Source organism: Syngnathus acus, chromosome 4 (assembly GCF_901709675.1).
Source record: "Syngnathus acus chromosome 4, fSynAcu1.2, whole genome shotgun sequence".
Lineage (NCBI taxonomy): Eukaryota > Metazoa > Chordata > Actinopteri > Syngnathiformes > Syngnathidae > Syngnathus > Syngnathus acus.
This window is the reverse complement of record NC_051090.1, coordinates 5,626,635-6,696,559: the sequence shown is the minus strand read 5'-3', so window position 1 is coordinate 6,696,559 and position 1,069,925 is coordinate 5,626,635. Positions and strand designations below refer to the sequence as shown.

Below are 1,069,925 nucleotides of genomic sequence, written 5' to 3'. Positions count from 1 at the left end.
AATTCACAAAGTTTAAGGCCTATAACTGGAACGGTGTGATGCAAGTTAAATGTTTTTCAAAACCGGCGCTGTTAATTGGATGTAAACAAGTGGCGGCTCCAGAAATCCCCTAATGAGGCGAGTCTGTGACATTTACCCCAGGAGCAGCCCAAACTCAGTGAATGTGGACACGTCTGCATGGGTCAATGTTGCAAACTCATTTTCAAGGGATGTTGCATAAGGCGGCTCAGCTCTATTTGTTGCTAAAATGATGTTATTGTATGAAAATGTTATAAGTGGAACTTTATATAGATTTAGCATTGCGCAAATTGTCACCCACGTATATTGTGGATTAGTTTAAATAGTATTTGGTTAATTATGCCAAATTCACAATTGCAAGAGGGTGTACACATTTATGCAACTAAACTATATTTAATACCTCTTTAAATTGGGATTTCCAAATATATATTTCTACATAAATGTGGGAAAAGGTAACTAAGGAAAATCTTTGACAAAAACATTTTTGCTACATCAGAAAGAAAATGTCATTTGAACAGGGGTGGGTAGACTTTTTATGTCAGCCACACAACTAATCGTGAAAACCTTTCACAATCAGTATTGGTGTTATGTAATGAAAGGTTCGCTTTTCAGATTGCTAAACGTTTCCAAACCAATTTTAAAGGTAGCTAAATCCATCGCTGGGTTGCTAGGGCAGTCCAAAAAGTTGCCAAACCTAGCTACTAAAGTACAAACTTGGCATCAACAGGTGCAGCCGCTCATCAAAGCTTCATTTATGGATTCTTAAAGACAATGCACAAGAAGATGAAACACGGCTGTTTGAAAAGAAGACTGGGGGGTATAGTTGGCGGCCAGCGGGTACACGACTGAAGGTCCACTCAATGGCTCCTATTGTAATGCAAAATCGCAAAGGCGAGCAATTTCAAACGCAACTCGCCGACAACGCCATTAACCGGCGTGAAGAAATTGTCATTTGAACGTCGGCTGTAGACAAAAGAACATCAGAGGCCGCCAAAACAAAAAACAGATTAGGCAGGGGAGGGGGGGGACTAACTGCCGAAACAATCTGTGCATATGGGGGGAGGGGGGGATTTTCCGCATGTATAAGGTGGGAGGAGCGTTGTTTGGACTTCTTGTTAAAGGAAGCATTGAGGTGGAACGGACAGAGACTTTTGCACATCCAAATATTGGTGTGTCTGCTGGCCTGAGACCCCCAGCTGGGGCCCCCCCGCCTGTCTTGCAAAGACACAAAGACGCCTCTTGATGAGGCTACAATCAACGTCCCTTTGCCGTCCCTAGAGGGGAGAAGGGGGGTGCCATGGGACGCGTCCGCCATTGATCAATGTGCACCTTCTGGCCAAAAGCAGATTGGGTGTCTGATGTCTTCTAACTTTGAGGCAACAGTAGTTCAATCTGTTTGCTGACAAGGTCAAGCAAAAGATGGAAATTTGGGCCCATGGTGGAACATTTATTTTTCTGGATAGTTTCTAACTATAGTGGAACATCTAAGATTAAACACAAGTTTTAAATCAAGCAAGGCCAATTCTGTGGCTATATTATGACATTTGTGGAACGTTTTTTTATTTATTTTGTTTTGTCTAACCTTAAATGGACGTCGAGCGTATTATTAAAAGCACATGGCCCGGGCACGTGTATGGTCAGACCACAAGTGGTACAGTATAGAATCGGCTCCACTCGCCTGAGTTTGTTGTGGTCGGTTTTCTATTTCAGGAAATTGCAAAAACCACGCCGCATTGAATGCATCAGTTGGAACTAGACTCAACAACGACATGAATGGAGGAGATTCTGGCTCAAAGAACAAATAATATTACTGCCGTACTGAGAAGCTAAGCTAAAGTACAGTACAGTTTAGCCAAAATCTCAAATATCAGAATCAGGGGAGGCAGACATATTAGTCCGCTGTGCTGCTGACATGGAATATGAATTCCTAAACTTTTGTTTAAAAACTGCGGCAAGACAAATCCCATCAACACAATCAATACCACATCGATCATCATTAGACAATCATTTTAAAAGACTAAAAAGCTTAAGGGCAATTATCATCTTCCTAATGACACATTAAAACAGGATGACCCTGAGAGATGCACTGCAGAAGGATGTTTGTGAGCCAACATTTGCTCAAATATACTCCCCCCCTCCTGTGCTGAGGTCTCCCAGTGTAGTCATGAGGAGCAAACAGAGTGAGACAGACAGACTGTCAGCAGTGCAACCGCTGGAGCAAAAGAAGACTACTTGTCTTGTGTCTGCTGTGCATGCGTGCCACAAAGCCATTGAGTGTGAAAAAAGGGTCCAGTTGTTGAAATGTTTCTAGGATCAAAACATGCCTCTTAGCAAAAGTCAAAAACAAATGCTAAACCAAACGTTACTATTTTAGTGTATAATGGTCTTTTCATTGCACATTAAAGCATCTTAAATGGATTTTTGTGGATAGTTTCCTACTAGACTGGAACGTCAAAGGATAAATGGAATGGGGGGAGTAGCCTTCATCTTTTGCGAAAACATTTTTTTTTGTCCATGCAATTGAATGGGCATCTATAATTCATGGCTTTTCACTATTTGTGGTCCAGCGTGGTCCCTATCTGCCAATATAAAAAACGCTGACTTTGACAATGAGAGATGATGGTGCTTCATTATTTTTTCCAAATATTTACTCATAATTCGTGTTAGAATCTCAGCAAACAAGGAAAAGCCTTTTTTTTTCTTAACACATATCAGATTTGAATTTTTAAGCATCAAACTGTTGGTACATAACCATTTTTATTTAGTTTGTCCAATTTAAAATTCAAAGTTGCATGTTAAAAGGCATATTTTTCAACTCCTATTACTTTTGAGTGTGACAAAAATATCCATTTTCTTGCACAATAGATTCATTAGCCAGAAGTCTAAAGCTGGGAGGGGGTGAGAGGCGCCTGGTGATTTGTGACTCCAAAATGCAAATCGCAACTATTTTCACATTTTCCTTCCGATTCAAATCCCACTTGAGTAAAATCTCTATTGTTGCAACAACAAACAATTTGATGAATGTGGGTCATCCTTTTGTCTTCCCTCCAGGTGGGAGGACCATCACTGGATGAGAACATGCGAGCACACAAAAGCTCCCATCCACATAAAACAGCTGATGAGCAACAAACGCGAGTTGGTGGACATTCCCGGCGAGGCCGACATACTTTGATTTATGCGCTTTGTTTAAAAGACTCCGTTTCTCTTCCACACAAAGCCCTTTGTTATGCTCACACTTTGCTGGCTAAATCGACACTTCCGCTTATTCTCATTAATAAAACATAGCGACACGCTCCCAGCTGGGGTGGAAGAGCGCAATAGTCGGGTTTGATATGTTGCCTGAGGTGACACGCGCACATGCATTTTAATACAAACACACGTTCCGTCTATCAAAGGAAGCTCGGCTTTTGCCACTTGCAGTTAATAAAACTTCACAAGGGTGACGCAACCCCCACCGACACGCCAAACTGAATTTTCCAGATAACATGTGTGTGAGCATGTGTCATCATGACCGGTTGACCACCTCAGATGGGATGTGACACAGGATGAATAATACAATAGAGAGACATCCGTATGTGTCCACAGCATCTGCTCCTGTCTGGGGGGGTTGACGTGTGCCCCACCCCGCAAACTAATGAAGCTGACACGTGCTGGATTAGACATACAAACACGCTCGGGGGGGCAATTGGAGGGTTTTACAGCCCTCTCTTTCTCAATTTATGATGAGAATAACATTTCAAGAAAAAAAATGGCAACTTCTATTCTCTGGAAAGTTTGTCTCCAACTTGAATAAAACTGCAACATAACGTCTCCAAAATGTGCATTCTATCTCTTTCATATTTGAACAAGAATCTGAGCTATAAGAATATATGGCCTCTGGCAAAAGAAGAAATTTAATGGAGGTCTAAGACCTTTGGCGCTCGGCTTACTCTGCTTTTGATATTCTAAACGAAAACGAAAAAGATGAAGGCTCAGCTGAGGCTTGATCCAAACAATGAATGATTTATGGGTTGGAAAGCAGTCTGGGAGCGGGGCAGAGGTTTGTTGCTATTTCTGATCTAGCCACCTCTGTTGTCTGTCTAAGTCCTGACGGACTGACAAAGGAATGATGGAATAAAAAAAAAAAAAAAAGAAATAGAAAAGTATGAGGGGAGGAGAAGGAAGCGGATGCAGCCGGCAACAATGGGCCGTCTGGCTCGGTGGTGGAACAGGTTTTTCCAAGGCGGCGGTGCTTTTCATGGGACTTGGTGACACATAATTGAGTCAATCTACTTGATCCACACCTGAAAGCAGCAGAAGATGACCAATGGATTCAAACGTGAGTCACCATTCATTTAGTTTCTTAGTAGACTCGACGTCATGAAGGAGAGCTGACACAGCAAGTTACACAGAACGAATCACGAGTGACAGCTGAATATATTTTCGAACAAATACCTTTCTGACAGTGTTAGTCAGGTAGCAGCGGATTAAAAAGACCCCCAGCACCTGGAGTCGGTGTGAGATTTACAATAATTTGGCACTTGGATAACAAACTGGAATTTAGGGGGAATATAATTCTTCGGATTTATGCTTCTTGGCTCTGAAAAGTAGCCAACAAATGTGGAAAGACATACTCTGGAAAATTTGCTATGAGAGTGTAAAGGTGAGAAACATTTACCGTTTCCATGACAACTTACTTTTAGAGCATAAAATATTTCAACCTAAAAACGCGCCATTTCCAGGCAGTCTGAAATGTCTTCAACTTAGCGACTGGTTGCGTGGTTGTCTCCTAAAATGAAGGTTGCGAGTCGGCCCGCCAGGTTTTGAAATATCAGCTATTGTATTGGAGACAATGTGAGGTAAATTTAGACATTTCTTTCTTTCAATACATTCAACGTTTTGGTTCTTATCTGCATTTCTAGGGGACAAGACATGATGAGACTGATTTTGTGCTCACTACGACGATTTCAAAAACAATTCTACAAAACAAATGTGGGTCGTAAACATGGCGGCCAGTTGCCTGTCGTGGAACAAAAGGTACTATCCGATACAGACGTAAGTCAGGAAATAAAAGCTGAAATGTTGCTCCTCGGTGGCAAAACCAAACGTTTTCAGTCTACAAAAGCCTTTATAAGGAACTCACAGCTGGCCTGGGAACACCTCAGTAATGCCAAAGGCATCTCCGCTAAGACGGCTGCCCCGTGACTTGGAGCGGAGTGGATGAAAGAGGATGGAAAAAGGCGTACTGTACTGAATTGTACCCAACCTGACTACCGAGTGAAAAGTGTTCTTTTTGTTCTTTGGTTGGGTCCTTCCTCCTCCCCTTAATAAAGCAACAAGAGAGTCATTGAGCATTGCCAGCGCTGCTTCTAAATCAGAGTGCGCTTTCAGTCCTCCCGAACGGGTCCGCATCCACCGTGGCACAAAAGAAGGAAGTGCCGAGGAGGCTGCGCACAGTCACGCTCACTGTTTGTCCAGTTTACTGCTCAATTTGGAGCTTTATGGTTTCGGCGTCCTGTTTACACTCTGTTCTTCTTTAGCCAAAAAAAAAAAAAAAAAAAAGGCAGCAACAAAAGCGTGCCGGCGGGTTCAGAACCTGAGCAGAAGCACCTGCACCTTAAGCGCCACTCTCGTAAAAAGAATAAGACCTCCTCGCCGAGGGCACCTTTGATTGCAGCGAGTAAATAAAAAATGCATCAGCTTTACTTTCCCCGCAGGCCTTTTCTTCTCTTTTGCTCCACATGCATTCCTCTCAAAAAGTGACACACACACACACACACACACACACACAAATGTGACACAAAAACATTGCACAAATGCCGCTTCTTTTAGGGTCCTTTCCCAACACTAACTTGCCCACATCTTCAGTTTCTCACTTGGGGAAGATTTTCCACACACAATGCCAGCAGGCTATTTGACTTGGCACCACTTATGTGTTTGGCTTTCAGTACCAAAAAATGTGTGTATGAGAGTCGTTTTGGAAAACGCCACATAGACCTCCCACACTGCGTGGTGAAACACAGATGGAAAAAGCTTCAAACTGCCGACAGCCGGCTTAACCAGACAACACGGTGGTTGCGCTAATTGTAGGGGTGTAACGATTCATCGATACACATCGATTAATCGATATAATACTCTACGATTTGTTGGCATCGATGCTAAACGTAAACATCGATCTATATCGCCCGTTTTTGACCTCGGACATTAGACACGACTTTATTTTGAAATCCAGTTCATTGTTGCTTGCTTCCTCTTTCCGGGAGCAGTACGCGGCGTGTTGTGAGCAGAGCAGAGCAGGCACGTGAAAGGGGAGCCGACAACTACGCGGCTCCTGGGCTGGTGCTATGGCTAGTGTCCAAGAAGACGAGGAAATTCGCTCCCCTTTGGGCTTCAAGTCATTCGTTTGGAAGCACTTTGTAATTTCCTAAATAAAGAGTTTGCAGTACGTTGTTGATTTTGCGTATGAATTGTTATAAATCAGGATATTGTTCTATATCGATCGTAGAGCACTATATCGTGATGTATCGTGAATGAATCACAGCAGGCTTTAAGATATCGGCAAATATCGTATCGTTACAAAACCCGCGATTTACACCCCTAGTTTGTAACCCTAACCTTGATTTAAAACCCTAGTCGGAAACCCTAACCCTAGCTTGAAACCCTAATTAGCAATGGCAAAACTCCTTGGAAACCCTGGTCGGAAACCCTAACCCTGGTTTTGAAAGCCTAGTTAGAAACCCTAATCTTAGAAACCCTAAAAGTAGTTTGAAACCCTCGTTGGAAACCCTAACCTTAGCTTTAAAACCTAGTTTGTAACCCTAAGCTTGGTTTAAAACCCTAGTCGGAAACCCTACCCCTTGTTTGAAACTTTAATTAGCGATGGCAAAACTCCTTGGAAACCCTGGTCGGAAACCCTAACCCTAGTTTTGAAAGCCTAGTTAGAAACCCTGATCTTAGAAACCATAAAAGTAGTTTGAAACCCTCGTTGGAAACCCTAACCCTAGCATTAAAACCAAGTTTGTAACCCTAACCTTTGTTTAAAACCCTAGTCGGAAACCCTAACCCTAGTTTGAAACCCTAAATAGCAATGGCAAAACTCCTTGGAAACCCTGGTCGGAAACCCTAACCCTCGTTTTGAAAGCCTAGTTAGACACCCTAATCTTAGAAACCCTAAAAGTAGTTTGAAACCCTCGTTGGAAACCCTAACCCTAGCTTTAAAACCTAGTTTGAAACCCTAACCTTGGTTTAAAACCCTAGTCGGAAACCCTGAGCCTAGTTTGAAACCCTAATTAGCGATGGCAAAACTCCTTGGAAACCCTAGTCGGAAACCCTAACCCTAGTTTTGAAAGCCTAGTTAGAAACCCTAACCCTAACTCTAGTTTTGAAAGCCTAGTTAGTAACCCTAACCCTAACCCTAACCCTAACTCTAACCCTAACCCTCGTTTTGAAAGCCTAGTTAGAAACCCTAACCCCAACCCTAATCCTAACCCTAATTTTGGAAACCCTAGTCGAAAACCCTAACCCTAGTTTTGAAAGCCTAGTTAGAAACCCCAATCTTAGAAACCCTAGAAGTAGTTTGAAACCCTCGTTGGAAACCCTAACCCTAGCTTTAAAACCTAGTTTGAAACCCTAACCTTGGTTTAAAACCCTAGTCGGAAACCCTGAGCCTAGTTTGAAACCCTAATTAGCGATGGCAAAACTCCTTGGAAACCCTAGTCGGAAACCCTAACCCTAGTTTTGAAAGCCTAGTTAGAAACCCTAACCCTAACCCTAACTCTAGTTTTGAAAGCCTAGTTAGTAACCCTAACCCTAACCCTAACCCTAACCCTAACCCTAACTCTAACTCTAACTCTAACCCTAACTCTAACCCTAACTCTAAGTCTAACCCTAACCCTAGTTTTGAAAGCCTAGTTAGAAACCCTAACCCCAACCCTAATCCTAACCCTAACTTTGGAAACCCTAGTCGAAAACCCTAACCCTAGTTTTGAAAGCCTAGTTAGAAACACTAATCTTAGAAACCCTAAAAGTAGTTTGAAAGCCTCGTTGGAAACCTTAAGCCTAGCTTTAAAACCTAGTTTGTAACCCTAACCTTGGTTTAAAACCCTAGTCGGAAACCTTAACACTAGTTTGAAACCCTAATTAGCAATGGCAAAACTCCTTGGAAACCCTGGTCGGAAACCCTAACCCTAGTTTTGAAAGCCTAGTTAGAAACCCTAACCCTAACCCTAACTCTAGTTTTGAAAGCCTAGTTAGTAACCCTAACCCTAACCCTAACCCTAACCCTAACTCTAACTCTAACTCTAACCCTAACCCTAACTCTAACCCTAACTCTAAGTCTAACCCTAACCCTAGTTTTGAAAGCCTAGTTAGAAACCCTAACCCCAACCCTAATCCTAACCCTAACTTTGGAAACCCTAGTCGAAAACCCTAACCCTAGTTTTGAAAGCCTAGTTAGAAACACTAATCTTAGAAACCCTAAAAGTAGTTTGAAAGCCTCGTTGGAAACCTTAAGCCTAGCTTTAAAACCTAGTTTGTAACCCTAACCTTGGTTTAAAACTCTAGTCGGAAACCTTAACCCTAGTTTGAAACCCTAATTAGCAATGGCAAAACTCCTTGGAAACCCTGGTCGGAAACCCTAACCCTAGTTTTGAAAGCCTAGTTAGAAACCCTATTCTTAGAAACCCTAAAAGTAGTTTGAAACTAGGGGTGTAACGATTCATCGATACACATCGATTAATCATTATAATGCTCTACGATTTGTTGGCATCGATGCTAAACGTAAACATCAATCTATATTGCCCGTTTTTGACCTCGGACATTAGACGCGACTTTATTTTGAAATCCAGTTCATTGTTGCTTGCTTCCTCTTTCCGGGAGCAGTGCGCGGCGTGTTGTGAGCAGAGCAGAGCAGGCACGTGAAAGGGGAGCCGACAACTACGCGGCTCCTGGGCTGGTGCTATGGCTAGTGTCCAAGAAGACGAGGAAATTCGCTCCCCTTTGGGCTTCAAGTCATTCGTTTGGAAGCACTTTGTAATTTCCTAAATAAAGAGTTTGCAGTACCTTGTTGATTTTGCGTATGAATCGTTATAAATCAGGATATTGTTCTATATCGATCGTAGAGCTCTATATCGTGATGTATCGTGAATGAATCACAGCAGGCTTTAAGATATCGGCAAATATCGTATCGTGGTTCTTTGTATCGATGTGATATCGTATCGTTACAAAACCCGCGATTTACACCCCTAGCTAATTGTTTTAGAGCTTTGACAGCAGTCAACAGTTACTTACCAAAATGAATTGAAAACACGCTCAAGGTTTTCTTCATGCTTCCAAAAATGTCAGTCGCTCACCATTTGCATAACGTATGGTGGAAAGACAAATCCTGAACATGAGGATCCTTTTTTTCTTTGTTATTGAAAGGCCACGATGACATCATAAATTATTTAAATCTTAAAATAAACCGAATTGCAGCACTTTGGGGGGATTATAAACTAAAGCGCGGAATCACGTTTATCAACAGCAATCATCTTTGTTATTTCTTCGGCTTCTTTTGTAGATACGACATAAAAGATAAACAAAGAACTTCAATCATGCCGACTTGAACTAAGAATCAATGAACCAGACCACACTGTCATAAAACGAGACACATTAACGTGTAACACCGATTGAACCATAAAAAAAAAAAAAAAAAAGTGATTGTATGTCATAAGGCGTATCTCTGGCTAAGAACACAGTCGAGCAGAATGAGGTTACATAAGGAGCGTTTCCGAAGGTTGCTTATCTTTGTGGCATCACCTTGGATTTTAGAGGAGAGGACACATTGTGCACGCTCGGAAGAAAAGCCAGCTTTGTGTTTGAGTGTGGCAACACCCCTGAGATAAAACATCCATCCAGAACATTCCTTCATAACCTAGCTTGATCAATTAGTCAAGAATGCTCAGCCCGGGGCCAAAATAAACATGAGTGATCAAGCACATCTGTCAGAAGGTAATAAGTTTTGATTTTTTTCATAAACAAAGCGGTGGGTGGAACGTTTTCTCCCAAGGCGCTTTATCTCTTCACTCCACAATCTTCGATTTTGAGGTATCATCGAAAGTGCTTGAGAGAATCTATCATCGGCCTAATTTTTATTTGTGTAATTTTTATTTTTATAAGGTACGTCAATGAGTCCATTAACATGCTCAGATGTTTATACAGTGCAGGTGATTGTAGAATTTTGGGAAACTAACCTGGGGTCATCAAGTGTGACCTTGGGAATTATGACTTCACTTCTGGAATTCAAATGATTGGAAAATGTCTCTAAGAGCTGCTCTAATCTCATTAGATCAAATTGCGATTTATTAAGATTGTTTTGTATCCTATTACATATATATATATATGGACTTTGGATCCCGAAGAAATTCAAAATCCAGCTTCTTTGTTTTTCAGATGCTAATTCATTCATTGATTTGACAGCCTTGGTGTCTGACAACTCTTGTATTTGTATTAATAAGTAAGATAATGATCGTTAGGTTTTGCTACAGAGTCGAACTAAAGAATACTTAATAAAACTGACACCCCCAAAAGCTAAGAAACCAAATTGAAACCAAGTGTAGGCCAAAAAATGAGATCTGTGTGTGTTTTTGAGGCCTTCAGGGAGGTTTTGCGTGTACACGTGTCTCTGTGGAGCATCTGTTTGTTTAACTTTGCGGCCAGAGGAGGCTCAGGCGTGGAATAACTCCCAGCTTGCCGTATGACATTAAATTCCTCGGAATCCTATAGTGGTTTTCTGGGAAGGTTTGATGTGAGGAGGTAAGGCTGCCCTGAGGGTCCAAATACTTCCGATTGTGGAGAGAGTGTAATGACTGAAAATATAATTTCAAGTTGGGCCAGATGCTGGTTCTTTTTACGCCACCTGAAAAAATACTCAGGTCTCCAAGTATCACCACTATGATCAGGAATACAATACAGTAGCGTAGTAGTCCCAAGTTCATAAAAAAGTTGGTTTTATTCCTAAAAAATATATTTAAAATTATTGTAGGTTCAGAAGTATATTTTTCTTATTAATCTGGTCTAAGTAAATGAAGCTCCTCCGCTAATTTTAAAATAGCTTCTTGGCTCCACAATGCAGAAGATAGCGCCAAAGCAATAGTTTTATATTTGACATAGTTCACTGTATTGCATAAATACAGGATGTTTTCTCAAGTAAATGTTGAACAGGTGAGGCAAGACAAAAGTGCATACCTGGACTCAAAAGATTCCAACATGAGGAGAAATAATTTCTTTGGGCATCATGTCTTTGTGCACTGTGATTGCTTTGCCAGTTGCTTTCTTGAAAGAAGGAGCGGCCTAAACAATGGTTAAGAGAAAAATGTGAGATGAAGCAAGCAGATACATTCTCACTAAAAACATCACTTACTGTTTTTTTTGGTTTGTTTTTTCTTAAGTGGTCATCTTATTTTTCCACTTGCATAATGGTTGAAGATCTTGTAATGTCATTAGGTTCCCCACCGGCTAAACGTTTCAACCCATCCTTCCGTCTAAGGCCATCACATGAAAGGCTTAATGTGTTTTGTTATTTAGTGAACTATTTAGCTGTGAGTCGCCTGAGCGTAGAGACGTGGAGACTGGACGTAATGGTCCAAACAGCCCGAGAGAGACAGCAAGGAATTTGCTGCTTCCCTTAAGGGAGGAAACAGCCTGGAATAATGATAGTTGGGAGGAGACAAGAGGAAAGCCACTAATCATAGCAGACAATACAAAACATTATAATGAAAAAAATACAACAACAAGCCATTGCTAGTTACTTAACATTGTTGGGGAAAACAAGACCAACACAACAACACAAGTGTTCCAGCACTTTTTTTTTGGTTTTAATACTAAAACATGTCTAAGGCAGCAGTCAGTGTCCATGATTCTCTAAACCCTTGCAGTGAATAAAACAAAAACAAAAATACAAAAACTCTTTTGTTGTGCACTACTAGCGCCATTAGACAGCTGTTGGTAAATAGAAACTCACAATCATAATAAAAATAAGCCTGATAAGAATCATTCGTTTTCCCCTTCAAGTATGCTACTATTCAAAGTGACTAGTGTAAAAATTGGCAGAGGAAATACAATTATTCACACATAGGAAAGGTCCCAAAATGAGAATTGGGAAGAAAAAAGTGTGTTTTTGTTGGTGAGCAACTGTACAGTGATGCGACTGATTAGCTTTAAGTTAACAGGTCAGCGTTTAAGACAACTTCAGTGCTTTTTTTCCTGCCCTCATGGAAAAAGTCATCTTACGTCATGTGAGTACCTGTGGCCTTCTCGTACCAAAAAAAAAACCATGTTGGCCTTCAAATATCTGTATGGTTTCATTGTGTCATGGAATAAAAGTCATATTCATTACAGTCTGTTTTCGAGATCATTTAAAAGGAATTTGTACAAAAGTGTACCGTCAAATATATTAAGCAGCACAATATAAGCTTTGTTCAAACTTCATTTTGGTTTGTTTGTCTACTTCACGGCAACAAACCAGTTTCCTGTATTGACTTCAACATATGCTTGTTGGCCACTAATTTTATTCAAGAGAAGACAATTGGCACACGGCAACAACTGTGGATATAATATTGCAAATCCAGACTAAGACACGGTAAGTCTATAATGTGTTTACTTGTATTTATAGACATGTAGCCTCAAATGTTATAACAGCGCCATGATGACTAATCTGCCCGACCAATGGGGGACAAGCAGCTAGGAGAACTAGGTAGTCACACGTACTTTTTTTTGGGTAGCATTTCCATGCCGTTGAGCCCAAATCCGTAATTTATTTGTTATTTTCTAACTCATTGCTTTCTTCCACTCTTTTGTAACTGTCACTTTCACGAAAAATAGGGCCAGGTTTTAAAACATTTTGGGCTTCACTGGATGTTTTAGGTGCCAAGATTGAACAGTCACTGCCAAGCCAGTCGTCCTTGCCAGTAGGCATTTGTTAGCCGAACCATCAACAATGCTGATGAGAACACTTGATGGATGTCGAAAAAAAAATACTGCTTGATCAGCAGTTTTAGAGAGCGCTCGCACACTGATCGGCTTCAGATGATTTCTGTTTTTTGGCAAATGTAAAATGGTGTTTTTAGAGAACAGTAAGAGAGCAAACTACTTGAGCGAGAGTCAGTGTGAACGTCTCTTTGGTTGCGTGAAACAAGTGGATTTTTGCTAGATCCTCTTAGCGACACGTCACCAAAAATGGCGGACATCGGACAGGTGCACCTAAACTTCAATGCTACATGATCACAAAACAAATTAAATCACTTATTACATTATTAAAACGTGAACAAATGTGGTTCGTCCGACCGTCTTAACGCAATATCAAATAAAGTCTGTACTTAATATAAAAATGAGAACCAAAGAGCATGTACACAGATCGACAAAATATACACAAATAGTACCTGTGAAGGGATTCAGAGACATTTGCGATTGCCGTGGGATGAACATCTCCACGGTTCCTCAGTCACATTCGAGACTGACATCAGCTTTCTGCCACGTCATCAGCAATGAGTCACGTTTGGTACCTTGGGCTTGAAATAAATGTGTCATGTTCCAACATATATCCAATAGATGATATAGATGACCCCATTCTGACAGAATAATGATCAGCGGGCCAAGACATGAACGTGTGATTCCTTCCCTGCGTCAAAGAAGAGGAAGCGCAAAGTGGGAGGAAATGAGGAATGTGTTCAGCTTCAAGCTTGTCCGCAGTAATGACCTTCAGGCTTTGTCCTGCGAGTCTCAGCATGACAGTACAGTACAGAAAAGTAATTGTCCTTAAAGCGGCAGGCCCAAAATATCAATCACTGTCATGGTAATAAGGTATATATTATATTATATATTATGATTTGATGTCGGTTCAGATGTCTTCAGAATAGTTTTAAAAGGGGCTTTTACTTATGAAATTGATTGACAGGTGATTAGGTCAGGGTGTGCCGCACGAGTCAGATGGGTTGGGCTCTATACAGCATAAAAAAAAAAAAAGGATGAATAGGGGAAAGAATGCATATTTTAAGAAAATGAATTCCAAGTGAGTCAAGGTGTGGTGAACAGCTAATTTCTGGGCCTGTCCAAGCTGGAACAGCACCTGACTGCAAATAAAAGATTCCATGAAAGCATAATTAAAGACAGATGTAAGTAAATTATCCAGACTAAGAATCTGACATCTGTACAAACCATTACAAAAAGAGCCAGAAAGGCTCATTCAAGAGTCAGGAATGGAATATTTACACTGTGCAAATGAACCATCAGGCAGACAGCGTTCCATCACTTCGGACTTCCTGCTTGGCGCCTCCCTTCTTCGACGCTTCGGCACCGAGCTGTCGCGTCTTCAAATCGCTGGCTGCCGTCTTTGGATCGGTGTAAAAAGTAGACAACCGGTTTTAAAATGGAGTTTCAGCTGAGTTTAGAAGAAGATGACCGTCTTCCTTGTTGAGGTCTTCTGTGTTGATGTTGTAGGGCGGCGGCGGCGAAGGGAGCGGCACGCTGTGGCCGAGGCCCTGCACGAGCACGTGGGGGTTCGGGCCGAGACCTTGCGGCTGCACCTGGGCAAGGAAGTGGAGCGACGCGGTGGAATGCGAGTGGGGCGCGATGGCGGGAGTCTGCACGGAAGACTGCAGAGAGGGTTTGGGCAGGCGGCACGGGGGGCTTCTGGATGGTTGCTGGGTGGCAGCCGCTAATCCCGGTGGATTGAGAATCCGGTCCGAAAGCATCCAAAAGGTTTTGCTGATGATCTAATGGTGTGATTTGACAAAGGTAATAATTAGAGTTGATATTCAGAGGACTTTGTCTACTGCCATCATCAGACTATAACGCGCTGTGGAGGAGCAAAATGGCCATCCCACAAGAGGAACACAGTTTTTCTCAATTTTTGGATTATAGTGGACTACAAAATATTTCAAGTCGTTCATTCCCTAACGCTGTTTTTTTTTTTTTTTTTTTTAAATTGGGGGGTAATAGCGGTAAAGTGTTCAAATGTGGATGTCAGACTGTGTAGAATTTGATACTGAAAGATGTTTACACAGGGAGAGGCTGGGAGAAGAACAAAGATGGTGGGGTCGGTGCATGTGTGTGTGAACTTCATTCGGTTATGTGTGTGTGTGTGTGTGTGTGTGTGTGTGTGTGTGTGTGTGTGTGTGTGTGTGTGTGTGTGTGTGTGTGTGTGTGTGTGTGTGTGTGTGTGTGTGTACCTCCAAGATGATGGAAGGAGGGAGGCAGAGGAGACACAGACAGCGGTGCTTGCTGGTGGGGGCTGACCGAGCACTTAGCTTTGAAGGTGCTGTCGTCACGCGCCGACAGCTTGAGGGGGAGAATCTGCTTCATGTCCACTGAGGCTGAGGGTGAAGATTAAGAGGGTCGTTTCATTGTGAAATTGGATTCAAACACTAAATTGGAGCAGCTTAGTTTCTCTCATTATTTGATAAACCACAGGACCGACCCAATTCGGAGCACTAACGTGATTCTAACGAGCCACTTATTTGATAATGAGCTCTGACACAGTTTGGTTATCTCTCTTACAAGCAAAGGAAGAAATATGTTTTTTTATGTAACCAACACAACTCATTTGAAATCTATAAAAACTATGACGGGCTGTAAATCAAAAATGGCTTGCTGAGTGATTATGAACAAAACAACAACAAAAACCACTTAAGATCTCAACAAAGCATCTCTATGTGCAGATGTTGGCACATTTTGTCTCTAAATCAAATCAGGCGCTGTCTGCAACATAATTCTCCAAATTGCTTTTCATTTTCTTTCGCTTTTGATGTTTTTGTCCCTTCTTTCCACATCTTTTAGTGTAATTACTATAACAGCAAACATTACGCCCAGACAGGACTTGTTGTAACGCTGCAGTGGAGCACAGTGTCTCTACTTATCTGCAGACTTGGAGTCAAAAGCAAATATTGCCACTTTTCTGAAGCCATGTCTTGCAAAACTGGGCGCAGGAACAAAAATCTGTGATGTACTAGCAAACGAGCAAAATAAACATTGCTTGATTAATTTTTTTAGTGGGTCCCTTCACAAAGACATTGCAGGTGTTCCTAATGTTGTGACTAGCAATCACATACAGTATGAAGTAGAATTTCATTTTGTATGGCTAGATGGGTTGCATTTTTTTTTTTTTTCTTCATGAGTCAGGTCTCTTAGATGTGTGCGTACTTAAGTTGCTTAGGACACTTTTATTGCGGGAAGACGAGCGTGTCCCAGAATAAACCTCATATTTCACCGACCTTCTGGGAAAAAGCCTGTGAGAATGTTAACGTCCTTCCAGAGAGCCTGGCTGACATAAGCAGGTTCCCGCGGCAAATTCCTTATCAGGAGATGTCCTGTGGCTCACCTTGCCACGTGCTGATTGCATCAAAATGGCGCTTGGCTGCTTACCAGTGCTGTCAGTGCGCTGCGAGGCTTTTCCGCCTTTCACTCCTTTGCCTTTGCCGCTGCTGAGGGCGGCCAGCTTGGTGGGGATCTGCTGCTGCACCCCCACTAGTTTGTGCTGCTGGTTGGTGGTGCTGAAGAGATGCAGCGGCACCTCCGTCTTCAGCGGCAGGGTGGAGGAGCTGGCGTCTCGTCGTAACGTCACCTCGGGCCGTTCCGGGTAGTCGGCCGGCGCCACCGACATGCTGCCACGCACCAGGGACTTTGGAGGCAGGGGTTTGTCTGAGAGGCCGGGAGAGCTGCTGAGGCCAGAAGATAAGAGGAGCTCCCCATTTAGACTGCCGGACATGGGCGCCACCTGGAAGGGAAATGAGAGGATACAATTTAAAAAAAAAAACCAAACAGTCAAATGCGGGGGGAATTTCTCCCCATCTGTGGTTAAGTTCTGTTAGAAAGCAGAGGCGCTTGAGAGCAGACATGACACACGTGTATTGTAAAGCGTCTGCGTGGCTCGGTGCCATCAGAGAAACGCAATCTGGAAAGCAGAAGGCGCGTTTATGGGCGGCGGAGAGAATCAGAAACACATGCTGCTCTTTCTGCTGAGCGCACGCTCGGCTAAGTTTGCCGCTCGAGCTTTTGATGTGTTCTTAAGACGCTCAAGGAGGACACGCACAAACGGACAATCGCCCAAAATGAGAGAACACAATACCCTTAATGGTCTCTGTGTACATAGAGGCGTGTCGGCCTAAAAAGGCCGTTTAGACACGCAGGGGGAACATGTAAATATCTGCCGGGACAAACAGTCCATTGTACACTGAACTACAAGAGAGAGTGAAAGGTGATCTGCACATGACAACTTTATCGTCTAATCTACATTGACCTCCGGCAAAAGAGAAAACAACCTCCTCCCCCTATATTTACTATCTGTGTTATTACAGTAGAAGCTCTCATGACTTTGTGTTTGCAGTTTAAATGACTTTTTTACTCCCATAGGAAATACCCATTGTTTTATTTTCTCATTAGGGTCGCAGGTGAGCAAGCATAGCTGACTGTTTTGGGATTTTGAGAGGAAGCCAGAGAATCCAATGAAAATCCACAGAAGCAAAAGGGAGAACATGAAAACTCTAAAGGAAGGGCAGAGATGAATCTAACGCCAAACCTCAGAAACCAAAAACCTCAGAACTGTACAGGCAGTTTTTGAAGTAACACTTTGTATGGAACTACAGTCAGGTCTATAAAAATTGGGACATTGGCACACTTCTCATTTGATGGACTCGAAATGGTAATAGAAATAAAAATCTTCTTTGTGAAAAGTGCTTTGACAACTTTTGCTGAGCCGGATCAAATTATTTTGATATTAACATTAACTGGCACATTTTTTTATTCTCATATGAAGTTTTCCGCAGAGCTTGAGTCCTTTGATGGTGTTTTGCACGGTGACATAAAAATATTTCCTGTTAGTTTAGAATATCCATTGCATCTTTGCAATATTAAATGTTTGGCTGAACCACAGACAAACTTTTATTGCACCTAAATTGATGACCTCCATATGGAAAATTCAGTTTCTTTGTTGTGATTTGTGTCTTTTGCTTTTTGATTTTCTTTCTTTTATACTGATTCCAGTCAGTTTTTATGCAGTCAAATACACATTGCCCAACAATGGTTACTAAATAATAGTCACTATAAAAAAAAATGTCACTGCCAGTGGCAAAAGGCCAAATAAATGTCGAAGTGTTTTAAATGGGCCGTTTTACAGAGCAAATGTGGGCATCCGAATATGTCAGACTGACACCGACCGGCGTTAATGTCAACCTCAGCTTTTTAAATGTGACGCAAAGGGCACAGTATGAAGAATGATGGAGAATACATCCTGTGGAGATAGGGAACACTCGAAGAGTCTTTTACGGGGCGAGGAGGGCAAATCCAATAGACTGTGACTGTGTCTGGAGCCCAGCTCAAACAGCTGAGCATGATGGGAAGCCCTGAGGCACAGAGAGGCCCTTCAGTGGGAAAAGTCGGCAAAAGTCCCTTGTTCCAGACTGCTCCCTCCTTCTTCTTTGCCTCCATCAGTCTTCCCCCAATGAACACTGGCTCGTCTTAACACATAGACCTTCCATTGTTCCCTCTACAAGGTGACTGGCACGGAGCAGAAGAGGCGGCAGGTTTCCAGAGCAGGAAACTGCGCGGAAGCGAGGGGAAACATAAACAGCCCTGACTGACAGCGCACAAACAATTAGCACTGGCGCTCTTCCAGAGGGTTCTGCTAATGACAGGCTTGCGCTAGCTAATTATACAGCCGGGTTCCTCTCATCCTGAAAACCGCTCGGATACTCCCAAATCACGCGGAGCCCGACGAGAGGCCTCGGCTAACACTCCACAATGGATTCTCTTGAGGAGGGTGAAGGTGGCTGACCTGCACTAGGTGATCAGAGGTAACATGATCACCTGAGAATAAGCAGCCGGGCGAGCCATGGCTGAGTATAACCGTGTAAATATGGGCGCAAAACTGAATCATACTAGCATGTATGATGTTCACAAATAGTCAATTTAATCCAAATATTCGGTTCTCTTGTGTCTGTGCAGTTGGTAAGTTACCACAAAGACCTTGCCCTCGCTCAGAATTTGCTCGCGGCTGATTGTTGAGGAAAGCAGTCAGGTATGTAGGTAGGCGGAGGTGGTGAGATTACTCATGGGGCTTTTTCAGCCCACAGGATACACACTCAAGTAACATCATACAACAGCCTGGAGACAAGAGTTGACCGTGATTTGAATTGATAATTCCAAAGTGTAAAATGCAAAACTATAGGTCATTGTTTAACACGTGACCTTGGGCTATTGTTGTGTTTATGAGCACAAGTGCTGATAGAATTTCTCCAGCAGCAAAGCATACATTTACTAGGTTACATTTGTGCCCCCGAGAGTCACATTATCCACCTATGATCACATATAACATGTCTCAAGAGATTTTTGATACCATTGTATTGCAAGCAAATACTTTCACAAGGCCATTTGTTGTCGTTATGTAAATGTACCCTTAGGTTCTAAAAGATTTCTACTGTACTGTTATATGAGCTGCCATGAAACATTTTCAGGCATTGCACAATCTACACATGCTGGGTATGAGCCAAGGGAAAACTTGTCTGTATCCAAGGCCGTCCTAATCAAAAGGGCCTACCCTGATCCGATGAGATAACACATGAAACAAGTTCTTCTGAAGTCTTCACATGCTGCGACTCGCTAAGTCCTCCCTCACCCTTACATATACTCGACTTCAGAGCTACACAAACACGCGCAGAGGCGTGTCTTTATGAGGTCTAATTATAGCGCTACGCTTTGCTGATGACTCCTAATGTTTGGTGGTTGCCATTAAATGGCTGCTGATATCAAGCTGGCCTGGAGCCTGGAACACAAGCCAGGGTCGTGGCCCATGAAAAGGCTGTTGAATGTGTTTTTGATGAAGCCAGGGTGTGTCGGGAGTGAGGGGGGAGACAAACCACTTGTAAATTTCCCATTGAAGCAACCAAGAAAGTCCCACGGCGCAGCCAGCGAGATACAGTACAAACCCCGATGTGCGTGTGTACAAAACACACAACACAGGCGGAATGACAACAAATAGTGCGGGGATGATGATGTCAGTGGGCGCCAAGTGCTGACATGGCCATGTATCTCTGGCTCCAAGTCTCATCTTGCAGTATAATCTCACAAACAAACAAATGGCACGTTTCAGGCTGTTTCACTCAAAAGTCATGGCTTGTAATTACAAGGTTGCTGACTCATCACAGGTCCATCCAGGACAACTATCCTTCTCATGATCGCATGCCATGCTTGGAAAGACGTTCTTAAAGTACAACCTCCATCACTAATAGGATGAAAAGAGCGATCGTGTCGTACAGAAACTTTAACGTTTAGTCACTTGACTCGCGCTTCTTTCCACAGCACCAGGCATGAAATGCAGCCAAAGCTTTCCATGAAACTAACAAAGTCGAACATTGTTGTGTAAGAAAGGAAAGAGGATGGCAGTGTGGAAACAGGCAGAGAAAGATTTATGTAAAACATGGAAAGAGACCTGCACTAAGTAGGTAGATTACTGTCTTGGGCTGAAGTAGTTAGAAATGTGCACATTTATGATTACACAATGCTGCAGGGTTGGAAACAACAATCTTTTCGACTAGCAGGATTTTTTTTTTCTTCAAGACATTAATTTTTCCAAGTCTGTATATATAATTGGTTAATAATTTGCAATTATTTGAGATTGACTAAATTTTAAACAGCATGATTATTACCATCGACATTATTTTGGCCTCTTTGTTTTATTAGTTGCGGGTCTCCACAATATAACATGGGATACTTTTTATGAAGATTCAGTTTAAGGCCAACCTGAGAGAGTTTTTCATTGGTCCACTCTGACATGTTGGGCAATTCCATTGGTCAGATGTGACAAAACCTTTGGTAAGTATATTGGCGGCATGAGGCTTGTTTGTAAAAATCCATAAACTCACCGCATCACATTTAAAGCCGCAGGGTTCAAAGCGCGGGGAAAATAATTGCAGGTTTTAGTCCGGAAATTATGGTAGTTGAAATGGAGCCACAGTCCATTTCATGATATTACTTTAAAAATTGTGGTGTATCATGTATGGATTAAAATATGCCCTTGAGCTCATACTTGTCAGAATTTGTGAAAAATATTCCTCTGAAGTTACTTTAGTCGTTTGCCCAAGACCACAATACACCTCAGTACTGTCGCCATATCAAAACGTTTGTAAATATGAACACCAGGGGTCGCAGTTTTTCTGTTGAGTGTTCGCACCTCAATGGTTTTCCTCTTGATCTTCTTCTGGTGTTCCAGGCGTTCCTTCTCTTTCTCTACTGCCCGAGTGGACTCTCTGAGCCTCTCCAGGTCTTGTTGGTACGTCTCCCTTTGCCTCTCCAACTCCACCCTCTCTTCTGCCAGCCGCTCCTGTCTCCAATTTTTCAATGGTTAAGGTCCAAGTCACACAAACATCACAACTGTCAGGTAGGTCTGACCACTGTACCTCCAGCCGCCTGCATTCCTCCTCCCTTTGCCGCAGCCTGGCCTCTGTGGCCTCCACAAGCTGGCGGTGCTTCCCTCGCTCCTTCTCCCAGCGCTGCTGTTCCTGGCGATGTTGAGACTGCAGTTTGTGGAAGCTGGCGAGCTCCTCTCGCTGCAGGGCCAGCGTGCGCTGCTTCTCCTGCTCCAGGAGCACGTTCCCGCGGTGGCGCCCAGGCAGTGAGGCGCGCTCCGTTAGCGAGACACGTTGCAGCTCAATGTGGCTGTCCTGCTGAGCTATGATGGCCTGGCCGTGCAGACACAGGAAAATTGATACTTTGTTCCCATAATAACGTTCAAAATGCTACAACCATTTTGGAGCCTGAAATGTTATGAACATTGGATTCACCTGCACTCTTGGGTCTAAATTTCTACATATATATATTTTATTTGTTTATTTTTATTCTTATTTATGTATTTTTATTCTTATTATTTTTTTGTAATTTATTTATATCTATTTTTTTAATGACGCCACAGTATCAGAGCAGTTATTAGTTTAACAACGGCTTAAATATTGTGGTTGTCGTTTCTCGATGTGGAGAACGGGACGACATTACCGAGAAGTGTTTCTCATATGCTGCGGTGCAGTTCTACACACTGCAAAGTACGATTACAAAATGACACATGGATTAATATTGGTGTGCGAGTATCGGATTTCATTTGATTCTTCCCGTGTTGTGCCGATCTATACGCACACGCCTTCATTAGTCGACATTTGACTCTGTAAAGCTGATGTGCAAATATAAACAAAACATTATGAGCGGACCAAGGCAAGGCATCACGTTACCTGCAGACTGTAGAGCCTTTGGGAAAGCATTAATACTTTGTCAAAGAACTGGAATGGGGAAAAAGAGAAGGGTGTTATAAATACGACACGTACAATCAGAATAACAACATCCACAGGCTCATTTACAGGAATACACCCGATCCTGCAATGTTATACAAAAGCAAGTAACAGATTAAAGAAGAGGCACAAACCTCTGCCTCAGGGAAAGAATTGGACCAGATCAGGTTCCATCTTGCCGGTGTGGAGCAGGTCTCATCAACCTGGGCAACGCCAGATAAAACTTTTTTATGCAAATACCTCGAAATAATCTACTGAAAATAACCGAGAAATTACGATATGGCAGACAGTGACAACAACTGGTCATCCTCAAGGAGTGTATTTATTTATCTGAACGCTCATTGTTTATATGATGTCTACCATTTAAATGTTTGTCTGATGACGGCTTGTATGTCTGCGACAGTAACTATCAATACAAGAAAATCTCAAGGCCTGTTTGTTTGTACATGAAGCAAATAAATCATCCCAAGGTTTTCACGCTGTGTGATTTTTGTTGTGTTTCAAGTGAGAGCATATGTGAGTTTTTGTGCGTCAGACCTACCGTCTGCTCCAGAGTTTGGCTGCCACAAAGATCTTTGAGCTGAGGGTCAGAGCTGGCCCGCTGGCTTCGGTCTCTGTTTCTGGACTCGCCAGTAAAGTTCTTCTTCAAATTGCCATCTGGCAAAGGAACACCCAGCCACAGACACAAACAATGACACAAAAATAACAGTGAGACCAAACAGACCAGAAAACAGATACATTAACAACCACAAAATGCGCACAAGGACAACAAATGGAGACGTGTCATACTACGATTGTTAATATCATGCTTATTTAAATTTGCCATAAATAATTTCAAAACAGTAAAAGAAAGACAAAACCATTTTATTAATAATTGACAAGTTATGCATCGCACAAAAAACGCAAGGCATTAGATAGGAGGTTCCCTCAAGACATGAAGTATACCAGACTCACTCTTAGTGAGGGTGGTGGGGTTGCTGTCGTAGCCCCCAAAGGTGCCTGCTCTCCTGGGCAGGAGTCCAGAGCTGCTCCCTTCATCTTGCTGTGATGACAGATTGTCACCCCTCACTCCAGACTGGAGCAAATTCTGGAGGTTTTCCACTAAATTGTTAAAGAAAGCAAGTTATAATTCACATGCTACCACAACAACAACCCCACACTCAAGGAATGGAAGTGTGTATTATGCTATGAAGACTTCCATCCTACCCTCAGTGATGGCTCCTTTGAGCAAGGTCTCCCCCTGCTGCAGATCCGAGGCATCGCCTCGTAAAAGAAGCTTGGGGCGGGAAGCTGTGTCCTCCAGACCTGCAACAGACTCTGCCATGTCTGCAAAAAGTTGGAGCTTCTCAGAGAGTGCCTGGACAATCACGGCATCCTTCTGGCTCAGACGTTCTTAAGTGGGAAAAATACAGTAAAAATCCAGTAAGTAATTTCATGAACGATGAAGTGTAAAAATACAAGTGCAGACGTCAGTACCTTGAAATTCTTTCAACCTTGAAGCTCGAGCTTCCTCCTCTTCACTGAAGAGCCTCTCCTCTGTATGAGGACAGCTAAGAGCAACAGGACAGAAGCCGTCAATTGTCGTTCTCGGACTATTCTTCATCTACAGTGTAATGCACGGCAGCTACCTTTCGACAGCTTGCCGTATTTGTGTCATCCAAGTGTTCCTTTCTTCCTTCGAGTTGGTGTGGATCTCATACATTTCCGGCTCATTGGAGGAAGCGCAGATCAGGAACATGGCTCTCTCAGCATGGGCCACCTCCCTAACTATTAACTTCTGAAGGGAGATGACTGATGGCTTGTTGTCCTAGAGGGAAGAAAATAAGATAAGAAAGAAGAATGAATCAGGCAACATCTAACAGTGGTCTTTGACCTCAATCTGTGAGGGAAATTAAGACAACCTCAGGTGCTAATGCGGCACCAAGTCAACATAAATCTGAATTGAATGAAATAAACTAATAATTACTCACCACTGCTGCGAATACATATCGCTGATCCTTCTCTTGTAGCAGCAGTAGCACATCAGAAAGGAGAACTGCAAGAATATCTGTGAGGACCAAATAACAACAGAAAGGTTACGTCTTCAAAATTTTGTTTTAGTTTTTGCAGCACAGTCCTTACCTTTGAGTCTGCCAGAGGCAGCTTTCCAGTTGACAGTACCCTCGTGCAGAAGGCGTCTTCGACCCTGCGCCAAGTCTTCACGGCGAAACACTCGGCCATCTTTGATTTTGCCCAATGCCTTTGGCTCCATTTTGCTGTAGATGTCACGAAGGCGACATGTCTTCTCGTGCAGATTAACCAAAGCGTCCACTTGGACAATAGTGTCTTTAATTAAGCTTAGTGCGCGGTTCAGCTCTGTGTGTTCTTCAGTTCCCTCTGTGAGAAAAAAGAAAAAAAAAGATTCAAAAGAATTTCAATGAAGTGTTTTTCCTCAATAAGCGTACGGGAGATTTAGTAGGCACAAAATGAATATGGCAGGACCTTGAGTGCTGTGCAGAATACGCTCAACTAGTGCCGGGTACTTGGTAATGCGCTGTGTCACCAACAGGATACATTCAGGCACTCCAAGCCTCCGCACGATGGACAAGTTGTTGATTTTCTGAGAGGACAAAAGACAAGAGTCAAAGTACAAAATGGAACAAAGTCGAATTGGTAAAAAGATGCTTGCTGGTCTCACCCGTACGATGCTGTGGAATCTTTTGTTTGTTTGCATTTGTTCTTTGTAGTAGTTGACAGCTTCAGTGTGGTGACTGCAGAAATCACCGTAGCTGTCCTTCATCTTCTCACCTACATCCCCTGAAAACTACACGATAAAAAATACATGACCAAAGTACAAAAGAAAAAGTTGCTGACTTGGTTGTTTGTGTTTACCTTTTCCTTACCTGGGCAATGAGTATGTCTGCTATTCTGTCCACCGTGTAGTTGCACTCGGTGGGCGAAACAATGCTTTCTCGCCTGCGTTCTCTGAGACAGGATAAGAAATGCGTGTGGAGGTCGAGGAGGCTTTCCACGCGTGGGAAGAGGCATTCAAGTCTGCTGGAATCCATCTGAAGGTTATCCTTCAACTCTCGGATGTAAACACGGAGCATTATCTTCAGTGTCCGTACGTGGTGCATTTCCGTCTGCATCAGTTCTGTTGAACATAGATTGCAATCACTCAAAGTTTTTTGTGTTTGTTTTTAAATGTTATCAGACTTTGTTTTGACGTGTGCCGATTGACACTCCGTATGGTTTACATCCAGGCCCGATTCACGGGGACAAACATGACAATGAGAAATATTTATTTGCAAAAACTAGTTCTCATCTAAATTGACTTTCAAGTTGCGAGTATATCCAGAAGCCTACATTGTTATTGTAATGATCTCATAGTAATATGTTTTGTTTGGTTTAAAAGGCAACGTTAAACAAAGAGCATCCATACAAATGTACTAACTAACCATATATGACATCTTGCCTCTTCACGGCCTCTTTCGAGTGTCTCTTAACAAACTGTTGGTCAACCGCCAAACTCCAAGACTCTGCTTCCAGATCTTGAGCATCACACTCCAGATCAGCTCGCACTGCAGCATACTGAGCATCTGGAAAAAAAACGAAGGAGCAAACCATATAACAAATTTCATACTGCTTACAAGTGAACGTCACCTCGAGTATACTGCCATCTGGCAAGCGTTGGCGAGATTATTAATTAGCGTAAACAGAAAGAAATAAAACACTCAGATACGATAAATTAGAATATTGAATGACTCTCAGGAGGACGCTCGTTACAAAAGTTCCGCTTTCTAATTGTAAAGGTCACGTAGGACTTCATTAAACACACCTCTTAAAAAAAAAAAAACCAACTTGACAAAAACAATATCTACATGGAATAAGATGGACGTGCAACAAACTAACACAAATGAAACAAAATTGAGTCACCTTACCTTCAACTATGATAGACTCCGTAGTAGATGCAACGAGTGAGATTGCGTCATCGTTGCAGCGCTTCAGGCGAAGAGCGTCCGTTTCATCCATCTCCCCGAGGAGAGATCTAGGGTTCAAAGAATATATATAGTTTATATATTATAATATTGTGTGCTACAATTAGTACTCTAATATTGTCTCTTTAGCTCCATCCATACAATTTCTGGTCTCATTCACTTAAAGGCCTTTCAGAAAATATGTACAAGACAAAATAAAATAATTGAGGTACTGACCCCGAGCTGCTGTGATGGCGTATGCTGAGGCCGGGGTTGAAAGCAGGAATTCCAGAAGAGGCGATGTTATGTGTTACAATCAGTTGGTTACTTGATCCCCGAGGGATGATGGTCATGCCAGGGGCGCTGAGAAAAGTCGCATGGCCATTGAGGATCTGTGATGACTGCTCCTGCTCTCTCTGGCGCTCTTTTGCTGCTGAGGAACAAGCGGGACAATGGTGAGAGAAGTGGAAGAAATGACAAGATAGTAGGTTTAGCCCATCTGAGACTCTGGTAAGATTTATTTTGTTTTAAAATTGTCAGGGGATGTCTCGTGGCGCTCCTCCTTCTCAACCCATCAGGTAGAGGCAGATGGCCGTGCCACACTGAGCCTTGAAAATGAACTGAATCATGCCTACCAAGATAAGGCGATCCAGACGGGCCTGTTCTTGACAAAGAATCTCTCTGTTTGGGAATAAAAAGACAGAATGTGTTATTTTTAAGGCTATTTTATCAATCACTTATTAGGCAATAAAAAGATTACTTTGGCTGTGTTACTTTTTGAGGAGAAAGCACACGTTAAATATTGTGTGACCGTCATTGTACTTTATTTCCCCCCATTCTATTCTGTGCATCACAATTTTGCTTGGTCATTTTGAGCAGTGTTTTTATATAAAAAAAAAAAAAAGGGGGGGGGGATGCTTGGGGCACCTTCGCTGTACTCCATGTTCCAGTGGAGTGTTTACCTTGTTCTTGATGCTGGTGCACTCACTGAGCAGAGACTTGCAGCTCCTGTGAACATTCACAGCACAATCTGAAAAACAGTATCCAATCGTCAATACGAGTTCATATGCAGCAGACAGTACTGTTTTATCCTCAGTTGAATGAAGCAACAATGTTATTTATTCCATATTTACTATATTGAATTGGAATGCTTAAGTTTCACATTAACCATAAATGTTTTCACTCAATTTCTAATCATGTATTCCGTTAAAAATCCAACTGAGATGAGTGCATCTTTTTTTCAAATTGATATTAACATTCCAGTAAAAGTAATGTTCAGTGGGACATGGGAAAAAAAAAAAAAAAACACACAAAAGGTACAGCAAGACAAAGTCCCCTCACTACTCAGGAACAACAAATCCAATCATTGCTATGCAACCTTTGACTCCGGCAAAGTAAAGACGGGTGACATGGCCGAGGCGCGCACACAAATTCCCAAATATTAAAATCAAGTTGAACAGATCATATATCGCTGCCGGGAAGTGGTGCACAAGTCAAACAAAAAAAGCTTAAAACACAAACACACATGGCCCCACTGGCAAGCGGTAAAGATGGAAATAAACACTGTCCAACCTGCTTACACACACATACAGTAGAGAAGAAAAGCCTGAAGCAGAATCATCACATTGTTTAAATGTGCTTGCATTGCCGTGTCAAAGGAAGCATTCCTGTCAAACACAAGAGTAATACTAGCAACTTCCACTACGAGAAAGGCTTCTGAACAATGTGGCTCCCTTCAGTGTGCCACAATGAAAACAAGACTAAACTTGGTTTATATTAAAAGCAAGCATGCTGTGACAGCAGCACATATTGGACTGTTTTCATTTACAATTTTAGCTTCAAACCACACCAAAACCTTCTATTTTTTTCCCTCCAAATTGCTACTGAAATCCTGTTTCTCTGGTAACTTATGAACAGTTTGTGCTAAATGAAAAGTCAACAGTAACTGGCTTCTGAATAAGGCTCAGAAGCAGAGTCATGACCTTTTTTTTTTTTTTCTAAATTGGTCCAGCATTACTCAACTGGCACACTGCAAGACAGGCCATAAAAGTAAATCAGCGATGATGATGAGCATGACAATTAAGACTACTGCTTTGGCTCAGACATCAGAGAAGATTTTCTTTTTACCTGTAATGGAGAATTTCAATAGTAATCCAACAGCAGTAAAAAAATAAAAATAAAAACACAAGTCGTCGTTCAGTCCACCATAGCAGTCTTACTCAAAGCTCAAGCACACTAATGAAACCAGTCAGTCAATAATAGCAAAGGCCACTGTTTAAAAAAAAAAAAGAAGATAAGAAGATCTTGACAGGCAAGCAGATCTTCACAAACTATCAAGTCATTCATTCAGCGTCATCAGTGAAGAGCCCAAACGCAAGCTAAATCCTTTCAGGAAACAGAGCCGATGGTACGCAAACTGCAATGACAAGAATTCTGTTTGGGAGAGGTAAAAGATTAGCCAAAGATAAACAAGGACGGGGTGTTTTTCTGTTTGCTGATATCACAGCTCTTATCAGCACTCTAACCACCTCAAAGTCTGGCAATTGCATGCTCAGAGACACCCCACACAGGAAACAGAGCTGGCTAAGAAGAAAAATTGTAGCGGTACGTCTAAAAAGTGATCCTGCAAGAAAACATGCTCCAAGGTGGAGGAGCACTGATGAATGCAAAAAAAAAAGGTGCTGTGCAAAACAAGGTATGATGGCTGATGAGGGTTCTGTTCTGCTCTGATGGACCTGCCAAGCACAATCAGAACCATGTGACCCACTCCGAGACAGCCAAAAAATGTCCCAGTGGGGCACTGGAGGAGCGTAAGGGCAGCAACCTGCTCTGACTGAGGAATGAGAACAATTTTGACACACCAGGAAACATGTTCAGCACGTCAGGGATTAGGTGCTCCAACAATCACAAATGACTACATTTCTAATCTTACATTCATTCCTGTCCGAGTCAATCAGTCACATTAGCACAGCATGGACCAAGGAAAATTAGAGACAAATTAAGAATGAATGGGAATTAGGAAGTCAATGTTGCTTTTTGCCTCCATTTCAGTGATTCCAAAAATAGTGTAATAAAAAGAACAGGTGGGGGGAGATTCTCCATTTCACCCAATTGAATAAAATTTTAATAATAATAGTGAATTATTATTACTTAGCACAAATAACTTTGTTAATCTGTACGTAACAGAACAATCAAATGCTCTTCCACTACCACTGCACATTCTAAATCATCATTTATATAGCGCTCAACAAAAACATATCACATTGGTAATAATACAAACATATTAACAATCCCTCCACATTTTAATCATAATTTAACAGATCACATACAAACATTTTTTTTGTTACAAAACGCTCTCACGTAGCTTTAATACACTAAGAAACTGAGTCACCTGTTGAGCCATCGGCTTAGAAAAAAACCCACAAAGTTGCTCCTATATGACGTTTAGGCTTAATTTTGAAAAAGCACCACCATTAATGCCATTATCGGAATATATAAACCGAGTGCTATTTGACGTAAACTACATTTACTTTACATTTTAAAGCGCTTTTGGTGCACGCTAACTTGCTAGCAACAAGAGGCTATCGTTAGCTAGCCATACTAGTCGAGAAACGACTAACTGTGATTTCCAATCAATAAGTAAATAAACTTTGGTTCATCTAGTTAATGCAAACACAATGCGAACGTAAAGGACACAATTATCGCTTGTAGTTAGCATAAGGCTAAGTAGCTAACAACTTAAGTGCCTACAAAAGTCCACTGAAGGAAACAACGGGAATGATCCACCTGATCCCGCTACAGGAGCCGCTTCTTACCGTTATTAGCAGCGAGACTGCGGTTCGGTTCGGATGCTTACGCCGGAAACAACAACAGCGGATCGGTTGGAGAAGCACATCATTGACGTGGATGGTAGCGTTGTTTTTGTTTTGTTCCACTTTAGTTAGCGGCTCTTTCTAGTGGGAACAATCTGTGGCATACAAACGGCGCATTCCACAGGCTCAATCCCCGCACGGCCACTTGGCTCCAATTAAAGGGACACTACACTTGCTTGTTTTCTACTGAGCACACCAAAAGCAAAACGATTCATAATTTGCAATCACATTTAATGGGCGATTAATCAATCATATGGATTAATTTAGGTCAAATTGACCGTGTGCACATTTGAACTCTCATTGCATCTCCAGACTTGCAGACTTGTGGTTTCCTGTTAGTTTTGTTGTTTACATACTGTATAAAGTTAAGGAGTGTGGTTCTTGATCTTTTTAATACCTTAAGAAAACTTCTATGAAGTGCAAAGTACTTCCAAACATTTTGGGCTTACAGGTGAAATTCCAGGATGAAAATAGTATTTACCCACAGCAAAAATAGATAATAAATAACTTGTACCTTCCGCCATCTCGTGGATCAGCACTTAATTGTTCTAAATATCACTATACGCCGTTGGCATAGATAGATGACCAAAAATCCTGTACATTTTGTAGGAAATAGATTTAAAAAATTGGACCAATCACGTGAAATTGCATAATTTCCCAGGGCAAGTGTGAACAATATTTGATTTCAAGGCCAGATCGCCCAGACCTATCTAACAAAGAAACCACCATCGAAGAAAAAGAATGCAACCTATATATTAAGAATGTTGCTGGTGTATGTCAAACAGAGGAAGCTTGACTCCTAAGTATCTGGCACTATGCCCTACATTATATGACACACACCAGTTTGTTGAATAAGCAGACTATTAAAACATACATTACACCCCTCGTGCTTCCAGACAGCATTATATACAAATGTTGATATCATTCCCCTAATTAAGACATAGTACAGAAAGAGCTTTTGTTGACTCCTAAAATAGACTTCATTAGTTGCAGCACAGTATATCGAGATTGAATAGAAAAACTCCGCTTTGATTGACACCCAAGTTAAGGTTGTTTCGGTGGGCGTGGCTAGGATGAACTAATTTCCCTCAACAACCTTATGAACTCTGCCAAGCAACAAACAGAAACCTGAAGTTACCAGTAAAGAGAATCTAACCGATTATGTGGATCTTGGTTGCTAGTAACAATGAAGCAAAGCATACTTAGATCATAATTCCACAGCTCTCATCACTACGTGCACGCCCTCTATGAGTTGCACACTTCTTTCGTTATTCATTGCCGCTCTTATCAGCGACGAGGAAATACATAGTGTTGAAATGCCCTTCGCAGGCCGTTTGCTTGTTGTGGCTGCTTACACACAACACAGGCCAACATGAACTCACACAATGCTGTAAAATATAAAGAACCAAACTATGTAGAAGCAGAAAGTACTAAATATGCACTGTAGGTTTTGGGTAAACAAGAATTCAGTGCTGATGGATGAGACGACTCGCCCAAACAGAATCAAGCCTTGCGCAATGCAAAGCAGTGGAACAAAATACAGATGCAGCGCCGCAGATGATGTTCTTGGAAACACTTCTCAAATATGGGAGGAAAGACACGAAACAGCAACAGTGGTTTGCTTTCCAGAACATTAAGCAAAGCCTTAGTGAGGATGACGGCAGATGAATTATCTGTCATCATCTGCTCCGAGATCAGTGCCAAAAAAACATGACATAACCTTGTAGTCACTCCACTTCAATTTCAGAGGAAAGTCAACCTTCATGTTTTCTTTTGTTCTGGTCAAGCTTGTGCAGGTTGCGATTGTTTTGGTGAGCAGGTGCGCAAGCCAAAAGTGTGGTGTGTGCGTGAGAGAGACAAACGTGAATGGCGTGCGTGCACCCGCCGTGTACTCACTCATGCACTGCAAGCTGTGATTCTTCTGCAGAGTCTTGCCGCACAGAGAGCAGCTGGCACAGCTGGAAAAAGTGCCCGGTGCTAAAAGATGCCCGTTGCTGTGACTGAACTCGCTTTCCTTGGCCTCCTTCCCCTTCTCCTTACCCCTTTGCTGCTCTTTCTCTCGGTTCTTACCCTGCGGGGACACAAGGGTGGTTGGGTTAAGCGTCATTGGGAAAAGGTGTGCCGCACTTTTGGTTAAATTGATCCAGGAACATGATTTCTTTTTTTTTTTTTACTTGTTTAAAGGTTATCAACCTGAAGTACAATCTACATTACAACCTTAATTGGGACCTAAATGGAATGTAAACTGAAACCCATTTAAAGGAAAACTAAATGAAGATTGGAGTTGTCCCTTTGCGTTCTTCAGACCAGGCTTTTTTCAAGTTTAAGCAAGAACTAGGTGAAACATTGACATAACTTGACACTGTTCTTGAGAAAACAATGCAATAGCAGGCTTTTAAAAATATAAATTTTTGGGGGGGGGGCATTTGTCAATTCCACATTGAGCCCATGATCTAGGAAAGGTAATTAATTACTTAGTGAGTAATGGGATTATAATCGTAAAATATCATTTCTAGTTATGTGAAGTTATTTTTGAAAAAATATTAAACATGTAAATAAATATTATCTACAATGTCTGCCTACCTTATCTTTATTTAAGGAGCCGGTCATCCTGTTCCTCAACGAGCTGAGCGTCCTCTTTACTTTAGTTCCTTTTTCTCTACCTTTTCACTTCGGTCATCCTCTTCCTCATTCCTGGTGGATGAAGAAGAACAGTCACCTCACAAACATCAATTCACATCGTATGCCATTTGCTGACTATAATATTTATTGAGTTGATATGTAGTGGAGGATATAATTATTTAATCACACAAATGTGTTCACTTTGACTCCACTTTTTAATGGTTATTGTAGGTTAATTAAAATAATGTAAATTATTTCTCCCACTGTTGTTGCAATAAGATGCAGCAGAGGTCACTGTTGTGCGTATTTTTTAAATTATTTTTTTTTAGATAAACTGGACTTTGTGTACTCATAATAAAAGTTCAACTATTACTCCTACAGTGAAGTTTAAAAGTGTGGAGAAATAAAAGTACACAAATAATTGCATCCAGCTCCATGTTGCCTTATCAAACTGTAATAAAGCAGCATTATGAAAGGAACTTACTCATTAGAGAGGAACTCGTACCACGTTACATTTTCAGAATCCTTGGCATTGGCTTTGTTGTTCCTCCGCTTGGCTCTGCGGAACATAATATTTTATCATGAGGAGCCTCTTGGTGAACATTTCATTAGGGATGGCAAACACAAAACATGCGGAATACCGTGATTGTCTTTTGATGGTCAAGGATGTGTAAAATTTCATAAGAGCAACTTTGATTGGTCGTCAAAACAGCAGATTCATAATGTGCAATGAGCAAAACAGAACGCAAAAGTGATTGCAAGTATGAATGTGTTGGAGATTATTGTGTGACATCATTTCCTCAAATAGTGGCTCTTAGTCACAGGTTGCGTTTTTCTCTTCAGGGAAATACAAATCAATGTTCTTTCACACATTGCAGATTTCTGGGTCAAAGCAATAGATGCCTTCCATTTAAAAAAAATAAATAAAAAGTCCACAATGTTGCAAGATGAAGCGCAATATGAAAATCAAATATACCCTTAGCCACTATATGAGCAAATATGGCATTTCTGTAGTGTGACAACCTGGTGACATGCACACACAAAAAGTGCCCGAGAACTGGTCCCACACTGCTTCCTTGCTCCTCGTTTTGAGCAGCGGCCTGTTTACTTACCCGTGGTACAACTTTAGCTCCTGCAGAACTTTCTGTACCATCAGCCTAAGACAAACAAGACATTGGGGCTGAGTTGGAGCAAAGCAAAGCAAAGAAAAGGAAAGCAACACACACACACACATACACACACACACCATCTAAGGGGATGGTGGGAGAGAGGACAGTAGTGGGAGGAGGAGGTTGCAAGCACATGACATGGAGCAGAGATGTCAGCAGAGAATGGGGAAAGCCCCTCGCTGATGTGTTCTGTGGGAGGAGCTGTCTGTCTGTATGAGAACATAAGTCACACATGCAGGGGACACTGTGTGCACTTGTGCACACCAGCACTCAATCACTACACAAGTGCATTATCATTGTCTACCTTTAGGATTGAAACACCAAGATCAGTGGTGACTTGAGTTAATGGGGCATTTGGACTCGGTGTATGTCTTTTGGGATGGTTGAGGACAAGCGCTATATGGGAGATAGCTAGATGGATGACGTGTAGGTTGAATGAACCATGGGAGACAATGTTGGTCTTTTCCTGACAGTGTACAGTATCAGTTACTCCCGCGGGATCAGAAGAGAAAACCAGAAGAGTCGTCTTTTCAAGCTTCATTAAGCCCGAGCAGATGGAGTCATGTAGTCATGAACTGTAAAGCTTTCTGACCTCACTGGAGAGGGTTTAAGCACACTTCAGCGACGCCGGTGTCGACTTACATATGGCTCTGCCCTTCATTGGAGTGGAGGTGTTCCTCAGGGTCAAACTCCTCGGCTCCACGAGAGGAAGAGAGAACGGCAAAAGGAAAGAGGAGGTATGAGTTTATTATACGGCATAATTGGCTTATTTTATGGCTGCTAGATTGGTTGGACCTCATTTTGGAAACCCACCTCCTGCTGCCCTCGCAGCCTCTTTGGAGGTCTGTACAATTCGAGAGATGTGCGCCGCACGAGAACATTCGTCCGTGGCGAGGATGTCCGCACGGGAATACAGTTGCTTTCCGGGAACACCATCAGTCTAAAGAAATTTGCAAACATAAACGGCAATAGATCTGAGATGCGGATTTATGCACGCTTAAGGTGTATTTTGAAAAAGCTTTTCCCAAGAAACACAGTCACACAGCTTCAGACTCTGTACCTTGGTAACGAGACAGGAGAGCCTCTCCTTGAGACCGTCTGTCTCATCCAGTGGACAGTTTTCAGTCTTCTGCTCGTTGGACTGGAAGACCTCATTGTGCTCTGCTTCATCCTCATCTCCATCGCTGTTCGTGGCCATCGTGTCGAGACTCAATCTGACAAAGTATTGACACACTCACTCTAACTCATATATTTGATTAATAAAGTAAAGATAATAATAAATAAATAAATAAATAAATAAATAAACTCAACAAAGTATTTACACACTCACTATAACTCATATTTGATTGATAAAGTATAGATAATAAGTGATGATCCATACCTCCTTCCCAGGTTGATGGGTGCAACGGAGACACCCCAGCTGTGTCTTCGTGAGGTCGACATGGATCTCACTAAATTAGGAAAACTGTCAACCTCAACATCTCCATTTAAATGCACTGTGTTTCCCTGGTTACGCGATCCTGTTTCAGTGGGCGTTGTTTCCATCGATCCCAACAGTCCGTCCAAATCAATGGTCAGGCTAAGAGCGACTCCCGAGGAGTCGTGGCTATCAATCACACAGCTTGGGATGACTTTGGGGCTCAACTTGGTGACCACGAGGTTGCCGGGCGTTTCCTCGGATGAGTCAGTCAGATTGGGCGCTGTGGTCAGGGAGTTCAGGTCTGGACTGATGGCTTTCAAAGGCCCGTCAAGATTCACCTCCAGGTCTCTGAAGTAGTCCGAGTCCCAAAAGGAAGAGCCGAGGCCTTGCAGGTCGTCCGCGCTGCTGCTTACCTCCACACCTTTCACCTCAGAGTCGCTCACTACAGAGGATGCATCCTGCAAAAAGAAAGACTATCATATTTGCGTTTGTCAATTAATTTCATAGATAAGATTTTTGTCCACAATCAGTCCACACCCTCAGTATTAAATATAAAATACCTGATCCTCATTGGTGCCCCCAAAAAAGACATCTTCTGTGATGGAGGGCGGCGATGGAGAGGGTGAAGATGTTCCCCTCGGTAGCTGAACATGCTGTTGTCCGCTTGAATGTCCACTCGCTTGTTTAGCAGCATGTCCACTTGTTTGTCCGATTGGCTCGCTATATGGCTTGCACTCAGAGGCTGAAAAATAATGAACATACGTAAATAGATAGGCAGGATCATATCGCCACTTTGCCTGTCAATCATACTAAGTGATCATTAATAAATTTATATTGTTTTGATAGAGCTTATATATTAATGGATGGATAAAAGGTGGCCAACCTTTTTTTTTTTTTTTTTTGAGCCTGAAAACTTCGTATGGGCGTCATGTCTCGGTTACCATGGCGACTCCGGCCACACCGTCAGCAGAGGGAAACGCTACAGTTCTGACAGCTTACGTAAGTCTTATTTCATAAGAGCGTTTCCCGTGAAGCCGACACAAAGACTAAGCCGGTCTGGCTCCGCACTTCTCCACTCTTTTATCTACTTGAATGTAGCTGACCGGCCTGTTTATTTTCTCCTCAAAAGGTCATATAACACTTAATAATGTGGAAAAAAACGGAAAGATGCTCATGTCAAATACAGTAAATGACACACCAGGGAGATATTGAAGTTGAGAGGCTATTTAGCTAACGTGGTTGTAGTTTGTATTTGGTGTCAGATTCAACCTCATTGTAGTGAGTTCCGCTTCTATTACCTGTGGGTTTTATTTTTTCATAATTTTAAGGTGAGAAAATGGTCATCATTCAATATTGTACTTTTATTTTCACAGTATTATGTCCAAATTTATCTTTTTTTTCACATGAATACATATATATTTTAATTTATTTTTGTAGTTTGTATTTTTTCTCAAAATAGTTTGCTTTTTTAATTATTATTAAAAATGTATTCTGTTTTTCTTTCATTCCGATTTTATTCATACAAAAATAAAACATGTTCTGGTAATGCTCTTTTTTTTTTGCTTGTAAACGCAAATTCTTCTCATAATATATAAGATATTTTAATTTATTTTATATTATTTTTTTCAGTGCAGTAACAAACGGAAAAAAACGATAATCACAGAAAACACAAGCTAACTAATCAATCTACAACTGCCACAGAAATTCACTTTCCACTGCACTTTGTTACATTAATATTGACTTCATCATCCGTACTGTCTTTTTTTGTCCCCGTGTGCTATTAATGTACAGTAACTTAATCAGAGCAAACTTCATTATATAAAATCTAATGCAGACAGGCCCAGGCAAGCAATATTTACTTCACAACAAACCAGAAACATGGCAGCCAGAAAGACGCCGCCATGTAAACACAGTAGCAGACACATTGACAGTGTACTGTACATCGACTCTAATTTCTATAAGACTAAATCACAAGCATTTATAAACATGGAAGCTTGCAAAAGGCCTTTTATGGTTGCCCATGCGTAATGGATAACACATCACACCGCGATCTATCCGTGTGTGTGTGTGTGTGTGTGCGTGTGTGTGTGTGGGCTTGTTATTGTCGGCGGAGTCTCCACCGCACTGGAAGTGATCTGCTGCTGAATTCAATGTCATCAATAATAAATCACTTTTACAAAGTCTCCTGAGACAACACATTGAATGGTGGATTCTGCTATTTAACTTTTACAAGTTTATCTAGTTTATCTTTAGTATAAACTTAAGCAGGTTTGCTCATACTATGTTGTTATAAGTAGGAGACTGAGGCTTTCATGTTAATGTTTAAGGTAGCAACAAATAAGAGCAAAAAAAATACAAAATAAATCAAAATCGACAATTAATCAATTGATGTTATACGGTGGTGAAAGCAAAAGAACAAAAGGGGAATAAGAGGCGGAATGTTCATTGGTGTGCGAAGCAGCATGACAATCACAAGAGGAACTTGATGGTCATCATATGATTAAAATGTGATCACTTGATGGTTACCTGCACCAATGAGGTTTTCTTTAAATTCAAACATCTTAATGAATCACAGATTTATTAAGCACAAATTTGCGAATACGCATCGTCAGGGAATGGGGCCCATTGTGAACACAAGATGATGCATAGAAAATACTGTAGGTAGGAACCATTGTGTTTAAGTGTGTGTTGTTTTTTAAGTAAAAGTTTTTTGGGGATTGCAATAGAATCTTGAACATTGTGATCAGACATATTTTGAACAAGCCACATGCATGTCTACGTGCACGCTCACAGTCAAGCAATTTAGGATTATATTTTACATCATTATGCCTTCAAATTTGACATCCATGACAATAATGCAGACTCATTTTTGTCACAGGACCCATTTTAGGTATGGTTTCCTAAGGAGAACCTTTACGACTGTGAACCCAAAGAAATATATGATTGTCTAATATACATATAACAACAAATTGATGAATAATTCGTTTTGAAATCAAGGGACAGTAAAAACAGTTTTTTAATATCTTTACATTTATGTTGACAACAGAAAAATGCTTTCAAGATCTGAAACTTTTTGAAAGATTGCTTTTTGCGACCACATAAAATGATGTGGTGGGCCAGATCAGGCCCCCGGGCCTTAGGTTTGATACACTATATGCTATCATGGTTAATGTCAAAGTGGCTGACATTTTCAACCCTGCTTGTGGGTGTACGTGGAGGATGCATCATAAAATTAACAGCGAGGCTTTCAAAACAGCTGTGATGGTTTACCTCGTGCTTCAAAGCACACCTCACATTTCCTGTTTGCTTCTAAGCGGCCATATTGCTGTGACAGTATCATATAGCGGCAATGACATGAGCATTTGATTTTTTTTTTTGTGAAAGAAGTGTGTTTGCATGCTTAATTGATGCCAATTGATTGTACTTCCCTCAACACAGTCCACAAAAGCAAAATAGTCAAGAGAAGGACACAAAGTTGGGACACATACCTCTCTTGAAGGACAAGCGCTTCATCCATAGCTTGGAGAAGGATGGCCAGGAGTTGTTGAGCGGAGTGTCTGCCATGTGAGCGATGCGCTGTGGAGGTCAGCGGGAACTGCGGCACGCTGCTGCTGCTGTGGAAGAGGAGGACGAAGTAGAAGAAGAAGAGAAGGAGGAGTGAGCGTGAGGGGAGGAGGAGATCATGAGGGGTTTTGCTGCTGCTCAGGGATTGCCTCAAAGTAACTAACTAACACACAGAAATAACCATAAACAAAAACAAAATACCCACTGCTGTTGACCAATAAATGAAGGACATAAAAGTCTTGACTTTAAAAAAAAAAATCATAAACAATAAAGCTCCCAGTGCCTTTAACTCCAAAGAAGATTTAGGGTGTTTCTTTGGATTAAAAGAACAAAAAAAAAAGACATTCCAACTTTAAAGATGACAGTTTTAGTAAAATGAAAAGAAAAAAGGAAGTGAGCATTATGAGAGGTTTTAGACCAGTGAAGCGTTCTATTCTCTATCTATTCTGTACAAGGGGAAAAAAACACATTGTTGGTATCTTTTCAACAAAGCTGTGCTTATCGGATAGATTTTTGAAACTGGCAAATAAATGGTCACCACCTTTCTTGTGTAATACGCAGGATAAGTGTCAAGTTGAGTAGGGAGCACATCAAGTGGAAAAGATCTCAGCACTTTCCCACCAAAACATCATTCTCATACACGACTCTTCAACTTTTAACAACTCCAACACAGGAATGGACACAGAATAAATTGTACCTACTTGATTCTAGATGTCTTCTGACTTTGTCCTCACACTGACTGACGCTGACGACTGGCAGCGGAGATTGAGTCAGTGCAGTTTCCTCTTTGTGTCGTTCTGAACTGAAACACAACAAATTGTCTTCGACACACACAATCACGTCTGACGTACAACTTGCAGCTTTATTCACATCCGCTTATACGTTGAGCAATGTGGTTATTGTGGTATATAGTAGTTGTTTTTGCAAGGCAGACTACATCGTGTACAAATTGAACTACAGTGCACTCCTACTACTGATGTAGTTTTGAATTTCAAAAAGGACCTGTCTACCACCCAAAGAATCCTGGGGTAAGCTTCAGCATGCCCGGATGAAGCGGTTTGGAAAATGGAAGGATGGATATTTGGTCATAATGGCCTGTTCATTCTTTGAGCTAGCCAAGAGATTAATTATTAATATTAATAACAATAATTGTTATTGGTAAGCATGAAAAGTGTTACTGTGTAGTTGTCTACATAATTGGCTTTTCTGGGATCAAAATATTGTTGGTTTGAAATTATGGGAGTGTCAATTATGCGCAGACTTATATAAAAACCAATAAGCAAAAGTATCATTCAATTAAAGCCTTTGGATAAACATGCACTAAATTTTATAATGTAAACAAAACTACACATACTTATGTGTTCCAAATGCCTTTTAGAGCATCTTATGAAGAAATTGAGGATGACAGCTGCATAAAAAAAATACATTTTTCATACGATAAATTGCCAATAAGTGAGAGAAAAGACATTCTCCAATAATTTTATTCATAATTTTAATATAAACAGTTAATTGTTGAATAATTTACACACAGCAAGATTTGTATTTTCATATCATTGCAATATTTTCTGTACATGTCACTACTTGGCTCTCCTTTTGAAACCATAGAAAAAATAAATTGTCAAGCGTTTCATTTAGTCATGGCACATTTTTTGTCTTTTTTTTTTTTTGATCCTGTACAATATGCATCGTGTAATTCTGAGTGTGTGTGTGTGTTGATAAATGCGATACATAAAGATAATGGCACATTTGGATCCAGTGTGAGGGATGAAGCGATCTGGGTTTTGGACAACATACGCACACATACACTGACAACAGGAACGTATATGCAACCCCCCCCCCCCCCCCCCCAAAAAAAATGAACACATCAGCATGAACAAAAGACAAACAACAAAGAGGTAACCTCCTCGATGACAACACAGCATGGCGGCCACTACAAGCGACTGTATGTGCACCGAGGAGACAACACGCTAAACTAAAAGTACTACTGTGTGAAACTGGAGCAGACCACTGGACAGACACCCATCTGTCCATAACTAATAAGATAAATATGAAATATCATCTCACCACTCATCAGCAGTACTTTTTTTTTTTTCCATATTCATTCATCGCCTGAAGAAGCAACTTGGGGACTGGGGAGGGGGGGAAAAAAAATGGTGGTTGAACCATCTTTATAGCTTATTTCATCACACGTCTTGGATGTGCAGTGGTCTCGTCCAGTTTACACATTATTTAGCCCCAATAAAATAAAAACAACACAAACTAAACGCGCCTCAGTGATGCGTTCGGGCCTGTCGGGCTCACATTGGGAAGAACATGCATGGGGTTGATTGAAAGTCGGGTCAAAGGTCGAGCGGTGTGTGTTTTCACAGGCTGATCTCCTGTGTTGTGTAGTGGGCTGTGTCATCATCATCAACAACAGAAAATATCCTCTCAATTTAGAAAACAACAAAAAGGAAGTTATATATACACAATAACAAATTCATAATGTACAAGAGTAGTAAAAGTTTACAGTAAGAAACAAAAATGTCATTGTTTGCCCTCCCTACTTTGGCTAAAAAAATAAAATAAAACAATCAACAGCTCTCTAATAGGTAATACTTATTTCTTTAAAACAACGAGAAAGAATACATACAACAAATGCTTTGTTCTCAACCCAAACTGAAATATGAGCAGGTTTGCAAAATCAACGCAGGGATTTTTCAATTGGGACACTTTCAATGGGAATTAACGGGAAAATTTACAGGAAGTGGAAACCTGCCGGGGCTTTTCTGTCGCGGGAATGTGTGTACGTGTGGATGTACAGTGTGTGTAAATATACACACATGCACAATACACATCCATACAGTATTAGGGTCATAACAACCGATGTGAATCCGTAAATCTGATTTGAAAATTAAAAAAAAAAAAAAGTGAGTTGTAGCATATGAAATCAAATCAGCCTGAATTGAACCGCATCATTTCACTTTAAAATAAACCGTCCTTGAATTGTATCACCCCCAACTATATATCGAGATAAGTACTACACAAACACTGTTTTAAAATCTTGCCTAATTCCCAGTTAATTCCCATTAATCCTAACAAAAAAATGTCTGAGTTCTCGGTAAACGAAGGAAAGTTACCAAATGTTTCTAATGTCACTTGCTAACCTCTTTGAAAGGAAGCTCTTTTTTTGCTTGTAAGGTCATGAACAGAGCAAAGTTCCCTAAATTAAGTGCTTTCAATTTCCGGGCAAAAGAGAAGTGGGATCCACTGCTATTTACAGTTACGAGTTACTTAATCAGCTTATTTTTCTGAATGTTGGGATGCGCTTCAGCAAGAATGGAAATTTTTACATTGGGACATGTTTGATGGGTACTGGCATTTTTTTTTTTTTTAAAGGTCACATGAAGAAGCTATACGCTGGTATGCATCATTCCTTTTTCCATGCATGAAGCAATCTTAGCAGAGCAGACAAAAGTTCCATTTGTGGTCAAAAGAATAATCCTAAATGATAATATTCTCTCATTAAACTGATTAATTTACACAGAACTGGATTAGAAAATCATATTTCTTGGGGTATTCTTTTTAATATTTGGAGGTCCTCTTGAGGTTTTTACTGGATTCAAAGCAAGGCACTACTGTATTGGTGGGTTGGTTTGCTTTGCAATGCCCCCATCCAGCCGCTAGAGGTCAGTCAAAGCCGCTTGACTTCAGAGTGAGCTTCGGGTTTTCCTGATTGTCTCCAAAATCAGAGAGGATGGGGAAAAGATGGGATCATCTGTGGGTCGAGGTTCTTTTAACGTCTATATTTGCAAGGATGCTTAGTATTTTCTCTTCAGTCACAACTGATATAAAAGGTAGCTAATGTGTATCTCTTCTTCTGAGCATCATCAGGCCGACTCCCTGAGACTAAAAATAAGGTACAATTGAAATTTTGTCCATCTGTTTTGAGTTTGCATGCCACACAAGATTGTCCCAGTCCCGCTTGATTTAACCCAAAAGGGAGAAAGTTCAGGGGGGCAGGGGATGGGGGGGGGGATTTGGTGCTGCCTACTTGTTCTCCTTTCAAACCAGCCTTGGCCATACACACCGCATCCGCACAAAGTTAATATTCTCGATTTTCACAGTAGAACACTCAGAACACATTGGACAAAAAAAAAAAACCACACAAGTCCATTGAGATGTCTCTCTGGATCCTACTTAGAGAATCGCCTTTCCTGTCCCAATGGATGGGAGAATTATTTCCGACCTCACAAAGATCCAAAAACCAAAAGGTTCCCTCAGAGTGAACTTTCTGTCTTGAGCCACCTTAATATTGTTTCATTTTATCTGTTTTAGTGTCCCAATACTTTGGTCCATGGTAAATTTCTCGGGAAAGAGGAGCTTTGGGGTGGGGCAACGTAACTGAATGGAAAGACCCCAAAAATGTGTATAAGGCAGGAAGCAGACAGAAGGAGGCCACACATGTGAGCAGTGTTAGAAAAAATTGGCTGTCGGGCGAGCGTCTGGTGTGATTCCTCTGTGTGCACTGAGGTAGACTCCGGCCAAGACAACAACAAACACAACAACGATGATGAGAAACGACAAACAAGGAGTCCGGCATCGCTCCATCCTCACACACCTATTTTTTTTTTTTAACGCTCCACTCGGATGCTAACCGCTTCATCGTAACAAAATAAATATCTACAAGTATCTTGATGAGCAATTGCATATGCCACGAGAGCTGTCCAAGCCGTTTTCACTTTTTCTTACTGGCCAGCTCGGGAGCCGCTTGTGTTCACAGTGACTTGCAAGGTGTTGTAAAGCCAAAGAGCGCTGCAGTGATTCCCAACCGATACGCCTAATTTCAGTTAATTGGGCTGAGAATGACTTAGGAAATATAATCTTTGTTCATCTCTCGTCCATTAGACGGCAGAAGCCACACATAACCTGTTGCTATTCATACAACAAAGTAGCTTTGCGCTAAGTCATCCTTATTTCAGTCTACAGTATATACTTAATCCTTTTTTTTGGGGAGGGGGGGGGGTCCTAATTAGTCCACCATGCTACTGTCATGCATCAAATCCTTTTTTTTCTCCCAACATCAAATCTAACAGTCCAAGATTCATCTCAACTTTCTACATGACCCCGATGATGCTTCGCAACTCCAAATTGGAGAAGGCACTGGTATAAAACAGAAGGGCTTCCAAAAGATTGGGACAAGCTTGCCCAACGCTACCGGGCCCGAGTTGTCGGGTGGCCCACTCATATGGGTGATAATGCTCCTTAAAAGGGTGAAGTGATCAAATCAATTTAAAAAAAATTATATTGAGTAGAAGCTATGGGCTTTAGCGGAAGGCAGGAGGAAAACACGAGTAAATTGCTACGACACTGTCAGACCTGAGTGGACTTGTGATGCTTTTCCACTGCTTGGCTCTACTCGCCTCCGCTGGGTCTTCTACTGCGCCAGATAACAGCGTCCCTTTTTTCTTTTTACTTCCTCCCTTTTTGTTTTCCAGAGGAGACTGAGGACACGCTGCAGCAAAGTGGAAACTGTGGAGTATAATACAGCAGCGTCCGTAGCTAAGGCACTGCAATGGGGTAAGCAGAGGTTAACCCTCAAAAATCCTCAACCAATGAGCAAGCAGCAGCGCTTTACGTTTACCGGCGCTAGGAAAGCATCAAGCGGGAGCCCGGGCAGTGGAAAAAGGCGCCGTAGACAACCACAATGCATACTGCTGGATATCTTTGGGATTTTCACAAACGCACAATTGGGGCAGTGTTGCTTAACCTAGCCGGGAAGTTGCTGAATTACAGTTTCAATAATATTTTGGATCAAATTCTAAGCCAGCATTGAGTGATGTTGCAATTAGAAAAACACAAAGTGGAGAAAACAGATGTGTCTACAGCGCCTGCTGGAACTTTGTGGCCGTTGCTTACGAGGTGGGAAGGGAACAAGCGGGTGGAAAGGATCGGGGAAGCGTTAGAAGCAGGGAGAAAACATGCGGAGGCAAACCCAACAAGGCTGTCATCTCACTGACACCGGAGTTTGTAGATTCGGACAAGTTCTGCTCGTTAAGTGGACGAGAAGGATCGAAAAGCATCTCAGGACCTTCCTACATGACGAGTGTTGCCATTAAAAGGGAAGTACATTCATCGGGCTGCCCTCGGATTGAAATGCGATCAGATGTCATGTGACCTCCTCCAAGCTTTTTGTGTGTGTGTTTTATCGTTGTAAAAAGAAAAGTCTCATCTTCATACAGACAGAAGGTCCGAGGGGGGGTTGCTTAATAACAAGAAAGGGGGGGGGGGGGAGAGAAATGATTCAGTGGGTTGAAGTAATTTCCCATCTAGGTGGTCACAATAGGAGAGGAGAGAGCACTGATGGCAGATTAGTGAGATCTGGGGCTATAAAAATAAAAACATTTCAAGGAAAAACATTGGCAAAAAAATAAAATCTAGATACTAACAAAGCTTTTGATGAAAAATATTACAAATATGAACTATATACAAAAACATCAATGTCATATATTATATATATAAAATGTTGGTACTTTCATACCAATATTCCATATATACTATATATATTATATAAATTCATATATTTCTATACCTAGTAAAATATATCAAAGCAGCAGCTATTGGTCAGTCTGAGGAACTCCTTTGTCCAATTCTTAACTGTTTAAATATCCTTCAGCCATATAAGTGAGGACACCGATAGAAAAGAGAGAAAACGAAGATAAAAGCAAATAAATTAAAACTATTCACCCGATGAATATGTGTGTTGTTTTGGAATTCTGCAGAACCAGAAAGGAAAGAAAAAAAAAAAAAAACAACGCAAAACAAACGCAAAAAGACCCAACGTTCCTCTATGATCAGATGTTTGTTCTATGATTGTGTCATCCCACCGTTTCCAAACAAGACATGAAATTGTCGTCAAAAGGAACACGAGCGCAGGGCGACACGTCTCTTTCTGTATAGGCCACATATCCAAAGGCCACTATCTGAGTAAAAAGACGGAGTCAGGAGAAGAAACGTAAATGCAAAGAAACGCCCCGTGGAAGGCGGAGCCACGTCTTTCAAGAGGTTGAGCAGAAGAGCAGCCTTGTGGTTGTCTAAGGTTCCTTGTGTTCACAGCCCCCCCCCTCCATTGCGTCCTTGGAAACGACAGCAAGAAACAAAAAGACGACACCAGAAAGACCCATGTGCTGTTTGCATCCTTTGCTAGCCTGTGTTTGTTTGGCAGTCATGAGGAAGAAAAAAGTCCTGAGAACTGTGTATGTGTGTTGTTGAAAAGGTCTTCTCCAAGAATAAGAAAAGGATTCCCGGAGGGCTGCGGGAGAAAAGAAGGAAGGTTGGGCCAGTTCAACGAGTTCTTTCGGGACAAGAGGAAATGTTAGGAAGGGCTGGATCGGGGCAACGATAAGATTCGTCCGTTTTTCTTGCCGCCGTTCATGTGTGTGTAGGGGACGTGCTCCTCATAGTTCCCCCTCAGGGCCACAGAGGGCCCGCTGTCCCTGCCTAAGCTTTCCTCTCTCTGGGAGTACGAGGACGGGTCCAGGGGGATGCTCTCCATGTTTTCCAGGTCCAAATCAAACTCCTCGCTCTCGGGGACTTTGTTTTCCTCGCTGTAGAAGAAGGAGACCTCCTGAAAAGACGGGTGCAGGTCCGCCCGCAGCATCTCGATGATCTCGTGGAACATCGGCCGCATTTTGGGGTTGTACTGCCAGCACATCTGCATTAAGTTGTGCCTGCGTGATTGAAACAGGAAACTCGGTAATTAGGAGGCGAAAGCTGCATGACGCAAAAATCAACAAGAGCTGCAGCTAATAATAATAAACACAACTGGGACTTTCAAGAACTCACATTCTTTCGGGACAGTTGTCCGGGCGGTCCAGGTATCCTCCGTCCATGACAAATTTGAGAACTTGCTCATTGGACAGACCCTGGTACGGCTGCTCCGCTAGCGTGTTGATCTCCCACAGCACAACGCCGAACGACCTGCGAGAGCAGGAAAAGGCCTCAGAATGCGTCGATGAGCGCTGTGAGATGTGCGCGTGGGTGGGCCAGCTCGCCTACCAGCAGTCGGAGTGGGCAGTGAAGACTCCGTCCTTCAGAGACTCCGGAGCCATCCACCTGACGGGAAGCAGACCCTTCCCTCCTTTACGGTAGTAGTCAGTCTCGTAGATGTCTCGCGTCATACCAAAGTCTGAAATGGACGGAAAGGTGGAGATTGAGTGAACAGTCAGATTATTAGGTACACCTGGATATCCAATACAATACAACTGAAGTTTTGTTGCCTTATTTAGATGCATAGACAATTTCAGAAACACAATTTAAATCGAAAAAAAAAAAAAGAAATGTGCATCAGTACCTCCAATCTTGACGGTGAAATCATCTGCTACCATGCAGTTTCTGGCTGCCAGGTCCCTGTGCACAAACTTCTTGGCGTTGAGGTAGGCCATGCCGTCTGCGATTTCCGCAGCCATCTGGATCATCTCCTTAAGGGTAGGTGGAGGACGGCCGGTCGGGTTGTTCTAACACACAGGAATACGATTTTTGTTTTACCTATGTGGTGGACTGTTTGTATCGGCTAATCGTTTGCAAACAGCGCCAACCTCAGAGTCTGGCCTGAGACCTCGCAGATAGCTCTTGAGATCACCGTGTGTCATTAGCTCCATCACCACTAGGGTGGGCTGACCCTTGGACACAACACCTAAGAGGCGTACCTATTTAAAAAAAAAAAGGACAAATCATAAAAAAAAATCACATATTAAAAACAACTCTTCAATCATGAACCTTGGACCTGATTATCTGAGCCAGCAGGAGTAAAGATATAAAAGAACGTCAGGACATATGGCAAGGCAGTAAAACAGCTATTACAAGTGGGAATGTTTGTTTTGGAAGTCAAATTGTGAGTCAGTATGGTCGCGTCAACACAACAAGCCAGTCATGAATCTCTGAGTAATGAGTGCTTATGCTGGTCGGAAAGCGTGGGGGTTATTACCACATGGTGACAGCTGAAGGCCTTCATGACGGACGCCTCGTTGAGGAACTCAATTCTCTCTCGCAGACTGGCCGATTCGTTTACAGTCTTGACGGCCACGCGGGTGTCCGGGTCACCTTTGATGATGTCCTTGGCGATTCCTTCGTAGACCATGCCGAAGGAGCCCTGACCCAGTTCCCCGAGCACTGTGATCTTCTCCCGCGGTACTTCCCACTCATCCGGAACATAAACTACACAAAATGGTGGAGTTGTGAGGACCCATCTACCCCCCCCCCCCCCTCGCAGTTTGTTATGACGCTTCTTACCATCATTGGCACTGAGGTACTCCGGGTTTGAGGAGGCAATGAGAGGTCCAGTTGGGCCTTCTGTCTGCCTGTAACAGATCCAAACACAGTAGTGTAACACACTGAGAATGTTTTGGAGATGTTGCGCAACACTGCCTCAATGAAGAGCATGTCCTAAGGTCCTAAAGCTACTGCAACACTTACTTTTTCTTAAAGACCACAAAGACGGCCCCTCCCACGATCAACAGCAGGATGAAGCAGATGATTGGGCCGATGACGACCCCAATTATACCCGGATCCTCTGTAAATCACATACAAGGCTTCGGTCAGGTCAAAGCAACTGAAGGCAAATTTCGGCTAATCAAGGTTTTACTCCCTGGGGCAGTCACATAAAATGAACCCATTCAAATAATTTAGTGGTTACATTTCATCTAATCTCCAGTCAAGAGCAAATTTGACATCATAGTATTTCACCTTAACGTGGATATACAGAAAATCAATAAAAGCATTTCGGAACATCCCCAGTGCATGGCAGGATTTTAATTCAGCCTTACTGTTGGGCATGACGAAGTAGGCGGTTTCTGTGAAAGAGCCGTTTCCTGCCAAGGAGGTGGCGCGGACCATCACGCTGTAGTTCCCAGGGTGTACGAGCGACAGCTTGGTCCCGCCGGACTTGAGGTACGCGGGACGAGAAACGCAAGCTGTGTGAACCTGGAGTAACAAATCAAAGTCAGGAAAACAAAAATATGTACGGTCGTGCGGTGAGGTTTTATCGGTGCAGCACATCTTTTAACTTCATCACGTGCCACTATTGTGTACAAAAAAATAAAAATAATAATAATTTTACAGGTGCGAGATGCATTGCAGAGTGCAGTGCAGGTGAGATGCCTATCCATGCCTTTGCCTGCATTCTAGTCTTCCTGCCTGCCTCTGTCGCTATGGTAACAGCAGCGACTGGCTCCTGCACGCACGCGGTGGCACCATGAATAGCAATGCAAGTCGAATTCACACATTTACGCCACACAAATAAATATATGCAAACATGCACTGCAGAAGTAGCAATCCTGCGGTTTTATAAACAAATATTTTTTGTTCCTGTTCTGCTCGGAGGATTTTCTAGTTCTTGCTATCTGACGACAGCGGGGCATCGGAACACAAGTGGTACTGACCTCGGTCTCCCCAACCTTGCGGTAAAAGACTTCATAGAGGATGATGAGACCGTTTGGAGAGACGGGAGCCTTCCACTTAATAAACACCGAGGCAGGCTCGCCGTTCATTAACTCGTGGGACACCAGGCTTGGGATGTCATCTGCTTTCTCTGTCAGACCATGAAGAAGAAAACAGATTATATTCCTTGCACGCTTTGGAAGCCACCTGCTGATCATGCCCGTAAAACGGCTTGTTTGTATTTAAACGAAGATGGATTCACCTTCCGGCATGGTTCTCGCACTGATAAGAGTGCCCAAGCTGCAGCGCTTGAGGTCTGTGGGATGGTTGCAAGCCATGATCTCAATCTTATAACTGGTAAAGTGTTGCAGATTGGAGATGACGGTTGATTCTTTTGAAAAGACTTTCAGTTCAACCTATGCGGGGAGGAAATTCAAATGTGACCATTATTAATTACAAAGTCACTTTATTTTCAAACAGTAAAAGGCAGCGTTTGAGACCTTAGCTCCCTCCTCGTCCTCGTCTTTCGGTGTGGCTTTAGAACCGTTAGGAACGCTGGCGAGTGTTGGAAGAAGGAAAGGCATTTCGGTGGCGTTGGCCACGCCCACTGAACGGCGCCGACGAGCAGGTCTGGGAGGAAAAAAAAACCCAGACAGAGCACTTACAAACTACCTCCACTAGGTGGTATTCATGAGCCAACATCCACTTCCCGACTGAACCCTTTTCGCAAGACCTTTTCGCAGCAGTGGACTGACTTCTACTAAAGCATCATTGACTATTCTGTACTTTTCTTGCCAAGAGTTCAGAGCTGCAAGGTTGAGTTAAAAGCTGCTCAAGTGGGAGAAAAACATCCTGCATCCCCTTGCGTGATGAAAAAGGGAAACACGGAGAGGTCTTTGCGCACCGTGTTGCATGACACTGACCTATTACAGTCCCGCTGAGGTGTGTGTCCGAATAGCCGTTTGCATGACTGCACGCCTGACTGGCGTGGATGATAATGGCCGCAGTAATCATCCCCGTAGGGAATCCGCAACGGAGTGTGTGTGTGTGTGTTTCAAGTGGATGGATTCGATGCACTTGGGCCTCCACCTCCCACCCACTGTCCGACCCGGAACAAAAAACAAGTCCACACTGTCAACGCTTGTGAACTGTACCTGCTCTCGAAAACTTCATTGTGCAGGTAGTTCTCAAAGGTCTTGCGATACTCAATCTCCTCTTGTTCCTTCTTGAGCTGAATGTCCGTCTTGGGGCAAGCGCAACACTTGCCCCCTATGTTGGGCTCGTCCGTGTGGTTCCACTTCTGCTCGTCGTCGCTATCCAAGTGGGTCGGGGTCCGGGACGGCAGCTTCATTCCTGTCCAAGGACCGAAGATGTTTACAAGCGTGGAAAAAAACCGAAACAGATTTGTCAAGAAATGTCAACGTGGTCGGATAGCGACCTTGCAGACAGTAGTCGAACTTGTAGAGGTCGCTGTCCTCGGGTTGCTTGCGGTAGGTGACCTTGTAGTGGGTGATGTTGCCGTTGGGATCGGTGGGAGGCTTCCACTTGAGGATGATTTGGGAGGAGGAGTTGGAGGAGGAGATGGGATCCAGAGGGCCTGACGGCACTGAGGAAGATTGATGGAGACAAACGTTAGGGCACGACATTCTAGAAACGTCCGGCTCGATCAGTCATTGATTTTTTTTGCCCCTCTGTTATTGCTGTACAAAGGTAACCTGCCGGGTTTTTGTCCACTAACGTCACTATGGAGCAATGATTTGAATGAGTCAGTCTTTTGTTTGCACAGTTGTGTGCAAATGACGATAGTGGCATTTCTGCCAAGTGTTCCACTCGGTTCGACTGATCAGCAGTCGGCCGTGGACACAGTAGCCGTTAAAATGTTGCAAGAAAGCATCCTGCTACAACGAGAGATGTTGCGCAATCGCAATTCCTGATCATTTTGACTCATCATATTCGAGTCAGCATTTTTTTGTTGTGCTTGAAGTTCACTCATCGATTCCAAATTTGTGTGTAGCTCGAAAGTAACTCACTGGAAGCATCGGTGCGGACATAGATGATCTCACTCTTGGCCCCGTGAACCTGATGCTCGTCAGACGCGGACAGTTGGGTCTTCACCATGATGGCGTACTGGGTCCACGGCTTGAGGGGTCGGATCAAATGACCCGGCTCGCTCTGCTCCTTGTTGTCGGGAACGCGGGCTGGCGGGTCAACGTCGGCGATCACCCAGCTGTTAGAACCGCACGCGTCTTGCCCGTCGAACTCTGTCACGTTCTTGTACGGCCTAGAAGACACGAGGAAGCAACATGACGGAAACGTCCTCCGTGAATGATAAAAATTAGCCTTGTGTCAGATGCTTACGCTTCTTTGTAGAGAACCATAAAGCCCAACAAGTCTCTGAAATCTAACGGCCAAAATGGCTCCCACTTGACTAAAATCTTGTTTGACGCCGCCTTGATGAATGTGAATTTCAGCAGCTTGGTTTCACCTGGAAGAGATAAAGCAGCATGTATCTTTGGTTTAAAACACAAAGAAGTTCCTAATTTGTGACATATTTCTGCGTGTATCGGCACAAACACAGCCTAATAAAAAAAATCCTGCAAACTCACAGGAGGCTTGGTCCCCATTGGTGCGCACTGCAATGTCATTTTTCTGGTTGCGCTCGATGGTGCCCGTCACCTCCTCCATTTTACTGATTTCAGACATGCACAGTTTGGAGTTATAGTGGAAGAAAGTGCGGCCGCGCTGGATGGTCAGGTTATGCTTGGACCAGTCCCACAGCTCACGCAGATTTTGGTTGTCCAGTGCATAGAAGGCATAGATGCTGGAAGAGATGCACAAAGGCATGAGTTACAGTAGGGGGAGGTGGGGGAGGAAAAAAAAACGAGAAGACTTACTCTCCCTCGAGATGCTCCCCCCTGATGGTGTGTAGTTTACGGAGGAAGGAGAGGGACACGAGAGCGTAGGCTCTGCGAACCGTTAGGTAGCCTGTGATCTCCTCAATCTGGCCCAAACTAGCTTCCAGCTCAGCCGCTATGTTATCTGCAGAGTCAAAAAAAAAGATGGCGGTCAGCCACTGAGCTCCTAAACAATATTTTTTAAAACCAGTGAAATCGTGTACTCACGCCCGCCGCGAATCTTGATGATCATGTTGCCTTGGAAAACGGTACAGCCTTTCAAAGCTTGCGCGGAGGTGACGGAATCGATGGTTTTATTCCCCACGCAAAGTTTGGGACAAAGGCCTGCGCACGGCGAGCATGTCAACCTGCGTAGAGTGAGAGGAGCGTCAATAAAAACATCAGCATCCTAATGAGGGCAGCACTTACTGACATGATAGCGCTCGATAGCGATCGATATAGACAAGCAAGGACGTTTTGTGCATTTCCTCCAAAATGGATTACTGTGCTCGATACGTTTCAGAGCTGCCATTTGGGCATTTTAGCCACAATTATTCCAAAAGGAAGACCAGACTAAAAATGAAATGTTGAGAGAAAAATGTGGTAAATGTTTCAGTCTGGAACAAATCAATTCGAACTACCTCCTATGGGAAAAGAGTTTTGTGATGCTAGCTAAAATGTTAGCTAGTGTTCTACCTCAAAAGCTCTATTTTGGTATCCATTCATAACTTTTGATTTTTAAAACGAATCTATTAGCATACCATTGCCAAACTGAACTGCGCTTTTGTTTTAGAAAAGGAATGGAATGACAGTCAACGTGACTGGATTAGTGGATTAAAAAAAAGTATGTTGCGCCTGAGGTCGACAAAACAACTAAGCTGTTTTTTGAACACTGAAAGCAAAAACCACAAATGCCCAAAGTGTGCAGACTGATTGGACATAGAATGGGAGATGACCAAACGGAATGAAGCAGGAATGTGTTGGAAGCGGGAATGACACAGCACTTCCATCCCAACAAGGCCCAGAGTGTTCAGAGCTATTCAAAGCACCTTTTTACACTGCCTGTAAAAGACAGAAATGTTCCATCTTAAATAATATGTAATAGGTAGTAGTTTACATGTCCACTTTAATTTAAAATACATTTCAAATGTGCAATTATACTGAAAACATTTTCCACTTAAATTGCATAGAAAACTGTGCAGGTGATTTTGTCATTAATACATTTTTTGTTAATATTCCTTTTTTAAATATTTTATTAATATTTTGCTGCAGTTGCGCTTTCTAAGCAGAGCTAAGTTGAGTTGATGTATTTCTGTGTTTATTTTTTTTCTTCACATAAGTATTTCATTAAATGATGGTTAAACCGGAGATTTCCGGTTGTGCTGCAAACGAGGGAAACTTTTGCACTACTTCGGGTGACCGAATTGTTTTGATAACTGAACTTTATAGAGCCTAACTTTTTCGAACTTTACGCTATGCCGCCCTCCAAAAAAAATGAGGGTTACGATGAACTTAAATCATCCATTGACCTGATACGGCAAGACATTACCACACTTTTAGAGCAGCAAGCCACCCTGCTCCAGCTAACGTCTGAGCTAACGGAGCTTAAGAACTTATCGAAGGAGAAAGACGAGAAAATCCTGTCGCTTGAACGGAGAGTAGATGCACTGGAGCAGTACTCCCGACAAGAAGACCTCATAATCACGGGTCTAAAAACATCTCACCGCTCCTACGCCAGGGCGGCGGGTCCTTCGGATCCCTCGACAGATGACTCTCCATCGGACGAGCTGTCAACGCTCGAAGATCAGGTAGTACAGTTTTTCGAGAGTAAGCACATGGAACTCCAGAAAGGAAACATTGCCGCTTGTCACACACTCCCAAGAAACCGAAAACGACCACTGGATCCTCCGAAAATTATCATTCGGTTCGCAAATAGGAAACATAAAGTGGATCTTTTGAAGCAAGGGAGGAAGCTACAAGGAACGGGTGTTTACCTAAATGAGCACCTCACTAAGAAGAATGCTGAGATAGCCTGGAACGCACGCAAACTGAAGAAGGAAAACAAGATTCTCGCAACGTGGGTCAGGAACTGTAAAATATGGATTAAAACAAACGGAGCAACACCAGAAGATGTCAAAACTCTCGTTGTGAGTGAACTGGAGGAACTGAAGAAATGTGGCCTGGTGGTGGGGGAACCAAACATTTACAATGGCTGAACTAATGACCATTAACTGGTACCTATGGACCCTCCGGACGAAAATAATGGATTACAGCGAAGTACAACAAGGCAAACAGAGACTGGCAGGGAGGACATCCATCTCAGGTAGACAGTTCCCCTACACTTTTCATGCCATCCAGTGACATTCTCACAAATGCAGGAATTTCTGTCCCACCGAATCTTGACTCTTTACTATTTAATTCATTTGACCTAGAGAATGCTAATGCTGGTATCTATGAGTCCTTCCTTAACCCAGATACAAATTACACTCCCTTAAAATCTGTTGAAATGTCATGTGAATATTTTTCTGAAGATATGTTTAACAAACTGTGCAATACTCCTCCTGGCCACTGCCAAACAAATGTATTCTCCACTGTCCACTTCAATGTACGGAGTATCTCTAAAAATTATGATGGTCTAAAAACCTATTTATCAACCTTAACACATTCTTTTTCAGTAATAGCTCTTACTGAAACTTGGATGGTTGATAATACATCTAGCTATCCTCTCTCTCACTACACTCCTATACATTCCTGTAGACCAAACAAGCAAGGTGGAGGAGTCTCACTGTATGTGATTGATAACTTAAATTTCTCTCCCAGAAAGGATTTAAGTGTCAATTTTGACATGACTGTAGTAGAATCTGTGTTTATAGAACTCTCCTCTTGCTCACTTATAAACAACAAAAATGTGATAATTGGATGTATATATAGACCACCAGACTCTGATAAAATCACCTTCAATGAAGCCCTCGACTCTACTCTAGAAATTATAAACAAAGAAAACAAATTATGTGTCTTACTTGGTGACTATAATATTAATTTGCTTGAATCTAAGCAGTCACATACAGCAGACTTCCTTAATACATTATATTCCAGAAACTTTTTCCCTCTTATCAACAAACCCTCCAGGATCACAAGCTCAACGGCCACTCTCATAGACAATATCCTATTTAATTCTCTAGACTACAAGATAACATCTGGCCTTTTGATCTGTGATGTATCCGACCATCTACCTGTCTTCCATCTCATCCACAATGATAGTAGTCCTGAAATCAAAGATCATATTGGAGATCAAATGAAATTCCGCAAATTTACTGAGAAAAACATGGTATCTTTTATATCTATCATCAGCTCTGTGTCATGGGATGAGGTTATCCTGTTGCAAGATGTCAACAAAGCCTATCACTCCCTTCTAACAATACTCACAAATGCATTAGAGTTCTCCTTTCCTTTAACTTCTAGTCGTAAAAATAACTCTAAGGGGAAACCATGGATAACGGATGAACTAAAAAAATCTTCACGTAAAAAAAATAAACTATATAGAAAATCTATTGCAAATCCCATCCCTATAAATATAGAAACATACAAGAAATATAAAAACAGATTTACAGCTTTACTAAGGAAAACCAAACAAACTTACTATGCTGATAAATTTACACAAGCCTCCGGTGACATCAAAACAACGTGGAATCTTATCAACCATTTATTACATCGCAAGAAATCAAAAACATCGACCCCAAATGAGATGCTGGGGAAGAATAGAGCTCATTCAAACCCAATAGATATTTCTAATGGTTTCAATGATTTCTTTGTAAATGTTGGCGCTACCTTGGCATCTAGCTTCTCAACCTCTGATACAAGCCCCTGTTGCCTTATTAAAGGGCAGTTTCCTTCACTCTCCATTCTTGACCCTCCTAGTGTTGAGGAAGTTTACAACATCGTCATGAGCTTGAAAAACTCGGCCCCTGGCCATGATGAGATCAGAAGCATACTTATTAAGAAAATTATTCATTCAATAATAATTCCACTAACACACATTTTCTCCTTATCTTTAAAATTTGGCATTGTACCCCAAGAATTAAAAATTGCTAAAGTCATTCCTATCTTCAAAGCTGGTGAGACTAATGAATATGGTAATTATCGACCTATATCCGTACTTCCTTGCTTCTCCAAGATTCTAGAAAAACTGGTTTACTCAAGATTGGCAAAGCACCTAGAAACAAACAATATTCTCTATAAACATCAATACGGTTTCCGCAAAAAGTTTTCTACTGAGCATGCACTGCTTCAGCTTGCCAACCACATCTCAACGGCTCTTGACAATAAGAAATTCGCTCTTGGTGTCTTTCTAGATTTAAGCAAAGCATTTGATACTGTCGACCATAAGATCCTCATCGCTAAGCTAGAGAGATATGGAGTGAACGATTCTGCCCTGAAATGGTTCACAAACTATCTCGCCAACAGAGAACAATATGTATATATAAATGGTTGTTCTTCCAACAGATCTAAAATACTATTTGGGGTCCCGCAGGGCTCAATATTGGGTCCTCTATTATTTTTGGTGTACATAAATGATTTTTCCATGTCTTGTTCAAATTTTCTTCCTTTGTTATTTGCGGATGATACCAATCTCATTGCCACCCACGAGGATTTTAATTTCCTCATTGCACGTGTGAATACTGAGTTGCACGCTGTTACAAAATGGTTCAAAATAAATAAGTTGTCACTCAATATAAACAAATGTAACTTCATGATCTTCTGCAATATAAATAAATCTTACCCCAAAGAACAGGCCAAAATTTACATAAATAATAACGAAATCCATCAAGTTACTAGCACTAAATTCCTAGGAGTTATAGTAGATAAACACTTAAACTGGTCTGAACACATTGATTTGGTTTGCAAAAGATCCATGAAAACGCTAGGTATCTTACGAAAAGTTTGTCCCTTGGTCCATCCGTCTGCTCATCTCACTCTGTATTATAGTTTCCTCTTTCCTTTACTCAATTACTGCAACATAGTCTGGGCAGCTACATATCCAACATACCTCAGCAAATTACTCATCATACAAAAGAAGTTCCTAAAAATGATCTCTTTTTCAAATAGATATGAACCATCGGCACCATTGTTTAGAAACTATTCATTACTGCCAATTGATAAAGTAAATATTCATCAAACCTGTCTACTCACCCATAAATATATATACAGGAAACACTGTCTTCCAGCCACTTTTCATAATTTCTTCGCATTTGTATCGGAATTACATTCTTATCCTACAAGACAGGGGGACAATCTCCACCCACCGTCCTGTCGAACATCACGCCATCAATACAATATCCATTTTAGAGGGCCCTCACTCTGGAATGAGCTACCAATCCATATTCGATCCATATCTTCACAGGTTGCTTTTAGAAAGCACCTGAAACACCACCTTCTCCACTCATGATCCTACCAGTCCAAAATTACTCCACCGCACTCAGCTGATCCATACTAAGAACATCAACTTAAACCACTATTTATACCCTGATTCTTCCTTGTTTTGTTATTTTCTGTTTGCAGTTCTTCTGCTTCCGCTCAGCTATTTTCTTACCTGGTGTTTTTTGATTGTTTCAACATCACTAAAGTGTCAAATTTTGTTTCTCTTGTTTCTCATTTTGTATAGTGTATTTGTTTATGTATGTATACGTTCACTTTCGTATATATGCATATATAAATATGACGATTTAATATTTAGCTAGTTATGCTTGTGTTTATTCATTGATGTTTATTCATTTATATATATATATATATATATTATTATTATTTTTTTTCTTTCTTAAACACTTGAATAATATTTGATGTCACAGCACTTTGTTTGTTGTGCACTTTGATTATACAGGAGTGGAGCTCCTTACAAGCCCTAGGCTTCGTCTCCCTCCCTGCACTGTTATTTGTTATAATAATATGTGCTAAACAATAAACTAAACTAAACTAAACTAAAAATAATTCACTGTAAATTAGAATAACAACAGTAATGTGAAGAATTTATACTTAATGTTCTTCATTTCCTGTATTTAGTTGATTAAATAATTGAATTATTGTAGTAAGCAAAATCTACAATTTGCTTTTAAAAATTATTTGAATTTTTGACAAATTATTAGTTAATTTAATTTTTAAAAAAATGAGGATTTTTTATTTTTTTTAATGAAACTTTTTTAACGTCATTCAGTCATCAGTGACATGGCCCTTATGTCCATTAAAAAAAAAAAATCACAGGGCAGAGGTTAGTTGAACAAGATATAACCAAAATACACCAAACACAATGATTAATTAATATAGTAAATATTTAAAGGTCAATATACTGCATGAGACTGTTCTGGTTTTCTTGAACAGTGAAGGATACAGGAGCGATGCTCCTCATCCTCCACACACACACAAACACATGGATGCAGAAACAAAAGAAAGTGAGACACAATCTCGAGTCCCCAACGGACGTTTAGTTTATCTGAGATGTGCGAGCGACGTTCTCTCACTGCAGACACGTCCTTCAGCACGTAATCACATACACGCGCATGCATTGGGAAAGGAGGTCTTCATAATGCCGCCTTTCAGGAAACCCATTCACAAAAGGCAAGCTTCATCGAAGGACCAGTCTGCACACACACACGCACACACTCACACACGCGTGTGTGCATGCATGCACAACCGCACAGAGGATAACGTTTCATTCACAAATGAGCCCTCTCAAAAGAAACATAATCCTGCTCTTTACTTCTGACTAAAGACTTGACAGCTTTACCTCTTAGAGTTCTGCCTCGAATCTAAACTGCAGTATTTTAGACTTCTACCACCAGACCGCTATCTCCAGTAATGACCTTTGCTCTTATAAATGTAACAAGTCTGGCCATAAAAATGAGACATGCTGCTTACGGCGAACAAAGGATGCTAAGGGGTTTTTAAGGAATGTGGACACTAATTGCCGTTTAATATTAAGTTCATGCAAATGTTATTAGCAAGTCATTTCCCTGGGAAGCACACAGAAGAAGACAAAATTCAATGGGACGATGGAAGTCACGTGGGGATCATCCCGAGTGGCTCAAATGGCCCATTATAGTTTCATGAATCCTTAAAAAAGGAATTTCCACCACTGTTTCCGCTTATGACTTATTAGTAAGTGGAAACACTATGTAATAATTGCGACTAAACAACGGTAGGAGGCCAATCTCTGGTATTTTCTTCCACCCTCCCCTTTCCACACACGGAAAATCATATATTCAGCTCCTTCAGAAGTAACGCTCTAGTTGCGATGTAGAAAGAGAAAACGTTTTGGCCCGTTGTAGTGAAAAACACAGACACACAGGCAGACAGCAAGCTCGGGCCGGAGAGCGGCTCTTAAAGGGCCAGTGTTTATCTGTCCGGTTGAACCCGGTGACTTGGGCAACGGCGTCTGGTGGAAGCATCTGGAAAAGTGCATGCAGGTCTGGCGGAAGCAGATGATTTTAATATGTTATTTTTCAACTGCACTGGTTGACTTTTATCTACCTAGTGCTGGAGGTGTACGAGCAACAGAGCTCTAAAAATGAAGTAAGAGGGGAGAAACATTTAAAGCAGTCAGCGCAATTGCGGTGTCTCAAAAACGTTTGTCCAAGTGTTCCGGTGTCATGCTAGTTAGAAAGAATCGCCGCTGGCCATATGGATGACGGGTAGCCTGCGTTAAGTCATGGTTAATGCTGTCATTTTGGTTGCTTTCTTCTTCCTGTTTTCCCGACCGCTATTGACCAGTTTTTTTGTGAACAAAGCACTCTGACTGGATTCTTCCGTGACTGGTGTTGTGGATTTGAGTCAAACGGGTTTATGCTGGTCCACAAGAAAAAGCAGAGGGAGGATAAGAAGCTAACAGTAAAATATGTACATTATGTTGAAAAAAATATAACATTTTTGCGATTAAAAAAGGGAGAGGAATAAAACGGTATAATAAAAATAAGAGGGACTCTTAATGCAAAGAAAATCGCCCACTCTCCTACACACATGGTGAAAAAAGTCATTATAGGGGGTTGAAATGTCCTTAGCAGTTTTCATTGGCCGTACTAAAAGCTCAGAGTGTTTTGTTTTCATTCAGCAAATAAAAATGTTTATGTCAACACACAACTGTGGAAAATTGTAGAAGTGCTTGCACATGGGTAATAGCTTTAATTATTTAGCCACATGATAGAGATACAACACAAATACAAAGCGCTGTCCTTTGAATTCCCCTCTTCCATCTCTCATCCTTTTCCACACCCCACTTATTTCTCTGCACGGACAAAAAAAAAAAATAACACTTCTCTTCCCACTAAAGACTCATCTTGGCCTACCACTTGCTGCATGTCAAATTTTCCGAGCCACAAAGGGACAACTGGAGGACTTTACCCAATATGTTTTCGTATTCCTCTCCAAACCTGTGTGAATGTTTTGGAACAATTCTCCTCTTTTAGTGGCTATTCCAAATAGAAAATCCACTGATGTGCTCTTCAAAACATGCAGAATAACTAATGTCAGATCTTTTTAACAATGCAATTTGCCTCTGCGCTCACTTTTCTCCAAAGAATGTACAATAAATTGGACTACATCTGCATCGCTTATGCTGACCACAGCAACCGTCGACTCGGATTAAATCCAAAATAATGAAAAAGAAAAAAATAATAATATCAACCCTTTATACTTTTGCTTCACATGAAATGATCACACTTAAGCCGCCTAAGTGAACTGGTTCCAAGTCATTGAGTAATCTTTCAAACAGGAAATTAATCAGTTATTGGCAGCAAAATGACTCTGGCAGCTTCCAAAGTAAGCAATGCTTGGCCAAAAACTACAAATGTTAACACGAGGTAATTTACATTTACTAGCTAGTTGAGAGACTTTTAACTACTTTAACGGGGAGTGGTTACTTTCGCTACATGCTCACATTAAAAACAGCTTGTCACTGTTAGAAGATCTCATTTACACGTGTGATTGATTCACAATGATGATTATGTTGGTAATGGTGCGTTTATGACGGCAATAATTTGAAGTTAAAGTGACAAACTTTTGGTTATGGCTTTTGCCAACTCTGCGGCCATCATGTCACCCTAATTAAGATGACACAATATTCAATATTTTAAAAAAAAAAATACGACTAAACACTTCCAGGCAGAATAAAAATCACTGGAAATATCTAGCGGTATTATACGTAATTAGCTGTCTGAAGTAAAGATTGGTGGAGAGGCAAACATGAGGGTGATGATTTGGCCTTTACTTTTTTGTCATTATTAAATTTCCTTATAATGATTTCAAGTAAACGCTCCACAAAATTAAGGGGGGGGAATCGGCCTTTGTGTTTGATCAGCTTCCAAATGTCATCACTGCTTGTGTGCGAGTGGGAGGGAGTGTGGCACCTGCATGAGTTGCTGGTGTTGGGCAACTGATATCATGTGCCAGTCGCCACTATCAATAAAGTTGATGGTGGCGTGTGCATGCGTGCGTGTGTGTGTGTGTGTCACACATACATGGAGGAGTTTATAGGGGTGTATCCAGAAGGACACTCTTGAATGCAGGCGCCATTGTGGATGACGTATTCATAGCAACCAGAGTCCCGGCCCTGGTTCAACCTCTTGGTCTCCTTGCATTGGTTGTGGAGCGCCTGTGAGGAGCAGCAAATATTCTTCATCTGGAAGGAAGTGCATCAGGGCTACATGGGTGAGATAGCAACAACCAACCTGACAGAAGGAGAAGCTGACACATCGCCATCCCCGAAAGACGTAGTATCCAGGGGGGCACTTTTCCAGACAGGTGTTGCCGTGCTGGAGGTTCCTGCAGGCCACACAGCTGCTGGCGTTCCCGGGCTCCGAGCAGCTGCCCAAGCACTGGTCGTGGCAGCATTGGCCCTGGAGGTTACATGCGCCGTGCTTACAGCGGTCCAGGCACACTAAAAAGAAGCAGAGGGGGAGAAAGAAAAAAGTGGTTGGACACTCGTGAGATTTTGTTATGTATCTGCACTGCACTCAAATATTATGGTTACCAAAAACGTCCCAAATGTATTACACGCTAAAACTAATTATTTGCACCAGCTACAATTTGCATGCAAACATGCAATTGAATGACCACTAGATTGCTCACAGCCTGGATGAGCATGCAGCGCCATGGAGACAACTTTAATTGCCAATGACCTGAACATTATATGTCATTGGCTTGTGTCAAGTTTCATTTGACCTATCGGGAAACGGCGTTTGGTCCGAGAGCCAACGTGTCAATGTGATTGGATTAGCCTTCAGGTTCGACCAGTGCCCTGTAATGATCTAATAAACGGGCGGTCATTGCCTCATCTGCGGCTCAATCCAGACTCATTACATCTCATACTGGCCGCTGACCTTTCTACCAAATGTGCATACTGACTGGCTGGGAACAAAATAAGAACGCTAAGGAAATGACAACAAGGGAAGCAAGGCTCCATTTTATTCAGGTAACAAAGCACCAACAGTAAACTTGGCAAAATTTTGGAACTTTACAGATCCGCATTCATTTATTGTTCCTACAAGACGCTTAATATTTGTTGCAGGTACTTTTGAGTTTGGACGTACAAGTCATGAAAAATGTCTACACTTCCAAGATCTAAGTCATATCAAGAGAAGAATATTTGCTGTTAGATGCTGTGCAAAAAAACCCAGGGAATCCCAACTTTCAATATTTTATCTTCATAAAAGAATGGAGGTAAAAGTCAAAAGAGAAGAAACAAATCCAACAATTTGTCAGTTTGATTTTTGTTTTGTTTCTACTCCCAATTTTCCATTTCCCCTATGTTTGCTAAACTTGGACCTTAGCCAGTTTTGACTGGGACAAAGGATTGAATCGTAACAGACTGGTGCGGTGAATTTCAGGTGAAAAGATCGTGGTTGACCTTTGAGGTCACAATTCATCCTATAGAGTTTGAAAACATTAGAAGAACAAAAAAAGCTTGTTTAGGAGTGCGTAACACAGTAAATGAGCTATAGCACAATAGTGGCAGTGTATGCTCGCTCGCCTCTGTGGGATGCCAACTCATTGTGGCTCACATGAGCACTCATTGCCAAAGATACAGTTAGGACTCCCCCCCCCTCCCTCTACCACACGGGAGGGCTGCCTGTTGTGCTGCCTGTGCAAAAGCAAAGGACAGATGGGGTCATGGCAGGGGAGAGAAGGCTAGAGTAAAAAAACAACAATGAGAAAAGGAATGGGTGGTGAAGCGGAACCACGGAGCGTCTGCTGAAGTTTAAAGCAGGGGTCGCTGCATTTTTTTTTTCTCTTCCTCAGCTACAAAAGCCGCAACTTGTGCTAGACTGCGAAAAATGCTGCGCCCTCCCCGTCCCCACTGTCTGCAGTATTTGTGTACAAGCTGCGCTTGGCAATCCAGCTCCAGTGGGGACTCCATGTCGGAGTGTTGCTGGAGCCCTAGATCCACCCTCAGTCTTAGCCAATGTGTTTGCTGGATGGGGGAGGCAGCTATTCAATGGCCCCTTCCATGTCAGGCAGGAGAGACGCCCTGGGTTAACCCTGGCCTTGCTCTGGCAGGCAGGGGGCAGCGGAGTCAACAAGCTTGCAGAGACCCCCGCGACCGATGAGGAATTCAAACATTACAAGACTCGGCTTTCCTTCGAATTCATTCGTGTAAGGTCATGAAATGCGTTGTCGTCTCCTGCGATATGTTAAAATCTCGACCCACCGCGCACTCCTGCCGAGCTGCACAAGCTCGCCGCTATGCCAAACATGCTCGGTTCGATTCAACTCGCTCATTCATTCGTGGCCTCCTCCTCTCTGCCACAGCCTAACCCTGCACCACTATCTAACTCTCTATCTGCCTGCCTTTCTAGGCCAGTCAACCCCTCCCACTTTCATTCATACGCCTCGTTTTGTTTTTATGCTGCCTCGGATGGGGGATGGAGCGGAGAGGGAATGGCTGGGCGAATGCTTTCGCAACACTGAAGTAGGGATTGTCCAAGGGGAGCTTTGTTGCTCATTATGGTAAACAAACATACACGTGTAAATCTGGGTGTCACGCGCTAATTTGTCCACCGACTTACCCACGTGCAGTTCCAGTAAAGGTTTTAAACTCGAAGCTTGATCAAAGGTTTATGGTGTTTACCTTTCATCAGGCTGGCGGCAGTAAAGAGCCCCGGCTGCTCAGTCAACAGAACATGGGAAAGGCCGGACAGCCAATAGCAAGCGGCCACACACGGCAACACTTCCTGCTCTTAACATATAAAACCGCCCCTTTAATTGGCAGTGTTGTCTGCAGGCGAAGAGCTGGGAACAATAACGAACACGTTTTTTGCCCCAGAGCCATTTACTCTGGAAAACACAAGCAAGCGCACACAAACGGCTGTCCGCATACACAAAGCTGCTGGATTCACGTTTACTATATTTGGCCACGGTGGGAGTCCTAAGCTTTAAAAGCTTTGCTATAAATGCTTTGGAGACTTGATGTAAGACGTTCGCCGGGAGAGTGCGGAGAGAGACGGAAGAGGTGTAAACAAAAACATCTCGGCGAGGGGGGGGGGGGTATACCCTCCTTGCCTAGTCTATAGAACCATTATCAAACAGAATAAAACTCCTCTTTTGAATAACTAGTGCTTAGCATCCCCAAAAAAAATTACAGTTCCACCCACGCTCCACTTTCTTACGCACAACTCCCAAACACGTGTCAGTCAGATGTCAGCCTATTTGTCAGCAAGTTTAACCACTATCTATGTATCATCTGGTTTATTGTCCCCAGACCAAAACAACCACACATTCCCTGCATGGAGAGCCTCGCCTGCATTCAAATGGAAAAGCGCGACTCTTTTCCCAGCGTAGCGGCCACTCCCTCGCTCAGAGCGACTATTATGCAAGCGACCTTCCAAACAAGGCATCCTAAGTGTGTGTGTCAAAGTTTCAATCTGTTTGAGCAGTAAAGCAAAGAAAAACATGCTGTTGTGCAGGAAATACAATGGGAATTTGATGAGTTACGATATTCTTGATTCTTGCTTTTTTTAATGGAACTGTGCGGAATTAATTTATTATGCTGAATTATTTCGACATTCAGCATTACCACATTTATCTGTCACATTAATCCAAAAAACCACTGCAGGCAGTATCAGGGGGAAAAAAAAATTTCACATTAGGAATAACAAGCCCTTCATGGATGTATTTAGTTATGAATAGTTTTGTTTTTCGCTTTCATATTTGGCACACAATTCGTCCGCATAACTGCATTCATGCCGCGACCTGCCGAGTTGTTAACCTTCATGAACACTAGCGACTCGTTTCTCTGTCTAAATCTTCCCGTTACGTACGCCGTGTCATTTGTATAATGGAAAGCAGCAACATTTGGATCACAAGTTTAACCTCAAGCCAATGTGCAAACAATAGCGCGCACTTCAAAAGGCAGATCGGTCTGACCTGGTGAAATAAACCGTGTGTGATAAGAGACACTATCAAAGTGAGGTGTCGCTTAATGGAGCGTGGCTTTTTTTGCTTGGCTTTGTCTGTGTGTTCATTGATTTCCTTTTCTGTGTCTTCCTGCACACTGGTCGGCCCCGCCGGCCCATCTTGTTACCATGGAGATGATTCCAGACACAGACTGTCTGCAGTAATTAGCTATCTGCTCTCAACCTGCATTTGCTTAGATTTCCCCCTCGTCATAACGTGCGTCTTGAAAGCATCCCAAAGCTCTCTACTCCTTTAGCGTGCTGTATTTCTTTCCTTCACTCGCATCCTCCCCCTCCCTCTTGACCAACCTCCCACCGCCCCGCTCAGCTGTAGTGTCTTGCCGCAGGTGACAAATCTGCTCTTCCAGAAAACCACAGCCGCTAGATCTCATTACAGACGCTAAGGGTAGAGGTAAAATCGATGCGCCGCAATGATGGCCCTCCTCGCCACTCCCTTATTCTCCTCGACCCCGACGCACATTTGTCGTTGCTAACCCGCCCTCGTCATTTCTTTCCAAAACTCTCAACCTCCCGTAGAAGTGCAATCAACACCACATTTTCTCTCACAAGAAAACAGAAAAGGGAATTTCAGAATACCGAGATGTAAAGATTAACCGGCAACACTCACTTCTTCCGACCTTCTTGGCCAAGTATTGTAAACAATTGGGCCAATATCTCATTACATGATGGCAAAAGTAGTCCGATGAAGCTATTTTGAGTGAAAGAAGCTGGTCTGAAAGAACCTGCAATGCAGCGCCTAGCTGATCTATTTTATATTCACAACACCATACCGAGCAGATTTACAGAGGGAAACATAAACTGACGCGCATGTGCATTTATGAACACCGAGCTGAGCAGGTGATGCTGAGAGACTGTAGTGTTGTAACCATTAAGGAGTTGCAGAACGGAACATAAAAAGCCTGTGAATGATGGGATAATCCCAAAGAGAGCAATCAAACTTTCCTCAAAAGGAAAAAAAAAAAAAAAAAACGGATTCCCAAGCATTCTAGCAGACAGATTTGTCTCCTTCCTCCATTCACCTCCAGGAAGGTCTCAGGAAGGCCGTTTATTGTCAGAGGCAGGAGGGAAACTTACCGCCATGACAGGGAGAAACAATAACAAAAGGTGCTGTATATATTTCACATGTGACGCTTGAGCATCTTTGTTTTGGGCTATAGCAGGAAACCACACACTCACACGCCCTTAACCTGTGACCCCAAGACCACCACGGTAAACCCTAAGGCCAAGAACATTCATGCCTTGTAAAGCATTTAATGCGTCACTTGAAATGGGGGAGACATTTTGGTGATCTGGAAAAATCGACAGAATTTGGCTTCATTGTTCTCGACCAGGGGTGTCAAACTTATTTTTGTCGCGGGCCGCATCATAAAATTGTCAACCCAAATAAATGTATGAACATCTCATATTGCATATATAGTATAGGCTACACAACAAACTGATGAATAACTAGTTTTTAAAACAGAGACTAATAAAAATTGTTCAAATATTTAAAAATGAAATATTGAAATCAAATCAAATATTTAAAAATAAAAATTATTTAAAAAAATAAGAATGGTAACAAAAATTGCTAACATCTCTATTTTTTAAAAAGGAAAACAATTCGAAATTGACATGAATTCGGTGCACAATTTGTCTCCGCGGTCCACCTAAAATGATGTGGTGGGCCGTATCTGGCCCCCGGGCCTTGCCTTTGACACCTGTGTTCTAGATCAACCCTCAAACAAATGGTAATATAGTTGAACCCCAGGTCTAGCTTAATAGTTTTGTGAACTCTGAAAAGCAGCAGAAAACACAGCAAGGTTCTCTTTGTTGTTAATTTGACAGGACGGATGTGGCTGCAGGACGCCGACTCGTGCCATGCTGCCAGTCCGCCCCTCAAACAAGCCTTTGTTGATCATGCTAATGCAGCGTGCGCTGATCTAAAACCCTTCCCTAATTAAAATCTTAATTCCAATAACTGTCGGACTAAGGAGATTTGCCGCAAGCACAATGTATGAACTGCCAACAGAGAGTAAAAGGGAGATGTTTGTCTCCTTTGCGGTGCATAAACAGCAACGCTGCACTTGACGGATTTCAGCACCTCTCTCTCTTGCCGTCACATTGAGAGCACAATGATGCCTCTATGAAAGACAGACGGTCAGTGATGCAGGGCAGAGGTGATTCACAAGTGAATACAGAAATATTGAGCTTGAGGGTAGGGAGAGGGTGAAGAACCTCGGGGGAGAGGGACGAGGGCAGCAATAATTGCGCAGATCAGGCTTATCAATCTGATGTCCCATCTCACAGGGCTTGCTCCTGCAGAGCCCTCAAAACAGGATCAAATAGTCGACATCCGTCGGCCACGCCAAGTGGATTACCCTATTTTTTTGCACTCTGACCCGCACTTAAATTTAGGGCTGTCAATATAGCGAATATTTTATTCCATCGATTAATCGAATAATTGGATGCGATTTTATTTGCATTGCAAAGTATTAATAACATACTTCCCTGATGACTGTTTATTTTTGTTTATTTGGTATTGTTTAGTGATTAAGAAACAACAGCTCAGGAATATGGCGCTGGAAGGATTGCTGGTCATTGTTTTCCAAAGTAAAAGCAGATGTTTGCAAATGTTTTATTAGGATTAAAGACAAAAGATCAGTCTGATTTGATGAAAGACTTAAGAAATCAAATCATTTTTACTTTTGAGAGCCTGAAAACAGAATATTTGGAGAATCTTTCGTTAGAAATGATTTAACAATTACGCGATTAGTAAGATACGAGTCGATTAATTGCTGTGTTGTCGATTAATGGATTAGTCATTTTGACATCTGCTTAAAAATCCCTTTAATTTTCTCAAACGTGCGCCTTATAATCAGGTGCGCTAACAAAGTTAGCCTTATCTGCTGTGCTGGTTTGTTTCTGTTAATGTGCGATAATGCGCCTTCAAACACTTTCAGTTCAACCAGCGACAACATCAGCAAAGTTACCAGCACACAATGAGTCAGTAATCTTTTGCTAACACAATTCAGCTTCCAATACTTAACAGTCGTAGTGGGAGTTGCTGTAAAAAATGTAACTAGTGTCTTCTTTTCATCCTCCTCCGGTTAATACAAATTAAAAACAGATGAAAACAAACACCCTCGTGTGTCTCGATGAACGAAGCGCAATTTTAGTGTGAGAGGCAATGGTGGATAATGTGGACTTTGGAAGGCGACGGGGTTAGCAGCGGGCCGGGCCCTCAATCAGCCTTCGTGCCAGACTCGGGCACATGGCATCCCCCCGGGGGCCTGATTGAAAAACAAACCCCAGCTGAGGGATTTACGCAGCGGGGTGACTGCTGGAGGAGAAGAGTCCGAGCACAAAGGACAACCCGGTTGGACTGGTGTGTGTGTGTGTGTGTGCACATACATAATACATGCACACGGGGGTATTGGGACAATAGACTTAAGGAACACAGCACATGCGTAAGGAAGGGGGGGGGTCAGGAGAGTGAAGAAGTCTTGCTTATCCTTTAGGGCCCAGGTGTCAACAGGGCCCCTCCAGCACGCAACGTCGATGGAAGCCTAGCGCACAAAGAAAAAGCCGTTCATTGAAACACAGCAGCTAAAGGTTAAGCGGGACCTTTTGCCTTGAGGCAAGCTTTTCCTTACTGTGATGTTTCCAACAATTTTGAATATTTTATATTCCCTACGAACAGAATATTGGAATTTTCCGAAAGTTACCCCGACTGGTGTTGAAAAACGATTCAGGTGGGATGGATGACGTCTGAGGTTGGGTTTTTATTTAGCGCACCATTTGTATCGCAGATGTCATTCATCGCCACACCGCATTGAACAGCCGCAGGTAAACAGCCATGTGTGTGTGTCTGTGTAATAAGATTTGAAAAAGTCCAAATGAGCTTGAAATCGAATCAGTGTGGACAAGAGAGGCCGGGTGGCCCCGGGGGAGAGCAGTTAACAGGAGACGACGGTAAACAGGTAGATGTGATGGATGCTATCAGCAGTCGCGGCGGGTGGCCGGGAGGCTCCGTGACATTTCTGAACGTTACTGCTTTTGTTTTTCAATGGCTGTATTTTCATACGAGCGCAAAGATTTGCAGTTCTCAGAGGTACGAGTGCGCAAGGATTTTTGAATTACGGCGCGCTTGATCACTTTTACACCTTTTGCCAATGTTGAAAACAATATGTGGCAAATTAGCGTCTGATATTTGAGATCTTAATCAAAGTCTGCATTTTTAGGAAATCACATGGGATTTGGAATTGAAATATAATGCGCTTGCATATTAATCAGGTTCAATGATTTTTAATTAGCTTCAAGACTTCAATGACAATAAAAAATGTTAACTCATTTATTGCCATGGCTCGTCTATAGCCGCCAACGGGAGTGAACGGGTTAAAAAGTCTTCTTACATTTTTCTTGGACAGGTTTTATGACAGCAACCGCAAATTGGTCTTAAGATAATCAGTGGCTGCTTGATTGATTGTGTTTGACTTAAGAGGTTTTAACACGAGGTGGTTTAACTTTCCTTTTTTTCTAACCTTGATTGTAAATTCAACATGTGTTCAACTTCAAATATTTCTAAACCACTAGGCTGAAGCAGGTGGCAAAAAAAAAAAAAATCACTCAGCTAATAAAAGCAGATCCCGTCCTGTATTCAACCCTGGTAATTAAACTCCAACTCCGAATTTATAGCCTCGAGTGCCAGACAGTGCCCTCTTACATGTGAATGTTCTGGCAAAGGAAACAGAGAGGAGTGTGGATTATTTTTTTTTTTTGAACAAATAAAACCTCTGATAATGTTAACGCTTCAACTACGGATAACACTTCCTTCCAATAAAAGACACACCTGCGTCCAAGCACTCCTTTTAGCCGCAAGCCTTTTCGGCCAGTTAGGGAACACTCGTCTCTTTGCGGCGTCTACATGGATTGACTGAAAAGACGTCCATCTGGACGTTGACATTCTTGCAAAGAACACAACACGTGAATTGGTGTCTCAATCGTGGTCACGCACAAGAACGTCTTATATATTTCAGTTTTTTTGTTTTTAGACATGGCTTGATGATTTGTGATCTCAATTCTTCCTCCAAGATAATTAATATAAATCTCCACAGGGATAGTTGGCATTGCGAGTCCAGTATGTGTGGTTGACGTGCATCAAAATCTTTTTTAGTTGCAACAATGCCATCACAAGACTCGAGTCAGGCCCTGGAGAGAGCAGGCATGAGAAATATTAGCTTGGCTGGACGTCATTCTGTCTGGTGATGCACGGACACACACACACACACTTGTAAGGGAATAGCTCGCTTAGCTCATAGCCTATTTAAGGGCTCAGCTTTGGTGCCATTCACTGTCATCTCCGATCCATATTAGGAGGTGCAAACATGACATTCCGACCGAGTGCCGCTTCCTAAAACAATTAGTCGTACGGCGAGACCCTCCGTTAGAATTGAATTCCACTAGAGGGGTAAAATTCATCGATTAATCGACAACTTTTTTTCATAATCGAGTAATTGTTGATCAATTTTTTTAGTTTGTAACCATTTCACACATGTAAAAACACAGAACAGGATGTTTTTCAAACATCTTAGACATGATTAAATAAAGATCATTAGCTTGGGATTATTATTTTTTTAATATGTCAATGATCTATTGAAGAAGGTATTGAAGAGTTTTAGATAAATAAATAATGTGACTTGGTATTTTCTGCGTTGTACTGTTATTACTGTACATACTAACAGCCAATAAAAACGTCTGGTCTACTATTCGCCCAGGGTCTTTCCTCATTTTGGCTAAAAATATTTGACCAAATTTTTCTTGCAAGACAAGAAAATTGAATGCAATCAAATCCAAAGTTTGGTTTGCTTCTACAACATAATCATTTTATCACAATATTGCTTCTCCCACATTCAGTCCTTTCCAATGACCCACATTGAAAGTAGTAAGTCAAAGACTTACGTATGAAATGTGTGTCTTAAGCAAACACAAAAGCTGAAAATCAGACTTTTTGTCAGCAATCTTAGGCTCTATGTTCATTGGTTAGGACCAATCACATGGATCGGAGCTCCCTGCGCACCAATCACAGGAAGCCGGAGCAAATGCAGCCATCTTTAGTAACAGGAGCCAGGGCTGACAAGTTTGGTCTATCATTTTGAGGCCCAGAAATTCCTGCATGTCTGCATACCACAGCGTGCAAGGGGAAGGACAGGGGGGGGGGGGAGAAAAGAGAGAGCACAAAGTGAAGGGACAGATGGGGGGGAGAAAAAAAAAAAGGGAAAAGTGCAAAAAAGGGAGGATCATTCCCAGAAGGTGGAGCCACGGGGAAGAGAAATGGAGAAAAAAAAAAAAGACAATGACGGGCATTTCATTCTTCATCTTCCTGTTTAGTGTGACCCGTTCTTCCAGACGACTGGACGCCCCAAGTTTGTTGGTGCGCTAATTAGCAGCGCCATCTCCTCATAAGGGCAATGGGATGTCAAAGGCAGTACAGGGGAAGGCTTCACTACCACCATGACTGCAGCCTTGTCCTATGCTACAAGCACAGCTCGAGAACTGCAACCACCATTTTTTACTGCAGTCTTATAACTGTCACAGCTCCCCTACCCTCCGCGCACATACACATGGATGCATTTAGGAAAGTATTTATCACTGCACCTTTTATATCCGTCTTCCAACTTGTTGAGAGAGGGGGTGGAGGGGGGATGTCACAAGCGGCAGCCAGTGGAATTTGTAGAATTTATGATTTGACATTAGTTTTCAGCCATGGGAGCACTCTGGTAGAGGGAGAGCATGCGGCTGGCTGCCTCCTCAAACCTCTCAAGTGCTAGTTTACATTCACAATATATGCAGTCAAGACTCGACGGACAGAAAATGATGAAGGTACTTCTTCAAGTGGACGCTTCATCAAAGAGGTGCAGCAGAGAGACCAAAGGAAAAAGAAAAAGAAAATGGACACTTTTCTTCGATGGTACAACGAAGCACATCTAACATACGTTTTATGTTGGTCTATCGCTTATGTCGCAATTCTAATGTGCCGGGCGCTACGCTAACAGTGAATCAATAATGAATGATGGTTAATAAATGGTAACCGCGACAATATTGTTACTTTGTGGTTAATGTTTAGATCGCGTGTAAATACATCGCTGCTAGAGGACAATGGATTTGAACAACACTGCATTACAATGTAAAATCGAACAGAGTACAATCATTGAAAACTGGCAGCGCTATCAGATTTTTTTGAATATCTGTCGATATTAGTGTTTGATTTTCTTTTTACTCTATTTTATCTTGTTTTATTTATCTTAGTGTTTTCTAAAACATACTTTTTTTTTATTTATTGCAAATTGATTTGAAAAAAAATCTAATTTAATGGAATTTTCCATGCATATATACAGGATATAGTATAGTATACTTTTTTATCTGAAATAAAATGACGTACCTTTTTTCTATTAAAAGACTATTTTTCTTAGTATCAACAGCAATTATATTGTAGATTATCATGACTCAACAAAAAAAATCTAATTTTCTATGGGAAAATAAATCTGAATGAGGAGCATAATAATAATAATAATATTAATAATAATAAATATATACATAGAAAACAGTAAGACTGATTCTTTGTGAATTGATGCCATAAACGTAAGCCAAAGGCAGACAGGTCAGCAGACTTAAAAATAAATAACACATTTGAAATAAACTACTGGGGTTACAAGGACACATGGTGAGGATGTTATTTTTATGATATAGACGGCAGTGAAATCTGGCATGTTTTGTGTGTTTTAGTTATATATTGCTGCATAAATATGATTTGCTGTCATCATTAGTTATCAGCAGGTCTAACCTTGAATGAAGACATTATTTCTTCCAGTCTGTCAAAACACACACACACACGCACGTACACACACACGCTTCAGTGGTGCAAACGAAGGTCCCATTCTCCTTCTAACACTTCTCGGTATCTGTCCTTCCCACCACCCGCATCCCAAAATGCATGACACAAATAAGGCTTGAAATGAACAGAATTGTCGGTGTGTAGCATTAGAGCCAAGGGTGAATGACTCAGTGTACTGCGAATTCTATGTATTCCTTAGACATATTCCGAGTAGGGCTGAGCTCCTTGATAAGTGCTAAGTGAGAAAAACATCTTCAATGGATCAAGGGGAAGAAGCGTTTCTTGGACATGACTTTCAGTGAGTTGGGTTTGGAGAGAGAAGTGTGGAAAAAAAGATTTAGGCTTGGATGGAACTTCAAATAAGGGGAGGTCACATGAGGATTCAATTGAGGAAAATCAAATTTAGAAATGTCGATTTCCAGCGCTGCCTTTTGAGTGCTCACCGACGCTTTTGGAAGATTTTAGTTTATGCTGGATTGTTAAGGAATTAGATTTGAGCAGCTGTTGATACGCTTCCAAGTAGTTTACAATGTTAAAAAAAAAAAAAGAAGAGACGATTCCATCAATCTTGTTAAAAATGATACGAGTAGTAAATTCACTGATGCCCGTTTTTCCGCGCATGTTGTGCCGATGTGGAAGCCGGAAGGAGGCGGTCATCTGATCCGACCAAACACCTGAAAAACAATCCCCTTCAATTGAGCGGCGGGACTCTCGTGTTATATTCCCCTCCAACACACAAACTCCTCTCATCAAATGTGAATAGTTGGATTTTCAGACAACTTCAGGGTTTGGGTGAAGCTAGATCCCCGGGATCAACGTTTCCGCCGGCGCGTTTTGTGAATGGGCTCCTGCAAACTAGTTGTCTTTCCTTTCACCGTCTCTCATAGCATGTAAGTAATATCCCAGCGCCTCTCTCTCTCTCTCTCTCTCTCTCTCGCTCTCTCTCTGCCCATTAGCCTCCCCCCAGGGCCCAGTTGTACAGCTCAGCAGTAGGATGTGCTCTGGACAAAGGCAGGAAGTAATGAGGAAGTCCTCTCAGACAGCCCACGCCATAGCAAGCACTTGGCTGCCGACAAGCTTTTTCCTGAACAGCTCAGACATTTACACAGAGGAACAGAGAAGCGTGTGAACATAAATAAACCATCACTGGCGTGCACGTGAACGTAGGACAACAAACGACGGCGCTCGTTAGGGAACGATATTGAACGCCCGTCTCCAGATGTAGCGTGTGCCAAACGGGTGTCACTTCAAAACCAAGGCGGCTTTCCCTCTTGTTCCGACACTTTGTATCCTCAGATGCTCTCACCCTCTCGACACGATAAGCTACTTAGATGGCCGCAAGCGGCCGATCGTCTGTCGGAATAGTGGGCAGCGGCGTCAGCGAGAGTGCTCTACTTCAGCTTGTGTGAACGTTTGTGTTCCACTTGGCTCAGTGTGCCAGTGTGGAGCGCTGCTCTCCGTGTCTACGCACACGTACACTGAGCAGGATGTGGAAGTGCCAGTCCATTGATGAGCTGGAGGAGAGTTTTCCAGAACCCCTGAGGGTGAGAGTAGGCGGGGTGCAAACTACACACCAACAAGGATGCGCCTACGTAAATCGATGTCGGCTTATCAAAGTTCATTGAGAGTTTTTGTCTGCATGCAATTTGACAAAGTGCTTCATGTTTGTGAGTAGTGGGAAGGAAGCTAATGATGGGGTTTGTTGTTTGTCTTTTCGGCTGCTTGCGCTTAGTGACAACGTGTGAGTGTGTAGTCGCTGCATACGTGTGTCCGCGGAAGCCAAAGTTCAAAGTTCATTTTTGCTTTGCTCAAACTTGAAACAGCCCCGTCCTGGCCCCAAGTATTTTATCCATAATGTCCGGCTAGTTTAAATTTGATAGCAGCGAACCCTTAATGAGGTGCCACATTGAAGATAAGTTTCATTACCAAAGGTGAATGCCAGCAGAGGCCATCCAGAACACAAAAGGAAAAATTGAACTGCAATATAATATATCAGTCCATGGAGAGGTCAGAATAAGGAGTTGCAAATTTGGCTAACCGAAGCATCCTCGCTTTGTCACAACTCAGCAGTTTTTGCACCAGACAAAACAGCCCAAAAAAACAGATTGCCAGAATGCGGTTAGCGGCTATTAAGGGCACTGCAATTCTTTTTCATTAACGGACTCCGAGTACTTCCTGCGCTGCTCCGTTGCCGTTCGCTCGATATGAGCAGCTTGTTGTGAACAAAAGAATTTTGACTTGGCTTTTCTGTGTCTGTTGTCACAGCTAGCTTACTGCCAACTAAGACACTAAGTTAGGAATCTGAGACAAATTATTCCCAATATAATTGATCGCATTGTTACCTTTCAATTCGATGTTGACCAGGATCACAAAAAGAAATTGTGGTTGACCGCTGCCTTACTTGCGGTAAATCATATAAGCTATGAAACAGCCTTGTTTGTTGTGACAACACTGGATAAAATATGAACCAAAATCCCTCAAGACAAAACTGTACCATGAATCGGACACTCGAAAAGCCAGCTTCCACGAAATTACGGGAGGGATGCAAAAGTACTTTTTGAAATGAACAGTGTGAACCCCTCGGCTGACACTTTCTATTAGCTTCATGTGAGTATGCGGAGAGCTTCTACGGGTCGGATTCAAGAGACCATCTTGACAGAGTGTCACTTTGAAGAGGGTGACTGTGTGTGTGTGTGCGAAGGAGAGAGAGAGAGAGAGAGAGAGAGAGAGAGAGAGAGAGAGAGAGAGAGAGAGAGAGAGAGAGAGAGAGAGAGAGAGAGAGCGCGAAAGAGTGCGGCTGTGAGCGATGGAAAACAATCACAGCGGGCAACAAAGCACGTAGGCACAGGCAAAGTTCACTTTGACCTGTAACACATTCTGTGTTATTGAGTTGTGCAAGCAGAACATGTTGTGCCAGGCTTTAGCAACACACAAAGTTTGATCCAAACAACAGTCTGACTGTGATGTCTTATCTGGGAGTCATTTGTTCATTCATCTGTTGGTGTGTATCTATCGTCAGTCCAGTAGTACACTGGCAGCAAATCCTGTTTACATAGCCCAATTATTCTGTGAGCCTTCCACGAAATGTATACATAGAAGTCAGTCAAATTACACATGGCAGCCATTACTAAAATCAAATTTATCTAACCTAACTCTCGTTCCAAATTGCATTTTGGGATTCACAAACAATGATGCATTAATACACACACACACGGGCGCCGTGGTTTTTCTGCATGTGCAAGATCAGAGGAACGTAGGCTCTCCCCGTTTCTCACCTAAGGCAACTTAAAACACTGTAAAAAAAAACAACAACACAACCCCACATTTTCCACCCTCGCAAACTTTAATGTTGCATCTAATGTTCATCTGTCCTGCACCTGTGCGCACTAAAATAAAACGTTTTTCAAAGCGACTGAGGCGAAACGGCGGCACTTGAGAATGACACACGACGTTTGTTTCATTTAACGCAAACACCTCAAATGTGTGTGTAAGTTATTATCACTCTCCCTCTCGCATACATTGTGCCCTTCCTTACATCGTGTTCTCAAAATGGCTCCAGCTTTGACTACGCCGGTGTCTATCTATCACATGACGCGCATCATACCTCCTCTCTCGGCCTATCCGAGGCAAAGGAGACATGAACGCACATGCACAGACATTTCTTGACGTACCATAAACACGCTTGTGTTTATCAGTCGACATTCGCCCCCCCCTTAACCGCCATCCTTCCCTTCTCCTTCAGTGGTCACGGCTATTTGTTTTTAAAACCTAGTCGAGTTCGACATGTCAACTGTTTACACGGTAACGGCGCAGGAGGCGCACGCGCAGAGGTCACTTCCTGTATTGCTTTCCTCTCCAGAACCTTCTGGAAGGAGAGCGAAGGAGCCAACGTAAATGCGGGCCGCGACAGTTGAAGTTCAAGTATAAACACGGCCGCGGTCGTTACGCTTTGAACACCAAACTCTCCGTCAGACACAGAGGCGGACGAGAGAAAAAAAACAACACAAGCTATAATCGCTCTCCAAAAATAATAAGCATTCTCTCCGAGTGCCTTACAATAGACGCCATTCTCTGTGTTTATGGTAGGAGAGGAAAGACTGACTGGCCCTGCCGGACCTCTGGCGGCCCGACGGGCAGCAGCGAGGAGAAAAGCCGCAGTTCTTTTTTGGACTAAAGGCAGAAAAGAAAATACCAACAAACATGTGTACTATACTGTTTATGCGCACTAGCCTTCCCGCTGTCCTCTTCTCCTATAATGCCTACCTTGGACTGTGCAGTTCCCTGACTCAACAATAAGGCCTGAGTCATTTGGGACTTCAAGACGATCGCCAGCCTGTAATTATGAATCACTTCCTCTGACACACATGCTCCAGTTAAAGAATGCTAATCAGAGGGCTTTTTATTTCTGGGCCGTGGATATCAGGAATAATGAAAATCAAGATTTCGATATTTGGAGTTTCACTTACTTCTCTGGCAGTGGTTCTGGGACCAGCATCTTCCCCTGAAGTGGCCGTTGATGGTGTTCTGCGGACACGTGGTCTGACCTTGCGCCGTGCCGGGACACACGTCTCCGCACTCACGGTCGTTCTTGTTCTCCACGATGTAATTGTCTTCCACCGAGTCCAGGATCTTGGACCAGTCCAGAGTGGCCAGGTAACAAAGATCTGGGTTCTTCTCAATCCTCACAGCCCCTCTGGTGATGTTCATGAGGCTGTGAAGGCCCACCTCCTTCAGTTGTAGCATCTCGTAAATCACCAGGGCGTAGTTGAAGAAGAGGTTGTTGCCACGGATCACCGTCAGATTCGGGAAGAGATCGGTGACGGAATCGAGGCCGTAGACCCGGAAGAGAAGCATGTAATCGGTCACCACTCGCAGTTTCGGGAAACTGAGGCCCCGAAAGTCCTCGGTTTTGGTCTTGAACATAAGCAGGATCTTTAGGTGGCCCTCGATGATGGTGCAGTTCTCCAGTGACTGGAGGTTGGTCACATTGTTGCGGATGTCTTTGCTTTGACAAACTGCAGAAACAGAAATGACACGAGTTACCATTTTTGTTGCAGGTTCCAAGAACTGGCATAACGTTTATTTTTGTTTAACGGCCATGTGATCTTTTCTTGAGGGAGATCTCGTATTACGCAACAGGAAATCTTAAATTGGTCTTATCAAAGAACATTAATGACCTCTCATAATTCATTGTATTAGAACTGTAGTGGGGGGGGGGGGAAATCTTGATCAAACATCGACGGTGATGACTTCACAAACTCATTATTAAGACATGCTGTTCTTTTTAAATACTTTAACGTGATGGGAATCGTTGCGTTGTTTCAATGTCAGCCAGAATAATAGTGATGCCCGGGAGGGTCGCGCCATCAGCAAGGCCGCAGCTCATAAACTATTACCATAAAAATTTAAAATTTATTTGTAGACACTGATCAGCACACAAATTTGCTTCACGGTATCTTAAATTAAGTATAGCAAAACTTAAAATTCAATGTTGCACATTTTCTCCAGTGAAAAAAATATTACTGTATGACATGAATCTGAATGACACAGCAGCCGTGAGAGGGTTAACTGAAGCGTAGCCCGGAAGCTAAATACTTATCCACGCTTATTCATATTTTCTTTCAGCTGTAGTGTACTCACACCGACACACAAACCCACATTTGTTTTGACGAACGCATCGCGTTAGAGGGGCAAATTCATTAGCAGTCGTTACTGCACTTAGGGAGATGCACGGAAGCTGCTGTTTCTTCACTTTTTCAAAATCATAAATAAGAAATAAAAAACACATTAGCTTCAGAAACAGCAGCAAAAAAATGAGTGAGATTTCCAATCTTCCACTTCACACAAAAATCTATTAAAAAAAAAAATCACTAAAGACATAAAAACAGTCGAAACTGTACAGCTTGTAGTTGTGGCTCACATTATCCGTCATGAGGAAGCTACCTATTAACTTCCCATTCTGTTAATGGTTAGCTAAACAAACATGTCAACAGCCCAAGTACAAACTTTGACCGGCAGCATATAAATGGAATGGTTTAAGAGACTTCGAAATGGATTGGAGCCAGCAAAGCCCGTAATCACTCGACTGTCAAATAAAAGCAGGTTGTTTACAACAACAGCATGCTGCCATGACTCATTTCAGACTTGCATTTTGTCACTGTGCAGAAAGTTCAAAGTTAGACCTCAAAAAGTTACAGCACTTTCTGGTAGCTGAGAAATGGGAGCAGCCATGGTTATGAGTGACCTCTTTTGTCATCTGGGGGTGCATGTGAATGGAGGAAATGTATAAAAAGTGCTAAAAGCTCTGCGATGTCCGCCTTGCAAGTCGGCCTCTTGCCCTGTGCTGGACCACCTTGTCCCTCTGGGTTGCCAGGTCAGAAATCATCCAGTCATGTTTTGACAGTAAAACCTAACTATTCATGACTCAAAAATACTGCCATATTTCTCGTAAAAGTCAAATGATTCAAAGGACCGTGTAAGTCACAACTCCCTTGCGTCCCTTTTCCTGAAGACTTTTAAACCTTACATTTGAAAAGAAAATCTATCCTTTTCAGTCTTTTGACTGAATCCAATTTGTAGTTCGATATTTCAAAGAGTATCTTATATAAAAGGTGTCTGTGCTTCGACTTAAGTACGAGTAGTTCTACCCCATCAGTTTATTTATAGTTCCAAACAACACTAGTAATCCTAAACCACACGCGCCTTGGTCAGATGCTTACTGCAAAAGGAAGCAAAAGACACAGAAAAACAAAACCACTTCCTTGCAGCGGTTGGCGTTATTCCCAGCGATAATGGCAACATTACACCTCGGTGCACCTCCTGCCTTATCACCCAGACACATCAAACAGGCCTTGGGTCCAAGCACTCGCTGTCAGCCTGCAGCAGCTAATTGGATACCCGTTGAGCAACACAACAAGCAACGGCACAACATCTGCAGGGCCAGAGTGAAAAACATCCTGTGCCTCAAATTGGTCTTCAAAACACACCATGGCTCAATGCAGGAAGGAATATGAGGCAGATCTACATGAGGCATTTGAGGAATACTTTTTGGGCCATGGTACTGCTGGGGTGTGCTATAAAATGGAGTTTTGTTTGTGAGTAACAGGGAAAAGAGATAACACACCTTCTATAAATTGATTTAGGCATTAACTCCTTATGTCAGACAAGATTACCCTGCCATTGTTAGAAAGGCCATAAGTGAAAGACATTATCAAGTGCTTACATTTAAATGAACAATAATTACAAATCTAAAAAAAAAAAAAAAAAAAGTGGTGTGATCAATCAGATCCAACAGATGGAGCTGCAGTGAATAAACTGTGTGGTTGTTGTCCACTGTAATTTGCATGACTGCCACCTACAGGATGGGAGTGAAAGCAATCCGATGAGCAAGTCAACTTTACATTGAAATGAATGTCCGCAGTAACTCGATGTCATTTCCCATTTTTCTTATTTAAACCTTGTCGGTGTGCCTTTTCCAAAAATGTCTCTTCACGTTGATTGTTTAAAATTTCCTATGGCATTTTCGGAGGTTGTCACGAGTACTGTATCGGTATTTATTCCACAGTGATGCTGTCTGATGTTTTTATTAACCAATTCCAAGAAGTAGTTGAAGTAGTCTACAAACTACTTTGAGACTTTCTAAAACGGTAATTGGCATGAAAAAGGTTTTTTCTTTTGTTTCACACAAGAGTGAGGAAGACATTGAGTGGTGGAGGAGAAGGGTGGCTGGCAAAAGGGGAAAAGAGCAGGAGAAACGAGGAGGGGGCCCGGAGAGGAGTGAACGGGGTGAAAGTGTAACTCGAGCCCGAGCAGGAACGCAGTATGACTTTTACAACCATTTTTAAACACGTCGCTAATCTGTTTGGATTGCACAGGCTCAGAAAATGGAAGCAAAGATGCAAAACATTAAAAAAAAAAAAAAAAAAAAGAGTACTGCTAGCGTGAACTCATGCTGTTATTCCCCGATGAACTCCGGTAACCCCGTTACGTGCAGGTGGAGAAGCATGGAGTGGTGGGTGGGCGTTTGGTTTGTTGGACAGTGACCGTGACCCCCTTTATCGCCCACCCTCCCACTGAGACCGCTCTCACTGGCCACACAAGAGCTCTTAATTACAATAACAACCCAATCAGCCTCTAATGAGCCTTGGGGAGGGGGAGGGGCTGGGGGGGGGGGGCACAGAGACACGGACGGGGCTTGTTTTGCCGTAGAGAATGGAATAACAGAACAGAGGAGTGCAGACTGGAACATACTGTACCACACTGCAGACCTCCAGGAGAGATTTGCGCAACTGGCCCGGATGTAAGGGAAATGAATTTCACGGACGTACAGTGGCGAGCCGAAAAATAACCCAAACCTATCTTTGCATTTAAATCCGTCTACAAGTATATCTTATGTTCTTTGGCTTAATTCAATGAGCCCCCACAGGTGCAGCCTAGCGGGGTGTAGCTGCAATTTCAGACAGATTCTTCTCTTATTTTTAAACTTGTGCACCCTACTGAGAATTTAATCTGCAAGCAACACAGTAGCTTGGCTGGCAGAGAGAAAGTAGATCCAGGCAGTTTTACAGGGTAAGACCGGAGCCTTCTGCGGCCCGAGTTCGCCTTGGCCTCTCACAAGCAAAGGGCAGCCCGCATGTTAGCTTAGTGTGAAACCAGACCTGTGTAGCATGAAACCAGGTGGCTGTCTAACTCTGGACTGTGACAAGTTTCCTCTCCCTGACATCTTGGCCGCATGTTGTCTCACATGAGGTGATCTGCTGATTATAGATTTGCCCACAGCGCAGTCGCCGAACTAACCCCGGGAGAAAATAATATGTGGCAGCGGTTCTGAGCTGCCCGGCGGCAGAAAAATGCGCTTGTTTGTTAATATAGCTGTGGAAAGTCTTGAGACGTTACGCCAGCTGCCAATGCGAGCGATGCCAAGTTGCGGCTTTCGCAGTGTAAAGTGATGCTAAGAAATTGCATGGGAGGCATTTTGATCAACACCTACCAACTTGCATTTCCAAAACAAAGATCTGAGAACCAAAATAACAGAAACGGGTTCCAGAGGTCTAAGAGGCTTGTATGGCTCGAGGAAATTTGCTCCGCAAACAGAAAATAAAACACGGCAATGGCACAAGGTGGATGTGGATCCCCGCCAAGGATGCAATACTCATTTGGAGCAGCACCAACTTGTACACCTTCATTCAAACCAACCTTGAAGGCAGACAAAAGGAAATCATGGGTAAATTTCCTGGCTTTTTTTTTTTGCAAATCTGTGCCGAAATGTAAATGAGTTAGTGATTGAGTTGTACATATGAGGACATGGCAAGAAGGCACGGGGAGGACTGAGAAGGTTGAGAGGGAGTTTGTGGGTCGGAGCACCTGTTCCTCCGCTGGCCAGGCCTGCTATTGGGCAGCATGACAAGCGGAGCTGACCCAGCCTATTTATAAACAAATGTCGGGTCCCGTTACAGCCCGTGGCACGGGGCCAGGCTGTGGCAGATTGAAGCGGGTAAAAAAGAGCAACATTCGGACCCCCGTGCCAAAAGGGAGTGAGGCCCAAACCAAATCGCACTGCTGGTGACTTTGGCTCAAGTACCTCTTTCTACCTTCTGAGTCTAAAGATGTCAGACTAAAGTGAGTAATGAGGGGAGTGGGGGGTGATGAGTCACCGAAACTTGTTTTTAAAAACAATGACTCACTATTTTCTTGGTTCAGGTTGACCCTTGGAATGGAGGTTGGTACTGATGACCCCAACAGGTTACCTAATAGGAACTGATCCGGCAAAAATCCAAAATGTTCAATTTGTGCCTCTTATAACTAAATTGAATAGCAACACTGCTCCACAATGATGAAAAAGGTCATTTCAGGTCTTGAACTTGTATCCTTAGCACTTAATCGTGGTTTGACAAAACACTTTTTATGAGCAGTATTGGGTTTGGTTTAGTATGTTAGGGTTGACATTTTTCTTTGGGGAGTCGGCTGCAATAGTGGTATGATTTGCTTTTGTCGTAGGCTAAATATGCCGCTGTAAATTGCTTGGTTAACACAGAGTATATAATCACTCAATCACACGTCTTTGTTGGCAATGGAATACGAGTTGTGAGTAGAAAAAACAAAAACAAAATAGCACCAATAAAAAAAACATGAAAGCGTAAATGGCGCTTTTTGTTAAATTGATTACACACATACATACTTACTGCTAAAAATTCTGCAATTTCATTATCACGCCTAGATGAGCTTCCGCCGAAATACGAACCTGCAAAGGATTTACTGATCTAAAATCTCATGTGGCGAATCTAAATGAACCGGATAACCTGGAGGAAACAAGGCTCAAGTGATGTAAAGTAATTCAAGATGTGGTCAGGAATCTGTGCTTAAATTGTTCTGAAAGTTATTATTGAAGAAAAAAAAAAGCTTGTTACACAGACATCATTCCACATTTTTTTCAACAATCTCATTAAGCAGCTTTATTGGATTGCCTGTTTCTTGGTATGCTGCACTGTGTCCTACGTTTGTTCCGACACTGACAAGACGTACAAAGGCGAAGAATTCAATCCATATGTGCGGCAGATAGATTGGTCATTGTCTTTGCGTCCGAGGTTTTATTTTCCTCGCTTCGCAGATCCCCCGTTCCGTTTTTTTCTGTCTATCTTCCGCACACGCTTCAAACCCTCACAATGAGAAGTCTAAGCATGGCGGAAGACTTTGTCTTCCGTTAGCTTGATGTCACAACATGTGAGTGGAAAGACACTGTTTGCTGTTTATTTGAGCTCGCCCGTGGAAAAAAACAGAATTGGACGGCAAACCAAAGACAGAAAAACCCCAAAAATTCCGCCTCCGCTAGACGAAACGGCCAAACCAGGTGGTGCTTGACATGGGGGGGGAGCAACATTCCTGACATATTCAACACATTTGGAGAAGAAACTGGAAAAGGTAATCAACTATGGGCGAGACTGTGCTTGGAATACAGTGAAAGGAGCAGACAACACGCACAAACAAATCGACACGCATGTGTGCGTGTGTATTACTCACGCAATGTGAGTAATACAGAAAACATCTGATGTTCTTTTCATCTTCCCACGTTAGCAAGCGGGGCGCGCGGCGCAGTCTTGGTGTGGTGAACCTCGGCCCGAGAGGGAGGCCGTCGGGCCCCAGTTGGCCCGCTTGACTTGCAGCCACACGGCAGCAGCTGCACGGTCAGGCCACACCAACGCTCCGAGCCGCAAACCAGAGCGACATGACTCGGAGCTACGCCTGCTTGCCTGATCGCTATGTCCTATTAGCTTCTTCCGTCCTGTTATATGGTTTATGAACCTGTCCGTCTACTTAGCCGATGGTGTCGACATTTAAAAAGGGGAATTAATATCACGGACGGGCTCTTAAACTTTAATGCAGTTTGCATTTGAAGTAAACATTGATATGAATACAAAAAATGGCTACAGTAAGGTGTGATGGGACAGCTAATGCTAACATGCCATATCCTGTGTTGTAAATGTATAAGTGACATAATTCAAAATGTATTTGAATGTATTACTGCAATTCTACTAGCCTTGAGCTACAAACAGAAAAAAAAACGCAAACTAACAAAATAGTTACAATTTGTCCATAGTTGAGATCACACCAGCATATTTTTATGCTCTTTCATTTGTTAGTAAGTGTGAGACATTTCTGTTCTCTGGGATTTCGCATGTAACAAAAACCGAAAAAACTTCCCAAAGCAAGACGAGATGTGAAAAGAACATCAACCTAAGATGACATTAGTGACATGCGGTTTATGTTCGGGTGTGTTGTCTTAGTTAGAGTAGAAGGACAAGGCAAAAACATGTTCCTCCATTTCCCATGAATAATGCATTCGAGCAAACAAAACAAAAAATATCAAGGGGTGCATATATATTTGAAACTGATCCAAATTAGGATTGAGGACCTTCTACTCAAACCGCAAAGAATGAGACAAGGAATGAGACAAAGTAGACGAAATGGACTGGGAAGGGGAAGAAAGAAAGGTAGAAAAAAAACTTTGGACGCGATGGGGGCTAAGGAAGAAAATGGACAAATGGAGACAGAAAAGAGGGGATAGCGTAGCGGGCAGAGGGATTGAGAGCCCGAGGGCCAGGTCAGTTTAATGGCCCGTTTGTCTGTGCTGATCAACCACCAACTCTCACCGGTTGCAGCCGGAAAATCACACGCACGCGCGCACACACACACACGAGCCGCTCTTTCCATATCTCTTCGTCCCGCTACCTTTTCCATTGCGCACCCGTTGCACAATCTACACTATACCTTTATACTATCTTTACCCCTGACCGAGAAGTCCCTGGAGAGGAGGGTGTGTAAATGACATCCATTCATTATCCGTAAGATATGGTTTAATACGGAGCTGATAAACGCTAAGTGAATTAGAAACATTTGATGCAGGGGAGGAAAGTGAGTGCAATTGACTCGCCGTGTCTCCATTCATTCACAATTAGCATCTGAATTCTTGCATTGCCTTGACTCGTCCTTAAATAATCTTTCTTCAGAGCAGGTCACGGCCGATGCATCTGATCTGGTGACCGGTTAAACATTACAGCGGCTAGAGGCATGTGACAAAAACACACACATGCCAACTACCCCATTAGAACACTTAAATTGATGCTTTGGCAAATACCATTCATGAAAATCCTCTTATTAATTTTCTTGTAAAATATTTGCTTGTGATAGGTAGAAAACAATTCCAAGTTCTGATTTCTTGTATTATATCAGTATTTACATCATGTGGAAATTAATAGTTGATTTGATATGCTTTGTACTGGAAAACAAAGTAACACGTTAGCCGAATAACATTGATAGCTAAGTCATTTTAAAACATTTATGGACAACAAGAGAACACGCTATGCGTAAATTCACGCTCTGAGGGTATATTGGTCCATGAATTGTGTGGTAGGTCGTTTTATTTTTATAGTTCTAAGAAAGTCTGGAGGCTAAGTACTGTTTTTGGGCTAAGTGCAGTCAAACAAGGAACATTCTTAGTTCCTAGAACAGAACCTTGAGGAAAAATCTTATCCCTCCTTCTTCAGGGATGTTACTTAGTGAGCAGAAGAGGATCCCAGAGTGACGTTAACTGTAAATTGGCGGAAGGCACAAGACAACGCCGCACTGTACACTTTGTTTTTCACCATGTAAAATGATCACCGTGAACCCCAAGTGCTGTTAAATCATAAATGTGCCAAAAGTTATTTTACACGTATGCACACCAAAAAATTATAACTTTGCCTCGCGTCAGCTTGTATGAAAATTGTATTAATATTTTAACTGGCTACCACATGCGCTCTTGAATGTTGTGCATGTAATGTGCCAAATACAATGCTCCCTTTTGAATGGCACGGTGATGGAGTTTAAGAGGTTGTGGTTTGAAGTAGCATTTAAATGGACTTTCCTAAGAGGTGTCACTATCATTTTTGGCCCAAAATGCTTTCCATAGTTAAAGCAGCGGTAGTATACATAACTCAAGGCGAGTTGTTTGTCATTACAGTATGTTAAATATTCTGAGGTCAATCGGGATAAAGCGTGCGAAACTTCGCCACGGCATTTTCAGTCACCTTGGCAACCCATCTGAAAGGCTAGTTCACGAGGACACAAACACACCCTCGGCCCCAACTGACACGCACGTCGTCCGCGAGGACATTAACAAACAAACGCATGCAGAGATGAGGTGCTACATAATCAGAAAGCCCGTGGAAGCGAGCGCGACTGTGGGTCAGGTGCAGGTGGTGTACGTGGTCGCCGTCACTTGGGTCCAGATGGTGCAAAAAGGGCAGAAACAAAAAAAATAAAAATAAAGGGGGGGGGGGGGTGATAAGAAGTGTGAACCAGGATTGAAAGAGAAGTGTGTGTATGTGCGTTGTGCTGGCTGGCTGTATCTGCAGTGTGAAAGGAAAAACAAATCAGAGGATAACAATGAACTCTCTTACCCCCATCAGCAGAAGAGGGGGGTGGGTGAGGGACGACGTGGCATGGGCGTGGTGAGAGGGGGATAACACATTTACAATGAGGGCAGAAAGACACTGCAAGATCAATATTTAACCTGCGCCAGCATTTTATGAGCAGACCTGTTACAGATACTGTGTCGGGCATGTCATGGAAAAATACGTAACGCGCACCATGATAGCAAAGCGGAAACGTGTCATGATCACAACACCGGATTTGGAATGTGGCTCTGTCCCGGGGACTCGGTATAATAATAGCAGCTGGAGCGTCCCCAAAGACAATTGATGAGCATTACGTATTTGACTTGGTTACAATACAGAGCTGTGTAAATCCATCCAGTTAATCAATGCGATTATTTACACAAAACGAGATGAACAGCTTTATATATCTCCCTCTACTTAATTAAATGGGAAGTCAAACTCCCAAGTTTTCGTTGTTCTGGTCAAAACACAATGTTCTGATTAACGTTTAGTTTATGGCATATGAATTAAATAGGCAAAATCCACCTGTTTTTTACCCATCTCATGATGCGGCCATTTTGCCACTTGCGGTCGACCGAAAATGACATCACAGTCGGCAGGTGTCAGCAAGTGGCAAAATGGCCGCCAACTGAGATGGAGAAAAATGGGTGATTTTTGCTGCTTACTTCATATCCCACAAACACAATATTAATCAGAATGTGTTTCTTAGACTCGTGGTGGCACATACAACATATTACTGTAGAGAAACTTTGGGGTTTGACTTCCCTTTTAAGGACAAAATGAGCAGTATTACATCATAAATCATTACAACAAGTCTAATGTCACTGTTAAGTCGGTGTTTATGGGAAGGGTAATATTTATGAGCATGGGAGGATTTATAGTTAACGCCATCAGAAAATTCATTCTTGTCAAAATAAAGTGGAAGCGCGCAAGTGTGAGCGTGTTGTGTTGGCAGTTTGTCATTGGGCTGTGTCAGACGACCACTTCTCAGTCATATGACAGTCCTCAAAATAAATTGAATGCATCAGGTTCAGTTACATGGCATCCAGAACACAGTCAACACACACACACACAAACACACACATTTATTTTTGACACTATTTAAAAATGTCTTTTCTTTGTTTTTCGCATGAGGTATTTGCATTTTTTGGTTTTACGTGTAATTTATAGTTTAGCTTTTGGGGAAAATCTAACCTAACCTTTAATTCATAAAGATTACTAAATATCAGGGATGGACGAGTATCGATACAAAATCGGGTACTCGTAAAGTATGGCAATACCAGCCACCGATAGGTAAAGCAAAAAGCTTTTCTAGCTGGCTAAAAGAAATGCGTCTTGCTATGTGAAGAGTTTGGTTATATGTGGGGACAAAAAGAGACGTGACTTGTGTACAGTACACTGGTACTTAGACTTACGAGCTCCAAATGGAAGAAAAGGTTTGACTTGGAAATTACTCACATTAGGACAAAGCCACAGTCTAAGTGTCTGGTCCTGCAACGGCCTCAAAGGGATTCTTTGGCTCATCCGCACATACCAGCGTTGGCTCTTGGATTTAACAGCGGAAAGCCACCAACGGTTTCAACAGGGCCAAAGCGAACGGCAACGAGGACTATCGAATCGGATTGTTGCGGCATGGCGTAACGGCGCACTCTCTTCGCCTGCATGCGCAATTCCCCGGCACCCCCCCTCCCTCCGACGCAGACCACATTTCTGTGCAGTGAGCAGGGGTTTACATAAACAGCCATGGCTTCTCCATCGAGGAATGAAAGTCGGGGCCCGACGGCATCAGATAAGGTCTGAATTAAAACAAACAGGCCCGCTGTTAAAGACACGTGTACGTGTTGTGACCGCCGCCTCCATTCACAGTTTGACGTGATGCCGGGAAGGACACTCGGGAATCCTTTCATGTGAGCGCTCCGAAGGCAGAAATGGCAAGATAGTGACAAATCAGAAGCCCATCTTAAACATTTCCCTTGCCGTTTCTGCCGGTTCCACGGGTGGTCCGAAGAGCGGGAACTGTACTCGGGTGCACATTATTCACATTCTTTCACGATCATGCCATTTTGTTTAAAACTCAGTCCCAAAGACAAATCTGCTGCTTCCCATATTGAAGAGGAGGTTAATGGAAAAATGGTTTTAATTCCATCTTGTTTCTTGTATTGCCATTGGCACTGGGTGAAACTGCTCACAAACAAGGAGACAAATTGCCAAATTAGTTGAAGTTGAAAAGGGAACTTGGTCAGATAAGAGCAGTGGCGGAAGCGTTTAAGAAAGAACCCCGACTTCCTTTCGGGCAGGGGTCGCCACCATGGTGCTTGCTAACACCAGGTCGCTTTCAAGCCCACCAACCTGTTCTAAAAATAGCTCAGCAGTTAAGGGACATTGTGATTTCCGAGGAATGATATAAAGTGATCATTTTACATTATTTACATATCGATTACTGTCATACCTTGTTAATAAATCATAATGGTCCAGAAAGTGAACATATGGAAGAGTTGCTACTTTGTGACCGAGTATCGCAAAACTCGTCTCGGGCTCGATTAAAGCAGTCTGACCTTTAAGGGGGCTCGGCTATGTTCGTTTCGCTGTTAGGCGGTTCCTACAAATTTGGCTGCGGCTCTGCGACATGGTACACGCTGTTCCCGTGCATAAGTGCTTCTTCCAAACACACACGCAGTTCACATACGTTGGCTGGAAGTGAACCGGTCTTTGGAGATGAGATCCAGCAGACGGCAGCGAGTGACGGGGGTGCATACTGATTGGCGTGCACACAACACGCACACACGCTGACAATAGCACAGGCATGGTGGGCCACTTCAAACGCATTCCACAACGTGCACGGTATTGCCGGAAAATGCCACTGTGCTCTTCAGCACCGACAAACACAAGCGCTTGCTCGGAGGGGACCTTCTTCCTTAAATGTGTGTTTTCAACCATCTTGGTGTTAGCAACGAAAAAAAAAAAAATTCAACTTCCTTATTGTCGGCACCTACTGCTTCCTGACCTTTCAATTTACACACCCCAGCTTCCTCATTTAGAAACCAGCCACAGCCAGTATAAACTAATGTTATTAACCAACACCAATGGGCTAATAACCACTGGTGGTTTAGTTAGGGTTAGGATCAAAGCGACGTAAACGCACCACGGGAGGGGCCATTTGAAAATATTTATTCATAATTGGACTGGGCACAAAAGATGACCATTTGTTTATTCCCCCAATTTTTCTCTCTGATTTTTAAGAACTGCTAGAAGAAGAAAAAAAATGTGACAAGGGATTCATTCACCAGTCCAATTTTGAGCTGTGTCGATATTTGAAGAGCATTGCCTAGTAATCATCTTTGTTAGATATTGAATTCATTATCCCAAGTTGTCATCACTCGGTTTGTTTATTTAAAATAACAAAGGGCTTTTGACGAGATGGTCCTTGGAGGATTTTTCTTTGACCAAATCCAAATGAATGTATCAAGAAGCCAAAACAAAAAAAAACACATAATAAAAGCTGTTGACATAAATTGACAATACGGAGATTTGCATTGTAGGCAAAGTCCAATTCGTCATGGAGAGAAGTGCGCATCGACATAGTCTGTCTTTGCGATGTAGAGCAATGTTGATCCCGTCACTTTACTCAGCTTGTTTTTCCTCAACAGATAAGACCTCAACGAATATTTCATTGATTGACAACCGTCACGGCGAGAGCTGTCGGCCTTTGCTATGCAAGCGGACAGAGGCGGTTACAGAAAGTCAGGCTGTGGAAAACATACATAACATCACATGCATAAATACACACTGGCTGAGAGGAACAAGAAGGGGGCCAGGCTCCGGGTTGCACAACTTGTTTTTCACAAGTTCGGCCAGGAGACAGCTCAGCAGTTACTTCAGAAAACCGTTTGCTGATAACTATGGCAAACAAGCCCATCAAAATCTATTAAAAACAGCCTGCAAAAAAAAAAAAACGCATCTTTACGACATTATCTAGGACCCGGCTCATCGACGCCGTGGCGTGGTGAATTTATCAATTCGGCTTCTCCTTATGCCAAGAGTGACGTTGAGCTATCAGAAGGAAGCCTTCTTAGAACGGCATATTCCGAGTATTTTGGTTGTTGACCCCCGCACCCTCTTAAGCGTCAACATCTCAAGAGTGCCAAATATGGTCACTAAGCAGAGAATTGAGTAAATAAGGCGCCAGAAGCAGCCAATGGCATGTACCCCGCTCCCCTAGAGGGACACACAGAAAGAGAAAGAAAGAATGAGGAAGGAGGGGTACAAGTAGCCCGCCTGGTCTCATAAGACCCCTTTCAGGGGCCTCTGCGCTGTCTGCATACATGACCTGTGTGGAGTGTCCACAGCATTTGCTTTGAACCTGGCCAGAGGAAGCAGCCATCTTAAGAAATGCAGGGCACAGTCTAAATAGCAACACTTGGCTGAAACAGGCACGCACTTGTCACATTATTGTGGTTCGCTTTAACTGTACGTGTGAGCTTTAGGTTCACGTCAATTTGCTGTTGACTTGCGCAACACCCTTTTGAAACTATCTCTAATGAGGCACTTTCTAACTTGGAATATTAGAAACACGTTAATAAACAAATTATAAAGAAAATAATAAAATATACTATAAATATTCAAAGTTAATAGACAGGATTGTTTTCCTTGCCAGGCAATTCTATACACAAATAGAACCTTGGAGGAATTGCTACAAAAATAATCACATTATGATGTAAGACATTCAATTTGATAACTGAATTTTCGATGATCAAAGCAAGCCTTTGATGGAAATTTACCAATATTAAGCAACACATCAATGTTAAATCCATTTTATAGATTCAGCAGCGCCAATTCTTAATTGCAGTTGTCCCCAGGCACTTAACATTTGGTGCATGTTTACAATCAAGCTTTCAGGGTAAATACAGTTAGTCTAAATTGACTAACTGTTACTATTTCAAGAAAAAAATACCAATCTGCTTTCTGCTGTTTTTTTCTCCGGGTACTGTTGATGATTTTCAGTCATCGAGGCCATGGTAAACAAAGACTGAATTGAGAGGAATTTACTCCTTGTTTGTTGATTTCTTTTCTTAGAAATGTGTAAATATGACTTTAATTGCGCTATCAAGCTAGTTAAACAAACAAGAGTTTATTAAATGTTCTTGATTCAACTATATCTGGATGATTTCGAAGATAGACAGACATATGGAAAACAATATTTAGCAAGACAATTAGTATATTTTTAAATCAACACCATTACAGTAAATTAAAAATGACTTTCAAAATTACGGTATTAGGCCAACAATTGATATTTTGTCATTATAAATTGTGTTGAGTAACAATTTTATGTATATGTATTGATGGCATGCCAAGAGATTTTAAACATGAGGTTGGTTCCATGTTCTTTACGAAAGAACATCAAGGTGTCACGTGTGAATTGTTTTTGTTTTTTAGATCCACCAAATAGGTTGAGAAATGGCTGTAGCACGTTACACCACATTCACAGAAAGGTTGTTATCGCCGCACGGTTCAGATTAGAAATCGTTTTACTCCGATCAACTCCTCACCCTCAAATTCATTGATAAAAACAACACATGTCCTCAGTGGTTTGCGGGAAAGGGGGGGGGGGGGGGGGGGGGGTTGTTCCCCGCCCAAATGTTTTCATCCTAGGATGGTGGCTAATCCGCCGCTTCTCGTGCGTAATGTGTTTACGTCGTGGCTGTTGCGGAAGCGTGCATGCGTGCGCGTCGCCATGGAAGGGCCTAGCTGCAGCGCACGCTGGCCCGCATCTTGCTACTCCCACTTCGAACCCGTCGGAGCGGCCCATCGCGGGGAGGACGCTTCGACGCGACAGCCTTGGCGGGGACAACAGACCGCGTGGGTGGAGTGGCGCGTCTGTGTCGTATGCCTCCGAAAGTTTACGCAAGAATAGCAATTATTGGCGCGCAGCCACGCGCAACATAGGGGGGAAACAAACATAACCTTTTGCGCATGCGCTATGCATATCAACAAGACTTGATCAATGTAGATAGAAAGCAGTAAATCTATAATCGCTGTAAAACATTCATCGTGTTATGAAATTAGATATCACAAGCTGATTGTTTTGAAATATTTCTGGTATTTTGAAATACAAAAAATTAAAACATACTTTATGATTATTCTATCGGCGTTTCAATTTTATTAGGAAGCCAACTATTTTTTTTTAATTATGGTTCACTTATTTTAAATGGATGTCCATTATTTCGATTTTTTTACGTCTGTTAAAATTAAATCACATTTTTATATGTTCGCAACCGAAATGGACAATCTAATAAAATACTAAAGCACAAAAAGAGCGTGTACTTACTTTCTCCCTTAATAAGTCCAGGCTGGCATATGATGCAAACGATCCAAAGCACAAGTTGTGCACCCAGTTCAAGCGTCCACCGCCTCATTTTGACGCGTCAAACTCAAAAACTCCAATGTGGACACCTCAGGGGGAAAAAAAACCTTAACCGATCACTTTAACCAAGGGCCCACTCGGCCCGGTAATAAACGGATACCCCCTGGTCCGAAGTCGTGGTGTTTTCCCTAAAAACGATGCTTTTTGCTTCTGGAGACAAACGTTTGTGTCGAAATGTTCATTTTCCATAAGTGAAGGCGACAGTCCACCGTCATGTGCTCTCCTCAAGATCCTTTATTCTATGAATCGCGAGAAATAAAGTCTTTCCAGGTATCGATCTCTAACGGGCGTAAAGAGCACATTCCAGCGAGATCAAACTTCCTTTGGGCTGTTACGTGCAGGAAAAACGTGCCTGGATGTGGAGCTGCGACTATCCCGTGAACTCCTTCACCCCCTCTGAGGCAGCAGCAGCCAACGCCGTAAAAAAATAAAACGTCCAAGACGGCGCTGGGAGCAGGGGGGGTTCTGCAAAAGGGCAAACGTGGAAGCTAATTGTCTCTAGTTCCACTTGGAAAAGAATGACGGCGACGTGTAGCCTAAAGTGGGGAAAAAGTCGTACCACGCTGCCCGTTTCCTTTCCTTACATTAGCCGATGGAAGGAAGGAGGAGGTCGAGAAGGAGGAGCGGTGTAGCTAAAGCTAGCTAGCTAGCCAGCTAATCCAAAACAAACCAGCTTTCCGCGTCGGCGCTGGAGTTGCAATAGAAAGAAAACACACGTCGAACGCGCGTCTCGATTTCAGCGCTGATCACAGACAAAATGAGAAAAAGGAAAAATAGTTTAGAACACAAAAATGAAAAAGACGGGTTAAATGTAAAAGTTCCCGTTTGTGGCTGTGTGGTTGGTTTTCTCTCCGTCAGGTTGCCCCTCTTTCCGTGTCTCCTTGCGCGAGGATCTCGCCCAGTAAACAACTCCTGCCACTCACTCCAGCTGGGCCAAACGCGAGGGAAGTCCACAAAACGCGGAACGGATTCAGTTCCCTGAATGGGGGCTGAGCCGCAGTTCGGATCTGGAGCGTCTGAAGCGGAGGGAATAACTCCGGTGGTCTTTTGTCAAGAAGCAAAACAAATACGAGGATCTTTTTTTGGTTTGTTTTTTGTTATAGGGTGGCAGAGTAATTTGCGGTGGAATTGATTTTAAAAGTGTCAAGCATTTTGAGTTACATGAAGCACTCTACAAATTAAAGTTTGGCTGATTGGTTGATGTAGAAGCCGGTGGCAAAGTACTATTTTTGTCCAAATAAAGCTCACTTCAACTTACCTGCATTTATTTTGGCATTAAAATGCCACAAAATAGCGGCAACGCAACACATTCTAGATGAAGCTCCTCGACTCACTTCAATGTTGTTTTTTTGTTACCAAAATGTCCCCAAATGGTAGCAAAATACTCTATCTGTTGAAATAACGTGCATCAACACACCTCAACATAGCTCCTAAAGTGTCACAAGATTGCGGCAAAATTACTTTTGTCTAAAAGTTCTTCAACTCCCACTAACTTTGTTCCTTGGCACCAAAAGACCACAAGTTGATGGAAAAGCACTACTTATGCCTAAAGGTTCTTCAACTCCCTTTAACACAGTCTCTTAGTCATAGTCATCTTTCAACTAGTTTATAGCCAATCGTTGATGTCCTGCCAAGTGGAAGAATAAAAGTAACAAATAAAACATCCCCCTATTTTTTTGTGCTATGATTGCTTCTAGATTGTGGACAAAACAAAATGGCAGTACAAACATTGCCTGCCGCCTTGGCCTTGCAGCTAGGAAATGGAACACCTGCCTGAAGCCAGGAAGGTGCACACTATGTTCCTTTTAGATTTGCATAGCAAATATTCAATTGTAATCAAACCTGTCCTGGCCAAGAAGTCCTCACAACAAAACCAAGTTTTCCTTTCTGACGTACCGGGCCAATCAGGTGAACCTACGTAAGAATCGATGTGAAAATATGAACAGAACATCGACTCCTTCCCACTCGCATAGTAGGGGTGCTGTTTGTGTGCACGGATGGTTACACGCTGGCCTCGGCCCGCCGAGAGCTTGTGGAGCGGGGCTTGTTGTTTATCTGAGGAATGTTGTTACCCAGTGAACAGAGTAAATGAGGTCTTAGAGAGATTAAATGTCACGGGTCTGAAGGACTAAGGCCAATGGAATCTAGTCAAAACACATCGCTTTGCGCTCACCGTGCTGTCTGACGCCTATGCTCAGATACACACGGCTCTTCTTTGCACAATACACAGGTACTACTTGCAATCAAATAACTTGGAGCACATTAATCCACTGCAATGCTCTCTTGGAGTACATTTACAAAGGTGGCTCTAAAAATAAACGCATTCAGTAGATTGGATTTTCAGTCCGACAGAATATTTTGTCTTCAAGGCAAGTCGAATGTGTCTATGAAAGTTCAACATCAGAGCAAACGGGATTATGTACAGTTAGCGGTTAGCTTGTTTGATTCGCAGTGGCGAGGTTCTGGGTTCGAGTCTCAGCATCGAGATTGCATGTTCTATGACTGAGAATTTTTTTTTTTTCCTTGGTTGACGTGGAAGGCTCAGCAATGAGGTCAGAAGTAGTGTTAGGCTAATAAGGGTGAGTTACAACATGTCCGACAAAGAAGGGGGTCATGATCCTAAACAGACAGAGTGCTTCTGGATTATCCTCTTCAAAGGTCTCCCTTGTTTAAGTGCTTTACATCGCCAACTTCCTGGATAGGTACATCGTCAACAGATCTCTTCGAGACGCATACTGTATACGACCAAAAAAAAAAAAGAATGAATGTGAAATGATCCTCTTGTAATCCTTCTCAGCTCACGGTGAGGTTAGCGCGTGTGTTATTTATTGGTTTTGACCCCTCGGTAAACTAATCACATTGTAGAATTTGACCCCTGACCCAGGCCAAGCCTTAAAGATTAGTGACCTAGGTGTATTATAGCTTAAGTAAAAGCCCCCCTTCAAGGCAAGAAGTGTTCTGATGTTTCCGATAACAATAAAGACAGCTTTGTAAAAATCCTGTCAGTTGACTAATTTAATATGTGAGTAAAATATTTTAAATACTGATTAAACAAATTATACTCTTGTCTTTCTATAATTGTAACAACGGTAAAGACACAGAAATGGTACACATGTCAAAAATAACACTGTAGCTGTCTGCTATTGTGTGAATACAAACTGGCTGCCTCCTCCGGGCACTTAAACTCACATATCCCCCTGGTGTATTGCAACAACATAATGAGGCTCTCCCCCAGTGGCATTAACTATAAAAACAGCGTGAGTGACAAGGAAAAAAAGAGTGACATTTGTATAATAATAATAAAAAAGAACTTTCATGGAAAAGGCATAGCTACTAAGCAATAGGACCAAAAAAATCCTCTATCAAAAAATGGAATTAGAATCTTCTGAAAAGAAAACATGATAATTCAAAAAAAAATTAATTGATTTTCAACACAATAATAAAATATATCACAATTACAAATAAAATTTATTTATCATTTAAATGAATAAAGAAATATATACAATGACAGATAGAGTATATTGGAAGTGATAAAGTTAAACATTGGTGTGAAAGTTGATAGCACTAACGTGACAAACACGACTATCTCAACACAGAAGCTTGTTTGGGACCTGTCGTTTCTTTTAGTCGCGTGCTTTGTGTCAATGCTGACAAGTGCAATCGTGCAGCCGCTTCCATGATAAAGTCACCGAGATGTACGGCAGAGTTTTTTTTCAAAAGGAAAAAGTAGGGCCTGTTCTATCTCTGTCACTCTTCTGCATGTCGTGTGTCCCCTGTGTGCACGCACACACAGACTGTAACGTTCTCGACACACACACACTCACACAACAGTACTGTCAAGGTCATCTTTTTGCTTCAAAACCAAACAACCAGTGGTGGCTCGTCAGGAGATGGCGCCAGGGCGCCGCCCTACCGACCAGCCAAGTTACTGTACATAAATATTGATAAAAATTAAAACTAAATAATAAAATTAATATTTTTAAGAAAACACTTATGAATATATGTTTAACACGAGCAAAATAAATAGCATACAGTTATTGATGAGTAGAAATGGTGTCTATGGTGTCTCAAATGGTGTCGATATATTTGTAAAATGCGCAGTGGCTCCTCATGCAATACACACCTATTGAGCATTGTGGTGCCAGTAACGATTAATCGAGTAAAGCCAACTTTTTTTCCTGTCTGGCCCCAGTGGCTCTTGCAGTCAACTGGAACTTGCCCCAACCAATATGGCCGCCAAAACTACTTGGCAGCCATATTGGTTGTGGCTCAGCCAGGATCCTATATTTTATCTAGTGAAGTAACTTCCAAATATTTTAAGACACCCCGGGCCACATGGCAAGAACAGATATTGTAGATTTATGGACTTAATCGTGGCTTCCTCACCCATTCAAGTTTGATGATTCTCCGAAAAAGAATTATATTTTGACTCCTTCATTTTTAACATTAATTCTCAGGGATGAGAATTCTGCCGTCTGTTCTTTCTCACACGCTGATGCTCTGATAGGAGCTCCCCGAGGCCAAGTACTGAAGGGCCAGGGGATCCGTTTTTATCACAAATAAGGACATGGCCCAGCCAGCTAGAACCTCAACGTCCTTCCTCGCCGGGAGGATATGTCACTGACAGCTTTATCCACGTATTGTCACAGCGACGCATTGAAGGCGGTGTGAATACACACGGTCAAGGTCAAATCAATGTCGCTGGTTCCTCAGAGGCGCTGACTCGGGGTGGAGGCAGAGGAAGGTAAACACCATGTATGTGTGTACTGCATTACATCAAACCTTTCCCCGCTCAGTGGAAAAACAAGGACACGCTTGTTTGGTTGCTTTCTTTCACACGCATGCACATGCTCTAATGGTGATTTTACATTAGGGGGGCAATCTTGCCCCAAATCCATAAGATGGGGCCATGGTAACTTTTTATAAATTCACTGATTTGCAATAGTTCATTTTTCAGCTTGACTTGAACTGATTGCCAGCTCTCCTTGGCTTTTCTACGCTGTCAAATTATTATAAATTATCATTATTGGTAGATGTAGTTTAATTCGTTCTGTGACCCTGAGCACGCTTGTAACTCAAAAGACACGTATCAAACCAAATCATCTTTCTCCAGTGAAGTAAATGGAAATGCCAGTAATCTGTTCTGGCCTTGCATAAAACACAAAAATACCTGCGTGGATTTTCTCTGGCAACTCTAGTGAGGCGATAGAAAATATATAAAAAGAGGATAGCTGCAAAGTTAGAAAAATAGAAAAGATGAAAGATGGTTTATGTCTTTCTCCTGGCTTTATGTGAAATTGTAAAAGGTCACTCTGAGAGCATGTAATGAGAAAAACAATTCCCATGATTCCTATGCCACACTGACATCCCTGACCTCGGCCGTGCCCTCTCTGAAATGTGACGTGCTCCAGTGATCTCAAAAGAAACGTTATTAAGCTATTTTATGAGGGTCAATCATATTTCACTGCACCAAAACTTTATGCTCGCAGAAAGGTTTTCAAAAGGGCGCATCGCTCACGTCAGAAGTGACCTTCATTTGCGCTTTTTTTTAACTTACTTGCTTATTCACACTTTATTTAATAATAGAGACATCTGCAACACAATGAGACCAAGTGCAAGAAACGCTAATCACTTAAATGGAAACTAAATTATCTTTAGCATGGATTACCGATCTGAATCTTAAGGGCTTGTCAGCTGTTTGACAAACGGCCTCCAGTTCATGTTTGTGTATGCGAGTGCGACCTGTTCTTTTCCGTAGCGGAGGATCCCAAGTGCGGGAAATCCAAGTGTGCATCAAGTCCTTTTTCCAGCCACACTATTTCAACTTCCTGCTTCTGCTGACTTTACGACAACGTTGCTCCGTGACCCCGCTCCTTCATCGGATCCTGAAACTTCCCACAACGAACATAATAAATCGAGTGTTTGTTGACATTCTCACACAGAGTGGGAAGCTGCGGATGGAAGCAAAGTTCACCGAGGGGTCCGGAAGGCCGCAGACAATCAATTATTTCCCAATAGAATTGAATGGAAAGAAATACAGGGTCAAACAGGTGCCATTGACTTTTGTTCTTTATGCTTTGAGTAACATTTTAAATCATGACATCACTCACTTGGCAAGGTCTAAATGTGTGATCAATCCAGCATGTGGCTCGGGGTAATCTGAAAAGTACAAGCAGTAAAGAAAATGAATGACTTCATAGACATTGGAAATGTAAAGGTTCTAGCCAGGTGTTTTGCATACAAAAAAGAAAAAAAAGAGAGTAGCTGTAAGCAGTATTTGTGACGCTCATGCTGTTTTTCGGACCAGCTCAGCTCTACTCTGGTCTGAGGTTTGGGGCAGTCAGTTTTCCACATCAAAATAGAACCGCAGGAAACGACAAAAACCATGGCGCATTCAACTCACCGCACCGAATGAAAGGTCCTGGAAAAAAACAACAATAGAGGCCAAGTTTTTTGTAGCTTAAGTAAGGAGGAAGTATCAACAAGTATAACAAATATTAGTGTATGTCCGTAGTTTGGTCAGCGGTGCATTCTAAAAATGTTACAATCTGTTCAAGGAAGACTATTTGGAAGAAATAGAGGGATGACCTGTCCTGTTAGCCGATGTTTCTGAAATGCTCCAAGATGCCACAAGATGGTGCCAGAGCGCTTCGTAATCAGGAAAGTAGTACAGTAATTGGGAAAAGGAAATATTCTGAAGTGACATCTTGATTGAAAGGTAAGTGTGGTAGGTCAGGGATGAAAAATCAATCTAATACTAAAACCAATAAAAACAAAACAAAGCATTTTCAGGAAAATAAAAACAACAGGATAATCAACAAAAGTCAAAGCAAAGTAAAAGCTGACTAGAATGAAAAACATAAAACTAAAGATTTTTTTTAAGGGGCTGGAATGGAGTCATTTTATTTGAATTCTTTTCTATATGTGTACAAGTGAGTCACGTTATATGACAGAAAAAAATAAACTTGTAAGTATCATAGTACAACTACAGTATTCGCAGAAGATGACTTGTCGCCTTTAGACAATATATAATTTGTCTTTATGACTGTAAACATTTCTGGGACATCACATTGCGACTTTAAAGTTGCTTGTGACCTTGGAGAACTTTCTCTTTCTATTTTAAATGAAAATGTAAGATTTTTTTTATTTTACAGTTGATGAAAATCATGGACCATCTGGTTGGCCTTGACATTCCATTTCCGTGGACCAAACATCAGACGGACGGATGACGTTGAAGCTCCCCTTGAAAAAAACCTTGGCCACAAAGATCCTCACAAATAACAGCCCAGGAGCCAAGGATGTGGCCCTTTTTATAAACACACACACACACACACACACACACACACACACACACACACACACACACACACACACACACACACACACACACACACACAAACACACACACTCACACAAATTTTATTCGAAAAAGAATTGAAACCAAACTGTTATTCCTGTGAAATGCATTTTTTTTTGTAAATTGAATCTAATAAAAACTTTATATTTCTTTGTTTATAGGCACCAATAGAGTATTTAATTTTCCCACATTTTCTATGGCGCCTTTTATCAAGTTTTACACAAAAACTCCAACTAAATTTTGAGTATACTACTATATATCTTTTATATTTATATTATATTTAAATATAAAAATATTTGTATATGTTTTGGATTATACTCTATATTTCTATATCTATATTAAATTTAAATATAAAAACTATATATTTATTTATTACACTATATATATTTTTAGATTTACATGATATCTACATAGAGGAATATGAGCATTCCACAAATGGAATATAGATGAAATCTTTTTTTTAATTTTTCCCACAAGCTTTTATTACTTTCTTTCTTTTTTTCCCAAAACCTTTTCAAGTATTTGGCATAGATTCTTGATAAAACTTCAAGGAGTGTTTCTTCAAAAACAATGTCCCAACAATTCCTTTAAGGCCAACTACAAAGAAACATGATCTTATTTTCCCAGCATGAAGCCCGAAAGCCTGGTTGGAGGACCCCGTCCACCCTCCCGCTGGGTGAGTCCCAATCACTACAAGGTGAAGGAGCAAAAAAAAAGTACAAAATTAAACCTCTCAGCGGTGCCCCGTGAGCTCCATGTATCAAACATGGCGGCTTTGCCCTCTCTGGGGACTTTTTGAGCTGCGCAATAGTGGCTGACAAATAGGTTCAGCGTATTAACCCTTGTGTTGACACCGGCTGAGAACAAAACATGGAGGGGGTGACTTATGGCTCAGGTCTTAAGGGTGCAGTAAACATACGTGTACACTCAGGCATTACACAATCACACCTTTTTTTTTTTCCGGTGGTGTCATGGCAGCCATCGTAAAGAAGCCTCTGCAGTAAGGATGCAGCATTGCCGCAACATCTGTACTGAGCCCTCATTAAGGTGCAACGGTTGAGGACAAGCCACAGACACAATACAACCACACACACACACACAAACATGCGCATTCAGCACATAGCGTCAAGGGAAAGCATAACTGGCAAATGAAAACAAAAACAGCACCTGTGGAGATGAGAGATGGAAGAAGGGCGCCCTAGTTTGCCCCACAAGCTCGCCAAGTTCTACCACGACATGTCTGTTGAAATGCTGCTTTGGTGCTTTGCTCCAAGGCACCGTGAGAATCCATGGGAAGTAATAAGCTGTCACACCAGCACTTCAATGGATCTCAAAGATCTAACTGTCCAGTTCCAGAGTCCAAATCATTAACTGTGATGCGGGGACAACAGGACCATGCCAGGTATTTATTTCAGGAAGTCTTGAACCTGCAACTGTGCGCCACACTAAAATCTTATCAGCAACAAATCCTGTTTTTCTATTTTGGTATGTGGCGGGTTTTGAATTAACAACCTCAAGCCAAGTCCTTGGAGGATGAGCCACCAATGCAGAACATTCAGTTGCTCATGGGGACCTCAGAACTGTTCTGGAAGTGAGCAGAGCTCTCTTGCTACCAGTGCCAAATTCCTTCTGGTCTCTGAGCCAGGTCCTTAAGGAAGACTGACTATGGCAGGTGGATGTGTGTGTGTGTGTGTGTGTGTGTTTGCACATTAACTGCAGGCTTTTATACCCCAATTCAGTCATTAACATTCTACAGTGTGTGAAACTTGAATGAAATGAAAACAGAACCCTTTACTACAAGTAAACGGCGTTGTGGGGAAACAATCCCAGTCTCTGTTGGAATCCCAAATTGTGACTGAGGCCAAAAACGAAATTAAAACGACCGGCAACATGGGCAGCTCCCCTCTTGCTTCACAATATGTCGCGGGATAAGACTTATTAGATTAGATGAATACTCAAAAGGGCACACGGTCCACACTGAGGAGCTACAGGCCCTCGAATAGAACGATAAGTACAAAGTAAGTTATGTTACATGATGACTAATGCCCACCATTAAAAGGAGAGCCTTCTCAAGTATTGGATTTTATTACATCAGGCCGTGTGTATATTTAAACAATGCAGTGCCGTCATTTATTAAATATCACTTGGCTATTTGTCACCACTTTGGCTCCACAATAAATAAAGATATCTTCTCAGAAGATGGCTCGGATTATAGGGACTACAAATTTACGAAGCGCAATTATGTTGTACAAATAAGGGCACGGAACAAGAGGCAAAATAGAATGGTTATCAAGAATAAGGTTATGATATAATTAGAGAATTAAGTCACTGGCAGACTATGGGATGCTTAAAAATGCTTCAAGAAAAATAGTGATGAACATTATACTTTAAATTGCTTTCTTGCAGTAGGGTTAGTGTTTTGGATTATACTTACAATATTGCAAAATAACCGATTATTCGGTTTATTCAGCGAATAAATAGCTGAATTAAAGAATTTAAATTAAATTTAAAAAAAGAAATACATTTATGTCACAATAATGTTGCTACCAAAAAATTAAATATGGAAAATAATCTTTAAAATGACAAAAAAAAACGTTTCAACATTGGATAAATAATGGTAAACAAAAGTCTCTGTTCATCCATTCAATAATTGTTAAAACACTTAAGAGTTGCATACATTTCTTGTAATATTTTGTCTTTATCATATTTGATTATCATTTTAGTAGTAGTGTCAATACTTTTTTCATTACTGTACTCTCCTTTGCAAATTTGGAACTGAGAGGACAAGACGTAAGCATGACGCATGTCAAATGACTCGCTGAATCAAAGGTGATGCTGGGGCATCCCTGACTGTGTGGCCAAAATAAGGAGTGTATTGGAGCTAATGGGATGACCTGAATGTTGATGATGATCCTCTGCAGTCACACCATCTCTTTGGGCCTGCATAGCTGGGCTCCTCGCAGGAAAAACACCCTCCGGGGTTCTTAAAATACACGGTGAGAGGTCCAAGTCGAGGCCCAGCCAAGCGTGAGGTAAGTGTATGAGGAGGAGGAGGAGAGAGGGGGGGGGGGGGCTCACTGCAAGCCTGGACAAGCTACAGTCAAGCCACGCAGTCCTGATGACACTGACAACAGGAAGGGAAGCAGGAATGTTCACCTTCTGGAAGCTTTTCCAGCACGTTATGCCTGCAAAGAAAAAATGGGAACAAAGCGCACATGTGCTTTGTGGGCCAGCTGCCTTTATTTAGCCATACCTCAAGCCTCAGATCACTTCCAAATGAGTAGAGCGCTTGGTTTGGGACGCGTGGTGGAGGTCATTGAGGTTATTTATCTGTCATTAGTCAGAGACCACGCCTGACGCATGCTGGCCGGCCGGCCGGCCGCCATACTTATTGTGATGCACAAACAATGCATTCAAGATGTGACATCATTCTGAAGAGAGATTCACTCACACAACCTGAGAGGAGCACTCATGTTATAAACCAGCAATAATATATACATGGACTGACATACTGTATATACTTAAAATGTCAGCTTTTAAAAAGATTACTAGTTTGGTCTGTCACAAAAAAAGAAGTTAGGGGCCAAGTGACCTTACGGTCCCCCTCCTCTCGCTCTGCCAGTGGTAAGGACTAATTATTGGCTTGGGCTGATTTTAAAATCTGACTGCCCTTAAGCGCATTTGAACAGCTGACCTTTAATCAGAAGCACTTTAAGTCACTTTATGTGTTTCAATTGTTAATTCTTAAAAACTGCCATCATGACATATCACAGTGGTGTTTATTTTCACTTCTCAAAAAAATTGCAATTCCAATCGTGTTTTACAAGTAAGGTCACGTAAATAGTGAGAAAAAGAAAGACATGTATAACAAAAGCCTGGCAATCGAGCAAGGGTGTGTAGACTTTTTATATTCACTGAATGTGTGTCTATGTAATGTGTCCGAGCCAATCGCTTCTGCTTGTTGAAAAATGATGATGGCAGAGCAAAAGAATTATGTCACCACTGCTCCATCTGCTGGATTTGGTGACTCAATGCCTGACCAACCTGCACATCTTGTTTAAATAATCAACAAAATGAAACGGGTTCTTCCTCTGCCAACATCTCACCACATTATAAGTGTCCATGTACGATGGCTGTTAGTGGACATGATGATGAGAATGAACATCCAACCATATTGTAGCCCTATGGGCCTATTGATGATTGCTTTAGAGCAACAAATACAGAAGTTAGACTTGAAGTCTACTAAAAGGGAGCATTTGACCTGAAGTGATATTACATTGCATCACCCATACAGATCTGTGGAGAACTTTGAAGTCTTTGAGGGGGGGGTGTCATCATCTGAGCCTGGGGAAGAGTCTGATGAAGAGAATCATGCTGATAAAGGTGAAGGAGACCAGGATGAGCATGAGCCACAGGAGCCAGTTGACTGACTTCTTGGCGTGCTGCTCCAGACGCTCCGACTCGGTTTTCAGCTTCTCAAAGTTGACGTCAGCTTGATGCATCGACTGGCCCAAAGTCTGCAAGATGGAAGGGAAGGAAGACACCATTCAGCCACCCATCGGCACTGTTTGTCAAGAACAACCCAGTAGCTGGATCATAGTACTTCTGAACTATTAATTTGAAATAATGTTTTTATTTAATAAATGAATAGACATTTTTGACAGAATGTTTTTACATTTGATTAATCAAGTAATTAAAAAATAAACTGAACCCGCTTTAGATTACAGAGGTCAGATTGTTGTTCTCAGCGTAAGAAAATGGTTACTTGTGTTGTACTGCCCCCTAGTGCCAGAAGCAGATGCTGAATTCTTGACTACTTTGCTTAATGTACCTGATTGTCCTGCTTGATGATGCTCTGTGCAGCCAGAGTGTTGTTTTTCAAATTCCTGGCCAGGTTGAGCATGTCCTCGGCGATCTTCTCCTGCAGGTTGTGCTGGTGCTGCAAGATGGCGTCCAGCTCGGCGGCCGACTGCTGCTCGTCCAGAGGCACACCTCTGAGGTGCAAGCAAACATTGAGTTTCTCTTTTTTATTCTAATGGGGCTTATCTAAAACTGTAGAAGCCTAATGAAATCATTTACCTTCTGTTTCTCAAATCTGTTTCTGTGGGAACAAAACAGAGGTGAGTGAGGTGGGTGTTTTATCATCAAAATACTGTTTTAAAGTCATTCAGTTGATATAATATAAAAGTGATGCTGAATTTCAATTGAAATTAAGACTTACCTTTGTTTGAAAGGCCCTGTAATGACAAAGGTCATAATAGTGGCCGTGTTAGAAGATCAATCCCTTTTGCTAATTTTAATTTGAAGTGAAAAACAAAATGGTGGACAGACAGTAACATTACCCACTACATAGTCATTCCTACCGTGCCAAGCAGCTCATCCCTCATTTCTCCCGTACATCGGGCCTTGGTCTGCATGTGAACGGTTTTAGTCGCAGCCATCCTCTCGTTGGCGATTGTCGGCGTTCGTCCCGGAGCGAGGAATTGATTAGCTAGAGCCTTTTCCGTTGGGGATGACTGTGAAGCAGAACAGAAGAGCCATGAATTCTGAAGATGGATGGATGGATTAAAAAAAACAAAAGCAGACAGCCATTTTGAGAGGTGAAAGGGTGATAAATATGTGGAACGGTGTCACTGACCAGCTTCTCTGCTTCTAGAAGGCCTTTGAGAAAATCCACCTTTCTTGTGTATTCTGTGAGCACCTCTGGAGTGGGTTTGCTGAGTAAACAATATTGATAAAAAGAACAATATTTGTTAAATACTAGGGGTGAATTTAATAAGAACTACTGTAAATATTTGAGGAAATGAATGAGCATTTAAATGTGTAAATGAACATGATTTATAATGAATAAATCATGATTGTTACCTCATGCTTTTTCTCATCGCCACCAACATCTCTTCCAAGGCACCAACATACTGAGAACAAACAGCATTTAATAGACTTTTATTTATATTCGTGTGTGGAGGTGTACCTAATAACATGTCCAATTAGTGTATGCAATTGTGATAGAAATGTGCTTTATTCTAATATGATGAATAGGAATGACAGCTGGAAAAAGATGCCTTGAGTACGGAATTATTTAGGTATACACCACCAGAGGGGTGTACAAGTAAAAGTAAGGGGATAAATTAATAACCATAAGTGAAAGGTTGCTCAAGTCCAATGGCATTGATGACAGTGACGACGTGGCTAGCAGAGAGGCTAAAAGCTAACAACAGACATGCTAAATTTTGCAAACGACAGCGTAAAACAAAGCACAAATTATTTTCTTCCGCCGACCCTTGTTGTGTTACTTTACCTTCTCTAACCTCCATTCGGTCTCGCCCCGTTTTTCCGAAGCCATTGACTCACAGCGAGACAATAACCGGACGAAGTTGATTTCTAATCTGGAAGACATGGTGGAAGACAACTGGGCGTCGCGCAAAAATGACGTCACAGATATGCGGCGTCGTCAACCTTTCAGTACAGGTGTACTGTAAAATGTAAACACGATTCAACGATCATGTAATGCATGATCACATTTAAATATAATCATATATAATAAATATCAATATAAAATATAAAAGATTGTTGTGTAAACTGTCATGTTCATTTAGACAATTGACTGTTGAAATCTGTATTTCGTATTGACCATTATAACATCTTCCCATTTACTGTGAAAGTGAGGTGTGTGCCAAGGGTAAATAGTTTTTATTTACATTAATTTTTATTAACATGTAAAAAATACTGTAACTAGCCTTGTGTATAAATCTGGGCCTGCAAAATATTTGACTTTTGCAGGAGGGGTGCAATAAAAAAATAAAAAAAATAAAGTCCAGAGGATTCGCTGCTTCTACTTACCTCAGTTAAAAGTGAAAGTTGATGGTAGTTGAATAAATATGCAAACTTGATTGCTGGTCTGTGTGTCTGGTGACAGTCTCCACCTAATAATCAGGTTTGTTATATAAAGTGCAATGACAACTAACCCGATCAAAACATACAACAGCACTGACAGATGTTACAAGCATCATGTTCTGTATTTTCATGTTAACACTAATAACCGATACACTTGATGCCATTCAGTCCCAACCATACACTCTCTGTTAACAAACATCATTCAACAGCAGTCAGAGAGGAACATTAGTATTAAAACAAAGTTGGCCAACGCAACATTGCGGCAGAACATTTCTCATTCTCAAGTGAACCAACGTTCATTGTAGAAAAGTGAAGTCAAAGATACCATGGCGTGGTTCTTTCCCCTTGGCGTGGTTTGTGTTTTTTTTCCTTTTTCATTTGAAAGAAAAAAGTGGCATGTGCTGCTCGCATCTCCTGTTGCTACATGAGGGCAACAACTTCCTATCTGATGTTTGTTGTCTAGCGGTTCAAGTAGACGATGTGACAAACACCTGAACAATCGGTCACAACATGAACACAATTCCAGAATTTGTACAAAGCAAAATGCACACAAAAGAGGTGAGGAACCTTTTTCCCTTTCGGGCCCATTCAGGGAACATGGAGAGGCAACCATTCACAATCAGCCGGTACATTATCTGTGACTCCTTATTGGGGCTTTCTTTCTTTCTTTTAATAACGTCTTATATGGGCCATGCTGTGTGTTTTTTTTTCTTTTTAAATGTGCTATAAAGATGGCAAAAATGTTTAAGTATTAGGAGCATTTGTTTATGAAATGTTTTCTGGCTTTTAATTATGTTTTTAGAATTGCACACTCAAGTTCTCTTGTGGAACATTGTTCCCCACCCTTGCATTAACAAAACAATAAAAACAGAAGTTTTGTATCATTAAGGCACAAACTAGTATATTTCAGTGAGCATGTTGGCTTCACTTTTTCATTCGGAGAACTACGAAATGACAAAGTGCAACAGGGAGCTTAAATTAGCACAAATGATTAAGGGAGGGGTGGGGGCAAAGACATTTGCTCGTCCACCATTAGGAGGCTACACAACTTCTGTCCTGGCTGAACTATAAGTACAAAAAAAAAAAGTTACAAAAATGTGCATGGCAACATGTCCAGTTGTGTTTACTGTCAATTAGTCTCCACAGGTTTGTAATCTGTGTAACTCCCAAATCAACCAAGTTCTCCTCCTGCCTCAGACATGTCCATGTAAAGTATGTCCGGGTCAGAAGAGCGACTACGGTCCTCCAAGACTGGCGTCTTGTTGCTCCGGTGGTGAGGACACTACCGCCGTGGAGAGGGACGAGACAGAGGAGGAAGCGGAAGGCGGGCAGGAGGAAAAATGGGTCAACAGGTCACACTCGGGCTTGTCGAAGTAGAGCGACTGAGTGCTGTCTTTTCGGCGGCCTGGTTGCTCCCTTCTTCTCACCAAGTGATGAAAAGAACGCTTTTCGTGTGGGCAGGAAGCCCGTCTCGGACCCGAGCTCGCGGGCTGGGCGAGGACACCGGGAGGCAGTTTCACCGTGTCCGGGATGACGGGGTTGCGACGTTGCAACTGGTGCCTGCAGATAGCGTTGGAGGATTCGGACATTGAGGAGGAGCTGGACACAGAAGAGGAGGAGCCCGGAGGGTTGATTTCTCGTAGACAAACACGTCCACCAGGGAATGATGATCTCTGTGCCAGGGGGGATGGCTTGGCTGGGTGCACTGGCCTGCAGCTCCTCTGCTGAGGGCCAACTCCTACCGGAAAAGAGGGAAGACTGAGAATAAAGAAGGATCCTTTAAAAATACTTGCTACAACATGAGATATAATGACATCAAGGGTGCTCAGGATCATGCAATCAATCATGGTTCATGCAAAGGCTCATTATGGAAAATATTTGACATGCAAAGCGGTTTATTATTGGACAAAATCTATTATCAGACGCTTCATTAGGTACACCAACATTAAAATAAATATAATATAAATAAAAATACTACACACTTATAATACAATACATATTTTCTCAAAATAATTGAGCAAGTGATGCAGCCAAAGTAGTACTATGGCCAAGCGGAACAGGAAAAATATGATCACACAAAGTCATACAGGACAAACGGGGGGAATCTGCAGTAGATATTTTTTTCACATTGAAAGTGGGAATATTAGTAAAATGATTTGTGGGGAAAAAAAAAAAAAAGTCATCCGGCCCTATCTCGTAACTTGATTTTTTAGAAAGCACCACACCGAAGAAGAATAACCCATCAGAGAGAGGCAGAAAGCCACCACACACAAGCAAAACTTTCCTCATCATGTTGGAGGAGATGCAAAGATAGCGGAAAAAACAAGAAGCTTCAAAATATGACTTCTATTCATACAGAGGACACATTTCTCCATCGCATTATTTTCCTGGGAGAAATCTTTGCATGTTCTTTCTGTGCCATACATGCATACACACAAACAAATGCTGGTGGGCGAACCTGCTTTGCTATAGAGCAGACGGCACCGCTCCCATCACCATCACTGGTCCAGACCTGCACCAAAAAAGACAGGAAGGGCCCAGCCCAGCGGCCCCGAGGTCTGGTCAGAAACCCAGAGGCAAGAGAGAGAGAGCGAGAGAGACTTGACAGGACAGAAGAACTAAACGCTGACAAAGAACTAACCTTCGAGCTCAGAGTTGTGTGCGGAAGAACGCTGTTGCTCTTCCAATAGGCTTTCAGAACTCAATGAGGCTTCCGAGTCCAAGTTCTCCTGATCCGAACCGGGCTGCTCCATCTCTGGTAACCGACAGGCCAGATCCTCTCTGGAAAAGAATTCACATGTTAAAGAATCTAAGCACACGCAAAGACTGAAAAAAGAGCCATGGTCCGATATCACTAAGAGGGAGCTTCTGGTGTTTTCTGTCACCATCCAGCTGTAGCAGAATCATATTTGAAGTGGTCACACATAGCAGGACAATAGGGCTCTTAAAATGTTCTTCCTCCATTTGATATCATTTCCCTCGCTGGCTGTACATGGATGTGGCATGTCAACTGCATTGTGTCATAAGTGATAAATTGATTCCTAAAAAAAGTTTTATTGTTGCTTTTATTGGGACTTGCAAACTGAATCAAGCTGTTAAGTGAAGGCCCACCATGTGCTTGTAAAACATTAGCAACAAAATGTCTGTCATTGTCCACCCTGTCAGCAAGCTCACAAATTGTGCTGTTTGCAAGTGAATTGTCTGCTTACTATTATTAATGTATAAAGAAACGCGTGAGCTTGACCAATACTGTATATATAAAGTCTCAAAAGTGATCTTACAGTGATAAAAAAAAAAATCACGCAAAAATAAAGCTTACTTCTCCTGTTTGATGGACTTGATACGTTCCACCAAGTTCTTCTCAGCCTCCGAGTCCGAGTCCAAAGGCTCGTTCTCTGGGACAGCTTGGAGGTCTGTACTCGCCTTTTCGTGCACCTGTCACAGCAACACGGCACAATTATTCAACAAATATTCAAACCAACTCAGCACACAGTATGGCCTGCTAAGTATAATTCAGCCAAATGAGCATTTATAGAGTCCTGTGATTTGGCCATCCCCAAAACTGGTGAAAAAAATATCAATATTAAATGAACTTCTTTTTTTCTTGAACATGCATAAAGTCAACCAACCACATGGTACCATGTCCCAAATGTGAAACAGAGATACTGAAATAATGTTAGTAAAGAAACACGCCGGTTCCTACATTCCTACATCATAAACTTACAACCAATCAAAACCACCAGAACACATGCACCTTTTAAGAAAGATGAGAGAAGATGAACAATATGCAAGCAACCCCTTCCAGAGCTTTAAGGAGTGCTATAACATGCATGACAGTCCATCCATCAACTTCGGCAAGGCACACCAACGTCACGACGACTACAATCGTTTCCCTCATGGAACAGCAACAGCGCCTTAGGGACAACCAACTACCAGAAACATGCAAACTACAACCAGTTAGTATGGAAGAGGAGGAGGAGGATTCTGGAGTGGGGTGAGTTGAAAGCAGATGACTAAGAAAAAAGCGGGCGGAACGTCACCCGCATCCATCATGCTGTGCTTTAGCATGGCAAATAAAGTAGCGTACCACACGGCTACGTCTGCTAGATCTACTTAACCGGGAGAACTGGATGATACGTACCACCACTCCTTTGTAAGGAGCTGAGAACCTGAGGGGTAAATGCCAGCACTAAGGAGAGACAGGGAACATGACCTTTATTAAGCATACACCCGTGGAACAGTGGCACCCGGTGTTCTTTGAGAGTCAAGAGGGTGACTAATTAGTCGGGGAGATGTTAACACTCTTTTTCAGAATACACGGAAGGTAAAAGGGCATTGAGATTAAGTTTCATCGCCTCACCGTGTTCTTTCTCTTGAGTTTGAGCTGGTTGACAGCCAGAGCCTCGGCGTACTCCAGCTGCTCGATCTCCTCCATCTTTTCATTGTAGCGTCTAATCTGCTCACTGATCATCATCTCCACACACCTTTGAGGAAACAGGAAAGAGCATGTGGGAGAGCTCAAACCATATTGAACAAAAAAATCTTCCGTGTATTGTGGTCTTACGTGGTGGTCTTAGCGACGTCTTTCATGCTAAGAAGTGGGTCAGCGCCATCTGGGCAGCGGAGGATGCACGGTGCAAAGACAATGGCCAGGGAGTTTGGAGACATGCGGTTGTGAGCCTCCTCTTTGCAAACCCTGCAAAAACAAGTCGAAAAAGATCAATATGTAGATGACCTCAAAAACAGTTTCAAACAAATGATGGGAGGGAATTTAGACCTGACGAGGTGGAAGACAAGCCTCTCCAGTGTGTTGAAGTTTGCTGTTGGAAGCTCCTCCAGCACTTTGTAGATGGCGTAGAGCTGCTCCTGCTTATCTGGCAGCTCTGAATTACAAATAAGGCAATGAAACGGTATCCTGTAATAAACGTGTCGAAAGATACCAGCGATATACATTTGGCCACATTACATCCTACTTTTTCATAAATTTTGTTGTGGGCATCAGAGAACTGAAATGGTAGAAAAATGGTCATCCCCCTTCTCACCTACTGCATGCAGGAACTCATTATAATGTATGAAGGTCATCAGTGGGTCGGGCAGTTCCCTCAGCCACTGTTTCACCAGGCCTGTAACTGTGTGAATGGGGTAGTCTTCAAGGCACACGAGGTGGGGATCTTAAAAAAGAAAAAACGAATTGAAGCTAACACCACTTTTCTTATTGCATGTTTGCATTAGCGCCACAGTTGCACAGCGTGAAGGACACTTTACCGTTCTCCAGTCGCTGGTGCAGCTCTTTCATGCGGTTGGCCGAGCCAGATTTGCGGTAGATGCCTTCCGTGTAGAGGCCCTGCATCTCCACGTGCTCCAGCATCATCTCCAGGACCATGGGAACTGGGTTCTTCTCACTCACCAGGTGACCCACACGCACACCAAAGTGCTGACCGCCAGACTCCTCGTCACTCTGTTGGAGTCACCCCGACATTTGGTTAAAGCCCAGCCCCCACTTCACCCCGATCTCCTCCCTATCTTGAAACAAACCTTTTTGGCACAGAACGTGGAGCAGTCGGTGACTATTTTACACAGGCACTTTTTGTGGCACACCATCTTACAATCTATAAAAAGAGAATTCATTTTAGTTTTGTTAGCCTGCAAGATTTCCCGCAATTAATTGTAATTGAATACTCACAGCTACACATGTAAGCTTTCTCCATCCCCCAGATATAAGAAGTACACTGGTCACATGACTGCATGATGTTGACCTGATAGTTGACGAACACGTGATCCAAGGGGCTCTCCATCTTTCGAGACAAATAGAAACTCAATAACAAATCATGTCACATAACAAAACGGATGCACAACTTTGTAGACTTACGCTTTTATCTTTTTTCCGTCGCTTCTTCCGAGCTTTCGCGGGCTGAAATAAAATCCCAATGAGTCAATAAGACAATACGGGTGAGGGCAAAGTTTGCGTTTTATCACCTTGGCGGGCTCGGCTTCCTCTTTCTTCATCTCCCCTCTGATGAAGCCGTCCAGCACTGACTGAAAGAGGTTGACCACTAGCTGGACTTCCCCTTTTTGCTTGTCGCCGGCCAAGTGGATGACTTTGTTCTGATAGCCTGTCATCAGACCTTTGTAGCCAATTGTTGGTTTCTAGTTGAGATGAACAGGAGAGCCGTTGAGGAAGACAAAAGGCGGTGAGGGGGAAAAATAATAACGACTTACGGGGAGAGAATACATGGCTTTAATAGTCTCTCTGAACTGCATTGTAGCTGTTACAAAGATGGCTTCGGTGGCCGACAACGATTTCCCCCTGGAGCGAAAATCGTTGACCTAAAAAGGAGGCACAAACAAAACAGAACATATTTGTTTTAGTAATAATATGGAGTAAATTCCAAATAAAGCAAGCGCCATTTTTTTTTTTGTACCTGGTTCCCCAGAAACTCATCAAGGTGCCGCAGCTCATTGGCGTTGGTGATTTCTCGATCCAGCGAGGCGTTCCACTGCTCAGAAACGCGTGTGGCACGGCTAATCTTGATGGTGGGGTTACGGCCCAAACCTTTATTGGCACGATCTCCTTGGGACTGGGAGACAGGTCTCAGCGAGTATCCATATGTTGGGGCTAAACGATGGAAAGAATGTTGATACATTTGTCGTTATAAAAAGCCATCAATTGTGTGTTGAAAAGATCCCGTCTAAATTCTCAAGCTCAATCCGGGACTCTTGGAGAAAACCTCATCTGTTTTCACTAGGCCTGCTGCTAAAATGGTCAATGTTTTCTCAGAAAGCAAGCAGGAGGATTAGTTAAGACCCCACGAAGAATAATGATAATACATCTGTGTTTTCTTTCTCACTTCATGAAGTGTGACTGAAGTGAATGGCAGCGGTCCGGCAGAAAGACGACTCAAAAGTCAGTGGAAATATATTTGAAGCCCCAGACATTTTTGAACACGTCTGCATGACGTTATTATTATTTTTTTTATCAGCACAAGGCTGCTTTATGAGAATAACCGCAGAACCGCAAATTGAATTTATTGTGGCGGAGAAAATGTCCTTGCTGCCGAGTCCAATATGCCACTTGCTTGCGAATTTAAAGACCTTGTGAAGTGACTTTCGAGATAATTGCTGAAAATGTGGAAAATCTGCAAACTATGTAGTTGCATAAGATACAGTTAAGCTATTTTACTGATTGTTGGGAGCTTGGCTTTAACAGCGCTGTGAATGTGCTGTAATATCTATCATCTTCATTTGCCACATTTATAGTAAACGACCTTGTAAAGTCTCACATCTGATAAAAAAAAATGACAAATAAGATGAAAATGATAGACTTGCAAATAAATCATATACCTTCTCCTCCTACTGGCTTTTCGTTGAGAACCTGCGCAAATGTCAAGTCTCCATTGTCGGGGGTGTGAGGCTCCTTGTGCGGTCGCTTTTTCAAGATCTTGCTGAAGAAACCACCTGGCCTAGAGGATTGACATCAGATTCTTTGTTAGAAATACCTTTGTGTGCTTAGCGAGGATTTCCAGTTACCTGTCTGGCGTGGACGGGGTGGAGAGAGTTGCGTCCTCCTGGGTTCTCCTCCTGATGGAGCTTCCTTTCGAGCTCTCTGGAGACAAAATAATCTGCGGAACAGGACAAAGAAGATTTCAAACGCTATAGAGAGGAACATACTTGTAGAATTATTTGTAAATACCTCTCTGGTTAAAAGAGCACCGGCGCCCTCGGAAGACGGAGACAAACTATCAAATGAGGAGGAGGCTGTCTGACTTCTGCAAATGAAAAAAAAAAAGCTTAATATGTTATGGAGACATTTTATATAGCACATGTCGCAACGTCAGCAAACGTACAGCGGCTGCTTGGACCTTCTCTCTTCTCTATTGTGAGTCGGAGGCGAATGTTCCCCATCGACGCTCTTTCCCTTCCCCGACTTGGCTTTGATTGGTCCGTGGCTGCGCTGCAAGCTCAAAGCTGCGCCGTCCGCCACGGTCTTCTCATGCAGAGAGTCAGCTGGTTGAAGTGCCAAAGTAGTTGGACGAACGACGACGGACTTTGAAGACATTTTGGTGTCCTTCTTCCCCGCTTTTTCTTCCTTCATCTTCCACGGCACGAAGGTATACTGATCGAGCTCCTTGCTGTCGGACCGTTCTCTCTCCCTTGACGCGTCGGGCGTTTTGCTCTTTGGAGGTGATGTTTGTTCCACACTGGTCGCTGAGGTTGAAGCGGCTCGTAAAGTCTCTCTCTGGTTGTGCTCCAACCCCCTCCTTCTCCTCTGCTCTCTCTTCTCCTGATTTTTCGATACCTGGTTTTTGGCTACGGGATGGACAAGTTTCTGTTCCGCATTGGAAGTGGTATTGCTGGAGGTCTGTTCCGAATCAGAAGAAATGGAGACCCCAGTGGATGACAAAGCATGTTTTGTATCCTCCTCCTTTTCATCTGGCTGGGGACCAGCCTCAGCCAAAGTACCGTTGGTCTCCAAACCAGACCTGAGAGGTAGGTGGTCACAATTGCTTGGTTGTGTCTCGGGTAGCCAGTCATCGTCGTCCTCACCCATTTCCTCTTCTGTGTGGGAGCTTGATGCCACCTCCTCCCCATCGTCCTGTCCTCTGTCCTCATCCAGCATCTCCTCTGTGACCAGTTCTATATCTGGATCCTCTCTGGTTTGAGGCTCCTTTGCTGGTTTCCCCCCTCCCTGTTCTATTTCTTTGACCTCAGTCGCTTCCAACGCCGCCTTAGCTTCCAGTGCTTTTACGATTGCCTCCTCCTCCTCTTTTTTCCTCCTCGTTTCCTCCTCTTCAGCCTTTCTTCTTTCCTCCTCTTTCTCCATTCTTAACCTCATTTCCTCTTCTTCCTGTCGCCTCCGTTCCTCCTCTTCCTCCCGGCGCCTCCTTTCCTCTTCTGCCTTTTTTAATTCTTCTTCTTTTCTGCGCCGATCCTCACGCATTGAGTGGCATCTGGAATAATGAAGTTACAATGTATGATTCATTTTTCTCCTCCAGAAAGTGAACTGAGTTGCCTTACCTCCTTCGTGCTGAGTGCCCCCTGACAAGGGCTTGTATCTTGGTGGCACCTTGTCTTTGGCGATGATATGCTGATCTTTGTTGGTGCCCCCTCCAGACGGCCTGGATTAGAGTGGCAGCCCGCCGCCTTTGTTCCTCTTTGCAGTACCGACGCCATGAACGCTGGCAGGAAGAACAAATCAGGGTTACAATACTTTAGATTTTTCATTAAGGTTATTTTTTTAATTAAAATATACCTGGATAACAACGGCCGACTGTTTCATGTCCAGAAACTCCTTCCTCTGCAGGCGAGCTCTGAACCAGCGCTGCAAGAAGATGATCTTGCGCATCACATCCTTGTGCAGAGTGTCCTGCAGCTGTTGACGCTCGAGTTCTTTCAAAAACACCTGAACAGATAGCAAAAAAATAATAATTTGCACGCATAGTATATTTTAAACAAACACGCAGGCAAAGATGAACTCAACGCGTACCTTTGTTTTGCCTATCTGGTACGTGGTGTGATCCAAGCCCATCTTCTTGTCAAGCAAAGCAGAAATGTCTTCCTTACAAGCAGTGGAGTTCTTTGGAAGCAAAACCCTGAACTGCTCTAAGAATTCCTACGGATGACAAGACAGACATTTATGAAGGTACTATTTTACAAACAACACTGTCAAGACACGCCCGACAAAAAGGAAACTTGACGTTACCTGGAATGTGTATTTAGCTCCGTAGCCAGACCTCCTGATTCGAACGGTTTCCAGCATTCCGGTGTAGCGTAGCTGCTGGAGCACCAAGGCCTCATCGAGATACATCTCCTTCTGCTCATACGCAAGCAGAGGAGGATATAAAAGGCATTAAGGGATTGGATTGATTGAGAAATGTGAAGATTTCAGTGAAAGACTCAGCCGTAATAGAAATGCCGGAATTAATTTGTTGTACCTTTTCGGCATTGGAGCGGATACAGCGGATGAAGAAAGGCTCTGCTCTGTTCAGAGTCTCCAAGAGTTTGGTCAGAGATGTCTATTAGAGACAAAAAAATATATATATATATTTTAATTTGGCTGCCTTAGATTGACTTTGCGTACACAATATTACCTGGAACTGAGCACTGATGCTGGGGGGCTTCTTCTTTTTATGCAGATGGAGAAGCGACTTGGTGGTGCGGTCATGTAAGGTTAAGCTTACAATGAACTTCAGGGAGCGAGAATCCAACAGGTTCTGCGGAGTGAAAGAAAAAGTTTTCCTCAAAAATGTTGATCAAAGCTAAGAGACTTAAGTGAGTTTTTTTTTTTTTTTTAAATACCTTGGGGATGATCTGTTTCTGTTTAGTTCCTTTGTTTTTCCTGCGGAAAAGGTCAACAGAAGATTTAAGGACGAGAGCAAGAGGTGCGGAGGGGGAGTGACTGGAGTCAGGTTAGTAGAAACTCCATGCGCTCTCAAGTCAGTGATGAAATGCAGGCTTGCACCTGACGGGATTAATAAGAGCTGGAATGGATGAATGCAAGAATGATAGCCAAGGGAGAGGACGTCGTTAGTTCCCAGCGACAGATGGGATGTCAAATTTACCCTCGGCATACACAGACAGACATGCTGGCTTGCTACCGGTGCTACATATGCACAACGTTTTCATCTTCAGTGTCAGGTTTCTAGAACTGACTTGACATGCTGAAGGGCCACTGCTTCTCACATGCCTTTTGATGATTATCCATGCCGTTTATGCAACCTTCACACTATCTGAGATCAAACAGGATGCTTGTTGACGTTTTGATGTTTGTATTATGCAGTTTATTTTCCTGAGCTGACTGCACTGAGTTTGGCGAGCTGCGACACCACCCAGTCTGTCTGCAGACTCACTGGAGGACGTGTCGAGGGAAGCGGAGACGACCCCAGGACTGCAGAAGCTTGCGGGGGTCCTCAGAATCCAGCTGCAAGTTCTTAATGGAGCTGATCATCTGCGCATGCATGTCTCTGATCACACGACACACACAAAGATACACAGTGTGGACGAGGGGAAATGGGAGAGCCAGGTAAAAGAAAAAAAAAATGGATGACAACCCCAAAAAAAGGAAAAAAAACAACAACCCAGAATGGACACCTCAGAGGAAAACACACCAACAGTTACCCAAGATAGGAACACGCAAGGCAGGATAGTTGGGGGTCTGACAAACTCTGCTCATCCGTGAAGAATAACTCACAGACAGCATATTCCCACTGTCCATGTTTATTTACAAGGAGAGCACAAAGCATACTGAACCACCCAACCATGTTGCCATATCCCCTTTTACGAACACACACACAGAAAGAACCAAGAGGGAATGGAGCTCGGTGGGGTATAATTCACACCCATGTTGCTGTAAATGTGCTGGTAGTCAACATGCATATGGCCGCCTAACCGGTTCCATGCTGGAGGGACTGTAAGTTATTTGTGTTGATTCAATCCAAATGATTGGGCTAACCGCTGAATTGTGAGGTTAATTAACACTGAGACTTATCGCTCAGCTGGTTCATGCAGGATTTTTCTATACTTACCCATGCGTGAGCGTAAAAGCAGGAGACGGGCAGGAATGGGCAACATAAAAATCGGACTAAATGGTGGACCTAAGCTCTTTCTATGTTGCAATGACAGATCGGAACAGGCCTGACTGATTTAAATCAGAGTTACAATGAACTGTGAAGATCTGAAACCCAGATGTAAAATATAAAATAATAAAAAATATAAAATATAATAAAATATTCCATAAAATATTCCACGTTTTGTTTCTTACTCAGAACACTCATTGTTCGAGTATTATCTATTTACTAATTATTACTCATTAATATTATGTGTAAGAAGGAATACAACAATGACGTTGGAGGAAAATTTTGCTATACTACCATTCATATTCTTTCATTATGGCTTCTCATGCATTTGAGTAGATTTATTTGGCTTTTGAAATGAAAGCAAATTCAGAGAAGGAAGCAAACCAGTCTATCTATTGCCCAAAACGCACATTTGTTTTCCTTCCTGCCCGTCTGCCTGCCCGGTATCACGCATTCAACCACTTCTCCTGTCCACTCTTCCTTCACTTACTTTTTATTCTCATAGCTAGCAAAGATGTCTTCGAAGGCCTCTAGAGGGCGCTCCTCTGAGTGATCAAAGTAGAAATCGAGCATAGAAGCTCTTCTGCGGAAGGGAGAGGAGAGAGCCACACACACACACTGGTCACCAAAAGGTGTCGAGAGGGAAAGGAGAGGGCGGGTTTGTGAAATGGTTCCTCTTCAGTTCTTCCCATAGCAGCGAGTAAATAAAAAGGCAACATACAGCATCAAACAGAAACAATGCTTTCATGAAGGCTGAATTTTGTTGGATGCTCAGGGATACATTTGACTCTGAAGGGGGGGGAAAAAAAAGACCAAAGACCCTGACGCCACATCCGCAGTTAGTTACTCAGCTGTCCCCCATAGGGAAAAGATTGGACGGTTAGACAACCAGTTTGACCACAACCAAAAAGGTGATATGATCATATTCCGTTTGTAATTTGAATAATGGTCCATCTGTCCTTACTTGTACATTCGCTCTATTGGAGCATTGGCCCGCTGAATCTCTCCCAAAGGAGTTCTGGAGGTTGGACGCACAACGCCTGCAACAAAGAAGGGGGAGGGGACGGGAAAAAAAATACAGGTGGATGAAAGCCATGTGACTGCAGCAATTTTGCTTCTTCAAAACTTCATTTAATCCGTTAATCCAGTTTAAAAGGTTTGTGCGTCAGTGGGCTAACAATGGCACCAGAATAGTGCAGAGGATTGCGCATTTGGAGGAAAATGTCAGAAATCTGCTCGGGGCCTCACGTTTGTGGCTTTAATATTCTCTATGTGCTGACCCCAACGGCTTACTGGAGAGCAGAGAAACTGCAGAATTCTAAAGCTTTGTGCATGAGCTGTTTAAAGGTCTCCAACACGGCTAATGTGCAACGCTTTTTTTCCTCTGTAGGAATGACAATGTTTTGATTGCAATTCAGATCCACTGATTATTTCAGACCAAAGCTACCTGATAGTTACACCACACCTACCTGCAGTTTTGGCGGCCCATGAGCGCCCGGCTTCATTGAAGGCAGCCATGCCTCGGATGGTGGCGCGCAAGATGCCCCAACGAAACATGGCCACGGGGTCCATGCCGATGAGCTGCCGCACGTACGCTCGGTCGCTGCTCCGCAATAACGCCACAATGTCGGGACGCATGTGGTCTGTGTTTTTTTCACGGAAATCCTGCGACAGTCAAAGATAAAAATATGCTCAATATCAAGAAATTGGCGAGTTACTGGGTGATTTTGCCGCCTTACCTTGATCTGATATTTGACTTTCCCAGCAAAGTGTTGAATGACGAAAGCAGGCTCCATGACAGGTGTGGACAGAAAGTATTTATTCCCCTGATGCTGCTGCTTGAATTTGGCTAATAGTGTCTCATCTGTGGCATGGGGGAAGCTGGAGTACACAAAATAAGTGAGGAAGTGAAACAAGTAGATGACAATAAACAAAAGCAATGTTGTCTTCCTTACTTGCTCTCCTCATCCAGCAGGTAAAGCAGGCCGGTGGGCTTCTTGCTGATTAAATGGATGCAGCCCACATTGTCTTTGTAGTCAATGTTATGCCACGTGATCCCCTCTGCTTGGTATTCCTCCTGCAGAATACCACAATTCCAGATAACAGTTCTTTAAGAATCAATTCTAAACATTTCATGTGAATTCATTCATTCATACATTTAAAATTGTGTGTTTCAGTCATTGTGATAATAAAACAAAAATCCGCCACTCACCTGCTCCAGGTTGAATATATGGTTATTGAAATAATACTGCAGCTGCTCATTTGCATAATTGATGCAAAACTGTTCAAAGCTGTTGGTCTGGAAGTCTTCAAAGCCAAATATGTCCAGAACACCGATGGACAAGCGCTACGGGAAGACGGAAAAGATACAAGGTCAAGACTGCACCGCTCATTTGGTGTGTTTTGTATCTCACCGGGACCGACACCTCCATGTCTCTTTTGTTAAGCAGGGCGTGATTAATGCGTAGGACAATCCAGTCAAATAAGGCGCTGTATAGCGATTTGGCCATGGAGTCTCTGGCTGTGATCGCCTGATGTGACAAGAACACAAAGAACAATGAGAGGTTGCCTGTGGTTCCTTCGGAAGTCAATCTCAAACAAATAAGATGCCCCATCAGATACCTCCGAGTGGCTATAGGGGAGGATCAGCTTGTCATTGACTGTCACCGTTTTCCGCTTTGTCAGCGCTTCAACCAGCAGCTCCTCTTTGACCTGAGGGAGACCACCGTGTTGAGTGCTTGCACACAGCTGACCAAACATAATCCCCAAACACACACAAGGGTTACCTTCAGAAGGTCAGAGAGAGTGGCCAAGACCTCCGGCGGCCCCACCTCCAAGCCCTCGTCTCGCCCATTTGACTTTCTCTGGTAGGTCACGTTGCCGAGGTACAAGATGGCCGAAAGCACAGAAAAAATCCTGCAATAAAGACATTTGATATCAAATACACAATGTGACCCACTGAAGAACGCCGTAAACACATGACCTTTGATACTTTGACTCGTTGTAGCATTTGTGAAATTGAAAAGGAAACGATGTATTTAAAAACACAAGCACGTTTTGAGGAGTAGTAAGAACAATTCCTGAACAAAACCGACTATTTAACAGAACCATAACGCTGAGCGGACACTTACTGTTTCTTGGTAGCTGGAAGGAAGCCAACCATCTCCATGGCCTGCTGTAGCCTTTCAAAGTCATGATGCAGGTCCTCCTCATCTTCAATCTTAAAGTTTTCCTACGGAGAACAGACAGAAGGGGAGTGTGAAAACACACCACCACAAAGGTGTTGCCAGAAACTGGTTTTAATGTAATTATATGGTTAGGATGAAATTCCTTTTCTTCCTACCTGCTTGAGGTAGAAGTAGTCTTCAGGTGGCAACAACTTGAACTCTTTCCTTTCCTCCTCGGAAGCTCCCAACAACAGGTAGTAAAACACGTGGTAGTTTCTAAAACACAACAAATCGTCGATGATATTAAGTCAAAGGCTGAGGTCCGACATCATGAAGCTTGCCATCTTTACAAAAAGGTCGCAAAGGCGAGAGAAAGCAGTCGAGACCCTGCGTGTCCTCACCTCTCGTTCTTCTCTCTGGAGACGAGACGCGACTTCTCCAGAAGATACTTCTCCACAACGGCACTGCATGAAAGACAGAAGAGTGGTGAGAAAGACAATTTACATGAATCATTTTACACTAAAGGTCACTGTGTGTTTGCGTGTGTTCAAGTCATGTAAGAATGGACTCGTAAAAAAAATATAAAAAAGGAGACGTCAGGGGGGATGGTTGAAGCAATTACCCTCCTGATTGGATTATAGATCATAATTACTTTGTGCCATAAATGGAAAATGCCTCGATGGGATTGAAGACAATTGATCACGTCTTCAACAAAAAGTGAATGGGCAAGGTGTGTGGGCTGACGTCTGAATGTTGTCTAAAGCTTTTTCCCATTCTTGCATGATTGCATTTACATCTGTTGTCAGATGTTGTTTTGAGCAGCCCACAGTAGATGAGGAAGTGACGTGTACACCCAAACTTTGATGGTGCGCCTTAACCGGAGGCTGAGGTCTGAGAAAAAAAGAAGTGGCTGATAGTGGATGTAAGTTTAAGCCCCCACACAAGCACTTGTAAAAAAATAAATAAAAGAGAATGCACATGACCGTTCAAAGGGGATGTAATTAATTACTCACCCTCTCACCACTCCGGTTTCCAGGTAGTTAACCTGGATGAATTTACCAAAACGGCTGGAGTTGTTATTGTGGGCTGTCTTGGCGTTTCCAAAGGCCTGAGAAAAAAGAAAACAAAACAAAACACAAGAATTAGTTTAAGGAAGGTGACAATATTTTGAAATCCCCCAAAAGTCAAGTACTTGAAACAACCATAGCGGAAGTTTGCGTCACTGCACCAGAGTACATTATACTCAATCGTTTGGAATTTCAAACCATAAATGAAAATGAGAGTATTAAAAGAATGTCTGGCTCACATTAAATCACTGCCACCAAAGATACTCCATAGAGCAGGGGTTACATCTTGTTTTGAAACAGCAGCCCAGACCACTGATGTGGGTGGTATCATGTTCACGGCACTCTGTGTGTGTGTGTATGTGTGTGTGTGTGTGCGTCGCGGGGGCCAAGCATCTGCAACTCATTGCCCCCACTCTCCATCTGCCTCCTTCAAAATCGTATCACTCATTTCCCCTGTTCAGTCTGTGCGAGTGTGTGGATGTGTGTGTGCGTGTGTGTGCATTACAGGTCAGTTGTGATAAATGAAAGTGGAAATGCCACTCGGTGCCAGTGTCAGCCTGATGTGGCTCGAGCAGAATGAACCCAGCCATCGGGAATCACTAAGGGGGCCCCTGGTTTCAAGCACTGATATGGTAACCGAATAGCACTCTCTCGCTCTCTTTTTTATTTAATGATGCTCACATGGTTACAGATACACACACGGGTACAACAAAAGGCCACGGCGAGGGAAGTCGACTCTGTGCATGTTAAATAGGAACCACATTGTGTGCTCCCAAGCAGGGGCAGGCTTAATTTGTTACAGTGGTGTCTTCCTTTAGAGTCCATAGACTAAACTGGTGACCCATTTCTGTTGTTTCAGTCATTTTGCATTCACATAAATCACAATTTCAACTGATTGGAGTACAGGTGAGACGAAAGTACTTTTCTCTGATTTGTTTCCATTGACCCAATTCTGGATTTTGTGTTGATATGCCCAGTTTGGCTATGCTTCTTGGCAGAGTAACCAGAAGGGGATAAAACATGTATGGAAACCGATGTCATAATCAAGCCTTGGTATTATGTGGATTAAAATCAGATATGATGACTCATATCGACCAGTGGCATCAGACAGACTGGAATTTCTCAAATGAAATGTGACAATGAGAGACTTTCTTGCAATATTCTGAATGTGGCTAATTAGTTGCATTTGTCCATAAAAAGAGGCACGTTCTGGGACTGTATAATAGTTGAATTCTACATACTGTACTATCACTATCACAATAATCTTTTAAAGCAACATTTATTTCACTTGAGAATATCTTTTATCACAGTGCAGCTCACAGAGCTTTTCAGATTGACCTGATCTGGCAACCTTGCAGCCAAGTGCGCAAAACCCTGGGAAAGCTCAGCAAACTAGGGGCCTCAGCGCCGCCCAGTGAATACTAAACATGTCACAGCATCATCACAGCAGGCAAACATGCCCATGAGGGGGAGCTGTGATTGGCTCCGAGGCACAGCAGGTATGAGGAAGTAAATTGACACATTGTCAAAACCACGTCGAACTTTGCGAGTGGGATTGACATTTTTAACAAAATTACAGTTTCAGACTTTAAGGGAGAAAAAAAACAAAAAACCGAGACACCAAACACAGTGTTGGTATGCATATGCGAATTTGTCTTGATTGTGTTCTGTGAGCCGGATTTTTTTGGGTGCCAGCTATCCAGTACATTTCCACTTGAGCGCAGCCAAAGTGACCAGAATGAAGACTCACATCCCCACTGAGCCACACACGAAGTTCTTGGAATCCAAACTAGGGGAGCTCGTCCACAAACACTTTGTAATTTATTTCTCTTGCAAAACAATCAGCCCAACTTTTATAGTCATTCAAATAAGTCAAGTTTAGGATGCAAAAGGAGTTTTGAGCAATTTAGACAATGGCTGAATATTAAGCCTTATTATTTGTAACCCTGGGGCAGTATTGCATCCTCTCAAGTGTGACCTTTAACGCTCAAGCTCGATTTAAGCAGCTCGGGGATTGCTGCCAAGGTTGTGACACTCACACCTCTCTGCAGACTGCATTTGTTCACTGCATTGTCCAAGTGTCACCGATTCCTCCATTCACAAAACATCGGCAGGCTCTAATGGCAAAAGCGGGCCAAACCATGTGGTCAGTCTTGTTTCCTTTCATTTGAACGGATAAACTCTTCAAATGCCTGTTTAACTTTACATGCAAGTATTGCAGTATGTAAATAAACGGACACTCCAAGCTGAATGTCTACGAGTAAAAAGCTACATCGGGAAAATATACTTTGTTGGGGGGGTCATACGACAGTGAATTGAATCCAACGTGTCATTTTTTGTTTTGTCTCCAAGTGTAAAAATGGCACATCAGCAATTCTACACTGTTGGCTTATACGCCACATATGCATCATGCGGAAAATGCTGAGTGGTGTGACCGCTGATAAGTGACTGGCCAGCTGAGCCTTAGCTACAGTGAACAAGGGCACTTATCAAGATGGCCTCACTTGAACATAATGCAGAAATGTTTCCAACTGAATTTTTTTTTTTTGGGCAAATGGAGCCCTGCAATGTGTAATGAAATTTGCTATATTGGGATGTCTTTAAATTATCTATCACTGATTTGGGGAGAAATTGTATGCATGAAAATTACTCGTGGTATCGGTACTTGGTATCAGCATCAAGAATCGAGTACCAAATATCACCACCTGCAATCACAGGTACTTCTCTGTCCTGTGCCTTCAGATGTTTTGGGTTTTTCAAAAAAAAAAAAAAAAACCTGAATGAAGTTTTCAAGGCCTAGTTTTGGTCCTCTTGTGGTGTATCGTTTTACCAGACGAGAGCCATTTCAAGCAACCCCACCCATGTCTTCTTGCGTGGGTACCACATCAATCTTCAGCTTATGCTGTGGTCAAAGTACCACAAATAGGTCCCGAAGATTATTGCAGCATGTTGCTACATGTAAGCTGGGTTGCTACAAGAACCAACGTGTCCCGCACTTCACCTCGTTTCTTAATACAGCGATTGCATTGTTTTTCTCGTGTATGGCTCGAGTGACGCGTCAGCCTAAAATGAAATAAAGCCAGTTATTTCCATTCCTATTCTCAATGCCACCCAGCCAGCTCAAAGAGAGATAGGAATAAGTGAAACACATAAAGTAACTGGAAGATAAACAATGGATCTGCAGACAGAATGGCCGGCCAGCTTCTCCGCTTCACTTCCTGAACCGTATAATACAATACTCTGGTCTATCCACACCCCCGTAAGGGTCCTGGCAAAAGCTAAGGAGAACTACTGCCGTAACTTCCCATGTTGTCGCCGCTTCCTGTTAAATAAGGTTCCGGATGATAGGAACTCCCCGTGAAGTTATGTCTGAGTCTTATTGCAAGGGCCTCATGAAGGAAGCATGGCTAAATTTATGATGCAGATTCTTCAGTTAATCTTTAAGGAGCAGCTGATCTGTCTTATTTGTGTCCTCCAATGATGTGAAAAGGGGCAGAGCCTTAATGTGCTTCAAAGGAGACCAGTCGGACCAGTTCAGAAAAGATCTACAGTGCTCATTGAGTGTGAGTCAGAAGAGCAGTTTAGAAGGTTCTGAGAAGACCATATTCATCAAATGAATGAAGAAAAGAAAGATTCAAATTTGCCGTTGACCAGTATTGGAGCTCGGCGTGTAAAAGCAAACAGCACCAAAGTCGGACGGCTGCTTTGCAAAGTGCTTTCAGCTTTGAGGCTATTGAGTCCAGCGGCACAAATAATGATCTCACCTCCTCAAAATGCGACCCGGGTCTGTAGAGCAAGCCAGCTCCCCCTTGTAGCTGCAGGGTAGACACGTAAAACGCTCTTTGCATTTTCAACAACTCTAATCGGATCAGTATCAAGTACAAAAACGGACTTGAGGAAGGTTGGAGGTTCTTTTGCAGCAATAAACCTGCTGAAAGAAACTCTCGGTCTCTTTAAATCTCAATTCCAAGTTGTCATCCTAGTTGAGAGGAGAGAAACTGCAGGGAACGTACTTAAAGGAGTTATTGCTTCCTCTGTAAAGAGTCTTCAGGTTCCCGTTAGCTGTGTTATTAGTTTGCTACAAAAGCTGCGAGATGGTGTCAAAGTCGACGTTCTTTTTTCCAAATAAATCTCTTCTCGGTAGAGCATGCGGAGAAACGTCAAAAGCACTCCACTTCTGGGTGAGAGGCAACTTTTCATGTCATGTTGCTGCAGTTGTTCACGAGCCAGGATGATTGACAAAACTGGAACCCGATCTCACAAAGCTCCAGCCCGTCTCCTTGTCTCCCTTTGCAACCGCAGATCTGGACAGGACTGAAACAAGACTGCATTCTGGGAAAGCAACGGCGGCCAATGGCGGCGGAACTCTGCTGATGGAAGGGAAAAATTTCTCCATCGGACTGACGCACATTAAGGGACCGAGGCTAAACTTACATCTTAAAGTCGCAGCACTTTTTTTTTTTTTTTTTGCGAGTGCCTTTTGAGTGCTGAGTCATGAAGGTCAAGGGACAAAAGTCATGAGGCGAATGACAGATGGCTGACTCGTGCCTTTAAGCGACCTCTCTTTTTTTTTTTGTATTTACTTCTTTTCTCCAATTGTATTGCAGTGTAATTCACTTAACTTACTTTTACAGCTCTGGCCTTCTCTTTCACATTCCACACATGGCTTTTCTGGATAAAGGAGTATTTTTAGCTCCGTTCATGCGCGATATAAAACTGAAAATATGTGGCGATTTACTTTCAGCTTAGCACTAAGAGCATTTTGAGAATCACAATGCTGGATTGGACTGAATGAAATCAAGTCGTGTTGCACTGAAGTCAGACGTTTGAGTCCCATCTGTCCTCAGATTCTTTTCTATCTCTACTTCTGTGCTTCTAAAATAAACATTCATCCGGATCGCTGGGCTCAAAGGAAGCTCAAACTATATTGGGATGCATTAACATACACACACAACACTGTTTATAGCACAACAAAAGTCCACAATAAAGTAAAACGCAGCAAAAGTTTCATCACTGTAGCGCTAAACAATGACTACTTTGTGAATGCTGACAATTATTTCAAAATCTTCTATCATTAACATTGACTAAGACTGTTTCTTATTATAGGCAGGGGGAAAAAAATATACAAAATAAAGCCTACATATTCTTTGCCAAGTAGATAAAACGGAATAATAATAGGGCAGTCCCTTTTTGTAAAAGCAGAGACAGATGTTTACAAATGTCTTCTTGCCTTACAGATTTATTCAGAGAATTTGTTCATTTGACTCCAACAGAAATAGAGGACAGAGTCACGTGAGGGGTTAAAAAAAGAAGCACTCCCATTTTTTTTTTTTTAGAGAGGGAGGCCATAGTTTTCATGGTAAAGCATTTAATGCTCCACGCCAGTGATCATATGTCCGTCCGGCCCGTAGCTGCAGCTTGAAAAGACATTTCCTTCTTTTTCAGTGGGGGGATTTTCTAACCACCGTAACCATCAAACTAAACATAATTATTATACCATCAAATAATCTAAAACACAAGTAGTCTTATTCCAGCTTAGGTTTCAGTCTGCAATGGAAGCAAGTGTGACTTTGGAGGAAGCATGTTTTTGACAATAAATGAATGAGAGTGATGTATTTCCCACGATTCGAGCCCTTGTGTGACATAAGGCTTCCTTACGCTTGATGAGGCAAACAGATGAGCAGATCTTCCTTCATGACAGTCTTTCTCTACCTACCGAGTGAGTGATGCACAGCCAGCGTGTCGTGCTCTTACCTCCAAGACTGGTCCGGCGCCAAGTATGGTCCTCTCCACACCGCTGGCGTATCCTTTCTGGCTGAGTGCAGTCAGACAGTGGATGAGAAAGTTGGTGCTTTGAGTCTTGCCCGAGCCGCTTTCTCCGGAGATGACAATACACTGGTTGACCTTCTTCCTGAGCATGGCATAGTAAGCCACGTCGGCAATGGCGAAAATGTGCGGCTCCAGTTTGCCCAGTTGGTGGTTTTCGTAGAGTTTGACATATTTGGGGTTGTAGATGGGTAGAAACTTGAAGGGGTTGATGGCAATGAGTATGCTGCCTGCGTAGGTGTAGATTTTTTTCTTGTAGAAGCGTGTGCGCAGATTATTTAGGATGCTGTCCTCGTTGAGTTTGGGGAGGTTGCAGAGGTCGGCAAAGTCATCCTGTGGAGGTGGGAGGAAGCCCCTGGCGGCGAGCCGCTGTGCCTCCTGCTCTTTGGACAGCGGTGGGAGGTGGACATAATGGATAGAGCCGTCATTGTTCCTCTCCTGGATCGCAAACAGAAGATACAAGTCTTTACTTTTCGAGATTTTCAGAACGCTCTGAATCATTTCTCGAAACATTTAAATCGTTGAATGCCCATTGCGATTTTCCGTGTACCGACACATTGATTTGTCATAATTGTCGTTGAGATCGCAGTGCAATAAATGTGCATGAGGACAACTCCATAAGAGACCTGAAGTAAGAAGTAAAAGCCGAGGCTCTGCGGGTGCTGCTCCTGGGCTTTCCGAGGCCACAGCAGGAACCTCTGCACTGGAAGATCTCCGGCCTCCAGCACCCACTCTTCCCCTCCACTCTCCTTCACCTCTGCCAGCACATACAGGCGGCCAGGGTCCAGCCCCAGTGCCACGGCAGCGTCCGAGATCACAGAAGCTGCTGTAGCATCCTTCTGCACTCTGATTGGTTAAGACATTTTTTTTTAATGGTGTGAAGGGGGGGAAATGACTGATGACATTTATGGCGGTAGTCCACCTCAGGTTGCAGCAGGTGGATGACTCAGCAGCGAGCCGCGGGTAGATCTGAAGCAGGTACGAGCGCCCGTTGTGATCGTTGGTGCTCGTCAGCAGACCTCCTCCCCCCTTAACTCCGCCCGCACTCGTTGCCATGGCAGCGCTGCCATCTCTGACACTCATCCTGAGTCAGGGGGAGTTGCCTCAGCATGCCGCAGCCACCGCCTCCTTCTTGCTACAAAGCACCTGCAAGAAAACAAATCACACTGTAATCAACAATCTGTGTAAATACACAGTGACATACACGTCATCGACCGCTAAAAGTACACATTACAGATGACACTTTAACCTCAGTTCCTGCTGCTGATGCAGCAAACATGTCAATGAAGTCAGCTACTGCACAAAAGCAACCGTGAAACAACACACAAGCAAAACCACAATACCGGTACTCATTTTTCTTGACAAGAAACTATGATATAAAACTTGGTGGCCGGAAGAAAAATGAAGCCTAATTTTACCACAGCAATTACGATTCAGCATCTTCTGGCAACATAATGACTAAAAATGAGGTCCTGTTTTGGAATTATTGAATTATGTTTGTCCAAACAAAATCTACCAGGCGTTTAATCAGAACAAAATGACCCCGACCCCAATAAAGCCCACACAAAAAATACTGCATGGCTACATCACTGTCATGTTTTCGTTAAGGGCACCATTTGTCAAGTGTACCCTATATAGTTTAAGAGCCAGAGCACAAATTTAGCATGACAGCAGCTGGGTAGAGTCTTGCGATGTATCGTGTAGCATGACCCCCGTATTAATAATGAATGCTTGGTAAACTGTAAGCCACCCTGGGGGTAACTGGAAACTGCTTTAAATCACAGCCCTGTGAGATATGGCGGGCCGACTACGCCGCTTGAGTAACCAGAGATCCATCCGGTAAGTACAAGGACTGATAGTTTATCACTTTTCCCCATCTGAGGAGAGACTGTTTATTTTGTCAACCTGAAAAACAAGATGTTATAAACCAAGAGAAAAATGATACAGTAAATAGATGGGAGTCATAAACTTTCCAATGATTGATCACAACCTTACTAGCGTTTCTAAAAATATTCTAAGCAGCTGTTGGATCACTACTGTATATACAGAAGTTGCTTAATTCAGGGAAATATATTTTTGGCTCTTTCGCTGACCTAATGTGATGTGCAGTTTTTAAATATTAATATGATTGCAGCTCGTGCGGAAACTTTTAAGAGGAGATTTTTAACAAGTAGTGATAGGTCTTGGACACGCATCAACAGATTGTGTAATTGATTATTGGGAGGATAAGACCCAAAATAGAACTTTACGGTCACGAGCTTTTGCATTTTTTTCCAGGCCACAAGTGAGTCGCATGCAGGCTTTTTCAAACTAATAAGGCATGCAAAACTGCAGAGACCACAAAAGACAGCATAAGCATTATGCTCCATTACAAGGTCAGACTGTTTCGAAGACATTATTGTAGCTCCGGGCTGCTTCCTCGATTAGACTCCAAAAAGTATTAAAGTTGAATCAATATCCCAAAAAAATTGTAGAATCTTTCTAGAAAAAAATATTTCTTAAATCGCACATTTCGATGGCAAAAGAGGTGGTCGATATAAGAACACTCAAATGACCATAAAAGTCAGGAGACAAAAAAAAACAACAACAAATGTTTTCAAGTGAAACCAAAAAGAGAGAGAACCCTTTGGGACAATCAAGAGCGCCTTTGAGATAATACGGCCTCCTCCCTGCAAAGGAGATCCTCAGCGAGGATACCCAGCATTCCACAGATAAGACCCCCGGGTTGTCTGCTTGGCCGGGCTTAGCTCGTCTTTTTAGCTGCTTACGACGGGATGGGGAAAGACATCGGAGTGCGGGACTACAGCTCAGACAGGGACTCTTCAGCTGCTTACTGTGAGCTTTAACCTCTAAGAAGCTCCTTAGATCAGACATATTCAAGGGGGTCCCCTGGTCTCATCAACCTTTTCCAACCTGCACTTGAGAGTTTAATCTTGAAACAATGCTTAGGGTCTGTGTTAATATTAAAATAAATATAAATAACAAGCGGTACAGATAATGGATGGATGGTTGGATAAATAATAGAAATGTATTTATTTATTAATAAAAAAATATATTAAATCATAAAAATAAATACATTAATTAATAAAAAATAATATTAAATAACTTCACAAGTTTTATTTTTTGGGTCAAACTGAAAAAGACCAATCCTCATGACAAACCTGCCACATGTACACAATAAAAGGGACTGCCGCAGGAAATGAAGGAAACTTGGAACGACCCCATATTTGGCGGTGAAGCCGAACCGGGTGACTCATTGGCACATGTGTAATAAGACGAATAGCTCTAATTCCTCCCAGATAAACAAAATAGATATTTATAAAGGAGTTCATAGTCACCCATTGAAGTGTAAGAACGCCTTAGCTGTTTTATTCTTAGTTTGAGTTCCAGACACCACAATGAGAACGTAAAACGGGTCCACTCAAGACTACGAGTGAAGCCGGAGACACCATCAGCTGACTGTACGATGTGGCAGGAAGTGAATGACCCAGTGACAGAGAGTCAATGAATGGAACGCTCGCTCTCTTTCTCCCCACCGAGCCCCGCCTCATACCCGCTTCCCTTGCCCTCACTGCTTGACTCATAAATTAAATTCAGTGATGAAGCAAGCTATGATGTCAACAGTGTATATGTGCAGGAAGATACGGTGACTCCCTGGATTCCATTTGCTTTGGCGAGTAAATGTCATGAGTCAGCGCAGAGCACCTTCGATGTTGCTAAGAGGCATCGTCATAGCAGCGGAGAGTCGAAATGCCCAAAGTTAAAAAAAAGTCCGACATTATTTACCCAACAACAAAACTCCAGTTAGCTTGTGTAACAGTGCAACCCGGTTACAGCGATTTAAATGTAACACAATATTTTGATAATTGTCCAGATACCTCCCTCCACCCTTTCCGGTGTCAGTGTGTGCAACCCAAAGCTTATTTCTTCTCCCTGGGGAAAGTGGAACTCCAGCCACTCAAGTATCCACCAGCATTAGAATTCTCACTAACATGACCTAATGGATATGAGAGGGGCTGGCCCGTTGCCAACACTCAGCTGCATTGTCCACTAAGCACAAAGAGACAGAAGCAAAGGAAGTCAAGATTCAATATGTGTGTGTTTTAGCCTTTACGTCTGTCTGTACTCTTGGGGATTTATAAACCCACGCAGGTCTGGCGATGGTGAGCGATTGCACCTCATGCCTGCTGAGTGGTGCTAATCAGCCTGGAGGGCTTCTGCAGTGCACATGCATCCAAAATGGCTGTCTGCCATGTGTGCTATTCCCCAAAAAAAAAAAAAAAACGCAGTCCTTTGTTTAATCAGAACGATACCTCTTGCAGGGAATCAACCAGCCAGCAGACCCCGACTGGGCTCCTAATCACAAATGCAGATATGGAACTCGGTGAAGAATGAGTCAAGGGTAAAGGGCACTTTGAGCTCATACCCTTCCCCCAGTCTAAAAAAAAAAAAAAAAAAGAGATGAGGAGCATCTGCTGCCTGCATCGAAAGGAGACAAGGAGCCTTTGACTTGTTGATATAACCGCATTCAGTCGTCACTGAAGCTTAGCTTACGTTCAAAGTTCCTGCAAGAGAAGCCCCGTTGTTCAGTCGTTTGTTTGGATGGCAGCAGCTATGACAAACACTGCGACACAATTCCATTACAGCATGTACTGCGCCAACTATGTACACAACAAAAACAAACCGGACATGTGTGTTGATAGTTCGTGTAAACAAGACAAACAACTTTAAATCCGCCTTTGTTGCGACACAAAGTATTCTGAATGAGCCTTTTTGTTTTCACACAAAGGACGGCGGACATGTTTTCTTTTGTGACAAATAATTCTACACACAATTGCATAAAATGCATGTAAAATCAAGCAATTGCATGGTAGATTTTTTTTTTTTTTTTAGACTCAGGGAAGTAAAATTACCAGACCGGCAACAGACAGTGCTAATCAATGGAAATACAGTTATCTCAGGGGGCCTGCATTGATCTGCCACTCCCATTGTCACGTGTCTAAGTCAAGTATTGACAAACTAAAGCCGGCCTGCCATCAGACGGCCCTCGAGGGGGGAGAGGAAAAATATGACCCCCTTATCACACACGCGTTGGTTGAAAACATCCAAAGGTAGTTTGACCTTGAGGCAATCTAACGTGAGTGCGAGTCAGCTTTATGAACTTCCACTTGATTTCGCAGCAGGGCACAAAGCCCAACGCCACCTTTGCTTTTTATGCATCTGTTCCTCCCCCCTTCTTCATGTCTTCCACTTTCTACCACGAAATCAGCTTCTCTTTTAGCTCCTTCAGCCCCGCCCCCCCTTTTCTCCCCACCACAGATCATTTGGCACCATTTCTTCTAACTCACTCCAGATGCCAGTTTGCACTAAAGCGAGCGGAGGAGCATAGCCTTGAATTGAATGTTTTCTCCCCCAAAAAGCAGCTTTGTTGTTTTCATTTTCTGCATGGTCTCGACATTGGCCAACAAGAAACTATTGAATATTAATGCTTACAAGTAAATTCTCACCATATTAGGTCTGTCTTTCATTCACACGTCAAAGGAGCTGGCCATAAAAAAAGAGGCGACATTTTCAATCACCACGATGAGCCAAAACCGTGAAATCAAAGCAGCAGCATGACGTACAAGAATCCGAGGAGACCTTAGCATGTTGGACTTAATGGCACCCAGAAGGCACTGTGTGGTTGCTTTGGAATTCCACGTCGGCTGCTGGTGATGTGATGATGAAACTTTTCCAGGTCACTCTAGTTGAATGGAAAGACTACAAAATTGAAATTAAGAACAGAGTCATTAGAACGCCTTTAAAGGCTCGTGCGGTAAATATTGACGTGACACCACTTCCATCCGGTCCTGCTCGACAAAGAAACAAGATCCCAGAAGAAATGAGGAGCACCTGCAGGCCCAACTCAGGAAAAGCGGGAAAAGGAAGAGGATTATTGTACCGCCTCACTCGTGCGGGCTATTCTACGTTTAAAAACACTTCCGACACACATTGTGCTGGTCACAGCATGCAAAGTCTGCATCAACTGTAAGATGCAGAAGTTTGATTTCATCACAATACAAAAAGAAGCCAGTAAATTGTCTAATAAGAATAACGATAAATGAATTGTGTTCTTGATTTTAGTCGCACAAGCAACAAAACAAATCAATGTGTCTGCTAATTGATGTCAATGTGTGGTTGCCTCCTCCACACATTGCTCACATCTTGTCGCCAGTCTCTCTCAGCTAAGCCAGACATCCTGTAGACTTTCTGACAAATGAGTTATTCATCAGTGACCTGAGACTACACAGTAAAAAAAAAAAACCCCAAAAAAAACCTGCAAAGACAAACAGAACAGAGTCCAGTGGAAGCCGAACCTTTGTTCCTATTCCATCTCTTGAAAAAAACCTCCGCTGATCTCACCTATATTTCCCCCCCCCCCCCCATCTGTGCTTTCTGTCTGCTCTTGTGTTTGGTCACCCTCCACAACCCGTCAGGCATTCATAAAGAAAAACAGAGACGTTCAAAACTTGAAGACCCCGTCCAACAAAAGGTCTTTAAAAACAAACGTGAGAATCGAATCACCTTCCTTCTCGGGGGAGTTTAATGCAAACCAGGTTCTCGATTTTAGCTAATAGTTAAACCGACAAATTATGTCACATCTACGGTTCGACGACAGCGAGGTGGAGCTCGACACGAATGTTATCATCTCATTGGAGTTGCAAACGTGCATCCCTGATAAATCATTACAGTGCGGGGAAAAGAGCAATCCTAGCCCGAGGGTGGTCCCTTCTGCCCGCCTGCCTCTCTGCTCATAATCCTGAGCCAAGGGACAGGATCAATGACAGCAAAGAGGGTGGAGGGGGGATGGAACAACTCTCACCGCAGCCATCTTTGGTACAGTAAGCCATGTTTCCACCAAGCGGTGAAGTTGATCATATTTTGGAAGATTTAGGGTTAATTAAAGATAGTCGCAAAGGCGGTTGTATCCGTGTGAAACTGCTTAAATGGTATGTTAGTCATCCGGTGCTTACAACATGGACGGTGAAGACGCTTGAGGAGGACATTCCAAGCTCTGCTGGTTGCCATAACAGTGTCTTCCTGTTTGAATCATTTGAAATCATCCAAAATACAAAAATTCAACAGCTCCAGCTACGACCAAAAACGATTACGAAAAAGAAAACAATTATTTCGCTTGAGTTTCATTTTGGCATTTGTGTCTTTTACTGTAGAGCATGTTTAATAAAAACATAGCGTATTAAAGAACCAACTGGCACATGTGATCCTAAATACTTTATGAAATCCAAATGTTGGCCGTCTTAAAGTGGTTCCATTTTGTGTTCCATTACACAGACAGACCAGTTTCACTTCACTGTGGAAAGTTTTTCTTTTTCTTTCTATCTCTGCTGAGATTACCACCGTGCCCGTAATCACCGTCTAAACAAGCCGCCGTGGGAAGATCGGCGTGATCGCGATCAAGCCGAGCATCTTGACCTGATGTGTGTTAAAGCGAGTGAAGAACGAGGCGCTCTAAGTAGGCCATCGTCAAACAGTCGGCCTTTTTCCTCACTTCCACCCTATCATTACAGCCGAGTCTATTTATAAAGCCCATAAATTTGGTTGGCCGCACTGACGGCGCCAAGTTACCAAGGAGTTTGAGGAATTGATGACTTTACAGCCTCAGCAATCTCCCTCATCATCTTCATGCAGTCATTTTTGCTCTCCATCTGCTCCAGTGTATAAAGAAGAACAGGTCATGGCAGCTTCTCCATTTACCGTTTTTTTTATGAAAGGCCTTTTCTTCCACAGAAGAAAGGCGGACCGTGGAGTGCACACGAAAGCGCACACCGGTGGCACATTTCTCCTCCCCGACCTCCATTTTTCCGTTCATCTGCTCAACACATTTTTGGTACAGCGTCAACAAGCATCATTATTTATGAAGCACACTCAATGACCTATTAGTGTTCCGTTGAAGAAGATATATTGGATTGAAATTATCAACACATGAGATTTGGGACGATGTCTTCTGCTGATCCGCAGCGTGAGGTCGAACAAGAAAATCCCTGCGAGGAGACGGTTTGTATTGCTGTCATCCAAATGTCTTCTTCATGAGCACATTGGCAAAAAAAGAGAAAATAAAAACACGTCGCAACACGCCAAACATATTTGGCCAAGTTCCTTCCCTTCACTTTGTGAGATAAAAATAATCTTTATCGTCACGTCGCTTTTGTTCTGTCAACTTCTTTTGTATTCATCCCAGACAAAAAAATATATTTACCTGAACTAGAAAAGTCAAACACCACAATGCATCACTTTCTTCGAATATTGATGAGGATTGTGTTGTCATCAACGAGGCTAACCCTACAAAAAGCTTAGCCCAGCACAGCAGCTGAACAAAAGCGAGAAAACCCGCTGTTAAGGGACCAATTAGAAATCACAGTGCGGCTGCTAACCTGCTCCGCCATCCTTGTTCCGACAAAAAGCTTGATGTAGAGAATAAAAACAATTAATCAAAACCGCCGACGTCTCAAAGTCTTTTGTTGTCGTGCTAACTGCACGTTTTGCTTACAAAAGCGGAAGAGTCACTTCCATGTGTATTTCTATTTTTTTTTTTTTTTCAACATGCCAGTCAGCAAAGCGTGCCCAATCAGCTGATCCTGCACATACACTGGAGCATAAGCATATTCAGAAACCAGTGACAAGTGACCTCATTTCCTCAATTGAACTAGCCAATGTTTCATGTTTTGGACCATATCCGACATCCTAAACAGTCCGAGCTTAACACACAAGGGAAAACACAAAGCTTCGATTGGTTTGATATGTAACATTAACATTAATGATATGCCAGGGGGAAGGAAATATACACGAGTCAGTTCAAATCATGTGAAGAAGCTCAGCGTATCTGTGGCTGCTGACCCATGATCTAGTCATCCACAGCAAGACAGAATTGTATCCGCCAGGATGTGAGGACCAACTGCGAGCGCCCTCCCCCCATCTCTTCGGCAGCCCACCCTCGACCATCTCTGCAGCCAGAAGCCACCATTAATAGCAGCACACCATATGGGCTCTTTTCGATTCAAGACACGACAAAATAGCTGTTCGGTGGACTGCCCGAGTGAAAAGAAGCGCTTTAAAGATATGGTGTGGAAAGAGGAAAGGCTGCTTGAAATCGTAAAGGTTTGAATGTGTTGCAATGCGAGTCTTCAGTGGGGGTGGAGCAATTGATAGATTTTTTTACGAGCAAAATGTCTAGTGCATGATGAATGAGATTCTCATGCAGGGGAACCTCCAAAGTCATATATAGTAATCGTCTCTATAAAGCTAGTTAGATGCTACTTACGTTAGCATTGTGATAAAAATGGTTGCAGCATGACCCTATTTGTAATCAGTTCATTTTCTATTCTGTGGCTATTCTTACACTGCCAGCACGGATGATTTGTGAGTCAAATATTTTCCAAAGAATTAGCCCATGTCAGGCGTTCCATCTTAAGAAAACCCTTTAATTACAACAACCTTCATTTTTAAATCTTTTGTGAGCTTAGCAACCCCAAATCGAGCCTACAAATACATGTGAAAACGCCATTTTAGACAAGACTAAATCAAAGCAATGGAAAAGACATTGTGAGATGCTCTAGCAAATCAAGGAGCATTATGTGTTTGTGTAATAGTAATGTTCCTGCTTATGATTTCTTTTTTCCACCATCAGGACATTAGTCATCATAAGAGTACTTGGTCCTGCAGCTTGCAATATATTGAACCATTTGTTTTGGCCTGTCGTGCTTCTTAGAATCAAAGGCGTTTGTGGAGCATTGTAACTGTTTCACCCTGAATGCAAATAAAGAACCTGGGATAAAGGTAGTGTAAGCAGGGGAAGGGTAATCATTTCACATCTCAGTGGAAATGCCTTTTAAATCAATCTAAACATGAGCATGGTTCAACTGAGTCATGGTAAGACACTTTTAAGCCTAGGCATGAATATCAATGCCAGCAGTTTAACCACTTTCTTTTAATTTAGAACACATGGAGCATAAACATGACTAGTGCACATCAATAATAAATGTCTTCTGACACAATAAAATGAATCAAAGCCTGAAAATAGCTTGAGAGCAAATCCATCAATTCTTTTGGACATGGTAAAGGAAAATTGGGATTTTTATTCACCCAAAATCGCCCAATCCTTTAAGTGCCACAGAAACTGAATAGGTGAATATTGTGTTTCTTCTATGAACACTGAATTGGTTTAAATATTCAGATATTTAGTGCAAAATGGTGATCTTTGTTCATCTATCAAGGACCAAGAGGTTTAAATGAAAGGTAAAGCAATCAAACTGTCTTTCAGTATCCATTTCTTTCTCTGTGACACTTTCATATGGAGGTGTGCCGTGAGATTTTTACCAAGTGTGCAAGGTTGGGAAACACTGTATCAGTGCGTTAGTCATTTTTATTTAGAGAGGGGGGGCAGTCTGGGAACGTTGATGAGCAACAAGTTGAGACAGACAACTCATGCAAACATGACAAAGATGCTAGCATTCGTGTCAGTCGACAAACAAGTTATTTCTCCTGACACTTTTAACAAAGTTAACGAACCTTCACAGGAGTCAGTTCACTCTCATAGGCTGCATTTATTACTTCCCTTCTCTGCTCTTGTCACTACACTAACCGAGAGCCATTGGGAAATATCCATATGCTTCCAAAGCGATTATTCCGTGGGTAGCTGTATTTAAAAAAAAAAAACACTTTTATCCCAAACAATGTGTCACACCGAGCTAATGTAGAATAAAACATGAACGTACCTTTTTCCGCTGCTTGTTCCATTGTGTTGCTCTTCACAGTAGCTCCCACTAATAAAGCTAAGCTACTGATAAAAATCAAAAAGCAGCGACCAACTTGCTGGTATATCCGTGTCTTGTTTGTATGAGGATTGCTTCAAACCTGTCTTGGCAGTCTAGAAGGAGGGGGGGCTAACAACACCGGAGACGGACAAAGATGCGACAACGAGCGTGAAACCGGCGCGGAAACCAAAAATAAAATGACGGACAAAAAAAAAAGTAGCTTCCTCGTACGCCTTGGTGAAACAAAGAAGAGGCGTCCCTTGGCTAAAAAGGTGTTCAAAAGCGCATTTGACGCAGGGAAAATGAACTGGTTACTGGCCGGCTAACCAGCTAGCCTGTCGCCACTTCCTATCTTTTCTGCCTTAATAACAGCAGCCAGGCTGAAAGAAGCCGCGGAAGGGGAAAAAAAAAAGTTGAGGGAAAAAAAAAAAAAAAAGGTTGCCTTCAACGAGGGCGCGCTGTTGCATTCAAAAGTACTTTTGTGGGACAACAGTGCCCCCTACAGTATTTGCATTGGTGGTGCGGCACATAAGCAACTGGTATGAGCAACAGCGCCCCCTTTAGCTTTAAAATAGAAAGTGTCGAATTTTACACGCATTAAGTTATGAAACGTATTTTTGTGCAGTTGTTTGATATTTGGATCAAGTTCAATGTACTGAAAGGCTCATGATAAAAATTATTTTCAAACAATAACTAGTACAAAAACTGATAAACGAACTGAAAATGAATATTTAATCACACTCCCTTTCCACAATTGGTATTTAATTACTGTTAAAAGTAAATCCACATTTTGTATAACAGTATCTAAAATTTGCAGTCGTTTTTTTTTCAGCACCGCATTTGATGGAGATACACATTTTATTATTTTCAGGCAAAACAATGTAATTCTACTTTCTGTCCACAAGAGGTCGGCTTCTTCACTCAAATGGATATTACACGTCATTGTCATTTGAATGAGTCAGCTGCATTGTCCTCCAACATTACCACACAACTTACACAAAATCACTGAAGTTTTTTTTTTGTGTAAACCTGCTGAGATTCTGCAGATTTGTCAAATGATGCAGTATAGTCGACAAAATAGACTGAGCCACTACGCCCTAACCTTGAATGCACTGCTTTTATGGAACAAAAAAAATGAGTGTGGCACCAAAAACATTTTTGCACACCTCTCAGCCTGATATGAATGATTGACACGTTTAAGACACACTTGAGGTTGACGTGACTTTTGTGGTTAAAGTGCTGTCTGAAGTTATACGTTGAGAATGAGGGCGTTTTCAACCGTCAACAGGGTGTTGTTCGCACTTTGTTGCAGTTGCTTGTTTGTTTTCCTCATTCCATTTCCACCACCAGCCTCAATGCAGAACTATTATGACATTTCGAGGAAAGTACTTGCAATATCATAGTATCATTATCGTACTTTGGTTTATATTTACCAAAAACTTCATATACCTGCACAATTTAACAATTGCCACTGCTTAGTAATGAGAAGTTTTTCAAAATATTGGGAAAAAAATGCAATTTAAAATGTAAAAGATGCACCTCATGATGTGTCGAGTGAATTCAGATGTGATTTTGGTTTTAAAACTCAAATAGCAGAACTAATATCTAAAACGAGATAGAATACTTTCATGGGTGAGGTCCATGAATGTCATGCCTCATTAGCTACAAATGTAGGTCAAATAAGTATGTCATTCACTTCACATACAGTAGCGATGGTGAGGAAGTGCATTCTTGCTCTGCAATGTATCTCAATTGTCTTTCGCAACGACAGAAAAAAAGACAAAAGAACATCTATGAAAGGTTAAGATGGACAATAACAAGCTTGAGCTTTGGGTCAGTGTGAGGGTGAATTATGGCTGATAGCAGCTCTTGAATGAATTATGTCACTTCAACCTCATGGTGTAAATCCAACCTTGCAGACCTCCTCTAAGGCCCAAGAGTGCTCAGCATGTTTATGATTTAACTGGGGAAAAATTTGTGCAATGCCGGGTGATACCGTTCAGCTGCTGTAGGTAGAAGTGAGTACAAAGTGAATGCCGCACACAACACCTTTAATGCAAGCAGACTCTAATGGCTATAAGAGGTAAAAAAAAAAAAAAGATGAATCGATCTGCACCTTTATTTGGATCAGCACTAAAACCTAATAGCTTCTTCCATGTCCCATTTACCACCCCTCTAAAAAAGTACGATTCTAAAATGCAGTTGGCCATAAAATAAAGGGCAGACTGTTGCACTCCAGTGCTGTAGGTGGCAGTAATGCACATTAAAAAAAAGTGAAATAAAATACCACAAATACACAAGTATTTTTTTCACAGCAGTTTATTAGTAATCCAATTGGCCCTGAAGCAAGCAGACTGCAATGATCAAACCAAATTAAACAAACAAGTCACACATTTATCTAAAGCTTCAGTAAAATGTAAAGTCTACTAAGTAATTATAATATAATCAATTGTCAGCTTCTTGTATGACTAATACACGTTAAGGGATGTCAAATAATAATTGGTGACGAGAGAGATCATAACAATACAATACGATTCCATAATGTTAATGGTTTCAACTTTATTGCTTGTTTTTGAATGTAATAAAATAACAAGTTTGGATGTTGCACTTGTTCAAAAAGTGTGCACCTTTCATCACCTTCATGATATGGTGCAAGAAATGTGACAAAATGATGGCAATCTGTGTTGCATATCGCACACGTGTGATGGGTGTGAACGTTCTCTGGGTTACTTCCCCATCAAAGATGGGCTGCAAAAATCAGAAGTCAGCGACAAATGCATCTCATGCACTCTGCATCATCACCAGAAACAGTCACAGTAAGTACTCATTCGCATTGCACTCTTTTTTTTTTCTGTCTAATTATTATTTGTGATTCATTATTAAAGAGCATAAAGTGCACTCTTTTATTTCATTCTGATTGAATAGATTTGGATTTATGAAATAACTCGCTTGTATTCAGAGGGATATCATTTTCTCAAGTTTCGTGAGGATCAATAAAAGCTTTTGGTGCCCTCAGACAAAAATTTGAGAAATTGATTTTAGGCTGGGCGACACAGATTTCCAAGAAGAGAGATGGTATCAATTGTCAAGATTTGATACCGCAGATTTATTTTTGTTTTTCTGCCGACACTTTGTACTTGCATTTAATTTGCTTTAGGAGAAATGGTTCAAATGCATCCTGCTGCGATTTAAATACCCTCAGCATCTGCTTCTGGTCCATGCTGTGTTCACCACATGAGTGAGGCATTTAAATGATGCCTTTTAAATTGGCAAACCTCCAGTGAGGAAGTAGATGGCACGTTTGATCGCGCCAGAATTATTTGCAGTTCATATTAAATTATTATTAAATCAAGGCTTTATTGATATTGAAAGTAATGGCTGCATAATTAAAATGATATATTCTTTATACTTTGTAAGACCATTTTTTTCCCAACCTTTCAGATTATAAAAGAGAAATATATGGAGTTGGTATGCATCCTCTAAACTCTGCAATGCAATTAAAAGATACTGAATGCATATTTTCATCAAAAGGGACATGCTCAATACACATATTTACATAACCCTCCAAACTAACCCAAACTTACTTGAATAATTAAATAAAAGTCAGATATACTTACAATGTGTAGCCTCCTGGTCAACACCACTGAACTTATGTAAGTTTAATAAAGTTTTTACAATTGTTGTAGTTTGTCAATATACTCAAAGTATACTCAAATGACTGAATAAGCCTATTTAAGAAAAATGTAGAGGTACTGTGACCATACACGTATCTTAAAATGACTTTAAAAAACACAAGTATTTTGGAACATGTTCTTTTCTTTTTCTTCTACTTCTTTTTCAAAGTGAATTGATCGTGGTGGGATAGTGTAAGGTTTGCTAGTGCCCTCTAGCGGCGGGAACATAAAGCACGCAAAGCATAAGTCAAGGCACTCGTATTTCAAGGTATCACTGTGATTAATACATGAATTATGATCAGGGTGTATAAAGTAGACTGTAAGCACGTTTTTGATATTTTTCCGTTTGAAATAACCGTAAATTCGGCTTGCCCTCTTCCTGCAGTGATGTTTATTTTGTTCTCTGTCTTATCAGGTGTGTGTTATCCAGTTTCAAATTCACCCCCCTGCAGCTAAACCTAACCTGGTTCTGGTCCTCATCCTCCCATCTGAGAAGTAGCCATGGATCTTTCCATCTCCTTCCGCACCTCATCCTCCTGCCCTCACTTGTATCCTTCATCCATTACTTTCCTCGGCAACGACTCCCTCACGAACATCTCCGAGATCAACCACGTGATCCTGCGTCATTACAACCACACGGGCCGTCTGAGGAACAGAACGGTTTCAAACTCTCAGAACATCAGCGTCACCATGATCATCTTCCTCATTGTAAGCATTCTCATCATCCTGGAGAATTCCCTGGTGTTGGTGGCTGTCATTTCTCGCATCTGCCGCAGTTGGCGTTGGGTGTACGTGTGCATCGCCAACATCACCCTCAGTGACCTCCTAACCGGTGTGGCCTACCTGGTCAACATCTGCATGTCCGGTAGTCGGACTTTCCAGTTGACGCCTGCGCTTTGGCTTCTCCGTGAGGGCTTGCTGTTTGTCGCCCTGGCCGCATCGATTTTTAGTTTGTTATTAATTGCAGTGGAGCGTTACGTGACGATAATGACACCACTGCCTCAGAAGTCAACCAGGAGCACCTACTACAGGATTTACGGCCTGGTGGCCCTCTGCTGGGTTTTGGCTCTGGTGATTGGTTTCCTTCCCTTATTGGGCTGGAACTGTGTGTGCAGTCTAGATGGATGCTCCACCCTCCTCCCACTCTACTCCAAGACCTACATCTTGTTCTCCCTCATCATCTTCATCATCATCCTCCTGGCTATCGGCATGCTCTACGGCGCCATCTACAGTCACGTACACAAGAGTGCGCAGCAGCGATGCCGTAAGCGCTCCCTGGCTCTGCTTAAAACAGTCATCACCATCGTGGGGGTCTTCATGCTCTGCTGGGGGCCGCTATTCCTGCTGCTGCTGGTGGACTTCTTCTGCAAGTCCCGGCAGTGCACGCCGCTCTTCAGCGCCGATGTCTTCATCTCCTTAGCCGTCCTCAATTCAGGCCTCAATCCTATCATCTACGCACTGGGCAGCGGCGAGATGAGGAGAGCCATGGCTAAGCTCCTGTGTCACTGCTGCTTGAAGGCCGGCCTGTGTCGCCCCGAGCAGTTGACCTCCAAGGAGACCAGCAGCACCTCGGAGAGCAGGCAGGATAAGATCAGGAACCTGAGCATCGCCTCGCCTCCGCTAACTCTGAAAAAGTCTCGTAAGGCGTCGAAGAAATGGAGGTTGAGCTCCACCAGCAGCTGCCTTTCAGTTTCGAGTGGTTAGACCACAATGTGTGCCCCTCCCATGTAAACAGGACCTGAGAGAGGTGCTACACCTAAGTAGTAACTATTTCCTCAGATTTTTTTTAGTTGGTATCATGTAAACACAACGTCAAGCTTTTAATTAGATCTGTATATTTTCCGAATATGTTTTATAAGAGAATAATTTTATACCTTCATGTATGTACAAAAACATGCTGTATTTGCATTTTTTTTGCCTTCAAAGTTAATAAATATTCCACAATATTCAATATGCCACCTCTTCCTTTCCTCTAAAGGGGAATATGTCATTGAAACCTTGACAGGCTCCATAAGACTCAAAATGATTCATGAACGTAAGAACCCATTAACATCAAGTCCACAAAGTCAAGTTTTAAATAATACCTTCAAGGTGTCATTGTTCACATCAATCTCAAACTGTTCAATGTCAATCAAAAGTGAGCTTTATTGCCTGTTCATGCATTAGAGCACAGACCTCCACCAAGGCAAACAGATTAAAAATTAAGACATACCTGGTGATTCTAAAAAAAAAAAAAAATGTCATTGACTGTGTGTGACTTCTTTCCTGCCCTTCCCCTGAATTCCTTCAACTTTGCATTGAGGGCAAGGATAAGCGTCGCTCATCCCGATGCTGGCATCAATCCAGCGCTCTCAGCGACATGATGAAAAAGCAACTGCAAATTCCAGCCGTTATTAACAGCGTGCTCACACACATTTGTTCGATCCCGTTTGACATTTCACCGGCTCATCACCAATTCTCACGCTCTCTCTCTGCTACAACAACGAGGGGCCTTTCTGCACTCCAATTGAGGCACGATGGGTTAATGATGGTTGCGTGCAGACGTGGCTACGGCCTCCGTAATTACCTCGCTGGCTTCGCCTCCAGGTGTTAAGCAGACAGCCGTCTCGTATGAAGTCTTGAGAAGGTACAGAGGCCTGGAGGTTGACATGGCATCAGAATTACATCACCCATTTGCTTCAAAAGGGAACAAAAAATATCATTTTATTTTATTATTATTATTTTATTTTATTTTATTTTGTTTTGTTTTATTTTATTTTATTTTATTTTATTTTGTTTTGTTTTGTTTTGTTTTGTTTTATTTTATTTTATTTTATTTTATTTTATTTTATTTTATTATTTTATGATACTTACTGCAGACGTTGAGGGTCACTTGTGTCTGACAAGTTCCCTGACATGGTCCCTGCAACCTTGAGCCGAGATCTATACACCTCTGAAGGAGAATGAACCAACTATGGATTGCCGCAAGTCAAGTCTCTTTATCTGGAGGGAACAGAGAGACGAGATAAAGTGTGTTCTTTGTTTGTCCGAGCTGCGGCGTCTCATCAAACCTCCAACTGTCAAAGCTCTCCTCCTGTTGGGATTTACCTTGCTGGCCGCTTGCTAGCTTGGCAATTTTCTTTTATTAACTGACAGCGGTCTTCAGCATGACTTGAGATTCCCCTGATGCCTTTTTATGTTGGTGTCCTGTTTGCACCAAATGAAACGGGGCATCTGTAGTTGCTCGACACAAGTACTCGAGTACCAGACCAGGAAAAGTTGGAAGCTACGTTGCAGACTCATTTGTCACTAAGTACATGGGCTGGGTTAAAAAAAAATAACGGAGCAATCATGCGCCATTACGAGAGATTAATGATACAGATGAAAGCCGCCACACCAATCACAGCACAGATCGTCAATCCTCCGGTGCAAATCTTCCGACGTGGGAAAGAAAAGTCTGAGCGAGCGGGAATTATTATTTCACAACACAGACACAACAACCAGGTTATCTGTCGTGTTTCTCCCGTGTTCTGTTCATATTTATGCGTCTTGACTGTGCAAATGTTGTTTTTCCAATTACAGCCAATCAGTCAAAGATCCCTCATGGGATTCTGACATCATTTAAAGGCCAATAAGGTCAAAGAAAAAACACAGAAGGCATACTTGGTCCACGTCCATATGAAAGGAAATCGAACATCTGCCTACAAGAGCTTTTTCTTCTTGCTTTGTTTGTTTCCAATGAGAACCTGATTGAGGAATCTCTCGTGAGTTGACCCGATCCGGCTGTGTCCTTTCAGTAGAACTGAAAGGTCGGCTGCCGTGCTCGCCAAAGCGTCTCGAGAGGACTATTTGAGAAAAGTGCTTTTCTTTCCGCATGATTTATGACCTCATCAACATTTTTCTAACCCTTTTCGCTCCATTCAAGACAGTATAATAGTGGCCTTAAGTATTGTTGCGCAACAGAGTCTAACAATTTAGTACTTCACACAACTTTTGAAGTTGTGCACGATGAGCACATGCCAAATTTAATTCCTGTTATACAGCATTTGCGAGGGAACAGGACAGAACACATTTTATTTGATGATGTGGAATGTGCTGTTAGAGCATCTCGCATTGGATTTTTAATAAGGGGATTAGTTGATATGTATTGTAAAGCTTGTATGGACACATGCGGAGGAGGTTGGGAGTGACACGGCCTCCACTTCGGAATGTGAACAAGATCCCTTCCACGTGTGTGGCTTGAGAAATTCAATTCTAAACTTGCACGGATCAGGCTTTGAAATACAGTAATCCCTCGTTTATCGCGGATAATTGGTTCCAAAACCCCCCTGCAATAAGTGAAATCCGCGAAGTACGGTCACCAACAAGAAGTACTGGGCAGGCTAAAGAGTTAGCGGAAAGATACTAATTCGCGATCGTGCTAACACGCGAAAACGGATTGTAAACGAACATTTGGAGCAATACTACATTGTCCTAAAGGTTAGACACGTTTCCTCAATTTAGACGTTTTATTTTGACTTTTAAATGTTTTTTTAATTTGGGGGGAAAAAATCCGCGATGTAGTGAAGCCGCGATAAACGAAACGCGAAATAGCGAGGGATCACTGTACTGTTCAGGTGATGGAAAGGAGTTAAGTGAAGTTTCCGGAATGCTTCATTCAATACTCAAAATTCAGTTTAAAACTTGTCCTCATTTAGTCGTAGTTAAGCTGGTGCTTTCCCCTCCAGACTGGGTGCCAGCCAATGGCAGTTATTAACTTTATTGTTTCATAAAAATATCAATCAGAATTTCCAACATGCTGAAAATTGCTCTTGGCATCCTGAAATGTTTTTTTTTTTCTTTCACTGTGAGTTTGGAGGACAATTACCGTGGAAATCTCAACAAGGGCTGGATGTCGGCCATTTTTACTGACTGTGCCTTGTTAAAATACTGTACTCGAATGCTCTTCCTTCCTTTTTTTCGCTTTTTTTTCCCCTACGATGGCTTGTGTGTGCAAGCGGGAGCGTTCAGGCATGAGATTCCGAATGAGGATGCAGCTGTTCGCTGAGAATATCTTTGCAGTGATCTGGAGCCCAGCAGGGGAGATATTAAGCGAAATAACACAGACGAGCATTATTTTACAAGGCACAACTGGAGGACACGGAAACAATAAGATTGGCTTGGATTTTCATTCCCACACCATTTAAAGCTCATTAGGTGAGAACAGATACAAGAGCCTGACCCCCCCCAAGATGCTGATTGAACAGAAGAACAGAAGATGAGAGACTCAATAAAGCAACCCCATATGGTGAAATCTGGTCAGCCTTTGAGGGCCTGAAGATGAAACGGCCTGTGACATCACCTCAGAGACCAAACGGAGAAAACCACGGGTGTGCATGTGTGTGTTTGCATGAAAACAAGAGGCCTCGTCGTCATGTTTTTGATGACACAGAGAGGAGATTTAAAAGGCACACACGGAAAACAAGCTTTTGTTTATTTCCTGGGCTCTTCAGTGGATTCAGTTTTTCTGACACAAAGCTCCCCGCATTTGCTATTAAATGTCTTTTTCCTCACGATAAAGCTTCACAGACTAACTCATAACCAGTATTGGCGATTGCCCCGCCCCCCTTTAAACAATCTACTGAATAAAAAGAATGAAATTTTTTTTTCCTTCCAAAAACATTCTGACTTTATTTCATATAGTTTCAAATGCAACACTGATACTAAATACAATTCAACATGGCTCTCAGACTTAGCTGTCAATCTTAGTGATGCTTTCCAGACAAATTCAAATGACACTAACATAAAATGGATGGAATTATATTTTTAATTTTTCAAGGCACTGAGCATTCATGTTGTCCTCGGGCTGGTCATAATGTTGGTTAATACATCACAGCATGTCATGGCAACCTCTGAAGTCATCATAACATCAGCAGTTCAATTTTTAATATCAATTATGATCAACTAGGTTTTTACGTCGCTACATTACCATAGAACTTTTGCAAATCCAGCCAGGCCTATTCTGTCCCTGGAGGCATCAGATCAATCTGTTTGGCTGCTTCCAAATTGCGAAATGATCTTTGGGCAATGCCATGACATCATTGCTTTCCCAGCCATAATCTCGTCCTTAATCTTAATAACTCGTTTGTGATGATGCTACCTCAGCGACCGACGCCGTTGTGCCGTCGCCATGATAAAAGATAATAACATCTCAGGCACACTGCATGGGGAGGCAGGATAAGCACATATTCATCTTTACTGCTAATGACTTTTCACTTTCCTGCGGGTTATAAAATCAAGATGGGGTCCTTTCCATCGGCGGCGGCGACTTATCTCACGAGCCGAGCGGAAACAGCGGAGATGCGTTTCCCCGGCCAGTCGTGATGGACTGTTGGGTGGCATGAATTACAAAGACATTGCAGACATTCCGTTTGAATTACCTCGCCATGATTTCAGTCTGCGCCTTTGACGTTTTGGAACTAGGTTAGAGCAGTGATTTTAAAACCACCTCAAAAAACGAATACATCGGTTTTCGTGATTCATCCGTTCAATAAAGCCTGACTGAAACTGCGTGAAAACCAAAGCAGAATTATTCTACAAAAAAATTAAAAATGCCATGGGAGACTGCATTTCAATGTAATAATATTCACACAAGCAGATGCTACCTATCAAGCAACAAAATGTTCATCTCATGAAACATTCATAGCTGTGACAGTCATCTGCAGCTGCATCAGCCTTGTGAACACTTGTGGGCCCCGCTGCTGTCATCATGGGCCTGATCAGTGCCAAAAAACTTGTGACGGAGTGCGATGTGATGGTTGGGAACTCCAAACACTGATTGTCTGGCTCGTCGGATGGCGGTGAGGTCACTCCTTCTCGAAATTAGGCTCCACTCCTGTTCCTGCTGAACTGAGCCAGTTTTGAGGTGAAACACTGATACCAGTTCAGTAGGCACGGGAGGGCACAGCCCGCACAATGCTTTGGTGCTGCCAATGCTACACTTGCTAGGATTGGATAAGATTTGAAGAATTCAGTCAAATATTGAAAAAAACAGACAGCCAGCAAGAGAAAAGTGCTTTTTATTGTCTGCTCTGTTACGTGAATGCTGAAGCACTGACAAGATTTTGTTGCATTGGCCGGCAGGAGGGCCTTACCCAAATTCATTCAACTCTCAAAGGCGGAATTTGAAATTTTCACATAAAAACAACCAAAAAACACTTTTGGCACAAGTAAAAATGATGGTGTAAAAGAAAAAATAAACAACTTTTTTTGCGATATATGAATCACCCCAAACGTCAAATAAATAAGTATTTATTCAAAGGCAGAGTTCGAATTTTTTTACACAAAATAAACACATGTTGGCAGAAGTTGAAATTATGTGAAACAAAAAATAAACAACTTTTGGGAAAAATAAATAGCCCCAAAGGTTGTGTCAAATAATATCAATAAATGAGTTATTTATTCGACCCAACCTTTTGGGTTAAATAGATAACACAAAAAAAGCCGGGTCAACTTGACCCAAGTGCAATCACTCCATTTAGTTTTTTAAAATTCCAATTTCCCTTTTTAATACCACGATGATCACATCACAATTATAGAAACTCATTCATTCATAATATTAAAAACATAATGCAATATGATTAGCACTTTCACCCCACAGAGGTTGCAATAAAACAAATATAATTTTAGCGGTACATAGGTATAATAATATAATTTCTCATGGCAGGACAGTGGTTAAAATTCACAGAGATATCTTAACCACCGCCATGTCCTCAACTGATTCCTTTCTTTTGACATTTTGGTTGGATGACAACATCTCCGTATTCCTTTCAGCGGGAACTGCCATGTCAGGTTACATGTAATACTGGAAATATCAAGTATTGATTTTCTAAAGCCAGGCAGAATGCAGGAACAATGGCTCCACGGATGAAGCAACTGTCTCAGGTTGACCTTTTTATTGTTTATCACTGTGAGCCAATGCTATCAGCGTTACCCAACATTCCACCAACATTACGACATATGTTCTTGCGGTAGAGCGGAGCGGATTTTTAAGCCTCGAGCAGCTGGCGGCAAAGATGCCTTACGGGGTGGTGGGGGGGGGGTCGGGTAACCGTATCGATTTTAGCGCAAGAAAAGAAAACATCGAAATCAAAGGAGCCTTCGCTAAAGTTCGAGGCTCTCAAGTGCACGAAATAATTGATGAGCCCGTGGATACGATGCTAAAACTCTGACAGCCTCGATGCAAGTGATGTTCAGAAGAGGAGTGATTGAATTAAATAACTAATGCAATCTTTTTTTTCCCTAATCTTTCTTTATATTTGCTCGCCTGATTGAATTATCGCAGAATTGGAACATGCCGGTTTCCTGTTCATTGGAGACTTGCGTGTGGCAACTGAATACTGGCACAGCTGCCCAGAGACATCCGTCTCGCAGGAACATAAACATGCCCAGACAAGTCCAACGATCACTACCACATTCCTCCAACCGTAAAAGCATTTGTCTTTTTTTTATATCCATCATCTTGAAAACGTGTGATGATTTTTTTGTCAGATTTATGCAGAAACGCTGTGCAGTCACATTTGAATCAAGTCCAGTTCCGACTTTGGATCACTTCCTTCCTTTGGTCTCACTCCACCTCCTCCTGTCTTCATATCTGAGATCATCAAGTTCTTTCCATTCAGCGGAACAAATCCTCTCAGTCGAATCAACTATTTCACCTCAGGCACTGAACTTAGCCACTGTGAACAACACATAGCAGGGATCAATGCTCACCAATTAGCTAAGCTCTGTGCCTTTAGCAAGTGGCTGCTTGGGCCTCACACGCACGCATTGGACATTCTTCAAATTCTTTTCACATGTCAAAAATAGTCCCACTCTTTTTTTGATTGAACATATATTAATGGGACGCAACATTAGGTACAACTGCACAGGCAAATGAGAGCCGATGCAAGAGCTGTATGGAAAAGTCTGCTTTAAATCCAATTCTTACAGTGCAATGGCATTTGTGAAGCCAAGTTTATAATACTCAACTCCAGTCCTGTAGGTGGCAGTACTGCATCATCGCGAGAGCTCGTATATTTTGTTCCAACGGAAATGATTAATGCATGAATGTCATTTTTGGCATTTCTGAAGACTTTTTCATACAGCTCTTGTGTTGGCTTGTGCAGGTGTAGCTAACTTTTCCGTGCCACCTAACCAAATGGTCCTCGTCCACTGAGCCGTGAGGGAGTGGAAATCCCTGGCAATGTGATTTTAATTTGTCTTTGTGCATCAAATCACGATGCCAGGAACCCTCCCCACCACGGCCGTTCCGTCTGCTGTCGATCCTCCTGAGCTTCTCGTGCTCCATCCAACAGCTGTGACCTGGAAAACAGACACAGGAGACAGCTCGGACTTTGCTTGAAAGTGGATCTGGTGATTTCATGTGAGGGGAAAAGTAGTAGGAGCAGGAAGTTACATCATGTTGGATCGTGCACAGGAAGCCACCTGCTCAGATTGAAATCTAAACCAAAATAACTGAGAAAATTAAACATGAAATACAAGTCACGATGGACATATTTTGTTGCGCCCAATGGCCAAACTTTCACATTTTGGAATTCAATTATAAAAGGGTTTATGAAACCATTGTGTTCCATTTTGGAAGTTCCGCTTCATGGTTGACCCCATTTTAAGAGCGTTGACATTTTGAGAAGAGCCAGTAAGAGCAGGCATAGAAAATTCCATCTTTTAACATAACATCCTGTGAGTAAGATTAGAGAATGTGTTATGATAAGTTGTTTATTTAGTTTTGAGAGAAAATTCCCCCGGCCCACCCTGCTCAAGCGATGTATTAACAGTCGGTGATAAGCAGACCCATATCCAGTTTTTAGGATTGCGGGCTGATGAGGGGGTAAAATTGGGACTCAGGAATTTGGCCAAAATAAAAATAAGATAATGTCCAGTTTTTGCTGTGCACCATCTTTCCATTAGGCCATTGACATTTAGACTGAGTGAGTTAAGTCTTTGGTTTTGTTTTTAAAATGACAACAAATTTTAGTTAAGGTTGAACCTGGAAACGTATTAAAATATTTTGAGCCTAATTATGTACTCGTCGATTCTGTCGAATGACTCAATAGTAGTCGTGTGAAACGCAAGTTCGAAGTGTGAATAACAGCAATCGTCAAGAACGTAGATCTAATCTAAAAGTGCTGTCGTTAAAGCCTTGTGAAATAATGATAATTGGACTGAAAGTTAATTTAGAAGCCATAACTCAACTGTTGACTGAGTACCCGCGGGTACATTAGAACACAAAAAAAAGGTGAAGTGTGTACGTGTGCGTGTTGAAACTAATGAGAAAAAGATTGCGTGTGAACAAAGGGAGTTGTTCTGTCGTTTCACGTCTGTAATTTAAATGTTGGTTTGCTGAGTGTGAACGCTTGATTGTGGTAAGCACGATGGCCGACGTTATAAATTATATTCACGACCACGTTATTTATGTAAAGTGTGATTGTTTGACTATTTCTGTCCATGGATTAAAGAGATCTATTGGAGTAAACAGAAAATCAACCATTTCAAAAACTGTCAATTCTATCCATAATAATTGCTTCATAATTTCAAAGCATGGGCCCCCCACAAATTCTGCCTGACAACAGCGGTTCTTGCAAACATGTCCATGAGCAGGCAACTTTAGTTTCATTTAAATGGCAAGAAATTACATTTAATTTGATTGTAACCAAACTAAAATCTTTTTTTCAGAATGTATATGTGTGGTCATATGAAATGTTCACATTGTGTCCTTATTTCGCCGTTCTATTTATAAACTTCAAGACAGGTTTCTCTTTGGTCTCAGTAAAGTCATTTGCATTCTAATGGAACCTGAAGTCGGCATGAAGTGTGAATAAATGACGTGATTTGAGGAAGTGCAGCCAGTGCAAAATAGAGTCAATCTAACATGTGTGGTGACAAGTGGCTTTAAAACATGTCAAAAATGAACCTAATCCATCAAAGTGTGGTAGTGTGTGGCTTTCTTTGCACTCCAATGACTTCCCTTTATTTATTTCCGCCTCCTTAAATGACAACTAGCAACCTTCTCAAGTAATTTAACACCTCGGCCTCAATTTTGTTGATCAGCAAGCGGTTATTTCAAAGATACGTATTTAATAAAAGGGTGGCTTGCGTCAATGTGGGTGTGAACACATCTGACTCCCTTCTTAATCAAAACAACTCATTTCAATACATTTAAATGTCTTGCATGGAGATATTTGTGTTTAGTAAAGATGCACTGCCGCTGCGGATATGACAACTGACAACGTAAGTGGGTACCCAGAGCCTCTTCGATTGACGTCACCGGGCATGTCACGCTGCTCTAAGTACGCTATGTCAGCTTAGTCTCACAAGTGTTGAGATGGAAGGAAAATAAAAAGGTCTTGTTCAAACCTGCCCGGAAAATAAAAAGTGTGAACACGTCAAAAGGTATAAAAAAGCCTGTGGTTTAATGTTTTTGTTTTTACACTTAAGAAATGATGACTGAAGAATGACGTAATCACATTAACATTAATCCTCCTTCCAGGGTCCTTTAGTCAAATATTATGTCCACTGCAAATTAGAATAATCATTCATAAATGTGCCCTTCTGTCGACAACATTATGAGATCTTGCCTCATTATTTAAGAAGATGTCGCCCAGTTTTACAAGACAATTGTGTTACATCGTCATTACAGTTGTTTTGGAGAGTCACGACTTCATTATTTAGCTCATTAGCTTTCCCGGCCTGCATTCACATGAGACTGATGAAGGGAGCAGCCATTTTCACATTAACAATAATCCACTTTGCCATGACTTAATGCAATTTGCCCTTCGTGTCATTTCATACAAAAATCGAAGAATAAGCCATTGTGAGCCTAAGCGGATTTGAGTCGGCTTTGTGGATTTTGTCGGAAAAAGTAGCCCCCCATAGCTCAGTCATCTTTTCCGGTCTCACCTTTCGTTTTAAGAACAATGAAGATATGAAAAAAATGATCCGGCTTTAGTGCTCGGATAGAAATCGATGATGATGCACTCGAGGAAGAGGCGGCGGTGCACTGAAGCTTGCTATGAGCTTATCTCCTTGCAAATCTGATCGCGGTGGATGGATCGGCTATTAGCTAATGGCTCGAACCCGAGAAGGCCGAGAAGGCAGGCCACTGGGGAAGAAGGAGCGAGAAAGAGGGATGGAGGAGATTATGTTTGTTTGTTTGCAAGTCATTTTAGGTGACGTAAGAATGCAGGAAAGCAACAACAGCATCTATTACCGAGTTCATCCGAGGACAGCTGGACATCATTTTTTGGAAGGCGTCCGTGGAAATTTAGGTCAAAAATGTGTCTGATGCGGCGCAGTTCTTCCACACCAAACTCTTCCAAGCATTCCTTTGTTTAAAGCAACCAAATCATTTCACTAGCTTCATACACAATGGGAAAAGTCACAAAATAGCTATAGTGATAGCTAATGAATCGCAGCTATGTTACCGTATTAAACGATGGCTACTTGCACGCCAATGGTGGAGCAACACATGTAGACAATTCAATAATATTCACATACATATATTCTTTATCCTCTGCAAAAAGGGACTAATATCTTATACCGCCCCTCCAATTGAATTGAAGCAAAAATGATGGCAAACACTGTACTTTATTACATAGTGCTATTTTTCAGTTTTGGGGGTGATTGAAATCGATTAACAGCATTATATTAAAGTATCAAAAATATCAGTTGTAGTTTTACTACTATTTCTGGAATTTCTTGTCATAACTTGATATTTATGCATTCACGCACACCCTGTCCAATATGATGAAGATAATCAATTTTTGTTTGCTAAAAGTCCTCAGGTTAAATATGTACCGACAAAAAAGTGAGACAGAAGCGACAGACCGAGTGTTGAGATCATTTGTGTTCATGGCGTACTACGTAAGTGAGGAAGTCAAGGGCGCGTCACATTGTGACCTCGGTGGCCGACACACAGCCTCCCTCCCTCCCTCCCTCCCACTCCAAGCATGCCATCTCTCCACAAACTGAGGCTTGTTTCCCCCCCCCCCACACACACACACACATGGCTCCAATTGGCCACTACCACTGCTGTCTGGCGCTCCCACAAAAACAAAACAAAAACAGCTCGGCTTAGCTCGACAAACCTGATTATGACATTAGCAAACGGATGTTTGATGCGGCCGTTGCAAGCAGGAAGACTTTTTTTTTTTTTAATCATTCCTCTTCATATAAATGTGAACCATATTGAAAAGGTGCAGTGACGAGGCGAGCTGTTTACGATTTGGTTGCTTGTAAAAAGTAAATATGCACCAGTTGGGGTCTATCAAAGGCCCCTTCATTTGGATCCTGGCTCCTAAGGCTTTTGGATGAGTACTGTAATTGCTTTTGCCTCTGATTAAAATTCTCCACAGAGGACGCTCAGCAGGACTGGAAAGTCCCGCAAACCCAAAACTTTATCGCTGTTATGTCACCCTGGGATCGGCATTTTACTAGTGTCCTTGAAGACACAATTCACTTTTATAAGAGTGAAGAAAAGAAAATACATGATTCAAAAAGAGCTTTTATCATATTGTTAAACATAACTACAAATTCAAAATGCTTTTCGGAGGACCTTTTTGAGGAATTGAAAATAACCCAGACTAAACTTAGCTCCTCCCCTTTCTCAAGAAAGATTCTTTCAATCAGCACGATAACAAACCAATTAAGATTTTGACCAATTGCCCTGATGATGTCTTATATCATCATCTGCAGGCCACTACCCACCCAGAATGATTCCACAATCCACTTTTGGATCCTGAGTCCTCACCCCCCCCCCCTGATCGAAGGACAGAAAGAGAGAACGTGGAAAAGGCCATAAACAACAAAGCGGTGGGTGTGGAATCATGCAGGTGCATTGGCCAAGGAACACATGAAGCTCAACTTGATTGATGACAAGCAAATTAGCGGCCCTAATAACAAGCATGTGTCTTCACTCTCCTTGAGACAACGCCCTCGTCCACATCTGCAACATTAACACACTTTTAAGAATTTTTTTTTTTTAGGCCAAAAATCACACACTAGCAAAACAGTGCAACATGATCTTAATACGCCTTAAGATGAATTACGGCAAGAGTCAAAACGGCTTAGTGATTTAAAATAATAAAAACGTCAGACTGATTATCATTTGTTTTCCAGTTTAATGGGTCTTCCTTGTGCAATGGGACCCTTTCACATGGGAACAACACTGATTTTATAGTAGAGCCAGATACAGCCTTGGAGTGTGCTCAAATATTTCAAGTATTTGTTTACGTGGGGAAAAAAAAAAAGAAAAGGTTCTGTGCAATTGACTTTTTGAGTTTGTCACAGTAAAACTCCTTTCACAAAACGAAAAATAAAGATGACACAAATGATGATGCAGGTGTAAGGTGCACGTCAGTGGAGTTAAAGTACAATTTTGATTGTTGACATGAATTAATTGGATTTTTCTGAATTACAAAATGTTGGCTATGGTAACCGTACACTGAAATATACAACATTTAATATTGTTACATTATAGTATTGATTTCTGGTTCCAAATGTGTTAATTACATTTATGTCTGTGAAAATAAAATAGCGTTGGTAAACAAAATAAACATGGATGTGAACTTCTTAATACGTTTCTTTTATTTATGTGCTCCATATTAACAATTTATTGGGATATATTACAGGACCATTGAACTTTTGCATTCTTTTATCACACCTCTAATTCGAATATTTTTATTCATAATATTCCCTACAATTCCTTATCATTATATTTTGTTGTGAGACGTTTTGATGATTAGTGTGGAGAAATGAAAGTGCCACACAGTGAGCCATGCTGAACTCCGACCAAAGCTCACCTTAAATGGCTGCAGGCAACTTTACATTACTAACATGCCTAGTGTTATGTGATTTTTTTTTTCATTTCATTTGGGGGGTTCACAAAAGGACATTTTTCCTTCCGTGTCATCACAAGTCAAGACGTGACTTTAACAACTCGAGATTCCAACAGTAAGCCTTGTGTTTGCATGAACCCGACGCCGGTGCTTTGACAAGACATTTTTGAAGTCAATTAAATAGACACACCCAAAGTAAGAAGCAAAAGGTCACTTACCGTGCGAGCAGGTCGCTCCACTTTGGATTTCAGCTACAGATGTGTACCAAGCGGACCCTTGAGCGTCTCACTAACCTTCCCGACTATCTCTGATGACAGACGAGTGCCACTTGACATCCAGGAGTTCAAGTCAAGCTCCACATGTTTCGTCCAGTTCCTCCAGAGCGCTCCCCCCAAAAATAATAATAAAAATGTTCTCCCCCACCGCCCCCCTTGTTGCCATATTCTGTAGGGAGGGGAGTTTGCTGTCATCTCATAGAGTTCAGAAGTGGCGTCAAAGCACACAGAAGCAGCCGGTTGGGAAGTGAACAGTGCCTGTCTGCCACGGGTGTCATCCGCCTCCCTGTGCCTCACTCTCTCCTCCCTTCAAGCCTGATGAATTTCACGCACACGCATGCGCACACGCACACACACACACACACACACACACACACACACACACACACACACACATCCAGAGTGAGACTTTCAAGCACTCGCCCCAAGAGAACCACTGGCCATATGAGAGTCTGGAGGCGTATTCTCCTCCCTCCTTGCCTGCCTATCCTCTTTCATTCCACTCCCTTGTTGTTGTTTTTTTTTTCCTTTTCCCCCACTGTCTCCACTGAGACACCTTTATTGTGGCAATTGCCTCTAATGCAATGTTGACTCTCACGCTCTCTCTCGCTGGCTGTCTGTCTGTCTCTCTTCCACCTTATCTCTCTCTCTCTCAGTGTCTGTCACTTTGACATCCACATGCCCACCTTGCTTTTTTCCCCTGCGACCAGTCGCGCCTTAAAGGGCTAGTTTTTTTTTTTTTGCAAACCTCCTTGAGGGAGCGCTTGATCATGCTTCAGCAGCGTGATTCGACTCGACTAATGGCTCCCGCTATTGATTCAAACAACATAAAACGGATACATGCAAAGCAATTTTCAACCTCTTAACCGATTTGTAAAAATGCGAGAAACGCAAAGAAGCTCTACGGGGCTTGCTTTTCAAGCATCTCTTTGTTTTTGCAGGTAGAAAGGGGCGGTTGCACCGTTGTGGGAGTAAATACGGCCAACTTATTTAGCAGCTCCACTCATTCCCTTTAAATTCGACTCAGCAGAGGCGCAAACAGTATTTAACATTTCACAAACTGAAATAGACTCCATGGAGACGATCGAAGAGCGCAAAGTACAGAGTAGGACTGCCAAATTCCCAAACACCATAAACTAGACATTCCCTGGCACAAAAGTGATGATGCGGCACTTTTTACGCCAAGTGCCTATTGAAATATAGCCCGGGCCTATACGTTCTACTGTACGTGTTAAACAAACGGTTAGGTGACAACACATTGCAGAACATGATGCAAAACATCGCAATGTGTGAAGAGGACCATGGAAGAAATAGCCACCCACATGTGATGCCACTTGATTCCAATGTGCATACAATCATTGTTAATAATGCAATAAAATGTGATTTGTGAGCTATCACATTAGTATGTGACAGTAAAAACACAGCAGAGTGGTGTCAGTGTTTTATCAGTTTGGGACTTGGCCTTTAAATTTGAACATCTTGGAGAGTGACAGAGGGGCCCAATGGAGGGAATGAGATATTAGTCACTCTGAAGTTTCCTTAAAACTAGTCAGAATTTTCTACTGTACTGTTTGGATGGGAGTGAAAGCCTTAGGTATGTAAAAAAAATGAATACAGTTACAAAAAAACAAAAAAAAACATTCTGACTATATTTAAGAAAAAAATATTCTGACTATATTTAAGATTTTTTTTTTGTGTAATATTAAAGCTACCTAAGTGGTGGTGTCCATTTTTTGCACCACTGGATTCAACAGCGGCAGAATATGACGGCGACGTTGGGGCTGCGCTCGAAACACGGCAGCCGGTGGCTCCAACTGTTCCCTACCGTAAATCCAAAATGATTAGAGGACAGGAGTGAAGATTAGAGTGTATTTCAACCACCATTACATGGCCAGACATAACATTCATTAATTAAACTCTTGTGCTCTCATTGAATCAAGATAATATCTTACAAAAGCAGTTTGGAACAGCAGAAGTGCAGCCCCTGCAATGTTCCCCGGGGGCTTTCATAACTCACCGCCGTCCGTTCTTTTTCGTGTCTCGTATTCTTTCGCTGGGTTTGTTTTGTGCGCCAATAGCAAAGAAGGCTGAAATAGTTTCTGCTTATAAAATGAAGGTGAGTGGGGGAGGGCGGGGGAATTCTTACGGGAGGTCGTAGTGACTTCTAAGAGAATTTCCAGACATGGAGAGCCTCTCTCTGTTGGCTGCTGATTAGCGGGAAGTTTGTAGTATTTACTTGGAATAAAATGATGCCATCATGTCATTTATTCACTCTGCCAAGGAAGATTATGTTGATCTGGCGCCGCTTTGTTTGTCTGCTGGCAGGCTAGCGCAAAAGGCGACGCTTTAAATGAAACTCAGCAGAGGGATGGTGTTGAATTACATGGCGTAAGCCAAAGAAGACTGACTCCATTAGCTCCTTATTGTTAGCCTAATAGCATAATTGTCATTCTTGAACATGTATTGAATGGAAACATGGTTGGAAAAACCCATGACAGGTTGCTAAGTGACCCATGTTTTCAGAACAGATGTTAATATCATCGCTCTAGAGTGGATATCACAAATCTTTGCCGGGAGATGCACTAAAAACTGTCAGAAATGTATTTAACTGCAGCTGCAGTATATTATTGCTGATGTAATTTGCAGTGCTGGTTTTTAAAATTTTGTTTGTCAAGTGTCAGTGAGTTTAAAATAAAATTGGACCAAGGCACATACACGCACCTGAAGGAGGAACACCCAAAAATGTGGAAAAATGTGTTCACTTTCTTAAAGTACTACCTATTTATTTCATAACTGTACTAAAACACAGGTTTATAGATTGCAGTTTCTCTTATTAAAAAACACCTGACAACAATTTTGCTGGTGTTATTTGGGAGAATGGAACGGATTAATGGCATTTCCATTCATTTCAATGGAGATAGATGATTTGAGATGTTCTGAGCAAAGTGCATGTTCATTAAACAAATTCAACTTGAAATAAAGAAAAACTTTCAATCAACTGCTAAATCTAGTGGGGCGCTTGACAGCATCGATGGCCACAATTTTGGACTAAAGTGGCCAAACTGCCTGTTTGCATGCAGGTTGCCTTTTCCAGGGTGGGCCTAAGAAGGAGCCTGCGGGCACGCCATGCAGAGTTCCGGGAAAAGAAGAAGCCTACGCACAGATGGGTGTGGGAACACACACACACACACACATCGTTGTGTACAAATTGGCACGTGCTTTCCACACAAGCTTTTCATTGCTGGGGCATTCATGGCAAATCTAAACAACAATGAGACTGGCACAGGTTTGATGCGATACTAGCTTGAAACCAAACACTTGTACTCACATGGCTTATACAAATGAGTTCCAGAGGTTTGATGGCATGTGGCAGATGCCCAGTTTTCCTACCCACATCCTGTTTCCACACTGAACCACAGCTCGCCTCCTCCCACCGGGCAGCAGTGTAACTGTTGAGGAGAAAACAGAGAGGTGAGACCTCCAGACATTTTCTCGTTTTGCTTATACAGAAAACATTCATTTATTGTTTTTCTGAACTATTGTGGTACATATTAATAACACATTACCAAGGGACATTGCCAATTAGAGGCCTGGTATGCATGTCACAGTGTGTTAAGCTTTTTGGAAAGCCATGAAAAACTTTGCCGTTTGTATTCGAAGGTTGTGGTGGAAACTAAACAAGTGTGGAATTTCATCATTGCAGATGACCCCAATTTAGGGTCGGTAAGACATGACATTTTTTTAAGAGGATGTAGAAAAAATGATCCACTGAAGACTGAGACTTTTGAAGTAAGCCGTAAAATCCGTCTATTCTGTCTGTTGTGTGTTGCCTTGATTAAAAACAAAAATACATGAGCAATTATTTTTCGAAACTTGGAAGAGTGTGATTCCGATCTAGGAAGAAAACATTTTATTTTAATGCAGATGTAACTGCAAATCAATCCATAGTCAAACAACTATTATTTTGGGGCTGCAGTGCACACTTCTGCCACCTACAGGACTGGAGTGGGACACTACTGGCTAGCTTGAAATTTATCGAGCGCTGAGCTCTATTTTCATAGGAAATGCTGGCCTATCCTGATTTTTGTGCAGGCGCAAGACTCACTGTCAATGTTTGCTAATATGGCAGATGACCTTGAAAGCGTTATTGTGTTATCATTATGCTATTATATCAAATTAAAATGAAAACATGATATCGTGAGGGAACACTGCACACACGTCGAGATCCATCACGAGGTTTAGTCCGTGGCAACACGACAAGCAGAGGCGAAACTAACGACATTTACAAAGGCCCAGTTCAATTTCATTGTGTCAGTGAGCCAAGGAGGCCCTCGAGGCCTTGCCAATGTTATTCATTACACCTGCGCTTTTCATTCTATTACATTATACAAGTCTTGTTGCAGGAGCAGGCATCCTTTTAAAAATAAATAAATACATGAATAAATAAATCTCTAAATGCTACCATACTTTAAGATCCAGAGGGTGGGAAAAGACTGTGGTCAACAGGAAGAAAATTAACACAAAAAAAAAATGAATATATTAATGTGATGCAGCACAGATTTGTACGTGATAACGACATCTGGCAGCGGGCGAGCTCCGGGAGGGTGAATAAAAGATGAAGGATAAAAATAATGCAAGTTAACAGACGTATAGTGAACAAGGAAAAAGGGGCTATAGGGAAGGGATACCTCAAGGGAGTAAATGAACTCTTCCCCCCTCTTGTGCCACATCTGGATAACACACACACATCAACATAGAGCATCAAACGGAAGCGTGGAGAAGAAAGGGCCAGTGGGCAGGTGGCATGGCGACTTTTAGATGTGACAATTGATTTGGTACACTGGTGTAAGTCAACGTAAGTTAAGATACATTTTGGAGACGATTCATCTCAGTATTTGGATTAGGCCATGTTACGATTTACATGATGCGTTTGAGACCTTGGCTCAATTACAATATTGCAAATATTACATTGGGGTCGGCAACTAAAGAGCTATTTGAAGCAAATAGTTTGTTTTGCATTATGTTTCCTAATCGTACCCAATGTGAAACTTTCACCGTCAGCACCCCCCTGAGGGCAACGCAACCATAACAACAATTTCCCCCATGATGAAAACATGTTTGGCATGTTGGCCTAAACATTTATGACTTCTTTTTCACATGCCTCCTTAACTTAGTAGCAGAGTGTGACCTCACCAGCAAACAAAATGTATGACATAACTGTGAGCTGTCACTTCTGACAAAGGGTGTAACCACCTGAGGCTCTTCTGATTACTATGTCAATGCAGCAGACCAAATCCAATAAAAACAAATTCTGTTGTTGAGATGACATTAATCAACATTGTCTTACGCCTACTGATAAATGGTGGAATATGTCACAAACATGTGGAACGGACATGGGTTGGGTCTTGTGCGTGTGTGCGTGTGCGTGTGTGTGTGTGTGTGTGAATTGTAGCGGTAGGAAGTGACAAAGTACAAATACTTTGTTGTGACTCCCTTGAACTGAGCCGTCCCATATTGAATCAAATTGAGTCGAACCGATTCGAATCGTTCAAATCGATTTGTTTTTCACCTCGCGTATGAAAACTCCATCAAATGATCTTTTGGGGAGCGACGCAGACCCCTAATATACACATAATAATTAATTAATAATTTACAATTATGATTTGAATAATTTTAGGAATATAAAAACTAATTTGCCTTTAAATCCAGTAGATACAGTTTGTGACTGTTTTGAACTTCCCTCTTGTCTTTCCTCATACTTTCTCCACTTCCTGTATGTCAGAGCAGATAACATTAGCAGTGTATGTGGTCTGGAAGATGCAGACTATTTCCTGGTACAAGGGAACCTTTGAAAGTGAACACAATCTGTTCTGGAACATTCTAATTTGCTAAGGACAATTTCTTGTGGTTGTGGTGGGGGTGGGGGGGGGACTACATTGTCGATTTAAATGAGAGATGAAATAGGGTGAGTAAATTTTACAGAAAGGCATCGCCTCTCTTATCACACATTCTTCTCTCTCCTCCTTCTCATACATCTGGCCAATATTTATATTCATAACAAGAGGGAATGATATTAAATAAGTGAGGCAGTGCTATAAGGCGGCTGCCTCCTGTAATAAACTTCCAGCGGGCTGGATGGATTGCAGACACCTCCACCAGCCTGCAGCGCTCTGCTCAGCATCATCAGCATCATCATCTTTGGGCTGGATTCTTTTCTCGCCAATTTATATGACTTCATTTTTCTTGTGGAACTGTTGTATATATGAATATGGAGAGAAGGAATGGCTGTCATACAAACACCATTGTATGAGGGAGTTATTTTATATTATGGCTAGCCTAGCAGATTTGATTAGCATGCGCTGGTGGATAACAGGCAATCCAATTAAAAGTTAGCTTAGCGCCGCATAATGACTGAAAACAGATGGAAGCGCTTGTCCAAAACCTCTCCAAATAGCAAAAGAGTACATGCCAAAAGGAGTCATGGCGCACATCCTGACATTAAGCTCCCAAATACATTAAGCCCCCTTCATAATTTGCAGCCATGCGAACTAACCAAAGATTGGCAGGCAATCAGTGAGCAATCAAGCCAATCAAGGCTGCAAACAAGCAAAAACAAACAGCGGGAGGGTGAGCGATGACGAGACGGCGCTCCCGTCGGCCTCGCCTGACCTCGGGATGTGGCGGCCCCCCATGACAAATAAGCTCAATCACACTCAGCGCACTTCCTACATCCTACTCCTCAACAAACGCTTCTATTCTCTCAATCCAGCTCCCATTTTTCTCCTCCCTCTCCCCCCTTCCAGTCCATCTGCCCGGGCAGGCAGGAGGCATCGTGGGAGTTTTAATTGCCTTGCATTTCCATGAAGCCAACTTCATTACATTAGTCGCTGCAGCCCACGCTGCATACTTGTAACCTGCTGCAATGTGTTGTCTTTATTTACACGCTCAGTTAGGGGGGGGGGTGTCATCACTAGGGCCAGTGTGAGGGAAAAGGTCAAAGGGAGCATAGATGTCCATTGTCAGGGGGTTGGAGCGTGGGGGGAGGGCACACGCTAAAGAATCCAAAGTCTCACTCATGTACTGGATGAGGATCTGAGATCAGAACTTATAATTTAGTTAAAGGCAAGGAAATATCCGAATTTGCACAATCCGGTTACTCATTTCTGCAACTTTTGTCTATTTGATATTCTGTGATTTTAAATAGGAATCAGACGTTGCAATCGTTTTTCAATAAATACTAGTTTTTGGCTACTCTGCCCATTACTTTTGTTTCCGTGCATTTGTAAATTCTACAGGGCTAGCATGTTACTTCACCGCAAATCGACATGACAAGAACCTTCCTCACCACAGCTTCATTTTGGTCTTCCTGTCATCCCATTGCTCCATATGTACTAAACACACTCTTACGCATGTACCACATGTGTCCATTCATGAATTTACTCCACTAAATGTACAGTTCACGACCCGGTCTTGACAGTCAGGCATTACGTGCGCTCCTCTTTCGCAAGTTCCCACTCGGCCGCTCTTGCACAAATCCTCTCGCCATTGTTATCAAAGACGATACGGTATGTACTCCGACTTATGCAATGGAATAAAAGGGAGGTAAGAAAAGACTTTTTCCAGAGGGGAGAGCTATTTTGAAATGTAATAGCGGTTAAGAGAGACAATAGCGGTAGATGTGGAAAAGAACTGGCCGCAATGAGCGAATGTCTGTGGAAGTAAATATGAAGGCAGAGGAGGCACGCCAATGTCCTCAGAGCATATTAACGAAACTTAATGGACAGACTGGCTCCAGGAGACCTCGCCATCCATTATCTGGCTGTTGCCCCGCGCAACCAGATAGCCCTTCGGCTTGTCATACGCTATCTTCTATTTTTCTCCTTGTCTTATTTCCACCGGCCAAACTGTAATGAATCGCTAAATCAATTGGCTGCTTTACGTAAAGTAGTGGACCCCAGGACACAGTGTAAAAAGACGGAGAGAGATTACTGGAAGTGAAAAGCTGAAAATGAAGTTCATGTCTGGAAATCACATCATTTTCTTATTTACCGGGACACAGCTTTGAATTTGAATATAATGTCTTATACTACAAGAAATATTAATAGCTGCAGAGAGCGCAACATTGGCTAGAACTTGCATATCTTTCTGTTATGACAAATTTCTGACAAGAATTGGTGAAAGTGTTGATGCAATCGATTATGTAATTTCCCCACTATTTAGAGAAACCCGTAAGATGTCCTGAGGGATACGCTGTAGTTGACAATAAAATCGGATTGGATGACTAACTATTGTCACTTATGTCACATATTTATCCATGAAGAAAGTTAGGACATGTTGCAGCTATCTGCACGTTAACAAGGGAATTAAATGGACTAAGTATTGCTTCTTGCATTATATCTTCAGGATTGCGTCACATGATGTGTTTTGGCAACCTGCCACAAGTGGTGAGAAAATGACAAAATCCTTAGAGAATTTAAGGGAGGATTTAAAAAAAATAAATAAAAAAAATACTTAAAACAGGAGTGGCACTGAAAAATGATTGCTCAGTGGCTAATCTCTCATTAATCTGCAGCATTTACCCACGCGCACACCGACTGATCAGCATTTCTCAATTGTGCAAAATTATTACAAGTGACAGTTTCAACGTGCGCCCCAAATTGGTTTTGTGCTTTGTTGACCACCTCCGCTCTCACCAACCTGCATGGATTACTCATACAACAGGAAACCGGGACGCCAAGCTCCATTAAGTGGGATGGAAGGACATCATATCAGCATTAATCTTCCACTTAGCAGAGCAGCCTGAGGACAGACAGAGAGATGGAGAAGGAGAAAATGTGATTCTCAGCTCTTCCCAACCGGACTCGGGCTTTTGACTTTTATGACTTTCTCGCTAGGCTATAAAACATGTGAAGGTCTCGTCGGGTCACGAACAAATTCACTTTGGTGTTCTCGTGAACTTTGATCAAGATCAGGCCAGATTGTGTGCACTCTGTGCACCAAGCGACGCGTATCACCGTTCCTACTTTTCTCCCTACAATTGCCATGAAGTGGTTTCATTTGATTGGATAAACTAACATCTCTGCCTTTGAGGGCAGGAGGCAATCGGAGAATTTGGTTTAGTTTGCAGGAAACACAAGGGGAATCTTTGTATACAGATAAATTATATCTGACATTTAATGCACCACCAGGCCAAACTGACAACATCAGCAAGAATGTGACCGTACAGAAGTTTCCTTGTTGCTGTGTTCGCACAGTTCCACAAAAAAAAAAACATTGCAACATTTATTGTACAAAACAGCCTGTCTCTGTAGTCTGGTTAAAACAAATGGGAAAAACTGGTTAGCCCCCCCAAAAAACAAAATGTGAACTGAAAATGAACTGATGACCTTCCCTATTGAATTTTCCACTGTAATGGATGGATTTGTCTTAATAAAAATGACGCTATAACAGTATTTATTTATTCTTGCTGTTACAAATTATGCTTGTTTCCGAAACGTGGAGAAAGGAGCAATAACATTCACCGGAGGAAGAAATAACATTTAACCACAGTTGTTTTCCAACTTCAGTGGTGAGTGAATGGACATTCTTGTTGTTGTTTTTTGAGCCAACTTGTATGTTATCTGTTTAACTTGCACACTCACATTTTGATTCCTTTTGATTTACTTTCAGCCTATTATTAAACTGGCTATATTGACACAAATACAAAATGAGATCACTCACAAGTGTTCAGGTGTTCACGCAAAACCTGATCCAGCGCCGGATGTCACTGATTTGGGAGAAACCCGTGATGGTACACACCAACACAAGAATATCCCAGATAGTAAAGTAATTGTACTGTATAAAAACTGTTTTTTCCCCCTTGCAATTTAAAACAAAAGTATTATCGCAGTTTAAACTCGGCCACCCGACGTAGTGCCTTCGTTTGTCATTGTGGCAGTGCACTAGCGCCCCTTAGTGGTAAATGTATAGTAACAGAGTGGAGGGTTGGGGCTGTCCTAGATATGCCTAACGGACTTTCGCTGCAATTCCTTTTTAATTTAAATAGGAAATAAATCCTCGTTTTCATTTTTTTTAATCTATTTATATCAAGAATATTTGCATTATACAAAATTATTGGACAATCCTTAAATTAGGACATGTAATTTACCATGCCTGATTAAAATTGACCGACTGTCAATGACTGGTTACGCTGCGAGCTGTCAGACAGCAAGCAGGGACGGCGGACGCTAATATTTCATTCTCATCAGTGATCCGATTGCAATCGCCAACATGTTCGAAGAGGCGAGCGAAGTGTTCGATAACATGTTTAAATCTTCATTTCCCCTCACCTTCATTGTATTTATCCCAGCGGTGCTCATCCTGGTGTCACCGCTCCATGCCGAAGCCGCACATGAGTTCACGGTATATCGCATGCAGCAGTATGACCTGCAGGGACAGCCCTACGGTAAGTCCCGCAATGCCTTTGACGATCAGTTACCCTCTTGAAATGTCCTATTTTTGGACACGAAAACTACAACGATCAGAAACTAATCGTAGCCTTCAGTTGATGTTCGATCTCGTATCAATGTTGCTTAGAAATCACGGCATGGAATGGGTTTGCATATGTTAGCTTGTGGCTAATGTAGCTCGCAATGCTACTAGGCTAGTTGGTAGCAACTTTAAAAAATGAATGTCGTAGAATGACTTCATTTGACAGAATTTTCTCATAAAGACAACAGACGAATGTTCTTCATTATGTAAACCGAAGGTACGTCATCTTCTCACTTGATTGAGGGTTCCAATCTTGGCTGGCTTTCCTGTGTGGAATTTGCATGATTTCACCTCTGCTTTCATATTTATCAAGATCGAGACACGCCCTATGGAAGGTGGATGGATGAGAATGTGAAACTGATCCTCATTTAGATCAGCTGAATTTGCACAGGAGGCGCAGTTGTAATTGTCAATTTAGGAGCAAGCCAAAGAACCTGGAGACAAACCACACAAGCATGAGCGAAACTCTACACATTGCTGAGATTTGAACCCTGACCTCCAGAACTGTGAAGCAGACATGTTAACCATTAGCGGTGGTGCGTTTTTAATAAGACTGAACAGTAACAACTAAACATGTCTGTGGAATTCCTCAGGTACCAGAAACGCCATCCTGAACACCGAAGCTCGTACTGTGGAGGCGGAGGTGTTAAGTCGTCGTTGTGTCATCATGCGGCTAGCAGATTTCTCCTATGACAAGTATCAGAAAGCCTTACGCCAGTCTGCAGGGGCCGTGGTCATCATCCTGCCCCAAAACATGTCCACTATGCCCCAGGACATAGTGCAGGTACTCAGAATTTTGATACAGATTGCAAAATCGACACATTTGTGAACCATTGGTTTCACTTCTCCATTTTTTGGAACGTTGCATTAGTTGTGACTAATTAAGATTCCACGTCGTGTTTTCATTTGTCTCTTCCAAATGTAGCAATTCATGGAGTTGGAGCCGGAGATGTTGTCCACAGAGACCATCGTCCCCGTCTACTTTGCCATGGAGGATGATGAGCTGCTGTCCATTTACACTCAAACCCTGACCTCCTCCTCCTCCCAGGGAGCCTTGTCTGCAGCTGAAGGTAAAAAGACTCACAGTTGAGGTTTTTCCATTCTGCATTGCCCTTGAACATAAAAACGACAACACAGTCAATTCAAGATGTCAAGCAGTCCTTTTTGTTGTCATTCTGTAGTATTGGTGCATACGGCCACTGCTAATGGCTTCCAAATGGTCACCAGTGGTGCTCAGAGCAAAGCCATGAGTGACTGGGCCATCACCAGTCTGGAGGTGAGTGACTGATTTCACGCGAGTCCCCCTCGATTTTCATCGCTCACCAGTTAATAAGATGCTTTATAATTTTTCAGGGACGCCTGACTGGTGTCGGAGGAGAGGACCTACCCACGATCGTGTTGGTGGCTCATTACGACTCCTTTGGCGTTGCTCCGGTATGGCGGACATTTTTTTGTGGGGAAAACCTGTAATATTGTAATAAGGATGATCACACCGGTTTGTATTGCGCGTCCAGTGGCTGTCATATGGCGCCGACTCAAATGGAAGCGGGGTGTCCATGTTACTGGAGCTGGCCCGTCTCTTCTCCAAACTTTACACTTATAAGAGGACACATGCTGGGTGAGCACATGTTCAAGCAGATGAAATATACTCCAAGGTCGTTTTATTAGGCACACCTGCACTGTCAAGCACTCGAAAAATGTTCATATTTACCATTTGCTTCATTTTCAGATACAACTTGCTGTTCTTTGTTTCTGGTGGGGGCAAGTTCAACTACCAGGGCACCAAACGCTGGCTCGAAGACAATCTGGACCACACAGGTCCATTCCTCCGTCAACGTTTCTCATTTTCGAATCTTCCTCTCCATTTGATCCCACCTCAAATTTCGATTTTTCTCTGTAGACTCAAGTCTTCTCCAGGACAACGTTGCTTTTGTGTTGTGTCTCGATACTTTGGGCAACGGAGACGCTTTGCACCTGCACGTGTCCAAACCTCCTAAAGAGGGAACTCCACAGTATGCTTTGCTCAGGGAGCTGGAAATGGTAAGATGGTTCTCACTTTGTCTTAATGAAAGCGCTAATGCACGTTGACGGTTAGCGAAATTTTGACCACCCGCTTCGACTCCCAGGTGGCGGCCAGCCAGTACCCGGGGATGAAGTTCTCCATGGTCCACAAGAAAATCAACCTGGCCGACGACATGCTGGCGTGGGAGCACGAGCGCTTCGGGATCCGCCGCCTGCCAGCCTTCACGCTCTCGCACCTGCCCTCGCACCGCCTGGCGCAGCGCTCCAGCATCATGGACGTGCGGTCAGTGTCCCCCTCCCCTCGCTACGGAGCGGGAGAGCCCCCTGCTGGGTGGGTTCACTACTGCACAAATTCTATGTGAACACAATGTGAAGTCAGCACATTTGCTCACTGCCATCCGTTTTACTTGCCCTTCACATTGTGGACATTGTCTTACTGTGTGTTCCAGGCCACACGTAGACATTGAGAAGCTCAGCAGGAACACAAAGGTGGTGGCCGAGGCTCTAGCCCGAGTCATTTACAACCTCACTGAAAAGGTGAGACTCCTCTAAATGAGTCATGTTTTGTAGCCTGTCAAGTCACTGGTGGCTTTTTATGTCCTCTCAGGGAGCCCCCAGCGACCTGCACATCTTCACTGAACAAATGGTGAGCTAATCGCTACTCCGCATGATAAAAAAGATTTTTTTTTTTTGGTTCTGGATGTATATGACGTGTTCATACATTCCGTCCAGCAGGTACAAGAGGAGCACCTGTCGGCCATGGTGGACTGGCTGACAGCACAGCCGCGGGCCGCCCAGCTGGTGGACAAGGACAGCAGCGTGGTGTCCACCTTGGAGTACCACCTGGGACGCTACCTCAAGGATGTCAAGAAACATTACGTCAAAGCAGATAAGCGGTAAACATTACCATGTGATTTCTGTCTTAAATAATATTGATTCTGATCTTTAGTTCTTTCACACACAAAGTGATTTTTCATATAAAAATATATTTGTGTCTTCCAGGGATCCAGAGTTTGTCTTCTACGACCAGCTCAAGCAGACCATGAATGCTTACAGGTGATTGTTTGATACCAAAAAAAAAAGATTTCAATCAAGTGTAATGGGAATGATTTAGTTACTCACAAAACTGTTGTCTATAATTTTGTTTTGGATGATCCTCCCGATTAGAGTCAAGCCGGCCATCTTCGACCTGTTGCTGGCCGTCTGCATCGCTGCCTACCTTGGCGCCATGTATCTTGCCATCCAAGTAAGCCCCATCCATATTGAAATCTGAAATCAGTGAAAGCTAAAAATCGAGTTAACGTTTTTTTTTTTCTCCCTCCCAACAGAATTTTGGAGTTTTATACAGCGTGGCACGAAGAGTCACCCAACCCAAAGTGAAGGCCCACTAAAGCCAGCCGAGACAACCTTCCAACCCCCATAAACCCGTTTCTTGTTTTTGACACTCTCTCAGGGTGCTTTTCAAAGCCGCCCCAGTCATTCCCATTATCCTCTGCCATACGGCTATGTGGTCACTTCCTGTGCTCGCTGCCTACTTGAAATTTGCATGCAGACAGAAGTAGTTTCATCCCCCCCCCCCCACACACACACACACCCTCACGCTCGTCTTCACCAATGCACTGATGTCACTGGCAGCTGGAGGGACGCAAATCTCTCTTACTGTAAAATATTTTTTTTTCTATTCTGAACCTCTTTGAAATAATAAGCAATCTTTTTAAGTGAAACAACTTTTAATAGGTTGGATGTTTTTAATTTATCCACCTCATAATATGTGGGCCACATGGTTGGCTTACGAGCCAGTAATGGGAAAAATGCTAATGATTGAAAAGTACCTGAAAGTCCCGACTAATTACTTGGCACTAACTAAATCATTCACTTTTGAGTCCAAACAAGCCATGTATTAAAAACAGAAACCCGACTGAAGTATTGTTAACCAATCAAGTTAATGTGTAGTAGTATGTAGGTAACCTTTAATGTTAAAGCAAGATGTTCACTCTACTTTGTCCCACTTTAAAAGTAAAAGTAAGATATAGTAGAGCTTAGTCGAAATGGAACCCTGAAAAGTGATTCTAATCACGTGTGTGTGCATGTATGTGGCTTAATGTGTCTTATTCTGACCTTCCCAATGTCCTGTTTGAACGCAGCAAAAGGTAAAAGCCTCAAGTCCATTTACTTGTCTAATCACACCTTTGTGTGTAAAAGTACATCTGCAACTTGATAAATTACATTTTTTTTGTTATCACTATGTTGCCATGACCTTTTGCTGATTGCGGCTAACTTGGAAGTTCACACGTGGAAAGTGGGCACAAGCACACAAAATGGGAGGCTGGGGTTTTAGTCTTAAATGCACCGCTGACTGCTGAAAACCTAAATCTTATGAGATTTTTTTTTTTTTTTTTTTAAACTGTGATCTACAAGTGTTTGTTTTTTTTGCGTGTTTGTTTCTGCATGACTTGTTCTTTCACAAATCAAAAGCCCCACTTTCATGACAATTAATTTATTGAACATTGGTGGAACTTGAATAATGATCTTTGCAAAAAAGGAAAAAAGTGATTAAAAAAAATAAATGATGAAATAACGTGTTGTTTTTCTACTGACTAAACCAAAAGAAATCGAGATGAAAAAGTACATAGTGATATGAACTTTTTATTTTTAATATTAAGCATTTTAGAGTATATTACCAAATTAGGCTTTAAAGCCTGAATTGGATATTTAAATGAAGGTAGTACTTCAACACTAATTACAATTTATTAGTCATTGGTGCACCCAAATAATGATCTTTGCAAAATAAAAGACTAAATAACTCAGGGTTTTTTTTCTTACTTGACACCTTTTTATTTTAGGGAATAAACCAAAAACAAATTAGAATGCTCTATAAAAGAGGAAGTGGTTGCATTGCGGGCAATTAAGTTTTCCATGGTCTGTGTATCAGTCATCCAAAAATGAATGATTAAAATACAATGTTTCATCCCAACATCATAAAAGGCTTTTAAAAATACCCTAATTCACCCTTCCCTTTTCTATTATCGACCTAACTAAAAAACATTACAAATGCTAATAAATTACAGTGCAATTTTTTTTTTTTAGTAAAACAAAGACCTTGCATGGCTTTCAGCCTGACATGCAACCTTCCCATTTCTGATTAGTCATTATTACAAGTGGACATTTTGGCACAATCAAAGCTTTGATTTCAATCAGTTGGAGTCAAACCGAGAAAAATCACCGCTGCTCGGGTACCAATACATTATTCGCCTTTTCCTTCCCGTCAACCATTTTCTGTGCCGCATATCTCGACTTAGTGGACGAACATGAAGTGTTTTGGACTCTCACAACCACTTTCACTTGATTGAACTACTGTATAGGAACAAAAATAATAAAAAAAAAAAAAAATCCTGTAATCAATCATTTCAAGTAGTTATGTCACTTCCTGGGCTAATTCCTTCAAGGAGTTGTTAACTGTTTTACTAGTTGAATTAATTACATGCACAAAACAAAACCAAAAAATATGTATAAGCTAATACTGCCACAAGATGCCTCACATATTTCTAACACAGCAGCCTGAGAAGTTGACATGTCAGTTACAGAATATGACACAGTAGTGTCAACTTGAGAAAAGGATGAGGTGACATGGTAGTTGTGTATCTAGACAGTGGATTCGAGAGAACAAAAAAAAAGTCAGCTTTCTCTGGTCTCTCTTGTATCTGATTACATCAGACTGTCCAACAAAAGACAGGAAAGAATAATACAATACAATAAAATAATAGAATAAGAACAGTGTGCTCAGAGGGAAAAAAAGAGAGAAATTAAACAGCAGCAGTTCAAATATCCCCCCCAAAAAATACTAAAACACTGACATACACGATTCACCCAAAATTTGGGAGATATTTGGCTTTCGGGTAAAATTTTGGGGTGAACTTAAAATGCATGAGAACCTCTACAGGTAAACTTCATTTGCTTTTCTCTAGCTGGACATTGGGATAGTAAAATTCACGTTTAAGCCGAATACCCCCCAAACATATTGAGTAGCGTACGTGGGAATGATGGAGACAAGGTAAGGTGACAACAAAGTGTGCGCCCCGTTCCAGCACTACAAACATGCTGAGTTTTCAAAACAAGAGCCCAAAGTTGATCGACAAGGTCGGAGGTACTGACGCACCTTTTTTTTTTTTTCCTTCCTACTCTGTATTGTGTGCAAATCGCATGCAGGAGCTTTCACTCCTTTCCAAAGAAAAATTCGGATTACATAGCGAGAAGATCCCGCGTTAGTTATAAAAACAAATCCATTGCATTTTCCCAAAATCATTCCAATGTCATGCGTTCCTGAATACGTGTGCATACTTTTTGTTTTCTTAAATATTGATTCTGAGTTTCTGTTCTTCTGTGGGTCCTTTCACACACACACACGAAAAAAATTAAACGATTTAAAAACCCCAAGTCAATCACTTCCAGCTAGTTGCCGTCATTAAAGCAGCAGTCAGCTTGTTGGCCTTCATATCAGTGCAACACACACACATGCACACACACATTGATGGAGAGAGGGAGGGGGGGGGGTTAACAAGTTAAATTGAGGTGAAGTGTTGTAAAAAGAACAAGCTGCATCCATTCGCTCGCCGTTCATTCACCTCTCTCACACACTACTAATGTTGCTAATGGAGGCAGGAGGCCACGGCGGAGCTGTGTGATGAGCGTGAAATCAATAAGCGAGGAATTGGATGAGGGGAAGGGGATACATGTGACACCTCCTACAGTGTGTTTCTCACTGCTTCAACGAGATAACATTCACAGTGCTTGAATAAAAACAACATGGAAATACTTTAAAATGTATTGTGTGTGTGCATGTGTATTGGGAGGCGGTGGTGTTCCTCCTTCCTGGTGGGGGCGCCAGAGCTCTGTTCATAAATGCTTCTCCTTGGCGATGCCGTTCTGAACGTGCTTCCTGTCGGCATAGAGTAGAGGAAGAGAGTTGGCAAAAGATGATATTGGAGAGTCAGGGCCATCCAGATAAAAGGGGAAGTCGACTTAATAATTTTGATGACAAGATTATCGACGCTTTGCGAAACGTAGCCGAGATGCTAACAGCAGTGACAAATTTGTGCGGAATGAACCTAAACGAACAGTTACAGTAAACATTTGTACGAATTTCAAGGCCATAAATATCAACTTAATGACAAACATTACGTACCGTGTCACTGTACAGATTTAACTTCTTTGAAAATAAAACACCACCATTGTACTGCAGTAACAGCTCACGATAATTTTACTTTTGAGTGCAAAAGTCAAAGGTAGAAGATAATGGAGTCAAAGTATGATATATATTGTGATAAGAGAATATACGCACACATTCTTTTTTCCAGTTTAAAGCTCACCAAGTTATCATGTACAGATTGTATGACTCTGCACACATGCATCTTTATGATGCTACAATTGATCAGTTGTGAGGCTTTTGAGGTCAAGGTCCACATTTGACTTTTGAGCAGATGAACCTGGACACACATGTGTAACATATGTCGAATACCTTTTGTCGTTCTTCTTTTTTAATACTCATTTCCTGCTCATCCATAATTCATCCAAAATACGATACATACAATAGAAGCGCATGTGTTTTCTAAGAGGTCAAGTGCAAAGTATCGACTCACCCCTCGTCAGAGTTGTGATGTCCAGCATCATCATCATCGCGGTGATCACCGCCGTGATTCATGGCCGCCGCCTGAGGCTTTCGGAGCAGGCCCGCTGCTGCATTGGCGCCTTCCTCCTCCTCGTACTCCCGGACGTCATTCACCTCCTTCACCTTCAGTACTTTCACTACGAAGATGACGATGAACTGGTGGTGGGAAAATAAAGAGACTCAAATTATTTCCAGGGCCACCTGCCATTGGTGAACATCTTGTTATACTAGTTGTATTGGAGTGTCTGTGTTGTGCCTGGTCGAGTGGCGTGTGACGTTGACCAGTCCGGGTGTGAGTGTCTTGGTGTGAGCTGTGGTCGACAACAGCTTTTGAGCGAGTGTGTTCATGTGCTGCTGTAAAGTGTCTTGGCAAGTGTGAATCATTTTAATACAGACAAGGGTATGACGTGCCGTAAACTAAAAACTCGTGAAAAAAAATTCAATCTTCATAAATCACAGATTTCCATTTAAGGACCGTAGGTATTTGTGTGTGCTCTTACCAAGAACCAGTAGATGTTCATGAGCAACAAAGCGAGGAGCAGAGTGTTGAAGAAGAAGTAGAATGGAATGTTGGGGACCGACACGCAGGTGGCATACAGTACTTTCAGGGGAAACCAGTACAGGCGGAACCAGAACCTGAGGGACAAAGAGGTCTGGAATTAAACAAACGATATGATCCCCTACAAATTTAGACCAAATTATTCTGTGATGGTATTGCAGGGAAAAGTGTAAAATGATCATACCAACTGTTAGCATATTAGCAATAACTGCAATATCCACGATGACATTGTAGGTTGAACCCAAACTTGTTAGATACCTACCATGTGATGCTGAAGCTAACCGAGCCCATATTGGCGAGCACGTCGTTCAGCAGGAAATAGCCGCCTCCTCGGGATTTCAGGTAGATGTTGAGCTTGGTGAACTCCAGCTGGATGTCGTTGATGTCATGCAAGAACAACACCAGGATGCCCACATTGTGGTACCTAGCAACATTCACAACATTTTGTAGCCCACAGTTGTGACTGCACATGGCAACAAAACACTACCTGAAGGCATAGGAGAAGCAGATAAGCGCCAAGGTGATGATGTGATGCACCACCATGACAGCAGAGTCCTTCCTCCAGGCGTCCATGTAGACGGTGGCATAGATGGAGTGACCGTAGAAGCTGCCCTGGATCAGGTAGGCAATGGCAATGTCGATAGGCACTGGCATTCCACTCTTCCAGTCTGGAAAAATGGAAGAGGCGGCATCAAAGTCTGAAGCTAGCTCCAGCTTACCCGCGACCGGAAATGGATGTATGGATACACACTTGTGTGTTTTGGTCGATACTGCCAACAGATATTACTGTCACGTAATCTCTGCGCCCCGAGAGAGTGATTTCAATCACATCCGCGTAATAAAAAGGGATTTAGGTGGAATCCCGACAAGCAGCTCTGCCCACTGTGAACACTGCGGCGGCGGTTGTCACACTAGCTCAACATCTGCCAACTACAATGGACACGAGGAGAGGTAATACGATCAGCGCGCTTCAAGTGCATTGATGACAAATCTCCCGCATACCAGCATTGGAAATGACGTACATGTGGTACGAATGTTTATTATGAAGAAAAAAAACAATAGTTTAATTCAGTCAACTTTAGCATAACATTCAAATTACTATTACCGTATTTTCCGGACTATAAGGCGCACCTTCAATGAATGGCGCATTTTAAAATTTTGTCCTTATATAAGGCGCACTATTAATGCATCATGTCAGATTTTTAATCCAAATCAAATCATGCTCCATTTTATATATTTATTTTATTTCTTATTTCAACTTCAGATGCAACAAATTACTTTATAATCACAAAATAATGATCCATTGTCTTTTTGATTCATGATTCATAGTCTTCAGCAGGCCACTTATGATTGATTTCATGACACAATGCTTCGGGCCAGTTTAAATTTAGGAATTTGGTCCATATATAAGGCGCACCGGACTATAAGGCGCACTGTCGGCTTTTGAGAGAATTTGGAGGTTTTTAGGTGCGCCTTACAGTCCAGAAAAAACGGTAATTAAAATCATATGCGCTAAAATTGCGGGCCTGTAGCATTTACGGTATACAATCCTGTAGTCAGTCTAGTTTGCACACTCAATAGTTAATAAGATAATCAGGTTCTGACAAAATCATGATCACGATTAAAATTTGATTAACTGTGTTGCCATGGGGGAAACCCATTGAGGTGAGGTCTGGCCATTGTGCTTGAAATTTAACTGACCTTTGTCTCTCAATCCATCTATGGGCGCAGTACCCGTAAATTTCACACAAAGCAGTCCTAATTTAATAATGTACAGGCAGAATGGTCTTATTTGTATAAGAAGGCAGCAAAGTGGCAACAGGCCAGGCTACTTGCTGCTGTTTCATCCACACAAAACGTCTGCAGCTTCTTATCTCAGCAACCTGTCGGGGGCAGACGGACGGCTGGCCGCCCACAGGCCTCTCCTACCCTGTTTATGCGGCCCACTAATACTGCTCCCGGGCAAAAGATGGAAATAATGATGTTGCCGCTGAGATATGCAAGCTTTTTTGTTTTTCATGCTGGTCAAATACTGGAAAACTGTCTTGACTTTGCTACCTCGAGCACTTACGTAAGAGACGGGGCTCAGTAACATTGCGATTAAATATGCATTCTCTCTGTGCAACTCTAAACTGAATTTGACTCTTCACTAGAAACACCGTTGGAGTCTAAAGAGATCCGATACTAGAGCGCCGAGAACAATCCGTTTCGTCGCTTCAATTTCGGTTCCGATTTTACTGCAGCAATGTAAATACAGTTCTCAAAACACTTCTCGACTTACTGTAGAAGACAGACGGTGGGTTGTCGAAAAAGGGGTAGGAGGTGAAGAAGAGCAGGTAGGTGCTGTAGGACCACGACATGGTGTAGAAGACCAGCTTCCACGCGCTCTCCGGCATCTTGGCGGCATCTTTGGGCAGCAAGCTGCACCACTGTGCCAGAGGCTGCAGAGAACATCAGACACCGTTTTTAACATCAACACTGAAGTAGAGATGCACCGATCCGATATCTGGATCGGATATCGGCCCCGATATCAACAAAATTGATGGATCGGGTATCGGAAAATGCAGCCGATCTGTGAGCCGATCCTTTCCTTTTAATCTATTGGGACGCGGGCTACGTCATACGTCAGCAGCACGTGTGCCGCGGCTACGTCATACGTCAGCAGCACGTGTGCCGCATGCCACGATAGTTTTCTAAACAAACGCAAACATGGAGCGAACGAAAGAGTCAGCTGTGTGGAGGTACTTTAAACTGAACACGCCAACTAGCTCGACGGCAGTTTGTAATGTCCGCAAAGCTAATGTTGCCAGGGGTGGTGGTAGTACTGCCAGTTATAGTACTAGTACTAAGCGGAGCTTGTTTTCAGGGAGCACTTCTCATTGCTGCTTAAATGAGCATTTAGAGCAGTGGTTCCCAAACTTTTGCAGGCTGGCGCCCCCTTTGGCTCCCCAGTGAATTCCTAGCGCCCCCCCAAGGCACATATGGAAACAAACACCTCTTTCTTGATATTTGGTTTGCTGCAATTTGAAAAGAGAAAGATTAAACACAAATGTGTATTTCACAAATAAAACCCAATTTAGTATTTAGTAAACCAATTTATTTTTTAGCAGTTTTAACTGCCTGGTTAGTTAGCCTGTCGCCACATATTAGCTTTGCGGGCTCGACTGGGGAAACATGTCACGTGACCGGGACGAGTGTCTTGACCTGTATTAATTGATCGTCGATAAAAAAAAAATTCTGTGCGGCTTGGCGGCCCGGTACCAAGTGACCCACGGACCGGTACCGGTCCGCGGCCCGGTGGTTGGGGACCACTGCCCTAACCAGCTCAACACAACACAACACAACACGGCGCGTTCTGGCGAGTCCCCAATTTCATGTTGACTTGAACTCAAGATGATGTTGACCGCCAGAATGCGGTTTTTATTATAAGATAAAATTCTGAACATTACAAGCTTGAAATTACAAACCTGAGCTTTTGCTTTTGTAGTCTATGCTGTCGGATCTGACTGGGCCAGAGCGGCGTGTTGTGTACAAATCGACTGCCGCCCCCCTACCGCCCCTTTCTTCCTCACCGCCCCCCCAGATCTTTCCACCGCCCCCAGGGGGGCGGTACCGCCCACTTTGGGAACCACTGATTTAGAGCATCAACAGGTCATGAGTGATGTGAAACGGCACCTAATGTTTACATGTTTACTATTTATTTTAATATTTGGTTACTGTGTGCTTGATCACCCTTTCTATATTTGCCCAGTGCAGTTTCAGCTGCAACATTTGTATTTTTTTTTTTAAAGAAGTTTGTATCCTAATTTACTTGAATTTAAATGCTGATACACTTTATTGCTGCTGTTGCACAATTTTTGTTACAAATAAATAGTTCATTGCATGAATCTGCTTTATCTTGTTACATTTTGTCTTAGGAATGAACTGTGTAGTCATGCCTGATGCCATTGCCTTTAGTCTTTTCTGTTCCACATGTAGAGGTATGTAGCTTGTTAAGTCAACCATAATATCGGATCGGTATCGGGTATCGACCGATACGCAAAGCCACAGCATCGGTATCGGTATCGAAACTGAAAAAGTCGGATCGGTGCATCTCTACACTGAAGTAATGATTGCACATTTGTCCATTTTGAAACCACGTGTCTCACTGAGAAGCAGACATAGAGGAAGTGGAGGCGAGGCCTGCTGACATCCTGATGTAGCGTGATAGAAAGGCACCACCTCCTCGCTTCCCACTTACCAACATTACAACCTCCCCTGTAGATTTTCTTTCCGGAGAACTCCATAACGATGCCCGCGTAGATGACGAAAGCTCACTCAGAGTGTGACAGCATAAGAGTCAGGATGTTTATTGAGTGTTTTAACTCAAAGCCCGTTTTGTATAATATTCCAGCTGGCTCATGCCTCAGTCCATTTGCTTTAGTTGTTGGCAAAAAAGTCAACAGGATATGATTCATTTGATAAGGCTCTGATTACACCCGAACAAAGACTACATGTAAACCATGCATCCTCTGAAGGTCGCAATCAAAGGATTCCGTTAGTCACGTCACATTCAATTACGAAATATGAAATGGAACGTCTGGGTGTGTTGTCAGTTTGACGATTTCATTTCAAAATTCAACAAATAAACGAACAATATGAAATACGGCGGTTGCGTGACCCCGCAAGTGTGAAGTAAGACGAGAAAGGAAGCCGACAGGCCTGTTTGCGACGTTTCACTTGTGCGGTTGTGACAAACGTGAATCAAAAAATGTAAGAAAAAAAATAGCATGCAGAGAGCACGTGAGTCATTGGCCTGCGTGCTTCAGAAGCAAGCGGACGGAAGACTTGAGCACATCTGTCAGCCCCCCTCCTTCACTCTCAGCCCAACTCCAGGGTTCCTTCTTCCCTCTTAGTCTGCCCCCCCCTGCCTGCGACATTTATTTATAGAAGCCAGCTGTCAGCATGCCCCCTCAGTCGTGCTCTACATCGCTCCAAACCCCCCCGACACAAAACCCAGCATGCTCTCCGAAGCCGGTGCTGAAACACAAATAAATTGCGATTTATTTTTCCTCCCCTCAATATTCCAATTTAATATAAGGTCAAAGGTTTCCTCCCATTTTTTTTAACACAACCAATAAATGTATATGTATTACAATAAATACTGAACTATATTATTATGTAAAACATTTTATCAACTTATTTAACACCTTGACCTGGAGTCTTTTACGCGCTCACTACGACAACGCTGCTAAACAAGTGCCATTTATGACAGTGGATGAAGGACACTGAGATAATCCCACTGGACCTGTGTCAGATAAGTGGCCATGATCGGACCTTTGACCGGTCAACCCTCATTGGATTTCATTAAACAGTCCTTCTTGAACTCTATCAACCAGGTGAGGGGACTCAACTTGAGTCAGACTTAGGTCAGCAATTTTATGATTTTGGGACTTGCTTGGCTAAAACTTGTGAAAGACTTGACTAGATTTGGACTCAGTACTCAAGTGTCACAGAGGGAGCTCTAAAGATGATTACATTTTGATTCAACGCTCAAAGATTATGTTTTAAAAATAAAATTATATACATAAAAAATAACAAAAAAATAACATTAATCTTCATCTGACACTATTCAACCAATAGATAGGGAAGCTAGGCTAATTAGCCTCCATAGCTTAGCTCACCAACATCTGGTCAAACATTCAGCAATAAATCTGATGCATTATTAATTATATATTTTTTTTTTTTGAAGAGGAGGAAACCAAAGAGAAAAAAAATGTGAGTTTTGTGTGAAGGAGACCTAATGACAAGTGGTTCCCTTGGCTCATGCTTCCACTTCTTCCTCATTCTTTGTCATTTCCTTTCGTTCTCTGCTGGCATGCGGCTGCTCTAATTACTGAACCTTCTATGCTCTTACAGGAAGCGGAAGTGATGAGAGATGATAGAGTATGGACGGACTTCACTGGCCTCTTGCATAAGCAGATAAAGTCAACCCATAAGTCAGTTTGACTTTTTTTATTCCGATATGATCATCATAAAACTGCATTTTGGCTAGAAGGATGTTTCCTGTTCTATTTGTTTTTGTTTTGTTTTCTTTGTAGAGTCCAATCAAAGGGTTTGGCCTGAATTTGCCCTTGGCTGTCATCACACATCCAAAATTCAAACAAAGATTAGCAAATGAAGTGATGAAAGAGAACTGCATGTATTGTGAGGTTGAAACTGCACACTAAGTTTGTGTTGCTTCACCTTGTGCATGTCACAAGGAGGAGCAATTCTAATTCATTAATAGTATTTTTAGTATTATTTTGCTTTCTCTTTTGGTATTCATTTCACATTGAATGCAGTGACAAATGGATGCTCTTTGCGGGGGAAAAGCATTTAACAGAATGGATGGAGAGATAATGACTGGAGAAAAAAAAGTTGGCGCCGTTCCTGAGCTGGACCATAAGAATAATGATAGTTCAGCACCATTAACTCTTTCCTCACCTTCCTCTTCAAGGTAAAGGGAAAAGCCTAACAAGAAATAAAACAAGAACAAAGGTGCATGAATAAAATGTGATGATGGAAAAAAAATCAGTAATTGCGATCTTTTGCTTCTCAATCGCAGCCACTCAGACACACGCTACGCTCTCTGGGTCATTTAAGTTAAATCATCCACATCTTCTATGCTCACTGGAGCCACTAAGTTGCAGCGGTCCGTTGAGCATCTCAAGATGGGCCAGCTGCATTTTTTTTTAATTTTTTTTATGGAGACTAAACAATAAAGAATTGGACCCGCATGAATGACCTCACGATGTTGATCATGTTGGTGAAAAGTGTAGAGGTAAAAACAGACGAGGAAACATGAGGTAATCAAACATGTGGTTTCGTTTAAATGCACAGCTCAGTCGGTCGAAACGGAGAAATGAACGCTTGTTTGCAGGGATGGGAATAAAGTGGGATCCTTTGGAAGAATAGACTCAACAGCGCGGACACGTTTCCATTCCATCAAACAGCAAAGAGCCTCTTCATGCACAAAGTAATGAGGACGACTAAATGAAGCTGGCCTAACCCGGGATCAAACGTGTTGCCTTTCTGCCAAGTCCCATCCTGCCAAGAAAATTCGCATTTCTCAGAGGGGGCCGCTACAACACTACCAAAATGCTGATTATCAAACACAAGGTTGATTTAAATACACTTTGTGTTGTTTTAGTTAAGGAACTTCTGTCACGACACAACCTCGCCCATTAGATTTTTTTTTTAAACCACTAAACCCTAATTTTTGGATCGTGAAAACAATGTAAAAAAAGAAAATCATTCAACAGTGTCCATCTTGTGGAATAGAATCAACACGCCTTATGGGATATCAGACACGGCTGACTCAGCTGCATTTTGGCTACACAACTGTCAGAGGTCAGCGCCAAAATAGAGTGGAAGAGGAACCTAACTGCTTTTTCTGATCATGTAGTGTCAAGTTTTTGGAAACGAGGCTTACTTCCTGAATTAATTTACTCTCTCAAGTTTCTCAATCCTATGTAATGCTGCAACTTTATATATCAAGTCAAGTCAAGTCAAGTCAAGTCAAGTCAAGTCTATTTATATAGCCCTAAATCACAAGCAGTCTCAAAGGGCTTCACATATACAAAACAAATGGACAATTATTCTCAAAGCATCCCCTGATCTGAAGGTCCCAATAATAGTATATAATAGTTTCAACTCTTGCATTGTAAAATGGAAGAACTAATTCAATATTGACAATTGAGTCGTGTGTGTCTGGGTGCTAATGTAGTACAATCATGTGCGCTTCATTAATTTTAGCACTTAAATATATAATCCCTTAATTGGTATGACAAATGTAGAAAGGAACAAACTGTACACAATAATTGAATTGAACCCTTCATTTAAAGTAACATTTACGTCATTCCCGACTCGTTTTTAAACGACTCCGTCTCGCTAGCCTATTAGCGAGCCATACGGCTGTCATTCATAATGCAGTGGTCGTGCCACAGATAGCTTGGGGAGAAAAGAGGCATTAGTGTGTGTCTTCAACCGACAATGGAGTCATTCAAGAACAACAAAGCTCTCTGAAGAACACACTTTAAAGTGGGTCGAATGTACTGTACATTGTGGCTCGTTTTTTTTAATGGGGTTAATGAATGTCACAACGGCTAGTGGTTAGCGCGTCCAGCTGTCACAGTTCTGAATTTCATAGAGTTTGCCCATTCTATTATTATGGCACTAGTTTTGCTGTCAAAATGAAAATGTTTTGTTCAGTATTGGCCATGAAACACTTGTCAAGCTGTTCCAATTAGAGAAAGGCCATTCATGTGAGAATCTAAATGGATGGCTGTTAGCGTCCAAGCAGATTGGCTCCCTGGCCAGCGCTAATGCTATTAACGCTGCTTAGGAGGGAGGTCACATGACACTACAGTTGTGTGCAAATGTGTGTGTGTGTGTGTCACGTGTGTGTTTCCAACAACCTCGCTTCTCTATTAGCTGGACAAGATTTACACAGGCTGATGATTATATACAGTAGCTGTCACATTGCAACTAGTCCGACGCCTCTCTTACGTAGCAATTATAAAAAACAAAATTGCCCTGTCATGCTGCCTTACTTTCACATTAGTGTGTGAATTAAAAGAAAGGCGCTCCAGAGATAAGTGTGAAAAATCCGAAGCTGCTGTTGCGTGTGCACGATATAATTTCAATGCGATTAAAAAAATAAGCACCGTAATGAACAGTAAACTAATACTTGACCTTCACTGCCTGTTGTTCTTGATTTTTCCGACATTAAATGTAGTGTTCAATCAATGTAACTATTTTCTAGTATCGTGCGGGATAACGCATATTGAATAATGCATGACATACAGATGGCTATGGAATCAATTAGTGGATTAAAAATTCTGTTGATTGTGTGGATTGTTGATGTATCGCATCCTGAAGCGATGAGACAAAATAGAGTGCACTGCTTGGCTGCAACGAACAGAAAAAGTTCAGGATAAGTAATTTGCTCGCTAAAAATCAGGCTTATATTTAATCTAATTTTCTTGAAATAATTATATGTAGCGAAATCCAATACACCTTTATTGGCTTTAGTATAAAATACATTTGACATCTATATTGGGAAAAAAATAACTCAATAGGTTGCTAATTTCCCCAAAATAGAGAAAATCCTTGACCTTTTGGACAATTTCCTACTAACAATAAATGCTAAAAATGGAGCTATAACATGAATAGAAAACTACAGTTACCTCAAGTCAGGGGACAAATGACTCAATCTAAAAATCCATCAAAACATACATTTAAATCTGTAAAATACCGTAATTTTCGGACTATAAGTCGCACCGGAGTATAAGTCGCACCAGCCATAAAATGCCCAAAAAAGTGAAAAAAAACATATATGTATATAAGTCGCTCCTGAGTATAAGTCGCCCCCCCACCCAAACTATGAAAAAAAACCGCGACTTATAGTCCGAAAATTACGGTAAATCATGATACACGGAGCCAGGATGAAGTTGAAATTCCACTGACTGCTGCAGTAGTGGAGTGGCCCGACTGGGTTAAATAAGGGCAACAGAAAGGGAAAATCAGTTAGCGGCTGGCCACAGGAACTCTGGGATGGTCAAGGCCGCATGGCGCATTCCAGCTGCCCAAAAGAGTGCGGGACCATTACAGTCAGCAAACAATGGTGATTCATGAGACTGCATTGTGGAGGGGGGGGAAAATATGATTCACCACGTTGGCAAGCCTGCAGTCACTTCTCCTTGGTTCTTTCCTTTATTCAAACACCTGCTTGCTGAATTGGATTCGCAAAGATACCAAGGCAGATTTTTAAAACGCCTGTTGTACAATAAACATCGGTGTTTCTAGCCATCTGCTAAAAAATGTTTTTTTTTTCCCTCCTCATCAACGAGGCAACACTCTGGCACTTGAGCCAGCCAGCTCGTCGCTTGCTCACTGTTTACTGTTAAGTGCTGAGTAGGTGGTGCTCGCTTGGTAAGTGGGCCGTAAGAGCTGTTTGTTGTTTGTTGATGTGCATCGCAAGCGAGAGTGACAACGCAGGTACGGGAATTTTATAACAGCTTTCGGGAAGAATCTACAGTTTGGGGTTGGCAGTTGCGTTTTCTTTGCTAAAGTGGAACAATTAATCTTATGACTAACTTAGTCTAGCCTAAACTAGCTTTATGACTAATCTATGAAACCAAAACGTCTGTATAATAAATTTGTTATTGTGTTTATTTAAAAAAAAAAAAAAATCACATATTAAATCACAATATTGAGGAGGGGAGTAGAACACAATTAGATTATTTTTCTATTTTGTTCAGCCCTAGTCCAAAATCAGATGGGATAGACTCCAACTCACTTTCAACGCTAATGAGGACAAGCACTACAGAAAATTAAAGGATGGAAGATACGCTGAAGCATCCAAAAAAGTTGTTGCAACAAAAGATGCATTCACATGGAAACATTTTCATTATTGGACTTCTAAATCAAATTTAGCAATTTTATTTCTCACTTGAATGACATCGCCATTGCCCTTAGTGGTTCCAATCAATTGATAGGAAGTCTATACACATCTATAGAAGATCCTATATGGATACAATTCAAAGAGAGGAGATGAAGTCGACACCCGACGGCGGATATACTGTCGGACAAGGATCGCATGTCACGTGCTGTTTAGGTTGATGGAATTAAATGACAGTATCACTGGCAATACATGCAACTAACAATAGCTGAACTTCATTCAAGGGTCGGAATTCCAAGACGTCTACCTGAGTGAGCACTTTTGGCCTAACGGACAAGCACTTTCCCTGACCGCAATTCAAGTGTCAAGTTTCTCCTTGCGGCTCTAATGCAATATCAATGAGTCGGACGAGAAAGGTGGATCGTGTATCTTGCGGTCGAGGAAACTTGCTCAACCTGAGGCCGCTTTCACTTTGAGGTCCAGGGAGGCATGTTCGTTGCTCTTGGGCTCTGCTCGGGGAGATAAGCGCTGCGGCGCTAGCAAAGCGCACTGCAGAGTTTGCAGTTCAGTGTACAACAACACGTGTGCGAGTCTTGGTCGATATTTATGAGAGCGGTTATTAACTGCCGTACTGCTGCTGCTGATGGATTTCGACCCACGCGTGCTTTGGGTGTCACTACATGCGTTAAGAATGTGCTAGCCTGCCCGTGATGACAGTTGCATGGTGCTCGGGTGATTCTTGGACCACCAACATGGGCTGGCCTGAGTATGCACGCTATTGTGTTAATGATTGGCCGTTGTCTGCTGACTCAGCGAGCGGTTCTTACTTCTGGCTTCTGTTCCTTCCGCTCTCTACTCTCTCTTCCCTCTTCTGGCCGTGCTTCCGTGTGAAAGAACATCCTCTCTCAATGCTTTCATTCACAGGGGAATAGGAAATACAGTGGAAATCAATGGTTGCAAAAGTCTACACACCCCTGTCCAACTCCCAGGATTTTATGGTATAAAAAAATAATAAGAGCAATCATTTTATAACTATTTTTTCAACTATTAACAACATACGTAGAAATCGTATACCATAGTATATCAAAGTATCAGTATGCAATTTGAACCCAGTGACACCAGCTCAAAAGTGGCTTACCGGCTTACTGTTTGCTTAGTTTAGGCTTTAGAACAACAAACCATCTGTAAAAGTCAAACGCTAGGGGCTGTCCGTATTTGGGTTTGAGGGAGTGTGCTTACAGTAATACTGAATCATTTATAGATTGACATCTATATTTGATTGGGTAGTGGAAGCCAATTTGCCTCTAGGGTGCAACTGGTACCCCACCGGGCTTGTGTCTTTGGGATGCAACTTACTCAGGCTAGCAGTCACAACCATGCCCACATTTTGACGTGTACACAGAAATTGGTAAATTAAGGGTCAATAGTTCAAATTAGTTTGTCTCGCTTCGGTTCCTTTTCACATGACAAAAGAAAAACTGAAGAGAACCCACATGCATGACAGCAAACCACATGAGAATACTTTATCTTATTGGTCAGCCGCAGGTGCAGTGTACAGAGATAAGAGAGTTAAACAACATGAAGAACATTATTGATCCAGTTGATCCCAAATGAAGTGCGCTACTTGGATGCAACATCTCAGGATTTCATGCAAAATAATAATGTCGTCGTCTTACAATGCATAGATCCATATTCACAAAGACCTTTATCGATTGACTGTTAATTCCCCCCCTGAGTCATCAAGTAGATTCAGTCTCACAGGCATTTCATAATAGAAACACGAGAGTGCCACAATTGTTCTGTCACTCTTTGAGATCCCATTACTGAAGTCTTTATAACGGCAACGGCACATTTAATATTTCCCAGTTAATTGATTACCAATTTTGCCCACTGACAGAAACACTTAATTCTGGCCAAAAGCGGGCTCATCTATTTCCCTAGAATCACAGCTCATGGAGATTCTGTACTTATATAATTTAATCATGACTGACATGTTAATAAAAGTGACTTAATATGGTTTTAATCAAACAATAACCGTGTTCCTTCAGCCCAGCGTCAATTTAAGTGCGGTTGGATTCATCTGACAATCCACCGCAGACTTCCAGAACCTCACAGCAATATTTTAGCTGCATTAGCCTCAAGCGCACATACTAACACAGAGCCAATCCTGCATATTAGGCATGCCCGACATAATCAAAAGCACAATGATTCATTCCTACAAACATTGTTCTGCATCCTTTATGGATGCACATAAAATGTAAAACAGGCCTCAGTCACGGCTTTCTCTGGTCACATCTGGAGTTTTGCATGAAACCCCGAGCCAGGAGTTTTGCATCATTCATAGGATCTAACACAAATGCAATAGGCCAGAGGCCACAATGAGAAGGGTAAAAGCAACAGGATGAAGCCACATAAAGGGGGGGGGGGGAGCAGGGGCGCCAACTCAATGGCAAAAAAAAACACACACCGCTTAAAAGTGGTCAGTGAGTGAAATTGCGAAATTGAGAATGTTCTTAAGTGTGATGCAACATTTCTGCTTAGTGGTAATGCATTTTCATGGTTTTACAGGTAATCCATTCAAAAACGTATTTGTGCATGCCGTGTGGCGGTTGTGTTAGCCGAAAATAGACGTTGACTGATAATGCTAACTTTATTTATCGACGGAGCACTTAAAAAAACAACCACGGCTGTAAAATAGTGTTGCGCGTGCTATAAATAAGATAAATTTTCTATGTGTGAAATCTAGGGATGGGCTTTTGAATAGACCGGTGCTGGGTCAGCTAGCCTAAACACTATAGGAAACATTGACCTACATTTCACTGGCTTATCTGGAGACCCCCAAAATGGCAAGTTTCTTTTCAGCTATTAACATTACTATTATTTTCAACACTTTAGGTGTAAAAATATTTGTAAAAATAACACCCACATATGTGGACTGACCAATAGACCAACCGATTGAAAAATACTGTTAGGATTCGGATTCTTGTTTAAAAACATTTATTCTCTGATGACTTGAGTTCCAATTGCACAGACCATTTATAAAAATCAGAGAAAAAGATTATTTGCATAATAACTTGGAAGACTATGTATGATCAATAACAAACGTGCTAACCGATGCAAAGATGGACAAAGTAATTGGTCAGCAATTGATTAACTTAATGTTAAGGGTGATAACATCTAAAAACTCATCACCATGACAGCAACGGACACAATCACACCGGGGTCAGAGGATCCATAATTTACAAGTGGGAGGATTAATTTGAACAGAAGCAGATCAACCAAACCTTTGCTTCTGACCATATGGCCAATACACTCAGTGGACACTTTATTAGGTACACCAACACAATCCGTTCATCCAGTTCCTATAGTGTTTTTTTTTTTTCATTAGGGTGATTGTGGGTGAGCTGAAGCCTATCCTAGCTGATTGGGCAATAGATGCTATGAATAAAACTATGCACACCAAAAGAGTCTTCAATGTGATTACATTTGCAAGGCCTGCTTTTGGGGTTTGATGTGCACACTTCCTATTGTCATTTTGTGACTGAGCACATCCATTTGTATTATTTCCAGCCAACACCTGTTGTGTCTTTCTTGCCTATGGGGAGCAATTAATACCTCAATTATGGATGCTGCGGAATGGGTGTGTGTGGGGGTTGGAGGTCGTGCATGTGTCTCACTTACCTTGAACAGACATTCTGTCAGCCCTCGCCTGATTTGCGTCCACAAAAAGGCGCAAAAGAAGAATAGGGCAATCTCGGTCCAGGTGATGTATGCGTGATCAAGGAGAGTCCGTGTTGTGAGCTCCAGCCCACACTGGCTACAATCTCTCCACGATTTCATCATGACGTGAGAGGCTCGGCTGACGAGCTCCAAGTATCCCGGCATGGGCTCGACATCCCCGGTCTGAGCGCCCATCATAGCGCGGCGCTTCGGAGCGGGGGAAAAGAATAAAAATACAAAAATAACAAAAAGCACTGGGGAAAAAAGGGGGAGGGGGGGTACTCCAAATGAGGGACGAAGAGATCCCTCTCGAGTCCGGGCCGTGTGGCTAATCCACTAACAAGCTTGCTAGCTGTCTTAAAATAAAAAAAATAAAAAAGCTTGATCTGACACCCCGCTGTCTCGGTCGGGTCACCTTATTCTTTGTCCATATTTTACAGCATGTGCGGGCTCATTCTTCGCCCGGGATAATTTCTTAAAGGGTCTCCGCAAAAACACGCGCGACAATCATTGTAAAAATGTTAACGGGAGCCATGGAGCACAGCGTGCATGTTTCCTCTCACCATCACCATCGTCATCATCATTCCGCTGCGCACGCGGCCAATTCACCGGCAAAAGCGCGGCGTGTAGCTGGTTAGCTGTCGAGCTAACTTCAAATGACTCCACAGCAGAGAGACTGGCATTGGCAGTGGGTCCCGAGCCGGCTAAGTCTCTCCGATCGCCAAATAAATTTCAAGTGAGCTTCATAAATCGTAGCGGTGTGGCCGAGACAACACGCGACTATTGTGGCGTTCAAGCAGCTACGTCACGTCTCAACCCTTGCCCGTTATTCCGCTAAAACGGATCTTTCAAATTTAAAGACAAAAAACGACGACAAATAAATAGGAGAAGCCCAGCTTAACCTTCGATGGTCGACCTTAAAATGTGAAGCATCTCCACGGTTGATGTACGACGCTTGAAAGACGACAGCCACGTTTATGCAAAAAAGGAGGTAATAAAAAAAATAAAAAAAAATACAGGGTGGAGGCAGAGGCTCGTGACGTAGACTTTTTATCTACATGCTGTGAAAACACAGCAACACGTTTAAAATAAATAAATCCGGCAGCACGTCCTCGTATAAATGAAAGCTTTCATCCGCCCCTCTCCCCCCCAAAAAAAACATTCGTTGAACACGTGTTGACCATTTATTAACGCTACCATGGAATTAAATGACTTTAATCACAAATGTTTTACGCAAACGCATAAAATGTACGCATACTGAGATCTAAAGGTATCCAAGTGTGCTGTGGATTGAACAATGCTTATTGATGTGGTTGTGGTTTGCAGTGGTGTTCTTATTAAGAGCAGTTTTCCAACATTTTTGTTGCAGCTCAGTGCAGATAACCCAACCAAATAAAGTACAGCTCTTACCCCACATCCCTAAATCCCTACCTACATCACTCCAAAACTGCAATTCCAATATAAATAATGCTTAATATCTTTCTTCAGTGACCAATTGTTATCTTTAGAAGACTTTCTAATATGTTGAATGACCAGTTATTGTATGGAGAAATAATACAGGGATTTCCACTCGTCTGGGGGGGGCGTGTAGGTTTCATTTCAACACATTGTCTTCATATAAAACATCAAAATAAGGTTTTCAGATTAATCACAGGGGGGAAAGTAGAAAGTTAACTTGAGGACCATCGAGAGCCATTATGCTGTGGCGGTGGGCGCATACTGCATTGCTAGCCTGTCAAACTCATTCTCCTGCAGGGGGGGGAAAAACAAGGGGAAAAAAAAAGTTAAGCAACAGCTGTGCATAGCATGAATTGTTTGGTAATGTGTGGATAATCCAGCGTTTATGTACATCTGCACCATTGTGCAACTATATGTGTGACAAAGGCCAAAGACTTGGAGTACCCTTTGGCAGGGCTCCCGGAACACCTGCCACACTAAAAAATAAAAAGTCTCCCCGATCTGCTCAGAACATGGTGGAGAGCTTTTATATTTTGGCATGAAAATTTTAAAAATTCGTTTAGATGTAAAAAAAATTGGCGTGTGTGTACTACTAATCTGAGTGCTGATAAGACAAAACAGTAGGTCACCTTGGACAAATAGTCTTTGAGGAACAGATGGGCCCGGTGTGCATCTTTGAGTTGAGAGAGGTACCGATTGGTCACCTGGGGACAAATTTAATAAGTTGAAGAGGGTATGGGGGGAAAAATGAATAAATGGGATATTAATATAACACTGGTGTCTCTCGTACTGGTTCTCAAACAATTGTGCTCGTGTACCTAATAAAGTGTCCGGTAAGTATTGCACAAAGCTTTAACCTTGTAACAGATGTAATCAGTATTTATCTCGGTGTAGCAATGGTCATTACTATCTAGTCTTTATCTTGTGAACGTTTGTAAGAGTGCAAAGCACGGCCGCAGCACTAAAAAAAAAAGATATGATTAGACAACGCCTTGTATGGTAGGAAGAAAATACCATCGGGGAAAATGCACGGCTAAATGTTTCTGCAGGAAAATGACACAATGATGTAACCAAAATGGAGGGAACCCATTCAGAGTATGAGTGAGCTTGTGTTCATCAATAGGAAATGACAAAACATGTGCCTGGCTTAGAGCTTAAGGTCCAAAGTCTAACCTCTGGGGCTTTTCCGAGGTGCTGAGTCAGCACAACCAGGTTGATCAACGTCTCAGGGTGGCTGCTGTCCTGTTAATGAGGATTAACACAAAAAAAAGCCACATTGTGCGATTAGTATTCTACCAGGAAAGTGATTGCATTGCATTTTGGTCCATTTAGTGCAACATAACACTGCAAAATGTTAACCACTGAGGTAATAACCTCCATCAACATCTGCCAATCATGGTATCATAAACCCGGAGTCTTATTTATTATTACCATACAGCACAATTATTGCATGAACCAATTAATAAAGGTCTTATTCGGGGTTTACAATCAAAGGTAACTTGACCTGAAATGTCAACCACAAATGTGCAATTGTGCATCCTTAACAACATTAGTCAACTTGCCACTGGAATTAATGAAAAACGCTTTAGCGCCCTCTGCTGATCGAATGGATACATAACCTTTTGAACACAACTATGGGAGGGGAATCTTTTTTCAAGAAACTAAAGTCTAACAAACATAGCATTTCCATCTCACTTTGTCGAGCGCTTCCTGTAGCACTCCCTCGGCCTCCTCCCACTTGTTCTGCGCCATGTAGCAGGCTGCCTGCCCATTGAGAAGCAGCACCGTCGAGGAGTACTTGTCGGACATCTCCTGGAAAATGTAGTAGGCGTCTTGTAGCTTCTCTCCACCCTGGGAAAACACAAGAGGGGCATCAACAATGTGCAAGCAAAAGTGTGAAAGCGCACTGTGGGACTTATCTGCTTACCACAGCCAAATTAACCCAAGCGGTGGCGAGCTGGGTTAGCGTTGCATCCTCATCTTGTTCCAGCATCTTCTTCAGCTCCTTCCTGCCAGAAAATAAAGGCATGATTAGAGGAAGTAGTCATCTCACATTCAAGGATGCCTGCGATAACTACAAGTCAGTGCTGGCCATTGTTCTCTTTAGCCAGTTCTATCACTTCTTACCTTGCTAAGTCAACACGATCCAGACTAAGCAGCACCTGAATTGTCATGGCCATGCTGAAAAGCAAACAAGTGTTATTAATTCGGTTTAATATTCTGAAATTAAACAGAAATTAATGCAAAATAGATTTTATTACTTGATTGCATCAAGTGCAAACTTAATGAATCTTGCAAAGAGAAAGTATATGCTGTTAATCCCTATTTACCACTCCAGGCTTTCTCCTTGATGAAGAGTCCTGAGAGCAGCATCAGTGTTCGCCGCATGGTGGTAGATAGAAGCAGCCATGATGAGGAACGTGGTGTTGGCAGCATCCACGCTCTTTGCCATTTTCTTGTCCAGATCATCCACTATTGCATCCCTGCAGTGGAAACACCAGAAGAAAATGGCAATTCATTTTTCAACATCCTGCACTTCAATCACTAAATTATCACGGCAATTGTCAACATATTATAGATCAGTTTTCTTGACATGTTACACTTTTGGCAAACAATAATCAACTTCAATTGAAAGTGGATAGACTCATCGTATAATCCCTCTAGGTGAATAAACATTTTTGCTATTATATTTACCGTTTGCTTTCACTTGAGAGATACTCAGCAAACATCCTGACAGCTTGGAGCTCAGGAGCAGAGTTAGCCTTGATGTCATCCATGACGACTGCATACTTTCTCTATCAAACACAACATGAATGGTGAACATCACAATATCAATCTCGATAAGCAGAATAAAAAGATTGATATTGATTGTCACACGACAAATACGCTGCTCACCTGGGCAATGTATGCTCTGTACAAGAACGTGTCCCTTTCCGTCTCCTTTTCTGGTGTTGAATTCTACAGTAGAAAAAAATTAAGGCAGTTTAATCTTTTCAATTGAACACCCCGTTTTACAGTTTGCATTTTAGTTGATAATGTTCGGTTCGATTAGGTTGGCCGGAGAGGATTCCTAAGGCGCAATTGATCGTACGTTATGCTGTTAAACCATTCACAAAACATGACCTACCTTCAATTTCTGAGATTCGTTGATACATTGTTGATAACTGCCGATATAAAAGGCATTTTTCACATCGAAAAGCTCGTCAACATCAGTCTGTTGCGCCGCCATGTTGAATACAACAGCGCTTCCTGACACGTAGCTAAATGACGTCATTTCCTTCCCGTGTGGGGTGGCGTTTGAACAATTAAATATCTTGTATCATGATATTATTATTATAGTTTGCATATTCAATTTAAATTACAATAGCCAAATAAAAAAATACAAACTATATCAATTTTTAAAAAATGGTTCCGGGTGTCGCGCGTTAAACGTTTTCTTTCAGTAATGTAGCCAACCAGTAGAGGGCAGGCCAAATCAATTTAACACCATCTCTTTAACACTATGTCAGTCACCTGAATGGGTGATAAGTGACATTTAAATGTGGGAAATTGTCCCTTTTCGTCGCAAACGTTTTTCTTCACTGCATGTTTTGAAAAAGACATGACTGGGAGATACGATATATCCTTCCACTTGCTGTTACTTTAGAATTACGTTTCACTAAAAGCTGTCATGAGCCTCAGCTATAATAGCCCATAAGTGATTTAAAAGAAACGGGGGGGGAAAACATTTACACATACACACGCAAAACGCCCAAGACAAAGACACCACCAAAAATATGGGTGCTGCACTAACATTAAACTTTGCCGTCAAGTACGGGGCCGTAAAATATCATCCTGCAGGCCGCAAATGGCCCCTAGGCCATGAGTTTGAAACCACTGGTCAATAGACACAGAGGTCTACAGTATAATTGACAATTATACTGAGGTACAGTTCAGAGTCTGTCTTTTTTTTTTTTTTTTTTTTTACTTTTATATAATTGAAAGAGTTAGAGCTGAACTCTTGTTAAATACTGTGAGTACTTTGCCACCTCTGATTATAGAAACTAACAATGGAAAGGACATAACTGTACACTTGGGTGGTGATGACATTCTGATTGGTGGAATGTCGTTAAGTGAGACCATGTCACAGTTGGCAGCTATTCTTTGACCGCCAGGGATGGCGCTAAGGGGGGGCTGGAGCCCCGTCAACCCCCATATACAGTATACCAGTCCAGCCCCTCTTCAGTCCCGAGAGGAAAACAATCCTGGGGCCGCCCTGTTGGCCGCACAGAACATTTTCTACCAAAATAAATGCTTAAATATGATTCAATTAAAATATTTTGCACGTAAGAATGAAGCAAAATGGTGTCTTTGAAGTTGTTAAAGATTAAATGCACAAATACTGTAAAAGTTAAATACAACTGAAAGTACTTTGGCAGTAATTCCTTCTAGTGACACAAAATATTAAAAATATATATGATGAATAAGAAGGGTAGTTATGGTTATTCCCATGAAGGGAAAAGCCCCTTTGGGTTCCTGCTCATTGTTGCCTTCGTCCCGTTTCCTTTGGGAAATTTCCAGCCTTGGCACCGGGACCTGGATAATTGCTGGAAACCTCCAAGGGGGCAGGGAATCAGCTTGACCGTCAATGCTCCTTTCTTTTGGGCCTGATTGGGCCATGCAAGCGGCTTTGTTGAGCCTCTATTGGCCCAAAACCACATCAATCTGCCCATTTCCAGGTCTCCCCTCAAGTTTGAAACTTTTTTTTTTTTTTTTTTCACAAGCAGGATTCGGGTTACAACTAAACGAGCTCTGGCAACCGAGCCCATTCGCGGCCGAGGGAAGAAAACACTCTTTGAATAATTCACACATCTGTGCTTGGCACACGATTATACAGAGAGCAAGACAAGGAGCACCCGAGACGACGTCAAAGCGAGAGGCAACAAGAAAAAGACGGGGAAACATGCTGTGAAACACCGTTCCCCGCCTCGCCGGGAGGGATGAAGACCAGATCTTGATAGAGACCTTAGATAAGTTTGTCTTGTGTCCCTCTGACCGCTCCTGTGTGGAGAGAGCAAGGTGAGCCCCTCTCGTCTCGAGCATTTAATGGTCGAGCGCCTTTTAATGAAACATGAAAAGGCTTGGCTTTGTTGGTTGGGGTCGTCAAAAGTCAACCGCTGTCAAATAAAGCCCACCCTTGACACGGTCGAACAATTTAAACAGGTTGTGTTTCGTGATTTTTTATTTTATTTTTTAATGGTCTTTTCTAAGCATGTAAGCCAAGTGCGACTGAAAGTGTCACTCATGTTTTACTGCACTCCAGACGCGAAGGTCATGTTCGACTGCGGAGATGCAAACATTTACGCTCCATTGATTGCACGCCAAAATCTCCCGAGTACAAAAAATATATGAATGCTGAAAGAGCTTCCGCATTAGAGTTTGTATTTTGATTGAGTCGATGTTCAGAGCCGAGCTCTGACGTCATAGTTGCGAGTCCAAAACTTTTAAGGATGACGGTCAGGCTTTAGTTCAAGCGTTTGTAGTTCACTTCAAGCTTTATTCCTCTTCAAATTTTGTTTCATTGTGTCATTTACCACTTTCGCACCAGTCCTTTGGTTTCAACGTGTTTCAAATTCATCTGTATCGAACTATTAGGTGAAAGTTGCATTCGCAATTCGCATCACGTCCAGTCGTTGCTGTGTGGTGAGAGCCAAGCATTAATTCTTGTCCTTATTTTCATTTTGTTTTTACGCAAAAACATTTCTGGAGTAGATGAAAGCATTTTTCCTTAGTTTGCATTGCATAAGCTTTCATAGTATTCAAAGAATTTATGTTTGGCAAGATCTTGTTGAGAAAATGTCATCACAATGCTCAGAGGCATCTTTGCGGAACTACAACATATTGTTCCAAAATCAATATTTTATTTTTTCCTTTAGGCTGCTCATTTTTCAGCATTTGCATGTAATTTCTAAAGGAATTGCATATCCTAGGGAGATACTAAGATTTGTTCACAGCTCAATTTTAATGTGAACGGCTAATAAGTGTGTGGTAGTCTTGATATATAGGTTTTGATGGAGAGAGCTGTTTTTTGTATTATTGGGAAATAAACAAACTGCCATTAACTATTTATTTTTGTTGACTTTGAGCTTGATGATCGTCCGACTTTCTTATATTAGTTGTTTATCAAAAACGAACGTCACGTCATTGTCAAATGGTTTGTCGTATTTCACGTTTAGCACAAGCTCGGGGCAGACAATAGATGAGTCAGACTGTCTAAACTGGATGGCACAGAGAAAAGATGCATATTTTGTATTGCACAAGGACATCGTTTCACGTTGCGAGGCGCTCACAGGAAGTGAAGGAAATGCAGAAAAAGACCCGTTTTGAAAAAAAAAAAAACCCTCACTGCAGTCGCAAGCTGGTGAATTTACTGCGTGTCTACTAAGACTAAAAGGCTGAGACGTGTGTTTTGGAAACACTGATATGTTTTGTAACACATTGCAATGTTTACAATGTAAAGCTTTGCTCCAGAACAAGGCTCAAGTGTGGATGAATGACTGCACTGTGCAGCCTCGGGGGTGCAGCCCACGATATCTTGCACAGCCTCCACAGACATATTTGATGAATGATGACTTCAAATTGAGGTTTAGGATTTTTGTTTTACTGGCATCAGAGGTTTAAAGAGCAAGGAGTTCTCTTGAAGTTTGGCAGGCTTTCTTTTTGAGGCTTTATTTGCTATAATGGCCAAGAAGCCACAAGGTGGAACACAATGTTATGAAAGTTAGCGAAACGTGTTTCAGCATCTGAAAATAATGACTTAAATATGAGTCAACAATTTCAAAGCAGTCACGGGGGGAGAAATGCCAAAAATCGTGTGTTCCAGTCCTCTAGTTTTGTTTTGAGGGTTCATGTAGTTGCTAAGCTTTGGCAGAACATGTAATCAATAGATGTTTAGGAATTGATTGTTGATTCACCAAGTCTTGGAACATCCATGATTTTTTTTTCTTTTTCTTCCATCCTGCTTTTGTTAACTGAAGGAAAATGGAATGCACTTCTAGACTGCAACCAGTAGAGGCGCTGTTGTTTCAGTGTCAACAACTTTTATTGTGAAAAGAAAACCAAGACATAATTGAAGTTGCGGTGAGGGATTTCCCGTTCCATTAAGTTCCTCATCGTAAAACAGCCACGAGAAAGCGGACGATACTTGAATCGACCACTATCGTGAGTACCGATACTTTGAAATAAAGCATCCGATACTTTTATTATTGGTACTCTCCTATCCCTACACATAATTATGAGCATAATCTAATGAAAGGGCTTTGAGCTGTTAGCTTGTGTGTTTTTTTGTTTGTTTAGTTTTCATAAGCCAATGTTGTTACTTAATTAAAGTGACCATGCCATAATAAAATACTGTCAAGTTTCCCATTACTCCATGACACTTTAATCTGATAAAAGCAGAGTAGAGTTCAGCAGAAGTGAATTTAATATGTTTATTTTAGATTTCATCCATGGTCGCTTTTAATGAGCTTTTTCTTTACCGATATTAATCTTAGATTTGTGCTCATGGTTGAGGCATAACATCACTCCGGAAAGACGATAAATAATGACGTGCAATAATGAGCCGTTAAGTCTAAACAGAAGCCGCTCGGTGGCTTTTCTCTGAATCATAGTAGAGTCTCCCCTCCGAGCATCTTTAGGAACAAGACAATAAAGTCACACCACCATACTGTCCCCATGTGGTGTTGTTATTATCATTAAAAGCAAAGCGTGAAAGTGCAGCGCAAGTAACACTTGAGAAATTGTCGTTTTAGCAAGTACAATCCAAGATAACTTATTGACCGGACAAGTTGAGATGTCTGACCCAGTTTAACTAGCTTGCAAAGTTCAGCAGCTGGCTTCCAGTTTCCTTGGAAACTCATAATACGCCCTCACACCAACAGCCGTTGCATTGTTTGGAAAAGAACGAGCAAGAGATGGCGGGCAGTCGGTCCTCCATCACGCCGCCCTGCTCGGTTAGACAAAAGTATCAAAATGACGCCCCGGCTCGTGTTCAAACATGACCTCTTGTAAGAGAGTTTTCACAACAGTGGTGTTTTACTGAGATGGTTCAACTGGTTCTAGCGTTCCCCAGTGACGCAGCAGGAGTGTTAACAGAAGCCATCATTTCCATTTATTTGCTCGTCACAGCCATTTTAAACTAACAATTGATTATTTTTGAAGTGAGTCTTTTGTATCGTCTGGTTTGCATATCTTTTAATCAAGACATTGTTTAATTCCGATAAAACCGCTGCCATGGAAATATCCACTTAAATCCCTTTGAAGGGATTTGTTTGGCAGCCAATCACAGCAACCGCTATCGTTATCGGGGGTGTCGACTGATCTAGTCATCAGTTTGAAACTTTGAAAAGTGATATTTTTCTAATTTCATGGCTGTAGGACAGCAAATCCAGCTGTCTTGTTGGTTTTATATCAAGGCACTTAAGGACAAGTTTCCTGAATGGATTATCCAAGGTGTAATTATCAGTAGATCTCTTTTTGTGATGATATTTTCTCATGGCTTTGAATACCAATGTCTTTTTACTCAATGAAATCAGAAATGATATTCCAACAGTCATTTGAAGAAATAAACATTTATTGCCTTATTTAAACCGAAGAAAAATAGCGGCGCTCATAAAAGCAGTGCTGCCTGAGGCTCTGAGTTTAGCCCTGATATGTTCAAATTTAAAAGAATGCTACTATAATAATAATCTCACTTAGATTTACCAGTGCGCGGCATCATGCTTGATGTTTAATCTGAATTTCCACCTTCTGTCAGATCAAAAATGTGAGTATATCACAATCGATTAATCATGCCAGTGGCTGATTTATACAGATTGAGGAGGCATAACAGCAGTGTGACCTTTCTGTCCCGCTCGTGTAAAAGCACTCCTTACTCTTCTATTAACCAACTTAACAAATTAGTCTGTGGAGGTGAGGTAAAATTAGTCATTGTGTGACTGCCTTCTACGGTGGCCTTAATTAAAATGTCAATGGCCCCGAACATCAATCATTACTCCGGCACCAGTATGAATTCAATTAATTGTAGAGCTGCCATTTTTGGCCTATTATAATGTAAATAACGTGTTTTTCAAATTTGCTAGTCGAAGAAGAGAGAATGTGTTTCGAACAAATTAGCCCAGAGTGTGCATTTTAAAAGCAAGGACAAATGTCAGCGCATGTTGTTTTGACCCTCGGCTATTGCTGTTTATTATGAACCACGTGCATATTAGTGATTTTTATTGCATGTTTGCATTTTTTTGGATCAACCTGTTGCAGTGGATCTTACTTGCCCTTGGCTCTATTTTGGATCGCCTGTCTGAATTATTAACCAGGGGAGCCATTATATGGCTTCGTTTTAATTATTAATTGATCACAGAAATGTGTCAGATGTCTGACGGTGATTAAGAGGTTGGCGGGTGGTATATAAGACTTGACCGACCGCGTGGGAAGATGAGAAAGCGGCACGTGCTGCATTCAAAATGATGCATGTGCTTTTCATGAATGTTCCACGCACGTTTAGCATTTTGCCTCCGCGGGGGAACCTGTGACAAAAGTTGACGAGATGAAATTTCAAGCTGCTTTTTATTCTCACGTCCTGCTGCCGGCGACGCTCATTTGAGTGCTGAACACAAAGCACGGATGCACCTTTTATATAACTAGCACGATTGTTTATTGTTTCTCTCCGAGGCGAGGAGGGGGAGGGATTATGTCATGCAGCTGGGCCCGAATTTTCTGGATGGAAGTTTTTCTCATTCGGGATTTCTCAGTTGAACCTTAATCACGGTCAAACATTCAGGCTCGCTCTCAGCGCTTCTAATCATTATAGCTACTTATCCCTCTGAGTAATCCATCGATTTGAATTCAAAAGTTTAGCCGAGTTGGCTCTTCATTCAGTAGAGCCGAAATGTCCATTTTTACGATTCATTCAACTCAAGCTGTAATCCATAACCGTTCAACGTCATTGTCCTATTCCTTAATTATATTCTCGACTATCTTTAAGTAACACTTGCCTGACTCGCTGGACGCTGGGTAAATTTACTTGGAAGACTATGAGGAAAATTAACAATCAATCTTCAAGCAATTAATTTAAATGGGGTGGGTGAATCGCTCTGATTTCCTGTTTCGTTCCCAGTGTGTATGGAGCCCAATAATGTTGTGGATGGAGCTCAGGCGTCTATAAAATTATTCTTAAGACAGCAAATTAGTTGATATCGAATTAAATGCGGCATTGCGGGTTAGTCGTGCACTCGCATTGATTTCCTGAAAAATCGACTTCACAATCAGCAAAATTCTTTTGTTCATATAATACGATGCCCTTTTCTTCTTCGAGATCAATCGAGCTGCCAACAATTCATTTATTACCTCATGTTTTCCGAGCCAGCCCCCGTCGAAGCGTTTCCCCGAGGGTTTTGATATTTAAATTTAATAATCAACATGGAAATATTGCGCCTTCGCAAAAAGCCTGCCTCAGCTCTCCCCGTTGATTGCAATTGTGCGTCGGGTGAGCTTGTTGACATTCTGCTATTTTGTATTTAGAATGCTGTCGGCGCCAATGTTCCGTAATGTTTTTCAAAAGATGCCCAACAAAGGGAGGAGTGATTTTATTTTGATACACCTGGGGATGAGAAAACAAGATTTCAGATGACCTTAATATGCCGAATTTATCCGTTAGCGGGGGGAAAAGAACGGTTGCTGTCAGCAGCCGGTTATCAGCTTGTTTGTGTTTATGGAGTGCATAATTCTGAAATGATTTATGACTCTTGAGGATGTTGTAGCAGTAAATCCCGCTTAATACAATATTCCCTGTTTCAAGGACTGATGTCTCTCTCGTTCAGGGTCACGGCGCCCTGATCCACGTGACTAGACTTCTCCGAGTTCCCCCAAGAGCGTGCGAGTCGTGACATTTTCTGCTGCCATCAACCAAATCACTCGTAGCACCAAAACGTCATGGAAAGTCCTTCGATCCCTTGTTTGTCGTGGCAAGAGGGAAAACCTTTATTTATTTTCTCCTCATGCTGGTTCGTTTTGAGTTGCCCTTTTGTCACCTCTGGAGATCTCTGAATGACAAGCGAGCACGTCTGACGTAAATAGAAGATGCCTGTTTGAAAATCTGAGCAGGGTTTTTTTTATTGTTGCTTTTTGGTTTTCCCCTTTCTTGTCTTGCCTCACTTAACCGGTAAGCCCGGCTTTTCTCACAGCCTTACCTGTACGGGGGCCATGACCCGGTTTTTCTGCACTATCACAAAACAACCTTCCTCACGTGGGAGGAGCTCAGGTATCACTTTCGTGACGTTGTCCACAAAAGCTAAGGAAAAATTTGATTTGTATAGTGTGAAGAAATAATGGGGACTGTTTCCTCATAGTGTATCTACTGCGTCTAGTTTCATCACAGTGTGGACAATGTGGATACAATGGAGACATAATGGTTGCTCTGTAGCAACATTATGGGGACGCTGTGGAGATCTTGTGGCAGTGCCATTGAGATAAAGTGCAAACATTATTAGGACACTGTTGAGCCATTGTGATGGTATAACGGAGAATGGAGCTCTTGTTGGGACTTTGTTGAGACACTTTTGGGGGACATTGTGGATAGGATGTCTGAATTTGGTCTTAGGCATGCTGCAGTAAGTCACCAGAAAAGCCTATTCATCATTCTGAGCACTTGTCCCATGAGGGATTGTTGGGTTTTTTTTTCCTTCCCCATGACGTCTTCATATTATCTTGCCATAGGGTGATAGATGAAAGGACTGAAAGCCATATTGGATGCAACCTGACATATAACACTCTTAGGTTGTAAGTGTTTGTATTTGTGGCTATGAAAGTGCCTCCCTTCCTCGTCCTTTTTCATTTTGCTCATCAACAATCTACACCGAGTTGACACTTTAGGTGATGGCGGTCCCCGGCGAAGACGCTTTAAACGTGAATCTTGTGCAAACACGATCCATTATCGTGCTTTCGGACACGGTGAGTCATCTTCGCCGATAAGGTTCGTACTTAGTCTAAGTGTGCCGAATAAGCGACGAAGAGTGACGGTGACTTTATCGCATATAATGAAAGCGATTTTTTTTTTTTTTTTTTTCTTTTTGTCAGTCACCGCATGAGCTTCCTCCTTACGTGTTTCACACACATTGCATCAGTGCAGGATATCCGGTAACAAGTGCTGTCTGATTCAGAGGCGCTTGATGATCTTTGAGCACCACATACAAAGAGAAAGGAGAGATTTGAAAATTGATTCAGCTCAGCGGGAGACTGTATATGAATGACCCCCTCATTCAACACATCATGCTGGCCGAGAATTGATATGTCGCACCTGACCCCACCGGCAATACCATTCAAGCCTTCCTGTAGCTATCTGCCCCCCCCCCACCCCCCTCCTCCCTTCGTGCCTTCTTCCCTGGGAAGCATCCTCCGACACTCTCCAAGGAGTCTTATTGATATTCTTGGAGAGGCATTGCAGTGAGAGATAGGGAATGAAAGTCAAACTGAAGCAGTACCTTCTAGTATGAACCATGTGAGTTAGAAAAAAAACACACGCACTCATTTTGTAATATGTGATATGAGTCATGGACGGAGGATTTGCCCGTCGTACAAACATGGAGGCTTTCGAATGACATTATTGTGCATGATTCCAATAATGCTGCTTCATCTGTAGCTTCCATCCACAAAATATTATTTCGCATTTCACGGATGTATCAGGCATATTTAGATCTGAGCCCGTTCTACATTTTGGGCCCCAGGGAGGCTGAGGATGTTTCTTGCGCTTCTTTGCCTTTGCTGCTTGTCTTTGGGCGTTGCACGCAAAGCTGCAACACTTTGCCTCAGTGTCTTTCTTCGAAGGATTTCCTGTCAAGATCAGGATTTTCTGATGTGAGCACAAAAAGTCATGGCAACATTAGTGCTGTTGACTAATTTGCTTTTTGAATGTGATGCATGACCGAGCTTGTAACTCAATTTAGCCATATCTGGAATTACGAAATACTGGGCAGATGTTGTATTGCTCGCTGCTGCCATCTAGCGGCAGTGTATCTGAAATGCACGCATATTTCCGAATTTTGACCCACAACACAAAAGCATTTGTTGCTGTCGACTGAACTTAACGTCAACAGACTCACCTTATGAACTCAACTGTTCACCTCCTTTACTGGCTTAGGTCATGTGACGTAAAATTGTTAATGCGGAAACTAATTTTGCCCTTTCGCGGTATGTGAGCATTTATTGTTATTTCGCCGCACAAAAATTCATTTTGTGCTTCGTAACGTGTTGGTATCATTGATTTGACCACGATCTCTTGGTACTTGGCTAATTATTATCCCGAAGATAAATTTATTTTGTGTCCAACTGAAGTCAGTATCACATGTCCACATACAGTAGAATTTCCACCACACCTTTGTTTTGTTCATTCTTTTCGTGCTAACATTGAAAAGCCCTTGAGGGAAAAAGGCTTTTTGGTTGCCTATTTATTTTCGTGGACTATCCGCAGAGATTTGTGAGGGTTATAGAAGGAGTTCACAGGGAAACACATTCATTTTATTTTTCACAAACAAAATGTACAAAACCTTGAAGGGCTGACCGGCAGTACGCTTTTGAGTCACAGCTGCCTGGATGATGAGTGCTGCAGACTCATTTGATTTGGGAGATGGCGAGGAAAGGGGAGGGGAGGGGGTGAGTACTGTGGATGCTGGCAGACACACTGACCCTCACAATTTCCCGAGCCTGGTTATTTTTGAGCTGCCGTCGTGTGTACCATCGCTGAAGTCACATCATACATAAATCAAGCAATAGAGAGAGAGTGACGCGTATGTCTCCCGCTAAGTCTCAGGCCTCGGAGTGCGGCGAGGAGATGAGACGTCCACATGCATTATGATTCCTTCTTCTCTAACTAGCTTGTAGGCCATGAGCCAGAAGGTGGCGGGGTCTCATTTGAAAGCTGTCACCGCTCATTATCTTATGAAGATGAAAGATTTTTGGCCGGGCACTTTATGCGGCGTGTTATTTGCCTCACTCACACACTGCAATTGTCAAGATCAATTTCTGGCACTGAACACAGTTCCAATTTTCTTCGCTATGATAGCGTTTCTATTCAGGGATTTTTTTTGGAGGACTTTGAGGGAAATTATTGAGAAGTTGCTTTTCAAAATATGTTTTATTTTATTATTATATAATAATTTACATTAGTTTTAAGTGGCACCGTTATTCTCTACGAATTGCGTGTTTTTAAATGTTTTAGTGAATTCAGAAAAATCTTTTGTTCTGCATATTTTCATAACAGCAAGGTTAAAACGACATGTTCTTGTTACTTCAAGCCATCCCGATTGTGCCTTTGCATCAGTCCGACTTTATTCAGCACAAACACACTTTTCATTGCCAACCATTTGTTAAAAACACAACATTCATTATCCAAGGTTGTTGGCACTTATTTAAAACAAAAGGTGATGAATTGTTGAAGGAAAATGACGTGCTCTGCACTTCTGTGCATTAAAAAAAAAAACTTATTTGATTTTAGATGAAAGTTGAGTATTAAAATGGACTATAACCTTTACAAAGGAATTTACCCATCTAAAAAACTTACTGATCACATTTTAGAAAATGTAGTAACCAATTTTCTTCTCTCATCTAGAGTCAACCATGGACTCTTTCAGCACAAAAAGCTTGGCCCTCCAGGCGCAAAAGAAACTAATGAGCAAGATGGCTACCAAGAGCATGGCTAACCTTTTCATCGACGACACCAGCAGCGAAGTGTTGGACGAGCTCTACCGGGTCACTAAGGAGTACACTCGCAACCGTAAAGAGTCCCAGAAGATCATCAAGAACCTGATCAAGATGGTTGTGAAGTTGGGCGTGCTTTATAGGAACAATCAGTTCAGTGGTGAGGAGTTGATCCTTGTGGAGAACTTCAGGTGAGCTAGAAACGCATTTATGATTCTGGGTCACCATTTTGGTTATTGAACATCGACGATACAAAATGTACGGCCAAGCAGAAGCAGCAAAAAAAAATACAAGAACATGGAAATGGTTTATTGTGCAATCGGTTACGACAGAAGAGCCGATTTTTCCAGACGTAATCTTGACCCGGTCTTGAACTGGTCTTTTGAGACCTTATCCAAATCTGCAAGCCACTAGCGATACCCCAGTGGATTTATCTGTAAATAGAGCAGGAAAAGCACCGATAGAATCTTCTGTATTGCCGTTTTGGTAAATTGCAGAAATTTAACAGGAAGCCAAAGATAACAGTTCCGTCAACTGCCACACTGTAAATTTTCATCGGTATATTTATTTGTTTATTTTCTTTTGTGTGAAAGGATGTTAAGCCTTGCCAAAGAATGGATTGCGCTGTTTTTGCCTGACTTCATTATTTAATCAAACAGGAAACCAGACCCCCTACCCAAAATGTAATCAACTGTTTGTGCAGCAAGTCAGGACACCTAAAGATAGCTAATTGTTCCCGTGCTATATCGCTATTTATTTATATATATATTTTTTAAGTACACTTGTTCCATGTGGGAAAGTAGAGCCACGGTTTCAGATGCACTTTTGCTGTGAAAAATTAACTTCTTCATGCAGAAGCTGCTGTTGGACTAGCTAAATCCAGACACGGAGGCAGAATAAATCCTATTGGATTCCAAAGTTCGATCAAGAAAAGAACAAGGCAGCAGTTTCTATTTATAACCAAGTGAAGTGCCTGTGTCAGGACCGGAGACTGACAGCCAAGTCTTGTCTTGCCGTCTCACAGGAAGAAAGTCCACACTCTGGCCATGACGGCGGTCAGTTTCCACCAAATCGACTTCACCTTTGACCGCCGCGTCATGAGCGCCTTGTTGAACGACTGCCGCGAGCTGCTGCACCAGGCCATCAAACGTCACCTGACGGCCAAAAGCCACACGCGCGTCAACCACATCTTCAATCACTTTGCCGACTGCGACTTCCTGGCCGCTCTCTACGGGCCCTCCGAGGTTTATCGAGCTTACCTGCAGAGGATCTGCAGCGGCGTCAACAAGATGCTCGACGAGGGAAACCTTTGACCTCTGCTTGAGTCCCCTCCCATCTTAAAAGGATATTTTGAGTTCAAGGTGACAATCGTGAACTTTTCTCGGTGTTTTTATGTGTGCCTCAAAGATTATCATAACACTGAAGTGCTCTTTTTTTTTTTTAACCCTGTCTTTATATTTTTTCTCTTTTGCTTTTTTTTGTCTCAAAGCAAGCAAATCCCATACAAGTGAATGTAAAACAAAACCGTATAGAAACCTTCCAACTCGTTCCAAGGGCACAATGCTTGAGAAGTGAATCCCAGTTTTATCTTAGTAAACAATGACTTGCAGTGGAAACAAATGTCTTTACCATTTCCAAATAGACAGCAAAGCTTTTTTTTTTTTTATATATATTTTTAAACTTCTATTGCACTCAAGCCTGAATAAGCGCTGTACTGTACTTTTTTTCCTGCATCAATGCAACTATGTGAACCAGAGCAGATTAATCCTGCTTAGCTTGCATTTCAAATATCGAAACATCTTAACGTCATAGTGAGGCTGGGCTTTTTGTTCCAAAGTCATCAATAAAGCTGCTGCTTTTTTAATATATATATTTTTTAATAAAACAGTCTGGTTCCTCGCCAGCACAACAACGAAGTATTTGGGTCATATGGGACCTGGAATTTAGGGAATCGGTGTTTATGTTGTCTACTGCGCTGACTCGCATGTTTTTAAGTGAGTCAACACTAAGAGACTCCATGACGACAGTATCTTCACTTCTGCTACCTGCGTTGGCTAATGTGAAATCATAATAGTAACAAAAGGCAAAAGTCTTATTAATCAATTTTTATTGAGTCTAAATAAAGGTGACTACTTACTTTTCCCAAAACAATATTCTCTTAACGGTCGTAGCTAAACACAAATCCTCCTGACACTGTTTTGGTAACCATGCTAAATTTGCGTGTTTGTTGAATGCTCTCGAGGCATACTGTTAAAAATGGCACTATATGTGACTAAAAAAACAAAAATCATAAATGAGTGACGAATTGCTCTCTGGCTGAAAACACATATTTCATCCAATGTATGATGAGACTTGCTCGTGGACTGTTTTGCTAACCAGGCTAAAAGTGCATTTCTTTTGGTTGGTTGCTATAGAAACATACGAGCAGTTTTATGTGGGGTGTTTGATCTGAAGTGCACAGATGTAATTGTGGCGACAAGCACTTAGCTTAAAAGCAAACCTAGAAATTGTTTGCTAGCTTAGCCAAATAGCTCACGATAACAGCAACCTGATCCAATTATAACATATTTTTAATCCCCAATCTACATTTGGCAATACAGGTGGAAAAAGTGAAGAAGTAGTGGTCTGACGCATGTCGTCATGGCATAATAGCGACAGCGCCGCATGCTATCTGGTGCGAAGCTTGGAAGCATGCAGCCTAATGAAGATAATGGACCCGCCACGATTCCAAAGAAATGAGCCGAGAGGAAAGCTGCGTGATGAAAAGGCTGGTTGGGGGGGGAAAAAAAAAAAAAAGAATTGAGGCTATAAGGCTGCATGTAAAGATTAGCCGCTCAACACTGCGCCTGATTGTACTGCTTCACTGTAATTATAGCTCAGCACTCTGGGCTTGTTGAAATGGCCTTAGCACCAGCCACTCCATTTCCACAAACGGCGGCTTCGACTCAAACTCTGTGTTGTTTGCGCAGCGCGTCACTTAATGCAGTCAAAGGACATTTGTTGTTTGTCTTGCACAAAGGAGCTTCGGCTATTCCGCAACGGCCCGTCTTTGTTTTTCCATCAACCCAGTCTGTCCATGAGATTGCTCTCCTCGCCTCGGCCTAATTTCGTATTCCACGTGTGAGCATGTGCGTGCGTACCTGTGACAGAATTGGAAATTGAGCCGTGTAATGAGCGCCCTACCTTTTCCCAGATAGGATTGCGGAAACTTTAACTTCCTTCTAACTCAGCCGCTCTGCCAAAGAGGAGGAGGAGAAGTCGAAGAGCTGCTGTTATTTGGCACGTCGTCTCTTCCCGGGAAAGCGTTCACAAAACAGTATGCACTTGATTATCATAACACTCAATGATGAAGACGTGCGGGACTTGAATTTTCAGCTCCTTTTCTTTTTTTTATTGAGGCCATCTCAGGGTTCTGTTTATCAAACCAGGATGGAAATGACGTATTTTACTGAAGCTCTTCTAGATGCATTTTTACTGCTATTGTGTTTTTAATTGTATATTTTTTTGTGTGTTCTTGTATTGTATCCAAACACGGCAAATATATTACTTTTCTTAACTGTGACTTTTCTTTTTGAAATCAACATGCAAAGGCGGAAGCCCAGATTCAAACCCCAACCATAAGGCAGATGTGCTATCCACTGCCCCACCGTGTCGCTACTCAAGTTTCTGTCATTAATATGTTGGAACGTTTCCACCCAAATCAAGGCGCTAATCGGACAGTCTGACCTGGATTTAGTCACTAAAATCCCCCCCCCTTTCGTTTCCCCTTCCCCTCCCACTCCCAGCATTGTGAGGAAGCCATGAAAATAAACACAAACCCATCTGACTCACAAGCAATTCAAGTTTAGGTCATTTCTTTCCACTTCCTTCAGGGCCCACGCAGCAGTAGATTGCAAGCACAGGAAATTAGTCAGCCAGAGACTTGCTTCTGTTTCTGGGATATTTAAATTAATCACTGCACCACGTTTATGAATGCAGTGTGAAGTTTAATCTGTCATTGACACGCTATGGACTACGGAGAGATAATTTGGCCCGTAGCGTGTCTGAAGATGGTCCCAGCGGCTCGTTTTGAAAGACCTTCGGCTGGTCCCAGCGCCCAATTATCCTCTAATGGTCATTATCTCTGCTTGTGAGTTTTGCGACTCCACTCTCGGCTTCTGTTGGCTGTCAACCGACTTGAGGGAGCTTCTCTTCCGTCACGTCTCATTGTTTCGCCATGTACTTCTTCCTCTTGATATTTTTTTTTAACCTTACAGTGAAGCCAAAAAAAGCTTAAGCGTCCTGACACGCCTTCTTTTATTTAGCTGCTAAGCCAAAAGGCAACATTTGCTTTGGGGACTTGTTTGCAAATGTGATTTCCGACTGTGTCTTTCCATATCCAATATTTTTTCCAGCACATTTTTCTTGAACCCTGTAGTCAAAAGAAAAATAACTTTAAAGCAAAATTCCAAAAAGTGTACTACTCACACAAGACCAGGATGTCACAAACTAATCTTTTTGGAATCGATTAATCAGCATTGCAAGGCAAATCCTCAGAGTAAGCTTGAAAAGGATTTCAATATTTACATCTCGCCATACTTGTGCAATATTTATGGAAAGTTTGCTAATAATGATTGCTAGCTTACTGTCCATGATATTATTTAATGTCATCAGCATAACCATATAAAGATGTTTCGCCATTATCCAACTCTATCATTTTCTTCCTTGCCCCTTGACAAAGTGACTTTTTGTAGAATTTTTCCCCTAAATCCAAATGTCAACCATACATAAACCCTTTCCTCACACAGCTCGCAGTTATTAAAAATGTAGAAAACTCTGCTCGGCATTTTAGACTCGATAAGCAGCGAGAGAGAAGGAATTACACTTTGGAGGTAACAAACCTCCGCTGGGGCGTAATTATCATTCCCCATAATGAAGTGACTGCAGTGAAGCTGCCCCGCATCCTTCGAAAGAGAACGCTGATAAAGACGAGGCCTGCGGAGGATCCATTAGCATCCCTGCCTGTGTTACTGGCGCACCTTCTTCATTTAGGAATTCCTCACCTGAACAAAACAGCATTTGTAATATCATCCCCCTCTGCGGGATCAAGGATGACATCCCCGGCTTGCTTGTTTGGCTGCGCGCACACACAAAAACAGAGCCGCTAGTGTGGGACAAACCGAGCAGGATTTTCACGCCGCATCCCTGAGAGGATAGTTGATTTTGGCGTAGCGCCGCAAAGTCGGAGCAGCTGTCAATCTGAGTGCAAACAAAAAGCTGCATGTTTTGAGTTGTGGGTGGTGCAAAAAACAAACCAGAGGCCATTGTGTTGGAAACCAGACCTTTTGGAAACGAGTTTTTTTTTTTATCCCAAGAAGAATCATGCTGCTAGTTACATACATACTATACCCCAATGCTATAGGAATACTAGCACAAAAAAGTACATTTTTATTAAGACGGCAAAATATTTTGTCATACTGGTGGGTATTGCCTATTTACATATCTTTAAAAAATGTTTTGGATTTTATTAGGGTAAAATGTTAAAATTGTGTACTTGAGAAGCATAAAATGAAAGTTAAAAAATATTTCAAATAAATACTATTTAAAATAAATGAATATATAATTTTGAGTTATATTTAATTCAGTGTTTTTTTCCACAGACCAGAAATAGTACTCATACCACACTTTGAGAATCATTCATTTAAAATATGTTTATTTTCAAATCTTGAAAAAAAAAAAAGCCTATTCCTCTGTTAATGCTTTTTGCTCCACAAAAATGCAGACCTCAAACGAGCAGGCATATTACATTACAATCATATCAGCACTTTTAATTGGCCCTAAGCTAAGGTAGGGAATAGTAAATGTTTTATGATAGCCTATTTGCTTTATTGCCGCTCCAGTCCCCAGTAGGTTTGCACATTCTCTCAGTGATAGAACATCATATTATTCAAATTATTCTGCCGACCCCCAAGCTACGACTCGCGGACCCCCGTGGGGGCAGGGACCTCAGTTTTAGGACCACTGTTGTAAAAGCAGCACCCGTTTGCTTCCACAGTTCTAGATTGTCTTTTATCACCAATTAGAATTCCCTTTAGGCCCAATGACTGTAAATGACGCAGCGGGGAAGGATTTTTTTTTCCTCAGGGCTCGTCCTACAATTGTGAAATGCAAATTAGTTCAAATCGAAGTGGACAACAGTAAACTTTCTTTTTGTTTAGCAGCTGTGAACTTTAGTGAGATTGCGGGGTGTGCCTGGAATGTGGGTGTGCACTGTATCCATTTGCCAATGTAGGGAATTGAACCCGTGCTTTTAGGTTGCAGGCCACATTCTTAACCACTTCCGCACAGCGGCCTCAGTTGATACAATGTCGGCCAGAAGATGAGTCGAATGTGCTGCATCAAATATGAAATGCGATAAAAATGAAGTTTAATTTAAAGTGGAACATTTTGTCACTATTTGATGTCGTCCGCTTATACCCTTTTTTTTTTTGTCCTCGTTTGTACTTCATTTCTATGCAAATCCCGATGTCAAGGCTGACATCTCAGTCGGTGCAGCCAGGCTTTCTCCGAAATTCTTTTTTTCCAGGCTGTTGGGTGCTGACCTCCTGTGCACTTTCCAAATGTTCCTCAACAGCGACCCAAAGAAGGTGAGCTGCCCCTGCAGAGTCAACGTGAGCGCTGCTCCTTTATGTATTACGTTGCTTTTGTAGTCGCTCCACATCATTTCTCATCCCGTATGCTTAAAGGTGCTCTCTCCCCTCTGGCAAGCACAGCGACGGCAATCTGCTTGCAACTTAAAAGTCTTTGAAAACTCCTTTTTTTTTTTTTTCTTCCTCCACGCTCTCTTTCTTTTTTGGTGTCCCCTACGTCTTTGGCTTTACCTCTCTCCAGTGAGTCCTCAGAGAGAACCTGGCTGACGTGTTCAAAAAGGAAAAGCGCGGCAGGGATGAGGAGGGGAGTAGTGGGGGGGGGATCCCAAATGCAAACAACACGAAAATATTTGAGGGGACAGCAAAGACACTACGTGAGTGTGTGTGTCTTTGTGAGTGCAGTGCGCTTACACACAACACCGAGCCGAGGAGGATTATCAACAGTGCCACACTGGACACTTTAGGGAAGACAGCATCTGTTCAATTCCATTTTTAATGCTGCAAAACAGAACTTTTGTGTTCCTTGTGTTGCCTGAGCCAAAGTCAGCGGTGTAAACCGCTGAGGCCATCCAGCCGTCACCAACGTCTTCTTTAATAAATGGACTTCAAAATGGCTACCATCTTCAGCCTTTTAAATCTGTGAAGGTAAAAGAATTTTTTTTGGGCCACAAATTTAGTGAGTCTGCCCCATGAATTTGTCCAAATATGAAAAGGCTGCATTGATTTGTCATGAGGGAGAGAAAAAAAAAAAGTCTTTGAAGCTGTGCTTGTGAGCTCATTAAAAGTTTTACGGTGCATCAAGGGGAGACTATTTCACATCTGTGTGGTTTCCCCGCTGTCATATTTTTTGTCGCTTTATAAAATGTCAATGTCACATCATGGATCTCTTCGTGTCATCACTACATAGCAAAATAAAATAAAAAAACTATTCCTTTCACTTCTTTCCAAGTTCACCGAGGTGCTCACTCACACTGTGACTAAAAGGCATTTTTCACACCAAATGTAGTCAGACATGCTACCTTTGCCCTTCAAAGCTTTGCTTGTGTAAAGTTTTTTTTTTTTTTCCACACTGTCCTTGTCTGCTTAGCCCTCTCTCGCCCTCCCTCCGTCTGCTCACAGGAAGTCGAGGAAGAATCTTTTTGCAGTTGCACCAACACACATGCGACGCTGCCTCGAGGAGAAAGTGGACAAGGTGACGACGACAAAGCTTCCAGTGTTCCGAAGCTCCTGCTGGGAACTGAAAGGTATCTTGTGGTCGGTCATAACAATTGGGGCTTGTGCATAAAAGCAGAGCAGGACTTTTGCACATTTTTTGCAGATGTTTATTTGATCGTGGCCTAAAGACACATTCTTTAGTTTTTTTTCTAATTAAAAAAAAAAAATCACTTAAAAGTGGCATTGTTACCAAAAATGATCCCTGTTCACAAAGATAAAAAATAAATAAATAAAATTTAAATAAATAAATAAACTAATATTTATGCCTGTCCAGTAGTTGGCGACAGTGACATGCTGACTCCTCTGGATTATAAAGAAAAAAATATGAATAAAAAAATAAATGATTAGCCTATATTTCAATTTGACCTTTAAAACGTCTCTAACTCCAAATTTAATTTTTGAAAAATTTGGTTTCAAACTTTTAATTATGCTTCACTGAACAATATTTAACAAAAGGTCAAGTTCATTGTAATAATTTCCCCTGCTCTTTTATTTAATATTAAAATTAAAATGTATAAAATTACCAACATGTGGGCTATTAAAACCACATAAAAATTCATTTTCTGAGCCACTAATCCGGATGAGTCACGGCGTGTTGTGTGTAGAAATTTGTGAGGAAAAAAAACAATTATTCCATTTTGGGATAAGATGAACATAACGTGGAAAAGGTGAACCACTGTGAATACATTGCAGATGCACTGAGACACCTGATGTCAAATATTTGCATTTTTACGCTGGAAAACACAATAACAAAACCAATAAAGTTTTCAAAATGTGTTTCAGTTTGAAAGCTTTATTGTGTCAACGGCCCGCTCAGTCACAGACATTAACATAATAGAAGGACGGGAGGCAATGTGAGTTACTAGTGGGGCCGCTCAGCCAACCTGAAATGAACTGCAAGTGAGACAGCAACCTATTATTTCCATGATTGTGTCTTTCGCCACTCTGTTATTTATGGACCTCATCCAAGAGGCTCGCTGATTGGAGGAAAATAGAGCCTTTTAAGAGACATAAATTCAAGGTCTTTAAAAAGGGCAATAAATATAAAGTGCTGTGCAAAAAAAGTCTTTGGCCATCACTAGCTTTCTTGTTTTACTGACGAGTCATTTTGACACATAGCATGACTTATACAATTACCAATAATATCCAAAACCCAGGGGGGGGGGGGGGGATGACAAAAGCCTTTCAACAAAAGCCAACTCTAGCTCACCAGTGACCTTAATGAGGAAAAGCACTAAAGAAAATGGATGGATGGAACTTTTTAACTGATGTTTATATTGAGTGCTGACTTCATTCAGGGCAGTTTTTGTTCTCAGCTTTGGCTTCAGTGGTTCCTTCCAGATACATACTCGGCCTTGGCTTGCAAGTTTTTCAAGATATATCAATATTTTACTGTACAAAAGTACTGTGAAAACTCATCGATCTAAACCATCGGTGTCAAACTCAAGGCATGAGGACCAGATATGGCCCGCCACATCATTTTGTGTGAGACAAATTGTGCATCGAATTCGTGTGTCATTACTAGAATTGCAAATTGTCTTCACTTTTAATATCTTTGTTTTTTTTAATATTTAACCAGTTTTTACTCGTCTGATTTGAAAACAAGTTATTTGTCAGTTTGTTTTTTCGCTTTTACTGTATATAATATGAGGTGCTCATACATTTATTTGGGTTGACAGTCATAATGGCCCTCCAAAAGAAGCTATGACTAAAATGCGTCCCGCGAAAAAAACGAGTTTGACACCCCTGAATTCTAAGCCGTTGGTGTCAAACTCAAGGCATGAGGACCAGATACGGGCCGGCACATCATTTTTTGTGGCCCGTGAAAACAAATTGTGCATCGACTACAAATTGTCTTCACTTAAAAAAATAGCGATATTGCCAGCAATCATTTTAAAATATTTGAATAATTTTTACTAGTCTGATTTCAAAACTAGTTATTCATCATAGTTGTACTAAGTTCATCTTGTTTTTCCTTTTTAATTACTTCACTGGTTCTTTTATATCAAACAAATTAATTTGTTTGATATAAAAGAACCAGTGAAGTAGTTATTCATCAGTTTGGTCTGTAGTCTATAGTGTGTATAAGATAAGGCGTTTACATTCATATTGGCCCTCCGAAGGAAACTATGGCCCGCGTCAAAAATGAGTTTGACACCCCTGAATTAAAACACACACACAATTTTTACTATATTGCGGCATCGCTGTTATTATTAATGATCCGTCCTAATTTTAACTTGTTTATCGATGTGCTATGCATTGCATCAATAATAGAGTAGCTGTCTCATCTTGTCTCCCTCCACCCTCAACCACAATCATAAAACAATTTTGCTTCACTATTGAGGAAAATTGACCATTATTATAGTTGACAAATTAAAGCAGAATTTATGCTACAACTCCTGTATTAAATCTTATAATATTCATTTTATGCTTTTTTCATTCACGATAGGGCATCCTGATAATTACACAGAGGCAGACTTTGTGCACAGTCTGCATGCCGTGCAGAGCAAGAAAGCTCCACAGGATTAAGAGAAGCCGCTCTATTACTCTTTATTGTTTTTTGATCCAGACTAGTGGTCCTTACTGGCCGACAGCAGTCTGTCGACATGTAGGCGGGAATCTTCTTAGCTTGCGGATTATACGGTACCCCTCCTGAGGTGATATCCCCCTCCCCTTCATGTACCTGTACATGTCAGAGGATGTCAGCATATCAACAGGGCATTGGCAGAAGAATACATTGGAGTGCTGAGTCGTGGAATGACGTGCGCTTTGAGATGCTCGTTGCTGAGTGACAGCAAAACCGCTGCTGTCTTTTCATGAGAGAGGGAGGGACCCCGAGCAGCCGCATGAATCGCGAGGAGGGTACCTGGGAGGCATCCCCGGGCTTGTCAAATACGAGAAATCTCATCCGAGCTGCCAAGATTTACTCGTCGAGCAACGAGGAAAGCTGAAAATAGCACTTGTCTCTGCATTATTGGAACAAATGAAAGTTGCTTTGCGGAAGAAAAAAAAAAGGGGGGCGGGGGGTGTACGGGATAACACTTTTTCCCACTCTGCAGCTGGACAGCTTATAGTTTCTGTCAAACTGCTGATGCCTGATGTTGTAGCTTACAATTATTTGCCCTTTTTCCACCTCTCGCATCCCTCCCCTAAAACCTCCTCTTAGCCAAAGCAGCATTTAATTGTGGAAGGGCTGAGCCGGGGGTAAGGAGTAATCAGATGAGGATGCAGGCAGGGGGAGTCACGTGGGCACACATACCGGCTAACCAGGGATTAATAACACTGGCATCTTGATTGGAGTTCAGCTGCTCTCTCTCTCCTGGAAGCCGGAGGGTGGTTGGCGGCGGCCGGCTTACGAAAAGCTGAGGGAAAAGGGGAGACGAACGGGACAGTTGCGATGACAGGATAAAGGACTGACAGTGGAGATGAGGGCAGTGAGTTAGAATTGTGAGAGGGAGTGGGAGGAAGAAAGAGTGGGAATTGGAGGCAGTGCAGTGCGCTGCAGAGCAAAAAGGGGGGGGGGGGGTGCTGGGAAGAGAGAGCGAGCGAGAGAGCTGTAGAGACGAGAAGCCTCTGCTGCTGTGAGCCAGTGAGTCGCTGGAGGGCTGGAAGAGGAGACGCAGGTTCAAAAGCCGGCTTGAGAGGCTCCAGAGACACGAGTGAGGGAGAGAAGGTAGAAAGGAGGAGGCAGGTTGATGAGATCAAAACCACAAAACGAGGCTCGGATGATTTGAGAATGAGTTGCAAGTAGGAGAAAATTGGATAAAAGTTGAAGAGGAAAAAAAAAGGGCAGGAGCAGGAAGCGGTGACAGATTGAGGAGATACTGCCGAAGTTGATGGCAAAAGTGGGAGGAGATTTATGGCAAAAAAGAAGGAAGCTCTCGCCGTCTCAGGAGTCCGTCTTCCCTGTGTTTCTCGTGGACATCATCCATCAGCATGTTCTCTGACAGCAGGGCTCCGGCGGCCAAGGAGCATAGAGCCTTCAAGCCTCATGCTCCTCACTTCATCCCGTGGCTGCGCAACAGTCTCAAGTCCCAGCAAAGTCCTGACCTGGGGCTCAACGGGCCCTACAAATCCAACCCTGAGCTCCATGACAACCTGACCCCTCTGGAGAGAACCAAAGGGATCGGAATCTTCTCCATCCCGGGCAAGAACAAGGCGAAGAAGAGCGAGCTGCGTTGCAATGGCGTGGGAATGGCCAGGATGCTGCCGGTGGTGTTGAGGGGCCACCATATCTTGGGCAAACAGAAGGACGGCAGTCCTGCAAAGTCCAAACAGTCCTCAGACGTGGAACTAGATCCCATTAGCCAACCGAGCCTCGGCGACACTCCCATGTCCGGCTCCCCGGTCGCTAAATACGGGCCTCGCGAGGGAACCCCCCCGGTTCCTACTCCAGCTCTTCTAATCGAAGGTTCAGACTCTAAGGTTGGCGTCTGCTTGGAAGAGAGTCGGGAGGACGTTTGGGACTACACCAGCCACGTTATTCATCAGAGAGACCTGCAGTCATCCGTCTGGCTCAGTTCAAACCCTCAGGGATCATCAAAAGATGGACAGCGTGGTTTCAGATCTAGTTTCAGCTACATCAGGAGGAACTGTCAGAGCCAAAGAGACCTCAGTATGCTTCGAGAAACACCTGTGGAAGGCTCCAATGGAGTCATCTTTTCCAATGATGCTCCTTACAAAGGTTTGGGCTTTACCACCACTCTGAGAGGTCCAGGTAAACGCGGCAAACGCATTCCGGGATTGGCCACCAGCCAGACCAGGTGGGTCCGGCACAAACCAAAGAGTGAGGAGGAACCACCCAGGAGGGGGATGGACTGCAATAGAAAAATGGTTCGGAACCAGCTCAAGCGGGTGGTGGATAACCTGGAGCATGTTCTGACTGCACTGAGGGATGTTCAGGAGGAAATGAAAGAGGTAAAGAGATTTTGTTTTCATTCTGCGCAAGTGCTTCGGGGTTTGCCTCTCAGGTATACCTGTGTGGAGTTGGCAGGTTCTTCTTCTCCTGTTTTTTTTCCCTCCCACATGGCATGAACGTACGTCGGATTCATTGCAGACTTGATATCAGAGGTGTCAAACTTCTTTATGTCGCAGGCCCACATTGTTGTTTTAGTTGCCCTCAGAGCTCCTTTGTGACCACTCACCCGAAACCTCAATAAGTGGTAGAGAAGATGAATGGATGAATGTTTTAGAGTTTCATCCATAGCCTGGAATCCACTTAAACTCCTGTCTGGGAGTTGATAAATCAGTTACAAAGGAGTTGATTTCCCATTTATTTACTGTTTATTTCTTTACATTCAATTTTATTGTTTTAAGATGTTTGTCAAATGTTTGTCTTGATTGTCACCTTAAATTTAAATAGCTTCTTATTCACACTAAAACCATAACTAAAATGCTGGATAGTTCCTATCCATCTAGAAAGAATTTCCTTTAGAGATAGAGATGAATAGGTGGAAGTGCTGCTAAGCCATCTAGTGGTGAATTGTGTTATTGCAACTTAAAGCTGCTCAGGTGTAGTAGAGAAAGCGTTTTTGTTAGGTTGCTCATTACGGAACTAGACGGTACCACTTGTGGGCAAATATGTAGCCTTTGTGAAAGAAGTAAGGGTCCTAATGTGGATCCTTACGGGACCTCTAGTATCAATTTCTCTGGCCGTCTCTCATGGGGCCCCCCCGAGAACCCCAGTCTGTAACATTCCTGTCTTTAGAAATCTTTTTTATGACTTTGCATACTCAAACTGTACGCCTTCAGCAGAATTAAATATGCATGAGGGAGTCAGCATTTGGGTTGGGTGCATCCAACATATTCTGCAAATTATCCCCACTCTTGCTCACACTCCCATTTTTCGTGTCCGTGTGCAGTGTTTGCTCTCAAGTCATACCTAATTTTTATTATTTTTTTTTTTGAATGAGATGAGAGTCACGCCTCATTTGCCATACATGTTCACGGGCTTCCCGAAATGATGCGTTGTGACAGTAAGCGAAACGTCCACCTGCTTCTCTGTCTTCCTCCTGTGCCCCATCATCATCATCTCTTATCCTCCAAACTCTTCTTCCTCCTGGACAGATGTTGTTCAAAGCTCAGTCGGACCGCTTTTCACTATCCATTTATTCTCGTGCCCACCTCACGTTTCACATTATCCGCATTTCATCCGCAACCACCCGGTCAGTGATAAAGCTCAGGCATTAACCTTGTCATCCGGGGTCGCAGGGAAACGCTTGTGTTGAAACATCACTGAGCAGGTTGGCGACATTTATGGAAAACAACAAAAAAAAAAATCCCCAATTTTCGTAAATGAGACAATACATCAAAGTATTGTATTTCAAAGGCCTGTTATATCATTCTGTTGCATTCTGTTTGATTTAAGAACCAATTACTGGTAGAATTGTTGCTTTTAAGTTAAACCCAGTTGACAGCTGTTACAAACAGTCGAGCAAAAGTAGAAAGACGATGTTTCGCTACGACGTTTACCGGGTTACTGTCTGATCATTAGCATAACAGTCATGTCGACTGACAGACTCCAGAGTTGTCGCAAATTAGCATTCTGTATCTTAAACTAAATTTGCTACTTTTAAGCTAGCTATTCTAAGTAATTGTATTTTCACTCATCGGGACAGCACTTCATTTTTACGGTACACTCTGTCGCCAAGGTTGAATAATTAAATCGGATTCAAATCGAAATCAAATTGTAGAACTTAATTCCGGCTTTATTTTTTTCAGATACGATTTTTTTCTGTTCAGTACATGCGTAGGAAGTGCTGTCCCCATTTTTACATATTTTAATTTTCATGAAAAGTGGACGTGATTTTTTTTGGTTTAATTTCACACTTAATGGAGAGCAACACGCAATTCCATAATGTGTCAATAATTAATTCTCATACATAACTTCAGTTTTCCATAATGTGTCAAAAATTGATTCTAGTACATAACTAACAAATTTCCTGCAATATTAACCGTCCACGTCAGGAATCATTCAAAGCGCATCATTAATCGCCGCTTTTGCAAATCAAATCCAAAATGTTAGGATGTGCTATGCAGTTCCTCGCCACCACAACAATGATTGTTTATAATCAACACACTTGGGAGGAGCAGCAACAACAACAACAGCACTCAATCAGCGTCCTGCACTCTTTTATCTCTGGTGATTCCTGACATTCTAACAAGCTGCTAGCCCTGCGTCACATCCACACAAACATGCACTCTGCACTTCAAAGAAAAATCAAACGCCTCCGCCACAAAGCTAGATGAGGGGGGGGTTGGAAAACAGGTCATCCTTTGACATCAGCAAGGAGAGGTTTTTGGAACGTATAAAAAAAAATTGTAATCATAAAAAAAAAGAAATAATTCTGTTTCAGCTCAGGATTTATCCATGCACAGGTGGAGGGAGAGGTCAAATATTTTCCCTGGAGTAATTTTCTCCCATCATTGCAACTGTCGTAATTTTACGCGTGTGTGTGTGTTGTGTTGTGTGTGTGTGCCAAACAAAAACACCAGATCCATGACTGCTGCGTATAAATAAATATACATGGTCCTGTTTGCAATCGTTATCTTACTTCCTGTCAATTCTTGCATTTCACATCAGTGCCTCCCAACCTTTATTGCGGCAAAGCACATATTTTACATTAAAAATAAAAAATCTCATGCCACTCTTTGGATTTATTAAATTGGGTTATTTGCTGTGGTACAGTAATTTACTGCATGTCTATGCAGGAGAAACTCACTCCAATTCAAATTAGATTAGAATGTAATCAAATTAACTTAACATGACGGTAAAAGAAAAAATGCAGTGTTATTCTGTACTTGCAAGGGGAAAAAAAACAGCACCATTGATTTTCATAATTGCACATTGACTTTCCCCTTTATAAATGTCAAACTTCCTACAATTGAATGTTCTGCGGCTTTATCTGTTTAGGAAATTAAATGTTGACCAACTTAAGAAAAAAGTTTGTTATTGAATATATTTTCTTCACTCAACCCTGTGTGTTGTTGTTCAGGTGGTGCATCAGATCGACTATCTGACCTCCTGCATCGACCTGGATGAAGACGAGCAGCACCAAGCAGCAGAAGGCGAGAGCTGTTCCTCTTCTGGCTCCAACGAAGTGACGGTGATAAGAGCCCATCCGAGGCCCTCGGTGTCAAGAGATCACCGAGGAACCACCTACACCCTGAAAAGAGACCATCCAAGTGGGAGGAGATCACCTCCAGTTGAGTTGCCATGCCAACTGAGCACAGAGTTGACCAGAGCGCTTCGATTTGGAAATTCTCCGCGACGCGGAGGGTTGCTAACGGTCAATAATTCGGATTCTTCCGTTCAGCCGCAGCCCACGTTGTCGCCTCAAAGAAGTCTCTCCGTCCGACCACCCACCCCCGGACTCTCTCCGCTGACAGTCAACCTTCCGAAATCTCCTCCATCCTCCCCGGGAGGCTCGTCGTCTGTCATGATCAGCCCCATCTCCCCGGTGTCCCCAAAATATCTTCCGACCGCCGTGCTCGGCCCATCTGTCATTATCGAGCCGCCGCGGAACGACCACCCGGCGACCGTGCGCTTCTGTCTGTCTGCGACTTCTCGACACCCGTCCGCCAGCTGCCCGCCCGCAGACTCCGAGACGCCGACCCACGCTGACCGAGAAAGGCGAGCGTCATCGGCGGGGCCGCCTCTCGCGGGGGCCGCCAAACCGCCGCCATCTGGGCAAGGCCGCAGAGGTCGCAAACCTCCGCCTTACCCTCACAACAGACTCTCAGACCCCGCCAAGATGACGCAGGATCCCCGCAAAGCTCCTCCGTACCCTGAGAAAAGAAGACTGCTTTCAACCACCGTGTGAGACTGCGGCCCCTCCAAGGCCAAGTATGTCATTCAATTTTATTTATGTAGCACTTTTCTCAGAAACTTCTTCACAAAAGTTGTGTTTTCAAATCACACGTCTTAAACACTATCTTAATTTATGAGCTTGATTTATTGCACAACTACACTCATAACTCAAATAGCTCGTATCTCAAATCAATTTTCCCATTGAAATGAAAGAAAGCCGGCGGCCATCTTACGTTGCCACTAGCTAACTTGAAAGCATCGATATCTCTGCGACGTTTTCATGTTATTTTCTGTCTCTACGGCGGAAATATCACCATGTATGACCTTGGGTGAGAAGCACCACATGCACCTTTCATCTGTAAGAATGTTATTTTAATTTTTGGGAGAATCTAATCATACTGCCTTTAACGTGTCCTACATGCTTGGTCACTCCAAAGTCAAATAAACCCCCTGATGCATTTTGCTGACACAAATGATTTTTAGTTTCTGTTATGTTCAACCTAATGATAATTTCTTTTTTTTAACCAAAAGTCCTCAAGCTTAAGCTAATACATACATAGTAATTATGAATCTCCGTAGTTTATTTGAATGAAAATTAGCAGACAGCAGATGTTATGGCACCTTAACAAGCATTTGAGACAGTCTAGTGATTTATCTTTTTTTTTGTGAAGAAAAGTGAAAAGAAATTGCAATAGTCACGATGTGAAAAGGCCAAGGCAATAATTTCTCAATCATTTCTACTCAACAGGAGAGTTTGAAGGCCGGGCCATAATGAGTTGAGTCGGAGCAGGTTTCCAAGGTGACAGGACGTCAATGTGGGGTGAGTAAGGAAAGAACAGCTTGTCTACAAATCTCCTTGGTCCTTAGACTCAACACACACAGGCCATCCGAACATCTGTCTGCGTTAATGTTCTGGTAACAAGAGCCCCTGTGCAGATGCTCACTGTGCACCCACAGATTGCACTTTTTGGGCTTGATGATCCCAAAGTGTAGCTTCTAAATTGCATCTTCACTCTAACAGATTGCAGTCTCTTTTGCTTGTCGTGTGACGCTTGAAATGTGCAAAAGTGGTGGAGACCACTGTATTTAAAAGCTGATTGCATGCTTTAGATCTCACTCGTGGTTTCAGAATGGAACATTTTGGAGAACGGCACAAGCGCAACAAATTGAAGCGATGGAATTGGAAGTGTCAGTGGAAAAGACAACCAAAGAAAATTACTAATTCTGTAATTTGAATAATAAATAAATAAATAAATCCTAAATAATAAATAAATCACAAAAAATAAATTAATTATGAATAATAAATACATTATAATACATAAATAAATATGCTAAATTCCTCTATTTACATCTACTCCTCCCAGTATTTTGTGCATCTGAGTAGAAACACTTATTTAAATCAGCTTCTGTTTGTCCCCATTCTTTACACCAGCAACTCTTAAAGGAGACCAGAAAAGGGTCCAATTAGAGAATTTAAAGGAGTGCCGTAATTGCAAAAATGACAAGCAACAACTCCTGAGCGCATTACGACCTTGGGGGGTTGCATAAATGCCACCCGGCCTTGGGATATAATGGGAACTAATTGCAGCTCAGACTACTTTGGCTCAGTGGAGCACAAAAGTACATGTAGCAAGGGGGGGTGATAAATCGTATCTGGGCCTGATAAGACTAGAGCGGAGTGTAACGGCTCTGAGCTGACAGGGTCAACGTACCCTCGACAGGGGGCATCTGGCCATTGGTTGAGTCCTTCAAAGACCCCTGGTGTTAGAAAAATCCTATTGCCTTTGCTGCCTATGGTTTGACTGACCCGGGCCACAATCTCCATCTGTTCCCTTCTAAATATCGGGAGATGCAAAGTAGAAAAGGGGGGTGGGGGGTGGAGTAGTGGGCAGGTGTGTGTTAGAGGAGACTGGAATGCAGTTCTTGTTCATTACAGCACAGCAACGCCATGTTTTATTCATTGAGGTCATTCAAACGCGAGGTGTTTGTGTGGTTTATTTTGAGCAGGTTCTTAAAAAAAAAGAAAAAAGATAAGATTGCTTGGTGACTTTAGCATCACTTAAGCCTGTTTGGTCATGCTGAAGAAGATAGTGGGTTTGCCAATGACAAAACACCATCTGGGATTTAGAGTTTGAAGTAAAAAGGAAAATAACAATAGTATAAATAAAACAACATTTGGTAGATTCATAGTTTAAGTCTATGGAAATTATCTATTATGAATGGTTATCATCTGCTGTGGGATTCATCCAAACTAGAAAGGATTTTTAAAATATTATTCGTAAAAAAAAAACGAGGGAATATTCAGCACCAGGACTCGCATTCATACCTATGGATAGTTTAGCGTCATGAATAAAGCGAGCATATGTAAATTTATAATGTAAGTGAAAACCCACACAAGTGCAGGATTGAAGTATTCGGGCTGCACTTTAACGGAAAAAAAGAAATACAATGAGAATATTAAATGAGGATAATCATACATTATAACTGGAAGGAATACAAACACGTCATAAATTCCAAAGAAAATGTTCTAATTAATCTCTAATTAATGATTATAAACATGCACAGATTAGCGAACAAGGAGGCGTAATACTGTCACCTATCTGCAGTTTGTAGGTACTACATTGATCATTACGTTAATAATTCATATTTAACTTTCCGATTGCTTTAAGTATGTATACTATTCATATTCAAGTTTTTTGGTTGGGAAATTGAATACGAGGTTTTAAGCACAGTAAAAATGTTTCTCCGCATATTCAGGAAAACATACCTATTCGCTGTTTATGTGCTCAGGTACTATAAAGAAAAATCCTTTGTTGCATGTTAATGCCAAGCAATTTCATTAGAATGTCAACAGCACATTTATTTTAGTTGCCCTCTACATTGTACCACTTTGGGGGGACATTTAATTTGGAACGCTGCACAGTTTGAGGCAAATGAGTAGACGCGAGCTTTTTTTACTGCAGCCAATCCGCCGCTTTGACCTTTGACTCTTAACTCCAAAGTCAAGTTGAGCCCATCAAAAGTGGAACATGAAAGCATTTACAACATCTCATGACAGCCTTTATCAGATGGCTGCCGAGATATTTTGGAGGAAGCAAGAGCAGAGCGGCGAACCAGCTGGCAAACAAAGTCGTGCCTGCCCAGCAGCAACATCATGAGTGGACTTTTATAGCACGCCATCACAATCTGCCTTGCCTCTTGCCAGCATGGAGTGTATTTAGAACAAAAAAAAGGGATTTTTATATTCTGTTCATGGAGCAGGGGGGTGTTAGAAGTGCAAAAGAGTGGCGATGTCAACATAAAGGCCGCCTGGAGTATCATAAAAAGGACACGAGTGAAGTGATACCGAGATACGGAACGCTCGAAAGGCTTTCATGCTTTTATTACATCGAGGATGCCTCGTGGGTGTCACGACTGTAGTCAACATCAACTGGTCAAGTATTGTGGGTCAATGTGATATTTATTACATGTATTGAAACATCTTTCGGTTTCAATCGGGATGAGTTGCTTGCTGTAGGCTTAACATCAAATGAATTAATCCCTCCTGACGTTTCTATAGAATGCATGAGACTACAGAGTCGTATAAATTCCCACGTGTACTGCAGGATTTAGTCCATCCCCCTGCAAAGCCGTTCCCGCATGAAATGAAGAGGCAACAATGAAAGCTCTTTATCTCATGTATCCCGGGACGATACATGCTAATGGAGCAAAATGCGTTTTAGAAACATTTATTTTAATGGAGTCGTGTTTGCTGAGCAAGCGTTCCGCGTTGTTGCATCAGAGTAGAGATTAAATTAAGATTATTTGTGTGTAAAATGAGGTTATCTTGGGCATGACAAAAAGATTTGACAGTGCTTCACTCGCAGGCATAATTTACATGAAAAATTGAATTCACAATAATTCAACCAGTGTGTTTATAGCGTTTAATGAGCTGAGGCACTTATTTTACATTGGGAAAATCTGATGGCATACCAAAAGATTTCACAAAATATACAACAGTGTAATGAACTCATCTGAATTCACTTGCATGTTTAGTTAATTTTCAAATACGGCCTTGTTTAGTTGAATAAGCTGTTTTGTTTTGGTTAAAATGCTCCTTGGCTCAATAGAGGTTAAGAAACGCTGCACTCGACTACTGTGCACTAAAACGATTGAGAATCACTGATCTAGTCATGAAAATTGTGAATATTTTTCATGCGTTGACTGAGAAATGGATCAAAAAGCTTACTTTTCAAAGAAGGTACATCAAAAACAGTTGTCAAACGTCAAAACAAATCAAGATGATGTCCCCCCCCCATCTGTGGGCTCAAACGGCAGACAACAAAGGGTAAACATAAAAATATTATATTTTTGCACATGAGAGCGTGCAACAATAGCCATTATCACAATAATTTGTTCATTTATTTTGTGCATGCACAGTGAAGGAAAAACATTGTCATATGTCACTTCAACTAATGAATGTGCAAGGTTTACCAACTTGAAAAAAACCCGGGAATTTTCAGTGTCAGCTCAAATTTATTGGATCAGAAATTACAAGTGTAGAAAAAAAGCCCCTTTATTTTAAAAAAAATAAAAATACAGACTCAACATCTTATTTCTGTTTCCCCAGCTATCACCTAGACGTGTTGGGACCACCGAGGAACGCTTGACCGATGGCAAAAACAAAAGTCCCAACCAAAATAGTTTCCTCAACCTACACGGGCGGCCGCTACAGCGAGAGAGGACACTGAAAGTAAACAAGGTATACACCCATCACAACTGTGTTTTTTTTCCTTTTAATTTGTATTCACCAAACAAGCGAGGGATGAGGATTTATGGAAATGTTGCCTTTGGGGGTAAAAGAAGCATCAGATTAGAGAACATGATGGCGTCTTGCTTCAGGACAAACAGCACCCAAAAATATTTAAAAAGAAGAGAGAAGAAAAATAGTCGTGTAAAAACTAAAAAGGATCTTGTTGGTTTTATTTATCATCAGATGTTATGTAGTTGTCGTCATCCTCGACGCAGAGAGTGACGTCCGAGCACCGAGTTCTCACAGCTCTGTGTGTCTCGTGTATCCGATCGCCATCACCTTGGACAGTTGGGACTTGAACTTTCCTTCTGTGTGGGTAACTGGGAGTCACAAGGGACAGGAGATTAGAAATAGAAAAGTGGGTCAGATGTTCTTAGCAAGTCAGTGTCCTTATATTGCAGTTCATCGATCACAGAATTTGAAACGATCCTTTTTTACGGGTTTTTCAAATCATATTTACTGTGATGACCTCACATGGGAGGGGGCGGGGCTCAATGATCAGACTTACACACAGGCTGCTGTCGGCCACAGCTAACACGCAGACACTCACGTATTTAAATATTTGCAGGAAGTGGCCATCCCGAAACAGATCCGATTTTTTTTTAATTACCTGACATTATGGACAGCACATAATCCAAAAATGAAATGAATATGAATGTAGTCTGGCCACATGAGAGGTAGAGGTGACCTAGACACAACAAGCACTGGGAGATGATAAAAGCTCACTTGCAGACTCTTGAACGGTGAATTCCTCTGGATTTAGATTTGTGTCACTCTGTCCTGCTGCGACTGCCACCTGCGACTGGAAATACAAAAACACACGAATACGATTGAAAGAATGGGAAGAAGGTTAAACAACAAGGTCAAGGGAATGCTGTGTACTCATTTGGTAAGATTATTTCTTTGTTTGTGTTTGAAGCAGGTGGAGGGACTGCCAAGAGAATGTCCTTATTGGTGCAAGGAGGCGTGGCCACAACAATCACTCAGGAAGCCGGTCCAAATCTTTCCCTCCATGAAACCCAAATGAAGTTTCAACCTTTTTTCCCCCCTCATTTCCCCTCAGCCTGATTTCAATTTTTTGTTTGGGCTGTATGGTAGCTACAACCGAGGGAGATAAAACAGGTTTCCATGGAGACAAGTGGTGAAAGATAAGTCACAAAATGAAACAATAAATCAAAGGGAAAGCAAAAAGATGGTGGTGATAATGTGCGTCATTCAATTCGCCTCAGCAATGTAAGGCCAAGTAATTGGTGGCTTCGTCTTATCGCGCCTCGGAAATTAATTACAAAATAAAACATGGTGGCTTACAAATAGTGAATCTCAGGTTACAAACGTAATCTGTTTACCTGCATATCATTTAACTTTTTTTTTGTACAGTCCACATTAATGAAAATATCTTGCTGTGTTAAAATAAAAAAAATTGGAAGGCAGTGTCAATCAACTTAGCATTGAAGTATACTTTCTTTCCAGAAATTGTGAGCCGTATGAAAAGCAAAAACAGCCTGAGCCTTGTTGTACTGCCAAGCCGGAGGCATCCTTATTTACGAACTACACCGAGTAATATAAAAGAAAAAAGGTTTGTCCTCTGTGACGCTTTGCTTTGATTATGTGACGTTTATGCCGACGCTGTACTTTCCAAACCTCCTCAGAGTGTGGGGAAGCACTTTGATCAGCACAATGCTGGGGGTGCATACGGAGAACATAATAGCAAGTCGAAACTGTCACCGGGGCTTGTGTCTTTTGCGATGGCGCTGAACTGGTGTCAGCTTTTTGCTGTCCAACACCAGCGCAGTGCCAACTGATCACTCGGTGTCAGGAGAAACGCTGAGGAAGCGCAAACTTCAGAATGTAACTATAACATTCGCCAGGTGGTGGTGCACTTTGGCATATCATTTCAGAGGATTTATGTTTGTGGAGTTAAAGGTGAAGTCAACCTCACCAATTTTTCTTGCGCTGAGTCATGATTGGTTGTGACCTGACACCTAGCAATTGTGATGTCCATTTTAATCGACAGCAAGTGGCAAAATGGCAGCGTCGTGAGATGGATATCAGCGCAAAGGAATTTTTGGGGTTGACTTCACCTTTAAAGAGCCAATATTGATGCCACAAAATGGTTTCTTTATACTTACCAATGCATTTGCATATTCAAGTTTGGTACTCTTCAACTCCATTTTGAATGTGGTGAAAAACAAGTATGATTTCCCTGTGGGCCTTTGTGGAGAAAACAAACTGATTAGTTGTCATGCATATTAATTAATTTGCATACAGTCATCCTTTAACTAGGGATGGATATTGTAATCGATTAATTGATCATTATTTAGTTGCCCATGTGGAATTGTTTCGTGATTAATGGTATCTTGATGGCAAAATGGAGCGCACTACTTTGAGGACTTGAATGACATGTCTCTAAGGCCTACATCAAACAGACTTACATTTTAATTTCTGAGGGTTTCCTGCCTCTATTAACCAGGACATAGCATGCGACCTACAACTTTGGTGCTCGCTATTGACCTTGGAGGAGGTAACATTTTTACCAGTGAGTTTGTATGGAAGTGTAAGGACATAGGACATTACTACCACCTAGAGGACAAGCACTGTATGCTACTGTTGCTTGTTTCTTCATTTTTCCAATTACAACTTGTGCTAAATTCCTAATGCAGTGCGTCGAGTGCGTCAAGTGCATATGTGTGAGTGTTGATCTCACCTCCACACTGAGCAGGAAAAAAGCTTTTTGTCTTCACTAAGGCCCACACTCATGAGCCAGTTCTAGAAACAGAGCATAACATTATAGAAAATCAGTCTGTTGTCTGGAATTGACCACAATGAACGCGCCCTCACTTGGACACATGTGGTACTACATTTGCAATGTTGTGCATGTTGCAATGCAGGTGCCACCCCTGCTGTCACAGATAACATTCCACATTATGACAGCAAGATACAAACCGCAGGCCTGTCTTGGTAATTTATTTTGCAGAAAAAGTGTTGTGACACTAACCTCATTGGTTCCTCCTTGTGCACTGGAAGAGAACGAGCATTCGTACCCCCCCTGAAAAACACAAACGAATATTAACATGCATTCAGCTACATTTTTAGGTGCACTTATGCTCAGTACTACAACGTGAGTAGGCCTCATATATTTTTGGGGAAAATATCAAATGATAAACATGACAAAAATAGCACCTCGATTTGATTTTGGTTAAAGAGTGGCGAAAATTAATACTTGCACTTAATTTTGGTTTCTTGTTCAATCGTTTTGTGCCATTATTTAACGGTAGTTTTTATGCACCGAGGGACAAAAATACACTGATTATTTTGTTTTCTTCAAACTGTTTTGTGGAAAAAAAATTATAAAGCGCATATTGATTCCTATTCCTCAGCCAATGGCAGCCAGCAACGTGTCCGTCGTTCACAAGCTATGACGTCATCAAAATGCGACACAATCGTCTGATACCGCGTTCATGTAGAAAAAGAAAAATCGAAGTTTATAAACGCCGACTTTAAAACATTCCAGTTGAAAGACAAAAAACATGCCTGAAACGCTTGATGGGCGCGTTATTTAGCTTCAGAAAATACATTAAAGTATCATGCTGAAAACTAGCCATGATGTGTGCATATTGACATAAACGTCCGTGCTTTCTGGAATGCAACACTTCCCTTATGTTAAGCAAACCAATCATGAAAACTGCACGACGTCTAATAAATGCCTTGTGCACAGTAGCTGTTGTCGTGTGGCGGCAACAACTCAAGGAAATTGGCATCGTTTCAAAGGACATTTTAATAAGAAACATTACAGCAAGATAATTTTTCAAGCAAATGGACGCTTTGCAATGAAGTCGGTCTTAAACATACATACAATGGACTCGGTGAAGGTGTACAACGTCCCTCCCGGTCTCACGTCAAAGTCCACCGTTTTCGTTTGTTCGTTGGAAGCCTGAACCAGATGACGTGACAGGAGCACCATGAACAGAAGAAAAGCAGTCAAGTGAGTAACCCGAAACTTCTTTGTCGTTGCCATCCTTAAGCGTATATTTAGACAGTGACGGTGTTGATGGAGAAACTAGTTAGTCCATGTTATGAGTGGCTTCTTCTTCTGTTTCTCGGAAGTCTTTTGCTGTGCATTGTCGCCACCTATCGATTAGAAATATGAACTGCATTTGTCTTTTTTCAGTTCCTTTGTCAGGGATGTCAAAACCTTTTTTTTTTTTTTTTATCGCGGGCCTGGGAACCCAAATGTTTGATGGCCTTGCTTTTTTTTTTTTTTTTACAAGTGAAGAAAATTTTCAATTTTGGTATTTTAATGAGAAAACATGAAGCCTATACAGTTGCAAAATGATGTCTTTAAAATGTCGGTAGACGCTATAGTACCTGTAGGAAGCACAGGGAGAACATGCAAACTCAACATAGTCTGGAGCCAAATTGTGAACCGCAAACCTCAGAACTGTGAGCCAGACATGCTGACTCTGTCTGTGAATAACATTTGTCTCCAAACAAGACTAAGTTATGCCAACTTATATGTAACATTGTTTGCTGTACTAATACTGCACTCACATGTTTCCACAGGAAAGCAAAACAAGAGACAAAAATAAACGCTGTCCTGTCACCGTTAGGGCATCTCAGCAAGTGTGTGTATTTTTACACATATGTCTTTAGAGCCATAAAGCATCTCCCAGCAAAGTGTGACAGATGAACATATGTTTGGCCCGAATCGACTAACCTCAACATGGTCTGCCAGCCATGTGTGAAAGATGTGAAATGCAGCAGGAAAAAAAAAATGTCTGTACAGAAAGTGGCCTCCTCAAATGCTCACCTGGCGCCTCTCTGTCCATCACACCTCATGGACCAAAATATGACAATAAAAGCAGTCATTGGGCAGAGACCTCCACTTATAAATTCATAAAATAAAAAATGAAAAGCAACAGTTTGCAAATCTATCTATCTATCTATCTATCTATCTATCTATCTATCTATCTATCTATCTATCTATCTATCTATCTATCTATCTATCTATCTATCTATCTATCTATCGCTAGCTATAATCGACAAAATCAGATTTTTTTTAGGTTAGATGTGCTAAAAATGAAACGGCGCTCTGGTATGTTGCCTTAAATCATTTTTTGTGCTATGTTTTTCACACAGAGGCTTTTTGGAGAAAACACCAAGGTCAGTGGGCACAGGTTCTATTTTAAACAGGGAACAACATGTCAGGCCACTGACATGAATAAGTGGTCCATGCGAACGGTTTCCTCTCGCAGGATGTCGTAGGCAGGGAAATATATTTGTTCATTCGCTGCACACTAGCTTCTTCTCACGACTGCAAACAAACCATTTGGCTCGGGCAAATACATGCAGTTCTTTCAGACGGAGCAATAGAGCCTTTCACTAATGACGCTCATTTCCCAGACTTTGAGCACACACTTGGGGATGTGAACCAAATGTCAGCATGTCTGTGTGGTTATGTGTCAGCACATTCAGCTACTTAAATAGTTGTAAACAGCACCAGGGAAAGGAAACTTTTAATTTACAGTCGTGACTGACCAACCATCCATCTTCTAAAGACTATATCGCTTATTCTCACTGGGGTCATCTCCCTGGACTGGTTGCCAGCTAATCATGTATAGAAATTATCATTCAAGAGCGGCACAAAACTGCTGAACCAACATTGCAAGAATTAATTTTGTAAATTTTTTTCACACAAATCAACTCACTTGTAATTTTAATATCATTGAGGTTTGTTCTGCATATCCTTCCAAATGCCTCCCCCCAAAAAAAAAATTAGGCCTACTCACCTTGTATAGGGCTGTATTCGCAATTTGGCATCCGTAATTTTGAATTTAAATATATTTGCATTTTTTCTTTTTCCCCCGATTTTTTTTTTTGTGTGCAATTTTTCCCTTTTTTTTGTGCGGAAGATGAAGATTTTTTTCATCGTGGTGAGTTGTTAAATAACAAATCATGAACGACAAGAAAACCATTCCATTAACCGTTTTCATTGCATGTTAATTCAAATGAATGTTTATTGGCGCATGTACAAGTTGATATTAATATCCGCCTCCAAACACACACATTTCAATTTTTATCATCTGTAAAGAGTTCATTTTGACTTTAGCAATGATTTTCTGGTTTCGGCTATCAGCATTAACTTTAACAACATCTCATTCATCCCATTTTGCATTAACTTCATCTGCATCTACTTTTGCAAGCAAATTTCCCTCCTCAGGTACAGTGAGGATTTCCAAGATTGTTGCGTCACCGTTGGCTCTGACACTTGTTGACTGCGAGCCTCTCGCACACGTCAAGATAAGAACAGTGTGCTGACGTACATGTTTCAATTCTGCCTTCCTTCTTGGCTTGCGGCTCTGTCTGTGAAATGTCTCTCCCTCTTGCCATATGGGGTGGTGAAGAATGCTGACGGGCAGCTCTGTTCGTCTCGTACGCCCCGCAGGCCCAACACGATGACCTGCCCTCAGCAAATAGTCGCTTGAGGGGAAAAAGAGGAGGAGGAGGCTGTGTCCCAGTCTTTTCCGATTCACCCTTCCACAAGGAGTTCAATCGGGGTCCATTCAGGCCCAGAAGTATTTGGGTAATGACAGAATTTTTACTATTTTGCCGTAATCATTGTATGGTGGCACACAGCTTTTCTGCAAGCAGAATTCTGGCCGAATAATCAGGACTGACAACATGAGTAAATCAAAGCAATATAGGAAAACCTGCTAAATTAGCGAATAAAAACAAAAGAAAAAAAATTACATTATGTGGGTGAATAAAAACTAAAGAAAAAAATCACATTATGTGGTTTTTCAAATGATCAGATACTCAATTGGAAAAATTGGTACAAGTTATCTATCATGCGTGGAAAATTATTGCTGAAAGGTGAACAATGAAATGGGCATTTAATTAGGGATTACGCAATCTGTGGTGAATTTTAAATATGCTATGCTGGGACTTGTTAAAAGGAAGAGGATAGCAGAATGGCACACTGTTAAATTCTTTATTCAATACATAGGAACAGTTCATACATTAAAAAGCACTTTTATAAATACACACGTCAGGGTAAAAAAAAAAAGGCACATCTTAATACATCCAATATTTTTTTTTTTCGATTTTTTTTCGTACACCATAGAAAACATCCTCAGAAAAAAACAAATAATTTAAAATTTCACTGCAACATTTTTAAAGAACGACTTCAGCAGAAGGACGTGCCATTGTGTTGTCACTCAGGTCAGCTCCTGTTAAACAAGAAATTCGTCTTTTAATAGTTCATGTTGGAATCTCCGAAATATTTTTGCTCAAGTAAACAAAAGGCAACTCACTTTGCGATCCTGCAGTTTGTCGCTTGCACGTAGCTTCCCGTGTAGCGGATGTCACACTTTGCCACGTTGTTGGAGAAATCCGACTCCTCGACGAGTTTATAGGGGTTCACGGTCACCTGATGAAAAATGTAGAAACACTGACCATAAGAAATTTCATGGGTCGTTTTGCATTTGCGTTACCTGGAGCGTATAGTTTCCAGGTGGAACATCGGTGATATCAATCCATTGGCAGTCGATGTTGGCGTGATAGGTGTCATAGCAACCAGGACTAAGCCCCTGATGTTAGTTAAAAGAAATACAGATTAGTTTCATCCATGATTGATTATGACATGCTTCTAATTCCTTTTCATGCGGACCTGTGTGTGAGCCGTGCAGGCAAATCGTCTCCGCACACCACGTTCACATGACGTGTCCTCCAAGCAGAAACTAGCTTTGTGGCCCTCGGCCACTTTGCGTCCATTGGAGGTATCCAGCAGGTCATAGTTACTAAAGGCCTCCATGCTATGGTAGTGCCTGCAACAGGAAGACAGAATAAACATACACAGCACAATATGGGAATGAATTAAATGAGCAGTGAAGTTACCGATGACAGCTGTGCCATTCCCACTGGTGTCTGGGTTTCTTTGGGAGGAAGTCCACTGTTCCTTGGTTCTTCACACGCTGGGGGAATCTGAGAAGAACCCTGTAATCTAGGTCTCTCACACTCGGATGGTACGCAGACCTGTATGTCGTAAAATGTCAGTAAATACGACTTCATTTCAAATATGATGCAATGCATAATATTTTATGCTTTGGCGGTTTTGCGTGCTGCATTCATCTCCTTTGTTTTACTTGGCAAGGAAATGTTTGACGTGTGCCAGCTGGTGTGCCACTCAGCCGCCAAGTGGGCAACAGGCCAGCACACATCCTAATGTTGCGCAACTCAAAGGGGAGACCATGTTTCCTCCCTTTCATACGCATCAGCAGCATTAAGTTGGATGAAATGATGCAAGGTGGTAAAGTGCCAGAAGTGCTCACATCACTGACTGTGATGCGGTTCATCCTTGGTTTCATCAGAACATAACATATTTTTTTTACATGTGTTTGAGGATTTTGTTATGGCTCAATGAAACCAAAGTTGGACTTTTTAACCATAATCCCAAAAGTTGTGTTTTGGTGCAAACACAGAAATGGTCAACACCAAAAGTGTTGTGGAAGCAGCATCTAGTCTGTGGCTGTTTTTTTTTTCTTCTCCCAGATGGACCTGAGATCTTGGTGGAGGGACTTATGAACTGTTCCAAATAGCAGTCAGGGTTAGCACAAATCTTTTAGGCTGCCTTTTATTTGGAATGTGATTGGTGAATTTGGAAAACAGCCACATCCCAGTTAAGTGGGTGTGCACACTTATGCAACAACACGCTCACAATTTTTTATTCTTAAAATATTTTCAAAGATTCATTGCTGAAGTTATAGGTCATATTAATGCTTGCAGTCTTTTTGAAATTATTTATTTTGGCCTCGTTTTTTTTTTAACAAAGAAATATGGTATTTGAACAGGGGTGTGTAGACTTTATATAACTGCTATGTTCTTTGGATAATGTAATGTGTGATTTGCATAGTGGTCCTCTCATCTGACAAATTATAATATATAATATAAATATAGTGTACCTGGATAGGCAGTTCTCCTCAGCGGCACAGTGGAGTGCAAACATCTGCACTCGCTGGATGTATGACGCAGCTTGGATGTAGTACGGGTCAGGAATCAAGTCTGGGAGACCTGTGGAAGAAAAATACAATACTCATGTGAAGTACACTAGAATCTCTACTTAATTAATCAAGTCTGTTAATGTCCAAAGAGCCCGTAGGAATTTATTTGTGGTGATTTGATATCGATCTTTATTAATTCTTTCCTGCATGTTCTCCGGGTACTTCTGCTTCTTCTGACATTCAGAAACATGCATGTTCATTCACTGAAGAATAAATTGTCCCATGAATTATTGTGCTCAAAAGACTTTATAGTGTACGTCGTACCGTTATGGAAGAAGTTGGTACTGTGGCCCGGTCCTGGTTGAAGCGGTCGTGCAGGGACCCTGTTCCTTTGGTCCGGAGGGTAAACGTTGTAGAAAACGGAGTTCCTATGCTGGCTGCCGTTTGGATCCCGCCTTGGCTCCGTCGTGTTGGTGCGGATCGGATCAGTCCTCTGTTGAGTGTAATGTACCTCGACCACGTTTCTGGACAGTATCACCGGTGCTTCAGTGGCTTCTGGTTCTGCTCTCTGCTGTGTGTTTTGAGCTCTTTCATGATTATTGGTCATTGGTGGGCGAGGTGTCGGGTTTGAGGGTTGAGGTCTGTGCGTAAGATCCAAAGACGGCTGCGTGGTTGCACCGGAAGAGGAGCTTGGTCCTCCACCGGAGAACTCCTGATTGGTAAAGGCCACTGTGCTGCCGGGTGACCACGCTTGGTCCCTTGGGATTAAATTCTGATCTGCATCGGCAGCGTTCACCTGACCCAGATCTCCGGATGTTCTTCTCGACGGAGGCGGGAGTTGACCTCGGTTCATGGTGGTCAACAGGACCTGGGTTCGGCCCCTGGATTGCGCAGGCGCCCGGTACTGTGTCCCCGTGCTCAGCAAGCTGTAGACCCTGCCGTTGTTCTCCCACTCGAACCTGTGCTTCCACGGGTTGAGTCGTGCACGCGAAGGATGACGATGCTGCGCGTTACTCAGGCGCACCGCAACATCCAGGAGGCAAAGGAGCAGAAAGGCAAATTTCTTCATCTCAAACTTCTTCTATTGACTTCGATGAGGTCCAGTACAGTGCTGCACAAACCTGTAAATGGGAATGGGCTCCAATAGGCTCCTGTTATAAACACACAAGCCATTCTGTCACAGGTCCGTGACACATTTTGGGCAAATGTTTGTCTTGAGACTATTATGAGTCACTTGACAGCACACAGTCAACAAGCGCAGACCTCCGCTAAGGAGGGTCAGTGATTTAGAACAGGGGGTGGGCAAACTTTTTTTGCTCAATGAAGGGCCCCATTTTTAAAAGTAACAAATGAGCCTGGTTAATGGAAAAGGTTTAAAATATATATTTTTTAAATAATTAAACGTCAAAGCCAAATAGTTTATCTTAACAATAATCAATTTACATGTTATTTATAATTAATGTATTCATAGTCATGTAACCACTCACCTAATTTTAAATATTTTTGGTGTATTTTGCTAATATGTTTAATTGTATTATTTACAATAACCAAATCTTTTATGGATTCGATATGTAGCGTCGCCAAAACAAACAAATGAAGAGAAAAAGGATGCTGACACATCCTGTACATGTTTTGGATGTGATGAAGAGAAAGTGCGGGGCAATAAGAAAAGGGCAACATCACAAGCAGTGTTGTTTTTTGGCAGGTGGCCGCAAAGGGGAACTTGCTAAGTGTGGTTTAATAGTTTGCTGTCGGTCAATGCGTCACTCATTAGCGTTTGTATGGTGCATTTGCGCCCCCTTGTGGAGTTACTATATATAGAAGAGCTGGATGGTGGAGAGAAAAAACTGTAAAGCGGTGGCTCTTTTTTATCAGTTCCTGCATTCTTATTTGTTTATCATTCACTATTAAGTCCACTCCAGTGTGTCTTTCATGTGTGTGCGTGTGTGAAAGTGTGTTTGTTTTGGTGGTGGGGAGGATGGCGTCAAAGGGGTTTCTCAAACAAGGCATTCATTCAAACTCGGACAACCCCTGATCAGAAGAAGCAGGCAGGCACTGGAACAGAATCAAGAGGGGAAGTAGGGAGGCCAAGACTGTCATGGAGAAGATCGGTCAGAGCAAAGCCAAGAAAAATAGACAAACATGGGCCCAGAGGAAGAAATATTAAAATCCGAATCTGTCGGACCAGTCTTAAGTAGTTGGTTCTAGTTTTCATATTTTATAAACCTCCTCAATGTGTGAATCTTCATGAATAATACAATAGTTAGAAAATTGCACACAAGTGAAAAGGTCTTGATACATCTCCAAATACTGTTAAGATGTTTTTTTAGAGACATCCAAAAATCTTGGCTGACTGATCGCAAATAGCTCGAGCTGCAATGGAGTGTTTCCACCACATGGTGGCAGTAGACGCCCAGTAAAATTAACAACAGCATTCAAATTGATAGACAATACAAGACTGTATCAATAATTGTTTTTACCTCTCTCGCTGTTGCTTGGCGTTTTCGAAGAGATTACTAAATTTAGCAATTTAACATGAATTCATTTAATTAATTCAGCATTTCATTAATTTAGTGTTTATTTAGTTTGTTATTCACTGCATTGTTCTGGCCACTTTGTCGTATATTCTGATATGATTAGTAGTTAGGAGTGGTCATCAATTCATTACTTATCTATCATTAGAATAATATAATTAAGGTGGAAGGTAAATTGGAGCCTATTCCAGTTGAGTTAGGTAGAGCAGTTGTGGACACCCTGGACCAACTCGTTCACTAATTAATCTTTGTGACTTTGAGAGGCCAAAAAAGGCCTAGAACTCAAGGGTCCTTTTTTCCACCAGCACTACAACAGCATGTCTAAATATAGCAACACATGGTGTCAAGCACTCACAGCCTCTAAACAAGTTGTAAATATAAATCCACTAAGTGTGAGCAATGCAGGTACTCTAGCAGGATTGAATCACAAGGTCCAGACTGACAGTGGTCTTGTGGCAGTCTGGAACCACATGAGCACGATTCCTCAGCTATGTCGGAATGCTTCTCATAGTCCCGTATTGTACTCACCCTTAGCTCTCATAACCTCTTGGCTGACGTGACGTTTCCCGGCACGTCTCACACGGACGGGGCAATGTGATGCCGTCAATGAGTGAGCCTCAAGCTCACTCTGGGGTTTGAAAGGTCATACTTTTGAAAAGGCCAAATGGAAACAAAATTAATTCCTAATCATTCCGAAGGTCAGACTACAATCTTGTTCCGAACATGTTTTAACAGCTCTTTAGTTTCAAATACAGTGTCCACACTTCTTGTGTTGATTCTTTTCACCAGTTTCACAACAAATAAATAAAATAAAATAAAATGCTTCCAATGCCCATTCTTTGAATCGTAAACACAGTTTAAAAGATTAATGCGGCTCTTTATAAATGTGCTTTCATCCACTCACTAGTGTATCAAGGAAAGTCTGTTCAGGGAAAAAAAAAAGTCTAGACAGAATTTGTTTTCACTGTAAAGCAGCTTGGGATAATGTAGCCATTGTGCTCACATTCTCCTCCCGTTAGTCTTAGTAGCTATTCTACTCACAGGAGCACACGCAGATGACTGACACCATAGACTGCGACCTTGATGACTCTTTAACATGGTTTGCGTGTACTTGATGAGGGGATTTTAAATGTGAGCGTGTGCTCGTCTGCAGGTTTGACTCACTCACACTGCTGTCACTTTTAGCACCGGGAAGCCAAGCCAGCGCCTTTTCCGACCACGTCCACCTGTTAGGTCGTCACAACAATCCCCTTGTCACTCCCGTTTCCACAAGACATTTATATGTCACATTGCGCAAAGCCGCAGCTGATGTCAAGAATACTGTTTCAATAATGAGTGACGACAATAAACAGATAAATGACACCTATTTGAGGGGAACTGCAGCATTGATTCCGTACAAGGTGACGTTAGCGATGGGAAGTTGTGCCATAGTCACAACTTTAACACTGACATGGAAACAGGATTTCAGAACATAATAAATGTATAGATGTCCACTAATTAAATTACCACCTTGCAATGACTCATAATGAAAATACAGACCATGTATGAGGGGCTGTGTTGACCTTAGAGTAGAAAAAAAAAAAAAGATACATGAAGTGATTGTAGCCTATTTTTATAATATGAACAATGTCAACACGTGTCTTATAACCTCACGTGTTGGCAATCAGCTGCTAATATGCTAAATCTCGTTGTGACTCATGCCGGCATTCCACTCGAGGTAAAACATGGTGGTATTTAAAAGCGGGTGTTAAGAAGACTTATCCAAGGCAATGAAGTGAGTAGGTGAAGCTCTCAAAACATACTAGGAGTCAATGTGCTGGAAAGGAAAACAGTGACAACTTGATTTCTGCAAGCTGTGCTATGAAGGTCTAGTTATAATCGGGATATACAAATGGCACTGATTCTGCAAGCCATGAGAGAAGTAGGACAGTTAAAATCACCTTTTAATAATTCTCCTGAAGATGAAATGACTGTATGCTGACCCAGTGAAGTATATTGTTTTAATGCCATTAGGTCAGAGGTCGGGAAGTACACTATCAATCTGGAATGTTTTACCCTCTAATGGAGACATATTAGGAAAATTATTAGAAACTTTTGTAGAGGCAGTCTGAAAGTTATAGTGAAAATGAAACAAAAGACAATTTTAGGCATTATTTGTTGACGCAAAAAAAAAATGATTATGATTATTAATGCTGTAGAAGCTAAAAAGATGACTCAGATGCTTGATGTTCATAGCCAACGTGAATACATTTTTATTGATGGAAGAAGAATGTGATTGGCTTGGGTCCAGTGTAAATTACAGACCGGTTCAACAATGACTTTGACCAAACAAAAGCAAACAAAAATGATGATAAGTTAAAACATTTATGTATAAAAAAAAATAATTAAAGAAATCCTTGGCGCTATTTACAAGTATTTGTGCAGCACTGAAGTGCGCTTTCTTGATGCTGCAAGAAAACAGAAAAACAAAATGTTAGACAGTTGGTCATGTAAAAACAGCTTTTAAATTGTTTCCGCAATCTTCTTCATCCACCGTAAAGGATAGTCCTAGAAGTCAGAGCTCTCACCTATAAACGATTAAGCAGGTTGTTCTGAATGTCCTCATACACTTGGTTGTAGAGGTCTTCTTTGCTTTTCAAGCCATCCAGATACTCTGTGAAACAAAGAAAACCTTCCGTTAAAAATATAACTTGAAATACTGGTGATTTTTGATTATATTTTGCTAAGTTTACCAATATCTAAGCCGCTGTCTTCCATCTCCCTGCGGTGCTTGATGTACATCGGCCAAACGTGGCCGTCAAACAGGCCAGGAGGATCTGGGACCGTGTATTGTCTTGTACTGAAAACAAGACATTTGGTTTGACATGCTACATTTATCAGGACAGGGGCAGGAATTGCATTGTCGTTGAAATTTCAGGAAAACAAATTACCTTCTCCTTTTCTTGCATTCTTCATAAGGAATGGTGATGCAATAACATTTGTCAAAAACATCCAGCAGCCTTCTGCAGGGGCACACGTGAGAAGGCGATTAGATGCGTGCACCTGAGCATGCATCTGCACTGCTTATCGTTGCTTTCATAGTGAATACCCTTTTCTCTTTAACTGCTTATCTCTCGCTGCAGGAGCTCACATAGTACACTCGATGTGCATAGATAGGTCACATGACTTCAGTCATGGCCTCCACATCCCTAAATAACCCCAAGGTCAGGCATCCACTCGGGTAAATAGACTTCTATTTGAATATTTTTTATCAGGATAAAAATATAAAAATAAGAAATCTTGACTGCACTTACGGGTCATTGTAGAGCAGGAAGCCCTCCAGAATCAGAACGTGGATCTGCTCATCTGGGTTGGCAACGTCGGAGGAAGACGACAACAGGACACCGTGCGAACGGGCAAACTTCTCTGGATTTTCTATCCAGCCTTTGACGGTGTTGGTCATGGCATCCATGTCCAAAGCTGTGATCACTGCGGAGCAACATTACAGAAACAGAAAGGGCAGTACATTAGCAAAGACAAAACAAGAATTGTGGAGTAAACGTAATTATTTTGGCAATGTCCAAATGAGGGGACTCTTTTTGAGGTTTAAAAGAGGGGCTGGCGGTCTTCAGTGAGGTCTTACCATCCCATTGTCTAAAGCCGTCCTCCCCGACTTCTATCTGATCAGGTTTCTGAAATAACAGTCACCAATAAAACATTGCTGCAACTTCACAGCCATCTAAACACGAGAAGAGGGTTGGGAACAGCAAGTATTGTCAAGAGAGATGAAGGAGATATTTTGGGCCATTAAATTAATCGTGCACAGTGTTCCGAGGGTTTCCGTGTACAACCAATAGAAGAAGTATGGCTGAAGCATTTACAAAGATAAGCAGATGTTGGCATGGCTATGAGGTGGGTGTGAGGTGAACGAATACTTTTTTTTTTGCATTAGATTATAGATTGCGCTATATATTGAGACGATGACAAATGACTGGGAAACACCATACGACAACACTAAATAAACTTCTGCTTCCTAAAACTCACCTTGAAAAAGTCATCCTGATGCACTACACAGCAGTTAGGCAACGTCTTCATCAACTTATCAGTCAAGGTGGTCTTGCCACCATTAGTGACTCTGCAAAACAGAAGAAAATGTATAACCATGACTAAACCTTGAGCGGGACATTTGAAATGTCATCCTGTGAGTCATCTAAAAAAATGAAGAGAAATTCAAACAACCTTTGACCAAAACTGTAAAGGGCAGTAAACGTCCATTTTCCTTTAATGCATGTTTCATCATCTTTGAGAGGGAAGCTGCTTTTCTATGAAAAGGAAATTTCGAAGTGGCCCCAAACTTTTGGGTAGTAGTTTCCATTTAGACTACAGTACTACATTTACTTATGATAAAATAATTTTTCAATGACAGTGAGCTGTAAATGTAAACATGGCGCCACGTGTTCTAAGACTACGACCACAACTACTGTTAGACAAGGCAAGACTGCTAAAATATATTCAAAGCACAAATGTTTTTAGTAAACGTAAATACATATACGTTTCCGCCATGTCAAATGATAAATGTCGATAGGTCTGAGCCGTTCAGTCAAAGTTAGTGTTTTGAATCTCCCTCTATTTTGGGGTGAAATCTCGCGGTAACATTTGAAACATCCCGCTCATTTCAACGTGATGAACCATAGATGCTGGGCGTGAATTTAAACGGGGCAGAGTTTGAATCAAATATACGTCATATTGTGGTAATGTAAGCGAGACATACGTCATGATCGAATTAACAAATAAAGCTGGCAATACAATTCCAAAGACTTACCCGCCAATTCCTATTACGTAGTTCATCTTTTCGTCTCTTCTCAGATGTCCTTCTCAAATGAAGAAAATCAAGTCTTGTTATATTATATATATATCTATTATATTTTTTTCCTTCTTTGGGTTTGACGTTCTATCTCTACTCTTACTACTTCATTGAAGTTGAGCCTGAGCCACTTCAATTTATATCTTCTTGAATATGCGTGACGTCACAGCTGACGTCGATGAACTTGCGCCTGATTTTCCTAGTGGAGATACGTCAGCGCACCTCGGCCAATCAGGTGACCCTGAGCCGGAACCTACAGCCAATCAAAACCAGCGAATTCTCATGTATTTCCATATTTCTTTGCACCTGTTTATATCCATCATTCTTGGTCAGTCCTGTAATATTCCTCTCCATTGGGTCCCTATAGTGACGCTGATGAAACAGCAGAAAACTAGATAAGTCAAAAAGTTATGTTTATTTTTTTCATTATTTCATTATTAATTATCAGTAAAGTATTACACTTTATTTAGCTTTAAAAGATCACTTTTTGGACCCAGTCAAACACTTGAGTCACTTATTATTTTTTTGTGATTAAATTGAAATTAAATATAGTAAAATATTAGCACTTACAAATTATATTAAAATAATTTAATTATTTTATCATGACCAGTTATACATCAGCTTGAGTATCTTATTACTAAGAAAAAAAGGTCTTTATATATTTACATGTTACATATATTCTAGTCATAGTAACAGCAAAGAAATAAAATGAACTGTCATTTTATGAAGTATGTGCTATAAAGTCAGGTGATGATAAATGAGGTAAAAATTGTTTGTTTGTTTTTCCTTGTCAATATTACTAAGCCAACCAAGTCCTTAAGCAAATAAAATGGCAGCTCACTCTAATGAGGATAGTATAACGTAGCTCGATAGATGAATTTGTTATGTTACTTGTTAAGTACATGAGCTAGTAAATTCATTTAATTAAAACATTTTTTTAGAAATGCTACAGTAATCCAAGGTAATTCTGAAATATTTTATGTAATTGACAGAAAGGGAGTACAGGACAAAGAATAACATTTGACACATTTCTCTTCACTTTTAGCTTTTACCTCTCGCCTATGTTTCTATTTGTGTCTGAGTGTGAATTCTGTCACACTCATGGGGGTCAAGGGTCAGCTGTTGGAGGGCGTCTCCCTCATAAGTATGCTGGAGAGAAGTGTGTGCTGTGTGTCTCATGTTACCATGTGATATCACAGGCCTCCGTCTTATCTAAGAAAAGACTCATTTTGAAGTCCCAAATCAATTTTTCCCTAGTAACACCTCATTTCATAGTATATTCACTCAATAAAATTCACTTTTTATGTTGAAAAAATGAAGTAAAATACCAAATTGATTTTAGGGAGGGACTATTTATTCAGTTCTATTCACAAAGCAGACGTACGTATTTATTCAACTATGAACAACAAAAAACAACACGTATTGCAATCAAGATACAAAAAAAATAAAATAAAATAGCCAGTGTCTGTCTGTATATTGTGCTTTTATGGTCAAAAGGAAAATCATTTTGGAAAGTTCATGTTTGTCTACACGCCACAGAGGTTTGCTACATATGACAAGTCTATGTGACTAATTGTCATATTTTGTTATTTTTATCAATGAGTTCAAGATCAGGCACTCAACAAAATAAAAAAAAGAGTCACAATTCCAAATGTTTGAAAGTGATGAAGCAATAACGCGGCATTCATAGAAAAATAATGTCCTGCTAGCATAACTATCGCATCAATGGAAGACAAGAGAGACGGAGAGCAAAAAGAAAACAACGCCTCGACATAAAATGAGATGTTTGAAAAAGGGGAAAAAAGAGTCGATGTTGATCTGACAAAATACAATTATGTTGAACAGGTTGAAATAAAATGATGAAGTCTACTTTTTGTGTATGTGCATTCCTCTTGGAATCTCTAGCAAGAGGACCTTTTAGTTTGTTTAGAAAAATAAAACCGTGCAAAACGTGTACGTAGCTTTGAAAAGTAGTGCAAAATGTACAGTATGCAAAATACAGCAAAACTAAGTGATACCTAAACTAATCATATATTTTACATTTAATCTTATTGTATGATAAACATGCGATAAAGAAGAAAGGAATCACTAATTCATTCATGTCTTCAAATTAAGATTATTCGCTTTTCAGTGATATCTGGTTATATTTTAGCAAGATTATTCAAAACAAAATTGGTTTGCCCGAGTGTCATTCTACGTCGTTATTTGAAGCCAAAAAGGAGGAAATAATTACAAAATAGGAATGCAGTAATTTGATATGAGCTTGTGCAAATAGTTCTCATATTTCTGCATTTTAAACTCAAGAGACAGAGGCACATGGTTTAAGTATAGATGGAGATCAGAGAGAACGACCTTGTCGGTACATAATGGACACTGAGAATTTTCAAACTAAAAAGCTTGAAAAGGCTTTATGATATAACAGCATGGAGCAAAATCAAAAACATTCTAGTGCAGTATTTACATTGAAAATAGCTTCGGGATGAGAAACATTCCTTCATTTGTTCCTACATTAAAGTGCAAGCGTAAAGTCCATGGAACAACAAACTCCTTTGCACAAATGTTCAATTCGTGAATGAACCCTCTCATCAAAAGAGAGAAAAAAAAAGTGATGTTGCACTTGCCGCTGTATCGTGATCAAAAAATGATGAGCCCACAAAGAAGCGCGTGTCGTCCTTGAGGCTTCCGTGAATAGATTGATGCTCCAAGTGGCACACTGCCGCAAAAGAAACTGCAGGTGAATTAAAAACAAACCAAGAAATATTTTACTGCATAGTATGAATGAGCAACCTTGCTCTATTTTATTATCTATTATCTATCTATCTATTGTATTTTTTATTATATCGCTCTGATGGCACTTAATATCAGAATTACAGATTGTTAGATAATTAAATTTGTTGACTCAGCACAAGTATAGATGTGATTGACATGCACAATTTAATCCAATGCAAAACTTTTAAAAGTTTAAAAAAAAATTCTTCCTTAATGAGAATAATAATTATTTTTTATATTTGTTTGAATTGCTGTAGAACCTCATTGCAGCATTCTTATTTGGCCCCTTAAATGCAAAATATTAGAAACACTTCCTAGCACAGTTTTAGTTAAATTAGTAACACTGATTGTTTTGAGCAAAGTATATTTTCTTAGATAGATACAGCTGATACACGTATATTGAATATTATTATATTGCGTGTGATCGGTCATACCTATTTAATCGGCGAAGTCTTCCCTTTTTATAATCCTTGCTCTACAATCATTGACTTTGGCCTGGAAAGAGAAAAAAAATGCAATGAGGATATTTTAATATGGTTAATTGTCGGCCCTCAGTAACACTTTGGACCAGTACCTCTCTGACTTTTTGTTGACCGGTTCCTTTTGCTCCACCTGCTGCTTTTGCTCTTGTTCCATTCTACACACATTAAAACTGAGCTGAAGTAATAGGGGGACACAAAATTATGATTCAAAACTCACCTTTCTCTGCGGGCTTTAATCCTCTCTTCGTCAAACCTGCAATGAATACAAATGTTTTATACTTTTAGTTAATTTTCAGCAATTACAACAGAAAAAAGTTTGCTTACAATATGGCCGACAGAACTACGCCTGATTTGAACTTACTGTAAAACACATTCTGGGACATGTACGTGCTCCATAGGGACCATTAGGGCCAGTTCATCCAGGCTGTGAACATACTGGATCTTATTCATGAACTTCACACTGTAAATGGCAGCAAGTGAACGATATAGTCAATACAATAAAGGAATATAAAGTATATGGTTTGGTATACATTTAACTACTGGGTCTTACCTGATAAAGGGCCTGGATATTGCCAGTACAGTGCGTATGAACCAAGTAGGATGAGCAATAACCAGAGACTTCAAATTCTTCCTCAACCTGGCGTCAAAACAGAAAAAAAATCTGACATAAAAAAAATATAAACAATAATATGTAGTAATTTTCCCCTTTTGTGTAGATCAACAAGGTAACAAAAATATTGCTTTGCAATTTGGTTTTACATTGCAGCCACAAAAAAAAAAAAAACAGCAAAACAAATATGGATGCTGAAACTTTTTTTTTTTCCCCCACCTTCTGTCAATCATCTGGTAGCATTTCTTGAGCCAGCTAATTCCAGGCATTTTACTCCTGGGTGTGGCTCCGTTCATGTAGATGATCAGGTAGTCTTCAGCTACCAGCATCTCCAGACTGCTCACCACGTACCTGGAGGAGTAAGAGAGGATACCTCGTTATATTGATTAGCGACGATTACTATGATAAATAAATACTGAATAACCCCGTAGACTCACAGGAAGAGGTTCTCCATGATGTAATGGTATTCTGGGATGCTGCTGTCAGGCAGGTAGCATGCAGAGAATACGATGATAGCATTCAGGCCCTCCCCAAAATAACCTGAGGAGAGAGTTTGAATTTTGTTATGACAAAAATATTTTGAATGCAAAGTTGATGATTCACCTCCATGGGTGATGACTTTTTGGTACGGTCGGATGATCTGCATGTCGATTCTGTGCTCTTGTTCTCCGATGATCACCGTCCTCCACAGGCGTCCATTGTTGGGGTTTCCCTCCTCGTCTAAGTCTCCCGTACCACCAGTCGAACCTGCTTTGGCCGAGGCCACTGGAGTGTCATCTGGAATGATACATGTGGTGTGCTGTGTTTATTGCTAATGGACCACCCAAAGAGGAAATCCTCTTACCTTCCCACTCCAGGTCATTGCCATTGGTGATGAACTCCAGCGAGTCCGTCTCATCCGGCGTATCCATGTCGTCCACGTTGATGTCCAGGTCGTCGGGCGTGTCCAGAAAGTCATCCGACAGCAGAGACCCCTCGCTTTTATCCAAGGACAGATTCATCTCCGGGGCAACCAGGGTACGCCGTGTACGACGCGAGGACGCCACGCCAGCGCCACCTCCAGGTGGGCTCACATTCAAGGAGTTGGGAGGAGCTAAGAAGTGAAGAGAGGAGATGATGCAACTTCTTTCCAAAAAAATCAAGAGGTCCTCAATGATATTTGTCTTACAGGTTCTGTTGTCTGTGAGGCCACAAGAGGAGTCCATGTCTCCGTACTCGGGTAAGAGTCTGAGTGACAAATGACAGATCATTCAAGTTAATGATGAGTAATAAAATAAAATTTAATAAAATTAAATTAAATTAAATTAAATTAAAAAATCATAGTGTTGAATAAAACTGAGCATTAAAATCTTGGCAATGGCAGGGATTTTGATTGCATTAATTCTCAGTAAACTGTGGCGATGTATCTAATGTTGTGACCAGTGAGGTCATACTGTATGCAAATCCTGTTCAACACTTTTGAGAAAACACCATAATAACCTCACACAGAAGCATCACACAAAAGATGATTCCAATTAGTATAATGTCCAATGGGCCATTTAAAACAATAGCTTTGCCGCTAATCCATTTTAACACTGAAAATCAGCAGCACGAAGAACAGGACGGCAATTAACATCTCTCCGTGGACAGATGAAGATTACAAGGCTGTCAGGCAACATGAGGCAGAGCAGAGGAGGAAACAGGAGAACAGAAAATGTGGGTGAGGGCAAGATATGCTTTGTTTGTGTGCCGTGAGTTTGCAGAACCAGCCGAAGCATTTCATCATTTGTACACACAAAGCTTATTCTGAAGACAAACACAAAGTGCAAGTGATACAGGGAGCTACACTGCAGTGTGTTTTCCCAGCTGACGTGCTCTTAGCACGTCTCCACATGTGCTGCTGCATTCCTACGTATGCTTTATCATCCCTTCTGCAGGAAAATAACCAGCACCCCCCGCCGAGTCACAGATAAACAACCTGAGTCTCTCCCTCAAGGACCCTTACTTGAAAAAACATCTATCAGCCACCAATATGAATATGAAGCAAAGCTTACCTTACAAAAAATGAGGTCAAACCAATATTTGGGCTATACACGTGTCTTTATCTTGCTCAATATTCTTATTCATCCCCCTGTCTTCCCTTCATTGGTTTCACCCAGAGCATCTCTCAGAGGCCACGTTAGCTTCTGCTGCAGCTTATTCCTCCTCCTCCTCCTCTTTTTCTTCACCAGCAAAAACCTGACACCATTTCAGCAAACGGCGATATTGTGTTTTGGAATCGGTGACTGCCGCTGCATCACATGACCATTCCCCACGCCATTCACAAAGAGAGTGCCGCACCTGCTCTCAGCTTGAGGGAGGAGGGAGGAGGAGCACGCTGTGTCATCATCATTTCACAGTCAGCCCGGGTTTACATTTTTTGTATGATCACAACATTAGGTGTTCCATCGCAATTATTATTATTTATTTACATATGCCTGTTTGTCTGTTGCTTGTAATCTCATATAATCGAAGGTTTTGGCGTGAGAGTGAGAAAGCAGACCTCGCTGATATGCTATCAGTTTTTTGCACGACAAAACAAGATGTCTGTGGTCGGGGGGAGGGAGCAGGGGGGGTGCCGGCTGCATGGGGCAAGGAGGAAAAGGAGCCAAGCTCCACCAGCCATCAGGTTGGATTTGGACTTTCTCCTTGCATATGTACATATTCTCAAAGTGCTTGTTTTGTCTCTTGTCTACTAAAGGGTTAATATTTTTCCCTTGAGTAAACTTGACTGCAACACAAGATCAGAAGATGTGATGTCAAGCCATAAAGGTAAATCCCAGTTTTGACATTTTCAGATCTTTTTTTTTGCTGGTGATTGTTTCCTCACATTCATTCACATGCTTAAACCTTGAATGATGTCTCTTTTAAACTAAGATTGGGCTTGTCGTAGAATTGCTATTTAGCGATACATGACAAAGGAAACATGTTGAAAATGCTTCTCAGTTTAAGCCATTGCCTTTTATGTTGATAGATACAATTTAATAACCATTAAGAACATGCTGGAACAACAACGAAGCTCATTGTATCATATTGTTTAGAACCACTTGGTGTAAAAGTAGCCTGCGAGTCGACAAACGCGGGTCCAAATGTCAACATACAGAATAAGTGAGAGGTTCTAACCAGTACAAAAGTAACTGCTTTATCTCACCTAGGGAAGTCTTCATCTTGCCATTCGTCTTTCACTTCCATGTTGTCCATTCTTAGAGTCGCTTCTGTGGTGCCCATCCCTCAGCGAGGAGAGCAGGGGCCTGACACATATTTGTCAAAACAAAAACTGTGATTCAATGTTAAAAATGGAAAAGGGAAAAAGTTTTCTTTTTGCGACTGGATTCAATCCAACCACACACCACTTGAGGGTGATAGTTTGGGGTTGTTCTTCCATTCCCCTGCACACTGGATATCATGTGAGAGGCATGTGATGAAGCCTATTTTTGTGGATCAAGTCTGATATTATACAAAATTCCTCCTCCTGGGTGGAAATCAAGAGGCTATTTTTGAGAACAGTTTTGTGCATTTTCGCAGTAAGAATTAATGCAGAATATTACACCCCCTGAAAAAAAATATTTTTGTTGATGCTGGATTTGAGAGTGAAGGTTAAGATTTATGTCGTATTTATTATCTGGAGACAAAATATTAGGAAGGCGTGCACAATATAATAAAGTAATAGAGTATGCTTTGTTGCTAAGTAAGCTAACCAAAATAGCAACACCTCCCAAAGCTGCAAACTAAAACCACAACAATAAATGAAACGATTTGAGGTTAGAATCTCAGCAAAGAACACATTGTGTTTTTGATACAGTCAAGGTTAGCAAACAACATTTTAAGGATGTCTGCATGGAGTAAAGGGCATGCAATAGATATAAATAGAAATTCAACTCCAATGTTGTGGCGAAAACTGCAAATTATAATCATAAACAGCGAGATGGCCTGATTGCATTTCAAGGGTGACCCAGAATAGTTGGATTTCATTTGATGTCAGCCCAGCATCTGGCATGATGTCAATGACTGACTGTACTTACATGAGATGATGGCGATCTCCCTCAAATTCTTCAGATGGTCTATCTGTGTGCGTATTTCTCCTACTTCTCCTCACTCACAGGAGCAAAGAAATTGTGTTGACCCTCCAAACTGACACAAATGCATATGTCTTCTCCTCCCCTACTTCACATGCATACATACACTCACGCACAGACACACAGATAGTGTCCTCAATGTCAGTCGCTAGCCAGCAGCAGGTGCTTGAGGACAGGGGGCACCTCTGTGCTGGAACCCCCACCCTCCTCGTTTCCTTTCCTTCGCCTCTGTCCACCTTTGTTGGGAAAAGACTGGCCGTGAAGAGCAAGCTGACAGGCTGTCTCTTAGCCCTGATGGCCGCACCGAATTTCTTCAGTCAGAGCGCATCGGCTGTAGCATCATCATCACTTCTCCCAATAGGTGCCTTTTTCCCTAATCCGGTTTTTATTGCCTATCTGGATTCCTCAAAATCTTTTTTTTAATCCTGCTGCAATTTGGGGAAACGAAGTACTGATGATTCCTGGAATAATCCTGCGGCTGTTGTCAGTGGTTCTCGGTGTAGCCAGTGTTCCCTGGCAACAGCATCCCTTTTCTCCCCTCCCACCCATGTCTCTTTCACACCCACCGCTCCATCTCTCAAATCCCCTCTACATGCATCCATTATTCAAGATTTTTGGATCTTTTCAAGACTCAGCCAATCAGGTCACTTCTGGACCGATTGCATCTGACTGTGAAGTCCGTCCATCCTCAACTTTAACCTCTCAACCTCGGGTGTAAGGAACATATAGAGATGGACAACTATTTACTCACACTATCAACTTCAGGTTACTGAACCCACGTTGCTTTCCGCCGCACCATGGATATGGGATTTTTTTTCTAAATATTATTAGTTTTACAGTATATTGTCACACGGATACGGTATCACGTTCGTATAATAAAATAGGGAATATTTTTATTATTTGTACAATATTTAATATTTGCAGGCAGAAATAGCGTTGTCGTTTCGGTGTTACGTTCAACTGCAGTCAGAGGGGGAACTATCTTGTGTTCTGTGTTTCAGTGACTCTTTGATGACTGGCACCCCTGTACCGTACCGGAGAAGCCAAGATGGCTGCAAGCAATTATTTTGGCTTTACGCATGCAACCGGTCCCCAGTACAGGTAATTCAAATGATGCAAGGTCGCGTGAAACTAATATCGGAGTTATTATAACAGGTCGTCGTCGTGATTCGAGTTGTTTGTTGAAGTTTCCACTTGCGCCGCTCTGCTGACACAAGCTATCTTCAGCTGCTAAGCTAAGCTGCGTAGGGCTAGCCGAGTTCATGTGCCTGCTTGCCTGCCATCAAGCATGCTGACTTGATTAAATGTCACGTTGAAAAAAAATCTGGATGAAGTACAAAATGTCAATCTGATAAAGTCTCTTGCTGACGGGAAAGAAGCTAATTAGTGGCTAAATTGGTGAGACCTGACTTCACCGGAGAGTTAAAACACTGTTGGAGTAATAATGAACACGATAACGACACGGCAGCTGTGGATTTTTCTGTTCTTTGTGTTTGACCACGTAAATGCTGATGAAAGTAATTAATTTGAGGTCAGTGCGGCTCAGTCAGCCATGTAATGTTCCAACAATAGATGAGATTTGCAGGATCCATTATGAGCTCTTCCCTGATGACTGTGCCTGCTTTACAATTTTTATTAAAGCCATTAATTACAATGAAGACGATTTGTTGAAATGTGTTCTGATTATAGTCCAATTACCTTCCACTTTAAAGTGTCTACTTGATTTTCCTCACTTTTCTCAATGGGCCATTCAAACCTACTGAGGAACTAGAAAATATATGGATGGATGGAGGACTGAAATAAATATTGCAAAGTCGTGACCCATGTGTTTCTCTCAGTACCCAGCCTCCCCCGGTATACTCGCATCCCTCGACGGTCACCTACAGCGTCCAGCAGGCTCCCGCTGTGCTTCATGCCGTCACCGCCTCTTACGCGCCGGCCACAGTGCAGGCAGCCCAGCCTGTCGTCAGCGCTGCTTACACAGGCTATCAGACCCAACAGCCCCTTCCGGATTACACCTACAGGCCGCCGGCCCCCCCGGTAGCCCCGGCAGCCCCGATTCCCACCACCACGCCACAAACGTATCAGGTTTACGCCAACGCGGTAAGTGCTGTTTCCTGCATTGGTTTGTGTCTGTCCTTTAACGGTTTAGGTAATTATCTTTTGACAGATAGTAAGCGTAAACATTGTGACATAATTTTGTGGTCTAATAAAATTCTTGCCCAAATTATCTAAAATTGTAACTAAATCCTTAACATCATATAGTAAAATTTAACTACTTTTTGTCAGGCTTAGAAATTAAATGAGCTACTAATGAAAAGTCATTTTGTGTTAAAACATGGTATAAAACAGTGAAACAAGTAGGAAATAATTTTAAAAAATACATTGGCATAAAAAAAAAATTCAAAGTGGCAGAAAAAGAATGAACATTTGTGATGCATGAAATCGGTGATAAAACCTGTATTTGTTTGAATATTTTGTTTTAATCTGAACAAACATATGAGAGGTTAATATTTCATTCAAAGTAGTATATGTTATTTTTGGGGAATACCTTGGAATCATGGAAATCTTATGTCATTAGCGTTTGTATTGAAATCTTATTTCCAGCAAAACAACTACAACTATGCCCGCCCTGCTGTTGTGACCACCTATGACAATAAACAGTACTACCAGACAAGTATTGTTTCAGCCCAGAGCGGTGCAACTGACAATTACTACCAGACCGGTGAGACATTTATGCACTTGAAAGAAGCTCACTTACATTTTTTGACATTCTTGTTAATGCATTTTTAAGTCACATGATACACAATGGTCAAAATCTTGATAGGAAATCCCGGAAGATACGCTGGGCGTATCCGATGTCCCATCGCCCTTCTCACTGCCCCCTTTGCTCTTTCAGTCGGAGTGAAGAGCGCTTATACGCCAGCCCCCACCACTGTGTACAGCCACCCGCCTCCTCCCCAGAGGCAGGTAACAACGCTGACGCCAAGCAGCTCGGTATCCACCAGCTACAACATCTACCCGGTGTCCAGCAGCGCACCGCAACCGCAAACACCGATTTCGTCCTACACCCTCGGCTCCACCTTCAGCTCTCCCACTTCAGTCGCCTCCTACTCAGGTAAGAGATGACCCTCATTGGACAAGGTTAAAATGAAAACATGACTGATTATTTTCTTAATTTTTAATCTGCAAAAAAGAAGATATGGGCGAATGCGATTGGCAACACACTTTCTCTGACAGGCTTTCTCCAGGTTCAGTTTAAGCTTCTGGTGAAGTAAATGTTCATTTAGTGCCTTTTAAAATTAATGATTGTGCTTCTTGCTTACCCTCAGGCCTCAGCTACCCTAGCTATGACTCAACTGGCTACACCTGCACATCCGCCGCCTCTTATTACCAGTCGGCCCAGCAGACTTTGTCCCAGCCTCAGCAGCCGCAGCAGCAGCAGCAGCCGCCGCCGCCGCCTCCGCCCCCACCCCGCCAGCCACCGAAACCGCAGCCCTCCAAGCAACTGACAAGCGCTTCCTGGAGCAATCCCGGCAGCAACATGGCGACGAGCTCTGTGGGGAGCGCCTACAAAAAGCCCACATTTCAACAGAACAAGCTGCAGAGGCCCAGAGGCCCTCCCAAGCAGCCCCAGCTTCATTACTGTGACATTTGTAAGATAAGCTGTGCAGGTCCTCAGGTGAGAAACTCAAATGTCACTTATTTAAAAAAAAAAAAAAAATCGTTTAATTTTAATGCATGTAAGCTTAGATGCGTGGGAGCGGTAAAACTATTTCATCTTATTTCATACAGTCTTTCTGTATCGCAGATTTCTTTTGTAGGGATTCATTTTTTCAATTTTCGTTGATGGTGGTCTTGCGCTTTTTTTTCCCCCCCAACCTCTTGATCTTATTGAATCAGACATACCGGGAGCACCTGGAGGGCCAGAAACATAAGAAAAAAGAAGCTGCTCTGAAAACTGGCGGTCAGACGGCGGCCTGCAATGGGCCCAGAGGAGTCCGGACTCATTTACGATGCGAGTTGTGTGACGTCTCCTGCAATGGAGTGGATGCCTACGCTGCACACATCCGTGGCTCCAAACACCAGAAGGTTAGTGCACTGTGCAATTCTTTGAGTCTTTGTTGTTTTGTTCTAATTCTGTCTTTGTAAAGGTGGTAAAACTGCACACGAAGCTCGGCAAGCCAATCCCCTCCACTGAGCCCGTGTTGGTGAACCCTGCAGCAGTCGTAACAACATCAACGGCTGACGTGGCCTCTGTCACAAGCACTTCAACTACGAGCGCTGCACCCAAACCAGCTGTAAACACTGCCGCTAAAACAGCATCAGCAGTCAAGAAACTAGTTCCATCCAAAACAGTTTTCACTTGTAAGTTGTGACGCCATTTGGCATTTACTATGAGTCTGTGTTCTTTTCGATTGCTCTTATGGTCAAATTCCATCCTTACAGCCAGTAAGCCAGCCAGCGCTCCTGCAACTGCAGCGCCCCCTGTGGCGACAGCGGCAAAAGTAGAGCAGACCATGAAACAAGTGCCAGAGGAGGATTGCATCAAGGCTGTGGGCCAGGGGGACATCCAACCAATTGGCCATGACTATGTGGAGAAGGTGAGTGGGGAAAATCACTGTAATCTTTGCTTGTAAATGGTTGCTGGGGGGTTTTCTGCAGCAATTAACCATCAGTATGTTTTTCAGGTGCTTAACGGTGATGGCAAAGTAATTCGCTTCCACTGTAAGTTATGCGAGTGCAGCTTCAATGACCCAAATGCTAAAGACATGCACTTGAAGGGAAGAAGGCACAGACTGCAGTACAAGGTAAGCGAAGTTACGAGCTGCATTTTGCAAATAATTCCTTACATGTCTTTTAATGGTCTTTTTGTGCTCTTTCCGCAGAGGAAAGTGAACCCGGAGCTCCCAGTGGAGATCAAACCTAGTAACCGAACCAGAAAGCTGCAGGAGAGCAAACTGAAGAAGGAGAAGACGCTGATGAGACAGCAAGATGATGAGCAGCACTGGCACATGGAGAGGAGGTTAGGATGGTTCTTCAAATGAGTCTGTGATTGGGAATATTGAGATCTGTGTCATGTTTTTCGCTCACAGTCCTCCCCGCTTGTGTAGGCGATATGAGGAGGACATGTACTGGAGAAGAATGGAGGATGAGCAAATGTACTGGGGGGAGCAGAGACGCAGGATGGCTCCCCCACCACTCATGAGCCACCCTGGTATGCCTGTGCCCCCTCTGCTGGTGAGTTTTGTTATTGCAACTCTTTCTTTCACTTCGCCACATCGATAACCTTTGTTTTCGCTCCGTCGTACAAGTCGTGCGTCCGGCGGCCCGACTCACCTGACGACCGCCTTGTGATGGCCAAACATGCCACTATTTACCCGGGGGAAGAAGAGCTGCAGGCGGTTCAGAGGATCGTCTCCCACTCTGAGCGAGCCCTGAAGTTGGTATCAGACAATCTGCTTGAGAAGAACATCACGACTGCTGATACTGAGAGCGGGGACTTGAAGAGGTATGAATGTGGACATAATTTCAGGTTATGGGGTCCACGGTGATGGCATTGAACTGAATATTATGTTAACAAAATAAAAGTCTACACAGTTGCAGAAATCCAAATGACTTTCAGTCTATTGAGGTTTTGCCTTTGTCCTTCTCTGGATAGCACCGCGAGCGCGGCCCGGCTCTTAAGAGGTGTGATGCGGGTGGGCATCCTCGCCAAAGGCCTACTACTTCGGGGCGACACGAACGTTCAACTCATCCTGCTCACTTCTAAAAAACCCACCGTCTCTTTACTCAAGAGCATTGCCAAGCAGTTGCCCAAGGAACTGGCGGTAAGAAAATGTCACGCATGTATCATAGCACTTCATGTGGGACAAAAGGTACACCTCTGAACATGGATCCCGACAAAAAGGAGAAAATGTTCACCCTAGCCCCCATTTTTGCAGGATGACGTTTTTTTTTCTGTTGTCAGGTGCCTTAGCATTTCAAAATAATTATAGCATTATATTTTTCAGGTTTTGTCTTCAACATTGTGCCAAAGCAGCAAGATCGTCAAAAATAAGCTTTGTTTACTGTCCTGCTTCTTTCAGAATGGGTTCCTCTCTTATCCCAGAGTGGTATTTATCTCTCACACCAAGTCATGTAACGTATCGACTGTATACGAATCTCTAAATTGAGCCACCTCTTGGCTTAAGAGAGAAACCCAGATTCTGTCTGAATGTCCGTCAGGAGACAGAAAGTGGGGAAACGACGACTTGAATGTTACGTTGAAAAAAAGATTACCCGTCCTGCTGTATGTGTAATGTTTAATCCACTGATCTTTAGATGCACTGCCTGGTTATGACACCTGAATCCTACAGAGCAAGAGATGGGGTTGCATAAAGTGTTCACGTCCCTCCCCTAAATATTATTTTTCAACTATATTGTCAACAGAACTGTATTTGCAGTAGTCTTGAAAAAAATTTTAATTGCCCCCTACGTTTGCCTTATAAGGCACATTGCCCCCTCATATTTACCCCACCTCCTCTGTAGTGAGTAATTCTAAGTGTCCTTTGAACCGGCAGACATTTTCTGAAGATCAGTATGAGGTGCAGGCTCACCCAGAGGAGGCCAGCGTCGTCATATTATCGAGCAAGGAGCCCATAATGCAGGTGACCGTTTCTCTCACTTCGCCGCTCATGAGGGACGACCCTGCTGCCGAGAAGGACATGCAGGCAGGAGGAAAAGCGGCTGAGAAAGGTTAGAGAAGCCAAAGCTTTCAGTAGCGGAGAAGCACATGTTGGCGCTGTGTCTAATACACTTACAGTATATGCCCCGCCCACTTTTGCACCCACTAGACGCCCCCAAATTTGAGCTGGATTGGATGTGATTTACTTTTGTTTTAACTCGGAAACCCTAAAACAGAAAGAATTCCCATACTAATTTGTCCCAATATTTTATATTTCCTCCTCCCCCCCCCTTACAGCCACACTAAGCCCCTCCCAAATGTTTTGTTTAATTTCCACATCATGAGACTCAAAAGCCGGGCTCTCCGACCTTTCTGTGCCACGAGGGTGTAAGTTTTGTGATCCGAGCACCCGGATACACAAGCTCAAGAAACCGACTGGATTGAGGATCACTGTTCAGAAATAGTTGGGGAGGGGGAGAAGAGTATGAACTCTGAAATTGACAAAGGTATTGGGCCACGCTTTGAATTCAGGCCTTTCATTCAATTACATTACAGAACAGAGATGTGAGTTCAAAAAGAGACAAAATACCCACTCGCACTTCAAAATGTGACGAAATGACAACCAAAATCCTCTTAATTGGATGTCCGTGGCCAAATATTTCTGTCCATTGTGAGCAGTATTTCTAGTTTGGTGGCATTACTGCGTTTTAACCATGAGACGAGCTTTATTGAGGTGACTTTTTCATTATTTTCCTCCAGCTGTCATAATGTTGCGTTCTGAGCCAAAAGGAGCTTGAGTGTTTTCCTCACAATTATCTGAATTCATTCAATCACCACATTTGGCCATCAGTAAAGAAAGCCTCTACCTTTGCTGCCCCTCCCATCGGGCATTGTTATGAATGCCAAAATGACGGTGGTGCAAACATTCCTGCTCCAAATACTCAGCATTCCTTTGCTTGTTTCTCATTGAGAAAGCATGGTGGTGATGTTTTCTATGGCTTGCCATCATCCATTTTCTGTTGCTGATCAGGTACAGGTAGTTGTTTATCGGCTGACCTAGTCGTAGCACTGAGCATGGGGAAATGAATGTGGCTCATATTTAATGAGCTTTGTGGCGCAGCAACACACATTGGTGGCGTAGATTACACTTGATTTTTTTGGAAAAATGAAATGCGCCTTCTATTTGTCATCAAGCTCTATTCGTCATATCCTTCCTACTCACCAAACACTTAGCATGTTCTTCTTTTCTTACAACCGACAACTTTAATATGACTAATTGTGTCCATTGATTTCCCCAATATTTTTGTTTCGTCTCGTATAAAGGCATGAATGAACAAAAGCATCCTCGCTCACGTAACTTTCTTTATAAAAAGCAGGGAAGACACAGGAAGATCAAATGCTGTACGAGGCGTGACACCAATTTTTCATGACATCTGTGCCTTTGTTTTAAAATTGTCTGGAGATGAATAATCGGGAGACACCGCCATCTACAAACGCACTTTTCAAGTTCTAAGGACAATTGCACATTTCAATTGTGTCATTTTTCAGAGGCAGAAAAAGTGTGTCCGCATTGCATGAAATGACACAAAAAAATTGAAATGTCAAAAGTGCATCTCATTTTTGATAAACGCTTTCACGATGTGCTGTACTGGGCTGACGACAATATGAATCGTGCCTAAGTCCCATTTCAAGAACCAATGTGTCGGACATGAGGGGAAACAATTCTGACAATCTTCTTAATCGAATCAATTGACATCCAATCCATGTAACGTCATCAATTCTTTCACTTTCAATTATTATCTTTATTAGAATCTACTGAGATCTTTGCCTAATATTTCGCCCTCCCTCTCCTTTATCTAAAGAAGGCCAAGTAAATAATAGTAATTCCTTTCAATGTGATAATCTTCATTTTCACCACTAGATGTCACTAAATCCTTCACATTGGTCCTTCAAAGTTTCCCAGAATTTTCTCCAGAAATGTTGAAGTTTGTTTGTTTGTTTGTTTGCATGTACCTTTTTGTTCTTTTCTTTCTCTCACCCAGAAAAAAAGCACAAGACAGTGTAGCTTCTTCTTTGACTTTTATACTTTCTGACCCACCTTCTGTTTCTCTCTCACAAACTAAATGAAGTAAGCACATTTTGAAGGAGCGGAAAGACAATCGGGTCATGCGTGATAAATGCTTCCACGACACATTTGATTTATCAACAAAACACTTCTGCTTGTGGTATATTTATTGCCATCATTGAGTGTTTTTATTTTCTCTGTCAGATGATGCTGAGAATGACCCACCCGATCCTCTGAATAAGAAAACATGTTTAGAACACTTGGCCGCACTTCGTCACGCCAAATGGTTTCAGGTAAAAATGTTGCATGCATCTTAAGTGTCATTTTTACTCTTATCAGTTTTGTGGATGTAATCAGCTCATCTCTGTGAATGCTTCCACTGAAGGCTCGTGCCAATGGACTACAGTCCTGTGTCATTGTCATTCGAGTCTTAAGAGATTTATGTCAGCGGGTGCCCGTCTGGGGGAAGGTTCCAAGCTGGGTAAGTAGGTTTCTATGTAAAAAAATGATTTTTGTGGATGAATAATCGCCATTCTTATCCAATTTTATTTATGTATTTATTTATTTGTTTAAAATCCTGTTGTCTTAGGCAATTGAGCTGTTGGTGGAGAAAGTCATCAGCAGTGCGACGGGCCCGCTTAGCCCAGGAGAAGCCTTACGCAGGGTGCTGGAGTCCATGGCCACAGGAATTCTTCTACCAGGTACAGGGTTCCCCCTACTTTGTTCTCGCCTCATGTTAAAAAAAAATTTTTTTAATTTGGTTTCCTCCCCTTTTCTCAGATGGGTCAGGGTTGTTGGACCCTTGCGAGAAACATCCAACAGATGTCTTGGAGAGAATGGATCTTCAAGACAGGGAGGACGTAACTGCCAGCGCGCAGGTAAGCTATGAAAATGTCCCTCAAGGATGCTTATGATTGACAAGCAAACCCGATGACCTCGTTTCCTTCACTCCAGCACGCGCTACGGCTGCTTGCCTTCCGTCAGATTCACCAGGTCCTTGGCATGGATTCCATGCTCGCGACCAAGGCCGCCGTTCGCAACCGTAAACGCCTACGGGACGTCAGCGACACGAGCGAAGGCGAGGGGGAAGGCGAAGTCAAAAAGGAAAAAAAGGAAGAGGCCGTGAGTGCTTGACATCCAGAAGGACAGCTCGCCAGTTTAGTATCAGCTCAAATGTCACCATTTTAAAAAAAAAAAACAGAACTAAATCGAGTCGAAAAGGGTGACTTCTTGAAAAAAACTGTCTAAAAATGGCGACTCCTTTTCCCCTCATGATTATTACGCACCCATGTATAGAGATGTTAGACGAGTGTGAACAGTAAAAAGCTATAGAGTGATTGATTGCATCATTCCATTTCATTTTAACTGCAGCAATGTTGAGTCACAGTTGACAAACCACAGCTGCCAACCCCTTTAAAAAACAAAACCAGACAATATTTGGAGGGAACATGAACATGGAAATTAAATATTTAAGGGAAACCGGTAAATACAACCGAACTAATGAGTGTGACATCCAGATGAAGACTGTCTTTGAGAACTTCCATGTTGCACTCTCAGTTGTCCGCAAAGCGACGACGAAATGCCTAAGAAGTGATCTTTACTGAATTATCAGTAATGCGTTAGCAGAAGAGATGACTGAATTTTGTGGGTTGAGCTTTTGTGCCTGCATGACGGTGCAGGCTGCAGTACACTGAAGACAGGAGGAGGAAACATGACATCCTAAGGGGTGATTGCGCAACACTTTTGTTTAGAAGTTCTCTAGGAGTGGTTTTGTCTAAGTTGCCAAGTGCAACTGTTTTTAGTTTGAAACGACGTCACTTCTATTGGAACGGAATATGTTACTGTTATTTTGGGTTTTTTTGGACCATAATTTTAGTCATGTTATCTAAATTGAGTTTGTGTTGTCTATGGTTTTATGCCATTGTAAATAAAAAAGATGTGGAGTAGAAGCTCCAAATTCCATGTGACTATTTGCGTCATATGTCAGGAGAAACGCATTTAAGCAAAGATTGAGGAAGTGCTGTGACAGAAACACTGGAATGCGTCTTTGGCCACTTGTGATGGACAATATCGCTACACAATGAGATGAAATGCTGCAAAACATTTTATTCCTGAACAAGCTGTCTGTCCACATCAGGTAATGTAACATTTAGAAACCTATATATATATATATATATATATATTACCTATATCTATATTTTATATATATATATATATATAATATATATATATTATATATATATATATATAAAAATCTGCCTCTTACTGGTAATTAATTTTCCCTATTTGTCAGGTATTGAACAGATCTTCCAAACTTTCTGACCTGCTCATGGCAAAGGTAGCTGCCTCTTTTTATTTGCATGCTGTGAACAAAATAAACATTCAATCCAAAGTAGCCTAATCGTCAATATATTTGAAAAAGTTTCATATTTCTAGCTCTTGACACCAGAGTTGTGCCAACACTTCCAGATGAGCTGGACCACCGGTACTCAATGTGTTGCCAAGGGAGACCACAGGAAACCCAAACCTGGGGAGCTGTTGTATCACAAAGGAGACATTCTCACTATTGTTGCCATGACCACGGTAAAAAATAAATAAAAAGTCCTAATCAAGTTTTGTAGTCAAACTTAGAAACCCTCCGCCTATATTTTCTTGCAGAGTAAGAGATGCTACAAAGCCAAACACAATTCCACTGGAGACGAGGGGATCATAAATGTCGCCGACGTGCGGGAAAGAGAAGCTCTACGAGTGGATCCAAGCCTCAGCCTCATGCCGTACGTAAGCCGCTGTGTGGGATGCAACAGAGTGACACATTTCTTTCTCACAGGGGAATTCTTGTAAGCCCTTGCGGGAATCATGATCCTTCCTCTATTGTTAAAACCTTAAATCAGAAGCCATACCTGATCTTTTGGAGTTGCGGCCAGTCCTAGATTGAAAGGTCAAATTAAAATACAGGGACTTTTTCCAGCAACTTGGAACCAGAGGCAAGGGACTCCAGTCACATGACTTGAATCAGCCTTAAGTCTTAAATACCATTAGTCTGTCATCCATTAGATGGTTTCACGGGAAGATTTCGGGCCCAGAGGCAGTTCGTAAGCTGCAACCGGCTCAGGACGGCCTGTTCCTGGTGCGCGAGTCAATCCGACACCCTGGCGACTACGTTCTGTGCGTCAGCGCCTGTGGGGAAGTCATGCACTACCGAGTGATGTATCAAGACGGCAAAGTGACTATTGACAACAAGCAGCACTTTTACAACCTCATTGACATGATTGAGGTAGACACTTTTATTTCATTTCCTTATTTGTATTCGTTATTTTTTTATTTTATTCTTTTTTATTTTATTTTATTAGTATTTTTTTTATTGATGCTACTTTATTTTTGTTTATTCCACAAATGGATGATAAAAAACCAGCACCTAAAAAGTTTTCAATAATACTAACATCAACATGGTGCGGTCGCCCATTATTTGACCATCTTACGTAATGAGACTTATTTCTAACCTCTAAATGAGGAACACAAAACAACGGAGCCTAAAGAGGAATGTTACAATGTGATTTTCATGCGCTGCACGTGAATCACCTCTTGACAGTGTTTTGTTTCCCTCTTCACAGTTCTACTCTCAAAACAAGGGTGCCCTCGCTCAAACACTACTGAAGCCGAAACCAAAACACGGAGCAAAGTCGGCTGAGATGGAGCTGACAAAAGGTAGTGAGAATTAATTGGAATTTATTTTCCAAATTCATCACGTGTCTGTCCACTTTGTAGCTGGATGGCTGCTGGACATCAGCACACTGAAGCTGGGCCACACCATTGGGGAGGGGGAGTTTGGCGGTGAGTTTTTCTCATTCAGATAAAGCCATTTGTAATCACAATGAATTTCTTGAATTTTCCTAATTGTTCAGATATTAAGAGTTTGCAAATTCTTTATATGTCCTCCAGCTGTGTTCGAAGGTGAATATTTGCACCAGAAGGTGGCGGTAAAGACCATTAAGTGTGATGTCACAGCTCAGGCTTTCCTGCAGGAGACCACAGTGATGACGTGAGACATCCATTCTTATTCCAATCAAACACTTCCAACTTCATATTCAATTCACAGCAGTGTATCCATAACCACATGGAACTTCTTTCTTGTTTTAATTTGCCTCCTAGGAAGCTCCAACATAAAAACTTGGTCCGCTTGCTGGGAGTCATCTTGCACAAAGGCCTTCTTATTGTCACAGAGCTCATGACTAAGGTATATGAATAATTACCAGCGTGTAGAATAACGACTCTTACCAGATAATTTGTGTTGCAGGGAAATCTGTCAAACTTTCTGAGGACAAGAGGACGTTCACGCGTTAGCTCCGTGCAACTACTTCGCTTTGCACTGTAAGTTGTGCCTGAGTACAAAGATGCCTTTTAAAAGTAATTTTACATACGGTGCGTGTGCAGAGACGTGTGTCAGGGAATGGAGTACCTAGAATCCAAGAAGCTGGTCCACAGAGACCTCGCGGCTCGTAACATCCTGATCTCTGACAACGACGTGGCTAAAGTTGGCGACTTCGGGCTGACTCGGGCGGCCTCGAGGGTGTCGGATAAGCAATGTGCCAAACTGCCTGTCCGCTGGAGTGCCCCTGAAGCTCTGAAGAAACAGGTTACTGACTCCAGTATTATAAATACATAGTCATACAAGTAAACAGATTCCTGTAGAAAAACTAAAGCATCTTAAATACATTTCCATTTTTCTAAATGTGTAGAAATACTCCACAAAATCAGATGTTTGGAGTTATGGCGTTCTTCTCTGGGAAATCTTCTCCTATGGCCGTCAACCATACCCAAAGATGGTATAATTTGTAATAAACACAATATCTCACTTTTCCTCTATACACAAATGTATTAACTGAACAGATGATTACTATTTGTCAACATTATATTGTACCGTATTTTAGTCTTTAATTTCTTTGAGTCTCCAATTAGGCCAATACCCCCTTGACCCCTTAATGCCTTTGTTAATTTATTTAACTTATCAAAGTGCTTAAAGAATGATTCCTCTCCTCCATGTGTTACTTTGATGTGGCAGGCTTTGAAGGAAGTGACTGAGCGAGTGGAGGGTGGCTATCGTATGGAGGCACCGCGGGACTGTCTCCCCGCTGTTTACGCCCTCATGACCCTTTGCTGGGCCAAGGAACCTCGTAGAAGGCCTGCTTTCCATAAAATGAGGGCGAAATTAGAAGAAGAGATGGCCAAACGCAGCCCGGGTTACGAGTCGCTACATCAAAATGGAGTCGGGCGTGCAACCGGATGTGGAGGTGGATATGCCACTCACAGTGTTTAATTTGCATCTATTGGATGACTTTATGAATATTTTGGACGACAGAACATTCAAGCTTAAGGTACACCTACAAATTTAGATATGACTGCATGTAATGAAATGTTATTTGGAGCAATTTCACTTGAGTCAGCAGAAAATGAAGTCAAGTCTTTTGCTGGATTGTTGTCACATCGGATGAGCGCGTTGAGGAGATTTAAGTCAGCGTAAGCTCGGTATTTGTCTCCGTCCCGTGAGACGAGAACCCAAATTGAAGCTTGAGCCTCATCGCCAAATGAACCAGCGTACAGCATTGCTTCAATCTGCTCCCTGGGGTTTTTTTTCTTTTTTTTTTTTCTCAAGACCCATAATGGGGATGAGCTGCAATTTCCTCCACAAGGATTTACTGCAAAACCAAATGTAGAAAATGATGATAATAATAATAATAGAAGATTGGATGGGGTTGCGTGAAGGATTTACTTTTGCTTGCCGTGTACTGGGCTGTGTTTTTGTGTCACAGGACATACTGGTGCTTTTATCCCATTGGCCATATGTTAATGGTGCATCTAATACCTTCCAAGGTGGGCTTTCTGTTTGACTGACAGACAACAAGCTGTTTAATGACCATTAAGCATTGAAACCTTTTCACTAGCACTTAATATCCTTCACAGTCCATCTTTATCGCTATTTATCTGTCATTAGAACATTTTAAAATCCATCAATCACTTATTGTGAGTTTTAAAAATGATTTGGTACTTTCCAAGTAATTATTTACTATGTGACATAGTATTTATTAGATTTTAAAGTTTCAAATCCACATGTGCACTCATTTGAATCATTTTGTCTCCACTGACCGGATATACAGTAGGTGGCTTTTAACTTGAGTCGTTTAGATCGTTTGAGTGGAGCAGTTGCATAGATTACCCGTCAACTAGCCACAATCCCGCTAAGAACTTGTGTGTTTAGCCTTGTAGTGCCAGTAATTAGGTCGTGCTCAAACTTGAGATGCTGAATTTATTCGGCAATGATTCTATTTTTATTTGAAAGCGCTTGGTAAATAAATAAGTTGCAATTAATTCCGTATTCAGGATCAAAAACATGTTTTCACCAACTGTTATGAAGTGGTCTTGGTATTCCGACAGTATTCATAATAACAAAGACCAAAATTCAGTATTATGAAAATAGTGAGGAATTTCCCAAAAGAAAAAAAACCGTGTTCTCCTCATTATACAAAAAGTCTTGATATTACAAGAAAAGTTACATTAGGAAAGTTGTATAAGACTTCATTATTTAAAAAAAAGTCTTGATATTTCAAGAAAAGTTACATTAGTTAAGTTCTATAAGAATTGCATACACCAATTAATAAAACAATATGATTCTTTGCTTATATCAAAACAATTGATGTCGTAACAATAAGACAAAAAAAAAGTAATTATAAATGAATAAAAATACAAGGCAACTTATTAAATACAGTACTATGTAGATAACTGAATGGGCCATTTTGTACAGGAAAAGGTTAGGCCCTAGAGGTCAAGGAGTTTAAGAACATCTGATTCAAAGAAGCAGCTGTTGCTGTTTATTACATTATGCGTGTTTTATGTTCAAAGCAGTGCATCTTTGCTGTTTAGTACTTTATGCATGTCTTAAAAGCATCACATGAACATCACCTTCGCTACCTCACTCTTCCCTCCTCTTCCTTGGTGCGCCATCTCCACACAACCTGTCTGTGCACCACTCGGGGTAAGCTGACACTGCGCATTTACACGTTAGCTGCTTTTACCTTTAATAGGATCAGGGCGTCTTAAGTTGTCATTTGATAAAACCAAGCAGCTTGAAAACTACACTGCTGCCCCCTTAACCAATTTATGCACAGGATAACGGGCAAATGGTTGAACAGTAGAAGGGCAGAGATTTGCAAGAGCAAAATTGGAGCAGGATAATCGCCGCAATCTTGTTGCGACTAAAAGAGTTGAAGTTTACCTTGTAAATATTGTGGTTCATTCTTTACGAGTGAATGGAAGACTGTGTTGAGAAAACGTCCCCTTGAAGAGGGAGATACAAAAACTTTCATGTTTTGTGATACATTTTTATATGTTAACATATTACAACACAAGACAGTCAAACATCCTCTGAAAGAAATTGTTTGTTTTTTTTATTCATCAAAATTTCACTCTGCTCCAAAGGTAAGCAAATAGAAACCAAAACCAAAATGTAAAACTGTTCTGCCTGTAATCGGTTGATTAATCAGTTTGCAATTTTATTCTACCAAATAATCGGTGGGGCTTATAATCTTCACAAACATTTGAAAATAAACAATGCAGCAACACTTGTAGACAGACAATCTTTATCCACTTACTGAGTCGTTTAGTTCTGAAACACTTTGTCAATCATGTCTATATTCTAAAAACCATGGTGGCATGTTAATAACGCGAGAACAATTAAAGTATGAACTTGTAATGGACCAGAACGATGCATTATAACTTTTAAGCAACTAATTAAACACAAATGGTGTGGCAACGTATGAAGACAGATAATTAAATAAAAATAAAAACCTTTTGATCTTGTTATTCAGCCTCAACTTGTTTTCTAACTCAAGAAAGGCCGACAACCGGCTACTTTTATTATGACCGTGCCAAGGTCACAAGAGTTCAGAACATTCAAAGCAAACTTCTCTGATCCCAATATGTGTTGTCAAGCGTAGAAAACGAATCCTTAATGAGGATAATGGAAAGTACATCATACACAGGAGGATGCTTTTAACTCACTTGTTGATCTAACTTAATAAAGACAATCACAGACACTGTCTTTCTCACTTGGCATCATCCATAGTTTTTACTTTGACATTTGTCCGGCCGGCCGAGTAACCACGGAGACAGTCCCCCCTCGTAAATGTTCTCTCTTTAACTTTATCTTTAGATTTGTTTGAGGTCACAGGAAATCTCTTTAGTGTCTTTAGAGTCATGGCTGATTTCTAGGACACTAAGCTGGCATCAGCTTCTTCAACTCTGTGTCATCCCCTTGTTTAAAGCAGACACTTTTTACTAAGGCATCATATAGGCTAGGCTGCATGCAGTCTGGAACCAAACTGGGTGGCCCCTTGAACTGTGTGACCCCAAACAAATGTGAGGGAAATTATAATTGTTTTCTCTACTACAGTGGGTAGATTTTTCTCGACTACTGATACTGTGGAGAATTTTTGGGGGGATTTTTTTCCCCAATTTTGTTTTTTTAAAAGTTTGGTTTTAGAATTCTCTAATCAAATATTCACAAGCCCACCGAGGTACTGTCTATGGAATTGATACCTGACTGCCGTCATTCAGGAGGATCTCGGCACGTCTTTCTGAAAATACAGTCTTCCATGTTGAAATCTGAAAAGCTCTCAGGTCGGCTGCTTTAAGATTACCGGCTGTTCTCCGGGGTTTAAACTAAATATGGCGAAGCTGACGTGAGCCACTATCTGGCCCAAATTGGGAACAGAGGAAAGACAGGAAACACACTTGACAATTAAGGATTACATTTTTTTTAACAGAATTGATACAATTGAGAGTAGAATTTTAGTCATTGTAGTGATACAAAATATCATCAAAGAATTTAAAACATAATATGGAAATTTGTGTTATTTAGATTCTATTTTGTTGTATCAATACAAGTGTTCTAATGTCAAAGTTTCCTTTCCCTCGCCGTTTAACACAATGACGTCCGGTTGTGCCGAGTGAAAACTTTCATCGCATCTTTTGTCCCAAAGACAAAGAATTTCTCCAAAGAAAGTCTTCATTAGGCGAGGCCTCCTCCCGTGGCCGTGAATGAAATTGACATTTAATACAGTTAGTTGAGCAGAAAACAGCTGCCAATCACTCTTAAAGGGGAAGGATTCCAATTAATAACCCCTCCTCGTTAATCCCCTTGTTTCACCTCCCACCAGCCTTGTCCACCTCTCGTCTCCTCCTCCCACCTCGCCTTTGCGTTTCTCTCTTGCAGTGCATGCTGGCTGAACTCCACTCACAAAACTTTTTTTCGCACTCGACTACAAGCGTCTGGCTGATTTGCATGTTACATATGTATATGTTTTTTTTTTTCTCTCAAAAGGAATGCAAGGTGAATACAGGCTACAGAGTGAGAGCGCACGGTGGATCCCGGAGGAGAGGAGCATCAGTAACTGAGCAACACGTTTACTTGTAACAGCAGGTAAGCGCTCATGAGCTTCATTTGGACTGTTACTTTTTTTTCTCGCCTCTTAGCTTCTAGTGAGCATGCAAGGAAATATCAGAGTATTTCGTGAGTGCTCTTTCATTCTGATCACATATTTAGTTGAGAAATGTATTTATATTTTATTATTTGCTCCTTAACTACTGTACTGTACCGTTCTGCCAGACCACTGGGAAGCATAATTGTTTTTAATGAAAAAATTGTAAAAAAAAAAAAAAGAAATGCATACAGAACATCATTTTGATATCAGGTATGCTAAGCAAAAGCGACCATTTTTTTCAAATTTCGAATATTATTTTGTTCAAATCTATACACATTTTTAAGTATATTTTAATTAATTTAAAATATTTAAATACATCAAATCAAGTCTGTAAAATAAAATGAAACATCAACACTTTATTGCTGATAGTTTGTATTCAATGCTACACAAATTTGTGTGAAATGTTAGTAAAAACTATTTTAAAAAGTTATTTTAAAGCAAACAAAACACTGCCAATTTATTAATGTATAAAAAATGAAATTGGTAGTATTCAAGTACATACCAAATTGTACAGCAAAATAGTTTTAAGAAGTTATAGTTTATAGAATAAAGGCGGAAATTTCGATGGCGGGATGATAGATTAGATTAAATTGCATTAGGAAATCTACAATTTTTGCCAGAGTCTGCTCTGACAGCACTTGAAAAAGAATGATTAATAGATACTCATAAAATATGCAAAAGTTATATTCATAATATTATATTACGCTAAGTAAAATATCGGTCTAAATAAAAGACGTATGGATGTATACATTTGAGAATCACTCTCCTGTGTGTAACAACACCATTGTTTCTAATTCACTTTGGTGGGACATTCTCAATATCAAGTGTGATTAGATTCTGTAGGTGGACAGATTTCTGGCTGCAGTCGCTTCAATTTATAAGCTAAAAGTCACCGGTGAGGGTTTGTGTCCTCTTAATGGGCCAAACTTTGAAAGTAGAGGGGATAGACTTTAGGACCCCCCGCCACAGCTAAGCGGGTTTAGACGCACGTCAGGCTTCCTTCGAGGTAACGAGGTGATCTCTGACCTCCCTATTTGCACGGCGTCGCTCAATTAGGCCTCCTCCCCTCTTGCCGCAGGAGCCGCTGAGGGGCCCACACGCTCGGATGCATTTATCACTGGATACCATGAGCATGGTGGACGACAGCTGCCTCTCGCCTAGCAACTTCCACGACCTGGCCAAAGGTGGAGGCGTCACGGTGGGGGGCCACGTCCACAGCATCGACGTCATTCTGGGATTCAGTAAAGACCAGGATTCCCTGCTCGGCCCCGCTGGGGTCCCGGGGCCTCAGAAGGTGGACGTCGAGGACTTGGTGAATTCCGGGAAGCAGCTCGAGTCCCACCCGTCCTTCAGTGGCCACCTTGGGCCACTTCAAGATGATAGCTCAGAGCAACAGCACCAGTTTCAGGGTGAGTAGAGTTTCACGCAGTGTGGAGCGTATCGGACACTTACTGAGACAGGAAGTCAGTCTTTACTGCTTGTTTTGGACGTAATTGAATATATTTTTTAAAACCAAAGGATGATTTCAAACTCCCTGATTAAATGTAAAAACATCACCAATGTTGACACTGGGGCAGATTTTAAGTCAATGTGTTTCGTCGAGTTAGCATGTCCAGAGCATTGCAATAAATGAGCTGTGTGGGGTGAGATTGCGAGATAAATCACAGAACAAGATGGTATTGGGGTTTATGACCCTGAAGTCCAATCCCATCTCCCTGTGGAATTCCCACCTAATCTTGTGTTGAGCACAGATTAGAATGGACGGGTCGTCGTTCTGTTGTCGTCGTGATGTTATGTTGACATCTAATCTGAAGCTGTCTTCACATTTGACAGGTGGTTGATGACTTTGTGGCACAGACATGACAAATATTAATTTCGCAAGAATTTGAGAGGAATACATACATACGAACAATGATCAGAATTCTAGCTTTATCCACCAGTGTTTTTAACAATATGTTTTTTCTTAGTGAGGGGTTTGTTGTCCATGTGGCGGTTTCATCTGTAATGCAAAGTCCGTTCTAACCAATCAGAAGACACTATAGCAACCAATGTTATTTGGTACTTTAGGCAAAATAAATGCCAAGGTCAAACAATTTAAGTGAATATGTATGTCTGACTCGTCCTGATTGTGCGCTTCCAATTCAGTCCTGTGGGTGGCAGTAAAGTGCATTAAGTGCATTATTTTCACTGATGCATAGCCGAAGCTTCATCTGCTGGTTCACTGCCCATTTGGCTGCAATGCAAGCAAATCGTAACGTAATTCACCCCTTGATTGCGTTTCTGTCCCGAGTGCCCCCAAAAATTAATTAGCAATTGCTTATGTAGTTTTCACTCGCCAACCCACTTTGCTGAATGAACTAAGCCACCAAACAAAACACGTCAGTATCTATATATTTAAAATAAAACTGAAAATAAAACATTGAGTACTAAAAGAAAACATAGGTGACCATTTGCAAAGAATGCCCACCCACGGAGGCGATATCTCTCGATTTCATCTAACTGTACTGTGATGTTGTTGCACTCCACACCTGTAGGTGGCAGTAAGTGTAAGCAAACTGCCACACTCAACAAGCTTACATTTAAGTATTTTCATTCAAAACGAATCATTTTAAAAATTATGAACAAAATAATGTATCTTTTATGCTCCCCAAAGAGTATTTAAATTGCACATTTTCAAAACTAGTCCATGAGGCCAGTTGCAATGACGTCACTTCTTTATACAGTATGTAACTGTCCCATCAAGTCAGGCCACTTCCCCTTGGATGAGCAACTTTTCCCAAGTTGGGTGTCATTTGCCCCCGCCCCAGAACTCCCCACTTGCCCTCCCTTGTGTGCTGGCTGCTAAACAGTGGGCACCCTTCAGACTCGCGGCTGTGATGGGCTGACAGGCACAAGAGCTGGTCGCTGAACCACACCCGACCTCAGGCCTTTGTCCCAGCTCGGCCTTTGTCATGGCTGCTTAATGAGAGCTCGATAAAGCAAGCTCCGCATCCAGCATTGTCGCCGGGCGCGCTCCAGCTCGCCACTTGAAAGAGCGCCACGACCCCTCCTTTATGTGCCACCGGCGCGTCTCATTCACCGAAAAACAAGCCGGCTGCTACATGGCCCACTCGTTTGCTCTTCCCAAACAATGATGTCATACAAGGCTACCGAGTGGAACGTTGGAAATGAATGCAATCAACAGTTTTACATTCGATATAGCAATGTGACAAGTGGCCACCATCTTTGCGGAAGTCTCATTGGGACCTAAATTGAGCGGCCAATTCAACTGTAGATGAGGGAGGAGCATTTTTGGAATATTTTCACATAATGATTTCAGCAAACTGCCATTTAAAACAAGCAAAAAATAAGAGTCTCTGTGCTCCTGTTTTGGTTAGCAACTGAATTCATATGACCTCTTTGATGATCGGGTATGAACAATCTATGAACCGAGACTGTCTGTCCGTAACGACATGGACTTGTTTTCAAGCATTGCTGCAGTGTGATAATAGTTTGCTTCCCGACTACTCCCGAGGTGCTCTTGAGCAAGGCCCGTGTTCTGCTTCTGTGTCTGACACTGCAATATACACCCACCAATGTTGGTGAATGTATTTCCAGTACAATGTGAGATAATTCTCTTTCATAATCTCGTATGTACAATGTTTACAATCCAGGCCGCAGCATTTCATTTCGTTACTTCAGGAGCAGATAAAGAGTGGAAACATGTTTAACAAATCCGATTAGCAGTGTTTACGAGCCTCATTGAGGTTGAGAGGATTGATGGCTTCACTCATGTTCAGTAGCTTAATGATGCATGTGTCCAACTAATGGCCGCTTGTCTGGAATGTGCACATTACTTTCTTTACTTCTACTAGATGTGTATTTTTTTAAATGTTAGTTACACTCGGCAAACAAAACTAGCAATTTAGCAAACTCGCAAAACACAAATGTATATGAAGACAAACAATGTAATAATATGGTGATATACTGTATAAAAACATATTCTATGTACTATATATTATGCTGCCCCCTGGTGGCCAGGCCTATGAAAAAAAAAAAGTAGTTGTCCTTGTGTTTTTGTGCAGATGCCGACCTGTTTACCAACAAGTGCGATGAGAGACTGAGAAAGAGCCTCGAGAGCGACGAAGGCAAGTCACCCGAGCCGTGCAAGGACAATCAGCCCAAGAAGAAGCACCGACGCAACCGCACCACCTTCACCACCTACCAGCTGCACGAGCTGGAGCGTGCCTTCGAGAAGTCCCATTACCCTGACGTGTACAGCCGCGAGGAGCTGGCCATGAAGGTCAACCTACCTGAAGTTCGGGTTCAGGTAGGATCAGTGTCCTCAATTCAAACTTTATAACGTCCGGTTAAGCGCAAATTCTTCCAGTGCATAACATATAATATATATGTAAATCAGTCCCAACTCATTACTGACCTGAAAAATCACTAGTTTTAATTTACAAATAGCAACTAGCAGGAATAGATGTACCTGTAGTTCTATAATAATAGTTTTCAAATATTTCCAGCCGGGGACCCATGTTCATGTACTGTATGTATTATTAAAACCTGACCTGGGATCCTAACCCTGAGCATCATGCCAGCAAGTCTTTGGCCTTGCTTGCCAAGTCAAGCGATTACACCAGATAATTGCAAGTCGCAGCGTGTGTGTGTCCAAACATACTAGCCCTTAAGAGATTCCAGTGTCTCCAGTTGCTCTGATCCTATCACATTGAGACGTCATATCCGAGTCGGCATATTCTGACAACCGTAGACCGATAACTAAAATCCAACAGGAAAATAATTCTAGACTGTTGGGGAGAAATTAATACAATGTCTTCAATCTCCAGGTGTGGTTTCAGAACCGAAGAGCCAAATGGAGACGTCAAGAGAAAATGGACGCCAGCACCATGAAGCTCCACGACGCGCCGATGTTGTCTTTCAACCGATCGGCGCCGGTCCACACTGCCATGGGACCCATGAGTAACTCCCTCCCATTGGACCCTTGGCTGACCTCCCCCTTGTCCAGCGCCACGTCGGTCCACAGCATCCCGGGCTTCATAGGCCCGGCTCAGGGCCTTCAGCCCAACTACCCCGGCCACGGCTTCCTCAATTCCAGCCCTCATCCGTCCATGGGTCAGGGAATGCAGAGTATGGCGGCGCCGCCCCCGTACCAGTGTCCGGCGCCGTACCCCGACAAGTTTCCGCTGGAGGACATGGACCAGCGCAGCTCAAGTATCGCTGCACTGAGGATGAAAGCCAAGGAACACATCCAGTCCATGGATAAAACCTGGCTACCCATGTGATTTACTCAGTGGCTCCTCACAATGCTGACATGATGGCAGGGACCTTACCCACAATGCAAAGGAAAATGATTCTAAACTGAGGATCGAGGGACTTTCTTTTTACACTTTTCTTATTTCTCTCTCTCTCTTTTTTTTTTTTTTTTACATCTCAAGGACATCAAGTGGATGAGTGATGTGTTTTGAAACTGCCCTTTTTGAATGCGCGGCCATATTTTCCATAACCATTTATCCATCTTCAATACGTCATAAGTTATCTACTATGTCGTATTTCTTACTTTTACCACCTTGCTTTCCTTTGTCCCTAAAGTTTTTTTTAATCAAATTAAATCAAATTGCCAATTTGTTAATGGGATAACTGGAGTGTAAAGTATAAAAGAGTATTAGGGCCGCACTGAGAAGACTAGTTCTGCTGAAGAATTTGGACATTGACTGAATTTTCAAGATCAAAATACTTTTTCCCCCCACTTAATATTACAACTTTTACTTCTCATACATTTCAACGTTGTTTCTGTGAAACTAAAAATATACATCTTCAAAAATATACCTTTTTTCCCCCTCATAAAATTATTCAAATACAAATTCTCTTTATTGGAATTTTTGGAGGATTTTGGCTTTTTCATAACCCCTCCCCCACATAAAAAAAAACCTCATGTAATTTAATCTTTGTTTCTCGAAAAAGCTCATTTTCATCTCAATTTAACAATTTAATTATCATAAAATAAATTACAAATGTATTGCCTCTTTCAAACGCATTTTATTTTCCGTGTGCTCTGATACTCTTTTATAGGTTTATCTCGAGGACGGTTTAAAAGTTTTTTTTTTTTACCCTTAACTTTTACAGTTGAGGAAGATACCCATACTTTTATGGTCCTGGCAAAGGCACACCAATTACTTGTAAGTTGAATCATTAGTGTAGGTGGTACCAAGAGTGGCAGAAATAGATCACTAGTGTAACGAAGTACATTTAAACCAGCAGGTCAAGGCTGGCAAAAAAATACCCTTCTTAAAAAAAAATTTGACTGTAAAGTCAATAATTGCTCAAAGGGCAGCAATCCGAGGTAAGACGGCACCTTCTAAGTGCGAATATACCAAAAAATAATCATGCACAGTTGCTTTGTTGGTGTGCTGTCATGCTTTAACGAGGGAGGGACGGAATGTAGCAAGTTATAAAGAAAAAAAAACAATTGTTTTGCTTCATTTCTTGTGCTTGAGTGGCTTTTGGAGGAGAAAGCCTGTTGGCAGCTCAGTGTTGGGTGGCTGAGCGTACGTGCGGGGTAGCACCGTGTGATGCGTCACCCTGCATAGTTCAGCCTTTGTTGAGCACAATTGATCCAAGTGCGTTGTCTTTGTCTGCACTTGCTGGATGGGCGTCGGGAGGGGGGCGGTCTCGGGCAGAACTAAATAGGCCCTTGTAACCATTTGTGTTTCTTTCTCAATCAAAGGAGGGGAGGCATCGATCGGAGCTGCTATGATCAGCGGTGACACTATATTGGTCTCGTCCATCTGTCCTTGAGTTTGTCACTGAAGTAAAGACGCTCGAATTTAATGGTCGGAATATATCGATCAATCAGCTGCTCATTTCTGCTTTGTAAAGTGTTTTTTTTTTTTTTTTTTTGTATTGCGGGTTGTTATTTAGACATCTGATTAGACCTCAAACTGTGGACAAATGTGGATTACCTTGCACAAATAGAGCTTTCAACATGCGTGATTTGGGACTATGAATAAGCCAAAGGTTATGGACAAAACTGCACTAGATGTTTTTTTTTTTTTTTTTTTTCTCAAATGGCACAGGGTTTCTTTATTTAACCCTGTGATGCTGTTTCTAGAAATACATGTCGTAGAATTAGTCATGTCTTTCCTTTTGTCTGGAACATGGAGGTGTGTATTCTGGAAAGATGTGAACAAAGATCTACTGGAAATAAATATAGTTTGATAGAGCATGTGTCACTGCTTTCTCACTTTCATGTTGACCCATGCGCCCATTCCCACCGTTTTTTTTCTTCTTCCCCCTTTCAGCCCAGTAAGTCTAAAGAGCAATCCAAGATTACAAGAGAATAATCGTTATCATCTGACATACATGCGCAGAGACGTTTTTCTTTTTTTTCCTTGTGCTTGTCACTTGTGCTCCAACTCCCTCTGTGTGTCTCTCTTTTTTTCCCTTTTTTTTTCCCTTCCACCCCTCCCAATCCTCCATAGATGGCAGGGTGCCAGCCCGTTAGGAAGATGAGACTCCAATCAATCAGGGCTTCCCAGGGGGGCCTCTGACCACAGGGCCCAGATCCCTAATTGCCCCCAAGCAAGCCAGCGAACGGGCGAGCAGGCAAGGAGGACTGCAGGCTGAGCCGCTGCGACACATGTTGGCGTATGAGGTGCATCACTTTCTTGGACAGATGGACGGACATATGCACGTAGGCGCGTGGATAAACAGGAAGAGGGTAATGTTTCTGTTAACATCTCGCAGAAGTTACACTTCAAGGGCTAGTTGTTGTGTTGATTAGCTGTAAAGGCATTTTCCACAAGTGCTGCTTGTTTTGCCTATACTACAAAATGGGTAAAAGTTGTGTCGTTATAATTTGTTTAGCTGAGAGAGAGAGAGAGAGAGAGAGAGAGAGAGAGAGAGAGAGAGAGAGAGAGAGAGAGAGAGAGAGAGAGAGAGAGAGAGAGAGAGAGAGAGAGAGAGAGAGAGAGAGAGAGAGAGAGAGAGAGAGAGAGAGAGAGAGAGAGAGAGAGAGAGAGAGAGAGAGAGAGAGAGAGAGAGAGAGAGAGAGAGAGAGAGAGAGAGAGAGCGAGAGAGCGAGAGAGCGAGAGAGAGAGAGAGAGAGAGAGAGAGAGAGAGAGAGATGTTGGAGGGGGGGGGGCGCTGCTCATCGGAATTAATGATGGAGAAAATCCCCCAATTAGAGCGTTTTCCTGTGTTGCAGGATGAGTTCAGCGCGGGGTCCTTTGACAGGCCCGGGGATTAGTACCCAGGCCGAACCGAGCCGGGCCAGGCCTGAACGGGCACCGACTAGCCGGACAACTTGGCACTGCTCAGTTGGGGCCCGCTCGGGGCCGTGGTCCCAGCCAGGGGCCGAGGTAGGCATGCGTTGAGCCGCAGTTAGTAGCACAAAGGAAAGCATGGGAAAAGAGCAACAACACTAAAAAGGAATTACATCCGATTTAAGCCTTACATATAATGCTGTTCGGGTCAAATCGGACCTGATTTGACAGCAAGGAAAAAAAACATTAGTGTGGTTCTGACCCTAAAATACACAAAAAGGCAATTATTTAAAACGACATTGTTTTGCAGATGTGCTTCAACGTTTGTGTAGCGCTGAAGAAGGTGCTGAGTCCTGAGAACTGGCTGTGTTTCCACCACATTTGCACAAGTTCCCTCGCAAGCATGCAACTGTTGCTCTGTTGACCTCTCCTAAAGAGGTCAGAGGGTGCATTAACATAGACACAAGTACTTGCAGCGTCTGAGACCTTATTTGAGGATTATCAAATGTCAGCCAGGCTATTAATATATTTAAAAAAAAGATCTGTAGTTCATAATTTGATGTAGACAGTTATGATCATATTCTTGGTCAAAACATAACATTGTATAGAATATGAAGCACAGTAGCTATGTAAGGGTTAAAAAAAAAAAATGTTTCTTTTCTTGCTTCCATTGCATTCATTATTAGCTGTTGCATCAATCACAGGCATCTTGCTCCTTCCTCCAAAACAATAACTAATCCGATCTGCACAATGGCGCTGATGAGAGAATCAATTTATTGGCTTCTTGAGTCTTCCCATGCGCAAACTGACTTTGACTGGCCATTAGCGAATGACTTTTTCAACACAAAGTAGCTTTTGCAGGGGTACACAATGGCACAGATGATGTGTCCGGCCTTCTGTCACAACAACTAAGGCTCTGGTGAAGAGATTTCTTTTGACCTTGACGATGCACGTGCACGGAACAACATAAGGCCTGCAAGGTTACATCGGCCACCATATGGCACACATAGGCATACACTATGGTCACTACATTAGGTACAATAATGTAAACATTAAAAATAATGTTGAATTTACCTCTAAAATCTCAAAAAGTTTGAATTGCGTTGTATTGTTTTTGCTTTAAACAAAAAGCATCAGCCACTGCGACTTATTGCCAGTTTACTATAATGATTCAATTTCCACACTTTCCAGTCGAAATGTGAAGTTGATGGCAATTAGAGTTAAATCTTAATGACTAAAATGTAAATAGGACAGCCACAAACTAATCCCCACAATGCACAACAGTCCTTATGTCCATCAAGAACAACAGTCCGTAATTACTAATTGATTAATTGTGCAGTCCATTATTTCACTCCGCTGCCCGAGCAGATCTGAAAAGGCCGCGGCTGGAGTTAACAGTCTTATTGGGAAGACGTGTTCCTCGCTGAGGATAATAAGGGAAAATAGCGGAATTAATTGGGTTTGATTAAGAGAGCTTTTCAATGGGACAGCTTTTTCGCATGACATAATTATAGGTCACTGAGGGGAGTTGAAGGTGTTGGGAGGGGGGTATTTGCTGGTTGGCGCCAGTGTTGCCTGGGTGTGTCTATGAGTGAGTGGGACAGACAGAGAGGAGGAGGTGCATCATTCACACTTGTGGATCTGTGTGCATTTTCTATAGGCGCACTCACCATAAAACATATAGTGAAGTTCATTGGGTCAATTTGTGGGGGGTCGTTGTGCAATTATTATCAGTGCCACCACTTAAGGTGCAATCATATGTGTATGTATCAGAGTTGAGTATAGTAACGGATTGCATTTATTCTGCCGAGTGACTTTTTGTGATCATTTAGTAGTTGGCTGAGTAGTTTTAATGGAACATACTTTTCACTCCATTATATTCTGCTCGCTACCTTTATTTTCATTTTACTGGCTGATGTAACTCAAGTTATAATAGCAATGGGATTGTTTTATTCATTTTCACTTGATACAAAATAGAATTGACATTATACAGAGGCATCTTTTTATCATGAAACATCAACCAGAAGCTCCTCTAATAACTATAATAGTATGTGGTGGATCTTGAGAACTGATCACTCTTGTGGAAACCACATGATGGAGACAGTTAGGTTAGCACGCCACCTATGTGTAGATAAGAGAAACGACATGCTCATCTTTGAAAGAAAACACTCATGAGAAATTACTGGGAGAAAATGCGCAAAACTGCATGTAATATGATTGCAGAACACTACACGGAAAATATTTGGAGGAGTAAATTTTAAATGCAATGGTAGCGATAATGGCATACGGCTTTTACCTTCATACAAACGTTTTATATTATTACGCAACAGTGGCCAGTGCTGTGACAAGAAACTGTGACTAACATAGACAACATATTATGGATTATAAACGACAGAATTGAAGAAAAAAAAATCGATAGGTTATAGAAAATAACTTTATGGAACGTACATAGTTCCCGGAGGTAACACACTTCCGTGTTTACGTCACGTGGGTAATATCCCATAATGCAACTGCGCGTATTTCGCCGCACTTGTTGACATACAGTACCGTACTGTATATCTTCCGCATCTGGATTTTCCGAGGTAATATTTGTCTTTTAGTTGGTAGTATAGAAGAGTAACTAGGTCTAGAATGGTTACATGGTTAGCTAATTGCTCTGTTTAAGGTCTAAGGTCAGCATGAATATTTTTGCTATTGTTACACTTGCCTCTACCATAACGATCTATTGTAGTGTATGTGTAAACATGGGCGTTTCTCATGTTTTCATTGCGCGTCACGTGACCCGATTTAGTGATCAGCAAACAAATACATGTATTACACTGATGCGATCTAACAATTCCTAGGATTTTCTTGAACTTCAAAATGGATCCACAATATGAATTCCGTCTCCTGCGCCAAATCAACCATCAAAATGACAAGAGTCCTGCTGTGAGTTTCCTTGCATTTATTTCACTTGATTCAATTACTGCACTTTTCACACATCCCTTATATACTGTTTGCAGAAACCTGCTGCTTCCCCAATATTGTCACCCAGTAAGCTCGGAGACAGGTTCATTCCCACTCGAGCAGGGGCCAACTGGGACATCAACTTCCACAGGCTCGGTGTATGTACTCTGCTACAAAACTACAAATCAGAATCATGAGAGTGTAGCAGCATGTTTCGTTTATAGGGTATTGATTGGTTTTTATTTAAAAAAAACAAAAACAAATTCACAAGTTGTAATCAATGATGAGTGTCTTTGGTTTTCAAATAGGAAAATGAAAAGTCAGCAAATCAAAACAAGAAAGCCAAGGAACCATCTTCCGATATTGTTAAAGGTGAATATGATTTTCTATTTTCTAATTTCCATAGCAAACTATTCCAAGGCAACTACTTATGTTATTTACCAGTTCCGTTGGTGGCATTACAAAGCACGCACGAAATCTTAAATCGTTTCGGGCGCAATACAACCTGGACACATAAAGACAAAAAAAAAAACATTCATGTTCATATACACACCTATAAATAATATGGCTGTGGATTTCTGTTTGTATCAAATTCTAATTGTGCGTGCTTTTAGCAGATGGTTTGACGTACACGACTCTGCTGAAAAATGAGCTCCTGGGAGCAGGAATCGAAAAGATCCAGGACCCTCAGACGGAAGACAGTCATTTGCAGTTATTGACACCTGAAAAACAAAGACTCTTCACTGTATGATTATTTTAAATTTAAAAAAAAAAGGAAATGTGACCACTATACACTAAAGAGAAACCTTCCTCTTATGTTTTTATTTTTTGCAGTACACACTCGAGCTCAAAAGAGGATCACCAGCCAACGAAACTAACGTCTCTCCATACTCATTATCACCAGTCAGTAACAAAAGGTAAACGTCTTTATTTTGTTCCAAATGTAACATTTCAAGTTGTATCTTCCCTGGAGATTTCAACATTTCTGACTTTCCTTCTTGCAGTCAGAAACTGCTGCGATCACCTAGAAAGCCAACCAGAAAAATTCCCAAGATCCCTTTCAAAGTCTTGGACGCACCGGAGCTCCAGGATGACTTTTACCTTAATTTGGTGGACTGGTCATCTCTCAATGTGCTCAGCGTTGGCTTGGGAACATGCGTCTACTTGTGGAGTGCCTGTACCAGCCAGGTACACCTGCCATTCAATTATCGCTATCACCATAATGTGTAACTTTTGCTGTGGTTGAACTGGTTCTCTTCGTGACTTTATCAATGTATTCATTCTTTTTTGCATTGTTTTTTCCTTAGGTAACAAGGCTGTGTGATTTATCCGTGGAGGGGGACTCGGTCACATCAGTCGGATGGTCTGAAAGGGTAAGTGCTTACTTGGGTGGGTGGAGAAGAGTGGATGAGTTGGGGATGTTTTGTTAAAAGGTTTCTTCGTATGCTAAGGGCAACCTGGTAGCGGTGGGGACTCAGAAGGGCTACGTTCAGATTTGGGATGCTGGCGGCGGGAAGAAACTCTCCACCCTGGAAGGACACTCAGCCAGAGTCGGTCAGAATGTTTACAGTAAAATGAAATGATGCTGGACAATAACACTTTCCCTTTTGATTTAAATGAGGGTAACCTTTACTTTATTCAACTGTCCACTGTCGGGAATTATTTTAATAACGGGTAAACATTGAGTCAATGAATAGTTGTCGAGAAGTTTAAATCACTGATTTGGTGTCTGTGCTCAGGAGCGCTAGCATGGAATGCCGACCAACTTTCCTCGGGCAGCCGCGATCGCATGATTCTTCAGAGGGACATTCGAACTCCTCCACTTCAGTCAGAGAGACGGCTGCAGGGACACAGGCAGGAAGTGTGCGGCTTGAAGTGGAGCACCGACCATCAGCTGCTCGCTTCGGGCGGCAACGACAACAAGGTCTGTGTTTACGACATCACTTTTGACAAATGCTGGTTTATTTATATCATCTATTTTATATATACAGAATATCATTTTAATATACTGTAATTATCGAGAGTGAGAAGTCCATTCTGTATCTCTGCCACATATTTTCTCTCACATTCGCTCACTCAATGCTTCATTTCAGTTGCTGGTTTGGAATCACTCCTCACTGAGCCCAGCACAAGCTTACACAAATCATCTGGCTGCAGTGAAGGCCATCGCCTGGTCACCGCACCAGCATGGCCTACTGGCCTCTGGGGGCGGCACGGCTGACCGTTGTATTCGTTTCTGGAATACGCTGACATCACAGCCGCTGCAGTGTGTGGACACGGGCTCACAGGTCTGCAACCTGGCGTGGTCCAAGCATACAAATGAGCTGGTAAGCGACTCCGGATATTTGTTTTGGTTTTTTTTGTTTGAAATTAGTTGAAGTTAAGGAATTATATTATCAATTTCAAACAAATAATTGCTATCTAGCATGCTTTATTCATTTTCGAGTAACTGTCCAACGTGAATTGTCAGGTCAGTCAAAAAGTATATTTATATTTAATTAATTATAATAGGAATTCAAATTATTTTCTTCTCCTAGGTAAGCACTCATGGCTACTCTCAAAACCAGATCTTGGTGTGGAAATATCCAGCGCTCACTCAAGTAGCCAAACTCACTGGGCACACCTACAGAGTTCTCTACCTCGTTAGTTCCTTTTATTCTGTTCTTAATGACTTTTGATGTATATCATTTATGTCATTTTATCAAAGTTTATTAATGTTTTTTTCTTGTGAAATGTCAGGCGATGTCCCCAGACGGTGAAGCGATTGTTACGGGAGCTGGAGATGAAACGTTACGCTTTTGGAACGTGTTCAGTAAAACAAGATCCACAAAGGTTGGTGAAGCTTGTGGAACAGATTATCTTCATGTCCGACAGATTATTCACTTATTCATTGTTCATTTTCTTTCAGGAATCTGTGTCGGTACTTAATCTGTTTACCAGGATTCGGTGACATTGAACAACGAAGCGTGATTATCATTGCTACGTTTCTGCAATTTAACATGTTATTCAGGCAAGCTAGGTTTTGTAGATGTAGTTCAAGAAAAGACCATGTATCATAATGAAAGGCTTTATATTTTATTTTCTAAGTGTATATTGTTAGTATTGAGTTGTTTTCACAATTGTGAATCAAAGAGGGAACTTTTTGATTTTGTAAACACTAGTCTACTTTATTTAACGCACTTGAAATATGACATTGCTTGATGTTAACACTTATCATGGTTTCTGCAGTTTGAGCGATAATGTTACCAAGTTGCTGGTCTGAGTTCAGTTTGTCTAATGCTGTGCATTTAAATCATTACCACATAGTTGACTCTATGTAGTAAATTAATAAAATATATATGATTCACAGTATCTAGTGGGGCCTTTTCAAGCTGCAATTTAATGAAATGCAATGAAAATTTTGATTGCATAAGAATTATTTCAAAAATGCTACATTGCCAGCTTATTGTGTGTTTGAAGCAAAATGGTATATGGTGGCCTAATCTCTTAGATTTTTAAATTTGGTTATTCATTTATACAAATGAAACTGACCATATACTATATAGACACAGTACTTACATACAATATTTTGTATTTAATTGTTTACACAAAAAACTATCATTTCATTAGGTACATTTATTACAAGTAAATAAAAACCAATAAACGAATTAAAAAAAAAAGCTAAATTAAAGCAACAAATATGACATTATGAATGTTACACGGTTGCCGTATGTGGCCCAAGGAAAGAGAGTGTTTTATTATTTTAACACTATTTCTAATATTATTAATAAAAGTGAAATAAACTAATCGATTCATAGGTTGTAAACTAAAATGCTCTTCAATAAAGTTGTTAATAAAAGTGAGGATAGGCGGGGCATTCTAATCACGTGACCACAATGTTTCCGTCTGTTGACGGGCGGGAAATTAGAAGTCCAGGGAGTGTTTTGTATATTGTCTACGAACGTACAAACGCCACAGTCAACCAGTTTAGTACAACAAGTAACTACGAATAACTAGTCGATAGTTAGTTTATGTATCCAGCTAGCTAGCTAGCTAGCGACAATTCCATTTCGACGTCAAGCAGGATGGCGGCCAAACAGCTTGTGCGGGATTTGAAACTTTGGACGACAGAGTTCAATCTTTCCCCGGAGAGTCTGCCGCCTGACAACTATTTTAAAACGTCAGTGTCATTATTGTGTTATTATCGCTTATTGTCACAGGCACAACACCGCTTAACCATTATGCTAATTGTTTCCCTTCCAGGCTGTGTGTTGGGAGAAGAGCCTCCATTTGGAAGTATATAATCAACCACGTTTTTCAACAAAGGTTTGTCTTAAACATTTAAAAGTTTAAGTGGTCACCGATGTTGCTGTTATATGCAGGGTAGACCTAAAATATGTGTAAACGTTTTTTCAATTTCATTTATTACAATTATACATAGGTATACTATGTATACACTAGGTAATGAACCTTTTCTTTTTTGTATGGAAGCAATACGCTTTCATAGTTCACAACTGAACTCGTTTTGTCCTTTCTAGAACTGTGAAGCTCAGGAGAGGCAATCTTCAGTGGTATCCTTTTGTTTATGAATAACTTCTTGACTGTGTCACTATATTGACCACTAGATGTGATTTGTGTTATGTTTTTAACGTAATCTACTTATGAGAATGACTCAAGAGAAATTCAATTTAGTATATGTTGGCTCACTGCATTTGTTGACATGGGTCCTTGCAGAAGTCAGTCACTCCAGTTTCTAATTGTAATTTGTTTTTGTCAGCAACAGGACTGAAACCCTAAATCTCCGATAGCATATTTGTTGTTTGGATATTTTTTCTTTGACAATATCAACAAGGTACAAAGTTCTTCAAGATAAAGAGGTACTAAGTTACAATATATTTCAAACTCCATTTGTTGTTATTGCCGAAAGACAATGTTGTTTTGCATGCTCAGGCAAAGCAGCGTGAGTGTCTGAGCGTGGCTACTAAAAAGAGCGAGCTTCAGAAGAAGATTGAGCAGCTCAAAAGTGACATTGGTCATCTGGACTCTGAGATCAGAGCAACTGAGGAACAACTAGCCACACAAGGTCAGTACATTACAACAACACCAAAGTGTATCTCGGTGTGAAGAATTTTTTCCCATTGTTGTTTTTTTCCTTACCCCCTCAGAGCGGGCCAGCAGTTCCATCAAGGCTCAGGTGGAGGACAGTCAACAAAGGAATTTGCTTCTCCAGGCCTTCAAGCAGAAGTGCGTGTCACATCGCAAGATGCTGTCAAGTGACATTCAAGAGATCAATGGCTACTGTCAGGCTCTGGAGCAGATGGCCAGGTAAGGCAGAAACAGCCATCAGAATCATGGCGCCATTGAAAGATTAATTTTCATTACTCTACATTGCAGGAAAGCAGAAGTTGAGGTGCTGTTTGAGGATCAGCGTTCCAGCTACTGTGATGTTGATGTGCTCCTTTTCAAAGCTCCAGTGGAGGCACAAGTCCTGGTAAGAACCTCTGAACAAGTCATGATTTGTTCAAATTTGATTTAGGAATTTAAGACAGAAAAAAATCTAAATAACACATTGGACACCTTTCTGCTTGTTAATGAATAACATTTTCCTCTTATACTATTGCTGGTCCAATAAAGATTGACCCAAGTTTGGGAAAATCTGATTTACATAGAAACAACAACTAAAATTAGTCTTTTAATAGTTTTGGCTTATTGATGTTCTTTTATAACTGTTTTTATATAGCCTGGCAACATATCAACTAATGGCATCATGTCTTTCACTAGAGTTACGTGAGAAAACTTTGTGACGACCGGGTCCATTTTTATCAGTCTTTACAAGAGAGTGAATTGAAAACGTCAGACTGTGGGCGGTAGGAGCCTCACGTTTTATTGCTCATAAAAAATTCTGTATTTCCAACTGCTTTTTACGACTTGGTTAATTTTTTTTTTTTTCTCGTCCCAGTATGACTAGCGAGCAAAGGACTGTGTTTCAGGACTGGTTAAGTGCTGTGGAGGTTGGTCTTTTAAAATGAGGCAATACGTTATTCAGTAAAAATTTTAACATTAAACCAACGAAATTTCTGTTTATTTTATGTGTAGAACCTGGTGGATGTTTACCCCCCAAATCACATCCTCGCTTCATTGCAACATTTGGCCACCGAAAAGCAGAAGGCATTGGAGGCGAGCGTGTGCTCTCTGGATGTTACTCAAAACGCAAAAACTCTTGGGTAGGCAAAGCAAGAAGTTCATTTGAAAGTGTTTTCTGTTGTGGATTCATTGTTTTCTGTTTTTATTATAGGATTGATTATGAAAGGAATCAACTCCTGGACTTATTGGCAAAAGAGGATGACGACTTGCCGTCCGTTGAGGCACTCTTACAGGTTGTTCTTACAAACACATGATTAATACGGTGTTTGTTTTTATTTTTTACATCTGCAACAAATTACGTACATTACGTGCACGGTAGCTATGGTGGTTGCAAACTAAAACAAGCGGCAGGTTTGGCAGATCTTGGACAATTCTTCAAATAATACAAAAATAACTACCTGGTGTTTTAACATACATATCTTCACGTATTGTCTATTTATATGATTGCAGGCTGCATGGCAAGAATTAAAGGAGCGTTCTGATGAATTATCCCAGAGTCGCTTCAGAGTTAAGCAACTTCAGAACCAGCTGGTGGCTTGCAGGAAGCAAGCTGAACAGAATTTGTCTTGCTTCGATGACGACCACCACAATGACTCATTGGCACTGTAAGTCCCCTGTGCAGAATTCTTCTCAAACCACCACAGTAGCCAAGTTAAGTGAATGTTCATTTTTCTGGTTATTTTATTTAGGTCAGTTTTGGATTTGGAGCTCGAGTGTGTGATGAAGGCTGCAGCCAGGGATCATATTAAAAAATGGTGGATCGAACTTGACCAGCATGCCCGAAGTCAACAGGAGGCGCACAGCAATCTTTGCATTCAGTGGCAGAACATTGTGGATGTCAGCAAACTAGTGGTGAGCCTTGCTGGACAACATTGAGTTTTGCCCTGTTGGATATCACTCAACTTGTGTTGCTGCATCTGGTCAGGTCCTCAGACAGGAACAGATTAGAGGTCTGGTCAAGGGGATTTCATCAACTAAAACGGAATTGATCCAGATGCACAATGAGGTGTCTTTTCCATCTTTGATGCCTCGCTTTACATCATCCAAATTTTCAAAAATTCATCAGTGATCAATCTGACTGTCTTTGTTTTAGCTACAGGACTTTGTAAAGGGCAAGGTGGTGCCACAGTGCCATGATGTCGCCAGTACTGCCGACAATACGAGGAACTCCATCTCAAAGGAGGTTAAACAGATGGGCACTGTTTCGATTCAAGCTCTGGACCGGAGGACTGTTGATGGGTAAGAACATGTTGTTCAGTACTTGAATATGTACATAACATGCATCGGTTGGAAATTTGCGAAGAGTCCACACAGAAAGGCCCTAGCGCAGAGATTCCGATTCCTCAGAAATGTGAGGCAAACGTGCTGAACACTAGACTGCTGCATTCAAATTCTCTGGCTATTTCTCACTTCAGAATGCAGAGAATTCCGACATCGTGGCTGTCCATCAATCGGTTGCAGTCGCCAACCTTCAGCAGCCTCTGTCAAAGCATGCCGTTCCCGCTCTACAGGGTGAGTGTATAAATCACTTTCAGCTGTTGTGACCAAAGTGCGGCCAACGTTTTGTTCTCAAGCATCACGGCGTTTTGTCGTTTGGAGTCACGAGTCAGCAGTTAACAATATGACGCAAAAAGAGAAACTTGTGGTGTCGTGGCCCCGCCGCTAGTTTGTCTCGAGTGCTGAACGTCGAATGCATTTGGCTGCACAGATGAACATACACAGACCCCCCCATCCAGAAGACACTTTTTCTCTAATTCCATTTGATCATTTTTACTGAAGGCTCCTGAAGAGTTGTGCGCCCAGGTGTACCGCAACAAGCTCGAGTGGCGGTTTCTCTCTCTGTTACTACAACTTTACTCTACCACCCTGCGGAAATCCAAGGAGGAGGTGGCGCAGCTGCTTGTATCTGATCACAAAGGTAATCGAGCATTGACAGTTTTCTTGAGGCGTGTACAGTTCACGCAAAAATACTTCTTAACTGCATTCTAATGATTCTTTGCCGTCTTGTATTTTTAAGTCTTGCTGGCCAGAGTCAAAGAGGAAGATGAAAAACTGCTGGAGTCGTTGGTACCAAGAGCCAGGATTCTTGTGCAAAAATGCGCAAATGGTTTTTCTAATGTAGAGAAAGTTCAAATGGCCATCAGTGACTGGTGAGACGCATTGCTAGACACTTACTGAATACTCTGGAAAAGAAACTTAGATTTGTTTTCTGCAATTATTTCACAGTTCAGTAAATGAATATAGACTGACAGAAATTTTTTTTAACGGGGAAACACGGTTAAAATCATTTAGAATGATTAACTGCTTCAGGCTGTAACTTGATTCATCGTTGAGTGAAGTGTTTAATTTAAAAATCAATGTATGAATCACAATAATATACATTTCTTGGCATTGTATTTTGTCGTTGCGTGTGTTTGCTGCATTTGTTAGTTAACTTATTTGTTTGTCTTTGTGTGGGTTCACACCCGTAGGTGGGATCAGCCGGCCCAGCATGTCCTACCTGATGTCCGCAAAGGAGGACTGACTTTTCGGCAGTGGCTGGATAGGTGGAAACTAGCTGCCGAAGTCTAGATGAGACGAGTAAACCTGTACAAGTGGCAAAACTGGCTGTTGTTACATTCGATTTGTTTCATCCTTGATAGTTCTGCTATGTGATGCTGTGCGGTAAAAAAAAAAACGAAAAAAATTGATGTTTTTATCTTGTCTTTCTTGGAATGAATAAAGTGGACTTGCTGTTTTGTGGGCGATTTCAACTGATTATTATTCAGGCATACGCAGCTTATTGCTGCTTATTGTAAACTACCGGTCGATGTGTGATCGGGGCATTGATAAACATGGTAGTGGTGCTTTTAAATATAATGTAAACGCTGTGATTTCTCATGAAGCAACACTGCTCCTTTGTAGCAGTGTAGGGGGAGTGGAGCATTCTCATTCTTGTGAATTCAGCTCCGCCCATCGTTGCGCATGCGCAATAGAGTTCTTCACTCCCTTTTTTTTTCTCACTTGACTCTGGCTTCCGGACGCCGAAAAACAGCGCTGCCGCCGAATTTAAAGAGACAGGCAATAGTTATTTTAAACACGATAAACGGCAACCATTGTCCCTCAGCTTTCTTCCTCTCCTCAAATGCGTCTTGACTCCGCTCGTTCCATTCGACGATGTTTCGCCAAAGTCAGGTCGAGTAGCAGCCTGTCCGTCATCTGCCTCCACTCGATTGGATTTTCCGTTTGTTAGCGCCGTGCCGAGCGAGACTGTCCGAGCCAGGCAAAGTAGGACTGCTTGGCTCGCTGGTGGCAGGCTGGCTCCCCGACCGAGGGGGCGCTTTGTCGGCTAGCCAACCCGCCGAAGCGACACTGAAGCTTCCCTCGCAAGTTGGGCTCCAGCAGCCTCCCCTCGCCGGGCTCATGGCGAAGATCCAGGCGCACAGCACGGCGAAACAAATCAACCAAATTCAAGACAAGCCTTTCGTTATAACACAAAAGCAAGTGCAGCAGCAGCAACAACAGCAGCAGCAGCACTTCCAGAAGCTCAAGGTAAGAAGACAACAGAAAAGGGGGAGGAAAAGTCCCCTCAGAGTCACAACCATTTTGTTTTATTACACCGGGCTTGCCTTGTTTGAGACATCGAACGTCGAGACGAGTGAGAGCGTTGTTGGCTCAGCCCGCGGAGCTCACTGGCCTATGAAAAGTAATTCGTTTCTCAACATTGAGATTTAGGCGTCGATGTGGGAAGTGTATTTATTTTATATGAAAGGGCGTCACAAGTGACAGCCGAGTGACACAGTTTGCGCTACTTTCTCATTTCACTGTCATTGGCAGCCACAGAGAGCAAATGTGAACTCGAAAAAAAAAAAAAAAAAGCTCGCTTGTGGGAAGTTCCTCCTTGTTCCTTTTTTCAACCACCCTGAACAAAGTGGAGGACGTCAGTCAGGCTAGCCGAGAGAGGCTACCCTACTTGATTAGCAGCTTCTTAACACGTTTATTCGTATCGCAGTGTTCGCATTTTCCCCCCTCGCCGTGAGGTGGTTAAAATGGGCGACGAATAAATCTCGAGTGGCAAAATGTGCATGCGTGTGTAGGTGTTCGAGGAGTTATTATCGTCATTTGACTGGCTAATGCTAACACGAGTAACCCTGCAAAGATCTCCGACAATGCTTTGTTTGAACATACACAATTTCATCGTAACCTAATCCCAAACTTGCTCTTGGCGAATACAGAAAGACACCAAGCAGTGAACAAAAGCCTTCTGGCGTGTTTTGGTAGCCACGCATTCATTCATTCATTTATTTATTTATTTATTTACTTGCTGTACACCGCGTACAGCTGTTTACTTCAGTATTTCTTCATAAAGATTTTGCATTGGATAGTGAAAATAAATGTCGTGTTCGAAACATTTAACAAGTACCATTGCTGAAATTCCGCTGTGCATTTGTGTGCGTTAGCGTACAATTTGTCGCGGTCATTTGTTTATTGAGCTAAATACGAAGCGTACGCTGTTGAGCTGCAGCAGAGCTGATTCAGCATCCTGCTTCGTTTGTTATTTGACCATTCAAAAATGCCTCTGTGGTCTGCTTAATACTTCAAATGTTCTCGACGTGTGTTGCAGGTTGAAGATGCCTTGTCATACCTGGACCAGGTTAAAATACGTTTTGCAAACGACCCTGGCATATACAACAAGTTTCTCGACATCATGAAAGAGTTCAAGTCACAGAGGTATCGACTTAAAATGCAAACACAGGATTATGTTTGTCTGCAAGACTTTATTGAGATGCTTAAATTCATGTTACCTCAACATTTTCTATCACTGATTTGCGTGATCTTTTTTTCTTACCTCTGTTCTCTTCTGCAGCATTGACACTCCAGGAGTAATAAACAGAGTGTCACAACTTTTCCATGGACACCCCGACCTAGTATTGGGCTTCAATGCCTTTCTCCCACCGGGGTATCGGATAGAGGTCCCAAAAAATGGAATTGCCTTCCTTCAGTCACCTTTCTCCACACAGGTGAGAAACACGTACTACTCACTTTCACACGGCATTCCCGGTAAATTAGCCCTCCAAAGGCTATAATTAGATGTGTGGCCACGTCAGTGGGACGGTGACAATCGGTTTCTACACAAGTGGTGTGTTTAGTGAGAGTTAGCCAAACTCACTTTCTTTCTGCACAAAAAAAAAAAAAATTCGTCTGGACAGCCCGGGCCGCAACTCGGCCTGGTTCGAAACCAACCGTGCACTCACATTTGTTTATTTGCTGTGACGTATTCGTCGTGAGCAACGTCACTTTGACACCCGGCAAGGACAATAGTTTGTTTGATTCAGCATTAAACTCAGTGTTAAAGGTTTGACCAGAAGTGCTTAGCCATTAAAACCCCAGCAGCTGACAACACTAGAAGTATTTATTTCAAAATGTTTTTTTTTTCCTTGTCCACTCATTGCTGATTGGTCCATTTCACTGTCCGTTTGCTCGGGTTTGCCCTTCCTCAGAAATGTGCTTGATTAGACTGTGACGAGACTCAATCGCCTTGAGTCTGGATTTGCAGGCTAAGTGAGTGCATCCATCCATCCATCCATTCATTTTTTTATACGGCTTATCCACTTGAAAATTACGGGGTTCTAAACTGGTTGCCAGTCAGTCACTAGGTAGAGACAGACAGTTATCCACATTGTCACTAATTTGTAACTGAACCTGCAAATGTATCAATATAACATGACTGCTATGGACAGTGAGTTGTGGGTCCTGAACTTCATACGCATTGAAAAATAAAACATTTATGAAAAAAGTTTGAACATATTCAAACACGTACAGATTTTCTAACTGGTCATAACTGTTGAGTATGTCCGCAAGTTTTTTTTTTTTTTAATTTCCTCAAATTCACGCTGCACACGTTTGTTTATGAGCATATTCCAACATACAAAATGCCAAGCAGCCTTACCTCAATAGACCCCTGGGACTTGCTGTAAATAAATAAATCTCTATATTCAGAAATGCCATCACCACCTTGATATTTTTCATTCATCACTGAATTTGTTTGATTTCATATCAGATTTGCAGTGGGACTTCCACATGTAAACAATCCAAATGGGCTTTCTCTGATCCAATAGACTAAACATATAAAGTTGTTTTTTTTTTCTTCTCCATTTATTCCAGCAAACATTTGCTTTCATACTCTCCAGAAAGTTGCAGAGGCACACTCGTTGTATCTTTGGGATTCATTTTATTCTCTGTTTTGTACTGCCTGCTCGTCTTTGACTTGTGAAGGACATTTTAGGCTCTTGGGCTGCTCAGTGAACCAATTGGGTTGTTTGCCGTGGTAAGACCGCATTGGTGGCATTTTTTAGAGAATAGTTGAAAGTTGAAACCACTGATGTTGAAAAGTACGCTCTAAGTCGTGAAAAAAAGCAGTAAGGCTAAATGTTAATACTCAACCACATGATAGGGCTCTTTATCCGCAACCATAATAACATAACACATTGTTTGGTTCGTTGTAATGATGAATTTGCGTTTTGGTGACAAAACAAGCATGATTGTTGTATCTAAGTTGATTATACGACATTTGTCTTCTATTCAGGTGTCGCCAGGCCAACAGGGGAAGATTGTCACCGCCTCCACTATGACGTCGACCTCCGGTGCCGCGTCCGCCACCACCTCTGAAGCCGGACCAGCTCACCCCGGTGACTCGAAGCCGTCCTCGGCAGAGTCCCTTTCCTCCTCGACTTCTTCAGCCGGGCCCGCGGAAAATCCCAGCAGACTGTCGCTTCCGTTGGCAAGCAGAGAGAGTCAGAATCAGGCCGCCACCTCGTCAGGGTCCCCGCCCGCCTCAGAGACCAGCCCAGTGGAGTTTGACAGTGCCATCAGCTACGTAAACAAGATAAAAAACCGCTTTTTGGACCACCCAGAGATCTACAGAGCCTTCCTAGAGATTCTTCACACGTATCAGGTACCACTGTTTGAGAGCTGTTTAAGTTGCTAGTCATGGCTATGCTGTGGCCTTTTCCTCTATCGCTCTAATGCCTATTTTGATAATACTTTGACTGCCTTCCATCTCTCAGAAGGAGCAGCTGGAGGTAAAGGAAAGCCGGGGCAGTCGAGGTACCAGCGGGATGACTGAAGACGAAGTCTTTTCCAAAGTTGCCAGTCTTTTTAAGGGACAAGAAGACCTCCTGGCTGAGTTTGGTCAATTCTTGCCTGATGCCAAGAGATCGCTGGTCAGTGGAGGCCCTCCCTTCCTTTGCAAAATGTCATGCCGATAACCTTATCGTAAAAATGAGTTTCGCTCGTAGCATTTATATCCAGCCCAGTGAGACATGATCCAATTTGTTATCAATAGTTCACCGGAAACTCGCTGACGGGAGCAAAAGAGCAGTTGAAAAGGCCAGAGGATGACGACCTGTTAACCAAACAGAACAAAAAGAGGCCCAGACCCATACTCCTGCCGCACATGTCTCCGCTACTCAAGGTAGTGCACTGGAGTAGTTTATTACTTTTTGAACGTCAATGTATGTCCGTCCTTAAGAGTATTTCAACATGACTGGTTTTCCCCATTTAAGAAAAAAATGAAGTATTCCTGTACCAAAGACCAATCCATCGCTTCTGTTGGCAAACATGGAGTCCTGCGAGAGTTCTCCTTTTTTGATAAGGTGAGAAATCTTCCATGGCAGATAAGCGCTGTGTTATGGCACAGGGCCTATAATGTTGCTGTCGATGTAATTTTCCCCTTAGGTTCGCCGCCTGTTTAAAAGCCAGGAAGTGTATGAGAACTTCCTGCGCTGCATTGCCTTGTTCAACCAGGAGGTGGTATCGGGAGCTGAGCTACTCCAGCTCGTCACTCCTTTCCTGGGGTGAGTAGGGACTGGAAAATAACCCGTGTAGGGCAATCTACTTCAAAAATGTCATGTATCCCTCCATTAATCTATGTTGAAAGTGTCTAGGTATGTCGTATAATCAAATACTACATGTTAAATGCTGAAACACAATTGACCACAGCTCATCCATCATACATGATGCACAAAATGAGATTATATTTTTTTCTCTATTTGCTGCGGTCTCAAACCTGAAATTTTAAATCTACGATTTCACTCGTTGACTTCTAGTGTTCTATGAATATAAAAAGTAGAAGTAAATTGTCCGGTATTTGTCACTCACCATTGAATCCAAATGCTTTCCAGGAAGTTTCCTGAAGTGTACACACAGTTCAAATCCTTTTTGGGAGACAAAGAGCTCTCTCATGCCATGTCGGGGCTGTCGGATCGCTACATGGAGGGAGGAGGAGGCAGGGAAGTAGATTATGCCTCTTGCAAACGCCTGGGCTCCAGCTACAGAGCGCTGCCCAAGACCTACCAGCAGCCTAAATGCAGCGGGCGCACGGCCTTATGCAAAGAGGTGTGTCCGATGTCACAACATCGTGTAATTGACAGATAAAGGCACGGTATCAACAAACCACTCTCTTCATAGCGAAAGCTGCCACTGATCCTTTGCACCCATGTGTTTAGGTGTTAAATGACACCTGGGTGTCATTCCCCTCCTGGTCAGAGGACTCCACCTTCGTCAGCTCCAAAAAGACTCCTTATGAGGAGCAGCTGCACCGTTGTGAGGATGAAAGATTTGAGGTACTACATTTTGAATCGTGGGAACCCTTACAGATGATTATGAAGTGTGAACTATTTACATGCACAGGCAACGCTGGTTCCCGGTGGTTCGGGCTCCAGCCTCTATCACAAAAATTTGAGATGAATGCATTCTCTCCTCTAAAATCTTTGACAATTCAATACGTTCATTTCTAAATTGCCCCATTAGTTGGATGTTGTTCTGGAAACCAACCTGGCCACCATCCGAGTGCTGGAGAGCGTACAGAAAAAGCTGTCGCGCCTCTCGCCCGAGGACCAGGATCGCTTCCGGCTAGACGACTGCCTGGGCGGCACCTCCGAGGTCATTCAGCGCCGCGCCGTGTATCGAATCTATGGCGACAAGGCTCCCGAGATCATCGAGGGGCTGAAGAGGAGTCCGGCCACGGCAGTACCCGTGGTGCTCAAGAGGTCAGAGATGCTTATTTGTTCGCGTCTTCATTCCCACATATAATCGAAACAGCTGTGTGGAGAAATAATTTAGGTTGTTTGCAGTCAATGGTCACAGCATCTCAGTCATGTGCCTTATACTGTAGCAGTACTGAAATTGATACTCAGTTTTGAACGCTATTCCATGGCAGTCAACAACATACAATACATTGAACCTGCATTGTGGTTGATAGGTTGAAAGCCAAGGAAGAGGAGTGGAGAGAGGCCCAGCAGGGTTTCAACAAGATCTGGAGGGAGCAGTATGAGAAGGCCTACCTCAAGTCCCTAGACCACCAAGGAGTCAACTTCAAACAAAATGACATGAAGGCTCTGCGCTCAAAGAGTCTCCTCAATGAGATAGAAAGTGTCTACGATGAGGTAAATCATTTGTTTCTGCTACGGGTATAATACATGAAACATGTTAATGTTTGTTTCATGTCTATTACTTCCATTCACACTGCTTTCAGAGGGCATTAGCATAATTTTCCTCAAAGTGATTTTTAAATTTGGTATGGGTATGTTTGTGTGTGTGAACCATTTGAAGCAGCTGCTATTTGTTTGACCAAACAGAGAATCCCATCCCTCGAGACCACTGGTTCCTTCATCTTTGCATAATCGACACAGAACAGAGAAGAATAGAATGAGTCTTTTCCAATTGTCATAATAGGCAAATTCCCGCTTTTTAACAGCAAATGGACTGTGGCAGCACACAGAAATGATGATAATAATGATAAACCGCAAATAAACTTCTCTTTTCTTACACTTCTGCTGTACGACACAGCTTCACAAAATGCTAATTGAAGGACTAATATTTCTGTGAGGCTGGATGCGGCGTATTTAAAGCTCTTCTTGGCGCTTGTGTTTTAGCGACAGGAACAGAGCACAGAAGAGGGCGGCGTTGGCCAGCAGGCTCGCAATGGCTCCGGCGCAGTATCGGCCAGCGAGCCTCACATGGTGTTTACGTATGAGGACAAGCAAGTCCTGGAGGATGCCGCCGCCCTCATCATCTACCACGTCAAACGCCAGCCCACCATTCACAAAGACGACAAGGACCACATCAAGCGCATCATCCAGCACTTTGTGCCCGACCTGTTCTTCTCGCGCCGCGGTGAGCTCAGCGACACGGAGGATTGGACTGATGAGGAGGCGGAGCCAGAGGAGGGAGGAGAACGAGGAGTGAGCGCAGCAGCAACAACGGCACCACCACCACCACCACCGACAACAACAACAGGAGTGAATGCCAACACTTCTGATGTAGCAGAAGCAACGGCAACGAATAGTCCGTCTCAACCTCAACCAGCCCAAGGTCAGGGGCCGGCCCAGAGCCAGCAGCAACTAAACAATGAATCCAGAAGGAGGCGCTGCAGCCCACCCCAACCACCAGAGAGCGAGGCTTGCAGTACTCCTGGTAGCACCAGCCAAACGGTGACCACGACCACCACATCTATCCCCGGAGCCACGCCTATGGAGACCAGTTCAGGCGCCCCTGCTGAGAAGGTGGACCTGCGTGACCCTGAAGCAGAGCACCAGAAGGAGCTGGACGACGTCTACAACCTGTTCTACGTCAACAACAACTGGTACTTCTTCCTGCGGCTGCACCAGACTCTGTGCTCGCGATTGCTGCGAGTGTATCGACAGGCCGAGCGGCAGCTGCTGGAGCACCGCGCCGAGCAGAGCAGGGAGCGGCTGCTCGTGGCCGAAGGCAGGCGGGAAAAGGCATGCGACCTCGCCATGGAGCTGCGCCTCAAACAGCCAAGTAGGTTGCATGGATAAGTCACTTGGATTTCAAAAATGTCCCGATGTCATATGTGTCATGTTTGTGTGTGCGTGCAGGTGAGGTGGAGTTAGAAGAGTACTATCCAGCCTTCCTGGACATGGTCCGCAGCCTGCTGGACGGCAACCTTGACTCGACTCAATACGAGGACACACTGCGAGAGATGTTCACCATTCACGCTTACATCGGCTTCACCATCGACAAGGTCATCCACAACATCATCCGGCAGGTAGGCCCCCGTCCGTCCCACTGCACTATTAACACCGGTATGATGCTCCTCAAGTCCTAACTTGAACTCTTGACGCGACTCTAGCTCCAGCACCTGGTGAGCGACGAGGTGTGTCTGCAGGTGGTGGAGCTGTATCTGGCCGAGAGGAAGAGGGGGGCTGCCGGGGGAAACCTCACTTCTCAGTGCGTGCGAGCCGCCTGGGAGACAAGCTACCAGTGGAAGGCTGAAAGAGCCATGGCTGAGGAGAACTGTTTCAAGGTCAGAGTTCATCTGAATGTAATAAATTGTTGAATATGTGCATGTTGCTCAATGTTTGTATTTTATAGAATTGTTGTAAATTGTTTTCTATCTGCCTTTCATTTCATCAGGTGATGTTTATTCAAAACAAAGGTCAAGTGACAATGACTATTGAGCTGCAGGACACTGAGGAGGCCCAGGCTGATGACCCCTTGGACATTCAGGTAAATTCAGTAGATAATACTTTCAAACATCAAATTGTGTGATTGGTCCAATTAACATTCATGTTGTTTCAGTGCTTGTCCAGCTACATGGAGCAATTTGTTGGAACTGAGTCTAGTCTGTGTTCACAAGCAGACGGCTACTTTTTTAAACCGGTCTTTCTTCCACGGTAAGCGAGTTCAACTCACGCCTGTTTTGTGCTCAGGGAAATGTATTACACAATCTGTTCCTATGCTCGTTACTCCCCTTTAGTGCCACAATGCCTTGAAACTGTTCTGGTGTTGACTTACTCATGTGATAATGCGTGTTGCTCTTGTATAGGAACCTTCGTCGTTTCCGGCGTTGGCAAGTGCGTCAGGTGGAGGCGATGCGCTGCCGGCGAGAGTGGCACCGGCAACTGGGTGTGGAGAACGCCGGCAGCCTGGACTGTCGCTTCAAGCTTAACACTCACAAGATGGTGTTTGTGATGAACTCCGAGGACTACATGTACCGCAGAGGAGCGCTGGTCAAGGCCAGGAAGGTACGCTTTTGATGTGATCTTCTAACTGGGCGCACACGGCAATGCGTATATACATTTTATTGTCTGTGTGAGCTAAGGCCAAAATAACACACAACTACTATTTGAGATGGACTGCTTTTAACGATGCTGCCCGTCTTTCCTTTTCCCAGTCTCAGCACCAAGTGGCGGCAAACCAGCACGAGCGCTTGGCCAAGTGGCACCGGGGCTGGCGGGCAGAGCACGTGACGCCCTCGGCCGAGCGCAGCGTGCACAAGTGGCTGATGGGAGAGGACGAGGAGGACATGATCCCCTGCAAGACCACCTGCCTGTCCACGGAGCTCAAGGGCCAGGCAGTTAACAGATACCGCGTTCATTACAGCGGTAGCAAAGCCCCCGCCTCGCCTTAAGAGGACATTCGCGCGCATCTCCCCGCGCACACACAGCTGGTTACATGCATGGACATCCCTACACTAAACAGTGCAGTACTTGTGTACCTTCACCTTTCATGTTCACTCCCTCGTGCAGAGTGAACGTGTTGGAAGAGCAAGTCATACACGAGTGTGGACTTAGGGGAGGCCACAACTGCCCCCCCATACTCTTAAAAACCTTTTCACTCAGCATCAGCAGTATCATCTGGCACTAAAAGTCAACAAGATTTGACCACATAATGGAAATAGTTTCAGAAATGTGAATGTCTGTTTTATTTTCTTTCTTTCTTTCTTTTTTTAAATGAAAGTCTTGTGTAGTTTTTAGCTTGTAAAGCCAAATAGCCTTCTGCTTGTTGGTGGATTTAATGCGCGTGTCTACAAAGGAGATCATGGTATAAACGCGTGTATGTATGTTTGTGTAACCTGTACTTCATTCTGACAAGTATGTGCATATGTATTTTTTCTATATACACCATTTGAAGATCATGTGGTTCTTTACAGTGTTTGCTGTTGGCCAACTCTTGATGTTTGCATCAATTACTTTACCCCACATTTTGTATCGTAGCTAAACACATTATAAGAGGGCCACTAAACACATTCTAAGCGGGCTAACAAAGAGTCCTACAAGTTGATTGGTTTAATACTGAAGAAATTATGTATCATAATCTTGATTTCACTGAATGTTTTTTTTGTGGTCTGTTTTTTCCCCCCCCTTCCATTTTTCATTTTGCATACTGACATTGAAAATAAAAGCAAAAATATCAGTGTTAAAATAGAATGTATAACATTTATCCTGTATCAGTTATCATAAAATAAACAACCTAGTTGTTGTGACCTTCTTAGATGGTGATGGTGGACACATCTCGTCTGAAGCACAATTTAATTAAGTCAATCCAAATCTCTATGGTAGTGATTTGTTAACATTTGCTGCTGCCTGAGCTTCTTGGTTGAAACTCTGACACTGTGATGGAATTTATTCTCCCTATGCTTGTGTTGGCTTCCTCCCACTTTCGAAAAAACATACAAGCTTGGTTAATTGTCTCTAGATATGGTATGTACGAATGTTTTTTTTTGTTTTTGTCTACATGTTTTCTGCGACCAGTTCAGGATGAACTCTCATCCACAGCTTATTGAGGTTAGTTGCAGCTCACCCTTGAACCCTATGAGGATTGAGGACAAGTCGTATAGAAAATAGATGGATAGAAAATGTCCTCTAATTTTGTAATGAGTCATTTGATTGAGGACGAGCCTCATAGAAAATAGATGGCTAGGTAGATGTCCTAATTCTGGAGTCGTTCAAGAGAATAACTTACTTACGCCTCACTTACACACGCATATATATATATATATAATTGAATTATTGAATATAAAAATAAGTACGTTTAATTGTTACAGTTTTTCTGCCAGGTTAATTAGTCCGTTAATTAAATTATTAATTAAATGATATAACAGATCGCAATTTGTTTGGCGCATGCGCAATGGACACTTATGTAACCGATTTTCTCAACTAACTTTTTAATTTGGAGTCATGAGGAGTTAATGTGTTCCATTGTTCCGTGTGCAGTAAACTGGTAAGTTATTATTCGCCGAATAACTTGCATACAACAAATACTACCTCAAGAGCAAGCGAGGTTTGGACTACGGGCGTTAATGTTAATGCTAGCGTTGCTAATTACACAATTACTTTGTGTGTGTACTGTTTCTATTGTACTTTCTTCCTGTTCATTCATCGTGTTGCGCTTGTTATTGCTTGTGCGTAAGAAAGCGTCGCTGCAATAGTTTTGTCCATTTATAAGTATCAAGCAGTATTAAACAATTACAACGCTAATTAGGTAACAACTGGTCGTAAATTCAAAAGGCTGCCCCTAAGTGGCACAGAAGCTAACTGCAAGTCAAGCCCAGCGCACGAACTGCCATGAGGGAAGTTAAAATGTGTCTCCAATTTTACATTGAAAGTCATATTATGTTTCTTTTAAGCGTTGCTGAGTTGTGTAATTTTGTACATTTTAGTTTTGGGTGGTAAACGTCTTTGATTGGAATGACACTTATAATACATGTACTTGACTGATGCGGAACCTTTCTCCTTTCTTACGTTTTGCCGGAACTTTATAACAGACGTACGGCGGTGTTGCTTCTTTCACGTATAAACAAAATTCAACCGCTGGTAAACACGAACGCATGATAATCGTGTCAGTTATTTTATTTTAGTAAAGCGGTTTTTGTTTTTTTTCTCAAAAATACGCAATTTTGTTTTAAAAACAAATAAAAGCAAAACAGATCTCGCAAAGCATGCTGGGACTAGGAAAGTGGTAAATGTATCTACATCTAAACTATTTTAAGTCGTCTTAACCAGAATTCTTCTCTAGTTTGTCTTTTTACTTGTCGTGGTGTAGTGCATTTGGACAAAAGTACACACTAGGTTGCCCTCTGGGTAAAAATGGTACCCTCGCAGATGACTTCCCGCCGCGGCCCATGTTTGAGTTAAGACTATACTTTCAGGGATCATTTCTATAGTTCTTATCTTGAGAAATGTTTTTCTAAAGTGACGGTCTTGCTAACTACGATGACGAGAATTGATGTTCCTTCCTGAGCGTGAAGCTGGCGTAGGATAATGATTTATCATATGTCCTTCACCTTTGATGAACGTTCTTTACTTCCTTGTGGAGTATTGAGGGAAGGAACATGATCAGAGTAGTTCTTTTTAAAATGTAAAATCAAACTGCGATATTACAGTCCACCATGGAAATTAGAGCATTTCAATTGCGACGTTTAACATGTATGTCGCTGTTACGACCTAAATGACAGCATCAAGCTTCCTCTGTGACAAGGAAAGTTTAATATTTATAACTTACTAACCCTAACACTATACTGTTAAAGAAGGATCTTAGAACCAATATCTTTTTCTCGGCTGGATGTCTCTCTAGAGTTCATCCGTATCTCCAAAACATTTTTTTCCACTCCTCAAAGCATAATTGACAGGTCTGTCTTTCTAAAGAATTACTCCAAATGCAGTTCCTTATATTTTTCTCGAAATCAAGTAATATCTAAGTATTCTAATGGCTAATCATATCGAAAATGTAACTGATATATATATACTCCTATTGAATGTAGTGGTTGATGTTTTCTTTAACAGCATTAGGAAGCTCCGCTTTCGCAGAGCAACAAAAAATTGAGATAGACTCTTGTTGTTCCTCCCCACGGAAATCTTTAGTAAAAGGCGAAAGATTTATGCGATCTGAAGAGAAACAAGAGTGAACTACGGAGTCATGTCTAAACGGGCCACCCGATTGCTGGTCTCACCAGATTAACAGGCGGTCTCACGCTGAAATTGCAGCAACCATTCCTTCTAATACAAACAATAGACGTTCATAGATTTACTATACTTAGAAGGACTCAACCTAAATAGACAGTTTAAACCAGTATTTTGTGTTCATTAATGTGGTTTTTTCCTTTAAACATTGTTGGCGCACAGGATTATGGGTACCTATCGATTGGGCGACTATTTTGAGTGTGAGTTTTGAACGTATAAACAGTTGTATGTCTTGGTCCGTGTACTTTTGGTATGAGAGAACGGGAAATGATCCGATTTCCGTGAGTTATTTTCAAATTTGTAATTTCAGATTTTTATTCAACACAAATCGGGAAACAAAAGACGATCGTAATTTCTCAAATGAGTGTTAAAAAATGCTGGAATGGATTGGAATGCAATTCACCTCCACTGCGATGGTGGCGTGCGAGGGTTAATGTAATTTGCCACAGCAGGAAATAGGAAGTAGTTTGGCGAAGTGGGCCGCGTGTTTTTTTGCTGCGTGTTTTTTTTTTTTTTTTTTTCGTCAAAAGGTTCATCAAACAGCTATTGTGCTTTCGGTCCCGAAATGTATCCAAAGATCGGATTGTTTTTGGCGAATGACTAATTCGTTTTGTTGGTCATTAAAAGCTATTCCCATCAGGAGCTCAGTTCATCGTTATTCTATTGGGTCAACGTGAACCACCTGACACTAAACCTACTTGAACACACGAAAATCTGCAACCATTTGTTCGATGCACAGGTTGAAAACAGCACAGTGACGCATTATCATTCCAAACTGTTAATAGTTGTTGTTTGGGTGGTCGCGGTACGTGGCATTAGTATGAGTCGATATATTTAAACCGTAACTTGAATTGGTAGTCTCTTTATTTAAGTGGTTTCCTCAGACCCACTTTTGGTTATCGCTTCTCGGCCTTTTGGCTAAGATCAAGTGTAGTATCTGTTCTTATCAGTTTAATATCTGATACGTCCCCTATCCGGGGACCATATATTAAATTGATTTTTGGAATAGGGAGATGGAATAGGGGCTTGCTCCGTCCACTCCACGCATCGACCTGGTATTGCAGTACCTCCAGGAACGGTGCACCCCCCTCTACTGGTCAAATCAAGAGTAATTTACTCAGGAAGCCATCGCATTCCGTTAGCTTCATTCTCACAGGATGAAGCAGAAAGTCATGTCTTGATGGGGTTTGATTCAAGTTCATGACGGCTCGATTTATACGTAACCGTTCTAAAATATGGTTAAAATGTCTTTCTTTGCTTGAGATTTTTTTGAGATCATTGTTCCAGGAATTTTTAGTAAAATTCTTCTCAAATTTTTAAGAAAATGTCATTTTCAAAACTTGTTCAGAAAAAGAAATATATATATTTTTCTGCGGTAATGTTGGAGATTTTCAATAAATACAAATTCATACCGTTTTAGGGTTCTCAGATGAAAAGAGGCAATGCATGATGGGCATGTTTTGACTTCATTTATTATGGTTTATTATGGTTGCTGCCATCACCACTAGATGGCGACTCTAAGAAAAAGGAGGTGAACAAAGGCGTGGAGGCAGTAGAAAGAGAAGCAAAGCATCAGTTTTCAGTTTATTTAAAGGAAAGGTCGACATGTAACATCAAAGTTTCATGGACTGGCCTGACTCAGTTCAAGAACTGTTTTACAGCAGGTTCCTATAACATTACATACATTTCAATACAATATATATATATATATTATTGTTAATGGGTGCAAGTTTGGTTTGTTATTAAAAAATATGTGTATAGCCGTTTAAAGCATGATGGCAATGTTTTTGAATCTATTTTTTACTTAATTTATAATGTTTTGGTTTTGTAATGACTAAAGGTATACTATGTTAACAGTTCTACGAATGCTGTCTCATCCACCGAATATGTGTGCTCACACTTTTGTGGCAAATTAGCCTCTGACTGAAGATGGTGTGCGCGGTAAAGACCTCGGCCCCGGCGACTTGTACAACTCATACTTACCTGGCAGGGGAGATACCATGATCAAGAAGGTGGTTCACCCAGGGTGAGGCTCAGCCATTGCACTCCGGGTGTGCTGACCCCTGCGAATTCCCCAAATGTGGGAATCTCGACTGCATAATTTCTGGTAGTGGGGGACTGCGTTCGCGCTCTCCCCTGATCAAAATGTGAATGGTAACCAAATAATGATCAACAATTGCGTTTCAGCCAAATATAAAATGCACCACTTGATGGCGATTCTATGGAAATGTTTACACTCAAAACGTGTCGTTGAGTCCACGCTTGCTCTGCTGCTCATAGCGTTCGGTTCCAACTCCCTTCCCCGACCTGTTTGTTTGCATTGTGCACGTTCTCCACTCTGGTTTCCTTCCATTTCCCCCAAACATGCATGATAGGCCCATTGAGCGCTCCATCAGACTGTACAACCAGGCCGATCACTGTAGCTAACGGACAATAATAACATGCAATAATTACGTGCAATAACCATATGTGCAATCATATGTGCAATATCTGTCTACCTCACACTTTTCTTACCTGCTTTTTTGCACTGTTTTTCTTCCTTTGCACAATTTTTTTATCTAATATTTTTTTATCTCCACTGTGTATTGTGTATATACTGTCCATATTTTTTAATTATATATATCTTTTACTTTACTTTACTGTGTATATGTTAAGTGTACTGCTGCTAACACAGGAGTTTCCCCTTTGAGGGAATAATAAAGGATTATCTAATCTAATCTAAAAACGCCCATAGGTGCGAGTGCGGACGGTTTTCCGTCTCTGTGTGCCCTGCGATTGGCTGGCAACTGGTTCAGGGTGTCCCCCGCTTACTGCCCGATGACAGCTGGGATAGGCTCCAGCACGCCCGCGACCCCCGTGGGGACTAAGCGGTACAGAAAAGGGATGGATGGATGGACGTCGACGCTCAATCTAATCTAACATAGTCCTTTACTTGTCGTGGTGTAGTGAATTTGGACAAAGGTTGCCCCCTGGGTAAGAATGGTACCCTCGCAGATGACTTCCCGCCGCGGCCCATGGTTGAGTTAAGACTATACTTTCAGGGATCATTTCTATAGTTCTTGACTTGAGGAATGCTTTTCTAAAGTGACGGTCTAGCTAACTACGATGATGAGAGTTGATGATCCTTCCTGAGCGTGAAGCTGGTGTAGGATAATGATTTATCATATGTCCTTCACCTTTGATGAACGTTCTTTACTTCCTTGTGGAGTATTGAGGGAAGGAACATGATCAGAGTAGTTCTTTTTAAAATGTAAAATCAAACTGCGATATCATTGTCCATGTAAATTAGAGCATTGTTTCAATTGCGACGTTTAACACATATGTCGCTGTTACGACCTAAATGACAGCATCAAGCTTCCTCTGTGACAAGGAAAGTTTAATATTAATAACTTACATTAACACTATACTGTTAAAGAAGGATTTTAGAACCAATATCTTTTTCTCGGCTGGATGTCTCTCTAAACAGTTCATCCGTATCTCCAAAACATTTTTTTCCCACTCCTCAAAGCATAATTGACAGGTCTGTCTTTCTAAAGAATTATTCCAAACGCAGTTTTTCTCGAAATCAAGTAACATTTAAGTATTCTAATCATATTATATCGAAAATGTAACTATATTACGTAAGGTAAATCTGCTGAATTGAATGTAGGTTAGTTCGTGATTGATGTTTTCTTTAACAGCATTAGGTAGCTCCGCTTTCGCAGAGAATCAAAAAATTGAGATAGACTCTTGTTGTTCCTCCCCACGGAAATCTTTAGTAAAAGGCGAAAGATTTATACGATCTGAAGAGAAACAAGAGTGAACTACTGAGTCGGGTCGAAACGGGCCACCCCATTGCTGGTCTCACCAAACTAACAGGCGGTCTCACGCTGAAATTGCAGCAACCATTCCTTCTAATGCAAAAAATAGACGTTCATAGATTTACTATACTTAGAAGGACTCAACCTAAATAGACAGTTTAAACGAGTATTTTGTGTTCATTAATGTGTTTTTTCCTTTAAACATTGTTGGCGCACAGGATTATGGATACCTGATTCACGACGTTGGCGCTCGTTATTTCAAACAGCGTCACCTATCGATTGGGCAACTATTTTGAGTGTGAGTTTTGAACGTTGTATGTCTTGGTCCGTGTACTTTTGGTATGAGAGAACGGGAAATGATCCGATTTCCGTGTGTTATTTTCAAATTTGTAATTTCAGATTTTTATTCAACACAAATCGGGAAACAAAAGACGATCGTAATTTCTCAAATGAGTGTTAAAAAATGCTGGAATGGATTGGAATGCAATTCACCTCCACTGCGATGGTGGTGTTCGAGGGTTAATGTAATTTGCCACAGCAGGAAATAGGAAGTAGTTTGGCGAAGTGGGCCGCGTGTTTTTTTGCTGCGTGTTTTTTTTTTTTTTCGTCAAAATGTTCATCAAACAGCTATTGTGCTTTCGGTCCCGAAATGTATCCAAAGATCGGATTGTTTTTGGCGAATGACTAATTCGTTTTGTTGGTCATTAAAAGCTATTCCCATCAGGAGCTCAGTTGGGTCAACGTGAACCACGTGACACTAAACCTACGTGAACACACGAAAATCTGCAACCATTTGTTCGATGCACAGGTTGAAAACAGCACAGTGACGCACTATCATTCCAAACTGTTAATAGTTGTTGTTTGGGTGGTCGGTACGTGGCATTAGTATGAGTCGATATATTCAAACCGTAACTTGAATTGGTAGTCTCTTTATTTAAGTAGTTTCCTCAGACCCAGTTTTGGTTATCGCTTCTCGGCCTTTTGGCTAAGATCAAGTGTAGTATCTGTTCTTATCAGTTTAATATCTGATACGTCCCCTATCCGGGGACCATATATTAAATTGATTTTTGGAATAGGGAGATGGAATAGGGGCTTGCTCCGTCCATTCCACGCATCGACCTGGTATTGCAGTACCTCCAGGAACGGTGCACCCCCCTCTACTGGTCAAATCAAGAGTAATTTACTAAGGAAGACATCGCAATCCGTTAGCTTCATTCTCACAGGATAAAGCAGAAAGTCATGTCTTGATGGGGTTTGATTCAAGTTCATGACGGCTCGACTTGAGCGGCAGCAAAAATTTACGTAACCGTTCTAAAATATGATTAAAATGTCTTTCATTGCTTGAGATTTTCCTATCATTGTTCCATGAATTTTTAGTACAATTCCTGTTCTCAAATTTTTGAGAAAATGTCATTTTCAAAACTTGTTCAGAAAAAGAAGTATATATATTTTTCTGCGGTAATGTTGGAGATTTTCAATAAATACAAATTCATGCCGTTTTAGGGTTCTCAGGTGAAAAGAGGCAATGCACGATGGGCATGTTTTTACTTCATTTATTATGTCACAGGTTGAAAACAGCACAGTGACGCATTATCATTCCAAACTGTTAATAGTTGTTGTTTGGGTGGTCGCGGTACGTGGCATTAGTATGAGTCGATATATTCAAACCGTAACTTGAATTGGTAGTCTCTTTATTTAAGTAGTTTCCTCAGACCCAGCTTTGGTTATCGCTTCTCGGCCTTTTGGCTAAGATCAAGTGTAGTATCTGTTCTTATCAGTTTAATATCTGATACGTCCCCTATCCGGGGACCATATATTAAATTGATTTTTGGAACATGGAGATGGAATAGGGGCTTGCTCCGTCCACTCCACGCATCGACCTGGTATTGCAGTACCTCCAGGAACGGTGCACCCCCCCTCTACCGGTCAAATCAAGAGTAGTCTACTTAGGAAGCCATCGCAATCCGTTAGCTTCATTCTCACAGGATAAAGCAGAAAGTCATGTCTTGATGGGGTTTGATTCAAGTTCATGACGGCTCGACTTGAGCGGCAGCAAGAATTTACGTAACCGTTCTAAATATGGTTAAAATGTCTTTCAATGCTTGAGATTTTCCTATCATTATTCCAGGAATTTTTAGTCCAATTCTTGTTCCCAAAATGTTAAGAAAATGTCATTTTCAAAACTTGTTCAGAAAAAGAAATATATACATATTTCTGCGGTAGTGTTGGAGATTTTCAATAAATACAAAATATTCATACCGTTTTAGGGTTCTCAGGTGAAAAGAGGCAATGCACGATGGGCATGTTTTTACGTCATTTATTATGGTTTATTATGGTTGCTGCCATCACCACTAGATGGCAGTAGAAAAAGAAGCAAAGCATGATGGTAATGTTTTTGAATCTATTTTTTACTTGATTTATAATGTTTTGGTTTTGTAATGGCTAAAGGTGTACTAAGGTTAACCGTTCTACGAATGCTGTCTCATCCACCGAATGTGTGCTCACACTTTTGTGGCAAATTAGCCTCTGACTGAAGATGGTGTGCGCGGTAAAGACCTCGGCCCCGGCGACTTGTACAACTCATACTTACCTGGCAGGGGAGATACCATGATCAAGAAGGTGGTTCACCCAGGGTGAGGCTCAGCCATTGCACTCCGGTTGTGCTGACCCCTGCGAATTCCCCAAATGTGGGAATCTCGACTGCATAATTTCTGGTAGTGGGGGACTGCGTTCGCGCTCTCCCCTGATTTTCCTGTACAATACAAACAGCAATGCAATAAAAGTATGCTCACACGAATCATAAGTACAGTGTCGGGATACACTGAACGCTTTGGAGCATTAACTGCACTCAGCAACTGTGCGTTTACTTGCCGAGTAAACAAATTAGTAATTGCAAAATAAAATGTAATTACTACGTTCCCGACTCGTTCATGATACGAACGTATCTTTATGTAAAAATAAAAATAATAGACCTTGATATAACTTTCATATAACCTGCTTTCTGGAATAGCCCCACGGATCATTTCCCGTTCTCCATTTACCTACACTATAAAGAAAGACTAATGGCCAAAAGGTACGTGGACCCAGACATACAACTGATTTTATTTGCAGTACTCACACACACAAAAAAAAAAGTCGCCCAATCGATAGGCGACGCTGTCATAAAAAAAAAAGTACTAACGTCATCGTGTACCCACAATCCTTTGCGCTGACATTGTTTACGAGCACGAACTACATTTCTAAACACCAAATACTTGTTTGAACTATACGTCTTGGTTGGGCGTTAGGTCATCCTAACTAGAGCAAATATATCAAGGTCTATTATTTTAAGGGGTTGTTACAAATTGAGTGCGACACCGCCTGCTAATTTGGTGAGACCAGCAATGGGGTAGCCCGTTTCGACATCCATGAAACAGTTCACTCTTGTTTCTCTTCAGATCGTATAAATCTTTCGCCTTTTACTAAAGATTTCCGTGGGGAGGAACAACAAGAGTCTATCTCAATTTTTTGATGCTCTGCGAAAGCGTAGCTTCCTCTCTCTGTCTAAAAATAATTGAAGTCGTAGTTGCCAATTGCCCAAGTTAAACGCCGTCTAACAATCTGGTATATCAATGCAGCTTAATCTTTGGTGGTCCCCATTTGAATAAATCAGACATTTGGTTTAACTACTTTATATGACAATGTTTTACATTGCTATATGAGTTGGTGTCCTCCAAATTAACAAATGTCGGCATAACGGATTTTTTTTCAACCTTTTATTCAAACACATTCGGTATAATAACACCGTCAACTACAATCCAACAAATACAAAATTAAAACATCAATGTCGGCATAACGTGTGTCGGCTGCCATAGCAGCAACGCTCTCTTACTCGTGAATCTTCGCGAACGAACCTGAAAATGGCGGTGTACCTAATAGTGTCCGAATGACGTCACAGATCAAACAGCCAATCAGAAAGTGGGGGTGAGGGCGGGTGTGGCACTTTTCACTTAAAGCAGGGGTGTCGACCTCCAGTCCTCGAGGGGCCGCGTTCCAATATGTTTTCCAAGTTACCCTCGTTAAGCGCACCTGCGTGAAAAGTTTTTGGTCTTTTCACGTTCTGCAGGAGCTAAAACTTTTCACGCAGGTGCACTTAACGAGGGAATCACACGGACACTCCATTAGGTACACCGCCATTTTCAAGTGTACCTAATAACAGGCCACTTTAGTAGGGAAATATCATGGTCAAAGGTCACAGGTGTCAAGCTCTAGTCCTCGGGGCCGCGTTCCAATATGTTTTCCAAGTTACCCTCGTTAAGCGCACCTGCGTGAAAAGTTTTAGCTCATTTCATGTTCTGCAGTAGCTAAAACTTTTCACGCAGGTGCACTTAACGAGGGAATCACACGGACACTCCATTAGGTACACCGCCATTTTCAAGTGTACCTAATAACAGGCCACTTTATTAGGGAAATACCATGTTCAAAGGTCACAGGTGTCAAGCTCTAGTCCTCGGGGCCGCGTTCCAATATGTTTTCCAAGTTACCCTCGTTAAGCGCACCTGCGTGAAAAGTTTTAGCTCATTTCATGTTCTGCAGTAGCTAAAACTTTTCACGCAGGTGCACTTAACGAGGGAATCACACGGACACTCCATTAGGTACACCGCCATTTTCAAGTGTACCTAATAACAGGCCACTTTATTAGGGTGTCAAGCTCTAGTCCTCGGGGCTCTAACCCTAACCCTAGCTCCAGCTCTAACCCTAGCTCTAACCCTAGCTCTAACCCTAACCCTATCTCTAACCCTAACCCAAGCTCTCAATCTTTGAAAACATGTTGGAACGCGGCCCCGAGGACTAGAGCTTGACACCTGTGACCTTTGACCATGATATTTCCCTAATAAAGTGGCCTGTTATTAGGTACACTTGAAAATGGCGGTGTACCTAATGGAGTGTCCGTGTGATTCCCTCGTTAAGTGCACCTGCGTGAAAAGTTTTAGCTCCTGCAGAACGTGAAAAGACCAAAAACTTTTCACGCAGGTGCGCTTAACGAGGGTAACTTGGAAAACATATTGGAACGCGGCCCCTCGAGGACTGGAGGTCGACACCCCTGGTCTAAGTGAAAAGTGCCACACCCGCCCTCACCCCCACTTTCTGATTGGCTGTTTGATCTGTGACGTCATTCGGACACTCTATTAGGTACACCGCCATTTTCAGGTTCGTTCGCGAAGATTCACGAGTAAGAGACAGCGTTGCTGCTATGGCAGCCGACACACGTTATGCCGACATTGATGTTTTAATTTTGTATTTGCTGGATTGTAGTTGACGGTGTTATTATACCGAATGTGTTTGAATAAAAGGTTGAAAAAAAAAAATCCGTTATGCCGACATTTGTTAATTTGGGGGACACCAACTCATAGTAATGTAAAACATATTGTCATACAAAGCAGTTAAACCAAATGTCTGATTTATTCAAATGGGGACCACCAAAAATTAAGCTGCATTGATATACCAGATTGTTAGACGGCGTTTAACTTGGGCAATTGGCCGTTACGACTTTAATTATTTTTAGACAGAGAGAGGAAGCTCCGCTTTCGCAGAGCATCAAAAAATTGAGATAGACTCTTGTTGTTCCTCCCCACGGAAATCTTTAGTAAAAGGCGAAAGATTTATACGATCTGAAGAGAAACAAGAGTGAACTGACTCATGAATGTCGAAACGGGCCACCCCATTGCTGGTCTCACCAAATTAGCAGGCGGTGTCGCACTCATGTTGTAACAACCCATTTTATTTTTAATAAAAATAATAGACCTTGATATATTTGCTCTATTTAGGATGACCTAACGCCCAACCAAGACGTATAGTTCAAACAAGTATTTGGTGTTTAGAAATGTCGTTCGTCCTCGTAAACAATGTCGGCGCAAAGGATTGTGGGTACACGATGACGTTAGTACTTTTTTTTTTATGACAGCGTCGCCTATCGATTGGGCGACTATTTTTTTTTTTTTAGTGTGAGTATTGCAAATAAAATCAGTTGTATGTCTGGTTCCACGTACCTTTTGGCCATTAGTTTTTCTTTATAGTTTAGGTACATTTTACTTTGCAATTACTAATTTGTTTATTCGGCAAGTAAACGCACAGTTGCAGAGTGCAGTTAATGCTCCAAAGCGCTCGGTGTATGCCGACACTGATCTTAAGATTCGTGCAAGCATACTTTTATTGCATTGCTGTTTGTATTGTACAGGAAAATCAGGGGAGAGCGCGAACGCAGTCCCCCACTACCAGAAATTATGCAGTCGAGATTCCCACATTTGGGGAATTCGCAGGGGTCAGCACAACCGGAGTGCAATGGCTGAGCCTCACCCTGGGTGAACCACCTTCTTGATCATGGTATCTCCCCTGCCAGGTAAGTATGAGTTGTACAAGTCGCCGGGGCCGACGTCTTTACCGCGCAAACCATCTTCAGTCAGAGGCTAATAATGCTACAAAAGTGTGAGCACACATACTCAGTGGATGAGACAGCATTCGTAGAACTGTTAACTTAATACCTTTAGTCATTGACCAAACCAATGTAAATAAGAAAAAGAAAACATACATCTGTCATTCCCAACATGCATTGCTTCTTTTCCTGCGCATCACGTGATTCCTGTTTCTTTTTGTGGTCAGGCGCGGAAGTCAATGCTGCTGCCATCTAGCGGTGTAACGGCATATACGCTTTAACAAAACGGGTTTAGAAAGGCCAATCCAGGAAAATCCACATTTGCAAGAGTAAACACTTCATACACTAAAGTGCAAAGGAAAGAAATTAATAAAATACATCTTTAAAATATTGCTTTCTTCCTTACTAATACTAAGTGGGACTTCACCCCACCCTCTAAAACAACCCCTCTAAGTGACCTGTTAGGCCCTAACAATCGAGGGGAAATTAATTACTAAGAATCAAAAGGTGGCCCTCGTGTGGCACGGATGCTAACTGCAAGTATAACCAGCATTTAAAAGATGGTTAATTCGTCTTTTTAGCACACAGTATAATGTGTCGATGTACAAGTTGTAAAAAATTAAGCCATGTAAATTATAGTTACTTCAAAAAACATGACAGGTTGCTGCCATTGTTATTTGAACTCATACACGATTAAAACCACGTCGTGAGAAACATTAGGGGCACATCATTACAGATTGCTTAAATTTTATTTTAACCAACTTTAAAACACTACTCTGATCATGTTCCCTCCCTCAATACTCCACAAGGAAGTAAAGAACGTTCATCAAAGGTGAAGGACATATGATAAATCATTATCCTACACCAGCTTCACGCTCAGGAAGGAACATCAATTCTCATCATCGTAGTTAGCTAGACCGTCACTTTAGAAAAACATTCCTCAAGTCAAGAACTATAGAAATGATCCCTGAAAGTATAGTCTTAACTCAACCATGGGCCGCGGCGGAAAGTCATCTGCGAGGGTACCATTCTTACCCAGAGGGCAACCTTTGTCCAAATTCACTACACCACGACAAGTAAAGGACTATGTTAGATTAGATTGAGCGTCGACGTCCATCCATCCATCCATTTTCTGTACCGCTTAGTCCCCACGGGGGTCGCGGGCGTGCTGGAGCCTATCCCAGCTGTCATCGGGCAGTAGGCGGGGGACACCCTGAACCAGTTGCCAGCCAATCGCAGGGCACACAGAGACGGAAAACCGTCCGCACTCGCACCTACGGGCGTTTTTAGATTAGATTAGATAATCCTTTATTATTCCCTCAATGGGGAAACTCCTGTGTTAGCAGCAGTACACTTAACATATACACAGTAAAGTAAAAGATATATATAATTAAAAAATATGGACAGTATATACACAATACACAGTGGAGATAAAAAAATATTAGATAAAAAAATTGTGCAAAGGAAGAAAAACAGTGCAAAAAAGCAGGTAAGAAAAGTGTGAGGTAGACAGATATTGCACATATGATTGCACATATGGTTATTGCACGTAATTATTGCATATTATTATTGTCCGTTAGCTACAGTGATCGGCCTGGTTGTACAGTCTGATGGAGCGCTCAATGGGCCTATCATGCATGTTTGGGGGAAATGGAAGGAAACCAGAGTGGAGAACGTGCACAATGCAAACAAACAGGTCGGGGAAGGGAGTTGGAACCGAACGCTATGAGCAGCAGAGCAAGCGTGGACTCACAACGACACGTTTTAATTGTAAAAATATCCATAGAAACGCCATCAAGTGGTGAATTTTATATTTTGGCTGAAACGCAATTGTTGACCATTATTTGGTTACCATTCACATTTTGATCAGGGGAGAGCGCGAACGCAGTCCCCCACTACCAGAAATTATGCAGTCGAGATTCCCACATTTGGGGAATTCGCAGGGGTCAGCACAACCGGAGTGCAATGGCTGAGCCTCACCCTGGGTGAACCACCTTCTTGATCATGGTATCTCCCCTGCCAGGTAAGTATGAGTTGTACAAGTCGCCGGGGCCGAGGTCTTTACCGCGCACACCATCTTCAGTCAGAGGCTAATTTGCCACAAAAGTGTGAGCACACATATTCGGTGGATGAGACAGCTTTCGTAGAACTGTTAACATAGTACACCTTTAGTCATTACAAAACCAAAACATTATAAATTAAGTAAAAAATAGATTCAAAAACATTACCATCATGCTTTGCTTCTTTTTCTACTGCCATCTAGTGGTGATGGCAGCAACCATAATAAACCATAATAAATGAAGTAAAAACATGCCCATCGTGCATTGCCTCTTTTCACCTGAGAACCCTAAAACGGTATGAATTATGTATTTATTGAAAATCTCCAACATTATCGCAGAAAAATATATATATTTCTTTTTCTGAACAAGTTTTGAAAATGACATTTTCTTAAAATTTTGAGAACAAGAATTGTACTAAAAATTCCTGGAACAATGATAGGAAAATCTCAAGCAATGAAGGACATTTTAATCATATTTTAGAACGGTTACGTAAATTCTTGCTGCCGCTCAAGTTGAGCCATTATGAACTTGAATCAAACCCTATCAAGACGTCATTGACTTTGTGCTTTATCCTGTGAGACTGAAGCTAACGTACTGCGATGGCTTCCTGAGTAAATTACTCTTGATTTGACCAGTAGAGGGGGGTGCACCGTTCCTGGAGGTACTGCAATACCAGGTCGATGCGTGGAGTGGACGGAGCAAGCCCCTATTCCATCTCCCTGTTCCAAAAATCAATTTAATATATGGTCCCCGGATAGGGGACGTATCAGATATTAAACTGATAAGAACAGATACTACACTTGATCTTAGCCAAAAGGCCGAGAAGCGATAACCAGAAATTGGTCTGAGGAAACCACTTAAATAAAGAGACTACCAATTCAAGTTACGGTTTAAATATATCGACTCATACTAATGCCACGTACCGCGACCACCCAAACAACAACTATTAACAGTTTGGAATGATAATGCGTCACTGTGCTGTTTTCAACCTGTGCATCGAACAAATGGTTGCAGATTTTCGTGTGTTCAATTAGGTTTAGTGTCACGTGGTTCACGTTGACCCAATAGAATAACGATGAATGGGGCTCCTGATGGGAATAGCTTTTAATAACCAACAAAACGAATTAGTCATTCGCCAAAAACAATCCGATCTTTGGATACATTTCGGGACTGAAAGCACAATAGCTGTTTGATGAACATTTTGAACACGCACATACATTCCCACCATGCATTGCTTCTTTTCCTGCGCAACACTCACTTCCAGTTCTTTTTTGTGGTCAGGAGCGGTAGTCAATGCTGCTGCCATCTAGCGGTGTAACGGCATATACGCTTTAGAATTTTTCGTACTCGTTCCAGACAACAAACAAGAATATCAAGCTGTCTTTTGTGTATTTATTTTAAAACTAAAATCAAATAACCAGTCATTTTTCTACTTTTAATAGCTGCTTCCAAATGAAAAATCCAATGAGCCCCAGTACATTGTTCAATTAAGTATGTTTCAACAAGAAAAAAAGAGAGGCGAGGCAGAGTGAGCTTTAAAAATAACATTGGTTTATAAAACCCAGATATGACAGAATCACCAAAGTGTGTACAGAACTACAAATACATCAGAGAGAACAGTGTTATTTATACACTCAACATATACAAACTACTCAATTGAAGGAAGATGATCTACAAGGAGACATTCTTTATCTTTTCATCTTACTTTAAAATCACTTTTAGCCACAACTTAGGTTTCTTATCAATGTAGAACATCTATCTAACATCACATTCAGCTAGTCTACAAGGGAACATTACAACAGGGAAGGTGATCAACTATGAAGCACTTGAACGTCACGAGTGAAGCAAAAAACTGTGTGTCAGAGAAACACATCTTGGAGGCGTGCCACAGGCTTTTCAGCAGTTTCCTCTTCCCTCTGGTGGGCCCAATTGCATCCATCTACAACAACTCATGCCACAGCCACGATAGCTTCATGCACATTCACTAATGTACACTTAAAAACAAAATCATTCACATTTTTTTTAAATAGGTTCACATGAAAAAGAGCAGGATTAGAACAAACACGTACGCAAACAGAACCAAACAAAGCTACAAAATACTGCTTGTCCAAAATGGCAACATCAATCATGGCTGCTAATATAAATAGACACACCAGGAACAATAAATTAACTTGTATGTATATACATTGTTGAATGAAAAGCAGCATGCAAGCAAGGCAACTCTGTACAAAAACATTGTGTTGAGGGAAGCGATGTTTCGTGTATTGGGGGGGGGGAGGGAGAAGGGGGAACGTGACTTTCACTCGAAAGCACATTGCTTCTTGGCCTTTTGGAGTTGACTAGTAGTGCACACTTTTGCCTATTAACACTATTGTCCTACTACTATGTAGAAATGTCATACAATAGTAGAAAACCGTCACTAGTAACACCAGTTGGTCTTCGTCACTCCACTAGTGCACTGAATGGTTTTACTAGAGAAGACAAAGAGTCTACTAGTACATGGAGACCTTAAGATGACTATCAAGGATATGGAATACATTCCTTTTGCACAGATTGGTTTTGGGTCTGACAAGAAATTGAGTAGAAACGTTAGTCCAAAGATTAGAAAAAAAACATCATTGAGTGGATGCTCACTTAACGAGTAGAAACAAGACATTACCGCAACGACGACATTACAGTATTAATGCACATCAAAGTATTATATTACAAAGCAACATCCCTCGTTGTGTAAAAGTAGTTTGTATATTAAATGCACTTTTCCTGCAAGTGCCTCCAGTGTTGCGACAGCACTTGTTGAATTTCAACTAAGAACAAAATGACAAACAAACAAAAACAAGTATAAAATAATCTTCATCGAGGTCAAAGTAGTTGACGTGACTTGATATGCTGCGTGTTAAGAGTTCTTCCTCTGGTTTGTTTATGGAGTCTTTTGATTGTTTTTTTTTTGTCGTTGTCCCTGTTGATCCTGCAAGTAGTAGTCTAAAAAGGCATGTAAACAGTCGTCGGTGTAACTTGATTAGAAATCAAGCAAAACGTCGCCCGTGCAAGCAACAACAAAATTATTTACCTCCAATTTGTTTTCATTTTCATACAAACAGAAAAAAATGCCGTTTTTTTAGGCTTCAAATGAACACAATAGTTTGGAGATACTTGCTTTTTTTGTCGCACAGAAAAATGAAAGGATAGAGAAAAGGAAGATAAAGTATGGCAGCTTGGTAGGTTAGATTTTTTTATAAGATGAGTTTAAAACTGTTTGTGCTTCAACAATTTGTATCGCCACATTATAGTGTGTTTGTGTGTGTGTGTGTGTTTACATGAGGATGAGGGAACAAGGTCCTCTTTCTGAGTCCCTCATTGATTTAGTCACTGAGCAACAAAGCAAATATCTCCAATTTTATAGCTGTTTAAATTGAACAGAAACACTGAAGACATAAAAAACACGTATCTCCAAATTTTGTGAAATAAAAATAAAGGTATTGTTTTGCGTTGAATTTACTTTTACTTTTAAAACACAAATATTGGATTTTTTGTTTACCTTTTAGAAGGGGAAAAATGGGACTACATTCTGGTCAACATCTTTGTTTAAAAAAAATCCACGAATGTGAAAATACATTCTTGGTAATATTTGTTTCTAAAAAAAACAACATTCAGGAATACATTCTCTTCAGTATTTTGGTTTTTAAGTTTAAAAAAATCCATAAAATGTTGACATGCTATACATTCTTCTAAATATTTGTTTAAAGCTGAAAACAAAATAAAATCCACAAATTTGGAAATATATTATTTTTATATGCCACAACAAAAAATCCACAAAAGTTGGAGATCCAGGCATTTTTCATTTGTTTTTGCTCTTTTTAGATAAAAAGATACTCCTATTGTTTCCATGTTTTAAAATTAAATGAGAAAAACCCACCAAGTTTGGACGCTTTCGATAAAGATGGAGATACATGCTTTTCATTGCCAAGTGACATTTTTTGAAAAGGTTATTTTTAAAGTTTTAGACTAAAGGTTAAAATGGTGAAGAACGTCTATCCCTGTGCGTGAGTGCGTGAGTGCGTGAGTGCCTGAGTGTGTGTGTGTGTGTGTTTGTGTGTAGACAATGTTGCTGCTTGCTGGTGATTCAGCTGAAGGCTTCATCATCCGTATCTTCAATTAGAACCTTGGTGTCCTTTTTGGATCTACAAAAAAAAACAATGAATATGAGTCTACTTTTGCAGTCCCTCATTAACAGTCACTGAGTTTTCTCTTCTTACTGAGAAGACAGCAGGGGGCGCCGCAGCGTGAGGCTGTAGGACCTCTTCCAGGTCTTCTTGCCCGAGCGGTTCCGGACACCATCCTCTTGGTCCATCATCTGCTCCAGCAGCGTCTGGTCGTCCGCGTTGAGTGGCGCCACCGAAATATCTCGCACAGCTCGGAACTCGCCACAGTTGTTTAGGTGCTCGTTCTCCAGGCGAAAGAAGTTCCACACAAAACGCCTGCAGAGACGAAGGACAATGGCGTATGTCGGGACAGCTGTGAACGTAGGAGTCCCTCTGTGAGGAGAAAGCCTACCTGAAGACCTCAAGAGGAGCCAGCACGGTGGCCACGATGTCGCCCACCGAGTGAATCTTAGTCATAGTGGTCAAAGAGAGAGAAATTGTCCAGGCAAAACGCAGGATCACATCTTCTAAAATGGCACAGTAGTAGTAGGCCTACAAACAAAAAGGGGTTTGGATTAGACTCATTGTAACTAAACACCAGTCCAGCTCAATATTTATCAATAGTGTAGAAAAGTTATTTTTCATTTCAAAATGAGGTTGGAGAGGATGTGAATTTTCTTCCCCTCACACATTTAATTCATCTGTATGTATACTTTTGAATTGAATGACTGAACCAACTGTTTTCCCAAAAAGTCACATAGAAGGCCTAAATGTTCATCAAACACACAAAAAAATTCCCATTAATATTTTGCAGTTTGTGTCCTCAGGGCAGCCATTCTTTTGCCACCAGAGGGCGCCTGCATACCGCCAGTCACTGACTTAGTCAATTATGCTATTAGGCTGACTAAGTCAATTATGCTGTTAAGATAACGATGTGTGCATCTAAGTTTACCTTGTGCGGGTAAACAATCTCTTCTCTGAGGAAGGTGTTTTCTCCGGCCCCTCGGTCAAACAGTCCCCAGTCCATTCGGAGATCCCAGATCAGCGTGTAGCACGAGCTTATGGTGGAGAAGACGATCAGCAGGTAGAAAAACGTGTCGGCGTCAGTGTGGCCTTGCTCTGGAACACACACAAGAGGTACAGTGACCAATCTTTTGTGTCATATACCTAATAAGAAGCTCCTTCCCTCACTTCAAAATCGTTTTTTGTAAATGAAAATACCACATGATGGAGCCAAAGTTCTACTTTTCAATTGGACTTCACTGTTTTGTTGTTGCACTAACAAGCCGCCATAGAGACGGAGGCCCTCTGCTCCACCGCTGACACTTTCCAGCCCCTGGAGAAGATCGTCTGATGTGATTTGCTCCTTCCTGCCACATGCAAGGCATTTAACCCTTTGCTTTCGATTAAAAGGTTACATAAGCTGAAACGGACAATGATTGCAAGTGCAATAGTGACTAAGGGTGGTCAGAGTCAGGGGCAGGGAAATGAAAGGTTAATAAAAAGTGACAGTGAGAGAGCGTGTTGCAGTTTCTCCAGTTTCTAACTCAGCAACTTAACAGCATCAATCTGTCACTGCTAATGGAATCATCTGTTTCTATGGCAACCCACACCCACCACAAAGACAATTAAAAAAAAAAGAGGTCATACATATCATCAACTATATTAATTCAGGCACTTTCCAGCAAAGTAGTATGTAGATTACTGACGGCACCATAAAACATCTTCATGGGCCGAGTCTTCTGGATTATTAATTTTAGTCAGATGGTGCTTGGTCTTCTCAATGCTCCGTTAAAGTGTCTTTCATCTTTATTAGTTAACATGCGTTTTGAGTGTGCTGTTACACGTTCTCATCACTGACAAGGGCTCAGCGCATGAAATGAAGTAGTAAAAGTTGTCAACGCAGGCCTCGGTGCTATTCGTGTTCAACCTCGGGCGGGCCTCTTTTCTTCCTCTCCTGTTTAACAGCGCATTCAATAAAAATGGACTTCTTATAGCATTATATAGGAAGTGATGACAAGTCTAAAAAGCGCTGTCTCTGTAACTGACATGTTACAAATAATTTAATGGAAAATGTAGAAAAACACATCCTCTACTTAGCTGGTTGTGGGAAATTTGTGTTCCATTCGACGGATGAGTGTTAAAAATATTCAGGTCAAACTGAGAACAACTTCTGCATTATGTTTCTTACGCATAGGACATGAGCATGCTATCTGGAAATTCCCATTTCATGCAGCATCCTGGCTCAGACAAGAGAACCTTTAAATTTAGACTTGTAATTAGGACAGTTTTGAATTTGGTGTGAAATTTCTAAATGGTTTGCCTTAAACACAGCCTACATTTATTTGGTTAGATCGTGTGAGAGCAGCATTTAATAAAAAGGGGTCAATCTCATTTAACACAGAGACTATCATTTTTATTCGTCCCTTGATGCTTTCCCGGAGATAAAGGCGAGCCATTCCAGGAAGGAGCGAGGTGATGAAGTCACACACAAACACCATCCGTGCGGGCTTTATCGATGATAGTGACACGTCCTACAGACGAGCTGGTAATAAATGACGTTACGAACTCAACTCTCTTACCATTATTTACTCTTACGTCTTTTTTATATGTATCAATGTCGCAATATTGTTTAACTAGTCCAGAAACACAATATTAATATATTGTTAAATAACACCGCTCGAAGACTGCGTGTTTTTTTGTGTGGATTTCCCCACCATCGGCCATGAACGAAGCAGCCAGAGGTCCATGCCTCCATGATTGTGTGGGATGAAAGACAGCTTCATAGAGAATAAGACATGAAGGGAGGCCATTAGTCGACGGGCTTCAGACCAGAAGAAGGGGGAGGATGTGACTTAATGGACACCTTTGGTTCCTGGTAGCCTGTCTCAGCGTCTTCCTCCTCATAGGAGGAATTAAAGGCAATAATTGAAAATAGCTCTGAGTATGATGCAGTGCCGCAAAAATAACATCATGCGACTTTGATGGGGACAAACGTTACAGGAAGGATGAATAATGCTTGCCACAAGTTTTCCCATCATCACTTCAGTTACATCTAAATTGTGATGTAGCAAGCCTGCCTTCAAGCCCACCATATATCAACTGTCACATAATTGCCGCAATAATATTCAATCACATCTTAGGCCGAGCGATGCGGCCGAAAGCGACCCAACTGTCGCGCAGTGGCAACGCGAGCTTTAAACAAAATTTAATTCCTGCGTACAAAGTGACATCAATCTGGCCGCCACCGAGCCAGTAAATACTAAATGTAAATTAAATATTAATTTTTACTGTTTATTTATATTTATAATTTTATATGTGCCGGCGGCTGAAAAAGTGAAGTGTGAAGAGTCTTTGTATTATTGAAATATAACTACAGTGGGCAGGCCATTCGACTTCTATATGCGCCACCTCAGCTTTTAAAAAACGAACAAAAGGGTCGCAATGTTTCTGCAGTGAGTTGCTATTGTACAAGCGTTCAACCCCTGGTGTGCAGCTGAGTGTATTTTTTTTCACAACTGTCCAGTCACTTGGTGTGCGGCGAGCCTTCATTTCCGACGCCCGCCCTTAGTCTACACCACTTCAATCTTCAACCACAACAATAAATGCATTGCTAAATCAATATTTCTCAGACAGCCTACCGGTAAACCTAAACTGAACATTTTTATCTTTGTAAAGGAAGAATTTGTGGGTGTACCTAATGTGCTAGCAAATGTGTGTTTAAGGGAAACTAAAGTGGGAAATCACATTTGCTCAAAAGGGGAAGAGCTGAGCTTAGCCTGGGAAAAAAAAATCTATAAACTGACATCTGAGCAGAAGAAGGGGGGAAAAGGGGATGCTTTGAAATAAGCCAAGCGGAATCAGAATATGTGATGGACTATTTCAACGCAGAAGCGCTGAAAAGAAGCTTTTGAGCGTTAACTCCTTTGTGATTGGCCTCCTCGATGAGAATAATTGCAGGCTGATTGCGAGGCTGTCAGATCGAGAGTGAGCGGACTTTTAATGGAGCACAAACCCTCCCATTTCAATTCTATCAATATTGTTTTTCTTGCTTCTTCTCTTGCACTCTCTCGTTTCTTTCTTTCCAGTCTGTCTCTTTATCTCTTTCACCTTTGTGACCCGCACACTGAACACAGATCAACATCTTGTTTACTCGTAGATGCTTTTGACAACCCTTTTTCCATTTCAGTAATATACAGCTGCCGGCAATGGGAGCCCAACGACGGTCAACTTCTGGCATTCATATGCTCAAGGTCACCTTTGCTTCCAACACCTCAGTACAAAGCCTGTGTGCTTAAATTAAAGTGCAGAGGTGTGTGTGTGTTACCTCTGTGTGTTGCGTAGAGTGCGGCGAAGGTGACCACAAAGAAGGTGGTGGAATATTTGCCAGCATTCACCAGGTGGGGGAAGGCTCTCTTGGTGTCTCTGTAACGCCTCAGGCACTGGATGAAACGCAGCCAGGCGGGCAGACACTGGATGATGGCGCGCAGGCCGTACGAGTAGCTGTGGCACATGAAACTACTCGACTCTGCCAGGGAAAATCAGGGTAAATAAAATGAATTCAATGTTATACTATTTTCCTAGACCAGATTAAAGAAGTGTCAGATGTAATTAAGATAGAATGAGGCACCGTTTGTTCTGGGCAACAGCCCCTTGCTGTTGGTCCACTGCAGCTCAAAGATGTAGAAGCAGACGAGATACTCCAGGTCCATCAAGACCACCACCAGCGAGTTGAGTTGGTCGGCCAGCCAGAAATCCGCAAACTCAACTCGGTGAAACGGGGCCGTGAACACCCGGAACTGGAAATGAGAAGGGAAAGATGTCAGATATGTACTCACTGGACGCTTCATTAGGTACACCTTCACAGTATCCAAATAAAAGAGCTGAAAAGGGAAAAAAAAAAAAAAACGGCCTTTTTTTAAAGAAGATGTATTTAACAACCTATTTATTATTCTAGTTGCGATACAATGCTGTGATAGCGAGACGGTTTTAATTGCTTTGTTTAACTACTTCTGGAATATACTGTATGATTGTCATCCTATTGCTGGGAGCTAAACGGCAATTTGGGACAGTCAACAATGAATCAGCGCATAATTGTTTGTTGTTAAGAGTGTGCTAAGCAGTTAACAACCGCACTAAATGGTTTTGTAGCACGCACATGGCAGAATGCCTCATTAGCACGCCACAGGACATGCAGAATGAGGATGAAATGGTGTCAGATAATCAGGTAGTTTTTGTACTGGGTCGAAATTATTATTGAATGTCGGGTCGAGGCGGTGAGTGTATTTGCGACATGGCTTTAGCCTGAGGAGCATTCTTAAACCTTTTGTAAAATGCTTCAACCCGCCATTCACTTCCACCCTCAGGCCACATATGACATTTAGTTGTGACGCTACATTTCCCATGCAGTGTACAACCTCAATCCTAAAACGCACACAATCAATATGCGCACACACACAGTGAAAATGTCAAAGAATACATAAGAAATATAACCTGTCAATCACAGCGTGTATTGATCGAGACAACACAAGGCTGTAAGGCTACCGGCTCATCGCTTCAGCAAACAATAATAATCTAGTTGAAGTTTGTCCTCTAATGAAATGTTTGTACTTTGTCTCGTCTTGGACGCATTCACACCTGGCTTAGACGGGAACGCACTCTAACGTTTGTTTGCGTGAATAGCATCTAATAATACTCCAGGGCAAGCACATCTCAAAGGTCCTCAAATTATGTGTTCATTAGTATGATCGTGCGTAACCAATTGAGATTGTAGATAGTTCGTAAGACCGCAGGGAGACTTGATGTAAAGGACAAGGATATGACAAGGGGTGAGGGGAGGGAGAAGCAGAGAGGTGGGAGGGAGGGAGAGGAGGAGCTCAGCGATTCAGCATACTGATGGATCTATGCTGGTAATGATTGCACAGTCACAGCGTCCACCTCCCCTGGGATCAGAATGCATTCTATTATCCCTCAGCACACACACACATGAAGATAAAACACACACACACACACACACACTGTGGCCATGTAGCCCAGCTCAGACAAAGAGCAAAGCAAGACAGAAGGGTTTTGTTAACATAAGAATCAAGATACGTGTCTGAGATGTACACAGTATTCATCTTTGTGACAGACACACACAAGAAAAAAAACAAAGGAAAAAGTGCCACAGAGGACTGAGTGTCATGTTTGCTGTAATTCAAACCATCCAATATAAAAAAATAAAACACGTCAAGGATCAAAATTCAATCTTTGTTAAATGGAGGAAGGTGAAGGTCTACCGACCAGCAGCTTGAGCAGCCAGAACCGTGACTTGTAGTAGCATGTCTTGAAGGGGTTGATGAGGAAGAGCAGCATGAAGCCGTAGAGGACGAGGGGGTAGATTTGCATGGGGAGGTAGAGGTACTCCGAGTAGAGACACGACAAGATACTGAGACACCATAACACACCCAGGAACCCGGCGATCTTCAAAACAAAAAAAGAACCAACACAAATATTGATTACCGTAATTTTCGGACTATAAGTCGCACCGGAGTATAAGTCGCACCAGCCATAAAATGCCCAAAAAAGTGAAAAAAAACCATATATATGTATATAAATCGCTCCTGAGTATAAGTCGCCCCCCCACCCAAACTATGAAAAAAAACCGCGACTTATAGTCCGAAAATTACGGTAATTACGAACCAGAACACTTCCATTAACTGGACGTGTCTCCATCTAACCTCAAAGAGGTGCTGGTGTGAGAGGTTGTTGCGAGGATTGATCTCAAAGATGAGCACGTGGTTGACTCCAGCCTGCCTCCAACCGTACGTATTAATGCCCAGCAGGAACAGGAATTGGATCAAGAGAAACCCGCCCCGGTAGATTCGCACCAGAGGCCACACATTCACATAGCGGATGAACACTGCGCCTGGATCAACGTACAAAACAACAAATTGAGGAAAGGCCTTGTCAAGTTTTGGACATTAAAAAATCAAGGTCAGAAAATGTTACCTGTTAGGACAAAGGCGACGGCGAGGATAATGAAGATGCCACAGTAAAGACCAACACGGAAGGTCGTCCAGGCCAAAGCAGGCTGAGGCAACACAGATAAACATTATACAAAAATTATAAAATAAAAAAATAAAAAATGAAATGGAAAAAAACACATTTCAGAAAAATAATGAGTTTACCATTCTATTTATTGTGTCTAGACACCATTATCTTTTTTTCTAGACTGAGCCAGCCAGTGAATTAGTTATCAGGTAAGAGTAAATAAAAAAATCATCAAAATAAATTTATAGCATTTTACGAGAACCTAGCAAAAGCAACAACTCAAATTAAATTCATGATTCTAGACGATGTCCAGTGGAATACAACGGTTCAATACTTGTTTCGGAATGCTTACTAGCATGATTAGGTTTTTACGATTCATTGTCACAAATGTCGAAAAGGCCATTCTGACCTGAGCGGCCCCAAGCGGAGGAACACGTAACCTCTTCATCGCCCGCTGACGATCTCCCCCCTCCAGCTCTGTGGTCACCAACGTCTGGATGCACAAACACGCAGCAAAGATTGAAGACATGTTTTTGCCATGTTTTCAGACAGTGCGTATGTGCGCACCTCAGTCTCGGTGATGAGCTGTGTGATCTTCTTGCAGGTGTAGAATGGTGCCACCTCAACGTGAGCCACACGCCAGTCGGCTCCGCGAGAGGTATCCAGAATCTTGTCATGTTTCTTCAGGATCTTGCGGAAACCGGTGAAGTTTAAATTCTGTGGACACAAAAAAAAATACACTCCTGAATATTATTTCAAATCCATGGATTTACAACAAGCTGTCCAGGTTCTGAAGTGGCAAAGCAGCCCCAGACAACTTTCTTTTCAACATTTAGTAGCCTCCATCACTTTGACAGGTATTATTTAAATGATTCCTTCGACAATCCGGTGTGACCATTGAAAGTGAACTCCAGTTTTCCCCAAGTGTGCTGACATTGATACCTGGTAGTTCTGCAGCAGGATGAGGCTCAGGTAGAACTCACTAAAGGCAAGCTTTAGATCCTTGATGTTGTGGTGTTTGCATCGCTCCTCCTGCGACAGGTGGAACACGGTCTTGCGTTTACGCAGACCGGGCGGAGCGTTGCTTTCGCGCTGGGCGTCCAAAGAAGACTGCAGCTCATTCTGCAAGGTGGCAAAGCGGCGCTGGGCTTCCGCAAGCTTTTCTGCAGAGAGGGAAGACAAATCAAGGTGTTAGGCTGACAGTATTTCAGCCAGGCTACAATACTGGATGGATTTATTACAAAGGATGGTATGAATAAAATAGTAGGATAGAAAAAGTAAAATAATGCTTTAGGTTGACAGCAGTGATCTTGATGTACTACAAACTCCTGCTTTTATAATAAAGTAAGCATGAAAAAAAATCCTTCTATATATCCTGTCTGCATTCAGTCTATCTGTTCCAGGAAGCTGGAGTGCGGGGACTATTAGTCTACACTGAAATGATATGTGAGAGGAATCATTATGTGGGTCAGAGATAGGTTAGCGCATGCAGACGGAGAGATAAACGAGGTGAATCCTACAGGGTGGGGATAATAAATGGTATTGAATCAACTGCCCTATGCATTTAGCCTAATGTAAATCCATCCATCCATTTTCTGTACCGCTTTTATTATAATTATTCATACTAATACTAATACTACTATTAATAACACCAAAAGGAGCAGAACAATGTCCGTTGACTTGAAGCAAAAATATTATTTCTTAAGATTCTAGATGAGGTTTGATTGTGTGCGGCACAAGCTGGCATTGCGCATTATCTGATCCTTTTGTCACACACATTTCACGTTACTGGCTTATGCTTGGACAGTAATGATGGGATGTGTGGAGTCAGCACCAGCATGTGACGGTAGTAAGAGGCGTGAGAAAGTCAAAGTCGATGCTGTGATGTGCTGTGGGAAAGTAGAATTCACAACAGCTGACCATGCAGGGATGGGTTAAAGAACCTAAACAAACAGGAGGAGATGAGTTCTCTTTCCACAATGGAAATTTATCAAGGAAGAAGAAAAAAAGTCTCAAAATAGACAGGATTTCCTTTGCAGTATTTTCAGCCAGTTGTGCATGTTACAGGCGTGGATTTGAGTGCAGTAAAGCGCAAAAGCTTAAAAGAGGTCACGACCCCTTTCACAGAGGCGAGAACGTTATGTGAAGTCAGCGCACAATTTATCTCCATGGCTCCACTGCTGAGACTCGCAGCCACCTAACTGGCATCAGATAAAGTAGCTCATCTGACTTTTCAATTGATCCCTTCTGTGCTGAGAGGAAACCGTCACAGCATTCAATCAAAACTTCGGCCAAATAAGAAAGCAAACTGTCGGCCGTCAAAACAAATATGCCCTTTGAGGAAAAATTATTTTCTTAATACGATCTAGGGTGACCTTGTATATATAGTCATTCAACTGTGAATAATCTCCTGATGTGGGAACTTCAGTTGAGTAAATCAACCTTATTCTCCTGATGACCTGTAGAGTCTACAAAAGTCTCTAGAGGGAACACCGTGTGTCCTCCTCCCCAGCTCAGGTTCATTTACAAAAGTCCAGCTACCAGAATATATTACGGCCGACGTCTCACATGACAGCGTGCCCCCTGAAATACTCACTAGTCTAGACGAGCTCATCAGAATATTCAGGACCTGGGTAAACATGTGGTGCTTTACAAATGGATTCAGCAATCTTGATGAAGTATTTTAATGTAGACTCACATTCTATCGTTTTGAATAGTAAAGTCAAATTTACAGGTTCATGAGGTCACTGTGTAAATTACCTGAATAAAAAGTGTTGATTTTCAACAGCTCCTTCTCGCAGGTCTGGAAAAACCTCTCTTCAAATTTAGCGTAGTACCTCTTCACGGTGTCCTCATCTGTGACTGGAAGGTAAAAAGAAAAAAAAAAGTTAATTAGCTCTTTTCACTGTTACACAATATTTTTTTTAAAGGCAATTGTTTTTTTTTTATAAATGTCTTCTCTAATTCATTTTGACCAACTCATCAATTTCTTTTCAAGAGGCATGTAAAATAAAGGCTGGGTTGAAATGTACTCTCCAGGAGAAGCTTTCCACAGGATAAAATGGCGGCAGCATTCGATCTGATGATAATGTCACCTCATAAACACTTGCCTCATAAACATCGGCTATAATAGAACGACTGCTAGAAAGAGAGGGTTTCTATTTTACCGAGTAATAAGCAAGACATGCCCCGGGCGGTAATACCCCAGCATGCACCCATACAACTCACGGAAAACCTGATGAAAACATCTAAAACCAAACAACGTCCAGACACAGTTTTACAAGAAAAGAAAAAAAAAAAAACAATTAGATTCCGCCTTCTATCCTGTATAATAAGCTACATGCTGCAAGAACAAACACTCCATTACAGAAGGTCAAATCTAATAGGAAAGGGAAAAGGAAGTTCACGCAGCAGTTGTAATACAAATGAATCTTTCCCTTGTTATGAGCTGTCTTCTTGGAGAGAGAAAGTGGCGATCATTAGTGGGATGAGAACAAATGTAAAATACAGTAGAAGAAAAATAAGTAGAAGGAAGGAGCAGCGGTTTTCACAGAGATGAGCCGTGACCATAGAGACCAGATACTGGCTAACGGTTAGCAGCTAGCTGCGAACCTGAGCCACGATGATAGACAAAGCGAAATTAGAATGATCTCTGATAGTTTTAAAATTGCGCATTATTAATTTGAAAGCGCGCACACGGCACTCGGTCATATCAGCACCAGCATCAACAATTCCACTCGCTGACCTTTTTGCCCAGTTGATGGGCCTGATGAATTACTGAGTAGCTGGCGGAGTCAATATGCCACAACGGAATGACTAATGGGCCCAACATGCTATTTTGCATTAGGCTTCATCTGCGTTGCCATTCCAAAGTTTTGAATGAAGGTTTCTTCTGCTAATTGGCACTTAGGAGGAACGGCCATTAAGCACTCAAATTCAGATGAATTAAAAAAAATAATAATTGTTGTGTTTAAACTGATAAGCAGGGATACCTTGGAATGAGATGATAAGATGATTTACTTTCTCTATTGCTTATCTTGGTCATCAGTAACCTTAAAATAAATTTAAGTAGGGGAGTAAAATTTACAGATTATCACAAACTGCCCATTTATTAATTACAAATATTGTATATGTTCTACTGGATTGCAGAAGGTACATCCGTTTCTGCGATGACATCATCTTTATGTTCATTAAACAGGCACAGATTTCACACTGAGTGTACGAGAGCATTAAATCAACATTAACACATTTTATGGCTCCTATTTTTTTGTTTGGTGGTGCGCCGCGAGATTTTCGAATGTCATCGGGGTGCCTTGACTCAATAAAGGTTGGGAAAGACCGCTTTAGTGCAACCTTCAAAACTGCTGAATTGATTTTTAAGGAAAGGCCAAGTGGCCTTTGCTCCTGCAGACCTGCAGAATAATAAGAACGCAAGACCTGACATTTAATGGCAGAATGTTACAGTTAGCTACATATATATTTATATTTGTTAATATTTTGGGAGGAATTTATAGATTACCTACCACCATGCCACATAAAAGCTATCCAAGCGCGAGTGAAGAAATGGAGGATGAAAGCTTCATCCCTCTGTTCCCCTGCTGACCCAGGACACACAGTGTTTGCCAGGTGTGTGTGTTATGTGTGTGTGCACGTGTACATTTGACTTCAGTCTCAAACTCACGTGACTTGAAAGAACAAAAGACACCCGTCGTCTTTGAATCCCGCACGCCGTTCCTCGGTTACGGTCTTGCTATCATCGCCTCAGCTGCTGCCTGAGCACGCATGAGCATCGCTTCATTACATCGTCTCCGCTCGGCTCCGGTAAATCCAATCAGCTAAATTTTCAAAATTCGTGCGGTGATTATACTGCGCTTTAATTGAATCGACCGAGTGTTTCGTGTAAATGTCACAGCTTCTATTTCGGCTGCGCGCCATGGCTCCTTATTAAAGCTCGTCGGGCTAGATGAGAGATTTATTTCAACATCCTACACCGGATGGAGGCAGACAATTTGGATGATACTGAATTTATTCTGAAACAAATACAATCAAATGTAACAAGAACCAACATATTACCAAATAATCTAATGGCCAGAGATATAAAGGTGCATCTCATTACATTGGAATATAGTTCATTTATATCTGTAGTTTGATTATAAAAGTGAAACTCAGTTTACTCATCTATAATACAAAGTCATTATACAGGAAAATATGTCTATTTTGTTTGACTGACTACAACATTCAAGAGGACTTCTCCGTCCTCTCCACTAGCCATCGTTGAAATGCTCTATGCACTCCTGAATTCCGTGCCATTTGTTTCCCTGGTGTGTGTGTGTGTCACACAACAATGATAGAGCGCCTCAGAGGGGAACGATAATGGTTGTGTCCCTCAGGCTTTATTGTGACGTACGTCTTTGCCTGCTCGCCGTGTGTATTGAACTTAAGCACACACACATACACTCTGTATGACGGCCGCAATGCGTTCATGTATGTTTGTGTGACATCGCCCTAAATTTGGATCAACAATCCCCAGATTAATAACAGAAGGATCATTTTTCTATGAACCCCCCCCCCAACCCTAACCCCCCCGACTACTTGATGATTCATAAATCAACAATTATTCTTTAAGCAGAATTTACAATTGCTGCAGCCGCATGTTATGGTAATGATGTTTACTAAAACACACAAATAAAGTACATTATATATTAATATAAATTACATTTAGGAATGAATTATAAAAAACAAATTTTATTTTAGATTTTTGCTTTTGTTTTTAATAATAATAATAATAATAATAGTGATGCATCTTTATTTTTCAATACCAAAACATGAGACAGTACCTAAATTATGTCGATTTGTATTATTTATATAAAGTTGAATTGCAGCATGCAGGCAGATGCACACACAAAGAATTGTGCTGGTAGCCAGAAAAAAAAAACCTCTTGACTTGACCTACAGTATTCCCAAAGCGATCCAGTAGTAGACGGCATCGGCCTCCCCTTCCAGCCCCCTCGCTCGCTCGCCCCGTCTTGTGTAGATTGTATAAATAAATGATGAGATAGCTTCCCCTGAACCAAACTGCCCCCCCACACTACCCACGAAAAAAAAACAACACTTTATCCCCAGGTTCTTATATTTCCATACAGGAATTCTGTCACATGACTCTAGCAAATAAATCCTTAATGGAGATACTAACCTCACATTAGTAATATGATTTACTCGCATATCTTTGGCACATTTTGAACGTTGTGGAAAATGAAAAAAAATACCATTTAAATTATATAATAGATTTCTTCCACTTGCCATTATTTATTTGCCATTAGCGGCATTTTTTGCTAATTTTTCTTTCCACCCCACATAAATAAAAATATTTGGTGTTTAATATTTTAGATACCTTTTGTCATTTTATGATGGGTGGCCAATCTCAGTCCTGCAAAAATAAACGGCCGCGCAAGGCATGCACAATTGCACACACGTACAAATTGTATGTCTCACCCCCATTTACTGCATTTTATGACATCTCACTATTCCCTGATAGGAATCCCGCCCTGTCGCCAAGGAGCCCATTCCATTATCATTGCCATGGCTAATCTCTAGCCTCCCTGCACATGCACAAGCAAAAGATAAACAGTGCTATAACAAAGAGCAGGACAGATTTATCTTTAGTCTAATATTAACCTACTAAGTGCATAATACATGAAAATATATTTAACTTCGCTTCCTCCATTGCCGGCATGGAGGAAGAAACAAACACAACACAGAATCCGCCACAGCCTTATTCTTTCATCTCATCTTTTTTTTTTTAAACCAGGAACTCCCGTTCGGCCCTGCAGCCACAATTAAATCTCCCAATCACGTCTGTGGTGCAGGCCAGGGGAACATTAGGAATGCACACTCACAGCAGACGGGTAAGACCGCAGGCAGGCCGCGTCCCCCGGTTCTTCTTATTGTGTACTTTTTTTTTTTTTTTTTTTGTAGCAGACTGCAAGCTCAGCAGGTCCCAAATATCAAGCGGCAAAGAGGAGAGCATACACTTATCGAACTGTTGTTGTGGCCGAACGGTTAAGGCGATGGAGTCGAGATCACCGGCCCACTTCACAATCTTATTCCTATTATCTTTACAAAAATAATTGAGATTCTCTATGGTGAGTTTGCTTTTGATTGCGCGGCTGTACCTAATCTTGAGTCCACTTGAGGTATTTGCGCAGTATATATGCGAGTGAGTCTGCTGCCACAATATGGCGGAACAGATCTCAGGAGGCCACATAGCAGGTTGTTCTCAGCTAATTATGCGTCGGTTCACCGAGCTGGAAAAATGACGCTTATAGGAAAGGAAATCAAATTACTCAATTAGAGGAAATGTACAGGAAGAAATAGAGCTGAGCTGGGATATGAGAAGGGAGGAGAGTCTCCGAGTCGAGAGAGCAAGGTGCAGGTCAGGGTGTGAAGTCACAGCCCACAGATTTTTTTTCTTTCTTCAAATTTTATAGAAATACAAATTAAATATTCAATAAAAATTTACTATATCATCTTTCGGTGTCTTTAGCATCTATCTGCTTTTTGTCACACATGATCCACTTTGCCGCCTCCGCTTTTCACTTCCTCTCTCAACTCTCCTGGTGCTTCCGCTTCAACGAGGTTGTTAAAATGAACCACAAGCGACCAAGTGGAAGCGATCAGGTCGCTGCGCTCGACCCACTGCAGTCACACGGAAAATAACAGGAGCCCGTCGATGCCGATAGGCCACAGATGAAGTCGTCAAGGTCACCGGACTCCAGTTCACTTGCATTGCAACGTTTCTAGAATTTACCAATAATTTTCTCCTGTACTGCAGCTGCAACTTCTATCGAATATGCAACGCCTTGTGGCGTCCATTAGAAAAATGTGTGAACAAGTACACAAGAGACGAGACGAGGCCGTGCTGTTGATTTTGCACAGGCTTGCATCATCTCTATTTGCTCCGATCATCACTCTGAACGCTGTTGATGTGCTAAGAATCATTTTCAAACAAAGATAGTGGCTACGGCTTTTGATAAATGGAAAAAGGATATTAACTGTCTGGTTAAAAAAAAAAAAAAAAAAAACGGGGCCTCATTGAACACTGGAGAAGACTTAATGAAAAGGGTACACTGGCCCTTCTACTAGCATGAAATTTATGAATGTGATAAAAGCAGAAGACAAATGCACAAATAGTCTCAGAAAAGTCTGACCTTGCTAACCTTCGGAATGAAATGTATATTTAAGGGAAATGAATGTGTTGAAGAAAATTGGCTCTTCAAGCAAGGAGAAAATCACAAATGCACCTTGCTGCTTTTTGACGGACACAACAGACAACCCCCTGGTAGGAAGAAAATTGCAGCGCACCATTTTCGGCAAAAACGATTGTGTACGTGTGAGTGTCCTTTCCTCTTTTTAGCGGGCTGGTTGGCTGGGAGTGACATTGTCATTATCGACACCCACCGCCCATCACCCCCCCTTGCTCGCCTGGATACCGTAGCCATTAGCAACCAACTACGGGAGTTGGCCCGGCCACTGCGGCAGCCGATCGCTGCCACATCGCTGAGTGGCTGTGCGCTCGCATGACAATGAGCAGGTGTCCCCCGCCCGCGTCTGTCTGGACACGACGCTTTGATCAAAACATGATTGAATGTGTTTGGGCTGATTACGGCATCAGATGCGGGCTCACTGATAAAGGCTGCGAGATTCAATCAAATCGCGGCGGTGACAAAACAACAGCGTGAAACGTGACACTTGTGATAGCAGACATGCTGAGCACAAAAACTGCAGACCGGACGGAAAAAAGCGGTCAGCGCGGAGTAATCAATAGCCGTTGATTAAGCCTGCTCAACGTATTGCATGGCAAGCAATGGCGCTTTTTTGTGTGCCTGCAAATCAATATTCAGCTTTCTGATTGGGCCTGTGTGTGCGTGTGTGTGTGTGTGTGTGTGTGTGTGTGTGTGTGTGTGTGTGTTCGACAGTCCCTGAATATCAAACGTCCCTTCAAAATCACTATAGCGACCGACTGAACTATTTTGATGAGGTAGCCGCACTCAACAATAATGTTGCAAATCAAAGGAGTATTTTCTTTTACCATAATTGTAAAATGAAAGAACAGCACATGAGCTTTCAGTGGGGACTTAGTAAACTAAATCCACCTCCTAACACCACCACCACCATCATATGACGTTGGATTTATAGAAAAAACAGATAAACAGCACTGAGTGTGACAACTCAATTATGCTAATGAGGCTTTGCCTTATTCCATGTGATGGTGCCCATATGCATTCAGGAACACCTACGGGAAAGTGCGTGAGTGTGTCCATCCATCCAGCCCTGTACGTGTACTACATCGCATCTAATAGCTACATTACAGGCGAGTGGGTGAATTTAATCAGGTCCATAATAAAAGCATGGTGGACTGATGGAGAAGTGTCCCATGGGAGTCACACCCCTCAAAGCACCACAGACTGGTACAACCTGTCACCAAACACGCCCCCTTCCCCACCTCATCCCGTATCGCATCTCATCCGTCATTAACGAGTTAAACCTTGTTCTAATCCCCGCTAATGTCCCAGAGACCAATCCACACATGGTCACACTTGGCGGACATGGGACCCCCCCCAAAACTGTCCACTCTCTGTCACCTGTCCCCCACTAGGGCTTGGGAGGGGCACTTTGGGACTGCGCAGCAGATGATGGATATGACAAAGAGGGCCCTTCTGGCGGCTTGTATAACCTCAGCAAAGCTGATGTGTTATTCATTACGCTAGGCTGGAAATGTCCTTTAAGGACCCTAAATTGTCACACTGCTGAGCTCCGTATAAACGACTTTATTGTGATGGATGAGGGCGGGCTCTGCTTGTCAACAGGTATCAGCCTCCAGGGGGAGTTGTACACCAGTATGCATGGTATTGTGACGGAATGCACCATAAAGAGAATTTATGAATCATCCACTGTTAGAAAAGTTAGCAAGAACCAACAAACCTTACACAGTATGTAGACCAAAATGGTCAAAATTCTAAGGTGTAATTGGAGTCGGGCAAACAGACTGCCCTGACCGCTGGGAACGTAGTGTTTTGCCCTTTAAAACAAGAATTACAACCTCCACCAAGGCTGACAGAGAAGGGTATGTTTGTGCTGGCCATATCAACACGTCAAATCTTCTGACTCATTGTTGTGATCACCATCTCCAAAATTGTACACCAAGGCAAGTTTGCTTGTCGTTAAATATACGGCTGTTGTTATTTTGGGGGGGGTCTTGTAAGACACTTCCTTGTTCTGGGTTACTGCTGTGTATAAGATCTAATGTTATGACTTAAAAAAATTCAATTGACTTAATTTTCTATTTTAATAACTATTATTTGAATTTTGATGATTTTTTTTTATACAGCTTTCACTTGAGTGTTTTTTTTTTGACACAAATAAAAATGTTCTGACTTCAAAATAACCTGGTAGTCATCTTTATCTGCTGTTGAATGTTGAGACAAACTGTGTTAGTCTGGCCAATGGCGGCGCTAACAGTACCCTGAGGGCTCTACTCTGTTAATGTTTCACATGGCAAAGACACTGCCGACTCACACGGGGTCATTGCTGGGGCACCCTTGTACGAGTAAACCTCAACTTAAGTGTGCCACCTTAACAGAGCATATAAAACTGTTGGTGTGCAAGTTGCTTTCGGACAAAAGTTTGAGGGCAACGCCGCCAGAAAGCATGTTTCTTCATGCTTTCTGCCTGTGAACATTGTGGGGCCAACTCGCTCCTAATGTCATCTGGCTGAGCAAACAGAGGGCAGTGACGGTGCAAAATTCCTGAGTTGGCAATCAGGCTTAGGGAAAAGTGATTACAGCTGAAAAGATTGTGGCCTGAAGGCCTGCTGAAGGTGGACTGAAGCCAGAAAGCAGAAAAGAAAAAGGTTTATACACCATTTGAAGGCTAAGTCCTGCAGAATTCTATTGTGTCCTGTCACAGAAGGATCCTTAAGTTATTTCTCAACTAATTACACCGAAAAAATCCACCTATTCCCTACAGCATTATGATGTTGTATTTTGTACATTTTTGAGACAACACACACACACACACACACACACACACACACACACACACACACACACACACACACACACACACACACACACACACACACACACACACACACACACACACACACACACACACACACACACACACACACACACACACACACACACACACACACACACAGCTCTTCCTTGCCCCTGTTTGTCCAAACTCCATAATTTAGATGGAAGTTGATGCAATATTCAGGTCGATTTTATGCATCCGTAAATGCACACTGCTCAAACATAGGACAAAACAATCTTGTGGGGAAAAAAAACAAGGTTAGGGAGCAAAATGAAAATGACATACATGTTGTGGAAAAAAAAATGATAGTCCAGAAGCACTTTATCTGAAAGTTAATACTTTATCTGAAAGTTAATACTGTGTAACAATTGAGGACAATGTATTCTCTATAGAATATGAAAAGTGGAACCAGAGTGTTTAGTCTGCAGAAAAAAATAAAACCACTTTGCTTTGACATGATTTACATAATTGCAGCACTTATCACGCCATTACTGGGAATCTGAGCGGTGCCACGCCTCGTGAGAGAAAAAAAGCCAGTTGTCAAGGTAACCGAGCGAGGGTTCAGCAGGTGCGTGTCACCGGCCTTGAGAGACAATCATGGCGGGAAGAATAGGTGGAGGCGGAGGAGTCGTCGTGAAACGGTTGATGGGAAATCATTCGGATTAGTTTGGTGCGGAGTGAAGGACAGGTGGAGTCACATGACTCAGAGAAAATAAAAAAAAAATAAGTAAAAGGATGTCGTAATTTAACCAGGGTCGACCGCGTTTGTTTATGCTCTTCTGGCTACTCAACTGCCCACTGAGAGCATCACGTTTAACAACTTAATCAATTTGTGCTTCCACAGGACATTATAAATCTGTCTTTTCCCTGTTTTCTGTCCTTATTTCACATCGACGTCGTTTCTTCTATCATCTCAGCAACAGACAAGGCTGGGAAAAGTGTCCCACCATAACGGGAAGTCCAAAACTCACCCGAAAAAAAAATAGCAGGCGGTGTTTGGCAAGAAGTCTGAAGTGCAGCCCGACCGTACGTCATGGAAGAAGGAAGCGTCAAGCCAAACAAAAGTTCCGTGTCTATTATTACTTGAGTTGAGGCCTGTACAGCGAGGTGACAAAGCCATAAAAAATGACATCATGTGCACCACATTCAAGAGTTTCACAAAAAATCACGATAACTTGCTTGTGAATTCCCTGTAAAGACCGAAGGGACATCTTACAATGCAAATGCATTCACTGAAGAAGAAAAAAAAAAAAAAGGAAACACTTTGAACAAGCAGAGCACTTACGCCGTCCGTCACTTTGCCAAGGCCACTGAGCGATAGCCGTATCCACGGCAACCGGCAAGCATCAGCATCTATTGCCATCCCTCATCAACCAATCAATCACAAGCAATCGTCTCCCTACCGTAGCCAGACAAGATAAGATGTTTTTATCACAGTGACCATCTGAATGCGCATCTGCACACCTCCTTAGTTTACTTTCCCGACTCCAATTCCGTCGATGTTATGAGATACTGAGAGCTTATTTCTGAACCATTAAACTTAATTTTATGAATTCTATGTCCCCCTTCAACAGTTGCCTCGAAGACTGAGGCAGATGCCATTTATATGACCTCTCCCTGTGGAAAAATAATCAAAATAACCTCATAGCAGTGAAGTGTGAAATGGCATGAAAATAAAAACAACACGCAAAGTAACATTTCCACTTTGCTCCAGTGGGAGTCAGCAGTCAGAACGGAATCATAACACAAGTTGATGGCTGGTCATGCAAAGTATCTCATACCGAATACCAATCTGTTAGCCTAACTATGTCTGGCGGCTCGCGATGTTCCGCTCCGCCAAAGCGTTTGATCCTGCAGGTACGCAGGAAGCAAATCCTCTTGGGATTTCTCACGTATTCGTTCTCAATTTGCCTCCCTGTAATCACATACAAAACTACTCGTTGTTTTACTGAGGTTGTGTGTGTGTGTTACCGATTACACACGTGTGCCTCAAAGGTTTACAGATAGAAGCCTGCAGACTCATAAAAGCGAGATAAGTGCTGTGTCAATAGTCCAAACTGGAGCCATTAATCTAAGAGGAATGAATGCCCGCGTGATGTTCGTGTAACTACACAAGACACGGACGGTGGAAGAAATTCAGAACATCCATTAACTCAAATGGTGGCCGGGCCATTAGCATAGAAGGCCAAAGAGGTAATGTTAGTTCAGGCTCCTAATTAGCATTCAAAATAAATAAAAAAATCTGCTAATTCGTTCACCATGCTTCTATTCAGGCATGATTTAGCTGTTGTGTTGCATGCGTTTGGCTCGGTGGAGGAGAATCAAGGTGTGTGAACTTATTTAGTGAGTGTGAAAGAGAAGACGCCCCTCAAGGCCGCCACAGCAGCAGCTGCAGGCTCTCGATAAGAGTCGCACTAAACAACCTCATTTTAAGGACAAAATTGAAATCTGAGAAGAAACGGATGTCTGGAAAATGTGGCATTTCTTTAGAAGATCACGGATTAGCAGACATGAAATGAGATGTTTTCCTCAAGAGAGGAGAAGAATTTGCCTATTGAGTATTTTTAGAATGGTGTCTTGCAGCTCTTTAGAACACTGGTGAATGCATTTTCTCAACACAACAGCTCTGAAAGGTCACGCTAACATTGCATTTTACAACATGCTGGGGACAAATTGGACATGTGCTTTGTGTGTGGAAAGATAATTTGGGATTAAAGAGGAATTAATAAAATGATTTCTTTTCAGTAATTTAAAGCTTTGTAATAAAAAAATGAAATCGTAACAAATAATTGACAATTACACATTGTTTTTAACCAACCCACATAATTCAAAAGTCCGCTATCTTAATGCTAACATACAATTCAAAATGTCAGAATGAAAACTAGCATTAACGTTGAGGTAGTTATAAACGTTTAGGCAATGGATATAAAAATACTAATGGTGCACAACACATGTAGACAGACAATCTAAAAATACTCAATAGGCATATATTCTTTATCCTCTGTAAAAAAACAAATATTGCAACGTACTGGGACACTTAATTGTAATTTTTGTGTGTGTATTATGTACAGTATGTGTGTATTTTACTGCAATTACAATATTAATCGGCATTGAACTCATAGTGCACAAACAATTTCATTCTTTACAATTAATTTCGTTATTATTACTGTATATTTTTAAGTATGTTTACAAGTATTTAAATATATAATAACTAAGCAAGTCCAAGTTTTCATTTGCAGTGTATAACAGGATGAACCAAACAGCATCATCATATTGTGTCCATCTACCTTTATTGTTCAGGCAATGCACGAGGCAATCCAATACGTGACATTATTAGATCAGGAGCAATTTCCTGACCCAATCCTATTAGGAGCATATTGACCATGTGCTGCTTTAGAATAATGTTATTACTGTGATTTACATGGCCAGGAAGTAGTATTTTTAACAATGCTCCCATACATTAGTAGAACTTTTCAAACAGTTACAATTACATTGTTTGATTTCTCATTCAGTTCCATGTAGTGTGAATTCATTGGAATAATTATGAATTGAATAAATCGCGCTAAACGTGTCAACAAGTGTCTGAAAGCATAATTTGACAAGCAGCCTCGTTATTGTGCGTCCTGCTGTTTTGACGCCATCCTGTAATGAAACAAGCTAAAGGACATGCAGTGTGTGTGTGAGTGTGTGTGTCTCAGCAGTGTGAGGTAGACAACAGACAGAGCTTCAAGGGGAGCATGCAGCGAGAAGACACAAACACAGTCGATCAACCCACAGGCAGCAGCCTCGCTGCCAGCTCCCATTCATCCTTCGGACCCAGGCTTGGTACAAACACACCGACAAATCATGCAGATTTGTGTACGCCTGTGTGTGTGTGAGAACGAATTAACTAAACTAACTGAGCCTCCGTAAGTTTGCAGCACAGTGGATGGGACTCACAACCCATTCAATACTGAACTGTTCCAAAAATTTCAAAACGCAGATTCCAATACCGATCATTTATGGACCGATACCTATTCCGATTATGTGCACAATTATTTTCTTTTTTTTTGTACAGCTGGAATCCAATACAGGCTGTGGATGAAAACATGCATTTCGACCTAACCTCTTTTCAGTGGTATTGAACTCAATTGTATCATTGTGAGAGATTTCTAATATTTCGCCCTTCTGAAAAACTGTAACTGAATTGGCTATTGACCTGTTTGTTTAGATATATTACTTTTGGGGATGGTTATAAAAGAAAATATATGGCATGCGTCTTATGAACATGGAGTGGTCTAATATGTCCAGTATCCTCTGGTGAACTCCGACAAAATTGACCGTGAACAGCAACGACAAACACTCAATATCTCCAAGTGATTGAAAATGCTAGCAGACACTTCAGGCAGGATGGACGTAGAAATCATATACAGCGCACCGATCAATGTACTCATTCAATGCGTATTTGAAAAAGCAATCAGTCATGATGATCACTTTCTATTTATACAGATTTACACTCACCTGCACAATCAAATGAGATTTAATGCTAGAACAGAATTTTTTTTTTTTTTACAAATTTTATCATACGATTCTAATTTAACGATTAAAACATCATTATCGTATATAGAGAATTTCTACATGGCTAGTAATATATTTTTAAAATGAATACCAAATCAGCAATGTCAATAAGAAATTTGAATTTAGTCTTACGAGTTCACAAATCTTATTGTAATACTAAGCTTTTTTTTGTCCGGGCTATTCAAATTCCCCTTAGCAAACCAGCTTTGACTGCTCCAAGACCTCCAAGCATCGCATTCGCCTCTCGAATACCAAAAGAACCAAACAAGGCTCACAGGACTCCATTTCCTTTCTTTGGTGCCATGGTAACTGTGATGGCGAAAGTTCAGCTCCGGTTGTATGTGAAAGATATAATAAAAGAAACCAACAGTGAGCTCCTAATGGAAAGCTTCCTGCACTAACGTGCACTACACAAAAAAATCCCCAACAAGATTTTGACAATAATCTTCTTACAAAAGGCTGCAGTTCTTTGCCGGGGGAACAATACGCAGTTCTCCGCTCAATTGAGCTGCATACTAATAGGGTGATTATGAGGTCTAATTATCGGATAGCACTTGTCAAGGGGAAGCTGTGCAGTTTGCCCCCAGGACAATATGCAAAACTGAGACAACTGTTGTTCCACTCAAAAGACACTTTAGGACAAGATTTGACCCTTAGAGCGAGTCTCATTGAAGTCATTGCCACATAGCAGTATTATAAATACATGTTGAGTGGTAGATGAAATATGTATATTCTCGGAGGCGGAACAGAGCAGCTGGATGAGAGAGGAATTTACCGGAAGGAACTACACTTGCCAAAGTCGTGTCGGGAAATATGAGGGCGATTCCAGGAGAGGTTGTGAGAGGTGCTCCGATTTCCACACAAAATGAATCAAATGCTTCTTTCAGCTGTAGCTTCGGGAGGGGGGCGGGGTGTGGTGGGTGGGGGTTTGATCCTCCATATTGTCAATCTTATACACTTAATAATTCAACATTTAATATAGAAACAGAGAGGCAGCAATAAATTATTGATTTGTCTCACTAATCTCGTCCTTGGATGAGAAGACAGTGACAAAGGAAAATAGGGATGCTTCGCATTTTTCTTGGCTCTTGAGAAGCTTCAATTAATTTCGGGAATTTATTGCTATCTTTGGAAATTGGTTAAATATGCACTCAGGCAAAATGGGAGCCTACAGCCGGAGCTTCTTAAGATTTTTTTTTTTCCTCTTTCTATTTTCACTTCTCACTCCTACGATGTATTGAAAGGTTGGGGGGAAGAGAGCCCCTTGAGGCTTTTGTCTCCTGCCCTCCAATTACCACCAATCTCACCTCGCTTCTTTCCCCCCGTGTCTGTCATCATTAGATATCTACTACCACTAACCAGAGCATATAATAATCCACGTCTTGTAAAATACATCCAATTAATTTGGTGCCAGGTGAAAAAAAGATATGTACAGTCATCTGTTCCTTATGACCGGTACATTTTCACACCATTTTTCTGTCTGCCAGCCAATGTGAAGAAGGAAGGTTCTGGCAGCCTACCAGGAATGCCGCAGTGAAGGACACCATCAATGACAAAGAGATGCTCTGATTCAAAGATATAAAAGAAATGATTGGTCAAACTCATTTCAGGAGCTAAAATCAGAGAGTGGTAGAACAGTGTGGTGACTATTTAAATATGTTTTCTCTTTAAATGGTTGACTCTAATTGCAGAGGCAAAAACAGCAAATATCTTAGCATATGGTACCGCTGTCATCGCCTATAGTTCACAATCACACCCACGCCTTTAGTAGCACACAGCGTGTCTGTGTGTGTGTGTGTAGCTACAGTATGAAAAGATTAAAAAAAAAAAAAAAAAGGTGGCAAGTTTTTCATTATTATTATTCTCTTGCATTCTCACATTGCTTAATTGCTGATTTGGGGTGAACATAGAAACTGCTACTATATTTGTAACTAAAATTTATAGAAACTGTTGCATTTGTGAGAAAATATAAATTTGCACTGGATTCTGAAAGGGCAGCGTGCATGTGTAAACGCCGGTATCTAGTACACGTGGAGCCCTGCTGATATCAATTACTGAAAACAAAACCAGCAGTACAATTTTAAAAATAGAACGGTTAAAGGATCCAGAGAAAAGCACAATCTGTGTCCACTCATTTTTTTTTGCATCTCTGAAGTCCCTGACTTGACTGCTCCTAACCATTGCATGGTGTGAACTGAACTGCCAAGTACAAATGTGGCTGCAGGGTGTTGTCACACAAGGCAATCTGTGCCATGCTTGAGCCCACTTGACACCTTGAGTCGGGGACAATTGGCTCGTCGTGTATGATGAACTGATAGAAAACCTAAAAGGAGGAACCGAATGCGGTGTGAGTATGCCCTTGGTGATTGTGGACCAAATAATCGCTTATAACCTTTCTAAACACTTAAAGCGCAGCTAAATTCAACTGACACACATATGGGGAAACGAGCCTTCAAGTGGGCTATGCTAATTCTGGGCGGTCTCTGATTGATGGGTCAGACGCAACAGAATCTGGTTCAACTACTGGCGGGCAGCCAAAAATCTTTCATCTCAATTATACTGAAAAAAAAATTTGCTTCATTAAAGAGGTTGATCTCATACTTAGAGAAATTTGCAATGCTGAACAAACAGACCTCCGAGAGTTCCAACTTCACCAGATCATTCGGATTGTCTCCTGTTGTTGTGTAACTGGCAAACAGCCAGTTTGGAGGATTTATATTCTATTTATTCAACCTTTCCAGGATTGTTTTTCTTCATTGGAGCCACGGCGTGGGGCCCTCTAGAGCATTAGCGTTCATCTTTGAAGAGATCAGCAGTCTGCCATAAGATGAAATGTTCATAAAGGTGGCAAGAAGGTTAAGTAGGTCATAACCAAGGCTGAGATGTAAACACGCAAGGCTCCAATAATCATACACTTGCCTTCAGTCTTAATAACCTTTCAGGGGCCCACATAAAAAGACGAGGTATGATCTTGACCTTCTGAGGTAGACCTCTCTTGAACCCCCTTTCCTATATAATCTCCAAACTCATCGACACCATCACTGCGTGATAGCGCACCTGCCCTTCACTGAATATTTTTACTCCAGTGCAAATCTTTCCCCGATTCCTGACAAATGCCTTCATTCCAGAGCAACATCGCCGTGCAAAGTCTCTGTCCTTAAGGATCGAAGCCAACCGTGGCTCTCCAACTACTCCCCCCCCCCCCTTTCGCCCAATCTTCTCCTCCACTTCATTCGGGCGAGATCTAATTCACTGATGAATAATGGATCGCTGGAAGGATAGATATAAGACTGTGAAGGTTCTCTTTGCTTCTCAAGCAGGATGGCTGTAGTGCTAATGCAGGGCAACATGCATTGGAGATGAGTCCAGGGACCTCCCACTCACTCTGTCTGTCTGTCTGACGCCCGGAGCATCTCTCTCCACTATTCTTTCTTGGTTGAATGGTCATTGACAAGCTACGATATTCATTTAGGATTTCTCTCAGTTTCATTTCTTGCTCCATTTTGTCCAGAACTGTCACATCCGACAGGGACGTTGAGTGCCGGACAGCTTTTTGACCAATTACCTCGCACCCTTTCATCGTTCATTACCTCCATTCGATTCGTTCCTGACCTTGGGAGAGCAATCCCAGGCTTGCATTGACCCTGACCCTCTCATGCTCGCCTCCTCTCTTAATACCCGTAGAAGCCTCATCAAAGAGACAGCTGCATCAAACAAGCCCCCTCGTCCTTGTTGGATCTACCATGGTACCTAAAGCCCGCTCTGCTACAGCTGAAGCCATCCTTCAAAAGAAAAGTCTTTGCAAGAGAAAAGTCTTGAGGCTAATTACAGTCCATTATTCCATTCATCTTATTATGTAATGATACCAGGATGTTGAGGAAATGTACCAAAGGCAACAATTAGCATTGGGAAGTAAGAATGCCATTAATAATGCAGCCTGATCCTGGCTGCTCTGAAACGGTCTTGCTAAGCACTCCAATCTGTCCAATTGATTGGCAGCCTTTATGTCCGGCTATCTCACTACATACCTCCAACTGTCCACCAACTGTCTTCATGACGCACAGTTGGTCATCAAAAAGACAAAAACACGACCCTGATCCGATGTGCCAAACGCAGGAAAATGGATTTTATTTTCCGCGGGAGGCACGATAAGCTTCAGAGTGTCGCTGCGATGCTAACAACAGAAATTCCATCATATATGCCTGCAGAATACCAATCAGCCTTAAACTAGCTTCTCGTCGTTTTGATCAACAACGGGAGACAAAATGGCAGGCGAGCAACAATAGAGTAGCAGAAATTCAAATATTGATTCGGGCAGGATAATTCGACTTTAAAAGTCATTGTTTTTCAAATGATCAGTCACGCATTCTGCTCCATTCCAATAGCAACAAAAACTTTACTAGATAGAGATGATAGAGTCATATAAAGCAACATAAATTTACAGTAAACACCTTTTACTCTAAATAATAAAGCCAAATAATAGTCACAGCCACATTGCAATATGAGCATTCTATTTTTAACCCCTGGCTCCACTCTTTTATGGCATTATTGATTTGGGCTGCATAAACCATGAAAAGCCCTGCAGGAATATTGCAGACAGAAGAGCCACAGGAGGGCAGTCAAAAGACAGAAAGGTTTACGACTCTTATTTTTAACTTACCACACTCACTACAATCTGGTTTTTGCTTGGCCTGGTTCATTCAATCTCATCGAATCAAGGGCTTTTCATTCATCCCTTTCATAGACACCGTGTATGTGTGCAATCATCATCATCATCATGTCACGACATGGGAGAGCGACTCCACAATGAATAACGAGAGCAATGAGTCAGAGGGTGACTTAAAAGATTAGAAAACGCTTCATAAATACAAGAAGGTTCCAGTTAAAGACTGCTTTTAATTATGCAGCGCTATTGGTCTCGGCTCGGAAATAGTCGGCGGGGCTAATTGAATTAGACTGAGGCATAACTCATGCTAACGGTTTCCAAAAGGAGGAACCGGCGATCCAAGCAGCTGTCGGTGTCTTCATTTGACTTGCCTGCCACACAACATGTGGGACAGGGTTGTATTAATTTCCACCGCAAAAAAAAAGCAATAAAGGAACACGGCCAAAATGATCTTCATGCGGGGCGAGAGGATCAAACAGCAGATTAGAGATGCCGTAAATGACATGTGCTTGTCTGTGTCAGTTTGCAACAAGCTTAATGACTTATTAATTACTGCACATTCTCTGAGTTATTAATGTGCTTCAAGAGGATAACATATTTTCTTGCAGTGTAAACATTTTGACCCCATGTCCCAAAAATGTATCAAAAATGTATTAAGTCTACTGTATAACAAAACTTACATATATTGTATTTGTCTATTTCATCCCATTACTGCTTGCTACAGGCCAATATGCCCTCATTCGACTTAAATCATGTTTGACAAATTCTATCTGGTGTATGAAAGTAGAAAATGTTTCTGCAATATTTAATTAAGTTTGTCTTCAGGAGCAATACCTTAGTCGGAGAAAAATGTGCTCGGTACAAGTCAATAACAACAGTGGTGGGCTCCACTGCTGATTAGATTACACGGCTTCTCTATTTACGGTAAGAATAACCACAGATACATCATAAAAATATCTTCGACAATAAATAACACTGTTGATACTCCAGCGTGTGTATTCTTGTGCAAACATTCTGACTTGAGAGGAAGCTTAAAACATGATCATAATAAAAGTGATTGACTGTCAATTATTCATCTCGTGACAGATTTAAAGTGATAAATTTATCGACCCATAATTGGAGCGGCAACTTGAGATTGGAAGTCATCTATCATAGTTTGCAGAATGAAAATATAGAAATGTGTGCTGGAGACTATCCCAGCTGACCTTTGGACGACAGACAGGGTACAGACGGAGAGACCTAAAATTAAAACAAATGCTTTACATTCTGGCAGTCTAGTGGCAAATATTAATTACATCCATTTCGTCGCTCACAAGCAGTGTCAGTTTTTGCACTTTATTGTGACATGCCGACTTACCAGGACTTGACAGTTAAGTTTGCTGGTCGTCATTTTGAGCCACTTCTTGTGTTGTGTTAACAGTGGAACTTACTTTTCAATTCAAATAAAGACACAGTGATGATCTGTGAAGCCTCAGGTTGCTTGAGTGTCGATTGGCATTATTTTAAGCGAAGAGGTTATTTCGAGGATCCCCAAAACTGTCCCATAATGGGGCACTGGGCACATGTTTGTTTACAACAAGAAATCTTCTTACCTTCTGTAGATGGGGCCTGGTCCTGGGCTGCATACAGCATATCCTTGAATGCCTATTGATGGGGGAAAAAAAAAAAAAGATCTTCAACTGTCTGCAAACATTGATTCCCTCTTGAGGCCAGAATTATATGACGTAAAAAGCTTATTCATACGGCAGATTTGGCACACACTAAACATTAAAGGGAGAGGCTGAGCGTCAAAGATAATGGATGAATGAAAATGGATATAATTGATGGTGACTCCTGTCAACAGACCAGTGAAAATTGGAGGACTACAACTGCATCATGATTCTTATCAATAATGTCAAGCTCTTCAACATTCACGTTCCTGGCGCAGGCAAACGTAGAACAAATCAAAAAGATTGAAAACCTGTCTCGTCAGATGTTATCGCAGCACTCAAAATCCACAGCGCGGCGTGATTCTCGCGTAGAAGTCGAATTTTGTGTGTTAATAGCAACTTGGATGGTCGCCCCAAAAATTCTGCTGTGAACCACATGAGCAATTCATCAATGGAGCTTGACCCATTCCCGATACTAATTGGAGGAAAATAGATATTCAAATCCATTCAGGGTTGGTGGAGGTGTTCATTAAGGAGGCATTGCCATGGTGATGGTAGTGATGGGAAATTTCAATGGCTGGAGCCCTTTGGGAAATTGGGATAAACCTGCAGGCCTGCCAGTAATCGGTATTGAAACCTTTACGCAATAATTAATCCAAGCGTGATGGGGCGGTACCTCTAAATGTACTCTAATACGTACTTGATGGTAGTGGACACTAGATGCTTGAGCAAGTGCCAAACACTACGCTCTCCTCTAGTGAATGGAATCTCATAGACTCCTTTTAATCCTCTGTGATATGTTAAGTGGCCAACAAATTTTAGTGGCAAACAATAAAACCACTTGCTTGAGGAAATGAGACCGTTCGGCAGCTCGGAAATACTCAGTCTAGTGATTCCCGAGAAGTCAGGGAAAGAGGAGGAGATGGAGGAGAAGGAGGGGGGAGAAAGGGCAGGTCTGGGACCAGATGTCCTCCCAGTGGGGGAGGACTAGGTGAGGATGGAAAGAGGGAGGCTGCTTGGAAAGAGGGGGGAGGTTCTCAGTGGTTGCCTTGCCAATGCCTGTTGTCCACATCATGTTCAGATTGTTCCAACACGCTGATAAATCACACTTGCATGAAGAATGATTTTTACTGCAATTTACATCCGGGGTGGGAGAAGCAGCGAGAGAACACAAACTGGAATCACACAAGCACCTGTTTTAAATCCAAATATCATCACTCTGCTAGTTTGAATTGTAAATGGGAGCCTTCATATCCACTCTAGTCCTCCTCATCGTCATTGCCATTATGGAAGGGCACGGAGTAATTACACCGCAGAGGTAAATGCCTTTCTCGCCCACACATATATAAGGTCTGTTTGAAACAATATGGAGTTATACAACCTGCACGTCAGATGAGAATTTTAATCAAATTCTTTTAAGTGAGTCAACAGACAATCAAGCAGATGTTTTTAGGAATATATTTTACGTATAACTTTTGATGGTAGAAGAACTCTAAAGATGATGTGGCGTGTTGTGTTGTTGGTAAACGTGTATAGTGATGCCTTCACTTACATCTGTAATTTATTCCATGACCAAATTCGCCAGGAAGCCACCAGGAGGGCTACAGTAGTATTTTTTTCCCCAGAGAATAAAGAACATATGGTTCTGAGTATTGTTAAATTTTCTGTCCATGTGTGTTGCTGCACCGTTTGTATCAAAGGATTATACATCGCAACACTGATGCTATTCATAAGCCTATTTTGCATTGTGTGCTAGGATTAATTTTGCGAACTTTCCTAAGGCAAAATGATGTGCTTATTTTTAAATACACAACCTGGAAAAACGGCAATAAACAGCCTGAAGCATGCACTTGGCCTCTTTTTGGAAGACTTGTTCATGATATACCAAACTTCTTCTTGTTGTGAAGTTTTCTAACTTAATTTATTTCTCCCAATTTAAAGCCAAAAGAATTGGCCAAACGACTCATTTAGTAAAACTTGCAAGTACCGAATATCCTTTTTTGTACCAAATGAGGTGTCCAATTTATGGATATTGTAATTCCAGTCACCGTTTTGGATTATAGCCAAGAACTGAAGGTTATTGACTTCACATCTGCATTTCTGTTACGCCAGAGTGGCCTTTGTGTGCACACCCTCCATACCAAACAAGATTTTCGCATATACCTAAAATCCCTCAGGATAGAGCTCACACCTAATTAGGCCATCACTCAATAGACTTGTCAATGCATTTGCGCTCAGATCCAGTGCCGTGCTAACTTAAAACTGTGAAATTTCCTGGAACAGTCACTTTACTGCAGCCTTCTTATCTTCACCATAGACTGTCTGAATAGACACAATAGTGAGGAGGAGATTGAAAACTGGGTCACAGGTTAATTCATCCAACTGACACTAAAGGAAGACATTAAAACTGACTTTCAATCACTCCGTGTCGATGCAGAAAGATGCTTTCACACAAAGGGCTGACTCTGGCATTGCTGATTTAAAAGCAGGAACTAGAGTTACGGGTAAAATGACTCGTGCAGCTGGAATAATGTGTCACTGCATAGGCATAAGCATGTGGACTGCAGAGCATGAGCACAATGACACATTTTGGAGTGAGGCATACACACTGTTTAGACTTGTTGCATTGCTTGTATCCGGCATGGAAGCTGATGGATTGCTTATTTATACTGTATTGTCATATAATGTTAAATAAATTTTGAGGTGGTGCAGGCTAATCCATGGACGAATGCAAAAGCCAGACACTTTTTTTTTTTTTACACATAAATCAACAACTGCTTGTCATACTGAACATGATATCTAGAACACATATGCACAAAGTTCTGAGTCCTAATTGGATGGATCGCTGATTTTATGCTTATATTATAAACGTCATTCATCATAAGTAATATGAAGGGTGTAATGTACAAGATTTATAACTAAAGGAAAATGACAAAAAGAAAAGTACATTTGTCCATCACGATCAATCTCATGAGAGTGACAAGATGGAGAGCGTAGGTGTAAAATGGCTGCATGAACATACATTTGTCCCTTGATTCACGATATAGACTACAAGATATCACAAATAAAAATTGTAAATACTATAGCCACACTAATATAGTTTTTTTTTTTTTATCCCAGTGTGTTCAACACATAAAGCATCTTCACACCTGTCGCCAAAACATGCTTTTGTCCCATCACTATACAACATCCACATGAAGACACGGATACATCTATCAACCTTTAACAACTATGCAACTCAATGATAGGGTGGTGTTTCCAAAATAAAACAAGTGCAAAAAGGTTTTTCCTCTTGGCCACTGAGGCGGACAGAGGTGAGCAGGGTCTTTGTCTATAATTCATACGGTTAAATGGAATGGTGCTGTCACTGCACGTTTGCACCAAAGCTCCAAATAAACAACTGGCAAGAAGCAGCGTGCACATGACAAAATATGCCTTAATAAAAATATAACATATAACAAAGACCATGTGTGAAAACATCACATATCAGCACCAGACAGAAGCTTTATAGTCACTGCAACACCCTTTGAATAAATCTGGATCTCTCAATATTGCTCAGTACAAACAAAGGGAAGCGGGTGTGTGGATTTAAAAAAAACAATATCCACAATTCTTGACAAATATTTTGTCTTCAGGGAGGAAAAAGTATAAATGACTATTGGGCTAAAACAAAGGAAAATAAGAGGGGAATAAAAGTACATTTTAATCATATTTCAAACAATAGTTCATATTTTAGAAAACACAAAAAGATAAGATTAATTATTCATAGTGCACAGTGCAAACCTATAAATCATTTAAGTAAAGACCATTAGTTGTTGGTGGTTAATTCAGCTGTTAAAGTTATTAAATTAACGAATGCTGTAAACCAACAGCAATAAAGCCAAATGATAAGTAACCTTTTCATTAAGGAGTTATCTTTATTACTTATAGGGGGAGAATGACTTATTTCTGTTGACAACTGCTTATTCAACAAAAATAGACATAAATATCGTGTTTTGAGAGCCCCAAATTGATATGTCAACAAAATATACGTCTCAAAAAAATATATCAACGTTACCTCATATTGAAGGTACTGTTTTCTCCACTCTGGAGTGATGTGGGACGAAAGGTGCTCGGCGAATTTCATAGTTGCAGGAATGAAGATTCCGCGAAGTGATATTAAATCCGAGCCCGGCTCTTCTTCTTCTTCTCCTCCGCCTCGACGCCACTTTTATGTCCGTCAACTTGCTGGCTCAACATGCGGGGAGCACGTCAGCCCGAGGCGGCCCGCTTCACTCCACTTCTGCTCGCCGGTCCGGTCCCGTCCCGTCCCACATGCTACTAAACTACTGTACGACTGCTACCGGTCTCACCCAGTTAGGTTCGCGTTCAGTCCCGCAGGAGTTGGGTCAATTGGCTTGCGAGAATGGCTCTCGGTGACTTTGCTCCGTCCCTCGGCGAGTGTTGTGTGTTTATGGGCTAGTGCGCTGTCCGCCATCAGTGACGTATTTGCGTCACAGAGCGAGAGCTGTCAGCTGCCACTGTTTGGGACCTCTCGCTGCTACTTCCGTCTGTTGCACCGTATCCGCTAACACAAGTTGTTGTCCTTTGAGAACGTTTACGGGTATCAACTTGTCTGACAACGTTTAATATATATATATTTTTTTTTTATTACATTATTTTTTAGATTACTGTACTGTAATTTCTAGGAGTATGACTTCCGGTTTTCTGCGCCGTTATCCCAGTTTGGTGGGCGTGGTCAACAATATGTATTTTTTTGATTGGCCAATTGGGCGGTTATGATTGAAAATCATTTATTCTGCCTAGCAACTCTGGCTAATAAGACATTAAACAAACATTTGGATTTGACATTCGTAAGGGAAGGGGTCACCAAACATTTTGTAATTGAAAGCGATTCCATTGGTACAGATTTGTACTATATTTTTTAAAACAGAAATGCAAGTGAACTTTCCCAACACTTAGGAAATCAAGAGACCTATTTTGCATGAGAAAAATCTCACATTACCCAATAAAGCAAAAATCCTGAAACAATGATTATCCCGTCACAAACGTTTTGTGTTTATACAACACAAGCTATGGTGATCCCAGTGAATAATTGCATTCTCCACTCAAATTGGTCTCGGGTATATTAAAACAATAACTATCAACTGGCTTTCTTACATGTCCAATAGTTTTTGAATGGTCACGAGTTCAAAACAAGTGATGTGGGTGAAGGGGCAGACCATCGTTGAATCAATAGCAGCATCTAGCGGACATCTTGGGTATGGCACTTCCCTACTGGAAGGTTGTCGTAGTTGGCACGACTGACACGATATCATAATTAATAGTTTTGCAAGCTAATATTAGGAACACATGCATGCGCATATAGTTATTTTATTTTTCGTGTTGAAGTGACAACACAAAATCGTACATTAACAACAGAGCAAAAGTGAGGGCGGAACCTTTTTAACCACTCTCTGTTCTAGTCAGTGCCGTTAGTTAAACGTACCTATAGCGGACCGAACGCGGAAATCAGTCCGACTGTCAACATTCCTAATTCTAACAGTTATTAAACAAGAGAGCTGATCGTACATTCCACAAACATCCTCCGGATCGCTACTTTGCTTCATCATTTTACAATTCTCCCACATTTCTAAGCCGCACGTCGTCGGTAACGGTTCGCTAACACCAAGAAAAACAATGGCTTCCAGGTCACCGTCATCCTCTCCGGACACTGCGACGGGTTCAGGTACCGACCCAGCCCGGCCTGACACTGGAGAGCCTCTCGGTGGAGCGGGTTCGGATTCGGACTCGGACTTGGGTTTGGGTAAATTTGACTACGGTGCTGTGGAGGCTGGAGACCGCCTGGAGGGTGCTGAACTAGTACAGGAGTTCGAGTCTGCTGCCGATCGTGTTGGTGGTCTGGTCCAAACGGCCAGCAGAGACCAGCTACTGTATCTCTATGCGCGGTACAAACAGGTGAGTACAGGCTTCTGTGACCCGTAGCCATCACTCAATAGCAGCATGCATGAACCAAACACTGGATTATCACTCATTATTTTGGCAGGTGATCAATATAAATGTTGTTTTAGGTCAAAGTGGGAAAATGCAATACACAAAAACCAGGTTTCTTCGACTTCGAAGGACAGAGGAAATGGTATGTTGCTCCCTTCTACACAATCCCTCAGTCCAAACACACTTGGTTTTGGTTCTGTTTCTTCATCCTCCAACCATTGTCACCTAATTCCTTGCCCATGTGGCATTTTGTTAGTATTTTATTTGCTACTTCATGAGCATAAATGATAAATCATAATGATCAATGATGACAATGTGAACGTTTTCGTTTTCAGGCAAGCCTGGAAACAACTTGGGGATATGGAGCCGGAGCAGGCAATGCAAGAATATATTTCCTGTGTCAACGCTTTAGACCCTGAAGGCAGTCGGAGGGTAATAATAATAACCACTAATTAAATTACACACACTCTAAAGATCCTTGCTTTTTGTTCCAATTTAGGATTCAGGGTTATTTCAATTCATTTTATCCAAACTGCAGATATAATCCAATCAGTCTTGGAAATTATTTCCAATAGAAAAAGTAATATCATAAATAAACATAGCTTAGATTCCTGACCGCATCAACATAAAATGCTGTCAAATCTTATCAACCGGGACACCATTTGGACTTAAAGGGAAATTGTTTAAATCAAATATGGGTGAGTCAAGTGGACTTCACAAATTGAAAGGGGTGACATCTAATAAATCAAACAGTCACTGATAATATAGGTAGTCAGTGCAGTCAACAAGTGTTCTATTCCCACTTAGAGCTCGTGCAAGTTTGAACAAGCTATGTATCCTTTGATTGACTGGTGACCAGTCTGGGGTGTAGTTCAGTCTTCTTGCCATTAGAGGTCAGTCTCGTTGCATTGAGGCTCATGGGGGGAAAAAAACAGACCACCTTCACTTTAGTTTTTTAATCTATTATAAGTTATCATAGACCATGTCTGATTTTCTTGTGACACCTCCGAGACCGTCGATGCACTTGTGTTGCCACCGAGAGACAGTTGGGGGGGCAACTGCAGACATCTTCAGTCACAGCAATAACATGGCACCATGAGCGTCCCTTTGGAACACTGCTCATGTAGAAATAAATGAGTCAGGAAGAAAATAACAAAAGGCCCCAGGCCTATTGTCAATTGTACTGTGAAGTACCCAACGGCAGTCGAGTGGGACCTCAGTGTTGTATATTGTGGGGAATAATAGCAAAGGAGTCCTCACAAGGATGCCTTTGGGAAGATAATTGTTTATTCCTTAAAAGCCCTTCCTGACCTTGTGCACAGTGTCTGTTTATCACTGGTTCTCCTTTTTTGTTCCCTCCATGTACAAAACCTCTGCCCTCCTCTTTAACCCTCCACTCATTGTTTGCTCTTCTTCCTTATTTATGTCACTTTAATGACGTCACACGACCGCGCTCGACACGTTCTTTTCTCCTCGGCGGGGAGAGCGAGAGGGAATAATTGCCGACTGTGGCCCATCACCACACAATGCCAGCGAGGCAGTCGAGAGCGCCGCCTGCAAACGCACCAACTTGAAAAGAGGCTGATTGTATTACGGCGGCATGGCCATTATTTTGGAAGCGCCGTTAAATAAGGAGTGTATAGACAGAGATACAAGGCCGAGAATAATAGCCAGAAGTCGACCTTTGTTCCCGCTTCAATTGTTGAGGAGCTACTGGTTTGATATTAGATTATACTGCAGGAAAGCAGCGAATATTCAGTTTCACAAGTGGATTAGTTTGTCCCAAAAGTGCATACGCCATCCTTTCCCTTGTCATGTTTCTCCCCCCCCTTTTTTTTTTTCATTTTTATAAAATCTGATTTGTGTAGGCTTCTTTGTAAGCCAAGTTTAGCCAGTGAAGAATAGGCCAGGAAAAAACCAATTTAATGAGAAATTCCATTTAAATTGAATGTGGTGGGCACAGAGCTCCTCAAGGCCAAACTGTTGGATTACAACCTTTGTACACTCCTCATACATGTGCCTGATTTTATTTCACGTTTTTTTTTTATGCACAATACCTGCACCTTTACTGAACCAAATTTTCCCTGAACTGTGCCTGACAGGAGAGCCGAGGAGCAGAGAAGAGAATGGGCTTCGGTGGAGCAGCGGTCAGCTCTTTGTACCAAGAGGAAACGATCAGGTAGTAGAATTACAAATCCACAAAAACGCTTTCTGAAAGCTTCTGTTCTTTGACAAAAGAAAGTAAAAAGTCAGGAGGATTGTGACGTTGCTCACGTCGCCCTGCTCCTTAGCTTGGCTCTGTTTAATTACATTCAACAGAGCGGAACATACACTCCTGATTTATGTTAATGGGATATTTTCTCCCATTTCCTCATGCCTGGCAGACTTACTGAAGCTTAAAGACCTCATCTTCCTTCCAAATGAAAAAAAAAAGGAGCTCTTTTGCCAATTGAAATGAGATGTTAGAATCCTGCAGGTTTTCACGCTTTATAATTAGTATGCACAGTCTTTGGAGACGTCGGCCGGTGTCTTACCTTTTTAATTATGTTAGCATTGAAGGAAGGGGCCGGGTGAAGATGTGGTGGGCACAGCAGAGGCACAACCCCCTCCATGCCCCCTCGTGCCCAAACGTACACACATTTGCACTCGAATCCATGCAGAACTTGCCGGAACTGTCACATTGACTGCTCTGCTGCATTCCAATTTCATCTTTGAACACAAACACAAAAAAACCACACACCCTTCAATATTCAACAGCTACACACCTGTCAGAGTTAATTGCATTGATCCCCCCCACTCTCAAGATGTACGTTTGTGGGTATTGATAAAAGCGCCATTGATTTGCAATACCACCCACGTTACTGAGCTGATCAGTGTGTGATTGAGGAGCGCCATGTTTTGTAATCCCCTCGACAAAACATGCTGATCAACACAAGGAGCTTTGTTGCCCGGACCCTCTGACGGAAGCAGGCGCTGAGTTATTTCTCTTCTCATTGCTTCTTTATTGCGTGTGCGTGTGTGCTCCACCACTGTGGCCAGTTTGGTCTGATGGATGAAGGACATATCTTCTAGTACATCGGACTGGTCACACACACGCATACACACACACGGCGGACATGAGCAGCTTTTTTTGATGACAGGGTAGCTGGCGACCTTCCCAGCATGCATTGCTGCGGCGTCGATGTCACACCGCTTACAGGAGCCGCATTAATCATTTGTTTGTTCTGTGTGCCGTCTACCAACACAGCGTAGATTACAGGAACACACCATACAGATGTTTTGCAATATATAAAAACCTTATTTTATCTTTGGCAGTAAAGTGCACAATATAAGCGTCCCTGTTTGATCATCGACAAAAGACAGATGAGCTGGCCTATTGATTAGTTGCCGTGGGAGACGGATGGCGGCCACACGTCAGAAGCAACCGGGGGTCACCGTGAACGTCGGGAAAAGGAAGGCAGTGGGCGTGTCTGAGCGGGAAAATCATGAATATACATTGCGGTGGTAATCAGGAGTATGCAAATGCATGAGCTCATACAAAACGTTGCGGTGATAAAAGTGTAATGAGTTATTCATGATTCATCATAGGCTGATGGGCAGGGAGCCGAGGAAGGGGGGGGTGGGGGTAAGAGGAGAGAACATGTTGATAAAATAAAATAGCTTCACAAAAACGACTAAATTGTGGGCAGTCAAATGTCAATCCAAATTTTATTTTAAATAAGTGATCAGTAACTAAAGCAAACTTTGCTCCCGGGTGCAAATAAGTTTTCAGGACGTTTTGTAGCTGCTGTGTTGCATCGCTCGAGGTGGGTCAAGCACAGAAAAGGGTGTTGGGGATGGTAGTGGGGGGCTGGCAAGGTTTTGGCCTTGGGGATCCAGCAGCCATACAGCGGCGGGTGCGTGGGCTGTCTGTCACACAATAGAGCACTAAATTCAATTAATTTGAATGGCCAGCATGAGTAAGAGGGAGGGGAAGGCGTAAAGCTCCAAATGAGATGTCACCCACCACTACCACAACAGTAGCCCCCCCCACACACACACACACACACACCAGCACTCACACTTGTCCCCATTGCCAGCAGGTGATTAGAGATGCCGAGATATAATCAGAGGTGGGATGGTGCCACGACGTGTGTTTGTGTACCCGATGTGCGTCGGCCTTCCCAGGGGAGGTGGCATGTGGTTGTTGCCTGTGCGTGAGGCAGACAGAGGTTGTGTTATCTGTCTGGGTGCGTTTGATATGATCTTTAAAGTGGAGGGAACAACCAATACATTTATTTACCACAGTTGTTTTGCTAACATTTGTCAATTAATCGATAAAGTCGTCGGCAAATTCACCAATGAGCAAGTTTAACTTTTAGCATGCGGGCAATTCCTTGGAAAGCTATTTGACTTGGGGCCTCCTTCTTCTTCTATTTTTCTCAGAGAAGAGGATAAGAACATCTTTGATTACTGTCGAGAAAACAACATCGAGCAAATCAGCAAGGCCATCAGCTCCCAGAAAGTGGACATCAACTCCAAAGACGAAGAGGTAATAAAAATATGTACAACATGGAGGACATCTCCTTGCTCCTCACAGCCGTTCCTCATGAAGAGGAGTTTGAACTCAAACCTGACCGCAGTACTGCTTGTTCAACAGCAGAGGACAGTAGTGAAGTTTCACATAAGGCTTCAAACTGACTGGAGGTAGAGGGAGGACCTGTGACCATTGCCTCCCTTGTGAGGCTCAACATGGGAGAAATATTTCTAGGAGACATCCAACTTGTCAGTTTAATGCTCTCGCAAATTAATCTTTAATCATTTTTTAAAGGTTATTTTGTGATCATTACAAACAGCCCTTTTAATATAGAGGACACCATAGCACTAATGCAGCTTTAATTTTATACATGAATGTGATTGGGGAGGAAAAAAAATGCAAGACACTTTTTCAAAGTCATGCAATTTTCTGCGGAATACTTTCTAAACGATTCTCAAAACGCCTTTTGAAAAGGTTCCCTTTTCAAGTGGCTTAATCTGGAATGAGTTAATCATTCATTTAAGGTACTGGATGCAGGAAGCGACTTAATTCTGTCTTAAGTGATGATGCAAACATCACCTGAGGAGTGCAGAGGAATGGCGATTGATGGGCAAGCCAATTGGTATTCTGGCCTGTTTCATAAGTATTCATTCTAACATGCGGTGATCAATATGATTTAAGCGGCAGAATTGGACTTGGAGAGTTTGTTTTACCTAATTGCCCCCACTGAAAAATGAACTTGATCTCGGACCAAAGGAGATGCCCATTTGTGTGTATGTGTCTGTCTGCATGTGTGTGTGTGTGTGTGTTTCTATAGAGTTAGGGCTGCTGATCTATGGAGTATGGACACATACACACACACACACACACACACACACACACACATCCCAATCAATCAGGCCGACAGACTTACTGCTTTTCGTTGTGGTTGCCTCATTCTCCACATTTAAAGAATACAAATGTATTTTTCTTCTGTGAGTGAAAAGACAGTTTCAATTGATCTTGGTCATCATCATGGTGTTCATAGCCTGCCCAAACAAGCTCAACAAACACCCTTAACTCGTTCACTGCCAGCCCAGTTAAAATGCATCTTTGACGTCTATAGCCGTCATTGGCAATGAACCCAACTGGTACTTTGCACATAGTTTGAACAAATTCCCGTGCTGACTGGTTTGTGTGGTTGCAGGGTCGAGCTCTACTACATTGGGCTTGTGACAGAGGCCACAAAGAGCTGGTTTCATTTCTCCTTCAGCAAAAAGCCGATATCAACAGCCAGGTAGGCACTTTTATTTTTTTTCCTTCAAATGACTATGTTGGTTTTCCCCAAAAGAAATACCCTGAGTGTAAATCTTGCACATGCAAAAATTATATTCCGTATGTTCAGAACAATATTTCCTTTTTTTTTCTTTACCCTTGTCCAACGGTCGGTCACCTTTAATTCTCGTTGAGCCATCGACAAATACTCCAGAGCTTTATCAAAAAGAGGTGGCTAGTCTCTAGCGTAGCCTTTAGCCTCCGTAAGGTTTAGCAACATCCAGGAGGGGGCTTTAGCTCGGACCGTAAGCTGGCTCAGCTGCACATCGGAGAAATTAGTCCTCTGTCTGCCCAGAAGGCACGACACAGCTACCAGGTTGCACACCGAGGCTTTAACCGTAAGGCCGAATCAATTGGAAGTAATCAGGCAAATTGTTTTACGTCGCACAAGCCACATAATCAGGACATTTCACAAATGACTTTGTGTGGTCATATGTGGCCTTTTTGTTTTCACTGATGCGGGGAGGAGGAGTGGGGGGGATTTGCTGGGAAGGGTTCATAAAGGACTTAACTGAAGGATAGCTATAAAAAAAAAAAACGATATAAAGCATTATGAAGATGCAACAGTAGATAAAGGCTTCTGTCCCTTTCGGAAAAGGAAGCATACATATTTTTTGTTTTTGGCACAGGAATCTAATTGTGGATCACTCAGTCAAAGTCAGAAATATTCATCTTTGTCGTGCATGAGTTTGAGCAGAATAATTTGCATTCTTCTTGCACTTGGCAGACAGCAGTTGATGCTGATGTCGAAGCTTTCCGATAAGTGGCGATGAATTGAAAATTAAGCAATCCATCACAAAATACTGTACATACATCCTCGGCATAAATTGACTTGTCTTAGATTTTGAAGTTCACTATGTTGTTAGCAATCATCCAGTTTGGCTCTTATGAGTTTGGCATCAAGTTTCTGTAATTGTTTGTTTTATGTTTGTGTAAATAAGTCACTATCTCCTCAATGCTCACCAGTTGCTAAAAAGCTGTCAGAAACCTCATTAACTTCAAATATTTTGAGCAAAAAAAACTTTTTTTTTTTGGGCGCTATGGGAGTCTACGATTCAGCCGCTGAAAATTAGCTGATCAGAGCGGCAGTCAAACTCGCAAGCGTTTTGGAGCGCGATGTCTCATTAGAGAAAGATTCCGGAAATTAGACAAGCAGTGTTATTGGAAGCAGATTTACGAGGTGGCTGAGAGAAAAATATAGTTGTTTAAATCATACCACTCCCTCACAATGCCAAATTATCTCATTATTTAAAGCTTGTGGAACGATGCCCTTCTTATTAGAACTTGTTTCAACCCCTTTTTTTTTCCGCTTTCCTTTTAATCAGAGAAGAGCTAATGAGAATCTGTCCTTTGTGTCCAAAAGACTGTGACGGAAGAAAAAAAATATATAAGCAAAATGGAGGAATGTTTGTTTGGCGCTACGGGTAATCTCTCTTGACCTCCACCAACTGCTGAGCAACCAGTAAATAAAGATCAAACATGATTTATGCTTAATTTGTTGATTAAAAACGGTGGGCGGGGGGGGCTTTCGAGTTAAACAAAAAGTATTATTTGCCTGGCTGAGGAAGGAAATCGTTTGAAATTAATCAACTGATTGTTTTAGTGAATTGTTCCCAAAGCCCGGTAACCTGCATTAAGGGCTCGTTTGATAGTTAATCCTGGATCAAGCTTGGGGGGGGGCGTTACAATAGATCGGGGTGCGTGCTCATGTGTGTGTGGGTGTGTGAGTGCGTTTCAATACACAGATCACGACTCTGCCACCTGCCAACCGTAGATCAGAGCTCATCATCACAATGCTGCCACTAGCCCAGTAAAAGTGGGACAGGCACACAGTGTGGGGAAGTCCACTTTAAATTTGATGTAATCATGGAAATTACAGCTTAACAACTGTACTCGAATGTATTTAAGAGCCTGAATTGAGACGGAAGCTTAAATTCAGTTAAGGTATTCCATCATAATATCACAAGTGGAGTGACAACAGATCAGACTGTCAATTTCATTAGTAATTAGCAGCACTTCCCCCTCGGATTTGCTATACACTGTAATTTGATTTGTTTGATTTTATTTCTGTATTTGGGTCGTTATATTGTCAATATATTGCTCATTTGAAATAATAGTAGAAAGTCGATAGCATTGGTTAAAGACCCCAATTATGTCTATAAATTTCACGAGCCATGTTGATAAATGATAAACTTTTCCAAGTCACAGTAGCCAGAAATTACAAAAAAATATTAGCAATGTTCTCACCGCAAAGAATAAAGCATAATAATGTAAAAATAGCAATTGCTGATTTTTTTTTCCTTTTTCCTCCATGGTGTTTGTGTTCAACTGTGGTAAAATGCAGAAAAGAGAAGTTATTTATAAAAAAAAATAATAATAAATAAAAATTCTTAAAAACCTTGAGACAGACAAAACAAGAGTTTGAGCGAATGAAAACATGAGCAGTTGTCTCTTTTTTTTTTCTCTTTTCTCAGAGGCAATGGTCTCCCACACATTTGAGACAGTGACTGTTTATGTTTTCAATGCTTTGCTGACTCTCAGCGATATTCAACACCTGCGCGTGTGTGGTCATTTTCAGTTCGTCATCCCACACATAGCCAACTTTTGTTTTCAGGTTCAAATTCCAGCCCCCCTCCACTAAAACATCCCAATAAGCCAGACCGTAACCATGGAAACGTGCAGTTATTCATGGGAACTTGAGTCAGATGTTTCGGAGGCGCTGCAGACAGACGGTCACAAAGGTCGTGAACAGCCCGGAGTGTATTTACACAATGTGGTACTTGGAGTGTGATTAGTGGGAGTAAGTGGCCGAGGCGTGGAAGGAAAGTTGGGATTAACCCGACAAAGTGCAGGTTAACACCACGCAAAGACAACGGCAGGAAGGAGACATTGTTCACGGCACGCTGAGAGGAAGCGAGCGGAAGACGAGGCGGAGCAGGTGTCACATGCTCATGTGCGACTGTCTCACTCACTCACATTGTATTTTAAAACAAGATGATCCATGAGGCGGAAAGGGCGACTCGCAGCACCGCTAATTCTAATTAATCCAGCGTGCTAGGACGGCCGCGGCGGGACCCAAGTGCTCCCAGTCTATCAGATAGAAATTCATAACTTAATTGAGGTCAGGTTCCAGAGCCGACAGAACAAAAGTCTCCAGCCGGGACCAACTAGATCAATAGTAATAAATATCCGACTGCAGGGATGGCCCGCAATTGGCGGCCGGGGAACGCAAAATAACAAAGTTGACGTGATGCTAGTGTCGTGGCTACTGCTTACACAATTGGACAGTCTTGGTTTATGGATTCAATGGAGGAAGGGCTTTACCCTTAAGATTTATGATCAAATGACGTCAAACAAGAACAAACCACCAACAATGTCATCTCTCTCTTTTTTCAACTTTTTTTTTTTTACCTCTACTGGTATCAGTACGCCTCCCTAGGTTGTTTTTTTTGTATGTGAAACTACAGTTGTCTATCAAATCTATTTTATATTTTTGGGTATCTGAATCAAATTAATTACATTATTCCTATCAGAAATGAGTCTTCAATTTATGATTCAGTTTTAGTGAGACTTTTTGGTACAGATTAATCACACACAAAAAACAAGGTTACACTGTATTTGGAGGGGGGGGGGGGTCTTTCCTCTGTTCAGCATCTGTTGCAGCTCACGCAATTCCACACAAACACACAGACACACACTCGGCTGATCGAAAGTCAATGTTGGAGGTATTGTTAGAGGTTGCCTTCGCTCCCCTTTCCCAGCAATATTGTCGAGAACTAATGGCGCAGTCATAACAAATACCCAATAAGATCCATCATAATTGTGTGTGTTGTGTATACGTGTGCAGGTGTAACCTTTCCCGCATACAATCAGTATCTACAAAAAGGAATAAAATTGGAAATGCACTCATGAGAAACTGAATTAATATAAATTCACTTTTTTCATTCTGAAAGTCAAATGAGCAAATTTCTGCTCCCTCTGTGTCTCGACGGATTAACGCTGAGCTCGGCTGTAGTTTGCTTCATATACTGTACGCATATTTAAGAGCACTCCCTCTGAATACACCCAATGACAGCATTACTGTAAAATATTACTCTCGTCTTTACAAGTTTGTCCGCCTGCTCACTTTTCCTCTCTTATAACTTTATAGCGTTATTGCCTCCGATAAGGTCTTTTTTTTTTTTTTTACGTCGGTTCAAAATTTTCGCCTAGGAGATGCTTTTCTAGGATCCATGTTAAGTAGTCGCCACAGCGCTTGACTTAATGAAATGAGAGCTGTTGCCGCTCAGACATTCACACACTTCTGAATGTATAATGCGAGCACTCAGAGGAGGCCAGCTTGTCACTTGACAGTAATGCTATCGTCGATGGGAGCCCTTGCAGCAGGTAACGCTCGTCTTTGCCTTCATCAGCTCTTGTTTCTTTCTTATTGGCCACTCACTGGGCCTCGCCTACATCCTACTATTTGATTTCCATCGTTCTTAACCATCCACATAAATTGTCAGGAGCATTAAAGCTGTCCTCGACCGCTTCAGACAGAAAAGGAGAGGGAGTGGGTGGGGTGTAAGAGCTGGAAACATAGTGGGTGGAGGGAAAAAGGGGTGAGGGGGGTGAGGAGAGAGAATAAACAAAGTGTTTTGCCTTCCATCAGTCTCCCGCAGTACTCAGCTTTATGAGCCCCCCCACCATCCCGACTCCCGCCGCAGCCCCCGCTCGCCTGGCCATTGATTTTCATATTACACACATTTTTGCATTTATTTATTATATATATTTCTTTTTAAACATCATCGATGAGCTGCAGGAGGACAGACGGACCCCCACCCCCTCCCCAGCCATGTTAACTCCGAGCTTCAACCCTATCCTTCTCTCTGATGGCCGTAATGGAGGCTAAGGCGTCCCATGGGAACAAGCATGCTTGGTGACGCCAAGAGGGGAGGGGAGGGGGGGGGGGGTCTGCGCCTGGGTAGGAGATGATGGATTTACAAACAACCAAAGCATTTTTTGTTCTCTTAACTGTGAAAAACAAGCAAACTGAACCTTTAGCACGTGAGCTTTTTGTACTCGTTGAATTGACTGTAGTGTAAAAATAGTAAAAAATAAATAAAATAATTCCTGCAATATTTACTGGTACCATGATGTCAGACGTAGGCGTGAGGATGGGTGAGGGGGAGCACCTGAAGGACACTCCCCGGCGATGCGAAGGGCGGCATCGGGCTAATTTGACCGCGGGTGGCAGTCCTCACACGCTGAGTGGCAAGGTTGCGGCTCAGAAAGGAGGCTCAGATTCAATTAAGGATGCCCCCTCCTGAGTAGATCCTTTTAACACCGGGGCCTTCCCAGTACACACATGCACCTCACACACACACACATACACATCTGATTCGGCATTTGGAATTCCAAGACACACAAACAACCATTTGCCAAGAGAAATCAAGGTAACTATTGGGGAAATTGAATTTACACTGGATTCGGTCCTGCAAGAAAATGCAATGAGCAAAAATAGAAGTTTAAAAAGATTCTAATGTTGGTTTTGTCATTCATCATATAAAAGTGAAAGTGATCTGTCATTGCTTATTCCTCGTACCTACTCGTGCGTCTCACGGGGTCTTTGCAATCCATCCAAGACCTCACTTGGTATGTCCTGCACTTTGTAGTCATTCATCATAAAATCTTTAAAAAGTCTATGAAGCTTGAGGTTTTGGGGGGCCCAGAGTTACTCAAGATGGGCCCCCGACAAAGTGACCGGCATCTTCATCTCTTCCATCTTGCTACTTTTTGATTAATGGCACCTGCTCTTCATAATGCGATCTGCCGGAATCTGCATGCCAATGATTCCAGTCGATCGATTTCCCCAACACACGCTCGGGTTCCCTCCCGGTAGCTGTCATTATAAAAGTCAGAAGCTGCTGCATGCATTGATCATAAATTATAATTGCTTGTCCATTTTTTTTTTCCTCCTCACTTGTTTAATGTTTCTGTCAGGGGGTGGACGGGAAATGGGAGAGTCTGAAAAAGACTCACCTGGTTCTGCTTCCGTATGTATATACATATATATATATTTTTTTGTTTGTTTTTATTTTAAGTTGTAACTATTCACCTAGGTTTTATGTTGACAATAGCGACCAAAACACATCTCATTCAAAGTTCAGACACACAATCGGAATGAAATGCCGCTGGAGTGCGCCGTACACTCCAGGGACGTCTCCGTTCTATTTGTATCCCCAAACCAAGTTATGTTTTATGCCCTTGAAGCCACCACTTAATGCCGCTGTAAACAGTTTAGGCTCAACATTTGGACTATTCTTGTCCCGAGATTTGTAGAAGCCGATCCATGCGTAAAACCAGTTCAGTCACTTTCCATGAATGACATTTGTGACAGTTTGTGTGTTTCCTGTTTGACGGATTCATCTGACATTCCTTCACTCTCAGACAGATTTTTTTTTTTTTACAAGTTTACACAAAAATGTAAATGCGCCATCTAATCATTTCTTTGGATTTAAGTCTTAAAAAAAATCAAAAGTGCCTGACATTTTCTTTTCTCAATCTTCATTCTCTTACCTCACCTCGCTTAGAAATGATAGATGGGTGTGACTTAGATCCAGCAGCACTGCAATTGTACTAATAGGTCAATCCCTATTCATGCTGCACCTAAGCATATTGGTCCGGCCCATTAGGGTGATCCACTGCTCGGTGCCGGGGGGCTAGCGCTATTGTGCAAGCAGCTGCTTTATTGAACACTCTTGCTGACGTTTCTGCACCGCAAGGGGAAACTTTGGATGACATGCAAAAGCACAGGTTTGGTGCAACATGTCTCTGTAATGGGATGGGAACAGGGGTGCACCCGAGCGGGGCGGAGCGGAGCGGAGGGGGGTTAAAGGGAGCTGGTGTCTCTTCTGAGCTACTTCCAAAGCAAATGGAAGACAATCCAATTTCCTGTGATTCCATCAAGCCTGGGTTCTGGATCCAGGGGCATTAGGGAATGCTGAGAGGACAGGCCACTGACCCCCTTCACATGTAGCCGACACACACACACACACTACACACTACATTTGAAAACACTGTCTACCTTCACTGCACCGTCAAATTTTAAATACTGCATTTTTTTACTGTACAAAGTTGAGTATACTTAGTGAGCGTTGTATCCAGTAAAGCTTGACTCCGATATGTTTTTCACTCACTAGTGGAGATTTGCATCTGTGTTTGAGATCCACCCAGAGGGAATAGAAAGCTCTAATCCAATCAGAGGGTCCTCAAAGTGCCACCCCCCTGAGACCGAGACAGAAAGTGAGTGAAGGAAAGAGAGAGAGAGGATAACAATAGGATCACCATGCAGTAAGGAGAGAAGGAGAGAGGGAAATTAAGAAGAAAAAAACCAGAGGGAATGAAAGAAAAGGAATTATGATGGAGAATGGGAGAGAGGGAAAAGTGGTAATGACAGCAGAGAGTGGCAGGAAAGAAGAGGAAGATATGTTCCCGTTCAAACACCCAAGGTGGAAAAGCTAACACACATTTTCATCATCACTGCAGAGCATGAAATGTCACCAAGCCTGCCGCCTTTTAATCCGCTTCCAATCACGTGAACCCGTTGGACTTTTGTTCTGAAGGCGCCGGCGGCACTTTGGCCATTCATCATCATTACGAGGCGCAAAGGCAGGCTGGAGCAGTGATTAAGAACTGAATCTTCTGTCGATGATGCCTGTCATAGATTGGCTCTTATACCGACGCACACAACTCCAGCCCTGTCCTCAAGCCAAAATATACCTCTCCCATTGACCCCTTTAACCTGAGCTACCATTTGTTCACACACATTTACAGACGGCCCCTGATTCTTCACGGTCATCTCTTTGTTGTCCCTGAACTGATGTGTGTCAGGGTTACAAAGCTACTGAGTTAAATTCAATAAACATATATTTGAATAAAATAAATAAATGACGGATGACACTCTGATTGCATCTAATAGATCCGCTACTTAAAAAAACTGTTGATCAAGAGAATGTGTCTCCCCCTAGTTGAAATACATATTTTTGACAGCATCCAAATCACACAAAGAAGTCCGATCATGATCACGTTTGAGTCACGTATTTCCCCAAATCAATACTTCATCTCCTCGACCCCCCCCCTGAACCCCGCTAAGCCCACCCACAGCTAACCAACAAGTAGCCACTGATTGGTATGCTAACAGGTGAATTTTGCAGCATTTGATGGCTGCAAATTTATCTCCATTATCACAACTCGCCGCTGATTTATTCTTCGCCCGTCACAAGTCTCTTGAACATTGTCTTTGCCTTTCACAGGATAATGAAGGACAGACGGCGCTACATTATGGTAAGAAGGCAGCTGTTGATGTGGGTGTCTTAACTTTTTAATGCATCTTCACTCTGATGGAAATGTGTTGTTCCTGTTCCTGTCCTCCTTTTCCATCTTAATGAGGCTTTCCTGTTCCTGTTGTGTGCATGTGCTTTGGCATCTTTGTATCTATGCTTGTGTAGAGATTCTGGTTAGGGTCAGTGTATGTGTGTGGGTTTGCTTAATAATCGCCAGGCCTCCCCGAGGAAATCAGCGGCGGTCCTCAGACTCCCCCTGACCCTCTCATGGCCCAACACACATGTCCCTGAGGGGCGGTTCCCTTGTCCTTCTGAGCCTGCCTGTGTGTGGTTGCACCATCTGTCCTCTGCGGTAGTTTGGTGGCGGCCATATTGCGTCACCCCGCTGGCGCGTGCATCCACCAACCCAGAAAGGTGGCATGTAAAAAGATGACTCATAAACATAAGCGATGAACTCCGAGAGACAAATAGCAGAGAATGAAAATTCATTTCCACCTCTCTTTGCACAGGGCCATGGCGGCTGGCAAGTGATTAATTGAGGGTTTACTGCTCACCATAAATTGTTCTCCTCCTCCATGGCTCCCTAGAGGGCCAGCTACTTTTTTTTTTCTTTTTTTTCCCCAACTCAAGGCCCAGGCGAGACGTCGAGCGCGTGCCGCACGCGCCGCGGCGGCTAAATAAAACGCTCATCAAGTGCATGGCTCACTCGGAAAAAAAAAACGCTAATCTCGAGCGGCTTTCACACATGCGCGTGGATGCGCTGGCGTTTCCGATGTATCATCACATCTCGCATACACTCTTGGAGGTTAAGAGGCCCTGGCTGTCAATCACTGCTGCTGCTGACATCAGCGATCAAGGCCGAGCACGTAGCCCAGTGTTTAAAAGCAGCAATTGATAGACACTGACAGAGAAGAGCACTCACATAGCGAGAGGGAGGGGAGGGGGGGAGGAACTCAGGTACCAGCAAAGATGTTCTAACTAAAGATGTACACACTTCCTCTTTTTCGTTTTTTTCTTCATGCAGCATCGGCATGTGAGTTTGGCGACATCGTGGAGCTCCTGCTGAGCACCGGTGCTGATCCGTCCATCAAAGACATGGAAGGCTCGCTTCCCGAGGAGGTCACAGAGTCCGGCGCCATCTCTTCACTCTTGCGCCAGTACACTGCTCCCAAAGGCTAGAGCAACCGTGCCGTGTTGGCTCTCAACTCCAGACCCCCCCCGTCGTCGTCTCATCATCCCAGACTTCCCAGCATCCCTCACTTCCCTGATGAGAGACTGTCTAACCACAGCAGTTTGCGTTTGATTTGTTGTTGCCATTGTTATGTTTTGGCTCCTAAATACTTGAGATTAGTTGGCTCAACCGTGTTTCTTTTTCATATGAAACCATTTATTTTGACCTTTACTCACTAAGTTTGGCTGGCATGGTACTGGATCGAAGAGATTAATTGATCAGCACTGTCAGGTATTTAAATCATTTGATGAGGCAAAAGACTTATTCTGATTTATCTTCAACGACCACTGAAAACGGTTCTGACCACTGTTGCGGGTTGATTCACTTCTGTTGTTTATCAGCATTAAAATCTTTAAAAAATCTATATTCTTGTTTTTTATGAACAGCAATTTAAAAATATACTGACTCCAATTTAATACGTGCACAACCTCTTGTCTAAGAGGGTGTGTACACTTTTGCAACCATCTTATCTCAATTGTTACTTTTACTTCTGATTCAGGTTATAGGTCAAAAATTGCTCTTGGTCCCAAAAACCTGGGTGTGGTAAAGAAACAAACAAAACCTTAATATCATATAGGAGCCATCCAGATGTTCTTCAGAAATAACCAACACATGGTGCACATCCAAATCTGCTTTACTTGTCAAGCTGCTCTGATCAGTCCAACACACACACACACACACACACACACACACACACACACACACACACACACACACACACACACACACACACACACACACACACACACACACACACACTGACAGATGAGAATAGGCTAAATCTGGATTGCGGTTCTTAACTACAGCTTCCTGATGAAGACACAGATACACAATATGTACAGTAGCGAGGGAGGGCACAGCTTAATCCTCCTCTCTCTAGCACGCCGTCATGCGTCTCACCCTTGCCCCTCGTCTGTGGTGTTTAACTCAACTGTCAATCTGGCCTGATTGGAGGTGTTAGATAACAGTCCCAACATGGACTCTGTCACTCACCCTCAGGGCCTGCGTTTGCGCTCGTATCACGTTCGATATTCGTCTTGCCAAACCTGGGAGAATTTAGATGTCATTATCTGGCGTGCGTGCGCCATGACCTCCGCTTCTCAGAACCTTACAGAAGTAGCCTGGAGAGTCTCGCCCCGCTCTAGAAATACTCCTAATGTGATGTCGCTTTTGTGAAATCTGATGAAGAAACGATGATAGGAGACTCACGTGAGTTGAAAGCTTTTCAGTATTCTGAGGCATGATTGGTTACACTCCCACAGAGTCTCAGTCATTATTTGGGTGGGGGGGGGGGGTCCTTGTGCCTTCCTCAAGCATGTAATACCATCTTGAATTAAGAGAGGGTGACGGCAGCCACGCAGCTCCCCTCGGCCCGTCTGCAAGACTCTGACACTAAGCCCATTATGTTTCCATTATGGGCCTTCAATTTTCCTCTCAGCTTCTTTTTTTTTTTGGCAGTGCAGCTCCCTCCCTCTCCACACTACCTGCATTTTGTTAAAACACATTTAACTTTTTGTCTATATAACCGCATTTTTGCTTCCGAAAACACTCAGTGATGCTTTTGAATGCCAATGCTCGTTTGCCTAACTACATTTAGAAAACAGCAAAATAGTCAATGGGATGCTTGAAAGTCATTTGAGTGAAACTTTTTGCGTCATGTCTAGGGACAACTCTGTTGTTATCATTTGAAAATATAGTTCCTTTATGATTGGTTTTATTAATCAAATATTAATTTCTGAATTTGAGGGATGCAGTCATTTGTACCTCAATCCCGATTTATTTTTGAATTGGCAAATGCCAGTTGCTTAAAATTTCCACTGCCTCATTGAGCAGGCAAAGAAGTCTCACCAATAAACACAAACACACACACACACACACTGTATACTGTATTATCATTACTTTAGTATTTATCATGTTTTCCTCACTCTCGTGGCCCCGCCTCCTCTGCCGACTTGTCACGCTGCTAATATTATTGAGTAGAAAAGAGCCAGTTTCACATTAAAACAGCTCGAAGCTCGGCTCACAACCTTGAGGGTGTCATTGAGAGGCCCCAGTTTGACTGCGGCTCCTCTCTTTAAGACTCACTCCATCACTCTGAACATCATTGTTCACTCGAGGGAGGAGGGGAAAAAAAACAGAGAGGTCCAGTCTCGGAGCTGCTAGACTGACTCTTAGGCCAAAACAAATCACGTCCGTTTTGCATGTTAATTTATTCATTCGTTAAAAATAAATAAATAAAAAAGTCTTTCCTTTAGAAAGTTAGTAATAAAAGCCTGGCGATCGATGATAATGGCATTTGTGCTTGTGTTTGTCATCTCAAAAGCAACGGTGGTGGATTTGCCGCAGATTTATTTGTATACGAGTGCTGTAAGTGGCGTGTAAATTATCCTAACTGTCCGTGTGCCTTTTTGTCTTTGTAAGGCGCTCCTATTAGAGCCCATCCATTAATGCCGGCCAATCATTACTTGAATAAAAATCAGCTCCATTTGTAACATTTTATGCAAACTTCAACTCGGCTGACTTTACGTTTTTGGTTGTTATTGTTGTTGTTTGTATCATGCAACAGGGATCGCTAAAACACAGCAAATCAATATCACTTAGCTTTGCGTTTGCTTTGGCCCACCCTCAGGCTAATGCTGCACATTGCAGCATACAGATGAGCTTACAATGCATGCTCGGGTGTAATTTCATTGTGTTTCCATACGTAGATAGAATCCGTTTTAAAAAGAAAACAGATTTTTTATTTTGGCGCTTACAGCCATGACAGTCATGAAGCTCAACTTTTGTGCTCAATTTTTATTCTATGAAGCTTAACTCAATTTCTTGTTTCTTCAAACAAATATACTTCACTTCCAATTCACTTTAAATACTCTATGTTGCTGACCTTTTGTAACAACTGGACTTTAGAATAATCACAATTATAACACAATATCCCAATAAAAACACATGTTTAGTGATATCAAAGTAAACACAAATTGTCCACACAACACACACAATCCTAATATAAGGGCCCAATCAATGTTACCTCCAGCCAGCAATCACTCAACAGCAATATACCCCAATGATGGTCAACATTGCTGGCCAGATCGATGTTTGTGTAAATAGTAGCCTAAAACAAACAACTCCTGACCCAAAGGCAATAATAAACAAAGGTACCTTCATTTCAATGATGCGAGTTCACTCCGGTTGTCCTGACAGCAAGGATGGAGAAAGCAACATGGGCGGGTCCAAAGTCCACCAGGCGATGTCAGCAAAGCACTCCTAGTTGACACAAGACAGTCCTCCCAAACGGTCCACTCCATCGGGCTCCTTCTCTTCCTTAGCACTTCGTTTCTCCACAAATGTCTTACTTGTTGTGCTAGCTGCTTAGTAAAGTCCATAGGTTAGCATTAGCTTCTGTATTAGCGGCTAATTCTACTCACTGATTGATGTCTTCTGCTGAGTAGTCTTTGGGCCTTGAAAAGCGCTGTATAAATTGAATGAATTATTAGTAGTAGTAGTTCACTCAACCCACCAACTATATCCCAGTTAAGGTCAAAAGCGTCCTTACTGAACACTTTTGCCAAATGTGACCAAAGTTCCAATTTCTGTACCCACTTGAATGTCTCTCTCTTGTCTACCTGGACGTCGGCGTCGTCCATCTTTCTTACTTCACTTCTGACCTCTCACCCCGGAAGTGATTCACGCAATTAAAAAATTACACAACATAAATGTATTATCTTGTCCCTCTTTTCTATGTAAAAATTTCATGTATACAAAGTTTGTATACATGAAATTTTTACAAAACACATTTAAACCAAAATTGCGCCCAAAAAGTATTTGCTATTCAATGACATCACTCAATATTCAACCTTCTTGCACTGAAATACATTTTAACTTAATTGCTGATAACTATATTTTATCTTTTAACACTTTTGTATGCACTTCTTGAACTTATATACACTTAAAAATATTGTAAGATTTTTAACTTAGTTACATGTTTACAAATCATCCTGCCTAGCGAAATTATTACCACATATTTCACAAAGCGCTACACAATTAGTTAACAGGGGATTAAAGTGAGCTGGAACAACCCGCTGCAGTCTAACACTGACAGGATCAGGCAGCTGTTTCTCCACTTGTTTTGTTTTTTTTGGTTTTTTCTCGTCACGTCATGCGTCTTTGTGGTCGCCCCCACCCTGCGAGCGCATCAATCACTGTTAACTGACCCACCACTGTCTGCTGCTTCTGCTAAATGGATCTCCACAATTGAATCGAGGTCTAAGTGTGTGGTAAATGCTCTCAATGGCTAAATGAATTTGCGGGTTAACTCTCTCTAAAGAGCGTTTCTGCAGAGTAAAAAATAAATAAAATACAAACACCTACAGCGCGCATATTTTGATATATAGTGCATTGATGACAAAGCAGCCGATTTTAACCCAAAGACAATCCATCTTTATTTTCCTCATATAGATTTGACTGTACACAGTTCATACCATTACACAGAAGGCATAAATGAATTAATTCAGTGCTCTCCTTTACATCTTTTTCAAAGACACATGGCAATAATAAATAGCACTCATGAAACAAGACGATAAACATGTTGTTAAACTGTACACAATTTACAACAATTAAGATGCAAACATTTGAGGCAACGCAGACAGAAAAGCGGTTGTGATGTTTTCCAAGTGTTTGTTACGAAGAAGGGAAAGAACAATAGGGATCATTTGATTAATCTCTTCAGTCGACAAAAGCAAAACGCATAAAAGATCAAATGCAGAAAATGTGTTCGACGGGCCAAACTAAATTTAATATTTCAGTCCCCTCATTGGAAAATGAACTTTTGAATTCCAAAGGCCCTTTAGTGGGCAGCACAGGATTGACAGCGTTTGACTTTTCAGCCTGATATTCTCTAATTTTACAAATCAAGTGTACCAATAATATTCATTATAATCCGACATATTGTGTGCTCACTTCTCGGCATGGACACACTAGCAATTTTTGATGCGCATTGGGGTTAATCCTCATCTCTCAGCATTCACCCATCTATTGCTCCTCTTCTACTTGAATGATTGCACTCAAAAAAACAACAACAAAAAAAAGGACTTTCGAAGCTCCAAACTGAACTGGAAGATATCTCAGCCTTGCCACCGTTTTACTAATCCCTGTGACACGGAAGCCAGACCATTGGAGAACAGGCGGCCCAACATCTGGCCTCAGTAAGTAGGATGATAGCGGGCATGGCCCGATGGAGCAGATCGAGCCCCAACAGACTGAGTAGATTACAAAGAGAAGCCCGGATCAGACGGAGGGAAGTACACAGACAAAGTTTTGTCACATCCCCATCATCATCCGAATGAAACCTAATTATGAATTTTTCTGTTATCATGACATTGTGATGTAATTCTTCTCATATTTTAGCATTATGACTTTATTCTCATATTGGTTTTTTTCCATTTTTTTTGCAAGGTAAAGAAAAAAATCCCCCAATGTCAAGGTTGTAAATTCTGGGCGATTGTGCCACTGACCTCAGATTAATTAGCCGGAGTTAATTTTATTGATTGGAGGCATTGAGTGTTGATGAATTGAGTCTTTAATCAATGAAAGTAAAGCAGAGGGCACTTCTTTGGAGTGCTGCTGATTTAGTCATTAGTTTGCTGTGTAAAAAAAAGTTAACTGAAGTTAAGTGGATATAAAAAGTCGAAACCCCCTTTTTTAATTACCTGTGTTTTGTGATATAAAATACCAGTGATATTAATAAAACTTTTTCCACCATCAGCTTGACTGTGCAACTCAAAAGACTTCTTCAATTCTGAGAATAAATTCAGAGAGACAAAAGTAAGATTAAAAAAAAAAGGAATCGATTATTAATCGTTAATTTCACCAGAATTAATCGAGGCAATGTGGTCAAAAGGTAATCCTTCAAATTGGGTGACAATAACACTGGTTATCAGAGCATACGAATGTTTTGCATATGTAAAATATGAAAAGATGGGCATGTCTGGGGAAAAGAAAAAATCCATTGCATCCGTGCATTTTGAAATGTTTTGTGGTCATTTCAAAGTTTTCTGGACTCTCTTGAACATTAAACACTCAAGAGCACACTGCGTTACACAGACGAGAACAAGTCAAGCAGCTACAGATTCACAAGTTTGAAAACATCAGTGTCCCGCGTCCCCCCCCCCCCGTAGAAAAAAAAAACGTCCACGTGGGTTTTCGAAATTAACACTTGTGCCACAGTGCTTGTAAAATTCTCTCGATGCGACACTCTTGTGCATACGCCTCTCCTCCCATTCTTCTTTTCCTCCTCAAAGCGGCGAGGAGATTAAAGTGCATATAAAAGGCTCGGGACGTTCCGTTAGAAACATGCGGGCGCCTCCGGACTGACGCTCTCCATCAGAGCCTGGTTGTGTTTTTGTCGTCAGTCACGTTTTGGAGAAGTTCAGGATGAGCAAGATGCACTGTTGGGCTTCAGTGCTGACCTGTTTACCACACGCTGCCACTTATGGAAACCCCTAAATTCCACATCCTTGATATCCTTGATAAATTCTATACACAAAATGGGTGTATGTACTCAAAATTTCAAGTTTCGATCAAATTTTAACATAATTTATGCTAATGTGATAATTGGCTTTCCTGCATTTTAAGGAAGATTTTACAGAACTAATCCTCCCTCGAATCGTCCCCCTATTTTGGAATCGAGGAGATCGAACAAAGGCTTTCCATAACTGCCAGCGTGATGGAAACAAAAAGTCTTGCCTGTGTTTTGGCCTCAGAACTGAGACTGGTCCATCTCATCCAGCCAGGAGGCGGGACTAGTGGGGAAGTCGGGGTACCCCGTACTGCTGCCCGTGGACAGGTCTGAGGTAGGACCGCCCGCCATGGCCCTCAGAGCCTGGCCCACGCCGCCGGGCCCGCCCTGCGCCCCCAGAGCGTCCATGGTGAAGGCCAGGTTATTGAGCAAAGGGGTGTGGCCGGGCAGGGAAGCGATAGAGGAGGGCGACTGGGGGAGACCGTAGGGGCTTCCCACGCGGATGTCGTGGTACGGTTGGCCCGCCGCGTCCACCGAGAAGCCGCCGTTCAGCACCGCGCCGCTCGTCATGTCGCCGACGCTCCCGTACAGCCCGTTGCCGTGGCCCAGATCTGACACCACCTGGTCGTCTGCCAACCAGAGACGCTAGCGTCACTTATTTTTTCACTTATCAAATACTTGGGCACAGTTCAGTTGTATTTAACTCAAGTATATACAATACTGATGATTAATTGATTAATAGAAACGATTAATTGAATTTAAATTGACAGAGAAGAACCAAAGGAGCCAAAAGTCTTTACCTCTGAAGCTCAGCTCGCTGTCACTGAGTCCCGCATCGTCCGCCGAGCTTTCCTTCTCCACCTTTGACCCTCCTCGGCTACGTTTCACACTTTTGTAAAACTGAGTCCAGCGATGGCGCCCTGCATCTTTTTTTAGACGTTTTTCCTTTGCTCTGCGATTCTGGAACCAGACCTGACAAGATGGTTGAAAATCAAGAGAAAGATTATTTTATTATTGAAACAACCATCCGCAAATAAAATACAGGTAGTCTATCACAGTCCAAAACTTTGAAGTACAATAAAGTGCAATGCACAATAGCGCTTCTGAAGTTAGATGTATCGCAACTCGAAGGTCCTAAATAAAACGTGGACAGTCTTGCTTGTTTGCCAAGTCGCAACTTCTAAAGTGGATTTGTGGCTTGAATTCCTGTTGAGAAGTATTCCACACATAGCCACTTGCTTTTATCTGTGATAGACAGATAGATGGAGAGATAGCGAGATAGCTAGCATTGTGCCAATTCAAATCGAAATGACCTCGGATATCATTTGGCATGATCACAGTCGGCCATCTTTGTTTTTGCGACATCTGAATCAAAATACGTTTACTTTCCACATGCAGTGACGTCTACCTGCACGACTCGCATGTCGAGGCCCGTCTCGGAGGAAAGCTGCTCTCTGACGTGTCGTGCCGGTTTGGGGGAGTTCTTGTAGGCACTTTTGAGGGTCTCTAGCTGCTTGGCCGTGATGGTGGTCCTCGGTCGCTTGGTCCCCGCCTCGGAATCATCTAACAAAACATCAGCAGTACAAAAAAAATCAGTATGTTTAGATATATTTCCTTTTATTAATTCTGTTATAGCTGACCGTTTTGTTTGGCCGTCTCGTAGTCCACCTTGCACACCAGCCTGCCGTCTTCCATGAGGTAGAACTCATCCCCGGTGGCCAGCTGCCTGCTGCACATAATGCAGGCAAAGCAGTGCAGGTGATACACAAAGTCCTGCGCCTTCCGCACCACCTGCGTGGGAGGGATCCCCTGTTGGCACGATGCACATTTTGTCCCGAAGCGCCTGCAGAGGGGGAGCAAGGAAGAAAAATTTCAGCCGAGCGCCACAACGATGGAGACTAGCTGAGATTAAAGCAGTTTCCCATACTAAGATGGCTACGATATGTATTTTCCTCTCAACTGCAGTCAAGAGTGATGGTGCGCCGCCTGTGTTAATAGAAGCTCCAGCTGTTGAAGCGAGAGAAAAAAAAATCAGCACTGGAATGCATTTCTGTTAACGATAGACCTGTCTGCAACTTGATGGATGGAGAAGATCAATGCACTGCGGCCACTGTGTGTGTCTGTGCGTGCGTGTGTGTTTATGTGTTTGTAGAAGAAGTACAGGGGATGAAGAAGAAGAGGAGGAGGAGGAGGAGGAGAAAAAGAGAGAAGGGTGCTCCAAGTAAACACACCCTCAGGAGGACCAATAAAACACTGACTCAGGAGAGGCTCTAAATCACGCCAGCGAGCCTGAGACAGTAAAAGAGCAAGGTGAAGCCGACACACACGCGCACACAAAGGCCACAATATTAGGTACACCTGTACAAAGAGCTGAAACAAAAATGTGGCCAGCACAAAGATAATAATGCTTATAGACAGATAAGTGTTCATTTGTTTAGTATAATAAACATATGGTTAAATGAACTATAATTATATAAAGATTAATTTTGTTGTAGTTTGCAGTGTTCCCACATCAGTTTGCTAGCTAGCTGTATGTAGCTCCATGAGAGAGTTTAAGAAACAGCTTTGCTATGCAATTGTACATTAAGCAAATTGAAGTGAGCATTTTTATATTTTTAAAGGTGCGGGGTTTTTTTTTCTCCGCCAGGGCCATTCAACTCAATCGGTGCCCTTTGCATCCCTATAAATGCACCATAAAATTAACTATAAAAAATCTTTTATCAAGCGGTGTCCTGCACAGTGCTCAACAATCTGATGACAAAATACAATTTAAAAGATTCCTCAACTGCTTTAGAAATGTTATTTTTATTGTTATATCTTTTTTTCATATTTCTCAACTAAACTTTAAGTTTATTGTCTTAAAAAAACAACAACTCTTACCCTACCACAATAGCACATCTAAAATATTTGGAATATTCCAAAAACCCACGGAATGTTGCATTAATTAGAGATTCTGCAAACCCACAAACACAAGTTCATCCATTTATTTCATATTTCAATGATGTAATGGTGACTGAACCCTGTCACCTAAACTATTTTGGATGTTATATGTTTATTTTTAAAATACACGTCAACATACTATTAACGCGAATGCCATGTGACTATATTACATCTATTTGCACTTTTTTTTTTATCAAAAACTCACTTGTGAGTTCCAGTACAATAAAACAACTACATATAAAAAGTTGCCTGAGATGGGCCTATACACTTTTTGAGTAGTTCAGATGCAGGTGTACCTAATGTTGTGTCTGGTTACCTGTAATATGTGCAACTGCTTTTTCATCATGCAAAACAATATAAATCAAAGTATTCTTTTTATCCTTGCATTGTATTTCTCCCACATTTAAGATGGTTTTCGCATACTAAAATTGCCCCTGATCGGAAAAAAAGGTTCCACGACATATTAACCTAAAGCGCAATAATTAGCATTACATACATAAGAAAGCTAAAATGAACTCCCTCAGCTCATTTGAGGAAGCTTCTGTGAAAACATGTGGGTTAGCAGGTCATGAGAAAGGTGAAAGGGCAAAGGAGAAACTGACTTAAAGAAATCCTCCTTGCAGTAGACGCTGCCGGCCCTGGAGAAGCACTTGTCGGCCAGCGGCGTGTGGCAGTCGGCGCACTTGAGGCACTTGGAGTGCCAATGTCTGTCCAGGACCTTCAGGATGAACTTGTCCACGATGTGCTGACTGCAGCCCGCACACTGAGGGATCTCTGCCAGGTGGGGAACACACACATTGTCATCCATTTCAATGTCTACAATGTAAATGTTGACAAAGCAGACAACCATTAGTAACGAAAATGGTTGTTGTAAATTGTCAGGGGGGGGGGCTGTGATTATATGTGCAATATTAAAAATGTTAACACAAAAATATCTCAAGCACTAAGACTTAAAATATACACCTACAAATATTTATTTCATTGTTAAATACTTTTTGCAGATGTAAGCTACAAGGTCAAAGTCACGTGTGTTAAACTCAAGGCTGGAGGGTCAAAATCTGGTCCACTGTATTGTGGATCAAATTCTTGTTCTTGTCATTTTGGCAATAAATAAATAAATAAAGTTGGACTGAAAATTGCATTTTACTTCACTTGAACCACATCACCACAGTTGGAAAGAAAGAAAGAAAGAAAGAAAGAAAGAAAGAAAGAAAGAAAGAAAGAAAGAAAGAAAGAAAGAAAGAAAGAAAGAAAGAACAGCTACTAAATGCATTGACGTCATCGTCTTAACGAAATAAAAAAATGCAAAATGTCACGCCAGCAAACGTCAGGATTGAAAGGCAGAAATTTTATGAGTCTCATATAAATCACGTGTCCAATTGAGTATATTATTACTGTATTTTCAAAACGCTTTATTAACACGTTGATGTTCCTTATTTAATTAGCCTTTAATTGTGATTAAAAACACATTCTCCGGGATGAATTGGCACTTGCATGTCTCTGTCCATGGTGCTGACGGTTTTGATCATTTTACACAGGTCAATACGATGGTGGTAATTTTAAAGGAACCACACTTTGTAATTATAACGACATTTTGTAAACGAAAAAAAAACATTTTATATATAGCGACCGTGCTATTATAGCCGCGTGCAATCGGCTGCTATGACAAATATTTAAATGAAAAAATAAATAAATAAAAACAGCAAATACTATGTTAGTCAACACGATGTTTGACATCAATTGCTTTTTTAACTCGCAGATACACGTCCATTTTTGTCGTCAATTTCAGCATGCACAATATTGTCTGGCTCGCATAACCTCAACAACGTTTCTTCCTCATCCAAACAGCAGAAAAAAAATCTTACCTTCTATTTTGCTGCCGATATATTTTTTTAACGCCACCGTATCACCCACCCAAGCGACCAAAAACAGTCAAAATGCACAAAACATTTCAAAATGGCTCAGCCTTAAAATATTCGTTTAAATGCGTTCAATTTGGTTTAATATTATTATGAGTTGAGTGCATCATTCATTTTTTCTTGACTTATTAGTTTGTGTTTGTGTGACAACAACCAAATGTAAATGATTTACGACAACAAACTGTATTTAAAATAAGCATTTTTAAAAATGAAAGAAAAATGATGGCGTGATATTGTATCTCATGGTATCGGTTGCCATGGCTCCCCTCCCCATCATCACATTAAACCTCATCATCTTCATCACCTCAACTGTGCAAGAGGTCACGTACATGCAATGAATCCATTTTCTGCCGTTTCCATTTTCCTATTTAGTTCGTTGGTCTAATTTTCTACGCACGGTACGGAAAGAAATCTCTATTATTCCTAGAAACAAGAAAATGCAGATTTTAAATCCACGCAGGATGTTGCCACTCCAGGGGGGCTGAGTGGCAGGATCTTTGTCCAATCTTTTAATCTGCCTCGAATTATAACATTAAATAGCATCATCCCACATATATAGTCTGTTTGAAAAATCTAGCACAATTAAAAAGATTTATTGACATTTTTATTTTCTATTGGATTCACGTGGATTAATTTCTTTAGACTGTATGCCAGAAATGATCGATCTTTCCAGAATTAGGTCACAACCGAATTATTTACTGTTGCAATCACATTATGTGCTATTATAATAAATGAAAAAGAGATTTGCAAGCCTACACAATTACACATTAAGGTTTTCATTATATTTCGCTCTCAACGGGACAAAATCTTGTACAACATGAAACGGGGGGCGCACGCTAAGGCCTTTTAAAAAACACAATGCACGAGCCGGGCTTGCATTATAGAGATCGGGCAGTCTTCGTTTTGGCATTTAAATACTTTTTTGTTTTGTTTTTAGAATTAAGCCAACTGAAAACTAAGGTGCTTCCAGATTTAGGTTTTTTTTTTTTTTTTTTTTTTACAAATAAAACCAAACAAGACGAACGAATATGCAAATGCATTTCCCTGTAGTTGCGTGAAGAAAGAAAAGACACCGCACCGCTAAGATAGCGTCCTCGTGCAGCACTCGTAACACGCAATCTAATAAATTCGTAAATCAAAACATATATTAATATGAACAGGAGTAATCGGTGCATGTCCTTACGTTGCAATGGCACTCCTAGGATGTCCGGTAAACTCTTAACGGGACTCTCTGTGGGAAGGACCGCCGCACTTTGCATCATCGTGATCCGACACGCGCACGCACATACACCCGCAACACACGGTGGGCGCGCTCCCCCCCTCTCGTGCCGTCTGAATGTTAAAAAGAAAAAAAAGGAGAGGGGGAAAAAAGGGAGCAAACTAGGCTTGCTGGTGTTGCTACCCTCTCGTTATGTCCAACAAGCGATGGCGTCCGCGCTTGTGCCGGGCCGTGTCGAGCTCTTTTTTGGACAGGATCAAGACAGGCTCCTGAGTCCTGCAGGGGTGGCGGGCCGTGACGTCAACGCGGCGCAGACTCACCGAGGGCCAATGAGAACGCTCCTCCGCCATCACCCCCCCTTCTCCTCCTCCATCCTCTCCTCCTCCTCCTGAGCATCCAAGGGAGGTGGAGAAAAGAAGCAGAGGCGGGCCATGAGCCGCTGGAGCCCATAAATAGCTCACTGCAGCGTGAGTGTCCCCCCTGAGGAACCCCGGGGCCACCAAATAGGACGACCCCGCAAATAAGAATTTTAGCCCTGGTGTCATTTTAAACAATAATCCGGATACTGTGGCGTTCCAATCATTTTCTGTTCGCATAAAAGCAGGAATAGTAGTTGACGCTATACGATAGATGAGTAGAAATTGTTCAAAACTATTTTTTATATTCAAGTAAAAACATAAGGTTGGATTTTCCCCCACCATCGATCCAATGTGCATGAAAGTGGCATGTTTCATGCTGCTATAAAAACAATTTTATTGTTGAATTTTATACTGAAGCAAAAACAAGTAGCTTTAGGTGGGATCCACACAACTAATCGCGTTATATTCAATCATTTACTATTAGTTGTGTTTTCTTATAAATTATAATAAGCACGGATGCATGATGTTGAACTGCACGATCAATCTTCAAGCAAAAAGTAGGTCGTGGTCATTTTGACACTATTCTATACACACTCATCAAAAAAAAAAGTCAAAAGTCTGCTTTATTGTATCATTTTCTCATGTCAAAGTTATAATACAGATGCGATGCCGACAGCCATTTATTTGAACTAAACAATCAAGTATAACGATGGAATGACAATTTTCCCATTGTATACGTGATGGCAACGAGATAATAATACTGCAGAAGAAGCTTATACAGACTCGAAATTCATAAATTTAGATATGAATGCAATGCCGACATTTTACTATGCGTCCTTATTTTCCTGAGATCATAATTACAATAAGTATATGCAGATGGGATGCTACACAATGTATTTTCTTAAGCAATATTCGCAGGATAGTACACTAGCCCTAAATCTTGTTTTTTTTAATAACTCACCACCTGCACACTATATCATTCATATGTTTTAGCAAAAATAAATCTTCACAATGCACTACAATAATAATAACAATAATAATAATAATAATAATTCGGTTTCAATTGTATTCAGGGTTGAGGAAAGAAAAAAAAGCAGCAAAGCGTTTCTTGGAATATGGCACAATGACGTATCACTTCGACATGCACGTGAGTGGTCCGAGAAGACATTGCAATCGCTCTGACACAACTCATTGGAGCTTTCAAGTGCTCTCCGATACAGGCTTGGGACTGTGAGTTCAAACTAGATGAACTCCGTTGTCGCTTCCAATTGACTTCAAGACACCCAAACACAACACGAGCCACTGACAATCACCTAAACGGCTCACATATGGGCGCCAACGAACATACGTGAAATACTGATGAGTACAGCATGCACAAATAAATAAATACATATCAAAAATCATATTAAAAAAATTACTTTCTACAAATTCCTCCAAAATATTATGAGAACTACATGAATATTAAGGATTTTTTAAAATGTCAACATGGTGCAAGAAATATGATGTTTTGAGAATATTTAACAGTTTTAAAAGAAATAATAATGGAAACAATAACATGCAATGCAGCTAATCATCTTATAGACAAAAAATATCTCATATACATCCACCAAAATTATTAAATTCCATTATTAAATTTATGCACTGAAAAAAGGATGGTGTTGAATTAATTTACATCTATCTATCTATCTATCTATCTATCTATCTATCTATCTATCTATCTATCTATCTATCTATCTATCTATCTATCTCGAATTGTATTGAATGCAAACGTGAAGCTAGCAGTTTCTGTCATCCAATAATGTCCACAAGCAATTCCAATTTTCAAAATCCCCATGCACCAACTTCTACCCCCAAAATGTTTTTTGTCAACAAGCAATGCACCGAAACACACCCGTTTAAAATATCCATTTAGGTCCAAAGTTGTGATTTTTCGAAAGAATCGAATGCAGCCTAAGGAGGAAGCAGTAATTCACTGCGAGGGCGACTCCTTTGCCATGGCCATTGACCCGCCACCTCTTAATTAGAGCTCATCTTTCACTTTATTGACATCTGCACGCGCACACACTCACAAGCACAAGACGTCATCTTTTGCCCCGATTCTCCCCAAAACGCGTCAAATCCACTTTCATGCATTCACGACATACAACTTTATAATGTTGCATTTTGTGTGCATTTACAACAATGAAGAAATATTCCTTGATCGTGCAGACCTACCTCACCTCCGCTCCTCCTCCTCCTCTTCTCCTTCACCTTCCTCCGCCTCCGCCTCACCTTTCCGCACGGAGTGCTGCATCCTGCAGGTTAAACCCGGAAAAAGAGTCCCCATGTACCTCAGCCAGTCTTGGTGACGATGCACCGTGGAAGTCAGGAGAGGAGCTGAAGAAGCACCCGCGTACAGGGGAGGAGAAGAACCGAAGAGAGGGAGAGCAGGGCAGAGAGGCAGGCGGCAAGCCTCCTGCGGAAGAGAAAATTAAATTGCACTTGGGGGGCAAATTGTATTAGGGAATAGTTATTGTCTCCTGACAGCTCCTGTCCATTTGGGTAATTAGTCGCCCAGATTGGTCCAACTGTCAGAAATGATATTTTCCCCATTCCCCGATTGAACCTGACCCTCTACTGTACACTATTATACCGCACACGCGCACGCGCGCGGACGAGGCGTTAATAGGCTCATTGCACGCGCTAATAACTGCAAAGTTCAGCCAACTTGTCGACCACTCACTGCTTACTAATCATCAATCCTGACCACTGCTTTTGATTTTTATTACAGACACGTCTCATTATTATTCTTATTGTAGTCATTCATTTGAACAATTACAAGTGTAATTTATATATATATATATTTATTTATTTATTTTTCTCCCAGGTTCAAATCAGGCCCATATGTTGCAAATTTGCAAGGGTTCAAAAGCAACCCTTTTGCTGGGTACCACACCCTCGTGTGCCACTAAAATGAGCACTGGCCAACATGTTGACGGAGGGGAAGGAAGTGAAAAGCAAGTTGGGGGGGGTACGAGAGCAGTAAAAGCCGACGGGTGCGACCCTAGTTGACTCCTGCTTTTAAAAGGCGGAATATTGAAACCGAGGGGGGCCCGGGCTTATATTTGAATGTGATATATACCAATACAATATATTAACCTCCTTTTCTTCATAATGTATTCACCCAGCAGCCTCTCTTCCTCAGCCTCCTCCTCCACACTGGCCACAGCGGGAAGCTTTATAGTCGTATTAAAGTCAGAAAGAGAGATGACAGAAAAATGCATCAAGGTTCCCTCCTGCATGCTAATATCAATAGCAGCGGGGTAATAAACACGGTGCTGAGGAGCTACTATAAAAGCTTACATCTTCTAATTTATGGAAGACAACAACAGGCCGGCAAGGTGACGTTTTTACCCTTCACTGTGTTTGGGGGATATTTGCTTGTAATGTAAAGAAAACTTTAGGCAACTTTTTCTCAGGTTTTCCTGCCTCATTCAAAAAACATTCATGTTAGGTTGAGACAAAGTAGTGTAGATAAGTAAGACAACCTAAACTTCCTTGTGACTCCCCAAAGCTGAATAAACAAATAAAAAATCCAAAACAAAACCTCGTTTTGAACGGCGTGTCCTCAGAGTGAACCGAGCCGCCCTCAGACTTGGCAGCGGCGTCGAGCCATTACAGTGCACGACTGCCAGCGTCGTCATTAGGAATCATTAGTTTGCAGCTCAATGAGGCTCAAGTGTGCAGTGGGGCGAAAAACCCAGGTAACGTTTAAACAGATTAACAGATCACTCGCCTGGAACAAAAGTGCTCAAGGACGAATCTTGTTGAATTTGTGACATAATGCGAGCGACCCATCCATCCATGCATCCATGCATCCATGCATCCATGCATCCATGCATCCATCCATCCATCCATCCATCCATCCATCCATCCATCCAGTCTTTCACGTTTGCTTCAGTGAGAGCAGCACAAGTGCAATGATGCTTCAAAGCGGCATTATTAATCAGCCCGCCACTCATGTGGACTATTTCAGCAGCCGGAGCCGTCACGCTGCTCACACCCAAGAAGTGGATGAGGAGATGAGAGTGTTTGTTTTCACTGAGAGCATGAAGAGAATTCAATCCAATGTTCCAGGAAACACAAAGCTCAAGATCACAAGCGTCCCCCTCAGATGAGTCCGCCGTAATCCCGACGACATCGGACCTCCATCCATATATCCCTCGGGCGCTCTTTCATCCAGTTCGACCCCTTCTCCACCCACCAAGAGGGAGTCCACCTTCAAGTGTACGTGAGGGGAAGAAGGGCCGTGAAAGCCGATTGCGTTTTAATAAAGTTTATTATCTGCGGGGAGCTAATCCTCACGGGTAATCTCTCCCCCTAAAGGAAAGCTGGATTACTCACTTGCTTTAATCCCAATGAAATTGTTAGGATTCAGCCTGTGCTGTGCAGCAGATGGCAACAGGCTTTTTCCTTCAACCTTGTGATGATTTAACCCCACTCACCTCCCACCACTCCGCATTTCAAAATGCAACACCCCGCTGCTTTTTGCATTGCGTCTGCAAAACAATAACAACAAGCATGAAAAGTTACGGAAACACTTTTTAATGTCACAGATAATGAAGACGTTTCACCTCTGGACATTGAAAATAAGACAGAAAAACACAAAACCTTCTTTTCCACCATGAACACAATGACATTAGTCTGTGCGCTCTTCATGAACACAAGCATCCGTCTTGACGACTCAGCACAGTGATGTAATCATTCGATGTGCTGCAAAACAACTCAACTAATTCTGATTGTATTGTAACCATCAAACAATATGCGATACCATTAAGTTACGGAATTATAATAAACAAAATTTTCCCATTGACTGTATCAATATGAAATTAAAGGACAGTGGAAAGTAATTGGGATTCAAGAAAATATCGAACATTTCATTAGGTACACTGACACAATCATCGAGTTTAGAAAAAAAAAAAAGGACTCGTGTACCATGAAAGCTAATCAGGTGTAATTAGTCAATTTCAATTGTCAGATTTTTAATTAATTACTACAAATAATGTACATATATGGCAAATGGTGGTTCACTTTCTGAATTGCTTATCCTCACAAAAGTCCATCGACCTGATCAGATTTTTGGCTATTTGCAGCATGGCTTGATCCCTACACCTTTTGGAACGTTTTCGATTTTTTTTTTTGTTTGGTGGTGTGTTGTGATTTTTTGTAAAACGTGCTTTGGCGCAATAAAGTTTGGGGATCACTGCAGTAGATTGCACTGGTACACCTAATGTGGTACAAAGTGGAACTCACAGTAGAAGTCCAAAAATAACTAAAACATGCACAAACCAAAAAGCATAAAAAAAAAAATCTTTGAAATCACAGTAGAGGAATATTGAGTCGTTCCATTGACTGCTGATGCGTTAAAATGTCCTTCAAAGAATAATCAAAAAAAAAAAAAGGTCCTTCATTCACCCCGATTCCATTGATGAGAATAAACATCCGTATGCACAAAGTTGCCATCGGAAGGCGTGTTTGCTGAAATGCTTTCAACTAGTGGAAGGAACCAGAAGCACCTTGAAGCACAGAACCAGACCAGCAGGGTGACGCAGTTAAGTGGGCTGGTCTAATCTGGACACATCCACTTAGGCCGATTTTTGGATTTGGTCGGACCACACTTTGGCTCAGGGCAGTGACACTTTTGCCCGCCGTGAACGGAGGCGGGTTTTGAAGAAGAGGTACATAGCCAGGAGACACATGGAGGACAGGAAGTAGAGGATGACGCAGAGGCTGATGTCAACTTTGGAGAAGCCGATACTCAGCATGGACATCCAGCGGCCCCTCCGGCTCAAGCCGCCGTCGTCGTCAATCAAGCGCCGGGCCGAAAGTTCTCGTTTCTTCATGCGCGTCCCGTCGTCGGAACCCAAGTTTGACTCCCGGCCCGTCATGCTGAGCTTGCCGCCCAGCCCGAAAACAGGCCCGGAGTCGCGCTCCTCGCGGTTCCTCTGCAGGGTGCGTTGTTTGACTCGGCTGGAGGTGGCCACCTGCACGGCTTTGGCTTTGTAGTGCTGGTTGACCAAGGAGTCCAGGTCCACGATGTCCTCTTGCGCGTCTCGCACCTTCATCCCCACGATGCTCGGCCTCCGGATGTCCATTCGCCGATCCCAGCCCAGCCTGGTTTCCGCTCCTGCCCACGGTGTTGGCTCAAGGTTCTTACTTTCCACTTGGGCGGCTGCTGCTGCTGCTCCTCCGTTGTCCTCTTCATCTGCCACCTCTTCTTCTTCCTCCTCCTCTTCCACATGAGCTTGCGTTGGAGGATGATGGTTGGAAGGGTCCACGGCCTCTTTGGCTTCTCTTTCGCTACGCTTCTGAGCCTCCGACATTTGCAGTAGGTTAGCTCGTTTTACCTTCTGCTTGGCCAGAACCTCATTTTCATCTTCCAAGTAGTCTTTTGGGGAAAACAAGAAACATTTTGTTTTTAAGTCATTCAGAAGAGAGTACAAACGTGATGTTAAAAAAACAAAACACAAAAATATATTGATCGTGTCAAGACGAGACAAGACAGAAGGCAACCTGTGAGGATGCGTTCGGAAGCGAAGTGGTCCTGAAGGAAGGACAGAACCTGCTGGGGGTCCCACTTGTGGTCCCCGTTGGCTTTTACTGTGTGACAATCTGCACACACTTCAGGTGGAGGCCACTGGATCTTTGGGAAGTTGGGGTCCTCGCTCAAAGCACCTGAAAGGCAAGAACAAGGATATTATGAAAAGAAAACTTGATTTGGGTCCATAGGCAGCGTAGCAAAGTTGTCGTTTTATTTTCAAGAAAGCATCCGACAAGGTCGCGCCAAGTTGTTGCACGCTATCACGTTGGCATGTTTGATTTGAGGACACGAGTGCTTCGAGGATTGGATGCAATCTGTGTTGAGGCCATTTCATCTTGTCACGGACCGTCATAAATCTTTTGGCTCTATATGCATATGTGCGTGGGGGTCTTTTAAGAGTGTCTATGTAAATCAGCTGTCTGCGTTTGTGTGCATGTAATCTACGGATTGATATTGTTGGATGCATGTGTGTGTGTGTGCGCGCGTCTAACATTGATCAATGGGCTTCGGGGATGTCCCACTGGGAGGGGTGGTGAGATAATAGATGTGACCAAAGTGGACAGCTTCCCCACTCCTACACACACACACACACACATACGCGCTCTGTAGGCAGCAGCAGCTCTGACTCGGGCCGACCACCTGTCTGGTTCCTTTGAAAGCGAAGGCCAATCTTCAAATTGAACATGAGAGGAACGGAAGCCTCGGAGGGGACAGATGCATCTAATGAATTAAAAAGTCGTCTTTTAACATCTTTTCTTTTTATCTGACTGTGAGCTTCACGCTAATCACAATTTGACATAAACTGCTATTCGTGTGTATTGACGAAAATTTAGACTGGACTATTTTCCACACTTTCACATATAAAAAAAATGTTATTCCTTTTCCACAAATGTCACATTTTTTATTTTAACCACAAAAAACATGACATTCAAAAGAAGTTGCGCTATTTTAAAATGTTTTAAACCATTTTTGAAAAGATTTTTCCCAAGGCAAATTTTGCATGGAAGCACATACGCCGGTTAAAACGTATTTCTATAAATCACTGAGAAATAAATACTGGATGCGTCAAAAAGTTGTTAAATAACACACTAACACAATCTGCAGCCATGTTGTTAGTGAAAACAGATCACATCAGAAATGACACACTTTCAACTAACCTGATTCTCCTGACCAATAAAAAATAAAAATGATAATTTGCTAATTTGAATAATAAAAACACACAAATCTGCAGACATTTGAATAAACATATCACCACAAATGCCTGCAAGGGGACACACACACACATACAAACACAAGCACGCAAATACACACACTTCAGAATCTAGTAATAAATTGCTTGTTGTCACCGACAAAGTATTGTGCGTGTGTGTGTGTGCCCACAGCAGCTCTGTCACATTACGATGCTGTCAATTTAGCCCCCCCCCCCTATGCTGCTCAAAGTGAATCTCAATGATATGTGTGTGTGTGTAGTGTACTTCAGACTCTGCATATGGCACTTTACATAAAAGATACATTCATTTTACTCTGTCTGTCCGTGAGCGGCCCATGGGAGGGGGGCTTTTATACATTTCAGCAGGTGGATGGGACACACATGCACGCTCCCCTAATTCTAATCACACTGGCCAGGTTTGTGGCCAGGGTGACTTTAGCCATAGCAGCCATATCGAGATTGCCACCATAGCCCAGCGCTGGGATGTCATCACGACGAGCGCATACATATTCATTAGGTAGAAATATGGATTGTTCAGCAAGTCCAACCAGCTTCCTCAGCACTGACTCCGTTTAGAGGGAAGGGGGGGGGGGGGGGATCTCCTACTATCCGCCCGTCGGGGTGAATACAGCTGATGTTAGTAATTTAGTTGAAAAAAAAAATGCAACATGGTGGAATAGTGCATGGTAAATTTTATATTGCACAGTCGAGTAAATAAAAAGAAAAATCACAATTTTTTTGGTTTTAAAAATGTATTTCCTAAATGTACAAATGTGCCAAATAAAAAGTTCTTCGGATGATGCAATGCATTTATACAAACAAAATGTGGTGCTGTGGGCTCTGTCAAAATGTGTCTCCGCCTGTTGACAAGCAGCAACAGGACTGAGCTGCCGCCGCTCTTAATGCGGCTCGTGCGAAGCAGGCGTCACAGGGCCCTGGGGCCTCTTTGTTGCCAGCTAAATTAATTGTTCAGCCGCTTTACAAATAGCTCCTCTTTCATGCATGGCCGCTCCTGAAAGGCGGCGGACGGCTGAACAGCTCCACTTTGGAGTATAAAAAAAAAAAAAAAAAGGAGGAAAAGCAGATGAGGGGTTGTGTGGGCGAGAAAGCGGAACGGAGCGCATCTTTGCTTTTGATTCACTACACTGATCCCCAGTGGAAACAAGTTATACGGCAACGCCCCCCCTAGCACACGCCACAACCTGTGCACGCGCGTGTGTGTGGGCTGGACTGGAGGATGGGGCGGATCGTGTGGCTTGGTGCTTGTGTCCTGATGTTTGCCACCTGCCGCCGCACAGCACCTTGGGATTTGTGTGTGTGTGTAGCACTGGTTCCTGGGGGAGCCATCCTACCAGGGTGCTTCGCTATCACTTGTCAAGCGGAGGTTACGAGTCCCAGGGGATAGCAATGAGGGGGGTCTACTCGCAACAGAGAGAGGGACAAGACGCAGGATGAGAGGGAAGACGGATTGAGGCGCTGTGCAGTGCTCTGGGGGGGTCTGAATAGTGTTTAAGTGTCTGGGGAGTAGACACACGCAGAGGCGGGTGTCCCGCTCGCCCCTGCTGTTCAGGGGACAAGCTGTCCCAGTGATAGAAGAGGGGGGCGGTCTGCACAAACAAAAGATAGTGATTTAACAAAGTGGGCTGTTAATGACAGCGCTGGGCCTAATAACATCATTGGAACAAAGACGAGGGAGGAGGGTTTTGCGCTTTTTAAGAGTAATATACTTTACTTATACAGTTAAACAAGAGGGGAAAGTGTTTTTTTTCTGGGGGCGGCATCACAGGGCTCACTAGAGTTGAGACTATCCTCACAAATATTTTTTTTACCCACTCCAAGTTAATTAAATCACAGTCCAAACCGACAGAAATAAGCAACAGGTGATGCAAAAAAAAAAACATTTTCACTAATCAGAAGCCAGAAAAAATTATATATATATATATATATAAAAAACCAAAACCCAGATAAAATTAATTAAAATAAAATTCTATAAAAAATATCACTGTTTGTGTATATGACCCAAATAAAAAGTATCAATTAGGTGATTCTGATTCTTCAAAATTCCCTATTACGGAGAGAAAAGTCTCAAAATCCCACAAAAGCGTATATGGGAGGGGCAAAAAAAATGAGGAAGAGAGACAAATGAAAAAATGGGCAAGCGATTGTGACGATGTATGAGTGGGACAGAAAGGTTGGATGGGAGAAAATGTGACACAGAGACCGATGATACTCGAAGAGGTGGTGGGGGCAGGGGGTGGTCTAAGACGCAATGACAGCTGGTGTCTGATCTGAGGATCCGTCCTTGCACCACCCAGCACCGTCTCTAGTCGTATTAACACGGCCCACTGACCATGTGAGGAGGCTGGAGCCTAAATCTCAGTGAAGTAACTGCAAAGGTCAGCCGAGGGAGGGCCAAGTACAACTCGTATGCGAGATGTACCACGATATATTCAATCAATTAAAAACATTAGAAGTGAAGTTTTTGTTCTTTTACCTGCTATTCTGTTGTTGACCCGGTTGTGTCGAGACCAAAGCCAGAGAACGGCGTCAGTAAAGGTGTTCACCTCCGAGAGGCCCCCCTTGGCCATGTTCTCAAAATGTTCGGCACACTCCCTGCAGCCAAAGAAATTGCTGATGTAGCCTGCCATAGCGCTCAGCACCTCCTTGGGATCTGGAAGGGATTCATGAATTAAGATCGCACAAAAATTCAATTTTGGTTGGATTCTTATTTTTTTCTCTGGAAAATGAATTGCTCCCTGGATTCCCACGCTTTGTGGGCCAGGAGTCACAGGGAGCTGGGTCAACCCCATATTGACGTGAATAATCTACACCCAATCTGGAGATTAAAGGAAGTTAACCCTCTGTGTGAATGGTGGCCAGGTTGTCATCTCAGGAGCTCGACAGTCCACAAACATATTTTCCCGGCAGTAGTTTGCTTTTGTTCTTGGCTTAGCGGCCCCGCCGGGTTATAAACCGCGCAGCCGCTCGGAGAGTGCGGAATAACAATGGGAAGCGTCCCACACCTGTGATACGGCTTTCAGCGTGTGAGTTCATGCATGAAGTTTATATCGTAGTATTGCGAGTATCTGTCCTGTGAGAAACACGGTGGCCCGTGGGGTACCAGATGGACGCCCCTTTTCGCCATTCCATCTGCAGGTCACATGACGGTCCATAAACCTCGGGATTAACCCCTGTGTATGTGCGTGTGTGCGTGTGTTGGAAGAGGGAGATTAACATGCCTGCTCCAAGTGGAGCTTCCAGTCATCTGCCTTGTTTTATTAACCGCTCACATTCCGCTAATCTAACATAATCTCTTTTCACACAGTCACAATTAGGCTCAATGCAGCTGTGAACAAAAAGTTGGGGAGCGTCGTTAAATTGGTACCGAAGTCGAGTTATATGTTTGGATCTATCTGCGTGTGCGGATTTAAATCAGGTCACTGTGAAAAGAGGCTAATTTGTGAACCCCCATGAACTCTAAATGGGCCGAAGTAACAGAAAGTACGAGTGAGTTGTGTGTACCTGAGCCGCCAGCCTTCTTGGCTTGGACCGTCAGGAGATGGAAGAGCGTCCACACGCCACAAGGATAACGTCGGAAGTGGGGTTGTGAGCCTTGGCAAGCTACCCACCTCACGCCCTCGGGCAAGGCAGCATCTGGAACCTGAGAGAGAGAAAAAGATACAACTGAACATTTCCAGCATCTCCAAACCTATTAATGAAAGCTGCTGCGTGTAGTTTTCTTGATCAATGAGAAGTCAATCTCAGGTTAATGGCTCAACCCTGCGCTAATGAACAGAGGCAGTTCGGATATCTAAGCATGAGCCGCGGCTGAATCCGACAACATATTCCCTCTGACACAAAGTCGTTTCTCTCTATTGCCGCGGCTGCCGTGATTGACAGGGTTACTCACATGTCAATAGTAAAGATTTTGGGACAGCGCGAAGTCCATTTCCTCGGGAGTGAAGTCAATTCATACCTTCTCATCGATTCATTGATCCATTGATCCATTGATCCATTGATCGGGTGGCTAAAAGCTAATGATCCGAGTAAGTGACTCTTTCAATTTGCAAAGGGGTTTTATTCCAGACAATAGGACCTTTATACATTTTGAAAACTCTTAATATTAGAATAGGTGCATCATTTGGTACACCTAATGACATTTATTAAGGGTCTTCAGCATTTAAATTGCCAATGCCTGAATTAAATGATTGTGTAGGTGCGCCAAATGTCGGATTTATTCCCCCCCCCCCATCAAATTACCTTACAGATCTTTGTGTGTACTCTTATGTCAAACTCACCTGTGTGGAATTCTCCAGGATCTGACTGAAAGCTTGATAGGAAATTTGGTCCCCGGTCTGGTTTTGGAGCCATGAACTGAGCGTCTTCAACAGGTTCGTCACCATAGGGCGGCCTGGGAAGTACTGCAGCGAACACAGACAATACGCAATATTATAGTTGGAGGAGAACTTTTAGGCCATGGATTTGTATTATCTGCTTCATCCCACTGGATAGAAGCAGAATCGCAAAATTTCACGACACTTTAATGTTTATTTACTCAAACTCAAAAAGGCCCTCTAGTAAAAAGCAAGGTCACATTGCCAAGACACCCCCAATATTGGCGTGTCAGCGACAAGATTTATACAGCAAAGAGCAATGGACAAAAGTACTACACACTAAAAACATGACCTTATTTTTATGTTTACCTGATTATCTAATTTTGCAAATCTACAAAATTTCCCCTGCAATGAACTACGCTGTCAGAAAATATCATCAAAATGTCAAGACTGTTAAAATTATTGACCAGGAAAGAAGATATTCAAGGTTCACCGCAGCAATGCTAAATGTTACTCTTCTTATTAAAATATTCTTTTAAAAATGTGCAATTGATGTTGAGGCTATTATTTTAGAAGAAAATGGCAACCTTTAAGCCTTTAAAGGCTAGAAAATGTAATTAATGTAATGTAGTCATGCCCCTGTTTTATAATGTGGATCTATAAATATAAGAAAAATGTTGTACATTCAACAGGTCCATTTGAATTCAAGTTATAGCTGCTAAGTAGAGTTAACAAGGACTATGTGGAAATCTAACGAATTAAGTAGAAGTAAGAAGAAGCATCTTCCTCATCCATCCTATTGAGTAGTGATGCATACAAATTGTACTCAATCAGCACTGTAATGCTGTAGCTTGATTAATAGTTGGCCCCCCACCCAAAAAAAAAAAATCCCTGACCATGTTGTTCCCAACATTTATGAGCTGCGCTTGAGTTATGGCCTGAGTGTTTTTCCATCTCAGCAACTTCCAAAAGAATTCCACCTATAAGCTGCTTCCATTTCCTAAGTCGCTAACAACCACCGAACGGCTTTTACCCAAGGTGTGTTTTCAAATCGTTGCTACCATGGTGATACGCCGTGAACGAAAGACGATATAGTAGCTAGCGAAACGTCGCGGAGGAGGAAATCCATCTGATGGGCCTTTGAGAGTAGTGATGACAGACCAAATGCAAACACACACAAGCTCGTCATTCCATTTAAGACACTGACAAAAGGACTCACTTTAGGTTTTAATAAATGTCTGCTTCCTGTTCTCACATTCAACCTTGGAATGGTATGTTGCTCACAAATAATCACAAGCTTTTTCGAATAAACCGCTGCCATGGTAACCTCAGCTGTAATTGCTCCAACTCTTAGGCAGGAATTATTTCATCTCAGGTATTTTTAAATCAAAGTTACTAGCGCGAGCGCTTGCCAAGAGCAAACCGACCGCCGCTACGAGTCTCAGAGGAGATTTAGAAAACGTCATCCAAAAATGTACTCCTTTTTATTTGTCGCCGCCATCTGTTCACCTAAGTGCACCTGCGTATGGGGGACAATCCCCGCGCTTCGATTCATCACGCTTTAACGGGATCTGGAAGTCACACCACTTAGCTTAACCCTCTCAGGCTGTTTGGTGCGCCGCATTTTGTTGACAGTTTTATACATACGAGAGAAATTCGGGATATTGGAACGCTTGGAAGACTGCAAAAAAAAATAAAAAATCTCTGTTGGCCAATATAAATTTTCCAAACGATGCCACAATCATACAAACAGCACACGCTAAAAACTCCTGGCGTTGTGTGTCAAGGACATGTCCCCTATACTTGCTGCTGGGAAAGTGACCTAATGGGTTTAGGTGTGGAGGTCTGAATAACAACCAGTCACAAAAGCTCATTAAACAGTCATATGAATTTAAGCAGAAGAGACGAGGCAGGTGTTTGCCAGTAATGGGCTTAGGGCTGCATCACCAAAGCAACACTATTCATGTCTCCATGCTCCTGGTGATCCAATCACAAGCTCGCCATGTTCCACTGCTGGGTCATGCTGCTGAACCCCTTACGTCATGTTACCGTATAAATATTATGAGTGATTTTACTTTGAACAAAAAAGCTGTACACTGAAGAGTATCGATTAGAGACGATAACAGAATTCCAGCTTTGGAGAAGCTTGCATCCTTTTAGCTGGCTGCTCTCTCTTCATTTGTTGCCCTGTTGGCTTCTTTCAAGAAAAACAAGTTGGTGGTGTAATCCCTAAAACCCTCCCTTTAATGCTCTCATGCATCCCAAGATCCACTTTTTTTTTTTAATCCCCATATACATGTAGAGAGGATTCATAAATCCGGCTTCGGTCCGACAAGACAGTAAATCTAGTAAAATATTATGAGCGTGCGCAAATAGGAAGAGCAAGCCAATGCGGACGTGCTTGGATGGAAATGCAATAAAGGTTTGACGGTGAATAACAAAGAAACATTTGACAGAATTCTTGGACAAAGGGGGATTAGCATAAAACGGCGACAAATCATCTAAACACAATTTTGACAATCGCAAAATATGTCACAGTAAGCCGCGCTTACACAAAAACATCAGAGACCCAAAAACACTTCTGCAATTTGTTTTTGGGCAAATGTTTCCTTCTTTTTTCATACATTGCTGGGATTTAGTGTTTTTTTTATTTTTTATTTCAACACTATTTTTTATTGTTATTTTGTGTATTGTTTGTTTTTTGCTCGTTTGTCTATAATGTGTGGAAGAGGGTTATTTATTTTAATTTGAAAAAAAGTATAATAATAATTATGGTGATTAGTAAAAGCAATTACAATAATATATTGTTGCGTTTTATATATATTAAGTACTTTAAATACTGCTGTAAATTTTGTTTAGGTCTACATTTATTTTGGGATAAAAAAATATTTTAAACATGATTTATATTTTGCAAAAATACTAAAAATAAGATGTGTTACGCGAGAGGTCAATTTCATCTGAAGTCCTATGCGACAAAAGTTTATATTAGAATCCAACATTCAGTGATTTTGGAGGTGTGATCCAGTACACTGTATAAATTAATTTTTTTCCTGAAAAATAAATTAATACTTTTAGAATGAATAAAGTTGCTTGAATCAGAATGTGTGTTAGCATTGGAACGATGACTGAGCCCCCCCTCGCCTCTCCCCACATCGGAATAAAACACCATGAGTCACTTTTAATCTAATCACATGACTCACATAGTGAGCTCAGGTGTCACATTTTTACATATTGTGTCATTTATCCAATCTTTGTCACCTCCATGCAAATTTCAATTACCCTAATCAATTCAGTTAAAATTTTACACCACGTAAGGAGCGGGCAGTGAGCAGTTGAGCCTGATCACAACCAACACCCCCGCTTGTCTTACATTAACTACGCCTAACAAGCTAACTGGATGAATGGATTGTCTTTGTTGTAAGAGTGCTCAGTCAAACGTCAACAAGGGTCCTCACAAGTGGCGACCATGACAGCCGGCTTAGCCGCACAAAGCCCTGACCGGCGGCCGGGGCCACTCTGTTTGGGGAGGGGGTGGCAGGCTAAAAATACCACTGGGACCCGCTGCTATTGACTAAACAAACGGGAGCTAATGGGAGGCCACGGCGCGTGGCCCGCTTGCAGCAGCCACACACGCACACAGCGGCTTGCTACAAGGCCTCCCTAGAGAATGAGATATAATCAGGGAGATTGGTGGCAGTGAGACAGCCAATGGCCAATAGGGACGAGGCTAGCGGGTCAGACCTCATCATCGCAACATGTTTGCCTGGCTGGCACACTTTTAGGACGGAAGGAGAGAGTCAGAGCGGCAAAGAGAAATTGTATTCATAAAATCCCCCAAGAGGATTCCAGGAAAAAAAAAAAAAAAGGAGTCAAAGGATGATAACTCTAACGGGAAGACTCGTGGGCAGGTAAAGCGGTCAAAAGTATCAAATGAGCGAGTGCATTGGGAGGACGGGAAGGGCGCCGGGGGAATCGTAGAGAGGTTCTGCTTCTAATGAGGCAGCATCAATGCAAAGCTTGTGGACAGTGGCCACGCTTCAATACCCCAGGGAGCCAAAATCGAGAGGGTCAACAATCCCCATGAGAGTCTTTACGCTCCCCTCACAGTATCAATATACCACCAAATTTCAACTTTGCAATCAATGAATGAATGAATAAATAAATGAATAAAGCCTGTGCATCACTTCAATAAAATTTGACTACATACATATCTCAATACAAGGGGTGGGGTACAATCCAAGGGGAGTTTTGATTTATTCGGAATACGATGTGGAACATATTTATTTCAAGTAGTTCAATTCAGAAGTGAAACTCCATTTATAAATTAATTATATACATTGATCTACTTCATAGAAGACTCATAAAAACATGTTGATTGTTTTTATGTAATATTTAAAAAAATGTACGTGGTGAATGTAGTTTTTTTTTATTAGCTCAAAGATGTAATGAAATTTGAAAATAAATCGTGAAATAGTTCATTGTGTGTTTTCAACGTATTTGAATTTCACTCTGAATTGAACAGTAGGGTGTTGCAAAGAATTTTGCACTAGATTCATATTTTTTGTGATCCGTATATATGTTCAGTATTTATTATTATTATACATTTACACTGTGTTGTATTATTTGCAATATTAACTTGAGCTGAATTTATTTTTGCAGTAATACGCCTCCTCCAAATCCCTCAGACTTGAGTCTGGGACATTTTGCTGTCTCACTCGCCATCTAGCGGTGACCTACTTTAACTACACTATCATCCTACATGAAGCAGATGTTCTGAAAGATACAAATTCCCACAGAAAAAAAACGCAGGTTGAAAATAAATAAATAAATAAACTAAAATTATAATCAAGGAATAAATGCATCTCAAACTGTGTCGACGTTTCGGAGAGTTAAGGGAAATCAAACTTTGTCAACCTGTTTTCACTTCAGGTGATCTTCCTGGAATTGGGTTTGACTAATATTTCTAAATTAGATTTCAACTTGCGTTAAATATTTAAAAGTGAAATAAAGATTCTGAATCAATTTGTGTGTGTGGCTCTGTGTTCACTCTCTCTCTCCCACCTTTGCCAAGACTGAGATGTACTTTCGGAGAGAAGTCAGCGCCTCTCCTGTGATGACAGGGTGAGCAGCCAGCTCCACCCGCAGCGAGTAGTGCAGCATCGACTCCAGGTCGGCCATGTACACCCTGGATCTGTGCAAATATCAAACCCAGTTGAAGGCACGGCGACAAAATGGAGAATCCATTTCTGTTTCATGCCTGTTGAATGGTCTCCAGATCTCCTCTGCGTGCGTGCTGATGTGCTCTGTGGCGGCCGGTTGAGACTTCCCTGAACGCACCACGCCTGGAAGCCCCTGAAGGGCGTAGGCGTAGAAAGTACGGGCTTCAATATTCCTGCCGGAGGAGGGAGGAACAGGTTGGACAACTTGGCGTCAAATGAGGAAAATTAAAAGCAAGGACCTCATCACGCCACTCTAGCGCCCGCCCGACCCTTGCCAAGGATCGGTCGGAAAGAGAGTGACTCCCAGATGGGCCGAGACGTTTACAAGCAACACATTTGGCAACGTGCTGCTTATTAGCCAAGCAGGGATTGTGCAACAAAATGCACTGGACTCTTTTTGTTTTCAAGTCTAGTGTTATAAAAATGCTTTATAGCCCCCTTACGCTTTTTGTGGCCGTATATTTTGCACACTTACTGGAAAACATTTGCGACGATGGGGCAGATGGTGCCAGGCTAGCGCGCGGACGGGAGAGATCATTATGAAGCCCGGCGCTAAAACGCCGCAGCCTCGGCCATTACCGCGCTTTGCTCGTTCGCTTTCGGTCCTGCACACCCTCATTGACTTTCTCCCCTTGTGCGTGACGAGGAAAAGACAGAGCGTCGTAAAACTGGAAGGGGATGGTAATAAGGTGGATGGATGCTAAAAGGAGGCCCGTGCTCACTCACACCAGCTTGGGACTCAATTACACCTGTGGGCCTGGTGGGAGTGTTGCACATTTATCCAGTCATCCCCTTGGACATCCACCGGGGATGGGCAAGCATTACACGCATGACGGATGTGCGCATTCTTACACAGACACACACAACTGCGTCTCTCCCAGGATCAATCAGACATTCAAGGCGTGATGGGATGCCATCTGCCGCTGTGCAGGTGAAGCCAGAAAAGCAATGGCATTGTTTTCATGCAAGAAATTAACACCCCCCCCCCCTACCCTTGTACAGTGATGGAGATGAGGGGCGGGGGCGAGCATAAAGGAGGGTGAATAAATAAATCGGCAATAAATCATTTCCTCTTTGCATTTGTCAACTAAAAAGAGTCCCCCTTTGCATGCCAAGTTATTGAAAGCGCCAAACAAAGAGGCACAAGCGGCAGATGGATTTGCTAGGTGAGGAACGATGGGCGCCGCTTTATGATGGTGAATAATGGGAGCAATTTTGATGCTCTGATCCCATTAAAAGGGGCCAGATGTTTAAAAGTAGTCTCATGAATAGGGTTCAGATAATGAGGATGCAAACATGCTGTGTGCTAAACAATTTCAAATGCAACCAGTAACCATTGAAATCATTTGCTAGTTTGCAGCTTGTCCATTTATTGGCCTCCTCTCGTGATGAACGTAAAGTTGCAAACAGGAGGAAGTTGCAGTTGGAACTTGGCCAGATAATGCATTCCTGCGACGTTGATTTATGAGCCCAAACGTTTACTACATGACAATCCTTCATAACAATTTTTTTTTTTTTGCAGCCGCTGTCCGATCGATTAGTGCTGAAAGAGACATCACACCATGAATCAAGTTTGGGGAACGACCTAAAACTGTTGTATGCCCTTGACATTTGAATAAATGATGAGGTTGCAAGCAGAGGTGCTCTTCCTCAAGACATTGTCATCAAAAATCCCAAGGTCATAAAGGTGGAGTGAAGATACACCAGAGTAGATGAGGTAGGTTACAATGCTGATACTGTTGTGACAATTTTCAGACCTGTTGTGCATATATAATTTATTTATTATTTTTATTTTCTTATTCATTATTATTGTTTTTTTTAACTTTTGTTTTATTTCTGTTTTTTTTTTTCAATTATTGCAAGCCAATGCAAAACAAATGTGAGCAATTTAACCATACTAGTTAAAAAAATGCTATTAAATACTCACACGAAGTGCAAAATGGTCTTGTACTCAAGTGGATGAAATCTAGTGCTGTGTCTGAATAACTCACACTTTGAGTCTGGTGAAGTTGCCTCCTGGATGATAAAGGTAGCAGGAGGGGAACTCAGTCACCCCCAATTTGGTTACAAGGCCTTCCTCAGTACTCAGGACCCTCCGCACTGCAATGTTCTCAAACTGCAACAAGTCCAAGGTCACCTATTGCACACAGGGAATTTGGGCTTAGAGAGTGTGGGGGATGCCAAGTCTTGATTTTTTTATGTATACAGCATTGATAGATGTCAATGTGTTGCCGTTACCTCTCTGCCGATGTAGGAGCTCGCATCCTCAAAGATCAGGGCAAGGTGTCGAACGTTGTTGGTCTCCAAGAAGATATCGATTTCAGCTTGGCTAGGGATAAAAAATCGTATTTACGTTTTGCTCGTGAGGAAACATTCTACATCTTTGTGAATATTAGAGGATGAAATCCATCTTTTCATTACATAACTAAGCGGAAGAAAAATGGTCACTGAATCTCACTTCCAGTTTTCCATTTGCTCAGTGTGTCAACATTCAAATCTGCATGTCACCGTTATCTGTGTAAATATGTACAAGGCAGCCTTAAGGCACCCTTAAGATTTTTTTAATGAGCTTGTGTCAATATTCAAATCGGCATGTCACAGTTATCTGTGTAAATATGTACAAGGCAGCCTTAAGGCGCCCTTAAGACTTTTTCAATGAGATTGATGATGGCTTATAATTTTCTGGCAGTGGAAAGCGGACATGGAGGATTATTATAATTTTATTTTAATTTCTTAGAGGGGTATTTTTTTTTTCATCTTAACAATAAATGCTTTTTTATCTACCTGGTGGGTTCTAGTGGTGGGCAGGCTGGTGGCCACGGGTCCTGGTGCTTTTCCATTAGCTCCACAATGCGGTGACGGAAGGCTTGGGAGTCATGCCCCAAACCTGGACGTCAGTGAAAATCAAATATTGGACATTACTGTTTGTTTTGAGACAGTGCCGGCGGTCATAAAGTGAGCCTCAAATAATACGACATTAATATTTAATTTACATCGGATTGGCCGATGGTAAGTAAGGCCATCAAAATTTGGGTCATCTATTTTGCCACATGCATTATAAGGAAGTTTCTCAAAATTATCTTCAGAAAATAATTAACATAAATAAATACAAAAATAAAAATAAATTAAATTAAAATAAATAATAAATATATAAATAATGGGGGGGGGGGAATGAAAAGAAATCAGCCAATTTACTTGCAGAATCTCAAACATTATGAGTGAAATGTGACAACCTGGAGTCTGCAGTCTGGACCCTGAACCTCAACCACAATAATAAATGCTCTTGTATTGGATGTCTTTATATTTTGCAGGTGTATCTAATGACAGCCAGTGAACGGAACCTTGAATGGGCTCTGTGTGCACTCGAATACCTGTTAAAGTCTCTCCAGCAGAATCCTCCCGGCTGTAGGCATGGAAGAACTGTGAGGTGAAACAAGAGAGTTTTAGGTTACACCGAGAGCCGAGGAGGCAGAGAGATCAAATCGGCCAGTCCTCACACAGCCATGAGAGAAGCAAAGTGACGTTGTGTAAAGTTTGGCTGGCACACAGCCACCCCCCCTTTCACTCTACCTGGCTTGACCTCTAAATCCCAAATGTCTAAAAAGACTTGCAGATGAAATGGGAAAGAAGGAGCCCTTTGTCCATTCAAGTTCACCGGCGCACAGTAGCGAGGAGGTGCGCGGCTAAGGTTTTGATGTTTCGATTTTTTTTCTGAGGTGCAAGCAAATCGAAATAGTCAACCGTTGGATCTGAAAAATGTCAAAATCACAAAAATGTATGTCTCCTGAGTGCCCTCTACAGTTCTGATGTGTAATAGATTTTTAAGACCATGTGGTCAAAAAAAGTTTGTACTAAGAAACTTTAAAATTAGACTATAATTTATATAATAAAATCAATCTATTAAATTAAAATAGTAAATAAAAAAGATAAATAGAATTAAAAAAAAAACAACTGTTCAGTCAGAAATGAAAATGTAGTGTCAGGATTAAAAATAAAGCTTCACTCTCCGATACGATGAAGTCATGGTTTCTATCAACGAGCTCACACGCGTATTAATAAACATTTTCCTCGACCATGTCTTGGTCCATATTTGTAGCATGACTTAAAATGTTTGATAGTAGTGTGAAGTGGAAACTTGATGCTTCACTTTCTGATCATGATCCCAGTATTGTGAGAAAAGGGTTGCCACCCATGACACTACAAAAAACATTTTTTTATAAAACACATCCGCTTAATTGTAACTTAACGAGAGCCGTGCATCGAGGCGGAAGTCATGACTTCAAACTTTAAGATTGGAACTTCACTAGCAACTTTGCAGGGGGACACTAAGTTATTACCTTTACAGTTGGATATCCCCTGATGTTGTAGCTTATGCACACTTTCCTGTTATTCTCATCAGCACAGTCGATGGCTGCCAGGTCAACAGCGGGCTTCCATTCTGAAAGACAAAACATCAAATGACATTATATTATTAGCCTTCACAAGTCAAAAAGGATTGCATTGTATTTCCCCAGGCACTCCCCAAATGTTGATGATACTGTAAATAAAGGGCGAGGAACCTTTTTCAACCAGGAGCCATTGAACAAAAAAAAAAAGTGTAAATGGACGGTGTACCTGGCCTTTCACTCAAAAGTCAGCTCATTAGCTACCTAAAGGAAGTCATGAAACATAACAGACCACTTCATGTTTGTAAAATACTAATAAAAAAAAAGTTTTGCTTGCTCTCACTTAAAAAAGAAATTCTGTAGTCCTTAATGAATCAATCTATTAATCAAAAATAAGGCATTTACATACATGGTTTTACTATGCAATACAACTAGCAACATTTTCTGAATCATAATCAGTTATGGAAAGAATATTTTAATTAAAAGAATCCTTATTTACAGCTGTATTATGAATAACCTGCAATTTGCATGTTGCCAAATGGAAGCTTTTGCGATTAGAAAATTGAACATTATTGTCAATTTGACTGATTTGTTCAGCCATACAATGACAGTGTAGAACCTAACCACATACGAGGGTGTTACGATATAAGATACAACAACATAAATCATAACAAACGATGAGATAAGATACACAAACATAAAAACATATAGCAAGATGTGACAACATAAACAATCAGCTGAGATAACATAACACAACAAACGATCAGATGAAGTAAAATATATATATAAAACCCCATAAAAATAGATACGATAAACCAACGATAACATACGATAAACTGATGGTTGTCGTTCACAGCTAGTATGGTACCAACCTTTCATATCTCTCGCCAGGCGTTTATAGACGGGCGAGAATGAGATGCAGTGTCCACACCACGATGCGTAGAACTCCACCACTATCGCCGAACTAGAATTGACCAAAACGGACTTAACATTGTCCGGGGTGAGGACGACGATTTGATCAGACGCCGTGTACAGTCCGGCCTCCGCCGCCGAGAACAGCAGGAGCAGACAAGAAGTCAGGTAGAGCATGGCGACGTGTCGAGGATATTTGTTGATTTCTCCGCTGAAACGGGACGTGGCACGGTTGTAGTGCCACGCCATCTTCCCTGGTTGTGTCACTCGAACGCAGAGTTGACCTCCGATGCCAGAAACTTTAACACAACAGCAAATTGCTACACCCTTTCATTATTAGTGTATTCATGTTTTACGGAAATACACAGGCAGCCATATTTTTGTTTCAAAATAAGAACCCGGAAACTACACGGAACATTTCAAAATAAAAGCGAGTGTTCGGATTTTTAACTTGAATTTTATTCTTTTAAATACTATATTATCATGGTGTTTTTTTTATTTATCACAACCAAATGCAACACTATGGACAAATTGAATGTCTTCAAAAATAAACAGCTCTTAAAACCTTAACTGCAAATGTGGTGTATTAAAAAGTTGAATACAATTGAACAGCCACTGTCACTTAATTGTGTCAACTGTGTTATACAGGTTAGTGAGTCCCAAAGATTATGAGGGAGAATATTGACAGTAGTCTGAGTTGCTTTCTATACCTATATTTTATTTTTTTTGTGATTTATTCGAGGCAAGTTTACTTGTATTTGCACAGTTGATTAAAAACAAGATTAAAAATCTAAAAGAAAAATACAGCACACACACGATAACACTCAACCCCCTGGGAATGGTCAAAGGTGTTTTGTGAGGTGAAAATGCAACCTATTTTTTTTGTTATTTGTATGCGATAAAGGTTATCAAGTACAGATCGTGATAAGACAGCTTCACAAACAAGTGGTTTGTTATTTGTTGACGTGCACTATTGCTGCAACACTATGTACCAGCAGCTCTTGACATTTTCCACCAGTCTTTTCATAACATCAATTTGGTTTTATAAAATTGGAAAGGTGATGAAGACCAGCAATGACAAATTGTGTCCCCCAACCAGTCATCTCCACTTCAAGGTTGTCGTGTGTGTGTGTAGGCTATATTAGATCAACGGTAGAAAGTCTACACACCCTAGTTTCAATTGCCTGTTTTGTGATAAATGTCAGAGTTTTCCCTCCCATCAATGTGAGGTACAAACTGTACAATTCACTTGATAAAAATAAATGCTGACTCCCGTGTAACAAAAGTTTGAGGTTGACTGGTACATACTGGACACAGCCACATACCAAATTGCAAATGGGTGTGCACACTTGTGGAACCACATTAGTCCTCTAGTTTGGATTTACTTTCCCTCTTAGAACAAATCAAAACAAATAATACAAAACAAAATAAAACCAAACAAAACAACCGTCTGTATATTTTTTCTTCAAATATATTGTACTGGTTATTGGTGAAAAAAGTTTTGAAATGATTGATCATATACTGTATCACAAAAATCAGCATTAGTACAAGGAAGGGTGTGTGGACTTTCTATATCCATTGAATTTAATACTTTCAAAAATAACATAGTACTCACTTTGTCGCTAGAATCTTGGATTGTTGGGTGAAAAGAATTTATCTAAAAAAAAAAGGCAGAGTATTTTTAAATCATGGCATTCAGAGCCCTCTAGTGGTAAAAAATATTTTCGTTCCAATAAAAATGAGCAGCGTAGTATCCATAAAATAGCATCTGCCCTTAATAAGATGTAATTTACATTTACTCAGTAATAATTAAGTACATTTTCTACTCTCTAAATGTCATTTTGCTTAGGGAAACTATTCAGTGAATTTAATCTAGCGACTTCTAAGGCCATTGTTAGGTTAATGTTTAAAAACATAACATTTAATTGTCAACACTGCCATGTCACAGACGGGCATCAGTGTATGTGTTAGGACCACAAATAACTATATAAGCTGTGGGAATTTTACAGCCTGTACACTAAATACCAAGTTTTTTTTCTTAATGAAATAATATCCAATCCACGTTTTTTTTAATGAAACACTGCAACAGTGCGTTGCTTTACAAACAAAGCTTTATTTACAATTCCAAAGTCTACAAATATTATGTACATGCTTGCAAAGTAAACCGTTCATTCGCCAACAATCACTGAGAAGCCAGTAAAAGTGGGTCCGATGGACTGACTGGATATTTACACCCAATAAAAGTATTATACAAGCCAAGTGCACTTGGTGCACACTCACAGAACAATAATATAAATATTTATTGACAGTTCAAAAAAATAAAAAGGTGGGGGGGGAATTAGCGGGATGGGGTTAACTTAACTCTTACCAGGACCAGATATTACATGATCTTCTGCTTTAGAGAAGTTTCCCCTCTACACCAAGATGATAGTAGATCTAAAAAAAGTTGTTCAGTCTACAACAAGAAGCACTGCATAGTTACAACAGAGAAGGTTATTTTCTCCAATATACAATCGATTTAAGAAGACAATCTGGGAGGGTTATGGTTTGCATCACATTTTTGGTACATTATCTAACCAGCGACTATATAAAAAGAAAAGATTGAAGGTATAAACAGGTTTAAGTTAAGGTCACTTCAGCTTAAAATGTCAGAAAGTAAAGAGCTCTCTTACCCATAATGAGCTAGAAAAAGACTACTGGATCACGAGTGATGGGAGACGGTGTGCTCATTCTGTACTGTCATAGTAACCGCTCAACTGTGTTTACATACATCGGGCTGAGGCACAGAAACACAAGAAGGTTAAAAAAACAAACAGGGACATATCGGGAGCGATAAGGCCAAAACTGAAGTCAACGAGGCTGTACTTGGTAAACCGGTTAAGAGTAGAAGAATTTCAAAAGGACCGTTTACAGCAGTTGGAAAAAGGGAGGTGGAAAATACGCTGAGCCATCAAACACAGTGTTGTTAAAACGTAAAGGAGGCACTTGAACTGAATGTTGAGTGTCGTCACCTGTTCTCGGCAGCTCTTGGTTAAATGTTTCGCAGCACTGAGGATGAGGAGACGCTGCGCTAACCAAACGTTCGCTTTGAGAAAAGCAGGTGTTGTTGTAGAAAGAGGGGGGGGGGCTCAAATCCAGCATTTCAGTACCGTCGTACAGTACGTCATCTTTTTTTTCGGTGTCCCACTTTCACACTGTATGCTAATATGTAGTGCACTTGAGAGCATCATACACCTGCTGTAGAGAAGTAAACAAAAGCAACTAAGAATCAATTGCCTAAAAAGGATATCAGTAGTATTTTACTTGCAGGCTGTATGGATAGTTACAATCAACACACAGCACAAAAGTGGGACACTTTTATCATTACTGTGAGTCTTAAATACTAAAAATGTTCTTTTCTTTCTCTTAAATCTCTGACAGTCTATTGCCACACTCATAATTGTGCTTTTATAATTTTCTTTGAAAAAAATTAAAATTCTCCTTTTTTTATATATCTTGACAGGATAATATACAATTGCAGACTATAATTTCTATTCAATTATTATTATTTTTTTAAGAATATAAATAAAATACTTTAGATCATTCCTGTGCTGTCCCGATTGAGAGCAGTCGACATCTTTCAGTTCAGTGACATTTCAGTTGCTGAAATTAAAAGTATGTTAAAATGTTGAGTCCAACGTTTGGTTGCTATACACATTTTTTTTTTGGTCTATCAGCAACCCTATTACGCTTTTCACCCATGTACATATTTAAAGAGGATTACATTCAACTGATGGCGGCCCTCTTCGTGATGAGACAGAGCGAGTTTGCCGTGTCCTTCAGCAACAAGTCGAAGATGCTGTCCGCCAGTTGCATCTTGACTGACAGCTCGTCTTCTTCGTAGCAGACCCACTGAGCCTCCTCCTCGTGGAGATCCTTTACCTGCACGCGGAATACACAGAGCAGAAGTTGGCCGGTGTTCAAGTCTCTTTTTAAGAAAGCAAAGGAGGTGTTGATGTGGACACATATGACATATGAATGTTTGTAAGATATTCTCACTTGAGCGCAAAACTTTAAGAGCTGTACGCATGTGATGTAAAACTTCCGTGGTGCTGTAATGTAATTGTGTGTCCTTACCAGTAGTTGATCAACTCTGTCTCGTTTCTTTCGGCCAAATTTCAACATCTTCTGCCAGTCGGACTTTTTACTCTTGTTTTTGGCCAAACCGTAAAGTTTCAGAACTTCTTCTGTGACAAATTCCTGAACAATAGGCATGATTAGATATTTGGCAGTTTTGAGTGTGTGGTGGTGATTTGGAGACGTTCAAATCATACCTGCACTTTATTGATGTCTCCTGGTGTCTTGACTCTGTGGGAAAAGGCGGGCCTGATTCGTTGCGGCTTGACCCACTCAGGCTGGTTGGCATTGGGGTCTTCAGCATAGATGTCCTGGAGGATCTCCCATGTCAGGTCATACACAGCCTTTTGGAATGCAGGTGTTTTGGTTATCTATTTGTTTGTATACAATTGTTTGTTGTTTGATTGTACCTATTCTAAAGTGTTAGCTGCATCTGCCCATAAACCATTTAAAACTTTTACGCGTGTTCTCACCATTTTGTAGCTGCGGATGGCGATGGCCTCCGTGTCGTCGGTGATGTCCTCAACACTGAAAAACTCTTGGGAAGGTTTGGGGCGGGTCATGTGTGATAGTGAAACGTTTCCTTCTTTTGTAAGGCCACAGCTCTCCCAGATCTCCTGAATGGCAGAATGGACCATCTTTTCGACCTCGCCGACTGAGTGGGGCACCACCATGACAGGTTCTGGCACTTTAGGGGGTAGTGGAAGAGGGAGTGCGGGTCTTGGTGGCGTCTTCGCTGACTGGTCTCCATCTGGGTGCGATGCCAATCCTCTTAGGGTATCTTCAGCCGAGGAGGCAGAACTTCCCGCGCCGAGTTTTGTCTCTTTGTCCCTGTGCTTCTGTTGGAGTCTCTGCTGTTCCCTACGTGAGCTGAGGCCAAAGTCCTCATCAAACCAATCCTGATCGTCGCCTAGCTCGTCCAGCAGATCACGGTTCAGTTCCAGCTCAGCCAGTCGCTTAACAAGCTCTTCTTGCCCACTAGCCCCCAAAATCGGACTTTCCTGTAGGAAAAGAAAATTGCTTTTAAACATTCATCTATTTTTTTTTCAGATAAATTAGATACAGGATTATCGGGATAACACTGGATTTTGGTTTGAGGGAAAAATTAATTGACGAATTTGACTCACCGGTCGATTACAAAACTCTGGCGAGGACGGCTCGGAAGATAGTCCATCATGAGGTTCCAATAATGAAACACGCCCTTGTTCCTCTGATTCCAAGACGATGTCTTCACTGATCTGATTGGAAGCTTCGATTTTCTGCTCTTTGGCCTTTTTAATCTGAACCAAATGCTGAACGGTGTCAATCACAAAGTTATTCAGTAGTTTGTCGGCTAAAGTGACTGAAGAAATTCTCTCCTTCTGCACATCCTTGTGATCACCAGCTTCCTGGGAAACCTCAGAAACTATCAACTGGTTATCTGAGCTCACCTCTTCTTTCTCTGCTGCTGCAGAAATCTCCTGACTGTTTGTTGATGTGGACTGGTCAAGAGACTCGTCCTTCTCGACTATATCAAATTCCGGACTACTTGGTGGCAAGTACTGGTCAAGCACATTTTCTTTCTGGAGTGTGTCCCTTATCTCCAGTTCATTCTGTGGCGTGGACTGGTTGTGATTTTCGAGGTGAGTTTCAGCTTTTGGTTCTTCCTGGTCATTGAGGTTTAGTTCCGGGTTAACTATCAAGTCTACAATGACATAGTTTTGAGAGGTTTCTTCACTTTTTTCCAGAATTTCTATCTTTTCTGAAACATCCTCGTGGCTTTTATGTTCATCCTCACGCGGCTCTGACGCATCATTTGAGTGCAAGTTGTCGTGTCCTGCGGCGTCTGAGATGATCGCAACCTCAGCAGACAGATGGCTGATCTTTTCAGGAGGAGCAAAGATCCCATGACGTTCTTGGCACTCAAAGTATACGACTCCATTGTAGGTGCCACAATTGCTCCCCTCAGATTTGTCTAACTCCACACCGGCCCAAAAACCTCCAGCAAAGCTGGTTGAACCTTTGAATCGTAGTGTCCCAGGTTGGACGTTACCGACGAGAACACGGTCTCCGACGTTGAAACTTGGCATTTCATCAATAGTCGGAGGTAGTGGGCTATGAGATTCAGCGATGGGTGCTGGGGAGATGGAATGAATGCTCTGATTATCATTGTTAGAGTCTTCAGTTTTCTGAAGATCGAGTAGTCGTCCAGATTCGTGGCTTTCACCACTAGCAACTGAAGAGTGACTCAAGTCTTCAGCAATTTCCTCTTCAATCTCTTCATCTTGACTGCTCTCCCTGATTTCAGAAACAGAGTCCGGCTTGGAAATGTGCTGCTCTTTTCTAGGTGACGAAAGTGCTGATTCAAAGTCATCTTGGTAATCTGTCAGAGAAGAAGCCTGGACATCCCTTATCGTTGCCTCCTTTGCAGAGGAAATGACATCCAAGTGTAGCCTACAGGAGTGATCTGATGGGGGCTTATCATTGGTGTGAGCGATGAGGTCCACTGCAGCAGAATGCGATTCCAAAACAGTGTCATCCTTCTCAGACTCTATTATTTGGGACTTGGTAGAAGGTCTTAAAGTAGAGTCTGGTGAGTGAAACCTGTCGTGACCCGAGGTCAGGAAATCAGGGGCGTCACGTACAGGGGAAGGAGACACCACTTCAACATTGAGCTCTTCAGGTGCCGAGGTAGATCTGCTAAGATCTAAATAAAAGGAGAGACACTTGGAGTCAAAATACTTCGTATGGCATCCAAAAACAATTACGAGAGGAGAAAACCATACTTTGGTGGAGTGATGAATCGCTGGTTGGCCCCACAGTAGATACTTCACTGGTTTCAGACCTGAAAATATTATGATTTCAGTTTCTCACAGGTGTCAATCGATTATCATTTCGTAGTACCTGATGGGAGACAAGGGGCCAGATTGATCTGCAGCTAAGGTGGGATCTTTCTTCGGAGACTTGCTATGAGGTGATGGCACAGGTTCTTTGTTGAGTTCTGCCTTAGTTTTTCCAATGTAGTTGTCATAGGTCTGAAAAAAAAAAAGAGAAGACACAAATAATAAGACAAACACAAATGGCAAACCGGAAGAAAATGTCCAATGTTTACCTCCAGTTGTTTCAGCAGGCTGGCCTCTTGTGCCTTCAGGCGTTCCTTCTGCCTCATCTTCTGCTCCCTTTTGAGCTGACTCGCCATTGACTTGCGCTTCCTCAGCTCCTGTTTCAGGGCCTTGATACGGCTCTCTATGTCACTCTGCTCTGAAATGGGCTCTGAAAAAGCAAACGGAAGGGAAAAGAAATACATCACAGAATGTGTGAGCAAAATCAGACCTCAGTGATTAGCAACGTGTAATCCAACTTGGGCACACTCAAACTTAAACCCAATTATTTGGGGATTTAGTTTATGTTTTCTTTATGTCTAAAGTTCACTTTTAAGCGGCTTGTCAAACATGTGCAATAGAAACTCATTTAGGGTTTCTTTATCAATTGAGTTTGTTGATTTAACCACATCGTTGTTGTTTTTTTTTTTTATTGTACCAAGTGAAGCACTTTGTGATCTCTTTTCCTGCTGCACAGTGGAAATTGCTTGCAGCATCACATTGCAACTGACTACACAGTGCAAGCTAGGCAGCTTCTTTATGTTCACCTTTTTCCGTTTACCCTCTTCCTACTTCTTGGTGCGACAGTAAAGCTCTCATATTGGGCTCAGCTTGCAATTCTAACACAACTGAGTTGTGTTGTTATCAAACTCACCGGTCTGTGAAGCCATAGGCGTTTCCGTGCCCTTATTTGCGGCCTGCTTGGATATTTGGTGTGGAGAGTGAAGCTGCATCTTGCTCGCACTCTTGATATCAGAGGGAGAGGCACGATTGTGGCTGCCTTTGACTGGAGAAGACTAAAAAGAGGATATGACAATTTAGTTTATTATTTTAAGATGACAATATCAGTGAGCAGCAACTGTGAGTAACAACATTTTTATGGACCACCTTAGAGTAGCGACTTGCAAACCTGTTTGCTGAGTGTGAGTGAAGCAGCAAAGTCCTCAATGTAATTTGTAGGGCTGCTCGGGTTCGAGGCAAGCGTCATTTCAGCCACTGATCCAGGTGGTGCTGAGGATGGACTTCTTGATTCCTGCAAGGGACCTTCTGTGTGGATGCTGCACTCGGATGCTGCTGAGGAATAATCATCCTCGGTCACATACCCTGAAAATAAAAAAAACACATTAATGATATTAGTATAAAGTCATTTATTTCACAATTAAAGAATTTGATCAACTTTCTCACCGATGGCTTTTGGTTCCGAGTTTCGATGGTGACTGGATTTGGGGATAATTTCAGAGATTGACTTGCTCCGACTTTCCGATGTGACACCGCCAGCGCCCCAACTAGCCAGGGCCTCTTTTTCTATCCTCCGGACCTCTGCCTCCTCTTGATCGAGCCGCTTTTTCCACTGCAGCAGCTCTTCAGCATGATGACGCCGCTGCATCAACTGCTGCTCCCGCTTAGTCAGGAATCTAATAGGTGGATGGTGGGAATAATGCAAAAGAACAATGCGGAGAAGAAGCGTGCGTGGAGGGGGAGGGAAAGAAAGGAGAAAAATGAAGATGTGATTAAAGACAGAAGAAAAATGCGAGGTAGTGTTGCCAAACCAGGAAAAACAGTAATGGTTCAAGTAGGAGAAAGACGTTTAGCATAGCAAAAAAAAATTCCAAGCAGGCAGATTCAAATCACCGTTTTCACCGCAAATTCACTTCAGACATGCGTGACGTTATCTACAGGTATTTCTCGGACTAATCAGTCAAACAAGCGAGGAAGACCCGTTTACCAAAGGGGATTAGAGTCCAGCAAGAAAAAAACTGATCAGACACTGAAGAATCATCAATGTACTGTTTTACAGAAAATGGCGTTGTGCTCATTATATTAGCCCTATGCCAATTTTTGTTACCCAATAAAAAGGGACAATTAAAATGTATTGGGGTTCATTAACGAGACGTGTGACTTAATTATATTAAGTCCACGCATTCAATATTGTGGCTTGTTTTTAAATGTTTGTATTAATGACCGCCACAGTTAGTACGCGAAGAAACTGAATCTGCAGCTCTTGTAAACCTGTAAGCCGAGAAGGAACAGAGATGTTCGACACCAATGAAAATATGCATAACCTTTGAACTTCTCAAATCAGCCACTGTCCATTCCTAGACTCTTTTTAGAAAATTAAAATGACGATATTTTGTGTTCTGGTAAACATTTTAAATCCTGTGTGAAGCGGTCAACACATTATTTCAACACATCTTTCCATGGATATCTAAAACGTCCCTCACTGCAAATGCCATCCTGCAAAGGGGGGAAAAAAAACTTGAAACCTCAGAAATCCATCACACTCCCAGAGTGAAAGTGTTGATCACAAGCATTTCCATTGGGAGGGGGAGTGGAGAGAATGTGAGTTGAGGGAGGGGGGCCAAGGCAAGGTGCAAGTGCGGCGGAAGATGTAGGGAGAACTGCACAGTACCTGTCCAACTGGTTGTAGATAAAGAGCTGGAATTTAGGGTGAAGGTTGGGAAGACAAACAATAAGGGAGGCCCAGTGCTGGGCCGTGAACACAGAGAAGAAGCAGTGGACGGGAGAACAGTGTCTACAACACACAAACGTGCAACAAAACAAATCAAAACACACAGACGTGAAATGTCGGAGAAACAGAATGTGACGGGAAATGACAACAAAGCAAAACAGGTGGACAAAGGGAAGGAAACAAGTAAAGAGAGAGAGGGAGAGAGAGAAAAGAACGACATGAGCGTATGTTTTGGGTGTCTCTTTGGAACAGTCAGCTGCCTGCTGGAATTTAGTTAATATTCAAACATGGAGGCATGCAATAATCAGAAATGTGTATTGTTCACAAAAGGGGGCCGCCATGCCAGTTTCAGGAGGGTGTGTATTTGAAACCGGGATGGATACGTGACTGTTAGTGTGTTATTGTTTGCACAATTGCGAGAAAGACCATGAGCAAATGAGGCTAGCAGTCATAAATGGATAATAAATAATTCTGAAAAGATTGTGGGCAACAAAAAAGCCTGATCAATATCACTAATGTTTATCTGTTAATTTCCAAACATATAGTAAATATTAATTACCATTCAGGTAAGTAAATGTCACAATTGCAAAGCTAATATCGCCGTGCTAAAAGAGCCATCATGACACAAGTGTGATGTGAAGAGAAAAATAAACCAAACTGTTTTTAACAACTCTGTTGTGAAAGGCTCTGCAATCACATGACCTAAGCTGGTAGCAAAGACAAAAAGCCTTATTAATTCCAATCACATGCAGCTACTAGTCAACAAAAACAAGTAGGAACAGAAAGAGAAGAAGGGATCCAGCGATATCGCTTTTCAGACCGCGTACAAGTACTTAGGTTTGAGTACTCGATACCAACTACAGATACTTGATAATGTCATTAAGTCTTGCATTTGTGATGGAAATTGGCGCCTATTTTTTTTTTAAAAGCAAATACTTTTCTAAATCATAAACCTTTCTTAAAAATTGCATTCTCACCCATCCTGACAATTTTAAATCATCAATAATCAATCATTTAAAATCAAAACATCTATTCTATAATACAGTATTAAGTGATTAAATTGGGCGGTGCATTACTGTGAAAGCCAGCCAAGTCTAAAAGGGGAGCATGCTTGTTTCCACATGCACAGCAAGAAAATGATGATGCAATTGAATAATTGTTAGTCTGACTTTGTTTAGTTGGGAAGCAGATTTGAGCTCTCCAAACTCGGCACTGATAATTTACAACAAGGGCAAGGGAGGTTCCCAAAAGCTAATTCAGTTAAACTGTATTGATGAAGAAGAGCATTTACTTTTCATCCATGCGAGAACGCATCTTCTTGAGCTTCTGCATGATGCTGCTGGTCTCACTTGCAGACATGGACGGAGATGGCGATGGGGTGCGGCTGTCATCGGTAGGTCTAATGCTGGAAGGCGCTGTTTCTGAAACCGGCGTTTCTGACATTGGAGACTCCTGCGGAACAGTTTTTTTATTTCTTATTCAAGGTTAAAAATTCGGTTAACTCTTTTCTTGATCCGTCTGTGGGTGATTTACTGTTGTACTACTTACAGGCAGCGCTTCTGCCCCAGCAGATTTAAGACGCTCTTTTAGTCTCAGTGTGGAGGTCCTCATTCGCTCAATCTCCTCTTGCTGCTTCAGCAACAGCTGTTTTTCTTTCCTTGCTACTTTATTTGCTTCTTGAAGACGCTTGATCTCAGCCTAAGATATTCAAAACAACATAAGCTTTAACGTGTGTGTGCTGCCAGATTAGGATACATGTGTAGTGTTAACTGTCAAGTACCTGCTCCTCCTGAAGTCTTAACAAAAGGCCCTTCTGCTTCTTCCTGAGAGGCGGCAGTTTGTCATCTTCACCTTTGTTCCTAAAGTGCTTTTTCTGGTGCTCCAGCCACGCCAGCTCAGTTCGGATTTTTTCCTTGACGGCTTTCTGACGTAGCCGCAGCAGAGCATTCTGATGCTGCAATCGCAGGTCCTCGTCTTTCATGTGCTGACGCACCATGTCCATGGTGAACCGGGAGAAGCTGTCTTTTCCTCCAGAAAAGGATATATTCGGATTCTCGTGCTAAGGGAGAAAAAGCCAGATCATTTATGTGGCCACACACAATTGTGTGCCAGAGCAAGCCTCTCACCTTTGAAACATGATGTGAGCCTGAGACTAAGGTTCTGCTTTCATCTATAGCGTCATCCTCTGAATCCTCGTGGTGGTGGTGGTGTGGCCTGTTCTCCAAAGAGCTACGACGGTGCTCCTTGGACGGCAGCAGAGAGCTGAAGGAGCGCTCTTCCACCTCATCCTCCGTTCTCGATGAGTCAAACTTGAAAGAGTACTCTGCAAAATGGGGATTCCGTTATAATTGCTGGTGGAATACAAGACAGTGTTGTGAGTTTCAAATGTGCTTTTTTTTTTGTGGTACCCTTGTCATCAGCTACAGAGGGGATGCTTTGGCTGCAAAGGGAGTCGTCCGCAGTAGGACATTCCTCCTCTATTGAATTGCTGCCCGCTTCCCTGTCTGCTCGTTTGTCATCATCTTTCTTCCATTCCAATTCGGTTTCTTCTTTGTTCATCTCCTGTATATGTTCTGAAGGTGTGTGTGAGGGGCTGTTGGGACTGCTTTTGTCTGCAGCACTGGAAAAAAAAAAAAGGGGGGGGGAGCATGTTATACATTGTTCCTCACGTCCACTGATTCAATGAGATTGGTGTCATGTAAAAAAGTAGAAACAGTACATGAGGTTGGGTCTTTGTACAGGTCGTGAGTCAGTATGACTGAGGCTTCGACTCGATTCTTCTCTCTGGAAGCTAGAAGCAGAATTAAATCCAATATAATGTTAGGGTTTGTTTGTGTAAACTAACAATGTAGTTAATATATAAGTGAGCTAGGACTTTATCAAGAAAGGTCTTACCTGTCGGAATCTGATTTGCTAGGTTTTTTCTGATGATGCTTGGTCAGAACCGAAGGCTCAGGAGCAAAAGCAGACACAGCCAGAGCTCCTTCGATTTGAGTCCGTGCCAGATCTGTCAGCTGGAAGACAAAATTTCACTTAGTGCTGACATTTTGGGGGCGTTTTTGTCTACGTTGGGAAACATGCTTTTCTCGTGATAACCCAACAAGCAATCGGCCGTTTCGCACCTCTTTGATGTGACGTGCTGCTTCAGCTGTCTCTTTTTGAGTTAACACCAGTTTTTCCAGCAATTCCTCATGAGCCTAGTCAAAAACATACAGGCACTTGAAACATGAATCTCTTCATATTAGAAACTGGAAAAAAAAATTGCTGGGGAGAAAATAACATCAGCTGTGGAGTGTTTTTGTGAATTTGTACCCGGGCCGTCCTCTCCCGGTCTTCTTCCCGCTCCAGCTGGGCCTCCAAAGCCTTTCTTTCAGCCTGGATCTTCTGCTCATAAAGGTCATTCTCGTATTTCTGCTGCTTGGCCTGTGACGATCAAATGTACAACAAAAATGAAAGCATAAAAGAAAATGTTACCATCATAGCTGTGTGCTTATTTGATCAAATAAAAAGCCAAGGCCTTGCGGCACCTTGAGGATTTGCGCCATTGAAGCACTTTCCTGCTGGGCTATGGACACACCCATCATCCTCTCCAAATCCCCGAGATGTCTCAAGGACTCATCTATGGACTCCTGATACTGAAGCTCAGCCGTCACATGATGATGCAGGGCGGCAGGAGAATATTGAAGATTACCTGGGAGAAGGATTAAAAGAGAAAAACTAATAAATGACTAATTTACGATTAATAAAAAGTCCTACCAAAAGGTTTTGCTATATTTCATCTTTTGTAAATGTTTGCAAGATGTGATTTACCCGCGGGCCTGCTGCTGTTACTGGGCCCGACACCATTTCTAGGGGGTTCAGAGAGAAAATCTGCGGCTGGAGAAGCGTCCAGAAAGCCAGGAGGAGAAGTCATTCGTTGTCTTGACGGTGGAGACGTTTGCTGCTCGTCCTGCAATGATTAGGGAACCCAAAGGTAATCAATCCAAAATGATCTCAAGTGAAGAATACAGCACACAATGCAAATAATAATAAATTCATAATTAAAGCAAACTCTGCACGAACCTGGGGATCAATAGGAAGACCCATCAGTCTCTCAACATCCCCGAGCTGTCTCAATGATTGTTCTATGGACTCCTGGTACTTAAGCTCTGCTGCCATATACTGCTGCAGGGCACTAGGTGAATATTGGAGTTTACCTGAAAAGAAAGATAGAGGACGAGACAGTTCGTGTAAATAAACAATGTCAAATAAAAACACCATTAAAATGAATGTTAGCCAGTGGCTGAGGTCAGTACCGTTTTTCCGAATATCATTCTTGAGAGAGGCTGCGGCTTGAGTCAAACCTAAATCGGGAAAGGCCAAAGGAGAAGCCAGTCTTCCCCGGGATGGTGGAGACTTTTTACTGTCCATTGCCATACTAGAAAAATACAACACACAAATCAGTGACCTCTCTGCTGGTCAATTTTAAAAGTAAAGATTTATTCAATCACCTGTGTGGACTGGAACTGTTCTTTGACTGTTGGCTACTATGAAACGACACAAAGTCCTCTTCATAGGCCGCTGCGTCTCTGTGGGAATCTCCGGATTGAAAAGAGTCAACAGCTGGAGAATTCCTGTCACTCACTGTGAGAGAAAGACGAGAGAAATGCTCAGGTGTTTGTTTACATTCCAAGTATTCTTCTAATTCTGACTCAACTAACCTTTAACATTGAGGTTCTTTAAGTAAATGTTGATCACACTGTAAGGGTCTCCCTTGTTCAACTCCTCCCAGGGCATTTTGGGACTGTTCTGAGGCATTAATGGTGACGTGAGGGCCAAGCATTTGGCAGCCTCCTTCTGAAAGTCAGTGAGGCGCTGTACTTCTATTCTTTGAACAGTTGTTTCATTGTAGCCACCTGTTAATTTGGGAACATGATTGTTGGGAGGCTGTGGCGGGCTCATTTCATCCTTACTGAAGCTCCCCTCACTCAGTATGGTACCCTCACTGATCGAACCGCCACTTGAGTCATGTAGCTTCTCCTTGTTGTCCTCAGCTGTTCGAGAGGGTCTAAAAGGAGGCACGTCATCTGTTCTCTCGAAGCCATTGACTGGGTTCCTTTCTAGTCCATCAGCAGGAATTTCTTGTGGTTGTCCTTTGAAGGCGTGCAAATTCCCAGCTCCCGGAAGAGAGGCACTATGGCATGGACTAAGACCTGCGCTTGTTATAAGTCTCTGAATTCTCGACGTCAAATCATCACTTTTGAATGTGCCGGGCCCGGGCGCTGCGCCTCTTTCATCGAGATCAGCCCGAGTGGACATTGGAGTCAAAATATCAGCGTCCAATGAAGTTGCTTCCCCAAAGTTGATTCCCACCCGGGCAATCTGCCGGGCTTCGCTCTCTATGCGATTAGAGAGCGAGATGGCTGTGGCCTTGAGGGCGTCGAAGCGGGACTTTCTTGACTGAGACCAGGTGGCGGCTTCTGCAATGGTGGGCTTGACGTCACCAGCTACCATTGCGTTCTCTGGCCTCACAGGTTGAGAAAGGCGAGGGTCGTAATTTGCATACCCAAGAGCACCTGGGCTGGAGACGGAGATGGACTGAACAGATGGATTAAGTCGAGAAGGAACTCCACCATCCAAATCCCCCCTAAAAAAAGAAAAATAGATGTAAGCTGTCAAATTTATTGTGTGCCGAGTGCACTAAAATACAACAAAAATTAAAAAAAATAAAATTTTTAATTTAATATTTATACTAGAAGTTCTGTTGAATTAATCTGTTTTTAAAATCTGCTATTTAATTTGCTATTTGAAAAATCATGAATGTAATGAGAGCGAGTCATCTTGCATATGTCTACCTTGTTAATTGAGGAGATAGCTGATCGTTGGTCAAAGACCTGTCACTGCTCGAGGGGCTCTGTGGTACTTCCAACCTCTTATTTTCTTTATCAGACTCGCCAGAGGGTTGGTAAAGTGGTCTCTGCGATGCAAAGTTGAAACAGGAGTAATGCAATCGTGTCATGATATTTTCTGCAATGCAACAAAAGAGTTGTAATAAATACCAGTTGATGTGACACAGCAGAAGACTGCATCTGCACGGCCTCGCCAAGATGACTCTCATCCATCCAGTTGTAGGTCTCGTCCCTAAATCGTTTCTGCCAAGGCGTTGTTGAAGTTGCCTCGGTGGGAGTGACTACAGTTTTCGCCATTTCCTTTTGCCTCCTGTAGAGCTCCTGAAGCCGCTGGTTTCTCCTCTCCGACTCTTCTTGTAAAGATTTCTTTTCTTCTGCCTGTCGTCTTTTTCGATCCTCTTTTTGCTTAACGATGTACTGACGGATTTTGTCTGAATCGTAGTGGCGCTTCTTCAACTGAGTTTCACCCTCATTTGTGGACCCTTGTCGATGTGGGGAGGGGTTGGCACTATGGCTGCCTTTTGAGGGGACATGTGTTGGCACAGTGCTTCCCCAGAAGGAGAGGGGAGTCCTTGTTTGAGACAATGACCTTGCTTTCCCACGCTGACCACGTTTACCTCGTCCAGATAATGGCCGAGATCGATCCTCCTCCTCCTCGGCTGTTTTGCACTCAAGTCGTGGGTCATCAAATATAGCCCGGATATCAGCTGACAAGAGGTCTTTGCCTAAAGGCACTGGACAAGCGGCTGAGGGGCTCGAAGTGGCTCTGGAGTAGCTTTTGGACTGAGCGTGCAATTCACTGTGACTTCTTCTGTCCGTGCTTCTTGAGCGACGGAGGTGGTTTGCTTCGGAGCTTTTGTCAACGTAGGACCGCCGATGGGAAGCTGTAAACATTTAAATGATGAATACATGAAATGCATGTCTAAAGAAAAATTCCTTTTCATGATTTATGTGTCATATTTCTTTCCAAGGAGAAAACACTTTCCTATCTTCCTGTTCTTGGCCTAGCATGTAAATACATCACATGGAAGTAACGGGGGCTTGCCAAGACAACGTTAATCGCTTAAATAGAAAACCACAGAGTCGATTTTAAAGAATCTAATCCAGACAGTTGCAAACCGCGCTGTGTTGAGCCGAGCTTCACCGAATGCCAATCCTACTCTGCTCTAAGGGTCCTTAGCTCATCATCAAATCAGGCCACGAATCATTGTTCACTCAGCCAAACCAATCAGTCGACCTCAATTCCTTCCGGTCAATGGCAGTCGGTAGAGTGAAAGTTAATAAGGCAACGGTGGGGGAGCTGACAATATAAAGTCAGTTATCGACTAAAAAAAACTTTTATTTATTAAAGCTGCGCTCTCTCAGTGTGTAAGCATGTCATGCATGACCTTCTACCATCATAAAAGACTAGAAGTATTTAACGATTTAAATATTTAACAACTTCACTTACATGGATGGATTTTTTTTGACAGATAACCTCCAACCTCTTACGAGGAAGTCTATCCCGAGTAAAAATGTTGTACCATTGGAACGTAAAACGGAGTGTAGTGAGGACAAAAAAAATAATAAAATGAGAACTCTCTTGTCGGCAGTGAAGCCTCGTCGGACACTTTGCGGACGTAAATAACAGAAAGGCATATTTATGACATCAGAGTGGCACATTCCGAGTGGCCGCTCAAAGCACTCCACCATTTATCACCTTTTTTTATCTCTGCATTCTTTTTAGCGCTTGACACTGCATAATAATGGTCTGCCAAGAGGTGCAAGGAGATCATTTGAGAAACAGCAAAGATGGCAAGATTACAGTTGGGCTGAGTCAGCTGTCTATACGGCCTGATGGCTTGATGTGCGCTGAGAAAAAATAAAAACAGATGCCTAGTGGCATAATGTATGGACCGAAGCGCTCATTGACCTGTTTGTTGCAGTTTGTCATCGAGATGGTGCCTCTTCTCCCTGCTTTGCTTAGGAGCTGCACCAAGTACCTGGTTTACCAGCTTCAAGCCCTCCCGCCAGGAAGCAGGCGTAATCACTGCGAGAAATAGATGAGATTAATACTCTACTCGCTTGTCTACAGATAGGCGCTGAAAGAGCTCATTTAAAAGCGCACAGACATTTTCAAGCACTTCCTGGTAATCCAAATACACATGGACAAACAAGTTTCTGTTTGAATGGATGGGAAGAATCACATGAATTCGCTGCAGCTATTTATGCCTCATGGAAAACAAGCCAATTTGCGGTTGAGTACAAAAACAACCGGGTCTGATAAGTTTTGATCAGAGTGCAAAAGCTCTCCTCATTCCTACCAGTTTTTGCATTTTGGCCAGAGGCAGCTTTGTGGATTTTCCTGGTTGGTTTAGCTTCTTGCTGTACGTGACGATACCTATCTCGTTGCGGCCTGGGTGTTGTCTTTTCTGCAACGATAATGCAACAAACGTGAGTGTCTCACTCCTCACCTCAAGCGTTTATGTTGTCTTACCGGCAGTTTGCTTTACGGGGTCTTTTAGCGCGTCCCTGTTTAAACTGAGAAGATCCTCCTCTTTTAACGAATTCCCATGAGTAGTACGCGTCCTTGCCTCAGTTTTGCTGAAGCCTGAAAAGAAAGCAAACAACTTCAAATTGTCCTCATATAATAAGAACGGCAATAAAGTCACAGAGGTCAACGATACCTTTGTAAGTAGGCGCTTGTGGTGCAGCTGCTACCTTCCTTATTTTTGCTGCAGTGCCGCCTTTGTTATTGTTGACCATTATGGGCTGCTCAAGACGGTTCAACACTTTTTCCTTCTCTGCAGCCTCCTCCTGATGTTTGATCTGCCTTCGGATGCGCTCTTTGAGCTTTTCAAGCTTATCGTCCGGTTGGTGTCGCCTTAGGTTTTCCAAACGCTGGCAATCCGAGCCAGGACTGGTGGAGGGAGAGTTTTCCCATCTACATAGCAAGTCAGAGGCAGGAGGTAGAAACGGATTGGACTGAAGATCCATGTTCTGGGTGATTTGTGCCTCGGGACTGCTCGTCTCCCTGGCCAGGACTGAACTTATTGCATGTGACGGGTCGGCAGAGGTCTGCGGGGTGTCTGCGGTGGGCGGGTCGTCCAAGTAACAGACCTCTATACTGTTTTCCGAATGTGCAATGTCCTCGTCCCCATCTATCCGCTTGTCCCAAAAGTCTTTCTGGTAGACGGGCTTACTAAATTGAGCGTCTGAGGATGGGGAGAGAGGTCCTGACATTGACTGCAGCCTGTAAGCCTCCAGCTGAGATGAGGGTTGTGATGGAGGGGCGGTCTCCCTGGAGACAAACCAGATTACATTGGATCAGCAGAAGATCAAGATTTAGTCTTAATTCACACATATGGAGGTTGAGCTCCCGTTATGCAAATGTATCCTCATTAATTTACATTACAGTAGATGTGTGCCCCCCCAACAAAAAACACACTGAGCACATTTCATGTGCTGTGTTATTGCTATGAGAGATCAAATTTGGTTGTGATATACTTCATCAGAATCATTTCAATTTATTAGCAAAATGGACATTCGAGAAGACAAACAGAGGCAGAAATATTTGTACAAATTGTCAATCCCAACCTGTAGGAAGCCAGCTGTTCCCTGAGCGCCATACTGTTGTCCTGGCCGACATTGCTGTCTTGGGTGGCGTTTCTTAGCGGGCTGCGTGAGCGTCTCTTTTTGGAACTTGAGCGCCGATGCTCTTTGGACTTTAAGGACCCCCTCGTCTCATCTGTGGCGAAGAGAACATCATCAAATAAAAGAGACCATTCTTCTTGATTTGTCATAACACAATTCAGCAACATGTTGGAATAACCAACCTCTGCTGCGGACTGACACAGATAGTTTCTTTTTGGGCGGGTCCATGACAGAGAGGAGGAGCGCTGTTGTTCCAGGAACGGCCTCCACATGGTTTTCTATTCGTCGCAGCTACACAATAAAAAAAATCAATCAAGTAAGTGATCATCATGTGACCAAATAAGAAGCTGTTTAGTTCAGTTTTATACTTACAGCGGCTTTGGACTGAGGCAAACTGCTCCATGCAGTTGTTAGATCTGTTGAAGGGAGAAGATAATTAGAACAATGTGATGTGCCGGGCACATCGACTGCTTAAAAATGAAAGTTTGTTTCATTACAGACCTGTATCAATGTTGTTATCTGTGTGCTGAGGATCCGTGACACCAATGGGCAGAGCCCTCTTACTACTCCTCATCTCACCCATTGACCTGCAGACAAGTAATGAGATTACCCGAGGCAGAGATGTAGAACACAAAAGAAAAGGAAAAATGGTTTGGTCAGGCGTGACTAGACTACATAATGAGGGTCCACTTTAAACTGATCATAATCACACTCTTGTGATTTCTATAAACAATGAGCTTCCTCAGACCAATAGGACAAGTAAAAATCAAAATACCACAGAGGAGGAGAACCGTCAGCATTTTCAAACAAGGAAATGAGTCAGCTGGAGCCAAAGAGATCAAATATAAAGACTACTATCAAGTACTTCAAATGAGCTGGTTCCTTGTGACGATTATACCCTCGATTCGTTTCTACAGCGCAATGTTATGTCAACTTGTCATTTAAAACTGGTTTTACAACAATGTGTTTTCCTCTGCTTGTTTCCATGAGGGAGGGTGAAACTGCAGATTATCAAATGTCATATGTGTGACGTTTGCCTGCGCTTGTAATACAAGAGTGCAGCAGCCACATCGAGTCCAAGTTGGGCATTCACTTTAAAAACACAGCTACCTTTTGAGGGCCCTCACACTGGCTCATCTTGTAGAAGAAAGCTTGCTTAGTTAGTTCCTTTTTTTTTTTTTTTTTACGGGACTTTCAAGGAGAAAAGTCATGCAGTGTGGTCATATGAATCACACGATATTGCCCTGAGCTGAACACTCTTCTGACAGAGCGTACGGGGAGCAACCAGGGGTAATTAAAGTTTCAGCTTAGTCATGTATGTGGCATGAGCACAAAATTTCACGTACGACTAAGAAGGAAAATTTGATTTTTAAAATTTGCAGATCAAATTAAAAATAAACAAAATTAGGGCCCGACGGATGCTGATTTTGCAGAGAAAAAAATAGTTTACAAATTAATTCGTCGATTAATTAAAAAATGTAATATGCAAAAATAAACCCTGCCAACAAATTAAGTATCTTTTAATTGCTAAATAGCAGCCTTTGTGATTTTTAAATTGTATTCTTCTACTGTGCGATGTCGATTTGAATCCGATTTAAACATCATCCTTAGTTGTGGTGACACCCAATGCAAAATATACAAAAAGTGTTGACATTGTTGATTTTTGAGTGGCAGTGTCTTGCTTGTATGACTCAACAGATCACTGCTCATATAAACAAGACAGTCTAAACTCAAACTGTGTCCGCATAAGCATTACATGGTGGGGGCAAAACTAATATTTAGAATTGAAGAATTGGTAGATGAAGGCACAAGCACACTTCTTTATACCGACTGCGGACTCGCAGTGGTCGTGAACAAAAGTTGCTTAGCTACAAACATAGGGCAACGGAATGGAATGATCCCCTGTGAGGCTTATGTTGCGCTTTTAAGGAGACGCTTCACGTTGATGGAGTCTTTTTAAAGCCTTTAAATTGTACACGATACTTTTCACAAAGGGGTTCGAACATGTCCATAACCTGATTAGGGCGTGAACGAAAAGTGGGATGTAATCAATGTCATGGTCTAAGGTTAATCGATGAGTGTTGAATTCCTAAAGCATTTTTTTACGGGAATATTACGAAATCTTTTTTACCTCTGTTATGACTCATATGTTCGTCGGCCCAGGAAATTACCCGAGAAGCAAAGTCGAGAGTTCACATTCGAGTTAGCCGTCAAGAAGTCGTGAATGAACTCTCACAACAATGTTAAAAGACACAATGCTTACCGTTTAATATAATGGTCCAAATCATTTAGACGTCCATTGTTACGCTGGTGACTCCGAGAAGGAAAAAAGTCCTTACATCATCAAAAATGTTTAGATCGCTTCATTAGTCTATTTGCTAATGTTAGCTCCAAGCAGCTAGGGACTACCACTGTGTTAAGCTAGCAACTTTTTCAGCGACGCGAAGCCATTGTTGCCGTCCAAGACTCTTCCCGGGGAAGGAAAATGAATTTTGTGTTGATAGTTAGTGTTCCGGAAATAGAAAGTAGGTACCCGCTTCTTAGTTTATCTTTGCCGGGTTGTAGACATGGACCTGACGGAACCACAGAAAACGAAATATCCAAGATGGGGAGCTTTGTGACGGACAAATCACCCGAAATATCGCGAGACTTTGGACACGTAAGAAATACGGGAGAAAAAAATCCGATTTATAATTTGTGCATAATTACGGTAATTTGCAACAAATTACAAGTGAATTTTGCTTAACTATGTGTGCCGGTATTTTTTTAATTGAACTTTACTTTGTGAAGCACAATGCATTTATTGGTATTTGTTTTATTCAGGACTAAACCAAATATAAAAAGGTTTTGGACATAGACTTAACTGAGTTGTTTTATAATAATAATAATAATAATAATAATAATAATAATAATAATAATAATAATAACAATCATCATCGTAATAATATTATTATTATTGATTGTTTGTATAATATCAAGAATAATACAGAGCTTGAGTTGAGGTCAATTAAAACAAAAACAAAAATATTCAACGACTTTAGTTGAGTTCAGCAATTTACGTGCGTTTACTGCCACCGTGCGTACAAGATTCCCACTTACACCCCCATAAATATACCCAAGGTAAAACCTAAATTTAGGCAGGAAGTGCTTACAGGTGGCTCATCCGCAAAATACATCACGATATCGCTGACCAAGTGACCCTGAAGAAGAATTACCAATGTGTGAAATTTTAAGATTTTTTTGCAGGGATTCTTCTTTTAAATGAATAAAAGGGGCTTCATTAATGAAGTCCGCCACCTCCTCCTACGCCCCCGCATCAAACCCCTTCGCATTCTGGTTTACAGGCGGACAGACGCAGTTCAAACCGCTGCCACACTTTCCATTCATTTACGGAGAAGAACAAGACGAGGTAAGAAATCTTGTGCATGTTGCATTTTTAAGTGACGTTATAGTTAAAAGTTTCGTGTACGTCGACGTCAAAATTGGGCTGGTTGAGTTGCATTCAAGAACTTCAAGGTGCAGAAATACGTCCCCTCAGGCTTTAACTCATATGGATACTCTTTATTGGCATGTAAATTAGGGAAATATGTGGAGGAATGTGGAGTTTTGAATTAAAACCTTTAACCGGCTTTATTACCAAGCAAGAGATGGTGGATTAAGTCACTTTAATTTATTTTAACACTGAATTGTTAAACAGTAAATTATTAAACACGAACAGGCTTCTTTAATGTTGCCTTATCTGGTTTAGGTAAAATGTTGACATTTATTTTTCCCAAATGATGGAAAAATACTTGAATTAAATCGTACTAGTGACTTTGGAAGAAAACACACCCAGTTAGAGCACAGAAATTAAGAAATGCAGACATCATTTGGCACAGAGCTAAAACAAATCAAATAAAAACAATCTAAATGTGTTTCTCAGCATACATAATTCTAGTATTTCTTTATGTAAATGTACTCCCGCACACTCATTAACTTGCTTCCGATTATAGTATTTTAGTAGCTCCAGTATTCAATTAGAGCGAGCACAGCCTATATTCTCATGCCATGGGAGCTGCGCAATAAAGGGAGAGGCAGTTTGAATAATCAGTGCAGAAGTTGGCAGACTGCTTGAGGCAACAGTACAAGACACCTCCATCACTGCACAACCTTTTCAATCTTTTGGTGAATTCCTGGCTGATTCTATTAGATTCTCCACATATACTGTGCAGTACCACGAGTACCAGAATTGATCTATTGGTGTTATGCACTTGAAGGTGCACTGACCACTGCTTGGGTCAATACTGCTTAATGACGACATGATACATCACATTAGCGCTTAGTACTTTCCAGTCCAATCTAGTTGGGTGATTCGTCTCTTTTTATCTACACTTTCATTGCGCTTTGGGTGTTAACACTTTCATTGGAAAAAAATGAAGCTATGTAAAAGTGTTTATTCAGCAAAAAAAAAAAAGAAAAAGAACCTGTGAGAGACATTATGGAAAATGGAGTTGATGGGTACACCCAGCATTGATCACTAGTGAGACTTTGTTTACAATTATCAAGTCAAACTTTTTCGTCTTTTCAATCAAATTTTATTTACAATAGCCAACTGGTACCCAAAGTGCTTTACAATAGATCAAATAAAATGTGATTCAAAAGTACTAATAAGAAAAGTGAAAAATGCTTTTAAACAGCAACGTTTATTTTATAGTCTTGCTTGTTAATACTGCCTAATAATTGACATGCAAAATTGATTTCAGTGCAATGATGGTAAAATGAAAAACACATTTTCTGTGTTAATTGATGGTTCACACATCGGTCAGTTGTGAAAAATAGAAAATGGATATTGCAAACTCCTCCAAAAAGGTTTTATTTTTACTGCTGAGTCAGACAGAACATTATCTGAAAGAATATGGACTACTTAACATTAAAATGCTACACTTTTGTTTTTGCTCTCATTTTTATTATCTAAAAGCAAAAATTATCTCTCTGATTTTGTCCACAAATCTAAATCTCTTAGTGTGCACATTTCCTTTTTCAAGATAATCCATCCATCCACCTTGCATGTGGGGCATATGCTTATTGCACAGCATGCTTATTGCACAGGTGTGCCTCAGACTGCCCACAAAAATGCCGTATGCCTTTGCTATATTTGTGCTTGCTATGGGCGAGCAAATTAATCAATGAATGACTCAATAAATCCGTCAGGCTGCACTGGACCGTCAGGTGGCAAATTTGCAACGCTGCTCCAATTTCAGCTGGCGAGCCATGGCCAAGCCTAATGTTGATGAACAATACCTGATAAAAGGAAGTGTGTAGATTATTTTGGGCACAATGTATTATGCCCATCATGTTTAATTTGAGATGCTATAATTCCTTTTAATGTTTACATTAGTACTATAATACATATATTAAAATCTCAAAATTATTTTTCATTTCATTGGAACATAATTTTCCACAGCGCTATTAAATATAGCATTAGCATATTCCACCCATAATTTTGTGTGAACCATTTGTTTATATTTTAAAACCCAAATGCAACAATCTGTCAAATCAATCCAATATTTAAGCGAACAGCTCAGTTTAACAAATAATTTCATTCCTCCTCAGCATGGCTTCCAGTGATTGAGCTTTACGGGTGTGATGCTTTTATTAGTAGTGTTGATCATTAGCAAAACGACATGTCCTTAGTGTTACATAACGACTTCTTTTCCAGAAAGGTCACCGCCACAGTAGGGTTTCTTTGAGAAATGTCTTTTCATCATAAGATGGGTGTAGCCCATAGAAAATCATCACCATCGGCTATGACATGTGAATTCACTTAGCATCGTAGTTAGCACATTTCATGACAATTTATATTCAACCGGAGCAGCAAAGGCTCACGGCTAAATTTTGATTCAACGACCATTCAAGAGCGAGAGCGATTTTCATCATCTGTTGACAGAACAAATGAATCGACTGACAGGTACATTTTTAAATAAATACTGACAGATCTTTTAAATTGTCAATGAATTATTAACTTTGAGTCTGGCATCGCTTGCACTGAATGCACACCATCAAAGGTTTGTTATTCAGGCTTCAAACCAATTGATCCATCAAATCTGAAGCCGTTCGGTGTTTATAATGCAAAAGGCAACAGCCACATGAAACTTTAATAAGCCTCAGCAGCAGTTGGTTGTTGTTGATGGAACGTGAAGAAAATGGACGCTACCACAAAGAATTGTGTGGAATAAAAAAAAAAAATCACTCTATGTGCAAAAGTAATGAGACATACCGTAATTCTTCATCCTAAAAAACACTCTTTGTCGACAAGTGAGGTCACTTTTGTTTTATTGTGTCATATTTGCTAACCTGTCGCTTAGCAGTCTTATTGAATAAAATAAAACCATAACGTTTTTCAGGTTGAACAGGTTCCGTGTTGGTTTGCTTTTGAATTTGATGAGATGTGATGTGTAACCAGGCTCCGGTGTTGACTACTGTGGACAGCAGGTGCACAAAGGTCCCTCTTCTGTCACAGAATCTTCCTCACTCCATATTAGAGACCATGCAAGACACCACCTGGCCATAAAAAAAAAAAATCGGTTGTGGTCATGTTGTCAACTTGACAACACATTGAGCCTTGTTGAATGGATTTTTTCGATGTAATGGCTGGCAGAAAGCTCAGTGAATAATGAGCAGCCAGCTTCATAAAAAGCTAATTAGGGGAAATTATTTCAAACCACTGTCAACTTGAGACTGAGTTCTGGTTAGAAGAAGAGTAACCACAATGCAGTCAGAGGCAACCAGGGGATGTTTATCCTGCACATCATTGTAACGGCTCGGTTCTGCTAATGGGCTGCTGAAAAAAGGATAACAACTGTGAATATGAATGTTGATGTTATCTAATGTTTGTCCTTGCTCAACAACCATCATACTTCGACATATACTAATTCACGTAAGTTTTCAATAGAAAGTACCATATCCACTTACTGGACACTTTTTTTTTTTAGGTGCACGTGTACATCTATTGCGATTCAGTTCAAGGTGGTAGTGGTAATAATAAAAATAATAATAATAATACATTAAAATATTGATAATTAATTAAGTCTCACTAGTTTTAAACAGAAGGCTGGCTGAGAAAATAATATTAATAACAGTAATAATAATAATTAATTAAGCCAAGTCTCACTAGTTTTATACAGAAGGTTACCTGTTTGAGTCCCAGTTTGCTAAAGTATTTTTGAGCAGTCATGAAACTTCCCTATGATTGATTAAGGGCATGTTGTCAACTGCCCAATTTCACTAATATGGAAGAAAATACAGTATTTGAAAGGCCTGCTAGTACAGTTCTAACCCTAACCCTACCGTACCAAACAGTAACCTATCCATCGATGCATCCTTCCATCAATGTTCTGTAGCGCTAGTCCTCATTAGGGTTGCACGTGAGCTGGAGTCCGTCCCTGCTGACTGAGCAATTGGCGGGGTACACTCTGGAGTCCGGACTGGATGCCAATCAATCACAGGGCACATATAGATAAACATTCTCACTCGAGTGTGACAGACGTAACTATCAAACGCACAATTTTTCTTATATTCATTAAATTTCAAAATCTTGGCTCACTGTAGTGCTTTCATTGTTTATGCGAAGAGAGGGAAACAAAAGCTGAATATATGTGTTGTCAGCAAAGTGATGCATTACTGGAAATAATTCAGATCTTAGTGTGATCAAACGCTTTGAAATGCAGCATCCTGACATGTTAGCTGATTATGTTGGCACAACTGTCCAGCAAGTTTGAAAATACAATTTAGAAAATGGCTTCACAAGATCAATGTCTGAAACTTTTTGCTCCAAGAGAGACCCACTGTGTAAAAAAACAAACAAAAAAAACTCCCATTCATTCTTGTGCATGTTATGATTGTATCCAGTCCTTAGCTGCAATCAGAGAGCAAGAAATTGAACGCGTAAGAAGTAACAAACTTCATCAGTCGGAAACTACAGCAGCAGATTGTGTGGCTGTAATAGCAAGTTTCACAGATTGATTTATGATACTATTGATTTAAATGCTGGGTGAGCCATTCCCAACAGAACTGGCCGCGATGGCAGCTTCAAATGTGTTGCAATCACTCTAGATACTAAGTTTGTGTTACCATGGTGACAGGAAATTGCAGTTGAACCCGCTTGATTCAGATCAGCAGATGAGATTCCAATGTTTATGGTTGGGTGCTGAACCTCTAACACGGGGTCGGGCAACTGGCAGCGAGTGGGTTGTGTGCGCCTTACAGCCACACTCTGAGTGACTCCTTGGTTAATTAAAAAATAGAAATGAAAATTTTCCCAAAATTGGGTCAAATGGGTGAATAACTCCGCAAATGTGAATCTGAGGATGTTAAACTGCGACTATACAATATTTGTGTTGTAATACCACCAATCACCACTAGATGTCTTAGTTGCACATACACCGGGTGTTATATACTTCATCATGAGTAGGGCTAATTTTTTTTTTTTTTTCTGAATTTTTAATGATATGCAGGACAACATACTACCTCAATATTAAAACATTTTCTGAGTTGATTTTTGTGAAACGAAATATGCATTTTTTTATGTAAGGGAGCCCTTTGCACTGAGGGAAAAAGTGTAATGTAGCATAAAAGCCACGAAATAATAATAATAATAAAATAAAGAACACACAAAATGCACCAGTGTGAGTTCATTTCATTGCTTCCTGCTTACATGCGCTACAGTATTTGTGCCACACCAAGGGATTGCTATAATGTACAATCTATTAGCAAGCTTTGTGTTGTTCTCTTTTCCTGGCACACAGCTCGGTGTTAATCCTAAATAATTCACACTTTTATATATGAGACTCTATTACACACAATAAAACGACAAATTGCTTTTGAATGACAATTGTATTTCGACTAAATGTATTTGCTCATTTACTGTCCCCTCTTCCTCTTTTCTCCTCGTTCCTGCAGCAATATGACAGGGGACCATAATACATTGGGCCTACCCAGACCCACAAGAGGATGGCATTGTCCAGAGGATACTTTGGGTCTTGCTCTGGAGCCCATGTATGGCAATAGCACGCCCAGACACCATAGACACCACGCGGACTATGAGAGCTGGCAGAAGCATCGAACCGGAGGTTCCAGCCTACGTTCTGGCTCCCCTTCTCTCCTTGAGCCCCACAGTCTCTCGAGCAGCCGTGACACCCTCTACCTCACCCACATGCCGGGCCACAGCCCGCCTCAGCACCGAAACCGAACTGGCCTCACCCTGGATGTGACCTCGTCTTTTGACGTTGGAGGTAGCATGCTGGCGATTGATGGAGATCTCCCCATTAGCCCCAATGTGATCAAGAGACGCCGGGGGGGCATTATTGAGCAGAAGGACATAGTGAAGGCCCACCAGGCTCATAAAATCCACAGCACTCCACAGGCACGTCGCAAGGAATGGGAGTAAGTATGAAACTTTCTTGCTACCTTCTTTATCATGTGTCATTTTATCTATGCTAAAGTGACTCACCTATGTGTGTGGTGCAATAATATAGACAATTTTTAGGTTAGCATGTCGCTAGCGTTTCAGTTTCTCATGCAGATGTTCTATTTTCAATCAATACTGTCTTTGTGTACGCTTAATTGGATCTACTTTACATCCACACGTATAGTATGTATGTATTCCTGCCCTGTGGAGCTGTGAAAGCGCAACGTGAATAGTAGAGATTGACCCCCCCCCCCCCCTCCAGTCCGTTTCCCTAATGAAGCTGAAGCTTTAGCTCTGGTGGGCCCGACCCCCACGGTGCCCGTCCCACCTTCCTCGCCACAGGCTCAGGATGCCACGGTCCACAGAAGCATAGGGAAGCTTTAATGGGAGGTCTTAATGCAAAATGAATGAAGATGGTGATACATGAGATTACCAAGTATTGACTGGACTTGAAAGAACCCTTCTATTGATTTAACAGCTTTTATTAGTTGGGATCAGTAATTTAGCAAGGATAAAAAAAAAAACAAGAGAAAAATTGCTTTGTATTAATTATAAATCATTATCCAGTCATCCAGACTTTCCACCAGTTTTTAATACATAAGTCCATGTGACAAATGGTTTATTGAGGCGATGGCATGATTACGAGGCCTGTAGAGATGTTCGGTCACGGAGCAGGTAACGGTACCCTGGTCTGCCTGCTATGATTAAAATGATACGTTCATGTCAGATGTTCGCCGCCGCCGCCGCAGCTGAAGACCCGAGTGAGTCACAACGTGTTATGACCGTGAACATCCAACTCTCAAGTCTACATTCTCATAGCGGCTTGGATTAAAATTGTTGCACCTGAGCCAACATGTGCATCTGTTTTCTTTTCAGGATGATTTCAGACTAACAAATAGTTTATAATAACGTGACGGGATGTGTATCCTTGCCCAACCGAAGATTTAATTTGATTTATTTAGGGCTCCCTGCCAGCACTTAAAAAGAATCAATTTGATTTACCCACTTTGCTTTCCAAATAAATGTGGAAACAATGTGGGGATATTTACAGTATGTCTCACGAACATGCCCACAAGACTTTAGAGCTGAGGAATATTATTAAATGACATCAGTCACCAGTGGAGAAACACTAGAGACTAGTGAAATAATAAAAATCATGAATAAAATATCAAAAATCCATAAAAACAAACTAAAATACTGCGAGAGTGTCGTCTATTTAAATCCTCATATATATATATATATATATATATATTTTTTTTTGTGTGTGTGTAGTTGGAGGTTATTACTCTGCATGTGTAGCATTGGAGATGTTAATGACATCTTTTCATTGCTCCGGATAATAACAGTACTTATTGCTGCCCTCGTTTAATGTCAGTGATTAGACTGGACCAACAGCTGGGAGAAATAACTATCTTGGACTCTGTTTGACCTTTGACCTTCGTGTTTACGATGGCTCTGTATGTCTGTCTATTGTTTAATCGAAGCTTCGATTGGCTACGAAGCAATTTGGCTGTGTTCACACCCACAACGGCACCAAAAAAATTCCTTTTTAATTTATTTTTTTTGTAAGCCGCTTGAAAATATGAAAGCCCACACATGTTCAGGTTTAGACTCAGGCCTGAACTGGGCAGGAAAACAGTGAGCTTATGTTGTGGCATCAGTGAGGTAAATAAAGTAAATAAAGAGGATTAAAAGTGAAAGCAGTAAAGCGCAACGTGTTGCATGGGAGCCCTGCTAAATTAAAAGACTGCAAGACCGAGACAGTTGGATTTGTTAAACCCGGCAGCTTGAGCACAACTCGAGTCATTATGCCAAATTTGAAAATGCGCAGAGCAGACGTCTGAGCAGAATCCATGTCAGAGGTTCTACTATCCCCGGGTGATTTATTAAGTCGTCCGTCTGGCAACAGTTTGTTACTTTAGTTGATTCACATATGGTCAAAAATATTTAACGTTTTATTATTGTTTTGTTTTTGCTCACATCTCTATTAATAATGTTTGACTCTTATTTATTTTTTCATACAAAGGTGCAGCATTTTTCCTCACATCCAATGGAACAAAATGTATACAACATTTTACTTTTCAGTGATGTTAATCTGATTTTCTTTCTCAAAATGAAATTCCTGACAAATACACGTCATTTCCATTTAAAACTTTCCCTTTTAGGTCTTTTGTGCAATTTTGACCCTACACAAAATCGGGTACATTAAATCTTGTGTACTGTTTGTATACACATTCAGATTGTAAACACACTAACACTGGTCAAATCATGATATATATATATATATATATATATAGTGGAAAAGCCTCAGTGGTTATAGTTGAAAGGTGAAGGCGGCAGCACATGCCAACTGTTGCTGCCAATATACGATACCGTATTCGTGTGTGTTGGCTGTTCATTAGTATTCTTTTCCGACTCGGTGTCCCTTGCGGCAGCTTTTCTCGGTAGGGGTGTTCACAGACTTGGACTGGCTTTGTGTGCGACTATGATCTTCATGTCTTGTGATCACAATGCGATTGGAACACTCTGGCTGTGCCTGTTGGTCATCCGTAAAAGCACTGCAAGCAGCTAACGGTTGGAAAATTGCCACAAGCCTCATTATCTGGCCACTAACCTTGAGGGTGTGGCGATTTGAGGGATAGCTTAAAGTTTGTGTGGTGCTTCTATTAATAATATCTCATTTCTGCTCGGCATTACCGTCTTTTCGACGCCAGCGTATGCCTCGTTAGTCTGTTCTCGAAATGATTAGAAGGTTGTGCTGGATTTATGGTAAAAAAGTGACATTGAAAAAGCTTAACTTTATGTTCTGTATTTTGGGAAAACAGAGTTCAGTCTGTTTGTTATTAGCATCTGCACTGAGTCAATCAAAGTTGACATATTCAGCGGGGACAACGCAGAGCTTTGCACAAAGTTCTTCAATTGCCTATTTACATTTGAAAAGCAAGGACGTGTGTTATGAAATTGCTTCCCAGGTCTTAATTGCACCGAAGGCATACCAGCTACCATAGCAACGGTTACCCATTTGTACCAATAATTTTTTTTTATACCTCCAATGCCAAATTCTTTTTTGATTATATTACTTTCATTCAACTTTGCTGACAAACTCGGAGAGTAAATGATCCTCCAATATCGTCTTCCTGTAAGTGTCACACAGGCACACCTTGCGGTGTAAATGTCAGACCTGTTTGACACGGGTGAATTATTAATGATGACACGCTGAAAAGCCATTTTCCATGCCACAAAATGACATAATAGTTAAATAATTTCCGGGATAGAGGAGGTGCTTTAGTTTGGTTTTACCGTTCTCGTTTGATGAGAGACTCATTTGTTTGCAAGATCGAATGTTTTTGTGATTTTAATAGAAGCAGAAAGAAATCAAAAGACCACGTCTGAATGTTCAGTTCAATGTTGCCTCGGGTTGCAAAATGAACTGTGGGTTGTCCACTCAGTTTGTGACAAGACAATTTATTTGAAGTTGCTACCTGTTATAATGTGGCCGGTATGACTAACAGAAGACCTTGGTGGGAAAAAGAATATTGAGTTGATTTGCAACATTCCTTGGCCTTGTCGACAAATAAGATTTTTGTCACAAGATTTGTTTTCTGATGCAATATCAAAACTTTAATCTTGTAATTGTTTTTTTCTTTCCAAAGTGGCCCTAATATTGCTGTGTAAAAATTAATAACATTAGTGTTGCTGTGCTGCAAATATGTCACATATCAGGAAAGTCATTTTTAATTCAACATGTTTTTACTTGTACTGTATTTTTGTTAGAAAAAAACAAAACATACACACAATCATTTTCTTGGGCAATATTTAAATGAGCACGTTCCTATTTTTTGTAATGTCATTCATGAGCTATTTAAGTAAGCCTAGGAAAATCGGCATACATGAAGGAGATTCAAACCCTGTACACCAAAAAAAAAAAAAAAGAAGCCAATATTGTCAATGGCTTCTCCATGTTTATGCATTTGTAGATCAGAGCGCCAACACTACTCGCTGGCCTAGATTTCGCCTCACCAGGGTGTCCTCGTTCCCTTTAATCCCCATCCATTTTAGAATTACATCCCTCGGTATGTCGGAGCCATGCATCTTGGGTCGGTGCCCCGCTTTCCAGACAACACCTTGCGCTTTTGTGAAAAATGTTCGCTGCTTCTCGCAGCACACGCCCTCATCTGCATTGCACATTCAGATAAGCTAAAGAGGTATGATTGTTTCAATACTTGCATAAATCAGTGCTGAACAGATGTTTAATTATTCAACTCAATGGATCGGCTGCTAATTCACTTGCGAAACACAAATACACAGGAAAGTGATTAACACATAATATTAGCTGCACTGCTTCCAGTGCGCGCGTGCGTGCGTGCGTGTGTGTGTGTGCTCGGATGTTTTACGTTTCATCCAATCATATATCTGTCCCTCTGTGCTGCTGCCATGTCAATTTAATCTGCCCAGGGCCTTGGTAGTGCTGTAACTTTAATGATATTACCAACTGCTTCTACAGCTAAACAATTCCAAATTTCTGTCCTCTCATTTGTTAGCCAGAGCAGCTTTGACTAGAAAACCACATTTGTAGCAGAGAAACTTGTCATGCCCATTGTAGATGAATTTTACAATATGTGTAATAAGGGTGATATGCTCTTTGTCACTATTAGCTTCCTGGTGGAATTAATTTCTCTGTGCAGCCGAACTCCCTCGTGATACGAAACCATTTCGTATTGGAAGCAATGTGACCCTTCAACTCACCTCACAACACTCCATTTGCTTGGATATGAAACATTTATTCCTCGAGCAATCCGGAAGTCTGTGTTGATGTCCTACTTAAACCAGAACATATCTCACATCATATTTCACTTTGTTTGTATGTGTGGTCAGCATCAAGATCCACATCAGTATGAAACGTTCCTCCAGGCTAATACACAGAAAGCCAAAGTGCGTGTGTGTTCAGTGCTATTCATCACTTGCCGTCTCCACTACTTCCAAACCAGGAGCCCTAATATTGCAGCAAGCCTTGACTTATGTTCCTTTTAGAAGGGGGCAGTTTTGACAAACGACAAGGAGGTGCGTGGTAAGCAAAATCCCTGCTCATAAATATCCACCATAGCAGCAAAAACTGGACTTTATTGACCTAGCTCTGACCCCTACTGGAGCCAAATGGAACTGCTGATAAACTGCGCAGGCCCATTCATGATCAGTCATCCCTAATTATGGAATTTGAACGTTAATGTTTCATGTGAACTCACAGCTAGGCACTGATAACAGAGTGGGATCAATTAAAAAATGATGCTCTTGTGGATTTATGACGTCACTGTCATCATATCACACCCACTGCAACACTATAATTCCTATTTTTTTCCAAAGGTGAAGTCAGTAAATATAATCAACGTTTTAAAATGGAGAGCCTGATCATTTTTAATAAAGTTGTCCAGCTGCCACCTGCTCAGAATTATCTTCACCAACCTTGCCCGCTGAATTGATATGAGAACATCGATCTCCTGCTGTCTGTGTGACCATCAACACATTTTTCCTTTACTAAAGGTTTTATGTTGCACTGTAGATGTACTCGGTGATGTACGCTCCATTAAAGCTAAACACAGGCAGTGAGCACAAAAGTCTATTGATTTGGTTTATTGGCGCTGTTGGACAAGATTAGAATTGTTTCATTTTATTTTGTCCTGCGTTTGCTGTTGCAATGTTTGGGAGAAACCTTTGGTGCATTTGTCTTAAAGCTACTCAAAGCAGGAAGACAACAATATTTCCCAAATGTGTTTGTTATGAAAGATGTGCTTTAGTAACATTTTCACTGCTGTTTTAAAAATTGTCTCCATTAAAGAAAAAGATAAATTGGTTTATTATTATTATTATTATTATTATTATTATTGACCCTACTGGAATAATTAAATTATGTCAATGTAGTATTATTGTCTGCCGCTAGAGGGAGTTATTTCATTACCTTTGCCTGTTGCCTCAGCTGACATTTTTCAATATCCAAATTAAAGCCGGGTATCAATGGACTTTGTTGAAAAAAAGAGCAATTGTTGATTTTTTTTTTTTTTTTTTTGTAAATCTATTCAAAGTGTCAAACAAAGAAATCACGTTCTGTTTCCACTCAGCATACTTAAGATGTTTCTACAGACTAATTGTCCTCCAGTGGTAAAGTCTGTTGATTGGGCACACGCACTTGCCTACTTTATTTAAGTACAGAAGTTCCTTCAATAAATTGATCATCAGACACAATTTGATTGCGTTCTCCAACAATCTGTTGCATCTCCTCCTCTGAGCATGCAATATGGGGGAAACAGGGTTGAACATCATACTTGAACAAAAGCTGTTCCTCTGCCTCCCATGGGCATCGTATATATAGGTTGTTTCATTATGATGTAGGTTTACCGCAGCAGATTCACGGGGCTGGGAATAGAGGGCATGTCAGTTGTGTTGCTAGGTAACGCCGAGGAGGAAGACAACAGAAGGAAGCGGGATTCTTGGGTGGATAGAAAAAAAAAGGGTAACTGTCAAAGAGGTTAAGAAACAAGGAAATAATAGTTGTTGTGGAAATATGAAGCCAGACATATAATTGCTATAACTGTGCCGTAGTTATTTTTTTTCTTCATGCAAAGCTGCACATGCAAGGTCCTCTCTTATGTTCCAACCATTACCATCTCAATGAAGCTAAATTTAGTCCAGCCCCCATTCCCCCCCTCAGCCCCTTCATGTGGCCACATCAATAGGTCCGCCTTCGTGGTCCGGCTGTGCTCATGCGTTTGGCCAAGCTTTGCCACGTCTCTGTCCAATTTTGACCAAGTTTTGGGCAAACTTATCAAGGCTGCCTAACAATTCAGCCAAATGACAGATGCTGACATTTTCAAGATATTATGTTATGAGTTTTTTGGAGGGATACATTTTGAAATATAATATGCTGGCAACTAATTTTGGGAGATGACCTTTTGTTTTGTTTTTTAAATACAGTTTTATTCGATACAGAGTAGTCATTAAATTCTGGTCAACTGTAAACAAAACCAAAGAACTTATATTTAAGACAAAGCTGCATTCTTTTTCAAAATTGTGGAATACTATTTATATATGTTATGCTTTAAACCATTACATAATAAAATTTCAAAAATGCAAACAATTACTTCCTCGTTACTTTAGTGACAATAAATCAATGGAAAGAATTCCGAAAATGAATCCACTGCTCATCTCCCGCATCCGCGCTTTCCATTGCGTCTGACACGCAGATGAAAATGTGTTGACAAGTGATGACACCGCATGAACGCACACAGATACATTCCTTGTTTGACATCACAGCTTCGTGCGAAATCGCCATCATAGCTGTTCAACTATACAAGCAAAAAGACCTCCACTTCCTTTAAATAGCACTTTTTGTCCCATCCATCTTTTTCTACCTTTCTGGGTTGTGGCAACTTGAGCTGTCTGATTGCAAATAAAACATTACAAACTTATTTTGTGGTGAATTTTAAAATATGTAAATTAATGCCTGTTAAAAACAGCTATTTGAAAAGTAATGTGTCTTGACTTTCATTGAAACTTTGACTATTCCTCCTTTTCACTTGTCACTTGTCTCCTGACTGTTGCCCTCATGAGACAAAGGCTGTTTTCATTCGGGAAGCCTTCTCGGTGGAAACAACGATAACGACCAGATTTCAGACAAGAGCCTGCCAGGTATATGTGACTGTGTTGCCGTGTTCTATTTTTAGATCCAAATCTTTGCATCTCAGTGTTATGTGCCACTAAGTCATGTTACCGGAACAGACCCCTACATACACCACCCTGATCACCCTGATCGTGTTTTATTTATTTATTTATATTTCTGTTAACATACAATACTCTTTATTATATATATTCTTTATTCCTTAAAAAATGACTAAAATTATCTGCTGAAATTAACCTAATTTGATCGCCTCCAAAAGTCTGTGTTATATGGCATAATGGATTCAACACACCAAAGTCACTCTAAAAAACAAAACAAAACAAAAAACAGTCTTGGTGCAAGAGGAAAAAATTAGACTCCATGGAAGAGGATGCAAATGCTTGGCTCATTGCCTTTTTCCCCAGGACGTCGACATCATCCTTACTCCCTAATCATTCCCGCCGGCATCACTTAATTACCATAATAACCTCTTCACCTTTCAACAAAAAAAAGCTGCGCGTGATGCGCTCTCTCAGCCTGACTTGAGGACAATGAACTGCAATTATTTACTCATTTCAATTACACTTGTAATCTGGGGGACCTGTTGGGGATGGTGAGCCACTCGTTTGACTGCAGAGAAAAAAAATCTTGTTTTGAATGTTGATGTGCCACGCGGAAATTATTGATCGGTGTCTTTGTCATGAAAACTTTATTATGCAGTACCAACACAACGCTGCAATTATTCACAAGTGTCTTCTTGGTAATTACTGACATCATTCATCTTTAGAGATAAGAGTCAGATTTTAATAAGGCGCCACATGAGAATTCTACTTTTGTATTATTTTTAGCTGCAGGCTTAATTAAGGATTCCACAACCATCTGAGACAAGTGACACATTTTTTTCTCTTTTTTTGGAAGGGCCTGGAACGGATTAATTGCATTCCCATTATTTTCAATGGGGAAGTGTGATTTGAGAAGTTTTTTTTTAACATATCAACGTGGTCACTCAAGAAATTTGTCTCCAGGCACCACCACATAATCATTTTATAGGAAAAAACAACCCTCACCTTATCATTGCCAATATAATTAGACACATTTGAATATGTTCTTCACATTGTTGTGTAAATAATAACAGGGCATTCATTCTCTGCTGTGTGAGTTGCATTCATTTGCTAAATATATTTGCTACCATCATGGGTTTAGTGAATAATTTTTCCAAATATATTTGGATCTTGACATTTGCATTATTGTGGTCTCGTGTTTTGATGCGCAATAAAAAAAAAATTAAACAACCTCCTCACGTCTTTATGCAACATCCAGTGGTTTATTTTCTCTTGATGTAGTTGTTTGCGTATTACGAAACCAAACTGCATTTGGACTAGGGAAAAGGGGGCGTGATGTATTTTCATGAAGACACATCGTGCACGTCCGGTCTTCTGAATTTTGAGTGCGTGGAAAGAGTGAAGGAGCGGTGGCTTCCCTCCCTCCCGCTCCATTTCAGTTTTCCTTTTTTTGGGGGGGGAATGGCAAAGTTTCTTCCAGCGCGTTTTGTGCACGAGGAATGAAGCGCTCTTAAGTGTAATTGATGGATTATTTCAAAACTCGTCCACTCGATGTGACCTGTTGCAGTTTCTTTCGGATTTTTGAGGTGTTCGTGGATTCTGAACCCGTGTGCTTAGGATACATTTTACGCACAGCAGTGGTGGTCAACTCGCTGTGTGTTTTTCTTTTTTTTGTGGGTAGACCACACGAAAAGACAGCTGAAGATGCTTTTATGTGTTTTTCCAAACGAAAACTAATGATGGACTAATTGGTCACTGGCAGCAATCGAGCGCAGCACCGCGCCCCTTTTAATAACCTCGATTCATCTCATCCCGCCCTATTGCTTCTTTTCTTTTTGTTTTTTGGTTTGCCTGGACAGAATGGCCCGCTTCGGAGACGACGTTCCGGTCTTGTTAAGCAGCGGCGACGGCGGCTCAGAGCGCAACAGGAGCCGCGATGGAGCTGCCGCGTCCACAGGCGGCGCGTCCCCCGCAGCCTTCAAGATGACCAAAGCGCAGCGTGCCCGCGCCATGGCCTTGTATAACCGAATCCCCGTCCGGGAGAACTGCTTCACCGTCAACAGGTCTCTCTTCATCTTTGGGGAGGACAACGAGGTCCGCAAGTACGCCAAGAAAATTACAGAGTGGCCATATCCTTTTTCTTGAACATGTCCAAGTTGCTTTTAAAGAGTGAACATGTCCAAATATCATCTCGCAAACTGATCCAAGAAACAATATGCGTCAGATTCAGCACCGGGATTACACCGACCAATTTATTAGGTACCCCTGCACAGCCATTTGAACCAAATAGCTTATCAAAGCTGCCCAAGTTTAGCGAGATATTAATATAACAATATGTCCTAATGCAAAGTGTTACCAAGAGATGACGCTACGCAAACGCGTAAAATTCAGCACCGTGGACAGCGCATGCACATTGGACACTCTATTACGTACACTTGCACGCTGTAGTTGGTGGAACCAAACAATCTCACTTATTAGACAATAATGCAATTTTAAAGATTGGATAGGCTTTAGTAATATAAATTAATGTGTCAGTGTTGTGGTATTCCCAAACTTTTTTTTGTAGCGCCCCCCCCCCCCCTTTTTTTTTTTGGAGATGAAATTATTTATTTTCAGCATACAGTGTACAATTCCTCACACAACCATTCCTTTTGAAAATATGATATTATCTAGCCCTGTTGAGAGATAGTTTTTACAATTCATGAAGCAACTACATTATTCCATCTGTGATCACAAGCAAGTTGGCATGTTTGGGTGCAACCAGGTGGCCAGGCCAGGTGTGGCCTGCTATTGTTGTGCATAATACAGCAGCCTTGTGAATAACTGGATGGGATGCTACTGGTTTAAAAAAAAAAAAAGAAATATTGTGAGCTGTCATCCATTGTTTCCTCTGCATTGGCCCTTTCAAAGGCATGATTAAAAATAGAGCTAGAATGAAATCACCAAGCAGTTTTGGGGTTCTTGCTGTTGTTTTATGACCCAATGACAGTATTTGAATCATCATCACTGTGCAATCAGCTTTAAATCAAAGTGTTATGTGGCAGGAAGGGGAGCAAGCAGACTGACTAACGTGCAGGTTTATGTGCTGTCTGGGAGGGAGTGTCTTATTACATCTAATGAGCTCTCTTGTGCATGGTGAACATATATTTTGAAGAATTATATGGGAGCATATCTGATCGCTGTGTCATATACCATCGCAACAAGTCGTCACTCACTGTATTATTGGTTAACTAATATACTTTATGGAGGAGACATGCTTGAATGGGGCTATGCTCTGGTCGGTGAATCAACGAGAAGGCAGAGAAATTGTCGAGGTGAAGCGGCCATTGACACAAATATTAAAAACACAGTTGTGTTTTGATCTGGAATTTTTTTTTAACTTAAAACAACATGGCGAGATCGTAGCTATATTGCAATAACACAATGTGGAAAAAAATGGATGTGGGGAAAAGGAGAGTGTGGATATTGCATTCATGCATTTTGGCAACAGAGACTCTGCACACTTCGCTTTTTAGCCAATCATTGTAGACATTAGACCTTTTGCAGTACAGTATTACCAAAATTCTATTTGCACACATTTTTCTAAGGCCCCATCTTGTCCACACCTTAAGCTCCGATCTGTCCACTATAACAATGATGAAAAGCCAATATTAGCTTTGCAAAATGTTAGCCCCTACGGGATCAGCGCATGTTAGCTTGCTTTCAATGTTAATATTGTTCCTTTAAATTGACGAGTAATATTCAAATATCTTCCTCATTCATATACAATATATCAGAAGGAGATTTATTGCATATTATAATTAGTTGGATTGGAAGTTGAAATTACCTGTCAGAATGTAGTTAAAACTGGGGACGCACGCGTGCAGTTACCGCGGGAAATCTCCAAAAGGTCAAATGTGTGTGAGCATCACTCGCCTCTCCGTGAGTGGATTTTTTTATGAGTGCTCAATGAAAATAATTCCATCACTTCAACATAAAAAGTCTTAAGAGAACATTTCTATCAACAGTCTGAGGTTGGCGGTAATGCCGAGAGGAAGTAGCACTAACCAAACACCCGGGACGAATTTAGCGTTGAGGGAAGACTGACAGCTGCTCCCCCTTTTTGATCTCCCTGAAGCGGGAAATGCCCCATGGAGAAAGTACACCTTTAAATAATTGATTTATGGAATGATTTATTTCATTATTTTCCACAATTGGCTCTCTTTTATAATGTTCCAATTGTTAATTATTGTTCATTCAACAGCCTTTAATAACTCTAAGTAAAAATAATGAATTATCCACCAAACAATCTATTTCCATTTTTCCTATCTCAAAATATCCAAATTTGACTTTGACTTAAAGAGCCGTCTGACTGATGGGTGACTGCATTAATCTTCAAAATTGATTCTCAGAAGCAACCTGCTGATGTGTGAAGGTGACGTGTCGCAAGGGGGATGACTGTGTCAAATATAGTTAACGCTATGTCGTTTAAGTTGCAATCTTAATGTCACACTCTTTTTCAATAGCTCAGTCTCTGAAAGGTCTCGTACTCGCCTTTTGGGGTTCAATGTTTCTATTAGGTGAGTCTCAGGAGACTGCAATCAAAATGCGTGGATGCTAAGTGGAGTCGGAGCATATTGGGGGTTGTGCACGGCATCACGACCGGTCCCCATGGCCGGGCACTGTGTCTATTTTTACATACGTGTTTTGAAGGATTGTGCGAGCGTCAATGTGACTCACAGGGTCGTTTACACAGTGCGTGACTGATGAATCATGAGGCTACAGCACTTAGGGAGCAGTGGAGTGCTTACGTTATAGACACTTGTTGAGTCGCTTTAATTTTTAACTTAAATGTTTTTATTCTCTGTTATCAATCTAAAAATGTAAAAAAAAAATAAAAAAAGATTTTTTTTCCGCATAATTTAAGGGATTTCTTATGTTTTTCTCAAGGATCAAGAAATATAGTACACTATACACCCCATATTTTTTGTCTGGCTGAAACGCATGTGCACTTTTTGTTGCAAATATAATACTGAGAACGGATTTTTCAACTCTAGAAAAAAAAAAAATAGCTGCAACCGGCAAGCACACTTTAGCTCCCACAAAATCAGCATGGATTCTATTTTCCCTCATGAAGGCAGCACTTCATTGTCATGCCGCTGAATTAAACATTTCAGTTCACGTGAGAATGAGTGTATGTGGCGCATGCAACAAAACTCAATGCAGCTCTGCTTACCATTTGACTCTGACAATGTTTCATACGTTATAGTCCTGTCATCACTCGAAAGGGACTTAGGATGTTCACCCATTTGAGTTATCAAGTCGTGAGTGGAGAAATTCATTGAGGTGGTGGCTCATTAGTAAATTAGCTGCCCTGTCCATTCATGGAAATAAATAACATCTTTACTGGCTGCTTTAATTCATATTTGGTGGCTTATTGATTGATTGATTTAAATCCCAGTTTCTTGCAAAAGCTAAAATTAATGAAAGAATAATCAAGAAAATAGCCACTCCTCTGCTCCAGTAACCACTCCGCAGTATTGACTTTATGCTTCAAGTGAAACCTGTTGCCGTGGATACCTCCTTCCTCTCCCCATTACATCCCCTTCCATCGCTCCCTCCTGTTGACTGCTGTTTAAGGACATGAACGTAGCATTTATCTTATCAGCGTGAGATGGAAAAACACAATAAGAACAAAGACGGCACCTCATGCTGATGCAGCTATTATCTCATTAAGACATTTTTTTTTTGGTGTCTGCTACTTGCTGATGGCCTCACAAATGTGTTGTAGTTCCCCTGAAGGTAATGCACAGTGTGGCCAGTGTTCAAGTTTGAGCTGGTGGGTGTTAACATTTCTATTTGCTCTTTTTATTCAAGCTCTCATAACTCACATGCCCCCGAGTAACCCCGCTGGGTATCACCAGCCGCGCGATATATCGATCTGTCCGGTGTCAGCCTAATTTGGTCTCATTGCCTCCCACTTCTTCTTCTCCTCCTCCTCCTTCTCAGCCACTTGTTTCGCAAGCATCAGCCCATCTCCTTCCCTATTATCTGGGACGCCGCCTTTCTTCATCCCTGCCTTCTGCCTCTTGTACACAGTTTGAGGGACACGGTGCAGCCGAGACAAGGCGACAGTGTGACTGGTTTTATAACAAGGCTGCTTCATTTTCTTTTCTTATGTTATACAGAGGAACAGTAATGGCGGGACTTTCTCTAGCTTACAAGAATGACTTTGTAATAGCAGTGTCAATTTGATTGACTGCATTAGAAGTCGGGTTCTGGAGGGAGCAAAGAATAATTGGGGTGGGAAATATGAGCGTGTGGTACCAGTTACACAGCTGAGTGGACTTGTATTATATATTTCAGATTATATTATATTTTATTATATTTTTTTACATTATATTGTATTATATTTTATTATATTTTACTATATTATATATTATATTGTATTATATTTGTCTTATTTATATTGTTTAGATATTTAATGCGCTACACAATTTTACATTGATTTTAGTTGTCATTTTTACGCACCTTGCAAAGCGCCTCTAGGAGTTGCAACCAAATTTTGTTAGAATAAAATTGATAATGGCAATTCTGATTCTGATGGATTGACCAGATCGCATACACTCAATGGCCATAAAATTAGGCACATCTTGGCTCTTGAATTGTCATTTGATTATTGATTGTTTTGTTGCTGATTTTTCCACAACATGGTTCCATAACTTCCTCCCGTCACTCCGTTTGAGTACATGATCCTCGCCACCATCATCGCCAACTGTATCGTCCTGGCTCTAGAGCAGCACCTACCCGCAGAAGACAAAACGCCAATGTCAAAGAGACTGGTGAGGCAGAACACAAACATTCAACCACACTTTTTAAAATTCAATTCCCTCACTTGCTTTGCATCAATAGGAGAAGACCGAGCCCTACTTCATCGGGATGTTCTGTTTGGAGGCGGGAATAAAGATCATCGCCTTGGGCTTCGTATTCCATAAAGGCTCCTACCTCAGGAACGGTTGGAACGTCATGGATTTCATCGTGGTGCTCAGTGGGTGAGTCAAAGTTTGATCGGGCAGCACTGTGGCCTAGTGGTTAGCACATCTGCTTCATATTTTTAAGCTTTGGGGTTTGAATCTTGGCTCTGGCCTTCATGTAATTCACAAAGAGTTGCATAAAGCTGTGAGGTGGTTAAAAGTCTTCACACATCTTAAGAGCAAGCTAGATATCAAAGAAGGTGCTTCGAGAGGATGCACATAATCCTCATGCATGCTCACACACGCAAATGAAATATTAAACAATTGGAATAAAGTGTGATGGGAATCTGATGGCGTTCTTAGAGAATTCTATATGATCCGTCGTCTTCCATTATTGATGAGTCCAATTGAGGCTCCGGCTCACGGATGCTCTTCTCGCCGCGGGAGAGAGGAAGGATGCGAGGTCGGAGGAGAGATGACAATGAGGACGTGTCGAGGCTCGCTGATCAATTGACATGGCTTGAATAGAAGTTACTGTTGATCCCGAAATAGAAGCTTAATTAAAACACGGTGAGACAAGCAGTTGTTAATGGATTATTCTAATGGGCTCCGCCTGCACGGGCACAAATGGGGAAAAGAGGAAGACCACAGAGGCTCTCCCAAGTGTGTTGTCATCAGACTTGCTCTACATGCATATGAATCAGTCGAATCTTCTTGAGCACATTAGGAAATGCCTTGATCAAAATATTCACTGTGTATGTGCAAATATTGTCGTTATTTTACTAGGGATAAATATTTGCCTTTTGGTTTGTAGCATTTTATTTTGTTATTTATTAAATTGTATTTATACCTCCTAAAATAACTGGGGAAGAAGAGCCACTTTCGTTGATTTTCATCCTTTCATTGAAAACACAACAACGCAGAACCTGCTGTTAGCCACAGCTCGCAACCAGATGCTCACATGCTGCGTTCAGTCGCACACTAAAATGATGTTTAAGTTAATCAACTATTCATGACTTTGGCATGATAGAAAAAAAAAATCACTGATCTTTGTGGAAATCTTCATTGTAGGCACAAAATATAGCAATGTCTTGTCTTCCATTCCAGCACACGTATGCATGTCACAAGAAGTGCCCAGCCTCATTACAGAACCAATGAAGCTTTTGAGATACGCTGATGATATTAGGTGAGCAGACAGCGCGGCTAGTGAGCTAGTAATTAGGTGGTGAGTCTCTCAAACAAGTGGGCGGGCACACACATTTAATTGACTGCTATTTTTCGAGAGCCTGTTCATATAAGAATTTAATAGGATTCGTACAGAAAAGTTGTAATTAGTGGAAATGTGGTTTATTTGGTGGTTGCTTAGAAAATGGTGGATTTTTCACAAGTGTTATGAAATGGATATTCCCTTCTATATAGTATTTTTTCGCTTTTTTACTTTGCTGCGGCTTATTATTGTGTCTTGAGAGATCATTGGATATGTTGTGGTAAATTATTTCACATATTTGACATATTTATTACCTTAGCCACCACTGCTATGCTAAGCATGATTTATTCAGGATGAGGTGTTACTAGAATTCAATGATTTTGGTTTGAGGTTTTATTTTTTTGGGCAATGACTAGAACTCATTGTAATTGGTTTGAAGTTTTATTTTTGGGCAATATACAATGAATTAAAAATCAAACAGAGGTGATAAACCCATGCGGTATTTTGCCCCCCACCATCATCTTGTAATGCCATACCGACAATGTAAAGAAAAAAAAATGAAAATTGTGAAAGGCTAAAAAAAATGGTCAGCTTTTACAGGAAATGCAAAATGGCTAGCGTTGATTCATCTGAACTAAATCTCCTCTTGAAGGTTTTCTATATATATATCCCACGCAGTCAGACTCCCTGCCTGATTAAACAGAGTAGTATATTTTTATATTCCTGTGTGAGTAAGAAATAAAAAATCCTTCTCTCAGCGGAAACCCCTGACTCACACTACAATATTTTGTGTTGACGGGAAAAAATGAGAAGATACCCAGAGAGAGAATGACAGCGGGAAACTAAGACAGACTAATAAAGAGATATATGTAACACGGAAAAAAAAGGTTAAGCCAGAGGAAATGCTAAAAAAATGTGTCCATGCGTGAACTTACATGCTAATTGGCACTTTTACATTCTAAGTGCCCCCATTAAGACGATAACAGTTGGCAGTAGGAGACGCCTGATGCCTGCAAGAAAAATTCGCTGCATATTATTGTCGAATTTTTCAGCCATGACTATACAGCATGACCGTTAAAAATACAACGTGTGTGCCAAATGGAGCACTACTCTACGACTTTGAGCCAGCATTGCCTTCTGTCGGCTTGGCAGTCGTACACCTGTAACCCTCGCGTGCAGGCACATTGAAAAGAGAGAGGGAGCGCTGTCTCCACCAATCGTATTCCCCCTTTGTCATCCAATCAATTGATGACATAGGCGGCCTGCAGCAGGGATCCATATGTCCCGAGAGCCGTTGCCGTGGTGACACAGGACCCCGCCCTAGGTCAGGCTGTCACTGCCTTCCCTCCTCGATATTACGCACCATCAGTACACGCTTGATTGCATCATGTTTAAGAGAATCACGTCGATGGCACTGGTGTTGAGGATATTGATAGGGTAACAAGCTCGCTGTCCCTGTTTGCCACTTCTTTTTCATGCCGACATAAAGAGGCTGAGTGGGCCTTAAAACAAAGCCCACCGAGGCCATTCACCGTCTCGTCTGGATGTGATCGGCGAGGATGAAGTGCTGCAGTGAGATGAAAGCGGCCATCGTCCAACTCAATTTGAATGAAATTGCTGTTTGAATTTGCATCCATTTTTTGCGGCATTAAAACAACAGTATGTAACTGTTGTAAAATTGTAAGCCATGTTTGATGAAATACTAACCTGTGGAGAAAATGAGTTTGCAGCAAATGCTAAAGTGTCAGTTTAGGTTGTTATGAATCCCAATAATTGCAATATGGTGTCAAATCATAATAAATTAGAGGCAAAAAGACAAATATACAGTATAGATGGCTCTCTCTTGCTTAAGGCTCTCTCAACAGAAAAGTCAAGAGTTTTAGTTGACTGTGTTCACACCCACAACAGCGCAAACAGCCTTTTGTAATGTCACGCAGCTCCAAAACTGTGGTCTTGTGACGTGTTGTACATAATGGCTGTTTAATTTTTTTTTTTGGTGGGTTTAGAAGCACATTTTAAGCTACTTAACTCATCAGGGTTATGTTAGGTGCCCAGAATAATTGCCCACAGGAAATTGTTTTATGACACACTGGAGTAAGCAGTATGCAATGGGTATTTACACACATAAAAGCACATAAAAGTGTTTAATTTGTTTAATTTCTATTCAGTTTCTCAGTGGTGGACTGAGTATTTGTTTAGGGACATACTTCCACCCCTAACATGTCATAATAATCACAAAAAAAAATGAAAATGACAGAATTTAATAGTGTTTCAATAGAAAACTAAATATCACAATCACTAGAGTTGGTGATTATTGATTATATTAATGGCGCAGATATCTAAAGGCATGTCTGCATGATGCATTACAATTCTGCAAGACTGCAAATATTTCTAACAGTGTCACTAAAAACTGTCGGTAAAGTCCGAATATTTGGAACAGCTGTTATGCAGGATCTCGCGATACGGGCTTGCGTCTTGACAGTGACATGGCGCCCAAGTCACAATGTTGTCACTATCTATGTCCCAATAGATTTCTCACGCTACGTGAAGGCGTCATGACTCTTCGTGTCACGGCTGACAGGTGTGACCGTCTTACCATTGTGTGTGTGCATCTCTCTTTACGACTGCCTCGGACTAGTATTTCTCATCCTTTATTGAGCCAGCGCAGATATTTTATATTAGAAAAAGCTTACAGCATTACCAAACAGAATAAACACAAAAAGTATTACAAAACAGTATGATGAAATAATGACAATTTATTTTCACGAATAACAGTAGAAATAGATATTGTATTTGTGGAATATATAGCCATGTGTGTGCAGGGAAATTATAAACAGAATGGGTTCAATGATTGAGCCCTGGGGAACACCAGAACTGTAAATTTACTTTCCAACACTGCTGAAGTGACAGATAGTTTTTTCGCATTTCTTTATAGCTTAATAAGTACAATAGACTATATAACGAACCTGTACCGTTCTCAAACTTTTATGATGGTGACAGGTTGACCTGGAACAAATTAATCGGCTTTATTATATTATTTTTTGATTATGTGCTTGGGAGGAGGAGGCTGAGAGGAAATTAATTTGTGTTTGACCTACATATCCACTCTGATCCCAGAATGACCTAATTAGTGGACAGCTTCGTGTACCTCACAAAGCAAATGGCCGCCGCTTGATTAGTACAACTTTTCACACACATATCTGTGAGGGTCCGCTAATCAAGGAATGACCTTACCATTTTAAAGGTCAATGCAACTACCATTTATGTCCGCACTTAGTTGCTTTCATTAAGTGTTCATTAAACTTAACACGTACATTTTGACATGAGAAAAATGAACTAATGAGCTAGCCAAACATTTTTCAGCATGATGTTGTGCTTCAAACTAAAATTTTACCCGATCGGCTGCCGCAAACCCAAAATAGTTCAATTGAGAAAGCGGAATTTCGGTTGTAGATGTTGTTTAGGCCATCTGAAGTGTGTGTGGGATTTTAATGAGATGGCCTGCGAGGGAAAATACAAACTGATAGTTGGCTGGCAAGTCGGGACCACAACAAGACAGCAAATTTATTTTATTATAATCACCTCATTGGAGATAAAACATTGTTGGATCTTTCTATTTAACCAAACACAAACAAGCACAAATAAATGAACAGCCTGCGAGTGAGCAAAGGAGTGTGAGCCAAATTGTTTTGTGCCAATCCAAGCGTGTGGTTTTACTCCCTTGGCTTATTTACATGTCGCACATGTCTGCCGCCAGACTTGCAGATCCAGACAGCAAAGCTGTCGTAGTTAATGACTGCACAAAAGTGATGGTAAGGTTATTCATATTTTTTTTTTGTAATTACCAACTAGCCAACACTTGTACACAAACATTAGCTTAATAAAATAATTTATTAGCAGGTAGATGTAGCGAGTGAAATCCATCCATCTGACTGACTGTGAACTAAACGAGGGTGACATTTTTAGAACTCCGCTCCGTTTGTCGCCATAACAACTAACCAGCAGACACGACGGACTAATGATGTGAAGAAAGGCGTGAGAAGAGCGATGTGCAGGAAGTACCACATGACATGAGAAAAAGACCGGAGCTGTGGAAAAGTGAGACCAAGAAGAAGAAAGGAGATAAAGAGCTAGGGAACAAATGACGCTGAGGGGGGGGGGGGGGGGGCGCTCCACGGGGGTATAGTTGGAGGTGTGAAGCTCATGAGGATAATTCCCCTTCTATATTTATGGTGATAATGATGATGTTAAGCTATTTTAGTCCTTCACACCCCATCTGACTTATGTGCTCAACCTCATCTGACTTTGGGCGGTCGGCGGGGTACACCCTAAACTGCTCGCCGGTTTAGTAAAATGACCCCAACTGTTTTTTGAGAGTTCAGGGGATGCCATTGTGAGGTGTAAATGTCAGTTTGGAGGTCTTGTGTTGGTAAAAATCCTTAAAAGCCACACTCCTGTGTGTGTGACTTTCTGTCCAAGAGGTTCATGCGGCTTCAGGCCGCAGGCATCCATCCCATACCGAGGCAGAGCTGCTTTCTTTGTCGTGCCCTAAACTGTCTTTTGCCACTGTGTATCCTCCTACACATGTGGAAAGAGCCCAAAACAACCCCCAAAGAGCCTCACATCCTCACGGCCCATATCACAACACCGCAGCCCTCCTCTGAAACGTTGTGTGCATTTGAGGAGAGCCCGTTTTTTTGCATTAAATCCCAAAATTCATGCCCTTTTGTTCTTGTTTTCATATTTCTTTCTCAGGATTCTGGCTGCAGCAGGCTCTCATATGAACATCTCTGTGGATCTGAGAACTCTACGGGCAGTGCGGGTGTTGCGACCACTTAAACTGGTTTCGGGCATTCCCAGTGAGTATCAAGTATTGAGGGGTTTTTTTGTCTGGAGAGTTTTATTTGTTATCTGTGATGCAAGCATCATCATCATCATCATCATCATAATAATAATAACAAATTAAATAACTAAATTAATTAGTAAATACTGTTGAGAGGGATTTGGACAATTCTGAGGTAAAAAAAATGCTCTAGATGATTATTTGATTATCAAAATAGTTATCAATTAATTTGATAATCGATTACTTGTCGATTAATCGATTTACTTTGACAGCTCTAGTTTGAATTTATTACTTCAAATGATCAAGAATATTCATTTAAATTGCCATCTAGCCCACACTGTGAAACTAACATTTCAAAATTGAACTTTTCTGAAAATTTGCTAAAAATTAGCCATCATTTTCTTGCTGCTTTGCCATTATGCCAGACAAAGCTTGATTCCTCCTCTCCTATTAGAAGACAACCAATCCGTTTATAAACCACTCATGTTCCGCTCTCTGACTTTGCTAATCAAAACAGAGCATTCTTGAAAAGAATGCATCATAGATTCAAATTGAAATGACTGAATTGCACTTTCTTCTCAGGTCTACAGATAGTCTTGAAGTCCATCATGAAGGCCATGGTTCCCCTGCTCCAAATTGGCCTGCTGCTCTTTTTCGCAATCCTCATGTTCGCCATCATCGGCTTGGAGTTTTACAGCGGCAAACTGCACCACACTTGTACGCCGCAGCCTGGAATACTCGGTTAGCTTTTCACACAACGCACAAGCTAATATGTTTGAAGTGGCCAATGAATCTACAGGTGGAAACACAACTTCATGTTAGCTGCACAAAACAATTCCAAGAGGCATTTCCAAACGAGTAGTAACGATACGCGCTCGAGTCATAACGTCTCGATTTTAGATGCGAACAATGACACGATAAATCACTCGCTGCAATTTTGTGAGCGAACCCAGCAGTGACATCCGGATATTACTGTTATTTAAGATTCTTCCTCTGCCAAGCACTAATTTGAGCTGCTCTGGGAGGAAAAAAAAATTAAAAATCATCCTCTGCCTTGCTCTCCCTGATGAAATGAATGAAACAAAGGAGAGCAATTTGTAGTTGGAAAAGTCATGAATAATGCATCAGTGTGGAGAGATAAAAAACAAAAAAAAGTCCTTTTAGAATTTCGAGCTGTAAACAACATTGCGCAATCCAAATCCAAAGAGATACGACTGAGCTCTGTTTGGCTGCCGTAATGGTTTGTTTTGTGCATGAGAAGCCATATCCTTCTTATTTACATAACCCTTTAGGTTGAAGCACTATTATTCTAATTTTGCACGCATGTTTGTACACACGCGGCATCACAATGCATGTACTGGATGCACTGCAGTTAAACCTAACAATACGATGCACTACATATGATCTCTTTTGTGATCGAAATTTACCTCAACCTACCTGTGGAGGGAATTACAAATAGTTCCAAAGGAAAAAAAAAAAAAAGGTTGCCTCTTTGTCTCATTTTGTTGACATGGCATTTCAACAGGGGCGTGTAGACTTTTTAAATCCACTACAGTATATCAAGATAAATGAACAGGTGTCATGCCCACATTGGGTGATTTTTATTTATTTATCTATTTATTTATTTACATTTATTTAGTTATTTATTTATGGTCTCTGCACCTTGAACCCTTGCAGAAAACGAGACGGTGGACTCCTCTGAGTTTGACTTCCCGTGCGGCGTGCGGCACTGTCCGACCAAATACACCTGCAGCGATACATGGATTGGCCCCAACGACGGCATCACGCAGTTTGACAACATCCTGTTTGCTGTTCTCACCGTCTTCCAGTGCATCACCATGGAGGGATGGACCACTGTGCTCTACAATGTAAGACTGATTCCAGATTATTCTTTGACTCCACGGGATTGAAGCGTCTGCCAGAAGTTATTTCCCCACTTAAAAAGTTTGACAGGAAGCGATGCTGCGTGCAAGCGCTCACCTCACATCTCTATGCCTCTATCCGGGCAGTTAAATCTGCCAAGTGTCATGTCAACTCCAGTTTGACATTTTTATTGATTCCCTGACCTGAGCGAAACCTCCTGCAGGATGCTGTAATTAATCACATCACTGGTTATGACACTATTCAGTATCCCAGAATGCCTTTTTTTAGGGTGATTAAATAAGAAAATGATTTCCTATTTTTCAATTAGACATCAACAATACTCAAAATAAATATTTATTTATTATATTACAATATTACATTATAATATATAAATATAATTACAAATTATTATATCATTATAATGTAATCATATTTTTCATCTGGGATCCCTCAATAAAACCTGCTGATGTTTTGCTAATGTAGTGTATCTGATTAGACAGTATACATCAATAAAAGAGAGAACGCAGCCGTCTGAATGTAAACGATGTTTGCGGTCTGATGCGTGTTTACGCCTCAGGCCGACGATGCCTTGGGTCCCAATTGGAACTGGCTCTACTTCATCCCGCTCATAATCATCGGCTCCTTCTTTGTCTTGAACTTGGTGCTTGGAGTCCTCTCTGGGTATGTTTACATTTCATTATAGGTGGTATATTGCTTCATGCAAATATTTACAATCCCAGGCAATGGAACTGATCTCAAAGGGAATCGTACATGAATAATGAATACTTTATACGTAGACGTTAATGGTAAACTGTACATGGAATAGATGAAGAAGTAAATGTGATCAGCAGCAAGAATAGTCAGCAGAAATTAGGTTGTCAAAAAATGTTCTCCCCGAGCCAAATTGTGTGCTTTGACCCCTGCAGCGAGTTTGCCAAAGAGAGAGAGCGGGTGGAGAACCGCCGGGCCTTCATGAAATTGAGACGCCAGCAGCAAATCGAACGGGAGCTCAACGGTTACCGGGCCTGGATCGACAGAGCAGGTGGCGTTGCTCTCGGCTTCATATCGCAAAGATAAAGAAGTTTGACGGGGGTTTATTGCTGCACTAGAGCCAAATGAACCCATTCGAACAAGATTAGAAAGCAGCAGGTACCATCTTATCTGATGTTCATTTGTGCTTCTTGTTTTCCAGAGGAGGTCATGCTTGCCGAGGAAAATAAAAATCCGGGACCCTCCGCCCTTGATGGTGAGTCAGCATTTTTGCCCTTTCTTTTTTCTTTACGATCTGTCTTTGCTGACACTGCGGGCTTTTTAATCGAAAGGTGTCAAATTATCCAGTCGCGCTATTATTTTTCCGGTAGATGTAAAAAAAACGGAAAACTACATAATAACATTTCATTTTTATTATTTAATTTATTTAACCAAAACCCCAAGACCACCAAATGAACTCTCATCATGACACATTAGCCATTGAGAAGCCGAGTTCCCGCTCTCATGACTGTGACCTTTCCTCTTCACTGAAGCAGCAGGACTTTTATTAAATGTTGATTGATTGGCAGCTCTCAGGAAGCTCCCTGAGTGGAGCACAGGCGGCGCCTATGGTGAGCACCCCTCTTCTCATCTGCTCGCTGCCTCTTCAACTTCACCACGCCATTTGCCACATGCGCGCGCACACACTCATGGGATGAACTTTTGTAGCGTTGTTAGATGCTGGGACCAGCTGCTATCATGACAATGAATGCAATTGCTCTGATTGTAAAGCTTAGGCGGTGCTCTGCTGTTGCCTTGACAACCAACAGTCTGGAATACATAAGCGGAATGCAGAAGCCGCTGCATGGCGATTGTGTGTGTGTGTGTTTCACACCTTTAGCAAACAGTGTGTTCCTGCGTTTGATTAGCGGCTTATTAAAAAAAGTCCCTAAGCAAATATTGAGCATAAAGGAAGGAATGGGGGGGGGCATCAGGACAGATTGAAATAAGGACGAACACTGAAAGGTCATATCACACTCACTCGGGAAAACTCGTCGACTTTTGGTGAAACTGAATGAGAATGTGTCTTCAAACAAGTGCATGAGTTTGGGTATCATTTGTTCTTGATATTTTTGGTTGACAATGGGAAAATGAAAGACTGACTTGTATGTTCAAATTTAGCAACAATAACAAGGAGAATTTGGTAGTGTTTAGTTTTATTTATTTTTTTCTTAGAAGGCCTTTAACGTCGAAACCGTATACAGAAAATGTGAAAAATCAAGCAATTTTTCTTCTTTTTTTTTTTTACGTTCATTTGGAAAATAAATAACAAAATAATCAGTCACCTTTTCATTAATTTTTTTTTCCGATTGCCAATTATAAATGCAATGACTAATACACAAATTTGCATGTCTGCCTCTGAGCATGGTTTGCTATGAGAGAGATCAAATGGCATTTGGCTGTTTGGTTCATTACGTGAACATTAAAGGATGTTTTGCTCTCCTTCGAGTGCAATGCAAATGAGCTTCAATAAACTTTTGTCGTTCTGCTAAAACGACGTGACATTAGCGTGTCGCGTGTTATAGCGTTCCTTAATGTCGCATTGTGTTTGTGGTTGGGTTGGATATACTTGCTTTGTTTTGCATGAAGGTTTTTTGCCTATTGATAATTATATGACCAATATGATTAGCATTATAATTATTAGGTAGCTATATCTATTCAAGTAAAGAGGGCCTTTAAATTATTAATTGGAATAGAAAATGAGTTTTTTTCTATATTGGGATACAAGGTCTTTTTAAAAATATTTTTGGGGGAAATTTTATGTATCAAAAGTCCTAGTGGTATCGGTGGTTAGTATCGGTGACTACTAGTAGTATCGAATATACCTGCACATACTGATCTGTTTGTTGTGTTGATACTGCTCTTTGTGAAGTGCTAAAGAGAGCCACCACTATTAAAAAGAGAGGCATGGAGTCGCCCCATCGGGGTCCAGGGGAGGAACAATATGGCGACGTTCCCTCAGCGGGTGAGTGGACGTCTCGCCGCTTTTGTCAGGTGACCATCTTCAGCCAAGCAGCAGGACACCTCCGCTTCTTTCTCCTTACCACTAAAGGCATCCCCATGAGCAGAGAGAGTTTCCGGAGCGGCAGGCGAGGTCCCGCCGTTTATTTCCGCCGCAAGGAACGCCTCCTACGCATCTCCATCCGCCATGTGGTGAAGACGCAGACCTTCTACTGGACGGTGCTGGGCCTGGTGGCGCTCAACACGTTATGTGTGGCTATCGTTCACCACAACCAACCACTCTGGCTGTCCAATTTTCTGTGTGAGTCAGGCTTTCTGTGGGGTGGGCCGCACATTATTATTTTATTATTTTTATTGTTTTTATTATTTTTATTATTTTTATTATTTTTATTATTTTTATTATTTTTATTATTTCTATTTTATTATTTTCATTATTTTATTGTTCTTATTTTATTTTTATTATTTTCATTCATTCTGCTAATTTGGGTCTGTCTGTCGCTGGTCTAGACTATGCCGAGTTCTTGTTCCTTGCTCTGTTCCTGACTGAGATGTTCCTGAAGATGTACAGCCTGGGCCCCCGCCTCTACTTCCACTCTTCTTTCAACTGCTTCGACTGCAGCGTGAGCACGCCGTCTCCTTCTTCTCAATTCCAACTCTTCTTCCACAAAAATCTTCATTTCCTGTCCTCCGACATCCACAGGTGATTGTTGGCAGCATTTTTGAAGTGCTTTGGGGTGTCTTCAGACCGGGCACTTCTTTTGGGATCAGCGTCCTGCGTGCTCTTCGTCTACTAAGGATCTTCAAAATCACAAAGTTTGTCCTTTTTTTTTTTTAATTGGCTGTTGCCAAAAAAAAAATTCATTCCTACTTCATTTTATGAAGGTACTGGGCATCTCTGAGGAACCTGGTGGTGTCACTGATGAATTCCATGAAGTCCATCATCTCCCTCATTTTCCTCCTTTTCCTCTTCATTGTCGTTTTTGCTCTTCTGGGCATGCAACTCTTCGGCGGCAGGTAACAATTTTTTTTCCTGGGTCAAAGTCAGTGATTTGAGTTTCAATGTCAGTGTTGTTTTAAAAGGTAAACAACAGCCTAATGGTGCTTTAATAGTTTCGTGTAAAATTCTGTATTTAGAATAGGCTCAATATCTCCCTTTGGACTAGCATAGTTATATTTTATAGCCTCCAAAGTTATTCTCAATATGTCAATAAATTCTCCAATCTGCTCTTTAAAAACGAACTTTGTCGAAATGTTCTGGGTCCCCACAGGTTCATCTTTGAAGACTACACCCCCACAAACTTTGATACCTTTCCCGCCGCCATCATGACCGTCTTTCAGGTCTGCTCGTCAACGCCATGCTAAATCTATAAAGACCCGTTACCATCAGTAAATGTTTGTGTTAGATCCTGACTGGCGAGGACTGGAATGAGGTGATGTACAACGGTATTCGCTCTCAGGGGGGAGTCAAGTCCGGCATGTGGTCTTCAATATACTTCATCGTCCTCACCTTGTTTGGGAATTGTATCCTCCTCCTTTGTTATTCTTCCTCCATCGAGCTCAGGTTTCCAGCAGTGTTTGATTATTGAAGCAGTTTGTGCTTCCATGTTTTTGTTATCTCAGTGCCAATTCACTCACTTCTCCGCTACTATGGGACTGGAATGAAAATCCAACAAAACAGTGTTTGTGTTGTTGTCCTTCATTAAGTTTGACCAGACACTCTGCTGAATGTTTTCTTGGCCATTGCTGTGGACAACTTGGCTAACGCGCAAGAGCTCACGAAGGTACAGCCAGATAAAAAATAAATAAATGAGCGTCCTCAAGATAATTTGCATATCAAATGTCATCACTTGGATTTGCAGCTGGAAACTAAAAAATAATTGTATTCGCTTTTAGGATGAGGAAGAAGCCGAAGCTGCTTTCAACCAGAAGCATGCCCTCCAGAAGGCAAAGGAGGTCGGCCCACTCTCTTCCTTCATGTCTTCAGAGTAAGTCCTCCTTCTGCCTGACCTCCACATCGCTTCCCTTCTGTCTCTCTCTTCATCTTCTTCTCCACCGCCTCCCCCGCTGCAGTAAGCGTCCGTATTGAACTTAACCCACACAAGTGACTAGTTTGATGAGTGGATGGAGGGTTGAGCCTCGAAGGTCTCGTACAGACTTGTTGGCATTGAATCTCACTTGGATATTCATAATAGTGATGTCATAAAAAAGTGCGCTTGTTGTGTTCAGCGGAAAGTGTTTAGTCAGCGATATTTTTGCTAGAGATGAGTCTTAGGTAATGCGAGGTAAATAAAGTGTGTGCAGGTTTCATTTTGCGTGAAAAATTATCTACCGTCAAACTGGACCCCGTTTCATTTGTATAATAAATTAAAGTTGAAAATTTACAATTTAATCACACGAGTTGATTTGTTTTTAATTCATTATGGTGGTATAAATCTTTTGGGTTTAGTTCAATCTGAGTTTAATTGGACTATAACAACATCATCCAAATACAAATGGGAGAATGTGTCACGGCCGATAAGGTTGAACCTTTTGGCCACTGCCCATCACCAAAAGAATATCATGTAATTTAATTGGGTTCATCTTAGGGCACTTTAAATGCTTATTTCTGAATATAGAAACATCCCAGCTATAAGAGGGTGTGTACAATTTTGCAACCACAGTTTATAGGGCATATTGATAGTGGAAATAGGTTTTTAATGATTTATCTTGGTCTTATTTGTGGATATCTCAAAAATTCTCATGTTGGAACAAGGGTGTGTAGACTTTTTATAAAGGCCTAACTCTGTTCCGCAGATTTTCAGATTGTGCAGTGGTGAATGTGCATGTGCATGGGAGAATTGAGCCTGAATTTTATTTTTTTTTTTACACCATATGCACGAGAAACACATTTGTGGAACGGGCATGTGAAAGACTTGTTTTCCATTTCGCTTTTATTTTCACTCAAAAGCAAATGGCACAGGCTGAAAAAGAAGAAATACGTGTTAGTTTGAGCTGAGCTAGCGTGACAGATGCTCGTCACAACCCGGAGAGAGAGAACACGGCAATACGCCGATATCTGTATGCATGCAGGAGGCTCTGAACTTTATCTTATCTCAGTAGCCGCTGCACTGCTGACCTTGAAGCAACTTGTATGGCGGGCAAGCGATAAAAAAATTGCGGCATGTCGGATGGCGGCTGAAGAGAAATTCTCTGCATGTGTTTGGTTGGCATGATAATTGGAAGAAAATCGTAAATTGCGACACTCTTGCTGAGATGTTGTCCGACTTTGAATTGCTCCCCCGGTGTGCACCTTCTGGGGAATTTCGTGTTCCTGCCTTAATTTACGCAATAGGTTGGCCAAGCATGACCTCGTCGTCTATGCTTGGAGGTGGTGGTCACGACGACAGCTGCATCCAGATGCTTTGTGGCAAAACCTTTCAAACACAATACACGTTTGCTGTGTTTGCTGCACAAACCCATCTCTGTGTTGTTCTTGTCGTTTTTGTGTAAAAATGCCCTCTGATCATTGTTTTGCTCTCAATGTTTATGAATGTTTTCTAATTGACCAGATACGACGGCCATCTTGTTTGTCTCCTGGCTCTAGTGGAGACACACATCAAAAATATTTGATTTTGAGGTGAATTTCTCCAGGTTGTATGAACTGACATTTACCAACCAGCCCCGGAAATTGGTGAAATATATTCTTCCTTTGCAAATGCTCAATCAGAAAAAGCATTTTATTAGCAGCTATTGTGGCAATATTTTTAATGCTACTCTAATTAGGACTCATTCATTACTGCTAGATATAGGAGCAATTATTTTGATGAACACAGCAGCTGCTGTCATAATTACACTGAACAATGTCGCCTCATGATCACAATTTTTTTTTTTTTTTTTAAACCACATGCTGCTTCGCCAACACACAAGGACATTATTTTATTTTATTAACACACGTAGCAGACATTTTATATTGGAACATGCGATTTCCGGAAGTGTTATTGACTCCAAATTCTTCATTTTCTGAGGATGAGCATTTTTTTTTTTTTTGCTGTGTGTCTCCCACGAGCCTGTTTTGTCTCTGCTCACCAAAGCACTAATGTCTTGTTTTCAACCATTGATAACACGGACCGCACAAGAGTCCACGCTCCAGTAAGTAACACGTACTGCTCTCTGAATGTCTCACTCACACTTGCTCGAATTTCGCACCGGCCTCATTGTCTTCATGCTCCGGATGACATATTTTGTTCTTTTCGTGCCTCTGACTCACTTCTACATTTCACTCTTTCTGCTGAAAGCACACACAGCAATTCTCACTTAAAAAATGGATCTTATTTTGGAATTAAATGGCTTGCTATTACAACTTTAGGCATTCGATTACAGCATCTGCTATGCACGTCAGTTTTCATCATTTGTCATATTGATAAAATTCTGAGGAAATTCTTGAAGTCGAACACGACCCATTCTGGAATGCTGCTCAAAACGTGTGAATGCAGTAAAAACAATAAAATATCGGATGCTTTTTTTTTTTATGGGTGATTATGAATTATATCTGACGAAAATATCGAAATTTTAATACAGTGGACAACTGCTTATTTGCAATTCAGCACCGGCGGACTCACTAATGTGCAATTCTTGTTTTTATTATTTCCAAAGACCTTTTTTTACTGTTGCAAAAACATTTTTGGTGCACTTATAATGTCTGTTTTGTGGAATTGAGCTATTCGCAGCCCAGATCGGAAAAAAAAATATCCTCATCTATTTCTTGTGACATCATTCCGAATTGGGATTTGTACGACTTTAGACACTGTAAACGCAGACAAAATTACTGGATCAGGAACAAAAACAGTGAAAACTTAAATTAGCCATTTTGAATTTTGCCTCTTTTCTAAAACAGGCTACTCGGTGTGATAAATTCATGTGTTCTCCTTCTGTCCACAGAGGAAGCCGTAGGAGGCGGCCGTACCTGTACAGAAAAAGAGCCATCCACCGCAGCCGAGCCATCTACTCCCGCTCCCTGGAGGAGGCGCAGGGCAGCCTCAGGGACGGCCGGCCTCTCCCGCCACTCAACTCGTCTAACTCTTTCATGTCCAGGCGAGAGAGGAGAAAGAGGATGACCATGTCCGTGTGGGAGCAGAGGACCAGCCAGCTGCGGAGACACCGCCAGATGTCCAGCCGGGAGATTTTGTTCAGCGGGCCCAGTGAGGAGAAAGACGGACCGGCCGCCTCCCCGGGCCAGTCCCAACACGGGCGGCCGCAGTCCCTGCACCGCAAGGCGATACAGAGTACTCCACCAGGGGGAGTGGGGTGCCTGGAGGACCCCCTTGCAAATGCCCAGAACCAGACTTCCACAGAGAAGCCTTCCGAAGCTGTTCCCTCGGAACCCCCCGTCTCAGCGCCGCCTCCCGAGATATCGGACCCCTTGAGTATCACTCCGGAGAATCCTCCTGATTCCATACCAGCGCTCAACCTCGACGTCGACGAGACTCACAAGCGAAGGAGCCCCAGGTTGAACGGCGATCGTCAGCACAGAGCCGTGAAGAAGTTCAGACCGCCGGACAACGGCGACGGCGGCGGGATCAGGAGCGGCAAGGCCTTGCGTAGTCGGCAGAACGGGGCCAGGAGTCAGGGATCTTCTCCCCGGAAAGGAAGTCGTTCGGTCAGCAGAGAGAGGAGCAGGCTTACAACCAAAGTTGAGGAGAAGGAAGTGGAGAGTGAGAAGGGAGAGGAGTCCACTCCTGAGGAGAGAAGGTGAGAACAGACCACCAAATAAACCCAATAGAGGTTTCATTTGTTATTTTTTTGTGGGGGTGTTTCTGTGGGTGTTTTCAGGCGTGGTGACGAAAGTGAGCGAGTGGACATCGACCAGCAGGACAACAAACCAGGTGTCCAAAAGCAAGCTGATCTCCCTCAGGGAGAAGTGTGTCCACTTGCTTTAGAAGAAAGCAACCAAGAAGACTTGGATAAATCTCAACTCAGCTCCAGTGTGATCGTAGAAATGCCTGACATGGAGGCATCTATGGAGCTCTCCACGATCACTGGTAACTGGTAGATGATCTAAACAGTTTTTGGTTTGACTGACTTTACGCACGTCTTTCCCCTCTTTTGTAGTTAACAGCAAAGAGCCCGAAGCCTCCAAGTCTGAGAAGGAGGCAGCTGAAGACGTCAAACCAGTCAACAATGTGACGCCTGACAGCATGTTCATCTTCAAACCAGACAACCCGTAAGCTCTCGTGCTCAACTATATATATTTTTTTCATTGCACACAATTATCAGAACCCTGATGGGAATCAATAAGAAAATAAAACTTCGTCCAGGGTGCGTCGAGCGTGTCACTACGTGGTGAACCTCAGGTACTTTGAAATGTGCATCTTGCTGGTCATCGCCGCAAGTAGCATCGCGCTCGCCGCCGAGGACCCCGTGTCCACCACGTCGGACTGGAACAAGGTTGGTGAAGTCATACATGGCAATTCAATTTTACGATGCCTTGTCATCTAAGTCATTATCTTGAGGTACAATTTAATCGTCCCAAGGGTACTTGTGATCTGCACAGCAGTTCAAATAGCCTAAAAAACGAGGAAAAAGTACATTTTCTCAAGTTGTTTCACAAAATGGGGCTACTGAGAACTAATGGAAAGACGATTAAATGATGATTAGGTTGGCAAGAGATTGTTTCATATCAAAGCAGAAGATGAGAGTCTGAGTTTTGAAATGAGCTTCACCTTAATAATGAAGTTTTTATTTTTTAATGGCAATTTATTTGATCGGTGTGTTTTAGGTTCTGCGCTATTTTGATTACGTGTTCACGGGCGTCTTCACCTTTGAAATGATTATTAAGGTAAGTCACCAAGCAAATGAAAAAAGATGCCTTTGGTATGAGAGGCACTGTTTAAAATGTAAATTTTAGGTTACAGACTGATTATTTTTTAAGGCCGATTCCGATATTTCCGATAACCGATTAATCAATCGATTATTCTAAAAAAATATGTAGTGAATAAAATGTCAATCAGTCGCTTTAGGCTTACAACAAATATATATTTTAAAAAATCATTATTTATTTTATTTATTTGAAAAGGGACAGTACATATTAATGAACATACGTTAAAATTACGTTTGAGCAATGTCACATCTTGTTGGTCCCCCAGATGATCAACCAGGGTCTGCTCCTCCACGACGGCTCCTACTTCCGAGACCTGTGGAACATCCTGGACTTCATAGTGGTGGTGGGAGCTCTGGTGGCCTTCGCCCTCACGTCAGTCGTATGATTAATTCCGGCCGGAGCGTCGAAACGTATTCATGTCAAAAGTGCTCGTCTGCTGCGTTTTGCTGTGCTCGGATGCGGCATGAGCATATCTTAACTGTTTATATGCGTGACCTTCTCCTTGTCTCTTCTGTCTCTGGATGGTGACCTTGTGGGACCGCCTGCAGCAATGTGATGGGGTAAGAAATCGTCATGTCAGATTGAGAACGTAGCCAATATGGAGGAATGAGTTGTATCAAATGTGATGCTGTGTCTTTTGAAACAGAAATAACAAAGGAAGGGACATCAAAACCATCAAATCGCTCCGAGTATTACGTGTGCTCAGACCCTTGAAGACCATTAAGAGACTTCCGAAACTGAAGGTCTGAAGGATGTTTTTCTACAGATATTTTTGAATGAATCAAAAAAACGGTTCGAATTCTGTCCGCAGGCCGTTTTCGACTGCGTGGTGACGTCTCTGAAAAACGTCTTCAACATCCTGATTGTGTACAAGCTGTTCATGTTCATCTTCGCCGTCATTGCTGTGCAGCTCTTCAAGGGGAAGTTTTTCTACTGCAATGACAGCTCCAAGGACACGGAGAAGGACTGCCAGTAATATCTCTCGCTCACTTCACTCTGTTGCGCTTTTGCATATTTTCAACGGCTCCGTGTTCTTGTTGAGGCTTCGGTAAAGCAAGTAATATCTCTTCAGAAAATGTCACTCTACACACTGATAAACTGTTCTAATATTTTTAAAAGACAAATGGTAATAAAAATAGCAAGCAATATCTATTTTTTCAAAAGTGAAGATAATTTGTAATTTTTGTAATGATACAAAGTCGATGCAACATTTGTCTCGCGGGCCACATAAAATGATGTGGCGGGCCCCATTTGGGCCCCAGGCCTTTGGGTTTGACAACTATTTGTGATCCATCTTAGCATCCCCATGCAAACATAAACATTGCCTATTCCTGATTTTCATTTGTCAATACAAACGCCGCATACTTTTCTCACTCTTCTATCCTCTCATTCAGAGGTTACTATATCGACTACGGGAAGGACAAGAAAGAGGTGAAGAAACGAGACTGGAAAAGGCACGAGTTCCACTATGACAACATCATCTGGGCTCTGTTGACTCTCTTCACCGTGTCCACCGGAGAAGGCTGGCCGCAGTAAGTATCTGCCTGTCCCAGACATTTTGGTGAACAAAAGTCATTTAAGAAAGATTTTATCTGGCTATAAGGTTGAACTATATTATACTGACAGGGATTATAAATTAACCATAGTCATTTAATGGTTTTGTTTCATAATTTAAAATCATATTCTTCAAATGCCAGGGGGATATTTAAATGGTGAATGACTTTGACGAGAAGATTAGTACCTCGTGGCATTTTGGCAAACTATGCAACATTTAATACAGTGGGATGTTGAGATACGAATGACCAGAATTCTTGAGTCTTTTTAGATACAACTTGTGCCAATTATGATATTTGATTAGATTTTTTTGAGCTCTGATATGGTGGCAGTGAACTCAACACCAACGACAGCTAGTGAATTTGAAGACAAACGGTGGAGCAACACATCTAGACAGACAAAACTGCAATACTCAAAGGCGTATATTCTTTATCCACTGTGAAGAATGACTAATCTTACTCACAAATGGAAAGATTTACTAATCATGTCTGTATTTGATAATTGATGATAACAAGGGCCGTGTTGTGGTCCTGCAGGGTCCTACAGCACTCGGTGGACGTGACTGAGGAGGATAGAGGCCCGAGCCACGGCAACAGGATGGAGATGTCCATCTTCTATGTCATCTACTTTGTGGTCTTTCCTTTCTTCTTTGTCAACATCTTTGTGGCCCTCATCATTATCACCTTCCAGGAGCAGGGAGATAAGATGATGGAGGAATGCAGCCTGGAAAAGAATGAGGTGAGGGAAAGCTGACATATTATATTTATCCATCATGGGGTGCGAGAAAAGAAGTAATTTGGCACAGCAGCAGACAAAAACAAGGTGGGTGTGGGCAATTTTGACAGCAGCGAATGCCAGACCTTTGGAAAATGTAGCAAAAATGAAATAGCAAGAGTGGTCCTTTACTAGTGCACCCATAATTGGTAGATTTTTTTTAAAATAAATAAAAACATAACTAATAATAATACATATTAATTTAGAAAGTTTAATTTAAATAATTAATAATTTATTTAATTTAAAAAAAATTAACATGAGTTGGAATGTGGTTAATTCTGAACACAGCTACATCTGAGTTTTGAGGGTGTGTACATTTGTGCAACCACATTATTTCAGTTGTTTATTCTTACTTCTCTTCATTTTCTTTCTATTGAGTTGTCCAGGTTGCAGTTTAGAAATTATTTTTTTTCTATATCACAAAAATATCAATACAGCAGGGGTGTGTAGACTTTTTCTGCTCACCATACATGCTTTTGGAAATCAACATCAATCTTTCCCACCTGTCCTTTCCACTTTAGAGGGCGTGCATCGACTTTACCATCAGCGCCAAGCCGCTAACCCGTTACATGCCTCAGAACCGGCACACCTTCCAGTACCGCCTGTGGCATTTTGTGGTCTCGCCCTCTTTCGAGTACACCGTCCTGGCCATGATCGCTCTCAACACCATCGTCCTCATGATGAAGGTACTCATCCTGACAGTGATGCTTTCATTGTTTTGCCTTCTTCTTCCTCCCGAGCTCTCTTCCTGCTATTTATTTCCTCAAATCGTCTTCTTTTTTTTTTCCCCCGGACTGCTCAGACAGAGCGACGCGGGGTGACTCAGCCTGTATTACATATTGATCGCTAACGTCCAGGGGCTGCTATTTAGCATGACCTCATTAACGGTGGCTGCCGCCGCCGCCGCCGGAGGAATGACTGCTTTTTATAGTGCGACAGATGAGGGGTGAAGAAGACTCGGTGGCTATTTCGGGCTCTGGAGGAATCTTCCATCAACCTGTAGCTGTCGAAAGATTCTTGTGCTTGTGTTTTTAAAAACTTGCTGTGTGTGTTTAGTATTATTCAGCCCCGCCCGCTTATGAGGCTGTCCTCAAACATCTGAACACAGCCTTCACCGTTCTCTTCTCCATTGAGTGCGTCCTCAAGATAATGGCATTTGGCTTTCTGGTGAGGAGGAACAAACTTGTGTGGTGATCCGGAAAGGAGTCCAACCGTCTTTTTGTGTCGTCACAGAATTACTTTCGAGACACGTGGAACATTTTTGACTTCATCACCGTACTGGGCAGCATCACCGAGATAATAGTAGACTTGCAGGTGAGTGCCAAAGTGGAATTGGGAGGATGGTGGAGTCTTCTGCTTCTGACTGCACGCTTCCCTCTTCCAGTTTGTGGATACATTCAACATGAGTTTCCTCAAGTTGTTCAGAGCAGCGCGTCTGATCAAGCTGCTGAGACAAGGCTACACCATCCGCATCCTTCTGTGGACATTTGTGCAGTCCTTCAAAGCTCTGCCTTATGTTTGCCTGCTCATCGCTATGCTCTTCTTCATCTACGCCATCATTGGCATGCAGGTCAGACACACACACACACACATGTCACGTCTTGTATTAGATTACACTTCTACCCTAAATGGAACCCAAATCGGATTATATAACTAACCCAGCATTGGATCCAAAGTGGACTGAGCCAGTGCTGAGCTGCAATGGTTAAATGAATAAAATAAAATAAAATAAATAGCATTCAGGAAGAATTTTGCAAACACAGAATGACTAATTGTCCCTTATTAACGCCTGTCACCATTTGAATCAGGTTTTTGGCAATATTAAGCTGAACGAGGAGACGCACATCAACCAGCACAACAACTTCAAGAGCTTCTCTGGCGCTCTGATGCTGCTCTTCAGGTAAATGGCACAAAGTCGTCCTCGAAATGTAAACATTGGTTTTATTTTCACCAGACTACTTCTCAAATCATGCTTTTAAATATGGGGCAGAAAGGTGAAATATACATTTGATGTATGTCATTTTTTTTTTAAAGGGAGGGTTTTAGAATGTTTTATATATATATATTTTTTAAACATTTAAGATTGTGACTGCCACACAATCTGGGAACAGGTCCAAGATCCGAAATGACATTCAACGCTGTGCTTCACCCTCTGGTTTGCATTTACTGCTCCACTGTGATGCTTCAATGTTGTTGGGATGATGTTGCTAGGTTACAATGGTAATGCTAAGCTTCTTAAAGTACCCCAAGGGCCACTTGTTGTCAGAAGCTGATGGAAGCTGCTGTGAAACACTTAACTCCTTAAGTGTTCTGTGTGAGACTGAGGGAAGAAAGTGGTGCAACAAATGTATTTTAAAAAAAATAAATATTTGTTTTTGCAGGAGTGCCACAGGGGAGTCATGGCAGGAGATCATGTTGTCCTGTCTTGGCGGGCAGCAGTGTGAAGCGGACCCCTCCAATCTCTTACCTGTACTAAACGCAAAGCAGGAGGGAGGCTGCGGCTCCGATTTTGCTTACTTCTACTTTGTGTCCTTCATCTTCTTCAGCTCCTTCCTGGTGAGAATAGAAAACAAAAATGTCTTCAGTACCCACATGCAACAGCATTAAAAAAATATTTCTGTCCAGATGCTGAACTTGTTTGTGGCTGTGATCATGGATAACTTTGAGTACCTGACTCGAGACTCGTCCATCCTGGGTCCTCACCACTTGGACGAGTTTGTCCGAATCTGGGGGGAGTACGATCGGGCTGCCTGGTCAGTGTCGCTCGGTCTTTATTCAACCGTGTCGTTTTATTGTTCTAACGTATACTTTATCAAATTTTAAGTACCGTATAAAATATCATGAAGGGACATTTCGGCAATGGAAGACCCTGCCGGGTCACTTCATTAGGTACAGTGAACCTATTCATAGTTTTTGGGAAGAAACCTATTTTCCTTATTTCCCTGAAAACTGACCTATTGTATTCTGGTTGGCTGCTGTGTACCGAATGAAGTGGCCAGTGAGCGTTTAAAAATGTGTTTCAACACTCCACGAAAGGTCCGTCACCCTTCCTGTGGCCTCTGACCCCAAACTAAAAACTCCTATGTTCTTTCCAGTGGTAGGATCCACTATAAGGAGATGTACAAAGTTGTGCACTCTATCTCACCTCCCCTGGGATTTGGGAAGAACTGCCCCCACAGGGTGGCATGCAAGGTTTGCTCTCCCCCCAAACAAAGCAAAAACCCACTCAGCCTCCGCCGCGTGGGACCCTTGCTGACTTCTTCCTGTACCTCTTCTTCTTTTGTCTTTATTGGATGTCACCACCTTGCTTGACTCTTTTAGAGTGCGTTTTTCTGATGTAATGGGCAAAGGAGGATGATAGTACAGTGTCAGGGCACTAAGGGGCGGGACTTCCCATCTTTACATGGACATAGTATGTGTGAATGCGGAGAGATGACATGCATTTCATACAGGGGCATCACCATAAATCTGAACATTTGGGAAAGCTTACGGTATTTTCCACACTATAAGGCGCACCGGATTATAAGGCGCACCTTCAATGAATGGCCCATTTTAAAACTTTGTCCATATATAAGATATTTACATTTGGCCCGCGGGCCGGACTTTGGACAAGCCTGCTGTAGTGGCTCAATATTGGTCCATATATATAAGGCGCACCTGATTATAAGGCGCACTGTCGGCTTTTGAGAAAATTGAAGGTTTTTAGGTGCGCCTTATAGTGCGGAAAATACGGTAATTTATAAATGTGACCTGTAAAAACAGTTAAAAGAAAACGGGAAACGCAATAAAACACTAAAAAAAATGCAGAGTCTCGGTCTGAGTCAAAAGCTAAAGAATGAAAATGTGTTTTAAGACAAGTTGTAAAAATTGACAAAGAAACACACAGGTAAGCCAAAAACTTACAAAACATCCAATGGAATGGATTAATATCATTTCAATTCATTTCAATGAAGGAAGTTGATTTGAAATACATACTACATAACTATGGATAAAACTCGTGAAGTCTTCATATAACTAAAGATCATCTCTCAGCATTTACATGAAATTTCTAATACTGGAAAGTTAACTCAAATGTGACGCCAATTATGGGAGGCCCGTCTCTTTCTGCCTTGTGGGTCTGATAGAAAGCTCTCGCATACTCGCATGCACCGTATGTCGTTTGCGCCAGACCCAGGCTGTCGTTTCTTTGCTCATTCTAAGATATCCCCCCCTTCCTTTTGAAATTTCTATGCCCTCATCATATCAGCATAGAAATAATGCAACCTATTTTTACTCTTATGTGATGCACTGGAATAATCTTCTCTCCTCTTTCTCCACCATTCTGTTATTTCCCCTTATTTTTATTTACCCCCCCCCCCCCATTTCCTCTCCCTCCATCACATCCTTCCCATCGTCTCGACTACCCGGCGCCCACAGTGGCCGCATCCATTACACTGACATGTATGAGATGTTGACCAACATGTCGCCACCTCTTGGCCTTGGCAAGAAATGCCCATCCAAGGTGGCTTATAAGGTAGACAAGAAAGAGGCTGTTCATGTATCTGAAGGGGTAGCGCTGTTAAACATCAAATTATTTTTTAATTTGCTTCCGAAGCATTTATGACGCTGTATCATTTGAAGCAGTCATGTTTAATGCTTTTTTTTTTTGTTGCTTTTTGGCTGACACATACAGCAAAATACACTCATTCTGATTTTTTTACAGTTTTTGTGAGACATGACTTTAAAGTCAGAATTCTGACTTTAAAGTAGGAATTCTAACTTTAAAGTCAGAATGCTGTCACCCCCCCTTTTTTTTTTTTTTTTTTCTTCACTGGTCCTAATCCTCTTCCGTACTATCGGGATGTGTGTACCATATTTTTTTATTTGCTGTCAGTGGCTGTTTTAAGAAGATTTTTTTTCCAAGGGAGTTGCCAAACATCCACATGCTAGATCTTCTCATCATCCGTCTTTTTTCTTCCATATCCTATGTGATGTGCCTCCTGCCACAGTGTGCATTGCGTCAGTGTGCATGTGTACGTGACGTTGCCACAACATTAGTTGCACCTTGATAATCAAATTTGATCAAGTCATTTATTACATTATGTAATAATATTCAATTTTGATTGGCACAGTCAAAGATATTAATTCAACAATGTTGGTTGTTACATTCAACTGAAAGTTGTTTTGAATTTTGCCCTTCCCAATCCAACAAGTGAATGCACAATAATAATAATAATAAATTACACACCAATCACAAAAATAAATGAATACGTCAGAACTTGCTGTTGATCAATTGAATCTGAAAAGTGGAGCTAGTATTGTGGCTGGTGAGCGGACTCGTATTTGATGCTTTTTGAAATCCTGGAATGCTGTGGTGACTTTTTTCAGATAATAATAATAAAAAAAAATCTCATTTTAAGTTTCATTTTGTAAATGTAAATTTCACATCCTATGAATTTATTACACTTGGTCCTTTGCCACCACAGCAGTTCTGGACACTTATAAATTCATTTATTCCAGGCTTACGGGCTTTTTCAAATAAATACATTGAGTGTTGTTTTTGTGACTGAGCTTTGCTGATTATGATGCAGCATGTCTCTCTAACCCCCAGAGACTCGTCTTGATGAACATGCCTGTGGATGAGGACATGTCTGTCCACTTCACCTCCACCCTCATGGCTCTCATCCGCACTGCTCTGGAAGTCAAGCTAGCTGGAGGTCAGGAGAAGTGTTGCATTAATTTTTGCAATTGAATTGTTGCTCTGTATTAAATATGCAGTCTCATCGCTGCTTGTATGCACAGGTGGAGAAGATCGAAATCAGATGGATTTGGACCTTCAGAAGGAAATCAGTGTCATCTGGCCTCACCTCTCTCAGAAAATGCTGGATCTTCTGGTTCCTATTAACAAAGGTAACTTTTTAATACAATTAGGTGTGTTATGAAAATGAGTGTACTAAGAGTTAGCCATTCTATTTTCTCAGCTAGTGACATGACCATCGGAAAGATCTACGCGGCCATGATGATCATGGACTACTACAAGCAGAGCAAGGCCAAGAAGCTCCGACAGCAATTGGAGGAACAAGTACATTTTGCTTTAGTGTTGTTTTAATCCTCCTTTTTATTTTGTTACAGAGTCAATCTTTCACTTTCCTGTTCTCCTCCACACAGAAACACGCTCCAATGTTCCAGCGTATGGACGCTTCCTCCTTGCCCCAGGAGATCATATGCAACGCCAAATCTCTGTCCTTCCTCGGCCACAGTGCAGGATCAGCTCTGTAAATATGTTCCATTCAATCCAGCTGCAATCTCTTCTTTTGCCTGGCGCCAGAAGTAATATCATCTCTATGTATCCCTCCAGCACTAAAGGAGGCTTTGTGGCCCTCAGCCCTATCTCCCCGCAAGATATGTTCCTTCAGCCGCGGCCTCGCTCCAGAGAGGAAGAGGAGAATGATTACTACCCACCCTATCCTCCTTATCATTTGCCTCACCACCACCATCACCATTTAGACACTCTGGTGACGACGAAATATATTTATATACAGTTAGAAATTCTGTGATGACGAAATATTTAAAAATAAAATTGTCCTTTCTGTGACATTGGTGTAGGTGCCCGATGTGGTAGAGTATAATCAAGTGGCACAACAGTCAAGGCAAGGGCTGACAGTTGTCAGGTCGCCTCAGCGAACATCATCCATCAGGGCGTCCTCCATGCCCAGACTAGCTGTGGAGCCGCAGGTAGGAAAGATGAGATTCAGAATCATGTATTTTCACGTCTCTGTTATATTGCAGCATTTTCAACAGGGCTCATTCAAAAATTTGGAATTCAGCAGATTTATTAGAAAAGTCAATATGCGCATGCTAGCCACACAGAGATGATGATGCTATTTTTTTTTCTATATCATTTCAGCCTGGAATGTCAGCAGATAGAAAGCTAATGAAGCGCTCCTTTTCCACCATCGGAGACCAATGTGTGAATCGCCTGTGGCAAGAACAACATTCCCTAGAGAGAGTCAGCCCCGACAACACGTTCCGACTTCGACAAAAGAGTTATCGAGGTCGTATTTTCAAAATGTATAAAGCTACTGTATCATTTTGGAATCAATAACTTGTATCAACATCCCAATTTGACTCCACTGGCAGGCACTAGAATCAATCAAAGTAGTCATGAGCGGGGGCGGTCTAAAGAACGACGCCACCTACTGTCTCCAGACGTGTCCCGCTGTAACTCGGAAGAGCGAAGCCGAGACCCGTCGTACGAGAGGCGACGATCCCTCTCGCCTAAAGAAGGACGCCCGCACTCCTTGCAGAGACAGGTGAAGTACCGTATTTTCCGGACTATAAGGCGCACCTAAAAACCTAAAACTTTCTCAAAAGCCGACAGTGCGCCTTATAGTCCGGTGCGCCTTATATATGGACCAAATTCCTAAATTTAAACTGGCCCGAAGCATTGTGTCATGAAATCAATCATAAGTGGCCCGCTGAAGACTATGAATCATGAATCAAAAAGACTACGGATCATTATTTTGTGATTCTAAAGTAATTTGTTACGTCTGAAGTTGAAATAAAAAAGATAAAATGGAGAATGATTTGATTTGGATTAAAAATCTGACATGATGCATTAATGGTGCGGACAAAGTTTTAAAATGGGCCATTCATTGAAGGTGCGCCTTATAGTCCGGTGCGCCTTATAGTCCGGAAAATACGGTATTTATTTGAGTCTTAAAGGGTTTTAAATCAACTCGAGTTTTTGTGTACAGGTCAACACAACAAGTAGTCCCGCCCATTTGGCCCCCGAGTCCGGCACCCCTCGTAATCGTCGCCAGCTCCCACAGACACCTTCCCGCCCTCGTCCTCACATTTCGTACTCCCCCCTGGTGTGCCGAGAGCAACCCCCCAACTCGCTGGCGGCCTCCTCCACGGGACGCGCCCAGCATTCAGACAACCCGGCCTCTTCCAAGAAGGCTCAGTCTTCCTCGTGTCAGCCGTCCGGCCCGAGCCATCCGTCTCCCCACCGTTACATCTCAGAGCCTTACCTCCCGTTTCACGCGGACCCCAGGGCAAGTCAGACGGGCGAAAGGCAAGAACATCTGACTTTTGAGAGTGCCGTTGCAACCAGCTTGGGACGTGCCAATGCCATTAACTCCGCCCCTCAGCTCAGACACTCCTGGCAGGTCCCGAACGGACATTTTCGGAAGAACTTGACGCAGGCCAGCCCGGACAGCGAGCTGCTGAGCGACACGGACGATGACGACCGCTGCTAAAATAAACAGGAAGTCCATGTACAGGTGGAGCGAATCACGTAGCGGCACCACCACTCGCCTTGAACTGCTTTGTGACAACTTTTGTCACTACCTGTAGCATTACAGGCGGAACGAAACACCACTGCCATTTATCAGCATTGTTTGCCGTTTGTCTTTTCTTTTTGTGCCTATAGTGGGCAAGTTAAGCTAGTTTAAATCGCAGAGCTGGATTTAATGGTGAAAACCATTGGCGACCTGTACATTTGATACACTGTATTATGGAATGGACAACGTGTCCTGCAGCAGTCATGTTGGCAGAGGCGACTTTTTTATCAAAACAATAAATGGACAGACATGGCGGCCATGTTAGTCTCTTCAAAAATAATGGGGCATACAAGTTAGCTTAGTATCTTCTAGCTAGCTCAAAAGGAGCATGTTGTATTGACCAGTTGTTTATACTGGAACAAGTAAAGTGAGAATGAGCCTTTCCCACAATTAGTTGAATCGAGGTTTTAATATTTGTTCATCAAAGTGTCCACTGTTGCCCGTTACTTTAGTGAACACCTAAGGAGCAGAACATGGTATCGGTGTCTCGCTCAAGGACACCACGGCCAGCTGGTACAGAGATTGTTAGATGGTCAACTGTGTGTTCTACTGCTGAATATTCATGTACTGTTAAGGTTAATGAGGCAAGTCACTTTTAGCGTTTCGAGCAGCAGTCCACCTTTTTAGCGCCATAGACTAGTTTCACGTGAAGCAATGTTTGGGCGCAGAAAGAAAAAGAATTAAAAATACAATTCACCATGACACTCTTGTAGATGGAAATGTAACCAAGCTCTTTTTCTTCTGTCTCATCATTTGGCTCAGCCGCAACATGAATAAGGACATCAAAAATATGTGGATTATGACAAATATGCTATTCACACAAACAAGGTTCATGTTTGTGCATTTTCGAGCTAGGAATGAATGAGGCGTGAAGTGATAGAATGTTCAGAATGTTTTTTTTTTCTGGAATCTGATGTATTCAACCATATCAATCCGTAAAGCCATCTTGATCTTGTACATAGAGCCCGGGGTGTTTTCTTTCTTATTTCAAGGATGCACTCGCTGCCTTCTTCCATCATTAAGATGACAACATCTTCTATCTGTTGCAAAACCATTTGAGAGGAATCCCAGCCGGTCATGCAAATGTGTTTTGTCGTTTATTTGTATGTCCATGGTGAAGATAGTATCACTTATGTATTCATGCTGGCAAAAACATTTGGGTTGTTTGTGAGGGGCTGTGTATTTATTATCACGTTCTCTAGTGGTCACTATAACTTGAATTTGTATCTGAAATGTGAACATGGGACTTTGCCAGAAGGAGAGTCCCCAAACTTAATGTCTTGAATTGAAAAGTAATTGTAAATTTTGTGCCGCACACATGCTAGGGTGCATTTTAAGCTAGCACAGGAAACAGCTGACCACTTAACCTTAGGCCATGTCCACACAGACTGCGGGTATTTTTTTTCCATACATTATTTGTCAATATTTGTGAATTTTCAGTTTTTTACAATACAATTGGCGAAAATTGCCTTATGGATTATTGGCGCCATCTGTTGCTTTAGCACGCCGATTGCATGATTTGCTGTTGTTACGGTGCCTTCTTCGGGAATGACTCATCTTCAGTCTTCTTATTGGCACAAGTGGCCTCCTAGTTTATGGTTAATGTGCCACCTGCTGCTTTTGGCATGCTCATGACAGCCCAAGAAAGCATTTTTTTTGCGTGAGAAGATTTTATGTGAGGTTTTAATTGCCCAAAATGGTCTTTGGGGTTACACAGGTTGAAAGCTTGAGAATGTGTTGCATTATAATTATTATTTGTTTTTTATTTTAATCTTTTGTGTGGGGAAAAAAACGATAAAGAAATACCCGGGTATGTGTGCACATGTATACATAACAGCCTCATTTGTGCCTGAGAACATTCGCCCTAAAACGGTTGCCTCTCAAGCCAGAATTTCCTTGATGGGAGAGGTTTTCTCTTGAATTTGTTGTATAGAGTGTACAAAATAAAATACTTGTTCATATTTGAGTTCAGCCACGACGCTCGTCTTACTTTGACTAAAGTGTGTTTAAATGATCATTATTTTATTTTATTTATTTTTCGAAGCATTTTGTTTTTTTATTATAATGGATATTATAAATAATACAATTAAATCACAAGAATGAATCATTTTATTATTAAAATGAACTATTTTATGACAATACCTCATGGATGAATGAGCTGACTAGAGTAAAAGCAGTTGTGTACAGTTGTATTTATTTATTTTTTTTAGCTACTGTCTGTCATGTCATCACTGACAGCAGGAACGTGGGTTCAAACAGGCCGCCATTTCTTTCCACGATGTGCAAGTCGAAAGGCCTTACCTCGAGATTCTCCTGTGATCTTTGACCTTGAATGTTTCCAAGCGCTGTGCTAATGCTGTTAGAATGTGTTAGCTTAGTGAAGAAGCTTGCATTGATGTGCGAAACAGTTCTGCATGGGGAAAGTCAAATCGGCACTCGCTATACTGCTGAGGCAAATGATTAAAGTCATATATTTCATAATTGTTACCTCAGATTAACAGTTTAGCGAAGAGGACCGGCATCTGTTGTCGTCATGGCAACCCTTGCTCACCCAAGTATTAATACATTATTCTTAGTTGAAAACAGTTCTGAGGTGTCTTAATACAATGTTTGATGAAAATAAATGAAACCACTTGTAGTTGACTATAAAAAAATATCCAGGGACAAGAAGTAAAAATTATTTAACTGGCCAAATCAATTACCAGACTTAAACCCTCGTGAGAAGCAAACATCCTAAAGGCTCACATAAAAAAAATTCAGTCACTTATTGAGAGGTCTGGCAAAACTGTAATATTCAAAGCAAAATATCTTTTCTAAAAAAAAAAAGCATGAATTAAAATAAAATCCAAATTGAAAAAAAATCCATACAGTAATAAGAACATTGATTTATGTGCTGGTTGGAGGAAGATAGTCCTTTCTGATTTTCACTGTCCACTTTTCTTCAGCAGTTTTGCGCAGTCTCGGTTCTTACAAGCGATAAATTGTCAACAATATGCTAACTGCTCTAAAAACGAGTTCTAAATTGCCCTACCAGGAGTGATCTCTGACCTACTGACCCAGTAACAGTCTCTCTATGGATTGTTAAATAGAATTGTTTTGCTCACTGCTATTGGACAGGAGGGTCTCAAGTCTGAAAAATAAACACTACTAAGTGATAAAAAATAGAGCTTTTCTTTCTATATTTACTCAATATTTATACTTTAATTAGAACATCTAAATGTGTATAATGATATGAGGCCCCTTGGTGTCAAAGCTCATGGAAGGGTGAGACGTCAAATTGACCCCCCCACACCCATTCATATTTTACCGTAAATTTAATCCATCTAAAGCCAACAGTGAGGCAACAGTCGGGCACTCTTTAGATTCCCATGCAACATTCCTCACCTGGGTCACAGTCCTCGCCCTCCGACCTTCCTGTCAAGCCAAAAGATGAATCCGGGAAGGCTCAAGGTTAACTTTAATGCCAAGCAAAGCCAAAAACATGGATGTGGTAAAGAAGAGAGGCGTCATGTCGGGCACATTGATGAATAAAAGTTCGCTATGTTAGAAAGGGAGACTTTCTGATGGGCATATAATGAAACCTGGCATTGGAAGAGATTGAGTTGAACGTCTACTTTCTTCTATTTTGTGTTACTTCTGCCAAGGAGAGACATACGGAGCCAAGAAAAATAAGATGTGACTGGACCATCTCATTACAGATTGTGACTTAAGTCTGACTACTCCTCTCATCAAAAGCTGGCACACACCTCAAGGATGTTTTGCGCTACTAAAACTATAAAGCTCGGGCAGATGATAAATAAACCACTCAAGTCCAGTTGCTGTTTTCCCACTTGAGTGAACCTGGTTGTGACATGAATAATTATGAGCTTTTCAGAATAAGCAGCAGTGTGTACTTCTGTGGTGTTCCAAATTTGGATTGTTTGGTAACTTATGTATCTGTGTTTGTGTCATACCGAGGGCTTCCACAGGGGCGCTAGTGAGCCAAGGTATAAGTCGGACCAGCTCCTGAGGGAGCCTCCATCAGAAGCCATGCAGGCGTTGATGCTACTGTTGCTGACCTTTGTGAGTCAATCCTCTTTCTATTACAGCATTTTCTGCATTTATTAGAACTTTATTTGTTGTAATGATATACAGAGAATATGCTATTTTTTTTTCCTCATATGGAACCTAATTCATAGTCTTATGTTGGCTTTTGTCTACCACTCATCTTTGTATGCAGTTCCTGTATACAAACAATAAAATGAGATAGGGAGAAATAATTAATAAAAATATAAATGGTCTGAATAATTCCATTGACAATTATGCATGTAGCTAATACATAATTGTTTACAAATACTTGCGTTGAAATTACTTAGCGACTAACACATGAGAAAACCTTATATATGGTGGGTGTGACTTAAAACTAACTCAAAAAGTGGATTTTAGTTCACTTGAGTCCTGCTGTATTTTATAGTGCGTTCAGGGGAGCATTCAGCAGATAATTCACACACTGGAAGTTCCTACAGTGGTCAAAGGGGACTGTCTCCATGACGACCACAGTTGCTCTGCTTTGACAGGCACACAGGTGAGCCGTAAAATTTAATCCGCCATTTATTGGCCAATACAATGTCTATTAGAAGGCACAGAGATATGTTTGCGTGTGAAAACCATGTGTGCCTGTGCCTGTGAGTGTACTTTGTGCTGTTTACTCATGACATGTTAGTGCAGAGCGACATTACTTCATAATCATCATCTATGTGTGTCTGGAAATGTTTGAGATGGCAGAGCGCCTGTCTGCAAAGTTGTTTATCTCTGGCAAATTTGACAATCTGTGAAAGAAAAATTTTTTGGGACTGTATCTGCATGCAAGCCCATCACATCTTTTTTTTTTTTTTCCTCACGGTACATGAAAATGCCATCTGTATGGTTTGGCAATATTCACAAAATTACCTTTTTCGTGTTGTACTAATTGCAACATTAAAAACCTCATTTCAAATTAGTGGGATGATTTTGGGGGGTTCGAGCCTATTGAAGTTGTACTCACTGTTTTGTTTGTTTTTGTGTCAATTTTTCCTCAGGAGGTGACGACTCTATCATCTCACATCAACCAGCTATCATCTCAAAATTCTGAAGGCGTGTATGAACATGTTAAATCCACTGAGATGACTCCAACAAATCCAGGAACCAGCAAACTGAAACTTCTGCAAAAGCAAGATGGCGATAATGAACCGGATGCTTTATTCATGCAACCCCTATGGACACCAACACTTTCACCCAATCAGGATTTAACTCAAGCTAATTTTCCTTCAGCTGCACTTGAGAAGGACACATTACTTTTGGGAAATGTTGAAACTACTATTTCAAGTCCTCACGCTCAGCCTGAGCAGCCTACAGTTTCAGGTCCCGCTTCAGAATGGACAAGTTCAGAGAGCTATACGCAAGTTAGAGACACCACCGTGAACTTTTGGAACGTGGTTACCAGCAGCCATTCATCAACCGAACCTGGAGAATCAGCACCTTCAACAGAGGAACCGCCAGTCTCCACTGTTTTGGTCTTCAGAGCAGAAGGAGAAGAAATATCTTCTGAGAGAAAAATGGAGGAGCATTTTCATGTACAAGTGCCAAATCCAAATGAGTCCACTCAGACTCCCAGCAAAGAAGCAGGAAGTAGAAGCAAGCTGGAAACAGAACAAAGATCCAAAGAGCTTCCTGAAACTGACAGCGATGAAAATGATGAAGACTTGAGAGTGGAGAAGCAGGAGGAAGAGGGCCCAAATAACCTTCAACTCCTTGAGGAACATGAGCCACTATCAACTGGCAATTTCACTACGTTTAGTCCTGCAGAATCCTTCCAATTAGAGCGTGAATTACCAACGAATGCTCCTACAACAATTAGCAATCGTCCTCAACTCGTAAGACCAGGGACTCAAGGTCAAATGGTAATTAAATATATTTTATCCTTTGATTTGAATTCTGAATGCTTGGGAGAGAGAGACAGAGACAGGGAGAGGTGGTAGATAGCTCCCTCTCGTGGCTAAATATGGTATTTTACCTTAGTATAAAAACTGAATATAAAATCAGTCCAAATAATACAGTATAATACAATAATGTACACTTTTTAACGTACATAAAAACTATTTATAAACCTCGAATAGTAATGACTGAATATTTGATATTTATTTCATGTTTATGTATTTTATATATCATAATAATAATAATAATGTTTTATTGCAATTATAAATAATAATTATCACTCATCTATTAACTGTAATGTTCCCCCCCAGGGCCTGCCTGGTCCACCAGGTCTGACCGGACTTCCAGGCCCAAAAGGAGACAAAGTATGTGATGGGTTGGATTATCATATGTGCCCGACTGCCATTTTATTGGACTGGAGACCATGAAGTACTTTTGCCCCCACTAAGATGATGAATGGCTCCAGCTCATTGCAACACTTAACACAGTACAAATGTTATGGAAATTGGAAAAGTCGATTTTCAATATCAATAATGTTTTTTTTTCGTTTTAGGGTAATTTAGGCATGGTGGGAAGAACTGGACAGACCGGAGTTATGGGGCCCATTGGTCCACCTGGCATGTCCACTATTGTTCTAGTTGAGACATCTGAGGAGGAGTGGGAGGTATTAAAACTGTCTTTGTTGAGCTTGCTTTGGATGACCTACTTATTTTAATCGCAGCTGGAAGAATAACAGTTTTCTTGTCTCATTTACTCATAGTTTTAAAAAAATCTACATTAAGATGATTTTTTCATGCCCAGTGTGTGTTTGATTTAAGAAACTAAAACAAGATGTTAATAATAATATGTTTATTTTAATTATATATGTTTTTTTGTTTTTAAACGTCAGAAACTGAAGGGGCCTCCAGGACCTCCTGGACCTCGTGGAAATGTGGGACCAATTGTAAGTGGCCATATAAGAAGTAGGTTTTCTTATATAGTCTTATTATTATTATTATTATTATTATTTAGTTAGGTAGTTTGTCAGTCAGTTGGGATTTTTGGTTAAATAGTTGTATCTATCTACTCATCCACAAAAACGCGTATTAGCATTAAGCTAACCGACATTCCTAAGAGAAAGTTGTGTTGTTTTAAACACGATCTAATTCAATTCTGTTTTTTCAATGCCAGTAAACTAAATAATCATAGAACAGAGCTACCAAAATTCAAAATGTGCGTAATTTTGTCTCCAAGGGGTTGCCTGGAAATCTCGGGAAGCAAGGCCGGAAAGGAATTCGCGGAAAAATTGTACGTACTGCTTTACTTAGATAAAAATAATCAATATTTTCAATTGACAACTTCTGTCATATTTTTTACGTTGTACCACAGGGTGTACCTGGTCCACAAGGTATGCCAGGGCCACAAGGCCGACCAGGCAATGATGGGACTCCTGGGGAGAATGCAGAGCCAGGACCCCCAGGCTTGCCTGGAGAACAGGTACCTCTCCTGATCTATTAAATGAGATTATTATTTTCAAAACAATCAACTCAGTATTACTTTACCAGTTATTTTCTTTCTCAAGTTGAATTTGAGATTTTTGTTTTAAATGTATTTCATGCTTGGTACTTTAGGGACCACAAGGCTACAATGGAGATAAAGGCAACAAAGGGGAGCCGGGTGAGTGGGTAAGAATGTCTAGAACTTCCAGTGTTCAACGAGTCCTTACAATAAGGGGGAAACCTGAGATCTGCATATGATGATGATACATCAGTGTTTCGCTGACTAATGATGTGCTTTCATGGCCTTCAGGGTTATGAGGGGGAGCCTGGACCACCAGGCAATAGAGGTAGAAAAGGAGACAAGGTTGAAGAATTATATCCACTACACACTTTTGTTCTGCAGTGATTTGATTCAGTTTTATAATCTTTAAATTTTTGTAAACAGGGGAATAAAGGTGTCAGAGGCATCATCGGGATTCCTGGCTACTTGGTAAGACAATATTACTACTAAAATTAAAATAATATTTTTTTTTTTTCATTTAAAAGACCTCCTAGCTGTCTCAATAAAATGTCTGAGGCATACATTTTGTTTAAAGGGAATAGCAGGAGCCAGGGGTCCAACAGGTTTCCCCGGAAGAACAGGAACACGGGTTAGTGCTGCTCGATGAACATATAATAAATTAACTTTTTGATTTTTTTACTTTATGTATCAGCAAATAAATGACCAATTATTGTGTTGAGTGTTTTTATTTACTCTTTTGTTGCTTTCATTCAATGTTTTGTTTTGTGTGTTTTTTTCAATTCTCAAGAGTATAATAACAGTTATATATATTTACTCGAAATAAACTTTTGATTTGATATACTGTTGAATGTTTTCAGGGGCCAACTGGTGCGACAGGCTTTAGCGGACCACCAGGCCCACATGTATGTATGTAATTGGTCATGATTTATTTTGATTGGAGTTACAAGGATCCACTTTATGTGCTAACAACTATTAGCTTATGTGACTTCTTAGGGCAAAATGGGTCCAAGAGGAGGAAAAGGCGTCCCAGGAGTAAAGGGACCTCCTGTAAGTTAACTACCAGAACTTTTAATATTAGTCATAATCCTAAATGATCAATATGATAATCATGAGTTGACTGTCATCAGGGTCAACAAGGTGACATCGGTCTTAGAGGAGCGGTTGGACCTCAGGTGATGAACCACAATTATCTTAATAAATGATCAATAAATGATGACAAGAAATGATAGCAACCTAGAAATCAATATTTTGTTTTTAGGGAGAGCCTGGTCCTGTTGGAATCGTTGGTTTTCCGGGAATACGCGGTCCTCAGGTAAAATTTAGCTGCAGAAATTTATTCAGTATACTCATTTGGATTTACGGCAGAAGTCCAATTTGGGACGATTTGGAAACAATCTTTGTAAAATAGTTTTTTTTAAATATAGACGATTTATGTGATGCATCATGATTTTGAGTACAGCCTTTGTATTTGTTTAGCAATTATATATATTATTTTTCAAGGGGAACCCGGGACCTGTTGGACCCCCAGGTCCAAAGGGAGATACGGTGAGAATCGCAATCCAAAAAATGACAATTGATTTCCAGCCACCATCTACAATACGATGCCTTCATTAGGGTGGTCCAGGAGATGAAGGAGACATAGGGGAACCTGGACCCGAGGGTCTTTACGTAAGATAACAAAACAGATGCATAAACATTCAACTGTTCATTTTGAGATCCTTCAATGTGTTTTTTTAATTTATTTCAGGGAGCCAATGGGAATCCAGGATTGCCTGGACCCTCAGGTGATCCCGTAAGATTATTTAAAGCAGTTTCACTATTGGCTAGAATGTTTACAATCATGTTCATGTTCAATTATAATGTTTATGTGTTTTGCTTTTTTTTTTTTGTTGGTCTCGTGTGTTGGGAAATACCGCAGGGGGTGAAAGCTATGCGTGGTCAAAGAGGTGCTCCAGGATTTAAGGGAGACATAGTAGGTTTTTTTTCCTATTTTTTTTTAGAATCTTGAATACCGTTGAATACCTTGTTTATCTTTTGCGCAGGGGCTCCCGGGGCCTCCAGGTAAGCCAGGATATAAGGGCCGTCGGGGCCCAATGGGACTCGAGGGACTTGCAGGGCCAACGGGACCCGTAGGACTTCCTGGACCCGACGTGAGTATAAATTGACATATTAAAGCTTGCATGCTTGAGTTGATAACTCTAAAAACAACCAGGTTTTACCTCCAGGGAATGGACGGCATCATGGGAGAGCAAGGCAAGCAAGGCAAAGATGGATTAAAGGTCTGTTGAAGGAAATTCAACAGCTCATGACTTCATGATTTGCATGGCTGTTATCATTCACTGCTGGCTCAGTTAAAATGGGGCTTTGACGTCAATATGCGTCAATGGCGGTGAATGACTTAAGCTAATGTGTGTGTTTTTAGGGAGATAGGGGGCCTACAGGCATTCAAGGAAGTCCTGGAACCCGAGGAGACAAGGTTGGACAATGAATGAGTCGACTGAAATCTTAATCATGTTCTTATGATCAAAAAAAAGAAATAATCGTTTCTTATACTTTGCATTTTGATCATTTCTGCTCACAAAAACATACATGGACGTTGTAAAATCATGTCAATGTCTCACAAAGGGTCGAGAGGGTCGCGCTGGATTTTCCGGAATGCCAGGTCCTTTTGTGAGTACAATAGTGACACTGCAGGAAATTATTTTTCTTAACCCAATTCGTTATTGTCAAATATAAATTGTTATCAGTTCTGTTTGCTTCCTGCAGGGACAGATGGGAAAAAGTGGAGAGCGAGGGCACGACGGAGAACCTGGTATAAAGGTTCTTATGTGTATAAACTTCTTATTTTGATCCCTTTTGACACACCTAAAACATATTTTGTAATAATGTAATGAATCAAACAAAAGGAAAATATGTATGCTAAGTTCAAGACCTTAAATTGTCCATTGGTGTGAATCTGAATTGTTCTTTGTGTATTTGTGCTAGCTAACATCTCTGTAATGCTAATAATGTTTACATTATTATATGACACACACTCAAATCACCAATATAATATGGCATAAATTCTGAACGGGTTTTTGTTGTTGTTGTTGTTGTTATTTATGCACATGTGTAACCTTTTTGTAAAGGGAAGGCCAGGTGTCCCAGCCACAAGTGGACCAAAAGGCTTTAAGGTAATTTTGTCAACTATTAAAAAAGTTTCTGATTAGATTGAAGTCTTCTCATCAAGTGCTTCCAAGTTCTTAAATAAATTACCTGTTTCCTATTTTAGGGTTTACGGGGTTATTCAGGAACTGGAGGACAAGATGGAATCGATGGAGCCATGGTGAGACCAGTTGCAGATTTTTAATTTCTTTTTTTTTGTGATAATGAACGAAACGATAGCAACAATATTTCCATTAGGGACCTGTTGGTGCAAATGGAATAACTGGAGACACTGGACCTCCAGGTCCAAAAGTGAGTTTATTCTTCTGAAATGAACACATATAATGAATGTTGTAGTGAAAATAGTGTTGATCCATGCTAACAGGGATTTTCAGGGAAGACGGGCGCAAGTGGCCAGCAGGGACCTGTCGGGGCGAGTGTGAGTGTTACGCAATAAAATCCAATTTTCACTTATAAGTCTTGAGTATTTAAGCCTGTGATGCTTGTTTATTTCCAGGGAGAAGCTGGAAGTATAGGAATGAGTGGAATACCTGGAAAAATGGGAAAGAGTGTGAGAAAATTGGTTGCAAATTGGTTTGGAGGGGAGACAATGTAATGTTCAATCAAAAATATTGTTCTAGGGGGCAAAAGGAAAAGAAGGATCGAAGGGACGAGTAGGGATGGAAGGCGACAAGGTAAATGCTTCAGTTCCTTAGATTTGATCATGAGTATGTTTTGATATGTTTAATGCCCTTTTTTTTTTTCTTTTTTGCTTGTTGCAAAGGGCAAAAGAGGTGAAAAGGGGCCAAGAGGCAAACCAGGTCCCTCAGTAAGCGTTTACGTATATGCTTTTATTTTTAAATGTATTACCAATGCGGTTTGTAAATTTTCCATTTAAAATCTCCCAACTTTATTTTTGAAAGATATTTTCCAAATACACAAAGTAAGTCCTTATTTTTGCTGCATCTTCACCAACATCACATCCAACTTTCCTTCAGGGCAAGATGAGCATGGCTGGACCACGAGGACACACAGGACCTCCAGTATGAGCATTTCAATGAATTATTCATCTGATATTACTGCCTCGTGCGTTTTATTAATGACACGGCATTAGAGAAATAATTATGAATGAAGTCTTGAGTGATGAAAAATCCATTTGAGCTACTGAGAATTACGTAAAGTGGACTATCTCCATTTTGCGGTAGAGTGATTCAAAATGTTATGGTTGACCCTCAATGACTGTGACTATGATTGGGATTTAAAAAATAAAATGTAATTTCCACTTCTATATAGAAAATCATATTCTGTGTAACACTAATAATAACTATCATTAATCTCTTGGATTTTACTCATTGTAGGGCACCCAGGGCAACATTGGACCATGGGGCGAGGTTGGACCACGAGGTCATCCAGGTGAACAGGGGTCACGAGGAGCTGTTGGCCCTACTGGGGTCATAGGTTATCCTGTAAGTCTGTTTTTATACCCATTTCATTAAAATCTCACTAAACATTGTAAAAAAAAAAAACAGTAATGCTCCATTCTTTAATGTTTAGGGTAAAGACGGACTTCAAGGATCAATTGGCCCACCTGGAGTCAAAGGTGCAAAGGTGAAAAATGTCTGCTTATATATTTATGATTACAGTAAATATTTATTGGGGTTAACTGTGCTATTATTTATTTTCTTTAGGGACCTAAAGGAGTTGTCGGAGAGGAGGGACCTGCAGGTCTCGATGGTGAGGAGGTAGATAGATTAAGACTGTGTTGTTTTCAATTGTGACAATAATTAGCCCAATTAGGTTACTAAATTTGTGGATTTTTAATCCATAATATTTACATTTGAGAGGCCTGGGCCTTTGTTAAACAAAGTCGTCTTCATTCCGAACCTTCCTCTTAGGGTCCACCTGGGCGTAGAGGGACTGAGGGATCCCCTGGACAAAACGGAACATCTGTGAGTTGATCTAAACAGATGTGTGAAGATTAATATTTATAAAAATGCTAATAACATTTATTTTAGGGCGATAAAGGAAGCCAAGGCCCCCCTGGTCAGCGAGGTCCAAAGGGAACTGCTGGTGACCAAGGTGTTAGAGGTTCCCAAGGAGTAAAGGGTCGTCCAGGAAAGCAGGTTATTAAAATGTTAACACCAACCGCTGTCCCAAGGGGCAGTGCCCCATCTGGGACGAATGCAGCATTGTAACTTGTTCTTGCTTTTTTCCGCCATCTCACAGGGACATACTGGAGCACAGGGGGACAGAGGCAACCCAGGACCTCTTGGACTTAAGGTTTGCACAGTCTGAATTTTTGGTTGAGACTATGATGTTTATATTTTTTTTTTCAGGGTTCGCCAGGCCAAAGAGGTCCCCAAGGCATGCCGGGACTGTTTGGAAAAGGGGGAGACACTGGAAAAGCCGGAAGCAAAGGGCACAAGGGTTTTCAAGGACACACAGTTAGTATTGTGGTGTTATTTCCAATACCGTTTTAGAATATTTGCTAAAACAGGGAGCGAAGTTGGTAAAAATCTTTGTTTTTAGGCAGGTGCAATAAATTAGGATTACTGCAAGTGTACAAATATTTTTTGTCAATTAAACATTCAAGCATCAAAACTCATATAAGAAATGACGTAAACCTTACGTGACCTTTACGTTTTCAACTGTACATAATTCTCTCATTTCAGGGCTCCCCTGGCCGCATCGGACCCCCGGGACGAATAGGTCCATCAACAACAGTAAGTTTGAATGTTTCAGTCTGTTTGAATGGCCAGAATTGAACGGTTGCTGACTGATTGATTATTCATATTTTAGACCCTTTTTTTTCTTTTTAATTATTGTTTGTTAGGGTTTTGCAGGCAAGAGGGGCCCTGATGGCAAACCTGGGAATGCTGGACCAAAGGTGAAATGCAAAAATTTGTTTCAATATGCAGTGAGTATGATCAACTGATTCCATCTGTTTTATGCTAATCAGGGCGCTAGTGGAAAGAAAGGTGAGCTTGGTCCTTCGGGCGTTAAAGGCAAAATGGTGAGGTCTCATTATATGACACACAACACTCTGGACAAGAATACTTCATTTATTTTTATAAATAACCTTACACAGGGAATGAAGGGTGAAAAGGGAGCAAAAGGAGAGGCAGGAACTCAAGGCACAATGGTGAGATATTCGACGTATCAAAAGATTCATGTATGGATTGTTCGCTTAATAAATCCCGAACTATAAATTAAAAATCATACTATACTTACATATAAAGAGCACAACAATTTTTTTTTCAGGGTAAACTTGGAAGGATTGGCTTTATTGGCCCTTCTGGGTCAAAAGGTCGGCCTGGACCGGTTGGTCCTCCTGGTCTTCCTGGACGTAAAGGAATTCATGGGGCAACTGTAAGAAAAATGACAAATGCTATTGTTACTATTTAAATGTGCCTTAATGTAGATGTTGTCTTTATAAATCCATTTATGTCTTTATAAAGGGATTGGAAGGTCAACCTGGTAGAAAGGGGAACAAAGGAGCGCCGGGAAAAACCGTGAGTCAGACAGCATACTAATCAAGAAATAAATTAATAATAATAATAGAAATTGTAAAAAAAAATCAAGTAATATATTTTCTCTGTACAATTGTATTTTATTGCAAGCTAACAATCCTAACTACTATTCGAAAATGTCATCTAATGAGGTGTTTTTATTAGGGAGCTGAAGGCCCACCAGGCAAGCGAGGACCTAAGGGGGAACGTGGGATAGCTGCAAGTATCCTCATTGATACATTACAATACACACAAATATTACGTACAAATCACCAAATGTGCGCTCTTGCTGAGTGGTGACTGTCTTATATTTAGGGTTTGGATGGTTTGGATGGATTACATGGGCTTCAGGGTACTGAAGGCTATCCGGTAAGAAAAATATCTAAAGTATAATGTTCAGTCATTTTTACTAAAACTGAATCTATCTCCAAAGGGAAATGTTGGCCGCACAGGAGAACCTGGAACCCCGGGCAGGCCTGGTAAACAGGTAAGATATATTTTTTTGAGTGGCAGGGTTAACAGTGTTTTTGTGAAAAATATAAATTGCATTTTTAATATCTTAGGGGTCACCCGGACCACCTGGTCTTAGAGGAAACACCGGAAAACAGGGCATTAAGGTAATTGAGACAATTAGTCTCATTCACTGTTAAGAATCACGCAAATAACTTCAAACATAATAAAATTATGTTTGGCAGACACAGCAATTTTGATCAACAGAATAGCTATCCCCCTATTATGTATTGTGTAATATGTTTAATTGACTCTTTTAGGGTCAAACTGGACCTGGAGGAGAGACAGGACCTCCTGGACCAATTGGGCCAAAGGTAACAAGAGTTATTTTAAATTGTAATTTTGATGTCAATACTACAAAAACTTTTTTTGATCCAGGGTATCCCCGGACTGTCAGGAGAGAAGGGTGATGAAGGAATAAGAGGTCCCAAGGTAGATTTAGTTAAGCGAGAATGGGTCATCAAAAAGAGCTGGTTTTATCCATTTTATGCTCACTTACAGGGTCACCAGGGTGAAAAGGGGTTGCAAGGTCCAGTTGGTCCAGCAGGGATAAAGGTGGTCCAAATACATACATTTACATAAAATAGCATAATTATGTTGACCTGATGTGTCATCATTTTAGGGGAAGTCTGGTCTGCAAGGTGGAAAAGGTGTAACAGGGCATAAAGGAAAGCAGGTACAGTTTTATTCAATTTCATGTTAGTTTTCTTTGAAATGGCTCATGAGCCGGTTGTTTTTGCAGGGGGATACCGGACCTCGTGGCTCACCTGGACAAAAAGGCCCGCCTGGATACGCTGTAGGTTTTAGTGATATTTTTTTCTCTTAGAAATAGCAACTCAAAATATAGAATAGAATAGGTGTTTATCCGTGTTCTGCTTTTCTACAGGGCCAGACTGGAATGAAGGTGAGGGATTTTTATGTTTTACAATTTAATTATGTTTTTAGTTGAAGGTCAAAGGCAACACTATATTTTCGTTTTGGACTTTGTTTGGCTAATGGAAACCAACATTAGCATTTATGCTAATATAAATGAACAGTTGGTTCGAAAAGCCCTTCTTTCACTTGATCTATTCTTATTAGATTTATTTAATTTTCTCAATAGTTTTACCCGTGCATAATGATTCTATTTGTCTTTTGGCCCTTTCCAGGGAATGAAAGGTATCCAAGGTAGCAGCGGAACTAAGGGAGTTAAGGGCAAGCAAGGACCCCCAGTAAGATACAACGATTTATATACGTCGAGTTGTAAATTATACATTTCAATTTTAGGGCTTTTACTGACATTCCTTCCTCAGGGAAAAGCAGGTTTACCAGGAAAAAGCAGATCTCATTCAAAATCTGAGAGAAGACCAGTTGAAAGAGAAGAAGCCTCCAGCAAATATTCTGAGTCTTCAACACTCCTGAAGATACGGAAAGAACAACCAAAAGTAGGTATAATTATTTTTCCCCCTCATATTTTAGGTACATTTTTACCCATCATCTGTCTTGACTAAATAACGGATTCCGACGTAGGAGTCAAGTCTATCGAAGCTTGACGCAAAGCTGTATCTCGATGAGGCAGATGATGAATCTTCAAGCTGGCCCCAAGGCACAAAATATAACCCTGCCACCTCTTGCTATGAGCTTAGTCTCATACGGCCACATTTCAATGATGGTGAGAGCTCAAGAATACTTTAAATAATTCTGCATGCCTGCTTGTTGGACTGCTGGTAAACAGGCGGCCATTTTCTTTCAGGTTACTTTTACATGGACCCCAACCAAGGTTGTCCCTCTGATGCTTTGAGAGTGTTTTGTAACTTCACAGCGGGGGGGAGCACTTGCATCGACCCATCGCAGTCGCGGGTAAGATCATTAACTCCTGGAAATAATGATTATCTCTCGGGATGCTTCTTACATGACTTCAATGTTTTGCTATGTAGATAACATTCAAGTGGAATTTGGAAAAGCACCAATCAAGAACAATTCAGTGGTTTAGCCAGCAACTTGGTGGCGACAAGGTATGGCTGACTTTTGTGGATTGTTAAATCGATTTGTATATTTACCACACCGCTAATATGAATGTTTTGTGTCATTTAGTTTGGCTACGTCGGCATGAATGTCGTTCAGCTGCGGTTTCTACGATTACACAGCCACACATCTTTCCAGCGTTTGACACTCAGATGGACGTCCAACAACTCTGCTATGGATGGCACAAGCGGCTTTGTCCACTTACTGGGAGACTCCAGCCAAGACATACATTCAAACCACACCACAGTGTCCACACAAGGACGTGAGGTATGGATTACTTTCCCGACAGTTGATTTATTGATTAATTTCCACACCTTTACTCTCACTATAACAAACTGTATTCAGGTTTTGTGCTCTTTCGTGTGTCGGCTTGCAGGTGGAGGTGGTTGTGAAGGTTTGGGGCAACACGGAGCTACATCGAGGTGATATGGAGTTGCTCCCTATCAGAGATCTTGGGATCGAGATGGCATCACATTGGGCACACGAGTTTGAGATCAATGCTGATTTGGGGCCCATCTGCTTCTTGTGATGAATGATTGTGACTGTACATGTGTGTGTTGAATAAAACGCATGTAAATAGCGATAGGAGGGATGTATGGAGTCTTGACAATGTACATTTGCGCTGCTTTTTGTTTATATTTATTGAAATAATATTAATTGATAGAAGTGGATACATTGGCGGTCTTACAATATGTTCACATATTGCATGTTCAGTAAGTTCGTTTGCGTGTATGTATTTTTTCTACAGAATATCGTAATGAAATGATTTCTTGAAACATCAGAATAAAATCAAGTCACCAAAACATATTTTATGATTATTATTGAAGCATGATGAATTTTCAACATAAATAAAAGTCACAAATTGACAAACTCCTTTGTGAAAGGTTATAAAACTAATATGTTTTTAAGTTATGTTTGGGAGTGTATATTACAAGTGGCCAGAAGTACACGATGTTCAGATGATAGTATGTACCTACTGTACCTGTATAAAATGTAATTTAGAAAAATATACACATGGTTGTGGAATAAAATGGTTACAATCGGGCAGATGTACAAGCCGTCATTCACATGGGGTCCCAAGCATTTACAATGAAGTTGATAGTTGACCACTATGAGGTAAAAATGCATAACGGGATATGCTCATTATATAATTTGGCATCACCGACCACAAAAACACCACTGGGGGAATAAAAATGTCACAAAATAACTAAAACAGATGCTCAGAGTTTTCATAAACGCACCCGTGTGTCTTTGTAGCGGAAATGCACCGGTTCCTGATGACGTAAAAAGGAGGAGAGGCGTTCAGCCAATGAGCGTCGAGCAGGCCGGTCATCATCTCCTCACTGCTGACGCAATGGAGCATGTGTGCAGTGTCGCTCAGGGCTCACTTTGATGTCATTCACGAAGGCTGCTGCTAAGTGGATGCTCCGTGGAGACGTTGGAGTGTAATTATCTCGAGAGGTTCTCACGTAAGTATTCTATTTTTATTTTATTTTATTTTTGTTTTACCAATATTGAGTTCGAACCTGTTGGGCTACCATAGTTTGGCTAAGTGGACTAGCTCTCACTTGTGGTGCTACACACAACGTAACATTGGAAATATGTGTTTAAATGTTTGTGAAATAAATGGCAGCTCAATGGCTTTTATATGTGCTAACTGTTAGCTGGCGCTACAGAGTCATGTGAAACTAATTCACTTGACTTACTGAGGTCGTTTTGTGTGCCACTGAAAATCCTTCAAATTCTAGTCCATGGTGAGATGTGAGTCAAAAACTTTGTATGTGTTGTTTTGCTTTCCAGGATGGAGAACGGGGATGACAACGGTGTCCGGCTCCGCCACCGAAACATTGCCCAAATGCCCACCTTCTCGGACCAGGATAGCCCAGGGAATGGCGAGTGTGGCCCAGGAGGGGAACACAATCAGTCCATTGGAGACAGTCATGTTAACAGCATTGGTAGGAATTGTTTACACTGGAGACAATCATTATTTGAATTTTGGTCAATTTGTAAAATTTAGCAGGGGATCAAATAGACAGGGAATTTTAATTGTGTCGAATCTGTAAATGAACACATTTCTAGTGTGTATTTCACCACGCTGCATATTCACACAATGTTTGTGTGTGTGTGTGTCAATTAAAATTTCAGGGAAATTTGAGGTGGAGCACGTGATCAGCAAGAAGCTACAACTGAAAAAGAAAGCAGAGGTCAGCAGTTCAATCATTTGTTTGGGAGGGAAGGTTCATCATGCTCATTCGAATGAGTTTCTCAGGAAACCACAAAGTGACATCAAGTTTCCTTCAATGTGAATCATGCTGGTGTCCTTGTTGTGCAACTTCATGTCTTTCAACACATTATATTTTTACAGTTGATTTTAATTTATCTACATTTGTTATGTTTTTTCATAACCTGTTTAATTTGGTGGGAATTGTGGGTTTTTTTTTTTTATTTTGTACCAATGCTACTTATTGTGAGTTTTTCACTCTTCACAGTCCCTGAAGAAGGACTTGATGCGTGAGTTTGACAACCGTGTCAACGACTTCATGGACAGCCTTATCGAGGAGTCGGCTGGACTGGAGCCTGCTGGCTTCTCACCCCCGGACAAGGACAGAAGTAGACTCGGGTATGTGCAAAGATCACAGCACTGGCCACTTCATAAGTTACACTAACTCATAATCTGAAGGAAGATTTGGGCCGATCCGAATGATCTCTTTCGATTGATTAATGATATATGAATTATTGTGCCTTATAGCGTGACGTTAACTCTCCTGCCTCTTGAAACGTATTTTGGCCATTGCAGGAATTTCCGACCTCCCCATGGCCAAGGCAAACAGTTTGTCAGCCGCAGGTCCCTCCTTGAGTAAGCGGAGAAATGTTCACCGCCTGACACTTGTGCTTCGCTATCAAGTGCTTCCAACTTGTTATTCATGCCTCCTCCTTTTTTACAGCGAGCTCTTTGAGGTGAACCACATCCGGACCATCTACCACATGTTTATTGCCTTGCTCATTCTCTTCATCCTCAGTACACTGGTGGTTGATTTCCTAGATGAAGGCAGGTAATATGCAAGAGTGGTTTCATCATTTATTTATTTATTTATTGATTTTACTTTCGGGATATTAACCCGTCTGCTTCGTCTTTTCAGACTGGTGCTGGATTTTGACCTGATGGTCTACGCATTTGGACAGTTCCCACTGGTGCTGTATACGTGGATCTTTATGTTCCTTTCAGTTTTAGCCGTGCCCTATCCCCTGTTCAAGCTTTGGACACAGACCCTGTCCGGCTCTTCCGGTCACCATCGGCTTTACAGCTTCCTGTTTGGCTCCGTGTTCCTTCTCTACCAGTTTTTTGGCCTTGGTTTTTTACCCACTTATGTAGTTGTGGTCAACAGTTTGCCCCCGGCCTCGTGCTTCATCGTCATCCTGGAGCAGGTATTTTTTGGTGTTCTAATGGTAGTTGGAACAGAATTACAGAAATTGTTGTGTCCATTCTGCATCCCAGGTGAGACTCATGATGAAAGCTCACTCCTTTATACGAGAGAATGTACCAAGAGTTCTGGCCTGGGCTGCAGACAAGTCAAGTAAGTCTTCCCAACGGGAATGACCAACTTCTTTTGCCACTTGCTGTCGACTGAAAATGACATCACAGTTGCCAGGTCACAACCAATCACGGCTCACCTGTTTTTTTGAGTTTGGTCACAAGCTGAGCGATGATTGGTCGTTCCCTGTGAGTAAGCGTGATGTCATTTTTAGTCGCCAGTAAGTGGCAACATGGCCGCCCCTGAGATGGATAAAAGTCTCGTTAGTGTATCTATTTTTTATTTTTTTTTCTTCTAATGTCGAGTATTTAATTATTAGTTGTTTAGTATACCACATAACTGCTTTTTATTTTTATTTTTTTAATTAGTCTCTTCTGTCATATATAGGCCCAGGCCCAGTGGTCCCTCGTGTTTCTCAGTATGTCTACTTTTTGTTTGCACCTACCCTTATCTACAGAGATAAATATCCAAGGTATCAATTATTGACAATTATCAGCACAACTAAAGATGGAGCGCCTGAATTAACTGTCATATTTTTAACGCAGGAGCCCAACAATTAGATGGGGCTATGTGGCAACAAAGTTATTGCAGGTACCAATCCCACTTTGAAGTCAAGCTCAAATAATACGTGACCATTTAGCTCACCAATTCAAATTTGTTTTTTCCTCACAGGTACTTGGCTGTCTGTTTTATACCTACTATGTATTTGTGCGGCTCTGCATCCCTCAGTTCCGCTCTATCAGTCTTCAGTTTTTTGACCTGAGGGCCATGGTCCTAGGAGTCTTTACCTCCATCCTGCCTGGTATGATCAGCCACTCGTTATTCAGCGTATGTTTTCTGAGCCACATTGAAGTTGTTGATTGTTTTTCAGGAGTGTTGGTTCTTTTCCTGTTTTTTTTTGCCTTCCTCCACTGTTGGCTGAATGCATTTGCAGAGATGCTTCGTTTTGGTGATAGGATGTTCTATAAGGTGCCTACACCGTCTGCTCACTCTTGAAATGAACTTCCTGTATGTGGTCAAAGTAATTCTTTTTAATTTCACCCCGTAGGATTGGTGGAACTCAACGTCTTTTGCCAACTATTACCGTACTTGGAATGTAGTCGTTCATGACTGGCTGTTTTACTACGTGTATCGGGACTTCCTTTGGGTGAGTGTGTCTGAACTTTTTTTTTTTTTTAACCATCCTTATATTATCAATCTAGTCAATCTACAATTTTCCTCAAATAAATTTATATAGACATAAATAATTCTCGAACATCTTAAATGTATCTGAGGTTAAACCAGCTTGTCACTCATGTCGACTTGGCCCTTGTGATTTCAGATCTCCCAGAAGCGCTATCGAACAGCGGCCATGCTGTTTGTGTTTACAGTATCTGCTGTCGTCCACGAGTACATCCTTGCGATCTGCTTCGGCTTCTTCTATCCAGTCCTCTTCTGTCTGTTTATGTGCTTTGGAAGTAAGACGTCAACAAACATTCAAGCTTCCTGTTTTCTTCTGGAAGAGCTTTAAAAAAAAGATGAATTCTCTTTACTTTCTGACAGTGATGTTTAACTTCATCCTCCATGACCAAAGGAAAGGTCCCATCTGGAATATAATCATGTGGACTTCCCTCTTCTTGGGCCACGGTGTGATCATCTGTTTGTACTCTCAGGAGTGGTATGCTCAGCGCTACTGCCCCATGAACGAGGTATTACCTGACTAGTAATGTTTTTTCTCCATTGATTGTGTTTACAAAAAAATTATAATGTCATATTTTTGCTTCAGCCCTCCTTCCTAGAGTTACTGCAGCCTCGGTCGTGGACTTGTAAGAGAAGTGTGATGAGCAATTAACAGGCTGTGACCCGGACTGCGGCTCTGACGCACAATCACATTGGCCAGCCTTTCTGTTAATATCCCGACACTTGCCATCTGCTGCTTTTCTTAGTTTATTGCACTACAATCAATAATAATAATTTGTCATAAGAATGTATGAAGAGATTTAATAAGCCAAAGCGTCTTTATTCCCAACTCAAACGGCTGATGCCTTGATTATATTTTCTGTGTCCAAAAAGAATGGATGTGTGCATAGTATTTTACACATGAATTTCCAAATCCCCTTGACTTGACCCACTCCTTGTGCCAATAAGAGAGGACCATTCATTGGTGTGGCAGCTGTCATTATGCATAAATAATCCACACATGCAGTTATAGTTAATATTTAACAAAGCCAGCGATTGTATCCTGATCATAAAAGCCATTTCGTTTGGCAATCCACATTCCGAGACACTCTTGCATCACATAGTATAATATATAAAAAAGAAAATATCAATTTAATGTCATTTGTATCAACTATGTTTTCTATGTAATTTGCACTGGCTTGGCCAGACATTCTGTATCATTAAGATTTTTTGGGGACCAAAATGAGACTTTATCCTTAATGTGATCATTGTCTAATAATAAGCATTTGTATCTGCATTCTGTCAGGATGTTTAAGCACTTGAATAATATTACTCGTTTTTCAGTATTAAGGGCTAGAATTTACCATCAGTGTTGACATTTCTGTTGATACAATCATTCCTTGCACGGTTGATGTCGCTGATTTGTATTTTTTTTTTTATTGTTATATTTCAACGCAGGATGTGTGACTAATGAGATGATCGACTAAGTGCAATGCGAGCCTTGCAGAGCATTATATGTCCACCAGATGGCACTGTATTAAAGGTTTACCTTCGTATCAGATGGGTTGTTTGTTCATGGAAACTATTGAATGTACTGTATATGTAACAAAATATTTTTTATTTTACTATTTTAGAACAGACAATATGCAGACATTTTTTATAGAAGCAACATTATTACATTTATACATTTATTATTACAGAAATAACTTGTAAAGTGCCTCACATTGTTTCAGAATACACTAAATTACAAAGTATTCGCTCACTTGCCTTGACTCGCATGACATCTCATTCTTGATCTATAATGTTCGTCCTTGGTAGCTGTAACGATGCCAAGTTTTCTGGGAAGGCTTCCTTCAAGGTTTAGGCGTGTGTTTATTGGATTTTTTGGGCATGCTTGTAAATGCACTTTTGTGAAGTCACACGCTGATACTGGATGAGAAAGCCTGGCTCTGACATTTTTTTCTAAAACGGGAGCTTCACTCAGAGGAAATCATACATAAAACCTTCAACAAAAATATAGTTTGCTTTTTAACCACGTTTGCCCAAGGATGTCTTGTGGAGCCTATCTATTCGATTTATGCATAGATATTGATCTCTTATTAGCCACATATATGGCATGCAAAAAAAAAGGTTGTGCACACAAATTAGCATTTCTTATGCATTATTTGGACTCCATACTTCCACAAAACACATTTGAATATTTAGTGTGAAAAGTTAGAGAAATGTAATTGAACACTGTCACTATGGGTTTTGGGGTCTGGGGTTGACAATCAGACTTTCACCGACTGTCAGAACCCACGGAGGGGTGTTTGGGCCTGTCAGTCCACACGAGAAGATGCGTTGGACGCCGACGGCCGGGGGAAGAGCCAACCCAGCCAACCCCCCGCCGCCTTGTGCAACACATCTTCTGTTCTGCGGTAAAGATGGCGGCGTCAGAGGGGGCGCGCAGTAGCCGGACCACGGCAACAGCATTTTGAAAAAAGCTCCACATTTCAGCAACACCTTCTCGTTCATCTTCTTCCTGGACGACGTGTGTTCCCCTGGAGTAAAGACGGTCGCTGTCACGCAGCGGGGGTGTTTTTTTTTAGGTTTAAAACCCGGGGGAGTTCTGGATTTCTGTGATTGCCGCTAAGAGCAGCTAGCTGTTTAGCCAAGCCAGCTAATACGCGATAGTTAGCGGTGAGAAGGAGGAGGGGGATTGAGGAACACTATTCTGCACGCACGCTCCTCCAGCGCACGGGAATGTGAGCCGGAGGCGCACTGGGGGTTTGCTCGCTTTGTCCCGAACGTCCTTACGACAAACTACCGGGATGGGACAGCAGGTAGGCCGCGTCGGTGAGGGCACATCGACCGGACTGCAGCCGCCACAGCCCCACGCGTCCCAAGTGAAGGGGAACCGGGGGAGCGTCGCCGGGAGGAGACCCCGAGAACCCGGCTGTAACAGCGGCACACCACCGGGCAGGTCCGCTGCGATCAACGTGCCTGACCCGTCGATCAATATATTCACCAAGCATTCAGGTAAATACCTTAACAAGTGTTTGTTGGAAGTTGGCTTAATATTTGTTGCAACTTATTAGCATTGGCTAAGCAGGGTCGTGCTAGTTTGACGTTAGCGGAAATAATCTTAAGGAAATCTTCACTCTCTTTTTACTGATTCATCTTCCTTCCTATTGTTTGCTCAATTTTTACATTATTGCTATAGATGACCTTCACGGGTATGTGATTTTAACAACACCGTAAATTCGATCATGTGACTTGGCGATGCCTAATTTTCGTTGCCTCCGGCGTCGATTGTTATGATTTCCCTCTTGGATGCCATCATCTGATAGTCGCTTCGGTAAACAGTGATCCCTCGCCTCCGGAGGTTTCGTAGCGATTCCACCCCATTAACTTCATATAAGGAAGGGTGGCGCTACAATAAACGGGTGTTTTTGTCATGCTCACTTGCATCCTGTCTCTTTTCGTCTACTGTTACAGCACACTCAGCAAGATGAATGCATCGTTTGATTCACTGCTGAATAATTTAGGTCACCTTCTGTCGTGACAAGATTACGCTCATTCACTCGAGATTATTCCCAAGTAATTGTTTTTTTTTTGCAATATCCCAACGTCTGTCCTTCTATTGAGGGAGATTAGTGGGATCACCGCTTTCTTGGATGTCATGAATTAGATGAGGGGTTTTTTTTAGGAATAAACGGAGTATTTGTAAGCAATAAGGTTGGATTTACTGCGATTAACTTGGTGACCGGGCTTGAGTGTTCTGTACTACTTTCAAATTAGCAATTTAATTCATTCCGAGATCAATATATGTTTGCCGTAATTGTCAGAAGGTGACATTTTTTGTTGAATAGCAATTTCTGTTATCTCATCTCGAACGAGGACAGCTTTTTTCAATGAATTTGGAATGTGTCGAGTAATGACAATGGTACCTTGGGCAGCTATTCTAGTTATTATTCATCGGAATAACAACTCAAGTCATGGAGATGACAGGATGCCTGCTAGCTAGTTTGGATGGTGTCATCTTAGTATTTTGACGCTTTTACTTTTGGTGTGACAATACAGGCAAGGCATCCTTCATTTCTAAATTCAACTTGCTATCAGTAGTGTTGTGGACAAGGACACACAGACAATGGGGACTTTTGGGAATGGATAGGATTTCCCGTCCCTGGCCGTATCAAAACTAAGCCCAAGAAGCACAGACTTACTGAGTGCAGGAGGAGTATTCTGCTTTCTCATGCCGGGAAACAAGAGTGTCGTTTTTATAGAAGTCATACTGCCTGCCACTCTGCAAGGGAAGATTTTTGTCTTCAAAGTCTATAATAATAGAACAAGGAGAGAATGAGGACCAAAGTCTTTCACTGGTTATTAAAGTGCTTTCTCATTGAAATGCAGTGACAGTGATGAAGAATTGTTATTCTTTGTGAAAGGAGCTATTTGTTTTAATTCACTGCCTGAAGTGTCAAGTCTGCGCTTGTGTCGATTCAACTAAATTATGTAGGTCTTATTTGATCCCTTTGGTGATTTGTCAAATTTGCTTCAGAATTTCTTCCATCTTCTTTTTGTTGTTTAGAGTTGTTATAGTGACTGCATGGCCTGATAGTCTTACAGTATTATGATGATGACCCTTCATTGTTAGCATAAGCAATATGTAGAGTTGTTATAGTAAACATGAATATTTGTGGAATATTTCTCATCATTTCTTTTTCGTGCCAGTCTTTGAGGAACACGTGACTGTCTGTTGAGGTCACGCCCGTATGTCGCGGCCCTGTCCCTTTTGTGAATGTCGAGGGTCCATCTTGCATGCCGACGCTTCAAAACAGTCCAATGGACAGATAAGAAACAGGAAAGCTTTGCTATGAATCCCCTCATGCGCTACTGCGGTCGTGTTTTTACCCCCCTCGGAATTCATTCATGACAAGGTGAGTCACTTCCTGTCTCGAACTCAGGTGTGCCGCAAGCAGACTCTCTCTCGAGACATTATTTATTCAACAGCTCTGACTTCCTCTACCTCACCAGACAGAAAGAGACCTGTGACGTCATAGTCAAGCCAAATTCTGAATACATATTTTTGGATTTTATTTAATTTACTTGAATCTGTAAAAATAATTTCTTGTCTTTTGTTCACTCTGACCTGATCTTCGACTCATAATAAATGTATATGTTGAAGCACTTTTATGTCCTGGCTAGACGACAATGCCTGGATCCAGAATCCATGGACTTAAGCTGATTTGCATCAAGGGTGAAATAGGATTAGAGACAAATCCACTTTTGCTTTGACTGTGTGCTAGTAAAGCCTTAATAACCAGAGCAAGCCGCACAGCAGCCATAACATAATGTGTGAGAAATCCTATATTTAGCTACTGCAACTTGATTAGGCTTCAATAAACCAAATTTGTCCAAAACCTGTTGGTCAGTGAGGCCAATATCCACCAGGAGGAGCCATGGCCGCACCTTCTCTTGGTGGATAAAAAAAGGCTTTCTCACCAAGTAAGAATGTAGGTGAGTGTGATTGTTAGAGGTAAAAAGGTTTTGATGGGTTCATGTTTGAAAATTAGCAGACTTTACACCCATTTGATTGGCTATATCAGATTGGACACCTCAGTATGTCCTAAAAGGGGTGGTAACAATTCATCGAAAATTTATTTTAACAGTTTAAATATGGATTGTTTTAAAAAAAAAAAAAAAGAATCGATTCACTGATCGAAAATGTAGTCAAAATTATCAGTTCATTTTTGTTTTGATAAAGTTAAAGAAGGAGAAAATACAGGTATTAAAATAAAAACAAATTTTTGGTTTTAATATGAGACAAAGGTTTTAAGGAATTGAATCAAAATCGATGACTGAAAATCAGAAATCGAATCAGGGCTTAAGTTAAATCGCAAATGATGAATGTGTTAAAATACCTCAGTAGAGGGCATCATTGTAGATCCTCGCAGAAATGACTCCTATTTTGCATATAAATGATAATTTGCCCAATATTAAAAAGCCATCAGTTGATTTTTTTTTTTTTTTTTTTAATGGAACGTTCTTGTCACAGCATGCCGCTTTACTGCATCGCTGCCTTGAGCTTTAGCGTCGGCTACCAGCCAAGCTTCTTTAGTTCCCCAAAAACCGCAGTCTTTTAGTCCTTGGCTTGGACTCTCTCGCAGCTTATATCATTAAAGAGGCGGGATTAATTAGAACAGCGCGTGGTTGGCTGTACAGATGGTGAAACCATTCCATGCATCTGTCATCCTAAGAACACAAAATGTTTTCAACTTTAGAGAGAGCTCCACAGCCAAATTGCTCTAGTGGCTCGTGTTTAAGTAGCGGCTTCGCTACAAGGCTTAGCTGTGATGGTGCTGCGGAGGGGGGAAAAAAAAATAGATAGTGTCGGAGAGGGCAAGTCCCGCTGCCAAGCCTGTTAAACATTGATTGGCTTCCAGGATCAGTCCTCTGTTGCTGGCATTATCCTTGCCGTTTATCTTCTGGGTTGCAGGCTGGAGAGTTGGCTTGGAATTTCCATGTATAGTACACACATAGCAGATATTCAAGTTGTGTGTGTACATGTGTGTGTGTGTGTTTCTGGCAGATTTCCAGTAACCCCCTTGGCGTGTAATGTGTTCTTTTGAGTTCAGTTGCATCGGCGTGGAAAATGGAGTACTGTGATATAAAAGTATTTCTACCAGTGTTAGTGTGGAAGTCAGACAATTCTGAATGTTGATGTCAAGCCATCTTTGGATATCTTGTCACATGGTTATCCAGTGACGGATAGACAAGCGGCATGACTTTTACTTAAGGTCTCTGCGCTAGCTTTGGATTAGCGAGCCATTAGCAAGGACATTATCTTTGCTGGACTGATTTTGGCGAGATCTTAGGCTCATATGAATTTGACATTCAAACTGTACATAATTTTATGATAATGTTACTCTTTTTAGGAAGATAACCTTTGCCTTGTTTCTAATGAATACTCTACTACTGCATTTTTATGTTGGTCATTATGGTGGTATTTGGAGAGCCAAATATTTTTGGGGGAGGTGGTACAGGTGTAAAATAAATAAATAGAAAATGAACTTCTGCCATCAAAAATATTCTGAAATGAAACTCAAGGTTTTCAAACACATCTGTTGATAATTGTCATTTGAACACGCTTCGTGATGAAGTTTACATGTCCCGCAACTCATTACTCATGTTAGCAATTAGCATAGCATCTCTAATCACGCTCTGAGGCTGTGGTGGGACATAAACGTTGCAGGGTCATCTTTGTCAGAACCTCCACAGTCCAGCATAATGTGTTCCATGACGCTGGCTGACTCCCACGTTTTTCTTTTTCCTCCACTTTCTCTGAGTGGTTCTTTAACTGTTTCAAAGCGTTCAAATGTTGAGGTTTTTCAAGTATCTGTGACCTCCAAGGGTTTTATTTTAATCTTACTTCAGCTTTATCCTCTCTTGCTTGTAACAATCAAACTCCTTTCTGTCTTTGCCTGCCGCAGGAGCGCCTCGAGCCAAATCTCGCTTATGTAATCTTTTGTGCATGTGGCGATCATTGTATCAGGTTTGACGATCGGCTTCCTGCAGGCAGGCAGCCATCTTTTGTCTGCACCAATATGCACTGTAGAGTTATTCCTGGCGTCATGCTGCTTTGTTTTGTTGACTAGCAGCTAAAAATAATCACTTACCTACATAGTCATGAGCTGTAGATACATTAGTTTTGTTATTTAAGGGTGTCCAAACTGTGGCACGCTTTCTAATTTCTGGACCTGGATTCGACACCTCTGCTAATCGGTCATACGAGCAGCTGAGGTCCAAGTCAACGGTGTCACAAAATATCAGGGTCACCTCTCTCCCGGCTGCTTGGCGTGCCCCGTAAGTCGCCTTCTGGTAAACTCCACACAAAGCAGTTTCTTCAAGAGGGCGCATATGCTACGCTAACAACACACACACACACACACACGCAACGTGACGACCAACTGCTCAATCAAGTAGATGTTACGGTGTTAGCGGCTTGAGTTTGGGCCAAATGGGAAAAAAGCAACCTGCTCTATCGTGTATCTGTCACATGAAGCATTGAAGCGATTTTGACGATTTCACATAATTGAGTCGTGTATGCAGTATTAATCTCATTAAAAAAACATTCCTCGAAGTGAGTTGGATATTCAGCTATGTAAGAAGAGCAGCTATGACAGTTGTCTTAACGTCACTTGCAGTTGTGTGCGCAGACACACACACACACTCACTCATTCATTCCCAGTGGGACAAGACCAGCCATCTGCTGTTGACTGCAGCTGTAGTCCGAGCCTCCAACTCCACACGCACATTGCCCAGCTCCCATCTTTCCAACGTCACGATCCACTCCGCCTTAGTCCCCAGACTTCCACCGAAACATATGTCTTGGATCCTCCCACCCTCCCATGTGTCATCCCTCACATCACACGGGGCATCAGTCATGGCTCTCTCTGCTCTCCACGTGTATCAAAACGTGAATTGGATTCTTGCGCAATGTTTTGGTGGATAAACTTCATGGGTAAGGGTGAACTAGCTTTTTCAAACCCTTCGCATTTCTTCCATCAATACTTGGATGACCTACTTTGAGCCAGATCATAAAGCTCAAGGATGTACTGGGAACTGTGGCTGAGCCAGATCGCGGCTAGTGCAGAACTGCAGTGCATGCTGGTCCAGAACAAAGGTGCGTGTTTTGAATTCATTGCGATGTGTGGGCGAGAAAAATATTTTGGGGTCATTTGTCTATCAACTATTATTATTTCCCCTCCAGCAATTCTGGACGAACAATGAAATCCGGCCTTTGTTTGGATGTTGATAGCTGACAATAGCAACAAATGTGGTGAAATACAGTAGATAGGTGTTCTGTCATGCGTCAGCTAATTTCATCACCCTCCTCTCCCACTCCCGCTGCAGCTGTCCTGACACGCAGCGGCTTTAGCAGCAGTTGTTCATCTCCGCTACTCATGTTCCTCTTCATCAATCGCAAGTCAGTCTTTGTGGGTGTGAGTTTTTCTTACCTACGTACATTATCACCGCGCTCCGGTCAGGTAGCGTCACTCTCATCCCAGCCCCTCCCTGTTTTGCTCTCTTTAAATACGCACACGGCGCTAGCTCAGATCATACGTGTCCTTCGGGGTGATTGCTTCAAGAGTCGTTTTGTCACGAGTAATGGTTTTGAGGTGCCTGCAGGCAAACAGTTTTGAGGAAGACTGGGTGGCCCTTAGTGGGCAGAAACTTCGCACTGGCTTTAGAGAGAGTCCTAGGCCTGGAGAAGCAGGTACACCAGCTTGATCAGGAAGATTTAGAGTCATCCCATATTTGCAACTTCAGCCGTCACATTTGATGTTTATTTCTTTTGACTAATTATTTCCCTTCTTTTTTGTCTTTTTTTTTTTTGGTTATGCTTTTTCTCCAGAAGCTCTCCACAGGCCATTTGGGCTGGATTCTGCAGCCCTGACAGAAGCGGTACGCTGGAGCTCCAAAGAGAACCTCCTGGGGGCGGCCGAGAGCGACCCCAACCTGTTTGTTGCACTTTATGACTTTGTGGCCAGTGGGGACAACACACTCAGCATCACTAAAGGTAAACACACAAATGTATTTCAATGAAATGTACAGGACTGTCTCAGAAAATGAGGATAATGTGATAAAGTTCTTTATTTTCTGTAATGCAATTAAAAAAACAAAAATTAAATGAATAAAAGGCTTGCAATATTTCAGTTGATTTGTAATGAATCCAGAATGTATGACATCTTTTTTTTTTTAATTGCATTACAGAAAATAAAAAACTTTATCACAACATTCTAATTTTCGGAGACAGTCCTGTATATTGGATAAATCTAGGAAAATGAAATTTGCAGATTTTATTAGGTGCAGTTGCACGGTCATGTAAGATAAAAAAAAGATTAGAGTGCTCAGTTTACATTTTCAAAGAAGTTCACTTTAATCCCAAAAGATTGGCATCATTTAAAATATTTAAAATGACAATAGACTTTGTAAAATAACAGCTTCACAGTTTTGAGGTTAGGCGTTCCAAATTGAACGAATTACGGTGATGACGTTTCGCCATGACGTGCTTAATCCTGTTCGATAGAATATATCTGCATCATCAAAAAGGATTGTTGCTACGTGACGTGATGTTATATCAACACACGCCTCCCACACCTTTCCATGGGAGCACGTGTTGCAACACAAGTGCAACTTAACAAGTAAACACTTGAGGCCATCCCGATGATTGACAGGTCATCCAAACCCTGAGAAACGGTTTCATGAGAAGCTTTACAGTTATACCATTGGAATGTTGTGTGTCAATAAAGCTATAGGTTGATAAGGAATGTTGGGACCCCTGGCCGTGACATGGAAAAGAAAATATGGAGATGATTTGGAATTTGACATGCACAGGTGGGTTACTTTGAGCAGGGAGTATTTGACCACAAGCACGAATTAGCTGCTCGGAGTCATCAGCTCGAAAGTCCAAGGCGGCACTCAGTATTTCCAGTCCCGCAAAGGAAATTAAAGAATGGCGGAGTGGATATTCAAAGTAGTTTCGTCGGTAACGTAACAGCGGGCTTAGTCGTATTTATTTCCAACGATCATCAGAATCTTAATTGTTTATTGGCTGCAACGACCGTTTCCCGGACAGCTGGTTCTGGTGTGTGTGTAAATGATGCGTCATGTTCACTGTGACTCACCGGACAGTGCGCACGGTCCGGACGTTGAGCTTCTGTTTAATAATTGGAGGAACTCTCATAGGGCATGGAGCTCTTGGAATAATAATGGCGATGAACTCGACGACTTCCTGCTGCACTGCATCATCATGTGGCGTTACTTTAGTCAAAAAGAAAAAATATTGATTTTTTTTTTTTTACACCCTGGCTCTTAGTAAAATATATATATTTCTTTTTGCATATGTAAGTTGAGGTTGTTTATTTTCTGTCCAGTGAATAGGTAACTAGCCATGTTTGATGATTGAATCACGCCCTTCCTTGGTTTCGAGGAGCGCGTGCCTTTCCGCTCCCTCACGTCTCCCCGCTCTGACGTCAAGAGACAGACGGAGACGAGACGCCAAGTCACTACATGTCTGCTTCTGCCCGGCGCTCGCATGGCATCTTGCCGCTTATTATTGTTGCACAGCTTTTGATGTAGTTCAGTCACACTCGCAATCTGTTCAGACCGCTCCCGGTTTGTTTGTGTTGTAGTCGTGTCCATCAAAGCATCCTCATCCAACATTCTTGCCTGATGACAAGACTCCATGTTGAGTTCCTCCTTTTGATTTTTTTTTTTTTTTTTTTTGGTAATTAGATTCAGTCTTATGGCTTTCTAATCCTGATTCCGCATCTTGACTATCTTCAGGGCGCATATAGGATTAGGCTGGTGGACTCAGTCATTTTGACCCATTTTTTTCCCCCCACCAATATTACTTTAATCAGAGGCTGATGTTTTCATTTAGTCTGCATTTATTTATTTTTTGTTCTCCTCCAAGCTTCTTCTAGAGCAAAGCCCAAAAGAATTCCTTTTGAGGTTTTTTCTTTTTTCTTAAGTAAGAGGTCGTGATGTGAAAATATCACAATTTGTAGAATTATTTGTCACACAGGAAGAACATTTCATCTTCTGTATGCCCAGGGGAGAAGCTGCGTGTGTTGGGCTACAACCAAAATGGAGAGTGGAGCGAAGTCCGTTCCAAGAACGGCCAGGGTTGGGTCCCTTCCAACTACATCACACCTGTCAACAGCCTGGAGAAGCACAGCTGGTACCACGGGCCCGTGTCACGCAGCGCCGCCGAGTACCTGCTCTCATCCCTCATCAACGGCAGCTTCCTTGTCCGAGAAAGCGAAAGCAGTCCCGGGCAGTTGTCCATTTCCCTTCGCTACGAGGGGAGAGTCTACCACTACCGGATCAACACTTCCTCGGATGGAAAGGTAGCATTAGCTAGCGGGTGGTTTATATTTTGGGTGATTCTGATTTCCCTTCCTCCGCCATTCAAGGTGTATGTGACATCCGAGAGCCGCTTCGCCACCCTGGCTGAGCTGGTCCACCACCACTCCACTGTAGCCGACGGCCTGGTCACCACACTGCATTACCCGGCACCCAAGTGCAACAAGCCCACCGTGTACGGCGTGTCGCCCATCCACGACAAGTGGGAGATGGAGCGCACCGATATCACCATGAAGCACAAGTTAGGTGGCGGCCAGTACGGCGAGGTGTACGTGGGCGTGTGGAAGAAGTACAACCTCACTGTCGCTGTCAAAACACTCAAGGTGAGAAGATTTTGTCCCTTGATTTCCATTTCATGATCTGCCAATGAGCAGAATTATGGTTGTAAGTCGCCACCTGCTGGTAGACTATGGTAATGCTGTCTCACTTTGCTCAATCCGGTCTAACTAAAATATTCACCCCTCTTAAAATGATTCTAACATTTCTCTCCTGCTTCTTTAATGACAGGAGGACACCATGGAAGTTGAGGAATTTTTGAAAGAGGCTGCTGTCATGAAGGAGGTTAAACATCCAAACCTAGTTCAGCTTCTTGGTCAGTATCTTGTCTGATTTTTACCAATTTCCATTCCCTGAAAAATATTAAAGTTACCTCTCCCACAGGTGTGTGTACGTTGGAGCCCCCGTTTTACATAGTGACGGAGTACATGCCGCACGGCAACCTTCTGGACTACTTGAGAGACTGCGATAAGGAAGAAGTGAACGCTGTGGTTCTTCTCTACATGGCCACGCAGATCTCCTCGGCAATGGAATATTTGGAGAAAAAGAACTTCATCCACAGGTGAGAAGAAAGCACCAGATGCTATTCTGTGTGAATTCAAATGGAATATTACAGAGGTTTCTGCTATCAGGGATCTCGCGGCGAGGAACTGCTTGGTCGGTGAGAATCACGTGGTGAAGGTAGCAGACTTTGGTCTGAGCAGGTTGATGACCGGTGACACCTACACTGCACACGCTGGGGCCAAGTTCCCCATCAAGTGGACTGCGCCAGAAAGCCTCGCTTACAACACCTTCTCCATCAAGTCCGATGTGTGGGGTGAGTAACATGCACTCGTTCACGTCAATAATTCATCTCACCGCACTTTTGCTCACATGGCTGATGATCCACTTTGTGTTACAGCGTTCGGAGTCCTGCTATGGGAAATAGCCACCTATGGCATGTCTCCATACCCAGGCATCGATCTGTCTCAGGTTTATGATCTTCTCGAGAAGGGCTACCGAATGGAACAGCCTGAGGGATGCCCGCCAAAGGTCTATGAACTCATGAGGGCATGTAAGTAGAATTTGTTTTCTTCAAGTCATTGTGATTATGACTTGAACTCACTTTCATGATTTTCGTTTCTCCTAGGCTGGCAGTGGAGTCCACTCGACCGGCCATCGTTTGCAGAAATCCACCAAGCCTTTGAAACAATGTTCCATGACTCCAGCATCTCAGAAGGTAGCGTCTCGTCTTTTAAAACAAAGTTGTTGTTTTTTAAACTGAAAATTCTGACTTCAGATTGGTTGATATACTTGACCTTATTTTTCTTTTTTTTTTTCTTCTTCTTCAGAGGTAGCGGAGGAGCTCTGTAAGACAGCATCCTCCGGTCACGGCAGTCCTCTGCACTCTTTCGACACTCCCTTATTGCCCTCCAAATCCCGCACTATCTTCAAGCACACGGAAAACAAGGAAAACATCGAGGGCGGGCTCGACGGGAGGCCAGACCACGTCACGCACGCTCCCTCAGGTACAGCTAGACACGCTTACCTCGCCACCAAGCAATCAGGTTCACCACATTACAGGCCCGCAACGGTTCCGGGTCACCTTGACGCCAAAAGCCAACTGCAGCGTCGCCAAGCCCGCCGCCTGAGGAGAAGGGCGGTCATTTTTCTCACCGATTGATCACCTGTGCAACTTTCTGTCCATTCCCAAGTGTGCATTTTAGGCAATTAGTAATTTAGTTATGAGTTAAGGCATGTTGCTGAGCACAAATTTCAAAAATGTTCCATCTCTATGTTGATAATAAAATGTTGGTCCCGTGTGCTTGTCTGTGACGCATGATTGTCTTTCTGTCATTGTCCCTAAAAACTTTATTGACCCACCCTCAAGTTCATCAAAGCACTAAGCATTCATCATATTCAAAGAATAAACAAAACTGCTCTTTCTGTGAGCATGCGGAACAGTTTACAAAGCCGCAAAACTATCTTGGCGTAAAATTAAATGCTGCATAAAAATTTGACACTGACTGCATTTATAACATGTGAGTAGGTTTTCTTCCACATGCGTAATTTTACCCATCGAGCTTGGAATTTTGAGTGGTTAGCATGTTTGCTCCGACCTTCCTATAGTATGTGGAGTTAACATGTTCTCCCGAAACTAATAACACGCATGTTTGGTTCATTAAAGACTGAATTGTCCCTAAATGTAAATGAGGCTTCACCTCTGACCCCAATGAGGACAAGTGCTATAGAAAAGAAATCATTCCCAGGAAGAATCTAAAAAAATTTTTTTTTCTCCTCGTCTTTAGGTTGGACTTCTTTATTAGGAAGCGAAGGACGCTCAGGCAGTTCCCCAGCGCTGCCCAGAAAACAGCAACCCCGTGATAAATCTCCCGGGAGTCTTTTAGAAGACGCTCTGGACACAGGCACGTTCACCCGAGATCGCAAGACTAGCTTCTTCAGCTCCTTCATCAAGAAGAAGTCGTCGTCATCGTCTTCCTCCTCCTCCTCGCCGTCTTCCCAACACCAACAGAACCTCCCGACGCCTCCCAAAAGGAGCAGTTCCTTTCGGGAGATGGAAACGCAACCGCACAAGAAATATGAGCCCACTGCTGATTTCAGCCCCCCGCCTCCGCTACCGCAGTCGGACAGTTTAGGTGGCTTCTCCGCTTCCCCCTCTCATTCCCACGGCGAACCCGCCCAGACTCAATCGCGCTGCTGCGGGGCCGCATTTGGACAGAAGCCCTCCAGCGGGGGATTTGTCTCGCAGGTAACAAGCGGTAGCAGCTGGGGAGGACTCGCCGGATTTTTCACCCCCAGGCTTATCAAAAAGACCCTCGGGCTGCGGACAGGAAAGGCAGTCTGCTCAGGGGATGGTGGAAACATGGTTGGGGGGCCTAAGCCCTTACCCAGGTCCAATTCTACCTCCTCAATGTCAGCCGGGTTGCCAGATCTTGAACGTATTGCTTTGACTTTACCCAGGAACCGCAGTGCTAAGACTCCTCTGGAGAGGACTGCTTCAACCACCTCCCAGCCAGAGAACGGGGCTACTACACGTGCCCCCGAAACTCTGCTCAGGAGGATGGATGAGGGGACCGCACAGATCAGGGAAAGACCCAAAGCCAAGCTGCTACCCCGGAGCGCTGGCGCGGGAGGGAGGGCGCCCGGAGTCGGGGGGGAAGTCGGCGAATCGGACAGTACGTCTCGGGTGAGGGAGGGTAGAGATGACGGCGGGGCAGGACTGGAAAGGCAGCAAAGCTGGTCGTCCCCCTCAAAGATTTCAGCGGCGTCAACGTGCGCAGCAGGCGCACAAACGCACAACCACAAAGTTCCAGTTCTCATCTCCCCCACGTTGAAGAACAGCCCGGGCGACGTGCACCTCGTGGGATTGGACTCTCAGGGGAACCGCTTCAAACTGCTGTCAGAGCACCAAGCCGACCGGGACAGGCCGCGACTGGTCAAACCCAAATGCGCCCCGCCTCCTCCGCCGACCTTCCGCGGCATACAACACTCCTACAGCAGCGAGGGAGAGGAGCAAGTAGCAGCAGGAGCGGTGGAAGTAAACGGAGATACTTTAAAAAGTCACAGGTCGGGCCGCTTGCCGGGCGGAACGACCACGAGCAGACCGTCAGTGCCACCGCCACAAGTGCCTCCTGCTACGTCCACTAAAATGGCCAACGGGGCGTCACACTCCAAAGTGGCCCTGCGGCGAACCAGACAACCGTCGGAGAGGGTCCCGCTGGAGCGGATCAGCCGCGAGGCCCTCCTGGAGTGCGCCGAGTGCCTGAGCAGCGTCCTCCATACCAGCTCGGAAAGCCCCTCCAGCAGCCAAGTCCTGGACGCCGGCCACCAGCTGCTGGACTACTGCTCAGGTTACGTGGACTGCATCCCCCAGACGAGGAACAAGTTTGCCTTCCGTGAGGCGGTGGGAAAACTGGAGCTCAGCCTGCAGGAGCTGAGAGCCTCGTCCTCAGGTGGCGGAGGACTGAACTGCTTGGGCTCCAACAGCGTACTGGACAACCTGCACAGCTGCATTAAAGAGATTAGCGATGTCGTCCAGAGGTAGCCGACGCTAACCGCCATCTTTAACCGTTTTGGGACATGACAACAATGTGTAAAGTACCTCAGAGAAATCACTACAAACTGTCCGCTTTTTATTGTTTACAAGCAGTTGTTTCATAAAACGCCAGTGTGGACACTTCTTTTTTGGCTCCGTCTAACCTGTACATATTCTGACAACCGCGTCGGCCAAAAGAAACGCGGTTCAAGTCCAAAAGGTGAAATGTTTGCCTCGCGTCGGCCATAATCGTGAAATGAATGTCAAGCGTGCGTCGCCTGCACAGATTGTCGCTCCGCTTGTGTGTCGGTCTGTCGATTGTGTTCAGCCTTACTGACTAGCAGACGGTGGTTTGCTCCTGTCCAGCTTAATGTTTCATGAATGTGTGACTCATCGCTCGGGTGCATCGTGTTGGAGCATTTTGCATCGTGTCTAGCAACTGAGGGACCATTACTAATTATTGGAAGCCATTTTAACTAGCGGATAGGAAAGAGCGTCAGCATTTTGTTGGTTTGATTTACAACATGGGCTCTGTTTTATAATAGGGATATGCGTTTGACCTAATTTCCTTGATTGACTATGGTATCAATTAACTAATTGACTGCTGGGTGTTTTTAAAGGAGATTACTGGTTGATTGGTTTTCTCGATATTGAACCTTCATTTATATACATGGCGATTTATTTATTTTGAATCATTCACATTTGGCAGAATTGTTAACAACACCGTTCTCTGGTGTGTCAAATTTGAAAGAAATCTTCAATTTACATTCACTTTTAATGATTGTCTATCCCTATTTTAAAACAGTACAGTACTTGGGATTTACGAATGGGTCGTGAATATTATCAAATCTTAATACGCACAAATCAAGTAAATTTATCAACTTAACCACAAGATATGGGAAAAAAAATTGGTAAACTATACATTATGGCGGTGTACACCATTGGCCTTTTTCAGTGCTGAATTATGAAAAAAATGTAATTTCTTCTCAGTATTCAGAGAAAATGAATGTTTTTCGGCCTACAGCATGAATGAATTTCACCCCTGACACGTCCATTTCAATGTTGATCTCTGGATGTCCTTCCGCACCGCTTTTCATTCTTGAGAGGAGCACAGGGTAGCACACCACTAGGCCAATTGGGACAGCTTTTTTTTTTTCTTCTTTCTCCAAGTGTACTTGCATCTTATGGACAGTGCAGGACTCCGTGTAGCCTTTGTGGTCTCAGTGCCTCACGTCTGCAATTTATGAAACACAGATCAAACACACTGAGTGCTCATCACACTAATCACACAGTTGGAACTCTTTCTAGGCTAATCCACAGTCTGTCTCGAGCACATGAGCAATTTGTACATTATTTGGGTTAAAGAATGATTTCTAGAATGTCTATGTATGAACTTGAATTTTAATTTATTTTTGTTTTTATTATTATTATTAAAAGCACAGAGCTATTTTGGGAGAGAGTGGGCAGGGAGTTAATATTTGTTTTTTTTCAAATCCAGAAAACAATTTATGTTGTCGTCACAGCAAGGCAAATTTGATCCGACCCGCTTTGCATTTCTAAAAACAGAATTTCTGAGTACTTTACTTTGAATTTAAAACACACACGCGCACCCTGATAGGACAAAGGGTCCCCAACCCTGAGGCCTATCCATCTGCTTTCTGAATGTATTCTGAAGTCATCAAATGTTCATCAGCATGAATATCTCATCTCTTAAGGTGCCGTTACATTTATTTATTTTTTTCACAATTTGTAGTCCAAGCTGCTTGGCTACTTATTGAGCACAAGCTGCAAGAATTGTACATGTATGCACAAGTACGCAGAGAGCACGTTGTCTATTTGGGCTCACAGCTTAATGTACACTGGATAAGGCCTCGTACATTTCTAACATTTGCATGTGAAACACTGCAGGTCCATAACACATACATTTACATATACTGTGAGTCTCAAATTACAAGCGAAATGTCGTTTTTCTGTGATTCTTGGTGCCTTTTATGTGAGCAAATTTCTTTCAAGAATCTACAGCCTCATAAAAACATGCATGTGTCATATTTCTGTTGCTTTACACATTTATTACTTATCCTGAGCTACTTCATTTTTCTGTCATTTTCCTCTATTGATCTATTTTCTCATGTTTAGTGATGGAGTGTCATCAAAGATGGAAATAAAATTGTCACCCCCCTTGAAATACATTGAAGTAACAGGGTCTATGAATAAATTGAGCTTTGTCTTCATATCTCATGCCTGAAACAATGCGGACATAATGTTCACTTTTCATTCTTTTTTGTTGTTGCACTTGCCTTCATTGTTCTCATGTTTGTTTTCTTCCACGCCTTTACTCCCTATCTTGGAAAGTGCTCTGCAGCTCATCTTTATACCAAAGTGTTTCAAGTGCAATGAAAGCCAACGCTCACAGTCAGAAACGCCATCATGGAGTATGTGAAACTACACATGCATTAAAAAAAAAAAAAAATGTTAACACATTTGTTTAAATGTACAAATTATATATTTGTTTTTTATTATTTAAAGCTCACATATATTACTGTGAAGTTTGCTTATCAGTGTTAAGTCTATTGTAAATAATAAAGATATTGATTAATATTGTATCACTGTTTTATTGGTCTTTTCAATGCCAGTTGCTTAATATTGATTAAACTGTCGTAAAATATCAATATTTATTATGACCTTATTTTAATAAAACACCTATTTTACAAATATACTTTAGGAACTCGTGTTTCAATAAAAGTACCTTCGCACAAAATTAAAATTAGATGAATTTTATTGCTCCGAACAGCGGTTTATCGTGACGTCACTGCACAGCATATCCGACTCCTCCCAGTCGTCGGTATTGTAAAGATGGCGTCTATCATGGAGGGGCCACTGAGCAAGTGGACTAACGTCATGAAAGGTTGGCAGTACCGCTGGTTTGTGTTGGACTACAACGCTGGCCTACTGTCTTACTACACGGTACGTCTGTTCTCTCCGGTTTGTGACCCTGAAGCGTTCAGCTGGGGTGGTAGAAGTTATCGCTGGCTGAGATGACGGCCTTCGGTGTTTGTCAGGAGTTGGGGAGTCTCGGGGACCAACAGGCGAGTCTGCTCGGTGACGAATTGTCACATGGACCAATCACGAGGCTCTATGAAATCCGACCGACCAATCCGATGGCAGTATTTCATCCATATTTCCGTTTAGCTACATTGTTAGCAAAAGCATCAATCGAAAACATCTTCAACACCTACGCGACGTAGTAGCGGATAATCGGGTGTTTTGGTTTTCAGCGAGGCAGAATTGTGTTAATTGTCATGAACCTTTAGTTGATGTGTGACAGTACTAAGATTACTAGTTGTTTGACTGTAGATGAGAGAGAGTGGAAGGACTCGGTAGCTAACGTTACTTTAGTTAGTTTAGTAGAAATAGCATGACAATGGCAAACATTACCAGCTGTCACTTCATAAGCTCCAATTATGCCTATGTGTGGTATGTAAATATTATTCTAAAGTATTAATCACTTAGGAGCATGCTTGTTGGAAGAGCTGGAATTCAGTGGAATTCTTACGTTGAGAAATTAAACAATGTAAATTAACCCTGTTATTTGTGTCTGCTGTGGTGCATGATGCAGCTAATCCCATCAGGAAATACTTCACTTTTCCCTCCTACAAGCTCTGTCATGCCAACAATCATGCGGAATTCATGAAGAGCTCAAATTGTTCACAGAGGAGTCCGGTGTTTGTTTGCGGTTGCAGTTCTGCACGCACCACCCCTATTTAAAATCCAGTTTAGCTTGGAATTCAGCCTCGAGGAATTGTTATGCATGGATTATGGTTGCCCTGTCTTGTAAATAAAGGCTTGTTCTGTTTGTTTTCAGTCAAAGGACAAGATGATGCGAGGATCCAGAAGAGGCTGTGTGCGACTTCGGGTAGGTTTTTCCAAGTGAATGGCATCAATGAATGATGATATCACAGTTTCAGGCAAATAAGTGCCCTTAAATTTTTTGGGTGAAACATTTTAGACACATTTCACAAGCTATAGGGTTAAATTAATGTTGTATTTATAGACATGAAATCAGTCAAGCAAAGGTCACCTCTATGGTTACCACGAGGCACTCGCAGGCATAATAAATATTTAATAAATTTCTAATTAAAGCAATTTTTTCTTTATTTCACGTGCCAGACCCCCATTTGTCTCCTTCGGGTCTCCGTAGCAAAAAAATAGCATCGAGCCATATCGCCCTTGTGTACCCATGTAATATAATTAAAGATTAGTAGACCTATGATTATATCAAAAACTTACGTTGATAAGATGGAAAAATATTTCGGCATATTATTGAAATTAATGGTGGGTTTTTAAAGTGAATATTGAAAAATCTAAGCTTTCTAAACTGTCACTAAGATTATATTGTGCTTTTTGATAATTCACCACGAGATGGCAGTAGAGTTTGCCAACTCTCAAAGCAGTCTGTTACATTGAGGGAGTGAGTCAACATGCATTCCAGCATGTTGAGATATGCACGCTGATATTCCCAACAGTTCTGTCATTGCAAAACACGGATGTCACCTTGCTTGACAGGAGTGAGCCTGTCACATATCAGACCAGAATAGAACATATAATAATAATAATCTACGCTTCTCTGCACATTTCGTGCCAATTTAGAGAAGACAGTCTCCCGTCTTTATACAGTTATCGCTTTTATTCGCTAGACTGAAGACTTCGATGAGCTATTTTTGTCTGCCGCACTGTCTCACAAGTCACACGCACATCCAACAACAAACAAATCCTCGACGTGAAAGAGGTCACGGTTCAAGGTACTACATTATTGCCCTTCAATAAATAATTAACCAAGACAAACACTCGAGTCATTTATTGATTAGAATTTATGATTTGGTCCTTCATAGTTCGGAACATTCCGTATTTTAGTAAGTCAATTGTATTCCATTCCTATACGTGAGGCAACAATTTTTACATTTATGAAGTAATTCATGTTTTGCTTTATTTCTGACGGTGTTCAGTGTTTTGTTACCATATTGTTACTTGTTTACCTCCTCTATAAATGCTATTACCTTTTATATTTAAATTATACCTAGGTTAATGTGCGTTTAAAGCTATGTTTTTGTCATTTCTATAACTGTAGACTAGGCCTGGATGATTATGGTAAAAATAAATATCACAATTTTGACTACTCAGAACAATTGAAAAGGGATTCGGCATCCAAAAAAAAAAAATTTAAGTCAAAAGGTTTTATTGACTCCAAAAAATCTGCAATATTTTTCTAAAGTCACAACACCCACGAGGTCATATTATCTCCAATTTGACAATATTGAGCTCGACTTCACTCACCTGTTTTCTCATATTTATATTTTAATAATATGTGAATTGTTTAATCTCACAAATGCTGATTCTGACTTGAAAGCGAACAACTTGACAGTGGTACAATTAAGATTCCTGAAAGCTGTACGAGAGTCTAACGGTTTCTTAAGGCCACGCCTGCTACCAAGTTTTATGGTGGACATCTGTGGTAGTTATTTGCTTGGTAGCAAACATACTCAGACAAATAAAACGTCATATCCGCCCCTCCAAAGTTATCCATGTGTGGCCCCTTCCTCGGTTTGTGCAGTAAGCAGCTGTGAGTCACACGCCCAGTTAGCTTGCCAGCAGTCTTGTTCCTCTGCAGTCCTTTTAATCTGTTGGCCGCCTGTCCCTTGTGTGTCGGTCCCTCTCCTCCCCTTCCCCGCCTTTCTCCTCCTCTTCTTTCCAAAACCCCACCTCCTCCTCTTCATACCTTTTCCCCTCTCTCCTTTCCTCCAAAGTGCTATGCTCATGTGTTTGTGAGGGAGAAAGATACGGCAGAAGGAGATGAGCCATTTGAAGGTGTTGAGATTGGAGAAAAGGTAATTTCGAAAGGAGAGGGAAGGGAAGCGTCTGTGTCTGTGTGTGTCTTTCTCTCTCTCTCTCCCACCTCTCGCTCGCTCACACTGACGCTCGCTTTCCTCTCGCCAGGGCGCTGTGATCGGCATTGATGACGAGGACGACAGCACTTTCACCATCACAGTGGACCAGAAGACTTTCCATTTCCAAGGTGAGCTGACTCTATTTTCATTTGCCCGTCTTTCTTTTCGTCTTTTTCCATCCCCGGCTGGCGTTCTCTGTGGTCTCTCTTCCTCCCGGAGCTGCTGTTCATTTGCTCGCTTGCCCCATCAGTCTCTCTCTTACCCCCCCGCCCCCACCCACCCCCAACTCTTTCCGTCCCCCCCCTTCTTATTAAAGACTTGGGTCAGTCTCGTCTAATGCCAGGAAACGTGCGCAGCCAAAGTGTGCTGTGAGCAATTTTGAAGCTTTTCTCCCGCCCGACGGAGCATCACCTCACCAAGTTGGATGACCGAGATTCGTTCCGCTGCCCCGCCGCATAGATTCCGGGAAGAGCAAACAAGGAATCTGTTTTCCCTCAGCACTCCTGACTGCCACGAAGATTGCTGCCTGCGTGCGTTGCAGCTGCGCCTCTGGGAATAATAATGGAATACTGCTGAGCTGGAAGCTGAGCTCAGGTCTCTGTTGGCTGCCGCCACGCACCGTCCTTCGCTCGAAGCCTGCCGCAGCTGGCATCGTAACGACCGCTCCGTCCGACCATAGCGACGGGATTGGCTCCCAGCAACGGCATCATCACGCCGCCGCCGCCGCGCCAGCATTTCTCGAGCCAGCACACCCGCAGGGACTTTTGTTTTACATCACCCCGCCAGGTTTTGAGCTAGCAGCAGTCCCCGTTTCCTTTGCATCTGTTCTGGTGTCCATTTTTCATCTCACCGCCTAAATTAGCCTCACCCTCCCATTTCATCACCGGTAGCCACGTCCATGGGCCCCCCGCCCCTCTCACCTCCTCCATGCCCTCTCCCATGTCTGTGTTCCGAAGCTGTATGCTGTGGTTCTACAAACGGAAGGGTAAGGAGAAAACCCACACCTGGCTCGGTCCACATGCATGTCAACAACTCCAGGCGAAAAGACGGAGAGGAGAGGGTGTTGATGAATTCTCGCCAAGGATTTACAGTTCAGGTGGAGCCGTGTGCCCTGTGTCGCTTGGGCGTATTGGTTTTGTGACTGCGGTTCAAGCTAGATTGTTTGGTCAGGTGTTCGAGAAAGGGCTATGTGCAGTCTTGCACGTTCACCTATTGTTGACTCATTGTGAAAGTATGACTATGCTATCAATTTTGCTTTATTAGGTTGAGACATTTTTCAAGACTGACATACGTTTAAAGTCATTGAAGGTTAACTCCTGACAGATTCAAGATTCAAGATTCAAGAGTTTTTATTCGCCATGTTTGAGCGTGCCAAACAAGGAATTTGACTTCGGTAAAACACACCCTCTGTTCAACATATAGGTGACTAACAACACTCAGGACATGTGAATAATGGCAAAAACAGTGTAGACAAATTCAAAAGGTGTGAAGAGCAGGATGTTATTGCACAGTAATGCCTCTGAGACTCTATGAGTGGTGTGAGTTCATCAGAGCAACAGCCTGGGGGAAGAAGCTGTCTCGGTGTCTGCTGGTTTTGGCGTACCGAGCTCTATAACGCCGTCCGGAGGGGAGTAGTTCAAACAGACTGCAACCTGGGTGAGAAGGGTCTGTAGAGATGTTCCTTGCACGTTTCCTGGTCCTGGACAGGTACAAGTCTTGGATAGAAGGGAGGTTGATTCCAATGATCTTTTCTGCAGTCCTGATTGTCCGTTGCAGTCTGTGCTTGTCTTGTTTGGAGGCTGATCCAAACCAGACAGTGATGGAGGTGCAGAGGACAGACTGGATGATGGCAGTGTAGAAGGTCTTCAGAAGCTCTCGCGGCAGGTTGAACTTCTTGAGCTGTCTCAGGAAGTACAGCCTCTGCTGGGCCTTCTTCCGGACAGAGTCTATGTGACCAGTCCATTTCAGGTCCCGAGAGATTGTGGTTCCCAGGAACTTGAAGGTGTCTGTGGAGAGAATAGTATTACTGCGGATAGTGAGGGGTAAAAGTGGTGAAGGGTCTCGCCTGAAATCCACTGTCATCTCCACGGTCTTGAGCGGGTTCAGCTCCAGATGGTTTTGGTTGCACCAGTGGACCAGCCGCTCCACCTCCTGTCTGTACGCAGTCTCATCACCGTCCTGGATCAGTCCGATGAGAGTGGTGTCGTCTGCATACTTCAGGAGCTTCACAGGAGAGTCATCTGAGGAGAAATCATTGGTGTAGAGAGAGAAGAGCAGTGGGGAGAGGACGCACCCCTGAGGGGCTCCAGTATTGGTGGTCCGGGTGTCAGATGTGATGCCCCCCAGCCTCACACGCTGTCTCCTGTTGGTCAGGAAGCTGGTGATCCACTGACAGGTGGGGGCAGGCACAGAATCTTAAAGGGGAAGTCAAGTCCATTTTTTTTTTTTTTGACATCTTCCATGTTGTCCCACTAGTCGAAACACGGTATTCTGTTTAATGTTACATTAGTGGAACATAAATTAAATAGAAAAATCTATCTTTTTTTTATTTATTTTTTATCCACTTCAGGGAGAGGCCATTTTGCCACTTGCTGTCAAATGAAAATGACATCACAGTGCCTCAGGGCTCAGATAACATGTCATGTGATGTTTGCAAGTGAAGCAAATTGGAATAAAAACAAGTGGATTTTGCTGTGAAATAAATATCCCACCAATGCAGAATGCCATGCATAGAACATAATTTTATTTTACTTGACCTCTTCTACCTAGTCCAACATCCGGTTACGATGATGGCTGATGTGTTGTCCAACCTGAGACTAAGCCATCCCTTGTCCTGCTGGAGGAATAAGTGGAAAATGAGCACAAGATATGTGCTGAACATTAGACAGGCTTTTAGCTTGGTGATGCGATGATGCACAGGATGTTGTGCCGAGGAGATTCCTCTGTCGCGGTAAAATGATCTGGGTCTGAGGAGGATGGATTGTCAGTCTCTTTGGATCTCCGCTACTATAACTATACGTCTGCAAGGGTTTTTCCCTCATATTTATGAATTTCTGTGTTGCTCTTACTATTTTTGTCTGGGATTAAAACACGATACCTCCAACGGGACGGTCCAGCTCATAAGCAGAAGTGTAGTTGTTATTCAGCCGCTGTGGAAGCTTCGATTGTGTCTCCGTCTCTACTGTGCTTTTATTTAGACGAGCATCCATTATTAATCAGACGCTCTCTACTGGCGGTGTCTGAGTTACCTGAGAGCCTTTTAGCATCCCCTTTTTCCTCCACTCTCATTCACCTCCTCTTATCTCCCGTCACTATCCTTCCTGTCTTGCACTTTTGTCAGCAGCAAGAAAACCCCTCGTGGCTGCTCCATTCCTTGCCTTGACGTGACCCACATAGGCTCCATTTTCAATCACCCCCCCCACCCCCAAGCATTTTGTCTGGTACTTGGCCGATTACCCCTGAGCAATTCAACCTAAAGGGACACATTTGTATTCCCCCTAAAATGCTGCAATGTCATTGCACCACACTTGGTTTGCCGTCCCCCCCTCTGGAGTATGCACGCAAACATCAGCTGGTGGAAAGATGGAGGTGTGAGGAAAGAAAAGGGCGGCATGAATCATTCAGATGCATTTTGGACAGACAGAGGACAGCAGATGCTAAGCATTTGAAACGGAAATGATTCTCCTCAATACTTTGACCTCTTTACTTCGAAATCCCTCCCTTGCTATTAAGACAGGATTTATTTTGCTCGTAAAAGTTAAAGTAACAGAATTTATACACTGGTTTGATTCTTGTCTCTTTTCATTGCGTCAAAAATTGCCGTGGCGCTAGCTCCATCACAAGAGGAGCTAAATAACATTGGCCTCGGTCACCTCTTCGTCTGGAGAGTTTATTAGGCTTGAGGGCAAAGTGAGCCTGGGCTGTCTCAGAGCTGCTCAGTTTGTCTTAACTCCATCCATCTAGTTGTTGCTGCTCAGCTGTCTTCATGTTATTGCTGTTTATGTCAAATTTATTCATTACCACCACCCTAGGTTAGCTACAGGACACATCTCTAAATTAATAGCTTTAGTAATGACCGATATATTTCTTTAGGTTATGGATATAATTAATGCTAAAATGAGTATTATTGATTTTTTTTTCTCAAATTAGTATTCATTTTCTCATAAAAATAGAGAGAAAATGAAAAAATACAATCACCATTATTTTGCATTATTCATTGATTTCAAAACTTTGTATTTATCCAACGACTAATACTAACAATCATCTTAGTCGATTGCATAGCATTGCAAATTGATGACTTTATTCATAAACAACTTTTGCTGCCAGGCAAGCTGAGCTACGCTTGTTAATTTCCTGAGCCCGAAGCAACTGCGATGTCATTTTCAGTTTAGAACAAGTGGCAAAACAAAAGCGTGGTCATCTGATGAATTTAAAATAATGTGTTAAGCACTGCACGCGTCTCTGACGCCACAAGTCACGCATGTTATGGTCTGTTTTGGGTCACTGTTCAATGTCGGTCTGTTTGAGGGCGGTGTGTGTAAGTTTGTGTCTTGCTCTATTTCACCCAACTTTTCAAACAGGTGACATCACAGAAATGAAACGCCGTCCTATAAAACATTGAATTGTTTTATCTTCTCAAGTGTGTATGCTGCTGATGTGTCTATGTAAGAAATATGGCTCACTGGGTGTGTCTGTATGCTTGCGCCCTCAGCCCGAGATGCGGACGAGCGAGAGAAGTGGATCCACGCCTTAGAGGGAACGATCTTGCGGCACACCCAACTCCGGGTAGGAAACCGTTTGTGTGTGTTTGCATTTGTCTGTGACTGCATGTTTTTAATCTTTTCAGCTCTTTGTAAATAAAACACATTTAGCTGTGGGGCATCTTTCTATTTTAGTTCACATGAATTCAAATTTACTTCACCCTGTTTGCATTTGGAAATGAATTGATGTGCAGCTTTGTTTGCACAACATTGCGGTTTATCGCTCGTGACACTTTGGAATTTTAAGCAATTGTATTATCTTTTTTTTTTTTTTAACTAAATTGTATTTTTTGTTCCATCATAATTGTTTAAAAGCTTCAATATTAATGTCTCCCTTTTATTTATTTAACTTGATTTGCTCACCGCCACCACCACTCTTAGGCAAATCCTGCTGATGAGCTAAGTGCATTGCTCAGTATAGACACACACACACACACACGCACAGACTTAACACGCTGCTGTGGTCGTATCACGTGACCCTCTCTTTCCAATCTGAGATTTGCTTGCCGGCTCAACCAAACATCTTCCCCAGCTGCCTCGGCCAATGAGAGCAGCCATTTGCCGATACTTGACCCTGTCAGCTTTTGCTGCTGCTTTCGTGTGTTTTCTCCACTGCCCACGAGAAAGGAAGTTTGCCTTTCCTGCCAGGGGAGTGGTCCTGGGATTAACTGCCTCATACGAAACGCATTGTCCATAGGAGATAAGACGGGATCAACTCCGGCTAACTTGCTCCAAAGGTTGCTGAGCGGGATGTTGTCATACTGCGGTGGAGCCCAAGAATAGTGTTTGTTGTTCCTTTAAGAAAAAAAGAGGAAGAGGAGGCAAGAGTGAGACAGAAGGCGAACCAGAGCTACGTGCCTTGTTGGCTGTCGGAAGAAGGAAATGACGAAGAGGCAGAGGAAAGAGTCTGTTTCGGGTTTTCATGGCCTGATGGACAAGATGTGCGTAGTTTAATTCAGCATGTCTATTGGAGGGCGGAATACTGTAAGTAAAACGCAACGACAGCGCTGCATCACGCAAAAATGTCAACAGCTGCCGTGCGCTGCACAACGTGGAAAGACAAATACAAAAAGGGGGAGGGTCTAAAAGTAGTGTTGTTTGTCTAGTTTGCTGTTGTGAGACTTTGACTGTGTGGTGACACTTTTTAAACTCCTTTTAAGTATTTCCAATCTGGAAAAAGTGGGAGTGTAGGGGCACGCTGGAGTGGGGGGTTATATTTTAAGAAACAGAGAAGATGGGGAGCATGTGACGTGTCTGCAAAATCTTGTTCGCAATGTAAAAACAGCAGCTTTGTAATTTTTCTAGATAGTCTGAAAAATAAAGATCTTAAATGGTCAAGGAATCAATCGCACACGTTTGTATTGCTCGTCAAAATTCTTGCGCAATGTGGATGAAGTACAACACTTTATGTAATAACTGTGATTGATGCATTTAATCACCTAAAATGACCCCATAGTGATTATTTGCCTTTATTTTTGTTCAGGCTCCCGGGCAGCCACCTACATTGTTCTGTCATGAGGATAGTGAAAGCACCTTTGACCCCTTTGAGGAAGTTTGGTCAGTTAGCAGCAGGCTTGATGGAAGCTGAGCTAGCACAAACATTGTTCTCTATACAGAGAGTTTTATTTTTAAATAGATTACAAGGGCGGCGTTTGGCTGCTCATGGCTTTTCTACACGTCCCCTTAAGATGCACTTTAGCAGGAGGAAAAAGCCGTGCAGCTCCACGACACACCAGCACTGAACCTCACAACAAAATCAGAGCACGCGTATCGTTCCCAAAGGTTTGATTACATGATTGGATTGTATGCGAGTGCCGCTCTGCATTGTGGCCGCGCAGCAGACTCAAAAGCTGCTGTGTTATTCTTCCTGCCAAACAGCCTGCCCGTCTGTTAATATATTTTCTCTGTTGACTTTTTTTTTTTTTTTTAGGGAAGTCTGTGCATATTCAACTGCACTTTTTGCGTCAGCCGTGTTTTCTGGTTATAGTATAACTTCCAAAGACCAGCACAATCTGTTTAGTGAAGCTGGTTAACTTATAAATTGTTGTCAGGGGTGAAAAATAATGTAAAACTGTATTTATTTATCACAGCTCAAAGGTGTCAGAAACCGAAATAAAGTAACACACGCTACATGCTACATGTTTAGTCAAATTAATTTGTGCATATAATTGCTGTTGAATTAATATATTCGGACGACCGAGCAGCCAGGCAGTACGTTTCCTGCTCTGGCTCTGTGGTTATCATCACGTTTCCTTTCTGGTGGTTGCGGCTAAGCTTGACGTCCCTGGTGATATGCTAACATCTTGCGTGATGTCACGCGTGATGATGGATTAATCTTCTTTAGTTTTTTCACCATATTTTCCCAGAACACTTTGCTTGCTCTCCAAATTTTTGACACGTTGGCATTGGAAGTTCTGCTGTCATTGGAGGAAGGCCAGACAGATGACCCAGTACATCCCCCTCTACCATTAGTCTAGTAATGACCTTATAATGTGCATCATGTAATTAAATTGTCCCTAACTGGATTGCTCTGTGCCTGGATTAAGTCCATTTTTAATCAAGCTACAATTATGTGCAGCACGGGTGATTTACGCACACACTATCAGCTTTCCTGTCTTGGTTGCCTTGATTTGTTTTATGAATGCACTGATCCCAGACAGACTGTTGGCCTTTTGTACAAGCAAGGCTGAAAACAATAGTGGAAGATTTTCCACAACTGTTGATGTTTTCGTCTGCCATGATGTGAATTTACAAAAGCCTTCATGGTCAGGACGTATAACACACTGTGATTGTTTTACTGTGCAAAGACTTTTGGTTGGGTTGTACTAATGATCTTTATTTCCGTTCTTTTTATCCCCAATCACAGGAGGCACAGACAGAATTTGTACCAAGCGTCCAAGACTTTGACAGAAAACTTGCTGAAGCTGATGCCTATCTACAGATTCTGATCGACCAGTTAAAGGTAGAGCAGCACATATCGTCTCGGGAACAGAGAGCGTTGACCTCACTCGCGTGTAGTATATCACACTTGTTTGCTGTTTCATATATAAGCCGTGTTGACTCGCTCCCAAACGTTTTGTCTTGAGTCAAATCGTTCGAAAACCAAAGCGATATTCCCCATAAGAAATCAATGAATTCAATTAATCCATCCAGACACACAAAACAATTAACAAAATTGACATTTTTGTATTGCCCAACTATAGTTTAACTTACAGAAAACACTGTTTGAAAATACAAATGACTAATGAAGGTGACAAAGAAAGTGTTTTTAACGTCTAAACTACAAAAGAAAGGGAGAGATGAGACATTTATGAACTTTAAAAACAAAAATAAAGATAAATGACACAGTGTCCTGATTTTAATTATGACCGCGGCTCATAATCTCGATCAAGATAAAGTTGTTTGCATTTTACAGGCTTCAAAGTCTGGAATAGTATAGGCATTTAAATTGAAAACATATGGCTGTGGCGGACCGCACGGTTTGTTGCAATACCACAAAAAGTAGTCTTTTCTCATTGTGATTTCTCCCTTTCCCGCAGCTTTTTGATGAGAAGATCAAGGACTGCAAAGAGGATGAATCTCGCAGGGTGAGTACGGGCAACTGTTTTTTTTCCCGGCCATCGGAGACCTGGCGAAAATTACACAGGAAACAATTTCACCGATAATATAAAGAAAAGAAAATGTTCATTTGAGAAAGCCTAATGTCATATTTTTTTCCCTGTAGTTACCTAATGTCGGATTTTACAGCATTACACTTTTTTTTGTTTTTCAGAAAATTGAAAGTTTGAAGGAGACTACTTGTGTAAGTCCAACCTTAACACACTTTCCTTCCTGCATTTCAGTTCCTGCTTACTGATTTCCTTGCTATGCTGGCTTTTTTTTTTTTTCTTTCAGAGTATGGTAGAGTCCATCAAGCACTGTATTGTTCTGCTGCAAATTGCCAAGGTAAGCGTGATATTTTTGCCCGCGTGCTTTTCGTGTTGCTGCTTGGGTGTGACATTTGCCCGGAATCATCATGTGACCACGTCTGTTTATATTTCTGGGGTAGTTCCCAGCTTAGGTTGCTGCTTGGGTCAGCGGTCAACGAGGATGTAATCATTTCATCACGTCTGCTTTTTAAACACGAGGGGCAAAAAAAAAAAAAACGATCAAAATAAGAATTCCATCTACTTATTATGAACGCTAATGTGATGTGATGAAAGGATTCCTACTACATGTGGCAAGTTGCGAAATGACATGACATCTACATCAGTAGTCTAACATTGTCTTCTTAAAATTTTAAGGACCAAAGTAACGAACAGCAACACGCAAACGGACTAATAGTAAGTTTTGACATTCTCTGTCCATGACAAGGATTGAAATCAAATCAACTGCTAACTTTCTTTTTCCCCCACTTCATTCACCACAGTGTAGGAGAGGAAAGGGATACAATGGAATCTCTTAATGCATGTCGCCGTCATTATGGAGATTTGTTTCTATCTCAATTTCTTGCCTCACATCTGCCACTATTTCCTCTTGATCTTTTGGAACAATTTCCTGATTCTTATCTTTGATTCAGTCTTTATAATTACTGGTTGGGAACTATTTCCTAGTGTGTTTTGTTTGTCAGAAAAGTGCGTCGTATGCTCAGAACATGTTTTCATGCATTGTGTGCGAGAATGCTGCACTGCACTTGGGTCAACAAATGCGCCATCGACCCATATTGACCCACCCCGGGCACTAATAGCTAGGCGGCCATCCTCGGAGTTTGCGCAAATGCAGGTGTCGTCCATACTTCTTATATAATTAGCATCTATAACTCGCATAGTAGCAGGGAGGGGAAACTTTAATATCTGATTTTATTCCCCCCTCCACTCTTGATGTATTGCATAATTAGCATTTTCTATAACTGAAACATTAGCAGCAAGGTAAACTTTTATTTTTAGTTTAACTTTATCCACCCACCCCCGATTCATATCAAATAAACCTTATGGATGTGCAATCCCCCCCGTAACACAAGCCCGAAACATTTTTACGAAGCATTCGCTGCTCCCAATAACGATTGCGTACTGCCCAATAAATTCTGCCTGTATCTTGGGCCCCCGCATTGCTCTTATAGCTGCACTTAATCTCCAAGACATTACGCACAGTACAGTATTACAGATAAATCTAGATGAGCATGGTTTTTTTTTCTGCATAAGCTACTGCTGAATATATTTCCACGGCTTTAAAAGCATTTCGCCGTCTGTGACATCTGCATCGCATGTGCACATATGGTCGATTACATTTCTTTACACCCTATCTTTAAAATACTCGAAACGCCCCCAGGGGAGTTCATTGATCTTCTCCCAATGTTTATCTTTCATATCCATGTATATGTGTGACTGTTTGTCAAGCTAACTACCTGCTGCGTTGGCATTACGTTGCCTTTCGATATAAACCAGTCTTTGCTCTCTACGGCCGGCCATTTTGCTCATGGCTCCTCAGTCCTGCTTTGTGGTGCCAGACTTTTCTTTTCTGTAATTGGCTGTTATTAGTTGTCATGGCTTCACTTTTATAGAGGAGTTGCACAACAGGAAGGTTAGAGGAGTAGACAAAATCGTTTCAACCTCGCCATCCCGGCTTTTATTGGCTCTTAATAGTCTGAGCGTATTATGGAACATCATATTGATTTATTGCCGTTTTTAGCAAGTACTTATATATCATGACGTCACAGCCAAATTACAGTATAGCAGACAACTGTGAAACAAATGGTGAAAAAGGTTGATAATAGACACCCATTATAAATGCACTGTGTTTCACTTGTCATATTATTAGCAGAATGGCTCAAAATATCATTTCCTGTACGTTTGTTTCAAGTTCAAAAGGCACTGTCAATTCTTCTTCTAAAGCTACTGCTGTTTGCATATTGATCAGACTCATGAAATCTGTTCATGTCTGTCATTCTGAGAAGTAGAGCGTGAGGAAATTGATAGCCACACTTGCGGGTGGGCTGAGGGGGGGTACTTGCGTGTACCGATCATCAAGGGTGAAAGATATTGTTTCAGCGAAATTAGCATGCAGGCATGTGTGGTCATAGATATTATCGACCCGTCGCGAGTACACCAGAATATGCGGTGTATCGATCATCTATATGTTCATGAACATTTTGAGTGAGGAACAGCGGTACCATTAGTGATTGTTGCTGATGTGGTGCACGTCTGTACTTGATGACATTGATGGCCAATCTATTTCCCCTTAGAGCACCATCAACCCCGTGGATGGGATCTACCAGCCGCCTCTGGACACTCCTGTAGCCAACACCACGATGCCAACACAGACCACTCTCCCCACAGGTAGCTGCTGGTCATGTTTGCTTACCCAACTTCTCCCAATGCTCACAATCCTCTGATTTATTCTTGAAAGATTAAAGATGACATAAAAACGTCTATGTATGCCAAACCAAATAAATATGCTAAACGTTTTTAGGAAAAAAAATAACATTCTCTCCAATCACTTTGCAGTTGTATGAAATTAATCAGCAAAAGAGCTTTTAAGGTTACTCAAGGAGCCATCACAATAATGCTGATTCTGTACAAAAAATACAGCACAATAGAAATGAGAGTGACATAAAAAAAAAATATGATGAAATGCGTGCTTTGGTCTCCCACCATTGCTTTAAATGCCAATGAGCTTAATATTGTGAAGAATCATTAACAACAGGTTTTCTCTGATCCTTATTAATAAAGCAACTAAACAATAATAATATCGTGTTAAATTGCAAGCTACAGCGCTTCGTTCGATGTGTCACTTCGTCAGTTTTGAATTACGTCCGGTGACGTTTGCTGGTCTTAATCAACCCGCAACATGTCACACAGTGGCCGTTCAACCGCTTTTTATTTCACGCGTCATTTCTGGGGGAGTTTTGAAGTGAAACGCCCGTTGAGTCTACGCTGTTTGTCTGGCGTCATTCCGCGAAACGATTAACACCCGCGTCCGTAAAATGTATCCAAATAGAAAACATGTTAACTTAAATGAGCTTTTACCAAACTATTTTTTGCGGTTCTCTGAAATGGGCGTGTAAACAAACTCCGGGGCTAATGGAGATCCTGTATTCTGAGATGAGACAACAGCGCCCCCTTGTGTTCGACCAGCTCTCTCTTTCCCACTACACCGTTTATATGGACACCTGAAACAAGGTCCAATATGGGAAGCAGCGTCTGCTCCATAGGTGTTTACATTTTAAAATTTGAAATGGAAATTTTTAATCCGATAAGTGTGAGGAGACTGTTAAAAATGCCGTGAATCTGTCAACTTTAAATTGGACCATTGTTAATTCAGTCCTCTAATAGACTGCAAAGCCTTTATATGTGACCCATTCATCATAACAGCTTCTTGGAAGCTATAATGTGTACTTTCCTCTTCCCCTCTATTTTTTTTTTGGTACAAAAGATGCTTCTCAGGTGTGTAAATCAGACCAGCGACCTTCAACGTTACCTGTTGGTCCTGTAGTCACTGTGATGGGCAGTTTGCAGACCCCTACACCCAACAGCACAGGTAAAACTCTTAGTTGCTGTTTTGTTGTCTGTAACCTGCATGCTAATAGTTGACCTCCTTTACATCAGGGAGCGGCCCCTCAGGCCCCAACAGCGGCGTCACCTCGCCATCTCTCATCCCCCTCCCCTCACACTCGGTGCCGGACTTCTCGTATTCCTCCAGCGAGGATGAGTTTTACGACGCGGACGAGTTCTACCAGAGCACCACTTCCCCCAAACACTGTTTGAAGTGAGTCGCTGCTACTAATTTGTGTCACGCCAGTGTGAGACAGTCTACTTATCTTCCGCCTCGATTCTCCCAACGTTGGCGTCCCGATGCCCTCAGTCCCTCAGGACCCCCGGCTGCCTCGTCCCTTCATAATGAAGAAACAGCATTGAAGAGACCAGACACAACAGAATCCCTCAACTCGACTATGTCAAACGGGACCACAGAACCAGGTGAAAAAGCAAACATTCGCTTTGGATTTTATTATTTTTAGGCGGCCGCTTGATAAAGAGACTGTTGCGCTCAGATCCGTTCGACAGCCACGACGACCGTGACGATGATGGGGAGGGCGAGTCGGTAGAGGAGCACAAAAGCGTCATCATGCACCTGCTCTCGCAAGTCCGTCTAGGGATGGATCTCACCAAGGTAACGTTGCCGCTTACTCTTCTTTGCCCATCCCTTGCTGTGAGCTTTTTAACTCACCACTAACATCAGCGGGCTGTTTGGGTTTGGTTCTGAGTCGTGGTTTGTTTCCATCCTAATCCCCCAGGTGGTCCTGCCTACCTTCATCCTAGAAAGGAGATCTTTGTTAGAAATGTATGCTGACTTCTTTGCACATCCAGACTTATTTGTCAGGTAACAATCCTTTAACTCTCCCATAGCTGTTGTGTTTGCTCTAAACAGGACGGAATGGTGCCGTTCAAATTGTCTTCCATCGTGAATGCAGTTGTGTTTTTGTTTTTTTTCCTGCATGCAATTTAACGTAATCCTCTGATTTCCCGCAGTATCGCCGAGCAGGCGGATCCCCGTGAGCGCATGGTTCACGTGGTCAAATGGTACCTGTCCGCTTTCCACGCGGGCAGGAAAGGCTCAGTGGCCAAGAAGCCTTACAACCCCATCCTGGGAGAGGTCTTCTTCTGTCACTGGGATCTGCCTTGCAAAACTGAGGAGCCCTCCGCCCCTGTGGTTAGCTCCGCCCCCTCGCTCTCTGGTTGAGGCTGGTATACGGTCTGTGTCATGTGGCTTCTTCTGTTTTCAGACATCTTCTCCTGCTCCTGTGCAGGACACACTATCAGATGGTCCAGTTCCATGGTCTTCGCCCAACAATGTGTCTTTTGTGGCAGAGCAGGTCTCTCATCACCCACCCAGTGAGTGATTGTCTTCAGTGGGACATCATCTAATGATTTTCAACATAGGAAATAACAAAATTATTTCCATCGTTATTTTCAACACTTTGTAAAAATTACACCTACATGTGGCTTGGCCAATTTCATGGATTTGTGAAAAATATGATCAACCAAATAGTATAAACAATTATGTATCCTTTTTTATCCTGAGTTCCCAAATTGTTAAAGTGCTTTGTCTCTTCCTTTGTCAGTTTCTGCATTCTACGCAGAATGTTTAAGTAAGAAGATCCAGTTCAATGCTCACATCTGGACCAAGTCTAAGTTTCTTGGCATGTCCATCGGGGTTTATAATATTGGACAAGGTACTTTTCATACACTTGATTGATCGTTGATGATGTCACGTCAAGTGTTGAATTGATGACGTTCTCCTTTCAGGCTGCGTTTCCTGTTTAGAACACGATGAACATTACATCCTCAACTTTCCCAACGGATACGGCAGGTGCGCGCTTCGTCGTGTCTCCGCGTCGGCCCGTGTCGTCGGCCAACGTTTGACCGACCCCCGCTGTTTTGTGCAGGTCCATTTTGACCGTGCCCTGGGTTGAGCTGGGCGGCGAGTGCAACATCTCGTGCTCCAAATCAGGCTACAGCGCCAACATCGTGTTCCACACCAAACCCTTCTACGGCGGCAAGAAGCATAGAATCACGGCAGAGATATTGTCAGAAAAAAAAAATCCTCAAGATTTTACCTCCTGGCTCTTTCATAACCTCATAACTTTGTCGATGGTTGTTTGCAGTGCACCGAATGATAAGAAGTCTTTCTGCTCCATTGAAGGCGAATGGAACGGAGTGATGTTTGCCAAGTGGCCCACAGGAGTGAGTTCTCCCTCAGGCTTTTTCTTCTTCCAAGTTTTCACACTCTTGTTTGTAAATCAAAAAAAAATTGCAAGAGGGTTTTGTACTTGTATTTATTATCCGGATGACAAGCAAGATTACATGAAATGTGTTGCAGGAGAACACACCATTCATTGACACTAAGAGAATGGGCATCATGAAGAAGAAAGTCAGGAAGCTCGAAGACCAGCTACTATATGAGTCTCGAAGGTGAGACGTTACACCCTTTTTGGCGGTCTTGTACGTTGCAGAACTTGGGGGGGAACAAAAAAATGACTCACCCCTTCTTCCCCCCACCTGACAGACTTTGGAGAGACGTGACCCTCAACCTGAAGCTCAAAGACATCGACGCCGCCACGGAAGCCAAACATCGGCTGGAGGAGAAGCAGAGACTGGAAGCCAGGGAGAGGAAAGAGAACGAGCAACAGTGGGAGACCAGGGTGAGCCCGGCGGACATTTGAACCTTTTAACCATTTAGCGATGAGCTTTTGATGACTTTCCTTGTGTGTGTGTGTCTGCAGCTATTCCACGAGGACGGCGAGTGCTGGGTGTACGACGAGCCGCTATTAAAGAGACTAGCTTCTCCTCGACCCTGAGAGGAGCGACGCGCGTACACCCCCTCCGACCCCCTCGCACTACTTGCTCTAAGATTGAACGCACACTGCAGAGTCTTTATAAGAACTCTTTAGCAAAGACCACTTGTTCGCCGAGCCAAGGGCTGACTGACCGCCGATGGCATTGTGTACGCAGCTTTGTAAAACCATGGAAATGTATGAAATTAAAACGGAAAGCACCTCAGATGTATCGAGACAATTTGTAACGCTTGACTCCTTAATAGAGCGGCCCCGGTTCACAGCCAGGCCACTCGCTCCCTTCATCGAGGGCGTTGAAATCGAATAACAAGCTTTTCATGTAAAACCGAGCTTGACATCTCAGGGAATCCGGTGACCGAAGAAAGAAAGTCCCCTCCAGGAGTCTGGCAGCCTTATGATGATAATGATGATGATGATGATGATGATGATGATGGAATGGTTGAACCTTAACTATGCGGAGAAGATATTTCTCTGCTTGCCTGCAACTCATTATAACTGTTTATATATAGATATACATATGATGCATATATTCTTTTTTATTTTTCTTTCTGGCAATAGTGTACAATATTTGATCATAATGAAACTTTTAAGGAAGTATCCAATGGTCACGTTTGATGTTCTGCTCTCATTTCAAATTAGTTTGGTCCTTTTTTTCATTGTAGGACACAGTTAAGATCCACACAAGCCATAGCATCTGAACACGCTGATATAAATATATTTATGCAATCTAAAGTATCAGCGATGTTTGCTGAAGATGAAAGTGCATAGAGCAATCCTATGACTATGTTTCTATGTAACCCGGAGGCATTTATGAACAAATGATTGTGGCTTTTTTTAATAGTGCTGCTACAGTTCATTTAGCTTTTTTTTTTTTTTTTTTTTTTGCCACCGAAGTTGTGATCAACACAGGGATCATATTCCACTCTACATGTCAATTTTTCTTTTCCTGAGATAGTATTTTAGTTACAGTGAAGTAGACGATGGATCAAAATGCAATGGATGAGATATAATAATAAATTCCACCTGAAAATACTAAAGAACATCAAATGTAGTAATCTTGTGTCCAAGACTATTTCTTTGTGATTCGGGTTAATTCACCACAATTTAGCAAATGTGGATATGTGCAACTCATGAAAGTTAAGGGTTATTGAAATTTTGGGGCACTATAGCATGAACTTAATTTGAGCTCTAAAATTTGAAAATTCAATTCAATCATGCCGTTCAAATTTTGCCATTAGTCTTTCCGGCATCAAATTAGATTATGTGGGGAAATAAAAGTTGCTAGTCACGCCGCTGTTATTTTCCCATCAGCCCCCGCGTTCTGCCGCAAGGGCTCATGGGAAATGTGAGTATAAAATAATCCTCCGCCCTCCGCACGGTCTCATTCCTCCGCTTCACTTGGTTGAACTGCATCAGTCTGGTGAGTTGATTCACTGACCCTTCGAAAATACTTTCGTGTCTTCAATTTAGTGTCTTTCTCATCGTTGTTAATCGTTCTTTACTTAGTCATCCGAACTATTAAATTCGGAATAATTATCTAATGTTGGTTTAATGGTTTTAAGTGGTACACTTAGCAAGGCCTGCACCACGTGCCTTAAGAAAATGTAACCTTGCCTGCGCCATCTTTTTTTTTTTATCGTACATCAAGCCATCAACTCTTAAATATGACTTCATTTTCCATCGTCCCAATGCTGTATGATGATAACTTGTTGGTAGGGACATCAGAATGAATGTGAAGAAACGCCAACTATCCTGACAGCCTCGGGGACACGTGCGATACGACGCTAGCTCGTTTTAGCCTGTTTGCTAAAGCTAGCCTGTGTTCAAAGTCTATTTCCTATCTAATTCACTTTTTGCTTTTTTTCCTATTTCCTTTTTTATCAGTTTGACGACTCTCAAAATGCCGGACGCTACTAATATAAAGCGTAAGTTGCCCTTTTCCTGCTTAAACTCCCGTTTGACCGCCTTTAACCTATGATGATCCAAGAGTAGTGGACAGAAGTGATTTCTGACTATCTTTGATCTGAGACTTAAATGTTTAATTACAAAATTATAAGTGTGAATTGCCTTACTAAAGTCTGGTTTATTTTTAGGTTTATGGAGGCCACGTCAAAGACTTGAGTGTTTCAAGATGGTCAGTACATATAAATCTTTTAGTTTTACGCTTCTCTAAGGTGGGCTATGTGTAAATTACAATAGATTGCTGCGCACTACAAGATTTATTCCTATTTTTAATCCTGTAGAACGTATATTACGAAGCTGCATAAATGTAGTAAATATTGATTTGTTATAATGGGTGATGTCTTGTGATCTTCAATCAATGCACATAAGCAACACCACAGAGAAGCATTACGTTTTTGTTGCCATGATGACATGTATTTGCTACTCTTGACGAGATGAATGACTATAAAAACCAACCCACCAAGTTGATAATCTGAGGCACTGCCATTTGAGTCCTTTAAAGTTGGTGTGAAAAAGAATTATGTACGCTAATGTTTTTTTTTTTTTTTAACCTGCAGATCCATTTTGTGCTGGGATCAGCTACCTGACAGAGGTAAAACTCAATTAGGCTTTTTGTGTGTGTTAAAATAACTGTCAATGATGACTTGGAAAAAAAACAATGGGAATCTCTCTGAAAAATAGTGAAAGAGTTCAATTTTATCTGATGCAGTGTTTTAGTCAACTACTTTTCCCGCCATCTTCTTCCCAGTTCTGAAAGTCTTCATTTAATTGCAGGCATTTTCCTGGCTTGTATGCAGGTAATATTTTGACATTTTTATTTGACCTTGCAAGTGGGAGATTAAAGTGATGATTGCATAGTTCAGCAGATACACTGTGAAGAAAAAATATTTCGCTCCTATCTGAAGTTATCCCACGGCCTCAAGCTTAAACTCCCAAGAATAAATGTGATATGTGGAACAAATGTATTTTCATTTCTTGAATTATAGATGAATGCCGATCCACTGTATGCTGGAATCAGCTACTTGACAGAGGTAAAACAGATTTTTATTCTTTTTGTGTAAAGAAAACTGTCAATGATGAGTTAAAAAAAAAAAAAGGTAACACTTGAACCAAAGTGAAACAATTCAATTTGCTCTGATGCAGTGTTTTAGTCAACTGCCTTTGCTGTCATCTGTTTCCCAGTGCCGAAAGTTTTTTTATTTGATTGCAGGTTCTTAATTTATAGATGAACGCCCATCCACTGTATGCTGGAATCAGCTACTTGACAGAGGTAAAACATATTTTTATTCTTTTTGTGTAAAGAAAACTGTCAATGATGAGTTAAAAAAAAAAAAAGGAAACACTTGAACCAAAGTGAAACAATTCAATTTGCTCTGATGCAGTGTTTTAGTCAACTGCCTTTGCTGTCATCTGTTTCCCAGTGCTGAAAGTTTTTTTATTTGATTGCAGGTTCTTTCTTGGCCTGGATGCAGGTAACCTTTTGGCCCCTTTAATTGACCTTTCAAGTGCTGACTAAAGTGATGATTGCATAGTTCAGCAGATACACTGTGAAGAAAAAACCTTTCGCCCCTATCTGATGTTGGCTCACACAGCCTCTAAAGCATAAATGTCCAAGACTAGATTTTTATTTTCTGTTTTTCTCTTCTTTTTAGGTAAAACCGCTGCATGGTACGTTGATTTATTGAAATTTATCAAACCACTGCATTTAAAACCATGTTCAATAGAAGTAAATTCAAACCCAACAATTGAAAAAAATATGGTTATCAAAATGACAAATGGGAGATTAAATTCAAATCTGAATTCAATTATATCAATTTGACTAAATCTGTGACCAACTGATTAAAATAACTACTGTAGCGCTGCTCCTCCCTCTGATGTCAAAGGAAACAGTGAAAGTAAATTTTGGTCACCCAAGAACAATCCTTGTTGTGAATGCAGACAGTTGGGTGTGATGAGTATGAATCAGGTCTCTGATCCAGTTGAGGAGTTCAACATATCTCTGACCCAGATGGAAAAAAGATTCATGTGATGTCATGATTTAGAGAAATGAAAAGTTCTAATTCATTCTTGTGATGCAGATTGCTGAGAGAAGTCAGCTTGTCGACGGCAGGCAACGGAAAACAAGGCAAGTTAAAAGGTGGATTAGTATTTCTTCTCAGCTGACCTGTGATGATAAAAAATGTTGCTGACAATTAAGTCATGGAGTAGTTAGCTCTAGCTGAAAGGTCAATCTTACTGATGGCATTTTGGAATATTTGTTTATTTTGACTGACTGTTTTTCTCTCTTAGGAGGTGAACTTACCCCTCAAGTAGATGCACTCATGCAGCAATTGAGGCAAAGGTGAGGAAGTAACTTCTCCTTTATAGAATTGTATGCCTGTGAAGGGTTCAGTGATGTCTCAAATGTCTGACCTGAATAAAATGTGGATAACATGTTTTACTGAGTGACCCCTCTTTTATGCTCTAAGAAAAACTACAACTAACATGTATTTAAAATGTTTTTCTTTTCCCTGCTTGTCTGCAGGTTACCTGTGGGCACTTGCTGAATGGGCTAAAGAAACTTGGTTTACCTTCAGCCGCCCCTCCTGTCTGCAGCATATCTAAAAGGGTTGCCTTTTGAAGTTGGTATGTTACTTTTAGAAATTGGTCACTAAATTGAAAAATAAATACAGGCCACATGGATGATGAAAAGTGTCAAATGATCTATGATTATAATAACCAATGTGTTTCCCTTTTTTTTCCTGACTTTGTGGCCAACAAAACTGTTATTTTTGTGCGTGTTTTTGCATTGTGATAAATATTATGTATTCCCATAGGTACAAAGAGGAAGTGTACACTTGCTGAATGACCAAAGCTTGATTGATATTCAGCCACCACCCCCTTGTCTGCAGCATAGCTGAAATGGTTGCCTTTAAGTTGGTACGTTTCGTTTCAAATTGGTCACTAAATTGGAAAAAAAAATACAGGCCACATGGATGATGAAGAATTCTGCCAAATGATTTATGATTATAATTGCTATGTTCCCAAATTTTTTTCCTGACGTTGTGGCCAACCAAAACTGTAATATAGTTGAAGGTTCTTGCATGGCACTACCTATTGTTTTTATGTGTTCCCATAGGTACAAAGAGGAAGTTCCTTCAGCCACCCCTCCTGTCTGCAGCATATCTAAAAGGGGTTGCCTTTTGAATTTGGTACGTTTTGTTTCAAAATTGGTCACTAAATTGGGAGAGAAAAAATACAGGCCACATGGATGATGAAAAGTGTCAAATGATCTATGATTATAATAACCAATGTGTTTCCCTTTTTTTCCTGACTTTGTGGCCAACTAAACTGTTATTTTTGTGAGTGTTCTTGCATTGTGATAAATATTGTTTATGTATTCCCATAGATGCAAAGGCAAAGTGTGCTGAATGAGCAAAGCTTGATTGGTTTTCCTTCAGCCACCACCCCCTTGTCTGCAGCATAGCTGAAAGGGTTGCTTTTTTTAATTTGGTACGTTACTTTTCAAAATTGGTCACTAAATTGAAAAAAAAAAATACTGGCCACATGGATGATGAAAAATTCTGCCGAATGATTTATGATTATAGTAACCGATGTGTTTCCCTTTTTTTCCTGACTTTGTGGGCAACAAAAACTGTTATTTTTGTGAGTGTTCTTGCATGGTGATAAATATTCTTTTTATGTATTCCCATAGGTACAAAGAGGAAGTGTACACTTGCTGAATGGACAAAAGAAGCTTGATTTGGCTTTTCTTGAAGTTGGTACGTAACATTACAAAATTGGTCACTAAATTGGAAAAGAAAATACAGGCTACATGGATGATGAAAAATTCTGCCAAATGATTTATGATTATAATCGCAACGCTTCCCTTTTTTCCTGACTTTGTGGCCAACCAAAACTGTAATAGTTGAAGGTTCTTGCATGGCACTACCTATTGTTTTATGTGTTCCCATAGGTACAAAGAGGAAGTTCCTTCAGCCACCCCTCCTGTCTGCTGCATATCTAAAAGGGTTGCCTTTTGAATTTGGTACGTTTTGTTTCATAATTGGTCACTAAATTGCAAAAAAAAAAAATACAGGCCACATGGATGATGAAAAATTCTGCCGAATGATTTATGATTATAGTAACCAATGTGTTTCCCTTTTTTTCCTGACTTTGTGGCCAACCAAAACTGTAATATTTGAAGGTTCTTGCATGGCACTACCTATTTTTATGTATTCCCATAGGTACAAAGAGGAAGTGTACACTAGCTGAATGGACAAAAGAAGCTTGATTTGGCTTTTCTTGAAGTTGGTACGTAACATTGCAAAATTGGTCACTAAATTGGAAAAGAAAATACAGGCCACATGGATGATGAAGAATTCTGCCAAATGATTTATGATTATAATTGCTATGTTCCCCAATTTTTTCCCTGACTTTGTGGCCAACCAAAACTGTAATATAGTTGAAGGTTCTTGCATGGCACTACCTATTGTTTTTATGTGTTCCCATAGGTACAAAGAGGAAGTTCCTTCAGCCACCCCTCCTGTCTGCAGCATATCTAAAAGGGTTGCCTTTTGAATTTGGTACGTTTTGTTTCAAAATTGGTCACTAAATTGGGAGAGAGAAAAAATACAGGCCACATGGATGATGAAAAGTGTCAAATGATCTATGATTATAATAACCAATGTGTTTCCCTTTTTTTCCTGACTTTGTGGTCAACTAAACTGTTATTTTGTGAGTGTTCTTGCATTGCGATAAATATTGTTTTTATGTATTCCCATAGATGCAAAGGCAAAGTGTGCTGAATGAGCAAAGCTTGATTGGTTTACCTTCAGTCACCCCTCCTGTCTGCAGCATATCTAAAAGGGTTGCCTTTTGAATTTGGTACGTTTTGTTTTAAAACTGGTCACTAAATTGAAAGAAGAAAAAAATACAGGCCACATGGATGATGAAAAATGTCAAATGATCAATGATTATAATAACCAATGTGTTTCCCTTTTTTTCCTGACTTTGTGGGCAACAAAAACTGTTATTTTTGTGAGTGTTCTTGCATGGTGATAAATATTCTTTTTATGTATTCCCATAGGTACAAAGAAAGTGTACACTTGCTGAATGGACAAAAGAAGCTTGATTTGGCTTTTCTTGAAGTTGGTACGTAACGTTACAAAATTGGTCACTAAATTGGAAAAGAAAACAGGCCACATGGATGATGAAAAATTCTGCCAAATGATTTATGATTATAATCGCAACGTTTCCCTTTTTTCCTGACTTTGTGGCCAACCATAACTGTAATGTAGTTGAAGGTTCTTGCCTGGCACTACCTATTTTTTTTATATATTCCCATAGGTACAAAGAGGAAGTGTACATTTGCTGAATGGACAAAAGAAGCTTGGTTTGGCTTTTCTTGAGGCGGCGTCTTGTCTGCAGCATAGCTGAAAGGGTTGCTTTTTGAAGTTGGTACGTAACGTTACTAAATTGGAAAAAAAAATACAGGCCACATGGATGATGAAGAATTCTGCCAAATGATTTATGATTATAATCGCAACGTTTCCCTTTTTTCCTGACTTTGTGGCCAACCATAACTGTAATGTAGTTGAAGGTTCTTGCCTGGCACTACCTATTTTTTTTATATATTCCCATAGGTACAAAGAGGAAGTGTACATTTGCTGAATGGACAAAAGAAGCTTGGTTTGGCTTTTCTTGAGGCGGCGTCTTGTCTGCAGCATAGCTGAAAGGGTTGCTTTTTGAAGTTGGTACGTAACGTTACTAAATTGGAAAAAAAAATACAGGCCACATGGATGATGAAGAATTCTGCCAAATGATTTATGATTATAATCGCAACGTTTCCCTTTTTTCCTGACTTTGTGGCCAACCATAACTGTAATGTAGTTGAAGGTTCTTGCCTGGCACTACCTATTTTTTTTTATATATTCCCATAGGTACAAAGAGGAAATGAGCATTTGCTGAATGGAATGAAGACAACCTGATTTGTTTGTTCTATGAATAAAGAAACTTCTATAACTCCTTGTTGTGTAGCATTTTTTTTTTTTTTACCAATTGTGTGGCACAATAAGTCACCTAGCTATTTTGCCCTGCTACGTTGCTGTCCATTCGCGGCAAACTGAGCATGCGTAGTTACCGGCGGGGGCTGAACATAACTGGTAGGCGGGGATTCGTCGTAACTGCTACTTCCGGTTTGTGAAACGAGCACACCCCTTTCTCCAGTACTATTAGCCTAGCAGCGAGCTAACTCATTCTCATTGACGTTTACCTCTTGTATCAGCTTCGCCGACCTATTCCCTCATGTTTACCCGCTATGTCTCGTCGCTCCTGCCGCTTCTTGCGCTGGCCGTACCTGCACACACCGACTTCTTCCAGCTTGGCACGCTCTCCAACGCATCTTCGTACTATTTCAACTACATTTACTGCAATATTTGGGAGGGAGACTGTCAGCCCCACCAGGACGATGCGACGCAGCAAGGTGAGTGAATTGAGAAGAAGCAAGATTTTTATTCCATAATGATTCGACCCTTTTGCTTGGACAGTTCCTATCAGGGATCTCTGGGCCAGTTTTCCTCAGGACTACGTGAGCCTGCTGTACCGCTGGTACTGTAGCCTGGGTCAGTGCTGCGAGTCCGGAGACTGCAGAGTGACCAACAACATCACTGGTAAATACAACGCTACAATTACCAAACCATGTTAAAGATGCTAAGTTGTCTACTCGCCGCATGCAATGCTTATTTTTGTTTACTTATTTAATGTTTACAAAATGGTTTGACGCAGAATTGCGTCCAGCGGCATAATACAGCCCACATAGTCGTGAAAACTAACCAAGACTGTCACAACTCTGTAAACTGCAAAAATATTCATCTTTTGCAAAGGAAAATGTAATATTCATGTCCCTTTTTGTAGGTTTGGCTAATGATCTTCAGAGCAAGCTGCACGGGCAGCACCTGGCCCAGTCCGTGGTTCTGAAAGCAATCCAGGGTTTCATCAACAACCCCGAGTCCAACAAGCCCTTGACCCTCTCCTTCCACGGCTGGTCGGGCACTGGGAAGAACTTTGTGGCCCGAATGGTGGCGGATAATCTTTATCGCGATGGGGTGAAAAGCGAGTGCGTCCGACTGTTCATCGCCCCGTTCCACTTTCACCATGCCAGCATGGTGGACACGTACAAGGTGAGACGAAAGAGGTGAGGGCTCACCGCCAAGAACATGCCGGTCAAGTCCTTGTCCAGTTTGCTTTTTAATCTACATTGAATGATAAGATATGGACAGGAAACATCAAACAAGGGAGTTTTTTTTTGGAAGCTGGCATCGGCTCAACTGGACCACAACAGCCGTCATCAGCGTCCAGTGTGCACAAATGTTACACAATCGTGTTACAGTTCAGAATATCGTGTAGCTATTACTACACAGGGGAAGTGGAAAGTCCAAATTCAGATGAGCATTTTAATGACATTGCACTCATGGAGGTTATGCTTCTGTAGCTTTTATTCCAAATGAAGATTTGAATAACTTCAATATAGTGGAGTTGATTAAAAAAAATATTGAATGAGATCATCGATTAATCAGAAGTCGTCTAAGTTGTACAACTCCTACTTTACAGGGTCAGCTGAGAGAAGCAATCCGGGACACGGTCCTGCGATGTTCCCAGACGCTGTTCATCTTTGACGAAGCCGAGAAACTGCACCCGGGCCTGATTGACGCTATCAAGCCATACATGGCCCACTACGACAACGTGGACGGGGTCAACTACCGAAAGGCCATCTTCCTCTTCCTCAGGTTGAGTTGCCTTCCCGCTACAACATTTGAAGTATTGCCTATTGTATTTATGTTGCCTTGTAATCTTTGTCATAGATAATTCAAGTTTTTGCCCATTTTGTGTAGTAATATTGGAGGAGCAACGATCAATGATGTCGCGCTGGACTTTTGGCACTCGGGTCAGAACCGAGAAGATATTGGGATGGAGGATCTTGAACATCGATTACGATCTGAAACAATGGAAGCCCAAGGTATAATGAAGTCTACAGCAGATAAAAAAATATATATATCTGCACACCTCTGTTAAAATGCCTTTTTCAATATAAAGAAAAATCGAACAAGATAATTAATTGTAAAACATTTTCCCCACCACTAAAGCAACCTAAACGTTTACAGCTTTAATTCATGTTGTCGTTGGAAGAATATTCCAAACATTTCCATCTGCGTCCAGGCGGTTTTTCCAGAAGCGAGCTAATGTCCGGCCACCTAATCGACTTCTTCGTGCCATTCCTACCTCTGGAGTACCGTCACATCAAGCTGTGCGCGAAGGACGCCTTCGCCGCACGGGGCCTGGAGACTGACGAGGCCACGCTGGACGAGGTGGCCAAGGCCATGCTATACATCCCTAAGGAGGAGAGACTGTTCTCAGCCCAGGGATGCAAGTCCATTCCCCAGCGGATCAACTTCTTTCTTCCTTAGAAGAAACAGGAGCCTGGGAGAGGTGCCAAACATGTCTGTCCAGGTCACCCACGCAAGATCAGAGCACTTCCCGTGTGAGCGGGATGGACAAAGTGCCGTTGCGCATAAGTCATGCGGCGGCGAAGGAGGACATGCCTCCTTGCTCGAGATGAAGAACACCACATGGCTGACTACAGTGAGGGAAATCAATATTGTTAGAAGTGTGTTCACTTCAGAAAAAAAAACATTTACATATAGGTGGCGAAAGGATACTATTTAAATTAATTAATCATGGACGTGATCTTTTTTTTCATAGCAGTAATTGCACTTTAAAATACGGTTCTCAACATGTGACCTTGCAAGGTGCTGCAAAAATGTAATTTTCTGCATTTGATTATGTGCCATATCCTATCCTACAAAAATTCGTTTCTTTCTGAGAGCAAACTTAAAATATAGCAGGGATCAAAAAGGGATATCCCCCACTATATAGACTGCAGAAGTATTGGGACACCATTTGTTTTGCTCCTTTTCACTGGTCATTGTGACATTGTTGAAGTAAATAGAATTGACAATCTATACCAAACCAATTTTGCAGTTTGCTGGGAGTTATTAATGTTCATTCGAGTTAAGACTTTTTGCACCGTATTGTCTAACAACCCTCCACTGATCTTTATGTTGCACTATTTATTACCCTGTAAAAGGGGTCAGGATTTAAGTGTTACTATGTACATTTGACTACTTAGTTAACATCACGCATATTGTGGCTGGTGAAGTGAAGCAAAAGGCTTGCAATGTTAAATGACCTTTGGTGTTTAAAGTTAATGTACAAGGAACTGAATTGTTATTGAGCAATATCAAGGAAGCGATCGTCAGCACTGTAATATAATTGTATCGAAATTGTTTTGATTATTTCAAAGCACTTTTAAGCACTTGCTACCATGGTTTTTTTTTAAGTGTGAAATATGTTTAGGTCATAGGTTTTATTGTCTTGAGATTCCACGTTTGGAAATTTTGAATATCACATTACACAAAGATTGAAAAATAAAATCCAATTGTTTCTGTTGTGTCAAAATCAAATGAGTAAATACTTGCCCAGTGCATCATCATAAATAAAGTGATAATTGTGATCACTAACTCGAGTGAGATTATTATACTGTATTAAACTAAACTGGGTTCATTGTATTCTACTGCACATTAGTGACGATTAATACTCTATAGTCGCCTTCCAATCAACTGTGCAGACTATAAAGACTAATATACTGTACAGTACATCAAAGACGATTTTGTCGTCATTTTACGTAGTACATTCTGCATATTCTTTGTGCGACTTCATGCGTATCAATCGCATCACTTCCATTAATGTACCTCAAACGCATCACTCGTCCTTTGGGTGTGTATTAAGCGAACGCGTGGTCTTCGTTCATTGGCTAAACGCCAGAACGTCAGTGAATCCGTTCCTGTGATTGGCCGAGAGGGCTTTGACTTCCTGGCCGAGCTCCGGTGCCGAGAGCCAATCAGGTTGAGACATCTGTTCCCAGCCGAGAGGCAAGAGGCTGCATGATTCTAATAAAACGGCACTAACGGATTCTTGATCGCCGCTGAACATCGTCGAGCGACAGCAGAAATTTAATATTATTGTGTTAATTTTAGAGATAGTTTGACAGAGTAGAGTTTTTTTCCCCCACAATGACCGCCTTGTCGCTGTTGTTTTTGGCCGTATCGACCGCCTGTGTCCTGGCCGAGTCCACTGTCTATTTCCGAGAGCAATTTGAAGATGGGGGTGAGATTGTTTTCCGATTATTCTAACTATTATCAAATAACTATTATATTAATTATATGTTGTTCGTATACAATATATGCAAGTTGATTGGGTTGTATCGGTGCATGACCATATGGCAACTCCAGTAGCCTGTAATGCAAATAATACGATTTTAGTTTTCAGATGATGAATTTTGCCTAAAATTGTACGTTTTGCTTAGTTGTACTTTTAACATTTCGTGTGTAACAGCACCAAATTTATTTGACACCCCCCTCCCCCACGTATAGTCAAGCCACCTCCCCCTCCCCCTCATGTATGTCCCTCCCTTGGTAATTACTGTACTCCCCCAAATCTAAAACAAAATTACATAATTCTCCCAAGTACCACCAACATTTAAATACATTACTGTTGTATTGAGTATATTTGGAATGTTGGAAATCAGAATCATTGGTAGGAAATCTGAATGACTTTTTTGTATGTTTAGACGCTTGGAAGAGTCGCTGGGAGGAATCCAAGCATAAGACCGACTATGGCAAGTTTGTTCTGACTGCAGGCAAGTTCTACGGTGATGCAGAGAAGGATAAAGGTGAGTGGATTAGTCATGTCAATTTAGGGCTGGGTGACGAATGGATAAAGAAAAATACTAAAATAAAGGCGCATTTTTACAAGAGGAACCCACTTATTTCCCCATCTATATTTTTCTTGTTTTACGTATTGTAATTTTGATTCCTCTTTTTCATATAAGTGGATTTTTAAATCTTGCTTGAGAAAAATGTCCTGGCAAATTCTTTTTCTTGATGTAGATTCTCTCTTAATCCATTCTTTTTGTTTAAAATAACTTTATGATTATGATATAAAGCAAAGGATCTCAACTTGGAATAAAGACACACAAAGCCATTTGACACAATACGATTGAAACAGGTTTGCAAACGAGCCAGGACGCCCGCTTCTACGCGATGTCGTCCCGCTTCGACGACTTCAGCAACAAAGGCCAACCCCTCGTCGTCCAGTTCACCGTCAAGCACGAACAGAGCATTGATTGCGGCGGCGGCTACGTCAAAGTGTTCCCCTCCGACCTTAAGCAGGAGGACATGCACGGGGACTCGGTCTACAACATCATGTTTGGTACGGCGGGCTCATCCAGGTCTCCATCGGGTTGGGTGCATAGCGGAGTTGTGTGTTGAATTGCAGACGTCTTCTGTTCGCAGGTCCTGATATTTGCGGACCAGGCACAAAGAAAGTCCACGTAATCTTTAACTACAAGGGCAAGAATCATTTGGTTAACAAAGACATCAGATGCAAAGTGAGTCATCGAGTGGTTGTGTTTTGTAACTCTAACCAAATTTGCAACCCTCAAGCTTCACTGTGGGAGGTTTCCAGCATACATTTAAAGGTGAGTCGTGTCTAACATTTTTTTTTTTCTTCTCCCCCGCCTGTCAGGATGACGAATTTACTCACTTGTACACGCTGATCGTCAACCCCGACAACACGTACGAGGTGAAAATCGACAATAAGAAGGTTGAGTCTGGCAACCTGGAGGACGACTGGGACTTCCTGCCATCAAAGAAGATCAAGGACCCCGAAGCCAAGAAACCAGAGGACTGGGACGACCGGGAGAAGATTCCTGATCCCGACGATACCAAACCAGAGGCAAGTGCGGGCCCGCCACTTGGAAGAGCACCAGGATGAATTTAACTAATGTCATGTTTCGTTTGACAGGACTGGGACAAGGCTGAGAACATTCCTGACCCAGATGCCAAGAAGCCAGACGACTGGGACGATGAGATGGATGGAGAATGGGAGCCTCCTATGATCGCTAACCCTGAATACAAGGTACCTGACAGACTGAAACAATCAATCAAGTAACTAACATTCTCATTGGCTCACTCCCATGTCACTCATCACCGCAGGCCCCGCCTTTTAAAGCTACATGCACGCTGAAAAAGTGACACTAAAATAAGTGTCAGTGGACCAAGAAATTAGTTTTGATGTGGTTTAATGAACTGTGTGCTGTGTTAAACAGGGCGAGTGGAAGCCCAAAGAGATCAGCAACTCCGCCTACAAAGGAAAGTGGATCCATCCCGAGATCGACAACCCAGAGTACACCGCCGATTCCGAGATCTACAAATATGACAGCGTTGGCGTGATTGGACTGGACCTGTGGCAGGTAACGTAAGATGCAGAAACTGACATTCATATTTGAAGATTTGATTTGAAATTTTGACTTTTTAAAAATATCGTTAACATTCCTTTTGTTTGTTGTAGGTCAAATCTGGCACCATCTTTGACAACTTCCTGATCACCAATGACCCAAAACTGGCTGAGGAGGTCGGTGACGACACGTGGGGGAAAACCAAGGTATGTAAACTTTGTTGTCCTTGCCCCCACATTTTCCACCCTAAATATTCATTTTTTTTTAATTCCCAATCAGGATGCCGAGAAGGAAATGAAGGACACCCAAGATGCGGAGGAGCGAAAGCTGCGTGAGGAAGAGGACAACCAGAGGAAAGACGAGTCGAAGGACGATGATGAGGAGGAAGAAAAGGATGAGGAGGACGAAGATGGCGAGGAGGAGAACGAGGAGGACGAAGAGGAAGAGGATGAAGACACGGAGTCCCCCATGAAGGATGAATTATAAACAGTTGAAAGGCAAGGAGCGGACTGTCCAACCACAAGAGACGACTCGCCCAGTGGGTGGAGTCTTGTTTGTTTACAAAAACCGAGAGAGTTAAAGATATCATTATTAAATACTCTACTATACCATAATAACAATAAGACAAATTGACAATTATAACTGATATTATATAGGAATCACAATTAGAAATTAAGATGTCGCAGTGAATGTCCAGACTAGAAAACCACATTTAAATTTTATTTGTAATTTTTTAATTTGGTAGTTTATATGATATGGAAATGAAAAGAGGTTTGCCAAAATCATGGTTACTAAGAAACGTTGACACGACAAATCTACTTGTTTAGTTTTTGTAAAAATGTTTGTTACCTCATGTGTTTGTCTCGTAATGCTGTTTTTATTTTATTTTTGATTTTTGTCAATCCCAAATGTCAAGCGACTGCTCAAAGGTTCATTTAATCAAAGAAGGGAAGATACGGTCTCCAAAGTCTGAATTGTAGGTCCAGTTGGGATGTTAAACTTGTGAGGAAATCCTTTAAGTATGTTTGCACTGTACACTTATTTCCACTTTTGTGCACATGAGATGAGTTTCTGAATAATCGTCTGGAAGCACTCCAGCAGCAGGAAAGCTTCTGTTCATTTTAAGTTTGTTCATCGTTTGGTGTGTATGCAGTCAATTGTCCTCATCCCGGATAGCCACTGAAGCTGAGCGCTGATCCTTTTTGTAAAAGACAACATTTTGTACTAATACTGCTGGTAATTTAAGTGAAGGGGGTTTGTTTGAATGCAGAAGAAAAAATGTTGTGTCCAATAAAAACAACCACAGGAAAATGACTCAAATTATTTTAATATTTGTATATCAAAACTCATTCCATTTCATAACTTTTCCACCATTAATATAATTTATACTAGAGGAAACTGTTTTATGGTAATGTTTTGAAGGGGAACGTTGGAATGAACTAAGAATGTGACTTGGTTGCTGTCATTGTCACCAAGTCGCAATAATTTCATAAGAAATGTAGCAAATTAATATATGACTAAAAGCCGCACGACTAATATATTAACCTGTTTGCACAGAATAAGTGGCATAAAGGTCACGACTGTTAATTGCATCAAGCACGAAGCCTGCTCGATGCTGTGCGGCAATTGTAAAAACGACGGTAATCAGGTAAGTCGTGCACAGCAGTAGTTTTCAAAATAAGAGCGCTAACAGGAAAAGTAGTGTTTAAATGTCGATCACAATAGCATAATTGCTGGGTTCATTTTTCTATATTTCTTTCTAAAAAACATTTTTTTCAGACAACACATTGGTATTTTTCAATTGGGATTTTTTTTCATTTCGTTTACTGCATCGTCCATCCGGTTGAAGTTTTTGCCACATCAATATTTTATGTATTAAACGTATTTATTTATTTGTTTGTTTGTTTGTTTGTTTGCCTGTGTGCTGTTCAGTATCTTTCCGGACATTCGGTTTGCCAGTCGTAATGAAAATCCACTTCCAGGTTTTCAGACGGCCCACTCGTGTGTGCGTAAGGGCAACAGCGCGGCGTGAAGGCAGCAGTGGGAAACAGAAAGACTATGGCCGCCACTCTGAGTCTGACTCAGGTAACACTCTCGTCTAAACTCTTCTGTGACGATAGCCAGCGCTTCGTGTCCGCCGTCTTCTCCGCCCGGAAAGCCTCCGCTAGATATGCAATACTCCCGCGGACTAAATCGCAATCTCGTTCCCATTCTATTGCTCTTTTTTTCCGGGGAGAAGTTTACGGTGCTTTGCTCGTGAGTGGGAAAAGTTTGTGCCTAATCTCTTTGGGGACTGCGTAAGGGCGAGGCTAGCTAGCTAGTCTGCTAGCTAACAGCTAGTTTGCATGCAGTGTTTTGGATCCGCTTTAAGACAAAAACGACGTAATCTATTGCTGCTTCCTCATTAGTTAAGTTTGAAAATACCCGTTGTGACAGAGCACTTGTTTTCCCTGCATACTAATTTTCCTCCAAGTGGCGAGAACGTGACATGTGTGGCTGTGCTGGGGCTGCTATGGACTGTCATTTTCTGGACGATCTTCTGTTATTGAAGTCCAAAGACGACAATATCAGTCAAGAACTAACTAAAAGCTCTACTTTTGAACTTCTCTGAACACAACATCGTTTTTTAATACGATTCGGAGTGAACATCATCCAGACTTGGCACCTTCAGTAGGTTCTTACTGCAAAGCTGTCAAAAAGTCTTGTTGCAGGTGTCACGACGAGGTGTTACCCGAGCCGCTGTTGCCTCTAACAACACACACGAACAGAGTGCGTGACCACTTGAGTGGGTTCTTTGCAACAATCATAGCAATGTTGTCGTCTGGGTAGCCAGAAAACAATCTGACAATGTGCAGTCACTCATATTTCCCTTAGATCGGATTGTGGTTTGTAATGACTAAATGTCCATTTTCTGAAAATCATTAGACGTGTAGTGAAGTAAACTGGAGGTGTGGACATCATTGACAGCTCAGTCAAGATCAAGTGGACACACTGGTACAATGACTACACTGTTTGCAGCCACAATTAGTTCCAGGCACACAATTGTGTGAAAAAAAAAAAAAACAGGCTTGGCATAAAGAGATAAGTGTGTGTGGCAAGTTATCTAACTGTCAATTGACAGTTGCTAACGTTAAAAGTGGTCAAGCAAACACCAGTTTGAGATCCAGCAGATTTTTGCCGTACCCGAGCGATTTTGGTCCAATTGTGCAAGGCGCTCATTACGCAAGCTGTTATGTTGTTCCTCGCTGCACCTGCTCATTTTTTAGAGAACATCAACACATGGGCTATATGAAGAAGGAAGTGCTGACTGTCTTCCTCTTTGGCCCAGTTGCGGACGGTCAGCTATACTAAAAATGCAAATTGGCTAGTTTAGGGAGGATATGACATCCATTTGTACTTTTCTAAATGCTTTTGAAATGGATATGAATTGATGTGGTCCTGAATAAAGGTTGTCTTCTCTTTCCTCAACAGCTCTCCGGTGGAAATCCCATTTACGACAAATACTATCGACAGGTATGTGGCAGTGTTAAGGTCCTGTTTTATAACGACCACAAAATGAATTAAAAAAAAAAATCTATTGAGGTCTGTTATGAAGCTGTACAAAATTCTATCGTTACAAAGAATTATTACATTGTGCACGGGTACCCATTGTTGTGACTGGTGGGCGCACGTTCTAGAGGTACACTAGCTTCATTTATACTCTGATCATGTTGCAATGACCTCCAGTAATCGCTTTTCCCGCACAGGAAGTCAGACTATGAATTAATAATGCATCGCTCTGCCTGACGTGTCATGATGGGCCAGTCGCGGTCATCATGAACTGATGCTACTAAGAATGCTAATTTGGTTTTATTGTCACTATTGATTGAAATGCTTCAGGTTTCTGAAAGTATTTTTTTTCACAACTGCATTTAATTTTAAATGTTGCTTTTTTTACGACTGGTGGACCATGATGATTTATGCATAATGGATGATAACTGGCTGCAGGTGGATCCCCGAGGCAGCGGGAGAGTGGCGGCAGCGGATGCAGCTCTGTTCCTGAAGCGGTCGGGCCTGGCTGACCTGGTTTTGGGCAAGGTAAGGCAAGCCTGAAAGCGACGATGCTATCTGCGTGATGTCGGTGGATGATAATTGTCCTTCACAGATTTGGGATCTGTCGGACTCTGAACGGAAGGGCTCTCTCAACAAACAGGTAGCCCAGTGGAGGGTTATTAAAATATGTGTTCATTACGAAATAATTGACTTTATGTTGCCGTTAAAACCTCCACAGCAATTTTACATCGCTCTGCGCTTGGTGGCTTGTGCTCAGAATGGCCTGGAGGTGGCACTCAAGAGCCTTAATGTGGCTGTTCCGCCCCCCAAATTTGTAAGTCAGTTGCTTTGCTTCCCCCACAGATGAATGTCCATATGATGGCGCTATGTTCAAATTGAAGTCGTTATTATTTGATAAAAGGAAGTTGTGTTTGTTCCCAGCAGGACACAAGCAGCCCACTGTCAGTCGGGGGCTTAACCACTGATCTTCCCTGGGTTGTCAAGGTGATGCCTTGAGACATTGTTGTTTTATGAACAATAAAGATTTGGGCCTATAGCAAACACACAACGTACAATTTGTATGTCATCTTTTTTTATTAATTTCTGTTTTATTGTTCTTTCAGCCTGAAGAGAAGTTGAAGTTTGACTCCATCTTTGAGAGCCTCGGTCCAGTCGGCGGGCTGCTAACAGGAGACAAAGTCAAGCCCGTCCTGCTCAACTCCAAACTGCCAGTCGACATTTTGGGCCGGGTATGAGCTGCCTGCCATGTATTGTAAATCAACTCACGCCCCTTAGGAAATATGCTTTTTGAAATAGAGCAATCTTCCCAATTTAGTCATTTGACGAGTCAAAACATCAGCAAGCGCTGCAGCGAGTAAAAAAAAAAAAGGATGTTAATGTTTGGTGACACATGAGGTTTTTGAGGAAGTGGATGTGAGTCAGACGTTACATCCTCCACACATTTGTAATCATAGGTATCATTTTAAAGAAATCATTCTTTTGTGTTAAAGGTGTGGGAACTCAGTGATATCGACAGAGACGGCATGTTGGACAAAGATGAATTCTCTGTGGTAAGAAATGAGCCCTAGTCCGATGTTTTTTTCCCCTCTTCCCCCGATCTTTGATGTATTTTATTGCCAGGCCATGTATCTGGTGTACCGAGCCCTGGAAGGAGAAACTGTTCCCATGTCTCTCCCGCCTCCCCTGGTTCCACCCTCCAAGAGAAAAAAGCCCTCGGTGCCTCCCGCGATGCCCTTGTTACCCTCGCCCCCCTCCGCCAAAGACGGTCGCGCCTCCCACGCTGGCACCAAGACCATGCCCCTCCCCCCTAAACCCGCCCCAGCTCTCGCCCCGACGCCAGCAGCCGCCCCCGTGAGTACGCTCCCGGTCCATCCCGGCCGTTACAGCTTCGTTTTCGATCAAGCGCTTTAAAAATGATTTCAAACTGGATAGCGCAGTGCGTTTTTCAAAAGAACAAGACCAAAGGGAATGTGAAGGTAAATGAATGATAGCGTTGGAGTCTGCAATTCGGTCGTTTGACTTTTGTCAGTTGAGTTGTTGTTTTCTCCTCACTTTTTTTGGCCTCTGCGCAGTGGGTGGTGTCGCCGGCGGATAAAGCCAAATATGACGACCTCTTCAGCAAGACAGACGGAGACATGGACGGCTTGGTGTCCGGACCTGAAGTCAGAGATATCTTTCTCAAAACGGGGCTGCCTTCTGCCACGCTCGCACGCATCTGGTAAGAGACAAAATGCTTTTGAATTTGGATCTTGTGAAAATAAATGTTAACACTCGGTGGGCTAGCGACACTGTTGTGTGTCGAGATCCGGAAACATTCGGGGCTTATCGATTTTCCCTAATTAGCGTCTGTCTGCTCTGTTGGCTCCCGTCATAATCGGCGAACACCATCGCAATTGGCCGCGGCCCGAGGCGTCGATCGTTAAGTCTGTTGCGTAACCTGCCCTTCCCTCAGGGAGCTTTGTGACATTGGCGACATTGGAAAACTGACCCGAGAGCAGTTCGCCCTGGCGCTTCATCTGATCAATCAGAAGTTGACAAGAGGTCTGGAGCCTCCGCAAAGCCTTTCCCCAGAGATGATTCCTCCTTCTGACAGACTAAACATCAAACAGGTGAGAATTGCACACTGCACCCACGGCTTGTTGGATTTGCCAAATCTTTTCAAAAAAAGCCAATAAACAGAGTATTCGCTTTCCACATTTATTTTGCTTATGCTTATTTTTCCCCTTTGCTGTCATTGCAAGCGTTTTCTTTCTCCTTCTCTTTCTGCACATTTTCCCTTCTCATGCGGACGGAAACGCCCCCTTGAGTGAGTTTGCGCTGTCCATTTCATTCCTCTGTGCCAAGTCACTTCCATTTTCCCATCCTCTACATAATAGTTTCCGGAAAATCGATATCAATTTAGTGCAAATGTGGAGATTGATGTTTTTTTTTGTTTTTTTTTTTAGTCTGTTGAGATGCCGGTTACATTTTTGTCTTGTGCAACTTTTCATCAGTGAGCTCATCAGCGTTCCTTTACTTGTTCGTACAGTTACGCGACTTGTTCGTCGCTATGTAATCTCAGTATCCGTGTTGTCATCTGTTGACTCCTTGCCTCCATTTCACTCATCTCTGTGCTTCATTTGCTTCAGAACAATATGGCCAACCTGGCAGCTGACTTCTCTGCCATCAAGGAGCTGGACTCTCTTAGTAACGAAATTGTCGAACTGCAAAGGTAAAGTAAAAGTCATGCAGGTTACGTTTTGGAGAGTGCTAAGTTGTTCAGTAATCATCATGTCAAACTGTTTGATTTTTAAAGATGCAAATTCGGCACCTCCTCCCTCATGAGTTACAGTACGTAGCGTTTCACTGACTGCATGATCTCCTCTGACCACTAGAGTGCAGTGTTTTCCGTGGAATGACCCGCACAACTTCACTGACAATAATGACTTAGTAATAAGTAGTCGCAGGGATTCTCGTCGTGGGAAAAATAATTAAATTTTAGACCTTGCTACTTTAAAGCTAAAAATTCAGTCACTTACACTCTCGCCACATCCCGCCGTGTATAAACTAGTTGTCATACATACAAGGCCAACTATATTGTAATCATGAATAGCAAGAAGAAGCAGGAAAAAAAAACCAAGTAGCATAAATGAAGCACTGTTGGAGGCGCTGAGGCAGAAAGAGAAGGATGTAGGCTGTTGCTTTCCCGCTTCCTCCCTCACGGCAGCCATCTGCTTCTCACCTCTCATCTCCCACATACTTGACAGATCAAGCGCAAGATCGCTTTATCGCAGCGGCGTCTGAGTGTCAGCCTTCATTCATCCGCATTTTCCTTTTAAATTGAAGATCATGGTTGTCCAGGGAGAGCAAGGGGTTGCGGCGGAGGACCGAGCTGAAGGGGGCTCAGCCAAGGGCTGGCTGTGGCCTTGCGGCCTTGGAATGATATCTTCTTTGTCCTCGGCGGCTAAATGTTCGTATGTGTTGTGCCGGAATCCCAGGGAGAAAACTACGGTGGAAGAGGAGATTAAGGAGAAGGAGGCGGCCATCAGCGAGCGCAGCAACGAGGTCCAGGTAAGACCAATTTATTGACCTGTTTAGTTGAAAGTTTGTTTTGACATCCTAATTGTTGGAACACACAGTACTGCTGCATGCTAATTTAGCATAACATTCTAGGCAAGGCAGTGCAGGTTTAAATTGGCTTCTTTTTTTTTTTAGCTAAAACTGTCTATTTCAGACTTGTATATTTTTCTGTTTGGAAAAACACACGATAGTTTAGCTACAGTCTTTGTGGAAGGCGTCACATTCTGATTTCTCGGCGATTGGTATCATGAAAGTTTGTGTGAAAGTCCCTTTTGCCATTTCCGTTCTACAGATGAGTCACATCAAGTGTCAACTGAATTCTTACTGAAAATATGAGCGGTTTTGCGTTTTGTTATTGTGCTGGTAGTATGGCAGAGGTTTGCAGAATCTACGGCAGCAGAGGTTTGCAGAATCTGTGGCATTGAGGTCACAAACAGTAAAACAATTTTTTGGGTTTTTTTTCCTCCTAAAGCATTTTCTATCTGGTCAAATGTAACAAGTACCCCATATTTTACATTGTCATGTTCACTTTTATATCTTTTTACTTTTTGAGTAATTATATTCGAGTTGCCTATTTAGTTCTATAATGACATGTTTTCTACAGGACTTGCAGGGTGAGGTGGCAAGAGAAAGCGAGGCACTGCAGCAGCTTCAAACTCAGCGTCAGAAGATCCAGGAGGTTTTGGACGAGCTGGACCAACAGAAGGCCTCACTGGAGGAGCAGCTGACCCACATTCGCCAGAAGACCAGCCAAGAGAGCCAACTGGTGGGTTTGGCAGAAGTCACCTCCCTGAAAACAACAATGTTACAAAATATTATTACTGATTAGTGTTTTCCTGTCCGTCAGATTACATCGCTGGAGTCGGAGCACGAGGATCAGGAGCAGAAGATATATCAGTACGAGGAGGAGCTGGTCCAGGCTCGAGAGGAGCTTCTGGCTCTGCAGGAGGAGAGCAGGAAACTGCAGGAGAAGGTCCAAGCTGCACAGGAACAGCTCACACCTCTGCAGGAATCTGTCCGGGACTCCTTCACACAAGTTGCACAGGTGAGATTGAAACAACACAACCGATATTGTGCTTCCCTCTTATGGTTCTATCGCTGTTCAGGTCCAACACAGACTAAACGACCTTCAGGTGGAGGAGAGGTCGATGGCAGCCCAGCTGACCTGGAAGAGAGCTTTGGAAGACGACTCTCCCGTCATGGTCAACGGATCGGCGGGGCCCACGCCAGAGCTCCCTCGCAGGGACCTCTTCCAGCAGGACCTCTACCAGGAGGACCAACCTAAAGATCAAACGGAAGAAGAACCATCCGCTGCCTCATACCCGCCAAAAGAACTCTCAGAACAAACAGAGAAAGGAGTGAAGGAAGAAAAAGAGGACGAGAAGGAGCAAGAGAGCCCCGAGACTCCCGAAGAGGAAAAAGCAAAGCCTGATCCTTTGGATCATCTCTATACTAGCTTAGCCGCTTCTGAGAAGTTCACAAATCTGCCCACACTTGCCAAGCCGCAGGAGAAAACTGTAAATGTACGTATGAAATAAGAGACAGTCAATCATTCTGAATGTTTACGTAACATACCTTCTTTTGCGACATCTCCAGGAACACAATAACCCTTCACCTGATGTCTCCTCAGAGGTCCGAGATGATGCAGCAGAGTCGCCTAAAACAAGCTCACCCAAGGTAAAGACTTTGAATCATTTATTGAGTCTTAAAGGCTTCATTTTCAATATTTTTAAAATACTGCAAGGCGTCAGTCTTTGCATTAACCAACAGAGGGCGCTCTTGATTCATTCAAGTTCTATAGAACTGGAGAGAGAACGTTACAGGAAGAGAGCAAAGTTTGATGCTGAATTTTTCTGTTAATCGGAGTGAACCAACGCCAGCACTTTTCAACAGGTGTCATCACCAGAGCCGGAGGTCAAACAGGAAGCTGCCGCCTCATCAGAAGTCATCCCGGCACAAGCGCTTCCTCCTCGGGCTGCTCCCGGCCAGCCACCGTTGCCCCAGATGGACTTCTTCCACACGGACCCGTTTACAGAGCGTGAGTCCAATCAGATCTACGGCAAGGTATCATTTGATGCCAGAGGTTTGAAAATGTGACTTTTGTGTTGTAGATGATCCTTTTAAAGATGACCCGTTTGGAAAAGTGGTTGCTGCTGGTAGGTTTGAGAAAGCAAACACCCCACATGGTGATTAGCATTTATAAGGACTGGGTGATTATTATCTGAAAATAAAAAGAAAATCACCCAAAAAAAATTCTATTTGTCTTTTAAACCTTTTATTCCCCCCAGTTCTAATTTGCATCACACTCCACAGAAATAATATATTTTGTTATTTTTCCCAGATCCATTTGGAGGCGATCCTTTCAAAGGCTCAGACCCTTTCGCTGCAGATAATTTCTTCACACAGACGGCCAGCAGCCATTTTTCTCCAGACGACCCTTTCTCAAGCTCTTCCGACCCATTCGGTCACACTACAGTTGCTCCAGAGCCCGACTTGTTTGCCGCCAAGCACAACGATCCCGCCCCGACGGCAGCAGCGACGGAAGCGGACCCTTTCACCTCACAGCCAACGAATCCAACCGCACCGGCCGCAGATCCCTTCAGCTCCACAGGCAAAGACACAGCTGAATCCAACGCGTTCCCTCAGGCCATCACCGCCACCGGCGAAGCTGATCCGTTTGGTTCTCAGTACACAGGGACAGATCCGTTTAGTACCTCTCCACCCAACGCCGGTCTGGCATTGGTGAGTCCACTCTGAGACCCCTACAGATGCTAGCTCACGTTAGCTTGATTTAACATTTACTGTTTTTAGAAGGATACTGCTGCAGCCAATGATCCTTTCGCTCCAGGTGGGACCACAGTGAGCGCCACCTCAGACCCAGGTAGGACATTTCATATGCTGCATGGGTGGGTACGGTACACCGAAAATGTTGCTAATTGAAGTGTGCTCTTTGTAACTATAGATCCATTTGCTGCTGTATTTGGGAATGAATCGTTCGGAGGAGGCTTTGCTGACTTCAGTGCCCTAACAAAGGTAAGGGGATGAAGTTTGAAATGTCATGTACTGTTGCTAGAAGAAATAGCTCAAATATTTTTAACGGTATTGTTGGTGTGTAGTTTTATGCGTCTGCAGACAACTCATAGTGAATATATTACACACAATATGAAAGTACCTTGCGCTCTCAGTTTTGGGAAATGAGCCGCAGAAGTCTGAACAGAGTGAAACTGAGAATGTGTGTGTGACTATTTCGGTAAATGAATCATTTAAAAACTCCTACGCTTGCTGTGTTTTTTTTGTTTTTGTTTTATGTTCCAGTCAAACGGTGTCGATCAATTTGGCATCAACAACAAGAACTTGTTCCAGGACGACAGCCAGCCTGCCAACGCGGACGTTCCCCCGGCGCTGCCTCCCAAAACGGGTACGCCGACGAGACCGCCACCTCCACCTCCAGGTCAGTACAGACACCTTCATGAGGCAATTTGTCGTGGAAAATTTAAAGCAACATTACTCTATAAGCTGTTATTTAAATAAAAATAAAAAAGATGCATATTAAATTGCATTATTAGCCAAAATATTTCATTCCTTGTGGAAAAGCAACTATAATGTGATTGCACCACTGAAACGCATACTTTCTTTGTCATGGCAGGTAAGAGAGCCTCCCTCTCCAGAACCGAGTCGTCGGACTCCTTCCACCGGCGCGGCCACTTCCCTACGCAGACCTCGGGCGAATTCTCCTCCTCTTCCTCCTCCTCTTCCCTGCCTGCCAAGGATCCCATAGCCGATCCCTTCGCCCCTTCTTCCCCTCCTCGGCAACACTTACCGGAAGCTGACCGATTTGCCAGCTTTGACAAAGTGAGCACAACTCCGCCACCCTCTTCCTCACCCCCACCTGACTCTCACTAGAGATACACGCATGTTCTTATTTTCCTTGCTTTTCACTCAGGCAAGCAGCGCCACTCTCAATCCCTCCATCCACATTTATCTAATAGCTTGACAAAAGCATAAAAGTCTTAAATGAATGCCTCATACTTATTAAATGTATAAATAGGTGCTAATTGCTGTTTCGCTAATCAAAGTTAGTACTACCAACTTTTTCTCCGACCAACCTACGATTGGACACAATAATAATGACATTACGGCCCAACACTGCATGTCTTGCACGCTTTGTTACACATGACAGTTATAATCAAATTTCATTAACCGCTTTCCTCCAACTGAGTCATTTCATGCAACTTTCAATTCCTCCTGTGTGAAAGATACTGTACATATATTTCTAATCGCCCAGTCAGTTGTACATTATTTTACACTTTTGGTGACACTGCTTTAAAAACTTTTTCTTTTTTTTTTATAAATTGGAACAGTGCAATGTGGGATGCATGACTTTTTCATAACGTTTCTGCCACCCCTTCTCAGATCACATGATCATACCCGCATGACCCCTGCACGCCCTTTATTGTGTAGCTAGTGCTTTCCCCGCGTGTGTGTGTGTTGTCTCTGTCTTTAAATCTATGTTGTCGAAGACGTTGAATAAAGAGTTAAATCAAGGGCGCCCTTTTCGATTTCTGTGCTTCCATCTGCATGCAACTGCATGAGCTTTTTACCATTTGATTGTGGGCCAAATTATTTGATATTATTTTAATTTTTTTATACCGCTAAATGAAACAGACATTGTAATAAACACTGTGCCTCAGTTAATGTCTGTTAAAATAAACGCCTCACCCCAAATACACTGTGACACCTCTAGGTATCTGTACTTCCCTAGTCAGACAACCATGAATACAAATAATATAATATAGCAACAGGACTGTCTTTAGAAATTATTTGTAAAGAAACACAAATCCTTTGTTTTTGAACTGTAATCTTTTATAAAAATCTATTTTGCGCTAGTGTCACAAAAGGTTAAGATCCTCTTCATCATCTTAGATTCACTTAAGTTGATTTGCATGACTGTTTTCATTCTCCATCTGCATCACATGTGCCAACCGTGACAATGCATGTTTCCATTTTTGAACTTTTTAATGCATTATCCGTCGAAAGGGTTCTCGCATGCTAAGTATACACCCACTGGACACTTAATTAGTTACAACTATATAATCCAATTTGATCGCAAAGAATAACGCACCTGCAAATATTACAAGAAATAGAAATGTTCTCAGAACGTGCGCGCTAATAACAAGCAATACAAACAGTGTCCTTTAATTTAACAGTTTAAAATTCATCTGAAGCGGTCGTGATGTCTTGACACGAAAAAAACAGTTGGAATCATTTCAGTCACGTCACAATCCTACTAACTGCACTATTCGTCTTTTTGCGACAGTACCCAACGGAAGAGGACATGATCGAGTGGGCAAAGCGCGAGAGCGAGCGCGAGGAGAAAGAGCGTCTGGCCAGGCTCACCCAGCAGGAACAAGAAGACCTGGAGTTGGCCATCGCTCTCAGCAAGTCTGAACTCTCCTGAGGGACTTCTTCTCCCTCGTCCATTGCACTCCACTCTAAAACCCCGCCTCTATTTTTTTTCCTTAGCCCGGCACAGCCACACGTGGCCTGTTTGAAGCACCAAAGCGTCGTGGGGACCCTGTAGGACTAATTCAGCGTGTTCTTGGACTAAAGCAAATGTTGTCCTCCAGACTCTTTTCCATCCTGTTGTGAGGATGAACAGGGAAAACAGTGATTTTGAGAGTCATGTCCTTTTATGACCTACTCCAGAATGTAACTTATTCTAAACCTGCACTTACACTTATAGAGCTTTATCCACTAATCTAACCCACTACAATCCATTTCTGACCAGCTCGTTATGTGAAGATTAGCAGTCCAAATGTCATCCAATTGGAATGTAGCCGCCATTATGACTGAATGTGATTTTCTTTTTTCCCCCGCACCTACACTAGACGACGACAAGCAGATGTGCATGCCAGGCTCTTGTTAGAAAAGAGAATTATCAAGCCACGTTCGGCCTGTTAGCCCAGCATGGTCTGTCAGAGAAAAGCATGAAACAAACTGCATCCAGATAATGATTGTGTACTTAATAAGCATTAAGATTCAACATGAATCTCTTTATATTTCCAAATGTAAACTAAATGTAACATTTGACAAACTATATCATTTTTTGGGGGCTTTTTGAAGACTGTAATAACTTGAATTTTGATTTAGTTTTCAAAGATGTCAGTTAAAAGGGAAGTCATTCCCAAAATTTTCTTTGTAATATGTTCTGTCCAGCTCAACTAGTCGAATCACAGTGCTGTGATTAATGTTTCGTTGGTGGAATATGAAGTAAACAGGCAAAATCCAACTGTTTTTACCCATCAAGGGGCGGCCATTTTGCCACTTGCAGTGGTTTGAAAATGACATCACAGTTTTCAGGTGTCAGGTCACAACCAATCATGGCTCACCATTTTTCTGAAGCTGAGCCATGATTGGTTGTGACTTGAGACCTGACTGTGATGTCATAATCAGTCGACAGTAAGTGGCAAAATGGCCGCTTAACTCATATTCCACAAATGCAATAGTGATCAGAATGTTTTGTTTAGAAAAATGAAGTCAAATACAACATATTATTGGAAAGAAAATTTTGGGGTTGACTTCCCCTTTAAGGGCCCAAGGTTGGTGTTGCCACAGTTGGGTCGTGCTCTCCAAGCCCCTCTACATGCCTGCATTTGCTTAAAAGCGTTTGCAGACTCCACTTGAACACTGCTTTCCTAACTTTGTACAGCAAAACGGAACAAATAAATGCATAGATCATTAAATGTACACAATCCGTTCTCTTCTTTATGACTGAAAAATGTGAAATGAACAGCCCTCTCGTAATATGCTCTCCACTTATTGATATTTCAATAATGTATGATGAGAGGATGATTTTCAGTACAGGAGCAAAACGAAGCCTCATACAGTGACTTCCTCTTCTGCCTTTCTACTCTCGCTGTTTGTAGCCTGATATGACGCCTATAATTTCCTCTTTACATGCGGTGATTCCACGCCGCGGCTCACTTGTAATTTTTGTAAATAGAGCAGCGCATAGGCCGGGCCATAACGCCCGCATTTGCACAGACGCACCTTTTTCCCACGTCACGCGGGAGGAGGCGTGGGCAGGGAACCAGCCAGGCTCCCCTCCTTCCCGGCACCCTCTCGTCCTTTTCTGCCGCACGTCCGTGGGAGCTTCCCGAGTGTCGCCTCCCGTCAAAAAGCTGCCCTTGCCCGCCGTGGAATGAGTTTTCTCAAGTGGAGACGGAGCGTAAAGGGAAACGACAGCAGCAAGTGAGTCGACGGGGCGTGGGTGGCGGTGGTGGTGGGGTGGTCTCACTTTATAATGCGTTCCATGTTTTTTTCGTGTATTTTTTGCACTGAAAATTGATTTATTATGATAAATTATGTTATGACGTTGTGTTTATGGACTCGTAAACTCGTCGTGCGTGTTGCGGGTGTCGCCTGCCAGCCTGTTGGACGACATTGCACTGCCTGACGTGGTCAACCAGGCTTGTTGGTTACAATATTAATAAACACAACAGTATCACAATGTCTTTTTTTTTGTGTGATTTATGATTTTTAGTGGTTCTTTATACAAGCCTACGTTCAGGAAGTAAACGTGTCACTCAAGAAAAAATTCATCTCACTACTCGGCAGTCAAAATATTAGGCACACCAGTCTGAAGAGATCCTCCTAAAAGTGGCAAAAGTTCTCACACGACAGACACCAGTATTTAAAAAAATGGTGAAAGGAGAAGTACTGATTGTACTTAAAGTGAAAAGTAAATACATCAGCACCTCCTCTATACACTTCTGGTTTCTCTTTTGCCACCCTACACCATAGTCCAGACATATGAAGACGATGGGAGATTATTTGTTGTACTAAACAGCCATTATTTGCCAGCTCCTTGGTAATGCCACTGCCATTTTATCTCCATTTGACGATGGCTGTGAGTTCTGTCCATTACCTTGGAGATCCTTTTGTGACCTCACTACGAAACATGGCTTGGACTGTATGATGTTACAAAGATCAATAAGTAGACCCCCATTTAACATGAATGAGGTTGAGGGTGTCATTTATAAGAAGGTGTTCACGCAATTAAATGATCTCAGGGTTTTTTACTTCCTCTCCTAAAAAGATCAATAACACTCAGATTTGACATGAGATAAAGTGGGGAAAGTCAACACCATTTATTTGAATAACACCTGAATGTGGTAAGTGTTCAAATTCTTTCTTAAAATAGACAGCCGATAAAAACCACAACAAAACAATGGCTTTTTGTTAACTCGTCTTGACAAAAGCATTGATTTATTCCCATGCTTGAAATGGCTTTTAATGTGTCAGCCTGGCCCGTCGTCACATTCGTCCCCTCGCAGTCGCGAGATCTATCAGATAAAAGTTTTGAACTCTTCACAGGAATGTCACAAAGGCACAAAACGTCCCTGATGGCCCGGACTCCCCTAACAGGTACCTTCAATGTCTTTTGGGCTTGACATTTTACCTAGAGGACAAACCCATTGAACTTAAGGATGTGTTCTCAAATAACAAAGTTATTCTTCTCTATTTTGCAATAGGCTGTCAGTCATAAACTCTCCAGCTTTGGATCCTATCATCAGGGACTTCAGGTTGGTGGGCGTATATCGCTAACATTACAATCTAGAGCAGATTTTATTCATCAACAGTTTCCCCAAACACACAGGCATTTATTTCAGCAGAAACGTAAGGTTCCACCTTCGAAAGGTGTCCCACGATCATATTCCCCGAACAATTGTTGACTGCTCAGATGGATTTCATCCCTTGAGATGATCTTCTTCCTCTGCTGTTGTTCATTTTTTAGGTTGCAGTTACACAACAACAAAGATGTCCCAGGACAAGCAAGTCCTTCCAACGGGTAAGACCAGACAGTAGACTTAACTGCGTCGCTATGGCGACACATTCACAACAAAGTGACTTGTGACACGTCGATGTCAGCAGAAGGTCGTCAGTCAGTATTCCCGTAGCTCCTCCCTGCTGTGTCAATAATAAAAGGCATGACGCAGTAATGGTTTTGTTTGATCGGGTTTTTTGCTAAGCTGTATAGCTTGACCTTTACAAAGACTACCTTTTGCTTTCTTACGGTTATACTATGTACAGCGTATTCTCCGAATTCAAATAAGAGTGTTTAATAAGGAAATCGTTACCAGAATCAATGTGTAAAATACAGTAAATTAAAGATATCGGGTATCGGTATCAGTATCAATACCGGCCTTTGTTTCACACGATATCGCGACTTCAGTATTGGCTGCCTTCTTGTGGCCATGATACTTGAAATTAGAATAAAGGAAAATAGCCATTAATTTGGTATTTTTTGAGTCAATTTGTTATATTGAGATAGACATGTTTTTAAAATTATCTTCCAATGTTTTTTGGGGGAAGTTTCATGTATCAAATGTACTGCTGGTATCACTTCCTGTGACTACACGTATTGGTATTGGTCTGAAAAAAAAAGATGTTGAACATCCCTAAGAAAAAGTATTTTAACCAACACACATTATCATGTGTTTCAAAGTTAAAGACATAACCTTGACTCATTCTACCATGTTAAGAAAATAGACTGGCCTTCAAGCAAGCAAATTCTATATATGCGTGTAGGTTGCAAAATTTTGAACGAATCGCTGGTTGACCGGCGAACCGGAACAGATTGTGTTTGACCTTCTATGTCTCCACTGTATTGTAACTAAGCAGCAGTGGGAACTTGCTTTTGTTTAGCACGTCTGCCTCAGCGTTGTGCCGTTTCAACTCTCTCAGTGTGAATGGGAGTGTGAATAGTTTTTATTGCAATTGGCTGGCAACCAGTCTGCTAAGTTTCAAGTCACGTGCAACCCTAATGAGGACTTGCGCCATTCATAATGACTGGATGTGTTAATTTGACTTTTTTTTTTTCCAAACAGGAAGTTGAAGAGTGTGTGGGTGTGTTTGACTGAAGCTAGCACAGATAGCATTTGTGTCCCCTTGTGTGATGTGTGATAGTCATCCCAATCTTATTATAAGCTTGCTGAGTGCTTCCTCCTCCCATCGCTCATCCCCCCCCCCCCCCCCCCCCCCTCCTCCTCATCCACCTCCAGCTCACTCGCCAGCTGTCTTGCTAGTCTTAGCGAAAGACACACCATCCGTTTGGAGCTCATCCGCCTTAGTTTCCTCACACACATGAAAATGTCAGGAGAACAGCCACTGTCGAACGGGTAAGAGGCGTAAGATGGCCTGTTAGTTTGCTTTGTTCCTTTTCTACTATCACACGGCTAATGCGTGTGCCGGAGCTCAGGCATGTGGACAAACTTGCTGGGATTGTTTTTTTTCCAAGCTGCCTTGTCGCAGCGCGGAACACTTAATAGAGTCGTAGCGACAGCGGCGAGGCAGGGTCGATAACGGGATGCTATTAAGTGTGGAGACGTTGCGCAGAGGTGTGAGTGGTGTTGAAGCGCACTTGCGTCATTGATAATTAGGAAATAAATATTAATATTAACCGTGATGGCTTGAAATGATCAAATCGGCTTTAAGTCCTTGTACTTTCTCGCAATGCAGTAAGAGGATGACGTGTTCTTCCAGATGTTGGCCTTCTTAATTATTACTTGTCTTCTTGTTAGTGCCACTTGGGTTGCTTTTTTATATTTGTAATTATTTAAGCCTTATCTGTAGTGTTTTTCTGACAGCTTATCAAACATCAACTTCAGAAATCACATCTTTGTTATCATCTTGTGCATCCGCTTAACATCTCGGAAACTCCTTGTTTAAATTGCTCCGTGGAGTGTTTGCCTCCTAGGCTCGGAGCAAATATTTATTATGGATGATGCGTCAGCAAAGCCTGTGTGACAAATCAGAGGGCAAAAAGATGGTTGGTCCCAACTCATCTTTCCTCAAGCAGTGACAAGTACAAAGGATTTGTTGGGGGTAAGACACTAAAAAGAATATAAAAACTAGAAGAATGAAGTCATCGAGAAAAAATAATGTACAAATAGCGCTACTTAAAATATTCTAACTCTTCGCAATCGAAAGCCCGGTTAATTTCATAAACCTTGTATTTATGGAATTCATATTAAGATGTTGAACATTTAGTTGTTTTATCATTTTGACATGTACTTAATTTTTACTTTTTTTTTTTTTTTTAGTGACAATGCCTTCCTTCATCTACAGTCATTGTCCATCCTTTTTGTCCAAAATGCATTTAGCCAGCACATGACTCCTGTAATTACCATACTTATCAAATCATTAAGCGGTCCCTCTTACGTGTGTGTGTGTGTGTGTGTGTGTGTGTGTGTGTGTGTGTGTGTGTGTGTGTGTGTGTGTGTGTGTGTGTGTGTGTGTGTGTGTGTGTGTGTGTGTGTGTGCGTGTGTGTGTGCATGTGTGTATGTGTGTCTCTTAATAGACAGGAACGTAAAGTGAATGCTGTTTATTAGTCACCGCTATTACACAGATTAGTTGTTTGTGCCGGCTGTGCTATTTCTATTCTTCTCCTCGTGGTCCGATATGGCAATTCTTGAGTGAGATAGTTAACCCTGACTGGAGTGTTTTCTACTTTCCTTAAATTCTGGACAATTTTCCAAGCTCATGTGATCAGTACGGTTGTCTGGAGGAAGAAAAAAAAACCCACAAAGCTGTGGTTTGTGGCTCCAGAGCAAAAAGTCCTAACATGCAAACACATATATCGGAAGAACATTTTGGATTTTTTTTTTTTTTTTTTTTTTGCTTTCAAAAAGTGATTACTATCATATTCACTTGAGTAATGTGAGGCGACAGCTTGGTGAATCACCACTTCTCCATGTTTTCTTTTGTTTGTCCAGGTGTCCAACGTCGGACCTGTCGCTGCTTCTGGCGGACTGCATGGCCGCCCTGGATCTGTTCCTCCAAAATGACTTTGAGGAGGCACAGGCTCGCTTGAGACCCAGGTATGAGCTCACACTGCAGCACAGTTGAACTGCAACAGCAGCTTTTTTCGGCACACGTGACAAGCCACATGCTCCACAGCACGTGTTCTTCGCCGAGGAAGAATACATCCTTTATTCGTCCCCCTGGGGAAATTCAATTAATCGTCCATGCCGCACACACACTAATGCACAAACAGATGTCACAATTCCGACACATTAACTGTGGAGGTCGGGGTTCTATTCTTTCCTCAGGGGCACCATTCCAGACATTTTAGACAATCCGTACTGCAATTCTAATTCTTGTCATTATTTGCTTGACCTTCCGGAGACATATTATGTTCATTTAGATCGGACTTTGTTTTTCGGAGCTGTCGTCACTAACACCTGTTGCGTCCAGATCTGGTAACCAACACCGTGTTATTAAGTTACTTCTTTGTTGACTACTTCTCTCCTTGGTCATCAGAGCCTTTGTGACAGTCTTACCTTTATTCAACCCAGATACTCTAATCTGCTCATTTTCTTTTACTCAGCGCTGGTTTGACTGAGTTTACTGCGGTGAAATGTTTTGAATGATGTAATGAACTTAAATCCTCAAACCAGATTTAATTACACGGTCTCATCTTTGATCTCTTTCAAGGCTAGGTCAGGAAGGAATGAATTATTCTGATACGTTGTGAAAAATACCGTGAAAGGAATCGAAGCCTTATTATGTACATTATATAAGCTGATGACATCATCACTCGTTCAGCGCTTTTATTTAGCATTTAATTGAAGTTCAGCCGCAAGTGACCGCGCGCTTATATTTTTAGCTTTAAGACATGCTGAGAACTTGTTTGATGTCGCTACATCTCGTGTAAAGCGTCAGTCAGCCTTGAAGAACTTGGAAGCGCTGCTGTGAAATGTTTGGGATTCCCTTTTCTTACCAGCAGAGCAACTCGTCTCACAGCTCCTTCTTAAAAGCTTTCTTGCTAGCCCTATTAGTAATTCCTTTCTGTCTTCTGTGGGTGTCACAATGAGAAGGTGCCAGCTCACTAATCTTCTTCTCAGAGTTCCTCCAAATTTGAATTGAAGCAATTCAAGTCATGTTAGTCCTGTCATGTTGTTATGTTTCCCTTTTGTCCTGAGATGAGTCTTGTTTCCTTTGATACGTTTGACCTTGTTATTGAGAGTTATGACAGGTTAATACCAGTATTTGTATATTTTGACAGTCTGTTGCAGGAGACAATAAATATGGGACTGAATTATAGTCAAAAGGCGTGACAATAATTTCTTCAGCACAGTCTTTGGAATTTATGATATCAGATGTAGCTTATCCAAAACATGTCTACGCAAGTCGAGTTGTTTTTGGGGCGGTGAGAAACAACTGCACAGATTTCTGTAGCTCAATGTTTGTCTTTAAATCCTTTTGTGTTGACATGACATTGTCCTTAGGTTGCTTTTATGCTAAGTTATTTTCACCGTGATCAGCATTTGTTAATGGTTTACAACTGGAACAACAAGTAGAACTACGATGACGTCGAGCACTCCTCGGTTTTTGTTTCCGAGGTGTGACGTGACAGGCTAGCAGCCACATGTATAAATAGATGTCCAAGTTTTTGTGTGTTTGTGTTGGGGGTGTGGTGCTAAACAATCTCACACATGCCCACACATCAAACTAAAGGCTTGAAAATTCCCTTCATCTTTTGATTCCATGTCAGCAAACACGACACTGGTCATTCCCTTTCATTTTACTTCCACAGAATCAAAGACAGCATGTATCATGCCCTGACCTACGCCACCTTCCTCGAAATGCAAGCCATGATGACCTTTGAACCCCAACACATCATGGAGGCAGGAAATACCATGAAAGAGGCCCAGGCTGTTTGCCAGCGGTGAGACCTTGACTTTTGATAATGGCCCGTATTTGAGTATTTATATAGAGTGCAGTGGCAAAAAAAAAAAATCAAGTGACTTCTTGCGGCACTAGACATATGACCTCTGTGACCTCTATGGTCATTAATCATAGGATGATTTAATGAGCCTTTGATCCATGCTGCAAATAATTATTTTTTTGGACCAGATTAGGATAAAGGTGCATGACAGAAAACTGATGACTGTATATTTGCTTTCCTCTTCAGACATCGCAAGAAGTCAAGCTTCTCCAAGGGCTATACTGAAGGTGTGTCCGTATGTGTGCGCGTGCGTGAGAGAGAGCAAGAACGAGAGCGCGCACGCGAGTGAAAGAGCGACTAAAACACGTTGTCACCACAGACGAGATTCACGCTGAAGTCTGCTATGCTGAATGCCTCCTGCAGAGGGCAGCACTCACCTTCCTTCAGGTCAGTAAAGAGGCTTCCTTCAGCTGTACCATCACTGATGGCCCATAATGTTGCGTCATCCTCAGGATGAAAATATGATCAGTTTCATCAAAGGAGGAATCAAAGTGAGGAATAGCTACCAGACATACAAGTGAGTGTCTAGATCTTTTTTGTCACTCTGTGAAAAAGTCATTTTCTTCACAAATTTCCTTCCCTGTCTCATCTTAACTTCAGAGAGCTCCACAAAGTGCTCGAGTCCGCCGCCTACTGTCACGGCAACAATCACGCTCATTTTGAGGGCGGAGTCAAATTGGGAGTTGGAGCCTTTAATATGGTAAGAGGTTTGAAAATGTTTCCAATGTAGCCAAACTGGATAAACACTAGCGATTTCAAACACAGCAACAATATGAGCTCTTCATTTTCTTTGCTTCTTCTTCGTGCAGATGATCTCCATGTTGCCCACACGGATGCTCAAGCTGCTGGAGTTTGTAGGCTTCTCGGGTAATAAGGTGAGTTCCTGTGACATGCGTCAAAAGATTTCAAGATGCACAAGGTGTACTTTGGCACTTTGAAATAAAATGTCTAATCATTATTAATAACTCTAAATCAACCAAGTCAAATGTAATTGTGCTTTTCAATTGCGTGCAGGAGTTTGGTCTCCAGCAGCTTCAGGAGGGCTGTACGGGAAGCACATTCAGGTCATTCTTATGTAACATGCTGCTGCTCTGCTATCACACCTTCATGAGCTTTATACTAGGCAAGTAAACACACACAAACATGTGGAACCCAATTTTTTTTTTTTATTATTCATTTTTGGGCTTTGCACCATTATGTGACCTGCAGGCACTGGAGAAGGAGATGTAGAAGACGCGGAAAAACTGCTGCAGCCGTATCTCAAGAAATACCCTAAGGTGTGCGAGCTGTGTGTGCTTTTTCAGTCTTGCGTTCTCTCGTGTGTCATATTGAGTTGTTTATGTCGCAGGGATCCATCTTCTTGTTCTTCGCTGGTCGAATCGAGGAGATCAAAGGCAATCTGGATGCTGTAAGTGAAATAGTTAGCAATTGATGAATAACTATTTTCTAAATCAGAGGAGTAAAAACTGGAACTTGAAACACAAAGCACATGGACATTAACGTACGTGTCTCTCTCAGGCTATCAAGCGGTTTGAGGAGTGCTGCGAGGCTCAGCAGCAGTGGAAGCAGTTCCATCACATGTGCTACTGGGAGCTGATGTGGTGCTTCACCTATCAGCGGCATTGGAAGATGGCCTACTTCTACGCCGACCTGCTCAGTAAGGAGAATTCCTGGTCCAAGGTAGGCTGTCTGCATGAAACCTAAAAAGTAGAAATGCCAGCATTGCTGAGGAAGCACCTGGACTTTCTCTTTTGCTTCCTTTTTTATTGTCTAAAAGGGAGGTTGCAGTCGTAACCATTCTTTTCATTCCTCAGGCAACCTATGTGTATATGAAAGCGGCCTACCTCAGCATGCTGACTGAGGAAGATTGTCTAACCTTCGGGGAGACTGCCGTCACTCTATTCAGGTCGTCAAAGCGGTTTTTATTACATTCCTCTCAAACAAAGTAAAAACTGCACTCAACTGTGATCGCTATAAAATGCTGCCATCATAATGTCTTTAGCAAGGTGCTTTGCAGAGGGGCACCGCTACAAAAATTTAGGATCTCAACTTGATAGTATATAAAAATTCGATTGTTTTAAATGTTTAAATGTTTGAAGACGACCTCGAGAAAATATTTGCATATTAAATCATAAGGGAAAAATCATAATTATAACGTTCAGTTCTACTATGTTTGATATTTAATTAATCATATTAAATTAAATATGATGTATATTGCAGGCAGGTTCAAGGGCTAAGACAGAAAATTGCCGGCAAGTCTTTACCCACGGAGAAGTTTGCCATCAGGAAAGCTCGTCGCTACCTCACAGAAAACCCCGTTCCTCTTCCTGTCCCCCCTCTGGTCAGTGCTGCTTCCATGCACGCAACATACTTCAAATAAAATAGTAGCACTTCCAATGCATGCTTATTAGAACATCTGAACTTGATTTGGGGTTAATCAAATGCACTTTAAATTATGGCAGTTGTGTACTGACTCCCACTGGAACATAAATTCGAATGTGATTTATTAATTTTTAAGACAGCCATCGGGGTGTGTAAACTTTTTATATTCCCTCTAAATATAATGAAGTGATTTTTTTTTTCCTCCTGATCACACAAGTATGCATGTCAGGTGGAACTGCCTATTTGTGACTTGTTTCATTTCTCATCCAGGAGATGATGTACGTTTGGAACGGCTATACAATCATCGGCAAGCACAAAGAGCTGACTGAAAACATGCTGAAGACGCTGGACGAGGCGCAGGCACAACTCGAAAGCATGCAAAGTATGAAGGATCGTCAACCAGATAATAAAAGGATGAATCCACAGTTTTTATGTGTTTGGGATTCCATTAGAAAAAAAATTGGACGTTCCTTCTCAGTGTTGTCATCATTTTGGTCCATCAGGGTCCGAGTTCTCATTTGACGACCAGTGTCTGCTGAGCTTGCTGAAGGGCCTGTGTCTCAAGCACCTGGGGCATCACGATGAAGCCGAACACTACTTTACTCTCGTCCTCTGCAAGTAAGCATTATACATATGTCTCGTTGATATACAGAGATGCTCTATGAATCACACCCATCTCTTCTGCAGTGAGACCCAGATCAAGTACGACCACTACCTAGTTCCCAATGCCTTGCTAGAGCACAGCTTGTTATGTCTGGAACAAGGCCGGAATGATGAAGCTGTAAAACTACTAGAAGCAGCAAAGTAAGTGACAGTAAATTTTTATACGTTTCAGTAAGTCACTGCTTAAATAGTTATTATTGATTTAGTCATAGTTGCTACGCTATCGTATATTTGCATTTTCATATATATTTAGTATGCCCATAGGGTAGAGAAAAATAGAAAAAAGGGTTTTGCTGCACGCTTGTGGCGACTAAAGGTAATTTAAAAGAAAAAAAATCCCTAGTGTGATCTGATAACTAAACATTGTTTTTGTCCAGGCAAAATTACAAAAACTACTCCATGGAATCTCGGACTCATTTCCGTATTCAAGCCGCCCTGCACAAAGCCAAGGGCGCGAGACAAAATGGAGTCTACGTGCCGTCAAGCCCATAGGACTGAGAATGAGCTGAGATTCTGCATCTGTATTCTTCCTTAATTCTCCCACTCGGCATTCGCTGGCCCCGGCACGGGGTTGGAACTGTCTCTTCTTCAGGAGGGTTTGGGGGTAAAGCAATGGGTGATTTTTTATTTTTTTTATTTGTCTTCTTACTGATGACGTGCCCATGTGGCACTGATGGCCATCATCAAGCGTGTGACACATGCACTGCCTGACCTTCACTTCCTCAATCATCTGGAAGCCAAGGCAAGTCTTGGCATGTGCCTCAAATAACAATGAACCAAATTAGAAAAGCTTTTATTTATTTATTTTTGATTGTGTTAAAATGGCCGCTGCTACTACTACTACTACAAAAAAAATGTTGGTCTATGCAGGGTTGAGGTGGTGGTCTTAATAAAACATGAGGTGCATCTTATCTGTAATTTTGGTAAAAAATACTAAAAAAAAAACTGCAACTTGTTTATTATATAGATTCATTGCATACAATAATATATTTCAGGATTTTTAAATTATTAGGGGCGGTCACTGCAGCGAATTAAGGAAAGTATATGTTTTATGAATCTATATAATCGTTTTCATTTTTTAATTGAGCTGCTGAATTGAACTTGACAATGTTTAAATTTATGTAGATGCACCTGTAGTTTAGGACTAAAGCTACCATTTAGACATTAGTTTAATAAAGTTAAGGGCTCATCCAAAAAACACTCAGCCTTATTAAAATAATTCATGCCTTATGTGCTAACAGTTGAGTTAGCATTTAGCCAACCTTTCCTTAAAATATGTGTAAAATAATCAATTCTGTCTCCACAATCCACCGTAGACTTTTTTATACTGTCAATGGCATCTCTTTACTGAACTTGTCCTGTTGTAAAAGGACAGTTGACCATGTGTCTTTTAGAAAAGGCACACTCCTCTTCTTCTGTCCCCCACATCAGTGGGATAGACTCCAGCAGCACTCGAGCTTGAACAAACAGGCCATTCACTCGGAGCAGTGAGGGGACCACGTGTTTGTCCGCCTCTTGCATCTTTAGCGAAGAAAGGACAAGCGCGACAGTGTGAACCTCAACCTGCTGCTGCCCTTCAGCCATGCTTGATGACAACCTCCTCTTGAGGGGCTTGAGTTGTATTTAGCACTGGTGTCCAACAGTACTTATGGATCTGAACAAATACAGTCTATCACAGTGAAAGGGGAGAAATTGTGTAAATATTGAATGACCTAATGGGCAGGGCCCCAGTACCTGTTGAACACTGTGAAGCTCAAGATGGAGTTTCATGTGAGAACTGCTCATTTTATTCATTTTTAGAGGGAGGTTTGGTGATGGTGATGAGGAACTTCTTTCTCACATGTCTTAGTAATATTCCAATCACCATTTTGGTTTCATTTTAAAATTTTCGTATTGTATTATGTTGCATATCCCTTTCAATTTCCACCTGGACATTTTTAACATGAAACTTTGTGGCATTGTGATGTTTGCATTTAGCAAATGAGAATGGCAAGGCTACCACTGAGCATTCCTAGCTGTATATAGTGATTTTTTTTGTTATTGTAATTTAAAATGGAATCAAGAGAACAATCTTGTTTGCAGTCTTTCCCCCCCCCCCCCCAAAAAAAATCAGCCATAGTGAGGCTGATAACATACTTTTGCATATGTTTTCGAATATTAAATAACATTCGGCCTATGGCACCCCCTCGCCCCGGCGTAGCGCCATCCCTTGATAATTGCTTTATTTTGTTGGCGCCAGTCTGTACATATGTACTGTTTTTAAAAGGATGTGACATAAATTATTGACCCGGAGGTTTGCGGACTCCTAAATATCTGTTTCATGCTATCGCTTGTGTGGTATTTGTGCAAGCTGGGTTTTTTTTTTTTTTTTTTTAAAGTGCTGAATACTCATTAAAAAAAATCTTACTTAAGACTAAAACACTCAGGAAAGCACCAAATTCTCCCACATTGCAGCTCATACAACGATTCCTAGCTATTGTTTATGTTTACAGAGAATTACAATGTGATCGATTCGATTGGCTGCCAACAAAAGCTGCGTGGACATACTCGAATAGCGATTGGCAGATAATCTTATGGGCGGGGCTTGGTGTTGCTACAGTACCCATCTTTCGTCGACGTCGATAGCGACTGAAAACTGGAAAGTCCCTGACAGTCAAGCGAGGGTTTCCGGGAGGAACTAATATGAATTAAAAGAGGACTGTCGGGCCTTCCTTCGCCTGACTCCCCTTTATGAATTGTAAGAGCCAATTTGGCGTGTATTTTTAATCTAAAAGCGAGTGTTCCAGCTAGCTAATCTGTGCGAGCTAGAGTAGCTCTTTGTGTGGCTAGCGGCTAGCTTGAGGGATGTTGTCTTGTTGAGCCCAAGGTAGCCCTCCCGTCGTCTGGGAGAGGTGGGCAGACAGACGTCATCGGTTCGTGTTGGAACCACGTCGTCGTCACTCATAACAAAACAATAATTAGAAAAGGTGGCCTGCGAAACATTCGCTTTGTTACATAAGGGAATCGACGTCGAGAGAAACAGAGAGGAAAGGAAGGAGTTCGCCCGAAGATGGGCAACTGCCTCAAGACCCCAACTTCGGACGACATGTCGTTGCTCCACGAATCCCAGTCGGACCGGGCCAGCTATGGAGACGGCGTCGACCCTGACCTAGAGCCACCGCCCCCTTACCAGGTAACTTTCTGTGCGAGGTAAACGACACTAGTAAAAAAACAGAAGAGGGCGGGTGGGGGTGGTCGAGATCAGCTGTTGACTGGTTCGACACTGGCCCTTTGTTGCTAATCCGCTTTGTAATACCCCAGCGTCCTGTCTCTGCTATTTTCTGTATGAATGCAGATTTGCAAAACTCTAATGACTATTGTGAAAGTATACATGTCTGCTATTTTTATTAGGTCATTCTCCCATGATGTATTAACGTACACAGGCTATAAATAAACATTACGGATTTGGTCTTCTTGGTTAGGCTCCGACTATAATAATAGCCAAACTATGAATAATAATTTATGCATTTTAAAAAAATATTTTCATTTCTTACTGCTAAACAAAATGTCCACAATTTGTATCGTCACCAAAGAAAGTGCTTGATAAGTTAAACCAAACTTGGAGTTTAAACTTTCATCCTGCGTGACATCAGCAAAGCTGGTGGACTTAGAACAGTCCATTTTCTGTTGAGCTTCTCTTCATTCGGGTCACAGGTGAGCTTGTGCCAGGCGCCATCACGATACAAAATAATGCAAAACACTGTCAATCATCCTTCTAATGTTTTATAAAGACTTAATGAAATGGCTAATTAATGCATATAAATATGGCCAGATTTTCAAGCCAGTGGTGCACTTTTTGTTTACGCTGACAGAATTTCACAAGAGGCTTAACAAACTAGTTAAAAGCTACCTTCATAAAGGGTTCTTTCATAGCAGCCTGATCCAACTCCCCCATAGTGCCCCTCAGTAGACCACAGTAAGCACAACTTTCTCCAAGCTGGGAACACGGCACGCATTTTTGGCGTGTTCGCACAGTTCAGGATGACGCGCTTTTTCGCCGAGTCAATTTTTGTAATTCCATCTATAACCAGGCCAAAAACCACAACGGTATGCACAGATTCCTCATATGAAGGGGACCCGAGGGATGTGAGTCAGATGATTCTTCCCCACGTTATCTGAAATTGACTCATCTTCAAGCTGAAACTGTTGAATTCTTGCTAGCTTATTCCCTCAATGGACATTAGTCAGCTGAATGTCAGACATTCAAAGCATTGTGATCTCGGGAAATGAAATAGTGTGTCAGAGTACATTGAAAAAAAAATATATAACCTGAAAATGGATGAAAACAGGAAGCTGAACTTTGTGGTTAGGATGTCTGCCTTCCTGTGTTAAATTAAGGGTTTGGGGTTCATAGTTTATGGTGCATTTCAGATTTAAACGGTTAATATTGGCAATTCTAAAAATAAAGGGAATGTCCGTAGGAGGCTATTACTTTGTAAATGTACACTTTGTAACATCTGTTGTGGTTCTCTATGATGATGACACTTGTTTCACAAGAATGCACTCTGTCAGCAATGAATCAGAAGGCAGGCGTTTGAGCGAAAGGCACATGGTGCTGGTTTCCTGAATGAACAAAGGGAGGCTCTTTGGAATTTGCCAATGCTTCAGTACAAGGAGCTGTTTCCTCTCTTGTGGGAACCAGCCGGGCTAAGTGGATTGAATGGGCCTTCTGAGCACACCAGACCACTTAGGCAACTAAGCAAAAATATGTTGTGCCCGCTCTATAATGTCAAGTGTGCAGTGCTGTTCATGTCAGAGAATATCTGCCCAAGTGTTCATTGACCGACTGACTGACTCGCAGTTCTGGTGGTGTGGAAGATAGCCGGTGAGAAGAACGCTGACGCATTTGTGTGAGAGCAGTCGGCGGGATTTAGAGCTGTTTGCATTAGTGTGACCTGCAATGCCCCTTGTACGAAGCCAGAGTGGATGGATGAACTTAAGGCCTGCTAGACTGCTACATTAGCTTCTCGTGCTAGCTCATCACAAGTTAACACCGACCTAACAGCCCGATATGTAACTAAACCAAGCAATTCCCTTGTTTCTGGGCCACAGATGCTTTTGAAAGCAACAACGTCCCTTCCCTATATCTACATAAAAAATCGCAAAGGGCATTTCCAAGGTGGCAGCCAAAGATTACGTGCGAGAATTTATTCAGCCCGAAAATACAATGACTCAGCTCAATATCTTCAGAATTAAAGGCATACTTGAAGTGACTTTCACGGATGGGTTTTAGCTCATGCTTTCGATAGATGTTGAAATGGTCTGCGGTAAATAAGGAAGGGCAATGAATCAATATACTCGAGTCAGGATGGTTTATAGCTACAAATTGATAAATAGAAACAGTTTGTACTTCAATGTGTGTACCTACTGCCGGGCACTGTTTGCACAAGCAAACGTCTGTGTATAAAGAGGCGCGATCGATGTTGCCACTGCACTGACATTTATTTACAGACTTTCCCCCAACCCGAGTATTTTCGAGCGTCTTCCTCGAAAGTTGCATCATATTAATGATGCAACAATCGAGGGTCAGTCGCCATTTGTAATTTGTTTTCCAATTTTGCAGCTGTGTTGCTCAGAGTGCGGCTGGGTTTATTTAGTCATTAGGTCATCCTTTTTCCTGCTTCACCAGGTCGATCGCGTCATTCGTATACACTCAAAGCATGAGTCATCAGCCTCTGCTGTTATCCCCAAACAACATCCCGGATTGGAAGGGCCCTTATCTCCTTCCCCATTGTTGTTTGGCAGTGTGACGCTGTCAGACGTCTTTCGTATGTTCAGGTGCCGTCCAGAGATTTGGTTACTCGGCAGCCCGGAGACAGCAGACCAAGATTGAAGAACCTCTCAACGGTTCAGGTTTCTGGCATTACTTGCCACGGCTGCCTTTAAGATGACGTCATGCTCATTGCATCCGAACAAGTTCTTTTCACTTCGACTCGCTTAATGTTGTCTACTTTCTTTTCAAAGCCGAGGCTTGGCAGGCTGACACTTATCAGAAGAGCCAAGGTCTCCGTGTTGGCTCAACTCGCCTTCTATGCCCCTTTTGCTAAACCCGCTCACCCGTCCCGCGCGCTGACCGTGTCCTCCCGGTCGAGCCGAGGTTATGTAACGGACAGTTGTTGCAAGTCAGCTGACGCACCGGATTTGAGAGAAATGAGAGGCCTCGGATCACAATTAGACTGCTGACCGTTGGCACAGCTAACACGCATGCACGCACGGTAATGGCAGCTACTCCCTCCCAGGATTCGTGCATGTCGCTTTTATCCCCGTTTGGCACGGGTGAAAGGAGGAGCCGTTTGGCCCAGTTCTGCTGACTCATGGTGCTCGCTCGTGTTACTGCCCCACACGAATGTATTATTCAGATAGCAAAGAAAAGGAATCTGCAAGTGAATTCAAGACTTTTTCATGAGTCATTTATCTTTTGGGTTTTGCCTTTTTTGCTGCTTGCAAATGTTTTCAGAAAGGCAACCCGTGCCACCACAAAGGGAGTAATTTCCTGCAATGATTTCCTGTGTCATTTTTAAATGTTATCCTTTAGAAAATGCCACTTATTCCTTGTTTTGAAAGCCACTAAAATGCCACTATCCTATTTCTTTTTCTGTTTAATTTATTATTACTTTCGTCGGATTGAAGTTAATTCTGTGACCAATGTGGGTTTCCATTCATAAAGGGAGGCCAACCAATTTCGTTTGCGTGTGTGTGGGGTCCTGCTGCCTTTGGCTCTTGTTGGGAAACATCCCCATCTACTTGCCAGGGAACATGCTGCATTCCCAAGTCCAGTCACTGCTCACAAATGTTCCTTTGTTAGATTTGAACATGACCAACAATGACGTTGCTTCTATTGTGTTCACGTACCAAAAGTCGACTTATTTGCGTTGAAATAAACATTAGATCTGGCATTTGTGTAGATAAAAAAAATCTCTCTTTCGCTGTTCGCAGGAACAGATTCACGTTCCAACCTACCACCCGACACCTAGCCAGCCCCGACTCGCCACCCAACTGACAGAAGAGGAGCAAGTGCGCATCGCCCAGCGCATCGGACTGATCCAGCACCTTCCGAGGGGTGTCTTTGACCCCGGGCGGGATGAATCAGAGAAAAAGATCAGAGAGTAAGTGGTGAAACTGACCAAATGTATGTTTTTGCTTCACTCCTGATGGCGCTTCCTGGGAAAACAGGTGAGCCGCGACATCTAGTCAAATGTCTACGTTTGGTTCCGCAGGTGCGTCATCTGCATGATGGACTTTGTGTACGGAGACCCCATCAGATTCCTGCCCTGCATGCACATCTACCACATGGACTGTATCGACGACTGGCTCATGAGGTCCTTCACCTGCCCGTCCTGCATGGAGCCGGTGGACGCCGCCTTGCTTTCCTCCTACGAGACCAACTGACACACATCCGCATGTGCACGCACCCATACGCAAACACACGCACACACACGCACACACACTCCTATGGACCACGCTTGACACAAACTGGCACATGGACTGCACACTCGTAGACTTATCCAGCATTAGTAAAGATGGGAGCAAGTGTTCACGAGTGGGCCTGCTGGTCAGGATTGTGTCTGTGAAAGAGAAAGAATTGGAGCTGCATACCAGGAAGCAGCGGACATTTTAAAAAAGAAGAAAAGGTCACTTAGACAGTGTCACATACTTGTACTACTCACAAAGGTCAAAGGTTCACCTGCAAAGGTTGTAGTGCATTTTAGGTTCATCATGGAATTTCAAAGCCCAGTATCCCAAACCTTTTTTGGGAGTTGTGTATCTTTGATGTAGACTGTGACGCCACTCAAGATGGCCCATCTGCCCGCCGTGCTGTTTTTCCCTCAGATTGCCTTGGATCCTTGTCAAGAGGAGATAGAAGAAGTAGCAGTCTTGGAGATTTGCAGCTTCCAAAATGGCCGCCGGCTCCAAGCTGCCAGCCGCACCGATGCGTGATTAGATTACAACAGACGCTCTCAGTCTTGATCCCCCGGTGAGAAATGTCAATTTGATTGTGTTTTTTTTTGTAAAGGGCTTTGTTTAATTTCCCCCACATGGCACAAAGAAATGTGAGCTGACAAGTCAAGCCATGGCCTACATAACATTCATGACTGTAAAAAGCTTCACGTATTTGGACAATTAGATGTTCATGACAGGGCTTTCAACACAAAGTGCAGCGGGAAACGTGTTAAACTTCACACCGGCTGTGCCTCTGCCGACAAATTCACAGGGTGAAAGCTTTTCCCATCAACACAAAAATGGAGACAAAATTAACCACTTTTAGAAATTCATCAGACCGGATGTGCATGACACATGTCCTAAGCGGGTTCCGTAAACGCGTGCGTATTCGCCGTTTGGGAACAGCAGTTGTGCCGTTATCGGCTTTTGCCAATGGAAATAGCGAGCCGAGTCGTACGTCGATGCCGCGCAGTAGAAAAAGGAGACCAGCAATTCACAATGAGTCTCAAAGTTAAACTGTATGTGGTGGTGAAAACCACACACCGCCTTTTGCACAGTGCTTTATGAATCAGCTATATAACAGCGGAACTCAAACGACAACCCCATAGCCAATAATTTGCAAACAATTTGAATACTTGGAGCTCATTTAAAAAGGAACTTAGTTCAAATGAGCTGCTCTTATTTATTTCCACCAAGATGACTCACGGGCGGGCGCTCACTGCTGGCCGGATGTTCGCTGACAATGAAACAGCTGTACATAAAGTTGCCTCACTTGGGAGCGGCCAGGCGTTCTCTGTTTTATTTATTTCTAAAAGCCGAGCTCACTGGCACGTGTTGATTGTGGGTGGATTTTTGTAAGAACCAAACGGTCCATCTCTGTTTGCTCATTTGAATGGGTTTGCTCATTTGAATGGGTTGTGTGTGTGTGTTTTATGTTTGTGTAAGGATACCTGTTGAACATTTCCTTGTTGTGTGAGTATATACTACATGAATATGCAGAGTGCTGCAGGTGACAAATAAATAGACACTGCAACTGAACACAAGCTACTTGTTTCCACTTTATCACTGCCTGAAGCTAAACTGTTTTCCGTCAGTCTGTGCTGTAGAAGAGTTGAATAATATTTTCACATAGTGAAAAAAATAGTGTTAATCCTTTTGAAACTGGATTGCGAGGCATTGTGACTCAATATTGTTTCTCATTGCAGGACTTTATAAACTGCTGGGGAAACCGAGGGTGTCATATTACCATCACCACTTGTCAGACAAGTTTCCAGGGGCGGGCACATTTTGTAAGAAGTAGTATTCACATGTGGCTGCGCTAACATAGAAGACCAAATTTATTGTAAACACCGTATTGTTTATTGTAATGTAAATTTATTTGTTGTGGAATACATGGGAAGATGACCTTGGAAAAATGATTACATATTAAATCCGAATTTCAATATTGAGAAGGGGTGGGGGACAATTATTTTTGAAAATCAGCTCTAGTTTTATTTATCACTAACGATGCAGTGTTGTATTGCTTTACCCCTGATTTTTTACAGTAACTTCAAGGTAAGCTTAACATTCTGATCATGCACGTTTCTATCAAGGTGTATAACTTTCCTATATTCCTATACTCATGAAATATCTCCGTCACGTGGGCTTTGTCTTTCCGCAGTCAGCAATTGTAGCCCAGATCTTTACAGAGCTTGGTGACATAATATCTAATCTGATATGGAATTCGAACAACTTGGAAGTCTATTTGTAGCGGCACAATCCAAATAAATCAATTAGAACAATGACAATGTTTACATTGTGTTTTTCCTTAATTTCATCAACTTGATGGAATTTTTAACATTTCTAAATGTTCTCATCAGTTGAGCAAAAACAAGCAGACGAAGAGAGCTGCGCATCCAAATCTTCGTCAATTCTTCTGAGCTGTGTGAAAGAAGAAAAACAGGGTGAGTTCTTTGCAATAAAACCTACTTCTGTAAATTATAGTGCTTTAAAAGTGCCCATCATTGCCGTGCGCGTTTGAAAACTGGGCTAAAGCATACGGGCATCGTGATCTGACCACGTCACGCTGGCCTCGTTTCAGCGTGATACTCTCAACCAATCCAAACGCGATAAGTATACGTCACAACCACGCCCCTCTTTTAGGCCTAAATTTGACATCTAAAGTCAACGTTGTGTTGCTACACTGGATGCGATGCGGTGGCAATAAGATTGAGACAAGGACGCGCGCATGGACGAATGTTTCCACGGAAATGCTGTAACGTACTCTATATAATTCCATAACAGCAACAAAACTGAATTTCAGGATTGGATGTGAACATAGAACGAGTGCGTGTTGTGGAATCATTTTTAAGGATTCATTGAACCAAAATAATCGACATAAATATTCATGATAATCTAGCGCAGATAACTCGCGCAGTAGGCCTCAACGGGTGAGACACTAGTTTGCAACGTCGTGTACTTATGAATTGTTCGAATATCCCGCGGCACTTTATGCAAATACACCTTTTGGATGTAATTTAAAAAACAAATTACACCCACTAGTGTATTTTATTCTGTTCTATTCTCTATCCACGGTGCAGTTGCATAAAGAATACATTTATACATTAGTTTCTTTCTATACAAACGACGTTTTCAAATGTGAGCTCACCATAAAAAAATTGTTAATGCATAATGTGCGTATATGTAAAATTCGACAGGTGCACTGAGCGGCCTGCACATGCACGTCCTCATCGTAACATCTGAGCGGTTAGCGCTTACCAACTCTTTTAGAAATTATTTTTGGAGAATCACGTTAACGTGACAGAGTGATAAAGAGTGAGTTCACGGGCTTTTTTTTTTTTTTTTAAACTCATCAGCCAAACTGTACACACTCCGGTATCAACGAAGGCTGACGACGCGCTTATGTGGGGCGCCACCAGGTGGACGAGGACTCGCTTCGGTGGTCGAGCGCTTATTGTAGTATTTCTCTAAAAAAAATACGCTCAATTTCTGTTTTATCAACACTGCTGCGTGTTTTCTTAAGTGTCCGTCCATGCTATAAGAAGGCCTTAGAAACAGACTTTTTTTATTATTACAATGCCAAATTTTTCCTTTAAGCGAATTTGATATTTTATGTTGAATAAGACTATGATGACTGTAAGATACTGTTTTAAAATGTATTTAGGGGGAAAGAAAGCAAGAAAGCAAAAGATAAACAGTAAACACACGTGGACAAAATTGGCAGTACCTCTCTTAATGATGAAATTTGAATGAAAATGAATCATTGAATGCCAGACATTGCTTCTGGATTGTGGTTCAACAAAACTATTTACAAAAAAATTCTTGAAACAAGATGGTACACTCAACTTCACTTTGGATCCGCTCATCAAGTGCAAAGAGTCTTCTCAGGTTTGTATGGTGCTTTGTCCAGATTATATGTTTCAACTCTGTCCGCAGATGTCCAATAGGTAGGATTTAAATAAGGCCTATAATATGAGGCCCAATCCTGTTAGCTCACAAGCTAGCTGCTAACTAGGACCTCTCTTCACCATATTCCAGCCACAGGAGGCCTTAAGGGTAATACAAAAGACACTACACCAAATGGCATCCACTGCCAGGTGGTATTTGATTGACAGTTCAGCAGGATGTGGTTTCAGGTATTCGAGAGCGAAAACAATGGCTTGATTGTTCACGATTTTGAAGCCTCGTTTGAATATTGGGTAATTTTTTTGGCAGCATTGACTGTGGTTTGTCAAACTAGACGCCATCATGTTTCACTTTACAGGGACTTTCGGGTAGAGTGTAGCGTACATCAACTGCTTCCTTTTGTGGTCGTATTTGGTGAGTCCTCTTGTGTTTACGATCCATCCTACCACGATGCCCACGTCTTCATAACTCTCTCTGAATACTCTGCTTATTGACTCCACCGGGTTTTCCCCTCTTTTCTGACTAAACCTTTTTTGCTCTTCCTGTCTGAGCTTGCAAAACTTAATCATGTGCTGGAATCCCACGCTATGCCCATGTCCCAGGTGAGCCTCTCTCCCATGGCACTATGCCCAGATAATCTCCTTGTGTCTGACCTCCTGGATGTCTCAGAGGAATCTAGGCGTGTCCCTGTGTCTGCTGCCCCAGACATTCCACCAGTGTGATTTCACCAGTCGACTTGGCACTTTGGTTTTCTTTTGAAGCTCGCATCCTTTTATGTCCTTCGCCTGTAAGTATGGCTTGGGTTTATAGATTTTGGACTCATTGAAAATGAAACCTTTCTTAGTTTCCTGTCCCTTTCTGTCGTTGGTTTTATATCAGGTCTTCATCTCAACTGAATCAGAGCTGTAATGGCTCTGATCTGTGTCCAAATAAGAGTACCAAAAACCATGAATGAACTTTGATGATGTTTTGGCACAAAAAGAAAATTGAATGGAACAAAAACATGAACACAACACCTTACCAAAATAAAGCAATAATAGCGCTCGCTAAATAGCGCTAAAAAGAAGAAATAGTTCTGCTCAACTGATAAAATTAACTAGAAGGACTTTTATTCTAGTCAAATTTTAATTGTGGCTATTTTGGAACATGCGTCATGATGAAATTAATAATCAATATACTCACCTGATTTCAGGTAGCTGGAAATGCAGGCGGCCGTGTCATTCCACCCGTGGAGAAGCGCTAACTGCTCCGCGGTGTGCCCGTCACTGTTCACCTTCATGGGCGCCGCAGTGGCTTCCAGGAGGACCCGGACTGCCTCGACGCTGCCTCGCTTGGCGGCCAAATGCAGCGGGAAGTTCCCAAGTTCATCCGCGAGGTTCGCGTCTGCCTTTTGAGCCAGCAGCGTCCGCACGGTGTCCGCGAAGCCTTCGCGGGCGGCGTCGTGCGTAACCGTGAGGCCGAGCACCGGGTCGCGGAGATTGGGGTCAGCCCCGGCCTCCAGGAGGGCCTTGACGACTGCGGTGCTGCTCAATTTGACGACCTGTGGCGAGGTAAGAACAAAAGCATTTTAATAGTCATTTATCATTAAATAAACATATGAGGAAAATTAAATATTTATATAAATTATATATATATGTATGTGTTCTTCTATATATAATTTATATATATATAGATGTTTTTATATAGATAGATAGATAGATATTTATATAAAAAATATTTTATATTTACAATATTAAGACATTATTTTCTACACTGAAAAAAAATCATTTGGTTTTACATTTTAATTTTTTTCAAAGTCATATATATATTTTTGAAAAAAATATATGTGTATATATATATGTATACATATATTTTTTCAAAGTCATATATATATATACATATTTTTTTCCAAAGTCATATATATATATATATATATATATATATATATTATAATATATATTTATATAAAAAATATTTTATATTTACAATATTAAGACATTATTTTCTACACTGTAAAAAAAATCATTTGGTTTTACATTTTAATTGGCCACATTTTAGCTAATCGTGTGCAACCAAAAGTTAAGTAGCCTACTTTTCATGTACACAAGCAGTCAGTAGATTCCATAAATCTTTTTAGTGTCCTAAATTAACTTTATAATATATATACATTTATAAATAATGTGACTTTCTAAATAAAGTCTTAAAATAATAATCTTTATAAATGTGATTTAAAAAAAAAGAAAAAAAAAAGCCCAGGCAGGTTAAGAGGAAGACTGAGACAATTCTATTAGCAAGCCCTTCATTTTGTTCCCTTGTCTTTTTTCTATCTTTTTTTTTTAATATATATATAGAGACATTTTTCACCAACAATCTTTTGTTATATTTCTCACTCTGATATATGTACAAAATTTATGGAAAACAATGCTCAAATGATTGTAGTTGTTGAAGCAGCTTTGTAGGTCAAGTTAAACAGTGAATATTCAATAGGGAGTGGCCTACAAAAACACACTTTTTGATGTTAAATTCCTTAAATGAAATTACTACGAAACAATACACTTATGATCCATATTAATCTAATTCTGCAATATTAGCCCGGTCCATTGTGTAGTTTTTGACCTCCACTGTGCTGTTATCTTCACCGAGTACTTCTCCTTTTTGGATTTTTCTTTCCATAATGAAAACTTAACAAAATGTGTATAAACCTTCACAGGAATGTCTAAAATCACAGGTTTATAAGTAAAATATCCAAATTAATTTTGGGGTGATGGAGGAGGAGGATGAACCAACCTGTAATGCAGTCCTTTGAAAAGTATTCTTTCCATTGACAGCAGCCCCATTTTGCAGCAACAATAAAACCTCTGGTAAATTTCCATTAGCAGAAGCACTACACAGCCGATCGGCTAGTGGCAAAATGTCTGCCATTCTTGGGGGAGCAGATTACAGGAGGCCAAAATGGAAAATGGTCTGATCTGAAGCATGTGCAGAAGCAAAAAAGAGGGAGGGAGAAAGCGGAAGAGAGCTCGAGAGACTCCTCCCCATAAGTCCTATCACATTAAACAAGAAATACTTCTATCGGCCTCCATGTCAAGGTTGAGATTTTACACATTCCGAGAAAATCATTGTCTAACCTGACATGAATCCTTATATGGTAACTCTGCAACTGGCTGGTGACCAGCTCTACCCTGCCTCTCATTCAAAAACAGCTCGGTATAGGCTGCAGCACAGACAGAACTAGTGAGAATCAACAATTTGGACAATAAATTCATACATTTAAACAGCAATTAACAAGAATATTATATCATATTAAATAACAATATTTTAATATTTGTGTATTTTGGTTGAATCTATTAAGTTAGTCACTGTAATGTGTTAAACATTTTACATAGGGATAAGTCTATATGTATATTCTACTGTATATTCAGTGGAACAGCACCACATCATTGTGTTGTTTTGATTATTATGGCAATAGAATGCATTAAACTGTGATGATGACGAAACTACTATTTCTAATAATAAAATAACTAGAATGAACGTGATAAGTGGTTTAGCTAGTGAATAGATAGAGAATAATGAATAATGATATATTAATAATTCCATTTGGTGACAAAAATGCGTCTATTGCAATAAATAAATAAACAATCGAAATGTACTTTGTTGTTTTTAATTTTAATTTTAACAATAATATACGTAATTTATAATAATAATAATGACTCCTGGGATAGCACGCCCGCGATCCCCGTGGGACAAGTGGTATAGAAAATGCATGGATGGATAATAATAATAATATCAATAATAATGGTAAAAAAAAACAACTAATAGTAACCTTAGTCCAAACCTCTGTGAGGCATGCGACAGTATAACGGCAGAGAAAAGAGAAAATCCAAAGACTATACATGCAAACAAATATGAAAAAGAAGGCCCAATAACGGACGAGAACAGCGAACAGTTTGAAGCAAGACAGAAAGTGACGCCACTCACGGTCATTTCCCGCTCGTTTTCAAATTTGCTGCGTTGAACAAGGAGTCAGACCACATCAAGCCCGTTTGATTCGATGGCGAACGCCCGAATAAAGACTCGCACAAACACTTGTATGGATAAGAAAAAGAATCATTTTACGATAGGATGACATATACACACACGCAGACACGAACACAAGCGCGCGAGCACACGCACGCACTTTTACCTCTCAAAAATATACAACTCAAGATTGGATGAGGTTTGACAAAGCAGGCGGGTAGCTTCCTGTAAAAGAAACAAAGCGCGACACGAGCGCGCAGGCAAAAAGAGAGGACACTTCCCGGTTCAGTTATTGAAAAGCCAAACAAACATAACCGAGGACAAGCTCCTTTTTTCCTCCGTGTTTGAGCGTCACTTCCCCCTGCAAGTCACAAGTGTGGTGCCGTTGCTTGATTTTTCCTTGCAGTTTGTCTCCCTCTTCTGGTTTTGACCTGTACTGACTTTCAGTCGTTGTAAAACAACTCTCAACTGCCAATTTGAATATGAAAAATAGCAAAGTTACACACTCGAATCATGGGCAAAAATCACAAACATACTCAACTAAATTATTTTACATAATACATGCTAGTGATTCTCAAAATAATGTGACGTGCATCGGCTAACCATCATACAGCCCTCAGACAAATGTACGCGGGCTCCCTCTAGTGATACGTACATGAAGTTACAGTGGCTTGGTTATTATCTCTTTAATATTATTGTGAATTAAACCACACATTTTTTGCCTAATGAAACGGCAAAAATGAACAACAATTTCAGAACACTGATCACAAAAACAACAGCTTACTTAAATATATTTCTTAACTCTTACCACGTCCTCGACTACGTTGCAGCATTTGTCAGTCCTTTACGTCAGCTGCCGTAAAGTGTCGAACTCTAACGCTACTTTGTAGAATGACTGCCTGAAGCAGTTCCATCCCAGTTAAGCTCAACATTTCTTTTCGCACGCCTCCAAAAGGGTCATCACGTCTAAGTCGAATATTTTATTCACAATCAGTATCCTCCTGCCCTGCGGGAAAGTGACGAGAGCCCGTGGAAGAAGCCTTGCTTTTAGCCAGTCATCGCCATGGCCTCCGACAGCGGCGATACCAACCTGGATAGGGAGATGATTCTGGCTGACTTTCAGGTTTGTTGACCCGGACGACGCATGTCGGAGTGTGTTTATGTCAGTGCGCGGTGCCGTCTACCCGAGCGACTTCTTAGACGGCTCACCCGGGCCGGCGATGGTTGTTTTCTGCGGCTAATACATCGAGCTAACCAACTGACAGCTTGCTAACCCAAGGCTGTTATTAGCATTGAACCTTCGCTGTCCCTCGTCAACACTCGAGCTAATTATGCTCGCCCAAGCCCTCGGACCAAATTACTTTAATGTTTCTTTTTGCTTGCTAACCTGGGCAAAAAAAATATTTGGCCTGAAAGTGGAGATACGTTGCCTCTCATAGCTGTTAACTGTTTACCCCCCCGTCACTCATCGTACATCACGATGAAGATGTTCTTACAAAATATAGCTCGTAGTGCACTTTGAAGGGAGACAAGGGTTGTCACAAGTGTCTCAACGCGTTAAATACAATATAATGCTCTGACAGCGCATCAAACTGCACTTTGATTGATGTCCTAAGCGTCATATTTATTCAAATCACCTGCCTGTCGTTGAATGCTCATGGGATAGCCTTTGCCTTTTCACTGTAAGGTGACACTGTTTTAATTCTTTGAATAATAGAACTATTAAATGTAGTCTTTTAACTCATGCACAATGACCCTCATTCCTTTGTTCCCCCCCACTCACAGGCATGCACTGGAATCGACAACATTGCAGAGGCAATCACCCTGTTAGAGCTTAATAACTGGGACTTAGTGGTAAGTTCATTATCCGTACGCTTGACTGTTTGACCCACACGACTCAATCGCGACTTCATTCACAGCCTTTTTGTTCATTATGTACCATGATAATTTTAGTCGGTAAAACGTATAGCCATTTGAGGTGTTTTCTAATCATCTGCATGTTTAGTTTTCAGACAATGGCACTTGATGTGAGAAGATATGCTACCCGCCAAATTATTAGTATTGGAAAATCCTGGTTGTAAATCTTTCAGACTGCAAAACAGACAAAGAAAAACAAACATACTAGCATTAATCTTTTCGACTTCTAATGTCACACAAGATGATTATTATGATTTTGGATGCACCGTTTGCTTCGGTCATGACTAGTTTGTGGCCTAAAGGGGAATAACAATGCCATTTCTTCGAAGAGTATGTCGAGTCCCCATGAATACTCACGACCTATAGCATGACCTCATCGGTGGCGGTAATAAAAAGCAGCTGTAGTGGAAAAAACATTTTGGAAGCTCTCCGCCAATGTTGGCAGGAATTGAAAATGGACAACATTGTGACAGCACAGAGTCCAACTTGCATGCGCGCTGCTGCACCTGTGAATGTGATGACTTGCACTTTTTTGTAAACACTATGTTTTGGTGGGTGTGGGGCTGAATGTATTTTTGCTATTGTACTCACAAGAAAGTTTCTTAGCGGAGCAGACGATGCTCGATATCAGCACTGACTGGCTTTTAGTTTGTCTGTTGTTGCAGTGGACTACAGCGTGCGTTCGGGACGCGTCGATTCAATTGTTCCTCAAACAAAGGCTCATCGAAGCAGACTAAATCTGTCATGTTTACTCAGATGATCCCTATTACATTACATTGCACAAAATGTCACACTATCCTTTGACATGATCGAATTCACCCAAACTAATTTTTTTTCTGTCTATCATGACAGGCTGCCATCAATGGGGTGATACCACAAGAGAATGGCATCTTGCAAGGGTAAGCGACCCCATTCCACACGAACACAACAACATCTGGCGTGCACGACACACTTGAGCACGTTCGGTTGTTGTCGTCTCAAAGGCTGTTAAGTTGAGCATGGAACCAGTGACGTCATGGAGCGATCCGCCGGACATATTTGCACAGTCGCTCACTGCGTGGGCGCGTGAGGACCGAAGAATAATCAGTGGCATTAAGTGAATACGCGTCATGGTGCTATCACACGATGGTAACAAAAGCATCTTTCAGAAAAAGGGTTAAGCAGGTTTGTTGTTGTGCTTCTCCCCTTTTCACGGCCTTTAACTGTAACTGTGATCATCAAATAAAAAATCTGGATGGAATTATAACTTCGCTGGTACAGTTTAGTGACATGTTTTAACGATCAAAATCAGGAACGTGGATTTGTATCGTTCTTTTGTGTCCACGACAATAACTTAACCTCTTTATTCAAAATTCAAAATGTATAAGATATTTATCAACACAAATTAATGCAATACATGACACAAAACACTAATTACAAAATATACTTTTCAAGGGGACATTCATCTGAGCTTGGCATTACACATAGTTTGTGAACAGAAAAGATTCCTTTGTACCCTTCACACCACACCATCTACGGTTAGCTGCCACTCACCAACGCACAAAGCCTCTCTGAACCCGCGCTTGTCGTACCGCATTGTGTCGTATTCACAGCCCGAGTGTGTATGCATGTGCCGCAGCGTGGTTCGGGCCCTCGGGCCATGAGATTATTGCTGCGCTTTCAAAAGGGACTCAACTGGCGTGAAAGGATGCTGACTGGCAGTGTGACCAGCAAGCAACACATTTACTTAAGTGGCTGGCAACCGTCGGGCCGCTTCACAAATTCTCAACTAACTTGACGTGGAGCCAGTTCACTTGGTGGCTACACAAGCACTCCTGTTTCACAATACACTTCCTTTCCCATGTATCCTCTTCTGTTGGATAGTTGGGGAGAAGCTGACAGTTTGCATCAGAAAATGTAGCTCAAGCATTTTGAAAGTTGGCCTGAGTTGAGGCAATCATTTTTTGACGAGAGCACAGCTCTAAATAAATAATAAAAAACATATATTATTTTATCAGGCGATATTTTAGTAACATTTTAATCATACTGTCATTCACATCTAAAAAGAAGTTAACCCGATGGAGTCACGTATTATGTATCTCATCTTGTTGCAAACTGTTTTTCCCCCCATGACAGCACATTTTCCAGTGATGCCAGCCAGGCCAGCATGTACGGACCTCAAACCCAATCCGAAGCAGCCGACGTCGTCGGCGAAAGCGCCGTTCCTTCGCAGTCGTCTTTGTCTTCGTCCCCTTTGCCGTTGTCTTCCTTGGCTTCCACGTTTTGCCCCAGCGCACCTGCCTCCCGACACATCATCGAGCGTCTGCCTCGGATGCTCAACTTTCGGGTGGAGTACCGGCAACGCACCGTGGAGCTGGTACTGGAGGAAGGCAGCACAGTCGGTGAGCGGCAGCACTTGGACTGCACGTTGATGTCTGTCAATCACTTTGGTGCAATTTTTTTGTTTTGTTTTGACCCTTAGGTGAAATCAAACGAATTCTTGAGGCAGAGCTCGGAATTCCTGTATCCAAAATGCAGCTGAAAGGATGGAAGAGTGGCGACGTGTCTGATAGTGTAAGTTTAGACTCTTAATGAAGAATTATTTCTAGGGCTTGGCAATGATTTGTAGAATAATTACATTTAAGTTACATTGTTATATTCTATTTTTGTTTTATTATTTTTTATTAGTTTTTATGTGGGCAAAATCGTACAAAAACATTTTGCAAAAACTCAATCTCACCAGAACCCATTTGTTCAGTGTTCAAAATTCTTGCGGTGTTGTACTCAGGATGACTCAGTATTTTGACAGACTATCATTTTCAGTGAATCTTTTTACATTCTTACTACAATTAAAGGGTGAAAAATAAATTAAATGTCTCTTTAAAGAAAAAGACAAATATTGCCATCAGTTCATCGTTTTCTTAATGATTAGTTTAATAAATAAATAACCATTTCTGAGTATAATGTACTCCCTGCCTCCGAGTGTTCATCTAACAAGCTCGCTCAAATTCCATTATAACAAATCAGACCATTTTGTATTGTAGCAAGCTCAAACCTGTTCTACACAAAAGATTGTCTCTTTGCTTCAGACGGTGCTGCGAAGTTTACACCTGCCAAGGAACGTCAGCCTCTATGTCCTGACCCCCGACATTACCCCTACCGCCAGCACCAGCAAAAACAGGTTTGTGGCTTCAATTCCTAAAATTCTCCTTCCTTGCAGCACACAGCAGTGTAATAGCAAAGACAGTCCACCAGGTGGCAGTCTGTAACTACCAGTGCAGACTTCCAGCCTGCAAGTCGAAACATCGCTTGTCTATTTCCATTTCCTCTCATTCCTTGTGACATTTTGAAAGGAATGCCTTCTGCTGCAATATCTTGTGTAAATAATAGATTTTGTATATTCCCAGCTGACATTGTTGCTTGCTCTTCTTTCAGACTATGTATATAAATGTATATGTATTTGCTGTTGACACTATATTGTCATCTCACCATTTTTTTTGTAAACTAGTTCGGCCCATTTTTTTTAGCAGCGCTTTTGGTACTTGAGATATTGTGGGATTGTTCCATTAATCCAGCACCCGTCCCATTCGTCTCACTGAACGCCCCGGCAGCATTAACAACCTTTCCCTGGAAAATGTCACGCACCTTGCTGTAAATCCACAGCAAGTAATACAATCACTGTTGGCAGCTGAACGCACAATCGTCCTTTCATCAGTGTCACGTAAACATCACCCGATGCAAAATATCTACCTCATACTAATTAGATGGTAAAAAAAAGCTTTATTATGGTAGAAATATTTTGGTTTGTATATTTATCTTCATCCAAAAACATTTTCTTTTTTGTACAAAGGAGGATACACACATCTAAACTGACCTCTAATTCTGACTATAGAAGCAAAAGAAAGTTCTCTTAAAGCTCAACATTGCGTTGACAGCTACCACCGCGTCATTTCGCAGTTAGCGCTTTGACTGCTCGTTAAAGCTAAGTGTAAAGTGGCAGCCGACGGCCGGCATCGCCACAGTGGTCCCGCACCCCTCCCGGGTTGTCATCGTCTCACTCCTTTGCTAACCGCTGTCTTTTTAGGGCCACCCTTTGCCTTTTCCTCCAAGTGTCATCAATATCATTTTAGGTGTCGCGAGCTCATTATCCCGTCAAGCTATTTTGGTGCAGGACAGTTGGGGTCGAATTGGAGAGGGTGCCGACCCCTCCCTCTGAGCGCCCACATGTGTGTTTGTGTATAAATTTGTGCTCCTATAATGAGCCTTCTGTCACGCAGCGCGAGGGATAAGTGACTGATCACAAGCGAAGGGGCGCGCTAGTATCCTGCAGCGGGACTAGACAAGCTGTTGGCTCGCCGTAAAAATAAACTACTCACACATTTGATATATCCAGGACACACAATCTGTGTTTGGTACTGGAGAGCGCCTCACCCTAAAGTTTACAAGGGCGTCTCATCACTTGAACAACTTGGCAGCGTAATATACTTCAATTGCAGACTTTGCACAAATACATAAGCCACATTATGCAATTCAACTTTTTCACTATCCAACGTAAATAAGCACATTGTGGACACAATAGGATTCAGCACCCGAGTATGTATTTAAGGCACACTCGCTGAAAGATTGCTGTTTTCTAAAATCGTAACCAATTTTATCTGCTCAAATATTTGTCCTGTACTCAGTGACTGTACTGAATCAGGTCCACAATGTACCCACCAAATTGTAGCGTGATTTTCTTTTCTTTTTCTTCTGTTGACTAAAAATTCAACCGACTCCCAACGCAATGACTTTGGCTCATGCGCTTGCACACGTCCAAAAACCAAACGAGCTGATTAAACAGCGCCGCGGTGTCATTACGACTCTGCTGTGTAAACTCCTCTTAGTTTTCTTTTGTTTGATTAGAAATATATCTGCAGGCTTTTTGGGAGATTCTGTGGGCACATATTCATCTCCGCTAGTTATTTAGTTAGCGGTATGATAAGCTGTTGGCATGGCACGGTTGAGGCGCGCTCTCTGTGGCGGCTATGTCGGTGAATAAGAGCGGGTGTCGAGGAGGAGCTCATCTCTTGCATAAATGATGAAGGCCTGATGAATATTTCAAATGCGCCTCTTTGCTTTCCTCTCTGTTTATTCTCAGCTCATACTCACCTGGAGGCTGTTTGCCCAAAAATGGTTTATTTTCATTTGACCCGGCAAAGAAATTTGAAATTGCAAAATTGCTTCATTAGGAGTCGGTGGGCTTTTATTGCACCTCATCCCCGGTTTTGATGCTTTCGAGGGACAGCTCGTTTGTCGGAACGCGAGTGAGCATGCTGTTTCGGGACACGATGGCCGAGCGAAACGCAACAGAACCCGAATGGGTTCGCAAACTCCTGCTTTGTTGCGGATGCAAAAATTGGAGGCGGTAAGATGACCTTGCGTAGTCTACCTGACCTCCAACCAATCGTATTTGAGTTTGGTGAGCTTTTAACTGAAAACTCCCAATGCTTTTTTTTTTTTTTGCACGTGGAAGGATGCATTTGCCACATTGTGTGCTTGCATGTGTTTGGCAGTGCAAGTTTATTAAGGTCTCGAGTCTGCTCTGTGCCACGGGGACTGGCAGCTTACTTCAGAATGAAAGCAATTTGTTTAGCCCGCTCTTCTCCCTTCTCTGTCTATAAATTCAAATGACATTTTCCTCCTCGGTACCATTAGGCCCATGTCAGGTACCTCCAGACGCCGTCAGTCAACCGAGAATGTCACGGAGTGTATGTGTTCAGTAAAAAAGGAGACCTCTTAAAAAAACAGAAGCAAACACTTAGGCGTCCGTATTACAACCCTTGTGATGAAGGCAGCAGGGATTCGGAATGGGCGTTTGAAAAAAATGGCTTATTGTGTAAATTTGATGTCAAAGCTTATATATTTGCAGGGGTTTCCACTGCAATTAAATGATTTATTCATAAGATATTCCAACAAGTGCCTGAGGCTTGGAGCTAAACTTCCTGGCACTGAAATCTCCAAGCCAGCTTTAACAAAGCTAAGTAACTTAACGTTTTGATTTTTTTGAGAACTCTAAATTGTTCAAAAGTCATGACAACAAAAGCGGTCTCATTCAAATTCAACATAATCATCAATATATATATAAAATATTAATAAAATAAAAAGATAAAATAAGTTAAAATAAAATAAAAATAAATACATAAAAATATAAATAATTTCACACCCGATGCGAGAAACAGCCGAGAGACGACACGACACGCAAAATGACTCACCGCGAACATTTACATTTATACATTTGATATTTTAAGCCACTATATTTGTACCGTCGACACAACGAGCGAGCTAAATCTTGAACGGCAAACACCAAATGGCTCGTCAGTCTGCCACGGCGGCTCCATAAGATGTTCCCTTTTTTGCTGGAAGGACAGAGTAACACTTGCAGTCAGTTTACCCTCGCTCTCTTGTCTGTTTAGAAGTCGACTTGCCTGCCAGCCGTATCTCAGGATTGTGTCCAAACATAATCACGATATTAGCGAGATGCTTATTTATGTGTCCCTACCCCTACCGCCGCTCTCCCTCTCTCTCGCTCGTCCTTCTGCGCAAGCCAATTACATATGCATCCATCCTTCCCACTCCGCACATTTCCAATCTTCCCCGGTTAGCTACAACAAACATTACATTTACATATTGATTCCGTAGTTTTAGTCAGTGTAAATATGCTGTCATTACTGTAAATTTGAGCTTCTGTTAGCATAAGCTCGTCCAGATCTGCTCAGATTAAGAGTGTGATTGCATAATTAATGTGTATGCTACATATGAATTCCCCCAGCCTTCTCTTTCTCCCAAGTCTTCCTCTCTCCTTGGTTTTTGAGCCCCGATTAAGTGTCTGCTTCGGCCCTTAAGCCTCCCATTGATATTCCGCCGCGTAGACCCCAGCGTTTGCTCAAAACGCTACTTAACCTCGCAGCTTATTGTAAATGAAGCTTCCAAAAGTTGATTCCTTATTGCCTCCTCCTTCACGCCAGGCATACAAAGTGTCTGCTTTAGCATTTTGGCTGCTAATTTATTGACAACTTTTCTTACATAAACCTGAATATGGTCCTAAAATCCATCAAAAAACATTTCCTGAGAAAATTGAACCAAATGTCTCCATGCAGTCATCTGTTTTTTTTTTGTAAATGATTTCAAGTCATCTTTTGAGGGTGCTGCTGACCTTGGTTCATCCATTTCATTATCACTGGGTTGTTATCAAATGAGCGGATTGAAGGACCTCAAGCTGTTTTTGCGTCAGTGCAGTTTGAGTGAAGCTCTGGCCAGGCTTGTTTAGACATAACCTGTGAAGTAGGTGACAAGCCCCCGGAGGAGGCGTCCTGCTCCCCCTAGAGCAGCGCTATATCACTTAGGAACGTGTTTTAGCTTGCCTTTTACTCGTTGCTTTTAATGTTTGTTAATCTTTGACCACCTCGTTTTACCTACGTCACACAATCGACTAAAACTCAGCGAGTTGATCAGATCTAAATGTATGTAAGGTATTTCTTTAAAATGATTCGTCATCAGTATTAGAGACGCTCGATACCAATTTTTTCAAAACCGATACCAGTACTTTTTCGGCATCATTCTCTTGATGTGCATTTAATTTCCTTCACCATGTTCCTGTTACCATTTCTCTCTCTGTCTCCCTCTTTTGTCAAGTTCTCTCCCAGACTCGCTTAACCAGAACTTCCTGCTGGTCATCAGTCACCGTGAGGCCCAGAGGGACTACAGCCTCAACTTTCCGGGCTCTCGAACCATACAAGAGGCAAGTGCAAACGAAGGCTACACGCAGATCCTTTTAAATATGCACGCTTGCATACGTAATATTCCCGTGCTCTGGTTTCCCATCACGCAGCTTTCGTTCCATTTGCTGAACATTGCTAGTCTATCTCAACCGCCCATTCATTATTCATCCAAAATGATCACGTTTCCAAGTAGGTAATTACTCTCGCAGCTGTGGCCCGCTCCCCCCCCATCCAAGTCAAGTGACTTTTCGTCTTAGCACTTGAGAAGAATTGTTTGATTTGGATAGAACGTTAAGTGTTTTTTTTTTTTAGCCTGCAAGTAAATGTTATTGGACTTGGTACGAGGATGGCTATTTCTTTTCCCATTTTGTTTAAACTAATTATTCATTCCCCAGCCGCAATGGGACGTTACCACTTGCTCACTGCTGCCTCCGTGAGCGTGAAGATCATACTGATAATAATCAAGCTGCGAGCAGGGTTTTTCTAATGGTGGTAATTGACCAGATTAGGAAAACCAGCATCCGAACTTCCCCTGATTTCCTGCCTCTCTTCTCTATTTGCGCTGTCCCATTCCTCTTTCTCATCTTCTTCTCTTCTTCTCAGCCAGATGGTTTTTGATGAGCACCCACTGTGAACCTTAAGTGTTTCTACTGGGATTACAAACACTGGGGAGGGTTCCCCGTGGTGTGGGAGGAGGAAAAGCACGGTTCCAGAAAGTAGGCTAAGGACTGTCGGCATAGCGGGGGTGCCGTAAGAGGCCGTAGGGAGCCACCAAGGGACAATGTGGGCTTTAACGGGCCTCCATGTTGTGGTCTTTTCCTTACGCATGCTTGTCTTTAGGCATCTCGGGGGACCCCTGGAGAGAAAATGAGGCCCAGAACTTTAACCTGAATAGATTTGGATTCTGCTCACCCCATGTTGACCATGCCCTTCTATATATTTACTCTTTAGCATGAGGTCTTTTTTTTTTTTTTTTTTAACTGTGATGATTAATAACGTTGTCACACTACGTAGGCAGTTATTGACAAGGTCCTTCTGCAAGTTATCAATACACAAATGAAATTGCGTCATGGTGTGAATTAAATTGGAAATTCCTATAGAAGACGGGTGGTTAATGAAATTGAAATGCTTATTAGGTAAGCTTGGTTTAAAAAAAAAAAGCAAATAGTCATTTTTGATGGGATTGTTGATTCATTTCTTCATAACTCAAGTAGGGCAAAATTAATTTCGTTTGCGCTGAATGTAGCTCTGAGGTCGTGCATAAATTATCCTCAAAAAGAATTTCTCAACAAATTAAAAAAAAAAGATTCTCTTCATTTATTGCCATTTTTGATTGATTAATTAACGGAATGTGATCAAATGCAGCATCCATCAATCCATTTTCTATGTCCGGGTTGCCAGGCACCGGAGTTTGTCCCTGCTGACTTTGAGCAGAAGTCAGTTTACATTTCAACCACTACTGGTCACCAGTCAATCACCGTGCGCTGACGGAGATGAACACAAACACATTCGCCGCTCTGCCTGCACATGAGTCAGCCGAGTAAACCTGCTGCACCATCCATCAGTGACTCCGCCATGTGCAGGATAGCCAAGTGTATTTGTGCTACTACTAGAACTTGAGAGTGCAACAAAGAAGTAACACCATATTCAAGCCGCCTGGCTCCCCTTTTCTGTTCATACTGTGTCTAGTCACAGACATATGGACTCCACTACAGAGCGCCCTTCTCTGGCTGCACACTCTTTTGTCCCGCTGAAAACTAGCTGATGGTCTTGCTTGTGCATATCAATAGGCGCAGTCCTGTCTTCTTATTTGTCTTTGCAAAAGGCTCTGGCTTTGCCTTGTGGCTCTTTGGGATCTACCCTTGCCCCTCCTTTTCTGCGCCTTCATTCTCCATGTGTATCCCAGTGTCCCGTCTCTAACTTCTTTCTTCTCCGGGTCCAGAGCACAGGACTGGGTACACTCTGATTGGCATTACTAGACAAGAGTGTGGGGGTAAGTAGCTGGCTAGCATGTGAGCTAAGCTGTAGAGCAAATGTTTGCCAGGGAAGTTGCGGGGAGAATAGAGATGGCTGCCGAGCTCCGAGTTGTCCGTGACCAGACCCGTTGTCCTGGGGATTTCCCGCCGACGCTGCCCCCCCGGGGTTGGGCCCGGGGCCCATCCGTGTTTCGCAGCTGGGCGTCATATAGGGACCAAAAGATGACAAGGCCGCCGTGTTGAGAAAAGGAAGGGTGGCTAAAATAAAGGAATGAAAGACATCTGGTGCCTTGGGGAGATGAGAAAGGAGGCACGAGGGAGAAAGCTTGTGACTGTTTAATGGAAACTCTTTGATTGGGCTTCCAGGCGGGGGATTACAGGCAATTGGCATTTACAATCATCGGATCATTAATTTTGCTGTGAGAAGCGTTGCCTTGTCGCTCAGCACCAGGGCAGGCCGGTGTTCCCGGTGGCTTTTTCCTAACACCACTACCTTTAGCACTTTTCTTTAGAGTCATGAGCTATCCTTCAATAAATGCATCTTGTCTAGCTCCCAAAAATAATGAGGAATTTTTTTCTTGGTAACTTTTGTCACAATATTCTATTTTCCATATTTGTCACCAAGAAAAAAAATATCAGTCATCACTATTTCGATTATTTTAGGAAGACAGGGGGCAGCATTAGACAGTATTGCTGCTATATTGCATTGGACAGGCTCAATGGTGTCCATAAATCTCAGTAAAGTACCGCAACATACATTTAAAATACTGGAGATGTTGCAAGTACAACGTATTTATGTTTTATAAGGTTGCGACGTGGAATTCTGCTCTTAGGTGCGAATCATGTGACGCCGTGTTTTCCTTCCACAAAGGGAGCAGCTTGTCCTCCACGTTCAATTTCTGTCTCCACTCTTCCTCAGTCCCCACCTCTCACCTTCACTCTCTCCGCGGTGGGCATTAGTTTGTTGTTTCTCTCAGGCTGCTTTAACCTCTGACAGCAGTCTCTTCATTACTAGTGTTTATGCCTCTCCTTTCCTCCCTTTAGCCCTCTTCTCATCGAGTGGCTAGGCGGTCAGGCAAATCCCTGTAGTGCGGCTGGTCAAACATAGATATTACACTCTGTAATAACACTGGCCACCCGCTCTGACCCCGAGCCCTCCATCCTGGCTCTGACTTCTCATCATGAAGGGTCGGCTCGGAGCTCGGCTCGCTCGGTATGGTGACGGCTTCACAACTGATGGACAAAGGGTGCCTTGTGCCACTCATTTTTTTTTTTTCGGGGCCCGCTGTAATTCACTGTGGTTCCTAGCCTGATGCAAACTCAATTAGCCGCAATATTAGCATGCGCGCCTGTCTTTGGACAAATATCTCTTTTGTAGTCTTCAGTCCAGTATTTCAGTATTTGTAGCGTTCTGAAAGTTTCCACCTGCCTGAGCAAGCAGCCCCTTTCGTACGCTCGGGGGATCCATTCACTCCTCAGTACTTTTTACAAAGACGGGATTTGACCCGTGGGCTTTGCCTTACAATGGGCCGTTTTCTCAGCATCGGTGTCCAGCCCCGCGGGCCCCGAAAACTGTGGATCTCGCTAAACAAATGCAGTCGAATCCACGTCCGCCAGCGCTCAGACACCGGTGGGCTTTGATCACCTTTCGGCCGGCGCACATCAGGCTGGCGTTAGGCCTTTAAAGCAACAGTGCCGCTGGACGGTACAGCGGCGGCACCCTTTGGGCCAGGCGCTGCCGGCTACAAACTGTTTAAAAGCAAGGAATGTTATTAATCGACGCAGATACAGCATCAGCCGCGCGTGAATGGAGGAAGAGAAATACTGTTCATTTCAGAACGTGGGGCTGTTGATCCTGGGCATTAGCGATGGCATCTGAGGAATGTTAAAAACACTGCCCCCATGTTTTTTTGTCTTGGTGTGGCTCTTCTTCAGCCTCTGTCTTCTTTTGTAATCGTATTCACTTTGTTTATTTAAAAAAAAATAATAATATTGCAGATTTAGTCATTGCTAAAACCACGTCGATTTCTAATGTTCCTTATGATTCCAGGTGAAGAGGAACGTGTCAGACCTAACCAACATCCCAGTACGGCATCAACAGTGGGAAGGATGGCCAGCATCAGCATCTGACGACTCTGTAAGAACCCCCTGAATTGACTTTTGGACATCACATTGATTGGTGTAATAGTTCGACCCTTGCGCTATTTATAGCGTTGGGTGAGCCACTTGTCGCTTTGTCTTGTTGTTACCTGCCAATGGAGATTGACGATCTCTCGTGCTTGATTCCAACACTTAAGTACCGTTAAGATTGCAGTCCAAGGGCATTTGGAAATGCATCGGAACCGTGCCGTGCCAAAGCCATCTGTCAGAAGCAAATTAAGATGTCAAAGTCCACTCCCATCCCGCGCCCTCTTTCTGTGGACATTATAGCTCACATCATTGAGTCCCACTGACCCACTCATCCCGAGGTCGCTCGTCCCGGCCATTCATCCTCGGCACAGTCAAGCCGATCACAAGTAGAACCTGGAGGAACCTCTGACCCCTTTTGTCTCAGCTGGCTTGACAGCGTATGTGTTCCCATGCTAATTGTAAGGGAGCTTTATCGTGCTACACTGTGAAGCCGCTGCGCACATATTCTTAGGTTCACCCCTAAGCTAACGTTTTCCTTTAGATCTATGCGATTGTGGTTTTGTCTGAAGAAATTGTATTGGCTTCTTCTATTTTTTTTTTTTTTTTTTACCCCTACCCGAAGCTGCGTTCACAAAGGCAACTTAATTACAGTTTCAGTTTAGATGTTTCTTAAAAAATATTACTATTTTGATGAGCCCCGTATTTTTACAAAAAATAAAATTAACCAACAAAAGTCAGCATTCCTTTTGAATTGTGGCTTATCAGAATTATATTTAAAAAAAAAAAAAGAAACAGTCCCGGAGAAAAATATAATAGCCTTAACTTAAGATGTTGTTGCATAACCCTTTGAGACAATCACAGTTTTTTAAATTTTATATAGTGCTCAACAGTAGTTCCCCATTGGTAGTTATTTTGATATGACCTATCGAGACGTTTCGGGCCTGGTTCACCACCTGGAATGAGGCGATATTAAAAAGCCAGAGAGACAGAAGTGTAATAATGGCCTCTGCCTCATGCCTCAGCCCCTTATTGAAATGTCTTGACGGTAATTAACAGAGAAAGCCTGGACTTGGTGGCCAAGCAGGTGGGTAGGCAAGCCAGTGTTAGTGTCTAGCTCATTAGCCCAGTCTCATCTCCCGGGGTTTGGACCAATAAACATGCAGCCCAGAGGCCCGAGATTACGTTTCGCCTCCGCACACCACTTGGCCGTCGTGGAATCGATTACCACTTAAGTCGATTTCCTTCTCTTTAATTGTGTTATATTACTGTGTTTGTCTGCTTGAATCGACATTGGTCTGTATTTGTTTTTGCAATTATTCGTATTACTCACTGTGTCTAGGCTTGAAAATCAAACTCCGATCCATCTGTACAGCAGATACGCGTCTGTAACATCAACGGGCAAGAACAAGGGGAAAGTCGAAAGTTTTATATAATAGACTTTTGAGATGCTGGTTGACTTGTTCGAAATTTAGAATATATGCTTAGGAAATAAAGTAAAGTGACTTAACGCACTCAAATTTGTACGCACTTATAAAACCTGTAATTGTACAAACAGTGTTTACAATCCCAACTATCATACGTTTATTTACAAATCCTCCATTTTGACTAACAGATGAGCGTGATTTGTGTTAATTAATTAATTAGGTAATTATTTATTGATGAATTAAAAGCCAAACAGTGTGCGTGGAAAGTTCCACAAGTCTTCCTGACGGTTATATATATTATCTTTCTTTCGTTTTTCTTATTTTTTCATTCTTTCATTCCCTTTATTTCCTTCTTTTTCCCCATTTCTTTTTTCCTGCATTCTTCTTTCGTTTTGTCCCCTTTTCTTTCTTAATTTCTTTGGGCACATTTCGCTTTGCAATGTGAAAACCGAAATTGTAGTGTACTATTTCTTTAAGCGCATCAAGCAGCAGTTGCAGTTGCCTTTGTCAAATCAGTCATTCAATCTGCTTGGTTCATTGGAAGATTAACTCAGTTTTGTGCTTCTTGCGAACGAAAGAGGCCTTGGAGTCATGCTATTGTGCCCGTAATTGTGTCATGTATTGTTAAGTGTCGAAACTTGTTTGTCCGATTCTCACATTTCAGAGAAACTCACTTTGATAAGTGTTGCGTCACCTTGGTGTACTGCCTTAGTACTCAGTGTGTTTCATTGTTTATTGTTCTCCAAGTTATTCAAGGTCCTTGAAATTAGATCAGGATGGATAATACTCATGTATCACAAGAGTTTATTCAGTGTATTGTATGCGCTTTTCGGCTTCACTACCTTTTTATGCGGCCTCATGAGGTCAATATGATTGGCAGTGCTTTCTCTCTACCTGTAGGAGTGATTGGCAGGATTCTTTTATTACATCCCTCATCCTCTCAAGCCCTCAACCCCCTCTCCATCCTGCAGGCCTGTAATTGCTGACATTTATGTAGTGTTTCATGGTGTTTGCTAATGTATTAATGCTGCAGAGCCCGAGAGATGCCTCGCCTTGTAGGCCAGCCGCCTCTCTCCATTTCCCAGCCGGCATTAATGGAATCCTTCTCTACCTGACAGTGGCCTATGAAATCATAGTTTTATTGTTTGGAGGTGGGGGGGGGCTTTGGTTTCCATAACGACACAGCTGCGCCGTAAGCTCAGGAGACCCCGCTCTCGTTCGATTGTCTGCTTTCAGGTGACATTCAGCTTTGTATTCCGTCTGTTGCAGTTTCCATTTTTCTTCATCATAACGGGCCTGCTCGTGTATATTTTTACGTCGTCGAAAATAATGTTAGTAGTGGATGTAAGGTCACAGTTTAGGATGCATCTTGGGAAGCGAATCTCATCAGTTTCATCCACTTGAGACATTTTGTCACGCTTGCCCCTGTCCTTTATTCATCCCGTCAAAGAAATAGCAGAATAAGGTTTGCCATCCGCACAGTTGTCGGCCTTCATTATCTCACAACTTCATGCTCTCTAATCCAAACATTGTGTACACAAGAAAAAAAAAAATTAAACACGGAAAGAATGAAGGTAGAGAAGGGGAAAAGAGTGCGAGGTAGTGGCGGGAGGGGAGGGATTTGGGGGCGACATTCTTTGCCTGTATCGGCCACTGAATGCTCGGACCCTCAATGCAAGTGTTAATTAAAAGAATCCAAAAAAGAGGAGCCAGGTCCTTTTGTGAGAAGATGTGGGAGAGGCCAATTTGCGGGGTGGCTATGGGGAGGAGTTAACCTCGTCACCCCATCCTCTCATGCCCTGCGGCGCTTCAGCCTTGTTTCCACATTTCACCACTGAGCCTTCAAGCTGCACTTGTGTACCTCAACATCGGGGAGAAGCCATGGGGTCAAAGCCAGGAAGAGGATTGAGAGGCTCTCCAGTCTCCACTCCCAATTTTTTCTTCTCCTCCTCGCATCCTTGTCAGTCCCAAAAGCCCGCAGGCTGTTTTTGACAGGGGAAGTGATCAACTTTATTTATACACTTATGAGGCCCTCAGACCAAAGCCCCTCATTGTGAGCAGTGTGGGCAAAGGGTTTATGGAGATCCCCTCTCGACGGCCGCTGTTAAGATTCTCACGTTTGATGGCCACTCGATGGGGGAAACTTGGCAGAGTAGTCGCCATAGTCCTTAAGACTCACACCCTTGATGTGTTTGTCTATCTCAACACCTACGACATCTCTTTCCACCCACTTGTAGTTCACCTCTCAAATCCGACTCGTGGCCCCGTTGGTTTGTCCCCTTTCCATCACGCTTGGCTTTGAGAAATATGAATTGTACGTTTATTCAATGCCTAGGCCCAGAGTGCTAACCGAAGTGGAGTTGAGTTACAAGAGTAAATATGAGCCAATCCAGTTAAGTGTTCTTCGTTGGTGTTCCTGGGGTGTGACACTTACACTCAAGTACACCCGATACAAATTGGTAATACGCAAGAAACGCAATCTACTACACAACAGTCAGTAGATGGGAGTTATTTTTTTTTGATAATCGTTGAAATCGTCAACATACCTTTTTTAATTGAACTTTGTCCATATGCTTGGAATTTCAGATTCTCCATAGTGAATACGATCCAATTAATGTAGTGGTCCATGAAAAAGGGACCGATTATTTTTGTGTCATCAATTTTTGCCAATTTCTGGCATGTACGAACCAAACCAGTAACCGAATCATTATTAATTCTCGTTTGTGCATTTTTTGGAACAATTGAAATATGTTATGTTTTAAAAATGAAACTTTTTTGTATCTAATTTATCGACCAAATAATTGTCAATTAATTAAACTAATCGTTAGTTGCAGCCCTATTTAATTGAATATTTTTTTTGACGTGGAAGCGGAAATTCGCAAGTTATTTCTACATGCCTCATTTGTTTTTTAAACAGCCTCAGCTCTCTTTTGACTAATTTTGGGGGACTACAAACGTTTTGTGTGAGAATTGTCTGCAGATGGTGTCGTGGACATTCGAATTGTATCAACATACGTTTCTTACCCACCAAACGTTTTAATGTAGCTGACACGGTCGAGTGGTCACTGTGTTCTTTTTCGCCATAGAAGTGTAGACCTGCATGAAGAATCACTCTCTTTTTAAGGACACACAACTCCCTGCGGTCTGCGCAGGCCTTTTCAGACTCAATTGGCGTTGCATGTAATCGTGTCCTGATTCAACCACGTCCAGCTGCTCTTTGTGTGTCCGAACAGATCAGAGCACCTCTGCAGGGGACGAGCAACCCCGCCCCTCCCATCCCAGCCTGCGTGCCCTGACTCAGTCCTGTTTTTTTAGAAGTTCACTCTCCCAGAAAAGGAGTCTTCTGCATTCACTTTCTCTTTCACAATTACTACGTCAGTGAATATAGTGTTGTATCGTTCGGACAATGCTATCATTCACGTCGCCGGAGATGGCAAGATACGACTGCCAGTCATGCCTTTGATGGCTTTTGTGGACGGCAATTAAGATGTTATCTTGTTGAGGAAATATTGACTCAGATTTTTTTTTTTTTTTCCCTGTGTGGCCTCACATTGTTATATGATGGCAATTAATCTCCGATCGTATCGCTTTTAAAAGGCAGGTGTCTTTGGTTTCACTCTGCTTTGTTCAGCTTATATTGTCAATGTCCCCCTCGGGCACTAAGCCTGCGATAGCGTTTGTAATGAGTCCTACTGCATTCTGACATTTTCAGGACTGACTTTGGATTTGACAGCTCATTAGTCTGTCGTTTCAGTGTGAAAGTCATTTAAGTTTTTTTTATTTTTATTATTACTTAGCATATCAATAAATATGGTCGAAGAAGAAGCTGGCAGTTCATTTTCCAAAGGGCCCATTTGAGGAATTAGAATAGTTTTTAAAGGCCACACCAACATGCAAACTTCAACTGTGTTCTATATAAATTTTAATGTATTCGTATAAAATACTAACTTGGCCTGTTTCAAAGCTGCTATTTTGGTATATTAAATTGGGCCGAACAAAATTACCAGCATTCATTATACTATTTAATCAACTAAAAAAATATATATAACTGAAGTTTGCATGACATTTATGAGCACTAACTATAGTTTGGGAAATAATTGTCTGTCCGAATCCACCTCTTCCCTCCACTTGCAGTCGAATAGTGTTTTATTTTGACTTCAGCCAGATGTCGCCTGTGCCAGTTCTCGTCTGAATTTTCTGAATGTCTTTTTTATTCCCTGTCTTAGATAACGCTAGCTGCCTCTGGGATCAACTATCCCTGCCATCATCTCACTGTTTGCCGAAGGTCCTCACCAGCCAACGCCCAGGAACCAACAGAAGAGGTATTTAGATTTACACACACAAATGCTTTGTATGCTTTGTATTGTGTGTTTATATACAAACTAAAAAAAAAAAAAAACATGGGAAAGAGATGCGTCTGTTTACTGACATTTTGTAAAAAAAGGAGTCATTTCCATTTCACAGTGCGCAGATGTCCACATGATCAGCGACAGCGAGGGGGATGATTTTGAGTACGCGACAGAGTTTGGTGTGGATGATTCGGAGATGTTTGGAGCGGGCACCTCCACCTGTCGGAAAACGCCTATGAGTATGTACAGTGGGCCGTCGTCACACATTCTCTCATGCTGAAGCCTCGCTAGCACATCGAAACGCTGACCGTGCATATTTTGCCTGTGCAGTGCCCGAGAATAGTGAGAATGAAGCTGATGCCTTACTGCACTTTACTGCTGAATTTTCTTCAAGGTGAGCTCAGGAATTTGCCTTATGAACTCAAAAGCTGCAGTCTGTTAGCATGAAACAATACTTACTCTTTTATTTCCTGCAGGTATGGAGAAAACCACCCAGTGTTCTTCATTGGGTCTTTGGAGGCAGCGTCTCAAGAGTCCTTCTATGGAAAAGCCAGAGAAGTAAGCAATACAGCACAGTAATTATATTAACAACATGATAGTAGAGCAAAGTCACACAATCTGGCCAACTTGCAAAATTGATAGGAATAGTTGATTACAATTATTCCCCAAAGCCATCAAATGTTCACCCTGGCTGCAGAGGTTTATTTATAGATGCACCCCCCCACCCTGGTGTTTTTCGCCTTTTGTCCTTTTAAGGAAGCACGTATCAACTGACAGCTTGTGTGGATTACACTCTCATTAGACGGTGAGGACACAGCAAGATGTTAGGGGAGTTCAGATCACCCGGCACACAGCGAGCGAACACAACTCTGAGATGGGCAGATCGAGAAAATTAGACATGCAGGAATCAGTCAGAGGACACAAGTAAATATGGTGACAGTGGAGGATTGAGATGGTGGGGAAAAAAAAAAGAATCTTAGCGTTTCATCTGCTTCTCAGCTGATCCCACCTCCTAAGCCGGTGCAATATGGCCGCCTTCTCCCTGGTGTTCACCCTTTCTGTACTGCACTCAGCACCACACGGGGGGGGAGGCCATTTTCACTGTTGGTTTTTTGTTTTTGTTTTAGTCCGGGGAAATCTTGATTTAGCCTGCCAACTGTGCTGCGGGCTTTAGCGAAAATGGATATGCACAAAGAATTGTGGAAGAAAACAGAAGCTTTTTGAGCTGCTCTTTGTTTGTCCTGTTTTGTCGCAACCATCCGAGACGGCAGGCCACAAAACTCGTTTGGCACTTTGCTTCCATATGCGGATGATTGCATCGAAACTTTAGCCATCCGTCTGACCAACCCAAAGTCTTGCCTCCACCTCCTCCATTAAGGCCATATTGAACTGAAGTGGAACGGCATAATGAATCTATAAACAGATGAATCAGTGGCCTGTGAGAAGCTAATCACTAAGCAAAACACTACATTTGATGAAGTGTTTCTGAAGACGGAGGCGCACTGCTGTTGAGATGCACTCAATCCGTCCTTAATGAAAATGCTTTGGGCCGCCGAGGCGAGCTGAGCTGAGCCGAGCCCTCTTGGGGATCAGCGGTTAGTCGGAACGAACAGAGAGATAGGCCACCCATCACTAACCACGATCCCGGCTAAATCCACATCAACGCAGCGGTTAATCACTCTAACCCCTCTCTCCTCTGCCGGCCACTCCTCTGCTGTCTGCCACACACAAAGACACATCAAAATTCATAGCTCGCTAGAGTGGGGAGTTCGGGGATTTATCCCTGCCAAGTATCCGCTTTAGAAACCGCCAATCGCCCCTTCAGAGTCAAGAGGAAGAGCACAACCAAGATGGCATTCTGGCATTTTGAAGCACGGATAAAACGAAGAGCTCGGAATTACAAGCTACTCTGTCTTGACGCGATAGGTGAACTCGAAGGAGTCACGGGACAGCGGATAATGAATAGCGATCACACTAGCTGCATTTTTATTAGCCGCAAAGAGGTTTAAAGAAGCCACGTCAATTATACAAGCATGAAATCCAAACTAGTAGATGAGTAAAGTCGCAGAGATTTGGAGATTAAAAGTGGACCATGTTTCCGTTTGTACGACGTTAAGCTGTTATGAGCAAACCGCCTGTGTGGCTTGCTCATTGATCTCAAAAGTGTTTTCCCACAGTGTCCGCAAGGTCATTAGATCAGTCATTTGAGCTCTTCATTTTCAAGTGTTTGCTTTTCCACACTGAGCTGCCTGCCATCTGTATTGCAATCACTACCTGCTCTTTCCTCTGCTTCTCCATTTTACTCCCCTCATCAAGTGCTGGCTGGTTGCTTCAAAAAAGTGATTAAATACCCCTAAATATATTCCCAACACCTGATTCTTATCTGTTGCCATTTATACACCATCCACTTTTAAAATAAGCTGCTGATCTTGCCACATGGTAGATTCTGATTTATTTCTACATATATGTATTTTAGTGTCTGGCAAGTGTCAGTGGTATTAGCAAGATAATCCAAGGCAGCCTGCGCTGTTAGATATGGAACGGCCACCTGTTATCACCGTCCGTCCCCACATTATTTGTCAGTAATTGGTGGCCATGTCATAGCTTGTCCAACAGTTGTAATATTGATTTAATTTCCACTTTCCAGGTCAGAAGGTCACAGGGCTTCACATTTATTTAATGATATTTAGAGTTTAATTTCGAGGATTGCTATTCAAGTGTGGGGAAAAGTCTCAATTGTTCACCTTTTTCTCTTATATAAGACTTTTTTTTTTTAATTTCTTTTTTAATCTATTTGGTTCAGTCCTTTCCCATTAGTCGTTGGAATATGTCAACTTAGTGGTGGGTTGTTAAAAATGAAATTTGAGTGGATGGATGGATGGATGGATGGATGGATGGACGGACGGACGGACGGACACTGCTGACAACATGCGCACACACTCATGCACACACAAAGCAGGCTCAGATTTAGGTGAACAGGTGTGAAGAAAGGCGATGGGGTCACTGTCCAACTCAGGTTGGACCTAGTAATTTAGCTGAACGGGGATTTGCTCCTCCCCGCTAAGACAGGCAATACAAAAGAGCCAACTTGAAAGCGGCAGGAGAACAGAGGGGCTACGGACAGTTTAACCAAGATGAAGGAGTTCAGTTGGCCCAAATAACCACTTTGATTAGTCTTTGCACTTGCGCTAATTGAGCACGCATGTACAAGTACCTCGCCGATGGGCGCGACCAACACGCTTTGGTTTCGAGCATGTGTTGGGATGACAGCGTTTGAGCATGTATCGGGTTGTTTTTTTTTTTTTTGTTTTGTTTTGTTTTTTCTTTTCCCCCTTCAAGTTGTAAAAGTCCACCCTCCTCTCTCACTCATTCCTCACTCAAGACTGAGTTTGCTTGTCTTCTCAGCATGAGTGTTTAATCTTTTCAGACCGTTGAATCGGCCCGATGAATGAGTCCCCCGGCCCCTTCTCTCTAGGAGCCCTGGAGATTATTCTAAAGCTCTAATCGTTGAGCAAACACAGCAGTGCTCGCCCATTCCTATTCGACAGAGGCCACAATATAGCACAACTTGGGCTTTCACTCTCCCTCACATTTAACACCCTGTGTAGATTTTTTTTTTTTTTTTTTGCGCAGCCTAGATGACTACTCCTGAGAAAAGGACCTTCTGACTCTCCCTGTCACCAAAACTGAAGCGAGACTTTTTTTATTTTTTATTTGTTCTTTTCATTGCAAGAGAACTGACATGTAATTTTGAGCGCATTATTTCCAACATTGTCCTTTAGAACCTTATTGTACTTGTGGCTGTGTTTGTATTTTAATTAGATAGTCAGCGGGGAGAATGGCGGGCTTATAGCGCGGTGTCAATATCTTTGGATTTGGAGCTTCGTCAATATTGTCTGCCCCTGCCGCGACTAACCTGAGCGCAGTCTGTTGGCATTTGGTGTAAATAGAGCGATCTGTCTGTTTTGTTTTCTCCATATCTTTGATGCCTCTGAGAGAGCTTTTATTTACACCACTCTCCACTTGATTGCGTGTACTATTTGCCAGTGGTGGCCTTGCTTAGGCCTTTCCAAGTCATGCAGTCTCTTCACCCGCTGGCCAATCTTTGGTTAGATTTTACCACTGATCAATTCATAATAATCAAACGGGGAAAGAATCTTTAACAAATGGTCTCCTTTGCAGAGAAAGATGCTGGCCATCTACCTCCACAACGACGACAGTGTCCTCAGCAATGTCTTCTGTTCCCAAATGATGTGTGCCGACTCCATCGTCTCCTACCTGAGCCAGAACTTCATCACATGGGCCTGGGACGTCACTAAAGAAGCCAACAAAGCCAGGTAGCAACATCACCTCGGTGGCGGCGGGATTGTTTTCTCATCTTGGTCAGGGCACTGCCGCTGGGTGATGATCAGGAGTGGCTAGATAATAAATATGGAATTGTTTGTCTTCTTTGTATCATGAAGATCATAGTTCTTGTATTTTTATATTTATATATATATCTTTTATTTATAGGTATGTACATATATTTTTTTTTTATTTATATTTGGGTCATGTGACATTCACAAGCTGAACCGTGATTGGTTTGTAGCAGATCCTCAGCACAAATGCGATGTCATTTCAGAAGACAGCAAGTCTTAAGTGTATTAAATGTAAAAACAAAAAAATATTTTCAAATCGATTATAGGAAAAAAAATACTGAGTTTCTGCTGCTAAAAATGGCTAGATGCCACTTAAAAATAGCTAAACAAATATTTTTATTACGCTGACAGTTTAAACCTGGAATAAGTAATTCCCCTTATTTCCAATTAAGAAGGCGGCAGCAGGTGGACCTGCATTATTCCCCCCCTCCATTCCTCATGTTTCCCTCTTTCCTAATTTTCATTTTGAATCTCCCACTAGCCAAGTGTTTTCCCCACTCCCGAGAACCCCCTCGAGTTAAGCCTGCCCTCTGGTAGGAACCGTTTAAGAAAGACTCGCACCCTGACCTCATCCCTCCATTATTTCTTTTAAGGAAATGCCCTCCTTCCTTCATTCCACTCTCCTTTCTCTCCCATTGGCCTCTTTTGCTTTTTGCCCCAGCTGAGTCTTTTTATTACACATTAAAGGCAGGCAACATCTGGAGCTTTTCATGGCACACAGCTAGTCACAGCTTCGCTGCTAACGCATGCTTGCACAAATGCACGCTCACAAACACGCCTTCTCGGCATTCTCACGCTCCCGGCTTGATCCGGAGTGACTGGCGTTTGGCGTCGATCACACGGTTTTTACGCGTGTGACAAACCTGACGATACCGGAATGCCACTTGCGCCATTTTCTGAAAGATTGTACGAGTGTAGTTTCGCCCATCGGATGCCAGGATAATTGTTGCGAGAGCTTCATAAAGACAATCCATCTTCCTCTTGCTCCACTTCCCCTCTTGACATCCCTCTACCCGAAAGCATAACTTGTCTAGACGAGGAATAAACTCTCTGTCAGAGCATCCAGTTCTCACACCAATTCCATGTCAGAAATATTCCCTGCTTGGTATGAGCCATCAAGTGCTCAGCGAAGCACATGACGCGTCTCCTCAAATTATCCGTCATCAAGTTGACGGCAAGAAATGCAAGGTGACATTGCAGGGAAACATTAACTATTTTAGTTGTGGGGATCATCTGCGAGAGGCTGCCAATCATATTTCTCAACAGAGCAATTAGTTTAGTGATGTTAATCCCATCATGAATTTTTTCCCTATCTTGACTTGGCTGACTTAAAGCAGCCTTGTTTGTGTTTGGGAGATTTTAGCTCAAGTTACCCTTCAAGTTAGTGGCCATTGTTCATTGGTCTTTCATTACAGGTTAGAGTTTCTTCACACGCTATTGTTTTGATCTACCCGGGCCGTGGTCAATACGGGGGATAAGTGTCAGGGCAAAATGATCAGTGGGATTTAGAGGACCCAACTTCATCGCTAAATGTAGGTCACTTAGAGTTCAGCAATTATACCCCAGCCCTTATTTCTCTTTAAAACAAAAAAAAAAAGCTTCCTTGAGTCAATCTTTTGTACTCTTCCCTGTTTTGTTTTTCTTCACCAATCCATATTTACTAGTAAGCTTGCATTGTGGCACTATTTGACAATCGTGCAAGTAAGAGCTGCAGCCCCTTCCACGTGGCATCCCTCAACTTCATCACCCTCATCTGACCCATTGTCTCTCCTTCCATTCCATTCCATTCCATTACTTCCCTCTATTTTACCAGCCGGTTATTAAAGTAGATCTTATTAAAAGGCAGGAGGAAAAAAAGTAATCTATATTTGCATTCACTCTATAGCAATTCATTAATATTATGACATTTAGAGGGAGCTCGGCCGGCTTCGGGCAGCCCGCTACCCTTTTCCCTGCTTGAAATGTTAATTTAAAAACTTCCCTCTTTGTAATGGAATAAGAAATCCTCTCTTACCCTATCAATTCCGGGCGTCTGGCGAGGCATACTAATTCACCCAATTGAGGTAGCGTGTCACTCTGATGGAATAAGAAAAAGCAGAATTGGTTTTAAAGTCCTTAATGCCACCACTTGTGTGCATTTCTCTTATTATGTGAGGGTCAGAATGTTGAACTGAGCTTTTTTTGGGGGGGGGGGACTGTGCTTGTTTATACAATTCACTTTTATTTATGTATTTACCTGACATATTGATTATCAGAACAAATGATTGTTGATCATTTTTCTTTTCTCTTTCAGGCTACTCACCATGTGCACGAGACATTTTGGTAGTGTGGTGACACAGACTATACGCACATACAAGACAGACCAGTTCCCTTTACTCCTTATAGTCATGGGGAAACGCACCTCCAATGAAGTTTTAAATGTTATTCACGGTAAATATTTGAGCTATTTATCAACAATGTATTTTTCTGATTCATCACACGTCCAATTTGTGGCTGCACATGATCTCTCTCGCAGGTAATACGACAGTGGATGAGCTAATGATGAGGTTAATGGAAGCAATGGAGATCTTCACAGCACAGCAACAAGAGGACATAAAAGACGAGGTAAAGACTTTGCACGCATTCATCGAACAACAAGCGTACCTGTGTCACGCCTGCAATTTAAATAGCAACACGCTTGAGCAGAGCGCAATGCATTCCTACCTGAAATGACACAACGACATTGTTTCAGCTCATTCCTGTTTAAGGTCACATTTAGGGACAGGTTTCCCACACTTGCCAGTTTGCCTCTATTTTGACTACTGTATCTTTAAATGACAGATGTCACTCTATATTAGGAGTTTTAACAATTACTCAGTGAGCAGCAATGCTCATTTGTTATGCAAATCACACAGGAGTGATTGACAGCTACTTTTCGTGCAGTCCTAATTGCAACATTGTCGTCATTTTTTGGGGTTCCCACACTTCATTTGATCAATACAAAGTGACAAGTAATTAGTGTAAATGTTTTTGGATAGACTTGTATTCATGTATTCTTTTTTAAGCCTTCTCTTTGGTATTTGAAAAGTTCAAAACTATCAATAATGTAACTTAAGACCGACAACTGAATTTTTGTGAGACTGTATGTGTGTGAATAATATTTTATTCATACTAGTGTCAACAGCCGATTTCCACATACAAGGAAAAAAAAAATATAATTCCCACTTTAATTCCCAGATATGATCAAATAGCTCAATTAATATTTTCTTAACCCCTTTATTGGGACTAATAATATTATATTAATATTCCAATATTATCCAACATTTCTTCAATACTTAAATACAGCCAAATTATTTTTATTAATAATTACATGTCTCTAATTTTTTTATTGCACTGCACTAAGGAGTTCTGTTTTGGAAAGAATGCTGGCGTTAGCGCCTTCGGACAATTAGGAAACAGGCATATATGTACAGTTAAGTTGTGCTGAGGAGGTATTTAGGCAGATAAGAAGGCCAGGTGCAGGTTGCCTGAAGGAAATAGCTTGTAAAATGTCACATGAAGACAGCGTGGATTTTGAATGGTTTGAAAGCCTCATGCGGCTTTGTGGTTATCAATTAGGCCCAATAACCATAGGAATTGAGTCAATCCTCCTCCTGACAGGACCGATTGCCATCTCCAGGGCTGAATGGGTGAAGTCAGCCTTGACATTGTTCTAATTCTAATCCTCATTTTATCTTGTTCCAAGTATTGGTCAGTGTCAGCTTTTTTTTTTTTTTTCCTTCTCCACTACGCTTTAGCGCCCCGACACACCACAAACACAGACGTCCACTCTGGTCAGACATTCCACGTTGACGGTGTCTAGCGATCCAGCAGCTGGAATAGCCACTTTGTGTCTTAAGTAGGTCTGACTGTCTCCAAAGTCATTCCAGTGGTTGTCTGTGTTTTTATCTTCGTATCTATCTACTCATCAACCGCCGACTCACTGTAGGTTTTGCGGTCTCCATTGTTCTGCGTCACGGGTCTTTCATTGTCCACCCCTCCACTCTTGTGGGAAAACCATCTATAAGATATGTGTTGAATTTTTGTCCATTCATCCAGAAGAGCAATTTTTGAGCTAAGAGGTCACCATTGTTGAACCTGAGAGGGCTCTCGGATCCTCAGTCTCTGTTCTAGTTCAATGCCAAAAAGGGGTTTTGATGGTGCTGGGGTCAGGTCAGGATGGATTAGTTATGCTGACATACTGCGAAAGAGCAAAAAACATAAGCAACAGTATGTTGCCATTTTATTTTGAAGGTGGCTTATGTAAAGCATAACTGTCATAATGTCTTCATAATATTTTCATCAATTATTTCACTTTCAAAGCGTTCCGACAGTCGGAGCTGATTGAGCAGATACATTTTCGAATGTGCAAGCTAGCCGCTAGCTTGTATGAGTCATATCCAGTGTTATCGTCTTTTGATGCTCACTCTTTTACAGTTTCCTTTCACTGTTTGTCCGTTCTGTGAGCCCAGAGCACAAATGTATCTTTTGCAAAGCAACAATACACACAGTCCTTTTGCTTGCCCGCTGCTTAACTTCACAGCGGCCCCCTTCCATCATCACAATAAGCTTCCTTTGCCATATCCGGCCGGGCGGGTACACAGCGGGGGCCCCTCCGAAAAGAGAAAAGTAATGGCTGTGTGCCGTTAACACAATAGCCTCTCATATTTAAAGCGCTCTGCAGGTACACAGAGAAAAGGCCGCCTGTCCCCTTCCCTCTGTACAAACAGGAAGAGGGAGAAGCCGAAGAGAAAGGGCAATGAGGAAGCATAAAAGCGCTTCAGAGTCTGATAAATGACAGTCTGGTCACAATGAATTGCCCTCTGTTGCTACTCTTTCATACCTTGTGTTTGTAGCTAACCACACTTGACATGCTGCGCTTTCTTTTGCCTTGCTTCTTTCGGGCTCCACACCCACAAACTGTTTTTGTGTGTGCCATTCACGTAGGACGAGCGCGAAGCAAGAGAGATGGTGAAGAGGGAACAGGACGAGGCCTACCGTCTGTCTCTGGAGGCTGACCGAAAGAAGGTATTAAAATTATGACAATAGATCCGACAACTTAGGAAAGTTGATATCTCTAAAATCACTTTGAGAAAAAATAAACAGGATCGGGGGACTAAAATAACGTGATTCACAAATCTCATTTGCAAGCAAACAACTCTGTGGGGATGTACTCATGTTGGTATGGCAAATCTGCTTTTAATTCAAATCCAAAATGTATATTTAAAAAGTCCCTTTAGCAACCCCAATGCTCCGAAAACGGATTTTAATGATTAAATTGCTGTAAATGATTTGGTTACAATTTTGGCTCCCTTTTTGATTTCCATGCAATGATTTGTTTCCTTTACAGAGGGAAGCTCAAGAGCGAGAAGAAGCTGAGCAAGTTCGCTTGGAACAGATGAGAAAGGAGCAGGAGGAAGAGAAGGAGGTTATTTTCATCACACTCTAAACACAATTATCAGTTTTGGTCACATGTTCTCCTCGCAGATGCAGGATGTTTTGCCGTGCTGCTTTTTTTTTTTTTTTGTCTGTTTCTCAGCTCTCAACAATAACTCAATTAAATTGCGGTTTTGTTGCCTGGCCGTAAGTAGAGGTGGTCAGGCATGCAACCTTTTGAGAAGAACATTGTGGTTTAATTACCATGAGGCCTCTCCCCTGCAGATATCACCCAACTTTACACACAGTTGTTGTTCTGTTTAGCCGCTTTGCATCGGTACAGCACACAAGCCCGTATTGAAGCCAAAGTGAACAAAAGACTCGCAGGCGTGTGCGCAAACACATATATTCCCTTGAAAACAATTATTGTATGCCAAGTGGGGGCTTAGACACACATACACAGGCAGACACTGTCACGCATATGGGGGGAAAAAAACAGTTCTGCCATGACGCCACCAATGCCGTTATGCACGGCGTCGTAATATAGTGGCGTGGCGGCTGATTGCTGTTTGCTCAGCGACATAGCGCCTCAGGGCATCGAGCTGTATTGGGTGACCCGACTCACTCAGGTGATTTGTCACTTAAGTTAAACAGAAAAGAACAAAAGAGTCTCCGGCTGGCCACCTTGATTATATCACTGTAGACCTGTGTGTGTGCGAACTGGTGTGTTTTTTACGACACGGCCTAACTTACGGGAGTAGATCACATTTCCGTGTCTCGGCTTCACTGCGTCCATTGTCTGTGGTGTTGCCATCAGTGTTTACTTGATTTTTTTATTTTTATTAATTAAGTGAATCCTGATTAAATTGGACCCTGGAATTAATTCTTTTGATAGTGTACTTTCTATCATCTTAACAAGAAATTATTTTATAAATTTTGAAGAGGTCTTAATATGTGTGGCTGTCAGTTGCACCGCCGCCACTTGTCACATGTTTGCTTTTTGTGGTTCGCCTGATGAATAAATAGATAGACGCCTCAGGTTATTTGTACATAGCAGCCCGAGTTCGGCACCAGACCAGACGCGTGTTCTGTGGTTTCTTCAGGGACGCTACCGCTCGCTTGTGTGCGTGTTTATGCTTGATGGTCGGTCTCCTTTTGTACCTCCACCTTCATACACACCCCCCCAGTCTGTTATTTGTGTGTGTGTTAGCTTGTCCCCGGGGCCCCTTTAACTCAGTCAGCATCATCTCGTGTACCTGAGGGAGCTGCTGACGGCCCGAGCGCTACCCTGCCCACCCAACACCAGAAGCTGCTAATGAGCTACTGTTGTACACTCTTATGAAATATAATTGCATTATGGTGTGTAAATAAAGCCGGGGCGTGTTGTCACAGCATATGCTCCCCGGCTGGCCAAACAGGAACAACAAGCGAGGGGGGGGCGGGGGGCACAACTAAGTGAGGAGGCTCTTGGGAGCAGCTGAAACGCTTTCTCCCAAACACACCGCTGCTGCAAAATCTGACGTGATAGTTCCCTTTTGTTCCAATAAAGTCACATTTTGTACATAGTAAAAGTAGGATCTGTAGTCTCCACCTAATCTGGCTGTGACACCTTTCACTGATGAGAAACAACTTTGGGTTCATCAGACACGAAGCAATTATTATAATTATTATACCTGTTGAACAGCATAATGTCACATCATAAAATCTGATTTCAAGTCCATGTTTAAAATGACGTATGTCGACACGGCCTTGATATCGTGAATTACTTTTGAATCGGAAGACTATTTGCTATACTGCAAACAAACATCAAACAAACCACATGCGCAGCAGCCTCATTTCATCAACACCTGTATGTAAAGACCCCCCTGTCTTAAGTCAACATGCACCTGTACGCTACCATATACTCTCGGAAAATGTGCCCAGAATTTTCAAAATGACATTTTAGGTTTACATGCAGCTGTTACAGTTGACAGAGTTAGCATCTGCTGTGTGTTGAGGCACAAAAGCATATTTGTACTGTTTTGGTCCAATGTTTTATTATAACAAAGGAACTCAAACTTTCAAATGTACCGCCGTCTCCCGGCTACCAACTGCACCGTGCTGACCATAAATTTTGCTTTCTGCCAGGCCATACGTTTGTCACTGGAGCAGACTTTACCGCCGGAGCCTGGCGAGGAGTCGGAGCAGGTCAGCAAGCTGCGGATCCGCACGCCCAGTGGCGAGTTTTTGGAAAGGCGCTTCCTGGGCAGCTGTAAGCTCCAGGTCCTCTTCGACTTTGTGGCCTCCAAGGGATACCCCTTCGATGAGTTCAAGCTCCTCACCACCTTCCCGCGGAGAAATGTGAGTTGCGTAGTTTGCATACTTACTTAGTTTTGCGTATGTAAAATTCTGTAACAATTGCAAATTTGGTCTCCTCTGTTAATACTATTGTTACTGTCTTTTTTAAATTTTAATTGTGTTCCATCACTGCCTTTTGTACATTCCTCTCAGTGAGCGTAAAAGCGAGCTGCTTATTTGTCCATCCCGCCATTTTCGTGCATATCAATTAGTGTGCCGATTGTGACTACAGTTCACGATGACTGGATACAGTTGTCAGCACCAATAGTTGTAGTTGTGGTTCTTGTGCTGACGGCAAGCATCAACCGAATCATTAACAAGGCTTGGTCGCCACGCTCTATGGTAACGAGCTAATGAGCACTGTTTTAACTGCTGCTTTAATTAGCCATGCTGCTGGAAACAAAGCAGAGATTTCCATTAATCAAGAGTGGATGGGGTGGCGGCATTGAGGTTTGTGTGTCTGTGTGTGTGTAGGCTTGCCCAGGCAGCGTGCACCAACAGTCTTTAGAGACCAGTACGGCACAAACACCACAAGTCAGCGGCCACATTAACAACGCACAGCTTGCACTTGTTTTTTGCCACAATCACACACTTCACATGCATGGGCGTTTTCAAGCAAAGGCAAACTTTGCCACTTACAATTTTCTCTTCGTCGAAGTAAAACGCGTTATATAGACCGAGATCGCCGATTCCAGCAAAACCGTTTTTTTTAGAAAAGAAAATCATTCAGCTGCCTGATGGGGAACTGGTTGAAGAAGACACATGGAGTCGATATTGAAAAGATGATGATTGTGAATAGTGATAGGCAGATGAATGGAAGCGCCAGTATGAGGCTGTGAACACAGGCCCTGTTCTAATCCTGCAGCTCTGAGTTGTAATTAAATGAGCGAGCGCGTCGCAAGCCTCCATCCCGTCCAGACGCTCTCACTGTTGCTCTGCCAGGATCAGAGGATAGAGCACTATTGCTTTTGTAATGCCACACAAATGTTGACATCTTCTCCCTCCTCTTCGTGGAGTGGCATGATTTTGTTTGGGTCTGCTCCTCTTGCCCCACAGAGGAAACACACTCAAAATAAACAACGACAGTAGACAAGTGTGTTCTCAATCTGTGTATTTTGGTAATATATAAAAAATAAATGAAAATTAATTAGTCAGATACGATTTGTTTGTTTTTTACATGAGGTCTGTAAAATGCTTTATATAATGTCCATCAGGCAAATTAAATGTGTAGAATTTCTTGCTTAAGCTGCCTCTCCAAAGCCGCGCCAATCAGTGCCCATCCGTCTCCACTTTTTGGACTCCTCGTTAGGATCGGGTCCCAGTGGCTTATCTCCTCAGCACTACAGCAGGCCTTACACTGGCATCATTTGTACGCGGCTTAGCCGTGCTCAGGAAACTAACCCTTTCTACGACTGTCTGCAAGTTTGAAGAAGGCGGGGGGGTGGTGGTTAGCGGGGGTGGACTTAATGTTTCACTTCTCGCCATTCAACAATTTTGCCGCTTTTTTTCGTACGCCCGGCGAGCCTCCGCGAAGAGGCCTGAGGTCGTCTTCCCTCATTACAAAGTGAACATGTTTAGACGGTTACTCTAGCCATCAGACAGCTAAACACGTATTATTTTCCTCACTCTTGATACTGTACTCTCTTCCCCAGACTTCCAGAATGATTCCTAGACAAAACCTGAGAGTCTAAAACAATAAACAGCCGGCACAAAAGAAGCCGTGTACTATACTGGAATAGATTTTACATCTGTTGTACGGATGTTTTTTTTTTTCCTATCTGGACATTTCAGTTAAACATTGACAGCAATTTATTTTCACAGTAGTTGAATTCACTCAAAGTGGCTTCCTCTCCTGCGTTTTATCTAAATAATAAAATAGGAGTTTTATGACAGCTGAAAACTAGAAATGTCTGCGCTGATCATTTCTTGTTCAAAGCTGCAGTCTTTGCGTTTTACCCTCGACCGCTTCCTCACCTCTCAATCCCCGCAGCGTTCCCCCCCCCTTTGTCTCAGCTTTCCTTCTCTCTCGTCTTCCCCCTCCGTGACACACGGTCCCACACTTCCCTTCTTTTTATTATATTTTGCTTATTAAATCAGTGGATATTTAATAACCGAAACATTGAATTTTTTCCGTTTTTTTTTGCAGTTCAGTCAGTGCGATGCTCGCCTCTTCCTTTTGAAGTTCTCTATACTCGCCTGTTGTTCTGTGTTCCCGCCCCGGCGCGGCGTGCCGTCAATGCTCCTGGCAGCCGATAATGATCTCCCACTGCTTTTGTAATTGGCCAAATAAACACTACACAACACTGGTTTCAAAAACGGACAAGCTATTTGGTTTTAATTAACGTCTGTGGGCCTGTAATGGCCTCTTAGAAATGCGTTATTTCAGCTGCACGTTTAATTATGTTGGGATCGGACATTTTGTGGGCCCATGTTTATTTTGCCTTTTTTTTTTTCCCCCTGTCATGCTGAGCATTGCTGAATGCCACCTCAATGTTTTACATTACAATCAAAGCAATTATTAAGTATTTAGGATTCACATTAAATTTGACTTCTAACAGTGATAGAAATCTGTGTAATGACAAATTGGGGGGGGGGGGCAATTTTATAATTATAGTGTTTTCATTGATTGCAAAAAATGACATTCGATACAAGACTTGTATCAAAAATAGTAATGCTGTTGTAAATGTTAAAAAATTGTCAATGTCAGAGGTTGCAAAATTTTAGCTACTGATGTAATTATTTGCTGTTTTTTCAGATATTTCAGCCCCTGCAAAAATAGTTTGTCTGATTAGAAGTGTCTCATATTTCACTTGATGCAGACAGTCCTGGATTCAGTCGGAGATATTGAAAACTTTATTGACGCGAGGTTGAAAAACAAACGGCAAGTCCGAGCTTGTCTGTCGTATTCATGCGAGGCTGCGACGGCACAGGAGGAGAGAATACGGCTTAGGCGGAGCGGCGGCAAAACAACAGCTTTGTTTGTTGACAGATGCCTCCATGCTTATGGTCTGTTAATTGGATAACAATGTAAACAATCACCGATGGCGCCCGTCTCCTGTGTCAGTGTGGCATCTTGTTTCCCTACTTTTCCTTTTCAGAGTCAGATGCTGCGCTTCTCATCGTCATCGCTCCCTGGCGCAAAACTCTCACCCAGATTTTCCTGCGAACACACACACACACACATAGAGTTATCTGAAGTTCAAGGACAGATGTACGCGCACACGCACTTTGCCCCACCCCAAAGCCTCATTTACTCCTACCTGATGCTGTGTTGTCACAACAGCCTGCCGCTCTTATTAGCATGCCAGCCATTTGTGACGCCCCGCTCCCGAGGCGAGAGGGAAAAAGGAACGTAACAGCCCAGTTGGTGCTTCAGCCTGCCGTCGGGGAGGCTGTAAGATCCCCCCCCCACACACACACACACGTTATGCTATTCGCTCCCCGCAGTGCTCTGAGGTAGTTGACGAGGTGAGGGGCTGGAGGTGATATGGCAACCCATCTCTGCTCGCACCAGCATTCCTGTCACCCCCGCTGAGAAGTCAAGTGTCTAAATAGCACGTTGAAATGAAGGCAGAGAGATCAAAAGACGATGTGTTAAAGGGCCCGCTGTGCACGTTGGTGTGACATTTCCAAACACCCTTGGGAACGCAAAGGTTTGCCTGATGTCGATATGGCCTCATCACTTTCACCTCATTTACTTGACTTCATTTTTCTTACCCTCTGCCACTTGCTCATGTGTGTGTGTGTATAAGACGAACATGTTCTTCTTAACATAGGTGGAACAACTATTAAATTGTCCAAATTCTCTGAATTTCAGCTCCTCAGCAGTAAATATTAATTAGTACGAACGTATTTAAATATACAATGTGTGTAATTTGCGTTTCTTGGATTAGAATGTTTTTATCATCATGGGAAGGCAAAATCGAAATTATAATTAAATTTCAAGTGATAGCTTTTCAAAGTGAATTTTTTGTGCAAGGCATTATGTTCCGACGGATTTAAATCACCTAACCTCAAGGTTACTACTACACTGATCGTCTTATATTCTATACGGAGGGCGATGACGGACAAAGGTGTGACCCGTTCATGGTCAAATTTCACGTTTCATTGCCTACAATAGTCTGTGTCTGACCTGTCACTCTTTTTGTTGTAAGTTCAGCCTTTTCTGCGCTAGGCTTACCCTCCGACCCACCAGAGCAGGTACATGGAATCGCCTAATTATCCCACTATGCGGTTAGAATAAGGTTCCTAATCGGAGGGGCCGGCGCAGCAGTCATCAGATAAGCCCTGGACACATCTCATTGTCACAGCACCTCCCTGCCATTCAGCCCAGGTGTTAGATTGGCCCGATGTAACACAAGCCCTCCAGTGATTAGCTCACATAAGCGAAGAGGCCCACGGGGTGTCAGGGAGAGTCGGACTGTTTTAGGTCAGACGCCCTTCATGTCGGCTAACTCAATCAGCTCCGTGGTGGGTGGCGCTGTATTATTACTCGGCCCAGAACCACAGAACTGAAAACATGTTTCTCTTCAGCAAGCATCCTGATGACTTTACTGTGAATTGTCCACTGGTCGAGCCGAGCCAATAGTGTGAAAAAGCGCTTTTGGACTTTTTACATATGGTAACGGTGTCAATCTTTCCGTCTCGCCACAGATCACCCAATTGGATCCGAGATCAACTCTACTGGAGGCCAAGTTGTTTCCACAGGAGACTCTCTTCCTGGAGGCCAAAGAGTAGAAAGTGACTGACTGAACTGGCCAAGAGCATGGACCCAAAACCATCTGGGTCTCCACAGTACTCACACACACATACATACACACACACACACACACACACACACACACTGGCATGCACATGCAGTGACACTCAAGTGCAAGTAAACTTCTCTGCCCTCAGCCTGGTCGTAGTACATCAATGCCTGGTGTACAAGTGTTGCACAGAGGAGCAAAGACAATATCACAAGCACACAACGTCTCCAAAAACTACCCCCCGCCCCCCTTAAACAGAAAAAAGAAAATCTGTCTTTTGCTCTTCCTCCGCAAGTCGCACACACACACACATCACATCATGTGTGTGTGTGTGTGTGTGTGTCATCACTTGACTCAAACACACACACAACACAGTGACGGCATGGCGATCCCGACTAGACAGACCTTTGTCACAGGAAACACACTGTTTACCCCCACCGAGCGCCTCATTCCCCACATTCAATACAACCAAGGCTGCTTTTCATTTGTTACCACGTGGTTTTGCGTTTGAAAGATTCAATAAAAGCCAGCGAGAAGAGATGTTCGCCTATATTTCCCAGAATCCACCCATCACACACCCCCAATTTGCTTTTAACACCCACTCCTCCATAAACCAACACAATTGTTTCCCTCTTGCATATTTGCTGTATTAGTTTTAATTTGCTATACATGATATAAAATATGAATTTGAGCATTTTGTCTCCTGCAGGAATCTGGAAATTTAGGGTTTTGTCACAATCAGGATTAACCTTATTTTATATTTTGACCTACTTTGAAATAAGGCAGGTATCGGATCAACACACATGCTAGTTTATACATTTTATAAAATATCATGCTGGCAAGAAAATGCTGATATTACTTCATGGACAAGTTTCTGAATCATTTCTTTTACTTCTAACGACCTTTCAATGTAATCCAAAGTAGCCATAATCTCTCAAAAACAGGGAGATATTATTATAATAAAATACAAAAATACTGTCGATTAATCCCGATGATTTTAGCTACCAGTTATTATTCTGGAAGCTGTTTAGAATTAGTTGCGTCTCAAACATGATTTCTAGCGGCTTCCACTTAATCCTAGCGGGTGAAATAGACAATTATCGGATAAATCTCACTGAGCGCTGTCATCCATATCCTGTTGTGTCTTCGAATGTTTAGAAGGTCAATCCTTCCAGTCACGGCTGTTTTTTTCCCTCGCTGCCACGTGCGCATTTTGTCAGCTTCGTATCCGCGCTTGTCTGCTTTCTCACGCGAGGAATGAGTGGCGTTAACGTGCTCACATCCTTTGCTCGGGCCAAACAAGATGTTCGGCTGAAGGCAGGGCGAGGCTGGAGGAAGAGCCGCGGGGCAAATCCTGACTTTCTGTCTGCTTATCAGCACGCGTGTGACGCTTGATTGATTCATAACCTCTGAGTAAGCATGCGTGACGAAGGGGCGATACGATACTGGCGAATGATGCATTCGATAGATATGAATAACACTTTGCAGCATGTTCGCGTGAGAAGATAATTGCATTTTGTGTTGCGTATTTTTACTTATTTTCTTTGTAGTGCTCGGTGTGCTTTTTTAATTTTTCTCCAAAGGTATTATTTGTAGCAGACTGATACTAGTACAAGTTCTTAAATCTCGAGTAGTCAACAATACCAAGTATGGGTACCACTAGTACTTTTGATACATAAAATTTCCCCCATGACCAATAATTTTAAAGAAAGACCCGTATATCCCATATTTTGGTAATTGGTCTCAGCTTTTTTTTTTTTTTTTTTATATATACAATTTTTCAAAATTGCCTTTCAATTTTGACATTGAAAGTCCAGTGAGAATTGTCTTTTATTTTCCCCCGCTCCAGAGCAATTCCAGTTTTGGGGCAAATGGATATTTTATTATTGAAAACGCTTGTCGAATGCGTGTGTGTGTGTTGGACATGCCGTGCTCAGGGCGAAGGTGTAGTTTGTTTACGCAACCATCAGACAGGTGCATGTGCTGTCTGTCTGTCTGTCAGTCTTCCTTGGGGGGACGGCGCGTGCATAGTGCATCTCCTGTCAAGTGTAAGATTACAGTTGCTAACACGCAGCGTGATGCGTTCAATGTGCTCGGGCATGTTCCTCTGTTGACAGACTCGGAAACGCCTCGGAAACATAATGATATTCCCCGTCAATCGTTGCCGTTAGCCCTTTGCGGTTCACAAGGTCATCGAGTTTTTCGGAGAAATCTGTATTTTGTATTGCAATCTTTACAGGTGATCCCTAAATAAGAAATACAATGGTTATAAAAAGTCTACACACCCTGTTCAATTGTCACTTCAGGTGCCAACTGATCAAAACAAAATAGTTTTTTTTTTTCCTTTCAATCTCGAGTCCAATGTTTTTCAGCCGGAGTTTTGCTGCTAATCAAATTGCGCGTTGTAAGTTACAGGTCCGTGCCAGTGGTCGAGTGGCAAGAGCCGCTCTTTGACACGAGCGTCAAATCTGAGTTGGATGTCTTCATCAGTGGGTTGGTTCCTCTTTGCACATTTACAGCGAGAGGATCCGCGGCCTCTAATGAGCTTAAGGCCACATCGGGATGCTGCGCGGGCTCCACAAAGGAGGAAAAGCGGCGCTCATGTTTAAGCAGCCCCCGCCGGGGTCAAGAATGTAGCTGGCTGGCGAGGGAACAACATTCCTGACACAGGCGACGTCCCCTCCCTCCTTTTGAAGTGGGAAGCGTGGGGATGTCAGAATCACAGCATCGCCGCTTTGGGTCCCAGACTGGCCTAAACCTGGAGGGTCAGCCCCTCAGTTTACTTTCTCAGAGATGGCGGGCCCAGGCCAAAGCAACTGAATCTGTGAGGCTTAAACTGTTGGGGAGGGGGCACAAAAGGAGGGTCAGCCCTCTCTTGTCTGTGTCTGTTTGTTAATGACACAATGCACACACACACAAACGCACGCACACACACACACACACACACACACTACTATAGTTGACCTGTAACCAATCTGATTACAATAACTCAACTTTTCCAAGTTTAGAATTTAACTTGAGCCTTAACATTAATTTTTTTAGATTGCGGAATCAAAAAACAAATTTTTCGGTTTTACAGTCAAGCCCACTTGTCTTAGTCTATAGTTGCATAATTGATAAAAGTAGTTGTTGATTTTTGTTTTTTAGAGTGAAATTAAATTAGTTTGTTCAGAACTTAAAAGAAGTTTACTCGGGATATTTCATTTTTGATTATGCTTATGTAAAGACACTGATTTAGTTAGTTCTCACAGTCATCAGTGTCATTATTTAACAGTCATCAGTGTCATTATTTAACAAAGTTAAAATCATACAAATATCTGTTTTTAACCTTGTTAAATAATTGCCATGGTCAATTATTACAAAGCATTACAATAAATCTTACAAGTATTTACTTTTTAAATGATCATTTCCATACAACATTCATAGTAATGTCCCATTTTGATGAGGCATTGTTAGAACAACTCATAATCTTTGGATTCCTGCTTTACCATGTCATTGATCCCCACTCCAAATCGCAAATATTTTCTGTTGTTTATTTTAAGGTTAGAAATATTTTTCAAAATGATATATTTTAAAATAACAATAAATTACTAGAGACTATTAAACAATGTTCGTTTTTTAGAAACTGTTATACAGTTATTTGACTTTTAATATTTTGTTTTTGTTCCTCCAGAGAGATTCTAAATAATAAACGTTTATGCTTGTGGCTTGAGGTTGGAATGATCTAAAAATAAAAACACGCCCCCCCCCCCCCATTCTCAAAATAAATTCCACAATATATGGTTCCTAAATATGTGCAGAGAAGACCCATTTAATTCTTACAAACGCCCACCTTGTTGGTATAGTTTCTAAAAAAAAAAAGAATTAAAAAATGAACACGCAAAACAAGAATTAAACATATTTTGGCCATTTTTAAGAACATGTCCTCATTTAGACCGTGCCAGTTAACTGTATAATAATATAATTACCATTGAGTGCTAATTTTATTACATCTTTAAACAAAAAACACTTGTATCTTTTTTTAATTGTAATCCCTCCATACCAAAAAAGTATTGTTTTACTTCTACATTTAAAAGCTAATTCCTACAGCCCCCCCTTACAACTTTCACCTCAAGTGCTTATTAAAGCACCATTTGTGTAATAAATTCCTCTCCTAATAAAAATACGCCCATCAATTTGCACTGTTCCTCTTACGGAGAAGTCTGATAAAGCAATAAACGGGCCGCTTGGGGTTGTGAATGTGTGCAGTGGCGTGGAGGGGAGTAATTTATAGCTTCATATTAATTTAGCACACACACACCGTGCATGCAGTGGGAGGCAGCAGTGGACATTTAGGAGGGCCAAATCTTTGTGCAGAACACTTGAAGTTTCAAAAACAAGGCCAATTGAAGCGGGCCCACTCAAAGGCGGCGCCATTGTGCGACAACACATAGAGTTTGGATTGGGGACAATAGTGTTTCTCAAATTTCCCGCAAAAAGAAAGCCATCCTCCATCTGTGATCTCAATGAGCGTCTATTCACAGCTCTGCCGCAGAAAGGGAAGCAGATGTGGAGGGACACAGAAGCTGCAGAGAGAGCGTGCGCGCGCGTGTCTTCGTGCGCGCGCCTTTTAATTGGTTACACACACACACACACATACACTGCAGTTATGCGCCCTCACTGAAGGCAGAGCTGCAGAGTCCAATAATCTGGCCGTGTTGATGAATACTTGTAGCCCATTCATTAAACAAAGATAATCCCTGCCAACCTAGCTCCAAGCTACAAAAACGCCATTGTGTGTTTGTGTGCGTGCGTGCGTGCGCGACAAGCAATTCGTAGAGCTTTCAAAATATTTAAAATATTCATATCCCATGCATGGGCACGAATTAACTCTACCATAAATTCTTCCAATTATGCATTTTCTTGTATTTGTTGCCCTTTTTTCCCCCGCGCGAAACTATTTCCTTCTTATTGGCTAAAATTACCTTGCTATCAATTTATCCGCACACTGTATCTTTTTTCCATTGTTATTGTGCCATATATTACTTTCTTCAATATTTTGATTATATGTTTAAATATCCCAACATTTAATTGAAGATTGAATTGAATTTCAGAGTTTGAAAATTAACCACAGTTTTCTCATTAAGCTGTTTTTTTTAATGGCTAACAAAGTACGGCTACTTCGTCATTGTTGGTTTTTTTTTTCCTGGAACCTTTTTCTTTTATTCCTCGTCGAATATAGGCTCGTTACTTTGTGATTTAAACAAAGACGTTAAGTACAAAGCGCACCTAATACTTTAACCACCTCAAGTAACAACACAAAAGTAAGCTTCTTTTCTCTGCAAGTGCTACTTTAACGTGCGGCTGCCGGTCGGTCGGCAGCCACGGCGTGGCAGGGGGAAGCCAGCCCGGTCGGGGTGCAGGCAAGCTGGGCTGGCGTCAGCGGGACAGACCGCGGCCGCTCATCGGGGGTGCGGGGCAGCGGAAACATGCTGCTACATATGTCGGGTCAAGCATGGGCCTTTTGTTGTCCCCTTAAAAAGGTGTTAAAAACTACTCATCTGGAACCTCACTCAATGAAATGAAAGCCCGGGCGCGCTTTGGTGGCTGCATGGGTCTAATGAAGCGCTTCAAAGACCATTGGTGGTGCTCGGTCACTTTTAATGCGCGGGGGGCATTTTTAATTGGCCTGCTGGAAGAATGAACGGCGTAATCCCTATCATAATGCATTTTTTTACTCATCAAAAGCTTGTACGTCTTGAACCGCTGCCTGATGAGTTCCGCCGAACCTGCACCATCTATTGCGGTGTTTACCAACACTTTTTCCTTTTATGTATTTATTTGTTTATTTATTTAACATTAAGGAAAAAAATTCCACCAAAAGTGTTGTTTCTCATATTTTCAATTTGCAGAAATTATGATCGCACATCCTTTTTTTTTTATTTTGTAGTCCGCGAATGCGTATCCGTGAATGTACGGGGGTCCGCTGCATGCGCATGCCTTTACAGTGTTAGAATTATATTCCTTACCGGTCTAAGTATCGTTCTGATATCACAAAATTTTGGAAGCTGCACAACAAGTTGATCGTAGTTAATTTCCTCTTCAGGAGGCGCAGTTAAACACATGCTAATTAATGAACAATTTTTCCTCTTCTCGATGCATATGTTTGAACTTTAAAGTTTATTTTTTCTATGAAGGTGTATGTGCAAAAATGAATCAAAACGATACATAAATTATGGGTTGCATAATTGGAAAGTGGTTGAAGTCTTGAAGTGTCAGAGCAGGTGTAGCATGGACAACGCGACCATGTTCACTTGTTCTAAACTCAAGATCGGACTTTTAAAATGTTACTGTTTGAGGTGAGAAAACCTCTATAAAGTAGCCACTTTGAACAAAAAAAAAAAAATCATACATTGATTGGACAGTGGTTGTGGCTTATAAAAATGACAAACCCGCATTAGCGTTTATATTTTTTGCTGCGTGGCTCTAATTTCTGCTGCTGTACCTAATGATATGACCAGTGTGTGTAAAGTGAATGCGAGCACAAGTTATTTGGCAATTGTTTTAGACATATTTTATAACAGGAACAAAATAGTTGCCTATACCGCTAAAATGCTGTCAAATATTGGCCCCTATTAATGAAATGCGCAGGCGTTCCTAATAATGTGACCTGCGTTCCACTCGTAAAATTGTAACAGCACCATGAAGTCTATACGGGGAAAATAGTACATGCAGGTTGTTTTTATTTTCAAAGGCATCAAGTCGTCTCCTTCCCGTCATGCAGCAGCGGTCCGGGCACATAATTACTTTGAATGTCAAAAAGATGTCGTTTTAATATCGTCTCCATTAGCCTGTTGGCTGGGTAATTAAGGTGCAGATGAGGAAACAGATGGCATTTGCTTACAGTGATTCACGGGGTAAACAAAGAGGAGGATGGATGGATAGATGGATGGAAGGAGGGAGGGAGGGAGGGAGGCCGTTTTCTTCTTCATCTGCACCTCCTCGGTGTTGTTCACTTGTAGTCATCAACACACGCTTCTTCATATAGCTGCGTCAATGCGTGAGAGAGTGAGCAGGTGTTTGTGTTAATATTTTTTTTAATTCTATTTTACTGTATACCTGTCTGACTCCAAGAAACACTTAAAATGTACGGTTATTAATGAGGGTATTTATACAACAGCAATACCAATAATAATACTGAGAAAAATCATAATCATTATTATAAATCAGTCATGCCATTTTTCCCCCCCTGAAAAATTAAGCATGTTAACTGCATGAATGAAACACACACACACACACACACACATATATATATGAATATATATATGGATTATTGTAAAAATTATGAATATTAACTTATTTATAGTCTCATATATATAGACGCATTTTTTATTCATCTACTTACATTACGATAATAGTATCAAATTGAGTGACATTTCGCCGGAACAAAAGCGGAATATAGTCAGTACTGTTTAAATTACTATAAATAAGAATGCACCAAAGAATAATAACACAAATAGTATAGGATCATGTAAAAACACCCAATACAAAAAAGACATGCAGAATTGATTCGGAAAAAAACAGAACTCTAACAAATTGCAATAACTTTCCGAATATTTTGCCTTTTTTCTAAATTAATTATGTAACGCCCGTACGGTCCCAAAAATCCATACGAATTTTCAATCGTCTATCGCACAAAATAATTTCGAATTGATGACACAATTTAATAACGTATTAGTTGATTAACTAACAAAAAAAAAAAAAGATGCTACTTACCACCTGACGGATGACGGAAGCGTCATCATTAATTAGGAGAACTATAAATAGCAACCCACACTTGTGATAAGTACTATCACTAAAAGTGACTCGAGTGATATAAGATTTGATGTCTTTTTTGGAAACAGGCTGCATCCAACTTGAGCTTTGTGGGAACTCCCTTCACATTCTTAACACTTGATATCTTGGAGTTTGGGAAGGGGGGGGCGGATAAAAAAAAATAAAAAGAGGAAGAAGAAGAACTCAGGTGGACACAGTTGAAAAAGGAAGGCAGCCAATCAGAACGCCGCCTCCCCTTTTGGCCAATGACAGGCGCCACATTGTTGTCAAATTGCTCTAATGAAAACGTGAGCGCAACAATAGTGAAGGGAGAGAGCGCTCTGTAGCCACTGACGCTCTCTGGAGGAAGTTAGTGTCTCACACGCACGTACACGCACGCGCTGGTCCCGGAGCTCCTCTTTTTCGGGGGGCGATTTCAACGATTATCACTCGGTCGGTGCGGTAGAAGCGCTCCGCGGAATCGCTCGCGTTCATTCGTTCAGCCAGCAATGGATCTCAGAGCGGAGATGCAGCCCGCCGTCTCCTCGTCGGCCTCGGTCTCCGCCGCTCAAGTGGCCGCGGTGGCTTCCATCCCGGTGTCCATGGCGAGCAGCCTCCTGCGCGGGCCGCCGCTCCTGTTGCGCGCCGCCGACAAGTACCCGCGCACGCCCAAGTGCGCGCGGTGCCGCAACCACGGCGTGGTGTCGGCCCTGAAAGGTCACAAGCGCTACTGCCGCTGGAAGGACTGCATGTGCGCCAAGTGCACGTTGATCGCCGAGAGGCAGCGAGTCATGGCGGCCCAGGTGGCGCTGCGCAGGCAGCAAGCGCAGGAGGAGAACGAAGCCCGGGAGCTGCAGCTGCTCTACGGCACCGCCGAGGGACTCGCCCTTGCAGCTGCCAACGGCATCATCCCGCCCAGGCCGGGCTACGAGGTCTTTGCCACGGTGGGCAGCGACAACAGCAACTCCGGTGAGGCTTCCTGCCATCATGCCTCATTGCTTCGTGCACTTTTGCATTGTGTGTGAGTGTGCGCCCCCCACCCCCACCCCCGTTATCGATATTATGAATATCCTCTAGTGAAAAATACATGTGCTTCCAGTCCAAAAAGGAGGATGACGAAACTTTCCTTATAGGATAGCATCCAAGAGTGCAATCCGTAATGTATCAATATATTCTCTTAAAACTGACGAGTTAAAAGGAACCCAACATAATTCGTTTTTAGGGTTAACTGTAATATAATATATAATTTAATTACATTCTGTATGTTTATCATGAGCCTCTGACAGATTTTCTTGTATTTCAACCAAATTACTGCGCGGATGTGCATTCTCGTTTTCCTTTCCTGAAGCGAAGCAAAGGAAATTTTATAGCGTTATTTTTTTTGCAACGAAAATGAAAAATGAGATAAGATGGATTCTTTCAAGTTTGTTAAACAAAATTTGCTTTAAATAAAAAATCTTAGAAGATTAAGTCGGTGAGAAAGTATATTTTTGCAATGTAAAATACGTAAATATTTTTGCTTCTTCCCAAAATAATTATTTTTAAGATTAATTTTTAATCTTAAATTGAGTCTCGTTAACAAAAAAAATCTGCCTTTACAGAGATTACATTTGTCACATATCTGAATTATCAATATTGAAAAGTGTTAATTTAACAGTATGTTGTGGTCACACTGAGAGCTGTTTCTAATATTTTGGTGACCTTATGAGGAAATATTATCTCATTGTGATGCAAGCAAGCCACAAGCACAGTAAATAAACAATCGTTTTAATATTTTGTCCCCATAAACACATCTGTCTCACATGCAGTACACCTCCAATTAAAGCACAACAACCTACCTCTCAGACAGAGTGAACGAATACAATAAAATTATTATCACTGGAAACACTTTATGGAGCCCTTTAAAATTTAGTTTCATTAGAAATTTGAAAAATGGCCAGCACCGACATTTTCCCCAATTTTTTTCAGCTGACTCGAGCGTGCAGAAGTTCGACTTGTTCCCAAAGGGCCAAGCATCTGGCCCTTCCACGCCACAGCAGGCTGGCGGCACGCAGACGCCCGCAGAGAGCGACGCCCCGGGCCTTTCATCTCCAGACGCTCGCCACGGAGGAGGCGGAGCTTACGGCTCCGAGAACGGAGACAGCGAGTCGTTCATCCACTCGCCGGTGACCAAGCCTTCGAAAGACGGCGGCGAGACTCCCTGCAGGTCCGTCAGCTCCCTGTGCTCGGACTCCGGTTCCGAGACTGACAAGGACGAGCGGGAGCCTTCGCCGTCCCCGTCGCCGTCCTCCGCGGGCTCCAGGCAAATGCACGCCCTCAACATCCTTACCCGGGTGTTCCCCAGCCACAAGCGCAGCGTGCTAGAGCTTGTCCTGCAGGGCTGTGGCAAGGACGTGGTGCAGGCCATCGAGCAGATCCTCAATAACCCGACTCAGGGCAGCCAGCACAAGTCCGGCTCCGAGGAGACTTGGAGCGCGGAGAGGCTGCTGCAAAGCTCGCAGCCACCTCCTTCCACCTCCTCGTCCTCGTCTTCCTCGGCTCCAGCCCCAATTCGACCCATGCTGCCCGGTGCCATGACGCTCAGCAACCGCTCGGCCTTCTCGCCCCTGCAGCCCAATGCCCCCCACTTCGGAGCTGAGCCGAGCGCTTACTCGCTAGGAACCCACCTGGGACTCAACCCGTTGCGGCTGGCCTACTCAGCGCATAGCCGCGGCCTGGCCTTCATGACGCCCTACTCTACCACGGGCCTCATGCCCACCCTGGGCTTCAGACCCCCGATGGACTATGCCTTCAGCGACCTCATCCGGGACAGGACGATGTTGCACAAGGAGCAGGGCTACGCCGGAGGCCTGTACGGGCCTCTGGTCAACAACACGCCGGACAAACAGTGACCGCACACATACACACACACACACACACACACACACACACACACACACACACACACACACACACACACACGCACAGTAAACACAGGTTCCATTGTATTTGTGGCCACAAGTGTTTGAATGTTGGCAAAAAAAAATGTGTTGTGTTTTTGGCTGTGGGCGACTGTAAATAAATCTGGCTTGTAGTCAAGAGACTCATTTGACTTTATCTTAAATTCTCTAAATTCCATGACAATTCTGCAGGATATTAAAAAAGAAAAACTGCAAATCATGTTTAAATAAGGTTTTAAACAGCAATTGAGAAATCAATTAAATTTTCCAAATTAAACTGCAGTTTTCAGAGACTCATTAAGTTATTCTAACTGGCGCATATTAACCCTTTTTAAGATGTTCCTGTTGTAAAAGTTAAACTAATTGATGTAAAGAAAAACTACATGAAAGGACATTTTGTCTTCTATGTAATTATTGTTTCACTTTTGTTTTTGTATCTACTTTCTTTTCAACTGCCTGTATTGCATCTAGTGTGAGGGCACGCGGCGCTACTTTGACTTTCATTTAATCTTTTAGTGACATTAAAGTGCAAAATCAAGTCTGTTGCTCTTGAAACGTGCTGTCACGTTGTATGAATATGCTGGGAAGAATAAATGTTATTTTAAAAAAAAAAATCCTACCATCACCGTTGTGATGCCCGTGTCTCTTTTGAATACTTCGTTAGGAAACAGATAATTGATTTTCGTTTTAAAATGAACACACGAAAATTGAAATAAACCTGGGTTAGCACGTCCGCCTCACAGTTCAAGGGATATGAGTTTGATTCCGCCTCCAGCCCTCCCCGTATGGAGTTTGCATGTTCTCCCTGTGCCTAAGTGGGGGTTCCACGAGTACTCTGATTTCCTTCCACATCCCCAAACATCAGATTGAGCACTCCTGATTGCCCGTAGGTGTGGTTTTTTTGTAAAAAAAAAAAAAAGACCATGTATAATAAGGCTTTTTTTTTGGGTAAAAAATGACCACGTAAAGTAAGGCTTTCTCTTTACTAAAAAATGACCATGTATAGTAAGGACTTTTTTTAGTTAAAAAAAAATAAATTACCGCGTAAAGTAACAGACCATGTATATACTAGTAAGGCCTTTTTTATTTAAAAGACCATGTATAACAAAGCTTTCTTAGAAAATGAAGTCAAAGTTTTGCAAAGAACTTTGGCACCTCCTGCTGGCTACTTGGTGCCAGCACCGTTTAATTCTTTTAAAAGTCTGCTGGACTATACAGTCGAAGAGACGACACGTAGATTCTTTGCATACCCGCTAGGCTAGAGAGAGCCCATATACTAGTGAGGTGCATTCCAGTTCTTTTAAGTGAACTGGATCTTTAAAATCACTTCACTCAAAAGATTCGTTCAAAAGAATCGTTCACCGAATCGTCGCTACACTTGATTTATTCTTTCTTTTTTTTTTTTTTTTTTACCTCGTGTGGTAGTTATTGAAGTGTCCATGAGGTGTACCTAATAACAGGCCACTTCATTAGGGAAAAAAATCATGGTCAACGCTTAACTGAAAGTGAAACGTGCCACACCTGCCCTCACCCCCACCTCCTGATTGGCTGGTGTCTTTGTGACGTCACTTATGTACACCGCCATTTTCAAGTGTACCTAATAACAGGCCAATTCATTAGGAACAAATCATGGTCAAAGGTTACGCCTGGGTGGTTAGTGTGTGAGCTCGATTGTATTGTTTTGCTTTCCATTATTTGTTGCTATCGGTTCGAATTTTCATTTTGCTATTTTTCACCACTTTTGGCTGTGTGTGTCGTTTTTGTTGAACCAGCAGACATTTATTTCCGTTACCGGATGAATGTACTGTGTTGGTCTTGTTTCTCCATTGCTACTTGGACGCAAAAAGACGAGCATGCACGCACGCACGCACGCACGCAGCTTTATGGCGTCAGCTCATGGGAAGTTTGACGGCCGCTTTCGAAGCTTCTTACGTGATCGAAATAAAGCCCCCGAATCCAGCCAATGAACAAGCAACGAATATGTGCAGACTTTCAAAGCCTGACTTTGATGGCTGTGACGAGGCCGATGACGGTCCTTTGTTTGCTTTGCTCGAGACGTTTGTGCTTTTCTCGGGCCGACTGGCGGATTGTCTTCATTTGCGTTGTTTGGCTCGCTCGCTTGCATCTCTTCACACTTGCAGCTCCAGCTCGGCTCGATTCGGCTCTGCTCGGCTCGCATCTCTTCACACTTCCAGCTCCGACAGACAGCAGGCAGACTTCCGACTCGTCTTCGAGAGGCACAATGAAGTTGGACCTCAAGCTGCTGTGCATGGCCTTGGGCCTCGTCTTCTGCGTTGATCAAAGTGCGGAAGGTACGGCCGCTTATTCGAATCGATTGTTGTCGTCTTCTTGACTGTGGACTCAACATGTTGTTGACCACCCAGTATGCGCACAAATGAAATGTTTCTTTTTTTATGGATTGATTTCAATTTCGTCTTGTAAACGCTCTTATGTCAGTCGCATTGTGCTCCTGGCGCTAAAGCAATTTCCTTGCAAACACCAGTTCAGTGTCATGGAGGTAAATAAAGAGGATGGGTTCCGATTTTCTTCCCCCCCCCCCCCAGTTTTTTTAAACCTACTAAAATAGTAAAGAGAATCACATTCTGCCTTTTAAAAAGACAACGTGACGTTGCGGGGGTGAAAATAACGAAAGTATATGTTGGATTTCCCCCCCCCAAAGATATCTTGGGGGGACGGGGCACTCGGCTCGTTGAAACAAAAAAGTCCCCAAAAGTTGGTGATTAGATTCTTCTTGCTTTTTTTTGTCGCGGTGTGTACATTTGATTGAACAGCACACAAATATTCAAGTTCTCCATTTTCAGAATGAACCCGATATATACTACAAAGCACGACTTTGGAAAAGTAACACAGAACTTAATCAATTTGATCGAGGGTCACGTCAGAGATCTTTGCTAAGCATAGCAATGGACGTGCACTTTTCTGGTTCGAAACAAGCGACAAGACATGGATGGATGTTCTCAGCTCAAACAAACAAAACAAGAAAAAAATCAAATCGGAACAAGTGGAGATGAATGATTGTCTTTCTGTGAGTGAGGGAGTGAGTGATATTTGGCCACTATTGCTTTTTTTGTGCTGCCAGTGACGCCATGCGACCACGCTGGATCTACTGATGACAAGAAGTGCCAAGGCAAGCGGGGAGGAGCGCTCGCCTTGAAAGCCAATGGCGCTACGGGTCAAGATAATGTCGTCTGGACGAAGGAAGGATCCCCACCTGAAACAATTACGCCCGCCGCTGGCAAGTACGCGAAAAGTGAACCAAATGAAGCCGTCCTGACGATCCTAAACCTGAAAGGCGACTCCGAGGGAAAGTACACGGCCAGCGACGCAGGCATCTCAACAGCGCAAAAGTTCATCGTCCAAGGTTTGATGTTGCGCGAAAAGCCGCCGGCCACATGAAGCCTTTTCTGCACCATTTCTTTCCCACAGGGCACATGCAGACAAACGCACAATCATGCACGTCAAGAAATGCATTCAATTTTCCGGTGAAAAGTTGGCAAAATATGCCCCAAAAGCGCTCCAAAACTCCAATTCACTTGGCTTCCAAAACAATTGAGCAAACATTAACTCGGTTTTGGTCCAAAATAGCAACATCTCAGCATCTTTGTCTTGCTACTTTGACCAGAGTCTTGTGTCCTTGTACTTTGCACGGAGAGTGTGTGTGTGATACTTTGGCCAATTCTGCTTTTCTTGTGCTGGCAGTGGCAGACTGCTTTGGCAGCGCAACAGACGTGACGTGCGACGGCAAGGCGACTGGTGAGCTCTGGCTGAAAGCCATTGGCCCTGCCAACGGCAGTGTCACCTGGACGAAGGAAGGACCCACACCTACAGCTATTGAAGACGAGGCTGGCAAGTACGCGAAAACTGGAGGATTCAAGTCCACCCTGAAGATCCTAAACCTGGGGAAGGAATCCCAGGGAACGTACGTGGCCACGGGTGGCAGCATCGCTCCAGCAAAGCAAAAGTTCATCGTCCAAGGTTTGATGTTGCGCAAAAAGTCGCCGGCCGCATGAAACCTTTTCTGCACCATCTCTTTCCCACAGGGCACACATGCAGACAGAAGGTGGCACAATCAGGCAGGCCAAACAAATGTCAACAAATGCATGCAATTTTCAAGAGAAAAGTTGGTTGCAAGATAAGAGCTCCAAAATTCCAGTTGGCTTCCAAAACATTTGAAAGCTCTCGTGAAACCTCTCCACTCATTTGACACACAAAAGTTAGTCGTGCGACACATGCGACCAAATTTGGTCTTTTCGTTGATCCGTCGTCCGTGTTGTCCAACCATTTTGTATTTAATTGGCAGTGGGAATTAGCCCATTCAGCGCAGCTTTTATTTTTTACAAACTGCACTCACGTCTCCTTAAGCGCTTTAAGTGTGTTAGGAACTTCTTTGGCCGCCTCTACTCGATTCTCCACAAATTTGGCGTAAATGAGAGAGAGCACTTCGCCAGGCGCAAAAGTGGTGCGGCAAGTTCAAATTTTGACAGCTGACGTTTTCCAATTTGCTTTTCATCTGCCATTCCCAAGTGCCGGCCATCAAAGCCAGTGACGACAGCGGCGGTGACGACAGCGGCGGCAAAGGCAACGTTGCCGGCAAAGGCAAAGGCAACGACCGCGGCGGCGGCAACGGCCTGTCCTACTCCCCTGCTCTGCTGGTGATTGTCACTTTGGTCCAACTGCTGCTTCAGCTTGCCAACTAGAAGACAGCGAGTAGGCGCGGCGAGCGGATGAGCCCACAAAAAGCATCGCCGGCCTTGTGCCCCATGCAAGTACACATGTACCACCGCTAAGTTAATAAGTTAAAGTGACGTTAAAGTCCGCAGTAAGCATATGAATGACACTTGGATTTTCTTTTGATTGAATTTGATTGGCTGGCTGTCATTGTGCTTCTTTTTGCTCTTAAGTAATAAAATAATCAAACCCACCACGCGCATGGTCTTTGTCCTTTTCCTTCCCTTCCGGAGCGCTTTTCCCTCACGCGCAGGCGAGCTGGAGCCGGGATGGATGGATGGATGGATGGATGGAGGCCCTCAGCAACTTTGCAAAAGTCGCGTTGCCAATCCAAGCCCGGCGCAAAGCTGACGAGAATAGAATAGATAGAATAGATCTTTATTGTCATTGTCACACACGTACAACGGAATTTAAAAAGTGCCAACCGATCAGTGCAAAAAGAAATAGAAAACAAATCGAATAAAAAGATACAAGCTAAAAACCCACAAGCTAAAAACCCACACTTTTGGCGAATCTGCTCGTCCTTGATCTAATTCATAGGTGTCAAACTCAAGGCCCGCGGGCCACATCCGGCCCGGCATGCAATTATATCCGGCCCGCGAGATCATTTTATACTATTGTTACTAATGGCCCGACGATATGAAGCGATGATAACACAATAAACTACAGATCCCATAATGCAGTGCTTTCGCTATTTCGTTATTTTTTCAGGCGTTTTTTTTTGCTGCATGTTCCAATTTCTAACTTGTATAATTTTAACTGGATATATTTATATGGAGATCAAGATATTTTAAGTTATTTAAAGTTTAAGTTTATTTATTCCAGAATAACATTCCTGTCCGTTTGTATTTATATTTATGTTAAAAGTTAGTTTTAGTGTGTTCAATAAATGTTTGTTCTGTTCGGCCCGCGACCTGAAGTGTGTTTTGAATTTTGGCCCCCTGTGCAATTGAGTTTGACACCCCTGATCTAATTGATCTGTAGCGTCTGCCTGATGGCAACAGTTCGAAAAGGGAGTGGCCAGGGTGGTTTTGGTTTTCCTCCTAAAATCAATGACGGGTTCTTTGGTTTTAGCCGTGTTTAGGAGCAGATGGTTCTCTCTGCACCACTCCTCGATAGCTGCACCACTTCGTCCCGGTAGGCAGACTTTGAGACCCTTTGAGATGAGCCCCACCACCACCCGCGCAAAGCCGCAAACTGCAGTCTTCAACAAAACAAAAGACAAAAAGCCGTACTTCTACTTATCCCACTCCACCCGTGAGCGCGCGGGCCGGATGCAAAGTGCAGCGTTGTGTTAAACGCAAATATGAAGCCGTAGTGTTCTCACGGATCCCAGCACTTGTGCACAAATGCCTCGACTCGAGTCCCTTCACCGCCTTGTCGACGGCCGTGTCCAAAGCCATCCGCTCCGTCTTCTCCAACTTCCAGAGCGGTTCGTTCGACACCGCCCTCTCAAGGTCAAGGGGCTCCAGAGTGGATGGAGAGACCTCCCTACGCCTTGGACCAACAAGGTATCGAGACCCTGGCTTGCGTTCAGGGTACAACTGTAGTAGTCTTTGGGGATGGGGCTTTGCAGATTTGGGGACGTGGCTGATGTCTGTGCCCAGCGTTACTCCGTCCATCGCCCCACAGACTCTACCGCAAGTGACATCACAGTGGAGGCCTCCAGCCAGGTAGTCTTGAATCATTCTGCCTGGACGTCTACTCGCATGACCTCACTGTTTGCGTAAAAAGGCGAGCTCTGGCAGTTGCAGTTTTTGTACTTTTTGCTTTTTGGATACGTATACTCATTGTAAATGTCGTTTGTTCAATAAAGCTATTTTTTTTTTCAAATCATTTTCTTTCCCGGTGTGTCCGGGGTATTAAAGAATTTGACACATTTTTTCCAAAATGTTACACCCAAAAAACTTTAATATCGTTTCAAATTTGTTGGCTGAAAATCAAGTCAAATAAAAAAGCAAATAAAACAAAAGCCATGCAAATTGTCTGACGTTATGTGGCCACACCTCCGGTGGGCGGAGCCCGGCCGGCTTTTACCTCCGCCCCCCTTAGCTGTGTAAACAAGTAACCGAAGCAGCAAGTCATCGTGACTACGTTTTATTTCCATTGCATCTCTCGCGCCACTATTCTATTGGTCACTTCTCAGAAGGTGCAGTCATATAAATAGTATAAGGCAAGCCCCCCCCCCGCTGCTCTTGGTTGCCACGTTTCGTCGCGTCGGACGCTTTTTCCTCCCGACAAAAGACGGCACACATGGATCCTCACAACACTAACGCGGAGGCGAAGGGGAGCCTACTGAGCCACGCGAAGACGCTCAGGCTCCACACGGGAAATTTAGTCAACAGAGCCCGCTTGACGAAGAAATGTCCATGTTCCCCCAGCGAGGAGGTAAACTTCCCTTTAAATCCTTCGACCGAGCGAGCGTCCGAGTAGCTAGCGGAGCAGGTGTGCTAATAGCCTTGGAGGGGGAAACATGCCTGACGTTGAGACTTATTATATCAACATTTCCTAAAGAGGAAGAAAAGTGTCGCTCTCAACATGACGCCTCCTCCATTCACTGGTTGTAAGTCGAACGCGAAGGACTCTGTTTGACTTAACTATACAAAACAAATTTACTCTGTAAATACCTGCAAGTATGTACCTTTTCAAATGCTCCCTTCCACATCAAAAGGCCTAGTCATTTCGCTAGTTTTGACCTTTACTAGTCACGTGGGCATCAGGTTTCTAACCACTGATAGATTATGAATGAGGTTAGGTTACGTAACTTAATTAACATCCCGTCCTGGATGTTATTTTATCATTTGCGTCAACGCTAGCCGCTCCTTAGTTTGGTTGACTGGAAAAACGTCACAGCACAAGCCAGCTCTCTGTCTGCCATTATATCATTCTAGAATACATCATAATCTATATCATTACACCTTCAGTTGTAAACCTAAGCCTATCTTTAAACACGAACTAGAAACCCTACCCCAGGCTCAAAACGCTCACCTCACCGCCTAACTCTGTAAACTGTACGAAACTCAAGCACTAACCGTAACTCTTCGCGCTCATACGTATAGTCTGGCCTCCACGCCCTTTGGCCCTTTGAACCTCAGCGAAATAGTAAATTGGATGGTGTAACATTGATGGAAGTCATCCACTTGCTATGCTTTATAATAAATGCCCGCACAAGTCAAGTGGAGAAACATGGTCTTGATCTTGCAGTCTACTGTAAATGTCTCCTCATCACTTGTCAGGAAATATTATTGGAATCGTCAGGTTTGTCGAAATTTGGCTACGTATGAAATGAGCAAGCTCTGTTTGTCTTTCTCAGCTTCAAGAATGCATTCAGGCTACGCTGAGCAGCTGGTTCTCCACAATAGAAGGACCTACTGAGGTGAAGTGACCATTATTACTCACATCGATGTTTGGGGTTGCTTTTTTTATTCCTTGAGAACCATGGAAACATAAGTATCTTGTTAGGAAGGAAGCATCATGTTTGAATTGAAGACCAAACTGATTAGTTGTATTTGCCTTATCGGGCGAGGCTCCACACGGCCGGACAGCAGGATTTCGACATAACTGGTGTGACGGACTTCAAAGAATGTCTGAAAAGAAGCTGTCACGGCCAATGTTCATGCAATACTAGACAGTCGTCTGAGGCAAAAAGTCTCATCTGTCTGTTACAATGAATTAGGGGAGGTGAAACAGTTCATTGCCGTCTTATTATAACGGAACCCAAGATAAGCAACAAAGAAGAAGCGAGTGATACTTCATTTAGTGTGTCTGTGTGCGTGTTTGGTCGGGTGGGCACATACCTCAGCGATGCTAATCATCCACTGGAGTCAAATGGCAACGTGTAGTTAAGTTAGAAGAGTCGGATGTATATAGTCACAGTATATAGTCAGCTGTCTCTCGAGTGGGGTTTGGAAAATAGAGTAGATACAAAAAGCCTACATACCCCATGTTTTTGTAATAGGATAAAAAAAAAAAATCTGTTCTAAATCCACACTCGTGACATATGACTTGCACCACTTGACTGAAAAAAAAAAGAATCCTCATAACTGGGCCAAGTGGCTGCGGTCAGATTCTACCATCCACATTTTTCAGACATGTATTAGTTAAATGGGAGTCAGCACACCTCCCACCATTTAAATTGCCTTTTTTTTTACCCTGACTAAAACTCAGATGTCCTCGTCTGCTTTTTCCGAGATCTTTGTAGTCACTTATAAGAGCACAAGCCGTGGTCAAAAGTGAGTTTCCACAGCGTCAGAGCGGGTTTTGTTGTCTAAAAGTATCAGTCGGGAAAGGGGTACAAAATAATTTTCCAAGCCATCAAATATTCTGTACCATTGAATGCATTCAGTTTGATGCATTTCAACAGGGGCGTTTAGACTTTTGATATCCACAAAAATAAGGGCTCTCGTTCAGCGTTGGACTTCTTTACAACACGCTGTGCCAGAGTAACTCTGCACAGCTTCTAAAACAACAAAGCAATGCAACCTGAAACCCAAATAATCTGCTTCCCATTGGTCAGAAAGCTTGCGAGGGTCAAGCGCTGCTCAGCGAGTTAAACCAACTTTTTTTTGTTTTTGTAGGATTTACCCGACACATTGGACTGTAACATCCCCCAGGCCACAGATGCGATCATACCTGAGGAGAGGGAGGAGCTTAAGGTGTCAGGTCTGTACCTTAAGCAAGCTTAGCATGGCGTATGTTCAACTTAACGTCTCGTTGTCTTAAAATACCTTCAATTGGATTTTCTATAATTTAAGCATATTTTTTTAAAATATGAGCTTAAGCGGCCGTTCACTTAATTGCTTCCACATGTGGCTTTGTTTCGGCAGCCAAGTTGTTCCTCTTCGAGTCGGATCAGTCGTCCATCAGAGATGCAGTGGAGATGGGTAAGAAGGAGTAATATTTAGAAATAAAATGACACCGTCATCGACTGTATCTTTTCTTTCCAGCCTGTCAGACGTTGGCTGTGGCCCAGCTGGACTCTGTTATCATCGCGCCGCGAAGGCTCCTTAGCGGCGATGTCCAAACGCTGGCTCCCCTTCAGCCGGCGTGGGAGGAGCTGGAGGCGCTCGTCCGTAGCCAGAGGATCGCCGCTATCGGAACTTCCGACCTGGACAAGGACCTCCTGGAGCAGCTTTACATCTGGGCTCAGGTCTGTTGCAAATGTCATGTGCAAAAAAAAAAAAAAAAATGTGAAGGCAATTTATTGTTGGTGGGTGTGTGTGCCTCGTTGTTGTCCAGGTCAAGCCCAGCAGCAACCAAGTGAACCTGGCCTCCTGCTGCGTGATGCCCCCCGAGCTGACGGCCTTCGCCAAAGAGTTTGACATCCAGCTTCTCACACACAACGATCCTGCGGGTGAGCATCTCTTTTCCAGTTTTGTTTCTTATAGTGTGTATATATATATATATATATTTTTTTTTTCCATTGCTCAATGGTCACCTACCTTAGGGCCAAACGGCTCACTTGAGGAATTGTGACCAGAGAGTTAAATTAGGAAACTCCGAACTTGATTGGAGAAGTTAACGCTGTCATTTCTACGCAGAGTTGATATCAGCGGCCACCTTCCGGGAGGCGATGCAGGAGGGAACGCAGCACGCGAGCGCGGCCGACTGGAAGCTAGAGTGGCTCCTTCGCTACTCCGTCATCGTCAAGAGTCGCGGCATCATCAAGGCCATGGGCTACCTGTTCAGCGCCAGGAAGGCGGAACTCTAGCGGAGGCAAGCGAGGGATGAAGCCATTTGTCACCTTTTCCATTCACGACTACATGCAAAGTAACAGCTCTGCAAACATGGAACGCTGCCCATCATACATTTACTGTCACATACTCTCTTGAGATTTGTATGAGGTTGGCATTTTTTAGCTGAATCATTTGGGTCTAAAAAAAGAAGCACTCGTTACAAAGATTTCGTGATTTTGGGCTTTGTGAGTTTTACTGTTCAGCTACTTGCCAGAGAAGCTCAGTTTTGCACAATAAGTTTACCAAAACACAAGTTCACCAAAAAAGACCCAATATCTCTAACTTGTTGTGAGGAGTGTACAAAAGTGGGCCTTTTTTCAGCAATATGCATTGTGCACATAACAATGTGGCTGGACACAAAGCATACCTCTAAGACTTTTAACGCATCATCGGATTTTATAGTAGATGAGGTGTGCAGATATCAAAATTCATCCTGTACAGTGAATATTTCTGTGATGTAAAAGGTAGTTTGAGTGACTAATTGTCACCTTGTAACTTGTGGCTTTACTGTTGGGTTATGTAGTGATTTCCTCAACCGTCTTCAAATGTGAAGTGCCTCATTGCATCTGATCTCATGTTCATACATGGTTTTATCAACGTTTTGTAATGTCACCAAATGTCTGTACAAAAAAACTTGATTTTTTTTCTTCTGATGATTTGTATTGTTAGAGGAATGGATTATGAAGGTCAGATTGAATTGCAAGATTTTCTTTTTCAGACTAATTTGCATTCCTCATTTAAAGAAAAATGCACTAACTCCGATACAATTTTACCATTGGAAGCTCAGCTAGATATTTTTTACTCCAACATTTATTGATTTGTTGCCAGGGATAACAGTCACCTCATTTGTCAAGAGATTAAATTCGTATTTTGAGATTAGGTTGGAATTGATGTCATCTGTTTTTCCCCTTTAATATCTTTAAAGGTAGGGAAATATATTTTCTAAGGCATTTTTATTTATGAGTTAAAACTTGCTTGATCCAGTAAATCACTTGAAAATATCACTGCTGTACTGGAAACATCCATATACTGTCATTTGTTTGTCAAAAATGGTCTTTATTAAACTGTATATTTAAAAAAAACATTGTTGGCGTTGATCTCAATTGTTTTAGACATTGGATGCTTCTCTACAATTTTTAATTTAAGTAATTTATTTGATAAAAATATAGATGTTACTATTGTGAGGATAATTGGAAGTTGAATTTATATATTGTATCAGGTTTTGATCATTTAAACTTCTAAGCATCTGAATACTTCTTGGTCGTATATACCCATTTATCCAACAAGTTTCTTGGTCGAGGTTGAAAAAAAATAAATAAATAAATAAATCGAGGTCCTCTGCGCTCCAAGTCGCGTTTCTGTCTATCGATTGCTTTAGTCTGATTTCCAAAGCGGAAGTGACAAGCCGGTCCAAGATGGTGGTTACCAGAAGAGGAGTACGCGTGTGTTCTCCAAATCAAACAAATCTTGAGCAAGCCTCCCACATCCAGGTAAATACACTTGCAACTTTCTCCCAAAAGCGCAACACATTTCATTCATAAGCGAGAAGTTGTAAATTTCCGTTGTGGTCATCGACCATCTGCGCGTCCTCTTCCAACTCACGTGGCCCACGCTGGCATTCGTCAATAATCGTCTAATGGGCACAAAAAGTTCCAGATGTTCAGTCCAAACGTAAAAATTAATAATGTGTGTGTTTTAAGTGGTAAATAAACCAAAGTTTCTACCTATCTGACGCACTATCTATCGATCTATCTTTCGATCTATCGATCTATCAAGACTGAAATAATAATGGTAAATATACATAACACAGGAAACAACCAAAAGTATCATTTAAAATGAAAAACAAAATTCACCAACTGGTTGAGATTTGCTGATGTTCGCATTTGCAATATTGTCCAATGCCTAGCGAGAACTACACTAAAACACACTGACACAAACACATTGGGTTGAGCCGTCTGTGATGTTTTCTTCCTTTCCTCACAGGCGACTCCATCAACAGGGAGAAGAACCAGGAGTGGGGCCTCACAAGCGGCAAACTCAGTGAAAACCAGCAGCCGCCTTAGAGAAGACAGCAGCGACTCTCCGACGTCCTCATTGAAAAGATGCTCCCGAGCCTTCAGACTCCACAGCCCCGAGCAGCCTTGCACCCCCGTGAGCTCAGTCAACGAAGCAGATGTGTCCGACCTGGACTCGTGCTCCTCTGTCACATTCAATGCGGACCAGCCAGTGACGCGCAGCAGGGCGACCTGCAAAACCGGTCAAGAAGAATCCGAGCTGGGGTCCTGCGCGCCAAAGAATGTCCGAAGTACGAGAAGGAGCGCTCCAAACAAGAGGGTGGAATCCCTTAGCTCTGTTGTGTCCCACAGTGAAACTCCGGCTATGGGCAGCAGAAGAAGGGGCAAAAGTCTTTCCATCACCTTGAATTTCGCAGAAGATGAATTGTCCGATGCGGACTCTTGCTGTTCTTTACCGACTGTGGAGAAAACGGTCAGAAGCAAGAGAAGTAGGGCGGCACACAACGTGGATCCAGTCAAGACCGGAGATAAAGAAGCGGAATCCTCCTCTTCACTGCCGACCGATTCGCAAAGAGTCACCCGAAGTCAAAAGAGAAGCACCAGATCTTCTGCCAAAGCGAAAGAGTTCGACCTCTCTGATGCAAGCAGCTTCACTTCCGAAGCCTCTCCAGCTTCTCAATCCACGATTCGCAGGAGTGCAAGAACAAGAAAGGTGGTTCCCATTCCCCTGAACTTGGACGAAACCTCCACAAGCTCGTCGACTCCGAGCCGAAGAACAACTAGACGGACTGCCGCCGAGAAGTCTTGCGACTCGGAGGGCTTTGAATCTGGCTCTGATTACGCCATCAGTGCTAAGCGGCAGGCGAAGACCCCCTCCTCTAGTTCCAAGAACGCCGAGTCGGATTCTGAGCAGACAGACGGTCATTCTACTCTGGAGAGCTTGGTGAGCTCTCAGCAGCATGTGCCGATGAAGGGTCTGTGGGTTGTCTTGGAGACCTCCCCAGAGGGAAACGTACTGCACGACTCTATGCTGGAGACCACAGTGGTCGCCGAAGACGCGGACTGTACGTTGCTGGAAGAAGAGAAGCAAGTCAGCGTGCCGTCGACCGAAGCAGCAGTGAACCAAGTCAAACTGGCACATCCGAATGAACAGGAGGTTCTTGTGGTGGCTCCAGATCAGCAGCACGAGCTGTCCGCTGAAAAGCAGGATGAAGACGACTCGGCGGTGGAAAAGATGGAAGAGGAAACGGGGTCTTCACCCTCGGGAGCAAGATGCGAGGATGTCGGAGGAGACGATGAAAAGGACGACGACGTGCGCACAGAGGTGTCTGGTGATGACCGGGTTTTGTGCGGGAGTGTGTCGACAACTCAGGAACAAGAGGACGAGATGGAGGTAGAGGAGGTGACGTGTCAGGAGGTAGTCATGGAGATCAGCACGGAAGATAAAGATGTTTGTGAGGGGGAGCCGGAAGAGGCTGTGGTGTCGGTCGATGAGCGAGTGACACCTGACGAACCTCAACTTGAGGACGCAAAAGCCACTGAGAAAACATCAACAAGCCATCCTGTTGCGAGCAGAGATGATGAAGAGATGGAATTAGAAGAAGAGGACATGGGGGAGACACAAGGCCACTCCGGGAAGCCAGAGGAGATTGCGGCAACCGTCGTTGAGGAGACGACGTTTAAGAAATCACCGCTCAAGGACATGAAAGCTTCCAAGAAAACCAAGACAATCAGTCTCTTGGAGAGCGGTGAGAACAAGGAGGACGAGGACATCTTCGACCACCAAGTCGAGGACACAGAAGAGCAACAAGGCCCTTCCAGGAAGCCCGAAAAGGAGACGACGGCAACCGTCGTTGAGGAGACGATGTTAAAGAAATCACCGCTCAAGGACATGAAAGCTTCCAAGAAAACCAAGACAATCAGTCTCTTGGAGAGCGGTGAGAACAAGGAGGACGAGGACATCTTCGACCACCAAGTCGAGGACACAGAAGAGCAACAAGGCCCTTCCAGGAAGCCTGAAAAGGAGACGACGGCTAAGAAATCACCACTCAAGGACATGAAAGCTTCTCAGAAAACGAAGAAAACCAGTCTCTTGGAGACCGAGGAGGACGAGGACATCTCCGACCACAAAGTTGAGGACACAGAAGAGCAACAAGGCCCTTCCAGGAAGCCCGAAAAGGAGACGACGGCGACCGTCGTTGAGGAGACGACGTTTAAGAAATCACCGCTCAAGGACATGAAAGCTTCCAAGAAAACCAAGACAATCAGTCTCTTGGAGAGCGGTGAGAACAAGGAGGACGAGGACATCTTCGACCACCAAGTCGAGGACACAGAAGAGCAACAAGGCCCTTCCAGGAAGCCTGAAAAGGAGACGACGGCTAAGAAATCACCACTCAAGGACATGAAAGCTTCTCAGAAAACGAAGAAAACCAGTCTCTTGGAGACCGAGGAGGACGAGGACATCTCCGACCACAAAGTTGAGGACACAGAAGAGCAACAAGGCCCTTCCAGGAAGCCCGAAAAGGAGACGACGGCGACCGTCGTTGAGGAGACGACGTTTAAGAAATCACCGCTCAAGGACATGAAAGCTTCCAAGAAAACCAAGACAATCAGTCTCTTGGAGAGCGGTGAGGACAAGGAGGACGAAGACATCTCCGACCACCAAGTAGAGGACACAGAAGAGCAACAAGGCCCTTCCAGGAAGCCCGAAAAGGAGACGACGGCAACCGTCGTTGAGGAGACGACGTTTAAGAAATCACCGATCAAGGACATGAAAGCTTCCAAGAAAATCAGTCTCTTGGAGAGCGGTGAGAACAAGGAGGACGAGGACATCTTCGACCACCAAGTCGAGGAGACAGAAGAGCAACAAGGCCCTTCCAGGAAGCCTGAAAAGGAGACGACGGCTAAGAAATCACCACTCAAGGACATGAAAGCTTCTCAGAAAACAAAGAAAATCAGTCTCTTGGAGACCGAGGACGAGGACACAGAAGAGCAACAAGGCCCTTCCAGGAAGCCCGAAAAGGAGACGACGGCGACCGTCATTGACGAGACGACGTTTAAGAAATCACCACTCAAGGACATGAAAGCGTCCCAGAAAACAAAGAAAGTCAGTCTCTTGGAGAGCAGTGAGGACGAGGAGGACGAGGACATCTTCGACCACCAAGTCGAGGACACAAAAGAGCAACAACGTCCTTCCAGGAAGCCCAAAAAGGAGACGACGTTTACGAAATCACCGCTCAAGGACATGAAAGCTTCCCAGAAAACGAAGAAAATCAGTCTCTTGGAGAGCAGTGAGGACGAGGACATCTTCGACCACCAAGTCGAGGACACAAAAGAGCAACAAGGTCCTTCCAGGAAGCCTAAAAGGGAGACGACGTTTACGAAATCACCGCTCAAGGACATGAAAGCTTCCCAGAAAAAGAAGAAAATCAGTCTCTTGGAGAGCAGTGAGGACGAGGACATCTTTGACCACCAAGTCGAGGACACAGAAGAGCAACAAGGCCCTTCCAGGAGGCCCAAAAAGGAGACGACGTTTAAGAAATCACCGCTCAAGGACATGAAAGCTTCCCAGAAAAAGAAGAAAATCAGTCTCTTGGAGACCGAGAAGGACGAGGACATCTTCGACCACAAAGTCGAGGACACAAAAAAGCAACAAGGCCCCTCCAGGAGGCCCAAAGAGGAGACGAAGTTTAAGAAATCACCGCTCAAGGACATGAAAGCTTCCCAGAAAACGAAGAAAATCAGTCTCTTGGAGACCGAGGAGAACGAGGACCTCTTCGACCACCAAGTCGAGGACACAGAAGAGCAACAAGGCCCTTCCAGGAGGCCCAAAAAGAAGACGACGTTTAAGAAATCACCGCTCAAGGACATGAAAGCTTCCCAGAAAACGAAGAAAATCAGTCTCTTGGAGAGCAGTGAGGACGAGGACATCTTCGACCACCAAGTCGAGGACACAGAAAAGCAACAAGGCCCTTCCAGGAGGCCCAAAAAGGAGACGACGTTTACGAAATCACCGCTCAAGGACATGAAAGCTTCCCAGAAAAAGAAGAAAATCAGTCTCTTGGAGAGCAGTGAGGACGAGGAGGACGAGGACATCTCCGACCACCAAGTCGAGGACACAGAAGAGCAACAAGGCCCTTCCAGGAGGCCCAAAAAGGAGACGACGTTTAAGAAATCACCGCTCAAGGACATGAAAGCTTCCCAGAAAACGAAGAAAATCAGTCTCTTGGAGAGCAGTGAGGACGAGGACATCTTTGACCACCAAGTCGAGGACACAGAAAAGCAACAAGGCCCTTCCAGGAGGCCCGAAAAGGAGACGACGTGTAAGAAATCACAGCTCAAGGACATGAAAGCTTCCCAGAAAAAGAAGAAAATCAGTCTCTTGGAGAGCAGTGAGGACGAGGAGGACGAGGACATCTTCGACCACCAAGTCGAGGACACAGAAGAGCAACAAGGCCCTTCCAGGAGACCCAAAAAGAAGAAGAAGAAGAAGACGACGGCAGGCGTGTCGGTCGACGGTCTGTTTATGGTGGACGCGCGACCTGGGCAGGAAGTGGATGAAGATTACTACACGGAGCGCCTCACGAGAGAGGAGGTGGTGGGCACCAAGAAAGGGGAGGAAGAGGACGACGAGGAATTTGTAGATGAGGAGGCAGATGATGACGACGACTATGGGGAAGAGGCGCTTCTCTTGTCCAGCAGGAATCCTTCACTGTGAGTACAACACGAGCAGACACTTAACTAAGATCACCAAATGTCACCAGGTTTTTATTCTTTTTTTTGTCTGTTGTAGTTTGACCTAGAAAGGTGCCTTGTAATTCATATAGCTACGTCTTGCCGTGGCTCTGAAGGTGCCGTAATGCAGAATCGGTACAGACAACCACAAAATGAACACTGGCATTGAGCTGCTTTAGACCACAGCTCACACTCCGACGCTCACACGCACACCAACCAAGTCCAGTTGGCCACGGCTCGTAGCCCACACCACAGTAGTAGCACACTCGCTCTTTCTTGAGCAATTTTTAGAGGCAAAGTCAACAAGAGGACTTCAAAGTGTCCATCCAGTATAAATTTGTCACATCATTATTTTTCATCATCTTCATCATTAGGAGCGCGCAAAGGAAATGAGCCGTGACGTCGCCTCGCCTTTTTGTTGCAGGAAAAAGATGTCCAGTCGCATCGACCCGGGCGTCAACATGAAACAGCTGGGGGGTTTGTACATCACTTTCGACGGCAGCAAATCAAAACCTAGCTCCACTTTGCTGAGCCAACACAAGAAGAAGGACCAGGATGAGGTAAACGCGGACGTGTTTTCCAGGCCGTGATTAATAATAAGCATTATCAAGGTTCTGCACTGCTGAGGAAATCCATGACAGCCTGATAGTTGCTTTTTCTGGCTTTGTGAAAGTTGGTTTTATTGCTGTGATTGATTATTGTGATGATTATTACACTTCACAATTACAAAATTGGCATAATCGTCAAAAATAATGATTATCAATCTGGATTGGTAGCCGGTCTTTATGCAGGAAAAACATACTTTAATTCATGAAGTTGTACCTTTTATTTAATTTTAAAATCAAGAATTTTGTTTGGTCCAAAAGTAACTTAATTAGCGCTTCAAAGATTTATTTTGTTTGATGCCAAAACTAATCATTTGTGATGTGTGATTTCAATCATTCCATAATTAATCAGCCCTACAAAGTCACTTATCACAGATTTAAAAAAAAAAAAAAAATGTTTTACTGAGCTTTTACTTACTGGTCCCAAGATGGCGCCAAAGCCCCGTCTGATAGAAAAGTAATGCAAGATTGTGGTGCCAAGGAGTTATAGTCAATTGAAACGAGATACTAAGTTGAAGGGAGGAGTAGTGCTCTGGCGCCACCCTGTGGTATTCCTTCTAATTTAATCTTTTTCCCCGTGTAAAGTGATATGACTTTGCATTATAAATGAATGGACCAAATAGATAAACAAATAAACAATGATGGTTCTGTCCACAGCTGATGAAGAAGAGCGTGATAGGATCAGACTTTGAGAAGAAAGAGGCGGTGCCACCGTACACAGAGTCCAAAAAAGCCTTGAAACTAAAGCACAGGGTAAGTTGAACTTTCTTTTGGAGATATTTTACTCGAGTATTAGCACAATATATATCCTGAGACGTTTCAATAAATTTGTCATTTCCTTAATGCATAAAATATATTATATTATTATTTCTCTGTTCTGTATAGGAAAGGTTATTCAGTTTGGTTGCAATGGTACACTGATTCATTTAAATCAGTTGATAACTTCAACTTGTATGACTCGTGCAGGTGGAGCGTGAGAAGACCACAGGCGATGCTTGGTTCAACATGAAAGCTCCTGAGCTGACCCAAGAGCTGAAGGGAGACTTGAAACTGCTGAAGATGAGAGGCTCCATGGATCCCAAGAGGTTCTACAAGAAGAACGACAGAGACGGCTTCCCCAAGTACTTCCAGGTCAGGGCAAAAAAAAAAAAAAAAGGAGGGGGGCGGGGTATATTTTGAGGTTTGCGTGATGTTTTATGTGCTTTTTTGTGCTGGGGTGCAGGTGGCCACTGTGGAGGACAGCGCCATCGACTTCTATCACTCCCGCATTCCCAAGAAGCAACGGAAGAGGACAATGGTGGAGGAGTTGCTGGCTGATGCCGAGTTCCGGAGGTTAGTAACATGACCAGACTTGCGGTTCAATGGCTAATGTTTTGTTCAATTGATTTTAGTAAGTCAATGGGAAAATTCAAATCAGTAATTAAAAACCGATTGATACAATTGATACTCCATTGAGTGGTATATGCAAGAATGTTGTTGAATGTAAAAAGACGAGATATATGCATTTCTATGGGTAGCAATACACTTTGGCGTCACTTTGGCAGTAGTAGTTAAAATTGAAAATATGACTTAATTTATGTACTGTTATTATTATTATTTTTTTCAGCAACAACAAGAAAAGGTACCAGAGTATTGTGGCTGAGAAAGCAGCTCAGGCGTCAGGCAAAAACAAGAAATTCAAGAAGAATACATTCCACAAGAAATCACAGAAAGTCACAAAGTAAGCGTGTGTGTGAGACAAGAGTCTTAAGGGTTTATACACAAAATAACTTATAAATCAAGATAAACTTGTAAACAGTATTTTTCCCGTGTAGAAATGCGACGTGATGTTTAAAGTCAACCCCCAAATTTCCTGTGCAGCCTAGCGAGTTGAAACACGGTGTTCTGATTATTGTTTAATTGTGGAATATGTATTAAACAGGCAAAATCCAACTGTTTTTAATCAACCAAGGGGCAGCCATTTTGCCACTTGCGGTTGCCATGTGTAGGTCACAACCAATCACGGCTCACCAGTTTTCTTCAGCTGGCCTGTGATTGGTTGTGACCTGAGATGTCATTTTCTCGTATTGCACAAACGCAACATTAACCAAGATGTCGTGTTTTGACTAGTGGAGGCACATGCAACAAATTATTGGAAAGAGAATTTGGGGGTTGACTTTCTCTTTAAACTGAACCCATGCAAAAGTTTAACAATTTTGTAGTTTTTCAAATTGTTTTGAAACTGAAATATTTAAGATTGATCAAGATCATTATCCGTGTGTACATGCTGTGGCATTTTTCACTTAAAAACGTACAAGTGTGATTACTTATTTCTATAATCAATACCATCTAATTTTAAACTATTGCTTCCATTTATATCTTGGAATTATTTTACCATTTCATTTGTTTGATTTTCTCTGTGAAATCCATAAAAAATATTCCTTTGCATGATTGCTATCAACTAATATTGCATTAAAGCAAAAGAATATCACAACCATCTTCCTGGTGCATTTTTGTGCGGCTTCATCTTTGTCTGTTTGTTTCAGCCGGTATTTGAAATGTGCATAGCTTGTGCGAGACTCACCGCAACAACAGGTCAGTTCTCTAACATTGAGATCAGAAAGTTACTCGATGTCCCAGGGTACTCTGTGCGTCAGAAGAATCTTCTGGACTCTGCTGTGGATCTGCTCCCAGTAGGATGGACTGGGTTCTCTGGTGTACAACCTGGGAAGGCCAGACAAAGAAACACATTCTATTGTAAAAAAACATTTTTTTTTGTGTATTTCCAAGTCCAACATGCAGACGATATTCCCTTTGTCCACTAGAGAGCGCCACAGCCCCACGTGAAACAACTATGACTAACTTGAAAACTGAGTGACATTTACTCCCAAAGTCTTCATTCCACCTTGAACACAAACCGTGCGTGTACTATGTCGCAACGCAACAACTTCACTACCCGATTAGCTACACAACAATCCTTTTTGATGAGCTCTTGAGCCTACAACTCACTGTGCAGCCAAATATTTGACGTGGTCAAAATCAAGTCCCAAAGTCAGAAAGGAGAATCATGAACAGACTGCAAAGTTGTAGCTTAGTTTCTGTGCAAAGATGAAACCCGAGTCAAGTAGCGAGGCGTGCCCTTCTCCATCGCCGCTCTAATCTGACGCACCGCAACTCTTGTGGCGTTTTCAATTGCGGCAAAACTATCGTTCATTTCCCACAATTGACTGTGCTGAGATTGTCTATTGATTTTAATGTTTGCTTATGAGCTGAGTTTGCAGGGCTGTTCCGGAGGCGGAGGAGAAGACGACCGCGGGCCCACGTCGGCCGTGGGATCGACTGGCAAGCCGGCGTGATGGATGACAAGCTCTCTTGTGAATGTATTAGAGTGAGTGTCAGGTCAAAGTTATCAAGAGTGAGGCAGCGAAACAAATCAATACACTTTCCTTTTTGTTTTCCCTCCTCTACGCCCGATAATGAACAAACATGACGGGACATCAGCGCCTCTAATTTAGCGCGCACACACACGCGCACATGCGACCTCCAGCTGGTGGAATTGCCATGTCGCTGTTCTATATCCCATCATTGGGACAATAGGCAGGTGCCTCCTTGTCTGTGGAGATCTTACGAGCAAACAGAAAGCGTGGATTTATTTACACAGACGCATTGGGAGGAATTCATCATGGCAAACTTGACAAGGATTGTAAAATTAGACGGGATTTTTTTTTATCAGCCTTCCAGACAAACAAAGTCCAATTGTCTTGATGAGAAATTGTAGTTTTGTGAGTGTGCCAAGTGTTCTTTGACCTTTCTCCTAGGGAGCGTTTGGTAGTCCCATGGTCTCTCCTTTTTGGACCAGGAGAGGCAGAGGAGGTTGGACGAGGACTTTGGCTCAGCTCAGAATCTGCAACAACAAGAACACTGGACCTTATTCAATATGTATGTAAATGTAAGTATTGAAATAAAAGATGACTTTTTCAGTGTAAATGTATTTTCTTTTAAATCAGGTTTGCTCAGTGTGGCCTACCAGAGTCATTGGAGAGGCTGACTGTGTGGCAGCAGTGCACGTGACTCAAAGGAGAGTAGGTTTTTGGCAGACTACTGCACGTCGGAACCTGTCGAGACACAACGCAGGAGAACGGATCACAGATCATCACGTTGACATTTCTCCTGGACGTGTGGGAATAAAGCAACAAAATACGGTACTGCTTTTAAAACGAATATGCCTTCTGTTGAAGGCTATCATTAGGTATCCATTTGCTAATTGCAGTTTGACTCTTAACTACCTGGGTTAATTGTTCACTGGGGACTGACGCAGTCAATATCAGTTTTCAAAGAGAAGCCTTACGACAAATGACCATGGCTAGATTTTTTATTTTATTTTTTCTAAGAAAAATAACACTTTGTATATTATTGTATAAATGGATTTGTGCTATTTCCGACCAGGAATAGAGGGAGGCTCTCTGTCTCCTTCTTGAAGTAGAACGGTCCGAGCTGGAAGTGTCTCAGCCTTTGCTCAGCATCCAGGGAGAGCTGGCACATTTTTCGATGGGTGTAAGGTGACAGTGCCCGAGTCGTGGAGGCAACAGTGGGCCTCTGGTAGCCTGGCTCTTGACAACCTCTGTGTTTTCGTGGTTTTGCTTCACAGGAAATATGGCGGCACGGGGAGGGGGAGCGTCTGCATGTGGACCATCCTACATAATTTGGAGACCTCCTTGCCATAGATGAAAATGGCCTCAATTGAACGAGGCTGGCCATCTGTGAGGACAAAAATACAATTCATTCAGCTTTCTAACAACCGCTGAATTATCACAACTCTAATGGCCTCTAACTTCAACTTCCTGTCTGTAATGGCATCTGGGATAAATAAGATTAGATCAAATATTCATTCTAGTCTAATACAATAAAACAAAAGCATTTAGGGAGCCAAATTGCTATTCAGGGAAATCGTATCACACTAAAACTATTTCTAAGAGAACGATGAACGATTGGACGCTGATGCTGCCAATTCATTAAAGCTTGATTGAACTGAATCAAAGCAAATAGGCTTATCCTATTTCATCTACAAACACGTACTCACCTCTTTCTGCTGCGGGGCAGTCGAGTCTTCAACCTATCGTGTGGGATCAACATATATTAATTACTTCATCGGGATGAAAATCACTCCAATAATATTTCATCAAAACTTGCATTGCATTTGTGTCTCGCAAGGAGACTTACAGGCCAATCGTTCTCCTGGATGAACGACGTCTTTGAAAACTCTACAGTGGGAAAGGCACCCTGGAGACACAAGACGAGTGACATCTTGAGAGAGGGAGACTACAAAATAGACGCGCGCAAAGCCCAGGAGGCCAATTTACGGTCGTAGTTGTTCCGTCTGGACTCGATCTTGAGTGAAACAAATTGCAGAATAGACCGCGGTGATGTTTCAAAGAAAAAAAGAAAGATATGGCTTTATGGAGGGAGACGGTCTAACGCTCAAGGAAGTCGCAGCAGACAAATGTGCATGAAATGAAAGTAGGTTGGAAGACTTTATGTCAAAGTTAAGCAGTTTTCTATGAAAAGAGTGGAACATTTCTTGTCATCTTTGATCTGTTCAGATATATTGGGTCAAAAGTATTGGGACGCCAACAGGGAAGAAAATTACAAGCTTCCTCTTTGTACTCTTCTGGGAAGACGAGTTGTTGGTATGTGATTGTAGGAACTTAGAACTAAAACAATTTTAAAAACATTTTCATAAAACTAAAATACAAATAAAAAGGAAAAATAACGGAAACTTCCTCTTGTGTTTATAAAACTAACTATAAATACAGCAAAAATGTCCTTTATTTTTATCACCTCATAAACAGCATTTCAGGCTTCATTTTAAATTTACTTTGGTCTGGCGCTACATGCGTACCTACAGAAAATAGAAAGTCCATTGAATAGTAGTTTAGTTTACTTTAATGCTTAGTGAACAAATATTCCATATATTTAAAAAAAAAAAAACTAAACTCAAAATATTTTTAATAATAAAGGAATTAAGCCTACATGGAAGCCAGACAACGTCTCCATCATCAGTGTGTCTCTCTGCATGGGGTCTTTAACACCGCTCAGATTGGGCCCAGGGTTCAGGAAGTCTTTGCTGTTTTGCATCATTGTGGCAAGGGTCTTCCTCTCTGACACCGGCAAATAAAATAAGCCAACACATAAACACAAGGCTTTTTTTTTTTTTTTGCACAGGGGAATGTTAACCTCTCAAAAAGCTTACCCTGAATCAGCTGAAAAGATGTTGTGTCAGCTAAGAGGAAGAAAAGCGCAGTCAGTGGAGATAGAAGCTAATAGCTCGCATGCTTGCACAGCACAGGATGTAGAACTCAAGAGATGAGCGGAGAAACCTCAAGAGGGCTTTTTACCTTTTAGGAGGTCAGCGACTGCAGAGGGGTCAACGGCATCAGTGTACGTCTGGTGTAGCGGGTGACGTGGAGACAATGCCAATCAATACGGTTAACAAGGTTAATGTGACAGCCTCTCCCATCGGATACACTACATTATTAGATCAGCAATTTTATTTATTCACCGTCATCATTCTTACCTTTTCAAAAACCAGCAGCTGGTTAAAGTGTAATGGGAAGCATGGCGGCAAGCAGCTAGTTTTCCTGCACTGGCCCATGATGCAAACACTTAAGTGGATGTCTCCGGTCTTGGGCAGGCGCATGCCGCGACATGTGACCTATTGGTACAAATGTGGTTTTAACATGTAATGTTGTCACCAATGAAGAAAATGGTGCAGGTATGCATACAAGTTGTTTCCTATTTACATTTATTAGACAGTGAAATTATTTTTGAAATATTTTCTTTTTATTATGACTAACAGAAACACCACTTTCAAATGATGAGCATTACATAAGAATAAGTGATTGAAAAAAATATATATACAGATATGACATGATGTGATGTTTAACAAATCTAGATAGTAGAGTAAGTTAATTTTTTGAATAGAACTAGTGCAAAAAATGAAACAGATAACTCAATGAATCATCAAATTTAAAACAAATATCGATTTTGTTTGTTCATCGTGGAAACACAGCCTGTAGATCGTGCAGCATTTCTGAAAATAGTCACGTTCTGGACATACGTCATTGGCGTAAAGGAAAAAGAGGCCACATTTATTTGAGAGTAAAGCTTACTAATAGCAAATAGATTTATTTTTGTTGAGATTTGGGAACGGCACACGTACCTTGTGAATGTCCAACGACACTGTACATTTCCAAGATTTTTTGTGCAGTTTGGAGGAGGAGAGCGTCATGGCCATTTAAATTCACTCGCAAGATTGTTGTCATGGCAACCAAACAGCGGAAGTGGAAAAAGCTTTCAGTGCCGCGTATGGAGTTTTTTTTTTTATTTTATTTTTTTAATTTAACCATAACATGAAATACGTGTATTATAAGACAAAATACAGTTTTGAGGTTCGGCGTGCAAATCCCACTGACCATTTTAGGCATTCCTTTTTTTCTTTTTTTGAATGCAACAACTACGTTTTTTCTTAAAAAAAAAAAAAAAATCCCCCAAAAAAGGAAGGCAGTTCACTAGTGTTGGCTCGTGAGTGAACGATGGGTTCAAAAGAACGAATCCTTTCAGTGAACGAGAGTGAACGGATCACTTCCTAAAGTGCTTCGTTCTTTTTTCAGTTCATATGACTTCAACCAGTAGGTGTCGGTAATGCGCATGGAAGCTGGTGCCACCTCGCCGTAAAACAAAATGAAGAAGAAGATGACGTAACTTCCTGTTCACGAACGAGTCGTGAATTGCATTTCCTGTTCCCCAACAGAACGGATCTGTGAGTGACCGAGTTAGTGAGTGATTTGCATTTCCAGTTCATCGCGAGAACGGACCAGTGAGAAAACCTATCCTGACTTTCCCGTTCGCGAACGAGTCAACGAGTGAACTGCCTTCCTTCCCCCCGTGCATCAACGGATCAGTCAGTGAACGTGTTGCGTCTCCCTCTGGCGTGTACTATGTAAGTCAGAATGTCGATTTAGGATTTGCCAAGGAAAGAAAACCACTCACTGAAGCACCACTTCTTTTATGCGCTTTTTCTCCAAGCTAACGGCTAACTTTATTGCATGAAGGGATGCGCCGTTATGCAACAACGGGGAGATTATGCTTCTCTTTGGGTAATCTTGATTTTATAACACTTATAGTAGTTTTTAATTAACGTGTATGCATATATACGCCTAAAAATTGTTGTCCAATATATCTACTGCAATTTCACATTAGATTGCTGGTTTGAAATGTACTTTTGTTATTATTATTTTAATAAACATTAAAACCTGTTAAAACTTGTCTGGTGTTTTATTCCTTGTTTTTATTTTTTGGGCATGAAAACAAAAATTTGACATTTGGTTAACTGCTTTATATCAAAGTCAAAGTCTGCTTTATTGTCAATTTCTTCACATGCCAAGACACACAAAGAAATCGAAATTACGTTCCCACTATCCCACGGTGACAAGACATCGTACACAATATACATACAAGTAAACAACACAAAAAAATAAAAACAAGAAGGCACAAACAGTGAATAAATAAGAGTGATGAATAAATAATAAATAAACAAATAACATCATAAATAAGAGGAGCAAAAATGGAGCAAGTGTGCATACAGCATACAGTCAGAATCACAGCGCAAAAGTACAGGACGCTACGCAGAAGACAATATATATACATATAAAACATATGACAATATGTATGTGATTTACGTTGTGTAATATGTGTTGGTGTCCCCCAAAATAAAGAGCAAGTAGTCAAATACACATTCTTGACACGTACAAAAAATGCATAAAGTTATTAGGTACACTTGAAAATGGTGGCGTACCTAATGGAGTGTCCGTGGGACGTCACAGATCAACCAGCCAATCAGGAGGTGGGGGTGAGGGCGGGTGTGGCACTTTTCACTTTCAGTTCAGCTTTGGCCATGATTTTTCCCTAATGAAGTGGCCTGTTATTAGGTACACCTGAAAATGGCGGCGTACCTAAAGGAGTGTCCGTGCGACGTCACAGATCAAACAGCCAATCAGAAAGTGGGGGTGAGGGCGGGTGTGGCACTTTTCACTTTCAGTTAAGCTTTGGCCATGATTTTTCCCTAATGAACTGGCCTGTTATTAGGTACACTTGAAAAAAAGCGGTGTACCTAATGGAGTGTTCAAGTGACGTCACAGATCAAACAGCCAATCAGAAAGTGGGGGTGAGGGCGGGTGTGGCACTTTTTCACTTAAACCAGGGGTGCCGACCTCCAATCCTCGAAGGGCCGCGTTCCAACATGTTTTCCAAGTGACCCTCGTTAAGCGCACCTGCGTGAAAAGTTTTAGCTCCTTTCACGTTCCACAGGAGCTAAAACTTTTCACGCAGGTGCACTTAACGAGGGAATCACACGGACACTCCATTAGGTACACCGCCATTTTCAAGTGTACCTAATAACAGGCCACTTTATTAGGGAAATATCATGGTCAAAGGTCACAGGTGTCAAGCGCTAGTCCTCGGGGCCGCGTTCCAATATGTTTTCCAAGTTACCCTCGTTAAGCGCACCTGCGTGAAAAGTTTTAGCTCATTTCATGTTCCGCAGTAGCTAAAACTTTTCACGCAGGTGCACTTAACGAGGGAATCACACGGACACTCCATTAGGTACACCGCCATTTTCAAGTGTACCTAATAACAGGCCACTTTATTAGGGAAATATCATGGTCAAAGGTCACAGGTGTCAAGCTCTAGTCCTCGGGGCCGCGTTCCAATATGTTTTCCAAGTTACCCTCGTTAAGCGCACCTGCGTGAAAAGTTTTAGCTCATTTCATGTTCTGCAGTAGCTAAAACTTTTCACGCAGGTGCACTTAACGAGGGAATCACACGGACACTCCATTAGGTACACCGCCATTTTCAAGTGTACCTAATAACAGGCCACTTTATTAGGGAAATATCATGGTCAAAGGTCACAGGTGTCAAGCTCTAGTCCTCGGGGCCGCGTTCCAACATGTTTTCCAAGCGACCCTCGTTAAGCGCACCTGCGTGAAAACTTTTAGCTCCTTTCACGTTCCGCAGGAGCTAAAACGTTTCACGCAGGTGCACTTAACGAGGGAATCACACGGACACTCCATTAGGTACACCGCCATTTTCAAGTGTACCTAATAACAGGCCACTTTATTAGGGAAATATCATGGTCAAAGGTCACAGGTGTCAAGCTCTAGTCCTCGGGGCCGCGTTCCAACATGTTTTCCAAGCGACCCTCGTTAAGCGCACCTGCGTGAAAACTTTTAGCTCCTTTCACGTTCCGCAGGAGCTAAAACTTTTCACGCAGGTGCACTTAACGAGGGAATCACACGGACACTCCATTAGGTACACCGCCATTTTCAAGTGTACCTAATAACAGGCCACTTTATTAGGGAAATATCATGGTCAAAGGTCACAGGTGTCAAGCTCTAGTCCTCGGGGCCGCGTTCCAACATGTTTTCCAAGTGACCCTCGTTAAGCGCACCTGCGTGAAAACTTTTAGCTCCTTTCACGTTCCGCAGGAGCTAAAACTTTTCACGCAGGTGCACTTAACGAGGGAATCACACGGACACTCCATTAGGTACACCGCCATTTTCAAGTGTACCTAATAACAGGCCACTTTATTAGGGAAATATCATGGTCAAAGGTCACAGGTGTCAAGCTCTAGTCCTCGGGGCCGCGTTCCAATATGTTTTCCAAGTGACCCTCGTTAAGCGCACCTGCGTGAAAACTTTTAGCTCCTTTCACGTTCCGCAGGAGCTAAAACTTTTCACGCAGGTGCACTTAACGAGGGAATCACACGGACACTGGAATGCGGCCCCGAGGACTAGAGCTTGACACCTGTGACCTTTGACCATGATATTTCCCTAATAAAGTGGCCTGTTATTAGGTACACTTGAAAATGGCGGTGTACCTAATGGAGTGTCCGTGTGATTCCCTCGTTAAGTGCACCTGCGTGAAAAGTTTTAGCTCCTGCGGAACGTGAAAGGAGCTAAAAGTTTTCACGCAGGTGCGCTTAACGAGGGTCACTTGGAAAACATGTTGGAACGCGGCCCTTCGAGGCTTGGAGGTCGGCACCCCTGGTTTAAGTGAAAAGTGCCACACCCGCCCTCACCCCCACTTTCTGATTGGCTGTTTGATCTGTGACGTCACACGGACACTCCTTTAGGTACGCCGCCATTTTCAGGTGTACCTAATAACAGGCCAATTCATTAGGGAAAAATCATGGCCAAAGCTGAACTGAAAGTGAAAAGTGCCACACCCGCCCTCACCCCCACCTCCTGATTGGCTGGTTGATCTGTGACGTCACACGGACACTCCATTAGGTACGCCACCATTTTCAGGTGTACCTAATAACTTTATGCATTTTTTGTACGTGTCAAGAATGTGTATTTGACTACTTGCTCTTTATTTTGGGGGACACCAACACATATTACACAACGTAAAACACATACATATTGTCATATGTTTTATATGTATATATATTCTCTCCCCCCCTTCTGCGTAGCGTCCTGTACTTTTGCGCTATGTGATTCTGACTGTATGCTGTATGCACACTTGCTCCATTTTTGCTCCTCTTATTTATGATGTTATTTATTTATTATTTATTCATCACTCTTATTTATTCACTGTTTGTGCCTTCTTGTTTTTATTTTTTTGTGTTGTTTACTTGTATGTATATTGTGTACTGTCTTGTCACCGTGGGATAGTGGGAACGTAATTTCGATTTCTTTGTGTGTCTTGGCATGTGAAGAAATTGACAATAAAGCAGACTTTGACTTTGATATAAAGCAGTTAACCAAATGTCAAATTTTTGTTTTCATGCCCAAAAAATAAAAACAAGGAATAAAACACCAGACAAGTTTTAACAGGTTTTAATGTTTATTAAAATAATAATAACAAAAGTACATTTCAAACCAGCAATCCAATGTGAAATTGCAGTAGATATATTGGACAACAATTTTTAGGCGTATATATGCATACACGTTATTTAAAAACTACTATAAGTATTATAAAATCAAGATTACCCAAAGAGAAGCATAATCTCCCCGTTGTTGCATAACGGCGCATCCCTTCATGCAATAAAGTTAGCCGTTAGCTTGGAGAAAAAGCGCATAAAAGAAGTGGTGCTTCAGTGAGTGGTTTTCTTTCCTTGGCAAATCGTAAATCGACATTCTGGTTTACATAGTTCACGCCAGGAGGGAGACGCAACACGTCCGATGACTGAACCGTTGATGCAGGGGAAGGAAGGCAGTTGACCCACTGACTCGTTCGCGAACGGGAAAGTCAGGATAGGTTTTCTCACTGGTCCGTTCTCGCGATGAACTGGAAATGCAAATCACTCACTCACTCACTAACTCGATCACTCACAGATCCGTTCAGTTGGGGAACAGGAAATGCAATTCACGACTCGTTCGTGAACAGGAAGTTACGTCATCTTCTTCTTCTTTTTGTTTTACGGCGAGGTGGCACCAGCTTCAATGCGCATTACTGACACCTACTGGTGGAAGTCATATGAACTGTGATTCGTTCACTCTCGTTCACTGAAAGGATTAGCTCGTTTGAACGGATCGTTCACTCACAAGCTAACACTATTACAGACTGTTTGGAAACGTTCACTCAGTTGTCAGTATTGACATTATTTTAATAGTCAAATGAAAATTATCTCCAGTACTTATATGTACTGTACCTTTATTTATACTTAAAATGATTGTTATATTAATAATTTACGTAGTCTTTAAAACAAAGGCAAACACTATTTTACTATGTTGCATAGTTGCATTGTCCTGGGGCAGCTGGTCGACTTTCCGTCGTAGATGTTCAACAAAATAAATACATTATGCATTAGTTTGTTTAAAGATCGTTTCAGGTTTCTACAGAGCTTACTGATGAGCTTGCTGATCATTTGAATCAAGTGTGTTGGAGAAAGGCAGACCACAAAACATGGATCAGGGTTCCCTTCCCCTAAAATAGGGGATGCCTTATCCTCAAGTTTGAATATGACAAAAAATATGGCAAACTCATCTTTGAGCAATATATAAGGAGTTATTGTACACAGCCTTTTACTATGTACACAATACATTGTTTTGCATTGTTTTACAAACGCTGCATCATTCATGTGTCTTTTATACAAATGCTGGAATTATTGCAATGAGAAAACATGTGTAATATTACGACAAAAAAAACATTACATATTTAAATAGCTGTAGTAGGCTTGCTTGCATTCACATGTAATCATACATAAACATTTTGTAGTAATAAATAATTTTGAGGGAATTGTGACATTTTTAGTCCATGTATGCCCTGAGGCATAAAGATGTCGATCTTCAAAGTGATGAAGAGTGAAGGCTCCTCCTGTCTGTGTCCATTTAATGTCTGACATGCTGGCTTCTCTCCTTCTCTCTGTCCACCACGTCACCGTCTGACTTAGACGCCACTTCAGAACTGTCGGCAAAAACCTTATGAGCGACTACATCTGCTAAAAAATACAACATTGTAGTACATGCAAGATGGAAGGAAAATGTTTTAAATTTTATTTTCCATCGGAATATACGAACTTTACCTTTGAAGGTGACTTGGCACATTGTCAGTGATGAGGTTATTGAGTTTGTAGTAATCCAGGAAGGTCCGAGCCACATTCATACCCAGCCTCATGTCTGACGACAACACAGTTAAAGGCCTTTTTTGGGTCTTCACATGAAAATTTTTAAAAGTTTATATCTGTTTATAAAAACTCTACAATGGACCACAATCATCATCGACTTCTTTGTATCAATGACGATACCGTATGACACTGATCTTTAAAAAGATATTAGTAGACTGCGGCGCAACAATTATCAGGTCATTAAGGATGTTCATCAGTATTAGAAATTCAAAGCAGAGCATCTCTGCATAGATTTTAGACACCCCGCCTGAAACCTTTGCTGTTCCCAATACATTGTGATTTCCAATCAATAACGAGGGAGCAGCATAAATCCTCAAGGAACAACGTAGCTCATCCAGGATTAAGCGACGCAAAAGCTAACTATATGATGGCGCCATGAATCAAACATAAGCAATTACTTATATGGCAAGACCTACTTTGAATTCATGGGTGAGCGCTCACATCACCGTCCCTCAATACATTAGGAAGAAAGAAAAAAAAACCCATCAATAACTGCTTTGCTTTTTTTAAAAAAGGCTGAGGGCCAAGGAGTGTTGTTGCTCAGTCTGGGATCATTAGGCTTGTGGGCCGAGTAATGATGGCAATCAGGTTGAGATAATGAAGAAGTAGCGAAGCACACAAAGACAATCGTGTCTCCAATCACGCAGACCGAAACGATGCGGAGAACGCAGATAGACAATATCCGCAACACGCTGCACATTTCACCTGAGGCGAGGCCGCCTTCTTTATCTAACCTCCCCATCATCCTTACACATGGCACGTGGACCCCAGACAAATATAAAACACAGGCTAGTTTATCTTGCGGGTCACTGATGTTTGGTTATGTCCATCCTTCATCGCACCGCTCCATGACGAAGCTATGCGGCGAGATCGTTTGTCTCCTTTTCCCCGCCATTACCTTGTTGGTGACATCTGTCGGATCATCTGTCTGTCTGCGATGTATTTGATGGAAACAGCTGGCATACCGATATGGATTTTCAGATGGTCACTTTTACATTTGTTTGAACACAATGACTTGCACGGTCAAAGATGTTTACGCCGCTGACGTGAACCAGTGGTGTGACATGACGCACGTTAGACAAGGTTGACTTTCTAATGTCTAATATCCATCAATCCGTCCATCCATCTAAAAAAGAATTAATTTATATAAACTTATATAAACTGCTGCTGCTCTACTTTGTAGACTATCTTGTACAGAAGAGAATGGAAACATTATTCATCTCCTATCCTCGGTGTTCATCCTGACCTCCCAAAAGTTTTTACTGCACCCTCCCCCGCTAACACCTTTCCACACATATTTTTCCTATCAGCAGAACTGGGCGTCAGTCCCAACTTTTTTTCGCCAGGCTAGCTCAGCGACAGAAATATCTCTCGGACCCCACCGTGAGCAGATGGCCACTCAGCTTGGCTTGTCACGGCTCGCCGTCCATTACAGAAGGTGTCGTGATGGACGGTCAGCCTATGAAGGAGAACTTCCTCCTTTATATGTGTGAGTGTGAGGTGGAAATTATAGGAGACGATGAATAATTGGAGATTAGGAGGATGCCTTTACTGTGTGCAAGAGTGCGGGACACCTCAGGTTCTGAATTACGAAGCAATGGTGTGCACCACAACGTAAGTGGGTGAACAAATTAAAAATGGTAAATTCTTGTTATTCCTGAACAACAGTAACATTTGGAATTAATCAATTAAACAACAACATCACTGATTAGTTATCTCTTTATGAGCCAAGACCCCAGGTGATCCTGAATTTACTGCCCCCTGGTGGACAAAGCCTACACACCAGAAGGAGCAGCACAATGTCCAGTCAATTGAAGCAAATAAATAAATAAAAATTTGATAACAATAACAATTATAAAAGCGGAACTTTGGATGCTGCCCTTGTATCAGATCTCATTAAAATGTGCAGGTGTGCCTAATGATGTGACCGGTGAGGAGGCCGCCTGCCGCAGAGGTGTATTCTTGGGCGTCGTGTTTAATCGATGGCGGGTCATTGTCACGGCTCAAGGACATGTGCCAGCCTGTGTGCTGATGAGCCAGACGAGAGCGCCGGGGACGTCACGACTTGTTTACCGCGGCTATTTACTGTCAGCACGGCATTTAGCGGCTTTCGCCATCACGTCTCCGGCGCCCGCTCCTGGCAGAAAGACAGACAAGGTGACGGGTGGACGACAAGGCCCCCCGTGGTTCGATGGATAAGGAACAAGGAGAACGCTGTCCTGGTCGGACGGGATTTAAACGGAGACAAGGGAGGGGACATCGGAGCCATCAATGAAGCCCACTGACAGTTGCTGTCACTGCAGTGACACAAAAGACAACAAATTATCAATGACTAATTAAGAGGCTAGTCAGCAACAGCGATACAGAAAAGGCCACTTTTGTCCTCAATTAGCAATTTACCAGACTCAAAGACATCGAGGAGGTGAAAAGGGCAAACTTGAGACCAAAACTTTGAACGGCGATCAAAGTTTCAGGTGTAAACAGTCAACGCCTGCTATTCATAGGGACTGTTGTGAAAATTCACATCAATTTGAAGGGATCCCCTCTCAAACAGGTTTATACCAAACTGTGATTGCCTTTCAATGCCACTAGATGGCGCCAAAGCTATACTGGGATTTTGCTTAGGCCTAACCACAAACCAGCAACTAGGTGAGTTTTTTGTTATTTATTTTTAAATCAAATTATCTGCAGCGTGTGTGAAGTAGGGTTAAACCATCTTACAAAATAATAATGAGTGCCCTCAGTTCTGCTTATTAAGTGTTGTTTCAAGGAAAGGTGATTCAACATAGTGGTAAACATGCACCTGTCCCAGATTTTTTGGAACATGTGCTGTACATTAGATTAAAAATAACAGAATATTTTCACAAAATGTCAACATTAGATGAAAATGGGGTACCAACATCTCACAACAAAACAGACACAACGAACCATCCGTATAAGGCCGCTAGGGGGCACCCAAGTAATGGCAGCTCAGGGGACGCTCAGGCTAAGAACACGGGTGTGTGTGTAAGTGTGTGTGTGTGTTTTGCATTCAGAGTTCCTTCTGAATATCACACTTGAATGGAAAGTTAAAACTAAGGGGGGAAAAGACAATCAGTGCAGCGAAGACCTCTGGCAAGGCCTAACACCTGTTTCCCACATGCGGAAGGAATGCCCATGAATGAGACAATGATAAATGATAAACTATTTATAGCTAACAAAAGAGACAACTTAATTTGTCCTCACAGGATTACTGAAAGACAACTTTTGAATTTTAACACAGAAAATACTTCAATTCTAGTAGTTAGTATCCACATAACACTTGTATTATTATTTTTTTTTTCCTGATGTGAAAACAGGTAACGTTATTTTCTTATCATACTTTGGTTACTTTTTTTGACCTCCATAAATTGCATGATGTATAAAAAAAAAACAACTAGAGAGATACAAGTATGGTGTGTTTTCTTCAGTCATTATCTTTAGCTAATTCAACAATTTTTGTTATGCAGTTTTCTTTTGCTCATGCAGAGTTCAGTCCTGATTACAATAATACAAATTTTGTTGGCAGAAAAACTGTGGCCAGGCATTTTTTTCTGTTAATCAGCACCAGCACTATCCAAGTTAATTTGGGGGAAATTATTTAGTATGTGATTTTTTTTTTTTTTTAGCCTTTTGCTCGATTTGATTATTTTTTGCTTTGACTTATGAGCTGAAATTTGAGAGACGAACATTGCATGGTGGCTGTGAATTCAACTCTTTTCACTACAAGCAGCATACAAGTGTTTTGAGTTATGAGCAATATCACAAAAAGAATTCAATTCATATTCCAAGGCACAACTGTAATCAATAATATTTTGTCAGCTTTTGAACTGAAATACATTTTAGACTACTTTCTTTTGTAGTAAAGGATTTGGCTCAATACTATGCCGTTTTTTTTTTTTTTTTTTGCTTCCAGCACTCATAGGTGACAATGACACCGGTCTCATCTTGGCACTTTGTCACCGATCACACATCAACTGCCACTTTCGGCTCACCGACTCCTCTTTCAGTTAGCGAGCGGGTCCCCGCGACCTTTCCTCTACACGTCATCATGTCCGACCACGACGAGCGAGCGGACATTAGCACGATTTTGTGCATGGTTGCCAACGCTCACATCCAAACAAACCAATGCTTTCTTTTGACAATACCTGTGCAATCAGCTGTGCGCCTCTGCTGGAGCACGTGTGAGGCAGCGCACCCGCTGGCGCGAGATGATGTGTGTGATGTGAGGAAGCGAAGCATATTTGCCTCCAAGCTATATCATTTGCATACCTGTCACAGCCCCTCCGCTGGGTGTCAGGTGCACTGATGCGTAGTGCGTTCCAGTGGCAGCTCTGCTATTTCATGGCTTCCCACTGTTGTGTGGTGCACGGCTGACTGTCAGCTGACAATGAGTGTGTGTTTCTGCGGATCCAGAGGCAAACACACAGTCCCTGGCGAGGACAACACGATTAAAATCTTTTCACGGAGGAGTACCGGCGTAAATGTACTTTCAAGTTTAGCCAAGTCTTCAAAGTCAAAGATCTCCGCATGATGCACGAACGAGCCAACAACAAGGTCTCGCGCGCTTACAACTGCAATCATTCACAGCATTAATTTCCTAAAGCGGTGTTTCTCAAACTTTTCACACCAAGTAGCGCCTCACTTTTCTCCTTAGGTGCATCCATCGTGACCGACGATAAAATGCAGGAGTGTAGTGGGCCTAAGTGTTCATCAGAAATGACACAAATGGTATTTATTATCGCAAACCACTGTAACATTAACATTGCACAAAAATAGGTCGGCCATTTTGCCAAATCACTATCTTTTTGGGGGGTTTGGTCATGTGACGTTGGCAAGCTGAGCCCTTTGGCACTGTGATGTCGTTTTCAGTCGACAAAAAAACGGATCAAATGCTCTTTTAGTTAGCGGTGGGAGGGGTTTGCTTTACTTAATGGTGTGACAAGTAAGTAAATGTAAAAGGAAACACATGAAGGAAGGAAGGAAGGCAGCACGCACAGACACATGCACGGAGACACACGTGGAGGGAGCGGATGATTAGAGGACAAAGAGAAGGCAGACAGGATAGAGGTTGTCCCTGCTGTTTTGGAGAAGAGGATTCTCAGCTTGACTAGATGATATAACGAGCTGTTATGTTCTGGGTGATGAGACGAGAGGAAAGGACAGACTGAGGAGAAAGGAGGACATGAGTGGAACATGCAGACACACTTGGATCGCTTGCAAACTGTGACAAAAAGGAGAAATGTTAAGAGGCCAGTTTTGGAGAAGAACAGTCAAGTGGTTGAATAAGTGGTCATTATTTATTTGTTATGTGTTGGTTTTGATTGCGTGCCAGGATGTGTGTGTATATGTGTGTGTGTCGGGGGGGGGTGAAGAAAGGTGGGGTGGAGGTGCTAAAGGTCTCTGTTGATGATTTGTACGCTCCATCGAGCAGAGCGCTGGGGCGGAAAAAGCGACATGGTCGGCTCCTTCAACCTGCCTGACCCCAATCTCCAGTCTGCACCGGGTTCCCCTTGTGAAGCTTGCCCACCACACGGGACCTTGCCACATTGTGACCGTCCCCTTTTCATAAATGAACACAAACACACACTTGACTGGAAAACAAAAAAAGAACAGGGAAGTCCACCCACCAGGGGCAGACTTCTCTTCCAATTTGACCTGGCATGGAAATGGAACAAAACCTAAATCACGAGCCAAAAATCTCAGGACAACACAAGTGCTACACACCAAGATCCAGATAGACCATTATTTTCATTATTATTATAATGATTATCATTATCATAAATTATTATTATTTATTATTATTTTCCCATATATTTTACATGCACACTTCCAACCTCATTTAGGAATGACCTGGTCCATCTATTTGTTTGAAAAATCCATTATGGCCCTGCCCTAGTGTTTTTCCTCATTCCTCATTATCAAATAGTCTTTTTTTTTTGTCAATATGATCTCTTAGCGTGCCTTCTTACAGCTGTTTGCCACATTATTGCGAATACAGTGAAAAGACAAACGCAGCAATTAAGAAGTGACTTTAACTCCAATATTAGCTAGAATGTGTCTCATAATTAAACACGATTTGGAAGATATGACACCCGGCTCTCAATATGATGAAGCCACTGCAAAGCACAACAACGCACATCTTGCTGCAGTGTTAATTAAGCCGCCAATGTTCCTTTCTGCACTCAAGCTTCCCTGTGGTGGCACGAGTCGTGGCACTAGAGGGCACTAGGGCTACATCCACCTCCAACCTCCCTTCCATCTGCAGGAACACTTAAGCACATCACACGTAAGACTCCTTATCACCTCTCTAAAACACTCGCCGAGATCTCGGCGCCGTCGGCCCGCTCTCGGGAGCCCTCCAGTCTGGAGAAGGTCGGCCGAAGGGAAAACTTCCTCCTCTTATCAGCGCCCATTAAGACACAAGCGACCTTGAGCGGCCGCGATGTGCGTTTGTGCGTCCCAACGATCGCGTTCGCCACGAACCTTGTTTGCCTCGTTGTTCTTTTGTTTAGCGCAATCAAAGCGTCACCCGAGCCTGACTACACACGGGCCTGCCGGAATCAATAGACGAGGCTATCGCGTCCTCGTTTTAACTCGGTGTACCTGTCACGACGGGAGGCGACAAAAGAGCAACGTGGCTTTTGTAGTGAGTGCGCACGACCTGATGCAAACTCGCACACAAAGCCTCTACGTTGTCATTTTGACGACACACCGGCCGCCTAATTACCAGACACAAAAGGGGCGTTACGGTTGCTGTCGACCCGAACATAAAGAGAAAAGACACAGCCAAGGATACATGTCTCCTCAGTGTAGGCCACGGGGACCGTGCTGCCAGAGGTCATGTAGCTGTAGAAAGACACCTCTAGAGTGTAGCAGTAGGACGTGTCGTCAAGGAGACCGCCGAGGAAACGTCTGCCAGTGCCGGCCTTCACCACGTCACGGTTAAAAGACGTGTTGGACTGCCAGAAAGAAAAACACAAAGGAGACGAGATGAGGCAACTTCTGGAAAGCACTTTCTTTGAACCCTCGTGTTAAAACTCAAACCATTCTGACATTTGTTGCCCCAAATAGACACAAAAGAAAATGTAAATATATCTACTGCATTTGATAAATACCTCTTACAACATGGAAATGACAATAAAACAATGTGTTTGATTTGCGGGTGTCAGCAATGCTACACAATGTGTCGCGGGAAAAAACTGTTAGCAATAACTGTCACTCTGCCGCTGAAATGCAAACTTGCAGCCACCGTTGGGATTTTACCATGATTGTGTTGTGCTGCTGCAGCAATGCATTGTGGGTCATGCTGAATGGGCAGAGTGGGGGGGAATGACCCCTGGGCCACATGTCCCGCTAGCAATATTCAGCCTGACTTCCCATTTTATGAAGATACAATTCACAAATGCACAACTTGTGTGTTTGTGTGTGTGTGTGCGCTAAGACTGACAAAGGAAAAGTCGTGCGCGTTGTGGCACAGCAGTCTGGGGAAGACGGCCTGTCTCTGGACGCGCTCCTCGTCCTCAAACACGTTGCCGTACATGAAGCCGTTCAGCATGGTGGAGTGAGCGTGGACGTCGATGTAGAACTCCAAGCTAACGCTCTGTCGTCGGGACACAGACAAACATGGTCATGACCCACATATCAAAATCATACAATCTAATATCTAACTCTCAATATGTATTTGTTGAAAAGTCTTTGTAAACAATCTCAGGCGTGTAAAAGTGCAAAACTGGAGCATAGCCACCCGTACACTTCAGCACCGCTACCTCCTCTACCTCTCATTGCACTTTCAGCAGCTCCCTTTATTCCCCATGTTTGTCGAGAAAGAGGGGGCAGGAGGAAGGAGGGAGAAGGCAGAGAGGTGGAACAACTAAAACACAGAAAACAAGAAGCGAAAACAGTGCTGGGAGGAAAAAAAGACGGCGGCGGGGAGCCAAGCAGAGACGGGAGAGAGCGCGTGCCCAAAAAAAAAAAGACAAACATGGGAAGAAAAAGCATAGAGATGTGTGTGGAGGCGTGCACGGAGATTGACAGGGTGGAGAGACAGAAAGAGAGCGAGGGATGCGGTTCTTGGGCGGCCCGCTTGATGCGGAGCGGCCCCGCGTTTGAAATTCCGCTCACAGCCAAAGCAATTTCCTGGCGGTGGCTGCGCTGTCAGCTGCTTGGCTGGCTGGCGGTGAAATATGGTGGCTGGGAGTCGGCCACTAGCGGCCCCCGACAACCTGATGGATGGAGCCCCAGAGGAGAGAAGGAACGGCGGCAGGGGGAAGGCGCTCGGAAAGGGAGGAGGAGGGAAGACGGCGGAAGGAAAAGAAAACGGAGGGAGGAATGGACGGAAATGCAAGGCGAAGGTAATATATAGAGACAAAGAGATAAAAGCGAGGGAGATGGGCCGGTATAAAAAGAGACAGCGGCCTATCCGGCTCACTTAAGGTTGAGAGCGACGTGGGGGAGTTTCATCCAAACGGGGGAAACCACCCCTGAGTGGAGGAGGGGGAATAAAAAGAGGAAAAAGGTGAGACGGAGGAATTGCGGTTCGTATCACAATTTTTGTTGGGTTCCCTGCTGACAGTTTAAAAATATAAATAAATAAAGTTAAAAAAAAAAAAAATTCTAACCATGTCTCATATAGTCAGGTTAAAAAAAAAATGAGACCGACACATTGTCACAAAATCCAACATGCTTTTCCAGCATTTGGCAAAGAAAGTTAGCGTTACAGCCACTTGATTAGGGATAGAAAGTATTTTATCAAAAAAAAAAAAAAAAAAGTTGGATCCAATTTGTAACCCAGCAGTTTGAAGGGTGTATCAAACATCCAAGCCTGCCAGTGCTGAGGTTCTGGGTTTGAATCCCAAGCATAGATGCACGCTTGGCTGATGCTGTCATGTTAACACGGTGGACTTTTGTTTTTCCTACTTTTGCTTAAAAGTTCAACCCTCCGCTTGACAGCCTTGGGCTTTTGACGTCATGTCTCGCCCATATCTAACGTTCTTTGACCCTAAACCATCACTGTGCTGTAGCGACCACAAAACAGATTTCTTCAAGCATGACTATCAAGCGTATATTTAGGTGGTTGTCTACGTTATGGCGTCAAGTGACAAAATTATGGTTCCAGCTCACTGAAGAGCAAATAGACACACTAGTGGAAGGAGAACATGCCTCTTGTGTGTGAAACATTTTTTTTTTTTAAATTCCAATTAATTCTGAGCACTTTTGTCCCCAGATTGAGTTCTCCTTCACAACATCCCATGAAGGACAGTTATGACGGCGTGGTCACATAAATAACAGCCCGCCACAATGTCACATCCAAGCCGACTACAATGCTCGCTTAATGCACTGTCAATCAAAGCCAGACAGTTCTGCAGGCCGCCTACTGTGATTGATGCTTCAATTAGCAACCCGCTCTGACCTACAGAATTGTTCATTTGAAATTGTAATTAAGCAATTAGGGGCAATTAAGAAACAGACCCTGCTGAATGAAAGTCAAAAGACAATTTAAGTGGCGGAGCGAGACGACCGGTCCAAACAAACGCTTCTCCGAAAAGACAAACTAAAAAGCTCGGTGATGAAAACTCCGGGGAAAAGCGCCCCGTGTGTGCTGAACTCACGGTGGCCATAAACAGTTTATTGTAAATCCAAGAAGGTCAAACGAATGAATTTTGTCTTACAAGTGCTTATCTGCTGCATGTTAATTAGAGCGGGGTGCGGGGGGTGCGGCGAGAGCCATAAATGCCCAGCTTATCCTTACACGGGGAAGGAAAAAAAAAAAAGCTGATTGAAGCAGGATTACAAGCTCGGGAATAAAGCCCTTTGCATCAGCAGCATACCTTTTGGAGGAGAAGGAAAAGTTCCGCTTGTTCGCAAAGAAAAGTTAATCTCATTCGCCATGTGAGCTTCTATGCTAACATTTAAATATGGATGGCCCGTGGGGGGGGGACAAGTGTGATGGAGTGAGAAGTGAAATTATTCTCTATAGCAGGGTTTTCAACCGGTGGTCCGCGGCCCTCTAGTGGTCCCTTGGGATATTGCAGGTGGTCGGCAAAATTGAAAAGAATTGTAACGTTTTTAAAAAGTTATTATTTAGACTTGATTTATTTTTTCAGCTAAAAATTAAGTCAAATGTGGCAGAGATTCCCAAAATAGACATACAGATGCAAATAAATAGCACGTCAATCCTCTTCCTATACGAAATAAAATAATATTTCGGTTATAATGATGGTCACTTGGACAAAACCAATTGAAACCCCCTGCTCTATAGCTGTTGTCATCATTAAGCTGGTGGGTGGGGCCTAACACAGGTGACTTTGGGCAAAAGGATGCAGTTATAAAAAAAATACATTTTGACCAACAAAAAAAAGAAAAGATGGAAGAATCCATCACCTGAACATTTGTGTAATATTCCACGCAGCATGTCGTAGGTTCAAGGAGCCAATCGCGAGAAGCGGGGGCACATGGTCAGTGACCCTCTAACGATGTCATAGTGACAGAACACGGCAGATGGCACGACCCGCTTCAGGGGCGAGAGGAAATGAGACAAAACCTTTCTCCGACCGCCTGGTTCCATCACTCTGTTTTTCCCTCCCTCCTTTCATGTCAGCACGGATGGCGCTCTCATATATTGATGACGGTATTTATCCGTTTATGAACGTAATCAGGCTGAACGGGTGCAGACACCTCGTTGTGCCTCGACTTTTGCGTATGGAGTAGAGAAGGAAGCTCACCGCGGCGGAGGTGACAAGACAAGTGTGTCAAAATCTCGGAAAAAAACTTGAACAGCAAACTTCCTTTCCAAGTTCAATTAGAATTGAATGTATAATTTAAACATAGTCATGACTTCACTTTATTTATCTCTTAATATATGTACGAAGTCTCCCTCAAAATTGTGTTTTCGCATCAAAACGACGAGTAGTATCGGTACTGGTATCAGTATCGGCGACGACTCATCAGTACTTGTATTGGTCGGACGAAAGTGAAACTCCATCATAAGAATGTTGACAAAAATTTAAATTTATTTTTTTCCGGTTAGAATTTAAATTGGGAAATGGATCCTGCTTCGGATAAAATGAGACATCGGCAGAAGTGGTCTTATCTGTGAAGACGAGACAATTCGGCTTCCAGCGGGGCTAAAACTAAAGAGGTATGATGAAGGGATTGAAGCGAGAAGGATGGGGGAAAAAATTGCCTCTCCAAAAAGGCTTGGAAATGTTTGGCTGACACCAGAGGACACTTAAACGCACACGTGAGTGGCTTTGAACAAACACAAACATCACAGCTTGGCACATAATGCAAGTAGAAGTGTTGAAGAAAGAAAAGTAGAGATAGAAGAAGAGAAAATGTGCAGGAGGACGGAAGGTCGGTCGGCATTTGGAGAGATTTCAAGGTGCAAAATTCATCACCGTGTCTTGACAGCACCTAATGTTTTTGTTTTGGGCAGAAAATTAATTTTCTAATATTAAAAAGGTCAGAAAGAAGCCAGGGCAACAACGACCTCTGTGTCATCTTTAACAAATTATCCAAAATGGCACTGTCAAAGTGGTGGGGAAGCGTCAGGCAGTGATGAATGCTTTTGGTAATCAGCCAATCAAACAGAATTCTTCTTCTGCATTTGATAAATGAGCTGGAAAAGCAATGCTTTACCAACGAGATGGGTCCATTTGTTTCTCCGGACGTCTTTCTGTTTTTTTTTCTCTCCCCCACCACCCTCACTTTTCTCTTTTATCCCTCTCCATTTCTCTCTTTCAAAACAAACAAGGCGCTACTTTGGAAACAGATTATAGCTCCTTGCATCACTGACTCCATTGGCCACTTTTTTTTTTTCCCACTGCTGACCAACGCTTAGCTGCAGATGGTAAATGATGGAATTTCATCAAACAGCTTGCCTTCAGATGGAAGCTGATGAGAGCTATGACTGGGATGTTTACAAGTATTATAAATAAATACCGGTGCTTTTCTCAGGGTTTCAACAGGATAATAGCCTGCAAAGTAGTTTCATCAAAATCATGCGTGCTAGCTTTTGAAACTGCACTGATGCCTTAATTCCTAATTGCCATATTTGGTAATAAGTATTTATGTTTTTAAGCCAATCCTATCTTTTGCCATTAAGGTTCAAGCAAATGGCATAAACACATGGGAGAATGTGTCATGGTCAAAAAAACAAAACCCAACCCAGAATGTGATTTTCTGAGGGTGTCTTTTTTTTTTTTTTTAGTTTAGTCTCATGGCTGACTCAAGAATTGAGTTTGTCAAACACCACCTGTTGCCTTCTGGCAGGAATTGCGGGACCATCCGTTATTTTCTCGCAGTAAGTGATATATTTATTTATTTGCCTCATCATTTGTGGATGCGTACACGTGGAGGGGGGTGCAGTAATATGCTGCTGTAATATCTGAGTCAAGAGACACACATCGGACGGAGATCAATCTCTCCACTGCCAGCTGGTTTTGTTTTGGCCGTTTTGTTTGCGTCGTGACAAACTACCTGAAAATTGGACTTTTTTCGCACCCATCGTCCTCACTTGACCAATAAACTGATTTGTCGGCGAGTGAGGGCGGGCTTTCGTTAACTCTGGCCAATTGCGCTGCCATAACTGCTGCTGATCTCCTGTTAATGGAGCTCCCGGCCCGGGTGGACCTTGTGCCCGCCGTGTGAAATGAGCATGAATGGAGGGCAGCGGCACCGAGGCCACCTGGCAGCGCACTTGTCATTGACATTGGCATTAGGGAGCCTCACACGTGAGTAGAGCTTCTAATGGGATTAACCGGCTGCTGCCAGACAGACAGACCGACAGACATGAAGAGGCAATTATGAGGGAGTCATGGAGGAGGCTGTAGAGGTGATTAGCCACAGAAAGAAAGAGAAGATGGCAATAAGGTGTCTACACTGTTAACCGCGGGTTAGTTTAAAATGGTAAACTGACACACATAATGACAAACACAAAAGAGTTAAAATGACCCCCTGGCAAAGGTGGTCTTAGGCCTGCCATGCATGGAAAAATCTAGCTGCAGTGGGCTATTGCAAAATTTGTTTTTTTTCAAAGCATTTTTATTTTTTTTAATGTTACTTTTGTAAAAAAAAAAATTCAATTGAATTTTTTTCCATTGTGGGCTATGGCAAAAAATGTTGTATTTTTTTTCCAAATTATTTTTATTTTTTCAATGTTGTGATTTTTGTAAAAAAAAAATCCAATTTAATTTTTCTTCCATTGTGGGCTATGGCAAAAAAATTTCTTTTTTTTTTTCAATGCATTTTTATTTTTTTAATGTTACTTTTGCAAAATAAAATCATTTCAATTTCATTTTTCCCATTGTTATTTTGTTAATTATAAGTTTTCAATTATAAATGATAAATAAGGTTGTGTTTGTGCCAGCGGGTGTGAATGACAGCAATAAGTGGATCCCGCCGCCGTGACAGAGTTTATCGATCAGTGTCAGCGCTGGAGGGGAAAAAGGTTAATCTGCGCCATGCCAGCCTCGCACCTCACCCCATTTCTGGCCTGCCCCTCGTCCCGCCCCTTATCAGCTTTAGAAGAGTGTACAAAAGGGTAGAATATTCCCAGGACACTAACTGACCTTCAGTAATCCCACCAACCTGCTGCTCTGCTTATAATTACCAAAGAAACAAAGAAGAAAATAAAAAAACCTGGCCCGCGTAGACGCCCTTTGACAGCGTCCCTTTAATCGGAGAGAGGCGGGGCGAGTAGCAAGTGAAAGCAAAGAAACTTGCTTGAGTAAAACATTAGGAATGGTCAAGAGAGCCACGCTGACATTCTGGAGGTGCTGACTAGCTTATCTTGCACCCCACAAGCACACGAGCGCAAACGAGATTGGCGGAAACCTGCTGAACCAAGCAGGGAGACGGCACACCGTACTTGGCTAAGCTCGAGGAATGGGATGCGTCGGCTCCAAGGTCACATTTAAGCACTTTTTTTTTTCTTCACAAACACTCACCGGGTCTTGGCTCATTTCCAAAATGAGTTGTTTGACAGCATGAAGTGTGGGGTGTGCCCATGGGGAGGGGTCTTGCCAGTGGCGATTGAGATCAAAACCCATGAGTGAACACCTGCGGAAATAATTTATTTATTTTTTTTAAAAAACAACAACAAAAAACAACAACACACACAGATCAACTTTTCGGTTATCACATTTATTTTTAATTCGCAAAGTGCACTGTTGTGATTTAGAATAAGTCAAGGCCGTCACACAATAATTATGTGAATTTCTTGGAAAATAAAGATGAGCTCATCATTATTGCATGAGATTTCTGTCACATAAAATACACTAATCGCAAATCTTTGGGGACATTTGGTTTGGTTAAAATCTTTAAATCTATAACCTTGACAAGTGAACCAGGAAGTGCATTGCTCCAGTTACGGCTCAAACAAGTATTGTGTTGTTAGAGCATTTCTTGACCAATGTTATTTTTTGTGCCTTGGCCCGAATCAAGGATCGAAAACGCCGTCCTTAGCATTACCGACAGCTTACAATGATGAGCTATATTTATAGGTGCTCTCTGAGCTGCCCTTGTTTGTTGTCATCTTGTATCTCCTCTGTATCTCTGACATTTACGGAAGCTGTTAGCCACACGGGAGTTACTGAAAGCGCACAGCCAAATGAGCCGAGCAGCCGGCCGTGAACAAAATACTCATTCCAGGTTAACTGCCATTGATTCTTTGGCTCCGCATGCATCCATCGCCGTCCACTCTGCACCACCATCTGATCCGCCGGAGTCGACGGTGTGTTTGTGAGGAATCCGCCGTGTGTGATTGGTGAGGTGCGGCCTATCACACGTCACCTTCTGTCAATATGCTTATCACCGCTCTCTTTTGGAAGTGAGCTCACAAAAAAAAAAACCCACTCAGGTTCTTACCAATCACAGCTAATGACTGATTACCACTGCAGACTCCCAATATTTTTGCATGCAGTGTGAGCGTCCGGCCACCAGATGTCACTCACAAACGCACACGGAGAACATTTCGATGGCTATCTCGGCACGCATTAGTATTCCTGCGGCTGAGCACATTAAGTAAAAGGCAATTATGAAGAAGGGAAAGAGGAGCGAATGGACGGCAGAAGAATGCCTACAGAGCTGCAGCGATGGTGTTAAAAAGACAGAGGGGAGGAGACTGCGGACGGGCAAAGAGAATAGCCCAACGGCCACATACCATCTGAACAAATGCACTGCTGTGAGTTCTATGAATTCATTAGGCTCCCTGAAGGTGGAGTTAAGAGGATATTAGCTCAAGTAGCGGGAAATAAAACCGTGGAATATGTGAGCTGTATTTAATTTACATTCGCATTGAAATTGGGAATTAATGGCTTTGTGTTTTTGCTTTAGTACAGCCGGGACTCTGCGTTTCTGTGTCTGTGTGTGTGGGTACCTGTAGTTGCCAAGATACACTCCATCGGGATTCAGCATGGGGACGATTTTGAAGATCACATAATCTCTCAGGAGCTGAGCTACAGGATGCTGGCTCACCAGGAAGTCAATCAAACCTATCACACATATTTGCACACACACACATGCACATTGTGAAAAATACTTCAATTGATAGACAACCCCGGCGTGCAATTAATTGACTTTTTAAGAAACAAAAGACGAGTGAAGGACACAGAGGGCCCACTGTTAAAACTAGGCAGCACCGGTATGGATTAGATGGCGCCGGAAACACAACTGTGCAGTATGGAAGGCAAACAAGTCAAAAGTGAAGCCTGCCACCTCACCTGAGTCGGATCAGAGCGGCTGGTAGCAAAAAGTCGTAAACAAAAAAAAAAATCCAGCAGAAATTGTCTTTCAAGGAGAGAATTTCCCATAGGTGCAAAAATGTTTCAAGCTCTTTTATTAGTTGCGAGCACAGCAAGCTCAAGAGGCAAAACAATGCATCATTTGGCCGTGAGGCGCTCAGATTATATGTAACAATAATATACACAAACAGACATTCGTACAGCTTTTTGGTCCATAAGTGTCACATATGAAGGAATATTGAGTGAAACATACAGTAATCTTCATTTCAAGTCATTTCATTCATTACAAAATATTTAAGGGAAAAAGTCAGTGCTGACGGAGTCATAAAATTAGCATATGTGAAAATTCTGCAAGATTAAAGACAGCATCATAACAGAAAAAAAAAATTAATTTTGCCTCATTATATAAGAAAAATGTAATAATGAAAATGAAATATTACCAAAACAAACACAAAAATGGGTTTCCTAACTTTCCCAACTGTGGAAAAAAAGGACGGCTGCTGTTTTGGTTAGCAACCAAGTTTAGATGGGATCTTCTTTTTAAGTGGATGACCTACACAATGAGTAATTCAGACCGACACAAGTAAGGGCCACTATGTTGATATATTCCCATTTTTCCCTTTCCAGTGCTGCCTTAATACTTCTTTGTAGCGATCCACTGCAGTTTGATGCCAAACAAGCATTATTTACAATGCCATTTACTTTCTTACTTGCACATTTGGCTGATGAAATTCTTGGCTTCATCAAACTCCTTAGAGACCAGCGTTACAGCATTTCAATCACTCCCCAAACGAGAACAGGAGCTTACCTTGACAGATAAACGAGGCAGGAGACTCTCCGGGGTGAACGCGAGCCGTGAGGAACACCAACTTCTTCGCTCTTCCTCTACTCCGCTGCTCTACGGTGCAGAAAGACAGAAAAGCACAGGCATGCTAGTCAACTACCAGCTCGGAAACATTGAGATTATTTTTATATGATGGAATTCAACTTGGACATACGTCGCCTAGTGGAGTTTGAAAAGCATCACCAGCTCTCTTTGTCTCTCTTTGACTGCTAATGATAAGAAAGAAAAGTCTGAAAAAGTCCTCCATAGGCTACGAAAACTTTACATGATGAAAAAATTTGACCGGAATGGGATTATATAACTTTTGTTGAATAAATGTAAATGTATTCCTTCGTGATCTAAATTTTAATTATGTTGAATAAGGAAACATGCACCTTTGGAAGAGCAGGAATGATCTGGCATCTTTTTTTTTTTTTTTACTTGATAAACGACATTAATGACAACTTAATGGTAGTTGCAGAATAATTTCCGGTTGATTAATGGACTGGTTAAATAGTTTTTTTTTCCAACTTTTGAATCATAAGGCAGTGGAACTGCATGTGCAATTTCTTGCACGCAGCACATTAAAGAAATGTAAGGATGATAATGACCCAAAAAGTTTGGATTCAATATAGTCAAATAAAAATATATTATTTTGATAGTGAGGGGGGGAAAAAAAAGTAGTTTCATCCAGCATTTTGTGGATTAAACATTAGAATTTTCCAAGTATTTTTTCTCTCAAAATATTGTATTTAGTGCTCGCGCAAGTATTTGTTTTCGGAAAAAAAAAGGGTGAAAATAAATTCAATTAGAAACATGGCTAAAAGTCGAAAGCACCTAGGTGTTAGCTGCTATTTTCTTGCCAGTCTTTCTGCTCTAATCTGTTGCTAATTGATGCCGGTGGATGTGTGCCTCATTGCTATACACAAACTTAATATCATATTGATTCTCCCGCCTCTTTTTGCTGAGCGGAGAAAATGCTAATTAGCTATACGCTAAGCACTTGTCCTTCTCCTTAATTGCAATTTAACATCAGTGTGTGTCTGTGTGTAGGCCCGAGAGAGGTAGTAAACAAACAAAACAAAAAAAAAACCCCGTTTCTCCATTTAAGTAGTTTCTCTTAGATTTTATTGCACTTTTTTCACCCCCTGTTTGCCCTTCACAGAGACAAATGGCTTTGCCATTCAGGAGCCGCGGCAGAGCAGGGCCAAGCTTTTTTGCCGTAAATGTGAGCGCTCGCAGCTCCGAGCCGCGGTTGGGAACTCGGCGTCTGTGAAATTCCATCGCATCGAAATTTTATACGAGGGCCTCGACCCGAGCTTACCAAACGAGCCTCTGATGCGGGAACACAAAGGAGACTACGCCACCGCGCAAAGCTTTGCTCATCACCGTAAAACGGAGAACACAAAGTTGTGAGGCGACACACATTACAGCTACTTTCTAGTGTTTAGTTGTGGTGTCGTTGGGGTGTACCAGGGGTTGCCAGTTATATAATTTGTGCTTTTGCGACATACGCTAACCATAAGAGCCTTGATATTTGAGTTTTTGGAGATACTATCAATAGCTTGGTCGCTTTGAGCAAAACTTTAAGCAATTGTTTGTCATCATGAGGTGACTCAAACTTTAGTAGTGGGACTGAATTTGCAGTGTGTGTGTGTGAGTGTATCACAATGTCTCCTCTGGGGTTTCTCGAATGCACCACTTGTGTTTTTTATGTTTCTATAGCTTGTCTGTGTGCATTGCTCTGTTTCCGGCTGTGCCCAACCAAGCATTGTAGCTCTAAATGAAGACGCATTCCTCCATAGGCAACTCAACACCCAAAGGTGACAGATGGACTACAATATGGAATGTTTTTTGGCTTAGGAGCAAATAAAGTGAAGGTCAATTTAAACCGAAGAACTGCTGAAATATTTGCTGACCTGTAGGTGGCACACAAGATCAGTCAACAGGGGGTTCCCATTTGGGAAGGGTGTGGTTAATAATTTCATAATATACAGTTAAGCCCAAAAATTATTATAATTATTTTTTACATAAGTCAACTTTTGAGTTACAACGTTTTTTAAATTGTCTCTAAAATAAAAATAATACAGAAAACTTAAAGCACAATTTTAATTATTTGACACTTTTTTTTTTTTATAGTTGATTAAAAGCTTCAAAAACAACTTTTTAACTAAACTTGTTAGGCTGCATACTACCTTCAGCACCCAGAGAGTTAGCGCAGTTATAAAACAAAAACAAGTACAAAAAATAGAAATAATATATTTTTCATTCCTATCGCCAGACAATTTCTTTCAGTTAATTAAAAAAAATCACTTTAGGTGATCAGAGTGTGAATATTTCCAGGCCCAAGCATGAACTGCATTTTAATAAATGGAGCTTATTGTAAATGAACCTATTTTTGTTTAATGATGAGGTTTTTTAAAAAGAAGTCTATTCATCTTTGGCATATATAAATCTGTATCATGTTGAAGAAGCAGGAAATGTGCAAGTTTGAACAGCAGAAATTAGCATCTGGCATACATTTTCCCTTGATAAACGACATTAATGATAACTTGATGGTAGTTGCAGAATAATTTCCTGTTGATGAATGGATTAGTTAAACAAGTTTGTCAGCGTTGGTGTAAATTAATTCTTTGCCCCGCTGCGCTTGCCTCGGAAGTGATGAAATTGCACAAGTGCTTTGTTATTATGAAAGGAGACCATTTGTTTGAGTCCACACAAGTCATGTTCAAATTGCGATTTAACAGCAAAATGGCAAAAGTGCACATTTAACATGTTTTTGAACCATTTTGACTGTGAGCTGTGTGAAGAAAAAAAAAAGAGGAGTTCAAAATTGAAAAAGGGAAGTGAAAGTTTATGCAGAGGGGAGGGCTGCGACAATGACCGAGTGAGTGAAAGCAGCAGAAACTCAAATTATGCCCACTCAGCATAATTCTCACCTGCTATTGTCCCGTGTGGCACTCTACGGAACATTACTGCTCCATCTCGAGCGGCAAGAAAAAAATGAAAGCATGTCAAAGTACGATCAGCTCTGATAAATATGCAAATTGGCATAGAGCAGGAAAGTGGCCGTGGAAGGAAAAAAAAATACATAAATGTGACACATACTGAAGGTCACTTCTCAATGTGCTGGTCAGCTTTTTGTGTGCCGCAGCTAGGCATGGAACTTTCGGGTTTCGCGTTCATGAATTGTGTGTGACGTGATGTAATTAACTGAGTTTTGTGTCCTCGTTTTTGTGAAGCGGTTGACCGGCCTAGACCTGAATACAGAACAGCAACATTGCACTTCATTACAACTCTGGTATTGTGACATTTTCTCTCATGTTCAACATTTTTAAAGACATAAAACACCCTTTTGTCAGAGTACAAGAAAAAAAAAAAAATTGGAGGTTTGAAGGACACAAGCCCACAACTCGTAAACTGCATAATAAGACTAAAGTTGATGGAAGAGAAAAACTTGAAAGTCTTTGGAATGGTTTGAGGAGAATAAATGTTCCTTGGAGAATATGTATACAATAAAAACACGATGCCATAGTGGCCACAGCTTTATGCCAAATTCTACTGCAAGTCACAAAGCAAGGCCTCGGCGTCTTTTACGTTGCAATAAATTAGCCTCACTTTGGAGTGACGGCAACAAGACATGCTTGGCCACCCCCCTCCTGCTCAGTGCATCGCATCGAGGACGGGGCCTGAGCTGTAAATTTTCCCCGTCGCTGAATTTCTACAGAGCCTTGGAATCACACGAGACTCAGATTACTGCCCAGCTGAGCGAACCGGGACAAGCCTCGTGAGATCCGTGAACCTCCTCCAAGGCTCCCTTCGTCCGATGGATGACATCACTTCAAGGACACCCACTGAGAAATGTAAAATAAGAAGTGCTATAAAGGATCAGAATACAGAGGAAGGGTTAGAATTAAAGGAACCAGACAGGGGAGGGGGAGGGTGTTTGCATCTGAGAAGGAAACCCTCGAACAGACGGCATGTAAACACAAGTGATGGCGGACTTCTTAAGTAGAGATGAAGAGGCGGTGAGATGAAAAGCTCAGAGTGATATTCTGGATCAATTTGCTGCAATCAAGCCCCCTTATGGTTGCTCACTATGAAACGGAGAGATTTGTGCGCTTCAAGGACGCCTGTGATGACAGCGGAGGTCACAGACGAGGGGCGGGTGTGAAGGGAAATGCGGTGGTGGCGGCAGAGGCGCATCCGTGCGGCAGGAGGAAGCTGTGCTGAAAGGTTTTATAATTATGCTAATAATAAAAGGTGGAGGCATGGTTATGTCTCAAATGTCACCTAATATAAGAATTAAAGTTGTGACTGACATTGTCTGACATTGACACAGAGTTTCAAAGCAACTGTGGATAGATTGTAAAAGTCTACACACCCCTGTTTTGTTAGCAAGACAGCAAGAAAACAAGACACAGTTAATATGACCTATCACCTCTATTGTACAACAGGATTGGGAAAAGGGCAACAACCAAAATAACGAGTTTGCAAAAGTGCGCACACCCACTTATAACTGGCGAAGGGGCTACATTAAGAATGAATTGATGTTAAATAATAATGCAACATACGCCTTCAACCACTCAAAGGGCCTCTAAATAAGTCCAAATAAAGTTCAGCTGCTTTGACACTATTGCAGCCACTCCTTACATGGCCCAGAGAGTTTTCACAGCATCAGAGGATCTCATTGTTCCACAGTATCCGTTAGGAGAAGGATACAACAGAAAAAAAGACATTTCAAATCTATTTGGAAAGAGCACTACCAACAGTGTGCTTGTGGCAATTGGCAACCTCAAGGGAATTCATAGAAGACACGAAGGGCAATGGAGAAAAATGAAGACGATACTACGAAGAGCAAAGCAATAATATAAGCACATTATGTATTATCTTGGTAAAGCCAGAATTTCTGATTGCGCATGTATTGGATCTCATTGAACTCTCATTAGACGGCGCCTTAATGCGTCAGCCCGTTGCTTAACGACACAAATCAGATCCATTTATCAAACAACACACCGTGAGGACCGAAAGATATCAGGAAAGATGGAGCTATCGTATGCGCTCGACAGTTGTTGTTAGTGTCATCTTCAAAGGCCTCTTGCGGTGCATTGGAGAGGTCTAATGCCGAGAGGCAGTCTTGGCAGGGCCACACAGAGATACAGCGAAAGAGAGTCAAAGTCGGCGCTCTGTCAAGTATCAAAAACAATGGATCCTTTTTAGCCAGACGCCTTGCACAAAGGCGGCGGAGGCTGCGGGCGGTTTCAAGGCGGCGGTCGCAGGCCTTTCTCCAAGCACGTCTCGTCTCATGGCTTCAGAAAGAGATGACGGGAGGAGGGAAACATAAAAAGGAGGGATGGCTGGTCTGTGCGCCACATGATAGAGAATCACAAGCAGGCAGTAATAGGCTTTTTTGAAGAATGGGCCACTGAACTTTAAGGGCCGTCTTGCTTGAAAGGACAAGTTACAAATAGGAAGAAAGCCGAGGGAGAAATGATTTCCCAGAGATGTACCCCGACTGTGTCGCCCTATCACTGAACCACAGCAAGACTGTTTGTGAGCACTCATGGCACAGCTGCTCGCAAACTAGCTAGCTAGGCTAACTGTTAAAGGATATTAAATGGAGATTCACGATGGAAAGTTGTTGCAGCTAAATGATGAGCTACAACTTTTATTATTACTATTATATTTATTCCAGTAAATATATATTGTGTGCACGATTAAAATATCCAAGCAAACCATTAGCGCTCGAAGCAAGCTAAGCTAATCATCAATCACAAAGTTTGAGCTCAGTGTAAGTTTAAATTGGGTAATACAGGGAAAATGATACATTAATTCACATAATCAAGTCTTTAAAATACCTGAGTAGAAATTAGCTCTACCTCTTGAAGCTTTTATGTGATTTTCCTTCCTCACTAATGACATGTTCAATGGCGACAGTGTTTTTGCAGCTTGGACAAAGTTAATCGAGACCACTTTCAAGGTAGAGAATCCGGAACTAAACTTATCAGCCGAAGCGAGCGGTCCAACAGACAAACAGACAGGAGTGATGCGTAGTCCTATATTTCTCTTCAAAATAATTTTGAAGGCACAATGCATCCAAGTGGAGGTAAACAAGCGTAGCCGACTTTAATAACTGCCGTCACGCCTTCCAGCTATGTCTATTAGGATGCTGGCTCCTGTTTCCATTCTACTTGTTTTTTTACTCCTCACAATTCACACAAGAACTCACCGCCAGCCAGCGGTCTTTGCTTGTGTGTTTGTTTGTGTATGCGTGGCGCGAGGTCACGTGCACGGTTACGGGTGTCAGCGTGGCGGTGGCAGCGACAATGTCATTCCACAGTTTAGTAACAGGCCATTAACTCGTTAATATCGGCCTAATGGGCGTTCTGCTACCTTAAGCCCACAGCCGCGTTTGTGCCATTAGCAGCCACTTAGTGCCGCGTTCGAGTCCACCGGCCACTGGGACACAACAAACAAAATAACAGGCAATATGAGAGAGTACCTATATTTTAGCCTCAATGTAAAAAATTATTCAATGAAACAATGAAAATTCAATAAATCGATTCTATTTGCACATGAATAATAGCAGACTTGCAGTGATACTGCGATAATTGACTCTTGCAAGGTATAAGACCCACTGAAAAAAGTATTTTCAGTGAAAAGTTGTCAGTAACAGTGGCAACGCAAGATGGCTGCCCTCTGACATCAACCGTGAAAGGCCACTGCGGTTATTTTTCCAACAACAAAGTGAGTTGTTTCTTCCAAATCACTTTTCTAAGGACATTACTGTTGTTCTTGTCATTGGATCACATCACATATTTGAGAGAAAATGTATTTTGCAGGGATGAGCTAAAACTCAAGCAAATGAAGTCCCCCAAAAATGTGAAAGTTGATCAGCAGTGTGGCAACTTACCTGACCCTGCTGATTCCAAACTCCTACTTAAGTTGAACTAACACATCACTAAACCAATTTAATTAAACTCAACGAATAAAGGTGATTCTCCCATCCGGCGTTTTTCATTCCTCCCGTCTCACTTCATGCCAACTTGAAAGGATTTAAATGCGGCGTAACACCAGTAGTTAATGCAACTCCCAGATAAAGCTGACATCAAACATCCGCGATAACATCTCGGCTTACCGCCACAAATGAAACGACTTTTGGAATAGCTGAACAAAAAGTGGATGTTGGGGCGAATCTTTTATGCTCGCTTAAAAAAAGAAAAAAAAAGAATAAAACCTGGGACGCTGGAAGGGAGAGAACAGAGGATTTACTGGGAGACGACCATAATCTATCGACACAGAATATTTAAATGTTGCTGAATCAGTACAGATTGCAATATCACAACACTCACATGAAATCAAACTTCTACATAATTCAACGTACTGTAAATGAGCACTAAAATGATAATTGAACCAATGATTTCTGCTGCACGCACGAGAGGCGGACTGCGATAGGATGGTCGCCATGACAACGAGTGGGCAGAAGAATTCGGATGGAAGGAGCGCGTATGCTTTATCTGTGTGAGGCGATACGTAGTTTGAAGTGGCAGGCCTTTTCCAACTGCTTTGATCGCCGACATGTTTGTAGTGAGGGCAAACCTGCAGAACAAGCAGGACTTCACAGAAACTACTGATCCGTAGAACACACACGCACACACACACAAAAGAAATTCTATATTTTCTCTGTCGGTTGCTGAAAAGCATTGACACTAAAAAAAAGTCTTAGCATCCACTATACCAGCGGGTAAGCTAAAGCCTATCTTAGCTAATTTTGGGTGAGAGGTGGGTCCACTTTGGACTTCACCAATCAGTCCAAGGGCAAATATAAAAAAAGAAATCACGCACATTCAAACTGATGGACAATTTTGAGTGCTCAAAATAAATAAATAAATAAATAAATAGAATATATCTATATATATACAAACACAAGATTCAAAGAAGCCTTAAAAACAAGATGGCTGTGCAATATGGGAATGAAGCAGCAGATGCTAGCCCCAAATGAGGCGAAATGATGATAAGATTAACCAATTTTTGGAGGGGAAATTAGTTTAAAACCACAAAGCAATAAACTGCAGTCTGTTTGTATAACAGCGGGAGATAAAGTTCATTCTGTTTGCATACAAAGTTGCAGTGAAACTCTTAAACGAGACGTGGTCTATTTAAACTCCTGCAGAGATAAGGAAGACGCATCGATGACTAAAAACAAAGAAACATTGAGACATGCATTTTTTAGCGGTTCCTCAGGCCGTTATTGGAGGAGAAGGGCGAGGTCGGGCGGCGGGGAAGTGAGCCCGCCCGACAAGACCCCCTCAGCCGGGAGGGCTCAGAGGGAGCAGATTAGAAAAGGGTGATGCAATATTAATTGGCGGCGCTGCATGCGTGCCAGGGAGCAGGGGGGGGGGGGGGTCTGTCGGTGGTTTCACTCCCTGAGGGAAGGCTGTCAGGAGATCGGAGAGACGGGCCGTGATGAGTCGCTGACCTTGTCTGTCAGCTCAGCGGAGGAGGAGAGGAGGGCTCGCCGAGGAGACACCCAGTCCCGCTGACACTCGGATCAACACTCTGCCAGTCTACTGTGAGCCAGCTGGGACACATCACCCCCCCACACAACCAGACAGACAGACTGACCCGAGCACTCCGATGTCCATTGCTGGACAATGCACACCGGAAGCTACGGTAGGTACAATAAAACTGCTGGGACAAAAGTAACCCAAATTGGGTAAAATAGTTAACCCAGCTCTGGATTCAAAAGTCAGTGTTGGGTTATTTGATGTTTTGACTCAGCCCAAACCCAAACTTCAACCCGATAGGGTCAAACTTGCTTCCAAAGTGCAAGCGGGTGAATCAACAGGAGCATATGGGCAACAAGCGTGTGTCAACTTCGGACACACAAACCCTCGACACAAGTCAGCTTCAATTAACCCTCTCCCATCTGTTTCTCTCCCTCAACCTCCCATGCTTCTTTGCCCCACCAGCACACAACTAGGTCACGGTAAATCCATACTATCTCTCTTTTAGTGAATGCTTTGATTTTTAATTCCCACAAAGCGTCCCCCTTGTCAGAAAAGATCGAGCGCCTTAAATTATCAATGCTCTACACGTCAATAATTCAGATTAAGGCGAGGCGGTTGCACACAGTCAAATTTTCCCTGACATCTCCTGAACAAGATTGTCAAAGAGATGGACACAACACAGCCAAGTCGAAGCGGCGAGATCTTTACGCAGCATCCAGCCAGCCTGCAATACATCGCTTTGGTGTGAAGTCAACAACAGGTTACGGAAAAGGGGGGGGGCTGTCATGAGCCGAGCGTGACAGCTGAGCTCTTATTTTGCCCGTCACTACATAGCCATGCGTCGGCCCGCCAGTTCCTGCTGTCCTAACCGTTTTCCAGTGTGAACATACACAGACAGCATACATACGAATATTATTTTTTTTTTTGGCATATCACACATCTTTTGTCATCCACTCCTAACACTTTCCGTGGGGTCCCTCCCTTTGTTTGAGGCCAACATCTACACTAGCTGTGTGCAGGTGCAAGCTGCTGGCAGCTTGTCAGCTTCAGTCAACATGACTTAGCACACACGTACGCGTACACTACACACACATGCACACACTTAGAGGGGTTAACACCTTTGGCCTCCACAATGGAAAGTACTCCCGCTGTGTACTTAAGTTAAATTCCAGAAATTTGTGTGAAACAGAAAGTAGAAGTAGTGATTCAACTTTTTAGTATCAAACTTAAAATGGCACATTTTGAAAAAAAAAAGTGGAGCAAATCGTTTTGGTATCTCAGCTAAAGAAAATTTAATTTCTATATGTAATCATTACATTTTAAAAGAATGTCTTAAATAAACATTCATTCGTTCCCACGACAACGAGCGCTAATACACACAAGCAATAAGAATATCTGTGATGAGAAAAATAATTAGATCAAACTTACATTAAGATGACTATCACATTTACCGACTGAAAAATAGAACAACCGAGATAAGCTAATACATTTTTAATATAGCGTTTGGGAGAGCGATGGTTTAAAATAAACCATTTGGAGTCAAAGAGTGCACGGTGACCTCCCCGAGCGAGTGGAGAGTACGCAACTGATGTCGGTGCGTATGGCCCGGGGTCAAGTGACACCTCCCAACAAGACGCTCATTAACAGCACGCCATTAAAAATGATGGATGCCATGCGTGGCCACTGTGAGTGCGCGTGTGTTGCCGCCGCTTTATGTTGACATTGACAAGGGCGGACAAGTGTTACTTTTTGTTTGTCTTAAAGATGAATTGCAAGCTCGTATGTTCTGAGTGGTCAGGTGTTAAAATTTGATGAAAAGCTTCGTTCAGCGTAATTAAAAAAAGAGAATGCAATTAAGTCATGTGGTAAAAAAAAAAATGGCAGCCGATATTAATCTCGAATATAAAATGTTTTAACTGTGTTTGTGTATATGACCTGCTCTAGGTTAAATCAACAAAATATGTTTTTTTTCCCATTGCAAATCAAACATGATGCATAGTGACCATCTATTTTTCGTTTTAATTTAATCACAAACATGAACATACCTGAGGTCCTTTCAAGTCTGCTTAGCTACGAGAGTCTTGTTATCCAATTAAAAGATTAGATTTCGCTTGTAATTAAAGATGAATCATTTCACGGTTTGGATTTGTCTACCGCTTTTTATTACCAAGGCCCCCAGATGAAACGCTTTGAAAATGATGAGGATCTTGAAGAGAAAAGAATTCAGCTGTGTGACATTTATTTTTGTTGCTTGAGTCATTGAGGCGGCCTCTTTAGTTGTGGTGAGAATGCAAAGCGGGCTAAACGCGCATGACGAATGAGTGCTTGAGAAGAGACAAACAAAGCAATGAAGTGCGGCACACTTTCATGTGGCGGAACGCACACTGACGCCTCTACGCTTGATTATGTACATGTAAGACTGTTTACGGCTTAAGGTACAACATGCTTTTTGTTGTTGTTGCACAAACGACACATCTTTCATGATATTTTCTTGACTGAGCACAAGGAAAAACACAAGTATACTGTGGAGCTCGGGTGACAAACGTGACATTTGCTTTAAGCTAGCTGTAAAAAATGCTAAAACTCAAAATTCTGAATTCATCCATTTTGCACAATTGTGGATATCACAATTTTCACACTTTTATGCTCAGGAGCCATGTCTAATAGACCTTTTTTAAAATTGTGCAATACAGTACCGTTATTCAATTGGATGTCACTGTTAAAGTACACAATGTTAGCTAACTGAGGCTAACACCTCAAGTTACAATGACGTAATCTATAGCAGGGGCTATAGATAGAGGCCACTGCTGCTCTTTTAATTGCTTTAGTAAACAAACTGTAACAATATACAGTAATTAGAAACATTCTCAGCACACGTCAACTAGCCTCAGCTGACACCGCCATTATAACCCGCATTGGCTAATGCTAGCCAGCCTCCGGTATGTTGTCATACATTCACGTCAACAGAGCAGACATGCCTTTTAAAGGAATCTAAATCAGAATCAAAATGAAAATTAAGTTTATTACGGAGGTGTCGAACGTAACCCCGATGATCAACAATTGATTGCTGACGTTATTAGCTTAATACGTCGATGGACGTCTTACATTAAATGAACATTAACATACTATGAGTGCAATTGGCTGATTTTGAAACAAGACATCAATGTGAGAGCGAGGGGTGTGTCGAGTGCAAAGGGGTGAAAGAGGAAGGGGAAAGGTGAGGCGCTGGTGATGAATATTTAAGCACGTGTATAGCGATTAGCAAGCGGGTGCTGCGAGGGGCCGTGCTAGTGACATTGGCTGCTGCCATGACGACTCGCAGCAAAGGCGCTTCAAGCTTTTTATTTTTTTTTAGGTGGTAGTTGGGGGTCGCTTGCATTAGTAAAGGCCATGTGGGGGCTTGAGGTTGAAGCATGCGTGAGTGCATATTCACATGTATAGGCTCACTTTTGCATCCATTTGCTGGAGGGCCTGATGGAGTCCAACATTGCTAGTTTCTAATCACTGCAAAGAGCCAAACAAGCTTGTTGAGAACGATAAGGACCTTTTTGAAAAGAGCTGGCAGCCTCCATATCGCTTATATACTATGTGGGGACATGCAGCCCATCATGGTGAGTGGGGACGAATGGAGGGAAAGAGGGAGGGTCACTTTACTGTCGACTGGTTGCAGAAGCCACAAGCGTAATTAAAATGTATGAAGTTAATAACCTTGAGGACTAAATAATCATTTTACACCACTGCGGGAAATAAAGATTATTATGTGACTCATGTTTCACATGTTAAGTTCAGGAGAACACTGACAATAATGGAGAGCAACAACTAAGGGAATAGTGTGCAAACTTTTGTGCCCAAGAGACACATTTCATATTTTTAATTATATGTCATTGTGACATCATTTAAGTTTTCAAAAGATGCATTCCAAACGGTTTCAATGTCACAGCGACTTGACAAGCCGGGTAAGACGAATCGGAGAAGCTCCATAAAATCAGCAAAATGTCCATATTCATTAGGTTGTACGTGTGACAAAAATACAATGTTCCCCTAGCTGACTGCGGCGCAGGGCCGCCGCCACCGCCGCGCTTATGCGTCAGACAGCGAGGCTGCAGAGCCCAGCCCAGTATCTCCGCCACAGCACTAATCCATCATCACCTCCACTGAATCACCGTGCTGCCAATAATGCCGGGCGGCAATACATTAAGAGGCATGTGGCAGGCTTTAGCCATAGTGACATTGACAAGTCCCCTCGGGGTGTGCGAGAAGGCTGGCCGCGTGCTACACTTGCTTACACGCGCAATAATATATGGAAATGCAGCCGTGTGCAAGAGCAGCACACTTTGATCTATTCATGGAGGAAGTCTACTTGGGGCCAAAAAGTGCAATGGTAAGGATCACAGATTTATTTTTGGGGAGTACCAACAAAATCATTGATTTAATATATTACATTAACATTATCGTCTGTAAATATTACACTGGTCAACAATTGTTTTAACAGCAACAGGTGGAGTTTTTTTCTGAAACGTCATCGCTATAAATTACAACACATGGTAAAATCTATATTGCGCAAGCTTTTATATGTCAAACTGAAAAATATCAAAAACCTGATGTGCTGGAAAAAGTCAGAAAACAGTATTTCTGTTGGCCCAAAGTTAAATGAGTGTGTGTTGTAAAGCGATAGCAGAATCAAGTGTCATTAATTGCATGCATCATATTTGCTACTTTGAAAACTGACCTAAATGCAAATAGCAAAAATAATTTTTGGTGTGCTCCAGTTTTCAACAAAATTTCACCCTAATTTAAGAAAATCCATTTGGTCTTTGTAGAATTAATGACTGACTTATGTATTTATCAAATAAGGCTGTTGGTCATAGGGATCAAGAGTTGATTTGGCTAAAATGCTGATATTGTGTTCAATAAAAGGTAAAAGTGATGTTTCATACTCATTCATCCATTTTATTAGTCATTTATATTTATTTCAGTGGGTATAAATAACCACTCACTTTGGGATCTAGCGCTGAGTGAGCTACTTCACCTAATTTGCGATACTTTTTTTTTTAATCACAAAGACTCAAGGTTCACCTGCACTTTCAAAATTGCTTTGCCAAGTAAAAAGCAAGTTTTTAATTAAAAAGATGTAAATCTGTCAACCCCCCATTTAAAGAACTAAAATAAATGCAGTAGATCAGTTTCCAACACGAGTCAAAACAAACAATCAGCAAATGAAAAGACAAAAAAAGCTAACACAAGATTAGTGCTGATAGAATAAAAGTCTGCTTTTATTTTGTTTTATTCTTTCTACATGAAACACATGTTCCTGAATGCAGCAAGAGACACAATAAGAGGATGCTAAGCATCGTGCCAGCGTAGCAGAGGTGTGGCCGGTTGAGCGAGGACATACATACACACTATTGCCTAGTCGAGATCGTCGTTTGCCTCAGGGAGACAAAAGCGGGTTGTGGGAGTGTTGACTGAAATCACGAGACGGTCTTTCACATTATCGTACCAACAGACTAGAAACAGCGTACATGAATTATCCCGTCTTTCCCTAATGAGCATGACAATGCACTTCAACCCAGCATAGTTCAATTCAGTCACGACAATGATGTTGGTTAAAGAAGTTGCCATGACAATAAATGTCACTTTAGGTTGAAGAGATTATCAAAAATAATCAACAAAACAGTCCAGTGGATGGCTTAAGAGCTGCAAAAAATGAATGAACATACTGATCAATTCTTGTTGGAACTATGGAAGTGGCGAATAATCAATTACAATCATAAGAATTTTGTTGAGAAAGATTTCTCCAACCCATTAAAAATAAGAATCCATTCATTTCTGGTTAATTTCTCCCATGGTTGATCAAGGAAACGCAGTCAAATGCCCATCCCGAGTTGGAACAAAAACGATTACAAACTAACTTTGTATTAGAAAATCTCCCAAAACAAAACCCGAATGCATATTTATGTATGGTGTGGGTCACAGTCTGAAAACATTGTCTGCTACATTGATACTGAAAAAGATTTGAAAGCAGGTACCAGGAACACGCACACAAAGAAAAAGCCACAAAGAGCCACTTGGATCGTAAATATTCAGCTTTTTAAGTCGTGAACGCAAACCAGTCAGTGGAATCCATTTTCTGTCAAGTTCTGCAATTAATACAACAAACACAAAGCCAGATTTCCTCCTTTAACATGACATAAACACACGTTGGCAGCAAACAGGCGTTGAAAGCGTCCTTTTTAAAAGTCAACAGGTTCTGAGGTACTCGTAACTAAGTAGAGAACAATATTTGGGCGGATAGCACGTACGCGAGCGACACATTAACAGCAAAGGTTTTAGCATTTTTGCGATTGCTTTCACCAAAACGTTGAGGGACTAGCGGTGTGGTCGGCGCGCCTGAATATACCCCCCTCCCCCCCTGTGAGGGTTGCAAACATAGAAAAAAAACAGCACCATTTGAGGTCCGTATAGAACGGTTTGCTGGTAGCACCGTCAACCAGTAAAAATCTCCAAACGCAACACAGACACAAAACACGAACACGGGAGCGACTGCACGACGTTAGCCAAGAGCAGATTACAAGACGGGCGCGGTCCCTCGACGACGCACAGCTGCCTCCTCCGCCAAGCAGCTCAACAAACATCCCTTTTCCGAGAATGATATTGTGAATCGAGGTGTTTAAGAAGAGATAGATACTGTATATATATATATTTAGATATTCTGTACATGTTGCGCAACCAGGTATAACTTTACTATAGATTTTCTTTTGACTATACACAGAGATCTTACTGACAAACAAACACCAGAGTAACAATGAGGTAGGGCGGTGAAAGTTGGATGAAGTAGAACCGGTTTGTGGATTGTATACAAAGTTACTGATACTGTAATCAAAAAATAGAGAACAAACAACGTGTTCCTCCCAGTATTGTCTCTGAGACTCAAACATTAACGTCCTATGTACAGCGAGCGCTCCCGATAAAGACCTCGGCAAGCCCCATCTTGATCTCTGTGCATTTTGAAACAACAGTTGGCTTTCATGCCAGCAACTGGAGGTGGCACAGAAAGAAAATCACAGCTGGTGAGGTTCAACTTCCTTTTTTGTCCGGCGCTGCCCGGCTTGGCTATACACTATTCGTCCAGTTGTTACAAAGATGCTGATTAAGCTGAATCAGCATTAAGTACCTCAGTGTACAAGTCCAAAGACTAAAAAGGGAACCAGCCTATCGAAAGTTGACACTTTTTTTTTTTTTTTTAAGCATTGTCTTTACCCCGGCCCCTTTTGGCATCAAACAACAGAGAAATGAACGATACATGAGGTCATTACTGGAATATCTGAATCGCATTTGCTAGAATTGTAGCCTCTAAAGGGGGCGGGTCTTTTTTTTCCCCAATATTAGCGTAATTACGTTGAACATATTTACAACACAGTGGGACTGAGCTCAGTGCTTCTGTTTTGGTTGGGAAAGAAGTAAGAAAAGTTTCAATTGGGGCCCTGCAGTTGAACTGCGGAATTCAAATTAATAGGGGTGCGATAAAAGGCAATCCGATGCGGATCTCGATGAATGGGATGCAATACGATTCAAGGAATGTACATTCTGCAGCGGAACGATTAGCGGGATTACGATTCGATATGATGTCGTTTCTTCATGAAAGTCTATATATAGTATTTTTGTACTGGGGACACCCTATGCAAATGGAAGAACCACTAGAAACTCAACCTTGGTTCTACTAAATTGGGATGGGCCTCTTGTTATTGTCTTTTTGAATGTGCAAACCACACTGATCGTTCAGTCAGCATCCCGTTTGTTTTTCGCATTCAAAACTTTGGCTCACGTAGACCATTTACGTAGAAACAAAGACATAATACCTAAACATGACCGACATTAAACTCCAGTTATAGTAATGTAACAAAGCTTTTGAGTCACAAATCTCTCAAGTTTACTGCTCAGCATCGGCATGTCAAGAACACACCCTGCCGCTCACAAAACAAAACATTTTAAGGTGCATCATGTTAATAGAATGATTGTTTGGCCTTAATTTAGTATTTTGATAAGAAATAAAGACTAACATCCCAAAGAGGCTTTTTTTTTTTAAGATTGACAAGTTGACGTTTAAAGTGCATTTGATGTCAATGATTTGTCAAACTAACAAGTTTGACGAACAAGTTGATATTCAGAGTGAGGCGCAACACTTCTCTAATAATACCTCCAGCTTTGCATCACTGATCACTTTGGCTCGGAAGATTTTTTTTTTCTCTTTCAGGGCTCTTCATCACACTTTAAAGCCAACAAGTTGTATGAAAAACAACAAACGCTCATAACGAATATAAAAAAAGAAACATATATGATTATGACATCAATTAGATAGTTGTTTAGAACATGTACAACCAAACTGGAAAACAAAAGACGACAATCTCTCAACAACATAAGGTAGCTCAACAAAAAGGCTGAACTAAACTTTGGGGAGGGAAAAAAAAAAAGAGAGTGATAAAAAGCAACTGGCAACAAATGTAGAAGTGTGAAGAGAAGCGAAGGCTTGACAGGCAGCTCTGCAGCAGATTCACAGTTTTGCCTCTGTTGGCTCACACTTGAGATTTCAATCTCTAAGACTTTGTTTCATAGCCATGGAAAACCTTGTGGGATGAAACAAGACAAAAACGAACAAAGGACAAAATGTCCCTCGGGTGGCCATATTTAGTTTCACCAATGGCATTTCTAATTGTGGACTTCAAACAAAAAAATCACCAAGAGTCACGTCTCAGACAGCTTTACCCACACTTTCTTGCTCAAGACCTGAACTACGACCCCTACTGATGATCCGGCTCGACTCCACTGACGCTCGCAACGGTACCGATGGCCGACTCTTACATTCCCACAGCAAAGTGCACGTCAAGTCTCGAGACTTCAGCTTGGACTACAATCGCAGCTCACTAGAAAAGACAAGGGGCACCACGTGCCCTTGGTGATTGGCAAAATCCATTTAAGGCCTTTCCTGCTCCACTGTTCAACAGTTCCAGTGTGTACCAATGACAAACACGCCTCAGGAAATCGTATTCATAGAGATTGGTCACTGTACAATCAGAATAAACCAGTCCGTCTCAGAACGGAAACACCTAATAATAATTTTTCCACGATTATATGAATTTTGAGATTGTCTGGAGCCATAATCGTAATCACGATTAAAATTCGATTAATTGAGCAGTCCTACTCTGCACGTTTTCATTTTGTTCCATACAACTGTCAAAATTGTGTCAGGGGGAGGCTTTAATTAGGTCAAAATTAAGATGATCCACTATTTTTAGATTGTCTATTTGAGTCAGCAAATTTTTTGTTTCATTTCTTTTCATAAAACCCCTCAGTACATTTCTTTCAGAAAATCCCCCATCAAGGACCATTTGAACAAGTTCGACTCAATTCTGGCGATTGACTTAAAACGCCACGACCACAAAAATCTCTCACAGCAACTGACCGTTGCAATCTCGCATGTCTTTTACAAAATTAAGACTCATTCATTAGACACTACTTTCTCACTGCACGGCGACTGAAGACTTTAATCCGGGGAAGTCCTCTTTTACTTTTTAAAAGCTTAAAGGACTCAGAGTGATGTTCTGACGCAGAACAATAAATCAATTTCACAATCTGTTCACGCGCACACACACACCAAGGCCAGCAGTTTCTCGTACTGACCCCAAAAGTAAAGCTTCGTTAAAAAACACTTATTCTTGTTCCTGTCTGGCTGGTGAGTAAAGCTGTCTGGAACTCAATGGACTAACTGTCAGGGGGGGTGCTGGTTTTAAAAAGGGGCCACAACCAATCAGATGAGTCGTAGGAATAGGGGTTCCGCGAAATCAAGCTGGCTTGACCACTATATGCCATCATAGGTAAAATTCTCCATCTTGACTGTCTGTCTGATGAGCAGCTTGGATTCTCGCCGCTCCTCGTTCTTGATGGACTTGTTGATGTCCATGATCTTCTCACAAATGTATTTGTTCACTTTGGACAATCTTTGCGTGATTTCGGCACTGTTTGCCGTCTCTTGGGACACTCGGTCGTACAGACACTCTGCGGTCAAGACAAAAGTGCGAATGGGTTAGAAGAACCGTCCGATGTGGTCGAGCGGTCTAAGCTTCTTACCTCGGACGATTTTTAACTTGCTTGGTGAGAGTGGAGGTTTGGGAAGGGCGTCTTTTTTCTTTTTGGTAGCCACCCCAGTGACGCTTCGGTTTTTGAGGGTTTCTGTGCCCCAGATCATGACGGCCAAGTTCTTTGTGAACTTGGAGTCTCCTTGGGTACGCTGTAATTGGTGCCACTTCTCCTCCTCCACCCAGATGCCGCCACCAAGGTGAACCTACGTGTCGTATAACAAATTAAAATAAAATATAGAAACATACATGCAAGTAACAGCTGGTACATCCTGCTGTGGTTAAATAAACGCCACTTTAAAATTGTGCCATGACTGAAAAGGGCATTTTGGTGGAAAATAGAATTTTTCAAATCATCACGAAAATTACTGTGTTGTTTTCAACTCGTTTGAATTGTTTGTCATTTGTTGTCTCCAAGCCCATTTCAAATTGTTTTGATTACTGTCGTTTATAATAATAAGAGATGCTACCTTACCATCAGTCAAACCAGTTTGAAGTCATTTTCTTAATATTCCATTTCGTAACTTTTTCCAGCAAAATAGGATTGACTGAAAATGGCTTCATGATTAGAGGTTACAACAAAAACACAAGGGAACAAAATGAAGGAAGACAAAACTACGCCGTTTTGAAACTTGCTGCCAGCAATGTGTTGTTAAAGTTATTGAACCTGCTTTTTAGCAACATCTACCGTTTTTTTCCGTGTATAATGCGCCCCCATGTATAATACGCACCCTAAAAATGGCATGTGGATGCTGGAAAAAAGCCTGTACCCATGTATAATACGCACCCAATTTTTTTTTTTTTTTTTTTTTTTTTTTTTTTTTTTTTAAGTCCCAATGATCGTCACACACGCAGGGAGGCAATGGGTCCCATTTTTATAGTCTTTGGTATGGTCTTAACTAGGCTGGATGTATTTTCTTTTGTTGGCGTTGATTTCTCCGACTGCCCATAAAGGCACCACCGCAATCAGATGAAAAGAGAGGAAAGTGACGTGCGGACATGTGAAAAAGGCGGCTCTGTATGGGAGAGACGTTGAAGAGGAATAAAAACACCCTTGGAAACCAAAACTTGCCCCTCGTCGTGACTCGGAGCCGCAACAAATGTTTCGGATTTGTGTAGGGTACATTGTGACAGCAAACGAGCAGGTGATCGAGCAAGCGTCTGATACGAGAGCATTGCGTTCGTATGGAGCGTGTTTGAAGTGAACAGCAGAGACGAAAGGAACATGGCAAAGTGTTGTGAAATAAAATATTACCTGTAATACGCATTTTGTTATTTGCTGATTGTATTAAACTATCACATTCATTGTCAGTCAAGAAGAGAAGAGGACTATTATCCCTTCTTTGACGAAATGACCAGAGCACAGTACAAACACACTATTGTCGGTCAGTCCTGTTGTTGGTTTTGTTGTACCATGATTTTCTTAAAAAAAAAAAAAAAAAAAAAAAAATTTAAAAAAAAAAAATTTAAAAAAATTTGTACCCATGTATAATGCGCACCCCAGATTTTAGGACAATAAATTAGTTAAATTTTGCGCATTATACACGGAAAAAAACGGTACTTGCTATCCTAGTCAATTGTGACCTCGAGGTTAGGTGGCTCCAATCTAATCCAGCCAAAGGACAGGGTAGGCAACAGCGCTAGCAGACATCTTAACCGGCTCTTACTTAAACAACACAGCTAATCCCGAGAAGCACCACTTTTGCCGACTAAGATTCTCAAGTAAGCTCAAGCCACTGGCTGCTCGTTGGTTGGATTACTCCCAGCGTGAACTTCGCATGTATCTCTCTCCACAGGCTGTTGCATAAGCACGGCGAGTCGATTGGCAGCCAGGCGGTCGGCCCTCGTCTTTTCGGTGGGCAGAAGCAGCAGGAGTCGCATCTGACTTGCTTTCTCTCAGCTCTCGTATCACTCTAAAGTCTTTAGGCCGGAGTCCAAAAGGATTTTCCCCCCTGTGGCTAATGTGCTTTAGGCCGCGGGCCAGATTCGTTTCTTCTGCCCTTCAGTCGGGCGAGATTTGTTTTCAATCTCACTTCAAGTTCCTTAGATTTATTTTCTCGACGTCCTTCCTTCTCGCCGGTCCGACACTTTCGCTGCGGCTAAGCTGTCAGTCACTCTGAATTTCTCTGGTGCAAATAATTAAGACGGGGTCCCTGATGTAAGGAGGCTTCTCATTTGCAAGAGTTCTTCACGCCTCAGGTGCCCACAAGTCCCAAAGCTTGTCGTACCAATTGCACCCCTGTCAACGGAGACTTGCTGGTTGCAATACGTACGGGCAACCCTAACTGGCTAATAACCACTGATGATGCTGGCCGGGCCTGCAGGAACAATAACACTCTTCTCAACCTTGTTTACCTGACAGAGCCGGACAGGCGAAGGGACTGAGCTGAGGTTTTCTGTTACCGGTGCGCTCCACTGAATTGCAGAGAGCCAGAGATTTTCTTGGTCTGTCCTCATGTCATTTGTTATTTTGATGCATTATTAACCATATTGAAGTGTTGAACCGAGCTCAAGAACAAATCTCTTGAACACTCCACTGTCTGAGAAGAGTCGTAAAATTCCGCCGCTTTCCTCAATCTGGAGAGAGCTGTTAAATATGATTGTCGCCTCCAGGTTGAGTTGAGAGGATTTTTAGTTACGTTTGAGCGAGTCCGTTTCGGCGGAGGATAAAAATATCCTGTTAGGTTTTGTCAGTCCATTCCTTGACGTTAAATAAGTAGATAAAAACAGAGGCAGTTATCCAGAGCAAGTTCGAAGAAGCCCACCTTGCCATCGTTGCACGTGTAGACCGTTCGGGGAGATGGTGAGTAGCTGGAACTGGTGTTGGCTTCTTCTTTGAATGTTTCCTGGGTCTCAACAATGGGTTCAACCACCTCAGCCTTGATTGTCTGAGTGCCATTGTCATGCATAGGCTCTAGAGAGGAAATATTTGAAAAAGACACCAGGTTTGAGATACTGAAGGAGTGCCCACATGCTTGTCTGAACCCGGGGACAGGAGGTTATTTTACCCCAGCGGTTAAGCTGGCTTGCCGGCCGGCCGCCTACGTTAAGCTCCGACGTAGCCGATGTGTTTTAATATCAGGCAGTGCACTCCCATCCTGTGTACAAAGACACCCGATGGTGTTCTAATCTCTCTCTTGCCTGTCCATTAGATAGTCCAACCAGTGAGCGGGCTTCCCTGTCTAAATCGACAGATGAAGTTACACTGATGGGCGTCTGGCTAAAGTGCTTTCTGCACATTGCTGAACTTGCAAACACTCGCCCACTCAAATTCCAGGACTGAATTTATGGCTGTGCTGGATCTATCCATAATCATTTGCAGAATTATAATCCCATTGTTGGAATAACTGCATGAGATTTAACTGTGTCTTCAAAATTACTGTGGGAAATCGAGCGACTAAATTCAGCAGTATTTTATTATTGCAATTTGTCATTGTCAAATCTATCACAAGCACATTAAATAACTCTTTACAGGAGGGAACTGAACTCTGTTTGGTTATAAAGCGATTCTTTTGCATTAATTTTTCACAGCGTGTAAGACGATGCGTAAAAATTGTTTAAAAATTTAACAGCTGCAAATTGCATTCGTTTTAATTTCATTAAGTGCTGCGGACGCTCGACTTTTGATGTAAAAAAATAAAAGGTCAGTTCATAGGGTTGACAACTTATTTTGATGAATTTTATGATATGATTATTTTTGAAGTGCTGACTTAGAACTGTTAATTCTGCCTGCGCTTGCTGTAAACTTGAGTTGTGATCCACCGGGGAGTGTAAACATCTGCTAGCTGACCGTTGTGAAGATAAAGAGATAAGACCACCTCTGCAACTCGTGGAAAGCAGTTTGCAGTGGCGACCCCAGCTGAAGCTTTCACGAGATAAAGACGTGTTCTGCACACCCCAACTTCCTTTTTGAGAATAAATACAATTGCTGCGGGAGCAGAGTTCGGAGTTGCTTTCGAGCACTATTGTGTCACACAAAAGTGATGCTGGCTCTCCAAGCGCAAAAATGGGCATCCTGTCTCTATGGGGGGATTTGAAATATGAAATATACCACGAACAAAAATAAAAGTAATCACCAAGTGGAGGAAAATATGGCACAACAGTGACATTACCAAGAAATGGACCGTCCTTCTCAAAATGGCTGAAAGGACTGTTCAGGAAGGCTGGCAACGTTAAAGGAGCTACAGGAACATGTGGCAGGCAACAAGTACTTGAGAAGAATCTCTCATTCAGCTCCATATGTCTGGGCTAGGAGCTCACATTGGAAGACTGAAGCCTTATCTTACACATACATGAAATTTCATACATGCATCTGTCATGGTCCGATGAAACAGAGGTTTTGTTAACGGGTGCCAGATGTGTGCTGCCTCAAACACAAGAGTTATTTTTATTTCCCCTCTCAATTTTTTCTCTCTCCAATTGAGTTGTCCAGGTTTTAACAGTGGAAAAGTTTTAAAATAATTTATCTTGGTCTAATTTTTTCAATACACCAAACACCTTGTTTTGAACAGGGGTGTGTCGACTTTTTATACATTAGTCCTGGTCAAAACAAAAGAGTAGCAAAAGTAGTTATGTTTGTGCATCGGTGTTGCCTTACCACTGCCCAGCCTCATGAGGAGCACGTCCTGCAGCCGGCGATTGAAGTCCCTGAGTTCTTTGACTTCAGTCAGCAGGCTGCCGTATTCCTTGAGTTTCTTTGTCTGTTGCACCAACTGCCGGCGTGTTCTTTCCAGCTCCTGCTGCAGCCTCCTCATCTCGTCCTCCTGTTGCCTGTAGCTGTCGACCAGCTCGTCGTAAAGGACGCGAGGAACCACCGCCGCGGCCGCATCCGTGTCCACCTGGAGATGTTGCTGCTGCTGTTGATGCTCCTTCTGGAGTTGTTCTGCTTCCATGTCTTCGTCTTCATCATCGGCATCCTCTCCCTCCTCAGCCAGTCGATCCTCATCTAGATCCTCTTCGCCTTCCATGCAGGAGCTGGCTGCGTTTCTTTCGAGGCGAGCCACTACTGCTGCCAAACTTTTGGAGGAGTTTGAAATGGGGCGACCATGGTCTTGCGATAAAGCCTTTGGAGGGAAAACATTTGACAATATTAAAGGTCAGATTCTCATAAAACACAAATCATTTGTCAATTCCGGCCCTCAAAGGTCTAAAACCTGAAAGGACCTAACATGGGGAAATGCCCACCATGTGCTTTTTTTTTTTTTGGAAGACTGTGGAAATCTCACGAAGAACTAAAGTGGAGTTACAGAGTTCCCGATGAGCCGCTCAGAGGATTTGTCTGCAAAAGGGCATCTGTCCAGAGTGCTGGAATTTGTGTTAATCCACCATATGGTAAAAATAGAGCGAGGGATTTTGGGTGGAAGCCCAATACATACAAATATGTCACGTCCGTCGGCGTTTACACAGTTTTGGGATAATTCTTTGCATTCTACAAATAGTAAATTGATTCATGGACCAGCAGCAAATGTTGACATGTGCATCATTGTTGTTTATAAAGTGGTCAACTCTTTTTCCTATCCATTAAAATAGTCTGTATGCTCAAAACATCATGAACTGTAATTCTTACCTTTTTATGCCTGAGAGGCAGCCTATCCCTTCCAAAACTGTTCTCAATTAAATTTCCGGAATTCTCGAGGGACATTTTAGGAATTTTCATCTTCTTTTGCATTATAAAGTCTTCAAACTCCTCTACAGCATCTGCAAAGTTCAAGACACATTCATCAAGTTTCTTTCTGATCAGGTCTTCTCATTAGATTGCATTTACTTAAACACGACGGGGAAAAACAAAAAAAACAAACTTCATTGAGATACAATCAAAGAGCAGCTTTTAACTGCAGTGGAAAGCGTTCGCCGGATGGATGTCACAGCCCAGACAGCTCACAAACAGGGATTAGCTATGTTAGACAAAACGACCAGTCAGTAAGTTAGCGAGTTAGACGTGTCATATATTTATCCAAAAAATGAATAAAAATGCGCTGTCACGTTGCTGACATGTCTGCGGATTGTCTGGAAAGACACCGCAGCGGCGCATCTTCTTTGACACACACAAAAGTCAAACCGATAGCTTTTAACGCACCAAAGTCGTCGGGTAGAGGATATCAATTTTAAAAAATAATAAACATAATAAAATATAATAATAAACATCAAGCGTCGTTTTCTATGTTGTTACGATCTTCTGACAGCTCTACGTGTGCAGACAGCTAACATAGCATGCTAACCGGGGCACACAGACGAGCTAACAAGCGTTAGCTTGATGTTGTAAACAAGCGACGTTGCAGGCTAACGTTACACGCCGATCGTCCAAACAACGGCAACCTTTCCGTAAGTGTAAACACATAAGGACACTCGTAGCAAAGTTGTTAGCTAGTATGTCCTAGCTAGCCGGGACCTTACTGCAGCGATTGGAGCTCAGCTGATGATGTCAGATCGCAGTAAATAACTTGACACATGACATAGCAGTGTTTGACATACGTCAAAGTCTGTGAGGAAAACTTGGATTTCGGTAAATGACATGAAGAAATGAGCAACTTACCTGCAAGGGCAATGATGTGAGCTTCGCACGGTTGGCCTGCGCTCCCATTCTCTTGAGTCCTGCGCACCACATACACCTTCTGATGATCGAAATCGGCTCCGTGCTCCGGGCTGAAATCTTGGATGCTTGAAACGGGCATCGCGCAACATATATCGTCTCCGAAGAATCGAACAAAAGCATACATTATTTTCCTTTCCCCGATTGTGTACTTTTACATACGGTTGACTTGCTTTCCCTTTCGCTTCACAAAGTATAAAAAATATACACATAGGGAAGGTTGTGGATCATATCGGCGCTTGATTGCTTTTGTCTGGTCCACATCATCAAGGCATAACTAACAAACAAAACATTTTCCTCAAATATAATTGGAGTGCCAAAAAAAAAAAAGAAAAAGTAAGCACAGTTTGTGATTTTCTTATTTTGTATGTACAAAAAAAAAAAAAAGTTTCTTTTTTGGAAGAATTAATATCTAATATAAATAAATAAATACTATATTGAAAAACGAGTCACTCTTAGGTCAAGGTATCACGGTAGTTTACACAGTTTATATACCCTAATTCTATTTCTTGTTTTGCTGAAATTAGCCTATTTTGATGCAAGTGAGGTGACTGTTAACATATACATATACTATTAGCCCAATAGACAGTATGACTTCTGTTTCCATGACAACCAGGAGCAGAGCAAGGGAATTGAATGAGGCAAACGGCTTCTACTTGGAAATGTTAACTCCAGTGAAGTCAATAAAACATTTTCACTCATGCATGCAGTACTTCATACACTACACTTCTTATACTTGTCAAATAGTGTGTGCACGTGGTACACAATAGCAAATAAAGCCCACCACATATCACTCATCAAATGTTTGCTCAACTATGGACCAAACTTTTTTAATCAAAGTTTTAAGACTGACAGTTTGATATCCTTTTCCAATATTTTCTATTCCAAAAACATTTTGAAATGCAACTTTGTGACCTTTAAAGTTCCACTGTATCTTCCAAACAATCATTACTTCTCTTCTGTTTTTTGTCAATTTTTCAAGAAGTTTCAAAGACAACATTATAACACGTCTGATCAAATTTCATTGACCTACATCATGTGTTCCCTGGTTGATGACTTATTTGTTCCAAAGCAGAAAGGCCAGCAGGCACGCTATTCTCATCCGAGAGGACATGAACGTCCGGCTCACAATGAAGCACAATAGTTAACCGAAACAAACCGTTTTGTTCCGCTTCGGCTGCTTTAATTGGAAATAAATTGATGCAGAAATTTTATGGAGCCTTTGTGTCTTCTTCTGGTATGTTATTTGGAAATTCCCGGGCATTTAGTTAAGTCTCGTTTTTAAACGTGCCCGTAGTGTTCGCTCATTGTGCCGTCTGATTATTGTATGATGGACGAGGACGTTTTAAAAAGAGAAAAGGATCCAACAGCGGCTCACACTTTTTTTTTTTTTTTGCTATCAAGGCTTTTGCTGAGTTGAAGTTTGGCTCTAAACTGAACACTCAACAGTGTTTCAATGTGTGACATTTTCATTTATCTCTGACCGCTTGCGTAGCCAATAGATCAGCCGCTCGGACCGCGACTCCAGCACAGGTTCAAAGGCTATTATAGCAAAACGGATAAACAAAGGGATTTGGGCAACCTCTTAACAAATAAAACAGAAAATTACTGTTAATCTAAACTTGTGTTCCGTACTGTCCTTCGGGCTGCTGGACTTGTCAACACAAAGCTACTGAGGCAAGACGAGAGGAAGGGCATTTCTTTTCAATGGCTCACATTATATTATTTCTGCTGCCTTCGGAGGTTTAATACAATTCCAAAGCACTTTCTCCAATATAAATACATTTCAGGGTCCATTTGGGTGCGGTAAAGATAATGGACAACTTCCTGGAGACAATAAAAAGATGTCTCTGTCTGAATTCCATGTCAGCCTTTTCTGGCTTGGTGTCACATAGAAAGCAAATATCACATCACTTGTGGTTTTATTTCTATGAAAGAAAATCGATTTAGTTAACGCAATAGACGCGTGTTCATTTTGTACTTTGAAGAGTACATATCTATAAACAAGTCAAAAGATTTGATGGTTTTCGCATCATTACAAGTAGTTCAAGCACTTGATGTAAATTAAACTCAAAACGATGCTTTTTCAAGTGGCACACACATTAAAAAAAGGAAAAGAATGGCAAGTGAAGTGCAGACCTTGGCCAAGGCCAAACAATTCTAATTTAGAGTAGTAGCAAGTATAATTCACCTCCTGCAGTTGTTTGGATATTGTCTGAGATTTGGGCACTGTTATTTAAAAAATTGAAAACAGCAAAGAATTCCAATGAATTTACGAATAAAGCTATTTTTCAGTTTTAGCAAAATAAGAGTAATCAAACTGTGGATCGACCCTAAAATGTAAAAATGCTTTCTTTGGATTTGGAGACATAATGGTAACACAACCTAACTAATATATTACTTTTTTTCACAGTTGAATTGCACTTTTTTCTTTTTTACTGTGAACAAAGAGCAAACCTGTCCGAAATAAGTATTTGGACTATAAAGTCGTTTTTCTCCTTCAATGTTGTGGTGCAATCAAAATGGATTACTATAATCAAGCATGGCAATTAAAAGCGAAGGCATCTGCCGTTCTAAATATTTAGAGTTCATTTAGTTTCTTAAAAAGTCTTTTAAGTGTACTTTAAAAGTAGGAGACCAACTTGTGCTTGGGTACCACACAGCTTCCATACTAAGGAAGTGATGGATTGCTATGGGTTGGTACAAAAGACGATTTGAAACGGCATTTACAGCAACAATCACAATATTAGCACGGGACAACAACAAGAATGCTAACATTTTTTGGGGCTAGAATCAATAGGGCCAGTTGAGCCATAAAAAGAGACTGTGGGAGTCAGGACAGAAGCCAGACATCATGTCCTAGCTATTAACTCCACACTGCCAGGCTCATCTATCTTAATTGGTCATCCATTAGCCTGCATTAAAGGGAGACACGGGATAATAGCAGTAATGACGCTGATGATGGAATTAGACTGCGGCAACACACGTCATCGTTGCCGCGTCGCTTTTGGAATCGCAAAGAGTTCCACCGGACGGCCATACGGACAGATGGATGTCGGGATTAAATAAATGACTCCGAGCCCCGTTGTGTGCGTAGGAAGTCGATGAAAACAAATAGAGGTCATGCAAATTTGGGTGGGGGGAAAAAGTGGGCTAGTGCTCGGGGTGGGGGTAAATGAATTGAACAGCGTGCAGACGACCAATTGAGACGCGGCACCTGTGCCAATCTGCAGCTCGGCAGGATGGACAGATGCGGGTCCAGGTGCACGCGTGATGACGATTGGCGGCGCCGCGCCGAGACCTGAGCAGCTGAATACAAACACAAGTGACACGATGGATGGATGGGGGTGGGTGGGTTGACGCAATCAACCCGATCACCGGCATCCATTTTCAAAGCACAGAGACAGTACCCCATATGATTTGACAGAATTTTGATTTTTCTTAGGTATCAACCATTCCTCGATCAATAACCATTGTTTACACAGTGGGAGAACGCCATTTTCCTATTTTTGCTGGAGGCATTCCTCTTCTTATTATGCCTCATAATTAGATCCGCAGGAATTTCTAATCAAGCGTGACGGCAGCATTCGCCAATTTAAAAGGTGATAGCCCATGAAATGAACAGCCTAGTGTCATAGAATCAGCAAGGTATGCCGGAGGGGCCCGAAAAAGAGACGACGACAGAGAGAACGAGGGGGGCATACAATGATACGCGCGTGCCTCGCTGTAAATAAATGCCCCATTAACTATTTAGAAGGGTATCAACACCGGCCGTGCCATGCAGCGATCTGTCCGGGAGACATTGATCTTCATAAGGAACATGAAAACCGACCAAAGAAATACTCATCATATTTCAGAGCCAGTCAATTTGGTTCATTAAGGCCGCTCAAGCTCCTGCTGCGGCCTCGTATCGATCTCCTCGCTGTCAGTGCGGTGTTATTTTCTGCTAAGTAGATTTTGGGCTTGCAAAATTGCAATTTAGAAAGTGCGCAGTCAAAGTCGGTCAAGCAATATATGAGCAAACATACAATGGAACCTTCCAAGTCGAAGACATCTAAAGTCATTCATCATTTTTCAGAAAATAATTAATAAAGTGACTTTGCATTCTGAGCGGACGAGTTCAATGAAAGTTGGGTTGAATAGTTTTAAGGATTTAGACTGTTACTGTTGTTAACTCCTTTTAACACTTCCGTGACCCGAATTAGTAAACTGTAAACAATGGAGATTCAAAACAATGAAGATTCAAAAGACCGACATTTAATGTGTACGGACTCATTGCACATCCTTTTTCAAGTCAACTCTAAATTTTTCTTTGTACAAATATGTTCCGCGCAGCCCAACTAGTCGAAACACCGTGCTGTGATTAATGTTTGTTTAGTGGAATGTGAATTAAGCAGGCAAAATCCACCCGTTTCTAATCATCTCAGGGGGCGGCCATTTTGCCACTTGCTATTGACTGAAAATAACATAACAGTTGCCAGGGCACAACCAATCATGGCTGACTAGTTTTCTGACAATATATATGTATATATTATTTTTTTAAAGGTTTCTCATGCCTCCATCTGCTCTGATCTCCATTTATCTGGCAGGCAGGTGAGCCTCAGCGCATGATGGCTAGTGGATAAGGTTTAGTCTGGAAGAATACAGCTCACCATAATGGCATCCCACATCTTTGTCTTTTTGCCTCTCTTAGCCTTTCCTCCAGGGCTGCTGTCAGACAGAGAACTTTTATTGCCGCTCTAACTGACAGCAGGGAGCCGCTGGGATTGGCTGAGCAACCAGCGGCTGCCCGTCATGCGGCCCGGCTCACAGGTGCGCGGCATCTGACAGATAATGGCAGCTAAAACTCGGGCCGACCCAATGTTCGCTCTTTGTTTTGGCTGATGGGGACTGCGTGGCACGGCGTCGAATGCCATAGCCAAGTATAAAGAGGGCATGTTGAGGGAGAATGCTGTGAAAAAGAGTGCGATTTACTTAACATGCGACCACACAGACACTCAAATTGCTCCATCTGTCTCGTGAAGGGTGGTCAAGGTCACTCAGATCAGTAATCCTGGTTGCTATTGAGCTCACAAATATTTCTCTGCAGCAGGGGTGTCGTCAAACTCTTTTTTTCACGGGCCGCATCGTAGTCATAGCTTCTTTCGGAGGGCCATTATGACTGTCAAGCCAAATAAATGTATGAGCACCTCAGATTATATACAGTAAAAGCTACAAAACAAACTGACAAATGACTCGTTTTCAAATCAGACGAGTAAAAACTGGTCAAATATTAAAAAAAAAAGATATGATTAAAAGTGAACAATTTGCAATTCTAGTAATGACACACGGATTTGATGCACAATTTGTCTTCGCGGGCCACATAAAATGATGTGGCGGGCCGTATCTGGCTCCCGGGCCTTGAGTTTGACACCTGTGCTCTACAGCAATGACTGACAGTCCGATATGAAGCTAATGTTTACCGTGTCAAAAAAAAAAAACATTATTTTGAAATGGTAACATTTTCTTATGCAGAAGCTGAGCTGCGATGTAAACACTTAATTTGTAATCCATCTTCCAGTCAAATTGCAAAATATCTCAAGCATTACTTAGCTAGTAGTAAAAGAGAAAAGGTTAATGGAAGCAGAGTGTAGCTTAATGCAAAATCGTGCGGTTGGAAATCATACCTAAAATGCGCAATGAAGGTAAAGCATTTTTAAAAGGTGAAGACGAGACAAGATATTATTGAAATGAAATTTAACACTTAAAAGAAAACCCGAACTGAGGGTGACTCGCGTGTGACCATTTCTTTCCCGACCTACTAGAAAGCGGCGGTTAAGCGTCATTAGCAGTCACTGTCCTGTAATAACCTTTCTGGATGCCTCCACCGTCTCCATTAGAGGTCAGTACAAAGTCACACACAGGACAGCTGAGTGGCGTTTTCCCCCGGATTTAACGGAATGCTCCTGCACCTGACCCCTCGGAGAAAACAGGGCAATTAAATGTGGAATTTCCCTATGGAAATTAATAATTCATCATTTTTTTATTTATATATACAGTCGAGTACTCTACCATACACAGCCACCGGCACACATAAGTGAGCGTCAAACTATGACAACGACCTTGACCGGTGGTGGTGCGTATCTGCTGGCAAGGTGAGGTGGTCTGCGCTGCATTTGTGACATTGAACATTCCTCCGAGACTTGAGCTGAATGGCAGGTATGTTGGATTAACATTTTATTTAGCCTTGACATTAGTAAGAATGGAAATTTCAGGCCCAGATATTCGAGAAGCCAGGTTAGGTGTGAATAGCGACGATATCATGGCTGTTTGGAAAAGGGATGGAGTCACACAGACAGACAGACAGACACACACACACACAGAGTCCGAGAACTCAATCCAGCAGCCATAACAGGGAGACAGAGTGGCATCAACCCCTATTATCTAGTCCCTATACGCTCTGAACACAAAAGGCTCGGCGGAACAAAAATCCAATCAGTGCTCTGTGGGAGGATTTGCTCCACAGCAGTGCTCGGCAACACTGGTGGCTCCACTGGTGACAAAGAAATCATCTCGAAGCCTCCAGCCTGTTCACAGCCTATTTAGCGACTTGGTCACATACCTTCCTGGCCAATAAGTCTCTTGCTTTCCTTTTCCCCTGCACGAAGCAACAAGAAGCACGCGTGTGTACGCGGCGTGAAATTAGCATACTATTTGTTCGAGACATTTGGGCGTGGAATTGTTTGATGACAAATATTTTCAAAATGGAGGCCACGGGCCCAGATTGAAAAAATGGCCCTCGCGCGGGTCGCCATGGCGTCGCTACATTAGCATCCCTGGTTGCCCCGTTCATTAGCATGCCGCTGCTTATTTAGCCACGCTGCGGAGAAGCATTCAATAAAACAAACTGCTCAATATGAAGAAGCAAGTGCTCCCTCCCTCCCGTCGGCAGCCATTCCCTCCTTTATGTGCTTTTTACACTGCAACAAAATGGAAGTGAGGCATCACATAGAGCGGGAGAGAAAATATGCAAATTCACACCGACAGGAAACATAATTAGGCCAATAATAGCAAGCTTTTTCACAACTGATCATTTAGACAAAAGCATGTTTTCTTCTTTTTTCTTCTTTAGTGTTACTCGTGCCCTCCCTCTTTTCAGGTGCCTCCGTGGAAACAAATCTCTGCAGCTTGAAAGCAAAGTCGTTCAAGCGGAAATTCAACCCCCCCCTCTCGCCCCTCCCTCCAAGATTTCTATCAGTTCAGGTCTACATGTACACCAGGCAGGAGATTGCGCGAAGTGTGTCCGAGCTGTTTTTACACTTTCACTGCAGTCTTTTTGCTGTGTTGCTGCCACTTTTATTGTTTCTAATTAAAGGAGGACAACACCAGAGAAACAAACAAACTCAAGAAGACTCCACTTCAAACTCTTGTTTGAATTCTAAAAAGGGGACCAGGATGCTCATTATGGTCACTTCACAGAAATACTTGCTAAGCGATAAGTTTTTGACGCTACGCATCTTACGGTAAGAATAAATGAAGAGGGTTAAAGCCAGACAACAGAAAAGTGTTTTCTTCAAAGTTGGACAGTAATGGCGCTGGCACAAAAAAAAGCAATAAATAATCTGTCTCTACTTGAAGGCTTGAGAGGGACGGAGGGAGGCGTCGACCAAACTATGACAGAATTCAGTGAGCACAATTTGCTAAATGCGCCACATGGCGTGACAACAGAGACATCAAAACATTACTTGGACGTTTTGATGGCACCTTCACTACTTTTGTTTTTTTTTTGTTATTCCTTTGTAGATGGTTAAAATACAACCATCTGAAGCAATTTGAGGTTTTGTATCTCGCTATGGTTTTTTTTTAGATTCAAATAATAATTTGTGAGTAAATGAAACTTTTTAGTCGTTTTGGTTTTATAATTAATATAAGTTACAATCCGACTTGTTTTGTAGCATCTCGTGAACGCCGTCGGAGCTGTCGTGACCCACTTTGAAGTTACAATTTGTCACCCGATGCTGTTTCCATGGTAACAATACGGCTAAAGTGATTGCGTTTCCGATCGTGTGGCAAATGTGAGATCCGCGTCCCACTGTATTGTTCTCGTTCCCGCTGTTACACAAAAGTAATGTGAAAAATCCAGACGGCGCCGTTGAATTTCAGCAGTCGGCTGGTTGCGAGCGTGACCTCAGCGTAATAAGGTCTGCCTGGAGAAACAAAGCGAGGAACAAAAAGCATATCTGCGGGTAGAAAGCTCTAATGAACAAGGTTCAAATGAGCGCCGCTCTCAATAGCCTGGGAAAATTGTTTCGATATTATTTTTTTTATGTACAGTTGTTGTTCCACTGTTGATAGTTAATACATTGATCACCAAATGTATACGCCATTTAGGATTGTTGCTGCCAATTGTAAATTTTTGGCAGTTTCATCACTGTTTAAGATTATCAAAAAAAATTAGATGTTAGAAAAAGATAACCTAATGTTTCTAACAACACAATAAAAAAACAGGAAAAAAACTTTGGGAGAATATTCTATAGACTGATGATGCTCCGGGGCTGCTTTGCTTCTTCAGGGCCTAGACGACGTGCAGGCTACTAATTCACACAGGCTTATAATCACTTTTTTATGTTTACTTGGGTGATCTTTTTCTGATAATTATATCGGTTTGATGAGCTTGAACATGGGGAAACGATGCAACAATAAGAGGAGTTTAACGTGGCAATGTTGCTAATGCTTTTTTTTTTACAGCACTGGCAGCCGTTCACTTTCGCTCAGTGTAGATACTGTATCAATTTATGCATGAATTTTTCCATTTACATCTGCATATATAGCATGTAATATTCATATCCGTTTTCCACATAAAATGCGTCACATATTTATACTTTGATTTGTGTTTTAATATTCTTCTTCTTGTGTGGTGCTACTGTGTACTTTACGGTTGTAAAAAAACCAAACAAACAAACAAACATGATAGTCCCCTATTGCTGGCCCGAAAAATGCTTCCATTCCTTTGAGAGCAAAATAGAAAAGCAAAACATTTAAGTAATCCCCGTCATTGCATTGGATGCTCACATGCTGCATTCACGTGCCAGCGTCCTCTCAAACCTGCCCGGATTTCATGAATATGATTGACCTTTTTTTTTCTCTGCCGTAATGCTGAGAGCGCATAAAAGGCGAAAGGAGAGACTAAAGAGCGGCGAGCCGAGTTGATTTACAACAACACATTATTGCGCGCCAACTGCACATATGGAAAAGGACAATCTAATCGATGGGCCAAAAGAATGACAATGGCCTCTCAAATCAATGTCCGCACCCCATTTTCTCACTGCGAGAAGACAAAGCGTTCAGGTGTTTTTGTTGCCGCGTGTGTGTCCGGCGGCAGTTAATTTGTGTTGCTGTTGCTGTGGTGAAAAGCATTGCCGGGACTAATCATTATTTAGTTGTGGCGGGGCTGGAAAGGTCAGTGGTCTGAAATGTCAGGCTGTGTTCAACAGAAGCCAGATGCAGCCGCGTGCCGCTCAAGTGTCCAATTAAGGAGGGTCGAGAGAGGTTTGAGTGGGTCTCTGTGTGGGTGGCGCCCGGATGAGTGTGGGAAATAACACTGAGAAGGTAGACGGTGGAGATATGGCGTGCTACGTTCACAAAGCCTGTATGTTTGGAGATTGTCAATTAGGTGCCAGACTGTTTACTGGCTAGTCAAATGAACACAATGGAGAACACATGTTAGCCACGGCGGTAATAAAGTTTGTTAGCCCCCGGTGATCCCTCCTGCTGTCGACTCGACGCTACAGTGGGAAGATGAGAAAGAGTGGGCTGATGATGGGTAAGACCACATGAGGGGAAGACATAAATATACTACCATGAAATCACGTGGCCTTGTGAATGGTTGGGAAATGGATGGATGGATGGATGGATGGATGGATGGATTTGGGTGAAGGGATGGATGGAGGGATGGATTGGATGATGGAATGGGTGGATGGATGATGGATGGATGGATGGATGGATGGATGATGGAATGTATGGATGGATGATGGATGGATGGATGGATGGATGGATGGATGGATGGATGGACGGACGGACGGACGGACGGACGGACGGACAGACCGGTGCGGACAGGATACATGATGCTGAAAATGCTCAAATTTGCTATGAAACTTCAAAATCATATCATATCACAAAGAAATAAGCGCATTGGGCTAAGGGAGATGATGTTTCTAACGGCCACAACACAACCCACCCAGAAAAAGCAAATGTTTCAATTATTAATTCATGAAATGGATTTACATTATGGATAAAAATCTACCAAGCTGGGCTGCGAAAAAGGGTAAACAATTGGCGCTCAAGTATTGACTGTGTCCATTGTTAGTGTTGTTTGAAAACACACATTGTTGCTTTCAAACTTCTTATCAGGTAATGGTAACTATTTCGCCTCACTCAATTCTAATCTGCGGTCGCAATAGATTAAGCCAGTCGAGAAGAAAAGGCTCGGTCATCGATGCCAAGTAAGTAAGCAAATTGTGTAGTGGAGGTCAAATCGGACTCTGAAGTAAAAATTCGAATGACTGGAGCTTCTTCCATCATCTTCCAACTTAGTTCAACTACAAGTGACTAATTTCTGCTTAATCTTTCTGAGAAAGGAGAAACTAAATCCTTCAATTTAAATTCAGCAGCTTGGCACCTTTGTTCAACAGATATTCATTCTTTCACCCTACCACAAAGCCACCCATAAATTTCCATCTTAAGACACAAACTGACAACTCAGATGTTAAAAGAAAAGTGTAATCCAACACAAAGTCTTTTTTTCTTCTTCTCACTTAGCCAGAAAAGGTGTTTCCGTACTTTTAAGCCTTCCCTCATGTTGTTCTTTCATTCCTTCCCACCTCATGTCTCACTGTGGCCGCCCTCTGTCGAGCCGTGAAGACCAGCCAACGCTGGCATCGGTGCCGTCTGTAAGAACAGCTGCAACGTAAACCCCCGAAATTAACCTGCGCCGCAAGAGCTTCACGTGTGCGTGATTCTAATCAAAGCACATTAGATCTCACAGATACTTTGGACATATGGGTCTCTCTATATCCCTTTGCCATCCCCATCTGGTTCGCCGCTCTGAGTTTGCAAACTTCTGCTCACGCTACTCTCCACATCGGTGCCTTTCTCACAACTGGAGAGCAATGGAGGGGCTTTGAGTTGTGTTTTCACGTTGAATCAACAGAAAAACATGTGCTAGTTATGCCAAGGTATCAAATGTATAAAATCACCACACTGAATTTATAAAAAAAAAAAAAAGAATTGTGGGAGGGGGCAAGTGGTTTCACATAATAATAAATGTATGTTCTTTTTTAAAACATATATCTGGATCCAGATGATTTAGTCTCATCCAACATTGTGCCCAAAAAAAATTACATTTTGTTTTTGGGGCGAGTGTATGAGGCTATAACTCGGTAAAATATGAAAATAGCAAAGACTTACCACAATTGGTGATGGTTAACAGGTCCAGCTGTCGTTGTTGCTGAAAGGAAGCAAAAACATCTGTTAATTCATCACTTGATCACATGATCACGAATCATCCAAATCAAGAAACAAAATTTCTATGAGATGGTTTGGGAAACATATTTTGTTTTTATATTTGGACTATATGAGGAAGCATGCTAAAGTTGAAAGTAGTCTAGCTAACTTTATTTAGTGTGTGTCAGATAAGTGGTTTCAAAGGAGAAGATGGAAGGTGGCACATGAAGATACACACACACACACACACACACACACACACACACACACACACACACACACACACACACACACACACACACACACACACACACACACACACACACACACACACACACACACACACACACACACACACACACACACACACACACACTTGACGAGCGAGCACTCCAGTAATCAACACCTCAACCCTCTTGAACCAACAGTCCCTCAGGAAAGAAGATATCCAAGAAACTGTGTGTGTGTGTGTGTGTGCATGCGTGTCACACTAGCTAGGTCACGGTCAAAGCTACACATCATTTACATCCAAGCACATTAACCAGTTGCTCGGAGGGAAAAGCAAAGAGACACTTATGGAATACTCGGAGTCCTTCTCGCCTCACATGCACGCCTCAAGTGGAACATGCTGATGGCTGACTAAACATTCATTTAGTATCTAGTGGAGGCTCTTACAAAGAGAGACTTATGGCGTGTAATATGGGAAAGAAGTGGCACACGATTCCAAAAGTAGGTTCATTGACTTTGCTATCTCATTCTTGCATGCAGTGGCATTAAAAATGAGCTTCTTTTACTAAATACATTTAAAATCCAACTAGAAATAAAGTCATGTTTTATTTATTTATAACACATGGGGGTAAAAAAATGACTCTTGGCATGTGATGTGCGGAGCCACATGGAAGCTGGCTGGGTGACCAAGCAAGCAGCAGAGGTCACTGTGACAACATGAGACGCACAACAAGCCGGCGTGTGAGCGGAGATCACGCTCTGTCCGCACTCCTTTCAGTCTCGCACACACGCACGCACGAGTGCTAGCTTGAACAATTGAATTTATTGCCTTAAAAAAAATTGAATTGTAAATAGCCAAATATTTAATGACATGTATGAATCTGTTGGAATCCAAATTGTAAAGGAATTCTCAGACAATAAAAAGCAGTTGCGTGCATAACAACAATGAGAAAGACGATATGAGCTTATTGGTCATTTTGAGAAAAAAAAACAAAAAAACAATGAACCAAACAAGATTTTTAAAAGGACTGGGAGATAGTGATACACATACAAATGAGACAAATGTAAAAAGAAACACACACACTTTTCCATTTACTGACTCTCATTCTTTTCCTAAAACACAATTTTAAGTGGTCAGGCGGCTAATTTGCCCAAGCAGGGCACGCAGGTCATCACCAAGTCCCAAAGGTCACAGCAGGAACTACTTCCATTAAAATTCAAACTTGTGAGAAGTTAATACTCATTTTCGTTCTTTAGCACCCTCTGGTGGATGTAAATAAGATTGTATGCAAGCTGATCAAATTAACTAGACTGTATTTTTGAATTTAACATACTCTACAAAACTAAATGAAGATATATTAAGCACAATTAACTCACTTCAGTATTTTAAGGCGTCCGTGTTCTAAAGTTGTAATAAAAACATGGATTTATTTTCCCAATCAAGCCTAGAGCAGCGCTTCTATTCTTGGATGTTTATTAATGCGGCCTGATAAAGTTCGATCCGTGGCTCCATAAGTGGAAAGACGCAATTTTGCAAGAGAGTTAAAACCAATGAAAATTGATGTTCTGACTAAAAGACAAACTGCTTGGTTTCTCTACGAATGCTGCCATCACATTCTCCACTTGCATCTATAATCACTGTTCCATATGAATTGGAATTTTTGTTTAGTTAAATAAATAGTTTTCTGATTTGACTCGGACAACCCAATGGTTTTCTAGAAAAAGAACAATTAATCAGATCAGTCATGTTAATTTGTCTCTGAAGCCTTTCAAATGCAATGGAATATAATTTGTAAAAAAAAAACAACAACATGATTGTACTTCAAATATTCAAACTCAATCAACCCAAGAAGCAATCCGTCAACTTTTCCTCCAAAAACAACTTTTCATATTTGCTGATGGTTATTGCAGAGCAAAGTGTAAGATGAGATGAGAGACATCATTTTGTAGCTCATTTCAAATTAATTTAAAGTCAATATGGCTAAATTATACTCAGCTTCAACCCAACATGCGTTGTTTAAACGGGGATATTACAATGTGACCTTAACACCTACCAAGGAATTGTGTCGAAAGAAAGTAAGGATTATTAATGTTATGTTTATTTTTTTCTATTACTTATTTTTTTATTATTTTAAAACAAACACACACACACACAGTCAATGGAGTTGTGAAAAATAAAAATATCTTAGTCATCATCCATCTTTGAGATCAATGCCTCCATTTGAACGCTGAGCAATAGTGTGTATGGTGACAACATCCCACTATATTACATGAACACACACACGCACACACACACACGAGATCAGCAGCACTTTACAGCTCCCATTTTGGCCCGTCTTAGTCATTCTCTGTCGTGTCTGTAACAAAGGGGGGTAGGAAAATGAGGTAAGGATGAGCTCATGGGCTCAACAAGCTCTCATGGTTCAACTGCCTGGCCCACTAAAGTCATCTATGAGATGATGTCAGAGACATGAGGGCACATAGCAAAATGCTACACTTAAGTGCACAAGCATTTGTAGTTTTTAGGATCCACCACAAGACTGAGTTTGAAGCAAAGCAATCATAGAAAATTTGAATTCTGCCAGTCAGGAATGAAAGCCATTTATGCAAACTACCTACTTCTATTTCAAAAATATAATGATAGGAAATCAAAAGTTTGGTGCATTCTTAAGAGAAAAGACAGCACGGGCAAATTCAACAATATCAAAAAGTGTTGGAAGAGCAAGCAAGCAAAAAAAAAAAAAAAATTTTTATCCTGTTGAGTCTCTTTTAAATACTATACAGATAAAAGTCCAGACTTCAATTTTACATTGTGCTCATTGTGGTGGTATAAAAAGTCTTTTCCTGTAGGTCCAAAACATCTAATCTCTATAACACAATCGGTCAATTCAGTAAACTGTTGTAAAATGTCACTTCAAGTCGAGGGGGGGAAAAAAAAAAAAAGACTTTTTTGGCTCATTTGTTCAAGAAAGTAGCTCGCGGAAATGTTATCTAAATGATGTTGAGAGGATAGAGTGGACGGGAGCAGAGGGGAGGCGGAGCTTGGGCTCGCTGTTGCGTGACCAAGAAGCCCTTGGTTAAAAATACAACAAACCAAATGAAAGATTTATTTCTTGTGAGAGCCGAGAGCCGCCTTTTCTCCAACGGAGGCAGAGGCTACCTATGGCCACCTGCACGAGGGCCTGGCCGACCTCTCTCCAGCTCCTTTTAAAAGCTACATAGATAATACATGTCGCTTACGCTAGCTTAGCGCCCGAATATCGATGAAGGCGAGATTCACAGTGACTCACACTAAAGCGTGATTCATTTCCATCATGAATTCATTCCGCATTTATGAAGACCAATTAGAAAAAGCAGGTGAGATGGCCGTGAGAAGGCCTTCCTCCAGCTGTCCGTCACCCCGTGGGGTCGAGGCTTTACGACCGCACCGCCCCCACTTGTCTCTTTTCTAATACTCAGACTTTGAAGGCAATAACTGGTGCACCTGGCTGATTATGGCCTATAGCGCAGCGTTGTCAAGCAGATTATAACAAAAGGGCCCCCAGGTGCCACGCTTTACGGCTCGGGCGGCCTTCGAGTTGGCCTCGCTAATACGCTTGGTGTTATCAATATCCCACCGACAAACTGGAGTTGACGGTTGACTTGAGAACATTCCACTGAGATTGAAAAATCCAGAATTCTACCTACTGTATGTTGATGAAATTATTTTGTTAGCGGGTCTAAAAGTGCTAATAAATGTTTCAAGTGGACGCTTGCTTCTTTATCAGGAGACGAAGCAGCCGTGGGGAAAGATAAAGGCTTAATATTAGGAGAGCAATGGCAATGATAGAAGGACAACTAAGGTCAGCCTGGAGAAAATAAGATATTCTTTGCTATCGTAAAATATCACCTGGATACAAGGTGCGCAATAATAAGAGGGCTGAGGGGAACATAAATTGAGCCATTGTGCCGCATTTGTTCCTTATGAGATGAAATGAGCTCGAGCCCTGCTGTTCGACTTCCGGCCTTGTAACCAGACTTGGCAATCGGTGACCCCGGCAACGTTGACAGCATTGTAAAAGGCGCTCGAGCTGGGTCGGAGTGAGTCCCGAGACACGTCTGCTGCTGTGTTGTGATTTAGTTCAAATATACCAAAGAAGGGTAAACCCCAACAACTGCAGACAAAAAGCTTCCAACAGGGCTGCCACAGGGATCAACCCCTTGCCCACTTTCATTTTGTCAATCCATGTTTTATTACCATTTACCTACCTACCTGCGAAGGTGTTTCGATGTCAAGAACTCTAAAGAACTACCAATAAAAGTCCAAAAAGAAGCAAGGAAACCACGGTAAGGCCAGTCAAAGACATCAGGGATCTGTCCGTCTGTGTACTCAGCGAGCTGGTCAACACTGTAGGGTAGCGCTAAGCCATGCGTAGATTTAGAGAAAAGTGGAAGCATTTTCAAATCAATTCTTTTGTTTTACTGGGAGTTAGTGGGGGCATATAGATCAGAGTCTGCTGCTAGATAGCGCCAGCCAGGAGCCCTGCTATGTTGGCTAACACCGTAGATCATCTAGAGACAGACAGAAAAAGAACTCCGGGGAAAGAAACCATTGGTCAAATAGAGGGCATGCTTACGTGATGATCCATAAATTTCAAAATGTAAAACAGAAAGTGCTGTAGGAACTCAAGGTGGTCTGTTACACAGCATGGTAAGATATTAATATAACTATATATAAATATAGTGCTCAAACTGACCAGCAACTATTAACAACAAATGTTTACATCAATGGGCAAATTGCATTTTTGGGAATGTGTGAGGAAACCATGGAGAAAAAAAAAACCCAGAACTGGGAAAATATTTACTCCAAGCCGAGAGTCAATACTGTACAGTACATAAAAGCACAAACAATACAGCTAACGTACGATCCTGCGAGGTTCCTCTTTGACCTGGCAAAGAATCAATGATGCCGTATTGATACCAAGGGAGCTATTATTGACTTAAGGACAAAGATCCAGCATTCTTGAACCCCTTAACACACCATTGGACTCACACACACCCGGAGCAAGGAGGGCTCTGTCCCATCATCATTTCCCCACTGGGTTATGATTGACCTGATAGTGCAGGCGTACTGACCTGCTGTATATTTGGAAATGTTCAATCGATGACCTCTCGGTCGAAGAGGCACAAGATAGCAAAAGTGCAAAGGATCACTTAAATAGGTTATCATACAAATAGCGCATTCATTTTACCCGATTCATGTCTTTTTTTCTTTTTTTTTTTTAAATATGGAGCATCAACAACAATACTGGGAAGATTCTTGTGAAATGAGGCCTCATTGATTATTGCATTCCATTTGCAATGAAAAGACGAACTAAACTACATTTGTATCGATTCAGTCCAAACTTGAATTATCCTGAAAAACACTGTCGTCTCGCTATAACTGTGAGGTTTCTCTATTGAAATACTCTTTTAAGGTTAGAAAATCCTCAGTAGTAAAGTTTAAAAAACACCCTTGGCTTGCTACGGTTATATTTCCATCACTTTTTTCTTTTATTACAGAGTCTTCAATCATATGTGAGAGATGGAAAATTAAAGTGGGATTAGTCCATATGGGATTTGAAGCGACTTGCAAAGTTTCAAAAATCTTGTACCTGTCCGCAACAGTCAACTCTATTGATCGTTCTGTTATTCAGACAACGCCGTCCGAGTATCAATAGACAAGACGTAAGGTTGAAAAGTTCACCCATCTCTCCTCTGGACCTAATTACAGCTGAAGGTCAAGCGACGTGTACGTTCCTATCGGTTTATTGCCTTTATGGATTCAAGTGTGTACTTGCAAGCTGCGGACACAGTTTGCTTCTCGTTGCCGTAGCGCCCCCTCCCATTTCAAAACACTTTTATTTTCATATTTACAATATACCCCCAAACAAATTCAAATGGGCGTTATCTTCAAGTAACCAGACGGCGAGAGACGTATTAGAAAAGAAATGAAACAAAATGTTGTGTGACTAAAGCATTTTCTTTGGCATAACTTTTCCATTTAACAGAGTTTAATCAGGTATCGAAATGAAGTGCTGAATGGTTCTTTAAAGCTGAAGCGGGCTGGACTGCTGCGCGACTGGTAATTAAATGGAATAATAATTAGCTGCGTGCGGCGGGAGAGAGAGAGCGGGAGAGCGAGGGCAACGAGTTTGAAGGCGCGCTGCAGAAACGCAAATGCAAACAAAAGCGCCTCGTTGAGATGTTAAAACAAGCCACGACGCCCTCTCCAGATGTCCACGCGTTGACCAGATGTCTGCTCACTTCTGATCACGTATTAAAATGAGCGGGGGGAATTGAGGGGTCGATATGAACGGGAGCAAACGAGGATGTGAAAATAATGACAACAAGGAAGCGAAATGTTCAAAGTAGAGGAAATGTGTACACATGCAAAAAAAAAAAAAAAATGTAAATGTAACATCCGCTTCCTCTTGCAATTTAAAATGATGCTTCTTTTGTTAGCAGTGGCAATTGCTAGCAATGCTAAGCGAAATTGATGACAAGAAAGCCATTCATTCCAATTTCTTAGAAGAAAACTTCATTTTGGAGAATGTAGCAAATAATGATGAATTGTCTTTCAGTTTTTTTGAAACAATAACAACTTCATGCCATTGGTATTCTTGTGGCTCACACGACTCATTATGATTGGGCCACTATGGACCGAGCCTCACAGATGAAAGAACAGTACTTCTGGTTTATTTACTAACCAAGGCTGAAAAATATTTGACCTCCGTTACATCTGTCTATGACTGACTCGTGAAGCATGTCAAGCAGCTAACTGTCTTGATGGCGTTACGCTAATTATAAAACCACAAGCTAGCAAAATGAAAACAAGTATTTGAAAAAATTCTTTGCAACTGGGAAAAAAAGGCCCAGTGAGGATTCAACACAAGAGCCTATGACCAAGAAGAAAAATAAATGTGCTTTTCACAGACAGTACTTGAAAAATAAGCCAAGCTAACTCTGCACAATACATAGCGAGCGGCTCTCCATTGAGTCAATGAAGCTTTCAAAACTCATTCGTCACTGATTCATACACTAGAATTGGATATTGGATAACTACAATCACGGTGGGCCTAAAAGGTCAAAAAGACTCAAAGTGGACATAAAAAAAATGTTGATTGGCATGGACCAAAATGAACTTTGCCTTGTTTTTTCTGTAGTGTGAATTCTTTTTGAGCATATTTGCACATTTGTATACGCCCTTAGCTCCAGTTATGATTAGCTCATTCAAACAATTATTATTATTTAATACACCAATGTCCTGAATGTTCACTGACACCACAGGGCATCACCTCGGTTCCCCGTCAACCGTGGCAAGATCTCCTCTCCTGCCATGGAGTCTGCTGTACAGTCTCCTGAGGTCAAACAAACAAGAAAACAGTAAAGTGGCGCATCTGTAATCACCTTAGCTACATCCCGACTCAGACTCAAGCTAAGGGCTTTCCATTTCCTCCGCTTTCAATTTGTTTTCACAGCAGTTTTGAGTAAATTGAATTTGTTAATTAAAGCAGCAAAATGAAATGCTGAGCATTATTGACGAGATGCTAATTGGGTTAGTGTGGAAATTAGACATGGGGGGGGGGGCGGTACGTGTGGTGGGAAGGGGCTAATGAGAGGGTTGAGGTGGCGAGGGCGTTTTGGGGTTCGCTAGGACAAATCACATTACAGACACTTTGTGCTTCCACTGTGGCGACGTAACTGTGCGAAGAGTAAAAAGATGCAGTTCTTCACGGACGGTATTCAAATATTTCAAGTTGCCGACCTCAACCCCGAGCAACATAATGATAATGTCGGTGAAGCGGAGGCTCCAGATGTGTACTTTGCTAGCTTAATCTATTCTGTAGCTCCTCCCTTGCTAATACATCCATCGGCGCATCGCACACAATCGAGTATTAAACCTCATTGCTTAACTATCTCATTGAGTCCAAAGAGCTTTGCTGAGCTCAGAATTGAGCTGCGTGCCTCCCTCCAGGCACGTTGGACCGATGCACTGCTAATGAGAAGGATTCGCTCATTTGGCCCTTTGAGAAGCCACATGGGTGAAGGACAGAGGTGTTGGGCTGGCGGGATGATGAGGACTGAGGAGCGACGCGGGATAAAAGGGGGGGGCAAAAGAAGCCCATAGATTTAGAAAAAGGCAAAGAGAATGAGAAGGCAGGTTTTTTTTTGGGGGGAGAGCAAAGTGGAAGAGGAGACAGGGTGGGGTAATAGGCTGTGGAGCAGTTGAATTAGGAGGGTGATTAAGGCACTAATTATAGAGTGGAACTTCATTGATAAGGTGTCAGACTTACTGGAATGGGCTTTAGAATGTTGTAAATTCACGTAATTTGTGATTGGGGAGTGTTTATGGGAATAAATGTCGTCCGGCAAATCCCGCTTGGCTTTACTTGCGGCAGTTTGGGTGGTCGATTTTTTCACTTCCTGTATTTACTTCTTGGATATTTTTTTTTTTATTCCTGGGAGATGAGGGCGGCATGAGGAAGTGAAACATGCTAAGCTAAAATTAGCATACACACGTATACGATTATGCTAAAATAACATCTGCCCAAGTACTATAATTTCCTTTTTGGTCAAAAGGAAGTATAAACACGACTAGCTGTAACAACAATCCTTTTTCAAGCAACACTAAGCTCCAAAAGTGTTTCTACAACATTTCCTTCCCTTATTATGCATGCTCATTAATTTGTTATTGGATAAGGTGTCAGCTGAACACAGCATTTTCATGTTGAAGGCTAAGACGTGCATTGCTGTTAATAAAGTACAAATTAAATTTGGATGGAGAGAAAATGCAAGTCGGACAATTTGGTTGTTCAACTTGCTCGTACCTGCTGGAAGTGATCCTGTCATCCCTCCACTTGTATCCTTTTGGACTGGTTGTTGACACTTGTTGACCGTTTTTATGTGAACGTCTCTACATGCTGTTTGTCTCTTGGATTTGGGATTGATTTTGTGAGTCGCCGCCCAATCTCTCCCGAGGTTACATCTTCGTCGTCCTTGAAGCTCGTTGTCAAACGGACGAAACCCGCTGTAAAGCATTTCGACAAAATTTCAATTCGGAACAGTTGTCTCCCATAATAACCTATTCAGAGGGGGTGAACTGGAATCCTATTCATAGCCCCCCATTAGCAAACGTCCTCATCCGGGAAAGTGCATTCGGGCACCGTGAATCAACCTGAAAGGAATTGAATTGTTTGGTGCCGCTGTCTTTCATACGGCCGGTAAATACATCTCTCTCGTTCATAACAATTTGCGGCTCTGTATTTGGCAATCAAAAAAAACAAAAAAAAAACGGCTACATTTGCTGGAGATATGAGAGCTGTTCTTTTGAGAGAGCTGATTACAGCGGACGGCATCTGCGTGGAGCACACAGCTGCCCGTCTCATCAGAATACCTAATATTCCAATGGAGGGGCCCTAAGTACCTGGCAAACCCAAGCAGATAGATAACAAAGAGCCTATTAAATAACAGACAGAGTGGCGGTGGTGGGTGGGTAGGGGGGTTGGGGGTAGATGGGAATTAGTCTTTTAGCTCATCACACACTCGGAGATGAGATAGCCCAGAGTTCTAATTAAAATTCTCATCGCCATGGAAGGTGGTAATTTTGATCTGAGGAAGAGTGGTAAGTTTAATGTGGAAAGGTCGTGCAAGACAAACTGACCCTTTCGCTCACTCTCGGAGCTCGCTCGATTCAAATCAATGCTATCTGTCCAACCTGGGAGCTGCTCCTTGCCCTTGGTTTGCCCTCAAATTCATGAGGGAGATACCTTCTTTTACAAAACAGCCCGCGGAGATAAAATAAAGCAACACAAAGAAATGTGAACACAAGCAGATGTGCTCACATCACATTCAATGCAATCTTTTCCTCCTTATGGCCTCCTTTTCTCCTTAACTAAAATGAATCTTTGACGTCTATAGCGGTCAATGGTAGTGAATGACCGAAAAAAAAAAAGAAATCTCTCGAAAAAATCTCAAAAACATCATGTTTTCATAACCATAGATTTGTACATTGTATAAATGTGATTTGTTTTGGTGTGACTCCACATATTGACAATGCCATGGCAACAAATAATTCAAAAGTCCCAAACCCACCTGTCGAATCTAATCAAGTTTTGATGAATTAAGGGCAGAAAAAGTATGTTCAGACATTTGTATCGCTGCCGAATCCCACCAGAACCGTTTAATCTGTGATTTAATGCATAATTAATCAATTTTCTTCTCCTGGGTTCAGAAGAAACTTCAAAAGTGAATGAAATGAACCCTAAACTAAGCCCCACCCCGCCTAATTTTTCTCAGTCGCAAAGTTAAATGAAGTCTTCTTTTTTGATTGCACGCTGCGCACGTAAACAAGCTTCATTATGTAGAACAGTTTTTTTTTTTTTTTTTACACATTACAATGAAAGGGGTTGTCGGAAGGGAGGTCAAACTGTAATTACACGTGCTCTCTCAAATTGCTCCTTTTGTTTTGCGACTCATGTTTACCGTGGTGCTTTTATTGATCTTGCCATCTATAATAGTCATTGCTCCTGCGCTCCCACTCTCTTGCATTACCCTCTCTTTTCTCTGTCCTTTTTTTTTCCAGCTCATTACCCCAAAACAATTATACGCTAGTCAAAAAGCCTCTCAGTGGCAGCCTGCTGCTTCTCGCCGCCGCTGGCTAAAATAAAAAAAGCACTCGGTGCCGAGGCGAGACGATGGATCGCCGTGTCAAGACCAAAGTTATCATCACCTTGCTTGATTTATATTTCTGCAGTGTGCGTGTGTGTTTTTTTTTTTCTTTCCCAAATACACTTTGCAAACACACACATAAAGTTTTCTCACATGAGGATGTTAGCGGCTCAACTGTATGACTGTCAAGTTTTTCAAAACGCCGTGTTATCGGAGAGCTCATCGAGTGTGTAAAACATGTGTCGTGGATATAAAGCATAACGGTAAAAGACACACAGCGCTAACAATTCAAGCTGTTCGACTTGAGCATGGACAGTTTAGTCAGCCAGCCAGCCAGCCAGCCAGCCAGCCGAGAGCAGTCGGTGTCAGGAATGAGACAAGGCCATAATCCAATTCTGGATTTTACACGGCGTCATGCCTTTGCATTTGACAGCGTGATGGATGTGTATGTAAATGTGCTTTGAGGAAGGCTGTGAGCGGCAAGTTAAAGCAGACATTTAGGGCTGCCCTGTCAAAGATGAATACAAGAGAGGAAGGAGAGGAGAGGAGTGAATTCAAAACAAAGACAACTATTGATCCATGAAAGAAAGAAGATGGACACCAGAAGAGGCTCGGACAAGACGTCAGCTACCTCTTGAGCATCGTTCTGAATTCATCGGGAGGCACTTTGACAGCTTGACAAAAGGCCGACCATAAGGGGGATCGCTATCCGACATGTTTGAAAACGCAAAAGGTTACTTGGCTTTTTAAGTAGCCTTCCTATTGTCCTTCTTCACCCTTGATCTCACTTTTCCCTACGCCGCTCTGTAATTTAATAGAGACGAAAATTCTCCTGAAGACAATACGCTGTGTGTAAAAGTGCATAACCGCCGTAGCTTCTGCAAGACGCCAACCGTGAAATTTAGCAACTGACTGAAGTGGGGAATCTGCTCACCTGTTTCCACAGCAACCGAGAAAGAAAAATGGCGTTGGAAAAGAACCGTCTCATTGGGTCGAGATCTTTCTTTTAGAACTTGGTATGCAGGTCTGCATAAGTGGCACAAGTTATCCATTATCCAAAGCAGCAGACTGGATGCATTTATTTTCTGTCTTTTATGATGGACAGTTGTGTTGACGGTGACTCGGAAAGATGGCTCAGAGTCTATCGATTACTTTGAGCCATTTGACAAGTGACACTGAAAACTTTGGAAGTGAATAAATGAGCGCTGTCCAATTTGTGGCACTTTGTGAGTAGTATTTAGCAGAATTTTGATTTTCTAAAAACTCACCCAAAAATACATATTTTGTATTTTTTTTCTTTTTTACATGCCACGCCCGTATTTGCAACAGTTTCGACAACAAGACCCGCAATTTCCCGCAAGACTCGCTTACTCATTACAGTAACCTGATGCAGGTTTTACATCAGGGATCTTTCATTGAAATTCTGTCCATCACATTTTAATGACATCTCAAAAGCATGAGGCAAACAAATGCAAACTGAACAAAAAATAAAAATTCTTGGAAATTGTTGTTGAACCACAAAAAAGGGAAAATGGATTTATAATCACCATTAAATGTTTTTTTTTAGAAAATTGCGAGGGAAAAACAGACATTGTGAAAACTCCCACTGTGATTTTTGCTCTTCAATGGTCAATGCGCTGTTCTGCTGAGGCTATGATGAAAAGCAGGCCACATTTCTTTCAGTGAGCCTGAGACCTGCTCAAGACAATCAAGCAACTGAACAGAGGCACTAAATCATAATATAAAGGTGCACAGGTGTCCAGATGAAGAGGTATGGGGGCTTATAAGAGACACGAAGATACCGGCATCCATCTCGCTCACACAACCCAAGTAAAAAAATAAATAAAAAAGAATACAAAGAAAGATGAAATATACTTTGTCCATATTGGGAGTGGAAGAAAAAAGATGAGTTCGGAATGAGAGAGCAAGGTGGGTCCATGTTTGGGAAGGCGTGAGAAGATCAGCCGCTTGGCTGGACCAGTTTGTTATCGGCGCTCTCCAGGACCCCGCCGGTTGTGCCGAGCTGCTGGTCTGAGTCAGAGGGGCTGAGCCGGAGGGAGGTTTGAAGAGTCGGAACCCGAACTTAATCATTCAGGGGAAAGGCCAATGAACGTGGAGAGAGTAGAGAAAGAAATTCCACATGAGGAAAGAGGGAAAAGTGGCAAGAAAAATGAACAGTAAAGCGTTCGTAGCCGAGAAGAGTCCACTTGAAGGGCGACAAAGAAGAAGTGGATGCTGAGAGCTCGTAGCATGGAGTGAGGTCAAGGATTCATTGTCATGTGGCCCGCTTCATTGACAATTCCCATGAGCGAGTCGCGCGCTGAGGTCAGCGACTCAAAGCGAGGAGACGGCCGCGGCACGTCCGCAATCATTTCCTTTAACCGTCACCTGTCTGTCAACCTTGGCTCCGGGCTTCATGCAGCTTATCACTCGGCATATTGACTCCAGTCAATCTTCTCCGTCTAAGATTGACAAATAAGACTTGTACTGATCATGCAACACTTTGGGTCTTGTTGACTACGGAGATCAAATTTTTGCACAACGCACAATTTTCAGCGATAAAACATTCAACTAGTTTTATGTTTTGGTAGTTTTAAAGCGGAGACTATCTATGTGCAGCATGAGTACCAAGTGATAAATGGCGTCTATTCTCGTCAATGGCAGTGAAGGAGTTAAATGATGTGTTTAAAAAAATCATAAATCAATTCCGTTCTCAGCTATTTGGATTGGATTAGAGAAAGTGAGAAGGTCTTGTTGTTTTGCAAGTAACTTTGGACAACTTTGGCACATAGCAGATACGTATTCTGACTTTCTAGGAGGGAGAAATGGCGTGCAGTCATGTAGAAAGAGAATGCTGTTAGTGGTGTTATTAACAGGCTCCTGTGTTTTCCTCTTCTCAGCTGAGATATTCAGAGCATGGCGTCCTCAAGATAGAAAAAGACAGACGGACGCTCCACGCTAGCCTTCTTGCTTAGAAATATGTTTTTTTGCCCATTTAAAACAAATTAGGTTTCCCTCAAAGAGAATTTCAAGCATGGCTGCCTTTTGGGGGAGGGGGAGGGGGGCAGCAACTCTCTTTTCATTAATTTTCATTCTTTCCCCCTGAACAAATGACCTACTGTATAGCTCGCTCTGCATTCCTCTCCTTGTCACTTTCCCCCCTCTCTTGTTTTCTCCCTCCCTCCCTTGCCACCTTCCTCTCGCTCGCTGGTAAATTTGGGCCAGGCAATGGAAAGCAATTACACTGTCAGATAGGTGTATTCTGATTTATTAAAAGCCTTGAATGCTATCTGTTTGCTTCTCCTCTTTGTTTCCCCCGAGGGACACGAGAAGCTCGGCGACGCCCAAATGAGATGGAGTGAGCGCTCCCTCCTCGGCATCATCTAGCGAACGGGCGGAGTAAATATCCAGTGGCAGAAGAGGACGGATCGACCACGGGAACAGCTGCGAGGTTGGCAATAGAAAAACCTCTGGAGGCCTAAAGGTGCGGGACACGCAGAAAGAGTCTGCTGACTGCAGCACAAAGCTCACTCGGAGACGTAATCTTTCTTCTGTCCAATTTTTGTCTTTGCCAACTATCCATCACTCACCAAATTGCTCTGAGATTGATAGTCTGGAGAGTTTCGCAGGTTATCCTACAAAAAGTATGAAACCTCACAAGAAAAATTGGAAAAAAATATATTCAAACGTGTACTAAATATATAGTTTTGATTTTAATATCATACTCTTTGATAAAACAAGGCAAGGAATGTTGTCTTGACGATGCAGTTTATTGTGTAAATTATTTATTTTATTTTTATTATTTCATTATATTTTAAGATGATAGTTTGTGTTAATTATTTCTTTTATTTTTATTATTTTAAGATTTACACAAAAAGTACACAACCGAGTTCATTCGATTTCAATAAACTGCAAACGGTCCGATTTATTTATGTCAACTAATTTTATGTTGTTGTCGTAGGAACCGAACCCCCATAAAATCGAGAACACCCTGTATGACACGCCATAACTACGAAAAAAAATACAACTTGGTTCAACCTTGACAGAGGTCCGCTCTCGTCGCGCTATTAGCTTCTCGTCCTTCTCGCGTCAAGACAAACAGAGGGAGAAATTGCGCAAAGCCATTAAGGTGCGAATAGATTGCAATTCCCTGAATAAATATTATCTCGGAGCGAATCATCCAAAATCTGTATGCTTTGGCGCCAACATTATAATAAGGGTCAACAAGGGGTCAGCACGCCATCATATCTAGAGAACTTCACCTGTGACACTTTAATCTATTCATCCCAGCAAATTCCTCCGCATGCCATTGACCCGCTCCTTGGACACCTGCAAAGTTGAACAAACCGCAGGCATCCGCGTTCCCGCCCTGTGGCGTCAAAGCACGCATTTTACAAGCGTGATTAATGCACTCCCCAGCTACTCCTGATCCTCACCTCCTCTCCCTCATTACGCCGCTCTTCATCGCCAGAGGAACGGGTAGGGAGAGAGATGCCACTGCGGTGATGCGTAATAAAGCCTCGGGAATCCAGAAGGGGATCCAGCGGTCGCAGATAAGAGGCCGGGCTACGTACCGCCGATAGTAAACCTGCTTATCTGCCGCTACGATGAATCATCCTTCTTAGTTGTCCGTCTGGGCCAAAAACAACTCAAAAGTTTTGATGGTTTTTTTTTTCTCCCTATAGATCACAGCAATAAACAAAACGAGAGGTCGGCATCTAAGAAGCGTGTGATAGAATAAGGGCCAGTCACTAATGAAGCAAAATAGCATAAAACAAATGGCTGCCAAGAAACCGGTAATGATGCTACATTCTGTCGCCGAGGCGCTGGAGGCAGTGATAAACATATTATGAGATGATAAAGAGGGCTGTTTTTTTTTTATTTTTTTTATTAAATCCAAATACCTGCTATATGCTGCAGAACAACCCCGGGCAAAGAGACAGCACTGTGCTTAAAAAACTGAAAGGAAAAATATTAATGTTAGGAAACAGAAGCTTAGTCACAACGCGGGGTGAAATTAAATTCGGAGCCGCTGATTAAATGAAGACGCCTTGGCTGTTTTTGCCGGTTAGATTTCTTAGGCCACGGCATTTATGAACTGTCAGACGTTTGAAAGAGCAAAAAAAAAAAACTCGAGTTTTCTTGAGGAGCACCAGCTTGCTTCTGTTTATTTGAATGCTAGCTAACAAAGCGAAGAAACCGCCCCGTATTTGGGCGATTCAACATCTCACATCTGTACCTCTCGGCAAAGACATCTGTCTGTATATGAATGAATAGAAAATATCTATTTGCTTCTTTTAACTTTTTCCCCCCTCGCCATTTCCAATTCCCTTTGCATCCAGCCACCATGCACTTTCTGCTCACTGGCACAATACAAAGAGGATGTTCACATCAATCAAGTGGTCTAACGAGGCAGTCATCACCTCATCCACATGATAAATAGCTGATTGGCTATTCAGGCGCTGGCCTTTGTAGGAGGCCGCCAGCTGGAGGGCTCTCGTCATTGCAAACCAATCACCGAGCCATTCACTGAAGAGAGCGCGCCGTGTCAAGATCTCGGCTTTTGGAGAACGCCGCCATTAATTATTTACGGTTATTAAAACGGGCAATTTGTCACAGTCAACGCTGCCATGTTACATCTTGGGTCCTTGGAGATGTGACTTCATTGGTTTTTCCGAGTGAAGTCGGCTCTGACGCGTGTGACTTGAGGATGGCAAATATTTCTGATCAAGGGACATGAGTTTTCAAATGAGCGTATGAGTACGGATTATGTGTAGATTAGAGAAAAAAACCTGTTTATTTTAATAATAAATTAATAGTTTATTCTTAATTTGAAACGTTTTGACTGATCATTAATATTTTATGTGAGGAAGTAAAAATAAACGTAGAAAGTCTAGGTTTGACAGTTTTTTGGACAATATAGGTTGGTTTCACCAAAAATACCAGTTTCTGACTTCAAAGTAGAGAAAACAAGTTTTTGTAACTGTCAATTTTGACACTTTTTGTTCCATATAATATAACCTCAAACAAGAACACAACAATAACAAAGAGCTTTTGATGCCAAAATAATTTCTTTACAAATATACAACTACAAAATGCGCAACACTGACCAAAGCTAAACCTCAGGGCCATCTTTTTTTCCCCCCAGCATGGCGTTCCTCATTCACTAAATGAACTGAGCCGATAAAAAGCAAAACAAAACTGAGCTTTTCTCAACCACCCTCCCTACCCAATCTTTCAATTCACCGAGGAAGCAGAACTGAAAGGATGTGTCACCAAGCCAACCCATGCTTGTAAGGTCTCATCTCATCTCTGAATGTCTGGAAGAAAGCGTCTCAAATGCTTGTAGCACTTTTTTTGGTGTGTGCGAGTGTCTCCATTCTTTGTCCGCTTACCTCCAATGTGGCCGCTGACCTTCTCTTCTCTCCATGGGTGGAGTGGCTATTGATTGGATCTTGGCACATGGTGTACAAACACAGTGATAAGGGGGCGAGAGAGGCAACCAGGCAGACATGGCCGTAGTGCCCACTCCACTCCTCGCCCTCCACATAAACACACACACACAAAAAAAGCCTCTTCTTGAGAATCCACTCCCAGTGAGCACACACCCAGACATGCTAGCTACCCAAACGTCGATAGTAGACAGGATTAGGAATTAAATTCAATCATGAGTGTCTAAGTGATGTTAAGTTACTGTGGCTGACACTGACCCTTAGCAGCCATTTACGTGAGACTGTTTCAGCGGATAAAAATACACCGCCATTGAAATGAGTCATAGATCATTATAAAGCTCCAAAATTACATTACTGACTAATATGACGCAATACCTTTTTGTTCATAGCATTTCAAAAATATATACATGGATGGATTTTTTTTTTTTTCTTCCCCTGGCATAATCAGCCATTGTAATTTGTCTCAGCCACTGCAAAAATCACATTGTGCATGCTAAATTAATCTATTTGTATATACAGTACTACTGGACCGTTGAAAATGAACTGCTCGCTTGGTAGAGCAATCAGCTTTCACATCTGCTTCTGAGAGCAATCACTTTTTTTTTTTACCCATTTTTGCACAAGCAAACCATAGTAAATCAAGCCCATAGTGTCAGAATAGCATTCACACTTATATTCACACTGCGACTGAGTGGGAACTAAAAGTCACTCCGGAAAGTGGACCACTCGACCATCAGTGACCTCGAGTAAAACTCCGAAGGGAATATATGACATCCATGCATGTTTTTACTTGGCTTGCATGTGGATTTCAGATCACACAACCTTAAGAGTGTGGCTCGACCTCCCCCACCCGGAGGTCTCTCATCTATACTCCCTTTCCATCAGGTCTATAGGTAAAGTCTTCACCGTGTCAGAGGTGACTAATAGCATCACAGCCCTGCCCTTCCCTTCCCATCGGGCAGCAGAGACTGCTTGGAGCTCTCAGGCAGCCACTTTTTACAGGAGCTAATAAAAAAAATAAAAAAGTCTACTGGCAAGGGGGCCAAACAAAGTGCCTTCAGTCTCTGTCTGGAGATAAGAAAATACTTTGAATAAAACGGCAGCATCCTTTTAGTGTTTTTTGTTCGTATTTGAACAGGTCCGATGTGTGCTTCTGTAGACGTCAGCGCCTCAGGGGAGGAAAGAAGGTGGCTCAGATATTGTCAGGGCGATCTACAAAAGGGAATGCTGAGAGAGATGGGGACCAGAGGTGCAGAGGAAGAGAGAGAAAAAATCCCCTGAGAGTATATGAACCTGCTTCAATGTTTTATCTTTATGTCTGGTGTGTGCAAGTTGGTGTAAGTGTTCCAACACCAAGTTATAGTTACAACAGTGGATTGGTTGACACCATGTTGTGCTCACAAAATATTTGAATTGTACAGAGAGGCCATTTGACAATTTTTTTTAATAAATTTTTTGAAGGGACGAGAAAATATTCAGAATCTTCCAAACTCAGACTACTGCTGCCCTAAGGAGTTGTACTAGCATTAGCATATAGCTTTCCCTAGCTAATGGCACGTTGCTATCTTTAGACAGCAAACTACCTGACTCAATAGCGCCTCTGCTGGTTCCAGTCAAGTAGTGTCCGCAATTTGATATTAATGGCTATATTTCATAAAAAAAAACATATCAATGCCAACTCTTTCAACGTGGACTCATTATCCCTGAAAGATTTGATGGACTATTGTGACAGGAAGATGATTCAAGCGGCAAGTGGAGTTCAGAGACGTCATGCGGCAATTTACTTATGTATTATTATTATTATTATTATGAATTAATTAATTTATTTATTTCTGTTTGTTGGTTTATTTTTTGTTTGTTTGTTGTATGGACTTATGTGGCACTTTAGAGTGTTATTTTTTTATTTTATTTTTGTTTTGGATGTTTGAAATAAAGATATCAATCCATCAATCAATTAAACATTTCCACCCACAATAGAAGACTCATCGGAATGTTCATGGCCGACGGTCGCAGTCTGAATTTTACTGCGTGCTTGGCGGAGATGTCGCGTTACATCTGTATATGAACGTTCAGGCTTTACTGGGTCATAAAGCTTCGACGCTACAATCAATCAGCGTTTTTGTTGCTCGGTTCATGTGAAGAAAATTCATCAAAGATCGGGCAAATTCATCCAGACTTGCCAAATTCTTGTGTGTCTCGTGATAGGAATGGCCTTTGTTGTCTCAATTGGAAAGATAAAAATGGGGAGAAAGTGAAAGCGAATCAATAATTGCCAGGCGGACTTGAAAATTGTATTCAAATGCTGCTGCTGCTTTGCCCTTTGGATTCATCCCAAGCTTTTCTCAATCTCTCAATTAACAACCTCACTGAAGTCTTTTCGGGCGGTATGTTCCAAAACACATCATTCAGCTTGACAATATAAAAGTACCTGCCTTATGAGACGGATCGAGAGCAGCAGGTATATAAACAACACTATCCGAGCAGATTTGCTTCATAGGAATACATTACAAGGTAACAAATGAGTCAGTAGCCAAGAAGAATGTCGCCACAAATGGCCCCGGCTCTTATTTGCATCCTCGCAAGATGAGTGCAGCGTCCCTGCAAACGAAATAAAAAGAAATAAAAAGGTGTCTTTTTACAGTTTGATGTCACTAGAAGGCTTCCCTCATCCCGACCTGTTGTGAGTGTTTGGTGTTGCATTAGATAGGGAGAGCAATCGGGGGGGGGTCCGGGAAAAGATGGGAGGACTGCTGCTGGTGGAGGGGTAAAAAGCGACATAGAGTAGACAGAAAGAGATATGAGGGGGCCGGGCTGGGCTGTCTGCCACCCAGGCCCGGAGAACATAAAGAGAAAAATACGGCCATAAAAGCTCTCTATGACTATGAATACTAATACTGAGCCAAACCAAGCGTGTCTGTCCTTCTTCTCTCACCCTCTGTCTCACTCAGACAAACGACATGGCTTTCAAACAGGAAGTGGAGGGAGCCTTGGTGTGAAGAAAAAAAAAAAAAAAAAAAAGATTTATAATGTTTTAATTAGTGGGAAACCCATTAATTTTCTTCTGATAATTCAGACAAACTCGGTGTTTATTCTTTTCAATTGTCTGACCCAAATGACTGGAACACTCAGATAAAACTCCCCTTTAAAAAAAGTTCCCCACATCTATTTCTAGCCTGTGGTGTTAACCTACCCACATTTTTCCAGGTCTCTCTAGCAAATAAGCGTGAACTATACCATCATCATTAACCATCTCCATGTTATGATTTCAAAATTTCCACAGCCTTATCTCAATTTTATGGTCAGGTGCACCTTACAATGGACGTACTTTCATAATCCCTCCCCCCCCAACCCCGTGAAGCTTTCCTTGACAAATGTTAGCAGGACACAAGCAAAAGTCGTAATCTCTCAAGCATTTCTAATGAGTTTTTCTCCTACAATTATTTGATAAGAGCAGACGAGACTGGAGGCGACACACATGATACACTCGCTGCTGCAGAGGTGAGAGCTCTATGCATGACACATCCAGTCACACACACGCACACTCGTGCACAAACACACGACTGGGGGCTTATAACCTAGCGAGCAACATTGGTAATGATAACATGAGAGGCTGACGTTATGACCGCCGAGCGCACCCAAACTACCAATCTGGCTCTTTTAACTCCCAGCGCACACACATGCACACACACACACACACACTCCACCCAAACGTTGACCTCCCTGCTGCAGCGCTAGCATGCGATAAACACCACAAACACTTCATTCCCTCACTTGTCGACTCACCACGCTGAGTCCCAGCTGCTCCCTCCGCAGGTAGGGAAGGTTCCTGCGCTCCAGGTTGGCGAGGTAGTGCTGCAATCTGGAGTAGGTGTAAGGGTAGCAGTAGGCAAACTGGTAAACGTCGTCCTCTCGGTCGAAGCAGAAGGCAAACGACATGACATAATTGCGCCGGTGGTCCGGGCAGCGGTAGTAGTAGACATTTTTGGCTGGAAGCCTCTGCCTGAAAAAAATCAAATTGAAATTAATACAAGTCCAAGCAAGGAGCTGTTCTTAACTGTATTTTAAAAAAATACATTAAAAGCAACATCAACAAAGGGATGATTATAAAAAAAAAAAAGTTATATCATAAATGCCATCAGCAGTCGGCCTTCAGATTATCCGCACGTGTGATGACATTCAAAGGCACAGTTTGATTTTTATCACTCGATCACATTTTCATCTGCGTGACAGAATTTGTTCAATTACAGATGTGGCAGAAGATTAACTTGACTTTTATGAATTGCTCGATAATGACGGAAGAAACAACGGAAATCGGCGAGTCTGGCTTGGATATATTCGGATGCTGGTCCACCTCCCGGTCATTGGATTTTTGGAAAAATGGATTCAAAATCATTCAGGGATTAGTCATAAAACTATTACATCATTTACAAAAAAAAATGAAGTAACTTTTTAAGTAATTGTTTTTATTTTCTTAAAACCTTCCCTGATAAGAGCACCAGTTTTTCATTTTAGCCAGTTGGTAGGGGCGTGGTGGCCATCAGGAATTTTAGAACATTCCCGAACGGCCGGTCCATTCTAATACTGGTCAAACATCACAACCTGCTACTATTTTCCAGCAAGCGACCACACCTCATTTTCCGAGAATCGTATTCTCCTTCGTGACGACCTTCCGGAACTGCGAGATGCACGACGTGTCACCTATAGGCCGAATGAAGTGGACGGCTGCAGAATCAATGCGGGGCGGGTTGGTATCACTGCAGTGCGCACAACTTCTCTGCTTACGCGACATGTTTTGTGTTCACACCCTTCATCCATCTAACGTCTTCCTCTCTCTCCATTTCCCACTCGCAAAGGGTGTAGCAGGCGATGCACGTGACTGCCTGCGCGTCCCTTCCCACCTTGTCATTTTTACCGCTTTCCTCCAAATATCTGCAGCGCTGTCACTTTCGGAGGGTTCTGACGGTAAAAAGTCCACGCATGTGGGGGTGGGGTGGGGGGGAACAGTTCCGCTGCAAAAAGTCTCGCTAGGAGAGAAGAGGATAAAGGAGGACCAAGATGACTGATTGATGGGTTTGGGGTGTTTGGATCAGGAAGAAAGGTGGTATGAGGAGATAAGGAGAAGATAAAAGAGTGGGGAGATGGCAGATCCACCGTTGATATGCGGGAAGCGGGTTTAGCTGCGTGTATAGCGGCTGTGGGACGGAGGGCCGCCTGTAGTGAGCGAGCATTTCTGGCACGAGATGAGATGAAGATGCTATCGGGTTTGTGATAGGAACGGGGGGCCTGACAATCAACACGCAGGACAGACTGCTCAGCGCTAAATCTCTGAACCTCTCCTGTCTGACTCACAGCCCAGAGGAAGGAGGCAGGGGAGGAAAGACAGTTTGATGTGTTTGTTCAAGCACATAATGTATCAGAATAGGCGACAGATAAAAGCCACCTTTAGAGTTGGGCTCAGGTTGCCCCTGCTTAGTCTTCTAATCCCGCTCCGACTGTCGGAGGCAGTGACCGTTTTCTGTTGAACAATCAACGGACTGCCGCGTGTCTACGCTTTTGGTATCATGCTCAGTTCCTGCACCCGATACCCCAACGGGACATCAGTTATTTTGGTAGCCTTTGTTACATTTGACAGAACTGCACATAAACAAACAACGAAAAAAGGGATTGTGGCAAAAAAGAGAGGAGAACGGATTTGCGTAGGACTGAGTGACTCTTTTTTGCAGAAAATAAATGTAGTTGGTAGCAAATTTTAATCAAATACCCCCAAAAATGTCATAAGTGCTACTTTTTATTTTAAAATCAGTTTGGAGGAAAATGAATCTCATTTTGTACCTGTTTTCTTAAGAATCCTACAAGGTCAACGCATTTTGAAAAACTTCTAAAAGCTGACAGAGATGTCAGCCTCCCCCACGGGCCATGTTCGGTTAAATGTGATCAAAAGCCATTTCTTTACACATTTCTTTGCTTATACTAGGAATCACTCTCATATTTGACTTCTTCCGCTCAATGCGAAGCCGTGTGACCTTGCCGAAGACTGAAAAAGTCCTGACTATTGATTTTAATTACTGCGGCTTGTCATGGCATTATAGTTATAGGCCAGGGAAAAATGCTCTTTGACTTCATTTGGAAAGCGGTTGCCCGTAAGGCCTGCTTGAACAACGTGAGGAGCTGCACCAGCTTTAAATAACCACGGGCACAAACACAAATGGAAAAAAAAAAAAAAAAGCTTGAGGAAAACACACACAGTCCCTCAGGTTTAATCTAAGCAGTGGCTGTTCCTTCCTGGCAGCTGGCAATTTGTTTTATCTAAATGGTACCTTCTCCCCTGCCCATCTCTAGACGTGGTACAGTGCCGTCGCTCCCAAACAGAATTATCACAATGTGGGATGAAGGCAAAGAAAAAATAGAGACACTTTCCCTCCAGATGATAAGACGCTCACACGTGATTTTACAATTCAGTGATTACACAAACAACAAAACGCAAAGTAACACACTAATGTGAGCTAGTCAAGGTCATGAGATGAGTTAACTTCCAGAGTGGAAATAAAACAAGGAAAATAGTAAATAGTACACCAAAGCAGACATAAATGTAAAAGGCAGAAGGTAGAGATCAGCTAAGCTAAGAAGATAGCAGAAAAGAGTCCTGATAAAAAAAAAAGTCATAAATGGGGTCCTCTTGGTAAAAGTAAGCTGAAATAGAAAACAAGCGCTGTAGAAAATGATGGATATAGAGATGCTCTGTCAAGTCTCAGGGGAGGTTATGAAAAAGAAAAAAAAAAAGTCCCACAAAGGGATGGATGAGATGTGAGGTGCTGTCAACTCAACAAAGTAACATGAAATTGCAGTCAACCTTACTGTGGCTACATGGGAATCTCCCGACTTGGTGAGAAGGAAACATCCATTTTGTGGAATATTTAAAAAAAAAACAAAAAAAAAACACACACAACACCTCAAAATATGATAATGAATTATTCTTTGCCACCAGCAGTTCCATAAAGTGACATGAAGTCCTGCTGTGCTAGCAAAACCATTTGCATTCTGTGGCGGTGGTGGTTGACAGTTCCATTAATAATAATAATTCCTCTGAGCGCATCCTTATTCGGATGTGCAACAAAAAACGACAGTGAGATTGATTTCGAAATAAATAAATAAGTAAAGAAATAAAAATACATAAATAAATCATTTGCTGTGTACTTTCTGGCACACCTCACGTTGACCTTGAGGCTACGGGAGCTTTGCTGAAACTATGGCAGAATATCTAATTCTTGAAAATAAAAGAATGTTGATGTTTTGTTTACCAATAAATGAAACTAGAAAAAAGCAGAGCGAAAATTCAGTTTTGAAAAAAGTCATGCTACCAAATTAGTAACTGCGACTAACGTTGGTTTGTTTGCTAACTTTGCTAAGGCTAGCTTGCCATTGCTAGCGCTGCTATTTTGTTGAAGCTGAATATGCGTTCTCTATGATTATTGATCATGACTTCGATAATTTCATGATTATTTTTAGACATACTTAAACGGTTTCTTGCCACGACTCCAAGTTTCAGAAAAATTGGCGGCGTAGTTTTGGCATGATCCTGCCATCACACAAACTAACCAACTATCACGGGTGAAAATAATCCCTCATGCTTTTCTGCTTGGTGAATGTAATAAGACAACGTAGACGGCAGAGGATTTGACACAGTTGGCCTTTAGCGAGGCGTCACCATCCTTAGCTCGGAACTTCAGCTCCCGTATTGACGGTGTGGGCAGACGTCATGAAGTTTGAAGATGAAGGCTTATAAATTGGTAGCTTTCACACATGCGGCACCTTGTCTATATTTCAGAATCAATCAAGCGTAGAGGACACATCAGTCAGAGCTTCTCCGAGCACTCTAACAGACAAAGGCAACCGGGACTAAAATAGGACACACACACACACGTGCATACACTTCTTTTATATTGTCCGCCTCGCTGTTGTCTCATCGAGCTTGTCAAACGTTTATCCCGTCAACAGTTAGGAAGGTTACCCGTTTTCAAATAAGCTTGTGCAGCTGTCCTGCAGATCCCCAGCAGCTCATTTGAGGCAAATAGTCAGTTTGGCAAACATTTCACACGCAATGACACATTTCTTTATTCCCCCGACGCAACTCCATCTATAACCGACGGGCCAACGGTTCTTGGCAAACGGAAACGAGGACAGATGTTAGCTTGGCTTATTGTTGTCAAACGTGGGCCCACGTCCTTGTTTAGTGTGTCACCTAAGAAACAACTTCCCGGTAATCTCGCACATGTGTATGTTTATTCATGTGTGTGTAGTGTAGCCATGACGGCGTATCAATTCTCGAGGCGTCAGTCTTCTTTTTATATGCAAATTAGCATTTAGCTGTTAGCTAGTATATGTTACGTGGCAGGACGGTATATTTGTATGTCTACTATGTGACTGAAATAAATATCAGACATGTTTCAGAATGGAGAGCCAAAGTAAAAGTTTGCTTGATGCCAAACGTGCAGTGTTCGCGCTAATATTGATCATGGCCGACTCAATTAGTTAATGAATTTGTTCGACAAATCCCAAAGGCGGCAACGTCAACAGTGACCATTTGAAGTTCTGTTGGCTGCCGTCGTATCACACCCACTAAGTTGCACCTGATCGGGAATATATGCGGCAGACATTAAATGAGCAGGGATTTCCATAAAACAGTGAGAGGAGTCATAAATCTCCGATTTTCATCTAAATAAAACACTCAGGGGAGGACGCTAGTTTGTTGGGATGCCGCTGTATGTTAAATACCGAGTACATAAGCGTGGCTGTTTATCCTAGTATGATCTGTTTTGTTTGCCCTTGTGCTTGGAAATTCATCTTCTCTGGTGACTCATTTCGTCATGTTGTTTTTCCCCCTCGAGTATTTTCTAGTTTTATGTCAGATTGAAGAAAGAAAAAAAAGTTATTCCGTGGAATAAATCATCTGAAAAAGACTTTGGTGGGGGCGTTATGGAGTTAGATGTTGCAGTCATAACTGTCAAACTGTTGCGCACATTTTCTATCCTTTAATTTAGTGAACGTATGCTTGCATTTGGAGACAGTTTTAAATTGACATGTTACAGTTTTTAAGTTATTACATTACATCTATGGATGTAAATTCATTTTTGTCATTGAGTCAACATTTCAAAACACTATATGACGAAATCATTTTGAAGTGAGCGTAAGCTAACAGGCTGAATCGGACTAATTTCTCAAATGGGAAAGTGTGACAGTACCTATTTGTACCAGAAGGGGGCCTGCAGACGTGTTGCATCTAAAATGTCACTCTCCATTACATTTCTAATGCTGACAGCATGACGACAGCTCCGAAAAGATTTTGCAAAAACAAAACAAAAAATACTTTTTCTGGTCATTTTGGAAATCGGCGAATTTCGCTTTATCGTCATTTTTACATTCACGTCACACCCCTGGTCAGTGTCCACCTCGTAACACACACATCCAATTACATTGTCAGACTGTAGTCTTGGCTGATGGATTGAAGCTAGTCATTTGGGCCTGACATAAACTACGAGCTCCTCTGTGTGTTGTGGGCCTCTGTGGCAATTAGCAGTAAGCAGATGATCACTGTGCCCTCGCCACTGTGGCGCCACCGGTCCCCCGTGGGCAACGAGGCAGGTGCACATTCATTTGAAATAATGGGGGGGGGTGCGGGTACACATTAAACACACACATGTAGTCACGGAAAGAATATCGAATAGACGCTCCTATGTAATAAAGCGATGAGCGTTAAGCCCCTGCGGTAAACAACAGAAAGCGTCCGTCCATTAATTGCATGATGCAGCATTTCCCTGGGTGCAACATTATACTCCCACCGCATTATCGGAGGGGCGTGCGTGCGTGTGTAACGGCGGGCCCAACAGACAGCCTGGCGCCAATGAAGACTGCGTCATAAAAAAAAAGGATGTCTCAAGACAGTAGGGACTGAAAACAGGATGCAACGTACACACACGCAACGCCAGGTTCTTTCTACCTGAGGAGTGTGTTCGCATTGACGTGACAGTTGAGGTACAAGCAACTTTTGCAAGTCTGTCGAGTAATATCGTGAGTGGAGGGGAGATGCGCTCATGACCTCACCGTGTGTGACTCCCAAAGTGAGTCAGACGGCTGATGTCAGATTCTGAATCAAAATGGTTTATCCTCCTGAGCGTAGAAGTACTTCTGTTTGTGTGTGTGTGTGTGTGTGTGTGATGAGGTCATTCTCTCAGGCAGGCTTTGCGACATGCGACACGCTCTGATGGCACCGAAATTCCGAACAGAGATGAGCTCACCTACTTCTGTTGTTGATGTTTATAAGAAATTCAAAAGCCAACAGGGGAGTTGTAATCCTTCGTCGAGTTGTTTACTTTTAAATGTAGTTTTTTTTCATTTATTTAACTCTTTAAATTTATATATTTGCTCACTTGGCTGGAAGATAAGATTTTTTTTTAAGGGTTCATATTAAGTGAGTCTGACTTTTTCACGTTATTGAAACGGATGTGCTCATTAGGATTGCAGGTGTGCTGGCGACTCGAGGGGAGGCGGGGCGCAACCTGAACTGGTCGTCCGTCAATGGCAGGGTCCATTCGGACAAACTACCAATCATACTCACGTTTAACTCAATGAACAAGTCTTAAATTACCTTGACATGCATGTTTTGGCAATGTGGGAGGAAGTCAGAGTTCTCTGAGAAAATTATAAGGTAGATGTGTTTAGTCTAGGTCTAGATAATTATTTTGATTAATAACTCGTCAAGTTTTACCTTAGTTAATTCTGTAAAATACTTTAACGTATCATATTGTAGATTCTCACAAGACACAAACAGAAAATGTTTTTTTTAAAAACAAAAGGCTCTTATCTTAAAAATCACATTTTCAAATGTAAATGGAATGAAGTCAAGTCAAGGCCAGTATTTAATAAGATAAGATAAAGATAAGTCACAAGCCTCGAAATTGCTGATTCGAATCAGACTCAAGTCAAGTCATGTGACTCAAGTCCCCCACTGTTGCTGTAAAATCGTTGAAGTTTTTATGATGGCAACAGTTCGACCCTGGATTGCCATTATTAATTTATATAATGAATATTCGCTAAAATATTCTTCCAAATCACTCCTCAGGATTTTAGCATCCTTGTGAGATCAGTCGGGTCATACCAACAAGCTACCGAGATGGTCACTTGTAGCGTCATGATCGCGCCCAGACTATTAGCCACAACAGCACTGACTGGCACGTTCTCTATTTCTCTGCTGCCAAGTTCACCTCCCTCATCACTCTCTACCCCGACCCCCCCGTCCCGAGGCTCCTGCTTGTCTTGGCACAAATATGCTAGCCTGTCTCTGCACATTTCCCTTGGTACAATAGCAGCAGCTGGGGTCCTTGCTGCCCTGTCTACTTCTATACCCCCGGTAGATCAGTCACACGCACGTACAGTATACACAAACCGGTGTCACCGTGTGTGCCAGGGGTGGCGTCACACACGGGTGGGGACGGAAGGAGAAGGATGGAATGGACGAGTACTTGGCCTCTCAGACGGCCACATGCTGCCAATTAACTTCTTCGGCCACCGAGGGGTTAGTCTGGCATCGGCACGTGGGCTCCTCACACACAATCAGACAAACGTAAACAGACACACACACACATGCACTTGGTGGTAGCACGAGCAGTATCTTTCAGTGTGCAACAGGACAATCAGGGGAAGAACAAAGAGAGGATGGGATGTTCTGTGGCAATCCAAAAGGCCACTGGAACTGATCAATACTCCCTCTGTTTGACTTGTAAACAAAATAGAAAAGAAACTCACAAAGAAAGAAAAGGTCACTGTGAAGTACTTTCCAAGTATCCAGCGCCAAATTCTGGGAGGTCGCTCACCCCATTATCCCTTTTTTTTTTTAAATGACTTTTCTTATTCTGTTCAGGGTCACATGGATCTATACAAAGGCAAAGACAGACTAGACCCTGGCTTGGTGTCTATTCCATTCCATATTTTGATTTTTGAAGGTTTAAAAACTTTCTCCTCTTTATCACAAATGATTACTGGAAATAATCATATATTTACACTGTTTATTTTTGTGATGTTCTTTCCACCAAAATATAATTTTTTATCCCCCCAAAAACAATTAATTTTGATTTAAATTGCATTATTTATATTTATATTATTTTAGCTTTTTCCCAAAATGCAGAATTTTATGTGGTAGTTTCCTATAAAGAAATGATTAATTTTCTGGCTTTTTTGTTCTTCTTGGCAAATTTTCCAAAATGTTTTTGCATCCAAAACATTTAAAAAAATACCTACATTTTTTTCTTAAAAAATCCAGTTTTCTGTCTCCCCTAAATTACTTCAATGTAACTTGTCTTGGGAAAGTTTTTGAAAGTCTCCTAGAGGGAATGAACATCTTTCTTCCAAAACATTTTCGTCCTCATTCTGTGTAATAACCACATGGAGGTGAAGAGTGCTGTCTGACTTAGCTGTCCAAAATGTTCCATTGGTTTTCACTTGGTTTGAGATTTACTCTCCCTGCGTGTGAGTGTGTGCGAATATGTCGCATGTGTGTGTGGATGTGTGTGTATGTGCGTCAAGCCATGTTGGTGATTACACTAGACAGAAGGAATTACAGGCTATTACAGAAAAGAGCCTGTGGCAGCAACAGCCAGAGCCGCAGTGCCCTTAAAGGCTTATGGCACTCTTAATAATAAAAACTAAAAAAAAGAAAAAACAGAAGAAAAGAGAGCCAATCATTTCAACTGAAAAACACAGCTGCCTGTTGTGTCAAACATAAATACAGAAAAGAATTATAAAAAGCAGACCATGTCATATGGTACTTATATTTTATCGTTTCATACGATAAAGTGTCGTGTGTTTGGAAGGAAATTATAGCGTGGCCTAAAGGATTGTGTACACCATTTCCGGCTGGCAGCAACTATACGATATTTTATGCATCCCATAAAAAAAAACCAAGAACCTTAAATGTTTGTTCATACAAAGAATTTTTCCCACAGGACATCAACTAAGACAAAAATGGAAATTGATTTGTGTCCACCCCGGAAAATAAGTAAGAAGTAAGTAAGTAAGTAAGTAAGTGAGCAAGTAAGTAAGTAAGCAACAGCTTCATACTCCAGGCTGTTAGGATCCTGAACTCGCTCCCCCTTTCTGCGTAGCGTCCTGTTCTTTGCGCTATGCTTACTGTCTGCTGTATGCACACTGGCTCAGTTTTGCTCCTCTTATTTATTGGGTTATTGGTTTATTATTTATTCATCGCTCATTTTATTTATTTATTATTTTTTATTTATTATTTATTGTTTGTGCCTTCTTGTTTTTATTTTGTGTCGTCTACTTGTATGTCTCATCACCGTGGGATAGAGGAAACGGAATTTCGGTTTCTTTGTGTGTCTTGACATATGAAGGGATTGACAATAAAGCTGACTTTGACTTTGAGTGAGTGAGTGAGTGAGTGAGTGAGCAAGTAGGTAAGTAAATAAATAAAAAAAAATAAAAAAAAAAATAAATAAATAAATGTTACTGTGTTAATGTAGGTAGGTAAATAAAAAAATAAAAAATAAAAAAATAAATAAATGTGAATTCAATATATGTGAATTAACAATATACTACAGTGTGATTTTGTTGACTATTTTAGGTGTTTCAACATATATGTTGAATTCACTTTTGTTTTATGTGCTAATTTTACAGTCAACTGGAAGTGACAACTAAACATCTTGATGCAAGCACACACTTCCTTGTTTGGAGAACACAAACAATTTCAGATTCCATGCCTATGATCATACATCTATAATTCTTCTCTTTAGTAGTGGTAAAACAAAGACACCAAAGGAAAATCAGAGCACGCTGAGATGAAGATTTGTGCAACTTGGATACTATTTCAATGCGCGTGGCGACTGTAGACCTCCATGTTGGAAAGTTTCATCAAAGCTTCATTTCATGTTTGTCTTGTCTTTCACTTGGGAGTGTCTGCTGACAGAGGTGAATATCTTTTCAATCTTAAAGCTTTAAGTTCTCTGCAAGGTTAAATGGATCCGCCCTGGAATTAAATGGCTTTTTCCTTGGCTACACTCCTTAAAGGTCAGTGGAAATTGTCCCTGTGGTTGCATAATCTTGCTTGGACTTTACAGAGAACATCAGGGGCCACAATATTAGGTACACCTGCAAAAACTAATGAGGTGGCGCCCCTATTTTTTGCTTTTTTGACACTATTTCTGCTTTGGAAAAAAATGTGACAAATGCATGAATCGGTTGGTATGTTGGTTAATCCATCCCACAAAGTATTCATTCAATCATTTTTATTTATTTTGATCAATTTTAATCACTAGCCAGGACTAATGGCAAATGATGCACTTGCCTACATGACAGTAAAATATGTGGTACCCTTCATCACTGAGACAATTCTCATGGTAAGTTCAGACACATGCTCCTCAAAAAGTCTATGAAGTAACGTGGTGTGCCCCAAGGTTCAATTTTAGGCCCTTTTGTGTTTATATCTGCACCCTGTCATTAGGAGGCAGACAATGAATCAACTGAATTTTTAATCATCGGTCCTGAGGACCAGAAACTGATTTGGAAAAAAAGTTTCGGGAGCAAAATTAGACCTGGACTAACAATCAAAACCAATCATGTTACTCTATTTTTACATCCAGCATGGAAAGCAGACCCACGTGCCATTTTGAAACAGAATGCGAGGTATCCTTGCAAGGCAATAGCCGATAATACATCATGTCGGCCCAAGTCATGCGTCTGCACACAGAATAATAATTGTCTTTTTACGAAGAAACAACTGACAACGGCGAAAGAACAAGCGAGCCACAAATAAGACTAGTTGCTTCTCATTGTTATTGTTTATTGCTACAAAGCTGACAAGATGAATATTTTATTTCCTTCTCCAGGGAGCCATTCATTTCCTCCACCCCAAAATAACACACATACAGTGAGACACACACACATAATTGATTTGTTTGTGATGTTACCAATCACTACTTTTAGAAAAAAATAACCACAGCCTCAAAAATTAAAGTGCCTTGGCATTCTGTCTCATTGACACGCGCACGCACGCGGGCACACAGGTACACGCTCATCCATCAGTTGAGCCTCCTCCCTCGCTCTTGTGAGTGACAGATGACTTGTCACAGAGCTAAACGGGAGAATATTTTACTGCAGATTGAAAGAGGAGGAAAAAGGAGAGGGGGAAAGGGAAAAAAGAGAGAGAAATTGCTCCATTACGCTACAAAGGTAAATCATTCCGTGGGCTGGAGATCACAGGATGGCGGTGAAATTGACACACACACGCACACACCTAAGTGTCCACACGGGGACACATGATGAATCTTCTGCATCGCACTTTCGCTGCGGTGTGGACAAAAGTATTGGGACTCACCTACTTGTCCAATTTAACTCATTCACTGCCATTGACGGCTATAGACATCAAAGATCCATTAAGACAGGAGTGTCGCAGGCCGCATCATCGTCATAGTTTGCTTCAAAGGGCCATTAAAATTGTTAACCCAAATAAATGTATGATGTCTCATATTGTATGTTTGGTATAGGCTACACAACAAACTGATGAATAACTAGTTTTCAAAAAGAAAAACTATTCAAATATTTAAAAATAAAAAAATCTAATCAAATATTTAAAAATAATTTAGAAAAATGAATGGTAATGAAAATTGCTAACAATATCTCTATTTTTTAAAAGTGAAAACAATTTGAAATTCTGGAATTGATATGAATTCAATGCACAATTTGTCTTTGCGGGCCACCTAAAATGATGTGCCGGGCCGTATTTGGCCCCTGGGCCTAGACTTTGACACCTGTGCTTTAAGAAAATATTCATTCTTTGGTCATAAAACTACAATTTGATTCAAACACAGCTTTCAACTTGCACAAACTTACTAACAGATAAACCACCTATAAAAAAAATACAAAATACAGCTTCTAAACTACTTTCCCGTGAATCACACCAAGCAGTCAAATAATCCATGACATGTATGTGCCAGTATTTTCGCTTACGTAGTGTGTACACACGCTAACGCACGTCGTCCCCGAGTTCAACCATGAGAAGAAATTGAGTTGCTGGATCAATGTTGGCCGCTGGTGATTAGCCTTAATTGAAGAAAAAGAGCTCTGGGAACAAAGAGGCACGATGACCTTTTCTCTGTCTGTGCTAATAAGACACATTCACATAATTCACATCTTGCCGAGCACCATTGTCAAAGCACATCAAAGCTATGCAAATGGTTGTCACGGGGAGAAAAACAAGCCCTGCGGACGATTGACTATCCGTTGCCATGTTTATGCGAGCGAATGGCAATTTTCACTCTCTTGCCGCGCGCGTGTTGATTATTCTATCAGACAAAAGGAGGTCAGTGGCAGATGAAAAGATTGGCAGCATTGTGCTGCTGTGGAATGGAATGGTCTTATTCGCTTCTCTCTCTGCACATCCTGACTGAGTCAAATAGCACTTGTCAGCAGAGGGCTGTTTGGCCTGACATGAGATAAGAACGGACCAACTGGACAGTTATGTGCGAGTCCTCACTTCAGCCGGACGGAGTGAAGAAGACAGAAATGTACAGGTAGTGCACGGCCCCCGCGGGCGACGCTTTATCCTGGTAGAACACAACGGGAGTCGACAGTAAACAGGAAGATGATTACCAACGTCGAAGATCTGCTTGTCTTGACGCACTCGTGCGAAGTACACTCAGAATGAACCCGGGCTGTTGAAACGCGCTTACTCGGCAAGTTTTGTCATGTGGAAGCTCACAAAGACACAATGCCTTGCGGAAATTTTGCAATTCACACATTCAGTTGTTTCTGTCATCCATTCATTCGGTTTCTATTGAGCTTGCGTGTATTAGTGTCGCGGGTGAGCTGAGGTTTATCATCGTCTCTTCAGGGACCAAATTGTCATTATTAACTGTATTGTGAAAGGGGATGGAAGACGAGAAGTAGTATTGAATTGAAGACCGTTGAACACACCATTTTTGTGATTCAAATGTGAAATAATTGGGCAGCCGGTATAAATAGCCCCGCCCCCAATTGAATATAAAAACGAGTGCCTCCATTTGTAATTCCGGCATCTATTTGTAGGAAAATTTGTGGAAACCTAAAATGCAAAAAAAAAAAAACGCCGTGAAACTTGACTATAGTTTTAAGTTGTAATATCAACAATCACCACTAGATCGCTAACACATTTTAATTGCGCTTACACAGCACTACATTTTGCTACCAGGAGGCTCGAAATTATTCAAATACAATGCTACTAAATGTTTGCTAACTAAAAATAGCTAATATAAAATTCAATGCAGTGTTTAGCGGTCAATTCGTCCTCTTAAAGTGCAATCAGCAAAACTCAGTCAAAATAACCTTCTGAAAAATGAAGGTGGCCAGTTCCAGATGTGACAATAGAAGGATGATTGTCAGCAGTTCCATGCTCCTCTGGGATTTCAGAGGAAGTTGCATGCGTGAAAAGGGCAGTGTGAAAAGTAGTAATATGATTAGGAGAAGCAAAGCCGCAGGGGTGAACGTCTGCGTTGCGGGCTGTCGTTCCCTGCTGGGCCGAGAGCTCCAAGCAATCATGCTGATGTCAGGAATCACGGCAGATGAAATATGGCCATTGATTATGAAAGGCGATGTGTGTCCTTGACTTAATTAGAACATTATGTCCATATTGGGCCTATTCTTACATAAATCTTCACTGAAAATATGCGGGTTTGTTAAACAAACATTGGTTATTCCGTTTGAAAATAATGCTAACCCGAAACATAAAAAGTGGTTCTGTGCTATTTTGCATTCTGTTGTTCAACGTTATTATCCCGTCCAATGGTCCAATAATACTCCATCACAAAGAATTATGCAAGACATCTTGGATGATTATTTTTTTTCCTTTCCAAAGTGCACTTTTCTGGCAAGTTGCCCTGATTTGATAGATTCACCTAATTCATTTCAGAGGTTGATGCATTTTTTTTTTCCTGCCTTGCCAAATGAACAAAGTAAGGAGATTTGCAGAGCGCCATGTTAAAAACTGACATCTCTGATTAGATTTACTGACACACAGGCGTTTGATTTAATGCACTAATGTGCCATGCTCTGCGTGGATCTCTGACCACACCCATCACAAGATGCACACGGAGAGCTCGACTCAATTCTTTTGTTCAGATTCTCTTGAAAAATAGTCTGACATGATGCCCGCGTGATGCATCTCACTTCAGGTTGAGTCTCCGCATCTGTCGCGTGAATGAACGCACTCCATGTGCAAGAGCAGTCCTCTTGCATACAACTAGAAGCTTCCTTGCACCAATTCTGAGATACATTCGATTGAGTCCAGACGCTGACTGAGCGGCGATGTTCAATACTTGCTGAGTGCTGTACGAGCCCTCTGTGAGGCTAAAGAGAGCGACGTTGCTAAGAGAATGTTAAAGGACAAGATAGAAGCGGTTGTTGGCCTTTTACCTTTAATTTCCTTTAGGGGGACAAAAGAACAAGGCTGTAAAGTACAGCGGCTCTTACATCTAATAATGTCGCAAATGGTGCCCGAGAGAGACTTCAACAGCCAAAGGATAAAAAAAAAGTTTGTTCCCCTAACAAGGCTGGTTTTACATTATGGCCTTCCTGCTACTTTGCTGGAATCATCCATCCATCCATCCATCCATCCATCCATCCATCCATCCATCCATCCATCCATCCATCCATCCATCCATCCATCCATCCATCCATCCATCCATCCATCCATCCATCCATCCATCCATCCATCCATCCATCCATCCATCCATCCATCCATCCATCCATCCATCCATCCATCCATCCATCCATCCATCCATCCAGATTTTTGGGGGCAGGGCTAAAACAGGGCTAAGTGACACATTTGTGAAATTCACCCACTACTCTCCCAAAATGTCAATAAATATCTATCATATGCAGCGTAAAGCCAACAATCAAATACAAGCATCAATAAAAGAAAAGTGCGCTTTAAACGTATGTACTTACAAGCCAAGAAGAAAACATGCAAAGAAGCATCAATGCATGACCACCCACAGGGTGCACCCCTAAATTTACATAAACAAATCACATAAATAAAACGTATTGATTAATGATATGTTGTGCAAGCACGCTTATTTATCAGGAGACTGTCTCGGCTTCACTCCAACATACACGCAGGCATCTCCCCCACTGCATCTCTTTAACCTCACAATGGTCCAAGGCTCCTTCAAAACAAAACCCGTTGAAGGTAGCGACTCATTAGAAATGCACGAAGCAGAGGCTGAACTGATGAGATTCTCCAGAAATTGGTTCCTGATTTAATCAGATGGGCACCTTGTAGAAATAGAAAGCACTCATGCAAATTTAAACTGCCTTCCACCAGGTTAAAATCGACGCTGCATTTGCTCCCCCTGTTGTCTATTTGCCCCCCCCTCGCAGACTTTGAATTGAACACACACACACACGCACACACACACGGCGATTATCACCTAAGGTACGTACGCCTGCTTGCGGCTGTTCCCACAGGGAAGCAGGCTGTACAGCTTTCCCACTCTCATTTTTCATTGTCTGCTTATGATGCCCCATGTGTGCACTGACTTTCATTTAACCCCTCGCAACACATGCACACTCGTGAAGCCTTTCCCGTCACGCCGTCGACTAACAAAGCATACCCGGCGGAAACCCTTTTTTCACAATCCTCTTTTATTTACTGTCAGATTTTTTTTTTTTTTACAATTATGATTCATGTTTACACTTCACCTTCAATTTTGTTGTAATCATTAGAAAGACAAAACAAATTCTTCACGTGTGCCCTCACGTGTTGAAGCCTGTTATGATGCTATGCTAAGATAATCGCATCTAATATTGGTTTTTGACGAGGACAACAAATAGGAGAGGTTCTCCAGGGCCGGGCGGCAGGGGTGCATCCTTTGCTCAAGGACACTACGAGGGGTGACTCGGGTTCCTTCTGCTTGAAGGTCATCTGGCGTGTGTACACAGTCAGGTACCGAAAGCAAACAAACAAAATGCCAGGCGCGGGAAGCTGCACTTTGTCAGGTGTCTGAAGAAAATATTTAGATAGTGCAGACCCAGAGCTTCAATTTACTGAGGCGCTTTCTATCTTACACTGCTTGCTCGACTTGAAAAACAAAAACGTAAACATAATCTTGAATGAGAAATTTTCAAATGTCATTCTCAAAATCCTGCAAATATAGAATCGAGGAGACATTTTAGACTTTTGTCTTCTGGCCACACTGACCTTCAAAGTCATCAAGTCTAGTTGGTGGACACTTTCCGGAGCAGCATTTACGTGAACAATCTCGTCGGGATAGATTAAGTGCGTCTTCTTCCTCTGTGGGCTTTCTTATCTGGAGCTGGACTTAATTACCTTACTTTAATTTTACATCTTCTAAAATGACCCCACATGACGGTGACGCAAGGTTGTTTTAATTAAATGAAGGTGTCACTTATCGCGAGGGATCGGCAACGGTTACGCGGCGATGGATGCGGCCGATGACTACGTTCAACCACCAACGGAGGAACGATGTTATCTTCGTGTCATATGTGGTGGGGGCAGCAGCGATGAAGAAGATTATGAACGCTCCCATTAGATAAAGCAGACATGTCCACTTAGTCACATGTAATCGGGTGAGCTTCGTAATGCCGCTATGCGTTCCTTATTGTGTGAGTAAAACAAAATGGAAAGCCTAAGGGCGGGCGGGCGGGCAGGGATTGGAAGTCATAAGAACACGAGAAAGACAAAACAGGTAAAGCAAAAATAGTCTGGTACTATTCCCAAAGTTAGCGACAATGGCAGGCTTGTTTATGTTAGTTATATAACAATATTTTTAGAGTGTCCAGAGGCTTCCTGTGCAGTGCCGCCTGACCACATTTAATGGGAGAAGTGTCAGCGAAGCCATTATAGCAGCGGGAGAACGCACAGTCCCATTACATATGGCTGCTGGCTGCTAATGTGTATTAGCAGGACACAGAGGGAGCAAGGTGATAAAAAGTGATTTTGCAGTAGATGGCTAAGTAGGACAATGGTGGGAGGGAGTGTGGCACGTAGAGACACGGTTGGGGACGGACGCTGATTTTGACGTTAGCTTATTTTTCTACGCATTGGGCAGAAGTGGATACGCCCACTAAATGGTACAAATGAAAACAACGCAGGAGAAGAATGTTGGAGAGAGTACGAGATGCTCTTGAGAAAATAATGCCTTACTACTAAATGTTACTTGTCTATCTGTTTGAAATATCTCAGTAGTTCCATCGTTTTTTTTTTTTTTTTATTGTACCAGAATTAAGCCTATGAGGATTTAAAAACAAAACTGCAGTTAAGGTCATATAGTTATATTTATACATATTGAAGGAATTCTGAAATTAAAGGAGTTTAGGGTGAAGTATTATCCTCACGTGTTAGTTTTTTAAAAGAAAGCAATAAAAATCAAAATCATGCATAGAAGCAAAAAAAAAAAAAAAAGGTTGAGGATGGAAAAAGTTGAATACTTTAAACTGGCAGTCCTGATCCAAAGGCCATATAAAATACTTGATGAAATGGATGAAGGAAATCATGCAAGCATTGGAGAATATTAACAGACTGCACAAAGAATGAAAAAAAAAGATGACAGTAAGAACAGTCATGTGACTTCATTCAGTCCCTCACCTCTGTTATTCCTTCAAATAAAAATTTCGGGATTTGAAGAGAAACAATAACGGAAAGCAAAGCTACAAGAAATACGCCGGATCAATAGCAGGACTTATGACATGCTGTCAGGTATTGCAAATAAGAAATTAGCTGAAGGAAAAAGGCAATGTCACTCATCAATAATGTGCCTAAATTGTATGTTGACTGAGGGCTCCTCTTGAGCAACCAAAGCAATCGAAATGGTCAAAAACAAGACAGCCGACTTGTCTCAAAGCAACCGGTTGCATCAGGGTGACAGACAGTATTTTCCACTACTTAATAATTTAGGGAGGATTGAGAGCTGCTCTTTGCAAGCAAGCCAGTCAGCTTGTTGTGTTTGTGCTTGTCAGCTGCAATTTCCAAACAGTGTTTTTCGAGCACAGGGGGCACCTTGCCCAGCCAAGGAATCCCAAATGCTCTTTCAAAAAAAAATAAAAAATACAGAAGAGCGCATCTTCCTGCCAAACACATTAGCTCTCGTTCTTTACTTAAGCCTTTGTAGCACAGATCTGTGAGCCTCGACTCAAACGAGCACGGCTCATTCGCCAAGTTTTGCCTCTCGAGGAGACTCCTCCACTTGGTCTTTGACAGCCCCCCCTTGAACCCTGGAGAAACCTGGTGATAAAATGGATTGATGAGTGGGCAATCTCAGTCTGGCAGATGCTGCTCTGGCCAGGAAAGCTGGGATGTTGCCAAAGGGAGTGAAGACTTCATACAAACAAATAAAAGATTGGATTCACCACACTGACATCGGTTTTAAACGGTCAAAACAATCCCAGTAAAAATGTTCAGAGGTCATTAGAATGATTTGTAAAATCTATGTGAGAATTTTGACATGCGATGAACCTTTGAGTCATTTAATCTGTTGATGGTTTCCTGTTCTTTCCTGTTTCCTGCTCTTTAAATTTTGTTCCCCCACTTAGACGCATTGTAATGGTCTCCACTATAGTGTGAGACCTCAGGGGATGTGACACCATCTGAGAGAAGATGGAGAGCAGGCAAAGTGCCTCTGGAGCACTCAATGGCTTCATACATGTGATTTTGAAATCTTTCTTCTGCTATCTTAGTAAAGTACAAAACGGAACTCCGTGTCATCGTATCTTATTACCAGCGCAAACAAAGATAGTGCTACGGCGCCCATTGATTAAGGTGAGATTAAACACCGGTTTGAATCCTGCTTGGTGCACATTCACGTCATCAACTACTCCATCACTCAGGTTTATATTTTTTTTTTTTCTCGCCGCGTTGACATTCATGGCCCTCAAAAGCAAGCGAGGAAGCTTTGTGGCTGATTGCGCCGATATGACAGCTGATAATCGAGGAAGTGGAACACACATGAGTAGATTGGACGGCATTGTTCGCTAAATGACAAGATCTGTCTTCCTCTTCGCCTCCTTAATTATCCTCCCCGTTTATAATTACACGTGTGAAGGTCCCGAGGACAATCGCTGTTGTGTTGCGCTGTCTCCTCGCCGGAGTCAGACGAGATAGGCAGCGAGATGCTGCAGAGGCCGAGACCGCTAGTTAATGAAGGTTAGCGCTTGTTGTTCAAGATCAAGGCGTTCATTATGTGTACGACTTAAACAATGCACTTGAGTAACAGAGCTCACCGTCGGGAACGACTTGGATTGAAAATCAAAAAATTTAAATAATAATGCTTGTTGAAATTTTTTTGTATCACCTACAAAAAAAACAAAACGCTCATTTGCAGCACGGTTAGCTTGATTTCATAAATACCGAACCGAGCACATGGACAGCAAGGCAATGATGTCAGCGCATGTTGAAAAATGGTAGCACTTACTAACAATCCAATCAGTTATTTACTTGCAAATCGTCCAGCAGCAAACTGCCAAATCCACGCCATCAGTCACAACGACACACCCGAGCAAACAACAGTAATGGCCAGTGAGGGCCTCGGGTATTTATTCGCTGGCATGTGTCTGTTGGCCGTGCTAACAAGACAAATTTGAATTGAAAAGACAGCGAGGGCAGCAAGAAAATGGCCACTGCAGCAAATTGGCGCAAAACTAAAGACGTACAGTGGAACGAAAAAGTCTACGCAAAAAGACTCCAAGATACAGTGAGTCAGTTGAATTGCTCGCATGCAACAAGTCATAAACACAAAAAGATACATTTCCCTAGATTTGTTTGTTGTGCCAAAATCAACTAATGATTTAGAAAAAAAAAAATAGAAACAATAAAGCTTCATTTCTTTATAATAGTGTAATTTTATATTTATTTCTAAGCACACACTGATTTTAAAAACAAACTTTGTATAAGTTAATCTTCTGACTGGAACAAATTCCTTGCATTTCCATTCATTTCAATGGGAAACATTAGCTTGGTTTACTAACAGGGTCGCAGAAGACTAAAAAAAAAACCTAATTTAAAAAAAAAAAAATCAATAATCAATAATGTTCAGGTTACAGGTCAAGAACAGAACAATTTTTGTCTACCTCACAAAATCCTGGAATTTGAACAGGGGTGTGTAGACTTTTTATATCCACTGTATGAATTACCGTCAATACTACAAGGCAATATGATCCAAACACTTATCGGAGACTATTAGGAACGGTCAGCGACCTGCGGGCCCTCGGGTCGCCGTGTAATTCCATCTTAATGAAGGCGATGAATAAATGATTGGAAACATTCTGCATTTAGGAGTCTTATACGCCATCAGCAACCCTCTGCGGGGCCGCGGGGGACCACAGGGGAGGCCCCTTTCCCGCTCCTTCTCTATCCTTTAACCTCCAATTTTGCAATTTTTCTTTCTCACATTCCACCCCTCGCCCCTCCCTCCCTCCTGCACCGTTTCGTTATTGGCAGATAGCAAAGACCGCCATCAGTCAGACTGACTCATCCCACCGTGGGTGTTTACATGATGTTATTTTAATGCATGCTCATTTTGACAACTTTTTATTTTTCTATGATGCTGATTGTTATTTCACCGTTATTGCCCTCCCCCCACCCCTCCTTCTTCTTCTCAGTGATTTCAGTCAGGGTGGGGGTAAAAATGTAACTCTGAGAGATCCGACAATCTCACTCTATGGACCAGCAAACAAAGATGACAGTAATAAAAAGAAGAGCCAATTGCTTTTTCATTTCATTTCCACGGGGAAATCAGGTGGAGGGTGGAATAAAGGCGCTATAATAATAAAGTTTAAGAAAAAAGGGCCGATGGCTTTCCATTCCCTCGGCAAAGCACAAGCAACAGCCACCGCGGACAACCAACGCATCGCTCAGGGTCGTCGTCCGCATTATGGCAGCCAAGCCAAGAGGCTATGAAGCAAGCGGCGGGAACTTTACGAGTTAAAACATAAAGTCCCGAGCTCGGGGTGGACCGAGCGCCATTAAACACAGCATGGATAAAAGTGACAATATGGTCGAAGGAAATCAAACATTTTCCTTCACTCAACCCTCTTGGAACATGAACAGTTTTATTGTGTACATGCACTGAGGTGAGAAATAATTGTTGGTGGAAATTTGCAGATTTGAGAGAAATATAGATTTTGGTCGACAGCGCTTGACCGGGAGGTGACAATTAAAGTGTATCAAGCGTGGGAATAATGTGAGTTTCCTGATAATTGCAAAGCAATGGCTTCCATGAAGATGACATATGGTGGAAAGCAAAAAGTTAGTCCAATTACTAAACTTTATTGAACAGAAAGAGAGAGAGAGAGAGAGAAAAAAACAAGAATAGCAATCATGCTGATAACCACGGTCAATGTTTTAGTAATTATAAAGTTGTGTATGTTTTCTAGCACAAGTAATTCCTTAAACCTATTTTTTTTCCCCCCATAGATCAGTTTGGATCATTTTAGAGTGGTTTGCTATGCGCCTGTTTTTTTTTTTGTTTTTTTTAACAGCCTTGTATAAGGTAGCCTGAATAAATAATGGAGTAAAAGTACAAATCAAAAGTAAGGTACTGATGCTGAAGATCATTTATGTATATGTATATAATTGATGTAATTTACATATATATAGTACAAACATATGAGTATTTTTAAAAATATCAAAAATCAATTTAAAATCAATTTAAATAGTTTAAAATATGCTTTAGTGTAAAAAAAAAAAAAAAAAAAAAAAGAGTCAATTCGCTGTTAAGACAAAAATGTGGTTGAACAGTCAAAAATATTAATTTAAGTTGATTATCCCGCAATAAATGTCAAATAAATAGCACGGTATTCAATACTCCTATCACATTTTGTATATTTTTCACAATGTACCAATTAAATCCAACTTGGGGTAGATTGGCTAAACTCCATCGAAAACAAACCGCTTTTCTACCCAAATACGAACCTACCAAAAAAACGTACTAACACCAAAGTCAAGGGTGATAATCAAAGCAAACTATTCGGATGCAGTCTCAAAGTGAACTTTACATTAAAGACACGGGGAAAAATAACAATCCACATTTGTCTAAAAGTGCCCTAAAATGACAGATGCTTGATGACCCTACCAAAGCGGGATGTTTATGCTTTTCTTTTCTTTTTTTTCCACGGCATTATTCGATGCAGCGAGCGCCATCATTATGATGCTCATTAGCATGGCATATAGTCCAGCCATCTATGCATGAGCATCACGCTTAATGGGCCACAATAAAGACACCACTTTCTTTGTTTTATGGCTCCGTTTTCTAATGGCCTACTTGGCTTTCTTGCCTGCGCTCTCCAAGGAGCCATCCAGATCTCTTTAAAACCTGTGATATTTTCAACACGCGCTTTCCTCGAGGCCCACGTTTGCCTCCATTCATTCCAGCCCTCGTTCTATGCCCCCCCCCACCTCTCCCAGGCAGCCGGGGTCCGCCCGCCCGCCCGCGGTAGCCCGGGGCCCTTCCCATGCCTTTAGTTTCATTAGCGGGCCCCAGATGCTTGGCGGCTTAGGAAATTATGAAGGGCCGAAGCCAAGCGCCTCCAGATGGGACCCATCTATATTCAGATGAGCTGTTTCCTCATATTCCGAGCAATCCCGCCTCGATGTCCTACAGTGTCGTCAACAAACATGCTGACAAACACAAACACAAGTGAGAACAAACAGATGCGCGCGTTCGCACTGGAAGTCGTGTGCACGTGTCATGCACGCACAATGCGGGCCTCCCGGCCACACACACACACACATGTAGTATACACACGCACACACAGCTGGGAGGGAAAGTGTTTTAGCCGGCGCACTACAGTCTGAGCTGTCGGCTTAAGCTTTTATAGCTTTTATCTCGTTTTGTTTTGTGGACATCGAAGCCGGAGATTTAGAAAATGGCCATTTTACACTCGCATGTGGAGAATTCAACAGCGGGCACTTAGATGATTTGAATCAGTAGAGGCATGTGAAGCAATTTGTCGTGGCGTGCGCGTCAACTAAGAAAAGGTTACGGTCGGCCATTTTGACACGATTGCAGCGTAATGGTGATGAGTATACAACCATTTTAGTGGTGATCATTTTAACCTATCAAATCAAAATATTGTTTTGGAGATGACACCTGTTCCCTTACGCTCGAATCATATTTGTTTTTTCCTTTTGATTATTATTTTTCTTTTATTAACAGAGGCCTACCACCATTTTTGCATCTGATTGGTTGATTGCTTTTAAGAATTCCATTGATAGCCTTAAATCTATTTACAAGCCCGGCTGGTCTAAATGAACGTGGGAGAATTTTTAATAAAACATATTATGGATTCTATTAACCACTGCTAATAAAGGGCCTTGAGGATATATTTACAGGACTTTGACCTGCTGTTGGATTATTGTGTTGGCACAACGAAACATCCCACTTCAGCAGGTGGAACGGCTATATATTGAAGATATCAGTCCCACATAGCGTCCTAATATGTCCCATAAACGCTTGACAGCATGGCTTTGCGGAATCTCTACCCATAAGACATAAATTGGAGTCGTGGGGGGGGGTCAGCTATCCGTTGTGCAATAAGCTTCGGCAGCGTACAAGCTAGCATCGCTTTATGGCGATTCCGGACAGCAGGAGAGGACGCTAAGCATATGTAAATCCTCCGCAGAGTAAAGGAAGTAATGTAGAGAGAGGAATACGTGTTTTCCAGCCTCTTGGGACTCAACTGGCTTTATAGCCACAAAGCATTTTATTAAGCACGCGGGATCAGGTTGTGGAAGCAAAGCGGCGATCATGAGGTCTTTGGACTACAATACTCAAAGCAGCCGCTGACTAACAGTACAGTAATCAGGGGACTGTTGGCTGCAGAAGAAAACGGCAACGCCTCACCTAGTTCATTATAAGATGACACAAGCAATTTGTAGCTCTGCCTGCCGCAATCTAGCAAATCTGCCCCGACAAAAGCATTTAGATTAGAGCGCTTTCAGGGAGGACTGTGCTGACACACGTAGCCGGGCCTGTAAAGGGGGGAATGAAGTGCCTTTTTAATTCTCCTCCAGGCAAACATAAAACTGTCCAGGTAAGTCATTTGGGGGCTGAATGGAGAGCTGGAAGTTGTCGCCGCACCCCATCGCCGCCTTTTATTTCGTGGCGCACAATGTTGTTCAGCTCACACACGCGCAAGCTAACGCTAAACCATCCCCGGTGCTCATGGAGGAGATTATTAATCTATTTGTTACATTTTGTCCCATTATTTCTCCCACATAATCCTCTGTCACTTCCTCTGGCAGCCTGCTAATGAGTTTTTGTGAACAAGGGAGCTGTTGATTAAGATTAACACATCTCCATTTTCTTCATTCTCCTCAGTTTTTCTTCGACCCCCGCCCCTCCCTTCCGTTCATTTAATAGTAAAGAATATTGGCTCAGGTAAAATAAAGACTAAAAAGATTAAATAGAGAGGGAGTCATCTTAAAACACTTTTGTGACCACTTTTCTTACAAGTCTTTCAAAATAATAGTTGATATTTTTAGAAAACGGTCCAGATAGAATGAAAAGGCACGTTAGCATTTTGCCGCGAGCGTGATATGTTCCCGAATCGTCCCTTTTTAGGTCAAGTATGTAAAAACACACGAGGAATTTGTTTGAGGTTCACTCGTATTACTGAAACGAGTAACTATAACTAAAAGAACATTTAAGATGTAACTCATAAGTGGTACAGTCCATGATGGAGCTTGAGTATTTGCACCGAATAGCGGGTTAGAACGAGGGCATGATTTCAACATCCTTCATTTGTTTTGGAATTCTCACATACTTATTTAGCCAACACCTGGGAAAGACTAATGAGGAAGGAGGGAAATATGTGATAATGAACAATTTCTGTATCAAGATTAATTGGAGCCAATTCAATTCAAAGACAACAGAGGAGATTTATCAATTACTGAAAATAAACAGAAATAAATTAGTTTGTAGTAAAGAGACAAACATTGCCAGAAATGTTCGTTATTCCAGAACAGCCAAGTTTTTTTTTTTATTGTCTTGTGTCAGTGGGCAGTTATATATAACCGTGTTTGCTGCACGGAGCCAGAGCTTGAGGTCAAAGGTCGGGATGGCAGAAGCAAAGGCTACCTGAGACGACCGTAAACGATCCCGGGCAGCTAAATGGGTCACTTGATGTGTTTATGAAGCGGATCTGTTTGGAAATGAATCGTTAGTCTCGGTTTTCATGCTCAAATTAGCCGAGTCGGTCCCTGTCCTGTTTGCCCTTAATTAACAAGCGCTCAATTCCCCTATTAATTAGCACAAGCTATTAGCTATTTTACATCACTCTTCATTTGCTCACAATTAAAATGTCTATTATTAAAAGGCATGCCACGTGGTTAATTGTGTGAGTGGCTCTGTGGCAGGATAGGGGAGGAGAGGAGAGAGAGTAGGAAGCAGCGCTCCATCTCAAGAAGAGAACTCGGCGCCCCGACGCTGTCACGTACTAAATACATTCGCACCCAGATGAGCGAGCGCGGCGCTTCCGTAGGAGGACGGAGGTGGAGATATCATCAGCCCAATAAATGGCTATTAGCACTTGTGACAAGGAGCATAGATTTCAAGTTGTAGGACACAAGTTGATGCTATGGTCCAAGTAATATATGTACCCTTGGGGCTAATTAATCCATACAGTACCTGCAAGTTAATTAAAACAGTTATTGTAATAAATCACGTTACATTCCAGCGCCAGAATGATTTACTTTCACTACCCCTTTTGTCAATAATCCGACTGAACCAGACGGACATTGGAATTCTTTCAGCAGAAACAACACGGGTAAGTCCAAAAAAAAGTGCCTCGGGGGTTCTTTGAAAAACGCTGCAGAAATCCAACATTGGTAAGATTGGTCTCAGCTGTCTCCAGGAAGGACAATTCAAAGAGGAGAGTGGGAGTATTCTTTTTGGTTCCTTCACCCCGCATCACCTTGCTAACCCCTCAAGCTTCTGCCAAGGCTTAACAAGTGGCAAGGAAAGCAGCAGGGCAGAGCTGCGCTGATTGACAGAACAATTACTGCAAACACGTACCCCGATGGAGAGGTAGACAGCTCCAAATAGAATTTTGCCCGGCTGTTGCGTCACACGCTTACAGGAATACTTTTGGTAGGAAAGCAAAATTGGCCGGACGGATGGACCGAATGACGGACTGACTGACTGTGTCTCGCTGAGTGACTACGAGGTGAAGCTCTTAGAAGCTTTTCGGTTGACGACTTGTAAACCAACAAAAAAAGGAGGGACGAGGCTTTTTACCCTTGATGCAGTTTGGCTGCTTCAAACTACTTGGCAACCTCAAACACAGTTCATCGGCTAGCTCAGTTAGCGCTGAAGCTATTTTTAACCTCACACCTACTGAGAGTGAGGGCAAAATCGCAATGTTAACTCATTCACCGCCAGCTCTGTTAAAATGAATCTTTGACGTCTATAGTCGTCTATGGCAGTGAATGTAATTCATCGATACAACGATATGATATTATAATGATAATTAGTCACTGCTTAGTTTTCATTTTAGTCAGCTCAACGTGAAGGAATAATATCGGAAAAAGCATTTGTTTTTCTCAGCTCGGCAAATATCACGACCGCACCCTTAAAAATAAAAATGATTGTGTCACATTCCAAAGCAACCCATCTTACGAACCAACACAAGACGAAATTGAATCGCAGCCCCCACCGTTACAGTTGCCCTGATGTCTTCAGTCCCAACAGAGGCGAACGGAGTCAAGGAGTGAGGCATCGGTCAAGGAAGGCGTGGATGAAAGGATCCGGGATAAATTCATCCACGTGTAGCTGTAATGCCCAGCGGGACTTTAATCTGTCATTTGTGCTTCCCTGAGATGCCCCATTTTAGCCAAAGTCAGCCATGCTCTGTAGCCTCGGGGAGCCAATGTTGCAGGGGCCCCGGGACATAAGGCACCTGTGCCAGGAGATAAAGGCTTCACCTCTCGGGCTTGCACTGATATGTTTTTTTTTTTGATAGATAAAGATTGGAAGGATGGAAGGTGGGGATGGCGGAATGATCTTTTTTGGTTGGCCTGTCTACCTGTCTGAGTAATATTACTTTCTTGTAGTTTCTGTTCACCTTCTCTGTCAAGTTCCCTGTCAGTCTTGCTCCATTTTTCTCCCCGTTATCGGTGCTTCCTTCTGTAAGCGTCTTTATCCTGTCCTGTGTGAATTTGGATCAGGCGCTCTCTGCACAGTTTTTTTTAATGTGTTTTTTTTTAATTGAATATCAGCAACTGTCAAAGCAAGATTACTACTTTACGCTTTCTGAGTTTTGTCCAGCATTTTTTTTCTTTTCGTATTTCTACTTACAATGTACAGTACTTTACCTGTGGTACGCGTATATTAATCACTTAGAGATATCAAGTTGATTACTTTGGACCATATGAAACACTAAAATAGCATCTTGTAGTTTTGTGACTACATCTCTAGTTTGACAGCAGAGAAACGAGCAACGCAGGAGAGCCGAGGTGCATCATGTGGCTCGTGCCGTATCACAGACAGCAGTTCATCTGTCCTGCCAACGCTATCGAGCCCATCGTTTCCGTCCATTAGCCCGCAAGCGGCGTGCGGCGGGACGGCCGGCTCGGGGTGCTAAGGCTAGGCAGACGCGTACGGCTCAGGGTGGCAGATGCCTGGTGTTTCTGCGGATGCCCTCCATCAAGCGGTGACAGATGTCAGGGCTCCTCTTGGACGGCAACACTTCATCACACCACTGTGTTCTCCCTTCTCGCCTGGCTGAATACGGCAGGCTGCTTGGCAGACGCCGTATCGGCGCGCACCCCCGCGCACGCTTTTCTGCTTCCATCAGTCATCCGTATTATATCAGACAGCCGTCATAGCGGCAACCGATGGATCACATGCTAATTTGTGTGAGCGCTTTGGGAATCGAACTTTGGTCGTACTGGTGTGTTAAGGAATGTGCGATTTGTTGGGAGCGCTTCCTCTGTTTTAAGTATGGATGTGTTTTTCTCAAGGTAGGTGAGGGTCAAAGAAGTCACTTACCATCTTGGCCTGCTGGTGGACTTTACGACAGGAGACATGCCGTCTCGGTAGAGGCTTTTGGTCTTGGAGAAGTTGACTACATTGAAAATCACCCTCTGTAAGACAAAACAAGGAAAACAAGTCAGGGTAGTTTGGAAGCAGCATCAATTACACCAAGAATAATCAGAAGCTTATTTGTTATTATTATTTATTTTTTTGCTATTGGCCATTTGCAACATTTCTATATTGTAATCATATTTATTTTTATAAACCTTAACCTGAACTGTATGGAAAAAAATATGTTGTTTCTATATGAGCAAAGAAGAAATTTGGGAAAAAAATGTTAGTATGAAGGCTTAAATATTTTAGATGCAAATTTTTAATAAAATAAAACATGACATTTTTTGTGGGTACTCGCTTCCCCAGAATTATCAGAGCGATATATTTATTTTATGTAACTCATTAATGTTTATCTACCACTAATATTTCCAAGTCCATCACTTTAAATTAAATCATTTGAAACACTGCCTGTAAAGTTTTCATGATGAATTTTTTTTTTTTTTTAAATTAATTTATTTCTTTTATACAGAATCCTACAAAATCTTCGACAGGCGCAAACCATCACACATAATGCCCGCAAGTAATCCGCATTACAGTGCAGATACAAGGCTGCTTTAATATTCGGCTGCTCATCCCATGTTGCGTTAAAGAAAAAAAAAAAATCCCAAACAAGGCAGTGGCTAATCTGAAAGAACAACACAGCTCTCCACAGTGCCTCTGACTACCGAATCTCTGAGCTCATCTCTCGTGGACTAACATTTCCCATCTCACAACGTTGCAAATGTGGAGCGAGAAATATGCAAATCTGTTTTTATGAAAGTCAAATGAATGACGCCGGTAATACCGCACGGAGGTAAATGAATGTTATTGATGGGGCATATCAAATTACCAAGCAAGTCTAGGTGGTGAAAGTTAACTGGGTGCTACTGAAATCCTATTACAGGCTCGCCACCCTCCTCGCCCTCCCTTCCTCCCTCCCTCCCTCCCTCCCTTCCTCCCGCCCCGCCTAGCATCAGAGGAACGGGGATTGCGGATTGTGGCAGGCTGATTCAGACCTAGCTAAAATGACATCTAACTGATGTTGAGACTGGCAGCAGGCTCCTGTTGCAGAGAGATAAGACCATCGCTGCTGGCATTTCAATTACACTTTACTGCCCCGCACATCTGTTGCGAGAGCTACTTTTCAGCCTTTTTCCCCCTCAGGCAAATGCAGCATTACTTTGACTCCGCCGGCTTTCTTTGACTGCCTTCGCCATTCTTTATCCGCAACAAATTCAGATTGTCTTCTTCCTTTGCTTCACTCTTACCTACCGCTTGTAATCTATTTATTCGGCCTATTTAACTCGGAGGAAGCCGCGTGACAGACTCGCGGGCCTACGACAGGAAGGCTGAAACGCAGCCAGAGTAATATGGGAAGAAATGGTGGGAGACAAAGAGACAGTGAGATAATGGCTCAGAAGAGATGCAGAAGGGGTGGAAGACTGGAAAAGAAAGCACTTTTAATGGAAAAAGAAAATGAAGCGGGTGGGCGGATGTGGAAGACAGAGACAAGTGAGTTTAATGGCAGGCGCGTGACATGCCCATGGCCACATTTTCATCTGGTCTGTGAAAACGGGAAAGCTTACAATCAGTTTTAACTTTCCAACCCCGCCCCCACCCCCGAGTGATTTTAAAAAGCAATTGTTTGCCAAGATACGTTTTAAATGCGCAGCTAATTTCACATTAAACGATCTCTTGCGTTTATGGAAAATAGAACATTGGCTTTCTGGATGAAGATGCTTTCTTGATGGCGGGTTATAAATATTTAAAAGCATCCTTATCAATAACAGTGTAGAGACACTTTCAATAAATTACACAAAAAATACAAAATTACAAAAAAATATATTTTTTTTTTTCCATGATGATGATTGAATGATTCAGATCATTAAAATCGTATGGGGATCTAAGAGTAATTTCGACGGCGGTGTGCAAGTGTGTATTGCGTCTATATGTGCGAGCACATGTGCGACCCTGGAAGATTTAATTAGGCTGGAAGCAGTTAGAAGAGATTAACATCCATGCTGTCTGAGCTGTCATGTCGCTGAGGCGTGTCAAAGCCTTCCGCGGACCTCATCGCTGCATCGATGGCCGATTGGAACAGGTGTCTGACTCTTAAGAGCGTGCCGGACAATACCGGCAGCAGTACAAATGAAAAGGTTACGGAAAATCATAAGCCATACATTCTGGAAAACATAAATGAATGAATTTAATAAATTTCTGTCAGAATTCCATCATGAAGTTCGAAATTTCTTTTTAACCAAGCATTTCTATTTATGCTAAGCATATTGAAATATTATTTGAAAAAGTGCCTGCATAGCTAATAGAGTTCTTAAGCCGGCCACCCCCAGAGCACGGTTCTCTTTTTCAGGATAGAATTGCATTTGGAATCAAACATTGACCTTTTGATAGACATTGATCGGCACTACAAGCACTGGTTAAGATATCTTGGGAGAGCGAGAGGGTTAATGTTTCAGGCTAAAATGAGTTCACAGATTTGATCTCTATTACTCGCATCACATTACATAGGCAGCCATCTGAGGGGAAAAGCAGCAAACAGAAATTCTGCTCATGATCTCACAAAGAAAGATAAAGTTTGATTTGGCCCAATTTTAAGCACTATGCTTTGACATTGATTTATTTTTTCTCGCCGTCTTTGTTGTCAACCTCTCATAAGTCATTAATTCTTCTTGTTTACTTCTGAAATGCAAATCTTTACTAAGCCGTGCTGCACAATTATGTCAGTTTGCACAGACACATTTTGAATAGTAACCGGGCTGTCTGGAAGAATATTCCTGTAAGAGAAACTGATTATTTGTCTGAAGGAAACACAAAAAAAAGTATTTTGGTGGGTTTGAGGTGGTTCCCCAGGGTGGCATTTTCCATTCAAGCTCAGCAGCTCAGCTGTGGCTAAGCTTCTGTAACGTCTGGTGACAGTAGGCAAGGTCACAAGGTGGTGATAACAGCATGACAGGAAACACTGAGGGATGACCCAAAGCCCTGAAGGAGAGGGAGGAGGTCACAATCTTGCATGTGTAGCCTTGGACATGTTTGTGTGGGGCGAGCGGGAGAAGGGGGCGGGGTCAGGGGCATGTCAGGTAGCAAGGTGGACAGACACCATCCCACTGAGAGCACACTGGTGACCTTGAGTGGCTCTGCTCTACATAACCTGACAGACAGGTCACTGAGTAAAAGTCAGTGACACAGGAAGGCACTGGTGGAATTCTTGGCTGCCATACAAGTGTAAAATACTCACACTGAGTTGCATAATTCAACAAACTAAAACCAAGCCTTCATTTTACGTTCCATCCCAAAACCTTTATTAACCGGGAACTGTCAGATGCTCACTCTTCCAAACAAAAGCCGAAGGGTTTCTTAGTGAGTTTGTTGATTGATTGTCTGACCCAAACTAGGAAAAACTTCGAGTTTGACATGTAGTTAATCCTGGAACTTTTGAGACACACCTTACAAGTTTTACCATCCTGTATTAGAAATTTTCTTTAGTTGTGATTCTGTCAATCGTCATCCCCAATGACTCGGTATGCTTTGAAGACACAAACAGTACACGGTCTAAATAAACAAAAGTGCGATTCGAGGTTATCGATCGTCGGGGCCAGCAGCCTTTAAAATGTCAGCTTTTAATTTACTTTGCTCTCCCTCACAGGAAAAAAAAAACTATTTAAAACAGAGTTGTTGCGGATGATATCAGATAGCACAACTGACAGTCTTATAAAAAGCTTTTGTTTGGTTTAATTTTTATTTTGTGGCCGTGGAGCCCACGGAGCAAAGCAAACTTTACGCAAACTTTATGCTAACTTCATGCTACGTTATGGCAACCATGGGGGAAGATTTGCCGGGTGCCTCTTAAGAGATTGAAAGCAGCATCACAAAAATATCAGCTATGACTAAGACATGGAAGGAAGTCTCACACACACACACACACACACACACACACACACACACACACACACACACACACACACACACACACACACACACACACACACACACACACACACACACACACACACACACACACACACACACACACACCATGACATGTTGATGAATGCACACAAAACAACGAGCGGTTGCACAAACACTGCCGCTGCAAACCTTTGTTTATGGACGCATATTTCTCAACTCACACAATCAGCAAGCTGTGAAAGCCGAGTGATAAACACGACTTCACCTCGACAAAAGTGTTTTTCTTTTTTCTTATGCGTGTGTGTGTGTGTGCGTGTTTTTGCTTTACGCCTTCATTTAATCACAAAGCCAAATACTGCACAGCCAACAGAAACACGGTAGCACGTTAACAAGATCACAAATTAATGCAGCGATTTCATAATGACTGTGCATGCCTGCACAAAACATTGTGGTCAGCAAGGCTGCATATTGACGGATATTTGGAGACTCGTCGTTTTTATGCAACATGCGCTTGGACGCCTCCCAGGTAATAAGAAGTGTTGCTGGTCCAAAATAGTGGCTTTTATTTGCACCCGCTGCTAACATTCACAGCCAATAACAATAAATATTCGCGTAATTGTACACTGTGGCAAAAAAAAGAAACCACATGAAAATGAATCATTTAGGTCCAAGTTTTGAAATTTTCAAAGAGATTTTCTGAACAAAATACATTGTAATTTAATTGCCGATGTGCTTTTTGCAGAGCACATCAAATAAATGCTGATTGGATTTTGTGTTGCCTGGCTGCAATTTTAAGAGCCTCTATCAAAACCAAATGTATCAGTTGTATATGATACAGTAGAATCGCCAATAAAAAGAGTTTGTTTCTTATTAAGCCTGCTATATCATACATCCCTGAATTTGGGATGTTTTATTTTGAGAAAAAAAAAGTGTTATTTATTCACGTGATTTTACAGGAGTTATAAAAGGAATTGTTTTTTGACGTCTATTGTAAATAATGGAACTTTTTAATTTTAATTATGTTAAGGTTGATATTTAGACCAAATTTCTTAATTACGCAGTAATGGTAATGCAACTTTATTTCAGATAAGATTCACGTTATTTAATATTAACAGTGGTGAGTTTATTTTTACATCCATGAGAGTTATTAATGTGAAATGACTGAATAGGTGTTGAGAACTACAGCTACCTGCATTCTCCTCCATCTTAAACCTTGAACATGTTCATTCGGCGTTGAACATCTCTTTCTGGTTATCTCTTTCTCGCCTTTTTCTGTTTGGGGCTATCTCGGCGCCTACGTGGTCGGAGTTGGGCTGTGGCGCACGGTGCGGTCAGGCTTTTCCAGAGCACCGAGGTTGTCAGGAGTGATGGATGACTATCAACCTTCTGCTGTCTTCTACTACGCTCCTGGGAGATTTACAGGCTCGCCAACTACCAGGCATGAAAACCAATCTCTCTTCTTTCATTCGTCCCCACCTCCTCCCGTTCTTTGGCTGTCTACGCCTGGCTCCTTCCTGTTTCCAATTTCAACATCTCGAATAATGCTTCCATAATGGAATGATGTGTGCAAAACAAAAGTGATATTTGTTTGTGGATAGAGGGAGAAGATTGGTTCCTCTTAAAAGGTTATTGTGCTTGTGTTGGAGGGAAACGGCATTGTCAGAGTGATGGGCGCCATCTTTGACAGCCTATCTAGCGTGTACGTGTCTTCATTTTTACCTGCTCCGTTCAGGCAGCAACTACCCGATACCCTAATGGTAATTTTAGCACTTGGGAAATATGTTATGAGAGTCTAAATTTTTTTTTTTTTCCACCTCAGTCATTTCAAGAAATAATCTGAATGCAGTTTCATCAAGACATCTGCCCATCCATCTATCGATCAAAAAAATAAATATATAAATATATATATATATATATATATATATATATATAAAAAATATATATATATATTTTTTTTTCCTCTCACATGTAACACCAGAGCAAGGCCACCCTAGACAACCTCTTTTTTTCCACCTATGAAAGACTCAGATAGAATAAGTCATTACAGCAAGTCATTACCGAACATCACGTCTCCAAAATTCATAACCATTGGCCATAATTGCAACCTTTCAAAAGCTGTCTTGTGAGGAAGCCTGTATTTGCATTCATTTGCAACTCCAGCAAAGGAACCATGCTGACTGCTGAAATAAATATCAACTTTAATAGGCCTGACAGTACATCACGTCTAAAAAAGAAGTTGGACGTAAATGACATGTAAATGCTATTTAGATTGCTATATAATAGTTAGCAAAGTGTCTAACCTTATCAAATATTTGAATTGAGATAAAATGAGAGGGAGCTAACTCCCCACACATTCTGTAGGCTCTATGGACTACTTCTGTTTGTATTTCTCATACGAAACTTGGACACTGTGTGACATTTTAGAAAATAGCACCAAACTTGTGTCACTTTTTATTGTTGTTGTTATTTTCTTGAGCAATCTGCATTAATTAGAAAAATAACCTCGTTGGTCGGGTGCCATAGCACTGCTGGGAGCCACATGGAAAGAAAAATGAGTCATTTTGAAATGTATAATGGATTTGCATCTGCGGGGAGAGTGGAGGATTTAAGTGTGTGTCTGTGCCAAATAAAAGGGCACACAGACAAATAGCCCCTCGCTGGTCATTCCTCTCATCCAGTCAAGAACACACCTCCAAATGAGGCCCGTCTCGTCGTCAGTCATTTCGTAGGCAGCTGTGAATATGCCGATGCGGAAAAGCGGCGACGGTGCCGGGGGAGAGGAGAGCAATCAAATCATAAATAAACAGAAGCTTTGGGGCTTTTCCCGCCACGGCGATGGCTGCCATTTGACCTCGGGTGGTGTGCTGAGGCCACGGATGATAGATCTGCCCTTCTCCATCCTACAGCTGTTCACACATCAGCAGCAGAAGTTCCAATTAAAGAGCCGGAGCGGCGGCATCTTTATCGTTACAGACACACTGGAGGCCCGAGTGTCACTTCGGGCCAAGATGAGCTGATGAAGGAGACTTGGGTGGTTAGCGAGGGGCCAGTACCGCGGGCGGTCTAGCGCCACCCACCATCCTCACCTTTTATCTGCACGCTTGTCACAAGCCGTCACGCATTGATACGGAACACTCAGAATAATTCTGAGATCCAAATCAAGGTCAAAAAAAGGATAAACACACCGTACGTGTGTTTTTATCTTTTACAGCCTTTATAACTTCGAAAGGATGAAAGGTTGAAGGACACGAGGGCTCGGCTCTGACAGACGTGCTGAATCAGCAGAAAGTGTTGTCATGGGTCAATGTTGAGAATATAGAAGCAGGTCTATAGGGGTTCTTGACCTCAGAGCCTTGCTGGATGAGCAAAGGGCACTGTGGAATTAAATCTAGTATGAATGTTGTGAATGGCAGATGGCCCTGAAAAAGAGCAATGACTTTTTTTTTTTCTTCTTCCAGCCTCCACAATACAGCAGCCTTCTCCTATTTCAACATCACAATTAGCTGATAAAGTTTACAAGCCTCTAAAAGCATCAGTAGGACCATTTTTATTTTATATTCATCTTTCGATCAGAATTAATGTTGTGTGTCTTTTTTCACTCTGGGAAATTCACAGAATAGTAACAAGCTACATTGACTCCCTTAAAGGGGAAATTAAGTCAAAAACTTTCTTTACAATAATATGTTCTATGCGCCCCCCCACTAAACACGATATTCTTATTAATATTGCGCTTGAGGAATATGAATTGTTATTCATCTCAGGAGGCGGCCATTTTGCCATTTGCTGCCAAATGAAAATGACATCACAGTGCCTAAGGCCGAACGTCACATGACTAAACCCATAAAACAAATGAGCCGTGATTGGTATCGTCAATCTCACGTAACCATGACTCCATTTTATCACTCAACATGACTGCATACAAAAAAATCTTTATGGCCCCGCCCACACAGAGGCAAAGTTTTAAAAGTGACTTATTACGTGAAAATTCAAATGAGACTGCAAATTCAATTTGTTCACCTTTAAACAAAGAAAGTTCTTGCATAAATTCACTAAAAATATATAGATTATTTTAAGACTACATTTTAAATATACCCTTTAAACCAGCTGAGTGACTTGACCTTGAATTGGAACGGAAAAACAAATGTGTTATAAAACAGAATGTAAAACAGTAATTCTTTAACAATTTTATTTCAAGAGACTTTCTTTGGGCTCACCGAGAAACAATTCGCGTTGCTTTGTTTGCTAAACGCAGACAACAGTCTCATCTACCGCTTCACTACACCAAACAACCCAAGCACAAGAAGATAAGGAGAAGAGAAACAACGGGATAATGGCTTGGAGTCACAGGAGAAACAATGGCTTCAGCTTTCTAATGGCTCACAACAACACAACTGTTTTTACGAGAAAATGCGTCCTCACTCTCATATGGTAGAAATAGAAAACAAAAGGCTAAACATGTCTATGCAATATGCAGAAAAAAATATAATGCATTTTTAAAAAGGGACTAACGTTGGAGCATCAGGCGGAACAAAAAGTGATAGTTTTCCTTCAGTTGACTGATTACAGTCTGATAAGCATGGAAAACACCTCAACACATCATCGATTGGCAGCAAAACAGATCAATACACAACCGGCAGCACATGTCCCAGATGGATTACCAAAAGATCCAAACATAAAGCAAAAACAAAAAAAACTAAAAATTGGTAAAAGCAACAAAATTGAAGGCGCTTAGTTAACAGTTGACTAATGATTTCATCAACATAAATCAGGCGCAATAAAGCGCTGACGTTTGTCAGTCAATATTGTCGATTGACACGATCTGCGGAGTTTGTAGGTGTGCAACAACACCGTTTGAATTAGTTCATTGAAAATGTGTTCCAAATAAATTAGCATGCTGGCATATTATGACCATTTTTGGTTTTCAGCACAGCACAAAAATTGAAATCAATTAGTTAAGAGTAGACTCAGTCATAGCCAGTCAGTGCGTGAAAAAAAAAAAAGTGCCATCAACCTCAAACCACGTTTTGGTTTGACTACATTTGCAATTGAAATAAAACAATAATTAAACAATATATTAATATATTATAGTATATATTCATATAATATAATAATTAAATAATAAAAAAGAATCAAAAGCAATATTTCATTGTATTTATTTGTTATGTATTTATTTATTATTTCATTTCATCTGTGTTTCATTGGGCATAAATGAGATCATTTCTTCCTTCTGAAAGAGAAAAATAACTTCCACAGCTCCATACAATTGTTGCCAACTAAATAAAAATCACGCTAATTATAATCCACAACTCTGAATTTCCACATTTAACTCCAAGGGGTGTATTTTTTTTCTTATTCCAGCCAAGTAGTGGCAGTGACATTGAACCGTGGGTTTGCATAAGCATCCAAATTTCCTTTTCTAATCAAGACCCGTTATAAGGAGTCAAGCGGTTTGTGCTCTGAGTGTTCTGGCCTCTGGCATTGCTAAGGCTACACGCTGTCGACTCAATGCCACGGAGAGTTGGCTACGGGTCCGGCTTTGCAATACCCTGAAAATTGATGGAGCTCAGGATCACCATGCTTGTGCACCACACTAATGTCTGCTCGAGGGAATGCTGAAGGAGACTACCACGGTGGTCTGCGGCAAAGAAATCTTCAGATTACATGTCTGTTTCGTTAAACCTGCTACTCAATTTTAGACACACTCAAACTCCTGTTTGAAAAGATTTGGGAAAACGTTTGAGGCTATCAGGGTGATTACTTTAAAAAAAACAATTGATGACAGAAAAATAAATGGACCAAGTTTAGCTCTAAAAACAACGGTCGATATACTTCAGCCTTGGTTGAGCTACTTTTATTTTTTCTTATAGCAAGTCTAGAGCACAGAATTTCTATGGTGTTGTTTGCACACCAAACATTTCTGATGCCACCTCCTCATTCTGCCAAGGTTTGCATCAGTATGAGCGATATCAAAGCAGCTAGTTGCCGAGACTTGCATGATCCGCGTGAGAGACCGCAACGAAAGCTGCAAGAAGATTTTCCAGGATAGAAGCTGGCAAGTGTTTCATGAAAGGCAACGCGAGCTTTACATGACATTGAGTCAAGCTCTAAATCTCTTGGAATTATTGCCAAATTACCCAGTGTAACTGCAACGTTTGTGTGGGGGAATGGAATTGGACCGTAGGCCTTGTCCAAAAGAAATAAAAGGTAGCCTGAAAAGAGCAGCAGGAAAATGGACCTTGGCTTGATTAAATGGTCAGTGAGTCGGAAAGCACCAGTGATGTGATCTGTGACCTTGCACTGCAGTCAAGAAAGAAAAAAAACTTTTTAAAGAAATGATTAAATGAAAGCACCTTCAAAAGCAGCCCGAAGGGAACGTCAATGAGGCGGATGGACTAGCGGGGAGGGGTGTCGCGTCCCCACTTAGCAAAAACGCCGCAGAAGGATTTAGGATTAGGTGATTGCGGACTCTGAACGCACTCTCTGACCACTTTCTCGTCGTAAGAGTGAGCTATCCCGATCCAGTACCAACAGTGATCAGACAGGCCTGAGAACTGGGTCACTTAGCTCGTAGCCCAAGGCGGGATGCAGCACCTGAGAAGCAGCAGAATGTTGGCCATTACAGATAACTCCAAACCTGGTTGTTCTTTCTCTCAAGAGTTTTAAGTGAATTCATATCTGACTTGGATGAAGGCCGCCGTTCTTACACAAGTGATCCGAAAATGTCATGTTCGTATGGTGTTGTCCAGGTGATTAAGAATGTGGAGAAAATGTGGAACGAAAAATGCCTGAGGTATCCCTAAAGTACTCGCTATCACTATTCAGCCATCTGTTTTCGACAGCTAATCCTGTTCGGGGTCATGGGCTGAGCTGGAGGCGGTCCCAAGTGATTTTGGTCGAGGTCTATCACGAGACACACTTAGACCAACGGACATGAACTCATTAAGAAGAGTCCTCAACTATGACGAGGACATGCTAACAATGTAGCGCCCTTTGCTAAAATGTTCTTGCTGGGTGTCTGGTGGAGATGACGGCCATTTTAAAGACAAGTAAATTGTGGACACTTGTGCAAAGTGTGATCATTAAAGATATTCACAGTTTTGAAGACAGGAGGTTCTGACAAAAGACAGATAAAAACACGATGAAATATACCGTGTCTATAAAATTGTGCTTAAGAGTTTGAAAGACAAACATCTCAAGACTAATAACACCATAACACTTATACACAACAAGAAAAAAAACAACAAAGCAATATGTCAGTGTTTTCTCCCAAGGCATGTGGACACAATCATCTATCGGCATTGGAGTGGACTTTGAATTAGGGACAGGGACGTTTTTGAAAATTCCAAGCACAGAAGTGATAAGTAGACAAAATGAAACAAAGTGTGTGTCTCTCTCTCTCTCTCTCTCTCTCCAGAGCTAAGTGAGTTCTTTTTGGGTACCTCAAGAGAATATTTGTGCTGCTTTATTGCAAATTAGGCTTCCTCTTTTGAACTTGTATTCACAGCAAAGTATTGAAGTATTCACAAGAGGGATGCTGATTACATGGAAAATGAGACAAATAGCAAGACTCTTCACTGTTTATTGTATTTGTCTATCTGAGGTCTGGTATACACGAGAGGATTGTGCATTTTCAAACTTAGTTGGAGGAGTTTGCGGTATCCTCTCGTGGCGACCAGATAGGTAATTTGGTTTTGGAGCTGCTGATCTTGAGTTTTGTTTATGGAACAGTTTGATAATAAGGGACAATTGCGACCCGGATCCTCTTGCCAGTTTAGAATCGAAGTTAGGGAATGTGATCTCGGCTGTGGATATTGTGGGAGTGAAGTAAGAGAAGAGGTGACTTTCACAGAAGAGGGTTTGGGCTGACGCAAGCAATCCTCCATTTAGGAAGCCACAGAAATCCGAGGGCGGCGGCATCGAGAACTTCGGCTCGTTTCTCGTCGTGCCTCTTGGGTATTCTCGGGCCTGTTCTGGGGCAGCGAAGGGCTCAGATATCAATATATCCTTGATTCACGACGGGGTAAGCTGACTGCCTGCATCTGCTTGGCTGAATAGCGAACACAGAATGAGAGCTAACAGCCATCAATGTGTCAAACCTAAGGCCTGAGGGCCAGACCTAGCCCGCTACATGAAGTTATGCACCCCGCGAAAGCAAATTACTTCCATGACCCCTTGCTAAAATCTGCATCGACGCTAAATTGACACGGGATGAGACGATTAAACGATTCTATGGATTCGGCCTCTGAGTGAAGCCAGAACTACAAAGTGGCCCGCAACAAAAATGATTTTAGCCCCACAGCTCCATTTGCAAAATATGCTAATGAGAGTGGATATTGAAAATCTGACCATAATGTTTTGTGTTGACCTTTGAACCCTAGATTTAAGGATTAAGTGTCATTTTTTAGGACAATTATGGATTTCATTTTAGAAGCTCAATTTTGCACCTTTTTAAGGATACATGGACTACCTTCTAATTTAAACTCGGTTACACTTGCCTTTCAAAACAACAAGAAGGACTGCAACAGCGACGACATTATCGTAGCGCATTTAAAGCCAGCTTCTTTTTGCAGAAAGCACTACTGGGGGAATAAACAGAGGGCAAGAGGTGAACAGCACCTCTATCCTCTCTTGGCTCAGACTCTCCGAGGGCTTGACAGGTAAAGAAATAGATCATTGGTCCGTGACAACTCAATATGACCTCCACGCGACCGTGCCGCATGCCGTCTGTGGAATGAAGTCCCTGATGCAAGTCAGGCTCGGCGTGGCTACTTAAGTGCACAGCCTCTGTTCCCGCCATACATTTTACCCCTGACACCCGTGCACCGTCCTTGACTGCTGTTAATGTTAATGAGGGGATATTACACAGCGAGTTATTTCTGCAACTTAATCACAGGACCGGCGGCGCATTTGAGTAAAAGATGCCCGTTTGGCCTGGTGAAGGACTGACCTGCCTCCTGTTCAATTTATGGGGGGCCTCTGTCCCTGAACTGGGATAAGCATGTCAGGACAATGAAGAAAGGGAATGCATAATTCTTGGAGGTGAAAATCGAGGGTAGACTGGCAGTCGGCCGGTCTCAGATCTGGATCTGAATCCCATTTTGTGTCCTTCTTCATTTGACTTTATTGTGCTTGCTGAGATCGTGTTTTGACTTTTTGTGACGCTCGGTCTACCAATTATTTCATTGTATTCAATCCGCATATCTTCTTCATTCAGTTCCTTTTGCATTTCCGAACCGACTTCTACGACTACAAACGCTAATTGACAAAAATCATCCATTCTTCTGAATATGCACTTTTTGGAGTTTCACCTAGCTGTCGGAGGTAGAAGTCAAATAAAACTGAGGAAGAGTATGCTTGAAGAAAAAAAAAAAAAAAGACAGCTGCGCCTTTTTAAGTGTCCGCGCTGTCAATGCAGTGCATTACTTGGATACAAAGAAAGCCATTACTGCTTAGCATTGTTGAATTTTCAAGTGGCCAAATAGTGACAGGTCTATTTCTTTCCCGGTAGTGAGAGAGGCAGACAGAGCAGAGGACATCTAATTACCCAGCATTGCGAGGGACAATAAAACTCTTGATAAGCAAGGCAACAGAACAAGCTGTGTGCGTATAAATATACATATGCATTTGTGTGTGTGCGTCTATGGAGTTGCGTAAAATAGAGCGAAACTGATTGCGCACTCGGCTTGTTTTCGAAGACTTGGAGAGAATTGGACATGTGGGAAACTGTAGTGCCCAGACAGATACAAAAATGTGAATAAACAAGAGAATTTTACCTGTTTCAAGTTAGAATGAGGTTATGGGAGTTCCTTATTTAACTGTCAAATATGTCTCTATTTTCTCCGAAAAGCAAGACAGGAAAGTCTGAGGCACATTTTTCTATATTGTCAAACACTATGAAGAGAAACGTTTGAATTATTTTTGTTCACTCCAATTAAACGATACTTTGCATCTGCACTCATACTCGGAAAAATGACTCACAGAAGGTGATTTGGTGTGATCATCTATCATTTCAAAATAATATGAAATAAAGTTGAGGTTAGATTGTCGGCTTGGCCCCCCCGGCAAGCATTTCTCATGTGGCCCCTTTGCTAAATTAATTGCCCGTCGTTGATTTAATAAATTATTTCACACCATGTCTCTCCATTTATTTCACAACTGTGTCCTCAGCAGCCGTGCCACTATTTCAGCTCATTTCAGTTTTCCACAACGTACAGACAGAGTCACAATCCCAGTCGACGGCGGTAAGTCGACTTGATGATTAATCTTTTTGTTAAAAAGAATGTAGACTTTTTTTGGCCATCGGGGTTAATTGACATGCGAACACACGGAAATGAATTTTGCTTAACCGGAATTGACCGCAATCTATTTGTGCTCATCTCTGCTGGGCCATGGTGGAATCTAATACGGCACGCAAAACTTTCTTCTCTCACCTCCTGGTTGTTGAAAATAGGTTGTTGCGGGAATATTATTCATGTATGCATTCAATTTGACCTAATCCATTGATATATTTCCTCTTGGTTTAAATCCACTGGCATGTATATGCTCATATTTAGCAATTTGGGGGAAACTATATATAAAAAAAAAAGGACTTTGGAAATATTTAAGTAAGTTTGACACATACAGGATAACAAAAATGTTGTGTGTTTGGTTCTCAGACAGCAGTGTCAGCCAAAGGTCATTTGGCAAATACAAAAAGAAGCTTTTTGCTGTTTGTGCCCCCCCCACACACACACAAATACTAATAAAAAAAATCTTTGTGTAACAAAGCCAAAATCCTTCGAGGAGCACGTCGACATTCTAAATTTTAAAGTTAAGTGTCCGATGGACTCCTTTTTTTTTCTTAATTAAAAAAAATAAATAAAATAAAATAAAAAAATAAAATAAAATAAATAAAAATAAAATAACATCTAAACAGGCGTGTGCAGACTTTTTATATCCATAGTACATTCTGGAAATATGATTCAACAACTTCTATTGGTTTTGTTTCGAGTTTTAAACAACAATTTTCAAGGTGGTTAGTAGTAAGCAATTGTCACTACTGTGAAACCTTGAATGCACCATCAAAAATTTTTCCCACCCATGCACATTTAATGACAAAACAGCTTTAAGAGCCAATCTACTATTCCCTCCATGCAGTACTTTACAGCAAATAAAGATGAACATCTGCTCTTGACACCTTTTTTCTTCCTCCCTGGAAGACCCATCTTGTCCTCTGTCTATGACTCCATCAACATTTTCCACTTTTCACACCACTACACTGACTTATTGTCTGCTGTAATAAGGGCGCTAGCTCCTGATATTGACTGACAGACAACTGACACAACCACCTCAGTCAATCTCTGCATGTGTGTGTATATGTGTGTGTGTCTACCTGAGGGCAGAAACAACAACCTAAGGTGCAGGTTGTGCGACCAAGACATCTGTTGTTAGTTGTGAACGGTAAGTGAGTTTGACAGAGCTGAGATTGAACAGGAGGCATTCTGCCAGCCCGGTGAAGAGCGTAGCTTTGCCCCCAACGAAGATACACACTTACAGAGCCGTGCATGGTCAGTGAACCCCCCCCCCTCCCCTCCCTGCTCCTGTGGCAATAGCCCAGGAGCAGGTACAGGGAGGCACAATCTGTCATTTAAATTCCTCAGGTGCAAGTACGTGCCGCATGATGGAGAAGGGGGGGAAATGAGACGAAATGTGTCACCGCAGATTTGTCACTCGCTTTTTCAAAGTGCCGCAGCGCATTTTCCTGGAGCCGACTCGCCGCTTTAACCGAGCGTTAGGCGTATCCAGGATATTAGGTGACGGGAAGCAAAAAAAAAAAAAAATCTCAACTGTCACCCTTTCGATCACTGCTTTTAATTTCAGCCCGACTTCAACAGGAACGTTTATTACGGTACCGAATCGCAGAACAAAATTAATTACAGGTGTTGCTGCGGAGAAGTGTGATAAAAGCAGATAGAACCGAGTCAAATCGGGGCTATTGCTAAGATGTCACAGTCCTAAAATCAAATCCACAAAAAACATAAACCAACCCCCAAAAATGAAAAAACCTTTTTATTCGCCCTTCATTCCATCAACAAGGCATCAAGGGCATCTAAGAAATCCAAAACCCTTTCTTGTCCTTTCCACACAGTTGTCCATTAACATAACATCAAACCTCCATTAATAGAGTCAAGGTTTGCAAACTACTCTGTATGCATGCCTTCTGGCTTAAGCTGCATTCAAGTCACTCGGCCTTTTGCATCAGTCACAGCGGTCGGTAGATGCCATAAATCTGCTTCAGCTAGGAGGAGGTGTGCATATGCAAAATAATTCATCAAATATATCAAGTGGCTGCAAAAAGGAAACGGATTCAATGTTGCCTGGGCTGCTAGCTTAGCTGCGGCATGCGTACGTCCCACTGGATAACACCAGATTATCAGCTTGGAAGTGAATCAAATGTATTTGGTACAGTTTGGAGGAGTACAATGAGAGAGTGATGGTTGTCAGGTAGTGCGAAGGAGTCGCTTGCTAATGGTATAGCGGGCCACCGCTGCTATCAGCGGCGTGCCCAAAGCTTAGAGAGTGTAGCCGCTTTTATCGCTCCCATCTAAATGAAGCCCACTCACAGCTGGAGAAAGGTGACCTGACTGCTAATCAACCAGAAGAGCCCTCAATATGTGTGTGTGTGTGTGTTTTTCTTTTCTGTGTGTGTGTTGAGCTCCACTCAGCAAGATTCTTGTGTCCCAAAAATCACTCTCTTAAATGATCTAAAAAATCCACTCAAGGAGAGACAATTACATCCCTCTTTTTTTTTCTTCCCGATAGTCCACCATTGCTTTTTTTTTTTTTCCCCCCTCGCTGCCTCTTTTCCAGCTGAGTATTAAATTCAGCAAGTGAGAAGGTGACCTGCGTGCTCTGCTGCCATAAAGAGCAGGAGGGGGAGGGAGGGAGGAGGAGGTTGCTGGATCAGCAGAATCTGAGCGTTTAGAGACACACACTGGCTTCCTCGCTTCTCCAAACACACCCATGCGCCCAACACCGCAGCGAGGCGTCTGGGGAGCCCCAAGGGCGAGCATCACCCACCGCCAACCCACCCCTCCCTCACCCAACCACCCACCCACCCTCAGAGCCACCAGGCTGGCACCGCCACACTGAAACAGACGCATGCACACGCACTTAAAAACAATCTGACTGCATTTTCTTTACACCGAGCACTTTGATTCTAACACATAAATGTGCAAGAACCTCTCCCCGCTTCTTTTCCTCCTTCTCTTTGCTTGCCTCCACCCTGTCAAATCTCTGCCTTCAACACGAAACAGCTCCGTGGGGATTGGCAGGCAGGCAAGCAGAAAGGAAATAAATGTTTTCTGACGACGGCACACATTTTTCCAGCAGCGGCCGAGCTGGGCTGCTGTGTTCAGACAGAGGTGGAGGAGACTGAGAGGACGTTTGGCGAGATACAATGCACTGTATATATAATCTGTGAATCTCCAAAGGTTCTTTTATCTCTAACTGGGTGTCCTCTGACTAGAGCGCCGCTGATGAGTCAAATCATTACCATTATAAACATCTTTAGGGTGACACAGGAAGAGGTATGGGGGGAAAAGAAAAATTGTATATATTAAAAGCTGTAGCTTGACTTGGTTTCCAGTGGAGGTTCAGACACACATGGAGACAAACTATATATAACAATCATCACAGGTATATTATTCCTTATGCTCAGTGAGAATGGACAATACTGCAGGTTGTGTCACTTTATTTATCGATCTATCTATTTATTTCTTTTTTTAATTAACCTTTTTTCTTTATTTTTTATTTATGTGTTTATTCATTCATTTATTCATTATTGCAACTATTTATTTTTTTATTTATTGGGGTAATTTCTGAAGGTCAAGGCTGCCTGGTCTTGAACTTCACACACGATAAAAAGCGAACTTGAGCAATAGATAAATAAGCCAGAAAAAAATCCTGACCAATCAGAAGGAGGCTTGATCAGGAAGTGCTATTGTGCAAAACAAGGCTCTTGGTGATGATGTAAGATGTTGGATATGAATTTGGTCTTTGGCATTCACACACTGTGACGTCAACAAAAATGTAAATGCTCCAGTTAAGTAACAGAAAGTGTAACAATGACAGATGTGCCACGCAACATACGGGCCAAAGTGGTTGCGTGAAGGTTGGTTTGTGTGCGTGTGTGTGTGTGTGTGTGTGTATCATGCAGGAAGAAAGCCCAAACAGACAGCACAGTCTAATCAGATCACAGCGAAAGAGAGGGAGGGACACGGAAAAGCGAGCTCTCGAAGGAACAGATGTAATTTCAGAGCTAAAAAAAAAAAGGTTAAAATGCTCATGATCATATTAGCTTACCATCCCAAATACGATTTCTGCACTGCCACAGTGAATGCCCATTATAAATTACTTAGACACTGCAGATCTGTAACTCAATAGGCAGGGATGGGCGGCGAGGGCAAGGAGGGCAAACAGAGGAGTAGCGATGGCGGTGCGAGGGGAGGGGGGTCGATACGCATAAGTAATAATTATACCCTTCCTCCAATGTTTCCAACCCTATCTATATCCTTGGGCAAAACGTGCACCTTATATTAATCAGAAGGAGATTTATCAGTGCGATAAGACAATTCACATTACGTGAGGTGAAAGTAGCCCTAATAGTGAGAGCAAATGGCAGCGTGAAGGCAGCAATAAGCCTCGCTAGCTGTGTCAAAGTGCTGAAAGCAGCACAAGCAGCTATAAAGGGAGCGGAGAGATACACAACAAATCTTTCCAGGAGGCCTGCAGGAGAAGCTACGACTTTCAATAAATCATTTTCCCGCTCCTTCTGCCGCACCGGCGAGGAGACAAACACAAACGCTTGATTGCTCGAATACCTTATGAGAGTGTGTCCTACTTGCATGTGCAGTGTTAATTCGCTGTGACATTCTTAAAGGGGAAGTCAACCCCCAAATTTTCCTTACGAATTTTCATTGCATGTGCCACTATTGGTCGAAACACGTCATCTTGATTAATATTATGTTTGTGGAATATGAATTAACCAGCAAAGAAAAATCACGTTGTACATCTCAGGGGCGGCCATTTTGCAACTTGCTGTTGACTGAGAATGACATCACAGTCGCCAGGTCTCAGGTCACAACCAATCACGGCTCAGCTTCAGAAAACTGGTGAGCCGTGATTGGTTGTGTGTCAGTTTCAGTCGACAGCAAGTGTCAAAATGGCCGCCCCCTAAGGTGGATAATAACAAATGGATTTTGACTGTTTAATTCATATTCCACAAACAAAACAATAATCAGAACACTGTGTTTTGAATAGTTAGGCTGCACAGAACATATTACAAAGAAAATGTAGGGGGTTGACTTCCCCTTTAAGACAAAAGCCAGCGCTGCCAAAAAAAATTGGAAATATTCACTTGACGTCAAACAAACAAGACGAGAGCCCGCCATTTGTCACAGACAGAGATTAATGACGCGAAGGCGGACTGGCACGGGAGAAATCATGGTTATGATGCGAATGACAGCGAGGAAGAGGACAAACAGAGAAGGATGAAGAGCGAGACAAGGAGAGAGCATGTATCTCAACTCTCAAATGCATTTAAGCCTGACAGCAGCTTTTAACTTTACCCTCTACTTCCCACACACACAACCAAACTTTGTCACAATAAGCGAGCCTCTCCGCAACATTAACAGCGGCCTTATTTGAGGTTAATTAGAAGAAGCGGTTTAGCAAAACTTGCCCGTATTAGGAGCTTTAAGTAGCCACCGAACGCCCTTAAGGTGGAATTTAAATCCTGCTGAAGTTAAAAGTGGCCCTCAGAGCTTTTCCCAAGTCCTTTTAGCGGCGAATATGCAGACAGCTTGGGACTATAATACCGGAAGGTCACTTTTTAGAATAAAGTGAAACTATTTCCGTCAAGGTGCCCTTGAGCCATCGGAATGCTCGAAGGGATAATCCCTAAATAAGGACAAAACGAATAGGACAACATATGGAAAAACAGTTTTAATGAAGGTTACTAAATACAAAGTTGAGACCACCTAAAGAGATGAGGCTCGAATTAATTAATAATTCCGTCTTTGGGAGGATGAGGTTTTGAGGGTCTGTTATTAACAACCCCCTAATGGCCAAACGAGTCAGCCGTCGGTCCACAGGTCACACGGGGGGCCGGGAAAGGCCGCCGATTTGACTGACAGCGCACATACTGCGTCCGCCATTGATCTCAAGTCAGATGTGGAACTCTTGCTCTCAAGGCTAAATGGGAGTGACAGTGAAGCCATCCATTATATATGATCGTTCCCCGCGGAGGGCTGGCCTTCACATAGCTCTGGAGATAAAAGGCAACATTGCCTAGCGGCACTTCTAATTGTTCCGTGTGATGTAGACAAAAGAGGAGACAAAAGGAAGAGAGGACACTGCCAATAATACCGCACTTAGGACATTGAGAGGTTATGATCTGTGTTGCTACAAACAATAAATAATGACAAGCCGATGATAAACGACCTATTCAAGCCGCCGCGCACCGCTCTGGGATATTTACGCACACTTGCCTCCTCGCACGTATACCCAGAAAAAAAAAAAAAGGTTCGTCCATCGGGTTCATTAGTCACCGTGTTGTGAGGTAAAAGCGTGGGACAGGTGATGAAGTAAGGTGTGAGGATGCATCAACAGCATCAGCCCTGGGTGGTGCTACCTGCAGAGGTAGCAGATGGCACACATGACTGGAGAGCAAACACACACACACACACACACACACACAAACATCGCCTTGCAAATATGAGAGCCCAAACAAGCGTGTCATTTTAGCCGCACATATGCAGACATGCAGCGTGCAAAGTAAACACTCTGGAATAATGGCTAAATGACTGATCCTCACAATCTGTAATGGAATGTTTTTGTTTGCTTGAGCAAATGCAGTAATGCATTGAAACATATTTTTTTGGGAATGATTCCCAGATATAATGTAATTGGGAATTTGCTCCAAGGTCAAATATAATAAAATGGTGACTCACTGGGTATATATTTAAGAAACTTTTAAAGTGCCATGTGTTGAATGTGAGTTTATCAAGAGTCAGGTGTAAAAATATTTTAACCACTAATTAAACAAATTTAAGACGGAATCTCCCAAACACAAAAATAAATGCCTCTCTTATCATCTCAATTTTTTTTACATAAAAGTCATAAATTTCCAGTGTCCCTTAAATATCAAAATGCACGGTTAGACCTCGTCAGATACATGAATTTAAAATCCAATAAGATCTGCATTTCTCTCAAAGAATGAAGCGTAATTGCTGAAAATCGCAATCAATTCTGCTAGCCCGATTTATTTTTTTTCCCAGCCCTGCGGGCTAAATGCTATCTCCAACCGTCCCTTTTCAAAAACAGCACATAATAATAACAAGACTGATCCGAAGAAACCACACAAGCTCTTGGACAAACATCTCGCAGCGCATCAACACGACCTGAGTGTGCGAGACAGAGAGGCGTGCACGGAGGCCGGACGTGACATTTGGTTAGCTGAGATTAGCGTAATCACGCTGATGGGGAGCTGGTCAACGTGCCTTCTGCAACAATGCAACTGATTCCGTGAGAAAAGTCATCATTGCAATCAAGTTTGTGAGAGCTAGCGCCTTCTGTGTTTAATGCAATCACACGCAAACACACGTGGATTATGAAGTGCGCAGTAAGACAACAGCAATGCCGTCACCTTTTCAAATACTTGTTCCTATTGTGGCAACGTAAACTTGTTCATAAGAGCACTACTAGCGTAAACATTTGGATGATAAGCACTTTTAGGTCAAAAGTTTTAGGGGTGAGCGAGTACTAATACCAAGTATCAGTATCGGGTTGATACTAGTCTTGTTTCAAGGTATCGGGTACTCAACGACTACAGCCGATACCAGGTACTGCCGAATTTTAACCACTGGACAGATTGTAAAAAAGTTTGACAGCAAGGTTTGATGTACAATGGACTAATTTTAATGTGGTCCCACCATTGGCAGACTGATTAGCTATTATTTTTATTTTATTATTATTATCAGTAGTAGTACAGCCGTTATTAAATCTACTTATAGTATTCTAATTTTTTCCTGAGTGTCCCAACAACATTTTTAACGTGTGATGGCCTGTTCATGTCTGCTCATAGTTTTGGCCAGATTTGTAGTTCTACAAAAAAAGAGGAGAAAAAAGATGTGTTGTCTTCTTTGATAGTAAGAAATTGTACAGCAAATAGCTGAAAATGCTATTTTCCAATGGAAACAGTTTATTTTGCCAATACAAGGGTTAGCAAAGAAAAATGCCTCCCTCGGTTTCACCCTATTTAGTTCATTGTACAAATTCAACTAAATTCTCACGAGAACAAGCTCTCATGTAAGCACCAAAGCGAAGCAAACCCTTGCGATTCCGCCAAACGCGTGATGGATGATGAGGTGGGATGACCTTTGAACCGCAGCCATAATGATATGATGACCTTCACATTTGCGAGTGCCTGTTATAAACCGCCGCTTGCTCATCAGATATGTATACTGCAGCGACTAGAACTTAACCAAGCGCGGCGGAGGCGAGCGAGAGAGAGGCAGGCGGTGGCATTCGTGCAGAGCGGCCCGTTTCATTTCTCCAGTACCTTTCCTTTGTTGTAAATAAAACATTATTTCAGATGTTCAATTAAGATAAGTACCCTTAATTTAAGACCTCAGTCAATGCGCTGCCATCGTTATTCAGCCCACAGAGCAGCCAGGCTTCAGCTTCTGCATTTTTGGCCTTAAGCACGCAATCACTGAAGGGGCTTCGGTAACTTGTGAAAATTGCCATTCATTTCTGGACTTATTTGCTTTGTAGTGGTCTAAACATATTTGAGGGCAAATATGGCAAGTCCTTGAGTGTGTCGAAAAAAAGGTTTCCCTCTCATCTGATTGTGAAAGGACTTTGTTTGTACTTGGTTACTGCGCCGATACAAGATTAGATAAACAATGTGCTATCTGCCCTGCATCTGTTTGACTCTGCAAAGTGCACTTTTCAATTCTACTGATGACCTTCACGAGGGGAGGGGGGGGGGGGGGGCAGACGCTGAGGAGCAAGTCAATTGAAGGACATAACTATAAAACAATACACACATAAAGGCAAATAGAGCCCCCTGCAAAGCATTGCCACCTTATATTAAAAAATCTAAAAATAATAATAATAATACATAATAAATAAATAAATAACCGTATTTTATAATGGATGAATATAGAATGTTTTTCTCATTGAAATGTGACATTACTTAAAAAAAGGTAATAGCCGGCCTATCTCTGGAGGATGGACAAAAAGTGGATCTAAGTGGCACAGTCACTGTCACCAAAGTGTCCTAAATATAGCTTCACTCTGCTCCATCACATTAGTCTACCATCAGAGATATAAAGACTGGCGGGATTCTAATCTCCCGACAACACACCGACACGCAGACCTCGAGTGAAAAATAAAATGCATAAGAACAACAAGTCTCGGTATCTAAATGTGCATACATTAGGTTGAACGTAATGATTCAGAACATCTGAAGCACACATATTTGAAAAGTTTTGGGAGCTGAAGAAGAAGTGAATGTTGCAAGACCTGCCACTTCTATTCCTAGCTTGAAATTCTCACCTGTTCTACTCCAGACGGTGTTAATTACAAAACTCATTTGAGGAATAAAAATAAAAATGGGCAGATGCCATTCAAACATTTATCTTCCAAGTTTACTTTACAGACAAAAATCAACTTGGCTTCTACTCCCAAAATCCAAGTCCAGCAGTGAAGTTGCTATTTTCCACGGAACGCCAACAAGGTATCACAGAGCTGTCTCTGTTTACAACATTTAAAGAGGGCCTGCTTTGAATTCCGAGACGGAACAACAAGAGAGGATGTAAGTGTCAGAGAAGGCGGCGAGAGGAAAAAGGAGACATGCCGGTGAAGCGGGAGGAAGGCCGAGACGGAGGCAAACCGGAGGGCATTGACAGTGATCGAAAGTGCCCTGGCCTCTCCCCTGGTCTCCTGAGTGGCAGGGTCTGCGCCAGACTGTCAGCCCGTCTGTCATGGCCATTGCTTAGTATTCTCCTCAAGACCATCTGCATGCTCATTATAAACAGCCTCTTGTTCAGAATTGACATTTTTTTCCGACATCCCTACATTTATTGAACCTCCTCCGCCGTCCTGTTTTTCTGCATGAGAGGGAGGCTGGCGAGAATATGAAATATTTTAAGACATTTTCTCAATAAGATTTTTTTTTCGACTGGAACTTGGTTGGAAATATGAGCAGTTCCAAATGACAGTCAGTGATAACATAACATAACAAGTCTTAAGGTGTCCTACTAGAAACCAAAATAAATGTCGAGAAAAGCCTACTAAAACATCTTAACTATATTCCTGGTTCGGCAGAAGCACTTTAAATGGTGCCAGGTGCGTGCTAAGTTTGAATTAATTAAATTCACAAAGTCGACACACAAAAAAATGTTTACACTGCAGACATAGCAGAATCTTATGGGGGGGGAAAAAAAAAAAAAAAAACATCGCGGCTGACGCTACTTGTCATACACACTCTCGCTAAAAAGACTTAAGAATGAATCCAGTTCCTTAATCATTATACAGCAACGGCAGCAGACTCATTCTTTACACATTCTAAATAAAGTAGCCGGAAAAGAAAGTCTTCACATATAATTGGGTGGCGTTCTGTAAAAACACTCTCTTGCGTTGGAGAATATTCTCACAAACAGCCTTTCATGTATCCCCATTGCATGTTATCTGTCAACTTTTCAAAAGGAGGCGGGCTGACAGTGGTGTGAAAGACTCTGCCGCTCGCGGTGTCACTCTCATTATAAGGCTAAAAAACAAGACGGATATTCAATTTAGATAAAGTCCCCAGACCACGCTTGCCTCGCCTACATAAGACAATGCTCCAGTTCTCTCCAGCATGCTCCACAGAACATGGATGCCACATTGTCCTTCACTGTGACAGGCTAAAGCGGAGGAAATTTCCAATTATATGGACTGAAAGGACAGCAAAGAAAAAAGCAACAGAGGGACTACGATTGACAAAAAAAAAAAAGACTATGGAGGCACCCTTCAAAGGGGTCTCTCTTTTTATTGGCTTGCTGTCTATACTCATATGGTGGAAAGGGGATTACGATGGGAGCGAGAATGGAAAGATGTAACGAGACAGGAGTGGAAGAAAATCACAAGTCAGAAATGCAGTGCCTTGCATCAAAATAAATAGACTTGTGGCGATGGTGAGAACTTCTGGTATATTATTTGCCATAAATGCTAATCACCACAGGAGACTTGAGTCACAAACTATCAAAATGCATTTCAATCCTTCTAGCTGTTTAATGCCACTCCCAGTTTATGTTTACTGTCAAACTAAAAAGAGGATTAGACATTGTGTAAAGAAGAGATGTATATTTTGAACAACCACGGTGCAGCAAAACATGTAGACAGACAATATAACAATTCTTACATGTACACAATTCTTTATCCTCTGCGAAAAATGACAATTATTGGCACTTACTACGCTGGTTATAAGAGTAATAAAATGCTTCTTTATTTGTTTCTGCATTATACTGCCCCCGGTGGCCAAGTTAAGCAACTCTTTTTATATCCTATTTAATTGCTCTATTATGTTTTTATGAAGTACAATATTGTTCCCATTTTTTTTTTTGTGGCGTCTGAAATCAATTAATGAGGAATTACGAGTCTTCTAATCAAAGTTACACCGGCCAAGAGAAGAGCGTAAAAACGCTGTCATCTAATTTGGAGCTCAAATTGTGAGTAGTTATACCACCTCCTGCCACGAAACTCAGAAACCAACCTGAGGTCCACAAAAACCACAAGGGTGTTTATGTTAGAGGGCACCGAAGGAAGGCGGGGATTTCAGAGGCTCTGGAGGGAGGCCATCATGAATATTCATGAGGAAACTCCGGGGCTTCCCTCGTACTGTATGACAAACCCTGCTTTAATATTCATAAGGCTTGTCTTTGCCATCTCCTGTTGGTGTCAAAATCAACACAAGAGCATAGGGACCTGCTTATTAGCAATGATAGCGATATTAAATATATAGCATGATAATCATAACGCTCATAATTGGCAATCTATACAGATTTTTTTTATGTATGAGGATGAATTACATTAAAAGGACGCAATGGGGTCAATGGGGAAGAAAAGCTAAAGAAATTACGTCATTTTTCATCTACAGCCATCTCTGCAGGTGCCACACATTAAAAAAAAAAATGCAGAGACAAGCTGCTTCCCCCTGTGAGAGAGTTCAGCAACTTTACAAGCTATAAAATAGGAGGCGGTAAAAAAAAGAAAACGGGATGAGCAGAGGGTCGATGCGTGAGCGCATTGCGGAGCACGGATCATGCCAACATTTACAGAACAGCCTGCAGAATGCGTCAGGTCGGCTAACAACCAGGCCAAGAGCCAATCAAACATCACACACAGGTATAAAGTTATAGTTCAAATCTTTCACAAAATATATTCCATGCACAGCAACAAGCGCACTGTCTCAGCTCGTCACGTCGCCGTGTTCACATGTAAACGCTCGGAGACGGGCCGCTTGGCTCTGAGTGAGTGCAGCCGAGCACAAGCTGCTTAATAACTGGCAATGATGGGCTGCTCGGTCCCAGTCGAAGACCAACCTGAAGCGCTCCGTTCGGGACGTCAACTCTACTCACGTCAATTACGGCTGACTGCTAGCCTGCCTTGCACCTCCTTGCTCTGACTGACAACTTAGATAGCGGCTCGTTCTCGTCTGGGTGATGGTGACTTGGTATTTTAAGGTTGGTGGGCTGACAAATGCCAAAAGTGTCACGTCAACACTCAACTTGGGTGGCGGAACTCCAAAGAGGGTTTACGATAAAAAAAAGTCCTTTCAACAGGTGGTCATCATTCAAATGGTCCTTACATTTAATATAAAATATTTGAGATTATAAAGAAAATTTAGTTTGAAATGAAAAAGCGGTATGAAATCGATTAATTGTAATGCTAGCCGCTAAGCTAGCTTTCTTATAATCACCTATTTAAACTCGCTCACCATGCTATTGAGTTACAGATAAAGTTTGTCGCACAATTGCGTGCTTATGTATAAAATTCCATGTGGAAATGACAAAAAAGAACACAAAAACATGGCCTCGCTGTGGATGCTGTGCTTCTTTTGGTCTCTCAGCCTCCAATAAGACAAGGATTTCCACAAGGTCCATGTTGATCACATCTGGCCCTGGTCTGGCTCAAGCCTTTTATGACAAATCACAGGAGCGCCCCCTCACCCCTCCCCTCCCCAATATTCAAGACCCGCTCCTTTCGAAATTGACTGTGACCTTTGCCATACTGGCAATGGACTAGTGCTCTCTTCTCTGTATGGGATTGTTGATCTCTCCTAACTGTTCTCTCCTCTTTCTCTTATCAGTCACATTCTATATTTTTTTTTTCGGGGTGAGGATATTAAAGTGTGTGCAATGGCCTCGGGAGCACACCTGCGGACATTGATGGTGTTTTATAGTGCCGTGAAGAAATGATGTGCATTGATAATTATTTGGGTAAATTAATTTGATCACTGTCAGCTTTACATTTGCTCAGTTTCATATCAGATCAGCGGGACACACAAAGCGATAAGGGTGATGGGTTCCTTTGGCTTTCATCAGGTGGAAATGAAGTCCTGCTTTACATGACGGGGGCCACATATGGCTTCTGTGTGCATGGAAAGAAAATTCATTTAATTCTCACTTTGGATACACTCAAGCTCTCTCTCACACATGAACGTGTTTGGCATGAATGTGATTAATTATAGCTGGTACACATTGTGTGTGACAGCTCATATTCGGGTATGTGGAAACATGAATTTTGCACTCTTTGTTGTATTATACTTTTTTTTTTTTTTTTGGGGTGTGTTTCCTTAAATGCCAAACGCACGTGTGTGTGTTTTACTTTGTGTCGCTTAAGGTGTAGCTTGGGTGAGTTGTACGGGGTAATAAATCACCATCTGAATGCGGACATGGCTTGGTATGAAAGCTCTCAACACAGCACCTGCCACCCCAGGCAACGGCTGCCCTATACCAAGAAAGCTCCGTCACATTTCACATGCACTCTAATCAACAGGGGAAAGTGCAAATGGATTAATATGGCGTGGTGCTTAATGTCACAGATTACGTTGCACGCCACAGCCCCGTATGAAATGTATGTTCTGTTACGGGAAACATGATTGGAAAAGCCGGTGATCGGTAGAATGTTTCATTATAAAAACATTGGGCTGTTCGATCGATCCAAGCATGGAAGACTTTGCTTAAGTAGTTGTGCCGTATGAGAAAATTCTGAACAGCATATAAAATATGAAAGTAGGTGTCGCGAGTTCTTTCTTGTGTACCTTGGTCTGTTTTTTTTTTTTAGGAGACACGCAGAGCCGATTAGCTCCATCATTATCGTGCCAGATTATTCCAACACATAGACTCGGGGAACGGAAAGGCATATGAATTATACCCAAGCCATGTTTCCTATTTACAAAGGATTATTATCAGAGGTTTCGGTAAGTAGGCGATTCAAAAAGCGAGGAAAATATTCCGACAACATGGAAGTGCAAAGAAAAGAGTCCAATGAACTTGAAGATGAAGGCCCAACTATTCAGACTTATTCAAGATGGGGAAACCTGCCACAACACATTGTGAGAAGAGAAGAAAGTAACATTAGTTAATATTGAAACTTTTGTATTATATTTATTTTTTTATTTTATATTGGTGAAAATTTTGATGGAAAATATTTTCTTGCTCGGAAATACGACAGTTCTCATTGGAAAGGAATATATTTTCTTCCCCGTCTCCACTTTGCACAAATATTACGGTTGCTAATACTCGGCTGGTTGACGAGACAAATACATTAGGCGTAAACACGCCTGTGTGCTCACGCCGCCAAGAAGTGACATTGTCGTACTCTTGAGCAGAAGGAGGAAATGAGAATACAGATGAGGTTGAAAGGCAGCCACAGGAAATGAGTTCTGCTTGTCCTCTGTGGCACCGTGTACTTCATCAAACCTGTGTCTTTCCCAAAGATTCGGCGTACGGTATGAGGCGCCACTCCATGAGAGAAAGTAGGGAGCCACAAAATGACAGCTAAAGGCTTGTAATTATCTTTCCTCGGCTCATACGTGTAAAAAAGCTTCCACATGACAATGTTTGAAGAATGCAAACTTCCATGCAGTGTTACTTGTGAGCCCATGTGTCCAAGTGTTACACGTTCTCGGTGGAGAAAAGAGAGAGAAAGCGAAAGAGACAGAATCGTTTAAAAAGGGGCAGCCCTTCTCCCGCGAGTTTTTTCTATCCGGCAGGAATCTCATTACCAACAAACGCCGGCACATCAGAGACAAGTGTGTCATGTGTGCATTTGTGCATATTACAGCAGAAGTGTGTGTGTGTGAGAGAGAGAATATTACATAAAGTGGCAAAAAGAAGTCATTGAGAATGACACTGGAAAGCGCGCACACAAGAGGCCATCAGTTTGTAGAACCTTTAATGGTGACATGTCGGCGAGGAGCAATTGTACTCAACGAGTGCCTGCCGCTTTCTTTCGACTTGTAGAATGTAGAATCGACTTTCTGCATAGCTGGCGAGAGGAATGTCACGCACTTTTTGAAATGTGTCAAAGTCTCAGCAATAAAACTAATAATGTTGATTATTTTTAATCGGTAGATCGTTTTGGTGTGACGGTTTTTGGCAAAATGTTGATTATATTTGTGCCATATGGCAGAGGGAGTGTGTATTTAGTGAGATTAAAAGTGGCGGTCTATTTGTGTGGTGTCTTCTAAAAACACATTGCTCAGTCTAATCTTTTTACTATTGACTCAAAATCCAATAATCTCTTTATAGTTGAGTTTTTTTTTTTTTATTGTGGTATAGTTCTGGGTGAAGTAACCAGCCGGTTTGGTTCTAGCGAGGATTCTATGATAGCTAAAGTATATGCATTCATTCTCATCTTGAATAATATCTTTATCATTTCAAATAGATTTGATTTAAGAAAAATGCGATACGGTTGGTTGCTGATATCGATATTACAGCGATATTTAAAACATGCCTAGATAAGGAACATTTCGATTAACAAAAAAAAAAATCATTAAAATTTGGAGTAAAAGAAGCAATTTCAATGTATTCTTAGCTAATTAATTTTAATTACTCTAGATTATCCCAGATTTTTTTTTTTTTACAGTTGTTAAAGCACAGGGCAGAAAAATCCCAAGCAAAACAATGATTTTGAAAATGCAATCAACAATAACATTCCAACCAAGTCTCAACACCGGCTCCAGCCCACTGGGCTGTGCGCAGTAAAACCATTTCACAGAAGGCCGCACTTTGTGTAAGGTTGCATGTGAAAACTTTGAAGAGGTATTTTTTTTACAACCCGGTCACATCAATCTAAACCGATACAAGCCGTTAATGTGTTTAATGTGTCCATTAATGTCTAAACGCAGGTGTTAACATTGAAATGACCTTTACGGGAACAGAATGAACGCATAAAAATGCGCAGGAGAGGCTGATGAAAAGTCGCTTACGCCCGCTTGTCGATGTCTACTACCTTTGCCACTGTACATAACGGTCGTCAAATGGGCAGAAGATGGACGGCGAGCGTATCGCAAACCCATTTACTTGCTATCCTGCCTGAAGCCGGCGTGTGAGCATATGATATACAAATACAATTTTCCTCTAAGGTACTGCTCTGCAAAAGATGAAGGAGGGCTGTGATGGAAGTCATCTTATCACGCTTGCCTTATCTCGCTCAGGCGTCTCGCATAGCGCCGAGAAGCAAAAAGCGGGAGCGAGTGAAAGAGACAGACGGAAGGGGGGGGAAGAGAATGTGGAAGGAAAGACAACGTGAGAGTGGGAGGAAGGAGCCAGAGGTCAAAGAGCCACGGGGATGGTGTCGGATCGACTGCCTTAAAATGGCCGCCCGGTTGCAAAGAACACACAGAAAGGTTGTTGAGCAAATTTGACACTCACGTTTCTTTTCCACATTCACCTGAAGTCAAGTGTACACTTTAGAGGTTTCCTATCATTCTGGCCACCCGCATAATTCAGAAACATAGTGGAGCTCATCTTTAGGCTAGCAGCCATTTTTTGGCTAGTGATATGGTTTAAAAATAAAAAATAATTCTTATCCCATTTGAAGTGGCATCTATCAAATACGAGTGCAAGACAAAAATAAAGAAGCAAGAAAAGCTTTTAAAAAGCTTCTTACGGGAACTTGAGATGGATTCCACGAAACGACAAAAGCAGTTACTGGTGTTTTTGCAGCACAATAATTCAGACGGTTCAAACTGTTCAAATCACATTTGACTACATCTTTAATTTCCTAGAAACCAGACAAAACCTCCTCTTGATTTTGTTGGGTTTTTTGTTCTGGTTGTTGTCGTTTTTTCTAAAGATTTATGGAACATGGCCTTGAGCCAGGAACTGTGTTCACTGGTGCAGAATCATGCTGGAACACAAAAAAGTCCTTCCCCAAAAGGTTTTGTATCATGTGATATTGCAAAACTGAACAAATGCCCTGTCTGGTTTTAGCACGGCTGCCGTTATTAAGAACTGTCTGTATCCCACATTTATGACACCCTAACCCCGACCTCTGGATTATGAGCTTCACACACTAACAAGCTTTTTTTTTTTTTTTTTTTTTTAAACCAAGTTTCTGGCCTTCTCCAATATCTGTTTGAAATGCACTCCAGGGTCCGAGCACCTTGTATTACAATAAAAAAGCTGATGGTTGAATGAGATCTATATGGCTGCCATGTTACAGTTCAGCAGGCTTCAATCCCATTAAATAAATTAAATATATCTCCATTGTGCAGAGTGTAGAGAGAGTATAGGTGGCATGCAGATTGCTAATAAATCACAGCAACATCATAACAACATGGTACAATGCATCTCGCCAATCAATCAATCAATCAATCAATCAAATCAATAAATGTGTACGAGCAGCAAAAACATGTCATCATAAGCAATGTTATTTTTTTGGTGCCATCACTCTTTCTCCCATGCCACTCTCACCGTCCATAAATATGTCTCAGTGACAATTCAACTTAACTCCGCCCCCAAAAAGCAAAACCGGTGTCATTCATAACCTCCAATTTTTCTTTTTTTTTTTAAAAGCCTGGATATAACATATCATCATACACAGCCTACACAGAGGTATGATTATCTTTATGGAGGGCTACATAAGGTCAAAAATGAGTCATTCCAGCCGAGGTGGAAGGTGGAAGCGTCGTCTGAAGGTGTTTGTTGCCTCTCAACCACCTAAACAAATCATTATCACCTGCGACACAGCAGGTAACCAACCAGTCGTCACCAACGGCCCGATTTATTTTCTCGAGGGCTGATTCATTTTGTGCTTATATCGGTAAAGCACCTTCCATCTGGCAAAGCGCAAAAGCATCAACACAGTAATTAAAACGCAATTACCACCTCACTCCTCTTGCAGTTACACCGTAATCCCTGAGAAGTCGTTCCATCTGTGGCGCGCATGCACGCACTAATGCACACTGGCGTCGTACACGTTCTTTTTCTCGTTCAACTTGCAGCCCCTCTTTCATCTTTTCGGGACGAGACAACGCCGCCTTACAACTTTTAAATCAGCTCTTCAACTCAGCTTATGGTGCAAAGCCTATCCGTTTCGCCACAAATCACTTTCCCATCCTTTCGCTCAGTCGACTCAACACACCTCACCAGGGTTCCTTTATTGCTCTATATACGACTCAAACCTCCTGTTGTGCCCAACAAAATGGAGGATGAAACTGTAAAATGTCACCCTGGACTTGAAAATTGTGTTAAACTATTGCTACAAATGACAAGACAAAATGAGAAATCCAAATCTAATCCAACAAAAAAAGTCACATTTTAATTTTTTTATAGATTTTCCCTACATGATGTACAACAACAACAAAAACTCCGACAAAGCACAGGTAGACTAAACAATCGTCTCTGGCTTGAATCCGAGCGACGCTATGACTCAGGCAGTGTAGCCACCATGCAATCACGAAGCATACTTTCCTCGCGATTGCCTGAGTACATGAAGGCACGGAGGAAGCGAGGGAGGAAGAGGTGGGATGACAAATAGTGGGCAGCCGAAGCCACTGGGGTTAAACACGATTGTTGTTGCAGAAAGAAGACATTATTGGAAATGGCTTTGCCACCGTGGGCGCCCCTGTTGAATATCCTCTTCCCCAGCAATGAACCCCCCCCTCCATTTCCAACATGTAGGTGGAAGGGGTGGATTTGCAATAACTTGGACGAATTAAATAAACACACAGACAGCTCAACGAGCGAAAAAGGGCAAGATGCAGGTAACAATTGCAAAAGAGTACATTATTCATAACTCCAATGGATGATGGTCAAAATGAAGTGTGTTAAAAGGCACTCTAATAATCAGCCTTCAGCATGTTGTGACCCACCTTATCAGTATGTTCCCATAACAAGACAGGGAGAAGCATTTGTTTCCCCCAGTGCACATCTGCAGGGACATTCCCCCTCTGTGGCTGGCGAATGAGATTGCCTTTCACAGGGCTGTATAACCTTTACAAGCGGCCCCTCACATACGAACGGCACACAACACAATCAAATTGCACTCAAATAAAAGGCATTTCAGAATTGCAAGAATAGGCTCTTATTTTACGAGCCAGTTCAAAATACATGCATGAATATTTTGTTCTTGTTTATGAGGGTGACCTGTGAAAAGTGGATAGGAAGAAAAGGTGTTGTTGTTTTTTTTTAAGATGGGGTAGGACATATTGGGGGTCACATATAAAATGGATTATGAGGTGTATGAGGCGGCCTATAAGCATACAGCAAAAGAAAAGAATGGATTTGTGAAGGCATTCAAAGTTCAGCAAGTAAAGGTGGCTGCCGTGACGACCTGGTAAAGCAGGACCTTAAAAGTTACCAGGACCTTAAAAGTCACTGACGTCCAGGGGCTCCTGAGAAGTCAATGATTTCAAATAACTTTCATTATTTAATTTAAATACTTCCCTCCGCAAAAATAACACTACATTTTCGGTCTACACGCATTGCTAAACCGTTTGTGTTTAATTAATTATCGGTTCCTTAACGGTGTTTAAGGCATAGTTAAGTGGTTGTTTTAAACACATAACTTAGTTGTATGTCTAATTTGACCATAAATTCTAACTAGGAACTACACAACATGCCACATAAAGAAAATCTTTTGAATAAAACGGAACGTGTACACGCTAAGAACATAAATACGGACAAAACTCTCAAATGTTTGTTACTGTCCAAATAGTTTTGAACTTAACGGTATTGGAGAATTGAAAATAAAAACACTACTTATATTGTATCGCTCTATGGTTACATCAATCACATGATATTATTGTTCTGCAGTCTCGAATTTTTTTTTATTATTCCATATGCAACAGTCTCTTCACTTCTACCGACAGTAAGTGACATGTTGCTGTAGTCTGCGGGGCTCCTCGGAGTTGATTCGGCGAAATGAAATAAAATCAAGCATCGTATACCTTCCTCGCAGGCATGACTCCCAGCACAGCGCCCCTGCACAGAGTCTAAATCAAGACAGAGATGTTGTCTACCACGCAAAGGGGACAGGGAGTGCGTTAGCTCTCCCGGATTGAATTAAGCCCAATCCCCCAAAGAAGCACATTCAGCCAAGATTCGGGCCAGCGTGGAGATGACAAGCAGAGCCGTATTGATTCCTCGCAGTTCTCAATCATATTATTCTTTTTCTCTCGCCTGATTCAATTCCCTGGCATTCAGTTCACAATTCAGTTCATAATTACGGTGATAACAAATTACAATGAAGCTAGCCAGAGAAATTGGATTATGGATTCAAACGGTGCTGTTTGATTATATCAACTACCTATTGTTAGGTGGGTTGTGACAAATTTGCGTGTCTGCTCACAGAGGCGGAAATGTGTCGTACCTGCCCGTTCGGGACATCAATGAAACAACTGTTGGAACAAATTAGACGGATGCCGTGAATACATTAGGTGTTATGCTTGCGGAACAGATTGTGGGAATCAAGATTTTCTTGAAATTCTTCCATGGTCCATCCCTGAAAGTCATGTTAAAGGGCAGATGGCTCAGTACCGGGGGAGGAGCTCAGCCAGCAGCATTGATTTGTTTACTAATAGCCGATGGAAACCCGAGAGCGCCTCTCCTTTTTACCGCGAGCCATGAGGAGATGAATAATTAATGCCTTTTAGCTCTTTTTCCTTGCTATAAAGGGATTACTCAAAGTCCATTCAGTAATGTAATCCAAATGCTTAAAAACGGGCCTTTTCATGCCTGCTGTAGAACTAGTGGTGGAACTAAGCATCGACTTCCTTTCAATGAGGCCTTGTGGAACGTTGACCTTGTGGCGGTAGTTGTTGTTTGATGACATTGAGCAATGTCTTCCCACGAGAATTACGTCGGAAAAAAGAATTAAACGCGGCAGTGTTTTGAAAAGAACCGTCGAGCTTCACTGTTTAAATTTTAAAATTAGATGATAAACATCACAGCAGAATGAGCAGACTTTTCTTTATTAGTGTTTTTTTTTGTTATCTAAAAGCTTAATGACAGAATTGAAAATCGACTAGGAATCGGGAGCTACAGTACGCTACGATTTTTGTCTGCAGAGGCCAAACCGGTTCTTTCTAAAAATTGCACCCGAGTCCAGAAAGAGCAAGAACAATATATATCAATATTTTTAAACAAAAAAAAAAAACGATTACCGATTAATCGGCTTTTTAGTTTTAAAAAATATATATAATGTATAAGACAACATCCCCCCTAATTCATTTCAATGGTCTTGAATTATAAGCGGACTTTTACCATTCATGGGGTGGCCTGGTCCCTATTCTCAACTGTTAATAATATTTTCCAAAAAATTGAGAGCATAAAAAAAAAAAAGTCAACCAGAACAATCCATTTGGGATCGATTCCACACCCCAAGAATACACATATACGCGTAACATATAAAGAAGCATCACTTTGCCTGCACACACACTCAAAAGACCAACAAGAGCGATAATATGACAATATAATTTTATCATTGGATAAACCCAAAAGGGAGAGACAAAGATCTTCCACAGAAAACAGAGCACTTTAATCTGTCTTTCCCCAAAGCGGGATGGAAAGAAGGCCCGACAGGGAGATTGAGAGATGGCAAAAGAGAGAGAATGAAAACAGCCAGGCTGATAGAGACGTTGATATAATTGAATGTGACTTCTTCCCAGCTCCGTGTCCATCTACAGGACCTTCCGCCAGCACTCGGAAAAAAGAGTCAAACTTTCACCTGCTCGCAGTGGGAACATCTGGGGTGTGTACCGGTGGACCTCGCCGAGTGCCAACCTGCCTAATAGCCTATGGAGTCAATTATAAGCGAGAAGAACTTCTCTGGCTTAATCGCTAATGGTGCCATCTGGATAATGGCAGATTTCAGGGAGCAACTTTTGCTTCTTCCTCTTACCTGGTCATCTGGGGATGTCTCGTCTGATTAGTGGCCTGTTTTCCAAGCGGCCAAGTAGAACCAAAGCAAATTTTTTTTGCATATTTTAATGAAGTCCCCCTTTTTACATTGCAATCCTTTGGAGGATATTTAAAAGCCCCATTTGATGTCTTTTTAGTACAAAAACAACCCCTGCAAGGCAACAGAGGAGCTTTGAGTGTCTCATTTTAGCTGGAGGAGCTTGCAAGTTTTAATGTCTGTTGTGTAATTAACGGTATGGCCTAAAAATGTTGCAGCAGCAGCTCTAGCATTTTCTCACAACAATCTGAATTGTGCCATTTTTGGGTGACTGAAAAACATGTTATGCATAATATTTATAATATAATATAATAATATAATATATATATTTTTTGCTTCTTTGACAAACATTAGATAACCCTGTTATATAAAGGTGGTTAAATAATATTTAAAAATGTGTTTTTGAGCAACACGTGAAATCACTTTACATTCTTTCCTTTGGGAAAATGTTTGGAAGTCAACCGGCTTTATGGAAACGGAGGTAAAGGTTCCACCGTATTTTGGCATTTTAACATTTCAAACTATGGCCCGCGGCGCACGGCAGCAGTATCAATTTCCCCTTTTACAGCAAGTGATATTGTGACAAATTCAGCCCCGGCAACAGCCAGTCGAGCAGAGGGCCGGAGGGGTACGGGGGTTATTTATCGGGAGCTGGAAAAAGTGACAGCGAGGGCAATGGGTGGCCTGGTAGGAACGGCAAGCAGTCAAGAGATGAGGCGACACTGAGATTGTCCTAAAACCACAGGGGACTCCAGGGAGTCCATAGGCAGCCGAGGAAAGGATGGTCGGGGAGATTGAAAAACACATTTATTTAGCGTCTGGCGTAGCAGCGCTAACAAATTCAGCTTGGCATGAAGGACAATTTGGAACCCAAACAGACGGTCCCCTAAATGAAGGACACTGAATGGAGTGAAATGGAGAGTGAAGTATAATTATGGGCTGTTGTTCATATTTATTTATATAACCACCTTGCATTGGCATGTGATTTTTGTCTTTTCAGGTCCATGGATAAAACTAGCAAGCCGAATTCAATTTACAGAGAGCGACCTCCGTTTTATGGCAGGCTGACATGACATTTTGAAGTTAGCAACAGCACACAATTTTTTTTTTCATTTGATCATATTATTCGAATGACCTAGAAGTGTTTTTCAGACAAAAAAATACTTTTAATAATCGTGGTTTGATTATAGCAACACTGCTGTGTAGTCTGGAGAATATCTCATCTTTGAAAAGTGAAAATATTTTGATCCTATTTCAACCTTAAAGAAAGTAACTGCAACGTCAAATATAACCGTAACACAATGCCAGACATCTTTTCTTTTTTTTTTAGTCAGATGGCATTCAAAAAGCTTGTAACATTAACAGCAAAAACTGTTATGCCATCAGTTTAGTCTAAATCAATTCCACATGATTTGCTTCTTGTAACTTTGCAAGATACGCTGCAGCAGTGATGAAGGAACATCTGCCTTCCTGCAATCTCTCCCTACAAGTCTCCCCAGCGATGGTGGTTCAATGTAGCGCAAAGCAGCTTCAGCAATATGACTGCACCTCCACCCATGGAGTCATCTCTCTTTTCTTCCCGAAGGTCTTTATTTGGTGACGGCAGTGAAAACGATGATGCACACCTTCCAAACTTTGTGTCGTTAAGACAGACCAGCACGACGACGACTCATTCCGGATGGAAGATATTAAGGACAAACAAGACGATAATCTCTCTGCAATTTCAAGATTGTCTCTGGAGAATTTAAAAGGAAAAAAAGAAGGGATACGTTTATGACCGATCAGTCAGCTGCTAAGTGTCACAGTCTTGCGCGAGGTCAGTGTGCAATTACAATCCACCACGGTGGTGGGCCAGCCCACGACAAAGGGAATCGTAGCGGAACACACTCCACACTATAATTTTCCGTCGTTTCAAAGCAGTTAGGGACATTCAGTCCTACAAAATAAAGCCTTTTTATTGATTCATTTTCCACCGCTTATCTTGTTCGGGGTCAAAGGTGAGCTGGAGACGATCATAGCTGCACCATGGACTGCTCGCAAAATATCACAAGGCAAATATGGAAAAACAACCATTTAAGAGGAACCTGTCTTTAGAAAATGTATTTATTTCTTTATTTTAATTTTTAAATATTTGACCTGCATTGTGTCACGGACTGTTTTCAACGGCTTGCATATTCACACAAAGATTTGCATAAGGCACACAACGCTGAATCACGTTGGGCATCCAATAGTTCACACCAAACAAGCAACAAAGTGGAATGTGGTTAAACGCAATAAAACACAGCAGCACACACCGAAAAGGGCAAAGCAACAAAACAATATCTAAAAAAAAGTCCCCAAAACATTTTCTGCAACGTGTAACAAATGCCGGCTCTTTAATTGAAAGCCTGGCAGTGGCAGGAGCTGTGACGGTGGAGTAAAACAAATGTGCCTTTGATTTGTTATTATTTGTAAGGGAAGGGGTTAAAGAAATAAGTGTGGGGGGCTAACAGCACTCTGACAAATGGAGAACGGGGTATATGAACCATGAAATGAACACTCTGGCAATTGGAAGGCAGGAGGCTTTCAGCACCATGGTCAGCAACAAAGTGCCTGCAACAGCTCACTGCTTGAGCGATGGTATTCACAGAGCTAAAGAGAGCCAGGGAAAACAAGACACCGTAAGAGAAAAGGCAGAGGAGAGAGGGAATGAAGGGAGGGGTTGGCAAATGTGCATGAAAACCAATATGATAAGCAGTTTGGAAATTTGAGGGGAAAAAAAAGTGTTTATCATTAGTGACAAAGGGGAGGACTATATGGCAGGCCGAAAAAAGAAAAAAAAAAAATCAATAACTTCATTGAAATGGGGACACAGTAAGGATGATTTATTTCAGGCCAGAATGGAATAAAGAGGAATGGAATAAAAGTTGGGAAATAAGGTCAGTGTGTATTTTTACAGCGACACTTTGTAAAAGTAGCTGTCCTTGCCGCTGTCAGCCTGTCTGTCTCCAGGTATGCGGGAGTTTATCTGGCTAGAGCAGAAGGCAGCGCCCAGATAAAGTTAGAGAAAGAAAATAACCTCGGCCACCTGACTCCCCCATGGCTTGTGAATTTGGCATTTTCTCATTAATTGTTACGCCGCTACCGTATACAGCCATTAAACAGTAAATAAGTCATTAACTATGCTGCCTGCCAGTTTGCCCCGAGCCGGGACCTGTATTTGTTGCCGAGAAATGGAAGTTGTGGGCCTTGCAGGTATGGAGGCCAAGGTTAATGCAGTTGGAATGATGACGGGTAGCCTTGACTAAACTCGCTAACAAACACAGCGGCAATGACCTTCCACATATATGTACGCATATAGATAGATATGTGTGCATCAGATATGAGATCATCGGGCATCATTTGAAGAGACATATGGTATTATGAAATTGTGTATAAGCGGTAGATAATGGATAATTGAAAGACCACACAGCAATAAATTGTTTGCATTTGCTTATACAAGGACATATGGTTTCACGCTATTTGCATTAATTATTAGCAAAAGGATGGACAAGAAAACTGCCATGAAAAGTTATGTTAGCTAGTTTAAGGGTTGGACAGCATGGAAATTGACCATCCTGGCTCAACTGTATTGATAGCGAACTCTGTCACAGTACAAGTGCACCACCCACGATGAGTAGTGAAAATCTGCATAATTGACAGCCATTGAAATGCATTTGGGGGGGGATTTATTTTTTATTTTTAAATGCTGATGGAAGCAATACACTGAGTTTGAAAAAAGTGGACAAAATAGTGCGGAATCTGTTTGACCGGCAAATAGAATGTTACATTGTGGCTTAAGGAGAATAATAACATAAGGTTAAACCACAGGTGTCAAACTCAAAGCCCAGGGGCCAGATACGGCCCACCACATCTTTTTATGTGGCCCACAAAGGCATATGTCAACTCAATGTTTCTTTAAACATCCAAACTGTACATGGTTTTCCTTATAATAACAGTGAGATATTGGAACATATTTTGTGACAACTCCACTTTCAAAATGAATTGTTTAACCTTATTTGTTTTACTGGATGCATTTGTGTGTATGTGGTAATATGTAGGGGCCATTCAATTCTATTTAAGTCATGAATGGCCCCATGAGGGTTCCCCCCTTTGCATTCCAGAGCGGCCCGGTCAATTGTGACTTAAATGTCAAAAGGAAAAAATATATAATCCCCCTGTCTGCATCGTCATCCACAAAAAAGAATTATGAATTTTTCATCAGCACGACTTTGCGTTCCATGGAAACCAAGCAAGGTACAATCTGCCTTTCGCCTTCACGCTTGCCTGACAAAGAAGTAATCCAGTCCACCTTTTTTACATGCAGTCACTCAAACTTTAAGAAGTAAAAACTACTGATACTGTAAATAATGTGTGGGAGGAGGAAACAAATATATCCTTCAAATTATACAGACATTTGATGGGAAAGAAAAACTTGGTGTCACATATATAAGACAAAATAAAATGCCAAAATTAAAACATCTCATCCTATCAGTCAAAATCAGTCAGCAATCGCGGTTTGCTATTATTCTAATTAAAGGCTCCGTCTCATGTTCACACTTTTTCCAGAAACGCATGTTCCACGCAGAGAAGGACAGAAGCGCTTTGTTCTTCCCGCCCACCTCCAGTCCGTCAATATGTTCTTGCGTGCGTGTGTGACTTCAAATGTGTGTGTGGGGGGGGGGGGGGGGTTAAAAAAAAATCATTCTTAATTACACATTTGTCACATGAAAAGTATTCCGCCTTTATCGCAGGAGCACTCACAGTCTGATTAATTCAGCAATCTTCACATCTCGAATGCTCATTATACTTCAACTATACTTTTTTTCATCTTCACCCATTTTCCTCCCTCAGTCGTTTGCTCTTCAGCTTTTTCAGGCTTTTCATTTGAGTGTCTAGATTTGCAATGGCTGGATCCGGCAAGTGCCGGAACAAGCTTCTCCTGGGGGATTCTGCGCACATGTAGCTTGTCACTTTTCAATGTTGGCAAAAGATGATCGGACAACACCAGAGCACAAGGAATTGATTCTTGTTCTCTGTTTTTTTCCCATCACATTAGAACCACTCATCAACAAATCACAAAATGTTGTCACTAATTTAAATTAATTATTATTTTGACATGAGCCCAGAGCAATACAAATAATTGTCATTAAACTATAAAAGTAAATAAAAAAATTGTAAATAGTTAACATATTTAGTATCACTGTTTATTTTGATCTTTTATGTAAAATTTCCTTTGCTGCTTTATTACGAGAAAACGCAAGTCCGTAACGTCTCTAGAGATGCTAAATCTCAACATCAGAAAGACAAACAGCATTTGTGTACTCGCAAACACCGCAAAGGGGAAGCTGCCACGGTGGAGATATCACATATTCGGGCTAAACAAAGCACCAAGGTGATCTACAATCCGGATTCAATCACACCTTTGCTGTATTGAACCTTTGCACATGTTCAATAAGCATCTCTGATCTTCATCAGAAACATTCAGCATATTTATTTTATCTTGTATTTGTTGTATTTTTAGGCTAACCTTGGATATCGGGTATTGTATTTCCTGCCATATAATTTGTGTTGATACGACAAGAAAAAAATCCCTTGAAAAATATTTTTGCCCTTTAATGTGTTAGCATACATAAGCAAACGTCTTAACGATGATTTCAAATCTGAAGTCTGGCAAACTTTCAGTGCAAATGACCAAAAAAAAGCCTTTGTAAAGTCTGTAGCTCGGTTAGGTGTTTTCAAGGGTGTTGTAAATAAATTCACCAGCAAGATTGAAGGATTGCCATAATAAATAAAATACACTATATACACACACAGTCAAGATAAATGAGTCAATGGCGCCACAATCCCTGAAAATGTTATCAGGAAGCTTTTTTTTATGACTGGCCACCAAAGACCGAGAGCCTCGAGAGATATACAGCTTGTAGCTTGTGTCAAACGGTGACTCAAATCACTGTGGCGCCAACTTATTTCTGCTCTACAAGCCGAGACAGCTTAGTCTAATACGCTTGTATTTTAACTTGCGGCGCTTATCTGCTCTGATGGCGAAGGCGGCCCAAAAAAAAAAAAAAAAAAAATCAGAGCAGGGCTGCAACTGCTATTTAATTTTTTTCCATAAATTTGTTGATGATTTTGCCGATGGATCGATGATTTAAAAAATATATTTGAATTGAGTTCTAATTTGACCATTTCATCTACATTCATCTAAATTCGCCACATGTCCCGCAAATACCTTCGTCCAATTTAGTCCAATCTGCTCTGTAAATTCCCCAATCACAAATTCAAGTATGGCAAGTTGAGCTCATCTCATTTGTGTATTATTAAACACCACAGGCAACAATGCAGAGTGTATCCCCGGTGTATTGCATTATACAGTTAATCAGTGCATGCTAATCTAGTGTCGAGGATGATTTGGTTGTGTAAAAACTAATTGGAACCAGCAGCATTGAATCTAATCAGTTAGGCAATCCGGTCAGTCTCTGGACGCAAAATGAAGTCTTCGAATGTTTGACAGCACTGATGGCTAATGCTGTTAGTCGTTCCAAATATCACGGGAAAATCCATTCAATTTATCTGACCATAAAAAAACCAAATAGAAACAATGTGTATTGTATATTGATCGTAGTAATGGAACTAAATCAAGCGCATCAATAAAGGAACCGGTATGGTAATACTACAGTATAGGTGATTTCCCGGCACAATCACGACTCAGCGTTTTCTGCAAATTTTTATCGATGTAGCGTTCAAGTTATTGTTGGTCACCCCTGATCAATTGCTCGAAAAATTAGACTGAAAACCCTTTTTCCACCATTAGTGTGACCTGTACAACTCAATCAAAATTAATATTAAGAAATTATCAGTCAATAGACGGGTATCAGATTTGAAAATTAATATCTAATATGTAATTAAAAATTTAGCCTCCAGCACACCCTCAACCTGAGAGAATATATTGGGGGGGAAAAAAAAAACTCCATTTAGTCTGTGAATAGTTGAAGTCAAGGTGACCCTTGCAGCATCCTTCCACTTACTGCATGCGGTCCTTAGAGAAAATAGTTTGGGCCCGCCTGGACTAAACAACTTAGTCTCAGTACAACGTGTTGGAAAATGCAGTGATAAAAAAGTGGAAAACACTCAGGTCCATTTAAACTAGATTATTAGCGCAAAGCAACTCTGAATAACCAATCTAGAATACGCCACTGTACGTCAAATGATCCTCAAATAAATAATTAACAGTCAGAAAAGGCCTTGGTTTACTGGCCGGACTTTTCAAATAGTAGCTTGTCAGCAGCCTTCGGAAACAATAAAACAGCGGTCGACAGACATCTTAGCCCACCAGCCCACTGTTAAATTACAGCCATCAACACACAGCAACGCCACCCCTCCGCCCCTCCCGGATCTAAACTCTCATCGAGAGAACAATCTGCGGCGTAATTAGCCTTCGCCAACAGACAGTTACACAGAGAAGGAGGACGTTTGGCTTGATTCAATTATTAAACCGCACAAACAAGAAAACAAAAGCAGCATCAAAGAGGCACCGCGGCTTTCCTCGCTGTTCCCTAAATACAGAATAGAGGGAGCCCGTCCTCCCAAGCCGCTAGTTGACATAATTAGTCGAGTGTGTGAAGTTACACGCAAGCGGAGTGCCATTGCTGCGATTGGACCCGCCGTTGAAAATAACCAGGTGGTTAACGACAATATCACGACAGGCGGGGCCCTCCCGCTACACCGCTACCTTCACGCATCAACATACACACATACTCTGAGACAATACTCTAATTACAGCATTTATAACCCCGCCTCTCTGCCATGCCGCATTTCTCAATCCCCCCCAACATGCAAATCTGCGAGTCTGGAATTGAATTTAGACGGCGTCGAGGGCAGCGCTGGCATGAAACGACTATTTCATTAGAATGGCAGTTGTTTCATTTGCCGAGCAGCAGATTGCTGAGGCCTTCTATCCAGTGTGCAATCTGTATTCATTACTCGGTGAAAAAGGATGATCCATGCCCCGACACCAGGCTCATCATTTCGTGCAGCTGCACAGAAGCTCTGGAAGGCCCTTCCTTACCAAACCCATCGAGCTTTCTTTGGGAAGCTCAAAAATACTGTCAATAAGATTTTGTAAAAATGGTGACAATTCAAACCGATGTGATACGCAAGACAATTTAAGAAATGAGCAAATTCCTTAGAGCGGTGATTTTCAAATGTTTTTGGTGTCTATTTTTGAACAATACTTTTTTTTTTATTGCTCTTGAATTTTGTGGCTCATGACTTTTGCAGCAATAGGAAAATGCATTGGGAGCTTTGGACTTACTGTTCCAAATTGCATCAAGTGTAATACTTCTTTACAGAAAGTGAAGAAAAATGAATTTGATTTGAAATTAAAATAGGGCCGCATTCCCAATGCATTATTCATGTTGAAAATTAATACTATTTTTCATTTTTTTTGTCAAACGTGTGGCTATTATTTTGATTTGACTTAATTTGATTTGTAATTTATTTTTCCTCACTGCTGCTTCTTTTAAATACTGCACATGCTGGCATCCTCCCAACACATTCATAATTATTAATCAATTATTAAAGTCTCCTTTCATTTTATTATTGTCTTAGTTTTCACATTGCGATGTTTGTGCGAGTTGCTTGTACATTGATCAAATTTATGTGGAACTTTGAAGTGAATGTTTGCATTTATCTTATTTAAGTAGATTCTAAAAAACAGCCCAGGGGTGCAAGCTTCCAGTTCTAATTTCACCGAAATTGTCGGCCATTTTGCAAGAGTGAAGTGGGGTTTATTTTTTCTTGCCGTAAAGTGAAATTCTGTAATACTCACATCGTCGTTATGTGTAATTTTTCCACTGATGTTACTCTGTTGGCATACTCAGCTACATCCACCCCCCCAAAAAAAAAACACAACTTTGCCAGTGTTGTGCTTTGATTTGGAAAATTGGTGCACATTGGCAGCATGACACACTGGCACACAGCTGGACTCTCAATGAACACTTCACTAATGACTGCACTGATGGTAAACGCACCAGCCCATCTCCAGAAGTTGTGAGTGAGGATAAGCAGGCTGGATAGAAAATTAAATGTGTTCTTTTTTTTAATTCACAGTCCCCCCTCAACCTGATTTTTAAAAAAAGCAAGAATAAATGCATGATAAACGGCGAGTCGGCTAGATTTAAAAACATACCATTAGCTCTCCTTTTAAAGCGAATCAAGTTAAAAATAGGGAAATGAACTTTGATAAGGAATATTGTGTCAGCAGCGATAACCCGGGGAAAACTCATTCCGCTATCAGGGCGACAGTTTAAAAATCCATTCTGTGCTGTCGTCATATCCTTTTGTCCATGTCATTATGGCGTGATCTGGGGGAGCGTCAGCCTCGACAATAAGGAAGGATGCCCGAGTTCCTTTTTTACAGAACAAGGTCATTCAAGATACCCTACAACCCGCTGACAAACTGCCTGCCTGATGCCCTGTGCCTTTCAAGAAGTTCCCATTATGTTCCATCCAAACTTTTTTGTAGTGTCTTTATTAAGTGATAAGCCATTTGGCAAATACTGTACAAAAAGATGTGACCTCAAAGAAAAAAGGAAGTCACCGTTAATCACAGATTTGAAGGTTCGTGACCTTCTAGGACCCCCGTCATGAGTTATTGACCCCGACAAGCTGTCTTGAGCGCATGATCATCACCGGTGTGACGACACCGATGATGGGGCAACATTCACCCGCTGCTGTTAAACAATTACTTGTCTGTCTCTCGCTGAAGGGCAATGGTGGAAGGATGTTGGCAAAAAACAACGCAATTTAAACAGGTTATGCATTGAGTTAGATTTCAATTTTTTTTTTAATTCATTGATTTTTTTCTCGATTAATTTTAAAGAGGTGGGAGAATCTCTGGATGTTATAAAGTTGTGTGAATTATTACATTTCCTGATTTTAGTCTGATGTGCTCAGTGTCAAATTAAATAGTGTGCTGTCATCTAGTGGTCGGGAGTGTAATTACACCCAAAACGGCAGTGAGAATGCTTTTTTTGGGGGAGGGGGTTCAGTACTTGCTGATATTAATTATTCACTTGCAAAAAAAGAGGTTGTTAAACAACCATCGCTTCGACACGTTTTATTGTCCGAGCAGATGGTAAGGTACTGTTCTTTGTAACAGAAGGGCGTTTGGTGAATTTAATTTGGGCTGTTTTATCTTGAAGAGTTAGACGGTGCTTCTTCGGACTGGCGTGGATCGCACTTCGATGAAAATGACCCTGGTAAAGTCAATGTGTTGGCGAGTCGACGGCTAAAATTACAGACTGAAGATTAATCACGAAATAATCACAAATAATGAAATATATTCATTATGCCCGATCCTTGTTTTCAATGTCGCCTCCATCACATTGTTACAATTTTCTGACTCTGTTGCTTTAGACTTGCCTGAAAGCTGATTTAGTAGTAGAGGAACTTGAGAGCCTTGACCTCATCACATCAAATACCTTGAGGATGAATTGTGAACCAGGCCCTCTTGTCTATTATCAGCGACCTCTGAACCACACAGACGAGCCTCTGGGCGAACCAGGAAAAAAAAAAAATCCTCTATTTTCTCTTCCTGTAGGTTAAATGGCCAGAAGTCCTTTTGGTCACATCTGACTCTAACATGATGTTATTCACAGCAGCAGCTACTATAAACAACAAACGGCATTATGCAAACAATGTAAAAACGCCTCACATGTTTGATGTCCTAATCAATATCCAACTTATCGAGTGTGTCCGACTGCGTAATGTCCCTGATGAATTATTGTCAGTGGGCTACGACTCAAATATTACAACAAGACTGGGCCTGTGGGAATTGAGGGTACAAAATGGAAGACTGTGCCAGGAGTTCATCCTCTTGCCTGGTTATGGTGAGTAACCGTTCTGTACTGTGCTTTCGCTGGGCAAGTGAGGCTTACAAATCATCGGAGTTGAAGGTGCTCGGTGCAAGGTTTTACTGCCTGTCTTCTATGAATGGCTCCCTGAAGGCCCCAATGATAATAGCTCACAGCCGTACCCTTCACGGAGCCTGACATTTAGCACACCCCTACAGCAGAATGGAATGGCATATCAACTTGCCCAATGGGCTGTCATATCAACTCATCCACCGCTTTCTGGCCATAACATAGGCAGAGAGGATGAAATGCAATGGTGCTAGCAGGAACTTGCTTGTTGAGCTTCACTCACTTTGGAATTAGAACATAAACTTTTGTAAGGTATAAGTCAGTAGACGCCGAGGTGGTCGGAAAGTTTCTTCAACTCTAAATGTATACAAAGTTTTTTTTTTTATTTATGAGACATGAAAATTCATGACGGACCCGAAGCTGAGATATTTTATTATTTTATATATTTATTTTATATTTATATCTTTTATAGATTTATTAATTAGAAATAAGGTAACCCTGGGGTTTTATTCGGAATTTTAAAAATACGTTTAAGGACATATTTGGGTTTCTGCGCATGTTCCCGTACAGTACTCATATGATATCAGCAGCTTAAAATAGTAGTACCTCCTGCTACTACATAATTTCCAGTTTCCAGAATCATTGGCAAGAAGGTACCGTGAAGTAAAAAAAAAAAAAAAGAAAGAGGCTGCCTTAAAAACCAGCCCATTCAACTATTTGTCATCATACTGTTACATTCCATTGAGTATTATTCCCAGAACTGCAAGTAAACCAAAACAATTTCCCAAGTATGCAAGATGTTTTGGAAATGCCCAAAAAAAAAGAGACATAAAAAGAAGACATTCATCCAGCCAAGCAACCATCCATCCATCCATCATAACCATGAAGCCAATTTCAACAAAGCCTCTAAGCTGATTGAGGCAGACCAAATCTGTTTCACCAGCTTACATTCCTTCAAAATAGCCATCTCACTTCCAATATCACGGGCTTTTACTGTACCCCGTTCCCCTGGCTCCGGCTGAGAGTTAGCAAGGCTTAGCTGGATGAAACACTCCACCAGTCCAGTTCTCCCGTGGAACCGAGCTGATATCTCCATAGAACAGCATCTCCTCACATAACTGCACTCATCTGTTTAACATATTCTATTCTAATTTCTTACTTTGTGTGATTCGGCTCATATCGCACGACTATTGTTATTATTTTTTTAATGGACGTGAATTTCAGATACATATCAATATGCTGTGCACATAGATAAATACAACACTGTCGATTCATGACACACGCTGGACATTGGACAGACAAGAGGCAATTCCATGTTCCCAGAAACAAGAGAGTGGCTGCCATTTTCTCTCATCGAGCGTAAGCAGGCAGTCAACTATACGATTGTGTATCATGTACACATTAAAATGAGTAATATTATTACACCTGTGGGGTGTGTGTATAAAGCGCCTTCCTGCCAGTCTCTCCCACACACTTTCTGTCATTTTGCCACAGCAGCAAATATCCTGTTGGCCCGAGCTGCAGGCTGCCGGTGCCGAACTATCTAGCCGTGGGATCGATTCAGCTCCAAGTCGAGGCCTCCCATTCATCTCAGAGCCATAAAATGTGATTAGTGCTGACTACAGCACTGCGGGGAGATGGCCTGATTGGCCTGATAGGCTCAGATTGGGCGTGTTGGACACTCCACAGGAAGACAGGCGCAACAGTATGATGGGGATTCATCCTTATTTTGGCCTTCTTTTTGCTCGATTCCAATTTATTTCATTTTCCGTCCTCACTCACTGTTCTCTTTGTGCTTGCGCTGCTCCTTTGCATTGTCTCTGTTGTTCTTATCTAAGTCTGACAAGATTATCCATGAAAAATGATACGACAAATCGAAGGATTTATCGCCAACGCGTCCGGTTTTACCTTCTTCTAATCCAACAAAGTCATATTTAAATAGCACACGCCGCCATGGCCCCTCCCCTCAAGCTATGTTAACTGTCATCACATACAGTGAGTATCTCTGTGCCATGTGACCACCTCTGTCGACCAATCGCAAAGCTCGCAGGTTGCCGGTGGCAGAATCACCCAGGGAGACTGACAAGAACTGATGCGAGGGAAAAAGAAGATTGCCTCGATTCAGTAGGGGAAAACTTTTTTTTTTTTTTTTGCACACGACTAACTGATAGATGTTGGGATGGAAGTCTAATTTGACACTTTGTTCAATTAATCTTAAACTAGGCTTTATTAAATTGCTATGCTTTGTTATTGATGTGGTTCTCGATGATGACTCACCGACCATATTGCATCGGGAAAAAAACGGAATGAGGTTCAATTCATATCTTTTAGGGTTTTTAATTTGATTTAGATCATTGAAAATAATTAAATGTGTTTACCCACCTGTAATGCTTCCGGATGTCAAAATATTAACAGCAAAACTGTTAAGCTTGTTTAGTTATAAATATTACGTTTGGAAAAAAATGGCCACCAAATGTGGAACGTTAATGAGACTCCCTAATCGTCCTAAAAGTGTTTTCTGCTTTTTAAAATCTAAAACACTGACCTGAGTCTCTCGGACATTCTCCACGGTGAAGTTGAACCACACTCGGAATCGGGGATTGCAGGTGTCTGGCCGAATGAAGAGGTCAAACTCAAATTCGCTGATGTAGTCAACACGGCCAAGGTTCCCTGCACAAGCAGAAGACTTTACATGAGTGTGGATCATTTTCATCTGCAACCCAAGTTTACCAAGAGCGATGACCTCATTCGATTAAATAATCAATACAATATGTATTTCTTCCACTCAATGTTGATACATTGACAAGTCTATCACGCCAAAACAACCTCCATCGAGGCCATGAAGAAAGACCAAGTGACACCAAAAGCTTCAACCATCCATATCGGACATATTACATGGTAACCGCGGAAAAATGATGAGTGGGAGTATAATTAATCCAATGGGAATCATTTCCCGGCTTCCAAGTCTCATAGCTGTCTAGAAGATGACCGGCTGCTAGATGACGACATGACAGATGCTCTAAATATAAGATTCATATCACGGCTGGAACATGAAACACGTATGTTGAAAATGCTCATGTGGTATAGGAGGAATTGATGAGTGGTCTCAAAGTGAATATACATGAAGGACAATTTGTCACCCTTCTAAAGTCAAGGCTTAAATGATTGTCAGATTTTAAAATGGATAACTTTTTAGTATGTGCATTGATTGGCACAACTTCATAACTGTATGATGAAATTTAATGAACATGCTATGAAATAGCCACAACGTGAAATAAAAAAAAAGCAAGAGTGTACAATTACAGTAACTAATGGCTGGATGTTTTTCTACATTTGAAGCTCATCCGCTTACAGCTTCCACAGGAAGCACTAATGGGAAGTGATTGGCGTCTTATCCCAGCGCGCAGGCCGGGAAAACGAGCTTCGCCGCAGCATCTTTGACTAATCAGGGAGTAGTTGCATGGCTTGGATGCTGGCATATAAATCTAGTGTGCTAACGTTTGTTTTTTTTCCCCCCATTCTACTTGTTCTATTTCTTACTTAATTCATAAGATGACTTTGACCATCTTTCATAGAGTAAACACGGATGAGTACTATCAATTAGAGCATGTCGATAATGGCCGCCAAATGGCAGCATAGGTGTCAAAGTCAAGGCCCGGGGGCCCAGATACGGCCCGCCAAATCATTTTATGTGGCCCCTGAAGACAAATTGTGCATCAACTTCATCTGTCAATACTAAAGTTACAAATTGTCTTCACTTTTTAAAAGTACAGATATTGCCAGCAATTTTTTGTTACCATTGATCTTTTAAAAATATTTGAACTGTTTTTTCTAGTCTCTGGTTTCAAACTTAGTTAATCATCAGTTTGTTGATGGCCGTAATGGTCCTCCGAAAAAAACTATGACTATGATGACATATTGTGTAACGCCGCAGATGTCAAATTTAAGAAAAATTAAATCAACTGTCCAATAGATGAGGTTTAAAAATATATATTTAGCAGCTTGGTTGCACTCAATGCGCTGGTCCCAGTTTCAATCCAGCCCATCTGGCTTGTGTTAGAAATTCATACACGCTCCAACTTGCCTCAATGCTCTGCTAATAAGAACTCATCAAAAGTACAACATCACTCAATTCCCCGTACGATTGAATCTGCAGGGGTGGTCGTACACACAATACACACACTAACCCGCCTCTTTGTGTTTCTGCTCGTGAACACTTTACTATAGGAGAGCAAAAGACAGCAGCCATGGGCTACTGGGTTATTGAGTCCAGAGCTGGAGGGCCTGACATGAGAGATGGCTGCAGCCTCAAAGTCCAAATTACACGTTGAGGCCGTGAAGCAGCAAGGATATGACACATCATTGATCCCTGTTTTAATTTTATGGTGGCTACCTCCGCATTCAAACACTTTGGTGGGCTGCTGGCCTGACCGTTTAAATCAATGCCATGTCATTTAGTATCAAACCAACGCCGACTGCTTTTATTGTGTGGCTGCCCTTTTCGGAAAATAGACATTAAACGGGATGAAAAGGAAACCTATGCGTACAAAACAGGCAGTTTTTTAGAGGGGTGACAAAATTAGCATACTGCAAAACCAAGGTGCATAAGAAGAAACACAATTTCTGGTCCTTGAGAACAAGACTATCATATCATTCCTCTAGTGTATCATTTTTCTTCATTATCTTCTTCATTGGTGTCTTGACAGGCTGCGTTAAACACAAGTCTTTATCCTTGAGAGGACACTAGGAAATGTACTAATTTTAATTTGGTTTAAATGAGCAGCTTGGCCCTGGCGGTGCCCTAAATTACACAATAACTAGCTCTGAAAAACAATGAAAACCTTTCTTTGTCTTTTTTTTAGCAACCTCACTATCTAGTTAGACACGCAATTTCTTAAACAAGACCGGAATATTAAACTAGAGATGAAAATGTGGTTTTAAAAAAAAAAAATTAAATTACACAAAGTGATCAATGATGGGCTATTATAGGAATGCAGTCAAATGTTCATCTCTGGTATGCAAGTCGTTATCACGAGGCGCAACAAGCGTGTGAATATGCTGCTTGCATATGCTGTGTGTGTGTGCGAAATTCATCTGAAGAGGAGCACAAGAACCTGGCTAATGTAATCCCATTACGGAGGTACAAGAGGGAGCAGTCACAGTGCTCAGCCCACACAATGGGCCGGCCTGCAGCCTGTAGCCATCCGCTGGATGGATGCTTTCTGCCATGCAGATGGATCATCACACAGCGGCAGCGGCGGCGGCGGCGGCGGCGGCAGTCCCGCCGTCCGAGGCCCGAGGTGGAACTGACTGGCCGTTACAGGTGTTTGGTTACAGCGTTACCTCCTGTCATGTCCCTGAATCCTTTCCTTGAACACACAATTTATCAAGCGTGCTGCTAACTGGCCAACATACTCGACTTAAATTGACCTGGCATAAACAAGAGCAAACCAGAGTAGATTTGAGATGAAAAGAGTGCTGTACTGCTAAGGGACTGTAGTCAGGCGCCCTTTTTAAACCCATTTTTGCTGTGTTCAATTTCATTATCGGAAAACATATCCGTTCCCGCCTTCAGCTCCTTTGCTGTGTGGGCAGGACTCCTGGACACAGACGAAGGGGGCTGATAAAGACAGAATTGATTCCAGCCAGCAGCCTTAGCGTCGGGGTTTAGTTTAGTCCTGCAGCTAAACGGCTGTTTTCCGACCCCCCTCCCTCCCTCCCCACGTCTGTCTCTTTCTCGCCTGCTCGTCTGAAGGCAAGTTGTCACTGTGGCAACATCAATCTCCCGCCTCATGATTTCTTAAAGCCTGCCTTCTCCCTTGATGCCTTATCACTTCATCTGCAGGCGGGATTAAAGAGGTCACCTTCCAAGTTTCTACAAACTAACTAGCTAACAGGTATACTCGATTACATTTTCGAAAAATCATAATACGGTATGCAGCAAAAAAAAAACATGTTTCAAGTGTATGATAAGAAGAGACAAGAGGAATTAAAGTCATTTTGCTATGAATCCAGTCCAGCCATGCTTTGGTGAGCTTCTCGTTTCAAAATAGATGAAGAAATCTGGGCCCGAGGACAGCAGTGAGATATGCGGGCAAGCCGCACATATCTGATGATGTACAGGCCTGCCTTCACATTCTGAAGAGAGCACGATTTTCAAGCTAGCCTCTTATAATTGTATTTTTTTTTTTCTTCCAAAAGGGCCCCCCAAGCTAGACTGGTGTGATCCATCTGAAGTGGTCGGTGTAGTAATGGGTCATATAGTGATGCGCTCATATTGGTAATGGCTTGATTGTGTTATCAATCTCATCCAGATGGTGCTGTAGCCCCAAAGCTCTGGCTCTGCCAACTGCCCTCTTTATACTTTCAGGTCTCACAAGCTTTAAATGTTGTGTTAGCTAGATGTTGCTGCTAACTAATTTGTTCCACGCCGGCATTTGACAAGTTAATTAAGTGGAACCATTTTTCCTTTCCCTTCATAAGATTTTGTTGCAAGCACATCCTCGCTCTCTTACTCTTTTTAGAGGAAGATCTAAAGATAAGAGTGGGGGGGGACCTGTGGAGTCTTTAGCTAGCCCAAGGTAAGGAGAAGGTCAACAGGCCTGCTTAGAAGACCTGTTATCATCTGTCTAACATGTTATCAGAGAGCCTGCAGTGGTGTTTATTTACAGTTATTGCTCCCTCTGGGTGCACACTTCAATGCCTGGGGCTGATTGCTCTGTAATGAGTTCAGGAAAACTGGGAACCCGTGCGGCAAGAGAAACAAGAGAAGCCAGAAATCACTGGCCACTGACCAATAGGTCAGATTGGGGGGGGAAGAACACCCCCAAAACGATTTTGAACTGAAGTATGGTTTTATAAAGTAAGTGTGGCCAGATCTGGACTTAACATTATTATTTTATTTTATCATAGTTATTTTAAACATACACAGTAAACATTTTGGAGCATATTTAACTAAAACATATTTAAAACATGCCAATCAATAAAAAAAACTTTAGAAGGGTAAATACAGTTTGACAAAGTCAGTCAAAACTTTACTTTCTTTTTAATATTCATTTATTGTTGGGTAAAATATATAATACAAGCAAATCCAAGCAATGACAGACTAATCCCTTTTTATACCAACGGATATAGGAGATTATGAAGCATAATTAAGTAATTCAATTTAGATGTTCTTCTTCACTGAGAGCGATGAGAAGTTTTACCGTCATGCTTGTAAGTCCCGAAGACTGTAAAATATCACTTCATCGTTTGCAAAAGCCAGAATTACTGCATTAGTCTGCCTTTTTTTTTTTTTTTGCTGCATAAGCTACACCCGGTGAAACTGTTATGATAAGAAATAAAAACGGTCAGGAACAATAAGTAAAATAAATCCACAGTTTATGCCTGAAGGCATATACTTAAAAATATAATAATAATAAAAATCTGAGATGGCAAAAAAACCCAACATTGTACAAACGGCCAATAAACAGCATCAATCAAAAGCAACCGTCTCGCCCACAAGGCTAATTTATCTCAAACGTGTCTTTATACAATTCCCCCGTTTTAAAAGAAAGCTCATAGAGGAAGAAAAAGATAAAAGGCAAAGAGCGGAGAGGAAATGTAGCCATTTGAGCAGTGAAGCTTCTCGGCTGCTGCCAAGGAGATGTAAGAGAGACGGAGCGATTGAGAGTGCCACTCAATACATCACATGTCAGGAGTACGCCCTCACATTCAGATAAATGCCGCTTGCTTTGCCAAACCCTCAAGAGTCTGCGCAGTCTAAGGTCATGGAGCTACAGGTGTGTGTGTGTGTGTGTGTCATACACACACACACACACACGTGTGTGTTGCTAATATTTGTCTACAGTGTGCTGTGAAGACTATTTTGCTCCTGTGATAAGAGAAATTAAATTATTTTAATCCAAAAGACAGTCTGGCTAAGTGAGCTATTTTAAAACCAACAGTAACAAACAAGAGAGCACCCAAAAGGTGGAATAAAGGAGTTTATTTTTATTGGAGTGTTTTAGATTCAGACATAAAGAGGATTACGGGTGGTTGTCTTTTTAATGCCTCGTCGCAGGAGTGGATTCTGAGATTTCTGTATGGGTGACAAATGATTGGCGTGTATATTATAAATATTAATGTACGCCATGCTGCGTGCATGGCAGTAACAACCAGCGCTACTCCAAAGACCAAGCTAGCTTTTTTTTTTTTTTTTTTTTAAGTTACTCTGTCAACTATTTGCAGAATTATAATCAGCTAGGTTAAGTTTTACAATGTAGAGAAGCTTGACTGACTCAAAGTGTGCACAGGTTTGCAACAAGTAAATCTATTTCCAGAGTCTCAATAGACCTGGAATCGTTATTGAAGCGCAGCATGAAGAAAGTGCATATCTGCTCCCCGTTCGGCTGTATAAGTTAGATTCTATTGAGCGAATCGATTGTAAAAAACAGATGAGTCTATGCCATGTGGCAATCAATAGGCCCCATTAAACATTTGTCACCCCTGGGGAATTTCTTTGACCAAACAAGTTACTGACAGCGTGAGGCAGTTCGACTAATCAGCAAGTGTTTAATTACATCTGCAAGGGCCAGAGGTGCAGGAAAACAATAACCTCGCTCTGTCAGTGTCATCCTCGGTTAAAACAGTCAGCAATATCGAGAGGCGGCGTTCACAAAAGGAGTCCGGGTAAAAAATGGGAACGGTTTGAGTGCACGGTCCAGATAAGAATTCACGAGGAAAATAATTAAAGTTTTCTATTATATCACTTAAAGGAATCGGGACACAATAGCCAACAATAGACGCAGAGTTTATATTTGCAGATTAACAAAGTTCATCGGCTGCTTTGCATTTTCTTAAGTGGCATATAAATATTGATCTGCGTCAGCAAATTTGCATTTGTATGTCGGGTGATTGAAAATATGCACATAATGTTGAAAATTGCAGTTACGATTATCATATATTTGCTGTCTAAAGCGTCGCGTGCCATCAAATGACCTGTTGGTTGAGACACCCACAATATGGAAATGAGCAGGTCCATCAGTGACTTGAGCAGCATATGGCCGACAACAATGTGAGTTTAGCCTCGTCTAAATGGAAATTGCCTTTCGTACCTTTGGCAAACAGTTTACATGACGAGTGTCTAAACATTGGATGTTATTTTGCGCAACCAACTCCACATTAAATCTGCACGTTAAGGAATGAATATGATACACTTGGTGCGTAGACTGCATCAAGAGAATGCATATGTGCTTTGTCTAAAAAAAAGTGAATAATGTGAATAAATAGAATAATAAATAAAGTGAATAATAGTAGTAATAATAATAAAATATATAAATGCACACATACATAATAAATAATAAAGTGAACAAATAAATAATAAATAATTCATAATAATAAAAATAAAGTGAATAAATATAGTGAATAAATAATAAATAAAGTGAATAAATATAGTGACTAAATAAGAAATAAGATAAAGTGAATAAAAATAAAGTGAATGAATAAAGTGAACAATTAATCTTCTTGACTCTGTTTCAACACTTCAAAGTTTTAACTTGCATTCACAAATACATGTCGCACGCATGGACGCGAATCACTCCACGCATGCGGGGTTTGTTGTTAAAATAATACATTTACTGAAACACACAACAGCGGCAGTTACAGTCAAGACCCGGCGAAACTCCCGCTCTCTGTCAACTACTTCCGGGTACTGAGAATACGTTACAAACATTACACACTGTCCATGTCATACGCAAAATTATACATTGCATAATTCATATTCTCAAACAATAATTAGCTCAGACTAACAGCGGTATTGCAAGTTCTGATAATCATCTTTTCAACAACTTTACTCACCTGTAACACACAACAGCGGTAGTTACAGTCAAGACCAGGCGAAACTCCCTCTCTCTGTCAACTACTTCCTGGTGCTGAGAATACGTTACAAACATTACACACTGTCCATGTTATACGCAAAATTATACATTGTACAACCGTAACCGTATGTATCATATTCTCAAACAATAATTAGCTCAGACTACCAGCAGTATTGCAAGTTCTGATAATCATCTTTTCAACAACTTTACTCACCTGAAACACACAACAGCGGAGGTTACGGTCAAGACCCGGTGAAACTCCCGCTCTCTGTCAACTACTTCCGGGTACTGAGGACCCCCGTAGTTGACCCAGGTGCCTTATTAAAATCCCCAAATATTCGCCACCGATACCATACAGTACTATTTGCATATAACGGCATATAACGTGTTCAGAAACATATTCACAAAGTAATTAAAAAAAAAAAAAATTAACATGGCGGGTGAGTATGAATGTCCATTCAAATGTCCCAAAAACCACCATGGGCCCCACATACGGTCATTTAATTTTGATGGTATTAGTGGAAAGCAGTATTTTTAGTTTGTTCATAAGGTAGCACAAATGATTTTTTTTTTTTACACTGGTCACCTTGACATTTACAAAACAACTGAAATCAAGATTCACTTGTAAAAAAAAAATAAAAAAATAAAAAAGACTGACAAAAACAGTTTAATAAAACATGAGCTACCCCTTTTCATTTGATATGAGCTAACCCCCCTGTTCTAACTTCAGCGATGCATTTACCGGAGCGATATTAATATCAATTCCATAAATCATTCAGGAGATGCATCCGGAGCCGGAGACGTTATGTATGTTAGCTGATCTCAATGTTGGAGCTCAATTCTCATTAATCAATGTCTAAGCTCCTGTAACATGTCATTAGCGGAAATGGGTAAAAGTTGGAAAGGGAGAGAAAAGAAAAAAAAAATCCTAATCCTGGGAAGAAAAAAAAAAAAAACTATACGCACATACCATAATTGTATCCGCTGTTATTGGCGACAATCATTTTACAAATATCCTGATTGTTTGTATCTCCGGGCTTTTGAGCGTGGGAGAGCATGCTAAACGCTAAAGTTGTGTATCTGAGAAGTTAACAGCAAATGTCAGAGCATATAAATACAACGCATTTAATGAAAAGAGTACGTAGGATGGGACATGAGGTTGAGTAAATAAGATTGTGCTAATACATGCGAATAATTTAAAAAAAAATGAAATAAAGACCTTACTGTCAACTCTTGTTTGAATAGGCAGCCAATTCGGTGAGGCAAACATTTGACAACTGCAGTCAAATATATTAGATAAGCATGCAATGATTGTTCCGCCCGCATTATATGAAACAGGCTTGCAGCATGTGGGATGCTTTCAGAGCTATGTGATCAAATTTGACCAATATTTAATATTGATTTGGAAGCGTTCAACACATGAAGACTAAATTGTAAAGCTTTCAAAATATTTTTCAAAACAAGTGGAATTAATTGTGTAACTGTTGTCACTCCAAAATTGCTATTAAGTGTGTTGATTATTTGACTCACCACTCTCGAAGCAAGCATCAAAAACCAGATGTCCTTTTCTTGGAGTTCCTGAGTAACCTGGTGGGCTCACCGTCAGCTTGCTGACATTTCCCACCAAGGCTTCCTCGCCTCCAGCTTCATTGCCTACACGTTCATCCAAAATAAAACACATTGCCGTATTAATCACAAGCAGTATTGCCTGATATTAAACTGTATTTAAATGTTGGTGCACATGTTGGTTGTCTGCAAAAAAAAAACATTATTTCATATAATTTTTTAAGCACATGCAAACATTTGAGGATAGCCATGCCAAAAAAAAATATCCACTCTACCTGAAAGCTGCCGGATGACTTGCAATATGTCATTCTGCATCAGTCACTTTATTGATTAATCATTCATCATGACAACCTAACTTATTTTGTACCATTGCAAGCTATTATTCCATCCAACTTACTGATAGGGCAGCATTTGTTCTACTCAACGACTTATTAATGGATCGGGGTTTGTTGTCTTGAAAACGCTTCCGTTTCCCCCCTGGGGTCATAAAATCTGGCAACACTGCACTTGACACGCGCAGCTAATTAAAGGTATCAGGCTAACCTAGCTCGGACTGTCCCACCCACGACTAACCCTATTAACCATCCCTACTAAAAGGAAAACCTATTCAAATGTATTGTGTGATTCTGGACGACGATACCACGACTCGAAAGGCTTGCAACAAAGCTAGCATGCGCCATGCAGGTGACACCACTCTTGTTTACATCCGTGCACCTGCTAGCTTAAAAGGGTTAGCACGCTAATGTGAAGGCACGTCATGATGAGGAAACGCGTCGTGGATCGTGGTCGCCTACCGGACCTTCTGTTTGGCAAATAACAAAGACGACGGAGCGAAGAAGGTAAGGAGGCTATTATTTACACACCAGTCTCGGCATCTTTCACGGGGTTCTCCTCCATCTTCCTTTCCATTCTTGCACGGAGAAGCCGACGCGCTCCTTTTGTTGCCACGGCAACGGAGGAGAAGGGAGGGGGGGGGGGAGGTTCCCAGTAAATAGCACTCAATGGTTACGCACTTCAAAAGCAGCGAGAACTATTTGGGAAATCAAATTCCTGCTCCATAAACTGAGATTTGTAACCTGACTTTAGGCACACGACTGTTTTCATAGCAATACCGAAATTAATTTAACATTTATTCAAGGTGGACCGTCTATTAACGTAATTTCCTAAGGACTTGTTTTACATTCACACTCCTGTTCACACCTTTCATTTTATTGCATTTTTAATGGTATTTTCAAAGAAAGCCAATCACTGCAGTGATTCGGAGTCATCCTGCAGATTGATTAAAGTTGCTGCTTTTCCAGGCAATTGGCGCATAGATGTCATCAAGGCCAATCAGCCCCGGTCCGATTTCTTTCCCATTACAAAGACTGCACCTGATTAAGTAGATCAAATGAGCAAGCATACAACTCCCGGAGAAAAGTGGCACACAGGTTTTTGCTAATTCTCAGCTTGTGTACCAAATGAGTAGCACCATGGACAGCGCAATGATATTTCTGTATTTGATGACCTGCATCAACAAGCCACCGAGCAGATCGGTCAGACCGATTACTTCTCAAATGACACCATGAGAATACCGAGCCGCAGCCGTGGAAAATTGTATTTAAAAGAAAAAAAAATGGAGAATTGAATGACCGTCCTTTATGCTATGTCATTGTTTTTAGCTCCATGTCAATTAAAGGGCTCGACGGTGGCACAGTCACTCATTTCACAAGAGGCGAGATTGAAATTGAATTATGGAGCATGAGGAGAATACATTAGATATGCTGCATGTTTCTCTTGTTTCTCCGCTCTTATCGAATGGCGGGACGACATTAGCGTGCTTGAGTTTATAATATCCTGGCGTGTCTGCAACAGATAAGGTGACTCTTGAGATCCTGACTGTAGCTTGATATTATGGCCGAAACTCATATTGGAGAACTTCATGTACAATATACGTGTATTCATTTATTCTTTTTTTTTTTTTGTATTCATTGTTGCCGACATTTGGTCGAATGCCAACCCATCCTCGTTCCACACAAACAAATTAACAGACAATCCGACGCTGATAAAAAAAAAAAAACTTCTCATCAGAGGTAAGAATAGAAACACTTTCAACAATAACCTCTCAGCTATCTGCCCAAGGTACACGAAGTCTGAATGCAGCATTTTCCTGTCAAGATGTGTAGAAAAAAATAAATAAAATGAAGTGAGGCGCAATCTGCTTCGCGGTCTCTCCCATTTTAATGATCTCTCAGGAGAATGTATTTTTACATGTTAATCAAATGTGTGACTGCTCATATGTGTGCTTCGTATGTTAGCAGACATCCCTGTCTGGATGAAATAGTCGAAGCTGCCGTGGCTATTTTAAGTCTCTTCTGGAAATGGAGGACACGCCACACCTTCACAAACCTGATCAGAGCAAAGTAGAAAGCCCTCCGGGATGCTAACGCTTCTTGCATCCCCATTTCAAAACTTTCCTTTAGAGCTGTTATTACTTTATAGCTGTTTTATTTCAGGAAAATTCTGCATGATATAACTGCGGCAGTGTGTACCAGCAAGTACCGTGAAAGCCTTTGCTAATGTGTCGGAATAAAGTCTATAATTTGTGTGGGAGGTAGTCATGCAAAAATCAATACGAGGCGCAAGTGGCAGCAAGTTGGGTGGCTACGAGGGCACGGGGAGCGAGGGGGGGAGGCGGCAGCTCCGAAGGAACCAGCCATCAGTACACAGAGAATCACTATGGTGACAGCAATCAGAGAGCTTAGGGGAGCGAGGCGGGGTCAGAGAGGAAGGCTTGAGAGGCAGCTGACTGAGGAATCAGGCCTCACTCTGGATGATTCATCTGACAGCTCAACCTCACCACACCACCACCCTCCTTCCCAGGGCACCTCTGCCCCCCCCCCAGAGACTACCAGCTTTGCGAAACAGGGATGTGGCCGGCAGCCCTTTTCTTAGATAAATGAAATATGAGCTAAAACCAAGACAGAATGAATAACTAGTTTTGAAATCAAAGACTAGTACAAATATTTTAAAAAGATGGATGATCATAAAAATTTCGAGCAATACCTCTATGTTTTCACAGTGAACATAATTTATAGGTTTAGTATTGACAAATAAAGTTGATGCACAATTTGTCTTCGCGGGTCACAAAATAATGTGGCGGGCCGTATACGCCCCCCCAGGCCTTATGTTTGACACCAATGCTCTAAGCATTGTTTTGAACATGACAAATGGGAATGAACGTCGCAATATTTTGCCAACAATCACAAGGTAGCAATTACTGTATGTCCTATTTTGGACGAACACGTTGTTTTTTTTGTAAAATATTTTAAATATAATTAAAAGCAATGTTGATAATTAAGTTTAATGCTAGTGTATAAAAGTGTTCACCATCCCATTAGACGCTGTCAATCTCAACTGATGGTCCAGTGTCGATAAAAGACTATTCACCGGCCCGGTCCTGCCAATCCGATTCCTTGATGGCTAAAGCAGAATTCAAAGCACGAGAAAAGAATCATTGTCGGTAATTACAAAGCTAGTTGTACCACACCACTGACATTAGCGTCTCGGAAGATGATAGCGCCAATTACTCCAGCAGCATGACCCCCATTAAGCAGATCTATTGTAAAACACAGCCTTTTTATTTCAGCAACGTTTTGCATATTAGATGCAAATACAGTCCACCTTGACTCCAAGTTGAAATATTCTGAGTCACACTCTTGGCTCATAAGTGTGTTTTGACTTTTTTTTTTTTTTTGCGTAGTTGGCCGCGCCTCTGACCGGCTGCTTTGTCATGGCCATGCCACACCCTGCTGAGGAAGAGGACGGCCGCCTGACCTTGATGCTCACATCAGCCAGCCCATCCCTCACTGCTTTTCATCTCTTGCTCCCCCGAAGGTAGCTTTCCTTTCACTTTGCTCTTCCTTTCCTATCACAAACATATGCCAAACGCTTCCCGCCGCCAAACGTCTTGCATAATCCCTTTCCACATTTGAATCCGGTTTTAGTTAATTAGATAACAAGAGTGGAAAACATGAGTCCTCACACCACAAACCAATCCTTTTATCCTCGCCCTGCGTTTTTCACGGTCCACGAGGGAGTGCTTGCATAAGTGCAAATATTCCCTTGCCGTGTATCAGACACACAAGAAAAAAAGAATCAAACGTAAAGGAGTGGCACGCAGAGGAAGGCGGTGGCGCTGTCCGTGGTGCTGGAACAGACTTTCCACCTTGTGGTAGCAGCGGTGAACTGAAGCTGCATTATTTTGTATGCTACGAGGTGGGGAGAGGGGGGAGTGATGCAGGGAGGAGGAGAGGGCGGGAGAGAGAAAGAGAGAGAGAGAGCAATAGGGAGGGGAGTTTAAACTAAGTGCTATGTTTCGGGACAGCTAATCTGCTAGCAAGCAGTTTGAGGATCGGAGCGTATTGTGCGAGCCAGTGTGCGGGGGAAAGATAAGGCAGCACGCCAGCCCGCCGAGCCGACCTACCGACTTCACGTTTTAATGTGCTGACTCCTGGGAGATTTAAAAAAAAAAAAAAGAAGAAGAAGGAGGAGAGAGAAAAATATTGACTCAAGACGTGTGCGGGGATCCTGGACAGAAACATTATTGCAACGGCAGCCAGCAGGGCGCATCTGAAAGACAGGAGAGAGCGAAAAAGAAAGAGAAAATAAAGGACTTCATAGTGACTCCACCAGATTTTTTTTTTTTTTTTTGGTTCCTGCTTGTTTTTTTTATTGCTTGATTTTTCTTTCTTTTTTTTCTGCTTCGGGGACTGACTCCCAAATCCTTAGCAAAGAAAAGAAGAGGAAAGAACTGAGGACAAGCCGACACTAAGAGGACAGAGAAAAAAAAAGTACCGACATGTTCGAAATAAGCCGAACACTCAACGCTGCTTTGCTGAGCAATGAGGTAAAGACATCTTTTTTTCTTCTCCTTCTTCCCATGCCTCACCTGTCTGCCGCCAGCCATTCTGTCATGTGTGCGTCCGTTTGTGTGCATGTCCGTGCACTTGCGATTGACGATAGCGGCACGTTTTCATGTACGGTCATATGGAGAACACGCAGTTGCTCTGCTGTCATAGTAAACGAAGAGAGCTAGTGGCCATACTTGACATCACCCCATCGCAAGGAAGCCATCAAACCCGATCAAAACCCAATTGGTGCCTTCTCATGCTTGTAAGTTTGAGCGCTTGTGTGTTCACGTGCTTTTGTGTGTGAGAGCCAAGAAAGAAAAAAAATGTTCCCTAATCCCCTCCTTCTCTCTATCGCTTCCTTCTTCATACACACTCCCTCTGTCCTTTTAATATTCATCATCGTCCTTCCTACCTGCTGTTATCTCCCCCCCCCCCCCCTCCTTTCACCTTCTTCCCCTCCCTTCTCCTCCCACGTCAATGCGTGAGCGTGTGTGTGTGTTCTGTGAGCAGCATCTCAAGATGATGGCGAGGTACGGGCAGCTCTCGGGACTAGCAGCCAGTGGCGTGGGCTCCGTCCCCGAGTCGCACTCGCCGCTATTTCCCAGGGATCTCCCGTCATCGCCCGCCCAGACGGGCTACAGGTCATCCCTGGTAAGAGGATATAGACAGAGCACTGTATCTCCATATCCAAGTCTCCATTTTTTTTTAATGAACACAGGCGTGCGTTGTAATATCATGAAAAGAAGCAAAGGTGGAGGGGTGGGGGGGGGCAGTTGTTTGTGTGTGGGTGAGAACGGGAGTAAAAGAGCAGAGAGAGAACAAATCAATTGTGCAATCCAGTTTGTATTCTCAATGGACGGTATTAGTAAATATTTACATTGTTGTGTTTGTTCAATTACCCTACGCCTACTCCGACTTTAGTCTCCGCCAGACTGACTGCAATCGAGGGAATTTGAGGTGTTTGTGTGTGTTTGCAAAAACGTGCATGTGTGTCTGCATGGCTTGAATAAATCAGTGTTGTGATTTTTTTTTTTTGGGGGGGGGGGGATGCTTTGCCGGGGAAAAATCCAATTGGTTTGTGAAGTGATGAATGAGAACTGGCAGATCGTCATTACGGGAAGACTTGGAGACGCGTGGAATTATTTCCATTGATGTCAACATTCCGCTGACAGTCCCGATAGAGAGATAACTTCAAGGGGAGGGAATGATGAAGTAGGAAAGAAGAAAACACAGAGCATTTAAGCAAAAAAAAAAAAAATAAAAATTCCCTGACTCGCCGCGTTAAGGCGACATGGGTGCCTCCCCTTCAAACTGGCTCAGATCCACACCCCAAAGCTTCCCGGAAGCTTTCATAACCCGCTGTCATCCTACTGACGATACCCAAGGGGGGTTTTGGAAAACTCGATGCAAATGCGCGCCGAGGATAAGCGCTGGAATACGTCTATGTGGAGTTGAGCTTCAAAAGTGTTTTTTTTTTTTTTTTTTGCTCTTGCTGCATTCTTACAATAGTTCAAAGCAATCTATCTCTGGATTTTGTTGTCCAAATTGCCTATTAAGACTCGTCGTGTTATCGTAAGCTTCCGTCCCCATGATTGTTGAAAAGTAGTAATAAGTTGAGTTTTATACACAAGAATGATTGGCATGTTTACACATTTGTTGCTTTGTATGGGCGTGGGGGAATGCAAAAATTGAGGCGGGCCGGTTCCAAGTTTAAAAATCACTTTGAATTTAACGCCAGTGATTATAAATGAAATCTGTGAGGGGGGGTAACAGCCTTGTAATGGATAACTCCTCATCTTACATCTCATGCCAAGCTGTGTGCTTTCTTTTTTTTGTGATTTTGTGTGTGTGTGCGTGCGCGTGTGATTACCCTGTTTAGAGAAGACCATCGTGATTAATGGTGCCGTAATTAAGCTCGGAGAGATCATTTGCATACATTAGACAAATGCACTGGAAAATTCTGGTCCGTTTCTCATTAGAATGCAGCATCACATTCTTTCACATGGTGATGGGCTACAGGCAATATGATGCCTAAATCTAAATTGTGACTATTATTTTTGATTCACAATACATACATCCTACTCGTAATTTCAAATCAAGTGTTGCGCTACATTGAAAATTCAAAACTGCGTGTACAGATTCAAAATGACCACGCAAGCCCAGCCGTCTAACCTTAGACAAAGACGATGAAATGAAAGGAGCACGGGAGTCGAATCTGAATTGCAAATGGTTCCATATTTCAGTCAGCCGAGATTTAATTTTCAAGAAGGCCACGTTTAAAAAGCTGCAGTGCGCCGCCGTGCTTCCCAGCTGAATGTTGTTAATTTCTAGAAAGCGTCGCTGATTGCCCACTGCAGGCAGCTAACGTTCTCGATGTGACACGAGGCTTTGTTTGGCAACTCAAATTTTTCCCTCTGCTTCAACATTTCCGCCCAAAAAAAAAAAAAAAAACAGAAAGAGGGAGACAAGTGGCTAGGCGTGCTTCACTTTTTCCACTCGGCTGAACCCAACAAGGAACAGAAACGTTTGCCTCTAAATAGATGGAGGTCATCTCTTATAGCACGATAACGATTACCTCCTTCCATCTGCTACACGTCGATTTTCCTCTTATCCTTGATTGCTGTGTTCTCTACATCTTGGAAAATTAGCTCATTTAGACGCCGCGGCTTAACGCAGGTGCAGCTAGCCCGAACGATCAAAAGATGCTCGGAATGCGTAGATACGCAAATGTTTGGGTTGCTGTCCAAAACAAATGCGGTTTATTGACGTTATGTCGGAAATTTTGCGATAATCTATCGGGGCGGCGCCCTACAGCGTGTATCAAACTACAACGTGTGTATAAATCTTGTCATGTTTGCTCTCGATATAAGCACATGTGGTGCGTCAGTTGCAGGGAACACAGAGAGACACTATGGGGGGGGGGGGGGGTTATAGACTTCACGTATGTGTCTGCGTGCGTAAATGTGCCGGCCACCAGTGCTGCAGGGAGGGCCTGGCGATTAGCAGCTGAGCCTATGTCCCTTTGGGAGCCATCACGACAGAAAGGAGCAGGTGTCCGCACCGTCGCAAACACGCACGCACGCACGCACATGCATGCAAACAAACACGCCACCCCGAGCTATTCATTCACACCCAATTTGGCACATACACTGGGCGCGGCGGCTTCACGGGTGTCTAAGCCCACGCCCACCCAAAGGTCACCGCTCTAATGTACTCCGACCTCCGCGTCGTCTTTCTGTTTAGAATACGATTTGAACATAATCGTGACTGACACGTTTGTTAATAAATCGAAGCGGAAGTCTTTAAGACTTTTTAATTTTTACATTTCGAGACCGATATGAGGAAATGGCATAAAACCTCGGCCATAAATGAAGCTTTCAGACGCACGTAATTACTTCAGTCTAGTGAGAATTTATCTCCAGTCACTGTTTACATGTGCAATTGAATAGTTTGAATAAGCAAAACAATTGGACTTACTGCTATTCATTCTTTCTGCTTAATTCCGCAAAATCCAGCTTAGTCGAGCGGGTCGGAGAAAACATTTAATTTCAGAAACTATTTTTCTGTTTTCTTGGATAATGACCAGTAGAAATTATATTATTAGGCTTGGTGAGAAAAAGCCTATAACACCATTTTTATTTTCTATCCTATTTAGTTGATTTATTGTGACATGAAGTGACAGTGGCATAAATTTATGTTTAGACTGCATGTCAGCCTTACAAAGATTGACAAAAGCGCTATTAGACATCACTGGCCTGCCCGTGTCCTGGATAATCTGCCATGATAACTTCAACTCTGTCATGGCTGACAAATCAGAGTCCAATTTGTAATGAAAACCAAATGTGCCCGCCTGAAGCAACATTCAATTTCCTTCTCAAAGACGATGCCCTTTGGAACACCAATTTGCGATATTGTACTTTGGAGATTTTGCGGGTGAAGACCCCTTATTAGGCAAGATGCAACAACCCTGTGTTGGGAAATGAGCGTGTTGATGCTGAGCTGACAAATGCCAGCCAATACGTGAGAAATGGCCTTTGTCGACCATTCTGGCATGTTGATAAACAACGTCGTTTAAGTCTCCTTGAAAGAGATAGTTAGATGACCAATTGTGTTTTTGTTATCGATTCGCTAATTGCCGAGGATGAGGCGACGCATCTGCTGTCACCGTGACTAAGTGATGAATGTGTGACTTTTGCGAACAACATGAAACAACTTAATGGCCCAACTTTCTCGAGTTTATATTATTTGTTATGGATGCCGTGGAACCTTCTAGAATTAATTCAGTCTGTTTTAGGGTTCATACTTTTCCAAGCAAGTTCAAAAAGAGACAAAGCAAGAGAAAACAAATCCTGGTTTATATATTTTGGTTTTGACGTATGAGCTAAATATGCAAAACCTAAATTTGCTCTTTGTTTATTTGCCGACGGATTATCGCAATATTATACAAATATCGGATTAATTAAATATATTTCATGCTGTTACAAAGTGGTGTATGGTATTAAGTTAAATAAAATATTCTCAAGAAAATATATAAAAATGATGTTTTTGATAAATTAAAGTATTTACAAATAAACCAAAAATCAGTTGATTTATACAAATAGTAAATTCCGGACAGCTTGGTAACCGTTTTTAGCAAATCTTTACAAGTACATATTCCTGCAGTTGTTAAAACTTTGGCCCAATATGAATTCCTAGGAAAAGTGTGTTTGATGTCAGCTATGTTTGTTTAATTTTGCGGTGAAATTAGCTCAGGGGTGGTGCCATTTTAGGCGCGTTAGCATGTTTGTCGTATTGCTAGCTGTAGCTAGCGCATAGTATAAACGACCTCATTGTTCTTAAATAGGAATTTTTGTATTGCTTCATTTTTTCTTGAAGTGTTCCAGCAACATTGAATAGCCCAAGCATGAAGGCATTTAAGTGAAACCCGCTGGATTTTTATTTTCCCCTTTTCTACATTGCCCACTGAATTTTCTCCGAGCATGAGAAAGGGCGGTTAAGCATGAAGTGACATTTCAAGAGCCGGGTTTTGCCGAGCCTCTCCATGTTTTTATCCTAGCGGTGCTACGGGCCATGCCTGCAAATGATGCTTGGATATGTGTCGTTTCTAAAAGGTTATGCCTTATCAAAAGCCGTATATAGCCGAGCCTTTAATGGAGAGCTGCTAGTGTGAGTCGTTTGAGAGGAAATGATCACGATTCGTTGGCACGTGATGTTTGAATTGTAATTTTCTCACCTAATCTCTGCGGTGGAGGTTAGTGAAGGCTAGAACTGACTGCACGGAATAATACAATGAATATGGCGAGGGCAAAAAATTGGTCTATATGTGGGCATGTGCGTGTGTGGGTTGATTAAAGCCGTCGCCAGATGGACCCCAGCAGTCACCCTGTGAGCATGGATGTACCCCGACCGGGATCAAATGCAAAACGTGCTGCTCTCCTTTCGCACTTTGCTATACTCAAACGACCAATCTTACTCCAGCTCTACTTTAACCTCAAGCTATTGTGCTCGGATCCATACTTTTATCCTCGCAAAATGACCGCACAAAGCATACATTGTTTAAAGCCGACAGCCGGGATGTAAGCTGCCGGGCGGCTGAAGTTGAATGAAGTTGAATGTCACCTCAAGCTGCGGACACTCTGCTGTCCAAATGGACAATAATCCACCAGAAGCCTGTCGAGAATACCTGCTGAGTGCCAGCACACATGCTAGAATCTAACAGCCAATGGCAAGCTAAGCCTCTCTGGGCACCTTTCATTTCGGTTTGGTTATAGCCTCTAAGACCTGTCATTATCTAGTCCCAAAAATATAAAACCATAGTCGAGTGGAAGCTTGAAGGTCGAAAGACACATCTTGAAAAATGCAATATTTGGAGACTGGTTTACTCATCAACTCGTTCACTGCCAATGACGGCTAGAGACGTCAAATATCCATTTGAACCAAACGAATGAGTTAAACAAAAATCAACATTTCTTCTACGATGATCACACTCTTACTGTGACAGCAACACGTGGAGACCGCAAAGCCGAAGCCTTTCGCACCAAGAAGCTTTGCGTTAATGTGAAGGCTTGAAGCGGCTGTGACAAATGTAGCGTATAGCCCCATCCAGGATCAGCATGAAGAATTCACTTCTGATCCAAGGAGGTTTTTTTCCCCACGAACTGTGACATGGATACGGTTAAGTTGATGCCTTGCTACTTTATTTACTCATCTCGATAGGGTGAATTTAAGGGAAACTTTCATGAAGGCATAGAAGGGTTTGCTAGTTTTAGTAAAATGTTGGTGACATAGAGAAAATCCGGTGATTGTTGTGTTTTTTGCCAAATATAATAATTCAATCCAAAAGGACAATAGCGTGATTTTGAACTTACAATGAATGTTATTTTCATACGGAAAATTTTCTCAATACTCCGAGTAACTTCCTGTAGTTTGTCAGGCCATTTATTACCTCAACGATGCCCATTTAGTTTTTTGGATGACTCACCGTGAAGTTGACTGTGATCCCGAGATAATTTAACATCATTTGCACCGCCGCGGTTTTAAATACAGTGCCAGTGCGGCAGAGTAGAACCACGTGGCCTTTTCTTCTTTTGTTGAGCAGACAGATGAGAGGCAGGCGATTTGATTTTTACATACAACAGCAGTGCAGGTGCGCTGTGCCTTGGACCATGAAATTACCTCAAATCAGTATCCGCACATTGATTCATGGAAATAAAAGCTGCTCTTAACACTGACGCAAGCATCAGCGGTCAACAAAGTCCAAACCGCTCGTTGTTTCGAACCTCCTCCGTCATCATGCTAATAACCGCTTGATGTCTGAGATTGTCTCCGGACAGACGGACAAGTTGAAGCCTGCAATTCTCATTTGTTGTTCCCGGTAGAGGGTGGACACCTGCCAGCAAAGAGACCATCATCAGTCTGAGTAGCCCAGAAATATGCTTGGGCTGCCAGAGCTTGTAAAGAGCAACTAAATCTGTCCTTCAAGGGCAATGGAGAAGAGCCTAGCTAAGCAGCACACGGCGTCATTATCAAATATATTGGACTCAGGGGACTGCTGTTAAGTTTTCATTTTGAATCAGCCAAACTAAACTTTCTCGGAAAGTGGTGTTGCCACAATTCTGCCCCGCCCCCTTTTCGGAAGTGGTTGTCATGGTAACCAAGTAAACATTTGGTGCTAATCACTAAATGAGGTGAGAAAAAAATGTAATTGTATGGCACCTATGTACTAACAACAAACTTCCATGCTTGTATATCGATTTCCGAGCTCATTAGTGTTGTGACCTGAAGGTTTTTCGATTGATTTACAGGAGCACATTGAACAATACAGGCAGTGTTATGTTGCTGAGACGAAAGCCTTTGAGTCATTAGATTCAGTAGAATCCCACCAACCCACCCTAGAGACAAATAATATAGATAGGGGGGGATGGGAAGAGAGAACAATGCGAGTATTGGACTTGTAGACCGTAAAACAAATAGTGACCTCGACTCTAATAAAGGCCATATCTCAATAAATGCCAGTTGCGTCGCCCACATCTAAACAAATGGAGGCCTTCACCCAAATAGACGGCTCCATTCTTCAATATTTTATCTCAGTTGGTTTATTGTTTTACTTCTATTGGAATTTACATGAAGTCAACAGAAGAAAAATCGGGGCGCGGCAATTTTTATATCCGATCTCAGCTTCCTCTCTGTGGTTGACAAAATAAAAGATATTACCACAATAATGATAATTGTTACACAAGGACATAAAATGCAATAAATGTCAATGTCATTTAAATGAACGATGTTGACACTCATAAAGAGCAACGAAATATATAATATCTTTGAAGGGTAAATCTAGAGAGGCCATCCATGTTGTGAGGCTGTAAAATAGATTTTGCTCATTAGCCCACCTTTAGTTTTTCATTGAGCTTTGTTGGCAGTGCAAATTTGAATTACATTTAGTCTTGTGGATTTGTTTAGGGGGGGGGGTATTTGTTACCAAGCCGACAAGTTTCTCATTCTCTTGTAAAACAAGTGGTAGTTTTCTTTCTTTGCAACATCTCAGCTTGCATCTTCACTTTTTAATAAGAAAGTCTTATATGCGGAGAGAAGACAAGACAGGTGTCGGATAGCGTCGTGTGACAGGTAACAAGGAGCCAAAAGCAAAACTATTATCGCTACGCACACTACTGCATATTCAAATCTGATAAACGACGGATGCTATTTTGTCTTCTCTTTCCTCGTGTTATCGTCAAACGACACATTGGCCGGCTGAATATTGTGCCTCGGCACACAATGTCATGCTCGTGTTTAATCTTTGCTCAGACCGGGATATTCAACATTTCTAGGCCAAAGCAAATAGGAATCCTTGTGAGCCGGTCGAGGATAAAAAAAAAAAAAAAAAAAAAAGAGAGTGTGGAGACACAACAGCGTGTGGTTAATCCATTAAGGTGTGTGACGAGGAGGGGTTCATGGTGAAGAGGCAGGGCGGAGGGAAGGGCGCGGACGGTCCATAACAATTAGCCAGTTCTCTCTTTGCAAATTAGCATGCGAGAAGCGGCGGCTGAAGCACACTTGTGAGGTCGAGCACTTAAAGCCGGAGCTCTCCGCCACTCACAGTTGGAGACTGACAAGCACTTTGTGCTCCAGAGTGTTGTGCGATGTGTTTTTTTTGTCTTTGACGCAGCTTTGCATGTAGATTTGTCCGAATGGGAGTCCGCTGCATGTGTCTTTGTGCATGGCCGTCGTAGCCGATCAGTGAGATGGAGTTTCACGACTTTGAGGGTTAAAGCCACAAAAGTGGTTTGACTTTGGAAAATCTGTGGAATATTGTCAACATATTTTATGTGTGTAGTTGTAGTAGTTGAAATACACGTTTGTACACTCAGAACTTGAAACATTCCTACCAAGTCATTGTTCCCCATGAAGAATTGGAATACAATTAATCGGATTTTTCATCATTTTTTTCATGAGAAAATAACATTCAGATTTTTTGTACATTTTAAAAATGCAGATGAAACAAAATAGTAAAATGTCAGATTTTTTTTAATTATTGTGGTTGTATGGCTTTGTCTGATGTGTGCCACTTGGTTGCGCTATATTACAGACATAGATGGAAATAGTCACAAGTCGTCCAAAAACTGGAGTAATAGTTGTTTTTTGCAGAGGATAAAGAATATATGCTTGTGAGCACTCTTGCATTGTCTGTCTACATGTGTTGCTCCACTGTTTGTTTTCAAACATTTTTTTCCAGAAGGTTTAAGCAAAGCTTTGTGGTTGATACTGCGATTTTATGCTCATTGCTCATCTCACGCTTAAACATGCATTGAAGAATTCCACTTGTCTTGACATAGAGATAATGGGAGCAGAAGAAACGCCCTTGATAGGATCACTCAACCACTCCCTCCATCTGTCCATATACAATATCGTAATGCGCAGCGTGTAGCCTTAACTAGGACATGGCAGCAACATGGTTTCATCTTTCCATCTCTGCTAGTGACACACACGCAAGCTAACCCAAGACTGGAAAGTGAAACAGATTGTGTTTATAGCCAAGGAGCTGCAGTCACTTACGCAGCCTATAAAAACCTCCTGGTCCTGCAGTGTCATCGAATTCTGTAGCGGCAAAGCAAAACAATTGCTCTCCCGTTCTTATTCTCACTTAAAGAAAAAGCCTATTTGGATCTTGTTAGTTATTGCAAAAACAACTCCGCCACTGATTGATTGCATGTGTTATGTAATCTGTTATCTCCAGACAGTAGAGAATTGGAGAATGTCAGTATATTCTTACGTCTTTGTGTCTCATTGAAGACATAGCAGGCAGTTGGTTGGCTAAAGGTTGCTTACAAAAGAAGTTGGGGAGGTCAAAGTGGATAAAATGTTTTCTCTTGTAATGTGATATTTTCATTTTCTGGTTTTCATGAGACGATAGCACGACACAATTGCTTGCTCTTGTGTTATATTTTATTTGACTATACATAATTTATGTACCAACAGGCTCACCACATATTAGCTGGTTGCTAGCAGGTAGTCAAATTAATTCGATTTTATTTTCCAAATAATATTTCTGATGTCCACACAGCCTGATATAGAATGTTTCGTCATTTACTTCTTACATGCCATAACCAAAATGAATTGCACTGTAATGCTATTTAGGGAATGCATGTCTGTGCAATAACTGTGACCAGTGTTGCTTGCCAGGTAAAGCCTGTTTGAGGAAGCAAGAGCTCCCCCTTCTTGTCTGTCTGACACATAAACCCCCAACCGGTTCTTTATCATTATTATTATGATTTGACTATAGGAAACATATTTCACATGCTTTACTAGACTCTGTAATTTATTTAAATATACCCCACTAATTAGTCGTGCATTGTTCAAAGCAATGTGGGTTTCCTTAACTACACAAGAGAGGAAGAAAAGGAGCAAAAAAACACTACAATGATGCTTGTTTTGTTTTTCAACAAAAAGGTTACGCAGAGGCTAAAGACTGCAATAACAAAGTGGCTAATTAGCCGATGGGTAAAACTGAGTGCATTGTATTGCGGGCCGTGTAGTAATGACATTGGCCGATTTCACAATCGTGAAATCGTGTTTGAATGTATAGATTCCCTCACGGTGCCCTCAATGTATCCCACTACCAGTGTGTGTGTGAGTGTGTGTCTGTGTGTGTGCTGTATACATCTTCTTGTATCTAAACTGAGAACGTTTGTGATGACTCCATATTGATATCTTTTGCCACTTTATTGTTTTCCTTGTCCGCTTGATGATCTTGCTTCCTTTGTAATCGATCCAAATTTGATGAAACAGCTGTAAATCTAAATGGTCCTATAAGTGGCAATTAGTGGGGACATTTGAAAAGTTAATAATCAATACAATCAAAGCCCAATTTGTTGTTCGACGTGTAGGAGGCAGCGGGCAGGGCCAGGCTTCGCGATACACACACCAATGCAAATGTACAGAGGACACTCAGTAATAGCTAATTTATATACACAGTGCTGTGCAGGCATCCTATTACCATAGCGCCTGAGGCTGCAATCACTCTCCTCGAGCCCGGCTCCACGTCGCTCTGCCCCGGCTCACTCAGGCACGGAGCTGAGCGGCGATTGATTACTTTGCTGGGATTCAAAAAGCCTTTTCTCTGCCAAAAGCAGGCTGAGGCTGGCGTGTGCCGACGAGGGCTCGGAGCCAGCCAGAGAGCGAGGGTGGGGTGGGCTTGACGGGCAAACCCACACGCCAATGACAGATTCTGCAGGAGCGAGGTGCAGGGGGGGGAGTGGGCGGGCGCGGATCTCCAGTTGAGTAGTAGGGGGACTGGGCGGGTGGCTGGGAGACAAGGGAGGGGGGTGGGAGGCTGGCTGCGCTCGCATCCGAGCTCATCATTCTGCTCTCAGCATCTGTGGAAGAAGGCGATGCCCGCCGCCGCCGCCGCACACCTCCGCTAAGCCGCTCGCCACTGAGGAGAGGAAGAGGAAGCTGAGGACAGAATCGTAAGCGGAAAGTCTCTCGCCGCAAACTAAAAGCTCAGATTGTGTCGCTTCTCTCGGCGGAAGCGTTTGTCGTGTGTGGGGGAATAAGAAGAGAATACAGCAGAGAGAGAGAGAGTGAGCGAAAAGAGAGAAAGATCTTGAGACAACCACCGGCGTCTCCCAAATGGAGTGGAATGGGTTTAAGATGGTAAGGAAAGAAAGCTTCAGGCTTGCCATTACATTTTGCCTTGCTCGCCGCATTTTCTACTACAATGCATTTGAAGACATTATTTTATTGATTGTCTAACTTAGTCAAGAAGGAGAAGTTCGTTCAGCACGTGATTTTGATACGCATTGTGGCAAGAAGGTGGAAGGGAAGAAAAGGAAGCAGCGAGAAGGAAGAATTGTTTTTGCTTCCAGCTTCATTTACCTGCAAGCATGTGCGATACTTAAGTAAGGTGTTCATTTTTTTATACCCGGTTGTTATTTCGACCACTTTCATGTATGCAAAGTAGCCTATGCTAATGAGGTGAGTAGACATGTTATCCGTCATGCTGCTCGTGTAGGTGCGTTTGAGTTCCGCGCATGCCCCCCGGATTATCATTTTTAACGCTGTGAGATGATGAGGAGTGTGTGAATGAACCTGCTTTGGGGCCCAGCATCTTGTACTTTTTTTTGCTCAACTTCCAACTTTGCATCCATCACCATCAAGAAAAGGGGGGCGGTACCTTGATAACAAAAAAAACGAGCGGCCATGTTTGCTTGGCTTGTCTCCTCAACTGTCAGGTGTCAGACAGTTTTATTTCCTTGCAGAAAGTGAAATTCTATACGATTCCATCCATCTGTTTGCGGAATGACTTTTCAGAACAGACTGACTCGGCGTTTGCCAGCGAGAACATTTGCAGCGCTACAATTAATCCATCTGAGAGTAAATGTTTGATTGTGTATGTTCCTTGCCTCTTCGCATTTGATGCAATCAAAATGCTAATAAGACCCCCCCCCCCCCCCCCCCTCCTCTCACCACTCTGCTTGTTGACCAGGACCCTTTGCAAGTTAAGTGAGGCGTGGATGCTTAGCAGCAACACGTGATTGATGGAGGCAGAAAATGATCCAGGCGGATGGACATGAACCGAGAGCTTCTACATCACATACAGCTAGAGAGACGAAGGAAGAAAAGGGTGCAAATAGAAAAGAAGGAGTTAAAAGTCATCACTGGAGAAGGTGTGATTTGAGCCTTCTGATGTGAGCCAGTGGGGCGCCTGAGCTATCACCTCATGCACGCCCGCACACACACACGCACGCATACACACGCAAGGATAGCAACATCCAGTGACTCTATTACCCTCAGGCGGAACACGGTGAGCTCCAAGGTTACACATCAATGCTAATAGGATGGGGGTGTGTAAGGAATTTATTATAGCGGCTGTGCAGCTAGCAAATATATGTGGAGTGAGTTAAATGTAAGTGAAGATCAGAGAAACGTAAGATCGTCACGTGTCGATGTTGGAAGATGACGAGCCACTATTTAAAAGTCAAAGTGAGGAATATCAATGTAGAAAATGCAGGAAGACACATGCCAACCATCTTAAACAAACGAGAATAATAATAGTGGAAAATTTGCACTGAAAATATATTTATAGTGTACTGGCAATAGTGGATTGACAATGATACTGGCATATACAGTAATAGTGTATTTTTTGGGTGTAAAGAATATTGGAATATATTATATATATATAATAAATAAATAATATATATGCATTTATAGTATTAACACAGTCAACTAAAAATATATTTACATGTACACATATTTTCCTAATTTGCATTTATGCATTTGCACTCGCAGATTACGGTGCAATTGATCACATTTGTAGGAAGATAGCAGTAAGTGTATTTGTATTAATGAATCTGGAGGTGAGTTGGAATGGAGATAAGTAATGTGTAGATCTTTTTCACATTTGTATGGGATCTCAGAATAAATCAATTTGAAGCGTGTTTGTAAATACTCTGGGCAGATGGTCAAAGATACTGTCGATTGTAATTGAATGGTGATTGCGAAATTTTGTCTCAGGCCAATGTAGGAGTGGAACATTTGTTTGAAATTGTCACTTCCTCGTTGAAAAAGGTGCTATCGAGGTCAAAGATCGATTTGAACTGGGCTTGCATTGAATGAGTTCATTATGGAGTGCAGTACTTGGCTGCTACCAGCAGAGGCGCTGTTGATTGGATCTCAACTGTGTGTGGCCTAAAGCGGATCAACTGTTACTTGTTGAGTTGAAACTGAAATTAATTTGTCTGCCACTCAAGAATAATATCAATCGACTAATTAAGCCGTTACTATCTTAAAACATTGGTTTTTTTTATACTGAGAATGTTTGGTTTGCCTTTTATTCTTGTTCGTTTTACTTTTTTTTTTTTTATATAGCCAGAATGGAATGTTTTTATTGACTATAAATGTCTGCCAAATGTTTTTGAACCAAAGGCTGGATGGAAGCATTTAATGAGCTAAAAGCCTGTTTGAATAAGAAGCCGCTCGCTGTAACAATCTCTGTCCCAATTAGCACGCTTTGGTTTTTAAATATTCCTTTTGTGCGAAGCCTAAACACACATGAAGACTCACAAAACGCTCACAATGAAAATTTAATGGGCTTGCACAGCGACATCCTTCATTTATTTAAAAATGCTTTTGTTTTGATTTTTTTTTTACCCTTTGCATTTTCAAAAAACGGCAGAAATCCGAAAGGCATGGCAAGTCATTCCGCTGTGAGCGGAGCGGCATTCACAAATACTAGACCTAATTCCTTTGGCAGCAGCTCAAACTGCTACAGACAGACACATAATCAGCTGGGGAGCGTTAGCGCCTCAGCCCACTAGCAAACACAAGACCGAGCCCTTGTTGTGCATCGCTGCTTTTCAGAATAAATATCCCGATGGAAAATACAGTGGGAGGAAAGAGGTATTCATGTGTATATAGCTCTTTGTTCCGCAAAAGATACAGAAGGAAGAGACGGCAGCTTTCTTAGCCACTTTGCCGCTCATTCTCTATCTACCGCTCCTTCTGTCTCTCATCCTCCACTGTACGCTGTGTGTTTTCCTATTCATACAGATGTTTGGATTTGAGTGGCAGTTTCTCCCGAGACTGTGCGCACGCGGCTGACTCGTCTCATCTGCATTTTGCATCCCAGGAAACAAAGCAGAGCAGAAAGCCACGTAAAGTGTGTGTGTGTTGTTTAGCTCTGGCAGCTTAACTGGCCCCTGAGCTGTTGCTGAATGATGTTTAAAGGACATTTCAAGGTCGAGCTTTCGACAGTCCTCGCCGCCGCTGACATATTAAACATTTATGCATTTCTGTAACCAGATGAATTATAGATTAAACATGAAACGGAACATGCTGCAAAATGCCACTATTGTGGTTGATAATAGACACATTGCGGTCTACAAACACGCAGTCACATGACACATCCTAAGCCTGCCTTATCTTCTCTATAGCAACACAATAGCTCAGCTTGTCATGTGTCGTGGTCAAATAAAAGATAACTACAGTAGAGGGAGACATATGCCATAGCCATATGATCTTAATTTGGACCTAATTGTAGACCTTTGTAAATATAACAATAGTGCCTTGAGATAGTGGTTGGATTCATGCTTGTAATAATTTCAAATTAAAAGAAAATGACCTCTTTGCAGCAGCCAATCATAGTGAAGTTGCGTATGTCCTAACTAGACTCGTCTCCGACCTCCTCAGTACGGCACTAATATTGTCATTCTACGCAGAAGTTGTTGAGCATACGACGGAGTGCTGTTGAAATAAAACAATTGTTTTCACTAATTCACAGAAAAAAAAGTTCTAAAATGGAGTTTTTTTACAATCAAGCCAACTTTGATGCATGTAGAATTGGTTGTAAAGCAGTTGTCAAGAAAAAAAACCACACAAATTTTGAGGGAGGTTTTGGAGCGCATGTGAAACTAAAAATAGCAAACCAGCTGAAATTGTGGTTATCAAGTTAAGTGGCTGTCGGTTAAACATTTCAGTGCTTACAATACTGTATTCCGGGAATATAATTCTCACTGCAGTGTATTGGGTGAAAATGAGATTCCTATCAAGCCGAACGAAAACAGCGTTAGCACCTGTCAAGGAGATATGCCGTGCTTGGTGGGTGGAGGAATGGTTGAGGTCAGTGGAAAGATAAATGTGCACTCGCTCATTGATGTGCGGTTTTCCGCCATGACGCTGTCACACGGTGGCAATCAGCTGCCTTCTCCCGGACGTTTGCCTCTGTGGAGTCGAGCGCGCTATATGAACAGAGATAGTATCCTGTGGGCATTTTCAATTACCCCGCTCTGTACAGCAGTAGGGGGGATTAATCTGCTCGTTTGAATGCGCGCCACACTTAATGGTTTAGCCGGTGTGCCGCCGGCCTCGTCCGTTAACTCTGATGCTATACATTTAGGCTTTTGAATCTTCTCTCTTTCTGCTGCAGTCAGAGCCATTTGTGATTTTGATTGCACCATTCTACCATCAAATTACAGAGTGAGATTAAATACTCACACAATGAGTGCCTGGACATGTCTAGTTTACCGGGTTTGGGATTTTGGAAGACCACGTCGTGCTGATTTGGGGAATCTCTGAATCACCTTAAAATTTGGTGGCAGAGAGTTGACCATTTTTTTTTCTTCTATTTTGGTAAATAGTCTTAGTGTATTTAATTGAGGCACAGGGAGACCTGGATGTATGCGATGTAACATTTCAATCAGAAATATGACACCAGCATGGGACAGTCCCTTTAAATCATTCAAAGAAATTCATTGAACGAATTATCATTATCGCATTTAAATAATGTTTAATAAAAAATCGGGATGACTTTCCGCCATGTCTTGATTGGTGACGCCCACATGAAAGCCTCTACCTGTGTCAAGTTGCGTCCGTCTAAGAAATAACTGTCTGGCTCTACCTTTGTGTAATGACTTGCGCATACATAACATTTGAAAAAGTAAGCTCCAGTAGTGACTGCAAATTCAGGATCTAACATACCCGACTGATGTATTGCTGAGGGTGTTTAAAATTCATGAAATGGTTTAATTTTAATGTAGCATTGTCAAGGCTTGAAGTTGTGACTGCCGTATTTTCTCAAATAGTGCCCGGAGGTGTTCATTTACTCTATTGCCAGACGTTTTAGGTGACTTATTTGGAAAAGTACTTATGAATGTTTGAAACAAGACACCGCGGAAAAACAGTTTCTACGTATATTAGGAGAGTACTGTATTTCTATCCATCTCTATTTATATGGTATATATCCTTATATATCTATACATCTGTCTATCGCTAATTAGCTAGGTAGCGGTCTGAGCTACAGTATGTGTCTGAAAGTAAACTGTTAAATCATTCAATTAGCAATCAGAGTGTTTCTCTATCAGGCTTGTAGTCACATCTCGCCCACTTCCATTTCTTCATTGACCCCATCACGCCGTCTACCCATTAAGACACATGACGGACCGCGGTCCTTTTCCCTGAATCCATTTGATTATATGAGCTCAAGCTCCGTTTTAGAGCGGAATCAATAACCAGATGATCTGGGCCCTCACACTAAAAATGTTAGAGTGGTGCTCACTCTAACTTGTTTTGAAAGAACCACACGGGAGACAGTATGCCCTTTTTAAGCATTTGCAAATGGAGAGCCATTCGTCGCTGTGCGTACAGCGATGATCGAATGAGGTCTGACTCTGGCCTCTTGCAAGAGCATTTTTATTAAGAGAAACAGGGTGGGGGTGAGAGTGGACTGGATGGAGAGAAAGCCCTTGACCTCCAGTCAAAGCATAGCAGGGGGTGTTTTACGACATTGTGTAGGATGGGACAGCTAGGTTATTTATTACAGGTTACATTCCAACATAAGCATAAAACTAATCTAGCTCGGTTATTTATTACAGGTTACATTCCAACATAATCATACGATCAAGATAATCTGTAAACCCTAACAAAAAACAACAGCGGCACACAGTCCGACACGGCGTCGCACTCTTCGGAATGAATTCTCTTGTGCGGCGGTCGGTTGATGCCTGCGTGATTTAGCTCCATGCCTTTGCTGCAAGGCGCACATTTCGAGTCGTGTTGTGTGTGAGATGCAGCTGATGGGGGGAAGGAGTGATCAGATTAGAAGGAGCACTGCCTCTACTTAGTAGCCGGGCCCAGTGTTTCTCTCTCGCTCACTCTCGTTGTGTTGGTAAGTGCTGTGCTGTAGGTTTTCTTATCGTGCAGCTCCAGGCTGTTTATAGCTTTGTTATAAATACCTGCTCGACAAAGCCAACATTAACACTTGCAGCCTCAAACCAGTTTTAATTGGAACACCTGCTATGAATTTAACGGAAACTGTTTGAGACGAGTTTGTTTCTTTTTCGCTCTCTCGGGAACGTTAGATGATAGGCAGCAGTTGTTTTGTTCGTCAAGGACTTTCCTTGCTCTAATGTACAGTTTTGTATTTCTAATATTGTGAGGCAATGCGAGCGCACTAGAGCAACTTCCGATTTAAAGATCCAATGATAATGAAAGAGTTGATGTATTCATATTGTGGGTTTATTGTATCATATTAATATTTGGACTCAATCGTTTTGTAAACTGGAGTATTATAAACTACCTTCATGGTTACAAGTTACAACTGCAACCTTCACAGAGTAGAAACGATCCAACCTTGGATAAGAACACAATTTTACAACTCCATTGATACTGCACTTCCCTGAATTTTGTCATTGGAATTTCACTCAGAGGAGACCAAAAACAAATTTTGCAGATGACAGTCAAGTGGATCGGCAACATGAATGTGAACAACATGTTTTATTTTTTGTAAATGAGTAAATCTGTTTTGGCTACAACTACTCAAAGAGCAATGAAAACATGCCCTTGTGGGAAGAAATAATAATTCAATGTGTTATTCAGTCATCAAAACAGAACTTTCTTCAGATGTTTTCATACATCAGTTTTATTCCATCTAATAAGTTCATAGTTGTCTATTTGATTGCAATATACCAATTTAAGGTTGTTTTTTGTGGTCTGTGGGGTCTTACATGGTGAGTGATGTGGGTGTCATAAAAAAGGAATGTGAAGTTGCTTAGTAATTCATCTGCTCGTGAATGAATTTTTTTATTACACGTTTTGTTTTCTTGGAATTTCTTAGATAAAATGATTGAAAGTGCTCTGGCTTTTTGTAATCAAATTAATTGAGGTATTCATTGCATTGTTTTTCCCCAAGTCATGACAACTGACCTTAAGTGAGCTTTTATAGCAAACTTTCACTTTTTATCGCTCATAAACAACATCAAAAAGTTGGGCCTCTCGTGTGATGCGATGTCATCAGTTGTATTCATGACAAATTGTTACTTGCATGCACCAAAACTCCAAATATGGAGTCCATGTTCTGCAGGATGAGGACATTTTAAAAAGAAGTGCATCAAGTGCTTTTATGTGCAATAAATGCGTGCACGATGAAGGCCCGATCGAGGCTGACAGTACTCATTCATCATAAACACGTTTAATTACTGAAGAGCCCCTCGATGTACGACACGTGACAGGCAGCCCCACTAAAACGTTAATGACACCGAATTCAAGATGAAATCCCGTAGGGGACGTGATTTAGTCTCTTCAATTCGCCGCTACGTGCTAACATAGGGCCGTGATAGCAATCACTCCCATTTGTCATACACGGGAATTAAACAGCAACGTGCGGCAGAGACATTTCGTTGGTGGAGATGTAAAAATGACTTTAGGAGATTGCTGTGTGGATGATGCCACCAGCCCGAGATAGGATGGAGGAATCGGGGCAAGGGCCACCAGGCTGGAGAGTGTTTTGAGCACAAGAGTGAAAACAGGGGACCTTTTGATGAGAACCAGAGAGGCCAGGTCAGGGGTAGGGCGAGGGGACTGGGACTTTGGCTGCCAGGCAAATCCTGGCTTTCCTTCAATTCCTCTTCCAGCACCCTTCTGCCCCTCGCTCCCCGATGCCTCAGGCTGTGGCCAAACAGCGAGGCAGGTGTCCAGCTGATCTAACACCCCCGCAAGGGAGGAACTTTAGTGCAGCCGTCACTGTAGCTGCACAAATTGAAGTGTCATCTCTAGAGTGAAGATGCTCACCAGTTTTCTGCATGCGTTGGTGCAGATTTGGGATTCAGCCAGTGGACAAATGTCCTCAGCTAAGGAGAATGTAAATCTTGGGAGTGGATGCGTGCAATGTGCGTGTCTGGGAGTGAAAGATACAGTGGATATGAATAGATCCCTGCAGGTCTTCATTGTCCTTCTTGGTCATCGTTTATGAGATTGGTGGGGATGTTTATCCACTCCTCAAATAGCTAAAGCCAATACATACGTGGCGCTACAAAAATAAAGAAGATTATGGCCACGGAAAATGTTAAAAATACACAAATCAGTTATAACAGAAATGTAATCTGATCAGAATAAAAATGACATTTTGTATGTTAATATCTATGTGAATAAGTGAAATCAATATTGCATGCAAATAATGCAAAATAGTTATCATTCATAAACAAACATATATAATATAGGGACAGTCAGTTTAAGTTAATCCAGATAGTTACATTTAGTAACAAAATTGTAATATAAAGAGATATAAAAATGTAATTTTATGATAATGGCGTGTGATGACAAATTTTAAATCAAAGTTTATATGAGAGTAGATTAATTTGACAAAACAAATATCTGGTAAATATATTAGAAAAAAAATACAAAATGTAATTTTTCAAGAATATACTCAATTTTAGAATTTAAAAAAAAGCTGTCATTATTCAACAATTTGGCTTCTAAGTGCGGCACAAATTTTCCCTTGTAATACCTCAAATACAAATCTTGAGCAAACCCAAATGAGTTATTGATAGAGACCTATTAGACCCCCTGGGCAATCTGCCGTATCCTGTCATGGCGTGACCTTCGACCCTATGCAAGTGTGTGCTGATTACCCAGGAGCCGTGAGAGGGTGTTGGAAAACGGCATCGATTTCGCTCAAAGCCTCAATTGTCACAAGGAAGAAGAAAAACGGCAGTGGGAGACAAGCCAAAGTTAAATGAAAAATTGCTTAGATACACATCTCGCGTTTTCTGGAACATTTATTATTCCAAGTCGCACAGATTGAAGAGAGGCAGAGGAAAAGAATCCATTTGGTAAAGTAGATGCTGATCGATGGGATGGAGGCAGGCCGGTGAGAGTGCAACAAAGGAGTGTGCGTTTGTGTGCGTGTGTGTGTTTGCATATCCCAGATTACTTTCACCAATTGATCCAGCGCAGCATCTGTCTGACCTGCATGACATTTTCTGAGTTCACAAGACACTGGTAAAGTTAAAAGGACAAGAAGATAAGCATGAGAGAAATGTAAATATCATCAACTGCGTATAAAAAGCACAAGCAAGAACTAAATTTGGTTCTTCGTTTTGTTTTCACTATAATAGGTACTTGATCATCACACTAATTGTTTGGACCATTTTTAATAAATTCCACACAATGTTTTCTCCACATTCCTGTTCTTGAAAAAAAAAATATCCAGCATAAGGAAATAACAATATCAGACACAAGATGGAGAGACAAAAAGTCTATCGAGTCAGATGGTCGCTTGCACCCTGGCTCCATTTTGTAACTGCCAAGCAGCGTGTCTGTCAGCGGAACGCTTCTGCAGCATCCTGTCTACTCTGCATTCTCCTCAGCCTCCGTTCTTTTCCCGGCCAAGTCGGGCTCCATCGATTGTCTGAGCTTTGCGAAAGCTAAAACAGAGGCGATGAGGGGAGCTCGCACTGGCTCAGCACTCTCCGTAGCGCAGCGACTCTCCATGCCGTAAAAGCCGCAGTGGCGTGACAAAGGTCAAAATGAGATGAGACGACTCAGGGAATTGTTCACATAACCGTCCCGAGTGAAATATAGTTACCGAAGAGTATTGCATTACGAGAGCGCTTTGGAAAAATGGATTCATAAACAGTAAAGCAAAGATAAGTTTGTTCCATTAGTATTTTGGACTGCTAGACAAATACAAATGTACAGCCGCTTCCTTAGCTGGAGGCAGACTGCAGCACCCAGACACCACCAGCCAAGCAGTCCAAGGAGACAGGAAGCACTTTTGTGGCATCAAATATTAATGGCCCTATAGAGCGTATTGATTATATAATAGGTTTTCCCGGCATCTGAGCACAAGCTGAAATGTACTCCCTGAATAATTGAAAATGTATCCATGAGCGGATTTCCATCTAAATGCTTGCTGAATGTAAATTGCACCTTTATTTGTGATTTCATCCAAAGATGCATGCGAATATGATGGATGAACTTGCATTTTGTTTGTTTTAGCCAATGGTTGAGCATTGACTATTGTGGCTCACATACTACATCTGCTTGCTGCTTGTTCCACGCGATGAGCACGCGTGTAGACGCTGTGATGACGCCGCATTGTCTGCTTGTCGCGGCACGCCTCGCCTCACCGCGCTGACGTGCTATGTGAAGCGACAGCTTTGCAGAAGGGGTGGAAAAAAAATGCTTTTGATGTTCACCTTTGTCTAACGTTTCCTTCTTTCAGGCTCGCTTATAGGCGTCATTTTTAATAGATGGTTGTTTTAATATGTAGGGTGTGTGGTATAGTTTTGGTTTGTAATTTGTTTATAATTATTGGCATTTGAGCCAAGCTATTGTTTCATCCTTTGAAACGAGAACAGTTGTATTTTTTTTATACACCCGAATAAAAACCTGCAAAATATTACAGTGGTACCTCCAATAGAGATTTAAAAGATTTTAAGACAATTTCACGTCTACATAACATTGCATAAAGTCAGCATATTGGGAGAGACTTGACTGAAATGTCTGTGTGCCTCAAGCTTTTATCAAATTATTAATTTGATATTTTGCTTTTAATGTAACATTATTAGAGAGAAGAATAATATTTACTTAGTTATATACGTTGAAATCATTATAAATGGATGTAGTTTAGCGTCTCTTGCTAGGTGCTAGCTAGTTGTTGTCGGGATTGTCGTTTGTTATCAGGCAGTTTGATGTTAACTTCTTTTTACACTTGTGTGATAGTTAAAAGGAAGTAATCCCAAAATGTCAAACTTCAAGTCAGATTCTGCAAAGTTTTTGGTCTAAAAAGAAATCTGTTGAGCTTCCACCGTACAAACGTCACGCTCATTTGTTTCTTTGTAGAAATGCTTTTCGTGTCTCGCGAAAACCATTGAAATGAATCCATTGACATATTTTGGTCTTCACTTGACTAAAACAAAAGTGGCTCAATTTCTGACCTATTTGTCCATGTGTCTCCTTCTTCATTTTTTGACACTTCTTTCTCACTTGGACCTCCATTAAGCATTCTCCACCAAGTTTACAAGACACATTGACAAGCGAACATGTGCAGTCGAGTCTGGCTCTCTCTCTGACCTCATCTCTCTTCCTTCTTTGAAGCACGGGGAGTACCATCCACATTGCTCATCTTTTTCTTTTTGCTTCTTGCCTCCAACTGATCACCCGCTCCCTCCCTCCCCTCATCCCTCTGAAGGAGTGAATGAAAGCAGAGGTCATCCCGCCTCCCTTTGCCTCTCCTGCTAAATTGGCTGCTAGTGGCATCCATTGCTGTAGGCGTTAATGCCCCCACCAGCCCGCCTCGCTCTCGAGAGCCGCTGAACAGACTTCCTGCTCATTTGTGACATTTCTGTGTCTTCAACCGTAGGCTTGTTTACCCGTGGATAGCAAGAGGGAAACCCTCATTATATACTCATAAACCCAAGGTCATCGTGGGGACCACACCAATCTGCTGGTTGTTGTTTTTTTGTGGAGCAACCAATGCCACTGAGGCAATCCTATCACACACACCAACATAGTTTGATATATTTTTGACAAGTGACTTCTGAGCCATTTTTGTTTTAGTGGTTGACATAGTACTTTGTGAGCTTTCATACCTCCCCCACCTGTCTCTTCCTCTCACTTCCTCTCATCAAAAAAACAACACATCCCAAATGCTACCCTAAACAAAGTGCAAAGTGAGTGTATGATGCTGACGGTGGGCTGTGCACCCCTCCCTCCCTACCTCCCCCCCTCCCTCCATGTGCTCCGCTCCATAGGGGTCGACAGAGACACAGTGGCGTCAGGCAGAGCTCCCGCAGCTCCAGGGCTGGGCAGAGAAGGGATTGCTGACACAGCCAAAGATGGTAAGGAGACTACTGCTGCTGCCAAAATGGATGGCCCGGGCCAATTTACACAACCATCAAGTAATATGATCTGATATTGTCTTGTGTTTACACAATTACCCATCAGAAGTAATACTGGTGACTGAGACGGATGGATGGATGGATGGATGGATGGATGGATGGATGGATGGATGGATGGATGGATGGATGGATGGATGGATGGATGGATGGATGGATGGATGGATGGATGGATGGATATATTTGGGTCTCAGGAGGGCTTAGCCAAAGTGTGAAATCACGCAACCAAGTCAGTCTTTTATGTGCCTGTATTTAAAACATGTTTTGTGAGTAAGCCTGAATTTTGCAAAAATACGTCATCTCAATTGAGCCGCTTCTACACGGAGGTCTTTCTGAACATGGCATAAAGATCTGACATTTTTAAGCCCCTGTTGGACTCAACTGTCACAAACAAGATGTCAACATCAAAGTGTAAGCAAAGCCGCATTTCATCTTGTTGGCTTCACAGACTAGCGGTAGTTAACATAGTTGGCTTCCAATAATAAGCACAGAATTGATCGCTCGGTAAAGTTGTCAACACGCTTGGCGATCAAGTGCCGACTCGGTGACAAACTGATGACTTCTCGCGGGAAAATGCAATCCTTGCTGGTGGTTTTGTTTCGACAGCTCAACACTGAAAACAGGCTAATTTCAACCAGACCAAAATAGGGTGTGTGAAGTGTGCTTTTATTTTTTTTTCTGCTTCAGTAGAAGAAACTACTCGAAAAAACTGGAAGCAGAGAAGATTGTAAGAGTCTGCAGGATGTGCACTGACTTCTTTCCACAGCTCTGAGCTCCAATGTGGGTGATGAGGAGCAGCCAGCATGTTCCCTACTACAATAAAGCGACATGCTAAGGAGCACACATGCTGGTGGGCATAAACTTGCAAGTCCGCTCAGGCTCTGCTGGTCCCCGCTAATTAGAGGCAACCATTTTGGTGGCCAAACTTCTCGAAAAGTGTCCTATCGAGTTGAAAGGCTGAGATAGACTGGAGCAACTCAGCGGGGAATGCAAACACATTTATATCATAATAAGGCCCTCTTCAGTCAACTGTGTTATGGTTACATACTGTTCTGTCTTTTTCCAATTCTTAGACACACACACACACACACCGTCACTCACGTTGCGGCTGTCTTTGTTTGTGGTCGAGGCGAGGAGAGAAGGATACTGTCAAAAGAACAATTTGCATGCAGCTCTCATCTTGAGAGCTTTTAGTCATCTCCCCGTCTGCCCCCCCCCCTCCCTTCTTTATTTTTTTGCTGTGGGTTCAGGCCCATTGTTCTCTCCTGTTTTGTGGGCTTCCGTGTGTGTGTTTGTGTGTGTGCGTGTATGTGTTCTAAATGAAGATGCCTCACTGTGGGAATGAGTTCAAGCCCATGGTGTGTTAGTATGGATGTGTGTTTGTGTATATTGAGAGGATGTCGTCGTGGCAAGGCCAATATTCTCAATGAACATAACTAGAATTCTTTATATATTTGTGAATAGGTGGTTTGTTAATTAATCGCATTTATCCTAGTCGTGATTATGCTGATTTAAAAGAAAAACACAGATATTCTGTTTAAGTGTGATAAAATGTAAATAATAAAAGTGAATACTAGGTCTGTGTCACATTTGTGGACAACAGAATTAAATTTGAATGTATACTTAAATAATAGTAATATTAATATATTTTTTACATTTTCAAGTATTTATAACATAAAAAATGGGTATACAGGGTTAAATCTTCAGCACAACTTTATAAATGAATAGATGACATCGTTTTTTAAGTATATAATTAGCACACTTTTTTTATTTTTGTTTTGTTTTTTCAGGGGAGGCGGGCATTTATTCCAGAAATAGAAATAAAGTGGGTGATCTTCTTTTACTCGCCACTTCCAAATTCAGACTACCTGTGTGTATTTTAGAATCGTTAAAAATAGATGCACGCCTGAATGAGTAAACAGGAGCACCATCGCACTAATGACGATAACAATGGTTTGGAAGCCGCTAAAATTGCATTTTAGTTTTAGCATGGTGCTAAAGATTGTTATGAATAAAAAAGAAATGTAACTATACAGACTGTCACTAACAATTATGCCATTAAATGGACGAATTTTGTAAGCTTCTTAATTTGGGAACCCCTACCTCCCTATTTGTCTCATGAAATGTATTCTGAATTGTCTCCCTCAAACACATTCCCACTTTATTTACAAATCGTATGCAAATATATGACTCCACCCCTTACTCCGGGAATATAATATCCGACGACAGGTGACAAATCTATTTCAAAAGACTTCAGAAGGCACACTGGTGCTCAAGCAACCAACATCTTCTTCCTGCGATTTCTGATTCTCACTCCCCCCCCCCTTTTTTTTCTTTTTCTTATTTTCACCCACTTATGCAAGCTCACAGTTCCTCGGAGAACACTTTGATCCTGAGATGCTCTTCAAAACCTGAGAAGAACTTTTCTGTGCCAGAGGAGAAGCATCAGTGGTAGTTTAATGCAGGATTTGGCTAAAGGGGTGCCCCAGTTACTAAAATCTAGAATACTTTTAACTTGATACACCTTTGAATGACAATCCTCAGGTTTGGTCTAGATTACGTAATATAAATTCTCATGGAAAAGTTGGGTACTTTTTTGGAGCAAAATGCATTGAAGATATCTTTTCTCTATCACGTCAGGTTTTTGAGCTATAGATCTTCGTTATTTTAGAAATCTGAAATTAAATCTGTTTGTATGTCATTAAAACACTAAGTAATAATATGGCTACAAGCAAATTTTGCTTATGTGGTAAACTGTGGAGAAAAACATTGATGTGCTAAATAACAACTGACTGCAATTTTTGAATCAGCATGCCAATTTCGGTTTTAATTAGCATCGAAATTTAATTCAGCTTTTTTTTGTTTAGTAATATTCCCCTATGTAATAGGTAGATAAACGGCATATTAATACTGAGAAGACACCATAGGGTGGCAAATGGATTTCAGATTGGTGTTTTTTAGAGGGGGGTAAATAACTTTTGCTTATTTAACGCCATAATTTAGACTCATTCTCTCTCTTCCTCAGATCATCAGTAACATGGAGGCTCCGGTGACAAACGGACCAAGCGGAGGAGGCACCACAGCCAACGGGCCAACCACCAACAGCCGCGGCTGCCCCTCGCCCATGCAAACCGGGCCAACAAACGACGACAGCAAGACCAACCTCATTGTCAACTACCTGCCACAAAACATGACCCAGGAGGAGTTCCGCAGTCTCTTCGGTAGCATCGGAGAAATCGAATCCTGCAAATTGGTTCGCGACAAGATCACAGGTATGCCATGGAGTCGATTCCATCTCGTTTCGTCACAAGCTTGTGTTTTTTTAAAAGTAGCTTTGCATTTGCTCGATAAACAGTAAAGACACTGTTGACACAGCCGGCAGCTGCGTGGTGCCTCTTGTAACATTTCTACACTCGGTGTGGTTTCCAGCTCTGCGACTTAGCAATGCAGCAAAGTGGCACATGTTCTCCGAAGATGTTCGAATTAAACAGAGCCTCCCGCCGCTATTCACGGCTGTAATCTCGTGCTGGTGGCGATGTGGGTGGCCGTACAGCAGATGGATCACGGAGGGTGGGGCGCATGCGTCTCTTGGATAATGCTCGATAATGGCTTTCATTTTAGATCCTACTTACTGACACTCCTCTTTTGATAATCTCATTAAAAAGCAAACAGGCAGCAGGAAACTGCGAAGAGAGCAGACGGACAAACAAGACATCAACACTGGAGTAAATATGTGTAGTGTTGACAAAGGCTCGATGTGATTTCCCGTAATGATGAGTTTTGGGAGTGAGGAGAAATGTGACCAGAGAAGTCAAAGCCAACTTTAGACGATACCCTTTTATTCCTCTTCAGAGTCATTTCCCTCTTTTGTCATAATAGGCCACAAAATGGAGTCACTCGGATAATGGAGGCTGTTGTATACCAAAATAACACTGGGATCATCATCATGGTCTCCTTTCCACCCAATTTTCCTCTTAGGTATGATTTTCCAAGCAGTGAAGAAGTGTCCCAACGGACATTAACTCAATCGTCATCGACCTGCTCCAGTACAAGCCTAATTTGAGCTAGCTTGCTAGCATAGCGGAGATGTTCGCTCACGTCTACCAATCCCAATCTTCTGATGTGCCATTTTACTTTTACTCGATCTATCTCGGAGAGGTTCAGGACATGGCCCCGCCTTCGTCTTTACGGGCTCCTGTCAGCTTTGACGATGGCAGCGTGGCGTGAGGTCTGGCTAGCTGGGCGGAGACTTGAGCACCTGTCACACCGCTTGACTTGAACCCGTTTGAAAAGCTACCTCTGGGTGTCTGGCTTGTTCCCCGCACTTGTTCTTCGTGCTTACCTGCTGCTTGTGTCTGCATAGTGGTGCTCTCATAACACGCCAGGGACACGGAGGTTAATCTTTTATTTAATGCTACCTTACACGCAGCCCACACAATTTAAGCTGCAGGCGTTCACCTATGAATGGGCTATCTTTCCGCTTACTTTGAATGCAAATATGTAACAAAAAGCGTGTTATTGTTTGAATGAAGCGTGCGGACTATGGTGGCTTTTCCTGTCGAAGAGAAAAGGACGTGATGCTTTGACACACTGTCAACGTATCGTGATACTTTTTACTGTCTGGTCAAAAAAGAAAACATTTCTATTTCATTTTACAATTGAAAAGAAAATCTTTTTCAAGCTGGAACAGAATTATTTTTTATATAGGGAGCAATTTATGCCACATGTTTTTTTTTACGTCAACATGAAGGATAAACCTATTTAATGAAGCCGACTTGTTTTGCCTTCTACTGTAGTCACCTTCAACATATCCCATTTATACCAGGAATCTGTTGAGCTGATGCAAATCGTAATGACACTGTAGCAAGCCAAGCAGATGTTGGCTATGAAAAATAAATAGACTGTGATGTCAGCTGGAATCATTCAAGAAGGAGCTCCTCCGCTGACAGGCGGCCTGTGAAAACCTGCCGCCAACACCATTCTGATGCACAAAATCATTTCAGGTATACTGGATTTAACACAACACATCAGGTCGTTTAAATCCTGTGAGTTGTTGACAGGGAAACACAATTGTTGCCTTCCGATCCAACAGTTTAGATGCTTCAGAGACTTTACATAAGGTCTAATAATAAGCCATATGAGTCGGAAGATTTTTCAGATCATGGTTTATAGTTGTGTGAGCCAAACTGAAATTTGAAGTTGAGGGGAAGCGTTATATTGTTGTCATGTGACTTAGTGGATTCTCAAAAGTTTTGCACGTCTGCACATATATTTTCTCATACATCTGTTTCGGAAGTGTGCGTAAGTAGCAGAGATGAAAGATTGTGCATTTAAGTTCCCCCATCTCTGCTGTATGCTGACAAAACATTTCAAGATTACGACCCCCGCCCCCCTCAGCATTTAACTTGCCCATCTCCGCTCTATGCTGACAAAACATTTCAAGTTTGAAATCCCTCCCAAAACTAAGATCTGGTACAGGTCTCCTATCTCCCATTCATCTGATCCTGAAATGGACTGAAGGGTAAAGAAAGCGTGAACGAGGCTGACAGGGAAGCGGATGAAAAAGGATCTTGACGTCTCCGAAAGCCAGGTATTAAAAGACCTGCCAGGCTCAGAAGTGCAGACACAAGCAGGCAGACACGCATTAAAGTTTCACAGTCCCGCATCCCAGGAACGTCCTGTCTCGCTCCTTTTAGCGAGCACCCCTCCCAAATCTCCCCCCCCCGTCTCCTTAGGTCCCAGAATTGGACATGCTGAAAGCTCGCTCAGCTGCACTGCCCCTCCCATGACCCTCATTTCAGGCCATCTCTGTCCCTTCTTGTTCCTCTCTGAGTGCCCTTTACATGGAACACAGAGGATGTGACTGTCCCCTGTGTTGGCGTCCTGTCTGAAGAATGAATGTGCCTCGGGGTTGGTTTCCTCGCCCGCCGTCCCTCTGGGAGCTAGCCGGTCGCTCGGCCAGTCGCAAGCTGAGGGCTCCTCAGATGGAGTCCAAGTAGGTGAAAGGGCTCCAGGTTGTGCAAGGTTGACGTAACGAGGTCATCCAAGACTCAAAGGGGCTCCTCCGTCTGCCGCCAGCTTGCCTTCTAGCCCACACACTGCAGGCTGCGGTCCAGTGGCTGCCAGCTCAGGGAGCCACCGTGCGGGGGCGGTTTACCTTTCTGCTTGTTTGTCCCTCAGCTCTTTGCATGTCGGTAGAAGCTAGGCCTTGGGAACGGCGAGTGGGAGCCTCCTGACTGCAACATTGGCTGCTACCTTGGCAACCCAGGAAGGAAAGACGTGTTGAATGAGTGAGTGGGAGATGGATCCACTGTAGATATGCGTGCGCGGGGGATGCGTGGCGCTCTGTTTGTGAATTTTGCTATTTAACTGTACAACTATTATTTAACGCCTGATTGTTTTCATGGTGTCTTTATGCAACTTTACTCAATTGTCTCTTCCCATTGTTTGTCGCTAACCCTTCAGAGAGACGGCGACCTACATCATCGAACTGCGTAACAGCGTAAACGCAACCTTTATGAATTATTTTAAATTCGAGGCAGATTTAAAGTGTAGAGACTTGAATGGAATAATTTAGCAGCATTTAGAGGCAAGACAATGACAATAGGAAGGAACCTCGAAGGTCATTCCTGGATTTTTCTGATTTTTGATTGGAAATATTTTATAATAATGGAAATATAAAAGCCATTGTCTTTTAACTAAGTCACACAACGTTGCCTTTGTGGCAAGATAGTGGAATTTGTTTTTCTTTCAAAGACAAGTGCGAGTGCTTCCAGTTGATTTTTGATGGCTAACCACCTATTTCCAAAGAAGCAGTAATAACACTACAATGGAACCACGTCAAATAAAATGTTCTTCATGCTAGCAAAGCACTCCAGATCAAAGAGTGCACTGTGAGCCCCTCGCCTGATGATGGAAGTCGATGAGAATGCTTTCATGTTAGCGCCATACGGCTCTTATCGTCACAAAAGTACAACAACAAAAAGGACCAAATAATGGCTGTCAACCTTGTCCACATGAACATTACAGAACATGACCCTCACCGTATTCTTGTCCGCCATACATCTATAATGACTTTGTTTATCTATACATTCATTTAATTCAGCATCATGTTTTTTTGCTCATGTGACTTTTCATCTCCAGCCATGCCGTTCTGCAGATAGCCACAGAGATAATGGCTTTGTCGCATGAGCCACTCTCAAAATAGCAGCACTTTTTGCCTTTGCGTGCCAAACTGCAAACATGTTTGTGCTTCTGCCTAAAGAACGCTGAATTAACACCCTCGTCTTCTTCACGATAGTGCATCGACTGGAAGTGATAAAGCAGTGAGCTGTTATTCTGGCAAACACCCATTATACTATATAATATATATTATAGTAAATCTTTTCGGGCAGAAACTTGCGGAAATACATTTCTGGATGATTATATTATTGCCAAGTGGATTGTTAGGCTTCACAAGATTCCAATTAAGTTGCATTATAAGATTGACATAATTTTCATTAAGGAGGCACCTTTTATTACTGTTGCGCATTTCCACGAGTCGCTGGAAGAAACAGTGCAACGGGCACAGCAAGCAAGCCGTCGTGAAATCGAGGGAAAATGAATATCTAACCTCATTAAAAGGACATTAGGAAGAGCAATGCATCATTTGGTTTTCTTGCTTTTAATTGACAATTAAAATATATAAGTTAGTGTTTCCATTAAGATAATTTATCAGGGAAAAGACAATTCTTTTGTGAGCTAGAACCACATTAGAGCTTATTCATCTTGCATCTTAATGGCTTCTCCATTCGACGTCACATGCTGTACTTAATGAAATTATTTTTTTTTCCCCGTAATTAGCATTAACCAATATGCTCATGCTGAGTATGTGAGTTCTATAATTGGTTCTCTGGATAAGTGTTGTTGTTTTTTTTGCCTGCCTAACAATATGACAGAAGATATAACCTTCTGTTTTCTGTCCATTAAATCGACCCGTACACAATTACAAGCATGTCAATACATCTCACTTGTTGCTTGATGGTTTTGGATCGGTCCCTATGGGAACTGATTTCAATCCATCGCTCCGTTTTACAGTATGCACAGCTTCACATTGCAGGCTGGACTCTGAATTTCAATCAAGGTGCATAGAGTGATAATTGAAGTTAGGGCTAAACTACCAATAACCCCTAATTAATAGTAATTTCACAACTCATTGACTGAATCGCCATTCATTTGCACATCCGTCACTCCTGCTCAGTTGCTTTGTCGCTATTTTACTGTTACTGCCGAAATTCTTACGACATCATAATTAATTAACAATAGATTATGACTCACGCAGATTAGCTACACGTGACCCATCCGTAAAAGATTTTAAAGAGCCGGCGTCTATTACAGTGGTTATGAAACTCTTCTTTTGTGGCAACATGACCATATTTTACTGCCCCCTGCAGGAGGTGGAGGTTAGTTAATCATTACAGACAAATTGTGTAATTCTTTATATTTTGTTACATTTCATTGTTGTTTTTGAAAAGTTCAATATTGCAGAGTGTTATTTTCGCAATTTAAAAAAACACGAACAAAAATACGGACAGGGGATACGTTACTAATGTTTCAAAGAACAAATTAAACTTGGAATTTAAGGCACTAGATAAGATGTATCCTTTATTTAGATAAATGAAACAATATTACTCAATATTTTGGTTATCATGTCAGATTAAATAATCCATTTAAAATTCAAATCATCATCATCTGATTAACCTGTTTTTTGACTTAAGAGTGGAATGAAGTATAAAGCATGAAGGGCTGATCCTGCAGTGTCGTTATGGTCCTATGCACAGGCATTTATTTATTTGTTTATTTAGGGGGGGTGGCATGTATTAGTATGCATATAGACGAAGGAAAACAACTGGACGTGTCCCTTCTTCTCTCTTTGTTGTTATCCACTTAATAGTTTAGTAACAGCCTCCCCTCCAGGCACACCATGACTCATTGACTACCATGCATTCTGGCCCTCACCATCCTGCTGTGAGGACACACTTTCTTGCTTGTGTTTGTTTATGTGTGCTTCTGTCATTGGTTGATTAAGTATGGGCCTATGTGTGTATATCTGCCAGTCTATTGCGTTGGCGCTCCCACCCAATCGTCAATGCAGGCAGTCTGCTGGTTGTTCCCTGCTGTTAGGTCCTCTACAGCAGCAGGGAAGTGGTGGGTGGAATTCCCTCCTGGGTCTTTCCTGGTGTGGAAAACAGATGTATGCCTCTATTTTGGCTCATCTACATGCTTACCTGGGAAGTGATGGACGTCAGAAGGTCTCTGTACCACCCTGAAGGCCTCCCCCAGCCTTGCTAAAGAGGAAGTGGGCATGGGTAGTTAGCAATAACGATGCCAGCCTCTGCAGACAAACTTACAAAGTATATACAGTTAACTTTTATACCTTCACCAAGCCCAGACAAACTGAATTTAGATCAGGACAAAAATTTGAGCACCCATAGAGTGGCACTATTTTTGGGTTGAGGGTAAAATGCTCGGAATCGGATTTCCTCAGATCGATATGAATCTGCTTATGTGAACGCAGAAAGAAGACCAATATTTATTTTTTATATCTCGAGAAGCCGGTATGGGAATAGGCATGTGTCGACAGTCTGTATAAGGACACTAAATGTACACTGGTAGCGTTCATCGCTAGTTGGCCTAGTTTGGCCGCTTGAATGGCTTCGTGAGTGCTAAGAGTCTCGGTACCATTAAGTACCTGGCTGTCAGCTCCCCCTCTAGACTGCCCTACACGAGTGCTCTTCAGCAGAACACTTAATTTCTAGCTAACCTTCTGGTAACAGCGCTTGTCAAACCTCACATTTCTTGCTGAAGATGATGGGAAGAGGGTGAGAAAGTGGCAGGCAAGGGCAAAAGAGATGGTGAAAGCTTGACTGGAGTGTAGCAAGCAATTGATGCATCACTAGTCATATGTACTCATGGGACCAGCACTTTCAGCTATTTCTCTAGTGGTCTTGCTTGAGGTCAAAGAGGTGATACTGAAGAAACGCAGTCACCCAAAAAATAGTTTCCACAATACAAACGGTTTCATATCCAGGATTGTAGAAGAGTTGAAACTTGATTTTTTTTATTTACCTCCGTATGCCATTTCAAAATGGACGCCACCGCAGAGGAACCTTGTATTGTTATATTGATCTACTGCTTCTGTCGATACGACATGCTCACTAAGCTAACCATCGGATTTGAAGAAACTCTCTCCCATGCTAACCTGGCCTAAACGTCTCCTCGTGCATTGTTATGATGGGAAAGTCGGGTTAGACTTAGGGTTAGCCTTGTCGCCTGCTCTAGTCTCCTGTAAAGTCTGTTTAGCTGCTTTTATCTGACATTCCAGAAAAAGTAGAATCGCATGAAGGTGGAAAAAGGAGCTCAATCACTCGGATATTTCTCTACTTCCCTTAAGTCGAGAATTCTATTGTAGAATATATTTGCTATCTAGCGGGCAATCTCAATTACCTGAGTATTTTATTCTGACTCGCTGACTAAAATCCATCTCACCAAACTCCTTCACCTGAATAGACGTGATTGAAAAGCACCTTTTTATTAAACGAGTGAAGCCATGCGGTGAAATTGTTTGTTTAGTTATATTTAAAGTGCCAAAGTTAACACCTGATGTCAGCTGCGAGGAGGAGGAGGAGGAGGAGATGGAAGAGCGGCCGGCTAGTTATAAATAGCAGTAGTCTCTCCAGGATGTCTGCCTTTTAATTAACAATAGAGAGCCTCGATAATCCGCAGTTAATCCAGAAGAAAAGAGGGAGGAGAGCAGAGAAGAGAAAAATCATCATCTTTTTGATGTTAGAACTACCAGTCCCTCCTGGCCCCTTCAATGCACACTGCTGATACCCATAGCCCAAATGTATTTATTCTACGAAACAGCCGCACTGGATATTTTGCCATTCACTTTGTCTGCGACTAACTGCTGTCTGTTCCCATTAACATGAATATCCGCACGCTGCCCTTCTCCGCACCGACGGGGATGCGTTGCGCTCGTGTCGGTGGATCGGGGCTGTTTGAGGAAAACAAGTCGAGTGAAGATCCCTGATGGCTGCGGGCGTCTGCTTTAAGTCCGGCGCCTGTTGAAAGGCTTGATCTGTACGGGGAGACGTCAGGCTTGCTTCACACTCAAATGCAATCTGCTGCTGAGGACACTTTACAGCTGCTCTAAGGAGAGCCAAATATGCCCTCAAATACATTTAGTGTCACGCTTTAATTGCTGTGTGGCTTTGCTTGAGTCTCACTGTCATGTGACTTGTTCCTGATGCTTCACTAGTCAGCCATCCTGATGTTCTGGATCGCTACCAAGTCTTGACGGATGATTTTGACATGAATAAAAACAAACGCTCAACTTTCAAGTTTTATTGTAGTATGTTGTAATTAGTTTGTTATTTTTGGGCTATTTGCTATCTCTGTTTTTTAAAAGTGAAGACAATTTGCAATTTTAGTATTGATTCAAGTCGATTTACATTGCGGGCCAAATTTGGCCCGTGGGCCACAGTTTGACACCACTGATGTGTAGGAATAAAGAATGGTGATCTGAACTGAGAATCAATGTTGCATTATATTTTCACTTTTTAAAAAAAAATTATGATGTCTTGCTGAGATCTCATAGCTAATTTTCCTGGAACGAACTTCATCCATATCAATTTGGTCTTTCTCCACTTGGTGATGACTATAAATGGAGATGTCTAACGGCTTATTTTTCCTTCTTCGCTCAGGTCAGAGTCTGGGCTACGGCTTTGTCAACTACATCGATCCAAAAGACGCGGAGAAAGCCATCAACACGTTAAACGGACTCCGACTTCAGACCAAAACGATCAAGGTAACAGCCAAAGCGGGTGTTTCAATTAAAAGGAATTTCGATATCGCTCTATTTCACACATTGAAAATTTTCACAGTAGAGTATCAATAGTACAATACGACAGTATATTAATTATCATTGGCAAAATATCCCAATGTTATTCTAATCCAACCTACTTTTCAAGTCCCACATGTTTCTTTATTGTGTATTTTTAAGAAAAACAATGTCTGTTTAAAAATCACTATTTACAAATGTGGGTGGAAAAAAATACATTCCTCTTCCCGAAGCCAATTTGGGTTGTCGTTAGTAACTGGATGCGAGGGAAGGATGCTATTAACATGCATGAGCCTCGGAAATAATTGACAAAAACAACAACAAAGTAAAAAAGCTGACATGAGTTTTACTTTCCAGATGTCAGTTTGTCATGTTGAAATTACTGAGACGTTCCTGGGAGATAATAAAATGTCATCATCGGCTTTTTCAAATATATAAAGCCTCTTTCTTATTATATTTTTAATGCAACGCTTGATGTAAGGTGTCAAAGGGCTAACCGAGACACATCTCATCAAATGCACTCTATAGTTTGTTTGTATTTTTGTATTTTCATTTCCTCCACTGTATTTCCCACAGCGGCTCCGTGCCTGAGCTGCTCGCTTTCAAGACGACCAGTAATCTGTGGCTCCGGGGTAATCCCTGGATCCACATCCCTGTCAAACTGTTCTAATCTGATCCAATCTAATCAAATTCATCACATCTAATCTGATGTAATCTAATGTAATAGGATGGGATTAGCCCACAGTTGTGAAAACCCTCGGAGAATCCCTCGCTCTCTCCTGCCGATGCGCTCTGTCTGGCCCGGGTTCAGTACCGTGGCCTGCCTCTGGCTGAACCGTTGCCAAAGAGACACAATTATATGTGATGTGTCCGTGTGTGTGTGTGTGTGTGTGTGTGCGCGCTTCTGTTTGGTCGGATCCATGTCGACGTGTTTGTCTGTCATCCATATGTACGACATTTGCTTGCATATACAGGACTGTCTCCGAAAATTTGAATATTGTGATAAAGTTCTTCATTTTCTGTAATGCAATTAAAAAACAAACATTAAATTAATTAAAGGCTTGCAATATTTCAGTTGATTTGTAATGAATCCAGAATGTATGACATTTTTGTTTTTTTTAATTGCATTACAGAAAATTAAAAACTTTATCACAATATTCTAATTTTCGGAGACAGTCCGGTATTTGCATATCAGATCCACCAGAACTGCTCCACCTTTATTATTGCTTTTAGAGAAAAATGATAAAATAGCAACGATTCTTGTGTAAAACCTCCATCGAAAAAAAATCTTTCCCTTTCCACCCGGAGTTTTATTTGCTCACCGCCATCTCTTGTGTTTTTTTCCTTTTCTTACTAATATGGTCAAATGATTAGATGGCGAATATCTTTCAACTGCGTCATTCTTTCTTCAACATTGTTAAATGTACCGGCCAGTCATAACATTAGGACCGTTTACGCAATATTCTTCCATTAGATGGCAAATAATGGTCTGCTTTGACTGACAGTGGCAGGGAGGTAGAAATGGAACAATGTGTTTCATTTTGCTGGAATACTTTGTGTTACACAAGCAAACCTCATCAAATCTGTTTCTAAAATTGAGGTAACAAAAATCATTCAAAATAAATCACTGCTTTTGTAACTTATAAATAAACAATAAGGAAAAAAATGGCAAACTCTTTCTGTCTATATTTTTGCTCTTTATCATGATATTTGGCTCATTTGGCAACTTTTGCAATCTTGTTTGGCGGCCATGTTGTTTGTGGAAGAAGTGGACATCAGTGGTGACACGCTTTGAACTTGGAAAGCCGCTAAAAGAAAATTGCCATTTGATTGTCAATTGATTAAATCAATTAATCACAAAGCCCGAAATAGGAGTAACACGACTTTTACTTCTTTTCTCTGACAACTTAAGCATCTCCAAGGCAAATTAGGTCAATTCTTTCTTTCTACAATGGAGGTTGCCACACTTTTTTTTCAGGGACACTTAAGACAAAATTTACGCATCCTCAGGCAATGTGTAGTGCCTTGGATTTTTTTTTTTTGGCTTCCTCCATTTCGACACCTCCAATGTTGTCAGTCTGCGATCCCGCTCCCCGACTGAGGTGTGAGGGGAAGCGGCATGCCAAAGGTGGCGGATTCTCCCTGTGACACACATCGTTTCAAACACATCCAAACGCCGTGTGCCCGTGCGTACGTTAATCTTAACGCTTTGACTTTTTCCAACTTTTCCACACACACATATGCGGTGCAGTTCTACACAATAGCGCTCACAGCTTGAGGAGGTGTTGATGGATTAGACATCTGCAGTTGGCTGACAAGGAGAGAAAATGAGGGAGCGCTGAAAAGAGAGGGAAAGCGCTTCAAAATGTGAGGACGAAGGGGAAGTTTAATGAGGCGGCAAGAGAGAGCGAGGAAAGGGGTGAGGGGGGCTGGATACAAAATACTTTTGCCGCAAAGAACTAGACCAGTGGCGAATTCGTGTAAAAGTAGACACGCTAAAAGTGACGAACGCGGAGAAAGCCGGTTGTTAGTCAAGAGTTGACTAGCTCAAGGATGTGACTTACATATCTGGCATATTTGCCTGACTTAAAACTGACTTGATGGCTTATGTCCTCCACCTGTCAGCGCTAATGAAAGCACTGCGAGGCAAAGCCGCTCCAGTCGACTGCAGCGGCGGCGGCACCGCTAGTGCTAATGGGATTTTCTTGAAACTTTGCCGAAGCAAAGTCAGGTCTACATGAAGATGTTTGGGACCTGGTGTGACAGCTAAAAAGTTTACAGGCAAAAAAAAAAAAAAAAGCAACGCCGGCTGCCATTTGGAAGCGTCTGAGGTGACATCCGAATGGAAATGGCTGCCAAGCAACACGGGAAGATCTCTGTGTCCGGACATTCTGCTTAAGGGGATGTGCCGTGATCAATGTGTGAGAACGAAGAGGTGACAGAACTGCTGTGGGTAATTGGTGGAAGGAGGAAAACGTTTTATTCCCGTAGTGGCTTGATTTTGGTCTTTTGTCACCTAAAAGGAACAGTATTTTACTCTAGTCATAGAATCTATCCAGTGGAGCATGTCAGTTGTGTTGTATCTTTTTTTATTTTGTTCCATTCAAACCTTGTTTGTATTTACAAATGAAGTCTTAAAAATCAAAATTAGGTTTGGGCACAAAGTTGAAACCAACTACACAAAGGAAACCCAATTGGATGCTCATCACAAATCTACGTAAGCTAAAGTAGAGTTTAGACAAATGAATTGTTAGTTCTGTTAGTTTCTCAACAAATTATGAATCCATTCTTGTTTCTGATTTGAAAAAACAATGATCATGAATAATTGGATGGATATTCCTCATCAATACAGATTTAGGAAATGGACAAACATGCTGCAAAACAATACCTGCACCATGACATTGTTTCATAAAACTTAACTGTGCAAGCTCGTCTTCGCAATTTGCATGGTAAAACTACTCCTGTTAAAAGCTTAAAGGATTCTGGTATCTTAGCAATGGCATTATTACTTAAGTCTCAGTTAAATTGCAGATTGAGAAAGACATCGAAAAATCACCGTTTTCATATTTCAACTCATAATAATGCCTTGAATGGATTGCGTAAATTACGTTTGAGGTCCAAGTCTTAAGAGTATTAACCGTGTTCCCCAGACAACTGGAGCTCTCCTTTTCAAACACAAGGTCCAACTACCTCAGGGAACAAAGATTTCGATTTACCCAGAAGACAAGTGCTATCTCACCATTGTTACAAATTCTATTCCTCGCTGAGATAATCCCGAATGCAACGTCTCTCGTAGTTACTCTTTAATGTCACAAAGTTCGCTCAATCACTGCTTTTCTCGCGTTGCAGGTCTCGTACGCGCGACCCAGCTCGGCTTCGATCCGTGACGCCAACTTGTACGTGAGCGGCCTGCCCAAGACCATGACCCAGAAAGAACTGGAGCAGCTCTTCTCGCAGTACGGACGCATCATCACCAGTCGCATCCTTGTCGACCAGGTCACAGGTATCCATGGGGCAGCACCTCCTTATTTTTTAGGCAAACTAAAATGTGCAACAAATATTTGTCATCCATCCATTTTTTGTACAGCTTCTAGTATCGGAGCATATTCAGTACATCCCACATAAACGATTAATTCCCGACCCCAAATATACATCAGGGTTTTTTTGGCGAGCTAGCTAATTAGCGGCTAACGCAGCTAGTCGTAACATTTTATTGATAGGTTGACAGGTGAAGGTCAAGCTCCAAATCTTTTAGCACATTCGGTGGACAAAATGGGAGAAGAGCTTTATTCTTAATGATTCTGGAGCCTGATTGTATATATGAGACAGTTTTTTATTCATAAAAATTTGGCAGGCTTGCTAAAGGCACTCTTCTCTGCGGTGTGTCAAATTTGTAAGACATTTGATTTTCCATTTACAGGGCCTTTTTTATACAGGCCTAGCTTTTACCCCGGCAAAGTATATGTGTGAATAAATTGAGGCAAGATTATTATTATTTCAGTTTATGAACTGTTTTTGGGACATTTTTGTTTGGTGGCGTGTAAAATGTAAATGTCCAAACTTGCAATAATTAGACTAACTAGGATAGAAGTAGAATTTCAAAATTAATGAGCAAGATGTTTTTTTTTTCTTGTTCAAGTAAAACTATGATGTACTGTGAAAATGATTCTGGGTGCAAGTGTGAATATGAGAGGCACAAGCTGTGGAACATACATGCTCAATTACACAATTACACTCCATCCTAAACATTGAATTACATCAGCCCATTGTGCTTCAGACGGCGCCCTCCAGCATCTCTTGGATCCATTTCACGCCACTTGTGCGTTTATATATTTGTGTGTTTGCATTTGTGTGTGGACGGGATGGTGGGGTGCATGTGTGTGCCTAGAGGCTGCAACCTGCTCCAGTCTTATGTGCACTGTGTACTGATGAAGCAGAATAAATCAGCGCTGGCAGTGAAGTGCTGGACTGCCTGTAGATGGCGGGGTGACGAGGCGAAAGGGTTATAAGAGAGGGGAAAGGAAAAAAAAAAAAAAAGGCGACGAGGAGAAAATAAAAGCACGTCGGGTAAAAATGGACAACTGTGTGAAAGAGAGGAAATGAGACGAGGGAGGGAGCAAAGGGCAGTCGCGAAAAGACAGTTTCTATAATAATCGCCACACACTTAGTGCTTCCTTAACAAATGTATCACCGAGAGAGACCTCCTGGGATTCTCTGCGAAGCAACACAGCAAGGCCACAGAAAACACATCTGTTCACACCCACATATATGTTCATCAACCATTTTTAGCAGCACAGCTCGGGCCACATACTATGAATAAAACAAACCTGAGGCTGGTCACGCCAAGGCAACGCTTCTTTAGGCATTCACCGCAGCCTGGCTCACTTTGGACTCAATAATTCATCGTGTTGCCATTCTAGACTAGCAAGCGGTCATTTCTGTGGAGGAACCCAAAAACAATGAACCGAAGCTGTAAAAGAGATGTATTTTTGCTCTTACCAAGGTTGTTGTGGTTTGCAAAAGTAATAAAGTAACTTAAACAGTCAAACTATCCATAAAACAAACAATTACATAACCTCACCCTTAAATCCACTATCTTAATACCGTAGTTTTCGGACTATAAGTCGCACCGGAGTATAAGTCGCACCAGCCATAAAATGCCCAAAAAAGTGAAAAAAAACATATATATGTATATAAGTCGCTCCTGAGTATAAGTCGCCCCCCCACCCAAACTATGAAAAAAACCGCGACTCATAGTCCGAAAATTACGGTAGAAATAATGTCAAACGCCATAGACAAGCTAGCAAACAGCATCTACGTAGCGAGTTAGCGAGTTGCAGTAACACGTCAACAGATAGTAGAAGAATTCTCGCAGGGTATATTCTTTATCTTCTGCCAAAAACGGCTAATATTACAAACGTCATAGACGGGCTAGCAGTATCTACGTAGCGAGTTAGCGTGTTCCAGTAACACGTCAACAGACTAGAATAATTCTCGTAGGGTATATTCTTTGCCAAAATCGGCTAATATTACTGCAGTTGCTGAGGAATGTAGAGAAGTGGGGAAAGCCTTCATCGCCTGCCTGACTGTTTGATATTACTCCCAATGGTCAAATCGCACACTCCAGAAGGAGCTGTAATGAATTAATCATGATGCAAAAACTGTTTAATTTACATTCTGTTTAATTACATTCATTAGTATACATTTTTTATAACTTTCAATATTATATTTTTGGGGGGGGATTGAGACTGAAACTGTTTAATAGCATAATGTAATAATTTTTATTTACAAGCCTGGTCATTAAATGCATATCTCAATGCACCTATATATTTTTTATGAAAACTGGCAGACTTGTACTATTTTAAACAATTAATGGTTCTATCTTGCAGTGGTGTTGAACTGCATAATAGTGATGGTCATTGTGCAGGTGATAACCAATGCACTAATCAAATTCTCCCTTAAGTATACCCAGTCAACAAATACAAATTCACTTTACTTCCAAATGTGTCCAGGTAATGAATAATTTGGGGCTTAACTGTTGTTGTTTTGCTTCCAGTGGCAATCCTTTTTGTGTCAGGCGAGGTTTGGCTAACATCCACGAGCAAGCTAAAGTGAAATACAGGACACGTTCAGAATAACCCTGAGGCAGTGCACATAGAACTGAGATTTATTAGTAAACAGACTGCAGACAGAGCTGGTGCAAAATTGCTATTGAATTATTAGCAAATTTGCATCCCCACCAGTTATATTTGGGGATAATTATGTGTTTTTGTTTTCCTTATTTGTTCTGCTCCTTGGGCATATTTTGTTTCTTTGCCTACTTGGTGCAGATCAATTAAATAACACATACCAAGTTTACCAACTAATTGCTGATGCTACTTTGGATAACGGTGCCATTACCACTAATTCATTTTTATGTCTAGGGCAGGAAAACGGTAAAAATGTGTCCAAAGTCCAAAACTAGGTCGCAGTCGTCAGTCAAGTAAATTGTAGGTTGGTGCTGCTCGGAGTAGGACTAGAAAAATACTGTGTGCGGGAGCCATTAATGCTGCCGCAACTACCACTGAGACACACACACACACACACACACACGCTAGCACACACCAGGGATGTACCTGAAGGTGTCCCCAGAAGGTTAAGGATCAGCAGGAGAAATGTTAATGATTAATTAGACGGAAGGAGATGGTGGTGATTAAAAACATGGAGGATTTAAGAGTGTCCCCAAGAGTAATGCTGCAGTACTATTTCCTCTCTGCCAAGCACAGACACAAAGCATCAGGCAAGAAATGTTCTGCAAATTAAAACGCTCTTGTAAGCAACCACAATATTAAATAAGAATAAGACAAACGTTAGAACTTCCCATGCATTGTCATTGCAACCTTCGCATATGTGGTGATGTATGAATTTCGAAATAAAGTATAAATTGCTCACAAAGCTGAAAATGTGGAAGAACTTTAGTCTTGTCACTCTTCAGTTTGAGGAAAGGAGAACCGTAAAGTTCAGACAAGCAGTCCTTAAGGAAGGAAGAAGAATGGAAGAGTTGTTTTAAATTTGGTGGGGAGTTGGAATTGGCTGTCATCCACATAGCAGAGAAAATGGATGGTGACCTTATGGAAAATGTTGCACGGTGGTGGAATCTCGTAAAAAGAAGTAGCTCTGAGACACAGCCCTGTGGGACACCAGTGGGAAATGAGAGAACGCTCAGGTAATATTTTATTAATATTGGATGAAATCTAAAATAGGATTTCTAGCCATACACAGACAGAGATAACACTTGCATCAGTGCATGGGCCGCTCACTGAGCGCCAGTGATTCTCTAGCAACAGAACCATTAGCATAATACATAATCTGGTATAGCTGGAAGCAAACCCCCAAAAATTGCCAAATGCCCCGCAGAGACTGTCAAGGATTGTCACTTTTCCATCCTCTGTTTTCCCTTCCAATGTCTTACTCCATGTATTTCCCTTCTCCTGCATTTGCTTTGAGCCCCGAGGGAAGGTGTCCAAACCTTGTGACGGCTTTTGATCAATATTTTGATAAGGCCTGCATGTGAACAGAGGTCAATGCTTACTTATCAGTGATTGCAAAAACATTAGATCCGTCGTCTCGGTCCACTCAAATCAATGTGAAACTAAAGTGCTGATCACTGTGGGAAGCTTGGTCGTGCTGCTAAAGATCTCCATGGTAACAACTTGCAAACACAACACAACTCGAGATGATGGTGATTGCCTGTGTGCCCAACCGACGAGTGCGTTTTGCTCGCTGAATGAATAATTAGCTGGTATTCAGCTTAACTTGGATGGATGGGAGCATTGTTCCTGATCAAAATAGCAATACATTATGATTTAGATAATGCCGCTTCTGCTGCTCAAGTGTTTTAAAGCTTCCGAAAACAAGCAAAATAACTGCAGCAAAACGTGCAAGGACTGCAAAACATGTATTCAGCCCTTTCGGTGCAATTATTCAGACGAAAGTATATCTCTGGCATATATTTCAAAAAAAAAAAAAAAAAGTACTTATTGAAACAAATGTTTCTTGGTAATTATTCGGTAAAGTAATTACAACTGAAAAGCCTCCTGGTGCAATGTCTTCAGCCTTGACTTGCTGCATTTTTGCCTTAAGTGGCTTTTTTATTATCTTAAGAAAGCTCACAAGTCCTGTGGTGGCCAAGGCATACCGCATATTCGCACCCACATGCCCACACGCAGATCTCGCATGTACGAAGACATGCAAGCAGACAGATGGTTGAAGCGTCGCTCTGACAGAGGCTAAAGCACGGGGCACCTCAGCTCTTCAAAGTCTGCGCTTCTCTTCCCTGGCTACTTTTTCAAATGCCATCTGTAGCTCGGTACTCTAATGTTACTGAAAACAAGGACATTGCTCACCACCTCCCCGACCCCCGCAGCTCTAATTAAAGAACCCCAAGAATTATCTCTGCATCTGCCATAACGCATTTGATGTAGTTGGCACATTACGCAACAATTTTTAACGTGCTTGTGATGCACGTGGACAAAGAATTGGCAATGAGCTTAATCAATTCTGCTTATTGGCAACATTTGTTAAATGTAAAAGATATATTACAATACAAAATGAAAATATGTCACAAATCTGGTGTGCTTGGGAAAAAAGAAATCAGCATCACATTACGCAACAATTTTTAATGTGTTTGCAATGCACGTGGACAAAGAATTGGCAATGAGCTCGATCAATTCTGCTTATTGGCAACATTTGTTAAATGTAAGAGATGTATTACAATATAAAATGAAAGTATAGGAAAAACCTGGTGTGCTTGGAAAAAATAAATTAAATCTGCATCAAAAAAGTGTTGACACATGACGCCATCTCTGAATCAAATTTGCTCTTAACCTGTGCTGGATTTTCGAGAAAGAGTAGATTTGTTTGGGTCACAGTGAGCAGGAATAGTATCGTGTCCTTTTATCATCATCCTTTTAATGTCACCTCCCAACATCCTCCATCACCTTCTCTCCTTTTGCCATTTTCCTCCATGCTCCTCGTTTCCCTCCCGGTCCTCCCTCCCTCCCTCCCCCGCCTCGCCCATCTCCACCTCAAACACTGGCTTCTGTCCTCCAACCTTCCTCCTTCTGTTCCTCCCTCCCCCTCGATTGAGCTAGCGTGTTATTAGTAAAGCAGGCAATGCGCCTGTCAGTGTGTGTTAGAGAGAGATAAGCACAGGTAGCGAGTTACATAAGCCTCTGTTGATTACCGTGGAGGAGAGGTAGAGTTAAAAAAAAAAAAAAAATGGAGGGTGAAAAGAAGCAAGAGCGCAGTGAGAAAGAGACAGATTGCAGTAGCTAAAGTAAGTACATTGTGCTCTAATGTTGGCTCTGTGGCTGTCAGGTGGGTGATAAGTAGCCAAGGCTTCCGGGGCTAGTTGAAAGGACAGTCATTAGGCTGGACACACGAGACCGGCTGCTCATTTTAGTCCTCCTCTATCCAATGTGTGTGGTAGAGTTTAAATGATTTAAATGAGGTCTAACAAATTAATATTGATTTTTTAAAAATGTCCCAATGAAAACAACATCATTAATTTAGGGCGGTGTCCAATGCTGCAAAAAAAAAAAGGTGCTTCTTGCCTCTCCACGTTGGAGCTTACTGTCAAAGATAGAGAATTGGATATTGCGTGTTTACAAACACTACGAAGATAAGAAAAAGCCAAGAAAAACACGCCATAGTCAAACAAGTAGCATCGGTTTTGCATGTTATATTCATTTAAGTCACGGATATTTGAACACAACTGGTGGAGCAACACATATAGACAGAAATTTCAGCTTAATTAGTTAAAATGAATATTAATGTGGTTGATTGAGTCAGTTTACTTTTTTTGGGGGGGCCACGATAAATTAATCTTGTATCGCAAGGCACCAATCTATTTTCATTTCAACTGGACTTTGTTCCTGCAAAATGAATAATTTAGATTTTCTAAATTTAAATATAATTTAAAATTAAATTTAAAATTAAATTAAATTCTCTAAATTTAAATATAAAATCATACTAAAATCTCACGAGAAAAGGCTCATAATTTTGTTAACACGGTACTTCACTTTTCTAAAATAAATAAATACAATTTCACTTCCATTACCAAGAAATAACAAAATGTCGTGCTTCACTCAACTGATCACAGGCAGAGAAAATCCAAAGGCAAAAAGCGTGCACATTTGCATGTACTAAATAGCACTCTGAATATTTTAGTCGATGTAATGTATCATGACCAACTCTTAACATACATTATGCACCATATACATATTTCCCCTTTTTTTTTTTGTGTGTGGCTAAAAAAGATGTTCTTGTTCAGGTATGGACATCTTTGGGAGCTTCCATTAGAGAACATGTTTCTTCCACAAAGTCACATTGACCTGCTGGCCAGTGACATTTAATGAAGTACAACAGGAAGGTCTCACGTTGCACAGAATTGTTTGACCTCAGTCCTCTCTCTGTCTTATGAAGATGTTGAATGGATTTAAGATAATTTATTTAAAATATCTACAATCATGGACATTCAGGAGTTTTAGTTCCTGTTGACAAATAGATTGAAGAACATCACTGGCAGAGGCAGTGAAGGGAAAAATTTGTTTTGCACTCTTTGGATCCTGATTGAATTTTTATTTTTCTACTTCAGACAAGCTAATTAAAATGTACCGCTTGTGTGCTTGAACAAGAGTAAGTAAAAAAAAAAAAGGAAATTGTGAAAAATCATCAGGGGACACATAAGAGGGGTGTGGGGGGGTAATCACTAAAAGGAGGTCAATACGATTATGCGGTGGCGAAGGAAAATGTAAATACTCTGACTTTTGTCAAAGAGACAAATGCTAATTCTAAGAGCTAGTGGGTGAAGGTTTTTACTGAATCAATAGAGTATTAAAACTAAAATTTGTTTTCATAGCGGTGTGAGGTCTCTAATATGCACTGTTTACTCTTAATTGGGTCATATTTTATCTCAGGCGATGCTGCTAGGTTCTGAAATGAAAAAAGCATACACGGACTACTAAATTATTTGTAAAATAAAAATCAGGTCATGTCAACACAAACTCTTTTTAAAATATATTTGAATATATTTTTCGGTGTGCGTTCAGTTCCAATACTGAAGTATTGGTAAACTCTAGTCCTGAAAACTTTTTTTTTTTTTAAAGAAGAAATATGTAATTTGCTTCTTTTATCTGCCTACAAAACAAAAACAAAAAACAATATTTGACCTAAAGTACACTTCTAAATTTTTGCCTGGAAAGTAAATAACTTTGTAGTGTCAGCGTCCTGGAGAGAAGCAAACAAGAAAAGGCCAAGCAAGGTGTTTGGGGTTGCTTCTGAATTCTGGAGCGCAAGCAGCGTGCGAGGAAGCCAACATGAACTCAAATATTAACCAAAAAAAAGAGAAAGAAAAGGAGGGATGGCATGTACAAAAATGTGGAATAACAATAAGGTGGGCCTTTTGTGTGTGAGAAAGACAGACTGCACACAATGATGCTCAAACGCAAAATCCCTCCCCCATCTCACAACCTTGCCTTTATTCGCTCGCCGTCACACAGACATACCCGCGTGCACACACACTATTATGTAAATAGTCTCCTTGGCACCATGTTGCTGTCACTGAGCCAGCACCCTCTGGGCCATCGAGACAGCCTCATTAAAACAAGGCGCAGCATCCATTAATAGATTGCAATGCATGTACACACACACACACACACACACATGTATACTGTATGCACTCACTGGACAATTTAGGTACACAATCTAATGAGATCCAACATCTTTACAAAGATTATAACGCTCAGTTTTGATTATTGGAGGAGTGTTCAAAAACTTTATTAGCTACGTGTGCTGTACGTGGGAGTTTTAAATCTGAGAAAATTACAACAGCAAAAACAAACATTGGAATAAATACCTCGGATTGTGTCAATTAAAATAGAGCATTAGTAGCTTGCTAAAGTTAGATTTGTTGATGCTGTTGTCTCGTTAGATCTAATTAGTACGAAATGAATTGGTCATTCCGTGCACACTTCGGCACAAACAAAAGATATTTTAGATTACGTAAGAAATCGCCAAGGAAGAAAGTCAAACGTCACAACAAACAATGTTTGAATGTTGTGTGTGTCTGCGTGCGGTGACTCAAGTGACTCTTGCAAACCTGGAGAAGTAAAAGAGGCCTTTGTTTGTTTGTGATCTGCTGGCCCCACAGGCGGCTCCCGAGGCGTGGGCTTCATCCGCTTTGATAAGAGGATAGAGGCTGAGGAGGCCATCAAAGGTCTCAACGGACAGAAGCCATCGGGCGCGGCTGAGCCCATCACGGTCAAGTTCGCCAACAATCCCAGCCAGAAGACCAGCCAGGCCCTCCTGTCGCAACTCTACCAGTCCCCCAACCGCCGATACCCCGGGCCCCTCCACCACCAGGCTCAGAGGTTCAGGTGAGTACTAAGAATGGGAGTGACGTGAGTCCGTTAGTAGGGGCTAGTCTCATTTTGGGTTTTAGCTGTTTGGAAGTAACGATACGACTCATTAATGGCACGTTTGATTTTTTTTTATTCCTTGTGTGTCGTAAATGTAAGGGTCACATTTCTAGTTCTGTTTTGCTGGGCCCAAGCAGTTGGTTTGTAACAATGGCGGAGCTAGGATTTTTTCCTTGAGGGAGGGGGGGATCTCAGGGTGTCCACGAAACAGACAAAAAACATTTTTACAAATACCAAAGATTTCCTATATGTTCCCTATGGGTGGAAATGTTGAAAAGAAGTCCCCAAAAATCTGAAAATATCCAAAGTCAATTATCTAAATATATTTTGTCGGTCAGAGACATTGAAATGAAACCACGATGCTACCCATGAATGGAGAAAAAAAAAAAAAAAAACTACAGTCCAACAGGTTGAATGTTTTGGAAGGAAAGCGCTCTACTGCTCAGGCAACATGTTTCCTTCTTAACATCTAAACCACCAAGAAAATTATTTTAAGCATTGAGCACAAGCCATAGCACGACCTTTGACTCAGGCATCAGCTATCATTTTTCTTGTCAAAATTTATCCTAGCAACTGTATGGCCTTGAGAAGACAAACAGAAGTGAACTTTGCACTTGCTACAGTTGCCACTAAATCAAGCCCTGCGAGAACTTGCAACATCAGAGAGGAACTTTTCATGCGAGACTGTGGGGTTCTGTCATTCACATTTGTGTTTCCCTTGATTTCATCACACTTCCATTTTGCCAGCACTTTCCTGCATCCCTGGGCAAGAATGCATTTGTTTATAAATGTAGTTAGTGGTAAAAGAAAAAAAATGAATCACATTTGTTCTCCATGGCCATAAAAACACTTTATCCGCACAGATCGTTGCTGTGCAATAAAAAGGTAAAGCGATTTTTCGAGAGAGAGGGGAAAAAAAGCTTTATTTTTCCTAAAACACTTGGTTGAGTGAAAATATATTTTTATTGTCAGTCATCCGCTCAAAATATTACCTTCATAATCCAAGGTTTTTGAGACTTGGCTCATAAGAACAAAGTAGCTTTCTACTTTGTTGCATGCACTTGTCTCCAATACAAATTAAAAAAAGGAGGTGTGGCCTAAAGCAGCAATGCAGTAAACGTTTGCAAGGGATTAGGACAGAACCCTTCTGTGTATAGTGGGGAAAAAAAAACGGCAACATATGGTCCCGAAACACTTGAATCAGATTCCAAATCATTTTTGGTACACAATTCTTCAAATAGTTTCCAGATTTGATTTAGAAAAATTATATATACATCGTAACCGCTACTTACGACCCAGGCTAAATTTAGCTCCTCCCACCACATAAAGATGCTAGTGTCAGTCGAGTTGTATCACTTCAACATCTAATTACTCCTATAAGCATGGCTTTGGCACCATCTTGTGGCATTACAGACATTTAAAAAAGTATATTTTCAGTGAATAGCTGACAATAGGTTAGGTAAAAATGACAATTTGTGAATTTGGGAAAACTGCAACTAGACGATGGCTCACTTTTGAGCAATGGCAGAGCGAGGATTTTTTTTCTGAGGGGGGGGGCAAGCATATATCTGGTGGGTGGGATGCAGTGCCCCATGTCCCCCCTTCTAGCGCCGCCAGTGGTTATGAGGCACGTTTCATTGGTTGTTTTGGCTGCATAAGTGGCTGCCACAACATTGCCATTGCATATTTTTTGAAAGATCATTTAGAAATCAGTGGGAGGGAGGTAAAAGAAAAAAAAAAATCCCCAAAATACTTACAGCTAAGTTTTGCATAATCCTGCTAACAACCAAACAAACCACAACAAAAGCATCAACTTCTTGGCAAGGGTAGAAATGTGCAGGTTTTGCGGATTTAATTTCGAAAATCTTTTGAAAACAAATAAAAAGCTGACAGTGCATTGTTGCCCAGCGCCGTCATCCCTACACTTCATTTGATATCATACACTGTATGTGTTCTACCAGGTCATTTTTATTTTCAATGTGGTGTAAAATACTCCTGGAAGTATTAGTAAGCTCGTTGGCTACACTTTCTATTTCATCTCACCACACACACACACACACACACACAAAACAAGAGATGTTTTCCATCATCCAATACAACTCGGAATGTTTTGGGGATTTTCACAAAACGCACACTCGTACAAATTCCTCTCTCTTTCAATAACACTAAGCCGGTATTGCTGTTTATTCTCCGTCAAAGTCGGGAAGGTATTTTTCTTGCAGTGGCGCTTTCCTGGTGTGACACCTGAGCGATGTAGCGTGGCTGTGTGTCTGTGATACGCCAAGCCAATTTACAGACTCGGCAGGAGAGCTGTCGCTTCTCATCACAACTCACAACCACAGGACACTTCCTCGCTGTGTCCCTGTGCTCCCCACTTCGCCACGCGACACTCTGAAAGTTGAAAACTGACTTAAAGTGTATATATTTGCTCCTTCTTCTTATGCAGTGCTTGTGAGGACAACATTGCAAAAAAAGGCGGGTTTATATTTCTTAGGAGATGGCAAAGTGTAAAAAAAAAATGTTCCAGGGTCAACGTGTAAATTAATTGTGGTTCTTAGATGTTGCATGATGTCATTTGTGGACAATGCTGGACTTTTTGGAACGTGGCACAATTGTGTCGGCACGGTCCCATTCCAAGCAGCAGCCGTAATCGACTTGAGCATAATACACCGAGCCCTACAGCCCAGCTCGTTTCCCATTTTTGGCCCTTAACAAATGGCGCTAATTAGCAAATTACCCTTATTATATCCAGGGCAGGAACCAATTATAGTAGAACAGATTTTTGTTTCAATAAGAAAAAACAAAACATGCTTATTCTTCCTTTAACGCCGCATTGAGAGGGAAAACAAAGGTCCTATTGTTTGGGTTAGAGAGGCAGCGTAAATAAAGAAAACTGAGCATTTGCATGGTGGGTATGTGTGACTATTGTGTGTTTGTGTGAGAGTGTTAGCAGCAGGTTGTTGCGTTGTGGCCCTGTGGCCCAGCGGCCGGCAGATGTCTTCTCGTTCTTGGCCCTCAAGCTCTCTCTCTGAGCGTTCTTGCCAATTTCCTCATTTACACACACTCATTCTCTTACTATGTCATTTGCTAATTACGGCTAATTCAATTCTAATGGATGCATTCATATTTTTTAACTGGCCTACAATGTGAATTACGAAGTGAATCATCATAATAATACTTTTGAGCTTAGTTGACCAGTCAACAAGTCGAATTTAATAAGCTAGTTGCTAATCACGCGTTTTTAGCACCTCATTTTCCAATCGGGATTATTTCGAGACAATTTTAAACTCTGCTGCAAAATGTCTCGCTAACAAGGCTGCAAAATCTTTCTACATCTGTTTTGGTTCAGATGAGTTCATAGAAATGGTTGTGGATGAGAGTAGCGGTTAGCCTTGCTAGCTTACACTATTCCAAGTGGTTTTCCATTGGAAGGCTTTTTTTTTTTTATAATCCAAACGGGAATGACAATTTAATGTCCTTGGAAGGAGTAATTAAGAGTGTGCCACCACTACCCTAAAGTAGACGGACCCTTTTCGCCAGGTTAAGTTTAGTGTTTTCGAGAGGAACGAGGCGTCTCTAGCCAGCTGTTGCTCAATAAGCCATGGCCCCTGTCCATTAGGCTCTCGGAGTTAATAAGACATGAGACAGGCTCGGAGCAAGTGAGGAATGAAGGTCATTGAGTCACCAAGCAGACTGCATCCATCCAAGAGGGCCACCATTTTACACAGCCCACAGGTTTTTTAATCCCCCTCACTCACACACATACACACTGATGGTCTCTAGAGGGAGACATGAATAGACACACAAACTGCAAAGCTTTTAGTCCACACTTTAAAAATACACCCTTGTATATTCGCGTTTTGGAATTTGTCTATTCTGAGATTTGGGAAAGGGACCTATGCTTTGTTATTAGCTACAAGCTCACTTATTGGGTGTTTTTGTGCTCAAGCCCAAGCCATGTCTAATATTTAAAAAAATGCTTGATACCTCATAAGTTTGTATCTCGCTGGTAGCCCTTCACATTAATCAATCGCTAAACAAATAGGTCTCTGTTAGTGCTCCCTAAACCTGATGTTCATGACATATTTGACATTAACTCGTGTTTTTGTTGCTTAAAATCATCATGGCTCACTCACCATCATTCAAATACCAGACCAGACCATTCTAACTATTTTTACTGACATCCCATTTTGAAGAGTCGACAACAATTAACATGGTGGCACAAAAAGCAACAGACACAAACTATTAGTGTTTGAGCTAAAGGGCTAGCTTAGCCGCTTCTACTAGCTCCACGTCTGTCGGCCTTCGTGTTTGTTTCTACAAAGCATCTTTAAGCAATGCTAGCTTCTTCTGGTGGGGTTCCTCAGTGTAATGGGCTAACTCGTGATGGCTTTGTGTGTTGTCGAGTGGGAAGGCTCATGCAGTTCCGACAGGACTCAACATTAGTTCCATTGAGTAAGTCAACCATCTGCCCACCATTAACCCCAGAACCCTCCTTCTCTTTACAGGCTGGACAATTTGCTTAATATGGCCTATGGCGTAAAGAGGTAATTAAAAATTTCACCCAATGCCAGATGTCCATGTTGACTTAATTATTTTCCAGTATCCTTTTCATGTTATTTATTTTTGTGTAGTTTTTGTTGTCAATTTACGTTTAACAAATTTTCAAGGTGAATTGCATTTTGGTTTTTGATTTTGGTTTGATTGTTTTGTTGTTGTTGTTTTTTTTGTTTTTTTTTACTCGTGAGCTTGAGTGTTTTCAAATGCCTAACAAGCACTTTAAAAAGCAGAAAACAATTTGTCTTTGTTTTCAGTGGTGATGGATTTGCTTTGTTTTTATTATGACAAGTGGCAGTGTTGTTTGGATTGTTTTTGGGTTCTTTCTGTGCACAGAATGGATTTGTTCTCGACTTCTTCATTTTTAGGTGTTGTTTTTTTCTTCGGGATTCAGGTTCTCTGGCCTTGTCGCTTCATCTTTGCCTGGGAAAAAAACATGATTAGATTTGATTGAGGAAACTGAAAATCCATACCTTTTTATCGTTGAAACAGTGCGTACATTTGAAGCCAAATGTACTCATTGGCTGAATGTCTTTTGGGAGGCGTTGCCGTGATCCGAGCAGGCTTAATGAGTACAAGCGATGAGGCTGGTTGAACCTGGATCCTTGCTAGAAACAGGAAATGTTTCACTGCAGATGGCTCCGGCTTTGCTCTGCGCTGCTCGAATTCCCTCCTTTTTGCCTTCGTGCCTCATTTTTCTTTGCTTTGTTGCTAGCATACAGTAGGTGTTACGTAACCAGGCGCATAGCAGCCATTGTTGTGATGTGCTGACAGTGGCATCTTGCATGTTGCAGGCTCTTGGGACATCATTTGGAGACGACTTAGCTTCTTAAACAATGAAAAAGAAAAAAAAATAGTGAATAGTATTGATAGCACATGTCCATGATGTCATGTTGTACTTCCTTAGACTGCAAACTAGTTGAGGTTGAATCAACAGTGACTTGGCTGTTTACAATTTTGCCTCAATGGTTTCAAGACACGATTAATCAATAATCAATCCCACATAATCGATTCATCAAATGATCATCTGTTATGCCTGTCCCGAATCTAAAACAAGCATGCTGATTGCAGAGCATGTCACCTGCAAGTAGTTGGCCTTTCTAAAGACGAAACAATGTGGTCAGCTGACACTGTTGCTATGCAACCCTTGTTCTCGTCTGTAAATTTGGTTCAGGTTCATTCCCAGATCCATATATATGCCCTAATGCACTTTTATGCTCAAACACTCAGAGGTGTACAATGCGAAGGAAAATCACAAATTCCAACTAGATGACTAAAAAAAAAAAGGAATGGAGACAAAAAAGTTGATCAAAAAAATAAATCGTGTGCTCATGGCGGAAACCTACTTGGCTCCTCCAATCTGATTGATGTATATTGTCAAGCATAATCTCTTTTCCACCCTACCCTGCGGTACTTAATCGATGAAGGCAAATGATTGCAGTAAGACCTTGGAGTCAATGATTCAATCATCCCGAGCTCTCGCATTGGCCAGGATCAGACCATGAGCCATCAAAGTCATGTAGGAAGGTCGTCGTCTTTGCGGGGACGCCATATATAGTCAGTGGCGAGATAAGAAAAAGGGCGGGGCAGCAAGCGGCGCAATCGATCATTGCCACAAGCACCGCAAGAGTAGAGAACAGACTCTGCAGACTCGGGGACGAGTGGGAGGAATACGCTTTGTACCTTAATGCCATTGGGCTGTAAAGTGCTTCCACTTTCCATTTTGCTCCCTCCCTCCCTCCCTTTTCTCCAAGACAGCTGCAGCAAGGCGGAAATCTCAATGAAACCATGCCCAATAATGCCTATAGTTGTTTCTTGAAGAGAGGTGGTTATTTTATTTTAAATTTTAAAAAATGGGCGCTTTTTTTTCCCCCCTATTTTTTTTTTCCTTTTCTTTGAGCGGAAAGGCAATTAAGTGAAGTCAACTGAGGATTTAAATCTTCTTGCATCGAAAGAAAAAGGAGAAGATTACCAGGCGAATGAGAAGAGATTTAGTAGCCTGGCGCGTGATCTTTGATGAATTTCTAGCAATGCTTTAATTCAACAACTTTACGCAATTTGGCTTTTGGAGGAGCCACTCAAGGGCACCAAGAGAAGAACTTCATCTGCATCTTCTTAGGCATATATGTAGTCATTCCTGACGGGAGGCCTTTAGCAATGAAGCTAGTCCAAGCCTGGCCAGAGTAAAATTAAATGATAATCAATAGTCTTCTATATAAAATAGAAGTAAAATCACGATGTTGCAACCAACTGGATTGATGAAAAAAAACACGAATAAACATTCTATTTATATTCCTTTATTTATAAGTGAAATGGATGAATAGAAACGAGAGGAGGGAAAAAATACTGTTTTAAAAATATTGGGGGAAAAATTGAAAAAAAAATCTACGACAACTGTAACTGATTGTAATCTAATTTGTCGCTCCCTATTAAGCTTTAAATTGGCTTTTAATGACTTACTATATGCCATATTAACTTAAAATAACCCAAATAAGAGTTACTAACTTTAATGTGGAACTAAAAATTTTAAAAAATATATATTTTACTCAATTCACAAAAGAATTGAGCATCTGAACTCTTTATATATATATATATATCAATTAAATAATGATGAATAAGTAAATAATAAATAAATAAAATAATAAAAAATAAATATAAATCATCATTTAAATTGAAAAAAACTTATTATTACGGTAAGATAACGCAAGAGCAATAAATAGAAACACAACTAAGCAACCACTTGAGGACTGGATTAAAAATCACGCTGAAAGTCATGCGTCTGCTCTCCTCATGCCCTACGTTGTCTGGGCATGCTTATGATACGACGACAAATGTCCTGACGGATCTTCTTCTCTAAATCAGCGATCCTGCAGTGAATACAAATACATCTAATGGGGTGGAAGAATCTCATTGTGTATCCGTAATTTGTATGCACTATCGACAACGATGAGACCGTGGCTGGTCTCTCAGGGATCTCACAAATGTTCTCGTGGATGACTGGATAGAAAAAAATAAAACATCCCGCAGGCACATTGGAATATCCTGTAACTTTCCGTTTGCGTTTGTAGTTTCCCGCTCCTTGTCCACAAAGTGCAGGTGTATTACTATTCCCTTTCACTCGTCTTCAAATCTCCATTTTTCTGTCTTTGCCACTCGTCAGGTTTTCACCCATCACGATCGACAGCATGACCAGCCTGGTGGGCATGAACATCCCCGGGCACACCGGCACGGGTTGGTGCATCTTCGTCTACAACCTGTCCCCAGATTCGGACGAGAGCGTGCTGTGGCAGCTCTTCGGGCCCTTCGGCGCCGTCAACAACGTCAAGGTGATCCGTGACTTCAACACCAACAAGTGCAAAGGGTTCGGCTTCGTCACCATGACAAATTACGACGAAGCGGCCATGGCCATCGCCAGTCTCAACGGTTACAGGTTGGGCGACCGCGTCTTGCAAGTCTCCTTCAAGACTAACAAGACCCACAAGTCCTGAACTCGAACAAGGTAGAAGCAGGTGCCCCGCGGGCTCCGAAATGGCCGCCCCCACCACCACCCCCTCACCTCCACCACTCCCTTTAGCCCCTCCAGTCACGACCACCACCCTCCTCCAGGCATCCAGCACAGCAAAACTGGAACATAAAGCAACCATCCAACCCAATTGAACTCAAAATGGCTTATATCATAACTTTGGACCTATAAGCCAACGTTGCCTAAGTATTACAAAAATGAAGAAAATGTTCATGCATTTTGGGAAGTTCTCTTTGTTGTATACTCTTTCTGTTTGTTCTGATTGCTAAAATGAGTTTTCTCTCCTATGTAAACAGTAGCACCCCCCAACCCCCCACCCCACCCCCTCCAATTTTAGAGAAGAGAATATCCTTTTTAGACCAATGTCTCGATTCAGGATTAGCGTTTCTTTTGTATATCCGGACCCACTGTTGTTAGTATCCTGAACCTCCCAGTCACTGCAGGGAGGGGGCTCTTTTTTAACAATTGGTGACCCATTCATTCATTTATAGTCATATTTAAAAGTCCCCTTTATGATTCGAGACGGGATTTCATACTCCCGCCGAGTCTGATATAGTAGTACTAAAAAAAAAAAAAAAACAAGACTTTCTAACATTGTTTTTGTTTTGTATCGCAAACAAAACATGTCTTTCTTCACAGGGAGATGGGGTGCGGGTGTGGGGGTGGGGGGGATGGGTTAGCTTTCCTGATGACACATTAAGTAATTTAAGAAAAAAAAAAAAAGAAAGAACACTGTTGCCAAAGAGATGATCTCTTTGCTTGGAAAAAAAAATGTGTTTAGAAAAAAAAAGATTACAAATAAATAGAAAGAAGAATCTATTTTTATAAATGATAATTAAAATAATAATTATTGAGAAATTTTTACAAGAATCTGGATTTGAAAAAAGAGAAAAATATTTTGACTGGCTAACTGGGAGGGGAGGGGGGGGGCACCACCTTGTCTTGTCGTTCCGCCGCGGTACTTTCTAGGCCCAGCGCTCGTTGTTTTCCGAGGAAGCCACGTTGGCGACGGCCATTTTCTAGAAGGAAAAAGGAAACCAAGGCGGGTGATTTTGGTAATTTTTCACACATGTACTAGTGCGTAATTATTCAATACCCACAAGGGGAAGGGAGAGGGTAACCATCCTTATCGTCCAGAGCCCAAAGCAAGAAGACGCTTTGTCCGCTTCTTTTCCTGTTCTCGATCCATCCGGGGTAATCGGTAATCGCATATATGCACCTCGATCCATTTCCAACGCATACGCGATATTGTTTCTCTTTGCTCTGCATTTGTGTGCAAACTTCTGTTTAGCGATCAACAGTAGGTGCTATACCACATTATTCACATATCTTAAATATCCCAGTTGGTTGTTCTATGTGTTGTTTCAAAAAAGAAAAATACTTTGTTGATGTTGGCATTGAATTGAGCTTATTTGTTTATCGTTGGCCCAAATAGTCTGGTGAGACTATTTTGTTGCAGAAAAACCAGATCAACACATTTGGGTTGTGTAAAAAAAAAGTCTATATATATCTATATATATATATATATATATATAAAAAAATAAGAAAAAAAATCACTGAACAAATTTTATTTATCTATTTATTTTGCTTTGTTTGTTTGGCTTGTTGGCTTTTGCGTTACTTGCTGAGCGTGGAGCTTTTTTGTCCAAACTTAACAATGATTCTTAGCTAGTTCCTTTAGTCTAGATATTTGTTTCCTGAAAAGGCGATCTATGACTACTGTGTCTTTCTTTGCTCTGTACAAATAGATGATCTATCTATATATATATATCTATATATACATAGTCTACTTTTGTTTTACAATATCTACTGTACTATCTGAGTTGTCACTGTTCTTTAGTTGGAGCTTGTCTTTTTCATATGGCAACTTATCATGAAGTGGTGGTTCAGTTACTTAGAAAAACTTGTGAGGAAACTGTTCAATTGTCGTCATGTTGCTTGTGGAGATAAAAAAAAAAAAAAAAAGAGGTTTGGATTAACTTTACGTTCCTACCGCGGCAAAACGAAACCGAACAAAAAGCTTTGAATATAAGTGTATTTGGATTTACTTCTCTATTTTTGTTCAACTATTTATTTTTCTATTTATTTCTATTTATTGTGTATTTATGAACCGTTTAATTTATCTGTGTATTTATGTATTTATTTGTTTCATTGTCTGTGTATTTGCGTGATTCTGGTACAGGGAGGGGGGGCGTTTCTGAGCAAAAGGGAACAAAGCGACTAGTGGAGAAGCTCTTCCAGTAGTCCACTGCACTGAGAGAACTTTTAGTACGTTTGTGCTTTGTACCAATATATCAAAATGACCATATAAAAAAAAAAAATCTAAAAGTCAGGAAAACTAAAAAAAAAAAAAAAAAAGTGTCTGGAGGGCCAGGGAACGCTCTTCCCTTATTACTAGAAACAGTTACTCGCTATGCATAACCTAGTTATTAATAGTTCAATTTGCTCTTGCTTTTTTCTTGTCTTGTTCAAAATGAAATCTTTAGATCTTTTCCAATGAAGTTTAGTCTTATTAGAATGTTATAAACAGTCGTTCTGGTTCAATATAACCTGTGATAAGTTTGTGTCGTTCTCTAAAGCCACTCCGTCCACACCCTCCCTCCACTTACTACCGCTTTGTGATGAAACCTTTATGCAAAACTGTACGTCTGAAAGCATACGTCTACGTAGTTACTGTAACGGAGGCTCGGGCGTGTCGACGTTTCAACGCCCGCTCTTGTTTGAGGGTCGACTCAATTGGTTTTCAAGACTTCTTTTAAAAATTGCATCCTGACAAATGTTTGGGAAAAAAACAAAAAACGACCGAAGAAGTACTCTGGAGGGATGAAAAGGGATTGTACCGATTCTATATTTTATATACTCTAATATGATATATATTATATATTTTGAAAGGTAAAATGTAAGGGTTCCAGACGTATGAATATACAGAATTGGATTCTTTTGTTCAAAAACGTGAAGGAGTCATGCGTGTGTGTTTGGAGAGTAACGTGCACACACGCTTCTCAGTCATGTGACATCATTACCATATGAGCCCGTCATACACACGAGCAGACCCCTTCATGCCCCTCGACGCCGTAAAGGGCTCGTGGGGGGCTTGGATTTATGCAACGACCCCGGTAGAATGTTGTTCTGATGTGTCAGTTTCCTACACTGTGTGACCTCCTATGACGCGTGCCTGTGTTCTGCCTGTTTGTGTGTTTGGGTGTGTTTGTATACACCAACCAGCCACATTATGACTCGACCTAATTTGACGAGAGCCGATACGAGAGCTGTATCACATATTTTGCAAAGACGACAATGCTTACTATTCACAAATTCACCTAGTCCTGATTTTTGTCCGTTTAAAATAAAAGTAGTACTTTGGCACCACCCTGTGGCAAATCACCATTTTAAAGTTAATTTTAAACTTCATTTTGTCCGGCCATAGCGCCGTCTAATAGATACCTAGTGCTTTGCCGCCATCCCGTGGCATCTTGGCGGCAATGAACTATGTTGAAGCGAGGAGCTAGAGCTTCATTTCGATTGGCCGTCGCTCTGTGTGATACAAAACAAGTGCTTTGGCGCCATCCTGTTTTATCTTGGTACCAAGGAACTATAATGGGAGGAGCTTTTTGTCAGGCCATAGCCCTGTCGAACTAAAAGTAGTGCTTTGCCGCTATCTTGTCGCAGCTACAGACTATTCTGTTTTGAAATTCAACATTATTAACGTTATTATGATGAATACGTGATACAGCTCCTGTATTTGATATCACTCTACCGTGCTAGTGTTCCTAATCATGTGGCTGTAAAATATGTGAGTGTGTTGTTGTGCGCAAGTCATGGGGCTGCGTCCCCCTCGCGCCATGTCTCACCCCAGTGGCTCCCACCACCATCCTCGTAGCGCCTTATAGTCGGTGAGTGGCAGGCTGCCGGTAGGAGCAAGGCAGCCAGTAGTGGAGGAGGGAAGGTGAACAGAGGAACTCGGCTCTTCTTCTTCTACTTCTTGTCAGTTTTCTTTTTTTCCCCCCTCCTGAGACGTGTTTGTTTACTATCTGATTAAAAAAAAAAAATCTATAAAACAAAATCCTTAAAGACAAAAAAAGACGAAAAAAAATGTCGGCGGGGCCCTGTGGATTGCGGCTCGCTCTCTCTTCTCTCTCTCTCTCTCTCTCTCTCTCTCTCTCTCTCTTCTCTCCTGCTTATGTTATTACTTAAAAATTATTAACAATGATGATTATTATTATTATGGTTATTATTGCTATTATTCTTAGTATTCTTCTTATTCTTATTATTAATCTAATTACTGCGATGAATGACTTCATGTTATCCTTGCTAGTTTAGGTCATTTCTGAAACTGGAAACAAAATAGAAAATCTTGCTGTAAATGTTTGTTTTTTCTTTTTCATAAAACTGTTGTGTTTGAATTATTTGTACTTTTGAATGTTGGGACAATAAAATGAGGTGTCAAGAACTCGGAGGTTTTGTAAAGTGATATACACACACACACAACACAATTGCATTTAATTGCTTTGGTCATGATTGAAGTCATGTGATTACTCCCACAACGGCGCAGCCCACCTTGCTTATGAAATGATCAACTTATTATCAACTGCGCAGAATTTACATTGGCAAGGAAGTAGCATAATTCTTTTTTATGAGTTATTGCATGTTTTTGTACAGTATAGTGAAAACACCTAACCAAAAACTATGCTGCTTTTCAGATTCAAGATTCATCGATTCATTTCAATGGAGAAAGTGAAAAGTCAAGGTACAAGCTGTACATCATCACACAAACGTTATCTCTGCACTTGAGTCCAGATGCTGGAATTTTTTTCTGTAAAAAGCATTCAGCATCATACGGTGATCTCGTAACTAAGCAACGTAATATTCCATTAATTCCCTATTTGTAGCTTGGCTTGAGAGCATCTGTCATATGTACAAAATAAAACACATAATATTTGTTTTTATACTAGTTTAAATGGATGAACTGGATTATCCAAACCGGGATAAAGATCAGTGAAGGCATCACACGAGATGCCATGTCTTCATTTCTGCCTCTAAGCATAAAACATATTTTTAAATCACGATTAGGGGGTTTTTTTTTCCTCCACATTTTCTTCCTCCATAAAGAAAGACAGGAAGCAGAATATTACACCGGGAGGTTTTAAATCAGTATTCAAAGAAGTAGGCAAGGCAGTTATGTCCCGTAATGACACCTATAAAGCCTAAATCACACCGGCGAATATTACTGAGCTTGTGGAGGAAATGATGGCTGTTGGAAAATGATCGTCTACCCTCTCACTTTGTTAGAAACCTAATGACCTGATTCTCTCATCAAGGTCGACACCAAAAGCGGAGTCAACGGGAGTCCACTTCCTTCAGGCTTAGAAGGCTTCATTAGCTTAACACTCGGTTGACTCCTTTGGACTAATCTGTTACAAAGTTACCAACTCTAAGTGGTCAAATTTGGATGACCACAATTTTGGACATTTCAATCCTCACATCGCACAAGCAATAATCCCTCCTAAATGTCGATAACAAATTTCGTCTTGTTCTGAAACGAGCAATTCACGAGACACAGCATGTAAATGAGGAGGCCAAAATAAAACATGTTCCAACGGGGGGGGTCCTCGCCTTGTTCCGTCACCTGCTGCAACCATATGATCCTGACTCTCAGCTTCTATATAAACCACTTTTCATCTGCTTTGGTGAGAGCAAATCACACCCGCTCCGTGGTGTGAATGTCAGCATCCTGCCGTGCCGAGATGCAGAAGGCAGCTCAGCCAAATGACAAGCGAGAGGCGGCACAGTCGGAAGCGTATTATATCATAAGGAGCTACTTGTCTTTGGCAAATCTTCCCTAGTCAAATCTGCAGCGGGGGAGCCATTGTTGCCCCGCAGCTCCCCTTGGTACGCTCTGACGTTAACGGTGTGCCTCCTTTCACCCCTTTTGTCTGCTTTACGGAATCTAAAGACTCGTAACTTCAATGCGTGCTATTTATTAAAAGGCGCGTGCGAGAAACTAGGCCCTCGTTTGCTTCTGTTCAGGAAAGCACACACACGCGGTGATCACACGGATTGTTTTATCAACCTTTGAAGCAACATTGCTGGCGTTTCCTTTGATTCGTGACATGCTGCTCTTTCTTTGAATAATGTGCACCTTACATCAGAAGAGAAATATATCTATGAGTATTGTCTGTCTGCATGTATTGCTCCACCGGTTGTGTGCTAATGCTCTTCGTTAGCCAGTCCATGACAATTCCTATTATGTATTAGAATTGATCTAGCGGTTTTGTGGTCATTTTAAATCCCCAATGTGTCATTTGTTTCTTTTTATGTTTAGTGAGACAGTAAACATTAACTAGAACTGGCTTTAAACAGGTCAAAATTGTTTTTAGGAGATTTGTTCACTATGCTACCTTGACAGTGCTTCGATTTCTTTTTTTCTACTGGGTGAAAGCAAAAAAATCATCCTGATGATTTCTTGTATCTCATTCCACTATACTGTTATCACCTAAAGTATAGGATGGTGGGTGTTTTTTTTATGCTTATGAAAACATGCTGTGACAAGAGAACACCCTGGAGATGACAAGAACATGGCCAGATGAAGTGCCCTTGTGGAAGGATATTGAATCCCAAGCAGCTCTAGGCAGCAGGAGTGCTGTTCTGCAACGACGATTTGCTCAATTCCACGGTAGGCGTTCCCTCCGGAACAGACAGATATTCATCAGCAGGTGTTGTCATGTAAATACAACAATGGCAAAGAATGAATCACTGTTATCGCCTGTGTGCAAAACGCCAACACTTTGGCCACTTAAGAATAAGTTGAACATATAGTTGACCTTGGTTCATTTTATTCTTGGCTCAGGTGAACACAACGCTTTGGTCTTTTACAATTACAGGGTCAGCACGGGTGGGAGTCCGGGTCGGTCTATCAAACCCAAACCAGACAGACTCGGATTCTCCCGTGAGAGCGTATACATTATTTACACGCCATCTGCCACTTCGACTCGCTTGCATCTTTTTTTGCTGCCTGACGTACAAAATAGCTGCGTTCATGTCAACTTTTTTGCAAATAACAACCTGCCAAGTAGCACAATTGGACCCTAAACAGTTTTCACTTTCAGTGATTTTTTTTTTTCCTGTTTCAACAAGCCATGGGCTGTGTTGTTTAAAAAATGAGTCGATTTGAAGTTTTCACATTTGATCCAGGCGAGCGTTATTGCTCATTCCCACTAATGATGGTATGAAATGCATCCCGGCATGGGCAACAGACAACAGCTTGTCGCCCCTAAGCAAGAACAGTGTGATTTGTGAACACTGGAAATGTCGCACTGGAACGCCAAATCTTCCCAGGGGAGCACTATGACAACTTCCTGAGTGTGATCCACAGCTTATTAAGCCCATTTGTGTCAACTGCTCAGTGCTCACTAACACTGGTGCAAAGGGCCTCCTGAGTGGAATGTAATTCTGTTGGAATAATCTGGATAACTGGAAGGAATTCACCATGACATGTTCAAATTGATCGTGTCAGGTAAATCACCTCTGGAATATATTCTTATAAATGATTAGTTTTTGAAATTATTGCTTTATGTGGTCCACATTGTAAATATAAAAATATTGAGGATTGCTGGTATAAAAAAAAAATCCTGTTTGATGAATTGATTCCCAATTTGGAAGCAACTTGTTTGCCTTTAGGAAAAAAACATGCACAAGAAAGAGATAAAGTGTATTTACTGCAAAACTCATTTGGCAAAGCACTTAAGTCGAGCATAAATCTTCTTTATAGGGGAGTTGCGTTTGTGCAAAGTCACCGCTTGGACCTTAAGTAGCCAAAGTGAGATGTAATCCAGTGTTGTTTGTGTTGTTCCCCAACAGAAATGTCTTCTCTCAGCTAGTCATGCCATTTTCTACTTGCATGTTTGCTTTTGGCGTGCTCCTCCATGTCAAGCGCACTGGTGCTATTTGTCGCTTGGACGCTGATGGCTGTGATAATGGTGACAGTGAGAGGTGCTGTTGTTGGCTGGTGGAGGCAGCAGAGTCCCCTCCAGCCCCCCTGCTGTTTGCTCAGGGAGATGCGCAGCAAGCCCCCCGTCACTGCCAAACACTGTCTTTGCTTAGAGAGCGGAGTGGATGCGAGCTAGTTCGCAAATATGGACCTGTTGTTGTTTGAATCTGCATCTGTCATGAATACGAAGGCACACTAACACATTTTTTTTTCACCATTAGATTTATTGTTTTACGAATGCATCGTGTTTTATTTCGTTTTATTAAAGATTTCCTCAGTTAATTAAATGGATATATGTGACTATATATTATCTTTGGCATTTTCTGCGCTCACTGACTGTTCACAAAGCAGGACATCACCAAACTACATAGAAAAACAATGACTTACATGGAAACATTTTAAAAATGTATTTGATGTACCGAAATTAGAACACGTCAACTCAAGTTGCAAGACTAGCTGCTCTGAGAAATTTTGTGTGTGTCTGTTTGGTCTGCAGAGGAATGGGAGTACGTGATTGGCTACTCACATTATGATGTCACACTGTGAGGCCCCAGTTGTTTTTTTGGATAGGCAGGGCCTGTGCTGAGAGAGCAACACTGAGCAGGAATGCTCCAAGGTGAGTAAACTCGATTGAATTGCTGCCCTATTTCTTATCTTACTAAAATCACTTTGCTTTAAGGGAGCCAGTAAAGCAAGTTAAAGTGAATTGGACCTCGCCAGTGAGTGTACTTGCTGCCATTTGCAGAAGCAGAGCCCAAGTGTGTTGGGGATTAAAAAAAAAAAGGTAAGTGCTTGTAAAGATAATAAGAACATTTGAACTCATGGAGGCTGCTGTTCATACACTCCACTGTGACAGCAAGCTCGTTGAGACGTAATCAACAGCTCCTCACTCTATTTAGGCTCCATTTCTTTAAAGACAGGTTTTATTAGCAATCAATTCTACTTAACAATCTTAGCATTCTTTGGCCTGTTTGCTAGTCCACAACAATCAGTTGCTTTTGTCTCGCAAACTGTGTGTGTGTGCTACTATTTACTGTTTAAATGACTGCCGTGGAAGAGGTCATTAAAACAACAAAGCTTGGCCAAAGACATTTGCCGAAAATTGTATGTCAGTGCGCGTATGGAGAATTTCTGTGTGCCTGTGTGCACACAAGGATGGGTAAAGCCAAATATTGTGCGTGTGCGAGTGGGTGATTTCAGCTCGGCGAGTCCGCCACCCAACCATCTGTCACCACGGGGCCGCCGTGTTCTGAAGCCAATCATCTCCTTCCAACAGCTTCTAGCGTCCTCGCTCCATTTTCCAGCAATGCCGCGCCACGCCAAACACACACGCTCAATCGCAACGTCTGCCACATGCCGTTATCAGCAGACTCGCAAACTTAACTATCGCACAAAGGCCGCCCCTTGGACGTGATCCAAATTGTATGGTTAAAATACTTCAAACTGAATAACTTTTAATATTTGGTGGCTTACAACATGGCCTTGCTTTAAGCGTTTGGGAACTGAGAAGGTCCTTTTGCCCAAACTTTTCCCATTAAGTTGGAAGCCTAGCATCCATCCATTCTCTTTAGTGCTTGTCCTCATTAGGGTCACGGGTGAGCTGGAGCCGATCCCAGCTGACTTTTGGGAGAAAACAAACAACCATTCATTGTCACATTCGCAACGAGGTTCATTTGCTGCCGTCTACAACGTGCATGTTTTTTTTGAACAGGAAGCTAACAAGGCTTGCTAACAGTACGTCGGCCATTTTGGAAGCCTACTGTTGTCCCAAATGCCTTTCTCGAGCTGATGTACGTTTTGTCATCAAATGTGACGAAAAAATGCACTTGTGCATGTGCAACTTTTGGTTTTTAATTTTGCATTGCTTCCTGAAGTCATATTCTCTCCATTTTGAGAAACCCACTGGTTTTAAATAATGTAGCCTTTTCACATCATCGTATGAGATCATATATAGAAGATCTTGAATTCCACACACACAGATGTGAACAGTCTCGGGTGAGCGGCCTGTCATCTCATAAATAGTTCAATCTTCTCCTGAAAAATAGATCTGGCCCTGCCTGTCACGGCATCTATTCACGCAGCAGATATACCGTAGGTAGTGAATCAGCATTAGGCTGTCCATGCGCTGTAGCGTGATCTCTACCTGAGAGCTTCATTGCAATATTCTGTATGGTGTGTGAATATATAGGATGGAGATTCGAAAATGCCTCACACTGTACCTTTAAAAAAATGCATGGCTGGTGTCCAAAAATATTTATTTTAATATATTTAATATATATGATTTATATAATATATTTATAAATATATAATATATTTTTATTTTAATATATATATATTTATTTATTTATATATTTGGCCAAAAATGAGACAGATGGCACAGTCACTTGAAAATATATGTTTATTCTCAAAGATAATAACAGAAACAGCGTGACAGAGAAAAACTTCATTTTTTGGAAAAAGAGGAATGTGGAATAATTTGTGCTGTGGGATAAAAGATGAGATCAGCCGGCTTGTTCAAGACAAAAACATGACTCCCACAACTTACAACTTTATTCAGCATGTTGTATTTTTAATCATTTGTGTTTGGAGCTGCTGTACTGTGTTGAAAAATATCTCAATGATGTCATCAATTGATTGACTCATCACTTTATAGCTGACTACAAAAAATCTATCAGTGCGTGGTACTTCAATATATTTCTATATAATATATTTCAACCCATCAATCAATATTTATTAAACATTTCTGCAAGTATGAATGACCCTATGCCATATGATTCCGACTGATGACAAATGTAACCATTAGTGCTTATTACATTTCATGGGAAGAGGCCCAACTCGTCCACTTCTTTCACGGCAGGTTAATTAGAATTCAACCGAGTAGTGCACTTCACCGATAGAGCACACTAAAATCTTTGACCCACCTGATTTGCACTATGTGTCCACTAACAGTGTAATGGGCTAAGAGTGCCAAACTACTCATCTGCTGTGAGTGCTGCCCATTAAAAGTAGAGAGAGCATATCTAAGTCAATGTGATCTGTAAAAGACATAACAGACACTCAGCATTTTGCTTCGTTCACGACGTGGCACTTTAGCAGTTGTAGTGGTAATTGATTTTTACAAAGCGCATCGAACCTTCAGGATGTGAAGGTTTTTTTTTCTTCTTTCATACTAAAATAGGATGCGCTTTGTACTATTGTGGTTAAATAAGCTGTTTTTCCGTTGAGCACCAAACACTTGGCTACGCACAAAGAAAATACCAATGGAATGGAATACTTTTGAGACTAATTATTTTTATAGGTGCGCGGTGCGGAAAATTGGAAATAAATTTGTCGCCAAAAAAAACTAATTTAATGATCACTATGTTAAGTGAATAAAGCAAATTGAGTCAAATAGGATGACAACATAATGTAAATTGGAATCAAAAATGTCAAAATTGACTGAAACACATCAGCTGACAGAAATAGAAAAATAGGAAGTTAGAAACGACCAAAAATAATTGGAATTTCAAGATGACAAAGCTTTTCCCCACAGTGCCATCTAGTGCCTTGGAGGGAGCACACTCATGCTCCTAATGCAAATTCCCCTCTATACTTTTGTCTCATTGTGGCGCGAGTGCCATCATGTAGTAACTTCCCAGCTCAGCAAAACTTAGAGCTCGGCATGTGCATCACCACAGCATGCTGAGGTGTGAAAACACGTTGGAGGTAGCGAGCATGCGGCTTCCTCCGTCAGCACCACGAGAGCTCTTCAGCAGTCAAGTCGGACGCCTCAGCTAGTGTCATCTGACTTGTATTGAACGCTTATGTGATTCACTGACCTTCTGGCTGCCTCATGCCTTGCTAATGTAATCTAGTGCTTCTTCTGCTGGCTCATGGCTCTCGCTCTTGACTGTTTTTCTTCCCCCTTTTGCTTTACCAAAATGTAAGCACAATTGCTGTTGGCGTGCGCTCGGCTGCTCTTTTCATAACAATTCGTCACCATTTGGTTAAGCTCGTCAGATACAATAGTACTGAAAAAAAAAACTCTATATAGTGAGACTTTGTATCTAAAGATGAGTAAACTTGTTTCATTCATCTCTGTTCTCTGATTCGGCCATAAAAGTATGGAATAACCAAGACTGTTAGTCGCTGGTGTGAGAAGAAAAGCCACCGGCGGCCATTTTACATTGCCAAGCTCCCCATATTTGAATGTATTTATCTCTGCGGCATTTTTACATTATTTTACATCCATATAGTGAAAATGCCACAGTATTGGCCTACAGTCGAACCAATAAGTCAAGAAATTCAAAATTTTCTGCAATATCTGAGCTGAGGGTTCTACTCAAAGATTAATTTCCATTACGTTGTCAGAACCATCAACAACGTACTAAAAGTCCATCAAAAAGAAACCTAACCAATTCACAATACTGAGATAATGTACTCTGAATGAATTCTGCTATCTGCGAGGCTGTAATTACTCCATACATGGCTGCTGGCATGAAAAAAGGCACTGATAAAGAAAAATAACTAAAAGAGGCAACAACATGTGACCAGTACATCCGTATGTACAAAATCTAGATTTTTACCCGAAAAACCAAGTAACCAAATATCCTAAAAGTTGAACATTGAGTCAATTCACTTTAAATAAAAAAACGAATCAGGATGTAATATAGCGCTAATAAAAAAAAGTGACCTAAAGGACAGCTTAAACATTCATAAAAAATTAAGTGAAGCTGGAGACAAAAGCTGGAGAGGGATACGTTGCTTCTTAGTATGCAAGATTGTGTCGTAAAAGAGGAACTTAAGGCGAAATGAAAATGACAGTCTCTTTCTTTCTCTCTCGCTCACTGTTGGATTTACATTCAGAATAAAAATGCACATAAACACACCTAAGCAGTGTGGATTTTGTATGCATGGTTGCGCTTCCCTTAACTGTGGCCACGGTTGCTAGGCTACCAGTCATTCCAGTTGTTGGAGGGGACCTGACATTAGGGAGAGCAAATTGACCACAGGAGGCTTTAATCTGCCATGAAACAGCAGCTGGCACACACACACACATGGGCACACACACACATGCCATTTGAACTTTATTTCAACATTTATTCTTCACATAATATTTCACACAATTGGCCCGACTGACTGTCACTGTCTTCATGGGCCAATTTTGGACACTTTCCTGGCCTGATTACATTCATTTTGTATGTGTGGACATGCTTGCTTGCACACATTTAATCATCTTTTTTTATTGGCATTGAAAATCCACCCTTGGATTGAACAGAGATCAATAAATGATCAAAATATCACCGGGTAAATAACTTCATTTATCTCACAACTATAAATATAAAATGTAATCGTGTGTTCAGTAGTGAAATAATAATTATAAATGGCAATTACTTAGAATCAATAAGCTTGTAAAGACTACAAAATGTTTTTTAGTCATTAAAATATCAAAACACTCCTTCACACTATTCACTTGATCAACTACCACTGGCAAAACACGCTAACAGTGCTAACGGTGTAGCACCACACAAAACTAATTAAAGGGTGGAAAGTACAAAAACAACAGAGCTGTTTTAAGCTAGCTGCCAAATTTTAACGTAGGTCTGTATTCACTCTTTCTTTGTTTACAATCACTACACATTTGACTTTTTACTTGATGTCAATATCTGTCTTCAATTCAAATCTGATATCATTGTCAAACCGGCTCTGCTTTATGAGCAGTGACCTATTGACCCCAAGGGTCTATCAATCCTAATGCATCTATTAAAGTCACCATGGGTCATTATTATGATGAGACGCTTTTTCTTTCCTTTTGCTTAGTTTTTTTTAAGGTGGAACAGCACAAAATCTGAATATGGAATGAGAGACTGACACGATAATCTTGCGCCGCTGTTTGTTAATCACAGCTAATCTTCATAAGTGTGATATTAATCAGAGTTATATGTCCTTTTAGGGAGATGTCCTCACCTTGTTTTTTGAACAGCAGATGGTAATTGTCGACATCATTAAATGGTGATTCCTGAGAGGCTGTCCATTTTGTTGCCAGTGTGCAAAAAGAAAAAAAAACATTTATATTCATTAGTGTTGGGGAGGTATTTATTAGATGACTGGGGAAAATTGGCATGCTGAGACCAAAAAGCCGTTGCTGCAAACAAGACTGATATTGCCTTAAAAATAACTTTTTATTACAATGTTTTCACCTTTTTAAATGTTCCCATTTATTTTGTTAGGAATCACTTCCAAAATATCATCCCTGATTGGCCTTTCACCTGGAGGATGATAGCTGGACTAACAACCCCACCCAGTGGTCAGGTGAGTCACTTCCATATTTGGAATACTTCCTTTGCCTTTTTTAGTCCTGAAATACAGCAGCAACAATCCAATCTCATCAATGTGACTCATCAGGAAACTGGAAATTAACAGCATTTTTCTTCAATTTTTTACATGAGCACATTATTTCACAATATACTTTAATGTAAACATTTTGTAACATGCATAATACAGTATTTATGTGAATTATTAATTGAGGTTGTTGGTTGAATAGTTGGACATGTTTAGTGATTTACAGTGTGTTAAAGAAATGGTCATGCCTCACAGAAATGAAAAATTGTGATTTCACTCTGCCCAGGCCGTTGTCCCTTTTTTTTTTTTTTCGCAAAATATATGGGGTCAAACCAAATTGAAATTGCAGAAGAAGAAATTGACTAATTGGGGTCCCCATGCCTGAGATTGGTGAGAACAAAATGCAGAAATGTGTGTGACCACCACCTTACCCGAAACCATAATGCAAACCATCAACGTGCATTGTGTAAACGGAATAATTGATCGTAGCCTCTCAAGTGACTGCACCGAACATGACTGAAAATATCACCGACAGCTAATAAATCTGTAATATAATTCCTCCTCATCTCTGATCACTACTTCCCTTTTCCTAATAACCACAAGCCATCAATGCCTCGGTACTGTCATACATCACAACGCCACATGTCGACGTGCACAACAGGCTGCCAAAATGCAATCATACCGACCACCGAGCAGCAGAATCTGAACGGGATCGTGTTGCTCTATCGAGTGCTGTTCATGAAAAGACTGTCAATGAGAGGAGATGAGATAAAGAATGTACAACAATCAGGAATGTTCACTGAGTAGACACACATCAGGGGCGTGCAGACATCTATGGAGGGCCAGGTGCTCAAAGGAGGAATATGGAACGTTACATGGGAAATAATCAAAATTAAAGAAATAAGACATTTCCTGATCTACCTAAGAAATACTTGGAATATTCAAATATGGACACTTTCTGTGGAAATAAATGATTTATGTATTTTATTTTTTATTATTTATAAAATATTTTATAAATATTATAAATATTATTATTATATTTATATCTTTTTTTCATTATTATTATTATATTATGTTACTTTATTTAATTTGTTTAATCATGTATAGAACGAAACACAACCGGTGCTGAACAGAATAAATGTCCCCTATAATGTCCCTGGGGGTTTTGTAAATTTCAACTTTGACTTTTTATTTCAAATGAAGTCCACTACATGCTGCTTTACATCTGTTTAAAAACTGTTCCTTCTTGTGCTTCTGTCACAGCAGGAAACTTGGGCTTTAAACCAAAGTTGTTTAAAATGAAAGTTAGTCCTAACGCAATCTCTTTGTCACGATATCGTTATTCCATTTGAAACAATGCGACTATGAAATTGGGCTGAAATGAAACCAGATGACTCACCCAGCAGCTTTTGTATCCAAGCTCGCAGCACCTTAATAAACCCAATTTGCCTGCTAATTAATCCGTTTACACACTCCCACTTACGGAGCGCTGCCATGTTGATGACACGTTCTTGGCCTGGCTCCCATCCCAGGTTCACATTCACAAATAACGTGGACAGTTAACGTCTAGATTACATTACTAGCGAGACATTGGCGTATCTGCATCGATGTTTACTGTCGCTGTCAATTAAAAAAGAAAGGTAAGATCAAGTTGTTAACGTTCACCAATTAAAGAGACTTGTCGTTAGCAAAAACATAAATTAAACACAAAGTACTATAAAATTTAAGTCCCACTGAGGTACAGTGTTGTACACGCTCATTTATGCCACTGGGGGCAGTGTTGAGTTTAGTGGGGAAGGTCTCTGCAATCATCACATGAGCTCAAATTTGTGAATGTCTTGAAAGTATGCTGTTGTGACTGCGGGGTTCTTGGTGTACTGATGGGGCCGTGTGGTCACAAAACAAACAAACCCTCCCCCCGTCTCGCTCGTAATGAGGTCATCAAGCTGGTGGTCTCATTCAGAATGAGCAAGGGTCTGTAGGGAACGTGCCCGAGGTTGTGGGCTAGCTCGCCATGACACAAGGTCAATAACGTGCAGCCTCTTGTCTCGACCGCCTAACGATGCGCCTCCTCAAATATTACCATACTGTTTCCGTGCAGAGAATCTGCACCGCAAACTGAATATGATATGATTAGAATGAGTTTAACGAATTCATAGCTCCCCCAAACAAGATGGATTATTGATTAATTTCATTGCTTTTCTTTTGCTTGCTCGTATTTATTTTTATGGTCATTTTAGATGGCAGAACACATTAACGATATAATATAGTCCCGCAATTGTGTAAACAATCGTACATGAGCAATAAACAGCAATGCCCGAGGCTCTGAGCTAAACCTCTTTGTATTCAAAGGCGCACGAACACCCCAGACAAAAGTCGGATGCAGAAATGGACGTACTGAAATCATGAAATCTTTATTGCTGGTTTTATGTCAAGCCATGTGCAAGTTAAGGAAATATATTATTTTGGTGCCATTCTTCTGGGCAATGGACTTTGCTGAAGAGGCGGAGCCTAATATAGTCAGGCCATAGCCTTGTCTAACAGCAAAAAGTGCTTTCTTGTGGTATCGAGAAGCAATTACAAAACATTTTGAGTGTCTGTCAATAATGCTTAAATAGTCCAATTGTCCATAATATACAATTTGTGTTGATATTTTATACACCTCAAAATCAGTTGATTGAGTTTCGAATTCAGCCTAAAGGATGATTAGCAAGTTCTATTTGTGGATTCAACATGACACACTCTCACCTAGTTCCGTCGGGAGAGCCGTGATGGTACCCAGTGGAAAATCTGTGATATCACTCGGAGGCAAAACAGCAGTTTTAGCATATTGAACACGACTCGCTCACAACGAGCAATGCATAGCTTGATCGAATGCGTCTCGTTTTTATTGAAGGAATGTGACCTCGTGCTTCACCTCGATGCTTTGGAAGTTGACCAGCTGGTCTTGCCTTTTTGATGTTGCTCTTCTCTTTCATACTCCTCATTTTTCTTCTTCTCCATCAAACCCTTCTGGGTACCAATTAGGGCTCAAAGCTGTTGTGTGTGTGATTAGAGAGAGTGAGATGTTGTGTGTGCCTGACTTCATGTGTGATACCGCCAACTCAGACAAAAAGCTATAGGCTACCTGTCAACAAACACTTGAGCGCTCACCATCTGCTCGTGCTGCAAAATGGTTCTGAAAAGTCTGCGTTATATAGATTAGAGACAGAGAGTGAGATGTTGCTATGTGAAGTGCAATTATGTAAGTGGCTAAACTAAATGTGTCAATAATGAGTCATGTTCATTCTGTCTGAGCTTTTCCAAAGTCTTGGTTTTGGTTGTTGGTCCACCCATCTATACATTTTCTGGACCGGGTCAACCCTGAACTAGTTGCTAACCAATTTTTATTGTTGTTGCCCACAATTGCCAGCTAACAGCACTTTCATACAGTTCAAGCACTCAAGGGACTCGATGTCCCCAAGGGAGAAGTAAAACGTTTTGAAAGGGATGCTTTCATTCCTCCGATCATTTCCTCTTTTTTTTTTCCTCCTTCTCTTGTCTCCTTTCCTTCCATTAACATGATGCACTTTTTGATGGAGAGAAAGAAAGTGTCGTTTTCCCCCACTTTGAAGTAAACACCTTCTACAAAGAACAGTGAGACTATAAGTTTTTTTTTTGTTTGCAATGAACTTTTTTTCTTAGACTCATGGGACACATAATTAGGTACACCAGCACATTAAAGGGAACGGAAAACTGACTTAGATTAAATAATTAAGCAAATATATTTAATTTATTTACAGGCTAGACTGGAAGGGAGTCTCCAATAGTTTTTTTTGCAGGCGTGCCTCATGCCCTTGTTATTGGAAACCTTCTCAGGATGACTAATGAGAGGCATCAGGGTGCCAAATGTCCCATGCGGGAGACTGTCGGAATTTCTCTGCTTATAGGGGGGGAACAACATCTGTTTGGCAGATAAACACCGTGCTGATTCATCAATCTCGATAAAACACCTTGTCTTAAAGTTGCATTTAGTTCTTTTTTAAAATACAGTGGAAGCTCGCTTAATGGAACCCAATCAACTGACTCTTGATTAAATGAAGAGAATATTTAGTTGACTTGAGCAAGCTAACTGCCATACCCACTCGGCGGCCATATTGGTAGGGGCGACCTCCCAATCAAAGGCAATGAACGGACATTGGTAGCATCCATGTTAGCAGGGGTCCCTTCAAAGGTGAAGAAAAGCCAATTTAAATATTTAATTGCAATAATTTTGTACTGTTCTGTCCATTTTTTGGCATTGTTGAAGTCACAAAAAATGTTTAACAACTGATTCAGGATAATTGACGCCGCTGTAATATTAAGAATGTTTCACAAAAGATTTCTGGGTATGTTGTTGGCCACTCAAAAACGAACATCAGTTTGCAAATGGCCCCCCAGGTCGTAACTTACTCTGGAAGAAAAAATGTGGCGCTTTCATTTGAGAGCCTCAACACAAAGTTCAACAAATTTGCAGCGGCGTTGAAAGTCAATGAATAGAAGACTTGCATATGACCCAGAGTGAAAAACCCGTGACACGTAAAAGAAACTGTCGCCGTCTTAATGGCTTCACTGCCAGCCTCGTTTAGTCATTCTGTGGATTAATATGAGCCTCTTTGCTCCGTCACTCTGTTTATCCGCATGTCTGACGGGTCAGGTCCAGTTGAATGTGCAAAAGGCGGATAAAGTGTTTTTGCGCGCGGACAGACGTCTTTTCCTGACACCTCACACAGATGAAGTCACTCAAGAGCCATACTTTTCCACCAAGGCGTTTAATGCAAATCAAAAGTGCAAGAGGATCATTATGTGCTCTTGGCTGAGTCTCCAGGGGGGGGAGAAAGTGACTTGAATGGAGAGGAGAAATATGTACAGTATGTCTCGAGGTAAGGATGTGAAGCGAAGACGGGAGCTTAGTGAAGGGCTAAAATGCAAATATCATCTGGAGTCATTTTTTTTCAAAAGAGCAATCTGTTCCATATTGCTAGCAATGATGCGTTTGAGTGCCTTCGCGTCAGACTTGTACGCACACTCCAGTCGAGCTTTAGCGTGAGCGCACTACCTGTTAATAATGTCAAAATGAGTGTAAATGCACGTCTTATTATAACTCGGCACACTTGGAAGGAAGAGGCGGAGTAGGTGACACAGGCAGATACGGAATATGTCGGGATTGCTTTGGATGGTAAATGAGCAGAAATGTGCCGAACAATTGGAGGACAAGATGTGAACAGGAAGGCTTTGATAGGATAGTCGTTGTTTTTAATATTGCACTTTTTTAAGCAGAATAAAACTAATTCATAGCTAACTGTAGATTTTTTTTCTGATTTGATATTGATTGATTGATATTTTTATTTCGAACACATCCAAAACAAAAAGAGATAAAAAAAAAACACTTTAAAGTGCTGTATATAAGTCTGTACAACAAACAAACAAACAATAAACCAACAAACTGGAATAAAAAATATATCAAGATTATATTCATAACTAACTTGCATTTTTGTGACTCAATATTCCCGCTGGCAGCACTTCCAATCTCATTACTGATCGGCAAATCAATAATATTCGGTTAGCTTCATGTTGTGTCCACAATAGTGAGAGAATTAAAAGAAAAACAGTAAATAAGTGATACTGTAAAAAAAAAAAAAATCCATATATGTTCTCGTTCATGTGTTTTGTTTTGATATTTAGACAAATATATAATTTCTCAGCTACATGGTGTAACACTGATAGATTCCCTCGTATCCTGGAGGGAAAACACAGGTATTGTTTACATAATTTAATAATCCATCAGTGCCTGTTTGATAAACAAGATAGCTTTTACTTTTGATTTGCTCAAATGGAGCTCTCATGAGCAATGCCGGCTATCTTGTTTGCGGCGGCCTTGCTCTTTTCATCACTGTAAACACTCACGCTGGACACATGATCTGCACCAAATTGAAACTCTTGTTTTCCTCCAATTCTCTGTTTGCCTTGATCATTCTCCATGACTGTTGACGTCTGCACCCATCCACACAGCCATCCATCCCGCTCACCCCCTCCCCTCCCCCTTAGGCCAAGATGTCTAGGGAGCTGACTGTTTATGAACATCCCCACTGGAAAGCCGCTGATAAATGTCACTGTCTGCTACGGAATTAAACATTTAGTGCGAGTCCTTGGAAAAGGGCTTGGAGACACCAGCACATCATCCACCTTGCTTTTATTATTCTTAATTGCAAATTAAAAGAGACAATAAGCGCCCATCTTACGCTGTCCAAGTAGAAAAAGTACGTTGATGATGGCTCGGTATTGGATTGTGAAGAACGCGAAGCGTACTGTCATGGCTGTGTTTCTTGGCTCCGGGCTGCAGATGCATCCCAGCACCCCAGAGGAGTCGTTTAATGGTTCAGTCAGCGCCAAGCTTTTATGGGCTCACATCTTTAAAAGAGGCCTTTTTTTTATTTTATTTTTTCTTCTCACAGAATTACAGCACATTGAGGTGTGGCGGGGAGGAAGGTTGAGAGCTCTCTGGCGTTTTGGAGGGGGACAGGTGTTTTATGGGCTGATCTACTGAGGCGTGTGTGTGAGTGTGTGTGTGTTTCCTGTGAAGGCCTGACAGTCAAGGGACAAAGCAGCTTTAAACGCCAACTCTGCTTTCGACTTGACTGCATATCCAAATAACACGTCTTGTGTGTGGAGCCGAAGCTAATAAGCCATATTCCTTTTGTGAGCACCTCAAGAGGAAAAAATAGCCTTGAACTTTTACTATATACAGATTTTATTAGCCCCACTCACCCATCTCCAAGCTGACAAATAGTTTTCTTCTTTTTTTCGAGGGTAGAAATGGCACATTTCACTGCCCTCACAATGTCTTCACAGATGGCTATTTGTCAGCCTCACTGACTTAATACTCTCACGGAACTGATGTAATGCCTACTTTATCCCAGGTCTCCTCCCTTTCTAGCTTTAAATCCACAGATTATTACACAAAATACATTATCTCCGATACTTGTTCTGACAAATGAGCTCACTTAGTATCATGACCTTTTGGAGGAATTACAGACTTTTTTTTTTTTTTAATACAGAATTCTGGTTAAGCGCTTGTTGAAGACTTAGTTTTAGATGAGACAATTTCCTCTTATTTTCTGCTCCATTTTTTTTAAAATAATTAAGTACTTCAGAATCCTACCATATTCCAAAAAAAAACATTTTATGTTCATTGTTAACCCATGTGACGTAAAAATTGTTTGTTTCATTGTTTGCATTATTATTAATTGGAAGATGTTTTCCACTTTATAGTTCATTTTGTTTTCACTTGTCAATTATTTAACTGGTTCTTTTATCACAAACAAGATATTTAGGTTGAATTACCTGAAAATTATTTCCACTTTGTTTTTTGCTAACTAAAAATTCATGTCATTGTTCTAATGATCCATCACTCAGCTAGTCTGCTTTCAACATAAACATGTTTGTTGAAGCATTTCTGCCCTATCAGTCAGCGCATGCATTTATCTGCCTTTTTGATGACTTGCATGCAGCAGCAAAATGCGGCCCCTCGTTCCAGGAGGCGAGGTGGATGCATGATGGAGTGCTGTGTTCAGCAACCTGGCACCGATGTGAACACATTGATTTTTGTGACAGATTAAAAAACATCAAATCGACCATAAAAACAAGAGGGAAAGTGCTAAATGGACCATATGTGCTCAAGGAGCTTTTATATGTATTCTTCTCCCCATCTGTCTTAGTCATACCTATAGATCCAAGGCTGCATCCTTTGTTTGGTTTTGTAAAAGATGACTAGCAACTCAACTCGAGAGCATTTTGTGTGTGGCCTTCACGTGTCTACTTCTTGACCTGAATTGGGAACAATGTGGTTTTGTTTATTTTTATAGTTTGATGAATACAGAATAGAGGGCGTGGTTATTTTGTCTTATGAATGTATTTGTCAGTGATAGAGTAAAGCAGCGGATTCAAATTTGGCCTGCAGTGTAATTATATTTGGTCCGCAAAGACAAATTGTGCATCGACTTTGAGTCGATTTGCAAATTGTCTTCACTTTTAAAAAAATAGAGATGTTTCTAGCTATTTCTTATTTTATTTTATTATTTTTATTACCATTCATCTTTTTGAAAATGATTTCGAAACTTGTTATTCATCAGTTTGTTGTGTAGTTCATACATTTATATGGGTTGACACTCTTAATGGCCCTCGAAAGGAAACTTTGACTACGATGCGGCCCGCGACAAAAATTAGTTTGACACCCCTGAGTTCAAGGCTAATGATTAGCTTAGGCATTTCAAAGTTCCAAGAATATTTTAGACATGTAATAAGCCGATATCATTTCTCTTTTTGACACCCCATACAATGTCTGGGATAAAGTCAAGCAAAGTGGCTAAAGTCTTAAGGCTAGTATTTGCTGTCCGTATGCTAAGTCTCTGACCTTTGTCTAAAGATGTAATTAACCAATAATTGTCCCAGGCTCGGCTTTAAAGATAACGTGCAGCGGGTTTAGTTTGACGCAGGCTTCTGGAGTTCAGTAGATTCCAAATGAAAGAATCTGTGTATTTTCCAAACCCATTACTTGTAAGTCCTTACTTGATCCATTGGTCAGACACCAAAACAGCACATGAAAGCACCTTTGGGTCTCTCACTTGGAGATTTACGCCTCTCATTGTCTGATCTTTGTAACCTCTTGTCTGTTGATGGCTTAAGAAAGACGAAATGCAAATGATCGCAATTTCTTCACAATCGTGTGTCAGTATTTTATCTGAGGATTTAGTGAAGGAACACACTGGACAAACAGCCATCTTGGCTTGTTGCTGTAATTGGACCATCAAACATCAGTACTGCAGCCACATAACACACACACACACACACACACACAACAGACTCGAGCTTTTGTGGCAAAGTGAGAGCACAAAATGTGCCTTGAAGCTTTCGAGGCAATTTGCGAGAAAACGTCTGTTCCCAATGTCGTTGAGTAGTTACCAGCAGTACTTGAAAACAAAGTTTGACGAATCTATACTGAGAAAATCCAAGACAGGATTGAAGCAGGCTATGAATTTGGTGAACAGATGTTAGTGATGGTGCTTGAGGATTTTTTTGGGGAGTTCTGAATAGCTGGTGGCAAAGAAGATTAGAAAGCCCGTTTGGCCAAAGACTGGGCCGGCAGCCACTGGGATCATCTTATCGTTATGCACGTTTCAAACGCATCTTTTCAGCGTTCTCTCGTGTCGGTGAAGTCGCTCGACTCGCTTTGCCATACAACCGTGTCTCGACAGATGTCCTGGAAAGTAGCACACAGCGAAAGCCGGGTAACTTTTGGACAAAAACTGCCAAACCGGAAACAAAGCGGGACACAATGTGTATTTTAGGAACTGACAGCAACAGAATGTCACCATTTAATCCCTCCCCAGCTTCCATTTTCCCCTTTTCTTTCTTTCTCTCCCACTTTTCAGTTTGATCAATCCTCCAATACAAGCTTTCCGTTCCCTTTCAAGAGATGAATCCGTCTGGCTTCCCAACAGACACTAAATCTGTGTTTGTTGCTTCAGCTTCTGTTTCTCCGCATCTCCCTCCAATTTGCCATCAAGAACTGGGCAAACACAACAAAGTATAGCGGGGACCAAAAATATTAGTGACGAGGAAAGCATGAGTGGTGGCCGAAGAGGCCGTTTGTGGAAAAACGCAAAACAAATTACCTCGGCTGCTAAGTGGTTGTTTTGTATGCGGACACAAAGAGTCCCGCTGTGTCGCTGATCCCGCCGCATCTCGAGTCGTGCCAGAGTGTCACCGCAGTGTGCGAGCGCCACACTCTGTCACCCTGGCTCCTTGGAAAGCCGCCTATCGAAATGCAGCAGCCCACGCATCTTGGTGTGATGGAATCCTGCCTATTTTCCTTTTTTTTTTGCGCTTTATTTTCATATTACGTAGTCGAGATAATTTTCTGAAAGGAGATGCTAACACTCCAGAACACCTTTCTGTCTATTGGCTCCATTGGATTAAGAGTCATTAGAACATGTGGACTATTGTGCGTTGAGCTCATTTCTGGCTCGCAAAACCTAATAGGATTTACAGACAAATTATCTATATTTTTTACCTGTGAAATATTGATTAGCACAAGACAAGTAAATCCAATTTACTATCATGGAATCTAGAATAGTCTTACATATGAGACATATGTTGATGAACTTTATCTGAACCAATAATCTAATGCACCATTCATAGTGTTAAAGCTTAAAAGTAAATTGACTTGAAGTCAGCCATTGCCCAAAGTCTCCTTGAACATGGCCTTTATTCGGCCACTCCAGATAATAGCATCAGCTGCGATGCCTAAAATATAAAAGACAATTTGTCTCTGATGATTCCATTAATTTCTAAGTGCATGGGATTAAATTGAATCACGTTCCTGGACTTCAAGACAGGTGCTGGTTTTACTGTAAATGGACCCTGAAGGCAATAATGCCATTACTGGCTGATTCTGCTGGGACAAAATAGTGTTTGGCTCTCTCTGGCTCAGCCCACAGGACCTCCAAAAAAAGGACACGCTCACGTTGCTGTCCTTGACCCATCATATGTTTTATTCCTGGGTGCTCCATCAAAGACAATAAACAGGCACATTGAGGACACCCAGGGAACCATTTCCTGTCAGTGTACCAGTGACGCTTACTGGAAGACAATCTCTCTTTATAGTCAATCTATAACTTTATTTTTATCTCAGTGGTATTTTCAGTTTGTATGGATCTCTATACTGCTGAATGAAATTTTAAAATATGACTATACGTGTAATAAGAATTATGGGCTGTCCAACGAAGATTTAAAAAAGAAAATAATAATAATTAATGAGCACCTGATTGCCTTAGATCACAGGTGTCAAACTCAAGGCCCGGGGGCCAGATACGGCCCGCCACATCATTTTATGTGACCCGCGAATACAAATTGTGCATCAAATTTGTGTGTCTTTACTAGAATTGCAAAAAAATTTTTAAATATTTGACCAGTTTTTACTCGTCTGATTTGAAAACAAGTTATTTGTCAGTTTGTTTTGTAGCTTTTACTGTATATAATATGAGGTGCTCATACATTTATTTGGGGTTGACAGTCATAATGGCCCTCCGTAAGAAGCTGTGACTAAAATGCGGCCCGCGAAAAGTTTGACACCCCCGCCTCAGATGGTCATTATGCTTTGCATTTTCACAAGCTTTTGTTTATGCTGAAGTGTATTCCATAAAAACTCCACCATCCTCTTCCATAGCAACGCTCACCTGAAGGGAGCCCCAGGCAATGCTTGCATAATTAGCTGTTGCCTCAAGGACAGAACCATCTTACAACTGGTAACATTTGGCTTGCTTCTGAAGTATTTCGTGCTACATGCTGTTTTCAGTTTATATTTGGGAGATAAATTCAAATAGTATATAAAACCAGGGGAGTCTTACTTTTTCTCTGTTTAAACATGATGTTGATAGGCCGAATTTGATTATTTGCCCACCACTAAAATAACAAAACACGATTTTCAAGTGTGTCTAAAATACTGTATAATCCTGACCAATTATGATGTGGTTCTTGATGTAATGATAATGATTTTTTCCAACCCAATCTGCACAGAAAACACTCAGGGCTGACAATTGTATATGTTAAACCTGTTCAGTAGTTACGATCCAAAATCCTTAAAGGGGAAGTCAACCCCATTTTTTTGTCTTCGTCTTAATGATAATAATGTTGCATGTGCCCTCACTAGTCTAAAAACATCATTCTAATTCATATCCGTGATGTGGAATATGAGTTAAGCAGCAAACTTCCCTTATCTTTATCCATCTCAGGGGGCGGCCATGTTGCCTTTTGCTGTCAACTGAAAATGACATCACAGTTGCCAGGGCGGGTCACAACCAATCACGGCTCAGCTTTAGGAAACTTGTCAATTGTGATTGGTTGTTCCGCATGCATGCTGCGAGTATTCACACTGAAGCCACTTTTGATTGAAGATCTTGACACTCATGAGGTCCTACTTGACTTGGAAGGCCTGTTTTTGCCCTCAGTTAGTCTTTGTCCCATCCCGCCGGTGGCTTTGACACTTACTAATCTTCTGTCCTGATGCCCGCTATGTATGCATTGATTGCCGTTGATGAATGGTGTCTTCCTAGTTTGTCTTCCGCGACTATTCTCTGGAGGTATGCAGCTTTAACAGATCTCCTTATGGCTGCCTGAGGAATTGTTAAGCAGTTAAATGACCCGCCTGTTATCCTACCATCTGGCAAACCGACTCTATACATTCTGTAGGTACGAATTTATTTACACACTCACACAACTAGTAGACATTCCAACACAAACTGAGCCACCAAAATGCCCATAGAGCGTCACACACACATCCACATGCTCTCACATCTCACAGTCACGCATTTCTGTAGGAATCTCCTCCGGGTTCTGCGTCCAAGGTGAGCACGCTGGCTGGCAGCTCCTGAGTTGCTAGGAACAGATAGCTGAGCGAAGCTATTAAAATACGGGCAGGAATTTCCCTTATCTCGCCCACGGAGGCAGCTTGCGCCGCTTTGTGCTATTATGGAGATAAAATGCGCAGGGCTCGGAATAAGGGGGAGGCAGTGGGGCGGGAGAGGTTGGGTAGGCAAGGCGTTCCAACGTCAGATTTATGGAGCTAGAGAAGCTTAAGGTTATTAAAATTGGAAGATTACTGGACTGCGAAATTGTTGAAGTTTTTACGAGAAGTTGGAGGATTTAACCCGTATTAAACAGCATAGCATTAGGAAATCCGTTATATACATTATTCCTAATTCAGTTTTACCCCTTCGAGTCTCTTGGAAAGCTCTTGATTGCTTTTCTCTTTGACAAAATCAAGCATCTCATAAAGCGCGGTCACCTTCCATTCAACCCCTCTTAGCCGCGTCGCAAACTAACAGGCATGTTAGCATTTTTTTGTCGCATCTACTACGTATTTAATCCACCTCACTCAGGATTTATTTAGTCATGCTCTGAATCTAAACTGAAAATCTGAATCCAAAAGAAATAATAATAATAAAAATAATCATATTTAATAATAATAATAATACCTACTTTTTCTGAGGTCTAACAGAATTATGAACAATACAAATTTACATAGTTCATAAGAAAATAAAGTTGCTACATAATCCTGTTTTGCTCCGACAAATGGATGCACACATAAGATGAAAATGATCTGAATTTGTATTCCTGAGAGTTCCTTCCCATTTCCTACCATCGTGCGCATCAAAAAGTGAAAACTTGTGCCTGTACACACAAACACATTCCAACACAGCAGCCCTACAGCGTAGTTTTTTCAAACGCCTGCAAAGGACTTAAAGGAGACGTATCAACAACAGCAGTTGTATGTAAAATGTGATCTCCTGGAATGCTTTCTATAGATATTTACCCCACTCCACCTATTTTCTGCAGCACCAGACAGCACTTGACACATGGTATCTCACTTTTTTTTTAATTATTTTTTACTGTGTTGCATAAACCAAGGTTCTTTATACGATGCTTTTAATATTCCCTGACACTGGAGGCTACAACCCTCCACTGCACTCCATTTTCCACATTACAAACTAACAGCACGTATACACAGCATGGTGCCTGTGGATTCTTCCAAAGTCTTCCATTGGGATATCTTAATCCACCAATTTAAAAGTACGGCAGATCTTAAAAATAAAGATCTTTTTGGTATTCTTTGTCATCTTAGTGACATAAATTGTTTGGTAATTAGAGTTTTGTGTTTTACCCTCAGGGAAAGTGAAATGAGCGGAAAGACATTTTTCGGGTTCAACTGAATAACTTAATATATTTATGCTAAGCTATCAAGTCAAAACTAGTTGGAAAATAACCAAAAAAAATATATATATTTTTAAGATAATGTTGATTTTCGTCAATAGAATAGAATAGAAGTTTGACTGAGTGTCCAGTCCAAAGCATAGTCTGCCTTTTTCCAAAAGTCGACCAGAAACGGGAATCAGCAGTAAAGAAAATGGATAGCTGGCTTGAGCCCACATCACCCACTCGTAACGGATGATAAATTTGATGGATGTGGCTTTAAAAAGATCTTTTAAAAAGTCTTCAATCTGGCTTCCTTGAAGGTGCAGATACCTCGCAGAATGTTGTGGGAATTTATGAATGCTAACTTCCTTTGCTAACGGAAGACACTGCCTTTCACGGTGACCTATGATTAAAAACATCCGCAAACTGGTTTGTGCTTGGACTCGAAAATTCGAAAAAAATGCTGACTGTGGCTCACACAGGCCTTTTCGAGCAAATAACCAAACAAAGTCAGAACGACTTGTCTCTGTGATAAAATGTCTTCACTGCAATTGTTTAGGGCTTGGCGTCCCATGATAATAGGATGACACACGAACATTTCCAGTTGACCCCCTCCCCCCTTGGAAAGTGGAGCACCAAACGTTACACCAAAATACAATATTAACCACAGAGATAAAATCTGCTAAATAATGGAAGCACAAAACATTGAACCTGCAATGGAGACGACTTTACTGTATTCCTGCATTACCTTTGATTCAAATGAGCCCGCCGTTTATTTAAAAAGAAAAAGTCTGCAGCAATTTTCAAAGTGTGCACGTGTGTGTGTGTAAGCTAAGTCAACACCCAGCTGGCCGCCCTCTTTGAAAGATCAGGAGACCTTGAGCGTGTTTCACGCTTACTTTGTACTTCTATTCTGCTCATCCTCTTCTTCTCTTGAGCTAATTTGCACAATTTCCCTCCATCCATCATGGAGTGCGGTGAGAAGCAACACACACCCCCAGCTGTGATCAGAGGCTTGGGGAACTTTTTCTCTGTCGGCCAGCAAACTTATTTGTCTGCATATATTTGTATGTTTATGCATCTTCATTGATGTGCCTGCTCTGGTGAAAATACTTCACAAATGTTAATGTGTGGTTGCATTTTTCTAGGTGGCAATGATAAATTGGTCATGTGTAGGATGTCATGCTGCTCATGGAAGCATGTCTTGTTAATTTTTTTAAGGGCTGGAATTGTAAGGAGTCAAAAGCTAGTTGAGCTGTTTGTATGGGACATGTGCATTGAATAATTACAGTGCTCAAGCAAATTTTAATCACAGATGGTATATTATATTTTTGACACGCATTTAAAAAATGTCCTTATTTTTTTCCTGGCACATAATTTTTTATATCTATTTTTTAATACATTTTTGAAAGTTTGACCAATAAAAGAAAACGCAATATGAATTTTAACATTCCTTGCAGAAAAAACAGCAACAAAAAAGATGGCGAACCTAGAAAATCATTTAAACATAAAATACCTCTGAATGACCTAATTTTCAATTTCCACTTAAAAAAATAATCACTACTTTTTTATCGTTCAGTATTTTTATATCCGGCTTTAGGTTGGTACTATTGCAACAGCAAACTTTACAGAATTTCCGTCCTCCCACTCTTTGAGATCCACCGAGGATGCCTTTCCCCCCCTCCCCTTTGGGACACTACCCCCCACTCTGCCTGGGGGGGTTGAGGTGTGTCAATTATACTGTATATCTGGCAACATACGGAAGCATCCCGAGAGGGGAGTTGAAATGAACTCACGGCGTCTTCATAACAAATTGTTGATGATAATTAACTGAAAAGCAGAATACAATCATTATGGCTAACTAATGACTTTGGTAGGACACACAGGCAGGGATGGCGCCCAGCGTACGCTCTGTGCTGGGAAGCCGCCTGCATGTCATTTATTTCCTGCAGTATCTGCTTCCAGCACACTCATGCATAGCAGCCAACGGGCTCCTTCTGCTCCTTTATCATGCGCGCTGATATTCACGCATTGGAGTGCAAAGGGAGTAAACACACACACAAAGAAGATGAGCAGTAAAAACAACAAACAAAGTAGAGTGGGCTCCAAAATAAAATTTCAAAAAAAAAAGTGTGGAGATTGCAGTTTAACCTCTTGGCTGCAGAAAAGCAGTGATTCTCCGGGGCCTAGCTGATATTGCTGAACGGTAGATAGCCATCTTCCCTGGCAGCTTCATTCAACACAAAATACACATCAGCAAACGTGTACCTCACAAATACCTCACCGCTGATAAGCAGACAACAATAGACAGTGACACCTACTTCAACTGTTTACAGTCGGAACGAAATGGAATCTATTCATTGATCATATTTCTTACATCAAATATATGTGTAAAATGTGTTTTTACCACAAGTAGGAAATGCCAAACGACTTGGCTCTAATTGTAGCGCTTAGGTCAATAGCTCCCTCTTGAGGTGACAGTTTAGCGGCGCCCACCTCCTGTCGCCGCAGTGTCATCATTCAAGCCCACTTTTACAACATCAATTCCTTGAAATCCTCTCACTTCTGCTCTTCTGCCTCCACCCACAGCCCTCTTCAGCCCTCAATCCATCACTGTCCCGCTGATCAATAATCAATCTGCAGGGGCCGAGGCCAGTGGCCCCGTGCCATCCGTCTCCATCGGCGAACACGGGGGCGAGAGACGGCCGGTGCGGGAGAAAGAGATGGGAGAGGAGGAGACAGAGTTCAATCCATCCCCAATCCGCGGTCAAGCCTACTCTGCTGGTATGGATCATCATTTGGAGAGGTGTAATTGCTGGTCAAAAGGGTGAGGAGGGGGGGATTCTTCGAGGGCTGCATCAATAATATTTCTACAGGCTGTGGCATCCCTTCATCCTAACCCCCACTGAAGCTCCTGCCTGACCCACTTTACCTCCTTTTCTTCCTCACCAGCATATTGGCAAAATTGATCACTCCTACTGTTTAGATGGATTTGTGCTTCAATTATGCACCGGAAAAAATGATCATCACCAAGGTACAGTGCCCCTGAAGTCCTTCCAATCATCAATCTTCCATTATTGCTTGCAAGACTCAAATTTTGTTTTAAGTAACCCTTTAGCATAATGAGACTCTATTTTTTTGGAATTGCACAAATCCAATTCTGCTACGATACAGGCTTATCGAAGCTAAATGCTAATTGTCATCTGCCAAGTCAGTCTCCAATTGGCTACCTTTAAACATTTAGTTCTGGAAACTTACTCCTTGCATTGCTACTACGCGTCACTACAGAAACTAATTACTAGCTAGTTTTAGCTAGCGCCTTCTGTCCGCTCAATCAGCTGCTAGCATCTCCTGATACATAGCATAGCACAACACCAACCGGCCAATCAATTCAAAACTTTTTTTCAGTCTTCTGGACTTCTTTGCACTGACGATGCTTAGTATGCTAGTAAATGATTTAAACAATAAACATCTTGTGGGTTTTTTTTGTTTTTTTCTTCAGTTTAATGCCAAAGCAACAAAGATAGTGAAACATAACATTCGAATCAACACCATAACGTTTGACTGCAACGATATTTGTAATTTCTATTTGATTTTTTTTACTTCAAGTTGAGAACACACACCGACCGGGTGGGTGTTGCAGTAATGCCGACTCTTAAGTGTCGGTCTCCTCGGAGCTGAGCAACATTCATCGTTTGACCTGCTGCCGAAGGAATGTTCTCTCCCTCTTTGTGCTCCATCAAGCTGTGCTAACTATGCTGTTAACCTATCCCATGCAACATCTTCAATTAAATCAGTCCTTGGAAAGGAGATGCTAATTTTAGACTCTGACTCATTCTGCGTCATGTAAGAGTGTGTGTGGATGCAACAAACACACATTTACTGTTTCTTTCCAGCACATTAATAAGCCCGACAATAAATACAAACCAAAAGATAAGGAATCGTAATTTTTTTCGTCATCCCTCACTTGCACGACATTCAACATTGTGCAAGTATTTGAAGGAAACCAAGTGTCAGGAGTGGAGTTATTACATACATACATTTCTGGGCATAGTGGGAGCATCTATGAATCTCCTCGGGGCGAGACTTTCATCACACGCGAGACGTTTGCCGAGCCGCTTATTGGAGTTTTCGTGTTTTATGGCGAGTCATCAAACGTCGCCGCCATGATGAAAGCTCACATTTTTCGTATTTCATGTCGCCCATCAGGCTTGTATAAATGGTTGCTAACAATCAGACAAAATCTCTAGCAGGATGGCTGGAAATAGCCAAACAGAACCAGTCGTTTATCATGGAGGATACGTTCCAGATCCAAACACAATCGGTGATATAGAGACCAGATTAAAAAAAAAAAAAAGGTTTTATGTAGTTTAACCCCTCCCACACATAATATTTAACATACTAGTTTATAGACTTTGGCTCACTACCAGGAGCCAAAATAAAAGTTGTGGGCCATATTTTAGGGCTTAAAACCAAAATTGTCAAATACTGCTAAATGAACACTTGAAACCAAATTAGCAACATTCTTTCCTGTTTTTTGGGGGATTTTTTTCTCCAGTTTTTTTGTGGGTCTGTTTAGGATAGACATGCCAAAAAAAAACATGTTGATGAGAGAACTAATATTGAGGGTGGAATTATTAATACAAATGTCCCAGGATTTTTTTTTCTTTCATCAAGCATAAAACCAACAAAACTGGGGAAAAAATAAAAATGGCAATAAGAATAATCAAATAGTTATTTTGTAAGATTCACTCAAAACGTAGATGCTAGTGTGCCTAGCAACCAAGCATGACCTAAAATTGTATTTTTATTCATAGTGTCAAATGTACTGTATATTCCGACGGGGCTTGTAATAAGCGCATAAATGCCAGGTGAAAATAACATCTCGCTTTTGCATTTAACGCAATAGTGTCGATTGTTAAAATGATAGATGAGGGTGTCAATCAAAAGTTAACTCTATTATGTTAGTACAACTATCCTGGATGTATATTCAGTGTGTAATGCCAAATTACCCAAGCTTGACATTGTATGATTTGACTAGCAAACTAGTGTTGCCGCTAACTGCATAAATTATGCGTGCGTGTGTCTATCATTATTTTTTTTACCGCAATGCCGAGAGCAAATAAAATAGTTAGGGGATATTCGACCTGTCGGTCACTGTGTGGTTATATGCACCTCACCCCCATCCCCACTCCAATTGCCAGGACACTGAAAATACATTCAATGTATATGTGAAATGCAAATGAAGTGGTAGCACGCCTGAGAATCATTCTGGCCTCCCCAGAAGCTCGCCGCTGCCAGTGTTCCTCATCAATGCTTTCTGCTGAAACATACAATTTGCAATATGCGCTTAATGAGTTGTTGAAGGCTGAGAATGAATCCCATTCTAGACATAATTGTGTGGAGCTTTCCTGAGGGAGCGTATGTGTGTGTGCTTCTCAGTGTGTGTATATGTGGGTGAGAGAGTGAGTGAAGGCTCTTTAATCTTCATTTGATGGTTCTGGAAGAGGAGGAAGGAGACTCGAAGCGCTGAGAGATGAGGAAAAATGGCAGCTGGAAAAGATGAAGGAAGAGATGGTGCTGGTGTGAAGAGTGAGAAAACAGCGTGGGTGGACATACCAAGGATGGAGAAGAAGGTGCGAGAAGGAATTGTGAGCAAGAATAGTCGTGTTGACATCGTGTCACCGTTTAAGAGCACTTTTCGTTTGCAGAAAACAGTTTCTCTACAAATGAACCCAAAAAAAAAATGATGGGCAACACACTAGATGAATGGTTAGCATGTCCTCAGGGCTAGTTTTAAGTCGACATTTAGAACTGCGACAGCAAGGAATAAACCAGAACGCTCTTGGTATTCCCCAAATGATAATTAATTTGGAAAGCATTGTAACGTAGTGTTGGCTCGTGAGTGAACGATTCATTCAAAAGAACGACTCTTTTCAGTGAACGAGAGTGATTCGTTTTGGGGTTTTTTCAGTTCATTTGACTTCAACCAGTAGGTGTCGGTAATGCGCATTGAAGCTGTTGCCACCTCGCCTTAAAACAAAACGAAGAAGAAAATGACGTAACTTTCCGTTCACGAACGAATCGTGAATTGCATTTCCCGTTCCCCAACTGAACGGACCTGTGAGTGAACGAGTTAGTGATTCGCATTTCCAGTTCATCGCGAGAACGGATCAGTGAGGGAACGAATCGGGACTTTCCCGTTTGCGAACGAGTCAACGAGTGAACTGCCTTCCTTCCCTCCGTGCATCAACGGATCAGTCAGTGAACGTGTTGCGTCTCCCTCCTGGCGTGTACTATGTAAATCAGAATGTCGATTTAGGATTTGCCAAGGAAAGAAAGAAGCACTTATGCACGTTTTCTCCAAGCTAGCTTCTAACTTTATTGAATGAAGGGATGCGCCGTTATGCAAAAACGGGGAGATTATGCGTCTCTTTGGGTAATCTTGATTTTATAAATGTAAGTCCCAATGATCGTGAGCAGCAGCGGAGCCCCATTTCAACCCCTTACACTGAGTGCCAAGCAGGGAAGAAATGGGTACCATTTTTATAGTTTCTGGTATGACCCGGCCGGGGTTTGGACCCACAACCTTCCTGTCTCAGGGAGGACACTCTACCACTAGCCCACTGAGCTGGTAGGCGGTGTTGGATGGTGGTATAACACTTATAGTAGTTTTTAAATAACGTATGCATATACACGCCTAAATATTGTTATCCAATATATCTACTGAAATTTCACATTGGATTGCTGGTTTGAAATTTACTTTTAATGTTATTTTTAATAAACATTTATGTTAAAACTTGTCTGGTGTTTTATTCCTTGTTTTTATATTCGCCAATTAAAACATAAAAATCAGACATTTGGTTAACTGCTTTATATGACAATATGTGTAGGTACACCTCATGGACACTTTAATAGGTACACTACACGAGGTTAAAAACAAAGAATAAATAAATAAAGGGTTAATTGCACAACTAAAGCAGGTATATTCTCACACTTGGGATCGAACCAAGTTCTTACCGAGCAAGAGCCCGAGTCACTAACCAGTCGGCTATTTCGCCCGGCAGCCTACAATTGCTTGCACTGTTTTGTACTAGTGATGTGCATTCCAGTTAAGTGAAAATCTTTAGGATCGGTTGTGTGTGTTTAACGAGGGTAACTTGGAAAACATATTGGAACGCCGCCCCGAGGACTAGAGCTTGACACCTGACACCATGATATTTCCCTAATAAAGTGGCCTGTTATTAGGTACACTTGAAAATGGCGGTGTACCTAATGGAGTGTCTGTGTGATTCCCTCGTTAAGTGCACCTGCGTGAAAAGTTTTAGCTCTTGCAGAACGTGAAAGGAGCTAAAAGTTTTCACGCAGGTGCGCTTAACGAGGGTCACTTGGAAAACATGTTGGAACGTGGCCCCAAGGACTAGAGCTTGACACCTGTGACCTTTGACCATGATATTTCCCTAATAAAGTGGCCTGTTTTTAGGTACACTTGAAAATGGCGGTGTACCTAATGGAGTGTCTGTGTGATTCCCTCGTTAAATGCACCTGCGTGAAAAGTTTTAGCTCCTGCAGAACGTGAAAGGAGCTAAAACCTTTCACGCAGGTGCACTTAACGAGGGTCACTTGGAAAACATGTTGGAACGCGGCCCCGAGGACTAGAGCTTGACACCTGTGACCTTTGACCATGATATTTCCCTAATAAAGTGGCCTGTTTTTAGGTACACTTGAAAATGGCGGTGTACCTAATGGGGTGTCTGTGTGATTCCCTCGTTAAATGCACCTGCGTGAAAAGTTTTAGCTCCTGCAGAACGTGAAAGGAGCTAAAACTTTTCACGCAGGTGCACTTAACGAGGGTCACTTGGAAAACATGTTGGAACGCGGCCCCGAGGACTAGAGCTTGACACCTGTGACCTTTGACCATGATATTTCCCTAATAAAGTGGCCTGTTATTAGGTACACTTGAAAATGGCGGTGTACCTAATGGAGTGTCTGTGTGATTCCCTCGTTAAGTGCACCTGCGTGAAAAGTTTTAGCTCCTGCAGCACGTGAAAGGAGCTAAAACTTTTCACGCAGGTGCGCTTAACGAGGGTCACTTGGAAAACATGTTGGAACGCGGCCCTTCGAGGATTGGAGGACGGCACCCTTGGTTTAAGTGAAAAGTGCCACACCCGCCCTCACCCCCACTTTCTGATTGGCTGTTTGATCTGTGACGTCACTTGAACACTCCATTAGGTACACCGCCATTTTCAAGTGTACCTAATAACAGGCCAGTTCATTAGGGAAATATCATGGCCAAAGCTTAACTGAAAGTGAAAAGTGCCACACCCGCCCTCACCCCCACTTTCTGATTGGCTGTTTGATCTGTGACGTCACTTGGACACTCCATTAGGTACACCGCCATTTTCAAGTGTACCTAATAACAGGCCAGTTCATTCGGAAAAATCATGGCCAAAGCTGAACTGAAAGTGAAAAGTGCCACACCCCCACCTCCTGATTGACTGGTTGATCTGTGACGTCACACAGACACTACATTAGGTACACCACCATTTTCAGGTGTACCTAATAACTTTATGTATTTTTTGTACGTGTCAAGAATGTGGATTTGACTACTTGCTCTTTATTTTCGGGGACACCAACACATTTTACACAACGTAAAACACATGTACATATATAAAGCAGTTAACCAAATGTCAATTTTTTGTTTTCATGCCCAAAAAAATAAAAACAAGGAATAAAACACCAGACAAGTTTTAACAGGTTTTTAATGTTTATTAAAATAATAATAATAATAAAAGTAAATTTCAAACCAGCAATCTAATGTGAAATTGCAGTAGATATACATACACATATTGTCATATAAAGCAGTTAACCAATTGATTTGATCTGATTTTTATGTTTTAATTGGCGATTATAAAAACAAGGAATAAAACACCAGACAAGTTTTAACAAATGTTTATTAAAAATAAAAGTAAATTTCAAACCAGCAATCCAATGTGAAATTGCAGTAGATATATTGGAAACAATATTTAGGCGTATATATGCATACACGTTATTTAAAAACGACTATAAGTGTGATCAAATCAAGATTACCCAAAGAGAAGCATAATCTCCCCGTTGTTGCATAACGGCGCATCCCTTCATGCAATAAAGTTAGCCGTTAGCTTGGAGAAAACGCGCATAAAAGACGTGGTGTTTCAGTGAGTGGTTCTTTCTTTTCTTGGCAAATCGTAAATCGACATTCTGGTTTACATAGTCCACGCCAGGAGGAAGACGCAACACGTTCGCTGACTGATCCGTTGATGCACGGGGGGAAGGAAGGCAGTTGACCCATTGACTCGTTCGCGAACGGGAAAGTCAGGATTCGTTCCCTCACTGATCCGTTCTCGCGATGACCTGGAAATGCAAATCATTAACTCGGTCACTCATAGATCCGTTCAGTTGGGGAACAGGAAATGCAATTCACGACTCGTTCGTGCACGGGAAGTGACGTCATTTTCTTCTTCGTTTTGTTTTACGGCGAGGTGGCACCAGCTTCAGTGGGCATTACCGACACCTACTGAAGTCATATGAACGGAAACCCCGTTTAATTTTTTGGGCATGAAAACATAAATCTGACATTTCGTTAACTGCTTTATATGACAATATGTATGTGTGTTTTACGTTGTGTAATATGTGTTGTTGTCCCCCAAAATAAAGAGCAAGTAGTCAAATACACATTCTTGACACGTACAAAAATGCATAAAGTTATTAGGTACCCCAGAAAACGTCAGAGAGAAGGAAATAACATTTTGTTAAATGCGTGTTCAATGCAAATGCCTTTTTGTTGACCTTGTCCAACTTTGCCGGAACCAAACCGAACTTGACAATCACTGTGGCGATGATTCACACGGATCGCTATTACCATATGGTGGAGGGGCTGACAGCGAGGTGGTGGTGTTAGGTGGCGCTTAAAGAGGGAGCCATTGGGGGGCAGCGGGAGGAAGCGCTTGGGTGAAGGGCGCTCCTGGACCAGAATGATGAAGGGAGCCTTCGAAGGACAGATGGGAATGAGATTGGCCAATCAATACTTTCCAAGGGTGTTTTGTTATTAACGCATACAGCGAGGAGGCCCCATTTAACACACCTCACCTGACACGCACGCACACACGGAGTATTAATCAAAGGCACACTAAAGTAACTCTCCTCGCGCAAGCCAGATGTCTGTTGTAGTACCAAGAGTGACCTGTGAGAGGCGGTATTGTACCAATAAGGATTCACAGCCATACTTTCCGTTAAAACGACTCCGAACAATGGTTTGAAATTGTACGAATGCAACTGAGTAAATAAACACCCTCAATAACTCTATGAGTTTACCATTTATTTGTCAATGATTGATGAAATTTAAGCAATGGAGTGGAATTTATAGAAGTAAATGAATTTATCTCCAGTCAATTGGTCGGTGCGATCTGTCACGTGACAACGGCGCCCCGTTCATGGCCTGCGTGGCCTGCCTGCTGCTTCACTGTGGTTTTAAGTTAGACGCCCGAGCCAAGACTCTAAATTCAGTCATTGTTTTCTTTTGACCTGCTATCTATTTGTTATTCCAACTGCGGCTGTGAAAAATGAAAATGGGTTTTATGTATGGAGTCATAATCCAAATGGATTTTTTTGTCGCTCTGCCGGCGCTGCTCTGACAGCCTGTGGCTATTTATCTGTCCCCGCTCTAATTCTTCATCAGTGGACGTGTGCTTGTGCATTCACTGCCGCTAAATGTACCAGCTTTCTGTCTTTTCACGCTCTTACTTTCTACTAAAATTGCACAGCAGAGGTCAGGGAGTCTCATGATGGTTGATTCCGAATACTTTACCTGTGGAGCTAAATTGGCCAGCAGTGGGCGCTTGTGAGCATGATATTTTTCTTTTAAACGAACCAAATTAAACCGGCAGGTAAACAAGCTTGATTACTTTGGTTGAGGAGAACCACTTCTGCCTAAAGCCAAACTGTGGCAGGGATTTTTTAAATTTGTGGGTCTGAGTTTATATGCTGTCTACAGAATCTATAGTGTAGATAAACCTCATCATCTGATGTCATTTGCCATTCAAACCACCAAGATATAAATCCCCCTCGAGTTAATTGCAGCCATATTTTTTGTAAGCAAATATTGAGAAAAATAATTAAAGAATGTAATAAAAACACGAGTTGATATTTCCCGCAGCTATTGACACAAGCCGTTTATTTGTTAGACAAGACTTCCCTCTACTGGCTCTCACAAGTAACTTCCTCAATATGTTTCATGTACTTGTAGAATGCAATTGAAGATGCAAAAACGGACTTCTTATTTGAGTAGAGAAAAAAAATGGCGGGTGGTTTGGTAGGCTTTATTTTCGATCTACTGGATAGGATCATGCTTAGGATGGTTCACACTTAGGGTTCGGGGCTTGGTCGGGCTAGATCAGGGGTCGACAACCTTTTTTACTCAAAGAGCCATTTGGGACCGCCCCCCAATGAAAAGAAAGCACCCGGAGCCACAACCCATTTTGACATCATTATATATATTATGCATGTACGTATATATTATGCTATGTACAAAAAACTATTGCATTTATGAAAATGAAATCAACGAACTGCTGCAGAGAACACAGAATTTTATTTCTGCATGTAATAAAAAGCATTTTACACTTGGTTGATGCTTAATTTCAAATAAAATACCCGGTGACTGAGTCCTCGTATTTAAGAAATAAAAATCCAAACTTACCCAACCCACTGAACAAAAAATGCAAACAGCCTGCAGTCACCTGTCCTCTTATTTATGAGATAAAAATCCAAACTTCTCCAAATATTATCCACCAGCACGGAACGAACAATGCAAACCAAAAAAATGCGCAGTCTGCTTCTGTCCCGTCGCGTGTACTGGAGTGTGCAGCCAGTTCTCCTCCTGAATTAAAAAAAAGGACCACTTCACTTAATATATAGTTATCACGCTGGTAGTGTGCTGGAAAAGCGCCGGCTGCCAGACGTGAGGGATGCCAGGAATTCGAATGCCGCACATCGGCGGATGTGACGCATATTTTGGGCGGTAAAAATATTAAAAATGTTTCATTTTAATGTTACAAGTTTACCATAATCTTCGAATTCAGAATTATATTTTAAAATGAACAAACTAAAATAAAATTTAATTTTTTATAAAATACTAATTATTCTCCAAAGTCACAGGGAGCCACAACAGAAGGATGAAAGAGCACATGTGGCTCCGGAGCCATGGGTTGCCGACCCCTGGCCTAGTTAGAAACCCCAATTTTAGAAACCCTAAAAGTAGTTTGAAACCCTCGTTGGAAACCCTAACCCTAGCTTTAAAACCTAGTTTGAAACCCTAACCTTGGTTTAAAACCCTAGTCGGAAACCCTGAGCCTAGATTGAAACCCTAATTAGCGATGGCAAAACTCCTTGGAAACCCTAGTCAGAAACCCTAACCCTAGTTTTGAAAGCCTACTTAGAAACCCTAACCCTAACCCTAACCCTAACTCTAACTCTAACTCTAACCCTAACCCTAACCCTAACCCTAACTCTAACTCTAACTCTAACTCTAACTCTAACCCTAACCCTAGTTTTGAAAGCCTCGTTAGAAACCCTAACCCCAACGCTAATCCTAACCCTAACCCTAACTCTGGAAACCCTAGTCGAAAACCCTAACCCTAGTTTTGAAAGCCTAGTTAGAAACCCTAATCTTAGAAACCCTAAAAGTAGTTTGAAAGCCTCGTTGGAAACCTTAAGCCTAGCTTTAAAACCTAGTTTGTAACCCTAACCTTGGTTTAAAACCCTAGTCGGAAACCCTGAGCCTAGATTGAAACCCTAATTAGCGATGGCAAAACTCCTTGGAAACCCTAGTCGGAAACCCTAACCCTAGTTTTGAAAGCCTAGTTAGAAACCCTAACCCTAACCCTAACTCTAGTTTTGAAAGCCTAGTTAGTAACCCTAACCCTAACCCTAACCCTAACCCTAACCCTAACCCTAACCCTAACCCTAACTCTAACGCTAACGCTAACGCTAACCCTAACTCTAACTCTAACCCTAGTTTTGAAAGCCTAGTTAGAAACCCTAACCCCAACCCTAATCCTAACCCTAATTTTGGAAACCCGAGTCGAAAACCCTAACCCTAGTTTGAAAGCCTAGTTAGAAACCCTAATCTTAGAAACCCTAAAAGTAGATTGAAAGCCTCGTTGGAAACCTTAAGCCTAGCTTTAAAACCTAGTTTGTAACCCTAACCTTGGTTTAAAACCCTAGTCGGAAACCCTAACCCTAGTTTGAAACCCTAATTAGCAATGGCAAAACTCCTTGGAAACCCTGGTCGGAAACCCTAACCCTAGTTTTGAAAGCCACGTTAGAAACCCTATTCTTAGAAACCCTAAAAGTAGTTTGAAACTAGGGGTGTAACGATTCATCGATACACATCGATTAATCGATATAATGCTCTACGATTTGTTGGCATCGATGCTAAACGTAAACATCGATCTATATCGCCCGTTTTTGACCTCGGACATTAGACGCGACTTTATTTTGAAATCCAGTTCATTGTTGCTTGCTTCCTCTTTCCGGGAGCAGTGCGCGGCGTGTTGTGTTGTGAGCAGAGCAGGCATGTGAAAGGGGAGCCGACAACTACGCGGCTCCTGGGCTGGTGCTATGGCTAGTGTCCAAGAAGACGAGGAAATTCGCTCCCCTTTGGGCTTCAAGTCATTCGTTTGGAAGCAATTTGTAATTTCCTAAATAAAGAGTTTGCAGTACCTTGTTGATTTTGCGTATGAATTGTTATAAATCAGGATATTGTTCTCTATCGATCGTAGAGCACTATATCGTGATGTACCGTGAATGAATCACAGCAGGCTTTAAGATATCGGCAAATATCGTATCATGATTCTTTGTATCGATATGATATCGTATCGTTACAAAACCCGCGATTTACACCTAGTTGCCATCAGGCAGACGCTACAGATCAATTAGATCAAGGACTAGCAGATTCGCCAAATGTGTGGGTTTTTAGCTTGTATCTTTTTATTCGATTTGTTTTCTATTTTTTTTTTGCACTGATCGGTTGGCACTTTTTAAATTCCATTGTACGTGTGTGACAATGACAATAAAGATCTATTCTATTCTATTCTCGTCAGCTTTGCGCCGGGCTTGGATTGGCAACGCGATCTTTTGCAAAGTTGCTGAGGGCCTCCATCCATCCATCCATCCATCCATCCATCCATCCATCCATCCATCCATCCATCCATCCATCCATCCAGCTCGCCTGCGCGTGAGGGAAAAGCACAAAGGACAAAGACCATGCGCGTGGTGGGTTTGATTATTTTATTACTTAAGAGCAAAAAGAAGCACAATGACAGCCAGCCAATCAAATTCAATCAAAAGAAAATCCAAGTGTCATTCATATGCTTACTGCGGACTTTAACGTCACTTTAACTTATTAACTTAGCGGTGGTACATGTGTACTTGCATGGGGCACAAGGCCGGCGATGCTTTTTGTGGGCTCATCCGCTCGCCGCGCCTACTCGCTGTCTTCTAGTTGGCAAGCTGAAGCAGCAGTTGGACCAAAGTGACAATCACCAGCAGAGCAGGGGAGTAGGACAGGCCGTTGCCGCCGCCGCGGTCGTTGCCTTTGCCGCCGCTGTTGCCTTTGCCGCCGCCGACGGTAACGTTGCCTTTGCCGGCGCCGGCAACGTTGCCTTTGCCGCCGCTGTCGTCACCGCCGCTGTCGTCACCGCCGTCGTCGTCACCGCCGTCGTCGTCACCGCCGTCGTCGTCACTGGCTTTGATGGCCGGCACTTGGGAATGGCAGATGAAAAGCAAATTGGAAAACGTCAGCTGTCAAAATTACAACTTGCCGCACCACTTTTGCGCCTGGCGAAGTGCTCTCTCTCATTTACGGCAAATTTGTGGAGAATCGAGTAGAGGCGGCCAAAGAAGTTCCTAACACACTTAAAGCGCTTAAGGAGACGTGAGTGCAGTTTGTAAAAAATAAAAGCTGCGCTGAATGGGCTAATTCCCACTGCCAATTAAATACAAAATGGTTGGACAACACGGACGACGGATCAACGAAAAGACCAAATTTGGTCGCATGTGTCGCACGACTAACTTTTGTGTGTCAAATGAGTGGAGAGGTTTCATGAGAGCTTTCAAATGTTTTGGAAGCCAACTGGAATTTTGGAGCTCTTATCTTGCAACCAACTTTTCTCTTGAAAATTGCATGCATTTGTTGACATTTGTTTGGCCTGCCTGATTGTGCCACCTTCTGTCTGCATGTGTGCCCTGTGGGAAAGAGATGGTGCAGAAAAGGTTTCATGCGGCCGGTGACTTTTTGCGCAACATCAAACCTTGAACGGTGAACTTTTGCTTTGCTGGAGCGATGCTGCCATCCGTGGCCACGTACGTTCCCTGGGATTCCTTCCCCAGGTTTAGGATCTTCAGGGTGGACTTGAATCCTCCAGTTTTCTTGTACTTGCCAGTCTCGTCTTCAATAACTGTAGGTGTGGGTCCTTCCTTCGTCCAGGTGACATCGCTTTTGGCAGGGCCAATGGCTTTCAGCCAGAGCTCACCAGTCGCCTCGCCGTCGCACGTCACGTCTGTTGCGCCGCCAAAGCAGTCTGCCACTGCCAGCACAAGAAAAGCAGAATTGGCCAAAGTATCACACACACACTCTCCGTGCAAAGTACAAGGACACAAGACTCTGGTCAAAGTAGCAAGACAAAGATGCTGAGATGTTGCTATTTTGGGCCAAAACCGAGTTAATGTTTGCTCAATTGTTTTGGAAGCCAAGTGAATTGGAGTTTTGGAGCGCTTTTGGGGCATATTTTGGCAACTTTTCACCGGAAAATTGAATGCATTTCTTGACGTGCATGATTGTGCGTTTGTCTGCATGTGCCCTGTGGGAAAGAAATGGTGCAGAAAAGGCTTCATGTGGCCGGCGGCTTTTCGCGCAACATCAAACCTTGGACGATGAACGTTTGCTTTGTTGAGATGCCTGCGCCGCTGGCCGTGTACTTTCCCTCGGAGTCGCCGTTCAGGTTTAGGATCGTCAGGACGGCTTCATTTGGTTCACTTTTCGCGTACTTGCCAGCGCCGGGCGTAATTGTTTCAGGTGGGGATCCTTCCTTCATCCAGTTGACATTATCTTGACCCGTAGCGCCATGGGCTTTCAAGGCGAGCGCTCCTCCCCGCTTGCCTTGGCACTTCTTGTCATCAGTAGCTCCAGCGTGGTCGCATGGCGTCACTGGCAGCACAAAAAAAGCAATAGTGGCCAAATATCACTCACTCACAGAAAGACAATCATTCATCTCCACTTGTTCCGATTTGATTTTTTTCTTGTTTTGTTTGTTTGAGCTGAGAACATCCATCCATGTCTTGTCGCTTGTTTCGAACCAGAAAAGTGCACGTCCATTGCTATGCTTAGCAAAGATCTCGGACGTGACCCTCGATCAAATTGATTAAGTTCTGTGTTACTTTTCCAAAGTCGTGCTTTGTAGTATAGATCGGGTTCATTCTGAAAATGGAGAACTTGAATATTTGTGTGCTGTTCAATCAAATGTACACACCGCGACAAAAAAAGCAAGAAGAATCTAATCACCAACTTTTGGGGACTTTTTTGTTTCAACGAGCCGAGTGCCCCGTCCCCCCAAGATATCTTTGGGGGGGGCGAAATCCAACATATACTTTCGTTATTTTCACCCCCGCAACGTCACGTTGTCTTTTTAAAAGGCAGAATGTGATTCTCTTTACTATTTTAGTAGGTTTAAAAAAACTGGGGGGGGAAAAAAAGAAAATCGGAACCCATCCTCTTTATTTACCTCCATGACACTGAACTGGTGTTTGCAAGGAAATTGCTTTAGCGCCAGGAGCACAATGCGACTGACATAAGAGCGTTTACAAGACGAAATTGAAATCAATCCATAAAAAAAGAAACATTTCATTTGTGCGCATACTGGGTGGTCAACAACATGTTGAGTCCACAGTCAAGAAGACGACAACAATCGATTCGAATAAGCGGCCGTACCTTCCGCACTTTGCCCAACGCAGAAGACGAGGCCCAAGGCCATGCACAGCAGCTTGAGGTCCAACTTCATTGTGCCTCTCGAAGACGAGTCGGAAGTCTGCCTGCTGTCTGTCGGAGCTGGAAGTGTGAAGAGATGCGAGCCGAGCAGAGCCGAATCGAGCCGAGCTGGAGCTGCAAGTGTGAAGAGATGCAAGCGAGCGAGCCAAACAACGCAAATGAAGACAATCCGCCAGTCGGCCCGAGAAAAGCACAAACGTCTCGAGCAAAGCAAACAAAGGACCGTCATCGGCCTCGTCACAGCCATCAAAGTCAGGCTTTGAAAGTCTGCACATATTCGTTGCTTGTTCATTGGCTGGATTCGGGGGCTTTATTTCGATCACGTAAGAAGCTTCGAAAGCGGCCGTCAAACTTCCCATGAGCTGACGCCATAAAGCTGCGTGCGTGCGTGCGTGCGTGCAGATCATTTGGAATCTGTTGTGTCACTTGCTTGTTTTCCCGGAATACTTTTTACATGATTGTGTAAACAACGCAGAGCGGGCTAGCATGTGGAAGCAAATCCTGGCCGAAAAAAAAAGAAAAGAGAAAAAATTGTATTGAAGAAAAAAAAAAAAAAAAACCTAAAGATTGTATTGGACTAATCATAGGGTGGGGACTCAATGAGATTTTCTTCTTACTGCTTTCCACAAGAGTGCCTGTCTATGACGAAACATGTTGGAAAGCAGTGCACCGAGTGACCAGCAGATGTCGCCCGTATACGCGCAGTCAGTTTGACCTGATGCATTTTCTAAATGATACGGTGTCGTTGTCACTATCTATCTATCTATCTATCTATCTATCTATCTATCTATCTATCTATCTATCTATCTATCTATCTATCTATCTATCTATCTATCTATCTATCTATCTATCTATCTATCTATCTATCTATCTATCTATCTATCTATCTATCTATCTATCTATCTATCTATCTATCTATCTATCTGTGGCAACACACATTTCCGTCATATGTATTCACGGGTATTGTGACAATGACAATCATTTAGTCGGTTTGTTTCAAGTCTGTTCGAAATTTGCCAAACTACAGTTGCCGTTTTTAATTATACAGCGAGGGTTCAGTTACAGTTATGGCTCGGAATGACGTTTCAAGAGAGGGTTTGAAAGAAACTTTCACAGCCACGGATAGTGTTTCAAAGTAGGCTTGGAAGATAAAGTCAATTGGGTTTTCAAGGCTCGTATCATAGATACTCAAAAACTGCTTTCAAGTGTATTTGCGTGAAGTCAAGGAAACGGACGGTTGTTGTTGTTTTCATTCAACATGTGCAGATGGACTCCATCCAACCAAAGAACTTCTTTGCACACAATGAGTTAGTTTAGCCTCCTGACATCCAAGAAGACAACCAGTCAGGAAATGCGGGGCTCATTCGAGGGCCTGTTAAGGACGGGCGCTATTTCATAAAAGACACCAAAAAACTGTGATGGATGTATGTTGAGCAATCAGAGCCAGGAGGGCTTTTTTTTTTTTTTTTGCTAAACACTACCATAAAACCAATTTAAATTCTTAGACTTGTATTAGTTTATTGCCAACAGTCTCTTCGTCGTGGCTGCACAGTGTTTACGGGTGTCTATGATGTTTGGGAAGAATCCAATTTGAGCCTCTCTGTGCGACCACCATGTGACTGTATCTACCTCCAGGGCATTCAGGATCACAAGTGTTTGCTCATGACTTCATCTACATTCGCAATGGGAACGTTTCATTCACCAATCAGGTTACAAATTGGTGCTCGCAGCCTCACATAACTAACTAGCCCACAATGGATTTGGCATTTTTTTCCCTTCCTTTGATTGGTTGCATAACAACAATGGCGAGATATCAACCAAAATGTCATTGTTTCAAGCAAACGTTCCCAACGGACTATTGAATACATGAGTCCAACCACGTCAGCAGTTCTTGGGAACATCTGGATAACATCAGGGAATGAAGTGACCACCAAGTCAGGATTCTTTACCTTTTCCATATAATGCATGTCAAAACGCATTACATACTAATATACAACAACTAAAGCTCTACTGGAAGCCAATGAGAGTAGTTATACTTTGACACTGTTGGCTGACCTTGTGTTACAAACCAATTACTATTGCACAACATGTTCAACTTTGCAAAAGTGGGTGCGTGTAGCTTCAAGGAGGAGTGGCAAAGGCATGTTTGTGTGTGTCCACTGGGGGGGCGGTTACAATACATGTGCACAATAAGAGTGTAAAGCCCCACCTCGGCACTGCAGAGAGTTGTGAGGCAGGCCACCTTGAGTGAAGCGGCGAAAAAAATTCACCAGGTACGTTCCTCCGTTTGGGAGTCAGCGCACTGCATCCATCCGAAATTCAAAAACAAATGCATTGCATGCAGCAGCTGAGAAGAAAAATCATAAGGACTCTAATGATTCTGGTTTGTAGTGGAGATACAGCTTTTTTTTTTTCCTCCTTAAACCAACGCTGTCTTTTATTCCTGCACAGCCAAGCCAAGCAGAACAGCAAGAGCCGACATGAAATTCCAAGCACTTTTGTTCCTGGTGCTGCTCTTCTGCACCACAGTGTGTCTGGCACAAGGTTAGTAAGAGCGACGCTGAAACACATGCTTGGCCTTCAAAGACCAAAGGCTTTATTGGCTGGCAGATGCAGCTCCGGGCACATGATTAGGACAGTTAAATGCTTTGTTTTGCACCACGGGGGTCACTTGTTGATTGCACAATTTACGAACCGGTAGTTTTGGTGTAATTGAGGCTCTCTTGACACATGCATCTGTTTTTGATTATTCACATTCTTCTGTTAAACTTGGTTGGGAAATGTCTTCAGGCTCTGGTGTGGAATTACTGTGCTCGTTAGGCTTTCAATGTGTTGAAATATTGAAGTCGAGGAGACGAAAAGAAATCGATGGATAAAGAAAGATGGGAATTGAGAGATAAATAGATAGATTGGGGCTTGACATTTATGATGGGTCACAGCTGTCCGTTTCAAACTTTGTCATAGGCGTGTCCAAATATTGGATTGGCACCGTGCGCGTGTAATTCTACAGCAAATTAAGGCCATGTCAGTTGAAATTTGACCACTTGATATTTATTTCTTTTAAATTTTATTTAAAGAATTATTTGTAATTTTGTTTAGTTTTTTTTTTTTTTTTTGCATGATTCACACCATTTTTTAATTTTTTTTAATTTGTAATTTATTGTCTTTCTTTTTACATGATTCACACCACTTGAGCAAAACAAAGCATGCATATATTTTTGGGAGTCATGTTACGTGGTATATGATTTTCTTTGTTGTATTTGAAGGCTACTTTTCAGTAAATCATGCTAGTGTTTAGCATGTCTTAACTAAGAGGTTCTGTTTCTCACCTGAGGCCTTCCTGTGTGAAGTTCTCATGTCTTCCTCGCATGCATGTTAGGTTCATCGAAGGTTCTCAATTGTCCCTAGATGCCAATGTGAGCGTGAGTGAAGTATTGGGGGGGGAAAATGGCCACATTGTCTGGTATAAATCATTTTCACAACATCAACAAATATGGTTAATAGTTTTTTGTTGTTGTCACAGAGGCGGATTATCCTACCGTGGCCACATTGTCTGGTAGAAATCATTCTCACATGAACAAATATGCTTAATAGTTGTTTTTTTTGGTCACAGAGGCTGATTATCTTACCGTGTGACCTTGACCTTCCTTGTGCAGGTTCTTACGGTGACTGCTGCTTGGGACATGTCGGTGGGATGAAGACAAAGACAAAGGGAAAGGTTCAGAGCTACAGGATTCAGGAAACAGATGGCGATTGCAACATCAGAGCTGTTGTGTGAGTTCGTAAGCTCATTGTTTTCATTTCAGCCGCACAATTGCGACCCATAATCATCTGGCATCAAGAAATGGAAAACTAAATGACCTTGTGGATTTGGAATGAGTCAAATGTTGGATGATGTCGGTGCGTGCGTGTGTGCAGGTTTACCATAAAGAAGAGGTCCGGACGTAAGGCGCAGAGGACCATCTGTGCCAATCCTGAGGATATTTGGGTCCAGGAGTTGATGGAGGTTGTGAGATTGAGAATGATGGTTCAGAATTAGGTACAAGGAATTAAGCACCGATGCACATGATGTCTCATACAAAGGCAACTCATTGCGCAACTTTTTGTCTAGAAGCAAAAGGAGACTCAAGAAGCTTTGGAAGATCTTCATCATGAAGCACACGGAGCACATTAGGCGCATGTAAATTTGCCAGTTTCTGTCACTGACAAAGAATGTATTTCATGCTTATAACATTTCAGACACCTATAGCACAATTTTAAATGTTTTCTTTTTATGTTAGTGATGTTTGAATGCCTGCAAGCAATGAGCCACTATCGGGCAGCTTTGGATTGTGGGTGCACACTTGAAGCCAAAATGATTCATAAACTGGACATATTTGGAGCGCAAGTGAATTTCTATCTGCTGAGTGAGCGTTTTGCTGGAAATGACGAAAGAAATTGGCAAAAGACTAACGGACATTGTGGGAAGAAATGCAATTTTTATTATTTGTGGCCAAAATGATTTGTAGTTTTCTTCTCAAATATACTTATGTACATCCAGTGGTTTGAATATAATTTTTTAAAAATTAAAATAAAGACTATTTTCAGCGTAGCGCTAATTATCATTGGCAGAAATGAACCTGTCATTAAAATAAATATATATATATATATATTTTTTTTTAATCACTAACTCACAATTTAGTCAGGTTATGAATCATTTTGAGCTTAACTTTGTGTACAAGAAGCATTTCGTATTGTATGCGAGACATATGGGAAGGGACCACTTTGTAGATAGGTGCACATTTGTTTTTGAAAATCCATCAAATTTTTGTATTTTTGTAATCGTGCTCCAATTATACTTGGTAATAAAATGAGAATGGATTATTGTTTTCCACTTAAGCACACAAGCATCTGTTCTCCATTATCTTTGAGTTCATTTGTGTGAAACTCGGCACCATCTCCTTTTATGGTCATTTTCCCCCACTCTACCAAAAAGAAACCAAATTTGTCAACAATACTTAAATTCGCTATCAAGTGGACGCGACTCGGCCCCCACTGAGACGCCCGCCGGGTCACGCTGAGCTTAGCTTTCTCCTGATTATTGGCAGGACTTGCGTAAACACCACAAATTCCCAAAAGGACACAACCTAGAACATTCATCCAAACGACCTCCGGTGTGGTCTCGCCAAGCTGTTTTTTATTACAAGCGAAGGCGGCACCGGATTGACCCGAAGGTTAAAGACGCCACCGTGCAGGGGTAATATTTCATAACCACGTCCCAAATGGGATGTGACAGCATGTCCTTACAAGAAACCCACTTTGCCGTCAGCTCTTTTCTCATTATTTGGCCGTGGATGAATTGCGAAACAAAACAAAGTAGCATGCCAGTGATGTCAAGACCTATGAGGGCTAAGTAAAGCACAGGGACTATTAACCCCTTCTCGCTCCTCTGCGTGCCAAAAAAGACAAAACATGTTTTTAAAAAGTGTCACGTGACTGGACTGGAGCAGAAACGGGCTTTCCAAGCAGGATGCAAAGAAGTCCACTATAATGGATAAACAAAAATAACCCCATTAGGTACACCTAAACGGTCTAATCCGGATCTCGATAAGTAACACAAGAGCAGATAATGTTGCTCAACTTACTGGAATGCCAAGTTAAAAAGTCGTTCTAAAAAAAAAAACATCTTTGCTAAAACCATGGCGGAATATCCCTCGGTGGAAAAGACAAACAGCGCTCTTCCGTTTGCAAACAAATGGACATTAAAATGACCAAATTGAATGAGAGCAAAGGGAAATTTCTTCTCGACACCTACGTTAAAAAAAAAAAAATTGTTTCTAATATTTTGGTTCCCAATGCACTACCACACCACATTTATCAACAATAAACACAAATTAAATGAACACATCTCTGCTTCATTTCACCCGACAAAGCAGTAGTAAAGATATAATCAAAAAGACAGCCTCTTATGATTCACATCAGCGATGATGTGCGAAAGAGAAACCAAAAGTGGCCTCAGATGCCCTCCAGCTGCGGTTTGACAAGTGAAAGTTTCCACAATAAGACTCCTTTGAAATGTGTGCGCTTGGATGGGCACAAGTGGAGCTCTGACAATTGTGCAGTATTCATAGATGATTATCACAGTCTGTCAAACCTGTTAAATCTTGCCGTAATCGTGTTTGATTCATTGACACTCATCTCCCCAGAAAGATCCTTGGCTCATGTCGCACACACAAAAGTAGCTTCGAGCATCTTGAGGACATGCCAAACCAAACACGCAACATCTAATATGCACACATGGGATGGAGGAAGAAGTGGTTGCGTGTTCTCGCTTAGCTTGAGAGAGGATCTTGTCCATAAATGGCAGCGGTACTGACTGATGCCAACAGATCGGTTTTTGGGAAGTGAAAGGATTTCTTGGTCGCCCACAGATGACAAATATAAACAGATAAAGACTTTTTTCCAGTGAAAATGTTGGACTAAATTTCTCATTCAACAGCTGGGAAAGTGATGGCATGTGAGAAAATTGGCCATTTTGGATTTCCAAGAAATAATAATAATTCACCCAAGTCCTCATTGAACCTTTGAACATCTCGGTGTAAATAATTAACCATAGAAATGCGCAGGGGGAAGCAGATCATTGCTTATATTTGTGTCTCATGAACATCACTTTCTCGCCGACAAATTGTAATAGCACAAGAGGAAACGATAACAAGGACTTTCACCAATTGAGTATTGAGCAAGATTCATATGTAAACAAGCCGGGACAGGAGGTCTGCTCACACACACATTCCTCTGGGAGCAGGGCAGACTAGGGGGATTTACCCAAAAAAAAAAAAAAAAAGAAGAAAGAGTACAAAAAGCTTATCGTGATTATTGCTGATCAGATATTGCGAGGTAACGGGAAAAGGCTGCCAAGGAGAGCAGGCGTTGAAAGATTAACATGAAATAAATTGGACACACTAAGAGGCTGAAGAATTTAAATCTGAAGGTTTTGTAATTTGAATTTGAGAGTTTGAACTTCCCACAGGAAAGGGTGCTTGAAGTGGGGTCTTAAAAGCTTCATTGTACACTGCAATGAAGAGAATGATAGTCGCCTTAAAAAAAGATGAGCATGCTGCATTAAGAAACAATGGACACTTAAGAGTAAAACACCAAATTGTCATTTCGCAGTTCGTATCGTCAAGGACACACACACACAGCGAAAAGCAGGATACGTTGACATTTCCGCATCTACAAAAACAGAGCCCTAAGTGTTAATGATGCTCAAGCATGTTTCAAATGGCCTATATGTGAGTACAGCCTAAAACAATATATGCACATCAAATTGTTTTGCAGTCAGGTGAAGGCATGCCAGGGTTCATATTTGACCAATCACAATACACTGTATACAAAATTAGGTAGTAAAAAAATAATTAATAATAATAAAAATAGTAATAATAACAAGAAGAAGAAGAAGAGGGAAAAAAATACAATGTATTTTATTTCCTCAAATAGTGGCTCCTCATAAATTTCTGAACGCCATTAATTGCAAGGTATGCCCTTTGTTTGCCTCAAGAAAAGAGGCATACATATTTCGAGTAATCAATATATAATATCAACAATAGCTATCAGTACGATACACTACAAATGCTGCAAACTTCAACCAGAATATCATTGTTAAATGGAAATTAAAATATCTAATATACTGGGTATATAAATGGTATTTAAAAACCTTTTTCAAAACTGATCATCATTATTTTTAAGTGCCAAGTGGTCTTTTTTACTCACTGACTGTCCGTTTTTATTATTGTTGGAGTGAGCATGTTCCCAGTAGCCTAAACCCAGACCCCCTAGCTGGGATTAACTATGGCCTTGGATTAACCACGGATTCATCACGAGCCTAAGAAGGATTGCGAGATACGGATAGCAGCGCTGTGATTGATGAATGCTTCGCATCAGAACGCTAAATACCGAGTAATGCTGGCGCAGCGAGTCACAGCTCATTACTTAGGAGAAATGTCTGAGATAAAGAACTCCCTGAACCTCCTACTCATCTGCCGTCACCAGTTCAGTGTTGAACAACTTGAAATTAAACGTCACGAAAACGTTGCGTTGTGAACAAGTAGACGGTACCTTGACTCAAATCAAAATTCTACATTGAAATGAATAGAAATGCCATCAATCCGTTTCAGCTTCCTAAAAAAACAACCCAGTATTACATTTTTTTTTTTTTTATTCCAAAACTAATGTACCAAAGATCAAGACAAACCATGACTACAATGTGACAATTGACAAAAATGAGTTTGACACCACTGGTATAGTACACAGTACATTTTGTGCTTTGCCAAGTCAGCTGCAAACCTTGCTTGTATTTTTCAATAATTTTAAGATTCTATTCAACGGACATCATCCGTTGAGCTCTTAACATTTGTCATGGTTAGAAAAAATAAATTTGGCAAATGATGGCCGCACTACGAGAACTGATGATGGCCTGAGGTTGTGACGCTCACTGTTTGTTTTCTAGTGGTGGACTGTCTAACTGGTAATTCGGATTTTGGCTCCAAATTAAAAAAATGATCAAAGTTTCTTTGTTCCTTAAAAAAATGTGGCTCCTGTATAGTCAAGGCACCACTTCATTAGAGTATAATACAGACTTCTGATGGGTTACGTTTGTCCATTGACGCGACGCACCACCGTGCCTGACTATTATACTCGTCGGGGCGATGTGCCCCATAGCCGACGGCCTCCACGGACCTTCTCTTCTGGACCCGGTGTAGGAGGATGCGGTAGGTTCCGGTAAGCGGGCTCTTTGAGTCCAAGCAGGGATTGTTTTGCAAGTGAACAGCTACGATGCCCAAGTCTGACAGCAGAGTCTTCACTTCCTTTTCTTCCACGCACAGAGCATCAGTGGCCTGAACCAAGTGCGCCGGGACTAAGGGCAGGGGCACATACGGGTCTGGGTAATGGATTCCCTTCAACCAAGCGCCGTCCGAAACTTGGGCGAGTGATGAGCGGTCCACAGGTACGGGCCGTAACAAGCCCTTGATGACGAGCTGGCAATCGTCGGGCACATACGTGGGGATGCTGTAGGCCCCTTGGAGAATGCAACGCTTCAGCCTGCTCAAATTGTCCCCGTAGAAAGGCAACGTGGCGGTCACCATGAAGTACAGAACAATACCTAAAGCCCAGATGTCCGAATAGCAGCCCATGTATCCTTTTTCGCGAAAGAGTTCAGGCGCGGCGTACGGCGGCGAGCCGCAGAAATTGGTGAGCAGCTCGTTGGGCGCGCTCTCTTTGCTGAAACCAAAGTCACCCACCTTGATGCAGTAGCTGGTGGTGTAGAAGATGTTCTCAGCTTTCAGGTCCCTGTGGATGATGTTCTTCTCATGCTGGAACGTCACACAGGAACACGTCAGTGTTTTCACTCGATCGCACTCACTTTCACTTTTGCACTTTTCTTGGCTGAGTTTTGTACATTGACACTCAGGCTTTGTTCTATTTTGCTATCCTTGCAAAGTATCTTCTTACTCATCATGTACAGTGAAGCTTCTAAATGAGGTTAGCATAGCTTGCTGCTTTTGTCTCTTATGAACACATTTCTGAGCAGTGATATGTGTATGACAAATAAATATCCCACAGATCCTTGTTGTCTGGTTTTAGACTTTAGTTTTAAGACTCGACTTTTAAGACAGTTGTTATTGACCACTTTCACAGAGCACACAAATGGTTTGTTTTGCGGATTGCGTGCGAGTGTACGGTGCCTAAAGTGTGAGATTGTGACTAATGCTCACCATGTGTTTCACAGCAGAGACCACTTGGGCAAAAATCAGCTTAGCCTCCAGGTCGCTAAGCTTTCCCCTGGTGGTGACGCGAGCGAACAGGTCGCCGCCACTGCCGTACTCCATCACCAGATACATCTTTCTGCTCGTTTCCATCACCTCGTACAGACGCACCACGTTGGGGTGGCACAGCTTTTCCATGCAGTGGATCTCCGAGGAGATGAAAGGATGGGGACCTTTATCCACCTTGCTTTGCTTTTCCATGATCTTGACAGCCACCCTCTCTGGAAAAGGCACAGGAGAGCAAATGTAGGTCTTTTCTGTCACAATCTAAAATACTTTCCTCTGTACAACCAATTCAAAAATACATTTTCAATCTGACAGTTGAACGCAACATAGAGGCACAAAACTGTTTGGGAGAATAAATAAAGGAGATAAAAGTAACAGACCTTTGGTCAAAGCATGGATGCCAAGTCTGACTGATGAAAAGTTCCCCTGGCCAATCTCCCCCCGCAGCTCGTAGAATCCAACCCTGCGGCCGAGGATGAGGTCGTTCACCATCCTTTCATTGTGGGCCATTTCGTAGACCACCCTCTCAAAGGGCGTCAGGCGTATCCTCTCGGCCTCGCTCAGCTGCGGGGGGGAACCTTTTGCGGCGGCGGCGGCAGAAGCAACAGCGGAGGCTGTCGAGGTTGACGCCGTGCACGTCTTCTCCATCTTCGAGGGGGACTCATCTTTGGGTTTTTTAGTTGCTTTCGGCTTGGGCCACAGTTTAGTTTTGATGGCTTTTGGAGAGAGGACACAGCAGGGACACGTTTGAAAACGTATACTGCAATTTTTGTACAAAATTCAACCAAAGGTTTGTTAGAACTTAGAACAGGCTCTATAATGACATCAAGCTTATGCAGCAATCAGTGTGTCCAGTATGACCGTGGGTTAAAATTAGTCTGTAGTACAGTCAGTCCTCAAAATGGCAAGGATTTACTATTTTAGATGCAGCATTAGTGTGTCTCTTCTAATTACGGAAGCCTGTAGGGACTGGAAGTCAGGTCACAAAAGAAGAGAGTTAGTCTTTTTTTTTCCATTTGTTGCATTTTGTAAAGTATGTAATTGTATGTTACTCAAGGTTGTGTTGTTTAAAAAGAGCAATGACCTCTGGTCGACCAATACAAGCCAATGTGAGAAAATCCAAAGTGAACGCTAATATTTACATTTCCTACAGACAGTAGTCCTGACATTGTTGATGCAATTTCATTTTTGTACATCTTTTTCAACAATATAGAACTAAAATGTGTTACAACCGCCAACAAATTGTCTTTTCTCACGATATTGTCATATTTTGCCAAAGATAATGACGATAGCAGATTCGTGGCAACTGATACATTGCAAGAAATCTATTCACAATACATAAATAACAAAAATAGATGATTACAACGAATTTGAATCAAGTATTTGTTTCATATTTCTATATTTTCTAACAGAACGTCAGTAAGGACAAACTAAATGTGCATTTATTTTTAACAAAGTTGTTTTTCCCTGCACAATTTTATTTCAAAGGCGCCCCTTTGTGGATCTTTTAGGTATTGAACCAAAAGCAAATCAACCACACAATGGAAATACTTCTAGAGTAAATATTGGGGTGAAACTAAAAACTATATACCAGCCAGAAATAAATGTACCTGCATGCTGCGAATTCTTCATGCTGTCCCTCAGGCTGCTAACACCTGACTGTGACTGGACATGGTGAATGCAGCTTCATTAGATGAGCCTCAATCCTATTAACGCAGTGTATTAGGGAACTGCTCATTGGCTCTGGCAGCAGCTGCAAGTATGAAAATGCTGCATAATCAATTTTGGAGCGTTATTTATTTAATTTTAACTAGAAAGCTGATGGTTCATAACAGAAGGTTTCATGATTCAACCGTTATAAATCAAAGAAAGGTATTACTATATCATTAAGTTCAGTGACAATATTAAACAAATGCCTGAAAATATGTACACTTTGCGACATTATGTAAATGAAATACATTTCTATTCAGCATGTATGAACTTACCTTTCAACCTTTCTTGTAGTACGCCAAACAAACAAAACCTTATTTGATGTCCGATTCTAACCAATCGTAAAATTCTGGTTTCCAATTTAGCCAATCGTTGAGAACTATTGTGTTGGCGGGAGAGGAAAAGGCGGGACATACGCGAAGCATTCTGACCAATCAGCGCGCTTGGAGCTCAGCGAAAGCGGAAGCACATGCTGGTGCGCCTCTTCTGTTGTCATCAGTGACATGTCGCGGCATAAGCACAGTTTTGCCTTAGTTTACAGTCAAATTTAACAACAGTCGAAGAAAAAGAGAAAATGGCAGCCACGATGGCGGTACCCGTCACCCATGCAGACCACGAAGCCGACCACTGCGCTAGCGACGAAGAGAGCCGTGCGGCCGAGGCGCCAGAGGAGCAGCAGGCGACGGGCCCCGCGGCCACCGTGGGCCACAACCGGCTGTCCAAGCTACCCCTGACCCGCATCAAGGCCTTGATGAAGACCGACCCAGACGTGTCCCTCGCCAGCCAGGAGTCTGTCTTTATCATCGCTAAAGCCACGGTATTAAATCCCAAACAAACAAAAAAAGATCAATCAAGCATTGCTATTCCTTGTGGTTGTCGTGGAGATTCAGTCTCGCGATATTAAGATGTTGCGGCGTGAATTAACGTGATTTCCCACGACGATCTCGTTTTACACAATTCGTCCATTAGTTGGTACAAGGGAGCAAATGCATGTTATATATGTGCGAACCGAAAGAGTACTTAATTCCAATGGAGCAAACAACGGAAAAATAAGTGCAAATTCGTAGACATCATTTCTATTGCCCATGTTGAATACTATTTTATTAAGCGAAAGCGCCCTCTGCTGGCAGATGAATGTCTGTACTATTAGCGATACAACAACATAGGCGCTGAAAGAATTTATAAAGACAAAATAATTTAAGTTATTTTACAACTTCTGAAGTGTGCAAACAAACTTGAGTTTGATTTGTTATGAAAACTGAAATGAATGGACAATGATAACTTTTGATGTTTCATTTCACTACACTAATCCTGTTATGTATTTACTCATTTACCAAAAGAATTTCACATTTTCCTATCACACATGAATATGTATGATCTCTCACAGCAAACCATCTAACTGAGTAGTTCTAATTAAGGAATAAACTAACTACAAATTTTATATACAGCCACTATACTGAAAATGCAAGTGTTTTTTTTCACTAGTTTTTGACCCAATTGTTTGTCCCACAGGAATTGTTTGTTGAAATGATCGCAAAGGACGCAATGGTATATGCACAGCAGGGTAAGAGAAAGACATTGCAAAGAAAAGACCTGGGTAAGTGCACAAAAAGAATAACCGATCAGTCAAAAATATTAGGTACACTTGCAAGATCAAACAAGATCCAATTTAAGAAATCTCCCGGTTGTTCAATGAAAACTGAGTTTTATTAGTTCTTAAAAGGCCAAACATTTGATAAAACTTGCATATTTTGTGCACCTGATTGTCTCTTCTGCAGACAACGCAATTGAGGCCATTGACGAATTTGCATTTCTGGAAGGTGAGCTTTTTACCCCATAACAATTCAAGACAATGTTATTTAATTCTGTTCTATAATTAATGACTTTTCTGGGTTTTTTTACAGGCGCGCTAGATTGAATGGTACTTCAGGAGATGAAAACACCAAATCAAAACCATCCAATAAACTTTTTTCATTTTTATGGACGTGATACAATGTAAAAATCTCTGCTATGTTTTTTCAGAATTTCGATATTTATGTCTGGTTTTCTACAAAGTGTTTGTGATGCAGAGATGTCATTCTTTACATTTGTGTGGCCATTACAGGTGTACATTAGTTTGTATATATTGATGAAATGTTGCTATCCTGTGAAATAAATCAAAGTTCCTGACTACCTTTTTTTTCTATTAGAGTGAGTTAATGCATTGTTAGTATAATAATAATTGCACTGCAAGTTTTCCTTCTGATATAAGTTTGGATAGCTTGTGATTTTTTACAATACTAATTAGAACATAATATCACCGATGTGGCACTATATTCGTAACGTACTTAAAAAATGTGAATTGATGATTATTTGAAATGGATTTACCCAAGGTAAACACTGGTGCTCACATTATGGATTCAATAGTTGAGATGTTTACCATCAACCCAGGTGAACATTTTTTTCTTCACTAAACCGTTCGCTGTCCAAGGTGCTGATCGTACGTTTTTGCATCACTAAGATTCATGCTTGTATTTAAAATGTAAACACAAAAGAGCATAATTTGTTTGTTTCAGTTTTCAATCATATTTAGATTTTAGGATCGGGTTAAAAATACAAAGAGTGACACAAGACCACTGGACTATCTACAAGTGTCCCTTTTTATGAACAATTTGGGTCACTGTCATTTTTGGATTTTTTGGTTGCCAATGGAAAAACAAATGATACAGATTAAAAATTGGTATAATTTGGCTTTAGAACCACACAGCAACTGTTGTGTGACACCGAGGAAAAACCTCACAAGTTTCAAGTTTGTGTTAGGAATGTTCGAGGATCTCCCTGTGTGTTGTTCTTGCTGACCGCATTCGTTAAACACATCGTTCACACTCGAGGCACAGTCAAGTTGTTACACTCTGAATTTTCCAAATAAATGTCTGAGTGTATTTAAGCTGATTTTCTGGGTTTAGTGTTTCGGCCGTTGATGAAACAGAACCGTGAGGATCACAGATGTTTGGTTCCAAGGGTGCACCAGTCAACTCCCTACAGAGGAATGTCTTACTGACACACAAAAAAACAATCTCATGTTGAAGTACTGGACATTGTTTTAGTTCAACAATCAATATAGAAATTCCATTAAGGGTGAAATGAAAAGCCTCTCACTAAATGAAGATTTGAGGACTAATTGGGTTATCACTTTTGTCTTCATGAACCAGAACTTCCCAAAGTATTCCAGTCCATACTTGATAGAAAATCATCAAATGCCTTTATGGATTCATTTTAAAGGCTTTGCAACAATGACAACAACCTTCTTCTGGGCGCCCTACCAAACAGATTTTTTAACGAAATTTCCCCTTGTTGTGGAATTACAGGCTCCACCAGAAAGGTCTCCTGTTAGCCTAGCATTGAATGAGTGGAGTTTGGTGAACACGGCCAAGGCTGGCCTGTTTGACTGTTTCTCACAAAGACTGCGGCAGCAGCAAACAGCACACAGCTAGCATTGTGGTTACATCAACCGGGATGTTAGCTGCAAAGCTAATGACTCAAATAAGGCTACAATATGTCACACACTGAAGGAAATAACTCTAAAAATAGACTTACTAGAGAGAGTTGGTATCAATCTCAGAGAAAGTGAAAGACGGCCTGCTCATCCACAATTGTCTGATCCTAAGTTTTGGGAGTCGTTACTATTATATACATGAATGAAGTCAAACCTCAAGCGCTTCTGTGACTCAGATCTAGGGAGGAGAAAGAACTCCTGCCACACCTGCGGGATGTTTTAAGAATAATGAGGGCGGAGTTGGGCGGCGTCACAAACCGAAAAAGGCGGGGTTAGTGACATCACAAACCAATCTGCTAAAGTACACCAAGACCAATGAGCATCACAAGATGTCAACAAAAGGAAACTGTGTAGCTCAATTAACTTAGTGCATTTACTTACCATTCAAAATAGGTTAACTATTTCAACTGTGCAGATCAATTGATTGATGCCTCATCCAGGACTTGAAAGACAAAGTGGGATTCTAATACACCACAACAAACATTATGGTAACTTCATACCTGTTGACAACAGGTTCAAATTGCAAGTATGGATCAGTTAACTCAAAGTTAAGTTAAGCTAGGGCTTGTCCGGGATTTGAACCCGGGACCTCTCACACCCGAAGCGAGAATCATACCACTAGACCAACAAGCCACTTACAAATAAAGAGATGCTAATACCAGTACCAGTATGAACCTACTAACAATTAAACGTACATTTTAGGCTCATTTGGAGGCTCATTTTAAATCCTGACACTCGTGCTATTCTCGGATACGACTTTTACCATCGGTCTCAAACCATCATGTTGCATTGTTTCAACAGCACAAGTCATTTGAGGTTAAACACTGATGTGCAACTATGGCACCTCTCGCTGAACATGAACCGCAGAGACCAATCCGAGGCAAGAAAACACACCCATTAGGAACAAGAATGCTGCTTCTTGTCTGATCCAAATAATTCCCAGAATGTGGAATTTATTTGTGTTCAATTTCACATAACTTGTTCTCTGAATCACGCACCTCTTTGTTTGCTTCATAGCAAAGATTAGATCAGCTATTTGCCCTTGTGCATTTTATCCCTCGGAAATCCCTTCCAGGTACAGCGAGATCTCTTTAGGCACCACGAGAGCTGTGATTTGAGCCCTACAACCACTCCAGGAGGCAGCCCCCCCCCCCTCCCCCCTCACCGCAACCCCCCTCTAAGAGGAACACATTAGCGTCTCGCTGTAACTTTTATTTTTGATTGCCCGCATTTTTGCGAGTCTGCACACCTTGACAGGAGATATTTTAATCGCCGCAGAGCTATGTAGAAAATGTCTCTGGCTCACAAGCAGACCTGTGTTCATGTGGAAGGTATGTTTTCGCAGCTGAGATTCCAACCTGATTTCTTGGGTCAAATTCTTGAACCCCCGTCCCCAACGCGTGCCCACATACACACGCATGCGTGGACACACATGCACGGACATACTTGTACTCCATCCTCGCCTCTTCGGTGCTCCGACTGCATAGTTTCACTTCCACGGCTCAAATAAGAATGCCCCCCCCCTGAGGGGGACGTACGTTGCCTTGTTCTCTGAATAGGTCCTCGGTTTGCCCGGGGAGCAAACATGTTTAATTTGTGAATGGTGATTCCTTGTGTCCGCCAATAACCATCTGCACTTCCACAATGCTCTCATTAAACATGCCATATGGGTGCTTACAAATAATGCAATGGAATATTCGAAGTTGAAGCCCATTCTTAACGGTCTTACCAGTGCAAAAGAGAAAACTATGAAACACTTTACCTTAACTCCGATGGCCCTTGACATACCTTGATAAATTTCGTTTTCTTTGTTGATGCTACTTCATTTGGAATAAGTGCCTGCAAAAAAACAAAGAAAAAAATGAATTAATATCATGTCTCACACGACCGACCTCCGCCGTTTAGTGACACTATAGAAACATATTTCCTCAAAAAAAAAAAAATCTGAATTTTACGGCCTTGTGGGGTGACTTTAAGTTTCATTGCATTTATTGTGCCAATTTGGATCAACAAACACATTAACAGAAAAGAAATTAGTTTGGTTTGTTTCCAAATATGCTGATATTGTTTTGAAGCACAGACCGGTTGTTGATTCCAGCGTATTCTTGCGGTGCGTCGCTAGACCGAGGGTGAGGTCGAAAAGACATTTTCCAAACATGTGAATCATTCAACTGGCTAAATGTAAGATAATTACACGGTGACACTAGCGTATGAGTCAAACCTTTCAAAAGAGACATAAAACAAACGCTGGGAATACCCGTACGCTTGCTGCCAAGACTCTTTTGTTTGTTTTCATTTCCTCTTGCCAGAAAAATCTCAGTGCAGAATTGAATCCTGGATGGTCTTAAATAACATCCACAGTGGGTGATAAAATGCATCTTTTGCTCACATTGATAAAGGTTCACAATAAGATGAAACAAACTTAAAAAAAAAAAAAAGACGAGGATATCCAAAAGATGACCTTTTACGTCAAAAACACTCATATTTCGAATTTTAACACAAATTCATGGAAACGACACGAATAAAGGAATTATTTGTCGATCGGCTCATAATGAAAATAACAAGATTGAGGAACAACTGGCCGAAATGAGTTTCTTCTACAGGGTGTACCGATTCTTTTCAGCTTTAGTTGTGCCCATAAAAGGAAAAAGCATTTTTCTAAACACTGCAAAAAAGCTTAAAGGGCAGAAGCTGCAAGTGTCCCTGAAATTCAAGCCAAACTTGCACTCAGCTGTGATACGGTTTCACATTTCTGGTTTGAATGGCATGTTGTGCACATTTCTCATCCAACACATCAGAAATTCTTGGAGCGAGCGTGGTTCTAAGTATAGTTTGAGCGATGCCACAGTAAACACAGCTTTCCAGAAATCCTGCTCCTGACAGAGTTGAGTTGGATACACCTGCTGTAGTGATATTCTACAGCCAAGATAAATAGAGTCTTATCTTCTAAATGTTTTTAAAATCCAAAGAACTGCCACATAAAAAAAAAAAAAAAAAAGCCCGTGAGGCACTTTAGGCAAGAGACAGCGAAAGAATGTGGAGTGATTTTTAATCTTCTGATAAGACATGAGGAGGCGGGTGAGGAGTGTTGAGTGGAGTGTGACAATATGGCAAGATGAAACTGGACAATCAGATGGAGGGAGGGAAAGATAGTGAGATAAAAAAAAAAGAGGTGGTGGAAGTGAGTGAGTGAGAGATGGGCAGGGAGGTATAAAAAGAGGGAGGGAGTCACACAAGAGAGGCAGCAGCCATAGAGGGAGAGAGAGGTGAGCGACGAGATCATCCTCCTTTCTGCCGGCCTCATCATGTTCATGCTGCAGATGTTGACTGTTATCTCCCTGACTGTTCTCCTCCTGGCATCTGTGCAAGGTAAGACACGGCGAGTGTGAGGATACCGCATGAATCGCACGCACCCCTCAGGTGGACAGTGTGGACGAAAGAGCGATGGCGAATCTGGAAAAAGGGAGGGGGGGGGCGGGGGAGTGAGAGCAGCGATGGATGTAAACAAGAGGGGCTCGCGCGAAGGGCTCGAGGAGGAAAAACGGCCCCGGCGATCAGCACCCGACGCGATGGTGTCGTCTCGTAACCCCGACGCTTCCAGAGCTGGAAGCGAAAGTACGAGCGGTTGAGCTCTGGATTCCAGTGAGGCGTAACCGGGCGCCGCTGTCCTATTTTGCGCCCAAAGCTTCCATCATAACACATGCACGCAGAAACAGTCACACAGAGGACAGCACACGGATACCATTGTGCCTTCAAGCTGTGCGCATATGTGTAGGCGACAACGTGCGGTTCACACTCTGCTGCACCAAAATACATCATTCGTCACCGAGCAGAAGTAGCCGCAAATACTTCACAGTTGTTCCACCTGGATTAGAGTCAATCCCACAATCAGGTACGTTTGAGACTTGACAATTTCACAAGCGAAAAGTTCATGGAACTTCATATGAATTGTATTAAGTGGATGTTGGAATGTTAGTATAGTATAGTAAGTATATCGGTCAAGCTCCCATGCTAACTGCAAGCACGCAAATGTACAGGCAAACAGCAAAAAAAAAAAAAAAAGAAAAAGCATGCTGACAGGATGAACGCTTCTAGCTAAAGTCAGTATTTAATAAGCAGATAGCGGACCTTCACTTAGCAACACAATTTCGGGGCAGCAAATTGTCGTGTCTAACAAATATATTTTGAATTTCTGATGATATCCATTGAAATGTCACTATGACAAACAAAATATGAGCAATTTATTTTTTGCCAGGTAAAGGTGTGCAAATGCAACGGGATGTCCAATGCTGCATGTTGTATTCTCACGGCAAGGTGCGCACCAAGGACGTGTTGCGGTTTGAGGTGCAGACCGAGGGACCGGACTGCAGTATACAAGCCATCATGCAAGTATTCCAACTATCCACTCCTGGAGCTATTGAGCACAGGCGTGGAAAATATGCTACCGAGAGTCCGGGCTGAGAGCCGCGGTCATCGTTCCAGGTCGTGATGTTGTGGCGAGCCCCGTAATTGCCAGAAAAGTCAGAGAGGAAATATGTGGCAATGACAAGACGTCTGTAAATAGAACAGAGTCTGGCCACAGTCAAACTTTTGGTCAGGGTCAGCAACGCTGAGAAAAATATTGCGTGAAATGAGGGAGGGGGATGTAACCTTACATGGAATTCTTCAAGTTCTACAAATTCCTTTTGGTTTCATTAACTGTATCGGATTCAGGCTTTCGTGAAATGAACCTTGAAACAGAGCTTGTATGTATTTTCTACGATGCTGTCGACAAACAGTTATAATAAGTATGATTTTTTTTTTTTTTTTTGGGCAGCCTTTACACCAAAAAAGCGGTGAAATGTGCCGATCCCAAGGATCGTAAAGTGAAAAGGTTGCTGCGGAAGCTCCTGCAGAGACAGCGGACCAAAGCCCATCGAACAATGTGGCTTCTTCCTCACGACAACCTGCCTGTCATGACAGAGGTCAGATATGACACAGACGTGTCCTTTTTTACTTGGCTGGAGCAGCAACATGTCTATAAAGCTTGCTCAAAGTAAATTCTCAATTACAATTTTTTTTTTTTTAAACCATCAGGAGAAGAAAGAAAACTGGGCCATCTTCAATACGGAGTGAGAAGCATCAAATATGACGGGAAATGAATAGTCGTAGGTATGTTTCTTTTTAATTTTTAGATGGTGAGAGTGTTTGTGTCTTACCTTCAAGATTCACAGTTTTCATTTCTCCTCCCTGCAGGCCAAGTAAACTGTCAGCAGCTCGTCATCCTACAGTAACACAGCAGTTAGCTGACTCTCCAGTCGTCTTGTGTCTCTTGCTCTATATCACAACTATCTGTCTGCAGTGGACCAGACCTGGGCAGCAATATCTATTTAAATGGCTTTACATATTTAAAATATGAACTGTGTTTGACAGATTGCAAAAGTGAAGAGAAGGAGGAGGTGGAGGAGGATTGACTTGTAAGATATGCGTGATGGATTTAACTAAAATGGCTCTTACTGTTATTTGCCAGTCTGCCTCAAAAGAGTCTCCCCCTCTCCATCCATAACGTCTTTTGTGGCTGATCTGTAGAAAAAAGAAAAAAAAAACACATTGTGATTTGAAAAAATGTATATGAGCAGTGGTTTTAATATCGTCCTGAAGCAAGATACTTATATGCTTGTTTGTGCTTTGTAAATGTTCACATTCACGTGTAACTGCTCTGAGTAAGTAGTTCAGGTTTGATGGGTGCAGAACTTCTAGGGGAGTATTTTCTTTTTTCTTTGACTAAATTGACTTGCACCTTGTTTTTGTACAATCCAGGTTTCACGGTCCCTTTCAGACTTTGACCTCCCGTTTGTGACTGTTATACAACTGAAGTCGAGATGTGAAACTTACATACAGTGAAAAGCAATCTGCTCTTTATACCGATTGTTAATACTAGCGTAATATTACGTACGGTCTGTGTTTCAATCTTGTATTCGCGTCACACACACACTACTACATAGTCCGTCATTAAACTATGCCAAAGTACTTTCTTCATGATTCCATTCACCACATGACAAGGCTGTTCCAACTTTGAGGGCTCGATAGTGTGTGAAGCACACAATCATCGTATTGTAGAAGAATACACTGTATGTTGAAACACTATGTAAAGTGAATTATTTTATAAAAGAATCTGAAACAATCTTTTAGTGTTGTCTTATTGCAAACAAATTAAGGAAATAATTGTTATTTTAACACACTTAAATGATGTTTCAGTATTTGCCTAAACCAGAAAGTAGTCTGTTTATTTATTGTATATTTTTGTAAGAGTGTCCATAGATTTTACACTTATCCATGAGAATATGTGCGCAATGAGCAGACATACACACACGGTATTATTTCTTTTTAGAGTTAGCATAGCATTGTTAGCAAGCAATGAGCGTTAGAAAACGTTTAGCACTGAGGCAGTATCATAAATATCTTCATAAAATATTGTTTGTATTAAGCAATGTTCAAGTGAATCTTTATGGGAAATCTTTTATACATAGTTTAATGTATCATAGCAATTTAGCACGCGATTAGCCTTAGCACATAGCAATTAGTGGAACTGTTTAAATAAAGTGCAAAAATACCTGTTAGATGTGTTATCTTCAAGATGATGTTACCCGCCATTTTCAGAAAACTGTATAGTCTGCCTTCTATTAAAAAAAATGCGAAACTAGTTTGAAATTAAATGGTATGTTTAACAATGATGTTCTGTTCAACATAGCAAAGTTAGCAATTAAGATACTAGCACTTAGCCATAAGACGAAAGAAGAAATGTCCCTAATCCTCTTCCGTACCTCCAAGAGGTCGAATAACTTATTGATTTTTATGAATCCATTTTATATATTTTTTAAAAATGACCCAAGACAGGAGAATTTCCTCCACCAGGGGTAGCCACAAACACAATTATGAGCGTCAAGTTTGAATTCCTGAGCCATTTATTTCATCACATTGTGCCATCAATTTGGGGGGAAACCCCTTTTCACTAAAACTACATGAATCATTTTAAAACTAAAGCCCACATTGACACTTTTCTGAATTATTACATTGACGTGAAGCGTTCAGCACAAAAAGGATTAAACTACTGCACATACAGTTCTCTACACTCTTCACAATAACAAAATATTTTCCCATCAAACTAATCCATGAACAGAATATGATAAACATTAAAATAGTGTGCTTCTTCAAAAACTTTACAGACAATCTTACCTGTGTATTTAAATTAGTTCACAGCAGTACAGTCTTAAAAGGTAATAGTAGAGCAAAAAATATTAAGACTCACAAGAAGCCACATCCTGGCAAGTCACTAGAATTTAAAACAATGAGTAGCAAAGTCCAGTGTTTAACAGTCAAGTGCTTTCACATTTCACGGCATGTAAGCAACCTTAACAGGATAAAATAATATTTATTCAATATGCACGATTACTGTTACATTCCGCATCCAGTTTCTATTAGAGGTAGTCTTGATGATTAATGACAAACAATTGACCCTCCAACGTGGAAGGTACAATTTGGAGCCTAACCTCCATTTTGTGGAAAATTTTACATATTTTATCGCAACATTACAATTGTATGCCTCGTAGTGATACCATTTTTTCTGTAATTTTTTTTTTGGTGACGTCATTCTTATGACCTAATTTGACTATCTCTCTTTTCAGTGCGTGTGACTTTGACCCTGCCGCCTTTCCCCGTCCTGCTTTGTTGGGCAGCACGGCATTCTGCCCCCAAGATGCCAAAACAAAAAAGTGTATTTTTGTCTAACAAACAGCGGATTCACTAATATGAAAAATCCTTGGGTTCGAGTTCGGCGTCACATACTCTAGTTTTTGTTGTTGTCTGTACTGTTTCGCACTGCTAATTGGAAAGCTATGCAGCCTAAAAAATATTTCATGGAAAATTACATCTGCCCGGTATTACTGGACGAACCGCAGCTTTCACATTGTGGTCTCGCTGTTGTGATTACGCACAATGTCGTTGTCCTGGCAAATAAGCTGGTAAGTCTTCTCGTTTTCTTCGATGACGGAGTTGCGCACCTCTTCGTCCTGATTCTGCAATTCGCCACGAGAGAGGTGCTCTAAGATGCCCGCCCCGAGAGAGTCGCCCAGCACGTTGGTGGTGGTACGCAAACGGTCTCTGAGGGGTGACCACACACAGCACGCAAATGTGTTACTTCAAATAAATATTTGATGGGGGCACCTCGTGGGTTGCCCTCGACAATGACATTTCAAGCAGAAAAACCCGACCAATCACTCATCACGCTGACATTTAGCGGGCAACTCACAGGAACCAATCCACGGCGATGATGAGGGTTATATCCTCTGTGGGCAGTCCCACCGATGTCAATACAATCACCATGGTAACCAGGCCAGCCTGTGGGATGCCTGCTGCTCCGATGCTGGCAGCGGTTGCCGTGATACTGAATAGGCGACGGGAGGGGATGCGGGAGGAGGAGGAAGAGAGACGTGTTTGCTAAACGGTTAGTGCCATCTTGTTGGGGTTAGTAAGAGAAAATGACCTTGGAGCTTTGGCACCTGCGTATTCACCGATTTAAAAAAATCTTTTGTAAGTGTTACCTGATTGTTAGAATCTGTCCAAAGTTCAGATCCATGTCATTGACTTGAGCGATAAAAATGGCCGCCACAGCTTCGTACAGAGCGGTGCCGTCCATGTTGATGGTGGCGCCCACGGGGAGAACAAAGCGGGTCACCCGTTTATCCACATGGTTATTCTCCTCCAGGCAGCGAAAAGTAATGGGTAGAGTTGCAGAACTGTCAAATGGAAGGGATAAAGATGGCACCAAATTTTTAACTTTATTTTATTTAATATATGATTTATTATGAAATCTGGATAAATCACCTGGAGGAGGTTCCCAGAGCTGTGATGAGCGCCTGCAGCAGGCCGCCGATGAAGCTGTAGGGGTTCTTCCTGGTCACCAGGAAGTAGAGCAGCGGCAGTACGAAGAGACCGTGGATGAGGAGGCCCACGATGACCGACACGGTGTACATCGCTAGCTGGCCGCCCATCTCTGCCAGATCCTTCATCTCCACAATCTTGCCCGCTATCAGGAAGAGGATACCCACCGGGGCGTACCTGCTCCATACACACACAGTTCAATCGTTGAGGAAAATGGAACAACAACTTGCCTATCAACGCTGCTTTAATTCTATTTCTTCTCCATTGAGTTGCTTTAAAGAGGTAAATAAAGTTTGCTTTTCTGAATACCAATCAGTTAGACAACTTTAGCATATTTGTTTTAAGAATCAAAATCGTGTTGTTGTGCCGCTGGAACGGATTAATTACATTTCCATTCATTTCATTGGGAGCATTACTTTGGATTGTTTCTGTCTGATGACAGGATATGATTATGTGCACATTTCTTTCAATTTATTCCTATTTAGTCCAAATATGTAGTAATTTTACAAGGTTGCCTCACTTCACATCATGTGTGTGTGTGTGTGCCTGCTGACCAGATGATGATGGCCACCAGTTTCATAATGGCTTCATTGAGGCAGTCAAAGAAGTCCCTAAGAGCTTGACCCTTCAGCTTCATGTTGCCGATGACCAGACCGAAGCACATAGAGAAGAAGACCAGACCAAGAGCGTTGACGCCATCAGAGGAGTCCGGCACGGGCACCGTCTCCTCCAACGTCTCCTGAGAAGGGAGTCATGATTACCCGCTAGGCACGTGAGACGAGAGGGTAGGGTCACAAGGACTCGCCTTTATGGTGTGAAGCACACTGCTGAGGTTCACGTTGGCGTCCGTCACGTTGCTCGCAGTGTCAGTGAGGTTCAGTCTCACCGTCATGTTCCTTGTGTGTACAATCCTCTTGTATGTGGTTTTGTACTGCAACATGACAACCGAGCAATTTATTATTTTAAAATCTTTTTTTTTTTATTAAGTATTTTTTTTTATATTCAGTAGTTTACTTATATATATATTTAGTAGTTTTTTTGTTTTTTTTTTAAAGTTCAAAAAGAGAACTCATCATTTCAAATGAATTTAAAAGTATTTTACCTGCTTGAAACAAGCTTCCACGAGATTAGGTGGAAACATATTCCTGTGAGGAAATGATAAGAAAACAATTTTGGGTGGGGTGATGCGTTTTGTCTGTAATGTAACACCGCAAACAAATTCTTCAGAAAAACACAAAAGATCTTAAAATATATTTTGATTGACCATCTTGCTTCATCAAAGATACTGGATTACCTGATGAGGTCCAGGAAAGCATCAGTAGCCTGGACCAGTTCCACATTGCCGCTCTTGGCTACGAGGCTGTCCCTGCTGCCTTTCCCGGGTTTGATGATGATCACGATGACGATGCCGATGAAGACGGCGATCAGGGTGGTCACCATGTAGTAGACCACGGCACGGGCGCCCATTTTACCGGACGCTTTACTGTCCAAGGAGGACATTCCTACAACAGACTATGTTATTACTGCTCAACAAAACAAACTGTTTAAACTTGAACGTGTTCAAAATGCACCTGTGACCAGGCTGGACACGATGAGAGGCAGCACCAGCATCTTCAGCATCCTCATCAGCAGCTCCCCAGGAAAGGAGAAGTACTTGATCTCTCTCAGGGACAAGTCATGGGAGCGCAGAGAGAAGCCCAGGATGATGCCTGAAGAGAGCGGCACGGCATATAAAAAAATACCTGAGTCATCTTGAAGGTTGTAAAAAGTTTTCAAACGTAGGAAATAAAAATTCGTCAGGGAGAAGAAAACTAAATAAGACACTCACCCACAGCCACGGCAGCAATGGTGAATAAAACGAAAAGGTTCCTTTTGAGGAAAGCTTTGACGCCCTCCTTGCTGATGGAGCTTATTTTCTCCTTCATGATACTCGCTTTCCTCTCCATGGCCGCGCAAACTCGTCTCTTCAAGTCCGTCGGCTCGGGCACGGCGGCTTTTTCCGCGTCCTCGTTTAGGAAAAGACTAGCGCTGGTGGCTGGCGGCTTCTCGCTCATAATCAGTTCCAGAACTTGGTCCAGGAGGGAGGTCTCGTGTGAAACTGGACAAAGATGACATGATCAAGAAAATGTAAAATAAATGACATGCAGACACACCCTCCTGCTAGGTTTTCGTAATATACAAAAAACAAATTCTTATGTTTACTCTGAACTGTGATAAAGTCATTGCACAACTGTGCACACCCTTTTATTACTGGGATGTGGCTGCGTTTAAAATTAACCAGTCACCTTCAAACTACCTTCAAGAACATTTGAAAATTACTTGGAGTTATTTCGAAGCACTTTAAATGGCGGCGGGTGTGAGCTAACAGTCATTTAACATTCTGAACATATCGGCATCCAAGTGAGCAGAGGGTGTGTACACTTATGCAACCACATTTTTTCAATTGGTTATACTTACTTCCTCTCCCATAAAGATTTTTTTAATTCAATTGAGTTAGGGGATTTTTTTTTAAGACACAACTTTGAATTATTAAATGCCAGCCGTCCCCAAATATGCATTTTGACCAGTAAGTGAAAATACTTTGAAAGAAAAAGTAATCATAGGTATAAAATGCAAACCTTAATAAACATTTGTACTGTAACTAATACTGCATCATCCTAAGAAAATATGATGCAACTAAAGCTTATTTCTCTGACTTCACAGCAAACACTTCAATCAATGAAAAGTACTTTCAATAACATAAAAAAGGCTGTCAAATATAATATGAAAGATTTCCAAAGCCTTACCGTTTTGAGTTGCGTGGAGTAACACAACAGTGTGGTAAAGAGGCGCACATGGCGGTTGCTCTTATCTAAGTAGGTTACAACGTTTCCCGTCAATCGGCCTCAACAAACGAACATATGCGCCCAAGAAAAGGCGGAGTCCTTATCGTTTTTCCTTGGACTTTTTTTTCCAGCCTCCTTTTATTTATTATCTTTGTTTATTACCCACAAAAATATTTGATGAGATATTATTATCTCAATATTAGGTTTGGACCCTTCCGTATTTCCTGTTCCATATTAATTAATGGCTTCTAATTTATTTTTATAATGAGAGGGTAAATATTTCTTGCTAAATGACAGCACAATCGCGTTCAGCATTTCACACCTCGAGATTTATTCATTTTGGACCGCCTTGTGAAAACGTACTAGGACAACAAGCTCCCGTCGAACAATTTGGCCTACAACAAATAGCCCATCTTTCAATTAGCTGGCTTACGTTCAAGGCAATTTACCAATAAAAAAAAAAAGAATAAATAAAAACTCACTGCTCATGATTCAGCGTGTTGAAGCAGTCCCATCAAGACATCGATTAAGTGTGTGTGCGTGTGTGTGTACCATCCAGAGGTGAAGCATCGAATGATGGTGTGTGCTCTGCTGTTCTGCCCTCACGAGCAGACAGACATAAAACATGCCTCTCACCTGTTCTGACCTTTTTATACCTCCACACACACAGACAGACACACACACACACACATGCACACTGACCACACACACACCAATTAGAGTCCAAGTTCAAGTCTACAAAAGGCCAATCACCCCTTGTACCTCTTATGTTCTGCTCTCTATTGGTCCTTGACATGGCCGCAAGTTCAATTAAGAGTAGAATTACAGAATTAATCTCCAACTTTGACATCCAAAAGATAAAAAAGTGAAAGCAGACATCAAGTGGACTAGCATAAAGACTCTTTAAAGGAATAGCATGGAAAGATGGATGGACGGATATCCTCGGTTATTGTCAATGTGTCAGAAGGGTAAAAATGGATGGATGGATGGATGGATGGATGGATGGATGGATGGATGGATGGATGGATGGATGGATGGATGGATGGATGGATGGATGGATGGATGGATGGATGGACGGACGGACGGATGGATGGATGCTGGATACCAATTGAATAGATAAGATAAAGATACACTTGACTATACTCAAGCAGTCATGAGGGACAAATGGACAAAAAAGATACATCTGACAAAAAACATGCGACAGAATGGACATGTGAGGTACGGATGGAAGAACAGACACAGACAGATGGATGGATGATGGAAAGATTTAGACAGTATAGATAGATGGGTCGATAGATACCCTCTCGGTTGAAATCAAGCACTCATGCGTCCTTCCTTGAACAAGCTGCAAAGCAAAATTGCAAAACTTTCATTCCCGAAAGAAGCCATCATGTCACTTCTTGAGAAAAGTTGCACACACCTGAGAAGAAAGAAGCTCCTCTTTCTCGTCGGCGTGGGGATGCCTTCTCTCTTCATGGAGGAGCTGATAATGAACTGCCGTCGCCCACGCATTCTACGTTAGCCCATCGCGTTCTGCGCCGGTCGGTGAAGCCTCCGGCAGGGAGCGGCGCCCGGGAGCTCTGCGTGGGAGGTGGAGAGGTTAAGGATCCTTCAGCGGGGAAGAAGAAAAATAAATAATGAAGACAAACCACCTGCTGCCCGCCCACGACACTCACATGGGGTGAAAGGCACGACAACTAGATGTGATCGTGACTTAAAACGTGCATGATGGCCACTTTTGTCACGTATGAGATGGAATTCCCCCCCGAGTAGAAATGCCAGCAGCCTTTTTAATGTTTGTTAATTGGAAACACTCACATAGTTGTGGTGGTGCAGGAAAAGACTGCCTGTAGTCATCGCTATGACAACATGCATCTGCTCATGGATGTGTAACCCTTTGGCACCCGGCCCGACGCCCTCGCGCCCACTCGGCAATCCATGTGCAACGTTGGCTTCTAAATCAACTGGTGGAAACGGCTTGGTTTTACTAGAATTGTACCAATCTGATCATGTGAATGGAAATTGGGGGCCGATCACATTTTCAGGTGATCGTATTGGATGAAATGATCCAGTTTTTAAATTTTCATAATTAAATTGATTTGAACCAATGCTGAGTCATAAAAAGTGATGATGGCATAACTCCTTAATTATTTTTTTTAAATTTAGATTTAATTGAATTTAATATTTTTTATGTAATTTCATTTTAATTTAATTTAATTTAATCAAATTTAATTTAATTTAATTTAATTTAATTTCAATTTAGATCTTTCTGAACAAGACACTGTATACAGATATAATTACAATTAATTTGAACTCACTAGTACATTGCAAACTAAGCCTAAAAAAATTAAAAAATGTAAGAGAAGCAATTATGACGTATGTGCCACATACTGTATATACACACAAAAATGTAGGTTCACCGAAATAACCTTAAAATCTTCTCAATAATAAATAATAAATGCACTAAAAATGAAGCCACATTATAAAAAAACTCCACTAAAAAGGCGTGAACGTGCTATTTTGCTGCACAACATTTATTGAGGTGATTTTTGAGGCACTCTCTAGTGTGAAACCAAAGTGATAAGAACAGATTGCATCGCCATGGCAACACAATTATCTCACCACATAACGTGGGAGGAACGCATCATGTATGATCCCCGTTTAGATAAATGTAATCATTCACACGCCTGCTGGAGGTGACACTTCTCTAACCCAAACACCTTTGGGTGCAACAATCCCATCAAGCTGTTTCCAAAAGCTTTCCACAAATAACAGAATCATCCAATGTCACCTTTGGGGCCATGGTAACAAAATAACGCCAAATTCCAATTGACTTTGAGCACACATCATGTCATGAAGTCACTGTGTCCACTTAAGGCGAGTCCATTAGTTACCTAGCAACAGCAAGAGTGCTCATGTTGTGTTATTAGTGACAACAAAGTCGGACATCGGGAGTCCGAGCCGTGTTTGTGCAGCCTCTTTATTGCTTCATCACATTGTGTAATAGTATTAGGATGCCCGGGCGAGTGGAATGGAGCGTGATTCCTTTCGACCCAAGACACACACACATGCACACCCATTTTGCTCATTAATTATTTGTCAAAAGGAATGAGCAATGACCCAGTGCCATGAAATGACAGCGAGTGAATGGTAAATACAGAACATGAGGCAGCATATTCGGGGCTCAAGAAAAAGAAAAAAAAGTTATGAATTTATTCTTGCAAATTTTGGCTTTGATATATTCTATACATTTTTAAGTTACACAGCCTCACATCATTATGTAAAACCACACAAAGCTAGTTTAAATCCACTCAAGAAAAAAGCCGACCAACGAAAATAAAGCATTGAGCCATGTTTCATTCCTTGTGTCTTTTTTTTTTTTTTTTTTTTTAAATCCAAAACATCTGGATTAGTACAACGAATTGCCAAACATTTGTGCTGTGAGATTTATAGAAAACTGAAAGCAGACAATGAAAATGGACATTCCAAAGCAATGCGTCCCAAGTGGAGAGAAGTCAGTCATCATTCCAGACCAAAAAAGGGATTTCATTATTCTGGGCATCAACAGGATTGACACCAAAATGATGGCAAGCACGTCAATTATGTGAAAATGTACACAGACTAGAGCTCAAAACATGTGAAAAAATGAGACAAATGGTCTTAAAACAAAATATTGTGGAATATTGAATAGTGAGAGATTTACAAAATATTCCAGAATAATCCATCCATCCAGATTTGTGCTTGAGCATTTTGGTCGTGTATATAAATCCCTGCCAGTGTTTACCTTTTCAAATGATCAATCATACAACATTCCTAGAAAATCACAATGCCCCATCACTGTTGAGCTATTTTTAGGAAACTCCCTGGTGCATGCAAGCACAACATCGGTGACTCCTGGTCTTCAAAGAAAGCGAACATACAAGTTTTCAAAAACTCCACACAGGGTTTGAACCCAGAACCTCAGAAGTGTGAGCCAAAAATGCTCCCCGCTACTCCAAGGTTATTCAAAGTTGTGAAATATTCTTGGGAATGCAGGGTAATTGGCAGGAAACAAATTACAATTTAATAACTCCAAAGGGTCATGTATGTGTTACTAACAGTCCAAACTCTAATAGTTTTAAATTCCTTGTCTCAACTTCCCATGAGAAGTTTCTGGAAATTTACCAGGGAATCGACTTAATGAAAAGAATCAAACTACTACATGGGACTGTTTGTACCATGAAAAGTGTGTTTCATCGCCATGGTAACAAAAGCATTCCGCTCTCAAAGGCACTTTTCAAAGCAGCTGTTTTTTTTTGTTATTTTAGGTGTTGCTTTCTAACCACACCCAGATTTTCACCGGCCATAATTATCAATTACCCCTTGACAGTGACGAAATCCAACACAAGAAATATAACAAAAATTCAATTTTGACCGACACTGTAAGCGCAGTCTAAATTGAGTTTATTATTATGGTTGTCATCTGCAGTGAAAAATTAGTGAGCACCCACATTACAAATGCCCACAACCAAAATAATAAAATGTATTAATTACAGTAAATGTCAGGTAAAAAATATTGATAATAACCTACTGGTTTCATTCAGAATCAAAATGGTGTCTTGTTTGTACCGAAAACATCTCTTCAATGCTACAAAGACACGCATGCATACGCAGTGTGTTTTTTTTTTTTTTTGTTATGAGTGTGTGTGGAATAAAAAATGTCTTCCTCTTGTCCAGTGACTTAATGGAATGAAGGGACTCAAAACAGTTAGCATGGAGAACAAGTCATTCGTGTAGTCGTTTTTGGTCTTGGGTGGTCGCGGGAAAACCTCAGTGCTACTTTCGGCCGTGTGGGCCAGTCATTGAATTTTTCACAGCGTCTTCCAGGGACTTTCTGGTGACCAGAAGCCGCACTACATCCTCTTTTTTCTTCGTTAGTCTTTTGCGGGCCTGGTCGTGAGTTACCATGGTCATGTCCCAGCCGTTTACCTGCAAACACAAACAAAGTTGAGTTGCTTCAAGTCATGTACAACGGTGGAGGGGGAGCGTTCACATAGCGCCCTCTAGCGGGGGTTTCAAGCACCTGCATAATTTTGTCTCCCATCTTTAGGCCGGCGGTGTCTGCTGGTCCGTTTGGTGTTATTCTGGTCACATAAATGCCCTGAAAGAAAAAAAGAGAAAAAAACTGATTGATTAATAAAGTGAGATTCTAAAGTAGAGCAAAAATCTTTCATCCATTTATTCAGCCACTATAAAAGCTTTTCAAGAGTACAGCACATTTTTAAAGTAATATTTTACCATATTACGAGTTAAACACTTAATATGGAGCCATACAATAAATAATAATTTAATGACAACAATGCAGCTCATTCTTTTCACTTTTTACAGTCACACAAGTGTACAAAGAACACTAAATGTAACTTTGAGAGCATGTGACTTACTGCTTGGAATGAAAATCTCTTTACTTCACACAACTTCTGGTGTGTGATGTTCTTCCCATGTTCTGAGACTGCTCACTTCTTATGGACAAGCCAAATAAAACGGCAAAATGCTCAGCCGACGATCGCACGGAGGCCTCTGACGTGCGGCGAAAAAGATCTTGCGTGGTGCGATGTCTCAGATCGTGGAAACTTTTCTCATATTGACTAACATGAGGCTAATAGGAAAGTAGTAGCGGTTGTCTTGACTGAGAGGTGAAGTCTTATGTCAGGCTTGAGTTTAGCCTGGGTTGTTAGCGGAAGTTATGGGGAGTCTTTGCACATATAGTAAAGACAAAAAAAAAACCATTTGATATTCACACTCACATGGACAATTTAATTTAAAGTCTTGTAGCGATTAAGCTAACATGTATACCTGTAGTCAAACCACAAGGAGGCGAACTACACTCAGATCCAAACCCAGAACTTCACTGAGACGCAGACATGATAACCACTAGTCCAACAAGATGCTTCGACAAATATTTCAAGGTAATAATAAAAGTTGTGTGCAATATGAAGCAACAGAACCTCGACTGTGTTGGGACCGTTTTACATGCAAGACAACAAAGCTTGTGTCAACTTGGCGGCCATCTTATGACATAATCTTTGTAAGTCACCTGAGGCCTTCGGGTATGTGCTCACTGCTCAGGCATGTTGGTGATCACGTCTCACCACGCTATGTTTGTTTCAACAGGTGGGACAACTCAACGATAAGCTGTTAACAACTTTAAGGAGAACATTTTCTTCCATCTGACGAGATGATAATCCTCCATCATGGTTCTTTGACACCAAGGTGCCACAGCACATGATTGTGAATTGCAGTTCCAGGCAGTTAATAATTTAATTTCCTTCACTTTAGGAACACTGAAGCGCACTTACTTTGTCGCTTTTGTCCTCTGAGAAGGGGTTCTGCCCCGGATCCTGGTCGATCCCCCCTCCGATGCTGAAACCCAGGATGAGATTTTCTCCCTGTCGCAACTTCTGGATCTCAATCCTTTGCTGTTTTGCAGAAGAACAGAATGGAAATTATGAGGTGGTTTCAAACGACAGGTGCTCAAGTATGCGACAGCACAAATGATTGATCGGGGAGGCGGGATCTCCTTTTTGGAATAGAACCAGCGTGTGTGTCAGTGGCAGTGATGGTGAAAAACAGCTGCCAGATAGATGACTGGCGTCTCTCATCAACACAAAGACTTCTTGTGTGTAAACAGACATTCCGTCAGCAGCGCAGCTGATACAATGAAAGAAGCCTGGAGTGCTGCCTGGAAGTCATTCAGTCAATGAGGTGTCGCCAGTCACTTTCAAGACCCTCAAATAATAAGTCAGCCAAAAAGAGAAACCATTGACTATTTTAGAGCAGTTGTTTTTATTAAATATATATTTCATAGGTTTTAGTTTGCTTATTTAATAAAGCATATTTTGTGCATCATTATTTTGCGCTGCATATGTTGTAAAATGTTTATGTTTGTTAACTTGGTTTACACTTAGCCATAAAATAACTTTGCATCACCATATGAGCATAATGATGGCACAGACGGGTCAATTAAAAAAATTGTAATTTAGAGGATCAATAAATAAATTTGGAGAATGGAAGGAATAGATAAATCAATGGAATTAGGAGTGCATAAAATGCTATTTATCTAGCCAGACATCAATTTGTCAGTTGTACAACGATTTCATTGGCATGGACAAGGTTCAAACGGTGTACGTGTGAAGGGAAGTGATTTTACGATCAGACATCAACGAGATAATTCCAACAGCAAGTGAAGGCATCGCACTTCAACGGAAGCTTAAAAACACGTCATCGATGGTGACGCCCATCAGTCTATCAACAACCATTTGACAAATATAAAGCTAAATTTCCACATTTTAAATGCTTCAATGAATAATTCATTTGTTATTGCATTAAATTAAATCACTATACCAACGTTTTGCGTGAGCTCCTGCCTTGATGCGTTCAAGTGCCCAACAGACATGTCACCTGCCGCTAGCTAGAGGACAATTCTGCTAAAAATGTGTCAAGAAATACGAAGTTGTTGATTCTTATATGCGTCAACTACCAGCGATGGACAATTAAATATTTACTCCTATTGAGCTCCACGAAAGAATGCGAACAATGGAGTTACGTTGAGCGTCCCACTCGCCCCACTCCCAAACTTCAACTCACCACAACAGCAGTCAGCGGCTGTCCGGGGATAAAAGACATTTTGTCGCTGGTAGGACCTTGAAAAATAGTAACTAGAACAACAACTCAAACGTAAAGTTGTATAGGGAGAAAAATAAATTCAAAGTGGGTCAACTTCCTTGATTGCTACTACATGAGTTACAACAGGGATGATCCCTTGCTGGGAAAAAAATGGGCGCGGCCTTAAAAAAAAAAAGAAAATCTAACTCGCCCGGTGCATTATGGGTAATGTAGTTGTGATAGTCTACGATTTATTTATCTAAATAAATGTATTTATTAGGACTCTAGCTTCCACTTACATGGCAAGATGTCATCTACCTTTTGTCCAGTCATCTTGGAGCTCCAGAAAAGTAGTTCTTAAATTTTGTACACCAAATAACACCTAAAAATATACTCAAGTCATCAAGTACCCTAACTGTGATCAATATTAATCTTCAGTTAATCATCAAAAACAACACAATTTTAATGGAAAACGTACATTTAATATCATTGTGGGTCAGTGTAACATGCATAAGTGTAAATTACAGTTATATTGAAGGTGGGAAAAAATCGAAATCATGTTTATTCACATCATAAACACTTTAAATAAAATGGTTCAAATGTTTAACAATGGAAAGTTCTTAAAGATTAAATGCAAATACTGTACAAAAGCAGTGATTCTTTCCCACACCACTAGAGGAAGCACACATATGATATTCATAACACACTGAGAATTGCTGGTATGGAAAATGGATGCATAGATGGATTGTGCATTCACATTAGTAGGGTTCTTGCTGAGAAACAATCCCATTGGTGCGTTTTCTCCTTCACGCTTCTTTTGCTTGGTAACCAGGAGCAAAAGGAGGAGGTGGCGAATACTCCAGCGGTAGGCTCTCGCCTTCGTCGTTGTAAGCGGAGAGCGCGACGTCGAACAACTGCTCCCAGCTCATGTCTTGCAGCTCCTCAGTCTTGAAAGATCCATTCCTCTTTGGGTTCGTCTCATCCTGGTGTTCAACGGTGGGAGCGGGGGCCTTCTCTGTGTTGGGAGGTGTGGGCGAATTCTCTGAAGGAGTCTTGAGAGGTTTGTTGTCAGTGATATATCGCTTCCTGGTCTTTGGGATGGGCTTTAGATTGGGGAGTGAAAAAGGACAAATTTAATTATTTGAAGAATAACAGAACGGCAATTTATCGTCAAATGATTCTTACCATGATTGGTTGTGTTTGGCTGAGATTAACATCGTTCTTTTGATCATCTTGATGTCCTTTTGATACTTTGAGACTCTTGCTGGACTGCACAGGATTGTTCCCGCTGTGTTTGTTCTCTGGATTTGGGATCTGGGTTAAAGCAGAGGTATAGATCAACATGCAGTATTGGCAAAAGAAAAGCTTTAGCTCGAAAAGGACAAATATCATCGAAGCCAAATAGAACATTGGAAGTCACCTGTGCACAAGAGAAAGTCAGCAATTCGTTGTGGGCCGCGATGGGGACCTTTCGGTGAAAGTCCACTAGGTGTTGCAAACTGGGGTGATCCCGTTTCTCACCCACAATGGCGCAAGTGCCGTCCTGCTTGGCTTCAATCATGAAATGTCTGAAGAAGCCCTCAGCACTGAGGTGGGGGGAAAAAAAAAACACAAAAGGGTGAGACTGAACTACAAAAACAAACTCATGCAATGAGCAATATATATATTTTTTTTTTGAACATTTTTTCTTGGGATAACTCACCGATATGAGAGCGTGTAGCCAACTCGGCTCTCGCTGATTCTGATGAGGAAGGAGCCTGGAGGCTTGGGTGTCAGAAGTTCTTCCGCAGCCCTGCACACAAAAACGAGATTTTTTAGGATTAAATTTGATCTTTGTCAGAGGTTTTAAAAACTAAACAGGGGTCCTGACCTGCCTTGTCATTGTAACATTACACGTTTTTCTCAGAAAATTTCAAGTTCTTAATTCCCACGGCATGTAGCAGTGCACATAATAGTTTGCTACGTTCAATTGATAAATTCAAAACAGGCCAAGTAGTTTTCTTTATCAGGAATTTAAAATAACAAAATATGACAAATTCTCATTTTGTTTGGAATTTCAAAATAAAAAGTATAATACTAAGCATTTTAACACTTTTTATACATGTTTTTGTCAAAAAATAAAGTTACGTTATTCAACATTTTAAATTTTGTTTCTCAATGTTTCTTAATGTATGCCAGGCTGTTGATTTGTTATTAGACTACGCAACAGCCCAATAAAAAAACTGTCGAGTCCTTCACTATTTGTTCTGTAAATTAATATTTGGATATTACTTGATGTTATGGATATTATAAGCGCTCTAATATATACCTTAATTTCTTAATTGTGTTATATTCTCAACATTCTTCATATTTCTTACTTTTAAAATGTTTTACAGTGGTAAATTATTTTTTCCTCATATCTATTCTACGAGTGACCTAGCCTTAGATGTAAGCAATCTGGCCATTCCAGTTTCTGTTTCTGTGCGGTGACATACTTCCTGCTAATTCTCCAGTAGAACCATTCTGGGACAACTCCATTTTGGATCCAAGTAGATTGGGAAGCCACAAACCAGGTATTATTCTGAGGTTGGGGCGATGGACTCAACGCGGTCATTATAGAAAAAGCTCAAACTTGATGTGTCTGTGGAGAAATCGGAGAGAAATTAACACTCTTTACTTTTAGGACATGACGACTGACAAAAATTATTTTCACAACTTAAATCCTACAGTTGTACTGTCCAGTAACACAAAATATAGCAACATACTACGCGAGAGGTATTAAAACCATAGAGACCACATTATAATTCAATTTATTTTCATTTCATGAATTACACGCAAAATTTAATTTGAGATAAATTTGAGATATTTAAACACCTGTCCTGGCATAAGAAAGCAACTTACCTTCACGGGTAAACCCTTTGTGTGGGAAATGTCAGATGAGCTGCGAGCACCTGAACAAACCTGAACAAACCTGTCCTGGGGTGGGCGGGGCACAAACGCATCATGCGGAAAAACACGGTCATATCAAGATCGTCACGGTTGTTTGACGAAGAGAAAAACAGTCCTGTCAGTTTTGTCAACAATATAGGGATAGTGTGAAAATATATGACAGGTGTCATTTTACTGTTTGTGGCCTACCAAAGATATCAAATAAAGTGTGGATTTTATGTTTCTTCTTGTTTCATAATAGCCGACACGTTTACAACCTCAATTAAATGATTCAACCCCTCTCCCCCTGTTAAATTGTATGAATTTACTTTAGCTGTCACTTCTCTTATTTTTGTCGCATTTTCTTGGTTGCACAGCTTCTAATGTGGATATTATTATTTTTTTGTTGTTCCAGTGATGAGCCATATTAGTAATCGGTCTTTTCAAAATATATATATATTATTTTTTTGTTGTTCCAGTGATGAGCCATATTAGTAATCGGTCTTTTCAAAATATATATATATATTTTCCAGTTTAAACTAGTCAACATTTGCATGCTGTTACACTTTTTTTTTTGTCCTTTTGGTGGCTTTTATGATTCTGACTTTTGTGTCCAAAAAACACGATCAAAGGTCAAAGTTTTCTGGGTGTTGTAATTTAGTCTTGTATGAGTGTGAATGAATTGTATACTTGAAAAGTGGGTGTATTTGCAGGTGCTGCTGTTGATGTGACTGATTACATGTAGTTTTGGCATGCCAGGAGAACTTGTTTTGATGCTTTATGCTGCGGCTCATGCTGACTAACACTGTTGGGCAATTTCCCTATTATTGTTGTCTCCATTGAAAGCCCAAATGCACGTGCAGGGAATGTTTTTCCCCCAGAATGGTTTTTGTTGGGAGTATTTTTAACATAGTGGCACCAGCCAAATTTGGATCAAAAAATTTAAATACCTGGTGTGAGAGATGTAACCGCACTGAAAACTAAATTGGTTTTCAAAGGACTGAAGGAACCTGTTAATCTAAAAAGACCTGTTAGGAGAGGATGGGAAGAAATGCTTCAAATTATAACCGCAGTCGAATTTGAAAGTATTAAGTGACTTATAAAACACAAAATATTTGAATATTGTACTGTCACAAAGTGTAGAATAAACAGTAGCTTAATTTGTTTTCCATAAATTTAATATATGTAAAGATTATCAAGATGTGATATCACTGATAATAAATGTATAAACTTGCACTAAGTACAAATATTCTACTGTAGCCTAATGAAACTAAATGTATTACTTGGCATATACAAACACAAGTATGTTTATCTTCAAGTTTCATTTTGTTTCAATCCATCCTCAGTGCTGCTTTGCTGTTATTTGTACTCATATGCTAACGTGCAAAAATTACTGCCATGACAATTCATGTTCTTGTTGAGAGACAAAGTGAGGTTCGGATCAAAGGCCTTGTCATTATTTTCCCATAAGAACACACCTCGGAAATGATTACGGTAGCAAACTACTCAATAATTTGGGTGGAGGCATTCATTTCAAGTGACTGTCAACCGCGGCGTAATGCGAACATGTAAAACAAAGGCGAGCATGATGCGACGGGCGCACCACGAGTTTCAAATTGCAACGGAAACACACTGAACGTTTTCAATCCCATCTTTTAATAAATCATCCAAAGTACACTTTATCTACAGAAGATATGTAGACCAATCAGATAAATGAAATTACAGTACAATCGTAGATCTTATTTACAATTTCTGAATTATGTCAGGACTTCCTCACACAATGAAATGTAAATTCAGGTTGGGGAAAGATTTTTTTGTTTTTTTACAACTGCCCAAATTGAATCTTTTTTTTTATAATCACGCAAACTTGAGATTTAAATCCACAGGTAGAGAATCAGAGAGGTCATTTTGAATCAACTATTTTCTATATTTTCACATACGATATGAATTTGGAGTGACAGCAAGACAATAAAATAGCAAATATACTCTGCACATTTCTCAAATAAAGCTCTTTTGAGGTTCGTATGCACCCGGAATGCATAGTTCAGATGGCTGTGCTAAGACATAACGAGCGTAGGACGAAATCAAATGTCCACATAGCTGGAAACATTTGAAATTCACTAACTGGGAAAAGCGCACGCGCGCCTTCACACATTGGCCATCTTCATTTTTTCCTAAAACGCATTTCAGTGCTCGGGTGTGCTTGTGCATGAATAGGTTCGCTTTCAGCTAAGACTTGCAACAAATACAGTCAACAAACGTGAAGAAACAACAGATCCAATAATGATATTTTTGTCTTTTGTACATAAGAACAGAGAAGGAGGGGAAAAGTGCATGATGAATAAGAACATAAAAGGGCACTTTGTCATTTTGGTGCTCTGTTCTGTTTTTTTTTTTGTTTTTGTTTTTTTCCGCTCCATAAATACTGCTACAGCTCAGCCCCCATCCAAGGCCCTCAAAACAGTCGTGTACGTGATTCCCCACTGGAAACTAGACACTGGAAGAAGTAGAAATGCATAAAAAAAAGATTTTAAATTGTTGCGTCTTTGTGCTGCTATAACACGGTTTCCTTTAGGGGGGGGGGGGGGGGGGGTGACTGCATACATCAGAGCGTCAGCCATCTTTGTGCCTTGAATATAAACATTGTCAGTGAGTCAAGCCCGACTGGCCTCAAATGACAACACACTGCGCACCCAAGTGTTCACAAAAAGAAAGGTCTCAGCTTGGTGGGGGTAAATATAAGGCCCAGTGTTTACGTGACGAGTAATATGTTTCATAAGGTGGTGGTGTGGGTGGGAGCTAATTGTGGAACCTTGACTTTAACGGCTAATTGAATCTAAATGTGAAGTTGTGAACAGAGACGCATTTACATGGTGCCGTCTCTGAATGTGGGGAATGAAGAATGCCCAGTCAGCTTCCAAAACAGCAAAAATCATTTCAATATAAAAAAAAAAAAAGGGGGTCAATTAGTTGGCCTGGGTGGGGATATTCAAAAAAAGCTTAAAAAATGGTGGCGGGGGTGGTGATGGGGGGTGTTATTTAAAAGTCAATAAAATCTATGGAGGTAGCACTCTGGTACAAGACATATTGGCGTCAGCACGCATGTAACAGGCCACCGTTGTTCAATTCACAGGAGTCACGGGAAGACTGGTTGCTATAAAGCCACGCTGGGTGGTGAAGACAGCCGAGCGAAAAAAAAGGAAGACGCGTTACGAGTACGTTTGAAAGGAGAGATCCGGCTCTGTCCAGTTCTGTCCAGCGGAGGGGAAGGACAAAAGTTAAGGCGATCGATGGTGGATGCCGACGGAGGTTCACAGCAGCGAGCAGCGGAAGAAGTTGCTCTTCTTGGGCTGCTCTGTGATCTTCACTCCTTGGTTGCTGCCTTGGGGGTTGTTGCCCTCCTGAAAAACATCACCAACAAGGAAGGCTCAGCAAATTGTCGGATTCTAATTATTAATGCTATGATGAGGATGATGTCTGCTCACCAGCTTCTTGTCCATTTTTGCTTTGATATCTCGGGCGAGGGATAAGAAGGCCTGCACATGAATGTTGAGATGTTATTCAAAGCACCGGGCTGGGGTTAACGTTAGCAATTGTGAAGCGTGAACGTACGTTCTCCACGTTGATGTTGGCCTTTGCGCTGGTCTCCATGAACTTGATGCCGTATTCCAAAGCCAGCTACAAAGAAATACAGGAAGACCAAATCTGATCTAATGAGACTTTTTGACACATATCTTCAAATTTGCTGGAAATTCAACTATTCATAGTTTTTGTGCTCAGGTCAAGCAATAAAAGTATATTATTATTTTAATAATTTATTGAGAGGCACCTGCATGCATCTTTGTCATCAATATAACACAAACCTTCTCTCCCTTTTCTTTCGACACCTGTCGCTTGTCATTTACGTCACATTTGTTGCCGAGGACCATCCTCTCGACGTCTGCAGAGGCATGCTGGTGACACAAGTGAATTTTGTATTAAAAAGAAAATACACAGACACGCATATGGGAGTCTTCAGTTGATGAAAGAGTTCATGTTGCATGTAAATAATGTGGGATATAAAAATTAATGTTCCTAACATTTACCTCCTCTATGTTTCGTATCCAGTTCTTAATGTTGTCAAAGGACTTCTCGTTGGTGATGTCGTATACTAGCATGATGCCCTGCAGCATTCATACAAGATCAAATGTAAGTAAACAACAAAGACATTCGGTACAAATGGAGGAAAATTAAGAGTAGTTTTCAGCAGCACCTAAAAAAAAAACGGTTAAAAAAAATGCGCATCAATACGTGTTACGATGAGGTCATCGATGACTTTCTACATATCAGTGTCGACTTGAATTAAACTAAATGATGAGCATCCTACCATGGCTCCTCTGTAATAGGCTGTTGTGATGGTCCTGAATCTCTCCTGGCCTGCTGTATCCCTGCATGGGAACAATTACAAGAAATTCATTCCTTCACTGTTGGCATTACCTATCAAAAATTAAATTATTACAGATTATACATTTTGATAACAGAGAAAGACATGCATTATCAGTGGCTATGTTAATACATGAGCAATGAAAAGTTAAAGCGTAACACACCACCAAAGAATGAAATGAAATGACACTCCGGATGCTGAATGGCTGAGCTTGCACTCTCAGCATGTGATTGACAGTGTGTGACAGATCTTACCATATCTGTAGCTTGATCTTCTTCCCGTCTAGTTCTATTGTTCTGATCTTGAAGTCAATACCTAAAAAATGTACAGTTTGATCACGAAGAGGTCAGATAAGTGTAAATATAGCGAATTCTATGGATGGTTTACGTAGAACTTCCGCTCTGTATGGTTTCGCACTCAGATGGTAGGGAGAAAAATGATACAGCTATCTGAGCTAGCTGTTAGCTTTAGCCATTTAGCCATTCGGCAGGAAATTGTTTTGTGGAAAATACTTAATGTCACGTTGGTTGGAGAGAGCAATGCGCAAACGTTACTTTAAAGGAGCTTTTTAAGTTCGAGTTCACGTTGAGGGGAAGAAAAAGTCCCTTGAGCGAGCTGCTTCCTGGCTTCAAAAAGTTAGCAGCAAATTAGCATTGACGGGATGGGCAGCTCCTCGGACCACATTGTCGGCCACATTCACAGTTGGACACGTACTCACCTATGGTGGAGATGAACGTCGAGTTGAAGGCGTCCTCTGAGAACCTAAACAGCACGCACGTCTTCCCCACCCCGGAGTCGCCGATTAAAAGTAGTTTGAACAAGTAGTCGTAAGTCTTCGCCATGTTATTAACTAGAGCTTCACCGCTGCGGATATCCCGCCTGTTTTGACGTCATCGGGTGTTTGCAGCCTGCCTATTGGTCCGATCAACTGTCTGTTATTGGTGCCCTCGTGGCTCCGGAAATCCGGGTTGGGTGTGTTGGTTTTACGTCAACGCTTGCCCCAAATTGCAGAGGTGGGAAGTAACAAAGTACAAATATGATTTTAGGCATCTCACTACGTTTAAAAATGGATTTGCATACTTTTTACTCTTCATGTTGTCAATATAGCCTCGTTACTTTATCTCAAGTGCTGCAGAATAAAGTACAAATACTTAGTTACTTTAATTTTAGCTTACATTACTTTTTTTTTTTTTACTTTTACTCCCAGCATTTTCAACCACACACTTTTCACTCTTTGTCAAAATAGACTCGTTTATTATTAGTTTTACAGTGTTGGGGAGTAACCAAGTAATTTTTTTGTCTGTACTCAAGTAGAATTTTCAAGTATCAGTACTTTACTTGAATATTAGGTTTTGGGTGGCTTTTTACTTTTCCATCATATCTGCTATTTCTTTCAACCTCTGCAAATTTTGACACGACTGAATGACTGAATAAATAAATAAACAGGAAATATTAATGATCAAGCAAGATATTTTGAGAAGCAAGATATTCCCCATACATGGGCTTATTTAAGAGAATTGCTTATTGACTAGAAGAATGATTTTTGGTGTAAATGTTGCCTACAAACCACTGTGGCTCATGTAATAAACGACAAAAGCACTGTAAGGTAAAGATGAAGTTTCATGGACCAGTTCAACCGGCTGTGTCCTCTGTGAGATGCCAAGTCCGCCTGCTCCACCAGCTCTGGTAGTACTACTCAAATCTGAACGTTCACACAAACCAACGGCAAAATCTGTCCAGGGACACACACTTCGTTAGACTCGGACATAGTTTTAATAATTAAATTTGTATTTTTTTTTGGAAGTAGAGAAGAAATTGTGTGATTTAAGCAAAATGGGCGTAAGTAAGATTTTTTCATTATTAATGTATTACTGTATAGCTATTTTAATATTTACTTAGTAGAAACAATAAAATTAAATAAATATTCGATTTGCTCGGGCATGCCCGAGAACCTGCATTCAATAATAGTCAAACTTCAGTGATGGGAAATTTGTGTTAGTATCGAATAAGAGCTAAATCATAAACCTAAATCTTCTGTTTTGCATGTTACTTATAAACCGAGGGTGTGTTCAGACAGTTTGGGGCACATTCTTGTCTTGATTCCATTTGGCTAATTAACACAATGGCACGAAACTGTTTGTGTACTTTAATGTGTGTCGTTTTGTCTTCTCTCGCTTTCTTTTTTTTCAAAAAAATGCTTTTACTCTATCCTCTAAATTGGTTAGGGATGCAAACTATTGGGAAAAACTATATAAAAATCAGTCAACTAAGTAGAATACATTATAATGCAGCAAAAACAGATTAGATTGACCCCCCCTCCAAAAAAAGAGAAGATGAAGAATTTCTGGAAGTGTATTCAACGTGTGTTATGCATTTCAGAGACGTAGAATTGAGGACATGATGTACCCTAGCATTGCTGAGGAGAAGGCCAGACACAAGAAGAAACGTCTGGTGCAGTCCCCTAATAGCTATTTCTTGGATGTCAAATGCATGGGTAAGGCACACGTATGAAGATTGTATGATTTCACAATCGATGGGTAGGCAGGCACCCCAGAAACCAATCTAAAACAAAAAAAAATCCCCTAAGATATCCATTTGAAATACCAGGTTGCTACAGGATCACTACCATCTACAGTCATGCCCAGACAGTGGTGCCTTGTGCTAGCTGCTCGATAATCCTCTGCAGGCCCAGCGGAGGCAAATGCAGGCTAACTACGGGTGAGAACTGTTAAATTTTCATTTTCTGCTTCTAAGAGATTCACGCGAGGTGTAACAAACACAGAGAATGTCTCTTGCTCATCCAGGATGTGCCTTCAGAAGGAAATATTACTGAGCGGAAATGTGGCAGCACACACCCTGACTGGCAAGATCACCGACAAATAGGAGTGTGTCAACGGCTACGGATGCATTGGTCGGACAAATTAGATAATCGCAAATCAATTAAATCGACAAAAGCAAAGTCAAAAAACAGTTGACGTTCTGTAAAACATTTATTAGGTGACATGGAGGGAATTTGGTCAATTAAGTACTTCAAAATGTATTCAATAATAATTGGCTGCATTTTTAAATGACCCTTGCATGAGATGACATTAAAAAAACCATTTATTGTGCATGTTGTGAGTTTTCTTTGGTCTTGAAAGTTCCCCTGGCATCAACAAGTGATAAAAAAAAAAAAAAAAATGAGGCAGAGCTAAACCTAACATTATTCTTTTATATACAATAAAGAACCGCGAGTGATCTGATTTGATAATGTTTCCAGTAGTTTGGGGTTACACTTGCATTTGTAATCATAATATTGGCAACATTATTGCAATTTTAACTCATAGGTAATATAGGTAATACTTTTGAATTAATTTTATTGTACCAGACAGACCTAAAGAAAAAAAAAAGCCCATTATGACACGCGTTTGACTGACAATAGCTGGATTTCACCACAGGATGGCGCTTATGAGTCATGCCGCCATTGAGAGGAGTTAAAAAAAAAAAAAAAAAAAAGACTCATCTGCTTCTTCCACAACTGGGAAGTGTGGCTGGATGAAAAAGAAAAAAAAAAACAATTCCAAAGTAAACAATTTTTGTTTAAAGTGGTCAAAATAAATTGTTGGGAAGCAATTTGTGCAGTTTAAGTGGAACTGTGTGTTTAACTTCTCGTCTTAAGAACAAAATGGCATCTTATAAAAATATAAAAAGAACATCAAGGGACATTAAGTGAATCCCTCTTATTCAAGGAATGCTGCGGGATGGAGTTGAACATTTGTGAAATGTTACATCTCATACATGTGTGTGTGTGTGTTTGTGCTTATAAGCTGTTTAGTTCCTGCAGGGTCTGATCCAGGACTTGATGCATGTCCAGATTCTCCTCTTTGGCATGTGACAGTTTTTCTGCAAAGAGAAGTCGACACAATTAACCCTCGACTATTGTGAAATAAAACTAGGCATTCGAGCATGATTATTATTAATTTTGCTTCTCTCACAACAAACTTGTGTCCCCACAGACACTATTTTGGTTAAGTTGTGCAACATGCAGACAATCCCAACCACAATGATGTGCTTATCATGCAACCAGCAGATGGCTTGCTAGGGGAATAAAAAATACGGTTAAGGAAGGTGTCGGTACTCGGTATCGGTAAATGCTCAATTGTAAGTACTCGCACTCTTTCTGGGAAAAAAATGGTAAAACAAAAAAAATCAGGTCAAAGGGGAACACAAAGTCTCACCTTGGGCATGTAGTCTTTGTCAAAAAATAAATTATGTCACCGGTGCTGTTTTACGCGACTACTTGAGCATGAATGATGGCAAAAACACGAGCGGCTGCTATGTAGGAAAGAGAAAGCTTTTAATTGGCATTTGATAAGAAGGACAGAAGGCACGTTGGAAAGATGAATTTGGGCAAAGGAAAAGAGCCAAAAGCGCATCTACAGAGACGTCATGTCATTGAGGGCATGGTCCAGCTCCTCACTAATGGCCTTGTACTTCAGCTTCTGAGCGTAGAGCTCGTCTGGAGGTCGGCAAGTACAGGCGGGTGTTGAGGAGAGCGGAGCCGAAAAGCGGAGCGAGAGGCAGGCAGGCAGGCAGGCAGGCAGAGGGAGGAAGGAAGGACAAGAGGGGGAAAAGAAACAAAAGAGGTCAGCAAGAAAATGAATGAATGAATGCTTGTCCTTCTCGCCGCAAAAAAAAGCACTAGCAACATTTTGACAACACAGCTGCTCAATTCCAACAGAGCCAACAAAATGAAGAAAAGCCGCCACAAGACACCCACATATTGGGAACGAACCAATCAGATTGAGAGCATACATTTTATATTAATACAGTAGTGGTCAACGAACCAATCAGAACGAGGGCAAATATACAGAGTAGTGGTCATTTCTTTTTATTTTGTTTTTTTTTTCCTTTTCATTGTGGCCATTTATTTGCAATGTTCATCTGATTTTATTTTAGTTTTAGGATGTTCTTTTTATGTTTTTTTATTTTATTTTCAGAGCATGTTTGTATTGTATTGTCTATTTTTGCACACATACCTTCCAGGTCATCGATGGACTTTTCCAGTTTGGCCACTGTCCTCTCTGCAAACTCTGCACGAGTTTCAGCCTGATGGGAACACAGACAAGCTACGATTACTTCCTTATGGCTCCCTGGGTTTGAACATTTCTTTTCAAGGTTGTTTAAGAGAAAAATGAAACTGGAAACAAATGATCATGGACGACCACTGGATGCTATATGTATGTATGAAAACTAATGTGAAAGAATATGTGGCCAAATAGAACAAGAAACGCACCTCCTTCAGTTTGTCAGTAAGAATTTTGATCTCCTCCTCGTACTTGTCCTCCTTTTCTGAGTACTATTGACAAACACAACACACACAGTATTAGCCAACACGGTAGCTAGTTTTCTTTCCGCTGTTGATGATCGCACATAAATCCAAAAGGAAATATTTGAATTCTCATCTGACTTGTTCACCTTCTCTGACTGGGCTTCTAAAGACTTCAGGTTGTTGGTCACATTTTTCAGCTCCTCCTCCAGGTCAGCAGCTTTACTGTGGAAAGATATTCTTTTCAATTAAAATCCTGATTATTACATTCCAGCTTCATCGGGGTCGTGGATTAAGGTAAACATTTAAATGATTTTTTTTTGCCCTGAATGCACATCATGAAAATTTAAGGGCGTTACCATTCTGAGAGCTCGGCCCTCTCCTCGGCCCGCTCCAGATCTAACTCCAGGATGACCAGCTTGCGAGCCACCTGAAGAAAGAATTACGGGATTTTAAAATTGGATGAGTCAGTCTCGTTTTGTAAAAGTCTCCGACTCGTTATCTCACCTCTTCATATTTGCGGTCGGCCTCCTCAGCGATGTGCTTTGCCTCCTTCAGCTGCATCTCCTGAATCTCCATCTTCTCCTCGTCCTTCATCGCTCGGGTTTCGATCACCTTCATTCCTCTAAGAACCAAAGATAACATTAAGTCAAATATTTAAAAAAAAAAAAACTCTTCTGAAATGCTTGAATTATTCCCAATAATTTGAATGTTGACATTGTAAACCTTATTCATAATGAGCTAGCTGCTAGCATTAACTGGTTAGCTTACGGACCTGCTTAGAGGTTTAGCATTCTACTCATGGTTTAATATCTAAAAATGTATGTATTTACTTGCTTGTACATATATGCTAACAAACTAGCAATGATAATAACTGTATTGCAAGAGGAAGTATGACATCATGGTATCAATGCCAGGATATCATGCAATGCTCTCTCAGGAGTTTGTTCAGTGGTTTGCAATTGCACATGGGTAATAGGAAACGCAAAAGGGACCGCCACAACTGCATGTGTCACTCGAGAGAAAGCGGCTAACCTCTCGCTCTCATCTGCAGCCTTCTCGGCCTCCTCCAGTTTCTGCAGCGCTGTGGCCAGCCTTTCTTGGGCCCGGTCCAACTCCTCCTCCACCAGCTGGATGCGACGGTTCAGAGCTGCGACATCGCCCTCTGCCTGAAAGACCGCAGGAAAGGGGGGAAGATACATTTAGTCATTCATTCATTCGACTTTAACTCATCCAAGATGGTGCACCCTTCCCCCCCACTAAATTGAACAGGAAGCGAAGGAGATGGCACCAACAGGGAAGGTTGAGAATCTTGACGGCTTGATAGAGACCAGGAAAAAAAAAGGACCTACATGTCATATCTAATTGATGTCCCCTCATTTGCGCTTCAGGAGGGAAAAGACAATAAACAGACAACGATATAGGAATGTCTTCTGAGTGGGTTGCATACTTGAGACACGTGAACGACTCGATTCTACTCAAAAAGATCAAAGTACGGTAGTCAGTGTTTCTATTTGCACATAGAAATTGCCACTTAGTGAAACCTCAAGCACTAAAAATGTACTCTTGACTCTGGAAAGAGAGCAGCTGGCAGTTTCTTAGACAAACACCATTCTGTGTTCAGGGCAGAAGTTAGTAGGTCAGTAACTCATTAAGCTCGTCATGCTGTTCAGAAGTCAGATTCTGTGAGCTAAAGTGCTGAGTGGTGGGCCAGCTCACGAAAAACATTTTGAGGCCATAAATACATAAAGAAAAGGAATTAAGACGAAGCCTTAAAAAAAAAGCAGTCTATTTTTTTAAAGTTGAAAAATGTTGTTTGATTAGCGGACAATGTGGTCTCGCTAAAAATCGTTGACCTCACTACCCAATAAATGCTGACTTGTGTTCAGCACACACAAAAACAGCTGGAACATAAACTCAGTCTCCAAGAAAAAGTATTCAAATTGGTACGTCCACATAAGGAAGTACATGACGAAAACCACCAGGTCCTACTTTGATAGAAATGAAACCCAAAGTCTGGGCCACTTTGGTAGCTAATATGCACTGCTACATTTAGGAGTGGCCGTCACTGGGTCGCTTGGCTATTTCAGGAAATGAAGCCATGGTTTCCTTTTGAAAGCAACGCAATTTATTCATGTTGTTTAAATCATCTAGAAACTTTTTCCACCTCGCAATTTCTCTCGCTTACTTTCACTATTTTCCAGAGTCTGACTCGGCTGCGACTGACATCAGGCAGGAAATGTCTGACGAATCAAAGCCGACGTGTGTTAAAACAGTTAGCAGCTGATAAGAGGAGAAAACCTGAACCCGCCGCCACCAGATGAATGAAAAGCTCAACGCCGTCAAATCTACTTTGAGCAGGCCGACATTTGTCGGCAGCACATCTGGCTCGAGAGAACAGAAATTGGGTGGAACCTGAAATAACAGAAGTGACCTACTACTTCCTGAATTGTATGCAACGACGAACAGTTGGCGTTACAAACAAACAGGCTTTTCATGAGCTTTCGGTCAACTAGACTAGACGACACTTCCAGACATCCACACTCCAAACAAACACTCATTCAAACAAGCGCTACCTTCCCTCAAACACCGACATAATTGCTAGCTAGCCAACTAGCTAGAACGGTGTCAGTTGTCACGCGGCGCGCTAACACAAAGCCAAACTCCACAAATTGGTACAAAACGAGTCAAGTCTTCTAAACTACCGTAATTTTCGGACTATAAGTCGCACCGGAGTATAAGTCGCACCAGCCATAAAATGCCCAAAAAAGTGAAAAAAACCCATATATATGTATATAAATCGCTCCTGAGTATAAGTCGCCCCCCCCACCCAAACTATGAAAAAAAAAACCGCGACTTATAGTCCGAAAATTACGGTATATATTTTCTTCACTTTACACTTTTATTATTTGACCTAAAAAGATACACGGAAATTAAGTATTGAAGGGACTTTTACGGAGAAAATGAAGGATAAGTCAGGGATGAATCTAATTACGAGCTAGTTCCAGGGCAGTGGGCTAATGAGCGACACAACGCCGCTGTGCTTCAGTGGAAGTTATTCCTGACGAGAATACTCCCTACCCAATACGAGAATATAGGTGAGTGCAGTGGAACCTTGAAAGCCAAAACTAGCAGGGAGTTGCTTTCCTACTAGTCAGCTCCTACTAGAAGATTTATTGCATTTCATACCGCAACATTTGTTGTTTGTTTGGTCTTCTTTTTTCCTACATCTGTATTATTTGTCTTAGTAACTCAAGTAATTGGGACAGCTAAACATCTTAAATCTTGAGAGTAAATCTGGCTTTTGCTGGCAAGGATTGTACAGATCATTTCAGCTAAATCACACAGTCTTGGTGGACATAATCACATCATTATCTCGCCGCCGCAAAGCCACCGACGTGGGAGTGTTCTCCCCGCTGACGACACACAACCGATATGCGTTATATTTGGAAAGTTGAGCTAGTCCCTAGGATGAATTCCAAAGAAAACACAGAAACCAGGAAGTCATTCTTTCCACAGAATTTCGAGTGTGAGAGAAGCAGAAGCCAGCGACGGCAGACTTGATGACAACTTGAATTTTTATATGCCAAGTCGTGAGGAAAGTTAAGCTGATGATGGAAAAGAGCGGCATTCTTCAACCCACTTCTGCATATTCTTGGGCGTAAATGATTGATAGTGACAAGAATAACTGGAATTGTTTCAATATTGAGCAAGAGTCCAATGGGATTGTTGTACTCGCCATTTTGTAATTCTATCCACTCGACATTCTTCAAAATGTGAACCCTTATATTTTGGGCTTTTCATCATGAATGGTTGGCAGAAGTGTTGCTTCTGTTAAGTCTGTGGTTTTATTTTGGCTACACTTCTACTTCCTGTTTTCTTTGTTCCCTATCCTGTCGAATCTTCAGTCACCGGTGTCGTGAATTTAGATTCATCTGTACTAAATTAGCTGTCGACTGGCTAGCTACTACTTGCCTGTTTGTTAGCTCAAACACATTCATTCAATTAAACTAGAAGGAAAATATTGCAAATCAAAATTTGAACAAACTGGGAGTCTACCATGGGTAGAGGAGCTGCCAAGAGTTGAAAAGGGAAGATGAATGTGTGGAATAAAACTTGATGTTTCCAGTAGCGCCATTTCTTTTTCTTGAACGAACCAGACAGAAAGAGTTGAGCTTTGAATGAATAGCTGTTTTTTTTGGTCCACTGAACCCGCAATGAATTGCACACACTTCATCTTCCTGTGAGACTGAGCCCACAGTGACAGGAAGTGCAGCCCAGATTTGGCAGGCGACATCCTGGGCAGGGTAGCCAAGGTTTTTTCAAGCATGCATGCTTTATGGTAAACAAAATGCGGCTTAGGGGGGGAAAAAAAGGAAGTCTGGTTTGGATCTATAAATAAACGTACAGCGTATAGAAGTTAAAACACAACCAGATCAAACTGCAATCCTGCACGTTAACGCTTTCAAAGTGCCTGAAACAACAGAAAGTAAAAATAACAAAGAGCCAGTACATTTTGCGGCCTCTGTGTCTTGTGTCCACGCTGCGAAACAATGATTCCCTACAAGAACACTCAGCATCGTTTCTCTTTTTGATCTCTCTGTGCGCCAATGAAAACACTTTTGCGCCAAGGAATAACTCCAGGTCGTCCTAATTATTCACATATGGGAGCGCGGCACTCAACCACACAGCAGGATCCTCCATTCAACTTTAGAAGCATGCAGGAGGACAATATTTTGACCACAAATTCCATTTCATTGTTTAATTTTATTGCGATGAGAACTGAATGATAGCCATTGATGAGTATCTTTTCATCAAATCATCTATCATATCTTTATCACCCCTCCCGGTCGGTCGCTGTGTCATTAAGCCGGCCGAACACTACAACGTGCCATAAATGCGACCAAACTGCATTACCCACGTGTGCTTGCTAAGCGTTTCCATTCTCCTGACTTTTCGACTGTGAACTTATAAAAGCCCTGATGTGAATCATGTCTAGAGGCAGGCAGGTGACACATATATAAAAAAAAAAAAAAAAAAAGGAGGATGGGTTACTTGATTGAGCAAGCGTTTGTGGGACTAGTCATGACAAAGTAAGATCATATCAAGAGATGATTTTTCAACTATCCATATAAGTCCATGTCTCTCCAATTAAGGGACATTAAGGGTCTATTTTAAAACCACTGCAATAGTCCTCCATTCATTTTCTATAGCGCATATGCTAATCAGAGTTCATGTTAGCCTATCCCAGCTGACTTTAGGAGAGAGATATCCAATAGATTTAAATACTGGATCGATGGACTCCAATGCAAATAACAGTCAACTTTGGTCTAAAACATTGTGATGTTTGGCTGATAGCTTAAGAGTGGCTGACAGGAAAAAACAAAAACAAACAAAAAAAATCTGGTCCTGCAAATTTTATTGTGAAACGCCTAGTTTTGTCAACTGCAAGACGTAATGGCCTGATCAAATCTTGCTCCTTGGTATGGGCAAGTATTCAAATGTCAAAACAGAACACATGTATTTTGAATGTGCAAAATGCAATGTAAACTGTTTTTTTTAATGCAGATGTTGTTCAGTAATATATTAAGTTTCATTTTCTTTACAAAATGTTGATTATAAGTATAGATGTCAAACCTTTGGAGGTTTCGGCCTGAGCATCAAGCTGCATCGCGCATGCGTATAGCCTAGCAGGAATCTACCCCCCCCCCCTCCCAAAAGGGACCAACGCCTTGCATTGTGGCACAACCACAGCCGGCAACCAATCAATGGCACGGCTTTATTATCGGCTTTATTATTCTGCTACCGCCGAATAAAGAAACTACACCAATAGCCGAACTATCACGTATTCTCTATAACTTCCACTGCTAAAATTAACCACCCTTAATGCGACATAAGCTTGCGGGAAAAGGACAAGAACTTGATTGTCTCACTTTCTCCCGGAGCTCTCGTTCGCTGTCCAGTTCCCTCTGCAGCACCTGAGCCCGGTCTTCGGCGTCGTCCGCCTGCTGCTGCAAACTCTGGATCTTCCTTTTAACAGCATCCAAAGAGTTCAAACCTGCCATTGTCGACTGATTTATGACTTAAACTTTACGCTACACGTGGACGGAAGGGGAAAACGATGCCCCCAAAAAGGAGCTATAAAGCGCCCGTACGGGTCTTGTTTGAAAACAAATGAAAAAAAAATAACTAAACGAGGACAAACGTAACTCCAATTTTTGAATGAACAAAAAAGCAAAACAAAACCCAAAAATAAGGTCCGTCCAAATCGCGACAACGGGGATGTTCAACACAAAAATGAGAGATGAAACCAGAAAGTAGGAATGCTCAAGGGGTCCGCAGAATGTTTTCTTTGGGTGCCGGGGAATGAATGAAAGCTGGAAGTAGTGGGGGAAAGGTAAGCGGTCCAGGGGAATGTGGCAGTTTTTTGCTCCGGACACTTGGAGGGATAAAGGAAGGCTGAGTGGAGGAGAGAGTCGCACTGTGGAGGCCAGAGGAGGAGAGACGTGATTGGATGGTGAAGTCACAGGGAGGCGGGGCTTGCGTTTGAGTATGAGTAAAAAAAAGTTGATCCATGTGACTGATCACTTCGAGATGGCTTGGAAAGAAATACCCGGATGTAGAGTATGGATCATCATAGTACTACAAGCCAGCAAGCTTACATTCGGTGGCTTAATAAAAAGTCTCTGTGACTTTATGACTATAGTATTTAGTGACTTTTCAATATTTAGCAAAAGATGCTCAGGTTTGCACTGTACATTAAAAGGCAAACACATAGCTTGTCAAGCATGAGAACCCTTGGACTCATCTGCTACTTTGTCTGATTTCTAACGGAAATGCTGGAAGGGTAGATTTCAATGGAGACAGGAGCGTTGGCTTTTTTGTTTGCCTTAGCTGCATTCCTGACATTCCAGAGAAGCCCCCCCCCCCCCCCCCCAACCACAGTGCCCCGAAGAAGTAATTGTTTTCACCGCTGCTATCATTAGCTGATCTGTGTCTACGTGGTGCCACTGCGTCTTCCCTTTCTGTCTCTCTCGAGCTGTAGTGCTACAGATCTTGGGATCAGAAGCTTCTGTGGAATGCATGGCTGCTTGACTTACCAGTCAACTGCAATGACTCACGTGTGATCAAAACAATATCAATCACTTATGCACTTGAGTGGCACTCAAATCTCAACACTAAATTCAACACCTCATGCGTTGACGCCCTCGTTTATTATTATGGTTGTAGTTTGCAGAAGTGTGCAACTGCAAACTAAATACTGAGAACTGTTTTCTTCTGCCAGTATGCAAGATGAAACCACAACAATAAAAATAAATTCCAATCAAAATTGAGCTTTCTGATCTTTGTAAATTTATTAGATATAACGCATTAAGACGGCCCTCTTTGTAGGGTAAGCCATAAGTGCCCGTGGGATTTAGTGACAGGACATTTGAAAGACTACAAATGGCTTTTGATCACTCTCGAAAACACAACTGGAGCTGATAGCTCTTAGAAGTATTCTCTGACTTTATTTAACCAGAGTGGGAGCTTAATCCGGTGTGACTCACTGACACACTTCCCTTTCCTTTGTGTGTCCTGGTACCTTGCATTTCCCCGGGATATCCTCAAACTGCGACTACTTTCTTCATTCTGTTTACTCGGTAGTCTTACAAAAATGGCCGCCTGCTGGTGATGGGCCGTTTTATATTATAACGAAATGTGCTTGTATTAGTCACCTTTATCACTTACTTTGTACTGCTGCCAATAATCTGAATTTCTGGTGTGATTTAGCCAAAGGAGAAGAAAAAATAAATAGATGGATAGTATGAATGTACCCGTTTCAACTTTCACTGACTTTTGGGTGGAAGAGCATAAAGGAGAATGTTGAAAAGTGAACTATGACCCGTTGATGTGGTTTGTGTGTGCATGCGTGTCTTGGTAGAAGCGAGCGCTCATCTTTCAGGAGCGGCTGCACAGGAATGCGCAGAGTGCCTGAAGAGGTCCAAAGCGTTCCCGTTGGATCAAAGTGAAGCCACAGCTGGCTCTCACTTCTACATAGCCCAGCTGTGGGATCGCAGGCTCCGTAGTGCTCAATACGGCTTTGCCGTGAGCCCAGTTTGGGATTCAGCAAGTTATTAAGATGAAGGGAAAGTGAGTCGAGTTGAGTGATGTGAAAGTTATTTGACTCCTGCTTTGAGAGTGACTCAGTGTGTGTGTATGTGCTTGCTCACGTCGGCAGCTTTCTTCTCAGACAGTTCCAGTTTTTCCTGAGCATCCTTCAGGCCCTCGGAGAACTTGTCCAGTTCATCCTCTGTCTGCTTCATCTTCTTCTGGAGGTCGAGCAGCTCTTCTTCTAGCTGTAGATGAAAACAGAAAATTTCAGACGGAACAGTGACTCAATTTTCCTCCTCATTTGGGTCTCGGGTGATGTACAATATTTGTAAAATCGATTTTTTTTCCCATTAAGTTTAATTACAATTTATGCTCACTCACTGATTGGATGTTTCATTCTTTCATGGGGAGTTAAGTAGCATCCCTTTCACATTGACCTTTGACCTTATCTATTGAACAAAATTGGCATCATTTGAAGTTTGACAATGAAGTAATAGATGCACTTATACCAACTAGATATTGGTATACATTTAAATAGCTTGCTGTTGACTCCCCCCCCCCCCCACACACACACATACACACTATGATTAGAGTTACACCGATAGTTCCCAATCAGTGTCCCCACTTCAGTGTCCAAAATTAGTGCCGTTATCGGTGAGCAGGTACACTTTACAGTCAGCCGAGTGCGTGGTAAATATCTCGCTGCTAATGAAGTGAGTTGGATTGTCCACCTGTCAAATGAGCTCTCTTACGGTCCTCATCTGTTTTGTGTTCCTATTGGTTATTTTCTAGCGAGTACAACTACAACAGAAAAAAAAACCCCTCTGTGAGTTGTCTTTGTTTTTCTTGACTTCAGCAAGTGTTGCTCTTTGCAGTTCGAGCAATGCCAAGATATGCAATAGAGTAAATGAACACCGGGGAATGTAAATTTGTGAGCAAAAGTGCTTCCAGAAGGTCTCCGCTGAGTTTTGTGTGTTTTTGCATCAACAATGAGATTATAGGAATATTTCCATTGCAGAATATTTGCGTTTCTTCCAAAGTATTTTATAGCACATCAAAGCGCCATTCTAACAGTGTTAACATTATTTATTCTGTTTTTCCTGCTTGAAACAGAAAATTTGGTGTGGTTTACCTCTCTTTTTTAAAACTTTTTCTTTGTGACTTTTCAGCAATATGTACAAAATGTTTGGACACAAAAAATGATCCATATTGGATTCCTTACTTCTTGGCCGTCCCAATAAAAGTGTCCAATGTGTCCCACCTGTTTACATTTGTCCTCAGCCGCCTTCTTGTCCGTCTCTGCCTGTTCCGCCCTGTCGATGGCATTCTCCTTATCCAGTTTAAGCATCTGCATCTTCTTCTTGATGGCCTCCATGACGGCTGCTTGCTCGGATCCGGCCCGGTGAGACGACTTCTTATGTCCTGTTTCGAGAGAGGTCGGAGCTCGAGCGGAGGAGATGTTTGGCTCTATATGGGGAGTGATGTAAATTGCAGCAGAACCTGCCCACAGGTCCTCCAATCCTCTTCCTCTCATCCATCTCCATCCCCTCCTCTCCACTCGACACTCCATCGCATCTCCCCCGACTATCGCTCTCCCACACTTCACCCTATCAGAGCACTCAACCGACAGCGTTCCATTAAGGAGTGGTCTCCTCGTCCAGTTTGGTCTTCACCCGTGCATGATGACCTTATTTGGGGTGGTGTGCTTGCATGAAGAAACTGTGCAGGAGAGAGAGCAATCTGTTTGTGATCCTCATTGAACAAGGAAGTAGCATGCTAGCAATATTTGCTAAGGAGTTTGGTGGTCCAATAAAAACTCCTGCCATATTAAAATTGCAAATGCCCGCGTAGCTAACGTTGCGGCTGATGAGTGTCAAACTCTAAGTGTGTCACATTCCTTCAAGTTCCACCCTGGAAACACCACTTGGATGTTATTTGCCGCAACGGAATCCTAACTTTGACGAAGCGTCACCTTGGTCAGAATTACACTGTAAAACATCAGCGTGCAGTTTTATGAGAAGAAAAGTAGTTAAATGCCGAGAGCCCTGGAGAGTCAGTCGACAGCCTGTTGATGCGTGGAGCAGCTGTCGGCCATGCTGATGTGGAGGAACAACCACAGCGGCGGTGTCACTCGGCACGTGGAGCGCAAGAGACGAAGCAGACTTGAGGAGAAGGAAAATTGCTGCAGCTGCAAAGCCTTTAAAGAGTGAGTAGGGGCTTTGCGGTTGGCAAGAGTCAGCCATTGATTTAATTCCATATTTTCTTGTCGAACTCGGGTTACATACGTATTAATGAAACGGAAAATAGTGAATGCATTTTGAAGAGCTGGGCGTGTCATTAAGCAAATATTGAAGGATCCTATCGATTTAGATGAAAGAATCATCGCTTGGATATCGATCCGAACTGGTTTAAACATTCATTTAAAAAGATACTTTAAATGAACTTTAAACAACCCCCCCAAAAATTTCAATAATAAAAAAGAAAAGACAATAGGCCAAATTTTAAATGGTAAATAAATTATGCAAATTAAATTATGCTATAGTATCAGCTCCCTCTAGTGGTACACAAAAGAATCACTGAATTAAAATTTCAAATCCAGGGATAATCAATGGTAAGGGCATTTGTTCAACGAAAATTACAGCATGACTCCACCAATCATCTGCTGAGATCGTGGGGCTGTACCTAATGTGCTGACCGGTCAGTGAAGCTTGCTTCCACTGCCTGGAGGTGGAAGCATACCTCATGATTCACCTGGACAACACCAGGATTCCGGTAACACATGACACACACACTCAGTAACCTTTAATCTTCCTTGCGATGACGTAATAATGATAACATTTACGACCAGCCCACTCACCGACTCGCTCTCTCAAACACACCTTCGCAGTGTCCGGACAGTCGTCGATGTTGAGGTCATCGCTATCCAATCAGAAGCCAGCGCCAACATGAGGCCAAATGTTGGTTGCTGGTGAGCTGGAAACACACAAACACACACTTTCCTAACACACATGCAAATGATTCAAGGCTAGAAGGTTCAGACTTGAGTGTTTGCACCCTCTTATCAACAAGAGGACACATTGCCCACATAGTCAAAAGGACAGTACGTCCACCAGGTTGGTACTTGACGCTCTGATGTTCTGCAAACATTAAAGAACTTTTTATCACCATTTGAAATGGGAAAATCATTTCGAGAAATACTTCTATTCCCATTATTTCGTATTGGTAAAATAGTCTCCAAATATGAGACGTATGTAAATATCCGCCTCTCGTACAACTGACCAGTGTCTCGATGAACTGCACTTCAGTAGAATGAAAGAAAAAAAAAAATCACATTTACTATCAAAACACCATACTTCCTTTTCCTGTTCTAATTCCCAGACTTTAATTCCTCACATCCCTTTCCTCTCTTCCTCATGTCCTTGCTTCTCTGGACTCCATTCCAGAGCGTCTCTTGTTACCTTGTGCATGACCGCACGTTCACCTCCTGTTATGTGAGGGAGGGGTGAGGAGTGTGTGTGTGGATGTGGGGGGTCACACACACACAGACAAACACTCATACTATGTACATCTGGCCTTAGCTGGATTTCACAACTGTTGTGGGAACGAAAAAGGGAAGTTTGTGTGTGTGAGTGTGTTGGGAGGAACTGAGGGTAAGGCGAGAGGATGATGATGATGGGCTTGGCCCGCAGCTCCAACGTGAAGAGCGAGAGCGAGAGAGAGCGAGAGAGAGAGAGAGAGAGAGAGAGAGAGAGAGGAAAGCCCTCCCACAGGAAACTAGCACTCCACTCCACATGGCCTTTTAAGGTAAAAATGAAAGGTCCCCAAAACTGCATTGTCCAGGGAATGCTCCAAAGATATTGCCGCATTTCAAACTGTGGGGGATAAAATAAGTACAGTAAATAATATGAATGGAGAAAGCAAACATGAATTAAACATGACGAGGGCAGTCGATTTTACACGTGTGGTTGGTGATATTTTTGTACGTTTCCAGTTGAGAAAGTTTATGGCTCTTTAGAGGTTGTTGTGGTTTTATAACTAAGTGACCTACTGTGTCTTGCTGACTCATTAACAAGGTTGTGGGAAATAGACCCTTGTGTGTTTCCTCCATGGGGGGTGCAAGATAAAGTGAGCACACCCTCTTACTGTATAACTATGGATGTTGCTCTATTCGGAATTTAAATTAGTGTTGAATGGGAGTGAAACACAATTTAAAAAGTGATTTACCCAAAACAAAGTTCAGTTGTTCTTGTAAGCTTTTTTTTTTCTTCACTTTCTAGTATTTTTTATTTTTTTTTGCTATTGTTTGGCCCCGATGGAGGTCTGAGCTTTAGTAGTAGTAACCAGTTAACAGTACTCATTGTACCTCATGTCATTTCTATTTTTACAGCGCTCAAACTGGACAAACTGCCACTTGAGGAAAGCCATGCTGCAGAGGTTATCTCACCGCTGCACTTAAAGAGCTCATAGAGGAAGAATGTGTGACGTTATCCGCTCCTGCTGATTGGTCGCTGGCACTGTCAACCGTTGATAGGTACCACCATCATCTTAAAGTCACGCAACCAAACGAAAGCTGTAGCTGCATTGACTTGAACCTAAATTTGCTTCCTGGACTTGATGTCAGTGGAGGGCCTGGTCAGCCGTCCTCTTGACAAAAGCTTTGGTCGTACAGCCGAACTCTCTTCCTGCCCTGCGGCACTCCGGATGTCATTTGTCAAAATGCAAACTGTGTGTCATAACTTTCAATGATGCAGTGCATTTTTTTTAATGCATATCTTCTCATTTACTCGAATGCTTCGCTCAGTTCTGCCTTTTCTATTCCTCTTTTGTGGTCACACCCATTTCCTCCTGATTTCTTTTTGAAGCCGCTCAGCGAGCTGTCAGCCAGTCGTCAATGAAACATGCCAATGGCGCTCTCTTATGGATACAAGAGTCATGTCATGGTTTTGCAATCCACGCATACGAGAACATGACGTTGCTGAATATATTAGCAATGATCAAGCATTTTTTTTTCTGTACTTCAAGTGGACCTCATATGCTATATTACTGTGTATAATTGCTGTCAAAGAGAGCAAAATATTTCATGATTTTTTTAATACTTTTAAAAACTATATGAAATGCAGTGAATAAACTAAATATATAATTTATTGAGATGCACTTATTTAGAGCTTTAGGAGAGCCACTTCTCCATGTTACTAATAAATAGTATGTGTTAAAATTTAAGCGCAATAATGAAAAGATTATTTTATAATTCACCTTTTAAGATTTAAAAAGATGGCAAAATTCCAACACGAGATTTAACGCTGAGTCATGGTTCCTTTCGTGTCAAGGCCACTTTCGGTTCATATCGAATGAAGATTACGCTGATCGTTGTTTCGCAGGAAGAAGATGTTCCTAAACAGACTGATAGCATTTGATTGTGGAACATGTGACCCTGTCCGAACAGATGTTTTGGGGAGCTGCCTCGGGCACAGCCTTGAATTTAAAAGATGCTGTGGTCTGGACGTACGACTTTTAAAATTTTCAGAAAAAAATTACAATTATGCACTGGAGTTGCAATTAATCGCATCATGTCGCTAAATAAGCCCCATTCACACTTCAAAGATTTTCCATCCAATTTTGCAGCAGTTTCATATTGAATCCAGTAGGGGGAGCCATTGCACTAGGTTGAAAATCGTTCATAGGAATTCTAATCTTGCATGGTTGATGAATCTGTTTGAAATCACGTTCATTAAAAACAAATTAGGGTCATGTTAGCCAACATCTTTTTCTAAAGGTGTAAAAATGTGTTTTAGTGTCTCATCAACAATCACATCAGCTTGTATTTACGTCAACACTTTAAATAATACAATGCGCTCATTGTGTGGGTTGTATAGTGTGCAGAAAAGGAAGGCCTCTGCCATTTGGTGAAGTGGGTCAACTTTGGGAAGGGGTTAACCTAACCGAGCGCCAAGTCGGCAAAACAAACGGTGAGATCGGATCATTCCCATTAGTCTATGAACTCTCTGAGAGCCAACGAAAGCTGCGGGCGTACTAATTATCCCTGTGATCTTTTGTCTGGAATGCATTAGCACCATTTTGTACAGTTCGTGAGACTCCAGCAGCTCTTGAATGGTTTCATCTGGCTGAGTTGTATCAGTTTTAAAGATGGTACAGTCGCTTTTGAGACCCATTGTAAAGGAGAGTTATGGTCACGTGGCCATTTAAGGTGAATGTCCTGAAGTGACTTTTTGAAGGGACACCATAAAAAGGTTACTAAGTGCAAGTTTTGATTACAAGTCTTGCGTCAAGCGTTTGAGGTCTTCAAGGATGTATTTAGTTCAACATATGTTTGTTATAACGTGACTCATTGCGCCTTAAAGTTATGGGCTAAAAGGATACAGTTGCAAGAATCCATATGGGGAATGTCTGCCTGTTATTCAGTGGCGGGGGGGTGCGCTGTTGTGGGCGTGTCCTAGCTGGTGACGCCATTGACTCAGGTCCGGGTGATCCTCAACTGGCCAATAAGTGAGCAACAGAGAGTTTTCCAGGGGAGGGGTTGTTCAGTGAATGATTGTTGGGGGGGATAGGGGGTAGGGTGTTTTTTTTTGGGTGGGTGGGAAAGGAGTTTGTGTAAAACATTGACATGTTGAGGAAAGTAGGCCTTGTAGTATGTTGCGTGTAGGACGTATCTTATGGCCAAGAAGTTCTCTGGAACAGATTTTGGTTGCAGTCACCCGAGCTGCATGTCATGTTATGTAATTTGGCTTCATCCTTCGCCTCATGCTAAATTTGGAAATTCGGTTTATGATCCATTTGACTTTGCACATTCCTTGACTTAGCTCATCAATCAACAATGACAGGCAGGGGTGTCCAAACTACGGCCAGTGGGCTGTTAGTTGACAATTTTGGGGTTTAAATTATGACCAATTAACGTTAAACAAATTAGTTGACTGGGTTTGCGAACTTCCTGACATCACATGTAATGCTCATTTTCATATATGTCAGGTATCTTTTGCTGTAAATTAGCCCTGAATAGAAAGTGAAAAGCACATGAGCGTGCTTTAGTTTTTGGAACGTATAGCATCTGTTAAAGCAAGCCAAACATCCCGCCTGGAGCAGCAGCTGCTTCACACGCCTTTATTTTTTCTGTATACGAGCCTTTGAGCAAAATGTTTGGATAACTCTGATTTAAAGCCTTTGTGCCGAAATAACACAATGGCAAAGTTGATGACTTCAAAAGGAGCACATTTGCTCTAGTGTACCTTATCTCGAGTTCAAATCGTTCCTTATTTTGGAGTGAGCTCATAACCACCTACACACTGATCATTTTAAGACTTCCTGTGATTTGTAGACACTTTTAGACTAAATTTAGCAAAACCAGGGAAGAGTTCAACATTTTGAAATTTAAATCAATCCTGGAATAGATGAACTTTAAAATTCAAAAATCTCATTTGCATTTTCGTTCTAGCCAGTACAGAGTTCGATATGTCATTTTGGATCCTGAATGATGATGATTAAAGATTTGTAGCGTATTCTTGGAAACCATTTTGGTTGACCGCCAACTTGTACCACTTTGGGTGCATTCAACCTCTGAATAAAAACCACACAAAAGCAATTGAGGTGAGCTTTTAAATGTTCCATTGTGTTAAACTGCTCATTGACAACACTCACTTAAATTCCACTTGTTCAATAAGCCGCCCTGAGTTTAGCTTCAGGTCACAACTTGATTGCGAATACTTTTCCCTCCATCACATTTTCTGTTTGGTAATCTTTCTCAAAATACACCTGCATGTCTGAATACGCCTCTCCATTACACAATTTCAACTCTCCGACGAGTCGCATTCCACAAGACGGGACAACCGTGCGTTCGAGTCCGCTCGGGATGAAAAAGAAGAAAGACGAAACGTGAGGTAGAAGAGACTCAAGAGGAGAACGAAGCTGAATTAAAAAGAGAGACAAAGTGACCTGTCTGTCCCATGAGGCCGTCATGAGGGCTCAACTTTGCTGCCTGTTGCTTTTGTTAGTCGACTGTCAAGAGCGGATTACAGGTAGTGTGTCGCAGGAATGTACAGATTAGTGTTTGTGTGCGAAGGAGCGGTCTTGTTTAGAGCTTGACGTGAGCACATGTGCGTGTTGCCTACTCTCGGTCCGGTTGGCTTGAACTTTAAGGAATGTCACGGTCCGCAATACAAAAGCAGCTGGTGACATTTGTGTTTTCTAAGAGGCCTTTCACTTTCAAAAACGTCAACTGGCATCTGTGCTTCCATACATGTCATTAAAGCAGAAGTAAAAGTACTAAAATGATATTATGACCCTTCGTGGCATTTATTCAGAATTTTGGTCATCATTTTTGTGTAAGGCAGAAGTGGATGTGGGTGGGAAATTGCCTCTTGCCTTTCTTGGGCTGTTATTCTATTTTTGTACTGGGTGTATTTTTGGACTATGTTGGTTTGCGTTTTTTTTTTTTTAAGTCATCAGTACAAACAAAAACTTGCAACAGTAGGTGAATTGGATCAAGTGATTTCATAATTGCTGAGGAAAAATACAAATAAATGCTCATATTTAAACACCAGTTGCGGGTTGTATGTGTAAGTAGCATGTAAATACACGTACAACACAAAATTGCGCAATATTTCTTTTTCTTCCAGGCGACGTGAGCTTCATCAGCCCGTACATAAAACATTATGAGGGGCTATCATACGACAGGGAGGACCTCCACAAAAAACACCTGCGAGCCCGCAGGGATGCACCATCTCAGCGACATATGCTGGATTTGGACTTCACTGCTTTTCACAGGTTTGGACGGAAAAAAAAAATACTGCAGTGAGAATGCAATTTGTGTATACGGTTATTTTTCTTTTAGAACTTTCCGATTGCGTCTGAGACGAGACGCCGGGACCTTCTCCAGTGACTTCAAGGTGGTCAGCGAGCGTGGCGCCACAGCTGCCGACCTCTCCCACTTATATTCCGGAACGCTGGAGGGTAAGTTGTGTGTGTTGTGTATATGTGTGTGAAGGTGGTCCTGTGGGACGGAAGAGAATCGAGCTGACCTTGCTGTATATTTCAACCCCCTCTTTTCAGGCGAACACGACTCAGCCTGTCATGGATCCGTGTTACGGGGTCAGTTTGAAGGAAGTATCCACGCCGACAACGTCATTTATCACGTGGAAGCGGCTCACAGGTACAACGTCAGCGACCACCACTCCATCATCTATCGTGAGGATGACATGGGTGAGAAAAATTATACACATGTATCGGATAACAGCAATGTGTTTTGAATAAGATAAACACCACTTTAGTACTTTCTAAAATTTCATTACATAATTGAATAGAATTTAAATAATGAAATTTTATGTTTCATTGTGCTGCTCCCTGTGAAAAAAACAATTCCACGCTACACTAGCTCTCGTTTAGAATTAGATTTGCATCTTGGCAAATGCAAACTCCAGAATGCATTGTAGGCTGGTTAACTTGAGGTCATGAAATCAGATTAATCTCATGGCAGGAGGGAGTGAGGAGCCCCGTAAAATGAAAATGGTGTGATACTGAAGAGGAGGAGGGGTACGAGAAGGAAACCACAAAAAAATGGGAGTAGCTTTTACATGATGGCCACATGCGTGCCATCATCAAGCACATGTGTTTTACTTTGCATGTCTTTTGTCTGGGATGTTGCTTTTTCCAAGAAAGCATGGCCAAATTCCCAGCATGTTTGAATGGAAGCACGCGTGGTCTTGCTTCATATCCTCTCAGACAAAACCTTCGACAAAATGACAACATCCGGCACTTTCATCCACAGGCTATGTTATCTCTCAGGAAAGGCAAAAACAATCCGGCTCGAGATGTTTCGATCCTGAGTTTATATTTGGACACGAGGGAATTATTCCTCGGGTGTGACGTGTATTCCCAAATTCTCTGGATGCCGTCTGGGAATAACAAAGGCCTTTAGGAGGTGGTCTCCCCCCGAGATGGGTGATGTCATGAGATCACCCGCAGATAGTCGCAAATAGAGATTTAACTGATTAAGCACAAGTAGCACGGTGGATGGGCGGTTAGTACATTTGCCTCACAGTTCTGAGGTATGCGGTTTGAATCTCAGCTTTGGCCTTCCTGTGTGGAGTTTGCATACTACATATATAAAGTATATTAATATCTTGGACCTCTATGAATGCGTGACTATTTATTAATCCCTTTAGAGATTAATATGAACATTTTAATAACAGTGCAGCCATATTTCTGTCATGGGGCAGCCTGATTCCTTTGGCCTCACTTTCTGCTGAGTCTGTCATTCTCTCGAGCCTAAATTTGGACGTGGTTGAGCCGAAGCTGTTAATTATTGGCTGCAACTGCCTATGAATCATTTCCACCTCTTTGATTCTTCATAACTGTAGTCCTTTTTGACAAGCCAATGATTTGAGATATATGACCGTCAACCATGGCTGAACTCTTGTTGGTGTTGCAAAATGCGAACGCGATCAGTGTAGCTTAAAATACCGATATGTTGCATTTGGGGGATTCTTGGAAAGCACAGTTCTTCAGGGACTAAGTATGTGCATTTGGGTTTTAGAAACACCACATACAGTCCCTCTACTCTAAATCTTGAGTGCAAACAAATCCAAAAATGTATCACTGAGGTTTTGGAAGCCAAGTGTAAGTGAAAAAACATGAGTATAGCAGATTTGTCAGAACATACCTTCCAGTATTAAACTAATTGTTGCCTCTCCGTGTGTGTGTGTGGCGGCTCACATCTTGAAGTTCTCATGGGTCACCGGTGAATTGACAAAACATGGCCTCTCTTGTCCTACTGCAGTCAACATGTGAAAGTGATTTGAGGTCATGTGACTCAATAGCATCGACAGGAATTTGGAGCTATTTGTCTTGACTGAATGCTGCAAGAGATGGAGCAGACCTTGTACACTATTGTGGAGCCTTTAGCCTGACTTGGCCTGTGCGACATGATTTAGAAAGGCGTACGAATGCAATGACTCCCATGTGAACAAAGCAGACGTGCATTAGGAAATGTGTTGCTAATCTGTTCCAATGAAATCAAATCCATCACCCAACTTGACCAGACAGCCCTCTGGGAAGGCATATTTTTTAAACTGTCGATTTTTTTGTTAGTGTTTGACGCCAGGGTAGGGAAAATGCTTGATTTGCTTCAATGGATTAAAACATGAGATTTTTTTTCGAATGTAAAATATCTAATTTGGCTCAATAAAGGTTGGAAAACACTTCCAGTATTTAATGTAACCATTAACCCGACACTTCCTGTATGTTTAATGGCTTGGGTACAATGTGTACAAGGAAGAAGGTTGTCTCCATGTTCATTTCCAGTCAGATCTGGATCGGTAGTCACAAGCCCTCTTCCGACAATTCTTGGTTGAACAAGTTTTATGACTTCAGGATGCTGGAGTATTTGGATTAGTTGATTGGTACGCGCTATGGAAGTGACCTTGGTCTAAACGAAACATTTTATGCTTATTTCATATCCAGTTTGATTGAGTCGATTTCTACTTTTGTGGAGTGAACAACTTCCCCTTTCAAAATACTTGCTTTTTGTTTTCATTTGAGTTTTACAGGTTATGAGTCAGTCTTTATTATATACTACAAAAGCCTGGAATTTGATCCAGGGGTGTGTAAACTTTTTATAGCCTCTGTAATTCTGATGACTCTTAACAAACAATGAAACGTGCACTGGTAAAAGTGAAATTATCTTTGCATCCTGATGACGTCTATGCTTGTTTTATGTAGTTTTACCAACTAGAGGAAATGGACTGGATTCTGGATTTTGTGGTGCCGGATATCTAAAGACGCTGGCCCAAAGCCTCAAACCTGTTGATCAGGTAGAAAAATCATCACCTATGACCTTTGTACACACGTACACCATAACGTCAACCAAAATCCACCACAGAAGTGACCAGTTTGACCTTTAGTAAAAGTGAAAACGGACCTCGTTCCATAGGAAAGTTTCTGACTACTTTGTAAGTACAATAATAAGAGCAATGCAGCTGGCTTTGACCAATGGATGCCAGAACCTTGATTGTTTGGGAAAATGTCAGTAGACTTATGTCAACATGGTCAACTAATTAAAATTCCCAAAGGGTAACCAGCGTATTGTTCATCAACTAGTGGGGTATCCCGCATGTCCCTTTTTCAACAATGGCTTCCGGAACATTTACACGTTTCCATTTTTAACAACATGCCTGGCTGCATAGATCATTTCCAGTCACTGGACATTGTGGAATGGTCTTAGCAGATGTTTTTCGCGAAGAAGAGTTCAACTTGCGTTCCTGTCGCCACAAGTTCTCGATGTGACCCTTGCTCTCGGCGTCCCACAGGAGGCAGCAGCGAACCGTGCGAGGAGAACGCCGGACGAAGCTAAAACTTGCTGCCTGTTGCATCTCACCGCTGACCACCGCTACTTCGACAAGTTTGGGTCGGTGGAGGCTGTTGTGGCTCAGGTGACAGTCGTACGCTTTGTTCTTAGCGAAGTTAAAAGTTAAAAATGTGCTTGTAAGCAAGCTCTTCATATGTTGGCAAACACTGCGCCGTTGTGGGTGTGAACACAGCCAAGTTACTTCCCGAGAAATGGAAGCGGCTCATCTCATTTCAACCAAAGTCATCCTTCAATCATACAGACTGATGACATTTAGTTAAAATCGGTTTCGTACAAACTTCTGAATCCAAATTCAGTCGGCAAATTTCAGAAACGTTTTCCTTATGCTATGTAGCAAACAAACAAGTTGGTCTTTAGTCACCAAAACCTCCCTCTGTTGTCTATTCTTGCATCTCCTCCATTGACCTCCTTAACATTCTTTCCACACCAAGCAATCAAACACACAGACAGACGTGTGTTGTCCTTGGGTCCTTGCCAGAATCTTGCAAGGTGGACTATCAAAATACACTGTAAGTGATTTGATCTAGAGGTGTAAATAAACAAAAGGTTGTCAATCGCGGCTGGCCTGCTTTCATCTCCCGTTTCCAGGGTGTCAATATTTACAGTCAAGGAAATTTTCCCTGCTGGTTCAACGTTCTTTTTTTTTTTTTTTTTTGGGAGTGTGCATCTCCCACCCGTATATACATTCGGACGGTCACACGTGAGCGTGTTTCACGTTTTGACCTTACATAACTGTGTGGTTTGTTCCCAGGTTGCCTCATACATGCGAGCGGTTAATGACATATACGACAAAGTGAAGTTCGATGGAATCAAGTTGATCAACTTTAAAGTCAAATCCCTCACTGTAAGAAGATACAACAGAATCATGCAAACCCAACATGCTGCTTTAATTACACTAATATGTGATTTACGAGGAAGGAAATATTCCGTCTTATTAGATATTTGCTATCCTGCTCAGGTCATGACGAAGGAGAACATATCAGACCCTCTGACTCCTCTCTACATCGGCCCGGAGAAACTGTTGAGTCTTTACTCCGAAAACAACTGGGGCAACTTTTGCCTGTCGTATCTGCTAACCAACCGAGACTACAGCGGAGTGCTGGGACTCGCCTGGGAGGGCAAGGCCGGTGAGTTGCGACACAGATCTAATTGAAATGTGCATCACAACTGAATTTATAATCACATAATTGTCTTTTTAGATTAAAAATCAATATCAAATATGTTTTTCCCCAATACAGGGGTATTAAAATTCCAGTCGAAATAAAAGCAGCAAACAGAAATTGGATATGTGTGTCCAGTCCACTCTCTCACCAAGATATTTGACTTGAAAGGTGAAATAATATTTGCCCGCTCTGCGTCAGTGTTTGAATCTCTGCATGGTGCTCTGCTGATTTATTGCCTATATGACTTCTTAGGTCATGTGCACAAAGCAGAAAGTAGGAGTGTCTGATGGAACCTATATGTATCTGTTAAGTAGCATAGCTTGGACCTTTAGGAGGTGTAGATTTACACTTGTGTTTTGTTGCATTGACAAAGAGGCTGGAACAAATTCACAGAGGTGCCAGCATTCTTAATTCATTCGTGTTTTGGTTGTAGGGAGCAACAACAAAACGTGAGTGAACTCCTCAATCAGGAAGCCTTTTCTTATTTACATATGGAAATGCCTCAACACTGTTGCCGGGTGAATTCTCGTGGGCCAATAAATAACTTAAATAACTGCTGTCACTAAAACTACTATTTACAAAGATAAGATAAAATATTCAGTCTACCTTTCAAAATTTCATAACATTCAATGCAAGATTGAAATTAGGATTTGAGAGATTACATTGAAGTATTTTTTTAATAATATTAATTATTAATTAAATTAAAAATTGGGGTATTCTTGATTGAAAATATATAATAAAATAATAAATACAAAATAATTCAATCCATTCATGGAAATCTAATTAAGAAAACCTATTTTACATATTTTATATACACATTTGAGCTCATCTACTAATAACATGGCCCTTGTGGCCATTTTAAAATTCAAATGTGAAGGCAAAAAAATGACAAAAATTGCTTTGGCTTTCATTAATGCAGAGCGCTAAAAATCCCAAAATTATAATTGGAAAATTTGGGGTGAAAAGACAATTTTTAAATGAAAGTTTACATTCTGCAGGCTTCTCGTGTGGTTTAATTGTTATGCAGCAAGAAGTTGGAGAATTGCGGCAATTGTGTCGATAAGAGGATTCTTCCTGCCTGTTCGTCATCCTCAGCTCTTGATTGGCTAACCAAGAGCAGATTGCCACTCCGACATGTGATTAGGCACCAATATACCTTTGACACCCGAACACACCACCCCCAGACGTCTTCGAGGCTACATTCCATTCAGTGTGATCGCCATGGTGACGTCTCACGTGAGGAGCACAAATTTGTAGCCGATGAGGTTGTTGTGACTTCTCAACACCATGTGACTGCTCAATAGGTTTTCTATCGCATTTGATCTCAGACGACCCAATCACCCAGTTCCACCGGTTTATTGCTGGTGCTGGCTAACGTGTTCCTCGGAAACCCCGGCGCCATTGTAGCAGGGTGCGATCGACGCACACACACACAACCCCCCATCGATCACACACACACGACTCCTCCTCGAGTTTCATATATCAGTTTATATAAACACAGTAAAATTCCATCTTTGCTTAAAACCAAGAGCGATATTAGGAATAGCTTTATTTTTTTATTTGCTAGTGAGAATTTAACTTTCATGGAAGGCTCAAGCAGTAATCTTTGTTTCGAGAAAGTAGTGACGGCGCGTTCCCAGTTAGGGTGAAGGCCGTCCCGTTCTTAGTAGGTCGGCTCGACCTTAGAAAGAGGGCCAATTATCTCCAAACAAGTTAGCTAGACATCGGTTAAGCGAGAATAATCTGTTGAACCTTTCATCATTGCCTCTCGCAGGCAAGGGGCCAGAGAAAATTATTGGATGCAGACTCAAAAGGAAAATATCCTTGTGTTCCTTTTGTCCCCTAAATCAACTGGAAGAATAAACATGTCTTACTTTTTTTTTTTTTTATTTGTCTCTTTCCCAAAGCCCAAATAAAGTCTTACTTGGAAAGACTAATCTGCCCAACCTTGACATTGAAACTTGTGTGCTTTTTGGTAACTATCCGTCTTATCATCACACGGTCAAGCGAGTCCAAATGAACAAAAAAAAAATTGAATTCAAATCTATTGTACAAAAAAAATCCTGCCTCCATCAGGAATGTATACGCTCTTTACAATGAAGAATACTTTATTTAAACGCAGAGGTCATTGAACTTTAGAGGTGGGGAAAGCCCCTACACCATTGTTAGCTTGTTTGTACCGAACAATGTGAAACATTTTATGTGCCTCAAGAGAAGAGTCATGTTTTACTAACGCTGAAATGTTTCCTGACGTTGGCTCACATACATGCACTTGTTGTTGTTGTCGTCGTTGGGCTCTGGAGGAGAGTGTGTTTATCCACCAGACTAATAATAGGAGCCTGAAACTTTTCTGTGGCCAGAACGAGTAGGAGAAGGGAACAAAAAAAGGCTTATGTCCTCATGTGGTCAACCTGCCAAAATCCACAACGGAGGCCTTTCAGGACTCCTTCTAGGAATCGCAGCTCCTTGAATGAGCCTTCTAACTGTGAGCACGAGCCTATTATTGTATATTGATTAAACCTTCGAGAAGGATCATTGGCTGCTTCCTTTTTGGCGCCTCTGCGGTCATTGTTTTTCGAATAGGGGAGGGGGGAACCATCACAATGGCACCCACAAAAACATGCTAATGGAAGATCCAGATGCCCACAGCTGGTTCCCACAGTTCCCAATGACACCTGGTGAACTCCTATTTCTCTGAAATGGCAATATCTTTAACAGACAAACACACATTCCTTCCCCCCCAAAATTAGGGATTCCACAGGTCAGGTTGCGTAAGATGTGTTACATAAAAGAAAAAAAAGAAAATGCAACCTAAACCACACATGGCAGGCCGTGATGGACGAATTGAAGGAGGCAATTGCAGGAGCTGACCTTTAGGGGTGCTCAGTGCCCACTTAAAACGTCCAGCTTGAAGGACCTTGAAGGTCAAAGTCAAAAACAGTTTCTGAATTATTTACGACTATCTGCAATCAAAATAGCCAAAGCTAGCAGTTCCAGACCCGCTCACTATTATGTTAAAATCCACCATATTTTTTCTCGTCTTAGCTTTAGTCATCCCACCTGCTTCAAACACCTTTTAATGCTTTAAAACAGATGTTGGGAAAGTCGTATAATCAGGGACGCTCTGATCCAGGAAGCCAGACAACTTCACAGATCAGTGTTTCATTGTTTCCAGACACGTGCTGCCTCCGCAAAAACCTTGGAAGCGTTACGGTGTCACATAATGTCGCCCACAATCAGTCGGCCCTCTCATAGGTGCCCCCTTTGACCAATCAGTTTCTGGACAGCGAGTCCTGAATGACGTCACAGATCCTCGTTGCATTCATGTGATGATGACCAGCTGTTGGTAAACACACCGCTGCTCTTTTAGGAGTGTTACGTAAACCCGAAGGTGGGGGGGCTGAGGTGTACACTTTGACTGTCGTTTCTGGCCGCTTAGACTGATAAACAGAGCGCCTTGATGGTTGAATGTATTTCCAGTAGCACAAGGTTAGTTATGCAACCTTGTCAATGGCATGTGTGTACATTACGGTGGTCCTGTTGGGACTTGTCAATTTCAAGTCCATGAAGTGTCCACTTGATAGACAAAAGCTTTTTGGAGACACTTCTTTGGTTGGCAGCGTGACTGTGTCCCATGCGGCGCAAAGCGTAATGTGGAAGAACTTGAGGAACTGACCCTGACCTCAAAGCCTTCAAACAATTGGAAATGAAGTCCAATTTTGAAAAATGACCTCGTTGTACTAAAATGAAAGCAGCTCGTTCCTTTCTTCTTGTCTGTAGGTAACTGGGGAGGAATCTGTTCGCAGTACACCACCCTTTCGAACGGCCGCCATTCCACCCTGAACACGGGTCTGGTCACGATTCAGAACTACGGACAGTTCCTTCCTCCTCGACACGTCCAGTTGACCCTCGCTCACGAACTCGGACACAGTCTCGGAGCTCCGGTCAGTCTTACGATACAAAATTATTCTTGTCCACTACATGGCGCCAAACGCCCAAGTAACAAAATGTCTTCAGTGCCGCCTCCTCTCTCGCAAAAACTTTTCTCCGTACGTGTCTTTGTGTTGGACTACTATAAGCATGTTTACCAGCTTTAGCGAATTCCTTTTCGGAGCTGCCATCACCAGCAAAATCACCATGACAAATGTGTATACACTTCTATGTGTTATAACTGCAAACAGCCACAAGCCTTTTCACTCTGCTAAATGCGTCTTTTCACCCAGGGCCTCCCTTTAGCGCATTTCCATGGAGAAAAGAAAAGAATCTCGCAGAGGTACTCCTGAGCTGATTAGTTCTACTACGTCAACCTTGAATCGTTACTTCCTGATCGTGGATACGCACGAGTCACCGTGTCATAGGAATGAAATCCAAACAGCTATTAGCCTTGTTTATGTCCCATCTCCTTTCAACTTTCATTTTATTTACACGGAACCATCCATCCATCCACAGATTGCCGTGCATCGTTTTCATCCTCGCAAATATACACAATAGAAGACCTGAAAAGAGACTTTAGGAAGGGTCTGTTTTGTAGCCAATTCCCAAGTGGAGCAAATCGTTGAACTCAAAGGAAGTGCGGTTACAAGTTGATTACAGCGCACTTTCCGCCTTTAATTGGCCTCTTCCGTGAGTATGATTACAAAGGACGTGCAATGAGTAAACACCCAACTGAGAAGATCTCATTTTAAAGGTAAAGCGATGACTTTGATTAACATGTTTCCTACTGATATCGAAGACTATTATATTATTCAATTGATTTCCTTTTAAATCAAAACTGGACAATCTATTTGGATTTTTAAATGTTGGTCTAATTTATACATTTTTACAAAAACTACCATTTTTGTGTGTGTATCTATTGCATTAGCAGTTGATTTCTTATACAAAGCAAGAGAACATGACATTCTCCTGCTCCTCCAAGGTCATCATCATCGCATTCTACAGCAATCTTGACTCCTTACGTGATAGCGGCTCCATGGCGGTCAATGGCACGATTGCAATGTGCCTTTAGCTAGCTAGCTATGCCTGCACCTCAAATATGCATCTTTACATAGTCTGCTGGCGTGGCAGCTTTAGAGCGCCTCGTCGTTGGCCCTGAGTGCAGAGGTGGGATTTTTTTTTTTTTTTAATGACTGAAACAAAATCTACTCTACTGTATGTATTTTAATAGCACGATGAAGGCTCTAATTGTGGCAGCTTGGGCTCTTCCGGCGGAAAGGGCCGCTACCTGATGTTTCCCGAAGCCACGGACAAAGTGCGTGAAAACAACGACAAACTATCCACCTGCAGCGTTGAACACATTAACAAGCTGCTGCGCCTCAAGAAGGACGATTGCTTTGTGGGTGAGCACGTGTTCACGTATCCAAGCGTGAGTCACTATAAATATTATCTCGGGATTGTCACAGTATTTACACGTGCGCTTCCCCTGTGGCCAGTCAGTGATACGCCCATATGCGGTAACCAGATAGTGGAGGAAGGCGAGGAGTGTGATGTGGGACTCAATTACACGGACCTCTGCTGCTATAGCACAAAAGAACGAGTAGGGGTGCAGTGTCGCCTAAAGCCTGGCAAAGTATGCAGGTACATTTAGAAAATACAAGCAATCAAGAAAATATTTTAATTGTAGTGAGCTTTCACTGGACATAAAAAAAAAAAATTGATACCTGCTTTGTAGCATCTGTGCAGCTGACACGTGCCTCCTGTTTTCTAGTCCCAGTCAAGGCCTTTGCTGCAGTCAGGAGTGCAGCTTCAAGTCAGAACTTCAAACCTGTGACGAAGAAACGGACTGTCAGAAGGAGAGCAATTGTTCAGGTCACTCAGCACTGTGCCCCGATCCAAGCCCTAAAGAAAACCTCACCCTCTGCAGTCAAGGGACTCGTGTCTGCTTCAATGGGGTGAGACGGAAAGAAAAAAATCTGTACTCAACTCCAACAACAGTTATGAGTTTGTTTACTGCTATTTTTTTTTTTTTTTTGGGGCCTGCAGGTCTGTGCCGAGTCTTTATGTGTGAAACACAACCTGGAGCAGTGCGATTGTCCAGGTGATTCCAAGAAGCAGAAATGCCACATGTGCTGCCAGCAGCCCGGTAACCTCAATGCCCCTCTGCCCGAAAAAAGTGTTTACACTCCTATATTTACTGCTTGTGTCAATTTGTATAGAAGCCCCCTTTGGGCTTGCTTTTCCATTAAACTAACTCAGAGGAAATAATGGTTAAATCTGCTTTACCTGTCTGTTTATCCAATTGCATTTCCAATGGCAGGTGAGCCAGACACATGTGCAAGCACCACCTCCTCCGTGTTGTCCCGTCACTTCCAGAAAAAGGCTTTGCCCCTGGTGGGCGGGTCGCCATGCATGGGCAACCAAGGCTACTGCGACAAATTCCACGTTTGTCGCCTATTGGATGCAGACGGCCCCATCGCCAGGTTGAAGAACTCCTTCCTCAACCTTGATGAATATGAAGACCTGGGAGAGTGGATGAAGGTAGTGTGAAAGTTGACCTTCAAAAGTGGCACAATATTGCTGAATAAGACTTTATATTATATTTAAGGGGGAAATCGGCCAAAGATTTGGGTTTGACGAGAAACAGCAGCAAATATTTGCTAGAAGTTTGTGTTTCTCAGCTCAACACATCAGCTAAATGTCCTTTGATTAATCTCTCCTTAGATTTTTGGGTGCGAGGTAGCGATTTTAGATCTTCTTGACAGCGTGACAAATCTGGAATGCTCATCCGGGTTTAAGAGCACCTCAATGAGCCGTTTCACTGGAGATGGGGAAACAATCTTCTCTTATGGAAATCCGCCTATACTTTCACCATAATTGTTTGCTGACTCATTTTCTAAATTTTGTGGTAGTTAGTTTAGGTTTTTTTTGGTGGTGGGGGTTCCTGATCTCTCACAAACAGCAGTATTTGGATTTTTGTGTCCACAGGCTCACTGGTGGGCCATCTTGTTGGCTATCCTGGCCCTGTCTACAGTCATGAGCTGCACTGTCTGCCTTTGTGGTCAAACTCTGGATACCAGAAACCTGGACTGACTCAACCTGAAGATGTATCAAACAAATTTCATTAATTTATCTGGCATTTCATGTCACGAAATGTCTAGAATTCCATTTCAAGAAACTTCCTTGGAGACGCTGCTTTTGTTACACCATAAAATACTGAATAGTTGAAATATTAAAATGGCATTTAAATGAATTAACTGACATTTGTCATTTATTTACATATAAACACAACCCGCTAGCCAGTCAGAAGCTAACGTTAGCTTAGCGATAGTTTTTGCTAGCATCTCCAAACACGTGATTATATTCGGCTCAAAGCACTCAAAAATCATACGTACATATATGAATTTGTCATGTTCTTCATTATTCAACACTTATATACAATATACCTGAAATGGAAGAAATCATCAGACAGGCGAGGACGGAGGAGGACAAGTGAGAGACTCGCGGGTCAGTGGGTGGAGCCCAAAGCAATCAATTGTACATAAGCTTTTCAGAGCTAACTAGCCTATCACAGATAATAAAAAATTCAATTCAAAATGCTGTCATAGGCCATAAATTATTCCATCTTCACACTAACTTTAGGTCATCAGTGTTGTTTTTCTTGGCTATATTATGGCAATACATGACAATGTGAATTGCCTTCTCATGTTACAGCATGTGTTATGGAAAAAAAGCTGACAACTGCAAGGGCCTTTGCATACCCAACATATGCGGGTGGCCATTTTAGAGAGCCCAGAAAAGTCCAAGCGAACTTTCCCTCCATTCCATCACCGTGTTGTTATTGTCTTTGAACCAGAGTGCTAATGCTTCGCTCTGATGGGAGTCCACGTTTCCATCACATTGCTTATACTGGTACAACACTGGCACTGTCATGTCCTTTGGCCCAAATTCTTCACCTCATATGACCCCGAAATGTTTATAAAAATGAATATACTGTCCTTGAAAAGTACATCTACAAGAGTACCTAGAAAATGAGTTGATTTATTTTTCAAATAAACTTAAAGATAATTACTGAAAACCTGTGCAAGGACAAGATTATTTTAAAGTAAATTAACAACAATTCCCACTTCTTTATCAAAAAAACATGAGGACAAGATGACCTCTCATGTGTTGTTTATTAAATATACACATTATAACACCACGTATTTACATTATGTACAAGGACAACAGATAAAACCCAAGCCAGTGCTTTTTACAAGTCAAGACAAGTCAATTAGCGCTTATTTACATCAAATCCCGCCTGTACATGGTTTAAAAATGCCCCACCCATGCAGTCAGTGCAAAAACAGAATATGTGCACGTGTTTTTGAGATGGGAAATAAAGTCACAATGATTACCGTACCGATCTCTTGTGGTCACACACAAATAATGTAATATTACCAAGCATTATTATACTGCATTAAAAAAAAACATTAAAACAACATCAGGTGTTTGTTGAGGTACCAGCCGAGTAATATTTCATTGTAACTGAGTAGAAAGACAGTATAGTAACATCTCTTTGCAGTCATAACAAAAATAAAGCACCTATAAAATGCACACACGACAACAAAGCGCTTTGTTGGGCTTAAGGCACACTGATCCAGTCCTGCAGTCACATGCAGGGCCACAGTGGTGAATGCTTTGTTAGGTTAAATACAGTACATGTTGTACAGTACATCGAGACGCTATTGCGTAGAACACCTTGATAACAATTACAAAAAAAATAAAATAAAATAAAAAAAACACCCCTGTCTCTTTGGGAAGGTAACATCAGTCTATCTCTTTCGGCACTAATGATACATTGATTAATTACTCATAAAACCAAACTAACAGTTTACAATATTAACATATCTGATGTTTAAAAAAAAAAAAAAAAGGATATACTGCTATATACAAGTCAGTGAGAGGCTTTTTTTTGTTACGAGACATCAAATAAATTATTGACTAAGTGCAAAAGGACGCACGGGGTAGTGAAGGTTGTTTTCTCTGCAGGGTCAGTGAGCCTCCAAGGTGATTCTACAGATAAAGATGTTTTTATTGTCCAATCCTTGACATTGTGATTATTTTGTGGAGGTAAAAGCAGGTGAGAAAAGTTGATTTACCTTTTGGATGTGCGTTTTGGATTCGCTCGCCACGAGTCCTTACATTTGACAAAGGTAAGCTCTTGCGTTAAGTTGGTAGAATCGGGATCTTTGATGCAAAATACAACCCTGGAGAACATATTGTAGTTAGTCATCATGCATTCTGCAAAAGTAGAATATCCCAAACTTCTAGAAACTTACTTTTGCTGCGTCTCTCCAGCCCGAATGCGAATTTTATGCACCTCCATGTCGGCGCCGTCGGAGTGGCCGGACCACCAGGAGGAAACCATCTTCAACATACTGGAAGCCGACCAGCCGTTTGACTCCTCCCACTTGAACGTCAACATCAACAGCTCACCGATGTCCTTCTCGGTCACCAGTAGGAAGGAATGCATCCTATTTGCTGATATTTTCTCCTTCCTGTCAGACGGAACCGTTGAGTGAGCTGTTGGTGTTTACCCAAGTAGGTCATAAACGTTCAACCATGAATTTACATCACACTCACAATTTAAGCTGCAGGTCGTCCACCTCTCCTTTGGTTCCGAACAGCGAGACGGTCAGTGAGGGCTCCATCTCTGAGCGGTTCACTTTACTGGAAAAGTGGATCTTCAGCTGGTAGTGATAAACTGGACAAGGAGTCATATAAATAAGACACCAGTCCAATACAAGTACTTTTGATACAAAAACAAAAACAATTACATCATTTACAAAGTAAGTGTTGTTTGGTTTTGATTGTTGTGATAGCTTTAATATTTTTTGCAAAGCGCTCACCTCTGTAGGGCATGGTGGCTCTGGTCTTGGTGTACAACTGTACGTTGCGCACCTTGCGGACCTTGCTGATGTCGTAGCCCACCGTGTTGCAGCGGTTTTTGCGGCAGTTGAGGCACATTCCCCGGTCGAACCTGTCGTTACTGCTGCAACGGTAGGCCTTGGCCGCCTCCTCCTCGTTCAGCAGCGAGTCAATGAAGAGGTGGATGGAGCGCTCGTGCTCGCACTTGACCGCATCGGTGATGGCTGCAGAAAGAATAGCACGTCGAAAAATTCATTGAGCAAACTAAATCTCAAGCCAAGAAGATCAAGAGCGGCAATTTGGACAAAGACTCATTTTAGCCACGTTCGGGCCCCTCTGCTTCTGTTCAGCCTTCTGTGAATGGGGTCATTGTGTGAGCCGCAGTAACAATGTTGACTAAGACCGATTAGTAACTAGCAAGCTGCTGGATTGTTTTAGTTTGGACTAATAGCGCACATGTGATGTTGGACACCAACAATATGTAATAAATATCAACATCGAAATATGTAAGGGACTACTGTATTCAAAAAATGTTTACTGATTGAGTTTGTTCATACTTGGAAATAATATTTCATACCAAATATCCCAAATTTGGCAATCTTCTCCAGAGCGCCTCTTAAGTTGCAGCCCGGCTGGAAGCTGCCTCCATTTGGGTAGATGTCCACGTGGCCCACAGGCTGCTGGATGCCGATACTGAGACCCAAAGAGCCTCGGGTGAAGGTGTGGAGGACGTCCACGAAGCCGGCGTCATCCGGGGAGAGGCGCCTGTGGGCGTGCTCGCCCTCAAAGTCAGGCCCGGCCGGGTCCAAACCTGCAGACGAAGATGGGGGTGTGTCAGAAGTGACTTTGACGCGTTGGTGGTACACAATGTTCTTTTACCTGTTATTCTTCCAACTTTATTGGTCGCATGGCTCCCCGCAAAGCCTGCCACATGAGCACCGAGGCTGTAGCCAATCAGATGCAAGTTGTCAAGCGGAATATTGGTGGTTTCCTGTAAAATGCCCAGAATGAAAACAAATGTTTGTTTTATTCCGTTATTCAATAATAGCTCAACGTTACGCCCCCCGCGCCCCTAATGAGGACGCGTGTTATAGAAAATGGATGGATGAATAGATGCTCCCGCTGACCTCAATCCAGTCAATGAAGCGTGCCACCTCCTGCCCCACCGCCTTGGTGTTCTGGGCCGCGACCACGTAGTGGTTCTGGGCCGTACTGAGCCAGTCCACCACGATGACGTTGGCCAGCTGCTCTCGCTCGTACAGCGCCGACACCAACTTAGCCACCCAGCTTTCAAACATGCCGCTCAACTAGGGAAGGTAATGATGGAAAAAATGAAAAATCTTGATTAATAAACACCATTATTCATTGAGTTTAAAACAGTTTGTTATGCTTCGGCACCGGCAGATTAGCATATTGGGTAGCCGCATACTTTTTGTCGATCTGCCCTGAGCAAATTTACAATCGGGACAAGTCCCGACTCGTGGAAGCGTGTGAAGTGTCTTACCGTCCACCCGTGGATGATGAGGAAGGTTTTGGCGGTGCTGTTGAAGGCACAGGCCGCCAGCGAGTCAGCTCGGCCGGGTAGGATGTAGCACAGGTCATCTTCTGGGTGGGAGGGTCTGCGTAGGGAGAATCTGGCCACCGTTTCATTGGCGTCATACTTCTGCTCAGACAAGTCTTTGACGGGATCCAGAAATTTACCTGAGTGGAGAGGAAAGTTTTGCATTAAGTGTTTGTTTTTCGGGTGGATGAGCTAATGTTCTGGCTGGAGAGGCTCGCCCCTTGTGGCCCCTTAAGACTCGACTTCATGCTGTCAGACTGCTCTCCATGGAAACCAGAAGCGGCTTCTAAAAGTTTCTGAGGAGTTAGCTGACTCAACAGTGTGTGTGTGTGTTGAGGACCCTCATATTTATGAGGTTGCAAATACAGAAAACTGTAATTATTTAAATTCCTACACAATTCACGGTACACTGAACGCATCCCCATTCATTGTCGCTTTAACGTTTCCACACTTTTTTGCTCTCGAATGACCCCAAACGTATCACATACATGTCTATTAAGTTAGCATATCAATTGTTGGAGCTCAAACTACGTCACTATAACTTTTCATACGTAAATGTAGACTACAGAGGGGGGGGGGGGTCTTTTTTGGCAACTCACCCAAAATAGAATCGGCCAGTTCTTGCTCCAAAGAAGTCACATAACGAACTGCTGCGTTCAAGACCACTAAGCAAAGAAAGCCAACTCTCCAGGCTTTCATTGCTTTGACAGCTTTGTTCAGAAAGTGTCTTCAACCGCGTCAAAAGATGCAGAAGCTTTAATAAATCCTAGGATTTTGTTTTGTAATTTTTCTTTTGTTTGCTAATGGAATAATCCCGTTTTGTGCGTCGTGTTGCGCGCAGTGCGCAGGCATGTGAACCACCTTGAACCGAGTCTGAGTCTTAAATAGAACCTGAGCCGCCCCATTGGCTGTCAAACTCAGGGCGGAGAATGGAAACATACCGTTGTTGTAAAGTCAATCATTACACTGGAGTGGGAGTGCATTAAAAGCCCAGTCGGCAACATGATGACAAACTCAGACTTTGTTTAACACCTGAGGGAACACACTAAAAGCGTTCGCAACGCAGACAGTACTTCTCGGCCACCGTAGTCCTGTATTTCCCTTGAAATAGATTTTTTTATGGCATCTATCTAACTATCTCTTAACTTTAATGTTATGTTATTCTATTTTACTTTGAGGGATTGAAAATAATTCTCATTTGCTTGTTACATACGTGACTAAAAAGGATTAACAGGATTTCATAGTATTCATAATTCATAAAAATGCTGTAGTATTATCTCAGGAAATCACTATGCTCACTTGACCAATTGGAACGCATTTAATCTAAAGGCTTGGTTTCAAAGTAATAAAGACACATTTTATTGGAAGCAATAGATCCAGAAGAGATAAGCAAACTCAATCACCTTCCATTTTCTTCTGAGTCTTTTCCAAACTGCATTGATTGCCTCATTTTTGGAAAACAAACACGCTATGCAGTGGTCGGAATTAGTTTCTCTCTTACAATGTGAGGTTAATTAAAGTTGTGGCATGCTAAGGAGATACTATTGTGTCAGCAGTCACCTATGGCCCAATTGACATTCCAGGACACCGACTGTGAGGCTAAACACAAGGGGCCCCTTTATCCTTATAGCTCCTGCTGTTGCCATGCAACATAATGCAAAAAAAGCGGTTTGACTCTGATGTTAAATAATCCTCAAAAAATTACATATGATTTCAATATCAAATGTTTGTGCAAACACCCCAGGCATGTTGTTGCCAATTGTCAAAATCCAGAAACTGGGATTTCTTTTGATGGTGTGGTGACATACTGCCCCAGTTTTATCTGTCTCAAAAGTACCAAAAGTACAGAACACATTGCCCACTAGAAAAACCAGAGTGCCAGCTGCACATCGAGTGCGCACTCATAATAGACATTGGATGCCAACACAAGACGATGAGGTCATGGTTGAAAAGATTGAACTGTGTTGGCTCACAGCAGAGGAGCCCGAATAAATGAAATGAAAGCTGGACTTGTGTTTTGACACCAAAACGTTTTCAGTATGTGACAAATACAAAGAAATTGACCTTGCTGTTCCAATACTTTTGGAGGGGACTGTTGGCTATCTCTTCACTGAGTGCCTTCAAAACCTTTTCTGCTGGATTAAACATTATATTGCTGCAGCTGTCTTGCATGAATCCATCTGTGAATTTATAAAAAAAAAAAATTCCTCGAAATCTGTTCTCACCCCCTCGCTTTTCCCCAACCCTGGGAATGGATAAAAAAAAAAAGGGATCTCAAAAACAAAATGCTTCCACAGTGTTGAAATAATAACAGCAATAAATTCAAAGTTGGAGACAACAAAATGTCCTGGGTTTGATATTGCGTATTTCCTTGAACTGCTTTGGTTATTTCTAGGAATGTTACACCCATGACTATAATGACTACTCTCACTGGACACTACATTAGGTACTCAGAATCCAGCACAAGAGCAGTGCAAACACAAAAACAAATATTTATAGGTATATGTCATTAATATGTTCTCCACTGAGTATTTTGTTTTAAAAAAAACCATCTAGCAACTACTACACCTAAATCAATTAAATAAATGCTATACAAATGCTAATATGTAGCGAAATATGAAATGCAAGTCTTTCTGTGAAATATTTAACTGGCTCTATTTTTCCTTAAAACAATCCATATCCCTCTTAGAGTAAATGAAAATAATTTTAATTTTTGAATCATTGTTTAAAAAAACAAAAAAAACAATTTAGCATGTACCCTAAAAGCAGCATCAGCAATCAGAATATGTCATTTTTCATCTTTATTAAACCACCTCGGGCTCTTTCTTAATACAGTGCACTGCAAATCGGTTGATAAATGGGCTCAACAGCAGAAATGGAGAACCGTCTGACCCCTCATTCAAATAGCTGGCACATTAGAGAATAATCACAGAACGGCTTCTTATAAAAATACAAACAACGAAAGCATGGCAAAATATATTACAGCGTAATATACAAATATATAAATGTACATTCAATAAATACAATATGGTGTATTCTTGAGATGTATTATGGTTACGGTGCTGGAAGGTCCATCACAAACTACAGCGGCTTGCGTGTTTATTTTTATTTGCAGCAATCATGTAACATGTGTTGCCTTTGAAAGTAAGGCTGCAATCTCAGACTGAGCATAATAATAAAAAAAAAAAATCTGCAAGGAAGAAGACAAGGATGTTTTAAAGTGACCTGTGATACAATAACCAAAACGAATCAAATGAATACAATTCAGAATTCCAAATATCAAACTTTTTTTTTTTTAAATGTCATTTATATGTGATTCAGTAGATAGTCAATAACTCTTTGGTCCCTGTCGATTGTTGGCGGTTAGTAGTTAGGCAAAGAGACAAAAGAAAATGATGGTTTTTGCATTTTTTAGGACAAACACAACAAACGTGCCTAAATTATGCCTGGTCACCCTGAATCCCTCAAATCATCAAAGCTCATACAGGCACAGTAAGTGTATAAATGACAAACGGTAAAAGCATAGACAAATGATTGAGAAGAGAACGTGTACAAATTTAAAATGTGAGCACATCATCACTCATGTAACATTTTTTTTTTTCAAGGTCCACAGTCATTTTGCATACGGTAAGATTGCCAATTCCCATGCAAGTTTTGTCCTTCTTTGGCTGTGCACGTTCAGCTTGATGAGGTGCAGGATGACGTGTGTGTGTGTATGTGTGTGTTCAACTGCATCTTCAAGCATCAATCTGACCAAACAGACTGCCCTGCATCTTCAACTTGTGCATCCTGCAGAAGAGAGAAGACAAAATGTTCTTACTTCAGATTTAGGATTGGCATTCTAATCAATTCATTGGTAATCATCCATTGAGAATTTTGTCAATGAATTTTATGCGCAATTGATTCTCCAGTTGGTCACAACAAGTTTGCGGTTGAAAGAACATGTTGTGTGGTACATTGGTTTGTGCAATACTTCGTGCGTGTGTAAACAGGACTTTAGAACATTTCATTCAGAGAACACGATGATCAAAACTTACAGCTTCTCTTTACGACTCCTGTTGTCTTCTTTGGACTTGACAAAGACGGCATCTTCTCCTCCTCTGACCAGATCGGTGAACTCCCCTTCCTTTGCACTGAAGATCACCCTGCAATAAAAATATTCATAATAATTAAAGCTAATAAATAAACCCTCAGATCCCAAAGTTTTTGTTCAATATATTTCTGTTGGTCTTGACTCAATAATATTTGGACTTAAACGGGACTTACTTAGACTGGGTCTCCCCCGACTTGATTCGTAACTTTCGGATGTTAAACTTGCTGTTGCCCCACCAGTCCGACCAGCTGATGATGGCGTCCTTCTCCCAGCGCAGCTTGACGATCATCAAGTTGCCGATGTCCACGTCGGTGGTGATCAGGAAGGACAGCGTGCTGTTGCCGTTCATGATAGGCCTGCGAGATAGGGGAGGCGAGGTTAGGTAAGGTCAAAGGTGATGTGGTCGACATAACCGAGTGTAACATACGTACAGGACAAAGGGGATGTCTTCTTTCTCTCCGTGGGTTCCATACAGGGAAATCTTTATGGGCTGTTGATTGAAAGTCAGGCTTTCCTGGCTGAACAGGTGTATCTTCACTTGGTAGTGGAAAACTAAAAAGACATACGCATATTTTAGTTTGCACTTATTTGACTTTTACAAAATGAGAAATGCTTTGCTGAATTAATTCAGCTAACTGTGAGTGGTGACTTTGCATAAAAAACTCCCTTTACCTTTGTATGGCATCATTTCCCGAGTCTTGAGATACATCGTGGCACTACGCGTCATGCGGATCTTGTTGATGTTATAGCCGATCTTGTTGCAGCGGTTCTTGCGGCAGCTGAGGCACAGGCCCTTGTTGAAAGCCTCGCGCGAGTTGCAACGGAAGGCCATGCTCTGCTGCTGCGTGTTGAGCAGCGAGTCGATGAACAGGTGGATGGAGCGCTCGTGGGAGCACTTGACCAGTTGGTCCATGTCTGCACATATCACAAACACACACGTTGGCACCAAAGTACAGATGACCAAAATATGTGATTCACTGTCCCTATTTTAAAGGTTGATGTGGTTAAAAGATTTTTAAAATGATAATAAAATGTTTTGGGATCAGAAAAAAAATCTCTTCTAGATTCGCAAGCAAAGTGTCTGACTCCAGTCCTCTAGGTGGCAGTAATTTGTAATAGGAAGTGGTGAACAGCTTAGAAAAAATTGTTGAAAAAAACTGTTTCAGACAAAAGCATAACTTCCAGTCTGGTTCTTGAAGTTTGGTGGAGTTAAGTAAAAACCCCAAAAGCTTTATTGCGTGACTCCAAAATCCAATCCGATTTCGTCTGCGCGTACATTTTGTATACAATCCGACTAGACGCCCGTGAGAACCTCCAGATATAAATTTCTACTGTTTGCCTAATACTTTACAGTTAAGAGAGCAAAGCAGCAAATAAGTCTTTCAACTCGATTCGAGCCAAAACACGCCCGTGTGATCTACTGTAATTCTTTATGTTGAGACCAGAAGCCAAACATGTCTCGATTGTGCAAGTGATCGCTTGTGAGAAGCCAAAAAGCCAATGTTAAGCTACATTGTTTTTATTGGAAGACTATCTAAGCAGAACTATATTGTAAGAATCTAGCTTCAAAATGTCAATATTGCACTTTGCAAGTTAAAATATAAAGAAGCTTATGGTTTTAATCCAAAGCCGATACATACTTTGCAGGCCCTTGATGCCTTCCAGCGCAATCCCCCTCAGGGTGTTCTGGATGTCGCAGCCCGGTTGGAAGGTGCCTCCGTTGGGGTAGATGTCAATGTGGCCGACGGGTTTCTGGATGCCGATACTGCGGCCCGGCGAGCCTCGAGTGTTAGTATGCAGGACATCCACAAACTGGGCGTCGTCTCTAGACAGTACGTTTTGGTCGTCGGCATGCTCGAATGTGGGACCGGCGGGATCCAGTCCTGAAACGTGCACATTGTCGTGTTACAAAGACAACATTGTCAATTGCGCTGACCTGTTTTTGAGTCTGGAGAAGCACTTAAGTGCAGAGAAATGGACAATTACGATAAGCGGGTCAGAGATTTTAAAGCTGGATCAACTGACAAATGAAGGATTGGGCCCACGGGCTGGCACTAATAGGGCATGTGCATACATTTACAGACTTGGAATGTCATAGATTATGTTTTACTGGTATGCAAAAAAAATTATTGCTTTCTTCTAGCCTGTGAGTGTGAGCTGTGGTTGACAGCAGAAACTGCGTGATTGTTTTTTTTAAGTTTGGTTGTTCAGCTGTTTAATAAATGAAAAGCGGGCTTCCTCTAGTGGTAACGTGAGAATCACTGAATTAAATATACGACAAACGTTACACTAGTTAAAAATTGAGTATATTGAAGTGATGAAGCAATAAAGTTGTGATGGACATTTTGAGTTTACCTGTGATCCTGCTGATCTTGTGGTCGGTGAGGTCCCCGGCAATCCCGGCCACGTGCGCCCCGAGACTGTAACCCAGCAGGTGGATCCTGTCCCAGGGCAGCTGCAGTTCTTTCTGAAGGAATCACAACAACAACAACAACCATGTTGAGTGTCTTACCTAACATGTTGTTGCGTGAGGATTTCAAACTAATAACTGGCCTGTGGCTGACTGTGTTTATAAGCTTAAGCGTTGTTTGGAATGTCATCGGGGATTAAAGGAACTCACTTGTATCCAGGTGACAAACTTGGCCACGTCTCGTCCCACCAGTTTGGTGTAGGCGGCAGAGGTCGAGTAGTGCTGGTTGGCACGGGTCAGCCAGTCCACCACAATCACGTTAGCGTTGGGCACACGCTCGTACAGGGCCGACACCAACTTGGGCACCCAGCTCTCAAACATGCCTGTTACCTGTAAGGCATCAACACACACGTGAGGTATAATTAATTTATTTGCAAACAACAGTCCAGGATGTCCTCCGCCTTCTTCCCAAAGCTGGAATAGCCTCCAGCTCACCCAGTAATGAGGATAAGCATGATAGAAAATGGATGGGTATCCTGACAGACCTTTCCAAACAGCAATCCATCCAAGTCAGGCGGCATTCCAAATACGACCTCATTCCACATGTTGGGGTCAAGAGGTGTTTTTTGTGTGTGTGTGAATGCGCATGTACCGTCCAGCCGTGGATGATGACAAACGTCTGCGTCTGCGCATTGAACTCGCACTCATGGATGGTGTCGGGCCTCCCGGCCACAATGTAGCACATGTCGTCATCTGGAATGTCGGCCGTACGAAGGGAGAACTTGGACACGATGTCTGTGTAGTCGGTGAGCCATTCGGCGGTGGTGGCGGGCGGGGAGGTGGGGGTGATGCTGTTGTTCACTGTTGCAACACACACACATGCACACACACGTTAACATGAGAGGTCACAGGGACACAAATTTTCTGCACAGTGCATTAATAATCAAGTCATTTAATATTTTCTATTTTTTTTGCATTTGCAAAACACAACAAAAATTTATTTCCATTAAATAATTCCCAGTTCAAAACTTCCCATCACCTTTTTTTTTTTTTTGCAATTGGCTTTACAGGTTGGTGTATAAAACCAAGACTATGTCGCCCCCTTTTGCATTTAAAGCACATCTACCGCGCAGAAATGTTAAATTAATCTGACGGATTGAATTTTTTTTATTCTTGGACACAAATTTAAACAAAAATCAGAAAGATCCAGTCAGTTTTCCAAAGACGATAAATAAATGCAATTTGAATAGATTTTAAGTGAAAACATCTTATTTATTACTTTAAAAACATATTGTAACTTTTTTTTAGCCTTAACAGGTTCCACATAATCCTCATTTGTAAAAGATATAGTTGAACTAAATAGATGTGCGTGTATGTGTTCTCCCTTATGATTATCTCCCCCCCCCCCCCCTCGTTTTGTCGCTCTTACCAAAAACTGCGTTGGTGGTGAGTTCAGGGTCCGAACAAAAAGTGGCAAAGATTTTTCCCAAAAGTATCCAAGCAGTGAAAAAACATATATTTTCTTTTCCCATATTATTAAAACGTTGGTCCTGTGAGGTGTCTTTTGTAGTATTGGAGGATCTATATCCAAGTTCTAAAATAGAAATGTCGTGGGGTCGTATACACGCGGAGTGAAATTTCTTTACGGTCTGTCACGGTTGGCGCTCCTAAGTCATCTTTAAGAGGAGCTCATTTGCATATTCCAAGGTGATTGGATGTCGGTTTAGGGGCGGGGTTTCCCCAAGGGTCCCTACTCAAAAAATGTTGACCATTCACTCAGTTGAGAACACGAGCGTCTAATATAGTTCACTGAAATAGTTATGGTTCTCCTGTCCTTGATCAACTTTTCCAATATGAGTTATGTGCATGAAGCTTAAGCAGGTGCATTTTAATTTATTTCAGAGGTTCACTTTAAAATGTGAACCTACTTTTCATGTGAAAACAGAAAACAAAACAAAAAATTTAAGAGAAAGTACGACATTTTGTATATACAGCAGGGAAATACACAAAAGCATAAAACCAAATGATATACTGCAAACATTAACATGCAAAAATAATCTACAAAAAATTAACAGTAAACATATACAGTATATGCATACAAAACCCAGTGTAGCAGTTCCCTGCATGAGGTGGTCAAAATATTACGAAAACTATACAGAGTGTTTTTTTTTCTACATTTTCAGTTCATTTTTTGTGCTTTAAAACATAATGATGTTTTAAATCATTAGTTTTGGAACACCCCTGTTAACAACAATCACAGTAAACACATTCAGTTAATATTGCGTCATAATATCAAAACATTTTATTTATAAATTTATTTGTAAAATTAATTAATTGCCTAATATATAAACATATACACATACAATAGTGTTAAAAAAGGTCATTACAGTAAATTAAATTAAATAAAACCATAAAGCCAAAGTACAAAAGTGTAATGTGAGCTGCAACATTGTAATTATAACAATTAAAAAAAAAAGCTTTTTACTTACATTTGCCAGATTATATCTGACCGTTTTGAATAATGTGGATTAATAAAGGCAGGAGGGACATCTGGTGTTAAAACCACAAAGTGCAGCGATGAGGAACAACAACACCATGCAGATGTTGCTACATCATGTCAGATGTAACGTTTGCACACATAGCACCGACGTTGTAAAAAGTCATAAACACCAAAGTGTGGAATAGGACGAGGTGCTTGAACGAGAACATCTGTCGAACTTTTATGATGAATTCCGTTCCCAAATGCCTTTGTGGGAACCTCAATTAATCTTATAGTCTTTACTTTCCGCATAATATTACTTTATGTTCTCAGCTTTCACTTCTTGCCGAGCTGCAGAGGATGGAATAACCATGTTTTTGCTACAATAGAGCAAATGTTTATCATTTTAAATTATAGCTAGGTAAATGTTTTGTGGCCGCAGCACGGCGGTATTGTGGTCTACACGTCTACTGCATAGATCGAATCGCAGTTCGAATCAGCTAACCAGCCGCTGAATCCAAACGAGGTCGGGCTAATGTTGGGTTGAGGATTTGACCCGGCATGTTGGATCAGAATTTGGAGCCAATAAGGAGCTGTACTCATGGCTTAAAGCTACCTTTGAGGTTTTATTTGTTTTTATAATTGCATGGTGGTTAGGATCACATCCTGCCCATGAGCCTCAGGTTAGCCACCCTACAAATAGGATATAAATATAGTCCCTAAGCTTTTTCATCATACATGCAGCTCTATATTTACATACGAGTATGTGATGTCTAGCTGTGTGTTGGGAATTCCGTTTGCGGACATTCAAAGCAGTAAGCCCAACCCGATGATTAGAGAGAACTACACCCAATCCCTCAGTCTTCACCTCGACATCCACCGCCTGACCGCAGAAATCAAGTTGACGACGAGCGGCGACACCACAGAAGAAGAAATGTTAAAAACAGAAAGCAATGACAATAGTCTACAAATAACGTTGTGTCCCTTATTATCATACAATATTTGTATCACTTTCCGTAGGCCTAAAAAGTAGGATTTTATATTCAATTTTTTTTTTTTCAAAAACTAGACTAATGTTGAAATACTTCCCATTGTCACGCTTCTTCATTCAAATTTACAGTGTTAAATCCGTGAGTCCAAATGAGCAATTTCGTTTAATGTTCTGTTCCAAGTGAAGAGTTACATGAATCTAAAATCTTTGTCAACTCTCCTCCCAATTTGTATCGAGCCAACGCGCATATTTCACATTACAAAACTGTCTGTCTGACACCAGACAAAAAATGTAACAAATGGAGTGTGTTGGTCAATATGTACCCAAGATGACCCACGAAAGTCATCTGGAATCATCTTCGACTCAAATGAATGATGTAAAACGGAGTGTCGAACAAAAAAAAAAAAGGGCTATAAAGAAGTCAATCAGAATACAAAAATGAAATCCTGCGGCGGGTGCTGCTGTTTTGTTTTAGCGATGGCATACAATGTAATCCAACTTAAATGTACATATAATTGGGAAGTCGCGATGACTCAGGGCAGCATATAGGAAGAATGAAAACACTGTACGGGGATTCAGTTTCCCAGCAGTAAATATTCCATGGGAGTGACATAGTTGGGGGCCCCTTGTGTAATTCAGCACATGTGTATACAGTATGGACTCACCACTTTTAAGCATTTCCTGCAGACTCTCAAAATTGTCATGTCAGCATTTTTTAAACACAAAAACTGTCTATTTCTGAATAACATATTAGCGCGAACATACGTGTAGCGTGCGACACGTACAAGGTCGCGTTCTTGACATCTTTGGTGAACTTGCACAATCCTGTTTGGAGTTTTTTTGGGTGTTCTGCATTTCATTGCCACCAGATTTGAGACACAACAAGAGAGAGAAGACCTTGCAGGAATAATTTCCTGCACTGCCAGGCCTTGAAGCCAGCTGGAGAGGGTAATGTCAAATAAAAAAGGCCACTTTAAGAGGCTTTTTTGTCTTTTACATCTTCGTTCTATCATTTTCTAATTAGGGATGACACGGTGTTTACTGTAGCCGTAATGGCCCAGTTGGATGCGAAGAACGAACATCTATTTTATTCTTCTCTTTAAGGTTGACACAAGTATCTCGGAGCGCTCTTAACTTGGCACTTTAATGCTTTTTATTGCAGTGGAGATTTACAGCTATGCTTCCACACAATGTACACAGGAAACTGGTGCAACTAAAATAGAGTAGTACCATTCGCTGATGTGTTGTGATAGGTGTCCATCCATCCATCCATCCATCCATCCATCCATCCATCCATCCATCCATCCATCCATCCATCCATCCATCCATCCATCCATCCATCCATCCATCCATCCATCCATCCCAATCAAGACAGGTACTGCCCTGCCCCCTCACCCCTCCAATGAATTCCCTGTTTGACCCTAACACAACACAAAAAGCCTTCAAATGTTAATTAGTCACAGACGTACAGAAGTAAACATCAAGCCCTGGAAGTGACACGCTCTCAACGCAAAGACGCCTCGAGTCATCAGATGCTCAGTTTTGGTTACATCAGACATCAGTTCACGTCACAGTAGTTGTTGAGGGAGAATGCCGACTATTCACTCTGTGTATCATCTGGTTCAGGCTAGCTATGCATCTTTGTGTTTAGTAGACTTGAGCCTCGCAGATAAAATCCCCACAGGGATTTTAGTTTAAGATGTGCATGCAAGTGTTTCATGCTTAGTTGTAGTGTGTGTGCACGTATGTGTTCTGACCTTTGCTCTTTTTTGCATCACACCGGCTGCTGACACTTAGAAGACACTTTGCATCAATTCTGTCATCAGTGGAATTGTGAAGCTGGCAGTTGCGACATCACATCATCGTCCCTTGGTGACCGACAAGTCTTCTTTTGTTTTCTCAAAACAATTTGTGCAAAACAACATGGTTCTCCTGCAAAATCAATTTTCTCTCTCAAAATTCTTAGTTTAACTCTCAAAAGTAAATATTTGAACACGTCTGCCATCAGAACAACAAGACTCACATTACTCATCTGCTGTTTGCACTGTGGCGGCACGCTGGCGCGCTGGTTAGAACATCTGGCTCACAGTTCAGAAGGTGCCGGTTTGATTCCACCTCCGGCCCTCCCTGTGTGGAGTTTGCATGTTCTCCCCGTGCCTGCGTGGATTTTCTCAGAGTAGTCCGTGACCCCCGCGGTGGATGTTTGCACTGTAATTTGACAAACCATCTCATTATCATACAGAAAGTAAAAAAAAAACCGCTGCATTTAATTTAATTCCTTTTTCATATCAAACATGACACTTGAGTGAAATAACCAGCCAACCCCAATTTAGAGTCTGTAACATGCATGTTTTTTGTATTCAAGAACGATTAAGCAGACACGCTAACCACAATGACGTCATGCGATGGCATCACTTCACATACATTGACATTGAGCTTTGCTATGATCACAGGGGAAGTAAAGTAAATAAACACGTACCAAAGGCCAAGAGTTGAAGTAAAACATCTCACACAAGATGGAGAACCAGCATGAATTTTGCGTCCACTTTCCTCCAACTTGTCCTCTTTCTCGCCCTGGTTGACGTGTTGAATGACTTCAACTTCCGGTTTGTGTGTTCCATTAAATCAATGCAGGTGGATAATTTGTCATGGTCTATTCACGAACACCAATGCAATATTAAAGTTATAATTATTTTAAATATTTGTATGAAAAGCCTTTTAGGCCCAGAATATTAACTATTACTTACGCTGTTCGTTACCTCGAAACGTCTTACGTCTGTAAACAGAGGAATGATCCACTGTACGCCGCTTGAAAGACGCGTTTGCGTTTATTTGTGAGTGAAGGGCGCCGCTTAGCGGACAAGTAGGAAATAACTATCAAATATTGGCCAAAAAAATAATCAATGAAATCAGCCTTTAGTTTTGAACGACAAATGTATTAAATATTGTGTTTAATAAACTTGATGTTTCATCCAACTTGAGAAAAACCTCATCCACTTTCGAATTTACCAATGTGTACAGTGACTCAGTTGTAAAGTCGTTTCAACGGCAAAGGTAAGGTGGTTACTAAAGTCTGCCCCTCCTTATATTTACCGTTCATAATCACTGTTGATCATTGAACATCTTCTCAAAATTGAGGCCACTTCCTAGAGAACTTAAAATCTGATTTAACGGACAACTTGACTCAGTGTCACTATTGTAATGAGCCAAAAAGGAAAATAAGCACACAAAAAAATATATCAGCAGCTTTCAGTTACAAACACTCTTCATTTATTACCAGTCACAAACAATCAAGAACGACTGTAAACATTTTTAGCTGGGATGCAAATGATAAAAAAAACGTAGAAGAGTTCTTACGATTAGTATGTAACTTCATTGAGAAAATGTTCTCCGACAGGCCATTTAAAAAACAAAACTCATTGCTTTGCAGCGACACAAAAGTGTGAGCTGATCATGAAATGTGGGTGAGGGTTAGGTCCATCAACCATGGGTCTATAAAACATTTCAATTTACAACAACAAGACACTCAAGTGAGCACTACGACACGGAAGCGAGAGCGTTGCTGAAAGGAAAGAAATCCAGATAAAAAGAAAAAGTACAAAATAGTCAATTCCTTCCCTTGTGGACTTTTTTGTTTTAACTAAATAAATCGCAGTATTGTTATGACGTTTGAAAATTCAGAAGCGTCGATTGAAGGCTCCGCCCTGCACGCCGCCTTGCATGGTTTGGTTTTGTCGGTTGAGCGCCCCCGAGAGAGACTGGGACGAACTCATGTAGCCTCCGCGACTGATGGCACACATACACAAAAACATATTAATAACTTGCGAGTAAACTCGAGTAAGACGACAAGTCAAAGCAACTTACCCTCCCATGCCGCCACGCATATGGCTCGGGCCAGGGATCCCATCCCGACCTGAATATGCATCACGACATAAATGCGCATTATTGAGTGAGGAGAAAACACATACAAGGTACACGCATGATTTGGGTTGGTTTGGGGGAGGACTCACGAATATTCATTTTGAACACACGCAATTTGGCGTCAAAGCGTTTATTTGTACCTTGCCACGGCCGGTCGCCATCCATCTTCCGACCTGAGTCCCAGTCTCGGCCTCCATCCCTGCAACAAACCTCAATTTTAGAAAACTACGCTGACACTTTGTTACCTCTGCCAAGGGAGGTGGAACTGGATGGACAAAACAAACAGACCTCGTTCTTTTTACTGGAAGAATCAATGCTTTTGTTGATTTTAATGCACGCTTTAAAATCAATGCCAGGCTATGTCAATTGCTCGCAATGTTAAACTTTCCAATGGACCTACTGAAGATTTTGTGCTTAGATTTGAGTCCAGTTATTAGTTGTTTCACTGCACCATTAAACATCATTCTTGAGCATGCTTCTGTCAAATCTGACCAGGCTTTAATGTTTAGTCAGGAGTTACTTGAAATGATGGCAGCTGGCGTGTACCCTCCCTCACCTGTTCATGCGTTTGTCGTAGCTTCCGCCGCCCCAGGAGTCGCGGCCGTGTCTGTCGTTGAAATGCTGCAAACGCAATGAGTTGACAATTAGGTGCCACGCAGACAAATTATGAAGGGGAAAAAAATGTGTGTATATAAATAATTTGGCTTTCTGGTTTCTTTTCTTACTGGACCATCTCTGTCACCGCCCATGCCACGGCTGCCGCCCCTCATGTCGTCCTGGCACCGCCCTCGATCCCTGTGATCAAAGTCTTGATAACGATCCTGCCGTCCAAAGTCCGAGCGGTATCGGTCGTCCATGTGCATGCGCTTGTCGGGCCAGTCGTCTTTCCTGAGAGCGACGATTTGGTCAGGTGTGGTGGACGTGCGAGCGGGAAAAGGCAGTCCCCGTAATCAAACGGCCTTAACCTGCCGTCCATGTCGTAAGGCCTCTTGACGGGGCGGCGATCCTGCTCGAAGCGGAGCTGTTCCTGCTGCCTGCGGATCTCCTCGCGCTCCCTCATGATGCGCTCCTGCTCCCGACGCCTCTCGAACTCGATTCGCATCCTTTCCCGCTCCAGGAACTGCCGTTCCATACGATCCGCATCCAGACGTTCCCTCTCCAACTGGGGGATGAGCAAATGTGGAAAGGGGTTTTATTTCACGATAGCAGTACAAATCCCGCCAGAAACTTGACATTTGAATTAAACCCTTTTCACAAAGTAGCCTAACTATTGTGACCTGACCTCTAGCCAGTGTCTCTTCTTCATCAGATGTTGCCGCTCCTCTTTCTCACGGAAGATGCGGATCCGCTCACGCTCCGAGCGGCCGTCCGGAGGACCGCGATCGCTGCAGAGAGATCGCAGATACATTGCTGTCAGGCGCCGAGTCGACTTGGCTTCTACGTTCCTCCCCGGGTGGCCCCTTACTTGTATTTGCGTCTCTCCACCTCTCGCATATCCCGCTCACGCTGCCTCTGCCTCTCTCGCTCACGTTGCTCTTTGATCTGGTCAAACGACAGGATGTCCTTCCTCTCCTTACTGGACGACTTGCGGTCCTGACTTTTGGAGCTCTGACGGGGATGAAGAGGGCATTTAGGAGGAGAGTCCATTTTTCCTTCCTTTCATCACAGACACTTACTCGCTCTTTGCTTTTGGCTTTAACGCTGATGACCGGCTCGCCCTTGGACTTGTCCATGACTACGGTCCTCTCGTCCCCTGTTTAAACAAAGAGCCAGGACACATTACTATAATGTAGCTCGATAAAACTGAGAGGCCGGTGGGGAGATTTGGTGGCCTTCACTCACCTTTGCCATCCTTTCCTTCTCCCTCATCTTTTCCAGATCTGTAGGATATTGAACTTTAGTTAGCTATCATTCTACTAGTAGTTGAACCAACACTCCTCAATGTTTTTATCATTGAGAGTCCAGAAAAGCAGTCAAGCCTACTTGGACTCGGTGGACTCATCGCCCGACTTCTTGGCCTCATTTTTGTCGGCTGGCTTCTTGCCCGCCGGCTCATTTTTAGCCTGCAATATTTTAAGACAGGATTAAAGGGATTGAAAGGTGATCAGATTTCTCAATCTGAGAATTTCGCACTCACCCGCTCGACAGAGATCATCTTGCCGTGGAGTTCGGTTCGATGCAGGTGGCTGACGCAATTGGCAGCCTCTTCCGTGGAGGACATGGTGACGAAGCCGTAGCAGCGGGCCCCGGGACTCTTTGCGTTGGTCACCACTTTGGCACCGACAACCTGAATGTCAAAGAAGCTGGATAAGGAGCGACACCCTAGCAGAGCATGACATACCCCGACATTATCGCACCAAATATTGATACTTCATCTACTGACTCTACTGACCTTGCCATGTTTGCTGAAAAGCGTCTTCAGGTCTGTCGCCCTGGTCGTGGAAGCAAGCCCGCTGACCCACAGGTTTCTGCTGCCTGTAGGACTCGCAGTAGCTAAACTCAACCAAAAAAAAAATGATATCAGCATAGGATCACCAGTGTGAGGAACCTATCATGATCAACTCACCCTTTTCATCCTTGGCCTCATCCCCGCCATCTTTGTCTTCGGAGCTAGAGACAAATCCAAACGACGACAAGTGAGGACACTACTTGGACAAGCTTGTGCGTCTTGAGACAAAAAGTGCCGACGCTCAAGCCGTTGTGGGCGTTTAAAAGTGAGTAAACGGGGGAGGCCCACCCGACAACCCCAGTGTGTTACTCATTGGGAAATGATGTGTAAAAGTGTATTGAATTGCGTTACCGCCTTGAAAAGAGCATCCAATTCTTACTAGCGCAAAAGAGCCAATGCAAGAGAGCTAGCCATTTTGGTTTCGAGTAGACAGAAAGCAACAAACCTCTTGTTCTGATCTTCGCCCTCAACAGAGGACGACTCTTTCACTGCCGAGGCGGAATCCGCAGTCGCATTCTCTTCTGTCTTCTCATCCTCACCCCCCTTCTTAGAACCCAATTCTGAACCAACAGTTTCACCCCCATCGTTCTCTTTGCTGACACTAACGGCTTCCAAGGCATTTTTACTGTCCAATGTCTCTTCGGGGGGCTTCCCCGCTTCCCCGGCCTCGGTGGCGTCTGCCTCAAGAGCATCCCGGTCGTTTTCCTCGTCGGCTTTGGCTCCCGTGTCGGTCAACACATTGTCTTCCCCGCCGGCGGTGGCAGCCTGTTCTTCATCGGTGCTCGTCTCACGGCTCGGGTGGCGGTCTTCGATAAGCGGCTCAGATAAACAAGACCCGGCTACTTTGTCATGTTCTACAGGTTTAACAGGAATAGAATGGCACACAGTTTAATCACTTCTGAAACACAGCAATGGTTACGGAGGAGTGGCAAGGCCTGGATTAGGAACGTCATGACCTGAGGTCGACCCTACCGAGAGACTGGAAGGGGGCCCAAAAGGTAGTAAGATAACCAAGCATGTAGAGGGGCGGGGGGAGGAGGAGGGGCGGACTAACTCTTTTGCCTCGCAGGTCGAGAATCGGCCAAGCTGAGTCCATGGTGGAAGAGAGGTGCAATCGTGGCTGTGCTTGTAACAGTCCTTTGGCTTGGCTTCAAAGTGTCCTCGGAGCAAAACTTCAAGTCCAACAGATTCATATCCTTGATTCTACCAAAGATGCCCCCGTGGCTTTGATGGATCTTCGAGCGGCCGGCTGGAGCACCGTAGGCAGCCTGCAACGGCTCACCCTGACTCGCGTTCAGTGCGATTGCTGTCAACGTGCGTCAACGCGGTAACACTCAAAATGGACCCAAAACGGTAACCAGGTAGGTTAACAACTGTTGTTTACCAAATTTCAACACAAAGACAGCAATCCCTTTTGGGCTTCCAGTCTCCCTCTCTTTCTCTCGCTGTTTCGCGTTGAAATTCAAGGTTGTGTTGGCGTTTCAAGCTAAGCGCAATGAAAGACCCATTTCCTGACCATTTCTATACATTACCTGTTTCTGCTAATAGCTCCTCAGCATCGGCAGTCTGAAACACAAACCGTGTGCTCTAGTTTAAATTGTGTTTGTAAAATATGGGATTCATTCAAGACGGATAGGTGGAAAATTAACAATAGGAGGTGCAGTCACTGCAATAAAGCAGCAAACACTGTAAGGGGGGGGGGGATGCCCAAAAACTTACCACGTAAAGTGAAGAGCACAACATATCTTCTTCGTCCAACCCTCCAGAGTCTTCCAACTGACAAAAACATTCTCATAAATCAATGGGCCCAAATCCAGATGATCAGAACACCTGCTTTACGTAGCTGTGTTTCCCACCTGTCTTGCTTCATCTTCAGAGTCGATGGTGACATCGTCGTCGTCATCATCCAGGGCCGCATCTTCCCGGCCGCCAATTAAATCCCCCAGATCGTCCACGGATTCTGACAATCCGTTGTCATTGTGAGCCTCGTCCAGCACATTCATGTCAAGGATATCCATGTCATGGAAGCTCTCGTGGTCATACTGAGGAAAAGGGCACCATAAATACACCTGCACAATTTCAAAATGTCAAACAGCACTTTTTGATATTGACTAGTAGAAGAGGAAAAAACAAACATACATGACCATCATGGGATTCATCTTCAAAATTGTCATCTTGGTATTCATCAGTCCCCTGTATTACATCTGGGGACAAAAAATAAATTAAGAATCAGATAGATATGAGAGAATTCTGAAATAGGTATTCTGATAAATAATGCTTTTGAACAAGAATTAAGCAGGTTCATCCACACATTTTCATCCACGTCAAAGTGCAGCCATTTTGACATTTTATCGCCCCCTGCCGTCAATTGAAGTTTATGTCAAACTGCTCTCAGGCTGGCACTTAGAACATCATAGTTGAACTGTTTTCTAGGTTTGGAGGCCACTTCCATCTCGTAAAACGTTTATGGGTGAGGTTGTAGTAACTTTTAGTGCTCACGTCTGCTCCACACGCACACATATATAAAGTCATTCGGTATGCAGCACCTCTTGCAGCACGTCTCGGTGCGGCTTTCTTCGGCGCCGACTCCACAAAAAGAATAATTGCGTCCGGGTTTCCTCCCTCCTCCTCGATAGCCTGCATGAGTGCATGTGGATTTTAAAAAATGAAACAAAAACATTCACATCACAAAGACTAAACTCGAGGGCCCTACTAAAACAAACTCATAGCTTTAGCCTCGTTAGCACGATGGCGACCATTAGCTCGTTGGCTAGCATAACTTCGTCACGTGACGTTATTCAGCGCACTCGCGCAGATTGAAATGCTATCACGTAAGAACATATCTGTAGGCTTCTCGCTGACATGGCTCTTGTATTGATTAAAGATCAAAGTTAGACCTTTTTTAGGCGCTCTGACAGCGCGCTCTTGTTGCCGGTGACGTCAAGGTTTCGTTTCTTCAGCTCGGCCTTCAAATCAATAACTCGCAGATCCGACAGTTTGCGAACTTCAGCACCTTCCGGAACGTCATTCTCGGTCGATGGGTCAGCCATCGCTTTGGACCGTAGAATAACCCACTTTTTGTAGTTGTTAATGTAGCAAAACGCGCTGTTTCTGCACGGTGGCAGCGTGCAATTCGACCTCAAAATGGAGTCCCCCCCTGACAGTTTTTCCCTGTGTGCGTGTCGTGACGGCGCATGCGCGTTGAAAATCCAGTGCGGAAAACATGGGAATACTATCGTCAAATTACTTATACATACGATAATTAACACTTTTATTTACATCGTGTAGTTGTATGACAATACCTGTTATTAATATATATCTAAAAATATAAACCGTTTTATTAAGATAAAGGTTGCTCTTTATTTGCTTTATATGTGATTGTTTGTCATGCCAAAGGTCAAAGGTCATGACGTAACTTGAAGGTTGCCTAGTTCCAGTATATTGAAACAAAATCAGTGGTGACCTGGGACTTGTACATATAAAGCACAGATAACATTTTTATTTTTACAAATGTCACATTTTCTTCCTCTAATTTATAAGCGAGGATTTGCTAAGGCTTAGTTGGAATAATAATTCGGGTTGTCCCTACATTTATCAGGGTTAGCATTTGCGAATAGTGACCATGCGTTGGACGCTAATGGAGCAAAGTCCTCAGAGAAGGAGGAGACCTCAGAGATAGTGCACGAGTCCAGGCTGAGGGATGACGAGGCTGAGCTCGCTCGTGGTTGGTGGAGGTTCAGTTTGGAAACCAGCGGTTTGCCGACCGTAACCGCTTTCCTTTCCTCCACTTCTTCCTCCAGGTTGACGTAGATGTAACGGAGGCAGACGGTGAACGTGAGCTCCTTCTGTAAAACATAACAGGCCTTAATCAAATAAAAGCATCCCTAAGGCAATTTGAGTTGATCATAATGAAAAAAAGCGGAAGAAGATGGATGGATGGATGGATGGATAATGAAAAAAAAGCCTGACCTTGAGTCTCTGCAGGCTGCAAATGCGAGTGTACAGTTCGGGCAGCTCGGATGAAGCGAGTTGTTCATTGATTAATAAGAAACTGTCGGCTTTGACCAGAGTTTCCTGATTGCTCCTCTTTAAATCAATATCCACATCCTGCAATTAGAGGACAGATTTACCAATATGCAAATTGTCATAAAAATGACTACATCAACTGTGTTAAATCAAATAATAGACAAAATCACAAAGCAGCACAGTGATCTAGTGTGAAGCATGTCTGCCTCATAGTCGGAGGTTCAGGGTTTGAATTGTGCTCAGAATTTCAGAAAAAAATTCTTCCATCACATTAAAAATAAAATCAGCACCTTTGTGTGTGTGATCATACCTCAGGGAAGTCAATAAGTTGAGCCGAGCACGAAGCAATCTCTTTGGGCTTGTCCAGTATACGTGTGTAGACGACCATGATGTTGGAGAATTCAGCAGCAAATCTACACAGCATATTATGTCATTATTATTTTAAGAAGAAGAACTGACATCAGTTGTTTTCATACAAACCCAAGTTGGACCTTCACACCACAATCAAAATGGATAAAAAGGCTCTTTGGTAGAACTGTAAAAACAAAATGAAACATTCAAATCAAGTTTTCTGTGGTAAGATTATATTGAGTGGTTTGACCTTAAGTACCATGAGCAACAGCCCACTGTAAGTTGCGAGCCGAGTTGGCCGTAGAGCAGCTCGACAACATCTGAATCGGGTCTGTGAGGGAACGCCGCTCGGAGAGATTACTGCGGAGCTCCAGAGCCTGCCTCCCTCGCGTGATTTCAAATCGACCCATGTCTGGTTAGACAAAGAGGGTGGGTTATTATGGAAGCCAGAAGCGCTATAATTTATACGAATTAAGGAACCACAAAGGTAACCAATTTATGGTCTGGGATAAGTCACATATCAGTAATGTCAACAGATCGCCACTAGATGTCAGTACAGTTCCATTTTATCTGTCAGGCGTCTTCAAATGGTTTGTAGTTTTTACTTAAAAAAAAAAAGAACCTTCTGCCACCCTGTCCAGCATGACCGTGACCTTCTCATCCTGGCAAATCCGCCGCTTGAGGAAACTTATGAAGATGCCATTGGATACATCTTCTTTCCTCACTTCGTAAGCCTCCGCATCGACACACCTGAATTCAACAAAGTAGCCATGAATTGGTCTTCACATGAATACACACTATTGTGCTTCAACTTACGTGGCATATCCAAACACGACATTTGCCGTCACCTTCAACAGTCCAGGTTGGACTATGACTTCATCGTTGGGATTTCTAAAAGAATGAAAAGAATTCAAGCACAAAGGGGGGCGTCACATAAGATGTAATGTGAAACCTTTTCCGGCACATGTCCAGCAGGAACACGTTGAGTCCTGTCTCCTTCTCCTGCATCCTGGTTAGTATGTTCTGCACGCAAATGCAGTGCTCGGATGTGAATGATGGTGGCGCGTCGATGGGCACCATGAAACTGTTGCCGTAGTTTTCATAACCATGACCGGCAAAGTAGAGCAAGCCTGTGCAAGGAGGACAAATATGCGGCATTTGTTTTTCCAGGAAACTTTGTTTTGACTTTTTGACCTAGAACAAATTTTGAAGCTCACCGTAAACTCCTTTTCCGAGGAGTAGCAGGAACTCGGTGACGGCGCTGTGCATCTCCTGCCAATTGAGGTCCAGCAGAGAGACCACTTTGAAGTCCATTTGCCTGAGGAGGTTGCTCAACTCGTGGACATCCGCCATGGGGGCGCACAGCTGAGAGCGGTGGTGGTAGTTCAGATTGCCGATGAGGAGAGCCACCTTGTCTGTGGCTGGGGAGAGAAAGAGTCAAGTCATAAGTGTATAAAGATAAACTTCCTTTCAATTGACTGGATGTCAAGTGGTTTCAACTGAAGCTGCTAAAAAAAAATAATCCTCATTCACTGCCATTCACGGCCATTTGAACTGGTCTGGCAGTGAATGAGTTAAAAAGAGAAAATTGTCATTACCAAAAAACTGGTTGGATGATGGCGGCGGATTTGTCATCCGCGAACGTACTTCTTCACAGACGATTGGACCGTCGACTTCCTCGGATTCTATAAAAGCACCATTTATTCAAATATCCATTTATCTTTTTTCTACAGCACACATCCTCATCAAGTTGGAGCCTTTTCCAGTTGAGGTGCGGTCCACACTGGTTGCCAACCAATCACAGGACGCGTACCATTCACATTCATGTTCACACCTATGGATCATTCAGAGACTTTAACTAATGAACTTCCATGTTTATGGAATGTGGATGGACATGAGTGCAGAACTTCAAAACCAAGCCTCAGAACTGTGAGGCAAGGCACATTTTCTAACCACTTAATCTTGCTTGTCCAGTGCTTTGTCTTTTTCTAGTGTTCACACTGAAAAACAAGAACTAATAAGTAACGAAGTAGTGAACACATCTCTATTGTGTAGTTCCACTTTACATGACTAGGTATTTTTTTTAAAGAATACCTAAGCCACGGTCAACTGCTACACAGGAGGGATCGGTGATGGAAGTTGGCCCTGGATATGAAAGGAAAACGTGACATTATATACAGATAAAAGTCATGCAGTATGTATTAAAAAAATAATCGATTATGTCTCACCTATGGTGACAGTTGCAGGTTCGCTCCACATTTCGTGAAACAAATTGAACACTTTGCATCTGTACTGCCCTCTGTGTGCTGTGGTCACGCACGGGATCTGGAAAGTCAGAAACGGAACTTGTAGCTGATCACCTTTGGAAATTTTACCCTGTTTTGCAAAATATGAGATGAGGGTGACTTACTTTGAGTAAACGTATCTTGTTTTGTGGCATCGGAGTTGAGTTGTGGTACCACTGGTACTGGGCAGGGGGGTTGGCCACGGCACTGCACGTCAGGAGCAGCGTGTCACCTTCAGATGCCATTTGGGACTGAGGCTGGGAGATGATACGCACGGCAGTGGATGAGCCTGAAAACATGCCGATGCTGCAGCCTGGATTGACAACGTTTGAAAAGGTTCATGGAGTTTTGTAAAGTGGCGGGGCAAGTGTGAAAATCATAATGTTCACTTGGAGGGTCATACCTGGACTCAAGCCAGGTTTGGAACGGAGCAAGCGCACCCGAGCCCACTGGGAGAAGACGCAGGTGTCTCCATAGTTGACCCTACAGATGTAGCTACCCTTGTGCTCGGGGCCCAAAGGACACACAACGAGCTCGGGTGTGCGTCCGCTGGCTTCCAAAATCTAATGCAGAGACAATTATAGAATAATTTAATCTGATCTCGATATCCGGTCATTGCTAATAACAATGCTCACCTCTTCTTTGCCTTTAAACCATTGGTAAACTAATCCAGGAGGCCCACAGGCTCGGCAGGTCAACACAACTCTGCTGCCCAATGTGGCCTGCTCGGAGTTGGGATGGACCGTGATCTGGATCTGCTCTGTTGCTGTTTTACATAAAGAGCAAAAACTCATTAGAGTCAATGCTCTTTAATAATAATAACAATGATCAAGTCCTGTCTTTGGGTGGACATTTAGCCTGGTAGAAGCCTACCTGTAGCGGTGAGCAGCTGCACGGCTTCCTGATGGTCAATCTTCTTCAGACACTGGAGCAGAAAGAGCAGAGAGCAGGATCGGTCGACCAGAAGAGCTAAGAAGCTGCGCCCTGGGCTTCCTGTTGCACTTAGAACCTGGAGCGAGCAGTTGGTCACATCCCTTTCACTGCACAGGGGGAATTCAGTGTTAGATATACTGTAAACTCCCAAAAGGTTCATGATGAATTCAACTACACACGTTTGCATCTTTTGATTCGCTGTCCTACAATTTCCCAATAAAAATGAAATTGAATAAGTGAACTAGGCAACAGAAGAAGTGGTTAGTAAGGTGTCTCAGTTCTGAAGTTCTGAGTTCAAATCTTAGCTCCTGTCTTTCTGAAAAATATAACCTGTATTTGTACTGTATATGTTTACCAGAAAAACAACAAGATGGAGTGTGTAAATCCCGTGGGAAAAAACAAGTAAAAAAATAAATAAATCACAAAAATATTACAAAAAGGTGAATATGCGAATCTAGAATATGCAAAACTTCGATTAGGTTTCGAAAAAAAAATTATTCATTGAAATACACCAGTTTCAACTTTCACTTTCTGTAGTACCAGTAATGCCCAGTAGGTATCATTACTTTTGTTCAAAAAGTTTAATTTTACCGTCAGCAGCTATACCAAACCATCTAGTCAGAATACAACCAACAATACAATTCCTCAACAATATATATTTTATGTTTCATGTAAGACTTTTGCTCATTTACCAGAAAATCTTACGTAATTCAGTACGTTCAACACGACTGTCGATGGTGCGTTCAAGGCCCACCTGTAACTGAGTTTTGGGTCTTCAGACACAACTTGGCTCAGTTGCCTCCATCCGCAAGTGGAGTTGTCCAACATCTTGGCCAGTTTGTCGAGCACATCTTTGGACAATTTTGCGAGACTGTTACACTCCTCCATTATTCCCGTCTTTTGTGAAAAAGATAAAAAAGTCACTGAAAACAGAAACGCGTAGTGAATAGTCAAAGTATGCAGTACACTAGTAGTGAAAGTAGCGGTACACTAGCAGTGGGATTTCCCCTTTAGAAAAATACAAGGAACCAAAAATAAACTACAACTTAATTACGACTTGTAACGAAGTTCAACACACTCCAAATTTAGACTTCCGCCATCACGTCGACGTGACAAATCTGGTTTAAAACTTACCGACTCGACGATGGATTTCAAAGTAGCGGCGGGAGTGTCTCTGTTCGTTATACAAGAATTTATGTCACTCATTTGAACACCCAGAGGCTCATAAAATGTGAAAAGTTTCTCCTCAGATGATCATCTCGCTTCCTCATTTTGCTCCATTCACCGTACACGGGGGCTCGTTCGTACGTGTTGCCATGGCGACCGCAGTGAGACTAAATGGACGGAAATTAAGGGTTTATTACACGTAAGTTTTATTATTTACTGAATAAATATTTGAGATCAAGCGGTTAAAGATCTCCCGTATTATACTCAAAAAGAAAATATCGGTCTCTTCAATTCAGTGGTAGCTTCAAGGAAATGGCAGCAAGAAATACTGATTTTACTAACACAGAAATACAGTAATATATGAACAAAAAAATTAAAACAATACAAAAAATACACACCATGCATTCAAATATTTTCCAAATATTATTCAGTTGGACTTCACAGTATTCAAGATGAATTCAGACCAAAACAACTCCACTGATCCTATGCAAAGTATGCAAACCAACAAATTCCCCTTTGGGAATGGATATAATAACATGTTACTAAATAAATAAACAAATGCCACTGTGGCAAAACAATTAAAACGATGCAACTAAAAGTGTAGCAAATTTAATCTCCTTGCAAGCTACTTCAAAATAGTCCCACAAAGGGATAAAAAGGTTATATTAAACATCCCTGAGCTTTTAGGCACTTGGGAAATGTGGAGGGAAAATATACATAATCAAAAAAAGTTGCAACCACACTCATAATGAAAATAAAAGAAAAATAGCACTCTTGAATCGGTTCCTTGATGATACAATATCATCAATAAAAAGTACATACTTATCCTATCACTATCAGCAACGATGAGCAGAAAGCAAACCTGCTTATTTCTGGCAGCTTTTGCCCCCTAAAAAGTACAAAATGCATTGAAGCATTTCAAACCTCAGATCATGCAAATGAATCGTAGAAAAAAAAAAAAAAAAAGTACAACACAGCCAGACTCCATTGGGGCGTCGATAGACGATAAAAGTATTTTTATCTGATAATAAAAAAGTCATATTACAAGAATAAAGAAACAAGTAAGTTCATTTAATTAACAGCATGTTTGTATGAACAGGTAATACTTTTAGTAAAAGTGAAAAGATTATTTTAACTTTACATCATTTAAAGTTTGCTTATTACATTCCATCCTTCCCATCATAAAATGACTTTATTCTTGTAATATTAACATTTTTGTTTTCATAAGATTGCTCACAAATGCAGCATTTAAAGCAGCGGGCTTGAGTCTGAAATGTTGCATAAAATTGCAGAACACATCTTTTTTGTGTGTGTGTTGTTTTCATACCAGAAGCCGGCTCCGGTCTCACACAAACAATAGCACGCTTTCTAGAGCGCCCAAAAGCTCAGTGCATCTGTGTGCGGCCCTAGTTGTTCATGAGGTACTGGTGAAAGTAGATGCCGAAAAGCGAGCTGATCACCTGGCAGGCCGCCACCCACCAAGTGAAGAAGGCGAAGAAGCCCCTGAAGAAAAGCGGCGTGAGGACGGAGCGCAGAGCGGCCAACATCTCCGACAGGCGGGCCACCGTTTCCTGGATGTCCTCCTCCATGTCCTCGAATGACTCCTCGTCTTCCTCCAGAGCGCCTGAGATGACCGGCGCTGCCGTGGGCATCGGTGAAGCGGGTGTCACGTCGGGGGTCGCGTCTGCACCGTCCCAAGAGAATCCTCCTGGCAGAGGAAAAACAGGCAAACCATTGGGGGAAAAAGTGCTTCAATAATGTTTGAATAAAAATATATGGCACATAATCCATTTTAGAATGTCAAATTAAAGGGGTAAAGGAATTACTAACCAAGTGCTTTGAGGGCCAGCGTGGAGAAGAGGATAAGAAGCACAGGAACCACATACTGCAGAGTCACGACACTCAGGTAGCAAAACACACGTGTAACCTGGAGAGGGAGGCACACAAATACACATTTATTTAATTCAATTAATTATCTCTAACTCATACCTTTATTAAAAATAGTTTCGGTTGGGGCATAGAAAATGCACACAGAAACCTAAAATGGAGGGAACAAATCCAAGTATCGTCCGAACGTGAACATGAAATGGCAGCCTGACCTTCCGCTGAATGTCAATGGCGGCGATCCGTCCAGCTTCCTTCTTCATTTGCTCCACCCACTTCTGGGCCAGGTTGAGGTAAGCCTGCAGGTGGTAGCGAGTTAACGCTAGCCGCAGGACACACAGCGCCACCACGGTCCACAGCCGCACGCTGTCAAAGGCATCGCGGGACACCCTGCGAGGCCACGAAAAATTAGTTTGTTTTCAAGTGGAATGTGTTATATGCACTCACAGCGTGATGGAGTTTTTCCCCATGGGCGCGTTGGCGAGGAAGTCCCTGGCCATGGGTTTGACCCACAGAATCAACATCACCACTGGAGACAGGAAGCTCACGTGTAGCAGAAACCTGCAGGAGACAACGGGGACGTGAGCATCGCGTTGGAGCGCCGTCATATTTCTCTCGACACGCACCGGATGAGCGGACGCTCCGAGTTCATCTCCACGGCGTCCAGGTGAGTCTGAGCCAGACGCAGGCCGGGGAACGCCATCAGGGCGCCCACGTACGCGCAGAAGGCGGCCAGTCCGAGCTTCACCGTCAGCTTGGTGACAGGGACCCTTGACACCAGCATCCGAGTTACGATTGATTACTCCTGACAGCAGTGATGCGACGCTCGCGGTTAACTTACGACCAGTCGGCGTAGCCCTGCTGCTTAGCGAACACCTCCAGGCTGTCGAAAAGGCTAGAGAAGCCCGACTCCAAGCCAAACTCCAGGTAGTCTTCTCGGACCACCAGCACCAGCATGGCCACCAACAGGCACAGGAAGCCGAACGCGAGGCACACGGAACGCTCGCCGCCCTCCTCCGAGCGGAAGTAGTGGCTCATCAGCGTGTGGAGGGTTTTGCTGAACGATGCAAGTTAAGAAAGAAAACTCCTGCTTCTTCAACAAGAGTGCAGCTCACAAAGAGAATGTTGACAAAAAGGATACAGGCTGAAAAGAACGGTGAGGACACACCAGATGGCGCCAATGTTCACCTCTTTGCTGGCGTCCACCACACAGTAGTAACACTCGGTGAAAAGAAAGACAGCCGTCGCATAGACGGAAAAGTCAATCAGCCACTGGTACTCCAGGAAGAAACGTAGCACTGAGAGCAAATAAAACAAGGAAAAAAATAATTGTGAGTTTTGTTTTAATATACGTGGAAGCATTAGTTGATGTTGCGTTGAGAAGCCGTCGCCCAACCGAGAGCATCCATGGCGTTGACTGGAGCTTTCTCCAGGTGAAGGTCGATGTCTTTGGGCACAGTGAGAGGCTTGTTTTCTCCATTTTGTCTCCTGAGAATAAAACCCCAACATATTTCTGATGTTGCATAGGAATACTTGAAAAAATTAATTTAGAGAAATCCTATCTGGAGCTTTTTTTTTTTTTAGACTAGGTGGTGGATGAAAGAAGCAAAGTTTAGCGAAGTATGGGCTGGAATACATGAGTTTCCTTGCAGGCATTGTTAGGACAACATTCTCTCCTGCAGCATCTGTTGTCTTACCTATCTCTTCTATTTGTTTTGGGCATCTGTTTACCAGCCAGAGCGCAAAGCTCCCCTTCGGACGGATGTTTGAACCGAAACAGACTAGAAGGGAACAAAAAATTCGTCAAAAAAAAAAAAAAGAATACGTCTGCTTGTCCCACAAACAGGAAAGTGGCCTCACCTGCCATTGCAAAGGAGCCAGCGTGCAAAGGAACAATGTGGCGCCATCCTCTGCATGATGCTGGCTGCCAGCAAACTGACAACCAGCTGGATTCCCATCAGCGCCTAGTGTTAGGACAGATAAACAGGTCACGGATAAGATTGGATGAAATTCAAATCCTCAAACTGTGATTCAAGACTGCTCACCATAACTCACCGAATTTGTCAAAATTAGCTTTAATAAATACGAGCGCGCCCCCTGGGGGTGAGCCTTAACATTTATAAATAGACAGGAAAACCATACAAAGGTTTGCGTGTTTCCAGGGAGGACTATTTGTGTTACACTCCAGGTAAATTCAATCCAGGATCACATAATGCAACGGAGCTCACTCACGACGTTCGAAAAAAACAAAACACAGTTTCTTTGAAGAGTGTGTAGCAAGACAAGAGTAAATGAATGAAGCAGGCAAGTGGCGGTTGTGCTAAATTTAGCCAATCTTATGCACCTGTCAGTGCTGCTTGAAGGGTTAGCTCGTTAGCATTAGCACGGTGGCTCTCGAAGCGAAACAATGTCAGTGCCAAATCTAACAGCAATTTTCAAAATGAGTGCAATGTACTTACCATCTTTTCCCTCCAGAATTATGTTTTTGCACCGACGAAGATCAGCCGAGTCTTCACGAGCGGTGGCAACAGCTGATGAGGAACATGTGTAGTTTCTTCTTCGTCTTCTGTGACGTAAGTGTCAGGCTCCTTCCCGCTTGAAAAATGTGACTGCCCCCAAACGTACGGCGGGGGAATCGTTATAGAATCCCGGATGTAACTCTAAATCAGGCGTTGCCTTCAAGTATTCTGTGAAAACTGTAATTTCTACAACTCGTAAAAGCTGCGAAATGAGCCCTTAAAACATTCCCAAAACTAATGTACAAAATAAGTTGCTGTACCTAAGTTGTTTCTGACCTTAAGATTAACATCAAAGTATTAACAAATTCAAATATAAAATCGAGTTATCTTTGTGACACTATTACCCAACTGTATGAAAATCAATGGTTAGAGTGGGAAAATGTCCTCAAGATTAAGTGTGACCTTAGAAAAATTATTTCTTATTTTCTTTGTTATATGAGTCGCAACACCTTACGTGTGAATGATAATCACATCATTTCATGCTTCCTCTGGCATGTACTTTTACGTTTCACTGGGTGAAAATGAGAATCAGCCAGATGATTAGTTTTAAAGTCTGATACACTCCATGTCGTACTTTGTCATGAAAACACGTGCAATCTGTGTTTTCCCTTCTGTTGTAGCAATACATAGTAATTAAGTATTTCCAACGTATCTTCTCTTAAAATGAGATTATTCTAAGTAGTTTGGCCACCAGTGGCCATTATCGTCCATGCAGACGTAAAAAATCCTTGCACCTAGCCTGCGCATGCATCATAATATCAGCTCATCCTTTTTAAAACGTGAGGCCTCAGACGGTGCACCGCCACGGCCTCCGAGGACCTTCTATCCAAATCCATTCACCCTATTCAAATCTGTTGGTTTTATCTGGGTGGTCTGCCAATTTAATGTCGAATCCCCTCATGCTGCTAATTGGTGGCGCTCCTCCTGCCGTAAGATGTGGCTGATCCTTCGCTTTGCGCGTTTGGGTGCAAAAGCGTGACATAGTGATGAGAGAAGCAGCACAAGTAACATCTCTGGTGGCTTACTCTGCATCACCAAGCAGGCATGGGTAAACATACATTGCGTAAAATGAACACGTTCTCATAAAGTGTCTCGGTGTTGGTATTGCTGCGGGCGAAGCCTCGAGGCAAATTAGTCTGAGCGAGGAAGGGGAAATGGATACGATTAGGTTTTAATTAAAATGTGGACTTTCAAATACACAAGACCTTCTAAAGTTGAACGCTGATATTCACTGAGGAGGAACGTAACCCGCAAAGCCTTCACAGAAGTGAGGGTTTTTTATTAATTCAATATCAATTACGGAATTAAGTAGTTTCACTTTTTTTTAGTGTTATTATGAATTTGCTCCTTCTTACTGGTATGATTTTATAAAATTTATAAATGTTTATTGGAAGGACCCATGCCATCAAAATCCAAACACACACACACACACCTTCCTTTATTATTCCCTCAACTAATCCCATCCCCATGTTAGCCATCTGTGGCTAGTGAGCGGCCAGCCACAAATTAGCGAGGTAAAAACAGACACAAATAAAATGCAAATTCACGCCAGCTAATAAGTGTTTCCCCTACTCCCTCCTTCCTTGCTCAGGGGGGGGCCTCACGGTTCCCACACTCCTTCCCAGCGTCTCTCCCAGTGTGCTACTGGGTTTCTGGCCCCGCCATTGGCTCGCTTTTGTCTGGCCTCGTGCGCGGCCGGCCTTTCAAGGGCAGATTTGAATATATGCAAATGTTGCTATGGTGCCCCATCCCCCCTGCCTTCATTTTGCAGCCTCTTTTTTTTTTCTCTGCTCTTTCTTGAAATCTTGCAAGAGGAGCTGTGGGAACCAGTCGTGAAGAGCCTTCACTGTCACACTAAGTTGATTTAAATAACGTTGAATTAATGCACACATACATGATGAGATTAAAGTGTGTGAAAATCGCATAAAGCATAAAAGGGAAGCAGGTCACCACCTAAATGTCTCAAAGATGGATATGATAATTTTGAACAAATGATCTTCTTTATCTGACTGATCGGCCACAAATAAGCCAAAGAAAAACACCCACATTGAATTCTTCACCTTTCACTGCTGTGTTAAAAATAACCAACAGGTTGAAATGTTTTTCAAGATTTAAAACAACAGGCCTCAATGCACCCCCCAAAAAAATGAAATTGAATGAAGGGGGTCTGTAATTGTCAACTTTGCATGAAATTTAGACCCCCACGGCCTCCCTCTTCTTCTCATAGCCCACCCACCTTCCCCCAATCAATCTGCCGTGTGCATTCAAGGCTGTCTGAATGCGCTTGAACTTGACCGAGGGAACTGCCTGGGAAAGGAGGCGAGACTTTTGCTTCCCTCTTTTTTTTACCCAGCCAGCCAGACTGATGCCGGTGCTCATTTGCATAAAATTCAGCCCCCTTGTCTCCAATTAAACAAGGAAAGCGTCTAGGAAAAAAAATCTAGTCCGGTTTGCACGTGGCCGGGGATGAGCAGACGTCTCCTCTCTTCCCCACTGTCGGCATCTCTTCACAAAATGTAAGTTGGCTATTTATTACCACTAAATGATAACTTCACAGGTGTTTGTGTCTGTTTTTATTTGGGGTTTTTTATGCATTCTGCATGAGCAGTTTTGTATGTGCACCTTTTTTCCTATCAAGAGCCATTTCATATTTTTAAGACCCAGAAGCAAGCATTGAACAATATTATCATGATGTATTTGAGAGTGTGTGTGTGTGTGTGTGTGTGTGTGTGTGTGTTTTTAGTGGAGTTCTTTTTTTGAAGCATTTGCAATTGCATAGCAGGCCAGATCAAAAGTGTGAGTGTGTTTTTTTTTCCTGGAAGTATGATATAGTAATTTTGTGATAATTATATTGGAAGAGTAAAAACTGGAAGGGAAATAGTTTTTTTCCCATTTTATTTTTGGATATTTTAATGTATGTTCTATTTCTCGTTGTGATGTTATTGCACATGTCAAATGCTGAGTGCTGACAAATATTTGCTGCATATTAGGACTTCCCTTGCAACGTCCTCCATGTTGGGTCAAGCCCTTTTTTTAAAGGGCAGACATTACAATTCCCAGAGGTGTCCACTTGAATGGGGTCATTATTATTGTTGCGAACCATTTGAGTTCAACAGGAGGAGTTGAACTGCTCATGCATAGCGACTCGGAATCGGATCAATTTACTTCCCATTTTTAGGCATGCAACTTCCACCTGTGTCATATATTCGTTATTGTTGTCACTTTTGTGTCTAATCACATCAAATACGTTTGTCTAATAGCACATTACAAACAAAAGTGTAAATGGAAATGCACTGCAACATATAAAACCAGAGATTAATATGTGCAAAGCTTTTAGAGTATTTATTGATGCTAATTGTCTTTCAGTGCAATATAAGTAAAAGTATGTATCGGATTTAAGATGTTAATTCACTTGTAAGGGGGGGAAAATATGTATTTTTTAAAAGAAACGTACATTTGTTTGAATTATACTTTAGCCCAGAAATGTTTTTCTTTTGAAAAATAATTTTGCTACATAATTTTAACAGTGGAAATCATTTTACAGTATTTTTATGATCAATCAATAGCTTTACCTGAATAAATAGATAAATACATTTTAAACACATTTCCTTAATGCTGTATTGATAGGTTGTAAATAGAATATTTGAGCCTGTTCTTGAATTTTTATTGTAATTTACAATCATGTTAATTATTTTAAAATGCTAATCCATCCTGCAAAGTTTTTGCACAAAACATTTTCAATTAAATCTCCTCCACATAACTCAATTTACAAATATTGACAATATGCTGGACAATACCACCACTACTATGCTAAATATTGCACCTATTCTTTTTTTCTTCTAATTATTATTATCATTGCCAATATTATTATTATTACTATTATGATCATTATTAGTAGTAGTACTACTGAACCAGAAGTCAGCTTAATGAATCATTATGGGATTTATTGTTTAAAGTTTGAGTTGGCTATGATATATAGATGATAAAACGTGTGTTTTGTTTATTGATTTACATTTACAACGTAAATTTTAATCGTACGATCTATTTGTATGTTATAGTCAGTATATAGGCCTACGTTAGCGTCATTTCAAGTGCTTGTGCAAATGAATTGCTCATGCACAAAGCGCGTTTGATTATTTGAATTGGAGGGATATAGTGCACATTGCCTCTATTTGTTAAGCCAATTAAATTTGACATTTTGCAGTTATGATTTTTCAAATAGCAGTTACGGTTTTAGGAATAAAACAAGGATCCGGTTTTTGAATCAGAAGCCGTGTAAAAAGGCCTCCATCATCCCGATTGGTTCGCGTTGATTTCCTTCGGTTGAATCTAAGAAGCAGCGGTAATAGCTCATATTCGTATGATTCATATTAAACGTGTTTACATAATGGGGATTTGTTGAAATGTCATAAAGTGGGCGTGGCGAGGGACAGGTTGTCGCGGAATGAAGGCCGTTTTTTTCCCCCTTCTCGGGCCTTACTGTGCCACTCCTCACCGATAGATGCCGCCATTGATTACGTTGAGAACTGATTTGGGCGCGCCTCAAAATTGAAGGTCACTAAACCCGCCAAAACCAAATCTAGGACGTTGGAAACCTATTTATACTTGTGCAAATTCTGTATTTTACGAGTTGACGTCCATTCCTTGTAAATTTGTTGCAACTTGATGCATCTGTATGCACGAAGTTGTTGACTGGTTCATGAGAATAGTCATTTAGCAATAATAGAGATAAGATAATATGCATACAATTTTAAACCTGAAATGCATTTTACTGCGGTGTTTCTCATGTTTCCCTTTTCTCTGAAGGTCATAATAATAGTGATCATTATTACAATTACTATTATTGTTGTTGTTTTATGCTTTTAAAAAAAAAAAAATTGTGTTTCTGAAAATGTTTTATACACTTCTACTATTTTTAGTATTGCTGTTAGTATTATAGTGGTAGTAATAGTAGTAGCAGTAGCAGGAGGAGGAGTAAGAGTAATACATAATTATTCTGTCACTATCGCTGCCATTTTCTTTCATTCATGCTTTCAAAATAAGTCTTATATTTGTATAAATTTTTTATACCATTTTAATTCCTTATTGCTATTTTTTATTTAACACCACGCCCTCGACCTAGTGAGGATAAACGGTTCGGAGAATAAATGTAATCTACTTAATAATATGGCCGATTGCCTGTGGGCAGCCTTGACCCATTTCATACGCTATATATAAGAAAAATAAGGCGAGCGATCAAAATCGTCCATTCAATGCCTTGCTTAAAAAAAAACCCAAATCATCCATTAAAAAATGTTTATAATTATTTTCAGCGAAACATTTTATACCGGTCCCCCTCAACCCGCCCCGTGGACGAAGAATGGGCGCTTCTCATTGGACAAGCCATCCTAGCCCTTGACGTCATCGCGCCGTGGTGTCTTTCGCTCGCTCTTCTTTCTTTCCTTCTTCTTTTTGCTCGCTACCAGCAGCATCCTCTCAACCGGTCTCCTTGCTAAGCCCGGTATTTCATCGGGTGCTTCATTCAAGAACAAATCTGTTCTAGAACGTCCTCTATTGCAACCCGGAATGAAGAGCCGGCTTACGTCACAGATAGAGAGAGGGCCTGAGGGAGGGAGGGAGAATAGAGGGAATGGGGTGGACCATCAAGACGCAGAGTCCACGCCACGCGCATTCTCCTCCGAGGACGTGGCTCGAGATGCTGCGTGGATGCTATTGCAGCTAAAGCAATGGCGCTTTCTTCGATACCAAGTGGATCAAGTTGAGGTGACGCTAGAACGAAGGCTTGGCTTGCTTCCTACTCTTCCTTAGAAATACGACAACTTTACAAATAGGACCCGAAGCTTTTTGGGTGGATTTACCATAATGCATGTAAGTCGTGTGTTTCTTCCAAAATGTATGATTGCGATTTCTTAATGGCTTACAATTGCAAGGCAATGCCAAGTGGCGTCCGTTTAGTGCCACCTTCAGTTTACAGTTGTGTGATGGTTAGCACAGTAATGGGAAAATGTTCCCCTGTGTGCGTGTGTGTGGGCGCTCGCGCGTGTGTGTACGTGTGCGCGCTTGCGTGCCAGACACAATTGTCATGTTAATACGCGCCAGCACCGTTGTTGAACTTGACTTGACTTTTTTCTTTATCTTATTTTTGGTTGGACCCCCTCCTCTGATCCACACTCTAATTAATTTACATTTTGTATTTTATTATACATTTGTTCCAATATAAATATCCCATAAAATACTAACTAAAGCTATAACACATTTGGGAAAATATCTATATTTTGCAATCATTTTAAACTATTAACAATTGAATATTATTTTTAAATACTATATCCTTATCCGTTTCAGTAAGTTATAAGTTACTGGCTGTTAAAATTTACAGGCGCAAAGAATAAATAACAAAAACTATATGACGCACTAAGTCAGTTTCAATAATTAGAAAAAACACTCCCCCCACTTTGCAAAATATTATATAAAGCCGTTCATATTTGCTGAAATCCAAAATGATTATGTTCTTTCACACTTCTCAAACCTTGTAGTGGGTACTAAAATATTTTTCCACTAATGAGAAAAAACGAAACAATTTATTTTTTCATGTCTCACGTTGTGTAAGAGATGAAAGTCTATTATATAGTAGAGTTTACACGTTACTCTATTATACAATAATACAATCACAGTATTACGGTCCCAAGTTTCCTACATAAACTCTCAAATAACCTGATTTTCTAGGGTAATTCTATGTACTCTTTACGAAAGTAATTTCTTATAGAAAGTATAATTTAAAAAGATAACTAGAAAATAAAACTGCTCCTCCAGTCTATCTGGTGCTGATTCAAAACTCAATTTAAAGCTCTATAAGACATTTTTAATTAGGAAAAATACAAATATGATTTATACAGTTCAACGAGAAATACTTCAATTTTTGTGTTTTGAAATGTATTTGCACTCTTAAGAATTTCTTTATTACGGAAGTGTGTGTGAGAGAGTGTGTGAGTGAGTGTGTAACCTAAAACATTCAGCACCATGGACAGTGGTCGTATGGTCACCTTGTCGCGTTCTCTCGTTTTGCAACAACATATACGAATCATATTACGACGCAAAACAGACAAATCTTGAAATAAGGCAAGACGTGCTTGAAATACACACACGCTACTGTACGTCTGTTTGACGGGACACGTCACATCCCGTGAGGGGGCGTGTCACGTTCAGAGAACTCCTTTTTTTATATCTCAAAAGCATTTTTCCACAGTAGTCAAATAAATGCAAATTGTAAAACCATAATCATTAATAAATGCGAATAATTCATGTTGTATTGGTACTTATTTTTGGGAAAATGAATAAGGAATGCCATTTGAAATATGAAATAAATTTGTTTTAGTGAAATTCTTACGAGATTTGTAGGAAATTTAAATCTAATGAAAACACGCACGTACACTCACACCCACGCACGTCCCCCCCCCCCCCCCCCACACACACACACACGGACACACACTGCACACTGCAAGATGGAGTGATAAACAGTATTTGTATTTTACTAAGTATAACTTTAATTTTTGTGGCTATTTTACAAAAATAAAACATCTTAGTTCTAAATAGCTTGTACCTCTGCCATTATTGTTATATAGTCATTTTTCCATTTGTTTTAAAGGGAAACTGAAAATATTCTTGAAGCCTGATACAAGTGTTTACAAATGATGGATACGTGTTTTAATTTTTAGTCTCTTCTATAAACGGTTTTGTTTCAAAGTTATTTTCTTTAATTTACATCAAGACGACTGCAAATAATAATAGTGTACGACAGTAAGACATTGTGGGACACATTCCCACAACCGGTTTCCCTTTCTTCTGGCATTGCTGCAGGGAAAGTATAGTCCGAAGTATATTCCATTTAAAAAAATGCTTGGGTACACTAAAGCTTTTTAATATTCCAACCAACCACGTGGGTCGCCGGCCACCAAGGCTGGGTAATGCCGGGAAGGGAGGTTCCCATCTCGGATTATGTCAAACCGCTGTCAGCCTAATGATTCTTTGAAAGTTCATATTAGAGCTGGCTTCAATATTCCGTTTTTTTACAGCACAAAAAAACTTATTTCCATTGGTTTCACCATACCAGATTCTACTCTTACATTATTTTCCTATTATTAATTGTAATGTGATAATTAGAACGGACTTCATCATGTTGTGTTGACATGTAGCTGATTTGTGGTATTCTCCAACAAATCCGTGGAATAATTCACTGTGGAATGTACGTACGTGTGTGTGTGTGTTTGTGTAAAATGGGGTCGATGTAAATTGGCATTTAACGCAACAACACGTTTTGATGCTTCTTGTTTGTTGCGATGATTTAAAAGGCTACGCAAACCACGCGTGGGCTTCTGCATCGGACATGTGTGTATGACGACGTACGACAGGTGGGTGTGACGTCACCCACGTCATGATGTCAGCTTCCGTGACTGCACCTGTCGTCAGTGTTTATTTGCGGCGGGGTTGCACAATTGTGGCTTGTATTGACGCTTAGTCTTGCCAATTTCGACGGTCATTGAACGCAACCGTCTGATTAAAAAAAGGAAGGTGAGCGAGGGCAGGGGAGGGGCGGAAGAAGGCTCATTCCACGTGACCACAACACGCTGCAGCCTCGGCGCCGGCGGCGGCTCCTTTAAGAGAGATGTGGGTTAGTTTTTCTCTTTGGTTATCTAGCTGTATGAGTTTATGCAATATCATAAAGCTAGAGAACCGAATGTAGAAACTAATCCCGCGGACGTCACGTGCACGGATGGCTGCAAGGATAGATGGAGCGATCTGAGGAGGATGGTGATGATGGAGGACCGAGAAGCACCAAACGTCTCGCGTGGATCGCGTGGGAAAAAAGAGACACCTCCTTCCCCGTTTACCTTCCAACTCGTTTTTTGGGTGTTCGGTGTATATTCCCGTGCAACATGGCGAACTAAACACAAAAATTGGGGAAATTCATAGCGCTGTGCATTTATGGAGTGACTGCCATGCCGTGGGGGAGGTTCCATTCACGGAGGAGGTGCAGCTTTATTTGAACACGCATGTCTTCTGTTATTATTCTATCAATTGTCTTATTATTGTTTGCTGGGCATGACATAAATTGTGAATATGTCAGCTGTGAGATGTTTCGGATTGGTCCACTGCAACAACACACTCCATTCTCCAAATCATATTCATCCTACTTAAAAAAAAAAAAAAAAACGCACCTGTGCTCTTCATTCCCTTGTATGGGGATATTTTTCTTTTGCATTGGGAGCCATCTATTTGCTGGAGTCGTCTGATTGGGTGTGCTCACAAAGCTGTCTATTCCAAGGGTGTGCAACCGAAAGTCCATGGGCGACATCTGAATCCGACCCACTATGCAATTCTATTTAAAGAACCCACAGGTTGTTTTTTTTTGCATTCATTTAACATGGCCTACATGTGAAGGCCATCATCCAAATTTCTAAAGCCCTTCTCATTACGATTGCAAGTGAGCTGGAGCCTATAATAGATGTGAGATGTTGACAGATATATTGCATGCTGCATATCTAAGGCCTGCTCTTTGTATATGACCTACATTAAAACATGGATGCTAATATTTAACTTGGTAGACAAGTATTTATAGTGGTCCAGGGAATCAAACCTTCACCCCCTTGTAGGTCCCAGCTGCATTCTTAACCACTCCCAAGCGTCCCCTGTATGTTGCAGTATTTCACATAGCAGCAAAATACACAAATATCTCCTGTCTGTGTATGATTTCAGAGGCAAGATTAGAGAGACACCAGGGTCAGTCTACTTTTTTATGATGCCGCCCATCATTTTTTCCCGTCTTTCATCTAAAAGAGAAAAAAAAAAGCACCTCCTGGTTCCGCTCTGGATGTATTGTGTGAGAAGGGCCTGTTGAATTTTAAACATGCCACAGTGCAGTGGTGGAGATGCTATAGAGCTGCGGGTATAGCGTCTATAAAGTGTTGTGTCACTGAGTCACATTTATAGTGGAGAAGGCGTTAGCAAGGATAGTGCTGTCTTTGTCATGTGATCAGTAACCAGGGTGATTAATGTCATTTGAGAGTGGGCGATAATATCGGGTGGTCCTAGAAATTTCTGTTGGGATTGATATTGTTTAGGTCCTCAATAGCATGACATGTGCTAAGAGATGAGCATTCAGTTTGCCCAAAATGTTTTTGTACCCTCCTTAAAAAAATAATTTGAAGGTTCACATTTAAGACAACAGCAATCTACCACTGCAATCAAATCATGTTTCTGATGACTCCCATGTAAAAATTACTTAATAGTGAACACAGCCAGTTATAAGAGGGTGTGCTCACTTGTGCAATCATTTCAATATTTTTTACTTTTCCTTTAAAAGATATATTTTTTTTATCAAGTGGGTAAAAATGACATTTACCTTGGTCTCATTCACAAACAGGGGTGTGTAGACTTTTAAAATCCTTTTTATTGCCACTTTAAAAGACCTTGTATACTCATTCCGTGTGTTTGCTCCATTTCAATATCCACAAGAATATTATACTTTTATGATTTGATAAGTACCAAACGCGTGTTAATGCGTGCCCTTTTTTTCTGTGTCCTTTAATGGGATTATTGCGACGCCAAGCTAACGAATTTATAGCGCCATTTAATACCGTTCATGCCCGCACTGCAACATGCACCCACACAAACAGTGTTTGCCCAGTTGTGGTAGAAATGAATGCATTGGTGTGGGGTAATAAATAGGGGAGGGGGGGGGGGGGTGTCGGGGAGAGGGGGTTGGGGGCGGCTTTGAGATTGAAATTCAGTCTGGCGAGTGACGGAGAGGCAGGCAGGCTAGACGTCGGTGTTTCAGCATTAATATATGTGTGTCTGTCTGGGCCCTCTTCAGGCCCTCAGCACCAGATGGAGTCTGGTCTGGTCCACCAACACCTGCTATGCTGCATTGTCTCCATCACTGATTACTCAACTTCCCATGTCTGCTTTTTAGCATTTTTATAGCTATGCTGTCTCCTTTATTCCACATCATGTGCTTTGTTTGGGAATAGTTTCCTCTATTGTCTACCAGTAGCATTTAGGCTTTCAACCAGTAGGGATTAAATACTGCAAAAACATTTTTTATTTTAAATGTCTGTTATTTAGCGTTTAAATGTTTATCCCCAACAATATAATCACAGACTATAGCATAATTTGTCATTTGTACTTTTGGATTGCGAACCATGAAGACACTTAGCAATTGTTATTTTATTTGCAAGTTACCTAATATTGAGACCCATTTGAATGCAACGCAATCACGAGTGGGGTACAGCTAACGTGTGATACAATATTAGCATGATTTGGAAGCTAATGGAATAATAATGGAAGAAAATTTATAGCTATGCCATACAGCACAATAACTTCAAAAAGTGAAATTTTCTTTTCAAGGCTACCGGGGGACTTTATTTAGCCCACGGGCTTCAGGTTTCCTACCCCTGCTATCTACTGTAGATGTTTCTGCATTTAAGCCCATGCTTGATTGTATAATGTGTCTGTGTGTGTGTCTGCGCCTCGATATAAATACATGCTAGGGTGTTGTTTTTTGTAACTTGGAATTGCAACAGCCTATGACACACACACCATATATAAAAATATAGCTATAAACTCTTTTCCCTGAACTTATGAATTCTAGGGTTGGTAGCCTAGCAACAGGCTCTGACCCATGTGAGGGGAACCAAGGGAAAGAATTTAAAAGGCTGACAGGCCGGCTTTAAATCCGCAAAGGACGTCTGATATTCGGTGGATGTAATCTGGCACTACTTTGTGTAATCGCTTGTGAAGTGTGCTGCTTGTGTGTCTCCCTGCGTGTGTCTGTGTCTGTGCCCCATTTCGATTGTCCTCCATTTCGTATTGGGCGCTGAAATAATTGCAGCAAACATTTTAAGCAGCAAGGAACCTCACTCCTTTTTATTCGTCTTTTTACCATAAGTACGCTCGCTGTTCACTTCAATAGGGAACATTTTTTGTTCGGGATGTCATGGTTCCAAAACAAAAATAAATAAAAACACAATATTTTGAGCAGTACAGTATTCAACATTTGCCTTTTTTTGTGTGGTTGTTGAAATGTATCGTAGCATAGTGATAGCTGTTCCTAATAATTTGGTAATCTCATGTTAAAAATATTACATACAACTTTAATATCACTATATGATGGAGTCATATCTCAAAGATATAAATTGATATTACTCATGTTCACAAATCGAAACTTTCTTACGTAATTTTATCGTTTTTAATTCCAGGTATGCGAACCTACAAGTCCAATTGCACAACACGTAGACGTTGGCCCACACGAAGACTTCTTCGGACTGCAGGTGAGCAGAAACATGATATTGTGCACATTTCATTCCTGTTTCATTTTTTTTTTTCATCTTCAGAGGCTTTTCATTTAGTGACTTCAATTTCTCCGTGACTGTTACATGACTCTTGATGAGAACATTTTGCCATCTGTGAGATTCTTTACCATTTTGCCTTGAACTGTGCTCTTATCTACTGAGTGGCACTCCACTTTTGAACAAATGCACTCTATCTTGCCCATATGGGGAACTGTAATACGCTCGAGTGAGGTATGTGTCACATGATATCATTTAGAGATGCATTTTTTTTTTTTTTCCAATCCAGACTGTTCCGAGACTGACACTCGTCAAGGTCATATGGTGTACTTTAAATGCGCTGCACTTACTTGTGTGATCAAAGTGTAAGCTCTTCATTGATGTGATATGAAGACACAAGGTGAATCCTTTTCTGTCTATCTAAGCATTTGGAACCCTTTAAGGAGGACGTAAGAAGTCTGCTTAAGATGGTATGGGCCATAAAATGTGTTCGATTACATTAAGATTATTAGAGTTTGGTAATAAACTTCCTAAAGTTACTCTTATATTAAATTTTATTGTAATTTATTGTAAATAAGTAAAAATACTAACAAATGCATTTGTATTTTTAGATAATTAAAGTAGAAGTCAAGTCACTTTTTTTATGATATGTTTTATGCACCCCCACTAGTCTAGCATTCTATTAAACAAACGCGATATTGCATAACAACTTTTGGCTCTACTTCCCTTTAACCCCAACTCCTAATAATGACCAATTTAAAAATTCCATGTGGCCCTTGAGCAAGAAAGTTTGCCTATATTAAAGACGTAGAGACATAAATGCACACCGAGACATTTTAGTATGCACCTCCATGCCTGTGCAGCTTTCACTGCACTTATACTGTTGGCCGCAAGATGCATCTGGAAATATAAAATGTTTCCTTCCTTTCCTGGCACATCTCCTACCTCCTCTGTGTCACACTGCGAACAGATGCTTCATAACGGCTTCATATCAGGGGCCCTCAGCCCAGCTACTGCTAGCCCGCAGCCTCTTGAGGCGGCTGAAAAGATGAAACTACAAGGTGAAAGGACAGGTAGAAAAAGTACACAGTGTACAGATACTTCTGGATAATAAAACTTTCCTAAAAGCTGAAATATTCAATTTCGTTACCAAAGAAAAAACTGTACAGACTGAAATGTACTTGCGTAAACAAATAAAACAGAAAACACACAGAATAAGTTTCTTATTTTATTAACTTTCATCGTGAGTAGAGTCGGGAATGAAAAGTAAAAAAAGCTAGCAATAGCATTAGCTGGCTTTTATTCCATCCAGACATGCTCTCATTGCTTTGCTAACATTTTGCTAACCAAAATTAGCTAATGATAATAACGATTGAAAAAAAATATACCTAACTTTTTTTTTTTTTTATCATATTGTCATCTGGCTCACCGCACAAAGGAAATCGCGACCAACCAAAAGCTCAAAACTCATAAATTGGGTCACTTGTCAGTCAACGTATGACTCGAATCGTTTTCAATTGTAGAGGGTCCGAAAAATAAATAACAGCATTTGTACTGCATTAATTCCCAACACAAGGAGAAAGTGACCCTCTATCGCTTCTTAACTTCTCCAGACGGAAGATTAGCCTCGCTATGCTAACAAAAGCGAAGACGCCATTTGCCTTGTGCGCGCTTCCACAAAATAGTAGTGAAATAGTTCATCATCAGGGGAGGGAAACCATTTGATTTGCCTCCAGGGGCTACAAGATGTTGCATGACGTCGGCCTAGTCCTTGATGAGCCTCCTCCTCTTCGGGGCAAAACAACCTCGCGAAGATCAGAGGATATTTAGCCGCCCGTAGCTATCTTCCTCTGTAGCGTCGGACCTGAACGTGAAGAGGGCCGCTCAGTCGATAGGGCCTCCTCCAAATGCTTCAATCGATGCAAATGAGGGGCGTTTTGGAACTCGGCCTTGAGTAGTCCCTAACGGGCCGCCATTTGGACGTCGAGCAAATGCGACAGCACACACATTTTGGCTAACTTAAGACCTGTTTAACTGAACTTGGGTGCCAAGGGCGCTTGTGTTAATGGAAATTTACACGTCAACCAAATCTTTTGAATCTTCTTTCCTCCTATTCTTCCATACTTCTCTCCTGTGCTTGTTTGCGTCTTTCATTGATTCCTTCAATGCTTGTTTCCTATCCTTGTACAATCTTTCTTTGTATCCTTCTTTCTGTGTAATTCTTTTCTTCCCATCTGTCCTTCATTTTTTTGTATTTACGTCCTTGTACTGTTCTTTGCTTATAACCTTTTTTTGTTTCCTTTTATCCTACTAAAATGTGTTTGTATTTTAGCCTTCCTTCACTCTGTCCTTGTTTTTCTTCGGTCCTTCTGCGCTCGTATCCTTCTTTCCTCATATCCTATGCTTGGATCATTCTTCCCTTCTGTCCTTATATGCTTATATATGTCCTTTCCTTCTATCCTTAGATCCTTCTACACTTCCATCCTTGTATCCTACTATCCTTATGTCCTCCCTTCTTTCCCTGTGTTCTATACTGATTCCTAAAATCCTCACTTTTCTTCCATCCTCTCATCCTTCTTTCCACCCCTCTCACATGCCCCCCATCCTCCACCCTGGTTCAAAATCAGCTCTCCAGCTCAGAGCCGCCCCAGAGAAACCAATTCGGAGTGCTCTGCTCCACACCGTCATGGCGTGTTGGCCAAGGGAGATGGAGTCCTTTCAGGTTCTCGGCTACACAACAAACAAGCAAACATATATGCCCCCCCCCATCCTAACACGCCTGCAGTATTGGCAGGGCAATGTGGCAGAACTCCTTTTGAGCTTCTCTTGGACTTATTCTGCACATTATGTGACCTTTTAAGTCTTTTTTTGGCTTAACATGGGCGTGTGCGGTGGTGACCGTTTGCACTCCGAGTTTCACGTGTGCTCACTTACAGTACACTTGTCCGAGCAAATCAAGCACTCCCTCGTACGTTTAAGCGCCCTGGTTGTGAGTATTGTCACGGCGACCTAAATCTGCTTTTAACCGCCTGCGGAGAGTTCTCACCGGTTTTTGTATGCATCAGCCGGCTCACTGGGCTGTTCTTAAAAGTTGATTTGAATTACACCCTCTGCTTTATGCTTCTTGATAGGATATAAATCTCTTGAAATGAATGAATGCACTTTGTGGGTGTGTGCGCAGAGTAGCGGCGGCGTATGTTAACATAAATTAAAGTCTGTTTGCTGCAGAGCCGATTGGGGGAAGGATTTTTATGATGCACAATATTCACAATTGACACTTGTGTCAACTGTAAACATTTTATATCAAAAAAATATATATGTCAAATGGTGGCCAGATTGTTAAAAAAAATTTGGGTGGTATTTTTTTGACAACTCAAATTTGAATAAAATTAAACAATATTGCGCTTGGCACATTGCAAGGCTAGTGTCTTTTCTTTTTGGTCAAACAGCAAGACAAGAAAATTATTTTATCGCACAGCAAGGTGGAATAGTCATATAACATGTAGAAGACAGAAAAGAAGTTTTTTTATTGTGATGGCACGGTGCAGCAGGATGATGGATGGATGGTGAGGGCTACGCAGGAGGGGAGGCACAGGCGTGCGCTGAAAGGCGACAGGGTGGAGATTGAATGGAAGCGGGAGCAGAAAGGAGGGAGGGGAGGGTGGCATTAGTGGCGGGCGGACGCAGTTTGGGGGTGTTTGGAGGGGGGCGCCGGGGTCCCCTCTATTGGTTCAATGCAACGGCCGGAGCAGCTGTGAAAAGAGGTCTCCCCTTTTTCCCACGCCCGGCGAGACGCACGAACGCCGCTTTAGCCTGCCAGGGTCAAGTCACATGGCTAATATATACACACACACACACACACACACACACACACACACACACACACACACACACACACACACGCACACACTTTTATTGTGTGTACGCACACAGGCACACTCATAAATGAACATTAATAGACGCAAAGGTTGCTAGTGTGTTAATTAAACAAAAAAGTTCGTGTTTGTTAAATAATACATGACAAGAGTACATTGAAAGAAATAATGGTGTTAAATCGAAATTTCAATATTTAAAGGGGGGAAAAATTGCATTGTACATATAAGCATCATGTTTGGTAAAAAAAATATATTCAAAAAATATACATGTGATGACTTATTGTTTGTAAATATGGCCTAGCAGACAGAGTGGCGTTGTAAAGTGTTGCAGCATCCTTGATATTGCACTTCACCTATAATCATATTCCCCCCAAAACAGGCATGGGAAGGTGGAGGGGGGGGTCGAAAGGCTTTGTCCTAACCAGGGCCCCACCACCACCCTTTGCCAGATGCCCTGCTGCATTGTGTGGGTGCCCCCCCCCACACCCCACCAACCACTCTGTCTCTTTCCACCATGATGTCACCCTCCTTGTCTGCCTGTCAAGCGCCTCCACGAGAACTTGAGTGTGGGAAGGCAAAGAGGAAGGAGGAGGGGGGGGTGGATTTGACGTTGGGAAGTCTGGCCCGAGAGGTCAACGCATGGACTTGAACAGCGACTCGCCTAGCAACTTGAATGTAGATGGATGCGTCGGTTTCAGTCCGGACAAGCTCAGTGTCACAAAATATGTAAAAAGTGAAGGGAGGAAAAGAGGGAGGGGAGGGGCTGTCTAAAACCATCTGTTTACACTTCAAATGCACACAATCTTTGACATTTGACCTCATGTTCCATCCAGGAGACCGGGACTCGCAAACAACACAATTAACCGGCAGAAAATGCATTGTGGCAATTAGTCGGCACAAAGGTTTGGTTTTGTAGCACACTGTGCGGATCTGCCCTCATGAGTGCAAAGCGGACCTTTGCAAAGTCGAGTGGTCGCAGAGACAATGGCGGACAGGATGCGCGACAAGTGTTCAGCCATTTTCAGGCCTCTTTATGAACGAGAGACAATTGCGACTACTCTCTATTAAACGGGCGCTCTCTTTGTTGCTAAATGAGCGAGCTACAAGTTAACAGGCCTTGAGGGTTTTGTGTTGGATTTGAGTGAACTTCAGTTTGAGGCCGTGCTGTTTGTCCGCTCGTCACGCTACTAAGAACGGGGCACTTGAGTGATAGCGCGGATCCCAGCAGAGGACAAATTGGAAACCATTGTTGAGGAAATTTGTAGTACTGGCTCTATAAATTTGTCTTTTACTCATCAAAATGGAATTAAGTACATTCTTGACCCAGCCTGTATTAAAATAAATCAAATCAAAATGACTGTCCAGCTCATGACATTTTTTAAAAAATATTTTGAAAATAAAGACATTTGGAGATACAAAGTTTTTAAAGGACGCAGTTTTATATTGAGGAAAGTGTGAGGATTTTTTTTTTCCTCCATCCTGATTTCCCTGAACTTGAACATGTGACTTTTGTTACTTTGTGTTACCTGCAGCTGTCTTGTCAGCTTGTGTGTGTGTGTATGTGTGTGTATATGTCATCTCCCTCTGTAGTATCAGCCTGAGGGGATTTCTTTCATGCAGTCAGATGGCATCCAGGCAATCCCCTCATGCCTCTTTTTTTCTTTTTATAAGACTTCTTTAACCTTGATAAATGAAGGGCGGGAGGGAGGAAAGTTGCATGGAGGAGAGAGAGCGAGAGAGAGAGCATCACTGACTCCCCCCTACTGGCTCACTCTCAGGATCAATAACAATCGGGGAGCTGCTGAGCACTCCTATCTGGCAAACGGGGGATAGCGAAAGGGGAGGACCTGAGGAGGAGGTAAAGCGAGAGCCTCACCGGTGCCATCTTGTCACATTACTTCCGCAAAGGTATCCGACGCTGGATGTATAACGTCCCGCATGGAGCCAATTTAGGATGTGAACTTACGGCGCTCTTGTTGAAGCACCAGGATGATGTCATCGAAAATCTCGTGTTACGTAACACACCACCTCACCCCAAATATGAATTCAGATCAGCTTCAGCTCACCATTGACCCAAATGTGATCTTGATAGGTCAATCCTGGCGCTCTCACCTGCCTTCCACCAGCAATACACGCCCACGTTCCTCGGACAAATGGGATTTGGTGCTTTGAATCCGCAGCGCTGCCAAATCCCTGTGAAGCATTGCGGGAGCATCTCCGCTATAATGCTAACTGTCCCCTAAATATCCTCCATTCAAGTCCAGTCTAATAGGATTATCCGATGTATTCTGTCACTGGATTTGTATAGTTTTGCAGCGTATTATTAGGGACCAGGAGGGAGTTTTGAACACCTGAGATTTTGATCTCCCTCATGCTGACTTATCATCCCGTGCGTCCATTCTTACTGCACCCCTAATTAAGTTAGGCATCAGTTGACTGCCTCGATCACTGTCAGGGAGAAAGTTGAACTCCTTTCCCAGGAGGGGAGATGATTGTCTACACTGGTTGACTAGCGTAATCCCCGTTATCCCGCTAGCGCCAGGGACAAAGGGGCACTACCCTGACTGGCTTTAAGACATGCTAGCAGGGGCATTAGCTCCCTGGTGAGATTCAGGTCTCGGAGTTGTAGGCTTGGAGTGGGGAATTTGGCTCATGTAGTTTTGTTTGTATTCCAAAAAGCTGAATTTTTAGGTTGGAGTAAGAAAATAAATTGAAATACAATCTGTTGGTGTCTCAATTTTTTGCTGCTAAAATTTCAAGATGTGCAAGTCCAATGCCAAGGGGCGGCAGCAAAAGGACTGCTGACCCCCCCCCCCCCTTCTGCTCTCAGCAACAACACTGCCAAACACGCCAACTCTTCATTTGCCTTTCACCTCTCAAAGCTCCCTTCCATCCATCCTTGCATCCATCCTGCGGCGGCCACAAAGCAGCCCTGAACTAACAATATCACCAAGGCCTGCCTGGAAGCCGCCCAGGTCCATTGTGCTCGGTCAGAGGGGAGTTAACACCCATGTCTGAGCCCAATGAATAGCATTATTGTGTCTGAGACACGCAGCGCACCCCCTCGTCCCACATCCGTGCCCCCGTCGAATCCCGTCGCCGCCACCCTTCCCTTCTCTCGTCACTCTCGCAACTTCCACCCTGAACCTTCTCTGCTCCAGTGGAGGCTTGTTTCGCTTTTTTGTTTAGTTTGAAAGTAGAGGTAGCGTTTTAGAAGATGTTTGGTTGCTGTGGTGTGGTGAGGTGAGGTCAGGAGGGGGTTGAATTTGGTATTGGTGCTTTCTTACACAATGGAAGTATGAATCCCCCCCTTTTTCTCCCACCACCACCACCAAACTGCCATTATCATAAGAAGAGAGTTTGCCGGAGCCATTTGAATGATTCGAGATGACACAAAAGCTGCGACGTGATTCTTTGACAGTGTTTCTTTGGTGCGGCCAAAACATTTCCATTCCTTCACACGCTCTTTGGCGACAACACAATCTTCTTCTTACCTCCTTATGTTTCTTCTTTTTTTTTTTTTTAACATGTAAATTGGATCTTTTTGAATCAATTTTAAGAATGCCTTCTTGTATGGTCTAGTTTCGAAAGAATTAGTTGACATGCTATGGCAACAAGATGAGCCAATTTTAGCAATCACAAAAAAATTCAGTTCTTTGTGTGTTTGTGTTACTGTCCTGTATTCATTTAATTGTTTTCCTCATCCTGCATATTCAGGTATAGTAAAAACAAAAACAATAAAAGAGCACACAACTGAGCCACATTCTTTATATGAAGCAGTTTAGGGTCAATATGTAAAGAAAATTCTAAATTATATAACATGACATAATCATGACCAAAAAATGAGTAACACTGCTAATTTAGAACTTCCTGAGCAGATTAGATTGACATGGCAAGAAGAAAAGAAAAAAAACAATCTAATCAGGAAGCAGTGCAACTAAGAAAAAAATTAATGATTACAATCCCAAGGAACAAATGAATTAATTAGGAATAAATTGGGTTGAAAATGTGCTTCAGATCCTTTTTAGGCCAGAAGAGAAGGCCTTGTTGGCTCTAATCACCGCTGCTATCTAAAAACCGAGAGTATGTTACGTGTCAGACCTCCAATCCCGGCGGTCTTTGGAGGTGAATCGGTTCATGCTTGCCGCTGGGAGACAATGCCAGAATCTTCACCCCTGAACTCTCGCTCAACTTCAGCAAAACTTACCATTAACCATTTTTTTTTCTTGTGTTTGTGTGCTGCAGAGAGATGAGGCAGAAGATGAAAAAGAAGAAGCGGAGGAGTGTGGGTGGAAGGAGGGATGGATAGATGGATGGAAGACTTTGCGGGAAGCGGCTGAACCCGGAGCAGGTGAACACAGCTGCGAATCTCCGTGACGGGATCTCGCTGGCTGCCTTCCTCGCGCCGGGGCCCCCCGGCGATTGCGTTCAAGGGTCCCGGCGAGCCGACAGGGGCCAGGCAGAGTGGGCAGGCGAGGGCGGGCCCGAGCCAGGAGAGATGCAGGTGAGGCGGGCGAGCCGAGGCGCCCGCCGCCGCCGGCTAGGAGCCTCCGCGCTGTCAAATCAATAGAGGCTAGCAGAGGTTGGCCAGAACCGCCTGCAGGCCCCTTGGAGCCATGGGACCGACCGCCAGTTCCCACCTCCATCTTTTTTTTTTCCAACTTCCTCCAACAGTCCTGGGCCAGAGCCCTCACCCTTGCGCCCGGCCCACACACGGATGTTTCGGTGTGGGCTCGGTCCGTAGAGAATTTTTGAAACATTGCCACTCAGAGGCGGGACTCAAGGGCGGAAAAAAGAAGAAGCAAAAATGTGGAGGACAAAAAGCAAGAGTTTCTT

At 41.9% G+C, this 1,069,925-nt stretch overlaps 62 protein-coding genes, 12 long non-coding RNA genes and 21 other non-coding genes across 171 annotated transcripts in view; 51 read left to right on the top strand and 44 right to left on the bottom strand.

Moving 5' to 3' along the window:
* Positions 1-11,827: 11,827 nt before the first annotated feature.
* Positions 11,828-39,689, bottom strand: arhgef18b (rho/rac guanine nucleotide exchange factor (GEF) 18b). Its single transcript, XM_037250639.1, is given in 33 exon segments — positions 11,828-14,744; positions 15,201-15,344; positions 16,393-16,744; positions 21,194-21,343; positions 21,420-21,701; positions 22,242-22,289; positions 22,433-22,501; positions 22,840-22,955; positions 23,253-23,399; positions 23,505-23,690; positions 23,775-23,848; positions 23,927-24,105; positions 24,269-24,345; positions 24,420-24,674; positions 24,780-24,897; positions 24,976-25,101; positions 25,181-25,431; positions 25,736-25,876; positions 26,219-26,325; positions 26,492-26,687; positions 26,890-26,935; positions 27,217-27,284; positions 32,023-32,197; positions 32,710-32,787; positions 32,790-32,820; positions 33,233-33,307; positions 34,560-34,614; positions 34,731-34,857; positions 34,978-35,131; positions 35,299-35,795; positions 35,898-36,079; positions 38,826-38,951; positions 39,603-39,689. Coding segments are annotated over 32 exon segments (4,920 nt in total). The 5' UTR covers positions 38,902-38,951; positions 39,603-39,689; the 3' UTR covers positions 11,828-14,406.
* On the top strand, positions 32,288-52,879 carry LOC119122369. The gene is made up of 4 exons (XR_005097840.1): positions 32,288-32,490; positions 36,029-36,031; positions 52,679-52,685; positions 52,868-52,879. It is a non-coding gene; the product is annotated as an uncharacterized LOC119122369 (long non-coding RNA).
* On the bottom strand, positions 40,377-94,807 carry insrb (insulin receptor b). Of its 2 annotated transcripts, XM_037250654.1 has the most exons (23): positions 93,795-94,806; positions 78,005-78,553; positions 61,925-62,133; positions 61,715-61,848; positions 52,440-52,579; positions 52,212-52,356; positions 51,924-52,138; positions 51,676-51,802; positions 51,348-51,598; positions 50,756-50,923; positions 50,472-50,670; positions 49,818-49,947; positions 49,580-49,733; positions 49,320-49,468; positions 48,705-48,861; positions 48,355-48,451; positions 48,172-48,239; positions 47,867-48,096; positions 47,478-47,588; positions 47,234-47,396; positions 46,939-47,068; positions 46,726-46,860; positions 40,377-46,610 (listed from the first exon to the last, which is right to left on the bottom strand). In XM_037250654.1, the coding sequence occupies exons 1-23, from the start codon at positions 93,880-93,882 to the stop codon at positions 46,256-46,258; spliced, it is 4,104 nt and encodes a 1,367-aa protein (XP_037106549.1). In that variant the 5' UTR covers positions 93,883-94,806; the 3' UTR covers positions 40,377-46,255. The 2 variants fall into 2 exon arrangements, with proteins under 2 accessions (XP_037106549.1, XP_037106548.1); XM_037250653.1 differs by having other exon boundaries at positions 47,867-48,239; positions 93,795-94,807.
* LOC119122374 lies at positions 84,146-85,085 on the top strand. Its single transcript, XR_005097845.1, has 2 exons — positions 84,146-84,455; positions 84,609-85,085. It is a non-coding gene; the product is annotated as an uncharacterized LOC119122374 (long non-coding RNA).
* A 9,897-nt stretch (positions 94,808-104,704) lies between the features above and the next one.
* use1 (unconventional SNARE in the ER 1 homolog (S. cerevisiae)) lies at positions 104,705-107,702 on the bottom strand. Its single transcript, XM_037250746.1, has 8 exons — positions 107,546-107,702; positions 107,113-107,162; positions 106,886-106,964; positions 106,611-106,763; positions 106,469-106,484; positions 106,327-106,348; positions 106,079-106,241; positions 104,705-105,764 (listed from the first exon to the last, which is right to left on the bottom strand). Exons 1-8 carry the CDS (start codon positions 107,642-107,644, stop codon positions 105,582-105,584), a joined length of 765 nt encoding a protein of 254 aa, XP_037106641.1. The 5' UTR covers positions 107,645-107,702; the 3' UTR covers positions 104,705-105,581.
* Positions 107,703-108,244: 542 nt separating this feature from the next.
* On the bottom strand, positions 108,245-140,979 carry LOC119122301 (unconventional myosin-IXb). 3 transcript variants are annotated; one of them, XM_037250636.1, is made up of 44 exons: positions 140,547-140,979; positions 130,697-130,920; positions 130,401-130,620; positions 129,703-130,212; positions 123,895-123,989; positions 123,283-123,345; positions 123,058-123,157; positions 122,846-122,946; positions 122,501-122,630; positions 122,337-122,426; positions 122,129-122,245; positions 121,927-122,061; positions 121,670-121,791; positions 121,454-121,595; positions 121,184-121,379; positions 120,679-120,754; positions 120,205-120,297; positions 118,989-119,102; positions 118,438-118,477; positions 118,230-118,352; positions 118,074-118,154; positions 117,842-117,952; positions 117,626-117,751; positions 117,392-117,541; positions 117,157-117,317; positions 115,986-117,089; positions 115,832-115,907; positions 115,669-115,760; positions 115,483-115,601; positions 114,564-114,757; positions 114,361-114,468; positions 114,118-114,288; positions 114,011-114,052; positions 113,825-113,936; positions 113,677-113,750; positions 113,407-113,599; positions 113,184-113,312; positions 112,919-113,024; positions 112,706-112,837; positions 112,502-112,625; positions 112,283-112,330; positions 111,461-111,576; positions 110,783-110,922; positions 108,245-109,879 (listed from the first exon to the last, which is right to left on the bottom strand). In XM_037250636.1, the coding sequence occupies exons 2-44, from the start codon at positions 130,855-130,857 to the stop codon at positions 109,377-109,379; spliced, it is 6,840 nt and encodes a 2,279-aa protein (XP_037106531.1). In that variant the 5' UTR covers positions 130,858-130,920; positions 140,547-140,979; the 3' UTR covers positions 108,245-109,376. The 3 variants fall into 3 exon arrangements, with proteins under 3 accessions (XP_037106531.1, XP_037106533.1, XP_037106532.1); XM_037250638.1 differs by lacking the exon at positions 118,989-119,102; XM_037250637.1 differs by lacking the exon at positions 120,205-120,297.
* Positions 140,980-143,292: 2,313 nt separating this feature from the next.
* s1pr4 (sphingosine-1-phosphate receptor 4) lies at positions 143,293-146,210 on the top strand. The gene is made up of 2 exons (XM_037250723.1): positions 143,293-143,401; positions 144,675-146,210. The coding sequence occupies exon 2, from the start codon at positions 144,761-144,763 to the stop codon at positions 145,961-145,963; it is 1,203 nt and encodes a 400-aa protein (XP_037106618.1). The 5' UTR covers positions 143,293-143,401; positions 144,675-144,760; the 3' UTR covers positions 145,964-146,210.
* Positions 146,211-146,497: 287 nt separating this feature from the next.
* On the bottom strand, positions 146,498-148,434 carry LOC119122367. The gene is made up of 3 exons (XR_005097838.1): positions 147,113-148,434; positions 146,826-146,935; positions 146,498-146,633 (listed from the first exon to the last, which is right to left on the bottom strand). It is a non-coding gene; the product is annotated as an uncharacterized LOC119122367 (long non-coding RNA).
* A 4,284-nt stretch (positions 148,435-152,718) lies between these two features.
* On the bottom strand, positions 152,719-169,204 carry LOC119122366. The gene is made up of 5 exons (XR_005097837.1): positions 169,107-169,204; positions 168,084-168,185; positions 162,715-162,835; positions 159,330-159,701; positions 152,719-153,580 (listed from the first exon to the last, which is right to left on the bottom strand). It is a non-coding gene; the product is annotated as an uncharacterized LOC119122366 (long non-coding RNA).
* A 351-nt stretch (positions 169,205-169,555) lies between these two features.
* ncln (nicalin) lies at positions 169,556-174,513 on the top strand. Of its 4 annotated transcripts, none has more exons than XM_037250698.1 (15): positions 169,556-169,830; positions 170,510-170,700; positions 170,842-170,986; positions 171,098-171,192; positions 171,270-171,350; positions 171,431-171,534; positions 171,646-171,734; positions 171,817-171,956; positions 172,043-172,221; positions 172,388-172,475; positions 172,546-172,584; positions 172,674-172,834; positions 172,941-172,994; positions 173,106-173,184; positions 173,267-174,513. In XM_037250698.1, exons 1-15 carry the CDS (start codon positions 169,656-169,658, stop codon positions 173,327-173,329), a joined length of 1,683 nt encoding a protein of 560 aa, XP_037106593.1. In that variant the 5' UTR covers positions 169,556-169,655; the 3' UTR covers positions 173,330-174,513. The 4 variants fall into 4 exon arrangements, with proteins under 4 accessions (XP_037106593.1, XP_037106592.1, XP_037106591.1 ...); XM_037250697.1 differs by having other exon boundaries at positions 172,671-172,834; XM_037250696.1 differs by having other exon boundaries at positions 172,043-172,269.
* On the bottom strand, positions 174,363-193,264 carry cers1 (ceramide synthase 1). Its single transcript, XM_037250731.1, has 7 exons — positions 192,267-193,264; positions 180,444-180,603; positions 178,650-178,830; positions 178,425-178,586; positions 178,104-178,239; positions 177,575-177,759; positions 174,363-176,874 (listed from the first exon to the last, which is right to left on the bottom strand). Exons 1-7 carry the CDS (start codon positions 192,501-192,503, stop codon positions 176,832-176,834), a joined length of 1,104 nt encoding a protein of 367 aa, XP_037106626.1. The 5' UTR covers positions 192,504-193,264; the 3' UTR covers positions 174,363-176,831.
* Positions 193,265-193,474: 210 nt separating this feature from the next.
* Positions 193,475-197,033, bottom strand: cope (COPI coat complex subunit epsilon). The gene is made up of 10 exons (XM_037250742.1): positions 196,891-197,033; positions 196,659-196,721; positions 196,458-196,558; positions 196,094-196,246; positions 195,891-195,944; positions 195,691-195,772; positions 195,459-195,614; positions 194,937-195,005; positions 194,393-194,467; positions 193,475-194,054 (listed from the first exon to the last, which is right to left on the bottom strand). The coding sequence occupies exons 1-10, from the start codon at positions 196,990-196,992 to the stop codon at positions 194,001-194,003; spliced, it is 909 nt and encodes a 302-aa protein (XP_037106637.1). The 5' UTR covers positions 196,993-197,033; the 3' UTR covers positions 193,475-194,000.
* Positions 197,034-198,498: 1,465 nt separating this feature from the next.
* tnfaip8l1 (tumor necrosis factor, alpha-induced protein 8-like 1) lies at positions 198,499-211,263 on the top strand. 5 transcript variants are annotated; one of them, XM_037250754.1, is made up of 4 exons: positions 205,098-205,405; positions 205,512-205,745; positions 208,399-208,678; positions 209,512-211,263. In XM_037250754.1, exons 3-4 carry the CDS (start codon positions 208,407-208,409, stop codon positions 209,798-209,800), a joined length of 561 nt encoding a protein of 186 aa, XP_037106649.1. In that variant the 5' UTR covers positions 205,098-205,405; positions 205,512-205,745; positions 208,399-208,406; the 3' UTR covers positions 209,801-211,263. The 5 variants fall into 5 exon arrangements, with proteins under 5 accessions (XP_037106647.1, XP_037106650.1, XP_037106649.1 ...); XM_037250752.1 differs by lacking the exons at positions 205,098-205,405; positions 205,512-205,745 and adding an exon at positions 198,499-198,821; XM_037250755.1 differs by lacking the exons at positions 205,098-205,405; positions 205,512-205,745 and adding an exon at positions 200,868-200,963.
* An 8,286-nt stretch (positions 211,264-219,549) lies between these two features.
* On the top strand, positions 219,550-226,379 carry LOC119122320. Its single transcript, XM_037250691.1, has 3 exons — positions 219,550-221,248; positions 224,326-225,176; positions 225,889-226,379. The coding sequence occupies exons 1-2, from the start codon at positions 220,268-220,270 to the stop codon at positions 225,151-225,153; spliced, it is 1,809 nt and encodes a 602-aa protein (XP_037106586.1). The 5' UTR covers positions 219,550-220,267; the 3' UTR covers positions 225,154-225,176; positions 225,889-226,379.
* A 3,256-nt stretch (positions 226,380-229,635) lies between these two features.
* mydgf (myeloid-derived growth factor) lies at positions 229,636-234,054 on the bottom strand. The gene is made up of 6 exons (XM_037250757.1): positions 233,786-234,054; positions 232,928-232,978; positions 232,637-232,698; positions 232,062-232,143; positions 230,659-230,734; positions 229,636-230,252 (listed from the first exon to the last, which is right to left on the bottom strand). Exons 1-6 carry the CDS (start codon positions 233,945-233,947, stop codon positions 230,173-230,175), a joined length of 513 nt encoding a protein of 170 aa, XP_037106652.1. The 5' UTR covers positions 233,948-234,054; the 3' UTR covers positions 229,636-230,172.
* A 2,984-nt stretch (positions 234,055-237,038) lies between these two features.
* On the bottom strand, positions 237,039-240,098 carry loxl5a (lysyl oxidase-like 5a). The gene is made up of 7 exons (XM_037250719.1): positions 239,253-240,098; positions 238,890-238,998; positions 237,826-237,963; positions 237,599-237,755; positions 237,423-237,518; positions 237,243-237,358; positions 237,039-237,158 (listed from the first exon to the last, which is right to left on the bottom strand). The coding sequence occupies exons 1-7, from the start codon at positions 239,995-239,997 to the stop codon at positions 237,152-237,154; spliced, it is 1,368 nt and encodes a 455-aa protein (XP_037106614.1). The 5' UTR covers positions 239,998-240,098; the 3' UTR covers positions 237,039-237,151.
* Positions 240,099-243,684: 3,586 nt separating this feature from the next.
* On the bottom strand, positions 243,685-246,424 carry LOC119122355 (muscle-specific beta 1 integrin binding protein). 2 transcript variants are annotated; one of them, XM_037250748.1, is made up of 8 exons: positions 246,264-246,424; positions 245,486-245,576; positions 245,085-245,133; positions 244,756-244,930; positions 244,393-244,464; positions 244,195-244,301; positions 244,030-244,115; positions 243,685-243,909 (listed from the first exon to the last, which is right to left on the bottom strand). In XM_037250748.1, exons 1-7 carry the CDS (start codon positions 246,287-246,289, stop codon positions 244,030-244,032), a joined length of 606 nt encoding a protein of 201 aa, XP_037106643.1. In that variant the 5' UTR covers positions 246,290-246,424; the 3' UTR covers positions 243,685-243,909. The 2 variants fall into 2 exon arrangements, with proteins under 2 accessions (XP_037106643.1, XP_037106646.1); XM_037250751.1 differs by lacking the exon at positions 245,085-245,133 and having other exon boundaries at positions 246,264-246,417.
* A 1,215-nt stretch (positions 246,425-247,639) lies between these two features.
* atcaya (ATCAY kinesin light chain interacting caytaxin a) lies at positions 247,640-254,790 on the bottom strand. 3 transcript variants are annotated; one of them, XM_037250727.1, is made up of 13 exons: positions 254,207-254,790; positions 253,336-253,435; positions 251,335-251,393; positions 251,011-251,259; positions 250,770-250,943; positions 250,604-250,706; positions 250,386-250,517; positions 250,107-250,193; positions 249,918-250,016; positions 249,774-249,809; positions 249,649-249,711; positions 249,509-249,569; positions 247,640-249,033 (listed from the first exon to the last, which is right to left on the bottom strand). In XM_037250727.1, the coding sequence occupies exons 2-12, from the start codon at positions 253,410-253,412 to the stop codon at positions 249,536-249,538; spliced, it is 1,113 nt and encodes a 370-aa protein (XP_037106622.1). In that variant the 5' UTR covers positions 253,413-253,435; positions 254,207-254,790; the 3' UTR covers positions 247,640-249,033; positions 249,509-249,535. The 3 variants fall into 3 exon arrangements, with proteins under 3 accessions (XP_037106622.1, XP_037106621.1, XP_037106623.1); XM_037250726.1 differs by having other exon boundaries at positions 247,640-249,018; positions 254,207-254,789; XM_037250728.1 differs by lacking the exons at positions 253,336-253,435; positions 254,207-254,790 and adding an exon at positions 252,200-252,737 and having other exon boundaries at positions 247,642-249,018.
* On the top strand, positions 252,869-264,220 carry zfr2 (zinc finger RNA binding protein 2). 2 transcript variants are annotated; one of them, XM_037250669.1, is made up of 20 exons: positions 252,869-252,956; positions 255,262-255,361; positions 256,099-256,363; positions 256,868-256,985; positions 257,160-257,378; positions 257,593-257,942; positions 258,164-258,352; positions 258,415-258,628; positions 258,710-258,864; positions 258,952-259,071; positions 259,150-259,286; positions 259,375-259,501; positions 259,576-259,772; positions 259,923-260,091; positions 260,824-260,998; positions 263,197-263,285; positions 263,378-263,473; positions 263,582-263,693; positions 263,773-263,870; positions 263,947-264,220. In XM_037250669.1, the coding sequence occupies exons 2-20, from the start codon at positions 255,309-255,311 to the stop codon at positions 264,124-264,126; spliced, it is 3,063 nt and encodes a 1,020-aa protein (XP_037106564.1). In that variant the 5' UTR covers positions 252,869-252,956; positions 255,262-255,308; the 3' UTR covers positions 264,127-264,220. The 2 variants fall into 2 exon arrangements, with proteins under 2 accessions (XP_037106564.1, XP_037106563.1); XM_037250668.1 differs by having other exon boundaries at positions 259,357-259,501.
* Positions 264,221-265,012: 792 nt separating this feature from the next.
* Positions 265,013-270,483, top strand: matk (megakaryocyte-associated tyrosine kinase). The gene is made up of 13 exons (XM_037250707.1): positions 265,013-265,129; positions 265,286-265,330; positions 265,462-265,575; positions 265,651-265,766; positions 266,047-266,266; positions 266,604-266,697; positions 266,758-266,823; positions 266,932-267,031; positions 267,142-267,226; positions 267,287-267,360; positions 267,424-267,625; positions 267,729-267,815; positions 268,052-270,483. The coding sequence occupies exons 2-13, from the start codon at positions 265,322-265,324 to the stop codon at positions 268,304-268,306; spliced, it is 1,422 nt and encodes a 473-aa protein (XP_037106602.1). The 5' UTR covers positions 265,013-265,129; positions 265,286-265,321; the 3' UTR covers positions 268,307-270,483.
* A 1,236-nt stretch (positions 270,484-271,719) lies between these two features.
* rx1 (retinal homeobox gene 1) lies at positions 271,720-279,748 on the top strand. 2 transcript variants are annotated; one of them, XM_037250737.1, is made up of 4 exons: positions 271,720-272,464; positions 273,604-273,934; positions 276,590-276,834; positions 277,355-279,748. In XM_037250737.1, the coding sequence occupies exons 2-4, from the start codon at positions 273,631-273,633 to the stop codon at positions 277,808-277,810; spliced, it is 1,005 nt and encodes a 334-aa protein (XP_037106632.1). In that variant the 5' UTR covers positions 271,720-272,464; positions 273,604-273,630; the 3' UTR covers positions 277,811-279,748. The 2 variants fall into 2 exon arrangements, with proteins under 2 accessions (XP_037106632.1, XP_037106633.1); XM_037250738.1 differs by having other exon boundaries at positions 273,582-273,934.
* Positions 279,749-283,256: 3,508 nt separating this feature from the next.
* Positions 283,257-287,086, top strand: LOC119122326 (fizzy-related protein homolog). Of its 4 annotated transcripts, none has more exons than XM_037250704.1 (14): positions 283,257-283,371; positions 283,633-283,717; positions 283,792-283,893; positions 284,044-284,107; positions 284,353-284,480; positions 284,570-284,652; positions 284,740-284,923; positions 285,043-285,108; positions 285,187-285,289; positions 285,475-285,659; positions 285,829-286,062; positions 286,273-286,377; positions 286,475-286,567; positions 286,644-287,086. In XM_037250704.1, the coding sequence occupies exons 2-14, from the start codon at positions 283,652-283,654 to the stop codon at positions 286,683-286,685; spliced, it is 1,455 nt and encodes a 484-aa protein (XP_037106599.1). In that variant the 5' UTR covers positions 283,257-283,371; positions 283,633-283,651; the 3' UTR covers positions 286,686-287,086. The 4 variants fall into 4 exon arrangements, with proteins under 4 accessions (XP_037106599.1, XP_037106598.1, XP_037106597.1 ...); XM_037250703.1 differs by having other exon boundaries at positions 284,350-284,480; XM_037250702.1 differs by having other exon boundaries at positions 283,792-283,960.
* Positions 287,087-287,381: 295 nt separating this feature from the next.
* haus5 (HAUS augmin-like complex, subunit 5) lies at positions 287,382-292,607 on the top strand. The gene is made up of 19 exons (XM_037250688.1): positions 287,382-287,894; positions 287,978-288,040; positions 288,253-288,285; positions 288,567-288,591; positions 288,665-288,797; positions 288,880-289,039; positions 289,109-289,205; positions 289,496-289,581; positions 289,674-289,725; positions 289,811-289,938; positions 290,010-290,091; positions 290,309-290,463; positions 290,548-290,710; positions 290,784-290,864; positions 290,952-291,097; positions 291,274-291,370; positions 291,638-291,776; positions 291,876-292,008; positions 292,330-292,607. The coding sequence occupies exons 1-19, from the start codon at positions 287,800-287,802 to the stop codon at positions 292,427-292,429; spliced, it is 1,968 nt and encodes a 655-aa protein (XP_037106583.1). The 5' UTR covers positions 287,382-287,799; the 3' UTR covers positions 292,430-292,607.
* A 246-nt stretch (positions 292,608-292,853) lies between these two features.
* On the top strand, positions 292,854-303,136 carry sin3b (SIN3 transcription regulator family member B). Its single transcript, XM_037250655.1, has 19 exons — positions 292,854-293,389; positions 294,462-294,568; positions 294,705-294,858; positions 296,424-296,792; positions 296,905-297,060; positions 297,183-297,311; positions 297,403-297,492; positions 297,575-297,693; positions 298,021-298,234; positions 298,345-298,461; positions 298,649-298,887; positions 299,100-299,283; positions 299,773-300,661; positions 300,739-300,908; positions 300,993-301,166; positions 301,277-301,369; positions 301,442-301,536; positions 301,689-301,887; positions 302,037-303,136. The coding sequence occupies exons 1-19, from the start codon at positions 293,261-293,263 to the stop codon at positions 302,271-302,273; spliced, it is 3,864 nt and encodes a 1,287-aa protein (XP_037106550.1). The 5' UTR covers positions 292,854-293,260; the 3' UTR covers positions 302,274-303,136.
* A 1,641-nt stretch (positions 303,137-304,777) lies between these two features.
* Positions 304,778-304,990, top strand: LOC119122416. The gene has a single exon (XR_005097881.1). It is a non-coding gene; the product is annotated as a small nucleolar RNA U3 (small nucleolar RNA).
* Positions 304,991-305,435: 445 nt separating this feature from the next.
* On the bottom strand, positions 305,436-305,549 carry LOC119122434. Its single transcript, XR_005097898.1, has one exon. It is a non-coding gene; the product is annotated as a U5 spliceosomal RNA (small nuclear RNA).
* Positions 305,550-306,502: 953 nt separating this feature from the next.
* On the top strand, positions 306,503-306,693 carry LOC119122403. Its single transcript, XR_005097873.1, has one exon. It is a non-coding gene; the product is annotated as a U2 spliceosomal RNA (small nuclear RNA).
* A 700-nt stretch (positions 306,694-307,393) lies between these two features.
* LOC119122372 lies at positions 307,394-312,160 on the top strand. The gene is made up of 2 exons (XR_005097843.1): positions 307,394-307,630; positions 311,941-312,160. It is a non-coding gene; the product is annotated as an uncharacterized LOC119122372 (long non-coding RNA).
* LOC119122376 lies at positions 307,580-307,743 on the top strand. The gene has a single exon (XR_005097847.1). It is a non-coding gene; the product is annotated as a U1 spliceosomal RNA (small nuclear RNA).
* Positions 308,630-308,842, top strand: LOC119122421. Its single transcript, XR_005097886.1, has one exon. It is a non-coding gene; the product is annotated as a small nucleolar RNA U3 (small nucleolar RNA).
* Positions 309,293-309,406, bottom strand: LOC119122435. The gene has a single exon (XR_005097899.1). It is a non-coding gene; the product is annotated as a U5 spliceosomal RNA (small nuclear RNA).
* On the top strand, positions 310,370-310,560 carry LOC119122405. The gene has a single exon (XR_005097875.1). It is a non-coding gene; the product is annotated as a U2 spliceosomal RNA (small nuclear RNA).
* On the top strand, positions 311,131-311,321 carry LOC119122397. Its single transcript, XR_005097868.1, has one exon. It is a non-coding gene; the product is annotated as a U2 spliceosomal RNA (small nuclear RNA).
* Positions 311,987-312,150, top strand: LOC119122430. Its single transcript, XR_005097894.1, has one exon. It is a non-coding gene; the product is annotated as a U1 spliceosomal RNA (small nuclear RNA).
* Positions 312,161-312,821: 661 nt separating the features above from the next.
* Positions 312,822-312,935, top strand: LOC119122378. Its single transcript, XR_005097849.1, has one exon. It is a non-coding gene; the product is annotated as a U5 spliceosomal RNA (small nuclear RNA).
* Positions 312,936-314,961: 2,026 nt separating this feature from the next.
* On the bottom strand, positions 314,962-315,075 carry LOC119122426. Its single transcript, XR_005097890.1, has one exon. It is a non-coding gene; the product is annotated as a U5 spliceosomal RNA (small nuclear RNA).
* Positions 315,076-315,627: 552 nt separating this feature from the next.
* On the bottom strand, positions 315,628-315,791 carry LOC119122419. Its single transcript, XR_005097884.1, has one exon. It is a non-coding gene; the product is annotated as a U1 spliceosomal RNA (small nuclear RNA).
* Positions 315,792-316,586: 795 nt separating this feature from the next.
* LOC119122415 lies at positions 316,587-316,799 on the bottom strand. The gene has a single exon (XR_005097880.1). It is a non-coding gene; the product is annotated as a small nucleolar RNA U3 (small nucleolar RNA).
* An 884-nt stretch (positions 316,800-317,683) lies between these two features.
* Positions 317,684-317,847, bottom strand: LOC119122408. The gene has a single exon (XR_005097877.1). It is a non-coding gene; the product is annotated as a U1 spliceosomal RNA (small nuclear RNA).
* A 668-nt stretch (positions 317,848-318,515) lies between these two features.
* On the bottom strand, positions 318,516-318,706 carry LOC119122398. The gene has a single exon (XR_005097869.1). It is a non-coding gene; the product is annotated as a U2 spliceosomal RNA (small nuclear RNA).
* Positions 318,707-319,405: 699 nt separating this feature from the next.
* xpr1a (xenotropic and polytropic retrovirus receptor 1a) lies at positions 319,406-355,565 on the bottom strand. Of its 3 annotated transcripts, none has more exons than XM_037250682.1 (16): positions 355,074-355,565; positions 350,960-351,011; positions 331,808-331,909; positions 329,990-330,210; positions 329,615-329,764; positions 329,457-329,540; positions 329,006-329,087; positions 328,735-328,922; positions 328,298-328,477; positions 326,646-326,814; positions 326,343-326,543; positions 322,968-323,134; positions 322,428-322,567; positions 322,130-322,351; positions 321,962-322,054; positions 319,406-321,927 (listed from the first exon to the last, which is right to left on the bottom strand). In XM_037250682.1, exons 1-15 carry the CDS (start codon positions 355,140-355,142, stop codon positions 321,997-321,999), a joined length of 2,085 nt encoding a protein of 694 aa, XP_037106577.1. In that variant the 5' UTR covers positions 355,143-355,565; the 3' UTR covers positions 319,406-321,927; positions 321,962-321,996. The 3 variants fall into 3 exon arrangements, with proteins under 3 accessions (XP_037106577.1, XP_037106578.1, XP_037106579.1); XM_037250683.1 differs by having other exon boundaries at positions 319,406-321,919; XM_037250684.1 differs by having other exon boundaries at positions 321,970-322,054.
* LOC119122375 lies at positions 324,410-326,333 on the bottom strand. The gene is made up of 2 exons (XR_005097846.1): positions 325,427-326,333; positions 324,410-325,095 (listed from the first exon to the last, which is right to left on the bottom strand). It is a non-coding gene; the product is annotated as an uncharacterized LOC119122375 (long non-coding RNA).
* Positions 355,566-356,483: 918 nt separating the features above from the next.
* On the top strand, positions 356,484-372,756 carry acbd6 (acyl-CoA binding domain containing 6). Its single transcript, XM_037250743.1, has 8 exons — positions 356,484-356,974; positions 357,088-357,152; positions 357,346-357,442; positions 359,113-359,189; positions 361,436-361,541; positions 362,713-362,802; positions 371,135-371,165; positions 372,189-372,756. The coding sequence occupies exons 1-8, from the start codon at positions 356,696-356,698 to the stop codon at positions 372,341-372,343; spliced, it is 900 nt and encodes a 299-aa protein (XP_037106638.1). The 5' UTR covers positions 356,484-356,695; the 3' UTR covers positions 372,344-372,756.
* Positions 372,757-378,252: 5,496 nt separating this feature from the next.
* lhx4 (LIM homeobox 4) lies at positions 378,253-385,351 on the bottom strand. Its single transcript, XM_037250724.1, has 6 exons — positions 384,949-385,351; positions 382,449-382,620; positions 380,547-380,749; positions 380,315-380,469; positions 379,707-379,878; positions 378,253-379,535 (listed from the first exon to the last, which is right to left on the bottom strand). Exons 1-6 carry the CDS (start codon positions 385,025-385,027, stop codon positions 379,147-379,149), a joined length of 1,170 nt encoding a protein of 389 aa, XP_037106619.1. The 5' UTR covers positions 385,028-385,351; the 3' UTR covers positions 378,253-379,146.
* Positions 385,352-389,906: 4,555 nt separating this feature from the next.
* Positions 389,907-408,362, bottom strand: qsox1 (quiescin Q6 sulfhydryl oxidase 1). The gene is made up of 13 exons (XM_037250670.1): positions 407,944-408,362; positions 407,024-407,124; positions 406,058-406,106; positions 405,471-405,573; positions 404,925-405,015; positions 404,678-404,823; positions 402,725-402,859; positions 402,529-402,658; positions 397,432-397,554; positions 396,656-396,794; positions 395,628-395,804; positions 391,896-392,057; positions 389,907-391,770 (listed from the first exon to the last, which is right to left on the bottom strand). The coding sequence occupies exons 1-13, from the start codon at positions 408,230-408,232 to the stop codon at positions 391,007-391,009; spliced, it is 2,409 nt and encodes an 802-aa protein (XP_037106565.1). The 5' UTR covers positions 408,233-408,362; the 3' UTR covers positions 389,907-391,006.
* Positions 408,363-410,076: 1,714 nt separating this feature from the next.
* cep350 (centrosomal protein 350) lies at positions 410,077-429,806 on the bottom strand. Of its 5 annotated transcripts, none has more exons than XM_037250628.1 (38): positions 429,434-429,806; positions 427,672-427,757; positions 427,543-427,586; positions 427,353-427,461; positions 427,114-427,264; positions 426,204-426,817; positions 426,014-426,127; positions 425,841-425,948; positions 425,450-425,566; positions 423,688-424,421; positions 423,484-423,605; positions 422,350-423,275; positions 422,140-422,272; positions 421,945-422,066; positions 421,712-421,845; positions 421,460-421,598; positions 421,177-421,340; positions 420,962-421,072; positions 420,772-420,846; positions 420,545-420,663; positions 420,369-420,440; positions 420,058-420,269; positions 419,776-419,972; positions 419,430-419,708; positions 419,198-419,347; positions 418,941-419,101; positions 417,590-417,712; positions 416,356-416,594; positions 416,090-416,283; positions 415,835-415,976; positions 415,191-415,351; positions 414,983-415,113; positions 414,865-414,923; positions 413,227-414,785; positions 412,573-413,100; positions 412,297-412,443; positions 412,100-412,222; positions 410,077-411,904 (listed from the first exon to the last, which is right to left on the bottom strand). In XM_037250628.1, exons 2-38 carry the CDS (start codon positions 427,751-427,753, stop codon positions 411,749-411,751), a joined length of 8,751 nt encoding a protein of 2,916 aa, XP_037106523.1. In that variant the 5' UTR covers positions 427,754-427,757; positions 429,434-429,806; the 3' UTR covers positions 410,077-411,748. The 5 variants fall into 5 exon arrangements, with proteins under 5 accessions (XP_037106523.1, XP_037106524.1, XP_037106526.1 ...); XM_037250629.1 differs by having other exon boundaries at positions 420,375-420,440; XM_037250631.1 differs by having other exon boundaries at positions 421,207-421,340.
* A 656-nt stretch (positions 429,807-430,462) lies between these two features.
* On the top strand, positions 430,463-480,074 carry LOC119122300 (voltage-dependent R-type calcium channel subunit alpha-1E). Of its 3 annotated transcripts, none has more exons than XM_037250635.1 (48): positions 430,463-430,579; positions 436,108-436,590; positions 446,185-446,454; positions 451,041-451,146; positions 451,217-451,356; positions 457,241-457,344; positions 457,911-458,069; positions 459,006-459,196; positions 459,769-459,872; positions 460,118-460,233; positions 460,384-460,437; positions 462,094-462,186; positions 462,274-462,483; positions 462,690-462,802; positions 462,883-462,995; positions 463,065-463,196; positions 463,451-463,520; positions 463,586-463,703; positions 463,896-463,963; positions 464,076-464,167; positions 467,253-467,909; positions 467,991-468,199; positions 468,270-468,381; positions 468,476-468,605; positions 468,937-468,996; positions 469,304-469,410; positions 469,587-469,598; positions 469,685-469,781; positions 469,850-470,010; positions 470,433-470,570; positions 471,129-471,330; positions 471,888-472,052; positions 472,423-472,533; positions 472,600-472,680; positions 472,751-472,936; positions 473,175-473,266; positions 473,748-473,922; positions 473,992-474,119; positions 475,783-475,879; positions 476,957-477,062; positions 477,148-477,255; positions 477,327-477,427; positions 477,514-477,620; positions 477,704-477,860; positions 477,952-478,080; positions 478,253-478,400; positions 478,486-478,658; positions 479,103-480,074. In XM_037250635.1, the coding sequence occupies exons 2-48, from the start codon at positions 436,112-436,114 to the stop codon at positions 479,604-479,606; spliced, it is 7,185 nt and encodes a 2,394-aa protein (XP_037106530.1). In that variant the 5' UTR covers positions 430,463-430,579; positions 436,108-436,111; the 3' UTR covers positions 479,607-480,074. The 3 variants fall into 3 exon arrangements, with proteins under 3 accessions (XP_037106530.1, XP_037106528.1, XP_037106529.1); XM_037250633.1 differs by having other exon boundaries at positions 467,100-467,909; XM_037250634.1 differs by lacking the exon at positions 475,783-475,879 and adding an exon at positions 474,462-474,558 and having other exon boundaries at positions 467,100-467,909.
* A 3,641-nt stretch (positions 480,075-483,715) lies between these two features.
* si:dkey-21p1.3 (collagen alpha-1(I) chain) lies at positions 483,716-495,209 on the top strand. Of its 2 annotated transcripts, XM_037250656.1 has the most exons (56): positions 483,716-483,752; positions 484,144-484,254; positions 484,748-485,608; positions 485,954-486,007; positions 486,196-486,306; positions 486,532-486,585; positions 486,876-486,929; positions 487,011-487,118; positions 487,253-487,306; positions 487,431-487,484; positions 487,566-487,610; positions 487,717-487,770; positions 488,000-488,044; positions 488,136-488,189; positions 488,270-488,314; positions 488,401-488,454; positions 488,643-488,687; positions 488,757-488,810; positions 488,890-488,934; positions 489,061-489,114; positions 489,185-489,292; positions 489,368-489,421; positions 489,565-489,618; positions 489,768-489,812; positions 489,909-489,962; positions 490,271-490,315; positions 490,414-490,467; positions 490,545-490,598; positions 490,672-490,725; positions 490,804-490,857; positions 490,928-490,981; positions 491,071-491,115; positions 491,285-491,329; positions 491,645-491,752; positions 491,841-491,894; positions 491,975-492,028; positions 492,182-492,235; positions 492,302-492,409; positions 492,513-492,566; positions 492,623-492,730; positions 492,959-493,009; positions 493,120-493,173; positions 493,246-493,299; positions 493,375-493,428; positions 493,548-493,655; positions 493,745-493,798; positions 493,961-494,018; positions 494,111-494,164; positions 494,229-494,282; positions 494,359-494,412; positions 494,566-494,619; positions 494,684-494,737; positions 494,807-494,860; positions 494,928-494,981; positions 495,048-495,101; positions 495,192-495,209. In XM_037250656.1, the coding sequence occupies exons 1-48, from the start codon at positions 483,720-483,722 to the stop codon at positions 494,152-494,154; spliced, it is 3,726 nt and encodes a 1,241-aa protein (XP_037106551.1). In that variant the 5' UTR covers positions 483,716-483,719; the 3' UTR covers positions 494,155-494,164; positions 494,229-494,282; positions 494,359-494,412; positions 494,566-494,619; positions 494,684-494,737; positions 494,807-494,860; positions 494,928-494,981; positions 495,048-495,101; positions 495,192-495,209. The 2 variants fall into 2 exon arrangements, with proteins under 2 accessions (XP_037106551.1, XP_037106552.1); XM_037250657.1 differs by lacking the exons at positions 483,716-483,752; positions 484,144-484,254; positions 484,748-485,608; positions 485,954-486,007 and having other exon boundaries at positions 486,264-486,306; positions 487,253-487,298.
* Positions 495,210-497,644: 2,435 nt separating this feature from the next.
* Positions 497,645-502,557, top strand: soat1 (sterol O-acyltransferase 1). The gene is made up of 16 exons (XM_037250699.1): positions 497,645-497,778; positions 498,110-498,264; positions 498,455-498,513; positions 498,799-498,929; positions 499,107-499,166; positions 499,255-499,362; positions 499,450-499,735; positions 499,806-499,884; positions 500,230-500,314; positions 500,388-500,433; positions 500,515-500,644; positions 500,714-500,811; positions 500,891-500,989; positions 501,164-501,299; positions 501,385-501,530; positions 501,608-502,557. Exons 2-16 carry the CDS (start codon positions 498,111-498,113, stop codon positions 501,671-501,673), a joined length of 1,683 nt encoding a protein of 560 aa, XP_037106594.1. The 5' UTR covers positions 497,645-497,778; position 498,110; the 3' UTR covers positions 501,674-502,557.
* An 859-nt stretch (positions 502,558-503,416) lies between these two features.
* abl2 (c-abl oncogene 2, non-receptor tyrosine kinase) lies at positions 503,417-519,458 on the top strand. 5 transcript variants are annotated; one of them, XM_037250659.1, is made up of 11 exons: positions 503,417-504,018; positions 510,401-510,562; positions 512,602-512,897; positions 512,964-513,236; positions 513,421-513,505; positions 513,574-513,751; positions 513,822-514,006; positions 514,091-514,243; positions 514,319-514,408; positions 514,521-514,697; positions 515,478-519,458. In XM_037250659.1, exons 1-11 carry the CDS (start codon positions 503,811-503,813, stop codon positions 517,232-517,234), a joined length of 3,564 nt encoding a protein of 1,187 aa, XP_037106554.1. In that variant the 5' UTR covers positions 503,417-503,810; the 3' UTR covers positions 517,235-519,458. The 5 variants fall into 5 exon arrangements, with proteins under 5 accessions (XP_037106554.1, XP_037106557.1, XP_037106553.1 ...); XM_037250662.1 differs by having other exon boundaries at positions 514,521-514,728; positions 515,518-519,458; XM_037250658.1 differs by having other exon boundaries at positions 510,398-510,562.
* A 594-nt stretch (positions 519,459-520,052) lies between these two features.
* On the top strand, positions 520,053-539,297 carry osbpl9 (oxysterol binding protein-like 9). Of its 10 annotated transcripts, none has more exons than XM_037250672.1 (25): positions 520,053-520,189; positions 521,088-521,138; positions 523,027-523,107; positions 523,217-523,295; positions 527,879-527,952; positions 530,794-530,889; positions 531,467-531,514; positions 531,700-531,729; positions 531,822-531,872; positions 532,211-532,249; positions 534,148-534,241; positions 535,338-535,442; positions 535,511-535,670; positions 535,767-535,879; positions 535,954-536,072; positions 536,197-536,282; positions 536,432-536,612; positions 536,686-536,794; positions 537,025-537,135; positions 537,209-537,272; positions 537,349-537,489; positions 537,568-537,646; positions 537,783-537,874; positions 537,969-538,104; positions 538,186-539,297. In XM_037250672.1, the coding sequence occupies exons 1-25, from the start codon at positions 520,079-520,081 to the stop codon at positions 538,258-538,260; spliced, it is 2,325 nt and encodes a 774-aa protein (XP_037106567.1). In that variant the 5' UTR covers positions 520,053-520,078; the 3' UTR covers positions 538,261-539,297. The 10 variants fall into 10 exon arrangements, with proteins under 10 accessions (XP_037106567.1, XP_037106566.1, XP_037106571.1 ...); XM_037250671.1 differs by having other exon boundaries at positions 535,749-535,879; XM_037250676.1 differs by lacking the exon at positions 523,027-523,107.
* Positions 539,298-539,628: 331 nt separating this feature from the next.
* On the top strand, positions 539,629-546,228 carry LOC119122365. Of its 3 annotated transcripts, XR_005097835.1 has the most exons (13): positions 539,629-539,677; positions 540,142-540,182; positions 540,351-540,391; positions 540,777-540,811; positions 540,994-541,016; positions 541,206-541,250; positions 541,669-541,691; positions 541,872-541,887; positions 542,298-542,356; positions 542,509-542,560; positions 542,744-542,844; positions 543,036-543,138; positions 543,338-543,353. It is a non-coding gene; the product is annotated as an uncharacterized LOC119122365 (long non-coding RNA). The 3 variants fall into 3 exon arrangements; XR_005097836.1 differs by lacking the exons at positions 541,669-541,691; positions 541,872-541,887; positions 543,338-543,353 and adding an exon at positions 546,141-546,228; XR_005097834.1 differs by lacking the exons at positions 541,669-541,691; positions 541,872-541,887 and having other exon boundaries at positions 539,630-539,677.
* On the top strand, positions 540,227-540,288 carry LOC119122386. The gene has a single exon (XR_005097857.1). It is a non-coding gene; the product is annotated as a small nucleolar RNA SNORD75 (small nucleolar RNA).
* LOC119122380 lies at positions 540,848-540,930 on the top strand. The gene has a single exon (XR_005097851.1). It is a non-coding gene; the product is annotated as a small nucleolar RNA SNORD79 (small nucleolar RNA).
* Positions 541,054-541,128, top strand: LOC119122383. The gene has a single exon (XR_005097854.1). It is a non-coding gene; the product is annotated as a small nucleolar RNA snR60/Z15/Z230/Z193/J17 (small nucleolar RNA).
* LOC119122384 lies at positions 541,728-541,806 on the top strand. Its single transcript, XR_005097855.1, has one exon. It is a non-coding gene; the product is annotated as a small nucleolar RNA snR60/Z15/Z230/Z193/J17 (small nucleolar RNA).
* On the top strand, positions 542,606-542,667 carry LOC119122385. The gene has a single exon (XR_005097856.1). It is a non-coding gene; the product is annotated as a small nucleolar RNA SNORD78 (small nucleolar RNA).
* A 153-nt stretch (positions 546,229-546,381) lies between the features above and the next one.
* tor3a (torsin family 3, member A) lies at positions 546,382-549,776 on the top strand. Its single transcript, XM_037250725.1, has 6 exons — positions 546,382-546,682; positions 546,747-546,869; positions 547,114-547,379; positions 547,810-547,985; positions 548,091-548,215; positions 548,416-549,776. The coding sequence occupies exons 1-6, from the start codon at positions 546,505-546,507 to the stop codon at positions 548,661-548,663; spliced, it is 1,116 nt and encodes a 371-aa protein (XP_037106620.1). The 5' UTR covers positions 546,382-546,504; the 3' UTR covers positions 548,664-549,776.
* Positions 549,777-550,153: 377 nt separating this feature from the next.
* calr (calreticulin) lies at positions 550,154-553,867 on the top strand. Its single transcript, XM_037250722.1, has 9 exons — positions 550,154-550,422; positions 550,886-550,987; positions 551,323-551,526; positions 551,610-551,704; positions 551,842-552,051; positions 552,121-552,234; positions 552,425-552,568; positions 552,667-552,759; positions 552,833-553,867. Exons 1-9 carry the CDS (start codon positions 550,329-550,331, stop codon positions 553,037-553,039), a joined length of 1,263 nt encoding a protein of 420 aa, XP_037106617.1. The 5' UTR covers positions 550,154-550,328; the 3' UTR covers positions 553,040-553,867.
* A 634-nt stretch (positions 553,868-554,501) lies between these two features.
* On the top strand, positions 554,502-566,911 carry eps15 (epidermal growth factor receptor pathway substrate 15). 4 transcript variants are annotated; one of them, XM_037250665.1, is made up of 25 exons: positions 554,502-554,638; positions 556,025-556,066; positions 556,541-556,630; positions 556,698-556,745; positions 556,824-556,919; positions 557,027-557,089; positions 557,209-557,334; positions 557,596-557,655; positions 557,726-557,956; positions 558,178-558,323; positions 558,558-558,714; positions 559,234-559,316; positions 560,083-560,155; positions 560,769-560,930; positions 561,012-561,209; positions 561,271-561,687; positions 561,761-561,841; positions 562,058-562,202; positions 562,276-562,350; positions 562,506-562,906; positions 562,979-563,045; positions 563,127-563,197; positions 563,480-563,615; positions 563,811-564,016; positions 565,482-566,911. In XM_037250665.1, exons 1-25 carry the CDS (start codon positions 554,612-554,614, stop codon positions 565,620-565,622), a joined length of 3,342 nt encoding a protein of 1,113 aa, XP_037106560.1. In that variant the 5' UTR covers positions 554,502-554,611; the 3' UTR covers positions 565,623-566,911. The 4 variants fall into 4 exon arrangements, with proteins under 4 accessions (XP_037106560.1, XP_037106559.1, XP_037106558.1 ...); XM_037250664.1 differs by having other exon boundaries at positions 554,503-554,638; positions 557,030-557,089; positions 562,976-563,045; XM_037250663.1 differs by having other exon boundaries at positions 554,503-554,638; positions 562,976-563,045.
* A 298-nt stretch (positions 566,912-567,209) lies between these two features.
* Positions 567,210-579,094, top strand: ttc39a (tetratricopeptide repeat domain 39A). Of its 2 annotated transcripts, XM_037250689.1 has the most exons (21): positions 567,210-567,415; positions 568,541-568,591; positions 568,699-568,749; positions 568,962-569,015; positions 571,943-572,047; positions 573,766-573,897; positions 574,144-574,184; positions 574,277-574,344; positions 574,410-574,474; positions 574,558-574,657; positions 574,767-574,832; positions 574,972-575,080; positions 575,167-575,234; positions 575,306-575,365; positions 575,476-575,637; positions 575,772-575,863; positions 576,178-576,298; positions 576,610-576,721; positions 576,843-576,957; positions 577,027-577,143; positions 577,380-579,094. In XM_037250689.1, the coding sequence occupies exons 1-21, from the start codon at positions 567,366-567,368 to the stop codon at positions 577,492-577,494; spliced, it is 1,854 nt and encodes a 617-aa protein (XP_037106584.1). In that variant the 5' UTR covers positions 567,210-567,365; the 3' UTR covers positions 577,495-579,094. The 2 variants fall into 2 exon arrangements, with proteins under 2 accessions (XP_037106584.1, XP_037106585.1); XM_037250690.1 differs by lacking the exons at positions 567,210-567,415; positions 568,541-568,591; positions 568,699-568,749; positions 568,962-569,015 and adding an exon at positions 570,191-570,345.
* Positions 579,095-579,602: 508 nt separating this feature from the next.
* On the top strand, positions 579,603-586,430 carry rnf11b (ring finger protein 11b). Of its 2 annotated transcripts, XR_005097833.1 has the most exons (4): positions 579,603-580,174; positions 583,978-584,147; positions 584,259-585,016; positions 585,089-586,430. XR_005097833.1 is itself a non-coding variant. In XM_037250763.1 (3 exons), exons 1-3 carry the CDS (start codon positions 580,052-580,054, stop codon positions 584,428-584,430), a joined length of 465 nt encoding a protein of 154 aa, XP_037106658.1. In that variant the 5' UTR covers positions 579,603-580,051; the 3' UTR covers positions 584,431-586,430. The 2 variants fall into 2 exon arrangements, 1 of the variants encoding a protein (XP_037106658.1); XM_037250763.1 differs by having other exon boundaries at positions 584,259-586,430.
* A 37-nt stretch (positions 586,431-586,467) lies between these two features.
* Positions 586,468-592,724, bottom strand: cdkn2c (cyclin-dependent kinase inhibitor 2C (p18, inhibits CDK4)). Of its 4 annotated transcripts, none has more exons than XM_037250758.1 (5): positions 592,550-592,724; positions 592,345-592,451; positions 591,154-591,580; positions 589,570-589,927; positions 586,468-586,902 (listed from the first exon to the last, which is right to left on the bottom strand). In XM_037250758.1, the coding sequence occupies exons 3-5, from the start codon at positions 591,286-591,288 to the stop codon at positions 586,889-586,891; spliced, it is 507 nt and encodes a 168-aa protein (XP_037106653.1). In that variant the 5' UTR covers positions 591,289-591,580; positions 592,345-592,451; positions 592,550-592,724; the 3' UTR covers positions 586,468-586,888. The 4 variants fall into 4 exon arrangements, with proteins under 4 accessions (XP_037106653.1, XP_037106656.1, XP_037106657.1 ...); XM_037250761.1 differs by having other exon boundaries at positions 591,154-591,335; XM_037250762.1 differs by lacking the exon at positions 591,154-591,580.
* A 509-nt stretch (positions 592,725-593,233) lies between these two features.
* Positions 593,234-629,503, top strand: faf1 (Fas (TNFRSF6) associated factor 1). The gene is made up of 19 exons (XM_037250687.1): positions 593,234-593,506; positions 594,169-594,237; positions 595,153-595,199; positions 596,416-596,681; positions 596,762-596,853; positions 597,369-597,460; positions 601,951-602,056; positions 606,063-606,149; positions 611,793-611,888; positions 612,031-612,154; positions 612,246-612,309; positions 612,392-612,473; positions 616,098-616,252; positions 618,627-618,763; positions 618,849-618,937; positions 621,299-621,379; positions 621,702-621,779; positions 623,855-624,067; positions 628,718-629,503. Exons 1-19 carry the CDS (start codon positions 593,447-593,449, stop codon positions 628,799-628,801), a joined length of 2,022 nt encoding a protein of 673 aa, XP_037106582.1. The 5' UTR covers positions 593,234-593,446; the 3' UTR covers positions 628,802-629,503.
* Positions 629,504-635,358: 5,855 nt separating this feature from the next.
* On the bottom strand, positions 635,359-636,656 carry LOC119122373. The gene is made up of 2 exons (XR_005097844.1): positions 636,568-636,656; positions 635,359-635,839 (listed from the first exon to the last, which is right to left on the bottom strand). It is a non-coding gene; the product is annotated as an uncharacterized LOC119122373 (long non-coding RNA).
* dmrta2 (DMRT-like family A2) lies at positions 635,833-640,159 on the top strand. The gene is made up of 2 exons (XM_037250715.1): positions 635,833-637,575; positions 638,575-640,159. The coding sequence occupies exons 1-2, from the start codon at positions 637,116-637,118 to the stop codon at positions 639,495-639,497; spliced, it is 1,383 nt and encodes a 460-aa protein (XP_037106610.1). The 5' UTR covers positions 635,833-637,115; the 3' UTR covers positions 639,498-640,159.
* A 1,251-nt stretch (positions 640,160-641,410) lies between these two features.
* LOC119122347 lies at positions 641,411-644,493 on the top strand. The gene is made up of 3 exons (XM_037250739.1): positions 641,411-641,857; positions 642,646-642,927; positions 643,266-644,493. The coding sequence occupies exons 1-3, from the start codon at positions 641,509-641,511 to the stop codon at positions 643,574-643,576; spliced, it is 942 nt and encodes a 313-aa protein (XP_037106634.1). The 5' UTR covers positions 641,411-641,508; the 3' UTR covers positions 643,577-644,493.
* Positions 644,494-646,343: 1,850 nt separating this feature from the next.
* On the top strand, positions 646,344-650,272 carry gclm (glutamate-cysteine ligase, modifier subunit). Its single transcript, XM_037250744.1, has 7 exons — positions 646,344-646,682; positions 647,608-647,670; positions 648,872-648,956; positions 649,121-649,177; positions 649,241-649,443; positions 649,533-649,647; positions 649,835-650,272. Exons 1-7 carry the CDS (start codon positions 646,548-646,550, stop codon positions 650,002-650,004), a joined length of 828 nt encoding a protein of 275 aa, XP_037106639.1. The 5' UTR covers positions 646,344-646,547; the 3' UTR covers positions 650,005-650,272.
* Positions 650,273-651,415: 1,143 nt separating this feature from the next.
* dnttip2 (deoxynucleotidyltransferase, terminal, interacting protein 2) lies at positions 651,416-659,859 on the top strand. 13 transcript variants are annotated; one of them, XM_037250650.1, is made up of 11 exons: positions 651,416-651,519; positions 652,013-653,855; positions 654,045-654,200; positions 654,390-654,734; positions 655,044-655,388; positions 655,545-656,757; positions 657,203-657,338; positions 658,041-658,136; positions 658,350-658,514; positions 658,606-658,715; positions 658,990-659,859. In XM_037250650.1, exons 1-11 carry the CDS (start codon positions 651,445-651,447, stop codon positions 659,105-659,107), a joined length of 4,602 nt encoding a protein of 1,533 aa, XP_037106545.1. In that variant the 5' UTR covers positions 651,416-651,444; the 3' UTR covers positions 659,108-659,859. The 13 variants fall into 13 exon arrangements, with proteins under 13 accessions (XP_037106545.1, XP_037106542.1, XP_037106544.1 ...); XM_037250647.1 differs by having other exon boundaries at positions 654,045-654,349; positions 654,506-654,734; XM_037250649.1 differs by having other exon boundaries at positions 654,045-654,734; positions 655,044-655,120; positions 655,286-655,388.
* spata6 (spermatogenesis associated 6) lies at positions 658,980-664,716 on the bottom strand. 2 transcript variants are annotated; one of them, XM_037250730.1, is made up of 12 exons: positions 664,582-664,716; positions 663,937-664,074; positions 663,758-663,806; positions 663,613-663,642; positions 663,393-663,520; positions 662,583-662,642; positions 662,443-662,475; positions 661,806-662,120; positions 661,390-661,477; positions 661,170-661,266; positions 659,951-660,086; positions 658,980-659,872 (listed from the first exon to the last, which is right to left on the bottom strand). In XM_037250730.1, exons 1-11 carry the CDS (start codon positions 664,654-664,656, stop codon positions 659,987-659,989), a joined length of 1,113 nt encoding a protein of 370 aa, XP_037106625.1. In that variant the 5' UTR covers positions 664,657-664,716; the 3' UTR covers positions 658,980-659,872; positions 659,951-659,986. The 2 variants fall into 2 exon arrangements, with proteins under 2 accessions (XP_037106625.1, XP_037106624.1); XM_037250729.1 differs by having other exon boundaries at positions 658,980-660,086.
* LOC119122368 lies at positions 661,181-662,400 on the top strand. Its single transcript, XR_005097839.1, has 3 exons — positions 661,181-661,301; positions 661,370-661,564; positions 661,809-662,400. It is a non-coding gene; the product is annotated as an uncharacterized LOC119122368 (long non-coding RNA).
* A 5,276-nt stretch (positions 664,717-669,992) lies between the features above and the next one.
* On the bottom strand, positions 669,993-833,560 carry agbl4 (ATP/GTP binding protein-like 4). Its single transcript, XM_037250705.1, has 13 exons — positions 833,479-833,560; positions 832,580-832,702; positions 823,738-823,862; positions 773,752-773,846; positions 745,496-745,712; positions 724,308-724,347; positions 687,616-687,705; positions 686,444-686,558; positions 685,014-685,125; positions 678,515-678,667; positions 677,864-678,026; positions 670,945-671,038; positions 669,993-670,826 (listed from the first exon to the last, which is right to left on the bottom strand). Exons 1-13 carry the CDS (start codon positions 833,522-833,524, stop codon positions 670,751-670,753), a joined length of 1,449 nt encoding a protein of 482 aa, XP_037106600.1. The 5' UTR covers positions 833,525-833,560; the 3' UTR covers positions 669,993-670,750.
* Positions 701,390-713,131, bottom strand: bend5 (BEN domain containing 5). The gene is made up of 6 exons (XM_037250721.1): positions 712,806-713,131; positions 711,840-711,970; positions 710,871-711,336; positions 709,039-709,187; positions 706,266-706,479; positions 701,390-706,193 (listed from the first exon to the last, which is right to left on the bottom strand). Exons 1-6 carry the CDS (start codon positions 712,987-712,989, stop codon positions 705,997-705,999), a joined length of 1,341 nt encoding a protein of 446 aa, XP_037106616.1. The 5' UTR covers positions 712,990-713,131; the 3' UTR covers positions 701,390-705,996.
* Positions 833,561-836,920: 3,360 nt separating the features above from the next.
* Positions 836,921-898,546, top strand: elavl4 (ELAV like neuron-specific RNA binding protein 4). 7 transcript variants are annotated; one of them, XM_037250708.1, is made up of 9 exons: positions 836,922-837,503; positions 838,018-838,158; positions 861,033-861,119; positions 864,202-864,448; positions 872,921-873,024; positions 876,907-877,060; positions 885,740-885,974; positions 890,525-890,563; positions 893,734-898,546. In XM_037250708.1, the coding sequence occupies exons 1-9, from the start codon at positions 837,456-837,458 to the stop codon at positions 894,059-894,061; spliced, it is 1,383 nt and encodes a 460-aa protein (XP_037106603.1). In that variant the 5' UTR covers positions 836,922-837,455; the 3' UTR covers positions 894,062-898,546. The 7 variants fall into 7 exon arrangements, with proteins under 7 accessions (XP_037106605.1, XP_037106603.1, XP_037106606.1 ...); XM_037250709.1 differs by having other exon boundaries at positions 836,923-837,503; positions 885,749-885,974; XM_037250710.1 differs by lacking the exon at positions 890,525-890,563 and having other exon boundaries at positions 836,921-837,503.
* A 38,402-nt stretch (positions 898,547-936,948) lies between these two features.
* On the bottom strand, positions 936,949-939,645 carry LOC119122348. The gene is made up of 3 exons (XM_037250740.1): positions 939,198-939,645; positions 938,136-938,417; positions 936,949-937,797 (listed from the first exon to the last, which is right to left on the bottom strand). Exons 1-3 carry the CDS (start codon positions 939,544-939,546, stop codon positions 937,487-937,489), a joined length of 942 nt encoding a protein of 313 aa, XP_037106635.1. The 5' UTR covers positions 939,547-939,645; the 3' UTR covers positions 936,949-937,486.
* Positions 939,646-941,417: 1,772 nt separating this feature from the next.
* Positions 941,418-943,829, top strand: ccl25b (chemokine (C-C motif) ligand 25b). Its single transcript, XM_037250769.1, has 5 exons — positions 941,418-941,527; positions 941,711-941,798; positions 942,911-943,028; positions 943,173-943,293; positions 943,366-943,829. The coding sequence occupies exons 2-4, from the start codon at positions 941,735-941,737 to the stop codon at positions 943,291-943,293; spliced, it is 303 nt and encodes a 100-aa protein (XP_037106664.1). The 5' UTR covers positions 941,418-941,527; positions 941,711-941,734; the 3' UTR covers positions 943,366-943,829.
* On the bottom strand, positions 941,498-943,003 carry LOC119122371. Its single transcript, XR_005097842.1, has 3 exons — positions 942,884-943,003; positions 942,584-942,658; positions 941,498-941,697 (listed from the first exon to the last, which is right to left on the bottom strand). It is a non-coding gene; the product is annotated as an uncharacterized LOC119122371 (long non-coding RNA).
* Positions 943,830-946,698: 2,869 nt separating the features above from the next.
* LOC119122334 (serine/threonine-protein kinase NIM1) lies at positions 946,699-956,436 on the bottom strand. Of its 3 annotated transcripts, XM_037250717.1 has the most exons (5): positions 956,391-956,436; positions 956,097-956,147; positions 949,444-949,779; positions 949,007-949,278; positions 946,699-948,604 (listed from the first exon to the last, which is right to left on the bottom strand). In XM_037250717.1, exons 3-5 carry the CDS (start codon positions 949,709-949,711, stop codon positions 947,852-947,854), a joined length of 1,293 nt encoding a protein of 430 aa, XP_037106612.1. In that variant the 5' UTR covers positions 949,712-949,779; positions 956,097-956,147; positions 956,391-956,436; the 3' UTR covers positions 946,699-947,851. The 3 variants fall into 3 exon arrangements, with proteins under 3 accessions (XP_037106612.1, XP_037106613.1, XP_037106611.1); XM_037250718.1 differs by lacking the exons at positions 956,097-956,147; positions 956,391-956,436 and adding an exon at positions 954,350-954,482; XM_037250716.1 differs by lacking the exons at positions 956,097-956,147; positions 956,391-956,436 and adding an exon at positions 950,674-951,228.
* On the top strand, positions 951,221-952,945 carry pole4 (polymerase (DNA-directed), epsilon 4, accessory subunit). Its single transcript, XM_037250765.1, has 4 exons — positions 951,221-951,590; positions 952,286-952,370; positions 952,552-952,593; positions 952,678-952,945. The coding sequence occupies exons 1-4, from the start codon at positions 951,348-951,350 to the stop codon at positions 952,689-952,691; spliced, it is 384 nt and encodes a 127-aa protein (XP_037106660.1). The 5' UTR covers positions 951,221-951,347; the 3' UTR covers positions 952,692-952,945.
* On the bottom strand, positions 954,870-954,941 carry trnap-cgg. The gene has a single exon. It is a non-coding gene; the product is annotated as a tRNA-Pro (tRNA).
* A 1,085-nt stretch (positions 956,437-957,521) lies between the features above and the next one.
* Positions 957,522-960,471, top strand: ccl44 (chemokine (C-C motif) ligand 44). Its single transcript, XM_037250766.1, has 5 exons — positions 957,522-957,677; positions 958,564-958,693; positions 959,125-959,272; positions 959,385-959,459; positions 959,544-960,471. Exons 1-4 carry the CDS (start codon positions 957,614-957,616, stop codon positions 959,421-959,423), a joined length of 381 nt encoding a protein of 126 aa, XP_037106661.1. The 5' UTR covers positions 957,522-957,613; the 3' UTR covers positions 959,424-959,459; positions 959,544-960,471.
* A 758-nt stretch (positions 960,472-961,229) lies between these two features.
* slc1a6 (solute carrier family 1 member 6) lies at positions 961,230-967,079 on the bottom strand. Its single transcript, XM_037250694.1, has 11 exons — positions 966,535-967,079; positions 965,056-965,325; positions 964,799-964,936; positions 964,522-964,729; positions 964,330-964,372; positions 964,033-964,158; positions 963,782-963,966; positions 963,171-963,404; positions 962,888-963,082; positions 962,596-962,730; positions 961,230-962,447 (listed from the first exon to the last, which is right to left on the bottom strand). The coding sequence occupies exons 1-11, from the start codon at positions 966,539-966,541 to the stop codon at positions 962,249-962,251; spliced, it is 1,740 nt and encodes a 579-aa protein (XP_037106589.1). The 5' UTR covers positions 966,542-967,079; the 3' UTR covers positions 961,230-962,248.
* Positions 967,080-969,484: 2,405 nt separating this feature from the next.
* tax1bp3 (Tax1 (human T-cell leukemia virus type I) binding protein 3) lies at positions 969,485-973,897 on the bottom strand. The gene is made up of 4 exons (XM_037250764.1): positions 973,676-973,897; positions 972,388-972,507; positions 971,115-971,192; positions 969,485-971,020 (listed from the first exon to the last, which is right to left on the bottom strand). The coding sequence occupies exons 1-4, from the start codon at positions 973,712-973,714 to the stop codon at positions 970,868-970,870; spliced, it is 390 nt and encodes a 129-aa protein (XP_037106659.1). The 5' UTR covers positions 973,715-973,897; the 3' UTR covers positions 969,485-970,867.
* Positions 973,898-974,153: 256 nt separating this feature from the next.
* On the bottom strand, positions 974,154-976,725 carry hsh2d (hematopoietic SH2 domain containing). The gene is made up of 6 exons (XM_037250745.1): positions 976,574-976,725; positions 976,168-976,313; positions 975,396-975,485; positions 975,114-975,279; positions 974,879-975,007; positions 974,154-974,796 (listed from the first exon to the last, which is right to left on the bottom strand). The coding sequence occupies exons 2-6, from the start codon at positions 976,284-976,286 to the stop codon at positions 974,500-974,502; spliced, it is 801 nt and encodes a 266-aa protein (XP_037106640.1). The 5' UTR covers positions 976,287-976,313; positions 976,574-976,725; the 3' UTR covers positions 974,154-974,499.
* Positions 976,726-978,238: 1,513 nt separating this feature from the next.
* LOC119122354 (ras-related protein Rab-8A) lies at positions 978,239-981,920 on the bottom strand. Its single transcript, XM_037250747.1, has 8 exons — positions 981,742-981,920; positions 981,278-981,338; positions 980,967-981,027; positions 980,686-980,763; positions 980,464-980,553; positions 980,213-980,278; positions 980,086-980,136; positions 978,239-980,001 (listed from the first exon to the last, which is right to left on the bottom strand). The coding sequence occupies exons 1-8, from the start codon at positions 981,863-981,865 to the stop codon at positions 979,912-979,914; spliced, it is 621 nt and encodes a 206-aa protein (XP_037106642.1). The 5' UTR covers positions 981,866-981,920; the 3' UTR covers positions 978,239-979,911.
* A 707-nt stretch (positions 981,921-982,627) lies between these two features.
* Positions 982,628-984,136, top strand: LOC119122363 (40S ribosomal protein S27-like). Its single transcript, XM_037250768.1, has 4 exons — positions 982,628-982,862; positions 983,403-983,517; positions 983,631-983,741; positions 983,828-984,136. The coding sequence occupies exons 1-4, from the start codon at positions 982,857-982,859 to the stop codon at positions 983,854-983,856; spliced, it is 261 nt and encodes an 86-aa protein (XP_037106663.1). The 5' UTR covers positions 982,628-982,856; the 3' UTR covers positions 983,857-984,136.
* On the bottom strand, positions 984,001-995,961 carry tpm4a (tropomyosin 4a). Of its 4 annotated transcripts, none has more exons than XM_037250733.1 (9): positions 995,687-995,950; positions 994,545-994,670; positions 987,367-987,500; positions 986,839-986,956; positions 986,691-986,761; positions 986,481-986,556; positions 986,299-986,361; positions 986,042-986,111; positions 984,001-984,905 (listed from the first exon to the last, which is right to left on the bottom strand). In XM_037250733.1, exons 1-9 carry the CDS (start codon positions 995,798-995,800, stop codon positions 984,823-984,825), a joined length of 855 nt encoding a protein of 284 aa, XP_037106628.1. In that variant the 5' UTR covers positions 995,801-995,950; the 3' UTR covers positions 984,001-984,822. The 4 variants fall into 4 exon arrangements, with proteins under 4 accessions (XP_037106628.1, XP_037106630.1, XP_037106629.1 ...); XM_037250734.1 differs by lacking the exon at positions 984,001-984,905 and adding an exon at positions 985,339-985,521 and having other exon boundaries at positions 995,687-995,961; XM_037250735.1 differs by lacking the exons at positions 994,545-994,670; positions 995,687-995,950 and adding an exon at positions 992,265-992,805.
* A 931-nt stretch (positions 995,962-996,892) lies between these two features.
* On the bottom strand, positions 996,893-1,003,532 carry LOC119122370. The gene is made up of 3 exons (XR_005097841.1): positions 1,003,455-1,003,532; positions 997,283-997,398; positions 996,893-997,176 (listed from the first exon to the last, which is right to left on the bottom strand). It is a non-coding gene; the product is annotated as an uncharacterized LOC119122370 (long non-coding RNA).
* On the top strand, positions 1,002,194-1,015,612 carry si:ch1073-396h14.1 (disintegrin and metalloproteinase domain-containing protein 10). 2 transcript variants are annotated; one of them, XM_037250686.1, is made up of 15 exons: positions 1,002,194-1,002,452; positions 1,003,053-1,003,200; positions 1,003,268-1,003,386; positions 1,003,486-1,003,635; positions 1,006,153-1,006,244; positions 1,006,740-1,006,862; positions 1,007,550-1,007,642; positions 1,007,757-1,007,925; positions 1,011,742-1,011,905; positions 1,013,126-1,013,297; positions 1,013,391-1,013,535; positions 1,013,666-1,013,849; positions 1,013,941-1,013,995; positions 1,014,215-1,014,435; positions 1,014,883-1,015,612. In XM_037250686.1, exons 1-15 carry the CDS (start codon positions 1,002,392-1,002,394, stop codon positions 1,014,985-1,014,987), a joined length of 2,001 nt encoding a protein of 666 aa, XP_037106581.1. In that variant the 5' UTR covers positions 1,002,194-1,002,391; the 3' UTR covers positions 1,014,988-1,015,612. The 2 variants fall into 2 exon arrangements, with proteins under 2 accessions (XP_037106581.1, XP_037106580.1); XM_037250685.1 differs by having other exon boundaries at positions 1,013,941-1,014,040.
* Positions 1,015,613-1,016,858: 1,246 nt separating this feature from the next.
* LOC119122325 (lipoprotein lipase) lies at positions 1,016,859-1,020,241 on the bottom strand. Its single transcript, XM_037250700.1, has 10 exons — positions 1,019,965-1,020,241; positions 1,019,309-1,019,505; positions 1,018,932-1,019,111; positions 1,018,684-1,018,795; positions 1,018,382-1,018,615; positions 1,017,786-1,018,028; positions 1,017,520-1,017,640; positions 1,017,216-1,017,434; positions 1,017,036-1,017,143; positions 1,016,859-1,016,949 (listed from the first exon to the last, which is right to left on the bottom strand). The coding sequence occupies exons 1-10, from the start codon at positions 1,020,062-1,020,064 to the stop codon at positions 1,016,928-1,016,930; spliced, it is 1,536 nt and encodes a 511-aa protein (XP_037106595.1). The 5' UTR covers positions 1,020,065-1,020,241; the 3' UTR covers positions 1,016,859-1,016,927.
* A 1,910-nt stretch (positions 1,020,242-1,022,151) lies between these two features.
* lpl (lipoprotein lipase) lies at positions 1,022,152-1,027,533 on the bottom strand. The gene is made up of 10 exons (XM_037249983.1): positions 1,027,298-1,027,533; positions 1,026,521-1,026,729; positions 1,026,079-1,026,258; positions 1,025,814-1,025,925; positions 1,025,099-1,025,341; positions 1,024,131-1,024,373; positions 1,023,890-1,024,010; positions 1,023,632-1,023,814; positions 1,023,403-1,023,510; positions 1,022,152-1,023,154 (listed from the first exon to the last, which is right to left on the bottom strand). The coding sequence occupies exons 1-10, from the start codon at positions 1,027,398-1,027,400 to the stop codon at positions 1,023,103-1,023,105; spliced, it is 1,554 nt and encodes a 517-aa protein (XP_037105878.1). The 5' UTR covers positions 1,027,401-1,027,533; the 3' UTR covers positions 1,022,152-1,023,102.
* A 5,052-nt stretch (positions 1,027,534-1,032,585) lies between these two features.
* safb (scaffold attachment factor B) lies at positions 1,032,586-1,038,893 on the bottom strand. The gene is made up of 21 exons (XM_037249855.1): positions 1,038,606-1,038,893; positions 1,038,255-1,038,345; positions 1,037,848-1,037,912; positions 1,037,565-1,037,750; positions 1,037,428-1,037,484; positions 1,037,241-1,037,274; positions 1,036,154-1,036,562; positions 1,035,826-1,035,869; positions 1,035,652-1,035,752; positions 1,035,397-1,035,546; positions 1,035,243-1,035,322; positions 1,035,102-1,035,139; positions 1,034,936-1,035,012; positions 1,034,725-1,034,867; positions 1,034,542-1,034,644; positions 1,034,225-1,034,421; positions 1,033,985-1,034,147; positions 1,033,816-1,033,880; positions 1,033,400-1,033,458; positions 1,033,203-1,033,251; positions 1,032,586-1,033,124 (listed from the first exon to the last, which is right to left on the bottom strand). Exons 1-21 carry the CDS (start codon positions 1,038,756-1,038,758, stop codon positions 1,033,016-1,033,018), a joined length of 2,373 nt encoding a protein of 790 aa, XP_037105750.1. The 5' UTR covers positions 1,038,759-1,038,893; the 3' UTR covers positions 1,032,586-1,033,015.
* A 103-nt stretch (positions 1,038,894-1,038,996) lies between these two features.
* malt2 (MALT paracaspase 2) lies at positions 1,038,997-1,044,633 on the bottom strand. Of its 2 annotated transcripts, none has more exons than XM_037250002.1 (18): positions 1,044,438-1,044,633; positions 1,044,058-1,044,200; positions 1,043,244-1,043,410; positions 1,043,006-1,043,136; positions 1,042,774-1,042,933; positions 1,042,496-1,042,683; positions 1,042,314-1,042,410; positions 1,042,180-1,042,230; positions 1,041,684-1,041,770; positions 1,041,303-1,041,506; positions 1,041,038-1,041,215; positions 1,040,902-1,040,976; positions 1,040,708-1,040,835; positions 1,040,345-1,040,497; positions 1,040,215-1,040,269; positions 1,040,045-1,040,147; positions 1,039,678-1,039,815; positions 1,038,997-1,039,553 (listed from the first exon to the last, which is right to left on the bottom strand). In XM_037250002.1, exons 1-18 carry the CDS (start codon positions 1,044,507-1,044,509, stop codon positions 1,039,266-1,039,268), a joined length of 2,418 nt encoding a protein of 805 aa, XP_037105897.1. In that variant the 5' UTR covers positions 1,044,510-1,044,633; the 3' UTR covers positions 1,038,997-1,039,265. The 2 variants fall into 2 exon arrangements, with proteins under 2 accessions (XP_037105897.1, XP_037105898.1); XM_037250003.1 differs by having other exon boundaries at positions 1,044,058-1,044,226; positions 1,044,438-1,044,551.
* Positions 1,044,634-1,044,783: 150 nt separating this feature from the next.
* tmem161a (transmembrane protein 161A) lies at positions 1,044,784-1,048,964 on the bottom strand. Its single transcript, XM_037250004.1, has 11 exons — positions 1,048,814-1,048,964; positions 1,048,215-1,048,318; positions 1,048,052-1,048,135; positions 1,047,751-1,047,842; positions 1,047,496-1,047,652; positions 1,047,196-1,047,411; positions 1,046,981-1,047,124; positions 1,046,802-1,046,915; positions 1,046,570-1,046,744; positions 1,046,301-1,046,397; positions 1,044,784-1,046,178 (listed from the first exon to the last, which is right to left on the bottom strand). Exons 1-11 carry the CDS (start codon positions 1,048,814-1,048,816, stop codon positions 1,045,877-1,045,879), a joined length of 1,488 nt encoding a protein of 495 aa, XP_037105899.1. The 5' UTR covers positions 1,048,817-1,048,964; the 3' UTR covers positions 1,044,784-1,045,876.
* Positions 1,048,965-1,054,307: 5,343 nt separating this feature from the next.
* LOC119121871 overlaps positions 1,054,308-1,069,925 on the top strand; it is a 25,460-nt gene continuing 9,842 nt past the window's right edge. The window contains exons 1-3 of the long non-coding RNA XR_005097775.1: positions 1,054,308-1,054,741; positions 1,061,125-1,061,196; positions 1,069,335-1,069,925. The exon at positions 1,069,335-1,069,925 is cut by the window's right edge and continues 431 nt beyond it. This is a non-coding gene — a long non-coding RNA (uncharacterized LOC119121871). The remainder of the gene's footprint in view (positions 1,054,742-1,061,124; positions 1,061,197-1,069,334) is intronic.

Bases quoted from the DNA above. Each gene is read 5' to 3' on its own strand.
- insrb (XM_037250653.1), bottom strand. From the start codon at position 93,882: ATGAGGCGGTGGACGCTTGAACTGGGTGCACAACTTGTGCTTTGGATC. The intron at 78,554-93,794 runs GTAAGTACACGC...CTGTTTCTGCAG, and splicing joins TGGACTTATTAAGGGAGAAA to TTTGTCAAAGCAAAGACATC. The intron at 51,803-51,923 runs GTGAGTTTGCAG...TATCTCTTCCAG, and splicing joins CAATGGGGACCAAGCCTCCT to GTGAAACCAAGCTGCTGAAA.
- use1 (XM_037250746.1), bottom strand. From the start codon at position 107,644: ATGTCTTCCAGATTAGAAATCAACTTCGTCCGGTTATTGTCTCGCTGT. The intron at 106,965-107,112 runs GTAACAATCATG...TTGTTTACTCAG, and splicing joins GCGATGAGAAAAAGCATGAG to CAAACCCACTCCAGAGGTGC. The intron at 105,765-106,078 runs GTACATTAAGCA...TCCATCTTGCAG, and splicing joins TCATCAAGCAGGACAATCAG to ACTTTGGGCCAGTCGATGCA.
- LOC119122301 (XM_037250636.1), bottom strand. From the start codon at position 130,857: ATGAGTGTCAGAGATGGCAGCGCTGCCATGGCAACGAGTGCGGGCGGA. The intron at 117,542-117,625 runs GTACGCGTTGAG...CTATCTGTTCAG, and splicing joins ACCAGATAGGCAAAACAAAG to GTGTTTTTGAAAGAACTCGA. The intron at 110,923-111,460 runs GTAAGCTTTATT...ATTCTTTTCCAG, and splicing joins AAGTCCATCAAACAGGAGAA to AGAGGATCTGGCCTGTCGGT.
- s1pr4 (XM_037250723.1), top strand. From the start codon at position 144,761: ATGGATCTTTCCATCTCCTTCCGCACCTCATCCTCCTGCCCTCACTTG.
- ncln (XM_037250695.1), top strand. From the start codon at position 169,656: ATGTTCGAAGAGGCGAGCGAAGTGTTCGATAACATGTTTAAATCTTCA. The intron at 172,476-172,545 runs GTGAGACTCCTC...ATGTCCTCTCAG, and splicing joins TTTACAACCTCACTGAAAAG to GGAGCCCCCAGCGACCTGCA. The intron at 172,995-173,105 runs GTGATTGTTTGA...CCTCCCGATTAG, and splicing joins CAGACCATGAATGCTTACAG to AGTCAAGCCGGCCATCTTCG.
- cers1 (XM_037250731.1), bottom strand. From the start codon at position 192,503: ATGATGGGCGCTCAGACCGGGGATGTCGAGCCCATGCCGGGATACTTG. The intron at 178,240-178,424 runs GTAGGTATCTAA...TTTGTCCCTCAG, and splicing joins GTTAGCTTCAGCATCACATG to GTTCTGGTTCCGCCTGTACT. The intron at 176,875-177,574 runs GTGAGTCGATAC...CTATGCCGACAG, and splicing joins CATCACAACTCTGACGAGGG to GAAGCACGTTCAGAACGGCA.
- cope (XM_037250742.1), bottom strand. From the start codon at position 196,992: ATGGCGGCGCAACAGACTGATGTTGACGAGCTTTTCGATGTGAAAAAT. The intron at 196,722-196,890 runs GTAGGTCATGTT...TTTCTACTGTAG, and splicing joins ACGAATCTCAGAAATTGAAG to AATTCAACACCAGAAAAGGA. The intron at 194,468-194,936 runs GTTAGACTTTGG...ATTTGTCCCCAG, and splicing joins ACCTCGGAAAAGCCCCAGAG to GTGACCAATCGGTACCTCTC.
- tnfaip8l1 (XM_037250752.1), top strand. From the start codon at position 208,407: ATGGACTCTTTCAGCACAAAAAGCTTGGCCCTCCAGGCGCAAAAGAAA. The intron at 208,679-209,511 runs GTGAGCTAGAAA...GCCGTCTCACAG, and splicing joins ATCCTTGTGGAGAACTTCAG to GAAGAAAGTCCACACTCTGG.
- LOC119122320 (XM_037250691.1), top strand. From the start codon at position 220,268: ATGTTCTCTGACAGCAGGGCTCCGGCGGCCAAGGAGCATAGAGCCTTC. The intron at 221,249-224,325 runs GTAAAGAGATTT...GTTGTTGTTCAG, and splicing joins TTCAGGAGGAAATGAAAGAG to GTGGTGCATCAGATCGACTA.
- mydgf (XM_037250757.1), bottom strand. From the start codon at position 233,947: ATGGCAACGACAAAGAAGTTTCGGGTTACTCACTTGACTGCTTTTCTT. The intron at 232,699-232,927 runs GTTAGTGTCACA...CTCTGTTTCTAG, and splicing joins CACAAGGAGGAACCAATGAG to AACTGGCTCATGAGTGTGGG. The intron at 232,144-232,636 runs GTGAGATCAACA...TTCTCCACAAAG, and splicing joins TTTTCCTGCTCAGTGTGGAG to GCCCACAGGGAAATCATACT.
- loxl5a (XM_037250719.1), bottom strand. From the start codon at position 239,997: ATGAAGAAATTTGCCTTTCTGCTCCTTTGCCTCCTGGATGTTGCGGTG. The intron at 238,999-239,252 runs GTACGACGTACA...TTTCTTCCACAG, and splicing joins TACCAACTTCTTCCATAACG to GTCTCCCAGACTTGATTCCT. The intron at 237,964-238,889 runs GTACACTATATT...TACGACATACAG, and splicing joins GAGGAGAACTGCCTATCCAG to GTCTGCGTACCATCCGAGTG.
- LOC119122355 (XM_037250748.1), bottom strand. From the start codon at position 246,289: ATGAACTACGTAATAGGAATTGGCGG. The intron at 245,577-246,263 runs GTAAGTCTTTGG...TCTGTTTTGCAG, and splicing joins TACGTAATAGGAATTGGCGG to AGTCACTAATGGTGGCAAGA. The intron at 244,931-245,084 runs GTAAGACCTCAC...GTTGCTCCGCAG, and splicing joins CGGCTTTAGACAATGGGATG to TGATCACAGCTTTGGACATG.
- atcaya (XM_037250727.1), bottom strand. From the start codon at position 253,412: ATGGGCACCACAGAAGCGACTCTAAGAATGGACAACATGGAAGTGAAA. The intron at 251,260-251,334 runs GTAAGACAAATA...TTCACTTCTTAG, and splicing joins CCTCACAGACAACAGAACCT to CTCCTCCCAACTCCTTGAAT. The intron at 249,570-249,648 runs GTACTGGTCCAA...TTCTCTTTCCAG, and splicing joins GTCAACAAAAAGTCAGAGAG to GCCAAAGTCAATGATTGTAG.
- zfr2 (XM_037250668.1), top strand. From the start codon at position 255,309: ATGGCTGCAAGCAATTATTTTGGCTTTACGCATGCAACCGGTCCCCAG. The intron at 255,362-256,098 runs GTAATTCAAATG...TGTTTCTCTCAG, and splicing joins GCAACCGGTCCCCAGTACAG to TACCCAGCCTCCCCCGGTAT. The intron at 258,353-258,414 runs GTTAGTGCACTG...GTCTTTGTAAAG, and splicing joins GTGGCTCCAAACACCAGAAG to GTGGTAAAACTGCACACGAA.
- matk (XM_037250707.1), top strand. The intron at 265,767-266,046 runs GTACGTAAGCCG...GTCATCCATTAG, and splicing joins CCAAGCCTCAGCCTCATGCC to ATGGTTTCACGGGAAGATTT. The intron at 267,227-267,286 runs GTATATGAATAA...TTTGTGTTGCAG, and splicing joins TCACAGAGCTCATGACTAAG to GGAAATCTGTCAAACTTTCT.
- rx1 (XM_037250737.1), top strand. From the start codon at position 273,631: ATGCATTTATCACTGGATACCATGAGCATGGTGGACGACAGCTGCCTC. The intron at 273,935-276,589 runs GTGAGTAGAGTT...GTTTTTGTGCAG, and splicing joins GCAACAGCACCAGTTTCAGG to ATGCCGACCTGTTTACCAAC. The intron at 276,835-277,354 runs GTAGGATCAGTG...TTCAATCTCCAG, and splicing joins TACCTGAAGTTCGGGTTCAG to GTGTGGTTTCAGAACCGAAG.
- LOC119122326 (XM_037250701.1), top strand. From the start codon at position 283,665: ATGAATTCCGTCTCCTGCGCCAAATCAACCATCAAAATGACAAGAGTC. The intron at 286,063-286,272 runs GTAAGCGACTCC...TTCTTCTCCTAG, and splicing joins CCAAGCATACAAATGAGCTG to GTAAGCACTCATGGCTACTC. The intron at 286,568-286,643 runs GTTGGTGAAGCT...ATTTTCTTTCAG, and splicing joins GTAAAACAAGATCCACAAAG to GAATCTGTGTCGGTACTTAA.
- haus5 (XM_037250688.1), top strand. From the start codon at position 287,800: ATGGCGGCCAAACAGCTTGTGCGGGATTTGAAACTTTGGACGACAGAG. The intron at 289,726-289,810 runs GTTGGTCTTTTA...TTTTATGTGTAG, and splicing joins ACTGGTTAAGTGCTGTGGAG to AACCTGGTGGATGTTTACCC. The intron at 291,098-291,273 runs GTAAGAACATGT...TTCTCACTTCAG, and splicing joins GACCGGAGGACTGTTGATGG to AATGCAGAGAATTCCGACAT.
- sin3b (XM_037250655.1), top strand. From the start codon at position 293,261: ATGGCGAAGATCCAGGCGCACAGCACGGCGAAACAAATCAACCAAATT. The intron at 294,569-294,704 runs GTATCGACTTAA...TCTCTTCTGCAG, and splicing joins AAAGAGTTCAAGTCACAGAG to CATTGACACTCCAGGAGTAA. The intron at 294,859-296,423 runs GTGAGAAACACG...TCTTCTATTCAG, and splicing joins AGTCACCTTTCTCCACACAG to GTGTCGCCAGGCCAACAGGG.
- xpr1a (XM_037250682.1), bottom strand. From the start codon at position 355,142: ATGAAATTCGCCGAGCACCTTTCGTCCCACATCACTCCAGAGTGGAGA. The intron at 330,211-331,807 runs GTAATTTACACA...CCCTCTCTGCAG, and splicing joins AATCAACACTTTTTATTCAG to AAAAGCTTGCGGAAGCCCAG. The intron at 328,478-328,734 runs GTTAGATGGAGA...TTTGTTTTGAAG, and splicing joins CACACCAGCACCTCTTTGAG to ATCGCCGGGTTCCTGGGTGT.
- acbd6 (XM_037250743.1), top strand. From the start codon at position 356,696: ATGGCTTCCAGGTCACCGTCATCCTCTCCGGACACTGCGACGGGTTCA. The intron at 357,443-359,112 runs GTAATAATAATA...TGTGCCTGACAG, and splicing joins ACCCTGAAGGCAGTCGGAGG to GAGAGCCGAGGAGCAGAGAA. The intron at 371,166-372,188 runs GTAAGAAGGCAG...TTCTTCATGCAG, and splicing joins ACAGACGGCGCTACATTATG to CATCGGCATGTGAGTTTGGC.
- lhx4 (XM_037250724.1), bottom strand. From the start codon at position 385,027: ATGATGCAAAGTGCGGCGGTCCTTCCCACAGAGAGTCCCGTTAAGAGT. The intron at 382,621-384,948 runs GTAAGGACATGC...CCCACCTGGCAG, and splicing joins CCTAGGAGTGCCATTGCAAC to AGATCCCTCAGTGTGCGGGC. The intron at 380,470-380,546 runs GTCAGCTATAAC...ATGTTTTGTTAG, and splicing joins CGAGACGGCCAAACAAAACG to ATGATTCCGAGGCGGGGACC.
- qsox1 (XM_037250670.1), bottom strand. From the start codon at position 408,232: ATGGCGTGGCACTACAACCGTGCCACGTCCCGTTTCAGCGGAGAAATC. The intron at 405,016-405,470 runs GTAGATAAAAAA...TTTTATCCCTAG, and splicing joins CCACCACTAGAACCCACCAG to CCAAGCTGAAATCGATATCT. The intron at 391,771-391,895 runs GTTGCCTTCTGT...TTTCCCCAAAAG, and splicing joins TTCCGAACGCATCCTCACAG to ACTACTTGGAAGATGAAAAT.
- cep350 (XM_037250628.1), bottom strand. From the start codon at position 427,753: ATGGGTGAGATGAGGAGTAGTAAGAGGGCTCTGCCCATTGGTGTCACG. The intron at 426,128-426,203 runs GTATCGTTGACC...CTTTCTTTTCAG, and splicing joins ACAAGCGCCTACTTACAAAG to GCTTCAGCAAAACTGAGGCA. The intron at 417,713-418,940 runs GTAAATGCTCTT...TGTGTGTTGTAG, and splicing joins CGTTCTCGCATGGATGAAAA to ACACTGTTCTCCCGTCCACT.
- LOC119122300 (XM_037250633.1), top strand. From the start codon at position 436,112: ATGACAGGGGACCATAATACATTGGGCCTACCCAGACCCACAAGAGGA. The intron at 451,147-451,216 runs GTGAGGCAGAAC...TTGCATCAATAG, and splicing joins CGCCAATGTCAAAGAGACTG to GAGAAGACCGAGCCCTACTT. The intron at 477,063-477,147 runs GTCAGGAGAAGT...TTGTATGCACAG, and splicing joins GGAAGTCAAGCTAGCTGGAG to GTGGAGAAGATCGAAATCAG.
- si:dkey-21p1.3 (XM_037250656.1), top strand. From the start codon at position 483,720: ATGCAGGCGTTGATGCTACTGTTGCTGACCTTT. The intron at 483,753-484,143 runs GTGAGTCAATCC...TGTATTTTATAG, and splicing joins TGCTACTGTTGCTGACCTTT to TGCGTTCAGGGGAGCATTCA. The intron at 490,599-490,671 runs GTGAGTTTATTC...CCATGCTAACAG, and splicing joins CTGGACCTCCAGGTCCAAAA to GGATTTTCAGGGAAGACGGG.
- soat1 (XM_037250699.1), top strand. From the start codon at position 498,111: ATGGAGAACGGGGATGACAACGGTGTCCGGCTCCGCCACCGAAACATT. The intron at 500,645-500,713 runs GTATGATCAGCC...ATTGTTTTTCAG, and splicing joins CTTTACCTCCATCCTGCCTG to GAGTGTTGGTTCTTTTCCTG. The intron at 501,531-501,607 runs GTATTACCTGAC...TTTTTGCTTCAG, and splicing joins GCTACTGCCCCATGAACGAG to CCCTCCTTCCTAGAGTTACT.
- abl2 (XM_037250658.1), top strand. From the start codon at position 503,811: ATGGGACAGCAGGTAGGCCGCGTCGGTGAGGGCACATCGACCGGACTG. The intron at 513,506-513,573 runs GTCAGTATCTTG...CCTCTCCCACAG, and splicing joins AAACCTAGTTCAGCTTCTTG to GTGTGTGTACGTTGGAGCCC. The intron at 514,409-514,520 runs GTAGCGTCTCGT...CTTCTTCTTCAG, and splicing joins TGACTCCAGCATCTCAGAAG to AGGTAGCGGAGGAGCTCTGT.
- osbpl9 (XM_037250671.1), top strand. From the start codon at position 520,079: ATGGCGTCTATCATGGAGGGGCCACTGAGCAAGTGGACTAACGTCATG. The intron at 537,875-537,968 runs GTGAGACGTTAC...CCCACCTGACAG, and splicing joins CTACTATATGAGTCTCGAAG to ACTTTGGAGAGACGTGACCC. The intron at 538,105-538,185 runs GTGAGCCCGGCG...GTGTGTCTGCAG, and splicing joins AGCAACAGTGGGAGACCAGG to CTATTCCACGAGGACGGCGA.
- tor3a (XM_037250725.1), top strand. From the start codon at position 546,505: ATGTTTACCCGCTATGTCTCGTCGCTCCTGCCGCTTCTTGCGCTGGCC. The intron at 546,870-547,113 runs GTAAATACAACG...CCCTTTTTGTAG, and splicing joins AGTGACCAACAACATCACTG to GTTTGGCTAATGATCTTCAG. The intron at 547,986-548,090 runs GTTGAGTTGCCT...CATTTTGTGTAG, and splicing joins GCCATCTTCCTCTTCCTCAG to TAATATTGGAGGAGCAACGA.
- calr (XM_037250722.1), top strand. From the start codon at position 550,329: ATGACCGCCTTGTCGCTGTTGTTTTTGGCCGTATCGACCGCCTGTGTC. The intron at 552,052-552,120 runs GCAAGTGCGGGC...TTCGTTTGACAG, and splicing joins CCGACGATACCAAACCAGAG to GACTGGGACAAGGCTGAGAA. The intron at 552,760-552,832 runs GTATGTAAACTT...ATTCCCAATCAG, and splicing joins ACACGTGGGGGAAAACCAAG to GATGCCGAGAAGGAAATGAA.
- eps15 (XM_037250663.1), top strand. From the start codon at position 554,612: ATGGCCGCCACTCTGAGTCTGACTCAG. The intron at 554,639-556,024 runs GTAACACTCTCG...TTTCCTCAACAG, and splicing joins CCACTCTGAGTCTGACTCAG to CTCTCCGGTGGAAATCCCAT. The intron at 560,156-560,768 runs GTAAGACCAATT...TGTTTTCTACAG, and splicing joins AGCGCAGCAACGAGGTCCAG to GACTTGCAGGGTGAGGTGGC.
- ttc39a (XM_037250689.1), top strand. From the start codon at position 567,366: ATGAGTTTTCTCAAGTGGAGACGGAGCGTAAAGGGAAACGACAGCAGC. The intron at 573,898-574,143 runs GTGAGACCTTGA...TTTCCTCTTCAG, and splicing joins GCCCAGGCTGTTTGCCAGCG to ACATCGCAAGAAGTCAAGCT. The intron at 575,638-575,771 runs GTAGGCTGTCTG...TTCATTCCTCAG, and splicing joins AGGAGAATTCCTGGTCCAAG to GCAACCTATGTGTATATGAA.
- rnf11b (XM_037250763.1), top strand. From the start codon at position 580,052: ATGGGCAACTGCCTCAAGACCCCAACTTCGGACGACATGTCGTTGCTC. The intron at 580,175-583,977 runs GTAACTTTCTGT...CGCTGTTCGCAG, and splicing joins AGCCACCGCCCCCTTACCAG to GAACAGATTCACGTTCCAAC. The intron at 584,148-584,258 runs GTAAGTGGTGAA...TTGGTTCCGCAG, and splicing joins TCAGAGAAAAAGATCAGAGA to GTGCGTCATCTGCATGATGG.
- cdkn2c (XM_037250758.1), bottom strand. From the start codon at position 591,288: ATGGCAGACATTTTGCCACTAGCCGATCGGCTGTGTAGTGCTTCTGCT. The intron at 589,928-591,153 runs GTTGGTTCATCC...ACCTCGCCACAG, and splicing joins TTCAAAGGACTGCATTACAG to GTCGTCAAATTGAGCAGCAC.
- faf1 (XM_037250687.1), top strand. From the start codon at position 593,447: ATGGCCTCCGACAGCGGCGATACCAACCTGGATAGGGAGATGATTCTG. The intron at 602,057-606,062 runs GCAAGTGCAAAC...TTATGATTCCAG, and splicing joins GCTCTCGAACCATACAAGAG to GTGAAGAGGAACGTGTCAGA. The intron at 616,253-618,626 runs GTAGCAACATCA...TTTCTCTTTCAG, and splicing joins AAAGAAGCCAACAAAGCCAG to GCTACTCACCATGTGCACGA.
- dmrta2 (XM_037250715.1), top strand. From the start codon at position 637,116: ATGGATCTCAGAGCGGAGATGCAGCCCGCCGTCTCCTCGTCGGCCTCG. The intron at 637,576-638,574 runs GTGAGGCTTCCT...AATTTTTTTCAG, and splicing joins CAGCGACAACAGCAACTCCG to CTGACTCGAGCGTGCAGAAG.
- LOC119122347 (XM_037250739.1), top strand. From the start codon at position 641,509: ATGAACAAGCAACGAATATGTGCAGACTTTCAAAGCCTGACTTTGATG. The intron at 641,858-642,645 runs GTACGGCCGCTT...TTGTGCTGCCAG, and splicing joins CGTTGATCAAAGTGCGGAAG to TGACGCCATGCGACCACGCT. The intron at 642,928-643,265 runs GTTTGATGTTGC...TTGTGCTGGCAG, and splicing joins GCAAAAGTTCATCGTCCAAG to TGGCAGACTGCTTTGGCAGC.
- gclm (XM_037250744.1), top strand. From the start codon at position 646,548: ATGGATCCTCACAACACTAACGCGGAGGCGAAGGGGAGCCTACTGAGC. The intron at 648,957-649,120 runs GTCTGTACCTTA...TTGTTTCGGCAG, and splicing joins GGAGGAGCTTAAGGTGTCAG to CCAAGTTGTTCCTCTTCGAG. The intron at 649,178-649,240 runs GTAAGAAGGAGT...TTTTCTTTCCAG, and splicing joins CAGAGATGCAGTGGAGATGG to CCTGTCAGACGTTGGCTGTG.
- dnttip2 (XM_037250640.1), top strand. From the start codon at position 651,445: ATGGTGGTTACCAGAAGAGGAGTACGCGTGTGTTCTCCAAATCAAACA. The intron at 651,520-652,012 runs GTAAATACACTT...CTTTCCTCACAG, and splicing joins AGCAAGCCTCCCACATCCAG to GCGACTCCATCAACAGGGAG. The intron at 658,515-658,605 runs GTCAGGGCAAAA...GCTGGGGTGCAG, and splicing joins GCTTCCCCAAGTACTTCCAG to GTGGCCACTGTGGAGGACAG.
- spata6 (XM_037250729.1), bottom strand. From the start codon at position 664,656: ATGGCCATGACGCTCTCCTCCTCCAAACTGCACAAAAAATCTTGGAAA. The intron at 662,121-662,442 runs GTGAGTACGTGT...TTGTCCTCACAG, and splicing joins CTGCCCCGCAGCAGAAAGAG to ATGGCCAGCCTCGTTCAATT. The intron at 661,267-661,389 runs GTAGGCCACACT...TTGTTGTTGCAG, and splicing joins CAGCCTCTCCAATGACTCTG to ATTCTGAGCTGAGCCAAAGT.
- bend5 (XM_037250721.1), bottom strand. From the start codon at position 712,989: ATGTATGCTTTTGTTCGATTCTTCGGAGACGATATATGTTGCGCGATG. The intron at 711,971-712,805 runs GTAAGTTGCTCA...TGAACTTTGCAG, and splicing joins TCACATCATTGCCCTTGCAG to ATGCTGTAGAGGAGTTTGAA. The intron at 706,194-706,265 runs GTAAGAAGCTTA...TCTTGACCGCAG, and splicing joins CAAGTTAAAAATCGTCCGAG to AGTGTCTGTACGACCGAGTG.
- agbl4 (XM_037250705.1), bottom strand. From the start codon at position 833,524: ATGGAAAGGAAGATGGAGGAGAACCCCGTGAAAGATGCCGAGACTG. The intron at 773,847-823,737 runs GTCAGTGTTTTA...TTTGTCTTACAG, and splicing joins AGAATGTCCGAGAGACTCAG to AGGGTGATTTTCAATGTAGT. The intron at 686,559-687,615 runs GTAAGCTCCTGT...TATGTGTGATAG, and splicing joins TGCCTCGTTTATCTGTCAAG to GTTTGATTGACTTCCTGGTG.
- elavl4 (XM_037250708.1), top strand. From the start codon at position 837,456: ATGTTCGAAATAAGCCGAACACTCAACGCTGCTTTGCTGAGCAATGAG. The intron at 837,504-838,017 runs GTAAAGACATCT...TTCTGTGAGCAG, and splicing joins CTGCTTTGCTGAGCAATGAG to CATCTCAAGATGATGGCGAG. The intron at 864,449-872,920 runs GTATGCCATGGA...TTCTTCGCTCAG, and splicing joins GGTTCGCGACAAGATCACAG to GTCAGAGTCTGGGCTACGGC.
- LOC119122348 (XM_037250740.1), bottom strand. From the start codon at position 939,546: ATGAACAAGCAACGAATATGTGCAGACTTTCAAAGCCTGACTTTGATG. The intron at 938,418-939,197 runs GTACGGCCGCTT...TTGTGCTGCCAG, and splicing joins CGTTGGGCAAAGTGCGGAAG to TGACGCCATGCGACCACGCT. The intron at 937,798-938,135 runs GTTTGATGTTGC...TTGTGCTGGCAG, and splicing joins GCAAACGTTCATCGTCCAAG to TGGCAGACTGCTTTGGCGGC.
- ccl25b (XM_037250769.1), top strand. From the start codon at position 941,735: ATGAAATTCCAAGCACTTTTGTTCCTGGTGCTGCTCTTCTGCACCACA. The intron at 941,799-942,910 runs GTTAGTAAGAGC...TTCCTTGTGCAG, and splicing joins CACAGTGTGTCTGGCACAAG to GTTCTTACGGTGACTGCTGC. The intron at 943,029-943,172 runs GTGAGTTCGTAA...GCGTGTGTGCAG, and splicing joins TGCAACATCAGAGCTGTTGT to GTTTACCATAAAGAAGAGGT.
- LOC119122334 (XM_037250716.1), bottom strand. From the start codon at position 950,695: ATGAAGAATTCGCAGCATGCAG. The intron at 949,780-950,673 runs GTACATTTATTT...TCTCTCCAAAAG, and splicing joins GAAGAATTCGCAGCATGCAG to CCATCAAAACTAAACTGTGG. The intron at 948,605-949,006 runs GTGAGCATTAGT...GTGACGTTCCAG, and splicing joins TCTCTGCTGTGAAACACATG to CATGAGAAGAACATCATCCA.
- pole4 (XM_037250765.1), top strand. From the start codon at position 951,348: ATGGCAGCCACGATGGCGGTACCCGTCACCCATGCAGACCACGAAGCC. The intron at 951,591-952,285 runs GTATTAAATCCC...TTTGTCCCACAG, and splicing joins TTATCATCGCTAAAGCCACG to GAATTGTTTGTTGAAATGAT. The intron at 952,371-952,551 runs GTAAGTGCACAA...TCTCTTCTGCAG, and splicing joins ATTGCAAAGAAAAGACCTGG to ACAACGCAATTGAGGCCATT.
- ccl44 (XM_037250766.1), top strand. From the start codon at position 957,614: ATGTTCATGCTGCAGATGTTGACTGTTATCTCCCTGACTGTTCTCCTC. The intron at 958,694-959,124 runs GCAAGTATTCCA...TTTTTTGGGCAG, and splicing joins TGCAGTATACAAGCCATCAT to CCTTTACACCAAAAAAGCGG. The intron at 959,273-959,384 runs GTCAGATATGAC...TTAAACCATCAG, and splicing joins ACCTGCCTGTCATGACAGAG to GAGAAGAAAGAAAACTGGGC.
- slc1a6 (XM_037250694.1), bottom strand. The intron at 964,937-965,055 runs GTGAGTGTCTTA...CGCTCTCTTCAG, and splicing joins CATTGCTGCCGTGGCTGTGG to GCATCATCCTGGGCTTCTCT. The intron at 963,967-964,032 runs GCGAGTCCTTGT...CTCCCTTCTCAG, and splicing joins GTGTGCTTCACACCATAAAG to GAGACGTTGGAGGAGACGGT.
- tax1bp3 (XM_037250764.1), bottom strand. From the start codon at position 973,714: ATGTCTTTTATCCCCGGACAGCCGCTGACTGCTGTTGTG. The intron at 972,508-973,675 runs GTGAGTTGAAGT...TCTGCAAAACAG, and splicing joins AGCCGCTGACTGCTGTTGTG to CAAAGGATTGAGATCCAGAA. The intron at 971,021-971,114 runs GTGCTTGAAACC...TTGTGTTTGCAG, and splicing joins TGGGAGACAAAATTATGCAG to GTAAACGGCTGGGACATGAC.
- hsh2d (XM_037250745.1), bottom strand. From the start codon at position 976,286: ATGACCGCGTTGAGTCCATCGCCCCAACCTCAGAATAATACCTGGTTT. The intron at 975,008-975,113 runs GTGACTTCCAAT...GCTTTAACCCAG, and splicing joins TGACTTTCTCTTGTGCACAG to ATCCCAAATCCAGAGAACAA. The intron at 974,797-974,878 runs GTAAGAATCATT...CCCAATCTAAAG, and splicing joins GCCAAACACAACCAATCATG to CCCATCCCAAAGACCAGGAA.
- LOC119122354 (XM_037250747.1), bottom strand. From the start codon at position 981,865: ATGGCGAAGACTTACGACTACTTGTTCAAACTACTTTTAATCGGCGAC. The intron at 981,028-981,277 runs GTAAGATCTGTC...GTTCCCATGCAG, and splicing joins AAGATCAAGCTACAGATATG to GGATACAGCAGGCCAGGAGA. The intron at 980,764-980,966 runs GTAGGATGCTCA...TGAATGCTGCAG, and splicing joins CCTATTACAGAGGAGCCATG to GGCATCATGCTAGTATACGA.
- LOC119122363 (XM_037250768.1), top strand. The intron at 983,518-983,630 runs GTAAGGCACACG...TTGAAATACCAG, and splicing joins CTTGGATGTCAAATGCATGG to GTTGCTACAGGATCACTACC. The intron at 983,742-983,827 runs GTGAGAACTGTT...TTGCTCATCCAG, and splicing joins CAAATGCAGGCTAACTACGG to GATGTGCCTTCAGAAGGAAA.
- tpm4a (XM_037250734.1), bottom strand. From the start codon at position 995,959: ATGAGAGGAAGAGGATTGGAGGACCTGTGGGCAGGTTCTGCTGCAATT. The intron at 986,557-986,690 runs GTAACGCCCTTA...ATCTTTCCACAG, and splicing joins AGGGCCGAGCTCTCAGAATG to TAAAGCTGCTGACCTGGAGG. The intron at 986,362-986,480 runs GTGAACAAGTCA...GTTTGTCAATAG, and splicing joins TAGAAGCCCAGTCAGAGAAG to TACTCAGAAAAGGAGGACAA.
- si:ch1073-396h14.1 (XM_037250685.1), top strand. From the start codon at position 1,002,392: ATGAGGGCTCAACTTTGCTGCCTGTTGCTTTTGTTAGTCGACTGTCAA. The intron at 1,003,201-1,003,267 runs GTTTGGACGGAA...TTTTTCTTTTAG, and splicing joins GACTTCACTGCTTTTCACAG to AACTTTCCGATTGCGTCTGA. The intron at 1,013,298-1,013,390 runs GTGAGCACGTGT...CCCTGTGGCCAG, and splicing joins GAAGGACGATTGCTTTGTGG to TCAGTGATACGCCCATATGC.
- LOC119122325 (XM_037250700.1), bottom strand. From the start codon at position 1,020,064: ATGAAAGCCTGGAGAGTTGGCTTTCTTTGCTTAGTGGTCTTGAACGCA. The intron at 1,017,641-1,017,785 runs GTGAGCGCTTTG...CTCCTTGTCCAG, and splicing joins AGCCACCATGCCCTACAGAG to TTTATCACTACCAGCTGAAG. The intron at 1,017,144-1,017,215 runs GTAAGTTTCTAG...TATGTTCTCCAG, and splicing joins GCTGGAGAGACGCAGCAAAA to GGTTGTATTTTGCATCAAAG.
- lpl (XM_037249983.1), bottom strand. From the start codon at position 1,027,400: ATGGGAAAAGAAAATATATGTTTTTTCACTGCTTGGATACTTTTGGGA. The intron at 1,025,926-1,026,078 runs GTGAGTTCCTTT...TGATTCCTTCAG, and splicing joins AGTTTGTCACCTGGATACAA to AAAGAACTGCAGCTGCCCTG. The intron at 1,023,815-1,023,889 runs GTACGTATGTTA...CCTATCTCGCAG, and splicing joins GAAGACATCCCCTTTGTCCT to GCCTATCATGAACGGCAACA.
- safb (XM_037249855.1), bottom strand. From the start codon at position 1,038,758: ATGGCTGACCCATCGACCGAGAATGACGTTCCGGAAGGTGCTGAAGTT. The intron at 1,035,870-1,036,153 runs GTTTGTTGCTTT...ATTTGTCTCTAG, and splicing joins GGCGAAGATCAGAACAAGAG to CTCCGAAGACAAAGATGGCG. The intron at 1,034,868-1,034,935 runs GTAAGTGTCTGT...CATCCCCGTCAG, and splicing joins AAGCCAAAAGCAAAGAGCGA to AGCTCCAAAAGTCAGGACCG.
- malt2 (XM_037250002.1), bottom strand. From the start codon at position 1,044,509: ATGAGTGACATAAATTCTTGTATAACGAACAGAGACACTCCCGCCGCT. The intron at 1,042,934-1,043,005 runs GTGAGCATTGTT...TCTCTGCATTAG, and splicing joins GGTTTAAAGGCAAAGAAGAG to ATTTTGGAAGCCAGCGGACG. The intron at 1,042,231-1,042,313 runs GTGAGACATAAT...TTTCATATCCAG, and splicing joins ACCTGCAACTGTCACCATAG to GGCCAACTTCCATCACCGAT.
- tmem161a (XM_037250004.1), bottom strand. The intron at 1,048,136-1,048,214 runs GTGAGGCCACTT...GTTCCCTTCTAG, and splicing joins TGGCTCCTTTGCAATGGCAG to TCTGTTTCGGTTCAAACATC. The intron at 1,046,398-1,046,569 runs GTCAGGCTGCCA...CTCCCTCTCCAG, and splicing joins CCATTGACATTCAGCGGAAG to GTTACACGTGTGTTTTGCTA.